General features: G+C 43.4%; 5 protein-coding genes and 2 long non-coding RNA genes across 15 annotated transcripts; 2 read left to right on the top strand and 5 right to left on the bottom strand.

Annotated features, from left to right (window-relative positions):
• Positions 1-335,926: 335,926 nt before the first annotated feature.
• On the bottom strand, positions 335,927-362,782 carry LOC115462222 (F-box/WD repeat-containing protein 7-like). Its single transcript, XM_030192233.1, has 4 exons — positions 362,726-362,782; positions 344,437-344,454; positions 344,128-344,338; positions 335,927-336,163 (listed from the first exon to the last, which is right to left on the bottom strand). The coding sequence occupies exons 1-4, from the start codon at positions 362,780-362,782 to the stop codon at positions 335,940-335,942; spliced, it is 510 nt and encodes a 169-aa protein (XP_030048093.1). The 3' UTR covers positions 335,927-335,939.
• LOC115461654 (F-box/WD repeat-containing protein 7-like) lies at positions 359,825-812,533 on the bottom strand. The gene is made up of 10 exons (XM_030191642.1): positions 812,389-812,533; positions 717,524-718,054; positions 465,560-465,642; positions 459,416-459,557; positions 434,307-434,441; positions 393,183-393,306; positions 390,358-390,494; positions 387,471-387,584; positions 368,464-368,645; positions 359,825-359,948 (listed from the first exon to the last, which is right to left on the bottom strand). Exons 1-9 carry the CDS (start codon positions 812,455-812,457, stop codon positions 368,523-368,525), a joined length of 1,458 nt encoding a protein of 485 aa, XP_030047502.1. The 5' UTR covers positions 812,458-812,533; the 3' UTR covers positions 359,825-359,948; positions 368,464-368,522.
• Positions 400,310-405,073, bottom strand: LOC115461655. Its single transcript, XR_003940736.1, has 3 exons — positions 404,949-405,073; positions 402,173-402,178; positions 400,310-400,323 (listed from the first exon to the last, which is right to left on the bottom strand). It is a non-coding gene; the product is annotated as an uncharacterized LOC115461655 (long non-coding RNA).
• Positions 527,594-544,256, bottom strand: LOC115461656. The gene is made up of 4 exons (XR_003940737.1): positions 544,153-544,256; positions 534,201-534,203; positions 533,555-533,561; positions 527,594-527,604 (listed from the first exon to the last, which is right to left on the bottom strand). It is a non-coding gene; the product is annotated as an uncharacterized LOC115461656 (long non-coding RNA).
• Positions 812,534-846,482: 33,949 nt separating the features above from the next.
• Positions 846,483-896,037, top strand: TMEM154 (transmembrane protein 154). Of its 3 annotated transcripts, none has more exons than XM_030191639.1 (6): positions 846,483-846,682; positions 866,211-866,438; positions 875,124-875,151; positions 882,018-882,103; positions 884,222-884,274; positions 895,675-896,037. In XM_030191639.1, the coding sequence occupies exons 1-6, from the start codon at positions 846,520-846,522 to the stop codon at positions 895,675-895,677; spliced, it is 561 nt and encodes a 186-aa protein (XP_030047499.1). In that variant the 5' UTR covers positions 846,483-846,519; the 3' UTR covers positions 895,678-896,037. The 3 variants fall into 3 exon arrangements, with proteins under 3 accessions (XP_030047499.1, XP_030047500.1, XP_030047498.1); XM_030191638.1 differs by having other exon boundaries at positions 846,484-846,682; positions 884,222-884,279; XM_030191640.1 differs by lacking the exon at positions 884,222-884,274.
• Positions 896,038-916,348: 20,311 nt separating this feature from the next.
• Positions 916,349-928,594, bottom strand: ERCC8 (ERCC excision repair 8, CSA ubiquitin ligase complex subunit). The gene is made up of 2 exons (XM_030191630.1): positions 928,509-928,594; positions 916,349-918,617 (listed from the first exon to the last, which is right to left on the bottom strand). The coding sequence occupies exon 2, from the start codon at positions 918,060-918,062 to the stop codon at positions 916,863-916,865; it is 1,200 nt and encodes a 399-aa protein (XP_030047490.1). The 5' UTR covers positions 918,063-918,617; positions 928,509-928,594; the 3' UTR covers positions 916,349-916,862.
• Positions 928,595-928,721: 127 nt separating this feature from the next.
• Positions 928,722-1,152,179, top strand: ARFIP1 (ADP ribosylation factor interacting protein 1). 7 transcript variants are annotated; one of them, XM_030191631.1, is made up of 10 exons: positions 928,722-929,353; positions 963,064-963,165; positions 1,017,327-1,017,441; positions 1,037,694-1,037,741; positions 1,038,842-1,038,937; positions 1,049,603-1,049,715; positions 1,073,035-1,073,256; positions 1,088,150-1,088,307; positions 1,113,427-1,113,601; positions 1,150,485-1,152,179. In XM_030191631.1, the coding sequence occupies exons 2-10, from the start codon at positions 963,073-963,075 to the stop codon at positions 1,150,638-1,150,640; spliced, it is 1,176 nt and encodes a 391-aa protein (XP_030047491.1). In that variant the 5' UTR covers positions 928,722-929,353; positions 963,064-963,072; the 3' UTR covers positions 1,150,641-1,152,179. The 7 variants fall into 7 exon arrangements, with proteins under 7 accessions (XP_030047491.1, XP_030047496.1, XP_030047497.1 ...); XM_030191632.1 differs by lacking the exon at positions 928,722-929,353 and adding an exon at positions 931,816-931,835; XM_030191633.1 differs by lacking the exon at positions 928,722-929,353 and adding an exon at positions 931,876-931,896.
• The last annotated feature ends 1,254 nt before the right edge of the window (positions 1,152,180-1,153,433 follow it).

Genomic DNA, 1,153,433 nt, shown 5'->3' with positions numbered 1-1,153,433 from the left:
CCTCAGAAGTGGGATGCTCAGTACAGTGAAGAGGCCGGTGCCGGCAGCACTGTGGCAGGGCAGTCTATGGGAATCGCTGCCGCTGCCTGCTGCCTTTTAGAAAGAAGAAAATAAGGTAAATGGTGTGGGGAAGAAGATTGCGGAGGAAAGGGGAAGATGCCAGACCAGGCACGTGTGCAGGCGGGGTGGGGCAGCATCTCATCCCTGCCTTGGGTGGCAGATTGCCTTGGGTCACTCCTGGTCTGAAGATCTCAGGTGGTGAAACAATGCGACAAGGATGTAGGCTGCACACAGAGAGGTATAACCAGCAGAAGAAAAGAGGTGTTAATGTTGTGTGTTGTTGCTGGTGGAGGGTCAGTGTCTCACTAGGTGGTGCTGAGCTGTGCAGTATGTGGAGGCGTGCACAGTGGTGTTAGTAGGGTGCACCTATGCTGGTGGGACACCTGCCCAAGAAGCGTGGATCTGCTGAATACTCTTGAGTTTGAGACTTTGCTGGATGTGGCTCACAGTCTGGAGGGGAGGGCTAGGAGAAGGTACCCCTATCTGGGAGTTTTCAGGTCCTGGACCTAGTTTCTGGACTTCAGTGATTAGGTGTACCTCACCAGGTATTGCTTTGATAGAGCTACCATTCAGCACCTCTTTCAACAGCTAGGGCCCCACCTCCAGGCTAGGACTCACAGAAATAATACAGTGCCAGTGCACCTTAAAAGATTACAGCCTACCTTGCCTTTCTTGCCACTGGTACCTTTCAGTCAGTGCTGGCATTCACTGCAGACCTCACCCAGCTAGCCAGTCCAGCATCTCTGTCTGTCTGGCCCAGTTCCTTGATGCCTTCCTCAGCCACACTTCACAGTGCATCTTATTCCCCAGCACTGTCCAAGCCCGCCAAAACAGGATGCCCCACTTTTATTCCATAATCTGCTTCCCCTCAGTCAAAGGGGTCATCTACTGACCACATGTGGCCCTCAGACCCCCCCCCCCCCCCCCCAGGCACAAGAGTACACTTATAGGAATAGGAAATCCTATCATTCCATGAACATGCAGGTGGTGTGTGATGCCCAGGGGAAGACAGTAAATGTGTGTGTTCTGTACCCAGGGTCCTTCCACAACACATACATACTACAGCAGTCAGGAATTTATCAATGTTTTGACCAAGGGGAAATCATTGGCAGCTAGTTCCTAGGTAAGCAGCACTGGAATTCCCTACCCCTATCGGACCGACCGTTCACTTGTCTATTAGATTGTAAGCTCTTTGAGCAGGGACTGTCTCTCTTTGTTAAATTGTACAGCGCTGCGTAACCCTAGTAGCGCTCTAGAAATGTTAAGTAGTAGTAGTAGTAGTAGTACCCTGGTGCCCTTCCCCCCACCCTCCAAAGTGACTAGCCCTTGCTATGGTATAATTATGGTACAGCCAGAGACCCTCCCCCCCCCCCCCCCCCCCCAGTGGAATGGTGGCGGGCCCAGTCATAGAGCTCAGGCTATTACAGACCTTGGCTGAGTCAGAAATCTGATGGCTGACATAACTGGGAGCTTACTGGAAAAGTATGGCCTAGTTGTTAGCACAGATAGAGGCCTGATGGTAAAGTCAAGTGTAGTTGTCAGGCTTAGGAAAAGGCCTGAATGGCTTAAATTGAAAAGTTAGGTCAAGGAAAAAGATGAAACAAAATGGAAGATTAGAGAATTAAAATGGAAACTATCAGTTACAAAGTGGACTTTTCTCTAATCTAAGTTAGAAAAACAAGTTGAGGAATGAATGCGTCATGCCAGGTACAAGGAAATGATTAAGAAAAAAGGGTGTCAACTTTCCAATTGGGCAAGGTTGTGGTCAGCTAGCTTGGGATAAACAACTTAACATGGTAGCTTATGGGCCCCATTACTTAGAATGGAGATAGGAGAGTATATAAGGTGGGTAGATTTTGGGCGTGCCAGAAGACCTTTCGACTTGCTACACGACGTGCTGTCTGACTGGACACCCATCTGCTTGTATTCCTGATCCTGCTATATTGTTGTGGTAAGCTATAATAAAGGTAATTATCCTTATAGCCTCTCCTCTCACTCCTTTCTATAGAATGTCTAGAGAATTAAATACACTTCTGGTTAAAATGCTTGGTAAGAATACACATATGTTAGTGGACATTAGAAATGAGTCAGATATGCGCTGGCACTCTATAGATGGCAGCCTTGTGAGGAACCTCTCCGGTGTATGGCTAGTTTGCCAACACACTACAGAGGGTCTTTGTGGGTCTAACAAACCCTAATTAAAAACACTATACACACCCATGTTTGTGATCTTTTTTCCCCCCACTCCTCCAGGTGATAGAGGCTACCCCCAGCAATCCTGGCTCATGATCCCCCAATGTACACCCCCAAAATGAGGCAGAGGAACACTACAATAGAACCCATAAGATAACCCGTTCCATCATAGAAAGGACTTTTGACCATCTGTTGCTCAGGGGAGGAGCTCCTCTACACCCCAGAGAAGATTGCCAAAAACTTCATGGCATGCTGCATAAATTTGCCCAGCAAAGAAGACAGCCTCTGCCAGAGCCAACACAGCAGAAAACAGAATCGAAACAAAAAGAGGGGGACCTCCCCACCCCCACCAGCAGCGCAGACCAGGCACCATACCAGCTGGGGGTTCAAGCTTGAGAAAGGCTGATACACATTTTCAATGACAGTGAGTGCTACATTTATTTCCCAACAAAATGTGACATCCCACCAGCACCCCCATTCCCCCTACCCCTTCCCCCACTTCCTCCACCCCTCCCCCCAAACCACCCCCCATCCACCACCATCTCACCCAACCCCCTGATACACCTACCCACTCAAAACCAACCCACATCCAACCTACCCCACCGCCCACTGCCTCCACAACCACCACCATGCCACAACAGTGGTGTGCCTCAAAGCACACTCCCTGGCCCTCATGACTTCAGCCACCGCTCCCCCTCCCCATTCCCGCTTCCATCCAGCCCTCCTGCCGCTTCCTTCTCAGTGGAAGGTCCATCTCTGTCTGGTGGCAAACCAGTGTCTGACTCCTACCCTGGGGAGCCCTGAATAGTGTCAAAGATGTCAAGGCAGCCAGCTGCTTCTGCTGCCATGGCAATATTTGGCTACCTGAGAGGGCTTATGCCTCTTCTGCTGCCAGTTGCCACACCCAGGATTGGACTGTGCATTGCCCGTGTGGGCCCAAACTTGCTCTGGGACCCACTTGACCTGCCATCTGTGTGGCTGAGGCAACCACATTTGGCCAATGGACCCATGTTACTTGTTGCAATGGCCACTGCCATGCCCCCTGGCTGGTGGCTGGTGGTTGTGCAAAGGGTGATGCTGGCTGATTGCTGGCCCCCTGGTAACAGGTGAGGGTGAGGGGCCCACTGAGTAGGCCAGGAGTGTTTCTGGCCCTCGGAGTTAGCCTGTAAGTCACTCAGGAGACCCACAAACTGCATCAAAAGGGTGTCCCAAGCCTCCCAGGAGTCCTTCTACATCTCCTGCAGCACTTGCATGCTGCTCTCTTGTGCCTCCATGCTGTGCTTCTGCAGCTGCACAACCTAGCAGAGCAGTTCTACCTTCTCGTGGCAATAGTCCACCAGCAGCTGGTTCTGTCACAGGATTTTGGAGGCCAGATTGAACACCTGCTGTCTATGGTGGGATGCTCTCCTCCGTGACCCCCATGGCTCCTCATCAGCCTTCTCAGCCTCGGACAGTTCCATCCTCAATCTCTGGGTGGGTGGAAGGGACAGGTTCCTGGGCTAACTCCTGCTGCTCTTCCTCCACTGCAGAGGTCTCTCCTGGCCTGGCAGCTCCTGTGACTTTATGGGTGCTGTGGTGCACTCTACTGCCACATCTTGCTCCTCCACCTACAAACTCTGTGCACTGGCAGAGAATACTAGCTGGTTCATACCAGACTTGTGGCTTGTGCTAGACAACAGACCTTTATTTTCCTTTTCTCTATTCATCTTTTTACCTATCTGTGTATATTTAAACACCTGTATGTATGTATATATGTAGATATATAAGGCTACACCTGAATGCACCTATCATAAAGTGAGATGGTGTAGGGGAGGCAGGCTGCAGTGCAGAGAACAAAATCCAGTCTTGGCACGGACACAGAACTCATGCTGGTTTTGTACCTGCTTTGCGCTTAGTGCTAGACCACACACCTTGACATACATCTGCAGTTGTGCTGGTGACTATATAAGGGTGGGCTAGCATGGGGAAATGGGATATATGTAGTGCTTGGTTTGTCTTGAAAATAGGGGTAGGATTCATGCAGAGGCGACCTTACATAAGTACATAAGTAATGCCACACTACTACTACTACTTATCATTTCTAAAGCGCTACTAGACGTACGCAGCGCTGTACACTTGAACATGAAGAGACAGTCCCTGCTCGACAGAGCTTACAATCTAATTAGGACAGACAAACAGAACAAACAAGAGATACGGGAATATTAAAGTGAGGATGATAAAATAAGGGTTCTGAACAAGTGAATAAGTGTTAGGAGTTAAAAGCAGCATCAAAAAGGTGGGCTTTTAGCTTAGATTTGAAGACGGCCAGAGATGGAGCTTGATGTACCGGCTCAGGAAGTCTAATTCAGGCATATGGTGCAGCAAGATAAAAGGAACAGAGTCTGAAGTTAGCAGTGGAGGAGGAGGATGCAGATAAGAGAGACTTACCCAGTGAACGGAGTTCCCAGGGAGGAATGTAGGGAGAGATGAGAGTGGAGAGGTACTGAGGAGCTGCAGAGTGAATGCACTTATAGGTCAATAAGAGCAGTTTGAACTGTATGCGGAAACGGATAGGAAGCCAGTGAAGTGACTTGAGGAGAAGGCTAATATGAGCATAACGACACTGGCGGAAAATTAGTCATGCAGCAGAATTTTGAACAGATTGAAGAGGAGAGAGAGATGGCTAAGTGGGAGACCTGTAAGAAGCAAGTTGCAATAGTCTAAGTGAGAGGCAATAAGTGGCCTAGTGGTTAGGGTGGTGGACTTTGGTTCTAAGGAACTGAGTTTGATTCCCGGCACAGGCAGCTCCTTGTGACTCTGGGCAAGTCACTTAACCCTCCATTGCCCAACACATTGAGCCTGCCATGAGTGGGAAAGTGTGGGGTACAAATGTAACAAAATAAGAGTGTGGTTGAGGGTTCTGGTAGTGTGCTCAGAACAGAAAGGGCCAAGGGGTCCATCGAGCCCAGCATTCTGTCCACGACAGCGGCCAATCCAGGCCAAGGGCACCTGGCAAGCTTCCCAAACGTACAGACATTCTATACATGTTATTCCTGGAATTGTGGATTTTTCCCAAGTCCATTTAGTAGCGGTTTATGGACTTGTCCTTTAGGAAACCGTCTAACCCCTTTTTAAACTCTGTCAAGCTAACCGCCTTCACCACATTCTTTGGCAACGAATTCCAGAGTTTAATTATGCGTTGGGTGAAGAAAAATTTCTCCGATTTGTTTTAAATTTATTACACTGTAGTTTCATCGCATGCCCCCTAGTCCTAGTAATTTTGGAAAGCATGAACAGACGCTTCACATCCACCTGTTCCACTCCACTCATTTTATATACTTCTATCATGTCTCCCCTCAGCCGTTTCTTCTCCAAGCTGAAAAGCCCTAGCCTCCTTAGTCTTTCTTCATAGGGAAGTCGCCTTAGGGGGAGAAGTTAGAAGTCCACTGGGCTGGCAATTAGCTATCCACAGGTCAGAATAGCTCTACTGGGAAGGCAGCTGCCTCTGACTCAGAGGGTTGTAGGTGCAATGCTGGCTGTTGAACCAAGGGAAGAAGTACCACCTTTTATGGTTATTAACAGAATATTGATATAGGGTGGAGAGGATATTTTTGGAAAGCATCAACAAAAGATGGCAGCTGCCAAAAAGCCCATGCTATTTGCTATTTGGCACTTGCCTCTTGCCGTCTGCTGCTGGACAGAAAAATGCTATCAACTAGCAGTATCTGCCCCGCAGCAGTAGTAGCTGTCACCCTCCTGAGGTGGCTATTGCAATGCTGTTTGGGTATCATATTTGTCAGGGGACATCTATAATGGGGACCATTGTAAGGGTCTGCATGGAAGGATAGAAAGGACCCTGAATGATCCCAGTGTTGACACGGTTATGTAACAATACATTCCACCCCACTCACGCTACTTGTGCTACAGGGCAGATACCTTTAGGCAGCATAGACCTAGCATATGCACAGCTTGTGAGCCCCCATGGGACAGAGGCCTACGGATATGATACCTGATATAGGTGACCTGTCAGGCTTGATTTTAGTGACCCACAGTGTAATGCATCTCAAATGAATTGTCTGATCATGTCCAGCTAAGTTTACCAACAGAATGGCCTTGTTCCATTGCTCATTGCAGTAGCGTAGCCAGAGTTTAATTTTTAGATGTGCCTGGAGGTGGACTGGGTGAACACAGGCCTTGCATTTCCTCTCCACCCGCTACCACCTCCCCCCCCCCCCCCCCCGCCTGCCGCCGCCACATTTCCTCTCCATCCACCCGTCGCCGCCACATTTCCTCTCCATCCGTTACCCCCCCCCCCCCACCCCCCGCAACAGCCCCCTGCACATGGTCAGTTCTGGTAATTTTTACTGACCTGAATTGCCATTCTCCCTCCAGCACCAGCGATTCCCATAGCCAGCCTTCTGCCAGCGCGCATCGTCGGAGCCTCTTCTCAGGCGCGTCCCGCCTACTCTGCAACTTCCTGTTTTCCGCAAAGGTGGGATGCAGGAAGTTGCAGAGTAGGTGGGACGTGCCTGAGAAGAGGCCCCGACGACACGCGCTGGCAGAAGGCTGGCTATGGGAATCGCCGGTGCTGGAGGGAGAACGGCGCTTCAGGGCAGTAAAAGTGAGCAGACCACGCGGACGGGGAGAGCGGGCAGAAGAGGCTGGGTGGGCTTGGAGCAAAAGTGGCTGGGCCTGGGCCCGTCCAGGCCCACCCGTGGCTACGCCCCTGTAGCTGGACACCCTTCCCCATCCACCAGAGGAACAATGTCTGTGCTCTGGCTGTTGTTCAGGTGGGAATGGGGCCTTTCCTCTGATTACAATGATTCCACAACCTGATCCAGGCACTCCGATGTTCAGAATATCCTCAATGAGCCATCATGAGAGCTCTGTGCATGTACCAGAGCCAGTGGCTGCAGTTATCTCAGCGCAATATCCCTTGGACATCTGCTGAACACCAGAGTGGCCGGGATGCCCCCGGAGCAGGTAGGAGTAGCACAGGTCTAAAGCAAGTTTGGGGAAAGGCCCTACTCCCAGCTGCCCTCCAGCCACGAGCTGGGAGAGGGAAATGAGAGGGTAGACTCTAATATAGTAACACAGTAAATGATGGTAGATAAAAACCTGAACGGTCCATCCAGTCTGCCCAGCAGTCACACTCATTATCACTTCATGATTAAACCAACAATGAATGTGATATAAAATATTTGATCATCATCATCTCTCTTTGGCATTTCTGGTACATAGACCGTAGACGTCCACCCAGCCCTGTCCTTAGATTTCAACTACTGAAGTTGCCGTCGAAGCCCACTCCAGCCTATCCAAATCTGTCTTGTCATTTGCAGGACACAGACCGTAAAAGTCTGCCCAGCACTGTCCTTACATTCCAAATTACTGGAGTTTCCATCGAAACCCTCTCCAGCCCATCCTAAACTGGATTGCCATATACGGGGCCCAGACCATACAAGCTTGTCCAGCACCACCTTTAGTTCTTCACAGCCAGAGTCACCATCTAAGCACCACTCGGCATGCAAACACACGTGCAACCATTTAAGCCTGATAGCAACTCCCAGATACCTCTCAGCTTTGTCAGCTGCTACGATGGTGACACAGAGTCCTAATGCTCATGTGAGAGGAAACAGTGTGTTTTAAGCATGTAAAATATGTATTGGATATTTTCCTGCATTGTGTTCTGAAGTGCATTTCTCCTGTTTGGCCAGCAGATGATGTATGTATATGTTTAAAGCTGTTACAGACCTTTGTCCTTCTTTTTTTGGTGGCACCGTGGTTTGATTGTCAGGCTCGGTGTGTGGCATGAGGGTTCACCATCCACTGAGTGGTACAGAGTCTTTTTATCTGTAACCATCAGACACAGAGCACAGTGAACAAGTGCAGCAATAACAGAGTACATGCTTCATCAGGGGCATTAAAAAAAAAGTCAAGGAGGAGGTGATCCACCAAGGTGGATGAACACTAACTCCCACGAGAAATCAACAGTTAGAGGGAAGTGGGAAGTGGACTAATGACTCCAGGGAGACGGGATACTGATGTATAAAGTGCCACTTTATTCACAGACTCGACACAGTACCGTGTTTCAGCCACAGGCCTGCCTCAGGAGTCTTAAATGATTCTGGTACTATTTTGTCTACAACTGACCAGCAGTTTACACGTTGTTCTTTTTCCATAGACTACAGAGAGACGTATCATTAACGGGTTATAAATCTTAAAAGGGTCTTTCTAAAGACTATTTAACCTGCAGACTGATTGATTCCTAGTACCAGAATCATTTAAGACTCCTGAGGCAGGCCTGTGGCCGAAACATGGTACTGTGTTGAGTCTGTGAATAAAGTGGTACTTTAGGCATTAAAAAAAAAACAGTTGGTGCAAACCGAAATACTCCACCAACGTAGGTCAATGTGTGTCTTCCTGGGTCCATTGGGAGGGGCTTCTGACTGTGGATCCTGTGATCATTAGTATGACTTATTAAAAACCGCATTTTCTTTAGTAAGGTCTGCTTCTTGTCTTTTATTCCATGGTAGATATCGTGGACTGGTTGTCCTCATGTTTTCTCAGTTCTAATTTTTAATTAATTTCTCTTAAAGGAATGTGATTTATTCACTTGATATACCTGAATCAAAGCTAAAAATCCATGAATTTAGTGTAGCAAAATATGAACTAGATCAAGCTGTTTGTTTGACCTGAGGTGAATTTGTAACCCAAAGGATTTGGGGGGGGGGGGGGGGGGGGGAGGGGTCTGCATGTGGTACCTCTATGCATAGATGCATGGGTTATATTTATTTATTTGTTACATTTGTATCCCACATTTCCCCACCTATTTGCAGGCTCAATGTGGCTTGCATAGTACCGTAAAGGCGATCGCCAAATCCGGTATGGAAACAAATACAATTTGATGTTAGGTCGGGTAGGTTGGTATATTCAGGTACATAGGGATTGAGGGTAGGAAGGAATATATAGTGTACAGTACAGTCTAAGGTTTTGCTGTGTTGCAGAGTTGATGCATCTAATTTATGTCGGTGGGGAATACTTTTCTGAATAAGTAGGTCTTTAATGATCTCCTGAAGTTTAGATGGTCGTAGATTGTTTTCACAGATTTTGGCAGTGCATTCCACAATTGTGTGCCTATGTAGGAGAAGTTGGATACATGAGTTATACAATAAAGAATATATGTGTGAGTGTGGTATTGGTATTGTACTGGGGAAGCACTGCATTAGAAGGCTCATATTAGGCATGGAAGACCTGGGGGATGAGTGTGGGGGGACTGAGGAAGGGGATGTGGCTCAATGGGGGCTAAATAATATAACCTCTTGTACCTCCCTTTGATATAAATCCAAAAAAGAAAAGAAGACCAAATCTCCACAAAATAGTCCAAGGAAACCAAATGGTAGAGGGCAGTCACAACACCCACACGTGTGCAATAAAATCATTTAAAATGATTCTTTATTAAAATAACAAAGGACCCGACACGGGCCGTGTTTCAGCCTAATGGCCTGCATCAGGAGTCTAAGTGCTTTGAAATTGAGCCCCCAAATGTATCTGTGAAAGTCAATGTAATATTTAATATTCTTATGCCAAAATAGAAAAAGAGACCTCTATGAACTTTTGTAGTACTGAAAAATCTCGTGAGATTTCTCACATCTAAACACCTTCACCCACAGCTCAACCTGCTGCCGCCACTCTGCTCTATAACCTCTGGTCACTGTACCAGGGGATAAAATTGAACCACTGCCACTGCAGATGAGGGGGCAAGGCTAGGGGTGAGGAAGGGAGTAGCATGGAATGGAGCAGACCTGGAGGTGGGTTTTAGTCAGAGGCCTTCTCAAATATCTGTTTGTCATGGCTTCCTTTCCAACTTCAAACTGGGTACATCATCCCCTTATAGAACAGCTTTATATATGTGTGTGGGGGGGAGAGAGAGAGAGACCACCCCCACCCCCGTGCATGCAGTATTTTACAAGAGAATTCACATAATATCTCTGATCTAAGGAGTGTAGAATCTCTCTAGATACCGTGGGAATAAGTTACTGACTGAAGGTCAGACAGGGAATGGTGTAGGGGGGAATGAAACTGAGATTGCAAGACTCATGGCTTTTAGCTCAAACCATTTCTCTAAATTGCCACTCAGATCTAGAATTGGAATGTTATAATTTGACTGCCCAGCAGACTAATCCATTTTGACTGATGTCATCATGGTTCAGAAGAGCAGCGAGTAATATCGCAAAGGTACTTTGGCAGTTTCAGTCAAACCAAAACATTCTGAAACCTCATTAGGAATTTAATTAACAAATGTTGAAACTGATAGCCATTCAAATATGGCTAAACAGCATGCATAATGTTTATTAGATGTACAGTAGAGTTTATTATCACTGTGCATTCACAACAGAAGGAATGTGTTGAGGCTGCACTTGCCTTAACCATGATGACTGAAAATTAAAAACCTTTGAAAACTAAATCAGCTATACGTTTTTGTTGGTTTCTCTTTCTCTCATGCAGTTGTGATCTATCAAGTATCAATGAGGTTGTTATTCAGAACGATTTAACCAGGCAGGAGCTCCTGCCCAATTAAACTTTGCTGACCTGGCCATCCAGCAATATTCAGCAGCAATTAAGCAAGTAGCTCCTCTGAATATTGCCTGTGACCACCCCAGGCAATGTCTGGTTAGAACAGAACAAACAGCAAACCCACAAATATAGACAGCCAAAAAGCAAGGATTTTAATTAAATATGCCTAGCGTAGTCATGTTTCGCCAGAAGGCTGGGTCACAGGCAGACCCATAGAGGTAAAATCAAAAAGCACACATCCCTCTAGATTAACAATAAAGCTGAATTAGCCTTCCAGCGCGTCTTCCAGGAGTTCTCCAGCAGATCAGCCACATAACTGCCAAGCTACTCCCCAACACTGCCCCTGACCTGCCCACTTTTTCGTTAGCCATTCAGAGTCAATCTTTAGCAGTACCACCCGGTTAAGTTCTGCTGAATATTGCCAGTTGGACGGCCCTGAGTGATTTAAGTGGGCAGGAGCCATTCCTGCCTGCTTAAATCGCTTTGAATGTCGACCCAGCTGTATATAAATTCCTATAGATATAAAAGCAGTTTCTTCAGTTAAGAATGTAAGAACTGCCATACTGGATCAGACCAAAGGTCCATCTAGCCCAGTATCCTGTTCTTAACAGTTGCCAATCCAGGTCACAATTCAATTCAATTCCAGTCTTATATACCGCTAATATCCCCTTTTTAGGGTTCAGTGCGGTTTACGTCATCAGTGGGCAGAAGTTGGTACAATGTTATAGGAAGGGTGTTCATATGAAAGTCATTCCATCCCCTTATTGGTTAATCTTCTCAGGATTTTTCCTATTCCTATTTATTTATTTATATCATTTATACCCCACAATTTCCCACCGCTGGCAGGCTCAATGTTTTTTATAAGTACATAAGTAATGCCACACTGGGAAAAGACCAAGGGTCCATCGAGCCCAGCATCCTGTCCACAACAGCGGCCAAACAAGGCCAAGGGCACCTGGCAAGCTTCCCAAACGTACAAACATTCTATACATGTTATTCCTGGAATTGTGGATTTATCCCAAGTCCATTTAGTAGCGGTCTATGGACTTGTCTTTTAGGAAACGGTTCAATCCTTTTTTAAACTCTGCCAAGCTAACCACCTTCACTATGTTCTTTGACAACGAATTCCAGAGTTTAATTACGCATTGGGTGAAGAAAAAGTTTCTCCTATTTGTTTTAAATTTACTACACTGTAGTTTCATCGCATGCCTCCTAGTTCTACTATTTTTGGAAAGTGTGAACAGATGCTTCACATCCACCTGTTCCACTCCACTCATTATTTTATATACCTCTATCATGTCTCCCCTCAGCCGTCTCTTCTCCAAGCTGAAAAACCCTAGCCTCCTTAGTCTTTCTTCATAGGGCTTACAACATTTAGTTAACAAACAGGAAAGTAGAATAAATTGAAAGTGATACGGGTGGCGGGAAGGTAAAGGGTTAAGAGAAAGTAGTTAAGTCCACAAGATCTTTATATGAGTTGGAGTCCAGGAATCACAGAGGCAGGACGGGAGCTTTAGGATAAGCTTGCCCAAATAAGTAGGTCATTTGAGATGCGGTGACCAGAATTCTCAGAGAACAAGCAGGCCTTCGTATTCTCACAGCTGGGGGACGTCATCTGATGGAGTCCGGTTCAGATGCTGACTAGCGATATTAGCAGATAACTTTCTAGCAGCATCCCACCACACATGTGCTGATGCCTTCCCACCTGCCGGATTTCTCAGTCTTCATTTTTCTGTGGAGCAGGGAGGACACGTCTTCATGTTCTTCTCAAGTGCACATATTTTTATCTTGTGCTTTCCCGTGTGGGTTTTTGGTCCTATCAGATCATTTTTTCCTTTAATTTACCCCCCTTTTTCGGTTACCCTTTTAATTTCTTTTAGTGTTTCGGCCCTAAAGTTTCCTTTATTTTTCTGTGTTGCTAGGTCCTTTTAGGCTGGAGTCCTGACCTTGATTTGAATGAACACTGTCCCTTTTTTTCCGGTTCAAAACTGAGGAGTTTAATTTGGCTGCGATCCTTTTCTCAATGTCCCCATTACTAAAACCATCGGAGATAAATCTTGAGGCAGTTCAGACTACTTTAGAAATGATTTACAAAGTTTGTTCTGGATTGACCCTGACTATACAAGGTAACTCAACTCACTTACAGAATAAGGAAAAAATAGAAGTTTGTGATAAGAAAATAGAGGACTTGAAAATTCAGGTGGATTAAATTAAACAAACTCAGTCTGTGTCGTTACAAGATAAGATGATATTACACCAAAAGAATTTTGAAAACTTAATTAGATCTCTAAACTTAAGGATTTTAAATTTTCCACAAATGCTGACTGTTTTTCCTAAAGATGTATTTTATAGATTTTTAAAGAAGACTATACATTATTCATCTGATGTTCTCCCTCCATTACAAATGATATATTTTCTTTCCTCTTCCATATTGAAACAAACTTCAGAAGCTAATGGTCAACCATTAGTTGACCTTTCATCTGATAATTTGGATGCTACTCAAATACTAGAAAGTTCTTTGGACAAACTCACTTCTACAGCACCCTTCTTGGTACCATTTGTTTTTCTAAAAAAAAAAAAAAAAAAAGAACACTGTTCTTTGCTTATTTTATTCACTTATCTGATTGTGAGTTTCTAGATAGAAAATGTCCAGTTTTCTCTGATGCTTTAAGGTGGACCTAATCTAGAAGAAAGATGTTCTTGACATTTCATCAAAAGGTTTTGTATATGGGTTCTAAATTTTGTTTTAGATACTCATGTAAATGTTGCTTTTTGATAATCATTCTTATATTTTTTATGAGCCTTCTCAACTTCAATTCTTTCTAGAAAAGAAGGGTCTCCTTAACGGCAACCCATAATCTATGCTCAAGTGATATACTCTATTGTATGCTAGGCCATCACATATTAGGATTAGCTGACTGCTTTACCAAAACCCTTTTTTTCCCTATTTTCCTCTGGTATTTTCTACTTGACCTCCTTCTCAAATGTGGGCTACTTAGTAAAGGCATTTTTGATACAATTTCCTGGTCTTTGATGTAACGCATTATGGAAATGTTTTTAAAGACTTACAGAATACTGTAAATTATATGTGCCTCTTCTGCATTTATGTGACTGCACTTATGCCAGGTCTATAGCTGGTGTAACTGTGGGTGTATAATTGTAAGAAATGCCAATATCTGGTTATGCCAGTATTTTATAACGGTATCTGGATGCCCAGATGCTGTTACAGCATAGGCTTTTGCCATGTGGCTCTAAGGCACCTAAATGAAGGCACCCAGTTATAGAATTGCCTCCAGAGCTAGCTCAAGGGTATGTAATGCCCTAGGCAAACCTTCAGCCACATATCCACTACCACCACCACCTCTGGAGCAGCTCAAGTTCTTATACCACTACTCCCTAGCATTTCCCCTTTCCTACTTCCAAATAACCCAGCATCTCCCCTCCTCCATACTCTTCCCCCAATGGTCCAGCAACACCCCTTTCCCTTTCTACCACCCTCACAGTCCAGTCTGTTCCCTTCGCCTCCCTGCAACCCAACCATTCAGCATAGCATCTCCCCTCCCCCTGTATCCAGTGTCCAGCATCTCCCCCTTTTATCTTCTTGCTGCCACTACTGCTGCCCTCCCCCTTCTGGAGCCAAACAGGAAATTAAATTCAGCGCCAGCACAAGGTCTTGAAGCCCAGGCCCATATTTAAATACTTTCACGTTCCAACCCACCCTCTCCGAGATGAATTCCTGAATAAGAGGGGGTGGAACACGATAGCACTTGAGCACAGGTCTGTGCTTCAAGGCCCTGCATCAGCACTGAATTCAATTTCCTGTTTGGCTTTGGAAGGGAGAGGGTGGCAGCAGCAGCAGGAGGAGGAAGAGAAAAATGAGGAGGTGAGACATCTAGTTCATCTAGTAGCAGTGCCAACCCTGATTTCCCCCTTAATGGACAGGGCTACTCTTATGGCAAATATTTTCTATATATTACACTATTACAATCCCATTTTTACAAAATACCTCCTCTTGACAAATGCCACAGCTTCAATACTGTACACTGGTTTTCTCTAGTAGATGTTACCATCTGCTCCTTTTGCTTCTGACGAAAATGAGAGCCATAATACCTCCACCCTTGTTACTCTTTTCTGGCAATGGTATTGGCGGTGCTCAGGAGAAACATACACAAAAGCCAAATTGTCAATATTCCAGTGTTCTGTGAGAATGAGGTATTCACTGGAAAAACCCAAATTACTTTTACACAAACAAATTCCCTCAAACAAATAAAAAGGAGTATTTATTAAATTAGATGTGATTAAAATAAAAATGAAATAGGATATTGTTCTGTAATCTTATGGTATTTACAACAGAAATGAGATACTCAAATATTTATGCAGAATAATAAACCCCTAGAGTCACTGGTGCTTGCTGCCGTTAAAACTGAGCTTAGGAAAAATAGTCTTTATTGTTTCAGCATCCCAGATAGGGTAGAACTTGGGGGAGGGGGGAGAAATGACTTTTCGTAAGCTGAATTTGGATTCCAAAACTCAGGGCCCCTTTTACTAAGCCGCATAAGTGTCTACGCGTGCCCAACTTGCGGCAAAATGAACTTACCACCATGCCTCTTGCGGTAATTTCATTTTTGGTATGCGTCAGCTATGCGCATCTGAAAAATATTTTTTTATTTTTGGACGTGTGTAGCAGGCACGCGCCAAGTGGCATCTGATGCATGTGGGTCGTTACCACGCAGATTCTTTACCGCTAGGTCTATGGCTGGCGGTAAGGTCAGACACCCAAAATGGATCCGCGGCAATTTTGATTTTCCGCATGTCCATTTTCATCAAAAATTTTAACGAGGTATTTTTGGTATGTGCGCTGAAAAATAATTCTGCATTGCGCCCCCAAACCAGCGCCTACACTACCGCAAGTCACGTTTTACTGCAGCTTAGTAAAAGGACCCCTCAGTTCACTAATTCTAGTCATTTAGGCATCAGAATAGTGTTTCTCAACTCACTCCTGGAAGGCACCTTGCCCAGTCGGGCTTTCAAGATTTCCACAATGAAAATACATGAGAGAGACCTGTGTGTTTTGGAGACCTAGTGTATGTGAATCTAGGGGCCCCCACAGATTACGCCCTGGCCCCCTCTACATTTGAACCCCCTGCCGCTGCTGCCCGCCCCGCTGCCACATCAGGTACCTTGCTTGCTGGCGGGGGTCCCCAATCCCCGCCAGCTAAAGAGTCTTCTTCAGCGCCGGTCGACTCCGGCACCTTCGTTGTGTGATCATCTGTTTCTGACGCCTTATGACCTGCACCGTGCATGTAGCCCCGTGCAGGACGTAAGGCGTCAGAAACATTGGGGACCCCCACCAGCAAACAGGGTACCTGATGCGGTGGCAGGGCAGGGGACGGGGGGCGGGCGGCAGCAGCGGAGGGGTTTGCGGCTGCGGCGATGAGGGGGGCGGTCGGCGGCAGGGGGAGGCGGCTAAACAGTGCCCCCCCCACCTCGGGCAATGGCCCCCCTCCCGCAGAGGTCTGGCTACTCCCCTGTCTATCTCATGCATATTCATTGTGGATTTGTGGTGATTCTGAAGACCCAGCTTTCAGGAGAGTTCTGGAAACCACTGCACAAGAACGCAGTCCTTCACAGGAGTAAACAAATATTTTCTATACCCGGGCACGGAAAATGAAAGAGAAAATTTAACCAGAGTAGATGATGCAGGAATATTATGGGCTCAGATCTCCCCATTCTTCAGCTACTTCTGGAAAGAGATGACCCAGGTCAACCTTCATAAGATTTGTTCACGGTATAGGAGGAAGGTGGCACTGGAAGCAATCTTTGGGAGAGCCTCAGTTCTCTTCTAGAACTTCCACCACTACAAAGGATGTGCTCTTGTTGAAAATGAAATAGGAATATCAACTATCTTTCCTACTTTTTTTATCTTCATTTGGCAAACAAAAGAAAAGCCAACAAAATTATTTTTCATGAAATTCTGCCCTGCTCCTCTGCCTCCACCGATTGAACCCGTGTCTTAAATTTGTAAATAGGCTATCCATTTTGAATACACAAACTGTAGGGAAGGAACAGATCCATGGGATAAATTAAGGAAGGAGTCGGGGGGGGGGGGGGGGCAGTAGAACTTTTTAAATATAACATCAAGGCGTGGTTTTGATTGGTGAGCACTTAGGTGTAGATGCTAACAACACCAGCATTGTACAAAACAACGCCGGAAAATACCGCCATGATACCGCTAAAAACAAATTTCCCAATGCTCAAAGCTAATGGTATGCAAATTTTATGTGCGAGCATTGGGAAGGAGGGGGGGATGTGCCCAGCACATGCGCACAAGACCTGTTTTTAGTCCAGATGCATTATTAAGTACATAAGTACATAAGCATAAGTACATAAGCACTGCCATACTGGGAAAAGACCAAGGGTCCATCAAGCCCAGCATCCTGTCTCCGACAGCGGCCAATCCAGGCTTCAAGAACCTGGCACCCCCCCCCCCCCCCAAAAAAAAAAAAAAATTAATATTGTTCAATGGACTTTTCCCTCAGGAATCTGTCCAAACCCCCCTTAAACTCCGTAAGACCAGCTGCTGTCACTACATTCTCCGGCAACGAGTTCCAGAATCTAACTACACGCTGAGTAAAGAAAAACTTTCTCCTATTTGTTTTAAATCTACCATATTCTGGCTTCATCTTGTGTCCCCTGGTTTTGCTGTTGTTTGAACGTGTAAACAAAAAACTCAAAATAAGACCAAACTGGAAAGTTTGACCATGAAAAGCTGCCAAACATGTGGTCTGTGGGTACAGAAGAGCTGTCCTGGGAGACCTGTGTGGTAAATGAAAACAGAGCAAAGAATTCTGGTAACCGGACTACTGGACTCAAGCACATGTAGAACTGCTGCCAAAAAATAAATGTCTCTCACGCTTACAGGAGGCAGAAAAAGGCTGCTCAGTCTGTAGCCCAAGATTCAACCAGCAAAGTTGGGCAACATGTTCCCAATAACTTGCCATGCTTGGGAGAGGCTGAAATAATCCACCTAAGCTGCATCCTGCTGCCCGACTGCAGTCCTTTTGCTTCCCCTCCTGCTCCAATGCAAGCTCCGAGCTGGCATAGGGTTTTAGGCGGTATAGAGCAATTGTTCAGTGTGCTGTTTTTCTGATCATGGGGGGGGGGGGGGGGGGGGTGGATTCAGGTATGAGCACACTAGCATACATTAGGGAAAGGGAAATGGGACTTGATATACTGCCTATCTGAGGTTTTTGCAACTACATTCAAAGCGGTTTACATATATTCAGGTACTTATTTTGTACCAGGGGGCAATGGAGGGTTAAGTGACTTGCCCAGAGTCACAAGGAGCTGCAGTGGGAATCGAACTCAGTTCCCCAGGATCAAAGTCCACTGCACTAACCACTAGGCTACTCCTCCATTCGTTCCACCAATAAGAGCCAACCTCATCAGTGATGTCACAATGGCTTGATTGCCCAATACTTGGCTCACTTCTGATATTGTGATGTCATAAGGGAAAGGGGGAAAGGGAAATGGGACTTGATATACCACCTTTCCGAGGTTTTTGCAATTACATTCAAAGCGGTTTACATATATTCAGGTACTTATTTTGTACCAGGGGCAATAGAGGGTTAAGTGACTTGCCCAGAGTCACAAGGAGCTGCAGTGGGAATCGAATTCAGTTCCCCAGGATCAAAGTCCACTGCACTAACCACTAGGCTACTCCTCCACTCCACAATAGCATGCATTAGCATGCTACTTGCATTGATCTTCCTCACGCTCTTTCGTTCAGGTGCTCCTGGTAGCTAAAGATTAAGTGCAGGTAAATGTGGGCGGTAGTCCGGCGCTAATGGTCCCTAGCACCCGCATCAACTTCTGAACATCGGCCTTCCAGTTATAGAACTGCTCTGTACTCCACAGGGGCAAACTATGGAGGCTGTCACATCAGAGGCACTGGGGAATGCTAATTTTTATTTGTGCTCTATAAATGTTTATTTGGCATTTACAATATATTATATTGATGTCACTTTCATGTTTTGTTGAATAATGTAACTCGCTCAAGACAGTGTGTAATCCAGGGGCATAGCCAGACCTCGACGGGAGGGAGGGCCAGAGCCCAAGGTGGGGGGGCATATTTTGTCTCACCTCCGTGCTGCCGCCCTCCCGCTGCCACCTCTGCCCCCCCCCCCCCCCCACTGCTGGAAGGTACCGTCTCTGCCTCCCCGCCGCCGCTCCTCCCCCCCCCACTGCCGCTGGAAGGTACCTTGGCTGGTGAGGGTCCCCAACCCCCACCAGCTAAAGTGTTTGTCCCGCATTAGTCTTACATTGCTGGCACCCTGTCCTGCTTTCAGCACAGTGCATGCGCGTTTTAATGAAAACGGCACGGCACTGAAAGCAGGACAGGGCGCCAGCAATGTAAGACCAGCACAGGACAGATGCCTTAGCTGGCAGGGGTTGGGGACCCCCGCCAGCCAAACTGGGGGCCTGGAGCCAGTTTGAGGGGGCCCAGGCCCCTGTGCCCCCCCGTAGCTACGCCACTGGTGTAATCAAATGTGCAAAACTTTTTAAAAAATAAAGTCATATACACAAGAGTAGGGTGAGATGACAAAAGGAAACAAGGGAATTCAGAAAGTCATTCCCAGAAAAAAACATCATGGCAGATGGAAAGCAATCCTAACTTACTTAGCACATGGAACACAATGCACAAATGCTCGTAGTCTAAGTAAAAAGAGGAAAACTTGGATATTGTTGCAATTACAGAGACATGATTCAATGATTCCCATGAATAGGATGCAACCATACCAGGCTATAATCTTTTTAGAAAGGATAGGGAGGGCCGAAGAGGTGGAGGAGTGACGTTGTATGAGAAAAACAATATCAGAGCGGCTGAAATGCGGGGTAACTGGGAAAAGGAAGAAGCTATATGGATTGTCCTGAAAAGAGAAGATGGGACTTGTATCCACATGGGTGTTATCTAAAGACCTCCTGGAAAAATGGAGAAGCTGGACAAGGATCAGATAGAAGATATTCATAAGCTTGGTATAAAATGGGAGGCACCAGTGGCGTAGCCAAGGGTGGGCCTGGGTGGGCCCAGGCCCACCTACTTTGGGCTCAGGCCCACCCAGTAGCAGCACACCTATGAAGTGTCTGGCAGGGATTCCCAAGCCCCACCAGTCGAAAATTCCTGTCCTTCCTGCATACCAGCCTTCCCTCTGATGTATTCCTGCCTATGCAGAAACAGGAAGCTGCATCAGAGGGAAGGCTGTGGAGCCAACATGAGCAGTGTGTGTATTATTTGCTGCTTGCTGCCAGTGAAAATCTGCTATTTAAAAGGTATGGTGGGAGGGGGATGTTTGAGAGACCATATAGCATGCAGGCGAGAGAGGGAGAGACCAAATCACTTGTGGGTCAAGGCGGAGTTCTTCTGCCCACCCATCTTGGGCCCAGGCCCACCCAAAATTGGGTTTCTGGCTACGCCCCTGGGAGGCACTGTTGTTGGAAAGCTGATTCTAAGTGTAAGGAGAAAAGAGAAAGAGTGCCTGAATGGAGATTCCAGTAGGGGAGTGGAAGTGGAAATAAATTACATCATTGGAGTGTCTTCAAAGAAGGTACTGTACTGTGTACCGTTTCCTCAAAAATTGTTCAGTGAAGTTGGATCTTCAGTTACTTAATAGAGTATGCTGTGGACTTATTTCTTAACCACCCCCCTCATGGAGGAGTGGAGTGCTGTGAATGTATGGACTCCGAGCTAGTAGGTACGTAGGTGTGTAGGGACTTGAAGAATCTCCACACGTGCCTTCTGGACCCAAAATTTAAAAAAAAATTTGTTCTCTAATTTCATCAGTCTGCCTTTTTGAACATGGTGTTTATTGGGGTCCTGCTGCTGTTATATTACACGTGAGAGAAGTTAGTTCTGTGACTGATTACCAGGTATTGAGTTTTTATTTTTATTTTATTTATTGCATTTGTATCCCACATTCCCCCACCTATTTGCAGGCTCAATGTGGCTTACATAGATTTGTAAACATTGTCATTTCAGGATATCAGATACAGTTAGTAATGTGTAACGATCAAGGAAGGGAAGAGAGAAGAAGGAAGAGAGTGATTAGGGTGGTTATGGAAGGTGGGAGTTAGTTCTCGTTCCTTCCAAAACCTTCTCACAAAACTACTTAAAAAGCAAAGCAGTGCTCCTACATTGAGAGACCGGGGAGGGAGTACGCAAAGTTGTCTAGTCACAAGTCTTGCATAACCCCACTAAATCCCCCCCGCCCCCAGATCCCCTTCTTCCCTGTAGATTTGTAAACTAAACATTTGATCAAATCTACTTAACAGTATCAAATGTGTATCGGAACTGTGGTGGCCAGCATCTTGTCCTGAGTTAAACCAGCCAGACTGTCAGAAACTGCTGGAAAATTACCAGCATCCATTTGCCAACCATCTATCACAATCAGCATTATTGTCCTGGTCTTCTTTATGTGCAATGTGATGAAGTGAAGGGCTATGATTATGCCACATATGCAAAAGTGTTTGCCTTGGCGATGCATTGATTCTTATGTACTGCCCATGCTGACTTACACGTGGGTCACATTAATGGGACTGTGAGCACTCTTTAAATATTTGCTTGGCACGAAGAAACCAAAATCTTGATGAATATCAGTCTAAAAGGAACTGTATTATGACAATAGCATATCAAGCTGGAATTCTATACCCTTAGAGGTTAGGGAGATTAAATATTATTCACTTTTTAGGAAGTATTTGAAGGCACACTTGTTCCGTGAGCATTTACTAATGGATAAGTAATTCAATTGAAAAAATTATTTTATTGATTTGTAATTTCCAATATCTGATTGGTTATATTGCTTTGTAATCTGCTTAGAACTGCAGTGACATCTCTAGACAAAAATATTTGGGATGGCAACAATGGGGCCAGTTAGGTATGTGGGGAAGGGGAGTCAAAGTGACATATTTCTTCACATCATGTCTCTCCCTCTATCTTTCCCTTCCCTTCGTGTGCAGCATGTCTCTCCCTCTTCTTTCCCTTCATGTGCAGAATGTCTTTCCCTTCCCTTTGTGTGCAACATATCTCGCTCTCTACCTTTCCCTTCCCTTTTTGTGAGCATGTCTCTTCCTCTCCTTTCCCATTTGTGTGCAGTATGTACTACTAATAATCATTTCTATAGCGCAACTAGATTTACACAGCACTGTACACATTATAGACAGGTACTTTCTCTGCCCCTAGGGGGCTCACAATCTAAGTTTTTGTACCTGGGGCAATGGAGGGTTAAGTGACTTGCCCAAAGTCACAAGGAGCAGCAGTGGAAATCCAACCTAGGTTGCCAGGATCAAAGCCCGCTGCACTAACCGTTAGGCTACTCCTCCATGTTTCTCCCTCTACTTTCCTGTGCGGCATGTCTCCCCTCCTTCCTGCCTCCATTTCCTTCTGCAGATCCAATCTCCCTACCTGCTTCCTCTTCACCCCTAGGATCCAGTTTCTTTCCTGTCAGCCATGAGTTTACTAACTTACTGTTTCCAGCAGCCATAGGAGCCAACTTTCAAAATGATTGGGGTTGCTGAACACAACCCAATATTCCCCCATCCAACATCACCTCTCTGTCTTTCACTCTCTCCCATCTCCAGCCATCCAAGATATCTTCTCTGACTCTGTCTGCCCCAATCCAACATTGCCCCACTGTCTGTCTTGCCCCCCACAAGATTACCGTTGTCTCTTTCTTCTGCCATTCCATCATCACACTCATCCAACATTTCCACCTCTGTCTCTCTCCCCTCACCATCCAGCATTGCCCCCCTCTCTCTCTCTCCCCCACCATCCAGCATTGTCCCCTCTCTCTCCTTCTTCTGTCTCTCTTTCCTCACTATCCAGCATTGCTGTTGTCTCTCTCTTCCTTCACCTCACTATCCATCTTCACCCCTCTGTCTTCACCCACTTCCTATTCCCACCTCCTATTCCACCTCTAGTGTCACCCCATCACTCTCTCTCTTTTTCCTCCCCACCATGGACCTTCACTCACTCATGGGCACCTCGCCTATGAGCTTCTCCACCCCATTGCTCACCCACTCATTCCTTTGCTTACTAATTTGCTCAAGTCGCTGCCTCCCTGACTGCAAATAAAGAGATACTGCATGTGGAACTCTTGAGCTGTGAATGCTGAGCTGCTGTCGGCTCTGCTGGTCCCGCCCCCTATGATGTAAGTTCCTGTTTGGGGAGGACCAACCACATAGGCAGCATTGGTGCGCACAGCTCTATGGCCCCGCATGTGGTTTCTCTTCATTTGCAGTCAGGGAGGTAGCAAGTAGTGAGTCAGGCAAGCAGGTAAGCACAGAAGGGAGCGGGTGGGCAGCGGGGAGAGGAAGATTGGGTTCTGTTTCCTGCCCTTTTCTGTTGGCTGCAGACATCAGCTCTGGTTGTTTTTTTGTTTTGTTTTTAGCTTCGGGTCAAGCAGGGACTCAGGGAAGTGCAACTACAATATTGCTGTCCCAAAATATTGAGGGTGCTCGAGCACCCACAGCACCCACAGAGTTGGTGCCTATGCCGGCAACGATTATATCAGGCTTTCCTCTGGCCACCCCAATCCTTTCCCTCTGCTGTGCCCCACCCATGCAGCAAAAAGAAGCTGTGTCTGAGGGAAGGACCCCGGGGCTGGTCAGAGGAAGGCCTGATGTAATCGTTGCTAGCAATAGCTACAACATAGGCAGTTGGTGACAATAACAACACTTAGATCTTTTTCTTGGGTGTTGCTGACCCCCAAGATGAACACTAGCATCAAGTAACTATGATTCGGATTATTCTTCTCAATGTACATCACTTTGCATTTGTCTACATTAAATTTCATCAGCCATTTGGATGCCCAGTCTTCCAATTTCTTAAGGTCTTCTTAAGGTCACAGTCCATATATGTTTTAACAACCTTGAATAGCTTTGTGTCATCTGCAAATTTAATTACCTCACTTGTCATTCTGATTTCCATTTCATTTATAAATATGTTAAATGGTATTGGTCCCAGTACAGATCCTTGCGGCACTCTACTTTTCACCCTGCTCCATTGATAGAAATGGCCATTTAACCCTACCCTCTATTTTCTGTCCAATAACCAAATTCAAATCCACAAAAGAACATTGCCTCCTATTCCCTGACTCTTTCATTTTCTCAGGAGTCTCTCATGAGGAACTTTGTCAAAAGCTTTCTTAAAATCTAGATATACTACATCAACCTGCTCACCTTTATCGACATAAATGTCTTCAAAGCAAATTGGTGAGGCAAGACTTCCCATGGCTGAATCCATGCTGACTCTTACCCATTAAACCACGTTTATCTATGTCTTCTGTAATTTTATTCCTTATAATAGTTCCCACTATTTAGCCTGCCACTGACGTCAGGATTACCAGTCTGTATTTCCCAGATGACCCCTGGAACCCTTTTTAAATATCGGTATTACATTGGCTGTCCTCCAGTCTTCAGGTACTACTGGCAATTTTAATGACAGGTTACAGATTACTAACAGCAGATCAGCAATTTCATGCTTGAGTTCTTTCAGAGCCCTCTGCTTCTCCCTTCCCCACAGTGGGCTCTGGGTTTGCCTCCAGCTGGTTGTACTATTTTCTCTTTATTAAATCTGAACCTGTGCAGGCATAGCTCCTCAATCATGTCCATGAACTATGTTTAATTTCTGCACAGGGTACCTCCTGCTTTTCTGTTATCTCTTTGTACTGGGAGCTAGTGCCCAAGGGAGCAACACCTTGCTTCCACTCATGCTTGTTACCAGCACTAGCAACACCCAGCACCTACCACTAGCACTAACCAGCACCCAGTACAAGCAAAGGCACAGACACATACAGACATATACCTGCGCATGCATGCATACATACACAGTAGCAGAGGGACACACTCAGGTATATTTTTTCTCACACATACATGCACATAGGAATTTGGAGAAAGAGGCAAAAGGAAGCAGAGTGGCTGGAAATGGGGGCAGTGAAGGGTTTAGTCAGGGCAGAGGAGTTGATAGTTAAGGTAAGTGAGGACTTGCCATGCACTGAGTTGCCAAACAGCAGCACAGTATATTAAGCCAGCAGTTCCCAAACTGTGCACTGCGGCACCCTAGTGTGCCACAGCGAACTCTCAGGGGTGCCATGGTGCATCGCTCCCTGCTTTCTCCTCCCACAGGTCCAGCATCTGCCACTTCCTGCTTCTTCCTCCACCGCCATTGCAGTGCTTGCAGCTTTCATTTTCGGGTGCCCGCGATCCACACAGACACTGCAGGGACTTCCCTCTGCCACGTCCAGCCCTCGCAACAGGAAGTTGCATCAAAGAGGGCTGGAGACGGCAGACTGGGAAGGCACCGGAGTGCCTGTGTGAATTATGGATGGCCTGAAAATGTAAGCTGCAAGCACTGCAGCGGCTGTGAGGGAAGGAGAAGGAAGCAGCAGCGATCCTGGACCTACAGGAAGGAAGGTAAGAGCGATGCTGGATCTGGGGAAGGTGTGTTGGTGCGAGAGGGGAGGGGGCTGCAGGGAAAGCAAAAGGGAGACCTATGTGGCAAGGGGATCTTGGACGTGCAGGAAGGAAGGTAGGAGCAATGCTGGATCTGGGGAAGGTGTGTTGGTGTGAGAGGGGGGGCTGCAGGGAAAGCAAAAGGGAGACCTATGTGGCAAGGGGATCTTGGACGTGCAGGAAGGAAGGTAGGAGCGATGCTGGATCTGGGGAAGGTGTGTTGGTGCGAGAGGAGGGGGCTGCATGGAAAAGGAAAGAGAGACCTTTGTGGCAGGGGGGATGAGTGTGTGGAGACCTGTGTGGTGGTGGTGGTGGGGGTGTGTGGAGACCCATGTGGCTGGGGGCGGGGGGCCATTAATCAAAAATGTTTGGGAACCCCTGCATTAAGGGAAAGGGAAGGGAAACTGTACTTGATATACTGCCTTTCTGAGATTTTTGCAACTACATTTAAAGTGGTTTACATATATTCAGGTACTTATTTTGTACCAGGGGCAATGGAGGGTTAAGTGACTTGCCCAGAGTCACAAGGAGCTGCAGTGGGAATCGAACTCAGGTCCCCAGGACCAAAGTCCACTGCACTAACCACTAGGCTACTCCTCTAGGTTGAAAGAGACATCTTTTTTTGCATTCTAGTCAGTCTATATAGCAGGTGTAACTGCGGGCATGTACTTTTGATGCACATGCCCTTGCCTTATGAATTACATCATATCATATTCATCCATTATAGAGCAGCGCTTAGCATCATCCCTGCTGTCTGAGTGCTGTCTGCTCATTCTAGGCATTCACTTGACTCCTGTCTTTTATAGAACAACCTCTACAGTGCTCAATCTTTGTTTAAAGAAGGATGAGATGTAACTGTAGCATAACATAACATAACACCTGACTCCAAGTCCAGAAATAGCATCACAGACTCAATGATGTTTCATGATTATTAGAGCACAGTGGAAGGAAGGAAATAATTAGTGGACAAATTAATTTACTGTTTAATTGGACTCTTGAGTAGACTGCATACAAATTATAATTAACAGAACTTTCTGTGCTGCAGTCTCTTTCCCCAATTCATTTACACCTCTTCAACAATCTAGGAAGCCTCTCTCTGTCTTTTGCCTGTGCCTCTCTTCTTCACCATGCATCTAAATTAAGATAGTCTTTATCGGGGGAAAAGGAAATGAGTGCAGGCCCCTCACCCCACTCATTTTTGCATAAACTTTGGGAATATGTTTCATCCGGTAGACCTTTAAGCGCTGCTCTGAAATTGGAATTCTGCATCGTAACAGCCCATCTGACCAATGTGCTATAACAAATGACACAAAACCAAGAGCTGAGAAGTCCAGCTTCACTGTGGCTGATGACATCACTAATTCACAGTGACAGCTAATGGGTACATGGGATCATCTGCTGCTCGCTGATTTTATGCTTACTAAAAGCCAATGCTTTTTGCACTGTTTTGTAAGAGCAAGAACATTTTGCAGTCTAGATTATGATAGTTACTGTGTTGAGGTACCTTGCATCATACCTAACCAAGGGACAGAAATGGAGCCAGGTTGATGGCGCGGGGGGAGCGAGAACAGACTTCTGTCAGTGCCGGTGCACATTTTCAGTGCAACACGATGAAAAAATAGGTGCTGGTGCCAGCAGAGCTCCATTTGGGGGAGCGACTGCTCCCCTGGTGCCCCACCTAGCTACACCAAGGGACCCTTTTACAAAGCTGCAGGAGGGCTAGCACACAGGTAGCGCGCTTCAAGTCAGCACTACCGCTGGGGTAGCGCATGTGCCCAGTGTTAATTCCAAGTTTGGCAAGCGCCGAATACCATTGTAGAAAACACTTTTCTATTTTCTACCATGGGGCGGTGTTCCCGGCGGTAATCGGCAGCACGGCCACTTTGGCATGAGCTGCATGGATACCGCAGGGGTAGCACATGAGCCCTTACAGCTAAGTTGATGGCTGGCGGTAAGGGCTCAGGCTGTAAATGGGCGTGCGCTAGTTTTAATTTTTGTGCACGCTCATTTCACGGCCCACTAAAAAAAAGTGGCCTTTTTCCCAGCCGCGGTAAAAAGTGGCCTAGTGCGCACCCAAAAGACATGCCCACACTACAGCAGGCACTTTTTACCACGGCTTTGTAAAAGGACCCTAGGTTCAGTTTTGATAGGGGCAAAGTTAGAGTGTTTCCAGGTTCGCCTATGTTTTAACCAAAAAATAACAGGAGACCGATCTTCCACCAGAACAGCACAGGAAAAACACATTGCGTGTGTGGCATCTACCACCTATGTTTAACCAGGGCTTTCTCTAGCAGTCCACACCAGTACACAGTCCTGGCACCTTTTCCAGCCTATCAAATAGGAAGTGGGAAATGGACCAATGACTCCAAGGAGACGGGACTATGGTGATAAAGGAAACAGCTGGAGTCATTGGTCATTCCCACTTCCTATTTGATAGCCTTGTTTACCTGGGAGTTTGTGTTCATCCACCTTGGTGGATTGCCTTCCCTTGACCTTTTCCAGCCTGTCAGAAAAAATAGCAGCCAAAAGAATCAACTAGTGGCAACCAAGAATTTATTGTAAAAAGCAATCTCAGGTGACAAGCCTGCTTGTAATCGAAAGAGAAAAACGCCTATTATTGCGACCCAAATCGGGAGAATGGGCGTCTTTCTCCCGTGGGCGCCCAAATCGGTAAAATCGAAAGCCGATTTTGGGCGTTTCCAACTGCAATCATTCGCGGAAACGGGTAAAGTTGACGGGGGCTTGTCAGAGGCGTGGTGAAGGCGAAACTGGGGGCGTGGTTATCGGCCGAGGAGAGATGGGTGTCTTTAGCTGATAATAAAAAAAAAGGCGTTTTTACTGTGATTTTGGGTCACTTTTGTTGGACCCTTTTTTTTTCACGAACAAGTCCCAAAAAGTGCTCCAACTGCCAGATGACCACTGGAGGAATCGGGGATGACCTCCCCGAACTCCCCCAGTGGTCACTAACCCCCTCCCACCAAAAAAACCCACTTTAAATACTTTTTTCCAGCCTGTATGCCAGCCTCAAATGCCATACCCACCTCCATGATAGCAGAATGTGTTCTATCCTGTGACAGCCTTTCCCTGGTTCTGATGTGGCTCTCGGGTGAGTGTGACACCTTTTCTGTATGCGCACTGCAAAGTCACATCAGCAATGCATTGTGGTGGGTGTAGGGTATTGGGCTCCGTGATTCCACTAGCTTGTGTTAAATGCTCATGATGTTGGTAGTTGGTAGGCTCTACTCCCATGGTGCTTTTCCCCCTGCTTACTGGGTCAGAGTGTGCCCTGTTTTGTTTCCGGTAGTCCATGCGGTAGTGGCCATTTTTGTAAGCCAGTTTTAGATCCCTTTCACGTGTTAGCCACGTTACAGAACTTAGGCCCAGATGCACAAAACTTTAACAACCCTTTAACCACCCTTTATCGAAGAAATTGCCAACCGTTTCATGTACTAAAGCCCATTTTTCGAGGACCGTAGCAGCTAACGAAAATGGAATGCAGATGAGCAATTAGTGTAGAAACCCTTTTGAATGACATGCACTAACGTTTTCCGATTGGTTTAACGAAGGAAAACGCCGAGAAATCTAACGAGAGGTCTGTACCTCTCATTAGGGCTCTCCGGCTAAAAACTCTAATGTAGAACTAAAAAAAAAAAGAACAAGGGGGGTGAAAACACGCGCCAGGGGCGTCCTTTATTGACGCCCCAGGTCGCCGCTGCTCCCCGCTCCCTCTGCAAGCAATCCAGAAGTTAAAAACTAAAGGACCGGGAGGGGGCAAAGGCGCTTCTCAGGAGCGTCCTGTTTGTACGGCCTTGCCCCCCCCCCCCACCCCGTCCAAGGTCGCCACTGCTCCCCGCATTATAAATTTAAAAAGCAAAATGAAGAAATCCTTACTTTAGAAGCCCGGCCGGCCCCCCTCCATCCTCTGTACTCTTCTGTCAACCCCACAGCTCCGCCTCCTGACTGACACCCTCCGCCCTGTGCCCCGCCTCCTCCGCGGTCCTCGCCGCCATTCCCCCCTCCATCGGGCCCCCTCCCTCTTACCGGGCCGTGCAGCGCCTTCACCTCCATGTGAAGGCGCTGCACGGGCAAGACGATCAGCTGACACCTCTGTCTCCATTCTTCCTTCGCGTCTCTCTCCTTTTGGCCCGCCCCCGTCTGATGTAAGTAACCAACGTCAGACGGGGGCGGGCCCAAAGGAGAGAGACGCGAAGGAAGAATGGAAGACAGAGGCGTCAGCTGATCTTTTGCCCGTGCAGCACCTTCACATAGAGATGAGAGGCACTGCAAGGGGCCCGGTAAGAGGGAGGGGGGCCCGATGGAGGGGGGGAATGGCGGCGAGGACCCGCGGAGGAGGCGGGGCACAGGGCGGAGGGTGTCAGTCAGGAGGCGGAGCTGTGGGGTTGACAGAAGAGTACAGAGGAATGGAGGGGGGCCGGCCGGGGCTTCTAAAGTAAGGATTTCTTCATTTTGCTTTTTTAAATTTATAATGCGGGGAGCAGCAGTGACCTCGGACGGGGTGGGGGGGGGGGGGCAAGGCCGTTCAAACAGGACGCTCCTGACGAGCGCCTTTGCCCCCTCCCGGTCCTTTTTTGAGTTTTGTTTTTATTTGGGAGCCATGTGTTTGTTTGTTTTTGTTTTGACAGTGGCATGCGCAGAGCAGCCAGCATAACGCTTGGCTGCTCTGCGCATGCTTTAGGGGCCTTTTACCGACGGGGATTACGGACGTATGATACCTTGTACTTTTCAATACCGCACCAAACATTTCTGAGCTGTTTTTTTAATGCATTCTTCGTTTTTTTAAATTCGCTAAGTACTTTTACGATTTTGATTTTTTTACGTTTGGTTGATGCATCTGGGCCTTAGTTCTTACCTGAATGTGGCTGAAAGAGGGCATTGTACAGCATTCTGCCAGCTCTGACCTACTGCTAATCTCAGTACCAGCGAGACTCGTTGCCAGTGGGGCACACCTCTGATCTGCAGTTAACTGTGAGTAAGCGTGCTTATTCCAATAAGGACGTTTTCAGAGAGATTAGTCTTCAGGTGTCAACTGGTGTGCCAATGTTATATAGCAGCAACAAGTCCTAGAGGCCTGCATGTATGCAGGTCCCTGGAGCACTTTTAGTGGGTACCGCAGTGCACTTCAGCCAGGTGGACCCAGGCCCATCCCCCCCCTACCTGTAACACTTGTGCTGGTAAATGGGAGGTCTCCAAAACCCACTGTACCCACATGTAGGTGCCCCCTTCACCCCTAAGAGCTATGGTAGTGTTGTACATTTGTGGGTAGTGGGTTTTGGGGGAGGGGGGTTGGGTGCTGAGCACCCGTGGTAAGGGAGCTATGCATGTGGGAGCTGTTTCTGAAGTTCACCGCACTGACCTCTAGGGTGCCCAGTTGGTGTCCTGGCATATCAGGGGGGCCAGTGTACTACAAATCCTGGCCCCTCCCATGACCAATGGCTCAGATTAGGACGTTTTTGAGCTGGGCGTTTTAGTTTCCATTATCGCTAAAAAAAACAAACACCCAGCTGAAAAACGTCCATTTTTTTTCGAAAATACGGTCTGTCCCGCCTCTTCACGTACCCGTTTTCGGACATAGACGCCCATGGAGATAGGCGTTTGCGTTCGATTATGCCCCTCAAGGTATGGTAAGGACTGTCCTACCATAAAGGTATTTCAGTCATAGCCCAACATGTTTCAGCAGCTGGACTGCCTGCATCAAGGACACAGTCAGCCTTAGTAAAAGGAGCAAGGGACACACCTGGAAAACAAGAAATTCAATTGCCTACACTGAGCTCCCCCAGGCCAGTGTAAACTGCTTCCAAACTATATTAAAAACATTTTCAAGGTACTTATCGCAGACCAGCTGACATAGCTTTTCACAATAAACTATTTGGTTGCCACTAGTTGGTTCTTTTGGCTGCTACTTTTCATGATATATGCAGGAGAAGATATTCAAAAATTATGTCTCAACTTGGAGAAAACTCAGAAATCAAAAATATAATCTAGAAACTGAGAAACATGACAGCAGAGAAAGGCCATATGACCCATCCAGTCTGCCTATACTCTGTAACCCCTAATTCTTCCTGTTCCTAAGCGATCCCACATGCTTATCCCATGCCTTTTTAAATTCTGGAACAGTCCTCGACTCCCACCACCCTCCACCGGGAGGCCATTCCACGCCTCCACCACCCTTTCTGTGAAATAATACTTCCTTAGGTTACTCCTAAGCCTATTCCCTCTTAACTTTGCCGTGTGCCCCCTCACTCCAGAGCTCTCCTTCATTTGGAAAAGGCTCTCTTCCTGTACATAAATGCCCTTGAGATATTTAAATGTTTCTATCATGTCTCTTCTCTCCCTCCTCTCTTCCAGTGATAAACTATATTTTCTTATTATTATTATTTAGTAAACGCATTCCCCCCTGTTTACTAAGGTGCACTAGCGGCTACCACTCAGCAACACCGACGCAGCCCTTTCAAAGTGAATGGACTATGTCGGCATTAGCGCACCACCAGCCGCTAAAAGGGGGGGGGGGTTGACTTTTCAAAACGACTAAGGGCCCTGTTTACTAAGGTGCACTAGCATTTTTAGTGAATGCTAAAATTAAGTGTTAATTTTTAGCATGCGCTAAAAATGCTAGTGTGGTGCGCCTATTGCGTGGATTAGTAAACAGGGCCCTCAATGTCATAAATACAAAATAAAAATATAATGAAACTCAAAAATCACACTTTTTTACTATTTAAATATTATTTAAGTTTTAAGTGCTCAGAAATCATAATACACATTCATTGTCTAAGAACATATGCAGCCTTTGACCGTCACAGCACTCGTTGGGTCTCAGTCCAACAATTGCCCATCTCTGATATAACAGTCCAACTGCAGAAATAGAAAAAAAATGAAAGCAGCAACTTATCTGTCTGTGAATTAATCCATTGTGATGGCAACCCCAGCGGACCAACTGTGAAGACTTTCTTTGACAAGGGGGAAAGGAATAACAGTTCAAAATCCCGACAGAGATCCCAGTTTCGCCACAGGCTTCATCAGGGGATATTATATTAATAGAATGACTCCTACTCCACCCCAATTCCCGGGAACCCCGTTGGGATTATGAATGCTTTTTTGTAGTGACGCATGTGAGCTACAAGTTTCTCAGCACTTTGGAAACCTTGCTGTTCAGGTATATGTACTACAGTCCCTTGACACAGGCAAGAATGCCAAAACACGGCCCATGTTGGGTCTTTGAGTAAAGAATTATTATCCTAGCTAGTAGCTCCAGAGGCCCTTGGTGCTTTTATTTTGTCTGGTTGCTGCTTTTGTACTTTGGAATTCCCCCTCTTTATCCAGCACTTACAAATTAAATAATACTTAAATTTAAAAAAAATATTATTTTTTTGAGTTTCATTATATTTTTATTTTGTATTTATGACATTTAGTTGGTTTAAAAACTCAAAGGGCCCTGTTTACTACTTTCATTTGTAGATAGAGTTTGGAAGGAGTTGTTCCTGCAGAGCTCTATTGTGGCTCTGAGTTTTTGCTGATCCCTATGGGGAAAGGAAGGTGAAGTTGTGGACAGGAACCACTAAACTCTGGAATCTTGTGGAGTGAAGCTACAAGCAGAAGTTTTAGTGTTTTTGAGCAGTCCCAATGGTTCTGCAGGACAGAGGGGTTCTGAATCTGGCTACCACTGGTCCACTGCCACAATGTAGAAGTGCTTTTCATTTTAATGTTAACAAGCACCTGAGCCCAGTAGAGTGAGATAGTGGTTCAGCAGTGGCAGGGACCTTACAGTGGCATCTTCCTCTCCCTTTTTTGTTACATTTGTACCCTGCACTTTCCCACTCATGGCAGGCTCAATGCAGCTTACATGGGGCAATGGAGGGTTAAGTGACTTGCCCAGAGTCACAAGGAGCTGCCTGTGCCGGGAATCAAACTCAGTTCCTCAGGACCAAAGTCCACCACCCTAACCACTAGGCCACTCCTCCACTCCACTTTAGAGAAAGGAATGGAATTATCAAGGAGAGATTGTCTTCCCTTCCCTGTCTCTAGGTTCAACATTATCTTCTGGGGGGATGTGGCATCTAAAAAAACTTTAGAGGCCTTGTGGAAACCTCTATTCAGTTTGGATAACTCATTCCAAATATAATGTGCATAAATTTTGTTTAACGTAGATGATATTTCTGTGCAGGTTTGGCCATGTTCAGGCACAGAGTCAAAAGCTGCAAGAACTGAATATTTGGAGACTGAGCTGGTTAAACTGATCTTACTGTGTCATCAGCTAGGATTTTGAGATCAACAGGTTAGTAAGAAGTGTAGGAGACTCCTTGAATTTAACTGAATTTTTTTAGTCTTCTATGGTGCCTATTACAGCAGAAAAGCTGTCCTAACTTTATGTGGTGGGAGGTTAACCAAGCACTGATCTGAATATCGGCTGGTGCCTGGTTAACCTCCAGATAGTGGCACATTTGTTCCTATAGGTGCCCCTTCCAATCTTCCCTCCCTCCACCTCAAAGAAAAAATCAGGAGGTCTGAGTCCTTCCACCCCCTTGGGTAACTCCCTCTGGGCCTACCTTTTTTGGTCCCTGGTGAGCACCACAGAACTTGAAGTACTGCGAGGCAGGAGCTAGAGGTCGCAGCAGTCATTTTCAAGAGAGTCAGCACCGGGCAGGAGCAAGTGGGCTGTTTCCCCCTAGGCCATAAGGGACCAGCAAAAGTAGGCCCAAAGAGGCCTTTGAGGGTGGCGGAGCTCAGGCCTCTTAATGTTTTCTTCCGTTGGGGGGGGGGGAGATCATAAAGGGGGCACAAGGAGGTTTAATTGACAGGAGAAGGTAGATTGTAAGTTCTTTGAGCAGGGACTGTCCTTCTGTGTTAAATTGTACAGCGCTGTGTAACCCTAGTAGCGCTTTAGAAATGTTAAATAGTAGTAGTAGTAGTAATCTTGCCCAAAGCCAGTAGGCAGAGCTTGCTACCGTATTGAGTCACCCAAAACAATAGCAAACGCATCAGAAATAAGGACTGCCCATGTGTGACTTGGCATGGACCAATAGTTTGCTTTGCTTTGAGTGTATCAAGATGGAAGCTATGGCTTCATCTCTCTCTCTCTCGTTAGCAGTGGCGTAGCCACAGGTGGGCCTGGGTGGGCCTGGGCCCACCCATTTAGTGCTCAGGCCCACCCAACAGTAGCACACATTTAGCGGTAGCTAATGGGGATCTCAAGCTCGGCCTGCTGAAGACTTACCCCTAATGGTAACAAAAACGCTACTCTCCACGATACTGGCACTTGCACATGCTCAGTTTTCAGCGCATGCCTGCTGCATACTGCCAAGGTGGAAAGTAGCATTTTCCCGCCAGCGGAAATATTTTTTTTGGTGGTGGTTGGAAGTGGGGAGAACACTTGGTGCCCACCCACTTCTTGCCTAGGCCCACCCAAAACTTGTTGTCTGGCTACGCCCCTGCTCGTTAGTACAGTTCCTTAAAATATCCACTTACATTTCCAGTTGTTAATGCAAAGTGGTTCAGATGTTTAAGCAGCTTCTGCCATCTGTGTACTCCTGAACTACTCCTTGACCTCCTCGTACCCATTAGAGTAGCATAATATAATAGTTCTGAGTCTATATGGCTAGGGCTTGAAAGACTGTCACCTAACAGGTGGGGGGGGGGGGGGGAGAGACAAATGAGTCAAAGATAGTTATGTAAATGCAGCACAGGTTTTATATTCAAGGGGGTTTCCCTCATAAACAATTGCCTCTCTCTGTTCATAACATCAAGTCACCACATGTTCCCTCTTTCTGGAAGAGGCTAAGTTCAATTACTGTGTAATGCTCTGCTCAGCAACCCATGAAGTCGGACATGAGGTAACATTATACTGGTTAAAGTTGAGGTTAAGTGATCTATGCAAGCACTCATTCTACAAGATTCCAGTAGCTCTACAACAGTAGGCAGAGAGCAAAAAAGACCATCACATGGACCAGGACTCTCCAGTCCCCAAGAGACTCTTCCTTCACTCTTTGATCTTGACCACTTCTCAGAGCAGGATTGAACTCATATGCACTTCCCTTCAACTGTCTGGCCCTCCTTGCTCAGATCCTAGGGATAACTATTATATCCTCTCCTACTTTCCAGGATCATTGGCTCCCTGTTGCTCAATTATACATTAGAACTTCTTAATTTCTCTCCTTCCTAGTAGCAGGAGTTTGCTGGTGTAATTAATCAGGGGCATGCTCCCAGGGCAGTGGCCTAAGCAACTGTTGTCACCTCTCATTACTTCTCTGATCCTTGTGGTAGCCAAAGACTCTTGTCCCATTGCAGTATGGTGCAACAGCCAGGGAACCAGAAACCAAATATTTAAGGAGGACGGCGTCACAAATACGGAGCAGCTGAACCTAACATGGCGGCTGCCTCGTGTTGGCCCCCGGCCTGAATCGCCCTTCCGCTTCCGGCTTCCCTGCTTTCCCAGGTGACGAGGAAGGGAGACCCTCAGTGGCATTGGCGGGGAGACCGGAAGTGGGCGGGACCTCAGCGGGCGGCCTCTGCGCACTGCTTAAATGATTGCCGACGAGACGGAGCGGGTCTCTCGGCGGCAGGCAGGCAGTGCATGCTAGCAGACTAAACACCTCGCTGGTTCACATGGCAGGTGGAGCTCTGGGCTAGGAGTGCAGTTCCGAAACCGACGGACGCACGGCCACGCTGGGGGCGGAGCATGGCTGGCCGCAGCGCCAGATTGAGAAGCGGGCTCTCTAGCTGGAAAGCATGGTGGAGAGCCGGAGCATCGACAATACCAGGTCTAGGGCTCGGGTGCTTCCTAGGGATTGTCAGTGTGTTTTGATGTGTTTACAATAAAGCTGTGGCCATTTATTCCCAAAGAAAAACTCCTGTCTCATGCTTGGTCTGTGTGGCACGATGGGTTTAGATGAGGGAGGGGGACGAGAGCGAGTGCAACCTGCCCATGTTACAAATGGGGCTGGGATTTTATCCCTTCTTCTGGTAGCTGCAGGGGTACAAACAGGTCACAGTACAATATTTTAGTAGTACCACTAGCAGTCTTTGCCATCTACAAAGAGTAGAATATTAGAGGCCTCTTCATTTGCAATGCTGCCTTTTTGTATGCTCTGTGGCTACTGCAGGGGTAGAGCCCTGAACAGTCACCCCTCCCCCTACAGTTGACCCTGTGTGTGAGAACAGGGACCTTTTTTTTTTTTCTAGAAGAAAAATACTGGTTTTAACTTCCAAGTAAATTTCAGCAATTCCTATCCCATAAAATAAATACATCAGTACAGCATAGTATAACACATGCAAAATAATTTAAACAATTCCTAATGCAGCCCAAACTATCCCCCACTCTCAGGAGGGGATAAGTTGTATTACAGCTACAAAACAGCATTCCCTCCCAGTCTCATACTGTTAGGAATGGCCAGGATCAATAAGTGTGGTTTTCCAAGTATTTTAGGAAGGGTGAGATGTAAGGAATTCCCTCATCTAGAGGGTCTTTTACTAAAGATAGCTTGAGTTATCTGCAGCAGGACCAATTTTATTTCTATGGGTCCTGCTGCAGATAACGGAAGCTTATCTTTAGTAACCCCCCCCCCCCAAAAAAAAAAAAAAGACATACTCCTCTCTGGTGATGGAGGAGGGGAGGTGTGAGGGATTGCCTTGATATACTTTTCTTTCCTGGAGGGAGGAGAACGAGAGGACAGAGAAGGATACTCTATGCTCCAACATGGTCCTCACTCCTTGAGGAACGGAAAAATAATTTCCCTGGCTGCTGCCTCATCATCCGTCCCATGAGGGAGAACATTGTGTGGCCCTTTTACTAAGATGCGCCGAAAAATGGGCTGTGCTAGTGTAGGCGCATGTTTTGGGCGCACGCAGATCCATTTTTCGGCGTGCCTGTAAAAATGGTCTTTTTAAAATTTTTGCCGAAAATGGACGTGCGGCAAAATAAAAATTGGCACTTGTCCATTTTGGGTCTGAGACCTTACCGCCAGCCATTGACTCAGCGGTAAGGTCTCATGTGTTAACCGTGCAGTAATCATCTATGCGCGTAGAATGATGATTACTGCCCGGTTTCTGCCGCGCGCTAGAAAATAAACATTATTTTTTTATTTATTTATTATCTCATTTGTACCCTACAGTTTCCCAAGAGTGTCAGGCTCAATGTGGCTTACAGCGCACCACAGAGGCAGACGCCAGTGCAATGAATAAAGCTAATACAGCAGAAAAACCTACAAGAGAGAATGGGGAGGAGTAGGAATGGATGGAAGGAGTAGAAACCAGGAGGGAAGAGGGAAGGGGAATGTGCCCAAAATGTCTCTAGATCGATGCGCATCCAACAGTGGAGACACACGCAGAGGCCGTGGGATAAGCATTTCCAAATAACATGGTCTTTAAAGATTTCCTGAAAGTTAGATGGTTGGGGATGGTTTTTTTTGGTATTCGGCAAAGAGTTCCAAAGCTGAGTGCTGATGAAAGAGAAGGAGGTAGCATACGTGGATTTGTACTTGAAGGGCCACTCAGTAGCCGGGCGGTAACTCCAAATTGATGCGGGTTGCACATACCTAGGTGCCTACGCGACTTAGTAAAAGGGCCCCTGTGTGCGTTGCTAAGGAAATCCTTCCCTGAATTGGACAGGATAAAGATTCACTCTTCCCTAGCTGCTTGGGAAACAGGAGTAGATCCAGAGCTCAGGATGTGAAACCAGGAAATTACCCTGAACTTCCATGGCACAGGGGCTGCAAACCCATCCAAAGTTAGAAACAGCCTGCTAATAAGCTTTGGAGCCTCCTCACAAATTTTTGTCCTAGCCCCAGCATGCCTATCACAGGCCTTGAGCAGAGAAGAGAAGTCATTCTGTGTGAAGTGATCAAATCCAAATGATTTGTGGCCCTATGATCTTAAATATCTGGAATATCTCATGATCACTAGCATGATTCACACTACCTTGGCAGGGAAGTTTTTGTGTTTCTTTTTAAATAATCTTCATCACTAACAAGAATAAATCAAATTTTTTAACAGGTACTGTAAGTAAGTAAAACTCAATGTACATAAGTACATAAGTAATGCCACACTGGGAAAAGACCAAGGGTCCATCGAGCCCAGCATCCTGTCCACGACAGCGGCCAATCCAGGCCAAGGGCACCTGGTGACCTTCCCTAATGTACAAACATTCTATACATGTTATTCCTGGAATTCTGGATTTTTCCCAAGTCCATTTAGTAGTGGTTTATGGACTTGCTCTTTAGGAAACCGTCTAACCCCTTTTTAAACTCTGTTAAGCTAACTGCCTTCACCACATTCTTCGGCAATGAATTCCAGAGTTTAATTATGCGTTGGGTGAAGAAACATTTTCTCCGATTTGTTTTAAATTTACTACCCTGTAGTTTCATCGCATGCCCCCTTGTCCTAGTATTTTTGGAAAGCGTGAACAGACGCTTCACATCCACCTGTTCCACTCCACTCATTATTTTATATACCTCTATCATGTCTCCCCTCAGCCGTCTCTTATCCAAGCTGAAAAGCCCTAGCCTCCTTAGTCTTTCTTCATAGGGAAGGTACCTGTACATAATAGTATTATTTTTTTTTAGCTGTTAACGCACTGTGCATTCTTTTCATCTAGAAGTACAAGTCCCTGCAGTACAATGGCATGGAAAAGACCCCAAGCTTTTCTGCCTTTCTATGCCTGTGAGGAAAAAAAATGTGTGATAAAGCAGCTCCTTAACTTTCTAAATCTTCACATTGCATCCCTAAGTAGCTAAATTGCACACTTAAAGGAATTGCAGTGCAGCATTTGAATATTCATACTGCACACTTCAGCTCAAAAGTAATTTGCCAGCAATGTTGCCTACTTAAACTACTTCTGTAATTCCCTGTTTAGACCAATGGTTAAATCTAAGCATGTAAATGTGAGCTGTTTATAAAGTACCACTTGAATCAATGACAGATACCTACAGGTTGGGCTTTCATCTCATCTCTGGTAACTGGGTTCTTAGATGGATGGTCAAGCTGGTAGAGCTGTGGACCAGACTTCTCCCCCCCTCCCCCCCCCACAAGTAAATTTTATTTATTTATTATTTATTGCATTTGTATCCCACATTTTCCCACCTCTTTGCAGGCTCAATGTGGCTTACAATATGTCATGGATAGTGGAACTAAGAAGAGAATAGACATTTGGTGTTACACCCCATGCTTGGAATAAACTCCCTGAACCCATAAGCCAGGCCCCCTCCCTACCCATCTTCAAATCCTTGCTCAAAGCTCACCTCTTCAATGTCGCCTTTGGCACCTAATCACTTTACCGCTATTCAAGAAATCTAGACTGCCCCAACTTGTCATTTCGTCCTTTAGATTGTAAGCTCCTTTGAGCAGGGACTGTCCTTTTTTGTTAAACTGTACAGCGCTGCGTAACCCTAGTAGCACTCTAGAAATGTCAAGTAGTAGTAGTAGTAGAAGGATTTTGGGTTGCATGGTAATGGAATACATGATAGTAATATAACAGAAGGCATTGGGTTCCTTATATGATTTTCATAAATAGCTTCTTTAGAGGCCTTTTTACAAAGCTATGGTAAGCACTAAATGCATGCTTACTGCAGTAAACAAATGGCATACCAAGGGGCATGCTGAGGCATCCAGTGGTAATTTCGGGATGTTTGCGCACTGCCGACATGCTAAAAAATACAATAATGTGTTTTTGCGGTGGAGGTGGAGAATGGGTGTGTTCTGTGCTATATCTTAAAATCTTTAAAATTACCAGTATTAGAAATCTTTCCTTGCCAAATGAAAGACAAGATATTGACCGATACTCTTGCGTGCATGGTTTTTTTATTGTCCCCCCTGGGAAGTGAGTTTTAGCAAAGGAATCTTCCTATGAATTTGTTTATAGAAATTTGGTTTACTCTCAAAATAATTTAATTGAGTGGCCTAGTGGTTAAAGCACCAGTCTTGTAATCCAGAAGTGGCCGGTTCAAATCACACTGCTGCTCCTTGTGATCTTGGGCAAGTCACTTAACCCTCCATTGCCTCAGGTGCAAACTTAGATTGTGAGGCTTCCTGGTAAAGAGAAATATCCAGAGTACCTGAATGTAACTCACCTTGAGCTACTACTGAAAAAGGTGTGAGCAAAATCCAAATAAATTATTTGAGATTCTGTTGCTACTAGTTGAGATTCTCCATGGAATGTTGCTGAGTGGCCTAGTGGTTAGAGCACTGGTCTTGCAATCCAGAGGTGGCTGGTTCAAATCCCACTGCTGTTCCTTGTGATCTCAGGCAAGTCACTTAACCCTCCATTGCCTCAGGTACAAACTTAGATTGTGAGCCCTCCTGGGACAGAGAAATATCCAGGGTACCTGAATGTAACTCACCTTGAGCTACTACTGAAAAAGGTGTGAGCAAAATCTAAATTAATAATTGTAGGTGATATTAACTTACATTTGGAGAATGTTCATGACCCTAATGCTGGTGAGTTGTTTTCCTTTTTGACAACATTTCGTGATCAATTCTCTTTTTCTCATCCTACTCATGAGAAAGGACACCAACTAGATTTGGGGGCCCTTTTACAAAGTGGAGGTACCTGTACCGCTGTATTGCCGTGCCTCAAATTGGGCCTACTGCCGGGCTTGCTCAGGAGCCCGGCGGTAGTTCCAGCTTCTGGCATGCGGCAACTAGGCAGTTAGAAAATACTTTTATATTTTCTAGCACCAGGGGCCTTCCCAGTAGTAAAGTTACCACCGGGCTACTGCCAGAGCCCCTACCGCCTCCTAAATAGCAGACGGTAAGGGCTCCCCCAGGAAATGACCCACGGGGCAAGTGTTAAACTTACCGCCTGGACATTTCCTTCTTTAAAACAACAAAAAAAAAGCTTTTTACTGGTGGCAGTAAAAGGGGTCCTTGCACACGGAAAACCCGCCACCACAGTGATCATTTTACCGCCACTTGGTAAAAGGAACCCTTACTTACTTATACCACTTTGGGCTCCTCCTTGCATAATATTGCAGTTACAGATGTTTCCTGGAAAAAAACATAATGTCGGATAATTTCTTATGTAATTTTACTTTAAATTGGAGCATGTTTCAGGGGATTCAGCAGAAAAATGTTATCAACAATGTATCCAATTTATTGTTGATAATTCTCTCCTGTCACTGGATTAACATTGGCACCTCTGATTTTGGACAAACTTAGAGAAACATTTATACTCAAATTTTAGAGGAAATAGTCTCATAGCATACTAAATCTAAACATCTAAGTCAGCATTCTGGTCAATTCTGGTCGCCACATCTCAAAAAAGATATGGTGGAATTAGAAGAGGTGCAGAGAACGGAGACGAAAATGATAAAGGGGATGGGATGACTTCCCTATGAGAACATGCTAAAGCAGCTAGGGCTCTTCAGCTTGGAGAAAAAGATGGTTGAGGGGAGATATGATAGAGGTCTATAAAATAATGAATGGAGTTGAATGGGTAGGCGTGAATCACTTGTTTACTCTTTCCAAAAAAAAACTAGGACTAGGGGGACACAATGCAGCTACAAAGTAGTAAATTTAAAACTTATCAGAGAAAATCTTTCTTCACTAAATGTGTAATTAAACTCTGGAATTCGTTGCCAGAGAATGTGGCAAAGGCGGTTAGCTTAGCAGGGTTTAAAAAAGGTTTGGCCGGCTTCCTAAAGGAAACGTCTATAGACCATTATTAAAATGCACTTGGGGAAAATCCACTGCTTATAAGCAGCATAAAATGTTTTTTTCTTTTTTTGGGATCTTGCTAGGTATGTGTGACCTGGATTGGCCACTGATGGAAACAGGATTCTGGGCTTGATGGACCTTTGATCTGTCCCAGTATGGCGATACTTATGTACTTATGTTAACTTGTTGAAATTAAAACGACATTGTACGAAATTAGAGCTGCAGAGAAAGTAGAACAGAGGCACTGCAAGGCTATATAAGACAATCTCTACCTCCTTCTCTCCAATTCCAGTCATCGTATTTGCTTATCCAGTGCCAGAAAAAAATACATCTTTGCCTATAGAGAAGTGAGAGGGTCTGGATTGGCAGCTTCTCTGATGGCTGGGAGCCAGGGGAGGGGGGAATGTCAATATTGCTGGGGAAAGGAGAAGATATGAGCAGCGGCGTTCCTAGGGGGGATGACACCCGGGGCGGATCGCCGATGCGCCCCGCCCCCCGGGTGCAGCGTGACCCCCCCCCGCGAAAGAACCCCCCGGGTGCACGCCGCTGGGGGGGGGGGGGTGCCGTGCGCCTGTCCGCTTTGTTCATTTCCATGCTCCCTCTGCCCCGGAACAGGAAGTAACCTGTTCCGGGGCAGAGGGAGCACAGAACGAACGTAGCGGACAGGCGCGCGGCACCCCCCCTAGCGGCGTGCACCCGGGGCGGACCGCACCCACCACCCCCCCCCCCTTGGTACGCCACTGGATATGAGGGGGGGAGTGAAGATGATACTAGGAAAAGAGAAAATGAACTCAGAATTCTGGAGAGAAAGGAGGGGACTAGAGAGTCAGAGGATGGTGGTTAGGGAAGGGAGAGAGACGAGGTCTACAGGTGAGAGAGGGGCAGGAGCTGAGGAAGAGGTTGGTTACACTTGTTTGTACCCCATGCCAGGGGCATAGCCAGACAGCCAATTTTGGTGGGGCCTGAACCCAAAATGGATGGGCACAGAATTCAGCCCATCTTGCCCCCCCCCCCACCACTCCACCCCACCCCACCCCACTGTGCTCACCACATTCTGCCTCTCTCCCTACCCTCAAATGCAAAATATTAAATACCTGAGCTGGTGGGGATCCATAACTGCACCAGCTGATGGTTTCCTTCTTGGGTAGCCGGTGCTCTTCCAAACAGCAGCTGGCAGCACTTGGCTTGAGACGACACCACTGACAGTAGTCCGTACATGCTTAGTGCTTCTGCCTGGTGAAAACTGAGCATGTGCAGAGGGGCCGGTGTGAGGTGCCAGCTCCCGTTTGGAAAGGCATTGGCTACCTGAGGAGGAGGAAATCTTTAGCTGGTGGGGTTTGGGGATTCCCACCAGCCACAGCATGAGAGTCACAATTTTGGGTGGGCCAGAGTACAAATTGGGTGGGCCACAGCCCACCCAGGCCCACCTGTAGCTACACCACTGCCCCATGCCCACCAAAATGGTTTTCTACTGCCCTGATCAAAATATTAACTCTACCCACCAGTGAATCATCAGATAGCAGGCAAGGTTTTCAATAGTGGTCAGTAGTCATCTTTTTTCAGCCTTTTTGCCTGGATAGGTATTCTACCTCTGCACCATATATTCATTTAAAGAAATAATTTTAAAAAACGGGATTACTACTAAGAATGCATTGCACTTTTATCTGTGGAGTTCCAGGGACTGACACACTAATAAATAAAATAATGCCTTAAAAGGTAAACAAATTATACAAAATTGTACTTGATGAATGTTTCTTTCCTAAACATCCTAAAGTAACACTTTGGACAGCTTTATGCCTGCAACAAGCTGCATCAAATCCAGATGAATTGAGGAAAAATACAAGTTGCCCTTCTAGTGGAAAGTTTCCTCAGTGTTTCTTCCTTGCACTTCTTTTTATGGCATTAATAAGGATGTCTTGAGAATTTTATAGCACACAGGAGAGCCTGCTGATATGGTACTGGGCATATATTTTCATTCTGTAGTCAGACGTCTTCGGAGTTATTTTAAAATGCACAAAAATTATACAAAAGTAAGTTGAGTGAAACCACAGATAAACTGCTAGCAAAGACTCATTTGCATAACATCATAACTGCCCAGGGTATATTATTTCTATCAAGTTTCTACAATATTTCCATTTGAAAATGTGTTCTTATGAAGCAAGTTGAAACCTTATAACCTTGAAAAATATCCCCTGTTTTAAAAAATACAATGAAATAACGATAAACAAACAGTCTGGATGCATAAAGCAGTGTTCTAACAGAACTATTTAAACTGACTTAATAGCATCCCTTTGACTGCATCTGGTGGATATGTTCATTTTAAATCTTTATTGCACTTTTTGAAAACTGATATCTAGTATGACAGGTTTATTTTTGGTTATTATTATTTAAATAACCTGCTCTATGTTGGGGGGGGGGGGTTGGTGGGAGTGAGAGTATTTCTGTAAGAAAATTAAACTCTAATCTAATATGTTTCAGTGGGCTATTAACAAACCAAAAAAATTCTTTCATTCCTGAGGATATCTTACTCTTCAAAAATTTAGGAAATTCCTTCTAGCTGCAACCCTGGCTGTCATGTATGATAAGGGATCTACTACCGTATGCAACCTCTAAAGTTTATGGTCTACAATTTTTTTTATCAGCAGCAAAATGTATATATTCTATTAGGACCCAGTGCTATTATGATTCTAAATAAATAAGGACATGGCTGTAATAGTTCTCATCGGATCCCCATACAAGCATCATATTGATATACTGTGGTAAGGACCCTGGAGGGGACCCGGAAGAACTGTTGAGGTCCACTAGGGGATGAGGGAGAAATGGGAACTCCTTGTCAGTCATGTAATGAAGAGGAATTGTTAAGTTCCTCTGAAGCTGAAAAGAGTAGCTTTGAAGGGTATGAGCTGTGAATATTTGGCTGAGGATAATTATCTGTTGAACCAATTGTACGAGCAAAGGCCTTGAAACCTAGGCATGAAGGAAACTGAGCAAACTGTGTATAGCTTAGCCAAAGGAAGAGTGTAGGCCAGAAAGATAGTGTACCATTTTCCTCAAGAAGGATTCCCCCCATTGAATAAGATTTATTATATACCTAGTACAATGAAAAAAGTAGAGGGAGGAAATTCAATAAATTTACAAAATGTCACAGCCATTTTGGAGCAATCAATTGAAGACGTGACTGAAAGAGGGACGTTGATAGTGTCATTTGTTTTCCAGCAGGACTTGAATTCAATAATGCGGCTTTACTTAAATCAACAAACTGTATGTTTGCCGGCCAGAAAATCTGGCTTTACCCTGATGTGACTAAGACTACTCAGGAAAAGGGAAAACAGTTTCTCTCTATGAGGTCAAAAATTTGGAATTAGGGGGTTCTTTCTCCTTGCATACCCCTGTAAATGTGTCGTTTGGCTAAATCAGATAAATATGTATATTATATGCCTGATCAGCTTAAGACCTTCCTAGAAGCAAAACAACGTTAGAGACAAGTTGTATGGGAATAACGGTGCCATATTTTCCTCTTTAATTTGTTTGAAATGTATGTATACTTCACTAATTCCTATCTCCCCCCCCCCCCCCCCCCCCTCTTTATTGAGGTCTAAAGAAGCCAAATTGTATTAAATATGTGGGAGAAGAATGTTTTTCTGTATTAACACTTGAATTTGTATTTAATGGCTGTATTACACTTAAACAGTATTATATATCTGTATAAGTATATAAAAATTAATAAAAATTATAAATCATAAGTTATGTCCAATAAAAAAGGTATTATCTTTAAAAAAAAAAGAAAGATAGTGTACCTATTGACGTAACAGACAGGACCTGAGAAAGAGAAAAGCATGTTGCTTGCCAATTATCTTATCATGCCAAAAAATGAATCTGAATTCAGAAATTTGCTAATAAAAACAGCTCAACCAAAAGAGGGATTACAGACTCGTCTAGCAAAGCTGCTGACTTTGCAGTTGTATAACAGTCTTTTCTAATAAAGCTGGCTTTAACCAATATTTTATACTTCTAATTTGTGCTGTCTTTTTAGTTCCTCGAACACACCTTGGGCTCTGAAACCTAAGAGTCGAAGTAAGAGAAAGGAGTTCCCCAGGTTTTAACAGCCAACAATACAAAATATGTAAAACAAATAAAGCCTTTGAAGATTGGGCTTAATTACACATAAATACATCTGAGCAGTATGAAAACAGAGAAACTTTGAGGAAGCTCATTTTAGAAGCATCTAGATGTATAAATGACATCATTTACATGTGTAGTTTGCATATATATGCAAACAGTAATTTTAGAAAGCTGCTCTTTGCATGTGTATGTGTCCAGAAAGTAGAGATTTAAAGGGGACATGGTTTGGATGTGTTGGATGTGCCTCAAAAACTAGGGGGTCCTTTTACAAAGGTGTTCTGAAATATAGCTTGCGGTAGTGCAAGCATGGGTTTTAGCGTGCCTGTAAAAAAAACCCTCTTTTTAAAATTTTTTGCCGAAAATGGACGTGCGGCAAAATGAAAATTGCCGCGTGTCCATTTTGGGTCGGAGACCTTACCACCAGCCATTGACCTAGCGGTAAAGACTCACATAGTAACCAGGAGGTAATGACCTACAAGTGCTAAACATCACTTGGCATGCGTCCGTTACGCATGCCCAAAAAATAAAAAAATATATTTTTCAGACGCGTGTATTGGGCGCGTGGCAAAAATGAAATTACTGCAAGAGCCACATGGTAGTCGGGTGGTAACTCTATTTTGGTGCACATTGGGCGCACGTAGACACTTATGCGGCTTAGTAAAAGGACCCCTAAATGTTTCTTCTTTTACACTGAGAAGCCACAAAATTTGAAGTTTTTCGTAAATGCAAAATTGCAAACTGTGGCATATGCTAATACACGGAACACTGCGTTCTCAATAGCGGGTCCACAGATCTGGAACAAATTACCAGGTTATTTGAGACTGTATAGTAGTAGGGTTCAATTCAGTAAGTTACTGAAGACATACTTGAACATGCATGGGGCTGATTTCGTCTGTTTTATTTTGGATATTGTACAATTCAGTGCTGGTTATTGTCTTATTGTCTTTTTATTATGTATGTTGATTTCTGATCTGCCTAGTTGTAGGTGGACTAGAAATTTTTAAATAAATAAAATAAAAATCTGTAAAGCAAAGTTACTCACCTGTAGCAGGTGTTCGAGGACAGCAGGGCATGGATTCTTTTTTTTTTTTAATTTATATTTATTATTTTATAATAAGTTCACCAAGTACAATACTTGAGTTTAGAAATACAGGTAGAAATAGTTTTACAACAAATCAAATGTAAAACAATGATTTAACAAAGGAAAAGTGTTATGCCTTCTTTAGACCACAAAAATATAAAGAAGGGAGACCCATGTTCAAAAGAAAACAATAAGAATAGGTAAAAAACCATTCTATTTAGCATTTACACGCTACACCATATCTTTATATATTCAATCTCTCAACTGGAGTTAAACGTTACATAATTGTTTTTGATCTACAAAAGTTTTTAAATGTTCTGGTAAGAAAAAGTTATATTTGAGCCCTTGATATTTTATCACACATTTACATGGGTAATTTAAATAGAAGGAAGCACCTAATAATAGGGTCTCCTTCTTTAGGGCTAAAAAAAGCTTTTCTTCTCTCTTGGGTCTGTCTAGTAACATCGGGGTACATCCATATCTTTTTCCCATAAAATAAAGTTTGGGACTTCTTAAAGAACATACGTTTTACTGCTTCCATGTCTTGTTCAAATATAAAAGACACTAACAAAGTCGTTCTCTCAGAGTCCTCGGTTATAGATGATTCTAGAATTTCTGTTAAATTAAGATTGTATTGCTCTTGTTCTTTTTGTTGTATTATATTATCTAAATTTTCTTCTTCTTGACTCTTTTTTGTTGGAATATAGTAAATTCGGTTAATTGGAGGAATAAGATCTGGGGAATAATTCAAAACTTCAATCAAATATTTTTTAAAGGCTTCAAGTGCTGTAACTCCCAAAGTTCTTGAAAGTTCAAAAAAAACGAAGATTCAATCTACGGTTGACGTTTTCAGTTTGTTCTATTTTTCTATGAGTCAGATTTTTATCTTTAATTGTCGCCACTGAAAAATCTTGTAATTGTTTAACATCCTCTTTTAATTCAGTCATTTGATTAACAGAGTCTATCTTAATTTTTTCAAGGGATTTAGAAAGGGTGTCCACCGTACTTACTAGAGTAGAAATCTCTCGTGTGGAGTTAGTTAGTTTAACATCCAAGTTTTGGAGAGCCTGCCAAATGCTCTCCAAAGTACCCGGCTCTGATGACACTGATCTTTCTGTTAGCTGAGGATTCAAAAGCCTCAGACCTCCGCATACTTTTCCACCGGCAGGGTCTCTTGCCTGAGGCCTTTCTTCATCATTTTCCAATTCGGACGACCTCAGCTGGGGTAGGAGAGTTTTGGGGTGGAGGCGGTGGATTGACTTCGGGGGGAAAAGCGTAACAACTAACCCCTGGTTGCAGGAATCTCTTCCTCCTGGGACAGCGGGGTCTTTCCCGGACTTCAGATCTGGCGTTTTTACCGCGAACCTTTCTAAGGTCAGTTATACAGGTGAGGAGGTTCTGGTCGCCTTGACCAGTCCTTTTCTTTTAGTATGAGGCATAGTTATTGGGGAATCAGTTTGAATTGCAGCTGAACACAGAGAGGCTCAAGCGTGATTAGTGCGTGCCGCCATCTTGGTCTCCCTACTTCCAATGGATTCTAATATATAGGTGATGTAATCTGACAGAGCCCAGCAAAGATACTGCCCAGTGTTCAAGAAGAATCTCAAAGCCTTTGGCAACACTACACTTCACATACGTGGGTGCCTTCCTGCCTGACGTGAGCATATGTGGCCAGCAGTACAGTAAAAAAAGCTGATGAAAAACAACACCTAGGGGAGGTGAGAGGGGATGTGAGAAAATATTTCCTGCATCACCAGTCTGTGTAGATATGCTGCAACTATGGCAAGACATTTGGTAAAGACTCGGGGAGCAGAATCGAGGACAAAAGGCAGGACGCGATACTGGTAAAGGTGTTTCCGTACTCAAAATCTGAGATACTTCCTGTGACTGGGACATATCTGTATGTTCAGGGAGCATAGCCAATTGGTTGCCTGAATCATAGGAATTAGGGTGCCCAGAAAAAACATTCTGAACTTTTCTTTGACTAGATATTTGTTCAGGGCTGTAGGAGTATTCAAATAATTAGGTAGAAATGTGCAAAGAATATTCTTGCTAGCACTCTGGAATTATTCCAGCTGATATTCAAAGTGAAAGTGTGCAGGAGAGACCCCTGCTTGATTAAATCGCCTTTTTCCGCCTAACCTACGATATTCAGTGGCACTTAGCTATGCGGGTGCCAGCACTGAATATTGGCCGGCACCTGCATAACTTTTTTTTCCATTAAAAAAAAACCCCAGTCCCCCTCCTAGCCCCCTGGCAAAGCTCCATCCTTCTCTCCACCTCCCCCAGCTTGCCACCATAATCACAGCCACCCCCTCAGAATGCCCCCCCCCCCCATCTAGGTAGGCCTCCCTGCCCTACTGATGTCCCTGGTGACCCATGGCAGTCATTGGGGCAGGAGTGAAGGCCACTCTCTTCTACCCCTTATGGCTTCCCTGAAAAAATGGCTGCCATGACCTCTCATGGCAGCTCGCAGAACTACACAAAGTACCATGAACTTCCGTGAGAGGTTGTGGCAGCCATGTTTTTTTTAGGGAAGCTGCAATGGGCAGGAATGGCCTTCGCTCCTGCCCCCAACAACCCTCACAGACCACCAGAGACATCAGGTAGGCCTGGGGGGTCTACCTAGATGGCAGGGGAGGGGATCATTCCGGGGCATTGGGGGTTTTGATCACTGTGGTAGATTGGGGGGGGAGGGAAGTAGGGGGCTTTGCCAGGGATCCAGGAGGGGGATCAGAGAGGTTTTTAATGGAAAATATCTAGGGCTAATCTAGCCAGCAACAACGAGCATTTAAAAAAATGCCAACTTTCACTGGCTAAATATCGGTCGGATTATCTTTATGTGAAAACACACCTCCTCTAAGCTATCCTGAGTTCTTTCTTCTTTAACTATGCACTTATTAACTATAACAATATGTACTGTATCTATTAAAAAATAAATTTATTTACATAGAGTACAAGCTATCTACAAGAATGGGAAAATGACATATAGAAAATAAAGGTCTTTGAAAACAAAAGTCCCATTTATTAGAAATGAGTACAAACAAATGCTTTACCCCATAGGCAGATGCCTACTATCTGTTACCAAGTGTTTGACCGTACAACCTACATGTGTTGACAGTGTCTCTTGGGGATGCCTGGACAAGCAGGGTTTTGTCGTCTTGCAGATAGTGCTCACTTCTAGAAGGCTCAGGTGTTTGGTGAGTCAATAGAAGTTTGGATGAAGGTCAGATTTAGTCAAGAGAGACAAAAACAGAAAAGGTCAGCCTTTCCAGCTAGAGATGTTCATATTTTGTACTGTGGGCCTCTTTTATCAAACTGTGCTAGTGGATCCTGGTGCGGAAATGCCAACAAATCCCATTCACTTTGAATGTGCTCCGTCGGCATTGCTGCGCGGGAGCCACTAGAGCGGCTTGATAAAAGAGGCCCTGTGTTTGATAACTCTGCCTGAAGTTTTGATAACATTTCAGAAGGCAATTGGCTGGAGAAACCACAGGAAAGGTTTTGACATCATTTGAGCTGCATTTTTTAGAACTCTGGCTCCAATGAGACTAGTGGTCAAGCTTTTGATGTCCTTCTCGGTGCTTTCTTGGAACTCAGGGCTCTGAGCAGTCTTGTGATATTAGTTCTGGGAATATCCCCAGAGCCCAGGTTCCAATGAGTCTGACTCAGTCTTGAGGGGACATAGTGTCTTGAAATTACTTTGTATTGCATCAGCTGATACCAGGGCACAGTTCTCATTCAGACAGGCACCTGTATTATAAAGCATCAGGCACTGCAGGATTGTTGACTTCTTTCAGGTATCCCAGAGGTATATGTCAAACTCTGTGATATGGTGGCAGGGGCTTATATCCCTACATAGCAATTGCAGGGAGTGTGTAGAAGGCAATGAAGCAAATAATGTTGGATATAGTGCAACACACAACACAGAATGTCTTTGTTAAGTCAATTGCACAGTGGCTGTGGACTGTATATGGTAGCAAGTTAGTACAATCCATCAAGACAGCAGTCCTGGTATGTGAAGTACGTGAGTCCATGCACAGGTGTGGTTGTGTAGGAAAAAAAAAACATATTTGTAATATGAAAAACCCTACATAGTTTATTAAAATTATTAGGTATGATATTGAACAACATTTCAGTAAGGCAATAGCCAAGCAATATGATGGTGCATAACAACAATAATGGAATAACCAAACATAGGTGGGAATGACCAAGGTGATGAGTCTGGATAACAAAACAAGTCCTTTATTGATATATACACCAGTGTTTGTTTGAAGACAGCACATAAAGGAAAAGCAGCAAGTCTTCCCTTTAAAGTAGATTCAACATGACCCGTGTTTCGGCTTGTGCTTCATCAGGAGTCCTTACAAATGTTAAAATATACAAAAATGTAAATCATATGAACTGCATTAAAAGTGTGCAAAATAACATATAAATATGTGAGTACTTGGTGTGCTTTGTCAAACAAAAGAATTGCTGAGGTACTGGTGACCTAGTGCCCAGCAAAGCCCCCCACACATCCCCAGCACAGTGACAGGGGGGCTGGAGATCCAGTGGACCTGCATCCCCCGACCCACCTAACACAAGGGCAAGGGGACTGGAGGACCGGTGAATCTTCAGCCCCCCTAAACACCCCGACACCAAAAGAAATCCCTGGTGGCCCAATGGGCTATACAACCCACCCCCACCCCCACCTGCCCTGGTTCTCTAGTGATCTCTGCCTCCCCCGTACCAGAGGAAGTAGCACTCCCTACTCCCTCCTCTTCCAGTGATGCCTATAAAATGGCAGTGCCCTGCTCAGGCATAATCCTCCCACACTTTTCCCGGATGATCAACACTATTAACATGTTTAAATTTATATGTTATTAGCAAAGATCATTGGGGAGTTAATTCCCCCACTGTTCTGGCACTATTTTTAGGACAATGTTTCTGAACAGCACAGGGAATTGATCATCGGAGCAAGAGTTAACCTCTTGTGTTTAACATTACAGTTTCCTATTCTATGCATCTGATGGTTGGGCAGGCAACAAACTAGGATATTTTACCTCACTTACATTTGCTATGTAGGTCTGGAGTGGCTACACTGTCATTATTCAAAAGCATGGATTGATGAGACAAAGCCAACATGGATTTAGTGAAGGGAAATCTTGCCCCACGAATCTATTACATTTCTTTGAAGGGGTGAACAAACATGTGGATAAAGGCAAGCCGGTTGATATTGTGTATCTGGATTTTCAAAAGGCATTTGACAAAGTACCTCATGAAAGACTCCAGAGGTTGGAGAGTCATGGGATAGGAGGTAGTGTTCTATTGAGGATTAAAAACTGGTTAAAGGATAGAAAACAGAGAGTAGGGTTAAATGGTCAGTATTCTCAATGGAGAAGGGTAGATAGTGGGGTTCCCCAGGGGTCTGTGCTGGGACCGCTGCTTTTTAACATATTTATAAATGATCTAGAAATGGGAGTAACTAGTGAGGAAATTAAATTTGCTGACGACACAAAGTAATTCAAAGTTGTTAAATCACGAGAGGATTGTGAAAAAATACAAGAGGACCTTACGAGACTGGGAGACTTGGCGTCTAAATGGCAAATGACGTTTAATATGAACAAGTGCAAAGTGATGCATGGGGGAAAGAGGAACCTGAACTATAGCTATGTAATGCAAGGTTCTACGTTAGGAGTCACCAACCAAGAAAGAGATCTCGGCATCGTTGATGATACGTTGAAACCCTCTGCTCAGTGTGCCACAGTGGCTAAGAAAGCAAATAGAATGTTAGGTTTTATTAGGAAAAGAATGGAAAACAAAAGTGAGGACGTTATAATGCCTTTGTATCGGTCCATGGTGCGACCGCACCTCGAATATTGTGTTCAATTCTGGTCGCCGCATCTCAAAAAAGTGGAATTAGAAAAGGTACAGAGAAGGACGACAAAAATGATAAAGGGGAAGGGACGACTTCCCTATGAGGAAAGGCTAAAGCGTCTAGGGTTTTTCAGCTTGGAGAAAAGACTGCTGAGGGGAGATATGATAGAGGTCTATAAAATAATGAGTGGCGTGGAACGGGTAGATGTGAATCGTTTTTTTACTCTTTCCAAAAATACTAGGACTAGGGGGCATGCGATGAGGCTACAAAGTAGTCAATTTAATACGAATCAGAGAAAAAATTTCTTCACTCAACGTGTAATTAAACTCTGGAATTCGTTGCCAGAGAATATGGTAAAGACAGTTAGCTTAGTGGGGTTTAAAAAAGGTTTGGACGGTTTCCTAAAGAAATAGTCCATAGACCATTATTAAAATGGACTTGGGGAAAATCCACTGCTTATTTCTGGTATAAGCAGCATAAAATGTTTTGTACTTTTTGGGGATTTTGCAAGGTATTTGTGACCTGGATTGGCCACTGTTGGAAACAGGATACTGGGCTTGGTGGACCTTTGGTCTTTCACAGTATGGCAATACTTATGTATGTACTTATGAATGACTTCCCTGTGAGGAAAGGCTAAAGCAGCTAGGGCTTTTCAGCTTGGAGAAAAGATGGCTGAGGGGAGATATGACAGAGGTCTATAAAATAATGTGTGAAGTGGAACGGGTAGACGTGAAGCATCTGTTTACTCTTTCCAAAAATAGTAGGACTAGGGGGCATGCGATGAAGCTACAAAGTAGTAAATTTAAAATGAATCAGAGAAAATGTTTCTTCACTCAACATGTAATTAAACTCTGGAATTCGTTGCCAGAGAATGTGGTAAAGGCAGTTAGCTTATCGGGGTTTTAAAAAGGTTTGGACGGCTTCCTATAGGAAAAGTCTATAGACCATTATTAAAATGGACTTGGGGAAAATCCACTGCTTATTTCTGGGATAAGCAACATAAAATGTTTTGTACTTTTTTGGGATCTTGCCAGGTATTTGTGACCTGGACTGGCCACTGTTGGAAACAGGATACTGGGCTTGGTGGACCTTTGGTCTTTCCCAGTATGGCAATATTTATGTACTTACGTACTTATCTCTTATGTAGAATACTGTAAGTTTCCTCCTTATCTCTGCTTTTATCCCAGTTTTCAGTAAGGATCATGAGCACTTATAAATTTAATTAATTCAATGTGATTTGATAATATGCTTTGCCAAGCATTGCCCAAGGCAATAACAATAATATCTGCAAATACAGAAACTCCATCACTAACCAAGTAAACAAATCATCACTACATAAGACAGCCATCCATCTGCTGACAATAACCCTTCCCAATCAACCACATTCACCTCATCCTCCACTGAATTCTTGTTTAAAAATCTGAGCTTTTAACTTTGAGAATTTAACCAATCCTGGTTTTGGCACTGGGAGCTTGGTCCACAGCTCAGGTCAGCTCAGGGATATGCTTTGTGCATAGTGGCCCATCCAGTCTGCCCAAACTCCGTAACCCTTAGCTCCTCTTTTTCCTAAGGGATCCCACATGCTTGTCTCTTGCTTTCTTAAACTCTGACATAGTTCTCATCTCCACAACCTCCACTGGGAGGCCATTTCACGCTTCCACCACCCTTTCCATACATGAATACTTTCTTAGATTCCTCCTAAGCCTATATCCTCTTAATTTCATCGTATGCCCCCTCATTCCAGTTGATTTGGGATTTTAGGGGCCTTTTTATTAAGCCGCGTAAGTGTCTACAAGTACTGAACGCATGACAAATTGGAGTTACTGCCTGGTTACCGCGTGGCCCTTGCGGTAATTTCAATTTTGGTGCGTGTCTGCTACGCGCGTCTGAAAAATATTTGTTATTTTCTGGTGCACGTAACGGATGCACGCCAAGTGGCATTTGACATGTGTAGGTCATTACTGCCCAGATTCTTTACCGCTAGGTCAATGGCTGGCGGTAAGGTGTCAGACCAAAATGGACGCGCGGCAATTTCAATTTTGCTGCACGTCCATTTTCAGCAAAAACAGAAGAGGCTTTTTTTATAGGCGCGCTAACAAATGGATCGGCGCGCGCTCAAAACCCTCGCATACACTACCGCAAGCCTTTTTTCAGCTTGCCTTTGTAAAAGGACCCCTAAATAATTAAGGTTGAGATGATCTTGATATTCTAGACTAGTGGTTCTAAAACCTGTCTTGTGGGACCACCATCCAGTCAGATTATCAGGATATCTCTAAAGAATATGCATCCACTCTACCACCACAACGTTGACAGGTTGCAAACACTTTATTCCAAATTATACAATAATATTAAAAACTTATAAAAATACATAATCACATTCAGATAGTGCTGTTACCCTAATCTCATAGACATAGTTGTCCCTAAACCATGTAACATCAAAATGCCCTCTATAATGAAGCAATAACTGCCCGCAATCCGTTCACTCAACAAACAGTTGAAAGTCTCGATAAGGAATGATGTACTTATCACAAAAAAGTCCTTCTAGCAGTTTCTCTAGCAAGATCCACGCTGCTCCATACCGCACAAATGTGGTACCGTTGTATGTCCAAAAGATGATGCACAATAAACAGTCCATAATCACTACATCCAGCTGGTAAGTCACTTTCAAAATAGTGAAAATCCCCAACATGCTAAGTTTAATAAGATATCACGGCGTCCTCCTGAACTAGAACCAGGGCAATACTGTTGACATTAGAGCCAGTCTTCCCGCTATACCACACCCTTCTTCAAAATTTACCGAACCCAACACAGTCCGTGTTTCGCTCTTCAAGGCGTCATCAAGGGTCGGATATCTAAATACACAAAACAGTCACTATAACATTCCCCATCCCTCATAGGTTATTAAAACAATCCCCAAATCCACAATATATAAATCATTTAAGCTAAACCTTATAATGTCTCATGGACAAGCAGGTGGTTGGAAACTCTTCATCAGGCTCACCCCCCACATGGCGGGCCCACCAAAAGATGCCCGCACATGCGTGTGGAGCCTGCCGGAAGTCCAGCATTAAAATACCTAATGAGAACACACTCCCTATATGCTCAACCAATCTACTTCTTTGTTGAGACCATGAGGTATCACCGTGTTCCACGCAAATATAAATCACTGTTCTTTCCTAGATAAAATTAGCGGAATATTACCTCCCCTAGGTCCCACCACCTGACACAATACTACAAATTTGAAATCCTGAGCAGAATGACCTGCCTCCACCCAGTGACACACAAGGGGGGCTTCCATCCACTGAACACATACATTGCTTAAATGTTGAGCTATTCAAAATTTAATTTTGCGAATGGTTTGGCCAATATACCATATATTACAGGGACAACAAATCCCATATATATATATATATGGGATTTGTTGTCCCTGTAATATATGGTATATTGGCCAAACCATTCGCAAAATTAAATTTTGAATATATATATACACTGTATTGAATGCGTGAAAACAATTTAAACACTCGACCCTCAGAATGTGGTATCATGATCTCATTAACCTCTAGTACATATTGACACTAGAACCCACCACATGATAAACAAACTTGACGTTAGAATCCCTAGAATTTAAATATTCGATGAACTGCGGCAAAGTGGCCAGTGTGCCTTTAAGAATGTCATCAATATATCACAGCCACCCCACCACCTCCAAATAACATTGGGAGGGGTACACAAACAACTCCTCATATTGGGCCAATAGAGATATGAAACCGTGGGGGCTACAGTTGCCCCCATGGCCACCCCTTTGATTTGGTGAAAAAAAACTGGTCTTCAAAAACAAAAAAATTATTAAATATGACCAACTTGGCCATCTCATTCAACAAAGATACCATGCTGACAATGACAACTAGTTTAACAGGCGCCCAAGCATCTCCACGGTAGGAGTCTGAGGAACATTGGTATACAAAGCAGTCACGTCTAATGTCACCAGTATGATATCAACACAATCAACCACCACATATTGGTCCACCAAATTCAACAACTGTCCAGAATCCTTCACGTAAAATGTAATCCAATACACACATGGGCATAATTGAAAATCCCAAAATTGGGACAGGGGCTTTATATGTGGCAGCTGAGAAGGATACAGACTTCAGGTGGATAAAGGGAATCCAGCCTGGAAGCTGAAAACAGAGCAGGAGAAGCTGGTTCATGGCTGGGGTGCAGCCCTGCAAAGTGCATCGCTGGAAGGACAGGGTTTGTGCTTGAATGAACTGGATTGGTATCAGGAGTAACAGAAGCAGCCATGGGTTTATTACTGGCACAACAAGATGGGTAAAGGACAGGAGCCTGTTCAAATATGTGTAACTCGGGTCTCACCTGTGCACTAGTTCTGGCCCCAGGCCACAAAAACAACAAACGTAACAGTCTCCGCTCACTCTCAGGCCACTCTTACCATACCTCAATTCCAGTCCAATTACAGTTGAGAAGGGGGGATGGGTCAATGGTCTGGAATAGCAATCTGGGGGACCAGTTTGGGAGACACATTTCCAGTTCTGGGTTCCACTCAGCTCTTCAGTCCAGGAACCATGCAGCACTCCAGAAGGCGTAATAACAAACTCAACTTTATTGTAACTTCCGCAACAGGCAGATTTGCAACTGCAATAATTCTTTACCACAGTTAATGTTTTTAAACTCTTAGTTAAATAAGTCTCAGACTTCTGCCATTCCAAAGGGAGCATCTATACCACTTTCTTCACAGGTGTATTTACAGGGGATTTTTAGTCAGGCCTATTTACTGGACAGTACTCCTTTCCATACCTATCCTGCTAGCCAACTGTAACCTCAGGGGCTGCTCTTCTTCTCCACCAAATCACTCAGCTACCAGCAGGCACTGTCTCCTAAGGCTGCCCTCCTTCCGCGGGTGTACCTCACAGGGCTGTACCCCGGCCTTGAGCAGGTTTCTTCCTGCTCTAAATCCCGCTTATGTGTCGGACTCCCCAAATCCGCCCGGAGCTCTGGATCCTTCACCAGCAATTGTGAGTGGGACAATAACTGCTCCTTAATTCCAGCCCACCCTTAAGATGCCACTTCAGGATTCCCCTTCTCCTTCTTTGGGTCACTTGGCAGGGCTTACAGGCAACCAAAGGCCCTTAATTCCCGCTCTTCTTTTCCCTTTTTATTCTCTCCTAACTCCTCCCAGAACTGTCACGTTACTGAACATGGGCAGTATATGTCTGCATTTTATTCCAAACACACTTCCCATGGGCTGGGCTTCCTCCCACCCTGGAACCTCCCAGTCTCTCCTCCCAGTGACTCTAAACCAAGGATTAGATCCTTTTAGTAATCCCTATCTAATAAGGGATTACACATGTACAGCCTTGCGTAATCCCCTGTTAGTTTCAGGATTATTAGAAGAGTTAGTCCCCTGGAGAGAGTCACTGGGGGGAGTGACTGGGAGGTCCCTGGGTGGGTGGAAGCTCAGCTCAAGGGATGCAGAGGGAAAGTGCAGGGAGAAAAGGGTCCCTGGGCTGAGTGACAAGGGAGGAGGAGCTTGGAAGCAGAGAAAGCTAAGGTTATGCTGCCCATCAGAGGGGTCCCCTGCCAATAGATCTGGAAGAGGAGAGGGGAATCCTAAGCAGGAGTATATCACTGGCTGTATAGGAGGGTTACGGCTCTTCAAAGTGACTTGAAAGTGTGTGCTATGTGTGGCAGAGGAAGACCAGCCCGGGAGCAGGAGATTGATGCCAGGGAGAGCTTGGTCCTGAGACCAGGGTGGATCCAGAGAGGGGGTCACCACTGGCAGAGGGTCAGACCAGAGAAGAATCTGAACCCGTAGAGATTTTAATTCTGAACAGAAAGGAGAAGAAGCAGCTAGGGGGAATAACACTGCTCTGCAGGATAGGCATAGACAGAAGACTTGTAAATACCTGTACATATCTCATATTTTAAGAGAACCCTGTAAATATATCTGAGGGGAGAAGTGGTACAGGAGTTTCCCCGAGGAACGCCAGTAGGATTAAAAGGAGTTTACCTGCTTTTGGATTATGGAACTGTTTCCTTGAAAAGTTGCCTGTTGCAAAAGTTAAACAAAAGTTAAGGTTTGTTGCTAAACATTTGGAGTGCCATGTGGACCCTGGACTGAAGAGCTGAGTGGAACCCAGAACTGGTGAGAGAAAGGTGTTCCAAACCCCCGGATCGCTATTCCGGATCATTGACCCACTCCCGGCTCGATTGCATATGTGCTAGAACTGATGAGCGAGGGGAGATTGGCCCAAAATATGAGACTGAACTGAGATCTGTTTTGAGGCCCGGGGGCAGGAGCTAGCGCATGGGTGAGACCCAGATTACACTTGGAATACTCAAAGAATAAAGTGGAGTGACTAAGTTGATCATGAATAGTTTTGGGTGGACAATGTACATAAAGAGTTCTGAAGAGTTTACTGAGGTACCAGGGGCGTATCTGCGTGGGGCCACAGGGGCCTGGGCCCCCGCAGATTTCGCCCTGGCCCCCCTCCCGACATCAACCCTCCCCCGCTGCTTACTTTTGCTGGCGGGGGGGCCCCAACCCCCGCCAGCCGAGGTCCGCTTCCTCCTGCCTTTAAAAATATTTCTTCCGTGCTGCGACGTCAGACTCCGAACTGGATTCAATCAACAGCGTTACAGCATGGCCACGGAGGAGTCGGACGAAGAAGAAATATGAAGACTTCGGGTCGGCTGGCGGGGGTTCGGGTCCCCTGCCAGAGGAAAAAATATTTTTAAAGGCAGGCGGAAGCGGATCTCGGCTGGCGGGGGGTTGGGGCCTCCCGCCAGCAAAGGTAAGCAGCGGGGGAGGGTTGACGGTGGGAGGGGGTGGAGAGAGTCGGTGGTGGCGGCGGGGGGGGGGGGGTCGGTGGTGGCAGCAGGGGGGGGTCGGTGGTGCCGGGGCTAAAATGTGCCCCCTCCCTCTGGCTCTGGCCCCCCCCTACCGCCGGAGTACAGATACGCCCCTGGAAGGTACAGTAGTTATTTTGCATTAAATAAAACTCCTGGAGTACATAGTAGTTTTTGGCATGAGAGAAGGATGCCTCCTCCCGGACTGAAGAGGGAGAATCACTAGTAAGTCTCTCTTAAACTCCCAACACCCCGGATGTCTATTCCGGACCACTGACCCACTCCCAAGCTCGACTGCAGGCAAATTGGGACTTGAGTGCAGTGCGTGCGTGATCCCCTGTGACACCGTGACCAGAGAAAAGAGAGTGGTTTATCCGTGTGACCCAAGTCAGGGTTTAGGACCTGAACTATTAGTGGCGAGACCCGGGTTACATTTGTATAAGGAGACGACAAGATTTAACACTCCTGGATAACTGGCAAGAGACTGGGTGAGACTGCCTGTAAGTTCTGGCAAAGACTTCTAATCTTGTTGGCAAAGTACGCAGGAAAATCATCGCAGTTCAGTTTCTCCTGGGCAGGCTGGCTCTGTTTTGGGAGTTGTAGTAGGCCATTTACTGTGCTGAATAGGTGCTTGGTGGCAGCCTGTCCAATGCATTAAGAGAAATATTTTTTGGCTGCTGTTAAGGCTTGGCAGTACTTTGTCATTAATGTTTAATGTTTAATATAAGTCTTAATATACTGCCTTTTGAAAGTCAGCAAAGTAGTTTACAATACCATCAAAAACAGCTACAGACAAGAAGAGTATACAGTAGCAGTCATTATGCGTATGTTAAGAATTATTACAAAAAGATAGCAACTAGGCAAAAAAAAAGCCATCTCCTTTCCAGTTTCCATCATTGGTGCTTAGGGACCCAAAGTTCTATAGAAAACTGTGGTGAGCATTTGTGAGTAACCATTTGTAGCGGTGCAGTTTTCTCTAGGGCCTTAGCTAAGTGTGTATTCCAAATATCAGCCTCATGGGCGTAGTTTGGGGGGGGATTGGCCCCCCCCAAATGCAGGGCTGGCACAACGCTGCAGGCAGCTCTCGGTCCCTCCTTTCTGCCTCAGCCCTCACGGAAACAGGAAATACATCATCAGAGGAAGGTGGGACACTGAGAGGGAAGGGAAAGGCTGGAGGCGAGCCCGCTGTGCTGTTTTCTTCACTGCCGTCACTGCGACTAAAAATAAAAGGTTTAAATGCGGAGGGGGGCAGGAAGGAACGGAGAGGAGGGCTGTCGGGGAGCTGAGGGCGGGCAGGTGGGGCTGGGTTGGAACTGAAGGAGACTGAAAAGGGGGAGCTGGGGAAGTCGCTGGACATGGATGGGAGGGGAGGGTGGGGGGATCAAAGGAAAATCGTTGGACGTGTATAGGGGGAGGGCAGAGGAGAATTGCTGGACATGGATAGGAGGTGAGAGCAGGGGAGAGAGGTGAAATCACTGGACATGGAGGGGAGGGCAGGGGCAGAGGAGAATCGCTGGACATGGAGGGGAGGGTAGGGGAGAGAAGAGAAATCGCTGGACATGGAGGGGAGGACAGAGGAGTGAGAAGAATTGCTGGACATGGATGGATGAAGGGGGCAGGGGAGAGAGGACATTTGCTGGATATGGATGGAGGAGAGGACAGGGGAGAATGGAGAGTTGCTGGACATGGATGGATGGAGAGGAGGGAACTAGAACTCGGGGACTGAAAGGGGGAGCTGGGGAAGTCACTGGACATGGATGGGAGGGGAAGGGATGGGAGGAGAGGGTGGGGTCAATAGAGAATCGTTGGACATAGATGGGGGGAAGGCAGAGGAGAATCGATGGACATGGATGGGAAGGGAGGGCAGGGAGAATCGCTGGATATGGATGGGAGAGAAGGGCAGGGGAGAGAAGAGAAATCACTGGAGATGGAGAGGAGGGGAGGGCAGGGGTGAGAGGAGAATTGCTGGACATGGATGGATGGAGGGGGCAGGGGAGAGAGGAAACAAGCTGGATATGGATGGATGGATGGATGGATGAAGGAGAGGGCAGGGGAGAATGGAGAGTTACTGGTCATGGATGGATAGAGGGGAAGGCAGGGGAGAGAGGAGAATTGCTGGACATGGATGGATGAATGGAGGGGGCAGGGGAGAGAGGAAATTTGTTGGATATGGATGGATGGAGGAGAGGGCAGGGGAGAATGGAGAGTTGCTGGACATGGATGGATGGAGGGGAGGGAAGTCAGGAAGGAGATGCGCATGGATGGAGGGGAGGGAAGAGAGGAGAAATGCTGGACATGGATGGGATGGGGGGCAGGGAATAGAAGAGAAATGTTGGACAAGGATGGAGGGAAGGAATGGCAAAGGAAGGAGATGCACACAGATGGAGGGAAAGGGAGAGAGGAGAAATAGTGGACATGGATGGAGGGGAGGGAAGACAGAGGAAGTAGATGCACATGGATGGAGGGGAGGAGAGTGAGGAGAAATGCTGGCTATGGATGGAAGGGAAACTGCTGAATTTAAGGGCTGGCTCGGAACACTTTGAGGGCAGATGCTGAAAATGGAGGAAGGATAGGGACAGGGCTACAGATGGTAGACAGGACGCATAAGGAGGATGGTGGACATGGTGAGTGAAAAAATATGAAATGGAAAGAAGACACTGCATAAAACAGAAGACACTGGGACCAAAGCGAACAGAAAAACTAAATGATCAGACAACAAAGGTAGAAAAAAGTATTTTATTCAGAATTTATTAATTGGAATATGTCAGAATTTGGAAATGTGCATCTGTGATATTTTGCATGTAAGTTTCAATTTTTTTAGTATTGCTGCATGCAGAGTCTGACTTCTTGAGGTAACTTTCCAGTTCAGTATTTTGCCTTCATATTTTTTTATTTCTAGTTCCTTGTGCCATATCTGTTGTGTCATGTGTTTTTCAGGTGTGATCAAGGTGCAATATTCTGCTAGTGTGTAGTATTTACAGCCCTTTTGTTTTGTTGTATTTTGTCACTAGGTAGTGTACTGGTGTTTTAGAGCCCGGTGTAATTACAGTGCTGCCTTTCCACGCATAAGGTTGTAGCCCATCCTGTCCTTGGAATTAGTGCTGTTATGGTTTGGTAAGGTTATGAGTGTATATATATATATATATATATATATATATATATATATATATATATATATATATATATACCCAAATGAAATTGTCAAACTACGCCCAAGATCTGTAGTTGTCTTTTCATCCACATGGAAATAAAATAAGGATCCCAACAAATTCTTAGTAGTCAGCTTTTCTTGTCTCTGAATTCATCCCAAAGTTTAGAAGGAGTTGTCCACTTCAAATGATCATGTAGAGAAAATGTGATTAGAGTATGGTCCGCCCTGATGTGGTTCGTGCCACTCAAAGTCATAGGAAATTGTTCCTCCATTTAAAGGTAAGGATGCTTGCTATAGTTTCCATGCAAGTGCCTAGTGAAATTTTCTGACAAGAATTATGTTTTTCTTTGACCCAATTCAGTTAGAGTCCTTCTTTTTAGATAAAGATTCTCAATCTAAATGAAAAATCGTTGAAGAGATTTTTTTTTCACACTGTCACTTAGATGGGGGGGTTAGTTAATTAGGCTAAATCGTGTTAACATTGGTTTTTGTAGTGCAATGTATTTTGCTGATTTCTTGATTTTAATTTATTATGATGTGAATTTTCTTCCTCTCTTCTCGTTTATGTGGACTTGAATTTATTTCTTTTACTTCTTGCTATGTTTGTAAGAATTTGAAAATATTGAAAATTAAAAAAACAAAAGAAGAAGTAGTCTATCTATGACAGAGGAATTATCTCAACATTGCTATCCCAGTGTTTTACTATTACTACTAATTATCATTTCTATAGCACTACTAGATGTACACTTGAACATGAAAAGACAGTCCCTGCTCGACAGAACTTACAATCTAATCAAGACAGACAAACAGGACAAATAAGGGGTAAGGGAAATACTTAAGGTGGGAATGATAAAACAGACATGGGTACTGTACAAGTGAATAGAGGTTAGGAATTAAAAGCAGCATCAAAAAGGTGGGCTTTTAGCTTAGACAGCCAGAGATGGAGCTTGATGTACTGGCTTAGGAAGTGTTTTCCAGGCATATGGTGCAGCAAGATAAAATGACAAAGTCTGGAGTTGGCAGTGGAGAAGAAGGGTACAGATAAGAGAGATTTACCCAAAATAGCGGAGTTTTCGGGGAGGAGTGTAGGGAGAGATAAGAGTGGAGAGGTATTGAGAAGCTGCAGAGTGAATGCACTTGTAAGTCAATAAGAGGAGTTTGAACTGTATGCGGAAATGGATAGGGAGCCAATGAAGCGACTTGAGGAGAGGGCTAATATGAGCATAGCAACACTGGTGGAATATAAATCATACAGCAGAATTTTGAACAGATTGAAGGGGAGAGAGATAGCTTAGTGGGAGACCTGTGAGAAACAATTTGCATTAGTCTATGCGAGAGGTGATAAGAGTGTGGATAAGGGTTTTCGTGGTGTACTCAGGAAAGGATGAATTTTGGTGATGTTATAGAGAAAGAAACGACAGGTTTTAGCTGACTGTTGGATATGTGCAGAGAAAATGAGAGAGGAGTCAAAGACAACCCCAAGGTTACAGTTGATGAGACAGGGAGGATGAGAGTGTTATCCACAGAGATAGAGAATGGGGAAAGAGGAGGGGTTGGGTTAGGAGGAAAGATAAGAAGCTCAGTCTTGGTCATGTTTAGTTTCAGATGGCGGTGAGACATCCAGGAAGCAATGTCAGGCAGGCAGGCTGATATTTGGGCCTGGATTCCAGCTGAAATTTCTGGTGTGGTGAGGAAGATCTAGAAGTCATCAGCATAAAGGTGATACAGAAAACCATGGGATGAGATCAGAGCACCAAGGGAAGAAATATAAAAGGAAAAAGGAGAGTTCCCAAGAAAGAGTCCTGAGGTACACCAACTGATAGTGGGATAGAAGTGGAGGAGGATCCACCAGAGCATACACTAAAAGAATAATGGAGAGATAAGAAGAAAACCAGTAAAGAACAGAGACCTGAAATCCAAGCGAGCATAGCGTATCAAGGAGTAGGCGCTGATCAACAGTGTCAAAAGCAGCAGATGGATTGAGAAGGATGAGGATAGAACAGAGACCTTTGGATATGGCCAGGTACAGGTCACTGGAGACATTAGCAAGGGCTGTTTCAGTTGAATGAAGAAAGCGAAAGCCAGAGTGAAGTGGATCAGGAATCATTTGAGATTAAATAAAGTCAAGACAATAGCAGTAAACAGCATGTTCTAGTATCTTGGACAGGAAAGGGAGGAGGGAGATGGTGCAATAGTTGGAAGGACAGGTTGGGTCCAATGAAGCTTTTTGAAGAGTGGGGTAATTATGGCATGTTTGAAGGCATCAGGAACAGTTGCAGTGAAAATTGAAAGATTGAGGATATAACAAATAGAAGGGATGACAGTAGGAGAGATAGTGGGAATATAATTAGAGGAACAGGTAGTTTGGAGTAGAAAAGAAATGTGCAGTTTCCTCTTCAGTGATTTCAGAAAAGGAAGAAAAGGAGGCACAAGTTGAAGGAGGGTTGAGAGAAAGGGCTGAGGGAAGGAGAGGTGGCGGTGACTTAGTACATAAGTACATAAGTAGTGCCATACTGGGAAAGACCAAAGGTCCATCTAGCCCAGCATCCTGTCACCGACAGTGGCCAATCCAGGTCAAGGGCACCTGGCACGCTCCCCAAACGTAAAAACATTCCAGACAAGTTATACCTAAAAATGCGGAATTTTTCCAAGTCCATTTAATAGCGGTCTATGGACTTGTCCTTTAGAAATCTATCTAACCCCTTTTTAAACTCCGTCAAGCTAACCGCCCATACCACGTTCTCCGGCAACGAATTCCAGAGTCTAATTACACGTTGGGTGAAGAAAAATTTTCTCCGATTCGTTTTAAATTTACCACACTGTAGCTTCAACTCATGCCCTCTAGTCCTAGTATTTTTGGATAGCGTGAACAGTCGCTTCACATCCACCCGATCCATTCCACTCATTATTTTATACACTTCTATCATATCTCCCCTCAGCCGTTCTCTTCTCCAAGCTGAAAAGCCCTAGCCTTCTCAGCCTCTCTTCATAGGAAAGTCGTCCCATCCCCACTATCATTTTCGTCGCCCTTCGCTGTACCTTTTCCAATTCTACTATATCTTTTTTGAGATACGGAGACCAGTACTGAACACAATACTCCAGTGCGGTCGCACCATGGAGCGATACAACGGCATTATAACATCCGCACACCTGGACTCCATACCCTTCCTAATAACACCCAACATTCTATTCGCTTTCCTAGCCGCAGCAGCACACTGAGCAGAAGGTTTCAGCGTATCATCGCGACGACACCCAGATCCCTTTCTTGATCCGTAACTCCTAACGCGGAACCTTGCAAGACGTAGCTATAATTCGGGTTCCTCTTACCCACATGCATCACTTGCACTTGTCAACATTGAACTTCATCTGCCACTTGCACGCCCAATCTCCCAGTCTCGCAAGGTCCTCCTGTAATCGTTCACATTCCTCCTACGACTTGACGACCCTGAATAATTTTGTGTCATCGGCGAATTTAATTACCTCACTAGTTATTCCCATCTCTAGGTCATTTATAAATACATTAAAAAGCAACGGACCCAGCACAGACCCCTGCGGGACCCCACTAACTACCCTCCTCCACTGAGAATACTGGCCACGCAATCCTACTCTCTGCTTCCTATCTTTCAACCAGTTCTTAATCCATAATAATACCCTACCTCCGATTCCATGACTCTGCAATTTCTTCAGGAGTCTTTCGTGCGGCACTTTGTCAAACGCCTTCTGAAAATCCAGATATACAATATCAACCGGCTCCCCATTGTCCACATGTTTGCTTACCCCCTCAAAAAAATGCATTAGATTGGTGAGGCAAGACTTCCCTTCACTAAATCCGTGCTGACTTTGTCTCATCAGTCCATGTTTTTGTATATGCTCTGCAATTTTATTCTTAATAATAGCCTCCACCATCTTGCCCGGCACCGACGTCAGACTCACCGGTCTATAATTTCCCGGATCTCCTCTGGAACCCTTCTTAAAAATCGGAGTAACATTGGCTACCCTCCAGTCTTCCGGTACTACACTCGATTTTAGGGACAGATTGCATATTTCTAACAGTAGCTCCGCAAGTTCATTTTTTAGTTCTATTAATACTCTGGGATGAATAACATCAGGTCCCGGTGATTTACTACTCTTCAGCTTGCTGAACTGACCCATTACATCCTCCAAGGTTACAGAGAATTTGTTTAGTTCTCCGACTCCCCCGCTTCAAATATTCTTTCCGGCACCGGTGTCCCCCCCAAATCCTCCTCGGTGAAGACCGAAGCAAAGAATTCATTTAATTTCTCCGCTACGGCTTTGTCCTCCCTGATCGCCCCTTTAACACCATTTTCGTCCAGCGGCCCAACCGACTCTTTGGCCGGTTTCCTGCTTTTAATGTATCTAAAAAAATTTTACTATGTATTTTTGCTTCCAACGCTAATTTCTTCTCAAAGTCCTTTTTTGCCCTCCTTATCTCCGCTTTGCATTTGGCTTGGCATTCCTTATGATCTATCCTTTTACTTTCAGTTGGTTCTCTTCTCCACTTTCTGAAGGATTGTTTTTTGGCTCTAATGACTTCCTTTATCTTACTGTTTAGCCACGCCGGCTGACGTTTAGTCTTTTTTCCCTTTTTTCTAATACGTGGAATATATTTGTCCTGAACCTCCAGGATGGTGTTTTTAAACAGCATCCACGCCTGACGCAAGTTTTTTACTCTGCGAGCTGCTCCTTTCAGTCTTTTTTCACCATTTTTCTCATTTTGTCGTAATCACCTTTTCTATAGTTAAACGCTAGCGTACTTGATTTCCTAGTTTCACTTCCTTCAATGCCAATATCAAAACCGATCATATTATGATCACTGTTATCAAGCGGCCCTCCTACCGTTACCCCCTGCACTAGATCATGAGCACCACTAGGTTGAGCATTCAAGGTTAATCTTGTGAACCTTATCATGAAAGTGCTCAGTCAGAGTCTGGGTAGAAAGTGAAGGGGGAGTTGGTGAAGGCATTTGAGGAGAGAGTTCAGTGTGGCAAAGAGATGCTGAGGGATTGAGCCAAGAGTGTTTATCAACTGGATGTAGTAGTCCAGTTTGGCAAGTGAAAGAGCAGACTGGAAGGAGGTCAGCAAGAATGTGAAATGTATGAAGTTGCCATGGGCACGGGATTTTGGCCAAAGGCAGATTGGGCACAGGAACGTAGATAGCGGATTCTAGAGGTCAGCCAAGTCTGGGGTTTGGTACGCCTTATAGAAAGGGGAATGGGAGGAATGAAAGTATTCAGAGCAGAGGAGAGAAAAGTATTGTAGGAAGAGACAGCCTCATTGAGAGACTTAGATAACATAGTAGTTGACAAGAGGTTTGAAACACTGGAGGACAGAGTAGAATAGTCATTAGCATGAAGATTCCTAAATGTATTGATTTGATTGGACAGAACTGGGGGCAGGGGGAGGGTGTTTAAGTGGGAAAGTTATCAGATGATGGTTAGAGAGGGGAAGAGCTGAGGAGCAGAAACTGAAGAGTGAGCAGTTGGAGAAGATAAGATCAAGACAGTAGCCATTCTAGTGAGTACGGGTAGTGGAGCACAGTTGAAAATTGAAAGAGGATGTTAAAGCAAGAAACTGAGAAGCATAAGAGTCATGAATGTTAAAATCCCTAAGAATGAGGGAAAGAGATGAAGGTTCAAGAAAGATGGAAAGTCAGGAGTCAAAGCCAGTGATAAAGGAAGAAAGGGACTTATCAGGGGGTCGATAAATGACAGCTACTCGGAGAGGTAGAGAATAGATGGATGGAGTGGACTTCAAAGGAAGAAAAGCAGTGAGACTGAGGTGGAAGAAGAGGCTGAAATCTACAAGAAGGCGAGAATAGTAGCCCGACACCACCTCCGCGGCCAACCGGGTGAGGAGTATGGGAGAAAAGGTAACCTCTATGACACTGGGCCGTAGCCGAGGCAGAGTCTTCAGGGCAAAGCCAAGTCTCAGTTAGGGCAAACAGATGGAGAGGTTGTGGATGTAGGAAAGTTTGTTGCAGACAGAGCGGGTATTCCACAGAGCACATGAGAAAGGCAGAGAAGAAGGGGAGAGGAGAGTAACAGAAATTAGATTGGAGACATCACTGTGTAACCTGCATGGATAGGATGAGAGCTGATGTGGAGTATTAGGATTGGGATTGACATCCCCAGTGGAGAGCAGGAGAAGGAGCAAGAGAGTACAGAGAAGAGTAGGAGAGGCATGACGACAGCGACAAAGACAAGATTTACTCAGACAGAATGGAGATGGTTGAATGAAAGGAAGGAAATGTCGAAGGTTGAGAGCTGAGAAGAAGGAAGAAGACAAAAGGGATGGTAAGATGATAAAAGCAGAAGGAGGGCAATGTGTTCCTGCAGTATACAATGGTATCAGATGGAGAAAGAGATTAGGAAGGGAAAGTACCAAGAAGATGAATTGTACTGAAGCCATAATAAATAGCAGAGAGAAAATACAGTTTAGAGAAGATGTGTCAGCATGCAGCACCTGGAGCAAAGGCCCTTGGAGGATCAATGTGGACCTGGGAGTCACCCCGAACTAGGCTGTGAGGATATGCAGATGGCCTGCAAGTCCTCCACAGCACCTAGAAGGCAGCTGGTGAAAGCGCTAGACACCTGGAATGTCAACCCCCTTGCAGAACACGATTTGGTATGTGACCCTTTTCAGGTGTTGGAGAATTAATCACCTGTGTGAATCCTAGTGCTGTTATGTCCAGGAAGGCATCTGTTGTGGTATCTGGGATTTTGATATGTAGTCTCTCATGATCACCAAGCTAGGGAAACTTAGGGTCACCTCTGTAATCAAATCAAGAAATTCTTGCACAGATGATGCTTTGTTACAAGGTGGTCAGTATACCATGATTAGCCAGATTAACAGTGATTCTGTACAATTTATGCCCCTAGTCAGGCTTGCTATCCCTCTACCACATCTCCCTGATCTTGGTTGATGTTGGATGTTGAAACCTGTTGGGCATATTTCTGTGGTAATCCCATAGTTTTATCTAGCCAGGTTTTAGTTATTCCTAGACTGTCTAGATGTTGTTCACAGATGAAATCATGGATCATTGGGGATTTCTTAATAGCAGATCTGGCATTCATCAGGTATTTGGTTCTAGAGAGTAATCTGGGGGTGTGGAGATGGCTTGGGTATGAGGGAAGTGATTCTTTGGGTACTGTTAGACAGGTGTTTGACGTCTTGTACTTATGTCTTCTCTTTGGTTGGTAGAGATTAGTTTCCATTTCTACATACACTGGGATCCTTGTGGTCTCTTGGTCTCCTGGCCCAAGGCAGTTCCTTTTTTTTTATTTTCAAAAATGATAAAATCACAATCATCCAAGAACCACTTGTACAGTAAAGATACATGATAATGTAAAAGCAAAGACAAAGAAAATACTAATTAAGAAGAAAAATAACTAAATAATGCTCTCAAGTCCATAAAGTTGGGGAGAAATGGTCATCAGGAGCATACAGGAAAAACCCAAGGCTCATTCTTGATGTTAAGGCACTTTCAATCAGTGACCAGCAGATCTGAAGAAAGGTCTCTGTAAGATCAAGTTTTTTTAGTGGTGTTGGATATTTCTTAAGCAAATTTCACTAAAAACCTTTCAATAGGGTTGGGTACTATTAAGGTGGCACTAAAGAATCTGAAGGTCAACAGGTCTGAGAGAAAAAAGACCTTTAAAGTAGCACATATGAGTTATCTTGTTGGGCAGACTGGATGGACCGTGCTGGTCTTTTTCTGCCGTCATCTACTATGTTACTATTCAGCTTATAATCGAAAGTGATCGCCGGCTATCTTCCAACACAAATCGGGAGATGGCCGGCGATTTCTTAAAAGCGGCGAAATCGGTATAATCGAAAGCGGCATTTTAGACAGCATTGCCGCTTTCCCGTTGCTTCGCCGGCGAAAGTTCAAGGGGGCCTGTCGGTAGATTAGCGAAGGCAGGTCATGGGTGGGCATGGGCGTGGCTACCAGATGGCCGGCTTTCGCCAATAATGAAAAAAAGCGGTGTTAAGCAGTATTTCGCCGGGTTTACTTGGTCCTTTTATTTTCACGACCAAGCCTCAAAAAGGTGCCCCAACTGACCAGATGACCACTGGAGGGAATGGGGGATGACCTCCCCATACTCCCCCAGTGGTCACCAACCCCCTTCCATACTAAAAAAATAAAACTAAAAACCTTTTTTGTCAGCCTGTATGCCAGCCTCAAATGCCGTACCCACCTCCATGACAGCAGAATGTGTGCTATCCTCCGACAGCCTTTCCCTGGTTGCGATGTGGCTCTCGGGTGAGTGTGACACCTATTCTATTAGGTGCCCTGCAGAGTCACATTAGCAATGCATTGTGGTGGGTGTAGGGTATTGGGCTCTACTCCCATGGTGCTTTTCCCCCCTGCTAATTGGGTCAGAGTGTGCCCTGTTTTGTTTCCTGTTGTAGTCCATGCAGTAGTGGCCATTTTTGTAAGCCAGTTTTAGTTCCCTTTCCTGTGTTACCCATGTTAGAGAACGTAGTTCTTAACTTGAATGGTGCTGTAAGAGGGCATTGTACACCATTGTGCCAGCTCTGACCTACTGCTAATCTTAGTACCAGGGGACTCTGATCTGCAGTTAACTGTGAGTAAACGTGGTTATTTCAAGAAAATACTTTTTCAGAGAGATTAGTCTTCAGGTGTGAACTGGTGTGCCAAAGTTATACAGCAGCAATAAGTCCTAGAGGCTGTATGCAGGTCCCTGGAGCAATTTTAGTGGTGCAGTACATTTGTGGGTAGTGGGTTTGGGGGGGGGTTGGGGGGCTCAGCTCCCAAATTAAGGGAACTATGCACGTGGGAGCTTTTCTGAAGACCACCGCAGTGACCCCTAGAATGGCTGGTTGGTGTCCTGGCATGTCAGGGGGGCCAGTGCACTAAAAATGCTGGCTCCTCCCATGGCCAAATGCCTTGAATTTGGCCGGGGTTTGAGATGGCCGACATAACTTTCCATTATCGCTGAAAAACAAACCCGGCCATCTCAAACCCGGCGAACTCCACGGCATTTGGCCGGGCTAAACCGTATTATCGAAAAAAAAGATGGCCGGCCATCTTTTTCGATAATACGGTTCCAGCCAGCTGTAGCGCCGCCGCCAAAATATTTCGCCGGCAATCTATTTGGCCGGCGACGTTAGATTATGCCCCTCTATGTTACTATGTATGTAAATCAATATATCACACTTCTGTGTGAATTTCCTCAGAAAGTTTGATATAACAGGGGTTGCTTTAACTTTAGCAGAATATGAAAATCAAGTCCTTCTTTGAAAAACGGTTAAAGATATAAATTTCAGCTCACAGGCTGTAGTTATAGTTTCCACTTACAGTTTCTGGTTCTGATGTCACTGGGTGTCCAGTTAATGCAGGTCACTTGGGGCTTTTGCTGTCCAGAAGAAGGGTTAGTCGTAGATCCAGAACAGATCAGAAGAGAAAAACGAGGAATTGTTTGTAATGTGCAAAGAAGGAAGGTAACTCCAAAGGAAACAAATGAAATAATAACTAAATGAGGAAAGAAATTCAAAATAAAGCTGAAGACGAATACCTCAATACAGACTAAAAACAAGTATGTTAAAGATTAGAGCCACAAAAGACAAAAAGTATTTATATTTTTTTCAGCCTGAGTTGCAGGAGCTCCTTGCCCTAAGGCTGAGTGCCTAGCTTTGGGACCCTTTTACCAAACAGCAGTAAAAGGTGGCCCACGGTGGTGTTGGAGCGTGGGATCATCGTGCACCAAGGCCACTTTTTACCACTGCCGGTAAAAAGCCTCTTTTTTAGAGGAACAATAAATAGCCATGCGGTAATCAAAAAATTGCCACATGGCCATTTACCGCTAGAGCCCTTACCATCTCCTTTTGTGCCGCCCGATTACTGCCAGGCACACCCCTTTCGCTAGAAAATCCAAAAGTATTCGCTAGCGCCAGAAATGACGCGTGGCAGATCAGAAACTACAGCCCTACCAAGGGTGATAAAAGGGCCCCTTTATGCCCACAGGTTTAGGGTTGTGATTAAAAAAAAACTATACTATAATCTTGTTCGGATACAGATCCACTACTTTAACCAAAATTATTCAAAAAGATCTGCTGTCTACAAATGACACAAAACTATCTACAGCTCAAGTTCAGGTTGTATCTTAACCAGCAGGGAAAAGGACTCAAAGAGCTTCCAGGTCCTGAATCGACCTGTTGAAGCTATAACGGGTCCAAAGACCCTGCTTTCATCATTGGCCAAAAAACTATTACTATGTTACCCTGCTGGTGGGAGATAATCTCTATGACTTCATAGGCAATGCACTACATTTATTTCATATCAATAAACACCACACTTATCTTTACAGTGGGTGTTTCCTGGACAGCGTTGCGTGCTATACTCCTCTTTCTGTTAATGTGCCGAGCCGACGGTGGCCAGCGTTTCGCACGGCTGCTTCAGGGCCACTGATGAAAGCAGGGTCCTTGGACCCGTTATAGATTCAACAGGTCTATTCAGGACCTGGAAGCTCTTTGAGGCTTTTTCCCTGCTGGTTAAGATACAGCTTGAGCTGTAGATAGTTTTGTGTCATTTGTAGACATCAGATCTTTTTGAATAATTTTGATTTAAAAAAACCCCCGCCATTTTCATGCCCATTGCTCTGCCTAATGTTCTTTCTAACCATTGGACCACTCTGCCTTGTACAAGTGAAGAGTTTCACTGAGCTTCTAGGTTTGCTTAGAATTCTCAGGCAGAACTCGTTTCCCTTCTCTTCTCCATGTTAAATATGTGGGAGGAAAGAAACCAGCCTTGATCTATATAAGCAGAGCACCGGCTCAAAGAGAAAATAGGATTTGCAGCTTACTTTTTTTTATTTAACTCATTTTAATTTATAATGCTGTATAGATTATATGCCCTATATAATATAAATAAAAATGATTCCAGCACCGAATTTGGGCTGTCTATGATGGAATGATCTGGTAAACCATACAATTATATTTAGCTATGAGATAATGAAAATGTGTAGGTTCTGTTCTGATAGGGTGAAGGCTACAAGCTATATGTTGATTAAACTTGAGTACAGAAGCATAAGTACATAAGTACATAAGTAGTGCCATACTGGGAAAGACCAAAGGTCCATCTAGCCCAGCATCCTGTCACCGACAGTGGCCAATCCAGGTCAAGGGCACCTGGCACGCTCCCCAAACGTAAAAACATTCCAGACAAGTTATACCTAAAAATGCGGAATTTTTCCAAGTCCATTTAATAGCGGTCTATGGACTTGTCCTTTAGGAATCTATCTAACCCCTTTTTAAACTCCGTCAAGCTAACCGCCCGTACCACGTTCTCCGGCAATGAATTCCAGAGTCTAATTACACGTTGGGTGAAGAAAAATTTTCTCCGATTCGTTTTAAATTTACCACACTGTAGCTTCAACTCATGCCCTCTAGTCCTAGTATTTTTGGATAGCGTGAACAGTCGCTTCACATCCACCCGATCCATTCCACTCATTATTTTATACACTTCTATCATATCTCCCCTCAGCCGTCTCTTCTCCAAGCTGAAAAGCCCTAGCCTTCTCAGCCTCTCTTCATAGGAAAGTCGTCCCATCCCCACTGTCATTTTCGTCACCCTTCGCTGTACCTTTTCCAATTCTACTATATCTTTTTTGAGATACGGTTCCAGAAAGTTTGTATAGTCGTTTGTTACTCTGGTCATAAACCTCTAGTGTTTTCTATTAACAGCATAGATCAGCAGGTATTAATAAAATTCCAACAGCTTAGCGGAGAACTGGAACTAAAAAGAAATGAATATCAAAATGCCAAAGAACAACTGAGTAGGGCACTCTAAAGTTTAATCTCATGTTCAGCCAACTGGAGCAACTTAGATTGTGATAGTAAAACATTGCCATTTTCTCTGCCCTATCCACAAACTTGAAGACCTTGCACCCAGCATGAGTGCTGAACCAGGCAACTCAGAAAGGGATGCATGCCAGCTGAGTGCGTGAATTTTAAAACGCAAATAATGAGTTCAGATGAATTGCAGTGCATTATGGGATGAATTCTATAAATCGTGCCTAAACAATCGTTGCAGGAAAAAAAAATGCTTTAAGCACTATTCTATAAGCTGCACCTAAAGTTAGACATGGTTTATAGAATAGCACTTAAGTGCAGGGGTTGCGTGTAAATTTAGGCACATCCATTTGCACCAACTAAAACGTGGTGCAAATGCCCCAACCTAAATTTATGAGTAGAACCCCCTTATTCTATAATTGCATATGTAACTGGAATCCATGCCCATGCTCCATCCCAAAACATCCATGACCCTCCCATTTCTGTGCCCCCTTTTCTGGGACGCTCGTAAAAATCAGGCATGGATCACAAGCCTATATTTACATACTTAGATGTTAATTGATTTCAATTAGTGCCAATAATTGCTTGTAAAAAAGCCAATTATTGGCACTAATTGGCTTGCTATTCAATTAAATTGCATGTGCAGAAGGAGGGCGCAAGATGGCGGCTGGCAAGGATGTATCTGAGCAATGTTCTGTCTGAACTTGAGTTAAAGTCCTTTGGACGCTGGTTTTCTTACTGTTATGCTGAAACGGAAGTGGAAACCTTGAGCACCCTCCAGCTCTTCTGTTTCTCTTTCCCGACAGATCAACATTACTCAGTCTGCATGAGTGAATGTTGCTCTGGGCATTTCCACTGTGCAGGGTGTGAGGATGAGCTCTACACTGGAGAGCAACGCCATGTTCAGCCAGGTGAGCCCAGTAGCTCCTCCTGTGCTCTGTGGAAAGGCAACACCTGAGATGCAGACGGCGGCAGGGAATCAACCGTCGCCTTACGCATAAGTTGGGTGGCAGATTTTGCCTTTAATCCAAGGTAATAGTCCATCAGTCAGCCAAGTTGAAGATCTGGCTGCAGCAGGAAAAGCATTGGCAGATACAGGGAAGAAGGTGGCAGTCCCTGATTAAACCTGCAGAGGTTACCCTGGACTCTATCTGGATTGCTCCGGAATCAATTCATAAGGTATGTGCCTTGCATTGCCAACTGTTGGAGAAAGTGCTATTAAGATCCAGAAGATGGAAGACACTGTTATCACACATGGTGGAAAAATAGAGGAACTTACAAACCAGGTTCATCAAGTTAAACACTCAAAGTTCTTTATTGCAAGACTATGCTTTTTCAGAGGAAGATGGAAAACTATGATAACTATATATATTTTTTTGTTACATTTGTACCCCGTGCTTTCCCACTCATGGCAGGCTCAATGCAGCATACATGGGGCAATGGAGGGTTAAGTGACTTGCCCAGAGTCACAAGGAGCTGCCTGTGCCTGAAGTGGGAATTGAACTCAGTTCCTCAGTTCCCCAGGACCAAAGTCCACCACCCTAACCACTAGGCTACTCCTCCACTGTTGCTACTATTTGAGATTCTACATGGAATGTTGCTATTACACTAGCAACATTCCATGTAGACGTCGGCCCTTGCAGATCACCAATGTGGCCGCGCAGGCTTCTGCTTCTGTGAGTCTGATGTCCTGCACGTACAGGACATCAGACTCACAGAAACAGAAGCCTGCGCAGCCTTCTACATGGAATGTTGCTAGTGGAATAGCAACATTCCACGTAGAATCTCCAATAGTAGCAACATTCCATGTAGAATCTCCAATAGTATCTATTTTATTTTTGTTACATTTGTACCCCGCGCTTTCCCACTCATGGCAGGCTCAATGCGGCTTACATGGGGCAATGGAGGGTTAAGTGACTTGCCCAGAGTCACAAGGAGCTGCCTGTGCCTGAAGTGGGAGTTGAACTCAGTTCCCCAGGACCACAGTCCACCACCCTAACCACTAGGCCACTCCTCTACTCATATTAGACAACTGAACCTACATTTGGTAAATTTTCCTCGTTTGCTGACTTTGTCACCAAGAGAAACTTTTCATAAGTATCTGCAAGAGGTCCTTAAATATGTTCCAGAGACTTTTCCTTCATTACATAAGATTTATTACTTGCCAATTTCTAAGAAACAGCCAACTCCTGTAAGGGAAATTTCTATGGTGGAAATCTCTTTAGACAGTTTGGATGTGACTGGCATTTTGGAAAAGTCTCAAAATGAAGTTGTTGAAAGGACTACCTTACTGGTGACATTTGTCTTTAACCAAGATAAGGAAGCTTTAATTCGCTTTTACTTTAAGGATAGAGATCTGGAATTCTTGGGAGGGAGGGTTTTGCTATTTTCTGATGTAGCTAAGTCCACACAATCCAGCGTAGGCAATTTTTAAGCCTTCCTCAGTGTGGTATTGATATTGGAGCTAAATTTCAATTACATTATGTTTGCTAGTGTGTGATACAGTTTGATAATCACACAGAATGGTCTAAGGTTTGGCAATTAAAATTCAATGCGAAGAAATGCAAAGTGATGCACTTAGGGAGTAGAAACCCACGGGAGACGTATGTGTTAGGCGGGGAGAGTCTGATAGGTACGGGCGGAGAAAGGGATCTTGGGGTTATAGTATCTGAGGATTTGAAGGCGACGAAACAGTGTGACAAGGCGGTGGCCGTAGCTAGAAGGTTGTTAGGCTGTACAGAGAGAGGTGTGACCAGCAGAAGAAAGGGGGTGTTGATGCACCTGTATAAGTCATTGGTGAGGCCCCACCTGGAGTATTGTGTTCAGTTTTGGAGGCCGTATCTTGTTAAGGATGTAAGAAGAATTGAAGCGGTGCAAAGAAAAGCTACGAGAATGGTATGGGATTTGCGTTACAAGACGTATGAGGAGAGACTTGCGGACCTGAACATGTACACTCTGGAGGAAAGGAGAAACAGGGGTGATATGATACAGACGTTCAAATATTTGAAAGGTATTAATCCGCAAACGAACCTTTTCCGGAGATGCGAAGGCGGTAGAACGAGAGGACATGAAATGAGATTGAAGGGGGGCAGACTCAAGAAAAATGTCAGGAAGTATTTTTTCACGGAGAGAGTAGTGGATGCTTGGAATGCCCTCCCGTGGGAGGTGGTGGAAACGAAAACGGTAACGGAATTCAAACATGCGTGGGATAAACATAAAGGAATCCTGCTCAGAAGGAATGGATCCTAAGCAGCTTAGACGAGATTGGGTGGCAAAGCCGGTGGCGGGAGATGGTGCTGGGCAGACTTATACGGTCTGTGCCAGAGCCGATGGTGGGAGGCGGGACTGGTGGTTTGGAGGCGGGGATAGTGCTGGGCAGACTTATACGGTCTGTGCCAGAACTGGTGGTGGGAGGCGGGGCTGGTGGTTGGGAGGCGGGGATAGTGCTGGGCAGACTTATACGGTCTGTGCTCGGAAAAGGACAGCACATGTGAGTTTATCTTGTTGGGCAGACTGGATGGACCGCGCAGGTCTTTTTCTGCCGTCATCTACTATGTAATCACACTTATATATATTCCATGATGTTTCTCAATTGCAATTCATTTTGCAAGGTAAAGGATTGTGTACGGATAGAGAAGAGGTACCTCTACGATCTGGGTCATTATAGTTTTGTTGACATTCACCTTGCCAATTCTTATTATATATGTTTCCTTTTAAACCCCTTTTCTTGAAGGGTATTTGTTCTTGCTCTCCCTCATCTTAAGGACCATATAGAGTCAATTTCAAATTTTGTTACCTTCATTAGTTGTTTTCTTAGTTTTATTTATATATCCTGTATTGATTCTTTATCCTTCACATTGCTGGATGTATAATAAAAGTATAAATTAAAAAGAATTTTGATGTACAAATTGGGCACACAATGAATTTGTGCAAACAATTTTTGGCGACTTTTATAGAATTAGGGGGTATATGTGTGCAGTTTTTATTACATGTACAGTATATTATATATGATAGCTGGGTATGATCCACTGAACATATAAGCTATATATATTTTTCCTTGTTTTTCCTCATTGATCCTTTGAACTGCTTCGACAGAATTAGTAGTTCTGCTCTGCTGACAGGTGTCTCTTTATGTTGAGTAGTTAAGTTTAGCTAGGCTATCCAGTCTTGGATGAACTTTCTGAACTAAGAAATAAGTACATCACAGTAATTAGTTACTCTATTTATTCCAAGGAAAAAAAACAATTACATGATAGCATTTATTTAAACTTACAAGCTGCCTCGCAAACGAAGCTTCTGCACCATTCTGGTTCAGAATCTCTTCAAATGTGGATCAATTAATGCATACAAAGACAAGTCTCCACAGGAAGTCACCTACAGTGGGGGAAATAAGTATTTGATCCCTTGCTGATTTTGTAAGTTTGCCCACTGACAAAGACATGAGCAGCCCATAATTGAAGGGTAGGTTATTGGTAACAGTGAGAGATAGCACATCACAAATTAAATCTGGAAAATCACATTGTGGAAAGTATATGAATTTATTTGCATTCTGCAGAGGGAAATAAGTATTTGATCCCCCACCAACCAGTAAGAGATCTGGCCCCTACAGACCAGGTAGATGCTCCAAATCAACTCGTTACCTGCATGACAGACAGCTGTCGGCAATGGTCACCTGTATGAAAGACACCTGTCCACAGACTCAGTGAATCAGTCAGACTCTAACCTCTACAAAATGGCCAAGAGCAAGGAGCTGTCTAAGGATGTCAGGGACAAGATCATACACCTGCACAAGGCTGGAATGGGCTACAAAACCATCAGTAAGACGCTGGGCGAGAAGGAGACAACTGTTGGTGCCATAGTAAGAAAATGGAAGAAGTACAAAATGACTGTCAATCGACAAAGATCTGGGGCTCCACGCAAAATCTCACCTCGTGGGGTATCCTTGATCATGAGGAAGGTTAGAAATCAGCCTACAACTACAAGGGGGGAACTTGTCAATGATCTCAAGGCAGCTGGGACCACTGTCACCACGAAAACCATTGGTAACACATTACGACATAACGGATTGCAATCCTGCAGTGCCCGCAAGGTCCCCCTGCTCCGGAAGGCACATGTGACGGCCCGTCTGAAGTTTGCCAGTGAACACCTGGATGATGCCGAGAGTGATTGGGAGAAGGTGCTGTGGTCAGATGAGACAAAAATTGAGCTCTTTGGCATGAACTCAACTCGCCGTGTTGGAGGAAGAGAAATGCTGCCTATGACCCAAAGAACACCGTCCCCACTGTCAAGCATGGAGGTGGAAATGTTATGTTTTGGGGGTGTTTCTCTGCTAAGGGCACAGGACTACTTCACCGCATCAATGGGAGAATGGATGGGGCCATGTACCGTACAATTCTGAGTGACAACCTCCTTCCCTCCGCCAGGGCCTTAAAAATGGGTCGTGGCTGGGTCTTCCAGCACGACAATGACCCAAAACATACAGCCAAGGCAACAAAGGAGTGGCTCAGGAAGAAGCACATTAGGGTCATGGAGTGGCCTAGCCAGTCACCAGACCTTAATCCCATTGAAAACTTATGGAGGGAGCTGAAGCTGCGAGTTGCCAAGCGACAGCCCAGAACTCTTAATGATTTAGAGATGATCTGCAAAGAGGAGTGGACCAAAATTCCTCCTGACATGTGTGCAAACCTCATCATCAACTACAGAAGACGTCTGACCGCTGTGCTTGCCAACAAGGGTTTTGCCACCAAGTATTAGGTCTTGTTTGCCAGAGGGATTAAATACTTATTTCCCTCTGCAGAATGCAAATAAATTCATATACTTTCCACAATGTGATTTTCCGGATTTAATTTGTGATGTGCTATCTCTCACTGTTACCAATAACCTACCCTTCAATTATGGGCTGCTCATGTCTTTGTCAGTGGGCAAACTTACAAAATCAGCAAGGGATCAAATACTTATTTCCCCCACTGTATCTAATGAATGATTAGATAGAAAAACAGGATAGTCTTCCATGTAGTCCTATCTCCTATCTAATAATTTAAGTAGTTGTCATACCAGCCGGATAAATAATGGTAGAAGATGTGTTAAATAATTTTTCAAATCTGAAGCATCCACTAAGTAAAACCAATCACTCCATAAAAGTCAAAGTCTTATATAAGATGTCAAAATGACAAAATGTACCTTTCTGTCATATGTCAAACCAGCATACTATCCTAAATGAAAAATAAAAAGAACCAACAGGTCACATTCTCAAAACAACATATCAACATATCAAAAAATGTAAATCTTTCCTCTTCACTCTTATCAACTCATTCCAGTATCGTATAAACTGAGGTATCATAAGGGGTAGCGTAAACACGCAGAACTTCACACAGAAAATGTCTCAGGTCCCAATGGAAACCAGTGGTAATCATAGTAACGTGGTAACATAGTAGATGACGGCAGAAAAAGATCTACACGGTCCATCCAGTCTGCCCAACAAGATAAACTCATATGTGCTACTTTTTGTGTATACCTTACCTTGATTTGTACCTGTCATTTTCAGGGCACAGACCGTAGAAGTCTGCCCAGCACTAGCCCCGCCTCCCAACCACCAGCCCCGCCTCCCACCACCGGCTCCACCACCCAATCTCAGCTAAGCTTCTGAGGATCCCTTCCTTCTGAACAGGATTCCTTTATGTTTATCCCACGCATGTTTGAATTCCGTTACCGTTTTCATCTCCACCACCTCCCGCGGGAGGGCATTCCAAGTATCCACCACTGTCTCCGTGAAAAAATACTGCCTGACATTTTTCTTGAGTCTGCCCCCCTTCAATCTCATTTCATGTCCTATCGCCTTCCCATCTCCGGAAAAGGTTTGTTTGATTCCATGAAGTGGGGTCACTCAGTCTCTACTAGAACTGCTGGTTACTTCCTTGGCAGCAATATTGAACCACCTGTAAATGTTATACAACTTTCTGAGGGAGGCCCAATAGATAGCATTACAATTGTCTAAGTGACTCACCACAATCGCCTGCATTACTGTTCTCAAATATTAAGGGACCAAGAAGGAACAAAGCTATCACAAAAGTAGCAGTTTTCACCGCACTCTCTGTACTACAGGATCCACCTGGGACTCCAACATATGGACAACATCCAGTACTCCTAGGGCCCTGTTCACTAAGGCGCGTTAGTGTTTTTAATGTGCCTACAATTAGCGTGCGCCCTAACTGTGTAGGCGCCTATAGGGATAGTGTAGGTGCCTACACGGTTAACGCATGTATATGGCTAACACGCATTAAAAATGTTAATGCGCCTATAACACGGCTTAGTAAACAGGGCCCCCTAGACTTTTAACTCGAGTGAAACCTTGATTGGTTTTACAATCCAACAATTTCAAATGTGGCATAAAGTTTCCAAAATCCTCATTTCTACCACTTTTAAGCCATACTCATTTTCTCTGGTTAGCTGTGGATGATTCCCCACTAACAAATCTTTTAATGTATTCAAGCATTTGTTCAACTGACCATAAACCCTGAGTCGGTGGGGGGAGGCGGGGCTACTGGTTGGGAGGCGGGGCTAGTGCTGGGCAGACTTCTATGGTCTGTGCCCTGAAAATGGCAGATGCAAATCAAGGTCAGGCATACACATAAAGTAGCACATACGAGTTTATCTTGTTGGGCAGACTGGATGGACCGTACAGGTCTTTCTCTGCTGTCATCTACTATGTATATATGTAAATCCTCCTTTATGGGAACAAAGACCCCTCTAATTAGCAATCCCGGTTCGGCAGACTGATCGGCTCTGTGTTCTCTTCCTACCCTTATATTCTTTTTTCCTGTCTTTATCTGTCTTCTCTTTTCTCTTATTAGTTGGCGTTCCTTTCATTTTCTATTGTTTATTGATTTTATTTTTTATTTGTTAACCTCTCTGATTTTATGAAGGGTGGTATATTAAATCCACAATAAACTAAACTAAATGTATAAGAAACCTGTAAGCCTGAAGGCTATTTAAGTGGTTTGTATTCAAGTAAAGTAGGTACGTTTCTGTCCCTGAAGTGGGATTTAAACCTGGATCCTCAGCCCCACGGTTTTTTTCTTTTTTTTTATTTATAGGAATTTATGATAAATTTCACAAGCAATATAACTTGATATAGAAAATAAAGGGAATACTCCAAATCAAACCATAAAAGAAATACTAATTTAAAGAAAAAAAATCTGTTACAGAGATTTCTCTCTAGCCCTCAAAAATAGGAGGCATCAGAAAGAAAATGATGTATGTAAGTGACTACTTTCTAAGATAATAAGGAATAAGGCTTGAAGCAAGTATCATTTAAATAGCCAGAAGGGATAATCACTATAGTCCAATGCAGCTACTCCAATTTAAACAGGCAATTTATTATCCAGAAAGGCCAAAAGTTGTTTGGGATCATAAAAAATACACGAAACATTATTCATTTTAACAAAACATTTCACTAGAAGCTGAAGAAACACCCACCATTTTGGATTACTCTAGTGTGCAAGGCTAGGAACTGCCAATGACGTTCCTGAATCTCTTTGTATACATCCGGAAAACACGTAGGAACGTGCAGGACGTCAGGACAACTCACACAGAAACAGAATCGGGAACAGGGGTGATATGATACAGACGTTCAAATATCTGAAAGGTATTAATCCGCAAACAAATCTTTTCCAGAGATGGGAAGGCGGTAGAACGAGAGGACATGAAATGAGATTGAAGGGGGGCAGACTCAAAAAAGATGTCAGGAAGTATTTTTTCACGGAGAGTGGTGGATGCTTGGAATGCCCTCCCGCGGGAGGTGGTGGAGATGAAAACAGTAACGGAATTCAAACATGCGTGGGATATACATAAAGGAATCCTGTGCAGAAGGAATGGATTCTCAGGAGCTTAGCCGAAATTGTGTGGTGGAGCCGGTGGGGGGAAGAGGGGTTGTTGGTTGGGAGGCGAGGATAGTGGTGGGCAGACTTATACGGTCTGTGCCAGAGCCAGTGGTGGGAGGTGGGACTGGTGGTTGGGAGGCGGGGAATAGTACTGGCAGACTTAATACGGTCTGTGCCAGAGCTGGTGGTGGGAGGCGGGGCTGGTGGTTGGGAGGAGGGGATAGTGCTGGGCAGATTTATACGGTCTGTGCCCTGAAAAAGACAGGTACAAATCAAGGTAAGGTATACACATATGAGTTTATCTTGTTGGGCAGACTAGATGGACCGTGCAGGTCTTTTTCTGTCGTCATCTACTATCTACATCCAGATCAGCTGCAGCAACGCGCCGGCCCAGAGACCGGCACTGAAGAGGACTTTGGCTGGCGGGGGTTGGGGACCCCCGCCAGCACAGGTACCTGACGGCAATGGCGGGGGAGTGTTGGCGGCGGTGGGAAGCGGGGGTCGAAAGGGGAGGCGGCGGGGGGGCCGCGGCCCCACGTAGCTACGCCCCTGGGAGGGGCACTAGATGTGATATACGTAGATTTCAGCAAAGCCTTTGACATGGTTCCGAACAGGCGTCTGATAAATAAATTGAGTGCCCTCGGTATGGGACCTAGAGTAACTGATTGGGTTAAAAATTGGTTGAATGGAAGGAGGCAGAGGGTAGTGGTAAATGGAGCTTGCTCTGAAGAAAGGGATGTTATCAGTGGAATTCCACAGGGATCGGTCCTTGGGCTGGCTCTTTTTAATGTCTTTGTGAGCGATATTGCGGAAGGGTTGTCTGGTAAGACTTGTCTCTTTGTAGATGATACCAAACTCTGCAACAGGGTGGACTCCCTGGAGGGTGTGAATGAAATGAGGAAGGACCTAGTGAAGCTGGAGGAATGGTCCACTATTTGGCAACTAAGATTTAATGCTAAAAAATGTAGAGTCATGCACTTGAGTCATAAGAATCCGAGGGAACGGTATAATATAGGGGGTGAAGTGCTTCTGTGTATGAAAGAAGAGCGGGACAGGGATGATTGTGTCTGATGACCTTAAAGCTTCGAAACAGGTAGAAAAAGCGATGGTCAAAGCCAGAAGGATGCTTGAGTGCATAAAGAGAGGGATGACCAGCAGGAAAAAGGAGGTGATAGTGCCCTTGTATAAGTCTCTGTTGAGGCCCCATTTACAGTACTGTGTGCAGTTCTGGTGAGCGCACCTACGGAAAGATATAAACAGGATGGAATCGGTCTAGAGGGCGGCTACAAAATTAGCAAGCGGTCTTGAACACAAAACATATAGGGACAGGCTTATGAACCTCAACATGTATACGCTGGAAGAGAGGAGGGAGAGAGGAGATATGATAGAGACATTTAAATATCTCAAGGGCATTAATGTACAGGAAGTGAGTCTTTTTCCATTGAAGGAAAACTCTGGAACGAGGGGACATTTGATGAAGTTAAGAGGGAATAGGCTTAGGAGTAATCTAAGAAAGTATTATTTCACGGAAAGGGTGGTGGAAGCATGGAATGGCCTCCCGGTGGAGGTTGTGGAGTCAAGGATTGGGTCTGAATTTAAAAAGACATGGGATAAGCACGTGGGATCGCTTAGGAAAAGGAAGAGTTAGGGGTTACAGAGAATAGGCAGACTGGATGGGCCATTTGGCCTTTATCTGCCATTATGTATCTATGTTCTGTTTAATTATTGATTTTTCCTTGGTAGGACCCTGGCTCGGACACAGCATAAAGAAATATGACACGTTGGCGCAGGTCCTAGTCTATTGCTGAAATTACTTCAAGTTTTTTGAAGCTTTTAAGATAAGTAACAAGTTTATCTATAAGATATTTAAATTGCTTTGAGATTATCAAAGTTGTAATGATGTGAGAAATTTAAGCCGATGATAAGTGAGTTTTTGGGCAGTGGTTCTGGCGTGAAATGAGTCACTGCTGAGGCTTTTCTCACATTAGTTTAAACAACAAGATATTTCATGTACTTAAAATTCTTTTTGCGCTGGGTTGACTATATGTCCATGAATATGGGGGCAGAATATCAGATCTAAATTAGCCAGCAGCGGTCAGCATGCCACCGGCTCAGTACTGATCCATATGTTTTCAGGAATTACAAGCCTGAGGTATTTCTCCTGAGTGTTTTAAATGGCTGCTGTATAAACCTCCTTGGCCCTCCTTTTGAAATCTGGAAATACTTCTTTATCATGGCTTTGTTGTAGACATAGTGCATGAGCCCTGACATGCATATTTAATATGCAAGTGGCTTTGTGCTGGATGCTAGATTTTGTTTAGACATTAATTCTAAAGATGTTGCTATAGGTATTCATAATGATACTCACGAGATCACTAACTGTTCTCTTCTAACAAACAGTTTCTCCTGCTATATCTTTCTTTGCATCATTGCAGGAACAGCAGCCACACTAATTTATGATGAAAGCTTCCCTGTGCTTGCAAAACTTTTCCTTGGTCCAGCAGTCTCCTCTAGGTTCCCAGCTCAGTTACAAAAAGGGATGGGACCTAGCACCATGAGCCTTCACCATGAGTGGAGGAGTAGCCTAGTGGTTAGTGCAGTGGACTTTGATCCTGGGGAGCTGAGTTTGATTCCCACTGCAGCTCTTTGTGACTCTGGGTAAATCACTTAACCCTCCGTTGCCCCTGGTACAAAAATAAGTACCTGCATACATGTAAACCACTTTGAATGTAGTTGCAAAAACCTCAGAAAGGCTGTATATCAAGTCCCATTTCCCTTTCCCTATTAGAGATTCTACATGGAATGTTGCTACTATTGGAGATTCTAGATGGAATGTTTCTACTATTGAGATTCTGTTGCTACTATTTGAGATTCTACATGGAATGTTGCTATTCCACTAGCAAAATTCCATGTAGAAGCTTGCCCTTGCAGATCAGCAATGCGGCTGCGCAGGCTTCTGTTTCTGTGAGTCTGACGTACGTGCAGGACGTCAGACTCACAGAAACAGAAGTCTGCATGGCCGCGTTGCTGATCTGCAAGGGCAGGCTCCTAAATGGAACGTTGCTAGTGGAGGAGTTGCCTAGTGGTTAGTGCAGTGGACTTTGATCTTGGGGAACTGAGAGTTTGATTCCCACTCCAGCTCCTTGTGACTCTGGGTAAGTCACTTAACCCCCCATTGCCCCTGGTACAAAATAAGTACCTGAATATATGTAAACCGCTTTGAATGTAATTGAAAAAAAACCTCAGAAAGGTGGTATAGCAAGTCCCATTTCCCCCTTCATTGTCAACTACCGCAGAGCTGCCAAGTTCTCCAGTTCCAAAAGGGAGAATTTTTGGCTAGTCCTGGCTTAACTTACAACCCAAAGCAATGTGGTATTTGTAGACACTGACAGAGCTGCCAAGTTACGCATTCCAGGACAGAGACTTTTTTGGTCGGTCCTGGTTTTAAACTTATATCCCAAAGCAGTGTAGTATTTGTAGGTCATGATTCCATCCATTGAAATCAGTGCTGTAGGTCCCATAATGCACCAGGTTGATAGCAGAAATCCAGGACCAGCCACAAAGTCTCCCTCCTGAAATGAGTAACTTGGCAGCTCTGTACTGATTCTGCCCATTGAAATCAGTGGTGCGGGTCCCATAATGATTTAGGGTGGAATTATCAGAAGTCTGGGACTGGCCCAAATCTCCTTCCTGGAACTAGACAACTAGGCAGCTTTGGCTCCCCAGGGTTTTCCCCTCTTTTATATCCAAGTCATTTTAATGACAGCTTTGGCCAGGACTAGGCACCAGGGTTCCCTCTATAACTGTTCGATCTTGGGCCCAAAATAGAACCAGTAGGTGCAGCCATTTCCGGATGACTGAGTTTTCTTCCCTCTTACCATCATGCTTCTCACACCTCAGCCCCCAGGGTCCCCATTTCCAGCCAAATCAGGAAACAGAATAGCTCACTGGAAAATCATGTCTAGCTTCGCCATATGACAATAGGGCAGGATTAACTCCTTAGTGGTAAATCCTAAGCACATTGGGCCCTCCATCACAATATGAATAATTTTTAATGGATCTCCCCAAATGATATGTTTTGCAGATTTTTGAAAGAAACTTTTGAATTTTCCCCAAGAAATTTTTCCTCCTTTGAATAAAATTTATTATATTTCAAGTACAATGAAAAAAGTAGAGGGAGAAGACTCAGTGGATCTACAAAATGGCTGGAGTGGAGGAGTGGCCTAGTGGTTAGGGTGGTGGACTTTGGTCCTGAGGAACTGAGTTCAATTCCCAGCACAGGCAGCTCCTTGTGACTCTGGGCAAGTCACTTAACCCTCCATTGTTTGCCACATTGAGCCTGCCATGAGTGGGAAAGCACAGGGTACAAATGTAATAACAATAAAATGTCACAGCCATTTTGGAACAATCAGTTGTAGATGCGACTGAAAGAGGGACGTTGATAGTGTCGTTTGTTTTCCAGCAAGACCTAAATGCAATAATGAAACTTTATTTTAAATCAACTAACCACATGTTTGCTGGCCAGAAAATCTGGCTTTATCCTGACGTGACTAAAACGACACAGGTCAAAAATCTCTGAGGTCAAAAATTTTGGAAATGGAAGGTTCATTCCTTCTTGCATATCCTTGTAAATGTGTCATCAGGTTAAATCAAACAAAAAAAAAATATATATATATATATATATTATATGCCTGACCAGCTTAAGACTTTCTTAGGTGCAAAACAACGTTAGAGATAAGTTGTATGGGAATAACGGCGTCATACTTTCTTTATTTAAGTTTGTTGATATGGTGTATATACTTCACTAATTCCTACCCCTCCTTTCGTATTGAGGTCTAAGGAAGCCAAGTCATATAAATAAGTGGCAAGGAAAAATGTTTTTCTGTATTAGTATTGTTTTTACAATTAATGGCTGTATTACACTTTGCAGTTGTATATATCTGTATAAGTATATATAAAATAATAAAAATTATAAATCATAAATAATTTAAAAAATATCCTTAAATGGGGCACCACAGAGTTCTAACTGCAAAGGAAAACCAGCAGAGGAAGAAGCAAGTGATAAGAAGGAGGGCAATGCACAGGAGAGAGGAAGAATAGATGGACCTCTGCAGGCATTGGTTGATCTTCCGTCAACGCCTGCAGTTGAGTTACTAGGATAAAAATCTGTCCTGGGAGTCATTAAATTAGTACCTCCTAAAGATTTGGACCTTAAGCAGGTGCCTAGTTTGCATCTGCTTTAATACTGCACAGTACTACCCCTAAGCCGACAGAACAAGCCAGCCCTAACCCCCTGGGAAAACTAACTTTCTTGTGTGATAGCAGGAGTCCTAATTTTGCCTTTGTGTGCTACACTGTTCCTAGGAGGAGGGAGATTTCAGATCACAAAAATCAAATAATAAAACCAGCAAAAACCATGCATTTGTGTTATCTACAATGTAGACACAGCTGGATCAATGCAGATAGAAATTCTCTGATTCAATGCTAGTAAAAATTGCCTCATGACACAGAGTGCTTTGATGAGGCACCCACAGAGCATAAAAGAAACTAGAAATGAAATAATTCATTATGAGTTCAATCCACCCAAGAGGTACTGGCCTCTGGAGGGCAAATAGTGATGGAAAACCCAGCTAGCAGTTGTAAAAACAGAGAATCAAGAAACAGCGAAAGACCAAAGATACTTGCCATATATGAAAAAAGAAATGCAGAACGTTTGAGCAAAAGATCCCTCTTTGATTCACCATTAATTCCCTTCTCCAGTACCCCTCAATCTGCCAATCACTTATTCATCGACGCCATATACTTTATTGGATTTATACCCCACGCTCATCTGAGTCATGGACTCAGTTCTGTGTGGCTTACATAAGTTAGGTCAATGTACAATTACAGGTCATGGGTATATGGTAGGGACAGCAGTAAGATAGGAAACAGAGGGGTAGCGGGGGGATGGTAAGCATCTCCCAGAAATGAGTTAAGTTGCATCAGTAACAGTAAGTGTAATTTTCAGGAATGCCCACAACCTACCCATGCCTCAAATTAGGGTTTACAGAGCATTGGGGAGGAATGGGGATCCTTATCCAGCATGGATCTGCATGCTAGAAGGACCCCCATCCCCCAATCAAAAAATGACCTGACCTCCCTGCCTGAAGAGCTCTCCCCCACTAGAAGATGGCCTGACCTCCCTGTCCACCCCCTGCCAGAAGAACCCAGCCCCCCACCCCCAACAGAATAGAAGGCTGGACCTCCAGCCCTCCCCTGTTGGTCTAGTGACCCCCACCCTGCTAGTCTAGTGACCCCCTGAACCCCCCCCCCAGACATTTACATGAGGGAGAAGACAGTAGCACTCCCTCCTCCTTCCAGCGCTGCCTCCAAAATAGTGGGGGAGGGGAATGGCACTGGAAGAAGGAGGGAGTGCTACTGTCTTCTCCCTCATTTGAAGGTACAGGGAGGTTCAGGGGGGTCGCTAGACCACTAGGGAGGGGAAACTAGACCACCAGGGGAGGGCTGGAGGTCCAGCTCTCTATTCAGTCAGAGGGGTGGGGGGGCAGGTTGGGCTCTTGGGCCTGGGGGTCGGGTTGACTTCTGTCAGGGGTGGGGAGGGGTCAAGTCGGGCTGTTCTGTTGGGAGGGTCACATCTCATTGCGTTGGGTTCTTCAGTAGGCGGGGGTGTCTGGAGGTTCATTGGATCTCCAGCCCCTTGGAATGGTTGACAGGTCCAGACTTTTTTTTTTAATGACCTGGACCTGTCAAACAACTTTTGCGGGAGGATTGCACCAAGGCACAATCCCCCCTCAGAAGTACCCCTATGATCAGAGCTAATAGCGCGCATAAATTTGCATGCCATCAGCTTTGATCTTAGGGGTGTTATTGCCCCGCACTGTTCCGGCGCTAATTTTAGAGCGCTGTTTGGAACAGCATGGGGCTTTTGATCATCTGCACCTCAGTTATCTAGCTGTTAGGATCTATTTTTGCTTTGACTGCGGCTGCTCTTTGCTGCCTGAGGTGACTTCCTAGTTTGTCTAATGGTTAAGCCAGCCTTGATTGTCATTTAGTCCAGTGACAACCCTGCTTGCACAAAATTGCTGCACCAATGTAGAGGGGTTTTGTATCATCTAGTGTAGTAGGTGCAGGGCCGCCGAGAGGGGGGGCGGGGGGGGGGGGGGAAATTCCCCGGGCCCGGGCCTCCAAGTGGGGCCCAGTGCCGGGGTCAGGCTACCGGTGCTGCAGTTCCCGGTCTTACCTGCCTGCCTCCTCGGCTCCGGGCCCCCTTCATTCAAAGTGGCAGTCGCAGATCGCGTCTCTTCTGGCCTTCCCTCCCTGTGTCCCGCCCTCGCGGAAACCGGAAGTTACATCACACGAGGGCGGGACACAGGGAGGGAAGGCCAGAAGAGACGTGATCTGCGACTGCTGCTTTGAATGAAGGGGGCCCGGAGCCATGGAGGCAGGCAGGTGAGACCGCGAACTGCAGCGGCGGGGGGAGTGACGGGGGCAGCAGCGGCATGGGGAGCGATGGGGGTGGCAGCGGTGGGGGGGGGGGGGCGACGGGGGCAGCAGCAGTGGGAGGGCGGAGGCGGGGCAACGGGGGGGCGGAGGCGGAGTCTTTTGGCGGCCCTGAGTAGGTGAAATATCCTCATGCAATACTATCAGATGGAGAAGTGAAGAAATTCAAACAAGTCTACACTCTGAAAAATGGCTGGCTGCTTTCGGGGGGGGGGGGGGGGGGGGTCGAATGGCCACGCGCTAATTTCCCCTTTAGCATGTGGAGGCAGCAAGAGCTCCCGTGTTAATCAGGTAGCATGTGGTAATGTGCCCGCGCAGGCACGCCTACTCTCTGCCCCCAAGACACACCTCCCATGGCAAAAAAATATATATTTTTTTACCGCGGGACTAGTGCATGCTGATGGCCAATCGTGCCTTAGTAAAAGGGCCGCTAAGACTGTGAGAGCTGCGTCTGGCCTCAACAGCATCCAGAGTGGATTTTTAAACTATTTTTTAATGCCGGCAGCTATTTTTGTGCTAGAAATGTTTGTAAATCCTGAACTTGGTTTGAACTGTGGCAAGCGAGCGAAAGGGTAGGGGGAAAAAAAAAAAGCTAAATTAATGATAATATATAAAATAAGACATTTTCATGCTTCAGTTGTCCAGAGCGACACAGTAATAAAAGCATATGGTTAACAATAAAAAAAAAATTGGAACAATGTCACAGAAATAAGAATAGCTTGATTAAATTTATTAAAAATATGTCACAGGCCATTTTTAATTAAGAAATAAAACATGTATTGTACAGCGATGATTTCTTCATTTCAGCTCATTAGGAAGTCTCACATCAATTCGTGCATAATTACTGCTGAATTTATGCCACTCACAATAAATCATTAACACATTAGCTAAAGTTGAGTTAATTTACCCACAATTTGGAAGAGGTGGTATCTAAACAGAAACACTTTTTTTCCAGCAAACGTTAACATCAACAACAAAAGGGAAAAAAAATTTGCAAAAAGACACCACCTCCCCGTGTTTGTCAAAGTGTTATGTCTGAACTCCAGTGTGTGGCGAACACGACTCCCTTCTCAAGGAGCACTGGAGCTTTTTTTCCCCCCCCTTTCTTTTCACAAAATCCTGCATTATGAATCTGGTGCCAGGTACTTTACTGACTAGTTGGGAGTCTGAGCACGTTTCCTTGCGCCAGACACACTCATTGTTTCTAATGATCGCTGCAGTTTGAGATGGAATTGGAGGGGGGGGGGGGAGTTGTGAAGTAGGATGATGGTGGGTTTTGAGTAGGAAGGAGAAAGTTTGAAAAGTGCAGCCACTGCTTCAAGAACGGCAGGGTTGGTCAGTACACACAGATCTTTTTACTGCAGCTGAAGTCTCTGTCTTTTTCTGTTTGGTTCAGGTCTTATCTTTCTAAATTAAGTAAAGCTACAGCGTTGCAGGATAGCCCCCTTTCCCCCTCCCCCCTCCATTTGCTGCTGGCATTTTTTGCTCTGCACTCTTCACCGGCACCGTTCTGTATTCTTTTGCATAAAGTGATGTTGCCACTGGTTAAAATCAAGAACCACTGATGTGTTTAAACAGTTCTTTCATGCACACAGAAAACTAAGCCAGACTTCCATTACTTCCAGCCAGGGGCGTATCTGCGTGGGGCCTCAGGGGCCTGGGCCCCCGCAGATTTTGCCCTGGCCCCCCCTACCGCCATCAACCCTCCCCCGTGCCCGTTCTTACTTTTGCTGGCGGGGGACCCCAACCCCCGCCAGCCGAGGTCTGCTTCCACCTGCCGCTGCCTTCAAAACTTCTTCTTCAGCCGGCGGGGGACCCCAAACCCCCGCCAGCCGCCCCGCGCTGTTTAAAATTCATCTTCGGCCTCCGTGGCCGTGCTGCTGGGATAGGCGGCGCTGTTGAAATCCACTTCGGAGTCTGACGTCGCAGCACGTACAACGTACAACGACGTCAGACTCCGAAGTGGATTTCAACAGCGCCGCCTATCCCAGCAGCACGGCCACGGAGGCCGAAGATGAATTTTAAACAGCGCGGGGCGGCTGGCGGGGGTTTGGGGTCCCCCGCCGGCTGAAGAAGAAGGTTTGAAGGCAGCGGCAGGTGGAAGCAGACCTCGGCTGGCGGGGGTTGGGGTCCCCCGCCAGCAAAAGTAAGAACGGCAGCGGGGGAGGGTTGGCGGCGGGAGGGGGGTGGAGAGACTAAGTCATTGGTGGCGGTGGGGGCTCGGCGGCGGGGGGGGGCGCTAAAATGTGCCCCCTCCCTCTGGCTCTGGCCCCCCCTACCGCCGGAGTCCAGATACGCCCCTGCTTCCAGCTAACTGGTTCGACCTCATATCACAGCTTTGCCTCTGTTGAGTCTTTCCATGCCAGTGCTACAGACAGGGCCGACTAGGTGGTTACCTAGGATGGCAGCAGATTTTGGAGGGGAGGGGCGTAAATTACAGTTGCAGTCCTAGCGAAACAACAGACCTGCCAAGTCTCCTGCATTCAGCATGAATAAGATATGATCTCCTGCTGCTGCATGATCAGTCTCATGATAAGAGCTGCAAAACCTCACAGCACTTATCGTGTGACTGGTCCCGCGGCAGCAGGAGATGATACTTTATTAAGGCCTCTCTTGTTGCCAGAGGGAAAGGTCAAAGGCTGCTTGCTGGTTCTACAGCCATGAAATTAAGTTCTGTCAAGAGGTGGAGCAGGGTTACCATATAAAAAAAAAAATCCCACACAAAACCGCTCAAAACCCGCCCAAAAACCGCACACACCCCACCCCTGACGTCATCAACCCCGCCCCTTCCGTCATCACCCCCACCCCCACCGTCATCAACCCCACCCCTTCCGTCATCACCCCCGCCCCCGCCGTCATCAGCCCCGCCCCCGCCATCATCAGCCCCACCCCTTCCGTCATCACCCTCCCCCACCGTCATCAGCCCTGCCCCCACCGTCATCGCCCCACCCAATACGTCAACAAACCCCGCCCAAAACGTCACAAACCCCGCCTTTGTCACCATTAGCCCCACCCCCCGCCGGCCGAAAAACCGCCCCAAAACCCGCAGAGAAAAAAGAAAACGAGCCCAAAAAACCGCAACCCGCCGCAGGCAAAAGTTTCCCGTGGCGGGTTGCGGAAAACCTCCCAATTGGGCGGGAAAACCGCCCATCTGGCAACCCTGAGGTGGAGCCAGGAGATAGTGGGACTAGGGGTGTGGCTGGGCAGAGTAGGGCAGGACTGGGGGCATATCTTAAAATCTCCCTCTCAGTAATCGGGCCCCCTTGACAGCTGGGCAATAGGTCCTAACAGATACACAAACTTAGTTTATATCATTATTTGAATACTTTTACTGCCCTAATTGTCTATTGCTTATGTCTGACTTATTCTTGCTGTACACCGCCCTGAGTGAATTCCTTCAAACAGGCAGTCAATAAATCCTAATCAAACATATAAACGGCGAGTGACCGTACTCACTCGCAAATGCGCAGTAGAGACTTCCCTGTCTGTCCCGCCCCCGCGTCAATACATGATGACGGGGGAGCCGGACAGAGAGGGAAACTGCGCAAAGGGGAGGGAACCACCGAGGTCGCCACCGCTACCCTCCCCCGAGGTCACCACCACTGGTACCCCCGCCCCCTGGAGTCGCCGCTGCTGCCACCCCTCCACCTGGCCGTCTCTTCGCTATTCAACTTACATCTCCGCAGCAGGCAGAGATCAGCTGAGCTGCCGTTGGCCTTCCTTCCCTGCCTGTGTCCCGCCCTCGCTGACGTTACGTCACACGAGGGCGGGACACAGGCAGAGAAGGAAGGCCGACGGGAGCTCAGCTGATCTCTGCCTGCTGCGGAGATGTAAGTTGAATAGCGAAGAGACGGGCCGGGTGGAGGGGCGGCGGGGGCGGCGAACTTGGGAGGAGGGGGGACGGCGACCCACCAGCCCATTTTAACGGGCTGAATGGCTAGTAAATAAATAACCATCAGTATGCACTTTTACTTTTCAGGAACTGAGCGAGGTTCAAATAACCCATTTACCTGGATGAATGGTTTTTGCAAATTTCCCTCATCAAGGGTAAATAAATGTAGCCAGTTCCCTGATAGGAAGGAGTTGAAGGTAACCTTGAAGTGTGACACACATTATTTTTGTTGTCTGTAGCTAAAAAAAACAGCAACAACAAAAAAAAAACAATTGTCCTCAAAAATCCTCTCCTCAAGCACAAAGAACAGGTATAAAGGGTCCCTTATGGCTGATGTATAATTGGAGTATAGTCTCTGGACAGGCACACAAAACCTATAGTGGAAAAAGAACTGAAGGAGGTTGATAAGGATTAAAATTAGAATGCCCATTTCTTAAGCATTTCCCCAAGTGCAGAAGAAATATAAAAGCAAATCTATGAAAACAATCCATAAAAACAAACGTGCTCAATGTACAGTCCTTAAAAATACAGTATTAAAAATAAGCACAATTGTATAAAGTTTTTTTTCCAAAATGTAAAGCATTTTTTACAGGTGAAAAACAGAGGAACAAAAAGGAAAACCTGTCGCAGATGGTGTCCAAAAAACGTCTTTATTTCCGTAAACTTCAAGAGCAATAAAGGAAACCCAACATTTTTTACACACAGAATAGGACTCAAAATTGCAGGGGAATACACACACACATAATAAGTGGACACCACAATATTTTACCTACCTTTCGTCAGCATTCAGAGGCACAGTTTTGATATGTGGTCAGTCCTGTGAGCTGGAAGTAAGAGCTTTCTTTGTGATGGTAGGTTTGGAGCCAGTGCAGAATTACAATCTACATATGTATTTTATAAAACATATGTGCACGCACATAGGGCCGGATTCAATAAACAGCGCTGAAAAATAGACACCAGGAAAAATCAGCACTCACCCCCCCCCCCCCCCAGAATCTATATAACGCACCTAGAGTTCTGCACCGAAATCCAAGCGTATTCCTTAACAACATGTGTAACTTAACTGGCTTAACAAGCTAATTAGTGTTGATAACAGCACTTCACAAGCAATAATGAGCACTAATTGACAGCAGTGGCATAGCTACGTGGGGCCAGGGGGGCTGGGCCCCCGTAGATTTGGCCCTGGACCCCCCTGCCGACGACCCCCTCGACCCCCTCCTGCCGCCAACCCGCCGTCGCCGTCACCTGCCTTTGCTGGTGGGGGACCCCAACCCCCGCCAGCCGAGGTCCTCTTCTTCTCGCAAAAAAGGCTTCCTTCTGTTTCTGACGTCCTGCACGTAGAATGTGCAGGACGTCAGAAACAGAAGGCCTTTTGCGAGAAGAAGAGGACCTTGGCTGGCGGGGGTTGGGGTCCCCCGCCAGCAAAGGTAGGCGACGGCGGGTTGGCGGCAGGAGGGGGGTCGAGAGGGTCATCGGTAGAGGGGGCAAAGTTGGTGGTGGCAGCAGCTGGTTTGGCAATGGCGGGGGGTTTAGCGGCGCGGGGGGGGGGGGCTAAAATGTGCCCCTCACCTCGGCTCTGGACCCTCCTCCCGCCGAAGTCTGGCTACGCCCCTGATTGACAGTAACAATAATTTACACACACAATTGACTAAGCGTATTCTATAAAGCAGTGTGTCTAACTTCTAGCTCGCGCAGGCAAAAGGGGGTGGTTATAGGCAGGGAAATGGGCATTTCGTGGGCGTTCCAAAATTTATGTGCACTGTGATAGATTATGGCCCTTTGTGCCTAACTAAATCTACATGCTGGGATTAAGGCCATATTTTTGCTGGTGTAAATGGAGGTGCACAGATTTAGATGCACGATTTCAACTAAGCGTATCCTATATACCGCGCCTAAATGTATGCGAGGCTTATAGAATATGCTTAGGCGAAATGTTTTCCATGCAGATTTTTTAGGCGCCATATACAGAATCTCCCCCCCCCCCCCAATGCTGTTCTATAAAGGGTGCTCTCGGATGAGCACCCTTAATACACTAGCACCTGAAACCTGGTGCAAATCCTGGTGCACAAGTTGGGTGTGGATACCCCGAATTCTATAACACTGAGCACATTTTTTGAGAATGCCCCTGCCCCGCCCACCCCTATTCCATGGCCACACGTCCTTTTGGATTGTGCACTATGGTGCCCTTTTACTAAGCCACAGTAAAAAGTGGCCTGCAGCAGTGTAGGCGCATGTATTAGGCGCATGCTGGGCCAGTTTTTACCGCGTCTGCAAAAAAAGGTTTTTTTTTTTAATGTGACGGGAAAAGGGCTTGCGGTAAAACTGAAACAAGCGTGCGTCTAAACCCGGCCTGAGCCCTTAATGCCACCCATTGATCTAGCGGTAAGGGCTCATGTGCTACACGCAGAAAGACCGGTCGGCGCACGCCAACTGCCGATTACCACCGGAAATGGCGCGCATGGAAGGAAATGAATAAGTAATTCATCCATGCATTATGGGCGCACACCAAATCTGAAATTACCAGCAGGGGGCACGCTGGCCTGGCGGTAGTCTCATTTGGGCACGCACTGCACGTGCGTAGAGCCTACCGCAGCTTAGTAAAAGGGCCCCTAGGGGTGCCCAGGATTATAGAATAGATGCATGTACAACCCCTAATTGGTGCCAATTAATGTCAATAATCGATTGTTAGTGTCAAATTAATGCAGTTAATTGGCTCATTAATAATCAGGTTGTACACGCTTCACTGGATCTGCACATCCTTTATAGAACCTGGGGGATAAAGTGCATGAGTATATTTATGCCTTTTTGGAAACAGGTTTAAATTTGTGTGTGAGGATTTGTATGGTACAAGGAGCAGCAGTGGGCTTTGAATTGGGTACCTCTGGATGTCAAGATTGGTGATCTAACCACTAGGCTACTCCTCCACTCCAATGTTACTGTAGCCCAGCCTACTGGAGAGGAGTGAGAGTACAAGGGCATGAAAAGAGTCATGGTTGAAGTATTGTCTTAAGGAAAACAGTGGGCGAAGGATGGAGAAACCAGATCTAAGAAGCTTTGAGATCTTGGGATTGAAGGAAAGTTATGAATCAAGAGTAACTTCAAGATACTAGAAGAATTTGACAGGAGTGATGGTTGTACCCATTAGGTTAAGAGACTGTGAAAGTCTGGAAGAGTGGGCCAAGAAGCAGCATGCAATTGGTTTGAGGACAAGATGGTAGGTGGTCAACCGGTGGGAAACAGAGTCAAGGCTAAATCCATTAGCACATATTAGTAAAAAGACCCCTTAGTAAATCAGGCCCTGGGAAATGTGGAAAGTAAAATGCAAATTAGTAATGACATACATTGACCTAGACCAGTGGTACATACTCCCAGTTCTTAGGGGCCACCTGCGAATCAGGTATTCAGGATATCCCTAATGCTTATTCATTAGGATATCCTGGAAACATATTGATAGCCCTCAAGAACTGGAAGTGAACACCCAGAACATAGAGAAGAGGCATAAAGCAGAAAAATGTATGTTGTCTTTGTTTTTAAAAAACAAACTATCCTACTAAGGACAAAACAAGGACGCTGCCCACAATAAACAAGGATACTATTTGAGCTATATAAGAAAAGTACCTAGGTGTGGCAGAGTGTATAGGAAGATATTGTCCTCCTGAAGCACAGTTCCTCAGAGGGCTACTCAAAGAGGTCTAGGCCTAGGAAGCTCAGCAAGAGGTCATGGTTCATCTGGGGGAAATAAAACCCCAGAGCTGGGGAATGACAGGGAGGTCCAGGGTACGAAGAAGCAGACTTCCAGAGTACTCTTACAGAATGTTTGTTTGAAGGACCAGAGGGGCAGCCCTGAGATAGGAAAAGCTTTTACCTTGCAAACTCTGTACACACTGTGATTCTTCTGTGGTCTGGAAGGAACCAGACTCTCTCTCTTATTTGCTGTTGAACTCCATAAGAACATAAGAGTAGCCATACTGGGTCAGACCAATGGTCCATCGAGCCCAGTATCCTGTTTTCCAAACAGTGGCCAAGCCAGGTCACAAGTACCTGGCAGAAACCCAAATCATGGCAACACTCCATACTACAAATCCCAGGGCAAGCAGTTGCTTCCCATGTCTGTCTCAATAGCAGACTATGAACTTTTCGTCTGGGAATTTGTCCAAATCTTTCTTAAACCCAGATATGTTAACCGCTGTTACCACATCCTCTGGTAACAGTTCCAGAGCTAATGCAACACCTGAGCTAACGGCCTGCGAGAGAAGGGGTTTCTGTGTGGTTTTCCTTTTAAACCACACAATTTAAGAGTTTTGCTCACTTTTAAATCATTGACTGACCATTTTGTAAAGATTCTATGCCCTACACCCACTCACACTGTCATTCTGGGATAGATTTGGATGCTGCCAGGGACAGAAAAAGATAGTGCTTGGCATAAGTTGGGTATTAACTCGGATAGAGACCTACATAGAATAGGTGTGGGTGAGCCTGCACTAAAGGCAAATACTGCCTAAATAAATTGAGATTCTGTCTGAAAATACGTGAGTGTTGACAGGGATAGAGGAGGTGCTGCCTAGACAAACAGAAATGGTAAAGGGTAATGGATTTTATATACTGCCTTTCTGCGGTACAACCAAAGTGGTTTACGTTTAATATACGCAGGTACTTTCTCTGACCCTAGTGGGCTCACAATCTTAAGTTTTTGTACCCGAGGCAAAGGAGGGTTAAGTGACTTGCCCAGAGGTTCAAGGTGCCACAGTGGCAATTGAACCTAGATTCTCACCCCACTGCACTAACCATGAGGCTACTCCTCCACTCCAGGCTACTAAAATGTATAGCTCCTGAATAAGTAGGAATACTACCTAGGCGCATCAAGAACAAGCTGTTAAAATAAGTAGTTATAGTTCTGAGCAATATGGAATCTGTACTCTCTACTAAATGATAAATTGCATTTTAAGAATTAAATGAAATTAATAAGGTTTGGGGGGGTGGATAATATACACATTGGGGCCGATATTCAGATCGCGGGAGGGAGCCCAGCTAACTCCCGCGGTCAGCCTAGATATTCAGTGTTGGGCCATTTCTGGTGACTGGCAGTGAATATCCAGTTTATTTTTAGCCTGTTTAAAGTTAACAGGTAAAGTTGATATCCGAAGATCGTTGGTTCACTTTAAACCGGCTAAATCTGGGGATAGACAGCTATCAGGGGCATTTTCGAAAGAGAAGGACGTCCATCTTTCGACACAAATCGGGAGATGGGCGTCCTTCTCTCAGGGTCGCCCAAATCGGCATAATCGAAAGCCAATTTTGGACGTCCCCAACTGTAGTCTGTCGCAAGGATGACCAAAGTTCCTGGGGGCATGTCGGCAGTGTAGCGAAGGTGGGACTGGGGCGTGCTTAAGAGATGGGCGTCTTCGGCCAATAATGGAAAAAAGAAGGGCGTCCCTGACAAACATTTGGTCAACTTTACTTGGTCCATTTTGTTTCACGACCAAGCCTCAAAATGATGCCCACACTGACCAGATGACCACCAGAGGGAATCGGGGATGACCTCCCTTACTCCCCCAGTGGTCACCAACCCTCTCCCACCCTAAAAAAAACTTTTTTTATTTTTTTGCCAGCCTCTAATGTCATACCCAGCTCCATGACAGCAGTATGCAGGTCCCTGGAGCAGTTTTAGTGGGTGCAGTGCACTTCAGGCAGGCGGACCCAGGCCCATCCCCCCTACCTGTTACACTTGTGCTGGTAAATGTGAGCCCTTCAAATCCCACCCAAAACCCACTGTACCCACATGTAGGTGCCCCCCTTCACCCCTTAGGGCTATGGTAGTGGTGTACAGTTGTGGGGAGTTGGTTTGGGGGGAGGGGTTGGAGGGCTCAGCACACAAGGTAAGGGAGCTATGCACCTGGGATCAATTTGTGAGGTTCACTGCAGTGCCCCCTAGGGTACCCGGTTGGTGTCCGGGCATGTGAGGGGGATCAGTGCACTATGAATGCTGACTCCTCCCACGACCAAATGCCTTCGATTTGGTCATTTTTGAGATGGGCGTCCTCGGTTTCCATTATCGCCAAAAACCGGGGACGACCATCTCAAAAACGACCTAAGGACGACCATCTCTAAGGTCGACCTAAATTTCATGATTTGGGCATCCCCGACCGTATTATCGAAATGAAAGATGGACATCCATCTTGTTTCGATAATACGGGTTGCCCTTATGAAAACTTGGGTGCCCCGTTCGATTATGCCCCTCCACATCACCCAATATAGCCAGTTATATCCTAGGCACTAACCAGGAACATTCAGCGGGGGATAACCGTCTATTCCCCATTAAATATCGCCAGATAGCTGGTTAAGTGCCATTTAACCAGCCAGGTGCTGTTCCTGGCCAGTTAAATGGTTTTGAATATCGGGGAGAGGAAGCTTTCCTGTAATTTTTTTCTTTACTGAAACTCAACATCTCCTCTGTTCTCTGGCAAATAGAGAGGCCTTAGTACTCCCTGACTGCTCAAAATGTTTTCTGCCATTCTGAGCCTATAGAGTCCTGTCTCAGGCTAGCAATTTACCCTGACAATGAGCTTTCCTTTCCATCTTGTAACTTTACCAGATTTGATACTAAAATAATCAGGATGCAGCAGCTTTCCAGGAAAAGCAGTCAGTAATCTGTGAGTGATTACACTTTGAAGTGTGGAGTCAACATTTTATAAGATGCTTTTATAAGCTCAGCTAGGAGCCATTTTTCAAGACAAATAGGCATATGCCATGCTAATTCTGTCTCTTTAGCACACTTCAAACGGATTGTGGCACCACTCATGTGAACTGACACAGGTGAAGAATGGCTTTCTTGTCCTAGGAATCAGTGTGCAGTGAGGGTCTTGGCTACAAATCCCACCAAGACAACTACCAGGACCAGTGTTAAACATGCTGGGGCTCAGGACAGAAATTTAGAAGGGGACCCCTTGTGTTTTGGGCGCACGCAGATCCATTTTTCAGCTCACCTGTAAAAAAGGCCTTTTTTAAACATTTCTGCCGAAAATGGGCCTGCGGCAAAATAAAAATTGATGAGTATCCATTTTGGGTCTGATACCTTACCGCCACCCATTGACTTAGCAATAAGGTCTCACGTGGTAATCGTGCAGTAATCGTCTAAGCGTGTAGAATGACGATTACCACCCTGTTTCCGTCACGCGCCAGAAAATACAAACTTATTTTCTGACACCTGTAGCGGAGGTGCGTAAAAAACGAAATTACCGTCCGGGCTACACGGCAGTTGGGTGGTAACTCCAAATTGATGCACATTGGACGCACGTTGGCGCCTTAGTAAATGGGTCCCATAATTTTCTTTTTAAGCCCAACATACTTTCTTTTGCCTAATCTTTTAATCATCTACCTTTTTTAAGCACCATCCTCTGCAGCAAATCAGCTCATTTTACAGACATTCCATATTCACCTCTCTACAATACCTCCAGCTTGTCAGCAACTGTGCCAGGGGCGTAGCTACATGGGGCTAAGGGGGCCTGGGCCCCCGTAGATTTGGCCCTGGACCCCCCTGCCGACGACCCTCTCGACCCCCTGTCCCGCTGTCAACCCGCCGTCGCCTACCTTTGCTGGCGGGGGACCCCAACCCCCGCCAGCTGAGGTCCTCCTCTTTCTTCGTTCTGTTTCTGAGTCTGACGTCCTGCATGTACAACGTGCAGGATGTCAGACTTCACAGAAGCAGAACGAAGCCCTGCAGATCGCAAGGCTTTGTTCTGTGAGTCTGACGTACGTGCAGGACGTCAGACTCAGAAACAGAACGAAGGAAGAAGAGGACCTCGGCTGGCGGGGGTTGGGGTCCCCCGCCAGCAAAGGTAAGCGACGGCGGCGGAGGGTTGGTGGTGGAAGGGGGGTCAAGAGGGTCGTCAGCAGGGGGGGGGTCAAAGTTGGTGGCAGCGGGGGGGGGGGCGGCAATGGCGGGGGGGGGGGCGGCAGTGGCAGGGGGGCGGTGGCGCCAGGGGGGGCTAAAATGTGCCCCCTCACCTCGGGCTCTGGACCCCCCTCCCACCGAAATCTGGCTACGCCCCTGAACTGTGCATATCCAGTACAAATACTCTTGCTCTGGTTTCAGCTTCTGCATTCAGTAAGTTACTGCCTGTACTTATATTGCAATAAACGGTTGAAATTCAGGAAACAGTCTTCTTTGTGGATGTTGAGTTGCTGCTGGTTTAACTAGCTGGATAGTAATGCATGTGTACTCTTCATAACGACAGAAATACCATACACATTTTTCTGCACATATAAACTAAGCATATACCAGAGAGTTTAGTTTAATATGCTTAGGGGCTCATTTTCAAAAGAGAAAAATGTCTAAAAAGTGGCATAAAACAGCATTTTTATTTATTTATTTATTTGTTTGTTTGTTACATTTGTACCCCACATTTTCCCACCTATTTGCAGGCTCAATGTGGCTTACATAGTACCGTAAAGGCGTTCGCCAGTCGGCTGATAACAAATACAAGGTTATATTGTGGTCGAATGAGGTAGGTGTGTATCAGGCACCATGAGGGTTGAAGGGAATGAAGATTGTATATTGTCCAGTATGATCATCGGTTATGTTGTGTTGCTGGGTGTGGGGATTTACGTTGGATCGGTGGGGTAAGCCTTTTTGAAGAGGGTGGTTTTTAGTGATTTCCTGAACTTTAGATGGTCATGGATTATTTTCACAGCTTTTGGGAGTCCATTCCATAGTTGTGCGCTTATGTAGGATGTTTTTCTCACATAAACATCCAAATCGGTACTTTCAAAACCTATTTTTCGATGTTTGTCTCTACCGTTCATCTGCAGTGCGTCCAAATCTCAAGGGGGTGTGTTATGGGTATGTTAAGGGCGGGATTTGGGCGTTCCTAATACTTAGATGTTGTTCAGCCATAAAACAACCTTCCAAGACTAAAACTAAGTCCTCACCTTACTGTACCAGTACCCCTCCCACCCACCCCAAAAAAGTAATTAAAAACATTACTTACCAGTCTCTATGCCAGCCTCAGATGTTATACTCAGGTCCATTACAGCACCATGCAGGTCCCTGGAGTATTCTAGTGGTGGGTGCAGACAGGTGGACCCAGGCCCATACCTCCTCCTACTGTTATACTTCTGGTGGAAACTGTGAGACCTTCAAAACTCATCAGTAACCCACTATACCCACATATAGGTGCCTCCCTCACCCATAGTTGGGGATAGTGGGTTTTGGAGGGGGGATTTGGGAGGCTCAGCAGACAAGATAAGGGAGCAATGGTGACATTTGTACTTAGGAGCATTTATGACGTCTACTGCAGTACCCCCTAGGGTGCCTCATTGCTCTCCTGTGACATCTGGAGGACTAGTCTAGTAAAACTTCTGGCCCCTCCTACACCCCAATGGCTTGATTTTCTACGTTTTTCATTTGGATGTTTGTTTTTTTTTTTAAATGGTCAAAAAATAAAACTGTACAAAGCACAAAACCATGTTCAAAATGGTGTTTTCAAAAATATACAACACAGACCAAAAAAAGCAACACTGGGCCTTCAAGATAGAGATAATAGCCATCCTTTATTCTGAAAAAGACCCGGCACGGGCCGTGTTTCGGCACACAAGCGCCTGCCTCAGGGGTCTAACATGAAAACACATAGAGATATAATTATAAGTACAGACCACACATAAATACATCTACATACCATGATGCAATAAATGATTGAATTGTAAAAACAATATGAAATGTGATAAAATGAAGTGAATAAAATAATATATATATATTATAATTGGTATTTATGTGTGGTCTGTACTTATAATTATATCTCTATGTGTTTTTATGTTAGACCCCTGAGGCAGGCACTTGTACGCCAAAACATGGCCCATGTCGGGTCTTTTTCAGAATAAAGGACGGCTATTATCTCTATCTTGAAGGCCCAGTGTTGCTTTTTTTGGTCTGTGTTGTATATTTGTATGCTGTATTACCCTCTCTTTTGTGACTATTTGTATTTTAGACATTTAGCGCAAAACGTCCAAAGTTCGACTTAGACGTCATATCAAAAATGCCCCACCATGTTTTATACATGCACCTCCACTGAAAATGAAACTCAAGTGGCACTTAGACATCCAGCATAATGCCAAATGTCTAAGACTCATTTGAAAATTGACCTCATAGTATTGTACACGTAAACCTTATAAAGAGCAAGCACGTGCCGGACAGAAAAGCATACAAGAATCAGCATGCATTCCCCAGATACACACTTCAATAAGCTGTTTAAGAAGTTTGAAATAATATACTTGCAGTAATGGCTTTTTGTCTGGCTCTGCAAAACCTCCCCTTAGGGGTGAAAACCTATAGGAAAGAGACCATTGTCAGCATTCGTTGTCTAGGTATGGTCCCAGGTCCAGAGAGTCATTTGGCCTACAGGGATGGATACCAGGTTTTCCTCCTGGAAGAGAAGATCTTGAGAGCCAGGCAGAAGTTGCCTCATCATTCTGATTATGGTGTGGTGGGAAAGAAAGGGAGGTAGCAACACTGCAAAGGGTGCACAGAGAACTTTTAGTTTCCCTAATTTTCCCCCAGCTCAAAAGAAGGGGGCAGGAGCAGGCTATCTGGGGAATTTTTCAATCTGTATAGGTTATCAATAGAAATCAAACAAAATAAAACATGGAAACGAAAATAAGATGTTACCTTTTTTATTGGACATAACTTAATACATTTCTTGATTAGCTTTCGAAGGTTGCCCTTCTTCGTCAGATCGGAAATAAGCAAATGTGCTAGCTGACAGTGTATATAAGTGAAAACATTCAAGCATTATTATGACAGTCTGACAGGGTGGGAGGATGGGGGTGGGTCGGAGGTATGCATGGGGACATCAAAGCATATCATTGATATTCTAACAGGATGGGTGTGGATAGGTGAGGGGTGGGGTGATCAACAGAGACATACAGCTTTATGGTTTATAATGGGCTAGGAACCCCAGGTCCTTGTTAAGTCCTTTCTGTTGGGTGTTAAAATATTCATTCTGACTTCAAAGGTCTTATGTTCTTGTATGGTTTTAAAGTTACCTTTCAGTATTCTCACTGTGAAATCACTGGTACAGTGTCCTGGTTCTGTGAAGTGCTGTTCCACCGGGGTGGGGGCCCTACTGGCTGTATTGTTCATGTGATGTCTATGTAAATTGAATCTTGTCTTAAGCATCTGGCCTGTTTCTCCAATATAGCATCCTTCATTACATTTTTTACACTGAATGATATATACCACATTGGAAGATGAGCAAGTGAAAGATCCCTTTATGTTGAATATCTTTCCTTTGTGGGTAACTGTGGGGTCCTGTGAAATATTTTGGCATAGTTTGCAACTGGATAAATTACAGGGACGTGTGCCCTTCTGTTCCTTTTCAGTCTGTGATGGAAGTTTACTTCTGATTAGCTTGTGTTTTAAGTAGCTACCTCCACAACTCCAGCTTCCGTCCTTCACATACAAAAAGATCCATCATTTACAGCACTTCACAGAACCAGGACACTGTACCAGTGATTTCACAGTGAGAATACTGAAAGGTAACTTTAAAACCATACAAGAACGTAAGACCTTTGAAGTCAGAATGACTGAATATTTTAACACCCAACAGAAAGGACTTAACAAGGACCTGGGGTTCCTAGCCCATTATAAACCATAAAGCTGTATGTCTCTGTTGATCACCCCACCCCACCCCTCACCTATCCACACCCATCCTGTTAGAATATCAATGATATGCTTTGATGTCCCCATGCAAACCTCCGACCCACCCCCATCCTCCCACCCTGTCAGACTGTCATAGTAATGCTTGAATGTTTTCACTTATATACACTGTCAGCTAGCACATTTGCTTATTTCCGATCTGATGAAGAAGGGCAACCTTCGAAAGCTAATCAAGAAATGTATTAAGTTATGTCCAATAAAAAAGGTATCATCTTATTTTCTTTTCCATGTTTTATTTTGTTTGATTTCTATTGATAACCTTAAGAGTGGACTAACAAGGCTACCACACTCCTCAATCTGTATAGTTATCAATAGAAATCAAACAAAATAAAACATGGAAAAGAAAATAAGATGATACCTTTTTTATTGGACATAACTTAATACATTTCTTGATTAGCTTTCGAAGGTTGCCCTTCTTCGTCAGATCGGAAATAAGCAAATGTCAATCTGTATAAAATTAACTGCTGCTGACTGAAGCAGAGGAGGGGAAGTTTTGAGAACTGCCAGGGGCATGATAGACAGAGATAAGAGGGAGGATCCCTCCCTGATCAATTGTTCTGTTGGACAAGTATTCAGACAGAGTAACAGGGAGTAATGTCCACTTGGCAACACACACACATTTCTAATCCTGTTAAAATGTAAGAGACAAAGCAGAGCAATATCAGACATTAACTAATAAAAGGCCATTGGATCTCATAGCCCCAGCTATTTCAAATCCCAGACTATATAAAGAAATCAATCACTTGCCCCAGCTGCCCCTGTCTCAAGTTCTAAAATCACTAACTTTATTAATATCCACAAAAACTTTTTTGAGAACTAAATATAGAAAAAAGCGATTACATATCTGCTATTGCAGAATCTGCATGTTAGCAACAATATTTATCTTTTTATGTTGGCATTTATATCCCACATTTTCCAATTAACGTTGTTTCAATGTGGATTACAAAAATAGAGTTGTTACATTTGATGAAATGATCCGTATCGGTGGTAGAGTGTCAAATATGTTATATGCATGTTCGTGGGGAACGGTGGTCGAGTATGTCTAGGTTTTTAAAGAAGGTAAAGTATTTTAATTGGCAGCTAGTTGCCCATCCGTGGAAACAAAGATTGAGAACAGATTAGTGGTGAAGATCATAGCACCCGACACCCACAAACATCACTACTGGGGTTTTCAGTCTAGTGACCTGCTTCCGGATTTGTTAGGTGGATCACTAAGGGGCCCTTTTACTAAGCTGCGTGGGCGCCTATGCGCACCCAATGTGCGCCAAATTGGAGTTACCGCCCCGTTACCACGTGGTAATTTCAATTTTGGCGCGTGTCCGCTAAGCGCGTCTGAAAAATATTTTTTATTTTCTGGCACGCGGCTGGTACGAGTGTAGACCATTACTGCCCGGTTACCATGTGAAACCTTACTGCTAGGTCAGAGGTAGGCAATTCCAGTCCTCGAGAGCCGCAGGCAGGTCAGGTTTTCAGGATATCCCCTATGAATATGCAGGAGATAGATTTGCATACCAAGGAGGCAGTGCTTGCAAATCTATCTCCTGCATATTCACTGTGGACCCAAAGTGGACGACGTTTTTTGTAGGTGCGCCCAAAACACGTGCCTACACTACTGCAGGCCAGTTTTCAGCACACCTTAGTGAAAGAACCCCTTAAATAACCTTCACATGGCAAACCATGCTCAAGGACAAGTTTTCAGAGGCAGCCAGCCCTGCCATGGAAGCCTGGCTACTCCACTGACAGCAAAGAGCAGCTGTGACTGGGACCACACTGCATCCAGACCATCAGGCCCGTGCCGATGCGGTAAGTGGGGTAAGCACCGCAGGAGGGCGCCCACCTCTGGAGGGCGCCGCCGCAGTGCTTACCCTCGCCCCGCGACGCTGAGGCCTTTAAATCTTTTACTTGCAGTCGCAGCAGCGTCTGTGAAAACGGAGCGCTGCCGACGTCTCCCTTCCCTTCGTGCTCTTGGTTCCCTCAGTGTCCCGCCTTCTTCTGACGTCAGAAGAAGGCGGGACACTGAGGGAACCAACGAGTGCAAGGGACGGGAGACGTCGGCAGCGCTCCGTTTTCACAGACGCTGCTGCGACTGCAAGTAAAAGATTTAAAGGCCCCCAGGGAGCACAGCGATCATCTTCACGGGGGGAAGGGGGGGAGAGGGGCGCGCACGCGCGCCAACTGTTCTTCTGCGGGGGGGGGGGGGGGGCGCCAACATTTCGTCTGCGGGGGGGGCGGCATAGACGCTTGGCACGGGCCTGCAGACCATGGCAGGGAGCAGAACTGGAACTGCACCCGGTGTAGAAGCAGCAGTTCCAAAACAATGCAGTCAACTGAAAAATCACACAGCCAAAATTTAAGAATATGAGCAGACCCATAAAATATGGTTAGAAAAGACAAAGCCCACCATAATTAGTTTGTTGGATAACATATTTATGGACGGGCTCCTTAGTATGTTAAATAAGGGCCTTTCATTTGTATTTATACCTTATCAGAATTCATTTCAAATGCATATAGCCCACCCCACCCCCTTTTTAAAGAAAATTGCAGTATGGATTGCATCAGTAGGCATTTCTGCACAAACCTTAGGCAACATTATCTCAGAATTTTCTAATTGTTGACGGAATCTACCCTTGAGTTGGCACATGAAATTGTGGTCTATGGGTATCACTTTGGCATATGATATCATTAATCTGGATGTAGATGCCTTTGAAAAATGGCCTCTAGATATATATTTTTTTTTGTTAATTTTTTTTTTTAAATCTGAAAACATCATTGACACAGCATTTGTTTTGTCTGAAGGGTGCTATGAGAGATGTTCATGTTTATATTTAATCAGTATTTGACATACCACCTTTCAGGACAAGAATCAAAGCGGTTTACAAATCCAATTAAAATATTATCCATAAAGGAGGAAAGGAGCTACAATATTTCCGTTGGACAGGTAATAAATAGAAATAAAACAAAACATAGAAAAGAAAATAAGATGATACCCTTTTTTATTGGACTAACTTAATACATTTTTTGATTAGCTTTCGAAGGTAACCCTTCTTCTTCGGATCAGAAATGAGCAAATGTTGACAAATATCAGAATATATAAATGAAACACAAAAGTATTTCAATGATAGTCTCAGAGGAGGAGGGTGGGGTGGGTTAAGTGAGAAATGAGAATCAATTTACATAGACATCATATTAACATCACAATGCCAGGCAGGACCTCACCTCTGTGGGACAGCACTTTACAAAACCAGAACACTGCATCAACAATTTTATGGTGAGAATACTAAAAGGACGTGTTAAGACAATCCAGGAACGTAAGACCTTTGAGGCAAAATGATTAAATATTTTGTCACCCACCAGAAAGGACTTAACAAAGATCTGGGTTTTCTATCCCATTATAAACCACAAAATTATATTGCTTTGTCACACTCTTTTCAGCCATCCATCTCTTCCTGTCTCTCCCTATTTCTCACCTAACTTACCCCCATCCTCTTCCTGCGAGACGGTCATTAAAATGTTAACTCAGAGGCGATCCACAGTACAGAGGAAAAGCTGGTGCCGGCAGCGTATGGGGATCGCTGCCACCTCTGACTTTTGAAAACAAGAAAAAAACAGAAGGTAGGCTTGGAGGTGGGGGGATAGATGCTAGACAGTGGCTGGGAGGGTGGGAAGAAGTTGGCAGTGGGGGGGGGGGGGGGGTGCGATGCTGGGGAGCTGAGGTGCCATTTCATCCCTGCCTCAGGCGGCAGATTGCCTTGGGCTGCCCCTGATAATACCTAATATCTGCCCCTCCCATGGCCACATCCCCTTTTGAGTTGTACACTATGAAATTTAGATGCGCATTTTATAGAATAGGATGTAGGGCAGATCCATGCATAATCCTAATCACTGCCAATTAAGTACTTGTTAACCTCAATAAATTGATTGTTCATACCTAATTGACTAATTAGTTTATGTACAGATCTGGAACCGTGCCCATATTTGGGTATCTAAATTTGGGTGACCTATACAGAACCCGGGGGAAAGCAACATAAAACGAAAAAAAAAAAAGTTTTAGACATAATGAAAGATTAAATACCTCAGGCCAACAGCATTTGAGGGATAATATCAAAAACATCAGTCAGTTTTGACTGTACAAGGCATTTTGAAAGATAAACACCTGTTTCTTTAAACTGTACCAAAACTTCTGGGACCATTTGCTATCAGCTATGATTCCAGCTGAGGTTTGTGTACAAACACTCCCAGCGCCCACTGCTCCAGTTTCCTGCTTTAGATGTGACAGGTGCTCAATCTGTAAGCAGTCGAAAAGAACCAATCCAAATCACAGAGAAGATTTACTATCTGAGGCAATTTGCTGATTGCAATTCAAAAGAGATTGGGTATGTTTTGATTTGCCTCTGCCATATGTTTAATGGGAAGGAAACCAGACGTTCCCCTAGGACCAGAATTGTCGAGCACACGAACAGCATACACAATAAAGCAACCGTGAGTCCACCAGCTTCACTTCTGGTTTTTTTTTTTGTTTTGTTTTTTAAGGCTGGCTATGATGAAGAAGATTTTTGAGATTGCTGTTATTGAAAAAGCAAAATTGAGTATACCAGAGGAAAGTGGGGATACAATCAAGATATTTGCCTATTGCAGCAGAACCTGTTTTCGATTTTTTGAATGGGGAACATTAAAGGGCTGAAATGTGGACATGTGAATTATTGTTGCTTGCTTGAAATCATTCACTACTGGAAGAGTAGTTAGTGGTTAGGGCAGCGGACTTTGATCCTGGGGAACTGGGTTCGAGTCCCACTGCAACTCCTTGTGACTGTGGGCAAGTCACTTAACCCTCCATTTCCCCGGGTACAAAATAAGTACCTGAATATATGTAAACCACTTTGAATGTAGTTGCAAAATACCACAGAAAGGCAGTATATCAAGTCCCATTTCCCTTTCATCTCAGGCCCAGATGCACTAAACAAAACGAGCCTTTAACGAACAAATTTTTAACTGTGGCATGCATTAAAGGCCATTTTACGACGACGCTAGCAGCTAACGAAAACGGAATGCAGATGAGCAAATTGTGCAGAAACCCTATTGTAATGAGATGCACTAACCTTTTCCGATTGCCTTAACGGTGGAAATCACCGGAAAATTTAATGAGAGGTTGTACCTCTCGTTGGGGCTGCCCGGCTAAAAAGTTAAATGTAAAAACCAAAAATAAAATCGTGAAGGGGGCAAAAACGCACGTCTGGAGCGTCCTTTATTGACGCCCGAGGTCGCCGCTGCTCCCCGCTCCCCCTGCATTAAAATAAAAGGAAAAAAAAAGGATCAGGAGGGGGCAAAGGCGCTCATCAGTAAGTAAGTAACCTAAGTAACCTACGTAGGTTACTTATGTCAGACGGGGGCGGGCCCAGGAGGAAAGGAGGGACGCCCAAAGACTCCGTGAAGAGGCATCAGCTGTTCTTCTTGCCCACGCAGCGCCTTCACACAGAGGTGAGAGGCACTGCACGGGCCTGGTAAGAGGGAGGGGTGCCCGGTGGAGGGGGGAGCGGCGGCGATGACCTCAGGGGGGGCGTGGCACGGGGCGGAGGATGGTGGGTGGCGGAGCTGGGGAGAAGAGAGGAGAAGAGAGGAAGGGAGGGGGGCCGGGGCAGCTTAAAGTTTTGATTTTTGGGAAGCGGGGAGCTGCGGCGACCTCGGGCGGGGCGGGGGGCCAAGGCCATCCATAAAGGACGCTCCTGATGAGCGCCTTTGCCCCCTCCCGATCCTTTTTTTTTTTACATTGTGGATTAATGCTGATAACGTGTGCTTTCTGTGCGCATGCGTTTCCTACTCCGCTACGGGGGATTGCACCAGATTAGCGAAACTTTCATGCATCTGACTTTTTGAATACCGTACCGAACATTTCTGAGGTGTGTTTTTAGTCCATTCTTCGTTTTTTCAAATTCGGTAAGCACTTTTATGTTCTAGATTCTTTTACGTTTGGTTGATGCATCGTGCCCTCAGAGCCCTTGAAGTGCTGAGAGTTACCATGCATTAGTTACAAAAACTAGAACACCATAAGTGCACAGCTTGTGGGCTAAATGCAGCATCTGCCCTGCATTTACTGCACAGGGAAGACACGTACCACATGGCACCGCATTACCTGCAGTGCCAGATAGCCCCTGCTATCTGATACTGCAGGTAACGCAGTGCAGGCCCACTGACCAAGAAAAAAATTACACCTCTACTATAGCAGCGCCCCACCTTCCCACACATCTGATCTCCTTTCTTGATCGCACCAATAGTAATCCCCTCTGACCCAATCTCTCCTGATACCCCCAATCAAATGTGCTCAATCCCCCACCCCATCCGATCTCTCCTCCAACTCAGCATCTGATTTTCTGCCACCCAACACAGCACCCCTGGTCCATTCTCCCCACCCGTCAAAGAACTCAACGAATAATTAAACTCTGGAATTCATTGCCAGAGAATGTGGTAAAAGCAGTTAGCTTAGCAGGGTTTAAAAAAGGTTTGGCTAATTTTCTAAAAGAAAAGTCCATAAAACATTATTAAGATAGACTTGAGAAAATCCTCTGCATATTCTAGGATAAACAGCATAAAATCTGTTTTACTGTTCTGGGTTTTTGTCAGGTACTTGTGACCTGGATTGGCCACTGTTGGAAACAGGACACTGGGCTTGATGGACCTTTGGTCTGTCCCAGTTTGGCAATGCTTATGTTATGTTCTTATGTTAATGCTCCTTCCACCCACTCCAACCCTAACCCCAGGGGAGTATCCATGGTGCTCTAGTTGGACAGGTCAGGAATGGTCCCCCTTAGCTCCTGGCCCATCTGGCTCCATTTGTAAAATGGCACCCACTGACCCCTAGTGGTAGTCTCGCAGTACTACCACTAGGGTTCAGCCTTCCATATACATAACTTAGTACATGGGTCTGCAATGAATTACATTCAACACACTGAAAGTAGAACTTGATTAAATAGACCCTTTAACTGTTAGTATGATCCCGCATCATTCGCCATGACAGTTATAGAGAGCATCCGATATATTAACTGGAGATCTTTCTGGTTTACTACTATACAAATATCAAAATGACCACAAAAGCATTATTGAGCTACTGGGATGAATGTGAATATCATTTGAAATAATACTGAAGACTGTCCAACCAAAGTGGAAGAGTAGCCTAATGGTTAAAGCAGCAGCTGAGAACCAGGGAATCCCAGTTCAAGACCCACTGCAGCTCCTTGTGATCTTGGGCAAATCACTTAATTCTCCATTGCACATACACACATACCGAGCCCCACTTCCCTTCGCAATATCTCAGAGAGGAAGCATAACTTTGTACCAGGGAAATTGAAACGCCTGGTAAAGGAGATCGCCCTGCGCTATCATGTGCTCTATGGAGCAATTATGGTTTATTAACATTTAAAATACTTCCCCTTCAAAAGCAATTCACAAATAGCAGAGCAGTGTACAATGATACAATAAAATTAAATGACAAACAAGAACTCCATCTCAAAGATAGGACTGCATAACAAGCAAACAAGCAAACAAAATCCTTGTAATGTGGCACCAGCCACAAATATCAATGCCATATACCACAATAACTATTGAGGATCTTAAGAAAAAAACAGCGAGACAGGGAAAGTCAAAGAAAAAAATGGCAGCCAAAAGTCCATTGAAAATTGTTAATTTAAATTTTTGTTTTGTGGTTTTTGCTGCCTGGATTTGCCACTGTAGGAGACAGCATGCTGGGCTTGATGGACCCTTGGTCTTTTCCCAGTATGGTGGTGCTTATGTAACATTGAGGAAGGTTGTAGCAGCACTATGTCACTCTCCTCCATTGTGCACCAGGTTCTAGTCACCTGTGACGATGACAGCATTCTAGGAGATCCACTGAGTATTGCTCTAGGGTGCCCCTAGCTTTTCCCCTCATGTAAAGGGAAAGGGGACTTGATATATTGCCTTTCTGAGGTCTTTGCAACTACATTCAAAGTGGTTTACATATATTCAGGTACTTATTTTGTACCAGGGGTAATGGAGGGTTAAGTGACTTGCCCAGAGTCACAAGGAGCTGCAGTGGGAATTGAACTCAGTTCTCCAGGATCAAAGTCCACTGCACTAACCACTAGGCTACTCCTCCACTAGCAACATTCCATGCAGAAGCCTGCCCTTGCAGATCAGCAATGCGGCCGCGCAGGCTTCTGTTTCTGTGAGTCTGACGTCCTGCATGTATGTGCTAGTGAGTGGAGTGGCCTAGTGGTTAGGGTGGTGGACTTTGGTCCTGAGGAGCTGAGTTTGATTCCCACTTCAGGCACAGGCAGGTCCTTGTGACTCTGGGCAAGTCACTTAACCCTCCATTGCCCCATGTAAGCCGCATTGAGCCTGCAATGAGTGGGAAAGCGCGGGGTACAAATGTAACAAACAAACAAAAAAATAGCAACATTCCATGTAGAATCTCAAACAGTAGCCACCATTCCATGTAGAATAGATAACACTCCATTTAGAATCTGAAATGGGACTTAATATACCACCTTTCTGAGGTTTTTGTAACTACATCCAAAGTGTTTTTACATATATCCAGGTATTTATTTTGTACCAGAGGCAATGGAGGGTTAAGTGACTTGCCCAGAGTCACAAGGAGCTGCAGTGGGAATCAAACTCAGTTCCCCAGTATCAAGGTCCACTGCACTAACCACTAGGCTACTCCTCCACTCCATAAAGGCTCTAAGAAATTACCCCCCAGAGACACACACACACCTTATTTCTTTATAACCATTATGTTAATATCTTGATGTTATTTCACATATAGGACATTATATACAACACTGATAGCTTGCCTTTTCCTCCAACTGGATGAACACAAAGCCATATTTTTCCATATACATAGTTACATCTCAGAACTAACAGCAGCTCCGCCCTCTTCACTTTCAACCATCATAAAACCATGGTATCTGTCAACTTATACTACATCCTTTTTATACATCATATTGTTTAAAATATATACATAGCTTTGAACTTTAAGTCCATACATCATTGCAATAACTGGAATGAAGACAATAAGGAAATCTACTGTAGCAGCATTTAACTTTCAAAAGGGCAACTATGATAAAATGTGGGAAATGGTTTTAAAAAGAAAAAAAAACTAAAAGGAGCAGCCCAGAGTAGATGTATGCCACATATTAAAAAGGTAGAAAGAAGAGAAACGACAGCCTGCATGGTTATTTGATGGCACGAAACAGGCTATTAGAGCCAAAAGAACATCTTTCAAAAAAATGGAAAAAGGATCTGAATGAAGAAAACAAGAAAGAGAATAAGCACTGGAAAGTTACATGCCAAGAATCGATAAAGAAGGCTACAAGAGCGTATGAAGATAAACTTGCCATAGAAGTGAAAACTCATAATAACAATAATAATAATAATAATAATAGCATTTTTTTCAGGTATATCAGAAGCAGAAAGCCTTTAAGGGAATCAGTGGAACCATTAGATCATTAACGGACACCCAGGGAAAACAAGGCCATCGCAGAGACACTGAATGGATTCTTTGCTTTGGTCTTTACTGAAGAGGATGTAAGAGATTTACCTGTAAAGAAATAATTGTGTGGCACCATTGCTGAGGATGGAATAAATGATTGAACTTGGTCAGTGAGGTTGGAATCTGGAATAACTTTGCGTTATACGAGGCTCTATGACCCAATTTGACTTGTTTTGCTGATGTCCTTCCTCTTAGATTTTATGTTATTTGGGTAGAGAGATGTGGTAGCCGTGTTAGTCCACTTTTAAAGGTAATCAATGGAAATAAAACAAAATAAAACATGGAAAAGAAAATAAGATGACTTATGTGTTAGGCGGGGAGAGTCTGATATGTACGGATGGGGAGAGGGATCTTGGGGTGAAAGTATCTGAGGATCTGAAGGCGACGAAATAGTGTGACAAGGCGGTGGCCGTAGCTAGAAGGTTGCTAGGCTGTATAGAGAGAGGTGTGACCAGCAGAAGAAAGGAGGTATTGATGCCCCTGTATAAGTCGTTGGTGAGGCCCCACCTGGAATATTGTGTTCAGTTTTGGAGGTCCTATCTTGCTAAGGATGTAGAAAGAATTGAAGCAGTGCAAAGAAAAGCTACGAGAATGGTATGGGATTTGCGTTACAAGACATATGAGGAGAGACTTGCTGACCTGAACATGTATACCCTGGAGGAAAGGAGAAACAGGGGTGATATGATACAGATGTTCAAATATTTGAAAGGTATTAATCCGCAAACGAACCTCTTCCGGAGATGGGAAGGCGGTAGAACGAGAGGACATGAAATGAGATTGAAGGGGGGCAGACTCAAGAAAAATGTCAGGAAGTATTTTTTCACGGAGAGAGTGGTGGATACTTGGAATGCCCTCCCGCGGGAGGTGGTGGAGAGGAAAACGGTAATGGAATTCAAAAATGCGTGGGATAAACATAAAGGAATCCTGTTCAGAAGGAATGGATCCTCGGAAGCTTAGCGGAGATTGGGTGGCAGAGCCGGTGGGGGGAGGCAGGGCTGGTGGTTGGGAGGCGGTTCTAGTGCTGGGCAGACTTCTATGGTCTGTGCCCTGAAAATGGTGGATACAAATCAAGGTCGGGTATACACAAAAAGTAGCACATATGAGTTTATCTTGTTGGGCAGACTGGATGGACCATGCAAGTCTTTCTCTGCCGTCATCTACTATGTTACTCATGCTACTATGTTACCTGTTTTTATTGGACATAACAATACATTTTTTGATTAGCTTTCGAAGGTAGCCCTTCTTCATCAGATCGGAAATAAGCAAATGTTGGTAGATGACAGTATATATAAGTGACAAAAAATCTTAAGGGGATCTATGAAAGGCATAATAGTGTCTATATTAAAGAGAGGAAAATGCCTCGAGAAGCCCCCAGCAGATTTTTAAGCTGTTAGGGGCTGGACTTCTTCATCATCGGCATAGAAAAACCTCTCTTTCTAATAACAGTGTTGTTCCTTCTTATTTTAAAGATTATTTTTTCTATATTTTACATTCAAACTTTGTCTCACTCAAAACTCAAAACCGAGTTGCACTTAACTTTAAGCCAGCATCACATCGTGCGGATCCTTGGTAACACGTCGGCCACGACCAACGATGGCTGCCGTTTCGTGGACCTGCTTCAGGGTCAATGGTCCGCGTGTTGCCTGCAAAAAAATAAAAAAAATTTTTAAATCAACAAACTGAAAAGTTCTTATTAGCAGGCAAACAAAAGATCTCAAAGTACCTCCGCTCCGATACTACTTCTTGACGTTTATGAGAGTGAAAAAAATGGCCGCCCTTAAAAGCAAGCCACATCAGACGCCATGCTTCAATAATGGCCAATCAGCATGGAGAAACACAGGAGGCTGGTATATTCATCCAGGACAGCTCTCTTGGGTCCTAAAGAACATTATATTGGGAATCAATGTCTAAATAGTCACTGCAGGGATACATGGAAAATAATTTGAACAAAAGGTAAAATCAGAAAGATCAGAAAAAATCAGGAAAAATAAAAAAAAGTGACACCATTCAATTCTACCATTCAGACCTTTTGGAGCTAGGGTGTCACTTTGAATGGTGTCACTTTTTTTTATTTTTCCTGATTTTTTCTGATCTTTCTGATTTTACCTTTTGTATTTTTCTATTTTTTTATTTTTGACTTGTCTTTCAAATAGAAGTAATGCCCTCCTCTCTCAGTGCAAGACTTGCAGCTCCACGGCCGACGGCAGCCAGAGTTTCACTTCAAGCTTCACCAGGGCTCACTGAATGCAAAAGTCGCTTGCATAACGCCATGACAGCAATGGAAAGGCTTTTGGAGAACAGGAGGACATGCAGCCCAGCCAGGCCAATGTCGGTGGGAGAAAAACTGCATCAATGCAATATTTGATTTTCTTTTCTATTATAGTAAAACTAGTAAAAAAAGGCCCGTTTCTGAAACAAATGAAACGGACACTAGCAAGGTATTTGTTTTCTGCCATGAATTTGTTGTAAGTGATTTTTATTATAATTGTGTTGTGTTTGTAATGAATAATTGAAATTTTTGTTTTATGTGTACTTCCCTTAGCCCCGTATTGTAAAGATGGGTGTGTGGGGGGTGGCCTTGGTTATTGGTTTTTTTTTTATTTTGATTGTTTGAGTTGCATAACCAATCTGCATTGCCATTCTTGTGGGGTGGGGAGGGTAGCATTGTCCCGCATCAGTGTATGTTTTGTTGTTTTGACGCGAGGGCGGAGCTTACAGAGATGGAGCCTGAGCTTCGGATGTTACAGACCCTTCACTGAAGCCACAGAGTCAGCTTCAGAACGTTGAGGGTGCTTTTTATTATATAGGATGACTGGTGAAGATACTTCAGTTATGTGACAGCGTCGTTGCTATAAAGTTTATCAGAGTCTGTCCTTGATTTAAGGCTGCAAACCTGGGCTAATGAGGACATTTAATTTATTGTCATCTTAATAACCATGTCGTAGTCTCATTAAGAACGGCCTTCGAGAAACGTCACTGCAAAGCAATTCAGGATAAGAACTTGTAAAATAACCAGGGAAACAAGCAGATTGGATTGGACTATATGAAAATCTAGCATTGCAAATTGTATTCCTTTTTGTTTTGTGGTTTCTCTTTTGCAGACAATGCAAGCCTAATTTTTATATATAATTTGTTTTAGCTAGAGAACATTCAGAGAATGGCACAGAATGCTCTATGAGCTTTGATCAGTATTCAATTTATCACTATGATTCTGCATTGCGATAAATCCTTTTTCCTTTACTTCACCATGCGCACTATAATGAAGACAGGAGCACAAAGTACATTATTTTTTATGCCCAATCCAGCTTCTCTCTTACAGGACACATGGTCTGCTGTCTCTGGCAAAATTGTTCCACACGCAGTGTGTTGTGGCACTGTGGCGTGCCAAAATAACTTTCAGTTGGCCATATGCATAAAAAAGAAATGTAGAAAATTCTCTGCAATTTTGATTAGTACTGAAAGCCAAACCTCACACGGGGGATTTGCTCTGCACATACATGAGAGAAGCAGGGTGAAATCATAAGAGTCTATTATTAGTCGCACGATGTGGCGTTGCCAGGCAGGGAATGACAGCCACAATTTCTATTTTCCAAGCCTGTTGATGAAGTACCAGTGACTGTATCAGTGCACTTAAAGAAGCTGAAATTTACCAACCAGATGGATGAATATTTGAGTCAAAGAAAGATTGGTTTCCCCGCATTTACCTGTCATAATGAAGTATCAGTGGACCTTGAAAACAGGAATGTCAAAGTGGTCAAAGAGTCCAAAGGGGAACAGGAGAGTAACCTCCATGAAAGTCCAACCCCCCCCCCCCCACCCCAGAGGAGTAGAGGATAAACCACTGAGTTCCGCATGGGGAGTGTCATGAAAAATGTTCTTTATTAAGGCACCAGAAGAGACCCAACAAGGGGCCATGTTTCGGCAGAAACGTCCACCTGCTTCAGGGGTCAACTACAGCAGTACTTAAAGCTGGAAGGTGATACAAACAGTGCCTTGATAAAATGGCTCTAAGTGTAAACAGAGTTAAGGATGAACGCAGCCGCAGCTGTGTTCAAACAGAAGCTGTGGCACCAAAATTGCCACTGCAAGAGTTCAAAAGAAAACAGGGCCCTGTGTCGGGTCTCTTCTGGTGCCTTAATAAAAGAACATTTTTGAACCCACTTCCTGTGTGGAACTCAGTGGTTTATCCTCTACTCCTCTGGTTTCTTAATGTGGTCACAGATCCATTTTGTTCCTCTGCAATGGAACACACAAACCCCCGTATGCAACATTGTTTAGCATTTTATTTTATTCTCCTATAGACATAAAAGAAAATGTTTTTTTGAGTAAGACCCAATGATTGTTCCAGTGACAGCTCAATAACAACTTAGCAAATTTTGGGCCTGATGAACTAAGCATTTCTCCTATAGACACAAAGTAGAAGGAAGTCTTTAGGCCCCTAGAGATGTCCACATTTTGAAAACCGGATTTTGCTGAAACATTATTGGACGCATTTTTCTGGAGAGTGTGACCAACCAATTCCTGACCTTCTTGTTTCCATTTTATTGCTATTTTCACTGGGTAAATCTCTCTTATCTGCACCCTTCTCCTCCACCGCTAACTCCAGACTCCGTTCCTTTTATCTTGCTGCACCATATGCCTGGAATAGACTTCCTGAGCCGGTACGTCAAGCTCCATCTCTGGCCGTCTTCAAATCTATGCTAAAAGTCCACCTTTTTGATGCTGCTTTTAACTCCTAACCCTAATTCGCTTGTTCAGAACCCTTATTTTATCATCCTCACTTTAATATTCCCTTATCTCTTATTTGTCCTGTTTGTCTGTCCTAATTAGATTGTAAGCTCTGTCGAGCAGGGACTGTATGTTCAAGTGTACAGTGCTGCGTACGTCTAGTAGCGCTATAGAAATGATAAGTAGTAGTAGTAGTATTTTCACCAGCGTACTTGTGCATGTTGTTCTTTGACTCTGATATACTGTTAGTATTGTACACCACTTCAGCTAGTCTGCGGTAAATGAAGTGGTATAGCAACTTTATAAATAAACCACAAACCATGTACCCAAATGTTTTCCTTATTTGGGTGGTAATTTTCTAAAGGAATTTTGATGCGAATATGCCCAGCTACGTACATAAATGATCTCTTTTCAAATTAGCTCCCTCACCCATCTATATGTGACTTGGGTGTGGATGTTTTCAGGAGTGTAATTTAGGTGGAACATGGATGAAGTTGTGATTTGCGTACTGTGATAGAGTCACATCCAGAATAGTTGGGTTAAGGCAGTTTCAGTCTGAAATACAAGTCCCAGAAGGCATTGCAGACAAGGAGCCAGAGGTGAGATGAAAAAACCCAGACTGGACTCCTAGCTGCAATAGGGGAAGATGTGGGTGTAAGCTGGCAGGACATGTAGATTGGCTGCCACTAGGGGGAAAGAGAGATAGGAAACTCTGTGTGCAGGAGCTCATCATTAGTCCAATGCTTAACTCAGCTGGTATGGGTGTGGGGGAAGTTAATGGAAGGAAAATGATTGGTTGTGGTAGCAGAAGCCAGGGAATGATTAGATAGGTGGGAAGGAGTCCCAAGGGAAGAGAGAAACAGAAGGAGAGAAGAGGGTAGAGTGAAGCAGATGCAGGGAGAAATCCCTTGGGTGTGAGAAAGTCCCAAAAGTATTTGCAGGCTGAAAACCCTTGGGTAATAGAGGTCCCTAAAGTATTGAATCTACCAGTGAAGCCGATGTAAAGGGGAATCCCTTGGGGTATGAGCATCCCTAAAGTATGGAATCCCTTCTGAAGGTAAAGAGAGTAGAAGGTAGAAACTGCTGCTTTGTGATTTAATTGTGATGATGATCTGAATGAACTGCTTCTATTTGGAATTGAATTACTGTTTATTGTGCCCTGGATAAAGAGCCCAGACTGGAGCTGACTGTGAGCCTGTATTGAATCCTAATAGCCTACTGCTAAAGGGGACTATTTGCCACACACTTTCAGGTGGCTTATACGTGCTTAAGATGGAAGGTGAATGCTGCTGTTAGAACTGTGTATCAGGTCTACTAGAAACTTTCATGGAAAAAAGTCCTTAAGATTGAAGTTGCTGGTGGACATTTATTTCTTGACTATACCAGGAGCCTGTGGCTGGAGGAGATTGTTCTATCCTTGGCTGCACTTAGAGGTCCCTGGTTACAGTACATATATTTACACCTACTGATGGGCAGGTGTAAATATATATGAGTACATTTTACCTGTGATTTCTACAGGTATTCTGCTGGTATTTTATAAATTAAAAAAAAAAATCCTCTCACCAAAATAGTGAGAAAGGGATCCTCAAACTTACACAGATAGCACAAGGCAAATATCATCATCTGACTTCAACGCAGCTATGGTCAGTCTCTGAACCTTTTTAAAATAGTGACAACAAACTAGCCCAAAATAAAATGTGCATCTATCCAAAATAATATGAATAAGAATGTTAATATTATTAAGTCTTAAATGATCCTTTCTTTTTTTTCAATCTGCTGTTAGCAAAACTGTATAATAATTGCTGTTGAAAATGCTTGCATCAAATGAATCTTCTGTGCCAATGCTAAAGACTAATAAAAACGTATTGAGGATAATAATAATTATTAATTAATGAAATGCATTTCATTAATCAAAACTCAAGAATGGTACAAAAACCACGTATATACAAAATTATCTCTCATACAACTCGGGCACTCGGCACATACTCAGCCATACTTTCTATTATCAACTACTAACAGACAGGAGTCCATTTCGATAGAATGTGGGATGTATTTAGACTGCAGACAGGAATGTACAGCATTAATACTTGTGAACACAATACATATAATATTCCATCATTTGCCATATTGTTAATATTTAGCTCCTGCCTGGGTACACAGTTTTCCCCTCTTATTGCCTCACAAGTGTGCTGTCCAAGCACCCTGTGTCTACTCTCTGTGGCTGTGCTGTCTCTATCAGCATCCGTTGTCCTATGACGTATCCCGTCGAAGGATGCACCTACACTTCTTCTCTAGCACCCGATGCCCAAGGCCTCCCGACTGTCCAAGCCGGGAGACAAGCTGTCCCAAAGCTGTCTCTTTCTTGTCTCCACTAACATGCGGGCATATGTATCTTTCATTACATTTCAACTTAACCCAACATGCTGTGTACCCGGCACTAACTGTCACAGTGTAACTGCCGTAGTATCATGCAAGTGTCATAGCGTAACACTCGGCTGCAACAACTGCTTCCAGTAGGGTGGGTGGGCTGGGGCAGTGCTGCTCTTCTTTCGTTCCCTGCTCTGGCAGTGCCTATTTCTCCTATCTTCGGACTTCCTTCCTTGTCCCTCGCCCCTCTTTTTCTCCACCCCCTCTTCTCCTTTAGCTCTTTCCTCACCTTCGTCCCTTGCTATTCCTTACCTCCTTTTTACTATCCCTCCCCCCCCCCCACGTTCTTTGTTGGCCTTCGGGTTTGCCTAATTCTTAACAAAACAGACACTAAAAATCACTCCATTAAAACTGAAACAAACTTAGATTGTCCAAAAACACCTACATTTACATTTATAATAAGTGAAGTGAGGATCCTCAGTTTAACTAAACGGTTTGGCACATCCTGTGCTCCAAAATGCTTCAAAGTACAGCGATCACGAGGTCCACCTGGGTCCAACCCGCTGAAGCACTTAAACCACTTATAATATCAAAACATCCCTGGGTATTTCTAATTCACTCAAAATGCGTACAGGTGACTCGTGTGCAGTGGTGTGCTGGAGCGGGGTCTCACGGGCTCACGAGAGCCGTTTGTTAAGTTTTTAAGAATTTTGGGAGCCGGTTGTTAAAGTAGGCCTCCCCATGGCTACTTTAACAACTGACTCCCAAAATGTGGGCTTGGGCCCTCTGCTGAATTCTCTTTTACTTTGCTGGCAGTGATGCTGGCCCCACCAGCCAAGTAAATAGACTGCTGCTGCTCCCTGCTTTTTGTTTCTGACTCTGAGCATCAGGCTGGGACTTTTCATGCAAGCGCAAGAAGGTTCCATCATGCTGCTCACAGCCAGAAACAAGCAGCAGAGAATGGTGGCAGTCCATTTATAGGCTGGTGGGGCTCGGCAAATGTATGCCTAACATGCCTGCACAAGGGAGGGGAGAGAGTGCATGTATTCCCCCCCCCCCCCCCCCCCCCCAAATTTCAGGGCCGGCTATGCCCGGAGAGAGAGCCCGTTGTTAAAATTTTACCAGCACACCCCTGCTCGTGTGTCATAGTACTCAAGTGTCCTAATACAGTCTGAATAACACCTCTAAATAGAGGGAAAATATGAAAACTTATCTTCGATGGTTGAAAAATAGTCCGGCAGAAAATTCCTTTTGCTACTCTGACAACGTGTATTCTTCTCGGCCCAAATAACACATAAGCAAAACAAGTCACAACAGGCCTCTGTTTCTCCTCACCTAGGGCTGCTCTTTTATTCTGGTTCTCCCCCTCCATCCTGCACTTTTGTTCTCCTTTCAACCCCTAGTATAGCAGCACTTACGTTCGTGATTGTAACAGTCAGGTAACTATGAGCGGAAATTGAACGCGTGAGAGAGCATCGGCAATGTAGTTATCAACACCAGGCACATGCTTTGCTTTGGCTGTCAAGTTAATCTGTAGACAACGCAGGACAAAATGCCTGATAAGTTCGGAGGCGTGTGAGCAGCGTGCAGTTTGTTTGTTGATGATCTCCACCTCTGCTGCATTATCCGACCATAGGATGACACTTTTGTTGGTCAACGCAGAACCCCAGACATGCACAGCAGCGACAATGGGGAAAAGCTCAAGGAAGGTGATGTTCTTGGTGAGTCCTGAGTGAATCCACTGCTGCGGCCATGGGGCAGCGAACCAATGTCCATTACAGTAGGCTCCACACCATGTGGCTTCCTGCCGCGTCAGTAAAAAGTTTGAGGTCGAAACTAGACATAGCCGCAGATTGGATTGGGGCCTTTCCATTAAAGTCTTGCAAGAAGGTTAGCCAAATGCGCCGATCTTGCTTCATGGGCAAGGAGACATGTATGTGATGATGTTTGCGTGTAATACCTACTGTAGCTCGCGCAAGTCTACGGAAAAATACCCTGCCCATTGGGATAACCCAGCATGCGAAATTCAGAGAGCCAATGCAGCGTGATCTTAGAAGAAGCCAGAGTCTGAAGAATTATTTCCTGAGGTCATGCAGCTTTTCCTCCGGGAGTTTCGGGTCAGTGTTGGGGAGTTTATTTTGATTCCCAGGAAAGTGATCATCGGACTGGGTCCTATAGTTTTGCTAGATGCAATGGGCACTCCGAATTCATTGGCTACCATGTGGAAAGCATCCATTAGGTCCTTGCATGCACTGGATTGTTTGGGACCCACAAAGAAAAAATCATCTAGGTAGTGTACGATTGTATTAGCTGGAGCATGCTTGGACACAACCCAATGCAAAAAAGGAACTGAAGGCCTCAAACAGGTTGCATGAAAACGCACATCCCATGGGCACACATTTATCAAAATAAAACCGTTTGGCATAGCAGAAACCCAGTAAGGGGAAGCAGTCCGGGTGTATGGGGAGCAGGCAGAAAGCGGATTCAATGTCTACTTTTGCCATGAGAGCCCCGCGCCCGGCTGCACGGACCATGTGTAAGGCAGAGTCAAAGGACATGTACTGAACCGACGTGGCATGTGCTGGGATGGAGTCATTCACTGAGTGACCCGTGGGGTACGAGAGATTGTGTATGAGGCGGTACTTTCCATGCTCCTTTTTGGGGACTGCTGTGAGGGGGTAAACGAACATCTTGGGAAAGGGAGGGTTGAGAAAAGGGCCTGCAATGCGGCCCATTGCAAGTTCCGCTGCTAGTTTTTCTGCCACTATTTGTTGAAGGTGAGATTGCGAGTAAGATCTTCTTGGTAGGCAGTGGTGTGCTGGAGCAGGCTCTCACAGGCTCGCAAGAGCCAGTTGTTAAGTTTTTAAGAATTTTGGGAGCCGGTTGTTAAAGTAGGGCCCTCCATGGCTACTTTAACAACCGGATCCCAAAATGTGGGCTTGGGCCCCCTGCTGAATTCTCTTTTACTTTGCTGGTGGGGATGCTGAGCCCTGCCAGCCAAGTAAATAGACTACTGCTGCTCCCCGCTCCTTGTTTCCAGCTCTGGGCAGCAGGCTGGGACTTCTCGAGCATGTGAGAGAAGTTCCAGCATGCTGCTCAGAGCAAGATGTTGGGAGTGGTGGCAGTCCATTTATTGGCTGCCAGCAAAGGTATACGTCCGGAGAAAGAGCCTGTTGTTAAAAATTTACCAGCACACCCCTGTTGGTAGGCCATAGGTATGGATCCATGAAAAGGTATGAGGAATCTGTCAGTGAAACCGCGAAGCAGAAGGTTGGCATCCTTGGTCTTGGGGTACTGCGCTAGTCAAGGGGGGAAATTACCAGTGGCGTTCCTAGGGGGGCTGGCACCCAGGGCGGATCGCCGATGCGCCCCGCCCCCGGGTGCAGCGCCCCCTCCCTCGATGCAGCGCGGACCCCCCTGGCGAAAGGACACCCCCGCAAAGAACCCCCCCCCCGCCGGGTGCACGCTGCCGAGGGGGGTGCCGCGCGCGCCTGTCCTCTGTTGTTCCATGCTTCTTCTCTGCCCCGGAACAGGAAGTAACCTGTTCCGGGGCAGAGAAGAAGCATGGAACAATGGAGGACAGGCACGCGCGGCACCCCCCCCCCAACAGCGTGTACCCGGGGCGGACCGCACCCACCGCCCCCCCCCCCAGGAACACCACTGGTCATTACATGTATTCATATAGGAGTGGGCGCTCTTGCAAATGGGTCACGGTTTCTGAGACCCTCTGTGTCTCGGTGTGTTCCTTCTGGGGCACAAGGTGAGTGGATGTGGGGTACCGCCATCGTCCATGTCCCAGGCCATATTAGGGTTGGATTCCATCTTATCTCTAAAGTGCTCATCATAAGTGAGCCAGGCAGTGCCCTTGTGCTGGTGATAGATATTAATGACTGTTTCCAGGTAGCAGAGCATAGGGTCAATCTGTTCATGCTGTTTCCTGCATACAATGCTCATCATGCATGCATAGGACAACACCCAACATGCGAGATTGCGAGGCGTCACTTTGTTATGATTTGGAGATAAGTCGCCCTTCTTGGCGCATTTTCTTACATGACGCCTGAGTCTGCCTTCTGCCAGCTTGAAAATTTCAAAGTATTCACGTTTCATCACCTTTTTGTGCAGGGATTTCGGGACCCGCATCATTTGGGCACATAGGGCTATATATGGAGACGCTAGAGTCTCTCCTGCCTGCTTAAATCACTTTCTGCTGCCTAAGTGGGGATATTCAGCAGCACTTAATCGGAGAGTGCCACTGAATATCCCCTCAGACCACTCAACTAAAAAGTGGGCAGGTCAGGGGTGGCACTAGGGAGGAGTCCCAGGTTACGCAAGTGCCAGCAGTATTCAGTGCTGACACATGCATAGCTAAGCAGTTTAACTTAGGACAGCTCAATAGCTGTCCTAAATAAGGCCACTTAGCTATACAGGTGCCGGCTCTGAGTATTGGGCCAGCAACTGCATAACTCTTTTGGGTTTTTTTCCTTATTAGAAAAAAAAAAGCCTCGAGCCTCCTTTCCCTCTCCCCCACCAATGTCTCCTCTTTCCTTCCTCCTCCCCATCTCCTGGAAGACCCACGCCCTCAGTCATGCAAGTAGGTCCTCCCCCCAGACCTACCTGTATCCCTGGTGGTCCAGCAGGGTCATTGAGAGCAGGAGCTTAAGGCCCTCATCCCTGCCCCTTGCGACGCCTCTCTAAAATGGCTGCTGAGACATTGGCGAGGGGGATCAGGGTTTTGTTTTGTTTTTTAAAGAAAATAAAATTATCCCCCAGTATTCAGTGCCAGTACCCAGACATGGCCCGGCATTGAATATCAGGGGACACTTTATCCGGCAACAATCAGTGTTTAAAAAAACGCTGACTGCCACCGGCTAAAGAACTGCCACCAAAAAATACCTGCTTAAGCGGTATTCTATAAGCTGCGCCTAAAGTTAAGGTTACCATATGGCTCCGGAAAAAGGAGGACACATTGATGCAGTCCGGGTTTTGCTTCCATTGAAAGCAATGGAAGTAAAACCCAGACTGGCTCAATCTGTCCTCCTTTTTCTGGAGCCATATGGTAACCCTGCCGAAAGTTCAGCGCAATTTATTGAATAAATGCTTAATCGAATAGAGGTTGCACGTAAATTTAGGCACTGCCATTTACAACAACAAAAACGTGGTGCAAACGTCTACGCCTAGAGTTACGCGCGGAGCACGTGCAACTCAAAACCATGCCCCTGTTCCACCCCAAATTGCTCTTGACCCTCCCATTTCTGCAGCCTCTTTTTTGGACCATGCATAATTTTAGGTGCTGATCCCGTACCTACATTTTTAAGGATATATGTTAAAAGAGTATTTTGGTATATCAAATATAATAAAATAAATAAATAATCATGTCATTTTGCCCTACTGTATGCATCAGTTGGAAGAGCGTTCAGACTGACATTTGATGTTGCAGTTCTCCAAGTGACAAATTTGTATTACTTACATTTGTTTGTTGACAAAGTCATCAATCAAAATACTGAATACCAAATGTAATTCAAACACTGTTCCATTTTTTTAGTTCTATGCCACTGAAGGTAATAAATAGGATCAGTGCCAGCCCAAGGCAAGATGCCGCCTAAGGTGGAGCTAAAATACCACCCCCCCCCCCCAGGCCGAGATGCCACCCCCCCCCCCCCCCCCCCGGGCCGAGATGCCAAACCTGGCAGTGACAGCATTTCCCATATGCTGCCCTGCTGCAGGCACCTGCCTCTTCAATTTATTGCGGCTTCCTGAGCCTCTGACAAAACAGGAAGTTACATCACAGAGGCGGCCGCAGTAAAGGGAAGAGGTGGGTGCCAGCGGCAGGGCAGTGTATAGGAATCGCTGCCGGGTTTGGAAAGAGATGAAACAGGTAAATGCCGAGAACAGGGTGGCCGCTCCCCCGAAGAATGGGGAGATGCCGCCCCTGAAGACTGCCGCATGAGGCCCCCACCTCAGGTGGCCCAATGGTCGAGCTGCCCCTGAACAGGATCACTTTTATGTAGGTCAGATGCTGCAGGATTAAATGTTGGTAGTTCTGCATTGGCTCCTTTGTCATGTATATATGGTGGCTTTGTTTCAGTGTTGCTTATGCACTGACAGCTCGATGCTCAGAAGTAAACACGGGCGCTAGAGGCCATTAGCCCTGAACTAGCACCCGTATTTACCCCTCGTCACAGGAAAAAAACAGCAGAAATAGCATGCTAATGTAAGCAGAAGAATGCAAATGAGGTCACCTCCTGATGCTCAGAACAGCAGGCTTCACAGCTCTGAGGTGGCATTAGGGTGGCTGAATCCTGCAGGGGCCCATTACTGCAGGCGGATCCCTGGAAAAAGAACCTCATCTATTACCACACAATTTGGATTCAGAAGGTCTAGAGTTAAAGGTGCGGTGTACAATGGAAGAACTCTAACTTAGTCCTCCCTGAGTTTTCATTATGAAACCTAGAGCAAATGTTTCCCCAGACAGCACTTTCTCCTTGATTACTTACACCAACGTGGGTAGACAGGAAATCTGGTCCCAGGCACAGCTGTACTGAGGCTGAATAAAGCTTTTGCTCTCCTCCCTGCAGTCTCCATTCCTCAGTGCAGGCTCCTGTTCCTCGGTTTGACTGGCATACGCAAAAAAGCTGTGCTTGACGCACAACTCTTGGACACATATGCCCCCCCCCCCCTTAACTGCCTAATGCGCAACTCTAGGGTTACCATATGTCCGGATTTACCCGGACATGTCCTCTTTTTCAGGTCATGTCCACGCAACCGGGCGGGTTTTGTCAATCTGCCCGTTTGTCCGGATTTCTGGACAAACGGGCAGATTGCTAGCCTCTCCTCCCCTTACTTACTAGTGCCTTGGTGGTCTAGTGACCTCTTCCGCCTTCGGGGCAGGAAAGAGCCCCTTCTTTCCTGCCCGGAGCGCATACTTCCTGTTGCTGATCCTCTGCGCTGATTCAAAATGGCCGCTGAGAGTTGAAGTGACCTCGCGAGACTTCAACTCTCGGCGGCCATTTTGAATCGGCGCCAAGATCACCAACAGGAAGGATGCATGCAGGGCAGCGCTCCGGGCAGGAAAGAGGGGGCTCTTTCCTGCCCCGAAGAGGTCACTAGACCACCAGGGCAGCAGTAAGGTAAGGGGAGGGGGGTGACGGGGAGGGGGGTGACGGGGTATTTGACAGGGGGGAAGGGAAAATGTGACAGGGGCGGAGCGAGGGTGTGAAAGGGAGTGGGGCATGTGTCCTCCTTTTGGGGGGGACAAAATATGGTAACCCTAACAGCACACCTATATTTGCATACCATTAGTGTTGTGCATTAGGAATTTGTTCTGCCGTGGTGTTCTGGTGCTATTTTTTCAGTGCTGGAATTTTGAGCATCGGGGCCTGAAAGAGACTCGGGCTTTGGTGTGTGTGTGTGTGGGGGGGGGGTATATAATGTGGGAGATTTGGGAATATATAATGAGAGATATGTCTGCTGGGAGGGGCATTGGGGGTGTGGGGCAAACAGTTGTGATTTAGTGCACAATGTTTTTGGGCAGTATAAATAGCACAGCTTACAAAGTTGATCGCAAGCTACATTATTCGTGGGAATGTGAGACTTACTAACCTCTGCAGTTTAGACACTGCCATGGAAAACTTACAGTTTTATTGCACCTTAATAACTGTAGCCCTTAATAGTGGTGCGGAGAGGAATTTTGAATTCACTGGAGAAAGAGATATATTAGGAATGTGTGGGGGGTTCTCCCTCATATGATTAAAAAAAAAAATGCCCTGGCCTGCATAGTAAAACTTGGTGATTTCAAACATTTTGGCAGTAATTTTATAAAGTAGGTGCTAGCCTGTTCTCCGCTTAGGATGCTATGATAAAACGGGCTACAAATAAATGTTATTATTACACATGTAAATATTTAGAATATTAGCTTATATGCCCTATCCCCCTAATTCTATAAAATTGGGTGTCCAACTTTACGCTTAAGGCTAGATTCTAGGTATATTCTCTAAAGTACACTAGAATAGGCTTACATTTTCGCATGGTATATAGAATACGCTAAGCGCCTCTCCATGTGACCAAATTTAGCCACAGCTACTTACTTGGCATAAATCCCAACGCCTAAATTAGGCGCAGAGTGGGTGTATTCTGTAACAACGCACATAGATTTTTGAAATGCCCACACCCCACCCATGGTCACACCTCCTTTCAACTATGTGACTTACAATTTAAGTGCATCACATGACACTTACCTACAGCTTTGAATAAACTCATTACCTGTCTAACATCAATTCAAAAATGGGTTAAACAAAACTTGCCTAAACCCAAGTAAAACCAAGCTTCTCTGGGTCCCTAACACAAGTAGACACATACTTGACATCAAAATCTCTTTTGGGAAGTTTGAACTCCTCCTCAAATCACAAGTCAGGAACCTTAGAATACAGTTAGATTCAACACTTACTCTGATTCCCCAAATCCAAGCCATCTTCAAGAGCTGCTTCTACTGACTGCGACAACTACGCTGCCTCTCGCCTTACATTGAGAAGGAAAATCAAATGCCACTTGTGCATGCCATGATAACACCAAGGCTGAATTACTGTAATGCACTCTACATTGGTCTTACAAAGGGTCTGCACCAGCTCCAATTGATTCAGAATGCTGCAGCAAGACTAATAGAAGGTTGTAAGCAACGTGATTACATCACACCATTTATGCAAAACCTTCACTGGCTACCAGTACAGTAGAGGGCTAAATTTAACACTCTATGTCTGACCTTCAAGGCTCTTAAAGAAAATGGCCCCGAGTACTTGAAGAACAGGATCACCCTCTACACACCTCCAAGGACACTAAAGTTCCTCCCAAGGAGTATCCCTAACCATACCCTCTCCAAAAGTATCACAATGTGATACTTGCAAGCGAGTCTTCTCTAGAGTAGCCCCACGCTCTGGAATGCACTTCCTGAAAGGCTCTGCTTAACCCAAAACTATCTCTACTTCAGGAAGCACTCAACGTGTAATTAAACTCTGGAATTTGTTGCCAGAGAATGTGGTAAAGGCGGTTAGCTTAGGGGAGTTTAAAAAAAGGTTTGGACGGCTTCCTAAAGAAAAAGTCCATAGACCATTATTAAATGGACTTGGGGAAAATCCACTATTTGGCCACTGTTGGAAACAGGATGCTCGGCTTGATGGACCTTTGGTGTTTCCCAGTATGGCAATACTTATGTACTTAAGCAGGTGAAAGCTTGGCTCTTCAACCAGGACTTTAATGGAAGAAATAACTAAGTTGTTAGTCTCACACAAACACACAAACTGGAGTGGAGGAGTGGCCTGGTGGTTAGGGTGGTGGACTTTGGTTCTGAGGAATTGAGTTTGATTCCTGGCACAGACAGCTCCTTGTGACTCTGGGCAAGTCACTTAACCCTCTGTTGCCTGCTGCATTGAGCCTGCCATGAGTGGGAAAGTGCAGGGTACAAATGTAACAAAAAAATAAAAATACAAGGAGTGACCTGGGCTGCATGTACTGCAGCAGGACATGTTTATCCACTCCTACCCTAGCTGAGATAATATTTAATCACCTCTCGGACCTCGTGGGCAACTTTCTTTAAATTAGTCCCCTTATTTTCTAACTCCTCTTACACTCCTCTTACCTATCTATATGTTCCATCCTTGCTTGTACGTACCCTACACTATTAAAATGTTTTATTATATATTATGGTGACATTGTAAGTAGTATACTATAAAAACTCAAAAATCAAAAATACTGAAGAGCAAAAAAACAAAAAAATTAAATAATATCACCCAATTTGCGCTAAAGCCCAACAGTAACCCCAGAGATTACATATAAATAATATATTAAAGAAAGGAAACCTCAATAGCCCAGGGTGCCTACAAAGATGGTCAACCCCTAAAAAGGGAAACCTTGGAATTAATTGGCAGCAATTGATGGTTGCATGCATAACTGATCTTGGTTGGTATTATTGTTTATTGGGCTTGATATACCGCCTTCCAAAGAAATATCAAGGTATCCCTGTAGCACACTGGGGAGTTTTTTTTTTTTGTTACATTTGTACCCTGCGCTTTCCCACTCATGGCAGGCTCAATGCGGTTTACATGGGGCAATGGAGGGTTAAGTGACTTGCCCAGAGTCACAAGGAGCTGCCTGTGCCTGAAGTGGGAATTGAACTCAGTTCCTCAGGACCAAAGTCCACCACCCTAACCACTAGGCTACTCCTCCACTCCAGTATGCTACAGGGATTCTACTTGTGGAGCTGGACCCTGTTGATGATTACAAGTGGATATCGTGCAATTGCTATAACCACCCAGGTGGAGAAGCTAAGTAGAAAAACCTTTTTTCTCTGTGCACTTGCGGCATGTTTTGGACATTTTTTCAGTAGTCTATATAATTCCTGACACTAACCCTAGAGAGAGTTTACACTAAAAAAAATTTTCTCTGTTTTTTGGCTTCAGCGTTTTTTTTTTTTCTCCCTGTGAGGAGTTGTTTTCCGCTGAAGTTTGTTTTCAGAGAATTGATTGAAACCAGTTATAGGTGCCCTTTTTAGGGGTTGACCATCTTTGTAGGCACCCTGGGCTATTGGGGTTTCCTTTCTTTAATATATTATTTATCTGTATTCTCTGGGGTTACTGTTGGGCTTTAGAGAAAATTTGGTGATATTAAGTAGAATACTATGCCATACTTTGTATTGTTATTTTAATATTTTTACTGCTGTAATTGTCTATTGCTTATGTTTGATTTATTCTTACTGTATACCACCGTAAGTGAATTCCTTCAAAAAGGCGGTAAATAAATCATAATAAATAAATAATCGGAAAATGTTCTATTGTCAAAGAAAGAAGAGAACTGCTGGAAAACAATACCAGAGAGGCCAATTGCCTGCACGCAGGATAATAAAAGTTCATGGTCTACCAAGTCAAATGTTGCAGAGAGATCCAAAGATACTACCAGGGCTATTTGTCCTTGCTCAAAGGAGGAATGGAGATTGCTCAAGAAGGAGGTGACGATTGTTTCTGTGCTATGGCTGGGGCAAAAGCCTATTTGACAAAGGTGAAGAACATGAGCCTCAGTGATATTCTGTAAGAGTTATTGAAAAACTAGTCTCTCCACAAGCTTAGAAATGTAGCAGAGGCTTGAAATAGGACGATAATTAGAAATGTCTAAGGGTTTGGATGAAGAACCCTTCAGGAGAGAGCAAACAATTGCGTGCTTCCCTTGTGGTTGGACAACACCATATGGATCATTGGACCATTCTTCAAGCTTCGCTAGATCCTTCCTCATGCTATCCACACCCTCGGCATGTCCACCCTCTTACAGTTTGGTATCATCCACAAAGAGATACCAAACTCTGAAAGAGGGTATGGATGGCATGAGGAAGGATCTTGCAAAGCTTGAAGAATGGTCCAATAATTGGCAACTAAGATTTAATGATAAAAAAGCAAGGTCATGCACTTAGTTTACAAAACTCCAAGGGAATGGTACAGTATAGGGGTGAAGTACTTCTGTGTACGAAAGAAGAGTGGGACTTGGGAGTGATTGTGTCTGATGACCTTATGGTTTCCGAACAGGTAGAAAAGGTGATGGGGAAAGCTAGAAGGATGCTCGGGTGTATAGGGAGAGGGATGACCAGCAGGAAAAAAAGAGGTGATAGTGCCCTTGTATAAGTCTCTGGTGAGGCCCCATTTAGAATACTGTGTGCAGTTTTGAAGACCGCACCTACAAAAAGATATAAACAGGATGGAGTCAGTCCAGAGGGTGGCTACAAAATTGGTCAGTGATCTCTGTCACAAAGAATATAGGGACAGGCTTATAGACCTCAACATATATACTCTGGAAGAAAGGAAGGAGAGAGGGGATATGATAAAGATGTTTAAATACCTACATGGCATTAATGTCCAGGAGGTGAGCCTTTTTTCAAATGAAGGAAAACTCTGGAATGAGAGGGCATAAGAGGAAATAGGTTCAGAAGAAATTTAAGAAATACTCTTTCACAGAAAGGGTGGTGGACGCATGGAATGGCCTCCCAGTGGAGGTCGTGACGGCAAGGACTGTGTCTGAATTTAGGAAAGTGTGGGACAGGCATGTGGGACTTTTTAGGAAAAGGAGGAGTTAATGCTTACTGAGGATGGGCAGACTGGATGAGCCATTTGGCCCATATCTGCCGTCATGTTTCCATGTTTCTAATTGCAGTTGATAATTTCTCTCATATGCAACTTCTATGGGGTGTGGCCATGGGAGGGGCGTTGGTGGGTCAGGAGTATGCCTATGAGTTACTTGCACAGGTTCTATAATGCTACGGGTTATATGCCTGCCAACAGTTAGATGGCAGCACTTACACCAGCCTTTGACATAGCATAAGTGCTTGTACCTAAATTAGGCGCAAAACTGCAAATTTACCCTAGTAATTTAAGCTGGAGAGTGGAGCCACGCATCTTGGCGTACCAACCAAGAACGTTTTCTATCCCATTTTTGCTGTAGTAATGAAGATTGATTCTTAAGAATCTCCTGGTGACGCTCTTAGTGAAACATGAGCCCATGTAGAGATTCTAAAACAAGAATTTGAAATATCAATCTGGGATTTTATCTGTTTGATGTGAGAGTCAAGAGATATTTGGCAGATAACATTCTCAGTGATTTGTAAACGGTGACATTGTTAAACTGGAAACTAAGATCTACACCTGGAGTATCTCAGAACAGATGGATTATGACTAAAATTGGAAACATTTTATCTTCAAGTTAATTTTCAAAACTTCGAGAAAATATTAGTGACATATGTAAAGCCATCTGGATTGGTGAAAACATCAGTACAAAGCTAAGTATCTGTATTGTGAGTTTTACTCTGTATTAACAAGATAGGATTTTATAATTGGGTATTGATGTTTAAGATTGATGGACAATCATGCTTTCTATGCCATTTGAGAGTTTTTGTGATTAAGAAAAATGTATTGTAAAAATCTCTTTTGTGAACATTGGAGGAAAATATTTTTTAGTGGATTGAATAATAAAGTAATTGTTGTTATAAATAGAGAATAAATACGTAAGGGAGTCTCTGTAGTAAGCTTTGGATTATAAGTACATAAGTAATGCCACACTGGGAAAAGACCAAGGGTCAATCGAGCCCAGCATCCTGTCCACGACAGCAGCCAATCCAGGCCAAGGGCACCTGGCAAGCTTCCCAAACGTACAAACATTCTATACATGTTATTCCTGGAATTGGATATGCAGGAGACTAATTATAATCAGAGTCCTTTAGTTATAATATTTGACCTAATTTGGTTGCCAAAAAAATTAGCGCTAAGCGCTATTCTATAAATGACGCTTAGAGCCGGATCCATGCCCAATTGTGGGTACAAGGATTTGCAACAGATGAAATTTAGTGTGACTCCTTGTGCCTCAATTAGATGCTAATCTGCCATATTTTAAAACACTACGCGCAAACTGTAGGAAAGCCCCGACCCACCCAGTCTTCTCCTATGGCAATGTCCCCTTTTTGGATCCACATTAAATAATTAACACGCACATCTCTATGAAAATACTGACTACAAAGATGCAGGCGTAAATTCTAATTTTTGCCAATTAGTGCCAATAATTGATTGCACCCAATTATTGGTGTTAATTGGATCTGTGTTCAATTAAATGGCCTGTGCAATTTGGGCACACAATTTAGAGCACCTTATATAGAATTTGGGAGTTAGTGCATGGGAAAAGCTTGCGCTTAGATGCAGTACCTCCCAAATTCTATATATCGTGCCTTAATTTCCACACGGTAATCAAAACGTATTTTATAACAATGTGCATAACTTAATTGGTTAACTAGTCTAATCAGCATTGTTAATTGGATGTTAACAAGCAATTATCAGCACTAATTGGCATTGAGATTTACGCGCACAACTTGCTAAGCGTATTCTGTAACGTGGTATGCCTAAATTCTAAGTCGCATAGTTGAAAAGGGGGCGTGGCCATGGGTAGGGCTTGGGCATTCCTATAACTTATATGCATTATTGTAGAATTCACTCGCTGTCCACCTAATTTAGGCATTGGGATTTACGCCAAGTAAAACATGGCCCATATGGACGCGACCAAATGTAGTCGTGTGAAGAGCCTCTCAGCGTGATTGTATATACTGCGTGGAAATTTAAGCTGATTCTATCAAATTTAGGCATACTTTAGAGAATACGCCTAGGCGTATTTTTTTACTGCGCAGATTTTTCAGGCACCATATATAGAATCTAGCCCTTTGTCCATTTAATAACGCAATTTAGTAAAAGGGCCCCTTAACGTTTCATAGGTGGACGTGAACATTGTTAGACTCAGTGCTAATCGTAACTTACAGAGTATAATAAACTGTGCATGTATCACACACTTAGCTCCAGCTCTATGGCTGACAAAAGTGTGTATGCCTAAGTGTGTACACATGTATCTACCTTCTTTCATTGAATATACACCTATCAGGCACCCTCTAGGCATCTATGTACAAGCACACTAATATACAATTACCCCCTTTATCATGAGTTCCTCAGAATTGGGAGTTGCAGTTTATCACTATTCCACTGCATAAGATTTACCTGGTCTTTCTAGTTGGTGTTACTATGAAAGCATTTTTTCAATGTGGCGGATGCTTCCAGGAGTGGGGACACAAAGTTATTTATTCTCTGTCTGTAATGCATTAAAGGGAATGATTGGCAGTGTTTACCTTCTCTTCCTGACTATTTAGATAGCTCAGACAAGAAAAAGTAGGTCATCAGCCTTTCATGTCCATCATATCAGCTTAGATCACTTGTGAGCATCTGCAGACCCTGACCTCACACAAGCAGTAAATGTGCTTAAATAATGCACTGTGCCCAGCCCCTCTAAGAGTAAGGCACTGGAGTGGGAGTGAAATTCTCTGCTCTGTGCTGCAGACACAGTTTATGTTCTGGGAGTGCTCAGAATAATCCCACGTCTTGGAGGTCAGCTTTTGTGGATGGAAGCCCCCAGTCCAGTGGCACCCTTCCCCCCTATCCAGCAGTACCCTTCTCAACCCAACCCCCCCCCCCCCCCAGTCCAGTGGCACCATTTCCTTACCTTCCTGCCAGCCAAGCCACTCCCCAGTGAAAAAATATCAACATACATAGAGCCATTGTCCACCAACTGAATTGCTCTGGAGCTTCTCTGTATTTTCTGACGTGCAGCCAGCTCTGTGGGTGAATCAGGACCTTGGGGGTGGCATATCTCATTCATGATCTTACAAGAGAAGGAAGGCAAATGATGAGCAGGGGAGTGGTAGGCTTTCGCCGCTAATGGATGCCATCATGGGTGAGTGACATGGTAGAGTGAGAGAAGAACAGGCCTAGTGCCTTCCATGTTAACCTTGCCTCCCTCCTCTCCCTCAAAAAAAAAACCAAACTTCTGATTACACCACTGTTCAGATCCTGAGCTTTCTCTTAAATTGTAGGTTCCTAATTGGTGAAATACATAGCGCTGTGGGTCCAGGGCTGACTCGCCACCAGTTTCAAGCTGTTCTTGCATTTCTTGTCAAATACCACCAACTCTTCTTTCTGTTCAAATTACCTCATTAATTTGCTGTACAGCAGCCTACGGGAAGTTTGCTCAAGGACTGCACAAAAGAGCTATTTTCTTCTTCTTAATAAGAAACTATGTGCACAGACTCTATTCTCTTCAAACTGATTGCAGGTGGGAAATCTTTGCTCAGCTGGATTTCATGCAACAAAAATTAGCCTATTTTTGCAGGGAGAGAGGATTTGGCTGCATGGAAATTGTTGAGAGCACAGCACACTTATCACACAGATTCAGCCAAAGGAAGTCTTGCCTCACCAATTTGTTTCATTTCTTTGAAAGCGTGAATAAACATGTCACTGAAGGTGAGCTGGTCGATGTAGTGTATCTAGATTTTCAGAAAGCTTTTGACAAAGTTCCTCATGAGAGACTCCTGAGAAAATTAAAGAGTCATGGGATAGGAGGCAATGAAATTATCATTTTTCTCAATGGAGGAGGGTGAATAGTGGAGTGCCATGGAGGGGCATAATCGAATGGGGGCACCCATCTATAAGGGCAGCCATCTCCAATGACGGCCCCATTAAGCGGTGTACCCGACTGTATTATCGAAACAAGATGGCCGGCCATCTTTCGTTTCGATAATACGGTCAGGGCCGGCCAAATCTCAACATTTGGGCTGCCCTTAGAGATCGCCGGTGTTAGAGATGGCTGCCATTGGTTTTTGCCGATAATGGAAACTAATGGCGGCCATCTCAAACCTGGCCAAATCCAAGCCATTTGGTCATGGGAGGAGCCAGCATTTGTAGTGCACTGGTCCCCCTCACATGCCAGGACATCAACCGGGCACCCTAGGGGGCACTGCAGTGGACTTCACAAATTGATCCCAGGTGCATAGCTCCCTTACCTTGGGTGCTGAGCCCCCCAACCCCCCCCCCCCAAAGTCCACTACCCACAACTGTACAACACTACCATAGCCCTTAAAGGGTAACTGGGGGCACCTAGATGTGGTACAGTGGGTTTCGGGTGGGTTTTGGAAGGCTCCCATTTACCACCACAAGTGTAAAAGGTGGGGGGGGGGGGGATGGACCTGGGTCCGCCTGCCTGAAGTGCACTGCAGTACCCACTAAAAACTGCTCCAGGGACCTGCATAGTGCTGTGATGGAGCTGGGTATGACATTTCAGGTTGGCATAGAGGCTGGCAAAAAAATGTTTTTTAATTTTTTTTTTTTTAGGTGGGAGGGGGTTGGTGACCACTGGGGGAGTAAGGGGAGGTGATCCCTGAGTCTCTCCGGTGGTCATCTAGTCAGTTCGGGCACCTTTTCGAGGCTTGGTCGTGAACAAAAAGGGACCAAGTAAAGTCGGCCAAATGCTCGTTAGGGCCGGCCTTCTTTTTTCCATTATCGATCAAGGACGGCCATCTCTTAACCACGCCCCCATCCCGCCTTCGGTACACTGCCGACACGCCCCCTTGAACTTTGGCCGGCCCTGCGACGGAAAGCAGTTGAAGCCGGCCAAAATCGGCTTTCAATTATTCCAATTTAGCTGGCCTTAGGAGAAGGCCGGCCATCTCCCGATTTGTGTCAGAAGATGGCCGCCCTTCTCCTTCGAAAATAAACAGGATAGTGATCTGTACTGTGACTGATGCTATTTAACATATTTATAAATAATCTAGAAATCAGAACAACAAGTGAGGTGATTGAATTTGCAGATAACACAAAACTATTCAAAGCTGTAAAACATATGCAGACTGTGAAAAATTGCAGGAAGACCTTAGGAAATTAGAAGACTGGACATCCAAATGGCAGACAAAATTTAATGTGGACAAATGAAAAGTGATGCACGTTGGGAAGAATAATTCAAATGATAGTTACTTGATGCTAGGGTCTGCCTTGGGAGTCAGCACTCAAGAAAAAGATCTAGGTGTCTTATAGACAATACGTTGAAATCTTCTGCTCAATGTGGGGTGGCAGCCAAAAAAGTATCAGGATGTTAGGAATTATTAAGAGAGGGATGGTAAATAAGTCCAAGAACTCAATAATGCCTTTGTATCGTTCCGTGGTGCGACCTAACCTTGAGTATTGCATTCAGTTCTACTTGCAGTATCTCAAAAAAGATATAGAAGAATTAGAAAAGGTTCAAAGAAGAGCAAACAAAATGATAAAGGGTTTGGAACTCCTCTCATATGAGTAGAGAGGTGTGGTAGCCGTGTTAGTCCACTCTTAAAGGTTATCAATAGAAATCAAACAAAATAAAACATGGACAAGAAAATAAGATGATACCTTTTTTATTGGACATAACTTAATACATTTCTTGATTAGCTTTCGAAGGTTGCCCTTCTTCGTCTTTCTCTCATATGAGGAAAGGCTAACGAGGTTAGGGATCTTCAGCTTGAAAAAGAGACGGATGAGAGAAGATATGATTGATGTTTACAAAATGCTGAGTGGAAGTAAATCAATTTTCTACTTGTTTCAAAAGTACAAAGACTTGGGGACACTTGAGGAAGTTACATGGAAATATTTTTAAAACAAATAGGAGGAAATATTTTTTTCACTCAAAGAACAGTTAAGCTCTGGAACTCGTCGCCGGAGGATGTGGTAGCAGCGGTTAGAGTATCTGTATTTTAAAAAGGTTTGGACAAGTTTCTGGAGGAAAGGTCCTTAGTCTTTTATTGAGACAGGCATGGGGAAGCCACTGCTTGACCCGGGATTGGTAGCATGGAATGTTGCTTCTAATTGGGTTTCTGCCAGGTACTTGTGACCTGGATTGGCCACTGTTGGAAGCAGGATACTGAGCTAGATGGACCATTAGTCTGACCCAGTATGGCTATTCTTATGGTCTTCTGTTGACTGCTGCCAGTTACCTGATTGCTGCTGGTACCTAGTGCTCTGCTTGCTTCTGCCAGTATCCTGTGCCTTGCCTGCTACCAAGTGCATACTCAGTGTCCAGCCTGCCATCACCAGTCCCCATCCAGTGTCCTGCATGCCACCAGTGCCTACACAGACAGCAGAGTGGGATCATCTGTCTACTAAATGTTCTCCTGCAGGGCACTTTGTAATTTGGAATTAACAGATGGAACAGCCCTTTGCTCTCTGCCAAGTCTGATGCCTTTCTCTGGCTATCCAGCTTATAATCAAAAGACAAAAACACCTATATTGCGACCTAAATCGGGAGATAGGCGTTTATCTCCCAAAAACGAATAACGCGGTATAATCGAAAGCCGAACTTGGATGTTTTCAACTGCACTCCATCGCGGAAGCGTACAAAGTTGACGGGGGCATGTCGGAGGCGTGGTGAAGGCGGGACTGGGGCGTGGTTATCACCCGAACAGAGATGGGCGCCTTTCGCCGATAATGGAAAAAAAGTATGCGTTTGTAGCTAGAATTTAGGGCACTTTTCCTGGACCCTGTTTTTTCACGAATAAGGCCCCAAAAAGTGCCCTAAATGACCAGATTACCACCAGAGGGAATCGGGGATGACCTCCCCTGACTCCCCCAGTGGTCACTAACCCCCTCCCACCACAAAAAATGATGTTTCACAACTTTTTATTTTCACCCTCAAATGTCATACCCACCTCCCTGGCAACAGTATGCAGGTCCCTGGAGCAGTTGTTAGGGGGTGCAGTGGACTTCAGGCAGGTGGACCCAGGCCCATCCCCCCCTACCTGTTACAATTGTGCTGCTTAATGCTTAGTCGTCCAACCCCCCCAAACCCACTGTACCCACATGTAGGTGCCCCCCTTCACCCCTTAGGGCTATAGTAATGGTGTAGACTTGTGGGCGGTGGGTTTTGAGGGGGATTTGGAGGGCTCAACACACAAGGGAAGGGTGCTATACACCTGGGAGCTCTTTTACCTTTTTTTTTGTTTTTGTAAAAGTGCCCCCTAGGGTGCCCGGTTGGTGTCCTGGCATGTGAGGGGGACCAGTGCACTACGACTCCTGGCCCCTCCCACGAACAAATGCCTTGGATTTATTCATTTTTGAGCTGGGCGCTTTCATTTTCCATTATCACTGAAAAACAAAAACGCCCAGCTCACAAATTGTCAAATAAAACATGGACGTCTATTTTTTTTGAAAATACGGTTCGGTCCGCCCCTTCACGGACCCGTTCTCAGAGATAAACGCCCATGGAGATAGACGTTTTCGTTCAATTATGCCCCTCCATGTGGCTCAATGAGTGCCTGCCCCTGAACAAACACACAGCTGCGAAGAACCAATCAGTATTCAGAGAAAGCATATTGCATGAGGATCTAATCTAATCTAATCTGCAGTTTAAATACTGCACAAATCATAGCATGAGGTTCAAAGTGGTTTGCAATATTAGAAGCTGCACAAAAACAGGAAGAACAAATTAGTAAAAAAATAACAATTTACAATTTATCAAATAAAAAGCTCTTTAATTTCTTATGTAACTGCATAATCCGCCTCTGTTGTAATATATAAACCACATTAAACCTACCAAAGGGTGGGAAAATGTGGGATACAAATGCAATAAATAAATAAGTAAATAAATAATTTGATTCCAAATAGGCTAAACCTGGAAGAGAATTCCACCAGCAACAGCACGAAAAGAAAACAGAGAATCTATCTGGTGCTTAAACCTTATGTTTTTAAATCTCAATAATAAATTGTCCCAAATTCTAGTAGAATTGTAAAAACAATGGAAAAAAAAAACAGTTGAATTAACAGTTCAGAAGAATTCCCATTCAACACTTGAAAAACGAGACATACTTGACAGGTGCTAAATTGTGAATTAGGCAAACAGTGTGTGTGGGAATGGGAAAAAAAATCAAAGGGCCATGATTCCACAATTCTGGTAGTGCACACTGTTTGACGAGTGCACACTTGTACCACATAGACCACGCTCATATTTGAAGATGACATAGGATGAAATTTTGGATTTCTCTCAGCCATTTTCAGTTTCTAACAACATATAAAGACACGGATTATGTCTTTGACAACGTCTATGTCATTTCTATTGACCGCTGATCCCTGGTAGAAACTTGACATGCTAACAATGATAGTCCTATATTACATGCTAGGGGTGGCAGTGGTTCATGTATTGTACATGGGTCTAATCTTCTGTTATTATTTGATAATTCGGTGGCTGTTTCAAACTAAAATTGATTCTCCCAATATACTACTACCCCTTTCTTATATACCACCAGGTTGCACTTTTAAAGGAAATATGTTGAAGTGCTTAATGCTGGCAATTGATGTGGATTGGAGATATTAATCTCCATTGGAAAGATGAAACTGATCCATGAGTTATGACCAGTGGCGTCACCACACTTTGGGCTCAGGCCCACCAGTAGCAGCACACCTATGATGTGGCTGGTAGGGATTCCCAAGCTGAAAACTGCCAACAACTGTCCCTCCTGCATACCTTGTAAATAGCAGATCTTCGCCTGCAGGAAGCAGTGGCTGATACCTACTGCTCGCACTGGCCCCACAGCCTTCCCTCTGATGTATTCCCATCTATGCGTAAACAGGAAGCTGCATCAGTGGGAAGGATATGGGGACAACATGAGTAGTGTGTATTAGTTGCTGCTCACTGCTGGTGAAAATCTACTATTTAAAAGGTATGCGGGAGAGGAGGGATGTTTGAGAGACCATATGGCATGCAGGCGAGAGAAGGAGAGACTAATGGCTCATTTTTCAAAGAGAAGAATGTCCATTTTTCGACACAAATCGGAAGATGGACGTTCTCCCAGGGACGCCCAAATTGGTATAATCAAAACCTGATTTTGGACATCTCCAACTGCAGTCTGTCGTAAGGACATCCAAAGTTCAAGGGGGCGTGACAGAAGCGTAGCAAAGGCAGCATGCCTAACACTTGGACGTCTTTGACCCATAATCAAAAAAAACAAGGATGTCTCTGACAAACACTTGGACGTTTTCACCCAGACGTGTTTTTATTACAAATAAGGCACAAAAAAATGCCCGAAATGACCAGATGACCACCGGAGGGAATCAAGGATGACCTCCCATTACTCCCCCAGTGGTCACTAACCCCTCCCACCATCAAAAAAATCTTTAAAAATATGTCGTGCCGGCCTCTATTCCAGCCTCAGATATCATACTCAGGTCCATGACAGTGCATGAAGGTCCCAGGAGCAGTTTTAGTGGGTATTGCAGTGCACTTCAGACAGGCGGACCCAGGCCCATACCCCCCCCCCCCCCACCTGTTACATTTGTGGAGGAAACAATGAGCTCTCCAAAACCCACCACAAACCCACTGTACCCATATATAGGTGCCCCCTTCACCCGTAAGCGCTATGGTAGTGGTGTACAGTTGTGGGTAGTAGGTTTTGGGGTGCTCAGCACACAAGGTAAGGGAGCTATGTTCCTAGGAGCATTTTATGAAGTCCACTGCAGTTCCCCCTAGGGTGCCCAGTTGTTGTCCTCGCATGTCAGGGGGATCAGTGAACTACAAATGCTGGGTCATCCCACGCCCAAATGGCTTGCATTTTGACGTTTTTGACATGGACGTCTTTGGTTTCGAAAATCACCGAAAGTCAGAAATGTCCATGTCCAGGGACGTCCAAATCTAGGGATGTCGAAATTTAAGGATTTGGATATCTCTGACGGTAAACATAGTAAACATAGTAGATGACGGCAGAAAAAGACCTGCACAGTCCATCCAGTCTGCCCAAGATAAATTCATATGTGCTACTTTTTTATTTGTACTGTCCTCTTCAGTGCACAGACCGTATAAGTCTGGCCAGCCCTATCCCCGCCTCCCAACCACCAACCCCGCCTCCCAACCACCAGCTCTGGCACAGACACTATAAGTCTGCCTAGCACTATCCCCGCCTCCCAACTACCAGTCCCGCCTTCCACCACCAGCTCTGGCTCAGACCGTATAAGTCTGCCCAGCACTATCCCTGCCTCCCACCACCGGCTCTGGCACAGACCGTATAAGTCTGCCCAGCACTAGTCCCGCCTCTCAACCACCAGCTCTACCACCCATTCTAGGCTAAGCTCCTGAGGATCCCTTCCTTCTGCACAGGATTCCTTTATGTTTATCCCACGCATGTTTGAATTCCGTTACCGTTTTCATCTCCACCACCTCCCGCGGGAGGGCATTCCAAGCATCCACCACCCTCTCCGTGAAAAAATACTTCCTGACATTCTTCTTGAGTCTGCCCCCCTTCAATCTCATTTCATGCCCTCTCGTTCTACCGCCTTCCCATCTCGGGAAAAGGTTTGTTTGCGGATTAATACCTTTCAAATATTTGAACGTCTGTATCATATCACCCCTGTTTCTCCTTTCCTCCAGGGTATACATGTTCAGGTCCGCAAGTCTCTCCTCATACGTCTTGTTACGCAAATCCCATACCATCCTCGTAGCTTTTCTTTGCACTGCTTCAATTCTTTTTACATCCTTCGCAAGATACGGCCTCCAAAACTGAACACAATACTCCAGGTGGGGCCTCACCAACGACTTGTACAGGGACATCAACACCTCTTTTCTTCTGCTGGTCACACCTCTCTCTATACAGCCCAGTAACCTTCTAGCTACGGCCACCGCCCTATCACACTGTTTCATAGCCTTCAGATCCTCAGATACTATCACCCCAAGATCCCTCTCCCCATCCGTACCTAGCAGACTCTCACCGCCTAACACATACGCTTCTCTTGGATTTCTACTCCCTAAGTGCATCACTTTGCATTTCTTGGCATTGAATTTTAATTGCCAAACCTTAGACCATTCGTCTAGCTTTTTCAGATCCTTTTTCATGTTTTCCGCTCCCTCCGGGGTGTCCACTGTGTTACAAATCTTAGTATCATCCGCAAATAGGCAAACTTTACCTTCTAACCCTTCGGCAATGTCACTCACAAATATATTGAACAGAATCGACCCCAGCACCGATCCCTGAGGCACTCCACTACTCACCTTTCCCTCCTCTGAGCGAACTCCATTCACCACCACCCTCTGGCGCCTGTCCGTCAACCAGTTCCTAATCCAGTTCACCACTTTGGGTCCTATCTTCAGCCCATCCAGTTTATTTAAGAGCCTCCTGTGGGGAACCGTGTCAAAAGCCTTGCTGAAATCTAAGTAGATTACATCTATAGCACGTCCACGGTTCAATTCTCCAGTCACCCAATCAAAGAATTCAATGAGATTCGTTTGGTACGATTTCCCTTTGGTAAAACCATGTTGTCTCGGATCTTGCAACTCATTTTCTTCCAGGAAATTCACTATCCTTTCCTTCAGCATTGCTTCCATTACTTTTCCAATAATCGACGTGAGGCTTACCAGCCTGTAGTTTCCAGATTCTTCCCTATCACCACTTTTGTGAAGAGGGACCACCTCCGCCGTTCTCCAATCCCTCGGAACCTCTCTCATTTCTAAGGATTTATTAAACAAATTTTTAAGAGGACCCGCCAGAACCTCTCTGAGCTCCCTCAATATCCTGGGGTGGATCCCATCCGGTCCCATGGCTTTGTCCACTTTTAGTTTTTCTAGTTGTTGATACACACTCTCTTCCGTGAACGGTGCTATATCTACTCCATTCTCAAATGAACTTTTGCCAGTCCATCGTGGTCCTTCTCCCGAATTTTCTTCAGTAAAAACAGAACAAAAGTATCTATTTAGCAAATTTGCCTTTTCTTCATCATTATCTACATAGCGGTTTGCAGTATCTTTTAGTCTCACAATTCCCTTTTTAGTCATTCTCCTTTCACTAATATACCTGAAGAAATTTTTGTCACCCCTCCTTACCTTTCTAGCCATTTGTTCTTCCGCTTGCGCTTTCGCCAGACGTACCGCTCTCTTGGCTTCTTTCAGTTTCCTCCGGTATTCCTCCCCGTGTTCCTCGTCTTGAATTTTTTTGTATTTCTGGAATGCGAACTCTTTAGCCTTTATTTTCTCAGCCACTTGCTTGGAGAACCATAGCTGTTTCCTTTTTCTCTTGCTTTTATTTACTTTCCTTACATAAAGGTTTGTGGCCCTATTTATAGCTTCTTTCAGCCTGGACCACTGCCCTTCCACTTCTCGTACGTCCTCCCAGTCCATCAGCTCCTTCCTTAGGTATTCCCCCATTTTACTAAAGTCAGCATGCTTCAAATCCAGGACTTTGAGTTTTGAGTGGTCACCCTCCTCTTCAGCCGTCATATCAAACCAAACCGTTTGATGGTCACTGCCGCCCAGGTGGGCACCCACTCGGACATTTGACACACTATCCGCATTTGTGAGCACCAGATTCAGCGTTGCTCCCTCCCTCGTGGGTTCCATGACCATTTATCTGAGCAGAGCACTTTGGAAAGCATCCACAATCTCTCTACTTCTTTCCGATTCCGCAGTTGGAACCTTCCAATCTACATCCGGCAGATTGAAATCTCCCAGCAACAGCACCTCTCTCTTCTTTCCCAACTTTTGAATATCTATGATCAGGTCTCTATCTAATTCTTCCAATTGTGTTGGAGGTCTGTAGACAACACCCACGTGGACAGAGGTTTTATCATCTCTTTTTAAGGTGATCCATATCACTTCTTCCTTTCCCCAGGTCTCTGTCATTTCGGTTGCTGTGATATCATTTCTCACATATAGAGCTACTCCTCCACCTTTACGACCCTCTCTATCCTTCCTAAATAGATTATAGCCTGGTATGTTTGCATCCCATTCATGGGAACCATTGAGCCATGTCTCTGTGATTGCAACAACGTCTAAGTCTGCCTGCAACATCAGGGCTTGAAGGTCATGAACTTTGTTGCCAAGACTGCAAGCATTTGTGGTCATCACTTTCCATTTACATTTCCTGGTATGTGTTTCAACATTTGATATTTTGGTGTGTTTTTTGTCTTTGGGTCCCTCCATATCTTTTTGTTCCACCTTAATTTCTTTTGCTTTTGCTGTTTCTTCTGGCTCAGTTCTATTTTTAGGAACCTCACAGAGCTCTAATGGAGCAAAAGAATTCTGTAGGGGTAACACTTGTGAGGGTGTATGCCTCTGTGTCACATGACGAAGTCTGCCTCAGCCTACTGTGAACCATCTATTCTTAGGTGGTTTTATTTTCAAAACGAAAGATGGACGTCCATCTTGTTTTGAAAATACGTGTTTCCCCGCCCCAGGATTTTGCCATTTTGCAACGACATCCAAATCGCAACTTGGACGCCCCTTTTGAAAATGTCCCTCCACATCACCTGTGGGATGGGGTGGGGTTCTTCTGCCCACCCATCTTGGGCCTAGGCCCACCCAAAATTCGGTGTCTGGCTACATCCTTGGTTATGAATGAGTCTAGTCCAGGTGAACAAGGAAACTACTCATCAGAAGAGTCATCTCTTAGATGGATTTTTTTTTAAATTCTAAGATTAATGTGGATAGAGTTGTTTTTAATTGCCAGACTATCTCAGTTATTTGGATTGACCATTGCCTTCTACAGTTTGGCTTTAGAATAGATGTTTCTCTCAGTTGGTGAACAGGCAAGTAGTGGGATGGAGTCTGATGAGGGGAAAAGATAAAATGGAAGCTTTTTAAAAATAATGTAGAGTTAATGAATGTAAGCTCATTGACACCAGGTGAGAGAGCTGATCACTGAACTGTGTTCTGAGTAATACTCTTAATTAGGCAGCCTCTTAAAAAAAAAAAAAAAAGGTGAGTCTGTCTGATTGGAACAGACAGCCCTGATCAATGAAGACTTGTTACTTAGGAAGCAGGCAGTTCATCAGTTTAAGCAGCCCTGGCATAAGACAAAATCTGATGAGTTTAAACTGCATTGGAAGTTTGAGATTAAGCTTAACAAAGAAGCTACTGCAGATACTAAAAAGGCTTATTATGCTAAGATGATTCTCCACAGTAATCATAGTAATGGCAGTAATAGAGGAGGCTTTGCTTGATGACCATTGGTCTGACCTTGCCCCTGCATGTCATTTCTCATGTACAGCTTGTAAATATAGCTGGCATTGTAATTATCCAAGGGATGGAGAATCTATTTTTTTGCCTATGCAACCCCTGTGTTTGGTATATGCCTAAGCAGGTGCCTAGTATAAGCCCAGTGGACTAAGGACAGCGCACACAATCACATTTATTGAGGTACCAAGGCCAGCACTGGCTTGTACTGGAAGGCTGAATAAGCAGGTCAGAGTTTTTAAGTTCTCCACATAAATAACTCCACTGACTCCAATATACAGTATTTTATCTGAACCACAACCCTTAACTTCTTCAATTCATACTCAAACAGTGACAGCATATGCCAAAACTAGGGCTGTTCATCGATTAAACATTTTGATTGAGGGGAGGTACGAGACCCCCGGAGTTGGTGGGGTTGGGATTGGGAAGGCGGCCACATATCGGGAGGAAGGGAAGACTGACTTCATTTGGAATGACAGACAATAAATGCATCTGTGGTGGGGGTTTCCAAGCCAGCACCCTACTGGGAAGGAACAGCAGTCATCAAGGGTGAATTTAAAGAGCTGAAGTTAACAGATTATCTGGGCAGATATCTCGTGTTTTTCTTTTACCCTCTTGATTTCATATTTGTATGTCCAACGGTGATTATTGCCTTCTGTGACAGGATTGAGGAATTCAGGTCTATAAACACTGAAGTAGTGGCATGCTCGGTGGATTCACAGTTTATACACCTAGCCTGGATTAATACACCACAAAGGCAAGGTGGACTTGGACCACTGCAGATTCTACTTCTTTCAGATGTAACACATCAGATATCAAAAGAGTATGGTGTACACTTGGAGGACCAAAGGCACACACTCAGTTTGCCCTGCAGGTTGGAAACCTGGCAGTGAAACAATAATCCCAGATCCAGATGGAAAACTGAAATATTTTGGTAAACAAAACTGAAAATACATCCATTAAAACTACACAGGTCTTCTATGTGATCACTTGTTCAAATAGATCAATTACTAATACACACCATCAGTTTTTGAAAAAAAAAAAAGTTTCATTTGAACAATGAATCAAGATCAAAAGTTTTGATTGCACGATTAATCGCATAAAACATTCCCACTCATACTTCCTTCTTTTCAGTACAAAACGTAGACAGCATGAAGTAAATTCTCAGAACTGACATGTTTCATCATTCCTAATAAATAAATACATTTTTCTTACCTTTGTGGTCTGGTGATTTTTTTTATTTAAATTTGTTTATTAGTTTCATTTAACAAAGACATCATCTTTGATAAGATACTACATTATCACATGTTTACAAAGAAAAATCATTCAAAAGGAAATACTAATAATAATCTTAGTTTCATAGTCCACAAGATACAATCAAGGATTCAAGATAGTTTAAGAAAAAAATCCAATGGAAGTTGGAAAAAATCATTCAAAGGTCTTAAGATTGGCAGGAGGTTACTCCTTAATTATATGACCTTTCTTCATATGGGCTTAACCCTTTTCGCCTTGTGCATCCAGGAACGTGCGCAATTGATCAGGCTCAAAAAATATGTATCTTTTTTCATTCAAAGTCAACACACATTAACACGGAAAGCGCAGTTGGAGCTTTGCTTTTATAGCTAAAGTTTCTTGTTTCATCTCAAGAAATTTCTTTCTCCTCTGTTAAGACCAATGAGATATATCCGGAAAAATTGAAATTTTAACACCCTTAAATTCTGGGTGTATATTTTTAAAATATAGTCTTAACAGAGTTTCTTTATCTTGTAAGAAAACAAATGAAACAATTAAAGTAGCTCTGGTCTCAACAGTCTCATCCGATTGTTCCAGGATATTTGTTAATTCTAATGATTCAGAAGTATCAGGAATTCCTGGAGCATTCCTATTAGATTTTGGCAAAGTTTCCAAGTAATATATTCTCTGAGTGGGTGGAAGGGCTTGATCTGAGTATTTATACACTTCTTTCAGAAGTTTTACAAACATATCTCTAGGTGTGGTAAATTGATCCTTTGGAAAATTTAAAATCCTCAGATTTAAGTTTCTTGAAAAATTTCTAAATTTTCTATCTTTCGGTGTACCACCATTCTATCTCCAGAGATCTGTGCTTGTTGTTCTTGCAATTTAACAGTTGTGGTCTCAAGTTTGGCTTGTTTCACTGAAAGTCCTTCCACCTTATCTTTTAAATTCTTTATTTGAGAGGAATTATTTAAAGATACGGTAATGAAAGCATTACAGACCTTGTGCATGGCTTCTAGAGCAGTCCATATGGAGTCCAAAGACACCTCTTGGGGTTTAATTAACGGTTGAATCGCTGAAGAACAAAGAAGAACTTCTTGTGCAGTCACAGTCGCGTCTTCCGTTACTTCCCTTGTTGCCATCTCCGGTGTTCCTTGGCTACCCGCCACTTACTCTGATATTATCGCGAGAGCCGCACATTCCGATGGAGTTCGCCACCCTTTCGAGCTTCCTGGTTCGGGTCTCGGAACAGAAGCCCCGTCGAGTTGCGGTGGCAGCGGGGTCGAAGGTCCAAGCGGGCTGAGCGAAATATCGCTCTCCTGGACGAGACTCTACCCAGCCTCGTCAACGGAAACGCTCGGAGTTGAGGCCACCACCAAAAATGAGGACATTGACTGTTGTCCCGGTAAGGAGGAGGTCTGCTTAGCGAGAGGAGGTCCCCTAAGTTTACTCTTCCTTTTCGGCATGGTTGCGAGGAAAAAGGAAAATCAGTACTGCTATTTAGGAACAACCGTCGCCCACATCCTGCCTAGACGCCATCTTGAATCCAGCTCTGGTCTGGTGATTTTATTTTCCTAATCATCTTGATTTGTTTTAAATTTACTACTTTGCAGCAGTGGTTTAACTAAGTAGGGCCAGGGCCCCCCATAGATTTGGCCCTGGACCCCCCCCTGCCGACGACCCTCTCGGCCCTCCTCCCACTGCCAACCCTCCCCCGCCATCACCGTGGACTGCCTTTGCTGGCGGGGGACCCCAATCCCCACCAGCCAAGGAGGTCCTCTTCTTCCTGCGAAGGCTTCGTTCTGTTTCTGACGTCCTGCACATTGTACGTGCAGGACGTCAGACTCACAGAAACAGAACGAAGCCTTGCAGATCAGCTAGAGGGACTGGAAAGATGTGCCATGGAGAAAGATGTCTCACCGAAGGAGGGAGCAAGGATTTCTCCCTGGGCAGAGGTCCAAGCATTATTACCAACTCACAATTACAAAAATCACATTTAAATAACACTTTTACATACAAATACTCCAACCCCATTTGACTACCCACTACAGCAATCAACAGCTACAGTCCAAACACTTAAATTGTTCAATGCTGTGCAGCATATACAAGTCTATATTAGCGTGACTCCACAAAGACAAATCTCGTCTTCAATCATTAGCCGCTATATCTTAACAACAGCAGCATGGCCAAAATGTTGTTCACGAAGATCAATTCAAACCTTTGCAGTCACAGCAGCTCAATAGGTGAATTAAAAAAAAACGGGGCCAACATTGGCGCTCTGTTATACAACTCGTGTCCAGGCTCTCCGCAATATCATGTTTCGCCAAACGTGTCTTCAGGAGCCAGAACTCAAACAAACATTTAAACAATAGTCAGGCCACATCGCGGTGGAGTTGAAACCAAGGCTTAGCAGTGGGCAACTGTGTGCAGCTCACTGGTTTCAACTCCACTGCGGTGTTGGTGGTGAATTTCTATTTTTAACTCGGTCTTTTTTTTTTTGGAACAGTACTAGCCTAACAGCAGCTAGGAAAGTTTAAGTCCATTTAACCAAGCAAGGGGCAAGCTAGAGTTAATCTGTGGTATTGACTCTGTGTGGAAACATAAAGGATAACATGTTACTGAGACACGGAGATTGTATTTCTTTAATCAGACTTTAATTAAATGGTTAATTAATTTGTGTACCTATTAATTTGAGTCAAATAAAAGCCATGCTTTAATTCCCACGCACCTCTCGCTGATATAAGGCATAGCATTAAGAGGGTATTCAGGTAATGCCTAATAAGATATAAACAAATCTTCTAAGAAGTTCACAATGTTCTCTGTTGGTAATAAGATTTTCAGTGCTATTTGCACTTAACACAGTTTAGCAGGCAGCTGAGTAGAGACACAGAGGCTCTGCTGACAGATGTTATCTCAAAAAGTCCTTTTAGATGTACCATGAACTCTTGGTGGAATCCTACTGGGGTATAAAGATGTTATGCTTTCAGCTTTAATTATCACTTGGGTCACCGGGCTAATCTCTTTCTTAGAATTGCATAGCAAAGACCAACAAGTTCTTTCTAACTCCTCCCTAGCAGGCCGATGCTCAGAACTCCTGCGGTAAATCCAACAGCACAGAACCCATACCATAGCCGCTGAGAGGGGGGCAGGGGGGACAAAGCTCCCGGGCTGCAGTCCCACCCGCCCTCTGTCGTCGACCATCTGCCACCGTGCCAGGCCCCCTGCAATGAAATCACAGCACCTCTCACCTCCGTGTGAAAGCGCTGCAGGCAGCAAGGCAGCAGATTGCCTCCTTTCGGGCCTCCTTCCCTCCCTGTGTCCCGCCCTCATATGACGTAACTTCCACGAGGGCGGGACACAAGGATGGAAGGAGGGCTGAAGGGAGGCGATCTGCTGCCCTGCTGCCTGCAGCACTTTCACATGGAAGTGAGAGGCGCTGTGATTTCAATGCAGGGGGCCCGACCCGGTGGCAGATGGAGGGGGGCGGATGGAGGGGGAACGGCGGGGGCGGGGCTCAGGCCCGTCCCAGTCTCTCTGCGGCCCTGACCATTACTGCCGGAACAGCGCAGAAAACTACTTTGCCAATGTTCAAAGGAAATGGTATTCAAATTATATGTGCGCTATAAAAGCAAAAGCAAAGGGGACCGTGCTTGGCGTATGCACAGAAGAGTTTTGGAGTAAGTTCAGCTCTTGTGCACATGGGCCAGGTAAACCCAAAAGTGAAGCACACCTGTTTTCTGTGCCTTTAAATATAAGCTTTTTAATTTTATTTATTTATTTTACTTAGAAGGCTTGTTATTTAAGTGAAAGAAACAGGCACCAATGTGTGCTTTCACTTTCGGGTTTGCTCAGACTCGTGCAAATATATTTCTTAGTACCAGCGCTTATAGGCTTGCACGGGCTTTCTTCCACTTCCAAAAGAAATCAAAACTTGCAAATTTTGTACTGGTCCACTTACTCGTCCAACCTTGGCACTGAGAGTTGAGGATTCCCCCCACTTGACTTAATACAGTAAGTATTAATAATAACAGGAGGGGAAGAGAGGTTCCAGACCTACCGACACCAAGAATTTCTTCACTGCCATTAGCTTACTCACCACCGAGGTCAGACTGACAGGTCTGTTATTCCCAACCTCCTTCTTACTTCCACTCTTGTGCAAAGGAACCACATCCACCCTTTTCCAGTCCACCGGGACCACTCCATTTTCTAAGGAAGCATTGAAGAGGTCCATCAGCGGAGCCGACAGAACTTCTCTGAGTTCCTTAAGCACCCTCGGGTGTATCCCATCAGACACCATCACTCTGTCTACTTTTAGTTTGGCAAGCTCCTCATGAACACAGTCCTCCGTAAACGGGTCTTGGTCTACCATACATCCATCTCCTTTAGCCTTTGTTTTCTGCAGCTCTACCCCCGGTCTTTCATTCATGAACACAGAGCTAAAATAATTGTTAAGCAGTTCAGCTTTATCCTTATCATCTTCCACATATTTCTCTCCCTCAGCTTTGAGCCTCACAATGCTATTATGGCACTTCCTCTTGTCACTTACATATCTGAAAAAGGTCTTGTCCCCCAATTTTACCATATTAGCTATCTTTTCCTCCATTTGCCACTTCGCTTTCCTGATAGCTTTTCCAGCTTCTCTTCGCTTATTTAGGTATTCTTTCCTGTCTTCATCTTTCTGAGTCGTCTTATAACTTGCAAAGACTAGCCTCCTTTCCCTTATCTTTTCAGCTACTACATTCAAATACCAGAGAGGCCTTCTTTTCCTCTTACTTTTATGTAATTTTCTAACATAAAGGTTAGTTGCCTTAAATATAGCTCCTTTCAGTCTTGTCCATTGCTTTTCTACATCCTTCAGCTGTTCCCATCCCGCTAACTGTTCCTTGAGAAATTCCCCCATCTCGGCAAATCGGAAGATGGGCGTCCTTCTCACAGAGTCACCCAAATCGTTATAATCGAAAGCCGATTTTGGGCGTCCCCAACTGCTTTCTGTCGCAGGGACAACCAATGTTCACGGGGGCATGTTGGAGGCGTAGCGAAGGCAGGACTTGGGCATGCCTAACACATGGACATCCTCAACCCATAATGGGAAAAAAAGGTCATCCATGACGAGCACTTGGACGACTTTACCTGGTCCTGTTTTTCTTATGAACAAGGCACAAAAAGGTGCCCAAACTGACCAGATGACCACCGGAGAGAATCGGGGATGACCGCCCCTTACTCTCCTAGTGGTCACTAACCCCCTCCCACCCTCAAAAAAATCTTTTCAAATATTTTGTGCCATCCTCTATGCCAGCCTCAAATGTCATACTCAGGTCCATCACAGCAGTATGCAGGTCCCTGGAGCAGTTTTAGTGGGTGCAGTGCACTTCAGGCAAGTGGACCCAGGCCCATCCCCCCCTACCTGTTATACTTGTGGTGGTAAATGTGAGCCCTCCAAAACCCACCACAAACCCACTGTACCCACATCTAGGTTCCCCCTTCACCCATAAGGGCTATGGTAGTGATGTACAGTGGTGGGTAGTGGGGTTTGGGGGGCTCAGCACACATAGGTAAGGGAGCTATGTACCTGGAAGCAATTTCTGAAGTCCACTGCAGTGCCCCCTAGGCTTTCCGGTTGGTGTCCTGGCCTGTCAGGGGGGACCAGTGCACTATGAATGCTGGCTCCTCCCATGACCATTTGGTCGTTTCTGAGATGGGCATCCTTGGTTTCCATTATCGCCGAAAATCAGAAACGACCAAGTCTAGGAACGACCATCTCAAAGGACAATCTAAATGTCAAGATTTGGATGTCCCCGGCCGTATTATCGAAACGAAAGATGGACGTTCATCTTGTTCCGATAATACGGGTTTCTCCACCTCTCCATTGGGACGTTTTGCAAGGACGTCCTCTGCAAAACCTGGGCGTCCCTTTCGATTGTACCCCTCTATGAGTCCACCAGACATCATAGTGCGTTTTTCTTTCTTGCCCCAGTTCTGTGGAACAGTCTTCTGACCATCTTCACGCAGAACTCTCTTTTTCAAAATTCAAGGCACTTTTGAAAACTTGTTTATTTAATAAAGCTTTTGGGGAACTTTGTGGGAATTAGGCGTTGGGCGGTGCCACCCTGGAGGTAGTCTGGCAAGCAGTCAGCATGTTGCTTTGTGTGAATGAAATTGTCTTTCCTATTTAATATGTGGCATTCCTTTCCACTTCTGTATTATATTTTTTTAGATAGATTGTACACCACTTGTCTCATATGTCAGAATAGGTGATTTAGCAAATACAATAAATGATATTGATAAGTACTGCTTTACTTACCTCCTGACAACTAGAGGACAATGCACAGGGGAAGGGAGAATAGACAGATCTCTGTGGGCAGCTGTAGTTTTGGTTCCTTTCCCTACGTTTCTTTCTACCAGCAGCTGACTTACTAGGGCAAAATCTGCCTTGGGAGCCATTAAACGTTTACATCTGAGGATGCCCCTCCTGAACATTTGGGCCCTAGGCACTTGCCTAGTTTGCCTATGTCTTAATCCTGCCCTGGGTACAACCCTAAAGACAAGAATGAAGGGGGGGGGGGTGACTTGCATTGAGCTAGAGGAACAACCCTTTCTTCCTTTCTGGACAAAGTAGACGGGCCATGCTGGTCTTTATCTGTCATCATTTACTATGATTTCCACTTTCTAGATTACTTAAGTAAAGCTATGGCCTGTGAATATTAATAAAATATTCCAAAGCTAAGTGAAAACAGGGCTTGAAAATCTCACTTACTGGCTGCTGTGCAAGCACAAGCTACTAGAACATAGTCATTTCCATAGCAACACTTTGATTTTGTTTCACTGTACTTATCATTTATTAAAACAACGATACCCTTCAAACAAGCATTGCATTGTGGCATTAGTATCCTCTGGCCAGGTCTCTGCTAGCAGATATGAATCTTGTCATGCCTTCGGCAGTTTTGCACCACTCAGTCCTTGGTTGGTAATTGATTCTCGTTTCTGAGACAAAATAATTGTTTTGCACCGAAAGAATGTTGTAACCTTTCTATAACATTGTAAAGTAAACTTGCAAGATTGGGAACTTTGGACATGATGACCATCCTGTATAGGTGAATCCCTGTCATTATTAGTATGCGTGTGGGTAAGGGCAGATGGAACAAATTGAGCTAGGGCCAGGATCAGACATACTAAGACCCAGGACAGAAGCTAAGGTATGGCCCCAGCCAGTGCTAGGTACACTGAAGTGCTGCCTCAATTCAGGAGCCCTGCTTTCCCTCATCTCTCCCTCATCCCCCAGTGCCAGAGCATCAAAAGTGGACCTAAACTTCCAGAAATCACTAAAAACTAACCTGTTCGAAAAGGCATACCCTACCGACCCTGCAACACAAGGAAACCAAAGCTCGTAATGGACATAAAATAACTCTTCCTCTCTATGATTCCCTAATGTGTCTGTTACACATGAACCTTATTCTACCACAACATCACTTTGTATTTGTTCATACCGGAATTGGCGAACGCCTTTACGGTACTATGTAAGCCACATTGAGCCTGCAAATAGGTGGGAAAACGTGGGATACAAATGTAATAAATAAATAAAAATGAAATAAAAGGTGTTCATGTACTAAATGTTGTGGGAGACTTCACTTAACAGTACAAGAAATGCTGATTCAGCACATGCATTTTCACATACACATATGTGTGGGTACATATCTTCATCAGTGCATGCATGTGCATGTTTATGTATGTCTGAGGGTAAAGTAACCAGATCTTTGATAGGCGAATGTGCTGCATTTTTTTTACCTTGTACCAGGGAGAGGAAGGGCTGTCAGGTTGATAATTCTACTAATTTGCTCTATTATCAAAATATATAGGGGTAGATATTCAAATCACTTGTCAAGGGCTAACCAGGGATATTCAGCGGCATTTAACTGGACAGTACCGCTGAATATCCCTTCTAATCACCCATGCTAAAACCAACTACTTTGTGGATGGGGCAGGTGCGGAGTTAGGGTGGTGTGGAAACCTAGCTGGTTATCAGAGATTTTCAGTCTGTTAACTGGCTGAGCAACCACATAACGTTAGGACAGAAAAAAGGCTGTTCTAATGTTATGCGGCAAAGTCAACCGGGCACCAGTCTGAATATTGGCCAGTCACTTACTCTGAGCTGGCCTGCTTCAGCTCCTCAGTAAACCAGTTTCAGAGAAGTAAATCACTGTCTTACCACTGAATTTCGGTCACATGCCTCAGAATCAGGCACTTATCTTCTGAATTCACACGGATCATCCCTGGTACCCTTTTTAAAAATCTGTGTTACATTGGCCATTCTCCAATTTTCAAGTACTATGGACAATTTTAATGATAGGTTACAGATTTCTAACAGCAGATCAGCAATTTAATGTTTGAGTTCTTTTGGTACCTTGGGATATATACCATCCAGTCCAGGTGATTTACTACTCTTTAATTTGTCAGTTTGGCTCAGTACATCTTTTAGATTCACCGAGGTTTTGTTTCAGTTCCTGCTCATTGTCACCCTTGAAAAACATTTCTGGCACAGGTAGATATCTTACATCCTCTTCTTACATTTCTTCTATGTTTGTGCAGTGCTGTGTATGCCTTGTAGCGCTATAGAAATGCTAAATAGTAGTAGTAGTAGTAGTAAAGACCAAAGCAAAGAATTAAATCAGACCAAAGCAAAGAATTTAATCAGTCTATCTATTATGACCTTGTCCTCCTTGAGGACCCCTATTACTCCTTAATGATCTAACAGTCCCACAGATCCCCTCATAGGCTTTCTACTTCTGAAAGATTTACATATATAGTGGTAGTGAAGCCCATAGCCACAGGGCTGGCCAGACCATTGCCAGAAGGGTGATATATGTATGGCATGGAACTAGACACTTTTTCAGTACAAACAGGGACTCTACGTCTTGCACTAAACATTTTGAACTGCATCCAGTGCAAAATGGATACTACTATATATTTTGCACCGTGGACGGCACTATGGCCCACTTTTATCAAGCTGTGCTAGCGGGTGCCGGTGCGATAATGCCAACAAAGCCCATTCACTTTGACTGGGCTCCAGTGGCATTGCTGTGCAGCAGCCACTAACGCAGCTTGATAAAAGGGGGCCTATGCATTTTGTACTCAGAGCAATACATTTTGTATTGCCACCACAGGCAGCCCTATTTTCTACCTGAAGGTGTTGCATGGATACCTGGGATGCCACGGGGACCTCGTGGGCGCTATTGTTCTTGTCCCATGAGGGCAGGGCATGCTGGTGTAGGCTCATGTAGGGCTTTTAGCTTCATGACCAGCTTTTGGAACACTTGTTTATACGTTTCACATTCACACATTTTGAGACACTGCAGCTGATGTGATTGACGGCCTTTTAGACGTCTTGGTCAGGGGGTAGAGATATATCAGTTTTACAATAGGCTTAAATGTTCACTCCTGCATTTGAAAAAATATATGTCACTGGCTCTAGATGTTTTCACAAAAATGGCTATATTCATCTGCATTACCAATAGTGCGTGCAGCGTTTCTGACGGACTTTTTTTAAATAGTCTTTTTAAAGACTACCACGTCATTGTTGAAGAACCAACCTCATTGCTATTTAGCAATTCTCCGTGCAAGAGACTGCTGTAAGATCTTCAGAGGATTTCCATCATCATTGCTCTGCAGCACTCTGCACAGCAGACTCCTGATGCAGGCCTGACGGCCGAAGCACGACGTTGTGTTGAGTCTTCAAACCTTCAATAAAGTTTTTTATTTAGGAACATCCTCCGGTTTCTGGTATCCTTGGTCGTACTCCCACTTTTTGCACATTATATTCCCACTTCCACAAAGTATCTAGCATGGCGTTGAATCTGTACTCAGATTCTGTCCTCTGTACATTTATTTTTTTTCCAAGTTTTTCACCTCCTCAACCCCAACCCCTTCCTTTCCACAAGAGTTCAGCTATAGCCCAATGAATGGGGCATATGGCATAAGCTGAAGTCCACAGCTCTGTCCACCTATCTGCCCAGCACCATTCTCCCAACAGCTTCCTTTCTTTCAGACCTATATTTCCTCTCCTCCCCTCCCCCAGCAATCACAGATTATTTAAGATTAAACTTCTCAAGGGATGTAGCAGGGATTAGATATAAAACTCCCAGACCCCCAATAAGGTCCACTGATCTTATATCTCTCTGCAGGCAAGCTGCTCCTTCTGTATAGCAGATACCTCCATTGATAAAAGAGAGAGACCGCTTCCAACTTCTGGTTTAACAAAACGGTATGTTTAGCCATCAAAAAGGCCTTAAGAAGAAATAGAGTCAAATACTTTCCCTGAATTGCTCAGTCTGTTGTGTCATCTACATTCAGTCATACATCTACACAAGGCACAAGGAAGGAGGCCGTGCCAAAATTGCTCCCTGTCTACTGTCTCCTCTTTTTTGACCAGGGCACAATGGGGTTGGGAAGGGGCACCAAGGGCCATGTCACAGAAGGCACAATTTCAGCGTGGTACACTGTAGTAAATTATATGTACAGACACTGCAAGTACACTGAATGCCATATCAAAATACAACTCTGCCCTCTGTAGGTAGAACCATTCTGGTGATGCACGAGTCCCTACAAGTGGCAGACGGGACGTAGCAAGCTAAAAATGCACCCTGTGCAACTCATCCTCAACCCCCACCCCCTAAAACCTCATCCCAGAGCATCCACCCTCCCAATACAATAATCCCCCTATGTGCACACCCATCTCCCCATTGGGTTCCCCCAGGCTTATCAGATGATGCCCTGGTGGTCTAGGGTAGGTTAGGCAGAAGCAATCCCCACTTGCTGCTGCCTGTGCCGGATCTGGGTTCAAACTAGCAGCCGTGAGCTCTAGCAATAGTCTTGTGCCATTTTGAATCCAGAGCAGGCACTGCTGCCCACCCTACCCTAGACCACTAGGGCATCAGTTATGTAGGCCCAGAAGGGTTGGAGGGGCGAGGCAAGAAACAGAGCAATTTTAGATGCTAGGAAAGCAGGAGAGGCAATGGATGGGGCACAATTTTAGCGCCCCTGCCTTCTTTGCACCCTGTGTGGTCGCAACTGCCTGCACATACCTTGCTAGGGCCCTAGAAGGGTGATTTGGTGATTAAAGCCATGGGCTGAACACCATGGAAGCCAAGGTATAAATCCTTCTTCCCTCAGCAACACTTCTTGGGATCTGGAACCTGGGACAAGCCACTCCACTTAATTTAAGTCCTCTGGAGAGGGGACCTACCTAGTGTACCTGAATTTTAGTACACATTAAACCCATTTTTGGAGAGGTGCATACCAAAATCCAAGGATAGCAAAGAATCAGTGCCATCGGTCTTCAAAGGCAAGTTGGTAGACGTATCTCTGAGGCTGCTTTGTGGGACTTTCCCATATCCAATATATTTTATTTATTTATTAGGATTTATTTACCACCTTTTTGAAGGAATTCACTCACGGCGGTGTACAGTAAGAATAGATCAAGCATGAGCAATAGGCAATTACAGCAGTAAAAATATTCAAATAACAATAGAAAGTATGGCATGGTATACTACTTACAATGTCAACACAATATGTAATAGAACATTTAGAACATTATAACTGATAGTGAAGGGTAAGGCAAAGTTGTAACATATAGATGGGTAAGAAAGTAGGAAGAGTTAGAAAGTAAGGTGACTGATTTAAAGAAAGTTGCACATGAGGTCAGAGAGATGGTTAACTATTATCTCAGCTAGGGTAGGAGTGGATAAACATGTCCTGCTGTGGTATGTGCAGCCCGAGTCACTCCTCGTCTGTGTGAGTGAGACTATCAAGTTAGTTACTTCTTCCATTAAAGGCCTGGTTGAAGACCCAAGCTTTCACCTGCTTCCTGAAGTAGAGATAGTCTTGTGTTAAGCGTAGCCTTTCAGGCAGTGCATTCCCGAGTGTGGGAGCTACTCGGAGAAGGCTCACTTACGGGTATCACATTGTCTAATGTCTTTTGGAGAGGTTGTGGTTAGTGAAAGTCCTTGGGAGGACCTTAGTATTCTTAGCGGTGTGTGGAGGATCATCCTATTCTTCAGATATTCAGGACCATTTCTTTTCAGGGCCTTGAAGATCAGACATAGAGTTTTAAATGTAGCCCTGCATTGTACTGGTAGCCAATGAAGTTTTTGCAAAAATGGTGTGATATGGTCAAGTCACTTGCAACCTTCTATAAGTCTTTCTGCTGCATTCTGAATCAACTGGAGCTGGTGCAGGCCCTTTGTAGTCAGACCATTGTATAGTCTATAGTGTATAGTTGGCATGCACAACTGGGATAAGATTTATCTTCTCGATGTAAGGAGAGAGGCAGCGTAGCTGTCACAAATAGTAGAAGCAGCTCTTGAAGGTTGCTTGGATTTGGGGAATCAGAGTAAGTGTTGAATCTAATTGTATTCCAAGGTTCCTGACTTGTGATTTGAGGGGGAGTTCGTACTTCCCAAAAGGGATTTTGATGTCAGGTATGATTCCACTTGTGTTAGGGACCCAGAGAAGCTCGGTTTTACTTGGGTTCAGACAAACTTTGTTTAGCCCATTCCTGACAAGTAATCAGTTTATTCAAGGCTGTAGGTAAGTCAGGTTCAATGGGTATGAGTAGCTGTAGCTGCACATCATCCGCATAGATGTAGAACTGAGTGTCCATTGACCGAATCAGCTCAGCTAGTGGCTTGAGGTAGATATTGAACAGAATGGGTGAATGTATCGATCCTTGTGGTACCCCGTAGGTCAGTGCCCATGGTGGCTATGAGTTGCTGCCAAACATTATGGATTGTTGCCTGTCTGATAGATAGGATCTGAACCAGGCAAGTACTGTTCCATTGATACGTGTTTCTGTCAGTCGTGCTAGCATGATATCATGATCTGCAGTGTCAAAAGCTACTGATATGCTACACAAATAATAATGGCCTGTTGAGGAAAGCCATGTCCTCTTCCCCTTCCTTTAATTGCTAATGAATTCATAAGTTACATACAATTAACCTTCAACCTCTTTAGCCTAAGGAGCAGCAGCTGTACCAGACTCTAGGTGACCATCTGCTCATAGGCTGTTAATACAGCAACAAACTAGCACTCTCCCCTGATCTCCTGTGAAAACACTGAAAAGAGACAACCATCCCCACTAGAAATACTTTAAAAAAGCAAACACTCGGATTAGCTGGCTCTCAAAAAAGATATAGCAGAATTAGAAAAGGTTCAAAGAAGAGTGACCAAAATGATAAAGGGGATGGAACTCCTCTCATAAGAGGAAAGGCTAAAGAGGTTAGGGCTCTTCGGCTTGGAAAAGAGACGGATGAGGAGAGGAGATATGATTGCGGTCTACAAAATCCTGAGTGGTATAGAATGAGTAGAAGTAAATCTATTTTTTTCTTGTTCCAGAAGTACAAAGACTAGGGGACGCTTGAGGAAGTTACATGGAAATATTTTTAAAACAAATAGGAGGAAATATTTTTTCTGCCAACGAATAGTTAAGCTTTGGAACTTTTTGCCGGTGGATGTGGTAACAGCGGTTAGCGTATCTGGGTTTAAAAAAGGTTTGGACAAATTCCTGGAGGAAAAGACCATAGTCTGCTATTGAGTCAAACATGGGAAGCAATTGTAGTATGGAGTGTTACCACGATTTGGGTTTCTGCCAGGTACTTGTGACCTGGCTTGACCACTGTTTGGAAAAGAGGATACTGGGCTAGATGGACCATTGGTCTGACACAGTACATGGCTACTCTTATGTTCTTATGAGTTTAGGTGAAGGAAGAGTCTGCTAAATACCAGAACACAATAATAGGGAATACTTCCCCTCTCCCAATCCGAAGAGTCACCTACTCCACCTTCCACCGGTGTATGTGAAAAATTCAAATGCCAGGGACAGGTGAACTAGTTTTAGGACAAGTCCACAACACACCAGCACATGAGTCCAGCAACCATAGCCATCCAAGTTATGTAGCGGGATGTGGGCCTCTTGGCTTTGACTGCCTCCTCTCTCTTAACAGCAGTAACACTGAGCAGGTACAGAAAGCTACTGCAAGCAGAAGTACATGGATTTACTGCCAATTTTTCCTTTTTTTTTTTTTTGCTGCAACCTTAGCAAGAACCTGTCACTTTAAAAAACAACAGGAGGTAAGAGTTGTGTGCACATGGCTGACGAAGACAAAAGTACCATCTCACATCTTATGAAAAATGTGTTGTCCCTCTCATGAATATTAGCCTTACAAAAATTATATGTGAAAGAAATTTGGTATTTTCATTTTCCTCAGGTACGCACACAGTGAAGCTGTTCTTACCACAGATCCTTTGTGTGCATTTGTCCGCGGCAGGCTTTCCCTGATTATCCTGCATGTTCTGCATGATTTGAATTTGCATCTCATTAGCTTACTGCATTGCCGCAGTATATTTTATTGATAACTTCATGGTAGAAGTCACATGCTCCACCAACAATGTGCAACTCTACCTCATGGCTTTCTGCATGGACCCCTCAGTTACTAACTACACACGCAACATACCTTCTTACAAAGCTCAGAGCATTCGTCCCAAGGGAGGTATTCCGCAACCTGGTGCGATCAATGGTGCTAAGCCACTTAGATTACTGCAATTCCATCTACGCAGGATGCAAAGCACAAATCATCAAGAAACTCCAAACTGCCCAAAACACTGCAGCTAGACTCATATTTGGAAAAGCGAAATACGAAAGCGCCAAACCCCTTAAAGAAAAATTACATTGGCTCCCATTAAAAGATCGAATTGTATTCAAAACATGTACCCTGGTTTATAAAATTATTCATGGCGAGGCCCCGTTATACATGTCAAATCTCATAGACCTACCAGTAAGGAACGCTAAAAAATCATCACGCACTTTCTTGAACCTCCATTACCCCAGCTGCAAAGGACTTAAATATAAATCAATTTATGCATCTGGCTTCTCTTATATCAGCACAAAATTGTGGAATGCTTTACCAACTGCCACAAAAACTATGCATGTTTTGACAGACTTCCGTAAATGACTAAAGGCTCACTTGTTCAAAGAGACTTACCTAAAGGATCCCTCATAAATGACCAGACATCAAAACTTTACCTAAACAAGTTAACATTGAACTCTCTTTATTTGTCTACTTATTCACATTATTACTGTTGAATGTTCTACATTGACCCTTGATCTTCAATGCCTGAATTGAACTGTATATTAATTCTTATGACCTATTTTATCTCTGTACTTTAAATGTAATATTACTCTGTATTTCTCATTCCGGAACGGAGATCGCCATTACGGCATAATGTAAGCCACATTGAGCCTGCAAATAGGTGGGAAAATGTGGGATACAAATGCTGCAAATAATAATTTACTGTTCAACTTGTTCAAATGTTCAACCAGAATACAGAAGAATGTTCAGAAGTCCTCTAATAATCCCATGGAGTCTTAGATCCATATGAGAACCTTTATTTCATTATGATTGGCATGCCAGGGGCAGAACAGAAGCTTTGATACCTTCTCTCACGGAGATGACTGATTTATTATGCAAATCTGATACTGAGTAGGAGGATTTTTTTTTTAGGTGATGGTGATGAATGATACAGAATCCTTTTACAGCATAAAGTGGAAGTAAAGGTTGGTAAATTACTGTTCTAAGAGCCAGTGTTGCTCGTTTACAACCCAAGAGGAAGGTGTTCACTCATTTTCTTGAATTTTTATTAACTTTGAACTACTTTATTTTGATCAAATTTTATATCCACAAAAATATGCAATGGGATGCTCATACTTAGGTAAACAATCATTTGACTTGCTCACAGAATTGTGTCCCCTTCCCCCTCCCCTATCTCTCTATATAAAAGGCACCTCCAACGTTCTAATGAAGCCTCAGCCAGAAGTTTGAAGCGGTCTAGATATCCGGTTTCCCCATGAGTGTCTGCCCCGCCCTCGCGTCACAACATGATGACGTCGAGGGCGGAGCAATGACACTCGATGAATCTCGATCTCCACCTGCCCCTTGGCGGCCATTTTCAACAGGCAACCGGCATCACGGAGCGACAGCCGCGGCCAGGCAGGAACGTGGATCTTTCCTGCCTGCCACGAACATTTCCTAAAAAACAACCACAGTGGATGGAGGGGCAGGTGAGACAGCAGGGTTGCTAGACATGGGTGTCTGCTGCGGGGGGGGGGCAGGACGAGAGCAGGGTCGCTGGAATGGGTGGCTGCAGGGGGAGATGAGGGTCGCCGCTGCACATAGGTGGCTGCAACGGGGCAGGAGGAGAGGACGGTCGCACGACATGGGTGGCCGCAGGGGGGGCAGGGGGAGAGCAGGGTGGCTGGAGGGGGTAGGGGGAGAGCAGGGTTGCTGGCCATGGGTCGCTGCAGGGGGGGGCTGAGGAAGAGGAGGGTTGCTGGACAGCAAAACCTTGCTAGCGCCTGTTTCATTTCTCACAGAAACAGGCATTTTTTACTAGTATCAAACATATAAATGGCAAGTGACCGACTCACCTGCAAATGCGCAGTAGAGACTTCCCTCTCTGTCCCGCCCTCGCATCAAGACGTGATGATGTCAGAGGGCGGAACAGAGAGGGAAATGGACGCTGCTGCCGTTGCCACTGGGAGCCTGAAGACAAAGGAAGAACATCGCTGGCGCACCAACCTCCAGCCCCCCCCCCCATCCCTGATGTCGTCACCACCGCTCCCCTCCGCATCGGGACCCCTGCACTGACATGAGAGCGCCTCTCACTGCTGTGTGGAAGCGCTGCAGGCAGCAGCAGAGTGATCTGCTGCTGCCTGCAGCGCTTTCACACAGAGGTGAGAGGCGCTCTCATGTCATTGCAGGGGGCCTGGCACGGAGGGGGGAGGGAGTGGCGGTGAGGAGGGTAGCTGAACATGGGGAAAGAGCAGGGCAGAGAGGAGGGTTGCTGGACATGGAGGAGGGCAGGGGAGAGACCAGGGTGGGGGGGAGGCCAAGGGAAAGAGGAGGGTTGCTGGATATGGGGGGAGGGCAGGGGAGAGAGGAGGGTCGGTGGACGGGATGAGGTCATGGGAGACAGGAGGGCTGCTGGACATGGGGGGGGGGGCAAGGGAGAGAGCACAGTTGCTGGACATGGGAGGAGGGCAGGGGAGAGAGCACAGTTGCTGGACATGGGGGGGAGGGCAGGGGAGAGAGCACAGTTGCTGGACATGGGGGGAGGGCAGGGGAGAGAGCACAGTTGCTGGACATGGGGGGGAGGGCATGGGAGAGAGCACGGTTGGTGGACGGGGGGGGAGGCCAAGGGAAAGAGGAGAGTTGCTGGATATGGGGGGGGAGTGCAGGGGAGAGAGGACGGTTGGTGGACAGGGGGAGGCCAGGGGATACAGGAGGGCTGCTGGACATGGGGGGGAGGGCAGGGGAGAGAGCAGGGTTGCTGGACATGGATCAGGGGAGGGCAAGGAAGAGAGGAGGTTTGCTGGACATGGAGGTAAGAATTACAAATCTCGCCCGTTTTAACGGGCTTATCGGCTAGTATATATATATTAGAGATGTATAGAAAGTGTCTTGATGCAATACTGCTTTTGTGATAAAGGAGAACAAATTTGAGATATTCTGCTGAAGAACACATGCAACGGTCAATCAGATCATCAGGAACACCCCACAACCTCTACCCCCCCCCCCCCCCCCCTCAACAGGGGTAAGTAGTGGCTTTCTCCATCTCTACCTTAATAAAGGATTATGGACTTTTCCTTCAGGAAATTAGCGAAACCATTTTTTTTTTTTGTAAACAGCTAAAAGAAACTGCTTTTATCACATCTTCTTGCAGCAAATTCCACAGCTCAGTTATGCATTGTGAAAAAATATTTTCTCAAATTTGTCTTAATTGTACTACGTGGTAACTTCTTGGCATGTCCTGGAAGAACACAGTCAAGGCTTCTCTGATGGCAAATTGGCTTGTCTGCAGCTCCAGGCAGATTGATACCAGAAAAGCCAAGCTCATTATGGATGATTCCTTCTCCATCAGCCCTGAATTGAGCAGCCAGAGGATCCCTTTCGAAGAGAACAGCCCGGTTTCCTGCTGGAAGGAGAGTGACTAGGAGATTTGCTGGTGGAGGAGACAATATCTCGCCTGCAGGCCTGATGCTGCAGATTTAACAGCAAAGCAAGTTAAAAAATATATAAACATTTTGAGTTTGTTTTTTCAAATGAACATGGACTTATTTTTATGACTTAAGATTCATGGGGAAGAAGCAATAATTCATTTTCTGTTTTCTGAGCCGTCTGTTTCTTCACAATGAAAGTCTTGAATACCAGAGGATTTTATTATCTTCAGTATTGATGCACAATTTTTTTGTACATTTTGAAAAAGTAAACAACCAGTTCGTGTTTACTTGTTCTACTCCACTCTTGTCTATAAACTTCCATCATATTTCTGGGATGGAACCAGGCTGCTGGCGCCAGTGGCGTACCAAGTGTGGGGCGGTGGGGCAGTCCTCCCGGGTGCATGCTGCAGGGGGACGCAGGGAGCAGCCGCGTGGCTGTCGGCTCTGCTGGTTCCCTGCTCACTCTGATGTTATTTGCTCTTCTGGGACAGGGAACCAGCAGAGCCGACAGCCGTGCGGCTGCTTCCAGCACCTCCCAGGAGGTAAGAACAATGCACCGGGGGGGGGGGGGGGGGGGGGGGAGGTGATGCATCGGGGTGGCACTGCACCAGCTAATTTCTCATGTGTGCTAAAAACACTAGCACACCTTAGTTAAAGACCCCCCCTAAATTTGCAGATGACACAAAACTATTCAAAGTTGTCAAAACATGTGCAGACTGTGAAAAATTGCAGGTAGACCTTAGGTTATCAATAGAAATCAAACAAAATAAAACATGGAAAAGAAAATAAGATGATACCTTTTTTATTGGACATAACTTAATACATTTCTTGATTAGCTTTCGAAGGTTGCCCTTCTTCCTCAGATCGGAAATAAGCAAATGTGCTAGCTGACAGTGTATATAAGTGAAAACATTCAAGCATTACTATGACAGTCTGACAGGGTGGGAGGGTGGGAGTGGGTAGGAGGTATGCATGGGGACATCAAAGCATTTCATTGATATTCTAACAGGATGGATGTGGATAGGTGAGGGGTGGGGTGATCAACAGAGACATACACCCTGTCAGACTGTCATAGTAATGCTTGAATGTTTTCACTTATATACACTGTCAGCTAGCACATTTGCTTATTTCCGATCTGACGAAGAAGGGCAACCTTCTAAAGCTAATCAAGAAATGTATTAAGTTATGTCCAATAAAAAAGGTATCATCTTATTTTCTTTTCCATGTTTTATTTTGTTTGATTTCTATTGATAACCTTAAGAGTGGACTAACACGGCTACCACACTCCTCTACTTAAGATGGAAGATACAGGTAGACCTTAGGAAACTGGAAGACTGGGATCCAAATGGCAGATGAAATTTAATGTTGACAAATGCAAAGCGATGCACATTAGAAAGAATAATCTGAATTATAGTTACCTGATGCTAGGGTCTACCTTACAAGTTAACACTCAAGAAAATATGTAGGTGTCATTGTAGACTATACGCTGAAATCTTAGAAAATTATCCAGGCAGCAACCAGCAGTCGTGCTACAATTTGACTAATCCGCTGCATTCGATCTAGTGGATCATGAATTGTTAATATATTTAAGTAGGATTGGAATTTCAAGCAGGGTATTTGACTGGCTCACTGGTCTTCTATCATCACAAACCAATAGAGTGAAGATGTCAGGCTTTATATCAAAACCTTGGAAATTGCATTGTGGTGTCCTGCAGGGTTCACCATTGTCCCCAATTCTTTTTAATATTTTAATGTCATTTTTATTTTTGTCTGACCCATCTGGGGAGTAATTATTTTATGGATGCAGATGACATTACTCTGTCTCAGTACTCACTACTTGGAATGCTACATTACCTGTAATCAAATATTTTAACAATCTGTAAAATTGGGTAAAAAATAATTCTATGAGTTTGAATATAGATAAAATGAAAATTCTCTGGTTAAGGACTTTTCCAACTGAATCTTATTATTAATAATAATATGATGTTTCCTTTTGAATCTTCTCTGAAAGTGTTAGGAATGCAATTGGATTGAATGATCACTATGGTAACTCATATTAATCTTTTAGTATCAGCTGGCTTTTTGAATGTTGAGACGTTTAAGGTGTGTTGGTTATGAGGTAATTTGCCTCGTCTTGATTTAGTTCCCAAAATTCTGGAGGGGAACATCACAGTCTGTGACTCCTTTTGATTTTGGGGGAGGGGGGGTCATATTGAACAACAGATATTGCAAGTCTTGCGGGTGGGTTTGTGGCTTTGCGGATGTTGAAAGCAGCCAGGTCGTATTTCAGTTCTACAGCCTTGCATGTTTTGTTGCACTCGTTTGTTATTTCTAAATTAGTCGTTCTGTTTCTGACGTCGTGCAGGACGTCACACTCAGAAACAGAACGAAGCCTTGCGCCAGAAGAAGAGGACCTCGGCTGGAGGGGGTTGGGGTACCCCGCCAGCAAAGGTAGGCGGCGGCGGGGGAGGGTTGGCGGCGGGGAGGGGGGTCGAGAGGGTCGTCGGCAGGGGGGGTCAAAGTTGGTGGTGGTACTGGTGGCAGCGGCGGTGGCAGCGGGGGGGTGTCGGCAGCGTTGGGGGGAGCTAAAATGTGCCCCCTCCCCTCTTGCTCTGGACCCCCCTCCCGCCGAAGTCTGGCTACGCCCCTGCCCCAGACATGCCCCATGCCTAAATATCAGTTTTATTTTTTAGCATATGGGTAGCACACGCAATGGCAAATTACCATGGGACGCTTCAAGCGCATCCCATAGTATTTTGCCAATTTTTGCTTACCGCAGCTTTGTAAAAGGGCTCCTTAGTTTTTAAAATGATTTATGGTGGTTCTCCTGATTCTCTTTGCAATCATTTAATACCTCTCATGGTTGGTAGATTACAATGCAGTCATTATCATTTAACTTTATCTTTTCTTTTAGGAAAAGGCATTAGGTATAAAAAGATTTTTCCTGCACATTTTACGTATCAAGTTGCATTGGCATGGAATTCTCTGCCTTTGTGAATTAAATTAGAATTCAATTATATGCAGTTCAAGAAATATTGAAAACTCATTTGTTTAAGACACTATTAGATTGGCAATATGTTCTTCGTCAACTTAATTTCATTTTGTTTGATTTATCTGTTGTGTTTTATTGTAGCTCCAGTATTTTAACTAGTCTCCACACCGCACCATTTAGAGGAAATTGTGGAATATAAGTGCTATTTTTATTATAACACAGAATGGCCATAACAACCCTTAAACCTCGACTTTTAGAAATTATTTTTAGAAACATCCCTACTTCCACCCCCCACCTCCGCAAGATTAGTACATAATATCAGACACTGATATCCCACACAAGCCTCATGAGCTCAGCGCAGTTAACAAAAAAAAAACTAGGCATACCCAGAATGATCACAAGATATCACCAAAATATATTCAATTCGTTGATCCATGACGGGTTTTTGAAATAGGAATGTTTTTAACAACTTTCTAGTCGATATTCAAAACGATTTAACAAGCCAGAAACAGCCACTGACTGGTGAAATTGCTTGTCCAAGGCTATCCGCTAATTTTCTGTGGCTCTTAACTGGTTATCACTGCTGAAAATTAGTGGTTAGCCTTTTATTTTGGAGGTGTTCAGGGGGCAGAGTCAGCATTTGACCGTAAAAGTCGATATTCAGCACTTAACCGGCCAGGTTAGCTGCATAAATGGGACCACAAAAAACACAGTCCTATCTTTGGGGCCCTCTTACAAAGGCATATAAGGGACTACACCAGGGGCGTAGCTACTATGGGGCCACGGGGGCCTGGGCCCCTGTAGATTTGGCCCTGGACCCCCCCTGCCGATGACCCTCTCAACCCCCCCTCCCGCCGCCAACCCGCTGTCGCCGTCTGCTACTTTCACTGGCGGGGGACCCCAACCCCCGCCAGCCGTAGTCTTCTTCCTTCGTTTTGTTTCTGAGTCTGACGTCCTGCACGTACAGACTTATACAGTCTGTGCCCTGAAAAAGACAGGTACAAATCAAGGTATGAGTTTATCTTGTTGGGCAGACTGGATGGACCGTGCAGGTGTTTTTCTGCCGTCATCTACTATGTATGTTACTATGCATCAGCATCAGCAAACAGATACAACCTCAGTGCTAAACATCCGAACCAAGATGACTTCTTCCAATCGTAGGGCTACAGCAATTCCAACCATAGGTTGACCCATTGACCATTAGTGGTGGGGAAAAAAAGAATCTCTAAAAAGCAATAAAAAAAAAACCCTCCACCTTCTGTTAGTGAAAACAATCACCACACAAAGAGATGAACAAGGTCCAAATCGTATATCATATGCAGGCTACAACTAGAGAATATCTCACTGGCCTGACCAAGTAAGACAGAGAACAAGTCATAAATGAAAACCTTTCTTCTGAAGTCTTCAAGTTATTCTCCAATCATTCTACCAAGTATGGTTAACAAAAGAAAAACTAGGCATTCCCTGAAGAATCACAATATATCACCAATTGAGAGGCTGACAGGGAAAGTTAAGATCTTATATTAAAGCCCACAAATTACAGTGTGCTCATACCGAGAGGGAGTTGTAACATTTTGACTGTTTACCTGTTTGGAATTGCAATTTGGATAAAGTTTTGCTAGAGGATTATATGTTAGCTATGACAGTTTCTCCCAGGGTCAGTGTCTTCAAATGGGTTAGTTTTGTGCATACCATGATAGTAATAAACCTCGCTACTAAGGTAGGGTACGTGGAATATGATCATAGTCTCTCAGGGGCCCTTTTACTAAGCCACATAAGCGTCTATGCGCTCCCAACGCGTGCCAAAATGGAGTTACCGCGTGGCTCTAGCAGTAATTTCATTTTTGATGCGCAGCCGATATGTGCGGCCGAAAAATAATTTTTGTTTTCTGATTCGCATATCGGACGCACGCCAAGTGGCATTTGGTGCGCGTAGGTCATTACCGCCTGGTTACCACGTCAGACTTTACCGCTAAGTCAATGGCTGGCGGTAAGGTCTCAGACCCAAAATGGGCACATGGCAATTTTGATTTTGCCGTACGTCCATTTTCAGCAAAAAAAAATTTTAAAGGCCTTTTTTATAGGCATGCTGAAAAATGGATTGGTGAGTGCCCAAAACCCGAGCCTACACTACCGCAAGCCATTTTTCAGCGCAGCTTAGTAAAAGGACCCCTCAAGTTGACTGCTTACACTTGCAGTAGTACTTACATATTGCCAAAGAGAGCTTCCTTCTGAAGTTCATAAGATGTAAAGTGTACAGACATCATCCCATCAAGGTGTGCTTGAAAATTCCTGTTAATCAAGCCTTTGGCACCAAACATTATAAGACATATTTTTGTATCTTATTTTCATAGGCTCTGAGTGTATTTCTTGGTGCACGAGGATGTTCTCTCTTTCCACATGATTCACAGAATAATCACTTTGTACTATGCAGTTCTTGTGACCTGGATTGGCTACTGTTGGAAACAGGATACTGGGCTTGATAGAACTTCGGTCTCTCCCAGTATGGCAATGCTTATTTCTCATTTACCACTATGACCATTTTTCTTGCATCCAGCTTTTTATCGGTTGGAATTGGAATGTTCCACATGATCATTACCGCTTCATAATCCACCCTCTTAGAGTCATAATTCCAGTGCTTTTCCGGTACAACAATGTTGTAACGTTTACAAAGTTTCCAACGAAAGAGACATACCACCCTGTTGTGCCTTTCCGTATAGAAAATTTCTGCCATCAATACTTAACAGCCAGCTACCCCGTTCTTTCTTACAGAAGCTACAGGTGTCGGTGGTACCAGTTTTTTCTATACTTGCTGTGAACAATCTTGCCCATAATCTACTGTTCTGGGCTGCAACTATCAAACATTACTTAGGTTTCAGTACACCTCTCCTTAGGGCCCTTTGACTAAGCCGCATAGCCACCTACGCGCCCCCAACGTGCACCAATTCAGAGCTACCACCCAGATATCATGTGGCCCGTGTGGTAATTTCATTTTTTACGCGCGCCAGAAAATATATTTTATTTTCTGGCACGTGGCAAAAATTGGGCGGTAGCTCCAACTTGATGTGCATAGGCGATTACCGCATGGTTAACGCAAGAGACCTTACCACGGCTTGTGGTAAGGTCTCAAACCCAAAATGGACGCACAGCAGTTTTTACTTTGCTGCACGTCCATTCTCAGCAAAAATATTAGAAAGGCATTTTTTTTGCAGGCGTGCTGAAAAATGGATCTGCACGCACCCAAAACCCGTGCCTACATTACCGCAGGCCGTTTTTCAGCACACCTTAGTAAAAGGACCCCCTTAACCCTTCATGTGTCCTGTTTTGGTCAGGCAACCGGGCAGTGACCAAGGGTCCAGAGGCTGTAGGAGGCCCAGAGGCTCTGCCCGGTTGCCTGACACTGCCACCACACACTAACCCCCCCCCCCCCCTCCCTGGGCCTACCTTGAAGGGCACTGGTGGTCTAGTGGCCTCTGCGGGGGGCAGGAAAGAACTACACTCTTTCTTGCCCACTGCTGCTATTCTGCTCGGCGCTGCCGTGATTTAAAAATGGCTGCCAAGGCTCCCTGCAGCAGTCTCACAAGACTGTTGAGACCCGTGAGACTATAACAGGAAGTCTTGGCCAACATTTTGAAAACACGATGGCGCCAGGCAGATCAGTGGTAGTGGGCGATAGATTGGGTTTTTTCTGCCCCCAAAGAAGCCACTAGATCAACAGGGCCCTTCAAGGTAGGACCGGGAGCTTGGGAGACTGTGGTGTGTTGAGAGGGGGGCAGCAGCACGGTTGGGGGAGCAACAGCATGATGGTGGTGGGGAGGTGGCACATGGCAGTGGGGGGGGGGGGGCAGCAGCATGTTAGTGGTGGGGAGACAGCATGACTTTGGAGAGGTGGCTGGGGGGGGGGGGGGGAGGACCCAGATCACCATCAGTCTGCCCCTTCTAGAGTAACACCTTGCATTTCCCAAAGTACTGATGCATTTGCCATTTGTGTCTCCTTGTTTGTTGATCTAACTCTTAGAAACCTTTTTTCTCTTCCTTCACAAATTCTATTACTTTCTTCCCTTGGTATTCTGATGGATTCTCACTCACTCTTTCTACTTGTTGGAATGCCTATCCAAGTTTAATGATGAAGATGGACATTTACTTTCGTATTTCAACACCTTTTGTGTATTTGGATCTAATGGTGCTGTTAAGTAAGCCTGGAGGCCTATAATAATAGCTCTACGTGTATAATCTATTTCTATGAGGCCTATTCCTCTTCCTCTCAGGGATTCTACAGTCTTGGCATACACTGATTTTTATAAATGAGTGTATGGGCTTGGGAGTGCTTTCTTGTTCAAACATCCGTTTTTTCAGGATCTTTAAGAGGCCAGTCTACAATTCCAAAGCTGTATCTTATGTTATTGCATTCTTCAATATCAATTGTAGTCTCCTATAATATTCTTTGCTGATCTTTTCTCTCAGTGATTTATCCTTGATGGCCACTCCATTTTCCACTCCTAGAAATGTATATACACTCTTCTATTCAAGTTCTTTTTATCTCACAGTCATCAGTCAGAGAGGGATGTCTTCAAATATTTTCCTGTAAGGAAGGTTGTTCTTTTAATTGTTGGTCAGTGGAACTGTAGAGCTTCAAGTCATCTACAAACAGTAATTCTGATATTACCTCTAGATTGTTACCATCTTTAGGATTAAGGTTAAACCCATAGCCAAAGAGTTAATAAGAGTATTCAGTGGATTAAGTGCCATACATAACGAAACTGGTAACAGGGAGTTTCCCTGTAGTATTCCTTGCTGGATATTGATGTTAGAAATAACAAACTTTCCATACCTCATATTGCGTTTGGTATGCTATTTTCTTCATGGAGAATTTGATGTACTTAATCAATCCAGGGTTTATTTTGTAATTTCAAGACAATTTATTATCCAGGGATGTGGAATGCTATTGTAAAGGGTTAAAAAAATAAAATAAAATGTCAAATGTGGCCCCTTTCAGGGGCTTACCTGGCCTCCGGGGTGGTCCTGGTGGTCGTCTGGCCATCCGGGGCTGCTCCGGCGTCCAAAGGTCTCTCCAGGGGCTGTTTTTTTTTTGTGCCTGTCTTTTTTAAGGGAAGTCACAAGGGTAAGAGCAAGGGGGCTTTGCAATTACTCTGACAGACCACCAGGGACATCAGGTAGGCTCAGAGGGGCCTTCCTAGACCTCAGGGGTTGGGGTGGGAGGGCTTGTTTGGATGGAGAGGAGGGCCTTCAATGTCTGTGAGCTGGGGTAGAGGAGAGGGGGCTATTGTGGAGGCCTGGGAAGTGATCCAGGAGCTTTAAAGGTAAAATGGAGTTATGCGGGTCCTGGTCGATATTCAGTGCAGGGCCCACAAAGCTAAGCAGGTTAATTTAGGACAGCTTTTGAGCTGCCCTAAATTAACCCACTTAGCTATGTGTGCCCCATCACTGAATATTGCTGGCACCTGCATAACCCCCAGCTCCTCCCTAATGCCAACCCCTGTACCGCCCCTGAACTGCCCACTTTTTTGTCTGTCTCAATAGCAGACTCTGGACTTTTCCTCCAAGAACTTGTCCAAACCATTTTAAAACCCAGATATGCTAACCGCTGTTACCACATCATCCGGCAAAGAGGTCCAGAGCTTAACTATTCGTTCAGTGAAAAAACATTTCCTCCTGTTTGTTTTAAAAGTATTTCCCATGTAACTTCCTTGAGTGTCCCTTAGTCCCTGTATTTTTGGAATAAGTAAAAAAATCGATTCACTTCTACTCGTTCTACACCACTCAGGATATTTAGACCTGACTCATTAGAACAATATTTCACTGATTGCAACTGCCTAAGGGGTCGTTTTACTAAGTGTGGGTGCCTGTTTTTGGTGCACATTGGGCCACTCTTTAACGCTTCTGGTAAAAGGGCTTTTTTTCATTGGGCCAGGAAAAGGGCCTGTGGTAAAACTGAAACCAGTGTGCATGCTTATTTACGGCCTGAGCCCTTAATGCCACCTACTGATCTCGCACTAAGGGTTCAGGCGCTACACGCATGGTGACCGGTCAGCATGTGCCAACTGCTGGAAATGCCATGCGCAGTAGAAAATAAAAAAATAATTTGTCCCAGCAGTATGGGCATGCACCAAATCCAAAATTACTACCAGGGAGGTGCGCTAGCCTGGTGGTAGTCTTGTTTTAGCACACGCTAGTCTTGTTTTGGCACACGCTTGTAGAGCCTACTGTGCGTAGCTGTGGCTGGTGGGAATCCCCAAAGCCTAAAGATTTCCTCCTTCTCAGGCAGCCAGTGATCTTCCAAACGGCAGATGGCACCACACACCAGCCCCTCTGCACATGCTCAGTTTTCACCAGGCGAAGGCACTGAGCATGTACGAACTACTGTCAGGGCCGTGCCAACACGGTAAGCGAGGTAAGCATGGCAGGAGGGCGCCATCCTCTGAGGGGCGCCCCGCCGCACCATCATGCTTAGCTCACCCTCTTCTCCCCAGATCCTTTTCCTTTTTTTTTTGTTTAAATTTACCTCTGTCCGGCGTCAGCGTAGCGTTAGTGAGAAGGAGGCGGCGCTCCCCTGCCCCGACATGTCAGTCTTCCCTTCGCTCAGTTCCGCCTTCTTCTGACATCAGAAATGACATCAGAAGAAGGCGGGACACTGAGCGAAGGGAAGACTGACACGTCGGGGCGGGGGAGCGCCGCCTCCTTCTCACTAATGCTACGCTGCCGCCGGACAGAGGTACATTTAAACAAAAAAAAAAGGAAAAGGATCTGGGGAGAAGAGGGCGGGTAGTGTAGAGATCGTTTTCAGGGGCGGGGCCAACTGCAGGGGGGCGCTGGAGACCCTAGGCACAGCCCTGACTACTGTCAGCGGTGTCAGCTCAAGTGCTGCCATCTGCTGTGTGGAAGAGCACTGGCTGCTCGTGAAGGAGGAAACCTTCAGCTGGTGCAGTTTGGGGATCCCCACCAGCTCAGGTATTTAATATTTTGTGTTTGAGGGTAGGGGAAGAGGCAGAATTCAGAGAGCAGAGTGGAGGGGGGCCAGGAGGGACAGAATTCTGTGCCCATCCATTTTGGGCTCAGGCCCACCCAAATTTAGCTGTCTGGCTACACCCTTGCTACCTTGTCTTTATAAAAGGGCCCCTAAGAGTAGAAAAACCTCTCTTCATTTAGGATGCAATTTGATCATCAAATGTTAACTTACTGGCTGATATTCAGCGCTATTTAGCTTGCAAGGAATGGCTCCTGGCCAGTTAAATAGCACTTAACCAGCTAAGCAGTAATATTCAGCACGATATAGCCAGTTATCGCAGCTTAGCGCATAGGACTAGATTCTATATATCACGCATGAAAAATTTGCACCAAAAAAAATGCGCCCAGGTGTATTTTATAAAGCACGCTTAAATTTAGCCGTACTTTATAGAATACGCCTAAGTTTCCATGCTGATTATAGAATACACCAGCGCCCATCCACGCGACTAAATTTAGTCATGGGCAGTTACGCCAATAATACTTGGTGTAAATTCCAATGCCTAAATTAGGTGCGGACCAAGTGCATTCTATAACCATGCGCATAGATTTTAGAAATGCCCATGACCTGCCCATTCCACGCCCTTGCCAATCCCACCTTTCAACGATGTGACTCAGAATTTACATGCATCACATTACAGAATACGCTTAGACAGTTGTGTGCAAAAATTCCAATTAATGTCAATAATTGCTTGTTAAGTGGATGCATTCCAATTAAAGCTCAATGCAGAAAAAACACAATGTCTTATCCTCGCATCACAATATAACAAGATCAAACAAACCACTATAAATACCACAGGTTACACCCTACCTATTTCGGACAACTTGAAACTTCTAGGAGTTACAATTGACCAAAATCTCACACTAGAAAGCCACACGAAAAATATTACAAAGAAAATGTTCCATGCAATGTGGAAACTCAAAAGAGTTAAACCTTTCTTCCCAAGGGACATATTCCGTAGCCTGGTACAATGAATGGTGTTAAGCCACCTGGATTACTGTAATGCCATTTACGCCGGATGCAAAGAACAAATCATTTAAAAACTCCAAACCGCTCAAAGCACTGCAGCCAAACTCATATTTGGGAAAACGAAATATGAAAGTGACAAACCCCTAAGAGAAAAACTACACTGGCTCCCTCTGAAAGAACAAATTATGTTTAAAATATGTACCCTGGTTCATAAAATTATTCATGGCGAGGCCCCTGCATATATGTCAGACCTTATAGGTTTACCAACCAGGAACTCAATATGATCAGCACGCATATTCTTGAACCTCCACTACCCCAGTTGTAAAGGACTTAAATATAAATCAATATATTCATCTAGCTTCTCCTACATCAGCACGCAACTATGGAATGCACTACCAAAAGCCTTAAAAACTATGCATGACCTAACAGTCTTCCGGAAACTACTAAAGACCAACCTGTTTGAAAAAAATATACCATAATGAGCCATCATAATGAACTAACATCATTACTCTACCACAACCAGATAAAATCAAATTCTATACACCTAACTGCTTCAATCTATTTTCACCAATGAACATTAACGCATCACCCCTTTTTACCTCTCATGCTTGAATTGATCTTTCTACCCAACGTACTCAACAATTTACTTCATCATTTATGAACTTTAATGTTAAACTGTTTTGTATTTCTCATGCCGGAAATGGTGATTATCATTACGACATAATGTAAGCCACATTGAGCCTGCAAAAAGGTGGGGAAAATGTGGGATACAAATGTAACAAATAAATAAATAAATTGTCGGCACTGATTGGCTTGTTAACTAATTAAGCTGTGCACACAAATCCAGAATATGACTGGATTTGCCTGCGCAGTTTAAATCACGCTATATTGAATCTGGGGGATAGTAGCTAACTAGCTATATCATGCAATATAACTGGCTAGCCGCAAATGTTTAGCGCATTGTTGGCTAAGTTTAGCGGCCAAATAGGAACACATACATAGCAGCCACTATAAACTTAACCGGCCCGCGCTGAATATTAACTTGGCCGGTTAAGTTTAAACCGGCTGAAAGAAACCCAGCCATTCAATGCCGGTCACCGGAAACTGCCTGGCATTGAATATCTGGGCTCAGTGCCGATCGTGAGACTTAGCTGGCCTGCCTCTCATGGGCTGAATATCGGCCAGAGTCTACAATAATCCCTAAATGTTTAAAATGATCCAATGGAGTTATCTTCCCTAGACGAATTGGTGATATAGCTGGAAAGTTTAATCTACCTGTAATCCAGCACATAAGCATTTTTTTCAAGATTTAGCACTAAATGATTGCTTTGTAGTCAAAATTGCTAAAGCCAATAATTCTGTATGTTTGATAGATCAGGAGCTAAAGTATCCATTCTACTTACTATTAAAATGCTGTCCACATAACAATATAAGCTAAGTCCGAAAGACTGAATTAAATTAAGGAGAGAGCTAAGAAATATATTGAACAATATGGATGACAGGGCCGACCCCTGTGAAACCCCACATTTAAGGTTAAAGGATCTAGAGATAGAGGATATAGTAGCTACTGTAAAAGTTCTATCACTAAGAAATGAAACGAACCATTCCAATGCTTTTCCGTTAACTCCATTTGCTCATAGTCTCTGAAGTAAGTTATGATCTATCATGTAAAAAGTTGCTGTTAGACCCAATGATACCACCAAAGCCAGGATCTCATAGGTATCACTTAAGAGGGAAGTTAGTAAAGTCTCAGGGCTATGGCCTGATCTAAACCCTGACTGTCGAGAATCTAGTACAATTGTGTTTTCATTAAAGTCAGTAAATTGCTTCACCACTATCTGTTCTACCATCTTAGCTGGCAATCACAGAGTTGAAATTGGCCTATAATTACTGACATTTCCAGTATACCCATTATGAGATTTTAATATTGGATGAAGAATTGCATTCTTCCAAATTTCAGGAAACAGTCCTGTTGAAAGACTTCTATTAAGCATTTGAAGAAGTAATGGTACAAGAGCATGTCTATTCAGGGCCATTGAGAGAGGGGCAGGGGAGCAAGATTCCCTGGGCCTGGCCTTCAAGGAGGGCCTGGCGCCAACCATAGAAAAGCCACTTTTTTTTCAGTGATGCTGCAGCCAGCTGACAGTCTCACTCAGTCATATCCAGCGTCATTCCTTTCCTTCCAACCCTCTCCCTCCCTCCCAATCCTCTACTTGCCTCTGAGTCATTTGCTGGCGGTAACAGTGATCAACAGAGACTGCCCTGTTGGCCACGGGTCCTTCTTTCTGCCGCGTCCTGCCTATGCAGAAACAGTAAGTTAATTCATAGGAGGCAGGACGCGGCAGGAAGAAGGACTCATGGTCAGCAGAGCAGTCCCTCTCGATCGCTGTTACCTGCCAGCAAATTACTTTACTTTTGACTGATACCGCTTTTCTACAGTTTTTGCAACCACATCCAAAGCGATTTACCTGGGGCGATGGAGGGTTAAGTGACTTTACCCAGAGTCACAAGGAGCTGCAGCGGGAATCAATCCCAGTTCCCCAGGACCAAAGTCCACTGCATTAACCGCCAGGCTACTCCTCCACTTAAGTGCACTTAAGGGCACTTAAGAATGCTTGCCCTGAGCACCGGCTTTGTTTCTTAGCAGCCCTGTGTCTATTCATTTGTATCCACACTGTTGGTACAGAATCCAAACTACTTGTCCTCTTAATATTAGATATTAACTTGGACACACTACATAGTAACATAGTAAATGATGGCAGATAAAGACCTGAACGGTCCATCCAGTCTGCCCAACAAGATATAAACTATTACATACCATATAAAATGAGTTTATGTATACCCGAGTTTGATTTGTCCCTGCCTTTCTCAGGGCACAGACCGTAAAAGTCTGCCCAGCACTGTTCCTGTTCTAAAAGTTCTGAAGCTAACATCGAAGCCCCTTAAAATTTACACTCCAGCCCATCCATATCTATTCAGTCACGATCAGGGCACAGACCACAGAAGTCCACCCTGCACCGGTTTTACTTTCCAAATACCGGCATCACCACCCAATCTCTGCTAAGATTCCGTAGATCCATTCCTTCTAAACAGGATTCCTTTTGTGTTCATCCCACACATGTTTGAATTCCATTACCGTTTTCATCTCCACCACCTCCCGCGGGAGGGCATTCCACGTATCTGCCACCCTTTCCATGAAAAAAATACTTCCTGACATTACTCCTGAGTCTGACCCCCTCTAACCTCAATTCATGTCCTCTACTTCTACCACCTTCCCATCTCCGGAAAAGGTTCATTTGTGGATTAATACCTTTCAAATATTTGAACGTCTGTATCATGTCACCCCTGTTTCTCCTTTCCTCCAAGGTATACATGTTCAGGTCGGCAAGTCTCTCCTCATATGGTTTGCAACGCAAATCCCATTCCATTTTTGTAGCTTTTCTTTGCACCGCTTCCAGTCTTTTTACATCTTTCACAAGATACGGCCTCCAAAACTGAACACAATAATCCAAGTGGAGTCTCACCAATGGCTTGTAGAGGGGCATCAACACCTCCTTTCTTCTGCTGGTTATACCCCTCTCTATGCAGCCTAGCATCCTTCTGGCCACGGCCGTCACCTTGTCACATTGTTTCTTCACCTTCATATCCTCCGACACCAACACCCCAAGATCTCTCTCCTGAGTCAAGCTTACTAATCTCTCCCCTCCTATTCGGTATCTCTCTTTTGGGTTTCTACACCCCAAATGCATCACTCTGCACTTCTTGGCATTAAATTTTAACTCTAGTAAATATCCTGGGCTTTTAGTATTCCTTCGGTTTCTTAAGGGATAACCATTAGCTTTATATAGAAACCATGTGTGGAAAAATTAAAAGAAAAAATGAAAAATAAATATATATATAACTGTGCTCATTTTTTTGGTGTATTACATAGACCAGAGTCTTGATATGTACCATTCCACCATCATAGCACACCCTACCTCCACTACCTTAATTTGTTTCTCAAGTTTCAGATTATCAAGTTTGAACAAATAAAAAGCTATTTATCTTGAGTGGAGCAGGGAGGGCAATGTTCTTCCGGGCGTCCACATTGGTGTCTTCAAAAGACAATTAGTGCTGTACAAATCTAGTCCAGGTCAATGTAATACTTTTGAACTTTAAAATCACCCCCTATAAACGTGATTTGCAGTAATACCTATGAAAATGTGTACTACTCGTTCTCAACATGGTCCATGTTTCACCATGTTTTCTGCCCCCCCCCCCCCCCCCGTGCGTTTAACCCTTTTACTTTCAGTCGCAGCGACGGCAGTGTAGAAGACAACACAGCGGGCTCGCCTCCAGCTTCTCCATTCCCTCACACAGGAAATACATAATCGCAGAAGGCGGGACACTGTGTGAGGGAATGGAGCAGCTGGAGGCAAGCCCGATGTGTTGTCTTCTTCACTGCCATCACTGCGACTGAAATTAAAAGGGTTAAACACGTGGAGGAGGCAGGAAGGAATGGAGAGGAGGGCTGTTGGGGAGCTGAGGGAGGGCAGGGAGAATCGCTGGACATGGATGGGAGGAGAGAGCAGGGGCAGAGAAGAGATCGCTGGACAGGAGAGGGGGAGGGCAGGGGAGAGAGGAAATTTGCTGGATATGGATGGATGGAGGAGAGGGCAGGGGAGAATGGAGAGTTACTGGACATGGATGGATGGTGGGGAGGGCATGAGAGAGAGGAGAATTGCTGAACATGGATGGATGGAGGGGAGGGCACGAGAGAGAGGAGAATTGCTGGACATGGATGGATGAATGGGGGCAGGGGAAAGAGGAAATTTGCTGGATATGGGTGAATGGAGAAGAGGGCAGGGGAGAATGGAGAGTTGCTGGACATGGATGGATGGAGGAGAGGGAAGTCTGGAAGGAGATGCACATGGATGGAGGGGAGGGAAGAGAGGAGAAATGCTGGACATGGATGAAGTGGAGGGCAGAAAAGAGAGAAGAAATGTTGGACAAGGATGGAGGGAAGGAAAGACAAAGGAAGGAGATGCACACGGATGGCGGGGAAGGGAGAGAGGATAAATGCTGGACATGGATGGAGGGGAGGGGCAGTGATGAGAAATGCTGGATATGGATGGAGGAGAAATTTCTGAGTTTAAGGGCTGGATCAGAACACTTTGAGGGCAGATGCTGAAACTGGAGGAAGGATAGGGACAGGGCTACAGATGGTAGACAGGACGCATAAGGACATAGGAGGATGGTGGACATGGCGAGAGAAAAAATATCAAATGGAAAGAAGACACTGCAAAAAACAGAAGACACTGGGACCAACACGAATAGAAAAACTAAATGATCAGGCAAGAAAGGTAGAAAAAAGTATTTTATTAAGAATTTATTAATTGGAATATGTCAGCATTTGGAAACGTGCATCTGTGATATTTTGCATGTAAGTTTCAATTTTTTTAGTATTGCTGCATGTTGAGTCTGACTTCTTGAGGTAACTTTCCAGTTCAGTATTTTGCCTTCATATTTTTTTTATTTCTAGTTCCTTGTGTCATATCTGTTGTGTCATGTTTTTTTCATGTGTGATCAAGGTGCAGTATTCTGCTAGTGTGTAGTATTTGCAGTCCTTTTTTTTTCACTAGGTAGTGTACTGGTGTTTTAGATCCCGGTGTAATTACAGAGCTGCCTTTCCACGCATAAGGTTGTAGCTTGTCCTGTTCTTGGAATTAGTGCTGTTATGGTTTGGTAAGGTTATGATTGGATTTTTGCACAAGTATAGTGTTTTGCAGTGGAGAGATTGTGTGTTGGCCTTATTGAGGTGGCACCAAAACATCAGAAAGGGTTTTAGAGCCTAAATCATGACACACTACCTCTTGAAGGATCTACATATAGAGCTTCTGCATTTCTAAGGTCTACACTGGCATTGTTGGGAAAGGGGGTGGGGAAATACTACTGAAGAGGAACAGGGAGTTCTGGATAAGTAGGAAAGAAGGAAGGAAGGGAGAAAGAGCTGGCTTTTTTGGGAATAACCATAATGAATATGTATATCAAATACATTATCATTATGGTTATGCCCAAAAAAGCCAGCTCTTTCTCCCTTCCTTCCTTACTCCATATTAGCATATTCATTTGCATATACAGTATATATGCAAATGAATATGCTAATATGCCCTGGCCCCATCCTTTGCCCCCCCTAATGAAACAGTCAAACTACTCCCATGTTATTAACTACTAACTTACCCCTCCCTCCCTTTTTTTTAACAAAGCCGCTGCCAGTGCAGTAATGCTGACACAACCCATTCAAGCCGAATGGGCTGTGTCGGCATTTCCATGAGGCTTTGTAAAAAGGGGGGCTTAGTTTCAGCTCCTTTCATATTTAATTGAAATTGTCCTATACAATAATCCATTCAAGAAAAAGATAAGGATAAGAAATTAGTCAAAATATTGGTCTTTGACAATTTGACATAAGATCAAGAGTATGCCTTTCGGCATGCATCGGGGACAGAATCCATTGTTTTAAACCAAGTTCTACACCAATGCCCTAAAATAGGCTGTCCTTAAATTCTTCTGATCTTCATAGTGCATATTAAAATATCCCACAAGAATAATATCAGGAAACCATATGGAAAGTTCTGCTTTGGTGTGCTAAATGTTATTCCACAATATAGTCCCGGTCAATACTCTTCATAGGCCCCTAGCCAGGCCTAAACACTGTGGCAACAAATGCCGTCTCAGGTCCCTTCTGGTCACATCCCAAACTTATACACTTCAGGAATACACTACAAGGTTCTCTCCTTCCTTGGCAGTCTTCTATCCATATTATTAACTCCTGCAGGCTGCCTTGACTGCCTACAGTTTCCCACCATGGGGAAATACTTATCTCTGGCTATTCTTTTTCTCCGGCACTCCTCTCAGGTAATGTAGCCTCAGTTGCCACTCCCTTAGAGACCTCTTGACTCGGGGTCAGTTCCTGGAAACTTCTTTACTCAGGGTCTCCCTGATCTGTTCTACATCAGGGCAGGGGTGTAGCCAGACCTTGGCGGGAGGGGGGACCAGAGCCCAAGGTAGATGGGCAATGTTTAGGCACCGACCCCCCCCCCCGCCACTTTGGACCTGCCGCCGCAACCACAACCACCCCCCCTCGCCGCCGCCACCACCACCACCACCACAAAAACCCTCCCCCTTCGCCACCAGGTACCTTGTTTGCTGGTGGGGGTCCCCAACCCCCTCTAGCCGAAGAGTCTTCTTCAGCGCCAGTTGATTCTGGCGCCTTCGCTGTGTGATGATCTGTTTTGAACACCTGACGTCCTGCACTGTGCAAGTCCTATATGTAGCCCTGTGCAGGATGTAAGGCATCAGAAACAGATTATCACACAACGAAGGTGCCGGAGTCGACCGGTAATGAAGAAGACTCTTCGGCTGGCGCACCTGCAAAAAATGCCTTCTTTAAATTTTTGCCAAAAATGGACTTGTGGCAAAATAAAAATTGCTGCACATCCATTTTGGGTCTGAGACCTCACCGCCAACCATTGACTTAGCAGTAAGGTCTCTTGTGTTAACCATGCGGTAATCGCCTACATGTGTCAGGTCAGAGTTACTGCCCGATTTTCGCCGTGTGCTAGAAAATAAAATATATTTTCTGGCACGCATAGCGGGCATGCGTTAAAAAAAAACTTACCGCATGGGCCACGTGGTAGCCGGGCGGTAACGTCAAATTGGTGCGCATTGGGCATGCGTAGGCACCTACGCAGCTTAGTAAAATGGCCCCTCAGTGAGGGAGTGATCCTCTGGGAACCCAGCCATGCCAAGTAGTAGTAGTAGTATGTACCTAACCACCCACTCATTCACAGAGAGCTACGAATGAGCTAATGAAATGAAATGATGGTGGCAACCAAGGAGGAAAGAATGCAGGCAACAGGCAAGGAGGAAGACGTGGAGGATGGCTGGACACAGCAGTGCTGATGGCACCTAGGGAAAAAGACTGGTCTTAGTGGTGCAGACAGGAAACAAGAGAAAAAAAGGAGCTGAAAGAAGTGAAGAATGTAAAAACAATGCAGTCGCCTGATAGTTATCTGTATTATTTGCCACAAAATGAGAAGAAATGGAGACCTTGCTTAAAATTAATGCTACCATGCATTGAACTGAAAATCCTATAAGTGGTTCTCCACAGGCAGCGTACATCTTTCCTCGAGTGGTGTTTCCTGAAAGGTAATCACAAAAAAGGAAAACTAGGACAGTAACTTGTCAAATGTTGCAAATAAACAAAAACAAATTATATCAGTATCCATGTCAATGATTTCAACTGCACTATGACAAACAAAGAATATGCAACCCAAATAAGAATGGGCTTAATTCACCCTGGAGCAACGCCAAAAAAAAAGAAAGTTTAATCTGGGATCTATGCAAAGATGATGGAAGATGTGAAACACTCTCAAAGAATGTCAATTTGAAGAACCAGATGAAAAAGGTAAAACTAATTATCTAAAAATTAGAAGGAACTGAAGAATGAAAAGATTTACCTACTTGATTCGGCTGGATAGATGTATCGTGCTCAGGATACAGATGGATAAATTCTCTCTCGTTATGAAAAAGACTCCTAGAACATGCAAAAGCCTAAAGGGGAGAATATAAATGGTAATACAATAGCTTAAAACTCAAGTTTAAATAGGCAAGAATAAATGTATGAAAATGATCTACCAATAACAGCAGGGTTTCTCATCAAATAACACCCTGGCAAGAAAATAGAAACAAAAAGTCTGGTATATTGGCATATGAACAATCAGGTGTTTATAGCTTTACTTGTATATTCAGAATATTATAACAGAGTATCTCAGCCCAGTTCTCAGGATAAAACCCCTGGTCAGGATTTCGGGATATCTACAATGAATTTGCATGAGATGAATCTGCATAGAATGAAGGCAGTGCATGCAAATCTATTAGATTGTAAGCTCTTTGAGCAGGGACTGTCTTTCTTCTATGTTTGTGCAGCACTGCGTACGCCTTGTAGCGCTATAGAAATGCTAAATAGTAGTAGTAGTAGTAGTAGTAGTATCTCATGTATATGTTTTTTTTGTGCACGGGGAAAGGGGTAACTATCATAATGTGAAATCCTGCCTCCTCTGGGCTCTGCCTCTGTCAATGCATTATTCCAGGTAGGATGCTGCCCTCCGGCCGGCGCCACAAACATTTTTGGAGCTCATTGGCCAGCTGCATTAGAATGTGGGAGTTGCTCTCTTCTCCAGTGCACACCATCCTCTCTGATAGAGAAACTGCATGGGTTTGTTTTTTGATTTTTGGGTTGTTCCTTTGGGTTTTTGGGGGGGTTTTTTGGCATGCAAACAAAAAACATTGCTGACCCCCAGAACTACTATTCAGGGCTATTCAGCTTGGAGAAGAGACAGCTGAGGGGAGACATGATAGAGGTATATAAAATAATGAGTGGAGTGGAACAGGTGGATGTGAAGCGTCTGTTCACGCTTTCCAAAAATACTAGGACTAGGGGGCATGCGGTGAAACTACAGTGTAGTAAATTTAAAACAAATCGGAGAAAATATTTCTTCACCCAACGTATAATTAAACTCTGGAATTCGTTGCCAGAGAAAGTGATGAAGGTGGTTAGCTTAGCAGAGTTTAAAAAGGGGTTGGACGGTTTCCTAAAGGACAAGTCCATAAACCGCTACTAAATGGACTTGGGAAAAATCCACAATTCCGGGAATAACATGTATAGAATGTTTGTACGTTTGGGAAGCTTGCCAGGTGCCCTTGGCCTGGATTGGCCGCTGTCGTGGACAGGATGCTGGGCTCGATGGACCCTTGGTCTTTTCCCAGTATGGAATTACTTATGTACTTATGTACTATATTATATGAATATGTCATGTATTTCCTGGATTGATTAGTCTGCTTTGTTTCTATAATCTTTTGAATGTACAAGTAAATTTATTTTTGGCCTTTTTTCAAAAACACCTGTTCATTCATATGTCAATTTAATATAATGAGATCAGTACATCTGGTGTGTAGATTTTGCAAATGTTTGGGGGGGAAATAGAGAGATAGATATAGATATTAAATTATAGTATAAACAAAAACGTAATTACTTCTCAATATTCTTATAAAGGGGAAATGGGAGTTGATATATCACCTTTCTGAGGTTTTAGCAACTACGTTCAAAGTGGTTTACATACATTCAGGTACTTATTTTGTACCAGAGGCAATGGAGGGTTAAGTGACTTGCCCAGAGTCACAAGGAGCTGCGGTGGGAATTGAATTCAGTTCTCCAGGATCAAAGTAACATAGTAACATAGTAGATGACGGCAGAAAAAGACCTGCACGGTCCATCCAGTCTGCCCAACAAGACAACTCATGTGTGCTACTTTTTCTGTATACCCTACTTTGATTTGTACCTATGCTCTTCAGGGCACACACTATATAAGTCTGCCCAGCACTATCCCCGCCTCCCAACCACCTCCCCCGCCTCCCAATCACCGGCTCTGGCACAGACCGTATAAGTCTGCCCAGCACTATCCCCGCCTCCCACCACCGGCTCTGGCACAGACCGTATAAGTCTGCCCCGCACTATCCCCGCCTCCCAATCTCCAGCCCCGCCTCCCACTATCGGCTCTGCTATCCAATCTCGGTTAAGCTCCTGAGGATCCATTCCTTCTGAACAGGATTCCTTTATGTTTATCCCACGCATGTTTGAATTCCGTTACCGTTTTCATCTCCATCACCTCCCGCAGGAGGGCATTCCAAGCATCCACCTCTCTCTCCGTGAAGAAATACTTCCTGACATTTTTCTTGAGTCTGCTCCCCTTCAATCTCATTTCATGTCCTCTCATTCTACCGCCTTCGTATCTCCGGAAAAGCTTCGTTTGCGGATTAATACCTTTGAAATATTTGAACGTCTGTATCATATCACCCCTGTTTCTCCTTTCCTCCAGGGTCTCTCCTCATACGTCTCCGCTGCACTAACCACTAGGCTACTCCTGCACTCCAAAAATCCATAGCAAAAATTCATAAATGTGTTTATTTATTTACAATTCCTTGATATACTGCAGAAAGCTTTTATACTGTTTACAAATTTATTACTAAGCTGCTTTAAGCATTAACATGTGCCTAATGCAGCAAAAGAATGGAGTCCCTTGGGACGTGCTCAGATGTGGTAACTTTGCAATCTGCACACAATAACAATTCACTAAAAAAAGTTTATTTCTTTTGAGGGGGCATGTCAGGGGCAGAGAGCGGGCCTTCCTGTGCTAACCAGTTACCTCATCTACATTACCATGCACTAACTGGTTAGCACACAGATGAGTCGAAAACAAAAAGTAGCGTGATCAACATGACACTTCCAAAAAGCCTAGGAGACGAATAGTTAAAAAAGTACTTTAATGAAGGATGAGACTCAACACGGCACTGTGTTTTGGCGAACTATGCCTGCCTCAGGAGTCTGTACGTTGTCAATGCCGGTAAAAAGTACAAACCGAATAAAGCCTTTAAAAAGGTTAATAATTGGTAAGCATACCAGGTACGTGGGTAAAAGAAAAAAACGAAGCTGTGAGGATAATCAAATGCAATAAGTGCCCAACAGAAAAATCTAAATAATGCCTAGATTGTGAGAAATTGCAAGAAGACTACTACTACTACTACTACTACTATTTAGCATTTCTATAGCGCTACAAGGCATACGCAGCGCTGCACAAACATAGAAGAAAGACAGTCCCTGCTCAAAGAGCTTACAATCTAATAGACAAAAAATAAATAAAGTAAGCTAATCAAATCAATTAATGTGAACGGGAAGGAAGAGAGGAGGGTAGGTGGAGGCGAGTGGTTACAAGTGGTTACGAGTCAAAAGCAATGTTAAAGCGGTGGGCTTTCAGTCTAGATTTAAAGGTGGCCAAGGATGGGGCAAGACGTAGGGGCTCAGGAAGTTTATTCCAGGCGTAGGGTGCAGCGAGACAGAAGTCTGGAGTTGGCAGTAGTGGAGAAGGGAACAGATAAGAAGGATTAATCCATGGAGCGGAGTGCACGGGAAGGGGTGTAGGGAAGGACGAGTGTGGAGAGATACTGGGGAGCAGCAGAGTGAATACATTTATAGGTTAGTAGAAGAAGTTTGAACAGGATGCGAAAACGGATAGGGAGCCAGTGAAGGGTCTTGAGGAGAGGGGTAGTATGAGTAAAGCGACCCTGGCGGAAGATGAGACGGGCAGCAGAGTTTTGAACCGACTGGAGAGGGGAGAGGTGACTAAGTGGGAGGCCAGCAAGAAGCAGATTGCAGTAGTCTAAACGAGAAGTGACAAGGGTGTGGATGAGGGTTTTGGTAGAGTGCTCGGAAAGAAAGGGGCGGATTTTACGGATGTTGTAAAGAAAGAAATGACAGGTCTTGGCGGTCTGCTGGATATGAGCAGAGAAGGAGAGAGAAGAGTCAAAGATGACCCCAAGGTTTCGAGCTGAGGAGACAGGGAGAATGAGAGAGCCATCAACAGAAATAGAAAACGGGGGGAGCGGGGAGGTGGGTTTGGGGGGGAAAATGAGAAGCTCGGTTTTGGTCATATTTAATTTCAGGTGGCGTTGAGACATCCAGACAGCAATGTCAGACAAGCACGCTGAAACTTTGGTTTGGATGCAAGGTGAGATATCAGGGGTAGAAAGGTAGATTTGGGAGTCATCAGTATAGAGATGGTAGGAAAAGCCATGGGATGAGATTAATGAACCAAGGGAAGAAGTGTAGATAGAAAAGAGGAGGGGACCAAGAACAGAACCCTGAGGTACGCCGACAGGCAGAGGGATAGAAGTAGAAGAGGATCCACCAGAGTGAACACTAAAGGTGCGGAGGGAGAGGTAGGACCTTATGAGACAGGGGCTCCATAGGTTACCATGGAATTTTATAAGTCTAAGTGCTTTGAAAATACCAGTGGTGTAGCAAGGGCGGGGCGGTGGGGGCGGTCCGCCCTGGGTGTCAGCACAAGGGGGGGTGCTCCGCCGCTCCTGCTGCTCGCTCCTCTTCTTCCTGGCACCCCCCACACCAGCCCTTTAAAAAGAAATGTCCGACGCGGTGGTGAGGCGCAGCACCTCGTGTCTGCAAGTAAAAGAAGCGGATTATCTCATTGGGCCTTCCCTTACTGTCCTGCCCTTCTCTGATGCAACTTCCTATTTCCGTAAGGGCGGGACAGTGAGGGAAGGCCCGATGAGACAATCCACTTCTTTTACATGCAAATGCGAGGCGCTGCGCCTCACCACCCCATCGGACATTTCTTTTTAAAGACCGGGTGGCAAGGAGAAGACGAGGCAGGGTGAGGGTGGGGGTGGGGGTGGGGGTGAGGGTGAGGGTGGAGGTGGGGGGGACTCGGATGGCAGAAGGGACTGGGTCAGGGGACAGATGGGAGAAGGGGCATGGAGCTGGAGCTGGGGTCTGAAAAGTGGGCAGGAGGGAGAATGGGGTCATGCCTGGGGCAGGGGTAGGTGGGAGAATCAATGGATCTGGAACTAGGGGCAGCCGCAGGTGGGATAATGGGGCTGGAACTGGGAGCCGAAAAGAGGGGGCAGTGAGAAAGGGGGGATAGATCCTGGATGGAGGGGGAGTGAGAGGGAGGGCAGACTCTGAATGGATGGGAGAGGGAGAGGGAACAGGGAGGGCAAATGGTGGATCGAAGGAGAGAGAGAAAGGGCAGACAGTGGATGGAAGGGGGCAGAGATAGAGGGCAGATGCTAGATGGAAAGGAAAGAGAGAGAGGGCAGATGGGGATGGAAGGGAGAGAGAGAGAGAGAGAGGGCAGACAGTGGATAGAAGGGGCAGGGAGAGAGGGCAGACATTGTATGGAGGGGACAGGAGAGAGAGGGCAGACACTGGATGGCAGGGAGAGAGAGAAGGCAGATGCTGGATGGGAGGAAGACAGTGAAAAGAAGATGAGGAAAGCAGAAACCAGAGACAACAGACTGTAAATAAAATATATATTTTTATTTTTTTGCTTTAGGATAAAGTAGTATTGTAGCTGTGTTAATAAATGCTTATAAATAGAACATGGAAATAAGGTAAGCTTTATTAGACTGATTTTAATACATTTTGACTAACTTTCGAAGAACAAAACCCCCTTCCTCAGGTCAGGATAGGAAACTGTAACAGCACCTGAGGAAGGAGGTTTTGGCCTCTGAAAGCTAAATGTATTAGTCCAATAAAATGGTATTATTTTATTTTCTATTTTTGTTTTATTTCTATTTGTTAATTTGTAAAGTGATTGGTATTTGTTAGTTTTTTCAAATTTACATCTGCTGTCTTTATATTTTGCACAGTACTAGGGGACATTTTCTGTTTCTGTGGTGTTGCATTGTATGCTCAGTCTAGCCTCTTGGGGGTTCAGTTTAATTTTTGTCTAAATAGAAAGTTTATGATTATAGGTTATATCTGTGTTTGTGAAAAAGACATGGCTTTCAGTTGGCATTGACTGTGCAGGATCGACGATCTGTACTATTCTGTCTGGTTTTGTTTTACAATAGGTGAATTGATGTTCTAGTGCTCACTGTAGTGTTTAAAATGCTTTCCTTTTCCTTATGTGACTCATAGAAATTACTGCTTAAGGTATGGTAGAATTGCTCTAGAGATCCTGAGTGTTTTGTATTCTCGGAATGCCTAGTACTGGATTTTGGAGGGGGGTGTTAAAAAATGACCGGCCCCGGGTGTCAACTACCCTAGCTACGCCACTGGAAAATACGCCTCTTGAGTAACTGAGCATCCAAATAGTAGATGATATTTAATGTGAGCAAGTGCAAAGTAATGCACATAGGGAAGAAAATCCCAAACTATAGCTACATTATGCAGGGTTCTACAATAGGAGTCACCATTCAGGAAAAGGATCTAGGCGCTATCATTGATAATACATTGAAATCCTCTTCTTGCTGTGCAACAGCAGCCATGAAAGCAAATAGAGCAGTGGTGTAGCTACGTGGGGCCGGGGGGCCTGGGCCCCCATAGATTTGGCCCTGGACCCCCCTGCCGCCAACCCTCTTGACCCCCCCCCCTCCTGCCACCAACCCTCCCCCGCCATCACCGTGGGCTACCTTTATTGGCGGGGGACCCCAATCCCCACCAGCCGAGGTCCTCTTCTTCCCACAAAGGCTTTGTTCTGTTTTTGCAGGACGTCAGACTCACAGAAACAGAACAAAGCCTTTGCGGGAAGAAGAGGACCTCGGCTGGCGGGGATTTGGGTCCCCCACCAGCAAAGGTAGCCCACGGCAATGACGAGGAAGGGTTGGCGGCGGTGGGGAGTCGAGAGGGGTCGGCTGCGGGGGGGGGGGGGGGGGTCGTCAAAGTTGGTGGCGGTGGGGGGGGGGGGGGTCGGCAATGGTGGGGGGGGGGCTAAAATGTGCCCCCTCAGCTTGGGCTCTGGACCCCCCTCCTGCCGAAGTCTGGCTATGCCCCTGAAATAGAGTGTTAGGAATTATTAGGAAAGGGATGAAGAATAAAACAGAGAATATCATAATGCCTCTAAATCAGTCCATGGTGCGACCACACCTCATATACTGTGTACAGTTCTGGTCACTGCATCTCAAAAAAGATACAGCTGAATTGAAAAGGACAAAGAAGGATAAAGGAGAAAATGAAAAAGGAAATGGAATGACTCCCCTATGAGGAGAGGTTAAAGAGCCTAGGGCTCTTCAGCTTATAGAGAAGACATCTGATGAGAGACACGATAGAGGTCTATAAAATAATGAGTAGAATGGTTCCTGAATCACTTGTTTATTCTTTCCAAAAGTACAAGGACTAAGGGGCACATTTAAAACAAATCAGAGTAAATATGTCTTCACTCAACTTATAATTAAGCTCTGAAAGATGCTGCCAGTCAATGTGGCGAAAGCAGGGTTTTAAAAAGGTTTAGAAGCAAGATATTGTGCTTGATACAGCTTCAGTCTGTCCTAGTAAGGCAATGCTTATATATTTGTCTGATAAGCATAGCCCTAAGGTAGATCTTATCAACTTGGGCTACTAGTAAGATGATGCATTTTACCACTAACTCATGCTATTTTAGCACAGGTCCTATTTTATGCAATGAGACCTAGTTACTAATAACTGGGGTTCACAGTAAAATAATGCATCTTAATGGTAGTCCATGTTGACAACTCGACCCCCACCCCCCACCCCCTCTGTGTGGCTTCAAGTCCATAGCACTATACACAGCTCTTTCTGGACCAAAATCACTTTTCATTCCTTTAATTTCTCAACTATTGACTAGATTCGAATTTCTATGTAGCAAAAATAACAAAGAAACCTGCAATAGTGATATTTTGTGGGAATATATTTTTATTTATTTATTTACAGCAGTTATATCCCACAATTTCCTACTCAAGGGTAGGCCCAATGTGGCTTACAACAATCTACATAATCATACAGCAGGCAAGGTCAAAATAGTTAATGTTCTAGAAGTATAATGGGAAAGGACAGAAGCGAGATGAAGAAAAAGAGAAGAAGCAGAGGTGGTAATATGACAGCGGGGAAGACAGTTCAGTTCAGTTCATTTGAAAGACATACCTTATTTTTTTATATAGGGGTCGATATTAAAAGTGATTTACCCAGTCAGGAAAGGCTACTGCCCAATTAATTCACACCAGTTGACCTAGAAGCCAATGTTCAGCTGCACTTATTATTATTATTTGTTCCATTGGTATCCCACATTTTCCCACCTATTTGCAGGCTCAATGTGGCTTACATAGAGGGGCATAATCGAACGGAAACGCCTATCTCCATGGGCGTTTATCTCCGAGAACGGGTCCGTGAAGGGGCGGGCCGAACCGTATTTTCAATAAAATGGATGTTTTTGAGCTGGGCGTTTGTTTTTTTTAGCGATAATGGAAACTAAAAACGCCCAGCTCAAAAACGTCCTAATCCGAGCCATTTGGTCGTGGGAGGGGCCAGGATTCGTAGTACACTGACCCCCCCTGATATGCCAGGACACCATCTGGGCACCCTACAGATCAGTGCGGTGGACTTCAGAAAAAGCTCCCACATGCATAGGTCCCTTACCACGGGTGCTGAGCTCCCAACCCCCCTCCCCCAAAACCCACTACCCACAAATGTACAACACTACCATAGCTCTTAGGGGTGAAGGGGGCACCTACATGTGGGTACAGTGGGTTTTGGAGGCCTCCCATTTACCAGCACAAGTGTTACAGGTGGGAGGGGAATGGGCCTGGGTCTGCCTGCCTGAAGTGCACTGCGGTACCCACTAAAAGTGCTCCAGGGACCTGCATACATGCAGGCCTCTAGGACTTGTTACTGCTGTATAACATTGGCACACCAGTTGACACCTGAAGACTAATCTCTCCGAAAACGTCCTTTATTGGAATAACCGTGTTTACTCACAGTTAACTGCAGATCAGAGGTTCTGCCACACCACTGGCAACAAGTCTCTCTGGTAGTGAGATTAGCAAGTCAGAGCTGGCAGAATGCTGTACAATGCCCTCTTTCAGCCACATTCAAGGTAAGAACTAAGTTCTCTAACGTGACTAACACATGGAAAGGATCTAAAACTGGCTTACAAAAATGGCCACTACCTCATGGACTACCAGAAACACAACAGGGCACACTCTGACCCAGTAGGCAGGGGGAAAAGCACCATGGGAGAAGAGCCTACCAACTACCAACATCATGAGACTGTAACACAAGCTAATGAAATCACGGAGCCCAATACCCTACACCCACCACAATGCAATGCTGATGTGACCCTGTAGTGCACCCGAGAGCCACATCTGACCCAGGGAAAGGCTGTGAGAGGATCGAACATATTCTGCTGTCATGGAGGTGGGTACGGAATTTGAGGCTGGCATACAGGCTGGGAAAAAAGTTTTAAAGGTGTTTTTTTTTTGTGGGAGGGGGTTAGTGACCACTGGGGGAGTCCAGGGAGGTCATCCTCGATTCCTTCCAGTGGTCATCTGGTCACTTGGGGCACTTTTTTGGGACTTGTTCGTGAAATAAAAGGGTCCAAAAAAAGTGACCCAAAATCGCGGTAAAAACGCCTTTTTTTCAATTATCAGCTAAAGACGCCCATCTCTCCTCGGCTGCTAACCACGCCCCAGTCCCGCCTCCGACACGCCTCCGACACGCCCCTGTCAACTTTATTCGTTTCCGCGACGGAGTGCAGTTGGAAACGCCCAAAATCGGCTTTCGATTATACCAATTTGGGCGCCTTTGCCAGAAAAACGCCCATCTCCCGATTTGGGTCGAAATATAGGCGTTTTTCTCTTTCGATTATAAGCAGGATAGTACCGTAAAGGCGATTTCCAATACCGGCATGAACAAATACAGAGTGATGTTGTGATAGAGTACAGTTCATGTGTGACAGACACATTAGGGAATCGTAAAGAGGAAGAGTTATGTTCAGTACGAGCTTTGGTTTCATTGTGTTGCAGGGTTAAGGCATTTAAGTTGATCGTTAGGGTATGCCTTTTTGAACAGGTTAGTTTTTAGTAATTTCCGGAAATGTAGGTGGTTGTTTGTTGTTTTCACGGTGCTTGGTAATGCGTTCCATAGTTGTGTGCTTATATAGGAAAAGCTGGATGCATAGGTTGATTTGTATTTGAGGCCTTTGCAGCTTGGGTGGTGGAGATTTAGGTATGTTTGTGTTGATCTTGATGTGCTTCTGGTTGGTAGGTCTATGAGGTCTGTCGTGTATCCCAGGGCAGATGTTGCCCCTAAATGTCTGCTCCGTCTGCTGCAGTACTCTTTCTTTATTGTTTGAGTGGTCTGGGGGCCGAGTCAGAATGGAGACGGGATTTATGCAGGCACTGGCAATATTCACCGATGCCCACATAGCTAAGCCAGCATGTTGGAGTGCATAAATAGCAGGAGTCTAAAAACAAATCCATACAGAACACATAATAGATTTCATATAAAAATATATTAAAAGTATAAAGGCTACTTCAACCATATGAACCACTAAACTGAATATTTGAAGGCTAAATCCGACACATATTCCCCCAGATTCAATATAGTGTGACCAAAATTATGTCCACAAATCCAGTTGTATTCTGGATTTGTCAACGCAATTACCCTAACAAGCCAATCAGTTCTGATAATTGCCAATTAACAAGCAATTATTGACACTAATTGTCATTAATTAGAATTTTTACACACAGCTCACTAAGCGTATTCTGTAAAACGGTGCACGTAAATTCTAATGTGTGCTGCCAAAAAGGGAGCATGGCCATGGGTGTGGAATAAGCAGGTCGTGGGCATTCCAAAAAATGATGTGCAGGGTTATAGAATATACCTGCTCTGTGCCTAACTTAGGCACCAGTATTTACTCTAAGTTTTGCTTCGTGTAAATGGATGTGCCTAAAGTTAGACATGAAGGATCTCATTTTCAAAAGAGAAAAACGTCCAAAAAGTGGCATCTAACATCTGAGGCTGTCATAGAGCTTGCTAAATCATATTTGTGTTCACAATGACATTTGTGGGAGGTAGGAGGGTGTCAGTGACCACTGGGGGGGTATTGGGGGGCCAACTCCTGATTCCCTCCAGTTGTCATCTGGTCATTTAGGGCACCCTTTTGTGCCTTATGTGTTATAAAAACAGGTCTAGCTCAAAACATCTTAGTTTTAGTCTTGGACGGTTTTGTTTTGTTCCATTATGGCTGAAAAACGGTCACGTGTTAGGAACGCCCAGATCTCTCCTTTAACAAGCCCCTGACATGCCCCCCTTGTGATTTGAGCGCACTTCTGACGACCTTCATAGAAAAAACGTCTAAAAATTGTTTTTTAAAATACCAATTTGGACATTTTTGTGAGAAAAACGTCCAAATGCAGGTTTATAACCAGGTCTATTAGAGCAGCATGCAGGTCCCTGGAGTAGTATAGCGGTCAGTGCAGTGCACCAGGGAGTGGGGGACTCTGGTCCCTATCTCTCTCTAACTGTCACATTTGTGGGGGAAACAGTCAGCCCTCCAAAACTCAACAGAAACCCACTGTACCCACACATAGGTATCCCCTTCACCCATAAGGGCTATATTATATAGCTGTGAGCAGTGGGTTTTGGGTGGGTTTGGGGGGGGGGGGGGCTCAGCAGACAAAATAAAGGAGCAATGGTGAGATGTGTACCTTGGAGCATGTTTTTGAAGTTTATCTCCTGGGATGTCTGGGAGACCAGTCTACTATAAATCCTGGCCCCTCCTACATCCCAATGGCTTGATTTTGTACATTTTTCACTTTAACTTTTTTTTTTTTTATGGGCCAAAAACACAAAACATCCAAAGCACAAAACCTTGTTAGAAACAGTATTTTCAAAAACAAAAGATAGACGTTTTTCCTTTTTTGAAAATGAACATTTTTCCTATTCAGGTTTTGGACGTTTTTTGCAAAATGCTCAGAGAACAATGCTGCCCTAACGCTGAAAGCTTACTGCCAGTTTGTTGATAGCGTTGAGGGGTTTGAAGAGAGGATTTTATTCTGGATTTTTCACTTTAAACTGCCAGCTTTGATTTTTTTTTTTTTTTTTTTAATGGAAGGAAGCCCACGCAAGACTCTGCGTGCTGGTAGAGAGAAATAAATGTGTTCTAGTCCAAGCAAAACCAAAAAGTGAAAGCATATTTTCTGCACTTCAATATACGCCTTTTCGAGTGAAAAACAAATTGAAAAGCTTATATTTAAAGGTGCGGAGGAATGGCATCAATATGTGCTTCACTTCTGATTTTGCCTGGGCATGTGCACAAGCACTGCGCTTACCGGAAAATTCTTGTGCGTATGCGCCAGATACATTCTTCCTCCATACGTTCAGTCTCATAGCACACATGTAACTTGAATGCCAGTAGCTCCGAGCATTGGAGAGCTATGTTTCTGCACTGTTCCTGTGGTATGGGGTGGGCACTGTTCACTTTAGTGCCAGGGTTTTGAGTATCAGGACCCCTGAGAGGGCGAGAATTAAGAGAATAGTGAAGTCTCTAGAAATCTGTGAAACAGTAGGAGGGCTATGGTAATAGGGGGAAGCACCTGGTGGCAGCAGGAGCCTCCTTCTACTTGCCCATCAAATTGGTCTTCGGTTCCATCTCCTGCCTTTGACCCAATGCTATGAAGGAGATCCCTCCTGTCCAGCCTGATGCAGTAACCTGAATGCAGAATCAGCCTTCCATATTCTCACAAATTGGCATTTAATAGGCTCTTGTTGCAGGAGCAAGGATTCGTTGGACCAAAGGACAAGTAACAGATCCAAAACCCAGTTGTTGGCTTGTTTTAGTGGGAGGTGTGGGGAACCTTCCCATCCCTGTTTAGTCCTGGGAAAGGAGAAAGAATTCATTTCGATCATCCAGGTATCCTGCCCGTTCAACAACAGCAGGCAGGAGGTGTAAAGAACTGTTTGTAAGATTTGATAACATCATCACTGCAGAACCACTGTATGTACCTTCTAGGTACCAAGTGTTTGTAAGTGTTTACCAGTGATTAAACCTTGATAACCATTAACATCTGCTTACCAAAAACAGCAAATGTAAAGAATTGTATATGCCGTGCTCCTCACCTACTCGGTTGAGCTGGCTGGAGCACCAAGAAAAGTAAGGAGTAACATTATCCAATGTGTGTATCCCCGGAGGAGAGGAGAAAATCTATTATATATAGTTGGCCTTCTGTTTGAAATGGTTCGATGTACTCTCATCAACTGAAGTACAACTGAAGGAGTGGCCTAGTGGTTAGGGTGGTGGTCTTTGGTCCTGGGGAACTGGGTTCGAGTCCCACTCAAGCACAGGCAGCTTCTTGTGACTCTGGGCAAGTCACTTAACCCTCCATTGCCTCATGTAAGCCGCATTGAGCCTGCCATGAGTGGGAAAGCGCAGGGTACAAATGTAACAAAAATAAAATAGATACTATTGGAGATTCTACATGGAATGTTGCTACTATTGGAGATTCTACTAGCACTATTCCACTAGCACTAGCAACATTCCATGTAGAAGGCTGCGCAGGCTTCTGTTTCTGTGAGTCTGACATCCTGCAGGACGTCAGACTCACAGAAGCAGAAGGCTGTGTTGCTGATCTGCAAGGGCAGGCTTCTACATGGAATGTTGCTAGTGGAATAGCAACATTCCATCTAGAATCTCCAATAGTAGCAACATTCCATGTAGAATCTCAAATAGGGAAATGGGACTTGATATACGGCCTTTCTGAGCTTTTTGCAACTACATTCAAAGCGGTTTACATATATTCAGGTACTTATTTTGTTCCAGGGGCAATGGAGGGTTAAGTGACTTGCCCACAGTCACAAGGAGCTGCAGTGGTAATCGAACCCAGTTAGGAAAATGAAAGTAGTTTAAACTAACAGTGTGATATCATGGTTGAAGACATGCAAATGGGGCAGAAGAGATCTAGGTCCAGTTCACTTGCTCGATGGAGTGGGGTGGGCCGCAGAGATGGTGCACTCAGACTCGTGAAGGAGGAAAAACAGCTGATGCTTTCACAGCAATCCTTGCTGGCCAAAGCGGAGAAAAGCTTTCTTCACCCAACGCGTAATTAAATTCTGGAATTCATTGCTGGAGAACGTGGTGAAGGCGGTTAGCTTGGCAGAGTTTAAAAAGGGGTTAGACGGTTTCCTAAAGGACAAGTCCACAAACCACTACTAAATGGACTTGGGAAAAATCCACACGTTTGGGAAGCTCACCAGGTGCCCTTGGCCTGGATTGGCCGCTGACGTGGATAGGATGCTGGGCTCGATGGACCCTTGGTCTTTTCCCAGTGTGGCATTACTTATGTACTTAAGTAGAGCTTGATACAAGGGTGCACCCTAGAGAAGGGGAAGCAGTGGACGTATAACAGTTTATGTACCATGGAAAGCAAATAGGCCTGGACCACATCAAGGCAGATAAAACAAGGCAGCAGAAAAGACCCTGAGAAGATAACAGGAGCATTTGCAAACAAAGATGGAGAGAAATAAAAGAAAGAAAGAGATGACAGGGTGTTCCTAAGGAAGGGTGCAAAGCTACTCTGGATGAGAGAGGGTCACATCTCCAGCCAGGGCAGTGGTGGCACCTAGAGGCATTGAAAAGAAACCAATTAGGAAGGAAAAGGGGTGAATGGCAACAGGAGACCAAAAGGAATAGCTGTAGAAAGGGTACAAAGGTTTGAGAAGGCTTGGGTGTTCCAGGAAAGGACAAGTACCCCTCTTTTTGTGGTAAGAGTACCTGGTGAAATATGTGAGAGCAAGTCAAAATGGTCACAAACACACAGGAGAACATGGAGTCTAGTATAAACATCTGTCTGCAGAACACTGGCAGACATTTACACCTATACCATGCCATTTGCTTTTAATTTGTGCAAATCAGAAGATTTTCTGTCTCCTCTGTATTTTTTTTTTGTACCCCGCACTTTCCTACTCATGGCAGGCTCAATGCCACTTAGGTACTTATTTGTACCTGGGGCAACGGAAGTGACTTCCCAGAGTCACAAGGAGCTGCCTGTGCTTGCAGTGGGAATCAAACCCAGTTCCCCAGGACCAAAGTCCACCACGCTAACCACTAGGCCACTCCTCCATTAGCAACATTCCATGTACAAGTCGGCCCTTGCAGATCACCAATGTGGCTGCGCAGGCTTCTGCTTCTGTGAGTCTGACGTCCTGCGCAGCCTTCTATATGGAATGTTGCTAGTGATTCCATGTAGAATCTCCAATAGTAGCAACATTCCATGTAGGCAACATTCCATGTAGAATCCCCAATAGTATCTATTTTATTTTTGTTACATTTGTACCCCACGCTTTCCCACTCATGGCAGGCTCAATGCGGCTTACATGGGGCAATGGAGGGTTAAGTGACTTGCCCAGAGTCACAAGGAGCTGCCTGTGCCTGCAGTGGGAATCGAACCCAGTTCCCCAGGACCAAAGACCACCCCTCTGACCACTAGGCCACTCTTCCACTCATCTTACCCACATGTATTAGGTTTCCGCCTTCCTTCTAGCTAAAAGATATCCTATACTTTATCACAGCGCAGGTAGGCCTCCCTTACTGGCAGGTTTGCTCTCGTCCTATTTTCTGCCTTCCAGCAGACACTGTGTTATACATTTCTCAGCTGTGTTAAGAGCAAATGCTGAAGGTCTCATGCTGTGCCCAGCCCAGGGTTGACAGCATTCCTAAATAATGAGCAATGAATTTTTCTAAAACCTAAGATTTATTTTTTTAATAGCACTGTATTTTCAACATTGTTTGGCAATACTTACTTAATTATACAACAGCCATGTATCACAGTGAGTAAAATTCCTTTTTCAGCAGAAAATGCATTCTAAACATGAAATAGTAAGAACAGAGCTACAAGATCTTACTTAATAAGAGACTGTCTCTGTGTGTGTCTACAATAAAAATGCTTAACGAGTGTTGCTCACTGTGTTCTATCTGGAAAAGATACACTGGACTTACCTACAGTGGAGGTATGAGATCACTGTTCATTTATTTTAACAAGGTCAGCATGGCAATTATGATGTCACTAGCGGTAGAACCAAAGAGTGAAGTTACTTACCTCTAGCAAGTGTTCTCCGAGGACGGCAGGTCAAATATTCCCACATCTGAGTGATGTCATCTGATGGAGCCCGGTGTGGACGCTGCATAGCGTATATAGATAGTAGAAGATTCTAGCAGCATCCCACCGCGTACGTGCAGCTGCCGTCCTGCTCTACATGCGAGCACAGGTTCCTTATTAGAATAATAGAGCTGAAGGAATGCAACTCCTAGGGGAGGTGGGAGTGTATGTGAGAATGCTTGGCCTGCTGTCCTTGGAGAACACCGTCTACAAGTAACTTAAGTAACTTCATTTTTTTCGTGGACAAGCAGGCCATTGGTATTCTCACATCTGGGAATTCCTAGTTACCAGGCACACTGAAAACAACAATGCCAAGCCAATAGGGCTCAAAATATCGAGGCCTTGAAGTCAATCAGCTTTAATCTATATACAATCTAGTTGTGGAGGTGCAGCCTTGAACAGAACAAAACTGGGCCTAGGAGGGTGGAGCTGGATTCTAGACACCAAACAAATTCTGCAGTGTTTGACCAAACAGGCTGTCATGTCAGATATCCTGTACAAGGCAATAATGAGATGTGCATGTGTGAACAGACAACCACATCACAGCCTTGCAAATCTCCTCAAAGGAGACTGACCTCAAGTGGGCTACTGATGTAGCCATGGCTCTGACATTATGAGCCTTGACAAGATTTTCAACTGCCAATACCGGCACATGCGTGCATGGGGGAATGCTGGTTGAACTAAGCATGCGCGGGGGTGGGGGGGGGGGGGCAGTGCTGGTGTTGGCATCAGCGGCTGGAAATGCGCCACTGACTACTGTGAGGATGGGACTGCTTGAGGGAAGGACTCCAGAGAGGATTCTTCAGTTGGCGGGGCCAAGGAGTAGCCTAGTGGTCAGTGCAGTGGACTTTCATCCTGGGGAACTGGGTTCGATTCCCATTGCAGCTCCTTGTGACTGTGGGCAAATCACTTAACCCTCCATTGCCCCTGGTACAAAATAAGTACCTGTATATATGTAAACCGCTTTGAATGTAGTTGCAAAATACCTCAGAAAGGCAGTATATCAAGTCCCATTTCCCTATTTCAGATTCTAAATGGAATGTTGTTACTATTGGAGAGTCTACATGGAATGTTGCTATTCCACTAGCTGAAACCACTAAAGTCTCCGATCTCAAAATCTTTGGTAATTACAATCAAGCTTTTCACATATCCAAAGAAAAGAACTAAGTGTGTGCAAGCAGCATATTTAGCAAAAACTTTTTAATGTTTCTTTAATTGTTTTGATTGTTTTGTATATCTGTTTTTTTATATATATATATATACTATTCGGGAACCCTCGGACAATACCACTTTAAGGCAACTTCATAGTTTATTGCCAAGTGGCGTGGTCTCTCTTCATCGGGGAATCCCTTATTAAACCATTTATAGGTGCTGTTGCAAACACACTTCACTAGTGCCCCAAAAGTGTACGTGCTCTAAATAAAAATAATGATGGAAAACTTAAACTTATCTTAGACGTTACTGCATGTCTCTCGCTGTTGAAGTCCTCTTTGGCTTCCCCTAAATTACGCCCGACGCCGCGGGTTTCAATGTTTTCATCAGGGACTCGGGTTAATCTTGCCCGTCTTAAATTCTCAACAGTCTATGCACGCCGACTCTCGCAGTGCACTGGGTTATTCTTGACAGGCGCTATTTATTGACTACACGATGCTGGCGCATCACTTAGACGTCACTGTAGGAACAAGAATCTTCGTGTTGGTAAAAAATCTACTACTAGTCAGAATCTCGCCTAAATATCTGTTACAAAAATGACCCCCAACTCGAAGGATGTGTAAACACACATCCTTTAATGATTACACATTTACTGGGAACTAATTATACTTATAATACTTCTCCCATCCAACTTAGCATAATTTGAAAACAGAAAAAGAAAAAGAAAAAGAAAAATCTGTAGTGTTGAATCTACCAAATGGAAGATAGTTTTAAACATGATTTTGAACCTAAATCATAGAGTTCCATTCCACAGACTCATTCAGTCCGTGAGGGTTAACAGTATGTAACCTGTGTATCCACCACTGTTCTCTCCGTGTTAATACTGTAGTCCGGTCACGTCCAACAGTAGATTCCGGAACCTGTTCAATTATGAACCATCTAAGGTCCGTAAAGGTATGATGGTGTTGCAAACAATGGGGTACCAGAGGAGCTGACAGCGTTTTTGTTTTCAATTTACTTTTATGTTCAATAAGTCTTACTCTCATAGGCCTAATGGTACGGCCAACGTATTGTAGTGGACACGGACAGTATATAATCTACACCACATAAGATGATAAACAGGTGGTTTGTTGTTCCATCTTATATATACGTTGAGTATTAACATGAGTCCACTGAGTCATGGTGTCCGTTTGAGCACAGAACTGGCATTGGCCGCAAGGTTGATGACATCCTGATGTTACTACAGAGGTTTTTAAAGGAAAATGTGTATGTACTAACCGATCTTTAAGATTTCTGCCCCTGGTATAAGCAATACATGGGCGTTCTTGAAATGCTGGATGGAATGTAAGTACCTGCCAATGTTTGAATATTAAATGTGCAACCGTAGGGGCCAAAGTAGAAAACCCCAATACACATACCATTTTTTCCATCTGTTGTTTTTCTTTTTCTTTCTCTTTATTCAATAATAGTAATGAGCGCTGAGCGTACCAAGCTCTTTTATATGCTTGTTGGATGCACTTCTGAGTGTACCCTCTTTCCCGCAACTTTAACGTAAGTATACGAGATTGATCCTTAAATGTTTCATCTGTGGAGCAGATCCTACGTAAACGTAAAAACTGACCTATTGGAAGAGACCACTTCAATTTATGTGGATGATGACTGTGCCATGACAATAAAGTGTTACGGTCAGTGGGTTTATGATACACGGTAATATGTAATTTATCTGCTACTTTGTAAATCCAAGAATCCAAAAATGAAATGTTAGTAGCGCTGCTATTCAACGTAAATTTTAGATTGCTATCTAAGGTATTAAGCCATTGTAAAAAGTGGTCCAACTGATCTTGAGTCCCAGTCCACAAAAAGAATATGTCGTCAATGAAACGGAGCCAGTTGGTAATATGATCCTTATACCATGAAGACTGGTATAGATTATCTTCCTCAAATTGATTGACGTACAAATTAGCAATACTGGGGGCAGCTGCTGTACCCATAGCTACTCCCTTCTTTTGTAGGTAAAATGTGTGATTAAATTCAAAATAATTATTCTTAAGTACCAACGTAGCAAATGCCATTAGTAAGTCAGTTGGAATTCGTTCATCAAATCCACGTTCATCCAGAGTTTTCTGCACTATACTAAGGGCAGCCTCCTGTGGGATATTTGAATACAAAGTCTCAATATCCAATATCACCAAAAGAACCGTTGAAGATACCTGCCCTATAGTTTCAATATGTCTTAAAAAATGGGCGGTATCTTGTATGTATGATTTTGCCAATTTGACATAAGGTTGAAGAAAATGATCTAACATTTTAGACAATGGTTCTAAGATAGTGCCCGTGAGGGACACTATCGGGCGTCCCGGAGGTGCTGTTAAACTTTTATGCACTTTAGGTACCGTGTAGAACACTGGAGTCCGTGGTTTGGATGATTGTAAAAATCTTGACTCAGCTTTTGTTAATATGGCTTGTTGAACTGCTCTCTCTACTAACTCAGAAATGGCAATTTGTAAAGCCTCTTTTGGGTCCTTTACCAATTCTTGATAGACCTCTGGGTCTTGAAGTTGTCGGTTTGCTTCCTGGATATATGATTGTTCATTTTGAATGACAATCGAACCACCCTTGTCTGCTGGACGTATGACAATGTTAGAATCTGTAGATAATTCCTGTAAAGCTATTTGTTCTTCTCGTGATGTGTTAACATACTGCTTATTTCTCAGATTCTTCCCTGTATGATCTGTTTCTAAATGGTCTAAATCCCGTAGTACTAGGGCTTTAAACATAGCTATGTGGGGATCCATCGGCCCAGGTGGGACCCACCGTGATTTTGGACGAAATATGGAAATGTCCCTTATGGCACCCGTACCCTGAGAGAAAAAAAGTTTGACTTGTAAATTACGAAAAATACGAGCCAAGTCAATGCGAGTATTGAAAGAATTGTATGACACAGTGGGCACAAACGACAGCCCACGTTCCAACACTCGGGATTGTGCCATTGTCAATTGTTTATCAGATATATTAATTATGTTTGACTGCGTAGTTGGCCAGATCTTGTTACTGGACCTGTGACCCCTAAAAAAGGTTGCGTGATGGGTAAAGAAGGCCACATTGGATTGCCCAACGGTACACTTGACCTGGTCGATGAGAATGACACCTGAGGCAATGCAGTAGAAGGGAGCGGCAAAGTGAGGGATGGAGGTCCAGTGGACGATATGGAGGGAAATGTTGCCGGACCCTGGAACCGTAGATTGCCAGGGCCCGTATATGAAGATCCTTGTTGGCCGTAATTCGTATCTGGAGCTGGTACCCATGTCGATGGCTGATAAGTTGATTGCTGATAAAATTGCTGCATGTGTTGCTGACTATCCCAGTTACCTCTCCTTCGGTTCCCCCTCCTGCGCGATCGACCTCCTCTGCCCCTCCGTCGGGTCTGTACGCTAAGCCCACCATCTGAGTATTCTTCAGAGCTGCTTAAAGCTTCCGGTATATTCTTGATGGAATTCTGTACTGGAACTTGGCTTTCTCGATTAAGCCAATCATAAATTGGGCCTAAAGCGTAATCATGTTGGTCCCGTTGGAATTTCTTTAGTTTATTTTGTCTCAATGAAAAATAATATTGATCCACAGACGCCATCTCTGCACTCAAGTATTCTTCTGGTCTAAATATACTGTCTGATGTATTTGGAATCATATTTTGAAATTGTATGAGGACTTCATCCAATTCTATTTGTAATGCTTTTGTGTCTTCTTGGGCTGTTTCAATAACCAATACCATAAGATCTCTGGAACATCGATTAAGTATGGCTGCCCAATGTTCTCAAAATACAGGCTTGTCCAGAAAAATCTTTGGAGCTTTATTAAGGCGCAAACCTCTTGGAATCAATTGATGTTTGATATATTCTATCAATAATTGTTCATGTAATTGTAAACGAATGATATTACGTCTAAGTTGGACATAATGATTTTTCAAAGTGTATAAGTTCAAATCTCCCTCCTGTTGGACTCCTTGTCCAAGGAGGGAGGATCCTTGTAACATTGACGTCACATGTTCGTCTGAGTACCCAAACATGGATTGCCATTTAGCTGCCATGGAGATAGATAATTCCAAAAACTGAAACCACTAAAGTCTCCGATCTCAAAATCTTTGGTAATTACAATCAAGCTTTTCACATATCCAAAGAAAAGAACTAAGTGTGTGCAAGCAGCATATTTAGCAAAAACTTTTTAATGTTTCTTTAATTGTTTTGATTGTTTTGTATATCTGTTTTTTTATATATATATATATACTATTCGGGAACCCTCGGACAATACCACTTTAAGGCAACTTCATAGTTTATTGCCAAGTGGCGTGGTCTCTCTTCATCGGGGAATCCCTTATTAAACCATTTATAGGTGCTGTTGCAAACACACTTCACTAGTGCCCCAAAAGTGTACGTGCTCTAAATAAAAATAATGATGGAAAACTTAAACTTATCTTAGACGTTACTGCATGTCTCTCGCTGTTGAAGTCCTCTTTGGCTTGCTATTCCACTAGCAACATTCCATGTAGAAGCCTGCCCTTCTTGCAGATCAGCAAATGACAGACTCACAGAAACAGAAGCCTGCGCGGCCGCATTGCTGATCTGCAAGGGCAGGCTTCTACATGGAATGTTGCTAGTGGAGGAGTAGCCTAGTGGTTAGTGCAGTGGACTTTGATCCTGGGGAACTGATTTTGATTCCCCACTGCAGCTCCTTGTGACTGTGGGCAAATCACTTAACCCTCCATTGCCCCTGGTCCAAAATAAGTACCTGTATATATGTGAACCGCTTTGAATGTAGTTGCAAAATACCACAGAAAGGCGGTATATCAAGTCCCATTTCCATCCCCTTCCCTTACTGCCTTGGGGAAGTAGGAGTAGCAGGCAGAGAAGAAATATGTGGGTTGTGCCCACCCGAAAATTGAGGTCTGGCTATGCTACTGGCTCCTATATCTTCAACGGATTTTGACAGACACATCAGACACTCTGACTTACAACCTTCACCTGAAAATCACCTTACATATGTGCCAGCCTGGTCCCCAAAGAAGCAGGAAAGGCTTTCCCACATCTCACACATTCATTTTGAATGCTTCTTGCCTCGTGAACTCTTCTTGCTTTACAATCCACATTCCAGGATTGGATTCATCTTCTACCAAGTGTCGATTGAAGAAGCTGCCACTGGAGTAGAGGTGAGGTGAGGTGAACTTGCAGTCAGAATTATATAGCTGTGATTGACTGAAGTGGGATCCACTTTTACTGTAGGATCCAATTCTGCTGAACTTTTTCTATTTACTAAGCATATCCAACGTACCAAATTAGTTGCATCTGAAAGAAAAGTGAATACTGAAATACATAATAATATATAATGTTCCACCATAACATCAACAGTTAACATGAAAAATTGCATACTGAAGCTTCAGAACAGCATTGAGCTGGTGATTACAGACACTTTCACACCGCTATATCCGAGATGTCAAACTCCTATTTACATTACCTTACATTACACCTTCCCATTGCACAGAGCTCATTAACATCTGAGATATCCACAGTCATTATAGCACAAGATTCCTCTCTCAACCATCATCAAAGGCTCTAAAGTTTTCATTTGCGCCTCAAAATATTTTAAAACAGTGGTTGTTATCTTCAATTGCACCAGACAATGTAAATAAAATGCTCCTGTAAAACAGTTTTTGTGTCATATACGTTTTACTGGTATGTTTTAGTAGCTTCCGATGCTTTCTTTACAGATTTGCCTCTTTTAGTCCTTACTAAAAATTGTATTGATGGATGAATGGCTCTGAGCATTCCCAGTAATTTATAGCAGTAAAATTCTCAGCTGTTTTCTCACTGCCTTTGCTTTGCAGATGTGCTTCAGAATAAGTAAGATGTCTGGATAATAGAAAGTCAGAGTGATAATATATCATTGCTATGAATATAATACTTACATCTCTCCTTCTAAATAAATCCTAAACCGAGTATTAAATTACTCCTCTGATGATAATTGAATCCACTTTTACATACTTTTTTTTATCCTGATAGATCTCTACTGTAAGGTAATATGTACAGTATAAAGCTTATATGCAATTTTTTTAAAAATGAGAAATTAAATCTTCCAGTGTGATATACATGCGCTCACAAACAAATCTAGTATGTTGCTGTACCATGAATCATAATCCCCTTTGCAGTTATGGGTTATACAACAGCTGATGAAAAGCATTTTGATTTGTCAGATACCACCATGTGAGCAGAGTGGTCCTTGAATGAAATGAAGAAAATTTCTCTTGCCAAGTCTCGCTGAGTCCCTTTATGTGGTGACCACTGCTATGTAAAGAAGTGGAGACAAATTCATACTGGCTGCAAATTACCCAGGATTAAAACATGTCCCACCCTTAGCCTCAGTGCTAGGGTTAATGAAGGTGGTAGTGCATGTGTACAATCTTAACAACTCAGCACAGCTAGAGGACATGATTAATCTGTTCAGGACCCACTACCTCAAGACAGGGCCGCTGAGAGGAGAGCGGGGGGGGGGGGGTCAACTTGATTCCCCAGGCCCAGCCTCCAAGGAAGGCCCGATGCAGTTGATCGAGAGAGATTGGTCTGCCAGACACAGATCCTTCTTTCTGCTGCGTCCTGCCTATGTGGAAACAGGAAGTTACTTCACAGGAGGCGGGATGCAGCAGGAAGAAGGATCCGTGGCTCGCAGAGCAGTCTCTCTCAGTTGCTGCTGGTGGGGGGGGGGGGCACAGCGGTGGTGGCAACAGCAGAGGGGGAGGGCGGCGGGATCGTTAAGATTGTTTGCCCTGGGCCTGTCTTTGTCTCTCAGTGGCCCTGCCTCAAAAGACCAGAATAGTTATTGAAAAAATTAAGAGCCCTGAATAGAGTTGTACCGACTCCTGAAGACTCTGTGATTTTTAGGCAGTAAATCCTCGGGTCAATATTTAATTCCATAGTCGGTGTTTTTTTTTTTTTTTAACTCTAGTTGTGGATGTTTAGTGCCAATATATGGATAGCAAGCAGCACTGAATATCTGGATAGAACCGGTTGAACTGCCACAACCTGGAGAGCAGAGATACTTAACCCACTATCCAGATATCTATCTGGATAAAATTGGGACTGTTTTTTTGGTGCCCTAACTTTATCCACAAAGTGGACTGAATATCACTGCTCTCAGATAACTTGCTGTACTACCCTTGTTCTGCCCATGCGTTGCTCTGGCTCTATCTGTATAGCACTGAGGGAGTCTGTAAGGATAACCAGGTCCAGCAGCATTGAATATCCATAGATAGTGCCTGCCACGGGAATTATCTTGTTAATGGTTACCATTATCCAGATAATTCTTTTTGACTATCAGGCTCCCTTGTATTTAAATCTAGAGGATATACAGAGTTCAGCAGAAAGTGGAAGATAAAAACCCCACTTCTAAATAAATAACATAAAAGCAATGTATATAAATGATTCCATCCTATAACAGGAGAACGATGCTGCACAAGAGAAATGAAGAGAGAACAAGGAGAGAAGAAGCAGAAGAGAAATGCGAAAACAGCCTGAAGTTGGTAAGGGAGGCTGAGACACAGATTAATGACAAAGGTAAAAGACAGGAGGGGGGGAGAGTGCTAGAGTCAGGAAGGGGGCTAAGTAAGAGTGCAGATGAGTAAGCATGCTGGCATCCAGGAGAGAGGAAAACTACCTAAGTAAAATCTGTCACCCAAAGTTAAGCGTATGATCACTCAAATCAACAAGGCTGTGACCTGTAAGGAACATTGATTGATATTACAGACGTAAATTGCATATAATACTGTGCAACAGAAGTTAATTTAATTTAAACACTTCTAATCTGTGTCCTCCAGATAAAATAGTCTGCTCAAAGCAGATTACGCAGAGAATTTTAGCACCAATGCGTTAGGATTGATTGCTTAGAGGAAGAACACGTTGGGTTATTTGATCACATAGCTCTTTATATGAACAATAAAAACAGGTAAACAGAGATGCCAAGGTGGATCATTCCAAAGAGTGGCCTCAAAGAGTGGAGGAGTGGCCTAGTGGTTAGGGTGGTGGACTTTGGTCCTGAGGAACTGAGTTGGATTCCCACTTCAGGCACAGGCAGCTCCTTGTGACTCTGGGCAAGTCACTTAACCCTCCATTGCCCCATGTAAGCCGCATTGAGCCTGCCATGAGTGGGAAAGCGTGGGGTACAAATGTAACAAAAAAAAAAAAAGATTGACGGCCACAGAATGAGACTTTTCAGATGGCATACCTGGGGAATAAGTCTGCAATAAAAATTAGGGAGTCAATATTCAAAAACTTAGATGGCAGTTATCTGGATAAAGTCCACTCTTATCCGAATAACTATGTTATATCTGTATATGTGCAATTTTTAAGCAGCGCAGCTTTCCGGATACTGTCTCTGACCACTGGTAGGTACCTGGGTAACAGTGGAGGTGGTTAGGGGTGTTATGTGTGAGTGGCCAGAGGGTATCTAGATAATGTTGATGTTTAGCATCACCATGGCAACCAGTTGATGGCATCTGTCTGAGTATATGTGGGAGTTGTTTTCGGTGTTAATTGCACAGTGCTTTGAATATCTGGGAATAACCTTGGTGGTTTTAAGTTCAGCTCCCACTTTGTGGTTTCACCAAACATTCTTCAGTTTCCGTAGCCATCTGTGCCAAGCATGTGATGGCGTTATTTGAACATGTAGGAGAGGAGAAGGGTGTTGAGAAGACAGCAACAAGTCCAGGAGCAGGCTCAGCCACAGCCCCAGGCCCATCACAGGAAAGGGAAATACAGGTCCCTGAGCCCATACGCCAAGCCCCCTCCCTGCCCATCTTCAAATCCTTACTCAAAGCCCACCTCTTCAATGCCGCCTTCGGCACATAACCATTATACCTCTACTCAGGAAATCTAGACTGCCCCAACTTGACATTTCGTCCTTTAGATTGTAAGCTCCTTTGAGCAGGGAATATCCTTCTTTGTTAAATTGTACAGCGCTGCGTAACCCTAGTAGCGCTTTAGAAATGTTAAGTAGTAGTAGGTCCTGAGTGAATTTTTTTACAGCTCATGGAGGAAGAGATATTTCAGAGATAATTTATTTATTTGCTACATTTGTATCCCACATTTTCTCACCTATTTGCAGGCTCAATGTGGCTTACATAGTACCATAAGGCGTTCGCCATGCCGGTAAAGAACAAATACAGAGTGGTATTATGGTAGAATAAGGTTCATGTGTTACAGACACATTTGGGAATCATAGAGAGGAAGAGCTGCGTTATGTCCATTACTAGCTTAAGTTTCTTTGTGTAGCAGGGTTCAGGCATTTAAGTTGGGTCAGTAGGGTATGCCTTCTTGAATAATTTAGCCTTTAGTGATTTCCTGAAGTTTAGGTGGTTATATGTTGTTTTCACGGCTTTTGGTGGTGCGTTCCACAGTTGTGTGCTTATGTAGGAAAAGCTGGTTGCATAAGTTGATTTGTATTTGAGTCCTTTGCAGCTTGGGTAGTGGTTCAATATGGCCACCACTGCTGGCCTCTGTGAGCTTTTGAAAAATGACCTTGAGGTCCCAGTCTGGGGGGCTAGTGTTTGTCATGGGTGGAAGTGAAGGGATATCTTATAGTTCTATGTGCCATCTGTGCAACCATTATCAACCACCTGAAAGCTTTATTCAAAGGCTGCCCATATCTTGGTATTATAGAAATGTTTACTAACCATTTTAAAGCAATACAATATTGTCATATACTGGGAGATAAAAGCTTCAGAGAAACTCAAAGGTTCTGCACCCCTTAATCTCTGATGCACAGATTGCATGTAGTCATTGGCATACCCCCCCCCCCCCCCTTCATTTTAAATGAAAAGGAGAACAACAGTACAAAGGTACACACCTTAAATCATATTAGGAAATGCTGCTTCAGGGATGTTTTGTGGTCTGTATATCTGAAAGAAATCACAATAGATTGATTATTTCCCTGGGTACTGATGTGAGGTGCTAGTTCGCTAACCTTTGTGTTGTGCTGAGGATGGGTGGGGGAAGGAATCATTGTCTTTCTATGAACTACCTATCAAACCGTACCACATGTGTGACATTGCAGGGGACAGGCATACAACATGCAGTTACTCATGTCTGCCAGGTAAAATTTGCTGGCATGCAGTTCTGTGTGTCCCATGCATGCACTGGCATGTACTATGGAATTATCAGGTAGCATGAAGGTTAGTGTGTGTGTGTGGGGGGGGGGGGGGCAAGCACTAACTAACCCATGATAGCATTCTACCTTTGGGACAATATAAAAGTGCAGTGAAGTACAGACAGTCCTGTGCTACTGTTCACTTCCTACCTTATATAGAGTGCCGTAGCGAGGGCGGCTGACACCCAGGGCGGTTTCCCGCTGCGCACCCCCCTTGGCGCGCACACCCCTCCAGAGCGCATTCTTACCACTGGCGTGGGAAAGGGGGCGGGCGGGAGGGTGGGTCCGCCCCGAGTGCACATCGCTGGGAGCTGCGTCGGCTCCGCTGGTTCCCTGCTCTCTCTGCCCCGGAACAGGAAGTAACCTATTCTGGGGCAAAGAGAGCAGGGAACCAGCGGAGCCGACACCCCCCCCCCCCCCCCCCCCCCAGCGGTGTGCACCCGGGGCGGACCGCCCCACCGCCCCCTTCCTACGCCACTGCTTATATAGAGCTCCTTTTACTAAGCGGCGGTAAGCCCAATGCAGGCTTACCACTCGCTATACAGGAAGTACCGCTGGGCTACTGCAGCAGCCCGGCAGTACTTTCCAACCCTAGCACACCGTCATTTCCGATGCTACAAATATTTATTTATTTTTGTAGTGCCACAGTGTACCCAGTAGTAATTGGGCAGTGCCACGCGCTGCCCGGTTACCGCTGGGTTAACGCAGGAGCCCTTACCGCCACCTCAATGGGTGGTGGTAAGGGCTTCCCCCGAAATGGCCGCGCGGCAAGTGCTTTACTTGCTGGCTGGCCATTTCCTGGTGGAAAGTGAGACTTTCCTTTTACCAGCAGCGGTAAAAAGGGGCCTCAGCACACATGTAAAACACGCGCCAATGCCAGTGCCGGCCCCCTTTTGCTGCAGCTTAGTAAAAGGGGCCCATAGTCATTAGAGCCTGGTAGATGAAATCAGTAAAGATGTCAATCCAGCACTGCAAAATAATCCTTTCTGATAACAATGGTCAAGATGGCATCCTCCTAGAGACAATGTTTTTACCTCCCATTCCAGAACTCTATGTATATCTTTGATATAGGATCTGGTGAGTCTGACACAGGGACGGAGGAAAGTATCTACATAAATGGACAGTGGCTCTAACAGTGAGCCTTTGCTTGACACTATCGGACACCCGGGTGGATTTTGTAAACATTTATGTATTTTAGGAAGGGTGTAGAATACAGGAAGGCGTGGAGATTTTTTGTTCAAGAAGGCAAACTCTTTCTGTGTAAGATAGCTCTTCGCATATCCCTTTCCTGTGAGGATGAAAATCTGTTCCTGAAGAGCTTCCGTGGGATCGCAGCTCAGTTCCTCATAGTCCATCGGGTTGCGTAGCTGTCTGAACACCTCTCATACTCCACCCTATCCTGTACCACTACCGAACCTCCTTTATCTGCCCTCCTTATTACAATATTTTCATTATTCTTAAGTGTTTCAATAGCTTCTCTTTCTTGGCGAGAGCAGTTACGGAATCTCTTTGCTCGTGTGTCGGTCTCTAGATCCTCAAGCTCTTTAATCATAAGTTGTCTGAAAATCGTAATGGTGGGTTCTGGTGGTGTGGGGGGCACCCATTTAGATTTTAATTTTACTCTCGAGGTGTCACCTCTGTATTCTTTATCACTACTGAAATAGGATCTAATGTGAATAGTCCTAAGAAATCTTTCTAAATCGACCCGGCTCTGGAATACATCATGTATTAATGTAGGCACAAAAGTTAGACCTTTGGCCAGTACGGCATGTTCCGCTACTGACAATGGGTGTGTAGATAAATTCATCACTACTGACTCATTCATTGTTGTGATCGTGTAAACGGCCGTTCTGTCCTCTCTTGCCCGTAGTTCCTGTCCTGTCCCTCGTCTCATGCCTCTGCCTCTGCCTCTCCCTCTGCATCTTCCTCTTTTGCCTTGGCCTGATTCTAAAAAATGCTGATCAGACCCTGAACCTGTTGAATCTGTATCTCCTGAAGCACTCCCATCTTCAAAGACTGGTTTATATACCTGTTCTTCTCTATTCAGCCAGGCATACACCGTTATCGCGATGAAATTTTTTAATTTTCAAGTGATGGAGATCATATCGAAGTTGATCCATTTTTCTTTTTAGTTCTTCTTGTTGTCTAGTAAATACTTCCAATGTTTTGAGCAAAGATATTTACATTTAAAATAGAACATATCACATAATGCGCAATGAAGCCATTTTGACACAGGAGCTGGCATAGGCAGGAGCAAGTGGGGATCATTCCTGCCCCCACTAGCCACCAATGACATGGTAGGCAGGAAGGGGGCTGCTGCTGACAGGTGGATCTAGGAGGGGAGGCTGCCACTAACAGGTAGGTTTGGGAGGGGGGCTCTTTCTGGTCAGGTGGGGGGAGGGAGTGGGTGCTGTTTGGGTTCCGGGTCATAGTTTTCTTTTCAGTTTCAACTTTGGCCGAAACTGAGCAGCCAATTTTGGCAGCAGTTTCGGTTTCAATCAAAACCAAAACTCCTGGTTTTGGTCAGGCTCTCTATCTACCCCATATTTTATAAAGGCAACACAGAAGCCTATGTGAATTTATAAAAACAGGCTCTCAGAACCAGCCTTAACCAGGGGCGTAGCCAGACCTTGATGGGAGGGAGGGCCAGAGCCCAAGGTTGGGGGAGGGCACATTTTGACCCTCCTCCTCGCCGTCGCCCTCCTGCCGCCACTTACGCTCCCCCCCCCCCCCCCATGGCTGCCACTGCCTTCCCGCAGCCACCCTCCTGCCGCCACTTCCCCCCCCCCCCCCCACTGCCACTGCAAAGGTATCTTGGCTGGCGGGGTCCCCCACCAGCTAAAGTGTTTGTCCTGTGCTGGTCTCACATTGCCTGGCACCCTGTTCTATTTTCAGTTAATGTGCACGCTCATTTTAATGAAACTGAGCACGCTCAGTTTTATTAAAACGCGCGAGCACAGCGACTGAAAACAGGACAGGGCACCAGGCAATTGAGACCAGCATGGGACAAATATTTTAGCTGGCAGGGGTAGGAGACCCCTACCAGATAAACCAGGAGCCCTAGAGCCAGTTTGGGGGCCTAGGTCCCCGTGGCCCCCCTGTAGCTACGCCACTGGCCTTAACATACCACAAATTCTCTTTTCAAACTTATACCTGCTTCAAAGAAGGTAAATGTGTAAATGTACTCTATATTTTATAAAATATATGTATGCATCATCACAACTGTGCTCCAGCTCCTCCTAAACTGCATCCACTGAAAGGCCTAGGTACAGATCATCTTGATGGCACGTCTATGTTTATGAATTTATACACCCAATTTCATCATGGCCATCTTCCATGTGTAAAACTACTACTACTACTATTTAGCATTTCTATAGCGCTACAAGGCATACGCAGCGCTGCACAAACATAGAAGAAAGACAGTCCCTGCTCAAAGAGCTTACAATCTAATAGACAAAAAATAAATAAAGTAAGCAAATCAAATCAATTAATGTGAACGGGAAGGAAGAGAGAAGGGTAGGTGGAGGCGAGTGGTTACAAGTGGTTACGAGTCAAAAGCAATGTTAAAGAGGTGGACTTTCAGTCTAGATTTAAAGGTGGCCAAGGATGGGGCAAGACGTAGGGGCTCAGGAAGTTTATTCCAGGCGTAGGGTGCAGCGAGACAGAAGGCGCGAAGTCTGGAGTTGGCAGTAGTGGAGAAGGGAACAGATAAGAAGGATTTATCCATGGAGCGGAGTGCACGGGAAGGGGTGTAGGGAAGGACGAGTGTGGAGAGATACTGGGGAGCAGCAGAGTGAATACATTTATAGGTTAGTAGAAGAAGTTTGAACAGGATGCGAAAACGGATAGGGAGCCAGTGAAGGGTCTTGACGAGAGGGGTAGTATGAGTAAAGCGACCCTGGCGGAAGATGAGACGGGCAGCAGAGTTTAAAACATGCCACACATGCAGAAAAAGTTTTATTAAATTAACTCATGTTTATTTATTTATTAAGACAGATTTGATATACCGCCTTAAACTAACAGGTAGATCTTGGCGGTGTACGATAAAAACGCAATTAAGGAAAAAAGAAAAGAACTACAATAATTTGACAGGAAAGCATTCACATTCATTCACAAGCTATAAGATATCAAAAGGAAGGTAAAAGGGGAGGGATAGGAGGAAAGGTATAGGGGCTTTATTATAAAGTAGGAGGGGTACAGGGAGTAGCAAAGTAGAGGAATGGGAAAATTGATCCTACAGCAGCAAGACATCCTATGTAGTAATAAAGGCCTAGCTTCTCTGTACATCTGGTATGCACTATATAAATCATGATAATAACAATAAAACGGCAATGAGAGTTCAGCCTGATGCTATATTAGCTTTAATGCTAATATAGCATAAGGCTGAATCATGCAGTGTTCTAGGTAAAGATATGAAGATTGCAGGCTGTGTTATCAAGTCTCTGTTAAAAACAGTGTGGCCATGGTAACAGAGCCTGTGAGATGCAAATCATGTTTCACTATGTTAATGCGCTCTGGGTGTTGGTTAGGGCTACCAGATTAATCCAGGTCACAAATGCAGAAGAGTCAATAGGTGGCACCATTCAGCACCCAACTGTGGTACTGGCAGGAAGGCTCTGACGCCCCTCCTCCCAGTGAAGAGGAGACTGCCTAGAATTGTATAAGAACTATATACAAAGTGATGGTAAATGGCGGTGGGGGGGGGGGGATTCCACAGAGAGGGGGAGCCTGGTGGTCATTTTCAAAGTCAGAGGCATCTTTCATGAGCGCATCAAGATACCAAGGGGAAGATGGTGGGGAGGAGGAGGCATCTTCTTGTGCAGAATCAGCAGGGACAGGAATTTCTTCTTTCCACATTAGCGGTGGGAGAGGAGTTGGGGAAGGTAGGGAGACTCAGTGGCGTCCCAAGGGCGGGGCGGTCTGCCCCGGGTGTCAGCAGGTGGGGGGCACTCTGCTCCCACTGCTTTCACCCAAAGGCTGCTGGCGCCGCAGTCCCCACCTGCCTACCCTCAGCTCCCTGGACAGATGACAGCCCTCTTCTCCTGCCACTTGACACCCGTATGTATGTATGTATATATATATATATGTTTAGATCTTCAAGTCTGTCCCCATTGCTTTATAACAGGCTTGTCCAACTTTTTTCAGTGAGGGACACATTTTATATTTTGTAACACTCAGAGGGACAAAACACACACAGTAATATTTTGCTGCATGTTTCGTCAAATAGTAGCAAAATATAATAGTGCATCATCCCCTCTTCAGCGTTCTCCCAGTCCTAACTGAAAGGGGGAGGGGTTTCCATAGAGCGGGAACAAAAACACTGAAAGAGGTATTTCAAATAGTATAAACCCTATATGATGAAAACTGGGAACAGTAAGTAAATGCTGTTTTGATGAACGAAGAGTTCAGCGAGGAGCATATGGGACTGCAAGGGTAAACAGAAATTCCGGTAGACTTGAAAAGAATTATTCCAACATGATTCATAATAATCCATACAAGGCTTTCTCAAGGAACTCCCTAGAAAGGAACATACTAATTTAGTATGTATATTAATAATCATTCTAATCACATCTATCAAAACTTCCAGTTTTTTACCTTTCAACCTGCCAGGTCCATCCTGCCGACTGCAACTGATTTATTCACCAAGATGGCGCTGATGTGAAAACATCCAAATTTAAATAGTCAGCTGATCCTTTGCCTGCCAATCCCAAGCTACCATCTACACTAAAGAAGCCCATTCAATTTCTGCAGTTAAACCCCTGGGATTAACTGTATCTAACAAGAAAATTCAATGTTGTTCACGATAGTTTAACACATATGTTCGTCCACTGAAGAATACAAATATCAATCAAAGATTTTGACCACGCGATTCCTCTCACGAGGTTATCCCAAGAGATCTCTTAGAGCCAGGTTTGCTAACCGGGAGCTATTTGTTCAGTACAATTCAATAAATATTGATATGCCTGTGTATTACCATTTTCAAATCTGGCTAAGAAGTTAGTCCAGATTTTGAAATTACGCTGGCATGTTATGCAATTTTATCCAATTTTTGAAGCATTTCCATTTATATCATATAAGAAAGGGAAAACGATTGGCGAGATATTGTCAAAGCAGAGATATGATGAAATTAAAGATCAAAAAGCTGAGGGTCATCATTCATCCTGTGGGAAGTGTCAATGGTGTGAATTAGTAATAATAGGGGCTAGTTAGACAGATCCTCAAACTGGAAGCAAAGTTACGTCCCATTCTATCACTATGTGCAATAGTAGCAACGTGGTTTATTTAATTCAGTGTCCATGTAATTTAATTTTTTGTAGGTCATAATAGTAGACCAGTGAAGGTGAGACTAAATGAACATAAATTGCGCATTATTATGGGCAATATGACAGTGCATCTAGTATCCCATTGGTTGTTAAAACGGCACATGGTTAAGGATATACGTTGGAGAATTTTGGACACTGTTACAGTAGGGTGGGAGGGTGGCCATTATGAAAAACAAACTATCGTGAACAGCTTTGGATTTTCTTGTTAGATACAATTAATCCCAGGGGCTTAAATGCATAAATTGAATGGGCTTCGTTAGTCTAGCTGGTAGCTTAGGATTGGTGGGCAAAGCAACTGACTATTTAAATTTGGATGCTTTCACGTCAGCGCCATCTTGGTGAATAAATCAGTTAGAGTCAGCAGGATGGACCTAGCAGGTTGAAAGGTAAAGAATTGGAAGTTTTGATAGATGCGATTAGAATGATTATTAATACATGCTAAATTAGTACGTTCCTTTCTAGAGGGTTTCTTGAAAAAGCCTTGTGAGAAACATGAATCATGTCGGAAAAATGTCCCCCTGAGCTGACATCCTTTCAGATAATTTTTCTAAAATATCTTCTTTTCAAAAGTGATTTGAGATTGAGAAATTCTTGAAAGATAACGTAGTTTTTTTTTTTTTTTTTATTTATAAATTTTTAATTTCTTACAAGTACAATACTTGTTACAGAAAAAACAGCCAAATCAATTTCCAAAACAAAGGAAAAAAAAAATTTAAACAGGAATAAGTTTAACAGCTTTCTTAGACCTCAATTAAGGGGGGGGGGGAAATTACATAATCAGTGGAGATTTAAAGGCATTATTACTAAATTATACGTAATGCGGTTTATGTGTACTATTTCGTCTCACATCATTTTACTATGTTTACATGTAGTTGTTTCATATCCAGAAAGGATTTCAGCTGTTCTGGGTCGAAAAATACATATTTTATCCCACTGAGCTTAATCAAACATTTACAAGGGTATGCTAACAAAAATGAGCCCCCTAATTTAATAACATCTTGTTTCATCACTAAGAATAATTTTCTCCGTTCCTGGGTTACCTTAGTAACATCGGGAAATATCCACAATTTATTACCAAAGAACAGTTCTTTTGAATATTTAAAATACAACTTTAGTATTGTGTTAAAGTCCTGTTCAAATACTAGGGAGACCAGGAGGGTAGCCCTTTCCGGAGCAATTTCAATAGATTGTTCTAAAATTGCTGATAAATTGTTGAAGTCAACTCCTTCTACTCCGAGGCCATCTTTATTTCCTTCTTTTCCACCAAGTCTTGTTGGCATGTAGTATATTTTATTTATAGGGGGAATAAGTTCTTGAGGAATTTTTAGATTTTCCAACAAGTATTTTTTAAATAAGTCAATAGGTGTTTTACCAGGAATTTTAGGAAAATTTAGTACTCGGAGATTTAATCTTCTATTGAAATTCTCAATTTGTTCGATTTTTTTGTGCATTGCCAACTGATTTTTCATTACCGTGATTTTAAATTCTTGTAATTGAACAACATCTTTTTTTAAATCTTTAACTTGTGTAGTCAGCTCTTCTTTCACCATTTCTAGATTTTTCACCATGTCTTCAAATTTCAGGGATAAAATATTTACCTTTTCAGAGGTATTTTGAATAGTTGAATCGATTTTTCCCAGCATCAGCCATATCCTTTCCAGATTGACCTCCTGAGCTGTTCCGGGTCCTTCAGACACAGGGGCTCCTCTTTCTCGGCTTCTTTCTTGTGGTGTGGGGTCTCCGCTCGCAGCCTCCTTGATCACCTCCATAGGGTCTCGGGTGCTTGCTCCCCCCACCATCGCAGACGCCGGGCACGGAGGGCAACTTGATTCTGGAGGCGGAGACAACGATGTTTCAAGGCCCAATAGGGGAGCCGCTCCACCGAATTCCCCTAAAGCAGGCGTCTCCGTCTCTATTCTATGAGACAAACGCGAAAGGAAGGGCTCGATGCTGCCTTGAAGTGGAGAGGAAGCAGCTGTGGGTCGCGGAGGAAGCCTCACAGCTCCTTTCCGCTTTGTATGCGGCATTTTGCGGTAAGAAAAATCTGTTCCACTCGTGCAGGCAAAGAGCTCTCTTCCCAGACGCGGTCACACATCCGCCATCTTGGGAACACCCCCCCACTTCCATTTAATAACGTAGTTTTTAAGGAGCCGATGAAGAGGTTGGTGGGTGAAGCTTGACGAAAACATAAAATGCCAACTACCACCTCTGAGGTTCCTTATAGTATATTACTATAATTAAAGTACAGGTTACAATTTAAGTGACATTAAAATACACTGTGGTCTGTTAGTGAGTATTTGTGATATTTGACTACAATATACATTTTTGCCAGTTTGTACACATCAGTATTAACATTAAGGCATGGCCAGAAATGAAACTAAAAGAATAAAGCCCTTGTTTCACAGCTGCACTAGAAATAGGTTTAGAATAGGAGAAAGGACTGCGTAAAGACGCACAAAGTCCATTTAATAGCACAGCTTGGTAAAAGGGCCCGTTAGACGGTAAGCCTTCTGAGAAGAGAAAAATACAGTACCTGTATGTAACTCACCTTGAACTACTGAGTTAAATCCAGTCCAAATCCAAATTCAGGATCCCCCCCCCCCCCCCCCCCCCCCCCCCCCCCCCCCACCCCAAATGGCCTAATGCACTTCTATGGAACAAGTAGTTCTAGTTTTTGCAGTCTAGAAACTTTGAAACAATAAAACATAGCAATTAGGAAATTGCTTCTTTCTAATTGCCTCTTCTCTCTTTTCTACTCTGGTCACAGACACACACAGTGTGAAAACACACAAACATATACAACAAATACAACACATACACAAAGTACATAAGTACATAAGTAATGCCACACTGGGAAAAGACCAAGAGTCCATCGAGCCCAGCAGTATCCTCACCTCCCAACCACCAGCCCTGCCTCCCAACCACCGGCTCTGGCACAAACCTTACAAGTCTGTCCAGCACTATCCCTGCCTCCCAACCACCAGTCCCGCTGCCCACCACCGGCTCTGGCACAGACCGTATAAGTCTGCTCAGCACTATCCCTGCCTCCCGATCTTGACTAAGCTCCTGAGGATCCATTCCTTCGGCACAGGATTCCTTTACGCTTATCCCACGCATGTTTGAATTCCGTTACCGTTTTCATTTCCACCACCTCCCTCGGGAGGGCATTCCAAGCATCCACTACTCTCTCCATGAAAAAATACTTCCTGACATTTTTCTTGAGTCTGCCCCCCTTCAATCTCATTTCATGTCCTCTCATTCTACCACCTTCCCATCACCTTTTATGTAATCTTACAGCCAGGGTTAGATAAGGTATTCAGATTTGGGGGCAGTACTATAGCTAGGTGTTCCCCATTAGGTGCCCAGAGAGCACACGGTACAAACCTATTCTATAACAGAACCTAGAACACGGATGTAACCGGCTATCAACATGCCTTATGCCAGCCATAGAGTTGGTGTAAGTATGTACTTGTGACCTGAATAGGCTACTGCTGGAAACAGGACACTGGGCTTGATGAGACTAAATGGCTATTCTTATGTTCTTATGTTCACCTAAGCAAGGCAGGAAAGCACATAAGTTACAGTATTCTGTCCAGCCCATGCTCCGCCCCTGTATACACCCCCGGGGCAAAAACATGCTATGTAATTTAAACAGCTATTTGCAGAATAACAGGAGCCATATTAGCATTTACATACATATCATGGGCATAAAAGAAACATCTTCCGCTCACTAGTACAGTCATTAGTGATAAGTCACTTGGATTACTGTAACACCCTGTACGCAGGTTGCAAAGAACAGACCATTAAAAAAAAACTCCAAACAGCCCAGAACACCGCAGCCAGACTCATTTTTGGAAAAACTAAATACGAAAGTGCGAAGCCCCTAAGAGAGAAACTGCACTGGCTCCCGCTCAAGGAACGAATTGAGTTCAAGATCTGTACAACCGTTCACAAAATCATCCACGCAGATGCCCCACTCTATATGTTAAACCTAGTGGACTTACCGCCCAGGAACGCCAAAAGATTGGCCCGCAAATTCCTCAATCTGAACTTCCCCAGCTGCAATGAAATTAAATACAAACAGTCATATGCCACTACTTTTGCGTACAAAAGCACACAGATTTGGAACGCATTACCATTGACCCTGAAAACCATGGACAATCTAACCAACTTTTGCAAATTGTTGAAGACACATCTCTTCAACAAAGCCTACAAAAGACATCCTTAATGAAACAAATCCTCCCTTAAACCACTCAGATTCATCAAACAACACCTCTCACACGACCTACCTAACACCTTCCCTTCTAAATCCTCATCTACCTTCAGCCTACTATTGACTGTATTTAAGATCATGTAATGACTACATTACATTAACACTCTGTAAGCCACATTGAGCCTGCAAAAAGGTGGGAAAATGTGGGGTACAAATGCAATAAATAATAATAATAATGTCTATTTTACAGACTTGCCCTTCATGTGCACATATACTAAGCATTTTTCCTGTAAATGTGAAATGGAGAAATATACCATTGCTATATCTGGATCTTACTTTCTTAAGAGTCTCATTCCAAAGAGGACTATGTACCCTTTCAGTGGCCTTTCTGTGTGTTGCTTGTCTTTCTGTCTACAAATTCTACATCCTTTTGAAGTGATAGGTTCCAGTATTAGACACAATGCACCAAATGGGATCACACCAGTGATCTATTCTGTAGTGAAGCATTGTCATCTCCTTTTCTCAAGTGGTAATGCCTCACCATCTTTTGATTAAGGCACTCAGAAAATCTGCTAATGAGGAGACAGAAGTGAATAACCAGCAATGAGAATTGTAGTAATAGACTGCTGAATCTTTTACGAAGATTTGAACGCATCTTTTATCTCACATTTCAAAATAAATAGTTGTCTGGGATTAACAATGGAGGACTCTTCTGCTAGTTTGGGAAAAGGACTACACACTACCAAGACAGCTTTTCACAGTTAAATATAATGACAACTCAAAACCACTAATGAAGTCTGGGGCATCTAAGAGATTATCCTAATATAATAGTCAAGATTCTGAGTGATTTTCATACCTGCTGAATAAATAATGGGGTTGATTCTATCTGTACATTAACTGTGAGACTTATTAGTTAGTGGAAAATGGAACGTTGGCACTGACCAATCAGTAGACAGACTCAGCAGGTGTTAACTGAGGATAGAAGCCCTTGGAACCTTGATACCGGCATAATTAATAAATATTAAAAGAGGGGTGGATTCTGTATTCCACATTCTGCTAGGAATAGTGGTCCTAGCAATAGGCATTGTCAAATACCTGCCTTGCATTTATCTTGGGACTTCTATCACAACAGGCAATTGCTTTATGTCAATATACAGTAATTCCCACTACCATAGGCAACATCTCTTAATTTCATTGAAATGTTTTCAACCACTGCCTATACCTGCAGAGTGCACTTCAAGATAGTACATTGTTATTTTTTTTTTTTTATATTATTGTACCGTACATAATACTCTGCTAGTCTGCCTGGTTTAAAGAATTTTTTACATTACAGCTGAGCAGCAAGCAGACTGGCAAGCACTAACTATTGTGTAGAGAATTTAGATATTTCACACTTTCTTCTTTTGAAAAACAGTAACAGACTGTAAGCTTTTCTGTTCTCTCCTCCATGGAGATGTTCACCAAAATGTCTTCCGCCAGACTTCAAAGATAAGCACCATTTTTGTCAGGATTCTAGCTTGGCATAGTACGTCCAATAAAAACCACACAGGAGCAGAGGGCAACAAACTGACTTCCAGCCTGGGAAAGAATGGTTCTTTATTTAAAGACACCAGGGAAATTTATTTAAAGACACCAGGGAAATTTATTTAAAGACACCAGGGAAATGACCCGACATGGGTCTGTGTTTCAGCAGATGCAGCCGCCTGCCTAAGGGGTCACAAGAAACATAGGCTAGATTTTATATATGGTCCCTGAAAATTCCGCACAGAACATAAAATGTATGCCTATGCATATTCTCTAAAGTACGCCTAAATTTTATAGAATAGGCTTAAATTTCCATGCAGTATATAGAATAACGTCGAGTGCCTCTCCAGGTGATCAAATGTAGTTACGACTATTCACGCAATGTTTTACTTGGCATAAATCCTGATGCCTAAATTAGGCATAGAGCGGGTGTATTCTATAACAACGCACATAGGTTTTAGAAATGCCCATGCTCTGCCTAAGGCCATACCCCCTTTCAACTATGCGACTTAGAATTTAGGCGCACCACATCACAGAATATGCTTAGCGAGTTGTGTGCAGAAATCTTAATGCCAATTAGTGCCGATAATTACTTGTTAACATCCAATTAATAGCACTGATGTGCAAGTTAACCAATTAAGTTACGTGCATTGTTATAGAATACAATTCAATTTCTGCGTAGAAATTAAGTCACAATATATAGAATCCTAGGGTCTGTGTTTATGTAACAGAATCTGAACCTAGTTCAACAGATGAATGTAGATTCTAGGATAAAAGACTTCACTGGATATACGGTGTGCAGTTTCTCAAAACAGTTCTCAATGTATAGCTGCAATGTTTGCTGTGATGCCTTTAAATAAACAAACTTTGAACATTCTCTCTTGGTCTGGAAGTCAGTTTGTCGTCACCTATATAAGACAACATTGGCATATTATCCAACTATATGGAGGGTTTGAGGAATATCCCATGATAGCTTATACTAAAGGGAAAACGATAGGGGAAACACTAGCAGGTAATAAGTTTGGGAAACCTGTGGGAAGGAAGAAAGGTGGTGAACATAAGGAATGTGGGAAATGCCAATGGTGTAAGCTTACTATAAAAGGATCCGACTGGATACCCCCGGCGAGGGGGAAAAAATTGACAGCAAGGGATGTTACAGATTGTAATTCGCGAAATATAGTTTATGTGATAATATGCCCGTGTCAACTTATGTACATTGGGAGATCGAGTAGACCTATAAAAGTGAGGTTAACTGAGCACAAATCTAAGATTACGACGAGAAACTGCCAAGCCCCGATTGTAGAACATTGGCTTGAGAAAGGACATAGAATAGAAGATATGCAATGGCGAGTATTGGAACATGTACATGTGGGCAGGGAGGGAGGATCGGTGAAAAAACTTTTGAATTACAGAGAGCAATGGTATATATATTTCTTGAAAACAGTGATCCCACAGGGACTTAATGCTGAGTTAGAATGGGCTACCTTAAAATAAGGAGCTACCTTAATGTGGTGGGGAATTGTGATTGGTCCATCAGACTCAGGGGGTGGAGACATCAATAGGAGGAGGAGAAGCTAAAAGGACAGAGTAGGAAGCTTAGCAGGAGGAAATCCAGAAAGAAAACATTGCGAGGCTGGTACTAAGAACGGCTAAGGGTAGGTTGTAAATATGGTTTAGAATAAAATATGGGGTATAGTTTGGGGAGACAGCTGGGCATTTGTAAAATACGGGACCTGTGCTGCCTCCTTAAAGACGATGTTTTAATGCACTTATATTTATGTATTTTTTAGGGGAGCCCTTGACACAGCCTTTTAGGGCGAAACATGCATGTCGGGCATTGTTGAACCCCTGGTCTGACCGTTCAGTGCAAGTTAAGTATTGCTTATAAGTAACTTAGAGATTAAAAAGTAAAATGAACAGTTAAATAAGTAAATGAAGAAACAGTTTAATAAAATATTATCGCCAGTGAGGATTTGGGTGCTGTTGAATGTCCAATAAAAGAGTGAAGTTGGTCATGTGCACTGCTGAGGCCATAAAAAACATATGAATGATTTCTATATGATATATGGTTAAGGTGGAGGTTAAAACCATATATGAGCCCTGTTAGGGGAGTAGTTACAGTTGAAGGGCTCTTAAAGAGAGAGTTATTAGTGCCAAGTACGTGCGGTGTCAATATATCTACGCCATAGGCGAATATGAGGCAAAAAAGGAGATGATGTTAACCATTTGTTCTCGAATGCAGCCATATAAAGATTGGCCAGTGTTGGGGCGAAAGTCGCCCCCATTGCTACCCCTGAAATTTGTTCAAAAAATTGGTCTTGAAATTTAAAGAAATTCTTGCAAAGAGCCAATTTAGTGAGAGTAAGGAGAAAAGCAGTAGGTCTGCTATCCAAAGTAGCTGCAACAACTTCTAGCATCTCATCTTGGGGTATCATAGTGTATAATGACTTAATGTCCAAAGTTGCCATTATGATATTGTCCTCAATTGTTGTAACTTCTTCGAGAATGGATAGAAAATGGGTAGTGTTCTTGATATAGGAGCTAGAGTTCTGCACAAACCCCTTCAAAAAAGTGTCGATATATATCATAGTAACATAGTAACATAGTAGATGACGGCAGAAAAAGACCTGCACGGTCCATCCAGTCTGCCCAACAAGACAACTCATGTGTGCTACTTTTGTGTATATAAGTCTGCCCAGCACTAGCCCCGCCTCCCAACCACCGGCTCTGGCATAGACCGTATAAGTCTGCCCAGCACTATCCCCGCCTCCCAACCTCCAGCCCCGCCTCCCACTACCAGCTCTGCTATCCAATCTCAGTTAAGCTCCTGAGGATCCTTTCCTTCTGAACAGGATTCCTTTATGTTTATCCCACGCATGTTTGAATTCCGTTACCGTTTTCTTCTCCACCACCTCCCGCGGGAGGGCATTCCAAGCATCCACCACTCTCTCCGTGAAGAAATACTTCCTGACATTTTTCTTGAGTCTGCCCCCCTTCAATCTCATTTCATGTCCTCTCGTTCTACCGCCTTCGTATCTCCGGAAAAGGTTTGTTTGCGGATTAATACCTTTCAAATATATCGACAATGGTTCTAGCAATGATCCCCTAGATGACATTATAGGCCTCCCTGGCGGATTCAGGGGATCTTTGTGTACTTTAGGCAATGCATAAATGACCGGAATCATCGGAGTTTTGTTGTTTAAGAACTGATGTTCTTTCTGTGTCAGGAATCCTTGTTCTAACCCCATTTGAGTGATCTCACTTATCATGCTTTGTAACTCACTCGTGCAGTCATGAGATAGCCTTTTATAAGCCGTGCTATCTGCTAATTGTGATTCAATTTCCGATACATATTTGTCCCTGTCAAGGACCACTACACCACCACCCTTGTCTGCTTTTTTTATTTCGATGTCTGTGTTTTTCTTTAGCCCAACTTTTTCCCATTTCTCTATTACATCCAGGGCTTAATTTCTGGGAGAACAACCTGAAATGAAGTTTCCCTTCCTTCTAGGCAGCCTGCAGGGAAAACAAGGACAGGGGGTGAGTCTGGAGCAGAGACGGGAACAGCCTTTTGCTCCCTAATCCACACCCTTTTCTTGAACCCTTTTCTTCTGTTCTTCCTTTCCTGGCCTGCCTGCCCCTCCCCCAGCTTTTGACTCCAAATTAAGCCCTGGTTGCATTTTGAGGGGCCCCATGCCCTAGGGGGGTGGAGTATGGGAGAGGTTCCCACATGTCGAGCTTATGCCAACCCATGAGGGCCTCTAGGGAAGGGGGTCTAGTAATGTGGAGAGGGGATCAGGTGATGCAGAGAGCTGGGGCCTGGTAATGTCAGGGGGTCAGACGATGCAGGGAGGGGGATTTGGTAATGTTGGGCAGTTAGGTGATACTGAGAGGGGGCTGCTGATGTGGGGGGGATCAGGTGATGGCAGGGAGTGGGCTTCTGATATCAGGGTTTTTATGTTTATGTTTATTCTAAAAATTTGGTATGTCTCCATTTTTGGCAATCCATAATTCAATAATTAATATAATACACATAAAGCCAGGAAATAGAATTCCATTAAAATAGTAAACAACACAATCGAATTCTAAAGCAAAAAGAATAAAAATAAGTAAATTAATTTCTAAAACCCCAAAATAGTGGTTGTAGCACCACTTATGCTTCAGAACAGGCCTAATTCCGAAATCTGGGTTTCCCACTACAGATATAGATTCCCCATATGAAAAAGGCAATGTACATCTGTACTGTGGTCCTGCCCAGACCACTCCCTCTCCCAGCCCATTGGAGGTAGAGAGTGACTGAAACAGGGTTTTTTTGTTTCAGCCAAAGCGGAATCTGCTGCCAAAATTCGCCACACAGTTTTGGCTGAAACCAAAACCAAAGCTGAAACTGGGGCAGGGCCACATGACCTACCCCCCAACCAAACGTGGGCTGCACACTCCCCCCCCCCCCCAACCTCCCGACAGAAATCAGGCCCCCGATCCCCAGCACCCCTGACAGAAATCTGGCCCCTGACACAATGCCAGGCCCCCCAACCAAAAGCACTACCTTCCCACCACCACCCATTATCCCTACCCAGGCCTAACTTAAAAGCCTCGGTGATCCAGTGGCTAGTCGAGGCAGGAACAATTCCCAGTTGCTCCTGCGCATGCCGATTCCAATCTCAAAATAGCTGTACTTTTGGACGGCAAGAGTTTCAGTTTCAACCAAAAATGCATCATCTACTGAAACATGGCATAATCTAGGTTTCGAAATGGTTTTAGTGCCAAAGCCAAAACTGAAACCAAAATCGGTCAGTCCCATAGTACAGCCCACCCCATGCCCCCTTGCCATTTAGACATAATGAGCTTCCACATGTCTGAATGGTCCTATTGTGAAATGGCATTTAAAAGTCTGGGCCCCTCCAGAGGTTTAAAGGCTGACATGTAGACGTGTGCATGCTTCTAAAATAACCACTAAACTACTACTACTACTACTACTATTTAGCATTTCTATAGCGCTACAAGGCATACGCAGCGCTGCACAAACATAGAAGAAAGACAGTCCCTGCTCAAAGAGCTTACAATCTAATAGACAAAAAATAAATAAAGTAAGCAAATCAAATCAATTAATGTGAACGGGAAGGAAGAGAGGAGGCGAGTGGTTACAAGTGGTTACGAGTCAAAAGCAATGTTAAAGAAGTGGGCTTTCAGTCTAGATTTAAAGGTGGCCAAGGATGGGGCAAGACGTAGGGGCTCAGGAAGTTTATTCCAGGCGTAGGGTGCAGCGAGATAGAAGGCGCGAAGTCTGGAGTTGGCAGTAGTGGAGAAGGGAACAGATAAGAAGGATTTATCCATGGAGCGGAGTGCACGGGAAGGGGTGTAGGGAAGGACGAGTGTGGAGAGATACTGGGGAGCAGCAGAGTGAGTACATTTATAGGTTAGTAGAAGAAGTTTGAACAGGATGTGTTTGGCTCCCCTAATCATTTTGAAATGATGGCATCTATGGGTATAGCTATAGATATGCTGTGTATATTCTTGCTTCTAACAAGAGTGGTGGAACTTTGCAGAAGGATTCATAAGGAAAAGAATGCACAAGTCTGCTGTAACTCGCCCTATAGAGCTGCAGCTAAAGCTACAACATACGCTTGGTTATTAAAAAAGAAATCTGATGAGCACTCATAGCTTCTTCCCAACAAGGAAAATTTTAATTCAGGAGAGCAGATGATGAGAAACCAGGATGACATAGAAGACAGTGAAAACAGAAAGGTTGACCTAGAGGCATACACTGTATTCAAAATGGTGAGTTATGTTATTCATCTTGTAGTGATTGATGAGGCTGTACGCTGCATAACTCACTCCTGCTTCTATGCTTTTACATTATGTAGTTCCCCCCCCCCCCCTTCACTTGTGTACGGTGAGAATGAGAACCATTTTTCACTGCTCGCTGTTATGATGTGTAGCAGGCTAGGCATTTGATGCAATGAAAAATGGCACCTTGCAGCAATGCAAACCAAGGCTAGCCCCTGCTCTCTTTCCTAGGGGCTGTGTGTGGCATTTCAAGTAGCTAGCGCTGTACAAGTGATCGTTGGATTGTGTGTTGTCTAGGGCTTCTCCAACAGTTATGCCAAAATAAGCTTCCATAAATATATCTTACAATCAATCCATTTTCAAAGGATTTATGTGGTCAGGAAAATATACAGATACCCCCGGATTCTATAAACTTCTGTGCCCAAATGTATGCCCTATTTCCCAAATTTGCACATGCAAGTTATAGAATAAGGGCAACTTAATTTACTAATTGGCTGTTAATTGGCATTAAGAGCCAATTATTGGCTTAAATTGATGTTAATGGGCGCTAATTGACACCAATTAATATAGATGCACAACAGCCCTTAGTAGCAGTTCTAGAAGCTACACACGCCGATTCCATCACACTCAAATTCTATGGGGCGTTGTCAGGGGCATGTCTAAGATTTAGACATGCAGGTTATAGAAAATAAGGAGTTACTCACCTAACTGCCAACAGTTAGGCCTGAGCACTTATACCATGGCGTAAGTGCTCGCTCCTATTAGGTGCAAAACTATGGACTGACAGTAGTAATCTATCATGGAAGTTCCATGTAGATATATCTTTGCAGAATTCATAAGTACATAAGTACATAAGTAATGCCACACTGGGTCCATCGAGCCCAGCATCCTGTCCACAACAGCGGCCAATCCAGGCCAAGGGCACCTGGCAAGCTTCCCAAACGTACAAACATTCTGTACATGTTATTCCTGGAATTGTGGATTTTTCCCAAGTCCATTTAGTAGTGATTTATGGACTTGTCCTTTAGGAAACCGTCTAACCCCTTTTTAAACTCTGCTAAGCTAACCGCCTTCACCACGTTCTCCGGCAACGAATTCCAGAGTTTAATTATGTGTTGGGTGAAGAAAACTTTTCTCCGATTTGTTTTAAATTTACTACACTGTAGTTTCATCGCATACCCCCTAGTCCTAGTATTTTTGGAAAGCGTGAACAGACGCTTCACATCCACCTGTTCCACTCCACTCATTATTTTATATACCTTTATCATGTCTCCCCTCAGCCGTCTCTTCTCCATGCTGAAAAGCTCTAGCCTCCTTAGTCTTTCTTCATAGGGAAGTCGTCCCATCCCCGCTATCATTTTAGTCGCCCTTCGCTGCACCTTTTCCAATTCTACTATACAGTGGGGGAAATAAGTATTTGATCCCTTGCTGATTTTGTAAGTTTGCCCACTGACAAAGACATGAGCAGCCCATAATTGAAGGGTAGGTTATTGGTAACAGTGAGAGATAGCACATCACAAATTAAATCCGGAAAATCACATTGTGGAAAGTATATGAATTTATTTGCATTCTGCAGAGGGAAATAAGTATTTGATCCCCCACCAACCAGTAAGAGATCTGGCCCCTACAGACCAGGTAGATGCTCCAAATCAACTCGTTACCTGCATGACAGACAGCTGTCGGCATTGGTCACCTGTATGAAAGACACCTGTCCACAGACTCAGTGAATCAGTCAGACTCTAACCTCTACAAAATGGCCAAGAGCAAGGAGCTGTCTAAGGATGTCAGGGACAAGATCATACACCTGCACAAGGCTGGAATGGGCTACAAAACCATCAGTAAGACGCTGGGCGAGAAGGAGACAACTGTTGGTGCCATAGTAAGAAAATGGAAGAAGTACAAAATGACTGTCAATCGACAAAGATCTGGGGCTCCACGCAAAATCTCACCTCGTGGGGTATCCTTGATCATGAGGAAGGTTAGAAATCAGCCTACAACTACAAGGGGGGAACTTGTCAATGATCTCAAGGCAGCTGGGACCACTGTCACCACGAAAACCATTGGTAACACATTACGACATAACGGATTGCAATCCTGCAGTGCCCGCAAGGTCCCCCTGCTCCGGAAGGCACATGTGACGGCCCGTCTGAAGTTTGCCAGTGAACACCTGGATGATGCCGAGAGTGATTGGGAGAAGGTGCTGTGGTCAGATGAGACAAAAATTGAGCTCTTTGGCATGAACTCAACTCGCCGTGTTTGGAGGAAGAGAAATGCTGCCTATGACCCAAAGAACACTGTCCCCACTGTCAAGCATGGAGGTGGAAATGTTATGTTTTGGGGGTGTTTCTCTGCTAAGGGCACAGGATTACTTCACCGCATCAATGGGAGAATGGATGGGGCCATGTACCGTACAATTCTGAGTGACAACCTCCTTCCCTCCGCCAGGGCCTTAAAAATGGGTCGTGGCTGGGTCTTCCAGCACGACAATGACCCAAAACATACAGCCAAGGCAACAAAGGAGTGGCTCAGGAAGAAGCACATTAGGGTCATGGAGTGGCCTAGCCAGTCACCAGACCTTAATCCCATTGAAAACTTATGGAGGGAGCTGAAGCTGCGAGTTGCCAAGCGACAGCCCAGAACTCTTAATGATTTAGAGATGATCTGCAAAGAGGAGTGGACCAAAATTCCTCCTGACATGTGTGCAAACCTCATCATCAACTACAGAAGACGTCTGACCGCTGTGCTTGCCAACAAGGGTTTTGCCACCAAGTATTAGGTCTTGTTTGCCAGAGGGATCAAATACTTATTTCCCTCTGCAGAATGCAAATAAATTCATATACTTTCCACAATGTGATTTTCCGGATTTAATTTGTGATGTGCTATCTCTCACTGTTACCAATAACCTACCCTTCAATTATGGGCTGCTCATGTCTTTGTCAGTGGGCAAACTTACAAAATCAGCAAGGGATCAAATACTTATTTCCCCCACTGTATCTTTCTTGAGATGCGGCGACCAGAATTGAACACAATACTCAAGCTGCAGTCGCACCATGGAGCAATACAACGGCATTATAACATCCTCACACCTGTTTTCCATACCTTTACTACTACTACTACTAATTAACATTTCTAGAGCGCTACTAGAGTTACGCAGCGCTGTACAGTTTAACAAAGAAGGACAGTCCCTGCTCGAAGGAGCTTACAATCTAAAGGACAAAATGTCAAGTTGGGGCAGTCAAGATTTCCTGAATAGAGGTGTAGTGGTTAGGTGCCGAAGGCGACATTGAAGAGGTATTTCCTAATAATACCCAACATTCTATTCGCTTTCCTAGCTGCAGCAGCACACTGAGCAGAAGGTTTAAGTGTATTATTGACAATGACACCCAGATCCCTTTCTTGGTCCGTAACTCCTAATGTGGAACCTTGCATGACGTAGCTATAATTCGGGTTCTTTTTCCCACATGCATCACCTTGCACTTGCTCACATTAAACGTCATCTGCCATTTAGCCGCTCAGTCTCCCAGTCTCGTAAGATCCTTCTGTAATTTTTCACAATCCTGTCGCGAGTTAACGACTTTGAATAACTTTGTGTCATCAGCAAATTTAATTACCTCGCTAGTTACTCCCATCTCTAAATCATTTATAAATATATTAAAAAGCAGCGGTCCTAGCACAGACCCCTGAGAAACCCCACTAACTACCCTTCTCCATTGTGAATACTGCCCATTTAACCCCACTCTCTGTTTCCTATCCTTCAACCAGTTTTTAATTCACAATAGGACATTTCCTCCTATCCCATGACCCTCCAATTTCCTCTGTAGCCTTTCATGAGGTACCTTATCAAACGCCTTTTGAAAATCCAGATACACAATTGGTCTCAGTAATCCATGTCCTTGGATGTGCTATGTAATTCATCTTACCAGACATCATCCTGGCGTCTAAAGTTTGGCGTACTTTCTTGAATCTACCCCATAGTGTGAATAATTACTTGACCATCCGCATACTATCCATATAACGTAGGGGCAGTGTTGCTAATTACTCGTCCCCAAAACCTGCCCAAAAAGTTCACACCCCCGCCCCCACCATCATCAACCCCGTGCTGCCGTCAACCCCGCCCCGCCATCATCAACCCAACCCTCGCCGTCATCAACCCCACCCCCACCGAATCAGCTCCACTCCAGCCGTCATCAACCCCGCCCCCTCCGTCATCAACCCCACCTCCTCTGTCTTCAACCCCGCCTCCTCCGTCATCAACCCCGCCCAAAACATCATCAAACCCCGCCCAAAACATCATTAGCCCCGCCCCACGGCCCGGAAAACCGCACAAAAACCAGCACAAAAAAAAACAAAAATAGCCCAAAAAACCGCGAACCACAGCGGACAAAAATTTCCCGTGCGTGTCGCGGAAAACCGCCCAATTGGGCGGGAAAACCGCCCACCTGGCAACCTTGCTGCCAGAGACTCCATTGCCCAGGATACGGAACCTCTGGCTGGAGTTCCAGAGACCCCCCAGGTAAATAAAAAAAATATTTATTATTTTTTCCTCTGTCCTTTCCCTATGTTACATTAATATTTCCATGTATGGGGCGTGTTCAGGGCAGAGAGTGGGCGTCTCTGCACTAATCAGTTAGTGTATCTACATTACTGTATGCTACATGATTAGCACAGGAAATGAGTCCTTACCGCCAACAAAATATTGGTAAGTACTCTTGCGGTTAACTTTTTTAATGGCCAGGCACTAATGGCAACATTAGTGCATGGCCATTAACAGGGAAAACGGAAAATCAGACATTTTCTAGCTACAGTAAAAATGGCCTTAGCAAAGTCTATTTTTTACCGCAGCTTAGTAAAAGGATTCCTAAGACTGAATAGATGCACTTTCAAACATGGAACAGAACCAGAGTAATGGTTCTCCCCAGTGGCATTCCTAGGTCAGCTGCCACCCAGGGCGGATCACCACTGTGCACATTACCTTCAGCCCCCTCCCCCTGGTGCAATATCTCCACCCCTCCCCCAGCACATTGCTCTTACTTTTTGAGGGTGCTGGGAGCAGTTGTGCGGCTGTTGGTTCCTCCAGTTCCTTGCCCCGGAAAAGGAAGTAACATCAGAGGGAGCTGGGAGCCAGTGGAGCCGACAGCCACACAGCTACTCCCTGCACCCCCTGCAGCGTGCATCCGGGGTGGACCACCCCCACCGCCCCACTGTCGGTACGCCACTGGTTCTCCCAATCTGGAATTTCTCTACCCTAGTCTAGGATTCTCTCCCCAGCTGCCACATATCCCTCCTCCATATCAAATATGCCATTCCTCTTGCTTCTTCCTCTCCAATGCTGAAACATTTCTCTCTTCAAACTGTCCCCAGTCCCAGAAACTACATCCCTATTCCTCTTCTTTCTCCTTTGCAATCATCTCTTCTCAGCTCAATACTATTCATACTTCTATTTTATATGTGGATAAAACTTTTTCACAAAAAGTGGGCCTCACAGTAGTTTCCATCATAAAAAAACAAAATACATTAAAATTCAGGATATAATTGCATTTTAAATATGCAAGTAAAATTTAAAAACTAAGGGCCCTGTTTACTAACGTATGCTAACGTTTTTAGCGTGCGCCAAAAATTAGCATATGGGTGTCTCTAGCATTAGCGTGTGCTAATTTTTAGTGGACACAAAGAGCTAGCATGCCTACAGTGCAGATTAGTAAACAGGGCTCTAAGTATAAGAAATATAAATAAAATGTATAAATGTTATTATGTAATACGCATTGTGCCTCACTTAGGTATTGAAAAGTGGATTTTACATCAAATATAATATTTTTTGCGGTGGGTATTTTTTTATTTTAACAACAAATCAATCAAAAATCGCAAACGGAAAATCCTTCCTTCTCTTCTTCCCCTCCCCCTCCCACCATCATCAGGTTCTTTTTCAATTTCCCTTTTCACTTCCTCATCTCTCCGTCTCCATCTTCCTACCCTTGAAACTGTCCACGCCTCCCTCCATCCTGAGATCCCCTCCATGTGCCGATACCAGAAATCCATTTTTGATATCCAAGAGAGCAAAATAAATTACACAAACACAGATACAAACCTAAAAAAACAAATGGTATCAATTTTATTTTACGTTACATATTTACTTTATAAAAATAGATACAATTTGATATGCAAAATATGCAAATTTATGCAAAATATACTACAGAATGCAGAAGAATTTTCTAACTGTTGCAGAAGAATCCACCCATCAGCTTCCGCAGGGAACTTTAGGCTGTGCCCATGGGCAGTACTTTAGTGATGTACCTTAGTGGCTCCCAGTTTCTCAGGATACAGAAGGTAATTCCTTCTAAGACTAATAATCAGTAAGGGGTCCTTTTTCAAAGGCGCAGTAGGTTCTCCATGCATGCAGCATGTGTGAAAATGAGACTACTGCCAGGCTAGCGCACCCCCTGATGGTAATTTCGGATTTGTCAGGCGCCTATACCGCCAGGTCACATTGGGGCCCTTTTACTAAGCCGTGTAGGCGCCTATGCGCGCCCAATGCATGCCAAATTGGAGTTACCACCCGGTTACCGCATGGCCCTTGTGGTAATTTCAATTTTGGCGCGCGTCCACTACGCACATCTGAAAAATATTTTTTATTTTCTGGCATGTCCAGTTACCACGTGAGACCTTACTGCTAGGTCAATGGCTTGCGGTAAGGTCTCAGACCCAAAATGGACTCACGGCAATTTTGCTGCACATCCTTTTTTGGCAAAAAAAGGCATTTTTTGTAGGTGCGCTAAAAAATACTTCTGCGCACACCCAAAACACGCGTCTACACTACCGCAGGCCATTTTTCAGTGCACCTTAGTAAAAGGACCCCATTATTTTTTAATTTCCTACCCCATGCAGCATTTCTGCCGTTAATCATCAGTTGGCATGCGCTGACCGGTCACCGCAGATGTAGCGCATAAGCCTTTACCGCTAGATCAATGGGTGGCTTTAAGAACTCAGGCTGTAAATAGGCGCATGCTGGTTTCAGTTTTACTGTAGGCCCTTTTCCCGGCCCATTGAAAAAAAGCCCTTTTTCCCAGACGAGGTGAAAAGTGGCCTGGCGCATACCAAAAACGCACACCCCCACTATCACAGGCCACTGCTAGCTGCAGCTTAGTAAAAGGATCCCAAACTAGTGTAATAACTTACTCCTTGTAATTAGAGAATGTGAGTAAACTCTGTCTGTCAAGATCTTTTACATGGTGGATTACAATCAGTCAGGTTTCACTAGAATCACATTTTCTTCTCCAGACAGCACTGTATTCCTGTCAAGAGACCTCGGTCTGGTTCCAGCCTTAGAATCCCATTCATAGGGCTGCAAGAGTTGAAAAGGGAATCAGTTTTTATGGGTCTCAGGAAGTCTTCTTGGGAGTTGAAAGAAAGATGGATTTTATGGTGCTGATGGCTCTGGGGATGAATGTTTTAGTAAATAAAAGCAGGGCTTTTTTTGAGGGGGTACTTGGGGGTACTGAGTACCGGCACCTTTTCCATTGGCTGCTAAAATTGACCCAAGGACCCCAAGTTTTAATGAAAGATCTCAGGCTCTACACACCAATTCTGCCTTGTCATAGGTTCTGTGACTGGTTGCAGGGGGCCTGGCTATTGTGGGGAGGGTCCCTCAGTGATTACCCCCACCCCTGAAGGGTGGCCTAGCATTTGAGTACCGGCACCTTTTTCACTAGAAAAAGTGCACTGAATAAAAGTATACATACGATTGTATGACTTTAATAACACTGTTCACCTTTTCTTCTATTGAGAGTAGGTGATGAGTTTCAGCAGTGTGATGAGTAGAGGATTATTATTGTTATTTAGTTTTGCATTCTTTTGTATTGTACTTTTATGATTTAAAAAAAAATGAATTCTCAGTTGCTTAAGTGTATCCTTATATGTTATTATAGAAAAAAAGAATGTTATCCAGTGAGCAGCACTGGATCTGGTTCTGTTGTCTTTGCCAAGGGTGATGGCTCAGTGATTGCCCTATAGAGAAATGGGAGAAAACAGGGCAAATTCTGATAGCTAGACATTAGCACCCCCTGGTAAAAACTGGATAAGGTGGATTAAGAAGAGAGGCCTTCCACAATAGAATGACAAATATATTTTCTTGAAGTGTTACATGCTGAAATAGCCCAAGCGTGAGCAATGATCAATGGCCATTGGGATTTTAAAATAATTAAGTTGATTTCCCATGGAAACTAATCCAACAATCTCAGAAAGATAGTTTTGAGGTGGATGTGTATATAAGGAAGTCATTATTGAGCATCACATTTAGTATTTAAATATTCTCATATGACAGATGCATCCCAAAGGAATGTGACTGAAGCTATGCATGCATAAAGATTCACCATCCCTCCATATGACATGTTTCTGAGACTGCTATCCCTCTGGGGGGACTAAAAATAACCAGAATCCACAGGACTTCAAACACATTTAGTTTTAAATTCTATTATCACAATCTGTGTTGAAGACCATGAGGGCTTCATTGGCAGATAAAGATAAACTCAGCATTTAGCACAACTTTTTCTTTTCTTTTAGAAAACTATATTCTAAAATCATAACTTCTCAGCGTGCCTCAAGCTTTAAGACAATAGGATTTAAGGACAGAATTATTAGATCAGGAGAAATAAATGTTCAGGTGTTTAAGAAAGAATAATTCCTATTTTATTTGGACTGAACGCTCATTTATGGCTGTACCTTGCGTCATGGCACTTGAACCTCTCAGCCATCTACATGGATAGAGATTTATCTTCATAAATTGGTTGCCTGATAGTTTTCTTTCTTTCATCTGCCTAGAAGTGTGCACTGTGCCTGTACTTTTAACCCAGCACAGACCCCTGGGGAACCCCACTAACTACCCTTCTCCATTGAGAATACTGACCATTTAACCCTACTCTCTGTTTTCTATCTTTCAACCAGTTTTTAATCCACAATAGAACACTACCTCCTATCCCATGACTCTCCAATTTCCTCTGGAGTCTTTCATGAGGTACTTTGTCAAATGCCTTCTGAAAATCCAGATACACAATATTAACCGGCTCACCTTTATCCACGTTTGTTCACCCTACTACTACTACTACTACTATTTAGCATTTCTATAGCGCTACAAAGAGTACGCAGCGCTGCACAAACATAGAAGAAAGACAGTCCCTGCTCAAAGAGCTTACAATCTAGTAGACAAAAAATAAAGCAAACAAATCAATTAATGTGTAGAGGAAAGAAGAGAGGAGGGTAGGTGGAGGTGAGTGGATACAAGTGGTTACGAGTCAAAAGCAATGTTAAAGAGGTGGGCTTTCAATCTAGATTTAAAGATGGTCAAGGATGGGGCAAGACGTAGGGGCTCAGGAAGTCTATTCCAGGCATAGGGCGCAGCAAGACAGAAGGAGCGGTCTGGAGTTGGCAGTAGTGGAGAAGGGAACAGATAAGAAGGATTTATCCAGGGAACGGAGTGCACGGGAAGGGGTGTAGGGAAGGACGAGTGTGGAGAGATACTGGGGAGCAGCAGAGTGAGTACATTTATAGGTTAGTAGAAGAAGTTTGAACAGGATGCGAAAACGGATAGGGAGCCAGTGAAGCGACTTGAGGAGAGGGGTAGTATGAGTAAAGCGACCCTGGCAGAAGACGAGACGGGCAGCAGAGTTTTGAACCGACTGGAGAGGGGAGAGGTGACTAAGTGGGAGGCCAGCAAGAAGCAGATTGCAGTAGTCCAAACGAGAGGTGACAAGGGTGTGGATGAGGAAATGTAGTATATTGGTGAGGCAAGATTTCCCTTCACTAAATCCATGTTGACATTGTCTCATTAATCCATGCTTTTGAATATGCTCTGTAATTTTGTTCTTTATAATAGTCTCTACCATTTTGCCCGGCACCGACGTCAGACTCACTGGTCTATAATTTCCAGGATCTCCTCTGGAACCTTTTTTAAAAATCAGCGTTGCATTGGCCACCCTTCAATCTTCCAGTACCATGCTCAATTTTAAGGATAAATTACATATTACTAACAATAACGCCACAAGTTCATTTGGGTGTACTCTTAGTTCTTAGGGGACTCACCAGCTTATTTTCAAAGGAGAAGGGCGGCCATCTTCCGACACAAATCGGGAGATGGGCGGCCTTCTCCTAAGGGCGGCCAAATCGGTATAATCGAAAGCCGAGTTTGGCTGGCTTCAACTGCTTTCCTTCGTAGGGATGACCAAAGTTCAAGGGGGCGTGTCGGCAGTGTACCAAAGGCGGGACAGGGGCGTGGTTAAGAGATGGCCGTCCTCGGCCGATAATGGAAAAAAAGAAGGGCGGCCCTGACGAGCATTTGGCCGACTTTACTTGGTCTTTTTTTGTTCATGACCAAGCCTTAAAAAGGTGCCCGAACTGACCAAATGACCACCAGAGGGAATCGGGGATCACCTCCCCATACTCCCCCAGTGGTCACCAACTCCCTCCCCACCCAAAAAAATTATAAAACATTTTTTGCCAGCCTCTATGCCAGCCTCAAATGTCATACCCAGCTCCATCACAGCACTATGCAGGTCCCTGGAGCAGTTTTTAGTGGGTGCCGTGCACTTCAGGCAGGTGGACCCAGGCCCATCCCCCCCTACCTGTTACACTTGTGGTGGTAAATGGGAGCCCTCCAAAACCCACCCAAAACCCACTGTACCTACATGTAGGTGCCCCCCTTCACCCATAAGGGTTATGGTAGTGGTGTACATTTGTGGGGAGTGGGATTTGGGGGACTCAGCACCCAAGGGAAGGGAGCTATGTACCTGAGAGCAATTAGTGAAGTCCACTGCAGTGCCCCCTAGGGTGCCCGGTTGGTGTCCTGGCATGTGAGGGGGACCAGTGCACTACAAATGTTGGCTCCTCCCACAACCAAATGGCTTGGATTTGGCCGGTTTTGAGATGGCCGCCCTTAGTTTCCATTATCGGCGAAAACCAATGTCGGCCATCTCTAAGGGCAGCCCAAATGTTGAGATTTGGCTGTCCCCAACCATATTATCAAAACAAAAGATGGCCGGCCATCTTGTTTGGATAATACGGTCGGAGACGCTGCTTTCCGGGGCTGTCCCTAGAGATGGGCGCCCTTATAGATGGGTGCCCCCGTTCAATTATGCCCCTCTCAGTCTACCCAGAGGTGGTTGAGTGAGTCTCACGCGGCCACCTCTGGGCAAAGGGTTCACAAATGTCACAGCAGGTCAGTCTGTATATATTTTGGTTTGGTTTGCTTTTGTTTTTCTGCATGTAAAAGCTGCTTTACATGCAGAAAAGATCTTTCATAAAATTGCATGACCGTGTATATGCATAAAAAGTACATGCATGGAAAGTGTTGCCTAATTTTATTCAAACTGCATGTAGACATTGCTAGAGGTGTAGTTTGGCTGAAGTAGAGGCAAAGTTGTGCTGTGTTATGCATGCGTACGTTACAAAATATGTATGTGCACATGGGGAGAACATGCACAAATGTATATCTTCTTCAGAGCAGTTGTAAATTTGTAGGTCAGTGTAAGGAGAGTGTCCCAGTCTTAGGACAGTCTTCTTCTTCAAAGGAGCAGGTTCTCCATGGAGGGAGAGAGATTTCCCTTGAAGGCCATGGGACAGAAGTCCCTCCAAGTGGCAACTTGAAAACTGAAGTGGGGTGTTCCAGTTCTCTTTACTAAATTTAAGTGCATCACTGTAAGATCTACACTGTCTCTATCAATGTATGTGATCCATTTCATATTGAATAACCATGACAGGATTCCAGGCTGCTGGGGTACACCAACTCTATCTGGAATTCAGTCTTTCGAGGTATGTGGCCTACCTGGAGCTGAGGTTACTCCCAAGGAAGCGTAAATGGTTGTAGCTTCAATCTAGCTTAGCAGGGTTTAAAAAAAGGTTTGGATAATTTCCTAAAAGAAAAATCCATAAGCTATTATTAAGATGGACTTGGGGGAAATCCACTGCATATTCTAGGATAAGCAGCATCAAATCTGTTTTACTGTTCTGGGATCTTGCCAGGTGCTTGTGACCTGGATTGGCCACTGTTGGAAACAGGAGACTGGGTTTGATGGACCCTCGGTCTGTCCCAGTATGGCAATGCTTATGTTCTTATGATTTACTACTATTACTACTACTATAAATCACTTCTATAGCGCTACCAGTCGTACGCAGTGCTTTACAATTGAACACGAAGAAAGACAGTCCCTGCTCAAAAGAGCTTACAATCTAAATCAGGACAAACAGACAGGATCAATAAGGATAAGGGAAGGACAGACAGAAGGACACAAGGATAAGATAAAAGTGACAAGTCAGGAGTTCTGCCACTTTGCCCCCAGTGTTCTATAAAGACATCTGTGTCTTTATGTAATAGGCTTAAAATAGGAGCTTACTTGGCCAGTTGTAAAATCACCCTCCTTGGAATTCCTTGACACAGACAGCAGAATATTCAACATGTAATTAAAATGAGATGTGAACTGGTGGGTATGTCCCATATGTGCTTTGTTTGTTCTTGGGAGGGGGATAGAGGGAGGATATAAAATAAAGTTCTTATAGATGTGGTCAATGAAGTATAAATGTTCATAAACAGGTGCCTTTAAAATGGTTTGGATTATGATGACCTATTATTATGTAATATTGTGGTGTTTAGTTGGAATGTACGTTATGTACTAGTCTTGTGTTCTGGCTGTTCATTGAATAAAAATAGTTAAACACAAAATTACCCTTTTTGGGTTAAGACCATCAGCTGGAACTTGATTCACAGGACAGAGTTGATCCAGTCCTGAGTCTACCCCATTGCAAGCTGGAACTTGTAGTCTTGGCTTTTTTTTTTAGGGCATGCAATGGGGAAATCAGAACTACAAGTCCCTGTAGGCAATGGGGTAAACCCAGGACTGATCAACCCTGTCCTGCGAATCTAGATCCAGTTGGCAGCCTTACTATGGGTGTAATTCTTAAAAGGTTAGACGCCTAAAGTGTGTGTTTTCTAAGCACAAATTCTAATAGTCCGCAGTTGCACACCTAACTTTAGGCGGGAGCACTTACGCTATCTCAATGGCTGGTGTAAACGCTTGCAGCTAATGGCTGTCAGGTGCACACCTAACAGTACGAGATATTTAACTCTCTTTCTCCGACTCTGTCTTCCCTCTAAAGTTTCTGATCTACCCACTGTCCTATCGAATTTTGTAGTTCCTTTCATTTTCTATGAAACTTTGAATTATTTTAATGTAAACCACTGAGAACTGCTAGTCAGACGTGGCAGTGCAGCAAATCTCAATAAACCGCAAACCATATTCTATAACCTTTAGCACATAAGTGCTAGGCACACGCTCGTCCCATATCCATATTCCCCCTAGCAGTGTGTGTGTTAAAGGAGTTACACGAAATGAGTGCCAATGAACTCCAATTATAGTCAACTATTGTTGTTAAAACACCAACTAGCGCTTAATCTATCACTTAAGTTATGTGCATAACTGAGAGTATTCTACAACCTGTGCACACAATTTGTCATTTTAACCCCTAGATTCTATATATGGCAACTAAAGAGGCACACGCAATTTGGCCACAAGGCCAAATTACGCACACAACTTAGGGGCCCTTTTACAAAGGTGCGTAAAGGCCTACGTGCATCCAATGTGAACCAAATCGGCATTTACTGCCCGGCTACCACGTGCCCTGGGCAGTAAGTCTGAATTTGGCATGCACCAAAAGCACACGGTAAAAAATATGTACTATTTTCTACCACGTGGCTCCTACCGGGCAGTAAACAGCAGTTGGCGTGCACTGCATGCTTACTGCCTGGGTAGCACGTGAGACCTTAGCACTAAGACAATGGGTGGCGGTAAGGTCTCAAGCCAAAAATAGATGCGTTCTGGTTTTTCATTTTGCTACGTGTCCATTTTCTGGTCCATTAAAAAAAAATCTATTTTTTTCCAGATGAAGGTACAATAAGGGTTCAGTGTGCGCCAAAAACATGCGCCCACACTGCCGCAGGCCAGTTTTTGGTGCACCTTTGTAAAAGTACATAAGTAATGCCATACTGGGAAAAGACCAAAGGTCCATCGAGCCCAGCATCCTGTCCCCAACAGCGGCCAATCCAGGTCAAGGGCACCTGGCAAGCTACCCAAACGTACAAACATTTTATACATGTTATTCCCAAAATTGTGGATTTTTCCCAAGTCCATTTAGTAGCGGTCTATGGACTTGTCCTTTAGGAAACCGTCCAACAACAACTTTTAAAACTTTTTTTGCCAGCCTCTATGCCAGCCTCAAATGTCATACTCAGGTCCATCGCAGCAGTATTCAGGTCCCTGGAGCAGTTTTAGTGGGTGAAGTGCACCTCAGGCAGGCAGACCCAGGCCCATCCCCCCCTACTTGTTACACTTGTGGTGGTAAATGCTGAGCCCTCCAAACCCCCCCCCCCCCACAGACTCACTGTACCCACATGTAGGTGTCTCCAGTGGTGTACAGTTGTGGGGAGTGGGTTTTGGGGGGCTCAGCACCTGGCTTAATTTGAAATCTCTCTACTGGGATTCCCTTAATGTCCCATTTCAATAGTATCCTTCAAGGATACTCCACACCGAACCATGCACACCTGGGTGCATCCATTTACAACAAGGGAAACGTGACATAAATACCGGCACACAGATTTAGGTGCAAAGGGGGCGTATTCTATAATAGTGCATGTAAATTTTAGAACGCCCACAAAATGCCCATTTCCCAGCCCGTAACTACGCCCCTTTTTGGATCTGTGCTTTACAATTTAGGCGCTCTTTGTTATGGAATATTTTATTTATTTATTTATTTGTTGCATTTGTATCCCACATTTTCCCACCTTTTTGCAGGCTCAATGTGGCTTACATATTGGCGATAACGGCGTTAGCCGATTCCGGTCTGAACAAATACATGGTACGAATGAATACAAGGTGATGTAGATAAGGTACATGTAAAGGTAGGTGTAGTTGGGGGAACTTAGAAAGGGGGGGGGGGGGAGAAAGAGTCAGGTAATGTCCTTTACGTTCTTTGGTTGCATTGTGTCACCCCTTAATTGTTTAATAAGCCAATCAGTGCCAATAATTGGCCACTAACAAGCAATTATCTGCACTAATTGGCACTAATTATAATTTATGTATGCAAATTTCTGAGTGAAGTGTAAAGTGGTGCTCGTAAATTCTAATATACATATCTCTAAAGGGGGCATAGCCATGGGAGGGGTTGTGGCCAAGGGAGGGGTACTATTATAGAATATGTCCAATCCACGCCTAAGATAGGCTCAGGCATTTACACTAGGTTTTAGTTGGCGTAAATGGTTATACCTAAATTTTAGTCACAGGAATGGATGCTACACATATTCTTGATAGAATAGTGCGAAGTGCTTTTTGGGTATCATATATATTTTTTTATTTTTGTTACATTTGTACCCTGCGCTTTCCCACTCATGGCAGGCTCAATGTGGCTTACATGGGGCAATGGAGGGTTAAGTGACTTGCCCAGAGTCACAAGGAGCTGCCTGTGCCTGAAGTGGGAATTGAACTCAGTTCCTCAGGACCAAAGTCCACCACCCTAACCACTAGGCCACTCCTCCACTCTGGTCCTAAGCATGAAAATAAGCACACAAGATTACAGAATTAGGGGGTAGGTGTCAAAAGAAGACATTATGATGTAAACAGTGCCTTATTAATGTCGCTGAAAAACAAGGCACAGCAGCCTTTGGTGGACTGAAAACAGACTTAGTTTCACTTCAGAGATGCTGAAATCTTGGAAAGTTATACTGGATCTCGGCAAAGTCTAAAACAACCTTTCCTGTTTCTTCCACAACCTGAAAATGTTTCATGTGCAGCATTTACCTGCCCTCCCCCGTCCCCTTATCTCACACACTTCTGTTCCATATTGTGTTCCTTGAATCTCTCATTACTTTGCCTCTTTCAGGAGGGTCCAGCACTAGTTTTGGTGTTTTTTTTCCCATATACATGGGCAATGTATGTTGAGGTACAACAGCCTCAGTCTATTTCAAGGACCATTTACTTCAAAGGCATTGTTTTTCCACATGGCAGTCCTATAGCAGTGTGTTATATGCTGTTACTATTCCCTCTGGGAGTCTGCAGTGAACACTTTCTCTCATTTTACCTCATAGATGAGATAAATCATTGTTTATTCTCTGCCAACGAAAACAGATTTGACTTGTTAAAGCAGATCCTTGCCCCAATGGACTTCAATCAAGCATTTGTGACCCACGTTATTGACTGCTCTCCCATTGTGCTGTGGTGCCAATGCTGTTCTCCTCTGGAGGCGAAGTGTACTTGACTCAGCTGTACTTGTCACATGATCCGTATGTTCCCACCCGTAACCTCCGCTCCCAGAGCAAATCACTCCTATCTGTACCCTTCTCCACCACCGCTAACTCCAGACTCCGCCCCTTCTGCCTCGCATCACCTTATGCCTGGAACAGACTTCCCGAGCCCATACGCCATGCGCCCTCCCTGACCATTTTCAAGTCCTTACTCAAAGCCCATCTCGTCTCCCTTGCTTTTGGCGCATAACCACCTTCTCCATTCATGATACCTACACTTACTACATAGTTTGTTACCTTTAGATTGTAAGCTCTCTTGAGCAGGGACTGTCCTTCCCCATCTTTAAACTTGTACAGCGCTGCGTAACCCTGGCAGCGCTATAGAAATGCTAAGTAGTAGTAGTAGTAGTAGTATCTATCATGATCAATGTACCTAGAGCTATTGTCTCCTTTATTAAACTGCAGATATTTCATTTATTCCTGTCATAGAGCATCTCATTTTGTAATATAAGCCTCTGGAATAAGGGGGGGGGGGGGGGGAGGACAGAGGATACCAAGACCAGAGAATAGGATTATTCTTTATTCCACAAAATCCTACACGGTTCATCTGAGTTGAAGTGCAGCACTTTGTCCTTGAAGACTCACGCACCCCTCCGTGCCCTGACCCCGTCCAGCTTACCTCGCAGGTGGGGCAGACTGTCGCAGATCAGCCTGGGGAGACAGGAGCATATTGTCTGCATAGGGGAGGGACCCGGTGGTGCCTCATACATGCTCACGCTTGGCACGCAGGCACACAGACATCAGGCACACCAGGATGACGGCTTGGTGGGCACCTTGAAAACCAGCTCCCCGAGGACTCCCAGCACCTTCACTTTGTCAGCCTCCGCATTGGGGTTCCTGCCAGGCCCTGCTCAGCTCTAGCCAATCCAGCTCCATTCCAGCCGAGCCAAGCCAGCTCAGCTCAACCCAAGCCAAGCCTGCTCCGTTCCAGCCAAGCCAGCTCAGCTCCAGCAAAGCTTGCTCTACTCCATCTTAGTCAGGACAATTCCTGCCTAAACAAAATTGCAACTGAAATGTATCACCTGGTTTCAGCTGAAACCAAAACAAAAAACTAAAGATTGGTTCTGTGAATATGAACCAATAAAGCCTACTGAGGATTGTCAGAGCTTGCAGTCAGCAGCTTTGAAAATATGGATTTGTTATATTTTGTTCTGTTCAGAAGGAAATTTCTTTCTTTTTTTTTCAGTGTTCTGCTGTTCATAATCTGGTTTCTAGGGTTTTCAGTTTAATTTGTTTATTTGTTTCTAATCCGTGGTTTCCTATTCATTTATTTATTTACTAGGTGATGGGCTATGTTTTCCTTTTGTGACCACAGAGAATGATTCTGTATTGTCTACAGTTCTCTTTTTCCAGTTGGAGGTATACTGGTCTAGAATATGCTGACTTTTCATAGGATTAGTGCAGTCTGAATGTCACTCTCTCTCTCTCTCTCTTTCTCTCTCCCACTCTCATCATGGCAGCTGCCCCTCCCTCTCCGAACCTCCCCCACCCCCATCTACCTTTGTGCAGTCGCCAACAGCGATTCCTGTAAGCAACCTGCCCTCAGTGATGTCACTTCCTGTTTCTTTACTGGCAGGGATGTGGTAGAGGGAAGCCTGCAAGGCTGGTACAGGTTGCTTACTAGAATCGCTGCCCGCAACAGCTTGAAGTTAGACTGGGGAAGGAGAGAGGAGCAGATGCTGGGGGAGGGGGGGGAGGGAGAAAGATGTCAATAGCAGGGGCAGAGGGAAAGTTAAAAAAATGTATGTATATACAGGGGAGGGGGTGGGAAGGGCTCACCCAGATTAACTCTGGGCCCACCTGGGTTAACTCAAGGCTCGCATGAAATGGTAGGTCTGGCTACTGTCCTGGTCTAGAGTTAAGCACTGCCATTACAGAAGACTGGTGTAAATTTGCATTTTCTCACCTAACTATAGGCATGAGCAGTTACTCCAGCTCAATGGCTTATATAAATGCTCATACTGAACTGTAGGTATTTAGGTGCGTAAATGCTAATCTCTCTATATAAAAAGCAACACCAACGTTCTATGAAGCCTCCAGCCCGAAGTGTGAAGGGGGCGAGATATCCGGTTTCCCTATGAGTGTCTGCCCCGCCCTCTCTGTAACACAGTCAGTGAAGGAAAACAGCAGAGCACGAAATCAAATCGCTGGCTCTGTAACAGTGAAGGACTCAGAGGGGGGAGGGGAGAGAGGCCAGAGGGCAGGGACACACACACTCCCACATGCACACAGAAGAAAACATTGCTAGCCCCCGTTTCATTTGCATCAGAAACGGGGCTTTTTTACTAGTATTCTATAACCCAAGCATGTAACTGCCTGACACACCCTGTTGAAGTTACATGCTCTGGAATTTGAGCACGCAACTTATAGAATACCAACTAAGGGCAGTGACATACGTAACTGCAAATTGGTGTCAATTAAGGTCAATTATAGCCTATTATTGCCCCTTACTACCAATTATTGCCTCATCATTAAATTAAGTTACGCACCTTCTAGAGCTTGTGCATACAAATTGGCACGCTAGTCATAAATTTGAGGATGGAACTTTCTAGAATTAGAAAGTGGGTCCATGTTGCAAATCTAAATATATATGCATAATGTTGTCTTTTTTTTTTTTTTTTTAATGTTTAAATTTGGAGATAGAAATTAAAAATGGGAGATTAAGGAAAATTACTTCTTTAATCCCTCTTAAATAAACTCTGGCTGAAACAGACACATTTTTTTAAGATCTCTGTGTTCCTCTGAGCAGGTGCAAACCCAGTGGTGGAATTTGTTTCCATATCCCCCCTAATTCTATAAAAGCCGCCAAAAATTGTGCAAGCAAATGTGGGCATCTGCCCAATTTCCATGCACAATTTAATTGAATAACAAGCCAATTAGTGCCAATAATTGGCATTTTAACAAGCAATTATTGGCACTAATTACATCTAATTGGACTTTAAGCATGTAAATTTAGGCACAGGATTTGCGTGTCGGAAAAAGGGGATGCAGAAATGGGAGGGGCATGGGTGAACTGGGGGCGTTCCTAGAATTTAAGCTCATTATAGAATAAGGGGGCTGTGCCTAATTCAGTTGGTGCAAATGGCCACCTCTAAAGTTAGGCGTGACTCCCGGGCATTGGCATTATTCTATAAACTGTGCCTATCTTTAAGCATGGCTTAAAGAATAGCACTTTTTTGGCACTGATTCTTTTGACGTTGTATGTAGAATTCACCCCATTATCCACCGGATTCTATATATGATGCCTCAATTTTTGCACGGAATTCGATGTGTATTCTATAGCAATGCACATTACTTAATTGGTTAACAGCTAATCAGCACTGTTAATTAATTGGCATTAATTGAGATTTACGCACACAACTCGTTAAGTGTATTCTATAAAATGATGTGCCTAAATTGTACATCACATAGTTGAAAAGGGGGCATAGCCATGGGCGGGGCACGGACATTATGCACATTATTATAGAATACACCCGCTCCATGCCTAATTTAGGCGCCTGGATTTACACCAAGTAAAACGTGGCCTAAATGGACATGACCAAATTTGGTCTTGTAACGGGTCCGAAAATCAGGAGACGAAAGACAAATTGGTTCCAAAACAAAACAGCTTTTTATTGCTAGCAAATTCACACAGCCCCGAGTACAATCTCAGAATACTGCGTGCTGAGCGTCATCTGACACTCGTTCTTATACAGATTAATAGTCATGCGCATAAAACGCATCACACGTCATACACACACATGCGCAGTACAGGCACATGCGCAATACATTAGTAGTTCTGTAGTTCTCACAGAGAAAAGATACGTCAGTTTCATAGCTTTCATAGAAATTGTTACTTTGCAAGAAATGTAACTTATTGCAGTGTTCCAGCACATCTACACAATACAGCCTCTATGCAGGGATCACGAGACTGCGCTGGCAGAGCCAGCTGCCTTTCATACAATCCTAAACTGCTGACTACTACAATTTGTTATCTAGCTGCTGGTTAACAATTACATACTACTAGTAAAAGTCTAAACTGCACAGGTTTTGGCCTTAGTCTAGGCTCACTATATGTAAGGCACAAAAAGGTCCAGTGCATTAATCAAGTTTGGCCAAAAGGCCAAAAGCAGAGGTAGAGTCCATAAGTATAAGTCCATCAGTAGGCACAAAACATGAAGTTGTTCTGGTGGTCAGTAGTATTAGTAGTATTCATAGTATTCAAGTAGTATTCATAGTATTCAAGTAGTATCCGGCGTTCCACCCCTTCATTCCCCCCTTTTGATACTTGAACATCCATCTGGTGGAGAGTATCACCTCCATGAACCCTGAAAGGGAAAGAGAAGACAAGGATAATTAGCGAGAGAGACAACAAGTGAGCCCTAAGCCCTTGCGCAGCTGTTGGTTGCTTCGCCGGGGTTGAGACGGAGGGCCCCTAGTGGAATCCCCCCCCCTTTGTATCCGGTCTTATGCTGACACAAGGGTACTGGCCCATTAAGTGACTCAGGAGGTGAAAGGTGCACGTCAGCCACAAGATGCTTCATCGTCAGCTTCATCAGACTGGGGAATGGGAGAGTACATCTGGAGAGCCATAAGTTGGGCAGCAGCACGGCGGTCAGCGATGCTTTCCATGGTGGAGTGGAGACACCTGAAAACTAAGGGGAGAGACAAAGGTATTAATAGGCAGGACAGCAAAAACAGGCCCCCCATGACGAGGAGACCCTTTAGACTCCCGGAGGTCGGCAACCAGCTAGTTAGGGAGGAGGTCCAATCCCAAGCGCTGTTCCAGGTTTGGACGGGGACGTGGGCCAATTTAACCATTCGGTTAGTTATCTCGCTGATGACTTGGCTTTGGTCATCAATCTGTAAGCAGCAATTACTGAGGTTAAACTTGCCACACACCCCACCTTCCTGGCCCAAGAGGTAGTCAAGAGCCAAGCGATTTTGGTAAACTGCGGTAATAAGCTTAGTGTTCTGTCGGGCTAAAATATTGAGGGCAAAAGCCGAATCATTGGTAAGGATCTCAAGCACCGCCTGCAAGCGGATAATGCGATTTATCATATAGATAGGAGTACGGTACCCATATGTACCATCTTCAGCCCATGTGGCCGGTCCATAATAATGAATGATACGTTCTGGCGGCCACTCGTTATCCTTCCAGTCTCCTATCTGGACTTTGGGTTTAGTACTTGGGAGGGACCGTTTACGTCTGCCAAGGTTATCAGGCCCCGTTTCCATGTAAAGGGGGATGCCCAATGTCTCGCCGACTCGCAGGGGTAGAAGGAAGAAACTAGGTCGGACGGTGCCCAAGAGACAGGTACCGTACCAGCGGGCCGGGAGCTGTTCATAAGCCCGGCGCCCGCAAATATAGTAGTAGCCCTCCGGGGCTACCCACTTAAGGGAGGCCTTTCCCCCGTGTGTCCACGTTGCGTTCAAGGTGGGTTCAGTCCAGATGGGCTCCGGGGCAGGCAGGCGGTCCGTCTGCCACCAGGTATGTCGACTGCCGTTAAACTGAAGGACCCCCGTGCAAGCGGAATCTCCCACGGGTACAGAATAATGCTTCGATGGCGCTCGACTAGCGCAGAGGGTACCTATGATATTGGTTCTCAGGGCCCACTCGTACGGCTTCGGGCGCTGGGGAAAGGTAATGTTTGTGGTGTTGAGCGCATCCCATGTCTGTTGTCGGATCTCCCTTGCTTCCCAAGGCCATTGCTCACCCATGTCGGTGCCTCCACAGACGAAACAGTTGGTAATTCCCAGGGAGAAGGCAATGTTTTCAGCCAGGTTAAGGAACATATTCCGTGCTTCTGAGGAGATGGGGAACTTAGTCGCTGCTTCTTCAGCACGAGCGATTTCATCGAATACCTCTTGGTACCCAACGACAGTAGTCTGGTAGTGCGTGGGAGGCTTTGTTTCGAGGGTCTGATATATGGTAATATACGTCAGCGGATCCATTCCTCCTCCGTCAATGCCAAGGCCCCATGTTCCTCTCCATGGCATGTCGTGGCTTCGGATGGGCCAGTCTAGGGACACATAGTTACCAGAACCTCGACGAAATTCGCCCAGGCCGGTACATCCGGTATATCCTCCTCCCGTGTAAGCGCATACTCGTTCCCAGCCCGAGGCTCGAGTGTCGCCGGCACACGGAAGCCAAACCCAAGGGGAGCAGCACCTCATGTCTGTACTGAAAGGGCAGACATACTTGTGATCGTTCACATATGCCTCACGCCAGCTTTGGCTACCACACTTACGGGACCAAGGGTGTTTGTCCATGGCGGCGCAAACGTCAAAGGTGAGTGTAGCCACAGTTTGGGTGCCGCCAACAAGGATACGAGTGGAATTAACGTAATATAGAATGCCATCCCCTTCAACCCCCGGGGACCCGGCCACATACACAGGGAGTCCTACACTGAGGGTGACATTATAGTATCTTGGCTTGGTGGGGCTATGGCAGACGGTGAGGTTGCCTTGGAGGCACCTGTGGAACTGTTGGAGGCCAGCCGGGGTGATGATGGCGCAAGTCGGAAGGAGCCGACAACCGCTGTCCGGGGGCTGCGACTGGTGGATGAGGGTGGTGACTAGGTGGTACCCTCCTTCTATACGATGGCGCACCAGGCGTAAACATTCAGTACAGTTCTGGCTCAGGGGGTAGTAGCTCGGGACTGAGCAGAGGAGGAGGAGTAGACTCAGCATCCTCATATATATGGTGGGAGATATCCGAGCCTTTGCAGCAAGAAGATGATAAGGCCCACGATTATGGCTACAATAAACGCAGAGCCAAAGACACAGTGGGTCCAAAAGCTGGGGTCCTGTTGCTGGGCAGGCATGAATCTACCGGTTCACGTCTTTCTGAGGGTCAGCCGTAGTGGAGCGTTAGGATGTTGATGCGCTGTCCACTGTTTCGGGGTGCTGTTAGTAGGAGCAGCAGGTTTCAGTCGGGTCCAATGTATCCACACTGGGCTTCCTGCAATTTTAACAGCGGTTGGAGTCGTTAGGAGAACAAGGGAGGGCCCTTTCCATTTGGGTTTCAGACAGTCCGATTCATCCCACTCCTTTACCCAAACCTCATCCCCCACCCTAAACTGGTATGTAGGACTGGTGAGGACTAAGGGACCTACACTCTCAGTATATTGTTGGATGTCCTGCACTACCTCGCGTAAGGCTTTCATCTGTCTTACTAAGGAGTTCTCGCCCTGTATCTGCAAAGAGTCGGGAAAAGAGGGTAGTGGTGGTGGTCTAGCATACATCATCTCATAAGGAGTAAGGCCTGTGGCCTTGGGGGTGCACCTCAGGTGTAGCAAGGCCAGTGGGAGCAGGTCGGGCCATTTGGCCTTTGCCTCTTGGCACAGCTTGGCTAGCTGATTCTTCAGGGAACGGTTGGCTCTCTCCACTATACCGCTGCTCTGGGGCCTCCAGGCACAATGCAACTTCCAGTCGAGGCCCAGTCTCGTACTGAGCTGTTGTGTAACTTCGCTGGCGAATGCAGGGCCGTTGTCAGAGTTTATTTGCTTGGGGAGGCCGTATCTCGGCAAAATGTGCTGGATCAATAAGGAGGTGACTTCCTTTGCCATTTCCGTTCTGGTGGGCTGAGCTTCAATCCATCCAGTGTAGGTACACACAGCAACGAGGATAGCTTTATATCCCCGTGCTGGGGGCATATGCGTGAAATCAATCTGGCAAACGTGGAATGGGCTAGTGCCCCGGAGAACATGGCTTGGCGTTGGACCGGGTCCCGTCCTTGGATTGTTCCGAGCACAGGTTAAGCATTGACTGGAAGCATTTTTGGTCCACAGGGACAGTTTGTTGATGTAGTAGGTCTTCTCGAGCAGGCGTCCCAGAGCGTTCTTGCCTAGGTGGGTTCGTTCGTGGCCTCCTTGGCCACGGTCCACGCCAGGGCTTCGGGTATCCATACGCGTCCGTCTTGTAGCATCCACCAGCCATTGCGTGACTCCAGGCCCTCTTGCCGGGCCCATTCCGTTTCTTGCGGGGCATAGATAGGGATCTCGGTGGGGAGGTGAACAACGAGTACAGGGTCAGAGGAACAAGAAAGGTAAGGGAGTTGACTTGCTCTTTTTGCAGCGTCGTCTGCCCGCTGATTTCCCCGGGCGATAGGGTCCGTTCTCCCGGTGTGGGCCCTGCAGTGCATCACAGCCACCTTCTTCGGTTTCCATACTGACTCGAGTAACTGGCAGATCTCAGCGGCATTTGCAAGTCCTTTCCCCTCAGCTGTCAGAAATCCCCTCTCCTTGTACAAGGCTCCATGCACCTGGAGGGTGAGGAAAGCGTATTTGGAGTCGGTGTAGATGTTAACAACTTTTCCTTCAGCCCACTGGAGGGCTTTGGTGAGGGCGATCAGCTCCGCTTTCTGTGCTGACGTTCCGGGCGGCAGGGCCATAGCCTCGATCACATGGTCCTCAGACACCACCGCATAGCCGGCTCTTCGAATTCCCTCTATCACCTGGCTGCTTCCATCGGTAAAAAGGGTGATGCCTCCTTGCCAGGGTTGGTCCTTCAGGTCAGGTCTGCTCGAGTGCACAGTGGCCATTACCTCTTCACAGTCGTGGAGTGGTGGTTCAGGGGCCGGAAGGAGAGTAGCGGGATTAAGGTTAGTTGTGTCCATGATCCGTACTTCCGGATTTTCGCACAGGAGGGCTTGGTATTTAACCAATCGGGAGTTGGTCATCCATCTGGGTCCGTGGCTCTCGAGTAGGCCGCGGATGGTGTGGGGCGTAGTTACAAAGAGTGTTTGGCCGAAGGTAAGCTTATTGGCCTCGTGTATCAGCAGACAGGCAGCTGCAATGCTTCGTAGGCAGCCCGGCCATCCTCTTGCCACGTTATCCATGCCCTTGGAGAGGTATGCTACAGGGCGTTGCCAGGTGCCGACCAGTTGGGTGAGGACTCCCAGTGCCAATCCCTTCTTCTCGTCGATGAACAAGTGGAACGGCTTAGTCACATCTGGCAGTCCGAGCGCTGGTGGGGCCACAAGGGCCTCCTTGAGGTCCTGAAGGGCTTTCAGTTCATGTTTCTCCCACTGGAGATTTTGGCCCTCGAGTTCAGGTCCTTTCAGTTTGGCGTACAAACTGTGGGTCAGGATGGCAAAGTTGATGATCCAAATGCGGCAATATCCAGCGGCTCCGAGGAGTGCTCGTAGTTCCTTCTTATTTGCAGGAGTGGGTTGGTTGCGGATAGCTTGGGTTCGGGGGATACCGAGCCTCCGGGTTCCTTCTCGGAGACGAAACCCCAGATACTCGACTTCGATCTCGCATATCTGGGCCTTCTTGCGACTGGCCCGGTACCCCTGGGCTTCCAGGGTTTTCAAGAGGTAAAGGGTAGCTTCTGCACAGTCCGTGTACGTTTCACGGGCCACCAACAGGTCATCCACGTATTGGACGACCGGCCCATACTCGTCCTGATACGTCTTCAGGTCCTGAGCGAGTTGGTCGCCGAAGAGGGTGGGGGAGTTCTTCAATCCCTGGGGGAGTCGTGTCCAGGTAAACTGCTGCTTATTACCAGTCTGTAAGTCTTCCCACGTGAAGGCAAACAATTTCTGGCTGTCGGCGGCGAGGGGGATGGAGAAGAAGGCGTCCTTCAGATCAATGACACTGTACCACTTGGTCTGGGCTGGCACTTGGGCAAGGATGGAGTAGGGGTTCGGTACGAGGGCAACTATGTCGGCTACCTGGTTGTTGACCTTCCTCAAGTCCTGGACGGGCCTATACTCCGACGTTCCTGGCTTCTTCACGGGCAATAATGGGGTGTTCCAAGCAGATCTGACAGGTCTCAGGACCCCGTGCTGAAGGAGTTTCTGTAGGTGTGTTTGCATGCTATGCCGGGCTGCATAAGGGATGTGATATTGTCCTTGGTTGACGACTTGGGCATTTGGTTTGAGTTCGATCCAGAGGGGGATGGCGTTGACGGCTAGTCCACCAGGGTTCACTTCTGCCCATACGTTGGGCACCTCTTCCATTAGGTCCCTTCTCTGTTGTGCGAAAGGGGTGTCCTGGTAATAGCGGCCGTCGTCAGGGCCTGCAATAAGGGGGGCATATAGTCTCCATTCCTCCCGCATCGGGCAGAGGAGCGTCACTGGGTGGTCTTCGAAATGGGCTTCCACTTCGCCCGTTGGTTTGAACTTCAGGGTGGCTTGGAGTTTACACAGTAGGTCGCGGCCAATCAGGGGGACGGGGCACTCGGGGATATGGATGAACTGGTGAGACACCATCGTCCCACCGATCTGGACTTGGCGTTCCCTGAGGAGGGGGGCTGTGAGCGATTTTCCAGAAGCGCCGATAATTGGTATGGTTTCTTTTGTGGCCGGGGCGATGGCTGTGGTGATGACAGAACATTGGGCCCCCGTGTCTAGGAGGGCCTTCATCAATTGCGTCCCCACGCAGATCTCCACCAGAGGGTCAGTGGGGACTCTGCCCTCCCGGTCCCTTCATGCCGTATGGTCCCGGGTGGCGTCCAGAGCCATCTGCCATTCCTGCTGTTCGGCCCGTTCTCGGCCACGGCCCCATCCTCGTTGTCCTTGTCTGGGGGCCTTTGGGTGGTCGGTGTCTTCCCCCCCTCTCTTTTGGTCACGCGGTTTCTCCGGACAGTCCGCCCACCAGTGCCCTTCCTCCCGACAGTTTGCGCATTGGTTGCGTCCTAAGGGGGACCGTGTTCCTCTTCCCCCTCGGCCTCTACCTCTGCCCCGTGGCCTGGACCCCAAGCGTTCTTCCAGCACTGTGGCTAACACATCCGCATTCTCGCGCATCCGCCTGGTGGACTCCTTCCGGGCTTCGGCCTTCTCTTCTTGGTCGCGGTATCCGAACACACGATCAGCTATGGCCTTCAGTTGGCTGATGCCCATCCCCTCAAATCCTTCGGTTCTCTGGAGTTTCCTCCGTATGTCGGGTGCTGACTGGCTAACAAAACTCATGACCACTGTGGAGACGTTTTTGGGGTCCTCGGGGTTTATTGGACTATGTCTCCTGAATGCATCCATAAGGCGCTCGAGGAAGTCCCCCGGGCTTTCATTCTTCTGTTGAACTATATTGTGAATTTTTCCCATATTTGTAATTTTCTGTTTTCCCTTCTTAAGGGCCGCCAGATATGCCTGTTGGTACCGGCGAATGATGGCCTGTCCTTCCTCGGTCCGGTAGTCCCATGCAGGGACCGCGGTAGGGGCTTCTGTATCTAGGATGGCCTGTACGTTAGCATTTCCCGGGTTGGCGTCTCGGATCGCTTGTTCCATATTTTGCTGTAGGAGGCGGCGTTCTTCAGTGGTCAGGATGTGGGCGCTCAACTGCCTGAGGTCGGCCCACGTGGGATTATAACTGTAAATGATGCCTTCTACCAGTTCTATCAGTTGTTCGGGTTTCTGATCGTAAGATGGTCCGTGCAGCTTCCAGTTATATAGGTCAGCGCTGGAGAAGGGGACGTGGCTGTAGACGGTCGACTGAATGGGCTGGGCATCGGCCACTGGGTTAGGGGTGTAGGTCGTAGACTGCCGGACCGGGTATAGGTTAGTCACTTCTGTCCTCCGGGAAGCCGGAAGTGTACTTCTCGGACTCGACTGAGGGTATCGGGTAACGGCTTTCACTACTCTGTGACTCTTCCTGTTAGTTGTGGGGTCCGGGGTTATAGCGTCTCCAGTATCCGACTCGGACTCGGAGGCCTCAGCGTCATCCGGGCCATCCGACAAGTCCGCGAGGTCGGGGTATAGGGGAACATATGGAGGAGGCGCCACATCATCCTCGTAGGTTTCCGTGGTAACAAGAACTGGGGCCTTAGGGGGCACCTTTTCGGGCGGGCCCTGAGCTTTCCCTCGGCCTTTCATGGGTGGTCTAGGTTTGGGGAGCGCACTGGTAGCACGGGGCGTGGCCTTACTATTCTTGGCGGTAGTACGGGGCGTGGCCTCTGGGGCTCTGACGGAAGGGGCGGTGGGCGTTATAGGGGCGGTTCCCCTGGCCTCCGGAACGGCAGCGACTGCCGGAGTTTGGAGAGCGAAGGCCGGGGTTCGTTTGGCTCCCCGCCCCTTCCTCTGTTTTATCACCATAAGGGCGGCCTTCTCTACCTTATGTTGGGCCCAGTCGGGCGGGTCTCGGACAACGCTTAACCACACCTCAATGTAGGGGATGTCCTCTGGGCACCCGGGGTTTCCCCCAACTATGACAATATTCATGATCGCCGCCACCTTTTCGTACTCAAATGACCCTTCCGGGGGCCATTCGGCAATTCCTAACCCGGGCCACATAAATTGACATCGCTGTATCATCCCGGCCCTACTGCATTTATCTTGGTCGAACACTTCGCTAAAGTGTTCCGTCATTAAGTCTAACGGTGTGGAACCACCCCCGCCCATCCTAACCTGAGTGCCAAAGGATAGGAGACAGACGAAGGGGAGAGGGATGGTGGAGGAGTAAGGGGTCTCGTTCCACCGGACACAGAAGGGTCAACACTCGGCCTGACCAGGACGTGGTCGCCCAGCCTGGAACTGCAGGCCCAATCACACAACTTTCGCACACAACAAGAAACCCTCCCGTACGGTTTCTTCGCCCAAGCCTAGTGAGGTTCCGGGACCTAGTCCGTATTAGTCACTGGCTAAGAGGGTGATCAATCCTCTTCTTCGGCCCTTTACCGAGCCGGTCACTACGTTGAGTATACTCGCCTGTCCGTCGTCCCAGCAGGCCGTGCCGTCGTACGCGTCTCTCCGGAGAGAAAAAAGAAAAATGAGAAAGCTGCTTTGTCGGAGCCACACAGTCCCACTCTCAGCCGGCCGGAATTGATCGGCCCTCCCGCCGTGAAGTGGACGCTGAAGTCAGCGGTGGCCACTAACCACTTTCCCGGTCGGGGGAGTCGGTGAACCGATCCGCCTGCAGTGGGAAGGGGAAAGAATATAATCCGATTTCCCTTTCTACTCCTGTCCCATCTGGGTCGCCAATGTAACGGGTCCGAAAATCAGGAGACGAAAGACAAATTGGTTCCAAAACAAAACAGCTTTTTATTGCTAGCAAATTCACACAGCCCCGAGTACAATCTCAGAATACTGCGTGCTGAGCGTCATCTGACACTCGTTCTTATACAGATTAATAGTCATGCGCATAAAACGCATCACACGTCATACACACACATGCGCAGTACAGGCACATGCGCAATACATTAGTAGTTCTGTAGTTCTCACAGAGAAAAGATACGTCAGTTTCATAGCTTTCATAGAAATTGTTACTTTGCAAGAAATGTAACTTATTGCAGTGTTCCAGCACATCTACACAATACAGCCTCTATGCAGGGATCACGAGACTGCGCTGGCAGAGCCAGCTGCCTTTCATACAATCCTAAACTGCTGACTACTACAATTTGTTATCTAGCTGCTGGTTAACAATTACATACTACTAGTAAAAGTCTAAACTGCACAGGTTTTGGCCTTAGTCTAGGCTCACTATATGTAAGGCACAAAAAGGTCCAGTGCATTAATCAAGTTTGGCCAAAAGGCCAAAAGCAGAGGTAGAGTCCATAAGTATAAGTCCATCAGTAGGCACAAAACATGAAGTTGTTCTGGTGGTCAGTAGTATTAGTAGTATTCATAGTATTCAAGTAGTATTCATAGTATTCAAGTAGTATCCGGCATTCCACCCCTTCAGTCTCATGGAGAGCCGCTCGGCGTATTATATTTACTGCATGGAACTTTAAGCCTATTCTATAAAATATAGGCATAATTTATAGAATACACCTAGGTGTGGGGGGGGGGGGGGTGGGTCATGCAGATTTTTCAGGTGCCATATATAATATCTAGCCCTATGTGTATTTCTGTTGTAAGAAGAGGGATAGAAGTATGCATTTTTGGCCTGCCCAAACCCCATCCCTTTGAAATTTCTGGGTCCAGGGCAGTGGCGTTCCGATGCTGGCTGACACCCAGGGCGGATCGCCGATGCGCCCCCACCCCAGGTGCAGCATGGCGCCCCCCCCCCCCCCGGCAAAATGACACCTCCCCCTGGCAAAATGACACCCCCCGGGTGCACGCCACTGGGGGGGGGGGTGCCGCGGCGCGCGCCTGTTGCCCTGTCTCCGAGTTCGCATGTGTTCACTGCTCCCTCTGCCCCGGAACAGGAAGTAACTGTTCCGGGGCAGAGGGAGCAGTGAACACATGCGAACTCGGAGACAGGGCGACAGGCGTGCGCCACAGCACCCCCCCAGCGGCATGCACCCGGGGCGGACCACCCCCACCGCCCCCCCCTTGGTACGCCACTGGTCCAGGGTATCTCCATATATAACTAGCAATGCTCTGAACTCACCATTTATATATATATATATATATATATATATATATATATATATATATATATACATACACACACACACACACACGAGATCTAAAGTACAAAAGCCTTTAATTGTAGATTGCAGGTGTATTAAAGAGCAGCTTGTGAAACACTCCTTAAAGCCCAAGAATCACTTAGCAAAATATATTCTGTTTACGTAATGCACATTTCTTTTAAGCAACTAAAACGTGTCTGACAGTCCCATTATAATGAATGGGATTATCCATGGGTGAACCCACGGGAGTGCCCATTGCTGTTTCAGTAAATCAAATGCTGAATGCAGACAGTAAATATCACAGGGTCTCTGCTGTAACATTCATTCGCAAATGCAAATGGTATTACGGGTGGGAGGACTGCAGTTTTCAGGAAGCCAGCAAAGTGTAAGGCATGCAAGCAGTGAATTTTCAAGGAAAATCTATGCAGGTCATTTCTCTTTGAAAATGCACTTAACACTTATAAGAGTGATTTTAGAAGGGGTTTGACCACGTTGAACAGTGTTTTACCTGCTCCTATAGGTTCTTATAAAATTGTACGGGGGTATATATTATACGTGATTAGTTACTGACTCACTAGGGGGTGAGGGTAGCCCCAGAGACAATGCACAAAACAAATTTATAGTTGTGTATGTTGCTTTATATGGAGGGGGGGGGGGTGTAGAAAATCAGTAGAGAGTTGCACCAAAATTAATATAAAGGGTCTTAGTGGATAGAGGGAAGATGGAGCTCAAAGCCTGAACTGGAGTAAATCCAAAGGAGAAGCTTAGCTGAAATTGGGTGGCGGAGCAGTTGGGGGGAAGAGGGGTTGGTGGTTGGGAGGCGAGGATAGGGGAGGGCAGACTTATACGGTCTGTACCAGAGCCGGTGATGGGAGACGGGACTAGTGGTTGGGAGGCGGGAAATACTGCTGGGCAGACTTATACGGTCTGTGCCCTGAAAAGACAGGTACAAATTCAAGATATGAGTTTATCTTGGGCAGACTAGATGGACCATGCAGGTCTTTTTCTGCCGTCATCTACTATGTTACTATGTTTTACTATGATAGAAGGTTCAAACGGAGAAGGGCACATAAAGGCATGTGAAAAAAAATACCTTTATTCAATTGATCCCCAAAATCAGTGTGTACAGTCACTGAAAAGCAAACGACACAACAAAAGTCAGAGTATAAACCGGTGTCCAGAGGATAAACTGTGATTCAAAGTCCTTGGACTTAAAGTATCTTTTAGCATTTTTTTTTTGTTCTCATCTCAGAGACAGTCCCCTGGGTAGGCACCTCCTTTCTTTTTTCCTTTTATACTGATATTTTCCATGGAGAGATAGCAGCCTCCCTTTCAGAGAGACTGGTTAATTACCTTCAATTAATTAATGTGTTCTAGACACAAAACACATCAGCCCTTTTAAAAGCAAAGGGTGGAGATATGACAAAGAGAATTCACTGGATCTCATCCTCCCCACATGTGCAAGTGTAACAACAATGTTCAAAATGTTTCTGGAACTCTTGGACAGGGAGGTGACAAATGCATCTGGGACTGGGAGAGAGGTCCTTTCCTACCGCAGCACTGATGGGCCGATGATCAGAAGGAAACGCAGGCACTAGAGGCTGTTAGCGCCATACTAGCGCCTGCGTTTGCTACCACCCCTTGATCAGAGCCCCCAAGTGCAACGCACCTGCGGGCTCTGAACGCAGCTAGCATGCAAATGCATGCAAAACAGGGCTCTTAGTGCAAGTAGCATGCAAATACATATTAAACCTATTTATCCCCAATGATCAGCGACCAGTGCGCCAAAGATTGGCTCACTGGCTCGGAGCTGGCATTAGGGTTTGCAGACCATTGGGGAGGAACGGTGAGCCCTGTCCAGCATGCATTTGCATGTTTTTGCGGGCTCCCATTCCCCCCAAGGCAGCAGTCCCCCGCAGAACCCCAGACCCGACCGCCCCCAGCAACAGGGGACTGGAGGTCCGGTGGACCTCCGGTCCCACCAACCCCCCCACCCCCGACACAGGTTCATGGGGTCTGGAGATCCGGTGGGTCTCCAGCACCCCTAACCTCTCAGCATCCCTTGGATGTCCCTAGTGGCCCAGTGGGCCACAGGTCAATCACCCCAACCTGGTGGTCTAGCGGCCCTTCCCCACCCCTACCTTCAGTTGGAGGAGGGAAGTGGCCTCCCTCCTCTTCCATTGGTGCTGCCTCAAAAATGGCAATGCCCAGCCCTGCCCAGTGCATCCTGCGATGCGCTAGGTGGGGCTTCACACCATATAAGGAAGAAACTCACAATCCTCCTGCACTTCCACTCTATGATCAGAGAGAATTGCGTTCTTAAATTTGCATGCAATTATCTCTTATCATAGGGGCGGTAAAGCCCCGCACTGTTCCAGCTCTATTTTTAGAGCGCTGTTTAGACCAGCGCAGGGCTTTTGATCATCTGCCCATGAGTCCTCTCAGATACAGAGCAGGGATGCAGTTGGTTAGCAAGATCTTCTTATAACCTGGAGATTTATAATTATAATATGTATGTCCTAACTTGTCTGGATTGTATGCCACATTGAACCTGAATTCTGTTTGGAGGAGTGGCCTAGTGGTTAAGGTGGTGGACTTTGGTCCTGAGGAACTGAGTTTGATTCCCACTTCAGGCACAGGCAGCTCCTTGTGACTCTGGGCAAGTCACTTAACCCTCCATTGCGCCAGGTACAAATAAGTACCTGTATACAATATGTAAGCTGCATTGAGCCTGCCATGAGTGGGAAAGCGTGGGGTACAAATGTAACAAAAATAAATAATGTGGGATACAAATGTCATTATAAATAAAATGTTTATTTTCTTGATATACCATCTTTTTGTGTTATAATCAAAGTCATTTACTTATTACAGGGTGAGGCAAAAACAAGTAGCCCCCTGGAGTTTTGGGTTTTTTTCTGTTTTCTCAGCAACCGCCTGGAACTTCTATATGAAGGTGAGAGATACATCTGCTGAGTGGAATGAGATTATCTTTAAACATAACCAAGTTACAGACTTTTTAGCATGACTGCCCAGCGATGTTTGCATGTTCAACAATGTTTACATTGTAAAACTACTATTTTTTTAAACCAGGATATCATCTTATTGTTAATAATGTCACAGTGACGTAGACTTTTATAAACAATAAGTTGAATTTGAATCATTTGTATCTGATAATATGATAATTTACAGATAATTTCTTTTAAAAGCATTTTGGATTGGAACGGCATTCATGGGCAAGGTGTCAGTAGCAGACAAAATGAGAATCCAGACCCTGCGAGAACAAGGCTTCGGAGCAAAGGTGATAGTGGCTGTGCATCATCTTAAGAGCTGGAAGTTCAGCACTGTGAAGAAATAAGAATTCAGCAAAAAAAAAAAAAATGTTGGCATGTAAACGCTAAAACTTATTTGAATGCTGTGAAACGCTGGCCTCCATCGGAAATGATTTAACAGGGTATGCCCACTGCTGTTTGAACACCAAAGCTAAGTGCTATTTTGGTTGGAAGTTTATTTGATTGATTTATACGTACAAGCAGGAGGTTTTTATGCCAATGATTGAAAGCATTGAGAGCACCGAGTAATACTGCCGAGTTAAGCTTCTGAGGTTTTCCTTCTGCTTTTCACATAGCAGTAAGATTGTTTGTGACAATTTTAGTAAAGTATTTGTGTAGCTGAAATATTCCAATTAATAAATTCAGAATAAAATAATTGTTTTCTACCTTTTTTGTCTGAGCATTGTTTTGGCCTCAGTGTTTTTCCTGCTTTTCTCTGTTCTTTTCTCTCTTTCCAGGGTCTCCTGTCCTTTTCACATTTCTTCTCTTTCCATGGCCACATTCTATGTTTCCTCTGCATCCCTATCTGTCCTAGCCAGTGTCTCCCCTCTGTGCCCTCTCTCTGTGTCCACTGTCCATGTTTCCTCTGCATCCCTATCTGCCCTGGCCAGCATCTCCCTTCTCTGCCACTATCATAGCATTGCTCCTCTGTATCCCTGCCTCTATGTTCCCTCCATGCCCAGCATCTCTTCTTTGTGTCCCTGTCCCTTCCCATGTCCAGCTTCTCTCCTATCTCCAATTCCTGCCATAACCCCCCCCCCCCCTCCCCGGGCACCATCTTTCCCTTTCTCCCCCTGCCATGCCTAACCAACTCACCCAGGCGAGCATCTCTCCCACTCATCCTTGCCTGCCCCACTCCCCCATCACCACCTCCACCTCAGAGAGAATATCTCTCCCTCTCTCTCCCCTGCCACTCCCTGCCCCTTGCACTCACTTTCTCTCTCTCTCTCTCTCTCTCTCTCATTCTCTCTTCCTTCAACTCCCCCCCAGGCCCAGCACCTCTCCACCTCTTCACCCCCCCCCCCCCTGTCTTGTCTCCCTACTCCTACTCCAATCCCTCCCCTCTCCCTTGCAGGTCTGGTATTTCTTTATTCCCTCACCCCATGAGTCAGTGTCTCTCTCTCTCTCTCTCTCTCTCCATGGATTCAGCATCTCTCCCTTCCTCCTCACTTACAGTGGGTTGCCAGCAGACTGCTATGGGTCATCCCCACCAGATCCTTCCCTCTGTTGTATCCTACCCGCAGTAATGGCGCCTAACTTAGAATCTGGCCCACAGAAGGCATATTTCTGAGGCCTCTGCAGTTTTCAAATTAAAGTACTTGCACTTATTCATCAAGCCATTTATGTGAAAGCACCATGGTATTTTGGGCAGATCTTGAAAGTGTACCAACTTCCACGCTCATTGTGATCTGTAGATACGAAATGTCTAGAGGTTGTGCCTCTGGGGAAGACACAATATGGTGATACAAGAGCAGCTGCTTTGTCAATTGCAGGGCCACACTTGTGGAATCATTTGATTGGATATCTTCATCTTTGCAAGGATTTAGGGCATTTTAAGAAATTTTTAAAGACCCTTTTGTTTTTTTCTGGCATATACTGGGTGTTGAAGCAGCACGAGGGCATAGTGTCACGAGGCATTTTAGCATGCTCCTTTATCTGTTTTTGATGTATGTGTTTTTGATGTATTAATTTGATGTATGTTTTATTTTACTCCACTTAAGGCCTCTTTTACAAAATTGTGCTAGTGATTCCCGAGCAGCAAATGAGAGGAAGCCCATAGGAATTGAATGGGCTTCCACTCATTTACAGTGCAGGAATTGCTGCCACAGGTTTGTAAAGAGGCCTTAGCTTTTAGGCAGAATATTAATTAATGAAATATAAAAATTAAATCTTGGGTAAGTCACTTGGGCCTCCTTTATCAAGCCGCACTAGCAGTTCCTGCCTGGCAATGCCGATGAAGCCGGGCAGGGCTTTCAAAGGAGCGACGGAGACTCAGTGGGTGCCTGGAGGGGGGGGGCATGGGCGAGTGGAGAATCGCTGGGTGGCAATGATGGACCGGGCAGGCGGGTTGGGCATTTATTACAGACCACCGTTGATCCGCTGGTCCTGCCTCTACGTGCCACTGTTACTGCCTCTAACAACATCGGGACTCAGGATAGATAGTAGATAGATAGATAGTAGGATTGAGATCATATATGTATAAAATTACTAGTCATGTTAAATCTATCTGCTACTACTACTATTTATCATTTCTATAGCGCTACAAGGCATACGCAGCGCTGTACACCAAACACAAAAAGACAGTCCCTATCTAGATTTCAGATGTTTCATGGAAAGATAGTGAAGAAGAATGGTCATTTTTTTTTCTTCTACTAACAGACTCGCCATGTCAGCCAGTTTCTCTCGATCCCTATATTTTCTTTTTCATAAAGCATTATGGATGTCAAATAAACTACATCACGCTGGCCTCAGTGCCTGTAATCTATGTTCACACTGTAATTCACATCTAGGAGTCTTCATTCATATATTATATAAGTGTCCTTGTCTTACTATTTTTTTTTGGTCTTTAGTTTGGGATGAGATTAAGTTGTTATTACCTATTTTTTCTCCTTTAACTGCTGATATTATTATATTTCATTCTTTAGCTTTACCTGATGATTTAACTATATGGCAGAGACACTTTTTTGGATGCTCTGATTGCTTTAACGATCCAAATGATTTTATCCAATAGGAAATCTGCTAATCTTCTTAACATTACCTTTTGATGGATGAATCTTCTCATGATTCATAAGTTTGAATGTAAAGCTGTTGAATGTGCTAATAGGCAACACATTATTTACAAAATCTGTTCTCCTCTAAAATTCTCCCATAGTAACCACTGACATTCCAAATTACTACTTTATTGGTAATGCATTTAAGAGGCCTTTTACAAAGGCTCGCTAGCATTTTTAGTGCGCACTGCAAATTCACCTGTGCTAAACGCTAAGATACCCATAGAAATATACTGGGCATCTTTAGTGTTTAACGCACACTCATTATTAGGCACGCACTAAAAATGCTAGCGAGCCTTTGTAAAAGGGGCCCTAATTGAATATTTAATTTTCTTATTAGTTATTTTACTTTTCTTACCAGATACTCTTATTATTGTTATCTGACTGTTGACAGTTTATACAATATTTGTTACTAGCCGTTAAGCCCGTTAAAACGAGCGAGATTTCCAGCTACCCTCCTCGCTGCTGCTGCTGCTCAATCGCTCTGCTGCTGCCTGCAGCACTTCCACACGGAGGTGAGAGGCGCTGTCAGGTCAGTGCAGGGGGCCCGATACGGAGGGGGGCGGGAGCAGCGGCGGGGATAGGGGGGAGGGGGGAGGTTGGTGCGTGCAATGTTTGCTTACAGGCTCCAGCGGCAGCACCAGCAGGGTCCGACTCCGTTTCCCTCTCTGTTCCGCCCTCTGACGTCATCACTTCTTGACGCGAGGGCGGGACAGAGAGGGAAGTCTCTACTGCGCGTCTTGACGTGAGGGCGGGACAGAGAGGGAAGTCTCTACTGCGCATTTGCAGGTGAGTCGGTCACTTGCCATTTATATGTTTGATTTTACCTCTCCCCTTTTGTTATTATTCACTGTTCCTTGTTTTGTCATATATGTATTTTTGTACTTCAGAATTTCTAATAATAATAAAAACTGTTGAAATTAAAAGCAGCCTAGGGGGGCATTGCAGTGGACTTCATGTAAAAGGTCCCAGGTACGCATCTCACCATAATCCCCTTATACTGTAAGGTGAGCCCTCCAGGAGCAGAAAAATACCTACTGTACCTCACTGAACACCAATACAATAGTTCTCAAGCTTCAGGTGTCACCTATATATAGGTACAATGGGTATTTAGTGTTTTTTGGAGGGTTCACACCGTTTCACCACAAGTGTACAGGCCACTGCACTGACCACAAGGCTACTCCTAGAACCTGCAGCATTTTACCTTCTCCCTCCCCCCACACTCCAAACAAATAGTCCAACACTTACCTTCTCTTCCCCCCTGACAAATAATCCAGCATTTACATTCTCTTCCACTCCCCCTCACAAATAGTCTAGTATCTCTCCATCCCAGGGCCGTGCCGATGCAGTAAGCAGGGTAAGCCCTGCAGGGGGGCGCCATCCTCGGGGGCGCCGCCGCTGCGTGCTTACCTTGCCCCTCCCGCCCCCATGTAGGAACTGCCCGCCCTCTTCTCCCCCCCAAGATCCCTTTCCTTTTTTTTTTCTTTTAAATTTACCTTCCTCCGGCAGCGCAGCGTCAGTGAAGGAGGCGGCGCTCCCAGTCCCGACGTCTCTAGCCTTCCATTGGTTCACTCAGTGTCCCGCCTTCTTCTGACATCATCCTTGACATCAGAAGAAGGCGGAACACTGAGCAAACCAATGGAAGGCTAGAGACGTCGGGACTGGGAGCGCCGCCTCCTTCACTGACGCTGCGCTGCCGGAGGAAGGTAAATTTAAAAGAAAAAAAAAAGGAAAGGGATCTTGGGGGGAGAAGAGGGCAGGCAGTTCCTACATGGGAGCGGGAGGGCAGGGGAGAGAGGAGCATAGATGGGAGGGCAGGGTTCATGGAAGGGAGAGAGGGGAATTGCTTGATCGGGATGAATGGTGGGGGCAGGGGACAGATGGGCATGGATGGGTGGGAGGGTAGGGCTCAGGGAGAGAGGGGAATCGCTGCCTTGGAGCCAGGCAGGTGCGGGGGGGGGGGGGGGCGGTGGCGCCAACTGGTAGTCTGCAGGGGGGTGCCAGAGACCCTTGGCACAGCCCTGCTCCATCCTGTCCCCTCTCCAGCTGGCAACCAGGCATCTCCCCTTGTCTGCCGATCCCCCCCCCCCCCACCCCGGTTGTCTCTAGTAGACGGTGGCAGTGAACAGCAATTCATACAGCCTGCTCGCACCAACCCCAGAGCCTTCTGTCTGTTGCTTCCCACCTATGTGGATGCAGGAAGTTGTCAGAGAGAAGGCTCTGGAGTTGGCACAAACAGGCTGCATGAATGTCTGATCACTGTAGCCAATCACTAGGCACATGAAAACTTACTCCGCTCCAGCAGAAATTAAGCTGGCCTGACTCCTGTGGCACACCTGGGGAGCAGACGTGGCACATCAGTGTGATGTAGCACACCAGCTGAAAAACACTGGAATAGTGCATAATGCTGGTATCTGCACCCGAGGATGTACACCAACTGAAACCTGGAGTAAACCCTTGCACAGATCCCCTGAATTCTATACTATTACATGCATCTTTACACAATGCTCCTGACCCATTCATGCCCCGCCCATGCCTGCTTTTCAGTTATATGCTAAAAGATTTGTGTGTGCATCTTTAAGAACATAAGAATAGCTATTCGTCAGATCAATGGTCCATCTAGTCCAGTATCCTGTTTCCAACAGTGGTCAAGCCAGGTCACAAATACCTGGCAGAAACCCAAATAGTGGCAACATTCCATGCTACCAATCCCAGGGCAAGCAGTAGCTTCCCATGTCTGTCTCAATAGCAGACTATGGACTTTTCCTCCAGGAACTTGTCCTACCCTTTTTGAAACCCAGATACACTAACCACTGTTACTACAACCTCTGGCAAAGAGTTCCAGAGCTTAACTATTCATTGAGTGAACAAATATTTCCTCCTATTTGTTCTAAAAGTATTTCCATGTAACTTCCTTCAGTGTCCTCTAGTCTTTGTACTTTTGGAACAAGTAAAAAAATCGATTCACTGCTACTCGTTTTACACCACTCAGGATTTTGTAGACCTCAATCATGTCTTTTCCAAGCTGAAGAGCCCTAACCTCTTTAGTCTTTCCTCATATGAGAGGAGCTCCATCCCATTTACCATTTTGATCACTCTTCTTTGAACCTTCTCTAATTCTGCTATATCTTTTTTGAGATACAGCGACCAGAACTGAATGCAGTACTCAAGGTGTGGTCGCACCATGAAGCGATACAGAAGCATTATAGTATTTTCGGTCTTATTCACCATCCCCTTCCTATTAATTCCTAGCATCCTGTTTGCTTTTTTGGTTACCACCGCACACTGAAGAAGATTTCTGCGTATTATCTACAATGACACCTAGATCATTTTCTTGGGTGCTGACCTCCAAGACGGACCCTAGCATCAGGTAACTATGATTCGGATTATTCTTTCCAATGTGCATTGCCTTTGCATTTGTCCACATTAAATTTCTTCTGCCATTTGGCTACCCAGTCTTCCAATTTCCTAAGGTCTTCCTGCAATTTGTCAAGGTCCATATGTGTTTTAACAACCTTGAATAGTTTTGTTTTGTGTCATCTGCAAATTTAATCACCTCACTCATCATTCCGATTGCCATATCATTTATAAATTTGTTAAATAGTACCACTCCAAAGTACTGATCCTTGTGGCACTCCACCCTCATCCACTGAGAGAAATGACCATTTAACCTTACCCTCTGTTTTCTGTCCACTAACCAATTCCTAATCCTCAGAAGGACATTTCCTCCTATCCAATGACACTTTAATTTTCTCAGTAGTCTCTCATGAGGAACTTTGTCAAAAGCTTTCTGAAAATCTAGATACACTACACTGACCAGTTCACCTTTATCCACATGTTTATTCATGCCTTCCTAGTGGTTAGTGCAGTGGACTTTGATCCTGGGGAACTGAGTTTGATTCCCACTGCAACTCCTTGTGACTCTGGGCAAGTCACTTAACCCTCCATTGCCCCTGGTACAAAATAAGTACCTGGATATATGTAAACCCCCCCCCCCCTTCAAAGAAATGAAGCAAATTGGTAAGGCAAGACTTCCCTCGGCTGAACCCATACTGACTCTGTCCCAATAAAACATGCTTATTTATGTGTTCCATAAATTTACTCTTTATAATAGTTTCCACTATTTTACCCAGCACTGATGTCAGGCTTACCAGTCTGTAATTTCCCGGATCACCTCTGGAACCCTTTTTAAAAATCAGCTTTACATTGGCCACCCTCCAATCTTCAGGTACTATGGACAAGGTACGATGGAAAATTTAATGACAGGTTATATATTACTAACAGCAGATCAGCAATTTCATGCTTGAGTTCTTTGAGTACCCTTGGATGTGTGCCATCCAGTCCAGGTGATTTACTACTCTTTAATTTGTCGATTTGGCTGAATTCATCTTCCAGGTTCACCAAGATTTCTTTCAGTTCCTCCATTTCATCATCCTTGAAAACTATTTCTGGTACAGGTAGACCTCTTACATCTTCTTCCATAAAGACCGAAGCAAAGAATTCATTCAGTTTCTCCGCTGTGGCCTTGTCCTCCCTGAGTGCTCCTTTTGCTCCTTTGTGGTCTAATGGTCTCACAGATTCCCTCACATGCTTCTGATGTACCTGAAAAAGTTGTTACTATGAGTTTTAGCCTCTGCGGCAAATTTCTCATCATATTCTGTTTTAGCCTTCTTTATCAATGCTTTGCATCTGACATGTCAATGCTTATGTTGCTTCTTATTTTCTTCATTTGGGTCCTTTTTTCATTCTTTGAAGGACATTCTTTTGGATGAAATATCCTCTTTCGCTTTACCTTTTAACCATGCTATCGTTTTCTCTTCTTTCCACCTTTGTAAATATGTGGAATGCATCTGGTTTGCGCTTCCAAGATGATATTTTTGAACAATGTCCATGCCTGATTTAGTGTCCTAACCTTTGCAGCCAATCCTTTTAGCTTCTTTTTAACCATTTTCCTCATTTTATTATAGTTGCTCTTTAGAAAATTAAACGCAGCTACAGTAGATTTTCTTTTAGGCTTCATTCCAGATAGTAGCTCAAACTTGATCATATTATGATCACTGTTTCCCAGGGGACCCAACATCGTTACCTCTTGTACTATGCCCTGCACACCACCAAGGACTGGATCTAAAATGGCTCCCCTTCTTGTCAGTTCCTGGACCAGTTGCTTCTCGTTTATTACATCTAGCAATTTTTATCTCCCTGGTGCTCCCTGATGTAACATTTATCCAGTCAATATTGAGGTAATTGAAAATCACCCATTATTACATTGTTGCCTAATTTGCCAGCTTTCCTAATTTCTGTAAAGATTTCTTCATCTGTCTGGCAGCCAGAGCTCTGGCTGATGTGCAGCTTTCCACATATGTGCATTAGACATCTGGAGCTCTGGTAAACCCAAAATGAAACTGGGACCTCGATTAATTTTTGAAGCCTGGGAAGTTGCTGTGTTTAACTGTGGCTAGCTCCCAATGTTGGGGGGGGGGGGGGGGAGGTCCCTCCAGACCATATCCGAGAATGAAGATCTCCTTTTCAGCCGTTAAAGAAGTCCTCTGGGTTATTTATTTTTATTTCTAAATATATTTTTGGGTTCGCGGTTACTGGGGTCCCAGGGAATTTGGGGGAAAATTAAGTTTTGGTAAATGGGGTCTTTTGGAGGTCTTTTTGGTGGGCCATAGGGGTTTTGACCTGAAAAAAAAATATTTTTACCCATAAAGTGGGAATTTTAGGTGTGGACTTTAGAATGCGCATTTGGGGGTTCTGTTGGTTTTAGTCTGGGGGGAATTTTTTTGTAATTTTTCATGTGACCATCAAGGGATTTGATTGCAATTTGTGGGCATTTTTGTGCAGAAATTACATGATGTGTGGGAAAGCGCTTATTTTTTTTGAAAATTTAGAATTAGAGGAGCTTTGGTATAGATGTGCTGAGGCTGTGTGGCAAATGGGTAGTGTTTCATATTAATTTTTATGAAGAAATTTTTTAAAATTTACGTTTCCCATTGATGTAAATGGAAAATTGGGATTTCAAAATGGAGCTGGGCACTATAAAAATTAAGGTTCCATGCTTCTGAGGGAAACTGTAACTTTTGTGTATCAGCTGCTGATTGGCTAGCAGGGGCCACATGATGCTAACCAGGTCCCTGTTGTTACAGCAATGGCCTGTGTAACAATTTGATTCAGTTGGGAGCTGAGGTTGGTGAGAGAAGGGAGCTGAAAGGAGAGATGGCAGATTTTGAAAGATTATCTTGTAGCACTGGGTTTAAATACTAGGCTGTGACGGGAATCAATTCCTATGTACTCTTGTTAGTAGCTAGCAGAATTTTAGGAGCGTCCAGACAGAGGATATTTGACACAGCAGGCTGGCCAGGGTCAATTAAAAGAATAGGCCCTAATGTTGATAGTTAAAAGGAATTCAACATTTCTTCTAGGGAAAGAGGGTAAGGAATTGTGGAAACCTGCTTGTTAGGCAGTCAGGTTAAAAGGTGCTCCTTGTCAAGATCAGAGCTGCCTGGCAGAGGGATCTGATGGAGATCAGGAGTAGGGGTAGGCCCTTGTTGGGAAACAATGGGATGGTTCACAGATAGGAATTCGGGCTTATGTTTTATTTTCTAATAGCTAGTTCCAAGTAGGTTCCTGGCCAGAAGAGAGGATACACTCGGATTGCAACACAGAAGGAGTCAGCTTTCTCTTTTTGATTTGTTTAAAGTTAGGTTTAGTAGGTATTCACCAGAACCTGGAGCTGAAGATTCATATCCTGCTGGTTCCTGATTGATTCCTGACTCTGCTTTGGTGTTCCTGCCCAGAAGTGAGGAGGCCGACCAACCTTCAAGCAAGCGCTGGGAAGAGGAATAGTTCCATTTCTTTCCTTTTGTGTGCACATATGGGGTTTTTTTGTTACCTTTGAATATATTTTTGCTGGCACATTGGTTGCTAGCAGCTGAGTACTCAAGATAAAGTTGCAACTTGTTTAATTTTACAGGGACATTTTAGCACTTTATAAATGTAAATATACTTGCCTGAGGTGGGTGGGACTCATGGTGTTTCCAGTTTTCACTAAACTGCAGAGACAAAACAAGAGAGAGAAGGATTTAAACATAAAGCAACACATTCTTGAGAGCTAAGTAAGTGTAGAGTAACGAATAGATGAAGAAAACTGTAGTACATATCTGACTTCTTGCTTGTAGCAAGCCAATCATGTACCATTCTATCTAGTTCTGAGTATTTTTCTGGAAAATAATTTAATGTGAAGCACGTTAACTCATAGCCTCAAATAACTTACATTTTAAGCTAGTTTTCCTTTTTTTAAAAAATGTGCTTTTATCTTGTTAAGCACTTTGCAACTGCTAGCGGTTTGAGAATAGTCTGTGACATCTCATTCCCTTTTTTTGTGCAATGAACTCTAGCTTATTTGATTAAAAGCATTTGAATAAGGTTTTTGTCATTCAGTGGTTGGAGAGTTGTCACACACCCAGAGTTTTTACACAGGGATTTAAAGCATCTGTGGTGCATTAAACTGGAAGTGTGCTCTGACTCAGGGGAAACTAGCTTACCTTGATAACTGTGACCAACAGCAATACCAGCTGTTGCACTTAGAAAGAGTAGCACTGAAGCTAGCTGGCATTACACCAACACAAAATTACCAGCCAAACAAGGAATAATGATATTGCTTGTATCCCCTTACTAGTTGCCCTCCCCACTCTGTTTCCCCACCATGCCCCAAGTCTTACCCATAAGGTTGGATTACAGCTAGACTATTGTGGAAATCCTGAGAGAGCTTCTTCTGCTCTGCTGTCTGATCCAAAAGCTCTGCCTTTCCTAATCTGTGTTCTCCTCTGCACCTCCCACACACCTGGAGGGGCCATTGCTCTATCACTTCTCCACTGTCGGGTCTCCTTCCCACCTGGAGGAAGTGCTGATCATCACCTCTCTGCCTCGAAGGGATGCTTCACCTCCATCTCTGCTGCTGGACCCCACAGCTCCACCTAAGCTGCTCAGTGCTGTCTAGTTCCTTATGGTTTTATTTCACAGAGCCCATGGCGGTTATCTAAGACCTTTTCTTCCCATTTTCATATGTATGTATTTCCACTAAGTATATACTGGGAGATATTCAAATGATTTAACTGGCCAGAAACGGCCGCTGACCAGTTAGATCGCTTGTTCACAGTTATCTGGTCATTTTTAGCGACACTTAACTGGCTAACTTGTGGGTGGTCCAGGGAGTTAAGTGTTGACGTTCAGCCCCTCACTGCATATTAAACCACTTAAATCTGGCCACATAAAATACAGTCCTATCTTTAAGCAGTTTGACTTATGTGGGAAGGGCTGAATATTGACTTAGCCGGCTATGTGTTACCCACCTCAACAAAAATGGATATTCAATGCCAAAGCCCGGACAGGGCCCAGCATTGAATATCCAGGAATAACGTTGGTGGCAGGCAGCAGAATGCTATTCGATGCCAGTTGAATATCAGTTTGCATTTTAGTAGGGGAAGTGTCTGGAATTTTGGATGCTTTTTTCAACTTCCGCTGCCCTGTAATAAATCCATATTCAAGGATATTGTTCGTTGCGTATTGCATCTTTATGTCAACCCAGAAGTGCAGACATTCTCCTCGGAAGATTTGAGAAGCAGATGTAATCCTCAACAGCAACCTTCTAAAACAACTATGCGGTAATAAAGGTTGTTAGTTAGACACTTTCTTTATCCATTGGGATCTGCAAAAAACTACTGGAAGCATCTAGGAAAGAGAAGATGGTGCCACCAGCCACCTTTATGTAATGTCATCTAAGAAGAACAATATTTATTTTCCTCATTTTGCATTAGGAGGGTAATTTTATAACAAGATGCCTAACTTGCCCAGCAGCTATGCATATAAGTTACACCAAATAGATAAGGGATAATAATGCACATGATTCCCCTTTAAAACTTATCCCACTGAAAGTTCCCACACACATATGCACATATGCACATATGCATGTATATGCATATGCATATATGCATATGCATGTATTTTATGCTCCTGAGCGGTGTATGAGAAGACTGGCTTGATGTTAATCCTGCTCTACTATGGCCGTTTAAGGATCCAGTGCTGAGGCACTGTGCATAGAGGGACAGAGCTTCATTCCCTTCTGTGAGGATCATCATTCAGGGTTTGGTTCCTCTTTAAAAGCTGCAGGTAGAAAGGGATACCAGCTGTGGAAAGGTTAGAAGTAGGAGGAGAACAGCCACCACAGATCTGAACTCCAGCATGAACGCTGCTGTCTGCTGAGAGAGCCATACTCCTGTGGTGATGCACCAGGAAGCATGAATAAGAGCAGAGAAGGATGTAGCTATCAAAGCCTGGAAGCAGGAGGAGAGAGGGCTACCCCACATACATGAACTCTAGCCTTTCCTTCTCAGCTCTGGGAGGTAGCGAACCATGCCTCAATAGTGATATCACTGAAATGCACCAAGAGGCATGTGAATAAGTGCAGAGATATTTATTTATTTGTTACATTTATACCCCACATTTTACCACCTATTTGCAGGCTCAATGTGGCTTACAAGTAAACATAAAGGCATTTGCCGTTACGGTTGATAACAAATACATGATTGTGTTGTGGTCAGATGAGGTAGGTGTGATTCAGGCGTCATTGGGTTGAGGGGAATGATGATAGTAAGTTGTCCACTACGATCCTTGATTATGTAGTGTTGCTGGGTGTGGGGAGTTATGCTGGATCGGAGGGATAGGCTTTTTTGAAAAGGTGACTTTTTAATGATTTCCTGAAGTTTAGATGGTCATGTATTGTTCTCACAGCATGCGGGAGTCCATTCCATAGTTGTGCGCTCATGTAGGAGAAGCTAGATGCAAATGTTGTTTTGTATTTTAGCCCTTTGCAGTTAGGGTAATGTAGGTTTAGGTATGGCCGCGCTGATCTGGATCTATTTCTAGTTGGTAGATCTATGAGGTCTGTCATGTATCCTGGGACTACGCCGTAGATGATTTTATGAACCAAAGTGCAGATTTTGAAGAAGATCCATTCTTTGGGAGCCAATGCAGCTTTTCTCGTAGGGGTTTAGCACTGAATCATGTTTTACCATATATCAATCTGGCTGCTGTGTTTTGGGCGGCTTGGAGTTTTTTTGTGAGTTGTTCTTTGCATCCCTCCTAGATTCCGTTGCAGTAATCTGCATGGCTTAGGACCATTGATTGTATTAATTTGCAAAAGGTTTCCTTTGGGAAGAAAGGTTTTATTCATTTGAGTTTCCACATTGAGTGAAACATTTTCTTTATTACAGTTTTTACTTGGCTCTCGAGGGTGAGATTGCGGTCAATTGTGACTCCAAGTATTTTTAGGCTGTCTGAGATCGGAAGTGTGTGTCCTGGGATATTTAAGGTTGCAGGTTTGTAAGTGTTATGTTGAGATGAGAGGATAAGGCAGTGTGTTTTTTCAGTGTTCAGTTTCAATTGGAATGAGTTTGCCCAAGAGTCCATGATGTTCAGGCCATCATTGATTTCATTGGTTATTTCAGTCAGGGCATGTCTGAAGGGAATGTAGATTATAACATCATCTGCATAGATGAATGGGTTAAGGCCTCGGTTGGATAAGGATTTTTCCAGTGGGATCATCATCATGTTGAAGAGTATTGGTGATAGTGGCAATCCTTGAAGTACTCCACAGGCTGCTTTCCACGGTGGTGATGTGTTTGAATTTGATTTTACTTGGTATGTTCTGGTGGTTAGAAAGCCTTTGATCCATTTAAATACATTTCCAACAATCCCGAAGTGATCAAGGAGTCTTAGTAGTATGTTATGGTTTACCATATTGAATGTGCTTGACATGTCGAATTGAAGGAGGAGTAAGCTTTTACCTGTGGCTATTTCCTGCTTGAATTTGGCCAGGAGAGTGACTAAGACAGTTTCGGTACTATCGTGGGAACAGAATCCTGAATGTGAATCATGTAGTATTGAATACTTATCCAGGTATTCTGTAAGCTGTTTGGTTACCAGGCTCTCCATCAATTTTACTATTAGAGGGATAGACGCAACTGGGCGGTAGTTGGTGAGGTCGTTAGTTTTTTTCTTAGTGTCTTTTGGTATTGGAGTAAGTAGGATGCTACTATGACCCTCGGGGAAGAAACCTTGTTGTAGCGTGAAGTTTAGGTGGGATGTGAGGTTTTCAATGAATCGGCTGTGGGCGGATTTAAGTAGAATGACTGGGACATATGTCCAGTTTGCAGTGGGTGTTGGCGAATCTGTGAATCGCTTGTGTGACTGATTCGATGGTGAGTAAATTGAATATATGCCAGATACGGTCAGCTGAGTATCCGCCCGGGAGTAGGTCTAAGTCCTCGAGGAATCTTTCAATGTCATTGTATCTGTGGAACAAGTACAAATAAACACAGCTAAATGGTATCAGCCACCAACCCCCCTCCTTCCATCTCCAACCCATGTCTCCCACCTGTTTTCAGCCCCAGCCCCCTTCTGCTGGGCTCAGCATTAGATCCCTTCTCCAACCCCTATCCCCAGTCCCTGTGTTACCTCTGAGTGCCCTTCTCCCTACCCTAACATCAGACCATTCTGCCACCTGCTTCCTACATCAGACCACTTCTGTCACCCAATCATCTGCCAGCTTAAGTCCCATTTTGCCATTTTCAGCCTCACATTAGCTCCCAGCTTCCATCTCCCAATCTCAACTCCTGTATCAGACCCATCTCTAAGCTCCAGCCTCTTTTTCTCGCCTGCCCCCTTGTCAATATCTAACCTTTGCATCAGACCCATCTCCAAGCCCCAGCTCCCTTATCCTATCCACCCCTTAGTTGTCCCCCAGCCCCCCCCCCCCCCATTTCTCATTCCCAATATCAGCACCTTTAAATCATCCGTAGAGTGATGGGAGCTTGTCTTTCCTCTGCTTGTATAAGAAGGAGGAAATAGTTGCTTTCCAATTTTAACAAGCACACAGTGCTAACAGCCATAGCTGGCCAAGGACAAGCAAAGCGACGACAGTGAAAAGACAAGCCAGCAGGAAATGTTTGGTGGGGGCAGGGCACACGTACCACCCCCACCATCACCCTTCGGACACCCATGTTCCGAAAGCCCTGTGTATAGTCTCCATCCCCCTGAGCTAATCTCCCACCACCTTCAGTCAAACGTTCAAGTAATATTGTTAACAGTGTGGGTACTTTTACCAACACTGGGGAGGGAAAGTCAATTTTCAAAATGTCTTTTCCTCAGGTAAGCAGCTGTTCACCCATAGAAAAGGCTTTGAAAATTACCTGCTAAATATCTACCATAAATTTGATAGACTGCCTCCTTCCATTTTGGTCTGATAAACATATTGTAAATCTAGCTTTTACTATGTCCTGGTTAACCTTCAATAAAATGTTCCCATTTGTGAAAGAATTTGTCTCCTAGATTTCTTTCTGAAATATCTCCTGTAGCTTTTTAAAGATATAATAAATCTATCATCTTGTATCTCTTCATATTAAAGAAGCAGCTGCCTCCTATGTCCACATAAAGGGACCTGTTTACTAAGCAATACTAAGATTTTGCTCCTCACATCCATTTGCACTTAACATACCAAAGTTAAGGCACATTAAACAGAAAACATCTGCATTAACTCTGTACTTTACTGCTTAATTTACTCTGTCACTTATGAACTTTAATGCAATACCACTTTGTATTTCTCATCGCAGAAATGGCGATCGCTATTATGGAATAATGTAAGCCACATTGAGCCTGCAAATAGGTGGGGAAATGTGGGATACAAATGCAACAAATAAATTTAAAAAATTAAAAAAATTAACAGTGCGCATATACCCAACGCTCTGGGGATAGAATCCGTGCAATGAAGGCCACCTCTATAACCTAGGTGTCCACATTTATGCATGCATAATGCGCCAGATTCAATATATGGCACTTAAAAAATCCACATGAAAAACATTTCCGCCTAAGCGTATTCTGTAAGCGGCATCTAGATTTAGATGCGGTATATAGTTGATATCCTAGCGTCTAAAACAACACACACCCATTTACACCAATGAAAATGTGGCATAAATCCCAGCATGTAGATTTAGATGCAGCGGGTCATATTGTATAAAAATGCGCATGAATATTGGAATGCCCTTGAAATGTCACACTAGCGGCTGACAGTACGGTAATGCTATCAAATCCCATTCACTTTGATGCGCACACCCCCCCCCCCCCCCCGGAGTGCACCCCCCCCCCCCCCCGGAGTGCGCACTTATGAGGGAAAGCGACGAGGGAAAGCGGCGAGGGATGGGCGGGAGGGCCGAACCACCCCGCGTGCATGTCTGCCTCAGAACAGGAAGTAACCTGTTCCGGGGCAGAGGGAGCAGGGCACCAGCGGAGCTGACACCCCCCCCCCCCAGCGGCATGCACCCGGGGCGGACCGCCCCCCCCCCTCTTCCTACGTCACTGAGTAACATATCTGAGTGACTTTGGTAAGCTTGCATCATGAATAGATCTGTAATGAAGATTTTTACAACACAGAAAATGAAGAAGATAATCTCTCGACATTGAATAAGCATTACATAAAAGTAATAACATACAATAGTATTTTGTATATGAGTGGACATTTGAATATTTAGATATTGTTTTTTTCATGTAATCATTTTACTTTAATACGGTAGATAATGTCCTTTATTTATGTGGATATATCTTGCTTATTATTTTTTGTATGATATTCTTCATGATATAAATCTTTAATGATACCGTTTCTTTTTTTGACTATTGTCACTCTTATTTTTACTTTATCTTTGTTTTAAGTTTGTTTTATTTACACATTGTTCAATGTTTTTATGTATAGACTCCTGATGCAGGCCGCCAGGCTGAAACACAACGTTGTGTCGAGTCATTTCTAAGGAAACATTAATAAATTGTGTTGATTTTATTATTAATTATTTGTTTGGTCCCAGTTCTTTCGACAAGCCTGGTTTACCTTTCCCACTTCTTTTATCTCTATCATCACTTAACCACATAAGTGCCAACTCCACCCCTGGATCTGCCACAAGTTAGCTCAAGCACTAACCACAAACGTTCAGTGACACTTACCAGTTGTCACAGAATATTCGTGGTTAGCCATGGACAAGTGATCTAAATGGCCCAGAACCTCTCCGGGCCATTTAAATTGCTTTGAATATCAGCTGAACTATAAACTGTCTGTGAAGCTTCTTCTACAGTTCGCAATCACCTATCTGCAGCCCACTGGTAATGGCAATCCCAACGTGGCCTCTAACACGTCCTCACTCAATTGAATACACTTGCACGCTATTCCTCTGACTTCCTCCTCCTTCTGGGTATGCATTGAAGACTCTTCAGCACATGCACCAGGTGCCTTCCGCCCGTTTTGCTCCCTCATGATCGAAGCTAATTGCGCATATACCATTTGCATACTAGTAGCTTCATTAATAAGAGAGTTATTTTCGGGCATCGTTGGGGTAGTAAACTCCCACGCTGTTCCATGCAGCACCAGAGTTTTGATCATCGGCACCTCTGAGCCAGGAGGTATTCACACATTATTAAAAGCAGACCAACCAGAGGTGGCCCAAGGCAAGATGCCACCTGAGGCAGGGCTTAGATGCTGCCCCTCCCCCCCCCCGGGGTCAAGTTCTGGCAAACCTCCCCCCTTCCTTTCTCCACCCCCTTTCCCGAGCTTACCTTCTCTCTCAAGTTTTCAAAAGCCGGCAATGACAGCGATTCCCAGCACCGGCCTCTTCTCTACCATGACTGCCTCTGAGGAAACAGGAAGTTACATCAGAGATATGGGTCACAATAAAGAGAAGAGGCGGGTGCCGGTGGCAAGGCAGCGTATGGGAATCACTGCCGACGTCGACTTTTAAAAAGTGTAAAAAGAAGGTAGACTCAGGGAATGGAGTGGAAGAAGGAAGGGGGAGATGCCACTCGTGGAAGAGTGCTGCCTGAGGCCCCTGCCTCAGGTGGCCTAATGGTAGGGACCAGCCAGCCAAGAGTCATGACATTAGAAATCACTGTGAGATCAGTATTGACTGCAGGCTGTAGGCAGGTGATCATGGGCTGCTGGAATGGCTTTACAAGCCATTTATAATTTTTTTTATTGATTCTAGGAGGCAGGCCAAACTTTTTTCACTGACAGGACAGTTCTAGTTCATGGACTGTAGTTTGCCACCTATAGCATACAGATTGCATATACATAAATGTATGCACAGACAGAAAGGTCATTTAAAAATTTTTTTTTTTTAAGTCTGTTCTGCACCTAACACACCTACAGAAATGCCTTTTAAAATTACCCCCTTATGAAGTAGCATTTGCTCACCTCATCCTATTTGTGGGATGATGAATGTGTATTTGCAAAGTAATTTTCAGGAGTTCAGTGTACAAATTACATTTTGGCCTTTTTACAGCCAGATACTCCCTTCCGAAAAGTGCTCAAGGGCATTTTTTTTTTGTCTTGATAAATGGATCCTTTTTGTAAATAGGGTCCTTGTCAGCAGGGCAACATTTTTACTACCTACTGTTTATTATCACTAGTTCTGGGCTGATTTGGAGGTATAAAATGCATTAAAATCCAGAACTATTTGTACTGAAAATTCATTCTGAGGATGCTGCTGTCATTTTACTGTGAGCATTAATCTCTCTTACTAACAATACAGGAAGACCGGTTATGTGCTATTTTCCCTGACAAAGTGCCTATTGTGTTTATTGGTTATACAACATCCAGGGGAGTGCAGGTGATGTTGCATCAGAATTGTTAATACATGGCTGAAAATGAAGTGCTGTACCAAAAAGGGGTTTTAGACATCTTGAGAGCCGGGACAATCCGTGGAAGGTTACAAGATTGTATCTTAGAGGTAGTCTGTATAGGAACTAGAATCATGCACTGACAAGATGAATGGGTGACAGGCAGAGGCTGATTAGATTAGACTGTCATCCCCTACAAAGTTAGCAAAGGAAAACACAAATTTGTGTACTTCACAAGACTACCCCTAAAGGACACAGAAGACAAGACAGCAAATATGCAGATAAGCACCACTTGACGTGCAAACACATATGCAACCCTTTAAGTTTTTTTTTTTTTTATATCATTAATTTTCTAATTAGAAATCCTCTCTGTTCATCCCACGCCTTTTTGAATTCTGCCACAGGTTTTTTTTTTTCTGCCACCTCCTTCGGGAGGTCATTCCAGGCATCCACTACCCTCTCCGTGAAAAAGAATGTTCTGACATTACTCCTAAGTCTACCACCCTGCAACCTCAATTCATGTCCTCTAGTTTTACCACTTTCCCTTCACTGGAAAATATTTATTTCTATATTAATACTTTTCAAGTATTTAAATGTCTGTATCATACCTCCCCTGTTCCTCCTCTCCTCTAGGGTATACAAATTCAGGTCTTCCAGTCTCTTCTCATATGTCTTTTGACACAAGCCCCATATCATTCTTGTTGCCTTCCACTGGACTGCTTCAAGTCTTCTTATATCTTTAGCAAGATGCGGCCTCCAAAACTGAGTACAATATTCCAGGTGAGGCCTCACCAACGACTTGTACATGGGTATCAACACCTCCTTTCTTCTGCTGGCTACACCTCTCTCTATACAGCCTAGAATCCTTCTGAACAGAACTGTGGGACTCCAGAACCTTCCATTCTGGAGTCCCACAATTTCTGTTCAGATCACTTTTCCCTTATGTGCCTGTTCTGTCCTCTAACAGCCTTTCCCTGATTGTAATGTGGCTCTGGGATGGGTGTGACACTTTTTCTGTCATTCTTTATTTTATTTATTTATTTATTGCATTTGTACCCCACATTATCCCACCTTTTTGCAGGCTCAATGTGGCTTACAGAGTGTTACAGTCGATAATAGGCTGAAGGTAGGTGTTGTGAGAGGTGTTTTTGATGCACCTGAGTAGTTTGAGGAATGATTCAGAGTCACATGAGCATTGCATTCAGGGTTGCCAGGTGGAAAATTTTTTTCCCACCCAAACGAGCCCAAATCCAGCCCAAAACCCGCCCAAACTCAAACCCCGCCCCTGACACCCCCACCCCGCGTCATCAACCCCCGCCCCCACCGTCATCGGCCCCGCCTCCCCCGTCATCGGCCCCACCCAAAACATCACTAACCCCGCCCAAAACATCACTAACCCCGCCCAAAATGTCACTAACCCAGCCCCCGCGGCAGAAAAAAACGCTTAAAAAAACGCCCAAAAGACACAAAACAAGCCCAAAAAAATGCAACCCGCCGCGGGCAAAAATTTCCCGCAGCGGGTCGCAGAAAACCGCCCAATTGAGCGGTGAAACCGCCCACCTGGCAAGTGCGATTGCATTGTGGGGGGTGTAGTTATCAGGCAACGTGACTTCACTAGCCTGTCTGCATAGAACTGTTATATGATTGGTTATGCTGTTGCTAGTTGGCAGGGTCTGTTCCCATTGATGGTTTTCCCCTGCTCTCTGGGTCAGAGTGTACCCTTTTTCTGTTCCCTTTAGTCTGAGGTAGGCTCCATTTGTTAGACAGTACAGAACCCTTTCCTGTGTTACCCTCTGTTAGAGTACTTAGTTTTTACCTTGAATATATCTTACTAAAAAAAGATATTGTACTCCATTCAACCAGCTCTGAGCTAATGGTGTTTTCAGAATCACTGAGACTCTTTGCCATTGGGGCAGAACCTCTGATCTACAGCTGACTATGAGTAAACATTGTGTTGTTCAAATAAAAGACTTTGAGAGAGATAGAGTCTTCAGGTGTGAACTGCTGTACCGAGGTTATACGTCAGGATATAAGACTTAGAAGCTACAAGTCTTAGAGGCCTGAACAGTGCCAGCTCGTCCTTGTATTCTTCCAACCAACATCTACTTATTATTCCTTCTCATTTGCAGATCTGTTCACACCATACCAGATCTACCTGCTTTTCCGCAGGGCTGCCGAGAGGGGGGGCAGGGGGGACAAAATTCCCCGGGCCCGGGTCTCCAAGGGGGGCCTGGCGCCACAGGCCCCGCCTCCCTCCGTCCACCACCGGGCCGGGCCCCCCCCCCCCGAATTCAAATCATAGCGCCTCACCTCGACCTCACTCCGTGTGAAAGAAGCGCAGCAGCAGTCTGCAGATCGCCTCCCTTCGGGCCTTCCCTCCCTGTGTCCCACCCTTGTCTGACATAACTTGCGCGAAGGCAGAACACTAAATAATCAAGTTTGAGGTATGGAAATATAAATAATATTCAAAAATAGTAAATTTATTTTGTATAGTGTGGAATTTTCTATTTTTGAATATACTTTATTTATATACTCAAGTTTGATTTGTCCTTGCCTTTCTCAGGGCACAGACCGTAGAAGTCTGCCCAGTACTGTTCTAGTACTAAGTTCTGAAGCTAACATCGAAGCCCCTTAAAATTTACACTCCAGCCCATCCCTATCTATTCAGTCACAATCAGGGCGTAGACCATAGAAGACTGCGCAGCTCCTATTTTGTTTCCCAATTACTGGCATCGCTACCCAATCTCCACTAAGATTCCATGGAACCATTCCTTCTAAACAGGATTCCTTTGTGTTTATCCCACGCATGTTTGAATTCCATTACTGTTTTCATCTCCACCACCTCCCGTGGAAGGGCATTCCATATATCCACCTCCCTCTCGGTGAAAAAATACTTCCTGACATTAGTCCTGAGTCTGCCCCCCTTCAACCTCAATTCATGCCCTCTAGTTCTACCGCCTTCCCGTCTCCAAAAAAAGGTTCATTTGCGTATTAATACCTTTCAAATATTTGAACGTCTGTATCATGTCACCTCTGTTTCTCCTTTCCTCCAAGGTATACACGTTCAGGTTAGCAAGTCTTTCCTCATACGGTTTGCATTGCAAATCCCATACAATTTTTGTAGCTTTTCTTTGCACCGCTTCCAGTCTTTTTACATCTTTAGCATGATAAATACAGCCTCCAAACCTAAACATAATACTCCAAGTGGGGCCTCGCCAACGACTTGTAGAGGGGCATCAACACCTCTTTTCTTCTGCTGGTTATGCCCCTCTCTATGCAGCCTAGCATCCTTCTGGCCACGGCTGTGGCTTTGTCCCACTGTTTCTTCACCCCAAGGTCTCTCTCCTTAGTCGAGCTTACTAATCTCTCCCCTCCTATCCGGTATCTTTCGGGTTTCTACATCCCAAGGGCATCACTCTACACTTCTTGGCATTAAACTTTAACTTGATGTTAACAATTAGAAACCTTTATATATTTTCCCTTATTTTTTTGTTTTTTTAATATGCTCTTTAATTAAATTACTATGTAATGCAGCCAACCAAGGCTATTCTTAAGTAGCTTTAAACTTAAAAGTGAACAGTGCTCAGTTGTGCATATTGCCAATCACCCCGAGTAATTGGTTGTATAATATGATCATCCTTACATCATTGCTCTGTGACCCTCCCTATCTCCAATTTTCAATATAATAACATTTTTCTTGCACATTTATTCTTGTTCACATAAGTAAACTGCAAATACACTTTATCTGAAAAATGGGGACCCGGGTTACCGTTGGCTTTGGCGTGATATGATGTATTGTTCGAGGTGAATGGTAACCGTACTGGTGTATTCGTGTTCTTTAAAATCAGTTTTTACTTTCTTTTATCATCTAGAGTCCATCTATTCCTCTCTTCTTAGGTCTTCCTGACACAAGCTGTGTTTCGCAGAACTTTGCGTCTTCAGGGGAATCTATGTATCCTAAAATTAGAAGCGTTATATTACTATCCTTTATACACATATCAGCATAAAGCTTATAGTTTTCTTTTTCCTTCATCAACATTAATTAAGTTCTCATCTCCATTTGATTCTTATATATTTCTTCGTTATAGGTAATCATGTAAATCCTGGCATACCTGGTGTGGATCATCATGCGCTGTCCTTTTTATTACAAATCTTGCATAGCTCCTCCCATATTCCAATTCCAATAGCCAGTCAATCTCCCGATTCAACTCACGTGGTATGACTGTATCCTCTCATTGCGCTATTCTGTATTTCTTGAACAAAGCCTTTTTTGCCCTTATTTTTTCAGCCACTTGTTTGTAGAACCATAAAGGTTTCCTGCTTCTCTTGATTTTGTTTACTTTCCTTATATAAAGATCGGTTGCCATATTTATAGCAGTTTTCAGCTTGAACCACTGCACTTCTACTTCAAGTATTGCCCCATTTTACCAAAATCAGTAAGTTTGAAATCCAGTACTTTCTGCATCCATACTCCACTTTTGCTCTTATATCAAACCATATCGTGTGCTGATCACTACTACCTAAGTGGGCAACCACACAGACAATGGAAACACTTCATTTGTGAGCACTAGATCTAATGTTGACTCTTTCCTTGTGGGTTCCATCACCAGTTGTCTGAGCATGTACTTTGACAGGCATCTACAATCTCTCTACTTCTTTCAGATTCTGCCAACAGGATGTTCCAGTCCACATCAAGTAAGTTGAAATCTCCCAACAATAGCACCTCCTTTTTATACCAAGCTTATGATTACCTTCTATCAGGCCCTTGTCCAGCTTCTCCATTTGTGCTGGAGGTCTGTAGATAACAGCCGTGTGGATACAGGTTCCATCCAGACATGGTCTGTCAGCTCTCCCCCGCTCCTCCCCCCTCCCCATGGTCTTTCAGCTCTCTCCTTCCCTTCCTCTCCCCCGTCCCCCCATGGTCTGTTTGCTCTCTCCTTCCCTCCTACCCCCATGTTCTGTCAGCTCTCCCCTTCCCCTTCAACCCCCCCTCCCCCGATGGTCTGTCAACTCTCTCCTTCCCTTCCCCACCCCCTATCCCCTGGGTCTGATATCTATCTCCTTCCTTTCTCCTTCCTCCTTCGCAGTCTGGCACCTCTATCCTTTTCACCACACTGGCAATGTGACAGCTCTTTTTCTTCCCCCTTCCCCCCATCTCCATCACAGTGTTTCTTGTTTCCTGTATCCTCTCTCCCTGCAGGATCCAGTACTACTCACTCCCTGCACTGCTACCCTCCTTCAATTTTCTGGGCCACTGACAGCATCAGTGAGATAAGCAGACTGCTTTTGGCAGCCCCAGAAGCTTTCCCTCTGTTGCAGCATCCTGCCTAAGCAGGACAGAAAATTATAGTGGTGCAAGAAGTGGGAAGGGAAGATGGGACACTGGACATGCAGCTTGTTGGGGGTGGGGGAGAAGAAGCAGCAACCATTAATAATGTGTGCCCAAAAAACATGCACTTGACTGGCCACCAGGGTTAGGGGGCCTGAGGCTGGAATGAGGGGCCTGGGCCCTGAGGCCCCCCCATAGCTATGTCACTTCCCTGTACAGTTTCAGACCATACTATTAAGACTGCTGACCAAGGGAAAAGATTGAATGTCTTAGGTTTAAAACATGTCAGAGTTGGATACACTTGAAAGTGCACATTAAAAATGGAGTAAAGAAGAAATGAACATGCAGAGAAGATTGGAAGTAATGGAAAACTGGTCAAGAGCAAAAAAACTTATGCTTTTTCAAGGATTGATGGTCTGACCTCAAAGGGTATGTTATGTGGATATAGGACTGAGGTTTTGGGAATTGAGCCTGGTTCCCTGTATGGTGTAACAAGAGCTTATTATATTCTGGTTACAATTTTCTCCAGTCTGGGGTCTGGTCAGTCTACATGTGAATACCCAAGCTCCAAAGGTGTTCAGTCCTACAGACACAGTTGTGGTCGTGGCTTTACCTCAAACCAGGCACCAATTTAGGCAAGAATATACAATAAATTAACCTTGTCCACAGTATTCTGAATAAAGTGGAAGAATAAATAAACGAAAGGATTTTGGAGCCAGAGGATCACACAGAGGTTATTTGAATTTACATAGTAACATAGTAACATAGTAGATGACGGCAGAAAAAGACCTGCACGGTCCATCCAGTCTGCCCAACAAGATAACTCATATTTGCTGCTTTTTGTGTATACCCTACTTTGATTTGTACCTATGCTCTTCAGGGCACAGACCGTATAAGTCTGCCCCACACTATCCCTGCCTCCCAACCACCAGCCCCACCTCCCAACCACCGGCTCTGGCACAGGCACAGACCGTATAAGTCTGCCCAGCACTATCCTCACCTCCCAACCACCAGCCCTGCCTCCCAACCACCGGCTCTGGCACAGACCGTATAAGTCTGCCCAGCACTATCCTCACCTCCCAACCACCAGCCCTGCCTCCCAACCACCGGCTCTGGCACAGACCGTACAAGTCTGTCCAGCACTATCCCTGCCTCCCAACCACCAGTCCCGCTTCCCACCACCGGCTCTGGCACAGACCGTATAAGTCTGCCCAGCACTATCCCCGCCTCCCAACCACCAGCCCCTCCTCCCGATCTTGACTAAGCTCCTGAGGATCCATTCCTTCGGCACAGGATTCCTTTATGCTTATCCCACGCATGTTTGAATTCCGTTACCGTTTTCATTTCCACCACCTCCCGCGGGAGGGCATTCCAAGCATCCACTACTCTCTCCGTGAAAAAATACTTCCTGACATTTTTCTTGAGTCTGCCCCCCCTTCAATCTCATTTCATGTCCTCTCGTTCTACCGCCTTCCCAACTCCGGAAAAGATTTGTTTGCGGATTAATACCTTTCAAATATTTGAACGTCAGATATAACAAGGTTTCCTATAGCTAATTGTTCTAAAATCAGGTATTAAGGAGCCCTTTTACAAAGCTGTGGTAGGGTTACTGCATCAATGGCACACAGCAAATTAGTCCTATGGCAGGTCCCCCATAGTAGTTCCTGTGTCTGCCACGCTCCATTTCTGGTGCTCAGAAATTATTTGGATATAACAAAAGAGAGGGAACGAAGTACAAACTAAAGTCCAAACAAAAAAACAGCACCACGGGCCTTTAAAAATGGAACACAGTTCTTTAATGAATGAGCCTTGACAAAAAGACCCGACACGGGCCGTGTTTCAGTGACTAGCACCTGCGTCAGGGGTCACAGTGATGACGTGGAAAACTTGGGGAATAACTCGAATATATTCCTCTACAATATATTATTCCTTACCCCACGTCTCATATAGTATAAGCTACAAAGCACCAAGGCACTTTCACTATCATTCATTAAAGAACTGTGTTCCATTTTTAAAGGCCCGTGGTGCTGTTTTTTTGTTTGCTCAGAAATTATTTAACATTTAGCTGTGGGGACTTACCTGGTGGTGATCAAGTAGCATCATGCACTGCCCAGTTATTGCAAGGTTTGCACAGGAGCCCTTACTGCCTCCTAAATAGGAGGTGGTAAAAGCTCCCTCAGGAAATGGCTGCACAGCCATATCCTTAAAAAAAAAAAAACTCCTCTTACCTGCTGTGGTAAAAGGGGGCCTCAGCATGTGGCAAATCCACAAGCCAATGCCAATGCTCAGTGTGCTGCTTTGGCTAGGAAAGCAAATAGAATGTTGGGTATTATTAGGAAAGGTATGGAAAACAGGTGTGAGGATGTTATAATGCCGTTGTATCGCTCCATGGTGCGACTGCACCTTGAGTATTGTGTTCAATTCTGGTCGCCACATCTCAAGAAAGATATAGTAGAATTGGAAAAGGTGCAGCGAAGGGCGACTAAAATGATAGCGGGGATGGGACGACTTCCCTATGAAGAAAGACTAAGGAGGCTAGGGCTTTTCAGCTTGGAGAAGAGACGGCTGAGGGGAGACATGATAGAGGTATATAAAATAATGAGTGGAGTGGAACAGGTGGATGTGAAGCGTCTGTTCACGCTTTCCAAAAATACTAGGACTAGGGGGCATGTGATGAAATTACAGTGTAGTAAATTTAAAACAAATCGGAGAAAATATTTCTTCACCCAACGCATAATTAAACTTTGGAATTCGTTGCTGGAGAACGTGGTGAAGGCGGTTAGCTTGGCAGAGTTTAAAAGGGGGGTTAGACGGTTTCCTAAAGGACAAGTCCATAAACCACTACTAAATGGACTTGGGAAAAATCCACAATTCCAGGACTAACATGTATAGAATGTACATAAGTACATAAGTAATGCCATACTGGGAAAAGACCAAGGGTCCATCGAGCCCAGCATCCTGTCCACGACAGCGGCCAATCCAGGCCAAGGGCACCTGGCAAGCTTCCCAAACGTACAAACATTCTATACATGTTATTCCTGGAATTTTGGAGTTTTCCAAGTCCGTTTAGTAGCGGTTTATGGACTTGTCCTTTAGGAAACCGTCCAACCCCTTTTTAAACTCTGCTAAGCTAACCGCCTTCACCACTTTCTCCGGCAACGAATTCCAGAGTTTAATTACACGTTGGGTGAAGAAAAAGTTTCTCCGATTTGTTTTAAATTTACTACACTGTAGTTTCATCGCATGCCCCCTAGTCCTAGTATTTTTGGAAAGCGTGAACAGACACTTCACATCCACCTGTTCCACTCCACTCATTATTTTATATACCTCTATCATGTCTCCCCTCAGCCATCTCTTCTCTGCTTGTACGTTTAGGAAGCTTGCCAGGTGCCCTTCACCTGGATTGGCCGCTGTCATGGACAGGATGCTGGGCTCGATGGACCCTTGGTCTTTTCCCAGTGTGGCATTACTTATGTACTTATGTACTTATATGCCACTGTAGGGCTCCTTTTACTGCAGCATGGTAAAAAGACCCCTCAGTTAAATTTTTATTCATAAGCAATATATCAAGTATTTTATTTTTTTCTGACTCTTATAGCCTCAAAATAGAATTCAGCTGAACTGTTTACAGATTTTAAATCTCTTTTATCAACCCAATTCTCTTTTCTAGGAGTTGATTCTTTGTGTTTATTTTTTATTTCCAGGTTTCCCGTAACCAACCCAAAACATCAAGATTCTTCTTACTCTAGTAAATATAACTCAGTATTCTAACTCAGGTAAGTATGTACCTCTATTTTTCAATTAGTGTCCCTAGCCCGTGTCCCACTTGTAATATCTGTAGTGAAGCGTGCAATCACTTAGCTGTTGGTTTCTCCTTGCTTGAACCTGGACTTTGGTTTTTTTTGAATTGGGGCCGTGTTCCAGCTATGCCTCATCTTCTGTTCTGTACCAACAAAAGGGAAGGAAAATCCTATCTACCTTTCTTTCTCAACTGAATTAGGATCACTATCTGGAATTTAACATAAAACAATGTTTTGGAATTCCTAGCTAAACAAAGTAAAATTAAAGAACCTAATTGTAAATCCCTAAGCTACAAACTCTTACCCTAAACTAAAGAAGATCACTTGTCTGTCTCTTCTCTTCCAGCATTCCAGCATCAATGCATGTTTTCACAGAACCCCAGACACACTACTACTCAGAATAAACCATAAGAATTGTGCTCTTAATAATTTTATCTAGAGTGCTAAATGAATTTGTTTAAGAATTCTCTGCTTGTACCACTGCTTTAAAATGTTGCACTCACTCTATAAGAGGGATTCCAATGGACCTGTTGTTCCCACCACCGTTAGGCCTTACCAAACGTTTTAGGCTTTAATGAAATAGGCCTCTCTTTTAAAATGGTTCCCAGTCAATCTTTCACTTAGGCAACATTTCACAGTAATTCCCATATGCTTCCTGACAGCACATGGCAGTATTAAAGTAGTTTCATCAGCTTTCACAAGCGGCACACCTGAAACCCTTTATAGAATAGTGCTTAGCGCTAATTGCCACACCTAACTTTAGGTGCCAGACTTATGCCAGCTGAAACCTGGTATAAATGCTAGAGCCCAAGTTAGGTGCACTGAGGCAGTTATGATGTCTCAGGGCAGTGAGCCCTTGGTTTGTAGTGGAGGTCTACAATAGACTGAATCCTAGTAAGCAGAATATGCGACAAGCCCAAAATAGGGTCCAGTTCTGAAACAGAACAAAAGCCAGAGTAGGCCACTACAAGTAAAGTCACAGGGCTGAGGAACCCACTCACGCACAGAAGCAGGCAACATCTTAGGAACCCACTCACCCATAGAAACTCGCAGGAACTCACTCACACACAGAAGCTGGTGGTTTCTAATGAACCCACTCACACACAGAAGCTGGTAACACTGCTGGAACCCCCACACACAAATCCAAAGACTGGAAGTACTGCTAGAATCCACATACACTGATGAAGACCGGAAGTACTACTGGAACCCCCACACACACAGGTGAAGACTGGAGGTTCTGCTGGATCCCAGTCACACAAAGACTGGAAGTACCTCTGGAACCCAGATGCACAGACAAAGACTGGAAAGACTGCTGGAACCCTCACACACATATAGATAGCAAGCACTGCAGGAAGCCACTTGCACAGAGAGAAACAAGATGCACTGCTGGAAGCAACTATCACGACAGAGACAGGAGGCACTTCTGCAACCCACTCGCAGAAAGCATCTCAGGACCCACAGGAACCAGATGCTATGGGTGGGTATGATGCAAGAGCATCTAAGTTAGTGCGCCATGGGGTTAAATACCCCACTCCAACCTTGGCCTTCGGCACCTAACCATGTCACCTCTATTTAGGAGATCTAGACTGCTGCCCCAACTTGATTGACTACACATTTTGTCCTTTAGATTGTAAGCTCCTATGAGCAGGGACTGTCCTTTGTTAAATTGTACAGCGCTGCGTAACCCTAGTAGCGCTTTAGAAATGTTTAGTAGTAGTAGTAGTATGCGTCAGTAGCAGGGCAAACCAGGTCCCACGATGCAACGGGTGGCTCCTTCTGCTGCGCACTGGCAGCACGGTCCAGCTCCAGAGTCATGGTAGGGCTGTGACAGCAGTATTCTACAACTATGCATGCAACATTTTGGAACATGCCTGACACTCCCCTGGTCATGCCCCTATTTGAGTTACACGCTATTAGAGTTAGGTACCATGCCTTACTAATAACTCTCAGCCAAATCCACATGCAAATTTTAACGAATGCTAATTATCAATAATTGGTTGTTAGCACCTGATTATTGATGGTTACGAGCTCATTAAGCAATTAGTTTGTACGCATATCTTGGCAGCTAGGGTTGTAACTACGGCTCTAATCTAATCTAAAACTTGCTGAATCCCTAAAATAGATCCTAAATAACTTACATAGACAGAAACGCAAAACAAAATTTAAGGAGTTACAAAATATAAAAAATACAAATTATAACCATGTGAAATTAAAGAAAAAAAAAGATTCACCTCTCTTTAGTCTAGGGTAGTAACTACCACTATGTGCAGGTTCCCCCCTCTATCTCTTATGAAGCATGAAAGTTACAGTTACATTAATTTGATATACCTCAAATCTTGAGTAAATTTAAGCAGTTTACAAATACATACAGTGGTGGGGTAGTATAAAATGTACACAATACTGGGAGAAGGTGGAACTTGATAAGAAGGGTAAGAATTCATAAGGAGCAATATCACAATTAGATGCATTACCTACAAAGTCATTTGCTTTGAGCAGAAATGCTTTATACTTTGATTTCATTTTTGTGCTCCATAGAGAACCTCTGATTATCCCACCTACATGGGAGGGTGTTCCAAGCATCCACCACCCTTTCTGTAAAAAAGTATTTTCTGATGTTGCTTTTAGGTTAACCTCTTTGCAGTGTCCTCATCTTTGTTTGTTCATTATTATCTCTCAACTGTCCAATATTCAACCCGCAGTGGTAAGTGGCATCTGAGCTACTCACAGCCACAAGGTGACCTGACCCCGGAGGTTCAATACCGGGGCATATGCAGTTCCTAGAATTGAATATCCAAGTATCAGCGCTCACCCATAACTTAACCGGGCACCGTCCAATATTTGGACCAATGCCCAATTAACTTTAGCGCATAAAGGGGTACTTTTACTAAGCCACGGTAAAAAGCGGCCTGCGGTAGTATAGGTGCATGTTTGGGGTTCGTGCCGGGCCAGTTTTTACTGTGTCTGCAAAAAAAGGCTTTTTTTTAATGGGGCAGGAAAAGGGCATGTGGTAAAACTGAAACCAGTGCGCCTAAAACTGGCCTGAGCCCTTAATGCCGCCCATTGATGTAGCGGTAAGGGCTCACACGTTATATGTGCGGTGACAGGTCGGCGCACGCCAACTGCTGATTACCACAGGAAATACTGCACATGGGAGGAAATAAATAAATCATTCAGGCGTTATGAGCATGCGGCTAATCTGAAATTATCGACAGGGGGACACGGTAGCCTGCAGTAGTCTAATTTTGGCACATGCTGCACATACATAGAGCCTAACACGCCTTTGTGAAAGGGTCCCAAAGTTAGGACAACCTTTTTTGCTGTGCTAACTTTATGTGGTTACTTAGTTGGTTAGTGTACTGAAAATCACCACTAACCAACCAAGTAAGCACTCCACCCGCATTCCACCTCCAACACACCCCTAATCTAACTGATCAAAAAATGGCTGGTTAGCAGCAATATTCAACAGCACTAACCGGTTAACTGCCACTAAATATCAGGTAAATCCAAATTGCAAATAGTAGATGTGCTCTTTTAGGTGGGGGCTCAACCGTCAAACCAAATAAAACATGGATTCTTCAGTATCTTTATTGGTGAGCAATTCTTATAATGTCACAGGTCGGTCTCTGACATTGTTTTTGGCCAATGATGGTGTAATCATAGCCGCCGAGGGGGGGCAGGGGGGACAAAATTCCCCGGGCCCGGGTCTCCAAGGGGGGCCCGGAGCCGCAGTCCCACCTGCCCTCCGTCGTCGACCGTCTGCAACCAGGCCGGGCCCCCTGCATTGAAATCACAGCGCCTCTCACTTCCGTGTGAAAGCATTGCAGGCAGCATGGCAGCAGATTGCCTCCCTTCGGGCCTCCTTCCCTCCTTGTGTCCCGCCCTCATCTGACGTAACTTCCACGAGGGAGGGAAGGAGGGCCAAAGGGAAGCGATCTGCTGCCTTGCTGCCAGCAGCGCTTTCACACGGAGGTGAGAGGCGCTGTGATTTCAATGCAGGGGGCCCGGCCTGGTGGCGGACAGCGGGGGCGGGTGGAGGGGGAGGCTGGAGGGGGGGAGCGGCAGTGGTGGTGACCTCGGAGAGGGTGAAGGGGGAGCAGCGGCGGCGACAACCTCGGGGCGGCCTTGCCCTGGTCCCGGCCCAGTCGCTGAGCAGCCCTGGGTGTAATGGCTCAGTGAGTGCTGTGAAGACGGAACTGCCAATGTTCAATTGAGCACCTGGGTCCTTTTGAGGTCTTTTCCTCCGTTTTTGTATTTTTATATTGCAAGTGGACCCATTAGCAATATATATTATAATCTACAGTTATTTGTAGAAATAGTAGCACATGACCATTAATTCAGATAATAAAAAAAAAATCAACCATTTTCCAGCTGCGGTAAAAATGGCCGTAGCATATGGGAAAGACCCATGTAAGGGCACGCTAAGGCCACCTTGTACTGCAGCTTTGTTTTGGATATTCCTGGTTTGGGATCATATCAATTCCTTTATAATCATATTGGAGCTTTTGAAAACATTAGGAATGGATTTCTACTCAGAATAAACCATAAGAATTGTGCTCTTAATAATTTTATCTAGAATGCTAAATGAATTTGTTTAAGAATTCTCTGCTTGTACCACTGCTTTAAAATGTTACACATAGTTTTTACTTGTAACAGCAAGACCTAATTTGTATTTCTTTAATAATAAATTATCCAGTGTTCGTTCTGTTCCACACCATAAAGTGCAGTTTATGAGCAAAAGCTGTGGGAAGCACAATTTGATTAGACTTGCACAAAACTAAATCTTTTATGCATCCTTTATTTTAGTGGTGAAATCTTGATAGAATATTACTTAGGATCATCTATTTTGATAAGGCTCATCAAAATTGCTCCAAAAACAGAAACAGATAGCATGGCGGCATTCGACAACCTCCCATCCACTCGTTCTCCCCACCCTACTGCATTAGGACAGACCACCTTGATCTTTATTTTTCCTGTTTTTTTTTCTTCTATTGGGACAGTATCTCCAAAGGTATTACAGTGATACAGCACGGTAACCTATGTATAGATTGTAAGCTCCCTGAGCAGGGACCGTCCCTCTATGTTAAATTGTATAGCGCTGCGTAACCCTAGTAGCGCTTTAGAAATGTTAAGTAGTAGTAGTATGTCAAATGCCAGTTGGTGCACGTCCCAGGGGTGTAGCTACATGGGGCCACGGGGGCCTGGGCCCCCGTAGATTTGGCTCTGGACCCCCTGCCAATGACTCTTTCTGTTTCTGTGAGTCTGACGTCCTGCATGTTGTGCGTGCAGGACGTGAGACTCAGAAACAGAACGAAGGAAGAAGAGGACCTTGGCTGGCGGGGGTTGGGGTCCCCCACCAACAAAGGTAGGCGACGGTGGGGGAGAGTTGGTGGTGGGAGGGGGATTAAGAGGGTCATCGGCGGGGGGGTCAAGGTGGTGGTGGTGGCGGCAGCAGTCGGCAATGGCGGGGGGTCAGTGGCACCGGGGGGGGGGGGGCTAAATGTGCCCCTCACCTCGGGCTCTGGACTCCCCTCCCGCCAAAGTCTGGCTACGCCCCTGGCGCATCCGATACGCACGTCCGAAAATAAAAATTATTTTTCAGACGCATGTATTGGATGTGTGCCAAAAATGAAATTACCACAAGAGCCACATGGTAGCCGGGCAGTAACTCCATTTTAGCACGCATTGGGAACATGTAGATGCTTACGTGGCTTAGTAAAAAGGCCCCTTAAGGATTAAGGCAATGTGATGTGTCCTTGCTGCACTTTCTCATCACAGCTTTTTTTTCAACCACTTAGAAACACACTTTTTTCATTATATACCATTGATTTCAACAGATGGTTAAGAAATTCTTGTCTTTGGACCCTTATTTAAAATTGAAGGCAAGAATTTCTTAACTCTCTGTGGAAATCAATGGTGTATAATGAAAAAAAGTGTGTTTGTAAGTGGTTGAAAAAATAGCTGTGATGAGAAAGTGCAGCAAGGACACATCACATTGCCTTAATCATTAAGGGGCCCTTTTACTAAGCCACGTAAGCATCTACATGCATCCAATTTATTTATTTATTTATTTATTGATAGCATTTATACCCCACTGTTTCCCGCTCGATAGCAGGTTCAGTGCGGCTTACAAAGTATGGTACAAAGTATCACAGAGATGACCCAAAGTATGGTACAAAGTATCACAGAGGTAACATAGAGTATGGTACAAAGTATCACAGAGGTAGAGATAACATAAAGTATGGTACAAAGTATCACAGAGGTAACCCTGGTATATAGAGTAGGACAATAGGTAGAGACGTGGGGGAGAGGGTAGGAGTATGGATAGTGCTGGTGGAGAATTAAGTTGGGTTGTTTGGGTAAGCTTGTTTGAAGAGGTAAGTTTTCAGCAGATTTCGGAAGGGTAGGTGTTCATTGGTTGATCGGATGTGTCGAGGTATGGCGTTCCAGAGTTGGCTGCCTATAACGGAGAAGTTGGATGCGTAGTAGGTTTTGTATTTGAGGCCTTTGCAATTGGGAAGATGAAGATTGAGATATGTTCGAGAAGATTTGGACCCATTCCTGGCTGGGAGATCGATCAAGTCGGTCATGTAGCTTGGAGATTCGCCATGGAGGATCTTGTGGATCATTGTGTGGGCTTTGAAGTTTATGCGTTTCTTGATAGGGAGCCAGTGAAGTTTTTCGCGAAGTGGTGTTGCACTTTCAAATCATGATTTGCCAAAAATGAGTCTGGCTGCTGTGTTTTGGGCGGTTTGAATTTTTTTCATGATTTGGGCTTTGCAACCGATGAAGATGCTGTTGCAGTAGTCGGCATGGGTGAGTACTGTGGATTGTACTAGAGTGCAGAACGTTTTCTGTGGGAGAAATGGTTTTACTCTTTTCAGTACCCACATCATGTTGAATATCTTCTTCGTCGTGGCTTTTTCATGAGTATCCAAAGTTAGGTGGTTGTCTAATGTTACTCCTAGGATTTTTAGGTTGTCAGATATTGGGATTGTAATGTCGGGGGTGGTTAGGGTGGTTGGGGCGGAGAAGCGTGTTGAGATGAAAGGATTAGACATTGAGTTTCTTTGTTCATTTTCATCTTGAAAGCGTTGGCCCAGGATGCTAGGACGTTCATGGCAGTGATTATTTTCTCTGAGATTTCTGTAAGGTTTGATTGGAAAGGGATGAATATTGTGATGTCATCAGCGTAGATGAAGGGGTTGAGGCCAGATTTGGATAGGGATTTGGCCAGAGGAATCATCATGATCGGGGATAGAGGTGAGCCTTGAGGGACTCCGCATTTTGATGACCACGCAGTCGATATTGATGAGGTTGATTTGACCTGATATGATCTGGTGGTGATAAAACTTTTTATCCACTTAATGATGTTTCCGCCGATCCCTAGTTTGTCCAGTAATTTTGTGAGAATACGTGCCAAAATGGAGTTACCGCTTGGCTATTGCCAGGCTTTTGAGGTAATTTCATTTTTGGTGCGTGTCTGATACATGCACCAGGGCCCTTTTAACTGCAGCAGGTAAAAAGCCACCCCCCCCCAAAAAAAAAAAGTCATGCGGTAAGCTAAGCCTTACCCACGTGGTCATGCGTTGGGGAGCACTTACCGCCACCCATTGAGGTGGTGGTAAGGGCTCTGGCGGTAACCAGGCAGCACACGGTGATGCCTAATTACCACCAGGTTAGCGCCATGCTAGAGAAAAAAAAAATTGTCAGAGCACAGGATATGGTGCACGCTCCAGCCGGAACAGCCACCGGTAGCTGCATTGGGCCGGCAGCAGTTCCATTTTAGCATGCTGTAAGCCTGCGTTGGACTTACCACCGCTTTGTAAGACCCCCTTAGAGTGTAAGCCTCCAGGGACTGGAAAAATACCTACTGCACCTGAATGTAACTCACCTAGAGCTACTGCTACAAGAAAGTATAAACTAAATCCAAAATTCCTCCCTGTCCAGTCCCCACCAATGCAAGACATTAACCTGCGGATTCTACATAGCGTGACCAAAATTACACATGAAAATCCGGTCGTATTCTGGATTTGTGCATACAATTTACTTAACAAGCCAATCAGCGCAGATCATTGCCACTTATCAAGCAATTATTGATACTCATTGGCATTAATTAGAATTTACGCGCACAACTTGCTAGGCGCATTCTGTAAAGTGGTACACATCAATTCTAATGCGTGCTGCCAGAAAGGGGGCTTGGAATGGGCAGGCCATTGGCATTCCGAAAATCTACACACAGGGTTATATAATACACCTGCTCCGCACCTAAGTTAGGTGCTGGTATTTACGCCAAATTTCACTTGACCTAAATGGACATGCCTAGAGTTAGGCGCAGTCATGGCTGCTAGGTGTATTCTATAAACCAAGCCTAAATCTAGGCACGGTGTACAGAATAGGCCTAGGCAGAAATATTTTCGGCGATGATTTTTCAGGTGCCATATATAGAATCTAGTCCAAAATGTGCATTGACTGATACTCCAGTTATTGTTACAGAAGACATTAAAAAGTGGTTTGAAAGGGATGTCATGGATATAGTCAGAATCTTTCTTCAGATCCATAACTCTACCAGCGGATCAGATACTATGTCCTCTGATGGGACACCCAGGAATCCAATTAGCTTCCATTTCAAATTCAGGCTGATGTTTAATTACAGTCAGAACTGGGGGCACCTGATTTCTATTGAAAGGGTCCAGAGTAGCAGGCTTCAGTAAGGAGATGTCAAATGAGGAAGTGACCTATCTGTTTTGCAAGGCCTACACTATTGATTCTACTTAAATACCTCAACTCTACAATGCATCTATACATACATTGCAATGGACATTTCATTTCTTATCTCCTTGTCCCTTATTGTACCCATTTACCCCTACCTTACCTGACCCCTTTTCTAATTGTATTTGTTTAATACCTACCGTACTTGGCGTTCACCATTACGGTATTTTGTAAGCCACATTGAGCCTGCTAATATGTGGGAAAATGCGGGATACAAATGTTACAAATAAATAAATCTCTACTGTCTGAGGAAGTTGAAGACACACGGTTCCAGGGTGGATTCCCTCTGTAATGACTTATGGGCCTATAAACATGAAGGATGTGTGCAGTTACATTTGCTTTGTGCACATAAGTGCATAGAAAAGCGCCAATTATGTATGTGCACTATATGCTATTCTATAAGATAGTGCTTAAGTGCCATAGTATAGAACATGGGAGGGGCATGGACATATCTCCAACATACGCGCACAGCTTATAGAATACTGTAAATTACACACATATTTACATGTGCCCATTTACGCCTGCCATTGAGCTGAGCTAAACAATTTCTCCTAAATTTACACGCACTAATTCATTATGTGGTGGCCGTGTTAGTCCTCTTTTAAAGGTAATAAATAGAACTAAAAAAACCAACAACAACAAAAATAAAAGATGATGATATCTTTTTTAATTAGAACTAACTTAATAGTTTAATTAATTTGATATACCACCCTTCAAAAAAATTGTCAGAGTGGTTTACAATAAAATATCTATAAAATCAGAAAAGAACGGTAGTAAAAATAGGAAAGACCGAAGCATTCTTCCAAGAACAGTCCTTCAATCTCGACATCATCATCATCACATTCCTGAAAATATGCGGTAACATCAGCCCAGATCAGTTACCTATCCAAATACTTTCTGAAAAAATAAAACTTCAATTTGCACTAAAAATGATTAAAAGATACCTTCCCCCATAAATCCTGAGGAAGACCATTCGGACATGCCAAAAATACACTCTGTTGACTCACCTGCAGGCGAGCCTGACCTGGCATTTTCTATTAGCTTTCGAAGACAATACCTTCTTCAGACCGGAAACGAGCAAATGATGACAAATATCAGAATATATAAGTGAAACATAAAAGCCTTCCATTGACAGTCTCACAGAAAAAGATGGGGGGGGGGGGTGGGGGTTGAGAAACAGGGAGAGAAGGATGAGTGGTCAGAGGGTGACAAAGCAATATCATTTTATTGATTCTAATGTGATAGAAAACCCATATCTTTGTTAGGTTCTGTCTAGTAGGTGTCAAATATTTCATAATTTTAACTTCAAAGGTCTTACATTCCTGGATTGTCTTAAAATTTCCTTTTAGTATTCTCACCATAAAGTCATTGATGTGGTGCTCTGGCCTTGCAAAATGTTCTGTGGTGTTTAATGTGTGTAAGTTGATTCTTGTCTTACACATCTGGCCTGTGTCTTCAATATAGCACCCTTCTTCACAATTTTTGCATTGAATGATCTATACTACATTTGAAGAAGAGCATGAGTAGGGTTCCCTTATGCTGAGCGCTTTTCCTATGTAAGTAACTGTGGGGTCCTGCGATATGTGTTGGCCCAGTTTGTCACATGTTCCTGTAATATACCAAGCTGCATTTTCTTCTTTTTCAGCTTCTTTAGGGAGTTTGCTTTTCACTCATTTTTACTTCAGATTAGGAGGCTGTCAGAAGGCCAGCATTGGTGGAGCTGGGAATATCTCTTTCAGTAATTCATCCTCCTGGAATAGTGGCTGTAGATCTTTTATGATTCTTCTCAGTTTTTCCAGCTCTCGATTATATGTCACTACACAGGGGAAGCTCTCTGTGGTTTTCTTTTCTCTGTACCCATGCAATAGGCTTTCCCTGGGTGTTTTAAGAGAAGAGGCAATCTTCTTGAAGATTATTTTGAGGTTGCATCCTTTTAGTTTGAAAGATTGCTAGTATTCTATAATTAGAAATAACTCTATCTGTCAATACTGGGAAACTCCAAAACCCGTGTAATATAAGTTCTATTAACAAAAAATGGTTTGGAAAACTCAATAGGTGAGTCACCCCTCTCAACTTATAAATCCACAATCAGGATCTACAATTATATATAACAAAAGAACCTCAAACAACCTCATGGACACCCACTGCTAATTAAGCTTGGTTTGCCATTCAAATGAGGAATAAATTACTATCACTGGTTCAAGTGGGGAGAAGTGGAGAAAAAAAGCCAACCGAAAAAACTCAAACTTATTTGAGAAAACCGGATGGTCTAAAAACTCCTCACCCCTCCACTATCAAAAAAAGTTGAAATGGGTGCACCTCCCTACTATGTACACCCCCACTTATTCTCCTTCCCAACCACCTGGATATTTAAATTCCTGCCTGCTATTATATTTCTAACCTAGAACAGTTTTTCTTATTCTCTCGAGCTTTTAATAATTCAAACAGTTCAACAGTCACTTATCTGATTGCTGTTAATGCAGGACTCCGTAGGAACATTAAATCCAAGCTGATGGTAGTCAAAAAGTGGAACTGGTGCTCAACTGTTCAGTCAAATAAAACACCTTCCGTGTCTCTCTTACACTAGCTTACAATAGCTTTTCCAGTCATAAGAAACACCCTCCGTGTCTCTCTTTAAGTCTCTCTTCCGACAAGTGCGCCTTGTTTCGCCAACGACTGGCTGCTTCAGGAAAATATCATAACTGGGATCCACCTAGGACCTCGAAAACACCGAACTTGCTGCCAATTTGACCTCTTTAACTAGCGCAAAGGAACAGATCGCTAGCCGGAAATATAAACCCTTCCGACTCATAGCTACGTAATTAGAACGCCCCACCTCTTTTCAGAGTTACTCCAATAGGATCGTTCCACTACTAAAAGTAGCCAATGATCTTTAATAATAGGCGTTCCATTCTATATTACGATTCAAACCTTTAGGTTCCACTGTTTGCAATAAATAGATCCAAAATTGTTCTTTTCTCCATAATATAGTTTTAATGTCCCCCCCTCTCTTACCCAATGTCACTTGGTCAATGACCATGCAGGTTAGTTGATCAAATTGATGTTGGAAATGCACACAGTGTCGTGTCATCGGTGCTTCCAACCTCAGATTAGTCACACAATGTCTATGTTCGATGACCCTCGTTTTGAACTGGCGTGTAGTGTGTCCCACATACATTAAGCCACACGGGCACCAGAACACATACACCACATTAACAGAATCACATGTGGTATTCTGTCTAGGCTGAAAATCCCTACCGGTTGAAGAAGTAAACACAGAACCTTCCATAGTTATTGAACAAATCGAGCAATGTCCACATCTTTGATGACGTCCTACTATGTCTTGTTTTTGTGTCCATACATCTGCGTAGCTGAATTGATCTTGAAGATTTCTATTACGAGAAAAAGACATCATTAAATGATGATCAAGAAATGCTGGTTGTGTAGACATTATATTCCAATGTTTCCTCAAAATTGCCGCAATTTGTGGAGAACGATTGGTAAATTTCAAAACACAAGCCATAACTTTTGCTTCCCCCTGTTGTTGTATATCTGAATTGTTCTGTGTTTCCGAAGATAATAAAGATTCTCTATGATTATATAGAGCACGTTTATACGAACGTTTAATCAACTTATCAGGATAACCTCTGTTAAAGGTGTCAGCTTTTATATATTTATACTACTCTACCCCTAATTAATGAAAACTGCTCTCCAGATATACAAGACATAGTAGGACGTCATCAAAGATGTGGACATTGCTCGATTTGTTCAATAACTATGGAAGGTTCTGTGTTTACTTCTTCAACCGGTAGGGATTTTCAGCTTAGACAGAATACCACATGTGATTCTGTTAATGTGGTGTATGTGTTCTGGTGCCCGTATGGCTTAATGTATGTGGGACACACTACACGCCAGTTCAAAACGAGGGTCATCGAACATAGACATTGTGTGACTAATCTGAGGTTGGAAGCACCGATGACACGACACTGTGTGCATTTCCAACATCAATTTGATCAACTAACCTGCATGGTCATTGACCAAGTGACATTGGGTAAGAGAGGGGGGGACATTAAAACTATATTATGGAGAAAAGAACAATTTTGGATCTATTTATTGCAAACAGTGGAACCTAAAGGTTTGAATCGTAATATAGAATGGAACGCCTATTATTAAAGATCATTGGCTACTTTTAGTAGTGGAACGATCCTATTGGAGTAACTCTGAAAAGAGGTGGGGCGTTCTAATTACGTAGCTATGAGTCGGAAGGGTTTATATTTCCGGCTAGCGATCTGTTCCTTTGCGCTAGTTAAAGAGGTCAAATTGGCAGCAAGTTCGGTGTTTTCGAGGTCCTAGGTGGATCCCAGTTATGATATTTTCCTGAAGCAGCCAGTCGTTGGCGAAACAAGGCGCACTTGTCGGAAGAGAGACTTAAAGAGAGACACGGAGGGTGTTTCTTATGACTGGAAAAGCTATTGTAAGCTAGTGTAAGAGAGACACGGAAGGTGTTTTATTTGACTGAACAGTTGAGCACCAGTTCCACTTTTTGACTACCATCAGCTTGGATTTAATGTTCCTACGGAGTCCTGCATTAACAGCAATCAGATAAGTGACTGTTGAACTGTTTGAATTATTAAAAGCTCGAGAGAATAAGAAAAACTGTTCTAGGTTAGAAATATAATAGCAGGCAGGAATTTAAATATCCAGGTGGTTGGGAAGGAGAATAAGTGGGGGTGTACATAGTAGGGAGGTGCACCCATTTCAACTTTTTTTGATAGTGGAGGGGTGAGGAGTTTTTAGACCATCCGGTTTTCTCAAATAAGTTTGAGTTTTTTCGGTTGGCTTTTTTTCTCCACTTCTCCCCACTTGAACCAGTGATAGTAATTTATTCCTCATTTGAATGGCAAACCAAGCTTAATTAGCAGTGGGTGTCCATGAGGTTGTTTGAGGTTCTTTTGTTATATATAATTGTAGATCCTGATTGTGGATTTATAAGTTGAGAGGGGTGACTCACCTATTGAGTTTTCCAAACCATTTTTTGTTAATAGTATTCTATAATGGCATCTTAGCACTGTTACAGAATTAGCACTCAACTCATGGCATCAGAGTACCTAACTGGCGGCACCAAGTTATAGAATTTCTCCCTTAGTGCCCAACTTTATGCAAAGGAAGTTTTAGGGATAGATTATTAGTGGATAACCAATCTTTATGGCCGACCTTATACTGAGGTTCTTGCTAAGGATGATGGTCTGCAAATCTCTTCTGTTGGGTTGATCCACTCAGTCAGGCCATTAGTTTGGGGAAAGCATTCTGAAGAGAAACAAATTCAGTTTCCAAAATCTTACAAAAGGTCCTCCAGAGCTTGTTGTGGAGCTCATGGCAGCTTAGGAACTGGAACAAAATGTGTTACATTGATTGTCAACATAACAAACACTTGTTCGCCTACTACCAGGACTCAGGAAAGACCTTGTTTCTGCTTTTTTACACCTGAGAGGGTGTGGGGGAGTAACCTTTCTCTCTTTCTACATAATACCTAGATGTGCTGAGTATGGAAGAGAGTTGGAGTACCTGGTGTGCTACAGGAGCCATGCATAGAGCCAGGTAATACCTTGTAACTACCTTTTTTCCACCTGCAATGGCTGGCTGGGAGAATGGCATCAGTGACTAGCAATTCTCCTTTCCCTTCTATATAATACCTAGATGCACTGAGTGAATGTGAGAGAGAGAGTTGGGATGCCTGGGGAGCCATAAGAGCTGTGCTTAGAGCCAGGTAACCCCTTGTTACTGCTTTTTACTTCATAGGGGAGTGATATCAGAGGTCTTCTTCTCTCTTCTACCTAAGACCTGGAGACAGTGAGTGAATGTAGGAGTTAGAGTACTTGGTGAGCTGTGAGAGCCACGCTGTAGGCAGAAAAGACTTGCTACTGCTTTTTCCCCACCTGTGGTGGCTGCAACAGGGAAGTGACATCAGCATCTTCATCCCTCTTCTACATAAGACCTCAATGTGTTACAACAGGTGGCTGTTGGCACACAAGTTATTGGGGTGTGCATGAAGGGGCAGGATTAAAGAGGCAGGTCTGACTCCTTTGGCACCCCTATGGAGCAACTTCAGAGCAGGTTTGAAGCAGTGACTGGTTGGCCCTTTTTCTCTTTTACCATGGTGAGTTTGTTCTTTATTTTTAATCTGTTGAAACTGTTGTGTCAGCATGGGAAAAAGGAAAAGCAAAAAGAAGTCTCTGCTCTATTAACTTTGGGAACCATGGATAAACATCTAGTGAGTAGGATTTTGGAGAGTAGTCTCATCTCCCCAGCTCTGTTGGAAGGTGCTTCACTTAGTTCTGGCAGCAGGACCCCATCTCCTCAACCATCAACCTCCATGTTTGCTGTATCTCATGCAGGGCCGGTCTTAGGCAGGGGCGACAGGAGCGGTCGCATAGGGCCTCGTGCCTCCAGGGGCCCCGCGGCGCTTCCTGTCGCTCCCTGCCATACTGTCGCTCAGCTGCTTCCAGCCGCCCTGTATTTAAAAAGTCACAGCAGCGGCAGTGAAAAAGCAGGCTCGCCTCTAGCCTTTAAGCCTTTCCCTTTTCTCTCAGCGTGCACTGATGCAATTTCCTGTTTCCGGTTTCCATGAAAGCAGCACAGTGCATGCTGAGAAAGAAGGGAAGGCTTAAAGGCTAGAGGCTAGCCTGCTTTTTCACTGCCGCTGCCGCTGCTGGACATGGATGGAGGAGAGGGAAGAGAGAGGAAGGAGATGGAGATGCATACTGATGGAGATGAGGGAAAGGGAAAAGAGGAGAAAAACTGCACATGGCTGGAGAAAATAGGCAACAGCTGGATCCACTCTATACCACCTGCAGTCAAGTCCGCGGAGGACCCAGCGTTTACCTATGAATGTAGGGCAAGAAATGAAGAAGAAAGGAGGAAAGTAAAGAAATAAATGGAAAGGAAGCCCTGGAAGTGGAGTTAAGGGAGCAGATAGAGAGCAGCAGAATCAGAGACTGGTACCAACATGATCAGAAAAACAAAGTCACAAGACAACAAAGGTAGAAAAAAAATCATTTTATTTTCATTTTAGTGTTTGGAATATGTTTTTCTGGTATTGTGCTGCATGCAGAATCTATATGCTAATTTGGTTTGTGTCATTTTGGGTATACTGGAGCTGTAACAGCTTACAGAAATGATTTATAATGAAAAAAAAAAAACAAGTTATTTTTCTTCTCCTGTACTGGTAATATTTTCAATGATTACTGTTTATATGCGCCATGGCTGGTAAACGGGTGTGGCTAAATGTGCCAACATTGTCCAGTTCAGCACACTATTAGCAGCCAAGTTCATACAAAGTTAATTATGTTCAGTGGAAAATAAATCTGTTGGCTCAGGCTGCTTGCTATCTGAATATTCAATCACTGTTTCATTATTGCTACCAAGTATTACATATTAAGGGGATTCATTTTAATTCATTTATCTAATCCTTTCATGCACATGGTTTTGCTTTTTAAACCTAAAGGTTTCCTAGTATAGCATTTTCCATGTTTGAATTAGTTTTTGTATACAAGGTTTGCTTGATTTGTCTTTATTTGAAATAAAAGAAAATGTTTCAAACATATCTTGTCAACAAGGGGCGGGGCTGGTGGGACTGGGGGGGGGGGGGCATTGAACTGGTCTGCACAGGGCCCCACAGTTGTTAAGACCGGCCCTGATCTCACGAATTCTTGGGAGACTGTCAGTCCCTAGTTGGGAAGCTTGAGGGATCTTTCTGAGTGGCCATCAAAACTGAACTTCTCTCTGGTTTCTATGCCAGTTCTATTGCCTAATTTTTCTGATGAAGTTAATCAGAAGGTATCTGACAAGAAAATCTCCTTGTTAGAAATTTGAAGAGTAATCTCCAGGACTGAGGGTATGCTGAAAGGAACAGTCACCCAGCTATGCTCCTTCACTAAAAAGGCCACTTCCAAATTCAAGGACTTGGATTCTAAATTAGAACATTTTGGGGGGAAGTTATCAACATGGGCTACGCTTAAGTCAGGCTCTTTTACCACAAGTCAGATTATTTTAGCAGAGGGTCTCATTCCACAAAATGGAACCCTAACCCTATCTGGTAAAATAACTAGACTTAATAGTAGCCCACTTTGATAGCTTTCTCCCTCTGAGACCCATTTTCAGTTGGTGGAGCCAAAGGACAATCTTAGAACTCTTCATTTCTTTGCTCCATATTAATAATCTTAGATTTCTTAATTTTCCTAAGATTTATTTGTTGGCACCAAATATATTATTATCATGGAAGTATTTTAAAGAGGTATTATAGTTTTCTGATCCTGATTTTATTGTCATTTTGAAACATTCTTATATACTTAGGAATTTCTCCGGTAAATAGAGTTCTGACAGGAATACTGTTGAGGGTAATGCTCAGAAGTGTATTGACCTCACTGCTTTTTTAGAAGATTCACAAGATTTTATTTCTTCTCAAGCACCCTGTTAACTACCTTTCATCTAGTGAAAGAAAAATTATTGGTTTTCAAAGCTTATTTCAAATTTAAAGCAGTTTTGTTCTGTGGTTAATGAATGCAGGTGTTTCCAGACATTTTTCTATTATGCGGGAACATCAGAAGCAATTTCTTGCCTTGAAGGCACAAACACTGGATATAGGGGCTACTTTTTGTTTTGTTTTGTTACAGTACCCCTACAGGTGTTTGGTGTCTTTCCTGAGCAAGACATTTGTATTCTTTCATCTATCACAATGGGAAAAAAACTCCTATGGGTCAGAAAAAGGTGTTAGAAAATATGTTTGACTCTGATATATATATCTTACTTGTTTATATTCTCTCTTCCTCTCTCTTTCACACTCCATAAAGGGAACATTTGAGCTACTATGTGGATTCGTTATTTCTTTTGATTTGTATTTTATGTTCTTTTCTTGATCTTGTTACGAGATGCAAAAATAACATTTTAATTAAAAAAAAAACCAATAAAATAATATAAGCAACTTTGGATTTGTGGCCTAGATAGCAAGATGCCTGAAGGGTAAACACAAAGGAACAGTGGTTCAGGAATCCCCTACAGGCCTGTGGCTCCACTGAATAGCACGAGGGAATTTCCACCCATGGCTCTTTCTGGGGTTGCACTAAGGAGCTTATTTTCAAAGCATATGAATGTCTCAAAATGCCTAAATGGCGGTCCATGTGCTTGAAAAGTTAAAAACCCGATTTTGCAAAGGGAGAAAGGAGATGTTCAACACTGCAGTACAACCAAATAGCAAGGGGGTATATTTTGGGTGGGACAAGGGAGGGCCCATAATCAGGACTTCCAACAGCAATTACCAAATGGGAAGAAATGTCCAAGCCTATAACGAAGGACATCCTAAACTTTCATCAATGTTTTTGTCCTCAGCATCAGATTTCTGCTAGCTGATACTTTCAGTTGATTCTGGTTCCTGCACTCGCATGTGAAGATCTCTTGCTTGGCTCTCATATGTTTACCCTGTTTCAGTCAGGGTACAAAAAGGTCTTTTGATTGAGCAGCTGACCCCTGGAGGGATTAAAGCATGACACCGCCTTAATCCCCCAGTGGTTGATGTCCTCCTTTCTTTCCCCTGAAACTGAAAGGGGATACCAGGCTCATTGACAGCTTCATGTATTATAGGCATTCTTAGTGTAATCCCGTATACTAGGAGAGTATAAATCCCTGTAGACAGTCACTGGGGGGGAGTGACTGGGAGATCCCTGGGTGAGAGGAAGCCCAGCCTAAGGGGAGGGTTTTATGAAATAAAATACAGAGAGATGGTGCTAGGAGACAGTGACAAGAGGGGAGGAGATTGGGAGGAGATAAAGGTGATAGTTTGGCCTGGAGAGGGGGGTCTTTTCTTTCTTTTGTTGGGTTTGATTTTGTTTGTTGTTGTAGGTCTTTGGTTGCCTGCCAGCCCCTGCTAAGTGACCCAAAGAAGGAGAAAGGGGATCCATTTAAAAGAAGTGAATTCATTGGCTAAGGACAAGGAGAGTTGCTGCTAGGAAAAAACAGTAACTGTGAAGGAAAGCTCTGGGTGGGCAGTGGAGAGACCCAGCCCAGGATTATGGGATAGGAGCCAAGGAGTGCCCATATCAAGAGTGGAATATTGATGCGGTCCATTTATAAACACCAGGCAGAGGTTGTAGATTCATGTTACCAACTTCAAGTGTATGATGCCCCAAGGTTGATACATGGGGGACCGATTGTAAGAAAACCCAATCCCAGGTGGTATGGGTGAAGTAGAAACTGATGCGTAGGATTCAGGTCCAAAAAGCACCCATGTGTTAACTGTTAGAAAAAGGAAAAAAAATGCTTGGTTTATGAAAGAAGAATGTGAGAGGTAAAAATGTTTGACAAAACTAATGGTTGGACTTAGACCTGGGTTAATAAAGGTCAAAACAAAGTGATGTGTAAGAAAAAAACATATATATGTTGGTTAAGGAAAAAAAGGAAGTAAATTAATATCATAGAAATGGTTTGTGTGGAGACAAAAATATATTGTGATTTGGAAGACATTGGGTTGGATCCAGGTCCCAAAAGGTGGGACGTATGGGGTCATAACCAGCAGCATTGTCAAAGAAGGGGAAAGTTGAGTTATAAAAGACATAATGGGATGGACCCAGTCCCAGATGTTGAGGGGGATCAAAAGTTATGCTGTTGGGAAGGATTGATAATAAAAATGTTTGTAGATAGAGGAAGATGATATGTTAATAATAAAGTTGTTTGCTACTGTATTAAGTGTTCTCTACTGTTTGGGAAACTGCTGGGATAGGAACAAAAATTTCTAAATTGCTATGTTAGAAAGGATTGAATTCTATCTGACTATGGTAAAGAGGAGTTTCCCTTTATGAGGAGACTGTAGTGGAGAGAGAAGGGAGAGAAATAATTACTTGCAAAAGATGAAGTAATGGGAAAGACAAGTTGATGAAAATAATGTGGTTGTATAACAAGGGTTATATAAAGTGGAAGACAACCATGGAGAGAGGAAAGAAGTGATATTATATGTTGAATAAAGTTGAAATGAAGTTGTGTAGGGTTGTTGTTACTCCAGGAGAAAGGGAGAACTGAACCCAAAGTAATCCCTTGAGAGCAAGGGATTGGTGGTTGGGGAGAGAGTGTAATCTCTTATTAGGTTGGGATTACTAAGAAAGTAAATCCCTGTAGAGAGTCACTGAGGGGAGTGACTGGGAGGTCCTCAGGTGGGAGGAAGCCCAGCCCAAGGGGAGGGTTTTATGAAATAAAATACAGAGAGTTAGTGCTAGGAGAGAGACGAGTGACAAGGGGGAGAAGATTGGAAGGAGATAAAGGTGATAGTTTGGCCTAGAGAGGGGGGTCTTTTCTTTTTTTAGTTGGGTTTGGTTTTATTTATTGCTGTGGGTCTTTGTTTGCCTGCAAGCCCCTGCCAAGTGACCCGAAGGAGAAGGGGGATCCTATTTAAAAGAGGTGAATCCATTGGCTAAGGACAAGGAAAGTCACTGCTAGGAAAAACAGTAACTGTGAACGAGAGCTCTGGGTGGGCAGTGGAGAGACCCAGCCCGGGAGCGCGAGATAGGAGCCAGGGAGTGCCCATCCCGAGGCCAGGATGGGCTAATGCAAAGGTCACCCTGGGTGGAGCTCAGACCAGAAAGGTCTGAACCTGAAACACAGAGAGGAGCACAGCCTTTGGAGCACTATCTTTGGGGATAGGCATGGACTGGAGCTGTACAAAGTGTAAATAATCCTGTTTCAAAGTACCTTGTAAAGTACATAAGTAATGCCACACTGGGAAAAGACCAAGGGTCCATCGAGCCCAGCATCCTGTCCACGACAGCGGCCAATCCAGGCGAAGGGCACCTGGCAAGCTTCCCAAATGTACAAACATTGTATACATGTTATTCCCAGAATTGTGGATTTTTCCCAAGTCCATTTAGTAGCAGTTTATGGACTTGTCCTTTAGGAAACCGTCTAACCCCTTTTTAAACTCTGCCAAGCTAACCGCCTTCATCACGTTCTCCGGCAATGAATTCCAGAGTTTAATTACGCGTTGGGTGAAGAAAAAGTTTCTCCGATTTGTTTTAAATTTACTACACTGTAGTTTCATCGCATGCCCCCTAGTCCTAGTATTTTTGGAAAGCTTGAACAGACGCTTCCCATCCACCTGTTCCACTCCACTCATTATTTTATATACCTCTATCATGTCTCCCCTCAGCCGTCTCTTCTCCAAGCTGAAAAGCCCTAGCCTCCTTAGTCTTTCTTCATAGGGAAGTCGTCCCATCCCCGCTATCATTTTAGTCGCCCTTCGCTGCACCTTATCATACCCTAAGGGAGGAGAATACAAGAGTTCCCCTGGGGAATATCGGAAGAAATGTATGTAAGCCCTTTCAGGTATTTTATTTAGCTACAGACATTTAAGGTAATTCATATTGTCAAGAGGAAAAAGGAAACCTGGAGCTCTGCACTGATCTTAAACCACCAGCTAAATGCTTTAAAACCAGAAAAGGAAGTTCCAAACTGACAGAGGGTCCTTAGCAGGCAGATAAGGCAGGGTGGAGCTGAGCTAGCTGTGGGAATCAAGGAAGCCAGGGGGAAGATGGTGGCTTTACCTTAGAGCATTCCAGGAGGGAACCTAATGGGGGGGGGGGGGGGGGGCAAGTTTTCTTCTATTACTTTTTTCAGTGCCCATTCACAACATAAATTTATATCCATTTAAAAACATAAAAATTAATAAAATAAGCATTTCAGATCAGTTAAAATCAGGCTGTTGAGATCTCAGTCATACTGTAATTAAGAAAATGGTGTCAGTAGAAATTATAAAAGCCTCCAAAGCTTGTTCAATATCTTTCTGTTGATTTATCTCGTTTAATTTTCTAACCAGTCCCCACCAGAATGAAAATTTAACAAGTGATCTCACTGCTGGCGAAAGTACCTAAACATTCATTCCTTCAAATTTATGACAGCTTAAGAGATTGTTCCCAGTCCACATTTGAACACACAGAAGATGCAACACAGTTTAGGAATGACTATTGATCTACTGAACTGTTCTCATTCTGGAGTGCTTGAGTCTAATATGCAGGGAGGAGGAAAGTGCAGGAATATGTTGCATGCAATAAGAAGAAAACTTCACTACCTACCTGCTGGGAAATTGCAGTCAAACTTAGGAAAAGGTAGACTTGGAGTTAAAAAAAAAGAAAAGACACTGAAATGACCTTTTTAATAGATCCTTTTACTAAGCTGTGGTAAAAAGGGGCCTGTGCAAACATCAGTGTGTGTTTTTGAGGGGCACTGAGGCCCCCTTCTAGCGCTGCGGGACAAAGGCTGTCTTTTGTTTTCCAAATAGAAATGGTCATGCGGTAAGTGAACCAGTTGCCGTGCAGCTATTTCAGGGAGGAGCACTTACTGCTACTACTACTACTACTACTATTTAGCATTTTTATAGTGCTACAAGGCGTAAGCAGTGCTGCACAAACATAGAAGAAAGACAGTCCCTGCTCAAAGAGCTTACAATCTAATAGACAAAAAATAAAGCAAGCAAATCAAATCAATTAATGTGTACAGGAAGGAGGAGAGGAGGGTAGGTGGAGGCGAGTGGTTACAAGTGGTTACGAGTCAAAAGCAATGTTAAAGAGGTGGGCTTTCAGTCATTGAAGTGGCAATAAGGGCTCCCACGCTAACCTGGCAGTGCACGGTGCTGTCCAATTACCACCGGGTAAGCGCCAGCGCTACAAAAATAGAAAATATTTTTGGAGCACTGGAAATGGCAAGCGTTGAGGGTGGGACCTACCGCCGGGCTCCGGCGGCTATTCCAGATTGACGCACAGCAAGCTTGTTGTCATGCCCCAACCCTTTAATAACAGGGCCCCTAAGTTATTCTGCTTATCGAAGCAAAGGCAGTTTAGAGAAGAGTTTAGCATTTCCCCCCTTAAAGTTAGGCGTGCAATTGAATGCCTCGTTATAGAGCAGGGTCAGTTACATGCATAACACAGAGGGGCATAATCGAACGGCTCTGCAAAAAGCGGTCCCGAACCATATTATCGAAAAAGATGGTCGGCCATCTTTTGTTTCGATAACACGGTTGGGGCCGGCCAAATGAGAAAATTAGTGTGTGGTCATTAATAGGGAAAATACAAAAATTGGCCATTTTATTTACTGCAGTTTGGGAAAAAGACCCCTAAGTCTTTTAAATCAAAACTAAATAAGTACTTCACCTGCATCAGGCATTGTCCCCTGAGGTTTTTGTGCCTCAAATACATGACTGCATTTTTATTAAATGAAATCTTAGCTACCAAACTCTTGACCATTTCTTGAGCTTGTCTAAATCTCTCTTTTCAAGATCAAACTTTTTAACCAATCAGTATCTCACTTTCCTCTCTAGCCTCTCAGGGCCAGATGCACTAAACCTAACGAGCCCACAACTTGCGTTTTAAACTGGTTCCAGCCAGTTTAAAACGCAAGTAGTTTACCGGGGGCATGCACTAAGGGCATTTTCCCTGCCACGGTAGCAGGCAACGAAAACAGAATGCAAATTATTCAAAAGCTATTATAATGAGATGCACTACCGTTTTTCCGGTTCCCTTACCGTAGGAACCCTAACGGGAGGTCTGCACCTCTCGTTAGGGCTCCTGTGAGGGAATCGGAAAGGAAAAGGGCCCCCCAAAAAAGGTAAAAAAGAAAACAAAAGCAGGGAGCGCATGCGAGGGGCGTCCTTTATAGAAGTACTCTCCCTGCGCTTATGAGAGACGTCTTTTTTTTCGCCGTTTTTCGCTCTGCCGTTTTTTTCCCCTTCTATTTTGTCTTTGCCGCGCCACTTACCCCTCCACAGCAAAATTTTTCTATTTTCCTGGTTGCCGGAGAATCAGGATGTCCCTTTTGATTATGCACCTCTTCCTGGTCTCTTCAGCCAATCAGAGCGCGTTTCGCTGACAACAGCCAGTACAACCCACTTTGATTGACTGAAGAGACCAGGAAGAGCTGCATAATCAAAAGGGACGTTCTGATTCTCCGACTGGCAACCGAGGAAAATAGTGAATGCAACTGAGCTACGAGTAGCTCATTTGCATTCCCTATCGTTGATGTATTCCTGTTCCCTACCGATTCGCTATGGAATCGGTAGGGAACGGGAATTACCGACGACTTTAGTGCATCTGGCTCTCAGTGACTGCTTTTGAAAGCAATAAAAAGGACTAATCCCTGTGACATGCTGCTGGTCACTCTTTCCTCAGTGTGAACTCCATTTACTAACATCCACCTTTGTACATTATTCAACCAGGTTTCTTACCCAGTCCACCAACTCAACTTATGAAAAACACAAGCGAGTTATAAAACACTACCATTCCTACAGACAGAATTTAAACAAATACAAGAATTACAAAGTTCTCCTACGATTTATGATTTAATTTAAAGGGAGAAAATCATTGGCAAAAAGACAGCTTTTAGGAAGAATTGCAGGCTTCACATATCAGAGTACCAAACTTTGGAATTCTCTACTTAAGCAATTAAGATTTATAGATGATTATTTGACATTTCTCAAATTATTAATGGCCATTCTGCTAAGCGCTCATCTTATTAATAGACAATAAACTAATGTTGTGTTATCTATTTCAAGTGAACCAGTACTCTAGTCTCAGCTTCATAGAAAACATATAAATTGTTCCTGAAATAGTACATAAGTACATAAGTATTGCCATACTGGGAAAGACCAAAGGTCCATCGAGCCCAGCATCCTGTTTCCAACAGTGGCCAATCCAGGTCACAAATACCTGGCAAGATCCCAAAAATGTACAAAACATTTTATACTGCTTATCCCAGAAATAGTGGATTTTCCCCAGTCCATTTAATAACGGTCTATGGACATTTCCTTTAAGAAGCCGTCCAACCCTTTTTAAAACTCTGCTAAGCTAACCGCCTTTACCACATTCTCTGGCAATGAATTCCAGAGTTTAATTACACGTTGAGTGAAGAAACAATTTTCTCCGATTCGTTTTAAATTTACTACATTGTAGCTTCATCACATGCCCCCTAGTCCTAGTATTTTTGGAAAGCGTGAACAACAGACGCTTCACATCTACCCGTTCAACTCCACTCATTATTTTATATACCTCTATCATATCTCCCCTCAGCCACCTTTTCTCCAAGCTAAAGAGCCCTAGCCACTTTAGCCTTTCCTCATAGGGAAGTCGTCCCATCCCCTTTATCATTTTCGTCGCCCTTCTTTGCACCTTTTGAGATGCGGCGACCAGAATTGAACACAATATTCAAGGTGCAGTCGCACCATGGAGCAATACAAAGGCATTATAACATCCTCATTTTTGTTTTCCATTCCTTTCCTAATAATACCTCACATTCTATTTGCTTTCTTAGCCGCAGCAGCACACTATGCAGAAGGTTTCAACGTATCATCGACGATGACACCTAGATCCCTTTCTTGGTCCGTGACTCCTAACGTGGAACCTTGCATGACGTAGCTATAATTCGGGTTCCTCTTTCCCACATGCATCACTTTGCACTTGCTCACGTTAAACGTCATCTGCCATTTAGACGCCCAGTCTCCCAGTCTTGTAAGGTCCTCTTGTAATTTTTAACAATCCTCTTGTGATTTAACAACTTTGAATAATGTTGTGTCATCAGCAAATTTAATTACCTCACTAGTTACTCCCATCTCTAGGTCATTTATAAATATGTTAAAAAGCAGAAGTCTGAGCACAGACCCCTGGGGAACCCCACTAACTACCCTCTCCATTGAGAATACTGACCATTTAACCCTACTCTCTGTTTTCTATCTTTTAACCAGTTTTTAATCCACAGTAGAACACTACCTCCTATCCCATGACTCTCCAATTTCCTCTGGAGTCTTTCATGAGGTACTTTGTCAAACGCCTTCTGAAAATCCAGATACACAATATTAAAATGTTACAATCTATATGAGCATATTCTAATTTGATTTTTTCTTGTATGTAAGCACAAACAGAAGACAGTCTACTGCAGAAGTAGAACAGACAACCATACAGTACCTGCATAAAAAAACCTCTGGTCCAATTCCAAAGGTCAGTAACCACCCAGACTTGGACCAGAGCTTTTTCTATGCAGGCATTGCAGTACATGGGTTGTATCTGTGAATGTATTGTGGAAACCTATGTGACCCCTGAAGAAGGTTTTTCCGAAACTTGTCCAGGTTGGGTCCTCTTTCCATTAAAGTTGACATTTGGATATACTCTTGCTGTGTTTGTCCTTCTTTGGATTGCTGCTGTAGCTTGGTTGTCCTTTCTTCTATGCAAAAAGGGGGAAGAAAAGCCTCAAAGATGACCTGTTGAATGTGCCTACATTAAATATACTTGCCATCTGGACCCTGACACAGTTTAGCAAAACGCTGGCCATCTTTGGCTCAGGGGCAAGTCACTACTTACGACATTTACTAAAAGTTGTCTTCATGCTTCAAGATAAGTCGTTTTACAAAAATTATTAAAATGGACAAAATTTACAAAAAGATTTTTTGAGCACTGTTTAGCATTGGATATCTTGTGGACGGAAGATTTTTGCCGATGAGCAAGTCATGATCTGCTTAGATCACTACCGTTCTTTAAAACCCAGCAGGGTCTGAGCATCTTTGAGGCTTTTCCTTCCCCTTTTTTCACTATTTATTTGTCGGAGTTTCATAGTAATATCTGTAGATTGCTTTCGTGTTATAGCTTCAGCATTGATAATTCCACACTGTCCTTGTTGTTTCTTTAGTTGATTCTAACTTTCTTATATGTAAGCCACATTAAACCCGATTCGGTTTGGGATAATGTGGGATACAAATGTCTTAAATAAATCCATTTCTTTGATCAGTTTTCAGTAATAATTCTAGAATCTGAGCCTTGAACTTGTGATAGAAGGCTCAAGTTTGCTTGTGCCTTAGATTAAGATCAGCTTTAAAATATTCCATATTGACCAAAATACTGGACATTCTATTCTTGCTTGCTTGCAATAAGCTTCACTAGTAAATACGAATGCCTCTAGGGGGAAAAACACAGAACACTCAGGGGTCCTTTTACTAAGGTGCGTCAAAAAGGGCCTGCGCTGGTGTAGACACGTGTATTGGATGTGTGCACGTCCATTTTTCAGCGCACCTGCAAAAAAGTCCTCTTTTTTTGGCTGAAAATGGACGTGCAGCAAATTAAAAATTTGGCGCACGTCCATTTTGGGCCTGAGACCTTACCACCACCTACTGACCTAGTGGTAAGGTCTCATGTGTTAACTGGGAGGTAATGGGCTAGGTATGTTCAATGCTAATTACTGCCTGGTTAGCGCCCACGCCGGAAAATTTGTGACGCGCTTAGTGGACGCACGTGGGATGTGCGTAGATGCCTACACAGCTTAGTAAAAGGGTACCTCAGTTGCCCCATGTTAACGGCCCAAATTAATACATGGTAACTACACAGCTTCTGTGTTAAGTGTTGGTGAGCATTCTCAAACATTTTGCCATTCAATTAATGCAGAGAAAAGTTTTTTTACTGTGCATTACCTAAATAGCTATGTAGTTAGCTACACCTATTCACCTTAACAGATAATGCATGGTTATTTACCCCTATTATCTAATTACCGCACATGAATTGCTAAGGTGCCTGTGTTAACTGTTAATGCACATTAACTGCTATGTTAATAGCTAACACAGCTTAGTAAATAGGCCGGTTAATTTCTGACAAAAATCAATTTCTTGGGAGTTTAATAAGGATTCTGTTAAGCCTTATATAGATCATAGTGTAATATAATAATCAGGACTTTTTTCCCTGTTGCTACCTTGTTTTGGTCTCTTTTTTTTAACCATGCTGAAGAAAAAGGGTTACCTTTGAAAGCTAATCAAAAAATGTATTTAGTCCAATAAAAAGGTATCATGGTACTTTCTTGTCTATGTTTTTGTTTTATTTCTATTTATTACCTTTAACCATGCTGAAAGCAGCTGCGAATGTAGAAGCAACTGCTTCTTAAACTGACATTCAGAAATGTTTTTAAAAACCTTCTTGCTATCTCATGGCCTTCTCCAAGTTTGCTAAACATGTGATGCATTCATAAGTTCATCAAAAGTAGAAATCAGCTGGCAGTAAACCCTGACACACCCATAGGAATATAATGGGCATCTCAGCATTTACCACCTGATGATTTCTACCACATGCTAAAAACACTACCACAGCTTACTGAAAGGCCCCCTAAGTACAATCTCCCATGCTTTGAAAGCCATGGTCAAAACCTGGAGTACACAGAATCCACAGGAGAAACAGGAAAAAAAACTTCATGAGGAAACAAAATAGAAACAGCACTTCAAGATCATATGATTCAGTGCAGAATCCCAAATTGGTTCATCCTCACCTTAGTAACTATAGCTCTCACCAAGAATTATTTTTGTTTCTTAAACAAATTCTACTTGCAGATTCGAGGTGCAGCTATGGCCCTGATGTGACTAATCTTTATGTTGCTCATTTTGAGGAAACCTGTCTGCAAGACCACCCTACAAGGACAATGTCATTTTTTTATAAACGGTTCATTGGTGACATTTTTATATTGTGACATGGAGATATCACCAGCTTGGAAATTTTTTTCAAATGGTTGAATAAGCAGGACCCTTACTTGCCTTTCAAAATGCAGTATAATGAACATGAAATCACTTTTTTTGGACATCATTAAGAAGACAGAATATGGCTTTAGCACAACACTCTATAGAAAACCTACAGAAATGCCTTTTTATACTACTCTAGTTTCCACAGCCCTTCGCTCAAAACAAACCTGCCCTTTCGCCAGTTTTTGCACATGAAGAAAATATGTTCCAACTACAATGAATTTGAGGATCAGTCAGCTGTCATGTTGGAAAGATTCAGTAGAAGGGGATACCTCAACAACTGTATCAGAGCGGGCCTGGACAAGGCAAGGAGCAAACTAAGGAGTGATCTCCTTGTGGAACACCAAGAAAAGAATGCTCCCGATCTTGTTTGCATTCTGCGATACTCTCATGTAGCAGGAAAGATACAAAACATTATTAGGAAGAACTGGCATGTCTTGAAAGGTTATGAATGCTTTAGGAATAAAAATTTAGTAATTCCATACTCTAGAAAAAGAAATCACAAAGAAAGGCTTGTCCCATCAGCACTTCCAGAATCCATTGCCGATTCTTTAGCAGGAATTCATCTGGGACATAGACCATGTGAGAGATGCAACACAATTGGAGCAGCTTGATAAAGATCTGGTTGTAGATGTCCAAAAGTTGGAAAAGAAAGGGGAAGTGCTGTTACTGGAAGATTTCAACCTGCTTTATGCGGACTGGAAAGTTCCATCTGCAGAATTGGAAAGAAGTAGAGAGATTGTAGATGCCATTCTAAGTGCTTTGCTCAGAATTTTTTCAGATATATTAGTGAAAGGAAGAAGGCTAAAAATGGCATCATAAGACTGAAAAATGCTGTGGACCCTTATGTGGAGAGCGATGAGGAAAAAAACAAACATGCTAAAGAAATACTTCTGTGTTCATGGAAAAAATTCTGGAGAAGGACCACGACCATCTGGCAAAGATACATATGAGAATGGAGTGGATATCACACTTTTCATGGAAGAAAGTGTTTATGAACAACTGGAAAAATTGAAGGTGGATAAAGTCATGGGACTGGACAGGATATTGAGGAAGCTTAGGAGACTTTCTGGCAGATCTTCAAAGACATGTTTAATAAATCCTTGAAGACGGAGAGGTTCTGCGGGATTGGAGAAAAGTGGATGTGGTCCGTCTTCACAAAAGTGGTGACAGAGAAGAAGCAGGAAACGACAGGCCAGTAAGCTTCTTTGGCTATAGGAAAAGTAATGAAAGCATTGCTGAAGGAAATGATAATGAATTTCCTGGAATTCAATGGGTTACAAGATTTGAGGCAACATTGTTTTGCCAAAGGTAAAGCATGCCAAATGAATTTGATTGAATTCTTTGACTGGGCGACCAGAGAATTGGATCAAGGCCGTGTGCTACATGTAATCTACTTGGATTTCAGCAAAGCCTTTGACACAGTTAATCATAGGATGCTCTTGAATTAAGCTTGACAGGCTGAAGTTAGAACCCAAAGTGGTGAACTGGATTAGAAACTGGTTGACAGATGCTAGAGGGTGGTGGTCAATGGAATTCACTTGGAGGAAGGAAAGGTGCCTCAAGAATTGGTGGTGGGGCTGATTCTGTTCAATATATTTGTAAGCAACATAGCCGAAGGGTTAAAAGGTAAGGTTTTCCTTTTTGTGGATAATACAATTTGTAATAGAGTGGACACCCCTGAGGGAATGGAAAACATGAAAAAGGATCTGCAAACATTAGAAGAATGGTCCGTGCTTGACAGTTAAAATGTAATGCAAAGAAGTATTTGGAGAGTAGAAATCCAAAGGCATTGCTGACAGTTAAAATGTGATGCAAAGACATGCAGAGTGATGCATTTGGGGAGTGGAAATCCAAGGATGCTGTATGTCCTAAGAGGTGAGATGCTGATATGCACAGACCCTGGGGTGATGCTGTCCGAGGATCTTTAAGAAAACAGTGTGACAAGGCGGTTGCCATAGCCATAAGGATGCTAGGCTGCATCGAAAGAGGCATAACCGGTGTTCATGCACCTTTACAAATCGATGGTGAGGCCCCATCTGAAGCATTGTGTTCAGTTTTGGAGACTGTATCTTGCTAAGACTGTAAAAAGACTATAAAAATGGTATGGGGTTTGCGGCAAAAAAATGTATGAGAAGAGACTGGAAGACCTAAATATCTGGGGAGAACCATGGAGGAATTTTGGCCTGAATTTCTAAATTTACATGATGTTAAATTGCCAGTTCAAAAACTGGTGAAATTATTAGGTGTCTATCTTGATTCAGGACTTACTTTTTTTTTTTTTTTATTGCATTTGTATCCCACATTCCCCCACCTATTTGCAGGCTCAATGTGGCTTACATAGATTTGTTGACATTATCATAACAAGATATCAGATACAATTAGTAATGTGTAATGATCAAGGAAGGGAAGAGGGAAGAAGGAAGGGAGTGATTAGGATAGTTGTATAAGGTGAGCTTTCATAATTGAGTAGGTTGGCGAAGAACCAGGTGATAAAAGTGTCATTCAAACATGATTTGCACAGATTCGTTTATTATACAGGTTGAGACCTATGTTGCCACTATATGATTTTTAAGGGATAAGTCAAAGTATGGTTGTATCTCAACTAGATTACTGCAATGCCATTTTTCTTGGCATGGTTACATCCGGGATGAGGGTACTACAGTTAGTACAAAATGCTGCTGCTAGGTTGGTTGCTGGTGTTTCAAGTATGATGCATATCACACCAGTTTTGAAACAGTTGCACCGGCTCTCCATTCAATACAGAATACGGTTCTCTGGTTTGTTCATCAGGCTGTTTATGCCTCTGCCCCAAAGTACTTTGAAAGATTGTTTCACTGTATATCAACCGAATAGATGTTTGAGGTCAGAAGCTGCAATGCAGCTATCTTTAGATGGGATTGCTACTGCATGATATACTGTTACAAGTACCCCTGCCTTTTCGGTGGCTGGAACATTGATGTGGAATGCACTGGTGTGACAACGGTGCTTATATGGCAGCATACTGCAGTTTAAGTGGCTGTTAAAACACTCATTTATTTGTAGAAGCCTTTATGTGAGGGAAGTTTTGATGCAGTAAGAGCGGCATTTCTATTGTCAGCGAGATGTCAACCAGTGTATTGCAGTACATAAGTAATGCCACACTGGGAAAAGACCAAGGGTCCATCGAGCCCAGCATCCTATCCACGACAGTGGCCAATCCAGGCCAAGGGCACCTGGCAATGTACAAACATTCTATACATGTTATTTCTGGAATTGTGGATTTTTCCCAAGTCCATTTAGTAGCGGTTTATGGACTTATCCTTTACGAAACCGTCTAACCCCTTTTTACACTCTGCCAAGCTAACCGCCTTCACCACATTCTCCGGCAACGAATTCCAGAGTTTAATTACGCGTTGGGTGAAGAAAACGTTTCTCTGATTTGTTTTAAATTTACTACACTGTAGTTTCATCGCATGCCCCCTAGTCCTAATATTTTTGGAAAGTGTGAACAGACGCTTCACATCCACCTGTTCCACTCCACTCATTATTTTATATACCTTTATCATGTCTCCCCTCAGCCGTCTCTTCTCCAAGCTGAAAAGCCCTAAGCTCTTTAGTCTTTCTTCATAGGGAAGCCATCCCATCCCCGCTGCACCTTTTCCAGTTCCACTACATCTTTTTTGAGATGCGGCGACCAGTAAGAGCAGCATTTCTATTGTCTGTCATATGTCTAAGAGAATTTTGCATTTTTATGCTATTTTAATACTATTTAAATGTTTGTACTTTGTAAACCCCTAGTTCTTAAGCGGAATAGAAATTTGGAAAATAATAATAATAAATAAATCTTTACCCTAGAGCAGGGGCTCTCAGTCTGGTCCTCAGGACACATCTAGCCAGTCAGGTTTTCAGGATACCTATTTGCATGTCGAACCTCCAGAAATGTATCTGATACAGATTCATTGTGCGCACCCTGAAAACCTGACTGGCTAGGTGTCTCCCAAGGACTGGATTCAGAACCCCTGGCCTAGAGGAAAGAAGATATTTAAATACTAGAAAGGTATTAATATAGAAACAAATCTTTTCCAGAAAAGGGGAAATGGTAAAACTAAAGGATATGAATTGAGGTTGTGGGGTGATAGACTTAGGAGTAATGTCAGGAAATTCTTTTTCACAGAGAGGGTGATTGAAAAAAAAAAAAAAACAAGCCACCATCTTGGAAGCCCAGGCCAAATATATTCCACATATTAAAAAAGGAGGATGGAAGACCAAACGACTGCTGGCATGGTTAAAAAGTGAGGTGAAGGAAGCTATTAGAGCTAAAAGAAAATCCTTCAGAAAATGGAAGAAGGAACCGACTGAAAATAAGAAGAAGCAGCATAAGGAATGTCAAGTCAAATGCAAAGCGCTGATAAGGAAGGCAAAGAGGGACTTTGAGAAAAAGATTGAGTTGGAGGCAAAAACACACAGTAAATTTTTTTTTTAGGTATATTAAAAGCAGGAAGCTGGCAAAAGAATCGGTTCGATCGCTAGTTGACCGAGGGGTAAAAGGGGCGATCGGGGGAAAACAAAGCCATAGTAGAGTGGAGAGATTAAATGAATTCTTTGCTTCAGTCTTCACCAAGGAAGATTTGGAAGAGATGCCTTTGCCCCCCCCCCCACCCCCCCCAAAAAGAGTTGGTGAAGCAGCACTATATGGAGTGCCTTCATTTATTTTTGAATCAGATACCTATTATAACATATTTTTTTTTACTGAATAAAACACGTGGGACCCCTACACCAATTAGGGAAATAACTGTAGATAGTTTGGAGTCTCCTTACATAGTAACATAGTAGATGACGGCAGAAAAGACCTGCACGGTCCATCTAGTCTGCCCAACAAGATAAACTCATATGTGCTACTTCTTGTGTATACCTTACCTTGATTTGCATCTGCCAGTTTTGTTTTGTTTTTGTTACATTTGTACCCCACGCTTTCCCACTCATGGCAGGCTCAATGCGGCGGGCAATGGAGGGTTAAGAGACTTGCCCACAGTCTCAAGGAGCTGCCTGTGCCGGGAATCGAACTCAGTTCCTCAGGACCAAAGTCCACCACCCTAACCACTAGGCCACTCCTCCACAGGACACAGACCGTAGAAGTCTTGCCCAGAACTAGCCCCACCACCCAAACACCAGCCCCGCCTCCCAATCTCAGCTAAGCTTCTGAGGATCCATTCCTTCTGCACAGGATTCCTTTATGTTTATCCCACGCATGCTTGAATTCCACTACTGTTTTCATCTTCAGTCTCCTTGGGTGACTAAATTTAATAATGTGACTATTATTTACTCTGGGTAGTAGCACTACTTTAAGATGATAAAGAACAGGAGTTAAAATGTATATGTTTCCTGACTTATCTAGAGAGTTGCAGGAGGCAGTTTCTTTTGTTGCGCCTCCTGCTTCTTCCTTTAGGGGCCACTTTCCACCTTATATTGTCATACGAGTACATCATCATTATTACAATCTTCTCAATAGTACTGGATTCCCCTTAATTGAGGGCTAAAGCTGAATGGAATTATGTTTCATATTGCCTACCTGGAGTTATGATTTTTTTTTTTATTCGCTTTGGCATTGCTGTACAAATAGTTTTGCTTGATTTGATATTTGAATTATTGCATAACAGGATACCTGTGTGAGAAAAAAAAAATGGAGGTATGTCGTTTAAGCCTACTTCATAATAGCTTCTCAAACCACATGCTCAAGACCATGCAGAGATTTACACGTTCCAAAAAATGTAAATGTCTACCTATACTCTTAAAAGAAACACAGCAGTAAAATGTGCACATTGCACCTCTACATCCCAAACTATGCTCAGGAAAGCTGATGCATAGACTGTGTAAAAGTATGTGTCCAAGCACTTAAAAAAAAAACCCCAGGCTTTACACATGGAAACATTTTTATAAAACTAGTTTCAAAAGCCATTTCCTGGATTAATGGGCTTTTGGATTCAGTAGGCTGACTGCAAGTGCTCAGATAAGTTTTCAAAAAATTTTTCTATTAAAAACATTGATATAAAATTGAGAGAATACATTCAATTTTTGATGATTATATTTTGAAGGTTTTTTCAGGCCTGCGGAGTAATCTATTCTAGGAGTGAAATCAGTGCTACAGATGGGGTTCTGAGCCTTTCTCCTCCTCCTTTTTTGAAGTTAAAATATTGCAATAATTGTCAGCGCTGAGTAGGCCCATGCTGAAGTGATACCATGTCCTGCCCCCTCATGAGCAAGTTTGTACGCTGTAGTAGTGTGGTTGACATAAGTATTACCTCATTGCATATTTGGCTGAGCATTACCACCAATATAAGTACACCTTTTCTGAAGTCTACACGAGAAGACAGTGTAGTCTTATGTCATTCATGGATATAATTTTCTAGACTCCTGATGCAGGCCTTTCAGGCTGAAACACGAGTCATGTTGAGTCGTGAAGAAGATTTGAATAAAAGTTTATTTGAACATCTTTGTTGTGAGGTACTTTTTGGTCTTCTCCACTGTGAAAAGCTGTGTGCTGGATATTTGGGTCATGAAATGACTGTGTATGTTAATATATCGAGCAGTGCTCCAAACCGACACACATTAACTTGATTCCCCTTCTACCATTCATGGCGAGATCTTTACCTCTGTGTGCTCAAACTTACATTTGCATATTCCCAGGACAGAAGCAAATACAATACATTATGTTAGCAATAGTACACTTTCAGTGCTGCTTGCTTTCTTTGAAAAATGCTAAGGGGCCGATGCACGGTGACACCCGTTAAACATGGGTGCGGAGGGAAAAATTACCAGGTTGCAAACAATGACTAATGCACAAAGGGAATTGCATACAAATGAGATACATGGATCCTCCTTTGCGCATCGGTCGCTGTTTGCGATTCACAGCTGTCAAATGCATTTGACAACTTGCCCTTCAGGGACTGTTTCTGAGTTGCACAGGGAAGAGGGGTCTTGAGAGGGGGCTCCACCAGAGTCCTGTGGACCCCTCTCTTGAACCCACCCCCACACAACTCAAAAAAACTTCCTGGTGGTCTTGTGACCCCACACTCCTCCACGTACCTTAAATGAGCTGGAGGCAGGAGCAACTCCTCCTCCCTCTGGGCTCAGACCTCTCAAAATGGCATTATTTTTTCCTTATATATTGCATTTATTCCCTCCCAGAGCATCCCAGAATAACACTTTGAGAGGGCTAGGCCCAGAGGCAGGAAGTGTTGCTCCTGCTCTCCTGGGCATTTAAGGTACGTGGGGGTTCACTAGACCACCAGGGAGTAATGTTTAGAGCGAGGTGGGTCAGAAGGCAGTCCACTAGACAACCAGGGTTTTTTTGTTGGGGGGGGGGGGGGGGCAGGAGGAGGTGTATGGAAATTTTGGTTCGGGAAGGGGTTGTGGGAGGAGCGCCAGGGGTGAGGAAAGGAGCACAAGCAGGGAGCCTCATCAGCTGCCTGTGTTTTCCTCCTCCGACAGATCCAGAACTGCTATAAAATCTAGCTTGTTAAAGTTAGGCACTCTGGAGCTGGGCAGCACATGGAATGCTCATTGCTCATTATAATACATTCGAAAAGGGTTCTCAGTGGCTGTTAACAGCACATGTTAGAGCCACAGAAAATCCCTTGGTGCGTTACTCACTAATGGGCCGACGAACAGAAGCAAACATGGGCACTAGAGGCCAATAGCGCCATACTAGTGCCTGTGTTTGCTCCTGCCCAATGATCAGAGCCAGTGAACGTGTGAAACAATGGTGCTTGCCGGCTCTGAACACTAATTGCATGCAAACAAGGCTCTGCCGCATTCATCCCTCATGAACAACGGGCAGCGCACCAAACAATGGCAGTGCTACCACTGCAAACATGACGCCAGCTCTGAGCTGGCGTTAGGGTTTGCTAGTAAAAGAGGAATGGAGGGAGACCCACTGAAGAGGTCCAACAGGTCCGGGATTTTCTCACGGACCTATCAAATCTAAGCCTGACCCCCCTAAACACAAGACCCGGAGGTCTGGTGACCTCCAGGCCCCCCACCCCCAAAGTACAAAATCCTGGTGGGTCCAGTGGGACCGATAGCTTCCCCACTCCCACATCGCACAAAAATACCCTGGTGGTCCAGTGGGATCACTATCTACCCCCCTTCACCCCCGGCGGCCTACCTTTCCCTGTTGGTGGGGGTAGTAGTAGTTGGAGGAGGAGGGAGGGACTAACACTCCCTCCCCTCCTCTTCAGGTGCCTTTTCCACTCTTCCTGGTGCATTCCTGGTGCATCCCTGGGCAGGGGTTAACCCGTATAAGGAAGTTAAGCCCCACCCAGCACATCCCAGGATGCATCGGGCAGGGCACCACCATTTTGGAAAAGCCCCCAAAGAGGAGAAAGGGAGTGCTAGTCCCTCCCCCCACCAACTACTACCACCACTATGGAGAGGTAGGCTGCTGAGGGTGGAGGCAGATAGATAGCGGTCACACTGGACCACCAGGGCATTTTTGTGCGATGTGGGTAGGGAGGTGGGAAGCTAGTAGTCCCACTGGACCACCATGGTTTTTGTGCTTTGGGGGAGGGGCCTGGAAGTTCAACAGACCTCCAGGTCTTGTGTTTGGGGGGTAGGGGGCAGGCTTGGGTTTGAGAGGTCAGGGAGAAAATCCAAGACCTATCATACATTTTCTGCTGTTTGACAGATCCAGGTTTTTGACAGCCTGGACCTCCCGGGGAGAAAAACCCGGCCCAGTCAAACAACTTCTGCGGGAGGATTGTGCCTTGGGCGCATGCTCAGGCACAATCCTCCCGCAGAAGTACCCCTATGATCAGAGCTAATAGCGCACATAAATTTGCATGATATTAGCTTTGATCATAGGGGAATTATAGCCCTGCGCTATTTTTAGTTAACTGTTTGGAACAGCGTGGGGTTTCTGATCATCGGCCCATAAATAACATTTGCTTTAGACTAACTACAACCAGTCTAAAGCAAATGTTGCCAGTAAGCTTTGTGCATCGAGCCTTAAGTTGGCTCTCAGTTTGTAGGTAGCCCCTACTTTATGGAAGAAAAAAAAAAAAGAGATTATGTTTACCAAGCAGCTCTAAAAAGTGGCCCAAGGTAGTGTTGGCGGATGGAATTACTGCATGCAAAGGCCACTTTTTACTGTGAAGAGAAAAAGACATTTTTGTATTGGGGTCATTAATGGCCCCGCACTAATATCAAATTTACCATGCAGCCATTTACTGCCTGATCCCTTATCGCCCCCTATTTAGAGGCAGTAAGGGCTCACGCGCTAACTTGGTGGTAATCGGGTAGCATGTGGCGATGTTGCTGAGCTGCCCAATCACCACAGGGAACACCTGCTCCCTGCCCCCACGCTAGAAAATAAAAATTATTTTCTAGTGTGGGAAATGGCGGGTGGCAAACTTAGAACTACTGCTGGGCGCCTCAGTGCTCCCGGTGGTAATGTTGCTTTGGTTCACGCTACCTGCGCGGTAACCCTACCACCAACTTGGTATAAGGACCTGTAAGGAATTTGATTTTCAAGGTATTATTATTCTAAATACTTAACACTATGATTTAGATTCTGTGGGGATGAAGAAAAACACAGTACATCAAAGGAAGCAAGAAACAGGCTAACATGAAAAAACCCACATTTTATTGCACTTAAGTTATAAGAAAATAAAATTTCTAAGTGGATCAAACCATAGACACAATCCTTTTAAAACATTGTTTTTTCTCCATCATGGCTGGTTGTTACATAACTGTAAAATTAATCAACTGGAATCTGATTATTTCAAAATCAGACTATAAATTAATAGACAAGAAGTTGGAGGAAATTCAAACAAAAAAAAAAAAAAAGATCAACTAAGATACAGTGTTAAATCAGTTTCACAGTTCAATTTGAGTTGTGGCTCTTTGAGAATGAGGCAAGTAAAATCTTTTAATTTTGTTTTTCATTATCCATGGTTTTGTTTTTGCCTGTGGATCCCACTTCGTGGTTTCTCAGCAGCTTACAGAAATAGATTAGTTTTTACCATCTTTCTGCCCCCTTCTTCCCTAAAAAACAAACTGCACTATATCATGTGATATATATATATATATATATATATATATACACACACATACACACATACATACAGAAAGATGTATACATATATAGATAGAGATATCTATATATCATTTTGGGGTCCTTAGCACATGGGTTTGCTCCCGCCACTTTTGAGTGCGGCTGAAAAATGGCTGTGGTTGGCTTTTTAAAAAAATGGCTACGAGCTAATTTCCCCATTAGCGAGTGGCCATTACCGCTGGGAGCCCTTACTACCACCTATTAAGATGGCAGTAAGGGCTCCCGTGCTACTCCTGCACTAATTGGAAGTGGTAATGTGCCCATGCTACCCAATTAGCATAGGCACACCTACTCTCCGCCCCCAGATATGCCTTCCATGGCAAAAAAACATTTGTTTTACCATGGGAGTAGCATGAGCTGCTGGAAGAGCTACCACAGGACCCTCAGCGCATCACACAATAGTGCCCTTTTAATATGAGGTAGGCCTGCGTTACTAGCAGGGCCGGTCAAACCCGGTAGCGGGGGTAAGCGCCGCAGGGGGGCGCCTGCCTTCAAGGGCGCCGCTGCGGCGCCATACCATGCCACCCTTGATGCTTTAAATCTTTAATTTACCTCAGTTCCAGCAGCCGCATCATTTGAAAGCCCTGCCCCGTCTCTAGCCTTCCCTCCTCGAGAGTTCGTTCCGCAGTCCCGCCTTCTGACGTCATTTCCTTGAGGGCGGGACTGCAGAACGAACTCATGAAGGGAGGGAAGGCTAGAGACAGGTAGGCTTTCAATGACGCGGCTGCTGGAACGGAGGTAAATTAAAGATTTAAAGCACCAAGGGCGGCGGGGGATGGGGGCGAAGGAGAATCGCTGGACAGGGGCAGGGTGGGAGAAGAGAGAAAGGACATGCTGGGGGGGGGGGCGCAGGCCACCAACTCATAGTCTGCAGGGGGGCGCCAGAGACCCTAGGACCGGCCCTGCGCGTTAGGCCTATCGCGCCTTAGTAAAAGGGCCCTTTATCATGTTATGCATGTTCATGCCAGTCACCACAGTCCTCAGAACAAAAAAGAAATTTCCCCCATATAATGGGCCGTAACAGTTTTCTCTAAGGAATGTGTTCAAATTTTGATCAGAAACAAGAAAATAAACTTTACGCACATTCTCACTTCTTTATTTACAGGCAATCTTCACTCTTAATTGTCTGAAACTCTCCTACTCTCACCTCTTAGAGGCACAGTTGGCTCAGTTTCAGTGGAGAAAGTCTGTTATTTACTTTTATTTCTGATAACCAAACTAGAAGCAAAATTTGGGATTCAGTCTGGGACTAAAACGTCACAGCATAAAAAAAAAACCCTTATAAACACCAAAAAAGAACAAAAAAATTGCTTTTTTTTCCTCTCTTTCATATAGCAGCATAATACTTTTGGCCACTGGGAATACAGTACGGTGGTGGGAGAACAGTCCCATGTTTGAGACCTACTTCTAGCACCAGCGTCAGAGATGAACTCCATTTGAGAAGTCTGGACAGCTCGCCACCCTACAGCACACACACCGAAGAATGCAGATGGACGTAAGAATAAAGAGATTAACAGAGACTAATACTGGAGTTTGATTGACATTGGCAATGGTAGCCAAAAATAAGAAAAGAACCCTTTGTACGGTATATGCCTGTACAAAAACAATTCACAGTAAAAAAATATTTGAGCTTTTCTGGGTCAGGAAAGCTTGCTTGTGACAGGTGCTCTCCAGTTTTAATATCGAGCAGTAATTGTTTTGGTGGTATTTGCAGCTCCTTGCTGGACGGTTGCAAAACAGGTTAAAGCACGACCTGCAACCATGCTTTTGCCATGTATTCTGCCCAGTGACCACTTATGGGACAATTGAGAAAAAAAAACTGCACCTGGATGTGTTTCAAGTGTCTTACTTTTGCTAAGGTGCCACTTGTTGAGTGGGAAGTCTTTTCTGTGATGTGACTTTAAATTCTTCTCTTGTCATTTATTGGTGACCACCCACCCCCCGTTTTCCCGCTCACAGTCCCCTTGATCACTATGATTGTTGCCTAAATCACCTTCTGTACCGTCCTCCAAGGCCAAGGGATTTCTGTTTTCTCTGGGAACTGGAAAGGTTGGTGACTTGGGTGGGGGGTGGTGGGGGGGGGAGAGGAGTGGGAAATTACATCGTCTACAAATTGTGGACATATTTAATCTTCGCTGGTCACTTACATATCCACATCGAAGTCCAACACCAGCAGCTTCGTCTCCTCAGTCCCATTTCGGCTTCCAACTGCGCAAACTAACTTTGTATTGGAGGCCCTGATCCGCCATAAACCACACCACGCTTCCCCCACTCTCCAGCGTGACCAGGTTTCGGATAAATTCACCCGTTTTCAAGTCCCACAGTTTTACAGTTCCATCGTCTGAGCTGGTAATTACAAAGTTTTTGTTAAACTGTAAACAGGTCACTGCACTCTGATGCTTATTGGGACCTAGGAAAGACAGGAATAGAAAATATGATTAGTACTTCACAGTGGCTAACATTTAAATTCTCATATGAAGGGGGCCAATTGAGTCTTTACAAATAATCCTAAATAAAGGACTTTTAATGGAAAACGTCATTTTAGCCTTTCTGATTATTTTGCTGTGAGTTGTGGGCAGATTGGTTTAAAATGAAATCATGCTATATTATTCCATCTTTACATTTTTCATTCTGATAGGAAAGAATGATCAAGTACAGGAGATAGAAACAACTCCTATGTGCACAGCACAGAAGGATTCAGAGCAGTTGTCATATAGCACAAAACTTAATCTGTTTTTGTACGTATAAACCATCTTCCCCCATTGCTTTCCAGATTGTATTATGCATAATATTTTGCCTATAAAATAAGACAGATGCCATTCTGGTTTTAACACCAAACTGCTAAGGGTATTCTGGACTCGGAGAATAGAAATAGATGTGCAGGAAGTGCTCTCTTGACACAGCCTGCCGGCATATTTAATTTAGGGGTCATCTGGACATTTCAAGGCCAACTGGATAATTGGGCTTGGTGGCAGCTTACCTTGTCTGCTGAAATAAATCAAGGAAATGGGATGGCATGCATTTCCTGCCACTTAGACAAGATGTCCGTTTTATAATCAGATTGCCGTCATGCATACTGCACTGTCTTTTATAACTACTTATTATCTCTGAGCAGAATATTCTTATCAAGGAGCTCATTTTACTGGTTTCCTCCAGTCGTACAAGTCCTGACTCTGAAGGATTTGCATTTTTTTTTTAATATTAGAGCTCTGCACTAATAGCTGGGTTATGTAAAAGAAACATCAATTTGTGTGGGTGTTGCTAAATAACACACAGGTAACTAATGCAGTGGTATTTCATTGGTTTACAATGAAATTGGCTCTCAAATCAGAGTTGGTTTAGCTTTAAGAGCTTTGCATACATTTTTTTTCTTTATTAAAAAGACAACCAGCCTAGGGCTTTTCCCAGTGCTTTGTAGCCTGGTGCTGAGCAGCTGAAATGAATTTGTAAGTGGCGTACTTGTGCTTGGAAATGCCTGCTGCCTTATCACCTCCCTCCTGCGGTTAGACTTGCAGAGCAGCATTACATTCAGTCACAAGGGTGGCCACTGATATCCAAAGAAGCACTACGCAGTGCATTAGCTATACTTAGGGAAAGGTAGAAGATTTAGAGAGGAAACAGCAGCTTACAACGGAAGCTTATTCTGTTTATGTATCACACAAATACAATAAGATATGGTTTACAGTAGATTTAAACTAACATAAAAATATAAGCATAGAAGGGGGACTGTCTGTAAAGTCTGTGCCCCTCTCTTCAACAAAGGTTTTAAACTTAGAAGCATTTGTGTATTTATTTCCTAAGGTACCTAGGGAAGGATGCATTATAAGAAAATTTCCATATCTACAAAAATGGATATTTAACAGTACATAGAAACAAAATAGGTAAGACTGATTAGAGATGTAAAAATTTCAGTAATTTTTTCAAAAATCTATTTTCCCCTCACTGGAACTTGTGGAAAACCTTTTTCCCTTAAGATGTCAATAGAAATCAAACAAAATAAAACATTGAAAAGAAAATAAGATGATACCTTTTTTATTGGACATAACTTAATACATTTCTTGATTAGCTTTCGAAGGTTGCCCTTCTTCCTCAGATCGGAAATAAGCAAATGTGCTAGCTGACAGTGTATATAAGTGAAAACATTCAAGCATTACTATGACAGTAAAATAGATACCATTGGAGATTCTACATGGAATGTTGCTACTATTGGAGATTCTACATGGAATGTTGCTATTCCAGTAGCAACATTCCATGTAGAAGGCTGCGCAGGCTTCTGTTTCTGTGAGTCTGACGTCCTGCACGTACGTGCAGGACGTCAGACTCACAGAAGCAGAAGCCTGCGCGGCCAAATTGGTGATCTACAAGGGCCGACTTCTACATGGAATGTTGCTAGTGGAATAGCAACATTCCATGTAGAATCTATAGAAATCAAACAAAATAAAACATGGAAAAGAAAATAAGATGATACCTTTTTTATTGGACATAACTTAATACATTTCTTGATTAGCTTTCGAAGGTTGCCCTTCTTCCTCAGATCGGAAATAAGCAAATGTGCTAGCTGACAGTGTATATAAGTCAGAAAGTAAAGATGACTGTTCACTTTTGTTTCTTTTTCCAAAAGTTTGTTCATTTGCTTTTTCATGCGGCTGTATGCGGTATCTTCCATCTTAAGTAGAGGAGTGTGGTAGCCGCACACTCCTCCCTTAAGATGGAAATTCTATAAATGGTGCCTCTTTTTAGGTGCTCTGATGCCATGCGAGAACCTAGTCTATAATGGCATCTTGGTGCCTGCCACAGACCTTGTTAACTGCAGGTATCCGAATGCGGCAACAGCATGCATAACATGCAGTATTCTGTTGCAGATGTGTGCTATAGAAATTCTATACTCCCTTGCAGAATAGTGTTTACATGCATAAGTGCTACTTTCTGTACATTTATGCATGCAGATGCACACCTGTGAGTACCCAGTTAAAGAACTGCCCTTAAATGTCTATTTTTTAGCCTCCGAGTTCTCTAAGACAGATAACAAGCTGAATATTTAGTGCTATGAAAAGAGAAGTTCTCCATTTTTGAAACAGAATGGACACAGAACAGGCCAAGGAAATACAAAATAGCCCTGTCAATGTACCTCAGTGCCATTCTAGAATGATTACCACCAGGTGGAAAACAGACTACTCATTTTCCATATCCTGGACCTCTTAACTAATATCTGTCATGATCATGAGTGGAGTGGAGGAGTGGCCTAGTGGTTAGAGCACCAGTCTTGCAATCCAGAGGTGGCTGGTTCAAATCCCACTGCTGCTCCTTGTGATCTTGGGCAAGTCACTTAACCCTCCACTGCCTCAGGTACAAACTTAGATTGTGAGCCCTCAGGACAGAGAAATATCCAGAGTACCTGAATGTAACTGATCTTGAGCTACTACTGAAAAACGTGTGAGCAAAATTAAAAAAAAAAAAAAAGATGATTAAATCCATCTGGGACACTAAGGTGACGATAGTGCTGGACAAAATCTTTCCACTCACTACTAAAAAGGTGAAGAGAACGAGACTCTCTCCGTGGTTTACAGAAGAACTAACAAACCTGAAATGGGAATGTCGACACCTTGAAAAACAAAGACGAAAGAACAAAGACATATCTGACAAACTTAAATGGAAATCTGCCTTCGGGTGCTATAAAGAGAGTTACTGATTCCAAATGAAAGTACTACAACAATCTAATAGGACAAGAGATTCTTAACAAAAAAAAACTATTCTCATTAGTCAAAAGCCTAACAGCCACTAATTCTGGCAATTCTACGCATCAAGTAGGCCCCTCCACACAAGAACTAGCTGATCACCTCACAAATAAGATCACTCAAATCAGGACCGAGCTATCTAAAGCCAAATGAAGTAAACAGGCTAAGCCATGACTACTACAATCATCGAGAAGTCCCCAATCCAAGATCACAAGGCAGACCAGAACTGGGAATCCTTTCAACCACTGACATTTGAGGAAGTCCGATCGCTACTAGGGAAATGCTCACGAAAAAGCCTTGCTTCCATCTGCTATCCAGTGGTTACAAAACAGACTCAACAAACTTATTAAAATCTGGTTCTCTTCCTTCTCACACCGCTGCTGAAGGGTTCTGCTCTTGACATATCATTAAATGTCAATTTATATGTCCTAAACACTCATGCACAGAATACATGTTGTCAAACAATACTTAGTACACAACCAGCATCTTACCTTATCTTAAGTGGAGGAGTAGCCTAGTGGTTAGTGCAGTGGACTCTGATGCTGGGGAACTGAGTTCGATTCCCACTGCAGCTCCTTGTGACTCTGGGCAAGTCACTTAACCCTCCATTGCCCCTGGTACAAAATAAGTACCTTCAGAGTACACTCTCATGGTTCGTCCTCCTCCCCTATCCCGCTCTCTGTTGGAGTTCCTCAAGGCTCTGTCCTTGGGTCCCTTCTTTTCTCAATCTACACCTCTTCCTTAGGCTCCTTGATCTCTTCTCATGGTTTCCACTATCATCTTTATGCTGACGACACCCAGCTTTCTCTCTCCACACCAGAAATCACTGCGGAAACCCAGGCCAAGGTATCGGCCTGCTTATCTGACATTGCTGCCTGGATGTCCAACCGCCACCTGAAACTGAACATGGCCAAGACTGAACTTATTGTTTTCCCACCCAAACCCACTTCTCCTCTCCCTTCACTCTCTATCTCAGTTGATAACACCCTCATCGTCCCCGTCTCATCTGCCCGCAACCTCGGTGTCATCTTCGACTCCTCCCTCTCCTTCTCTGCGCATATCCAGCAGATAGCCAAGACCTGTCGCTTCTTCCTCTATAACATTAGCAAAATTCGCCCCTTCCTCTCTGAGCACACCACCCGAACTCTCATCCACTCTCTCATTACCTCTCGCCTTGACTACTGCAACCTACTCCTCACCGGCCTCCCACTTAGCCATCTATCCCCCCTTCAGTCCATTCAGAACTCTGCCGCAAGTCTTATCTTCCGCCTTAACCGATATACTCATATCACCCCTCTCCTCAAGTCACTTCACTGGCTTCCGATCAGATACCGAATACAGTTCAAGCTTCTCCTACTCACCTACAAATGCACTCGATCTGCAGCCCCTCCTTACCTCTCTACCTTCATCTCCCCTTACGTCCCTACCCGTAACCTCCGCTCTCAAGACAAATCCCTCCTTTCAGTACCCTTCTCCACCACCGCCAACTCTAGGCTTCGCCCTTTCTGCCTCGCCTCACCCCATGCTTGGAACAAAATCCCTGAGCCCATACGCCAGGCCCCCTCCCTGCCCATCTTCAAATCATTGCTCAAAGCCCACCTCTTCAATGTCGCCTTCGGCACCTAATCACTTCATCTCTTCTCAGGAAATCTCATGTACCCCAACTTGACATTTCGTCTTTTAGAATGTAAGCTCTTCTGAGCAGGGACCGTCCTTATTCGTTAATTTGTACAGCGCTGCGTAACCCTTGTAGCGCTCTAGAAATGTTTAGTAGTAGTAGTAGTAATATATGTAAACCGCTTTGAATGTAGTTGCAAAAACCTCAGAAAGGCGGTACATCAAGTCCCATTTCCCTTAAGGTTACAGTATCAATAATCCTTATGTAGCCATTTTTTTTTAAAGACAGGGATCATCAGAATGTCTTGCCATATACACCATATGGGAACACCTTCCCTTTATATTAATGGTACAGTGCAAATCGTCATGGATCTCCCCGTATAATTTATTTATTCTATTACAATTATTTTTTGGGGGAGGGGTTATCTTCTTAGTTATATCATAAATGATCCTGCTCATCATATAATTAAGCACTCAAAAAGAGGTGTATGTATATCAGTACTTAACTTTTGGCAGCAATTTTTCACCAGGAACAATTTTTTCCTATGCAGGAGTGAAGTATGAGATACATTTCGAAAACCTCTTCCCTGAAGGAGGACTTCGAAACGTGGCCATGTTGGTGGAGGTTTGTTCCTGGTGAAAAATTGCTGCCAAAAGTTAAGTGCTGATATACATACACCTCCCTGTTCTGGTACTGAAGCACACTCCCAAGTATTCCAGCGTCTGGGAGGGTGTAAGGCTGCACTTTGGGAAGTTGATCACCCAACCAAACAACCCGACCACTCTGTCAGTTGCCCATCGACTCTCCCCCGAAAGAAGACGCCCGCACAAGCCAGTTGTCTAGATAAGGATGGACTTGAATCCCTTCCTTTCTGAGACAGGCCACCACTACAACAAGGACCTTGGAAAACGTCCGAGGTGCTGTGGCTAGGCCGAAGGGCATCACTTTGAATTGAAAATGATGACTGAGCACTGCAAAGTGAAGAAACCGCCTGTGGGGAGGCCAAATTGGAATGTGTAAATAGGTCTCTGAGATCGAGAGCCGTCAAAAACTCCCCTGGCTGTACCGCTGCGATCACCAAGCGGAGGGTTTCCATGCGAAAATGCCGAACCCGTAAGGACCTGTTGACGCACTTGAGATCTAGGACGGGTCACCAAAAACTGCCCTTTTTTGGCACCACAAAATAAATGGAGTATCGACCGCACCCTCTTTCTGCTGGGGGTACAGGCTGGACAGCTCCCAGTCGTTGAGGAGGTTGTGACGAACTGCCCGCACCTTGGTGGGATATTTGCAAGGAGATTCCAGAAATGAGTCTACTATCAGACAAGCCAATTCCAACTTATAGCCGTCTCTGATAACCTCCAAGACCCATCCGTCGGATGTTACCCTGGTCCACTCCACCAGGAATAGGGACAGCCTGCCGGAGATGGACCAGGGCCCCATCATTGGGTGGACCTGGCTGTGGGCTGATTTCTGTTACCAGAAAGAAAGGCCTGCGGTCTCTGAGAAGACCTTGCTCTCTGAAAAGAGGCCCCGTAACCTGGACGGTAACGACGTGTATCCCCCTAAACTTAGGTCTAGGTCCTGCCGGTCGCACAAATTTGGACCTATCCTCTGGGAGGCGCTGGCCCTTAGAATTACCGAGGTCCTTCACAATCTGTTCTAGGTCTGTCCCAAACAAAGGCTTTCCCTAAAAGGAAACCTTGCCAGCCGTGACTTAGAGGCCACGTCTGCAGCCCAATGTCGCAACCACAGCCAGCGATGAGCGGTGACCGCTAGGGAAACCTCCTTCACCGAAGCCCTCAAAAGGTCATGAAGATCCGCAAGGAAGGCTAAACCGGACTCTATGGCCAGCAAAACAGCCATGAGGTCCTCCGGAGAGAAGGCTTTCTGTACCCACAATAAGCATGCCCGCGCTGCACAGGAGCCACAAACTGAAGCTTGCAGGGAAAGGGCTGCTACTTCAAAGGACAGCTTCAAGCAAGTCTCCAGCTTACGATCCTGAGGGTTCTTAAGCACCGTGCCACCCTCCACAGGGACAGTGGTTTTCTTAGTGACTGCTGTGATTAATGAATCCACCGTAGGAACCTTCAGCAAGTCTAAGTCAGCAGCAGGCAGCACGTAAAGATGCGACATAGCTCTAGCAACCTTAAGCCCACTGTCCGGCGTATCCCACTGCGTCGAAATAAGGATTTTCATGGCCTCATGCACACGAAATGAACGAGGTGGGCATTTGGTGCCAGACATAATAGAGGGCACTGGACCTGTTCCCCCTGATGATTCAGGGGGTGAAATGGCCAAAACCTCAAAAGCCCTAATAATCATGGAGGGAAGCTCTTCCCTGCAAAAAAGGCAGGCAGCCATTGGGTCATCCCCCTCCTCAGAAGGCAGGGTGACCTCATCTGCCAAATCCAATGATTCTAAGGGAGAGCCTGGAGACAAAACCGGGCCATCTGTGTCAGATAGCTCCTCGGGATCCAAAATCTACACCCAGGGACGTTTTGGCAGGAAAGACTGAGAAGCTGCAGCAACCGAAGTTTGATGAGGAAGAGACGTGGCTGCCTGAAGAGAAGCTCCTGACTTCTTCAGAAGAAAGGCATTGTGCATTAATAAAACAAATACACAGAGGCTCAAATTGTCATGCCCATAATGCAGTTCCTACTCTAAAAAAATGACTAAAAAGATTGTGTCTGAATATCATTAGAGACTATGATATAGAACAAACATATTTATATACAAGATACTAATGGCCCTGGTTCTGAAGTTTCCTATATAATAAAACGCACCTCCAACATTCTGAAACCGAGAAAGTGAAGCCTTCAAGCCTTGAAGCATTCCTGTAACGTTCCGGAACAACGTGTCGTCAATTGAGGAGATGGAGCCTTAGAGCGTGCACGAATGCTTCAAGGCTTGAAGGCTTCACTTTCTCGGCTTCTGAACGTTGGAGGTGCATTTTATTATATAGGATAAATCATGTACAACTTTTCAAATTCCATCCAACTGAGATACAAGAAACCTCACCTTGCAAAGTTTGTAAACACTGTCCTGTTTTGATATCCCAGATTTTGACCGTGGAATCTGCGTTTCCAGAGACAAGAATGTTGTCCTTGAGTTCCATTCCACTGGTTAATGACTGGTGTCCTGTTAATGTGTGAATGCAGTTCCCAGTTTCCACATCCCAAACTCTGATCGACGTATCAAGAGATCCACTCACTACATGGATGCCATCAAACTATATGTATATAAAAATAGAGTGTGTTAGCACAAAATTCTATTTAATGTTCCCTCGGGGTGCCACTCACATATCTCACTCAAAAACCTGGGACTTACCTGTGCCAGACAGGTGATCTAAAATAAGATTCATATCACTGGTTCAAATTTACAAAAATGAAAAACCATTCAAGAGCATCTCTCTCAAAACATTCTAAGTACATGAAATATAAAAATGTTTTCAAGAATAGGTGCTCATTTTCTCAAATAAATATTTAAAATCATACAGAAACTATTGCTAGAAGATGTACCAGAATGTTTTAGCCATTATTAGTGCAAGTCTGAAAAAGAAAAAGTGATATTAAATAAACAGTTGGCCTTTGTTGGCTCATTGGTGCTTGTCTATTGTGTTACATGTTATCCACCTAGGAACAAGTGACCTGGCCAATAATACCCTACTTGCAGTGCAGAGAGCTTTTCAGGAGCTGGGGAGGGGTTAAAACCTTTCTGAATACTACCTACTTTAGGAAAGGGAGGGAAGAGTTTAAAAATACCGAGAATGTAATAGGTGGCTGAAAGCCTGGTGTCATCAAGAAGGTTTTAGGTACATAGGAGGATGGGGCAATACATGGAAAAACAAAAGACTATATTGTAATGATGGACTGCATATCACTATGGCAGGGAAAAAAATCCTTGGAGAAAAAAAGACAATATATATCTAGGCATTTAAACTAGAAGGCAGGGGTGGCATATGGAGGCAGGTCAATTCCAGTGGTCACCTCCAACTAAAGACAAGGTGTGAAAATAGTAAAGAAAACAATGAAAACAACTCTCTTAGAAAATCACTACTTACCACATAGCAGGAAGTGAGATTAAAGAAAAAACTAAGCAGAAGATGAGACTGCCATTGAAATGTAAATGCTCACAGTCTAAGCAACAAAGTTCATGATCTGGAAGCCTTGATGTTAAGAGGCAGACTTAGACATTGTTGCCATCACGTAGACATGGTTCAATGATTCCCATGAATGGGATGCAAACATACCAGGCTACAATCTATTTGGGAAGGACAGAGATGGTCATAAAGATGGAGGAATAGCTCTGTATGTGAAAAACAATATTACAGCATATGAAATACCAGGGGTCTGGGGAAAGGAAGAAGCTATATGGATCACCTTGAAAAGAAATGATGGGATCTCTGTTCACGTGGTTATTGTCTACAGACCTCAGACACAAACAGAGGAACTAGATAAAGATCTGGCTACAGACATCCAAAAGTAGAAAAGAAAAGAGAGAGGTGCTATTGCTGGGAGATTTCAACCTGCCAGATGCGGATTGGAAAGTTCCATCTGCGAAATGGGAAAGAAGTAGAGAGATCATGGATGCCTTACAAAGTGCTCTGCTCAGACAACTGGTGACGGAACCCATGAGGACAGAAGAGACGTTAATCTGGTGCTCACAAATGGGGAAAGTGTGTCTGTTGTCTGAGTGGGTGCCCACCTGGGCAGCAGTGATCAAACAGTTTGGTTTGATATAAAAGCTAAAGTGGAGGGCAGATACTCAAAACTTAAAGTCCTGGACTTTAAACATACTGACTTTAGCAAAATGAAAGAATACTTGAACAAAGATGACAAACTGGGAGGACATATGAGAAGCAGAAAGGCAATGGTCCAGGATGAAAGGATCTATAACTATGGCTACTAACCTTTACTTGAGGAAAGTAAATAAAAGCAAGAGGAAAAGGAAACCAATATAGTTTTCTAAGCAAGTGGCTGAGAAAATAAAGTCTACAAAATAAAGGCAACAAACTGCCTCTCACCCACGATCTCTTTATCTCTCGCTCCCTTCAACTGCTCGCCCTAACCGAAACCTGGCTCTCCCCGGCAGACTCTGCCTCCGTTGCAGCCCTCTGCCATGGAGGCTATCTCTTCTCCCACACGCCCCGCCCAATTGGCCGCGGCGGAGGCGTTGGGCTACTACTCTCACCCTCCTGTAGTTTCCAACCCCTCCACCTACCGCAGTCTCACTGCTTCTCATCCTTTGAAGCCCATTCCATCCGGCTATTCTACCCGCTACCACTCAGAGTGGCAGTCATTTACCGCCCCCCTGATAAATCCTTCCCTTCCTTCCTTACCGACTTTGATGCTTGGCTCTCTGTCTTTCTTGACCCCTCATCTCCGTCCCTCATTCTCGGAGACTTTAACGTACATGCTGATGACCTATCCGACCCCCATGCTTCTAAGTTCCTCACCCTAACATCCTCCTTCAACCTCCAGCTGTGCTCCACCACCCCTACTCATCGTGACGGCCATTGTCTTGACCTCGTCCTCTCCTCCTCCAGCTCACCCTCCAATTTCCACGTCTCAGCTCTTCCTCTCTCCGACCATCACCTGATCACATTCACACTTCTTCACCCCCCCCCCTCCACCCCGTCCAACTTTAACCACCACCTCCAGGAACCTCCAGGCTATTGACCCCTCCACCTTATCATCTACTATCTCTAATCTCCTCCCCTCCATCATGTCCTCCGAAACTGTCGACAAAGCGGTCTCCGCCTACAATACCGCTCTCTCCTCTGCTTTGAACACCCTTGCGCCATCCATCTCCCGTCCCACAAAGCGCACCAATCCCCAGCCCTGGCTGACTCCTTGCATCCGTTACCTTCGCTCCTGCACCCGATCCGCTGAGCGCCTCTGGAGGAAATCTCGTACCCTTCCAGACTTCCTCCACTACAAATTCATGCTATCCTCCCTCCACTCCTCCCTATTCCGTGCAAAACAGGACTATTACACCCAATTGACCAATTCTCTCAGCTCCAACCCTCGTCGTCTCTTCACCACCCTTAACTCCCTCCTAAAAGTGCCCCCCGCTCCTACTCCCCCTTCTCTCTCTCCTCAATCACTGGCCGACTATTTCCGCGACAAAGTGCAAAAGATCAACCTTGAGTTCACGACCAAGCCACCACCTCCTCTTCACCCTTTAACCCTCTCCATCAACCAACCTACCCAGGTCTCTTTCTCCTCTTTTCCTGAGATCACCGAGGATGAAACTTCCCGCCTTCTTTCCTCCTCGAAATGCACCACCTGTTCCTCTGATCCCATCCCCACCAACCTACTCAACACCATCTCCCATACTGTCACCCCCGCCATCTGTCGCATCCTCAACCTCTCTTTCTCCACTGCAACTGTCCCTGACACCTTCAAGCACGCCGTTGTCACACCTCTCCTCAAAAAACCTTCACTTGACCCTACCTGCCCCTCCAACTACCGCCCCATCTCTCTTTTACCCTTCCTTTCCAAAATACTTGAGCGCGCTGTTCACAGCCGCTGCCTTGACTTTCTCTCCTCTCATGCCATCCTCGATCCACTTCAATCCGGCTTTCGCCCTCTGCACTCGACAGAAACAGCACTCTCTAAAGTTTGCAACGATCTGCTCCTGGCCAAATCCAGAGGTCACTACTCCATCCTCATCCTCCTCGATCTTTCCGCCGCATTTGACACTGTCAACCATGATTTACTTCTTGCCATGCTGTCCTCTTTTGGGTTCCAAGGCTCTGTCCTCTCCTGGTTCTCCTCTTATCTCTCCCACCGCACCTTCAGGGTACACTCCCATGGATCTTCCTCCACTCCCATCCCACTATCTGTTGGAGTTCCCCAGGGATCTGTCCTTGGACCCCTTCTCTTCTCAATCTACACCTCTTCCCTGGGCTCGCTGATCTCGTCTCATGGTTTTCAGTATCATCTTTATGCTGATGACACCCAGCTATACCTCTCCACACCTGACATCACCGTGGAGACCCAGGCCAAGGTATCGGCCTGTTTATCCGACATTGCGGCATGGATGTCCAACCGCCACCTGAAGCTGAACATGTCCAAGACCGAGCTCCTCGTCTTTCCTCCTAAACCCACTTCTCCTCTTCCTCCACTCTCTATCTCTGTTGATAACACCCTTATCCTCCCTGTCCCATCTGCCCGCAACCTCGGAGTCATTTTCGACTCCTCCCTCTCCTTCTCTGCGCATATCCAACAGACTGCCAAGACCTGTCGCTTCTTCCTCTTCAACATCAGCAAAATTCGCCCTTTCCTCTCTGAGCACACCACCAGAACTCTCGTCCACGCTCTCATTACCTCTCGCCTTGATTATTGCAACTTACTCCTCACCGGCCTCCCACTCAGCCATCTATCCCCCCCTTCATTCAGTTCAGAACGCTGCTGCACGTCTTATATTCCGCCAAAACCGATATACTCATATCACCCCTCTCCTCAAATCACTTCACTGGCTTCCGATCAGTTATCGCATACAATTCAAGCTCCTCCTCCTTACCTACAAATGCACTCAGTCTGCGGCTCCTCACTACCTCTCCACCCTCATCTCCCCCTATGTTCCCGCCCGTAACCTCCGCTCACAGGACAAAGCCCTTCTCTCAGTACCCTTCTCCACCACTGCCAACTCCAGACTCCGCCCATTCTGCCTTGCCTCACCCCATGCCTGGAACAATCTTCCTTCACCCATACGCCATGCCCCCTCCCTACCCATCTTCAAATCTCTGCTTAAAACTCACCTCTTCAATGCTGCCTTCGGCGCCTAACCACTCGAGATATATAAAATACCCCAATCTATCCACCCTATCAGACTAACTGTTCACTCGTCCTCTAGATTGTTCACTTGTCTTTAGATTGTTTTCTTGTCTTTTAGATTGTAAGCTCTTTGAGCAGGGACTGTCCTTCTATGTTTAAATTGTACAGCGCTGCGTAACCCTAGTAGCGCTTTAGAAATGCTAGTTAGTAGTAGTAGTAGTAGTAGTAAAGAGCTGGCATTCATGAAATACAGAAAAACTCAAGAACACAGAAAAGGAATACCGGATGAAACTGAAAGCCAAGAGAGAGATGTCTGGCGAAAGAGCAAACAGAAGAACAAATGGCTAGAAATGTAAGAAGGGGGCCACAAGAATTTTTTCAGGTATATTAGTGAAAGGAGGAAGACTAAGAATGGAATTGCGAGACTGAAAGATGCTGTGAACCGCTATATGTGGAGAATGATAAGAAAAAAAGCAAACATGCTAAACAAATGCTTCTGTTGTGTGTTCACGGAAGAAAATACTGAAGGAGGACCATGATTGACTGGCAAAGGTACATAAGATAATGGAGTGGATATAGAACCGTTCACAAAAGAAAGTGACAGAGAAGAAACTGGAAACTACAGGTTGGTAAACCTCACTTTGGTTAATGGAAAAGTAATGAAAGTGATGCTGAAGGAAAGGATAGTGAATTCCCTCGAAGCCAATAGGTTACAAGATCCAAGACAACATGGTTTTTTGCCAAAGGTAAATCGTGCCAAACAAATCTGATTGAATTGTTTGACTGGGGTGACCAGAGAATTGGATTGAGGGCGTGCTCTAGATGTAATCTACTTAGATTTCAGCAAAGCCTTTGACACGGTTCCTCATAGGAGGCTCGAATAAACTTGACAGGCTGAAGCTAGGACCCAAAGTGGTGAACTGGATTAGGAACTGGTTGATGGACAGATGCCAGAGGGTGGTGGTTAATGGAATTCACTCGGAGGAAAGACAGGTGAGTAGTGGAGTGCCTCAAAAAGCGGTGCTGGGGCCGATTCTGTTCAATATATTTGTTAGAAACACTGCCAAAAGATTAGAAGGCAGAATCTGCCTTTTTGCAGATGATACCAAGATTTGAAACAGAGTAGACACTCTGGAGGGTGTGGAAAACATGAAAAAGGATCTGTAGAAGTTTAAGAATGGTCAAATGTTTGGCAATTAAAATTCAATGCAAAGAAGTGCAAAGTGATGCACCTAGGGAGTAGAAATCCAAGGAAGACATATGTGCTAGGCAATGAGAGGCTGATATGCACAGACAGGGAGAGGGGTCTTGGATGGGCATAGAGGATCTCTAATTAGAAAAGAAATGATATAAAAACAGAACTTAAAGGGTTGCATATGTGTTTGCATGTGAAGTGGTGCTTAGGTGGTGACTCTGGTTGTATCAACTATGTCCAGTTTTAGGCTTGGTTTTACGGTTCGAGTCCCACATATGGCGATCCGGTTTAGGATGGGGTGGAGAGTGCTTCGACACAAACGCCAGTGGTTTGGAACGCGAGGACAGTGCCAGGCAGACTTTTGTGGTCTTTGTCCCATGAGTGACAGGATGGATTTGATGGGCTGGAGTGAGTTTTGACAGGAACTCTGGTGATTGGAACATAAGGACAGAGCTGGGTGGATGTCTATGGTCTATGTCCCAGAAACGCCAAAGCAAGACCATGATCAATTAAATAATATGCTCATTGTTGATTTAAATCTTGAATTGATAATGAATGTGACTGTTGGGCAGACTAGATGGATCATTCTGCCGTCACTTACTATGTTACTATATGTGGACATCGGAAATGTCAGGAGAGTCAGTTCTGGTGGTATTTTACAAAAAGCTCTGTCGACATAGAGCCTTTTCCAAAGTACTTGCAGGAATGCACATGTATTTGCCGGCACATGCAGTGGGAGCAGACCTTTTACAAATGAACACAGGGATAAAATAATGACACAATCCTGGCACTTCCATGTGGAACAGAAATTCACAACTTCCTTATGAAGTAGCATTGGTTCCAGGAGTAGTTGCCCCATTTTGCAAACCAACGTGTAAGTGTGCCAACAAAATAGCAAGGCCACAATTTTGATTTGGTTTCATTCTGGAAGTGGAAATAAACAATAACCTACTCTTCAGCTAGAAAACTATGATCTTCTCCACAGAATCAGTTAATTATTCCCTTTTTTCACTTTTGTTTTGGAAACCATCTGATCTTTAGTGTAATGGGCCCCTCCCCTTGAAATGCTTTATCTTCTCACTTAAGATTAGAGACTTCCTTTCCGACATTCAAGAAGGGTTTGAAAACATTTCTATTCTGAGATGTTTTGAGGACTTCCTTTTTTCCAGTTGAGAAAATTCTGCTCAGTGTTATGCTTCCTTGATGAAAACTTGCAAATGACCTTACTTTATGTACTTCTCCTATTTCACCAGGTCTCCAATAAACACTCCATTATACGCATATTGTACAAAATCCGGCATTTTGGGTATGGTTGAATGCCATAAGGTTCAACCACATCACGCTATTCCTTATCCACTACCACTGACTTCCAATTCAATACACAATTCTTAATACTACTCAAGATTTTACACACATGCACACATTTTTACCTATCACTCCTTTACTGATCACCACCTGCACATTCTATCAATATCCCATGCAAAATGGAAGTCTACTAGATATGGAGCACTCTACTGAATGGCACCCATCGCTTTGGAAACTCTCTCTCAGCCCCCATTGTTTCCATAATTCAAGACTGCATTGAAAATCCATTTATTTTCTGTAGCTTTTTGGTGAGAGTCTTAGGATCATCATGTTAGGGCAGTCCTTCAATCTTTGCCTCTCTACCTTGGCCGAATGGTGTTCTCTAGTGTTATGTTTAATCCAGTCTTTCTGGTGCATTAGTGCTAAGACTATTTTTTTTCCTGCTGTTTCCTCATTCCTATTCCAATATATAGCATTCTTTTCCTTTTTCTGAATTAGATTGTTAACCATCTTGCTGTATCCCCAGGAAGGGCGGTTTATCAAGTTCACTAAATTATAAACCATAAAGACGGCTGGCAGAGCTAATCTGGAGCACGAAACTCATAGCCCCTGTCCGTTACCCATACAAAAGAGCGTAAATCCGAATTCTTTTCTATTCTGTCCTAATCTATCTAGTTTAATTGTAAACCACTGTGAAGGCGAGCCATTACATGGTATATCAAATATAAATAGAACTCAAACTGGGGGGGGGGGGGGGGGGGCAAGGAGAAAGACTCCCTTTATCCTCTTGTAAAGCCCTGGCTCTGAAACGAGCACAGTTTTTAAAACCTATGTGCGTGCCTTTTGAGATGGTGTAACACACAATGGGGGAAAATTTTTTTCCATAAACATGCATTCCACTTGTAAAATGGGGGATACATATGTAAACTTTGGTCCAGCCAAAGCCCCACCCAAGTAATGCTTCTATGAATTACCTGAGGGTGTAGATCTCCATTGTGTAATAGCAGCTTTCTTAAATAGCAACTTATACATGTGTATGCCAGTCTACAGTACATGTGCTATTACATGTGGAGGTGCTTCTAAATAAGGGCCAATCTGTGGTGTTCTTCCTCCTCCCACAATGAGGTCTCTTGTCGTTACAACATACACGTTTCTGCAAGTCCACTACCATAGTAACATAGTAGATGATGGCAGAAAAAGACCTGCATGGTCCATCCAGTCTGCCCAACAAGATAACTCATATGTGCTACTTTTTGTGTATACCCTACTTTGATTTGTACCTGTGCTCTTCATGGCACAGACCGTATAAGTCTGCCCAGCACTATCCCCGCCTCCCAACCGCTGGCTCTGGCACAGACCGTATAAGTCTGCCCAGCTCTATCCTCGCCTCCCAACCACCAGCCCTCTTGATATTTATACTGGAATTTTATAAAATTACATGCCTCCGCTCCACCCATGACTACACAGGAAGTGTGTTATTGTGCACTCCTGTTGACACATATACTTCTACATTCATACACACCCATTAAATTTTATAACAGCCATTTTCCATATGTTAAAATATGTTTTACACATTGAAAACACTTTAAAAAATTACTAAAAAAAAAGAGTTTAAAAAATTGGTTGATCTTTTTCAAGAATACTTTTGCTGTAAGATTTGTCAGCATGTTAACACAAGTGGTGGGATTTCCTGTCACAAAGCATAATTTTAAGAACAAATTTGATACCTGTAGGCATCTAAATACGTCCCATAATCTATACCAGCTTATTAAGGTTACTCAACTGCATCTTCTGATGTTTTAGCACAGTGATCTTCATATTCAGTTGGGGGTTTAGATCATTTGTTTTCTTTTGCAAAACCTTCAGTGGGTAGGCAAGAACCATCAGTACACAAAGTAGAGAGCACCCTAGGAAAGAGGCAGGGAATGATTCAGCCGGCACAGGGAAGGGAGGAGGACTACCTGCCTTCAAATAAATAATGTGGTTGACCCTACTGCCCTCATGTGAATGCAGGGATATTTGTGTATCCAAAAATATATGTTCCCCTCTCAACTGATCTGTACCCTACTCTCTCTCCTGCCGCAGACTGCCACCTTCCCTGAACCCTGTCTTCCTACGTAAATAGTTAAGTACTGCCATACTGTGACAGACCGAAGGTCCATCAAGCCCAGCATCCTGTTTCCAACAGTTGCCAAGCCAGGTTACAAAGTACCTGGCAAGATCCCAAAACAGTACATTTTATGCTGCTTATCCTAGACATAAGTAGCAGATTTTCCTCAAGTCTATTTTAATAATGGTCTATGGACCAGTGGCGTAGCTATGGGTAGACCTGGGAGGGCACAGGCCCACCCAGCTGCAGCGCCACACTGCTCTCTTCCCCGGCATCCCAGCACCGGCACTCCGGTCTTTGAACCTCCTTCCCTCCCCGGTGTCGGTACAGGTGTCCTCGGCACCTGCAGCGATTCATTCTCACTGCTTGCGCCGGCCCCGCAGGCTTCCAGCTGCTATGTTCTGCCAGACAGGAAACAGGCAATGACATCAGCGAGGGCGGGACATGGAAGATGGAAGCCTTTGGGGCCAGCACAAGCAGTGACAATGAATCACTGCAGGTGCTGAGGATGCCTGTACCAACACTGGGGAGGGACGGCGTTCAGAGACAGGAGTGCAGATGCTGGGATACGGCAGAGGAGAGGGAGAAGATGTGAGGTAGGTGAAGAAAAAACTCTTATGTTCTTAAAAAATATCTCCCGGAAGGTACTTATGGTGTGTGGTTGGGGAGAGAGGGGGCACGTGCGCATAGAAGGGCCCATCCAATATACCGAGTCTGGCTATGCCTCTGCTATGAACTTTCCTTTTATGAAGCCATCCAAACCTTTTTTTAAACCCAGCTAAGCTAACTGCTTTTACTACATTCTCTGGCAATGAATTCCAGAATTTAATTACACTGAGTGAAGAAATTTTCTCCAATTCATTTTAAATTTACTACTTTGTAGTTTTATCGTGTGCTCCCTAATCCTAGTATTTTTGGAAACAGTAAACAAGTGATTCACATCTACCCATTCCACTCTACATTTTATACACCTCTATCATATCTCCCCTCAGTCGTCTTTTCTACAAGCTGAAGAGCCCTAGCCATTTTAGCCTTTCCTCATACACATTATGCTCCCACTCCATCTCAGGCAGTCTCAGCCCACACCTATCTCTCCAACCATTCAGCCACCACCAATTTGCCCTACCCCCATCCTCCCCAAGCTGGATCTTCGCCCAACTTTTTCATCCTACCCCCCCCCCCCCCCCCCCCATACCTTCCTCCGAGGTCAGCTATCATCTTATGAATAGCTGTTCTGTTTCTGGCGCTGTGTGGCTCTCAGTGGGTTTCAGCTGTGTGTTGTGCTGTTCTCACAGTCTGGCAAGAAAAGAGCAGACATTTGGACACTGCGTGGTTGAAACTCACCAAGAGCCGCATATTGCTTGAAGAAAACAGAACAGCTGTTCTGAAGGCAGTGCTAGCAGCAAGCCTCCAGAGGAGGTAAGGTAAGAAAATGAATTGGGAGGAAAAAGTTAAGGAGCTGCCACTAGTTCATGGGCATTACAATGAAAAACAGTGCATGTTTTATCTGTTCCATGGGTTTCGTTAATTAGCATATTTTTTTTTTTAGTTTCTAAGCTACTACTACTACTATTTAGCATTTCTATAGCGCTACAAGGCGCACGCAGTGCTGCACAAACATAGAAGAAGACAGTCCCTGCTCAAAGAGCTTACAATCTAATAGACAAAAAATAAAGTAAGCAAATCAAATCAATTAATGTAGACGGGAAGGAAGAGAGGAGGGTAGGTGGAGGCGAGTGGTTACAAGTGGTTACGAGTCAAAAGCAATGTTAAAGAGGTGGGCTTTCAGTCTAGATTTAAAGGTGGCCAAGGATGGGGCAAGACGTAGGGGCTCAGGAAGTTTATTCCAGGCGTAGGGTGCAGCGAGACAGAAGGCGCGAAGTCTGGAGTTGGCAGTAGTGGAGAAGGGAACAGATAAGAGGATTTATCATGGAGCGGAGTGCATGGAAAGGGGTGTAGGGAAGGACGAGTGTGGAGAGATACTGATACTGATTTCACGATTGGAAGAGTCACCAGTAGAAAATTTGCTCCTTGCTTTTTTTTTTTACTGTCATCTTTAAGTACATAAGGATTGCCATACTGGGACAGACCAAAGGTTCATCTGCATGCTCCATGCATCACAGACATCAGTGTTGATAGAATAATTGAAAACATTACAAAAAAAAGACATTCTCCTTTAATTCTCAAAGAAATGTCTTTCATTGTGAGTGTAAATTATAACAAACATGAAAGTCTCCTGAATGCTTGTAAGTAGCTGACTCGCAGGCTCTGAGCTCATCTCACTATAGTGAACATACTGTGGGGTAGTGTATATGATTTTGCTGGCAAAGTCAAATTGCTATAATCTGGTTCCTCTGAAAGAGAAATTAAGAACCAAAGAAAACTTTCTAAATAAGCTGGTGTTTTGCAGAATATAGCTATTAAACTTATATGCCAGACATGTAGATATGACCTTGTCTCTCCTTTATTCCAGAAGTCCCATTGCCTCCCCGATGAGAAACGTGTCATATTTAAATTACTTACACTCACTTTCAAAGCTCTTAGAGTCAGCCTCCCGGACTACCTTGCAAATTGGATTATCCCGTATTCCCCTGCTGAGCTACTCTGTTCAATTTTATTTTGCGGGCCCTTTCCAATGGAACTCTCTCCCTCTTGACATTCACTCAGAGCTGACTGTTAAAAAATTTCAAGATTGCTTTGAAAACTTGGTTATTCAGACAAACATTTGCTCTGACTGGCTAAAGGCTGAGAGTTTGCCTCAGTTTGTTCCACTGGTTCTTTCCTACAAACTTTCCTTGACCTTTTCCTCCCCTCTCCCCCTTTGCCCTCCCCTAGTTTTTTCCCTGTTACTTTGTCAAGGTTAATTGTTCTACTATGATTGTCTGTCCTCTTTCCTGTCAAACATTCTAGTTCTTTTCTGGCTTTTATTTCTTTCTTTTTAGGCTGTAAACCACCCAGATCTGCAAATTAGCTTGAGTGGTATAAAAAGTTTTAAGAAAGTATAAAATTTACCATCCTGCAATATAAAAAGTCTTCAGATTGTTAGCAAAAAGAGGGTGGGCTAATGGGCAGCCAGGAAAAAAAAGCATGGAAAATGAGCATGGTGTACATAATTCTAAACCACATAAGCAGCTCATAATTTAGCAATATTAAGGCACCACTTTTCTCTAAAGTTCTCCTTTTGCTTTTAAGAGATTGTGAAGAGAAGTGAGAGTGTTTGGTGCTGGTCAGCAATGCAGTGTGAGAGGTCAGATGCTTACCCAGTGACTCCAGAAGAATGCCTGTTGTGAGAGCTTGCAGGCACAGGGAGCAACTGGAGACATCAGTGACTGACTCAGCAGGATCTTTAAATCTTAAGCTGTGCTGTGATGCATGGCCACAGGAACGTACCTGAAGGGGCATTCCCAAAGGGGAACAGCCCTTTAGAGCACGGGCAGTCGATGGACTGCAGAGTGTATGATTTTATGACCCAGTGGAAAATTAAGTCTAAAAACAGACTGTTTCAGCATCCGTTGTCAAAGGCCCTATGGATTGGAATGTGATTCCATGCATGGGTCAAGTGGTGTGTAATTGGTATCCCCCTAAGAAGTGTCTCTATGAGCTTCTCTGAGAGATCTACGCCCCCACCCCCAAATGGTCTCACCAGATAATCTCACTATGGTTCCAGGTCATACTTCAACTCTGGTTGAGGACACTCCTTCAGAGGTCCCTTCAAATTTTCTTAGTTAAACCCTGATGTTGTGATGTCTAAAGATGTTCTTATTTATTTTGCAAGTCAATCACAACAAGGGCAATGAAAAGAAGGGGGGTAAAACAGACGATGTACAAACTTGCACCTTTATTGGACATACAAGACTCGAACGAGCAGTGTTTCGGCCCGCAAGGGCCTTCTTCAGGAGTCTCTCAATTTCTGTGTGTGCTGTTGAAACTAGAACGGTGCAGATGTATTCAACATTTATGACAAGGATAATCCTTGTAATTTTCTTCTAAAGCGCTTGAGCTCTGATGAGTGCAAACATTTTGGCATCCCTGCTAGACACACCCTCTTTAATAGATTCTCCAATGAAAAGAAAATGATGGAAATGTTACTTTTAAAACACAAGAGAATAATGTGTAAAGAAGTGTTTCTTTAAGATGAAACAAAAAAAAATCTGTTTTTTATACAAATCACTTCTCACTTCTAGTCCAGGCCACTATTTTGGCACAGCTTGATTACTGTAACTCCCTTTATGGGGAAATTACAGATACCATGCTAAACTATGCTAAAAATTGATTTACTCAGAATAAAGCTGCAAGACTAATTTTTAAAATAAGACGTTGATCATGTGACCCTCTTTTTGTCTATCTTCACTGGCTCCCAATGCAACACCACATTGATTTTAAACAGATTTGTTTCGTTTTTAAAATCCTCAATGGTACGATCCCTGAAGAATTCTTCTCTTAATATGCTTTTCTAGCGGCAGTAAAACAAAATGAGTGAAGCAAAGTTGTACTTGATTTACCCTTCTTTTAAGGCCATTCATCTCAAGAAAGTTTTAGTAACTTCATTCTCCTAAAAAAACAGTGCAGATGTAGGGAACACTACCAATTCTGTAAAGATATTATTTGTAAGCTGTTAAAACCTATTTACTTCAGCTATGTTTAAATCGGGTTAAATTCTGATTCAGTTGTTTTGTTAAGTCTTATTGTAAACTGCCATGGGTCCAAATTTAATTGGGAACAGACGGTATAGAAAACAAGAATTAGATTAGATAATTTTTGGCTCATCTTCCCCCTCCCTTAACCCAGCTCCACTTTATACAAATTGTATTGGACGTTTAATGATCTAAACAGCCTAATGATATTTGTATAGCTTTTACAGATAGCGGCAATAATGCAGTTGCTGTCTGCAAGTGAACTCATAAATGCCTTCGAATTTGGGCACACTGTCAGTTGGAGGAGTGGCCTAGTGGTTAGGGTGGTGGGCTTTGGTCCTGGGGAACTGAGGAACTGAGTTTGATTCCCGGCACAGGCAGCTCCTGTGACTCTGGGCAAGTCACTTAACCCTCCATTGCCTGCTGCATTGAGCCTGCCATGAGTGGGAAAGCGCGGGGTACAAATGTAACAAAAATAAAAAATAAAATAAATGAGGTGCCTGCATCAGAAACTTCTTGTACAAGGTCACGCAACTGTCTCTTTTATTTATTTATTTAGGCATTTATATCGCTTACATTAGTTCAAAAGGCTAACAGCAGTATAAAAGGACACTTCAATCTAGTAAGACAAACAGACACATTAAGGCTTCTGCCAGCAGTTTATAAACAAGATGAAGAGCAGCAAGAACATTTTAAAGATACATATAAGTTCACGACTAATTCTCATGGCTCTCTCTACCTTTCCTTTTAAGCAAACAAAAAGGGAGGAGGGGAGGGTTGGGGATGCTCCCACAACTGGAGAGAATGAAGATGTTTTGAGAGTCACTCTTTCTTTCCTTACTTAAAAAAACAAAACCACACACTTTTTTTTTTCTTAATTAAAAGAAACATTTCTGGCCCTGCAGGGTCCCTTTTACACTTCTGTATACTTCCAACTTAGCTAGAATCAGAGCTGAGATCAGCCCCAAGCACCATTCAAATGCAACTAGCTGGGTTCCCTCCTTCTATTTTAATAACCTTTTCCATCTCAGCTACTGTAAGGACAGTAACACGGTTCTTTCTCTCCAGAACCCGTGTAACTGGTCACTAGATGTCACTACTGAGTGACGAAGACTTCTTCCTTTCCCAGGGTTGTACATCCTACCCTGCAAACTTAAAACCAGGTTCTCTGCATGGCAGTGTAGGACACTAGCCACTGAGGTACCAGGACAGCCCAAGGGACTCTACCCCTCCCCAATACGACTACTATTAGCAGTTACTTTGCCAAACGTGGATTTCAAGTAATGGCAATTACACTGTTCTTTTTCTGGGCTGTGGTGTCTTCCTACGGGAAATTAAAGACAACAGGTCTGTGATCAGTTCTCCTTCGCTGGAAAGATTCTGTTCCTTTTTAAGATATTTCAAAACACAGCACTGCTAACGAACTTCTTCATAGTTGATGCACATGACTTTTAACAAGACTGAAACGGAACAACGTTACTTTTCCCAAACACTGATAGTCTGATAATACTTCAAATACATTACTTATCAATTTCATAAATTGAACACCATGAACCCTGCATGGGAAGCTGGTGCACACAAGTTATTTACCTGTAACAGTAAACTCTGTTTGTATGCCCTTGTAGAGTGTGTAAACAGGTCTCCGTTTCTGGATCCCACACTTTCACCATAAAATCGTAAGCCCCACTAACAACTCTCCTGCCATCGTACTGGACGCACCGGACTGCTGCAACATGACCCATCAGAACATGTAAACATTGGCCTGTCTCAATGTCCCAGACTCGAAGGGTGCATCTCGAGATCCGCTGACAACTCCTGCACAAAACAAACAATTCTTCCATATTGCGACAGACATAGTGGATTGATAAATGATTTCAACTTGCAGCCTGAAGAACTGCCACATTCCTCTCATTTGAAATACATAATAAACCATCAAAGACTGAGAGAATTTACCTTTCAGATTTATCACAGTAAGCAATAATATGATTACTGGGTACTATTTATTCTTACATAGGATGCAATTATATTTAAAGTGCAACTTAGAACAGAATAAAATTATCTTGCTACAATTTGAGACTTATTTTCTCTTTTAAAAATTTTATTTATCACAAATATAAACACAAATTCAGTATTCAATGCAGTGCACAAAACGCGTTATTAAACACGATTAAAAACACAAATACATTCATCTCTCAAATTAAAAATATTGCTGAATTTTTAAAAATCTATTACACTGCCTGATCAGACCCACTGTGTTTGAATATACCTGTTATTGTACTAAAAATTTTATAATTCATCAAACTGTTATAAGAAAAATCACACAACCATAGAGAATGTTCAGTTGTGTGACCCTGTCTTTTGCACTGTTTTTTATGGGAGGTCCCTTTAAATAAAAAGCTTAGCATTGATCTAAGTCAGGGGTAGCAATTCCAGTCCTCGAGGGCCGCAGGCAGGTCAGGTTTAAGGATATCCACAATGAATATGCAGGAGATAGATTTGCAAGCACTGCCTCCTTGGTATGCAAATCTATCTCCTGCATATCATTGTGGATATCCTTAAAACCTGACCTGCCTGCGGCCCTCGAGGACTGGAATTGCCTACCTCTGATCTAAGTTATCCCTCCAGACTATACCAAATCAACTTCTCTGCTACGTATTCAGGGTTATCCTTCTGGTAAAGCTCAAAAAAATTGAAATCAACATTTTAAATTTGATGTGGCATACAACGCGCAGCCAATGCAATGACCTAAGCACTTTCCATGTTTTACAGTGGTAGCTTGCACTGGGATGGTAAAATGCTGTGTTCTCATTTGCTCAGCCCAATATAAAATTCTAGCTATTTAATCAATGCTATTACTACCACCAGGATCTTTTACACTCTCCTACCATAACTACCCCATATATACAACCAAATCTGGATCAACTGCTCATTATCATTCAGAGCTTTTCTCCCCCTCCCCCTCAGAAGCAGCACAGTCAAACCGAACCAGAGTATCCCGTGGATTCTGCAAGACACTCCAAAAACGACCACCAACCCCCCCCCCCCCCTTCTCTCTCCCCTCACCACCTTATCAACCAACCCAAGCCCTTCCCAGCCCTAACCCCCCCCCCCATCCCCGTTAAATGCAGCCCAAACGGTCCTGAATAATGTCCCAATCACATTTACATGGTAAAAAGCTATCCTTCTGTTGAGAAGGAGTCATTCCATCAAAAGCAAGTGGCTGAGACACTGCTTCCAGTCCCCCATTGAAGGTGAAGCTGTACTCTTCCAGTGTAGGGCGATAACACACTTTGCAGCTACCAGACCCCATCGCAATAATTTGCCCTCCCATCAAATAGGATGATCATTATGCAAGCCCTACAAGCAATCCTGGGAAGGCTGTAGATAAAGTCTGTAACACCCTCGACCGAAAAGGCAATATTAAAGCACCATCCCGCCACGTGTAAGAAGGTGCCCGTCAGTCTTACAATGCCAACACACATCAGACACAGTGGGGAACATACTCTTCAATTGGTCAGGAGTGTAATTAATTCCATCTAGTGAGTACTTTATAAGCATTCTCTTGCACCAGCACACATATCGAAGCCTTCTGTACCTCTGTGCACATGGTCTCCCACTCCAGAGTAAAAAAGAACAATGGAGATCCTACTTCCCAACAAAGCATAAATTGGTGTTTGTAGAGGATCCCAAAATAGGTCTTCCTCAAAAGTAGTCATAATTTTTTCAAACACTCCATCTTTTGGGGATCTGCCTGCCCAAAAAAGATGAAGCTGCAGATATGGAAAAAAATCTCCATTAGCTAAGTCATGTTGGTCTGTAACACGTCAAAAGGTATAATCTGCCCTCCGACCAGAATATCCCGAAAACAAATCAAACCTAGCTGCTCCCACCGAGCAAAAGCACCTGCCTGCCCATCCAGTCTCAAAACAGGACTCCCAACTTATAGCACCCAGGGAGCAAACTTGACCTACCTGACCCCACTTTCTCTGTGCCTCCCCCCATATCTCAAACAGGTGGTACAAAAGGATTTGCACCTTATGGATAGACCACCCCGGCCTCCTTGAGATACACAAAACATAATGCAATGGGCAAGCTACAAAATACGACCATTCCAAAGTCACTGCTAGCTTAGACTGTCCAATCTCCCAATCAAGCATCAACCTAAGCTGCACCGCCATACAGGTACCAATCTAAACTGGGGACTGCTCTACCACCCTGCTCAGGAGCTCCCCAGAGAACCCACTGGGCCAAATAAATTGAGACAGAAGAGCTTGCATACAGTGAAGAAATCTACAAGAAATGTAATTGGTATCTGAAACAAGAGGAGCAAAAATGGTAACACGTTATCTTTACCACACAATATGCCCCACCAGGACAGCCATAAACCTTTCCAGCGCCCCAAATCTGTGCAAATAAAAGATAAAACCCTTATCATAATTAAGAGCATATAATTGTCGCAACTCATGGGCACCCGAACACCCAGATATCGAATACTAATAGGAGGCTAATCAAAAGGGAAAAACTTGGCATAACCGATCCTCCTCCACCCTTGCAGTGCAGATGCCCAATAGTTCACTTTTATCTATATTACCTTCAAACCCGTGACACATTCATACTCCTGAAGTACTTCCAGAACAACAGGAGTCATCATACCAGGGTCCCTAATAAACAATAGAACATTCGCAAATACAGCAATACGGTGTTCCACACCACCCCCCCAGACCCCACGAAAGTCCGGATGAGCATGTACCTGGATAGCTAAGGGGTCAATATAAAGTGCAAAGAGAAGAGGCGACAGAGAGCACCATCCTATTGGCCAGGACATTAGTTAAAATCTTAGTGTCCACATTAAGAAGGGAGATAGGTCTAAATGCTGCGCATGTGGAAAGATCCTTACCTGGCTTGGGCAACACTGTCACACCTGCCTCAGCCCATAGAATGGGGCCGCGATTACCCTTCCAGCACCCATTACCCACCTGTACAAGCAATTCTCCCAAATCTCCCACAAGCTTATAAAAATGCCCCATGAACCTATCGAGCCCTTAAGCCAATAAATGAACCCCGACACTTCCCTAGCCCAAGAAGCTCCTCAAGTTGAGTGTGCTTGACCTTAGTAAGTCGAGGGAGTGTAACAGAGTCCAAATACGCGTTCTATAACAGAGGGAGACTCTCCACTAGCCCTCGATATGTCTTGATAATATTGACGAAACAAGTTTGAAAGCCAGAATCTGTGTGGCACCAGTTTCCATTACATCCCTTAATCTTTTGAATATTAGTACTCACGTAGCCCTAAGATAGTGCATCAAAAATCACACGACTTATTAGCAAACTAAAAATAAAAACACTGACGAAGTTAAAGTGTGATAAAGTCTACCTGAAGTTGAGCGAACTCCCCCCAAACCTCTTGGAACTCCCACAAAACCTGTGGAACAGGAGATCTCTTATGCTGGTGCTCCAGATCTAGCAAACAACATCGCAACTGCAAGGAGTGCTCCCCTCGACTCCTCTTCTTAAGGATCCCCATTGGATAACACACCTCTCACCATCGCCTTCAGCGCAGCTCAAAGCATGCCATTACTAACCTCCTCATTATCATTGGTCCAACAGAAATCCTAAGCTGCAAGATGCACCTTCTACAAACTCGTTCATCCCCCAAGAGAGACTCATTAAGTCTCCAAAATTCCCTACCCCTATGTCCCCCCAGACCTCTAAGCGTAATCCACACAGGAATTCAAAATCTGAATATACTCAATTCCCGCTTCCCCTGACCCCACAAGTTATCTCATAATCCATTGATTTGAGTATACATATGAGCAGCATATGAGTAAAACTAACTTCCGCAAATCTCTGAAAACTCATCTCTTCCAAAAGCCTACAAGGAAAATACATAGCCTACAAACTACTTCTACAAATCACACAATCACCACAGGCTCACCTCTAACTTACCTAACACTTCCCGTCTATCCTCCCTTACCCAATCTTTAAACAATAATAATTGTACTTGTTATCATGAAACAACTATGCTTATCTTCTCTTACCAACATTCAAACTATAAGAACTGTACCTGTATCACGAAATGATTATGTCATAACCACACTCTGTAAGCCACTTTGAGCCTACAAATAGGTGGGAAAAGGTGGGATACAAATGCAATATATAAATATAAAAAGTATTATTGCATTGGACCCCATGCAGCAAACGCCAAAAATCCACCACCTCCAAGCCCCTCGAGAAATCCAACAAGGCTTTTCTATGCAGTTTACTATAGTGGCCTCCCCAGTACAGTGATCTAAATGAGCACCCGGTGCCACATTAAAATCCCTGCCAACTATCACCTCCCCCTGAACAAATACTTGACGCTCCCCCGGAAGTGTTTGGAAAAAGAAAGATTGACCCATATCAGAGAATACAAATTAAGGTCAGCTACTTACCCTGGTACAACCCCCTCAAGGCTAAACACTGCCCACCTGAGTCTTTAAGCACCTGTTGAAGGGTGAAACCAAAGCCTTGCCAAAGTAGCATAGACATGCCTCCTGTATGTTTATCACCCTGTCCCTGATGAACCACCACCTCCACAAAGGGGCGGCGATTTAAAACATGCACATCTCTAGGATGTAAATGTGTTTCTTTGCAAAAATTCAACAGCCCACTGCAATCTGGATAATTCCTTAAACACCATGCTTCACTTCCCCAGATTGTTGAGACCATTCACATTCCAGAACCCCATTACCACCAGTCTCACACTTCTCTTTCCCACAAAAAACTCCTATCCCCACAACCTAAGATGTCCCTGCAAGACCTGACCGCGTGCCCTCTAACCCCAAATCCCTTCCCCCTACTCCACCACCCACCTGCCCCCCCCCCCCTTGAAACTGCTGTTCATCTCCCTTGCGGATCAGCCAACCCATGAGGAACAGACTATCTCCCCAGATAGCCTCCCCCACCCTACCTAATTCCATCTCAAGACCAACTGAACCACACAAACCAAAACAATCACACATACACACTCCGCACACCTCACTGCCAAGTCATCCAAACACCCCACCACACAGTCCAAACAGGCAATGCCCTTAATGAAAACATCTTTTTATTCTTTCTTTCTTCCCTTTTCTCTTCTATTCCCGCCCTTTCCTCCCCTTTTCCTTTTCATCTTTCTTTCCCCCCTCCCCCTCTACCTTCCTCTTACCTCCTTCCTCCTCCCTTTCTCCCCCTTCCCCCCCCCATTATTAGGAAAGGTATGGAAAAACAGGTGTGAGGATGTTATAATGCCGTTGTATCGCTCCATGGTGCGACCACACCTTGAGTATGTGTTCAATTCTGGTCGCCGCATCTCAAGAAAGATATAGTAGAATTGGAAAAGGTGCAGCGAAGGGCGACGAAAATGATAGCGGGGTTGAGACGACTTCCCTATGAAGAAAGACTAAGGAGGCTAGGGATTTTCAGCTTGGAGAAGGAGACGGCTGAGAGGAGACATGACAGAGATATATAAAATAATGAGTGGAGTGGAACAGGTGGATGTGAAGCGTCTGTTCACGCTTTCCAAAAATACTAGGACGAGGGGGCATGCGATGAAACTACAGTGTAGTAAATTTAAAACAAATCGGAGAAAATTTTTCTTCACCCAACGCATAATTAACTCTGGAATTTGTTGCCGGAGAACATGGTGAAGGCGGTTGGTTAGCTTAGAGTTTAAAAGGGGTTAGACAGTTTCCTAAAGAACAAGTCCATAAACCACTACCAAATGGACTTGGGAAAAATCCACAATTCCAGGAACAACATGTATAGAATGTCTGTACATTTGGGAAGCTCGCCAGGTGCCCTTGGCCTGGACTGGCCACTGTCGTGGACAGGATGCTTGGCTCGATGGACCCTTGGTCTTTTCCCAGTGTGGCATTACTTATGTACTTATTTGCTTTTGCAACCCTTCCAAAAACAACATATACAGCAAAACCATAAACATGCATATACAATCCTCCCCCCCATTACCAAATAGCCTACAATCCTTCAACACAAAACAAGGAGGGGAGGAAGTGAGTACTCAAGTCCAGTCCAACTGTCCAAGTTCAAGCTGCAGAACCGTTCTATAATCCAAAGTGAACTTGGCGTTCATACAGAACCTCATTGCGAATTTTCAGAGGTGTTCAGCACTTGTTCACTTTGGATTGTAGAACGGTTCTTTTGAACCTTGACATGAAGCATTTGGTACAATCAGTTTGGAACTGTAAGTATTATAAGAAACATTCATCTCGACCCCTGAGGCAGGCGCTGGTGAGCGCTGAAATACGACCCGTGTCAGGTCTCTTTCAATAAAGTCTGTACCATCGCTCCAGTTCTGGAGGACCTTTTGTGCTTTTTCTTTGTTCCATTCACTTCCATCCAGCATCTCCCCCCTCACTCTTCTTCCATTCAGTGTCACTGCTCTCACTCACCCTTCCCTGCTACAGCCATCCAGAATGTCCTATCATACTCCCCTCCCTCCCTCCCAGCCTGCTTTGCCTGGGCATCCAGGATTCTCCTCTGTCTCTCCTCTTATGAGACAACAATCCAACATCACCCCTCTGTTCCTCTTTGCCCCCACCATTGCCCTTCTATCATCCCCCAGCACCAGCATTACCCTGTCTCTCTCGACCCTCTCTTCATTCAGCATGGCCCATCTCTACCCAATACTATTGTCTCTTTTTGCCTTCCCCATCATGCAGCATAGTCCCATCTGTTTCCCTCACCCCACCATTTGTCCCACCTCTATCTCTCTCTCTTTCCACCCCGCTTCCTCCTGCTGACTAATTAAAAACTCTTAGTACACAGCTGCCTGAGGCGAGCTTCCCTACCCTGCTTCTTGCTCACCTCCCTTCCCCATTGTGCAGCATAGTCTCCATCTCTCTCCCTCTCCTTCCATCCCACTCCTGATTAATTAAAACCTCTTGAGTCCATAGCTGCATGGAGGCGAGCTTCCCCGTCCTGCTTGCTGCTCACTCACCTCCCTTCCCCTCTCCCCCGCCACAAAACATAATGAATTCCCTAACTGCCCATTCCTGGGCAGGTGTAAAGGCACAGGTGCCCAGACACTACTTCCTCTTGGGCTGCCTGGAGGAACCATGAGCTGCCCTGTCTCCTCTCGCTGCAGTGGAAAAAAACAAATGTGCTGCTGACGGCTTCCTTCCTCCTCCCTCCCCTCATGATGTAACTTCCTGCTTTGGAGAGGAAGGGAGGAAGAAAGAAGCAGTCAGAGTGCACGCAGGGCTACAGCCCCATGCACGGTTTTCATTTTGTTTTTTTTGTTTTGCCGCCACAAGCGTAAGGGTCGAAGACTGAGGGAGGAGAGGAGAGTGAGCGCGAGAGAGACAGGGCAGTTGTGGTTCCTAGGACCAGGCCGCCATAGTAGCGGCCTGAGAGGAAGTAGTGTCTGGGATCCTGTGCCCTTACCCCTGTCTAGATAGGGGCAGATCATTTGGGGGGGCAATGCCCCCCTTGCCCCAAACTACATCAATGCTTTATGCATTTATGTGCCTTTATATGATAACCTCTACAAAAGCTCCCACACAAAGCTACACCTGCTCTGAGGCAGAAGTAATTGTGTGGGAGTATGTGCTGGTAAGTACTGGTGCATAATGATGGATTTCACAAAATACGAACATAAGTACAATCCCACACCACCCATTCTCTGTCTTCAGAAACGCATATACATTTGTCGCATAAAAATAGGTGCAATGCTTTTGAGCATCTATTCATGTAAATACACCTCACGGCTCTACAACCCCATAATGGGGTGTGGAAAGTCTGAATGATTTCTAAGAAAAAGTAGTAGGAAGACAAACAAGCAGATCAATATAGCATCCAAAGAGACTTATTGAAGATACCGTATATGAGACAAATGCCCGACACAGGTCGTGTTTCGCCCAACAATAGGGCTGCGTCAGGGGGCTAGTCTGTATCTTTCTTAAATAAGAGCGGTAGCCAATTATCAGAGCAAGGATATTTTGGAAAAAAGCCTTGCTAGCAGACTAGTCACTGTTCCTGGCGTTATACAGGATATGCTATTTTGTGCTGCTCATGCTGGTTTTGTATGAAGAAAATTCTTGTATCCTTGCTCTGATAATTGGATACCGCTCTTATTTAAGAAAGATACAGACTAGCCCCCTGAAGCAGCCCTATTGTTGGGCGAAACACGGCCTGTGTCGGGCATTTGTCTCATATACGGTATCTTCAATAAAGTCTTTTTGGATGCTATATTGATCTGCTTGTTTGTCTTCCACGTTGGATTTTGCAGATCGTTTGCCTTGTTGTTCTCTAAGAAAAGTAGGAAGCATATAAGCATTGGGCAATTCTTACCTTTTCTCATGGAGATGCATACATCGAACTGTGGAGGTATGCCCGTATAATGGTATGTATCAGTCTCCTGTCTCTGCGTTCCATACTTTGAGTGTCCGATCTGTGGACCCACTAATGATGATATTGTCTCTCATCTGTGATGACCATACACCACCTGTGTGTCCAACTAATGTTCTTAAACACTGGAAAACAAATACTGATTACTTTATTTTTGTAGAGGGATAACTTATAAAATAGATGTTTTTTTTTCCCAAAATTGACAGCATATACATGGCAGTTTTTATACTACATACACTACGAAGCTACTAAAGTGCAGTATAGTTTTGCATTTCCCATACAGTATGTTCCATAATTATCATATAGGAACTACAAAGACTTTTTGTTAACCACTGAGGGCACTCCTAGCATCTGCCCATGCAGTTAACGCAGAGAAAATACACAGCATACATTAAGTGAACTGCAAATAATGCACATGTACTTAACTCTACCTACTGATGTGGAATGATTTGTTCTATGCTATCTGCTGCGTTAACATTTAATGTGTGATACTGTACTCTGCGTTAAGTGTAATGTGGAGCCCCTGCCCTTTCTCCGTCCCTTTCTGCTTTTGTAAGCTAACATGGAAATGTTAATTGTTAGAATGGGCATGTGCATGCTAACAACAAGCAGTAATTTCTACGCTATCTGCTTAAACACAGCTTAGTAAAACAGCCTCCAAAGGATCTCAAAATCTTATGAATTAAAATAAAAGGCAGAGGTATTTTGAAATGCTAGGTTTAAAGTGCAAGATTACCAACCCTGCTGTATTAGCATTTTCTCTCTCTCATGTATTAACAAAATCAGGTACTTGAAGGAACAATTTAAAAATGTACAGCTAATAGTCTTAAAGAGAGACAACAGAGTCTCAAGTTTATGTTGAAATATCTTTTAATAAGGCATTAAGTTACACAAAACATCAAAACCAAATAGCACAAAAGTTTCCATAAAGAACTGCAGCCAGACATGCAATAGTAGAATTAACAGTTATTCCTATGAGTTTTATGTATAAACTCCTAAAATCTCCCCTGCCCTCCACTCATCTCTTAAACCTTCAAGTATTTAACAGGCAGTGTGAGCTCTCAAAGTGAACATGCTTAAAAAGGGTGTCGCTATCAAAACCAAAACCTCTTCTGTCTTTTTCCCAGCCTCTTCCACCAACATCTTCTCCACATCCGAGTAGTTCATGCATTTTACTCCACCATAACATAAATGTCGGGGGGCTGGTGTTCTATCCATTGTAACAAAATGGAACGTTTGCCATCAAACAAGCTTCGTGAAGAAATAATGTAGAAACTCGTGTTCCCTCATGCAACTCCTCCATTCAATCCAACAAACTCGCAGGTAAAATTACACCCAACATATCACTCTGACATACCCATACCCGTGTCCAAAATTCTTGGATTTTCAAACATAACCACGCACAGTGTTTCCAGGTACCCTCTATGTCCCTACATTTCTTACTAGCACCATCAGTGGGCAGTCCATTTTACAAGCCCTGCTGGGATGTATATATATTCTATGCAAAAATTTATAATGTAATTCTCAGAGTTGGCTACTTGTTATCAATTTCATCCCCTCTGTGACCCCCCATCTGAAAGTCTTCCAACTCATAATCCCCATCTAGGTCCTCCCTCAATGTATCCACCATATGACCAAAAGGAGAGCTACCCATCACCAATTACAAGCCTCATAGGTCTATGAGGCCTCCTTTAATAGCTGTCAAGGCCATCTCTCCTCAAAATCATTTTCCTCAACACTGCTTATAGTTAGTTATCAGACTCTTCAAATTATGTTGTATTTGAAGACAGGGATACAAATCCCGAACCAATAAACCACATTTCTGTTTTAAAACTGTAAAATCCAATAAGTGAGCGTCATCAGCCTCTAGAACATCCAACACAAGTTGAATACCTTTGGTATGCCAAAGCTTAAAAGTGAACTCTGCATCCCAGGGGCAAACTTGTTCCCCAACAAGGGTCCATACTTAGAGCAATGTGGCGCCAACACTGCCCATTTGTGGGCCAACCCAGCACACAGATTTCACCAAGATGTGACGGACTAAGATAGATCCAATGGGGCACACGTTCATGAGACATGCCACAAAAATCGTTGTTATCAAAAACCCAGTCCCTGGCATAATGTAGATTACATGCTATATTGTAAGAGCACAAATCTGGAAAGCCCATACCCCCTTCATGATGTGAAACTTGCAAGGCACACAGAATCCATCGAGCCTTTGATCTTCTCATAAAAGGTGCCGCAACAATTTATTCCAAGAAGTTAGTTGTTTATAATGGGTAACATCTGAAGCAGGTACAACCACTGTCAAAAAATCATTTTGAAAAGAAGCACCCTACTTCCGTAAAGAGATTGGAAGGGCATCAACTTACCCAAATCATATCTTGCCTTTTGTAAGATAGGGTCTATTTAAAGTACACAAATGAGGCAAATGACAGGGAATAATAAGGCCTAAGTATTTTAAAGTGTTTTTCACCCAGTGAAAGGGAAAAATCCCTGGCTAATTAGCCTCCAATCTATCTATTAAACATAATGCTTCAGGCTTATTGTAATTGATAGACATCCCTATATCGCTGCAAAAGTCATAAAATGGGTCAAAACAATAGGCAAGTGGCCCTAGGAATGTCTGGCTACACCTCTGCCATGCACCACAGGAGTCTGCAATCTCTTTTACTCTAAGCGCTCAATACAAAGCACAAAGGGGACAAGGGACAATCCTGCCTCACGCCTCTCCCAACGATAACTTCCAAGGAAAAGGTCCTATTGACCAACACCCTCACCCAGAGAAATGCATACAACGCTCATATCCAATGCATTCTCTCTCCCATAAAGCCGAAGCAGGCCAAAGTATTCCAAAAATAATCCAATGAACAGTGTCAAAAGATTCAAATTTATTCAGTCTTTGATATACCATCAAAACAGCAGATTTTCTAGGCAGTTAACAATTCACTATGTGGAATAGGGCAGTGGAAAGGAAATACAATTAATTTTTTTACTGCATTTGATAAACTGCAATGGGTCACGATGAGAACTATGCGGCTTACATCATAAAATAAAAGGAAGGGAAGAGGATAAGAATAGAAGGGGGGGAGGTAGGTAGGGTAGGAGACCAAAAATGAGTATAAGGGTGAGTGCTGAATGGTTTCTTGAGCAAGAAAGAGAAAGGGATTGGTCAGCTGGAGAGTCAAAAGTCTGAGTTCTTATATGGTTTTGAGAAGTTTCTTGAATGATTGAACAGATGGTTGGTTTTTTTAATAAGGAGTGGGTGAGCGCCAGAACTGGGGGCCAAGATAGCTAAATGCTATTTTATAAGAAATAGTAAGGTGCAATCCTGTAGGAGATGGGAGAATAAGAAGATCACTGTCAGAGGAGAGCAGGCAATAAGGAGGGAGTATATGGAATAAAGAGCTTGTTAATTCTACAAGGTGACCCTTGTAGACTAGTAAAAGAAATTCATACTTAATGTGAGTGGAGATTGGAAGCCAGTGGTCAGAGTGGAGAAAAGTGGTGTAGCAGTCAAAATGATGAGAGTTATGGAGGAGTTTGACCGCAGTGGACTGGATGAGTTGCAAACATTTCAAGCACAGGTGAAGACCTGCGTAAAGCAAATTACAGGAGTCAAGGTGGGATATGACAAGGGCTAAGACAAGAGTAAGAAGAAAAGAGGAGGGAAGAAATGGATGGACAGAACAGATGCAGTGCATGGCAAAGAATGCAGAACAAATCCAGCTGATTTGTGCTTTGAAAGTAAGTGAGCTGTCAAAGAATACACCAAGGATTTTGATTGTATCTTTAAATGGAAGGGGTTCATTGTCAAGTGAGGGAAAAGGAGGTAAGGAGGAATGAGGAATAGGGAAAATTATTGACTGGTCTGAAGAGAGGAAATCAGGTAGATTTTTATGCAGCTAGGTAAGCAGCAGACTCCCCTGTCCCTCTCCAAAGTTATATTTCAAAAGCGTCCTGAAGCAAAAATGTTTTTTAACCCCTTTTTAAATGTCCGTAAGCAATGTTCCTGTCGGAGATAAAGAGGAACTGCATTCCAAAGGGAGGGACCAGTGACACTAAACATTCTAGATTTAATGGTATTCAGACAAAGAAGATAGAAAGGAACAACCAGACAATTTTGTTGGGATGACCATAATGACCAAATAATGGCATAAGGGATCAGCAGCCATGATAGGTACAACAGGATGCCAGAGTAATGAACCATGTGAACCAAGGACAGGATTTTAAATGTTATCCCGTGATTTATGGGTGGCCAGTGCTCCTCTAAGAGCAGAGGGGTAACATGGTCACATCTCCTAGAGGTGGTTAATAATTTGATGGCCATATGAATGGAAAACAAATGAAAAAAAAGAGAAGGAAGCATGAAGTGTGGAATAAAAGATAAATAACCAATTTCACCCAATAAGATGCTAGCAGGACCAGTATCTGAGTTTTACTAAAGTCTGTCTTTGGGGACCTTTTTTCAAAAGGGTGCAAAACCCTAACATGCGGTTAAGCACACTAGAAAAGACTTACCGCAAAACATGTGAAAGTGTTTTGCAGTATTTTGCCTGTTTTTGAGCATTAATCGTGTTACCTATTTTTCTTAAATATATACAGTGCAATCTGCTTAAGTGCAAGGGTCTGGGACCAAAGAAATACATGCAGTTAACCAGAGCGTGCACTTAACCGTTGTGACCCAAAGAAGCTTGACATCTGATAAACATATGTACAGTACTGTTTATTATATGTACAGTATACAGTCTCCATTAACTGACGTTATGCTTACTTGAAGTAATCAGTCATAGTCCTCTGTACACTATTGTGTCTGTGAGTTCCATAGACTATGTCTGCCAGATGGTAAAAACTGTCATAACACTGACATCCAGTGGCCTCCAGATAGGCCCGCACGGTGTTGAGACTCTCCAGCGCTCTTGCAAAAGTGACAGGAGGTTGTTGAATTTCATCAGCATGTGCCTCGCTGCTCATTTCATCATCTCATCAGCCGTTGCCTGCATGTAGGCGCATGTCTCAACATCTATGCTGTTGGCAGCTGTTTGTAGATCGTAATCAACAGCTACGTAGTGATGAAACTCCTCTTCAGTAACACCGGCTGGGATGTCAATAGCCTGTTCATCTGATGCGTTTGCAACAGCTGCATCTGTTTCGTCCCTCTCCACATCCTAAACAAAGCTTGCCCGCTTGTAGCAGTTCACAATGGTTGCCTGTGTAACATGATTCCAGGCTTCTTTCTGCATATGAAGGGAATCCAACAGTGATAGATTACGAGCCAGTTCAACAGCACATTTATCCTTGCCAGTCTGGTCATCCATAACACTCAGACGATGTAGCACAAGAGCCCAATAATGTTTTTTGAAATTGGCTATTATGCCCTGATCCATAGGTTGGATCAGAGAGGCAGTGTTTGGTGGCAGGAAGACCACCTTGATGTTAGACAGCCTGACATCATCACTGTGTGCAGCACAATTATCACAAAGCAACAAAATCTGACGCTTTTGTGCCCACATTCTAGTGTAACTTCTTTAGCCACTGCTTCCAAATTTCCCCAGTCATCCATGAATTTGCATTAGCCTCGTATGACACAGGAAGTCGCTTAACATTCTTGAAGCAACGGGGCTGTTTGCTCTTTCCAATGACGAGGGGCTCCAACTTCTCACTCCCATCCATATTGCAGCAAAGGAGGATCGTCAGTCGGTCCTTCGATGTTTTACTTCCTGTAGTTTCAACTTGTTTGAATGCAAGTGTTCCATCAGGAATCGCTTGCCAATAGAGACTGTTTTCGTCAGCATTGAAAATGTCACGAGGTGCAAACTCATTCAAGATGGTAGGAAGACCTGAAACAACCCAATTTTCAGCACCAGTCATCAGCGTCTTGTTTTTCACCATGCTGTTTCTTGAATTTTATGTTGTGGGTGTTCTTGTGTTATCTTACCAACACATTATGATTAGCACATGCTAACAGGATAATGTGGGAGCATGTTACGTAGCAAGTGCTCCTGTGTTAATTTTCTGCATGTCTCAAGTGCTAATAGGAACATTAACATAGGACCTGCAAAGAAAAAGAGTCCTATTAAGTAAGACATTAAATCTGGCCTTAGCATTTGGGAAAATTCTGTGTTACAACATGTTAAACCCAGATTTCAGTGCACTTTAGTAAAGGGATCCCTTTCTTACTTAGACAGAGAAAAATATGCATATAGGAAGCCTTTCTCCCAATAAAAAAAAGAATGGGAGACTTCCTAAATTATTGCTTCAGGACAAAAAAAAATCCCAAAAGGTAAATATGGTACTTTTCTATTCAGAACCTGTTTCAAACAGATCCATTTAAAGGGTTCTAGTATGTCTAAAATATATCAAGTAGGCTCAAAACATTTTTAACAAAAAAATAATTTAACATGTGTAGATCTATATTTGATTAATATTGTAAATATATTGTTAGAAGAAATCTGCATGTTCTATATTTTTGCTTACAAAATTGAACCAACTCAGTATATTTTTAAATTTATTTGTAGATCACAGAATGCGTCTTTTTCTTTGAGTTTTTTTTCCCCTTTTTAAGCTTACGGGGTGAAGCCATAGGTGGGGGTTTGGGCTCATCTACTTTCGCTTCAAGCCCACCCAGTACCAGTGCACCATTGTTGTAGCTCACAGTGAGCTCGAAACTCCACCAGCTGAAGACATTGGTAAGCCACCAAAGTTGCGAACCCCTAATGAAAACTGCGGCAAGTCAGCACCACCGCTGTCAGGAACCCGCGCATGCTCAATTCATACATGAGAACAGAGTGTGCCGTTGTCAATGGAGGCACACGACTTCAGCAGGGTGGCTATAACTTTGGCTGGAGGGGCATGGGGACCCCTGCCAGCTAAGGTATTTAATTTTTAAAATTTGGCAGGGGAGTAGCAGGTGAGGAGATAATGGTTGAGTGATGGAGACAGGAATTATATACCAACCTAAACTACCCACTGACACACTCAAAAATTGACTTCTGGCTATGCCACTGCACTAATATGTCTGCCAGGATTGTTTCCTTTCCTATTGAGTAGATGCCAGATAGGACTATCACATGCGAGACCGCATAATTCCACAAACTAATGGATTGCTTTCTAAAACTGTACGGGGTCCAACCCTCCCAGTTTGTTCAAGTAAATGCATAGATACCTGAATGTACGTCTGCATTAATATTATTTTATTGGCCAACCAGATTCTGAATGTCTTCACAACAGCCCTCATCTCTACAAAATCGACCCAACATATTCAGTTTTTCTCAAGGGATCAGGTGTCATCTGAGAAGCTTTTCCAAATGAGCTCTCCAGTGCAAGCTGGATACATCCATGGTTAGAATGATTTGATGGTCTGGAGGGAAAGCCCTTGGCTGAAATGGAAGAGGAGAATAGCAGCAGCTTTCCTGCGACCTGGGTGTACTCCAGCAATCTTTGACTTATTTGGAAACACTGACTATGATGCCCATTGGATTTGTTTAATGTGAAAACATATCATGGGAATCACTTATACTACTGCTGCCATTTCCAGATGTTGTTCATATTTGTTATGATCCTTCAGTTTTAGAGTGAAAATTCTCTAGCAGTGTTTTTTTTTTTTTTTTAAGTAAACATTAGTGATAATTGACTGCTATCCTGGGTAACGTGGGTAACTGCAACAGTCTCATATGCCCAAAAATTATCACAAGACTGGTGTTGATTGTTAAGCAAAGTATCCTCAAGATAGGCCCTGGGCAAGTATACAACTTTAGATATCCTTCCAATACTGAAAGATGAAGACTGAATTCTTTGTTTGGATCCTTGGGGTGTTTCATTTGTTTGGAATGCTTTGCCCCTCTCCCAGTACCTTGGAGAGCTCCTATTACTGTCAATGAGGCATTGCCCTTCTCAAGATGCCTAGGGTGTTCTTGCCAATATTGGTGCTGTTTCCTCCCTGCTCTCAAGCCCAGATGCTCAAAACTCTGGTGCTGTACTGAACAGTGCCGGAGAAATACAGCCAGATCAGTGCAGAAGAACAACTCTCTAATGCTCAATGCTAATGAGACGCAAATATAGGCATGCTCATAGCATTGAGAATTAGGAAGTTCAGCAGAAGGGCAGTGACTGGTGCATGTGCTGAAGATTTGTGCAAACAAAGCACATGCCCAGAACGCATGGAGTGGGATGTGGGGGAGGAGGAAGAGGTGCCGATACTGACAAGAAGATGACTGGGAAGATCACCTTTATCAGGTACCTTATTGTCGTTTTCTCCATGTTTAAGCCGAGCTAGCATGAAACATTGTACCTTAAATAATTCCCAGCTCTTCTGTGCTGACTCTGCGCTTTTCTCCGGCCTCTGCTCTAACACAGGCACATCCACCTCTACAAATGTTACTTCCTATAAGAATGTTAAAGCGTTCTGGGGGTATTTTTCCAGTGGACGAGGCTTCTTTCTTCCTCCATCCCTCCAACCTTCCCTGTCCCTCATGGCTTGGAACAAACCTAATGCCAGCTCTGAGCTAGCATAGGGTTTTCAGTGGCAGGAGTGCCCTTGTTTGGCATGCTGTCCTCTGAGCATTAAGGAAGAATAGGAAATTACCCCATTAGCATGCATTTGTACGCTCATTGTACTGGGAGCTGGTGAGCTCACTGGTTCACGCACTTCCTGGTTCTCAGCATTAGCACATGCAGGCACTAATCCGGTGCTAATGGCCTCTAATGCCCGCATTTGCTTCTGAGCATCGGGCAATCAGTGCCTTGCATTTTTTGTGCTACTATTGCTGTGCCTTTTGCCACTCTTCTGCTACCTTGGGTGGTTCATACCACTTTTCTTGCAGTGTTGCTCTGTGAGCATTGTCCTTGGAGGTTGTTATTGGACTTCCTTCTGTTTTGCATCTTTTTGGGTATTGTGGAATCTTCCTTCCAGTGTACTTTCTTGTGCCTGGGCATTTTGATGCCAATCTTCATGCTGCGCTGCTCTGTGATTGATACCTTGGCTGATTGATCCAGTCTTCATCCTTTTTACTGTTCTACTCCTCCCCTGGAATCCCGAGTATTAATTCCACTGTTATTCTTACTTTAACCTTTTTATGCTGCCAGAGTTGTTCTTGCCACCACTGGTGCTACTTTGCCCGACTCTTGGAACATTGGTTTTCTTGGCTGTTAAAAGTGTTTAGGAAGAGGTAACTAGCATGTTTCCATGACTGAAGTCCTTAGTCACTTGAGGTGTTCCTGTTCAGATGTCTTAGGGCCTTTCAGCATATCTTGCTTCTGTGTTAGTCCTCTTTGGGTGTTCTGGGTAGTTTTTGAGCCTTCATCTTAGTGCTCTTATTTCCAACCAGTCTACGAATTGTTCCTACAGCTCGGGGTATCTTCTTCACTACAGATGTTTATGCTGGGACCAAAGTTCTTAGTGACAAGACTATTGCTTGGAGGCATACAAATTGGCTGCCTTTACCCTACTCCCACAGCCTGCAATCTCCCAGCCTATCTTGATGTTGTGTTGGTCCTCTTTGTGTACGAGTCTACCAGTGGATCTAGCCGTTGTGTTGGTCCTCTGTAGTTATTCTGGGCACCTGCAGCCAGTGCTGCTGTTCCATCACCCACTACTTTTAGGGCCTACATGACAGTACATCCTCTGCTCTGTATCCAAATTCCACAGGATTTTTATCCAAACAGTCCATGAATCCTTGCCCTAGGGCTCTTTACTGTGAATTCAACAAACAGCTTCAGTGCCAGGACTATAGCTTAGAGGCATACAGCTTGGCTGACTTCACTCTATGCCCACTACATGGGATCTTTGAGCCTATCTTCCTGCCGTGTTGACCGTCTTCTGATGTTTTACAGTCTTCCTGCCTATTGTGGTACTGTGATAGTGCTCTTCAGGTGTTTTAGAGCCTTCCAGTCAATCTGAGTGCCACGTTGGCCCTCTTCTGGTGTTCCGGTGCTTTCCATCCAATATTATTGCTGCTTTAACCTATTCACGCTGCCACTGGTTTTCTGGACAATGTCATTGTTGCTCTACTGCTTTGTCAATGCCTTGGAATCTTCCTGCCAATGTTGATGGTTTTTTAAATCTCTTAAAGTGCCTTTGTGTGTTGCCATCAATTTTACTGTTGCTTTGCCCTTTTCCGGTAACTTGTATTCATTCTGCTCTTTGCTCTTCTGATGGTGGCTTCTAGTCTTCCTGCCTCTGTTGGTGGCCTCTGCCCCTCTTTTGTGAGGTTCTTGATGGCATGTAATGTTTCATGGAAAATGGATGGAAAACTCCACAGTTATACTGTAAAATTGCTAGCAGCATAGACTTCAATGGGAACAAATGAAACCAATGTGACAAATGATTTGTTATCTGAAGATGAAATTAATGGGGTTCAGAATCAAATACAAACTGAGCATAACATTTTTGCCGTGCACATCCATATTTGGTGTTGTGTAGAAAGGGATCAAAGCATGCTCGGAACTTTCTGGAAATGTTTTATATGGTCCTCCAACACAAGATAAGAGCACATGCAAGTGTCTTCACTGTAGATGCTGGTTTTCAGGGAACAAAGAATTTTGGGATAATCAAAACTTTTATGTATGTTTTTGGGTAAAAGTGTTGCCATGTTACAACACCCTCTCACACTGACAAGTATCTGTAGAATCCTGTATTTCCAGTGTAGAGGATGAGATGAAGAAGAAACGTATCTGGCAGAAAAACAATTCTCTTATAATTCTATAATGTATAATGAAATACAAACAGGCTTATGCTACGACCTTTGCATACAAAAGCAAAGTTTTGGAATGCGTTACCCAAGGCCCTGAAATCCATGAACAACCTAACCAGCTTTCGCAAAGCTCTGAAAACACACCTCTTTAACAAAGCTTACAAAAGTCACCCTCAATGATACAAATCTTCCCCCAAACCACTTCTCACATAACATACCCAACATCCGCCTATCTAAATCCTCTTTTACCTCAGCTTATGATCAACTGTATTTAAATCATGTACTGACTTTATCATAACCTTACTCTGTAAGCCACATTGAGCCTGCAAAAAGGTGGGATGTGGGGTACAAATGCAATAAATAAATAAAAATAAATACATTCTATTGCTTATCATCTTCTGATAACACCAACATATCAACCACCTCCTTTGTACTATTGTTGGAATACATTTTATGATTGTAGTCTCAGGCAATGTCATTTTTTGCTCATTTGGTTTGCGATCTAAGGGAAAGGTATGTCAGCACCTGAAAACTAGTCAAGAAATGTATTAGACTAATAAAAAGCTATCACCTTATATTATTTTTAGGCATGTTTTTGCTTAAGCAATAGCACCTATTGAGGAGGGTCGAGCCATCTGTTTGTCTGTTTCTCTATCTATCCATATGCATCTGTTTGCACAAGTGTGAACATGCTTGCAGAGTAAGGAAGAAAAGCTACACCGAGCATGGTGTGTGCTATCTCCCGGACAACAGAATCACAAGTTGCTGGCTGGCAAGGGAAAAGAGGAAGTGAATGAGTGGATTGTGTGTGTGTGGGGGGGGGGGGCAGAGGGAGTAAGTGCAGAGAAGAGTGTGTAAGGGCAAGTGGCAAGTACAAAAGTGAGGGAAAAAGGGAAAGAGAATTGAAGGCTGCCTGAAACAGATACCCAAACTCCATTACATACCCAACCAACAGAACCGGGGCCGTGCCAACACAGTAAGCGCGGTAAGCGCCGCAGGGGGGCACGCGCCGTAGTTGTATTTAAAAAAAAAAAAAAAACCTTCCGCTCCATCCCCGATTCCCTGGCACTTTAAATTTACCTCGCTCCGCCTCAGACGTCTGCGCAGAGTCAGTGAAAGCGCTGCCTGTCTGACGTCTCTCCACCAGCCTTCCCTTCACTTGTTCATTCCCTCTGTGTCCCGCCCTCAAGGAAATGATGTCAGAAGAAGGCGGGACACAGAGGGAACGAACGAGCGTAGGGAAGGCTGGTGGAGAGACGTCAGACAGGCAGCGCTTTCACTGACGCTGTGCAGACGTCGGAGGCGGAGAGAGGTAAATTTAAAGTGCAGTGGAATTGGGGCACGCACGCGCACCAACCGATGGTCTGCAGGGGGCACCAGATACTCTAGGCATGGCCCTGAACAGAACTGAACACTCCTAAACCGCCCCCCCCCCCCCAGACTGCACTGAAATGAGTCAGAGATCAACTGTTCTTATTTTAAAGTAGCCCTCAAGACATCTATTTTCCCAGGACTTTGGAATCTAGTGGTGCTCTCCCCTGCGCTGATGCATGGGAAATCCTGGCTGAGGATTTCCATACAATGACTGGGCTGAATGAGTTGGGAAAGTATATAAAATAAGACAATCACTGAGCAGACGTGAATGAAGAGTCATGGTGCTACATCCAAACACAGACTGGTTCCAACCCAACTAGAAACCCAAAGGAGTACACAGACCCTGCATGCCAATAAAAAAAAGAAATTATGATTTACAGCATTATGGGAAAAAAGCTTTCTAAAAGGTAAAACACAAACAAATGTTTTTCTCTAAATGATTCCTTTTTGGTTGCAGTCTGTCCCTGTTTCCTTGGAAACCAATTATGATAACTTAGACAAAATGCGCCTAGAGGTGCATGCATGTGCGTAAGAGCCAAATAAGTTTTAGGCTTCTGTAGCACTTTAAGCCTTGTTCAAAACAAGGCAGTAACAGAGTATACTACTGTTGTATACTAATTATGACAAATAATGGCTAATCATGAAAGGTACGAAAATAGCTTTTTGCATAGAAACTGATGCCATGAGTGTGAATGATGTCTTATATGTACACACAAGAGTGATGGCAATGTGCTTAGCTCCACTCCCCCGACACTAGTGCAGGTTCACAGTTTGTAAAACAGGCCTGACATCAGGCTTAGAGTCAGTTGAGTAAAGTTGAAGGGGGCTGGTAAAGAAAGCAATATGTCCTAGGTTACGCCTCCACGCCTGCTTTTACCATCCGCTGTGGTTTGCCTCTGCTCCTTGCTAACAGTGCAGGCTCAGAGCTTGAAAAAGAAGCATGCTATGGGGACAGCAGGTCACCACTGAAAGGGTAAGCCAAAGGGGCTTATTCCTACCAGCTGTAAAAGACCCTCTGCCTTCTAGACACCCTCCTGTCCTACAGTTCACCTGAGTCCTGTACTTTCATTTACAGACTGCCCCAAAAGTCCTGCTTTCTTGCAGCTTATGTTATCTAGTTAGATTAAATGATTCCTGTTTGAAGAGCAGCTGCATTAGCACAAAAAAAACCTTGTTTCTTGTTGTATGCCTTGTCCAGATTATTTGCACCGAGTAGGATGTTTCCATTTTATATAGCTGTACAGCACTGAATGCATTCAGTATGCATTACTGAAATCATGATAATGATATGTGCACCCCATGTTTGAACCACTTGAAACTTTTGCTTAAGTTTTACTCCAGCCCCTGTGTGAAGGGCTTTCTAAGGTGGATTTCATTTTTAAAAATATGCATCAAAGAATTAGTATTGTCTTATAAAATGAGTTTAATAAATGTTCTAATTTTACTATATTTTTTTGGATTTACCTCATGCCTTTTTAGTAGTATCTCAAGGCAAGTTACATTCAGATACAGTAGATATTTCCCTGTCTCTAGAGGACAATCTAAATCTATGCTTACTGTCATACTATTACTGTATGGTGTATGGACTGTAATAGTAATCTAATGGTTAGAGCAAATCCGACTGCTGCTTCTTGTGATCTTGGGCAAAGTCACTTAACTCTCTATTGCTCCAGGGGCACATTTATTTTGTTAAGTACTCCAGAGTCATGAAAATACCTACTATGGATGGGATTTGATATACTGCCTTTCTCAGGTTACAATCAAAGTGGTACTTATTTTGTACCTGGGGCAAAGGAGGGTAAATGACTTGCCCAGAGTCGCAAGGAGCTGGAGTGGGAATCCAAGCCAGTTCTCCTGGTTCTGAGGCCACTGCACTAACCATTGGACTTACTCCTGTACCTGAATGTAACTTGCCTAGAGCTACAACTGAAACAATAAACATGAGCTAAAGCCAAAATCCCTTCCTTAGTATTCTTATGCAAATATTTGCTCATATCTTTCCTGTACAACATATACTGTCCCTTGGCAAAATGTTTCCTCAGATCCATTTACCCTTACATGTGGGGTCCCCCAGGTATCCATCCTGGTTCCTACTCTTTTCAATATTTTTATGGCCCCCTTACTAGTACAGATCCAATCCACGGACCTAACACCTTAAGTAAATGCTGACATACAAAATCCTTACTAGCCTAGATTGCAACTGTTCAAGCTATATCCTTGCTTTCAATAACAAACTCGACAAGACTGCAGACTGGCTGAAGGTGCACAAACTAAAACTGAACCCAGCTATTATCTAGCGAAGGCAGTGCTTCACTCATTCACCCTATCATTATGGCAGGTACTCGTTTACCTTCCGAGTCTGCAATGAAGATGCTAAATATGGTATTAGATCAGACATTATCTTATAAGACAGTTCTAATTTAGTAAAATATTGCTTTTCAAACTGTGGATGATTTACTCTGTGCAACTTCTCTTTACCAGTAATGGCTCCAAATTGTTATACATTATCTAGTTATCAGTAATCTTGACTACTGTAATGCTCTTCTAAATAATCTACAGATTAGTAAGTCTACAACTCATCTAAAACTTGGCTGTAAAACTTGACAGATTCTAAGAAATTTGACCTTGTTGCCCATTGCTTCGTGAAGAACACTGGTTTCTTCATGAATTACCTTTAAAATACTGACACTTGTACATAAAATTCACTATTTCAGGTTATCATTTATTTATACTATTTAAAAATTCCTACCCCACTTATACCGAAGCTGTTTACAAAGAAAAATACATACATCTAGCATAAATCCACAAAGACAATCACATACAAAACATTAAAATGCTGAACCACCTTCCACTTCCCACCATACTGTAAACAGCCGTTGCAAAAGTCCATTACAGAAAACCTGTTTTTTTCTGTTTAATAAAAGGCCTGCACAAAAAAAGTGGGTCTTCAAAAGTCTTTTAAATCACATCTTATCCACATAAACACAATGAGCCTGGCCAGGTATTCCACAACTGTGGGCCAGCAACAGAACACGATGTAGCCTTCGTATAGGCATAACATACTGCAGACATGTCCTCAGATAGGTGCACTGCAGTCTCAGAACATAACGCTCTGCTGGGTCAATAAACAGTCAAAACTGCTAAAATATATTCTGGTACGTTGCCATATAGCGCCTGATGAACAATTGTCATGGAGTGGAGAAGTGGCTTAGTGGTTACTGCAGCGGACTGATTCTGGGGAACTGGGTTCGATTCCCACTGCAGCTCCTTGTGACTCTGGGCAAGTCACGTAACCCTCCATGCCCCAGGTACAAATAAGTACCTGTATATAATATGTAAACCGCTTTGAATGTAGTTGCAAAAACCACAGAAAGGCGGCATATCAAGTCCTATTATACTGCATCCTCTGTTCCACTGGTAACCAGTGAAGTTGTTTCAAGATAGGTGCCATGTGCTCTAATTGTTTCGCTCCAGCAATCAAACGGGCTGCAGAATTTTGAATAACTTATAATGCTTTTACTTGTACCTTTGAAGCCCCCAAAACAGCACATTACAATAATTAGTTTTTTTTTTTTTTTAATTATCTTTATTGGCATCAATACGAGACAATACCTTACATAGCCAGATGCAACCAAATGGTTCATACCAGAAACAGAAGTTAAACATCACTAAACAGCGTTTTTGATAACACTATACAATGCATCACATTACAAAAATCACACCTATCCAATACTGGCTTCAATCTGTATAATAGACCTAACTGCTGAAAAGCTGACTGAACAACTTTCACAATGTGTGCACTCAGGCCCAGATGCACAAAACCTAACGAGCCCACAACTTGCGTTTTAAATTGGTTCCAGCCAGTTTAAAACGCAAGTAGTTCACCCCGGGCATGCACTAAGGGCATTTTCCCTGCCACGGTAGCAGGCAACGAAAACGGAATGCAAATGATTGAAAAGCTATTATAATGAGCTGCACTACCGTTGCAGCCCATTATAATGAGATGCACTACCGTTTTTCCGATTCCCTTACCGTAGGAACCCTAACGAGATGTCTGACCTCTTGTTAGGGCTCCTGTGAGGGAATCGGAAAGGAAAAGGGCCCCCAAAAAAGGTAAAAAAGAAAAAAAAAAAAAGCAGGGAGCGCATGTGAGGGGCATCCTTTAAGGACGTACTCTCCCTGCGCTTCTGAGAGACGTCTTTTTTTTCGCATTTTTTTTTTTTTTAGCTCTGCCGGCGCTGGTGTTTTTTCCCCCCTTCTATTTTGTCTTCGCCGCCCCTCCACAGCAAAACTTTTATGTTTTCCTGGTTGCCGGAGAATCGGGACGTCCCTTTACGCTCCTCTTCCTGGTCTCTTCAGTCAATCAGAGCGCGTTTCGCTGACAACAGCCAGCTAAGCCCGCTTTGATTGGCTGAAGAGACCAGGAAGAGGAGCCTAATCTAAAGGGACGTCCCGATTCTCCGACTCGGGTACCGAAGGACTAGAGAATGCAAGTGAGCTACAACGAGTAGCTCATTTGCATTCCCTATCGTTGATGCATTCCCGTTCCCTACGGAATCGGTAGGGAACGGGAATTACCAATGTCTTTAATGCATCTGGGCCTCAGACAAATGTGAATCCAACATAGCACCTAACAGCCTCATCTCCTTCCTTACTGGCAGTTTTACTCCCTCCACACAAACATTAGTTGGCCATAAATCCTCCATGTCATTACCCACCACCATGATTCTCAGTTTTATCCACATTCAACAATCCATTCGCGGCCATCCAATCTCCTATTTCTCTCATACATTCCTGCACACGATTCAACCACCATGCACCCCAAGATTGAACTGGAAAGAAAAATTGTACATAATCTGCATAGACCTGATATTAAACCCCAAGGGACTCAAACACCTTTCCCAAAGGGGCCATATAGATATTAAAAAGCACCGCCGACAAGGCAGAGCCCTGCGGCATACCTATCCTCACAGGCATCAATGCAGACAAAGTATCTCCAACTCCTCGCCTGCAATGAAAGATCAGACAAATAGGAATTAAATCATTTAAGCACCTGGCCCCTTATACCCAAACCTCGCAATTTACCCAACATCATGTTCACATCCACAGAATCAAATGTCGAAGATACATTAGAGAAATGAGTCAAAAACACTGTTTCACATCCATTGTTCTCCGCAGTACATCCACTGTAGCCAACAATAAAGTTTCCAACCCATGTGCTGGGCGAAACCCATTCTTGTTCCAATAAAAGCAATCATTCTGGTCTTTGAAAGGTGATTAAGAAGATTGTTTTACAACAATTTGGAACACTTCTAAATTGTTGTAAAACAATCTTCTTAATCACCTTTCAAAGAAAAGGAAGCACCGAGATAGGGAGAACAGCAACTACCTCTTAAGGAAAAAGGGAGAGTGCCTGCTTGTGGCACCAGCGGATCCAAAGTATCCTGTTTCAAAAGCGGTTTCACCGTAGCCTGCTTACACATTGCAGGTAATTCCCCTTCTTCCAAATATTTATTCACAATCATAGTTAACACTGGAGCAGCCTTCTCAGATAACCTGCGAAATACCACTGAAAGGCAATAGTCTTAACAACCTGTTCCACACTCTTCACCAGCACAGTCTCAAAATCAGTCCACAGCAAAAAATCTGCATATTGCGATGATTCAACCACCACATCTCTCCCATTTAAATAACCATCTACCAGCAACTTCATAGTTGAACACCTATGGTCCACTCAATGACCCCTGAATCTTCCACTTATAATAGGTATTCTTCTCCTCATTACAAAACCATAAGTACTCTGTTAAAAGTATCCTAGAACTCTTGTAATCCTCAACACCATGGGGAAACTGGATGGACCACACCTCGAACTGGGGCAACTATATCTAACGCTTCATCCAAGGAAGCATTCCAAATTGCCACTGTATCATCCACTGAATGAGAATCCATAACTCCCAATTTCTTCCCCCATACAGCTCACAAATCACTAACCTCAAACAAACTTGTGAAACCATTTTATTCCCACATCTACCCTGATCTACACATTTACAATTCAGAAAAATCAATGTCAGTGCATGATCTGTTCACCCTACACTGCTGGACCTGCACACAAAAGCACCATCAATTCCGCAGACAGAAATACCAGATCTAATGCATGTCCTGCTCTATGTGTAGGCTTATTTTTTACTTGCTGCAGAGACAAAGCCAACAAACCATTGTTTGCCTCACATTTACTGATGCCATATACTCCTTCTAGACAACTTAGGTCCTAATAAAATAACTTGTCTTCCAGTTCCCTCATTTAGATCTATCCAATTAGCCAGCATTAAGAGAACGATATTAGGCAGTATAGCCCCTACACTACGGAATACTTTCCCTCATTATCCTTGGTAGAGTGCTCATTTCAGAAATTCAAATCTGTACTGAAGATGTCCCTGTTTCAGGATGCATTTGGTCCATAACTCCTTTTATACCTGTGCTATTTTCCCTTTTCTCTGGCTCGGGGGGGGGGGGGGGCAACTGCTGGTACTGACATCACAAGACGTCTACTCTTCCTATCTTTTTCACAACCGTAATCTCCTTTTCCTTTTCTAATTTATGATTTTTCAGTTACATAAATTGCTCAGAAAGTCTTCTATAAAACTTGAAACTTGTAATCCACTCAGACTTTCTAAGAAGAGCAGAGGAGAATTTTAAAACAGAATATAAAACAGAAAAAAAAAAAAAAAAAGAGTTCACTTAATCATGAGTGCCACTGTATCCGCTGCTCGATTTCACACTGTTTAACTAATGAAACTGCATTACTATGACTGCTAACATGGCTTGCTAAGCTATATAAATACTCACTCATATAATACTATCTCAGTAGGAAATCACAGAACATACCTTGCCGGTAACAGCTGACCAAACTTTTAATGTGTTGTCATCGGAACCACTAACTATTCTGTTGCCACAGAACTGTAGGCATGTGATCACATGATCGTCATGACCCTTAAGCACCTGATGAGAAAACAAATCACCACAAATGATCATTGTCAAGCATTCATAAATATCAGTAGGAAGAAATTTGCAGAAAACAGAAATTTTCCCATCTTTAGCTACAAAAAAAAATATGAAGGAAAAGGCAACCTTTAAAGGGAATAAGGATTTGTTTTCAAAAGAATTATTTTTCCAAATAGAAACCCAGGCGTTACAACTGTTATATATCTGCATTATTACATCATATTAATTTTTTTTATACAAACCATTATCATACAGACTCATTTCTATCTCTCCCCCAACTGCCCCTTTCAAATCTGTACATGGTTAGAAAAGTGAAAAACCGGGGAGGGGGGGGGGGGGGAGGGGAGGAAGATGCAATCTGCTGCTATGACTATTTTCCTGCTCTGTATACGTAGGGCTGATTTTATAACAGGGCACCTAGGTGAGGAGTCAAAAAGTTGCTTACTTATAAAGGCAATATAGATAGCTACGTGCCTTCATAATATAGGCTCTCAGAGCCAGCTCCAAAAGTGAGAGCACATTTTACACCTGCTCCAGGGTTGGTGTAAATGCCTGTGTATGTAATGCACACATATAGGACTAGATTCAGTAAATGACACCCACATTTGGGCACTGAAAATGATGGGCATTAAATGCTCTATAAACAGCACTCCGAGTTGGGCGCCATTTATGGAATAATGCTTAGCACTGGAATACACACCCAATTTTGGGTAGGAGAATTCCCATTACGCTCCTACCCGTAACCTCCACTCACAGGACAAATCCCTCCTCTCAGTACCCTTCTCCACCACTGCCAACTCCAGACTTCGCCCTTTCTGCCTCGCCTCACCCTATGCGTGGAATAAACTCCCTGAGCCCATACGCCAAGCCCCCTCGCTGCCCATCTTTAAATCCTTACTCAAAGCCCACCTCTTCAATGTCGCCTTCGGCACATAACCCATTATACCTCCATTCAGGATATCTAGACTGCCCCAACTTTACAATTCGTCCTTTAGATTGTAAGCTCCTTTGAGCAGGGACTATCCTTCTTTGTTAAACTGTACAGCGCTGCGTAACCCTAGTAGCGCTTTAGAAATGTTAAGTAGTAGTAGTACACTACTGAACCCTGGTGTAAATCCCCACACCTTAATCAGGCTCAAATCCCCCAGATTCTATAGTAGTGCATCTTTAGTGAAAAGCCCGGACCTGCTCATGCCCCTCCCTTGGCCACATCCCTTTTCACACACTAATAAATTTACACTTGCATCTTTATAAAATAGTGCCTAACAAGATGAGTGCACATAAACTCAAACTGGTACCAATTAGTGCCAATTGCTTATTAGCACACAATTATTGGTGTTAATTAGCTCGTTATGCAATAAGACTGCATGTGCAAACTGGGCGCACAATTTTGAGCACCATTTATAGAATTTAGGGAATAACACATCCAACCCATGTCTGCCTCCATTCTACTCAAACTACATTCTCGGGAATGCTTAAATGCAGATTATGTAGAAGTACATACTTTTGATGCATGGACTTTAACATTTATTTATTAGGATTTATTCACCACCTGTTTGAAAGAATTCACTCATGGCAGTGTACACTAAGAATAAATCAAACATAAGCAATAGACAACTGTAACAGTAAAAATATTCAAACAACAATACAAAGTATGGCTTACAGGTTTATTTTCAAAAGAGAAGGACGCCCATCTTTTGACACAAATCGGGAGATGGGCATCCTTCCCCCAGGGTCGTCCAAATCGGCATAATTCAAAGCCGATTTTGAGCGTCCCCAACTGCTTTCCGTCGTGGGGACGACCAAAGTTCTCGGAGCCGTAGAGAAGGCGGGTCGGGCGGGCCTAACACATGGGCGTCCTCGACCTATAATTGATTTAAAAAAAGGTAGTCCCTGACGAGCACTTGGACGACTTTACTTGGTCCTTTTTATCTTACGACCAAGCCATGAAAAGGTGCCCGAAATGACCAGATGACCACTGGAGGGATCGGGGATGACTTCCCCTTACTCCCCCAGTGGTCACTAACCCTCTCCCACCCTCAAAAAAATTTTTTTAAATATTTTTTTCCCAGCCTCTATGCCACCCTCAAATATCATACCCAGCTCCATGACAGCAGTATGCAGGTCCCTGGAGCAGTTTTAGTGGGTGCAGTGAACGTCAGGCAGGCGGACCCAGGCCCACCCCCCCCCCCCCCCCACCTGTTACATTTATGGTGATAAATGTGAGCCCTCCAAAATTCACCAGAAATCCACTGTACCCACATCTAGGTGCCCCCTTCACCCATCAGGGCTGTGGTAGTGGTGTACAGTTGTGGGTAGTGGGTTTTGTGGGGCTCCGCACACACAGTAAGGGAACTATGCATCTGGGGGCAATTTCTAAGTCCACTACAGTGCTCCCTAGGGTGCCTGGTTGGTGTCCTGGCATGTCAGGGGGACCAGTGCACTACGAATGCTGGCTACTCCGACTAAAGGGCTTGGATTTGGTCATTTCTGAGATGGGCGTCCTCAGTTTCCATTATCGCCGAAAATCAGAAACCACCAAATCTAAGGACAACCATCTCTAAGGTCGACCTAAATTTCCAGATTTGGGCGTCCCCGACCATATTATCGAAACAAAGGATGGGTGTCCATCTTGTTTCGATAATACGGGTTTCCCCCGCCACTTCACGGGGGACGCCCTGCGAGGACGTCCTCAGAAAAACTTGGGTGCCCCTTTTGATGCTTCTCATAGTATACTACTTACAATATCAACACAATATGTAATGGCTACCTTGGGAGATTTAAGTTCTCCTCGTCGCCAGTTTGTATCAATTCTGTGTTGCCTGATATATGCACTTTTCCATGGACTGTGCGTGAAACCTGGTTTTATTACTTTCCTTCTCTTGATATGCAATGGTTCATCAATACCTAAATACAACAAAAGAATTAATTAATAAAACAATGAAATTCACTCACTACTCCAAACAAAAATATCCAGGTGTGAAGGTAATACTACATAGAAACATAGAACTATATGGACTGCATTCAAAGGACAATAGTTGTATTTAGTATATTTGCTTATACATTTCTACAACCAAGAGCTTGAAATATAATTCACAAATGAAGTACATATTTAAGAAAAAAAACAATGACACTATAAATCCAGTAACCAGTAAGGTCAGTTTTCAAAAAGGACTTATGTAATTGGTAGTAGGCGCCAGCCAGATAAGTCCTTTAATCTAAAAATATTGCACTGGTCATATACAGCCTGATATTCAAAAGCACTTATCTGTATAGATTAGTTAACCATATGCCGCTGTAGGTGTGATTGAACTGGAGCAGTGGGATTTACAATACTGATTCATTTTGAACTGGCAGCTTTTATCAATGTTTTGGCCAACAAAAACCATGTTTCCAGAATGGCAAGCCTCCCTCCCCCACTTCATTTCAATTGTTTTCTTCCTTTTTTCTTCTTGTGTCTTAAATTGGTTTGAATAAGAGAAGCCCATCATGGAGACAGAATTGTGGATCTGACAGTGTCACAGGTTAAGCTGGAGAGAGAACTGAGAAGATGTTTCCTTCAGAGCAAAACAATGATGGACCATTTTTGGACTGCCTTGCAGGGGAGAGATTGGCTAACTGATACACTAAAATGGGTTGGGGGCCAGAAAGTCGGAGGATGACCGAGTAATATGTTTGTATTTATGAATGTTATTGGTATGAGAGAAACATGAATGAAGGGGGTGGGATGAAGGGATCCTTGTGTTCATTATTGGTGTGTCCCTTGCCAAGCTACAAGAACAGATGTAAGTGTTGAGGCAAGTGGGGAAGAGAGGGTGGTAGTGTGGGGAGCAGTGAGTGGGTATGGAGGATTCTAATGACTGGATGGAGATCTGGTACCAGTAATGGGAGAGGGCAGAATACAAGTTGAGTGATTTCCAAGGTTTGGAGCTGGATTGTGTGATTTCTGATGAATGAACTTGACCATCAGCATACCGATGGGGGTGGGAGGAGGGGACTTACACTGGGAAGTTTACCTATTAGGTACAGGAGTTAATTTTCTGATTTTCATAATTGAAAACAATTATGGTTAGAAATTTAATGAAATGTGCATCTTGGAATGTGAGAAGACTGAAATCCCCAGTTAAGCGATCTAAGATACTTTTAGAATTAAATAAGTATGAGATATTGCCTTTTTAAAAGAAACTCATCTCAGTTCAGTAGAGCGCCTTAAATTACAGAGAGCATTCACAGAGGAGCAGCTAGAGGTTGTGTGAAGGGAGGGTTGTTATTGTTAAGGGACTATTCTATGGGGAACAACTCAAGATTTTTTGAAACTTGATTTGGTAGAGCAAAGCCAGAATTATACCCAAAGAGGAAGCACGTGGTTCCCAGCCTGTTTGGCTATGAATTTTGGGCCTATCTGCAAGGGAAGTGTGGAGAATATTGGGAAATTAACAAACAGCATGGCCAAGGGTCCTTGTAGCAGAAGGGAGATGTGCGCTGCCCCACGCAGTGCCTGTGAAACAGCATGGCTCTTCGGGAAGCCTGTTCCATCCTCCCTCACAGGCACTGCCTGAGGCAGCCCACATTTCCCTTGTACTCCAAGGACCCCCAGCCAAAGCAGCGAGCAGCCCTGCTCTCTGCCAACAAGCAACGGAAGTCAGTGCAGGGGAGTTACCCTAATTGAGGTGCCCAAATGGTAGCACCAAAACAATGCTGCACAAAGCTCACATACCCCCTTAGAGTGACTTTCAATGTAGGGATAAAACAAAACTTCCAGCAGTTTCTGGCATATCCTTTTATAAAGCACAAAGCAGAGACTTGAGGACTAGACTTGATTTTCTGAACAAAACACTGCTGCCAAGAGTTAAAGAGGAACAGTTATACTTAAATGCATCAGTAACCATGGCGGAAATGATGTCTGGGATAGACATGGCAAAGCTATAAAAGGCCCCTATCCCATGGCCTGAAAAAAACACTCTGGGAAACAGAACCTCTAATTTCAGTAGGTGTTCACCTTTTTCTAAACAGTCCTTGGGACACACCTAGCCAATTTGTGTATGTTGGAGGCATTGTATGCAGATCTGTCTCGTGCATATTTACTGCGGAGGTCCTGAAAACCCCAGTGGCCAGATGTAACCCGAGGACTGGGTTGAGAACCACTTCTCTAAACTAAAGATAGCAATTTGTCAATTTCCTCAGCTTCCTAATAGGTAGACATGCTCTTAACCTTCTCCTAAGTAGACAAATACATCTCTTACCTTTCATTAAATCTCTCAAAAGAGTACAGATTGTGTGCAGTATAAACTTAGTTTGTTAACCTAAATTAATTTTGTATACAGCTGTTCTCTGAAAGCATACAATTTGTGTAACACCTTCTAGGAGCAAAGCTGGAGTTACCAATTGAATAAAATCAGTTCTGAAGTATTTCACAATGCTTGGCTCATATTTCTTACATATGCTGGGGTTATCTGGGGAATACATGAGAAAACAAACGTGCTTAAAAGTTAAGGTGGACAGTTACTTTTCCTTCACATCAACAAAGCATGTACAAATAAGTACATAATTATTGCCATACTGGAACAGACCAAATGAATATTTAACAGAGCCCACCATCATCTTTGCATTTCTCCCGCCACAGAAGGTTGTCCTCAGCTAGAATCCTCCAGTAACGGCAGGTCTGTGCTGCCTGCAATAGGTCCTTGGGTTCCAGGAATGAAAGCACATATAAGGCCAGCTATAAAGAAATAGGAGATAAAACTTATTGAAAATGTTTACAGTTTCATACTTTACACACAAACAAATCATAACTTATTTGTGCCTTAGGCAGCATGAAAAACTAGCAGTACACCAATGTGATGAAAAATTCAAATTTTGATAAACAGAGTTCAACTTTAATGTTTTTTAAATGGAAAAATACTAGAAGCCAAAAGAGATGAGAAAAGTTGAAAAATTAACAAGGGAGTATTAAAACTTACATGAAAGACTATGCTGAACTCCAGGGATCTATCAATTTTTGAATTACAGAAAAAAAGGACGACTTTTACAGAACAGAGAAATTTCTAGCAGATCAGAACTGCACAGTCCACTCAGTCTTCTGAATGTGTCTGTTTATTGTTCTGTTACAGCTCTTGCTCAGTTTGTGGTCTTCTGTCTCTGCCATTTATCAATTTGTCTCTCTCCAATGCATGCTTGGATTTTACCAATTCATACTCCCACCAAATCTGCTGAGGTTCATTACCCTCTCAGTGAAAATACAGTGAAACCTTGGTTTTCGTCGATAATTTGTCCGAAAATAATCGACGAAAACCGAAAACGACAAAAAACGAGGCAATTTATTTTAAATTTTTTAAAATGAATAAAAAAAGACTAATCCTACTATATAAATGATAATGCGGCATGTCACACAATGCTTCAGATTTTATAATAGGCTGTAACAGCGCCAACAAGCTACTAAGGGCAAATCAGCGCCCCGATCAAGAGGACTCCGGATTCCCCTGCTCCGCTTACCTCCGCCTACCCCCCAGTGCACGTCCCCAACCAGCAACTACTTACAACGCACCACATCCGCAAATCACTATCCCGTCCCGCCCTCACAGATCTCCAACACACACCTCCCTCAACCAGCCCCTCTCTAACGATCCCACACACGTAAACACACCCACCTCCTGCTCCTGCCCTTCAAAAACGCTAAACAAATGCAAACAGGAACAAGGGGAAGGGGGGAGTGGCACTAAAAATATCCCACGCCTTCCACATCAACAGCCAGCCAATGCAATTAACGCACATGATGTAAAAAACACACCCACCTCCTGCGCACGCCCTCAAATCACTAGCAATAAATTAACATTTGACATGGCATTTACCGACGAATTCCAAGGCAACCGACGAAAACCAAGACAAAAATTTTGCGAAAAAAAATTGACAATAACCGAAAACGACGAAATCTGACGTCAACGAAAACCGAGGTTTCACTGTAGTCATTTGGGGGCAGATGTGGCCTGCTTGTAAAAGGAACAACATCTTAAGCTTAAAAAGCATTGGGTGGGGAAAATATTTAGTTCCTCTTTGGGGAGAGGTGTAGTGGTGTGGCCATTTTGTTCTGGAAATCCCTGGCTTATTCTGGTACTGCACTGGCTAGAGATAGAGAGAGGGTCACTTCCTTCTGCTGCAGCTGTTCCTGAAGGGCCGGGAGGCTTTCTTGTGGTTCTGTATGGCCCTAATTCCTGTGATCCTCAGTTCTTCTCCTATTGGCATGGCTCTCTGAGTTCTATGTAGGACAAACCCTCCACCCCTGATATCCTCTCCCCTAGCCCCTCTTCTCCTATGTCGGATGCTTCTACCACCTCATTCAACACCTTTTGCTCTCCGACTATAGCCGTTCTCCAGAGGACAAGTCTCTTCCCCCTTCAATGATCCCATTTCAGCATTTCTCCTCCAGAGGTTCCTTCAGCCCTTTCTTCCTCTTCTTCTTTCTATGGTCAGTGTTAGTCACTTCTCTGGTATTTTCCCTTTGTCTTGGAAACAAGCTATTGTTATCCCTCTCATTAAAGGATCCAAAATTAGATGGCTCTGTTGTAAATTACCACTCGATTTCCAATTTCTGTCCAAGATTGTAGAAAAACTTCTTTTATTCCATCACCTTGAACAAATTAATGCTCTTCATCCTCATCAAACTAGTTTCCGTACCCATCATTCTATTGAACACTCCTTTCTTGGGATTACTAATTATATAAAATTGATGCTAGATGAGGGGAAGGATGTTGCTCTTTTTTCACTAGACATGTCAGCAGCTTTCGACTTAGTGGACCTTTCAATCCTTCTCTAACACCTTAGGGACCTGCAAATTTAAAGGCTGGTGTTACAGTGGTTTCACTCTTATTTGACTGACGGATCTTACATAGTTCATTACTCCAGTTCTTCCACATCTCCTCGTCCCTTACTTTCGGTGTTCCCTAGCGATCAATCTTAGGTCCCACTCTGTTTAATATTTTCTTGGCTCCTTTGACTTCTCTTCAACCTTTGGGCTTTGCTTTTTTCATATACGCCGATATTCAGCTTCTGTTCCCTTTTAACTCTGGTTCTCCTTCTGATTATCCTGTTATCTCTAGCAAATTAGATTCTGTCACTGACTGATTGCTTCACAACCACCTGAAACTTAATCCCATCAAGTTAGCAGCTATGATTTTTTTCCCCCTCTGTGCCTGTTATCATGCCTCCTTGTTTTTCTATCAGGGGTGACTCCCTCCCTATGTCTCTTTTGTTAGAATTTTGGGGGTTACACTTGATAGCACCCTTTCAAATCTCATGACTAGTGCATGGTTTCCTCCTCTTTTTTTGCTAACGTCTTTGCGTTCTTCATCCTCTCTTGGATTTCAGTTCTCTCCATATTCTCCTTCACTCTCTTATTTTGTCCAAGTTTGATTATTGAAATTCTATTCTTGTAAGTCTACCTGCATATCAACTGCACTGGTTGCAGTTAGTCCAAAATACTGCTGTAAAACTTCTTTATAACTGATAAAAGTATGATCATGTCGTACGTCTTCTCACATGCTCCCTCTAGTTCACAGGATTCCCTTTAAAATCAACATCTTATCCCAAGATATTCAGTCCTCCAGCCTACCATCTTTTTTGAACAGTCTCCTAATCCCTTATGCGCCCTTGAGATCTCTTCGGTCAGCCAACCAGGGCCTTCTTGTGATCCTCTCCTTCCGCCAGGTTTTTTGGGATGTTTTCAGAGGTTCTTGCTTCAGCATAGCATTCCCCACTTTGTGGCATGCCCTTCCCCAATATTTGCACCTTGAGAAGTTATTTATTACTTTCAAGTCCGAGTTAAAAACTTATGTTTTTTTAGTCTTCTGCCAAACTGCTGCTCAATTCTACTCGCCTTTTCCCTAGGACTTTACTCTCGGATACTTGAATGAGACAGCTCCAAGTCTCCCACTGTTCTCCCCTCCCCCCTCTGATCCTTTTTTTTTTCTTGGAGATGTAACTTTTCTTTTTCCCACTGTCCTTTTGTATTCTGTGTTTTCTGTTGTAGTGTGTTGTTCCTTTACCCGTCCCCCAATTGCTTATGTATTGTAAACCGCTTAGATTTCTTTTTTGCAAAATTTTGCTGTATATCAAATAAATTGAACTTTATGCAATGCGAAGGTCAGGGCATACAGCGATATGGCTTCATCAACTACTCTTTCACACCAACCTCTAACCAACCATGACTCACTTCTCAATCAAGCACAAATAATAAGCAAAAGACAATTCATATTACACAGTCACAAAACTAGCATCCCCAAACATCTACCCGCCACTGCCCCTTGCAAAATTCGTAATTGCACTCTTGACTTTCTACCCTTACAGAGATTTTCTTTTTCCATCTCAGGATATCACTCATGTTACCTTACCAGCTGTATATGTCCAATCAAACCTAGTGGCATTTCATACCACTGGAGTGGCTGCTGCACACATTCCCTCAGCAAGGGCCCAATGTTATGAGCATATAGTTCTCTTAAATCTTTGGGCAGTTACTGCTCCAAGTACTTTAATGATTCCTGCACCCACCACAATGGGAACATTCCCAGCCAAACTAATCACATTTATGAAAGTGTTATAAATTATTCCAGTTTCCAAAATTTTATAAACCACAGTTTGAGTTGGGTCAGTATTCAAACAGAATACTACCTCTGTTAATACACAGCTTTTAAGTTCATGAAATCAAAAACGTTTCTTGCTTTTAGGGCTTCAAAATGTCATCTGGATAGGTTTTGCTCTTTTCCCTAAAGAGTTTATTTTTTAGTGTTATGACTAGATTGATTTAAGTTGTTTTACATTAAATAGACACACAATATCTGTATTCCAGCACAGTTTAGTGCCAGATTGCAACTAACAGCTGGGTCTTCTAAATGAGGCCATCAAATTGGAAAAGAAATTACTTACCTCTAATTGTCACTCTCTAAAGGCAATACCCTTCATGTATACATACATATCAAACGATGAGGGCATAACTTACACATTTTTAGACATTTCACGACTTTTCCCACAAGGCATTTTAAAGCAAGGGTTACACAGATTTTTTTAAAAGCAAAAGAAAAAAGTTACTAAATGGACTTTTTCAACGTTAGTTTACTCTAGAAAAAGCCGTAGGTTCATGTACTATTCAAGGTGTAAAGGCAGCTTCTCCCCATAAGCATGAAAGCACGGAAGAAACACCAGAAGGACCAGGGCTACTAGATGACCACATCACCTAACAGAGTCACCGAGAAAGTCCTTGATTTTCCCCATTGCATTGGAATAAGGATCTTATTTTACTAAGAACAGCAGAACACAATATGATGAGATAAAAACCAAATAATGGAGACTGATGAAAAGAAGCAGAAATTTACAAAACAGGCATAGTTTGAGTGAAGAAAACAGAGGCACATGTTTGCCTTTATAGAACATGCTCCCAGAATAATCTCAATAGCTCATAGAAGCTCACGCACAAACTTATACATGCTTCATGATTAGTACACACCTACCTTGCAACTCCACTCAAGCAATACCCTCAAAATGCCAACGTATACTCCACATACAAATACCCATAGCATTGTCACATATATAATTTTACACATTTACACACTCTTATCTCTCGCTTAGACTATTGCAACTTGCTTCTCACAGGTCTCCCACTTAGCCATCTCTCTCCTCTTCAATCTGTTCAAAATTCTGCTGCACGACTAATATTCCGCCAGTGTCGTTATGCTCATATTAGCCCTCTCCTCAGTTCACTTCACTGGCTTCCTATCCGTTTCCGCATACAGTTCAAACTCCTCTTATTGACCTATAAGTGCATTCACTCTGCAGCTCCTCAGTACCTCTCCACTCTCATCTCTCCCTACATTCCTCCCCGGGAACTCCGTTCACTGGGTAAATCTCTCTTATCTGCACCCTTCTCCTCCACTGCTAACTCCAGACTCTGTTCCTTTTATCTTGCTGCACCATATGCCTGGAATAGACTTCCTGAGCCGGGACGTCAAGCTCCATCTCTGGCCGTCTTCAAATCCAAGCTAAAAGCCCACCTTTTTGATGCTGCTTTTAACTCTTAACCCTTATTCACTTGTTCAGAACCCTTATCTTATCATCCTCACTTTAATATTCCCTTATCTCGTGTTTGTTCTGTCTGTCCTAATTAGATTGTAAGCTCTGTCGATCAGGGACTGTCTCTTCATGTTCAAGTGTACAGCGCTGCATACGTCTAGTAGCGCTTTAGAAATGATAAGTAGTAGTAATAAGTAGTAGATATAGTTTGATAAGAGCCATTTCCCATGCATAAATCATGTTAAAACACACAAAATTGTTTATAAAATTTCCTTCTTGCATCTCACATTTATAGTTTCTGCTGCAGATATCTCTAGCTAATTCATTTGAGTGTACAGGAACATGGATCATCTTGCAAAGAACTGTTTAGCATGGTCACACCTATGTAGTACATGCTGGTGCAGGTTGGAAGACCCCGATCCCAATAAAGAACAGAGAAGGCCAGAAACAGGAATGTGGTGTCACCAAAAGTTTTACATTAGTGGGGGGAAGAGGGGTTGGTGGTTGAGGCTAGGATAGGGGAGGGCGGACTTATACGGTCTGTACCAGAGCCGGTGATGGGAGGCGGGAAATACTGCTGGGCAGACTTATACGGTCTGTGCCCTGAAAAAGACAGGTACAAATTCAAGGTAAGGTATACACATATGAGTTTATCTTGGGCAGACTGGATGGACCATGCAGGTCTTTTTCTGCCGTCATCTACTATGTTACTATATGCAACTAAAGCAACCTACCTAAATATTCCATCTCAATTCTGAGCCCAGCTTGTTTGCCAGTTTGTCTGTTGAAAATGAGGCCAGACAAATAGACACAATTTCCCAACAAGGTGGGAGTGCAGATTTGTTACTTTTGTAAACACCTATAAAAGCACAGCTTTTTTTTTTTTTTTTTTTTTTTTTTTTACAGGCAATGAAGAGGAGGAACAGTCCTTATCAAACTTTCTATGGTTGCAACACAATAATTGTAGTCACAGGAAGCATGCAAAACCCAAACTATCTTTCCACTGTTCCTGGCCTGGCCCTCCTACAGCATTACAGCCAATGATATTGTTATCACCCACCTTCCATGGAGCTCACACAAATCTAATTATAGTGAAGGCTCATTGGGAGGTGGGATCTGTCCAGATAGCTACTCCAATTGCAGATTTAATGTCCTCATTTGGGGTTGTGACCTCCAGTTTGGGAAGCTTTGATTTAAGTGAAGTTCTTTCTCAGAATGGTATAACAAACTGAGGAGATTGTTTCTAATGAATTTACACCTACTTGATAGTAGCTAGACTAAGAAAATGTCACGGTTTGAGAGAATAGCATATAACTAACTAGAAACAGAAATAACTACATGTGATAGGTATCATTACTCAGTGTTAACTATTAAGACGATTGTATTTGAAGAATTAGACAAAGCAGTTCTGCTCACAAACTCAGTTTGTTTGGAACACATTTAAACACTTTCACAGTAGTATGAATCCTTTCTGTCTTGCAGGGGCATACAGGTGGGCCTGAACAGGGCCGCCAAGAAGGGGGGACAGGGGAGACAAAAGTCCCCGGGCCTCCGGAGGGGGTCCGGCGCCACCGCAGTCAGGCCCGCCCGCCGTCGCTCCCGAACTAACTAACCTTAAATGCCTCCTTCCTTTCCTTTCACCACCTTCACGGCAAGCAACAGCAGGGCAGGCCACTCCTTCCTTCCATGTCCCACCCTCGCCTGACGTAATGTCCGTGAGGACGGAGCACGGAAGGAAGGAGAGGTCTGCCCTGCTGCTGCTTCCCGCAAAGGTGGTGAAAGGAAAGGAAGGAGGCGTTTAAGGTTAGTTCAGGGCCCGGTAGCGGGTGGAGGTGGGGCCCAGTGACCTCGGGTGGGGGGGGGGGCCCGGCGGCGACGATGACCTCGGGTGGGGTGGGTGGGCTCTCAGCGGCCCTGGGCCTGAATGGGGAGAGGCCCACCCATTTTTGGCAGCAAATCAGGTGCTGCTTTTTTTCTTAGGCGCCTCTCCCTTACCACATCTCGAAGATCCAGCACATTTTTCCCTGCCCTCCTCCCCTCATGTAAGTCCATCATCATTTTATCTCTCCTCCTCCCCATATGTCCAGTATCTCTCCCTTGCCCTATAAAAAACTTGCATGCTTTTTGCCAGCAGCAATGAAGCCAGATTGCTTCTGGCCAGCCCAGGGGCCTTCTTCTCTGCCACAAACCATCTTCTCTGATGCAGCATCCTGTTGCCATATGAGCAGGTTGCAGAAGAAAGCAAGCTGCCATGCTAGTCAGAAGCAGTCTGGCTTCATTGCTACTGCCGAAAAGCGTGCAAGTTTGAACGGCAAGGAAGAGATACCGGAGGGGGGGAGGAGAAAGAGGTGCCGAACCCACAAAGGGGGGGGGGGGAGGGAGAGATACACTTAGCAGCACCCCACCACCACCACAGCACCCCACCACCACCACCAGACCAGGTTTTCCAAATAATGTGTGGGGGGGGGGGGGGGGGGGACACAAAGGACCAAAGTGTCAATTTATCTAGAGATGATATACACAGAATTATGAATCTTTGGGTCATTTTAAATGTGATTGGTGGTTCATGTAAGTTTTAAGTGATGATCGGCTGATTTTTTTTTTTTTAATGGACAAAATGAAAGAATTACAGTTTGCTTGGACTTAGGAGTGCAATTGGTTGTTAAGCTGCTGGGGAGGTTTGCAGATCATCTGCATATTCCTTCCAGCGTCCTCTGGGATGACTCCCTGGTTCATCAAAACCACTTGGGTCTCTGCTCCTGCTACCTCATACTCTATCCAGCAGTTTGCCAGCTGCTGGGAAGGTTTGCAGCCCTTGTGCATATTCCTCCCAGTGTCCTCTGGGAAAAGAGTGAAAAATCGATTCACTTCTATATGTTCTACACCACTCAGGATTTTACAGACCTCAATCATATCTCCCCTCAGTCATCTCTCTTCCAAGCTGAAGAGCCCTAACCTCTTTAGCCTTTTCTCATATGGAAGGAGTTCCATCCCCCTTATCATTATGGTTGCCTTCTTTGAACCTTTTCTAATTCCGTTATATCTATTTTGAGATACAGTGACCAGAATTGAACACAATGCTCAAGGTGAGGCTGTACCATGAAGTGATAAACAGGCATTATATTCTTGGTCTTATTTTGCATCTCTTTCCTATTAATTCCTTGTATCCTGTTCTCTTTTTTGGCCACCACTGCACACTGAGTAGAAGATTTCAGCGTATCGTCTACAGTGACACATAGATCTTTTTCTTGAGTGCTGAATGCTAAGGTGGACCCTAGCATCAGGTAACTGTGATTCAGATTGTTCTATCTAATGTGCATTACTTTGCATCTGTCCACATTAAATTTCATCTGCCATTTGGATGCCCAGTTTTACAGTTTTCTAAGGTCTTCCTGCAATTTTTTACAATCCGCATATGTTTTGACAACTTCGAATAGTTTTGTATCATCTGCAAATTTAATCACCTCACTCATCATTCTGATTTAAAGATCATTTATAAATAATATGTTAAATAGCACTGGTCCCAGTACAGATCCCTGAAGCACTCCAGTATTCAGCCTCCTCTATTAAGAAAAGTGTCAGTTTAACCCTATCCTCTGTTTTCTGTCCAATAACCAATTCCTAATCCACAGAAGGGCATTGCCTCCTATCCCATGACTTTAATTTTCTCAGGAATCTCTCATGAGGAAATTTGTCAAAAGCTTTCTGAAAATCCAGATACACTGTGTCACCTTTATCCACATGTTTATTTATGTCCTCAAAGAAATGAAGCAAATTAGTGAGGCAAAACTTCCCCTGGCTGAACCCATGCTGACTCTGTCCTTTTAAACCATGTTTGTCTTTGTGTTCCGCAATTTTATTCTTTATAATAGTTTCCACTATTTTTCCAAGCACTGAAGTCAGGCTTACCAGTCTGTAATTTCCCGGATCACCCCTAGAACCCTTTAAAAAAAAAAAATCAGCATTACATTGGCCACCTTCCAATCTTCAGGTACAACAGATGATTTTAACAACAGGTTACTGATTACTAACAGATCAGCAATTTCATGTTTGAGTTATTTCATTATCCTGGGGTGTATGCCATCCAGTCCAGGTGATTTATCACTCTTTTAACTTGTCTATTTGGCTCAGTATGACTTCCAGGTTCACCAAGATTTTTCAGTTCCTCAGCATCGTCACCCTTAAAAACCATTTCTGGTACAGTTAGATCTCTTACATCATCCGTAAAGACCAAAGCAAGGAATTCATTCAAACTCTCCACTGTGGCCTTGTCCTCCCTGAGTGCATCTTTTGCTCCTGCATGATCTAACAGTCCCACAAATTCTTTCACAGGTTTTCTGCTTCTGATGTACCTGAAAAAGGTGTTACTATGAGTTTTTGTCTCCACGACAAGCTTTCTTCATATTCTCTTTTAGCCTTCTCTATCAGTGCCTTCCATTTAGCTTGACACTGCTTATATTGGTTCTAATTTTCTTCAATTGGATCCTTTTTGCCATTCTTTGAAGGATGCTCTTTTGGCTTTAAATAGCCTTTTTTCACTTCACCTTTTAACCACATTGGCTGTCGTTTGCTCTTCTTTCCACCTTTGTTAATACGTGGAATATATCTGGTCTGGGCTTCCACAATGGTATTTTTAAACAACGTCCATACCGGACAAAGTCCAAACCTTTGTGGCCGACCCTTTCAGCTTTGTTTTAACCATTTTCCTCATTTTGTCATAGTCTCTCTTTCGAAACTTGAATGCTGCTACAGTAGATTTCTTTAGTGACTTCACTTCAGATATCAGCTCAAATTTAATCACATTATGATCACTGTTTCCCAGTGGATCCAACACAGTTACCTCTCATACCATGCCCTCCCTGCATTCCACTAAGGACTAGATCTAAAATAGCTTCCCTTCTTGTTGGTTCTTATTTCTAGGATAAGCAGCATAAAATGTATTGCACTGTTTGGGGATCTTGCCAGGTACTTGTAACCTGGATTGGCCACTGTTGGAAACAGGATGCTGGGCTTGATGGACATTTGGTCTATCCCAGTATGACAACACTTATATTCTTATGTTCTAAGGAGTTATTTATTACATCTAAAAATTTTACCTCCCTAGCGCTTCCTCATGTAACATTTATCCAGCCAATACTGGGGTAGTTGAAATCACCATTATAATATTGCCCAATTTGCTAGCTTTCCTAATTTCTATAAACATTTGTTCATCTGTCTACTGGTTCTGCCATGGTGGACAGTAGTACAGCCCTACCAGTATACTCTTTCCCTTCACAAATGGGATTTAATTAAGATTTTGCTTACACCTTTTTGACTAGTAGCTCAAGGTGAGTTACATTCAGGTACACTGGGTACGTCTCTGTCCCAGGAGGGCTCACAATCTAATTTTGTACCTCAGGCAATGGAGCGATAAGTGATTTGCTGAAGATGACATGGAGCAGCAGTAGGATTTGAACAGGCCACCTCTGGATGTAAAGACTGGTGCTCTAACCACTAGGCTACTACTCCACATATTCTTTTTGTATGTGAAGGGTGGAAGCTGGAGTTGTGGAGATAGCTGCATCTGTCTGTGGGTTTCTTGTATACAGATGTTTGTATATAGCAATCGCTGAATGAGACCTTGGTGTCTAAAAAATTGACTTTTTCTGGAGAGTAGTCAATTTTGAATCTGATTGTAGGATGGTATGTATTGAAGGAATTGTAAAATTGTTTCATATACAAAAAGATCCATTATTTACAGCCAAGCCACAAGATACCACCACATCTGCTCTGACCCAGGGGACAGGGACAGACACCTTGAAACCCTGACTGCATCCTTCGAACAGAAAGGCTACAACCCCCAAACAATCTCCAAGAATATTGCCTCCTCCCTCAAAACACCCAGGGAAACTCTGCTACAGTACAAAGAAAAAAAAGCCACAGACAGAATCCCCCTTATAGTGATAAAAACCAGAGCTGGAAAAATTAAGAAAAATCATAAAAGATCTGCAGCCTCTACTCCAGGAGGATGAATTACTTAGAGAGATATTCCCATCCCCACCAGTGCTGGCTTTCCAACAGCCACGCAACTTAAAACACAAGCTAATTAGAAGTAAGCTCCCAACAAAGACTCAAAAAGAAGAGAACGGCACACATCCTTGCAATATATCCAGCTGCAAACTATGCCAAAACATTTCACAGGACCTCACAGTCATTCACAAAGGAAAAATATTCAACATAAAGGAATCCTTTACATGCTCATCTTCCAATGTGGTATATATCATTCAGTGTAAAAAAATGTGACGAAGGATGCTATATTGGAAAAACAAGCCAGATGCTAAAGACAAGATTTAATTTACATAGACATCATATGAAAAATACCAGTGCCAGCCAGAATGTCACGCCTGTGGAGTGGCACTTTACAAAACCAGAACACTGTACCAGTGATTTCATAGTAAGAATCCTGAAAGGTAACTTTAAACAATACAGGAACGCAAGACCTTTGAAGTCAGAATGATTAAATATTTTGACACCCACCAGACAGGACTTAAAGATCTGGGTTTTCTAGCCCATTTTAAACCGTAGAAATGTACTGCTTTGTCACCCTCCTGTCTCCATGCATGTCCCCCTGTCTCTCACCTGGAGGAGTAGCCTAGTGGTTAGGGTGGTGGACTTTGGTCCTGGGGAACTGAGGAACTGAGTTTGATTCCCACTTCAGGCACAGGCAGCTCCTTGTGACTCTGGCGCAAGTTACTTAACCCTCCATTGCCCCAGGTACAAATAAGTACCTGTATACAATATGTAAGCCGCATTGAGCCTGCCATGAGTGGGAAAGTGCGGGGTACAAATGTAACAAAAAAATAAATAAATAAATAAATAAAAATATCCACCCCCATCCTGTTAGACTGCCACTGAAATGCTTTGATGTTTCACTTATATATACTGTCATCTACCAACATTTGCTTATTTCCTGACAAAGAAGGGCAACCTTCGAAAGCTAATCAAGAAATGTATTAAGTTATGTCCAATAAAAAAGGTATCATCTTATTTTCTTTTGTTTTATTTCTATTACTTACTAAGAGAAATCACTATAAAATAGAGAACAAAGGCTCCTATACCCAGTTAAAACTTAAGATTAGTTTCAAACTGAAGGCAGGTCTATTCCCTGAAACACACTAATCCCATATAACAAAGCATTTCATCAAACATAGCAGTGTGATCCTTACTTAAGAACTATGAAAAAGATCCATAAATTTATTAATGTTGCACTGTACAGCCTATCAATTTAAATCCAAAGTAGATACACATACATAAAAAGAATAGCAGTAATAACGACAAGACAGATGAGCTTGAATATACTTACTAAAAAAGAAGAATGAAGCAATTTTCTAACACAAACTACTGGGAACAGGCATAAAAACAATTTTTAAAAATTCTCTCTCTCCAAACTCTGAGCACTAATTATAAAAAAAGTTAAAAGGAACAAGACATTCAGAAGCACTCAAGGAAGAAGAACTAGGCAAGTCAATCATCCTTGCAGTCAGATGAAATCTAGAATTGTTTATTACCTATTTTAGTCTGTTGACTAAATTTCACAGCAATAATCAAAATAAATTACCGTATTCCAATTCTCAAGAGACAGAACTGACTGGAAGCTTTCTTCCATTAGTATCACTACTTTGAACAAAAAAAACAAGACTTAAATTTGATCCTCAATAGAATCCGTAGAGACAATGAAAATAAGGGCAATACAGAATATGATTGTTGGGCATCAAAAGCTTATGTATAAGCTGGTACATGCTCCAGTCTGCAAGATAAGAAATTAAATGCCAATGATACTTTGATGATAGGTTAGAAGGATCCCAAATAACCTGGAAAAGTGAACAAGTTTTACACACGGTTGATTTTTCTTCCCTTCTGCTCCCCTGGACAGGTGAAGATTTTGATTATTAATTCAATGTGCAATTTATTTCAGACATGACCTCTATTGTCTATCTTATAATAAAAATGCATTTTCACTAAGTACAGAAATAAAATAACAAATATTAGCTTCTTGCCAGTCTTAGATAAACAGCTCATATTAAAATATTAGGTGGGCAGGAGAAAGATCCACTTGGTAGTAAAATAAAGAAAATGCTAAGGATCATTAAGTTATCAAGTGTGTGTGTCAGGCAGGAGGAGGTTGTCTGAGTTACTGGCTACACTGCATCTAATCAGTCTCTAAGACAGCCAGCATTTTAGACTGAATAAAGTTATGGGTAATTTGATGTGAATCCTATTGAGTAAAGAACCTCAGGCAGTGGGAGTAACTGATCTTTTTTTTCTCCCTCAGTGCTGAGGTTTGACTAACCTACAGTTCAGCAAGAGAATATATTACATTCAAGCCCTGTATTTCCACTACCAAGATCTATAACTGTTCTTATTTCCACAACAGAGCTAGGAAAACTAACCTAACCATAAAAACAATAAAAGTTAAACCAAGCAGGTAGATAATATGCAGCTCACAGGAAGATGAATACTGAATGGGAGCGATTAGGCAGAAGCTTGAAAGCTGTCCTATACGAAGCTGCATAAACTTACTATCAAATGTTATATTGACTTTTTTCTTAAAAGCAGCAATACTACATGAATTCTTCAATATATCTCAAAATTGCCAGTTAAAAATGGATATTTTTTGTTCAGTAACCTAAAGTAGTAATGAACTTTAGAGCTAAATAGGAATGTTAAACTGCAAAACATACTTGGAATGAAACAGCACCCCCTCCCCCCCCCCCCCCCCCCCCCGCCCCCCTTAGTCCTCAAACATGGGTGATATCATCCGATAGAGGCCAGATTGCAAAGAAAAAAGTTATTAAAGCTCTTTAAGTTGCCAGAGCTTTCTGGTGCATTCAACTGTGCATTTGGGGGGTGCCACCTCAGTTCCATAGAAAGCTTTAAATTGTCTATTGCTCATGTTTGATTTATTCTTATTGTACACTGCCTTGAGTGAATTCCTTCGAAAAGACAGTAAGTAAATCCTAATAAATAAAATAAATAGAAAACTCCTCCTAGAGGAGACAGGTGACTTTTATGAGAATTAATATCCTGTTGTCTTCCTTCCTCTAAGGACAAGCAGGTAAGGATGTACATTCGTTAGTATGCCTTAAAAAATGTATTGGAGGCAAAATCGATTTAATGTGTGTTAACATTAAATAATCCACACAAAGTCAATCTGCATATGTTACGTCTGAAAATCAGGGAAACACACCAAACAAGGAGACTTTGTGCATGGGAAGGCAACATGGAGATAATAAAAATGGGCCCTGGGGTGAAGGTGGAATTGGACTCTAAATCTCAAAGAGACCCTTACAGGACAGACTGGCATCTCCTTTCACACATTTGGGATTTCTCCCTTTAAAAAAAAAAAAAAAAAAAAAAGTAATGCAGTTAATATGTGAACAGAAATCTTATATTGAAGCCTTGCTAATCTGTTCCACGAATGCTGACCACAGATGAGTTACAGATGGGCTCTTATACATTATGAGTCTTGACATGACTTTCCAGGGTCAATCCTGCCTGGACATATGTGAAAGAGATACAGTCTATCCAAACTTAGTTACAGTCGTCTCAGGTCTCTCTGGTTAAAAAGAGACAACGAACTGGGTGGACTAAGGGTTTTAGTTTACTTCAGGTAGAATGCTAACTACTACTACTACTATTTAGCATTTCTATAGCGCTACAAGGCTAAGGCTGTGCAATGCATGTTCACCCTTGTGGACGTGTTCTGGGGAAAACGTTTGAACTGACTGATTAAGGTAGAAATTTGATATTTCCTTAGGTAGGAAAAAGGAGGTGGCTTGGCCATATTATACAAAACCTTTTTCCATTCGACTCTGATCGACTCCAACACAATGTCAGGCCTACAGTACATGCTCTGCAAATTCCAAATCGACGCCGGCAAACCTTACAACATGATCAAAGTCCTACTAATCCACAGACCCCTCGGTGCTTGATGTCCAAAATAATCTACTGGAACTCCTTGGTTCATGCTTCTCTCAATTCCCTAGACTAATAATTGCAGGAGACAAACTTACCACTATAACTAGGGAACAATCCTAGAAACAGAGAAGTCAAGGAAGTATCATCCTTTGCCCTCACACTCCGCCAACCACCACACACGAAAAAGACCACACCCTCGATTTGGTCACCTCCTACCCCTCATCTCTCCTTTCCAATGTCAAATGGTCAGACTACTTTTTAGGCCAGTTCACCTTACATATTCATATGACCCCCAATGCCACCAAAAAAGTCAAACTGGCCATAAAAACATGAGGAAAGTGAAGCTTCTAAATTCTGGAATCTTGTTTCAGAAAGAATTCACATTTTACCTAACGATTTATCAGTAATGAAGACAGAATGGGACACAATTGCTAAAGAATCTCGGAAAGAGCTAAAAAGGTCCTGCAGATTACTAGAGAGATACTGGAGAAAAAAAGCAGGATTCACAGCTATCACGGAGACATGGTTCAATGATTCCCATGAATGAGGTGCAAACATAAGCCACAATATATTTAGGAAGGATAGAGTTGGTTGTAAAGATAACGGAGTAGCTCTGTATATGAGAAACGATATCGCAGCAACTGAAATGCTAGGGGCCTGGGCAAAGGAAGAAGCAATATGGATCACCTTGAAAAAAAATGATAGAACCTCTGTCTACAAGGGAGTTGTCTACAGACCTCTGACACAATCGGAGGAACTAGATAAAGATCTGGTTACAGATATACAGAAGTTGGAAAAAGAGAGGTGCTATTGCTGGGAGATTTCAACCTGCCAGATGTGGATTGGAAAGTTCCATCTGCGGAATTGGAAAGAAGTAGAGAGATCATGGATGCCTTACGAAGTGCTCTGCTCAGACAAATGGTGACAGAGCCCATGAGGGAAGGAGCGACTCTGGATCTTGTGCTCACAAATGGGGAAAGTGTATCTAATTTCTGAGTGGGGTCCACCTGGGCAGCAGTGATCATCAAACAGTTTGTTTTTGATATAACAGCTACAGTGGAGGGCAACCACTCAAAACTAAGTCCTGGATTTCAAACATGCTGACTTTAGCAAAATGAAGGAATACTTGAAGAAAGAGCTGATGGGCTGGGAGGACATACAAGAAGTGGTAAGGCAGTGGTACAGGCTGAAAGGAGCTATAAATGTGGCTACTAATATTTATTTAAGGAGAGTACATAAAAGAGGAAAAGAAAACTGCAGAGAAAATAAAGGCTAAAGAGTTGGTGTTTATGAAATACAGAAAAACTCAAGAAGAGAAACACAGAGAGGAAAGCCTGATGAAACTGAAAGAAGCCAAGAGGGAGATACATCTGGCAAAAGCACAAATGGAAGAACAAATGGCTAGAAAAGTAAGATAGGGCGACAAGAATTTTTTCAGGTATATTAGTGAAAAGAGGAAGACTAAAAATGGAATTGTGAGACTGAAAGATGCAGTGAAGTGCTATGTGGACAATGATGAGGTAAAAGCAAACCTGCTAAACAAATACTTCTGTGTTCACGGAAGAAAATCCTGGAGAAGAACCACAATTGACTGGCAAAGGCACATATTAGAATGGAGTGGATATGACACCATTCACGAAAGAAAGTGTTTATGAACAACTTGAAAAACTGAAGGTGGACAAAGCCATGGGAACGAATGGGATCCATCCCAGGATATTGAGGGAGCTCAGAGAGGTTCTGGCAGGTCCTCTAAGATTTAATAAGAGTAGGGGGAGGTTCTTTGGCATTGGAAAAAAGTGGATGTGGTCCCTCTTCTCAAAAAATGGTGACAAAGAAGAAGCTAGAAACTAAAGGCTGGTAAGCTTCACTTCGGTTATTGGAAAAGTAATGGAAGTGATGCTGACAGAAAGGATAGTGAATTTCCTGGAAGCCATGGATCTGAGACACCATGGTTTTACCAATGGTAAATTGTGCAAATGCATATGATTGAATACTTTGACTGGGTGACCAGAGAATTGGATCGAGGACGTTTGCTAGATATAATCTACTTAGATTTCAGCAAAGCCTTTGACACTGTTCCTCTTGAATAAACCTGACAGACTGACGTTAGGACCCAATGGATTAGAAACTGGTTGATGTACAGATGCTAGATGGTGGTGGTTAATGGAATTCACTCAGAGGAAGGAAAGGTGAGTAGTGGAGTGCCTCAAGAATTGGTCCTAGGGCTGATTCTGTTCAAATATATTTGTGAGTGACATTGCTGAAGGTTTAGAAGGTAAGGTCTGCCTTTTTGTGGATGATACCAAGATTTGTAATAGAGTGGACACTCTGGAGGGAGTGGAAAACATGAAAAAGGATCTGCAGAAGTCAGAATAGTCTAACATTTGGCAATTAAAATTCAATGCAAAGAAGTGCAAAGTGATACATTTAGGGAGTAAAAAAAGGGAGACATATGTGCTAGGCGATGAGAGACCGATATGTATAGACAGGGAGAGAGTTCTTGGGTTAATAGTATCTGAGGATTTGAAGGCGACAAAACAGTGTGACAAGGCAGTGGCTGTAGCCAGAAGGATGCTAGGCTGTATAGAGAGAGATGTAATCAGCAGAAGAAAGGAGGTGCAGATGTCCCAGTATAAGTCATTGATGAGGCCCCACCTGGAGTATTGTGTTCTGTTTTGGAGGCCATATCTTGCTAAAGATGTAAGAAGACTTGAAGTGGTCCAGAGGAAGGTGACAAGAATGATATGGGGCTTGCACCAAAGGACATATGAGAAAAGAATGGAAGACCTGGTTACTACTGTATATAAGAAAGATATGGATCGGAATATGTTTCTACATTTTTCAAGTGATCATCCATCTCTGTTGAAACGAAGCATCCCTTTCTCTCAGTTTCTAAGATTTTGGAGGATCTGTACAGAAATTACAAACTTTAAGAACCAATCTGCAAATTTTAAAACCCATATGATATGTAGAGGTTATTCCAAGCAAGTTATACGTGAGGCATACATACGTGCGAGATGCACTAATCAAGATTTACTTTTTGTTAAGAGAAATAGACAAGACTCCGATCATTGCATGACGAATATTGAAATATACACCTGGTATTGAAAAGATCTCAAGAATTCTTAAGCACTGGAGTATTCTTACCAATAACTTTTTCTGACATGGACTGAGAATTGCCTTTACCAGAAATTCTAACTTAAAATAATTAGTTAGTCCACCTGACATCTTGAGAATGAAGCAAAAATCAATCTCTAAGAGGCAACATTTGAAATATGTTCCCATTGCCAGCTCTGCTTAAATACCCTTGAATTGAATGACAGCGTCACACACCCTGTTATGGGCAAAAGCTTTTCTTTGGTACAACGCAACAATGATTTTGCTACTGAGAGAAAAACATGTGATTTATACTAAATTGAACCTGCCGATTCCAAATATGAACTCCGAATTTGCTTGACACGTCTAGATTTTAAGTTATACATGCAAAGCCTATTCACTTATAATATTAATGCATTATATATTGGAAATATTCCAACGGACATGCCCGGACATGCTCAGACAGGTCTATTTGCTGATGTCAGCAGTAAGTATATAAGGCAAGATGGGTAGATGCAAATTGTAAAGGCGTCAGATACAAATCAATCTTCTCCTCGTCTTTCCATTACTCCAGTGCTAAGAATTGGAATGTTTTGCCGAAATACTTAAAAATGCAAATGGATCACCAACTGTTCAAGAAGCTGCTGAAAACTTACCTATTTGGATTAACCTACTCTCCCCTTAGCCTTACCAAATAATGATTCCACTTGCTTATTCCCTGGTTCTGATATACCTTTCCATGCTTACTGTCTCTTAACATAACTCTTACTGTATTGTATTGTTATTTTAATTATTCCTATGTAAGCCACATTGTGCCTGCATGTGTGGGAAAATGTGGGGTAGAAATGTATTATAAATAAATAAATACACTGATCAGAACAAGAATCTGACAAAGCGAGTGCGCCTTGCTTACAAGTATTATTACTTTGACTGTCAAATTGGAGATCAAGATAAAAGCTGGGCACCTCATGTTTGTTACACTGCCTGTTACTCTGGGCTAACGCAGTGGTTGAATGGTAAAAGGAAAGCAATGGCTTTTGCAGTGCCGATGGTTTGGCGTGAGCAGAAAAATCACCAGACTTATTTTTGCATTGACTAAAATCGCCAGATATTCAAAGAGAAACAAGTCACAAATTGTGTATCCTGACTGTGAGTCTGCTCTTAAACCAGTACCACACGATGTAGAGAATCCAGTGCCTGCCCCCTCCTGCAGCAGAAATGGCAATTGAAACTGACGCTTCTGATCCTGATGAAGATGTTGATTGGCATGACGCATTTCCTGATCCAGAACAACTGGAGGGTCAGCCGCACTTGCTGAGCCAATCAGATTTAGATGATCTGGTATGAGATCTGTCATTATTTAAAGAAAAGTCAGAACTGCTAGCTTCTAGACTTTGGGAATGGGATTTGCTACAACGAAGCACCAAAACTTCACACTTTCATCATCGACACACCACGTTAGCTGCATACTATGCAATGGGAAGCGATGTCTGTTTCTGTACTGATGTAAATGGTCTTATGATGGAATTAGATGGTAAATCCAAGAAGACAGGAGGAGCCTCCATGGAGAGTCAAAGGAAAACAGCAAAAGTAGAGGCTGACAAATGCGCAAACCAATAGGGAGATAATGAGATATACTCAGCATGGACGAATGATCTGATCAAGTTTAAATCTGTTTGTGTGGAGGACGTCAGACGTACGCACACAGATTGCAACTTGATCAGATCATTCGTCCACGCCGCACAGGCGAGAAGAGGACTTTGGCTGGCGGGGGTTGGGGTCCCCCGCCAGCACAGGTACGTGACGGTGGCAGGGGAGGGTCGTGGCAGGGGGGTCCAGGGGTCAGGAACTCGGAGGGGGGTCTGGAAATCGGAAGGAGGGAGGAATTCTTCCGACATCGCGTTACCATGGGCGGAGCGATTACAAAGCCTACGAACACTTCAGGACTTCACGGCTTCACTTCCAAGCTGCCACGGAGTCAGCTTCAGGAGGTGCGAATTATTATATTAGATTGTTTTCGAAATGAAAGAACAGATTTATAAATAAAGCAGTAACCCCTCATCCAAACAAAGCAATGGGTGTGGGGGGGGGGGGGGGGAGGGTGGGGGGGGGGGGGGGGGGGAAGAGAAAGAGAAAGCATGACCAGTAATGCTCATTTTGATTTACAATTTGGCATGTGATCTGTTGGTGCTTCTTTGCTTTGTTGTTTCTAGTGCTCTTAAAACACAAATATCAAAGCTTGGAACAGTGTGGAGGAAACATCAATACAGACACTCCCAAACACATTTAAAGATTAGAAAACCCTTACGGTTTCCTGTAGCAGAAGAAAAAATTCACCTATATCTGGTTTCACACCATTCTATGTATTTTGTTGTTTATGCTAAAGTACAAATTAATTTTGAAAACACCATTGTTAGATTTAAAATACAACTGGGACAATTTACAAAATGTCCATATTGGGACAAAACTTACTAGTACTTCCATGCTAGAAATCTTCATAGCCAAAAACTGAAGGACATTTGATTCTGCTTTTTGAGCAATTATTTCACATCAAAAAGTGGGTGGAGATTTAAAAATGCAAGTTGTGTGTGTTATTTTCTTCCCCTAACCAAAAATAAACCCCTAGGAATGCCTCTTCATTTTACAATAAATGCAGAATAAAGTATGTATTTCTAGCAGCATTTTCAGACAGCCAATTCATGCATGTATAAAGCTTTGTAAATTATCCTTAATGAGACCTATTCTTAAGTTTCAGAATATTTTGTAAAGTAACAGTAAGACAACAATCAAAATAAGATATAGATTCATATTAATGTAATGCCCCCCTTGTGGATGTCCCAGAGTTCTGGGCCTGACCCAGCTGGAGTCCCCCTAGATCAGGATCCTTTGGTCCCTTAAGCTTCAGCTTCTGGTGCCGCCAACTGGGGAAGAAAAGGGTTAGTGGGCGAGTTTACACTCTTTTTAGCCAGGAAAACCACGAAAATAACCGCTGTGAACAAAGCTGTAAATTACAAGCTGAACTGTTTATTGAACTATATACGAGCATATCTACACAGCTATTTATCAGCATTAAATGGTAAGTAATGATTAGGGCTTATAAATATATTCCAGTGGATAGGCCTTAAGCTACAACACATATTAACAGGCTTCATATCAAATAAAAGCTGAAAGAGTTCAATGAGCAATTCTCCAAATAGTCTATAATCAATAGTCTCTTAACCAGTTAGTCATTTTGCCAAGCAGGTCCTGATACCTTCCTATCTCTGTATTGAGTCTTTGTGGGCATGGCAGTGTGACCTAAGTCCCACCCTATTCTCCTCCCACAAGTCTCAACTCTTGTCCTTCCCCACCAGGTCCTCAAATCTCACCCTCCTGCTGAAGCTCACTAGGGTAGTGGCTGCTAGACTTCCACTTCTAGCCTAACCAGGCTGGCCAAGCCACTTCCTGCTGCTGAGCTCTGAAAATCAACTGCACTCCCGTAAGCCTCCACCTCACCCCTGGTGCTGACCACACTCTAGGAGCCTCTGCTCCACCTCTGGTGCCGATCATACCCTGGGACTCTCTGCTCCACTGCTGAACTTGGGTACAACTGGGTCCCAGAGACCACTGCCTCCCCCCCTGGGCTGCTATCAAGGGCTGACTGCCTTGAGCGTGCTCCCAAGGGTTGCTGGTCTTCTTGGCCTCAGCCACTGATTGTGCCCTCAACAGCCCTTTTTCTGCCCGCTCTCTCCCATAGGCCTGCTTCAAGCTTGCTCCCAAGGACTGCTGGTCATCTACCTCCAGTTCTGTACTGGATCTATATTGGGACTGGTGATATTTAATATATCCATAAATGATCTGCAAAACGGACGAGTGAGGTGATTAAATTTGCAGATGACACAAAACTATTCAAAGTTGTCAAAACAGATGTGGATTGTGAAAACAATGGGACAAGGCAATGGCCATGGCCAGAAGGATGCTAGGCTGCGTGGAGAGGGGCATAACCAGAAGAAGAAAGGAGGTGTTGATGCTCCTCTACAAGTCGTTGGTGAGGCCCCACTTGAAATATTGTGTTCAGTTTTGGAGGCCTTATCGTGCTAAAGATGTAAAAACACTGGAAGCGGTACAAAGAAAAGCTACGAAAATGTATGGGATTTGCATTGCAAACTATACGAGGAGAGACTTGCTGACCTGAACACGTATACCTTGGAGGAAAGGAGAAACGGGGTGACATGATACAGACGTTCAAATATTTGAAAGGTATTAATCCGCAAACGAACCTTTTCCGAAGATGGGAAGGCGGTAGAACTAGAGGACATGAATTGAGGTTGAAGGTGGGCAGACTGAGGACTAATGTCAGGAAGTATTTTTTCACGGAGAGGGTGGTGGATATGTGGAATGCCCTCCTGCGGGAGGTGGTGGAGATGAAAACAGTAATGGAATTCAAACATGCATGGGATAAACACAAAGGAATCCTGTTTAGAAGGAATGGCTCCGTGGAATTTTAGCGGAGATTAGGTGGCAACGTCGGTAATCGTAAACAAAACGGGAGCTGGGCAGACTTCGACGGTCTATGCCCTGATCATGACTGAATAGATAAGGGATGGGCTGGAGTGTAAATTTAAGGGGCTTCGACGTTAGCTTTAGAACTTAGTACAAGAACAGTACTGGGCAGACTTCTACGGTCTGTGCCCTGAGAAAGGCGAGGACAAAATCAAACTCAGGTATACATATAAATTATCACATAACAAGTAAAATGAGTTTCTTGTTGGGCAGACTGGATGGACCGTACAGGTCGTTATCTGCCGTCATTTACTATGTTACTATGATTTTTCACTTTTTCAGAAAGTACAAAGACCAGGGGCACTCAATAAAATTAAATGGAAATACTTTTAAAACAAATAGGAGGGAATATTTTTTCACTCAAAGAATATTTAAGATCTGGAACTTGCTGCCAGAGGATGTGGTAACAGCAGTTAGCATATCTGTGTTTAAAAAAGGTTTGGACAAGTTCCTGGAGAAAAGTCCATAGTCTGTTATTGAGATGGACATGGACATGGGGGAAGCCACTGTTTATCCAAGGATTGGTAGTGGAATGTTGATATTAATTGGGTTTCTGCCAGGTACTTGTGACCTGGATTGGCCACAGCTAGAATCAGGATACTGGGCTAGATGGAACATTGGTCGGACCTAGTATGACTATTCTTATGTTTTTAAAGGTGCCTATGACCAAAGTTCCACCGTTTCCACAATAGAGGGTAACCTCTTCTCTACCAGTCTTTAGGAGGCACCCACAGGGTACCTTTTCCTGCTTGGTTCAGACTCCTAGCTCTTAAGAGACTCAGATCGCAGGTCCAGGGTTTCCCCACAGAGGGCAAACCTCCCACTTAGCCAAAAGGCCAAGCACAATCTCCCTGAATATCAGAGAGCTCAACCCCAGTTAAGTTGAGGGGCCATAGCCAGACTGCTGCCCCCCTCCCCCGGACTCCTGGTAAATAGTTTCTCTGACTAATCTACTTACACTAATCTTCACCTGTGTGTGTATATCCTTCATATCACATAACTTTATTCCATTTAATGGATGATATTGCCCTAAATGTGTAAGTGTACTCCTTTTAGTTTGCCTGTCTTTTTCTCAATGAATTATTAGCCTAACCTGCTGCCATCTCCCTTTCCTTAGATCAGTGATGTAACATTTATCAAAGCGATACATTTCTCTCACAGTTCTGCTGCCAAAGCAAAAATGAGAGACAGAAATCTCACTTATTATACCCAGCACAACTCAGGTCCACCTGCCGCTTGTGTTCTACACTAGCACCCTCCTCCTACTGACTGGGTCACAACTGCCTCTGGGCGAGTCTCCCACTATCAAATTATCCCTAGTAATTTCTAAGTTACTGGAGCCACACTCCCAGTGGTCCCACAGTTCCCAGAAAGCACTCACAGACCCAACACACAAACCACCAGGGTTCTTTATCTGTCCAGACAGGCAGAACGAACAAACAAATCTGTTTATTCTCAGAACTTGGAACACTGGACAAAAAAAATAATGTGTAATTAGCAAACAGTAACAAGTAACTGAAAAATGGATCAATTAGAAAAACTAACTAAATATTTGCATACTTCCTAGAACGTACTTGGACAAATCAGGGCACATATCTGTTCCCAGAGCTTCAGCAAAGATCTCTCTCTCTCTCTCTGTATATATATATATATATATATATATATATATATATATATAGTCTTCTCCCGATATATCTGTCTTCTCCCCAGCTGAAAGTGAAGTAACAGCCAGCATCTGCTGGGTAATTTCAAACTCCAGGCAAATCAGAGCCCAGAACAGTTAAGTTTCAAATAAAAACTGGTTACATCACTATAGGCACTTTCTGTTATCTATCTGTGTGCCAATTAAAAGAAAGAAATCAGTCCTCTGTAACAGTTTTAAGCATAAACATGCACCATCTGCTGGCCAAACTGGAGAAATACACTTCAGACATAAGACAGAAAAATATTTAATACATTTTACTGGCTTAAAACACACTGTTTCTACACAACGGGTATCTGGCTGACACCAAGAACTACTGCTGCCTGCTCAAAAACAGTGCTGGACTACTATTTCAGTTATGAAACAGGAGAAAAGAAACAACTGCTCAAGACTATAAAGAGGAAACAAACACATTCCCCTCTTTTCATCAAGATACAGATTTATCAAGAACAAAAATGTTTTTAGATTTCCCCTCAGTGAGCAGAGCAGGAAATCTCTAGCCTTCAGCCATCTTGGATCCCAAGCATTTGCATAACTTCTGAGTCACCAATTGGATGTCCTCCCAAATTCCTCCACCCTAATCCCCCAACCCCCCATTCTGATCCCCCTCCCTCTCACCCCCCCAAGAACAGTGTAAACCTCTCCCATTGTGATCCAAAAGCATTAGAACTCCCCCATCCTACCCCTCCCCTTGTGTCTACCTTTATTATCTCTGGTGGACTAGGGCAGGAATAATGCCCACTTGCTCCTGCCCATCATGGTTCCAAGCACAAAATGGCTTCTGCCTCGTGTACACTAATAGTACCACAAGACTGCTGCTAGAGGTTGCAGTAGCCATTTTGTAGTTGGAGACACAATGGCAGGAGCGAGAGGCATCTCTCTTGCCCTCTGGACCCTAGTCCACCAGGTATTACTACAGTTAGGCTTGGGGGGGGGGGGAGGGAGGGTTTTAGGAGGGATGGGACAGGAACAGGGCGGTTCCAATATTCTTTGGGGGGATGGGAACCTGACCAGACACTTTATATGGGTCCCAACCAATAGTCAGCCATGGCCTGCATAAGTCTTACGTAGACACCCAGCTAAATATCAGCCAGGACATGTACAAATTCCAAAGCAAACTCTTGGCTGATCAGTCCTGAATATTCAATGTCACTGCCCAGACATGGCCTAGTATTGAATATTGGGTCCTAATTCTGCCCACGGCAGTGCCTGAATATTTTCTGGCTAGTCTTTATAATATAGGCCAATGAAAAAAAAAATTGAAAACAGAAATTAGGTATCTAACAAAGAACAGGAGTATAAATAAACTCTCCAAGCATATATGAAACGTAACAAAAATGAAGTGTATCTACTGCTGTGAGAATTCATAAAAAAGAAGAAGTATAAAAACATATTTACAAATAAAAAGGTTTGTATCCAGTGCAGCAATAAAAATCTCTTAATTATTAAAAATTAAACCAGCAGGAGATACAGATTGCACAACTACAAACAAACATTGACGCTCATACAAAGTTCAAGTCAAACAGTGCAGAACAAGTCAGATAAGTACATACATTAACCAAACAAAAGCATCCATCCACTCCAACTAAAGTCATCAGCTACAACTTTCCAATGGTGGCTAGCATTAGTGTTAGTCCTATAGCACGGGACAATCACAGAGGATATTTACTAGTTCAGACACTAAACCCTTTAGCCTGGCTTCCTGCATCACCTCACATTGCCCTTGAAAGCCACTAAATTAATCCACAGTCCAAGGTCAATACATCACACAACCAGAATATATATAGTGCAAAGGCTCGTCTCCCTTAAAGGAATTTTACACCATTCAAGCTTGGGATGGCACTGACATGCTGTTACAGAATACAGAAGAGAGTCCTCTACTGCATCAATAATAAGGCAAACTATGTGTCTAATAAATAACTGTTGGTGTATAAATGTGAGGTATCAAAACATGGTTGGATCAATTACCAAAATTGCTCAAATAAGCAAACTCTCAGGTACCACTCCAAATATAATCATATACTCTAACAATGATCCTTTTTCATTTTCAACATTGGTAGTATCAATATTAAAATTGGTTGTAGGAGGACACTGGAAACAAGCCAAACTGCTTGCATGGGAGGTGTTTCTGACTAAGCTCTATTACGTTTGTTGGTTGGATAAGCTGACAGCACTGAAGAATGATAGAATCTCTGACTTCAAAATGATCAGGAGAAACTATGAGACCTGAAGAGCAAAACTACTACAGGACAATGCAGGCTAGGTATTTTACTCTGTATTGCTTTATTGTTTTTGGGATGGGTGAGGGGCAGATATGTCTTGTATAGGTAAAAGATTTATTGCTATTCTTTATATGCTTTTACTTTATTCAAATTGAAAATAAAGAAATTAAATGTAAAAAAAAAAAAAAAAAGAACTACTTATCCCAACAAAGTTGAGATACTTAGAGGGTTTTCTCCTGTATGTTGTTAATTTCATGTGAATCTTTGTTGGCTTTATTGCACTATATAAAACTTATTTATATGCCAATGTCATAGTAATGTCAGAATGCTTAAATGACAAAATGAAGGTATGCTCAGAGCAACTCGTCTCACGACGACACTGTGACTTCAGACAACTTACTTTATCTCATATTGCCTCAGGTGCCAATTAGGAGGCAAAGGCCCAATATTGAAATGATTTATGCTCTTAACTTTGAGAGTTATGCTCTTAACTTGGTCTCAATGAAAATTTAGTAGGACTGACTGCCTACATTTATACTCAAAATTTCACTAAACTCTTAAATTTAGGAGCATAAAAAGTGGGGGACAACAGAAATGGACTTAGGATGGTGAAAAGACATTATGAGCTTAGCACTGATTTTCAGCACTAGGCTAAATTAGGCTAGTAAATCTAGGCAAATTAACGGCAGGCTTAAATTTATACAGATCAATATTTAGCCCACTGCTATCAGTATTTTATAAATGTGGCCACTGTAGACTTTTAACAACTTGATATTCAGCGTCAGACCTTACTTGGATTTCAGCACTAATATCCGTGTATGTCTGGACTCCAGGATTTACCCAAATACTGGCTGATATTCAGCCTGATATCTGGGTAGATGACCAGATAAAGTTAGGACAGCCTTGTTACTGGCTTAACTTCAACCAGGCACTTAGCATCAATATTCAGCCTGTTTACTGGGTAACCAGATAACTCTCGGCACCATCCCAACTCTGCCTGGACTGTCCCAGCACTAACCAGATATTGTGGTGATTGATGCAACTGATATTTAATGGTAGTATTTGGTAAAGTGATGCAAATATTAGCTTAGGAACCAGCCACTGGGATTTAACTAGGTAGGACAGGTCCCTTTTGAATATTAACCCGATGATAATTTAGGAGCTTAAAAGAACATAAGAATAGCCATATTGGGCAGACCAATGGTCCATCTAGCCCAGTATCCTGTTTCTATCAGTGGCCAATCCAGGTCACAAGTACCTAGCAGAAACTCAAATAGTGGCAGCATTCCATGCTACCAATCCCAGGGCAAGCAGTGGCTTCCCCCAAGTCCATCTCAACTATGGACTTTTCCTCCAGGAACTTGTAAATGGCAGGTGTAAATTAGTATGCCTCGGTTATAGTATTCTATAAAGTATGTGCATACTTGGGAGACACATCCATGACCACTGTTCCCTCCAAGCTGAGCGGGAGTCCTCCAACCACATTGTAGCCAGTGAGGTTTGCTGCCTCAATACTGCATCTTCAATCACTAGGTACTAGCAGGTTCCCTGGAGTTCTGCAGAGCCTGCCTGTCCCTCACTATTAAAATGTCATTATGTATGCCAACAAGACAGTGCATACTCATGTGAGCACTAGGAGCAATTCAGTAACTAGGCACTCTAAGCTAGATTTATATGTCCTGAACGCTATTTTATAAAAAAATACACGCATGTTTTTATAGAATACTAGCTTAAGTTGGCAGAAACATACCTACCTTTAGGCATGTCCACCAGTGGCGTTCCTAGGGGGGCTGACACCCAGGGCGGAACGCCAATGCGCAGCGCCCCCCCCCCCCCCCGGCGAAAGGACACCCCCCCAGCGAAAGAACCCCCCCCAGGTGCACGCCGCTGGGGGGTGGGGTGCCACGCGCCTGTCCGCTTCGTTCGTTTCCATGCTCCCTCTGCATTACTTTGATGTTTCTCTTATATATACTATTTGCTACCACATTTGCTTATTTCTGATCTGATGAAGAAGGGCAACCTTCGAAAGCTAATCAGGAAATGTATTAAGTTATGTCCAATAAAAAAGGTATCATCTTATTTTCTTTTCCATGTTTTGTTTGATTTCTAGTGATAACCTTTAAGAGTGGACTAACACGGCTACCACACCTCTCTACTTAAGTAGGAATAAGGAATACAAAGTGGTATTGCATTGAAGTTCATAAGTGACAGAGTAGATTAAGCAGTCATGTATAGAGATGTAAGAGATCTACCTGTACCAGAAAAGGTTTTCAGGCGACAATGCAGAGGAACTGAAAGAAATCTCTGTGAACTAGGAAGACATAACAAATCATTGACTAATTAGTAAATTACCTGGACTGGATGGTATACACCCTAGGGTACTGAAAGAACTCAAATATGCAATTGCGGATCTGCTGTTAGCAATCTGTAACCTGTCGCTAAAAATGTTCATAGTATCTGAAGATGGAGGGTGGCCAATGTATGCCTATTTTTAAAAATGAATCCAAGGCTGATCTGGGAAATTACAAACCGGTTAGCCTGACGTTGGTGCCAAGCAAAATAGTAGAAACTATTATAAAAAATAAAATCACTGAACACATAGACAAACATGATTTAATGGAACAGAGAACATAAGAATATAAGCATTGCCATACTGGGACAGGGCAAAGGTCCATCAAGCCCGGAATCCTGTTTCCAACAGTGGCCAATCCAAGTTACAAGTACCTGGCAAGATCCCAAAACAGTATAATACATTTTATGCTACTTATCCTAGAAATAAGAATTGGATTTTCCCCAAGCCCATCTTAATAATGGCTTATGGGCTTTACTTTTAGGAAGTAAAAACCCGGTAACTTCTTTTAGCACATTCTCTGGCATCGAATTCCACAGTTTAATTACACATTGAGTGAAGAAATATTTTCTCCTATTTGTTTTAAATGTACTACTTTGTAGCTTCATTGCATGCCCCACAGTCCTAATATTATTGAAAAGAGTAAACAAGCGAGTCACGTCTCCCCGTTCCACTCCACTCATTTTATAAACCTCTAAATCAACATGGATTAAGCCAAGGGAAGTCTTGCCTCACCAATTTGCTTCACTTCTTTGAATACGTGAAGAAACATGTGGATAAAGGTGAGCCAGTTGATGTGTATCTAGATTTTCACAAAGCATTTGACAAAGTCCTTCAAGAGAGACTCTTGAAAAAATTAAAGAGTCATGGAATAGAAGGCAATGTTCTATTTTGAATCAGGAATTGGTTGATGGTTAGAAAAAGAGTTAAATGGCCAATTCTCTCAGTGGAGGAGGGTGAATAGTGGAGTGCCACAAAGATCTGTACTGAGACCGATGCTATTTAACATATTTATTATCTGGAAATCGGAACGTTGAGTGGGGTAATTAAATTTGCAGATGACAAAACTATTCAGAGTTGTTAGAATGCGTGAGAATTGTGAAAAATTTCGGGAAGAAATTATGAAGTTGAAAGACTGGGCATCCAAATGGCACATGAAATTTAATGTGGACAAATGCAAAGTGATGCACATTGGGAAAAATAATCCACATCATAGTTAGTTACACATAGATCCACCATAGGCGTCAGCACTCAAAAGATCTAGGTGTTATCCTACAGAATACACTGAAATCTTCTGCCCAGTATGTAGTGGCAGCCAAAAAGGCAAATAGGATCCTAGTGGGAATTATTAGGAAAGGGATAAAAATAAGAAAGAATATAATACTTCTGTATCGCTCCATGGTGCAACCATACCTTGAGTATTGTGTGCGCAATTCTGGGTGTGCTATCTTTAAAAAAATATAGCATAATTAGAAAAGGTTCAAAGAAGGATGACCAAAATGATTAAAGAGATGGGACTCCTCTCATAAAAGCAAAGGCTTAAGAAGTTAGGACTCTTCAGCTTGGAAGAGACACAGCTGGGGGGGGGGGGGATATGACAGAGGTCTACAAAATACTTAGTAGTGTAGAACATGTAAATCAATTGTTTACTCTTTCAAAAAGTATAAAGACTAGGGGACTAATTACAAGGTGCTACTTTAAAACAAACAGGAGGAAATATTTTCATTCAACGAATAGTTAAGCTCTGGAACTCTTTGCCAGAGGCTGCGATATCAGTGGTAAACATATCTGAGTTTTAAAAAGGTTTGGACAAGTTCCTGGAAAAAAGTCCAGTGTCTGTTTTTGAGGTAGACATGGGGAAAGCCACTGCTTGTCCCTGGGATCAGTAGCATAAATCTTGCTACTATTTGGGATTCGATCAGGTACTTGTGACCTGAATTGGCCACGATTGGAAGCAGGATACTGGGCTAGATGGACTATTGGTCTGACCCAGTATGACTATTCTTATGCTCTTATGTAGTAACTTAATGTGCACTCAGCACAAAAATGTAAACAAAAAGAGGAGGGCTGTGGGTAGTGGGCACAGTTTAGATACAGTAGGGCAGAGTTCCAACATATGCTCATATTTTGTAAACTACAGAAGTACATAGTCACATCTACACCTTCAAAGCAGGTATGAATTTGAACATGAGAATGTGTGTGCTACTGAGGAGACCTCTTTCATAAAAGACACAGAAGCACCTCTATTACCTTTACAAAATAGGCAAGTTTTGGCACCCTATTATAAAACTACTTCTCAGAGAATATTTGCTCTTTGGGGTAGAGACCTATTGGACCTGAATTACTAATAACGATATAATGAATGTACCTGTTGAGCAGACTGGATGGACCATGCAGATCTTTATCTGCCATCATTTACTATGTTACTATACCAAATAGATTAACAAAATAATTAACTATAACTAGTTAAAATTATCTCGATAACTTTAGGTCTGCTATTTCTGAGGATGGTTGGTCGTCTGATGGGGCAGGAGCTAAGAGGTGAAGGAGGACTTGGTAATCTGAATCACTTATAATAGTTTCACTAAATATGGGGAGCATCAATGGTTCAATTACGAGGAAGTTAAGCATCAAAAACTGTCAGGTGATCTGAGGAAAGGTATGCTGTTCAGTTTGAAAAAGAAAGTGTTGACAATTGTAATCACAAAAAAAATCCCATTTACAGAATATCACTTGGAAGCCGCATGTGGGAAAGCGCGGGGTACAAATGTAATAAATAAATAAAATAAAATGATAAAGTGGAATTCTAAAACTGAAAGATGCTAAAGACTCATATGGAGAATACTGGGGACCCCCCCCCCCCCACCAGAAATACTGAACAAATACTTCTGTTTGGTATTCACAAAAGAAAGACCTAGAGAGGAGCAACAGATAACTAGTAAAAGTGCATAGTAGATGATAGCAGATAAAAAGACCTGCATGGTCAATCCAGTCTGCCCAATAAGATAAACTCATAGTATATGATGCAATATAACATATTCTTGATCTTGATCTGTCTTTGCCATTTTCAGGGCACAGATTGTAGAAGTCTGCCTAGCACTGAACACACTCCCCAACTTCTGGGGTTGCTGTCAAAGGTCACTCCAGCCCATCCATATCCATCTAGTCATAACTGGGACACAGACCGTAGAAGTCTGCCCGGATTTGGCCTTATTTCATAATTACTGGAGTTACAGTAATTAGGAAATAAGGCCAATGCCAGCACTGCTAAGTTTCGTTTTGATTCCATTATCTTTCTATATAGGAATCTTTGTGTTCATCTCACACATTTTTTTAAATACTGTTACCATTTTCATCTCCATCACTTCCCATAGGACAGTGTTCTAGATAGCCATCAACCTCTCTGTAAAAAATTACTTCCTGACATTATTCCTAAGTCGACCTCCCTTGCAACCTCAATTCATGTCCTCTAGTTCTACTGTTTCCCCGCCTCAGGAAAAGAATCATAATGAAGTGAGGACCATTCATAGAAGATGCTACTTGTAAAGAACTTGAAGACTGAAAGTGGACAAAGCCATGGGACTGGATAGAATACTAACTGAACTTAGGAGAACATTGAAGGAGATGTTTTAACAGATCACTGGAGTTGGAAGAGGTTCTGTATGACTGTAGAAAGGCAGATGTGGTCTCTTCACAAAAATGGTAAAAAAAAAAAAAAAAAGAAGAGGTGAGAAACTACAGCCTGATAAGCCTCACCTCAATGGTGGAAAAAGCAACAGAGACAATTGAGCATGGACCAGAAGAGACCTTGGTTTGATAGCGTCTGAAGATGTCACGGTGATATTGGTGAGGCACTTGGAGTACTATGTTCAGTTTTGAAGGAAGTAACTTGCTAAAGACAGAAGAGGCTGGAGTTGGTACAGAGGAAAGCAACCAAAATGGTATGAGAGCTCCGTTAAGAGAAGAGACGGGAGATCCTAAATATGAATATCCTAGCAGAGAAGAGGGACAGAAGGGATATGATATGGAGCTTTAAATGCTTGAAAGGAATTACTGAACAAACAAGCTTTTTCCAAATAGGGAGTAGCTCTAAAATTAGAAGACAAGATACGAAGTTACAGGGGGCAGAGTCAAAAACATCAGGAAATATGTTTTTCACAAAAAGGGTGGTGGATATCTGGAATGTTCTCCTAAAAGAGGTAGTGGAAGTAAAAGCAGTGCTGGAATTAAAAAAACGAGTGGAAAATACAAAGTAGATCCCTAAAAGGCAAGACTTAAGCACTTTCAAGTAATGATTTTTACACTACTAAAAAATCATGAGGAAAGCAACCTGTACTGCATAGCAGGTGCAATCCCAATGGTTCATGTTGGTCTTTTTCTGTCATCATTTACTATGCTTCTATGTTTTCATAATTAATTTAAAGCTGCATAAAAAAAAAGATGTAGGGAGAAGTTGGGTTCAGCTGTACGCAAGAATTCATTATCTGCATCTACATAAATGTACAAATCTCAGTAGACTAGATGGGCCACTTTATTCTATCTGGCATCATTCACTATGCCTATTCACTATGCCATATTATAAACAATTTATGCTATTAACTTCAGACTTAACCAAATATATTATTTTTAAATTCAGGATTGGCCAATGCATAGCTTTCAGATGGGCATTTCGACGCCCAGCCAAAAGTTATGCATTTAAGAGGTGATGAGCCAGGAGACATTCCGGGGATAGAGCCAACAGCTCTGCAGATAGCCACAATATTCAGTAGGGATGCTCATTTTTATATCATTTCATTTTGTAATAATGTGCTCACTGAATTATGTGTGCTATTATTAACCAAGCAAAAGTTTATGTTTTTACTCTGTTTTACCATCTCCTATTTATTGTATCTTAACTATATTTTGTACTTCACTTTTGGGGGGGGGGGGGCATGTTTGTTTCCCAAGAATGTGGTTTATAAGCTCATAAATGAAAAGAAAAATAAAATATATAACCCCCCCCCCCCCCCCCCCCCCACACACACACACACTTTCTGCCTGCACACAATATTCAGTGTTATCTTATCCATTTAAGTTTAGGACTGCATGTTCAGCATGCTGGCATAAATATAAATGGATGTATCATCTGTGTATTGTTATGTGGCAATCATCCAGCTAAATAGTGATCTCCGTGTTACTTTCGTTTTAAGATTCTGACATTGTCATTTCAAATTTTCAGGAAGTGGGTCCCAGCTATTTGCAGGACAGACATTTTCCATATACACCTGCAATATAATTGTGATTCAGTCAAGGAGGACATCTGTGAAGGTGGTGAGGAAGGTTATAAAAGGGAGAACGACAAAATAAGATGTTAATAAATGGTACTATAATTCAGTGTGGCTGAAACATATGCATGGCAATGGTAGTGAGTTGTGCTGGCATGGGGAAAGGGGGACTATTTTTATTTTATCGTTTTTATACATAGTAAACAAGTATAAAGTTGTAAAGAAAAATCCACTATTGCAATTAAATCTAAAGATATTATTCATAACACAAATTAAGTATTATAGCTTCATTTAAAGTCCACAACAGGAGTCCAAGATTCCTAAATAGGAGAAAACAGGTAAACTTTATAAATCAAATTATGAGATACAGACGAGTTTCTATTCGACTTTACTTAACTAGGAGCTCTCTTAGATGTTTAAAAAAAAGATGACAATTGGTCAGGATCAAAATAAAGGTATTTCACGGCTTGATAGGAGATTAAACATTTACAAGGATATTTAAGGTAAAAAGTTGCGCCCAAGTTGAAGTGTCTCCTGTCTCATCTGTGGGAAAGGGGGACTTTCTAACACATCTGGTGGTTGTGCCCTAAGGTCCAGGAGTACTGGGAGCAAGTGCTATTTCTCATCAGAGAGACAACAGCTCTCACAATAACCAAGAATATACAAAATTTGACAGCTAACTAGCTAAACTAGACTATGTGTATTTGATGACTAACACCACACAGGGGCCTTTCTATAATCATACAGAACTTCTTCCATCTCCCGTGATCTGTTAAAACCAGAGGCGTTATCTGGACTCCGGCGGTAGGGGGGGCCAGAGCCAGAGGGAGGGGACACATTTTAGCCCCCCCCCCCTGGTGCCGGCGCTGCCACCACCGACCCACCCGCCTCCATTGAAAGACCCCCCCGCCACTGACTCTCTCCACCACCCCTCCCCCGCTGCCGTCGCTTACCTTTGCTGGCGGGGGACCCCAACCCCCCGCCAGCCGAGGTCCTCGCTTCCGTTGCAGGCTGCAAGTTGCAAAGCTTCCTGTTCTTCTGAGTCTGACGTGCAGGACGTCAGACTCAGAAGAACAGGAAGCTTTGCAATTGCAGCTTGTAGGCAGCCTGCTGCAACGGAAGAGAGGACCTCGGCAGGCGGGGGTTGGGGTCCCCCGCCAGCAAAGATCGGCGATGGGTTGGCGGCGGAAGGGGGGGCCCAGGCCCCTGTGGCCCCACGCAGATACGCCCCTGGTTAAAACATCTCCTTCAGTGTTACCACCACTACACAGGGGGTCAAATAGCAGCATTTATAAAAACATTGGAACCCTATAGAAAACAGAAGAGACATTCTCTTACACTGAAGATTCAGGATAGTCTGGAAATTCAAGAAACGGGCAAGACTTGTTGTATTGCATGACCAGCTCAGCCCAGTGATAAAAGTTATTATTTTCGTGCCATTTTTAAAGAGATGTATAAGAAAATAAAAAGGGGGAGGTATTTCTGACTGATGATGGCAATCACAGTTTAGCCTTTAAATCATAAAAGCAATTGTCTTACTGAAGTCCTTTCCTCCATTTAATATAAAATTATTTCAAAATAATACTGTATAATAATGAGGGGAGCAGTAAACTCAAAATTTTTTCACTGAAAGTTAAGGGACTTATGTAGACTTATTTGGTAGGGTATGACCAAAATCTGCCCATACATTCCAAAGGGGACGAGATGAGAGAGATGGGATTATAGTTCTTGTTTATTTATAATTCAAGGCTGTGTACCATTTTAAGCATTATTTTGGTTGCTGTTTACAATATGTTTGCATATTCTATATATGTTGATATTAAAACTAATAAAAAAAAGAAAATGGGAGAAGAGCATTCTCAGCAGCAGTGTCAACGTGAATAAGCTGCCTGGAGCTTTGCAGGCAGAATCAAATTTGCTGATGTCCTGAAAATAATTAAAAGCATGACTCTTCCCAAGTGTGAATTAAAAACCTGAAGCATTTGAACGATGGAGGATGGCCAGGGGAGGACAAAATGGCAATGAGTGGATGGGTGTATGTTTTGATAGCAGTGTTCAAGGGTGGGGGGGCGGGGGGGGGGGGGGAATTATGAGAATATGACGACTCTGTAGGTGGAACTGTTTGGGGGGTTTTTTCTATTAATTTTTGTTGTTGTTGTAAACTGCTTTGGATGACCACCTGACTGGGAAGGTAGAATAAAAGTTTTTAAATAAATACATAGTAACATAGTAGATGACGGCAGAAAAAGACCTGCACGGTCCATCCAGTCTGCCCAACAAGATAAACTCACATGTGCTACTTTTTGTGTATACCTTACCTTGATTTGTACCTGTCCTTTTCAGGGCATAGACCGTATAAGTCTGCCCAGCACTATCCCTGCCTCCAAACCACCAGCCCCGCCTCCCACCACCGGCTCTGGCACAGACCGTATAAGTCTGCCCAGCACCATCTCTGTCTCCCGCCACCGGCTTTGCCACCCAATCTCGTCTAAGCTCTTTAGGATCCATTCCTTCTGAGCAGGACTCCTTTATGTTTATCCCACGCATGTTTGAATTCCTTTTCGTTTTCGTTTCCACCACCTCCCGCGGGAGGGCATTCCAAGCATCCACTACTCTCTCCGTGAAAAAATACTTCATGACATTTTTCTTGAGTCTGCCCCCCTTCAATCTCATTTCATGTCCCCTCGTTCTACTGCCTTCACATCTCCGGAAAAGGTTCATTTGCAGATTAATACCTTTCAAATATTTGAACGTCTGTATCATATCACCCCTGTTTCTCCTTTCCTCCAGAGTATACATGTTCAGGTCCACATTTTACTAAAGTCAGCATGCTTGAAATCCAGGACTGAGTTTTGAGTGGCCACCGTCCTCTTCAGCCGTCATATCAAACCAAACCGTTTGATGGTCACTGCTGCCCAGGTGGGCACCCACTCGAACATTTGACACATTATCCCCATTTAGGAGTACTAGATCTAGCGTCGCTCCCTCCCTCGTGGGTTCCGTCACCATTTGTCTGAGCAAAGCACTTTGAAAAGCATCCACGATCTCTCTACTTCTTTCCGATTCCGCAGATGGAACCTTCCAATCTACATCCAGCAGATTGAAATCTCCCAACAACAGCACCTCTCTTTTCTTCCCCAACTTTTGAATATCAGCTATCAGATCTTTATCTAGTTCCTCCAATTGTGTCGGGGGTCTGCAGACAACACCCATGTGGACAGAGGTTCTATCCTCTCTTTTTAAGGTGATCCATATCGCTTCTTCCTTTCCCCAGTTCTACTACTACTTAACATTTCTAAAGTGCTACCAGGGTCACGCAGCGCTGTACAATTTATCAAGGAAGGACAGTCCCTGCTCAAAGGAGCTTACAATCTAAAGGACAAAGTATGTGATCTCCTTCGAAAATAAGCTGGATAGTAACAGTAGATGACGGCAGAGAAAGACCTGCACGGTCCATCCAGTCTGCCCAACAAGATAACTCATTTGTGCTACTTTTTGTGTATACCTGACCTTGATTTGTATTTGCCATTTTCAGGGCACAGACCGTAGAAGTACTACTTACTATTACTACTACTTATTTCTATAGCGCTACTATACGTACGCAGCACAGTACACTTGAACATGAAGAGACAGTCCCTGCTCGACAGAGCTTACAATCTAATTAGGACAGACAAACAGGACAAACAAGAGGTAAGGGAATATTAAGGTCCCTGTCATTTCAGTCGCTGTGATATCATTTCTCACATACAGAGCTACTCCTCCATCTTTACGCCCCTCTCTATCCTTCCTAAAAAGATTATAGCCTGGTATGTTTGCATCCCATTCATGGGAACCATTGAGCCATGTCTCCGTGATTGCAACTATGTTCAAGTCTGCCTCCAACATCAGGGCATGAAGGTCATGAACTTTATTGCTTAGACTGCGAGCATTTGTGGTCATCGCTTTCCATCTACATTTCCTAGTATTTGTTTCGGTTTTAGTGATTTGGGGGTGTCTTTTCTCTTTGGGTTCCCCACAGGAGGTGGAACTGTTTGGGGGGTTTTTTCTATTAATTTTTGTTGTTGTTGTAAACTGCTTTGGATGACCACATGACTGGCAAAGTAGAATAAAAGTTTTTAAATACATATTTGAAGTACTTTATTTCTTCCCTCTCTCGGTATACTTAGGCTCCATTTCCAGTTTTTAGAAATTTTGTTATGGAAATATATGTCAGGAAATTAAGTGACAAGGCTCACAAATATCAGTCACTGGCAGAGCCGTAGCGAGGGGAGCTGACACCCGGGGTGGGTCGCCGCTGCGCACCCCCCCCCCCCCCGGGTGCAGCACGGCGCACCCTCCTCCCGCTGGAGCGCACCCCCCCACCCGGAGCGCATACCTGCGGCGAGGGATGGGCGGGAGGGCCGATCCGCCCCCGACTGCACGCCGCTGGGGGGTGTCGGCTCCGCGCTGGTTCACTGCTCTCTCTGTCCCCGGAACAGGAAGTAACCTGTTCCGGGGCAGAGAGGGCAGTGCACCAGCGCGGAGCCGACACCCCCCAGCGGCGTGCACCCGGGGCGGACCGCCCCCCCCCTTCCTACGCCACTGGTCACTGGAGATCCTCTGAACAGAATTGAGCACCATTTAATAAAGCTAGCTACTGACACTGTGGTTACTTCCTTGCCATTACCAGAGTTCATTTACCAGCACAGTCCCACAGAAGCAAAGGACACCAATCAATGCCACGATCCTGAGCAATATTCAGAGCCCAGGGTATCCTGGGTAAGAAAATTAAAATGAATCCAATGTATTTAACAGAAAGCTGTGATTTTTATACTAAAGCAGAGAAAATCATAGCCAAGAGTATTAGGTGCCTTGGGACCTTCAGGGACTAAATAAAAAGGTAATATTCCTTTACAGACTACCAAGTAACTCAATTTTATTTCAGAATGGCAAGATTTCTTTTACTTTGTTTAGCAGTTGTGTTTAGATCCCGAAGAAAGCTCTTATAAAAATACATTATTATTATTAGGGCTGGTTTCAGAAAAAGTCAACTCTCCAATAGGATCCAAAGTGTGAAAAAAATTCTTGCAGCAGAAAACATACATAATAGAAATAACTTACAGTGAGATAAGGAATTTAGATGAGCTTATATACATACATTAATCTGAGAATTACATTAAGTCATGGCAGTGTGTCAGCTTGCAGCCCCCTTTTTAACACCAATTACAAGTGTTAAACTAGAGAGTTGCACAGGGACGGAAATCTTACCCATCCCCGCCCGTCCCTGCTGTAATCTTACCCGTCCCCACAAAATTGTAACCCATCCCAACCCGTCCCCACCCATCCCCATAAGAATTTACCCCATCCGTCCCCGCAAGAATTTAACCCATCCCCACCCATCACTGTAAGAATTTAATGGTACATAAAAGAAAATTCCAGTCAGCTCCCTCAGTCTCTCTCTGGATTTGAGCCACAGCACTGTAGGCAAGGAAGGAATGGAAGCTGAAACTTGGAACACTCTGATGTGTACATGTAAGATTTGTCTCTGATTTACTGGCACTGTGTGCTGAGAGATCACCACATGCAAGCGTGAGTAGGTCAGGTGACATCTGATGCTCATGCCTGTGTCAGAGCCGAGGTCTGCTCATCAGCCCGGGAGCAAAGAGGATTAATTGTAACATAGTAAGTGACAGCAAATAAAGACCTGAATGGTCCATCCAACCTGCACAATAGTCACACTCATTATCAATTCATGATTAAATCAATGAGTGTGATATTATATACTTGATTATGGTCTTTCTTTTGTGTTTCTGGAACATAGACCATAGAAGTCTATCTGGCCCTAGCCTTATGTTCCAACTGCTGGAGTTGTCGTTGAAGCCCACTCCAGTCTATGCATCTTCTCATTTGTGGGACACAGATCGTAAAAATCTGTCCAGAACTGCCCTTATGTGCCAGCCACTGAAGTTGCTGTCTAAGCCCTTTCCAGCTCATCCTAAACCAGACTTCCATATATTAGACACAGACCATACAAGTCTGCCCGGTATTGGCCCTAGTTAATCACAGCCAGAGTCGCCATTTAAGCGTCACTTGACACATCCACACACATGCAGCCATTTAAGGTTAGGTTTTTTTATAACTTCCATTTTCTAATTAGAGATCCTCTGTGTTCATCCCACGCCTTTTTGAATTCCATCATCATCTGTGTCTCTACCACCTCCTTAATGGAAAATTTTCCACATTTGTGCTGTTAAAGCAAGGAGGAGGAGGCAGCACTCAAAAAACTTGGTTCTCGGTAGATGAGAGGCTGGTGCAGGTGTAGTTTACACTTCCACGGGAACCCCGCAGAACTGCTTCCACCCCCGCGGGAACGCCACAGAACTGCTTCCGTCCCTGCGGGAATCCCACGGGTTCCGCAGGATTCCCGCAAACCCCGTGCAGCTATGTTAAACTAACAACGCTTAACACGATCTTTAGAAGGTAAGGGTTTTTAGAGGTGGAAGATGATGCGTTTACACAAACATCAGTGCCCAGCTGACCGCTAATCCTTACCTCCTTAGGAAGCAGGGAGATAAAGTCTCGTTGAAACTGTGGCTCGATAACTTGCATCATATGCTTCACTTGCGTTGGTTCACAGCTGTCAATGAGTTCATCTAAAGCGAGCAACTTTTCTGGTCCACTCCAACTCTGGGGAAAGAAAAACAACTGCAAACTTAAGTTCCTTGCTCTCTTTCTATTTTAAATAAGCAAATCACCTCAAAGAAAAGAATGCCTCATAACCACAACTACCCTTTTAAAGAAATAAATGCAAGTTTCTAAAAAAAGGGCTGCATTCCACGTGTTTTTCAATATACAGTGGTGGGAGTAATTCAGCAATAAGTACTTGCAAAAGCTTGACAAAGCATACGAAAGAGCTGTAGGAACCACCACACCATAGATAACATTAAATAGACTACTACAAAAAAAAAAAAAAAAAGGGCAAATCAAAATTCACCAGAAATGGCCTGTGATAAAATGGGTTCTTATATAAATTGGGGCCAAAATGCAATAGTCAGGCCAAAGTATTAAAGGGAAAAATGTGAAGGAAGAAGAGAAGAAATAAATCTTTATTCATAAAAATGTTAGACAAAACATAAATTACAACTGAGTAAGCCGGTGGTAGAGGAAGGTGAACCCGAGTACCTAAGTAAGCGAGTTAACTAATTACTTTCTGTGTTTAAAAGGTGACTGATTCAAACATTTTTCTATGTACATCTGTAGGTGCTGTGAAGGGATGTGCAGTCCGGCTCCTTGAAGCTAAGAGCGAAGCGGGAGCTCACCGTCGGGCACGGACATGAGCAACAAATCCAGCACTACCCACAGCTAAGTACTTCTGTAACAAGGTATGTTTACAGTTTGATAGAGGTTTTGGCTAATGAGGATTCTCGCCAGCGTGAACCAAGAATAAAAGTCACGCCGAGCATTGCAGTCAGCTGTATGGCTAGTAGCATGATCAGCTGAGACTGAGATTCTGAAGTCTTTCCTCTTTAATAATACAGTCATCTAATAAGCACAATATCAGTTTGCATGTTGTATAGTTCATAAAAATGTTGAAAATCTCTCAAACAATTAAAGCTTTCATACACTGAATCAAATGTAACATGATCAGGTTTTAATAAAACCACCTGTGCAAACTGTTGAATAGTTGCTCAAAATCTGCTCCAGTGAAGTAGGAACAAAGAAATGGATACTAGGGATGGGCAGTCATTTGTATTAACATGGGAAATGTCAGCCAACGTATCCCAGGTCATTGCAAGTCATTAAGAAACAAAAATAAGTCAATAATAGTATGCATTGTTTCTAAACAGTGGATGCTATTTATAAATAACACACACTAGTGGGAAGTAGTGTGCACTATCAATCACAATGCTCCCATAACAATAAGATGGCCTAAACCAGTAGTTTTCAACCCAGTCCTCAGACACAACTGAGTTTTCAGGATATCCACAATGAATATACATGAGAGATTTACATGCACTGCTTTTCTTGGTATGCAAATCTCTCATGCATATTCATTGTGGATATCCTGAAAACCCAACTAGCCAGGTGGTCCCCGAGGACTGGGTTGAAAGCCATTGGTCTAAATGATCTAAATAAAACAAAATTCCTGTAAACACAAGAAATGGCACAAAAAAAATGTTCTGGCTGCCCATTCCTAAATGTCCCTCAGCAATTTTCTATGTTCACCTTTTCATTCTTTTTGCCTTTGGCTGGCAGTTATAATATGGATATTTTTTCCACCACAGTTTTCATAAGATTTTTTTCCTATTGACTTTCTAGTAAGTTTTGGTCAAGTATTTCTATTGTCCTTTTCATTTATTTTTACATTATACCTATATATCAACTTTTGCAAACAAATGTTCAACTGAAAGTGGATTACAACAAAATCTCTATATATAAAAGGCACCTCCAACGTTCTATGAAGCCTCCAACCGGAACTTTGAAGCGGGCGAGATATCCGGTTTGCCCAAGAGTGTGTGCCCCACCCTCGCGTCACAACGTCATGACGAAGAGGGCGGAGCAAACACACTCCACGAAACGCCATCTCCCCCTGCCTCTCGCCGGCCATTTTTCACATGCACACCGCATCGCGGAGCACCAACGACAGCAGCGGACAGGTCCCTGGAGGGGGGTTGGGGGACAGCTGGATCCCTGGCCATGGGTGGCTGCAGAGGGGGCCGGGGGATGGAGCGACAGCAGCAGACAGGTGCCTGCCTGGAGGGGGGGGGCAGGGAACAGGACGGTCGCTGGACACAAAAACCTTGCTAGCGCCCGTTTCATCTCTCAAAGAAACGGGCCTTTTTTGCTAGTAGACAATATGAACAAATACATCATAATGGTAATAACTGCAATAGTACATCAAGATCATCATATATCAATAACTTACATACACATCAATATCTACAGTATATCCCTAAGCTATAAATATTTTAACACATAAAATAGTACAAAACATTTCATGTATTTTGCACAGAGAATACATCAAAGACAAAGTGCAATCCTCACTTTTTATTTGTTCCAACTTTCAGCTGACTCACTTTAAAAAATGTTGCTGCTCAGGTTACAAAAGTATACAGCAATCAACAGATTAGAATATTTGCAGAGTACATCAGGTTTAAGGGTGGTTATGGCAATTAGATCATATTGCCTAACAATCATAAAAGCAAACTCTTTCAAAAAGTGCAGCAGATTTTTTTTTTGTACCCTGCGCTTTCCCACTCATGGCAGGCTCAATGCGGCTTGGGTACTTATTTGTATCTGGGGCAATGGAGGGTTTAAGTGACTTGTCCAGAGTCACAAGGAGCTGCAGTAGGAATCGAACCCAGTTCCCCAGGACCAAAGTCCACCACTCTAACCACTAGGCCACTCCTTCACTAGTAACATTCCATGTAGAAGCCTGCCCTTGCAGCCGCGCAGGCTTCTGTTTCTGTGAGTCTGACGTCCTGTGCGGCTGCAAGGGCAGGCTTCTATATGGAATGTTGCTAGTGGAATAGCAACATTAACATTCCATGTAGAATCTCCAATAGTAGCAACATTCCATGTAGAATCTGAAATAGGGAAAGGGAACTGGGACTTGATATGCTGCCTTTCTGTGGGGTTTACATAGTATATACAGGTACTTATTTGTACCTGGGGCAATGGAGGGTTAAGTGACTTGCCCAGAGTCACAAGGAGCTGCCTGTGCCTGCAGTGGGAATCGAACCCAGGTCCCCAGGACCAAAGTCCACTCCATATATCATTTAGACAGAAAAATTAATATCTGAATAGACAGAATATGTAACATTCATTCTTTGCTGAAATCCTGTGGTGCAACTGTAAAAGGTTCCGATTTGCTTTGCAAACAGAGGGATTCAGGAAAAAAAGAGAAAACATTAAAGAGAATGAGCTTGTTTAGTAAAAAGCTTGAAAAAGGAACCTAAAAATCAAATTTAAAAACCCAGCTAAAATATTTTTGCTACTTACTGATTTGTAGATCTCATAAGCACATGGTTTTTATAACTACAACAAGAATAAAGCTGGGGTACTTCTAGTCTGGAGAGCACCTGGGATAGGCATACGTAAGAAGAGCTCTGCAGCGGCCCACCCCTATCTCCTCCAATTCTAACTCTGAGGTTGGTGGATAGACCCTCAGTTTAAAGAGAACATGCCCAAAGCAAGGGAAAGTGAACATCTCTACCATGACAGAAGAGATTTAGGTATCTTTGCAAAGGAAGGGCAAGGTGATGGGAGATTTGCCTGCATTACGGCATTTGGTTATGGGGAGTCAGGAAGAAGAGGCTTCCATCATACATGAAGAGGGTTTGCAGCTACTGCTAAAAGAAAGAAGGGACTTCAAAATGGAAGTAGAGAAGAAGTAGAGGGATCATTTGAGGAGAAATCTCACGTTGATTGACTGTATTATGGCGGCAGACAGACACATTGGTAACAATGAAGATAAGCAGTGAAGGATAGCCACAAAATCCAAACGTGAAGCAAACTTGTTAAAGAGAAATTGGAATATGAAGAGAACCAGTGTAGATGATCCAATATCAGACCACAGAATCTACAAAGGGGCTGAGTTCATGGAACCCTCATGTTGCCTGATACACACCTACCTCATTAGACCACAATACAACCTGTATTTGTTATCAACCAAATTGGCGAATGCCATTACGGTACAATGTAAGCCACTTTGACCCTGCAAATAGGTGGGAAAATGTGGGGTACAAATGTAACAAATAAAAATAAATAATAAATAAGAAGCATGTTAGAAACCTACAACAGGCTACTTTTCCAGACTCAGTGGCTGTACCCAAGTTTGAAATTGACATAGTCCACAGAGAGCAAAGACCAAAACCAGCCCAGAATGCCACACCAAGAGTTTTCGTTGGTAAGTTGTTAAGATTTGAAGAGATTAAGTACATTTTAAGGTAGGCCAAGAAAACAGGAACAGTTATTTATGATGAACACAAAGTATGTTTATTTTTTAATCTGGTTGCCAAGATCTAAGCAGAGCTCATAAAATACACAAGCACATGCTACAAAGTGAAGATCTGATTCCCATCCGCTTAATGGTGATGGACAATGGTGTCAGTTTTCCTGAATACTCCTCCTGAGGCTGCAAAAAATTCCTGTAGGATTAAGATGGTGATGACCATGCCATAATCTGGGGAGATAAGTGGCATGAAAAATTCAGGTACATATGCCTGAAAGTACCATGTGCCCATAAACTCAGGGAATAGGTTAAGTCTACTCACACTTGACTTCAAGCAGTTCAGAGGAAAGGCACCGGTCACTTACTGGTAGGGAGCAATGACTCAGCCAGCAATGAATAAAAGCCTATGCAAGATACTAAAAAATTACTGGAAACTGAATAGTCCTCTTCAGTAAAAATCTTTGTTTCCATGTAATGAGGTGCTCATGATCATCCAGAGCAACCCTCCAAAGGACCCTGAGCTGGGATCTTTTTAAGCAACCAGGAGGCTCATTTTCAAAGCACTTAGTAATCTACATAACTTTGTAAGTCTATCAGGCTTATTTTCGAAAGAGAAGGGCACCCATCTTTTGACACAAATTGCAAGATGGGCGTCCTAACAGGGTCGCCCAAATCGGCATAATCAAAAGACGATTTTGGGCGTCCTCAACTGCTTTCCGTCGCAGGGATGACCAAAGTTCACAGGGGCGTGTCGGAAGCATAGCGAAGGCGGGACTGGGGCGTGCTCAACACATTGGCATCCTCGGCCGATAATGGAAAAAAGAAGGGCGTCCCTGACGAGCACTTGGCCAACTTTACTTGGTCCATTTTTTCTTGCAACCAAGCCTCAAAAAGGTGCCCGAACTGACCAAATGACCAATGGAGGGAATCGGGGATGACCTCCCTTTACTCCCCCAGTGGTCACTAACCCCCTCCCACCCTCAAAAAAAAACGGTCCATCCAGTCTGCCCAACAAGATAACTCATATTTGTTACTTTTTGTGTATACCCTACTTTGATTTGTACCTGTGCTCTTCAGGGCACAGACCGTATAAGTCTGCCCAGCACTATCCTCGCCTCCCAACCACCAGCTCTGGCACAGACCGTATAAGTCTGCCCAGCACTATCCCCGCCTCCCAACCACCAGCCCCGCCTACCGATCTTGACTAAGCTCCTGAGGATCCATTCCTTCGGCACAGTTCTAGTGGGTGCAGTGCATTTCAGGCAGGCGGACCCATGCCCATCCCCCCACCTGCTACACTTGAGGTGGTAAATGTGAGCCCTTCAAAACCCACCAGAAACCCACTGTACCCACATGTAGGTGCCCCACAAAACCCACCAGAAACCCACTGTACCCACATGTAGGTGCCCCCCTTCACCCTTTAGGGCTATGGTAGTGTTGTACAGTTGTGGGTAATGGGTTTGGGGGGGGGGGGGCTCAGCACCCAAGGTAAGGGAGCTATGCACCTGGGAGCAATTTGTGAAGTCCACTGCAGTGCCCCCTAGGGTGCCCGGTTGATGTCCTGGCATGTCAGGGGGACCAGTGCACTACGAATGCTGGCTCCTCCCACGACCAAATGGCTTGGATTTAGTAGTTTCTGAGATGGGTGTCCTCAGTTTCCATCATCGCTGAAAACCGGGGACGAACATCTCTAAGGACGACAAATGTTGAGATTTGGCGTCCCCGACCATATTATCGAAACGAAAGATGGCTGCCCATCTTGTTTCGATAATATGGGTTTCCCCACCCCTTTGCGAGGACATCCTGCGAGGACACCCTCAGGAAAACTTGGGCGCCCCATTCGATTATGCCCCTCCACGTAACTTTGTAAGTCTAAGTGCTTTGAAAATACACCTCTAGGTGATTTAAACTGCATGCCTGGGGGATCTGAATGATATTGCTATTGATATGGACATGACTGTCTGCTCTTTGAACTTTTGCAGGTGAGGGGATAATTAACATGGAATTGTGGGCTTATTATTTATTTATTTTATTTATTTGTTACATTTGTATCCCACAAAGGTAACATTGTGGTTGGATAAGGTACATGTGTTTCAGTTACAATGGGGGTTGAGGAGGGGTAAGGTTAGATAGTGTCTATTACGAGCTTTCGTTTTGCTGTGTTGCAGGGTGTAGGTAAATTTTGTTGGGTCGGTAGGATATGCCTTTTTGGACCTCTGAAAAAGATGGAACGGGGGGGGGGGTTGAGGGAGGGAGGAAGGGTGCTAGATTGTCAGTGGAGTACATAGCTTCAACAGTAACTATTGATTTGTGGAGAGATTGTTGGTGGTGGAGGTGCTGGTTGAATGGGTGATGAGAGAGGATGGTCTGATGGGGCAGGAGCTTAAGTAAGGAGGACTTGATCATTTGAATCACTTAAGGAGTCATGACCATGGGATTCTAGAAATGCTGTGAAAGGAACGGGCCCAATACCTAAGCACCAATGAACAATAATTCATAAGCATACAAACTTATACAGCCTTGGATCTCTCCGGTGAACTGGAATTTGTCCTCCTGCTACTAATGAAGGAGGATAGCTACGACAGCTCCAAAAATACATACTTGCCCGATTTAAACTTGATAAATTTGCAAAGATATTGTAAGAAAAAGAGTGCATCTAACTACAGCACTCCAGGTTTTAGAATAAGGAATTTTTTTTCTTCTGTGTTTTTCTGGTTAGGTGTGAACATTTACACCAACTGAACGCTGGTGTAAATCCTTGAGCCTAAATTAGGCATGGATCCCCCTTATTCGATAACATAGCACATTGCGGGAATGTCCCAATTTGCCCATGACTCTGCCCCCTTTTTTGAGCTGTGTGGATCTGGGCGCATAAATTTGCACCTGTAAATTTCAATTAATGCCAATTAGCACTAATTGTTAGTGCCCAACTATCGGTGCTAATTGGCTCATGAATCAAATTGCATTCGCAAATTGGGCACATGCGCAATTTAAAGTGTCATTTATAAAATTTGGGGGATAATGCTTTTAATATATTTAGCTTCCCATATTCCCCAGTACTGAACTTCAGATTCCGAATCCTGACTGCTGGCTTATTGCCTGGAACTTTGGACAGCTACCTAAAATCCCCTCCTTACATGGCATAGTATTACAAGCTTAAACGTACATGAACACAGATATCTTTACTGAATGCTTCTGAACATTTACTTTTCATTAAAATTGTGTAAAGGTGGCTATTTACCCCAATGAAAAGTAGTAAAAACACCTACAACCCTTACAAAAGAAAAACGCTCATGCTCTTTAATTACAAGCCGGAAAGCTGGGAGGACAGAACAGAAAATGTGGAAAACCAAAGAGGTGTAAACAGTGGCGTACCAAGGGGGGGCGGTGGAGGCGGTCCGCCCCGGGTGCACGCCGCTGGGGGGGTGCCGTGCGCCTGTTGGACGAGTCCGCTTATTCCCTCCCTGCTGCTCCCTCTGCACGGAACAGGCTACTTCCTGTTCCAGGGCAGAGGGAGCAGCAGGGAACGAGAGGACTCGGAGTCGACAGGCGCACGGCACCCCCCCCCCCCCCAGCAGTTAAAAATGCACCTGGGGGGGGGGGGGGTCGCACTAGCGATCCACCCTGGGTATCAGCCAACCTAGGAACGCCACTGGGTGTAAAAATGATCAATCTGCAACATATGGGCTAGTTGATTCTTCCTATCCCATGTCAGAATCTCTCATTAAATGAGGTTATCTAGCACTAGGCTTTCCTTAATTTGTGTCCCGTTTGCCTCTGTATCTTCTCCTTCCTTAGAATAGTGCTTCCTTTTCTCTTATTCTACGTATAAATGAAGCATAGGTGTGGTGTGTTACTTGTTTGCTACCCCAAACTTAATGGGCCCGATATTCAGACCACGGGAAGGAGCTCAGCTAACTCTTGCGGTTGGTGGTCAGCCCGGATATTCAACGCCGGACTGTTTCCAGTGACCAGCATTAAATATCAGGGTGTTTTCTGGACGGTTTATATTTAAGACAGATAATAATTCTGGGTTTAAGAAATTATTTGGTTCCCAATTAGTGTACTACAAATTCTCACAGAAACCAAAAATAAGTTGACTTTAAAAAAACAAACTACATGTGCAAAAAAAAATGTGTATCATATAAATAAAAAATTCAAATTGTGCTCAGTTTTTTTGGTGTTTTACTGCGACTCGAAGGCTCGAGCTATTGTAAAACCACCTATGCCACCATCACAGCTCTCCCTACCTCCACACCGCTATATAGTAGAAACCAGCTTAAACAATCTATGCATACAGCATTTCAAAAATAATGAATATAATAAATGGGTATCAACTTAGCTTGAGTTGATTATAGCTGGTGTGTTGCTGTTCATTAGTCAGTGGGATGTTGCTATGCTGGAACTGTGCGAGCCTCCAGCCGGAGTGAAACTTTTTTTTACTTCATAATCGTGAAAATAAATGTCCATTGTTTACTATTCATGGTTCCCGACATGGACCATGTTTCACCAAGGTATTGGCGTCTTCAGGGGAACTAATGGATTAGCGACCGTAGGGAGCCTTAGAGTCGCAGTAAAACACCAAAAAAACTGAGCACAATTTGAATTTTTTATTTATATGATACACATTTTTTTTGCACATGTAGTTTGTTTTTTAAAGTCAACTTATTTTCGGTTTATATTTAAACCAGCCAAGTCGATATTCAGCACTGGTAGGTTAAGTTTAAAATGGCCAAAGATATTCTTGCTATTTTGGCAGCCTAATTTGGAAGCCAAACTTAGCTGGTGATGCGCTGAATATTAGCAGATAGCCAATTATATTGTGCAAGACAGGTAAGTATCGTTGCTTTCTCAGAGGACAAGCAGACTTTTGCTAAGGATTCCTCACTTCTCAGAAGTGGGGAATCCCTAGCATCCAGGATCACCGAAAACAACAAAACACTGGTTAACTGGGCCTCACAACGGTGAGGACATAGCACAGATTAACCTGAAACTATATACAATCTGAATGATAGTGAGCCTGGAACAGAATAAAACAGGCCTAGGAGGGTGGAGTTGGAATCTAGACCCCCCAAAGATTCTGCAACACTGTCTGCCCAAACCAACTGCCACGTCGGGTATCCTACTTAAGGCAGTAGTGTGATGTGAATGTGTGGACTGAAGACCACATTGCAGCCTTGCAAATTTCTTCAATGGATGCCGACCTCAAATGGGATACCAACGCAGCTATGGCTCTGACATTGTGAGCCATGACATGAGCCTCAAGATTCAGCAGAGCCTGGCCATCAGTGAAGGAAATGAAATCTGCCAGCCAAATAGAGATAATGCATTTCCCAATGGCAAACCCCATCCTGTTGGGATCAAAAGGCACAAAAAGTTGAGCAGACTGTCTGTGGGGTCTGATCCGCTCCTTGTAGTAGGGTCAATGCTCTCTTGCAATCTAAGATGTGCAAGCTGCTTTCACCAGGATGGGCATGAGGTCGGGGAAAGAATGTTGGCAAGAGAATTGACTGGTTCAGATGGCACTCTGACACCACTTTCGGCAGAACCTAGGGTGCATGCGGAGGACTACTCTGTTGTGATGAAACTTAGTACAAGGTGCATCCACCACGAAGGCCTGAAGCTCACTGACCCTACAAGCTGAAGTAACAGTACTTCAGATGACAGGAATTCAGTGGCTCAAAAGGAGCTTTCATCAGCTGGATGAGAATGATGTTGAGATCCCACGACACGGGTGCAGGTTCGACAGAGGGTTTTAAAAAAAGCAAACCTCTCATGAAGCAAACAACTAGAGGTTGGGGAGTAGCAGCCTAATGGTTCATGCAGCGGATTTTGATCCTAGGGAATTGGGTTCGATTCCCACTGCAGCTCCTTGTGAATCTGGGCGAGTCAATTAACCCTCCATTGCCCCAGGTGCAAATAAGTACCTGTATACATTATGTAAACCACTTTGAATGTAGTTGCAAAAAAAAAAAAAAAAAAAAACCCAGAAAGGTGGTATATCAAGTCCCACTCCATTTCCTTCTACACATCGATGGTAAGCACTAATTGAACTAAGGTATTTAAGCAGGGTGTTATAATCCTGCTGGAACAGGCAGGGTAGTGACTAGGTCCCATTCCTGATTGGCCATATCAAGGATTGGGCTGACGTCTGAGGCAGCAGAGGTCAGACCCTATTTAAACATACCTCAGCCTGCATAGGACATAAGTACATAAGTATTGCCATACTGGGAAAGACCAAAGGTCCATCAAGCCCAGCATCCTGTTTCCAACAGTGGCCAATCCAGGTCACAAATACCTGGCAAGATCCCAAAAAAGTACAACACCTTTTATACTGAGTTCTATATACCAATTACTGAAAAAAACAGTATGAATATAGTCAAATCACTCCTAACAATATACTTATCATTGTTTCATTTAACACTTTCTACCCCACTCTCAGATAATATCATATCCATCATACTGAATCACCAAAGACTGATCAAACACTCCACATCTCACCAAACTAACAACCACCATACTAAAGGAAGATTATCCACACATGGAAGTCACCAACAAAATGGTATGAAAAGCCATCTACCTAGGGTACGACAAGTTAGAAAAATCCACACTTCTTTTATATTAGCCCCATACCACAATATTCAAATAGGTTACATCAATGCCAGATCTGTAATAAACAAAACAACAACAACAGATTGGATCACCTCAGAAAACCCATCCCAATTAGAAATTGCTTCAATAAGAATTCACAATAAATTCCTGATCACTTAAATTGTGTCCTATTATATAGACCACCAGGCAACTGGAACGAATGTCTGTCTAACCTTATGGACTTTATATCAAACATCTATGTATCAAACCCTAACATTTTAATATTAGGTGACAAACCTTCACTTGGAAGACGCTAATTCTACCAATACAAGAGACTGTAAGGATTTCCTCCACACCTGGGATCTCATACTTCCACAACTGCATGCTACCCATATTAAAGGGCACACATTGGACCTCTTCTCTTACAAACTATCCACTAACCACAACATATCAGTATCAGATTTTAAGTGGTCAGAAACACCTTGATCTGACCATCATAAACTAAACCTCTCACTAAATTGGCGGAAAAAGGGATAATAACATTCACCAGTTCATATAAAAAAAAAAAAAACTTACAGCACAGGAGGCCAAATTGACCCTACAAAATTTTGGAAACAGATATATGGCAATGAAGGGAAAGCTCGAACAGACTCCACACATTACCTCTCTGACTGGAATGATAGATGCAGTAGCGAATTAGACAAAATAGCTCCCCTTAGTACAAGAATTTCACGAAGACAAAATACTATCCCATGGCTCAATGAACTAAAACACCTCAAAACACTAACCAGAAAACTTGAAGCAGCATGGAAAAATCAAAAGATGAGCATACACTTAATGCATGGAAACAAACAAAGAAAATTCAAATATACAATAAAACAAACTAAAAGATCCTATTACAAAACTAAAATAGGACCAGACTACAAAGATATGAAGAAATTATTTCAATTAGTAAACAAGTTACTAGATACCACTCAAATCACAACTAACTAATCCCATCTGCAGATGAACTTGCCAACTACTTTAAGGAAAAAATAACAAAATTACGTAATACACTTCCTCAATACAACATTGACTTTGATAACTTCATCAATGGTCTGAATCCAAATTATGAAGAATACCCAGCTGACCGTTACTGGTCTAAATTTATCACTGTTGAATCTGTTACTCAAGCGATTAGAAAATTCTCCAATAAACATTGTAAATTGGATGCTTGCCCCAGCTACCTACTTAAATCCGCCCCCAATTGCTTCATTGAAGACCTTACATCTTACCTAAATTACATGCTCCTACAAGGTCTCTTCCCCATTGAACATGGCAAAATCCTACTCACCCCATTACCGAAAGGCACAAAGAAAAAAATGAAATGACCTTACCTTACCCAGTCGCATCCATCCCACTAGTAGTTAAATTGATGGAGAGCATGGTGTCCAAACAGCTTATGGAATACTAGCCTTTGAGCCCGTAAAAACGGGCTATTATAGGAAGGGGGGGTTGAAGGGCCCGCCCCCGCCACCGAGTTTGCCGCTGCCCCCCCCCCCCCCCCCCGAGCCGTCACCACCCACCTTCCACCCGGCCGGGCCCTCGCTCCGCTATTGAAACAGCGAGGGTCCGGGAACGCAGCACTGAGCTCTGCTGAGCTGCCGACGTCGGCCTTCCTTCTTCTTCTCTGCCTGTCCTGCCCTCGTGTGACATAACGTCGTTGAGGGCGGGACAGAGGCAGAGAAGAAGAAGGAAGGGCGATGTTGGCAGCTCAGCAGAGCTCAGTGCTGCGTTCCCGGACCCTCGCTGTTTCAATAGTGGAGCGAGGTCCCGACCGGGTAGAAGGTGGGTGGCGGCGGCGACTCGGGTGGGGGGAGCGTTAGACGGCGGTGTCCCTCCCTCAGAAATGCGCAGTACAGACCCTCTGTGTTCCGCCCCCCCCCCCCCGTCATCACGTATTGACGCGGGGGCGGGGCAGAGAAGGTCTCTACTGCGCATTTGCGAGTGAGTACAGTCACTCGCCATTTATATGTTTGATATGGACAAGTTCTCATTATTACACGAATCACAGTCAGGATTCCGCCCCTTCCATAGTACTGAAACTGTACTAGTCACTCTTCTGGCTAAATTCAAGCATGAAATTGCCATAGGTAAAAGTATACTCCTCCTCCAATTTGACGTGTCGAGCGCATTTGACATGATAAACCACAATATACTTGATCACCTTGGGATCGGAGAAAATATACTTAATTGGAACAAGGGTTTCCTAATCACCAGAACATACAAGTTAAATCAAAAACAAATATTTCACCACCGTGGAAAGCACATTGCGGAGTACCTCAAGGATCCCCATTATCACCAATACTCTTCAATATAACGATGTCCCCTCTGGCCAAATTCTTATTCAAAGACTTCACCCCTTCATTTATGCTGACAATGTCACCATTTACATCCCTTTCAGACATGACCTTTCTGAAATTACAAATATCATGCGCAGTCTGAACATCATGGACTCATGGGCAAACTCATTTCAACTGAAATTAAACACAGTAAAAACACATTGTCTTATCCTCTCTTCCCCATATTATAAATTATAAATCCACAACCCTAAACACTCCTGATCATTCTCTTCCTATTTCTGATAGCCTCAAAATTTTAGGTGTTACAACTCATTGCCATCTTACACTTGAGAGCCAAGTTAACTCCATCATAAAGAAGATGTTTCATCTATGTGGAAACTTTAACATCTAAGACCTTACTTCCCGAGGGAAACATCCCATAACTTGACACAAACAATGGTATGGTTCTGAGCCATGCAGATTACTGCATGGAATATATGCGGGATGTAAAGAACAGCTCAAAACACAGCTGCCAGGCTAATATTCGGCAAAACAAGATTCGATAGTGCCAAACCTCTCCGAGTAAAACTGCACTGGCTTCCAATCAAGGAACGCATTATCTTCAAAATCTGCTCTTTGGTCCACAAGATTATCTACAGTGAAACTCCAAGATACACGGTTGACTTGATAGATCTTCCGACCAGAAATAGAACTAGTACATCACGTACGTATTTGAACCTCCACTATCCGAGCTGCATAGGACTCAGATATAAAATCAACCTATGCATCCAATTTCTCCTATTTAGGCACCCAAATGTGGAATGCACTACCAAAGACTGTGAGAACAATTTACGACCATCTTAACTTCAGGAGATCATTAAAGAGACTTACCTGTTTTGCAAGGCCTATCCCACTGACCCTACTTAAATGCATCACAACATAACCTTTGATCGTATTGGACATTATATATTCCTTATTATCGTTGACCCTTATTGTAGCTTATACCCTAACCTTACCTGACCCCTATTTCAATCTATATTTGTTTACCCTACTGGACTTGGCGTTCGCCTTCACGGTATTTTGTAAGCCACATTGAGCCTACTAATGGGTGAGAAAATGTGGGATACAAATGTTACAAATAAATAAATACTACTTATCCCCAGAAATAGTGGATTTTCCCCAAGTCCAATTTAATAATGATGGTCTATGGACTTTTCCTTTAGGGAGCCGTCCAAACCTTTTTTAAACTCTGCTAAGCTAACCGCCTTTACCACATTCTCTGGCAATGAATTCCAGAGTTTAATTGCACTTTGAGTAAAGAAATATTTTCTCCAATTCGTTTTAAATTTACTACTTTGTAGCCTCATCGCATGCCCCCTAGACCTAGTATTTTTGGACAGCGTAAACAGATGCTTCACGTCTACCCGTTCAACTCCACTCATTTTACAGACCTCTATCATCTCCCCTCAGTCACTTTTCTCTGAGCTGAAGAGCCCTAGCCACTTTAGCCTTTCCTCATAGGGAAGTCATCCCATCCCCTTCTCTGCATCTTTTCTAATTCCACTATATCTATTTTGAGAAGCAGCGAACAGAATTGAACACAATATTTGAGGTGCAGTCGCACCACGGAGCGATACAAAGGCATTAGAACATCCTCATTTTTGTTTTCCATTCCTAATAAAACCTAACATTCTATTTGCTTTCTTAGCCGCAGCAGCACACTGAGCAGAAGGTTTCAACGTATCATCAATGACAACACTTAAATCCCTTTCTTGGTAAGTGACTCCTAACGTGGACACCTAGATCCCTTTCTTGGTCAGTGACTCCTAATGTGGAACCCTGCATGACGTAGCTATAATTCGGGTTCCTCTTTCCCACATGCATCACTTTGCACTTGCTCACATTAAATATCATCTGCCATTTAGATGCCCAGTCTCCCAGTCTCGTAAGGTCCTCTTGTAATTTTTCACAATCCTCCCGCGATTTAACGACTTTGAATAACTGTGTCATCAGCAAATTTAATTACCTCACTAGTTACCCCCATCTCTAGGTCATTTATAAATATGTTAAAAAGCAGCGGTTCCAACACAGACCCTGGGGAACCCCACTAACTACCCTTCTCCATTGAGAATACTGGCCATTTAACCCTACTCTCTGTTTTCTATTTAACCAGTTTTTGATCCACAATAGAACATTATCTATGGACTTTTCCTTTAGGGAGCTGTCCAAACCTTTTTTAAACTCTGCTAAGATAACCGCGAAGCAGGTGGGGGAAGAGAGGTTGGTGGTTGGGAGGCGAGGATAGTGGAGGGCAGACTTATACGGTCTGTGCCAGAGCCGGTGATGGGAGGCGGGACTGGTGGTTGGGAGGTGGGAGATACTGCTGGGCAGACTTGTACGGTCTGTGCCATGAAAAAGGCAGGTACAAATCAAGGTAAGGTATACACATATGAGTTTATCTTGTTGGGCAGACTGGGTGGACCATGCAGGTCTTTTTCTGCCGTCATCTACTATGTTACTATGTTACCTCCTATCCCATGACTTTCTAATTTCCTCTGGAGTCTTTCATGAGGTACTTTGTCAAACGTCTTCTGAAAATCCAGATACACAATATCAACCGGCTCACCTTTATCCACATGTTTGTTCACCCCTTCAAAGAAATGTAATAGATTGGTGGGGCAAGATTTCCCTTCATTTCATGAATCCATGCTTTTGAATATGCTCTGTAATTTTGTTCTTTATAATAGTCTCTACCATTTTGCCCAGCACCGACGTCAGACTCACCGGTCTGTAATTTCCCAGATCTCCTCTGAATCTTTTTTTCTTTTTTTAAATCAGCATTACATTGGCCGCCCTCCAATCTTCCGGTACCACGCTCAACTTTAAGGATAAATGACATATTATTAAAAATAGCGCCACAAGTTCATTTTTCAGTTCTATCTGTACTCTGAGATGAATACCATCCGGTCCAGGAGATTTGCTACTCTTCAGTTTGTAGAACTGCCCCATTACATCCTCCAGTTTTATAGAGATTTCACTCAGTTTCTCTGACTCATCAGCTTTGAACACCCCAAATCTTACTCGGTGAAGACCGAAGCAAAGAATTCATTTAATTGCCCCCTTTACCCCTCGGTCATCTAGCGGTCCAACCAATTCTTTTGCTGGCTTCCTGCTTTTAATTTACCTAAAAAAAAAAAATTTACTATATGTTTTTGCCTCCAACACAATCTTTTTTCGAAGTCCCTCTTAGCCTTCCTTATCACCCGCTTTGCATTTGACTAGATGTTCCTTATGCTGTTTGTTTCAATCCCTAATTTCCTTTAAACAAGTTCGTCCCTTGCTTTGCCTGGGGATCAGCAGGGGCCTTTGGCGCACACTGTTGACATGGTGGTTGAGCCCGAGCAGGCTGATGAGCTGAAGGGTTGTACCTACATCTCCGATAGTAATAAAAACTTCTCCTTAGCATGCCAAAAGTCTTCCTAGCTGAGAAGACAAATGCAGAAGGCGCCCGGCAAGACAGAGAAGAGATGGTATCAGTATGTTTTTTGATTTGGTCCGTGACCTCCTCAACCTTCTCCCCATAAAGGTTATGTCCCCAGCATGGGGCACCCACCAACCTCTGTTCCAAGACGTAGGCATCAGAGTCTTATCATTGCTATACTCTGGGAAGAGATCCTGGATGCCGCATCAAAAGTATCATAAGTGCCCCTGGTAAAGAACTTGCGACACGCCTTCTGCTGCTTGACCTTGTGAAGGGACCCGGTCTGTTCCGGAGGGAGTGTCTCAGCCAAGTCTGACAACTTGTGCACCGAGTTTCACAAGTAGATGCTCTTGAAGAGCTGGTATGATTGTATGCAGGAGATGAGCATTAAAGCCTGGAACATCTTTCTCCCAAAAGAATCCAAGATTCTAGCTTCTCTACCTGGGGACACCAAGGCATAGTCCCTGGAACTCCTGGCTTTTTTGAGAGCGGATTCCACCACCATGGAATTATGAGGCAACTGAGGCTTATCAAAACCAGGTGTGCTCTGGGTCCAGTACATGATATCGATCTTCTTAGGCATGACCTGGACCGACAGAGGGGACTCCCAGTTCCTAATGAGGACTTCCTGGAGTACCTTATTGAGAGGGACAGTCACCGCCTCCCTAGGAGACGTGTAGTCCAGGACCTCGAGCAACTTGCCCTGGGCTCGTCAACCATTTCCAAAGAAAATAGAACAACAACATCAGCCATTTCCAAAGGAAACAGAATGGCATCAGCCATTTCCTTGACAAAAGAAGGGAGTGAAAGGCTTTCCGAAGAAGACTTTCTCCTTTCAAGTGGAGGGGAGGGTTCAGAAAGAATTCTATAGGACTCATGCAAGGAAATGACCCTTGGGTTCTCCTCTGAATTCCATGAGTGTTCCTCTTTGGTGTCAGACAATACCTCCTGATGGTAGTGTTGAGACCGAACCTGCATCAATGAGGAGGAGCCATGTCCTTGAGAATGGCGTGGATAAGTTGGTTCCTGCCTCTACTCCAGCGAAGCTTCCTCCTCCGATGTTTAGGGAGTGCCGGCTTGGGTGGCAGTTGACACCAGAACCACATGTGGCATCAGTGTCAAAGGCCAAACTGGAGGCTGAGGGTCAAGCCGGGCCACAGGGGAGACAGGGTAGACGCAAGAACCCCCAATGCCGATGCACACTGTTGCATAAGGTCATCCAGACGCTCAGGGAGCAAGGCCTGGATGTGCTCATTGATGTCCAACACCGGGAAAAGCTGGGGTGCTGGTTCAGGTACAGGTTGCAGAATGCCAGTGTTAATATGGGAGCTGGGTATTGGATGCTGGGAGACCAACGCATCAGCACCTACTGAGCTTCCAGGATGGTATTTTGAAAAGAATCTACGTCTGATGTAAACTGTTGACCTTTGCATCTGCTCCTCTTTTTTTTTTCACTGTTCTCATTTTATCATATTCTCCTTTTTGAAAGTTAAATGCTAATGTATTGGATTTTCCTGTCTATCAAATCTGGTCATATTATGATCACTTATCAAGCGGTCCCAGCACCATTACCTCCTGTAGGAGATCACGTGCTCAACTAAGGACAAGGTCTAGAATTTTTTTTCCTCCTCTTATTGGCTCCTGTACCAGCTGCTCCATAAAGCAGTCCTTGACTTCGTCAAGGAGTTTTACCTCCCTAGCATACCCTGTTACATTTACCCAGTCAATAATGGGGTAATTGAAAATCACCATTATTATTGTGTTCCTCAATTTGTTAGCCTCCATAATTTCTGATAACATTTCTACATCTGTCTGTTCATCCTGGCTAGGTGGACAGTAGTACACTCCTATCACTATTCTTTTCCTCTATACACACGGAATTTCAATCCATAAAGATTTCAAGATGTGTTTTGTGTGCTGCAGAATTTTTAGTCTATTTGATTCAAGGCCCTCCTTAACATACAATGATACCCCTCCACCAATTCGATCCACCATATCACTATGATATAATTTGCTCCCTGGTATGTTCCACTGGCTATTCTCCTTCCACCAGGTCTCAGAGATGCCTAGTAGAATATACTGCAATAAATGAAGAATTAGATATAACTGTCCCATCTTATTTCTTCAGCTTCTGGCATTTGAATATAAATATTTCAAACTATGTTTCTTGTTCCTATTCACATCTTGCTCAGCAGTTAGTGATAATTTGCAATCTTGAAAATCTGTCTGCTTTTTAATTAAAGACACGTGGAGGGGCATTTTCGATATGACATCCAAGTCCGACTTTGCAAAAAACGTCCAAAATCTGAATAGGAAAGAAGTTCATTTTCAAAAAAGAAAAACGTCTGATCTTTTGTTTTTGGAAATGCTGTTTCTAACAAGGTTTTGTGCTTTGGACATTTTGATTTTTGGTCTATTTTCAAGTACAGAATCAAGCCATTGGGATGTAGAAGGGGCCAGCATTTTTAGTAGGCTGGTCTCCCACACATCCCAGGAGATAAATGGGGTATCCCAGGGGACACTGCAGTAGACTTCAAAAATATGCTCCCAGGTATACATCTCACCGATGCTCCCTTATCTTGTCCGCTGAGCCCCCCAAACCCAACCAAAACCCACTGCCCACAACTGTACACCACTACAATAGCCCTTATGGGTGAAGGGGGCACCTATATGTGGGTACGGTGGGTTTCTGGTGCATTGCGGAGAGCTCACAGTTTCTCCCACAAATGTAACAGGTAGAAGGAGATAAGGACCAGAGTCCCCCACTCCATGGTGCACTGTACTGACCACTACACTACTCCAGTGACCTGCATGCTGCTTTAATAGACCTACACACGCAAACCAGGGTTTTAGAATTTTTTTACCCCCCCCCCCCCCCCCCCCACAAGGGTACAGACGGAGAGCTACATAAATGCTACTGTGCACCTAAAAAATCTTTTATGTGAAAGGGAGAAATTCTCAGAGGTAAGACTCACCCAAGCGGTATACCACCATACAGTTTGAAGGTGATCCCTAGAGGGTGGATGGGTTTCTCCATCATTGAAAGTCTCCCATATGTTCAACAGAACAACAGTGAGCAACACCAGTGCTTCCAGTGCCAATCAAGAAACTTTAGCAACAATAAATGTGTGTCAATAATGTTACTTCATAAATAAACTAAAGCTCTCTAACTGTATCCTAATATCTAAAAAAATTAACTCTCACATAAAACATTACCCCTCATATCATATTTTTTCATTCACTCATTTCACATTATTCATACTATAGCCTCAATGATGGTACATCAATCTTATTACTTGGTTTGGTCACAATGTATTAGCATTAGTTGCACTAGTATTGCCTAAAGTCAATAAGAAATATAAGTATTCAGGTATTCACTTACATTCGGACTAATCTCTAGAAAGAGTTGTCCTCCAATGTGTTACCATACTATGTAATACCTTACAATACTAATGCTCTTTTACTTCTCGCATTGGGTGGGGTCAATCTTGATTCCCTACAGTGGTCATCTTGCCATTTAGGGCACCATTTCGTGACTTGTTATAAAAAATAGGTCTAGCTCAAAATGTCTTAGTTGTAGTCCTGGACACATTTGTTCCATTATGGCTGAAAAACATCCAACTGCACACCAGGGTGATGCTTTTTTAGGAGACCTCCCTCCTCCAAGGCAGCACAGGGGCTGCCAGACTGGAGGTGGGACTTCTCTACAACATCCCTATAAGTCTCTACTACGTACCTCTGTCTCCTTCAGTTCCACCAAGTCTACTACTCTAGTCTCAAGAGAACGGACTCATTCTCTGACAGCTAGAAGCTCTTTGCATCGAGAACACACACATAACCTCTCATCAACTGGGAGACAATCATACATGTGACAATAAATGCAAAAGACTGGATAGCACCCCTCTTGCTGATAGTCTGCATCTTAGTATTATAGAGTTTTTTTTAACTTCTTAAGGTACTAGGGGTATCAGATGAATATAAAGAGCCTTAAGATTATGTTGTGTGTAATTTATTTAGTGTTTGCTTCTCAGAAACTAATTCAATGTAATTAAAACTCTAATGTTGTCCTAATTAGAATAACTGACTATACATGAACAATTGAGCTGGGGTGAGTGGGAATGAAGACTGAACTAGGCCCTGCTGTGATTTCTAGTATTTGTTAATTCTGTTGCATAAAATTCAAGTTTGAAAACTATGAGGACAAGGGTATGGAGAATACTTAAAGTTTGCTCTTTTTTTTTTTTTTTAATTCTGTGTTTTATCAATAACTTACAATTCCTCTTTTAAACCCAATGTTTCCAAGCACATAGCTAAATAATGTCACTTACCCAGTGAAATGTCCTCTTCTCTCAGAGATTCTAAGAAAAGTAGGTCTTTTCTAACAGCTTTAACACCACCTATTTAAGGAGGTGTTTTACTAAGCCAGGGTAGCATTTTTAGCTCATGGTAGAAATTAACTGGCGGTAAATGCCAAGGTGACGATTATATTCCTATGGGCGTCTCGGCATTTACTGCCAGCTAAAAACACTACCACAGTTTAGTAAAAGACTCCCTAAATGAGAACCTTGGAAAAAGTTCCTCCTACCTATGAATATATCAAGTCATGTCCTTGTTAATTTTAAGAAGGCCTGAAAACTTGGTGTTGAGAGGGCTCTTCCATAAGCATGGTGGGGACATTCTAGGATCATGCCGATGTAACCAGGTATGCTAGCGTTTTTAGCACGTGCTAAATGCCAGAGATGCCCATAGGAATATATGGGCATCTTTAGCGTTAATCATATGATTATTTTTAGTGTGTGCTAGAAACGCTAGCGTGCCTTTGTAAAAGGGGCCCTAAGTTTGTACCCAAGGCAATTGAGTGTTAAGTGACTTGCCTAAGATCACAAGGAGCCACACTGGGATTTGAATACTGGCTTCTCTGGTTCTTAGCTCACTGCTCTAACCATGAAGCTACTCCTCTACTACACAAACATTTGGCTGGAGGGGGGGGGGGGGGACAGAAAAAATTAAGGATGTAAATGGTGTACAGAAGTATGTGGGGATGGGAAATACCTTTCACTCAACAGTATTTGCACAGGATCACAAGCAACATGCATTTATGCATCTTGTCTTTCTATTCTCTCTTAACATCGTAAAAATTAACTATCACCATTGAAAAGCTTACTCATACATTACAAATATAGATCACTGACCACAAGCCACACTAGTGTTGTCCTGTTAAAAAAAAAAAAAAAAAAAACCTATTCCTAGCCATCATCTTTTCTAATCAGATCATGGTCCATCTCTAGATAATTATAGCAAATACATCAATACAGAAACAGAATAGGAAAACACATGACACCCAATACAATATAACATAAAAAAGCACATGTGAACAAGAGATGACATTTCCGTACAGGCTAAACCGGCTGCCCACCCTTGAGAAACAAGATAAAAAGCCACACTGAAGGGAGAAATGTGGGAACTAATGTGGCATAAGTCAACTTTCAAAAGAAATCTGCTGCTGGTACTCAGTTCTTCATTCTGTCATCTCTAAATAAAGCACCCCTTCTTAAACTGTTTACCAAAGCCTTAGAAGATTTATTTTGTTTTTGTTTGAAATATTTGAAATGGACAAAGGCAGCAAACATTTTGGAGCATCTGTGAAAAACACCCAAATGAAACTGATGTTTCTTCTCTGCACACTTTTAAAAAAATGTTTATATTAAATCAGTTAACTTGTGACGTTTCTTCAATACATTTGCCATTTTTACCACTATAAATATTAGGGAGTCTGTTCTACAGTAGACAAAAATACAGGTGCACAAAGCACCATAATATCGAATTTTGGTTGCTACCATCCAGTGGCATAGCTATGTGGGGCCAGGGCCCCCATAGATTTGGCCCTAGACCCCCCTGCCGGCGACCCGACCAACCCCCCCCCCCCCTCCAGCCGCCAACCCGCCGTCGCCTGCCTTTGCTGGTGGGGTCCCCAACCCCCGCCAGCCGAGGTCCTTGTCTTCTCGCAAAAGGCTTCCTTCTGTTTCTGACGTCCTGCACGTTGTACGTGTAGGACGTCAGACTCACAGAACGAAGCCTTGCAGATTCCCTTTTGCAAGAAGAAGAGGACCTTGGCTGCCGGGGGTTGGGGTCCCCCACCAGCAAAGATAGGTGACGGCGGGTTGGGGCGGGGGGACGGGACTAAAATGTGCCCCCTCACGCTGAAGTCTGGCTACGCCCCTGCTACCCTCATTCCACAACCATTTTCCTATTGTTTTGCCAAGGCTATAAAATAAGCACTTTCACATCCTATCAACTACAGTTCCCTACATTGACTGACAAGTTTTTAGTGGAAGCCTATCATTTCGTTTTTGGTGTGTAACTATATATATTTTAAAATACAGATGTCTTGGCACAAATGTATTTTAAAACTTATAGTAGGTCTGTCACATAATTTACTAGGAGGGGCATAATCAAACGGGGCGCCCAAGTTTTCCTGAGGGCGTCCTCCCAGGTTGTCTTCGCGAAGGGGCGGGGAAAGCCGTATTATCAAAACTAGATGGATGGCCATCTTTCGTTTCGATAATACGGTCGGGGATGCCCAAATCTCAACATTTAGGTCGAACTTAGAGATGGTTGTCCCCGATTTTCGGCGATAATGGAAACCAAGGACACCCATCTCAGAAACGACCAAATGCAAGCCTTTGGTCATGGGAGGAGCCAGCATTCATAGTGCACTGGTCCCTCTCAAATGCCAGGACACCAACCGGGCACCCTAGGGAGCACTGCAGTGGACTTCAGAAAAAGCTCCCAGGTGCATAGCTCCCTTACCTTGTGTGCTGAGCCCCCCAAAACCCACTCCCCACAACTGTACACCACTATCATAGCCCTTAGGGATGAAGGGGGGGGCGCCTACATGTGGGTATGCCTGCCTGAAGTGCACTGCAGTACCCACTAAAACTGCTCCAGGGACCTGCATGCTGTTGTCATGGAGCTGGGTAAGATATCTGAGGCTGGCATAGAGGCTGGAAAAAATATTTAAAAATTTTTTTTTAGGGTGGGAGGTCATCCCCGATTCCCTCCGATGGTCATCTGGTCATTTAGGGCACATTTTTGTGGCTTGGTCGTAAAAAAAAAAAAAAAAGGACCAAGTAAAGTCAGCCAAGTGTTCGTCAGGGACACCCTTCTTTTTTCCATTATCCGCTGAGGACGCCCATATGTTAAGCATGTCCCAGTCCCCGCCTTCGCTACACTTCTGACACGCCCCCAGGAACTTTGCTCGTCCCTGCGATGGAAAGCAGTTGAGGGCGCCCAAAATCGGCATTCGATTATGTCATTTGGGCGACCCTGGGAGAAGGACGCCCATCTCCCGATTTGTGTTGAAAGATGGGCGCCCTTCTCTTTTGAAAATGAGCATAGGTCACCTTGGGCCCTGTTATAACCCATATCATGTATGTGGTAGAATATTCCTGTTCTCTTGTGCTTCAAAGCATTAATATACCAGGATCTATGAATCAACATGTTAAAAGCTTTAAATAGCTGGTGAATGCATGCATGATATGCAAGCCAAGACTTAAGGCATGGAAAGCAGAACATGACCAATATATATATAGAGAGCTCACTATTTACAACACATCTCAATAGCACTTTGTACAAGGAAAGCACAATGTTTCTTAACAAGCAGATTCCCAGAAACTTTCCACAAAAGTTGTCATACATGGTATATTGAGAACATGCCATTTGGTTTCATATACAATTTCTATCAATTTAAGATCCTTATGAACTAATTAAAAGGACTTCTACTTCCAAAAGAGTATATTTGATTATTCAGTCTACCTAACAAGCAGAATATTACTGTTTCACATTAATGTTACTTCTAACTATGTCAACTGAAGTAATGTTCACTGATATAAGGGTATACAATTTTTGCTCATGCAGCTTATTTTGATATATAATAAATAAAACAGGAATACACAACTGTAAAAAGCTCATACTAATGTGAGACAAAATGTATACCACTAGTAAACAAATTGACACCTGTAAGATTAAAGTCGCACACAAAAAATTCTTGAAATATGAAAAAATAGTTTAATAGTTTGTTATGCTATTACCACTCTCCACAACCTCACGACTACTGCCTTACAAAAACCAGATTTAAGGTTATGCTCTCTAGTCGACTCCTTCAGCCACCATTTTCATGGAATTCGGGAAGTGGTTAAAAGCACATAACTGTCCATTGTTAATCTGCATTACGCTGCTTGCTTTTTCCAGTAGCCATCAACTGACCACGTCGATACAACTTTATTTGCATTCATGCTCTATAAATTCTGGTTACCTGAAACATTTTGAGCCATTCCTGGAGCCCTGTGGGTGGCTGGACAGATGTAATGCGGCGCCGCTGCTGTCCTTGCCCATTGGCTGCCCTCAAGTCGCCAAAGGTGGTAGGGGTTGCTGAACATGGCACAAGCCCGGTAGTACTGCAATATACAAAAAGACAGCAACACTGAACCCAAAGAACAGACTCGCTGTGCTCAGACCGAATAAAACAGCGTGACTACTAAATCTTTAAAACATGATATTTTCTTTATCAACGGGGCTCTTGGAGCGTTCTCCCTCTTCTCTCTCTGACCCTGCTGCTGATATTTACAAGAACAATTCTCCATCTGATGGGTAACAAATTATATCAATGCCTCATTAACTGGTTGGCAGGAGTTGCAAGTTAAATGCCAGTTCCTGTTCTGTCCTCCGTAGTGTGACAGTAGCACTGCGTTTCACTTCTTTTGCTGCGAGTGCAAGATTTATGTACAGGTTTGGGAGTAAACCCAAGAAGGCATCATTTCTGGTCAATGGTTACCCAGACATTTTCCAGAAATTCATGCTCATAGTCTCTTGTGAAGGGGTGAGAGGGGAGCCACGTGGCAGCAGGCAATACTGTTTTTATTGTATTTAACACTTGCACTGTAATGACTTTGGAAGAGCTTGTTCAGATGGTCACAAGTTTGTTAGTAAACCAAAAACTGCTACTAATCATTTCTATTGCGCTACTAGATATACAGTCTCCTTAGGGGTCTTTGTTTTCTTTGCTTTTTTTTTTTTTAATGGGACAATCCAACTGTATGGCAAAGATTTGATGAACCAACTCAACACAGAGCCACTTCAACTTACTGCTAGAGGAATTACACATCTTAGTGTTCTGACATAGGAAAGCAAAAGAAATAAAAATTAAAAAAAAAAAAAAAAGAATAAAAATAAAAGGGAGGATTGATATTTACAATGAGATCTTCCTTCCCAGTTAAGTACATAAGTAATGCCACACTGGGAAAAGAACCAGCATCCTGTCCACGACAGCGGCCAATCCAGACCAAGGGCACCTGGCAAGCTTCCCAAACGTACAAACATTCTATACATGTTGTTCCTGGAATTGTGGATTTTTCCCAAGTTCATTTAGTAGTGGTTTATGGACTTGTCCTTTAGGAAACCATCTAACCCCTTTTTAAACTCTGCCAAGCTAACCGCCTTCACCACATTCTCCGGCAACGAATTCCAGAGTTTAATTACGCGTTGGGTGAAGAAAAAAAAGTTTCTCCGATTTGTTTTAAATTTACTATACTGTAGTTTCATCGCATGCCCCCTAGTCCTAGTATTCTTGGAAAGCGTGAACAGACGCTTCACATCCACCCGTTCCACTCCACTCATTATTTGATACACCTCTATCATGTCTCCCCTCAGCTGTCTCTTCTCCAAGCCGAAAAGTGCTAGCTGGCACAAGAACAGAAATTCAGTGGCACTTAACCAGATAGTGCACTAAATATCTGCTCCACCTCTTACAGCATTATACATCTAGTGCTGGGCGGTCTATGGGCAGAGTTAAGAGTTATTCAGATTTGGCTGACATTTGATGCTGGTACCTGGATGTTGGCCCACATTTAGGGTAAGCTTAGGTAAAAGGGCTCTGCGCTAGCGGCAACAGCTGTTTTTGCCGCGCACTGAGGTCCTTTTTACAGCAGCGGGTAAAAAGGCCGAAAAAAAGAAATGGCCATTTGGCAAGATTGCAATTACCGTGTCGTCATGCTGGGAGGGGGGGGAAGCACTTACTGCCACCAACTGAGGTGGCGGTAAGGGCTCCCGCGCTAACTGGGCAGTGCCAATTACTGCTGGGTAACTACTGTGGTTAAAAAATAGGAACCTACTTTTCCCTAACACCAGAAATGGTGCATGCTGGGGGTGAACTACTGCCGGCCCCTGCGCTGGGCTGGGGGTAGTTCCGGCTTACCGCTGCTTAGTAAAAGGGCCCCATAATGCTGTCCTAACTAGGCCCAATTAGCTATCTAGGTACAGCACTGAATACTGACCATACCCAGATAACTTCCAGGAGCAGCCAAACACCTGGACATTCATTGCCAGAAACGCAGACTGCTATCAGCTAAATATTGCCCCTAAGGATTTTAGTTTGTACATAAGATTTGTATAAACTGATAACAATCATTTTCTTCTCCTCTCCAATATGAGTAACCAATCTGCTATTTAACTGGAAACCTTTTTGATGCTGCTTTTATCTCCTAACCCTTATTCACTTGTTCAGAACCTTACTATTCCCTTATCTCTTGTTTGTCCTGTATGTCTGTCCTAATTAGATTGTAAGCTCTGTCGAGCAAGGACTGTCTCTTCATGTTCAAGTGTGCAGCGCTGCGTACGTCTAGTAGCGCTATAGAAATGATAAGTAGTAGTATGGTCTATCCTGTAGGAGGTACCACTAAATTGGACTCTAGTGGTTACCAATGTATATCCAATATGAAAAAGGATACTGGTTGAATCCCTGAAAATATTTCAAAGAAATCTGACTTATGTATTATATAATTGGGTATTTTTTTGTTGTCTTTTTATAGGCCTCCAGCTTTAAGATGTTAAAAACAAACTTGACTAGAAAAGTGAAAAACTGATTTTAATTTAAAAAAAAAAACCAAATATTCTAACAAAGCATAAGTAAGATTAAAGAAGTCAAGTCATAAGCAAAGGAAAGGAATCGACATAAGTCAGTTCAAAGAATGAATACCCAAGTTATCTACTGCTTATCGGATTCTTCCATCCCTAATGGGGGGGGGGGGGGGGGGAAGGGGAGGAGGAGTAGATTCTTTCACAGCCAGTGCAGGTTAGTGGTAGTCAACCTCCGTCACTTAGGAAACCACCAATGATTTATTTCTCTGCAGCCCCATCCTCTCCTGTGTGATTTTAACAACTTTGACTGTCATACATAACCCATGTGCAAATCCCAACACTACAGGCTGAGAACTGTTGCACTTCAGAACTTCTCGTACATTCACTACATATGGAAACTCATTTAACTGAACAGTTACTCTAAACAGGTAACATAAGACCACTGCATCAATCATGCTGATGTCTAAACTAAAACAGGTCTTTAAGTTTGCTTTCTGAAGCATGGCTACAAGCACTCCATGGTTCACCTCATTTTTAGTTTTTGATCATCACAGAACTCTCTGTGGTCAGATTTAAATGTGGTCTTGGGTTATTTTTTTCAAGTTATTCCTAATATTCTTCCTTTTCAAAAATTCTTTTTAAATAAAAACTTTTTAAAATGGGGTATTGCTGAGGTTTTGGGGAGCTCTTTACTTGTCCTCATTCACTATATGCTTCTAGAAATACTCGTTTTTTATAGTTATACAGTGCCGTAGCAAGGGCAGCAAACACCCAGGGCGGGTCGCCGCTGCGCACCCCCCCCCCCCCCCCGGGTGCAGCACGGCGCACTCTCCCCCCTCTGGAGCACATACTTACATTGCAAAGCAGCGAGGACGGGCAGTAGGGCCAATCCGCCCCGATTGCACATTGCTGGGAGCTGCGTCGGCTCCACTGGTTCCCTGCTCGCTCTGCCCCGGAACAGGAAGTAATCTGTTCCGGGGCAGAGCGAGCAGGGAACCAGTTGAACCGACACCCCCCCAGCGGCGTGCACACGGGGCGGACCGCCCCCCCCCCCCCCCTTCCTACGCCACTGGAGTTATATATGGGATACAGGTGCTGCTTTCAACAAAAAGGCAAAAATACTTTGGGGCAGGTTTACTAAAGCACATTAAGCAGTTAGTGCAGGTTTTAATTTAAATTTATTTATTTATTGCACTTGTATCCCACATTTTCCCACCTATTTGCAGGCTCAGTGTGGCTTACAAAGACCTGTTAAGGCATCGCCATATCAGGGTAGCGAGTACAGTCGGTCTTACAAAGAAATCGAGTAAAACAAGCGTATCTGGTCAAGCAGTTATAGAACAAGACATTCTGAATAAAGGTAGGTGTTGTGTTATAGTTAGTTATGAGTTATCGTGGTAGGCCTTGTTAAAGACATAGGTTTTCAGAGATTTGCGGAAGTTAGTTAATTCGTTGATCGTTTTCAAGTGTGTTGGTAGTCCATTCCACAGCTGCGTGCTCAAGTAGGAGAAACTGGTTGCATGTATTAGTTTGTATTTTAATCCTTTACAGCTGGGGAAATGTAGGTTAAGAATGAAACTAACTGTAAGCGCAGGCTCAACGGTTACTAAGTGCAGAAAGCCAGCGTGGTAAAAATCCCATGCTAACTGGCTAGAGAGGGATGGGATGGGGTATAGGTAGCGATTGGGTGTGGACTGTAAATTGTAGTTAACACATGGCAATTAGTATGTGTGTCAAATGTTCAGGTAGCACAGGTGAACTTAATGGCACTTCAAGAGGTTGCACTGGACGCATTTTTTGCTAATCAAGCTTGACATTAACATGCAGTAGGTAACACGCCTGTATAGTAACCGCAGTGGGATGTGGGCATGGCCTCGACAGCTACTGCACTGCTTTAGCACTTACCATGTATTAATTTTGCCTGTTAATGCTTACCACACTTTAGTAAATATGCCCCACTGTTCCTTTTGGCCTAGTGGTTAGGGTGGTGGACTTTGGTTCTGGGGAACTGAGGAACTGAGTTTGATTCCCACTTCAGGCACAGGCAGCTCCTTGTGACTCTGGGCAAGTCACTTAACCCTCCATTGCCCCACGTAAGCCGCATTGAGCCTGCCATGAGTGGGAAAGCGCGGGGTACAAATGTAACAAAAAAATAAAAAATAAAATAAAAAACAGAAAACCACTACCACCAGTGATATTCCTCCCCTCAATTGCTGAACGTATTCAAAAAAAATATGCTACTCTATGGTTTTGTATTTTTTCATTTTAAATGCAGAGAGGATAGCTAGTGCAATAATTACTCCGGGAAAAGACACTAATCTCTTGGGCAGACTGGATGGACCATGCGGCTCTTTTATCTGTTGTCATTTACTATGTTACTATCAGAAATGGACTTGTTCAAAGTATACACATGATGAATCAGTAGTCTCCAGGACGATATGTTTTCGCTTACATTCATTTCTACACAGGACACTTATTACGGGGGGGGGGGGGGGGGGGGGGGGACCATACAGCTGTGATTTGGTTCACATACTTTGCCTGTTACAATGTGCCAGACTTAACATTGCTACCAACTACACCTAACTGCAGACCTATCACATCAAGATACTGTTTCAAAAAGAGCCACGTACTGGCGCCATAAACCGAAACATCCACTGTGATTTCATAGGATCCTCAAATAAAGTGAAAAGATTGCATAATTGTCTCTGGTACCGAGAATCTTTCATATGTTAAGCCCTCAGACCATGAAAAACTTTGCCAAAATAATGAAATTACAGCATCAAACCACAATTTCATGTCGCTTTCGTGGAGGCAGGAACCCCAACGCTAAGGTTTGTGAACGCAGAACTAAAATATCTGAAGCAAAATGTAAAGCTTGCTCAAATAATACTAAAGCTAACAGTGCAGTTGGCAAACAAGTTTGGTTTAGTTGCTTAGAAACACATCCTCACTTATGTGTACGTTCAGTTCCACTCAACCACGCCAGCTGGCCTAAACTATTTTAGACATTTGTTCTTCCACAGATTTGATCACATCCTCAAATTTGCTTCATTAAATTTTAATACAGTACTAATTTCATACTTAATTTCTCAAGGGCACTTAGCTATCTTGCCTTGGTTCTTGAAGGAAGTTTTTCAGTGAAGCACCAAAACACAATAAGGGTTTTGTTTTGTTTTTTTTTAATCTTAAAAGAAATACAACTCCCAATACACAAAATGCAGTTTGTCATTATAAAAACTTTTCTGAAGTCTTGAAAAATGACTCTCCTCTAATCGCATCAATTAAGTAGCCCTCAATAACCCTGCAACTGTCCTTTGCAGCTTCGAAAGCTAATCAAGAAATGTATTAAGTTATGTCCAATAAAAAAAGGTATCATCTTATTTTCTTTTCCATGTTTTATTTTGTTTGATTTCTATTGATATCCTTTGCAGCTGAAATTTAAAAAAAAAATAATGCTCTAATCAAAAGAGACAAGAGGCTCAGAGGCTGGAGAGACAGGCAGTACCATTAGCATCAGGACCAAAGGATCTTTGAATTGAATTACCTTGTGTACTCTGAGCCTTTGCAGGGTTTCTTTCCCAAAGAGAAAGAGCGGACCTCAGAGCCATGGTCCAACTTTCTCTTCATCTAGGAGTATAAAAAAAGGGGAAACAAAATTAATGATACTGACAGACTAACTCAGATTTGTGTTACCTAAAATGTTAAATCACAGTATTCTTTGTACACCTCAATCTATTTCTGCAAACATAACAAGAAACAATGTCCCAAGAAAAATCATAAAATCATTTTTGCAAAGGACAGTTTTTAAAAATATTTTACTACTTCTCTTGAGAAGGAAGTATACACATCTGAATTTCTTTTACATATATTTCTTTATTGAGGTATTAGGGGCCCCACAGGGAGGTAAGACAGGAGGAATCCCACCCCCACCCGTTATCCTGTATTCTTATGTGGTATACGAGTTCCTTACAGAGCTTTTTTAGTACCCATAGAAGAACAGCCATTATGTTCCAACAATTAACCAAAACAATGTAATGAAATGCTAAACTGAGAACTCCAAACATGAGGAGGGCAGAGATGTAACAGACTCCCTGAATGGGCTAAACAAGTGACCATTTTCCCACGTTCTCTCAAAAATGTACTTTAACACATTCAATGGCAAATTGAGAGATCCTCTGTTCTCTTCACAGTTCTCAAATGCTGGGGTGCTTGGAAGGGTTAGAGAGTGTGTGGTTTTATGGACATGTCAGATATTCTTGATTCTCTAACCAGACCTTGTTTGATTAAAATACTGTAATTTATATATTTTTTAAAAATGTAAACATTTACATTTTAATACACTATGAAAACAGGGATGGGTGGTGGCTGCAGTGAATCAAGCACCTAATGCTACAAGCCATTAACAGGATCAAAGAGCCACCAATTAGCATAAAAACTATTAAAAGAGATTCAGAGTCCCTTTTCTGAGTGCCAAAGAGCAGTAAACTAACCACTGGCATTGTTAATGCTATCAGAATATGCAGCAAGTAATGGCACACAATACAGATTTAAGTTCTGCGACCAAATACCATATTTAAGGAGACCAAGTTTCGAAAATCAGCGTGCACTGTACTCCCTTATCTCTTCTTTTTCTGAGCTCTGTATGCATGCTTAAAAACTATTTGTGAATTATTGTGCACACAAGACCTACAGCAACACTGGTCTCTTCAGGAGTAAAATATAGCATCCAGCAGTTACTCTGAATAATTATATCCATATACATCAGAAAAGGGATCTTTTTAGGCAGTTGCATGTCAGGATCTGTTTGAATATGTTGCATGCTTCAAGTAGAAAAATATGCAAAACCACTAGCTTGGTCAATTTTAGAATGTCTAGATCATTCCCTAAAATGTGGATTTTTAACAGTTTTAGATCTACGAAAAAAAAAAACAGAATTTTAAATGTTATTTTCTGCATGAAAATCAAAATGTGCAGCCATTCCATTTCCTTAACACACACTAACCCATTTCATTAGCAGCAAACACACACAAAGGTCATTCACGTTAAATGAATGACTTGGCAAAAGGTCTGCCTGGCCCCCTTTTCTCTCTCAACATAATCAATTTCCCTGCTCTATACCCACAGTCTCCTCACTCCCACCTCCATCTCATAAAAAGCTCATAAGAGACACTATGGTAAGCAGAAGTGAAAAATTTACAGGTCTGTTTATTATTACAGTATTAGGATGAATAAGTTTACTATCCCACTACAATTATTTTCTGTACTGCATAAAACCTATTTATTTGATTTTGGATTTAAATTCCTTTAAATTGCAGTTTTGGCTAATGCCCTAATTTGGAAGGCTCTTCAGCTGGATAAGCCTTTTAACTCTTAATACAATACTACACATTCTCACTCTGCACCCTGTAACTGGTTGACTTAGTACAAAAATTATATTGACCACAACACCCCTCCCCTTAAAAACGCATTATCTTGATAGGTGGAAGAGAAGGGAAATAACTCCATTATATGAAGATTCTTTTTGTTGTACTCAGTCGTCCTTATGAAAAAAAAAACAAGCACCCTAAATTCCTATTATTCAGTTCAACTGTTTCCACGTTTGATTTATGCATATTTTTTGTTTTTAAAACCATGTTTACAGCATGTAGAGTAACACTGGCAGAATGATAAAAGGCAACTTTACATCCAATAATCAGACTCCGGAGGACCGTCCTCTCTAGGTAATGTAAAACAGAGATCAGAAGCAGCCAAACGTAATATTTTGAGAAAAATACAACAGCAGCAATAGAGAGGAGCTGTCCAAGGAACAAAACTGGCTAACTAAAGAGTTAAATTTCTACAGTGAATGCATCACGTATTAAGGGAAACCCAAGGTTTCTACAAACGTTTTCCCCAAAAGATTCGATATGTAGCTCAACGAAGAATTAGCTCATTTAACTCTTGGCCATAATCAGTCTGGTAAACGGCTACCACCTAGTTAGTAAGTCAAAGCAGCAGAAGGCTCGTTTAGAGGAAACGAAGTAGTCACGAAGTGTTTGCAAATCAATATACTAGATCTCCTATTCTGAAGTCTCACAGTTGCCCTTTGGACAGCGACCATACTCTTTCACGTATACTACACCTCTGTTATACGCTTTCTAAGCCATACGCTTCTGCGGGATGTTAAAACACCTATATCTGTGCTTCGTTTTATCTGCCCTGCAAAAATACTGTGCAAATTGACAGGCATTTCGCAGCGAGGAGGAAGCCTCATACTACAGCTACCACAAACGCGAGCGATTTTCCTCCCACAGCTAAGGACGAATGCAGCAGAACAGATTACTTACTTTGTAAAAAATCATTTTTAAAGTGCCGTAGAAACCCATGTTTTCTCTCTATTTTGCCTTCAGTGGATTCCAGAGCCCCAGTGCGTCCGCCTGATCAGTACAGTACGACAATCAAACCCTCTCTCAAGCAGGTAGGTTCCAAAGTCTAATAATGTGGACATGCTCGGGCACGTCAGAAATGAAGCTCAGACAGCGGCAGATACAGCAGCAGCAAAACTCCACATTAAAGGCAGCAAGCAGCCGAAGCTCGCTAGAGCACACTGCCACACCAGTCCCACGCATCTAAGCAGGCAGCTCCAGGGAGTGCACCTCCTCGGCAGAATAATCAAATGAGAAAAAAAAAGGAGGAGGGGGGAGGAGGGAATACCCTGACCTATCAAAGCCTTTTCAACAGATTCCTCCCTCAGAAACCGAGGGATCGGATTACATCTTCCCTCGCCTGGAGAGGTGAAATGGTGCAGTCCAAGCTTCGGCAACGCAAGCTACACATCAATTATGCGAATCTGAGCGCTAGGGAGTCTCCGAGGTCGCAAAAGAGGAATGATTGGGAAAAGGAAAACACAGGCTGTTCCTGGAACGCCGCCGCGCCTCGCACCTAAATGGGGGAGAAGAAGGGGCAGGTGGAATTGTGCTCAAGGGCTTGGACTGCACGCTCTAGATCGTCCGACGGAGCAAACAAAACTCATCTGCACCTCCTTACAATCACAGCTGTGAAGCAAACATATGGGGACCGCCCCCTCCCCAAATGATTTTTTTCTTAGCACAATCTTGTGAAAATACCAATTAAGTTAATCCCTTAGTGTCAATTAAAAAAAATAAAACCACCACTCCCCCTCCCTCCGAATCTGCTTTCAGTTGGACAGGGCACATCTGTTTAAAATGCTCTCTGCAGTCCAAGCAGACTACACTGGATTGAAAGGTTTATGAGAGACTCATGTTAAACATTTGTCCTACTCAGGCAGTGGCAGTGTGTCTCCATTCCAAATCTAAATATGTTAAAAGTGCTGCTGTGCAGTCCCTGGAAACAGACTAATACAGGCAGCATCAATGCAGTGCATCCAACTAGAACAGATTTAAGGAAATAAACTCAAACCTACAGGAAGCTGTATAAGCTTGACTACCTACACTGGCCATCACTTTTCTTTAATCATACCTTTCCTGCAGTGGGTGGGACAATTTCCCTGCTGTCAGCCATAACTGCCTAGCTACCTGTAGTATATAGCTTTCTTCCTGGATTGTAAGCGCATCCAGGTAGGTCAGTTTGTGGCCCATGTCCAATAACTACCAAAGGACTGCACCTGAACTGTAGAAGCCTTAAGATTTGGCGGAAACATAATACATCTTAGAAATTGGAGGAAAAGCTTCCTTAGGTTATCATCAAAATTTCCTCCAGATAGCTCCACAAGAGCTGACTAGAAGAAAAAATAGGGTGCTTAGGAAAATTTAGTAGACGTAAGTTCAGGTACCTCATCGCATTCTTCCAAATTCTCTACTTGTCTGTTGGTAACAATCTTATCTTTCACCAGTACAGTATTTAATTTCTGGGCCTAAGTACTCTCCTGGTCCAATTTCTGAACTGATATTTACCACCTTTTTGAAGAAATTCATTCAAGGCGGTGTACGGCGCATATCCAGCAGATAGCCAAGACTTGCCGCCTCTTTCTCTACAACATCAGCAAAATTCACCCCTTCCTCTCTGAGCACACCACACGAACACTCGTCCACTCTCTCATTACCTCTCACCTTGACTACTGCAACCTACTCCTCACTGGCCTCCCACTTAGCCATCTATCCCCCCTTCAATCCTTTCAGAACGCTGCTGCTCACCTTATCTTCTGTCAGAACCGACATGCCCATATCACCCCTCTCCTCAAGTCACTTCACTGGCTCTGTTTCAGACTGCAGGCCCATGGCAGGCTAGCATCGGATGCCTTTCTCCTTCATTGGGGACAGGCCCTCTGTATGCGTATCCTCCCATACCCCTGGGTGGGGAAGACTTTGCTGAAACTCAAGCAACACCAAAGGAACATGATTATGATGGCGCTGTTTTGGGCCCGTCAGATCTGGTTCCCTCTTCTTCTGGAGTTATATACAGAAGAACCGTGGAGATTGGACACCAGACGGCAAACCTCTTCCATTTAAAACAGTAACACCTCTTAGTGGAATCTTTCCTGGAAGCAAGCAAGACTCGGGAGACACCCTCAGAAAGACCCAAGGAGGCGAACTCTACGCCCTCAACATCCAGGCCATGAGAGCCAGAGACCGGAGGTTGGGATGCAGAAGTGCCCCCTCGTTTTGAGTAATGAGGAACGGAAAACATTCCACCCCCCAGGAGACCTCCAGAAGGCTACTCCTGTCTCTGAGGCACAGACAGGAATGCAATAAAATGGAGGTAATAAGCATGCAAATCTTTCTCATGCGTATACCTTAAAACTTGACCCATTGGTGGTAGAATGAAGACCAAGGCACTAAAACACATGATAGATTCTCTTATAATAAAGTTGGAAACTTGACATGCTTAACAGAAGGGACAAGGAAACTCTGAATACAAGCCTACATGGATTAGAAAGCCTGAAACTTTAAAACAAAAACCTAAGGTGACTGGAAGACCTTTGATTTGATATCTTATATTTGGCATTCCTTTTTAAAAAAAATCAAAATGGATTACAATGCAAAATATAAAACACACAATATAAAAGCCCCTTAGGAACCACACAACATCTGCCTGAGTGATTAGTGGTACCCCCTTCACCTTACTGCAAAAGGCTGCCAAAGCTGATACCTGAACATTAAGGGAGCCAAGCACTAGCCCCTGATCCAGCCCTTTTTGAAGAAATTCCAAAATATATGGGATTGAGGTCTTGCTCAGGTCAAGATCCTTACTAACACACCAGTCCTCAAACAGTCTCCAGACCCAGGCATAAGTCCAAGATGTGAACCCCTTCCTGGCCTGAAGAAACGTGGTAATGACTGCAGCCAAATAGCCTTGATGGCCTAAGTACCACCTCTCAAGGGCCATGCCATAAGCCAAAAGGGATATGAGTCTTTCATTTCAACCAGGCTCTGGAGAAGGAGGCCCCTTCCCAACAGTAGGGCCATTGGAGGTCCTTGAGAAGCCTCACAAGATCTGTGTACCATGGTCTCTTTGGCCATTCTATGAAGAGGATCATCAGACCCCTGTGCACAGAAATCCTACACAGCATCTGAATGATTAGAGACCAGGGTAGGAAAATGTAGAGGGGCTCCCTCCCAGGGCCAAGGCTGGACCAAGGCATCCTACTCTCTCCTTCCTGCGACTGAAGAACTAAGCATCTTAGAACTGCCTCATGATGCCATGAGGTCAAAAACTGGTGAGATGGCTTCCACTATTCCAAATCCAGAATCTCCCTGCTGAGGAAGTCCACTTGCACAATGTCCATGCCAGCAATGTGAGCTGCCAAGAGGGCTGCTAAATGGGCTTCTGCTCAGTCACAAATCAGGGCATCCCTCTGTGCTACCACCTCACTCTCTGCTCCTCCTTGCTTGTTGACAAATACTACAACTGTTGCATTGTCTATCACCACCAAGACTGCCTGTTAAAGGACTGAAATTCCAAGACGGCAAGCTGAATGGCAACCATTTCTAGATGGTTGATGGCCTAAGCAACCTCCTTCTGTGTCCACATGAACCCTGCAGTGGGCACCCTACTCCTGCAAACTCACATTCTCCGCACCAGAGCTGGAAGAGGGAACCGTGTTTCAAAGCCATGGGATTGGCATACCCAGCAAGACAGTAGGGCCTGCTGCAGCAGACACATATGAGCCCCTGCCCAAGGCACCATGCTCAATGTCACCACCACAGACCCCAGTAACAAAGTAATTCCAAGAACAAGGAGCCCCTTGCAAACAGAGGATGATTTTCTGGGCCTGCAATTATTCATACATTCCTCTGGAAGACACACTGCTCCCAGACTGGTGTTGAACTGAACCCCAAGTAGATTGCCTGAAACACTGCAGAGGGGAATACCGCAGTTTAGGAAAGTTTTGAAATCTTATTTATTTCCTTGATTTTATTTTACATTTGTATGTTTATGTTGTATGCATTGTTGTGAATTCTATGTGATTGTACACCATCTTAATTGGCATTTTAGCAATTCAAAGCAGTATATAATTTTTTTTTATAAATAAATAATACATGACACTTGTATGCCACATATACCAACAAAGTTCAGCGTGGCTCACAAAGAAAAGAAACTGGACCAGCTCCAGGAATTATATACAATATTAAGCCATAATCAACAGTTAAAACACAACTATTTCATATTTAAAAATGTTCTAAATAAAAAAAAAAAAGTTTTCAATAACTTTTGGAAAGCCATATAATTGGATTGCCTTCTAATATCAATTGGTAATTCATTCCACTGACTAGCTGCCAAATATGCAAATGTACTAACAAAGACCACTTTGTACATCGCCTTTTTATGTCTGGGTACTGTAAAATTAAAAACCCGCTAGATACAGGAGTAATGTTCCTTAACGATAATCTAATTAAACTATACATATAATGGGATGACTCTATCAAATTAAAATACCCAAAATACCAATCATGCCTCGGTATTTAACAGCACAATTGATATTTGGGGTATTTATACCCCAAATAAATACTCCAATTACTAAGTGGGCTCCAACTAATTCTTGGGGTAGTTTACTATCCAACCCAAGCCTTTGAGAATGGTGGTCACATCTCTACAGTGACCACCTTGGCTGACTTCACCAAATCTAACTGGACCAACCAATTATCCAGAAACAGGTGTACCCAAATGCCCCATGAATTAAGGTGCACCATGACCACAACCATCACACCCTGGAGAAGGTGTTGGGGGGGGGGGGGCTGAGGCCACACCAAAAAGGAGAGCTCAGAACTGAAAATGTGGCCTCAGAATGTAAAAGCAGAGGAAGCCCTTGCGGGAAGCCCAGATGAGAATGAGGAGATACCGCCCTGGAGCTTATGGAGGCGTAAGAAACCTCCCTGGTCTTACTGAGGCGATTATTGATTTTAGCATCTCCATCCAGAAACATTGACCTTCTAGGGAGGTGTTGACCCAAAATGGGCTGGAAGGTGAGCCCCTTTTTGAGCACCATGAAGTAGATATACCGTATCTGGCCATATTCTGGCCAAGGAACCAGCTCCACAACTCCCAGGTGCAACAAATGCAACAGGGTGGACCTGACAGCTGCCTTCTTGACATATAATCCACAAGATGATATCATGAAGGCAATGGAAATCATCTTCTCCAAATCCAGGGAATTGCCCTGCCATACCACCCCCAAGCCTCATAGTCTGAGGTGATACTGGCCCACTTGTGGTGAAAGAGGGAGAGTCCTCCCCCCACCTCACACCACAGAGGGTCTGTTTGAGTCTCATTTTTACCCTTTGAAGGGTCCAGAGGCAGGGACTGCTCCAGACTCCCACAGCTGCCTTTCTCTGGCACTGACCCATTGCCAAGGTGCCCCTGTTGTCTATTTAAGCAGAACCGACCTCTGTCCTTAGACTCTGGCCAATTCTCAGTGGGATATATGACAAGCAGGACTGGTCCTCCAGAATGTGCTGGGGTCTAGAGTTCCCCAGATCCTTAACCAAGTTCTCAAGGTACTCACCAAACAGAAGCTAACCCTTAAACTGCAACCTAGGCAAGATTTGGAGGGTATGTTGGCCATCCAGTGGCACAGTCAGAGCCACCTATGGGCTGCCACCACAACTGCCTTCCAGGATGAGACTCAAATAGCATCAGAAAAGGCATTCCCCAAAAGGGATGCTCCTGACTCCAGAAATGCCACCTCGGGAGACTGTGAGCTTTTACAACCAGTGCATTAAGACTCCACAGACTATCATCAGCATCAGCAGTGCTGAGGTAGAAAAGCTTTGCTTGTTCAACTGTTCCACCTTCCTTTCATGTGCATACTTAAGCACCACACCGCCCTCCACTGGAATAGTGACCTTTGTAACCATAGTAATCAGGGCATCCACAGTCAGCTGCCTCAAGAAGGAGGAGTGGCCTAGTGGTTAGGGTGATGGACTTTGGTCCTGAGGAACTGAGTTTGATTCCCACTTCAGGCACAGGCAGCTCCTTGTGACTCTGGGTAAGTCACTTAACCCTGCATTGCCCCATGTAAGCCGCATTGAGCCCGCCATGAGTGGGAAAGCGCGGGGTACAAATGTAACAAAAAAAAAAGATCCCTTCCCAGGCCTTTCTGGTTCAATCTGGCTTACAATAAATAAAACAGCAACCAAAGAAACCACAGATGTACAATAAGAGACAGATAAGAACTAAATAGCAGCCCATTGTTAGCTAGTAACAAACTATCATAGTCTGTCAATGGGTAGGACTTGTTCAAAGAGGAAAGCAAAGTATCAAATAATCATGTTGACATTTGACTGCAGTAGGCGGCCAGAACTGCCTTCTACCAAGCTCTGGCAACAGCATCCTTGAGCCATCGACAGCTAAGTATGTGTGGGGTGCTGGCATCAGTGGCTTAGGGTCATTGCTGCTGCCTGCCAAGCTTGGTAAGAGAGAGTTCTGGCCACCTTCAGAGAAAGTCTTCAGCTGACTGAGCTTGAGGATCCTCATTAGGTAAAGTATTTTTATTTTGAGGTGGAGGTAGGGCGGAGCAGAGAAAATTTTGTGCTCACCCACTTTGGGCTCAGGCCCACCCAAAACTGGCTGTCTGGCTACGCCACTGACCCCATCGAACTGAGCTAGCACTCAAAATGATTATAAGAGCTAACAATAGATTCTGCCTTCAACAAATTTTACAAAATTTGTCTTTGCTGCATTTGTGGTGATCATACTGTGATGAGACATAGCAGCACAGAATTCTCCTGGGAATTTCTACAGTGCTGAGGTCAACTTTCCACTAACACTCAAAAATCATTCTTAATTTTATTTTTCAAACTAGATGTGGCCCAATTGGATTATGTGCCATGGGCAAGAATAGAATAGAGTTTCATTCATCTCTTGTGTAATGGATATGTGGGTTTGCCACACATGAATATTTTCTATTCTATTATTTCTATTCCACTTTTAACCCTAACAGTGCAAAGTGGATTACAAAGTGGTAAGATAAATTCTCACAGATGCGAGACGCTTATTGTAGCCTCTCTGGTTTATAATGCTTTAAGCTTTTAACACGACTAGTTCTCTGGAGAGACAACCAGAGACTTGCTTTTACAGATGCGTTCAATTTAATCTAACTCTTAATCTCTGCCCTACACTTTAATTTAATACATCCGATGTAAAAATAGGGAAAGATAACCAATGTGGTGAGAAGACTCCTGACGCAGGCCTTGCCGGCCAAAACACAGCTGTGTCGAGTCCTGTTCTCCCCTATTTTGTATATCTTTTATGATTAATAAATATTTTTAATCTTCACCATTGGAGTATTGTCTTCATTTTTCACCATTTTTGTTTTCCTCATTTTTTAGAGTCATCTTCGCTGTTTTTGTGTATTATTAAAGATAAATTCTCAGCCAGAAAAGATTTACATTAAAAAACAATCCATTACTATAAAATCACTATCATAATGCATTCTAAATCTGTGCATCTGGATACTGAGATGAAAATAAGTTATGTTTTAAGTGCTTTACGAAAAGAAATGTAAGGAGTAATTAGACAAATTTTAACAGGTATACTGTTCCATATTTTAGCTCCCTGAAATGCAAATGAACGTTCCCATACAGATTTCAAATTCATCTTCTTCATAAAGGGAATATCAAGTAATAAAGTCTTAGAACTTCGCAAATGATTCCTATTAATTGGGAAGAAAAGTAGATCACCTACCATTTCTGAATTTATACTTTAAAACATTTATAAACTAGGCAACTTTAAAATAGATACAAAATTCCAGTCTTAACCAGTGTAAATTGTATAAAAGAGGGCTGATGTCACCAAACTTGCCCAATCTGAGAATTAATCTAGCAGATGTTTCAATCAGTCATTCCTAATTCTTGCAAATAAAATGTTCTACATCCCCACTATACAGCATTTCTTTTTTTTTTTCATTTGTTCTGAATGGTCAGTATAGCAAGTAGCTCACTGCATTATTTAAAAAGTCTTTGCGTTGCTAGATGCTTCAAAAGCATTTTGAGGCCAAAAATAGCTGAGAGAAAAATAATGGTTCTTTTAAAATTAAAATGTGAACAGAAAACAGAACTAGATGCATTATCCTCTCCTGGCAATTCTACTTGAGTATAATTATATCAGTAACAATAAGCTCTAGAATGTGATAAGGCCTGTCCATTTCAGTTAGTCTTCCTGCTTTCATACTTTCTTATAAAATGACCAGAAACTCCCCAGTAGAGATGAAAATTGCTTGGGTGCCTGTTATTTAGAAAACTAGATTTTCATGCCTGGCTCCTGCCAGGCTGCACTCAACACAGCGCTCTGAAGACAAACACATAACACCAGGAGTGGAAAGGTATGCTGTGAGACTGAATCAGTATTGCTGTGAACAACAAAGGCAGGCTTGTAGGATCTGCAGAGATGGGCTCTGGGTCTACATATATGCTGATAAAATCAGATCCTTTAGTGTACTATTGTAGATTTTGACACTGGTCCACCCTTACTGGGACCAGCCAAGAGCACAAAAAAATCTGTTCGACCTGTGAAACTCATTAGTAACCTCCAAATAACAGACGAGAGCTCAACAGACATTCAAGCATTTCAAGAAGAAATAATCCTTCTCACACTCTTCGACTCAAAATGAAGGCAGAATTAATGGTTGATTAACATGAAACAGTAAAAGTACAATTTGAATAGAGACCCCTGCTTCCATAAAATGTAGGAAAGGATCTCTATAAGACGGAGTTTAGAGCTCCAACCTTCCTGGCTGAAGCAACATTCTTGCCAAAATGCACTGCAGACAGCAATGCAAGATATTCCTCTGCCCAATGGACGAGGAGATAAGCCTCTAATGCAAATGGAGAACTTTATGTTCTTTCCTATCTATTGCATTGTCTGAGAACACTTAAGTCAGCTTCCCTGCAGAAACAGATGGAATGCCAGAAGTGCTTTCCAAACAGCTTGAAGCTTGAGGCAACTGATGGACCAAAATGCCTTGCTGGAGGGATCATTTGCCCTGGGCTATCTGGTGGAGATAGTGTGCTTCCCCAGCCGAGGAGACTGGCATCCATTGTTATTACTATCCAATCCTGGGCAGCCAAATGAAGCCCCTGCAGAAAGTTCAATATTGAAGCCACCAACTTATGCTGGATTTCACGTAATGAGATTAAGGAAGTTGACAGTTGTAATCCTGAGACATTGGGGGCCACTGGATCAGAAGAGATTGCTACAGGGATCTCATATAGGCCCTTATTCATGGAACTATATCTCAGGTTGTCGCTGTTGATCCCAAATTTACATGTAATTCCACATCTGGGGATTCCTCTGTCACAGTGATCGCCAAATCGGAGACTGTAGCTTGTACCTTTTGGTCTCTGGTAGAAAAACCTTTCCGACCTGCGTATCAAAGAAAACTCCCAAGTATTCCAGGGTCTGCAAGGAGGAAACATTTTTTTTGGAAAGGTTGATTATCTAACCCTGAGAGTTCAACAACTCCACCATCGTAGAGATGTGACTTGGACACTTTCTTGAAGAGAAAAAGCCCTGATTAACCAATCATCCAGATATGGATAAACTCCTATTCCAACACATCAAAGGGCTGCTATTATGATCAATATGATCTTCAAAAAGGTCTTGGGAGCTGTGGCTAGATCAAAGGGCATTGCTCAAAATTGATAATGATCTCGAGAACTAAAAAATGCAAGAAATGCTGATGAGGAGGCCGAATTGGAATTTGAAAGTATAACTCCTTGAGATCCAAGGATGCAAGAAATTATCCTGGAAGAACTGATGCTATTATGGAAAGAAGAGTCTCCATCCTGAAATGAGTAACTTGAAGGGCGTGATTTACTGTCCTGAGATCTTGTATTGGTTGAAACAAACTCCTTCTTTAGTACCACAAAATAGATGTAATATCTCCTAAAGCACCTTTTGCCTTTAGGAACAGGAAAAAACCCCACACCAAAGAGAGACTGCACAGTAGACTGAACTGCTCTTTGTTTGACCAGAGCTTTCCAAGGACACTGAAAGAATGAATATGCAAAGGGACAGGAAAATTCCAACTTGTATCCTTCCCTGATAACCTCCAGAACCCACTAGTCTGTTGTTATATGGGCCCATTCATTGAAAACTCTGGACAGGCGAACTCCTATCCAGACCTTCAAAGAATGGGCTAGGACCCCATCATTGGGAGGGTCAGGAAGCAGTGGAATGATGTGAATTTGGAGCTGTATACCTTCTATCCTCCCCAAAAAGATGACTGCCTGTTTCGGGATTGTTCATAGTTCCCTGAACATTCTGGGCAACAACATTTTGTGTCATTGAAATGCAAAGACCAGAAGAGACACAAGTTGAAGCCTTAGGCTTATCCTCAGGAAACCTTCAAAGTTTGGAGTCTCCTAGATGCTTAACCAAATTTTCTAGATGTTCACCAAACAGAAGCTTACCCTGAAAAGGAAGTTTACCAAGATGAGATATGGAAGCTGCATCCGCAGCCCAATTCCTAAGAGCTGTCTGGCAGACACTAAGAGAAGCTGGTAGAGTAGTCAGCAAAGATGTAAATGCAAGAAAAAATAGCTAATACAGAAAATTGTGGGGGGAGGGGAAGACATTTTTTTAGATATGCTGGTGATAGGACAAAAGAGGCATTTTGAGACTCAAAGGTGAAGGTAAAAAAATGTAGAAGCTAATTTGCTTAACAAATATTGCTTAACAAATATCTCTGTTCTGTGTTCACATCTGAAGGGCCAGGAGCATACCACAGAAGACAAACAAAGATAGGAATGGAGGTGTGTTAGTCTATGAATAATTTTCAGAAGACTGTGTGCCTGAGGAACTGGCTAAACTAAAGGTGGTCAAAGTGATGAGACTGGATGGCATATATCCGAGGGTACTGAAAAACTTAGAGAAATTCTGGTGGCTCTGCTGGCTGACCTTTTCAATACTTCTCTAGAGTCAGGAGTGGTCCCAAAGGACTGGAGAAGGGCAGATGTGGTCCCTCTCCACAAAATAGGAAGTAAGGAAGAGGGTGGGAACAACAGGCCGGTAAGGCTGACTTCTTTGGTAAGTAAATTAATGGAAACACTTTTAAAATAGAGAATAGTAAAGTTTTTGGAATCCAATGGTTTACAGGACCTGAGGCAACCTGGTTTCACTAGAGGCAGGTCTAGTCAGACAAACCTGATTCATTTTTTTGACTGGGTGACCAGATTGAGGGAGAGCGCTAGATGTGGTGTATTTAGATTTTAGTAAAGCCTTTGACATGGTTCCACATAGAAAACAAATAAATAAACCGAGTGCCATTGGTATGGGCTCTAAAGTGACTGGCTGGTTTAGGAACTGGTCAAGTGGAAAGCAACAAAGGGTAGTGGTAAATGGAGCTCATTCTGAGGAAAAGGATGTTACCAGTGGTTTGCCACAAGGTTCGGTGTCTGGGCCAGTTCTTTTTAACATTTTTGTAAACAACACTGCTGAAGGGCTATCTGGTGAGGTTTGCTGCTTTGCAGATGATACCAAAATCTGCAATAGGGTAGACACCCCTGATGGTGTGGATAATATGAAGATGGACCAAGTAAAGCTTGAGGAATGGTCTGGAATCTGGCAGCTAAAATGTAATGCTAAAAAATACAGGGTCATGCATTTGGGCTGCAAAAACCTGAGAAAATAGTACAGTTTAGGGGGTGAAGAACTTTTGTGCTTGAAAGAGGAGCAGGATTTGGGTGTGAAAGATGTGATGATCTTAAGGTGGCCAAACAGGTAGAAAGACGACGGCGAAAACTAAAATAATATTTGGGTGTATATGGAGAGGAATGGCCAGTAGCAAAAAGGAGATGATGCCCCTGTATAAGACTCTGATGAGACCTCATTTAGCATATTGCATACAATTCTGGAGACCACACCTTCAAAAAGATATAAACAGGATGGGGTCAGTCGAGAGGGCAGCTACTAAAATGGTCAGTGGTCTTCATCATAAAGAACATTGGGACAAACTTAAAGATCTGAATATGTCTGCGAAGAAAGACAGGAGAGAGGAGATATAATAGGGATATTTAAATCACTACATGGCATAAATGCACAGGAGGCAAGTCTCTTTCGATTGAAAGGAAGCTCTGGAATGAGAAGGTATAGGCTGAAGGTCAAAAAGAAAAAACTAAGAAGTAAATAGAGGAAACTTCTTAAAGGAAAGGGTGGTGAATTCATGGAACAGCCTCCGATGCAGACGAAAACTATCTAAATTTAAGAAAGCTTGGTTTGAGTATATAGGATCTGTAAGGGAGTGAAAGGGAGAGTAGATGGCATGGATGGGCAGACTGGATAGGCCAAATGGCCTTTATCTACGTTCATTTTTCTATGTTTCTATATAAGGCCATCTCTCTAGATGAAGCATGGATCAAATCATAAAGAGCATCTGCAAAATAAGCCAAACCTGCTTTAAGAGAAGGAAGCTCTAAATGGGACAGAAAACCTTCATATTGGTTAAAAAGTGGTTGTTTGCTGACCCCAGACCAGAGAGTCTCTGGCAATGAAAGAACCACAGACCGAAACCTGGAGTGCCACAGCTGCAACCTCAAAGGATAGCTTTATGGAAGTCTCTATCCTATGGTCTTGAATGTCTTTAAACACAACTCCACCGTCCAACAGAACAGTTGTTTTCTTACCAAGGGATCAAACTGTTGGCTGCTTAGACTTCTCATTCTCATCAAGCACCAGGGGATGCAGACCTAGCCACCTGAAGGCCTGAATCTGAAGAGTTTAATTCTGCTGACATTAATTTCTACATTTCTGGATGTGTGGAAAAGCTTTGAAGGTGGGGGTGGCTTCCTAATCCTCACCATGATATGATCCCCAAAAGAAGAAGAATATGAAATAAGAAGCAGGCTGCTGTTCATACTGATAAAATATATTAAGAGCCTGAAATGCTCTAGTGATACAGGAAGATAGTTTCTCTTTGTGGAAAAAGCAGAACTACCATAGCATCTTCCTCTTAATTTACTTGAACTTCACCCTCTTCCAAAGGTTCCTTTAAACAGGAAGATCTCGTAGCTAGAGAAGGCAGAGTATCAGACCGAGGCATTTTGAAACAGACCATTCTGGAAGCCTTCCTGAAGGAAAAGATGTGTTCTCTTTATTAAATATGACTGGAAAGAGTTGCTCATAGAAGAATCTATTAAACTGGCAAAAGAGTGAGGGAAAGCGAGGACAGAGAAGTTGCCAGAGAGGTCTGTACAGACCAACACAAACTTGGCAGCAACAGAAGTAGAAGAACGGGAAGACAAAATGGCCACCGTTCCCGTGCTTTCTGAGGGAGCCAGAGATGCTGCTGGAGCTGCCACAGACCTATCCTTGGAAGATGTCAAATCACATCTAGAACTTGACCCAGGACTATCTTTTACACTGCCATCCACCTTCTATTGACACATTGGGGGGGGAAAAGACAGGAGGAACAGTGCCAACAAACATAGTATGAAATGTCTAGATGCGAATGCCAGAAGCCTAAGAAATAAAATAGGCGAGTTAGAATATATTGTACTAAATGAAAACATAGATATAATAGGCATTTCTGAGTCCTGGTGGAAGAAGGATAAGCAGTGGGACACTGTCATACTAGGATAAAAATTATATTGCAGTGATAGGGTTGATCAAATTGGTGGAGGAATAGCATTGTATGTTAAGGAGGGCCTTGAATGTAATAGACTAAAGATTCTACAGGACACGAAACACATCTTGGAATCCCTATGGATTGAAATTCCATGTGTAAAGGGGAAAAGGATAGTGATAGGAGTGTACTACCATTCACCTGGACAAGATGAAGAGACAGATGTTATCAGAAATTAGGGAGGCTAACAAACTGGACAACACAATAATAATGGGTGATTTCAATTACCCTGATACTGACTGGATAAATGTGACATCACTGCATGCTAGAGATAAAATTCCTTGACGAAATCAAGGACTGCTTTATGGAGCAGCTGGTTCAGGAGCCAACAAGAGGAGAAACAATTCTAGACCTAGTCCTTAGTGGAGTGAATGATCTGGTGCAGGAGCCTCTTGATACAGTGATCATAACATGATCAGATTTGATATAAGCTCTGGAGTAAGTACATACAGGAAATCCATGAGAAGAACATTGAAAAAAAAAACTTAGAGGAGCAGCTGCAAAGGTCAAAAATTTACATCAGGCATGGATGCTGTTCAAAAATACCATTCTGGAAGCCCAGGCCAAATATATTCCTTCTATTAAAAAAGGAGGAAGGAAGACCAAACGACAGCCAGCATGGTTAAAAAGTGAGGTGAAGGAAGCTATTAGAGCTAAAAGAAAATCCTTCAGAACATGGAAGAAGGATCCAACTGAAAATAATAGGAAACTAAATAAAGAATGGCAAATCAAATGCAAAGCGCTGATAAAGAAGGCAAAGAGACTTTGAAAAGAAGACAGCGTTGGAGGCAAAAACATATAGCAAAAACGTTTTTAGGTATATTAAAAGCAAGAAGCTGGCAAAAGAATTGGTTGGACCACTAGATGGCTGAGGGGTAAAAGGGGCACTTAGGGAAGACAAGGCAATAGCGGAGAGATTAAATGAATTTTTTGCTTTGGTCTTCACTGAGGAAGATGTGCGAGAGATACCGGTGCCAGAAATGGTATTCAATGCTGATGAGTCAGAGAAACTGGATGAAATCTCTGTTAACCTGGAAGATGTAATCAGGCAATTTGACAAACTGAAGAGTAGCAAATCTTCAGGACAGGATGGTATATATCCCAGAGTATTGATAGAATTGAAAATTGAACTTACAAAACTATTGTTAGTAATATGTATTTTATCTTTAAAATCAAGCATGATACCGGAAGACTGGAGGGTGGCCAATGTAACGTCGATTTTTAAAAAAGATTCCAGAGGTGATCCGAGAAATTACAGACCAGTAAGCCTGACATCAGTGCCAGGCAAAATGGTATTATAAAGAACAAAATTACAGAACACATTGAAAAGCATGGATTAATGAGACAAAGCCAACATGGATTTAGTGAAAGGAAATCTTGCCTCACCAATCTACTACATTTCTTTGAAGGGGTGAATGAACATGTGGATAAATGTAAGCCAGTCGATATTGTGTATCTGGATTTTCAAAGGCATTAGACAAAGTACCTCATGAAAGACTCCAGAGGAAACTGGCAAGTCGTGGAATACTAGGTAGTGTTCTATTGTGGATTAAAAACTGGTTAAAGGATAAAAAACAGAAAGTAGGGTTAAATTGTCAGTATTCTCAATGGAGAAGGGTAGATAGTGGGGTTCTGCAAGGGTCTGGGTTCGGAACAGCTGATTTTTAACATATTTATAAATGATCTAGATATGGAAATAGCTAGTGAGGTAATTAAATTTGCCACGACACAAAGTTATTCAAAGTTGTTAAATCATAAGAGAATTGTGAAAAATTGCATGAGGACCTTACAAGACAGGGCATCCAAATGGCAAATGATGTTTAATGTGAGCAACTGCAAAGTAATGCACGTGGGAAAGAGGAACCCAAACTATAGCTACGTGATGCAAGGTTCCATCAACCAGGAAAATGATCTAGGAGTCATCGTTGATGATACTTTGAAAACCGCTGGTCAGTCTGCTGCGGCAGCAAAGAAAGCAAATAGAACATTAGGTATTATTAGAAAAGGAATGGAAAATAAAAATGAGAATGTTATAATGCCTTTGTATTGCTCCATGGTGCGACCGCACCTTGAATACTGTGTGCAATTCTGGTCACCACATCTCAAAAAAGATATAGTGGAATTAGAAAAGGTACAGAGAAGGGCAACAAAAATGAAAAAGGGAATGGGATGATTGCCCTATGAGGAAAGGCTGAAACGGCTTGGGGTCTTCAGCTTGCAGAAAAGATGGCTATGGGGAGATTCGATACAGATATATAAAATAATGAGTGGAGTGGAACGGGTAGATGTGAATCAATAGTTTAGTCTTTCCAAAATTACTAGGGGGTACGCGATGAAACTACAAAGTTGTAAATTTAAAACGAATTGGAGAAAATATTTCTTCACTCAACCTGTAATTAAACTCTGGAATTTGTTACCAAAGAATGTGGTAAAAGCAGTTAGCTTAGCAGGGTTTAAAAAAGGTTTGGATAGCTTCCTGAAAGAAAAGACCATAATCCATTATTAAAATGGACTTGGAAAAATTCACTTCTTATTTCTGGGATAAGCTGCTTAAAATGTATTGTACTGTTTTGGGATCTTACCAGGTACTTGTGACTGTTGGAAAGAGGACACTGGGCTTGATGGATCTTTGGTCTGTCCCAGTATGGCAACACTTACATACTTATGTACATGTTGCAGTGGCAGCAGAGCTGCACTGCTTCAGCTGGTGCTGTCATAAGTGAAGAAGAGCACAGAGTGAAATCCACTAAATCGATAATAAGGGGAAGTAGGAACAACAAATCGCTAGAATAGGTCAATGAAACGGGGTGTCCCCAAATAGTATAAATAGACAAGTAGCTGTCTGAACTGTGTAATTCATAGAAGGAAAAACGGCCTCAAAGGGGATGGATATGGATATGGATTATCTGTAGAGCTAAACCGGATCAAATATATCCTGTCTTCATCATCGGCACGTAAAAAAAACCTTCAAAGATGGAGTCTAAACCACAAAACTATACATGTGATAAAACATACATTGCTAGTGCAATTTACACTGACTCGATCTCTGGCTGAGTTCTAAGGTACAAGCTAAGTAGTAAATCAAATGTGCTTCAGTACAAAAAGAGCACTTATCTGTATGACTTGTGCCTACAGGCTTGTCCTGTGCCTGTGTTCGCTGCACGAGTCCGTGTGCAACGAGTGCACTATCTGCTGCTGCGGCAGCTTAACTGATCACGCCCCAAGCCGACGGTGGCCAGCGTTTTGTAATTGCTGCATCAGGGTCTTGGAGGCTGGAGTACTGCTCTAATCAGTCAGATGGCGACCACAGACAAGTGCTGTACGGCGTCGTTTGCACAGAGTGAAGCCATGATGAAAATTAAAGAACGCCACTATGTGAAAGGGCAATTCTGAAGCACTAAGAAAGGAGCACTGCAGAAGTGTACTCAGTGCCTTGGGGGTTCTCCCTCCCCTTTCCTCATGGGAAAGATGAAATCTTCAGCTCTGGAGACTTCTCTGCAGCAGACACAATTTTACAGCAGAAAATATTTGCTGAATTTCACTCTCTAAATACTTGACTTGTGGTGTGGTTCTTTTTTTTTTCTTCTTCTTCTTCTCTTGTTTAGTCAATGCCAGTAATGAATGGAAGGAATGAGAGAGAACACAGGAGGGGGAGAAGGGGGGCAAGGACCCAGTACAACCACGTATACTCCCAAATCTCACAGACTATGTAAGAAAGCCTCAACCCTCACCTCAACTGAAACCAGTCAAAGCAGTGGTTCTGGAGCAAGCCTCAACAGGGCAGTTCAGAACTGCACAGGAATCCATTTTCCACCTGCTGAAGATAAATACTGATGTTACATGAGCTGCATAGTGCCTATTAAGGCAGAGCACGGTTGCGTACTTCTCTATCTCCACCTGCTGTTTGATGGATATAACCAGCAAGTTCTGGACTAGTCTGTTGAAGATGCTAAGGAAAATAAATTTCCCAGACTCTTAAAACTTTTAGCTGGTGCTCAACTTTTCTAAATATTTTCCTACTCCTGCTTCCCCATACATTTTGTACATAAATAATTTAACATTTTATATTAAAAGAAAGAATATCATATTAATCCTAGATTCCTCAATTCTGTAACACCTATAAAAATAATAAATCTAAATGATTCAGTACTGGTGTGCTTGAGCCACAGTGATCCTGTTCATATGTGCTTCACTCAAAACATTTCTATTCAACATATGCACCCAATTTTATATTCTACTGTTAGAATCTCCAAAATCACTTGAAGAATGCAAACACTAAGGCTTGTGTACCAACTGTGCTGAATTTCTAAAGGGCAAAATACCTCATATCCTAATTTGACATTTCATCATACTAGTTAATTAAATGCACACAGTCCAGTCTTTTTCCTGTTGGCAACACTTCACTCTGGCATCTTCAACAGTTTGTCATGTGGCATGCTGTAATGAAGACCGTCTATTACCTCTAAATGAAAGACTAGATCAAATTACACACATCACCCACAGAGTTATAAGCCCCAGAGGAAGAGAGAGAGAGATTAAAGACTAATATTAAACAAAAATACCTCTGCATATGATCATTTTGATTTTAGGTGCACTACTACAAGATTTACTCGTATTCAAAGGTTGCAAAGATAAAATGTGCAATGTAAGATATTTTTTCTGGTGAAATATATAAATGTTTGTAGCTCTCTCATCATGAGGAATCCTGTTTGCCATTTGTGAGATTTAGCTCTAGTATAGTTACTCATCTTTATGCCACATACACATAAAAATTATGAAAAATACAATAAGCTAGTGAAAGGTCAAATGTTTTCCCTGATTAAAAAAAAAAAGTCCCTCATTCCATCCCCATGCTTGTTTTAGAAAAATCAGATGCTGCCTCTCTTGGCAATTAAGAGACCTATTCAATAAAGGTTCTTTCTGTGCCTATGGGGGAAAAAACTCTTTCCTGCCAAGAACTCCAAGTAGTGACAATTGTTTTACACTCTGAAATAAGAATAAGACCTGTAGACACTCACTATCCCATTTTACTTAGAAAATGGATATGCAGCAGCGTGGGCAGATGGGAAAAATTTTCCCCACCCCAAATCGGCCCTAAACCAGCCCAAAACCCACCCAAAGTCAATCCCCGCCTCCAACGTCACCGACCTCGCCTCCAATGTCACCACCCCCGCCCCCAACGTCACCGACCACGCCCCACAATGTCACTTTTGCCGTTGTTAGCCCCACCCCTGACGTCACCTCTGATGTCATTAACCCCGCCCCTGATGTCAACCCTACCCCAGAAAAGCTTCTATTGGACCAAATTGGACCAATAGAAGCCCCCGAAAAAAGCGCAAACCCCGCACAGCTGCAATGAAAAAGAAGCCCAATTTCCCGCAACCCGCAGCCTTAGAAAATTTCCAGCATCCTGGCTTAAAAACCAGCCCAATTGGGTGGGAAACCCACCCATCTGGCAACACTGATATGCAGGTACCATCCAGGATATATGTCAGAACTCCTCCTTCATATGTCAGTGGATCCTTTCTCTTTTTTTTATTGTCATGACAACCATCTCTCTCCCACTTTCTTTATCTCCTCTGCAGGAGTTGAGCGGCCACCTACCACACAGCTACATTCTTGCCCTGCACATACTCTTAAGACCTTGCAGAGACAACTCCCAAAGTTTACATAGCAGAAAGGAATTCCAAGTATGCCAGACTCTTTGAAGGTTCTGTAACTCACTGTCATTAACCTTCTGGTGTGCAGTTTCACATCAAGATGGGCCACAATCCAAGCTGGCCAGCTAGTGAACCTATCCAATTAAACTGAACTCTTTACATAACAGGTGTCCCATCGGGTCAAAATCAATTTCATACAGTTTATGCCTGTTAAACAGTGAGATTGAAATAGTTTTCCTGGAAGGTGGATAAAGACAGATTATTCTTTGTTTCCTGTGCTGGAAAATGAGGCAGTATAAAGATGATTTCACAACAGGCTACAATCAACAATGAATGTTTGAAAAAGAAGAGAAAATAAAGTTTTTAAAAAATGCAAAGAATGAGGGTAACATGGCTACCTCAGAAGCTAAAAAGTAAAATCAGAAAAAGAGTAATGATAAAAATGATCATTTTAAAATTAATACAAATTAACAGCTTTGCTATTCACTAGAAAAGTTTTTGATGAATAAAAGTAGGGGTCAGTATATTTATACATAATATCTTTAAAAGATATAGGGGCCCTCTTACTAAGCCATGGTAGCACTAGCGCGTGGCTATCACAGGCTAAAAAGCACTACCATGGGATGCACTGAGGCTTCCTGCAGTGCTAATCCCATACTTAAAAATATTTTTATTTTTCCGCGCAGCAGGAGTGCCCATGGGTGGAAAGCAATGTTCCCTCGAAGCGGAGCGCACGAGCGATTGCTCTTACATTTTAGGAGCATCGCTCACAGATTTTACATAGTTGCTCAAAAAAATGGATTTTTTTTGTGCTATATACAGAAATGCATCGCTAATACTGGTGCTCAAAAATTATTGGTTTTTAAAAGTTGTTCCTCACATGGAGCGGAGGAGTGGCCTAGTGGTTAGGGTGGTGGACTTTGGTCCTGGGGAACTGAGGAACTGAGTTTGATTCCCACATCAGGCACAAGCAGCTCCTTGTGACTCTGGGCAAGTCACTTAACCCTCCATTGCCCCATGTAAGCCGCATTGAGCCTGCCATGAGTGGGAAAGCGCGGGGTACAAACGTAACAAAAATAAAATTAAAAAAAATGTGCACACACCAGGCCACTCTTTAGAGGAAACACTGGTGAAGAGTAGACGACCCTACGCTAATCAGGTAGTGTGGGCACATTGCCGCATGCTGGCCAATTACTGTGGGAGTAGTGCGGGAGCCATTATCACCAAGTAAATAGGTGGCAGTAAGGGCTCATGCAGTAATGGCCATGTGCTAACTGGGAAATTAGCATGTGGCTATTAATGGGGGATACAGCAAATCCAGCCATCTTTCTGCTGCAGTACAAGTGGCCATAGTGTGCAGTAAACCCACATGCTGACAGCAGCGCCGGCCACTTTTTAGCACAGCTTAGTAAAAAAGGACCCCATAGTTTTTCATTTCTCTTGCAGATTCACTAAAAGAATGATATCAAACTTTATTTTGAAATTTCAAAGGTTCATAGGTATGTGATGCGGGTTCCACATTAGGGTTACCCAGTGGCGTGTAGTGAACTGGGTGATATCATAGATGTGTGCCTCTGCTTTTCTGGATCCCGTTATGATTCATACATACTCCAACACTCAGGCATATATGTAAGGTTTGAGATCAGTCAGGTCACTGGCGGATGGCTACAGGGTGAGGACAATAGTAAAATTATGTCTTACCTGATAATTTTATTTCCTTTAGTAGCAGCAGATGAATCCAGGAACTGGTGGGTTGTATCCGCCTACCAGCATGTGGAGATAGCGAACACTGAACAGAAAGCAGTGACACTGAATGCTCAGCAAATTGTCTCTTACAGATCATATAGATGGTATCCCAAAGCAGATAACAAGGAGGTATAAAGAGAAAGAAAACACTCTCCTCACAACAACAAGGTAACAGCCAAAGAAAGAACTTGAAACTGGAAAAACTGTGACTCAAAAATACAAAGGAGTCAAACTGAAAATTCGGAATTCACCAACTTCTGGAAATAGCTCTTCTTGTATCTTAGATTAAACACCTGCAAAGATCAGGAATTAAGGTGAGATATCAGGCAACCAAAAGACCAAGGGAGGGATCCTGGATTCAGCTGCGGCTACTACTAATGGAAAGAAAATTATCAGGTAAGACATAATTTTACCTTCTTTAGAATCAGCAGCAGATGAATCCAGGAACTGGTGGGATGTATAAAAGCAATCCCTTAAAAGGGTGGGAAGCTGCTACTCCCCGAGAGAGCACCATTGCCCCCAAAAACGCATCCATTCTCACCTCTACATCAAACCTGTAGTATTTAACAAACGAATGGCGAGAGGCCCAGGTAGCTGCTCGACAAATGTCATTCAAGGAAAGTACTCCTGTCTCTGCCCAAGAAGCAACCTGTGCCCAAGTCGAGGAACAAAACCCTTCACCAGGTACACAGAGGAAATGGCTTCCTTAAGTCAACGAGAAATTGTCACTTTGGACACTGTGTAACCCCATCTAGGACCAGCAAAAAGAACAAACAGATGATCCAAACAGTGGAAATCATTAGTCATGTGAAGATACTGGAGCAGAGAATGGCGAACGTCTAAAAGATTCAGATGTGCAAAGTTTTCAGGAAATTCCACTCTCCGAAAGGAAGGAAGAAAAAGAGGCTGATTTAAATGAAAGGCAGACACCACCTTGGGCAAAAAAAGAAGGAACTGTTCTCAAAGTAATGCCAGATTCTGAGAACTGGAGGAAAGGCTCTCGACACGACAGAGCCTGCAATTCCAAAACTCTGCGCGCTGAGGAAATAGCCACCAGAAACACCGTCTTCAAAGTGAGATCTTTATCTGAAGTGGAACGCAACAGTTCGAAAGGAGGGCCTTGTAATGCACTAAGGACCAAATTTAACTTCCAAGACAGACAAGGACGCCAAAGGGGAGGACGAAGATGAAGAGAACCTTTCGAAAAACACACCATGTCTGAAAGAGCTGCGAGGGAAACACCGGCTAGGCAGACAAGAGCTGCAATTTTAACTCGAAAGGTGTTAAAAGACAACCCTCTTTGAAGACCATCCTGCAGAAAGGTCAAAATCTGGAAAATAGACACCATAATGAGGGATCAAGCACACTCAGCACACCATGCCTCAAATGTACGCCACACCCTGACATAAGCAGAGGTTGTGGAACGCTTGCAAGCATGAAGCAAAGTGGCAATCACAGAATCCTCATAACCCTTTTCCCTCAGTTTTGCCCTCTCAAGAGCCAAGCCATAAGAACAAAGCGGGAGACATCCTTCATCTGAACCAGGCCTTGATGAAGTAGCCCGGAAAAAAACGGAAGCCAAAGAGGAGGCTCCTCGAGAAGTTGCACTAGATCCGCATACCATGACCAACATGGCCACTCTGGAGCTACCATCACCACAAGACCCCGATGAAGTCTGATCAGACGTAGCAGATGTCCAATTAGAGGCCAAGGTGGGAAGACATAGAGAAGACCAACCATCAGCCAAGGCTGTAACAAGGCATCTATACCCGAAGAATCTACCTCTCGCCTTCTGCTGAAGAATTTCCGTACTTTTGCATTTTGACTAGTCGCCATCTGATCCATAACTGGAGTGCCCCACTGCAGACAGATTTGGTTGAAGGCCTCCGCCTCCAGTTCCCACTCCGCCAAATCCAGGCGATGATGGCTGAGAAAATCGGCTTCCACGTTACTCTGTCCTGCGATGTGAGCTGCTGAGAGACAAAGAAGATGCAACTCTGCCAATTGCAGTAGATCGGTCGCTTCCAAAGCCAAGGCCAAGTTCTGAGTGCCTCCCTGGTGACTGATGTACACCACCGCTGTGGTGTTGTCTGAAAGAACTCGAACCACTTGTCCCTCCAGAAGATCCTGAAACTTCTTGAGGGCCAGTCTCACTGCCCTCAATTCCAATCGGTTGATGGACCACTTCGCCTCTGTCTTGAGACCATTGTTCCTGAGCCACTCGTTGAAGACTATGGGCTCCCCATCCTGAGAGACTGGCATCTGTAACTACAATCACCCAGAGAAGGGATGCCAAAGGCATCCCCTTTCGAAGGTTGTTGGCACACAGCCACCAGTCCATGCTGTCTCTTGCCATCGGAAGCCACGCCAGTCGACAACGATAATCTTGGGACACCGGAGACCAGCGACTCAACAAAGTGCATTGAAGGGGGTGCATGTGAGCTGTCGCCCATGGAACCATCTCTAGAGTGGTTGTCATCGACTCTAGGACCCGTACATAATCCCAGGCCCGAGGACGAGGGGAATGCAACAGGCTGCGAATCTGAGAACAAAGCTTGAATCTTCTGTTTTCTGGTAAAAAGACCCGTCCCTGAGCTGTATTGAACAGAACTCCCAGCTATTCCAAAGTCTAGGAGGGAAGTAAACGGCTTTTGGTAAAGTTGATCACCCAGCCGAGGGACTGCAGGAACTCCAGGACCCGAGAAATGGCCGTAATGCTTTCCTGTGCTGAATCCGCCCGAATCAACCAATTGTCGAGATATGGATGAACTTTGATTCCCTCTTTCCGGAGGGAAGCCGCCATAACCACCATTACCTCAGAAAAGGTACGAGGCACTGTGGCTAGGCCGAAAGGAAGCACACAGAAGTGAAAGTGATAATCGAAGACGGCAAAACGAAGATACCTCTGATGAGGAGGCCAAATGAGAATGTGCAAATATGCCTCTTTCAGATCTAAGGCCGTGAGAAACTCCCCTCACTGAACAGAGGCAATCACCGACCGCACCGTATCCATGCGGAAGTGACGAACCCGAAGACACTCGTTCACTTTCCTGAGGTCGAGAATAGGCCTGAAAGAGCCTCCTTTTCGAGGAATGACAAAGTAGATTGAATAATGGCCTGTGTGCCATTCGACCAGAGGAACAGGCACCACCACCCTGAGATCCAACAACCTTTGCAACGTAGCCAGAACGACCTGCTTTCTGGATGCCGTGGCACAATGAGACTCCAAAACAACGTCTCAGACGGGAATGGCAAACTCTAACCTGTAACCATCTCTTATAAGATCCAAGACCCACTGGTCTGACGTTATGGTGGTCTACACCTCGTGATAGAGAGATAATTGACCCCCTATGGAAACATCCGAGGCATGGACCTGCGCCCCATTGGGCAGGGTGATTGGAAGCTTGAGACCTATTTGAGGCTCCTGACGATCTCTTGTCGTTCCAAAAGGAAAACTTCTGCTGGAATCTGGAATGCTGAAAGGAAGAATTATGGCCAGGACGGTAACGCCGAACATCCTGAAAGCGAGGCCTAGCAGAACCAGACTTAGCACCGGGTCTAGGTTTGTCTTCTGGAAGACGCTGGAACTTAGAATCCCCCAAATCCTTAATTATCTTTTCCAGATCCTCACCGAAAAGTAACTTTCCCCAAAAGGGAAGCCTAGAGAGACATTGTTTAGAAGCCATATCGGCGTCCCAGTGGCGTAAACAAAGTAAACAACATGCCAAAACTGCCCAAGCCATCTGCTTGGCCGAAGCCCTGACCAAGTCATAGAGGACGTCCACCAAATAGGCAAGAGCCGATTCCATCGGAGTACTAGCCAAGGTCCCCAAAGCTGAATCCTGTTCCTGCTCCATACTCTGTTGAAACCAGGAAAGGCAAGCTCTGGCTACATATGAACTACAAATAGAAGCCTGTAAGGCTAATGCGGCCACTTCAAAGCAGGGGTGTAGCCAGAAAGCAGATTTTGGGTGGGCCTAGGTAAGAAGTGGGTGGGCACCAAATGTTCTCTCCCCTACCCCCACATCAAAAAAAATATCTTAGCTGGTGGGAAAATGCTTCTCTCCAGTCTCCACCTTGGTAGTCTGCATCTGGCATGCGCTGAAAACTGAGCATGCGAAGGTGCCAGTATTGTGGAGTGCAACATTTTCATTACCATGTGCTACTGTTAGATGGGCCTGAGCCCTAAGTGGGTGGGCCTTGGCCCACCCAGGCCCACCTGTGGCTACGCCACTGCTTCAAAGGAATACTTAAGCAAGGCTTCAAGATGCCTGTCTTGCATATCCTTAAGGGCGACACCCTTTTCTACGGGGAGAGTGGTCTTCTTAGTGACCGCTGTCATCAAAGCGTCTACCTTAGGCAAGGAAACGGTCTCTAAGGTAGCTGGAGCCACCGGATAGAGCCAGGTCATGGCCCTAGCAACTTTTAAAGTACTTTCAGGGTCAGTCCACTGCGTGGAAATGAGCTCCTGAATGGACTCATGCATCGGGAAAGCCCTAGAAGGCTTCCTTGTGCTAGCCATTTTAGAGTTAACAGAAGCAGTTGCAACTCAGGATCTGAAATATTTATCATGGCTAAAGCTTCAGAAATGAGCGTAGGCAGCTCCTCATGATGAAAAATCCAAACCGCAGTAGGATCATCCTGCTCCCCAAGCAAGGGCTCCCCCTCCTCAAAATCTTCGAGTTTCAAGGGTCTAGAAGATTCCCCAGATCCCAGCAACACTGAAGGAGGAGAAGAAACAGGGGCAACAGACCCCCCCCCCCCCTTCCGGGAAAGAGGATAAGCGCCTGCGCTTAACAGCCATGTCTTCTGGGTACAAGATAGGGCCCAAATCACCATGAGCAGGAAGGGTCTCCCTGGCTTCCAAAGAAGCCTGAGGAAAAGCAGAAGACCCCGCAGGCATTCCTTTCTTGAGCAAATAAGCCTGGTGAAGCAAAAGGATAAAGTCAAGAGAAAACTCCATCTCAGGCCCAGAAGGATGAACCAGACTAAAAGTGGAACCCAAAGCTGCTTAGGGCTGCCGCCTCCCGCGCCCGCTGAACCGGGAAGGCGGGAAGAAAAAAGTGCGGGCTCCAAAGGCGCATCAGAAGCCGCCGCAGAAACGTGGGCCACGTGATCTAAAGCGTGGGAAGACTCACCCGCCAGCTCCAAAGACTCCGCCACCCATCACTGAAAACAATTGACTAGTCAAAAAAGAGGAAAACCATTTCAGAATCTCTTTCTTATCGAATATAAAGTATAAAGGGTCATGGATTTGATATACCATCTTTGTGTGGCACATCCAAAGCAGTTTACATTTATTATATGCAGGTACTTTCTCTGTTTCTAATGGGCTCATAATCTAAGCTTTTGTACTTAGGCAGGTGGAGGATTAAGTGACTGGCCAGTGTAACCTGGTCATGTAATCCCGGATTAGAAGGGGCTCGAGAGGCACTGCATGTTTTATTACTTATTCACTCTGGTCATGTCAGATCATCCACTCAGGAACCACACGGCACTCAAGAGGATTAAAAGAATTGGAGCATTTATTAATTTCTTAACTGATGGTTTCCACTGCATTGGTCTTCTTACAGTCAATTGTAATTCATATTGCTTTCCAGGTGATCATAAGCAATAATACATATCTGGGCTAATACACATGCTTAACCTTCATGCCTGTGCTGCAGCTCAATCAGAACCCAGAGCAGATTTCACACTCCCAATGTACTTCAATACCATCCAGGCCAGGCTTCCAGTAACTGCATACTCCCTTCGGGCTGCCACCCGAAAGTCTCACTATCAGCCAGGGATAGACTGCAATTCCACCTGAGCTCCTGTTACGGCCAGACTCCCCAATCCGACAAGTATCTGACTCCTATAATGGTTGATGCAATATAACAGCCCACTGTCCAGATAATCGATCCACTGGTTACAATGCTACTGGACTTCCCCTTCTCTTGCAATAGGTCATCTGGTAGGGGAATAGACAGTAACACCTAACTCCCACATTTAGAGCTGGTTACTTTATCAAGAGGCAGAACCAGAGACAGGCCGGGTCCTCCAGTCATTCCCCTAATGACCTGCTACCCGGGAACCATTCTATCATGTTCTTAAACAAACCATAGGTTACATTCTCCCCCCAGTCGGAAACCACTTGCCCTCAAGGATCCAAACTCTATTCAACATAAAACAACAATTAATATTCATTATTCTTCAGAATGGTTTCAACATTTCAACATTTGATTTCTTTAACTCTATTGAACCAAGTTGCAACTAATGAAGTACTTCATTAATATTGAACATGAACAAATTAACATTTATCTTTATTGCTTTAATATAACGCTATAACATTCTTTTATAGGGTCTATTACCCAACCTTCACAAATCATTCTCATGTTAATCAAAGTATATTAACCTTTTTCTTAATCAATAATTTTTCTTGCATCATTCTCATTAAATGAAGCTGTTTAGATTATATTATCTGGACCGGTGTCCTTCTCCACAGTCACAGTAGACATACCTCTCAGGTTCTGGCTTTTGGATCTGGAGTAGAGGAGTGGCTTAGCGGTTAGAGTGGTGGACTTTGGTCCTGGGGAACTGGGTTCGATTCCCACTGCAGGCACAGGCAGCTCCTTGTGACTCTGGGCAAGTCACTTAACCCTTCATTGCCCCAGGTACAAATAAGTACCTGTATATAATATGTAAGCCGCATTGAACCTGCTATGAGTGGGAAAGCGCGGGGTACAAATGTAAGAAAAATAAAAAAATAAAAAATAAAATAAAATATCCATATAGCAAACATTTGTCTGTCCATCTTCTCGGGGTCTTTTCCTGAGAAGGTATTCAAGTCGAGGAGACTCACAGACCACCGCTGGACTTGTTCTCACGTCACTCCAGTATCTGGTGGTTGCTCTTTCTTTCTTTCTCTGTTGCTCCTGGGACGATCTCTCATGGGTGGCATGGGCCTCTCCTTCCTTTGTAGCAAGCTCAGGGCTGGTGTTGTCAAATGTTGCAATGCCTCCGTCCCGTTTACAGAGTCCCATTCCACAATCTGAGCAGCACAACTTCACCGGTGTGGGCTTGCTCCAGCATGGGAACCCAGGACAGACGACTCATCCCACTACTGAACTCTCCTCAACAGTCAGCTCCACCCCGGCCTGTAGTTGATGCACCATATCTCTCAGTTGGTTGTTTATTCACCAACTCCGCACCCTACTAAGCTACTCTTTCTCATAGAGCAAGTATCCACGTTCACTCCACGCGCCGATCCACCACCTGGCAAAATGTATGAGTGACGTCACTCAGTTCAACATCCAATGCAGCTAGCACTCAGGCTCTCTGCCGTGTGTCACTTCCGGATAGTGCCGCCCTCTCCTTCCCTGGCCAGTGTGAGAATCGCCACCACTATGACTCAGTGAATTTCTCCTGCCCTTCTCCCAGGTACTCACTGTTGGCACGTTTTTCTGTGTCCGTTAGCGTGGCTCTGCAAAAGGCAAAAATATGAATTTCCACCAGCAGATATCTTCTATCTCTCCGGGAACAAATTTGTAAATCCCAGGACTGCAAAATGGCCACTGGTAATTGTAATCTACAGGCAAAGGTCACCTCTAATGATTCTTCAATCACAGTTCCTCTTTCTTCAGCCTTTCGTTCGCCCCACGTTGGGCACCAAAAAGAGATGTAACCCAGTCCTGCTATCCCGGGTTAGAAGGGGCTGAAGAGGCACTGCATGTTTTATTACTTACTCACTCTGGTCACGTCAGCTCATCCACTCAGGAACCACAAGACACTCAAGAGGATTAAAAGAACTGGAACATTAACTTCTTAACTGATGGTTTCCACTACATTGGTCTTCTTACAGTCAATTGTAATTTACATTGCTTTCCAGGTGATCATAAGCAATAATACATATCTGGGCTAATACACATGCTCAACCCTCATGCCTGTCCTGCAGCTCAGTCAGAAACCAGAGTGGATTTCACACTCTCAATGTACTTCAATACCATTCGGGCCAGGCTTCCAGTAACTGCATACTCCCTTTGGGTTGCCACCTGAAAGTCTCGCTATCAACCAGGGGTGGACTGCAATTCCACCCGAGCCATGGTTACGGTTAGAATCCCTAATCCGGCTGCTATAATAGCTGATGCAATATAACAGTTTCCTGTCCAGACCTACTTCTTTGCCAAAACCTACTCCTCACTTTATACCGCTGCTTGATGCACCCTCCCTGGCTCATACCCTGCTAGTTCACCCTGTTAGATGCTTCTCCCCCTGCATACTCCTTGTATACTTTTCTAAGTTTTCCTATTCTGTATTTTATTTAATGTTTGTAAGCCACATTGTGCCTGCATGAGTGGGAAAATGTGGGATATAAGTGAACAATAAATAAATAAATTCTACTGGTTGCAATGCTACTGGACGTCCCCTTCTCTTGCAATGGGTCATCTGGCAGGGGAACTGACAGTAACACCTAACTCCCACATTCACAGCAGGTTACCTTATCAAGAGACAGAACCAGAGACAGGATCCTTTTCCCAGGGCTTCCCTTATATATTCTCTGAGTTCCTCCTGGTCCTCCAGCCACTCCTCTAATGACCTGCTACCTGGGGACCCATTCTATCATGTTCTTAAACAAACCATGGGTTACACAGGATCACAAGGAGCCACAGTGGAAATTGAACCCAGGTCCCCAGGTTCTCAGCCCACTGTAGTAGCTATTAAGCTATTCCTCCACTCCATGTAGGTTATCTAATAAAAGCTAGTGGTCAAGCAGAACAAAGGCAGCAGTCATAAGTACATAAGTATTGCCATACTGGGACAGACCAAAGGTCCATCGAGCCCAGCATCCTGTTTCCAACAGTGGCCAATCCAGGTCACAAATACCTGGCAAGATCCCCCAAAAGTACAAAACATTTTATGCTGCTTACCCCAGAAATAAGCAGTGGAGTTTCCCCAAGTCCATTTTAATAATTGTCTATGGACTTTTCCTTTAGGAAGCTGTCCAAACCTTTTTTAAACCTCGCTAAGTTAATTGCCTTTACCACATTCTCTGGCAACGAATTCCAGAGTTTAATTACATGTTGAATGAAGACAAATTTTCTTTGATTAGTTTTAAATTTACCACTTTGTAACTTAATCGAATGCCCCCTAGTCCTAGTATTTTTGATAAGAGTAAACAGACGCTTCACGTCTACCCATTCCACTCCACTCATTATTTTATAGACCTCTATCATATCTCCCCTCAGCCGTCTTTTCTCCAAGCTGAAGAGCCCCAGCCACTTTAGCCTTTCCTCATAGGGAAGTCGTCCCATCCCCTTTATCATTTTCATCGCCCTTCTCTGCACCTTTTCTAATTCCACTATATTTTTTCTTTAGATGCGGCGACCAGAACTGAACACAAGTCTTACTTAACACAGCACAGACCTCACTAAAAAAACTCTGCCAAAACTGTCTCAGTGCTATGGCCCACCCAAAACCCCACCTGAAGGGGGTTAAGGGCCTTAACAGTCTCCAATAGTTTGGACACAAAACATAAACTAGACACCGACCTTTAATTAGATAATACCAATGAATCCAAGGCTGGATTCTTCAGAACAGGCCTGACTAATGCACATTGCCAGAAGGAAGGAACCAGGGCCTTAGACAAACTATTGAGCATCACTGACAGTGTGAAAGGCAATAGGCCATGGGTGGAGATCTTCTGCCAAATGGAACGGATCAGGTCCAGTAGGCAACAGGTAGCCTGGATGTGGGGAAATATCTTGGAAAAAGACTTCCAGATTGGGCAGATGGAAAATCCCCACAGCTGCAAGGCTATTTCTCATCCCCCCCCCCCCCCCCCTTCCTGTGGTACCGATACCACAGAATCTGGCTTCAGAACAGGGCAGCAATCCTGATCACCCACTCTATACATAAAAGAGGAGAACAACATATTAATCTTAGCGTAGAAAAATCTGCCAATTCCTCCACTGCCAGCTGCGGAGCAAACGACCTATGTACCTGGCAGCTAGACAAATGGGCAACTATAGCATAGCGTTCCTGAGAGGAATTAGGAATGCTCTCAATATGAAAAGAGAAATAGGTTTTCTTTGCCAGCTTTAGGTAGGTGTTATAGTACTGCTGAGCTGCCTGTAGTGCCTGCCTGCAAACAGCACCCCTGCTCTCATACAGCGCTACAAACAATCTCCTCTCCCCCCCACATATTCCCACAAACAGCACCATCACCCTCCCCCACCCATACACCCCCTCCCTGCACACACATCATCACATATTGATCCCTCCCTTCACAGCCCCATCCCCTCACATATCCTCACACACAGCCCCTCACTCCCTACCCCCACACACCCCTCCTCTTCAAATATTCTCACACAGCCTCTCTCCCCTCTCCCATACACTGGGCCCACAACCACCTCCTATTTGCCATCCTTCCTTTCCCATAGCCCATACCATAAAAATGTTCTTCCCACTCTTTTCTCTGGCCACCATTTGGGTAGCAAGGCACTCAGGGCTGCTTGATGTGTTGCCATTAGTCTCTGAGGTGGTCTCAGATGCATTACCCTGCTGCCCTGCCTGCTTGTTGTGCAGCACCATGGAAATCCAGGAACGCCATTTTTTGCATGCCACTACTATAATTAGCAGACACTGCACATGACAGTAGCAGGGTAGCAATGACCCAGATGTTGCGACAAAAGGAGTACCCATGCAGTCCTGTGCCCCAGATGCCCGCAGTCTCCTTCTGGGCTGCCCAACAATGTTACGGGTTGGGGTGGTGGTGGTTGTGATGCTAGTTGCAGTTGTGCTGCTGGTTGCAGGCAAACTGTCATCTGCGGGCAGGTTATGAGTGACAGCAGCTGTCAATGCCTGTATGTCAGTACGCAGCTCTACCATATGTATTGCTGTTGTCCTCTACCCTTTTTTCCTACATTTCCACCATTCTCTGCATTATCTGCAACTTGTGTTCCCACAGCTCTAAAAGAAGGTGATTCCGATGCAGAAGTTGGTCCACACACTGTGCCAACTGCTGTCTCCGCCTGCCACCCGCTGCTGCTCTGTCTCGGCACTTCCAGCGTCATCATCTTCTGCAGTGTCATTCTATGGTAATGAAGGGGGAAGAGGCTCTGGGAACCACAGCACATACTGGCTCCTGGGCTCCTGATTTTGCTGATGTGGGCTTCTCTGTCGTCTCAGCCACAAATTCTGCCTTCCTAGTGGAAGCAATGTTCTCATGGACAACCACCTGGCTGTTCAGCCCACCCTCAGGATCTGACTCTGACAGGGCCGCCCCGAGGTCGCCGGGCCCCCCTCCACTGCTATCGGGCCGGGCCCTCGGAACTAACCTTAAGCCTCCTTTCACTTCGCAGCAAGCAGCGGCAGGGCAGACCTCTCCTTCTTCCTTCCGTGCCCCACCCTCGTAGACGTTACATCAGGCGAGGGCGGGCCATGGAAGGAAGGAGTGGCCTGACCTGCTGCTGCTTGCTGCGAAGTGAAAGGAGGCTTAAGGTTAGTTCTGGGAGTGACGGAGGGCGGGCCAGGCGGCGACAGAGGGCGGGCCAGGCGGCGACAGAGGGCGGGCCAGCCGGCGCCGGGCCCCCCTGGAGGCCCGGGCCCCGGGACTTTTGTCCCCCCTGTCCCCCCCCTCTCGGCGGCCCTGGACTCTGATGGTCCATCTGCAGGTAAGGAAACAATTTTGGATGATGAATATCAAAATGGGTCACATATCAATCACTATGCACAAGGGAACTACACAATACCTGTATATTCACAGATCTATTATGAAGCAATCTCCAATGATAAGGATGCATCATTACATGAACCAGGTCTGGCCTGGTAAGGCACTGGAGCTCATTATCTGTTAGGACCCTCTTGCACAGCTCACTTGAAGACCACACACATGTGCATATCGGTGGATGGAGGCACTGTGAGGGCAAGGCATAGAAGCATGGTTTGCATAGGTTGGGCATATATGCGCTATCACATGTTCTCTGTCTGGCTGGATGACATATGAGGAATGTAGATTGCAAGCCATATGGGTCACACTGTGCTGTGAAAAAAGTGAACCTGTACAGTAACCCCACCAGACTAAGATGCATGACTTTGTCAGGGGTGCAGCAATTTGAAATAGCAATGTACTGTCAGACCCTATTAGGTTGAGCGCCAAGAGGTCGTACTGGGACACACAAAGCTATTTGCCACTACCATGTCAAACAGGATGTAGCACTGTATGCATACACCTTGCTTCTTGCACAGTCCAGAGGTTCTGGATTTCAATTTTCTACTTAAAAGTCTAAATTTCTCTTCCAGAACCTTCCTCCCCACATGTACCGAGAGAACCAGATTCTGCCCAGCACGTTTTAATATTTTATCTAAGTGATATGTGAGGTCTGCAGTCTTTGCAGCAAGCAGGCAAGTGATCAAATTATCTTCATGTCCATCAGCTACCCAGCTATCTACATGTCTAATGATTAAATCTCTACGACAGCCATCCTATACCTTCCCCTCATGGGCTGAAGCCCCTGAATACACATCCTTGGAGCAATAGGATGCTGCATCTCCTGGAGGACAAGTCCTCGCAATAGGATCACTCCTTGCCTCACCAACATAATGCGCTCCTTTCAGGTGGTCTCTCCTCCAAGGCAATACAGAGGTTGCCAAGATACTACTACTAATAATCATTTCTATAGCGCTACGCTACTAAATGTACATAGCCCTGTACACAATATATGCAGGTACTTTCTCTGTCCCTAGAGGGCTCACAATCTAGGTTTTTTGGTACCTGGGGCAATGGAGGGTTAAGTGACTTGCCCAAGGTCACAAGGAGCTGCAGTGAGAATCGAACCCAGGTTGCCAAGATCAAAGCCCGCTACATTAACCATTAGGCTACTCCAGTGAAGTATATTTCAGGAAGACTCCCTGTTGCCACTTTTGTTTAACAATTCACTGTGTACTCTTACTAAATTCTTTGGGCTACAGGATTAGCCTTAGTCATAAATCTGGCAAGGATCCAGAGATTATGTTACACTGTTTGTAAATGACCTGAAGATCTACAGTTCCAGTGACCAACAATTTGCAGAACAGTTCCCAGTAGTAAAAAACATCTCAGATAAAAATGCTTTATCATTATGGAATAAGATACAAGCTATTAATCAGCTGGCACTTCCATACTCTTATACAGTTTTGGAATTGTAAACTGGCCTCTTAAAGACCTTGAAAAACTGAATTTGTGAATGAGAAAACTCCATTATGTCCACAAGGTCATTTATAAGAATCAGTGTATGTCAACACTGCTGGACTGCCCATCTCTGCATTTGGACCTTCTGAGAGTACAATTCCTGTGGTCAATAAATTTAAGTATCTTAGGAAGATTTTCAATTCTAACCTTATTTTTGTAGATCATTTCTCCTCTATTGTACAGAGGAGGTTCTTTGTTTTGTGTAAATTTCATGCCATTCGTGGTCTTTTTGATGAGCGCACTTTTCATACACTGATACATGCTTTGTTGATGTCGTTGGTGGACTATGGCAATGTTGTACTTTCTGGATTGCCGGACACTTGTTTAACGAAGTTGCAGACTGTACAGAATATAGCCATCAGTCTGTTGGGGAGGACATCCAGGTTTGATCATGTAACCTCCACCTCCATATACACCACCACTAGCTCCCAATACATCTTAAATATAAGTACAAATTATTACTTTTAATACATAGGGCTTTTTATGAGACAACTTCTCCACCTCTGGAACAACTGTTAGTATCATGTGTTCCAGGGAGGGGTTTGAGTTCTGCTGCTGGAAATCAATTATTGGATCTAGCTTTATCTATGGCCCTGTGATGGGGTTCATAGAACGCTGCCTCTTCCCTTAAGAAAAGTCCCTTTCTAACTAGCCTGGGCCACCTTAAGAGCACTGCTCCCACCCAGGGAGGAAGTGAGCCAGGAGGGGTGGAGTCAATACCTGGGAGTTAAAAGACAGTGCCAGGCTGAGGTTAAAGAGGCCCAGGAAAGGAAGAATTTAAACCCAAGGCTATGCCTTTACTGAATATGCTTAGCTGCTATAACCTGGCTGAGGTAAGCCAAATTTGCATCTTATTAAGACTTGCAAGCCTTGCTGAGCTCTGGTTCAGGCCAGACTTGAGTCTCAGAAGGACTGGAGAACTTGTTGCAGGAATTACCACTATTGTTAGCAGAATCTGTGGTATTTCAGGAGTCAAACACCACACACCAGAATGAGAGAGAAATCTTCTTTATTTGCCAGCAAACAAAGTAGGACATCAGCTCTAGACCTCTCCTTATCTTCAGTTCTCTGTGTCTTGTGTCTCTCGTCTCAGCTCCTTCTCTTCTCTGGATCCTTCTCTAATGTAAGCTGCTTCTGCTCTCCTTTATATAGGGTCCTAAACCCTTCTAGCCCCCCTTTCTCACCAGATGGTAAGGAATAGATTGATTACCCTGTCTTGAACTAATTATCTCTACACATTTACTCAAAAATATCAGTTACATAGGTTTGAGATATTTCCTAAACTGACCTATGACCTGGGGCCTCTCAAACTAGACAATGTGGCACCTATCTCCTGCATTTTATTATTATTCACATAATCAGATTCCCGGTTAACTTCATAACTTGAGCTGGGTTCATTGAGGGGCTAAGGGGCCAGTCTTGCTTAATGGCACACAGACATGGTTTATTATTACTTTCAGAAGGCCAGTCCTACACTTAGCTATAATCAATCAAGGAGAAGACTTGACTTTCCCTGACCTCTTTCACCTATTAGCTTCATACACAGAACTAGCTAGGACTGTGGATAATTCAAACCAGATGATGACCTCTTAAACTGCAGACAAATCTCACTTGAAAAGTCAGACAAAGATGTAACACTGAATTGAAAAGATATTCTACATAGAAATAGAACTTATTAATTAAACAGAATAAAACATATTTTAAAATAAGCAGAAATCAGAATTCCTTATAAGACAAAATCTAAATTATCAAGAATTATTTAAATCTACTCTATCTCCTTCTAAACAGCGTTCAGTCTAATCTTTTAAAACAGCTTGCTTGCTGATCCCCTCGAGATTGTCCATTATGCCTTACTCAGAATGGCATCCAGATGTGGTAAATAATACCTATGAACAATCCATCACTCAAAAAGGGACAAAGAAGGTTTCATTTCTCGCTGACCTTTCTAACCTCTAGTCTAGCAAAAGCTAGACTTCTGAGTAATTAAACCCAGATGGCATTCTACCACTTTCCAGGACTGAACCAAAATTAAACAGAATTAACAAATATGATTTCTCTGCCCAGGCTGCCTCAAACTTACAGGCATTGTTTGGGGTGGGGCTGTCCCACCAGCCAAAGACTGCTTGGCTTGCTAGGCAGAGACCTATTCAAGACTGTTACTAAATAAGAGAAACTGTTTTATCTGATGTTCCTGGCCTCAGGGGCATAGCCACGGGTGGGCCTGGGTGGGCCCAGGCCCACCCATTTCCACCCAAGGCCCACCCAAAAATAATGGATCAAAACCGCAACCGCGATCGCAACCGCAGCTTCACTTGAGTCTTCTTTTCTCTTTCCCCTCCCTCACCCCTGCCGTAAGCATCCGTTTAAATTAAGGGTGGGGCCAGCAGTGATTCGCTGAGCACTCCAGAGCCTTCCCTCTGCCACGATCTGCCCTCTGGGAAAGAGGAAGTTGCACTGAAGAGAGCTGATCGTGGCAGGGAAGGCTCTGTCTGGAGCAGGTCTCTTCATCTGTGATCAGCGATAGTGAGGGAGGAAAATGGAGTGAGTGGCTGTACCTGTAGGGTGGGAGAGGGACAGGCTGGGAGACAGTGGCTTCACCTGCGCGGGGGTGGGAGGTGGGGGGGCTTGAGGCCATAGGGAAGGGATTGCGGAGAGGTTCTGGACCTTCAAAAGGGGGGGGGTTGCTGGAGAAAAGGGAGAGAGATTCTGGACCTGCAAAAGGGGGGAGATGGCTGGCTGAAGGGAAGGGAGAGAGGTTTGGGACCTGCAAGGGGAGAGGTTGCTGCTTGGAGGGTAGGGAGAGAGTTTTGGATCTGCAAAGGGGGGTGGTGGCTAGCTGGAAGGAAGGGAAGTTCTGGACCTGCAATGGGGGTTAGCTGGCTGGCTGGAGGCAAGGGAGAGAGATGCTGGACCTGAAAGGGGGGGTGGAAGATGGAGGGAAGGATGAGAGGTGCTGGACCTGGAAGGGAGAGAGGCTGGGGGCTGGAGGAAAGGAAGAGAGTTGTTAGACCTGCAAGGGGGGGCAGGCTGGAAGGAAGGGAGAGAGGTGCTGGACCTGTGGGGAGGGGGCTAGAGGCTGGAGTGAAGGCCTGCAGGGGAGGCTTGAGGGAAGGGAGAGAGGTGCTGTACCAGGAGGAGAGATTAGAGGGAAGGGAGAGAGATGGCAGATCAAGGGGATGAAGGAAGAGGGAGACAAATTGTTTAACCCACAGTGGGAGAAAGAGCCAAAAGCTGGAAGAGAGAAGCAGAGTAGCTGGATAGGTGGGATCGGAGAGCAGAGAGAGACATTGGTGTGAGTGAGGAAGAAAGGGGAGATACAGAAACAGACGCGAGATGCTGTATTGGAATAACATATGAACAGAAAGGGGGGAATGTGAGAATAGAGAGGCTATGCTGGACACTTGGAGGGAGGGGTATATGGTCACAGGGGAGAGATACTAGACATAGGGGACAATAGGAACTCAAAAGGGAGATACTGGGCATGTGAGGGCATAGGGACACAAGGGGTGATGCTGGACACAGGGGTAGGGGATAGAAGGGTGGTGATGGATGCAGGAATTTGAACATACTGGAGATACTGGAGAAGGAACTATAGGGACACAGAGATGGGAGATGGATGGTGGACATGGAGAGAGAAGAAATGACAAATAGACAGGAGACCCTGGTAAGTGAATTAAGACAGAAGAAAGCAGAAACCAGAGACTAGAACCAAGCTGATTTGAAAAATAAAATAACCAGACATCAAAAGGTAGAAAAAAAAATCATTTTTTATTTCAATTTTGTGATTAAAATGTGTCACATTTGGAATGTACATCTTGCCAGAGCTGGTGTTAGACATGGCTGGAGCCCAGGCCATAAATTTGGGAGGGAACCCCAAAGCCCATCACCAGACTGCACTACCTTCAGCTTCCATCATGCTTGTGGCTCTCTCTGGCCAGGCCGCCAGGGGACCAAGAGCAATTGCTCTAGTTGCACTCCAACACCATCCCTGGCACGTACTATGTTTATATTTTGCACAGGTGGAAATGCATTTCTTTCTGTATCTCTGGTATTGTATTACATGCAAGTTTTGGCTTTTTGGGGTTTTGGTTATATTTATGTTTATACATTTTAGTCAATTATTCTATATTTGGCATTTTTATTCTGTGTGTGTGATCGAGGTATTCTGTTAGCATGAATTTTCTATGTAGCCTTCTGTAGTAAGTTTGGTTTGTTTAGTTTTCCCAATAGATGTATTGATATTTTACAGCCCTACTGTAATATATAGGGCAATGCCTTTTTCATAGATAGGATCCTTCTTTTGGAAGTTAGTGCTGGCATTGTAGATTTGCATTAGGTTATGAGTGACATTTTGTTTTAAAGATTGTTTAATTTACTATATGGCGACTGTTGAGATTAAGGTGAGTGTTATGGGGAAATGTCCTAACTCTGCTCTGTACCCATTGGGGGAGGGACAGGGGGTTCTGTGGATGCAGAATTTATTTGCCTTTAATACTAGACTATACTTTCTGGGATCATTTCTATAGCGTGTAACTGGAAAGATATGTTGAAAAGTGTTTGGTCTTGCTATACAGGCTAAGTATGTGTGTTAGGGACCCGAGGCTCAATGAAGGCGGAAGAGTGCAATCTCTTGTACTTCCCCCTGAAGCCTGCACTGCTACCCTTATTGAAGTTATTGGGAGTGGAGTAGAGCTGGAGCATGGGGTGGGGTATCAGGTGGCAAGTTTTTCAATTTCAAAAAAGTTGGCAACCCTGGTGCCCACCCATATGACTTGTTGGCCCACCCAAAAATTGCTTTCTGGCTACGCCACTGCCTGGCCTTTGAAGCAACAGATCACAGGGCTCAGGTGAATAAAATATTTATTTTCACATTTATATCCCTTGTCTGGCTGAGTTATTCACAGGGATACCCCATAACTCTGGCCCGGGGTATCACAGGCCCAGATAGCAATTTCCAAGGGCAAAGGGCCTTCTTTTTCTTGGAACCAGTTTTATGGAATTCTCTTCTTGTGGCTTTAAGGTTGGAGGACTCCCGTATACCCTTTGGAAAATTGGTTAAAGTTTATTTCTTTACTGTGGCTTTTGGATTGCTTTCCTGGGGCGTTAGTTGAGTTTGCCCTTGGTAGTTAGATTTGAATGTGATTTTCTATTATTTTTGGCGTTCTTTTCTTATGATGCTGTTTTATGTTTATACACCACTTTGTTCTTATTTAAGGTTAAGTAGTATAGCAAATTAACTGTATATTTCCTGAGCTGAAGGAGGAAGGGGTCTTATAGAAATAGATTGTACCTACTGAGCTACTATCATAGGCCTCCAGGCTTCCTTAACAGCATATCAGATCCAAATGTTGAAATATGAAAGTAAATATTTAGAATCCATCTCCATCATTAAACCTGGGCAAGTGTTCTGACAAATAGAAATAATGAATGAGAATCCACTAGTACCATAAGGCAAAGAAGGAAGAGAAACATTTTTTCAAGGAATTAGATCAGCAAATGAGGAAAAACAAGAGGCAAATGCATAAGTACAGTGGGCTAGACAAACTGTTACTCCAGGAATCATTTATTGATCAAAACCAGACACATACACTTTTAAGGAAAGGTAAATGGAAACCTATGAATGAGCGATGATAGTTGCATCCCAAGACTACAGATGACAGATGAGAGGGTTTACAGCATTCATATTAAAAAAAAACTGGTACAGATCACACATTTGAAGATTTTGTAAATAAAAATTGAAAACGGTCACTCATCTGGTAGCTGGCTCTGAAGTTCTAATGACAGAAAAATTCTTTACAGAAAGCAACAACAAAGTGGTATGTCTAATCCACTGGAAACGTTGGGTCATGATCCCAGTGCCTTTCTGGGATAGTGATTATGTAATGTTTACAAAGAGAATATAGAGAATGAAGATGTTATGATCACATGGGACATTGCCATTCTAACCGATAAAAAGCTAGACATGAGACAACTGGTAAAAAAGCAAAACACCAGAACGGCATTGATCATAGAGGTGTCAGTCCCAAGCGATTACTCTGTGAAATCATGTAGAGAGAGAAAAAAAGATCCTCAAGTACCAAAAAACTCAGTCCAAGAAAATTAGACAGAAGGATACGGGACTATTTCCCATTGCTTTGGGTACCACAGGCCTGACTAAAAGGAATTTTCAAACACACCTGGATAACTTGCCTATACATTTAACATCTTAAGAACAGAAGGAAGCTCTCTTTGGCATGATGCAAATACTACAGCAAACACTGGCAGTAAATTTGAGAGACTGATATCATACTTCTCGTACCCTGGCTTAGAAGCAAGGTTAATTACTGTGATGTTATCAGCAAAAAAAAAAAAATGATGGAGATCCAAAGGAGAAGGAAAAATTCCTGCAAGTAAAATCCAGACAACAAAGGAGCAGAAAAAGCCGAGAGCAGGTGTGTGAGAACCACAACAGTTTATTCATAGGGTGACCCGACATGGCCATGTCTCGGCATTAAAATGCCCATGTCAGGGATTCTACATCCAATAAGAAGTTTGTGTGTAGTTTTCCGCTCTCTTATCTGGCTGTAGGAAGACATGGACTAAAACAGTCTCAGTGAATTCCAATTAAATAATAATGCCAGCAACTGGCAATGTTTCTAGTAAAGGGTTAGCAACAGCAATTATGAGCAAAAAATAACCCATTTGAAGATATTTCTCTACTCTACTATATCCCTTATAGGTCTCCTCTGTATTCCTCTGTCTGCTTCGGCAAATCCCATTTCTGCTACTATAGCTTCCAGAGATCAGATATTCTCAGAGTCGGGAGCTCTTTGAATTGAGCTCCCAAATGCAATCTCTTGCCAACTGGGAGATAATCATAAATGTGGAAGTAAATGTGGCACCTTATACAAAAGGCTGGAAAGCATGTTCAAAGAATGATAAAGGTTGTGGAATGGCTCCCCTATGAGGAAAGGCTAAACAAGTTAGAAGAGACAAGCCAGGAGTGGAGGAGTGGCCTAGTGGTTAGGGTGGTGGACTTTGGTCCTGGGGAACTGAGGAACTGAGTTCGATTCCCACTTCAGGCACAGGCAGCTCTTTGTGACTCTGGGCAAGTCACTTAACCCTCCATTGCCCCATGTAAGCCGCATTGAGCCTGCCATGAGTGGGAAAGCGCGGGGTACAAATGTAACAAAAATAAAATAGATACTATTGGGGATTCTACATGGAATGTTGCTACTATTGGAGATTCTACATGGAATGTTGCTATTCCACTAGCAACATTTCATGTAGAAGGCTGCGCAGGCTTCTGTTTCTGTGAGTCTGACATCCTGCACATATGTGACATCCTGCACATATGTGCAGGACGTCCGACTCACAGAAGCAGAAGCCTGCGCGGCCACATTGGTGATCTGCAAGGGCCGACTTCTACATGGAATGTTGCTAGTGGAATAGCAACATTCCATGTAGAATCTCCAATAGTAGCAACAGTGGAGGAGTGGCCTAGTGGTTAGGGTGGTGGACTTTGGTCCTGAGGAACTGAGTTTGATTCCCACTTCAGGCACAGGCAGCTCCTTGTGACTCTGGGCAAGTCACTTAACCCTCCATTGCCCCCTGTAAGCCGCATTGAGCCTGCCATGAGTGGGAAAGCGCGGGGTACAAATGTAACAACAAAAAAGTCTATAAAACGGGTGGAGGGAATAGAATGGGCAAATAGGCAACTTTTATTTACTCTTAAAAAAAAAAACTACTAGAACTAGGAAATGTTCCATGAAGCTAACAGGTAACACTTAAAACAAATCAGAGGAAATATTTTGTTCAATCACTGAACTGTTGATCTCTGGAATCTGTTGCCAGAGAATATAGTAGAAGCATTTAGTATAGCTGGTTTTGAAAAAGGCTTGATGACCTTAATTGATAACTTTTGGAAACAGGATGCTGGTCTTGATGGAGTTTTGGTCTGAGCTAGTATGGCACAACATGAGACCTTAGCAAAATAAACTGATGAAGGCACATAAATCAATAAACGTCACAAATACAGTAAGAATCAAACACACATAAAAATACTCAATATAAAATGATAAATCTCTTCAGGAGTACTCTAAAAACCCATAAAGATCTGAAAAAGAAATCACTCGTTCCAGCCAAATTAAAAGGTTTAATGAAACATATTTGTGAAAACACGTGTCCATATCCTCTAAAGTAATAATCAAAAACAGCGACGATGACGCAAAAAACGGAAAAAAAACAAACAAAAAATAAAGACAAAAAGTAAATAAAAAAGTGACAAAAGGAAATTAAAAAATTAAAAAATACAAAATTCACGCAAGGGAAGAAAAAACTGTAAGGACAAAATTATAACCAAAAATAGACGACACAAGCAAAATGAAAAAAAACAAAATAAATTTATTAAGGTGATATGACTCGGCACAGCTGTGTTTCAGCCCAACTGGCCTGCGTCAGGAGTCTAAATAAAACAAATTGAATTTAATTTAAAACATGTCGATTTTTAACATCCAGAGGAGATCCGGGAAATTATAGACCGGTGAGTCTGACGTCGGTGCCGGGCAAGATGGTGGAGGCTATTATTAAGAATAAAATTGCAGAGCATATACAAAAACATGGACTGATGAGACAAAGTCAGCACGGATTTAGTGAAGGGAAGTCTTGCCTCACCAATCTAATGCATTTTTTTGAGGGGGTAAGCAAACATGTGGACAATGGGGAGCCGGTTGATATTGTATATCTGGATTTTCAGAAGGCGTTTGACAAAGTGCCGCACGAAAGACTCCTGAAGAAATTGCAGAGTCATGGAATCGGAGGTAGGGTATTATTATGGATTAAGAACTGGTTGAAAGATAGGAAGCAGAGAGTAGGATTGCGTGGCCAGTATTCTCAGTGGAGGAGGGTAGTTAGTGGGGTCCCGCAGGGGTCTGTGCTGGGTCCGTTGCTTTTTAATGTATTTATAAATGACCTAGAGATGGGAATAACTAGTGAGGTAATTAAATTCGCCGATGACACAAAATTATTCAGGGTCGTCAAGTCGCAGGAGGAATGTGAACGATTACAGGAGGACCTTGCGAGACTGGGAGAATGGGCGTGCAAGTGGCAGATGAAGTTCAATGTTGACAAGTGCAAAGTGATGCATGTGGGTAAGAGGAACCCGAATTATAGCTACGTCTTGCAAGGTTCCGCGTTAGGAGTTACGGATCAAGAAAGGGATCTGGGTGTCGTCGTCGATGATACGCTGAAACCTTCTGCTCAGTGTGCTGCTGCGGCTAGGAAAGCGAATAGAATGTTGGGTGTTATTAGGAAGGGTATGGAGTCCAGGTGTGCGGATGTTATAATGCCGTTGTATCGCTCCATGGTGCGACCGCACCTGGAGTATTGTGTTCAGTACTGGTCTCCGTATCTCAAAAAAGATATAGTAGAATTGGAAAAGGTACAGCGAAGGGTGACGAAAATGATAGTGGGGATGGGACGACTTTCCTATGAAGAGAGGCTGAGAAGGCTAGGGCTGTTCAGCTTGGAGAAGAGACGGCTGAGGGGAGATATGATAGAAGTGTATAAAATAATGAGTGGAATGGATCGGGTGGATGTGAAGCGACTGTTCACGCTATCCAAAAATACTAGGACTAGAGGGCATGAGTTGAAGCTACAGTGTGGTAAATTTAAAACAAATCGGAGAAAATTTTTCTTCACCCAACGTGTAATTAGACTCTGGAATTCGTTGCCGGAGAACGTGGTACGGGCGGTTAGCTTGACGGAGTTTAAAAAGGGGTTAGATAGATTCCTAAAGGACAAGTCCATAGACCGCTATTAAATGGACTTGGAAAAATTCCGCATTTTTAGGTATAACTTGTCTGGAATGTTTTTACGTTTGGGGAGCGTGCCAGGTGCCCTTGACCTGGATTGGCCACTGTCGGTGACAGGATGCTGGGCTAGATGGACCTTTGGTCTTTCCCAGTATGGCACTACTTATGTACTTATGTACTTATGTAAACTATAGCCAAAGATAAGTCAATATACAATAAAAGACAAAAAAACAGATGCACTACAATCATTGGTCCAGTACTTTCTATCAGTACATTTTTGAGAAGGAAACAAGCCAAATACAATATAAAAGCAACGGAAAATAAACAGGTAAAATACATATTTTAAATGAACTAGTCAAAAAGTGCCAATAGCTCATTTTTAAATTTATATCTATCAATGAATCTCATATTATTACTAAAAATTATATCTTTAAAAACTTATTGTATGTACTTAAATTATCAGAGCTTCTAAATTTCTACAGGTCCTAATCTTTCATATTAAGAAAAAAGGGGGTGATTTTATATTAAGAATAAAGGTGCGTTTAATTGAATACCCTTCAAGGATTGACATTACCAGATAATACATACATGGTGTAACAGGTAAACTTTAAAATTAAAATCACCCCCTTTTTTCTTAATATGAATTGTAAATTAAGGTTTTATATAACATTTTTAGTCTTATAATGACCATTAATTAGTATTATATCATATATATATAGAAAGATTAGGACCTGTAGAAATTTAGAAGCTCTGATAATTTAAGTACATACAATAAGTTTTTAAAGATATAATTTTTAGTAATAATATGAGATTCATTGATAGATATAAATTTAAAAATGAGCTATTGGCACTTTTTGACTAGTTCATTTAAAATATGTATTTTACCTGTTTATTTTCCGTTGCTTTTATATTGTATTTGGCTTGTTTCCTTCTCAAAAATGTACTGATAGAAAGTACTGGACCAATGATTGTAGTGCATCTGTTTTTTTGTCTTTTATTGTATATTGACTTATCTTTGGCTATAGTTTAAGATGTTAAAAATCGACATGTTTTAAATTAAATTCAATTTGTTTTATTTAGACTCCTGACGCAGGCCAGTTGGGCCGAAACACAGCTGTGTCGAGTCATATCACCTTAATAAATTTATTTTGTTTTTTTCATTTTGCTTGTGTCGTCTATTTTTGGTTATAATTTTGTCCTTACAGTTTTTTCTTCCCTTGCGTGAATTTTGTATTTTTTAATTTTTTAATTTCCTTTTTTCACTTTTTTATTTACTTTTTGTCTTTATTTTTTGTTTGTTTTTTTTCCGTTTTTTGCGTCATCTTCGCTGTTTTTGATTATTGTTGTTTTTTGCGAAGACTGGTTTCTTCCATATCCTCTAAAGCCCATGACTGTATGCGAGTGAAAAGCCAATCTGCTTCTTTACCTTCTTGTTCAAAAATCGTATGTCAGCCGATTCTCTTTTTGTTGCCCTCTCCACCTAATTTTTTTTTTTATTCTGAAATATATTAGAGAGACTTCAAATACAAATACTAATTTCCATACCATGATAGGGGTAATTCTGAAATTTGCCCATCTAAATGAAAAAGTTTACCTGTCGGCTTGCACCACTTTTCAGAGTGAAAGTACAAGCATAATTTCCCTTTGAAAACTGCCCCTGGAGTACTTTGCATGATTTGTTTGATTTTTCTCCAGGTACTTTTTCCATACAAAATAACACAGGAAATTTGAAATTATTATCTACACATTTCCTTCCCTTGCTTTAAATACCCACCTGTGCTCACCTGTTTAATACCCAGCTAGAAGTAGAGCAAACATTAAAACACAAACATCTATCCATCCATCTATTATTAATCTCTGTAATTTCAGCTGTGCAAGGGCTGGGTAATTATCAGATAGTTAATTTACCTGGGCTTACCTTTTTAATACCCAGCTAGAAGCATAGCAAATATTAAAACACAAACATTTACAGAGAGAGAGAAATTAAGGCTCCTATTTAACATTTTATTAATATGATTAATGCGTTAAAATTTTAACTCGTGTTAATAAATTTAACACAACACATTAGGCTCCCTGCTTCACGATGGACAACGTTTCGCTTCCCTGCATCAGGGTCCCGAATGGCGAAAAAATCTTCTGCATGGACAATGGATAGCATATATAACATACATTCCAGCGACCAAGGAAGTGATAGAAAACATGGAAGAGGAATGAATGATTTGTGCAAGGTTAATGGTAATAGGGTGGGTTTTTGTAAACTGATATAATAGGATTTAAAAATTGGTAAATAAATTTGTATTATTATATTTGAAGTATATGGTAGTTACTAGATGTATGTATTACTGAGCTGTAACTAGATTGAAATAAGGATCCTCAGAGTAATAGGGTGCAATGAACATGCATGATATCTATTTGCATTCAAAGGAGCTACCTTCTAGGGAGCCAACAAACCTACATAACCCCAACTCATCCCACGGGTCCCGGAGGCAGGATCGATTGCTACTTGATCCTGCCCTGGTGACTGTCATATATAAGAGAAGAAAAAGTCCTTATATGGCAACTTGAACCCCCCAACGGTAGTAGCGCAAGACTGCCGCTAAGGGTCGGAGGCACCACTTTGAAGAAGGCTCTAGAACAGTAGTTTATATCCCAGTCCTTGGGGCACACCCAGCCAGTCAGGTTTTCAGGATATATACAATAAATAAGCACGAGAGAGATTAGCATACTGAGAAGGCAGTGCATGCAAATCTGTCATGCATATTCATTGTGGATATCCTGAAAACCTAACTGGCTGGATGTGCCTCAAGGACTGGGTTAAGAAGCACCGATCTAGTGTCTTCCCTCTCTTTCTTTCCCCTCTCTCACTACCCCCCCCCCCCCCCCCCCCCCCCATATACCCAGCATCTTTCTCTCTTTCCTCCTATGACCAGCATCGGCCCTTCATCTCCCTATGCCCTCTGAATCCATCATCTCCTTGGTCTCTGAATTCCCACTTTCCATGTCCAGCATCTGTACTCTTTCCCAATCTCTCTCAATGTCTAGCATCTCCTGCCCATTTTCCTATGCCATTGTGTCCAACATTTCCTTTCCATCTCTGTTTCCCTCCACTTCCAGCATTTTCCCTCTCTCTCCCTATATCCCCATCCCTATATTCTCCCCAGTGTTCAACATCTACCATGCATCTATGTGCCCCTATCTCCTTTGCCCCTGTGTTTAGCATGTCCCTTTGCTCCTGTCATGTCTAGCATCTCCCCTCCATCTTCATATACCCTGCACCTTGTCCATTATCTTCCTTTCATCTCCCTAAATCTGTGTTCAGAATCTCCTCTCTATCTCTCATCTCCTACCTTCCATGTGTCCACCATCTGCACTCTCTCTTCCATATCCAGCATCTGCACTCTCTTCCCATCTCTCCCAATGTCCAGCTTCTTCCCAACATTTTCCCTCCATATCCCTATGTCTTCATCTTTTCAAACTTCTTTAAACAACCCCCTCCCCTTATGATGCAGCATCTGTCCTCCATGCATCTTCTTGACTCCCCTCCCTACCCCATGTCCAGTATCTACCTTGTGTCTCCCTATGCTCCTCCATGTGCAACATCTTCCCTCCCTCCCCTACAGCCCCAGGCCCAACATCTCTTCCTTTCTGTCCTCCGCCCTGGGGTCCAACATGTTTCCATCTCTCCTCTACCCCCCCCCCCCCCGGGTCCCCCCCAACGTTTCCATCTTCCTTCACCCTGGGGTCCAACATTTCTCCATCTTTCCCCTCTACCCTCTCCTTCACCTTGGGATCCACCAAGTCTCCATCTCCCCTCCCCAACCCCAACATGTATCCCAGCTCTTCTCTCTCCCCTCCGGGTCCAACATCTCTCTCTCTCTCTTCCTTCTTCCCCCCACCACCCAGCATATTTCTTTCTTTCCTCTCTGTCCCCAGGTTGAGGATCTTCCTCTCTCAACACCTCCCCCCCCCCCCCCCACACACACACACCCATGTCTGCCTGCAAATGCATCTCTCTCCAGAGGTCCCTGGCAGTGGTAGCATTTCACACATCGCTGATGGCGCTGGTTCCAAAGCTTCTCTGCTGTTGTGTTCAGCCCCTATGGCAACTATAAATTACATCATAGGGAGATGATCGCGGCAGAAGGAAGGCTTTGGGCTGGTGTCAACAGCATAGGGAGGAGGAGACACAGGGGACAGGAGACACTAGCCGGAGAAGTAGGTAAGACAAGCTTTCGGCATCCTTGAGGCTTGGTGCCCTAAGCCAGCACCTCACTTTGTCCATGCCTTGAGCTGTCCCTGTTGCATTGGTTACCGGTACAGTTTTGGATTTTTAAGTTGGTGTTAATTCATGGGGTGTTTTTAAAACACAAGTTACCTTATTATTTGCCTCAATCTTTTCAGCAGTATCAGCCTGCGATGCCATTGACCGAGGGGGGGAGGGGGGGACTGCTTTGTGTACCACCCTTGTATAGAATACATTATGCTGATACAAGAGAGGCATCTATTTCAGTTGCAGATCCTTTGTCTTGAAAAAAGCTGCCCATTGCTTTCAGGCATTTACATGAGATTACAGTCTTTTGGAAACAGCTCAAGTCACTTTTTTTTATACAGGCCTTTTATTTTATTTTGCTGGCAGTTGTTTTAATAGCATGTCTAGTAGGCATATTTTGGTTTATGTTTGTTTTATGAATATAAATGTTTTTTTATTGTAACCTTACTCCCTAAAAATGTTCCAAAGCCAACTAAACTTCTGCGAAATAAGGTAGAGGAAAAATGATGTCTTACAGTTAATGGTAAGTTATTCCAGATAAGTACTGCGTGATAGAAAGAGTTCTCTGGTATCTTTTTAAAACAAATGATGGAAAACCTAGTTCTAATCGATGTAATGTTCAGTTAGCTCTAGACACAGATGGAATATGAACCAAGGGTTTCAGTTATATTGAAGTTAAACCATGCAAAATCTTGAAGATAAAATATGAAGATTTTAATATAATTTGAGTAATTATTGGAAGCCAGTGTAAATTTAGCAGTAAGGGTGATGTATAATCGAATTTACTTAGGAACCCTTTACTAAGGTGCAGTAGGCTCTAGGTGCATGCCTAACGCACAGCAAAAAGTACTGCCACGGGATGTTCTAAAGCATCCCATGATAGTGTGCCCATCAGCGCACGCTAATCCCATACTGAAAAATATTTTTTTATTTTTCAGCGCAGGGGGCATGGTCTATGGGCAAAGTAGGCATGCCCTTTGCTAATCGGGTAGCGCAGGCACATTGCTACGCACTGCCCGATTACCATGGGTTAGCGTGGGAGCCCTTAGCGTGAACAAAATTGGTGTCAGTAAGGGATCCCACAGTAACGGTCATACATTAATTGCAAAATCAGTGAGTGGCCATGAAAAAAATATTTGGCAATGCGGCCATTTTACTGCGGTGCTAAAAGTGGCCACATCATGTGGAAAACCCTACGAGGAGGCCCCGGTCTACATGTCAGACCTTATAGACTTACCACCCAGGAACACTAAAAGATCAGCACGCACATTCCTGAATCTCCATTTCCCCAGCTGCAAAGCACTAAAATACAAGTTAACACAAGCATCCAACTTTTCCTACATAAGCACGCAGCTATGGAATGCACTACCACTTGGTGTGAAAAATATACCTGACTTAACCAACTTTCGGAAATCACTGAATACCTTCCTCTTCATCAAAGCATACCGCAACGATCCATCATATAAACCCTAAAGCATTACAACTTTTTCTCTGGTCCTGAATTGTGATCTCTTCATACTTGTTTGATTAATTTTACTGTTACTCATGTTATCTATGTATCATCACTTGTATCTCTAACTCTGGAATGGTGATAGCCATGACGGAACAATGTAAGCCACATTGAGCCTGCAAATAGGTGGGAAAATGTGGGATACAAATGCAGCAAATAAATATTTGACAATGCGGCCATTTTACTGCCGTGCTAAAAGTGGCCACATCGTGTGGAAAACCCTTGCGCCGACAACGGTGCTAGCCACTTGTTAGCATGGTTTTGTAAAATAGCTCCTTAATCTGAAAATTAAACTTGCGGCCATATTCTGTAGCAATTGAAGTTGATTCAACTTGATTGGTATACCAAGGTACGATACAGTACAGTAGTCCAGCTACTGTTTCTTGTGAAAGTATGAACGGATATTTCTAAGTTGCTTAAGTCTAAAAAATAAAACCATTTTAAACAGATGATTGATTTGCAAATCAAAAGATTGAGATGAATCTAAAAGTACTCCAAGCACTTAAGTCGATTTTTCTACTATCAGGCTTTCATTATAAAATTCTTTATTATGTCATGCACCATCTCGCAACACTAACTGTCTACTTCCTGATCTATTATCCACTAAGAACGATATATTGTAAGATAGTTTAACTTTCTATTATGTAATGCTTGATCTTTATGTAACACTAATTGTCTATTTCTGTTCTATTATCCACCAAGAACAATACATTTTAAGCCACATTGAGCCTGCAAAAAGCTGGGAAAATGTGGGATACAAATACCATAAATAAATTATGACCTATCAAAAACCGACCTAGGTAATACCCTCCTGATTGTTACTGAATGAGAGTATTTTGGTTTTACTGGCATTCAGTTTCAACTTATAAGATAGTGCCAAATCTGGAAACACAAGTTATAATTTTGGTTGATGATAGAGTTAGATCAGATGTAACTGGAACCAAAATAAAAACGCAGCACAAAAAAGTAGGGATGGACAGGTAGCCTTCCAAAAAGAACCCAAGGGCACACTCGAAGACAGATATAGAGTCAACTTTATTGATGTCATCAATATGTCAGGATTCTATATGCTACAATCCTGACAAATCTGCTGAAAAAGAAATAGTCAAGTGAACTTATGAAAATATTAGTGTATTGGCAACAAAGGTGATCCCTGAAGGACCCAACATGAAGGATGCATGTTTCCCTTTGTGTAAATTTAGCTGTGTAAGGGGCTGTCCAACTATCATATAATTTATTTTTTGAAACTGTCTTATAGGGGTGAAGTGCTACTGTGTACGAAAGAAGAGCGAGATTTGGGGGTGATTGTGTCTGATGAACTTAAAGTGGCCAAACAGGTAGACAAGGCGACGCTCAAAGCCAGAAGAATGCTCGGGTAAATAAAGAGAGGGATCACCAGCAGGAAAAAAGAGGTGACAGTGCCCTTGTATGAATCTCTGGTGAAGCCCCGTTTAGAATACTGTGTGCAATTCTGGAGACTGCACCTAAGTAAAAGATATAAACAGGATAGAGTCAGTGCAGAGGGTGGCTGCAAAATTGCTCAATGGTCTCTGTCATAAAACATATAGGGATAGGCTCATGAAACTCAACATGTATATGCCGGAAGAGAGGCGGGAGAGAGGGGATGTGATAGACGTTTAAATACCTGCTCAGGAGATGAGCCTTTTTGTACAGGAGATGAGCCTTTTTCAAATGAAGGGAAACTCTGGAATGAGAGGACATAGGATGAAGTTAAGAGGAAATAGGCTTAGGAGGAATCTGAGAAAATACTTTTTTATGGAAATGGTGGTCGATGCATGGAACGGCCTCCCGGTGGATGTCATAGAGACGAAGGCTGTGTTAGAATTTAAGAAAGTGTGGGACAGGCACATGGGATCTCTTAGGAAAAGAAGGAGTTAGTAGTTACTGAGGATGGGCAGACTGGATGGGCCCTTATCTGCTGTCATGTTTCTATGTTTAGTGTTCTATTTACTAAACATCAAATGGCAAGGCAACAATGACTTAACTGTCACTGGCACACAGAATCACTATTTCCTTTACCTATTTAAACATATCTAAGATATTCCTTTATCAAGAATGTTCCCCCTCCCCCCCCCCCCAAAAAAAAAAAAAAAACACATTCATACAATGCTGCAGTGGTTAATATTCTTAAAGGATGCCTATATTCCACCTCTTAACATATTCAAATACAGCATGTGAGCATGCAACTTGAGCTGGCAAAACTTGCCTTTCAAGCTAACATTGTTAAACAGTTAACAAGAGACAAAATTGTTATCCAAATATTCACCTAACACCTTCCATCTAAACAGAATCGTAAGGTAGTTTGAAACCATGCCTCACACCTCTGTTGTAACAACGCAAATCTGCAGCCTGATCTACAAACTGCACATAGCATAAGGTGAATAACATTTGATGCATTATCTGTGGTACAATCAAAGCGTTTTAGATTTATTATATGCAGGTACTTTTCCTGCACCTAATGGGCTCACAATCTAAACTTTTGTACCTGGGGTCACAAATATATCTAATACCTACTGTTACTGTATTGTTTGAATCTGAACAAAGAATTCAGACTAACGATGAAATGTGATGCCAATACACTTCACAGTCACAATACTCTAGAAATGTACACATAACCATCTTCAAATCATATTCGGCAAAACAAAATATGAAAGTGCTAAACCCCCAAGAGAAAAGCTACACTGGCTCCCACTTAAAGAATGCATCACGTTCAAAATATGCTTCCTAGTTCACAAAATCATTCACGGAGAAGCACCAGCCTACATGTCAGACCTGATAGACTTACCACCCAGGAATGCTAAAAGATCATCCCGCACATTCCTTAATTTCCACTTCCCCAATTGCAAAGGTCTAAAATACAAACTAATGCATGCATCGAACTTTACCTACTTGAGTACACAGTCATGGAACGCACTGCCGTGCAACGTAAAAATGATTTACGCACTAACCAACTTCCGCCGCAAACTACTGAAGACCCATCTCTTTAATAAGGCATACCACAAAGATCAACAAATGTGAATATACACCACTCCTCCACATATATTCAGAACTGTCTTTTAATATCTGCCAATTATATTATTATCATGTGATATGATTATCATGTTACCCATGACTCTTCTGTAACATTAAATGTCTGTTTTCTAAGATATCTTCACCATTCATGATGTATTGTAAGCCACATTGAGCCTGCAAAAAGGTGGGAAAATGTGGGATACAAATGCAATAAAATAAAATAAATAAATAAATAAATAAATTATGTCCTACTTCTTGTGAAATTTAATTGTACAAACAAGAAATAGAGAAAAGGGTGGGTGGCAGAGAATGGAGCCACTATTCAGTAAAGTTAAAAACAGAGCTCCATTTAATAGCCATGTCTTAAATTGCTGAGGGAGCACTGTGGCATTTCCTGGGACTTGTGGAGCAAACAGTTAAATACAGCTAAAGATACATCTAGAAAAATGCATACATAAGAAATGTTTCAAACAAGAGCAATAACAGCTTATTCCATCTGTTGTTTGAAATGGGTCTATTCTGTTTTCTTTTTAGGAACTGAACCATGAACTGGGAGTTTCTGAAAGACCCATTTGGTGGCTTAGCCTCTGTGGACCTGAAGCACCACACTTGTCATGGGGTATTCTTTTGCAGATCAGAGCAGCATCTTGAAGGCTTTACCAGACCATTTGGAAAATATATTCATTTCCCATTTTCCCTTCCCAAGCAAAATTAAATATGGTCATGAATGTAGGGCATTGCAGCTGGAAGGCAGATGGTCTCATAGCGAGAGATGCAAAATATCATGAAATTTTGAATGGAGAGGGGGAAAATGGGAGAAAAGGAGAAGGAATGGTAAAACTCAGAATTGTATTTCAGTAGCAATATAATGCATGTATGAATTTATTTATTAAATATGTTTGCTTAAATAAATATGAAGTAATCTGATACAGCATTATTTATATACAAAAGTAACTTTACAAAAACTAACAGATTGAAAATACTCTAATGTAAAATGGGACACAATCTAAGACAATTTAAGGACCATTTTAGATAGATTATGGGCAGGGAAATTGAGAAGTCTAGGTTGAGAAGTAGGTATTTGTAGGCAAATTCAGAGGGAGCAATGATTACAATTTTTAAAAATGCCAATCCCCCACCCCCAAAACACAGAATGAATGTCTGATGTGCTGCAAGTTGTGATGCTGCAGCCAGAATATTTGGGTTCCTGCCTGTAACAATGAGAATGTGGGACCCAATTAGGGGTTGGGGAACAAATTCTCCCCCTCAATCTCCCCTGATACTATAAGATCCATCCTCCCCTGGCTCTTACCAGAGGATCCATAGTGTCTCCCCAGATGTTCTGCTCTTCTGCTGGCCCAGGATCAAAATTGTTCCACTAACTCCTAATAATAGCTTTACAGTACTACTGCTAAGAGTCAAGCTGCCAAATAAGGGAACACACTCCTTATTTGGTAACTTGACCATTTGCAGAAGTACTGAAAACTATTACTAAGGGTCAGAGGAACAATTTTGATCATGGGCTGCTGAAGGGGCAGGTGCATCCAGGAATCATTCCTGCTACTCAAAATATATCAGCGTACCCCCAAGTAAGGGCTGGTGGGTGGGTGGGTGTGGGGGGGGGGGGGTGAGGAGGAATCTGTACAGTGTCAGGGAGATCTAAGGTAGATTGAGGGGAGTTTTGTTTCCCAACCTTGGGCCCTGTAACAGATAGTGAGCTTAACTTGGAGCCTGCTATCTCATTGCTGCAGGCAGGAACCCAAATGCGCTGGCTACAAATCACAGCTTGCAGAGCTTCAGATGCTCTGGGCCCAATATTAAGACTGCGAGAGTTAGCCAGACGTACTTCTGCGATTGCCGCTGAGCCTGGATATTCAATGCCGGGCTGTTTCCCATGACCAGCATTCAATATTCGCATGTTTTATGTCCAAATTTGGCTGCCAAACTTAGCTGGTGGTGCACTGAATATCGGTGGATGGCCGGTTATATCACACGATATAACCGGTTATCTGCTAAGCACTAACTGGCAATATTCAGCGGCAGGTAAAATGGTTTTAAATATTGGTGGTCTGTTTTTGTTGTTTTGTATATCAAAAGGTTGGAAGATTTTAGTGGACCTACCAGAAGGGCTGTCAAGGGGATGAGGGTTTATGTTCTGGTTGTTGGAGAGGGTCCAGGGGATGTGGGGGGAGAGGTCTGCCCAATATCAAGGGTGTTATGAGGGTCGGAGATGCCATTGGTTTTAATGCCTGCCCTTGTTAGTGACCTCCCAGGTCTAAACTGAGAGATGGAACTTGCAGGTTTCAGGGTTGATTTACTTGATATACCACCCTAAATTTGAACTACTCTCGGTGGTTTACAATACTAAATCTTTCTGATAAAACTGTTGACTCTATTATATCTCATCTAAAAAAAAAATCCTGTCCGTTCACTCGTTGAGGGTCTGTCCTCTCTAAACCTTTCTATCCTATTGCCTATAACTTACAATTGTTGCTCCATTGTGATTTCATAATTTTATGCTGGTAGTCTCTTAATTGAACTGTGCCAGTGATTCCATATTTTTATGCTGCAATTGTCTTAAAGGTATGTGTTTTGAACCTGTGCCAAGTGACTTAATCCAATCAACTTGGTTATACTGAATTTGGTGACCGGTTCTGGTGTCTGTCTTGAAGTTGTGTTTATTAGAATTGGGTTTTGAATCTTCAGTGCCAGAGACCTATTTCAATCAATTTGGTTACTTAGCACCTAGTGACTCATACCTTGGAAGGAGGGGCAATTTGTGTACAGTTGTGTAGTTAGAGAAATAAAACAGAACTTAAGTTTACCTTGGGAGCTGTGAGCTATGCTGGGTATTTTCAGAATTGGTTTGATTGGTAACTGAGGTTACCTGTGACACAGAAGCTCTCACCTTCCCAACCTTTGCCCCTGTCAAATTCTTTTGCTGCACTGCATCATTATGATCTAGTGCTCACGAATGGAGGAAGTGTTTCAAATATCCGGGTGGGTGCCCAACTACGTAATAGTGATCATCACACCATATGGTTTGATATAAGGGCAAAGGCGGAGTGTGGATGCACAAAACTAAAGTACTGGATTTCAGACATACTGATTTTGATAGAATGGAGGAATACCTGAATAAGTGGGAAAGCATAGAAGAAGCAGAACATCAGTGGTCAAAGCTGAAGGCGACTGATCTTTACGCGAGGAAAATAAACAAAACCAAGAGAAAAAGGAAGCCTATATGGTTCTCCAACCAAGTAGCTGAAAAAATAAGAGCAAAAGAGGCTTTGTTCAAGAAATACAAAAGAACACAATGAGAGGATCATGGAAAAGATTATTGGATTAAACTCAAAGAAGCACAGAGGGAAATACGGTTAGCGAAAGCACGAGCGGAAGAAAAAATGGCTAAAGATGTAAAGAGAGGTGACAAGACATTTTTCAGATATATTGGGTTGGTGGAAGCTAACCTGGTGATGTCATCAGTGCTGAGCCCTTCTTAAGCTGCCTCTGTGTGCACTCAGTGTTCTGGCAATAACTCCTGATTGAGCACAGACCTGCCTGAGGCTCTGCTGCTCCCTTGTCAGGCCGTGGCCTGAAGCATTGCTACAGCTTTCTCCTTCTTGCTCTGTTCCAGTAAAGCCAGCTTTGGAGTCCTGAGAGCTTCTTGCCCTTCAGCTGAGTCCCCAGTCGTCCACAGTGAGTAGGCCCTGTGCTGTGTTTTGGACTGTGTGCTGAGATGAGAAGTATCCTTGAACGAGGTGGCTGTGCTTGGAATGCGGCGGGATCCATGTGGGCTGTTTCTGGTTCCTGTTTGCAGTGGTGTGCATCTTTTGCCTTGGGAGCATTCGGCTCAGGCTTTTCAGAGACTGTTACTGACCTGCCCGCCTTCAGAGTGTTCAGCTCAGGCATTTCAAAGACTTTTTTTTATTTTCTACAAGACTATTTTAAAATGAAACTAAATAAAGAAAAAACGCAGAGCCTGGTTCTCTCTTCCCAATACTCCCCTTAGCTCCCGACTATTCTCAACACCCCTGATGTCAAACTCTCCATATCCAACAACTTAAAGATACTTGGAGTAACGATAGACAGCCATTTATCTTTTGATAACCACGCCAAACTCACCATGAAGAAAATGTTTAATATGATGTGGATATTGAAACGAGTGAAGCCATATCTCCCATTCAACACCTTCCGGAACCTGATACAGTCCACTGTTATTACCCACGCTGACTACTGCAATAGTGTTTTTTAAGGATGCAAAACCCAAATACTGAAAAGACTCCAAACTGCCCAAAACACGGCAGCCAGACTTATTTTTGGCAAATCAAAATTCGAAAGTGCATCACCTCTTCGAGCGAAGCTTCACTGGCTCCCCATCAAAGAGAGAATAAATTTCAAGATCAACACAATGACCCACAAGATCATACACAGTGAATCCCCCGGCTACATGATTCGATTGACCTCCCTGCCAGAAATAGATCTATTTCTTCACAAACTTATCTTAACCTACACCTTCCCAATTGCAGAGGAATTAAATACAAGACCTACTATGCATCCAGTTTCTCCTTTTTGGGCAGCCAGCTTTGGAATGCTCTACCAAGACCTAAACAATCAATTAACGACTACTTGCCCTTTAGAAAAATGTTGAAAGCTCACCTCTTTAAGCAAGCCTACTCTAATGTCCCAACCTAATCTTACCAACCTCCATTCCCAATTCTGTTCTGACTTAGATACTGACCTCATCATTGGTTTTACTTACCCCTCCTCCCCATTCCCCCTCTACGCATCCCATCCTTCTCTTCTCTATCTCCCCTTTATTATATCCTTCCTTACCCCTTTTCCCCCCAACTTATACTATCCTATCCTGTCTACCCTATTTTATCCTAATCATACATTATCAATCTCGACTTATCATACATTATTCAAGCTCAACTTCATAATGTTTCATTACTGTTTTGAAATTTCTACTATAAGACATTGTATTTCGCATTACTATGTAAGCCGCATTGAGCCTGCATTGTGTGGGAAAGTGCAGGGTACAAATGTAATAAATTGTAATAAATATTTTGAGTTCCTTTGCTTTGCTGCTGCTCATCTCCTGCATCTGAGAGAACTTGCTGCGGAGGTCTTGCAACTTGCATAAGAGTCCTGACAGAATGAACCTTTATCTGACTGCTAGTGGTCTCACCACTTCCAGCTAAGTGCTACTGCTTTCTGTTGCCCACCAGGGCGGGCCTTTTGCTTAAACTCTTGTGTTTGCTTCTCTTGTACAGCTAGGCTGTCTTACTATTTGCCAATATTGTATGCTTAAGGTTTTATTTTGCTTTAGCTAGTGTTAGGATGTGCAGCTAGGCTGCTTATTGTCCTCTCTTCCCTTACATTATTGCTGAGCTGTTTGTTTGCCTTTTGCCTTGTGTTCTTTTGGCGCCATTAAAGCTACCTTAGTTCACCTCCACTTGCAATCCAGTTCAGTTGTTTGGGATACTCTTGGGACCCCGTCTACCCAGAGGTGGTTGAGTGATCCTCACACAGCCGCCTCTGGGCCAAGGGCTCACAAACGTCACAAGATTACTTGCACATATAAATGGGATTGTGGAATGACCATGTGATAATGTTCTTTCTATACTCTCTTACCAAAAATATTCAAGGACTATAGAACAAATATCAGATTCCCATTCCCTCATCTCAACAAAGATACAGAAAAGCTGTGCATAAATTCTCTGGATTTTTAATACTTGTCAGTTTAATGCTTGCTGCCAAATATTCCTCACAGTGCATTTTGTTTGAGATTTAGCTCAATGGTATAGCTTTATACTATGTGAACTTATTTAATCTTAAGACAAGAGGCTATGTTTGGGACTGTCGAGTCTTGGTATGAAGAATATACAGTAGGTTCTGTAGAAATAAAGTCTGCATGGTTACTTCAAGGCTGCTTTTAAACTAAGTCTACACAGCTTTTTAATGAGGCATCTCATGTAGTCTGCAGTACATCCACAAATGTAAAAAGAATCCTTGGGGGATTTGTTCAAAAGTACAAAAGACTACTAAATCAAAGAGCATCAAGAATTTCTGGTCTTTTTGTTCTGTTTCTTAAAACTAAAATCCAACTTCAGATACTAAGTTAGCTCAAAGAATGCATTCATTATCAGTTTCAAGTCCCCTTGACAACCTTTAACAGTGATGTCATCCTGTATGCTATTATATATGAAATAAAGATGCATTGTATATTTTGATAAAATATGACACTTACAGGGGTCTTTTACTAAGTGGCGATAAGCCCAACGCAGGCTTACCACTCGCTAATCCAGAACTACCACACCCAGCTCACGCCATTTCCAGCGCTACAAAGCTATTTTTTATTTTTGTAGTGCCGGTGTTTACCTGGCGGTAATCGGGCAGTGCCGCGCGCTGCCTTGTTTCTGCCGGAGCCCTTACTGCCATCTCAGTGGCAGTAAGTGCTCCCCCCCACCCCCAGTGGTTCACTTACCGCATGGCCATTTCTTAGAAAGAAAATGACAGCCTTTTACCTGCCATGGTAAAAGGGGGCCGATGCCAGCACAGGCCCCCTTTTACTACAGCTTAGTAAAAGGAGCCATATATTTCTTTAGGACAAGCAAAGGCTTTCATGATCTAAACACAAATTCTAAATAAAAGTCTTAGGAGGAAAAATATATATATAGATATAGGGAAGAAAAGTTTTGCCAACAAATGTATAGAGAGGCATATTTTCAAAGCACTTAGACTTACAAAGTTCCATAGTAACCTATGGAACTTTGTAAGTCTAAGTGCTTTGAAAATATGCCTCATAGTAACAAGAAACGTGAATAAAAAAAACCTTTATGCTTTTCCATATTTAACTACAGTGATTATCACGGTATCACAGTTTGTAATGAGCTAAATTTAGAGAACAAGCTACCTATAAAAAAATGGCATTTCTAATGTAAGTGCTACATATAAAACTGGAGGTCGGCACAGTGTTAACTCACCCACACTACTGTCGAATATTCAAATACTCCACTCCACAAATAGCTTAACAAGGCATCATCTTTTATTGAAAGGAAAAAGCTTCAGGGAAAAAAAAAAATCTTTAGCCAAGGCTCAAGCTGAATTGATTGACAAAAACCCTTTCCAACCCCCCCCCCCCCCCCCAACAACAACATTCAGAGAGTCTTCCTATATCATATGTGACTAAATTCTTACATCATAACACTATTTCTCATGTATTATTTTCATCTATACCTTTAGAACTTATCTTAGAAATTGCTTTCTTAGTGGCTCAACCCCAGACAATGGAGCTCATGCAGAAAGCCACATATTTAGAGTCACTGACCGTATAGCTTTTAACGCAAACTATCCACAAAATATTACTACCATGATGCAGTATTCACTCATACACTGACAGGATGAGGGGACATTAAAATTAAAAAATAGTTGCTGCCCCTGGTAGTCTAGTGGCCCCTCTGCCACATAAGAACATAAGCACTGACATACTGGGAAAAGACCAATGGTCCATCAAGCCCAGCATCCTGTCTCCAACAGCAGCCAATCCAGGCTTCAAGAACCTGGCAACCCCCCCTCCTCCCCCCCCCCCCCCAAAAAAAAAAATTAACAATGTTCAATGGATTTTTCCCTCAGGAATCTGTCCAAACCCCCTTTGAACTCCGTAAGGCCAGCTGCTGTCACTACATTCTCCGGCAACGAGTTCCAGACTCCAACTACACGCTGAGTAAAGAAAAACTTTCTCCTGTTTGTTTTAAATCTACCATATTCTAGCTTCATCTTGTGTCCCCTGGTTCTATTGTTGTTTGAAAGTGTAAACAAATGCTTCACATCTGTCCGCTCTACTCCGCTCATTATCTTGTAGACTTCTATCATATCACCCCTCAGCCGCCTTTTCTCCAAGCTGAAGAGCCCTAACCTTCTCAGCCTTTCCTCATAGGGAAGTCGTTCCATCCCTTTTATCATTTTCATCGCCCTTCTCTGCACCTTCTCCAATTCCTTTGTATCTTCCCTGAAGATGTGACCCATCCGCAGCCCCTGACTTAAAAGAAAGACCTGATATCTAGTGACACCCCCTCACTATATGACCCTCTCCCCTTCCCCCAACATAAACAATTCTCTGGTATCTAGCAGCACCTGGACCTTCCCAGCCCCCCCTCCAATGTACCTTGAAGAGGCAGAAGTATGCCCACTTGCTTCTGATTCCGTGCCACCATTTTGGAAAATGGCAGCACCTGACCCCGTGTGCTGCATCCTGGGTTGCACCAAGCTGGGTTGTTCTGCCAAAAATGGGATATACCAAAATTTCTTTTTAATTTTGGGGTAGGTGGTCAGGTTGGGGGGAGGGAGGCCACTGGACTACCAGGGATTGGGGGGAGGGGAGTGATCAAATCAGGGGTGGGGGTGGATGATTGGAGGATTGCAGGTCATTGGGGGGGGGGCTTAGCAGCTTTTCTGTCCTGAAGCAGAAAGCTGCCTCAGACCTGGCGGTAATTTTTTTTCAGATTATACATGAGTTTTCTCCCTTTAAAACTTCTCTTCCTCAGGGCACAACCTACTTACCATATATTTTAATATGCTATGTGACAAGTTTATTCACCTAAGCAAACCCTGCGCCGAACCTGTGACTGCACTGTTTGCCAACTAATGCTTTCAGCACTGGCCCCTATATTTCTTCTAGGTCTGGATTCTCAGCTTTTAAAAACTATCCATATTGGTCCATTATTAAGCTATTTGTAGAGTGAAGTATTTGACGATAATGTGGATTTCTAAATACATTTCATTATAAGGACCTAAGAAGTCCATCTCAAACCTCTATGTATATCTCATTGTTACAATAGTTAAAATAATATTCAGTGATAAAGAACCAGAAACGTCAATACATAGCTCTATGCAATCTTTAAAGGTAAAACTTTTTTCACACGTTTTTGCTTATGCAGAGCTTTCCACCCTACCCTGGATACTGTCATTTTGATCCATTCTGTACTGCTTGGCACAGCTGGTTAACTCAGAGTCATTGAAAACTGCTGTGCTTTCTGTTGTGCTAGCAGCTGGTTGCTGCAGAGAATCAAAGAATCAGAGAGGCGAAGGTTTTGGCTTTAAAGATAATCCCAGAATTTTCCCCCATAGTCCTTCACCTTAGCTATCACAACTGATATACTGCAATGAACTTCTTGAAGTCAGCGAATATAACATAAAATACATTAAAAAAATATTCTTCTCAACTTGGTCATCGGATGTCACTGCTGATGAATGTGAAATCCCCTTTTCTCGGGTGCTGGGAGAACTCCCTGAAAAGCAGGAAGCTGAATCCATTATGGGACTACAGGATAGCTGCTTGGACATTAAGCTGGCACTTAAAATAAACTTCCAAATAATACTTATTTCCTCTCTAATATTTTATGTCATTCCCAGTTCCTTTAATTCTGAGCTAACTTTTGAACGCTGCTGAACTTTATCAGCCCTAGCTCTGTGATTGGTGAGGAGAGTGAACATGAGAAAGCATAGGAGCCAACTTTTCAAAATTATTGGGGGTGCTAAACCTAATGGAAATAACCCTTCCCTGGATACATACAAGGAATTTTCTCAATATTGGGGGTGCTTAAGCACCCACAGAGTCGGCTCCTATGTGAGAAAGCACCAAAGAGGAGATGTTGCTGCTTTATGCAAAAATAGTACCAATATTTTTTAAAGGCATACCCTACTGACCCAACTTAAGTGCCTGAATTCAGCAACACAACGAAACCAAAACTTGCAATGAACATTTTATAACTCGTTCTCTCTCGTTCCTCTAAAGTGTCTGTAACGCATATATCGCATTCTCTTTAACATTACTCTGTATTTGTTTCATCATCGGAGGTGGTAACGCCTCACGGTACTATGTAAGCCACATTGAGCCTGCAAATAGGTGGGAAAATGTGGGTGTACAAATGCAACAAATAAATAAACAACAAAAGTTACTTTTTATTCAAAGGACTGTAGGTGCATTTCACATCCTCAGAATTATAGTCCGTGGCTAAAACTCTTCTATAGCAGTTGACAAATTAAGTGGAAAAAACAGGACAACAAAGGTATGACAGTTTAATGTCTCAATCTGCAACTGAAGAACTGTCACATGTCCTTCTGTGACTAAATTCTAATCATATAAACCCAAAATGCGGTAAGTTATTAGTGCTCACGTAAGAGAATCCTATATCACCACAAAGCAAGAGCACTCTCGCCACCAGGCGCACCCACTCCCTGCCCACCGGCACTAGAAAATAGAAAATATTTTCTAGCACCGGAAATGGCATGCGGCAGGTCCAGAACTACCACCAGGCTCTTGGGCGCGCCCGGTGGTAGGGCCGATTTGCTGGTGAGAGTGCTCTCGGGGTTTGTGTATTCAAATCAAAACACATGAAAAACTCTGCACAGTGCTGAGCCTGTCTTGTAGCACTACAAAAATGTCTTGTAGCAGTAGATTCATGCAGAATAAAGAATGCAAATTCACTAGGTGATTTCAGATCTATTTAACCACCTCAGGACACTGAAAACATACTAACATACCATTACAATTTGCCCAACAATAAAACAATGATAAAGAGTCTCTGGACATGACAAAAGGAGACGTGCTGAACAGGTTTTAGACAAATTAAACTTGCCAAAATTCAAGTCATATTGCTGCCTACAGTTTCTTACACCCATCCATGTTTAACGTGCTCCTTCTTTCCAAGTGTCCATAATTAACAAAGTTCTCCTCCTAGGCCCCCTACCATTCTTTTGAAACAGCAACATTCTTTTACCATGCTTTGACGTTCTTTCAGCAATGCTGGCACGCCAGCTTGCTTTGAAATAAGTTACTGTGCGACACATTCAAGGTCTGGATTCCTGAGGCTCTCTTCTTCTGCACTGCATTTGTGCCTTGTTTGCTTTCTTGTTTCAGTCTGTTTCCTTTAGTTGCCTTTCCACGCTGAAGTTTCATTATCTGAATGGTAGCAGCTATGAACTTCATGTTTCAATGAAAAACAACTTCAAAAGCGTGGCTGAAATAGTTGCTAACAACTGTTAATTGTAAATTAAGCACAAGCAGAATTCTCTTTATCGGTTGCTGGGCCAAAGAGGCCATTCAGTGATGAAAGTCACTTTGTAAACATGAGCCTTTTGGGTTGCCCATGTCTGACTACAATATGTTATGACTTTCAGGTCACAGCTGCTCATTTTATAGTTTAAAATCACAATTTTATGTAGTTTATTTATTTACAATATTTATATCCTGCTCGATCTCACCTCAACCTCCACTTCCCTAACTGTAAAGGCATAAAATACAAAGTGCTGCACGCGTCAACCTTTTCTTATATGAGCACACAATTCTGGAACAAACTACCACGAAACCTGAAAACGATCTACGAACTAACCGACTTCCGCAAACTACTAAAAACCCATCTCTTTGAAAAAATCTATCGAAAGGATCAAAACACATGAAGTCCACACACACTGTTAGCAATGCATCAATACATTCTCTTCTGTACTCTTATCCCCCGCACTTTTAACACATTTAAACCTCAATTTACAGGTAAAAAACAGAAAATATTATACCCGAACGAACTCTTGTTATTGCTCTGTTGCCCTATCAGTATCCGTTGTTCTTCTATTGTTCAGTTGTTCTTTTCCATTGTTTTATTCTCCTTAACAATACTTGGACTTTGTCTTAACTCCTCACATAATCCATTATAAAACTTAATATAAATCAAAAACAACATAACAATCAAAAAAGAAAAGTGCACAGTAACCATAAAACATAGGTGGCTTTGGGTACCATTTTTCCCAAGTAGACATTCTCAGACAATCCTACTTTTTAATGTCATTAGTTCAGGAAATATAGATAGAGCTCCTCTTCTCACCTTGGCAGGGTCACCGAGTATAAATATGGATTTTAACTAACTACAGGTGGCCTGGAAATCAGAGAGAAGTCAGAAACAGGCAAGTAAAGGTGCCTTTGGATCACAGAATGATCTAAAACTGTTGTTTGCAAAATGTCATAGGTACCTTCTTCAGACAAGACAGCAAAGCTTATGGAAGGAGTTACATATACTTCCAGGATAGCAAAGTTACTCACCTGTAGTAGATGTTCTCAGAAGACAGCAGGCCAAATATTCTCACATTTGGGTGACATCATCCAACAGAGCCTGGTGCAGACATTGACTAGCGAGATGTAGAAATTTCTAGTAGAGTCCCACTGCGCATGCGCTGGTGCCTTCCTGTTCAACGCGTGAGCTCAGGTCCCTCAATCGGTGGAAAAAGCTAAAGAATGCAACTCCAAGGGGAGGTGGAAGGGTATGTGAGAATACTTGGCCTACTGTAGGCGTTGTATTCTTAGATGTGGGAATCCCTAGCTACCAGGGTCACCAAAAACAACAATGCCAGGACAATAGGGACTCGAAACATTGAGACTTGTACTGAATCAACCTGAAACAATTTATGTACTAGTTGTGTGCTAGGTGCAGCCTGGAAGAGAGCAAAACTGGGCCTAGAGGTTGGAGTTGGATTCTACACACCAAACAAATTCTGTAGGACTGCTTGACTGAACTGGCTGTCATATTGGGTATTCCTCTCAAGGCAGTAGGGAGATGTGAATGTGTGGACTGATGACCATGTTGCAACTTTGCAAATCTCCTCTATGGAGGCTGACCTGAAGTGGGATACTGATATAGCAATGACTCTGACATTATGAGCCTTGACATGACCCTCTAAAATCAGCCCAGCCTGGTCATTAGAAAAGGAGATGCAATCTGCTAGCCAATTAGAAATCCTATTTGGGTCAAAAGAAACTAAAAGCTGGGTAGACTGTCTACGGGCTTTAGTCTGCTCCAGATAGATGACTAAGGCTCGCTTGCAGTCCAAAGTATGCAGCACACTCTTGCCAGGATGGGCATGAGGTTTTGGGAAAAAATGTTGGCAGAACGATTGACTGATTAAGATGAAACTCCACAATAGAAAGAAGTGGGGTCAAACCAAAACAAACCCTTCAGCCAAAGTTATGAGCATACAAGTTCTTTATTTTGCACCACAACAAAACAAAGACCCGACACAGGACCATGTTTTGGCGGGCAAAACACCACCTACTTCAGGGGTCACAAATAAACTGTAGTTGCAATGTACTGTAGTACAAAATTATTGGAGAATGAACCAATATAGATGTACTGGTGCCACAGTACACTGCAGCTATAGTTTGTTTGTGACCCCTGAAGAAGGCGGTGTTTTGCAAGCCGAAACAAGGCCCCATGTCAGGTCTCTATTTTGTTGTGATATCTAAAAAGAACTTGTGTGCTCACCATTTCAGCTGAAGGGTTTGACCCCATTTCTTTCTGTTTTATGTCCCTTTCCCGTGGGGTACTCTTCCTGTTTGGCCTTGTTCTTGAATGGAACTCCAACACTACCTTAGGAAGGAACTTAGGGTGTGTGCAGAGTCTACAGCTCGCAGGGTCAATGAGTTTCAGAGGTCCTAGTAGCTGATCCTCCTCCCACTAAATTTAATCACAACTAATCTGTTGTGATTAAATTTAGTGGAAGGAGAATCAGCTGCTAGGACCTGAAACTCATTGACCCTGCGAGCTGAAGTGACTGCCACCAGAAACACAACTTTCCAGGTCAAATACTTCAGATGACAGAAATCAAGTGGCTCAAAACTAGCTTTCATCAGCTGGGTGAGGACAACGTTGAGATCCCATGACACAGTTGGAGGTTTGACAGGGGGGCTTTGTTAATTACATATCCCGCATGAAATGAACAACTAGAGATGGGCTTACATCCTATACCGTGATAGTAAACACTAATTGCACTGAGATGAACCCTTACAGAGCTGGTTTTCAAACCAGAGAGGTGCAGGAGGTATTCATGCAGTTTTTGTGTAGTGCAAGTGAGTGGATCTAAGGCCTCACCCTCATACCAGTCCTCAAATCTCATTCATTTAAAAGAGTAGCATATTCATGGGAGACATCCTTTGGCAAGCCTAAGATCTCAAATTCTACGCTCTCAACATCCAAGCCATGAGAGCCAGGGATTGGAGGTTTGGATGCAGACGAGAACCCTCATTCTGCATGATGAGAGTTATAAACAGTCCAATCTCCACAAATCTTTGGAGGATAACGCCAGAAGAAGAGGGAACCATATCTGCTTCAGCCACTAAGGTGCAATTAGGATCATAGTTCCTTGATCCTGCTTGATTTCCAGCAAAGTCTTCTCTATTAGACCTACTGGAGGATATGAATAGGACTCTCCTCCTCAATGCAGGAGACAGGCATCTGACACTAGTCTGCTGTATGATCTGAACCTTGAGCAAAACCGAGGGAGTCTGTAGTTGAGATGAGTACCAAAAAGATCCACCGAGGGGGTGTCCCATTCTCGGAAGATCTTGTGGGCTATGCCCATATTGAGAGACCACTCATTTGGTTGCAAAGCCCTGCTCAGTTTATCCGCCAGGCAGTTGTCCTTTCCTGGAAGGTATATGGCTCGGAAAATCCATCCTGGGAAGGAGGGCCCACTGCCTCCTAACACAAGGGGTAGAATCCCATACCCTATTCTTTTTCACATAAAACATTGTAACCTTATTGTATATTTGGATGAGAATAATTTGGTTCTGTAGCCAATCTCTGAATGTATTTATAGCATTCCAAATGGCCCGCAGCTCAAGGAGATTGATATGAAGATCTGTTTCCTGAGCAGACCAAGTCCCTTGGAAGTGAAGCCCATCTACATGAGCACCCAGCTCAGGTTGGATGCATCCATTGTTAGCACCTTCTGAAGAGGCAGAATTTGGAATGTTGGTTTACTGATTAAATTATGGCTGTGGTGTTCAGAAATTACATCTGTTGTCTTTCTTTTGCACTATACAGGAGGATATGCATTTCTTTCTACGGTTGGAGAAGATTACTTATGGGGATGGAATGGATCTTATGGGATGGGCGGGTATGGGTGTACCCTGACAATTGTTGTGCCTTGTAAGTGTGCCGTAAGTTAAAAAAAGGTTGAAAATCATTGCCCTAGGAGCTGGCACGAGGCCAAACGGCAGTACGTGGTACTGGTAGTGGTGTTTTCCCATGCGGCATTGGAGATACTTCCTGTGACTGGGAAATATTGAAATGTGGGTATAGGTGTCTTTTAGGTCCAGAGAGCACAGCCAGTCATTTGCCTGAATCATGAGAAGGGTACCCAGGGAAATCATTCTGAACTTTTCTTTGACCAGGAATTTATTCAAGGCCCTTAGTTCTAGAATGGGACGAAATCCTCCCATTTTTTGAGCATATGGAGTATCTGGAATAGAATCCCTTCCCTTCTTCCCCTGGTGGCATGGGATCGACCAAACTGGCCTAGTGAATGGTGGAGATTTCTTCTACAAGTACCTGCTTCTGCTGAGATCTGAGTTGCTTTTGGTGGACAATTTGGTGGTTTTTGCCACCAATGGAGGGCTTAATCAAGACAAACTATTTGAAGGGACCACCTGTGATGGTAAAAATTTAGCCTCCCTCCACCGGAAGGCTGTCTAGGATGGTTACTTTTAATGTGACTATGCTCTCCTGGAGCCAGTCAAAAGCTCACAGCCTGCTTTGACTGGGTCACTGGTTCAGACTTCTGAGGATGGAGTTGAGAGGCCCGGGGATGCTGGCTTTGGGACTGCTGGGCACAGCAGGAAGGCAGCGGGAACCTACACTTTTCAGAGTAATAGGGTCACCGCCTACGTCCACTGGAAAACCTCTGGGGAGGTGGAGCCCACCTCTTCAATGTCGCCTTCGGCACCTAACCACTACACTTCTACTCAGGTAATCTAGACTGCCCCAACTTGACATTTCGTCCATTAGATTGTAAGCTCCTTTGAGCAGGGACCGTCCTTCTTTGTTAATTTGTACAGAGCTGCGTAACCCTAGTAGCGCTCTAGAAATGTTAAGTAGTAGTAGGTGGAGGGTGCAGCTGGAGGATGCTGAGATAATGTTTGGATAGTATCTGTGTGTTTAGAGGTCAGCAACCATCTCTACTCTGTCTCCAAACCAGTTGTCTCCTTGGCATGGGACATCCTCCAATCTCTCCTAAACTGTTGGCTCCAGGTCATAGACATGAAGCCACGAGAGTCTGCGTATTCCCATACCCTTGGCAGAGTGTCTGGACATCCCATCAAAAGAGTCATAAGCCTCTCTGCCCAGATATTTCCTGCACTCCAGCTGCTTCTTGGCCAGCTGGCGAAGCTCAGCAGCTTGCTCTTGAGGGAAAGAATCCACTAGGTTAAGTGTACTGCGGACCAAGGACTGCACACATACAGGCTCATATACAGCTGGTAGGACTGGATGCGGGCAATGAGCATCGAGGCCTGAAACATTTTCCTCCTAAAAAAATCCAGTGTCCTGGACTCTCTGCCTGGGGGTGTTAAGGCATGAGTCCTGGAACTCCTAGCTCGTTTGAGTGGTGTTGCAACTGGGCACCAAAAGGCTTAAATTCCAGAGTGTTTTGGATACAATACTGCACGTGCACCTTCTTTGGTGCCACCTGCATTGAGAGGGAAGATCCCCAGTTCCTCATCAGTGCATTCCTAAGGATAGGGTGCAATGGTACCATGACCCCTCCTTAGGCGGAGAGTCATTGTCAGTCAACATCTCTGCCCTGGGCTCTTCTTCCTTTCCAACTTAAATGGGATGGCCAAAGCCATCGCCTGGACAAATCCGGTGAAAGACAGACCCTCAGGTGGAGAATTAAGCATCACGGTTCTTCAATGCCGATGAGGATCACATTGGATCTATGCACACCCTCGGTGTCAGGTCCAATGCTGATAGATCCCAGGACCAACTCTCAGCACCTGATGTCGAGACAGTGGAGATCTTGTCTATGCTAGTGCACTCCCAGTGGATGTAGAAGCCTTTGCAGCCTTCAAGGTCGATGCTTCTGGTGCTGATGTCGATGCACCAGTCTTCGAGGAGCAAAAAAGTTTCTCCTGTTGGGCCTGCCACACCTTCTGTGTCTTCAACTGCATTTTTAAACAGAGAGAACAAGAGTAAGGTTCATGGTTAGGCCCAAGGCACCCAATGCACCATAAGTGAGGGTCTGTTACTGAAACCACCTGATTACATTGGGGGCACCTCTTGGAAGCCACTGGGGGTCTTCTGAGACATCAAAAAAAGAATAATGACCAAATTAAACTCCTCAATATTGAACTGAAAAAGGGGCAGAGGCCAAACCGAGGTCGGTGATCCAGCCTAAAACAGGCCTAGCAGACGTGAAAATGAAAGGAAAGATGAAGGGCTGAAAAAAACTATAAAAAAATAAAAGGAATTTGAAAGACTTAACATAAAGAAACAGAAAGCAAAAAGAACCACAAGGGAAGCACTGCAGAGCTGACACAAACATAAGAATAGCCATACTGGGTCAGACCAGTGGTCCATCTAGTCCTGTATCCTACTTCCAGCAGTAGCCAACTCAGGTCACAAGTTCCTTATAAAAGGGTTGATACACAAAGCTTACTGTGCTAGGAATGTCTGATTTTGATTGGTTCTAACCAGTTTAGCAGGCATATTATTCAGTGAATCATGCATAAAGGGATTTTGAGTGGTATTTACCGTGCGCAGTAGCAGCAAATGAGAATCCTATGTAAATGTATTATGACGAGCTGACGAGTACTTAAATGAGTATTCCTGAATAATGCACAGCTGTTTCCGAGTGATGCACAGAAAGAAATGCTTATCTTTTAACGAGTGAAATTTTCCATTAGGTCTGGAGCTGTCGTTGTGTGAGAGAGACTTCAGGAAGGAGCAGTCCGCTTGCATTTTTCAATAGAAAAACTTGTCAGAGAGAAGAAAACAGCTTAGAGGGGTAGCTGGGGGTGGAGGGTTGCTTTCAGCAAGGAGGAGACTTTTTTTTTTCAATAGCAAATAGTGTAAGCAAAGAGCAGAGAATAGAGGTGCAGAGAAACACCACCCAGGCCCACCCGTAGCTACGCCCCTGCTGCAAACTAGCCTCCAGATATCTCCCATGACTCCAAGTTTTTAATGAGAATTAAGAGGGAGGTGTTCTACCACTTCCCTCATCTGATAAGAGTTTCTTTACTAATAACAAGGCCTCTCTTCATGACCATGAATTCTAATGGACAGAATTATACCATTTGTGATTGGTTCATAGGTATCTTCTGACCCAAAAAGATGCCAATGTTGGACTGAAGAGAGCGGGAGAAGAACAGAAGACCTATTGGTGGATAGATGGCTCTGAGAGAGAGAGAGAGAGAGAGAGAGAGAGAGACTGAATCCGAAACGCCAGCTGAAAAGGTCAGTTCCACAGCAACACTGAGGCCTTACCCAAAAGATTGTGTAATTAGTAAACAGAGTCAAGACCTTGGACTTTATTCCTGGACTGAGATAAGACTCGCAGGGAAATTCTGCTTAAGTCTCAATGGTGGAATCTGATTCTTCTTTCACTGAAAGTCTACAATACGAACTGCAGGGTGAGGTAACAGGATTTACTATCTATGGTTAGTGGTTTAGTTAGTCTAGGCTTTTATCTGTAAAAGACTAGTTCGTCTCTGGATTTGTGAATTTTGCACAATATATATTTGTTGTAATCTCTGATACAGAGTTATTTAGCTGATCAGATTTCTTTATATATATATATCTTAGTGATAATCTATATTTTTGGTAGTACAAGTTTATTTTTTGTAACTTGCTTTGCAATTTGCCACATATAATTTTTTATATATATAATAATTTATTCCATCTGTGGCATTGTTCCTTTCATTGGTACAGCTAGTTAGCAGAACTAAGAGCCAATTAGGTATTGCCATATCCCTGAGCAAACGAATCAAGAATAATTATTTTTTGTATGTGATTATTTGATGTAGAAGTACCTACACAACCCAGTCCTTGGGGCATACCTATTCCCATTGGGTTTTCAGGATATCCACAATGAATATTCATGAGCTAGATCTGCAAGCGATTGAGGCAGTACATGATCTATCTTATGCATATTCGTTGTGGATATCCTGAAAACCTGATGGGATTAGGTGTGCATAAGTACATAAGTATTGCCACAGTAGGACAGACCAAAGGTCCATCAAGCCCAGCATCCTATTCCCAACAGTGGCCAATCCAGGTCACAAATACCTGGCAAGATCCTGAAAAGGTTCAATACATTTTATGCTGTTTATCCCAGAAACAGCAGTGGATTTTCCACAAGTCAATTTAATAATGGTCACTGGACTTTTCCTTTAGGAAGCCGTCCAGACCTTTTTTAAACCCGGCTAAGCTAAATCACCTTTACCACATTCTCTGGCAACGAATTCCAGAGATTGATAGCATGTTGAGTAAAGACAAATTTTCTCCGATTCGTATTAAATTTACTACTCTGTAGCTTCATCGCATGCCCCCTAGTCCTAGTATTTTTGGAAAGAGTAAACAAGCGATTCACGTCTACCCGTTCCACTCCACTCATTATTTTATAGACCTCTATCATATTTCCCTTCAGCCATCTTTTCTCCAAGCTAAAGAGCCCTAGATGCTTCAGCCTTTCCTCATAGGGAAGTCATCCCATCCCCTTTATCAGTTTCGTCACCCTTCTCTGTATCTTTTCTAATTCCACTATATATTTTTTGAGATATGGTGACCAGAATTGAACACAATATTCGAGGTGCGGTTGAACCATGGACCGATACAAAGGCATTATAATGTCTTCACATTTGTTTTTCATTCCTTTTCTAATAATACCTAACATTCTATTTGCTTTCTTAGCCGCAGCAGCACACTGAACAGAGGGTTTCAAATTATCAACAACAAAGACGTTGAGATCCCTTTCTTAGTCAGTGATTCGTAATGTGGAACCTTGCATTACGTAGCTATAGTTCGGGTTCCTCTTTCCCACGTGCATCACTATGCACTTGCTCGCATTACACGTCATCTGCTATTTGGACGCCCAGTCTCCCAGTCTCGTAAGGTCCTCTTGTAATTTTTCACAATCCTCTCGCGATTTAACAACTTTGAATAACTTTGTGTCATCAGCAAATTTAACCTCATTAGTTAATCTCTAGATCATTTATAAATATGTTAAAAAGTAGCAGTCCCAGCACAGACCCCTGGGGAACCCCACTATCTACCCTTCTCCATTGAGAATACTATTTAACTCTACTCAATGATCTCTATCATTTAACAAGTTTTAATCCACAATAGAACACTACATCCTATCCCATGACTCTCCTATCCCATGAGTTTTTCATGAGGAATTATGTCAAATGCCTTTTGAAAATCCAGATACACAATATCAACCGGCTCGCCTTTATCCACATGTTTGTTCACTCCTTCAAAGAAATGTAATAGATTGGTGAGGCAAGATTTCCCTTCACTAAATCCATGTTGGCTTTGTCTCATTAATCCATGCTTCTGAATATGCTCTGTAATTTTGTTCTTTATAATAGTCTCTACCATTTTGCCCGGCACTGACGTCAGGCTCACCGGTCTATAATTTCCTAGAACTCCTCTAGAACCTTTTTTAAATATCGGAGTTACATTGGCCACCCTCGATTTTAAGGATAAATTACATATTACTAACAATAGCTCCGCAAGTTCATTTTTCAGTTCTACCAGTACTCTGGGATGAATACCATCCGGTCCAGGAGATTTGCTACTCTTCAATTTGTAGAACTGCCCCATTACATCCTCCAGGTTTATAGAAAATTCATTCAGTTTCTGCGACTCGTCAGCTTTGAATACCATTTCTGGCACCAGTATCTCTCCCAAATCTTCCTCGGTGAAGACTGAAGCAAAGAATTCATTTAATCTCTCTGCTATGGCTTTGTCTTCCTTGATCACCCCTTTCACCCCTTGGTCATCTAGTGGTCCAACCAATTCTTTTGCTGGCTTCCTGCTTTTAATATACCTAAAAAACATTTTACTATGTGTTTTAGCCTCCAACTCAATCTTTTTTTCAAAGTCCGTCTTAGCCTTCATTATCAGCGCTTTGCATTCTTAGGCTGTTTCTTATTATTTTCAGTCAGTTTCTTCTTCCATTTTCTGAAGAATTTTCTTTTAGCTCTAATAGCTTCACCTCACTTTTTAAACATGCCGGCTGTTGTTTGGTCTTCCGTCCTCCTTTTTAAATACGCGGAATATATTTGGCCTGGGCTTCCAGGATGGTGTCTTTGAACAGTGTCCACGCCTGATGTAAATTTTTGACTCTCTCAGCCGCTCCTCTAAGTTTTTTTTTCACCGTTCTTCTAATTTTATCATAGTCTCCTTTTTAAAAGTTAAACGCTAACGTATTTGATTTCCTATGTATACTTACTTCAAAGCTAACATAAAATCCGATTATATTATGATCACTGTTATCAAGCGGCCCTAGCACCATTACCTCCGACACCAGATCATGCGCTCCACTAAGGACTAGGTCTAGAATTTTTCCTTCTCTCATTGGCTCCTGTACCAGCTACTCCATAAAGCAGTCCTTGATTTTGTCAAGGAATTTATCTCCCTAGCATGCCCTGATGTTAAATTTACCCAGTCAATATCGGGGTAATTGAAATCACCCATTATCATTGTGTTGCCCAGTTTGTTTGTGTCCCTAAGTTCCTTTAACATTTCTGCATCCATCTGTTCATCCTGGCCAAGTGAACGTTAGTATACTCCTATCACTATCCTTTTCCCCTTTACACAAGGAATTTTAATCCACAGGGATTCCAAGATGTGTTTTGTTTCCTGCAGAATTTTCAATCTATTTGATTCAAGGCTCTCCTTAATATACAATGCTACCCTCCACCAATTTGATCCACCCTATCACTACGATATAATTTGTACCCCGGTATGACAGTGTCCCACTGGTTATCCTCCTTCCACCAGGTCTCAGAGATGCTTATTATAACTAATTTTTCATTTAGTGCAATATATTCTAACTCTCATCTTATTTCTTAGGCTCCTGGCATTCGCATATAGACATTTTAAACTATGTTTGTTGTTCCTTTATACATCATGCAAGCCATCACGGCATGATGTAAACCACACTGAGCCTGCAAATTGGGAAAATGTGGGATACAAATGCTACAAATAAAATAAATAAATAAATGCTCAGTACTTGACAGTATTAATTTGCAATCTTTTGTCTAATTTTATTTAAGGACACCTGATCTACTATGGTCTCTTTTGCAATCTCACTATTGAGATACCCTATCTTCCCTGTTTTGGTGATCATATCCCGAACCATGCGCTTTTGAGCGACTGTCAGCCTTTCCCAAGTTTCTAGTTTAAAAGCTGCTTTATCTCCTTTTTAAATACTGATGCCAGCAGCCTGGTCCCACCCTGGTTAAGGTGGAGGCCATTCTTTCGAAAAAAGCTCCCCCTTCCCCAGAACGTTGCCCAGTTCCTTACAAGTCTAAAACCCTTCTCCTCCCTGCACCATCATCTCATCCACGCATTGAGACTCCGGAGCTCTGCCTGTATCTTGGGCTCTGCACGTGGAACAGGTAGCACTTCAGAAACTACCCTATAGGCTCTGGATTTGAGCTTTCTATCTAAGAGCCTAAATATGACTTCCAGAACCTCTCTCCTACATTTTCCTATGTCATTGATACCCACATGTACCAAGGTAGCCGGCTCCTCCCCAGCACTATCTAAAATCCTATCTAGATGACGCATAAGGTCTGCCACCTTCAAACCAGGGAGGCAAGTGACCAGGTGATCCTCGTGTCCACCAGCCACCCAGCTATCTACATGCCTAATAATCATATCACCAACTACAACAGCCATCCTAACCCTTCCCACCTGGGCACTAGCCACTGAAGACACATCCTCGGTGCGAGAAGATATTGCATTCCCTGGTGTGCTGGTCCTGCCTACAGGACTACTTCCAGCCTCACCTCTTTTTAGAAGGCCTCCCTGCTCCAAGATAGCACAGGGGCTGCCAGAATGGAGGTGGGACTTCTCTACAACGTCCCTGTAGACCTCCTCTATGTACCTCTCTGTCTCCCTCAGCTTCTCCAAGTCTGCTACTCTAGTAGCAAAGAACAGGCTTGATCTCTGAGAGCTAGGAGCTCTTTGCATCGAGCACACACATATGACATCTCACCAACTGGGAGATAATCATACATGTGACACTCAATGCAAAAGACTGGATAGCATGCCTGTCACTGCTGGACTATTGACTGCATCTTAGTATTATAGAGCTGTTTAATTAAAACTTCTTAAGGTACTAGGGATATCAGATGAATATAATGATCCTTTTGACTGTTGTGATTTGTAATTTATTGAGGGTTTGCTTCTTAGAAACTAAATGTAATTCAGACTCTAATGAAAATTGAAAATTCCCCTCTTGGTGTCTTAATTAAAATGCCCCGAGGACTGGGTTGGGAATGGCTGAGGTAGAGGCGAGTCGCTCTTTCTTGGGAATTCCTCTCCCTTTGCAAATTTTTTGTGCGTGTGTACCATGGAGTCATCCAGGTTGCTCAGAGCATGCACACAGCAGCCACACTCACCAATTGACCGATAAGCATTTTCCTACCAAGCTGCATGCTAAAAGTCCGTGCAGATCATTTGCATGCGACTTTGAGAATCGCTCGCTATTTCAGAATAGGTAAGTTCTACAGAGGATCTAAATGCACACTGTTTTTAACGAATACTTCTGTGCATCGGGCCCAGAATCCCACATAGTAACAAGATTAGTGCTACTGACCTCAGAGACAAGCAGTGGCTTTTCTCATGTCTATCTCAATAGCAGACTATGGCTTTTGCTCCAGAAACTTATCCAAACCTTTTTTAAACTGTTGATACTATATCCTCTGGCAATGAGTTCCAGAGCATAACTATTCATTGAGTGAAAAAATATTTCATCCTGTTTATTTTAAAAGTAGTACCATGTAACTTCCTCGATTGTCCCCTAGTCTTTGTACTTTTTGAAAATGTAAAAATTTGATTTACATTTAACCATTCTACACCACTAAGTATTTTGTAGACCTCTATCATATCCTCTCCTCAGCTTTCTCTTTTCCAAGCCTTTCCTCAACATTTTTCCAAACCTCTTAAGCCTTTCCTCAACATTTTGGTTGCCTTTCTTTGAACCTTTTCTGATTCTGCTATATCTTTTTTTAAGATACAGTGACCAGAATTGCACACAATACTAAAAATGTGGTTGTACCATGGAGCAATACAGAGGCATTATAACTGTCTTATTTTCTCTTTCCTAATAATTACTAGCATCCTGTTTGCTTTTTTGGCCGCCACCTCACACTAGGCAAAAGATTTCAGTGTGTTGTCTACGATGATATCTAGATCTTTTTCTCCTCTCCACTCCTAAGGTGGATCTTAGCATCAACTATGATTTGGATTATTCTTCCCAATGTACATCACTTTATATTTGTCCATATTAAATTTCACCTGCCATTGGGATGCACAGTCTTCCAACTTCATAAGTTCTTCCTGCAATTTTTCACAATCCACATGTGCTCTAACAACTCAGAATAGTTTGTGTCATCTACAAATTTAAAAAGATTCGCACAAAGGAGAACACAGAGAGGAAGATGCACTAAAGTCGTCTGTAATTCCCATTCCCTACCGATTCCATAGCGAATCGGTAGGGAATGGGAATTCACTAAGGAAAGGGAATGCAAATGAGCTACTCATTGTAGCTCCGTTGCATTCACCGTTACCTTGGTAGCCAGTCAGAGAATCGGGACGTCCCATTCGGTTATGCTCCTCTTCTTGGGTCTTTTCAGCCAATCAAAGCGCATCTAGCTTGCTGGTGTCAGCTACACGCACTCTGATTGGCTGAAGAGACCTGGAAGTGGAGCATAATGGAAAGGGACGTCCCGAACTCCGGATCGACTCACAGGTCCCCGATTCCCTTCTCCTCGCTGCTACAGAAGGTGAGCAGCACCGGGGAGACAAAACTAAAAAAAAAACAAAAAAAACGGCAAAAAGACGTCCCTCACAAGCGCAGGCAGAGTACTTCCATAAAGGACGCCCCTCACGTGCACTCGCTGCTTTTTTATTATTTTTTACCTTTTTTGGGGGCCCTTTTCCTTTCCGATTCCCTCACAGGAGCCCTAACAAGAGGTGCAGACCTCACGTTAGGGTTTCCAAGGTAAGGGAATAGGAAAAACGGTAGTGCATCTCATTATAATGAGCTGCAACGGTACTGCAGCTCATTATAATAGCCTTTGGATAATTTGCATTCCGTTTTCGTTGCCTGCTACCGTGACAGGAAAAATGCCCTTGGTGCATGCCCCTGGTAAACTACTTGCGTTTTAAACTGCCTGTAACCAATTTAAAATGCAAGTTGTGGGCTCATTAGGTTTTGTGCATCTGGCTCTGAGACACCTCCTCCCAACTCCACGAAAAAATGAAGACTGAGGAACCCGAGCTCGCTCATTGGACAGGAAGACACCTCTGTGCATACATGGTGGGACACTGCTAGAAATTTTTATAACTCACTGGTCAGTGTCGGCACCAAGCACCATTAGATGACGTCACCCTCATGTGAGAATAGGGAAAGGGGAAATGGGACTTAATATACCACCTTTCTGTGGTATTTTGCAACTACATTCAAAGTGGTTACATATATACAGGTACTTATTTTGTACCTGAATACAACGGCCTGCTTGTCCTTAGAGAACAATACAGTCACTAGCTTCCTACATTATGATCATTTAAAGAATATTAAACCACATGGAAACAATGGATTATTCTACAAAGCATCTATGTTCACTATTTACATAGAGAATTAGAAACTAAATGTAGATGGCCAAATATACACAAGTACTTACTGGATAGCAGAACCACCTGCATGGATAAGTGCTGCTAACCGGGCCAGTCAGTACTTTTCATCAGTATTATCCAGACAATGCTGCTGAAAATTATTACAGACCACCCTGATACTATCCAGATAGCACCAGACAATCTGAGATGGAGCAAGAAAATATTCAAACAGCAGAGATATTCACTGCTGATATCTGCACAACTATCCGGACCAATTAGGACAGAAAACGAAGATACCTCTAGCAGGTATTCTCTAAGGACCACAGGCCTTCTATTCTCACATTGCCCAGTCCGGAGTTTGTAACAAGCTTTCAAGAGCTTTGTGGAGTGTGAGACACGCTCCATTGTGCATGCACGAGTGACTTCCCAGTTGCCATGAGAGCGCAGTTACCGTAGTACAATACTATAGCATAAAAAGAAAATAAAAGACAACTCAAAGGGGAGATGAGAGGGTTGTGAGAATATAAGACCTGCTGTCCTCAGAGAATACCTGCTACAAGTAAGTATCTTCACTTTCTCAGAGGACAAACAGGCCTATTTATTCTCACGTGTGGGGAATCCCTAGCAACCAGGCTCACCAAAAACAACAAACATTGGTCAATTGGGCCTTGCAACGGCGAGGACATAACACAGATCAACCTGAAACTATGTACAAACTGAGTGGGAGTGCAACTTGGAACAGAATAAAACGGGCCTATGATGTTGGGAGTTCGATTCCAGACCCCAAACAGATTCTGCAAAAATATGTCTACCCGAATCGACTGTCACGTTGGTTATCCTGCTCAAGCCAGTAGCGAGATGTGCATATGTGAAGACCACGTTGCAGCCTTGCAAATTTCTTCAATGGAGGCTGACTGCAAGTGGGCTACCAACACAGCCATAGCTCTGACACTATGAGCCTTGACATGACCTTCCAGGGTCAGCTCAGCCTGGACATACGTGAAAGAAATGCAATTTGCCAGCCAATTAGAGATTGTGTGTTTCCCGATGGCAACCCCCATCCTGTTAGGACTATAAGAAAAAAAAAGTTGGGTGCAGTGTCTGTGGGGCTTAGTCTGTTCCGTGTAATAGGCCAATTATGGGTATGAGGTTGAGGAAACCATGTTGCCAAGACAACTGGTTCAGATGAAACTCCGACACCACCTTCAGCAGGAACTTGGGCTGTGCGCGAAAGACTACTTTGTTGTGATAAAACTTCGTAGAAGGTGCATCAACTACTAAGGCCTGAAACTCACTGACTCTACAAGTTGAAGTAACAGCCACCAAGAAAATGACCTTTCAGGTCAAGTACTTCAGATGGCAGGAATCCAGTGGATCGAAAGGAGCTTTCATCAGCTGGGCGAGAATGACACTGACATCCCATGACTCAGGCGGAAGATTGACAGGGAGCTTTGACAAAAGAAAATCGCTCATTAAGTGAACAACTAGAGACTGTTCAGAAATGGGCTTATCCTCTACACGATGATCATAAGAACTAAATGACTGAGGTGACCCCTTACTGAGTTGGTCTTGAGACCAAACTCAGATATGTGTGGAAGGTACTCAAGCAGGGTCTGAGGGGATCTAGGTTCTTACCCTCACACCAGATGGCATACCTCCTCCATTTAAGAGTAACAACTCTTAGCGCAATCTTTGTGGGAAGCCAGCAAGACCATGGAGACACCCTCTGGTAGACCCAAGGAATCAAATTCTAGGCTCTCAACAGCCAGGCTGTGAGGGCCAAAGGACTGAAGGTTGGGATACAGAACAGATCCCTCGTTCTACTTGATGAGTGTCAGAAAACACTCCAATCTCTACAGTCCTTCAGAGGATAACTCCAGAAGAACAGGGAACCAGATCTACAAAGACCAGTAAGGCATGATCAGAATCATGGTCCTATGCTCTTGCTTGAGTTTCAGCAAAGTCTTCCCCATGAGAGGTATGGGAGGATATACATACAGAAGACTTGTCCCCCAGTGAAGGAGGAGGGCATCCAACGTGAATCTGTCATGGGCCTGGAACTGAATTGAGGGACTTTGTGATTGATGTGAGTGGCAAAGAGATCCACTGAGGGGGTGCCCCATGCTCAGATGATCTCTTGGGCAATGCCCATGTTGAGAGACCACTCCTGTGGTTGCATTACTCTGCTCAGTCTGTCGGCCAGGCTGTTGTTTTTGCCTGCCAGATAAGTGGCATGGAAGAGCATACCTTGCTGGAGAGTCCAACGCCACATTCAAATGGCCTCCTAACACAAAGGGCGTGATCCGGTGGCTCCCAGCTTGTTGGTCTAATACATGGCAACCTGAATGTTTGAATGAGTACAATTTGGCAAGATAGCCAATCTCTGAAAGCCTTTATAGTGTTTCAAATCACCTGAAGTTCCAAGAGATTGATCTGGAAATCTGTTTCCTGGGTGGACCAAGCACCTTGACTGTGATGCCCTTCTATATGAGCTCCCCAACCCAGGCAAGATGCTTCCGTTGTCAGCACTTTTTGAGGCTGAGGAATTGGAATGGAAGTCCCAGAGACAAATTGGATCGAATGGTCCACCACAACAGGGAACAACTAAGTCTCGGGGACACTAGAATGATACCTTCCAGACTTCCCGTGGCTTAAAATCACTGAGAAGCCAGGGTCCATTGGGCAGTTCTCATGTGAAGACGTGTCATGGGTGTCACAGACTGAAAGTCATGTGGCCCAGTAACCTCAACATCTGCCAAGCTGAGAGGTTTGAACCCAAGAAGCCAGTGCAACCAGAGTGTCCGCTCTCAGCTCAGGGAGGAAGCCTCGAATCTTCTTCGTATCTTGCTGGACTCCAATTAATTCCAATTGTTGAGCAAGGTGTAGATGGGATGTAGGGTAGTTTAAAACAAACCATAGTAGTTCAAGCACCCAAATAGTCCTCTACATGGACTCTTGAGCACCGTCCTCAGATGTGCTCTTCACTAGCCTGTCATCAAGATAAGGGAACACATGGACTCCCAGTCTGCGTAGCAATGCTGTGACTACCGCTAGACATTTGGTAAATACCCTGGGAGCTGAGGTAAGCCCAAATGGCAACACACAGTACTGGAAGTGCTGTGTTCCCAGCCAAAATCGTAGATACTTGTGGTGTGCTGGAAGTATCAGAATGTGGGTATATTCATCCTTTAAGGCCAGAAAGCATAGCCAATCATTTTCCTGAATCATTGGGAGAAGGGTGCTCAGGGAAACCATCCTGAACTTTTCTTTGACCAGGAATTTGTTCAAGGCCCTTAGGTGTAGTATGGGACGCATCCCCCCCCCCCCCCCCCCCCCCCCGTCTTCTTTTGCATGAGGAAGTACCTGGAATAGAATCTCTTCCCCTCTTCCCCTGGTGGAATGGGTTCAACTGCATGGGCCTTCAGATGGGCAGAGAGTTTCTGTGCAAGTACCTGCTTGTGCTGAGAGCTGAAGTAATGAGCTCTTGGTGGGCAATTTGTAGGTTTCTAACACCAACTGAGGGTGTATTCGAGCCAGACTATTTGGAAAACCCACCAGTCAGAGGTTACAAGAGGTCACCTTCATGGAAAAACTTCAGCCTCGCCCCAACCGGCAAGTTGTCTGGGATGGACACTTTGACAGCAGCTCTGGTTAGAATGGAACTCCTGTTATGCCAGCATTGTTAAAAACTTGTTGGTTGGAGCACAGAGGTTCCATTTATTTAAATTTCATTACATTGAAGCCTCTGTCCTAGCTCTTTTATTTAGCAAACTTCATTCAGATTTTATTATTGGAAATTCAAGAAGTCTGCTACTCCATATAAACTAATTGATTTTCAATAGATTTAATCATTTTAGTCTTCAACAATCAGAGAACAACATTGTATATCTGGATTTTCAGAAGGCGTTTGACAAAGTGCCGCACGAAAGACTCCTGAAGAAATTGCAGAGTCATGGAATCGGAGGTAGGGTATTATTATGGATTAAGAACTGGTTGAAAGATAGGAAGCAGAGAGTAGGATTGCGTGGCCAGTATTCTCAGTGGAGGAGGGTAGTTAGTGGGGTCCCGCAGGGGTCTGTGCTGGGTCCGTTGCTTTTTAATGTATTTATAAATGACCTAGAGATGGGAATAACTAGTGAGGTAATTAAATTCGCCGATGACACAAAATTATTCAGGGTCGTCAAGTCGCAGGAGGAATGTGAACGATTACAGGAGGACCTTGCGAGACTGGGAGAATGGGCATGCAAGTGGCAAATGAAGTTCAATGTTGACAAGTGCAAAGTGATGCATGTGGGTAAGAGGAACCCGAATTATAGCTACGTCTTGCAAGGTTCCGCGTTAGGAGTTACGGATCAAGAAAGGGATCTGGGTGTCGTCGTCGATGATACGCTGAAACCTTCTGCTCAGTGTGCTGCTGCGGCTAGGAAAGCGAATAGAATGTTGGGTGTTATTAGGAAGGGTATGGAGTCCAGGTGTGCGGATGTTATAATGCCGTTGTATCGCTCCATGGTGCGACCGCACCTGGAGTATTGTGTTCAGTACTGGTCTCCGTATCTCAAAAAAGATATAGTAGAATTGGAAAAGGTACAGCGAAGGGCGACGAAAATGATAGTGGGGATGGGACGACTTTCCTATGAAGAGAGGCTGAGAAGGCTAGGGCTTTTCAGCTTGGAGAAGAGACGGCTGAGGGGAGATATGATAGAAGTGTATAAAATAATGAGTGGAATGGATCGGGTGGATGTGAAGCGACTGTTCACGCTATCCAAAAATACTAGGACTAGAGGGCATGAGTTGAAGCTACAGTGTGGTAAATTTAAAACGAATCGGAGAAAAGTTTTCTTCACCCAACGTGTAATTAGACTCTGGAATTCGTTGCCGGAGAACGTGGTACGGGCGGTTAGCTTGACGGAGTTTAAAAAGGGGTTAGATAGATTCCTAAAGGACAAGTCCATAGACCGCTATTAAATGGACTTGGAAAAATTCCGCATTTTTAGGTATAACTTGTCTGGAATGTTTTTACGTTTGGGGAGCGTGCCAGGTGCCCTTGACCTGGATTGGCCACTGTCGGTGACAGGATGCTGGGCTAGATGGACCTTTGGTCTTTCCCAGTATGGCACTACTTATGTACTTATGTACTTATTATTTAAACTTTTTCGGCCTCCTTTACGTCAGCTGAGATAACCTGGGCATGCCATTTCGCAAGTGCCTCCCTAATCACAAGTTTAAGGCAGTCAGACAGGATGGCTCTATAAATAAAACAGCAAGGACATTACTTTGGCGGAGAATGCATACACCCTTTTTTCATCAATGGTATGTAGAACAAGGCCCTCAAAGTTTTCACATTTTTCCCCCTAAAAATGCATAGAATTGCCTCATAATGATTTTCTTGTATTAGAAGATAAATATTTTCATCTGCTAGCAATGAATAAAATAATGATATTGAATATAAGAATACAACAAATCTATGTTTACACCCAACTACTATTCTGATCAGTTCCAGCTACCCGGGCTAGATTTTTATTGCATGCTCACAAATCAATAGGAAACCCCGAAGCACTGTAACATTTTTGCTTATTTGAATCTGATAGTAAATTAGTCCCTTGTGCATAGTGCACGCAGAGCTCTCCACATGGTACTTTTCTCTGTGAACTCTTCACATCTTCATTTACATAAAACAATGATGGGGTGGGTAGGGAGAAAAGAGGGCTTTTAACCTGTGAGGTACTTACTTAACAGTACTTACCAATGAAACTTACAACTACAACTGCATTCCAAAGTCTACCTTAGTTTTCAGTTTTGTTACATCTATTTTTAAATATGATCATGGTGAAAATTAACTGCAAGGAAAAGATCTATTAGATTGTAAGCTCTTTGAGCAGGGACTGTCTTTCTTCTATGTTTGTACAGCGCTGCGTATGCCTTGTAGCGCTATAGAAATGCTAAATAGTAGTAGTAGTAAGCCACATTTTATGTGCCACAGCTCTCATGTTATAAATAATCACTGGAACTCAAGATTTCAAATGAAAAGATTGTCTCAATATTTTATGGCCGCACTCCATGAGTCTGAGTTTAGTAATGAACAAACTTTGAAATTTTATGAATGGGCAGACATTTTGCTTTTACATCTGGATTTCAGCTCTGCTTAGTACAGCACGAAACCAACTTTAATGTAAGCGCAGGATTCTAGAAAAGCCTTGTTTCAATTCATACTTTTCTGTAAATACATGAACACGAAGTCTAATAAAATAGCTAGTAGAATCCAGCAAATATTTTGAGATAGTCCAAGAAACAGGAGAAAAACAGCACACATATGCCGTTTCAGCTTGGTTGTCACTTTTGTCCAATAGGGTTAATTAATATTCTATAAAAGTCTTCAAAAAGCTGAATACCTCTCAAGCTCTGAATTCATGGGCTGACCTTAGCCTTTCTCAGAATGATCTTTAATGCAGTCTGTTATCAACAAAACCCGTTGAAACACATGCCCCATCTGCCAGGGCCCCATTTGCAAGCAAACTCCTTACACTTGCAGTCAGTGCAGCTTCTGCCTGCTTCTCTCCCTTTTCCACAGGCCAGCTGTATGGTAATGAGCACAAACAGCTGAAAAATACTGCATAGTAACAAACCTGGTATGAAATGGTCAGAACAACACTTCTACTTTACAAAGCCATTGCAGCATGAAACTTTAAAGATTAGCTGTCCAAGAGAGGTGGGGGGGGGGTGGGTTTGAAATTAAGAAGTCGGCAGCAATAATCAAAGAATGAAAATTGTTAAAAAAAAAGTGTGTATATGAAAAAAAAAGTAACTAGATAACTCTGGAATAAATTCTAGTGTGTCTTTGTTAAAATGCATGGATAATTATTAGGATTTTGCAAGGCCTATTCCTTGTATGCTAATGATATGCCAAATACTAGTCTGATGGCAAGATCTGTCAATTTTCACAGAGGGACACTTGTTAATGAGTGTTTTCCATTCATTAATAAACCTCTTTAAACTGTAAAGAAAAAAAAATCCAAGAACAATCTACACTACAAGCATTGTGCCATGCTGTTTCTTAGAGGTGCAATGTGTTTTTTCTCATTCCCCAAAAACCTTTATACTTCACAGGGCAACATTGCTGTAACCCATTTAGATGACAACATAATTTAGCATTCTGGAGACCACTAATGACATTGTTTTCCACTAAAGTGGATTTAAGATCCTTAAAAGAAAAATCTAGTAAAATGTAGAGTGGTGCATGGTTTGTTTTTTTTTAATTTAAAATTTCATAAGAACATAAGAGTAGCCATACTGGGTCATACCAATGGTCCATCTAGCCCAGTATCCTGTTTCCAACAGTTGTCAAGCCAGGTCACAAGTACCTGGCTGAAACCCAAATCGTGGCAACACTCCATGCTGCCAATTCCAGGGCAAGCAGTTGCTTCCCATGTCTGTCTCAATAGCAGACTATGGACTTTTCCTCCAGGAATTTGTCCAAACCTTTTTGAAACCCAGATGCGCTAACCGCTGTTACCACATCCTCCGGCAGAGTTCCAGAGCTTAACTATTCATCGATTGAACAAATATTTCCTTTTATTTTATTTGTTGTAAAAGTATTTCCACGTAACTTCCTTGAGTGTCCCCTAGTCTTTGTCAAAACAAAAACCAAGGCAAACCACACTTTCTAAGAAAATAAACAGTATCTAAAAAGAAAACATACTTTTTCATTACAATACATTCCTAAACCTTCACTTCCTCAACTGTAAAGGTCTAAAATACAAACTAACGCACGCATCAACCTTTTCATACTTGAGCACACAATTCTGGAACGCGCTACCGCGCAACTTAAAAACGATCTATGAACTAACTAACTTCCGCAAACTACTGAAGACCCATCTCTTTAATAAGATATACCACAAAGATCAACACATGTGAACCCCTCCACATGTATCCAGAGTTGTCCTAACAGTGTTTACTTGCGATACCACTATCATGTTTCATCATTATCATGTTACCTAAGATCCTTTTGCAATACTAAATGTCTATTTTCTTATATATTTCTACTATTCATGATGTATTGTAAGCCACATTGAGCCTGCAAAGAGGTGGGAAAATGTGGGATACAAATGCAATAAGTAAGTAAGTAAATACTGTAAAACATGTGAGTAGCCATTTCTGTTGGTGGATGTCAACAGCAGCTATTTCAGCATAAGCACATTGCCTTATGATTCTAAATTATCAGTATGTAGTTACTGCAGAATAAAGAGTTTCATAGGAATGTAAAGTGACTTGCTCAGTGTGTCAAAGAGTCTGCAACACAGAGAGGCTTCAATTCCATTCTGATTACTAGACTTATGATTCTCAAATATTCTCATTCAGTGTTAAAATTTAAACAATAAACTCATGGAATCACCAAAGAATAGTCATCCAGTCAGCAAACACTCAACCACCTCCTTACAAACTAGGGTTAATGATTAAAAATTATTCTTGGAAATTACTTAGATTTTCACTTACTCTATGAGAACAGATTACACAGTGAAGTAGCCAAAGGAAATACTGGCTGCCTAACTGGACAACTTCCTGGTCAGGAAGAGTCAGACAGTGAACTCAAATGGGAGAATCCAACATGCTGAAGCTTTGAAGCATACTGCCAGAAGTTCTACCACAATTACCTCTAACTCAATGAAAACATCCAAAAGCTCCTACAACAGAAAGAGAAATGTCAGCTGAAAGTGGCTAAATTCAGAAGCAAGATCCAATCAAGAGATAAGGAAGAACTGTTGGAACAGTTTATAAGTACCCTGCACCTATCTGTGCAACACTGAATCTGTCAAAATCCCAAGGATGATCTAGAACAGAGGTAGGCAATTCCAGTCCTCGAGAGCCGCAGGCAGGTCAGGTTTTCAGGATATCCACAATGAATATGCATGAACTTGATTTGCATACACTGCCTCCATGGTATGCAAATCTATCTCCTGCATATTCATTGTGTGTATACCACAATGCTATCTTAGGTTAATTTCAATAAATAGTTGCAGCAAATTTATATAATATACTCAACAACTGTTACAATTATATCCATCTTTATTACATCTTTAAATATCATAAATATACTAAATCGTCTAGTCAGATCATACAAATCATGAAACGCCACTGGTCCATATTGGGTATGCACAAGGTTTTTCAGCAATTTCCTCGTTTTGCTTTTTCTCAAGGTAGGAATTTAGGTGAGCAATTTGCTAGGCAGAATAATGGATGTAATGAAAGACATGAGGAGTATGGCCACGTGTGCTGTAACCGGTGTGTGTATTGTAGTTATCAGATAAATCTTAAATTGTCTGGAGTGCAATAAAGTATAACAAAATTCAAAACTTCACTCCTGTTGTACACTCTGTAGGTTCGTGCAGAATTGGGGACTTCAACAAATAGTTTATATATACATATAAAGTGGCCTCACTAGCCCAGGGAACCTTTAATTAGGACTCCACTGAATTGGCCAACATCATAGGCACCTACTACTTTCCGAAAAAACTCACAGATGACAAAAAACTCCCTATCTAGGGGAGAAAAAGGCACTGTGAACAAAAAACGGAAAATAGAGTATTTTAATCTATTGTTGTAATGTCCATCTTAATGCACAACACTGCAGAGAGTATTGAATGGAAGAACAAAACTTTCATAATTACTCTGTAAACCTTTAGAATTAAGTGAAGTATCACCAGTTTACTAAAACAGAAACAATTATACAATAAACTTATCAGTTAGAGTTCATACTTAACAAACAAAGAGTCACTTATCTTAAACCTTAGATTTATGTCTTTTATATGAACAAAATGACCTGCTTCCACGTTGTCAGTAAACTAGTTCAATATTTTCATTCACGCACTCTTCCGGTTACCGGTTACCGGAAGAGTGCGTGAATGAAAATATTGAACTAGTTTACTGACAACGTGGAAGCAGGTCATTTTGTTCATATAAAAGACATAAATCTAAGGTTTAAGATAAGTGACTCTTTGTTTGTTAAGTATGAACTCTAACTGATAAGTTATTGTATAATTGTTTCTGTTTTAGTAAACTGGTGATACTTCACTTAATTCTAAAGGTTTACAGAGTAATTATGAAAGTTTTGTTCTTCCATTCAATACTCTCTGCAGTGTTGTGCATTAAGATGGACATTACAACAATAGATTAAAATACTCTATTTTCCGTTTTTTGTTCACAGTGCCTTTTTCTCCCCTAGATAGGGAGTTTTTTGGCATCTGTGAGTTTTTTCGGAAAGTAGTAGGTGCCTATGATGTTGGCCAATTCAGTGGAGTCCTAATTAAAGGTTCCCTGGGCTAGTGAGGCCACTTTATATGTATATATAAACTATTTGTTGAAGTCCCCAATTCTGCACGAACCTACAGAGTGTACAACAGGAGTGAAGTTTTGTATTGTAGTTATGCAATGCAAGTTAAAGAAGTGAGTGTCCCTCATTCAGGAAAGATATATCGCTTGCAGGCTCATACTGATTGCAATACTGCAAATTGTGTGTATGGGATAAAATGTCCCTGCGAGTTATGGTATATTGGATTAACCACTAGAAAGATTAAGGTTAGAATAGCTCAGCATCTTAGTAATCTTCGTACAAAACGAATGGAAGCCCCACTTGTTTCACATTGGGTAGATGCTAAACATGAAGTTCAGGATCTTAGTTTTGTAGTTTTAAGTCAAATCAGTCCTGACAGGGGTGGGAACTTGCCTCGCATGCTATTAAGAAAAGAGCAAAGGTTAATTTACCTTTGGAATACTGTGAGCCCTAATGGGTTAAACAAGGAGGTGGAGTGGTTAAACTTGTGAGAGGGTATTTAAACTCAGTCTCTTTGAAGCCTCGATATGCGCATGTGTGGACGTCTTTTGAGATGCTGCCACCGGCACATCGATGACTGTTGAGTGTTTGGCCACCTGTAGAGCCGGTAAGAGTTTATAGTATTGGTTTTTAAATGGATGAATTAATGTTTGTGAAAAATAAGTGGATGTTATTATTGTTTCATTTATGATATTTAAAGATGTAATAAAGATGGATATAATTGTAACAGTTGTTGAGTATATTATATAAATTTGCTGCATATTCATTGTGGATATCCTGAAAACCTGACCTGCCTTTGGCTCTTGAGGACCGGAGTTGCCTACCCCTGATCTAGAACATAAGAACATAAACATTACCATACTGGGACAGACCGAAGGTCCATAAAGCCCAATATCCTATTTCCAAATGAGTCCAATCCAGGTCACAAGTACCTGGCAAGATCTCAAAAGAGTAAAGCAGACTTTATGCTGCTTAGAAGGAGCTCTTGAAATAGAATGGGCTTTTTAAGAAGCCTGGGTATCCAAAGAAATAACCACAGATCAACAGTGTGTGATGCTTTTCTGCATACATGGGGGTCACAAACAGTATCTCTCAACTGAAATCAGTCAATCCAGGAGCAAGCAGGAGTGCGACCCTCACTCTCATATCTATTGGTCTTGGAAAGTGAGATATTGTCAAGAAAATGAACAGTACTGCTTTGACCACCAACACTGCAGAATCCAGAAAAGGAAGTCTCCAAATATTTGGATGCAGACCAGATAAATGGAGAGGAGACCCATAGTTGGGTGTGGTGGGGGAAAGGGAGAGACCCTGAATTTGTCCTAGTACAAGACTGGGAAAGTAACCCCAAGAACTTAAATGTACCTAACATAAGGACAAGACCCATACAGCCCCAGGAATATGGATTAAATGATATGTTTATCAGTTTCTTGAAGCCAATCTCTCTCCTAAGATGTAAGGAATTGAGGAGGTAGGAAGTGTTCAATTCATATTTTTCCTAGACTAACCTAAAAAGTAATGTCCAGTAAATCTAATGCAGAAGGCTAAGAGGAAAACCTCATTAGCTACCCCAGTTTGAGTTCACAATTTTACCCTTTGACTCATATGGGGTCCTTGCAACTTTCCACTGGCTACTGGACCACCTAGAGAAGTAGATGCCATAACAAAAGTATTCACTCATTGAAATTCAGAAGTGAAATCATTCTTAGGACTAATAGATAATCTTAAAGAGTTAATCCAAATTTTTTCACATTAGTAGGGTCAATGACAAGTCTACTCTCCAGACAATGGTGCCTCTAGACATAAGTATTTGGAGTGGCAACAGGAGAGAAAGCTAGACATCTTTTTTTGGGGGGGGGGAGGGGATGACTAGCCATTGAATTAAATGGGGATATACTGAAAACCCTGACTGGCTGGGTGTGCCCCGAGGGCTGGGTTGAAAACCTCTGCTATACATCATACTCCTCCTTCCCCCTAACCTTTAAATTACCAACATACGACACCATGGCCTTCTATGCAAGAACCCCCTTCCCCCCTCCAGTTTCAGCTACATGGTAAAACCATTGTTATTTATAATTGATAGTATCATTCAAGAAATTCATCTATGGCGGAGTGGAGTCTGGATTCTCTACAGGAGTAAATCTCAATATAAATCCTGAAACTCCAGTTTTGTATCACAAACTCCATATCCCCCAACAATGGAGCAATCCCCCTTACAAGCTGCCATACAAAAAATATTCAAATTGTGATTATCACCTCAGGAATAAGTACACACTCCTTCCCATACACTTTGTTTAAAGCAGATTGGTTTTTGTTGGTTTGTGTGGTGACTGTACAGAATATGGAAAGCATAAGTCCTGAGCGTTTTTAATTTGGGTGACAAGGGCCACCTTTAGCAGCCCTTGTCCCAGAGCCTGCTTTCAAACAGGGCCAGACAATTTGCAAAATAACACAAGACCCTGTAAAAAGCCACTCAAGTTCCATATAGGAAACTTACCAAACCATGACAGCCCTAACCTACCTATGAAAATACAGTGCTATAAGTATTACACTGAGTCCTAGGGCACCACTATACCTACTACTGGGAAACAAGAACAAGCTGTACTGTTAGATTCCTACATAGACATTACATGATAGCGGAATCTAGCCACTCGTGCAGAACATGGATAGACCCGCACCTGATATAAAATAGGGGAGGACAAAAAAACATGCAGACAAAAACTGAAATAGAGACCCCCACCCCACAAAGCCAGACTCAAAGCAGTACAATGCAAATAAAAGAGAAAAGATGTTGTCTTGCCTAGTGGATAGTGCGCGGACTTTGATCCTAGGGAACTGGGTTCAATTCCCACTGCAGCTCCTTGTGACTCTGGGCAAGTCACGTAACCCTCCATTGCCCCAGGTACAAATAAGTACCTGTATATACTATGTAAACCACTTTGAATGTAGTTGCAAAAACCACAGAAAGGCAGTATATCAAATCCCATTTCACTTTCCTCCTTCCCTTTTTCTGGCCAAACAAATAACTTGATGTTTTCTTTTTAAATACTTTACTTGAATTTCATCATTTATTAAGATTTTCTAGACCACCACTTCATAAATGATTGCAGTGGTTTACAAAGCTAAAATATAAATAAAACAAGAAAGGAATGCCATAAAATGATAAGACAGACCTACACACACATACACACAGTAGAACACACACCACCAAACTAAAAGTTTAAAAAATGTATTATACTACAAGCTAGTACTGTATACAACTATTGTAACTGCAACCCCTCAAACCCCCAAATGATTTCTGGCACCCAAAGCGCCAGGACAAAAAAGATACATAATTATGTATGTCAAGTATCTGGCCAACGTAGTATTTTATTGAGGTTTTGCTGCTATATTGATGAGTAACCAGACCCCAGTGCAAAATGTGGAAGGAACCTGAGGACTTGACACAACAGAACGATCAGCCTCTTCTTCAACAGATATGTCCTATTCATCTTTAGCTACCTTTGCAGTGTTTTCTTGGAGTTTTTGGAAGTACTTTTTCAACCCTTCTTTTAGCCTTTCTCAAAGAACATAAGAGCATAAAAATAGCCATACTGGGTCTGACCAAGGGTCCTCTAGTCCAGTAACTTGTTTCCAACAGTGGCCAAACCAGGTCACGAGTACTTGGCAGAAACCCAGATAATAGCAACATTCCATGCTACCAATCCCAGAGCAAGCAGTGGCCTCCCCATGTCCGTCTCAATACCAGACTATGGACTTTTCCTCTAGGAACTTGTCCAAACCTTTATTAAACCCAGATATGCTAACCGTTGTTACCACATCCTCTGGCAATGAGTTCCTAAGATTAACTATTTGTTGGGTGAAAAAATATTTCCTCCAATTTGTATTAAACGTTTTTCCATGTAACTTCATTGAGTGTCCCTTGGGCTCGGTACTTAAAATCAATTCAATTCTTTTTGTTCTACACCACTCAGGATTCATAGACCTTAATCGTATCTCCCTTCAGCCATCTTATTTCCAAGCTGAAGAGCCCTAACCCTTAGCAGTAGAGTGAAGGAGTAGCCTAGTGGTTAGTGCAGTGGACTTTGATCCTGGGGAACTGGGTTCAATTCCCACTGCAGCTCCTTGTGACTGTGGGCAAGTCACTTAACCCTCCATTGCCCCAGGTACAAAATAAGTACCTGTATATATGTAAACCGCTTTGAATGTAGTTGCAAAATACCACAGAAAGGCGGTATATCAAGTCCATTTCTCTTTAGCTTTTCCTCATATGAGAGGAGTTCCATCCCCTTTATCATTTTGGTCACTCTTCTTTGAACCTTTTTGTAATTCAACTACATCTTTTTTGAGATACAGCAACCAGAACTGAAAGCAATACTCAAGGCTGAACACAAAGTAATACCACAGGATGCCTCAATCTCTGCAACAAGTAGAGAGGGCTTATGTTGGGAACCTACTTCCTTCTCACCAAGTTCCTGGTTCTCGGTACTCTTCTTGCTCAGGGTGAACAAAAGTTCAAAAATTAGAGAATAGTATAAACATTGTATATTGCTGGAGGAGTTTACATTAGTCTATAATGGAACTTCAGACCTGGAACACTCTCACAACAACCTATAATCCAAAGGTTTAAGTAGTCCACATGGTATATGCAAAATGAGGTTCTGATGAAAACCCAGTCAAATCCTCTGGTGTCCAGCTCACTCCAGGGCTTCCTAGAAGTCCTCCATTCTCAGCACAGCATAAAGAAATAAAGTCCTCACCTTTGTTTTACTCTGTTGGGTACTTTGTACTCCTTTTAGCCCTTATAGTGGTTTGGGGTCTCTCTCAGTTTGAGTAGTTCTGGGACCCCCGACAGCTCCACCCCTTGGAATAGTTTTTCCTCACACACTAGGCACTATCCCTTGCCCCACAGCTGTCAACAACAAAATAGCAGGTAAGTCTTTCTCTACAAACTGGGATTCACTCTATTCCTTTCATATTTCCATACCTTGTGGTTCCACTAGAGCTTCTGCATCAGTTCAGTCCATGTACTCAGAATCAGAAAATGGCTCATCTCCAGGTACCTTAAGCAATTGGTTACTCAAGCCTCTCAGGCTCAGCCAGGATCTCTCCCCCTCTGTACCTGCTGGGAGCCATTATGTACTGTTTATGGATCCAAGGGAAGCTCGTCTTCCTCAAGGCTCCCTTCTTTGTTAACCTCTTTTCCTATGAATCTTCCTATGCATATATGATCTCTCCTCTCTTCCCATCCTTCTCCTGCCTGTATAGCGCCTTGAGTGAATTCCTTCATAAAGGCGGTAAATAAATCAAAATAAATAAATAGACAGAAGCAAAGAATTTATTCAGTGTCTCTGCTATGGCCTTGTCCTCTCTAAGCGCCCCTTTTGCTCCTTCATGCTGCTTTCTGCGACTGACATGATCAAGAGCCTATTAGGAGTCTTTATCTGCTTCAGAAATGATCCTATCGGCATAACAGCAGATATCCAGCAAGTGTTCTATTGCTTTGTCATACACCCAGACAGAAATGTCTTCTGATTCCTGTAGTACCATGACAAAGACATCAAGCAGGAGATCATGGAAAACAGAATGAGAGTTCAAGTCTTTGGTAATAGTCCATTATCTGCAGTAGCAACCTATGGGCTTATAAGGTGAAAGAGAATATGGCACCAATGCCAGATACTTCATTGAGAGAGACTTTTATATAGTTGATAGTTTGAAGTCCTTACCTATTGAAGAAGAAACCATTGACTTGATAAAGAGAACACAAGCAATGCTGGCACATGCCAATCTAAGACTTCATAAAATCACCTCCAATAGTACAGAAGTAATGAAAGCATTTCCTGAAGAGGTTCATGCCAAAGATTTAAAGGATCTAGATCTAAAAATAGACACCCCTCTACTTCAGAGAAGCCTTGAAACAACGTTTTTACCTTTCAAGTCTCGCCCAAGAGAAACACAGAGGTGTCTTGTCTACAGTCAATAGTCTATATGACCCACTGGAGTTTCCAATCACCATTCAATGAAGATCCCTACTGAGAGAACTTTCTCAAAGTACTGATGAGTGGGATGTTCCATTAGCACCAGATATACAAGACTAATGGGAGAAGTGAAAAGATTCTAAAGACTCTTGTCATCTCACACACTTACATCCCTGCAGCACTCAGTACTGCTCATCACAAAGAGATTTGCATTTATTCAGACGCTTCTGAAAAAGCCATAGCAGCAGTGGCCTACTTGAGAGCTACAGATAGAAATGGGCTATCTCTTGTGGAATTCATTTTTAGCAAGGCCCAATTAGCACTACAACCCAATCATACTATTCCACGCTTTGAATTGTGTGGAGCAGTGCTGGTGATAGAGATAGCAGAGATGATATTAAATGAAATGGAATTCAAATAGATACTGTCAAATTCTACACTGACAGTAAAGTTGTCCTGGGCTACATCTACAACCAAACCAGGAGATTTTATGTGTACATTAGCAACAGAGTGGCATGTATACGAAAGTCAACACAACCAGAACAGTGGCATTACGTGCCAACTGACCAAAATCCAGCAGACTGTGCCACCAGAGCTGTGCCAGCATCTCGTCTAGTGGAAACCATGTATTTAACCGGACCACACTTTCTTCTAAAACCTGAACACACATCTCCAATGACAGAAAATTCCTGTGAACTTATAGATCCCAACTCTGATGCAGAGATCCATCTAGAGATGACTATTCTTGCCACCAATATTGCATCTTCATCTCATCAACAAGTTTATGAGAGACCAGACACCTACCACCAAAGTGCCATCAAAGATACAGAACTATATGTCATCAATGACAGCTTTATTACAATATAGTACCCAACTCTATTAATACTTATACATCTCTTTAGACCACTCCAACGGTATTCTTGTATAGGATCTATCAGATATTTCTAGCTCCATCATTCAGGCTAATGTGAGCCAGGCACTTTTATGGGGGGCCGATATTCCTCATCTGATCCTCACTTAATCCTAGGATACACAGATCTGCAGTAGTGGCAGGTATAGCTTGTACCAAAAAATGTCATTGTCACCTGGAGCTGCATGCACGTACATATGCACATGTCCTGGAATGCTACTCTGTGCATACAATTTTTACAAGATTATTTATGCATAGACCAGCATTCCAGTACATGCAACTCCCAAGTACCATTTTCTGCAATACTAACAATATTTATCAGCCCATGGGGAGTTACATGTGCTAGAATGTTATTTCATGAATAAATATTAAATTTATTTTATGCATTTATTTTTGGAAATAATTTTTATTAAGCATCACAGAGGTACAAAATGTTACATAGAATACTCTCACCCATGTAACAATGGTAACAAGCATAAACAAGTGCAAATGTAAATGTATATACAAACAAAGTGACAGAGTATAATAACAGCAATCTAAATGCCCAGATCTTGAAACACAATAATTCCAACTGTGGTTTATGGTCTATTAGTATTTGCTATACTGCCTGGACTGACTGGCAGGTTGTGGTGGTTTATAATAATCCAAATAAAATAAAAGGAAAGGAACTTAAATAAACTGACAGAAAAGAGAGGCAGGCACACATTCACAAACAACTGAAAAGGAATTGGTGCAGGAGAGAGGGAGGGAGGGAGGGAGAGGACAGCAGTGGTCAATCCCAACACTTAAGGAGGAGGAGGAAGAGAATGCCTGGGTAAAAAGCCAGGTCTTTAATCCAGATTTAAAATTCTTATTAAATGAGAGTTCCACACGGAGACTCAAAGAAAGAGAGTTCCAAAAGAAGAGTGAAGCGAAGAAGGCGGTGTCGAGTTGATTCCAGTTGGCCAATTTTAGGACCAGGTAGAAATAAGCGGTGATTGTTTATGGAACAAAGAAGGTGAGATGGTAAGTAAAGAATGGTGAAAGAAGAGAGATATGGTGGATGACCAAGCCTGTGGGCCTTAAACGTAAGAACCAGTGGTTTGAACAGTATGCCAAATGTACAGAATGTGAGGACAATGAACCCCAGCTCAACACTTTTTTTTTGTTATATTTGTACTCCGCGCTTTCCCACTCATGGCAGGCTCAATGCAGCTTACATAGGGCAATGGAGGGTTAAGTGACTTGCCCAGAGTCACAAGGAGCTGCCTGTGCCTGCAGTGGGAATGGAACTCAGTTCCTCAGGACCAAAGTCTACCACCCTAACCACTAGGCCACTCCTCCACTGTTGCTACTATTTGAGATTCCATGTAGAAGTCGGCCCTTGCAGATCACCAATGTGGCCGCGCAGGCTTCTGCTTCTGTGAGTCTGACGTCCTGCACGTATGTGCAGGACGTCAGACTCATAGAAACAGAAGCCTGCGCAGCCTTCTACATGGAATATTGCTAGTGGAATAGCAACATTCCATGTAGAATCTCCAATAGTATATATTTTATTTTTGTTACATTTGTACCCCGCGCTTTCCCACCCATGGCAGGCTCAATGCAGCTTACATGGGGCAATGGAGGGTTAAGTGGCTTGCCCAGAGTCACAAGGAGCTGCCTGTGCCTGAAGTGGGAATCGAACTCAGTTCCTCAGTTCCCCAGGACCAAGGTCCACCACCCTAACCCCTAGACCACTCCTCCACTCTGTTCTAGTATACCTCCTCATAAGCTCCTTATTCCTGTCTTTTTTTTCCATTGATCCATCCACTTCAAGGAAGCCAGAAAAAAATTGCTGGTCCTGTATGCTCACAGTAAAGAGAAGAAACAGGCATGAAATCCTCACAAACACTGACCGCAGAAGAATGAGCTAACCTTTTACTCTTCCTCAGACCTTGTGTTAAAGCCCTAATGTTGGTAAGCCCTGTGCTCAGTCTTCAAGTCCTCTGCACGCTTCTCTGCATCTGTCTTTAATAGCTAATGCCTTCATTACCATGGGATTTAAATGAGCTTTGCACTATTGTCAGCATGGGACTTTGTGCACAGTTAGTGCGTGATTAAAACTTGTTTTAACATAGGGCGCCCACGGAACTGCACAAAATTGTGTGCATAAGCGAAATGAAGCTGTGCACAAAGCCTGGGCATTTTATTGCACTGGCTACTAAGAAGAGAAAATTTGTCTTTACTATTCATTGGCCCAGGCTCTCTAAATTTTGGTCATGAGTGCTCTTATTGCTTTGCTTATGATACTCTGCTCTCTCTCTCATGTCTTCTACCATCTCTACTTCTTTTTCCTGTTACCCATGTTCTCTATTTGCTTGCATGTGCTCATAACGTTTCTCCCTTAACTCATTAAAAAGCAGGATTCTGTTCTTCATAGCAAAACCTTTTCTTCCTTGTTCATAAACTCCAAATATCTACCTTTAACAATTCTTTTCTTTATCTCAAAGATTTCTAAATTTTCTTCCACCTGCTGGTCACCTACTACTTAAAATCTATAAATCAACCCTTTTTTCTCCACTGATCCTAGTTCTCTGCTTTAGACTTTCTTTGTTATGCTTAACTCACAAGGTCTGTTTCAATCCTGTCTCCGGTCATATGAGATGCTACAAGTACCCATGTAATATTTTCACTTACAAAATGCTCACACTTCTCATCACTGGCTTTCCATCAAATTTCAAGCTCAATTAAAATTCTAACCCACATTCAAATCTCTCAATAATCTTAACTTCTGCATCGCTCTACTCTATCCTGTCATTTATCTCTAGTTCCCATCACATTGTTTCTAGTTATAATCTTGCGGATGTTCCTCGGTATTTTTTCCTGCTCTTGACACCCTATGTGTATAACGCTACCTTGGCAATAACTAGATGTTTATTAGTTATCCATATTCAAATCTAGCTTTAAAACTTACCTTTTTAAATAGAAGAATAATGGAAGATCTAGTTCCTCCTTACTTTGTATCAAAGTAAAAAAAAAAAAAAAAAAAAATCTTAAGGGATTCAGTTTTCAGGAAACTGGTTATATGCAGGCTAACATGGTACTTACTTGACTACATCCCCATAAAAACTTATCTTTGTAATTGCGATTGCTGTGAGATTCCCTAGATTACAATGCTACATAAGTACCATAAAGTTAAAAACTAAATAAGTAAAGAGAGCTGGATATAGCCCCTGAGATATTTATGGTATTACAATGCAGCACTATATATGCTTTTTTATATTGATGTTTTCATCTCTTGGGGGTCTGGGTAAGCCAAGAATCCCCATCTTACTGGAGTTGGCGCAACAAATTTCATACATTAATGCTTTTTGAAAGTCAACAACCCCGGAGATCTTCTAAAAGGAGGAAGGCCTTCTTGTTGGTTTGGGGGGGGGGGGTGTACCTTCAGTCATTATCCCATAGGGCTTGTAGTGGAGTTTTAAATACACTCTAGATCTCGACGTGGAGCAAATTCCAAGTTTTTTTTCTTCTCTTTTGTTGTTTATAGTAGAAGGTGGGGGGGTCAAGGTATCAGAAGTACAGCAATGGAGCTAGACGAGGGAAGGCCCTTAGAGCTCAGGCCTTCTCAAACCCGTTGGAAGCAGTTACATTGAAGCTCCATTGCTTGTTTATTGGTAATATTTGTTTATAGCTTTGTCCTACATGTGTATGAGTTATATTTAGGGAGGGAGGGTTGGAGGGATGGGAGGGGGTTGCATAATAATGTAAACAGAGAACAACACTTTACAATACTGTTGTATGTTCTTTATTATTTGTTCAACTAAAGAAAATTTAACTTAAATACCAAGGAAGAAGAATTAGGCAGCAAGAGATTCAGGAATGACTGTAGTTTATTCAGCAAGTTAATTACAGTTGGTAGTTATTAAAGGAAGTGTGTGTAAAATGTTGAACATAACACTTAAAGCTTCCAAACAGGTAGAAAAAGCGACGGTCAAAGCCAGAAGGATGCTTGGGTACATAAAGAGAGGCATGACCAGCAGGAAAAAGGAGGTGATAGTGCTCTAGTGAGGCCCCATTTGGAGCACTGTGTGCAGTTCTGGAGACCGCACCTACGGAAAGATATAAACAGGATGGAGTCAGTCTAGAGGGCGGCTACGAAATTAGTAAGCGGCCTTGAATGCAAAAATTATAGGGACAGGCTTATGAACCTCAACATGTATATGCTGGAAGAGAGGAGGGAGACAGGTGACATGATAGAAACGTTTAAATATCTCAAGGGCATTTATGTACAGGAAGAGAGCCTTTTTCAAATGAAGGAGAGCACTGGAATGAGGGGGCATATGACAAAGTTAAGAGGGAATAGGCTTAGGAGTAACCTAAGGAAGTATTATTTCACAGAAAGGGTGATGGAGGCGTGGAAGTCTAGGACTGTTCCAGAATGTAAAAAAGGCATGGGATAAGCATGTGGGATCACTTAGGAACAGGAAGAATTAGGGATTACAGAGGATGGGCAGACTGGATGGGTCATATGGCCTTTATCTGCCGTCATTTTTCTATGTTTCTATGTCAAACTTTAGGCGCCAGCACCAGAGTACCTGAATGTAACTCACCTTGAGCTACTACTGAAAAAGGTGTGAGCAAAATCCTGGACCCATCTCTATGTGGACAGCCACAGGATTCACCCCTCTCCCCCATTTTATTTAATCTATTGTTATAGCCATTGGGTAAAGCACTTGACAAATTAAAGTTATATTCATTTGTTTATGCAGATGATATTACAATTTTGATGCCACCCCCTAAAGATTATGAAGAAATGCTAAGGGGAATACAGAAATGTGTAGAAGTTATAGAACATTGGGCTATTCATTTTTGTTTAAAACTTAAGAACATAATGGGTAAAGAGATTTCTGCTATTGGAACAATAAATTCAAGTCTGAAATTACCATATGTATTTTAGGGTTTGAGGTGGATGGTCAGCTCACCATGGTAGATCAGGTAGATAAAGTGGTTAAAAGCTCCTTTTTTTCTATGGAGGAAATTAAAAGCTATACGAAGACATTTTGAGTTGCTTTCTAAGTGAGATTATTGCAACATTGTTTATGTAGGCTGTAGCTCAAAACAGTTCAAAATTTAATGATCAGAGTTATCCAGTGTCGTTCCTAGCCAGGATGGCATCCGGGGGCGGATCGCCGATGCGCCCCCCCCCCCCCCCCCCCGGCGAAATGACACCCAACAGGTGCACGCCGCTGGGGGGGGGTGTGCAGCGGCGCGCGCCTGTCGACTCCGAAAAATTTGCTAACTTCACTCGTTCGCTGCAGCTCTCTCTGCCCCGGAACAGGAAGTAACCTGTTCCGGGGCAGAGGGAGCTGCAGCGAATGAGCGAAGATAGCGAACTTGGAGCCAGGCGCGCGCCACGGCACCCCCCAGCGGCATGCACCCGGGGCAGCCCACCCCCCCCCCCCCCCCTTGGTACGCCACTGGAGTTATCTTTTCTTTATGCCAGGATGAACCAAAACCACCATATTTTTATATATTTCATTGGCTACCTGTCGTGCAAAGTTATTTTATTTATTTATTAGGATTTATTTACCGCCTTTTTGAAGGAATTCACTCAAGGACATGTACAGTAAGAATAGATCAAACATGAGCAATAGGCAATTACAGCAGTAAACATATTCAACAATACAAAGTATGGCATAGTATACCACTTACAATGTCAACACAATATGTAATAGAACATTATAATTGGTAGTGAAGGGCAAGGCAAAGTTGTAACATATACATAGATGGGTAAGAAAGTAGGAAGAGTTAGAAAGTAAGGTGACTGATTTGAAGAAAGTTGCACATGAGGTCAGAGAGATGGTTAAATATTATCTCAGCTAGGGTAGGAGTGGATAAACATGTCCCGCTGCAGTATGTGCGGCCCGAGTCAATCCTTGTGTGAGTGCGACTAACAAGTTAGTTACTTCTTCCATTAAAGGCTTGGTTGAAGAGCCAAGGTTTCACCTGCTTCCTGAAGTAGAGATAGTCTTGTGTTAAGCGGAGCCTATCAGGCAATGCATTCCAGAGTGTGGGGGCTACTCCGGAGAAGGCTCGCTTGCGGGTATCACATTATGTAACGTCTTTTGGAGAGGTGTGGTTCCGTTTTCAAATTGTGCTCTATGGTATATCATATTTGGTTGGGGGTTTTTTCTCTTTTAAATAGACAACTAGTACGGGGTCAGGTTGTTTTAGAATTTCCCTCAGTTGGTTCAGTTAAATCTATTAGACAGTTATCTATATCTTTATCTTACAAAGTGGCTTCAGTTTAGAATTCCCAACCTATCTCAGTTTGCTTTTTAGGGACTATTTAAGATTCAGAAAACTACAATTTTTTTTTTTTAATTTAAGAACCATGTGGGATGATTTTTATTTTTGATTGTGATATAAAGTTTTGTAATTCCCAGATTAGTGTTTCAGTTTCTTTGTTATTGTGATCCACATGGAACTGTATAGGCTCTTGCTGAATACAAAACCGATATGTAATGTAAGCCTTGTAAATCCTAGGCATGCCCTTCAGTCACCCATGCCCCTTCTCAGTCCACTCCCCTTGTAGTTGTGCACTATGGATTTTGCATGCACATTTTATAGAATACCGGTCAGTTGCGCACATAACTGCTAATTGGTATCAATTAGTGCCAATTCTTGCTAGTTAACATCAGTTATCAGCTCACAATTATGTTACGTGCACAACAGGCCTTACTTTAAAACTTACACAAACAACTTTGCATGTTATCCCCCAGATTCTGTATAGGTTGTGACATTTTGGCTCCCAAATTTGGGCGCAGATCCCAGATCCGCACGTACACTAATTAGTCAATTAGGTGCTAACACCTAGTTAGTTAATTGGCACTAATTAGGAGTTGTGCATGCATCTGCACTACATCCTATTCTATAACATGAGTGCCTAAATTTCACAGTACACAACTCAAAAGGGGGTATGGGTGAATCAGGGGTGTTCCCAGAATTAATACGCAATGTCACAGAATACCGGCATTTGTGCATCCAACTGCCGTCAGTTGGCTGTGAGCATTTTTGCCAGATTTTGACAGGCATAAGTTCCTGCACCCAACGTTAGGTAGGAGAAGCGCACAAACCTTGTATTCTGTAAAGGGCACAATGCACAGAGTTGCCCTTTACAGAATACTATCTTAGCGCAGATCATAACAATGTCTAACTTTGTGTGCCATTTACTGCATCTGGCCCTATGCGTAAAATTGGTTATGAAAGTTTATAGAATTTGGGGGAGGGGGGGGGGGACAAATGTTGGTTTACTTTGGCCCAGGGTAGTCAAAAATTATCAGTCAAAATTACATTGAATTAGTGTGAAAAGAACAAGATCTATAGATTAATCTGATATGCCAGTAAGAATTCTCATAGTACCTCTCATTCCAGTTTTCAGAAAAGAAGACTGGGGATATTCAAATCAAGAGAATATCAGTTTCACAGCAGGAACCGGAGGCTGACAAAGCCTAACTTTTTTTATTATTATTATTGAAGATTTTAAATATTAAAATGGCAGCATTCTCTTAATGCAGAAAAGAAAAGCACCAAAAATTGTTATTAAGAATATCTGTGAGCAGCTAACATATGTGGCATATTTTATATGCAAATTAAATGGGATAGAGCGAGTTTGACTGATATGCTTTATGAAGAATATTACAAATAATGAATATGTCCAGTACAGAGCAGTTTCAGATGACAGCTGTATAGCTTGATACAAATAAGAATTCTTTGGATTAACAAATTAGTTTAGACTCAGTTCCATTCACATGGTGATTTCTTTTTTTAAATTACGTATCATTGTAAACAAAATTTTATGTCTACATACTTGGCCCCAAACTTGGGTTATAGTTTTAGTCAAAAGCAGGAAAACAGAAGAAGATAAAACATCTGCAAATCACTTTCCTGCTTATTTTCGAAAGAGAAGGGCGCCCATCTTCCGACACAAATTGGGAGATGGGCGCCCTTCTCTCAGGTGCGGCCAAATCGGCATAATCGAAAGCCTTTTTTGGCCGCCTTCAACTGCAGTCCGTCGCAGGGCTGGCCAAAGTTTAAGGGAGCGTGTCGGAGGCGTAGCAAAGGCGGGATGGGCGTGGTTAACACATGGGCGCCCTCGGCCGATAATGTAAAAAAGAAGGCCGGCCCTGACGAGCATTTGGCCGACTTTCCTTGGTCCATTTATTTCAGGACCAAGCCTCAAAAAGATGCCCAAACTAACCAGATGACCACGGAATCGGGGATGATCTCCACGTACTCCCCCAGTGGTCACCAACCCCCTACCACCCAAAAAAAAATAAAAATTAACATTTTTTGCCAGCCTCTATGCCAGCCTGAAATGTCATACCCAGCTCCATGACAGCAGTATGCAGGTCCCTGGAGCAGTTTTAGTGGGTGCAGTGCACTTCAGGTAGGCGGACCCAGGCCCATCCCCCCGTACCTGTTAAACTTGAGCCCTCCGAAACCCACTGTACCCACATGTAGGTGCCCCCCCTTCACCCATAAGGACTATGGTACTGGTGTACAGTTGTGGGGAGTGGGTTTTGGGGGGGGATTTGGGGGGCTCAGCACCCAAGGGAAGGGAGCTATGTATGTGGGAGCAATTAATGAAGTCCACTGCAGTGCCCCCTAGGGTGTGAGGGGGACCAGTGCACTACAAATGCTGGCTCCTCCCATGACCAAAGGGCTTGGATTTGACCGGATTTGAGATGGCCAGCCTCTGTTTCCATTATCGGCGAAAACCGAGGCCGACCATCTCTAAGTCCAGCGATCTCAACATTTAGGTCAACCATCTCTAAGGTTGACCTAAATGTTGAGATTTGGCCAGCCCCAACCATATTATCGAAACGAAAGATGGCTGCCCATCTTATTCAGTAATACGGTTGACTCCGCCCCTTCCCGGAGCCATCCTCGGAGATGGCCGCCCTTAGAGATGGGCGCCCCCGTTCAATTATGGCCCTCTTTGCTTCCTCAATTTTACAGTAGCACATCTTTCAGCAAAGGTTTTAATTCCCTACTACTTAGAGAATGGCAAAAATACTAAAAAAAAAAAATCATTGTGCAAGCTAAAACTTTCTAAACAATACTGCATGACTTTGGCCCTTTTAGATTTTTAAATATTTTTCCTCTTTTGCATCTCCCCTACAGAAGAGATACTTGGGAAACTCTGAGACCAGTGTCTATCCAATGGTTAGAAGGACTGCCTCCTTAGTACCACTCACTGGTAGCAATTGTCTTTCCTCAAGGTCCGAGTTTATCACTGCTATGGAAGGCCCAGGCCAGACTGACTGAAACTGATGAGAATCGCAATTCAGATCACTCCTGTCACAGTGCTACACCTGAGCCACAGCTCTGACTCATGAATTTTCCCTATGGGGGTTATTTTAGAAGCATTTAGGCATGTGAATGGCAACATTTACAAAGATTGCATACATGTGGCAAATAGCAATTTTAGAAAACTTTATGTCCCAAGACACAGATTTAAAGAAGGTGTGGGAGGGGCATGGCTCGGATGTGTCTAGATATGTATTTTCCGTTTTACAATAGGAAACTACATCTAAATTTAAAAAAATATATATCACTATTGGATTCTGCAGCTGTTCCAAGGCATGGGCAAGAGCCAATTTCCAGTTAAGAAATGGGGTCTAAATAAAGGAGCAGGTGCAAATGTCAACAGAACCACCCACAACCCCCCTCCTCAAATACGCCATCTCCCACACTCCCTGACAAATGTCATCACCCTACAACCATTTTGAGCCCCCTCCCATTGTCTTACCAGGGGTCTTCCTGGTGTCTAGTGGGGAGCAGGAACAATCCTCAGTCGCTCCTGCACCATCGGGCACAGAGGGTCAAAATGACATTTCTGACTCCTAGTGGAAAGAAGACAGAACCTATTCTGAGACTTTTGAACTTGGGCACCTGATGGGATATAATTGCTCCTGCCCTCCTCACCCCAATCCCTATTAGCCTTCAGGGAAATCTACAGTAAGACCCAGGGGAGGGGGGGAGAGATTGACTCTTGTCAGAAAGTTACCGGGGGTGGGGGGAGGTGGAGTCTGAGGACTTCAGTTGATCCCTACTCACCCCTTTTTAGAAACAGTGGGACAGATTTCAGGTGCTATCTTATTGCTATAGCTAGGAACCTGTTTCTGGCTCCAGCAGCATAAATAGAAGAACTCCAGATGCACTTTTTTGGAGGGCATTTTAAAATTGCTGCTCCCACTGGACATAGATGCAGATACTTATGCATTTGTCAGTATCTTTCCCAGTAGTTTAGAAAAAGCTCTGAATTTGGCAAGACCTTTTGTTAAAAAAAAAAAAAATAGAAGGTGAGTATGAGCATGTCATGCCCTGGACATCTTAATTCCCCTCTCAAGGATCTAGTAAAATTGGTTTTCAAAGTGATAAAAGTTAAGATTTTGACAAACATCCTGAGGTGTTTCTTGTACAAATATTTTCTTGTGGAATCTTTATTCTGTGGAATGTAGTCCCTTCCAGAATTTTCTGAAAACTAAAGCCTTGGATAAAAGATGTGCAGTATCAAAACAAAGCAGACCTTTCCACCATCCCATATCCCTAAATTGGCACTAATAGCATCAATTGATCCTGAGGTAAACTTAACTCTGTCTAACCTTGTCTCCTCCCTAAGAAAATTAATTAAAACAGAGCTTCCAGGTCCTCATCACAACTTTCACCTACAAAAGGTACATACAACATTATCCTATATAATAAAACGCACCTCCAACATTCTGAAGCTGACTGCATGGCTGAGGCATTCCTACTCTCTGTATCCATCTCCTGAATTGACATCACGTACTTCCTGGTTCGTCACAAGCAGAAGTGACCAACCACACGAGGTTTCTCGGCTTCAGAATGTTGGAGGTGCATTCTATTAAATAGGATTGGTCAGTTCCTTGAAGCACAGCCAGAGCTCAGCGTCCTGCACTGTAACACTCAGACACCAGAGGGAGGGAGGGGGGACCTGACACCAGAGGGGGGGGGAGGTATCTCTGTCACACACAAACTCTCTCTCACAGTCAATGTCTTTCTCACTCTCACACACTGTCTCTCACACACTCTATGTCTCACACTGTATCACATTCACTATGTGTCACACAGTCACTCACACACTCTCTTGGTCTCATACACTCAGTCTCACAGAGAGTCTGTGTCTCACACACACTCTCTCGCACACACTGTATCTGTGTGAAACACACTCTCTCTCACACTGTGTCTCACATATGCACTTGCACACACTCTCATTCTCACACACACACACTCTCTCTCTCACAGACACACTCGCACCCAGACTCACTCTCTCTCACACACACACACACTCGCACATTCACTCTCTCTCTCTCACACAGTCACTCTCACATAAACTATCTCAAACATACACACTCCGAGGAAAACCTTGCTAACACCCATTTCATTTGTGTCAGAAACGGGCCTTTTTGACTAGTTTTTAAATAAATAACTGTAGAATGGATTTTTTCCAGTGTATTCTTAGTTATTTCTCTATACTTAATCTCTGCACAAAACTAAATGTATCTGTTATCCTGTAATGACAATGTTAACAAAATTACCTAAGCCACATTGAGCCTGCAAATAGGTGGGAAAATGTGGAATACAAATGCAATAAATAAATAAATAAATATTATACAATATCTGTTTTAAACAAAGAAAATGTAATTGTTTTAGTGTGTCAGTGATGAGAAGCCACAATAAAGTAGTCAGGCTTAACAGGTTGCTTATATTTATTTATTTACTTACTTTTAATCACGTAAAACTCAAAGCAATGCACATAAAATGAACACATATTACGATAATGAAAGTATAGGACCAGATCTACCAACAATTTCCCCCTTTTTTGTGTTAATGGGAAAAGATAGTTTAATACATTAGACACTAAGGGCCCTGTTTACTAAGGCGTGTTAGCATTTTTAATGTGTCTATAATTAGGCTGAAAGAAGTAATAAATAGGGCCACAGACCTTTATGTAAGGAGAGTAACTAAAAGCAAAAGAAAAAGCAAACCGATATGGTTCTCCAAGCAAGTGGCTGAGAAAATAAAGGCTAAAGAGTTGGCGTTCCAGAAATATAGAAAATCTCAAGAACAGGAACACGGGGAGGAATACCGGATGAAACTGAAAGAAGCCAAGAGAGAGGTACGTCTGGCGAAGATGCAAGCGGAAAAACAAATGGCTAGAAATGTAAGAAGGGGAGACAAAAACTTCTTCAGGTATATTAGTGAAAGGAGAAAGACTAAAAACGGAATTGTGAGACTAAAAGATACAACAAAACGCTATGTAGAAAATGATGAAGAAAAAGCCAATTTGCTAAATAGATACTTTTGCTCTGTTTTCACAGAAGAAAATCCTGGAGAAGGACCGCTAGGGACTGGCAAAAGTACACCTGAGAATGGAGCGGATAGAGCACCGTTCACGGAAGAGAGTGTTTATCAACAACTTGGAAAGCTAAAGGTGGACAAAGCCATGGGACCGGACGGGATCCACCCCAGGATACTGAGGGAGCTGAGAGAGGTTCTGGTGGGTCCTCTTAAAGATTTGTTTAATAAATCCTTGGAGACGGGAGAGGTTCCGAGGGACTGGAGAACGGCGGAGGTGGTCCCTCTTCACAAAAGTGGTGATAGGGAAGAGGCTGGAAACTACAGGCCGGTAAGCCTCACTTCGGTTATTGGTAAAGTAATGGAAGCGATGCTGAAGGAAAGGATAGTGAATTTCCTGGAAGCAAATAAGTTGCAAGATCCGAGACAACATGGTTTCACCAAAGGGAAATCGTGCCAAACAAATCTCATTGAATTCTTTGACTGGGTGACGGGAGAATTAAATCAAGGACGTGCTATGGACGTAATCTATTTAGATTTCAGCAAAGCTTTCGACAAGGTTCCCCACAGGAGGCTCTTGAATAAACTAGATGGGCTGAAGATAGGACCCGAAGTGGTGAACTGGATTAGGAACTGGTTGACGGGCAGACGCCAGAGGGTGGTGGTGAATGGAATTTGCTCGGAGGAGGGAAAGGTGAGTAGTGGAGTGCCTCAGGGATCGGTGCTAGGGCCGATTCTGTTCAATATATTTGTGAGTGACATTGCCGAAGGGTTACGAGGTAAAGTTTGCCTTTTTGCGGATGACACCAAGATTTGCAACAGAGTGGACTCCCCGGAGGGAGTGGAAAACATGAAAAAAGATCTGAAGAAGCTAGAAGAATGGTCTAACGTTTGGCAATTAAAATTCAATGCGAAGAAATGCAAAGTGATGCACTTAGGAAGTAGAAATCCAAGGGAGACGTATGTGTTAGGCGGAGAGAGTCTGATTGGCACGGACGGGGAGAGGGATCTTGGGGTGATAGTATCCGAGGACCTCAAGGCGACGAAACAGTGTGACAAGGCGGTGGCCGTAGCTAGAAGATTGCTAGGCTGTATAGGGAGAGGTGTGACCAGCAGAAGAAGGGAGGTTTTAATGCCCCTGTATAAGACGTTGGTGAGGCCCCACCTGGAGTACTGTGTTCAGTTTTGGAGGCCGTACCTTGCGAAGGATGTCAAAAAAATGGAAGCGGTGCAAAGAAAAGCTACGAGGATGGTATGGGATTTGCGTTCCAAAACGTATGAAGAGAGACTTACTGACTTGAACATGTATACCCTGGAGGAAAGGAGGAACAGGGGTGATATGATACAGACGTTCAAATATTTGAAAGGTATTAATCCGCAAACGAATCTTTTCCGGAGATGGGAAGGCGGTAGAACGAGAGGACATGAAATGAGATTGAAGGGGGGCAGACTCAGGAAAGATGTCAGGAAGTATTTTTTCACTGAGAGGGTGGTGGATGCTTGGAATGCCCTCCTGCGGGAGGTGGTGGCGATGAAAACGGTAACGGAATTCAAACATGCGTGGGATGTGCATAAAGGAATCCTGTGCAGAAGGAATGGATCCTCAGAAGCTTAGCTGAAATTGGGTGGCGGAGCAGTTGGGGGAAAGAGGGGGTGGTGGTTGGGAGGCGAGGATAGGGGAGGGCAGACTTATACGGTCTGTGCCAGAGCCGGTGATGGAAGGCGGGACAGGTGGTTGGGAGGCAGGAAAAACTGCTGGGCAGACTTATACGGTCTGTGCCCTGAGAAAGACAGGTACAAATCAAGGTAAGGTATACACATGACTTTATCTTGGGCAGACTGGATGGACCGTGCAGGTCTTTTTCTGCCGTCATCTACTATGTTACTATATTAGTGTGTGCGCTGTGTAGGTGGCTATAGGGAATACTGTAGGCGTGTACACAGTTAATGTGCGTTAAAAATGCTAACATGCCTATAATGCAGCATAGTAAACAGGGCCCTAAGTTATAGGTTTACTAAAGTGCACTATGGTGTTAGTGCACATTAACACAACTTATTTACTGCAGGCCCAATTTTATGCGGTGCGATTGATTTGTTAATAATCAGGCTCATGGTGTTCATGACACAGACAAGTGGCACATTATAGACTAACCAATTTATTGAGGCATGAGCTCTATAATCTATCAGATGCCGACTTCTTCTAATTTTGTAACCCCAGATTAACATGGCTAAGCCTCTGAAAGTTAACAGTATGTGCTAATGCAACAGTGCACATATGTCTAGCTCTTAATTAGCTTACTACCATTAAAACTTTGGTTGGCTTTCTTTGGAATGCCTCCAGGATATCTATTATTCTTTCTGAAATCAGACCCAGACTTAGACATAGACAACTGGCAATTTTCATAGGTGCCACAGTGTTGTCATCACACCATTTGTTGTGCAGAATGGTGTTGGCTCCATCTGCAACAGAAACTTTAGCTAGAAAATTCACCCACCTTTTTACAAAGCCGTGCAGCAATGCTGAAACAGCCCATTCACTTTGAATGGGCTGTGTCGGTGTTACCGCACTGGCAGCCACTAGCACAGCTTTGTAAAAGGGGGAGGAGGTTAGAGCAAACTCTGAGCTCTCAAATGCTGACAAGTCCCGTAGCACTACAATTTTCTGGATTTCCAAAGTAACACAAATCCTATAGGTAAGAGCAGGGATAGACATTGTAAGGCCTGTTAGAGCACGAGTGCTTATTTTATTAATTCATATTCCACATAATTAACTGTGTGGATAACAAAAATCACATACATAATCATAAATCATATCCTATACAACTACATAAGTACATAAGTAATGCCACACTGGGAAAAGACCAAGGGTCCATCAAGCCTAGCATCCTGTCCACGACAGCGGCCAATCCAGGCCAAGGGCACCTGGCAAGCTTCCCAAACGTACAAACATTCTATACATTATACATGTTATTCCCGGAATTGTGGATTTTTCCCAAGTCCATTTAGTAGTGGTTTATGGACTTGTCCTTTAGACAACCATCTAACCCCTTTTTAAACCTTGCCAAGCTAACCACCTTCACCACGTTCTCCGGCAACAAATTCCAGAGTTTAATTATGCATTGGGTGAAGAAAAACTTTCTCCGATTTGTTTTAAATTTACTACACTGTAGTTTCATCGCATGCCCCCTAGTCCTAGCCCCCTAGCAAACATTCATTTTACACATAAAATAAACCATTTTTTAAAAGAACTTCTGCCATTTGACTCATTTACTCAATAAACCAAGACGACTTTATAAAAATGAACTGTAAAATGATTCACAAAATAAATGTGTAGATCCCATACTGAATCTCCTTGCTGAAATTTCTGCTGCAGGGTGACATCCACCTTCGACACAAGCTGGGTAATGAGTTGGGCATGAAGAGGAAGAATCTGGCTTGCAAGGCCCAGAGGGATTTGGGGGGCACCCCACTCACAATATCCAATTATGTTTCGTCTACAAGTACCCATGATTCAAATGTGGCCCTTAGATATGGCCTCTAGAACTAAACAATCTTCTAGCTGAGGCCAAACCAATAACCTGTGCAGGAGTATTTCAGAAACCTTTTGTCTCTAGCCATTAGCTAGTCACCTTGTTATCCCACCTTGAGAGCATGAGACACTGTCACCCTAAGGCTTTCTTGGTTGCTGCACATCAGCTTCTTAACCCTAATGCATACTGTTAATTTAGATTTTTGCTTCACTTTTTGCATTACACTTTCTTTATCAACTGCAAGTTGAATACCGAATCTGCTGCTTCCTTGACTTATGTTAATACACATACCATTAACACCCTTAGAAAAACTCCTGTCTACATAGAAGAAAAATCTAAAAATTAAAACTGTGGAATTCAATATCACTTAGGCTGTCTGACATTAAAAAAAAAACAATATCAGATTCATAATGCTATACAGATTAGAAACAAAGAAACATGACGGCAGATAAAGGCCATATGACCCATCCAGTCTGTCCATCCTCTGTAACCCCTAACTCTTTCTGTTCCTAAGCAATCCCACATGCTTATCCCATGCCTTTTTAAATTCTGGAACAGTCCTCGACTCCACGACCTCCACCAGGAAGCCATTCCACGCCTCCACCACCCTTTCTGTGAAATAATTCTTCCTTAGGTTACTCCTAAGCCTATTCCCTCTTAACTTTGTCCTATGCCCCCTCATTCCAGAGCTCTCCTTCATTTGAAAAAGGCTCTCTTCCTGTACATAAATGCCCTTAAGACTGATGCAAATTCATTCACATCCGATTTCAAATTGCAGATGACTAACACTTCAAATTAATTTTGCTGGCATTTAACAGTATTTTGATACGTGAAATAGTTTGAGTTCACTAACATTTTTCAGGAGTATCTGTTTTTATCTTATTGAGCTTGGACTGCCACAATAAATATTTATGTTTTAGATTCATATAATTTTTACCTTGCATTTCCATCCTGATTTATGAATTCTATATTTATCACCATCATAGTGTTTATACCACTTTTGTGGGCAAGTCCATTTAAGTGGATCACGTCATAACAAAAAACAATAAAAGATAAAATAAAAGAAGATACCAGTCAAACTCCCAAGCCACCATCCTACCCCTTAGCTTATAACATTGTAATAAAACAAAATGCTTTTATATGTTTTAAAAATATGGTTTTAAACCCTTCGTAAATGAAGTTAATGTTGCCATTTCCTGTAATTCTACAAGCAGTTTATTGCAATAACTGGGTCATAAGTACATAAGTATTGCCATACTGGGAAAGACCAAAGGACCATCAAGCCCAGCATCCTGTTTCCAACAGTGGCCAATCCAGATCACAAATACCTGGCAAGATCCCAAAGAAGTACAAAACATTTTATACTGCTTATCCCAGAAATAGTGGATTTTCCCCAAGTCCATTTAATAACGGTCTATGGACTTTTCCTTTAGGAAGCCGTCCAAACCTTTTTTTAAACTCCACTAAGCTAACCGCCTATACCACATTCTCTGGCAACAAATTCCAGAGTTTAATTACACGTTGAGTGAAGAAAAAGTTTCTCCAATTCGTTTTAAATTTACTACATTGTAGCTTCATCGCATGCCCCCTAGTCCTAGTATTTTTGGAAAGAATGAACAGACGCTTCACATCTACCCGTTCAATTCCACTCATTATTTTATAGACCTCTATCATATCTCCCCTCAACTGCCTTTTCTCCAAGCTGAAGTGCCCTAGCCACTTTAGCCTTTCCCCATAGGGAAGTTGTCCCATCCCCTTTATCATTTTCGTCGCCCTTCTCTGCACCTTTTCTAATTCCACTATATCTTTTTTGAGATACGGCAACCAGAATTGAACACAGTATTCGAGGCGGAGGGTAGAAATAATGCAACACATCCAAGCAGGTTATGCATTTAAAATAATAATGCTCAGAAGCTTTTCATTAGGAGAAGTATTAACAAAGATGTTTTGCAGAAGCATAGGCTGTGAAAACAATAGGCATTTTATTAGTGCTCAATTTATGGAAATTATGTTTAACCTTTGGAAGATAAGGTTCTAAGTTCAATTATGTTTACCTGATAATGCTCTTTTCTTTAATTTTGGCAGACCAGTGAGGTATGTCCTTTCTGTCAGCAGAAAGAAACAAACAGCTCAACTTCCCGATATATACTAGTACATTTGTGAAGCCAGCCATTACCACATCATAGTTTTCTTTTTTCATTTTTTGCTCTCTTCTTTTGCGGTGGCAGCCTAAGAATATTGGTCCCTCTTACCTCCTGCAGTGTGTTCCCAGTCCTAGGACTTGTTTGGGTGGGTTTCTGGAGTGGTTTGGCAGAATTCAATGAAAGAAAATTATCAGGTTAGCATAACTGAATTATCTTCTTCTTTCACTGAAAATCAGGCCAGACCAGTAGGATGTATCGAAGCTGTCCTCTAGACTAGGCAGGGAAAGTCCACAGTGGCTCTCAGCACATCTATTCCAAAGGTAACCTGTTTGGTGAGAATGCCCTACTGTCACTGCCATAAGAAAAACTATACAATTGTCCAAGTGACTGCCCTACCAGTATCCTATGGAGAGACAATGCTGTACTCTGACCATGAAGAGATCTGGATCCTGATTGACAGGGTCTACAACTTCTGAAGGATCCTGCAACTATGTCTGCCTAGGCCATCATCTTAATCCATCTGAAGCCTTAGAGGATGCTTCTTCTTTTCTTGGTCTTCCAAAAACGTTAAAGAACTGCTCTGCCAACTTCAGACATTACCATAGCATCCACTCCTACCCTAGCTGAGATAATATTTAACCATCTCTCTGACCTCACGTACAACTTTCTTTAGTAACCTTACTTTCTAACTCTTCTTACTCTCTTATCTATCTATATGTTCCATCTTTGCTTTACCCTTCACTATCAATTAAAATGTTCTATTACATATTGTGTTGACATTGTAAGTAGTATATTATGCCATACTTTGTATTGCTAGTTGAATATTTTTATTGTTATTGCCTATTGCTCATGTTTGATCTATGCTTACTGTACACTGCCTTGAATGAATTCCTTCAAAAACACGATAAATAAATCCTAATAAATAAATTAAATTAAATAATCTTCCTAACATCTAAGAAAAGGAAGGTTCTCTCCTATCCTTCATCACTACCTTTCGTGAAGTTTGGTTGCTCTATAATTTCATTCAAGTAAAACTGAGATACCACTTTTGGGAGGAACGGGGGTACCATGCATAAGGGCACCTTGTCCTAGGATATCCTAAGGTATAGTTACTATTACTACTAATCATTTTATAGTGCTACTAAGGGAAAGAGAATGGGATTTGATACAACACTTTTCTATGATTACAATCAGAGCGGTTTACATATTGTATGCAGGTACCACAGAAAGTTGGTATACCAAATCCTCTTATTCCCTTAGTTATTTTACACCTGGTGCAATGGAGGGTTAAGTGACCATTAAAGTTGCCCAGAGTCACAAGGAGGTGCAGTGGGAATTGAACCTAGTTCCCCTGATTTGCAAACCACTGCACTAACCATTAGGTTACTCATCTACGATGTATATTAGATGCATATAGAACTGTATTTCTATAAATGGCACTCGTAATCACAAAACAGAGGGTAATACAGCATACAAGCATACAATTTAAACAAGAAAAAGCAACACTGGGTCTTCAAGAAAGAGACAATGGCAGTCCTTTATTGTGAAAAAGACCCAACAAGGGCCGTGTTTCGGCGCACAAGCGCCTGCCTCAGGGGTCTGACATAAAAACACAAAGATAATTGTAAATACACATTTCACAAAAATTAACACAACAAGAAAGAATTCACCGTCATTAACACACCAACTCTAAACCTTTCTATTTCAGAAACCCTAAAAATTCTTGGAGTCACCATTGATCCACACCTAACACTAGAGAACCACGCGAAAAACACAACCAAGAAGATGTTCCACTCAATGTGGAAATTAAAAAGAATAAGACCTTTCTTCCCAAGGAGTGTTTTCCGCAACCTGGTACAATCAATAGTGCTCAGTCATTTAGACTAATGTAACGCACTATATACCGGCTGCAAAGAACAAATAATCAAGAAACTTCAAACAGCCCAGAACACTGCAGCTAGACTCATATTTGGCAAAACAAAATTTGAAAGTGCTAAGCCCTTACGAGAAAAATTACACTGGCTCCCACTTAAGGAACGCATCACGTTCAAAATATGCTCACTAGTTCACAAAATTATCCATGGTGATGCACCAGCTTACATGTCAGACCTGATAGACCTACCACCTAGGAATGCCAAAAGATCATCCCGCACATTCCTTGATTTGCACTTCCCCAACTGCAAAGGTATGAAATACAAACTAATGCATGCGTAAAACGTTACCTACCTGAGCACACAATTATGGAAAGCATTGCCACGCAGCTTGAAATCAATCTACGAAAGAACGAACTTCCGCATACTACTGAAGACCCATCAAACATATAAATGGCAAGTGACCGACTCACCTGCAAATGCGCAGTAGAGACTTCCCTCTCTGTCCCGCCCTCACATCAAGACGTGATGACGTCAGAGGGCGGAACAGAGAGGGAAACGGAGTCGGACTGTCGGACGCTGCCGCTTGGAAACGAACATCACGCGCACCAACCTCCACCCTTCCCCCCCATCCCCGCCGTTGCCGCCCCCCTCTGTATCGGGCCCCCTGCACTGACCTGACAGCGCCTCTCACCTCCGTGTGGAAGCGCTGCAGGCAGCAGCAGAGCAATCTGCTGCTGCCTGCATTGCTTTCACACGGAGGTGAGAGGTGCTGTCAGGTCAGTGCAGGGGGCCCGGCACGGAGGGGGGAGGGAGGGGCGTCGAGGAGGGTTGCTGGAAATCTCGCCCGTTTTAACGGGCTTAACGGCTAGTCTCTTTAATAAAGCATACCACAAAGATCAACCAATGTGAATATGCCCAACTCGCCCATTTTTATTCAGAACTGTTTCATAATATCTGCTTGTATACTATTACTTTGTTTTATTATCATCATGCTGACCAAGATCCTTCTGTAATACTAAATGTTTATTTTCTAGCATTCTTCCACTACTCATGATGTATTGTAAGCCACTTTGAGCTTGCAAAGAGGTGGGAAAATGTGGGATACAAATGCAACAAATAAATAAATAAATAATTAAAATAAACATCCATATCATAAAGTAATAAACAATTAAAATGCAAAAACATAAAAATAATAAGATATAAAATACAATATCAAAAATAAATGTATGAGGATCAAAATCTTGTCAGTGATAACCCAAAGTGTTTAAAATAAAATAACTAAAATAAACTTCCATAAATAACCATTTCCATAAATAACACCATTTACAAAATCATAGAATGAATTAAAATAATATGATATATTAATCTATTGTGATATGACTCACTCTGTAAATATTATAGTGTCATGAGTGTTATGGCAAATTGTATTTGTGAGTAAGCAGTACTCAATATATATCTGCATGAAAAAAAGGGGGAATGGCTTACCAAAGTGTGTCTTCACAATATATGAGCAAGAATGTTCAGACAGTCTGAGTAAATTGCCTAATGTGAAACAGGAAGTTGTGTTTAATTATCCATTGAATACTTAAGAAAAAGAGCTCACCTCTGTGGTCCATTATAAACTATTGGGCATAGTGTTTAAAAATCTTGAATGAGTACTATCACTTCTATAATCCACCCCACACAGACCAGGAAGATTTACTTAGAAGCTTAATGTGAAATCACACCTCAAAGTTAAACATTATTAGAAAACACAAACGGAGTGGCCCTGACCTTAAACATTACTTGGACCTTTAGGCCCATGGACCTCACTGTTTTCTTGCAGCTGAAGAAGTCCACAGCCTTGATGTTTTGCCTTGTAACTTCAGGTCTGTGTAGGATATTAACCATCTATCCACAGTCATGGCAAATATTTAATCTGCCAGGTACATTTTCCACTAAAAAGGTCAAGATATTCAGAAAGTCGCCATGGTTTTTACAGAGGAACTATCCATCCTAAAAAGGGAATGTCAACACCTTGAAAAGCAATGGAGAAATAACAAAGAAACTACTGATAAATCTAAATGGAAGCTACAAAAAGAAGGTAGCTGACTCAAACCACCAGTACTATAGCAGATGATCTTGACAACAAAAAACATTTCTCCTTAGTTAAAAGAGACTTCCCTCTCTGTCCCGCCCTCGCGTCAAGACGTGATGACGTCAGAGGGCGGAACAGAGAGGGAAACGGAGTCGGACTGTCGGACGCTGCCGCTTGGAAACGAACATCGCGCGCACCAACCTCCCCCCTCCCCCCCGCCGCTGCCGCCCCCCTCCGTATCGGGCCCCCTGCACTGACCTGACAGCACCTCTCACCTCCGTGTGAAAGCACTGCAGGCAGCAGCAGATTGCTCTGACCTTAGTAACATAGTAGATGACGGCAGAAAAAGACCTGCACGGTCCACCCAGTCTGCCCAACAAGATAAACTCACATGTGTCATTTTTTGTGTATACCTTACCTTGATTTGTACCTGTCTTTTTCAGGGCACAGACCGTATAAGTCTGCCCAGCACTATCCCCACCTCCCAACCACCCGCCCCGCCACCCACCACCGGCTCTGGCACAGACCGTATAAGTCTGCCCAGCACTATCCCCACCTCCCAACCACCAGCCCTGCCTCCCACCGCCGGCTAAGCTTCTGGGGATCAAAAATGATGATGAACATTTACAGAAAACATGTCCCACCCTCCCACCCTAGCTGTTCATTTTGCCAATACGATCCTCCAAATTAGATCCGAACTATATAGAACTACTCCAACAGAGGAAGTAGTCCAACCTGTAGTTCAGCCTTAATCGCCAGAGATCCTAAAATCCAAGGACTCAAAACTGACCAAAACTGGAAATCTTTTTAACCACTAACAGTTGAGGATGTAAGATCAATGCTGTTGAAATGCTACCGAGCTAACTCCTCCCTGGATCAAAGCCCAAAATATCTACTCAAATCCATCCCTATGGAAGCAGTAAATTGGATACTCGATAGTCTCAATGAACAATACTGGCTCTCTTCCTCCTGATATGGGCAAAATTGTTCTCACACCACTGCTGAAAGGATCGGGGCTAGATGCAACTTCGCCTGAAAACTACTATCCAGGGGCAAGCATACCCCTTTTTACTAAAGTACTAGAATCCTACATTAGTATATAACTCTCTTGATATCTCGAAAAATTTTCTATTTTAAACTGGCTTCAGATTGTCACATAGTACGGAAACATTGCTGCTAGTTCTAACTACATATGTCAAACACCTATGCAAAGGTGACCAAGTAATTCTTCTCCAATTCAATATATTGGCAACATTTGATGCGGTAGATCACACAGGAATAACAGGGACTATATTGAAATGATTCTGTGAATTCCTTTCAAATCAAAGCTATTCTGTCAAGCAAAACAACCAACTTTCCAGCTACTGGTCTCCTAACTGCAGGGTCCCGCAGGGATCTCCCCTCTCACCTACCCTGTTCAATCTCTTTATGTAGAGAATGGCATGACTGCTGTCAGCACCTGGGCCCTGACCAATAAGCTGAAATTGAACACACAAAAAACCAAGGTCCTATGATTCTGACATCAGGAAGTTGAAGTCCCATCATCAATATCTTTGTTCAATGGTCAAAGCTTTAAAGTTGAGTCTGAAACCAGAGTACTAGGGGTCTTGCTCGAGTCTTCATTCACCTTCTCTCTCATCCCGTATTAACCATCTATGGAAAAAAACACTATTCAAAATAAGACAGCTACTTCTAGTCAGATCATTCTTCAATCAAAAAGCCTTTGCACTACTAGTCAAAATGTTAGTCCTACCTCACTTGGATTACTCTAACGTTCTGTTTCTTGGCATTAAGTGTCAATATTGGAAAAAATTGCAAATCATACAGAATACAGCTGCTAGACTAATATACACATTAAACAGATATACCAGTGTTTCAACTCATCTCAACAACCTGCACTGGCTTCCCATAGCAGAAAGACTCAGGTTCAAAGCTGCTTGTTTAGTTTTTCAAATTCTACAGGGTTTCACCTCTGAACTGCTAAGACCACTTCGCTACGTCTGGTCCAGTCTAACAGACAAAGAACAACTGATGCTAGTGTTACTGTTTCAAAAGACAACTTGATATCAGAAGATTTACAGCTCTCTATTCCCCGTACTTGGAGTTAAAATATGGAACACTCTACCTATTGCCATCAGAATAGAAAACAGCTACCTTAGCTTCAGGAAGAGGCTAAAAACTTTCTCTTCTGTAAGACTGCTTCATAATAATCCGTTATGACTTCTACCTCCTAATACCACCCACTATCCTTATATTTTTGATCTCATACATTACATGAATGATATCTAATTTTCTCATACCTCACACTAACACTATCTGCTTTTGTCTATCTAGATTGTAAACCACACTGAACCCTGGAAAGGGGATATTAGCGGTATACAAGAATTGATTTGAACTGAATTACCTAAATCCAAGGAATACCAGTTCAGATAATCAGCTTCAGTATTCTCTCTATGCCTGCAATGTAACTTGCAGATAGGGCTGTCACATTACTCTCTGCTCATATTACAATGAAGGTTGCCTACACAGTCACAGAAGAGAGGGTAAAAACAGCATACAAGCATAAACAGAGAAAAAAAGCAACACTGAGCCTTCAGGATACAGATAATGGTCGTCCTTTAATCTGAAAATGACCCGACACGGGCTGTGTTTTAGCGTACAAATGCCTGCCTCAGGGGTCAGAATGGTTCTTATGTGTATAATACGGAATAATGGAAATGAACCACGAAGTTAGGGCATATTGCCCACTACGATGTGATTGTCCGTTTAATCAAACAGAACAGACAACCAAACAGCAGCAGTGATCCAAGGAAGGACAAACATAGCAAAAGTTTATCCAAATGTCAATTTTAATGGAAACAGGACCCAACCTGGCCAAGTTTCAGAAAAAACCTTTGCCAGGGGTCACAAAGGTTTCCATGATACATCCACAGATTCAAAGCATGTACTGCAATACCTGCATAGAAAACGTTCTGGTCCAATTCCAAAAATCAGTAACCACCAAGTCTTGGTTATTCCGAAACTTGGCCGGGTTTGGACCTGTTTCCATTCAGATTGACATTTGGATAAACTCTTGATGAGTTTGTCCTTCCTTGGATCACTGCTGCTGTTTGGTTGTCTGTTCTGTTTCTGCAGTAGACTCTCTCTTGTTTGTTTCTGTTTATATAGACTTCCACTGTTTCATTGTCTTATGGTGTCTGCACCACTCATTTCAAGCAGCAGTTGGAAATTTCTGAGGGACAGCCTAATAACCCTGGTTTCTAACCTGGTTCTAAATCCCTGGTTTTCTGCCTAAGACCAAATGCCGACATCCCCTGCCCAGATAATGTGCCCCCACACTTTGGAGGTTGCATCTTTATGGATAAGTGCTGGGGTAGTGCTGGGGTTGATTATAATTAATACAATGGTATAGGGAGTTAGACCTGAATAGTATTTATTCACTTAAATGGTGGAAATTACCAGCCTTTCACATGTTTACTCAATGTAAGAAAAAATCAAGCTATGTTTCAGAGAATTACAGGGAACACAGAACAGTGTTGTAGGACTAAGATAAACAGAATGACAAACAGGGTGGCTCATAAAAAACAAATCCGCATAGGCTAAAGAAGACCCGTATGGCTAGAGAGGCCAACAGTATTTTGGAACATAACCTGAGGCAACACAACTTAATATGGGACTGTTGACTTGTTCTTGTTTGTCATTGCCAGGAACACAGCCTCTTAGCGGTCTTGAACATGCACGAAGTTGCTTTATACATAGAGTCTAATGTATTGGAAAAGATATGTATGAGTGGCCTTAGTTAAAGGGGAGGTGGTGGAGGATAGCCAACACCCCAGGTGGAGGATAGCCAACACTCCCCCATAGCTATGTGGGCATCAGAACACACACTGTTTGTGTGCACTGGAGCAGGCCCAGGTGCTAAAATGGATTGACATTTTGAGCTCTGAGAGGGAAGTGCTGGTGTATACTCATCCAAGAGAGAAAGGAGGGGAAGTTTGTGTAGAGCTAAGGACCTTCAGTCTCTCAAAAGTAATATCTCCCTCTAAGCAGAGAGTGGTACTACTGGAGTGGCACTCTAGAAGTTTTCAGACATATTTGTAAGTATGAGAAACTAATCTATGATTTCATTGTTGTAGTCAAATAATAAGTTTGAGGTCTCATATACACACACCATTATTCATGGCAAAAAGGTCAAGTGTTTTATAAAGTTTTGCTATGGGGAAATCTTTCCCTCCAGAATTTCCCATATCCATGGTCAACACAATCCTGAATAGGGATTCTAAGTCCATACCTTCTTCCAGGTTGCCCCTGCTAAGCCACCACTGCAGACTACTTTTGGGTTCTCATAATGGGAGTAACATTTCTCAGTCTGGTAACCATGTTGACAACAAAGCTTTCTGCAGGGGTCACATACACATAATCCTATGACTCTTGGGGCAAAATATTCCAACAGCTCCCAAACCTAGACTTGGAGTTTTCTGTTTCTGGCTTCTGGGAGAAACAATTTGCCCAAGTACTTCAACTTTTAAGACACTAATTTGCTTTTGTCCCTGGCCTCAAGTAGCTCCATTAGCGTGGGTCTCTTCACTCTCCTGCTTTGACTATGCTCAGCCAGTCATCACATCAAGGCTGAACCAGCATCCTTTTTTCCCCCAAGAATGCTGCCATTAACATCATGATCTTGGTAAAGATCCTTGTGGCTGAGGCCAATTAGAAGGCTAATGTTTGGAACTGGAAATGAAAAGTACAGGACTGCAAACCTGAGAAATTAAAAAAATCTCTACTTGATAGATGTATGAGGATTGGCTGCCATTAAGTTTAAAAAGGAACTCTCTAGCCTTTATGGCTATAATGGCCAACCTTGAGTTTCCATCTGAAAGTAAGGAACCTGGAGAGTAGCACTTATATGGCCAAGGTTCAGAATGGGTTGAAAAGTGCCTTGTTTATTAGGTACCACAAAGAGGGTTCTGCCTGCCCTAAAGGGAAGTGATACATTACAATCCTTGTCCCAAACCACCATAGTCTTTACATCATCTTAATTATGTTTTATATAGTTATTGCATCAGTATATCACTCTGTAGCAATCCATTTCTCTTTTTCTTTATTTCTTTTTTTCGGGGATCTTCAGATACTAATGCTGCTCTCACCATATGAACATAGTTTTCAATGTTCTCTTATCCTTCCTGGACAATGGTTGAGGCGCAAATCCTCATAGATCAACCCTTATTCACCTATCATTTATATTAGAATTCCTATTTTTTCTTTGATTATATTTTACGCTTTTCACAATTTTCTTAATAGTATATATCTGCACTTATCTTTCTCAACGGCAACACTTTATCCACAGGAGAACCTCCGCCAACATGGCCAAGTTTCGTTTTCTTCCTCAGAGAAGAGATTCCAGCTACAGACCAAACATGCTCCTGCATATGTTTGAACAAAATGGAAGTGAGCAGCCGATTCCCAAGGAGAGGGATGGAGGAACAGCCTGTAATATACTAGCTACCACACCCTAAGCCCCAGCCCCACGGTAAAATTAGACCCAAGTACAAGCCTCTGACACCAGAGCCTACTCACTGTTTTTTTCTTGTTGCACTAGTCTAGATATCTCCTGTGAAGGAAACAGTGTAAAGCGAAGATACTTACCTGTAGCAGGTATTCTCCGAAGACAGCAAGCTTCATATTCTCACAAGTGGGTGATGCCGATCCACATCGCCCAGTCTAGCATTTTCCCATAGCTAAAAAGCTTTCTGAAGTGCGAGCCATGCTCCACCTTGCATGTGCAAGTGCCTTCCTGCCCATTGCGCAAACGCAGTCTCCTCAGTTTAATACTATAGCAAAAAATAAAATAAAAAGAACAAAGGAGACAACTCCAAGTGGAGTGAGAGTTAGTGAGAATAAAGCCTGCTGTCCTCGGAGAATACCTGCTACAGGTATGTATCTTCGCTTTCTCCGAGGACAAGCAGGCTTCTATCTTCTCACAAGTGGGGAATCCCTAGCATCCAGGCTCACCATAAACAAACATTGGTCAATTGAGCCTCACAACGGCGATGGCGTAACTGATTAACGTGAAACTATATACAATCTGAACGACAGTGCAGCCTGAAACAGAAGAAAATGGGCCTAGGAGGGTGCAGTGGGATTCTAGACCTCAAACAGATTCTGCAATACTGAGTGCCCAAACCAACTGTAACGTTGGTTATCATGCTCAAGGCAGTAGTGAGATGTGAATGTGTGAAGACCACGTTGCAGCCTTGCAAATTTCCTCAATGAAAGATGACCACAAGTGGGCTACCAACACAGCCATGGCTCTGATATTATGAGCTGTTTCATGACCCTCCAAGGCCAGCCCAGCCTGGGCATAAGTAAAGGAAATGCAATCTGCCAGCCAAATTGAAAAGGTGCATTTCCTGATGGCGACCCCCATCCTGTTGGAATCAAAAGAAACAAAAAGCTGGGCAGACTGTCTGTGGAGCCTTGTCCGCTCCATGTAGTAGGCCAATGCTCTCTTGCAATCCACGGTGTGCAAGCTGCTTTCACCAGGATGGGCGTGAGGTCAGAGAAAGAATGTTGGCAAGACAACTGGCCAGTTCAGATAGAACTCAAACACCACTTTTGGCAGAAACTTAGGGTGAGTGCGGAGGACTACTCCATTGTGATAAGACTTAGTATAAGGTGCATCCACTATTAAAGCCTGAAGCTCACTGACTCTACGAGCTGAAGTAACAGCCACCATGAAAACGACCTTCCAGGTCAAGTACTTCAGATGGAAGGAATTCAGTGGCTCAAAAGGAACTTTTATCAGTTGGGTGAGAACAATGTTGCAATCCCATGACACAGGTGGAGGTTTGATAGGGGGCTTTGACAAAAGCAAACCTCTCATGAAGCGAACAACGAGGCTGTCCCTTCCCCTCCCTATCTCTCTTGGGATCCAGCCTCCGATTCCCTCCCATGGTCTTGTGGCCAGCATCTTTTACCCCTTCCCTTCCCCATGTGATTGCTGTCACCCTACTTCTCCCAGTGCAACTCCAAAGGTGCTCTATGCTGATGTGGGGCCTTCTAGTACAGACCCGCATGCAATCGCTGCCATGCCCCACCCACCCCCAGACTAGAAATGCATCAAAGAAGCTCCTGTGTAATAAACTGCTTCTGTGTTCTCAAGTAACGCCACACTGGGAAAAGACCAAGGGTCCATCAAGCCCAGCATCCTGTCCATGACAGCGGCCAATCCAGGCCAAGGGCACCTGGCAAGCTTCCCAAACATACAAACATTCTATACATGTTATTCCTGGAATTGCAGGTCATGCTTCCTTTATCCTCAAATCAATACTGTGGAGTATTACTGTTAATCTATGTTAAAAATTGTTGCATTAATAAATTAATAAATAGGGAAAGGGAATAGGACTTGATATACTGCGTTTCTGTGGGTTTTTGCAACCACATTCAAAGCAGTTTACATAGTTTATACAGGTACTTATTTGCCAGACTCTTAAACCTTAACAATACTAAAAACTACTTTTTGAAATAAAATTATACTGTTTTAAAATTTGGTGCTATGGGATAATTGTACACGGTATTACATACCACTTTCCTTAAACACAGTTCAACTCAAAGCAGTTTACAAAATGCAAATATCCTATATAATAAAATGCACCTCCAACATTCTGAAGCTGACTGCATGGCTGAGGCATTCCTGCTCTCTGTATCCATCTCCTGAATTGACATCACGTTCTTCCGGGTTCGTCACAAGCAGAAGTGACCAACCACACAATGTTTCTCGGCTTCAGAATGTTGGAGATGCATTCTGTTAAATAGGATTGGTCAGTTCCTTGAAGCACAGCCAGAGCTCAGCATCCTGCACAGTAATGCTCAGACACCAGAGAGAGGGAGGGAGGGAGGGGGGGAGGCTGACACCAGAGAGGGGGGGGAGGTGTCTCTGTCACACGCACACACACACTCTCTCTCTCACAGTCAATGTCTTTATTTCTCTCACTCTCACACACTGTCTCTCAAGCACTCTATGTCTCACACTGTATCACATTCACTCTCTATGTGTCACACAGTCACTCACACACTCTCTTGGTCTCATACACTCAGTCTCACAGAGAGTCTGTGTCTCACACATACGCTCTCTCTCTCTCACACACACTATCTGTGTGAAACACACTCTCACACTGTGTTTCACATAAGCACTTGCACACTCATTCTCACACACACTCTCTCTCACAGACACTCGTACCCAGACTCACTGTCTCTCTCACACACACACACTCGCACATCCACTCTCTCTCTCACACACACAGTCACTCTCACATACACTCTCTCAAACATACAGCAGGAGCAGGCCGGAAGAGTGACTTGATAGTATAAGCATGGTTGTTGATGAGGTCGGCAATCTCCTCCACCTTGCTAAAAAGGTTATCCGCCCAAAAGGGGATGTCCATCAGCTGCTTCTGAACCGCTAGTTCTAGATCGGACACTCAAAGCCTGGCAAGTCTGCACATGCTGATACCCATAGCAGAGGCCCTGGATGCCATGTCAAAAGCATCATAGGAAGCACATAGCTCAGGCAACCAACACGTCCTCTGCTTGGCTATTAATTGACAGAGCTGTGCAGCCTGCTTCAGATGCATACTCTGCCACACTGTTCACCATGCACTTCAGGTACATGCTCATGAAGAGCTGGTAAGAATGTATGTGGGATACCAGCTAATGAAGTAGGAACCTGGAGAGTGATATGCTGGAGAGGACTGAGTCTTAGGAGGGAGAGAGCTGGGGCAGGAAGGAGCCAGGCCTTAAGGAATTCTGCATGAAACAAATTACACCTCCTCCCTTCTAAAGATTGCAGCACATTGTAAGTTTTCTGTTGCTCCTGAAGCCAGTGGTCACCTGAAAAACTGCAAGTCAAGTGCAACTGAGAATGCAGTACATTGAAAGCATGAGAAACCAAATCAAATACATAATTTCAAACGTCTTTCCTTTTCCACTTACAGTAAGGTTCGTACTGTACAAAACAGGAAGGTCTACATTGAATAAAAAAGTTAATAATGTTAATTGTTAAAAAAAATGACAAGAACAAAATCTCTAATAGCAGCAGGATTCCTAAGAAATATCCTGGGTATTTGGTGCTAGAATTAGAAAGCACTGGAGGCAGTGTAATAGAATTTGCTGGCATGGTCCCCTGTTCTTCCCTGGAACATGCAGAAAGATGAACAAACATAATTTGCAGGGGAGGAGAAAGTCCGTACTCAAAGAATTCACAATTGCTTCAGAACAGATGATTAAAGAAAAAATCGAATGGACACTTGGAATGTAGGAGGAAGTATTCAATCCCACAGATTTATAAACGGAAATGTACCTTACATTGTGATCTGCACTATTTCTCACTAACTATTATCTGGATATCATCACAGTGCAAATGTATGAATTATGAATATATATAAACTAAACATTATGCTATCAGCACATGCAATAACTCATTCCACTATAAATTAGCTTTGAAGTGCACTAAATGAAGAAGGCATTAGAACAATGAGAATTTGTGTTAAACATGCAAATTCAAAAGAAATTTAGAAATAAAAAAATGTCAGGAATATACTTGACACTAACCAAACACATATTCAATTAAAGACAACCAAAAGAGATTCATACAAAACAAAATCAATTATTATTGATAAGAACACGTGGTTCTAATTTAAATGGTCTTAAAAAAATTTTTAAACATTACTACAAAAAATCTACAAGGCTAGATATGAAACAAATGGATATATGAATATATAACTGTGTTTCGAGACAGAAAATACTGCAGAAATCAATTAAGATAAAAGCTTTGTAAAAGAATTAACATATTGATGCTGCAGTATCGTCCCTAGGAGACCATGAAATTTATATCCCATGCAGTACAAAACCTTAAGTTAACAATTAGGCAACATTGTCCTGTTTCATATAGGCAGTGCTTTTTTTGTGCCGGTACTCAACGGTACGGCGTACCGGCACCTTTTTTTTTTGCTCCCCCCGCCCCGTGACGGACGCAGTGCCAGCCCCCAATTCCGGCCGCTGCTGCTTCTGTTGAGCAGCAGCGGCCGCTAGACAAAGAATAAGATTTTAAAAAAACTTCAAACCTGGCTGAAACGCGGCACCCCGGCACTGTAGACAGCCATTAGGCATTGGCTGTTGCCCCGCAGCCGCTCCTCCTCTTGCCTCTACGTCACTGCGCTCCTCCGGGGTCTTCCTCCAGGGGCAGTGACGTAGAGGCAAGAGGAGGAGCGGCTGTGGGGCAACAGCCAATGCCTAATGGCTGTCTACAGTACCGGGGTGCCGCGTTTCAGCCAGGTTTCAATTTTTTTTTTTTTAAAGCTTCTTTTTCTTTGTGTAGCGGCCGCTGCTGCTCAACAGGAGAAGCAGCAGCGGCCGGAAATAGGGGCTGGTGCCGCGTGCGTCGCGACTTCGCGCCTTCGCGGGAAACTTGGCAGGGAGAGGGAAACCAACAGAGGGAAGGATTGGGGAGAGAGAGAGGGAAAACAACAGAGGGAAGGATTGGGGGGAGAGAGAAAGAGGGAAAACAACAGAGGGAAGGATTGGGGGGAGAGAGGGAAAACGGAAGGATGGGGAGAGAGGGAAAAACAGATAGAAGGATTGGGGAGAGAGGGGAAAACAGATGGAAGGATGGGGAGAGAGAAAGAGGGAAAACAACAGAGGGAAGGATTGGGGGGAGAGAGAAAGAGGGAAAACAACAGAGGGAAGGATTGGGGGGAGAGAGGGAAAACGGAAGGATGGGGAGAGAGGGAAAAACAGATGGAAGGATTGGGGAGAGAGGGGAAAACAGATGGAAGGATGGGGAGAGAGAAAGAGGGAAAACAACAGAGGGAAGGATTGGGGAGAGAGAGGGGAAAACAGATGGAAGGATGGGGAGAGAGAGGGGAAAACAGATGGAAGGATGGGGAGAGAGAGGGGAAAACAGATGGAAGGATTGGGGAGAGGGGAAAAACAGATGGAAGGATGGGGAGAGAGGGAAAAACACAGATGGAAGGATTGGGGAGAGAGAGAAAGAGGGAAAACAACAGAGGGAAGGATTGGGGAGAGAGAGGGAAAAACAGATGGAAGGATGGGGAGAGAGGGAAAAACAGATGGAAGGATGGGGAGAGAGAGGGAAAAACAGATGGAAGGATTGGGGAGAGAGGGGAAAAACAGATGGAAGGATTGGAGAGAGAGAGAAAGAGGGAAAACAACAGAGGGAAGGATTGGGGAGAGAGAGAAAGAGGGAAAACAACAGAGGGAAGGATTGGGGAGAGAGAGGGAAAAACAGATGGAAGGATTGGGGAGAGGGGAAATCAGATGGAAGGATGGGGAGAGAGAGGGAAAAACACAGATGGAAGGATTGGGGAGAGGGAAAAACAGATGGAAAGATGGGGAAAGAGAGAGGGAAAACAGATGGAAGGATGGGGAGAGAGAGGGGGAAAAACAGATGGAAGGATGGGGAGAGAGAGAGAGGGAAAAAACAGATGGATGGGGAGAGAGAGAGGGAAAACGGAAGGATAGGGAGAGAAAGAGGGAAGACGCTGGATGGAAGAATGCAGAAAGAAATAGGGGAGACACTGGACGGATGGGGAGAGAAAGCAGAGCTGCTGGATGGAAAAGGGGAATAGAGAAAGACTGGAGAATAAGAGGAAGGGGCATGGGGAGAACAAGGGTGAGGAAAAGATGAAAAGCCACGGGTAGATGAAGGAAATTAAAGAATGGATAGTAAGAATGAATTAAATCTGGACAGAGAGAGAGCCTGAAAAATATTGAAGAAAGCAAAGAAAAAGGAGACAAAAAATTACAAATGGCACAGAAGAGTTAAGCGAAAACAAAGGAAAGGAGAATCACAGACTGGGACCAATATGGAAAGAAAAACAGTCACCAGACAACAAAGGTAGAAAAAAATCATTTTATTTTCATTTTAGTGTTTGTAATATGTCCAATTTGAGAATTTACATTGGCTGTCTTATTTTGCACTGGGTATACTACTACTACTACTTAGCAAATCACGTTATTTTTTTCTCCTATAGTACTGTAATATTTTCAATGACGTCTGTTTATATGCGCCATGGCTGGTATAGGGGGTGTGGTTAATGTGGGTGTGGCTATCATAGGGGTGGAGCCATGTGTGGTGACCCCGCCCATAATGAGTACCGGCACCTTTTTTTCTACAAAAAAAGCACTGCATATAGGCCATATATTGTGTTGGCTTTTACACTATAATGATGATGATTAAGAAATCAACAGTCAGCAAGTCATAATGAGGGATGGAAAATTAATTTAGAAACAAGTGTGAATCAAAATATTTAGGCACAGAAAAAAAAATTTCCCTTTCAATTTGCAAGTTTTCATCCCTTCATTTACTCTCCGCCCCTTTATATTTTTGTGCTTTTTAAGGTTTTATATTTGCATTTCTTTGCTCCTCCTCTTGCTTCTTTATCCCCATACACCAATTCATTTTCCTTCCCTGTCTCTTGCCAGTCGTCTCATTCACTTTTTCCATAACTCTTTTTATCATTTTGTGAGAGATATTGCTGAAGGGCGGATATGCTCAGCTGGAGCCAGTCACAAGCCCGTCCCTTGCTTTTGCTGGGGAGCTGCAGGGGCCTGTCTGGGCGCATGCTGTTGACGAGAACGAGCGCGCTGGGGCTGAGCCTAAGAAGGCTGTCGGGAAGGAGGAGTGTACCTACGCCTATTGTAGACATAGGGAGCACTCCTTCTTCCCTGGAAAAAAAAACGTCTACCTGATGAGGTAGAAGCTGAAGGCGCCCGGCAGGAGAGATTGTCCATAGCGGTTTCCCGCTGGTGGAGCTGTTCGACCACCTGCTCGACTTTCTCACCAAAAATATTATCCCCCCGGCAAGGGACATCAGCAATCCAATGCTGGACTCGATTGTCCAGGTCAGAGGCACGCAGCCATGAGAGTCTGCGCAACACTATACCCTGAGCAGCGGCTCTGGATGCAACATCAAATGAGTCGTAAGCACCTCTGGACAGGAATTTACGACATGCCTTCAGCTGCCTGACCACCTCCTGAAAAGGCCTGGCGTGTTCCAGAGGCAGCTTGTCCACCAAGTCCGCCAGTTGCTTTACATTGTTCCGCATTTGGATGCTCGTGTAGAGCTGGTATGACAGATTCTTGGACACGAGCATAGAGGACTGATAGGCATTCCTCCCAAACGAGTCAAGAGTTCTAGATTCTCGCCCTGGGGGCGCCGAGGCGAAATCTCTAGGACTCCTGGCCCTCTTGAGAGCGGAATCCACAACCATAGAGTCATGAGGTAACTGCAACTTCATCAACTCAGGTTCTTCATGAATTCGATATTGGGACTCAGCTTTTTTGGGGATGGTGGGATTAGTTAGTGGTTTCCTCCAGTTCCTCAGCAATGTCTCTTTAAGGACATTATGCAGAGGAACAGTGGATGATTCCATAGGTGGCGAAGAATAGTCAAGGACCTCAAGCATCTCAGTCCTGGGCTCATCCTCAGTTACCACAGGGAAGGGAATAGCCACAGACATTTCCCGGACAAATGAAGAGAAAGAAAGACTCTCCGGAGGAGAAAGCTTTCTTTCTGGCAAAGGAGTAGGATCAGAGGGAAGACCATAAGACTCCTCGGAAGAGAAATACCTGGGATTTTCTGCCTCATCCCACGAGGCATCCTCCTGGGTATCGGACAAGAGTTCCTGAACTGCAGTCCGAAACCAGGCCCATCTCGACGCTGAGGAACCATGTCCCCGATGGGGTCAAGAAGTCAACTCCCGTGCCGGCGGCGATGAAGCTTCCTCCATCGATGTCGATGGGGAGTCGACCTGGGTGGCAGCCGACGCCGATACCGCAGGCGGCACCGGCGTCGGGGACCTCACCACAAGGCCAGAGCCAGCTGCCGCTTCCATCATTGGTGCCGAAGGCACAAGCACCCCCAGCACTGGAACAGGCTGACGCAGCAGCCCTTCCAGCAAACCTGGAAGAATGGCTTGGATGCGCTCATTCAGAGTCGCTGTCGAGCAATGCTGCGAGGCCGGTGCAGGAATCGGGTCCAAAATCTGTTGAGGTTAAGGAGGTGGTACCAGTCTGCCCGAAGACCGACACCTCCTGAATGGAGGGTGAGCGATCCTCCCGGCGTCGGCGCTTCATGGGTGCCAAATCCTTCGACGCCCCGGAGCTCCCGGTACCGTGCTTAGAAAGAGACCGATGATGATGATGCTTCTTCACCTTCGCTCGATGCACGTCATCGATACTCCTCGGTACCGATGAGTAGGATGTGAAATCCACACTCCTCCTCGGGGTCAGGTCTGAGAGTGGTCAGTCCCGTGGGGCCTGCGCAGCAGGAGACTTCAAGGCAGGTGGAGACCCACTCGATGGCTCACTGCTCCCAGCGTGTGGTGTCTGGAAAGCAATTACCTGCGCTCCTGAGGTCGATGCCATCTCCGGTGCTGATATCGACAATGCCGACTGCGGTACCGATGTCGACGTCGACACCGAAGAACCGGGCAAAGCTCCAAAAAGATGATCCCAAAGAGCTTGTCTCGATGCCTGTGTCCACTTTTTCAAGCTAAGACACAATTTACAGGCGTCTGGGTGATGGTCGGGCCCAAGGCACTGAAGACACCACGCTTGAGGGTCAGTACCCAAGATCGCCCGGGTTGCACCGAGTACACTTCTTGAAGCCGCTGGGCATCCTCGATGACATGGACGGAAAATAGCAGCGGCGAAATCAAAATTCTCGATTGTGCCAAAAATAGAGGCACAAAAAATGAGAAAAAAGCGTACGCGCGGGGAAGCGAAAAAAATCTTAACAGGACCAAAAACTAAGAAATAAAAGGTTTTTTAAAAAATATTTAAGGGAAACAACTTAAATAAAAAAGAAAACGAGGGAAGTGGAGACAAAAACCGAAAAAATCAGCGAAGGCTCTTTCAGGGTGAATGGAGAGAGATCGCAAGCAGTCACTCTCTAATCGCGGAGAAAAAAAGAACTAAAGCGGGACTCTCGCGCAACAGGCATGAAGATCATGGTGCGCGTACCAGCGCACTCGAAGGCTCTAGAAAAGTTTGTTGCTAGGAAGATTTCTGTCCTGGGGCTGCCGTGGACGTCACCCGATCGTGAGAACAAGCAGCCTGCTTGTCCTTGGAGAATAGACAGTATCTCTATCTATCATCATGTACCTGTGGGGATAACTTTGAGAGGCCTGGAGGAAGAGAGACATAACTGTTTTGGAGATTGAACGAAAATATTCTGGGTGATAAGAAGGTGTGTAATGAGCTTTGGGATGTAATTCATGATTATGTTGTTTCTAATGATACGGGGGAGGTCTCCGATGGCATTCTGTGGGATGCTCTTAAGGCGGTTATTTGGGGCCACCTAATTAAGTGGGGAGCCCGTAAGAACAGAGAGCAGAAAGAACTAGAGTAGAGATCGCACTTGGTTCACTTAGAGCGTCTTCACCAGGAAGGAGGGTCTGATAATATTTTTCTACAGTTGCGACAATGTCGTACGGAGCTTAAGAAGCTACAGGCTGTAATAAAAAGGATTTTAGAGATTGCTTTTCAACTCTGTCTGCCTTGACCAACAAGTGCACTCGGAGTCTGTATTTGTGATTAGAAGTAATTCTGTTTAAAAATGATTGTTTAACTTTCTGTGAAAACAAGTTGGAATGTAGAAGATAAGACACAGCTCTAATTAATTTGGTATGTGAAGAGGGGGATGGCACCTGGACTTGGAAACATGTGACCACATTCCCACAGTATGGCTTGTTTACCTATTCTCAAGCATTCTGTAATTTTCCTTAGCTCTGAACATGCATTCTAAGCCTAATAAAAAGGGGAGTTTCTTTCAGTGAAGTGGGAACTCATCTGTGAGTAACGTATGAACTGCACAGAGAACCTTGTTTCCTGGTCAAAGAAGCTCCTGGCTTTCACTGTGAATGAGGCCCCCCAGCTGATGATAAGAGCCTGGATGATGTAAGGACCAGTGATGATTGTATATAGTGTATTATTGCATCTTTTCCTGGTCTAGGAACTCTTAGCATTGCTTAGATGTAGAGACCAGTGATGCAATGATTGTTTATAGATCGGTATTGTTTCTTTTTAGTTATATAGCTAATCATTGTTTGTATATAGCTAATCATTGTGTATGTCTTAATCATTGTAAATATCTTAATCATTGTAGATTTTAGCACCTCTAACAAAGGTCTCATGTACCTAATACGAATCCAAAAGAATCCACAGTAATTACTGAGTAGTCTGTGTTAGTGAAGCAGGCATAGCAGTATACAAGTAGAACGTGTGGCATACATGAGATTAATTCAACAAAACTTTTTCAAATTTGGTAATAAATCAGGCAGAATGTTAGCCAATCACCTTTGACAACAATTAAACACCATCACGAAAATTAAAGGCCCTGGAGATGTAATGTACTACCAAGATAGAGATATTTGAGCGTAGTTCACTCAGTTTTATCAATCCCTGTATAGTAGAGGGGAAGGGGTAGAAGTCACATTGATTCAAGACTTTCTGCAAGGGCTTGAACTACCAGAATTGTCTAGTGAGGAACGTGCACAATTACAGGCTCCTTTTCATCTGGAGAAACTTGTGTTAGTCATAAAGGGGACTCAAGGGAGGGAAGGCTCCAGGCTTGGACGGATTCTCAGCAAAACTTTTAAAAATATTTGTGGGAAAGGTGGGTCTGCTTCTGGTATAGGTGGGGAACACTTGTTTTGGTGATCAACCACTCCCAGTAAGCATGCATGAAGCAGGGATATCGGTGCTTTTGAAGCCAGAACGCGACCCTGTGCTTTGCGTCTCCTACCACCTAAACTCTTTGTTGAATTTGGACAATAAAATCCTGTCCAATGCTTTAGTAGAATGGCTGGGGTGGGTGCTTCCCCAGCTGCTACATATGGATCTGTCACGGTTGTGGCCATGCCCTTATGTTCATACCTATTGTTTTCCCTGTATCTAGCTCTGTGACCTTCTCAGTCTGCCTTTTTTCCTGTTGTTGTTCTTCCTGTTAGCCAAGCCTCACTTTGGTCTCCCTGAAGCCAAGCCTCACTTTGGTCTCCCTGAAGCCAAGCCTCACTTTGGTCTCCCTGTTTCTGCTTCATTTCAGGGAGCTTTCCTGCGTTGCCTTTGCAACAGGTCTATTTTCCTTTTTCTTGTTGTACTGTTTGATTCTGAAGGAACTGGTCTTCTTGTTATGCTGTGCCTTTGGGCACAGCCCCGAGCCCTGTGTGAGTAGTTTTGGTTTGAATCTGTATGGATTACTTTCCTGTTAGGTTTGCTCTCAAGCAAAGCCCTCTTCTGTTTCTGTGTGTGTGTTGTTCTGGTTTAAACTTGTATGGATTACTTGCCTATTAACTTTGCTCCCAAACAAAGTCTTGTCCTGTTTTTCTATGTGTGTGTGTGGTTCTGGTTTGAACCTGAATAGATTCTTTCCTTGTTGTCTAGGCTCTCCAGCTTAAGCCTGTTCTGATTCCTTGTGTGGTTTCCCTTGTTACCTTTCACTGTTCAGAGAGCCGGTTGTTGCCAGCCCAGCTGCTTTCCTTGATTAGCTTGTTTCCATGCAGCTGGGTGTGCTCTGTCTCTGCCTGCCTTTCCTTTCCCTACCTGGCTGTGTGCTGGCTGAGTTCTGGTAACATTGTTTGTTTTTCCCTTTGTTTACTTTAAACCTTTGACTGTAGTGTAAGCCCTGCTTCTTTCTGACTTGTGTATTAAAAGCAGCCCTTCCCTTTAGCATGCTTTAATTCTTTGTCTGCTGTGTTTGCCTCCTGATTCTTGTTAGCATTGCTCCTTATCTGATTGGTGTATGTAAAGGCAGCTTTCCCTGTTTGCTTGCTTTTCCCTTTGTCTCTAGTGTCTGTTATTTGACTATTTGGCACAGCCTTGTGTAATCCTATAAGCAACTTCCCTTTACCCTTGTGTGTTGTGTGGCCAGCCTTGTGTATTCTTATGAGTGGCTTCTCTTCTTCCTTGAGTGCCTGGTGGCACACCCTTGAGTATTTCTTTGAGTGGCTTCCCTTTTCCCTGAGTGCTGTAGGGTACAGCTAGTGTTACTTCATGAGTGGCTTCCCTTATCCTTGAGTGCCGTGTGGCACAGCCTTGAGTATTCCTTTGAGTAGCTTCCCTTATCCCTGAGTGCCGTGTGGCATAGCCTTGTGTATTCCTGTGAGTGGCTTCCCTTTTTCCCTTGAGTGCCTAGTGGCACACCCTTGAGTATTCCTTTGAGTGGCTTCCCTCTTCCCTGAGAGCTGTATGGGTCAGCTTAGCGTGTTCCTTCATGAGTGGCTTCCCTTATCCTTGAGTGCTGTGTGGCATAGCTGTGAGTGTTCCTTTGTGTGGCCTTGTCTTGAGTTTTTCCTGTGTGCTTTCTGTTTCAGTTCTCTCTATGAGGTTTCTGGTTGTGTTTCAGTGGGTTGCTTTCTCATTTAGCTGTGACTACTAGCGCAGCCTTGAGCGGTCTCTCTGTGTGGCACGATTGGGCCATTCTTCTGTTTAGCTGTGACTATTAGCACTGTCCTGTGCATCCTCTCAGTTTGATTCTGTTTAAGTGGGTGGTTCTTCTGTTTGCTGTGACTACGAGCTCAGCCTTGAGCTGCCTCTCTGTGTTATTTCTGTTTGACTTGGTTAGGATTATTCATTTATAGCTGTGGTTCTAGCACAGCCCTGAGAATCCTCTCTGTTTGGTTCTGTTTGTTTTTGAGTGTGTGGTTCTTCTGTTTAGCTGTAACTACTAGCTCAGCCTTGACCTGCCTCTCTGTGTGGCACGAATGGACAGCTCTTCTATTTAGCTGGGACAACTAGCTCAGTCCTGAACTACCTCTCTGTGTGATGTCTGTTTGACTTGGTTAGGACTATTCATTTATAGTTGGGGTTCTAAGCCAGTCCTGTTTTGCCTTCCTGTGTGGTTTTCTTATCTTTTACTTGTGGTTTCTACCATGTGAGTCTAAGTGGGGTTGTCTTTTCCCCTTCAGTTTCTTTGTGCCTGTGTGTAGGGTCTTTTGTGGCTCTGTTTAGAGCAGTGTGTGTGCACTGCTTGAGTAGTATGTGCTCAAGAGATTCCGTTCTGTTTCTTTTCCCTTCCCTCTGATATGATTCAGTTCCAGTTCAGCCATGAAACCCGTATGCTTGGACTATGTACGAGTGGGTACCAGATCAGCCTTGTGGCCTGCCTATCTCCCTTTTCTGGTGGTGCTTGTTGCTTGTCTTGAGTGTGCTCTATTTGCCATGTCTGGTATCTTGTTTGTATTCAGTGCCTGGTTCGCCTCTGCTCTGCACCTCCCCAGAGGACTTGTCTGCTGCAGCCTGGCAGCAGCCCAAGGGCTCATCATCCCAGGTTCCATGACAGGATCAACTGGGCTTTGTAGCACGTAGGCAAGTAGCAGATAACAACCGACGTACATTGCACGAATTATGGGAATCACAACAGAGGGGAGTCCCGGTAGCTTTTTAAGTACAGACGCTGAGAAAGCTGAGAAAGGGTTGAATGGCCCTTTCTATGGCAGGTGTTGCAGTGCATGAGGTTTGCTTAGGGTTTTCTGGCCTCCTTTCCCCCTTGCTTTTTGCTCTCTTTATTAAGCCTCTGGGCCAGAGAATTCGATCACTAGTAGATATCAAAAGGAGTCATAGTTGGAGATATAGAACATCATAGTTAGAGATATAGAACATCACTTGGTGCTCTTTGCTGATGATGTTTTGATTTATGTGCGGGCTCCTGGTCTTACTCTACCAGTGCTCATGCGTGAACTTAATAACTTTAGTAGACTCTCGGGCTTCAAGATGCATTATGATAAATCAGAGCTAATGGGTATTTCCATTACACAGCAGGAGCGGGATTCCTTGACTCAGGCCTTTTCCTTTCAGTGCACTCAAGGAAGTTTCACATATCTAGGTGTTCAGATCCCCAGTGGTGTCTCCCAATTGTTCTCTTTGAATTATGTCCCCTTGTTCCGGTAGCTTCGCAGGGACCTGGCGGGTTGGCAAGGCAGTTGGGGCCGTATTGCGGCTATCCAGATGAACATCTTACCTAGGCTGTTGTTTTTGTTTCAAACTTTGCCAATTTTGGTTCCCAAGGTAGAGCTGATGAGGCTCCAGCAGGACCTCTCGGGATTCCTCTGGGGAGGCTGTGCCTCACGGCTGAATAGAAAGGTGATGTGGAGAGTAGTAGACCTAGGGGGATGAGGAGTACCCAATCTACACTAATATTACTGGGCAGCTCAGTTGAAACTTATTTTGGCCTAGAGCCAAGGTCGGCCAACAGTTGCGGCACTTATGGACCAGGCATATATACGGGATTATACTTTGGGGACTGTTTTGTGGGCCTCTCTCTGCTCCAGGACCTATAGCAAGCTCTCTGACAATCCATTTGTCCGCCACTTGCTAATATTATGGAGTTTTCTTAGGTCTAAATTCAGGGGGTATAAGGCTCCTTCCTCATATGCCCATATTAGTTCAGAACCAGGATTATTAGCAGGATTTAGGAATCCTGTGTTTATATGATGGGCATCTCAGTGGATGGTCCATTTTCGGGACCTTCTGGAGGTGGGTGAATTGCGTTCCTTTGCAAAACGTAAGGAAAGCTATACTCTACCTGGGTCTGATGTTTACTTTTATTTGCAGGTTAAACATTATATACTCCAACAAGGGTGGTTGAGAAATGGCCCAGATGATAATGAACATTTTGAAAACCTATGGGAATCGTTAGGGGAAATGAGGGGAACTATTTCCATTCTGTATAGATTTATTAGGGGTACAGGCTTTCATAAGTATGACTATATAACTCGATGGGAACATGATCTTAATGTTGAATTTACCATGAGTGAATGGAAAGCAATATTTTTATAAGTTAGGAAAGCTTCAGTGTACATGTTTCTGAAGGAAAATGCATATAAAGTATTAACACAATGCTATTATATGCCTGTAAAACTTCACTCGATGTTCCCCAAGGTTTCCCACAATTGTTGGCGTTGTGGAGATGATGTTGGAACATTCCTACATATTTGGTGGTCCTGTGAACAGATAAAACCCTTTTGGGAGAAGGTTGTTTCTAAGATTGCTGCTCATGTGGGTTGCCATTTCCCCTTGTGACCCAAAGTGGTGTCTCTTGGGATTGGGCAACAGGCGTGATCTGAAGTGGCAGCGTCGTTTTAAGAGAATGTGTTTGATGGCTTCCAAAAGCACTATTGCAGGACATTGGAAAAGAAAATCAGTGGGGCTTACCGTGTTTGATTGGATTTTGAAATGATCCTTGATTGGATATATGTAACAGCTTACGGATAAGAGATTGGGCCATGATGACCCTATTTCAGATCTATGGGCTCACTTTAATACTTTAACTCCGAATTCTTAGGGTTTTGTGGGGATGGGAGAAGGGTGGGGGGTGGGAAGGGGGGTTCTAGTTCGGGATTGGGGTATTTAGCACTTAAAGTTGTACCTTTACTATGAATCTATATGCACTTTTTTTGTGAGTTGGAAGGTTATACTTCTGTAATTTGCATTGGAAATATTGAAACTGCACCTCCTTTTTTTTTTCTTCAATAAAAATTTAATGTTAAAAAAAAAAGAGCTAGCCAGCTGCATTTGATTTGCTTACTTTATTTATTTTTTGTCTATTAGATTGTAAGCTCTTTGAGCAGGGACTGTCTTTCTTCTATGTTTGTGCAGCGCTGCGTACGCCTTGTAGTGCTATAGAAATGCTAAATAGTAGTAAAGTAGTACTGCATAAACCTGGATATTCAATGCTGGTGCCTGGATATAGTCCAGCAATGAATATCTGGGGATAATGCTGGTAGCAGCTTTAAAAATCCCTCACCGCTGCCAGCCAAATATCTTCCCCTATGTGAACACACCAGTTCTCAGGCAGAAGAATGTGACTGCACCTACATTCAAGGCGTGTTCTTTGCCACACACTCTAATATTTTATAAAACCAAGCGCCTAATTGTTTTTATAAAATAACGCCTATCCATGGTGCACCATTATAATTAAAAAAAAAAAAAAAAAAAGAGATCCTCATACAGTATTATTTATTTATTTATTTATTATATTTATATCCCGCACTTTCCCACTAAAAGCAGGCTCAATGCGGCTTACATAGTAATAGGTAACACAGAATTTTGTTATGTAAAGTAGGAAATTAAGTATAACATAATAGAAGGATGGATAGGTAGTAAATGGATGGGTAGGTAGGTAGAGACAGGTGATAGAGAGAGGAAGGTAAGGTGGGAGATAGATTCTGGGTCAATGTCGTTTTCTCTTCAGTATATGTAAGGTAGATGGATTCATGAGATTAATCTGGGTCTTTTGGGTAGGCTTGTTTGAATAGATGGGTTTTTAGTGCTTTTCTGAATGGTAGGTGGTCATGGATTGCTCGGATAGGTCTAGGGAGAGCGTTCCATAGACAGCTGCCCAGGAAGGAGAAATTGGATCCATAATAAGTTTTGTACTTGAGACAGGAGCACTGGTTAGGAATCAGGCATCTAAGTTGCAGAATGCACAAAGGACAAAGCTATAGCACTGGCACTGCGTAGGAAGGGGGGGCAGGGGGGCGGTCCGCCCCGGGTGCATGCCACTGGAGGGGTGTCGATTCTGCTGGTTCACTGCTTTCTCTGCCCCCGGAACAGGTTACTTCCTGTTCCGGGGCAGAGAGAGCAGGGAACCAGCGGAGCTGACGCAGCTCCCAGCGATGTGCACTCGGGGCGGAGCGGCCCTCCCTCCTTGGTAAGAATGCGCTCCGGGGAAGGGGTGCGCATGCGCCGAGGGGGGTGCGCTGTGCTGCACCCGGGGAGTGTGCGCAGCAGCGAACCGCCCCGGGTGTCAGCCGCCCTCGCTATGGCACTGAGCACTGGAAATCTATTACTAAGCACATAAATCTATTTAAGAGAAGTAAATATGAGAACAATTTAGAGGAATTTTATTTTGAGCGCTACCAGATCATTTAGAATTGTTTTGTAATTACAGTTAATAAAAAGACATATATTTGCTAAATTACCTGATCATTTAATAATTTAAACCACAGAGACAGAGTTTCTTCACTGCTTAACAAAAGGGCACATTTCCCTATCCACTCTATAAAGAAGGAGATCAAAAGGTATACTTTGAAGTGGAATGAACTAGTCTCATTTCAGCAAAGCTTGGAGATATTACTGCCACAATCATACAGTACATCTTTTTTGTTTTTTTTTATTATTGCCTATGAAATACTAGCTATACAGATCAGTGCTTGCTCTTTTTATCGATACTTTTTCAAGTGAAAAATATGAGCACAGTTTTCTCCTACAAACATAAACCAGCCTCCAAAAACTGGTAAAAGAACCAGCATTGCCTGAATGAATGGGGGGAAAGGGTTGGTAACAACAGAAAAAGCTATTTTCTACAAGTAAAACAGTATTTTACCTGTAGTGAGTGTAAAACGGCATTTTACCTGTAGCGAAGGCTTTGATCATTGCCCTCCATGTAGTTTACATTTTAAATTGAAATCACTGGTCAAAGCCAATTAGGATTCTTTACTCAGTTTCCAAAACCCAGCAAAGAAAAATATACAACCTTGTGAAGGAAAATATTTTAATCTGTATTTTGCAAGTTTGTAACCTCCTAAAGGTACCCTGATGCATGAGTGGAGGAGTGGCCTAGTGGTTAGGGTAGTGGACTTTGGTCCTGAGGAACTGAATTCGATTCCCACTTCAGGCACAGGCAGCTCCTTGTGACTCTGGGCAAGTCACTTAACCCTCCATTGCCCCATGTAAGCCACATTGAGCCTGCCATGAGTGGGAAAGCGCGGGGTACAAATGTAACAAAAATAAAAAATGGAACACACTGAAGTGAAGTAGCCAGGTGGTTAAAGTTGGCTGAGAACCTGAGGAACTCAGTTCAATTCATTGCAGCTCCTTGTGACTTTGGGCAAGTCTCTTAACTCTCTATTGCCCCAGGTACAGAACTTAGATGTTAAGCCCACTAGGTTCAGAGAAGTTACCTGTATATAAACTGCTTTTGGCTGGATCACAGACAGGGGCATAGCTACGGGTGGGCCTGGGTGGGCCCAGGCCCACCCAATTTCAGCTCTGGCCCGTCCACCCACTTTTCCTCCAGGCCCGCGCCAGCCCCAGCTCCCATTGCCAGCCACTGCTGCTTTTCCTGTTACTACTACTACTTAGCATTTCTTTAGCGCTGCCAGGGTTACGCAGCGCTGTACAAGTTTAAACATGGGGAAGGATGGTCCCTGCTCAAGAGAGCTTACAATCTAAAGTTGAGCAGCAGGGCCGGCACTACAAAAAGAAGAAGCACTCAGCTGACTGAGCTGAGCGCCAACAACGAGAAAAAATGTTTTAAAAAAAAGTGCGGCACCGCAGGCAGCCTCGAAGCATTGGCTGCTGGCTCTGCAGACTCCTCCCGTCTCTTACATCACTGCCCCTGTTTCGCTCCAGGGGCAGTGACGTAAGAGACGGGAGGAGCCTGCAGAGCCAACAGCCAATGCTTCGAGGCTGCCTGTGGTGCCACACTTTTTTTTTAAACATTTTTTCTCGTTAGCGTTAGCACTCAGCTCAGTCAGCTGAGCGATTCTTCTTTTTGTAGTGCCGGCCCTGCTGCTCAACAGGAAAAGCAGCAGTGGCCGGCAATGGGAGCTGGGGCTGGTGGGCCTGAATCGGGAGAGGGAAAACAGATGGCAGGATGGGGAGAAAGAGGGAAAACGGAAGGATGGGGAGAGAAAGAGGGAAAACAGACGGGAGGATGGCAGAGAAAGAGGGAAAACGGAAGGATGGGGAGAGAAAGAGGGAAAACAGATGGAAGGATGGGGAGAGAAAGAGGGAAAACAGACGGAAGGATGGGGAGAGAAAGAGGGAAAACAGACGGAAGGATGGGGAGAGAAAGAGGGAAAACAGACGGAAGGATGGCAGAGAAAGAGGGAAAACAGACGGAAGGATGGGGAGAGAAAGATGGAAAACAGATGGAAGGATGGGGAGAGAAAGAGGGGAAAACAGATGGAAGGATGGGGAGAGAAAGAGGGAAAACAGACGGAAGGATGGGGAGAGAAAGAGGGAAAACAGACGGAAGGATGGGGAGAGAAAGAGGGAAAACAGATGGGAGGATGGCAGAGAAAGAGGGAAAACAGATAGAAGGATGGCAGAGAAAGAGGGAAAACGTAAGGATGGGGAGAGAAAGAGGGAAATGGAAGGATGGGAAGAGAAAGAGGGGAAACGGAAGGATGGGGAGAGAGAGGGAAAACAGATGGAAGGATGGCAGAGAAAGAGGGAAAACAGATGGAAGGATGGCAGAGAAAGAGGGAAAACAGATGGATGGGGAGAGAGACACTGGATGGAAGGATGGGAAGAGAAAGAGGGGCGATGGATGAAAGGATGCAGAGAGAAAGGGGAGAGACTGGAAGGATGTGTAGAGAGAAGGGACACTGAACAGAAAAGGGTAGAGAGATAGACACTGGTTAGAAGGAGGGAGAGAGAGACATTAGATGGAAGGATCAGGGTAGATGGGTGGAAAGATGGGGAGAGAAAGAGGGAAGACGCTGGATGGAAGGGTAGAGAGAAAGAGGTGACACTGGATGGAAGGATGCAGAAAGAAAGAGGGGAGACTATTGGAAGGATGGGGAGAGAAAGGGGAGACACTGGAAGGATGGGGAGAGAAAGAGGAGAGCTGCTGCATGGAAAGGGGGAGTAGTGAAAGATTGGAGAAGAGGAAGGGGCATGGGGAGAACAAGGGTGAGAAAAAGATGAAAAGCCATAAGTAGATGAAGGAAATTAAAGAATGGATAGTAAGAATGAATTAAATCTGGACACAGAGAGAGGCAGAAAAATATTGAACAAAGCAAAGAAAAAGGAGAGAAAAATGACAAATGGCCAGGAAACCCTGGCAGAAGAGTTAAGCGAAAACGAAGGAAAGCAGAATCTAGAGACTGGGAGCAACACAATGAGAAAAAGTAAATGGCCATACAACAAAGGTAAAGAAAATAATTTTATTTTTAATTTAGGATAAAGTAATATGGTGTTAATAAAGTTTCAGAGACCAATACTTCCTTCCTTAGGTCAGGAGAGGATACCGTAACAGCATTATACTGACCTGAGGCAGGAGGTTTTGGCCTCTGAAAGCTCACTGAAAAGGATTAGGCTATTAAATAAATTGTCTGAAATCAGATGCACTGAAAAGCAGCACTTTACCCTGTGTGACAAATGCATCTGAGTGTGACTAAATTTTGCTGGGGCGGGGGGGAGGGGGTAAAGAGAAACTTTTGTGCCCACCCACTTTGGGTTCAGGCCCACCCAAAATTGGCAGTCTGGCTACGCCACTGATCACAGAAAGATGGTATATCAAACCCTTGATATTGCTTTACAAGATAGTGATTAAAACCCAATATAGGATTACTTGAATTCGTTCTTCCAAACGTAAAACTACTGGTCTTTCTATTATGGGACTAGTTTGTATTATGTATCTTTTTAAATACTAGTTTCAGCAAGAGAGCAGTAAACAATACTCATCCAAAGGCCAATAGTACTCATTAGTCATAGTGTCTGTTGCTAGGAAACAGAGTTCAAGGCAAACTAAGAAAAGAAATGTCAAATGGGGGAGCTCTAGAAAAAAAAATAAAACAGGGTTTTACTTGAACTTACATTATTTAGAAATATTAACCACTTGCTCCTTATAGGTCCTTTTATAATTACTTTGAATTGTGAAAAAGGCATTTGGAATGTGGTAGCTTATTTGAAGATTATTTTTTATTTTCTCACGCACCTCTGTCTAATACCAAGACTGCTCCCAACTCAAGTCACTGAAAGAAGAATGGCCTGGCAGCAAAAAAAGGAGATGGGCAGAGACCAAGCAGGAGAGATAGCTGGCAAGAACAAGAGAGGGGGGCACTGGGAGGCATGAGCTGAATATTTCTATAAACAAATATTCATAAAGGTTAAAACAAATCAGAAAAGGTTCACCAGCAAACATTCACCTTTGGATTAAAAAGGTAACAAAATAACATAGTAGATGACAGCAGAAAAAGACCTGCACGGTCCATCCAGTCTGCCCAACAAGATAAACTCACATGTGCTACTTTTTGTGTATACCTTACCTTGATTTGTACCTGTCCTTTTCAGGGCACAGGCCGTATAAGTCTGCCCAGCACTATCCCTGCCTCCCAACCACCAGTCCCGCCTCCCACCACCGGCTCTGGCCCAGACCATATAAGTCTGCCCAGCACCATCCCCGCCTCCCAACCACCAGCCCCTCCTCCCACCACCTGCTCTGGCACAGACCGTATAAGTCTGCCCTGCACTATCCCCGACTCCAAACCACCAGTCCCACCTCCCACCACCAGCTCTGGCACAGACCGTATAAGTCTGCCCAGCATTATCCCCGCCTCCCAACCACCAGCCCCGCCTCCCATCATCGGCTCTGCCACCCAATCTCGGCTAAGCTCCTAAGGATCCATTCCTTCTGAACAGGATTCCTTTATGTTTATCCCACGCATGTTTGAATTCCGTTACCATTTTCTTTTCCACCACCTCCCGCGGGAGGGCATTCCAAGCATCCACTACTCTCTCCGTGAAAAAATGCTTCCTGACATTTTTCTTGAGTCTGCCCCCCTTCAATCTCATTTCATGCCCTCTAGTTCTACTGCCTTCCCTTCTCCGGAAAAGGTTCATTTGCGGATTAATACCTTTCAAATATTTGAACGCCTGTATCATATCACCCCTGTTTCTCCTTTCCTCCAGGGTATACATGTTCAGGTCAACAAGTCTCTCCTCATACGTCTTGTAACGCAAATCCCATACCATTCTCATAGCTTTTCTTTGCACCGCTTCCATTTTTTTTAACATCCTTCGCAAGATACGGCCTCCAAAACTGAACACAATACTCCAGGTGGGGCCTCACCAACGTCTTATACAGGGGTATTAAAACCTCTTTTCTTCTGCTGGTCACACCTCTCTCTATACAGCCTAGCAATCTTCTAGCTATGGCCACCGCCTTGTCACACTGTTTCGTCGCCTTCAGGTCCTCAGATACTATCACCCCAAGATCCCTCTCCCCGTCTGTACCTATCAGACTCTCCCCGCCTAACACATACGTCTCCCTTGTATTTCTACTCCCTAAGTGCATCACTTTGCATTTCTTCGCATTTTCTTTAGCAATCAACAATAATTAAATTGAATTAATTTAATTAATAATTAAATTAATTTTATCTTAAATAATTGTTACATATTTGATTCCAAGAAATAAATTCGGATTTATATTTGATCAGTTAAAAACACATCACGTTCATGGTCTATCCTATATCTGTGGTAATTTGACAAACATTAACATATAAAACTAGTCAAAAAGCTCATAAAAATGATAAGTTGACGAGCTAAAAACAGATACTTTTAATCGTTTCTTAGTTTTGAGACACTAACATCTCTGCTCTGCCAGTTGGATGAATCTTTTAAATAAATTTGTTTGGTGGACACAGTTCTTTTTGACAATCCTGAAGAAAAAAAAAGCCACTAAAAATAAATAACTATTATGGTCACACAATACATGTTTTTGGCAGCTGAAAACATAGGGCTACTATTGGAAGGTAATGTTATAAAGTCATTTTCATCTGTACATGTCCAAATGACACATACATATAAAATACTGATTGATATAAAAGTATGCAGACAAAACACCAGCGGTGACACCTGAATGAAGAGATGAACCAGGTAAAAAGTTCCAATCAGTCAGATTCAAAGTTTTTTCTATGTAAGACTGACCCAACACAGTCGTCTTTCCAAATAAGAATATAACATAAGAACATAAGCATTGCCGTACTGGGACAGACCGAAGGCCCATCAAGCCCAGTATCCTGTCTCTAACCGTGGCCAATCCAGGTCAAAAGTGCTTGTGTCAAGGTCTGTTGTATTCAGCCAGAATACAAAGACGCCAAGTGTCAGACTCCAGATTACACTGAATCACAAAATGCTACTGCTGTCACTAGATAAGTCAGTGTTACTTTACTACTACTACTACTACTACTTATCATTTCTATAGCGCTACTAGAAGTACGCAGCGCTGTACACTTGAACTTGAAGAGACAGTCCCTGCTCGACAGAGCTTACAATCTAATTAGGCCAGACAACCAGGACAAATAAGAGGAAAAGTATGCATTGTGACATGATCCTATATAATAAAACTCATCCTCAACGTTCTGAGGACACTGACGTCACTTCCTTCATGAAGGGTTCGTGGTGGTGAAGCAACTGAAAGCACCAAGTCTCTGGGCCCCACCCTCGCATCAAACGTGATGACGTCGAGGGCGGAGCAATGGCGTCACGCATCGAGGGCGGAGCAATTGCGTCAGTGGCTTCAGAACCAAGAAGGTGATGAAGGTGCGTTCACGAGGTGCGGAGCAATGGCGTCAGTGGCTTCAGAACGACGAACGGGTGGGTAGGGAGGGAGGGAGGAAGGGGGGGGTGTTGGGGAGGAAAACCTTGCTAGCGCCCATTTCATTTGCTCCAGAAACGGGCCTTTTTTACTAGTGGTATATATTTTTACAAATGTGTGCGCATAGAGGCAGATTGTGGAGGGACTTAGCAAACAGACACATAGTTTATGAAATATCTTGACCTATGGGCACATGTTTAAAAGGTCCACACCTAATTTCACTAGCTCTGTGAGGTGTAAGTAATCGCACCTACATATAAGGCATGCTTTCTGCCACATATGCTAGTCTTTTATAAAAGTAGGCACCTACTTGTTTTTATAAAATGATGCTTATGTAGGCACTCTTTATAAAATTATTCTCATATCTCTCAGATAACTGAACTAAGGGGCATTTGAAAATGACTGGTTGTAGATCGCAATGTATATTTCCAACTTTCATACAAATGTTGAGGGGTTTTGTTTTATGTTATTTAGTAAATTACAAATGGTAAGGTACATATTAAAACTTCTTCAGAAAAGCAAAGTTATTTTCCTTTTCTTTTAAGAGGTAAACTAAATTACAACCATCATTTTCAGAAACCTGCAGTATCCTATGACTGTGTTTTCAAAAGACTGAAAACTAAGTTGCACTGGTGACCCCTAGTGGCCAGAGTTTGATAAATATCTTTATTGCAAACAGAAGAAGCCTGGTTGTAAAAAGCTAAGCAAAACTAGACCTTTTATTGGATATGCAATAATTACACAGTTACCCTGGGGTTCTATACATCACACCTTAATTTCCAAATCGAAATCAAAGCGTATTCTATAACAATGCACGTAACTGGATGTTAACAAGCAATTATCAGCACTAACTGGCATTAAGATTTACGTGCACAACTCACTAAGCATATTCTGTAACGTGATGTGCTTAAATCCAAAGTTGCATAGTTGAAAAGGGGTGTGGCCATGAGCGGGGCATTTCTAAAATCTATGTGCATTGTTATAGAACACACCCGCTCTGTGCCTAATTTAGGCATCGGGATTTATGCCAAGTATAACATGGAGTAAATGGCTGTGACTAAATTTGGTCATGTGGAGAGGTGCTCAGCGTATTCTCAATAACGTGCAGAAATTTAAGCCTATTCTAAAAAATACAGGCGTAATTTAGAGAATATACCTAGGCGTATTTTTTTCTGTGCGGAATTATCTGGAGCCATATATATAGAATCTAGTCCTTAAAGTGTATTATATACAAACTTACAGGGAAAATTTGCATTCAGGGGCATACTATAATGGTATTAATAAAAGTTAACATGTTATTTTAGTTCTGTGTGGTTTTTGGTCCAAGTTTTTGTTAACCAGACTTCCCCATAGCCCATGTAAAAGTGAAGTTCATATTTTTAATTATCAACCCAATTAAAGCTTATTCACAGACCTGAGTTTTACACCCATACATTTTTTGATGTTGGTACCGTGACATATTGCTTTCACTGTTTACAAAATTGGACAGAAAACATACTTTTTTTACATTATATTTAGGGCCCCTTTTACAAAGCAGCAATTCAGCAGCTAAATGTAATGGTCTAATAAAACTAGGCAACAAAATTTATAAGCTTTAGTTCGGTAGATTCCTTTGAAAATTCACTCCTTTGGGAATGCAAATATGAAATCACTTATAGGTAACGATAACACCGAGTTTCTTTAGATTCTCTCATCAGGCAACTGTTTTCAGGTTAGCTATGAGGCATATTTTCAAAGCACTTTGGGAGGCTAAGTTCCATAGGTTTCTATGGAACTTTGGGAGGCTAAGTGCTTTGAAAATGAGCCTCTATGTGTTTTATTTTGTGATTGTGAAAGTTTAATAATAGTGCAAATACATTTAACAACTAGTAAAAGAGGCCCGTTTCCAACAGAAAGGAAAGGGCGCTAGCAAGGTTCCAGGTCCCCCTCCCTCCCTCCTCCGAGTTCCATGCCCCCCCTACCTGCCTCCCTCCCTCTCCGCCGAGTTCCAGGGACCCCTCCCCTTCGAGTTCCAAGACCCACCCCTCCCCCTCCTCCTCCCCCTCCCCTATCCCTTTCGAGTTTCAGTACCTGCCTCTCCCGGTCGAGTTCCAGGCCCCCTCCCCCCAGGGGCGTAGCTACGGGTGGGCCTGGGCCCACCCAATTTTGCCTCGGGCCCACCCAGAAACACACATCCATTTCTCACCCTCTCCCACCCCTGCCGCGGCGCTTACTATTGGTGCTGCCTGGCAGCAACTCACAGACGTGGCGTCCTGCTCCAGAGCCTTCTCTCTGCCGTGTCCCTGTGTAAACAGAAGTTGCATCAGTGCGGCGGAAGGCAGGCTCCGGAGCGGGACGCCACGTCTACAAAGTGCAAGGCAGGGGTGGGAGAGAGGATCACTGCCAAAACGACGACGACGACAGTATCCATGTAGCGGTAATGATGAAGTAACGATGGTATCCGAGGGCTCGCGGCAATGATGTAGTTTGTGGAAGGCAGCGCGGGACCTCTCAGCCACGTCACACTGATGACTCTGCGGTGTCTCACCCCTAAGACACGGACTTCCTGTTTCTGAGAGGGCAGGAGGGGCGGGACTTCACCAGCTAAAGTATTTCGTTTTTGTAAGTTCATGATTTGGGGGGGGGGGGAGGGAAGAGGAAAAGCATGCCCACCCAACCTGCCCACTGGCCCACCCAAAAACTGCCTTCTGGCTACGCCACTGCTCCCCCCTCTCTCGTCCCGTGCCTTCCGAGTTCCATGCACCCACTGTCGTTCGAGTTGCACAACCCCGCACCTCCCTCCCTCTCTCTCTGTGGCCTCCGAGTGCAAGCAGAACGTGTGCGGCTGCCCCTCCCATTCATAAGTGCCGGCCGTTCTTTAAAACTTTTTACCTTGTGGTCCACCGGCAACAGTGAAGTCAAGCAGGCACGGAACGGTGCTTCAGACTGCCTTTGCTTTCGCTTCTGTTTCAGCTGTGCCTCTGGTCCCGCCCTTCTGCAAACAGGAAATGAGGCCAGGACCAGAGGAACAGCTGAAGCAGAAGTGAAAGCGAAGGCAGTGTGAAGCGCCATGCCGTGCCTGCTCAACTTCACTGTTGCTGGCGGACCAGGAGGTAAAAAGTTATAAAGAACAGCCAGCACTTATGAAGCAGAGGGGCAGCCACACACGTCCTGCTTGCACTCGAAGGCCACAGAGAGAGAGGGAGGGAGGCTCGGGCCGGTGGAACCCGGAGGAGATGGGGGGGGCGTGGAACTCGGACGGGAGTGGAAGGAGGGAGGGAGGTAGGGGGGCATGGAACTCGGAGGAGAGGGGGGCCGTGGAGCTCGGACGGGAGTGGAAGGAGGGAGGGAGGGATGTAGGGGGTCATGGAACTCGGAGGGGCGATTCTGTACTCACCTCCAGTTGCTGGTGCTAGGTTCCCTTCCCTCTCACTTCCCATTGGTCCGCCCTGTGACGTCATCCCCAGGGCGGACCAATGGGAACTGTGTTATGAACCCAGGCATCCAGACGGAGGTGCAAATTATTATATAGGATATGCTTATTGTCTACATCTGTTAAAAATCTCTATACTAAATTATGATAGAACTTAGATCAGATTCCATCAGATATTAGGACGGAAAGAAGAGCTGTCAAAATCATCACTAATCAATGTTTATTGAGAAAAGACCCAACTTGGCCAAGTTGATGCAGGCTGCATGCCAAAACTTGGCCAAGTTGGGCTTTTTCTCAATAAACACTGAACGGAGATGATTTCAGCATCACTTCTTTCCTTTGACCACTTTCTCTGTGTTTGCCTGTTTACGAACTGTGGAGGTTTCTTCCTTTATTTCTTGCTCTCTCCATCAGATATCAGACATTTCTTTATAGTTGATACCTGATATTATAACTAAAAGTCTGACTTGCCACAAATAAACTACAAACTTAGTACCTTTAATCCATTGTTGTGATACTATAGAAAATTCCCAATGTTAGGCTAAATATTGGCAAAATAACTATTTTACTTTAAAAGAACCTAAATGAATCATCAGGAATTGTAATATCTCCCTGAAATTAATTTTCAAGCATACAATTCTGCTTTCCAATTTAAGATATGCCTTGCATTTTGAGCACTGGATAACTGAGTTTATTTTGTACAGTACAGATAGCTTATTCAATTTTTCCCATCATTACCTTCTAAATATGTCTTTGGACCTAGACCTCTTTAGAGAGTTCAATGCAGAAAGAACAATGAAGCACCTGAAAACATCAGGCCTCTTAATCTGACGGTACATCCTTGGCAGTGACCTGCTGAAAGGAAGTTATATGTTAAAAGCTACCCACAAATAATGCTGCAAGTCCATTAAGAACCTTGTGAGTTAACCTTTATTTCTGGAGCAAAGTAAAAAAAAATGTACAAATGTGCTTACTGTATAAAGCTGTCTATGCAAAAAAAAAAAATATATATATATATATACTACAGGTAAGAATATATTTCTTCCATTTATTCAAGTTAATTTACAAGCCTAACAAATGAATGAACTTTCCATTTCACAATGCACCAGGCATCCTCACTCAATTATCAGTTTTGCAGTTATCAGTCTATTCTAAGCACAGCTGCAATTGGAGCAGTAGCAGCTACAAAATCTAGTATGCCCATAACCTTTTGTAACAACATATCACTCAGTTATTGGCATGTAAATGTGGAAAGCGGTTGGAATTCTAGCAATACAAGGATGAAGAACTACTGTGGCCATGCACTTTGACTGCCTAATTTCACTGCTGTCTTGTGTCACTCTCACTTTTCAAGTCTTCTTTCATTCACAGCAAATGAAGCAATGTGCAGTCTATGACATCAATCTCTGATTGGTGTAAGTGGTGCCTTGCTCACTACATCACGTGACAGCTCAGCTCTAACACTGCTAAGCATTCTGAATCTGAAGCATCCGCTGGAGCTGCAGAAAATACCAGGCCCCTTCCAACAACCTTTGCAAAGAGATTTATCACTGCCAAAAAAAAAAAACACACGGGAAGCTGTATACTTGTGGATTAAACAAACTGCTTGAGCTAGACAGCCAACTCACCTAGAGCCTTATTTTCAAATGCTGTCTCAAAGCCTTGAGCTACTTGAAGTTTGTTCTGGGTGTGGTTAGAAAGTCTTAATGGCAGAATACTGTTTATCAAGGTAAAAGCAGCAGAATTATAAAGCCCTCAAAATATCGTTCTAATTTCTGTTTTATTCCTAAAGAGATTTGTGCTTATATAACATAACATTTCTATAATACAGTGCTTGATCTTCTCAAACCCTAATAAAAACATCATACTAACAGGGGTGGACTGACAGTGGTCTGGGCCCCCAGGCAGTAGGGGTCACAGGGGCCCCTCCCAGCTATTGCACCACCAACCCCTCCTGCAAATCACAGCCTCCCCTCACCACTGCAGTTGCCGCCCCCCTCCCGCACACTACATACACCTGCAAGCGGGTCCTTACCTTGTAGGGCCCTAGTGGTCTAGTAGCTTCTTTGGGGGCAGGAAAGAATCCCCACTCTTTCATGCCCGCTATCACTACTGTGCCCAGGGCCGGCGCCTCAGTGTTACCAAAATGGCCGCAGAGTCTCAGCAGCAGGGGCTTAGCCAGACAACAGATTTTGGGTGGGCCTAGGCAAGAATTGGGTGGGCACCAAGTGTTCACCCCCCCCCCCCCCCAAAAAAAAAAAAAATTATCTAAGCTGGTGGGAAAATGCTTCTTTCCACCTTGGCAGCAGGCGAGCACTGAAAACTGAGCATGCGCAGGTGCCAGTCATGGAGAGTAGCGTTTTCGTTACCATCAGGGGAAAATCTTCAGCTGGCGGAGCATGGGATTCCCACCAGTTACCACTAAACATGTGCTACTGTTGGGTGGGCCTGAGCCATAAATGGGTGGGCCCTGGCCCACCCAAGCCCACCTTTGGCTACACCACTGCTCAGCAGTCTCACGAAATTGCCATAGGAAGTCTCAGCAGTCATTTTTAAAACATGGCGGCACCAGGTACAGGCACAGTAGCGGCAGTGGGCAGGAAAGAAAGCTATGTTGTTTTGTTGTCCTCCTGCAATATTGGAGAAGAGGGACCAATAGGTGGATAGGGAGTTAGTATGGTAGGGTAGCAGAGAAGAAATGCATCAAGAGGAGTGAGGACGGCATCAGAGAAAATAAATGGGCTTTTCCAGTACATCTGTCCTTGCTGTTAGGGCCTCAAATAACTACTGGCTCCTTGTTCAACTACTGTCATTTACATGTTTTTATATGGCTCTCAGTGAGTTTGACCCACACTGCGTCTCTATACTCCTTTAAATATATGCAATGCTGACTTTCGTCTTTGATTTAGACAGGAACAATGTTTTGAAATTGTATTTCCGATACATGGTTGATAGTTTTTTGGGTTCAAAGATGTATATATTTCCTGACACATCAAGGGAATCGCAGACTGGGAGGTGGGAGGTGTGAAGTCTTGGCTTTTAAGCCAGGAATCACTGCCCTAGGTGGGACCTTCCTAGCGCGATTCCCTTGTAAGTGTTTTATTTCCTTATTACTTATTTGTTTGAACCTAAGAAATTATAAGAGTTTGTGGAAACAGATGAAGAATCCTCTGCAGCAACTTTCTTCCATTACCACTGTACCGGCTGCAATAACCGATTAACCTTCCTCCCTCAGAAAATATGAATTGTAAGATTAACCATTTTGAGTTTTTCTTATTTTCTTTAAGATTGTTTTCCTGATCTTGGATCTTCCAATTGTGGACAATTATGTAAATATATATTGTTGAGAGAAAATGTTTTCCTTTTTATATTAATTTCTGTATTTCCTTACATTTATGTCATAAATGTGAATGTAATTAAGTAAAATGATAAATAAATAAAAAATAAAATAAAAAAATAAATATATGCAATGCATGGCACTAATTTCACTGAATGCCACAAGGAATCACTGAAGCATCAGTGGCTGGCTAAAGAGCTACCAGGCAGAGAAAAACGAGGCGAAGTGCCCATCGGTGCACGGAGCCGACATTAACATGGCGCCGTGCACCGATGGGCCCTCATGCCAGAAGCAGCGGGGAGCGAGCGAGGGGGAGAGATCAGGACCCCGCCTCGCAGGTGCTCCCCGCTGTGAGGGGCAGGATCAAAGGGGGGGGTTAAACTAGACAGCTAGGATAGCTGCGCTTATGGTTGAGATCCCTTGCTGCATGGCGGGGAGCTCGGTTTACGATTAGTCAGTCTTGCTGTGACGGCGGACTGGGTCGGCTACTAAGCCGCGAGCCGATTGGCTTGGGTATACCTGGGGGATATGTTTATAAAGTTGTTTGGATTTAAAATAAAGCTGCGGCCAAGTTTTGCCATGTTTAAGAAATTACCATGTGTCTCGAGTTATTATTATACATTGTGACTAATACCCCGGGCCCAAGGGGCTCGGTTGCCTATGTTAACAAAGAGGTAGTCAGTAACATCAGGAAGGGTTGGTGAATACCTGTGTTGTCACACACAAAACCACGGGGCTGCATTTGAAAAACATTGCCATAGACTCAACTGACCTCTGGCTCTCACTGCATTTCGTCCCAAGGAGTCACTGTGCTTTCTTGATTTCTGTTACTGTTTTTACCTTCACCTTTCAGTGGAAGGCTGTTCCCAAGCATCTGCTACCCTTTCCGTGAAGAGAACATTTTCAAATTTTTTACGCCTAATTCTACCTTCTCAGAGCATAATATTTTGACTTCGTGTTTCAGAACTTTCTGTTCACTGAGAAAGTTTCCTTGCTGTGAATTATGTCTGTAAGGTATTTAAAGCTTTCTATGAGACCATTTCCCTCACTGGTTCACTTCATAGTAGTCTTTAGAGCCTTTTGGAGGACTCTGTACCATTTTGGAGGCCCTTCTCTGAAGTGCTGTTGTTTTTTTTTTTTTTGTTACATTTGTACCCCGCGCTTTCCCACTCATGGCAGGCTCAATGCGGCTTACATGGGGCAATGGAGGGTTAAGTGACTTGCCCAGAGTCACAAGGAGCTGCCTGTGCCTGAGGTGGGAATCAAACTCAGTTCCTCAGTTCCCCAGGACCAAAGTCCACCACCCTAACCACTAGGCCACTCCTCCACTGTTGCTACTATTGGAGATTCTACATGGAATGTTGCTATTCCATTAGCAACATTCCATGTAGAAGTCGGCCCTTGCAGATCACCAATGTGGCCGCGCAGGCTTCTGCTTCTGTGAGTCTGACGTCCTACATGTACGTGCAGGACGTCAGACTCACAGAAACAGAAGCCTGTGCAGCCTTCTACATGGAATGTTGCTAGTGGAATAGCTGAAACCACTTAAAATCTCCTCAATGCACAAAATCTTTGGTAACTCAACTACACGCTTCACAAATCCAAAGATAAGAACTGTGTGAATGCCCACAGCCTACCTATAGGGAATTGATTTGCTTTAATTGTTGCAAAACCCAAACATCCATATACCATATTTCAATATATGTATAGATTTACTAGTTTGGGAACCCTCGGACGATACCACTTAAAGGCAATTTCATGAATTCCTGCCTAGTGGCTTAGCATCTCTTCATTGGGTTTTTCCTTAATTAACTGTTTATCATGCTATTTATAGTGCTGTTGCAAACTCACTCAAAAAGTGCTAAAAATATACGTGCTTTAAGTGAAAAACTTGTAAAAAACTTATCTTAAGTTCTAGTCCGTGTCTCTCGCTGTTGGAGTCCGCTTAGGCTTCCCCTAAATTACGCCCGACGCCGCGGGTTTCAAAACTTTCATCAGGGACTCGGGTTGAAAATGCCCGCCTTGAATTCACAACAGTCTATGAGCGCAGACATCGGAAAACCATACTGCACTCGAATGTTCTTAGAAGGCGCTATTTAATGGCTGCAGAATGATGATGCTTCATGGTGACGTCTTCGCTACTGCCGGTACTGCAAGGACCAGAACTCCAAGGGACGCCAGCAAGAAGAGCGCAGGCGCATATACTCTATTCTCCCGTTCCCCCAGATATTCCGCCCGAGAAGGTTCATTACAAGCAATCTCTTTGATTACAAGGGGTTCATTAAACCTCCTTGATTCCACCCCATTTCTCCTTTCCCACTCATGGCAGGCTCAATGCGGCTTACATGGGGCAATGGAGGGTTAAGTGACTTGCCCAGAGTCACAAGGAGCTGCCTGTGCCTGAAGTGGGAATCGAACTCAGTTCCTCAGGACCAAAGTCCACCACCCTAACCACTAGGCCACTCCTCCACTTTTAATGTAAAGAAGCCAAAAAGACTCCAAAAACTTTAGCACAGATGTTTTAAAATTAGTATCAGACTCTCTTATTTATTTACCACTTCATGTTAAATGTTGTAAGATGGCATAAAACAGAGAACATAAATGAATAAAATGCAGTCAGAGAACAGTGGACAGATTGCTGATTTTAGACTGACCATTTTAAGTTTCTTCCTGTCTATTTATGCTATCTATGATAGCCCAAATGTGCATTAGAAATAAAAAAAATGTGTATGCAAATAGCAGAGCAAAAGTAATATTAAAGATGAGGAATCTTCAAAGTCTGAGATCAGGTCACAAATCCTAGTTCCTCCATGCAGACTTCCAGAAAGTACTTTCAATAGCATTCATTTTTTTCCACAAAGAATTTTGTTACAAGTTTCTAACAGATAAATAAAACTACACGGAGCAGGACGCTCTGCTAGCTAATTATTGTCAAGCAAGTTGGTTCAGTCTTCACAATGCTAATGCTACTGTATAAAGTAGCACTGTAAATGATGGCAGGGAAATACCATCTGGACCATCTACTATGATTATTTATCTTGTCTGCACTACTAAGGATACAAAAGTCTAAAGAGAATCCACGTACGTGGAGAACTCAATAGATCCCACGGCACGTAAAGTGTAAACAAAAAGGTGGGAATATGAGCCAGGCTATCCAATAATTGGACCTGAAGTTAAGTTTAAAATAAACAAAATTTAATAATATTCAAACAAATAATAACAACAGAATTCCACATTAAAAATGACTCGACACAACGTTGTGTTTCAGCCGGATGGCCTACATCAGGAGTCTTGTGGCTAATGACGATGATGAAATATGATCATCAAGTGACGTGATGAAGAGAACTCAAGTCACGAATGAGAAATGTGCAGACAAGGATTTAAAAATGGTCTTTAAAAAGACCGTTTGTTAAATGAATCCGTCTGACGCTGCACGTTGCAGAAACAATTGCAATGTTGTGTCAAGTCATTTTTAATGTGGAATTGTGTTATTATTATTTGTTTGAATATTATTAAATTTTATTTTAAACTTAACTTCAGGTCCAATTATTGGATAGCCTGGCTCATATTCCCACCTTTTTGTTTACACTACTAAGGATACACTCATGCTGCCAAAGACTACGTCTTCTTATCCAGGACAGCATTTTTATTCAGGACAGTGTTTTCATCATCCTTTGTATTCCAACTCTTAAGCAGAAGGGCAGGCAAGATCTCCACTTTGATCCATCCCACACCCCACTTTCCCCATGCCTAGCCACAAAGCTCCATAATAATCTAAACAGTCAACAAGACTAGACTGGCCTTTGCTAAAGCATCCAGACTACTAAGGCTTCCATGAGAAGACCTAGCAACAAGAGCACTTGCTAGGACTTAAAAGTAATAATTATAAACCTTGAGGCTGGCCAGACACAGCTACTAGTCTGGTTCTGTCATCGCTTCAACCAGTGAGCCTCCAAGGTACCTTTCATAGCCTGCCAGACAGAACTAGCAATGTGAGAACCTGTTCCTCCACCTGGACTTTTAGATATTATAGAACTTGCAGCCTCTCAGATCCAGCTCACAGTTGGTTTTACCATCACAGCCTGTCAGACATTCCAGCCATGTCGATGCTAGTGTTACTATTATGATTTTTAAAATTTTGAATGAACTTCTTTGCCAGACATTTTGGCAGCATCAAGACCTGTTGATTTAGGCAAGTACTTAGCACTATGAACACAAATATATGTTGATAGGTCATGTTTAATGTTTTCAAAATGACAAATGCCATAAACACACATACACACACACACTCTCTCTCTACTACTACTACTACTAACATTAGTATAGCGCTACCAGGCATACGCAGCGCTGAACATGAGATACACAGAGACAGTCCTTGCTCAAAGAGCTTACAATCTAGGTAAAAACAGACAGACAAGACATTTACGGGTAAGGGACCCCGGAGGAGCGGCTGCAGAGACTGCGTTTTAAGACTCGGGCATTTGCGAATGATTTGGGCTGGGTTTAAAAACATTTATCGCTTTTTTCCTTTTTGTAGCAGCCGCTGCAGCTCAACAGGAGAAGCAGCAGCGGCCAGACAGCCTTACTACTGGCAGCTGCAGGTGGCGAGGGGTTTGATGTGCCGGGGGGAGGGGAGGGTCGCTGGACATGGGTGGCTGCAGGGGGGGCAGGGGAGAGGGAGGTGGGGAGGGGGTCCTGAGACCAGAGAGGTGGGGGTGGGGAGGGGGGCCCTGCGAGAGGGGAGGGGGTGGGGGGCTCACACTCACTCACTGTCTCTCACATACACTCTCTCTGACACACTCCCTGTCTATCACACTCTCTCTCTCTGTCACACACACACACAGTCTCACACACACACACTCTGTCTCTCACACACTCTTTCTCTCTCACACAAACACACAGACACACACAATCTGTCTCTCTCTCATTTTCTCTCTGACACACACACTCCATCTCTCACACACACACACACACACACACACACACTCTCTCTCAAACATACACACTCCGAGGAAAACCTTGCTAGTGCCCGTTTCATTTGTGTCAGAAATGGGCCTTTTTTACTAGTAAAAAATAATGATCTGACCTTGTGGATTGCCGTGTGCTCCTTAGCAGTGGATTACAGCACACAGCTCAGCTAAAGGGCCGAGGGACTCAAGAGTCTCCCGGTGGTGAAGACCTTACAATATATATATACACACACACATATATACATAGATAATCTTTCCTTGACCAGCTTTTATGAGCTCCACACACTATCATAGTAACATTGTAAATGGATGGCAGATAAAGACCTGTACGGTCCATCCAGTCTGCCCAACAAGATAAACTCATTTTATATCGTATGTGATACTTTATATGTAAACCCGAGTTTGATTTGTCCTTGCCATTCCCAGGGCACAGACCATAGAAGTCTGCCCATCACTCTTGTACTAAGTTCTGAAGCTAACGTCGAAGCACCTTGAAATTTACACTGCAGCCCATCCCTATCTATTGTTTTGACCTAATCAAAGGAGTATAGCTCTCAAAAGTTAGATAAGAACTGCCTACCACCATCTTTTCTTCCTGTGCATTTTGGCTGTTTTGAGAAAATTCCTTTTGTTTACTTTTACCATTTCACAAGCAGCAGAGAAAGGACCTATTTCACATAATAAATAGCTAAGGGAATGTGGTGAATCAATATTTCTTTTGACAGAGAAGGTGCTTTTGAAAACAATAAACTAGATAAGAGAACGTCTATTCTTTTAGCTTTTTAAAAGGCAAGTACCTTGGTTTGTTATAATTTCCTACTGTAGAGTCCAACCTAAGAATGAAAAGAAATGTGACCAACTTTCAGTAGAAGTACTGTAACATTTTTGACACTTCTTTTATGTTCCCAGCTATTTGCATATCTTTATTAACTGGGTGTTAGACTGTGCTTTCTATTCTTTTTTTCAGCTGTCATTATGTGCCTTGTTGCCACTGGAAGTATGCAAGATCAAAAAGATGTTTGTATTTAGGCAGCGAAAACATCTTGTCTAGAGAATTTCCAACTGTTTTGCCACATTCACGATGAACAAATGGATTCTTTTAGACATGATTCAGCAACGGTCACACATGCGTGCTTAGTTTTTCCCAAGAGATGCTTTCAATAGCCTCACCCAGTATTTGAGATATTTTTATCCTTCAAAGTCAAGTATATATTTTGTATGCCCTTCTCTCACAAGTCATGCTCTTTGCTTTATTTATTTATTTTCTTCTTGGCCCACAGTGCAGTCCCATTTTAAAATTAAAAAAAAAGCTGAACAGTTGGTTGGTACATTCTTAAAGCACAATGTATGTTGTCAATTACAGAAACAATTAAGAAATTCTCAGATGTTGGTGGCTGCTTTTGCTTGCTGTTTACATTTCTTTTAGGTTCTTATTTTTGAAGTACTCTGTGTGTTTCCATGGCAAGTATAAAATGACATGTGTTAACACTTTAGCTGGCAGGGGAGTGGCCTAGTGGTTAGGGTGGTGGACTTTGGTCCTGGGGAACTGAGTTCAATTCCCACTTCAGGCACAGGCAGCTCCTTGTGACTCTGGGCAAGTCACTTAACCCTCCATTGCCCCATGTAAGCTGCATTGAGCCTGCCATGAGTGGGAAAGCGTGGGGTACAAATGTAACAAAAATAAAATAGATACTATTGGGGATTCTACACGGAATGTTGCTACTATTGGAGATTCTACATGGAATGTTGCTATTCCACTAGCAACATTCCATGTAGAGCGCTGCGCAGGCTTCTGTTTCTGTGAGTCTGACGTCCTGCACGTACGTACAGGATGTCTGACTCACAGAAGCAGAAGCCTGCACGGCCACATTGGTGATCTGCAAGGGCCGACTTCTACATGGAATGTTGCTAGTGGAATAGCAACATTCCATGTAGAATCTCCAATAGTAGGGAGGAGTGGTCTAGGGGTTAGGGTGGTGGACTTTGGTCCTGAGGAACTGAGTTTGATTCCCACTTCAGGCACAGGCAGCTCCTTGTGACTCTGGGCAAGTCATTTAACCCTCCATTGCCCCAGGTACAAATAAGTACCTGTATACGTAAGCCGCATTGACCCTGCCATGAGTGGGAAAGCGCGGGGTACAAATGTAATAAAAAAAAAATAATAAATAATTAATTTTTCAGATTCAAACCAAGCACAGAAATAGTGAAATCTGCTCATAATTTGGATGTTATTTTTTTTTGTTCCCCGCGCTTCACCACTCATGGCAGGCTCAATGCGGCTTACATGGGGCAATGGAGGGTTAAGTGACTTGCTCTGAGTCACAAGGAGCTGCCTGTGCCTGAAATGGGAATCAAACTCAGTTCCTCAGGACCAAAGTCCACCACCCTAACCACTAGGCCACTCCTCCACTCTTCTACTCCATTTATTATAGGATGGTATTTACAAGTCGGTGAATTTTCATTCCTCTTTTTTTTTTTTTTTTACTTTACATAGATGCCCTTTTGAATCTGACAACAGTTATGAAAACTGGTCTGGCTCCCATTTACATCAATTCTGCTTTTGATATCACAATGCCAACAGAAAGCTTAGATCATTAATATTTTTTGCTGTATGATTTTAGAGGCATGAAAGTATTTTGACTTCAAAACAGACTGGGTACGTGTAAATAAAATGAAGGAAGTAAATAACACGAAGGAATTAAATAATAACAAGGATTTAAATATTCTTCTGAAGCAGTGGTTCTCAACCAGTTTGGTTTTCAGGATATCCAAAATGAATATGCATGAACTAGATCTGCATACAGTGAAGGCAGACAAACAATAATCCCGAGGAGTTAAGTATAACTCAATACTACTACATCCACTTAAATCTGTGCTCAAAGCTTCCATAACAGAGAGAGAGAGATTGCTGACAAGCTAAGTAAAAGTACTTTTTTTTTTTTAATTTTTAGAAGTCTTTATTGAAGTATAGAATACAGAACAAAAAGAAACAACACTTCAATTCAACTCAGCTCATATCAATACAATCTACAATAAGTGTTTCATCAATGACAATCTGAAATAGATAGTGAAATTCTGTGTCCACTTAAATTTAGGTCAAATTACACTTCAAAACATTTTTGATTTTATTATTAACCTTATCCCCGCCCCCCTTGACCTACCCCCTCCCGAGCCTTGTTACCTTCATCAAACATTTGCATTCACAAAAGGTTTCCAGGCTTTTTCCCACTTTGGCAAGATTTTATGTTTAATCGCTGTCAATCTCTCCATTTCACAAATGTATTTCACTTTCGTAATCCAGGACACCAATGAGGGGACCCGCACCACTTTCCACTGCTGAGCCAAATTCAAGCGGGCAGCGTGCAAAGACCCTCTCACCAGAACCCACTGATCAGCTGTAAGCCCTGCTGGCCTCCGGCCCAAGATGAAAGTCAAAGGATGCCACTGCACAGCCCTTCCCGTCCAGACCTGAATGCGCGCCCACACACTTTTCCAATATGCCTGCGCTTTAGGGCATGTCCACCAGATGTAGCCCATAGTTCCTACTCCTCCACACTGTCTCCAACAGTCCTTTGAAACATGGTTATACATACAGTGCAGCCTTAGTAAAAGTACTTTTGAATATGGATTATAAATGAAAAATGTCTTAGGGTGTTCTAAATTTGAAGAATACTTTTGAAAATAAAAGGTGGTGGAAAGTTATTTGAAGCCACTGATTAACACAGTTTTGGGGGGGGGGGGGGGTTTGTTTGAAGATATACACATATATGTGATATTTTCTGGTTGTGGAAGCTTTGAGCACAAATTTGGTGAAGTGGATGTAGTAGTTACAATGGAGGCAGTGCATGACAATGTGTTTCATGCATATTCACTGTAGATATCCTGAAACCAGACTTGCCGGGTGTGTCCCAAAGATAGGACTAAGATTCATTGTTCTACTGATAAAAGTGACTTTGCTAAGTAAATGAGACATCTAGTTTGCATATACTTCTCACTGTATACCCTCAGACTTTTTTGTTCTAATTTGGTTTACTTGTAAAATCACCATCTTTTCACATTAGCCACCAGACACTGCATAGTGAAAATACCATATGAAGCTTACCTCATTATGTTGTTTGTCATTTTATTTATGATGTTTTTATGTGACCTGTCCAGAAGTATACAATGAGTAGGATAGAAAACAAAGTTATAAACCTGTAGCAGGAATCTTCACGATATTGACCCTTCATCTCTATCCTCCCATGTTTCAAACCTCCTCTCTACTGTGGCACCATCCATGTCTGTCAATGAGGCTGTTTCTTCTTACAACAATACTCTATCCTCTGCCTTAGACACTCTTGCACCTTTGATGACCCGCCCTATAAGGAGTACAAAACCCCAACCTTGGCTGACTTCTAATATCTGCTACCTACGTTCCTGTACCCGCTCCGCCGAACGCCTCTGGCGGAAATCTTGGGCCCTTGCTGATTTCTTCCACTTTAAGTTCATGCTGACCTCCTTCCAATCTGCTCTTTTACGTGCCAAACTGGATTATTATATCCAACTGACCAACTCTCTTGGCTCTAACCCTCGACTTCTCTTCACCACATTGAACTCTCTCCTCAAGGTGCCCCCTCCCCCAACTCCCCTTCATTATCTCCTCAGACCCTTGCTGAATTCTTTCACGACAAGGTTCAAAAGATAAACCTTGAATTCTCTACCTCGCCACCTCTCCCTCCACTAGTCCGTTCCCCTCTCTCTCCTTCCCCTCTTTCCTTTTCCTTCTTTCCTGAAGTTACTATAGAGGAAACTACACTTCTCCTTTCTTCCTCAAAATGTACCACCTGTTCCTCTGATCCCATTCCCACCCACCTTCTTAATGCCATCTCTCCTGCTCTTATTCCTTTTATCTGTCACATTCTCAACCTCTCACTTTCCACTGCAACTGTCCCGACTGCCTTTAAACATGCTGTGGTCACACCTCTCCTTAAGAAGCCTTCACTCGACCCTACTTGTCCCTCTAATTACCAACCCATCTCCCTCCTCCCTTTTCTCTCCAAATTACTTGAGCGTGCTGTTCTCCACCGCTGCCTTGATTTTCTCTCCTCACATGCTATTCTTGACCCACTACAATCTGGTTTTCGCCCTCTCCACTCAACCGAAACTGCGCTTACTAAAGTCTCCAATGACCTATTACTGGCTAAATCCAGAGGTCTCTATTCCATTCTCATTCTTCTTGATCTTTCTGCTGCTTTTGACACTGTCGATCACAGCATACTCCTCGATACCCTGTCCTCACTTGGATTCCAGGGCTCTGTCCTTTCCTGGTTCTCTTCCTACCTCTCCCTCCGCACCTTCAGTGTTCACTCTGGTGGATCCTCTTCTACTTCTATCCCTCTGCCTGTCGGCATACCTCAGGGTTCTGTTCTTGGTCCCCTCCTCTTTTCTATCTACACTTCTTCCCTTGGTTCATTAATCTCATCCCATGGCTTTTCCTACCATCTCTATGCTGATGACTCCCAAATCTACCTTTCTACCCCTGATATCTCACCTTGCATCCAAACCAAAGTTTCAGCGTGCTTGTCTGACATTGCTGTCTGGATGTCTCAACGCCACCAAAACCGAGCTTCTCATTTTTCCCCCCAAACCCACCTCCCCACTCCCCCCCTTTTCTATTTCTGTTGATGGCTCTCTCATTCTCCCTGTCTCCTCAGCTTGAAACCTTGGGGTCATCTTTGACTCTTCTCTCTCCTTCTCTGCTCATATCCAGCAGATTGCCAAGACCTGTCGTTTCTTTCTTTACAACATCCATAAAATCCGCCCCTTTCTTTCCGAGCACTCTACCAAAACCCTCATCCACACCCTTGTCACCTCTCGTTTAGACTACTGCAATCTGCTTCTTGCTGGCCTCCCACTTAGTCACCTCTCCCCTCTCCAGTCGGTTCAAAACTCTGCTGCCCTTCTCATCTTCCGCCAGGGTCGCTTTACTCATACTACCCCTCTCCTCAAGTCGCTTCACTGGCTCTCTATCCGTTTTCGCATCCTGTTCAAACTTCTTCTACTAACCTATAAAGTGTACTCACTCTGCTGCTCCCCAGTATCTCTCCACACTCGTCCTTCCCTACACCCCTTCCCGCTCCATGGATAAATCCTTCTTATCTGTTCCCTTCTCCACTACTGCCAATTCCAGACTTCGCTCCTTCTGTCTTGCTGCACCCTATGCCTGGAATAAACTTCCTGAGCCCCTACGTCTTGCCCCATCCTTGGCCACCTTTGGTTAAGTGAGACCACACCACTCCTTTTAGTAGTTTAAGAATGTAACTCCTTGAGGAGTTGAGAGGGAATGTGAGGATTTGCATTCTGTCCTCAAACACCTGCTACAGGTTCAGTAAATAACTTTGTTCACTCAAAGGACATGCAGGAGAGTACAATCCTCACAATTTGCGTCAATGTGACAGAAACAGCAAGATTGTTTCTGATGGCAACAAGCTCTTATGCTTTTTTTTCTTACTGCAAGGCAGCCTAGAACTGAAAGAAATGGGGCTAGGTGGAATGGAGTTGGCATCTAATCCCCAAACAGATTCTGGAGGACTGTCCTGCCAAACTCTACCATTATCAGGGCTGGTCTTAGGCAAGGGTGATAGGGGCGTCTGCACAGGGCCTCATGCTCCCAGGGGCCCTGGTCACACTTTCTCCATATCCCTCCCACCACCAACCCCCCCCCCCCCCCCCCCGCTTCTCCAAACCAGCAGCAGCGGCTAAACAAGTTAAAAGTTAGTGTGAGGTTGACTCTGTATAGGCATGGCTGCCAGTTCCTTCCCCCCCCCCCCCCCCCACCTCACTTCCTGTTCCAGTACATAACTGGCAGTCATATGCCTTTGCAGAGTCAGCCCTGTGATATTTAAAAAAAAAATTAACTGCACCTGCTGTTTGGAGAAGCGACAAGAGCAGCAGCGGCAGGGTTGTCGGGTGTGGGGGGAGAAGGGGTAGATGCTGGATGGAAAAAGGGGAAGAAAGAAGAGGCACATGCTACATGAAAGAGGGGAAGAGATGGATAATGGATGGAAGGCGAGCAGAGAGAGAGAGAGGGGCAGATGGATGGAAGGGATCAGAGAGAGGCTGGATAGAAGGTGGGAGAGAGTGAAAGAGACTTGGTTGTGAGAGACTTAGTCTGGTTGTCCACCTAGAACTTACACCTTAAGACACCCTTTGTTAAATTTGCTCCCTGGTTCATTGGACTGTACCTTAGTCATGACAGCACCTCCCCCCCCCTAAAGGCCCCACCCTCCCAGGTCTAGGTCTGGGCTTATGGAGAAACATATGATGAAATTGACAGAGGGCTGGGGTGTAGACTTAGTTTGCTGGTTCTCAAGAATTTTCCTTCATTCTTTGTTTTGTTTTGTCTGCAGAAAATTTCCCATAATGAGCTGGTGGAGGAGTAGCTTAGTGGTTAATGCAGCGGACTTTGATCCTAGGGAAGGGTTCGATTCCCACTGCAGCTCCTTGTGACTCTGCCAAGTTACTTAACCCGCCATTGCCCCAGGTACAAATAAGTACCTGTATATAATATGTACACCACTTTGAATGTAGTTACAAAAACCACAGAAAGGCGGTATATCAAGTCCCATTCCCTTCCCCTTTGGGCCATAACCTTTCCAGATGATAAGGTATTGAAGCTTCTTCAGAACCAGCAAACTAAGTCCACACCCCAGTCCATCAATTTCATCATATGTTTCTCCATAAGCCCAGACCGAGACCTGGGAGGGCAGGGCCTTTAGGGGGGAGGTGCTGTCATGACCAAGGTTGTGTTATTGCCCCCCCCCACTCTCAATGCTCCCCCCTGACTTATAGCATGGTGTCTTTGGAGGGTGGGTATGCACCCCCTCCACTGCAGTGGACCAAAGCCTTCCTGGAGCCTCTGCATGCTTTGGCCCATGTCCGACATACCACACCCTGATGCCAGCAAGAGCTGGCTTCCCTAGGCATATGCACACCCCAGCGCCAGATTTAAAAGCTAGCAGCCACCAGTGTGCCTTGATGAGATCATCCTGTCCTGCCTATTTAGGGCGTCTGGACTCCCTCCAATGATGTAGAAACATAGAAACAAGATGCAGATAAAGGCCATATGACCCATCCAGTCTGCCCATCCTCTGTAACCCCTAATTCTTCCTGTTCCTAAGCGATCCCACATGCTTATCCCATATGCCCTTGACAATTGTCTTGACAATTGCTGCGCTCCGGTCCCCTGTCCTGTGCTTTCGGCTCCTATCCAGCTCTGCTTCAGAGGTCTGTCTCAAGTCCTGCATTTCTGTTTGCAGTCAAGCCCTGCGTTCTTGTCCAGCAGTTGTAAGGATCCTTTTTCAGGGCCATCCCAGGTCCCAGGTTTGCCAGGCCTGCCCCCGAGTCTTTTTCAGGGCCATCCCAGATCCTAGCTCACCGGGCCGGCCCCCAAGAGTCCTTTTCATGGTCACCCCAGGTCCTGGTTCGCTGGGCATGCCCCCAAGGGTCTTTTTCAGGACCACCCCCAGGTCTCAGTTATGCTGGGCCTGCCCCCGTTGGACCCCTCCAGTCAAGGAGTGACTTGTCAGCCATCCGTTAGGTTCTTCCTGACCCTCAGCTTCGGAGCTTGGCAGCAGCCCAAGGGCTCACCTATCCTAAACTCATGATATGCCATACTGTATCAGAGCAAAGGACCATGAGGGTCATGTATGCAGTGTGTCACATACAAAAACATCGTCTGTCAGGTGTGTCCCGACTGAAAAAAGGTTGAAAACCTCTGGTCCAAATATGATATCATCTTATTTTTTCATTTTTAAATTTTATTTGTATTTGTTAATTTGTAATGTAGTGATTGGAATATGTCAGTTTTTGAAATTTGTCTGCTGTTTTTATATTTGCACAGTACAAGGGGACATGCATAAATGTTCCTCTTTCTCTGCTACCACGAGTTAAAGTAATGTCTATCAGAAACAAAACAGATGACAGATATTAAGTGGCTCAAATGCAGCATTCATCGGCCAGGTAAGAACAAATTGAAATTCCATTGACACCGTGGAAGGCTTGCAACTAAAGGCTGTACAGAAATGTGTTTACTTTCTACATGATAATGATAAGGTCTTGAGACCTGACTCTGAGAAATGTAGAAGGTATTCAAGCAGTTTTTGAGTGGAACAGGAAAAATGAATCTTGGGCCTTTCTATCATACCACATGGCAAACCTCTTCATTTTTATTTTATTTTTTTTAGTTACATTTGTACCCCGCGCTTTCCCACTCATGGCAGGCTCAATGCGGCTTACATGGGGCAATGGAGGGTTAAGTGACTTGTCCAGAGTCACAAGGAGCTGCCTGTGCCTGAAGTGGGAATTGAACTCAGTTCCTCAGTTCCCCAGGACCAAAGTCCACCACCCTAACCACTAGGCCACTCCTCCACTCTAAGACCTCCAGACTTGAGAAATACCGTCAGGCAAGTTCAAGAAAGCCAATGTTAACCTTTAAACATCCTAGCTTTGAGACCTAGGGACTCTATGTTAGGACGCATCATCAATCCTTTTTTTTTTTTTAATTAATAACAAGCAGAGCATTCCAATGCAAACAAAAAGCAATTACACTCCAAGTTCAGGCTGTAATACTAGCTCATTGACAGCTGTAAGAGCAGGGGCTAAATAGCAGTAGTTGTCAATATGTATTACTGGCAATGTTGCTGGCTAGGAAAGTAATATTGTAGCATTGGACAAGTCAACTCCCACCGCCCATTGACCAGTGGAATGGGCATATACATCAGATGGCAGATTGGGAGATTCAAATAACAGCGAACTTGGTGAATAAGGCATCCAGGGAGTATAACGGCATATGGAAGCGTTGTTTAGAATGCATTCCAAATCGTCTTCTGCATATTGCTTTCCATGGTAGTTCTGTTGTGGGCCCAAACTCTTCTTCATGATCAATCCTTGATCCTGTGAGAACAGTGCTGGAAAAAGTTAGTCTTATGGAACATTTGATGGAAGTATCCAAAAGAAAACCAAACCAAACTTGCCTTGGCCAGTATGGGTCTATTATAGTTGGATAAGAGGATGGGACTTGATATACAGTACAAAAGGACGTGTAGCTGTTTCTGTATCTTTGGCTTTGCATTGTATGCAGAGTATGTCTTCTCGGGGGTTCAGTTTAACTTTTGTCTAAATATTTCTGTTTTTATTTTGTGGTTACTTACTCTATACTTTATGAAGAGCTACCTCTGTTTATGTGTGAAAAAGGCTGGGTATTCTGATGGCACGTGTCGGTGTAGGCATGATCTGTACTAATCCATCTTGGTTTTTTCCCCAATAGATATGTTAATGTTGTTTTGCCCACTGCAATGCTCGGGGTGTTGCTTTGTTTTTTCTAGGAAGGACCTGGTATGACCCCCTGAAATTTGCTTGTAAGCATACTTGTTAAGAATACTTTTTACTTTGTAGTAAAAAAGTAGTTTTAAGAGCTCTAGGCGGTTGATGGACCATGCCACCTCTGTCTCTAACCAACGTCCTTGCGCAAACCAGTGGAGACAGCGAACTCCCCACCCTGCAATGTTGACATCCATGACCACCACCACCACCCAATGCAGAGACACCGACGACATTCCCCATCAAAGGCTGGTGTTACACAGCCATCAGGCCATGCTGCCCCTCGCCTGTCAAGGAAGGCAGTGCTGGTATTCCTGGGACACCAGCGACCAGTGGCACAAGAGCGTGTACTGAAGGGGGCACACAAGCACTTACGCCCACAGCACCACCTCCAGAGTGGCTGCCATTGATCTCAGCACCTGCACATAACCTCAAGCCAGAGGGCTCGATGACCACAACAGACCGCGAACCTGAGATAGGAGTTTGAACCTCCTGCTCTCTGGCAAGAAAACACGCCCCTGATCTGTGTCAAACTGCACTCCCAGATAATCCAGAGGCTGGAAAGGGACCCAATGACTCTCGGGAATGTTGATCACCCAACCCAGAGACTGTAAAAATGCCAAAACTTGTTCTGTCCTGCTCTGACTCCGCTCGGATCAACCAATCATCGCGGTATAGGTGCACCTTGACTCTTTCCTTCCGTAGGAATGCCGCTGCTACCACCATGACTGGAAAATGTGGAGTGAGTCATGGCGAGCCCAAAGGGAAGGGCGCAAAATTGAAAATGGCGCTCTAGTATTGTAAACCGAAGATACCACTGATGTGGAGGCCAAATAGGTATGTGCAAATAAGCCCCGTTCAGATCCAGTGCCATCAGAAACTCCCCCGGTTGCACAGAAGCCACCATTGACCGTACTGTCTCCATGCGCAAATGTTGCACATGCAGACACTTGTTCACCTTCCTGAAATCGAGGACTGGCCCTAAGATATCTTTCTGGGGCACCACAAAGTAAATTGAATAGCAACTGGTGTGCACCTCTGTTGGCTAAGTACAGGAATTACAGCCCCAATGTCTAGCAAAGTCTGCAACACCAGCTGCTCTTTTCGTGGTTGTAGCACACAGAGACTCCAAAAACAAATCTATGACGGGTGATGAAAATTCAAGTATGTAGCCATCTCTGATGAGACCGGACCCACTGATCTAAAGTAATTTTGGCCCACTCTTCATAGAAAAGGGTCAGCTGACCCCTAATGTGAACCACCAAAGAGTGGACCTGCGCCCCATGATTGGAAGGAACACCCTGGAGCATTCGGCCTGACCGCCGCTCCAGATGTCCATTTGCCATTCGAAAAGGATGACCGCTGTTGAAAATCTGGGATGCTAGAAGGTTGCCAATGCCCGCCCGGGACAATGCCGGTGAGCCTTGCGAAACCAAGGTCTCAAGGTGCCAGCCCTAGACCCAGATCTAGGCCTATCTTCTGCAAGCCTCTGGGATATGGAATCCCCCAGATCCTTCACAATTTTCTCCAGGTCCTCATTGAACAGTAACTTACCCTGAAAGGGAAGTTTTGTAAGGTGCTGCTTGGGCACCATTTCTGCTGACCAGTGGCGCAGCCACAACAGACAGCAGGCAGCAACCACCAGAGCTATTTGCTTAGCAGACGCCCAGACCAAATCATAAAGTGCAACTGCCAAATAGGCGAGGCCAGACTCCATACAGGAACCGGCAACCGAAGAGGAGGCAGACTCCCAGTCCTGTTCCAATCCCTGCTAAAGCCAGGAAAGACTCACCCTGGCCACATAAGAACTACAGATGCACGCCTGTAAAGCCAAAGTTGCCACTTCAAACAATCGCTTGAGGGAAGCCTCCAGACTTCCATCCTGCATATCCTTCAGCACCACTCCCCCCCCCCCCCTCCACAGGAAGATACCAGTCTCCTACACTTCTGGGCATGATCTTCCAACCTGACCGACACACCATCAGCTCACCATGTCCAGAAAGAGGCTCCCTGCCCTCCAGTCCAGCAGCCTGCAAGAGCTGAGGTTGCTGAAGAGGATGGGCCCACTTTAGTAAGTAGGCCTGATGCATTAATAAAATAAAATCATGGCAGAATCCATCCCCTGGTATCTCCATGCCCAGAACATCCCCAGAGGCCGTCCCTGTACTGCTAGTGCTCCTGACTGCCAGTCTAAAAGAGCACACGACATCCCAGCCAACAAAAGAGTGGGATCCACATCCGCCTCAGCTGCATCTGCTATGGCGCGTGCGCCAACCTCTAACATGCGGGAAATTCCTCCTTTAGCACCAAGTGCCCTGGCCTTCAGTGCATTTAGCAATGCATGCTCCCGCTTCAGAACATTGGGACCCGCAGCAGGAACATCGGTTTTATTGACTCCGCCGCCATAATGAATCCCGCAATGCCCGCAGCTCAAGTACCAGTCTGAAAATGACAAAAAAAAAAAACACTCACCAGGACAGCAAACCATTTCTCCAAATCAGGTGGCATCTCTCAAGGGAAGCCCGAGTGGCACTCCTGTTCCCCACAACCAGGCAAAGATGACACAGATTCTGTCTCTGTGTTGTTGTTGTTTTTTTTAATAAAAGCCGGCTGGAAAGCTGCAGTGCTTTTTTTTTTGCTTTTATTTATTTATTTATTTATTTATTTTTTTAACTGTGAGGAAGGTTAAGAAAGAATCCACGAGAGCACTCAGAGCAGAAGAAGAAGGTGGGGTAAGGCAGGGACCTGGAGACCAAGTATGCCTTCAAAGTTGGCACCATCAGCCAAACACACCCTCACTCAACTGGCTCTAAAACAAGCCCAGGAGCCCCCAAAGCAGAATCCAGGAGCTAGATGTAATCCGTTCACCACCTGCTGGAGATAGAGATATTCTGAAGGGATGAGGAGTTGGATGTCCAGGGTCGCTGCCTTCACTTTAGTGTTCTCTATCGCCACCTGCTGGTAGGCGGATACAACCTACCAGTTTCTGGATTCATTTGCTGCCAAGAGTAATGAAATAACATTTTTTTTTTTTTGCTAAGAAGGTAATAGTGAGTGCCTAGAAGAGCCTGCTAGCAGGGTTAGTTGCAACCAATTAGACAACTGAAACATGCTTGGGAAAAACACAGAACACAGTGACAAGGACAGGTAAGAGGAAATATAGATAACGGGTTTATGAGCTACCAGAAATCCACAGGGTTTGAGTTTCTTGATGCATAACTTGGAGGACTGAAGAGGGGGAAAACACATGCAGAAGGTGGAGATAGTACTACCATCAGGCTTGGTTCAACTTTAACAGCAGCAATATGACTGCATTAGACTTGGATAATTAAACCCTAACCATCCTACAATAACATACAGAGCAGCAATTACAACCCAGACTGTACTGATGCAGATACATCAGGCTTTTAAGCAGGCTGAAGAAAATAGTGGCGAGAGAGCACAGTTGAAAACAAAGCATCAAAAAGATGACTTTGCTAGTTTTGGTAGTGGTAGGATATTATAAAACTTGGCAGTAAGAAATAGAAGAGTGGAGGAGTGGCCTAGTGGCCTAGTGGTTAGGGTGGTGGACTTTGGTCCTGAGGAACTGAGTTTGATTCCCACTTCAGGCACAGGCAGCTCCTTGTGACTCTGGGCAAGTCACTTAACCCTCCATTGCCCCATGTAAGCCACATTGAGCCTGCCATGAGTGGGAAAGCGCGGGGGTACAAATGTAACAAAAAAAAAAAAAAAAAAGAGGAACTAGATACTGAATTCAATAGGCAACTCATAAGAATAAAAAAGTAAAATAGCCTACCTGTACAGGTGGTGGAGGCCGCTACATGTAACAGACTCTGTCGTGTTTGGGCCATATATAAAGGCAGTGGTATGAGTAGGGCAGAAAGGACAGGTAAACCAGTTACATGGCAGGCTATGGGGGTAGATGGGTTGACAACAGTTCCTAAGAAACTACAGGCCAATGTCAGCTAATGTCTAGAAAGGTGATAAAGAGAAAAAAAGGGGGTAAATAAATAACCCAATGGGTAAAACTGAAATGTCATGGGTTTGCAGGCTGGTAATAGCAGCTGCCTTATTTACCCCCTGCTTACTTCAGCTTTTGGTAGAGATTGGGCAGGGGTAATGACTACAAAATAGGGCCAGACTACAAAGACACGAAGAAACTATATCAATTCGTGAATAAACTACTAGACACCATGCTGGTCACCACAACCAACACAAACACCCCATCAGCCGACATAATTGCTAAATACTTCAAAGAAAAAATTGTAAACCTACGCAACACGTTACCTCAGAACACCACCGACTTCGAAAAATTCATTGAGTGTCTAGACCCAATCCTCGGTGAATACCCAGCAGACAGAATCTGGACAAATTTCACTCTCCTTATTGCTGAAACATAGTAACAAGGAGGGGCATAATCAAACGGCGCTGGCGAAATCGATCGTCGGCGATCTATTTTGGCGGCGCCGCAAAAGCTGGCCAGAACCGTATTATCGAAAAAGATGGCCGGCCAACTTTTGTTTCGATAATACGGTTGGGGCCGGCCAAATGCCACAGATCGCCGGGTTTGAGATGGCCAACTTTGTTTTTCAGCGATAATGGAAACTGGAACCAGCCATCTCAAACCCGGCCAAATCCAAGGCATTTGGCCGTGGGAGGGGCCAGCATTCGTAGTGCACTGGTACTTCTGGATGTTTAGATCTTGCTGATCAGTTATGTTATGACTTACTTGTTCAGGAGTGCTGTATTTTGTGATACTGTTTTGAGAAATGTTCAAGAAAGACTTCATACAAATGAAAAAAGTCCCTGCCGTGCATTTTCCCTTGATGGCAGTCCCTGACGTGCACTTCCCTTAATAGCCATCTTTCTCTTGATGGCCGTCTTTCTCTCCAAAAGTGCACATCTCTTAATGGCCGTCTTTCAAAAGTTTTTGCACACTGCTTTTTTTGTAGTAACAGTGGGATTTGAACCAGCCACCTCTGCATTACAAGACCAGTGATGTAACCACTTGGCCACAGCTCCACTTACTTGGGTGTCCCTCCCTTTTGATTATACCCCTCCAGGTCTCTCTCAGCCACTCACAGACAGCTTAACGCACTGTGATTGGCTGAGAGAGACCTGAAGGGGTATAATGAAAAAGGAGGGACAGCCAAGTAAGTGGAGCTGTGGCCAAGTGGTTACATCATGGCTCTTGTAATGCAGAGGTGGCTGGTTCAAATCCCACTGTTACTACTAAAAAAGCTGCCAAAAACTGTTTTGATTTCCCTGTTTGGGGAGAAAGCAGGCCATTAAGAGAAGTGCACTTTTGGAGAGAAAGACGGCTATTAAGGGAAGTGCACGTCGGGGAGGGCCATCAAGGGAAAATGAACGGCAGGGACTTCTTTAATTTGTATGAAGTCTTTCTTGAACATTTCTCAAAACAGTATCACAAAATACAGCACTCCAGAACAAGTAAGTCATAACATAACTGATCAGCAAGATCCTTTTTTTTTTTACGAGCTGGCCGACTGGCTTCCCCTCCTAGGAAGGAAATGTTTTAAAGTTTTTTTTGGGGTGGGAGGGGGTTGGTGACCACTGGAGGAGTATGGGGAAGTCATCCCCGATTCCTTCCGGTGGTCATCTGGTCAGTTTGGGCATCTTTTTGAGACTTGGTCGTGAAAATAAATAGACCAAGTAAAACCGGCCAAATGCTCGTCATCGCCGGTTTTCTTTTTTCCATTATCAGCTGAAGCCAGCCATCTCGTAAACACGCCCACATCCCGCCTTCACTACCCTGCTGACACGCCCCCTTGAAGTTTAGCCGCCTCCGCGACGGAATGCTGGCGAGTGTGTCCAAAAATCGGCTTTCGATTATACTGATTTGGCCGGTTTTAGGAGATGGCCGGCCATCTCCCGATTTGTGTCGGAAGATCGCCGGCGATCTCTTTCGAAAATAAGCCTGATAGTAACATAGTAGATGACGGCAGAAAAAGACCTGCACGGTCCATCCAGTCTGCCCAACAAGATAAACTCATATGTACTACTTTTTTGTGTATACCCTACCTTGATTTGTACCTGTCCTTTTAAGGGCACAGACCATATAAGTCTGCCCAGCACTATCCCCGCCTCCCAACCACCAGCCCCGCCTCCTGCCACCAGCTCTGGTACAGACCGTATAAGTCTGCCCAGCATTATCCCTGCCTCCCAACCACCAGCCCCGGCACAGACCATATAAATCTGCCCAGCACTATCCCCACCTCCCAACCACTGGCTCTGCCACCCAATCTCGGCTAAGATCCCAAGCGATCAACAAGTCCGCCAGAACTCACTGTAAATTGGACACCTGTCCCAATTACCTAATAAAATCCGCTCATCAACACTTCATGGCAGACCTCACATCCCACCTCAACTACTTGCTTCAACATGGATTCTTCCCCAAGGAAAATGGCAACATCCTACTCACTCCGCTACCAAAAGATACAAAGAACAAAATGAACGAAATTACCAACTACCGCCCAGTCGCATCTATCCCACTGGTAGTCAAACTGATGGAAAGCATGGTAACCAAACAACTCACCGATTACTTAAACAAAACAAATTCTTTATACTACACGAATCACAATCAGGATTTCGCTCCAACCACAGCACCAAAACAGTACTAGTAACTCTCCTAACCAAATTCAAACAAGAAATTGCAAAAGGCAAAAGCACACTTCTCGTACAATTCGACATGTCTAGTGCGTTCAACATGGTAAACCATAAAATACTACTATACATCCTAGAATACTTCGGGATTGGTGGAAGTGTACTTAGCTGGATTAAGGGTTTCATAACCACTAGAACGTATCAAGTGAAATCGCACTCGAACATATCATCATCACCATGGAAAACAGACTGTGGAGTACCCCAAGGATCACCACTATCACCAATCCTTTTCAACCTAATGATGACCCCACTAGCCAAATCCCTAGCCAACCAAGGCCTTAACTCCTACATCCCTTACAAACATGATCTAACAGAAATTACCAATGAAATCAAACTCAGCCTGAAAATCATGAACTCATGGGTGGATGCATTCCAACTAAACCTTAACGCAGATAAAACACACTGTCTCATCCTCTCATCCCAATACAACACGAACAAACCCACCTATATAAACATCCCAGACTACACCCTTCCTGTTTCAGACAGCCTGAAAATTCTCGGAGTTATAATCAACCAAAACCTCACACTAGAAAGCCAAGCAAAATCTACAACAAAGAAAATGTTCCACTCAATATGGAAACTCAAAAGAATAAAACCTTTCTTCCAGAGGGAAATATTCCGCAACTTAGTACAATCAATGGTACTAAGCCACCTAGACTACTGTAATGGAATCTACGCGGGATGCAAATAACTAATCATAAAGAAACTCCAAACAGTTCAAAACACCGCAGCTAGGCTTATATTCGGAAAAATGAGATTCGAAAGCGCCAAACCCCTACGAGAAAAACTGCACTGGCTCCCAATCAAAGAATGTATTGCGTTCAAAATCTGCACTTTGGTTCATAAAATTATCTACAGCGATGCCCCAGGATACATGACAGACCTCCTTGACCTACCAACCAGAAACACAACAAGAGCAACATGAACATACCTAAATCTCCACCACCCAAGTTGCAAAGGACTCAAATACAAATCAACCTATGTATCCAGCTTCACCTATATAAGCACACAACTATGGAACGCACTACCAAATGCTGTGAAAACAATGCAAGACCTATCAAACTTCCGGAAGTCACTAAAAACTTGCCTGTTCAAAAGGCATATCTGAATGATCCAACTTAAATGCCTGAACCCTGCAACACAACGAATCTAATACTCGAAATGGACATAACATAACTCTTCCTCCTTCCCGATTCCATAATGTGTCTGTCACACATGATCTCTACCATGATATCACTATGTATTTGTCATAGCAGAACTGGCGATCGCCAGCACAGTGCTATGTAAGCCACATTGAGCCTGCAAATAGGTGGGAAAATGTGGGATAGAAATGCAACAAATAAATAAAATAAATAAATATTGTTGAATTCGTTATGCTTGTCTTTGTGTGATGTGGAAAACCAGAGAAAGATAGTGAAAACTGACTTGGATGAGGAGCAATATCCTATAAGTAGTCAAGCTTCCACGGATATATATCCTTGGCATGTGTCGCGCGTGCCACACCCCACCACACATGCACAGAGTGATTCCCGCCCGTTAATTAAACAGCATAAGAAGAAAATAAGAAAGAAACAACTCCAAGGGGAGGTGGGCAGGATTGTGAGAATAATAAGCCTGCTGTCCTCAGAGAATACCTGCTACAGGTTCGTATCTTCACTTTCTCCGAGGACAAGCAGGCTGACTTATTCTCACAAGTGCAGTATCCCTATAATCCAGGCTCACCCAAAAGAACAAACAATGATCAATTGGACCTGAAACTATATACAACTAGCTGAGAGTGCAGCCTGAAACAGAATAAAATGGGCCTAGGAGGGTTTGTTGAATTGTAAACCCTAAACAGATTCTGCAACACTGCTCAAACCGACTATCGCATCGGGTATCCTGCTCAAAGCAGTAGTGAGATGTGAGTGTGTGGACTGAAGACCATGTCGCAGCTTTGCAAATATCTTCAATGGAGGATGACTAAGTGAGCCACTGACACAGCCATGGCTCTGACATTATGAGCCGTGACATGACCTCCCATAAGCGAAGAAAATGCAATGTGCTAGCCAATTGGAAATGGTTCATTTACCAATGGCAACTCCCCTCCTATTGGGATTAAAAGAAACAAACAACTGGGCGGACTGTACTGTCTGAAGTGTTTCGTCCGCTCCACGTAAAAGGCCAATGCTCTCTTGCAGTCCAAGGTGTGCAAGCTGCTTTCACCAGGGTAGGCAGGAGGACAGGGAAAAAATGTTGGAAAGACAATCAACTGGTTCAGATGGAACTCCCAACACCACCTTCGGCAGGAACTTAGGGTGCGTGCGGAGGATTACTCTGTTGTGATGAAACTAAAAGCGGTTTTAGGCCTAAGCTGATTTTTCAATGCCCTCCCCCACTAAGTAGGGGACTGACCAGTTCTTTATTCTTGTCCCCAGAGAGATCAAGAAAAATTAACACACACACACACGATAAATATATACAGATCAAAGGCCTTTGGAAGAGAGAACCAAGGGTCTCACATAACAGCATTTGAGGCCACCCAGAACTGTCTCATTTCCTCAGGTCCTCTGCTCTTTTATTAAGAATGCATTAAGTCATAAATTAACTAGTTACATCACAAATCATGGGACACAAACTTTGAAAAAATCATTGGCTAGATTATATTCTGCTTACATCTGCAAGTTCAGGGTAGTTTCCAAAACTGCTAGTGGTTCTTTTGGTTTGAAAATGGTTTGAAAACAGCCATTGGGATGTCTTGGGGTCATCATTTTTAGTAGACTGGCCACACAGACATCCCAGCAGAGCAATGGGACAGTTTAGGGAGCACTACAGTGAACTTCACATAAAAGGTCCTAGGTACACATCTTACCATAACCCCCTTATATTGTATGGTGAGCTCGCCAAGAGCAGAACATCTACTGTACCTCACTATACACCACTACAATAGGTACAGTAGGTATTTTAGTGTTTTTGGAGAGCTCATACATTCCACCAAAAGTGTGCTGGATATGGGTCCCTTTCTCTACTGTCCTCTACACTGACCTCAAGGCTACTCCTGGGTCCTGCTTGCTGCTCTAATAGGAATAGCCATCATATCTGAAGCTGTCATAGAGTCTGGTATGTACTGTCACTATCACATCTTAGGGGGCTGGGAGAGGGTCATTGACTACTTGGGGGAGTAAGGGGTTTATACCTTAATCCTTCCAGTGGTTATTTAGTGTACCTTTTGGTCATTTAGTGATTGAAACAGATCTAGCCACAAACATTTAAATTTTGTCCCTAGATGTTTTCATTTTATTCCATTATTACAGAAAAAAACATCTATAGTTTGGTGCTGCCCATGTCTTGCCCAGGCCCCACCCAAAACACACCCCCTTGAAGTCTGAATGAACTGTGGAGCAAAACTTGTAAAATCGGTGTGTCGCAAGTTGCAACTTGGACATTTCTGATAGAAAAACACCTTTCTGCCACCTTATGACTTCTTTTTAGACATTTTTATTGTTTTGAAAATGAGCCCCTTAGTGTTTTGATTTATTTCTGAATTTGAAGAATTTCATGAGCAAAGTCCTCATTTTGCAAGGAAAAGTAACTTCTTGCCTGCTGATTGAAAATGCATGTACACATTACTGAATTGTTGCTGTATAACATGCATTGGTTTGTTATGTTTACCTCAGTGACATTTGGTTGGAAAGGAAGTTCCATGGATGGAGATGCTGCTGCCAAATTCAGACCTGCACTGTTCCATGTACTTTAGAACAATTTTTACATTTTATGCTACTTAAATTGTCATTCTGATACATAAAGGGAGAGTGTGCAGATGGCAGACTATTCCTAAGCTTGTTTCTAATAATAAACTCCACCATAAGATTAATTCTGGCTATAAGAGGAGCAGCTGGCAGAAATGCTTGCAATTTTTACGTATTTGTGATAGCAGCAGTGAATTCTGTCCTGAATTTCTGCTGTGCTTTGTTGACACTTATTTCCTAGTACACACTGCACTCTTATAATAACAGTGTAGAGTTCCATTTATCTTTACTTGTCTTGGAGAAAACTGACACACTTGTAGGTTGTGGTTGCTTTTTTTTTTTTTATGAACCTTTAAAATCTATATGGTATATGAGCTTTAGAGACTTCATAGGCCTTGCCTTACATTTGATGAAGAATCCTGTGACATCGCTATAGCTCTATAGCTCATGTGTTATGCATCTTTCTTTCTTTTGAGGTAAGGGACAGTCAGTTTCCTTTGGTTCTTTTTGACTTCTGCCTCAGTCAGGATTGTGGCAAGGATCTGAAGCCATTTGAAAGTGCCAGGGATTTTTGTACCCCTGTTTTATATCCCCACCCAGTTATTACAATAGCAGTCCTTGACTTAATTAATCCTGTGACAGTAGTTTTGCACCAGCTATGATGCTGCATCCTAGAAAAGTGCTATACTAATTAGTTATTGATCTATTACTCTTCATTAACTTAGCTTTCTTTTTGAATAGATGTAGCATTTCCACCGTGCTTACCCTTTAGAAATTCTGTAGGCTGCTGCTTTAGAGGGCATTCTGTAAGCCAGGTGGGACCACATTTAGGATTATTTCAGTACCTTATATGGAAACTTTAACCCCCAAAGTGTGCCACACTGCGTTATTTTTCATTTGCAAAATCAACCATTTATAATGATACTAGTAAAAAAGCCCCGTTTCTGATGCAAATGAAACGGGGGCTAGCAAGGTTTTCTTCAGAGTGTGCATGTGGGAGTGTGTGTCCCTGCCCTCTGCCCTCTCTCCCTCCCCCCTTGGAGTCCAGTCCTTCAGTGTTAAGTTTCCTGCTGTTCTGTGTTACAGAGAGAGTGAGGGCATCTCTCTCCCCTCCCCCTCTGAGTCCTTCACTGTTACAGAGAGAGGGATTTCGTGCTGTGCTGTTTTCCTTCACTCATGGGGAAACCGGATATCTCTGGCGCTTCACACTTCCGGCTGGAGGCTTCAGAACGTTGGTCTTGCCTTTTATATATATAGATCTTTGAACTTTGTTGTAGGTCTGATGGAGTATAAATGAGCCAGCATCTATCTCATTTTTTTCCTATTTCTTTTATTCTGTTGGCAACTTCTTGTTTTAAAATAGTTACCCCAAGACTTAAGCACCAGTTTTAAGTTTTATTTCTTGCAGTTTTCTCATCAGTACCCACATGTTTTATGCCATCTACTTGTCCAGTTTGTGAACAATCGTACACAGTTAATCCCAATCTCTGTAAGGAGACAGTTTAGTTGAAACTGGTAATCATTTTCTTCATTGCTTCATCTGTTTTGACTTACAAATTTGCTGCTAACACATTTTCTGTTCCCCATGCCTCTGCTTATGTCAGAAGTTGAATGTTCTTTTAAGATAGTGCTTGAAAGACAAAGGATACTATGAGTCATATCTTCAAAGTCCTTAGACTTGCAAAGTTACATAGAGGGTCATTTTCGATGTGACGTCTAAAATCTGAATAGGAAAAAAGGTCATTTTCGAAAAAGAAAAACGTCTTTTTTTTTTTTTTTAAATACTGTTTCTAACAAGGTTTTGTGCTTTGGACGTTTTGTTTTTTGGTCCATTTTCAAAAAAAAAAAAAAACCCACAACCAAGTGCAAAATGCACAAAATCAAGCCATTGGGATATAGGAGGATCCAGCATTTTTAGTAGACTGGTACCCTAGGCATCCCATCTCAGTGGTGGACAATTCGGTCCAATCTGATCTTGGGACTTCCATTTCAAATTCCTCGGCCACAAAAAGTGCTGACAACGGATGCATCACTCCTGGGGTGGGGGGCTCATGTAGATGGGCTTCACACTCAAGGAGCCTGGTCCCCCCAGGAAACAGATCTTCAGATCAACCTTGTGGAGCTCTGAGCGATCTAGAATGCTCTAAAGGCTTTCAGAGATCGGCTGTCATCCAAATTATCTTAGTTCAGACAGACAATCAGGATGCGATGTATTACACCAACAAGCCAGGGGGGCACCAGATCTTGTACTCTGTACCAGGAAACCGTCCAGATGTGGCTCTGGGCACGCCATCATGGCATGTTTCTCCAGGCCACTTATCTGGCAGGTGTAAACAACAGCCTGGCTGACAGGCTGAGCAGGATAATGCAACCTCACAAGTGGTCTCTAAATATGTGCATAGCCTGCAAGATCTTCTGAGCGGGCACCCCCTCAGTGGATCTTTTTGCCACTCATCTCAATCACAAGGTCCCTCAGTTCTATTCCAGGCTTCAGGCCCACGACAGAGTAGCATCAGATGCCTTCCTTCTTCATTGGGGGACAGGCCTTCAGTATGCGTATCCTTCTATGCCTCTAGTGGGAAAGACTTTGTTAAAACTCAAGCAAGACCGTGGAACCATGATTCTGATTGCGCCCTACTCGCCACATCAGATATGGTTCCCTCTTCTTCTGGAATTGTCCTTCGAAGAACCGTGGAGATTGGAGTGTTTCCCCGACCTTCATCACTCAGAATGAGGGATCGCTTCTACATCCCAACATCCAGTCTCTGGCTCTCACGGCTTGGATGTTTAGAGCCTAGAATTTGCTTCCTTGGGTCTTTCGTAGTGTGTCACCCAGATCTTGCTGGCTTCTACTGAGGTGTTATTCTTTTAAGTGGAGGAGGTTTGCCGTCTGGTGTGACAGCAAGGCCATACATCCCCTTTCTTGTCATACACAGACCTTGCTTGAATACCTTCTACACTTATCAGAGTCTGGTCTCAAGACCACCTCCGTAAGAGTTCACCTTAGTGCAGTGCTTATCACCAACGTGTGGAAGGTAAGCCTATCTCTGGACAGCCTTTAGTGGTTCGCTTCATGAGAGGTTTGCTTTTGTCAAAGCCCCCTGTCAAACCTCCGCCAGTGTTATGGGATCTCAACGTCGTTCTCACCCATCTGATGTAAGCTCCTTTTGAGCCACTGAATTCCTGCCATCTGAAGTACTTGACCTGGAAGGTCATTTTCTTGGGGGCTGTTACTTCAGCTCGTAGGGTCAATGAGCTTCAGGCCTTAGTAGTAGATGCACCTTATACCAAGTTTTGATGGTTCTAGTTTAAAACCAGCTCTATCTCCTTTTTAAACGCCGGTGCCAGTAGCCTGGTCCCATCCTGGTTAAGGTGGAGCCCATCCTTCCAGAATAGTCTCCCCCTTCCCCAGAATGTTGCCTAGTTCCTTATAAATCTAAAACCCTCCTCCCTGCACCATCGCCTCATTGATGCATTGAGACACCAGAGCTCTGCCTGTCTCTTGGACCCTGCATGTGGAACCACTGGATTCTGAAAACTTTACTATTTTCAGCTTTAAAAGCATTTCCACTAATTTACTTACCATAGAAGTCAGACGTATCTGCCTGTAGTACCCAACCTCTTTTTAACGTCCACTTTTGTGGAGAGGAATCACTCCCAACTCTACAGAACCATTGAAAAGGTCAGCCAACGAAGCTGCTAGAACTTCTTTAAGTTCTTTTAGTACCCTCGGATGTATGCCATCTGTCCTCTTTGCTTTGTCCACCTTTACTTTAGTCAGCTCCTCACGAACACAATCCACTGAAAATCGTTCAGGGACTACCACATTCCTATTTGTGTTTGTCTTCTGCGGCCCTTCTCCTGGCCCTTCAGCTGTGAACGCAGAATTATTTGTTAAGCAATTCTACTTTATTCACCTTTGAGCCTCATAATAACACCCTTTTGCACGTCCTCCTATCACTAACATATCTAAAAAAAAATGTCAAGACTCTCCATTTTACCATATTGGCTATTTTTAATTCTGTTTGCATGTTTGCTTTCCTACTTTACTTGCTTCTCTGTTTTGTATCTAAGACAACTGAGGGGTAAGCCAGTTGTCCAACGTCACAAGGAGTGTCAACAGAATTTGAACCCAAGCTTCCCTCGTTCTTAGTCCGCTGTTCTAACCATGAGATCAAGACTTTCCAAACCTTCATTGGTAGAAAGCCATCAGTAACGCTGTTGTGTTTTATTTCTTGTGATACAGACATCAGTTTTGGAGTCTGATACCCATACAGCTGCTTCCAAGTCTATATTTTGGGTATAGACTGCCCATGCTTTAGGCGATGAGAAGCCAACAAAGGTTTTCTTTTTTTCACTTGTGCTCTCTGGACATTTCAATCACAGTCTACAATTGTAGTCAACTCCTGGGGAAGGCCAGTAAGCCAAAACACAGAATGTGTTGAGTGAGTCTGTCTGGGACTGTGTTTCTGCACCCAATTTTAATCTGGGCTGAATATATAGATATTAATAAAAGAATTGTTTTTCACCACCTTGGATCATCTTGTTGCTTTATGCTTTCCAATCCTGAGTGTTACTTGATATTTAAGTTATACAACATAAAGGATGCAACGATAATTTGGAATAATATGGAATTGGAGGGATATTATATTTATAGAATGTTTGAAGGCTTTTGCCCAGTTTATCTTCTAAATCAAGGAACTCTCAACTTCTTTATTTTTCTTTGTCATTGGGCATGAGACATTAAAAAAAAACCTTTGCAATTGTCTTTTCCTTATCAGGTAGTCCAATTGTGGTGTTCTTTATCTATAACTCTTGGATCTATGCTTACTTATTTGTATTTTCAGAATAGTTTGAAGACCCATTTATTTCAAAAATATTATTGTTAATTTTTGTTCATTGTTTTAAAAAAAAATTGCAACCCACTTTGAACCATTATATTGGGAGTTCGAGGGCTATAAGTACCATGTCACATCATATATCATATCATTGAGCTTAAGATTACTTGGGAAAAGTATCTAAGTTTCTGAGCCTCCTTCCTTATAAATCTATCATGGAGAATGCTTTTGCTTCAATAGGTAATTGAAGAAACTTCCATTGTATAACATATGGATACTGGGAACTCTGTTTGCATTACCTATTTTATAAAGGAAACATGTATACCTATGAATCATTATAAAGGGAATGGAGAAGAACTTTCTCTGAGGCAAGTTTAATTGTGTGTGTATATGTGCCCAAAAGAGTAGGTGTATATATATGCATTTTATAAAATTTGCATATGTGCCAGTTCCAACCCTGTTCCACCTATTCACCAAGCTGGGAATGCCAATACATATATCATCTAAAAGTATGTATGTACACCACCAGATAATATTAGAAGAACCTACTTAATCATGTAAAACACCATCTTAGATGCTCAAGCCCTTTATAAAATTACCCCCACAGATATTACAATGACAAAAAAATATATATAACAAAATTTGTGTCTGCAGCAATATATTTAACAAATTCATTCCTTGTTCAAAAATTAAAAACAAACTTATACAATTTGAAAATAAGAAAGCATGAAAAAAATGAGGTGGATAAGAATAAGAGAAAAATAAAGGTAAGTGAAAGCCTGATGAAAGACAAGAAAGCAAAATATTTCAACAACTGATTTCAAGGTATGGATCAGATTTTTTTGATGCATCAGTACTAAGGCAGCAAAAGATTATCCACTGGACAAATGAAACCAAATTTGGCAACCTGCTATAATGTGGGAAGAAAAAGTAAAGAGAGGATAGAAAGTGACTCAGATTACAAGCAGGCAGGGTGAAATAAATGCCAAAAAGAGTGACATACGGATGAAGTGGGAAGCAGGGGTGGAGGAGGAAGCTGAAAACAGAAGTTCAGATAATGATTGTGTGACTGAAGAAATGGGAAACTGCACAAAGATACCGAGAATGAATAGCAAAAATTAAAAAGAAAAGTGAAGAACTGGTTATTGTAAACAAGTACATAATACCCAAAATCCAATGATGAGCTAAGGAAAAGCGCTCAAAGGAAAGAGCAAGTGATTTTAGTCTTAGCCTTCATAGAAGCACAGGTCAAGCAATAGAGGTCATAAAGTCACCCCACACAAGTTTTAAAAGTACAGTCTCAAGGACAGAAAGACAAACAGTTTGGTACTAGAGCTAAAATGACAGAGTGATGAAGTCCCAGAAACAATTAACAAAAACAAAGAACATTTTAAACAACAATCTTTTTATGTAGATAAAATATCAGATAGTGAAAGACCATCAGAGGGATGACCTCAAGAAGGAAAAACATAGGTAACCACATTATTTTGGTACCATTAAAATCCACAAGTTAATGTTGATTAGCAGTCTTACATAAGTCAAATACCTACAATGAATATGCATGAGATTAATTTGCATGTGTTACCTCCATTAGGATGTTATTTTTTATTCTGGAATAGCAAAGAGGCGCTGAGTGTCTTGCAACAACAGAACAGATAAACAGAAAGCAGACACTGAAAGTCCAAACAGGTTCTTTATTCGTACTGACACCGACATGGCCACGTTTCGCCAATAAGGCTGCATCAGGGGTAGTGACATAAAACAGCTAACCAGGGACAAGAAAGGCTTAGCCCAGATAGCAAAACTGATTATCCATGATGACTTCAGCAGTAGTTTTTCACAGAAAGTGGAGCAGTGGCTTCATACCTCTGTATGGTATGAAGCTGCTACTCCACTTTCTGTGAAAAAACTACTGCTGAAGTCATCTTGGATAATCAGTTTTGCTATCCGGGCTAAGCCTTTCTTGTCCCTGGTTAGCTGTTTTATGTCACTACCCTTGATGTAGCCTTATCGGTGAAACGTGGCCACATCGGCTCTGTACGAATAAAGAACCTGTTTGGGCTTTCAGTGTTTGTTTTCTGTTATTTTTTATTCTTCATTCCGTTTCAAATAATTCCTAGCATTTTATTTGCTTTCTTGTCCCCTGCCACACAATTAGTAGAGGATTTCAACATCCTATCAATGATGGTGCTTAGATTCTTTTTATGGATGGTGACTCCTGTTGTGGAGCCTTGCATTGTGCAGCTATAGTTTGGTTTGCTTTTCTCTACATGCATCACTTTGCCCTGGTCTACACTGAATTTCATGTGCCATTTGGAGCCCAGACTCCAAGTTTTGCTGGGTCTTCTTGTGATTTAACAACTTCAAATCATTTTGCATCATCTCCAAATATTATCACTGTACTTTTTGTTGCCATTTCCAGATTACTTATAAATAGGTGAAAAAGCAGTGGTTCCAGTAAAAAATCTCTGAGGTTCTCTACTATTCAACTTTCTCCATTGGGAAAAGTGACCATGTACCTACTCTGATTTCTATCTTTTTACCAGTTCCCAATCCACAACAAGGCCTCTTTAGTTGCATTTTCTCTAACCCTCCCCTACTCAATCCCATCACTAATTCTTGGCCCGTCACTCACAATATTGCCCCTTCTGTCTCTAATGCAAGATGGTAGAAACTATTCATAGGTAGCTATGGTTTAATGGAACAAAGCCAACACAGATTTAGTCAAGGGAAGTCTTGCCTGACTAATCTGATACATGATTAAAGGCCTGAATAAGCATGCGGATAAAGGTGAACTGGTTAAAAGAGTATCTAGATTTTCAGAAAGTGTTTAACAAAGTACCTCATGAGAGCCTCCTGAGAAAACTGAAAAGTCATGGGATAGGAGGAAATGGTAAACAGACTTGCATAAATGGTGGATATCACAAGAATATTGTTGGATAAAGTGTATAAGAGGGAACTGAGCATGCAAATAATCTAAAGGGGAAAATTGTTAACCCAAGTCTTGATATGTAGATCATTATCCTTAACAAACCAATCATAAGAGCTTATGTATAAATAAAAAAAAAAAAGAAACTTCCTTGTTGGAGCAAATAAGGCACCAGGAAATGCACAAAGTACAAAATACTTACAAGCAGCAGCAGTAAAACTATAACTGGGAAAAGAATTTCAAATGTCAAGTATGCACTTTTGTCATTGATGATGCTGCAAATATGTTCTAGATGAGAAAAAAATTAGACATGAAGAAAGTCCCAAACTAATAAGAAATGGCTGCAGTTGTCATTTAATATATCTCTTAGCATAAGAATCCAGTGCTTCAGAAATAAAGGCTAACCTTGTTGAAACTGCAAAATACTCCTGTAATAACCACATGGAAGCAGATGTTCTGAAGAAAGCCGGAAAAAAAATCGACTCTCTCACAAGATATCCAATAAACTCATCTAGCAGACCATGTTGAATTCTATATCAATTAAATGCTCAATTAACATGTGTTTTTTTTTCATTAGGTCTTTTGATAGTTAAATGTACTTAATCAGAGGTTTCCCACCTCAGAGGTAAAATTATAGTCATACAGTAATAATATAGAAAGAGAGAAAAATGAAGGCAGATAAAGACCATATGGCCTATCCAGTCTGCCCAACTATGCTAACTACTATCTCGTCCTCTCCCTTAGAAATTCTATGTTCTTCTCCCAAGCCTCCTTGAACTCAGATATAGCTTTCATCTCCACCACCTCCACCAGGAGGACATTCCACAAATTCATCACTCTTTCTGTGAAAAAAGTATTTCCTCAGACTACTTCTGAATCTATCCCCTTTCAACTTCATCCTATAGCCCCTCATTTCAGAACTTCCTTTCAAATGACTCACTTCCTGTGTGTTTATGCAATGTAGATATTTAAATGTCTCTATCATATCTCCTCTCTCCCGCATTTCTTCCAAAGAATACATATTGAGATATTTAAGTCTGTTCCCATATGCTTTATGATGAAGACCACTGACCAGTTTAGTAGCCGCCCTCTGCACATACTCCATCCTGTTTATATCTTTTTGAAGGTGTGGTCTCCAGAATTGTACATAATATTCTAAATGAGATCTCAGCAGAGTTATTTATATACATAGTGCAATCCGCTTAAGTGCAAGAGTATGGGACCAAAGAAATACATGCAGTTAACCAGAGTGTGCACTTAACCGTTGTGACCCAAAGAAGCTTAACATCTGATAAACATATGTACAGTACTGTTTATTATACGTACAGTATACAGTCTCCGTTAACTGATGTTATACAGTCTCCGTTAACTGACATTAGGCTTACTTGAAGTGATCAGTCATAGTCCTCTGTACACTCTTGTGTCTGTGAGTTCCACAGACTACGTCTGCCAGGCGGTCAAAACTGTCATAGCACTGACATCCAGTGGCCTCCAGATAGACCCGCACGGTGTTTGAGACTCTCCAGCGCTCGTGCAAAAGTGACAGGAGGTTGCTGAATTTCATCAGCATGTGCCTCGCTGCTCATTTCATCATCTGTTGCATCATCATCCATTGCCTGCGTATAGGCGCATATCTGGACATCAGTGCTGTCATCAGCTGTTTGTAGATCATAATCAACAGCTACGTAGTGATGAAACTCCTCTTCAGTAACACTGGCTGGGATGTCAATAGCCTGTTTCTGACGTGTTTGCAACAGCTGCATCTGTTTCGTCCCTCTCCACATCCCTAACAAAGCTTGACCGCTTGTAGCAGTTCACAATGGTTGCCTGTGTAACATGATTCCAGGCTTCTTTCTGCATATGTAGGGAATCTAACAGTGATAGATTACAAGCCAGTTCAACAGCACGTTTATCCTTGCCAGTCTGGTCATCCATAATGCTCATCAGACGACGTAGCACAAGAGCCCGATAATGTTGTTTGAAATTGGCTATTATGCCCTGATCCATAGGTTGAATCAGAGAAGTACTGTTTGGTGGCAGGAAGACCACCTTGACGTTAGACAGCCTGACATCATCACTGTGTGCAGCACAATTATCACAAAGCAACAAAATCTAACGCTTTTGTGCACGCATTCTAGTATCTAACTTCTTTAGCCACTGCTTCCAAATTTCCCCAGTCATCCATGAATTTGCATTAGCCTCGTATGACACAGGAAGTCGCTTAACATTCTTGAAGCAACAGGGCTGTTTGCTCTTTCCAATGACGAGTGGCTCCAACTTCTCACTTCCTTCCTTATTGCAGCAAAGGATGATCGTCAGTCAGTCCTTCAACGTTTTACTTCCTGTAGTTTCGGATAGTTTGAATGCAAGTGTTCCACCAGGAATCGCTCACCATTAGAGACTGTTTTCATCAGCATTGAAAATGTCAGAAGGTGCAAACTCATTCAAGATGGTAGGAAGAACTGAAACAACCCAATTTTCAGCACCAAAGTCACCAGCATCTTGTTTTTCACCATGCTGTTTCTTGAATTTTATGTTGTTCCTCTCCTTCCATCTTTACAACCATCCAACAGTGGCTTTGAATTCAGTTAGTCCAAGACTTTCAGCTAGCTGATTAGCTTTCTCCATAAACAGTGGACCATTGATAGGAAACTCTCTGCTCCTGACTTGAGAAAACCACCAAAGAAGAGCATCTTCTACATCCTCAGCTTTTCCTACCCGTTTACGTTTCCGGTGTGGATTTGTATTGTTTTGCCAGTCTTCCAGAAGTTGGTCTTTCTGCTTCAAGATATGTGAAATTTGACTGGGATTGACACCATATTCTTTAGCAATAGATGCTTGACTTTGTTTGTTTTCTAATTTTTTAAGAACTTCTATTCGTTCAGCCAGTGTTAAAGTCTTACAGTTGCGCAAAGACGACGACTCCAGTGTACACTCTAACAACATTCTTTCGCTTATTCTGCCTGTGGCAGTTAACCAATGAGATTTCACATTTACCATCCCTTTGTCATGCGCCAATCGGCTTCCATATTCCATGCGTATGCTTATGCGGAGTCTTTCCTGCAGAGCAGCGGTCTTAAACCATGCATATAAGCGAATCTTGCACTTATCAGTGGTGCGCTAAACCGAAGTTTGTACCAATAGAAACTGATGGCGCCAAAAACGGGACTGAAGTACGGCATGCAATTAAACAGAGCATGCGCTTATCCGACATGCACTTAAATGGAGTGCACTGTATATATATAGAGAGAGATATATAGATAGATATATGCATCCTCACCTCATTTTTCTTACTGGCCTTTCCTCACCCTATGCACCCAAGCATCCTTCTAACTTCCACCGTCATCTTTTCTACCTGTTTTGACACCTTAAGATCATTACATATGATCACATTCAAGTCCCGCTCCTCTTTATGCACAAAAGTTCTTCACATCCTAAACTGTACCATTCCCTTGGGGTTTTGAAGCCCAAATGCATGATCCTGCAATTTTTTGGCATTAAATCTTAGCTGCCAAATTCTGGTCCATTCTCTAAGCTTCACTAGGTCCTTCCTCATGTAGTCCACACTATCAGGAGTGTCTACCCTACTGCAGATTTTGGTATCATTTACGGAAGAAAGTGTGTATCAACAACTTGAAAAGCTAAAGGTGGACAAAGCCATGGGACCGGACGGGATCCACCCCAGGATATTGAGGGCGCTCAGAGAGGTTTTGGCGGGTCCTCTTAAAGATTTGTTTAATATATCCTTGCAGACGGGAAAGGTTCCGAGGGATTGGAGAATGGCAGAGGTGGTCCCTCTTCACAAAAGTGGTGATAGGGAAGAAGCTGGAAACTACAGGCCGGTAAGCCTCACTTCGGTTATTGGAAAAGTAATGGAAGCGATGCTGAAGGAAAGGATAGTGAATTTCCTGGACGCCAATAAGTTGCAAGATCCGAGACAACATGGTTTGACGAAAGGGAAATCGTGCCAAACAAATCTCATTGAGTTCTTTGATTGGGTGACAGGAGAATTGAATCAGGGACAAGCTATGGACATAATCTACTTAGATTTCAGCAAAGCTTGTGACACGGTTCCCCACAGGAGGCTCTTAAATAAACTGGAGGGGCTGAAGATAGGACCTGAAGTGGTGAACTGGATTAGGAACTGGTTGACGGACAGACGCCAGAGGGTGGTGGAGAATGGAATTCGCTCGGAGGAGGGAAAGGTGAGTAGTGGAGTGCCTCAGGGATCGGTGCTGGGGCCGATTCTGTTCAATATATTTGTGAGTGACATTGCCGAAGGGTTAGAAGGTAAAGTTTGCCTATTTGCGGATGATACTAAGATCTGTAACAGAGTGGACACCTGGGAGGGAGTGGAAAACATGAAAAAGGATCTGAGGAAGCTAGAAGAATGGTCTAAGGTTTGGCAATTAAAATTCAATGCGAAGAAATGCAAAGTGATGCACTTAGGAAGTAGAAATCCACGGGAGACGTATGTGTTAGGCGGGGAGAGTCTGATAGGTACGGGCGGAGACAGGGATCTTGGGGTGATAGTATCTGAGGATTTGAAGGCGACGAAACAGTGTGACAAGGCGGTGGCCGTAGCTAGAAGGTTGTTAGGCTGTATAGAGAGAGGTGTGACCAGCAGAAGAAAGGGGGTGTTGATGCCCCTGTATAAGTCGTTGGTGAGGCCCCACCTGGAGTATTGTGTTCAGTTTTGGAGGCCGTATCTTGTTAAGGATGTAAAAAGAATTGAAGCGGTGCAAAGAAAAGCTACGAGAATGGTATGGGATTTGCGTTACAAGACATATGAGGAGAGACTTGCTGAACTAAACATGTATACTCTGGAGGAAAGGAGAAACAGGGGTGATATAATACAGACGTTCAAATATTTGAAAGGTATTAATCCGCAAACGAACCTTTTCCGGAGATGGGAAGGTGGTAGAACGAGAGGACATGAAATGAGATTGAAGGGGGGCAGACTCAAGAAAAATGTCAGGAAGTATTTTTTCACGGAGAGAGTAGTGGATGCTTGGAATGCCCTCCCGCGGGAGGTGGTGGAAATGAAAACGGTAACGGAATTCAAACATGCGTGGGATAAGCATAAAGGAATCCTGTGCCGAAGGAATGGATCCTCAGGAGCTTAGTCAAGATCGGGAGGCGGGGCTGGTGGTTGGGAGGTGGGGATAGGGCTGGGCAGACTTATACGGTCTGTGCCAGAGCCGGTGGTGGGAAGCGGGACTGGTGGTTGGGAGGCGGGGATAGTGCTGGACAGACTTGTACGGTCTGTGCCAGAGCCGGTGGTTGGGAGTCAGGGCTGGTGGTGGGGAGGTGAGGATAGTGCTGGGCAGACTTATACGGTCTGTGCCTGTGCCAGAGCCGGTGGTTGGGAGGTGGGGCTGGTGGTTGGGAGGCGGGGATAGTGCGGGGCAGACTTATATGGTCTGTGCCCTGAAGAGCACAGGTACAAATCAAAGTAGGGTATACACAAAAAGCAGCAAATATGAGTTATCTTGTTGGGCAGACTGGATGGACCGTGCAAGTCTTTTTCTGCCGTCATCTACTATGTTACTATGTTACTATGTTATTGTCATAATCAGAACATGAAGATATTCTATTATCAATGTTTTTCTGTTTGCTTTATTGATACTGCTTTTCCCATATTCTATACTTGTGCATATTCCAATTTCCTTATTTTTCAGTAGAGAGGTGTGGTAGCCATGTTAGTCCACTCTTAAAGGTTATCAATAGAAATCAAACAAAATAAAACATGGAAAAGAAAATAAGTTGATACCTTAATACATTTCTTGATTAGCTTTCGAAGGTTGCCCTTCTTCGTCAAATCGGAAATAAGCAAATGTGTTAGCAGATATATATACTATCTGCTAACACATTTGCTTATTTCCGATCTGACGAAGAAGGGCAACCTTCGAAAGCTAATCAAGAAATGTATTATGTCCAATAAACAAGGTGGTATCTTATTTTCTTTTCCATGTTTTATTTTGTTTGATTTCTATTGATAACCTTATTTTCAAGAGCTGCATTAACTCCTTTTTCATACTGAAAGCTCTCTCATACTCAGAGCATGTAAAATGCTTTTCTTTTATATATGTTTCTGTTCTTCTAATTCCCCCTTTTGACTGAAAGTTTTTCATAGCTGTACATTTAGATGGTCTCTCTTCAGTGTCGGATCACTCTGCTAATGTCTCTACTAGGAGGTCAGTTATGGGCTCACTAGCCTGACTCTCTTCTGGTAGGCTGCACATAGCTAGCACCATAGCTGTGTGATTTGCATAGGCCTTTAACATATTTAAATGAAAGATACGCTGCTTTCTGTCTTGATGTCCATAGATATAACATAGTTTGTATCATTCAGGCGCCTTATGACCTTGTAAGGTCCCGTCCAATTAGCTTGAAGTTTATTCTGATGTACTGGGACTAAAATAAGCACTTGCTGGCCTTCATAAAACTCTCTATTTTGAGCCTTACGATCATACCAGGTTTTTTGCTTAGTTTGGGCTACCTGCAAGTTATCTCTGACAAAGCCCACTGTACATTTGTCCTTTAGATTGTAAGCTCTTTGAGCAGGGACTGTCCTTCTATGTTAAATTGTACAGCGCTGCGTAACCCTAGTAGCGCTTTAGAAATGTTAAATAGTAGTAGTAGTTCTTCTAATCTCTGCCACATATTAACTACATATTCAATTACAGGGGTGTCAGAGGTATCAACTTTCCCCTCCCAATGTTCTCTCATTAGGTCAAGGGGCCCTCTCATCCTCCGGCCATAAAGCAACTTAAATGGGGAGAACCCTGTTGACTTCGGAGGTACTTCTCTGTATGCAAACAGTAGGTAGGGTAAGTATTTTTCCCAGTCATGGTCTCCTGATTCCACAAAAGTCTTACATATCCTTTAAAGTTCCATTAAATATCTCCACCAACCCATTAGTGTCAGGGTGATATGGTATGGTACATACAGATTTCACTCCATAGTGTGCCCATGGATTCTGGATCAGATCAAACATAAACTGTGTCCACTGGTCAGAGTATTTCTTGTGGATATCCTACCTGGGAAAATATTTCTAGCACGGCAATGGCAATTTTCTCTGATTCTATAGAGGATAAGGCTACCGCTTCAAGATATCTGGTAGCAAAGTCCACCACTGTCAATATATATCTTTTCCCAGTCTGTCCAGGGACAGCCAGAGTCCCCACTATATCCACAGCTATTCTCTCAAAGGGCTCACTGATAATGGGTAAAGGTTTTAGGGGAGCTTGAGGGTGATCTTGGATCTTACCCACTCTTTGGCACAAATTGCAGTTTCAACAATAGTCAGCTATGGCTCGAGATACTCCAAGCCAATAGAAGTTCTGGGTCAATCTAGAACATGTGCGTGTCACCCCCTGATGTCCTGCTAGTGGAATATCATGTGCAATCTGTAGGAGTTGTTCCCTGTATGCCCTGGTCACTGTAAGCTGCTTTCCTGCTGTCCAGGGCCTATTAGGATCAACTGGACTAGTTTCTCTGTACAACAAGCCCCCTTTCCATAGGATACAATCTTCACAAGTCTCACTGATTGGTTGACCAGCCCTCTGCCTCAGGGCTTCCAGGTCAGGGTCAGAGTGCTGTGCTTCCTGAAAAGCATGTCTCTGTCCTATATTGGTATCCATATCTGGAAGGGTCTCTGCTAGTGACTATGACAAATCAGGATCAACAGTCTGGTAAATAGGTGTGTCAATTAAGTCATGCTGTTCCATACTCATGGCCCTGGTCACCTCTGGAACTGGTGCTGCTGGAAGCACTGGAGCACCTCCTCCTGTCACTTAGTCTGCTGTCCCCACCTGGACTAGCTCAGGATCTGGAACTGGAGAGGTGATCTCTGCTTGTTTGGCCGCCCAGGCCTGACTACAGGTCACTATAGTGGAAATGCTGGCTCCGCTATCAAGGGTAATGTTCACTGGACCCATGTCGGTCCCACATAGCATTGGTACCGGCATGTTTTTCATTATTCCTACTTCTCCGTATCCAGGCTTGGTATCCCAATCCAGGAATACATGAGCAATGGGTACAGTCTCTCTGGATCCATTGGCTAACAATACCTCCACAGTGCACCCTGGTAAAACAGCATCTTCCAGCACTATCTCTGGTTGTAACAAAGTCATGTCAGAGCCAGTGTTCACATGTCCAGCCACCTGGGTCTGATTCATAGTTACTGAAGTGCTGTAGTGTTGTGGAATTCCATCTGCTTCCTTGCTTGATGACTGACCAGTAACTTTTTGTGCTGTGGCAACTGCGTGGGCCTCCATCGGGGTACTGGCGCCACCCACGAAAGCCGCCAGCTTAGGTTCAGGGACTGAAAGGTTTTTTAGTGCAGGCTTGGGAATATCTGGGCAACCTGCTCTGAAATGTCCTGTACGTCCACACTGGAAACAAGGATGTTCATGCCTAAGTCTTTAGGTTTTTGGGGAACACTGTAGGGTTTGCTGACAGTTTCTGAGGTTGAAGGGATATTTGGCTTAGGGATCTGGCTGCCCTTAAATCCAGGCTACTGTGGATAAGGATGGCTTCTCTTTGCCAACCTGGGACAGTTAGCCATAAAGATGTCAGCCAACTCAGCCGCTTTCTCTGGAGTATGGGGCTGGTGATCTTGAACATGTTCCCTCACCTTTGCACGACAATGCTGAAGAAACTGCTCCAGGACCATCAGGTTTTGGCAGTCCTCCAGGGTTTTAACCTCAGCTCGACTGAGCCTCTGCTGATGCTGGTATCCTAGCTGAATCACAAACTCACAGTGAGTATCATCCAATTTTTCAAAGTCTGTAACTTTAGTCTGTAGGTCTGGGGGTAATGGAATAACTGTTCAACAAAGCTTTGCGCACCTCCTCAAACTGAGAACATGTCTCCATGGACAGTCCTTGGAAAGCCTCAAGTGCTCTATCAGTGCTCTTTCCTCCCAAACAGCGCACCCAGTCTTTCTAAGGAATCTTACTGAGGCAGCAAATTTTTTTCAAATGCAGTTAGATATCCATCAGTGTTACCTCTGGTATCAAACTGCATTGGGCCTGATCCGGGCTGTAGATTCTGCCTTGGGTCTTGGCACAGGGGTTGGGCTGGAGCTTTGGATACGAGCCACTTCCATTTCCATCTTTAATTTCTGCAACTGGAACTCCCGCTCCTAAAACTGCTGTTGATCTTCCCGTTCCTCTCGCCGCTGTAGCTCTTCCTGTTTCTCTCGCCACTGTTGCTCTATCATGTAGATCTGCCAGATTTCAGGTGGGAGTCTGAACTCTGTGCAGGCTGGTCCTGCGACTCCAACTCAATGAGGCCATCCAGTTGTTTTAGGTCAGGCATCTCCAGTGTCTGAGGGCTGATACCAGTCACCATCAGCATATTCCTAACTCCTAACATTACCAAATTAAAATTGAACAGGAAAGGGACCCTGTTACTGCTGCACTTGTTCACTGTGCTCTGTGTCTTGAGGTTACAGATTAAAAAAAAAAAAAAAGACTCTGAACCACTCAGTAGATGGTGACCATTATACCACGCACCAAGCCTGAAAATCCCACTATGCTGCCACCAAAAAAAGAAGACAGGTCTGTCAAGAAACACCTAGCCACCTACCTGGGGTTACCCTGTGGCCACTTACAGGGTCTATCCCCAGCACAGATCAGGTCCATCTGCACCTGCCGCTTGTGCTCTACATTAGCACCCTCCGACTGGGTCACAAGCACTTCTGGGAGAGTCTTCCGCTATCAAATTATCCCCAGTGATTTCTAGCTCACTGGGGAAGTGGTCCCACAGTTCCCAGAAAGTGCTCACAGACCCCACACAAAAACCACCAGGATTCTTTATCAGTCCAGACAGAAAGAGGCAATAAACAATTGTTTACTGTCTTAAAAATATATTGAACAATGAACAAAAAATGTGCAATCAGGAAACAACAACAGGTAACTGAAATATGGATCAATTATAACAATAACGAAAACATTTGTTTACTTTCTAAAAAAAGTACCTGGTGAGATCAGGACATGTAGTTGCTCACCAGTTGTCAAATATAACTGTTTTTTTACAGAGCTTCAGCAAAGAGCTTTCTCTCTCTCTTTCTTTTCCAGGGCTAGAACTGGGGGAAAAGCCAGTAAAGTAAAAAAAAAAAAAAAAAAAGCTTCTGGGCCAATCAGAACCCAGAACAGTGAAGTTTCAAAAAAAACAAAAAAAACTGGTTACATCACTAAAGGCATTTTCTTTATCTGTGTGCTAACTAAACGAAAGACAGGTCAGTCAGTCCTCTGTAACAATTTTAAGCATTAACATGCACCACCTGCTGGCCAAACTAGAGAAATACAATTCCAAATTAATTTAGCCAGTTTACAGGCTTAAAACATAATTTTCTGTCACAGAGGCATTATAGTATTCTTGGTCTTATTTTGCATCTCTTTCCTAATAATCCCTAGCATCTTGTTTGCTTTTTTTGTTTTAAGTCAGCTCTACACCAATTGCTGGGGGCGGGACCAAGTGATTCTTTGGATATAGAATGTATGTTAGGATTTAATACTGTACAGAGGAAGCATATGTATGTTGAGGGACTGCAGAGGGAGGTATGGCTCAATGAGGGCTGAAGAGTGCAACCTGCTAGGGCTTGGGGTTCCCGACCAGCTAAGATTTAGTTTTTAAATTTCACAGGGGAGTGGCGGGGGCTTAGGAAGGTCGGGGAGGAACAGCAGAGGAAATGTGTGCCCACCCAATCTACCCACTCAAAACTTGCCTTCTGACTGGACTAAGAGAAACACACACACACAACACACATCTACCCACTCAAAACATGCCTCCTGACTGGACTAAGAGAAACACACACACACACACACACACACACACACACAACATACATATAAAGATAGGGAGATAGAGACTATCCTCAAACTTATTTCTGTAGCCTTGAACAAAGATGTGGAAAAAAATAGCAGTTTTATTCCTGATGCTCTTAAAGTTTGGAAGGAAATAATTAAAATACTGAAGACAGAAAATGAAATTGGCACAGGTAATTAACACATTTTTTTTTTAAATTGAATGTAACGAGAACCATCTCCTGGACATTGTCTTACCACTATTGTAATATTAAATGCCAGGATCAATATTTAACTGCTCAAGAAGCAGCATTAGCTATAATATGGGAATCCAGTCTCCATTCTTCTACAATACCAAATGTTTACCAAGCAATACGCAGATGGCAGTGGTTAGTGTTTTTTTCAAGTGCTGATCGTCTCTGGCTAAATTAGCCCCAAATATTCCAGCCGAATCATGAATGGGACTAGCATAAGACAGTTATGTGGGTACTGGCTGTCTTATGCTGGTCCCAGCTGAATATCAGCTGGGACCCACGTAAGAGCAGGTTGCCACATGTCCGCATAGTCTCAGACATTCTGTGCCTGTGCCCAGACATGGCTCAGCCTTGAATATCTGGGGCTAATTTAGCCAGAGACGATCAGCACTTAAAAAAACACTGTCCAGACCACTGGCAGCTTATTTGGGTCTCACATAAGAAGATATCAGGTCTCCCCAGCCTCCCCCCACTTTCCAGGCCTATCCCCCAACAACAAAAGCCCCCCCTCCCCCCGGTCCGACCAACCTGACTATCCCGGGTGGTCCAGTGGGTAAAGAGGGCAAGATCAAACCCCACTCACTCCTGCCCCTGGTGGCTCTTGCTGACAAATACTAGCCATGACCTCTAGTGGTGGTCTCGTGGTACTACCTCTAGGGTCAGCAAGGTTAAAAAAATATACTCCAATATTAAATGAACTAGAGCTTTGCATTTTAGCTAGAACATATGGGCATGTAATATACTAATAGCCCAGAAGGAGTCTTGCATAAGGATGGGAGGGTGAATAATGTTAAAATACTCTGATGACGGACTATGTTCTTTTGACTATCTAGTGAACATCTTCTTGGTCAATTGTATTTTGGTGTATTTAAATTGGTTGTTTTCTACTTTTTGATTGGTTATCAATAAAAATGTTGAAACGTAAAATGAACTAGAGATGCTTTACCTACAGATGACTTAGTATAATCTGCTTTGGTATTTAAAAAGTGACCAAATTATCATTGCCACTGAAAATCTGCTATATAATGTACATTGTACACATGTACAGCTAAGAAATAACATGTACCAATGATTTGTGCATGCAAAAAAGGCTCCTGCATACAATATGTGCAAAAAGCACAAATGTACCAAAAAAACCCATAAATATTACAAAAACTATTTTTATTGGTTGTGCACATCCCTACTATTTACTTTTCTCAAATCCCTCAAAGATTAATTTACTCTTTCCTCGAACCTTTCTAACCCCACCAGGATCTTTGTTCAATGGCTTTTCTCCCACACTGCAACTCTACATGAAGCAGTAGTATAAGAGAATTTTCAGAGCCTCGTTGTGGGTGGCAATATCAAGTTTGAAGAACATGGAGATTGTGCAAGTACATATTTTCAATAGAGAAGAACAATGGTTAAAGCAGTGAGCTGAGAAACAGGGACACTGAACAAGCCAAACATACATGGGATATGCATAAAGGAATCCTGTGCAGAAGGAATGGATCCTCAGAAGCTTAGCCGAAATTGGGTGGCGGAGCAGGTGGATGAAAGAGGGGTTTGGTGGTTGGGAGGCGAGGATAGCGGAGGGCAGACTTATACGGTCTGTCCAGAGCCGGTGATGGGAGGCGGGACTGGTGGTTGGGAGGCGGGAAGTACTGCTGGGCAGACTTGTACGGTCTGTGCCCTGAATAAGGCAGGTACAAATCAAGGTAAGGTATACACATATGAGTTTGTCTTGTTGGGCAGACTGGATGGACCGTGCATGTCTTTTTCTGCCATCATCTACTATGTTACTATGTTACTAAGCCATTTTCATCCTCTACGGCCGTTGATACACCACCCCAAAAAGTGTTTTAATTCCATTGCCTTTTTTGTCTCTGCAATCACTTCAAGAAGGGCATTCCAAACACATGTTAAACTTTACCTTGCCAAATCAATTAGGCCTATTCATGACTCAGAACCTGTAAAGCATCTTAGATACTCAAGGTATTTCTCTATTTAAGATGGCCTTCAGTGAAGTTCCAGGAAGTTTAAGCAGCATGGATATAATTGAGAAGGACTGAGATTCAGAATTAAATACACATCAAAAAAATTTCCTTTAGAGGATGTAACTTGGAAAAGAGCCAAAACTGGCACCTAAAATATGACTGCTTTTTAAAATAAATTATGATTGACATTTTCAAACAAGCTTTTTGTAATAATTAGTTGCAGTTAAATACTGAAGAATATTTGCGCACTGTCCAACAATTATAGTGAATGACAGAATGAATGCAAGAATTTTATTGCCAACTCATCCCGTTTCATATTTTATAATGAGTTCCATTAACAAAATGTTTAGAGAAAGTAATGTTTTCAATTAAAGCTGGTGCTTCAATGATATGCTATTTTACAGAAAGCCACATTAATCTCCCTAATGCCTGACCATAAGCAATAGAAACTTGGTTTTCTACTTTATTTTGCAAATCCGCTTCTACCAAGCCCTTGTTCTAGTATATTATGTTTTCATATACTCCACCAACAATGTTCAATGGAGTGTGCGATCATAATACTGAAATTTAGATTGCTTCTGGAGGCAGAAGTGTTTCAATTCCAGAAGACTACTTGACAAAAATGACCTACAAAATAGAGATGGGAAGCTGTTATGCATCTCATGACCATTTATAGTCAACTGCTTGATAGAAGCCCAATATAACTAGAGCAAGAGATGCAGAAGACACACTGAAACCTCATAACAGAAGTATTTTTATACTCACAGACCACACCACAAATTGTTTACAAGCTTAGCTGTAAATTGGTAAACAGAAAAAGTTCAGTTTTAACACATTTTGCCCACTATGGTTACATAATTGTCAGTGGCATTTAATAATAAAAAAAGAAGAAATAATTAATATGTCAACCATTCTCTAATTCTGGTAAAGGTTTGCAGGCAAACAAAAGCAAAGATTAAATCTTCTAAACTCTGTTTTGGGGGGAAAAAAATACTGTTTACTTCAAAGTGGCCAGCACTTTTGAAAGAAAACTGTTTTATAAAATTAATGAAGCACAATTATAAAAGTCCATGCTACACAATACTTTAGAGCCAATGATTTAGGCATCTCATGAGTTTTATACATGACAGTTTTATCTCAGAATTTGTCGACTACTATGGTTCAAAATGTGAGAACTGCAACTGAAATGAAAGGCACACATTATTAATCACCAAAATATATGGGCTTAAAACTGTTACATTTAAGTACATTTTGAAAAAGCTCAACCCTGTTTTAGCTGGCACACAAAAATACATGAACCAACAAAAAAAGGTCCAAGTCTCCCGCAAAACAAAAATAAATGGTCTGAAAATGGAATAGATATTTCCTAGTGCAAAGTGTACGGCCAGGGTGGCCCATTAAAACCTGAAATGAACTGATTAGACTAGAAATACTTAAAAAAAAAAAAGTCAGATGTAAGAGACCAGTAGTCCTAATATATATATGAATATATATATATAATAAAGTTAATGTACTGTTTTAAAAAACTCATTATCTAGGTGAACAATCAAGAAATAAATAAGCATTAATATGAACCTGACTTCATTCACACAGGGAACAAGATTCCATTCAATGGAAATTTAATCAACTGAAGAGCAGAGTTAATTAATACAAGAATGAATTACATTTTGCAGTGCATGTTTCTGAGACCATGCTTCTCAGGGTACGATGGGGTAAGATAATACATCTATCTCTATCTATCTATCTATATAGCTATTTAGCTTTGTTGTTATATACATTTCAGGAGTTAAAAGTGACTTTTTCATTTCTTGGTTGAAACCTGAAGTTTGGGAATTAAAAACAAGGGATAGATTAACTAAACGGTGCCTTCTGCTTCATCACATATGCGTTACTTATTGCAAGTCCCCTTTTATACAACAGGACCTGTTCACTAATAATGAGGCCCTTTTACTAAACTACGCTAAGAAATGGGCTGAATCCTTATGCATGCCTTTCCATTCACTAAGCCCATTTCTGGCACAGCCAGCAAACAGGGCTTTTTCTTATTTGTTTTATCTGGCCACGCACTATTGTAAGCATTAGCACGAGGCCGTTTAAACCAATTACTTTGGGAGCATATACCACCTCCTGTTTAGGCGGCGCTAAGGGCTCTCACATTATGGGCATGCTTTCCAGTTAGCATGACAGTGATGTCAGCACGTTAGCTGGATAGCACATCCATGCCCATTCTCTACCCAGAAACACCCCTTCCCCCCCCAAAATCTATAAAAATATCAAATGCTTAGTGTGTGCAGATGGCAAAACTAACGCAGAACGCTTTAGCGCATCCTGCATTAGGCCATTTTTGCTAAGACACGCATTAGCACTTAAAACTGCTTAGGAACAGAGCCCTGATGTGCTTTAACGACATTAGCAAGTGCTAACATAATACCACACTTTATTCAAGTTTTGTGCAGATTGCTAAGCTTCTGGTTTGTAAAGGCAAAGGATTTGCATGCAAACTCAACATTAACATGAACAAAAAAATCTGTTTGGTATAAATACTGAAAATTAGTTCTTTTTTAAAAACTGGAACCACATTTTCCAAGTGGGAAAACAACAACTATGTAAGTTTGTTACTATCGCTATTAAGGCAATATGACAAACTCAGAGTCACCGGCATTTTGACAGTCCAAGATTGTCTATATATAAACTATAGCTCAACCACCACCTAGTAACATGCTATTTTTATTTACAATAAGGCAAACATGGTATCTACAGTACTATGCAATTATTCTACCAATATCATCTTTCTAAACTTAAGCCTGATCCATCAATGATAATTTACACACATTACTTTAAAATCTTTTACATGATTTAATTCAACATTAAAAATGACATCAGCTAACGCAAGGAAAAACTACACTCAGTGCAAAATTACTGATCTGGCTGTTAAAAACCTTAAAAATATTTTTGCAAGTCTTATTTTTCATAATCGGTGATTCATAAGCATTAACGTATACTGAAAATGAATCTCTCTCTCTCGTTGTTAATGGTTGTCATATAACTTGAATTATAAGTGAACCTCTTGGACAGCTACCAGCACAGGCTGGACCACAAAATTCTGCCCATATAAACGAAAAAGGTCACTTAACTACTGAATTATCACAAAATTAAAGAACAAAAAAAAACTTGTCAGACTTTTTGCATTTTCTAACCATATTCTGAAATATATTTTATTCATAGGGGAAACATAATTCTACTTGAAAATGTAGATATTTCTTCAGACTAAAAGCTATGTTGTACAGCAAATCTCTGCTCTCAATAACAGAAATACAGTATTGTAAAGCATGTCACACTTACCCGTCTGCGGCAGAACGGGAGACCATGGGCAATGATACTAATACAAAATGTCTTCATCACGGTTTGTTGTGAGAGGGGTTCTTTAGTACTACTATGATCAACAGGAATCAAATCGTGACTAAAAGGAGCTTTCTCCGTCTTCAACATTCTGCTGTTACTACTTTAAAAGAATTTAGGATTGTCTGCAATGAAAAGTGCACTGCTAATTTCTATGCAACTGAAATATCATAAACTAGAAAAAAGAAAAATCATAACACGTTACAGACTGCAGAAGGCTGCCCCCAAGATCTGCTGCTTTTGACTTTCAGCCTTCTACCAAATGTCCTGACCTGATCTATTGCTTAGTGCAGTGAAAGCTATCCTAGCCTAGCCAGTAATTATAAACTGCTAATGTGAAGGCAGACTGCTCCTGCCAGTCAAACAGCCAGCGCACCTCCTGTGCTGAACTAGGGAAGTGTACATGCTGGTTTAACTTTATTTGACTAGTAATTTCAGAGCACATATAAAAACAATCACGCAGTACAGAAATAAACGTTATCTTTCCCTTGGAAAACAAAAATCTAACTTCAAAACTTGAGCCATATTATAGTCATAAAGGCCAAACACTTTACCCATTTTTTTTCTTGCTATGACTCCAGTAAGGGAAATGTATTTGCAGTAGACTGTTTCTTGGCTTAATTATGAAGGCAGGCCGCTAAACAAAGAAATACACTGTCATTCAACCAACTTAATATTATACTTGCTGCATAAAGAACCCATATAAACCAAAATTGTGAGAATTTACCCTGGGAAGTTTTCTTAGTATTAGTTCCTGTTTTATTACTTCAAGCTATTGGGTATCTTTGTATCAGTGGCATAGCCACAGGTGGGCTTGGGTGGGCCAGGGCCCACCCATTTATGGCTCAGGCCCACCCAACAGTAGCACATGTTTAGTGGTAACTGGTGGGAATCCCAAGCTCCGCCAGCTGAAGATTTTCCCCTGATGGTAACAAAAACACTACTCTTCTTGACATTGGCACCTGCGCATGCTCAGTTTTCAAGGTGGAAAAAAGCATTTTCCCACCAGCTGAGATAATTTTTGGGGGGGAGAGGGGGTAGAACACTGGCTGCCCACCCAATTCTTGCCTAGGCCCACCCAAAATCTGTTGTCTGGCTACACCCCTGCTTTGTATAGTATTGCACTTCTGCAGTGTGAATCAGCAGCAGTTTCAAACCAGAAGTTCCACCACATAATTTTTTTGTCCTACCCAATCTGAGCATTTCTGTTGCAATTCATGATCTCTAATTTACATCTTAATAATCTTCATTAATTCCAAATTAATTAGAGAGCTGCACGGGAATGGGGCTTGCGGGATTCCCGCAAGTATGCAAGAAGTTGCCACAAGATTCCCACAGGGATGGAAGAAATTGCCATAGGATTCCCACAGGAGTGTAGTAAAAAATCTCTGGTGACTCCAGAATAAGGCTTGGAATGCACTGAGAGAGGCAACTGGAGCACCAGAATGAAGTTTGGAATCAATGGATAGAGGCAGTTGGAGCACTAGAACAAGGCTTGGAATGCTCAGAGAGGCAACCAGAATACCAGGTGAGGCTTGGAACACTACTGGTTGAACAGTGAATACCATCCAAAAAAACATGGAAGGTGGTTGGGTTTGGGAGGAAGCAGAGCAAGTAAATAATAGCATTGACTCCTGCGTGTATGGGTGAGGATGGAGGAGATTAAATATGAGGATGGGTGGGGATGGAACTGATCTTAATGGGTATGGGTGAGTATGGGTTAGATTCCACTAGGGATGGGCAAACATTCTGTCCCCTTGCAACACTCTGTTCCAAATATCTGTCTCAGTATCTTAGCATATTGACTAGCAGGTTCTTACAGGCAATCCGCACATACTAAATATTCATGACGGGGTTGATGCTTACTGTTATAATAGTTTATGTAGCAGGAACCAACAGTAAGGAAAATGTCCATTCTGGAAATCATAACTTGTGAGGGCTCAAAGAAGGCAATTTCCTATGTATATGTAACTATAGATCAAATTCACTGATGTGTGCTACTGCTTTGGGTATGTTAGCACTGTTAATATGCATTATTACCAATAAATATCAATGCATAAAAAGGGACCTGTGGTTAAATATGCACATTGTGTTAACACAATCAATAATGAGATAATTCACTTCAGTGAAGTTTATTTATTTATTTGTAGCATTTGTATCCCACATTTTCCCACCTATTTGCAGGCTCAATGTGGCTTACATTGTTCCGTATTGGTGATCACCAATTCTGGCAAAGAGAAATACATAGTTAAGATGACGGTGACAGAGTGGATTAGATAATTCAGGTGAAGAAAGTTCATTTTCGTAATAAGAAATAAAAGGTAGGGGATTAAACTTCAATCGTGATAAATTAGCTTGAATAATCAGGAATATTACACTTCAATCGTGGTAGATTAGTTTGAACAATCAGAAAATAAAGGGTTACGTTTTGTGTAGTTCTGGTGTAAATTTTATTACTGGTATTTAAGATGGATCTTTGTGGTATGCCTTTTTAAATAGGTTGGTTTTCAGTAATTTTCGGAAATTATTTGTGTCATGTATTGTTTTTATGTATTTTGGTAATTCATTCCATATTTGTGTGCTTATATAGGAGAAACTGGAAGCATATGTTAATTTATATTTTAGGCCTTTGCAGCTGGGGTAGTGGAGATTCAGGAACGTACGTGATAATCTAGTAGAATTCCTGGTTGGTAGGTCTATAAGGCTTGACATATACCCCGGAGCTTCACCGTGTATGATCTTATGAACCAGAGTGCAGACCTTGAACACAATGTGTTCTCTTAGTGGAAGCCAATGTAGTTTTTCTCTTAGGGGGTCTGGCGTTTTCATATTTCGTTTTACCAAACATGATTCTGACTGCTGTGTTTTGTGCAGTTTGAAATTTCTTAATGATTTGTTCTTTGCATCCGGCGTAAATTACATTGCAGTAATCTAGTTGGCTTAGTACCATTGATTGTACCAGTCTGCAGAATGTTTCCCTTAGGAAGAAAGGTTTTATTCTTTTGAGTTTCCACATTGAGTGAAACATTTTCTTTGTTGTGTTTTTCGCATGGCTTTCTAGTGTAAGGTTTCAGTCAATTGTGACTCCTAGAATTTTCAGACTGACTGAGACAGGAAGGGTAAAGTTTGGGGTACTTAAAATGGTGGGTTTGTATGTGTTGTGTTGTGATGAGAGGATGAGACATTGTGTTTTATCAGCATTGAGTTTTAGTTGGAATGCATCCACCCATGAGTTCATAATATGGAAGCTGTGATTGATTTCTTTAGTGATTTCTGTTAGGTCATGTTTAAACTGGATATAGATCGTGACATCATCTGCATATATAAAAGGATTGAGGCCTTGGTTAGATAACGTTTTGGCTAAAGGTGTCATCATAAGATTGAAAAGGGTCGGTGAGAGCGGTGATCCTTGAGGTACTCCACATTCTGGTTTCCAAGGTGGTGATATAATCAAATTTGATATCACTTGGTATGATCTTGCTATTAGGAAGCCCTTGATCAGTTAAGTACGTTTCCTGCAATTCTAAGATATTTAATAGTATTTTGTGATTTACCATGTCAAATGCGCTGAACATGTCGAATTGTTGGAGGAGTATGCTGTCACCAGTTGCAATTGCTTGTTTAAATTTGGTCAGGAGAGTGATCAGCACTGTTTCTGTGCTGTGTTTGGATCGAAATCCTGATTATGATTCATGTAATATTGAGGACTTATTTAAGTAATCGTTAATTTGCTTGGTTACCATATTTTCCACTAGTTTGACTGCCAAAGGGATGGATGCTACTAGGCGGCAGTTGGTAATATCATTTGCTTTTTTCTTTATGTTCTTAGGTATTGGCGTAAGTAATATATTTCCTTTATCATTAGGGAAGAGTCCATGTTGTAGCATATGGTTTAGGCAATTCGTGAGGTCTGTTATGAAGTGTTGGGGGGTGGATCTTATTAGGTTGTTGGGGCATATGTCAAGCTTGCAGTGGGCCTTAGCGAACTTATTGATCGCTTGGGTGATGGATTCACCAGTAACTGTAACGAAGTTAGACCAGATTCTATCAGCCGGATATCCCTCAGGAGTTGGATCCAAGCAGTCGAAGAATTTTTCGTGGTCGGTGGTATTAGGTGATAATGTAAGTCGAATCTTAGCAATTATATCATTAAAGTATTTAGCAAGATTGTCTGCTGATGGGGTGTCTGTACTAGTTGTAGTGACTGGGGTGGTATCTAGTAACATAGTAACATAGTAAATGACGGCAGAAAAAGACCTGCATGGTACATCCAGTCTGCCCTACAAGATAAACTCATATGTGCTACTTTTTGTGTATACCTTACCTTGATTTGTACCTGTCCATTTCAGGGCACAGACCGTGTAAGTCTGCCCAGCACTATCCCCGCCTCCCAACCACCAGCCCTGCCTCCCACCACCGGCTCTGGCACAGACCGTATAAGTCTGTCCAGCACTATCCCGCCTCCCGCCACCGGCTCTGCCACCCAATCTCGGCTAAGCTCCTTAGGATCCATTCCTTCTGAACAGGATTCCTTTATGTTTATCCCACACGTGTTTGAATTCTGTTACCATTTTCATTTCCACCACCTCCCGCGGGAGGGCATTCCAAGCATCCACTACTCTCTCCATGAAAAAATACTTCCTGACATTTTTCGAGTCTGCCCCCCTTCAATCTCATTTCATGTCCTCTCGTTCTACCACCTTCGCACCTCCGGAAAAGGTTAGTTTGCGGATTAATACTTTTCAAATATTTGAACGTCTGTATCATATCACCCCTGTTTCTCCTTTCTTCCAGAGTATACATGTTCAGGTCATCAAGTCTCTGCTCATACATCTTGTAATGCAAATCCCTTACCATTCTCGTAGCTTTTCTTTGCACCGCTTCAATTCTTTTTACATCCTTCGCAAGGTACGGCCTCCAAAACTGAACACAATACTCTAGGTGGGGCCTCACCAACGACTTATACAGGGGCATCAACACCTCCTTTCTTCTGCTGGTCACACCTCTCTCTATACAGCCTAACAACCTTCTAGCTACGGCCACCACCTTGTCACACTGTTTCGTCGCCTTCAGATCCTCAGATACTATCACCCCAAGATCCCTCTCCCCGTCCGTACCTATCAGATTCTCCCCACCTAACACATACGTCTCCCGAGGATTTCTATTCCCTAAGTGCATCACTTTGCATTTCTTCGCATTGAATTTTAATTGCCAAACCTTAGACCATTCTTCTAGCTTCCTCAGATCCTTTTTCATGTTTTCCACTCCCTCCCGGGTGTCCACTCTGTTACAGATCTTAGTATCATCCGCAAATAGGCAAACTTTACCTTCTAACCCTTCGGCAATGTCACTCACAAATATATTGAACAGAATCGGTCCCAGCACCGATCCTTGAGGCACACCACTACTCACCTTTCCCTCCTCCGAGCGAATTCCATTCACCACCACCCTCTGGCTTCTGTCCGTCAACCAGTTCCTAATCCAGTTCACCACTTCGGGTCCTATCTTCAGCCCATCCAGTTTATTTAAGAGCCTTCTGTGGGGACCCTTGTCAAAAGCTTTGCTGAAATCTAAGTAGATTACGTCCATAGCTTGTCCCTGATTCAATTCTCCTGTCACCCAATCAAAGAACTCAATGAGATTCGTTTGGCACGATTTCCCTTTGGTAAAACCATGTTGTCTCGGATCTTGCAACTTATTGGCTTCCAGGAAATTCACTATCCTTTCCTTCAGCATCGCTTCCATTACTTTTCCAATAATCGAAGTGAGGCTTACCGGCCTGTAGTTTCCAGCTTCTTCCCTATCACCACTCTTGTGAAGAGGGACCACCTCCGCCGTTCTCCAATCCCTCGGAACCTCTCCCGTCTGCAAGGATATATTAAACAAATCTTTAAGAGGACCCGCCAGAACCTCTCTGAGCTCCCTCAATATCCTAGTAGTTTGCTCAATAGTAAGAAATGTTTATGCGTGCCTTTGTAGTCTGGCCCAATTTTGGTTTTGTAGTAAGACCTTTTAGTATGACGTATTGCATATTTGTATTTCCTTTGCACTTGTTTCCACGCATTTAATGTGTGTTCATCTTTTCCTTTATTCCATGCTCGTTCATATCTTCTAACTTGTGTTTTTAGTTTTTTTCAATTCTGCATTAAACCAAGGTATTGAGTTATGTCTTCGTGAGGTTCTTGTTTGTAGTGGTGCTATGTTATCTAGTGTATTACTGCATCTATTGTCCCACTCTTGGAGATAGTTATTCGAGCCTGTTTGTGTTGTCCATTCATCCTTATAAAGCTGTTGCCAGAATATTCCAGGATCAATTTGGCCTCTTGAGGTGTAGGTTGTACGTTCTCGGTTATGGCGTGAGCCTTTTCTTCGCCATTGTAAGAATATGTTACTCCCCTAAAAGGTTAGGTAAGACTACAACAAGTGGACTTTGTGAATCCTTGGGTACTGGTGAACCAGATGCAGCGGCAAATAGCCAACATTGATGGATTCTCATTAAATACACCAGAGAAGGGAAAGAGAGAAACATTTTCCTTTTCAGCTGGAGTCTCTCCTTCGTTTTTGGTGGACTGAATCTGAAGACTACTTATAATTAGATTGTAAGCTCTGTCGAGCAGGGACTGTCTCTTCATGTTCAAGTGTACAGCACTGCATACATCTAGTAGCGCTATAGAAATGATAAGTAGTAGTAGTGGGGTAGTAAACAGGAGGGGAAGGATCCTTAAAGTCAAAGGGATAGAAATCTGGCTCTGGGACTTCGCTTAACCAAAAGGTATTAAAAGTGAATTTTTTGTTTGCTTTTCTTTTTGTCTTTGAGGAGGAGTTGTAGATTTTCTTTAGTTACCCTGGAGTAAGAAAGAGGAAAGACCTCAAAGTAAATAGTAGAATGCTCACAATTTGTTACAGGGAGCACTCAAGAAGCTTGAGTTTGAATGTATACATAAACTACATAGTGGTTGATCACTGAAAACTTGAAATTGTGGGAATCAGAGATTTTGCTTTCTTTAATCTTTTTATGGTCAAATCATAATCCAAAAGGAATCTGGATCTTCCATTGGCATAATATTCTGACAAAGAAGGCTCGGTCCTCTTGGTAACAGTACTGGAGGACACCCTAATAGATGCAAGAGACCTGCATAACAAGGACGATGAGGCCAATCTGAAGCTATTAGAATCACCAGGAATGGGTGCTTTGCTATCCTACACACTACTCAAGTTATGAGTGGCAAAATCAGAAAGACAAAAAGAGGCTGACATTCTGCCCAGGGTTGCACCAGTTAGAGAACAACACGGGGACAATGTTTGTCCCTGTCCCTCCCCCAAAAGCTTTGTCCCTGTCTCCATCCCATCCCTGTGAGCACTATCCCCATCCCCACCACATCCCCGCAAATTCTGTCTGACCCCTTCCGCACAAGCCTTGAACAGCTATGATTTTATATTTAAATTATTTTATTAAAGTACAACAAAGAAACAATAGTCTGTACAACTGTCATTATAATACATAACAAGAATCAACACAACCCCTGTCTCCACTTCCCTCTCACAAATATCTCCTTCACTATTGGGAAAACTGAACAAGCCAAATTATTTATTTATTTGTTGCATTTGTATCCCACATTTTCCCACCTCTTTGCAGGCTCAATGTGGCTTACAATACATCATGAATAGTGGAAATACATGAGAAAGTATACATTTAGTAATAACAGATGGATTTTGGGTAAGATGGTAATGATAAAACATGATAGCAGTTTAACAAGCAAACATAGTAAGAAATATTTAAGAAATATATAATATATAATATATCAGAAGGATCTTGGGTAACATAATAACAAAAACATGATAGTAGTTTGGCAAACAAATATTACTACAGAATACAAACAAAAATTACTACAGAGTACTACATAGAAAATTCATGCTAACAGAATACCTGGATCACACACACAGAACACAAATGCCAAACATACTGCTGAATAGCTGACCAAAAATGATAAACATAAATGAAACCAAAATCCCAAGAAGCCACACATTGCACATAGTACAATATCGAAGAAATAAAAAGAAATGCATTTCCTCATCTACTGTGTAAAATATAAAGACACATGCCAGGGATGGTGTTAAGGGAGTACAACTAGGGTAACTGCCCCATGGCCAGAGAGAGAGAGCCCTAAACCTGATGGAAGCTGAAAAAGGCATGGCCTGGTAGTGGGCTTTGGGGTCCACTCCCAAATTTCTGCCCTGGGCCCTAGCCATGTTGAATACCAGCTCTGGCAAGATAAACATTTCAAATCTGACCTAATGAAATCATAAAATAAAAAATAAAATATTTTTTTTTTACCTTTTGATGTCTGGCCATTTTATTTTTCAAATCATGTTGGTCCCAGGCTCTGGTTTCTGTTTCCCTCTGTCTTCTCTTAACTCACTTGCCAGGGTCTCCTGCACTTTTGACATTTCTTCTTTCTCCAAGCTCACCATCCATCTTCCATCTCTGTGTACCTATCTTCCCCAGCACTGTGCCTCCTGGAGCAACTGGTGAATAGCCAAAAACAGTTGCTGCAGGAGGTGTCAGCGATCAGGCTGGAGATGGTGGCAATGTGGCAGGCAAATGAGCAGCACTTCAGGGCGCAGAGGCTGCTCCTGGTGCTGCTCGTTAGCTTGCTGCAGAGGGCCATGCAGGAAGGAAGACAAGGCCTCCCTTGAGACACTGTTTAAATATATATAAGTTTCATATTTTTGATATAACAGGGTGTGTGTCTCTACTTTGTGCACTACATATTATCAAATGCTGGGGGTGATTTGAGAGGAGGCAGCAATCTGGGTTGCATGACAGGTGACCTGTGACAGAGAAACTTTGGCATATATGTGTGATAAGTGTGGCCATACAGAAGGCCACTTGTTCCTTCCAAACTGCATGGCTGTATGGTAAGGGGGGGAGGCTGGGTGGGCATTTCTGTTGAGGAACACAAATGCCCTCCAGCCTCTCCCCCCTTACCATAGAGCCCCACAGCACAGAGTTGTGTAAATAATAGGTATGTTGTCTAGCACTAGTGGTCTGCCAAGCAGTGGCGTAGCCACAGGTGGGCCTGGGCGGGCCAGGGCCCACCCACTTAGGGTTCAGGTCCACCCAACAGTAGCACAGGTTTAGTGGTAGCTGGTGAGGATCCCCAGCTCCACCAGTTGAAGACCTCCCCCTGATGGTAATGAAAACGCTACTCTCCTTGATACTGGCACCTGCGCATGCTCAGTCTTCAGCGCATGCCTGCTGCAGACTGCCAAGGTGGAAAGAAGCGTTTTCTCACCAGCTGAGATATTTTTTTTTTGGTGGAGGTGCGAGGGGGTGGGGGGACGACACTTGGTGCCCACCCACTTCTTGCCTAGGCCCACCCAAAATCTGTTGTCTGGCTAAGCCCCTGCTGCCAAGTAGAAACTTGCAGATAACCATAGGTAGCGCATAGACGATGTTTGCTCTCTGATCACCAGACACCCTTACCCACAACCAAACTGAGGCAGCCATGGGCATAATATATATAAGAAATCATATGAAGGGTTAATTCTGTTAAAAGCTTGGTATTTGAATTGAATTCTTATTTCAAATTTCAACTCTTTACTCTGTAAGTGAAGTGAAGGTATGCCAGATGGTTCAGATTATATTGAACTCTAGCGTTTGCCGGGCTGGGTTAGAAAGGTCAGAGACAGGAATTTCTTTCACCCTGGTGAATGATGAAAGCTAGTTTAACATCTGTACATTATTAGGCATACTGAATAGTTTTGTAAGCAGGCAGTTTGTTTAGGATTAAATAGAACAATGCTTAGAAGGAAATAGTTAGATTCTAAATAATCCTAGATATAAATAGATTAGAATTTAGAAGTTCTTGCTTATAAGGAATACTGATTCTGTGTATTTTAGAATATGTTTTATTCTCTATAATTTCTATGTAGGATGTTTGTTCAACTCTGTGTTACTTTTAAAATGATCCTTTGTCTGCTGTTTAAGACTGCAGTTGAGGAGATCAACATGTGGTTTGACTTAGCCATAGTTCTGGCTGGTTCAATGTATAAGCTGATAGGTGAAGAGGTCAGGACTAGTCAGCTCTCTTCTCCTTGATTAATTATAGGTAAAATGTAGAAATGGTCTTGAAAGTGATAACCTGATATGTATGCTATTAAGTAAGATTGGCCCTTGACCCCTTTAATGAATGCCAGAGTTTAGTTAGCAGTTAGTACTAGGAATATGAGAAATCAATCATAATAACATGTAAGAGACTGGAGCCCAAATGTCTGGTGTAAGGGGCCCCAGGTCACAGGTCAGTTTAGGATGTCTGGAACCTATGTAACTGATATTTCAAAAGTAATGATTGGTTGAGGCAAAGTGACCAATCTATTCCTTAACCAATTGGAGAGTAAGGGGGCTGGGCTAGGCTAGGTTGGATAGAACAGTATTTAAGTAGGAGCAGAAGCAGTTTACGTCAGAAGAAAGGAAGAAAGGAAGAAAGGAAGGAGAGCTGAAAGAAAGCTGGAAGACAACAGGAGAGAAAGAGAGCTGAAGAGGACAGACAAAAGCCATAACATCCAGAGAGCTGAGAGAAAGAGAAGAGAGCTAGAACTGATGTCCTGCTTTGTTTGCTGGCAAATAAAGAAGATTTCTCTCTCATACTGGTGTGTGCTGTCTGACTCATGAAGCATCACAAATTCATGTATTAATTCCTGCAACAATTCTTGGTGGCAGCGGTGGGATGAATCCTGCATTAATCCCAGCACCCAACTGACTGGAGAACATTCGCCGGGTATGTATTCTGTATTTTGTATTGTAATTCTAGCTAGAAAATTGTAAACCAGCCCCTCAAAGAAAATTGAGGAAGGAGAGCCTGATCAACTCTCAGCGAAGGCCCTAGTACCTTCTAGTCGCGGGGACTAGAAGCGAAAACGCTTGAGCTTATCTGTATCTGAGAAATCTGAAATTGTTGGGTGGGATTTTCTGTATGGAATGTGTGATGCGTGAATGATTATTGAGTGCGGACTTCTTATAGCTGCATTTCCAATTAACGCGAGTTCAATTGGTCAGCAACGGAAGGAAGCGATTGCTGTCTGTCTACCTAGTGTCTCGAGAGTGCAGACCCCTTACTGCACTTTCAAAAAAATTCCCTCCCTTTTTGTGTGTTGTAACTGTAAGCATTATGGGTGGGACATCATCTAGACAAATTGCTACCCCCCTAGATTGTATGCTTAAGAACTTTAAAAAAGGCTTTTTAATTAATGACTATGGACAGACTTTAAGCTCAAGTACTTTAAGAACCTTGTGTGAAGTTGAGTGGCCATCTATGGGAGTGGGGTGGCCCCCTAGTGGCAGCTTAGATATTGAAGTAATCCGGAAGGTCTACAGCATAGTTGTAGGAGAACCAGAATATTCTGAACAACTCCCTTATATAGATTCCTGGGACAGCCTTGTGACTGACCCTCCCTCCTGGTTAAAAACTTATATGGGATCCCCAGTAAAATTTATGTTAGGCCGTGTTCAAAGAAAGATTAGAAAATCTAAACTAGAAGAGGGAAAGAGCCCTAGGAAGCCTACTACCCAATCGGTGGCTTCCGCCCCTACCCTGTCCGAGAAACCCATACTCTCTGATGACCCCCCAGATCTTGAGCCACCACCTTATGGCCCATTGTTGGGGTTCCGTGCCGCCCCTAGAGATCCACGCCGCCCAGCTCAAGCCTCTCCAGCACAGGCTTCTCCGGATAGTTCTTCCCCTCCTGTGCCAAACCTGCCACACCCTAGGTTGGACTTTTCACCCAGTCTCTACTCTCCTCTGCCACATCCTCTCCTGTTAACCTCTGAAGACCCGCTTTGGGTTCCACTCCCTGACTCCTCAACTCCTGACAGCCCAGCCTCTCCTTCTAATACCCCTACCCACTCATCAGGGGCCCGGCATCCCTTTCAATGGACTGACTCACCTGTGACCACCTCTCAGTCTATGAGTACCCCTCCCCATCCCTCAGGGGTTCAACACACCTCCACTGAATGGGTTAGACCTGCTGCAATCACCTTTGAGCATGATAGGAGGGTAGCTCCTAGCTCTACCTCAGGTTCCATTCCCACCTCCTCGAGAGTTCTGCCACTCCGACAGGTAACCATCACTCGACCGGATCCTAATAATGAGGGTCAGGTTATACAGGCACAGGCCTATCAGTATGTACCCTTCACAACCACTGATCTCCTGAATTGGAAGACGCATTACCCCTCTTATACTGAAAAGCCTCAGGCAGTGGTGGACCTAGTGACTAGCATTATGGCCACCCATAACCCAACCTGGACTGATTGTCAACAACTTCTCCTGACCCTCTTCACAACTGAGGAGAGGCGGAAGATTTTGCAAAATGCTGAGGCCATCACGCGAGCACGTGCTCCCGAGAGGACACCGGACCTAGAGGGGTGGGTTAGAGCTCGGTTTCCTCGCGCAGCTCCAGATTGGGATCCAAATGATGGGCAGCACTATGAACTGTTGTCTGGCTATTGCCGGGACTTACTGGAAGGTATGAGGAAAGGCATAAAGAGGCCCATTAATCTGGCAAAGGTCTCTGAAATTCTCCAAGGGGCAACTGAATCCCCTGGGGCCTTTCTAGAGCGACTAATTGAAGCCTACAGAACATACACCCCATTTGACCCTGAAGCCCAAGAAAACCAGAGAATGGTGAATAGCGCATTGGTGGCCCAGAGTATGCCAGATATCCGGAAGAAGTTGCAGCGTCAGGAGGGATTCGCAGGGATGAATACCACCCAGCTAATTGAGATCGCAACCAAGGTTTTCATTAATAGAGATCAGGAGGTGCGCCGAGAGGCTGACCGGAAGATGCAGAAGAAGGCCGACCTTTTAGCGGCAGCCATTACTAATTCCACCCTTAACCGAGGTCGACCTCTAGCTAATGGGAAGCCAAAGTGGGATCCCGGACCACCAGCCAGGCCCCGAGATTCCTTCAATCAATCCCGGCCAAGGGGGGAGAATCCCAGACCAAGATTGGAGAGGGACCAGTGTGCTTATTGTAAGGAAAGAGGGCACTGGAAAGATGAATGCCCCCAGAGGCGCCAGGGACTGAGAAGGGGACCAGGAGATCGAGGAAGCCGAGGCCAAGTTCGAGAGGGAAGATATGAGCCTGCTGAATCTGACATCATCGGGATAGCCGAGATGGCAGAATGGGACGAATAGGACAGACCGGGTTCCTACAAACTGGGCTCCCAGGAACCTATGGTCAAGCTAACTATAGGGAGCCGCTCAATTCCATTCATGATTGATACAGGAGCTGAACATTCTGTTGTGACGGAGCGATTAGCGCCTGTGTCTGGAAAAACTGTCCGAGTGGTGGGAGCCACGGGGGTGCAGAACCGGAGGCCCTTCCTGACAACCCGTAGATGCCAATTAGGCTCACACATAGTCACTCATGAATTCCTGTATATGCCAGACTGTCCAATCCCTTTGTTAGGCCGAGACCTGCTGTCCAAGCTTAGGGCCCAAATTTCCTTTGACTCTGATGGCCAGACTTCAGTCTCCTTTCGGCCCCCAACATCCAGCCCTAAGGGTATACTGAGTTTCTGTTGCCCTCTTGAAGAAGAATGGCGGCTGCATCAGTCACATGGCCAAGTTGACCTACCCCTGGCAGACAGCTTTCAGGTCAGTGGGGTATGGGCAGAAGATAATCCCCCAGGGTTGGCCCGAAATATTCCTCCTGTACATGTAGACTTACTTCCAAGTGCCCGGCCAATCCATCTTCGCCAATACCCAATTCCCAGAAAGGCTCTGGAAGGGATCCAAGCACACCTGAATCGTCTGTTATCCCATGGAATTATTTGTCCTTGCCAGTTTCCATGGAATACGCCACTATTGCCAGTTCAGAAGCCAGGGACTGAGGATTACCGGCCAGTCCAAGACTTACGAGTGGTTAACAAATCCACTATCTCATTACACCCTGTAGTGCCTAATCCATATGTCCTGCTAGGATTGATACCTTCTGGAGCTACCCATTTCACAACACTAGATCTAAAAGATGCCTTCTTTTGTATTCGGGTGGCCCCAGCCAGTCAACTGCTTTTTGCTTTTCAATGGGAAAACCCAGTAACAGGAAGGAAGCTTCAGTATACATGGACCCGCCTGCCACAGGGGTTCAAGAATTCCCCCACTATTTTTGGGACAGCCCTAGGGCAAGACCTTAAGACTTTTAAATCTGAGCCTTCCAGGCGAGTTTTACTCCAGTATGTAGATGACCTCCTGATTGCAGCAGTGACCCAGGAAGAGTGTTTTGAGGCTACCAGAGAATTGCTGGAGCTACTCTTGGATGCAGGCTATAAGGTCTCACGCTCAAAGGCCCAACTTTGTCAGTCAGAAGTGAAGTATCTGGGCTTTTGCATTTCCCAGGGAAGTCGGAGACTGGATGCTAGTAGGAAGCAAGCAGTTGCTGCAATTCCCCAACCCAAGTCCAGAAGGGAAGTTAGGGAATTTCTGGGAGCAGCCGGATTCTGCAGAATTTGGATTCCAAATTTTGCATTGATGGCGAAACCCCTTTACCAAGCCACAAAGGGGGGTGAAAAGGAACCATTTGAATGGGGACCTACTGCTCAACAATCCTTCATTGCCATAAAGAAAGCCCTACTCCAAGCCCCTGCGTTAGGCCTTCCTGATGTGGAGAAACCTTTCTCACTGTATGTCCATGAGCGACAGGGGGTTGCTCTAGGTGTGCTGACCCAGATGATGGGATCCTGGCAGAGGCCTGTTGCATACCTGTCTAAACAGCTGGATGGAGTGGCTAAAGGATGGCCAGCCTGCATGAGGGCCATTGCAGCAACAGCCTTACTGGTCCAGGAAGCTGATAAGTTGACCTTGGGGCAAGAACTGGTTGTTAAAGTCCCCCATGCAGTTCTCACCCTCATGGAGTATAAGGGCAACCACTGGTTTACAAATAACCGCATGGTTAAGTACCAAGCTAGCTTGTGTGAGAATCCACGGATACACCTGGAAACAGTGGCTACATTTAATCCTGCCACTCTTTTGCCAGCATCTGAGGGACCTCCAGATCATGACTGTATCCAAACTATGGATGAAGTGTACTCCAGTCGACCAGATCTTAAAGATGTGCCGTGGAGGGACCCAGATGTAATTTATTTTACAGATGGAAGCAGTTATGTGGAGAACTCCAAGCGACTGGCAGGCTATGCTGTGGTGACAGAGGACAAGGTGATAGAAGCAAGAGCCCTGCCCCAAGGAACTTCAGCCCAGAAAGCAGAACTTGTGGCCCTCATACGAGCTCTGGAGTTAGCAGCAGGACTGGTAACCAACATTTATACTGATTCCAAGTATGCCTTTACAACTTTACATGCTCATGGAGCTTTGTACAAGGAAAAGGGACTCATAAATGCTGCAGGCCAACCTGTTAAGTATGGACCCGAAATACTTCAGCTGCTAGAGGCTGTGTGGGCCCCTAAGAAGGTAGCTGTCATTCACTGTAGGGGACACCAAAGAATAGATACTCCAGTGGCCCGAGGGAATCGCCATGCTGATCGGGTGGCCAAGGAAGCTGCTCGAGGACCCCCAGCAAGTACTGTGACTCCCCTGTTCCAAATCCGATTGCAAGAATGGACGCCTATGTATACCCAAATGGAAGAGAAATGGGCTCAAGAAGAAGGTGCAGTAAGGAGACCTGATGGCTGGTTACATCTCCCTGATACCAGAGTTCTGGTGCCACGCCATCTAGCTTGGCCTGTAGTGTCTCAAGCTCATGACCTATCACATTTGGGGAAAACAGCACTAGCCCGTCTACTCAGTCGAGTAGTGGTGCTGGAAGGATTGGATAGTCTGGTTGCCACTGCCTCTGCCCGATGTACTCTCTGTGCCCAGAATAATGCTCGTCAGGGACCCCGTATTCCACCAGGAGTTCAGTCTAGAGGACTAACACCCTTTGAGTCCCTAGTTATAGACTTCACAGAAATGCCCAGGAGCGGTAGGCTCCGATACCTCTTAGTTATGGTCTGTACCTTTTCTGGGTGGGTGGAAGCATATCCTACAGTTACTGAGAAAGCCACAGAAGTAGCTCGAGCCCTCCTTAGGGATGTCATCCCCAGGTATGGACTGCCCCTTGCCATAGGTTCAGATAATGGTCCCGCCTTTGTTGAAGCTACACTTCAGGCCCTGTCCCGCGCATTGCGCATTACCTGGAAATTGCATTGTGCCTATCGTCCCCAGAGTTCAGGGCAGGTTGAGCGAGCAAACAGAACCTTGAAAAATAGCCTAGCAAAGATTTGTCAGGAAACCCAATTGAAATGGCCACAGGCATTGCCACTAGCCCTCTTCCGCCTCCGATGCACCCCAACTAAAGGAACAGCCCTCTCTCCCTTTGAAATTGTGTATGGGAAGCCCCCAGCCATTTTACAGGGAATTAAGGGAGACATAGGGATTTTAGGGTCTACCCAGGTGCAGGAGCAGGTAGCCCTCTTGGGTAAGATAATTTCTGAGCTTCAGTCTTATGTGAGAGAAATAAACCCTGTCCCCTTCCAGGCTCAGGTACATTCCTTCCTGCCAGGGGATAGAGTTTGGGTGAAAGATTGGAGGCTTCAGCCTCTGGGGCCCCGATGGAAAGGACCTTTTACTGTTTTGCTTTCTACCCCTGCAGCTGTGAAGGTCGCAGGGATAACTCCATGGGTCCATTGGTCTCGAATTAAGTCTGCTGACCAGACTGAGCCCAGCACGGATCAGACGGAGCCTAGACAGTGGAGAGCAGAAAGAGATCCAGCGGAGCCATTGAAGTTGCGCTTGACCCGAACCAAAGAATCTACTAGCTGAAAAGAAGGGTCAACTGCATACTGCAGGAGCGGCTGAACTTCGGCTTCATACTGAGACTCTTTCTTGCCCAGATTCTGGCTTTCTTGGAATTTGAAAGCTTGATCCTTGTCAGTTGAGGGTCTATCCCAACTGGTATAAGAACTCAAAGACTGAGAACACTATATGAGAGTAATCTGTGATTAGCACAGACTGTTGAAATATTATTGCCTAATTAGTTTGCTGTATTTGTTTTAGATTAGGAAGAAAGAAAATGTTAGTAGTTTGGATGCTTTTGTTGTTTTCTACTCCTTGCCTCCTTGTTCCTAATACCCCAACTCGCTCCAACCTTTGGTTACACTCTGTCCAGGAACTAATTAGCCAGGCAAAGATTACTTCCCCTTGTATTGTGTGTTCCCGATTTTCTCCTTATACCACAGATGTCCCAGCTGTTCCTGTCCCTGTGCAGCTCCCAGCTCTTATACCTCCCTACTTTTCGAGTTCAGGCCCTTGGAGCCAGGATTATACTTGGTGGTCCTTTTATAATGCTACTTCCCCCTCTGACTCTTCTCTAAGGCCAGTTTTTACGTCTCCCTATCCAGCTTCTGGAGTGTTTTGTTTAACAAGAAGCATCTCAACTGTTCTTCCCATTCCCTGTAACTATACTAATGTTCTCCCAGAAAAAGGAGAATCTGTGTGGGTAGTTTCTCCAGGTACTCCTATGTGCCCTGCTACCATACCTGTAGATTATGACCCAGGTGATTATCTGGCTCCTAAGCGTACCACTGAGAAGACTATAGTGTCCAAGCTTATTTTCTACTTTCATAAGTCCCCGGGGTATGAAGAGTTACTAACAAATGAGCAGCCTGTCACAATTGGGGATTGGCGCCTATGGTGTGCAAAGTCTCCATTTCGTCTTCGTTCCCCCTGGGATAGGGGCTCGCATTATGGGCACCCTAAGTACCCTGTCCAGCCTGAGCCAACATTTATTGGGAACTTTCCTCACCCTCTCCTTGGTCATTACTGGCTCTGTGATAATGTCCTCCACATGATTCTTCCCTCCACATATGATTTTTGTGTATTGGTAACCTTGAATTATTTTCCTAAAGTTATTCCTCTTAAGCCACTATCCCCGCACCGCTCTAAGCGAGAGGCTTTGTCCTTACCCTCCTCCGTTGCCACAGAGGATGAGGCGATTGAATTAGCCCTCCAGTATATTAATTCTACTTATCCTCTGACTAAAAAGAGACTTGTAGCCCTTTCTGCCACGGCCTGGATTCCAATTGGAGGCCCGGTAGCGGGTATTACTGAACTAGGTATGGCTACTCGGAGACTTCAGTCCCTACTCCATGTTTTAGTTCATGAGCTGAACGTGGTAGTCAATGCATTGCAGGATCAAATTAATGAATTAAGTATAGTTTCTAGGTATAATCGTATGGGCCTTGACTATCTCTTTGCAGCTCAGGGTGGCCTCTGCACAGTGCTAAATTCTTCAGAGTGCTGTACTATTGTCATAAATAGGACGCATGTAGTTAGGCATGCCATGGATAAAGTCCTACTGTTGGCCAGCCTTAATGTGGAGGATTACCGAGGAGGATTAGACCTTACCTCCTGGTGGTGGTCATTGACCTCCTGGATACGTCCCTTGTTCATTTCCCTAATAGTCTTAGTTTTAGCAGGGTTGTTGTTTTGTTTCCTGGCCTCATGTGCTTCGGCAGTATGCCGTCGGACCTTAACAAGTAGGGTAATGGTGATTCACAAGTCTATTCCTAATTAGGATCACTATAATCTCCAGAGTTTGAGTTGTGAGACTTATCTCTGCATAAGCTGATTTTAGTCTCAAAGGGGGGAATGAGGCAGCCATGGGCATAATATATATAAGAAATCATATGAAGGGTTAATTCTGTTAAAAGCTTGGTATTTGAATTGAATTCTTATTTCAAATTTCAACTCTTTACTCTGTAAGTGAAGTGAAGGTATGCCAGATGGTTCAGATTATATTGAACTCTAGCGTTTGCCGGGCTGGGTTAGAAAGGTCAGAGACAGGAATTTCTTTCACCCTGGTGAATGATGAAAGCTAGTTTAACATCTGTACATTATTAGGCATACTGAATAGTTTTGTAAGCAGGCAGTTTGTTTAGGATTAAATAGAACAATGCTTAGAAGGAAATAGTTAGATTCTAAATAATCCTAGATATAAATAGATTAGAATTTAGAAGTTCTTGCTTATAAGGAATACTGATTCTGTGTATTTTAGAATATGTTTTATTCTCTATAATTTCTATGTAGGATGTTTGTTCAACTCTGTGTTACTTTTAAAATGATCCTTTGTCTGCTGTTTAAGACTGCAGTTGAGGAGATCAACATGTGGTTTGACTTAGCCATAGTTCTGGCTGGTTCAATGTATAAGCTGATAGGTGAAGAGGTCAGGACTAGTCAGCTCTCTTCTCCTTGATTAATTATAGGTAAAATGTAGAAATGGTCTTGAAAGTGATAACCTGATATGTATGCTATTAAGTAAGATTGGCCCTTGACCCCTTTAATGAATGCCAGAGTTTAGTTAGCAGTTAGTACTAGGAATATGAGAAATCAATCATAATAACATGTAAGAGACTGGAGCCCAAATGTCTGGTGTAAGGGGCCCCAGGTCACAGGTCAGTTTAGGATGTCTGGAACCTATGTAACTGATATTTCAAAAGTAATGATTGGTTGAGGCAAAGTGACCAATCTATTCCTTAACCAATTGGAGAGTAAGGGGGCTGGGCTAGGCTAGGTTGGATAGAACAGTATTTAAGTAGGAGCAGAAGCAGTTTACGTCAGAAGAAAGGAAGAAAGGAAGAAAGGAAGGAGAGCTGAAAGAAAGCTGGAAGACAACAGGAGAGAAAGAGAGCTGAAGAGGACAGACAAAAGCCATAACATCCAGAGAGCTGAGAGAAAGAGAAGAGAGCTAGAACTGATGTCCTGCTTTGTTTGCTGGCAAATAAAGAAGATTTCTCTCTCATACTGGTGTGTGCTGTCTGACTCATGAAGCATCACAAATTCATGTATTAATTCCTGCAACAAAACCACATTGGTGAGGGCCAGGAAGGAGCTACAAGCAGCTGGGTCATCTTTTCACAATGAATGTATCAGCAATGGTATATAGTGCTGAGGAGAAAATGCCCATCCAGCCTCTCCCCCCCTTACCATAGAGGCCAAAAGCACAGAGCTGTGTAAATAATAGGTATGTTGTCTAGCACTAGTGATCTTCCAAGTAGAAACTTGCAGATAACCATAGGTAGTGCATAGACAATGTTTGCTCTCTGATCACCAGACATCCTTAGCCACAACCAAACCACATTGGTGAGGGCCAGGAAGGAGCTACAAACAGCTGGGTCATCTTTTCACATTGAAGGTATCAGCAATGGTATATAGTGCTGAGTAGAAAATGCCCATCCAGCCTCTCCCCCCCACTTACCAAAGCGCCCCACAGCACAGAGTTGTATAAATAATAGGTATGTTGTCTAGCACTAGTGATCTGCCAAGTAGAAACTTGGAGATAACCATAGGTAGCGCATAGACGATGTTTGCTTTCTGATCACCAGACACCCTTACCCACAACCAAACCACATTGGTGAGGCCCAAGAAGGAGCTACAAACAGCTGGGTCATCTTTGAAGATATCAGCAATGGTATATAGTGCTGAGGAGAAAAGGGAAAACAACGGTAAAAGCATTAGATGGATGTTTACTTCATCACAATTGCAATATAATACATCAGGTACAGAAGGGCACAGGCTAGGGGAATTATATAGGCACCGGGCTGTAGCCACCTGCAGGTAATTTAGAATAGGAAATGTAACCAGAACCCCTCTCCCTCACCATGACTTAAGGGCCCAAGGACGTGGAAGGCACACACCTGTGGCCACCTTGAAAATAGTTTGCAGGATAGAATATACAAATGTTGTTCCATAACTATGGAGGATTGTAGGACTGTGTTGAATAATGTGGAAAAGACATTCAGTGCATATATGCTTCCCCCCCCCCCCCCCCCCCCCCACAACCTTCAGAATGGGTGGGCACTTCATAAAAGGGGACTGGGGTTCACCACATAAAGAAAGATGGAACCTACTGGGGAGCGGTACAACAGCTCCAACGGCTGGACCACAGTATCGAAGGCCTACGGCGTGACCTGAAAGCACACAGTACAGCCCTGATGCAGCAACAAGTGGCGTCTGCTTCCACCACTGCACAGCAACCACCGGCAAACCTGGTGAAAATAGAGGTAAGATTTTAATGCAGAGAACATACAGAGAATGGGGAGCCCTTGACCATGAGGGATGCACACATCCATTCTCAGGGCCTCTCCCCCTCCCCCACCCCACAGGAAGCCACAACTGAGTGTTTCCAATAAAGAACAAGACATCTGTACAATGAATTAGGTAGAAACAATCATGGCTCTCAGAGTGCAGTGTATTAGTTGACCAGCTGTCCTGCAAGATGCAAGAAGTCAGGGCCGTGCCTAGGGTCTCTGGCGCCCCCCTGCAGCCTATCAGTTGGCGACCCCCCCTGCAGACTATCAGTTGGTGGCGGCTTCCTTTCCATTTATTTCTTTCCTTTCCTCCTTTCTTCTTCATTTCTGGTCCTCAGCTTCTGCCTATTTTCTTCATCCATGTGCAGTTTTTCTCCTCTCTTCCTTTTCCCTCATTTCATCTCCTTCATCTCTCTTCCCTCCCCTCTATGTCCAGCAATTTCTCCTCTCTCCCTGAGCCCTGCCCTCCCATCCATGCTCCTCTGTCCCCTGCCCCCTCCATTCATCCTTTTCCAGCAATTCCCCTCTCTCCCTGAGCCCTGCCCTCCCAATCCATGCCCATCCATGCTCCTCTGTCCCCTGCCCCCTCCATTCATCCCTATCCAGCAATTCCCCTCTCTCCCTGAGCCCTGCCCTCCCAATCCATGCCCATCCATGCTCCTCTGTCCCCTGCCCCCTCCATTCATCCTTTTCCAGCAAGTCCCCTCTCTCCCTTCCATGACCCCCCCTCGCATCCATGCTCCTCTCTCTCCCATGTCCCAGCCTGGCCCACCCTCTTCTCCCCCCCCCCTTCGCATCCATGCTATCGTTTCTCCCCTGCCCTCCCACTCCCATTGTTCAACTGCCCACCCTCTTCGCTCCCCCCAACATCCCTTTTCTTTTTTTTGTTTTTTAAATTTACCTCCGTGGCGGTTCCGGCAGCGCAGCGTCAGGGAAGGAGGCGGCGCTCCCGACGTCTAGCCTTCCCTTCGCTGTGTTCCGCCTTCTTCTGACGTGAAAGTGATGGGACATGCTGGGGGGGTGGGGGTGAGGGTTGGAGGGAGGGGGGGTGTTGGTGTGTAAATAAACAGTGATAGAAATAAATGTCAAGTTACTCTCACACAAAACATGTCTCGATCAGTCTTTGCCTGGCTCTGACCCCCAGCTGGTGTGTACTCTGCTCTGCTCTGTGGGTGGGAGGTGGAGGGGGCTCCTCATCCTGTTCATCTGGGGCCTGCTGCTGTGGTGGCTGTGGCTTTTCTGGGAGGGCCTGTCCTCTGCGCATTGCCAAATTATGTAGCATGCAGCCTATGACCGAGGGGAAACGAGCTACGGCGTAGAAGTCAGCCATGTTGTTCTGCAGGGCCTGGGGGGTGGTGGGGAAGGTGATGTACTCAGAGGTGTGGGTAAGGAAGGCATCAAGGAACTGGGTGAGGCAGTTAGAAATGGAAGCCTGGGTGAGACCCGTGTTCACAGATAGGACAGACTGGAAACTCCCAGTGGCCAGAAAAGATAGAGAAGCAAGATCTTTAGGTGTACAGGGATGGGATTGTTCCTATGGGTCCTGGGCTGCAGGAGGAGTTTGAGCTGGTCACAAAGGTGCTGAATGGCAGCCCTATCAAAGCAGTACCTAGTGAGACACTGCAGGTCAGTGAGGTCTAGGAAACTGCTATGGGGTCTGAAGACTCTGGGACGTGAGTACCTCCTGCGGTGCATCCCCTCTTCCTCCAACATGTAAGCCACCTGTGCATTTAGTGCCTCCATTTCCCCACACTACAGGTGTAATGCAGTGCCACCAGTGCTCACCTCTTCCTACCAACCTGGTGAAACACAGCAGCAACAAACAGAAGCTGCCACTCACTCTCCCACCACCAACAAACACCCACTACAAACTCTCCTGCCACACCCTCTAGCCACTCACTCTCCAAGCAGTAAACGACAGTCTTCACAAACACGCTGCAGCAGTACACAGGACAAAGACAAACAGAGACTACAAACAGGTAAGGGAATGAATTATGAACTTGGGGACAGTGAATGGAGAGGGGATTGGGGAGATAGAGGAAGGAGTAGTGGTGTCTGGGTTTGGGGGCTAGGAGGGGTAGGGAAAGCTGAAAAGGTAAAACACAAATGAGGCAGGTGAGGGTGAAAACATTCTGACTACGACACACAAAGGTAACAGGTACTCAACAAACTCTCAGCTTTCTCTCCCAACAACGCTCTCGCCACTCTCCAACTGCACAAAATCGCTAATGGGTCTAAAGATGATTTCCTCCTTACTCTGGTCACTTTTATTTCAGGTCTAACTAAGGACGCCCATGTTCCGGCCCATGCAAAACCATTTCGCAAGCCATTATATGCTGGGGGCGCCCATCTCATAACACTGCCCCTAACACACCCCCTGTGGGGACGACCATAGATGGGCGTCCTCACACTGAGGATGCCCTTACGGCCCGGTTTTGATTATTTGATTTGGGTGTATTTGATTTGGGTGACCTTTTTTCACGGGGACGCCCATGTGCCTTTTGTGACGCTTTTTGGGCAGGCATCTAGTGGCTCGAAAGGAGCTTCCATCAGATGGGTAAGAATAATACTGAGGTCTCATGACACTGCAGGAGGCTTGATGGGAGGTATCTTAAGTAGCAAGACCTGAATAAATTGAACTGAAGGATATACAGATATGGGTTTACATTGTACCCAATGATGGTAAGCACCAGTTGCACTAAGATATACCCCATACAAAGTCGATCTTGATACCTGTCTCTCACAAATGTTGAAGACAAGTAAAGGGATCTGTGGTCATACCACATACCCTCATACCAGACAGCAAACTTGTTCCCTTTAAAACCATATGCCCTCTGATTGGAATCCTTCCTGTCAGCTAGCATGACCAGTCAGACACAGAGGAGCATTTTCTAAAGGGAGTGCAAGACAGAATAGAGAAGTCCAACTCATCATGTCCCAAATGGATGTCCATCTCGCATGTATTTTCCAACAGGAAATACATCAGGGTTTCCTCTCTGTGTGCTGAGGATGTCCAGCATGAGCAGCCACTTTACTAACTGAACATCCATAGGCCAGTGGCGTACCTACTGGGGGGGGGCCACAGGGGCCTGGACCCCCCCCCCTCAAATTGGCTCTGGGGCCCCTGGTTTGCCTGGCAGGGATACCCAACCTCCACCAGCAGAAGCGTTTGTCCCATATTGGTCTCACCGCATTGCTTACCCTGCTCTTCTCAGTTGTGCCAGGCACACTCGTTTTAGTGAAACTGAGCATGTGCGACACTTCGCGTGTGCTCAGTTTCATTAAAATGAGCATGCATGGCACAACTCAGAACAGAGCAGGGCAGGCAATGTGAGACCAGCACGGGACAACACTTCAGCTGGTGGGGGGAACCCCTGCCAGCCAAGGTATCACTCATGCAGTGGGGGCAGCGTGGAGGTGGGCCAAAATGTGCTCCCCCACTTTGGGCTCTGGCTCTCCTCCCGTTGAGGTCTGGCTATGCCCCTGCCATAGGGCTGTCAATTTTTTGACAGAGAAATAGACAACACCTGCCCCTCAGTGTATAGTTAAGCTCTGGGACTTTGTCAGAACAAGTGGTAAAAGCAGTTAGTGTACCTGAATTTAAAAAAAAAGGTTTGGAAAATAAAATATGAAAAAGAAAATATGTTTTTGTATTGCTGATACAGCCCATTTCACCACCAGATTTGTGTTTTGTGGAAGAATTCTAGACAAGGGAAGGAGGAAGAGGGCAGGTGGAAGGAAGAGTAGGGGGAAGGGAAGAGAAGGGAAAGAGGTCTTGCTATATAAAAAAAATTTTGTTCAATTTTGTGAATTTGTATAATGTTATCTTGGCTTTAATAAAAAAAAATATTGTTCTTAAAAAAAAAAGGTTTGGACAAATTCTTGGAGGAAAAGTCCATAAACTGTTATTAACGTAGATGAGGGGAAAGCCCCTTAAGATTAAGTAGCATGGAATCTTTTCACATTTTGGGACACTGCCAGGTACTTGTAATCTGGACTGGCCACTGTTGGAAACAGGATACTGGGTTATGTCTCACCTTGTAGGACAACCCTTATGCTCTTATGTAATGAAAATGTACAGGGGTTGCTGAGAGCAGTTTGTGCAGAACTGGGAGTGAAGCATGATAGATGCACATAATTTATAAAATATTTATGTAGTCACACAGAGCACACATATACATTTACACCTTCTTTGGACCGGGTATTAAATTTGTGCTAGGGAATTTATGCATTACTAAGGTCGTTGTTTGGACCTTTTTTTTAATAAAAATACAGAGAACTATTTATAAACTATTACAAAAAAAAACCACATGCAGTGAAACAAAATCTTATCAACCCTAAAGTCATAGCATCATATAATAAATATTCAAAAAATGTCTTCTAAATATTATGGATCATCAGCAGACAGGACAGCCAGTTAATCACAAACAGCACACTAGCGATTCCTGTGCAGTAAATTTATTTATTTATTTGTAGCATTTATACCCCACTCTTTCCCACTCGATAGCAGGTTCAGTGCGGCTTACAATGTACAGTGCAAAATATCACAAAGATAATGGGTTACAATGTATGGTACAAAATAACACAAAGATGACATAAATGTATGGAGTGGGACAAGAGGTAAGGGTAGTGTTAGTAGTGTGGGTTGGTTCGTGAGTTATGTTGGGTCATTTGGATAAGCTTGTTTGAAGAGGTAAGTTTTCAGCAGTTTTCTGAAGTGTAGGTGTTCGTTGTTTGTTCGGATATGTCTTGGTATTGCGTTCCAGAGTTGGCTGCCTAAAACGGAGAAGTTGGATGCATAGTAGGTTTTGTATTTGAGACCTTTGCAATTGGGAAGGTGAAGGTTGAGATATGTACGAGAAGATTTGGATCCGTTCCTGGCTGGAAGGTTGATCAGGCTGGTCATGTAACCTGGAGCTTCTCCATGGAGGATCTTGTGGATGAGAGGAAGCCCATTCAATTCCTATGGGCTTACTCTCATTTGCAGCACAGATTTGTAAAAGAAGCCCTTAGTTGTTTGCCAAGCACTCTCAAATTTCAATCATAGGTCCAAAATAGGAATTAGTTAAATAACCATAAGAAAGATGCACTTTTGGCCTTTTTCCATTGGTAAACCCAAAAAAAAGGTGTATAAGATATAAAAAAAATCCCATGCAACATTACAACTTTATAATACTTAAAGCATAGGATACAATATGTATAAATGACTGTAAGAACTTCAAATAATGATATTTAATAACCCCACAAATAAAGTGCAAGTGTGTATATGTATTATGTGCTCAGATTTTTGACTTCACGCACTGCACTGTGAGACAAACAAAGGGAGCCACCACAGCATATAAAGTTCCCTCTTAGGCATGTAGTATTAATAACTTTCAATTGTCATCAATATCACATATCAATACAATTTCTTAACAAGATTTATCTGAATAGCTGTTACAGCTTAAGAGGGGCCGGCTGGAGGTGCCATCCAAATACTGATATTAGAATGAACCAAATATAAAGTTCCACGATGTACCCATACCAATCTAAAATTTATATAAATCCATTCCTGATTTACCCTCCCCCCCCCCCCCCCCCGATACTAAGCAGCACTAGTGGCTGCCGCATGGCAATGCAGACACAGCCCATTGAAAGTGAATGGGCAGTGTCAGCATTACCGCACCCATCAGACGCTAACACGGTTTAGTAAACAAGGGGGTTAGTATCAAGCGATTCCGAACACAGATCTGGGTTTCACTGAAGCTTCATCAGGGGGGAATCATTGCAACTGAAAAAAATCAAATCAAAATCCAATAACCATACACACAGGTACACCTACCAGATTTTGATTTGATTTTTTTCAGCTACAGTGATTCCCCCTGATGAAGCCAGTCGAGAGGATCTAAAGCACTAGCCAGAGTTGGTCAAACCAAAGGCCAATGGGTAGAAATTAGTTTTTAAGAAGGGTTTTAAATTTAGTAAAATTGGACTCAGACCTGGTAGCAGGGGGAATGTCATTCTAGGACTTTAGGGCAAGGAAGAAAAAGACAGAGGAGCAAGTAGACTCATGACCACACGGGGAGAGGAAAGAGTAAGCCGACTGGCATCTAAGGATCTGAGGTTGCGGATGGGGGTATAGGGTATGGTCATAGAGGAAAGATAAGCGGGGATGCATAGATATTTACCACAGGAAAGTGTAGTGGCATTTTTTGGCTTTAAAGGGTCATAGCTTTGCATATGATTTATGTATGGAAAAGACTGGTAAAATTAGATAAAAATTGTGTGCTACTTATCTATTCTTACAGAGCCCACACCAATTAAGTTTCAAGTTTATTACTTGATATACCGCCCATCAATTTTTGTCTGAGCAGTTTACATACATTACAATATTATAAATCAAAAGAAAAATAGAATTACATTTGAATAGGAAAGAAGAAAAGTGAGCAAAATAATAGAGCTACAGTGCCCTCCAGGGTACCCTACTGCACTCACATCTCCAATTGTTCCCACAAGTGAAGACCTACAGGAAATCTTCCTTAAACAGATAAGTTTTCAATTTAGTTTTAAACATCGGTAGAGACTCTTGGGATCAAGGAAGAGTGTTCCAAAGATTAGGGCCTACTACACTGAAAATCTTCTTCCTAATGCACTCAAGCTTTATCCAGAGGCGTAGCCAGAAAACAGATTTTGGGTGGGCCTAGGCAAGAAGTGGGTGGGCACCAAGTGTTCTCACCCCCCACCACCACCACCACCACCACCAAAAAATATCTCAGCTGGTGGGAAAACGCTTCTTTCCACCTTGGCAGTCTGCAGCAGGCATGTGCTGAAAACTTAGCGTGTGCAGGTGCCGGTATCACGGAGAGTAGTGTTTTTGTTACCATCAGGGGGAAGTCTTCAGCTGGCAGAGCTTGGGACCCCACCAGCTACTGTTAAATGTGTGCTACTGTTGGGTGGGCCTGAGCCCTAAGTGGGTGGGCCCCAGCCCACCCAGGTCCACCTGTGACTACGCCACTGGCTTTATCTATCTAAAAGTAGGGACATCAAGGAGGTTTTGATGACTGGATCAAAGAGTCCATTGGGGGGAATAATATTGCAACAACTGAGCCAAAAAGAGAAGGAAATTAGTACACAAGATCTTATAGATCAGGAGCAGAATTAGTATACGGACCTCCTTTCTCTAATGTCATATTCTATGTTTTTGCATTTCATTCAATTTTAGAAATGTCTCAATATAAACTAGTACAAGTGTATTAAAATAGGAAAAATGACCCGTGAAAGGCATTTTTCTGTACCAGAGATTCAACATGGATAGCTGTGCTAGTGATAGCCAGATATTTATGTAAAGAATTAGAAAGAAAATGCTGGACTTTAAAACTAAGGGGTCCTTTTACTAAGGTGCGCTAACAGATTTAGCATGTTCTAAATAAGATGCCCGTAGGAATATAATCGGCTTATCGTTTAGCACACATTAATCATTAGTGCACGCTAAATCCATTACTGCACCTTAGTGGAAAAAAAACCCTAAATGTTTCTACTTTTAATGCATTTATGTAATATTTTACTTGTACGTCATAATGCTTCAAAAATATGCATGGCAAATAGTTTACCTCTGTGAAATTAAAGTACTAGCTTGAAAGCAGAAAAAAAAAGAATGACTTTCATATAACCCATGATTGCCAATTAATGCTCTTTATTGCTTGTTAAGATCAGTTAACGCTTAACAGCTTGTTAAAACAATCTACACGCATAGTTATAGAACATGCATAGAATTATGTGTGGAACCGCATGGAACTGTAGGTGCACTATATAGAATTCGGGGGAATATAGCAAAACATGTAACTGGATTCTACATGCTTTCTTGCAGATTGTAATAGCCAACATCTCTCAGCATTATATACTTTTTTTTTTAATATGCTTGCTTCACTGCTTTATTTGGATAACTACTACTACTACTACTTAACATTTCTAGAGCGCTACTAGGGTTACGCAGCGCTGTACAAAATAATCCTGCAGGTTTATTATTATTATTATTATTAGCCTGTCCCTATACTGATAATCACAAAAATTACCCCATAGGAATGCTATTTTTTAATTTTTTCAGATGATGACTAGAATAATGCAAAATAGCATTCCTATCTGTGTGTTTCCTATACACCTGAGTATCAAATTCCCTTAATCACGAGTTAAAATATCAAGGAATTCAATTTGGTGCTCCCCAATATGACTCACAAACTTGATATTATGATCACAAAGATTTAAATATTACAAAAAAATCATCCAAACAGGACCTGTTCTCTGACCATACCAGAAAAATGTCATCTAAATCTTTTCCATACCATAACTTTGTAACTTTACTACAGCATTATTGTAAGCCACTTTGAGCCTGCCTGCTGTCAGTGGGAAAATGTGGGATACAAATGTGATAGATAAATATGCATTTTTGAAATATAAAAAAGTACAGAGAAGGTACTTGGTTTTGAAGATAAATCTTGTTCCTATTTTACCATGTTGATATATTATAGAGAACTAAAGCTAACCTCATGACATACTACATTTTTCACCTATATTATTTTCTTCACCAACTACCATGTGAATGTGAGACCAGCACTAAATTAGTTTTAAGTCTTAAATGCAAGGACCCAAGGTCAGTATATAAAGTTACAGCACAGTTTATTCCACTCTATTTTAGGACAATTGTTCATCAGAGCACTGCCATCGCTCACAGTTAAAACTGTTTAAATCTGAAACTTTTAAACTGCTACGGTTTGTTGTCAGCCAAAGGCCTGTTTAGAATTATCAAGACCATGTGGAATCAACCAAATCATAAGAAATATCCTTCAAGGGAGAAACTACTTTGATGTAAAAAAAATGTGAGACATCTGAAGACTAAACATGTGAGGATATGAAAGCTAATGCACAAGAATATCTGTCTAAATATCTTTTTTGATTCTTGAGTCCAGAAACATGTATAACCTTCAAAGTATCCAAGTCAAATACCAAAATTTAAGTGCCACAATCTGAAAGAGAAGAAGCTTGGAGAAGGGCAGCTGTAGACTCTTCATATCCAGTCTGATGTATGATAACAAAAATATATTTTGTAGGACTGTACTCTGATTTTGGCAATTCAGAGTTCTAATTAGCATATTTGTCCCAGTGAAAACTGAATTCTTTAACTGTGATCATTTTTACATGGGCCCTGCGTGAAAATTATGATAAGCCACACAGGCTCCTTTTATAGATAACTATCATAGCTTTATATCTTATAGTGATGTGAAAACGTTTCCCCCCCCCTCCCCCTCCTGATATCCCCTATTATAGCATATATGTCACACTGAATGGTTTCTGATCTTTAAACAAAATGTAGTATTAGATATAGGGAACCTGAGCAAGCAGCACAATTTTTAAATTATTGCTTCATTTATTTAAGGAACAAAAGGGCTCTTTGACTATAAGCGTTAAATAGGTTTGTGGCCCTGTTTACTAAGCCATGCTAGAGGTGCATTAGCATTTTTAGCACACGCTGTGTAGGCACCCACAATATTCCTATGGGCGCCTACACAGTTAGAGTGTGCTAATTTTGTGCACGTGCTACAAACGCTAGCACACCTTAGTAAACAGGGCCCTTAGTGTGTTTTCTAAGCCCATTTCTAACATGGCCCCAAAACAGGGCTTTTTAGTTTTAATTTTGCAGGTTCCACACTAATTTAAGATGAGTGGAGGAGTGGCCTAGTGGTTAGGGTGGTGGACTTTGGTCCTGAGGAACTGAGTTCGATTCCCGGCACAGGCAGCTCCTTCTGACTCTGGGCAAGTCACTTAACCCTCCATTGCCTGCCGCATTGAGCCTGCCATGAGTGGGAAAGTGCGGGGTACAAATGTAACAAAACAAACAAACAAATTGCTGTTTGCCTCCTCTTTTAGCTTCATGAGTCCTCGTTACTGGAATGCTCTGCCTTCCACGTTAAAAGAGACTACCGACCACATTCTGTTCAAGAAATTCCTCAAGACTTATCTATGTGAAAATACTTACTCCTCTGCTACTTAATTCCCTGCTGTCCCTCATTTGTCCTCCCTGTTGTCTCCCCCCCCCAAGATGTTCCTTACTCTCTATTCCGCCATTGTATTAATATGTTGTTCCTTCCATACATGTTGTTAGCCGCATAGAGCCTGCTATGTTGGGAATATGTGGGATACAAATGTTCTAAATAAATAAATCAAAAGAAAAAAGCAACACTGGGCCTTCAAGACTAGGACAACAGGAGTACTTTATTAGCCAGAGACCCGACACGGGCCGTGTTTCGGCGCCAACAAGGCGCCTGCCTCAGGGGTCAAATTGTGGATGTAATAATCGTACAGATGTCAAAGCATAAATGCCTTAGGGACAGTCAAGGTAGCTTGCATGAATTTCACTGTAGCGCGAAAAAAATGTCAAAAGCGCTGGCTCCAGCAAAGAGCCTTCTCCTGTTTAACCCGGGGGGGTGTCATTTTGCTGGGGGGGGAGGTGTCATTTCGCAGGGGGGGTGCATCGGCGATCCGCCCTGGGTGTCATCCAGGCTAGGAACACCACTGGTCCAGTGTGTGGCGGTGACCATAAAAGCAAACAGGATATTAGGAATTATTAGGAAAGGGACGGCAAATAAGACCAAGAATACTATAATACCTCTGTATCGCTCCATGGTGCAACCCCACCTTAAGTATTGCGTTCAATTCTGGTCACCGTATCTCAAAAAAGATATAGCAAAATTAGAAAACTGAACTGTCATCACCTAGAAAAGCAATGGAGAAAAAGGCCACCGCCAACAAATCCACTGCCTTTCATCACTATAAGTAAAAGATATCTGAATCGAAACGCAAATACTACAGTAGCTTTGTGGGCCGAAATATCCTCGACAACAAAAAATTATTCACCCTAGTCAGAAGTCTAACCTCCACCAACACTGTCAACAATACATATCAAACATGCCCCTCTGATCAAGAACTAGCTGACTACTTTGCGAACAAGTTCAACCAAATCAGAGCAGACCTAGCTAAAAGTATTCTGACAGGGAAAATGAACATTAGACTGATCTATAACTCAGGTCCAGACTCAGGCTCAGACCCAACACAGGGAATCACGACAGATCAGATATGGGATGTCTTTCAACCACTATCAACCGAAGACGTGAAATCACTGATATTGAAATGCTCGCGCTCACACTGTTCCCTAGACCTGTGCCCAGAATTTCTATTCCAGACCATTTCATCTGATATTCTTCAATGGCTAACAGGCTGTCTCAACTAGCTACTAGAATCAGGCTCTCTCCCTCCAAACATGAGCAAAATCATTCTCACCCCCCTACTGAAGGGTCCAGGTCTAGATATAACCTCAACTGCAAACTACCGCCCAGTGGCCAGCATCCCCATCTTCACAAAATTCCAGAATCCTACATAAGTAAACAATTGTCTAAATATCTGGACAAATTTTCTACTCTGCACCAGTCCCAATTTGGATTAAGAGCTGCACACAGTATGGAAACTCTGCTCCTCATGCTGAAGACATATGTCAAACAATATCTATTAAAGGGGAATCAAGTTCTATTACTTCAATTTTACATTTCTGTGGTGTTCGATGCAGTTGATCATACAATGCATGTAGAACGACTGAACCAGATAGGAATAACAGGTTCTGTCTTTAAATGGTTCCACCAATTCCTATCAAACCGAAGCTACTCCGTAAAACAAAACACACCTCTCCACCTATTGGTCCCTGAAATGTGGCATCCCCCAGGGATCCCCACTTTCTCCTATTCTATTTAACTTCTTTATGTCTTCCCTCATCTCAATACACCTGGGATTAGATGAATTACTAGTATCTTATGCTGACGACATCCTGCTCCTCTTACCACTATCATCTCCACAACAAGATATAAACCGATCTATAACAACTGGAATGACTACTATTCAGAACTGGGTGCTGGAGAATAATCTAAAATAGAATGTGAAAAAAACTAAGATCGTTTGGTTTCGGAATCAAGGAATGGAGGTCCCAACTTCATTAACAATTTCCAGTGATAGCACCTTCGCGATTGAATCAGAAACTAAAGTGCTGGGAGTCATCCTCGACTCCTCCCTTTCTCCTCCCACATCAATCAAATATGGAAGAAAACACTGTTTAAAATAAGACAACTACAAACAGGTCATTCTTTGACCAAAAACCCTTTTTGTACTACTGATCCAAATGCTGATCCTGCCACATCTGGATTACTGTAACTCGTTATTCTGTGGAATTAAGATTCAATACCAAAAATAACTACATATCATTGAGAACACAGCAGCTAGACTAATCTTCAAACAGAATAGATACACCAGTGCTTCACCATACCTGACTAAACTATACTGGCTACCCATTACTGAAAGAATTAAGTTCAAAACTGCCTGTCTAGTCTTTCAAATTCTACATGATATCACATCCGAACTACTGATTGATATCTCATCAATGCACACAGTTCATTCCAGCAGACTGAAAGAACAATTGACCTTAGCACCACTGTTCCATTGGGGAATTCGATTCCAGAAGACCTTTAGATCACTCTTCCAAGGAATCTATATGAAACTCACTCCTCTCGGGAATCAGATCTGAAACTACCTACCTCATCTTCCAAAAGAGGCTAAAGGCCTTCTTCTTCCTAAAGTCTTCCACATGACAACCACTTCTCCATATGTCCTTTCACTAGCCTCAAAAGCATTATGCCAAACACACTGAGTTCTCTCACACTTTAAAGTTACAAACAAGATTGGTTCTAACAAGTTGTAAAACTGCTTGTAAAACTGTATTCAACAAATTCTCCACGTACAACACTGTATCCAACCTATGTCCTACTTACGATGTAAATCGCACTGAACTCCGAATGGGGGAATATTAGCAGTAAATAAGACCTGAATAGAACTGAATTGAAACAGCAAACTTCAGTAAATTTTTTGTACAAGTTTATCCTTTAATTATGTAACATGGGAATATATAAATCAGATGCACAAAAGAAACAGTTCTCAGAATTAAAGCATTAAACAGGTGTTTTCTTCTGTATTTAGAGATGTTCATGCAACAAGTGGTTAATGGGGAGCTTTCATTTTCTCTTGTAACTCTGTTTTTAGGCACTAAGAAAGCTAAACAAAATAAAAGTGATGCTAATATACACCATTAATAAGGACTTATAACTGGGTTTTATAGGCACAAAGCAAGTAACAAGCAATCCAAGTTAGCTTTAGAAAAATGTGCTGCCCTCATCACTAACTGATATGCCAGTGCCCTCAACTGGAGAAAAAGGAAAAATGCACCATTCATAATACTCTAAGGGGCCCATTTACTAAGCTGTGGTAAAACGTGGCCTGCGCTAGTGTGGGCACGTGAAATTGGCATGCACTGGGCCATTTTTTACCATAAGACGAAACGTGATAACTGCAGTATATGCTAGAGTGAAATAGAGTAGACTAATACAAATAGCACAGACTCTAGCAAAACTGAACGCTTTATACGTTATAAATATATATCACGTAATATTGTTAAAAACCTTCAGCAATCTGCCGTTGGTTTCTGAGGGCTTTTCCTCCAAAGTACTCTTTGAGCACTTTATATAATAGTTTTGCTAGAATCTGTGCCATTTTTTACCATGGCGGGTAAAAAGGCCTTTTTTTAAATGGGGCAATAAATGGCCATGCACTAATATTAAAAGTAGCACGTGGCTATTTAATGCTTGAGCCCTTACCGCCACCTATTTATTTGGCAGTAAGGGCTCACGCATTACTTGTGTGGTAATCAGGCAGCACTCAGCAATGTGGCCACACTGCTGATTACCGCCAGGAACGCTTCCTCCGATAGAAAATAATTTTCTATTTTCTACCGCGGGAAACAGCATACACCAACTTCAGAATTACCGCTGGGCACCCGCACTACCCCAGCGGTAGGGTCGATTTGCAAGGCGCTACCCATTTGGTAGTCCTACAGCAGCTTAGTAAAAGGGCCCCTAAATCAAACAGGATGCTACATAAAAATACCAAGTTCACTCCATTCTTAATGAGGAAGGAGAAAAGCAAGCACAAGGTCAAATTTAAAACTATTTTCCAAAATCAATTACACATACCTCTCAAAACCTCAAAACAGGTAGAACTGTGTCAAAATGAAAAGAAAAAAAAAAGCTGTTAGAAAAAGGAAAAAAAAAAAAAGCATTGAAAAACCAATAAGTAAAATCTTATCAAGGAGGGAGAGGGGAAAAAGAAGCCAGGGAGATACTTTTACTCAACTTTTTTTTGTTTGTTCTTTTCTGGTCTCTAAATATTTTTTTTTCTTTGCTGTGCCCTGCTATCCATCTTCTTTCATACAAGCTACTTCCATCCTTCTACCTACTTCTTCAGTGAGAAGTATAGTGGTATGCAGAGACATTTACAACAGGGGATTCAGTACATGTAACAAATAACAACAGGGTCTTGGCAGCCCCTAAACAGTACTACCCACCCTCACAAAAAAAAACAGGAGGGGCTTAGCAGCACCTACACAATACTTACCACTACCATACCTCCCTCTCCAGCAAGAACACAGAGAAAGATTTGGTAGGCCCAACCTAACATCTCCCACTCCAACGAAGAACAAGAGAGGTCTGTTGACAGAGATGGGTTCATTATTTTTTAAAAGTACTGGCTTCAAAAATAGTGAAGTAAAAATGCAAAGTCTTATCCAAAATAAATACTTAAGTACAAGTAATAATGTACAGCTCTTAAAACTACTTTTTTCCTACAAAATAAAAAGTATTCTTAACAAGTTGGACTACAGAATCTAGTATGTTTACAAGCTAACTTCCAGGGGGTCACACAAGGTCCTTCCTAGAAAAAAACACCCTGAACAGTGGGCAGAACAACATTACTACTACTACTACTACTACTTATTTCTATAGCGCTACTAGACGTACGCAGCACTGTACACTTGAACATGAAGAGACAGTCCCTGCTCGACAGAGCTTACAATCTATTGCTAAATAAAACAAGCTGGGGGCTTCATTTACAAAGCCGCAGTACAAGCAATGAAGCCTATAGGAAATGAATGAGCTCACACGTTAATAGCTTCTGGACATCAACATCTTTTGATTGCAATGACTTCACATGTTCCCAAGTCTCCCCCCTGGATGTTCTTGTTTTATGTCAGTCTGACCCACTGTGGTATGCCTTAGCCAAAAAACCTTTTTGCTCCCAACTTTTTTATTACTGTCCTGTTAATTGCCTTGTGCACCTGCTGTTTTGAGAACAGATTCTGCCCCCCTGTCAGCTTAATTCAGCAGCAGTGACCTAATTCATGTCAGAGATGGTCTTTGATTTTTAGAGGCCTAGTTCTCAGCTCTAAGCCTGCCTTGGCCTGTATTTTACCGAGACCAACTAATAGCATTTTTCTACACCCCTCTCCTCTGTACCTCTTTTTGTCACCATTCAAGACCCAATCCCATCCTGCACTCATCTCTTTGAGCCTCACTGTCGCCCTTTCTCTCTTTCCCCTCTTGCTCCCTAAACTTCCATCTCTTCTCCTTACACCTTTCGACCGTTGTTGTGTGGTCATTTTATTTTTATTTTTTTATACGTATTGGTCCAAGACTATGGTTTCTGCTTTCCTCTGTCTTCTCTTAATTCTTGCCAGTGTCTTCTGTCCATTTGACAATTCTTCTTTCTCCATGCCTATCATCCCTCTCCCTTCTTTGTGTCTCTATACTATCCTCCCCTCTCAGCATCTCTTCTGTTTCCATATTCCTCCCCCATGTTCACCATTGTCGCTCTATATCCCTATTCCCCCTCCACATATCCAGTATTGCCCCTCTATTTCCATGCCTCCACCCCTTGTTTAGGATCATCCCTGTTTTCTTATCCTCCCATGCCCAGCATAGCCCCTTGGGTCTTTAAACCCCTTTACCCCCACATCCATCAGCAATTCAGTGTCCCAGGTACTATGCTCCCCACCATATCCAGCGTCAGCCCTGTGTCCCCACCCCCTCCTCATCCTGCATTGCTCCTTTGTGTCCATGTCCCAATGCTTACACCATGCCCAGCATCTCCCTTCTGTATCCAGCTTTTCCCCTCTCTCTTTTCTCCCTGCTCAACATGGTCTATCTCTTCCATATGTTTCCCCCACCCCCTATGTGGTCTAGCATTTCTCTGTCTTTCTCCTCTCCACCCCCACACAGCATTTCTCTCCCTCTTCCAACTATTCCCTGCAGGCCAGCATCTCTCCCTGTCTCTCTTCCCTTTCCCCCTCCCCCTCTCTACCCTCCATCCACTGCAGTACAGCATCTCTCTCTCTCTCTCTTACTTTCACTCTCTACTCATGGTCTAGCATCTCTCCTCTCTTTCCCTGGTTCTCTCACCGGTAGTCCAGCATCTTTCCTATCCCCCTCTCTTTAGAGGAACAGAATCTCTCGAGTCAAGCAACTCTCCCTTCTTCCCCCAGTGGATGCAGCATCTCTCCCCTCCCTATGAATCCAGTACCTTTCCATCTGCTCCCCCCCCACAAGTCCAGCACCTCTCCCTCTTTCTTCTCACTCCTCCCCCCCCCCCCAAACGTCCAGTACCTTTCCTCCCTCCCCTATGGCCTATCATCTCCCTCTCCCATAGGGTTCCCTCACCCACAGTCCAGGATCTCTCCTGTTCCTTTCTCTCCACAGGTCCAGTGCTTCTTCCTTCTGTCTCCCATGACTGCAAAACATCTCTCCCACTGAAGTCCACAGGGCCAGTCTTAGCAATTGCGGGGCCCTGCACAGACCAGTTTGGTGGGGCCTTGCCTAGCCCCGCCCGCTAATGACAAGAAGGGTTTTTTTAAAATTATTATTTATGATCTCTGGTGAGAAACATGTTAAAACACCACTCTGTAAGCCACATTGAGCCTGCAAAAAGGTGGGATAATTTGGGGTACAAATACAATAAATAATAAAACAACCATGGCTCAGGTCTTTCATTCCCCAGGTTTATTTAAGAACCCAACACAATACAATACACTTATGACACAGAATATACAACAGGACCAAGGTTGGCTAGGTCTAGAAGTTGGGAATCAGAGGTTTTCAACCCAGTCCTTGTGGCACACCCAGCTAGTTGGGTTTTTCAGGATATCCCCCACTGAATTCAATGGGGATATCCTGAAAATCCCAACTGGCTGGGTATAACCTGAGGACTGGGTTGAAAACCCCTGCCACACAAAAGCATCTAGTTTTCTTGGGTTCTTAAATAAATCTGTGGAATGAAAGACATGAGCCAGGACTTAATGGATATGTCTCTGTCTGCGTACTTACCAATTACCAGTTCATACCATCCAGTTTTGTTGGAGTTTGGTTCCTGTTTCCCTGGCTCCTTCGGGGAGTGGAGGAGTAGCCTAGTGGTTAGTGCAGCAGACCTTGATCCTGGGGAACTGGGTTCAATTCCTACTGCAGCTCCTTGTGACCTTGGGCAAGTCACTTAACCCTCCATTGCCTCAGGTACCAAAACTTAGATTGTGAGCCCTCTAGAGACAGAGAAGGTACCTGCATATAATGTGTACAGCACTGTGTACATCTAGTAGTGCTATAGAAATGATTAGTAGTAGTAGTAGTAGATTAGTAGGGGAGGGGAAGTTAAGAAAATGGCCCAACATAGAGCAGTTGGGCTGACAGCCAACTCTGGGCAACCGGATCGAGTTCAGTGCCGTGCCGATGCCATTCACGTTCACCACTGCAGCAGGCCAGCGGCCCAGCCTCAAGACTCCCAAGAGCAGTTGGGTGACCAGTGCTTGAATTCACAAGCACAGCTGCACTTCTCTGGACTCAGCCACAGTTTCTTCACGTGGCTGAACTGTGATTAGTCAGGGAGCCCTCTCTAACACCTAAAAGGTTGTTCCTGATTGCCCAGAGGCTGGGACTAACTCAGATTTACTCCCAGCATCCGGCCAATCAGGAGAGCCCTCTTAGGCACCAGACAAGTGAGGACTGGTTATTTGACGCACAGCCAAGAGTAAAGCTAAAGCCAACTCAGGGAATATGGTGGGGCGGGGTTCAGCGAGACAAGAGATACTTGATGCGGATGCAGACATGTTGTCATGTTGGGGCCGTATGTGGCCCCTGGAAGCACGACAGCTTGTGCAGCCGCTACTGCCTAAGACCATCCAGTCCAGTACCTCTCTCTTTCACGCTAACTTTCCCCTCCTCGTGAGTCTAGTACCTCTTCTTCCTCCCCCTCTACAAGTCTAGAACCTTTCCTCCATCCTCCCTCAGCTCCACTCCCTCCTCCCACGAGTCTAGCACCTCTCCTTATTCCTCTCTCAGGTCCCCCCTGGTCCTTCAAACCTTTCCTTTTTGCTGGCATCAGCCATGATTACATGCAGTCTAGGCCGATGGTAGATCCTTTCCTCGGCTGCATCTCACCCCTATGATGCAAATCTCCTGTTTACATGTAGATAGGACATGGCAAAGGGAAGGATCCGGCATCAGCCCATATAATTGCAGCTGCTGCTGGCAAAGAGAAAAGGTTTGAAGGACCAGAGAGGTAGAGATTAGAGAGGAGGGTGGGCTGCGGGAGGAAGAGAGAGAAGCACTGGACTCGTGGGCAGGGGGGATGCTGAACCCATGGTGGGAGAGGAGACGAGAGGAGAAAGATGCTGCAATCTTTACAGAAAGAAAAATATTTGTTAAAAATGACAGTTATGGCAAGGCTGGGAATTCATCAAATCCCTTGAAGACCCTGACTGCGCACCACTGGAGAAGTGCCAGTGTACATTTGTTTTCAGACAAATGGTCAAATACAACACAAAGTAATTTTCGGTTCATATACCCCTAAATGAGACGAATAGACATGGGTACCAAAAGAACCGAAAAGCCATTTTTTTGGCACTATGCAGCGGAGGAGTAGCCTAGTGCTTCGATTCCCACTGCAGCTCCTTGTGACTCTGGGCAAGTCATTAACCCTCCATTGCCCCTGGTACAAAATAAGTACCTGAATATATGTAAACCGCTTTGAATGTAGTTGCAAAAACCTCAGAAAGGCAGTATATCAAGTCCCATTTCCCTTGCCCCTTTATTTTGCTTGGTTAGTGTCAAACGTTCACTTGGGATCAATGCCTATACCCTTGGGGTTGGAAGCTAGACAACTGCAGCTAAAGCCACAAGCATTGTACATTCAAGCTACAAAACAGTGAATAGTTATGCCCTGGGCAGCATAAGAGAAGGCAAGCCCCTGAAGAAGCCCATTGGATTATCACTTAGTTCTTAAATCGAGGACATAGCCCTTGTTGATCCAATTGGTTCCTTTAGATGTGTGTCTCATTTTCTACTGCTACTATTTAGTTTCTACCCTTCCAGTGCAGCCCCTGTAGCTTTGGCTGTAAGTCTCCAGCCACTACTCCTGGGGGGGTCATAAGTTCAAATCTCAAGTAATCCTAAAAGACAGAGTACAGCCATCTTGGAAAGTGACAAGAAAGCAGAGTCACTTCACCTATCATACTGAAACATTTGGACAAGCAATCATCAAACCTATACTACCCTCCCATGAATCTAAGATCAGCAGTGTTTTGTTGCAATTTCTCTTGGCTTTCAAGAGGGAAACATCAGAAAATGATCTTCCTCTATCTCCATCTTAAATGGGATGGCAGAAGACATCTCCTTAACAAAACTGGTGAGAGACTCTTAGGTGAGGATTTATGCCTGTCTTGTAGTGGGGAGGGATCAGAAGGGATATCATAGGACTCCTCCGATGAAAAGTAATGTGGATCCTCTTTCAACTCCCATGAATGGGGCAGAGCAGGCTACTCAAAGTACTATGGATGGACAATGAGTCTGTGCCTCCCCTAGCTCAGTGGGACCATGCCCATTACCTGGAGGGTAACAAGGTACAGCCCTACCTTCAGGCTCTAGGGAAGCTTCCTCACCCAATGTTGAGAGCAGTATTGCACGGATCAATGTTAACGTCAATGCCTGATGAGACGCCAGCATCAAAGACCACTCCACAGGCAGAATCTGTGCCTCAATAAGGAGCTGAGGCTGAGCTGCAGCTGGCACAAGTGCCCTTGATGCCTGAGCAAAGTGCAGCAGGAACATCTGCACCAGCTCCTCCCTGAGCACGGCCCAGGTACATTCACTGAAGGCTGCGCAGCCAGTTCAGATACAACACGGGGAAGAGCTGGTGTCAAACAGAAAGCGGTAACCAGGATGCCTGGATATTGGCACACCATCACCTCCAAGAGAGGGAGCAGTCCTCTCGGCACCAACACTTTTTGGGTAACAGCAATGCCAATGCCCCAGCACTCCTGACACAGTGCTTCGAAAAGAATGGATGTCAATGCTTCTTAGGCTTCCCTTGACGCTTGGGTTCGTAGTTCCTTGGTGCTAAAGAGGACGTCAAACTCATTTGTCCTCAGTGTTGGGTCTGATGCTGACCGATCCCAGGGCCTGTTATCATGACCCGATGTAGAAAAAAGTGGATACCTACCCAATGCCAGGGCGTTCCCAGTGGTAGATGAAGTCTGGGCAGCCACTGAGGTTGATGCTTCTGGTGCTGAAGTCGATGGATCAGCCTTCGAGAAGCCAAAAAGTTTCTTCTGCTCAACCTGACATGCTTTCTGTGTCCTCAACTGCATCCTCAACAGAGAGAACAAGAATCAGTCTCTTGGTTAGGCCCTAGGCACCCGATGCACCAATTGTGTGGGTCTGTGATAGAGATCTTCTGAATAAATGGGCGCACCTTTTGAAGTTATAGGGGGTATTCTTAGACATCGAGAATCACGGCCAAATGGTACTCCTCAATTTTGAGAGTAAAAAGGGGCTAGACAAATTGAGGCCAGTGCTAACCGCAGCAAAAAGAATGAAAACTTGAAGGGCTAAAAATAACTATGATCTAACAGGGAAAGTTACTGAAAAGAAAATGTTGAGAAAAATAAGCAAAAAAAAAAAAAAGAGATAAACTCCACACGGGGAAAGGGCACTCAAAAACTCGAGGAAAAACACGCTGAGGGGAGACCACAAAGATGAGTCTTTCTAACTCTATGAAAAAGAAGAGACTGTTGGACTCATGCTCGTGCATCGGGCAGGAAGGCATCCACGCATGCACAGTGGGATGCTGTAGAACTTTCTTAGAACAATATGTGCTAGGCAGCGTTTACACGGGGCTCTGTTGGATTGTTTATTAAAACTTGATATACCACCCAAGCTGACTCACAGAACTGAGCAGTTTACAAAATTAAAATCAAAACAAAGAGCAGAAAAGATATAGACCACTCATACATTAATATATATAGGAATGTCTTATAATGTCTTTTGCTTTAATACAACCATGTACTTCACCACCATGTAACCCAAAACCCTCTGTAAAACCAAATGTATATTCTCTTCTATTTCCAGTATCCACGACGAATTGTAAGCCACAATGAGCCTGCAAAGAGGTGGGATAATGTGGGATACAAATGCAATAAATAAAATAAATAAATACAAGAGCAAACACAGTAAAACTAGGAAGAAATGGGAGGAAGGGAAAGGAAAGGAGAGAGAGATGGGAGGAAGGGACAACATGGAACAGTTTTGTAAAAAGCTGAAGACATACTCGTTTGTGAAAGCATGGGGCTGATACTTTTGTGTTGATTTATTTAAGAAGCTTTGTATTCGTCTGTGATTTTAATTATCTATGTTCTGATGTGATCCACTTAGTTGTAGGCGGAATAGAAATTCTTAAATAAATGTGTGAATACATCTGGTCTGCTTGTCCTTGGAGAAAATCTTCGCATAGAATGGGACTCCTTAGCTATAGGCCATCTTCAACAGAAAAGAGGAGGAAATAACAAGACCAATTCTTTCAGTGGAGGAGGGTGAATAGCGGAGTGCCCAGGCATCTATACTAGGGCCAATACTATTTAACATATTTATTAATGATCTGAAAATAGGAATGACAAGTGAGGTGATTACATCTGCAGATGGCACAAAACTATTCAAAGTTGCTAAAACACATGCAGATTGTGAACAATTGCAGGAAGCCCTTAGGAAGTTGGAAGACTGGTCATCCAAATGTCAGATGAGATTTAATGTGGACAAGTGCAAAGTGATCATATACCAGAGACAAGAATCTGAAGTAGTTAGTACCCTCAGTTCTGTCAAAGTTTAGTTCCGCATCTAGTATTCTTCAACATTAAGGTCATGAGAAATGTGGGGAAAGTGCAGTGTCTGAACATTCTGTAGTTACGTCATCATTCATACATCTGCAAGCAGGGAAAGCATTTGATGATTATGCTTGGCAATCTGAAAGTTATATATATCATGGATGGCATATATATAGATATAGCTATATATCTCTATCTAAAACCATGCCATCCATGATATATAAATATCACTGGAACAAGGCTAACCACGCCATTCCATGATTTTAAGTTTCTGGTTTTTAAAGTTGTTAAATGTGGCTGGAGAGGTGGTGATATTAATTCCACATTGTTTACATTTCCTTGACGTCAGAAGAAGGCGGAACACTGAGCGAAGGGAAGACTAGTAGAGACGTCGGGATCGCCGCCTCCTTCACTGACGCTGCGCCTTCGCTGCCGGACGGAGGTAAATTTAAAAGGGATCTTGTTGGGGGGAGAAGAGGGCGGGCAGTTGGGACATCGGAGCGGGAGGGCGAGGTAAGCATGGTGCGGCGGGGTGCCCCCCAGAGGACGGTGCCCTCCTGCCGTGCTTACCTCGCTTACCATGTTGGCACGGCCCTGGGACTACTATTACCTTGCACAGCAGGATTACATCTACATTCATGTTAAATATAAGTTCAATTATGGATAGCGCTACTGTGAATACCTTTGAACAATACTTCAGTGTGCATTGATAGAAAACTGGATGCCTCCTCACTTTTCTACACTGGGCACTTAGGTTTTTTCCTGAGCACACAAATCACATATCTTTAAAATTACTGGATACCCTATCCAGGGACTATTTGATTATACATTCTGTTTATACCCATATATTCTGCTATGGTGGCTAAAAGTTTGCCTAAAGTTAGGCGATAAACATTTGGGCACTAAGTACACAGAACTGCTGTTACTATCTCAAGTCTGCATTTACCTGCCTAGCTTTAGGCGCAAGCTCTTACGCCAACTCAAGGCTGGTGTAAGTATTCGCACCCAAGAGTAGGCAGTCAGGCGCGTAATTGCATGTATTCTATAATATGTGCATGCAAGTCCTGGGCACATTCCTGACCCACCCTCCCATGCCCCTCCCCAGTCCATTACCTCCTACTCATTTTACATTCAGATTTAAATTTTAAAAATTGAGATTGAGTTTTCCATATTCTAGATTACTGTCAGCTGAAATTCTCCTTAGGAAATACTTTAAGCAAGTTTTAGCAATAGAAAATTCTGATACTATTTTGGAATCTATTATTTGCCATTTAAAAAACTTACTATGGAAGATAAGAATGAATCAATTTCATGTGTTATTATCTCAAGGTAATACAAACGGAACTGAAATTTTGGGTGACACTCAACATACTGTAAGAGAAACTCTGTGTATCTTTTTTTACTGGAGTGGGTTAAAATGTCTGTTTTAAGAGCTTACTTTAGACATAGACAATTCTTTTTCAATTCTGCACATCTTGAAAGGTTTTTTTTGGATAAAGAGTGTAACATTTCTTCTGTCTAAAGATATTACTAGACCCTGATATTTTCCAACATGATCATAGAGAATATTAATTTTTTCCCCTATTTGATTTCATCATCTTATTTTCATTGTGATCCTTATTTCTCCTTGATGTGGGCTATTTGATTGGTACCTTTTTCATGTATATCTTGTTGTTGTTGTTCAGTCTTTCTGATATTATTCCCCCAGCCCTCCCCTCCCCCTCCCCTGTATCTTTTAAATCCTTTAGTGCTTAGTCAGCAGCGAGCCATACCGGCTGCTGATGCCGGCCCTGATCCTTCCCTTTCACGCAACAATGAGAATATTCAACTTTTCATTTCTACAACATTCTAGAAGAAAATAATTCCCTACAGAATCTGTTAAACAAAATAGAACTTTTTATAGCCCATATATAAGGAGCTATCCTATATTCAATGAAACTATATTGACAGCATTTTTTCAATTAGTATTCTATATTTTACAGTGAGTTTTAAAATTTCATTAAAAAATAGACCGTGGAAATTTACACTACTTAAGCGATAACCATAATAAAAACAATTACTAACCTTTGTCTTGGTAGAGAAAGGTGATAATTGCTGGTGAATGGATAAGTCCATGATGCTACTGGAATTTGAAACACTGTTACCATTAGTGTCATCTTCCCTACTGTTGTCATCAGATTGATCAAAATCATCACTGTCCTGGTCCATGTCCTCCTCCTCCTCTTCTTCTTCCTCTGCTTCTTGGTTACCAAGAGATTCCTCATCCATTGCAACAAACCTGTTGTTGTTTTCTTCTCGTAGTTCCTGTTGGCTTGCACAGTCCTCTGGAGGTTCAATATCTGCCCCAACATCTCCATTCCTTCTAATGTGCTCTTCCTCTTGCAGTCTTACCCGCTGACGCTGCTCCTCATCTTCCACAACCCTATTCATCTGCTCCTCGTCTAGATGACTAGAGGAAGCATTACCTTGGACAGACCCTCCCGTGCGTCGCCTCTTGCTGCCCACAGACAGGAGTTCTTGGTTCATTTCCAAAAGCCAGCTTGCTACTTCTTGGACCTTGGCTAGACTGTCTGAAGATGCAAATGTTTTCACATTCTGAGGAGGAAAAAAAAGTAACATAAATACACGCAACTATAATCCTTACAAATTTAATACAATTACATTGTTCTTTACAGAAAAATGATAATGTAGGGAATTTGACAGCACTAAAATTATTGAGTAGAAGAGTGTGCTCATTTATGTGTGCAGAAAGAGGCAATGATTCTTGAACAACCTCACTTATCTGTCTTACCGTAATATTCATATAATCAAGCATATCAAGGTGAACATGCTGCCATACAGTAGAATTAAAAAAAAAACTACTAGCAAAATAGTTCACTTAGTATAGAACCGTACAAATCTGTAGATTTCTAACTCCCTTTGTAGGATAACCACATCCGTTGTCTACTACTAATTGATTTTGATGTTTAATGGGGCCTCCATTCACTTTGCATCCCTTGAAGCACTTTTTAGGAAAGCTATTTCTTCCAATCTTTATGAGTTTATCTTTTTTTTCCCCCACTGACACCTTCCCTGTAGCCTTCCATAAACATTTCAATATAACATAATCCACTGTTTCCAGCAAGGAAAATCAACCTCAACACAACAAAAATTAATGTCCAAAAATGTTTTTCCATCTTCTTTGCATTAAACAGATCCAAGTGAACCATAGTCAAACCTGAATGCAATAAATGCTAAACTTCTCTTGTTCTTCTCTATACAATTGTGTTATCTCAATGATACTTTGTACCCATACATTGTAAGCCGCACTGAACCTTCTATCAAGCGGGAAAGAGTGGGGTATAAATGCTACAAATAAATAAATAAATAAATAAAATTGTACAGATTGCCAGTTCAGATTAAAAGATTAGAAAATAATCTCTATCCCTCACAGCACCAAATATAAGAATTTCATCCTGCTGTACAGTAGGGAAAAAAGTGTCTAAACCTAACAAGAGAGAAACTAAGTAAAAATATGTTTATTGCAAATCTAATTTTCCAGCAGTTTCAAGCAAGAATATCGAAAATTCAACGTCATTCTTTTAGTATTTCAGTAAATCATTTTATATTTCAAACATAAGGAAGCAAACTAGATTAGCATCATGATATAAAAATAATTTCAATGATGTTATTTATTGCTGAAGAGGACAAGTACAAATCAAGGTAGGGCATACACAAAAAGTAGCACATAAGAGTTGATCTTGTTGGGCAGACTAGATGGACCGTGCAGGTCTTTTTCTGCTGTCATCTACTATGTTACAATGTTTTTATATTGCCTCTTAGCAGCATTACAAGTCTGTTTTTATTTTCCTGTCTGCTTGTTTCATCTTAGGGAGGACCTGGTTGTCACTACATAGAAAGTTAACTGAACTAAAAATTATACCATTTCACATCCAAGACACTAAGGCATATTTAGATTTCAGCTTTAAATTATCAACTAATAATATTAGATGCAGAACTTTAGAAAAGTCAACAATTATAAATATCTGTTTCATTTTAGTTTCTTCTAAACATTATGTTAACAAAGTGGATCAGCAAAAGATTTTTAAAAAAATAATCTAATGTGCATGTTCCCACACTCAGACTTCCATAAATACTGCTTAGAACATGTTAGAAGCCTGGTGAATAAATATTTTTCCATTATTTTCTGTTTCATTTCTGGCAGTATAATTTAAACAAAAGAATACAATCCAAACTGTAAAAGACTTAACTCCATGTATACACTTGCAGGATAGATAGTGCAAGAAATGTAATAAACAAATCTTCAATTAAACTAAATTGTTAAGTGGGAGAAAAGCTAGACAACTATAGATTTTAAATATTTTAAGAAAATATATTTGTTTCCACTAGAGGGTGCTAATGTCTGAGCAAAAAAAATACTGTGTATGTTCAGATGTTGTAAAGGGGAACAAGAAAATGTGATTTTACATAACAAGGGAAGTAGGGCAAAAGCTTTGTACAGAGCCAGTGGTGGGAGGCAGGGATAGTGCTGGGCAGACTTATGCGGTCTGTGCCCTGAAGAGCACAGGTACAAATCAAAGTAGGGTATACACAAAAAGTAGCACACATGAGTTGTCTTGTTGGGCAGACTGGATGGACCGTGCAGGTCTTTTTTCTGCCGTCATCTACTATGTTACTATGTTACAATCTGAGCGAGTAAGTAAAACTGAATTAGCATTTTGAGACTACTATGTATAAAAGCTCTGCAACATCTTACTGACTTTATTACCAAATTTGCTTATTGCGTGACTCAAAACTGTTTTTATTAGTCAAAGATGCCACAGTGCCAACACACCTTAGAGATTTCAAGCTGCAGGGTTTCTATTGTCGCACTGAAAAAGTTAAATCTAGGATTGAGTAACAAAACAAATTACCTTCTCTAGCTATTTGGAAATCATATGCACAAAAAATATCAATTGAGAACAGCTGCATGGGCTATATTCAGTTGAATACAAAGGTTGAGGCATCCATGGCCACACTGTATATTTCACTGAATTGATACAAGAACACAAGTTGACACAAACTCTATATAGTACAAAAGGTTAACACATTTTTCTGCAAATGTTAATGCATACTTAACTATCTGCAGTTCTGTTACAGATTCACAATAAGAAAACAGTGAATATGGCAGATGCAAAGGTTTGGTCACCCTTTTGGTCAGTACTTTTTAACACCTCCTTTGGCAGAAATAACAGCTTACAGACATTTCCTGTAGCCAGATATAAATCCTTCTGTTCTTGCATTTGGAATTTATCACTCTTCCTTGCATACCTCTAATAGCTCAGAAATAGTTTTAAGTTTCCTTGCATGCACTATACGTTCTGTGCCAGAGCCGGTGGTGGGAAGCGGGACTGGTGGTTGGGAGGCAGGGATAGTGCTGGGCAGACTTATACGGTCTGTGCCAGAGCCAGTGGTGGGAGGCAGGGATAGTGCTGGGCAGACTTATACAGTCTGTGCCAGAGCCGGTGGTGGGAGGCGGGGCTGGTTGTTGGGAGGCGGGGATAGTGCTGGGCAGACTTATATGGTCTGTGCCCCGAAGAGCACAGGTACAAATCAAAGTAGGGTATACACAAAAAGTATCACATATGAGTTATCTTGTTGGGCAGACTGGATGGACCATGCAGGTCTTTTTCTGCTGTCATCTACTATGTTACTATACATTACTTGTTTAACATCGCCACAAAGATTTTCAATAATACTCTGGGGATTGTTAAGGCTACTCTAAAACCTTAATCTTTCTTACCTGTAGGTTACTACATAGTTTTGTTTTTCTTTCTGAGATATGCTTTGGATTGTTGTCTTGCTGAAATATCTTTCTTTATTTTTATTAATTTTTAAGAATAAATTCCATACAGTACCAACACAATGCTAACATACATATGCTTTCAAATATCTCCAGAAAAGAAAATAACCAAAAAATAACCTCTGCATATGCATTAAGAATATAATTTAGAAGCAATAAGAAAATGGGAGAAGAAGACAATATAAAGGAAAAGAAATCAATGAAGAAACAAAGAGCACTAAGCTCTCTAAAACAGCCTATTCAACCAAATACATGACCATCCTATCACCAAAACGCCCAAGTACAAAACAGAGTATCAGTACTCTGTGCTCTAACCCCTCCTGTGTCTGTGTCTATAACATTGCTGCTAACTGTAGGACATCAATGAATTGAAAATCTCTTCTCTGGAATTTAAAAAAGCAACTTCTGGGCAATTTCAAGAAAACACATACCCAGGGCCAAGGCTCTATATCTCAACTTGAGAAATTCTCCGCGAACCTCTTGAGTTCTAGGAGACACATCTGGGAAAATATTTGCCTTGCTGAAATATTTAATATCTTATCAGCCTCACTGTGGGACACTGGCGTCTAGTCTAGGAAGGGTGACATCACTGATTGTATAGAGTATTTTTGTTGATGGCAGCCCCTCAAAGGAAACAAAACTTTGGTGGATTTTCTAAGGGCTTTAGTCCACTCCACATAAAGGACTGGATTCTATAAATGGCGCCAAAAAAGATCAGCACTGAAAAATTTAGCTGCTCAGCGTTATTCTATAAAAGATCTATGTCCTTTATAAAATAGTGCTGAGTACATAAACGATGCCTAACTTTAGGTGCTGATCCAGTCCATTCTGTAACAATGCATGTAAATTCTGGGAACACCCATGTCCCTCGGAATTACATGCTGTAGGAGCTCCCCACACAGCATTATAGAATACGATGTGTGCATAACTCCCGAGGTCAATTAATGCCAATCAATTAAATTTCATGTAAATCGGCAATACTTGCTGATTTGTGCACAACTTTAGTTGCCATAAATAGAACTCAGGGGATAATGCTATAGCTCTTTTCAATCCAATTTATTCAGTTTGCTGTCACCTTTTGATGGCATGAGGCCTGGGGGAAAATACAGGCAGGATGATTGACTGATTACGATGGGAATCAAACATTCTCTTTTGAAGAAACTTAAGATGTTCATAGGTGTTTTAATGCCTTGGAAGAATTTTTCACTAGCAAGAATAACTCCACATTGAGGTCCCATGACACTAGAGGGGGGCTCAATTGAAGACTTAGTTTTAAAAGATGGAAGTTTTTCTGATCCTTGGACCCCTCCATGTGGATTCCCTCAGGGGTCCCCTATTTTCCCTCTGTTATACAATACCTATAGAAGCACTTTGGGGCAAACTATATTGGGGCCCGATGAGTTGTTAATATCTTATGCCAATGATATACAGTATTTCTGCTAATTCCTGTCAGGCAAGGTACTTAATCTATTTCATCTACCATTCGGAACAGTATAAGTACAATTGTAGATTGATCTAGCAACATGCGGTTTAAAACTGAACACAGATAAAACCAAGCTTCTTTGGTGTGGTCTATGAAAACCACATTTTCATCAATCAATTGTTTTGGAGATAGGGCACACTAACAGTGGAAAGGAAATCTAGATTAGGTGTCCTACTAATTACTGATTGTCTAAGAAACAAATTAACATTTTAATCTGAAAGGCCTATTTTAAACTTAAGCAACTTCACTCATATTTCCTGCGTGATCATTTCAGAGTAATAGTTCAATTGTCAATTTTATCCATGCGGGATTATTGTAATTCTCTATATTTAGGGGTAGCATCAAAGTATATTTCTAAGCTGCAGTTGATTCAGAACTCTGCAGCCAGATTGATCTTTCATAGATCAAGGTTTGACCATGTCTCCCCTTTGCAGTCTAAGTTGCATTGGCTGCTGGTTCAAGCAAAGATTGTTTTTAAGGCACTATGCCTGATATTTAAATCCTTGCATGGATTTTGTTCTGAGTATCTATCACAATCTTTTAAGGTTTCAACATATCAAACTCCCAGACTTGTAATTCATTTGTTTTAGATTTCCTTCTGTTAAACTTATTAGATTTAAAGATTGTTTTTCCTCATTCTTTTAATTTTCTGCTGTTCATCTTTGGAATAGCCTTCCCTGTTGGACTTCATTTTTTTGAGAGATATTTTTCTTTTCAAAGGGTGTTTGCGGTAGATATTGGCTTTTTTTCAAAAAAAAATTTGTTACATTAATTTACTGTTAATTCATTGTTATTCCCAATGATTGTATAAGTATAATAGTATTGTTTTGGTTTGTATCCCACCTTGAATCCTATATGAAAGAGTTGGTGGGCTATAAGTCCCTTGTAACATAACATAACATAGCAGCATAAATCAAACAGCTAAAGGCTGTATGTAAATGGGTTTACTTTCTACCTGATGATGATAAGCTCTAATTGCACTAAAGTGTAACAGTCTGTTTTCAAACCTGACTCAGCAGATGTAACAGGTAACATAGTAACATAGCAGATAAACCATAAACCAGTAACATAGTAGATGATAGCAGATAAACCAATCAACCCTCACCGCTTAAAAAACTACTTAAGACCTACCTTTTCCTTGAGTCCTTCCCCTCCTCTGCTACCTAGGGCTCTGCTCAGCTATATTCTGTTTAGTACCTCCTTTTTATTGTAAACCGCCGTGTTGTCTATGCTAAATCTAATATGTGGTATAAGTAGAATAAATAAAGACCTGCATGGACCATCTAGCACATGATATATATGATATGATATATACATACTATGATATATACATACTTGATCTTGATCTTTCCATGTCATTTTCAGGGTCTGTCCGGCACATGCTTTTAATTTTCTTTTTTTTTTTTTCCTTTTTTTTATTTTATTTATCATTTTATTTAATTACATTCACATTTATCACATAAATGTAAGGAAATACAGAAATTAATATAAAAAGGAAAACATTTTCTCTCAACAATATATATTTACATAATTGTTCACAATTGGAAGATCCAAGATCAGGAAAACAATCTTAAAGAAGATAAGAAAAACTCAAAATGGTTAATCTTACACTTCACATTTTCTGAGGGAGGAAGGTTAATCGGTTATTGCAGCCGGTACAGTGGTAACTGAAGGAAGTTGCTGCAGAGCATTTTTCATCTGTTTCCACAAACTCTTATAATTTCTTAGGTTCAAACAAATAAGTAATAAGGAAATAAAACACTTACAAAGGAATCGCGCTAGGAAGGTCCCACCTAGGGCAATGATTCCTGGCTTAAAAGCCAAGACTTCATACCTCCCTGTCTGCGATTCCCTTGATGTGTCAGGAAATATATGCATCTTTGAACCCAAAAAACTATCAACCATGTATCGGAAATACAATTTCAAAACATTGTTCCTATCTAAATCAAAGACGAAAGTCACTAATAATATAACTCTATCTATAACTTCTGAATTTTCCAAAATGTCGGTTAAACTTACATCTCTTTTCTCTGATAGAAGATTTATAAAGGAAATATAATTTTAGTCACCAATAGATGGCTATCAGAAGGTATTAGCAAAGTATCAGAGAAATATTTCTTCAAGAATTCAGTAGCTGATATATAGGATATTATAGGTAAATTTATCATTCTCAAGTTTTTTCCCTTAATTGGTTCTCCAGAAATTCCAATTTTTACAAGATAGATAACTATTCTTCATTACCAAATTGTCTGATTTTCATAGAGAAGCCATTTCCGTAATCAAAGTCTCTATTTTTATATCTTGGACTTCCACTTTGTTAGATAGGTATTAATATAAATTCTTTAGCTCACATAGTGAAAAATTTTAAACATCTGAAGAAGAGAGTTATTCACATTCTGCTGCAGTTCCTATAGTACGTCCATTATGACATTATTGGCTTCATCAAGTCCAATTTCTCCACAGAAACCGCTCCAGATATCTTCTGGGGGAAGAGCTCACTCTCCAATCCCCCAGTTGGTTTATTATCCGAATCGATGCTGTGCCAGGACCTCCTCGGGTCACGTGAAAATCCTAACCCACTTCGGGCGTTTCCATTATTGACCTCCATAGCGAAGCAATACTGTTTCCGGGTCTTGGAGGGGTCGTGCCAACAGGGGGACTCAAAGTCACTCCCTCTCCACTGAGATTCAGCAATAAAGCCTTGCTGTTCCCCGAAGCAGGAACCGATATCCCCGACATTATGACCCCGAATCTCTCCAAAATAGACTGAGAAGTGGTGGGAACCCCAGCCATGTTCGAGGAGGACAACACCATGGCTTTGCCTTTTCTCTTCCCCATTCTCTGGGGAGCGCGACTTCTTCTTCAGGCATTCTGGTGTAAAGTGGGAACTCAACTAGCGTACGTCCTCCCTCAACGCCATCTTGGATCCTCCAGGTTGGGACACTCTTTGTCTGGTTTCTCTTCAGAGGCCTGTCTGATATGGGTAACCCTACAGCATAGCTCTCTGAGTCATTGAAACACGGAAGCCCCTCACATGCTTTTAATTTTCAACTACTGGAATTACCATTGAAAGCCCACTCCAGCCCATCCAGATCTGTTTAGTCTTAATCAGAAAGCAGACCATAGAAGTGTGCCCAGCACTAGCCTTCCTTCCCAAATATTGGAGATAACATCTAAGCACCGCTAACTTTTGTTTTGATTCCACTTTCTTTACATATATGAATATCAGACATATTCTTGAATCCTATTCTGTTTTTGTCTCCACTAAGTCTTGCAGGAGGGCATTCCAGGCATTCAGCACCCTATCTGTGAAAAAATATTTCTTAACATTATTCCTAAGAAGACCCCCCTGCAACTTCAATTCATATCCTCTAGTTCTACTGCTTCCCCTTCTCTGGAAAATATTTGTTTGTGTAGTAATAACTTTCAAATATTTAAATGTCTATATCATAACCACTCCTATCTCTCCTTTCTTCTTAGGTATACTCATATGTCTTTCGGCACAAACCCAATACCATTCTTGTTGGTTTTCTCTGAACCACTTCAAAGTCTTTTTATGTCCTTAGCGAGATTCGGCCTCCAAATCTGAACACAATATTCCAAGTAGGGCCTCACCAATGACTTGTACAGGAGTATTAACACCACCTTTCTTCTGCTGGTTAACTCAATCTACACGCTGCCTAGCATCAATATGGCTATGGCCACAGACTTCTCACATTACTTCACCGCCTTGAGATCTTCAAATACTATCACCCCAAGGTGTGTCTTCTGAACTGTGCTCATCAATCTCTTATGTTCTACCCATACATCTCCTTTGGATTTTTGAATACCAAGTACATAACTTTGCACTTCTTCGCATTAAATTTTAATCTCCAGATCTTAAGCCATTCTTCTAATTTTTGTAGATCTCTTCTCATGTTTTCTACTTCCTCCAGGGTGTCCAATCTGTTAGCAATCTTTGTATCTTCTGAAAAAACACAAACTTTTCTTTCTAATCCTTCAGCAATGTCGCTTACAAATATATTAAATATAATCAGACCCAGAACCCAAACCTAAGAAATAAGGTGGGCGAGTTAAAATATATTGCACTAAATGAAAAATTAGATATAATAGGCATCTCCAAGACCTGGTGGAAGGAGGATAACCAGTGCGACACTGTCATACCAGGGTGCAAATTATATCGTAGTGATAGGATGGATTGAATTGGTGGAGGAGTAGTTTTGTATGTTAAGGAGGGCCTTGAATCAAATAGATTGAAAATTCTGCAGGAAACAAAACAAATCTTAGAATCCATATGGATTGAAATTCCATGTGTAAAGGGGAAAAGGAAAGTGATAGGAGTGTACTATCGCCCACGAACAGACAGATGTAGAAATGTTATCAGAAATTAGGGAAGCTAACAAACAGCAATACAATAATAATGGGGGATTTCAATTACCCCGATATTGACTGGGTAAATGTAACATCAGGGCATGCTAGGGAGGTAAAATTCCTTTACGAAATGAAATCAAGGACTGCTTTATGGAGCAGCTGGTACAGGAGCCAAGAGAAGAAAAAAAATTCTAGACCTAGTCCTTAATGGAGTGCATGATCTGGTGCAGGAGGTAATGGTGATGGGGTCGCTTGATAACAGTGATCATAATATGATCAGATTTGATATCGGATTTGGAGCAAGTACACAGAGGAAATCCAATACATTAACATTTAACTTTCAAAAAGGAGACTATGATAAAATGAGAAGAATGGTGAAAAAAAAAAAAGACTTAGAGGAACAGATGCGAAGGTCAAAAATTAACATCAGGCATGGATGCTGTTCAAAAATACCATCTTGGAAGCCCAGGCCAAATATATTCCATGTCTTAAAAAAGGAGGAAGACCAAATGACAGCCGGCATGGTTAAAAAGTGAGGTGAAGGAAGCTATAAGAGCTAAAAGAAAATCCTTCAGAAAATGGAAGAAGGTGCCAACTGAAAATAATAAGAGACAGCATAAAGAATGTCAAGTCAAATGCAAAGCGCTGATAAGGAAGGTAAGAGGGATTTTGAAAAAAGGTTGTTTTGGAGGCAAAAACACATAGTAAAAAAATGTTTTTAGGTATATTAAAAGCAAGAAGCCGGCAAAAGATTCAGTTGGACCACTAGATGACTGAGGGGTAAAAGGGGAAATCAGGGAAGTCAAAGCCGTAGCGATTAAATGAATTCTTTGCTTCAGTCTTCACCGAGGAAGATTTGGGAGAGATACCGGTGCCAGAAATGGTATTCAAAGCTGAGTCACAGAAACTGAATGAAATCTCTAAGCCTGGAGGAAGTTATGGCTCAATTTGACAAACTGAAGAGTAGCAAATATCCCGAACCGGATGGTATTCATCCCAGTGTACTGATAAAACTGAAAAATGAACTTGCGGAGCTATTGTTAGTAATATGTAATTTATCTTTAAAATCGAGAATGGTACTGGAAGATTGGAGGGTGGCCAATGTAACGCCGATTTTTTAAAAAGGTTCCAGAAGAGATCTGGGAAATTATAGACCTGTGAGCCTGACGTCAGTGCCGGGTAAAATGGTAGAGACTATTATAAAGAATAAAATTGCAAAGCATATTCAAAAGCATGGATTAATGAGACAAAGCCAACATGGATTTAGTGAAAGGAAATCTTGCCTCCCCAATCTATTACATTTCTTTGAAGGGGTAAACAAACATGTGGCTAAAGGTGAGCGGGCCAATATTGTGTAACTGGAGTTTCAAAAGGCGTTTGACAAGTACCTCGTGAAAGACTCCAGGGGAAATTGGAAAGCCATGGGATATTGTTTTTGATTCTTCTATTCAAACAGATTTTTCAAACAACACGTCTTTATTATAAGCACTGTAGACAATCTTAAAAGGGTAACTCCTCTGAACCACACACGCTTGCAACTCTGTTGCTTGATCTTTAAAATCTTCCACATTTATACTGATTCTGCAAAATCTCAAAAACTGTGTACTGAAGATTCTTCTTTAAAGCTGGTGGATGATCACTTTGAAAATGCAGAAAGGTATTCTGATCCATATTTTTATATCCTATATAATAAAACGCACCTCCAACATTCTGAAGCTGACTGCATGGCTGAGGCATTCCTGCTCTCTGTATCCATCTCCTGAATTGGCATCACGTACTTCCGGGTTCATCACAAGCAGAAGTGACCAACCACACAAGGTTTCTCGGCTTCAGAATGTTGGAGGTGTATTCTATTAAATAGGATTGGTCAGTTCCTTGAAGCACAGCCAGAGCTCAGCGTTCTGCACAGTAACGCTCAGACACCAGAGAGAGAGAGGGGGGGGGGGCTGACACCAGAGAGAGGGAGGGAGGGGGGCCTGACACCAGAGAGGGGGGGAGTATCTCTGTCACTCACACACACTCTCTCTCTCACAGTCAATGTCTTTCTCTCTCACACACTCTATGTCTCACACTGTATCACATTCACTCTCTGTGTGTCACACAGTCACTCACACACTCTCTTGGTCTCATACACTCAGTCTCACAGAGAGTCTGTGTCTCACACACACATTCTCTCGCACACACTGTATCTGTGTGAAACACACTCTCTCTCACACTGTGTCTCACATCACTGTGTCTCACATACGCACTTGCACACACTCTCATTCTCACACACACACTCTCTCTCTCTCTCACTGTGTCTCACATCACTGTGTCTCACATACGCACTTGCACACACTCTCATTCTCACACTCTTTCTCTCACAGACACACTCGCACCCAGACTCACTCTCTCTCTCACACACACTCGCACATTCACTCTCTCTCTCACACACACACAGTCACTCTCACATACACTCTCTGAAAAATACACACTCCGAGGAAAGCCTTGCTAGCACCCGTTTCATTTGTGTCAGAAACGGGCCTTTTTTACTAGTATATATATATACAGTGGTCACAAGGTTTATCTTCTTCTTCTTTTGTAATTTTCACATCCAAAAAAGATAATTGCACTTGAATGTATGTCATGCTATACTCAATACGTAGATGACATGAATTTAACCATATGTGGAACTGTATTAAAATATCTTCACATCCTGTCCACACCATCTATACACCTTAACCAGATTTTCATGTGACAAGTGAATTTATTCATTTTAATCCATCGATTTTCAAACTCACAAGGGGAGAGATTGGTAAGCTCAGCTCAGGAGAGGGAACGTGGGGTGATGGTGTCTGAGGATATCAAGGTGGGGAAATAATTCAACAAGGTAGTGGCCACAGCCAGAAGGATGCTATGCTGCACAGAGAGGGGTATAACTATCAGAAGAAAGGTGGAACTGATGCACAAGTCATTGGTGAGGCCCCACCTGGAGTACTGTGTTCAGTTTTGGAGGCCGTTAATCTTGCTAAGGATGTAAAAAGACTTGAAGTGGTTCAAAGAAAAGTGACAAAAATGGTATGGTGTTTACGTAGAAAGACATACACATGACTTAAGTTATGTACACCCTGGAGGAAAGGAAAAACAGGGGTGAAAAGATACAGACGTTCAAATATTTGAAAGGTACTAATCCCTAAACAAACCTTTTCCAGAGAAGGTGGTAGAGGACATGAATTGAGGTTGAAGGGGGGCCAAATCAGGAATGATGTTAGGAAGTATTTTTTTCAATGAGAGGGTGGTAGATACCTGGAATGCCCTCCCGTGAGATGTGGTGATAATGAAAACTGTAATGGAATTCAAAAATGTGTGAGATGAACATAAAGGAATCCTGTTTAGAAGGAATGGACTCAAAGAAGCATAGCAGAGATTAGGTGGCAACACCAGTAATTGGGAAGAAAAGGCAGTGCTGGGCAGACTTCTATGGTCTGTGTCCTGATCGTGGCAGGACAGATTTAGCTTCAGAAGTTGGAGAACAAGGCCACTACTGGGTAAACTTCTACATCTGTGCTCTGATTGTGGCTGAATAGATTTGGGTGGGTTGGAGTGGAGCTTTTCATGGGCTTCGATGACAACTTCTGAAGTTTTAGAACAAGGACCACACTGAGCAGACTTTTACGGTCTATGGCCTGAAAATGGCAAGGACAAACCAAGATCATATATATATATGAAGCATCACATCATACCTTATGTAATGAGTTTATCTTGCTGGGCAAATTGGATGGACTGTCATCTACTATATTACTATGTTGCAGGAATAAATTGGCCACCGATGGGGCCATTGTGGCTAAATCACAATACCTAATATCTGTTGAAAATATGGATATCTAAAATAATTTTTTTCGCTTCGCAATATCTGTTACTTCATTATTATTCCCAATGATTGTATAAGTATAATAGTATTGTTTTGGTTTGTATCGCAACTCCACATCAAAAACTGTAAGAACCTTATTCTCAATTTAAAAATTTCTTCAGAAAAGAGAGCACCTCTACTTGAGGAATTGAGGTGTAGAAAGACTTCATGTCTAATATCACTAAGGGCCTCTTACCAAAGAGAATGGGCTTTGTCAGCACTACTACACCGCGAGCCACTAGCACGCTTGATAAAAGAGACCCTAAACATATAATAGATGTTACATCTTTACACATGTCTTAAAATATTTCTTCTGAAACTGAAGACAAATCCTCTGATGAATCCAATTGATCAAATGCCACTTTATTTATCCTTATCATCCTTGCTTATCTCTTGCAACCACATATAAACTGAATCTTTGGCATAATCAGATACATCTCTTTTGAAATTTTAATTTTAAATTTATTTATTTAGAGTAGCCATACTGGGTCAGACCAATGGTTCATCTATCCCAGTATCCTGTTTTTCAAACAGTGGCCAAGCCAGGTCACAAGTACCTGGCAGAAACCTAAATCGTGGCAACACTCCATACTACAAATCCCAGGACAAGCAGTTGCATATTCCCATGTCTCCCTCAATAGCAGACTATGGACTTTTCTTCCAGGAATTTGCCAAACCTTTTTTTAAACCCAGATACGCTAACTGCCGTTACCACATCCTCCAGCAAAGAGTGCCAGAGATTAACTATTTGTTGAGTGAAAAAATATTTCCTCCTATTTGTTTTTAAAGTATTTCCATATAACTTCCTTGAGTTTCCCCTAGTCTTTGTACTTTTGGAACAAGTTTTAAAAAATCGATTTACTTCTACTCGTTCTACACTACTCGGGATTTTGTAGACCCCAATCATACCTCTCCTCATCCATCTCTTTTCCAAGCTGAAGAGCCCTAACCTCTTTAGCCTTTCCTCATATGGAAGGAGTTCCATTCCCTTTATCATTTTGGTCATTCTTCTATGAAAATTTTCAAATTCCGCTATATCTTTTTGAGTATGGTGACCAGAGCTGAATGCAATACTCAAGGAGCGGATGCACCATGAAACAATACAGAAGCATTATAGTAATTTTGGTCTTATTCACCATCCCTTTCCTAACAATTCCTAACATCCTACTTGATTTTTTGGCCATCGCCGCACACTGAGCATTAGATTTCAACATATTATCTACAATGACACCTAGATCTTTTTCTGGAGTACTGACCCCCAAGGAGTCGTCTAGCATCAGTTAACTATAATTCAGATTATTCTTTTAAGTGTGCATCACCTTGCATTTATTTATTGATTGGGATTTATTAACCCTCTTTATGAAGAGATTTACCCAAGGTAGTATACAGTAGGAACAGTTTTAACATAAAACTTATAAAGCAAAGATATTTACCTGTAGCAGGTATTCTCCGAGGACAGCAGGCTTCACATTCTCACAAGTGGGTATACGATCCAGTGAATCGGCACATCAACCAGCAAAGAAAAAATTTGAGAGCCTTCTGGGACATGTTCCTCACCCCACCGCGCATGCGCGGAGCGTCTTCCTGCCCGCAACTCTTCGTCTCTTCAATTTAATACAATACCATAAAAATAAACAAATTGCAAAGAAACAACTCCAAGGGGAGGTGGGCAGGATTGTGAGAATGTGAAGCCTGCTGTCCTCGGAGAATACCTGCTACAGGTAAGTATCTTCGCTTTCTCAGAGGACAAGCAGGCTTACCATTCTCATACGTGGGGAATCCATAGCATACAGGCTCACCAAAAACAACAAACACTGGTCAATAGGGCCTTGCAATGGCGAGGACATAAAGATTAACTTGAAATAAAATACAACTAAATGAGGGTGCAGCCTGGAACAGAATAAAATGGGCCTAGAAGGGTAGAGTTGGATTCTAGACCCCAAACAGATTCTGCAGCACTGACTGCCCAAACCAACTGTCGCATTGGGTATCCTGCTCAAGGTAGTAGTGAGATATGAATGTATGGACTGAAGACCACGTCACAGCAGTGGCGTAGCAAGGGCGGGGCGGTGGGGGCGGTCCGCCCCGGGTGTCAATGGGTGGGGGGGGTGCTCCGCTCCGTCCATCCACACCCCCCCCCTTGGCATGGAACCGCCTCCCCCCCCCCCCCGACACAGTCCCCACCTGCCAACCAGGTTCCAGCTCCGTCCACCCCAGCGTGGCGCCTCGCATCTGCAGCACTGCTGTAAAAAGAAGAAAATCGCCTCGTTGTCAGCCCTTCCCTCACTGTGTCCCGCCCTCGAGGAAATAGGAAGTTATGTCAGCGGGCGGGACACAGTGAGGGAAGGGCCGACGAGGCGATTTTCTTCTTTTTACAGCAGCGCTGAAGTTGCGAGGCGCCACGCTGGGGTGGACAAAGCTGGAACTTGGAAGGCAGGTGGGGACTGTGTTGGGGAGGGGCCGTGTTGCCCTGCACCCGGGGGGGGGGGGGGGTGAGCAGTGGCGATCCGTCTTGGGTGTCAGGCAACCATGGAACGCCACTGCGTCACAGCCTTGCACATCTCTTCAATGGAGGCTGGCTTTAAGTGAGCCACTGACGCAGCAATGGTGTTGACATTGTGAGCTGTGACATGACCCTCCAAAGTCAGCCCACCATGAGCATAAGCAAAGGAAATGCAATCTGCTAGCCAACTGGAAATGGTGCGTTTACCGATGGTGACCCCCCTACTGTTGGGATTAAAAGAAACAAACAACAGGGCAGACTGTCTGAAGGGCTTTGTCTGCTCCATGTAAAAGGCCAACGCTCTCTTGCAGTCCAAGGTGTGCAAGCTGCTTTTGCCAGGGTGGGCATGAGGACGGGGAAAAAATGTTGGCAAGACAATCGACTGGTTCACATGGAACTCCGACACCACCTTCGGCAGGAACTTAGGGTGCATGCGGAGGACTACTCTATTGTGATGAAACTTAGTATAAGGTGCATCTACTACTAAGGCCTGAAGCTCACTGACCCTACGAGCTGAAGTAACAGCCACCAAGAAAACAACCTTCCACGTCAAGTACTTCAGATGGCAAGAATTCAGTGGATCAAAAGGAGCTTTCATCAGCTGTGTGAGAACAATGTTGAAATCCCATGACACTGGTGGAGGTTTGACAGGGGGCTTTGACAAAAGCAAACCTCTCATGAAGTGAACAACTAAAGGCTGTCCAGAGATAGTGCAATTAGTGCTTAGCAGCGTGTAGAAGATAAGCCTAAGGTGAACCCTTACTGAGTTGGTCTTGAGACCAGACTCTGATAAGTGCAGAAGGTATTCAAGCAGAGTCTGTGTAGGACAAGAAAGGGGATCAATGGCCTTGCTGTCACACCAGATGGCAAACCTCCTCCATTTAAAAGAATAGTGGAATCTTTCCTGGAAGCCAACAAGACTGAGGAGACACCCTCCGAAAGACCCAAGGAAGCAAATTCTAGGCTCTCAACATCCAGGCCGTGAGAGCCAAAGACTGGAGGTTGGGATGTAGAAGCGACCACTTATTCTGTGTGATAAGGGTCGGAAAACAAACATTCTCCATGGTTCTTTGGCGAACAATACCAGATGAAGAAGAAACCAAATCTGTCGCGGCCAATTGTGACGATAAGAATCATGGTTCTGCGGTCTTGCTTGAGTTTCAACAAAGTTTTTCCCACTAGAGCTATCGGAGGACACACATTCAGAAGTCCTGTCCCCCAATGAAGGAGAAAGACATCTGACTCTAGTCTGCCATGGGCCTGAAGCCTGGAACAGAACTGAGGGGCCTTGTGATTGGCCTGAATGGTAAAAAGATCCACCAAGGGGGGTGTCCCACACTCGGACAATCTTTTGGGATACGCTCATGTTGAGAGACCACTCGTGAGGTTGCATTATCCTGCTCAGCCTGTCAGCCAGGCCATTGTTTACACCTGCCAGATAAGTGGCCTGTAGAAATATGCCATGACAGCGTGCCCAAAGTCACATCTCGATGGCTTCCTGACACAGAGGGCAAGATCCTGTTACCCCTGCTTGTTGGTGTAATACATTGCAGCCTGGTTGTCCATTTGAATTAGGATAATTTGATCCTTGAAGTCCAGAGAGCATAGCCAATCGTTTTCCTGAATCATGGGAAGAAGGGTGCCTAGGGAAACCATCCTGAACTTTTCTCAGACAAGGAATTTGTTCAGGGCCCTTAGGTCTAGGATGGGACGCATCCCTCCTGTATTTTTCTGCACAAGAAAGTACCTGGAATAGAATCCCTGCCCTTTTTCCCCGGGTGGAACGGGTTCGACTGCATTGGTCTACAGAAGGGCAGAGAGTTCCTCTACAAGTACCTGCCTGTGCTGAGAGCCAAATGAATGGGCTCTTGGTGGGCAATTTGGAGGCTTGGAAATCAAATTGAGGGTGTAACTGAGATGGACTATTTGAAGAACCCACCGGTTGGAGGTTATGAGAGGCTACATTCAGTGAAAAAATTTCAACCTCTATCCACTCGGTAAGTCGTTCGGCACAGACACTTTAATAGCGGCTATGCTCTACAGCAGCCAGTCAAAAGCTCGTTCCTTGCTTTTGCTGGGGAGCAACAGGGGCCTTTGGCGCACACTGTTGATGAAAATGAGTGCTCTGGGGATGAGCCTGTGCAGGCTGCTGAGCCACAGGAGCGTACCTATGCCTAGAATAAGTATAAGGAACACTCTGCGACCTACCAAAATACCTCCTGGATGAGGAAGTGGCTGCAGAAGACATCCAGCGGGAGACAGAAGACATAGCCTCACTGTGCTTTTTGATTGGGTCAGCGACCTCTTCGGCCTTCTCTCCAAAAACATTATCCCCCAAGAAAGGGGCATCCGCCATTCTCTGCTGGATCGAATGATCTATGTCAGAAACACGTAGCCATGAGAGTCTACAAATTGCTATACCCTGGGCAGAGATTCTGGATGCCACGTCTAAAGTGTCATAAGTGCCCCTGGCCAAGAACTTGTGACACGCCTTCAGCTGCTTGACCAACTGTCGAAAAGGCTAGGCCTGCTCCGCAGGGAGCGCATTGACCAAGTCGGACAGCTGCCTCATCGAGTTCCTCAAGTAGACGCTCATGAACAGCTGGTAAGACTGGATACGGGCAACGAGCATAGCGGCCTGATACATTTTTCTCCCAAAAGAGTCCAGAGTTCTAGCTTCTCTACCTGGAGGAGTTGAAGCATAGTCCCTAGAACTCCTGGCCTTTTTGAGAGCGGCATCCACCACCATGGAGTCGTGAGGTAACTGAGACCTCACCAACCCAGATTCCCTGTGGATCCGATACTGGGTATCAATTTTCTTGGGGACCACAGGGATAGAGGGGACGCCCAGAGTCCTAATGAGGACTGACCTGAGTACCTCGTGGAGAGGAGCCGTCACCGCCTACTTAGAGGTGTAGTTGAGGACCTCAAGCATCTTGGTCCTGGGCTCATCCTCCACTTCTATGGCCTCAGCCATTTCCCGTACAAAAGAGGTGACGCAGAGACTCTCAAGCAGAGACAGTCTCCTCTCAGGTGGAGGGGAAGGCTCAGAAGGGATCCCTTAGGACTCATTGGAGGAAAAGTACCCGGGATCCTCCTTTGATTCCCACAAGCGTGCCTCCTCGGTATCTGACAGCACATCCCTCAGGGATGTCCGAGACCAGGCCCACCTCAATGTGGAGGACTCATGTCCTCAAGAAATGTGTTGAGCTGGCTCCTGCCTCGACTCCAGCGAAGCTTCCTCCACCGACGTCAGAGTGTTGGCCTGGGTAGCAATCGACACCGGAGACGCAAGCGGCGCTGGCGTTGGAGACTGCACCACAGGCTGGGGGTTAGGCAGGGCCGCAGCGGAAGGTAGGCAAGTGCAAGCACCCCTGATGCACATCACTGCATCAATCCCTCCAAGAGCTCGGAGCAAGAGCCGGATATGCTCATCGAGAGCCACCGTCAGTAAAGGCTGAGGGCCGGTATGAGCTCAGGTTGCCAAACTACTTGAGGAGCGGGAGCAGGATCTTGGCTGCTGGGAGAAAGACACATCAGCATCTCTTGGATGGAGGGAAGCAGTCCTCCCAGCATCTACGCTTGTCAGGTGCCAAATCCCTCGGTGTCCTAGAGCTCCCAGCACCGTGCGTCAAAGGAGATCAGCGACAGTGATTCTTGGCCTTCGCTAAATGCACTTCATCCAAACTCCTCGGTGCCGATGAGGATGATGTTGAATCCTCACGCTGCCTTGGGGTTGGGTCCGATGATGGTCGGTCCTGGGGGGGCCTGCTCAGCAGGAGGCCTCTAAGTAGGTGGAGACCCACTTGATGCCTCACTGCTCCCAGTGTCTCGGGCCTCAAAGCAGCCATCCCTACCTCGACTCCTGACGCTGATGCTTCCTTTGATGTTGACGTTGACGACACTGACCTCGATGTCAATGCCGAAGAACCGGCCCGAGCTCCAAAAAGTTTTTTGCGTTGAGCTAATCGGGAAATTTGGGTCCTTTTCTTCATACAAAGAGAAAGGACACAATTTACCGGGCTATGGTCAGGCTCGAGGCACTGAATACACCAAGAATATGTATCAGTACCCGAGATCGTCCGGTTGCACCGGGAGCAACGCTTGAAGCTACTGGGAGTCTTCGATGACATGGAAGGGAAAATGGCTCCGGCAAAATCAAAGGTCACGATTGTGCCTGAAAAAGAGGGAAAGGCACAAAAAGTAGTATAGACAGTCTGAGCAGGCCTAAAAAGGGGGCCTGCGATGAAAAACAAAGAGAACTTAAATGCAGGGAAAAAGAACTAAGAAATAAGGGGAAAGGTCTTTATTATTATAAAAGAGAAGAGGTACTAAAACAAGAAAAAAAGCACCAAAAACGCGGAAAAAAGCTCTTCCTGGGTGTGTGAGGAGCAACGTACAACACAGCTGCTTCCTCTTGCAAAAAAGGAAAAAACTGAAGTGACGCGGAGGCGCTGTGGGTGGGAAGGCGCTCCGCGCACGCGCCCCTGAAGGCTCTTGAATTTTTCCTTTGCTTGCTAATGTGCCGATTCCCAGACTACGCAGATCTTCTACCCACTTGTGAGAATGGTAAGCCTGCTTGTCCTCAGAGAATTTTGTTATCAGCATAACAATAATAAAATAACCAAGAATAAACATAAATACATTTATGTTCAGTTCTGCCTAAACTGATCTATTTTCTTTTGAATATCAGTATGTTGTTTCTCAAAATCTGCATCCACTGATATTGTGTTCTTTAATTCCATCAATTAAATTCCAAACTCTGTTGTATGGTTTCAGTGATTGTACGTGTTTTTTCAATAATAAGTACCGTAAGATCTAACAAACACTTGTTCAAAGTGGAAGTCCTTTTATTGAGAAATTCTATCATCTGTGAATAATTGTGGAGGTTTAACAATCCTTAATCCATGAGGGATAATTTCTTTTTTGCAGTATTACAGCATCATTGATCCATGTAGAGTTGCTCTTACTAATCTTTTTGATTCCACCAAAACATCTTCCCAAGAAACTGAATGTACGGTCTCAATTGGGCTAATTTTCGAAAGAGAAGGACGCCCATCTTTCGACTCTGTTTCCATTCTGTTACTATGTTACATTATAGTTCGTAATATTCTCCTTACTGAATCCAACAATTGTAATTCTGTTTAATAAGTAAGTCGCATTGTACCTACTTCTGTGGGAAAGTGCGGGATATAAATGTAATAATAAATAATCGAAAGAAACAAGGATGTCCCTGACGAACACTTGGACGACTTTACCTGGTCTTGTTTTTCTTACGACCAAGGCACAAAAAGGTGCCCAGAATAGGAGATGACCTCCCTTTACTCCCCCAGTGGTCACTAACCCCCTCCCACCCTCAAAAAAATCTTTAAAAATATTGATTGCCAGCCTCTATGCCAGTCTCAAATGTCATACTCAGCTCCATCACAGAAGCATGCAGGTCCCTGGAGCAGTTTTAGTGGGTGCAGTGCACTTCAGGCAGGTGGACCCAGGCCCACCCCCCCCCCCTCCCGTTACGTTTGTGGAGGAAACAGCAAGCCCTCCAAAAACCCACTGTACCCACATGTAGGTGCCCCCCTTCACCCATAAGGGCTATGATAATGGTGTACAGTTGTGGGGAGTGGGTTTTGGGGGGCTCAGCACACAAGGTAAGGGAGCTATGTACCTGGGAGCAATTTATGAAGTCCACTGCAGTGCCCCCTAGGGTGCCCGGTTGGTGTCCTGGCATGTCATGGGGACCAGTGCACTACAAATGCTGGCTCCTCCCATGACCAAATGGCTTGCATTTGGTCATTTCTGAGATGGACATCTTTAGTTTTCATTATCGCCGAAAATCAGAAATGACCAAGTCTAGGGACGACCATCTCTAAGGACAACCAAATTTCAGGATTTGGGCATCCCTGACCATATTATCGAAATGAAAGATGGACGTCCATCTTGTTTTGAAAATACAGGTTTCCCCGCCCCTGGATGGGGATGTTTTGTGAGGACATCCTCATCAAACCTTGGACGTCCCTTTCGATTATGACCCTCCACATCTCCTAACTGAAATATTGATGGTCTTTGTAACGTCACATATAAACTCAAAAGTGAAACTGAACCCACTTTGCCATGTGGATGAAGCCATTTCCTCTCGATTCCAATAGTTCCAGTAACAAATACTACAGAGGATCAGAGATACTGCATCAACCTAATTTTATTTTGGATTTTAAGTCACTATTTTGTGGGTAACCATAACAGATTAAGATCACATGGAGTTTTATTGAGTTTATAACTGCGGAGGTTTTTTTTATGCCCGTAACTTAAATGTACACTCCATTTAAATCCTACCACTAAATAAGCAGATAAAAGGTGGGGGTGGGGCGCTGAGGCTTTTTCCTCCCAGTTTTAATGATATTCCATTAGTGGATGTGTTAGAACAAATATATACACTGAATTTTAGACTGAGAAGAGTTTATATTGTTTGATTGATGCAGTCTCTTTGACTCTCTGGAGTATTTGTTACTGAGTTTATAGATATTCACCATCTCCTTTTGTTTGGCATGTACATGGACTTTAAACAGATACTGTGGCACTTGAATAACAGTCTTTGAAAGCGACACAATCTCCCTTGCTCCCTTTTTGTTTTTATGTGAGTGTTGTTGCACTGCACAGCCATGTTCCACTTTGATTTGACTTTTTATTATACTATGAATATTTTATATGCATGTATTTAAGTATGAAGTGTATTGTGATGCAATTTAAACTGTTATTAGTGCACACATTTTTGTGATCTGGATCCAACACATTTTAAATGGTGTATGTTTTGTATGTATATCCATTTTTTTATTTTAACATGTTGTTATGATTGTTTTTAGTATTATACCCTGAGGCAAAACATGGACTACGTCAGGTGATATTTTTAATAGATTTTGAATTTATCTCTTGTACCCCCTTGTCAGGTTTTCAGGATATCCACAATGAATATGCATGAAATTGATTTGCATATACTGCCTCCATTATATGCAAAACTCTTTTTTGCACATTCATTATGGATATCCTGAAAACCTGACTTCAGGACCAACTTGGAAACACTGATGTAGAGATGCCCAAGCAGCTGCCTTGCTGATGTCTTCTGATGAAAATAAAGTGTGCTCTACCCACAATGCAACCTGTGCCTAGGTTGAGTTTACCCGAAACTCCATCAAAAGCGAAGAGCCCTACAACTCTTAAGCGGTACTCATCATATATCTGCCAAAATGAGCCAGCCAATGACTGCGCCCACAGCTCCCGCAACATCTACTGTACTCCTTGAGCTCTCCCATGCTTCAGCCTGTCCTTACCTTTGATTCTGAATGACACTAGCAATCAATATCTTGAAAACCCCAACTGGCTGCATGTGCCCCGAAGACTGGGTTGAAAACCTCTGTACTAAATGGTTTAAAAAAATGAGTATACAGAACCAATGTGTGAAATTAATTAATATGAATGAAATAAAGATAGATGCTTAAATGATAATGGTTATAATTTTTCAAAAACTTGTGTTGTGATGATTAGACATAGTGGGGTTGGCCAATTAAATCATTTGTACAGGGCTATCCACTGATATTCTGCAGCACTTAACCAGCTGTTTTGTGGGCAGTTTGGGGCAGAGGCAGCACTTATGTGGTTAAGTGTCAATATTCAGCACTTAACTGCCTAAGTTACCTGGACAAATCAGACCGCATAAAACACAGTCCTGTCTTTATCCAGTTTTGCTTAGGCGGTTAAGTGCTAAATATTCCACTTAACCAGATAAGCGACAGTTGGCTGCATAAACCTGGATATTCAATGCCAGTGTCTGGATATGGGATGACATTGAATAACTGGACATAATGCTAGTAGTGGCAAAAACAAAAGTGGACCAACGCCGGCTAAATATTTACCCCAATATGATTATTCTAAATATATAAGTGAAGTGACTGAAAATAAGGTGTGTGCAAGAATATCGAATCTAATGTTAATGGTTCATGTGAAAGTAGAATTTTTTTTTAAAGGATTCAGAGTGCAGGAGGGAAGAAGGGAAGGAAACAAGAAAGAAGGAAATAAAGAAGGAGAAAGGGAAAGAAAAAAGGAAGAGAGAAAAGAGAAAGAAGAAAAGGGAAGGCAAAAAAAAAAAGGAGGAAGAAGGGTGGAAGGGAAGGACATAGGGAGAAAATATCAACCCATTAATATTTATATAGTTCTAACCTGTTTCTAGAGACTATACCCCCAATGCAGGAATCCGCTGAAACGTGGCCACATCAGGTTCATCCAATAAATTATTCATTGGATACCATACAGGTACCTCTTAGGTCTTCATTTTACCATCATCTGTTGTGCCTGGACTTCTTGCACCAGGTCTTCTTGTTGATCACCTCCTGGTTTCTTCTGCCTGTTTTGGACCACCCCTTTTACAACATGACAGTACAATCAAAGGTTGCCAAAGAGTCATAACCTACAAATCTGGACTGGTAAAATATTCTTCTCAGAAATTTGTTTCCTTTGCTCCCTCCAAGCTTTCTGCATTCCTTGCTGCTAAGAGTTTGTCTGTAGGGAGCATAACCCCGTTCAAACTCCTTGATCCCTTCCTAGATTCTCTATTCCTCTTCAGTACTTCTCCATCTTTTTTATCTTATATGTTACAGGGGCATAGCCAGCAGCCCATTTTAGAGGGGCCACCCAGCCCCATTAAAAATTTTACCTTTACTGGTAGGGATGTCCAAATCCCACAGCCCAGACCTTCCCCAATGTGAAGAAGTCTGTGATGTGCTTTCCAGCCGTCGACACCAGCACTCCTCACACATCCTCGGTTCATGCATGCGAACTAAGCATAGGCGTTCCGGTGGCTGGAAAGTACAGCATCAACTTCCTCGCACCAGGGGAGATTCTGGCCACAGAGCTCTTCAGCTGGGAGGGGGGGCTTGGCCATCCCACACTAGCCAATACTGAAATTTGGGGGGGGGGGGTTTGGGGGGGGGGCAAGACCCAAAGGCCCCCGCATGTCTATGTCACTGACATTATTGTGGTAACCAAAACATAATAATACTATCCCAATTACCACAGTTAACAATAACAGTTTAAACTTCTCGTACTGACCTTTAAATGCATCCACTCTGCAGCCCCCCATTACCTCTCCACTCTCATCTCTCCCTACATTCCTCCTCGTGAACTCCGCTCACTGGACAAATCTCTCTTGTCATCCCCCTTCTCCTCCACTGCTAACTCCAGGCTTCGTTCCTTTTCTCTTGCGGCACCTTGTGCCTGGAATAGACTTCCTGGACCTATATGTCTAGCTCCATCTTTACCTGTTTTCAAAACAATGCTGAAAACCCACCTTTTCACTGTTGCTTTTAACTCCTAGCCCTTACTCAATTGCCCTCCCCTTGTCCCTTACTTCCTTCTCACCCAATACTTCCCTCACCTGTAACTGTCTTGTCTGTCTGTATTATTTAGATTGTAAGTTCTTTTGAGCAGGGACTGTCTCTTTGTGTCAGGTGTTCAGCGCTGCGTGCATCTGGTAGCACTATGCAAATGCTAATAAAAATAATAATAATAACAGCACAACAAAAACCGGGGAAACTACATTCACTGATCACACAATAATAAATCAAAAAATTAAAAAGATTCAAAAAGATTGTGTGAACAAAAGAGAAGCCCTCAGATATACAACTCACCCATGAAACGGTCAACAGATATAGAACCACTTAAGTGGGTGGATAACTTTTTTAAATCATCAGGCTCTTACACCACACAGCGACTAAACTTTTACTATATGGCATAGTAACACAGTAATTGACAGCAGATAAAGATGATTCATCCTGTCTGCACAACAGTCACACATTATCAAGTCATGATTATACCAACAATGAACGTGATATAAAATACTTGATCACTGTCTCTCTTGGCATTTCTGGGACATGGACAGTAGAAGTCCACCTGGCCCTGTCCTTAGGTTCCAACTACTGAAATTGCCCACTCCAGCCTATCTTAATCCATCTTGTCATTTGCAGGCCACAAACTGTAAAACTCTGCCCGGCCCTCATTTTCCAAATTACTGGAGTTTCTGTCAAAGCCCCCTAAACTGGTTTGCCATATACAGGACCCAGACCGTATAAGCTTGATTTCTTCACAGCCAGAGTCACCATCTAAGCGCCACTCAACATGCAAACACACATACAACTATTTACATAAGTACATAAGTATTGCCATACTGGGAAAGACCAAAGGTCCATCAAGCCCAGCATCCTGTTTCCAACAGTGGCCAATCCAGGTCACAAATACCTGGCAAGATCCCAAAAAAGTACAGAACATTCTATACTGCTTATCCCAGAAATAGTGGATTTTCCCCAAGTCCATTTAATAATGGTCTATGGACTTTTGCTTTAGGAAGGGAAAGGAAAGGGAAATGGTACTTGGTATACCGCCTTTCTGAGGTTTTTTGCAACTACATTCAAAGTGGTTTACATATATTCAGGTACTTATTTTGTACCAGGGGCAATGGAGGGTTAAGTGACTTGCCCAGAGTCACAAGCAGCTGCAGTAGGAATCGAACTCAGTTCCCCAGGATCAAAGTCCACTGCACTAACCACTAGGCTACTCCTCCAAACCTTTTTAAAAATCCGCTAAGCTAACCCGCCTTTACCACATTCTCTGGCAACGAATTCCAGAATTACACGTTGATTGAAGAGACCTTTTCTCCGATATGTTTTAAATTTACTACATTGTAGCTTCATCGCATGCTCCCTAGTCCTAGTATTTTTGGAAAGCGTAAACAGACACTTCACATATACCCGTTCAACTCCACTCATTATTTTATAGACCTCTATCATATCTCCCCACAGCCTTTTCTCCAAGCTGAAGAGCCGTAGCCGCTTCAGGCTTTCCTCATAGGGAAGTCGCCCCATCCCCTTTATCATTTTCGTCGCCCTTCTCTGTACCTTTTCTAATTCCACTATATCTTTTTTGAGATGTGGTGACCAGAATTGAACACAATATTCGAGGTGTGGTTGCACCATTGAGCCGATACAAAAGCATTATAACGTCCTCATTTTTGTTTTCCATTCCTTTCCTAATAATACCTAACATTCTATTTGCTTTCTTAGCCGCAGCAGCACACTGAGCAGAAGGTTTCAATGTATCATCAATGACGACACCTAGATCCCTTTCTTGGTCTTTGACTCCTAACGTGGAACCTTGCATGACTATAATTCAGGTTCCTCTTTCCCACATGCATCACTTTGCACTAGCTACATTAAACGTCATCTGCCATTTAGATGCCCAGTCTCCCAGTCTCGTAAGGTCCTCTTGTAATTTTTCACAATCCTCCCATGATTTAATGACTTAGAATAACTTTGTGTCGTCAGCAAATTTAATTACCTCACTAGTTACTCCCATCTCTAGGTCATTTATAAATATGTTAAAAAGCAACGGTCCCAGCACAGAACCCTGGGGAACTCCACTAACTACCCTTCTCCATTGAGAATACTGATCATTTAACCCTACTCTCTGTTTTCTATCTTTTAATCAGTTTTTAATCCACAATAGAACACTACCTCCTATCACATGACTCTCCAATTTCCTCTAGAGTCTTTCATGAGGTACTCTGTCAAACGCCTTCTGAAAATCCAGATACACAATATCAACCGGCTCACCTTTATCCACGTTTGTTCACCCCTTGAAAGAAATGTAGTAGATTGGTGAGGCCAGATTTCCCTTCACTAAATCCATGTTGACTTTGCCTCATTAATCCATGCTTTTGAATATGCTCTGTAATTTTGTTCTTTATAATAGTCTCCACCATTTTGCCCGGCACCGACGTCGAACTCACTAGTCTATAATTTCCCGGATCTCCTCTGGAACCTTTTTAAAAAATCGGTGTTACATTGGCCACCCTCCAATTTTCCGGTACCATGCTCGATTTTAAGGATAAATTACATATTACTAACAATAGCTCCGCAAGTTCATTTTTCAGTTCTATCAGTACTCTGGGATGAATACCATCCAGTCCAGGAGATATGCTGCTCTTCAGATTGTAGAACTGCCCCATTACATCCTCCAGGTTTACAGAGAATTCATTAAGTTTCTCTGACTCGTCAGCTTCGAATACCATTTCTGGCACCGGTATCCCACCGAAATCTTCCTCGGTGAAGACTGATGCAAAGAATTAATTTAATCTCTCTGCTACGGCTTTGTCTTCCCTGATCACACCTTTTACTCCTTGGTCATCTAACGGTCCAACTGATTCTTTTGCCGGCTTCCTGCTTTTAATCTACCTTTAAAAATATATACTATGTGTTTTTGCCTCCAACGCTATCTTTTTTTCGAAGTCCCTCTTAGCCTTCCTTATCAGCGCTTTGCATTTGACTTGACATTCCTTATGCTGTTTCTTATTATTTTCAGTCAGTTCCTTCTTCCATTTTCTGAAGGATTTTCTTTTAGCTCTAATAGCTTGCTTCACCTCACTTTTTAACCATGCCGGCTATCGTTTGGTCTTCCGTCCTCCTTTTTTAATACGCGGAATATATTTGGCCTGGCCTTCCAGGACGGTGTTTTTGAACAACATCCATACCTGATGTAAATTTTTGACCTTCGCAGCCACTCCTCTAAGTTTTGTTTTCACTGTTCTTCTCATTTTATCATAGTCTCCTTTTTTAAAGTTAAACGCTAACATATTGGATTTCCTATGTATACTTGCTTCAAAGCTAATATCAAATCCAATCATATTATGATCACTGTTATCAAGCGGCCCCAGCACCATTACCTCCTGCACCATAAAGCACCTCCCTAGTGTGCCCCGATGTTACATTTACCCAGTCAATATTGGGGTAATTGAAATCACCCATTATTATTGTGTTGCCCAGTTTGTTTGCGTCCCTAATTTCCTTTAACATTTCTGCATCCGTCTGTTCATCCTGGCTAGGCGGACGGTAGAACACTTCTATCACTATCCTTTTCCCCTTTACACATGGAATTTCAATCCACAGTGATTCCAAGAAGTGTTTTTTTTACCATTCATTTTCTAATTAGAGATCCTCTGTGCTCATCCCACGCCTTTTTGACTTCCATCACTGTTTTTAAACTTATGCCTTTTTATATGAGTGCGTCATGAAAAATAAAAATAGAATCAAAGTGAGAGACAGATCTATTTTTAGAAATTTTGTGAACTTCTTTTAGGTGACTATTGTGATTATTTTTATTTTCATTCTTATTTTTCATGACACAAACATATAAAAAAGCACAAGTTTTGTCATATGGTAAAAGTTTAGTTACTCTGTGGTATGAGAGCTCAATGAATGAAAAAAAAATTATCCACTCACTCAAGTGGTTCTATATCTATTGACAGCTGCGTGGGTGAGTTGTATATCTGAGGGCTTCTCTTTTGTTCACACAATCTTTTTGAATTTTTTGATTTATTGTTGTGTGGTCAGTGAATTTAGTTTCCCCAGTTTTTGTACTACTGACATTATTACAGAAACGCATGTAAAACTGTCATGCCAATAAAGTTATCTTGACTCAGTCTCATTTCCTTTTCTTAGTGTCCATCTGTTGCTCATACCCTCCCCATTGGCAAGCAGTAAGTGCCTCTATTCTTGGTTCTCCAAAGACAAGCAGGCTGATATTCTCACAAGTGGGTGACGCCACGTCGGCCCCGGAGGATTTTAAAGCAAAATCTAAAAATCTCTTCTACGGCGTTCCGTCGCGCGAGCGAACGCACTGCGCATGTGTGCACACCTCTTCCCGCTCGCCGTGCGGACACGCCCCTCAGTTTTTCTTTTTCCGCGTCTGAGGAGACACGGAGTTCGTTAGCGCTTCGTGTTTTCTTCAGGTCCTCGGAGTAAAATCTCTTTTTTTATTTTTTTATTTTTCCCTTTTTGGGTGTTCTTTATTTTTTCATTTGATCCTTTCATGGCAGGCTCATTGTGGCTTATATATACAGGTATTTTTTTGTACCTGGGGCAAGGAAAAGTTAAGTAGTTGCCAGAGTCACAAGGGACTGTGCCTGAAAGGAAAACAAAGCATATAAGCTTCTCTTTTCTTTTTTCTTATAAAAATGCTGGCATATTGTTATCTGTGGGCTCTCTCTCGCCAGCAAACTAAACAAGCCCACATTTTTAGGATCCATTTATTAAAACTTTACAAATGGCTCTCCAGAGCTGTGAGAGCCTGCTCCAGCACACCACTGTCTTTAAGCCCCACAAGTGTGAAGGTGTATGTCACAGGAAAAACCAGGAACCTAAGCAGGTGCATCCCTGGTCAGCCACTGAATGGGCAACCTGGTGACACAATATCAGTGGTGTAACCTTTGAAGTGAGTCTCCACCCGCCTCGGCGCCTCCTGCTCTGCAGGTCATTCGGGCGCATCGGAAGATGTGTCTTGGGCCGGATCATCTCCCTGTGAAGCGCAAGTAGTGTCTCAAAGACGAGACGTATTCTACTCTGCCAGGGATGCCCAAAGGAGATCATTCTGGAGTCCGACAGAGACCGATGCACGCTGGGTATAGTTATGCATCGAATAGGTCTCCACCTGCCTCGGCGCCTCCTGCTTGGCAGGTCATTCGGGCGCATCGGCGGATGTGTCTTGGGCCGGATCATCTCCCTGTGAAGCGCAAGTAGTGTCTCAAAGACGAGACGTATTCTACTCTGCCAGGGATGCCCAAAGGAGATGCCCAGAGCTTTGCTCCCTCGGTTATGGAGGTATCCGGGCTTCAGACATCAGTCGGTGCCGAGAGCGTTGCTCCCTCTGTTATGGAGGTATCCTGGCATTGGACGTCGATGCACCGGTACATTGGGTACCGTCGGTACCGAGGAGTATCGATACCAGGAACATTGGTACCATGGTCGGTGTCATGGGTCCCGTCGGTACCGGGTATCATCGGTACCATGGGTCCCGTCGGCACCGGGTATCATCGGTACCATGGGTGCCGTCGATGCCGAGTGTCATCGGTGCCATGGGTGCTGTCGGTACCGGGTATCATCGGTGCCATGGGTGCCGTCGGTACCGAGTATCATCGGTGCCATGGGTACTGTCGGTACCGAATATCATCGGTGCGTCGGTACCGAGGAGTATCGATACCAACAACATTGGTACCATGGTCGGTGTCATGGGTCCCGTCGGTACCGGGTATCATCGGTACCATGGGTCCCTTCGGCACCGGGTATCGGTACCATGGGTGCCGTCGATGCCGAGTGTCATCGGTGCCATGGGTGCTGTCGGTACCGGGAATCATGGGCACCATCGGCACCAGGTATCATGGGCACCATCGACTATGGGTACCAGGTATCATCGCCCATCGGTACCGAGTATCATGACTGCCATCGGTACCATAGTATCAGGTATCGTCGGTACCGTGGATACATGGGTATCAGGTATCATGGATGCCGTCGGCACATGAGTACCATCGATACCAGATATCATGACCAGGTACCATCGGTGCCATGGGTGCCATTGGTACCAGGTGTCATGAGCACCGTCGGTGCCATGTGTACCATCGGTACCGTCGGTGCTGTTGGTGCCGGATATCATGGGTACCATCGGTACCACATGTCATGGCTACCATCGGTACCAGGTATCATGGTTACCATCGATACCAGATACCATGACTATCATCGGTACCAAGTACCATGGGTACCATTGGTACTGGGGTCCATCGGTACCATGTGTATCATCGGTACCGTCGGTGCCATGGTCTAGCAGTCTGGTTTCGATTCCCTTGCATTTCCAGACTTTGTCCTTGGCTTCGGGACCATGGGTACCATTGGATGCCATGGGTGCTACCGCCTCCTGCGGCATCTGGCTTTTCACCTGGTCTCCTTCACCGATGCTGCCTCTGGTATGGGTGTTCGCACCCTACTGGGGCAACTTCTCGACCCATAGTAGCCTCCATATCGGACGCGTTTGGATCTGAGCTGCTCTGTTTGAGTAGTTAGTTCAGTTCAATGTTGGTCATCTGACATTACAGTGGAGATTGTGAATCCCAATGCCCAGATGCTAGAGGTCCTGGACTACTATCTTCACCTGAGTCTTCTGCACTCAGAACAGATAGGAGTTCTAAGAACTTATTTCGGCACCCCCGGGGCCAGAGCATACATCCTTAGCCTCTTTTGGAGAATGGTGTACCAGGCTGGCATGATCGCATCCCAAATCAAGTCTTGTCAGATCTTTACGAGCATTCCCACCGGAGTAGGCTAAACCTTTTCACCAAGTGGTCAGGTAGCACACGGTGTGTCGCAGGTTCCTGTCCAAGGGCATTTTCGACACTTGTAATGTAACACCTAGATTTCTGCTCTAGGTACAGTGATGCGCAGACTCTCATGACTGTGTGCCTCTCTCCTGGAGGAGGAGACTCAGCAGAAAACTGTAGATATGCTGTGCATACACTTCCTCATCTTGGAAGTTCTTTAGAGAGAGGAGTAGTTTTCCTTGTCCCTTAAGGGGTCGTACCTATACTCCTACTTCTCGACAGCCGGTTCGGGCTATGCCTCAGCACGCTGGTTCTAGTCAGCGGCGTGCACCTAATCAGGCCCCTGCAGCTATTCCCCAGGAACCAGAGGGGTTTTTGACTGGCTCCAATTCAGTATAGCCACTAAAAAAAAAAAAAAAAATGTCCGTACCGGCCAATCTGCCTGTCGGGGGGGAAGTTTACATTTTCTCCACCAAAGGTGACTTCTTTTATCCTCCAACCGGTGGGTTTTTTCAACTAGTCCGGTTAGGATACATTCTCAATCTGGAATCAAACCCTCCACATTGTTCATTGGAAGCTTAATCCTTTAGCTTCCATCAAAAGTGAGTACTTGCAGAGGAACTCTCTGCTTTTCTCAGCGCCAATGCAGTCGAGCCCGTTCCACCAGGGCAAGAAGGGTTGAGATTCTATTCCAGGTCTTTCTTTGTGGGTTGCGTCCCATCATAGACATAAGGGGCCTAAACAGATTTGGTTCAGGATGCTTTCCCTGGGCATCCTTCTTCCCATACTTCAGGAAAACGATTGGTTATGCTCTCTGGATTTACAGGATACTTATACTCTCTTTGCATCCAGAGTATGTTTTTTTCCTAGTGCCTGGCTGTTGTTGCAGCGTATCTTCATGGACTGGGAGTGCATGTGTTCCCTTAACACGATGATTGCCCGTCTCAACAGATTACAGCACAGTACATATTGAGCCTTCTTGACACATGGCTTCCACAGTTCACGTAACTCCCATGGCACTTTTGCACATGACATCCGCTCAGTGCATCCTAGCTTCCCAGTGGTATCAAGTTTAGGGTATCTAGAGGATGTAACCCGACTGTTCGCCAGTCTTCGGTATTCCCCTCAGAGGTGGTTAATTCTCTCTATTTTGATTCTGAGGCACCTTACTCAGTCAAAAGCTGCTGACGAAGGTTGCATCCCTCCTGGCTATCCAACCAAATTATTTTAATTCAACAAACAATCGGGTTGTGATGTACTCGATAACAAAGGAGTACTGGATCTTGCCCTCTGAGTCAGGATGCCATGCAGATGTAGCGGTGGGCCCGCAATGCGGCATGTTTTCTCCAAGCCACTTATCTAATTGGCGTAAACAGCAGTCTGGCCGACAGGCTGAGCAGGATAATGCTACAGTTGAGCATGCCTATAGTTCGTAAGACCCCTCAGTGGATCTTTTTGCTACTTAGTCCAATCGCAAAGTCCCTCAGTTCTGTTCCAGGCTGCAGGTTCACGGCAGGCTACCATCGGATGCCTTTCTCCTTCTTTGGGAGACAGGTTTTCTGTATGCGTATCCTCCCATACATCTGGTGGAAAAGACTTTGCTGTTTCTCAAGCAAGATTGTGGAGCCATGATTCTGATTGCTCTTTTCTAGCTGCGTCAGATAGGATTCCCTCTTCTTCTGGAGTTGGAATGTTTTCCAGCTCTCATTACGCGGAACGAGGGGGCACTTCTACATCCCAACCTCCAATCTCTGGCTCACACGGTCTGGATGTTGAGAGTGGGGTTTCGTTGAGTTTTCCAGAGTGTCTCCCGACTCTTGCTTGCTTTCAGAAAAGATTTCACAAAGAGGTGATATTCTTTTTCATGGAAGAGGTTTGCCGTCTAGTGTGACAGCAAGGCCCTAGATCCTGCATCTTGTCTTATACAGACCTTGCTTGAGTTCTTTCTACACCTGTCTGAGTCTGGTCTCAAGACCAACTCTGTCAGTATTCATCTTCGTGCAATAAGAGCTTATCATCAACGTGTGAAAGGTCAGCCTTTAGCTGTCCACTTCACGAGAGGTTTATTTCTCCCCCAATATTGAGAGAATTCCTTGTATGTGTCTAGGGGAGATTATTTCTGTTGGGCTTAGCACCCACAATAATTTTGACAGTTGGCTCTTATGCTTCGGTCAGAGTTCCTATCACTCCTTATCCAGTATCTTGGGGTCCCAATGTCGTTTTCATCCAGCTGCTGCAAGCTCAATTCGGGCCACTGGATTCCTGCCATCTGAAGTATTGGACCTGGAAGGTCGTTTTCCTTAGTGGCTGTTCCTTCAACTCGTAAGGTCGGTGAGCTTCGGTCTCTAGTAGCTCAAGCGCCTTACCTTACTTCTCATCTTAACAGAGTAGTTCTCCGCATGCAGACAAAGTTCTTACTGGCGCTGGTATCGGAGTACCATCTGCTCCAGTCAGTTGTCTTGCCAACATTCTTTCTCCCTCATCTTACAAGCCCTGGCGAAAGCAAGCTCCGCACTTTTTGCGTGGAGCAGACGAGCTCCCTCGGACGGTCCGCCCAGTTGTTTATTTCTTTTAATGCCAGTTGCTGTCGGAAACCGCATAATTTCTTCTTGGCTAGCAGAGTGCATCTCCTTCATTTTTGTCCAAGCTGGACTGACTCTAGAAGGCCATGTCACGGCTCACAAAATTAGAGCCATGGCTGAGTCGGTGGCTCATCTAAGATCAGTCACTATTGAAGAGATCTGCAAAGCTGCGGCGTGGTCATCAGTCCACACATTCACATCTTACTACTGCCTTCAGCAATAGCCGACTCGTCAGTCGGTTTGGGCAGTCGGGGCTGCAGAACTTCTTTGGGGTTTAGAATCCAACTCCAACCCTCCTAAGCCCATTTTTGTTCTGTTCCAGGCTACACTCATTTAGATGTTTCTTCTTTTCAGGTCAATTTTATTCTGGCCTCGCCGTTGCGAGACTCAATTGACCACTGTTTGTTGTGTTGTGTAAGCCTGGAAGCTAGGGATACCCCACTTGTGAGAATATCAGCCTGCTTGTCTTTGGAGAAAGAGTAGTTACTTACCTGTAACAGGTGTTCTCCGAAGACAGCAGGCTGCATATTCTCACAAACCCTCCCACCTTCCCCTTTTGGAGTTGTCTCCTCCATCTTTTGGATTTAACTGAGGGGCGTGTCCGCACGGCGAGCGGGAAGAGGTGTGCGCACATGCGCAGTGCATTCGCTCGCGCGACGGAACACCGTAGAAGAGATTTTTCGATTTTGCTTTAAAATCCTCCGGGGCCGACGTGGCGTCACCCACTTGTGAGAATATGCAGCCTGCTGTCTTCGGAGAACACCTGTTACAGGTAAGTAACTACTCTTTACTGGAGTTCCCTCCTCCACCTGAAACCCATCTGTCAGAGACAGTCAGCCAATAGGCTGCAAAAACAGTTCTCTCTTCTTCCTGTATTCAATAGTCAGATATTCCAGCCAATGGGTTACAGGGGGAGGTGGGAGCAACAAGTTGAATACAGAAACACTTTCTTTCTGCTTTCTTTTGCTGTCCTGCACCATGGAGATTTTTGCTCCAAATTTATTAAAGTACATTATATAAATATTGGAGGTGCATAGGCACCCACAGAGCTATCATTCCCAGACTTTCATATTTATAAAACACTTCTGCATATGACAAAAATAAGTGTTCAATGCAAAATCTCTCTCTGCTACTGAAGATAAAAGAACCAACACTGTGGCAGGTACAACGAAATCCATAGCTATAGGCAGGGCTCGGCAATTTTTTAAAATTAAATTTAGGAGCCAGCCTGCAGGAGCTCATTCAGGCTACAATTTCCTTCTATCGGTTCTTTCAGCATCAAAACCTCTTCGTAGAGGATGATGTCAAAAAGAACTTACACAGGTCCCCAGATGAAAAAAAACTGGCTCTTTTTAAAAGTAGGTCCAGAAAAAGTATCTTGTCTTATATCTACAGTACCCTGGGGGAAGGTAGGCATGTACAATCTTCCCCTCATCAGGCAGCCTATGAAAGGTGGTTGGGAAGGGAGCTGCGGGATGAGACATGGTTACATTCATTGTTGTTCATTATAACAAGTTACAAATACATTTAACTTGGTTATCAAGCCAAATTACTAAAAATTGCTACACAGAAAATTCATTCTAACAGAATACCTAGCCTTCGTCACGCATACAGATCACAAATACCAAATACAGAATAAGTAATCACAAGCTAGAAATACAAATATGTAGACAAAATAAACTGAAACCTCAGGAAGTCAGACCTTGCATGTAGAACATCAGAGAAATAGAGAGAGAGATGCACTTCTCTCTGTACAGTGGAAAATATAAAGACACCAGATGTCAGGGATACTGCTGGGAGCAGGATGCAACCAGGGCAACTGTAGGTGATTCTTTGGCCAGATGGGGCCCCAAGCCTGCCTGAAATCAAAGAACACAGAGCTTTGGGATCACTTCTCAAATTTCTGCTATGGACCTCAGTCAGGTCTGATACCAGCTCTGGCAGTTGTACATTCCAAAAACTGACATTATCTAATCACTAAATAGGAAATAAAATTATTTTTCTACATTTGTTGTTTGAAGTTTGTGATTGTTTTTTAAATTTTATTGGTCCCAATTTTTTATTTCTAATTTCCTCTGCCTTCTCTTAACTTTCTTGCTAGGGTCTTTTGTCCATATGCCATTTCTTCTTTCCATATCCATTATCCACATCCCTATCCATTATCTCCTTTCCCCTGCGCAACATCCAACATCTCCATTCTGTATCCCTGCCCCCCCCCCCCAGAACTTCAAACCAGCTGCAGGAACAATTAACACACACTGTCTGCAGCTAGCCCTGGAACCTTCCCTCTGCTGCATCCTGCCCCTTCGCAAACAGAAGTTGCCTAAGTGGGGGAAGAATGCAGCAGAGGAAAGGTTCCAAGGCCGGCTGCAGACAGCACATGTATCATTGATGCAGCCAACAAGTAGACAGGTCTGAAGAGTCATGGGAGGAGGGGAGGGCAGGGAAGAAGTGGGAGAGGTGCTTGGACCCATAGGAGGGAGGGAGATGGAGAACAGTTCAGGATCAATGTTAGACTCGCAGGTGACCAGTGGCAGAGGGGGCGAGGGGGGTCAAGGAAAGCTGCTGACTTGCACCAGGGGAGAAGAAAGGGAGAGATGCTAACAGGCAGTGTCATGGCAAGGCCAAGGATTACTGAATCCCTTGAAGGCCATAACCACACGCCACTGCAAAGAAAGCAGTCTCTCATTGGTGGGCAAGGAGAAGTTGCTTGCCTTGCCGCAGAGACATATTTTCTGCAATGCTTCTCAGTCTGCAAACTTTAGGCGCCAGGTCCGATTTTTTAGTGGCCATGGTGGCCTGATGCCTGTGGTTTGTAGAGCCCTGAATATAGAGCTTACATTTTGTAAGGTAAGCCCTCTACCCTGCCCATGCAAAGTTCCTATTTCCTCAGTCATCACTACATATGATCTTTTGACAAGCACATTAGTGCATTTAATATACTTCTCAGGAGAAATCTCTGAAGTCTCATTCAGATCACTTTGTCTTGCCTCAATAGATTGTTGAAAATTCACAAAACATAAATGTCCACTTCTAGTATTTATTTTCTAATATTTCTACCTTAGCTTGGAGATTAGTTAAATCATTAACCATAATATCTAGAAACTGTTGAGATGAATCAGAAATCTTCTCTAATCTATCAATTCAAGTCAAAGTCTGCTGTATCTGACCAGAGCAAATTGATTTACCTTTGTTTTGAATGTTCTGGTCTTTAGTGGAATTTTTTGGGTGATTTTTTTTTATTCACTCAAACCCAACAGAATGTTGCGAAACAAAATATACATCAGAGATAGAGAAAGAGGGGCATAATCAAAAGGGGCGCCCAAGTTTTCCTGAGGACGTCCTTGCAGGACATCCCAGCGAAGGGGCAGGGAAACCCGTATTATCAAAACAAGATGGACGTCCGTCTTTCGTTTCGATAATACGGTCGGGGACGCCCAAATATTAACATTTAGGTCGTCCCTAGAGATGGTCGTCCTTAGACTTGGTCGTTACTGATTTTCGGTGATAATGGAAACTAAGGACGCCCATCTCATAAACAACCAAATACAAGCCCTTTGGTCGTGGGAGGAGTCAGCATTCGTAGTGCACTGGTCCCCATCACATGACAGAACATCAACTGGACACCCTAGGGGGCACTGCAGTGTACTTCAGAAAAAGCTCCCAGGTACATAGCTCCCTTACCTTGTGTGCTGAGCCCCCCAAAAACCACTCCCCATAACTCTACACCACTACCATAGACCTTATGGGTGAAGGGGGGCACCTACATGTGGGTGCAGTGGATTTCTGGTGGGTTTTGAAGAGCTCACATTTACCACCATAAGTATAACAGGTGGGGGGTGGGGTGGGCCTGGGTCCGCCTGCCTGAAGTGCACTGCACCCACTAAAACTGCTCCAGGGACCTGCATACTGCTGTCATGGAGCAAGGTATAATATTTGAGGCTGGCAAAAAATATTTTTAAAATTTTTTTGAGGGTGGGAGGGGGTTAGTGACCACTGGGGGAGTAAGGGGAGGTGATCCCCAATCACCTCCGGTGGTCATCTGGTTAGTTCGAGCACCTTTTTTTGTGCCTTGGTTGGAAGAAAAAAAGAACCAGGTAAAGTCGTCCAAGTGTTCGCCAGGGACGCCCTTTTTTTCCATTTTGGGTCGAGGACGCCCATGTGTTAGGCACGCCCAAGTCCCGCCTTCACTACACCTCCAACACGCCCCCAGGAACTTTGGTCGTCTGCGCGATTCAAAGCAGTTGGGGACACCAAAAAATCGGCATTCGATTATGCCGATTTGGGCGACCCTGGGAGGACGCCCATCTTCCGATTTGTGTCAAAAGATGGGCGTCCTTCTCTTTTGAAAATAAGCCTGATAGTTTGTCTCTCTATCTGGGAGCAAAATAATACTTCAAAAATTTAATGGAACAAGGCCAAATTTGGTAAAGAAAAAATCCTGTGAAAAAACGTGAATAAAAAAGCTATATTGGACAAGAAGTGCCAGAAAAATAAAGTCTCCCAAAATAACAACCCAATGTACTTCTAAGGAAGAAGCAGTTCCACTTTCTCCCTCAAAGAAATAGTGCTTTATTGAAAGAGCAGTTAGGCAACTGCCCTATTCAAACTGCCTTTCCCTGGTGGGACCAGGCTGCTTGCATCGGCATTTAAACTAGAGACTGGGGGAAGGCCGACAGTCGCAGCGCATGGTTCGGAATAAGGTATCTTTTAAAGATATCACCAAAACAAGGAAGAAAGGGTATTCTGATAGTAAGGTTGTAAAAGAGACCGTAGTGGATCAGGTGTCCTTAAATAAAAATAAAAATCTGACAAAAGATTGCAAATTAATACTGTCAAGTCTGAGCATGATGTAAATAGGAACAACAAACATAGTTTGAAATGTCTATATGAAATGCCAGAAGCCTAAGAAACAAGATGGGACAGATAGAATTTATTGCACTAAATGAAAATTTAGATATAAAAGGAATCTCTGAGACCTGGTGGAAGGAGGATAACTAGTGGGACACTGTCATACCAGGGTACAAATTATATCGTAGTGATAGGGTGGATCGAATTGGTGGAGGGGTAGCACTGTATGTTAAGGAGGGCCTTGAATCAAATAGATTGAACATTCTACAGGAAACAAAACACATCTTGGAATCCCTATGGATTAAAATTCCATGTGTAAAGAGGGAAAGGATAGTGAAGAGTGTACTACCATCCACCTGGATGAACAGACAGATGTAGAAATGTTATCAGAAATTAGGGAGGCTAACAAATTGGGCAACACCCTAATAATGGGTGATTTCAATTACCCTCATATTGACTGGGTAAATGTAACATCGGGGCATGCTAGGGAGGTAAAATTCCTTGATGAAATCAAGGATTGCTTTTTGGAGCAGCTGGTACAGGAGCCAACAAGAGAAGGAAAAATTCTAGACCTAGTCCTTAGTGGATCACATGATCTGGTGCAGGAGGTAATGGTGATGGGGCCGCATGATAACAGTGATCACAATATGGTCAGATTTGATATTAAGCTTTGGAGTAAGTATACACAGGATATCCAATACGCAGCTCGTATTATTTGCAGAGCCACAAGATATGACAGGATCACACCCCTTTTGTATCATCTTCACTGGCTTCCAGTTGAAGTCAGAATAAAATTTAAAATTCTTACTTTGACTTTTAAAGCTTTACATTTATTGACTCCTCAATACTTAGCGGATGTCATTCTGCCCTATACACCTATACGAACACTTCGATCACTAAATGATAACAGGTTAATAATTCCATCACCAAAAAAGGCTAGATGGGAATCTACTAGACTTTCAGCATTTTTCTATGTAGCTCCTGCTCTCTGGAATTGCCTTCCAAAAATTATCAGATTAGAAGAGTCGTATGTTAAGTTTCGTAAACTTCTAAAAACATACCTATTCCAAAATATGTCTGAAAGTAATCTGGGATGAAAAAAGGGAAACAGGGTCAGAATGTATATGCAGAAAAAAAACATATGTTTGTTCATATAAATTTGTTATGAATGGATTGTTTTATTGCTGTTTTTATTCTCAGAATGGATGTTTTTGGTTTGCCGTGCTTTCCTGTCAAAGAAATGGGGTTCCTGTAGGTTATTTTAAAGTTTTGTATATTTTTAAAGAATGTAAACCGTTCTGGTTTGTGTATGCAATTAAGAAAAGGTATAGAAAATAAATAAATGATAAACGAACGATTTAACTTTCAAAAATGGAGACTATGACATAATGAGAAGAACAGTGAAAAAAAAACTTAGAGGAACAGATGCGAGGGTCAAAAATTTACATCAGGCAAGGATGCTGTTCAAAAATACCATCCTTGAAGCCCAAGCCAAATATATTCTGCGTATTAAATAAGGAGGACGGAAGACCAAACGACAGCCGGCATGGTTAAAAAGTGAGGTGAAGGAAGCTATTAGAGCTAAAGGAAAATCCTTCAGAAAATGGAAGAAGGAACCTACTGAAAATAATAAGAAACAGCATAAAGAATGTCAAGTCAAATGCAAAGCGCTGATAAGGAAGGCTAAGAAGGACTTTGAAAAAAAGATTGCGTTGGAGGAAAAACACATAGTAAGAATTTTTTAGGTATATTAAAAGCAAGAAGCTGGCAAAAGAATCGGTTGGACCGCTAGATGACCAAGGAGTAAAAGGGGCGATCAGGGAAGACAAAGCCATAGTAGAGAGATTAAATGAATTCTTTGCATCAGTCTTCACCGAGGAAGATTTGGGAGTGATACGAGTGCCAGAAATGGTATTCGATGATGATACATCAGAGAAACTTAATGAAATCTCTATAAACCTAGAGGATGTAATGGGGCAATTTGACAAACTGAAGAGTAGCAAATCTCCTGGACCAGATTTTATTCATCCCAGAGTACTGAGAGAATTGAAAAATGAACTGGCGGAACTATTGTTAGTAATATCTAATTTATCTTTAAAGTTGAGCGTGGTACCGGAAGATTGGAGGGTAGCCCATGTAACGCCGATATTTTAAAAAGGTTCCAGAGGGGATCCAGGAAATTGTAGACCGGTGAGCCTGACGTCAGTGCTGGGCAAAATGGGAGACTACTATAAAGAACAAAATTACAGAGCATATTCAAAAGCATGGATTAATGAGGCAAAGTCAACATGGATTTAGTGAAGGGAAATCTTGCCTCACCAATCTACTACATTTCTTTGAAGGGGTGAACAAACATGTGGATAAAGGCGAGCCGGTTGATATTATGTATCTGGATTTTCAAAAGGTGTTTGACAAAGTACTTCATGACAGACACCAGATGAAATTAGAGAGTCATGGGATAGGCGGTAGTGTCCTATTGCAGATTAAAAACTGGTTAAAGGATAGAAAACAGAGTAGGGTTAAATGGTTACTATTCTCAATGGAGAAGGGTAGATAGTGGGGTTCCTCAGGGGTCTGTGATTGGACCACTGCTTTTTAACATATTTATAAATGATTTAGAGATGGAAGTAACTAGTGAGGTAATTAAATTTGCTGACAACACAAAGTTATTAAAAGTTGTTAAATCACGAGAGGATTGTGAAAAATTACAAGAGGATCTTACAAGACTGGGAGAGTGGGCATCTAAATGGCAGATGACGTTTAATGTAAGCAAGTGCAAAGTGATGCATGTGGGAAAGAGGAACATGAACTATAGCTACGTAATGCAAGGTTCCACTTTAGGAGTCACAAACCAAGAAAGGGATCTCAGCGTCGTTGTTGATGATACATTGAAATGCTCTGCTCAGTGTGGTGCAGCAGCAAAGAAAGCAAATAGAATGTTAGATATTATTAGGAAAGAAATGGAAAACAAAAGTGAGGACATTATAATGCCTTTGTATCAGTCCATGGTGCGACCGCACCTCAAATATTGTGTTCAATTCTGGTCACCTCATCTCAGAAAAGATATATTGGAATTAGAAAAGGTACCGAGGCCATGAACGGGAGGATAGGGGGAGGAGGAGGGGGGAGGGGGGGTGGAAGGGTTGGGTAGGGGGAAAAATACAATGTTGATTATGTATTACAGATGAGTTTGAGGAATTTTGGCGAGTTGGTAGCCTTGTGGCTGCAGTTAAGTGTATTGTATGATTTTCTTTATTGAAATGTTGAATAAAAGCAATCTTAAATTTAAAAAAAAAAAAAAGAAAAGGTACCGAGAAGTGCAATGAAAATTATAAAAGGAGATGGGACAACTTCCCTGTGAGGAAAGACTGAAGCGTCTATGGCTCTTGAGGCTGGAGAAGAGACAGCTGAGGGGAGATATGATAGAGGTTTATAAAATAATGAGTGGAGTGGAACAGGTAGACGTGAATCGTTTGTTTACTCTTTCCAAAAATACTAGGACTAGGGGGCGTGCGATGAAGCTACAAAGTAGTAAATTTATTATGAATCAGAGAAAAATCTTTTTCACTCAACGTGTAATTAAACTCTGGAATTTGTTGCCAGAGAATGTGGTAAAGACGGTTAGTTTAGCAGGGTTTAAAAAGGGTCTAGATGGCTTCCTAAAGGAAAACTGCATAGACCATTATTAAATTGACATGGGAAAATCCACTGCTTATTTCTGGGATGAGCATCAGAAAATGTACTGAGATTTTCTGGGATCTTGCCAGGTATTTGTGACCTGGACTAGCCACTGTTGGAAACAGGATGCTGGGCTTGATGGACCTTTGGTCTGTCCTAGTGTGGCAATACTTATGCTCTTCTACTCTATGTCATAAATACAAACATATCCAGACAGATTCATCCACAGACATGCATACAAATAAAAGACACATATATGTACAAACCAAACACAATCATATATACAAAAGGATTGGAAATAATTTCATGATGCATACTCTGTATGCCTTCCCTACCACACACACCCCACTGCTGCCACACCCTACCTGTTCCAGAGTTCATTCTAGTCCTATTCTGATCTTCCAGCATTCTAGACTTGCTTTGGGGTCCCTGCAGCCAAGCCTCACTTTGGTGCTCTTGCATACAAGCCTCGCCCTGGAGTTCCTGCTGCCAAGCCTCGCTGTGGCATTCTTCCAGCCAAGCCATGCTCTGGTGTTTTTGCTGCCAAGCCTCACTCTTACTTGTGACCTCAGCTGTTATTGCCTTTATTAAGCACCTGGGAACTTTCAGGCTTGCCTTTGCAACAGAGGTCTTCAGATGAGTTTTCATCTGTGTGCTTTTGTTGCAGTCCCAGCCCTGCTAGTTCTTCTTTTGCCAGTCTTCAACTTCTACTCCAACTCTGCTTGTTCCAGTCAAGCCAAGCCCGTTCCAGAATCCAGTTCCAGCCAAGCCTGTTTGAGAATCCTGAATCCTATTTGAGAATCCTGAATCCTGTTCCAGCCAAGCCCATTCCAGAATCCAGTTCCAGCCAAACCAAGCCTGTTCCAGAATCCTGTTCCAGTCAAGCCTGTTTGAGAATCCTGAATCTTGTACCAGCCTGTCTATGTTCAGCCTTGCTTCCTGTTTGGGTGGCTCACCTGCTGGTCATTGGCAGTGGCCCAAGGGCTCACTACTCCGGACCATTCCTGACAGATTTCAAAGGCCATGAGCTTGGCAGAACCATCCGCTCTGCAGAGGCTTCAGGAGCACTCTATTCAGCTTTTACATCATCACAAAGCCATCCAAGGTTTGTCCGCATGCATGGACCAGCTCCAGCAAGGCCTGGAGAAGCATATAGACCAGCTGCAGCAATTTATGGAGGCATTCCAGGACTGCTACCTGAAATCAGCAGCTTCTCAAGCTTCGGTTTCTCTGAGCTTGGACCCAGTACCGGCAATAGCTCCTGTAAGGTCAGGTATCTGTCTTAAGGTACCACCGAGATATGCCGGTAATCCCAAAGACTGTAGCGGTTTTCTCAACCAGTATAAAAACTTTTTGAGCTTCAGTCCCAAGACTTTCCCTCCGATAGAACCCAGGTAGCTTATATTATTTCTCTGTTGTCCGGTCAAGCTTTAGCATGGGCCTCTTCTCTCTGGGAAAGGGTTGACCCGGTGCTTCATGATCTTCATAGTTTCCTGGTGCAGTTTAAACGAGTCTTTGAAGAGCCTGGGAAGGTTACATCTGCAACTTCTGCGCTCCTGAGATTAAAGCAGGGAACGTGGACCCTGGGCGATTATGCCATTAGGTTCCGCACTCTGGCTTCTGAATTGGCTTGCAACAACGAGAGTGTGGTCACGACCTTCTGGCAGGGGTTGGCACCCCAAATTAAGGATGAGTTGGCCGGATGTGAGCTTCCGACCAGACTACACGACCTGATTGGGCTCTGCAATATGATAGATATTCGATTTCAGGAGTGTAGCTGAGAACGGCGCTCCTCAGAAAAGATAGGCATTAAGACACCGAGTTATCGGTATGTGTCACAGGATCCTAGTCCTAGGGAGGCCTCTCCCCTGGAACCTATAGAGCCCATACAATTGTGTCATACTGCACGCTCGATGCAAGAGAAGCAGAGGCATCTGACCTTCAACCTATGTCTGTATTGCGGTGATACTGGACACTATGCAGGCAGGTGCCCAAATAAACCTGGGTCCTTGGATCAGGGTCTGACCGCAGGCACCATAGTAGGCTTATCTTCTGGATTTCTTCATACTCAATTTCTAATTCCAGCAGTGCTTGATCTAAGTCAAAGAAAGGAGCATACTGAAGTTTTTCTGGATTCCGGAGCTGGTGGAAACTTCATAGACGAATCCCTAGTCCATCAATTTAACATTCCTACACAAGAGTTACCTAAGACCATTCCGATCTTTTCAGTCTATGGGCACATTCAAGGATATGTAAGCACACAAACGGTTCCGGTGCACTTGAGTATTGGTGAGCACAAGGAAGACATCACCCTATGTGTCCTCCAGACAGCAGCGCAACCCATCGTACTGGGTCTACCTTGGCTACAAAGACACAATCTGACCCTAGACTGGGGAAGAGGTGAGAACACGCACTGGAGCAATTCTTGCAGAAAACTTTGTCTCGTCCCCAATGCTTGCAGTATGGTCGGCGAACAGCAGTACCTAGATTCTGACACTTGGACTGATATTAGTGACTCACAGTCTCAGGACTCTAATGCCTCTGTGGTTGTTCTGGCCACCGCTTGTGTTTCACCCCAGACCAGTCAGCTTCAGGTTGAAACCTGCACTACATCCAAGACTAAGATTCCCTCCAACAGAGGTTCTAAGAAGACTCCAAGATTTATTATCTCATACCATGCCTGAAGAACAGGACCAGAGTTATAGAGTTCAGGACATTCCTGTTATCAGGGGAGCTTATGGTCTCAAGGACAGCCCACGGCAGTCCGTGGCTTGTATTACTACTCTAGAGCTGTTTGCAAGATCCAGCTCTGTTGACAAGATCCAGCCTTGTCGTCAACCTATAGACTTGCTATCAACTTCCACTTCTGTGGTTCCTGTTCATACACCTAAACTCACCAGCAGGTTCCACTGAAGGTAGCCCTGGAAGCCCAGACCTCCCGTGGGGACCAGGAGAGCCTTGGGGGGGAGGTACTGTCACGGTTGTAACTGTATCCCATGCCTACACTCACCTCACCTTTGGGTGACCAGGCCCTATGGCTGCTGTGGACTATCTTCTTGCAAACAAGCCTCGCCCTGGTGTTCCTGCTGCCAAGCCTCGCTGTGGTGTTCTTCCAGCCAAGCCATGCTCTGGTGTTTTTGCTGCCAAGCCTCACTCTTACTTGTGACCTCAGCTATAATTGCCTTTATTAAGTACCTGGGAACTTTCAGGCTTGCCTGTTCGAGAATCCTGAATCCTGTTTAAGAATCCTGAATCCTGTACCAGCCAAGCCAAGCCCGTTCCAGAATCCGGTTCCAGTCAAGCCTTTTTGAGAATCCTGAATCCTGTTTGAGAGCCCTGAATCTGTCTGTGTTCAGCCTCACTTCCTGTTTGGGTGGTTCACCTGCTGCTGCCAGTCACTGGCAGTGGCCCAAGGGCTCACTACTCCGGACCATTCCTGATAGTTGCGACACTGCCCTGCTTGGTCAGTTCATACTTATTCTGCTGTGTATTTTGTTTTCTGTTGTAAATTCTATGAAAGGTAGTAAGTGAAGCAAACTCTATTCTTAAATGGTTGCAGTGTGTGGCGACACGTTGTGACTAAACTGTATAGTTTGCTATTGGTTGCTATGTGTACTGTCAACTAGTGGTGTGAATTGTAGGAATGAAATGGGACAGTAGTACCCTCTGGTTAAACTATCAAATCCATCCTTTGAAATCTATTGGTGGTGACATCTAACAACTTGTTATACTACCACATGTGTTTTATTTTTCATACCAAACAGAATGCTTGGGTACAGTTCCATTACAAACCATACTCTCTTTGTCCAGGTTAGAGAAAAACAAACAGACAAACCAGACAAACTGATGAACAGACGTACATTCCCCCACAGAGAAGTTGGAAATAATTCCAAGAACCATGCTTAGCATGGTTTCCCCACTATTATTAACATTACTACTACTAATTTCTATAAAGGACAAATCACTTATTATAATTGCTTATATAATATCAGTAGGTTTGCTTCTCATTTACTTTGTACTGGTGTCTGTAGAATGTTTGCTTTGCTCTTTATAAGCAATAGGCCATCAATTACAGTACACCACAAACACTTTCTTGCAACAGATGTTGTAGTTGTCTCAGATAGGGGTCTAAGAAATATAGTCAATTGTCAAATTAATCCTTTGCAGATTAAAAAAAAGTTTGAGAACCACTCAGGGTTAGGGCAGTCCAGCAACTAGGTAGAGTAGGCATCCACCTAGGGTGGCAGCATTTTGGAGGAGGAAATGGCACAGCTCTGGCACATACCAGAGCCTTCCCCCATTTTCCTCATTGCTGCCAGACCTGCCCCCTACCTCTTCTTAGTCCTGCCCGAAGATTAGCACTGTGAGGCCCTGTAAATACAGACCCAGGCTGAAGTGCTGCTTTCTCCTGATCCCCGTTCGCAGACTTCCTGTCAGAGGAGAGAAGGACCAAGAACATAAAAGTAGCCATACTGGGTCAGACCAATGGTCCATCTAGCCCAGTATTCTGTTTTCCAAACAGTGGCCAAGCCAGGTCACAAGTACCTGGCAGAAACCCAAATCGTGGCAACACTCCATACTACAAATCCCAGGGCAAGCAGTTGCTTCCTATGTCTGTCTCAATAGCAGACTATGGACTTTTTCTCCAGGAATTTATCCAAACCTTTTTTTAAACCCAGATACGCTAACCACTGTTACCACATCCTTCAGCAAAGGGTTCCAGAGTTTAACTATTCGTTGATTGAATAAAATATTTCCTCCTATTTGTTTTAAAATTATTTCTATGTATCTTCCTCGAGTGTCCCCTAATCTTTGTACTTTTGGAATGAGTAAAAAATTGATTTACTTCTACTTGATCTACACAACTGAAAATTTTGTACACCTCAATCATATCTCCCCTCATCCGTTTCTTTTCAAAACTGAAGAGTCCTAACCTCTTTAGCCTCTCCTCATACGAGAGGAGTTCCATCCCCTTTATCATTTTGGTCACTCTTCTTTGAACCTTTTCTAATTCTGCTATCTTTTTTGAGATATGGAGACCAGAACTGAATGTAATACTCAAGGTGTGGACGCACCATGGAGCAATACAAGCAGCACTTCACCGCAGATCTGTGATTACAGGGCCCACGTAACACTTATGCTTCTTTAAACTTTGGGCTGGCCCGAGAGGAGATAGGGAGCGACAGTGGCAGGCTAGCAGCAAGAAGGGAAGGAGGAAGATGCTGGACAAAGGGTGAAGTAGGGAAGATGAGAAGCTGGAAACTTAAGGGGGGGAATTAGGAAGGAAGGGGAGAGGCTGGCCACTGGGAGAAGAGAAAAAATGGAGATGCTGGGCATCTGGGGGGGAGTAGAGAGGCAAAGAGAAGAGATGCTCAACCATAGGTTGGGGGGCGGCATGGCTGAAGGTTCGCCTAGGGCATCTGACACCCTTGGGTTGGCCCTGGAACCACTATTATACATAACATACAATGGATAAGCCATTGGAATTTGAATGAATTTAACACATCCCTGGCCTTCTTTCAACTTAACTGTTCACATAACTATAGAGTGTATTTTTGTTCACATTTTTATACCTGTCAGTGCTAAATTAACCTTACATGACTCATAAATCAGGGAATGAGTGTCTTGGCCATAATCTGGGGCTGGCACTTTTTGCCAGCCTCCTCTTTGTAACTGAACCCAAATCTATTCACTCTCACAGGGCAAATAATGCAGCACTGTGTGCAAAAATGGATGCACAGAGCCGAAAAAATTGCTGACTTCACACTTATTCAGTGTGAACAGCAATATGTATATTGCTCAGAGTGATCTGAGATGAGTTTTTTTACCCATTTATAGCCTATCATTTTAAGCATCATCAGTTTAACATAGTTTTGTGTTTAACATGATATTACTGTCAGGAGCATCTGTCTTTACTGCATGACTGACCACATTTAGAACTGTATAAAGATATATCAGTTCTTAATACTGACAAGTTTTTGGATACATTGCTATTTGAATACAAATAGGTATAGGCTAATTTATCATAGTAGAAGATAAATTCTGGCAATACTTAGACTCTCTTTAGAAAGTTTATTTCTCCTTACAATATGTTTACCTTTTATTGCATGATAAAGTAAGATGTATTAAAATAGCAATTTCTGCATGCATCCTACCCCACAACAGCCAAGTAAAAATTATATTCTAAAAATCCAAAGAAAATAAAGTAGACAAAAACCATGAATAGCTCGACTGGATAAATGTGATACTCATACTTTAATTTAATATTATATAGATATTGATAGACCACTTTGCCAGCAAAATTCAAGGCAGATTACAACATAACAACCAACTGGTTGCACTTCCAAGTAAAATACATTCAATAAAACACAATAAGTAAGCAAGTAATAAAAGCACATGAAGACATTTTTCAAACAGGCAAGTTTTCAAGCACATCAAAATTCCTATAGGGTGATAAACATTTTGCTGCAAAAGGCAGAGTTCTAGGATTCTAAGCCCTTCCTTAAATAGTTCTCGCTCTCATTTCTTTTTATTATTATTTTTTTATTAAACTTGGAACACAGTACAACAGAACATGGATAACAAAAAAATGAAAACATCCCTGTCCCTCACTAGTAAATAGCTGAAAGCATACCATCTCTCTTCAGTATGTAGCTCATAATGCTAATACCCATTATGTCACCCATATCCCACAACCCACCTCCGCACAACCCACCCTCCTTTTCCCCTTGCCAATACTGAGAAAACAACCTGCCATAACTAATCATGTGTGAGTACTGCAAAACAAGAGTATATATAAAAAAACACACCCAGGGAAGCATCTTTCCGCTCAAGGCGGCAAACGCAACCTCTCCAGCCAACCTTTATAGGCTTCCCATATCTTATGAAACTGGGTTAGCCTATTTCTGCGAATTGCAGTAAGCTTGAACATGAGGTACACAAAATTTACCTTGCTCTGAAACTGAAGGAGAGAAAGCACCTCCTATTGTCTTGAGGCTGACATCAACAGCAGGCAACCTGCCGTAAATATCTGATGCGCCAAATTGCAACTACATATACGCAGCTCAGTGGGTCAAAAATGGAGCAAACAACTAGATATCATTGGGGTCACCCGAACTCCCAAAACCTCTGCCATCCAATCAGATATCTGTCCCCAATACTGCTGAGCTTTGGCACAAGACCACCAGATATGGAAATAAGTACCCTGACCCCCACATCTACGCCAACATCGATCTGACCCACTCCCATATACAGTTTTCAGGTGTACCAAGATGAGGTGCCAATGATAAAGCAGTTTATATCCATTCTCAACTAAGCTACTAGTAACAGATACTCTTAAAAGGTTTTTATATATCACCTCCCATTCACGATCTGCATAATGGACTCCCAGATCCTCCTCCCACTGTCTAACATACTTCAAAGGAAGCGGCAGCTGAGCCAACAAGGCCCCATAAAATCATGAGATATATCCCCTATCACTACTCCGTTGCATTGCTTGTTCAAGTGGAGTGATTGAGATCAGCAGCTCCTCCTTAGCACAATGCTGAATAAAATATGCCAATAGCCAATAGAGAAAAATGTTCTCTCGGGCCTAAACCAAATTCCTCCCCAAATCCGGAATACCCACCAGTTCCTCCTCCTCCCAGACTTGCCCAAAGTACACAAGCCTCTGCCTTCCCAAACTGCATAGGTACGATCCACCAGGCCGGGGGTGAACCCCTCTGCAAAGCGAATGGGGGTGGAAGAAATAGGCTCGACACAGAAGACGACGACTACGAGTCATACACCAAAGCTTAAGAGTCTGAACAGTAATAGGGTTACTGGTACACATGAGCTTTCCTAGGAGCAGTACGAACAGCCAAGGCAGCACCCATAACGGGGTATCCCCCATAAGGGTCTGCTCCATCTTAACCAGGCTTTTATCCCAATCACACTGCCAATTCACAAGATATTTAAGCTGGGCAGCATGACAGTAGGCCCTGAAGTTGAGCACCCCATCACCCCTCCTTCTCCAGTGTTGAAAGAGCATCTGCCTCTGCACCCTCAGTGGCTTCCCCTGCCAAATAAATTGAAAGACCCTTCTGTGCAGCTTCCGAAAAAAACTGATCAGGGACAGGGACTGGCAAAGCTGCAAATAAGTACAAGAGTTTGGGAAGTAATACCATCTTGATCGCGTGAACTCTACCCAACCAGGAAATATGCAAATTATGCCACCAGTTTAGTTCTGGCCAGAGTTTCCGCAACTGTCCAGGATAATTAGCGTGAAACAAACCCTCCAGGGTGGACGTCAAGTTGATCCCCAAATACCTTAGAGAACTGGCAGCCCAGCTATACGTGAAACGACTCTGCAATTGACCCAGCTCTGGCTCAACCACTGTAAGGTTTAACACCTCTGATTTGGATTTATTAATCTTAAATTCTGATATCCGCCCAAAAGTTTTCAACACAGCCTCAAGAGCTGACAAGGACTCCATGTGGTCTGACAGTGTGAACAGGATATCATGTGCAAACAAAATAAAATCGGAGAAAGCACACAACTTTGCCGAATGCCTGAGCAAACTCAAGGCTATCTGTATAGTTCATGTTGATCTGCAGACTCGCTAGAGACTGTGTGTACAAAGTCCTAATCCAGGCCAGATACTGTCCAGAAATGCCAAATTCTCCCAAAACTCAAAAAGATAGGGTCATGAGACCCTATCAAAAGCCTTCTCCACATCTATACCCAGGATCACTGCAGAGGCACATCATTGGTAAGCTAATCAGACTATATGACAAACTCACCTTATATTATCCAACATCTGATGGTCATGAATAAATCCCAATTGATTATTCATGGCCAACCGTGGCATATAGCACTGCAACCTCTTAGCCAAGATTTTCATGAAGATCTTATAATCCACCCCTATCAAAGAGATTGGGCAGTAGGAGCCACACTCCAGTGGATCCTTCCCAGGTATGGGAATCAAAGAGGGGCATAATCGAAAGGGACGCCCAAGTTTTGCTGAGGACGTCCTCGCAAAACATCCCGGAGGGACGGAGAAACCCGTATTATCGAAACAAGGTGGACACCCATCTTTTGTTTCAATAATACGATCGGGGACGCCCAAATCTTGAAATTTAGGTCATCCTTAGAGATGGTCGTCCCTAGACTTGGTTGTTTCTGATTTTCGGCGATAATGGAAACCAAGGACGCCCATCTCAGAAATGACCAAATCCAAGCCCTTTGGTTATGGGAGGAGCCAGCATTCATAGTGCACTGGTCCCCCTGACATGCCAGGACACCAACTGGGCACCCTAGGGGGCACTAGCGGTCAGCTTTTTTTTTGTCTCTGATCTCCTTCCAAACTCTGGGCGGTGCCATTTGTTTTAGGTGGTCACTTATGGAGAATTTAATTAGAAAATGGTCTGAGCATGATAGGGGTGTTATTTCAATACTGTTATCCCAGAATTCTGGCACATCCACCCCCTTGTAGAATACCAAGTCTAGTATGTGACCCTTTTCATGGGTTGGAGAATTGATCACCTGTGTAAATCCTAGAGCTGTCATCGTGTCCAAGAAGACAGCTATGGTGGTATCTGGGGTTTTGATGTGTAGATTGAAGTCTCCCATGGTCACCAACCTAGGGTAATTCAGGGTCACTTGAGTAATCAGGTCTAGGAGTTCTTGCACAGATAATGCATTGTTACGAGGTGCTCTGTAAGCCATGAGCAGCCAGATTGGTTTCTCCTCTTCAAGTTGTATTAAAAGAGTTTCAGATTCATGTAGCTGGGGGATGGATATTCTGCGCAGTTTGATTGTATCCCAAAACAAAACTACTAACCCCTCCACCCCGTCTTCCTGGTCTTGGTTGATGTTGGATGTTGAAACTTGTTGGACATAGTTCAGCCAGTGGTAAACCCCCACTTTCATCTAGCCAGGTTTCACTTATTCCTAGGATGTCAAGATGCTGTTCATTTATGGCATCATGGATCACCAAGGATTTCTCTGCAGCTGATCTGACATTCACCAGTCCTATAGTTCCCAAGGGTGGTCTGGGGGTAGTTCTGGTGTGGCAATGAGGTGATCTTTTAAGTACTGTTATGTAGGTGTTTGACCTCTTGCACTTTTGCCCTCTCTTTGGTTTATGGGGATTATGGTTTCCTCTCCCACACACCACTGGGATACTTGATTGATGTTTGATCCCAATGCACATTTTTGTGTCAGAAATTAGTTAGGCAAAATTTCACTGGATGGCACTGCTGTCCATTCTGTGGAGTTCACAATCTTACTAGTTGGCAAATGCAGGGTTAAGGCTTTAAGGCCCAGATACACAAAACCTAACAAGCCCACAACTTGCGTTTTAAACTGGTTCCAGCCAGTTTAAAACGCAAGTAGTTCACCCCGGGCATGCACTAAGGGCATTTTCCCTGCCACGGTAGCAGGCAACGAAAACGGAATGCAAATGATTGAAAAGCTATTATAATGAGCTGCACTACCGTTGCAGCCCATTATAATGAGATGCACTACCGTTTTTCTGATTCCCTTACCGTAGGAACCCTAACGAGATGTCTGACCTCTTGTTAGGGCTCCTGTGAGGGAATCGGAAAGGAAAAGGGCCCCCAAAAAAGGTAAAAAAGAAAAAAAAAAAAGCAGGGAGCGCATGTGAGGGGTGTCCTTTAAGGACGTACGCTCCCTGCGCTTCTGAGAGACGTCTTTTTTTCGCATTTTTTTTTTAGCTCTGCCGGCGCTAGTGTTTTTCCCCCTTCTATTTTGTCTTCGCCGCCCCTCCACAGCAAAACTTTTATGTTTTCCTGGTTGCCGGAGAATCGGGACATCCCTTTAGATTAGGCTCCTCTTCCTGGTCTCTTCAGCCAATCAGAGCGTGTTTCGCTGACAACAGCCAGCTAAGCCCACTTTGATTGGCTGAAGAGACCAGGAAGAGGAGCCTAATCTAAAGGGACGTCCCGATTCTCCGACTCAGGTACCGAAGGACTAGAGAATGCAAGTGAGCTACAACGAGTAGCTCATTTGCATTCCCTATCGTTGATGCATTCCCGTTCCCTACCGATTTGCTATGGGATCGGTAGGGAACGGGAATTACCAATGTCTTTAATGCATCTGGGCCTAAATATTCTGAAAGAAGCAGACCTTTTTAAAGTTGTAAATTCAGATCAGGCCTGTGAGATCAAAGGCTTCTAGCAACAGAGGAAAACAAAATGGCTGCAACTTAGCACTTCTATGTGAATTGCTTTGTAAAGGGGATTGATGATATTTGCCTTTAGTTTTAAGGAATCTAACAGATTCAGAGTTTTAGATATAAATACAGTTAAAATAAAATTTCGACTCACGGACTGCAGGTATGAATTTTAGAGTTTGTGGTTCTGATATCCTTGGATGGTCCAGTTGATGGTCCAATTGATGTAGATTGCTGTAGGCTTTTTCTTTGTTGTCCAGAAGGATTAGATGTAAATAAGGATCCAGCTCCGATCACAGGGCATGAGGAGAGTTATTTGCAATGTGAAGGGAAGATAAAATTTCCTTTCTCCATCCAAAATAAATGGAAGAAGTTCAAAGTAAGATTGATGACTGGTGCCTGAAGACAGACTGAGCAACAGTCAATAAAAGTTTGGGTTGTAGATAGACAGAGAATGCAATTTTTTAATCTAAGTTGCAGAGCCTGATGTGAACCCAGCCAGCCAGTCTATAACTGCCTTCACTTTTCTATGAAAAGACCCTAGCTCAGACAATTTCATGTAAATAGACTAAAAATGAAAATTTTAATCACTACTTCTGTAGTAATCCTAAATATGCACTGATGTAACCTATGGCCTTCAAAAGCACAAACCAAGTGAAATGATCCCCTCTGTGATTAATGTACTGATTTACATAACATCAGGATAAATCCAGTCTTTGCTAGTGGTTCCTTCTACTAGGCAGTGCACTTCAAAGCAAAGATCAAACCATGAACACCAATAAGCTGGCAAAAAAAGGCCAGGACAAAGTTGTGGAAAGGCACAGATCAAGAAATGGGTATAAAAGAATTACAAAGTCCTTGAATATCCTTCAGAGAAAAGTCAGGACAATAATTAAGAAATGGGAGGTGTATGGCATCATCAAGACGGTAACAAGATGCTGCCCACGGTAGAAACAGATCAGGGGAACCAGAGGTGTGGAGTCGGAAGCAATTTTGGGTGGCGGAGTCAGTAAAAATGTACCAACTTGACTCCAGCTTCAAAATAATAATTTACATTATAACATATGGTAAATTTATCATTTTATACTTACATAGATATCTATTTTGTCCGGGATCTAGAAGTACTAGTATAACTTATATCTAGCAGTACTTCAGATCCAGAGCAAAACATTTAAAGCCTAATATCAGTAAGAGTCAGACAGTAGAAAAACAGAGGAGTAAAAGTCGGAGGAACTCCTCTCATATGAGGAAAGACTAAAGAGGTCAGCTTGGAAAAGAGATGGATGAGGGGAGATATGATTGAGGGTCTACAGTGGTGTAGAATGAGTAGAAGTAAATCAATTTTTTACTCATTCCAAAAGTATAAAGACTAGGGGACACTCAAGGAAGTTACACAGAAGTATCTGGGTTTAAAAAAAAGGTTTGTACGAGTTCCTGGAGGAAAAGTCCATAGTCTCCTATTGAGACAGACATGGGGAGGCAGCTGCTTGCACCGGGATTGGAAGCATGGAATGTTGCTAATTGGGTTTCTGCCAGGTACTTGTGACCTGGCTTGGTCACTGTTTGGAAATGGGATACTGGGCTAGATGGACTATTGGTCTGACCCAATATGGCTACTCTTATGTTCTTATGAGTCGAAGGTTTGGTGTACCAACTCCACAGCCGAGAGAGACAACCAAGAGACCAATGGCAACTCTGAAAGAGCTTCAAGGTTTCCATGGCCAAGACTGGACAAAAATGTATACAACATTCAATATAGCAGGACTATGGAATTAATATCTTAGACATTCCCAACAGAAGCTTGGAAAGAAGTGAAAAGCATACATCCCTGCAATATACCAAGCTGCAAAAAGTGCAAATACATATCAAAGGATCCCACAGTCATTTACATGGAAAAAATATTCAGAATAAGGGGATCTTACACATGCTCATCTTCAAATGTAGCGTACATTTATTCAATGCAATAAGTGTGAAGAAGGATGCTACATTAGTGAGACAGGCCAAATGCTTAAAGGCTACAATAGCACCACCTTAAAAACTACAGTGCTGGGGACTTCTGGTTTGAGAATGGTGCAGCAAGGATGGAGGTCTGTACAGCTCCCATTTTCCCCTGTCTGATCTGCACTTATGCTCACAGCAATCACCCCAATTTTGGCTTTAAATGGAGCACCAACCTTCTCTAAGAACTCAAGAGCACTTCCTTAGCAGGAGTTCGATGGCTGAATGGCCTGAAACCCAGCGAGAGCTGAGAGACAGAAGAGCTGCACAACGTCCAAGATGGCAGGTAAGAGTGCGCCGTCCTCGACTCTCCCAGCTCTGAGTGGGAGGTAGAAATTGTAGCGGAGGTTAGCGGGGCTTTGGAGTCCACATGGGGAGGCAATTCCAGAAAGTACTGGACAAACTGGACCAGATTCTAATCTCACTAAAGAGTTTCAGGTAATCCAGCAAAGGTTTAGTGATGTCGAAGATACAGTGAAGGAACTGGAAAAACAGACATCCCATATGGCGGCAAAACTACAAGGACCGGAGGACAAATTGGATGAACTGGAGAACTACTCCAGGCAGAATAATCTCCGCTTAGTGGGAGTTCCAGAAACGCTCCTCGATAAGGACCTGCATTCCTTTTTGGAGCTCTGACTCGAGGATTCTCTACAGCTCCTGCGCACAATGGGATCACTCCAGAAAGAGAGGGCACATTGTTTAGGGGCACGTTGAGAAAATACGGTCAAGGCCGTGTGGTTATATTCAAGCTATTCAATTATGTCCATAAGAAGGACTTTCTTCGAGCCTTGAATCATGCGAGGCAGAATTATCTCCGCCTAGTGGGACTTCCAGAAACGCTCCTCAATAAGGACCTGAATTCCTTGTTGGAGCTCTGACTTGAGAATTATCTACAGCTCCTGCACCCGACAGGTTCACTCCGGATAGAGGGGGCACATTGTTTAGGGGCACGTTGAGAAAACATGGTCAAGCCCCATGTAGTTATATTAAAGTGATTCAATTATGTCCATAAGCAGGACTTTCTTCGAGCCTTGAAAGGGGGCAAAAAGCTAACATATGACAGAGCGGACATCCTGTGCTTTCAGGATTACTCAGCAGCAGTCTCAACGGCACGACAGGCCTTTTCCCCAATCTGCATGAAATTAATTCAATTCCAGATCAAATTTGTTTTGGCTTACCTGTCAAAGCATCAGATCTTCCACAATGGTACTAAAATATTTGATGTAGCATCCAAAGCTGCACAATATGTTAACAGCTTGTCCTCCTCACCACCCCGAGGGTTTTTTATTGCCTCTTTTCATTTATCTTTGGTTTCACCTGGGGCTGGCAGGTTACTTGGCTGGAACACCTGTCTGCAAGACTGTGATATCCTACACTGGTCTTCAATTCTAGTTTGTTAGCCCATGGATTTTTGGCTTCCTCTATGCTCATTATGGGAATTTCTCTGAAGCCTTCAATATCCAGCAAGACCACCCTGCACATGATATTGCTCTGCTCGGTTCCATGGCTTGGGAATACTCAGTTTGGAACTTTGGGATGGCACCCCAGTGCTGCTCCTCAAATTTAGAGCCATTCATGGTTGGGGCTCTCATTGTTGCTCTGCTCTGTTTGATTCTTCTGGATCCAACTGTTCATAATTTTGGAGCACCTATTCTGCCGTTTGGACCTGCTCTAATTCCTGAATGGCTCTCATATAGGGGCTGGGGAGAGATCTTTGTTGGTTGTTTGGACCTGTTTAGGATGATTGGATGGACAGTGGTGTGAATGGATTGTTGGGGTCTCTGCTGTTTTAATTATTTTGAGGAGGAGGGGTCCTTTACACTGGGGACACATAGAAGGTGGTCTATGGTGATGTTTGGGTGAGGGAGGGGTTGGGTAGGGATGGAGGTGGGGAGTTGAAGCAGGATCTACAAGGATGGGGTTCTTTACAGGGGGCTGCTTTGGGAAGAGTCTGTTCTCTATCTTATTTTTTTTTTTGGGGGGGGGGGTGGTTGTTTGTTTTTGCAGGAGTTCTCTCGTGACAGAAGTTGTGTTGTCCAAATTTGCCAAGGGGTGGTGGAACGGTTGTGGGCTGGGAGGCTGCTACTACCCTATTTTTTGAAAGTTGTTCTGTTCTTCTATTCACACTTGGAGCTGGATAGTGGGATAGATGAGCCCTCAAGTTTTCATCATGGAATGTGAGAAGGATTACGTTTCCCATTAAACAGCAAAAAATTGTGCAATTTCTCCATCATAAAATTGATGTAGCCTTACTTCAAGAGACCCATCTCTCCTCAGAGGAACACTTTAAGTTTCATCAATGGTGGGTAGGTTCCATAGTGGTATCTCCTGCTTCTCATAGGAAGTCTGGGGTATTGATAGTATTCAGGAAATCCTTAGACGTCCAAAGTCATTCTGTCCTGCATGGTCCAGAAGAGCATTTTGTTATGGCTCATGTCACTATTAACAAACATCCTCTGGTTTTATGTAATGTTTACGCCTCTAACAATTATGATGGAGCCTTTTTTTTTACTAAACTGACTACTATCCTTTTACCTCATGTCTATAAGCACATTATTCTGGGAGGAGATTTTAACATGGTCAATAACCCTGCCCTAGCTCACTCTCATCCAAAGGGTGACCTGCAGCTATGTCCTTCCAAGGGGCTGCCCCGATCTGCAATACTGTAGATTTAGTTGATTCTTGGCATTTATTCTATATGGGAGAACGAGATTATACCCATCTCTCTTGAAGTCATTCCACCCAATTCAGAACTGACTATATCCTGGTTTCCATTTTTAAAACATTTCATCAATTCCCTGTGGAGCTCTATTGGGACCCTTCATTTCATTTTAGTGAATAAATGAAGAGTATTAACTACACAATGCTTCCCATATGGCACAGCCCCTTCTCATTTGGGACTCAGCAAAGCTGTGCGCTTAGGGGAGAGATTATAGCATATGCAGTCCATTGGAAGAAACTGAGACACAAAGAAATTTTGCGTCTGGAGAGACAGGTGACCAAGGAGAGGATCCAGTTAGGCAATCAGAAATCTGCTGCTAGAACAGCTGTTCTAGCTTTGTTAGTGGCTCTTATATAAGTACATAAGTATTGCCATACAAGAACAGACCGAAGGTCCATCATGTCCAGCATCCTATTTCCAACAGTAGTCAATCCAGGTCACAAGTATCTGACAAGATCCCAATACATTTTATGATGCTTATCCCAGAAATAAGCAGTGGATTTTCCCCAAGTCCATCTTAATAACGGCTTATGGACTTTTCTTTTAGGAAGCTTTCTAGACCTTTTTTTAAACTCCACTAAGCTAATTGCTTTTACTACATTCTTCAGCAACGAATTCCAGAGTTTAATTACACATTGAGTGAAGCAATATTTTCTCCTATTTATTTTAAATGTACTACTTTGTAGCTTCATTGTGTACTCCCTAGTCCTAGTATTTTTGGAAAGAGTAAACAAGCAATTCACATCTACCCATTCAATTCCAAACATTATTTTATATATTTATATATCTCCCTTCAGCCGTCTCTTCTCCAAGCTGAAGAGCCCTAGCCACTTTAGCCTTTCCTCATAGGGAAGTTGTCCCATCCCCATCATTTTTTTTCATTGCCCTTCTCTGTACCTTTTCCAATTTCCAATATATCTTTTTTGAGATGCAATGACCAGAATTGCACACAAGGTCGCACCATGGAGCGATACAAATGCACTATGTCCTTTATCTTCATGGCAGTAAATGTAGTAAATTATTGACTCATCTACTTCAGACTAGGAGGGGTTTCTTGAGGGTTTTACAGCTGGATGCTGGGGGAGGATTGAAGACCTCCTCTGATTTGGCCATTTTCTAATGCTTTTATGAACTATACACCGCCCCCCCCCCCCCCCTCCCCGAAGGCAGACACTTTAAATGGATCTTTGTATTCTGACAATGTTTGGGTCCCCCGGATTTCGTCCTCCCATGCTGGCAATGCTCAATGTGTCATTTACTGATGATGAGGTGGCCTTAGCCCTCCAGGGTAGTGCGCTTCATAAAGCGCCTGGGCCAGGTAGCCCAAGGGCCGAAATTCTATAAGGTTCTACAAGACCATATTGTGCCATTGCTGTTGAATCAGTTCTCATACACGGTGGGGTATAGAATTCTACCAGAGTCCCTAAGAACAGCTCAAATAATGCTTTTGAAACCCAAAAAGGACCCCTGCTCTCCCAATGCTTTTGAAACCTGAAAAGGACCCCTGCTCTCCCAAGTCATATAGACCAATCCCCTTGATTAATTTCAAAGCCAAGCTCCCGGTGAACCAATTGGCTAAAATTTTCCCTCATATTGTGGATTGTTCCTAGGTGGGGTTTGTTAGAGGGAGGACAGCCACCAAAAACCTTTAACAGTCATTCAAAAGCACATGGTTTGGAACAAGGTATCTTTGAAAGATATCATCAAGGGAAGATAGTGTATCCAGATAGCGAGGTTGAAATAGAAACCATAGTAGACCAGGTGTCTCAAATATAAATCAGACAAAAGATTGCAAATTATCTCTGTCAACTGCTGACCAAGATGTAAATAACATAGTTTGAAATCTCTATATGCAAATGCCAGAAGCCTAAGAAATAAGATGAGATAGACTATATTACATACCGCACCTTTTTTTCCCCCTACCCTGCTCATCTCCCCATCTCCGTGAATACATCTGTTTATTCAATAAGTAGCAGCAGCAGCACTGCAGGCACAGCATTGCAAGCACAGAGCTGCAGTGCTAGGACATGCGTTGTTGTCTCTGCCAATCCCCTGCCCCAGAACAGGAAGTTGACTTCAGAAGAGCAGGGGATCAGAACAGCTGACAGTGCCCTCATGCCTTTTTCCTGCTGCTGGAGTTGCTGGATGGGGTGAGAGGAGGCAGGGGGAGAAATACTGGATGGAGAGGAGAGAGAGAAGAAGGGGAGAAATACTGGATGGAGAGAGAAGGGACAAGGGGAGAAATACTGAATGGGGGGGAAAGGGGCAAGTAGAGAGATTCTGGATGGAGAAAGAGGGCAAGGGACAAGTAGAGAAATACTGGATGGGAAGAGAAGGGGCAAGCAGACAAATGCTGGATGGGGAGAGAAGGGGCAAGCAGACAAATGCTGGATAGAGAGGGCAAGGGGAGAAATGCTAGGTGGGGAAAGAGAGGACAAAGGGGAACATGCTGGATGGGGAAAGAGGAGAGAAATGATGATGGGAAGAGAAGGTACAAGGAGAGAGATGCTGGAGAGAGAGAGGGCAAGTGGAGAAATGCTGGATGGGGAAAGAGGGTACAAGGAGAGAGATGCTGGAGAGAGAGGGCAAGTGGAGAAATGCTGGATGGGGAAAGAGGGGACAAGGGGAGAAATGCTAGATGGGGAGAGAGGGGACAACAAGAGAAATGCTGGATGGGGAGAGAGGGTCAACAGGAGAAATGCTGGATGGGGAGAAATACTACTACTACTCAACATTTCTAAAGCGCTACCAGACTTATGCAGCACTGTACAGTCAAACATGAAGAGAGACAGTCCCTGCTCAAAAGAGCTTACAATCTAAAGGACATAACAACAGAGACAATCAAATTAGGACAGCATACTACATCTGATTACACAATAGTTCATAGGGACAGACTAATAGATCTAAACAGCTAAAGACAATTAAGGTATGCAAATGCATAATACAGATATAGATTGGTAGTGGTATTGAATAGAGGAGTAATGGTTAGGTTAAGTGCCAAAAGCACAGTCGAAAAGATGGGCTTTGAGCAAGGATTTGAAGATAGGTAGGGATGGGGACTGACGTTATCGGTTCAGAAAGTCTATTCCAGGCAAAGGGTGAAGCGAGGCAGAAAGGGCGGAGTCTGGAGTTAGCAAAGGTGGAGAAGGGAACAGAAAGGAGGGATTTGTCCAGTGAGTGGAGGTTCCGGTTAGGAATGTAGGGGGAGATGAGGGTGGAGAGGTAAGGAGGGGCAGCAGAGTGAGAGCATTTGTAGGTTATTAGGAGAAGCTTGAATTGTATGTGGTAACGGATCGGAATCCAGTGAAGTGACATCAGGAGAGGGCTGATGTGAGCATATCGGCTCTGGCGGAAAATAAGACGTGCCGCGGAATTCTGAACAGATTGAAGGGGGGACAGATGGCTAAGTGGGAGGCCAGTGAGGAGCAGGTTGCAGTAATCTAGGCGAGAGGTAATAAGAGTGTGGATGAGGGTGCGTGTGGTGTGCTCTGAGAGGAAAGGGTGAATTTTGTTGATGTTAAAGAGAAAGAAGCGACAGGTTTTGGCCGTCTGCTGGATATGAGCGGAGAAGGAGAGGGAGGAATCAAAGATGACTCCTAGGTTGCGAGCAGATGAGACAGGGAGGATGAGGGTGCCATCTACTGAAATAGAGAATGGGGGGAGAGGCGAGGTGGGTTTGGGGGGAAAGACAATAAGCTCAGTTTTGGCCATGTTCAGTTTCAGGTGGCGGTGTGACATCCAGGCAGCTAAGTCAGTCAAGCAGGCTGAAACTTTGGCTTGGGTTTCAGCAGTAATGTCAGGTGTGGAGAGGTAGAGTTGGGTGTCATCAGCATAAAGATGGTATTGGAAACCGTGAGATGAGATCAGAAAGCCCAGGGAAGAAGTGTAAATGGAAAAAAGAAGGGGTCCAAGGACAGATCCCTGAGGTACTCCAACTGAGAGTGGGATAGGGGTGGAGGATGATCCACCAGAATATACTCTGAAGGTACGGTGGGAGAGATAAGAGAACCAGGAAAGAACAAAGCCATGAAATCCAAATGAGGACAGTGTGGCAAGTAGAAGACTATGATTGACAGTGTCAAAAGCAGATCGAGGAGGATAAGGATGGAGTAATGGCCTTTGGATTTGGCGAGGAATATATCATTACAGACTTTAGTGAGCGCTGTTTCAGTCGAATGTAGAAATGCTAGAAGACTGGATAGTAAGAAAGAACTAAACGTGGAAAAAGGAAGAAAATAAAATTGAAGAAAGCTGAACGAAAAGGAGGAGCGAAATCCTGGCAATAGAGTTACGAAAATATGAGGGAAGTAGAAACCACAGATTGGGACCAACACAAATGAAAAGAAGTACGTGGCCAGACAACAAAGGTAGAAAAAAGAATTTTATTTTAAGATAAAGTGATAGCTGTGCCTTTTTGTTTGTTTGTTTTATTTGTAGTTGTTAATTTGTAATATAGTGAATGGAATATCTGAAATTTATGTCTGCTATTTTTATTGCAAGGGGAAAATGTTTTTGTTTTTCTGGTGTTATCCTGGCATGCCAGAGTCTGGGTTTTGGGGGTTTCAGCTGATTTTTTGTCTACATATTTTATTAGTTTATAGTCCGTTTTCAGGGTTCTTGTTTTGTTCCTAGGAACATGTGTACAGTTTCCAATGATACATTTTTATATGCTCCATGGCTAGTAAAATGGGTGTGGCTAATGTGGGGGTGGAGACAGTGACACCCCCCCCCCCCCTTAAGGTTAGCACTGTGAGTACCGGCACTTTTCCTACAAAAAAAAAAAAAAACACTGGGAGGTCTTGAATCCAATAGATTGAAAATTCTTCAGGACACACCTTGGAATCCATATGGATTGAAGTTCCGTGTGTAAAAGAAAAAAGGATACTGATAGGAGTGTACTACTGTCCACCTGGTAAGGAGGAACTGAAAGATGTAGAAATGTTATTAGAAATTTGGGAGGCTAACAAACTGGGAAACACAATAATAATGGGTGATTTCAATTACCCCAATATTGACTAGGTAAATGTAACATCAGGGCATACTATTGAGGTAAAATTCCTTGACAAAATCAAGGACTGCTTTATGGAGCAACTGTTACAGGAGCCAACAAGAGGAGGAAAAATTCTGGACCTAGTCCTTAGTGGAGCGCATGATCTGGTGCAGGAGGTAATGGTGTTGCAGCCGCTTGATAACAGTGATCATACTATGACCAGATTTGATTTCAGCTCTGAATACACACAGCAAATCCAATACATTATTTATTTGTTGCATTTGTATCCCACATTTTCCCACCTATTTGCAGGCTCAATGTGGCTTACATTATTCCGTAATGGCGATCGCCATTTCTGGGATGAGAAATAGAAAGTGGTATTGCATTAAAGTTCATAAGTGACAGAGTAAATTAAGCAGTAAAGTACAGAGAATTCATTCCAGAATGAAAAATACAATGGTATTGCGTTAAAGTTCATTATTGACAAAGTAAATGAAGTAGTCAAATATAGAGGGTTCGGTTATGTTCAGTTCTGGTATAAGTTTCGTTGTCTGGTATTTAGGATGGATTGTTATGGTATGCAAATAGGTGGTAAAATGTGGGATACAAATGTAACAAATAAATAAATTAAATTAAATTTGCTAACACAAAGTTATTCAAAGTTGTTAAATCGCAAGAGGATTGTGAAAAATTACAAGAGGATCTTACAAGACTGGGAGATTGGGCATCCAAATGACAGATGACATTTAATGTGAGCAAGTACAAAGTAATGCATGTGGGAAAGAGGAACCCAAACGTGATACAAGGTTCCATATTAGGAGTCACCAACCAGGAAAGGGATCTAGGTGTCATCGTCGATGATACACTGAACCCTCTGCTTAGTGTGCGGCAGCGGCTAAGAAAGCAAACAGAATGTTAGGTATTATTAGCAAAGGAATGGTGAACAAAAATGAGACCATTATAATGCCTCTGTATCGCTCCATGGTGCAACCGCACCTCGAATACTGTGTGCAATTCTGGTCACATCTCAAAAAAGACATAAAAGGATGAGGAAGATGGCCGACTGAACAGGACGCTTGGAACCAAGCTCTACTCACCCACCTTGCCTACTTGTTCCCTGGGCTGGTGCACTGCCAGGTGGCGGTGGAAGAATTGGAGGGTGGCGGAAATTGGAGACAGGCCCTCGTGCCCCAGCTACCGGACTGAATCTAGCCACTCTCTCAGCACAGCAGGAGTAGGAGCCAAGACTGCTACATGACAGAGGTGGACCAAGCAGAAGCAGGTCAACGCCCAGGACAAAAGCTGGGTTCCCATCCGACCACGACCTGCAGTGTCTGAGGAGCCATTAAATCAGGGCACCACCACATCAGGAAAGGAGTCCCAGCCAGAGGAGAGCTCCCACCTAGCCAGGGATTGCCGTTGTGCTGTGCGGCCCTAGAACCCATCTGGTCTTCCCCTGCACTGGGAGATAAGGCACCTGAATGAAAGCTCAGATGAAGGTACATCAGTGGCGGGGACGATTGGTGCCGGATCCCAGAGTGGAATGCAGGGAGACGACTTATCTGGAACCCATGCTGCGCTGAACCCTGGACCTTCTGGGGTTTGCAAAGAGAAGACAGGAAATAAAGAAGTGGGAGAGAAGAGGAAAGGGTAGGAAAAGAAAAAGTAGAGGAATCAACAGGAAAGGGAAGAGAAAGGAAAAGGAAATTCGGAAGATGACAAGAAAACAGGTAAAGAAGATAAAAGAACAGGGAAGAGTAATGGTAGTAAGAAAAAAAAAAAAAAAAAAGAGAGAGAGAGAGAAACACAGGAACTCGCACACCAAAGGGGCCAGGACCACTCAGAAAGGAGGAGAAAATACATAACAGCAAGAACCACACCACCCTTACAGTACAGGGATATCACTTAACAACCACGGACACAACCCCTCCTAACAAGAACCAGAAAAATACCGATCTTTCCACTCATCACAAAGGGCAAAATGCACATCACAAAAATCCTAACAGTTCTAATCACTCTAATGATACTAACCACCTCAGCAGCTTCAACACAAGAAGAGAACAACAGAATGCAAATACTATGCAACCGGAATCACCCATCGATAAACATTGCCTCCCATTCAAGCAGAGCTCAAAAAGACGAATGGGTTGATGTAAACAGATATCAATCAAAAACAGTCCTAACACAACAGAAAACCAGGAAGACAACCGAACAATCCAGAAACCCAAATGCACAAGTAGTAAAAATCACCAAAACCGCACCCCCAGAAGACAATTACTTATCAATACCAGTGGGATACATCAATGCCAGATCAGCCGTAAACAAAACAGAAATAATAAATAAGACTGGATACTGGACAAAGACCTTGGCCTGTTATTCCTCAATGAAACAAAAATCCATGAAAAAGACGACCCTATAATACTGGACCTATGTCTCCCGTTTACAAAATCCTGTACTGGACCAGAAATGGAAAGAAAGTTGGTGGAGTCGCTCTGATCTAAGATCTTTTCTAATAGTGGAAGACACTGAGGAATACACAACACCACAACTAGAAATAGCATCGATCAGAATTACCAACAGTACCCTACACAACCAGCTGTGCTGCATATTATTTTACGGACCTCCAGAAAACTGGAAAACGGCTCAAACTAACTTCACCTTGCACACGTGTATAGCCAACTCCAATACAATGGTTATATGAGATATTAATCTACACTTAGAAGACCAGAGCAAAAATAGCACCAAAGAATGCTATGAATTCCTTCAACTATGGAACTTCCAAAGACCATCAGTGACTGCAACTCATGTCAAAGGCCAGGCCCTAGACCTATTTGCTGACAGATTCTCTCCAGACACAGACTTCAAAATACAGGACCTCAGCTGGGCCAAAACACCGTGGTCTGACCATTTTAAACTAAACTTTATTCCCCCCCCCCCTAAAAAGAACTTGGGATCTGACCATCACAGACAATAAAACCATAAAAGTTGTGAGGTAAGTTTTGACTCGTAACCACTTGCCTCCACCTAACCTCATCTCCTCCTTCATGTACACATTAATTGATTTGATTACTTTATTTTTGGTCTATTAGATTGTAAGCTCTTTGAGCAGGGACCGCCTTTCTATGTTTGTGCAGCGCTGCGTACGCCTTGTAGCGCTATTGAAATGCTAAATAGTAGTAGTAGTAGTAGTAGTAAGGTTGATCCAACTAAATTTTGAACAGCTTTATATGAAAATCAATGGTTACCAACAACTGACTCTGAAGAATTCCTATCTGAATGGGACAGCAGCACAACCATACTAGAAGAGATAGCACACATGAAAAATAAAACTGGACGAAATCACAAAACAGTCCCTCGGTATGATGCGGACCTGAAAGCATTAAAATCACACTACAGAAGACTAGAACAAGCCTGGATGAAAAACAAGAATGAAACCAACAAAAACGCATTGAAGGAAACACAAAACAGATACAAGACCAAAATAAGACAGGCCAAAACAAACTTCTATAAAAAAACAAGTGGGAACAGACTACAGAAACACAAAAAAACTATACCATAAGTACATATATATACCAGCTGATAAACAACCTACTAAATACCAAACCACTAACAATAATGAACGACAAACTCCCTTCAGTAAACAAACTGGCCAGACATTTCAAGAAAAAGATCCTCAATCTAAGAAAGAGTTCAACATAAGACGACAAACCCCCTTCCGTAAACAAACTGGCCAAACATTTCAAGAAAAAGATCCTCAATCTAAGGAACAGCTCAGCATAAGACGACACCAACCTAGACATCTTTATAGATGAAATGGATTATCCCCTTGAAGAATCATCAGTAGAAAGAACACGGTCAACCTTCCCCCAACTCTTACTGCACAAGCAGTAAGGAAATTCTCCACTGCCCACTAGACACATCTCCCAATTATATTCTGAAAGCACCCCAGACCGATTAATCAATCATCTTACCTTCCAGCTCAACTTCATGTTTACAGAACGCCGATTCCCAATACAAAAGGGCAACATTCTGCTCACTCCTATCCCAAAGGATGCCAAGGAGGACAGTAAAGATACTTCCAACTACGGGCCAGTAGCATCCATACCTCTAATGACCAAAGTAATGGAAGAAATAATGGCCAACCAGCTAGTTGACTACATAACAAATACTCCATATTACACGACTCCCAATCAGGCGTCAGAACTCACTACAGCACAGAAACAGTGCGAACACACTACTAGCAAAATTCAAAAAAGAAATCTCAATTGGGAAAAACATCTTCCTATTACAGTTCAACAAGTCCAGCGCATTCAACATGGTTGATCACCGCATCCTACAAAGAATACTCAATAAAACCGGCATCGGAGGAAAGGTGCTCAGTTGGTTCAATGGATTCCTGACTACCAGGTCCTACCAAAGTAAAGATGAATTCCACAATCTCTGCCCCATGGAAAAGTTGGCTGCGGGGTTCCCCAGGGCTCACCACTCTCACCAATACTATTCAATCTAATGATGGCACCCCTAGCCAGATCAATGTCCAGACAAGGCTACAACCTCTTCATATATGCCGATGATGTAACAATATTCATCACTTTCAAGAAGAAAGTATCAGAAATTACTTCCAAAATCTCAGACAGTATAATCATAGAAACCTGGGCTTCAATTTTCAAACTAAAATTGAACAGGGAAAAAACACATTGCCTAATACTAACATCACTACACAATATTGAATGCTTCACAAACATCAACGCCTTGGGAACACCCATCCCAAAAGTAACCAACTAAAAATTCTAGGAGTTATCTTCAACTGCAACCTATCCTTCAATGACCAGGTTACAAACACCACCAAGAAAATGTTACACACTATGTGGAAATTCAAGCACATAAAAAACTATTTCCCCAGTGACGTCTTCTGCACATTTGTTGAAACAATGGTCTTCTCCCATGTAATTACTGCAACGGAATCTACACAGGATGCAAGGAACAAATATTAAAGAGACTACAAATGTAACATCGGGACACACTAGAGAGGTACAATTCCTTGATGAAATCAAGGACAGCTTTATGGAGCAGCTGGTGCAGGAGCCGACGAGAGAAGGGAAAATTCTAGACTTGGTCCTTAGTGGAGCGCATGATCTGGTGAGGGACGTTATGGTACTGGGGCCGCTTGATAACAGTGATCATAATATGATCAGTTTTGATATCAACCTTGAAGTAACTATACACAGGAAGTCAAATACGTTAGCGTTTAACTTTAAAAAAGGAGACTATGATAAAATGAGAAGAACGGTTAAAAAAAAAACTTTGGGGGGGGCAACTGAGAGGGTAAAAACTGTACAACAGGCATGGACGCTGTTCAAAAATACCATCCTGGAGGCCCAGGCCAAACACATTCCGTGAATTAGAAAAGAATGACGGAAGTCCAAAAGACAGCCGGCGTGGTTGAAAAGTGAGGTGAAGGAAGCTATTAGGGCTAAAAGAAATGCCTTCAGAAAATAGAAGAAGGAACCGTCTGAAAATAACAAGCAGCAGCATAAGGAGTGTCAAAGCAAATGCAAGGCGCAGATAAAGAAAGCCAAGAGGGATTACGAAAAAAAGATAGCATTAGAGGCAAAAAACATAGTAAAAAAAATTTTCGGTATATTAAAAGCAGAAAGCCGGCAAAAGAATCGGTTGGGCCGCTGGATGACCAAGGGGTAAAAGGGGTGATCAAGGAAGACAAAGACGTAGCGAAAAGATTGAATGAATTCTTTGCTTCGGTCTTCATCAAGGAAGATTTGGGTGGGATACCAGTGTCAGAAATGATATTTCAAGCGGACGAGTCGGAGAAACTTACTGACTTCACGGTAAACCTGGAGGACGTAATGGGGCAGTTCAACAAACTGAAGAGTAGCAAATCTCCTGGACCAGATGGTATTCATCCTAGAGTACTGATAGAACTGAAAATGAGCTTGCGGAGCTACTGTTAGTGATATGCAATTTATCCTTAAAATCGAGCGTGGTACTGGAAGATTGGAGGGTGGCCAATGTAACGCCGATTTTTAAAAAAGGTTCCAGGGGAGATCCAAGAAATTATAGACCGGTGAGTCTGACGTCGGTGCTGGGGAAAATGGTAGACGCTATTATTAAAAACAAAATTACAGAGCACATCCAAGGACATGGATTACTGAGACCAAGTCAGCACGGCTTTTGTGTGAGGAAATCTTGCCTGACCAATTTACTTCAATTCTTTGAAGGAGTAAACAAACATGTGGACAAAGGGGAGCCAGTTGATATTGTATATCTGGAGTTTCAAAAGGCATTTGACAAGGTAACTCATGAAAGGCTACAGAGGAAATTGGAGGGTCATGGGATAGGAGGAAATGTCCTATTGTGGATTAAAAACTGGTTGAAGGATAGGAAACAGAGAGTGGGGTTAAATGGGCAGTATTCACAATGGAGAAGGGTAGTTAGTGGGGTTCCTCAGGGGTCTGTGCTAGGGCCGCTGCTTTTTAATATATTTATAAATGATTTAGAGATGGGAGTAACTAGCAAGGTAATTAAATTTGCTGATGACAAAAAGTTATTCAAAGTCGTTAACTCGCGACAGGATTGTGAAAAATTACAGAAGAACCTTACGAGACTGGGAGACTGGGCAGCTAAATGCCAGATGACGTTTAATGTGAGCAAGTGCAAGGTGGTGCATGTGGGAAAAAAGAACCCAAATTATAACTACGTCATACAAGGTTCCACGTTAGGTGTTACGGACCAAGAAAGGGATCTGGGTGTCATCGTCGATAATACACTTAAAACTTCTGCTCAGTGTGCTGCTGCGGCTAGGAAATCAAATAGAATGTTGGGTATTATTAGGAAAGGTATGGCAAACAGGTGTGAGGATGTTATAATGCCGTTGAATCGCTCCATGGTGCGACCGCACCTTGAGTATTGTGTTCAATTCTGGTCGCCGCATCTCAAGAAAGATATAGTAGAATTGGAAAAGGTGCAGCATATGGCGACTAAAATGATAGCGGGGATGGGATGACTTCCCTATGAAGAAAGACTAAGGAGGCTAGGGCTTTTCAGCTTGGAGAAGAGACGGCTGAGGGGAGACATGATAGAGGTATATAAAATAATGAGTGGAGTTGAACAGGTGGATGTGAAGCATCTATTCACGCTTTCCAAAAATACTAGGACTAGGGGGCATGCAATGAAATAGTGTAGTAAATTTAAAACAAATTGGAGAAAATTTTTCTTCACCCAACGCATAATTAAACTCTGGAATTCGTGGTGGAGGCGGTTAGCTTGGCAGAGTTTAAAAAGGGGTTAGACTGTTTCCTAAAGGACGAGTCCATAGGCCACTACTAAATGGACTTGGGAAAAATCCACAATTCCAGGAATAACATGTATAGAATGTTTGTACGTTTGGGAAGCTTGCCAGGTGCCCTTGGCCTGGATTGGCCGCTGTCGTTGACAGGATACTGGGTTCGATGGACCCTTGGTCTTTTCCCAGTGTGGCATTACTTATGTACAAACAGCACAAAACAAAGCAGCCAGACTTCAGAAAAAAATGATTCAAAATAGCAAGCCTACTATCCAAAAATTACATTGGTTATCCATCAAAGTATGAATATCCTTCAAGATATGCACCCTGGTCCACAGAATAATCTTCAGCCTCGCTCCAGAATACATGGCTGGCTTGATAGATCTATCATCACACAACGCAAACAAGAATGCAAGATCCTATCTAATTCTTCACTATCCCAAATGCCAAAACTTAAGATACAAATCTACACTCACAACCAGTTTCACATACGTATGCACCAAAACCTGGAACTCTCTACCAAAAGATTTAAAAGGAATGAACTACATAGTATTCCGAAAACAATTGAAAGTTCATCACTTCAGGCACATAGTCAAGGAGATCCCAGCCACCACACCACATCACACAATTAAAGACATAATTGAATCCAGGCTCACAATGACCTTCACAATTTGATACTTGTAGATCTAAATTAATTGTAAGCCACATAAAACTTACACCTGGGTTGGAAAATATGGGATACAAATGCAGAAATAAATAAAAAGAAAGAAAGAAAAGGTACAGAGAAGAGCGACGACAGTGATAAATAGGATGGGATGACTTCCCTATGAGGAAAGGCTAAAGCAGCTAGGGCTCTTCAGCTTAGAGGAAAGACGGCTGAAGGGAGATATGATAGAGGTCTATAAAATAATGAGTGGAGTAGAATGGAATGGGTAGATGTGAATCGCTTCTTTACTCTTTCTAAAAATACTAGGACTAGGGGGCATGCAATGAAGCTACAAAGAAGTAAATATCAGATAAAATATTTCTTCACTCAACGTGTAATTAAACTCTGGAATTCATTGCCAGAGAATGTAGTGAAAGCAGTTAGCTTAGCGGGTTAAAAAAAAAAGAGGTTTGATAGCTTCCGAAAAGAAAAGTCCATATCATTATCAATATGGACTTGGAGAAAATCCACTGCTTATTTCTAGGATAAGCATCATAAAATGTATTGTACTGTTTTGGGATCTTGCTAGGTACTTGTAACCTGGATTGACCAGCTGGAAACAAGATGCTGGGATGTCGTTCCCAGAAGCCTCAGCAGCCATTTTTAAAATACGGCAGCACCGTCCCCAGCACAGAAGAGCAAAGCGGAGATGGAGGAGCAGCAGAGAGCAGGAAAGAGTGGGATTCTTTCCTACCCCTGCAGCCGCAGAGGCCACTAAACCACCAGGGTGGCCTTCAAGGATCAAGGTAGGTCTTCCTGGGAGGGTTGTAGTGTAGCACAAGGTAAGCATGGCAGTTTCTGGCACTCCTCGAATGTTGGCACCCTCCTGCCATGCTGACCCTGCTTACCGCGTTCCACCAATCCTGTCTGATAGGCCTGGAGTTTGAAGTTACCCAGCAGTTGTTGGTGGTTGTTGCTTCAGTTTCAGCCCAGGAGACGAGAAAGATAGATGTCTTTGCTGAAGCTCTGTGAACAGCTGTATGTCCTGATTGCCCCAAGTAATTTCTAGGAAGTAAATGTAGTTACCTGTTACTGTTTGCACATTTTTTTGGTCATTGTTCAATTTTAAGACAATAAACAATTTAGTTTGTTGACTCCGCCTGTCTGGACTGATCCTGGTGGTTTGTATGTTGGGTCTGTGAGTGCTTTCTGGGACTGTGAGACCACTGGGAGTGTGGCCCCCAGTAACCCAAAAATCACTGTAGATAATTTGAGAGCAGAAGACTCACCCAGAGGGGATTGTGACCCAGTCGGTGTGAGGTGGGTGCTAATGTAGAGCACAAGTGGCAGGTGCAGGTGGACCTGAGCTGTGCTGGGGATAGACCCTCTAAGTGGTCACAGGGAAACCCCAGGCGGGTGGCTAGGCATTTCTTGACAGTTATATACTTTTCAGATGTTTTCTCTCAGATTGTTAAAGGTTCTCCACATTTTTCATCATCATTTATCCCATTTTATTTGGGGGGGGGGGGGGAAACGGGAAAGAAACCCAAGATCCCTATTCAGTAGTTGCTAGATAATTGGCGAACTGGGGATTTGGGACTACTCGATCTTTACAAATATAATCTAGCATATTTGGCTAGGCATCTAGGGGATTGGTTTCTAGGTAGAGGATTATACCCTGACTAAGATAAAGTCAGAAATATTTGCTCCTTGGCAGTTTAGTTTTCTCTTGCAGGCACCTGGTAAGGTGCTTCCTGTGACCGCAAGGGGAAGAGTTTTGTTGTCCCCCTCACGAGAATCATGGCGGGCCCTTACTACTTATTGGGGCAATTCTTTTCAAGTCTCAGCTTTCTTGCCTTTTCAAGAGATGTTAAATAGTAGTAGTAGTAGTAGAATGCTGGGTTTCTTCCGGAGGTCGAAAGTACAACCTTTAGATGGTGGGAACTTATGTATCTTGCAGCTAGCCATGTGTTTCACCCTGATGGTGTCTGGTGACCGTTGCAGGCACTGGGGAGGGGAGCGCTCTAACTCACACACCAGATGTTTTTGCTGACCATCAACTGTGCCGCTATGTTGCATCTTTAGATAGCACAGCTGGTCATATTGAGAAGCTGCGTTCTCTTTTCAGTGTGAAAGATAGTGATTGCCTGTCTTTCACAACGCTTCATAAAGTACTATTGCAGATCTCCCATCAGAGACCTATACTGCATCTACAGGCTAGATGGGCAGCTGACCTCCACAGGTTGCCAGCTTCTTTAGATATTGTTCAGTTGGCTACCATATTCACCAATTGCAGCTGACTTATGGGAATATCACTGCTGTGTTGGGCCTATATTACTCAAACCCAATTGTTTCACAAGGGTAGCATTGATACTCCTCTATGTTGGAAGTGTACTCTTTCTCATAACTCTTTATTTCCATGCTCTCTGAGATTGCCCTGTAGTACGCCATTTTTGGCTTCAAATAGTCCATTATTAGAACATCTTTTGAGTTCAGCTGTTCCTTTATCAACAGCTGGTTTCTTGCTGGATAGACATGAAGCTTTTCCTTTGCACAGCAGGGGTCACAATCTCGTCTGCAAAGCAGCTTTATTAGGTAAGAAATCCATCCTCAAAGTTTGGACTGTGCCAGATTCCCCATCATATTGGGGTTGACATAGTAGGTTTCATAATCATATGTTACTGAAAAGTTACACGTGGGTGTATCCCTCAAACGAAAGAAACATTTTCTTTCTGTTTGAGACCCTTACATTTTTTGTCTCTTCCCTCTAGGGGCTGTAGTTTCATTTTGAACACACTTTAACAGCTGCTTTTGGATGTCTGAACACTTGTAGCAGGAGTCTCCTGCTCATTTTTTTCTCTCTTTCTGGGGGGGGGGGGGATATGTGGTCAGAGAAGGATAGGTGGTGGGGGAAGGAAGCCTCTGTTTTGGAGAAGGGCTACAAGAACTAAGACCACTCTCCTTTCTATATTTTCCTGTACTCTGCTCACCTCGTTTAGCTGGGTAGTTCAACATTTACTGTCGTTTTTCAATTTGGGGGTTGGGGAGAGAAGGGTGGGTTGTTTAAGTTGGGCTGTATCCTGTGGCCTTTGCTTACTTTTTTGCTCATCAATTTGTTACACTTCAGCTTGTTTCATATGATTGGTCTGGCTATCCTATAACTTGGAGACTGGGGATAGGATTGGGGGAGGGGGTTCATTAGGACTGAATTTGTTTAGAAACTTATATTATTGGTTTACAATGGTTGTACTGCTCGTTTATTTTTTTTCCGGTAAAAAAGATTTAACATAAACACTACAGTGTAACCATATTTAAAACAGGGTAAGGGGATTTGATATACTGCATTTCTGTGGTACAAAATGGTTCACATTTATTATATGCTGGTATTTTCTCTGCCCCTAGAGGGCTCACAATCTAAGTATTGTACCTGGGACAATGGAGGGTTAAGTAACTTTAGCCAGAGTCACAATGAGCTGCAGTGGTAATCAAACCCAGTTCCCCAGCCCACTAGGCTACTTCTCCACTCCTGTATTTTGCCAGACCAGCGAACTGCATGAATGACTTTATGGCAAGAATAATAAAAGGAAATTTCAAAACCTTAGAGGAACATAAAACCTTTGATGTTAAAACAATGAAATATTTTGATATCCACCAGACAGGACTTAAGATCTGGGTTGCTTATCACATCATAAACCATAAAATTTCACCCTCTTATTACCCATTCATCTCTCCCTATTTCTTTCCACCCTCCCCTCCACTACTACCTTTCCCCATGAGACTATTAGAATGTTTTTATGTTTCACATATATATTCTGATATATAATACTATTTGCTCATTTCTGATCTGAAGGTGGTATTGCCTTAGAAAGCTAATCAAAAAATGTATTAAACTAATCTAATGAAAAAAGGTCTCTTCTTTTCTTTGTGTTATTTCTATTTATTACATTAGAAATCACAAAAATCCACAGTCCAAATATACAATTCTCTGTGCATATCTCTATGTATAAGAAGGAAAAAGCCACAGCCTACACACCTAAAAGTGTTAAGCTGGTAAACTCAATCACAGACAAAATATGTTCTTTTGCAAACATAAATGTAGCTATGTATTTCGATAGCTTGAAAAAGTAATCACAATAAATATTTTAAAACATACATAGTGGTAATTCAGCTTCAAATGACTTGCTAATGAACTGCTGTCAACTGAGAGTAATCTTGCTGATCCCAACTACAATGATAGGCTAAGGGGGAAAAGAAAGTGAACCTGTCAAGGCCACAGCAGAAAACACCCATAGTTGAAGGCATCAGACTTTCTCCTGCAACTGAAGAACAAGGCCCTCCAAAACTGCTATCAAGATGAAGACCGGACAATGCTGCACTATCCCCTGAAATGTGTTCCCATTTCCTGGGTCTGGGATACTTCAACTGAAGAAGATCACTAGCACATCCAGTACACCGGAAACATAAGCCAACAATATGGCATGCAGCTTGGCACTCCGCTCACTGGCAGAGCCAACTTATCTACTGCAATACTACTGCACTCCAGGTTGCTTTGTTGACATAAGCCCTTATGGTGGCTGTCTCAGCCAGGATCTAGTCTGCCACCCCCAACACACCAGAAGAAACCTCTCCGCCCCTAGGTGGCTCGCACGGCCTCTAGCCTGCTGAATGGCCCTTATCTCCAATCCATCAGCCCCACTTGATTGAAGGGTTCTAGTCCAGGAGTGCTTAAAACAAATAATGCCTCTGTACTGCTCCATGGTAAGACCACACCTTGAGTACTGTGTGCAATTCTGGTCACTGCATCTGAAAAAGAGATATAGTAAAATTAGAAAAGGTAGAGAGAAGGGTGAGCAAAGTTATTAAGGGAGTAGAATGACTCTGATATGAGAAAAAGCTAGAAATTAGGGCTCGTCAGCTTAGAGAAGAGACAGCTGAGAAGAAATATGACAGAGGCCAACAAAATCCTGAGTGGAGCGGAATGGGTAAAACCCAAATTATTTGTTTATTCTTTCAAGAAGCACAAAGACTAGGGCACATTCCATGACGTTACACAGTAATATATTTAAAACAAATAGAAAAACATTTTTTCACTCAACACAATTAAGTTCTGGAACTCACTGCCAGACGATCTGGTAAAAGTTGCATTTAAACAAAAAGTTTGGACAAATTGGTAGAGGTGAAGTTCATAAACTGTGATGAAGTCAGACCTGGGGAAAGCCACTATTAATTCCTAGGGTAAGTAGCATGGAATCATGCTACTTTTGGGGATTCCGCCAGGTACTTGTGACCTGGATTGACCAGTTAGAAACAGGATACTTGGCTAGATAGACCTTTGATCTGTCAGTACAGCAATTCTAATATTCTTTGCCTGGGCAAAAGCCTCCAAGTAGAAAAAAGACCATTCTGATCCACAGGGGGAGGGAGACAAGAGCAAGCAGCTGGCAGACTACTTCATTGAGGATAGTTTACAAACAAGGAGTATCCCAAGTGTCCAATTAAATCCGCCCCCCCCCCCCCCCCCCATGGAGGAACTGTGCTCACACACCATGAGGGGACAAGAAACAGCAGTTTAGCTGGGGTGCTAGCAGTCCTATACACTGCCAGCAGCTATTTCCACCACATCAGCACCATATCCCCCAGAATATATTGTGTGCTACAGGAGTTGAACTGACCATCTCCCCTTTACCCTACCATAATCCTAGTCCCCCTCAGTTGCAGCCATGGTTCTAGAATCTTCAAGTACCAGCCTTAAAGGGCTTATACCCTCTGAGTACTTGTAACTGTGCACCTCTGTGCCATGGATGCCCCAAGCCCCCTTCACCCGTATGGTGCCAGTAAGAAACTGACACAAGCCAAGATGCCAAGACTGCTAAGTGGCTGCCAGCCAAGCAGTAAAGATTCTCCCCCAGACTGATGACTCTACAGGAAAAAAAAAAAGCTGAAAAGGCATAAGCCCATGGAGCCCCCTTGCTCTGCATGTCCAGTTAGTAGTGTTTAGTAATATGCCTCCCCCCTGCATGAGAAACCGGCTCAGGAGACACACAGCCAGTGAAGAAAAGGTCAACTGCTCCTACCAATGGGAAGGCAGCATGAGCCCTAGCAGCCTCACCCCACCCTAAGTGCTCCAGAGCTGTTGACTAGGCTTCCCAAACAGGCCCAATGCACTCAGGACAGAAGAAGGAAACTGGAACCAACAAGTGCACACACACACACACACACACTGCCTGCTGTGACCAGAACACTTGCATGATACTCTTCCCCCCACCACTTCACAAAATGGGCTTCCCTCGTAATCCTACTACCAAGAAGAAAACCAACAGCAATCCTGGAATTGCCTGCTATTGCTCTGGACAGCATACTTATGGGGGGGGGGGGGGGGTTGCTTTTCAAGTAAACTCTGTATCTCCTGGATACCTATGAAGATCAGAACAGCTAACCCAAGTTGGAGACACTGTTTTTATCAGTTTGGTGAGGCTTGAGATTTCCCACCAGCAGATTCATCTGCCCTGAGGCAGCCATTTGGCAAAACATTGGCCACGTTGTGCAACCTTGTTTAGACCTGGGAGTTACAAGTAGCAAATAAAAGACTGGTCTTCAAATGGTCTGCTTCTCTTCTGTTCTCCATATTGGATTTCGTGGACTGTCTGCCTTCTTTTCTCCTCAGTCCTGGATACCTATAGCAGAAACGGGGCAACACAGTAAATGACAACAGATATCTTTATGTATATGGTCCATCCAGTCTGCCAAAAAAGGTGGCATGGGCTATACCTGCCACTCTATACAGGTTACACTCCTTCATGATTAAACACTGGCATCACAAACAGGGCATTCAGCTTTGAACTCTGCCCAAGACTAGTCTTACTTCCCAAGTACTACAGTTGCCACTGAAACCCACTTCCGCCCATCCTGATCTGTCATTTGCCATTTTTTAGGACACAGACCATAGAAATCTACCCAGCACTGACTTTACTTCCCAGCTACTCGACTTGCCATTGAAGCACCATTCTTGCTTATCATCGGTGCTTTTTTCCTAGCAAAAAAGGTGTCGGTACTCAAATGCCAGGCCACCCTTCAGGGGTGGGGTGATCACTGAGAGACCCACCCCACAATAGCCAGGCTCCCTGCAACCAGTCACAGAATCTATGACAAAGCAGAATTGCTGTGTAGAGCCTGAGCTCTTTCATTAAAACTTGGGGACCATGGGTCAATTTTAGCAATGGAAAAGGTGCCGGTACTCAGTACCCCCTCAAAAAAAGCCCTGCTTATCATACACACATCAATAGCTATGATGTAATTTAAGTTTTGTTCTGATTCCGTCCTCTTTCTATATATTTAGTGATCTTCAAGGTTTATTACGGTTTTTCTTTTGTCTCCACTACCACCACTCTCTCCATGAAACATATTTCCTGATGTTACTCCTATGTTTGCCACCCTACAGCCTCAATTCATGTCCTCTAGTTCTGCTGCATCCCTGAAAAAGATCTGTTTCTATATTAATATTGTTCAAGTATTTAAACCATTTGCATCATATCTCCCCTACCCTCCTTTCCTCTAGGGCAGGGGTAGGCAACTCCGGTCCTCGACAGCCGCAGGCAGGTCAGGTTTTCAGGATATCCACAATGAATATGCAGGAGATAGATTTGCAAGCACTGCCTCCATGGTATGCAAATCTATCTCCTGCATATTCATTGTGGATATCCTGAAAACCTGACCTGCCTGCGGCTCTCGAGGACTGGAGTTGCCTACCCCTGCCCTAGGGTATACATATTTAGGTCTTCAAGTCTCTTCTCGTACTTTGACACAACCCCATACCAAATTTGTTGCTTTCCTCCGACTGCTCCAACTCTTTTTGGGTCCTTAAGATACGGTCTACAAAACTGAACACAATACTCTGAGTCTTCAACAATTATTTGAACAGGGATATTAACATCTTCTTTCTTCTGCTGGTTATGCCTCTCTCTCGAGGCAGCTTAGCACCCTTCTGGCTATGGTCACTGCTTTGTCACACTGTATCGCCACCTCAAGACTCTCGAACACTATCATCCCAAGGTCCCTCACCCGATATATGCATATACAACTCCTTTGATTGCTACTGCCTAAGTGTATCACTCTTCAAACTAAATTTTAACTTACAAACAGACCTTTCTTCCTATTTTTGTGGATTCATTCTCATGTTGTCCACTCGGTTGCAAATCTTTGTGTCTTCCATACAAAGGCAGGCATTTCCTTCTATTTGGCAATGTCACTCAAATAAAGTGAACAGAATCAGCCCCAGTACTAATCCTTGAGACACTCCACTACTCATCTTTCTTTCCTCCGAGCAAATTCCACTTACCACAATCAGCTGTCAGTCAACTGGTTTCTAATCCAGTTCACCACTTTAGGTCCTAATGTCAGTCTGCTCAGTTTATTCATGAGCCTTCTATGGAGGAAACGTGTCAAAGGCTTTGTTGAAATCCAAGTAAACTATATCTAGCACACATCTCAATCCAATTCTCTAGTCACTCGGTCAAAGAAATCATCTGGATTAATTTGACATGATTTTCCTTTGATAAAGCCATGTTGCCTTGTATCTTGTAACCCACAGGATTCCATACATTTCACTACATGCCTCCATTACTTTTCCAACAACTGAAGTGTAAGTTTCACACTTCTTCTCTTTTGCCATTTTTGTGAAGGAGCACATCCACTCTTCTCTGATCCCATGAAACTTTTTCAATCTCCAAGCATTTCTTAAATAAATCTTTAAGAGGACCCACCAGAACCTCTGAGCTCCCTCAATATCCTGGGATGGATCCTATCTGGCCCTTTTTTCTTGTTCTTAAATACTTTCTTCCACAAATAGTGCAATATTCTATTTCCATGTAAAGCTTTGTTAGCTGACCAAGGTCCATCTCCAGGATTTTCTTCTGTGAACACAGAAAAAGAGTATTCGCTTAGCATATCTTATTTTTCCTTATCACTGTCCTCATAGTGGTTCTACTACTACTACAGCATCTTTCAGTCTTACGATTCCATTCCTAACCTTCTCTCTCCAATATACCTGAAAAAAAAAGTTTGTCACCTATCTTTACAACTTTAGCCATTTTTGCTTCTGCCAGCTATATTTCTTTCTTTGCCTCTTTTGAGTTTTTCAGATATTTTCTAAATTTCTCTATTTGCATTCTTCTGTATTTCATAAACGCCATTTTACCTATATTTTTTCACTCACTTGCTTGGAGAACCATATCAATTTCCTTTTTCTCTTGCTTTTATTTACTTTCCTTACATAAAGAACTGTTGCCATATTTATAGCTCCTTTTAGTTTGGACCCCTGTCCTTCCACTTCTCTTATGCCCTCCCAACTTGTCAGCTCTTTCTTCAGGTACTTCCTCATTTTACTAAAAGTCAGAAGATTTGAAATCCAAGACTTACGTTTCATGTGCCTGACCTCCACTTTAGCTCTTATATCAAACCATAACATGCGACAATCACTGCTACCTAAGTGGGCACCCACCCGGACCTTAGGCACACTTTCCCCATTTGTAAGCACTAGATCCAGCGTCATCCCTTCCCTCACCATTGGTTCTGTCACCATTTGTCTAAGCAGAGCTCTTTGAAAGGCAATCACTATCGCTCTACTTCTTTCTGATTCCGAAGATGGGATTTTCCAATCTGCATCCAGCAGGTTGAAATCTCCAAGCAATAGCACCACCTATTTAATTCCTAAATTTTGGATATCTATGACCAGATCTTTTGCCAGCATCTCCATTTGGAAGTCTGTAGATGATACCCATGTGGACAGAGTTCCATCTTCTCTTTCCTAGGCAATCCATATAGCTTCATCCTTTCCCAGGTCCTCTGCATGTCAGCTGCTTTAATATTATTTTTTTATATACAACAGTACTCCTCCACCATTTCAGCTATCTATCCTTACTAAAAAGGTACAGTATGGTTGCATCCCATTCATGGGAGTCACTGAGCCATGTCTTTGTGACAGCAACCATACATGTTTGCTTCCAACATTACAGCTTGCAGATTCTGCACAGTGTTGCTTAGACTGCAAGCAATTGAGTTCATTGCTTTCCAGCTACATTTCATTGACTGTCATCTTTTGTGTACCTTTTTTATTAGTCTCCGTTTCTGTTTTGTTGCTGATAAGTCACTAAGATGGTATATTTTATTATATATACTAGGAAAAAAGGCCCGTTTCTGACACAAATGAAACGGGCGCTAGCAATGTTTTCCTCAGAGTGTGTATGTTTGAGAGTGTGTGTGTGTGTGTGTTTTTTTTCAGAGAGAGTATGTGAGAGAGACAGAGAGATAGAGTGTTTGTGTGTGACAGAGAGATAGAGTCTGATAGACAGTCGGGCTCATTTTCAAAGCACTTAGCCTTCCAAAGTTCCATAGGTTTCTATGGAACTTTGGAAGGCTAAGTGCTTTGAAAATATGCCTGAGTGTGTCTTACAGAGTGTATGTGAGAGACCTGCCCTCTCCTGCATCCATGTCCAGCAACCATGCGCAGCAACTGTCCTTTCTCCCCTGCCCTCGCCTGTATCCATGTCCAGCAACTGTCCTCTCTCCCCTGCATCCATATGCAGCAACTGTCCTCTCTCCCCTGCCCTCCCCTCCATCCATGTCCAGCAACTGTCCTCTCTGCCCTGCGCTCCCCTGCATCCATGTGAAGCAACTCTCCTCTCTCCCCTGCCCCCCCATCCATGTCCAACAACTCTCCTCTCTCCCCTGCATCCATGTCCAGCAAATGTCCTCTCTCCCCTGCGCTCCCCTCCATCCATGTCCAGCTCCTCTCTCCCCTGCCCTCGCCTCCATCCATGTGCAGCAACTGTCCTCTCGCCCCTGGTCTCCCATGCATCCATGTCCAGCAACTGTCCTGTCCCCTGCCCTCCCCTCCATCCATTCATGTCCAGCAACTCTCCTCTCTCACCTGCTGTCCCCTGCATCCATGTCCAGCAACTGTGCTGTCTCCCCTGCATCCATGTCCAGGAATTCTCCTCTGTCCCCTCCCCTGCATCCATGTCCAGCAACTGTCCTCTGCCCTCTCCCACCATCCATATCCAGCAATTGTCCTTTCTCCCCTGCCCTCCCCTCCATGTGTAGCGATCTCCTGTCTCCCTGTCCCCTCCCTCCCATCATGCCCACAGATTCTCCTCTGCCCTCCCCTCTATGTCTAGTGACTCCCCAAAACACACTTCCCCCCCCCCCCCGCCCTGCTCTCCCTCAACAGCCCTCCTTGTTTTCCTTCCGCCCAGCCATAGCTTAAAACTCATTTTACCAACCTGACTGAAGCAGAGTACAGCCGGCTCGCCTTCAGCTTTCCCCTTCTCTCTCAGCGTCCTGCCCTTGCGTAAAAGGGGAAATGAGGGCGGGACCACAACTGAGAGAGAAAGGGAAAGCTGAGCCGGCTGTACTCTGCTTCTTTAGCAGTCACGACTTCAGTCAGGTTAGTAAAATGAGTTTTAAGCTATGGCTGGGCGGCAGGAAACCAAGGAAGGCAGTTGAAGAAGAGGGAGGGGGATGGAACTCATAGGAGAGGGGGGCCTGGAACTCTGAGGGAACAGATACCCCTATGCTTCACATTAAATAGAAGTCAAAAACTTGACATTCTTTAATTGACATTGTGTTTAATGATTTGGATTTAAGCATTGCTTGATGTGTGAAAGCAGGCAGCTCATTTATTTTATCAGAAGCAGTGCTAAAATAACAGTCTGTTTGAATGTTTGTGCGGGGGGGGGGTGTTTGGCGGGGTTTTGCGAACTGTGAAGGAGTGGCGGGTGACTGAGGGCAGAGAGAGAGAGAGAGGGAGGGAGGCGCGGGGGCTGGCAACTGTACAGATTTCCCTCGAGGGCAGGGCAATTACGAACACTCGTGTGGTTGGTCACAGCTGCTTGTGACGAACCCGGAAGTATTCAGGAGATGGATACAGAGAGCAGGAATGCTTCAGGCTTCACTTTCTCGGCTTCAGAACGTTGGAGGTGCTTTTTATTATATAGGATACCACTGCTGTCACTCTTGCTTTTGCTGGGGTTGACTTCTTAAACTTCCTGCTTCCTTTTGTCACTCCCACCTTCCAGTTTAAACACCTATATATATATATATTGCCTGAATTTCTCACTAAGGATCTTCTTTCCTGACAAAGAAAGATGTAGCCCATCATTACTGAATAGCCTTTTGGTTTTCCATATATCACGCCATCCTTCTATGTATCTAAAACCTTCTTGCTGATACTAGGATTTAAGTCACCTTCCAAATTTCTCTCCCTTTCCATAAGCAGATAGTACTTAAGAAAAGGTTACAGTCCTTAAAGAATTTAGCTCCCTCCCCCCAGCTTCTAGAAAGCTCTCTATGTTACAAGTGAACTATTTTTAGCCAGGTCATTTGTTCCCAGGTGGATTACAACTTCAACTTTAAAATCCTTACTCTCTTATCTTATCACACTCAGTATTTAGTTTGTATTGCTGCTAGCTAAGGAACCTAAAAAGTAATTTACTTTGTTGTGCCCATGGACGGTGTTCCCAATTTTATGCCCCTGATAATGGAGTCCCCTAGCAGTAAGACCTTCCTATCTTCAGCTGTTTTATCTGTGCTTTGTTTTTTGTTGTTTTTTTTTTTTTTTTGGGGGGGGGGGGGGGTTTGCATTGAGTTACTTTCTGGAGTGAAGGAGTAGGCTAGTGGTTAGTACAGTGGACTTTGATCCTAGGGAACTGATTCCCACTGCAGCTCCTTGTGACTCTGGGCAAGTCACTTAACCCTCCATTGCCCCTTTATAAACCGTTTTGAATGTAATTGAAAAATCACACAAAGGCAGTATATCAAGTCCCATTTCTCTTTCCCTTCTTTGTGTTTGGCTCCACTTCAGTTTTGATATTCTGAGTATCAAAATGTTCCAAAATTGCAAAACAATTTTGCAAGGGCAACAGCTTGAAGGCTGGATGCGTCACACATCAATCTACTAGAGCTCACTGTTAACCCAGCTAGTATTAGGTTGTTTTATTCTCAGTGGCGGTGCGAGTAAATTGGTTATATGCTGTGGAATCCTGGAAGCTGTTCTAATTGCAGCCAATTCTTGTTTGAGTTTGGTGGTGCTGCCTCTGCAATTTGTGTAGCAGAGTTGTAGACATAAGGAGCAAGTCCTAAGCCTCCAAACGGTTTGCCTTAGAATTAATGAAGCACAGTGATTGCATTGAAGGTTATTTGATTATCATTTAATAGAAGAATTATATGTATAGGAAATGCAAACTATGGAGAGGGTGGGAGAGTATGGTAGCATGTGCTAGCAGCCAGGCATGCAGCCTCAAACACATCTGCACAGGAGTTTGCAGGTAAAACAAAACACTTTATTTATGCAATCACATATACAGAAGCCTGTTGCTTACAGCAGTGAAGTCTCTTTCCAAATCACAATGACCAGTCTTATTAGGGATGGCTTCTGGCTAGACCCAAACAATATACAGTTCCAAAACCACTCACAAATACACTTACGCCTGGTTCCCACGTAGACACCAAGGTCCTGGGTCTTCACACATAAATCAAGGAACTTCCTACCTTGGCAGTCTTTTACCTATAGACTATGGAAGCCTAAGTTTCAGGCTGCTCCTCTCTTCCCAGTATCCCCCTTCCTGGTTCTGCAGCCAGCTTGGCAAATTCCTTCCTTGGGGAGCCCCCTTATTTTCTTCCCAATGGGATTTTAACTTCCTCCTGTCTAAGCCCTGCCCTCCTGGCTAAGCAAGCTAGCATATTCTTAAGGCGGCTTGGTGACGGAGTGCTCTTAAATGGAACTAGGGCTTGCCTAGGAACTAACTCACAGAGGGTTTCGAGTGAAAAGGTGTATGAAAAAAATAAAAATAAAAAGTAATAAGCTATATGTTCGACTAACAGCAGAGTCTCCTTCAAGGCACTTGTCAAGTATCTGAGCCCAACCATGCCTCTTAACAAGGACAGGCCAAACCTTTTTCCTTTAAGCTACTTGGGTAACACAACAACAAAAAAACAAAACAAAACTGGGGACTATCACTGTACAGCTGACTACTCTGAGAAAGAAAGAAAAACATTCTACAATCAACTAAAATTAATCTATATAGCTAAGTTTGAAGAGAGTAATTAGTAAGGATCAGAGTAAAAGTAGTTATAAGATCACAATTATCCAAAGACAGGTAAGGCAAGGCAGTCTCTTTTTTGTTTTGATTTTTAAACATCCAGTACAAAGAGAGAGAGCAACTTTACACAGCCAGGACTTAAGGGATAGAAACAAAAGCAGTCAAAAATTATTCCAAAATGTATCAAACTTATCCAATATCTTTTTCCACTGCATCTCTGCCCCAGTATTCAGGCAGCACCAACACAGGAAAGAAGGAGGGATGTAGGAACAGGAGGAGGAAACAGTAGAACCCCCACCCCCCAGGGCCCCAGCAGAGGCCACAGGTGACATTCCATTCCACGATGAAGTAGTCCCCATCAAGACTAGTACTCACAGGTTGGAGTCCTGGAACCGGGGCTCCTCATAGCTCACCTGGGGTAAAGGTACATAGATCAATCCCCAACAGCAACAGGATGCTGAAGCTCAACCTCAGGGCCTAAGAGACTGTACCCCAGAAGCTAGGCCACACAAGAAACCCTGTTGCAGCAGTCCAACCATCTGCTAGAAGCAGAAAATACTGGAAAGTTTCAGGACTGCACCACTCCTTATACTGGTGATATCATTGAAAAGGTGAAATTAGGTCCTACTTGCTAATTTGCTTTCCTTTAGTCCCTCCAGACCAGCCCAGCTAAACTGATGGGTTGTACACACCTTCCAGCAGGTGGAGACTGAGAACAAAGATTCTTGACAGAATCAATGAGCCAAGCTCAACCCTATCAAGTCTCAGTATATCAATAATAAAACAGATGAAAAGAGGAAACCACCATCTGTGCCCCGCTGGTACCAATAAGCATGCTGGCAATGGGCCAACGCCAAATAACATTTGAATGTAACCTTATACATGAACAAATGGACAAATTTATGGCTCTGTTTTTTTTTTTTTTTGGTTCAAAAGTGACTGTGTTCGCTAAATTAAGTAACAATATGCCAAACCAAATCTGAAGTAATTACAACTGTCCAGGGAGGGGCGCTGGGTCGGTCCAGAGGGATGAAAGGAAAGCAAATTAGCAGACAGGACCTAATTTCACCTTCCTTAGTATCCCTCTGGACCAGCCCAGCTGAACTAATTTAAGTATCAAAGTAGTCTATTACGGGAGGGACCCTAACAGCCCCGCTGTCAATACCCGCTGACCATAAATCGCATCTCGACACACCTGAACATCTACTCTGCAATGCTTGATAGAAGAATGCAAAGACGACCACATGGCCGCCTTGCAAATATCCACTGAACACACCAAGGAGATATTGAGACAAACGGCTCAAACAGAGCCTGGACCAGTGCCGGGAGTACAAGATTAAGATCCTACAAAGGATGCCAGGAAGGAAACCGGGGTGGAGGCAGAATCTGAACTTCCCTGAGAAAACACATGACATCCGGATGACTACTTAAGGGTTTACCCTTCACTCGTCTTCGAAAGGAAGCCAAAGCTGCTAGCTGAACTTTAAGAGAAGCCAAGGCTAAACCCTTATCCAGACCATCTTGTAGGAAATCTAGCACTTGCAAGACCGAAGCTTGTAAAGGAGAACCCCCCCCCCCCCCCCACCCGAACATCACACCAAGCCTCAAAAATCCACCAAGCCTGGATGTAAGCTAGCAAAGTAGACGATGAGAATGTAACATAGTCCCTAAGACGTCCGCCGAGTGCCCATGCTTCCTTAATCCAGCACGCTCAAGAGCTAAGCCATAAGACAAAATTGTTCCGGATTCGGCATGACTACCGGCCCTTGGGACACGAGGCCTATCTCCTCTGGAAAATGAAGGCCGAGTTGTATGAGCAGATGCCTTAGATCTGCATACCAAGGACAGCTCAGCCAATCAGGAGCCATAAGTACATAAGCACTTCCACGCTGGGAAAAGACCAAAGGTCCATCAAGCCCAGCACTCTGTCTCCAACAGTGGCCAATCCAGGCCCCAAGAACCTGGCAAAATCCCAAAATTTAATAACGATCAATGGACTTTTCCTTCAGGAATCTGTCCAGACCCCCTTTAAACTCAGCAAGGCCAGCTGCCGCCACTACCTTCTCCGGCAATGAGTTCCAGAGTCTAACCACGCACTGAGTAAAGAAAAACTTTCTCCGATTTGTTTTAAACCTACCACATTCTAATTTCATCTTGTGTCCACTGGTTCTATTATTGTTAGAAAGCATAAACAAACGCTTCACATCTGTCCGCTCTACCCCACTCATTATTTTGTAGACCTCTATCATATCACCCCACAGCCACCTTTTCTCCAGGCTAAAGAGTCCTAGCCTTCTAAACCTCTCCTCATAAGGTAGTCGTCCCATCCCTTTTATCATTTTCGTCGCCCTTCTCTGCACCTTCTCCAATTCCTTTATATCTTTTTTGAGATGAAGCGACCAGAACTGAACATAATACTCCAAGTGCGGTAGCACCATGGAGCGATATAATGGCATAACAGCCTCATGCTTGTTTTTCATCCCTTTTCTAATAATAAACATTCTGTTCACCTTCTTAGCCGCCGCAGCACATTGAGCTGAAGATTTCAACGTCCTATCCACGATGACTCCCAGATCCCTTTCTTGGTCCGTAGCTCCTAAAGCAGAACCTTGCATGACATAGCCGTAATTCGGGTTCCTCCTTCCCACATGCATCACTTTGCACTTGTCAACGTTGAACTTCATCTGCCATTTGGACGCCCAATCCCCCAGTCTCACGAGGTCATCTTGTAATCTTTCACGCTCCTCCCGCGACGAGACGACCATGAATAACTTTGTGTTATCTGCGAATTTAATTACCTCATTAGGAATTTAATTACCTAAATCCGTGCTGACTGTCTCAGTAGCCCATGCTTTTGTACGTGCTCTGTAATTTTATTCTTAATAAAAGCCTCCACCATTTTTCCCGGCACCGACGTCAGACTCACCGGGCTATAATTTCACAGATCTCCTCTGGAACCCTTTTTAAAAATCGGCGTTACATTGGCCACCCTCCAATCTTCCAGTACCACACCTGTTTTTAGGAATAAATTGCATATTACTACCAGTAGCTCCACAAGTTCATTTTTCAGCTCTATTAATACTCTGGGATGAATACCATCCAGTCCCGGTGATTTACTACTTTTCAGTTTGCAGAACTGCCCCATTACATCCTCCAAGTTTACAGAGAAATCATTTAGTCTTTCTGACTCATCTGCTTCAAATACCTTTTCCGGCACCGGTATCCCTCCCAAATCCTCCTCGGTGAAGACCGAAGCAAAGAATTCATTTAATTTCTCCGCTACAGCTTTCTCTTCCCTGATCGCCCCTTTAACACCACAGCCGTCCAGCGGCCCTACCGATTCTTTAGCCGGCTTTCTGCTTTTGATATACCTAAAAAACATTTTGCTATGTGTTTTCGCTTCTAACGCTAACTTTTTTTCAAAGTCCTTCTTAGCCCTCCTTACCTCCTTTTTGTATTTGGCTAGACATTCCTTTATGTTTTATCTTATTGTCTTCAGTCAGTTCCCGTCTCCATTTTCTGAAGGATTGCTTTTTGGCTCTAATAGCTTCCTTTACCTTACCGTTTAGTCACACCGGCTGACGTTTGGTCTTTTTTCCTATTTTTCTAATATGCGGAATATATTTGTCCTGTACTTCTAGGATGGTGTTTTTGAACAGCATCCACGCTTGATTCAAGTTTTTTACCCTTTCAGCCGCTCCCTTCAGTCTTTTTTTCACCGTTCTTCTCATTTTATCATAGTCTCCTTTTCTAAAGTTAAACGCTAGTGTATTTGATTTCCTGAGTTCACTTACTTTGTAGCGAATATCAAAACCAATCATATTATGATCACTGTTATCAAGCGGCCCTCGCACCGTTACCCCCTGAACCAGATCATGAGGTCCACTAATGATTAACTAATGATTAAGTCTAGTATTTTTCCTTCTCTTGTCGGCTCCTGAACCAGCTATTCCATGAAGCCGTCCTTGATTTCATCAAGAAATTTCACCTCCCTTGCGTGTACCAATGTTTCATTAACCCAGTCTATATCCAGATAATTGAAGTCACCCATTAATATTACATTGCCCTTTTTATTCGCTTCCCTAATTTCCCTTGACATTGCTGCATCCATCTGCTCATCTTGGCCAGGCGGACAGTAGTACACTCCTATCACCGTCCCTTTCCCCTTTTCACGTGGAATTTTAATCCACAAGGATTCCAATCGGGGTTTTGTCTCCTGCAATATTTGCAGCCTGAGTCAAGGTTCTCATTTACATACAGTGCTACCCCTCCTCCAATCCTATCCACCCTATCACTACGATATAATTTGTAGCCCTGTATGACTGTGTCCCATTGGTTATCTTCCTTCCACCAGGTCTCAGAGATGCCTATAATATCCAGTTTTTCATTGTGTGCAATGTACTCCAGCTCTCCCATCTTATGCCTCAGGCTCCTGGCATTTCAATTTATGTTTGTTGTTCTGATTTTTATTACGTTTACTACATGGCATTATTAATATGTTGTCTTGTCTGGTCATTATTAATTTTATTTAAGTCCATCTGATCCTCTATGATTTCTTTGTCGTCCTTACTCACAAGTAACCCTTTTTTCCCTATCTGGGTGATATCCTCAAAAGATACCTTCTCCCGAACCATGCGCTTGTTAGCGACTGTTGGCCTTCCCCCCATTTCTAGTTTAAAAGCTGCTCTATTTCCTTTTTAAAAGTTGACGCCAGCAGCCTGGTCCCACCCTGGTTAAGGTGAAGCCCATCAGATCGGAATAGGCTCTCCCTTCCCCAGAATGCTGGCCAGTTCCTGACTAATCCAAAACCCTCCTCCCCACACCATCGTCTCATCCACATGTTGAGACTCCAGATCTCTGCCTGTCTCTTGGGACCTACGCATGGAACAGGTAGTATTTCAGAAAATGCTACCCTAGAGGATCTGGCTTTGAGCTTCCTTCCTAAAAGCCTAAATTTAGCTTCCAGAACCTCTCTCCCACATTTTCCTACGTCGTTGGTACCCACGTGTACCAAGACGGACAGCTCCTCCCCAGCACTATCTAAAATCTTGTCTAGGTGTCGCATAAGGTCCGCCACCTTCGCACCAGGCAGGCAAGTCACCAGACGATCCTCACGTCCACCAGCCACCCAGCTATCTACATGCCTAATGATTTGAGTCGCCAACTACAACAGCGGTCCTATCTTTTCCCCTGTGGGTCGTAATCACTAAATGTGGTGCTTAGTCCCTGCCGGTATCTATCTGTTTAGGTACGTTCACTCTAAACCCTGCCCTAGAGAACTACTTCAAGCAGCCCTGCCCCCAGCCCAGGAATCACAGGTTCAGAGCAAAGAAAAAAAAATAGAGCACACTTTGCAGTTTTTAGACGACAGTATAAGAGACAGAAAGTTCTAAAGAGGACACCCCCTAATAAAAACAAAACAGCATTTTTTTTGTTTTTTTTCTTCTTATCTTAAGTTTAGGTAAGGAATTTAAAGATACAGAAAAGATTATAGATCACTTAGCAGTTTCTGCCAACAAGCAAACCAGTTCAAGAAATCCTCTGTTCAGTCCACAGATCAAGCACTAGGATCACAAAGCAAAGCAAATCATAGAGGGCATCCGATAGAAAGGCCGATTAAGAGGTAGCAAAGACTGAGATGGGCTTGGCCTTTCTGTCGGATGCCCAAGATTTGCTTCGTGATCCAAGTGACTCCCGATTGGCTGAGATGTCCTCAGCCAAAAGATAAATCGTCCTCTCTATCCAAGCACCTGAAGCACACCTGGGCTATGAGAGCCCCCAGAGATCGCCACCTGAAGCGCCAAGGCTGAAACATCAAAAGCATGCTTCAAAAGTGTCTCTATCCGCCGGTCCTTAAGAGCCGTACCCCTATCCATCGGGACTGTATTCTTATTCACTTACTTTTGTTGAGCTTGGAAAGTTAAAATACTGATAGCAGAAATTAAATAACATAAAGAGAATTGAGACATAGCTAATGAATGCATGTTACAATTATAAAGTTTAGAAACTTAGTTGCTAAATATATAGTTAAGCTTTTTAAATGCTTTGAATAAAACAATTTATAATTTAGTTCTTTCTGTGAGTTTTTTTGTACTCTCTCTGCTTTCCTGAGTTTTGTGTTCATGGTACTCGGCCCTGACTATAACATAGAAAAATCCAGAACACGGTTGGTGAGTTTTGGACTCAGGAAAGGGGTGGGGGTTACATCCACTACCGGAGCCTTCAACAAATCCTCGTCCTGGTCGGGGAGTGGATATAGGTGCACCATAGAACTAGCCAGCCTGAAAGGAGCGTCAGGAATAACCTACTGTGCCTGCACTATGTCCCTGATACCTTGATGCATAGGCGTAGACTGGGGGGGGCAAGGGGGGGCAGTGCCCCCCCAAACGACACGAGGCGCTGCCGCGCCATTAGTTAAAAAAAAAAAAAAAAGTTTAAAAAAAAAAAAAAACACATGCAGGCACGCGCTCCTCTCCGTCCGATTGGCTTCCCTGCCCTCTCTATCTGCGTCCCGCCTTCCTCTGACGTCATTTCCTTTCGGGCGGGACGCAGACAGAGAGGGCAGGGAAGCCAATCGGACGGAGAGGAGCGTCTCCGTCTACTCCTCTCTCTTCCTCCCTCCCTCCCTCCGGCGCAGGCAGCAGTCTTTTCCAGCGTTCCTGGCAGCGGTAGCGTTGTACACGCTGCCTTTGGCTCTGCCCCGAAGCCTTCTCTTCAAGTTCCTGTTCCCGCATAGGTGGGAACAGGAACTTGAAAAGAAGGCTTCCGGGGCAGACCGAAGGCAGCGTGTACAACGCTACCGCTGCCAGGAACGCTGGAAAAGACTGCTGCCTGCGCCGGAGGGAGGGAGGAAGAGAGGGGGTAAACGAGTCACCATCTTGGACCTCGCGGGGGGGGGGGGGCAGAGGGAAGATGGATAGTACTGGGAGGGGTGGGGAGCAGGAGATGGATGGGACTGGGAGGGTGGGAAGCAGTGGGAAGGAGCAGGAGATGGATGGGACTAGGAGGGGTGGGAAGGAGCAAGAGATGGATGGGACTGGGAGGGGTGGGTGGGGAGCAGAGGGAAGGACCAGGAATTGGATTGGACTGGGAAAGGAGGTGAGCAGAGGGAAGGAGCAGGAGATGGATTGGACTGGGAGGGGTGGGGAGCAGCGGGAAGGAGCAAGAGATGGTTGGGACTGGGAGGGGTGGGGAGCAGAGGGAAGGAGCAAGAGATGGATGGGACTGCGAGGGGTGGGGAGCAGAGGGATGGACCAGGAGATGGATGGGATTTGGAGAGGTCAGGCACAGCAGAGGGAAGGAGCAAGAGATGGATGGGACGGAGGGATGGTGAGCAGAGGGAAGGAACAGAAGATGGATGGGACTGGGAGGGGTGGGGAGCAGAGGGAAGAAGCAAGAGATGGATGGGACTGGGAGGGTGGGGAGCAGAGGGAAGCCTACTGGAAAGAAGACACTGCATAAAACAGAAGACACTGGGATCAAAGCGAATAGAAAAACTACATGATCAGACAACAAAGGTAAATAAAAGTTTATTTTATTCATAATTTATTAATTGAAATGTCAGCTTTTTGAAATGTGCATCTGTGATATTTTGCCTGTAAATTTCATTTCCTTCCTCCATATTAGCATATTCATTTGCATATGTATATATGCAAATGATATGCTAATATGCTCCGCCCATTTTTTTTTGCCCCCCCCAAATGAAACAGTCAAACTACGCCTATGCCTTGATGCATACTTTGACCAAAGGGTCCACTGTGCGGTGAGCAGCCAGTTCCTGCTCCTCTTCAAAGTTTAAAGTATCTGCTATCAAAGCAATTAATTCTTGCCAGTCTTCTTTATGAAAGACCCTGGCCACCGAGGGATCCTACTACTATTACTACTTATTTCTATAGCGCTACTAGACATATGCAGCGCTGTACACTTGAACATGAAGAGACAGTCCCTGCTCAACTGAGCTTACAATCTAATTAGGCCAGACAAACAGGGCAAATAAGAGATAAGGGAATTACTAAGGTAGGGATGATAAAATATGGGTACTGAACAAGTCAGTAAGGGTTAGGAGTTAAAAGCAGCATCAAAAAGGTGGGCTTTTAGCTTAGATTTGAAGACGGCCAGAGATGGAGCTTGACTACAGGCTCATCCCCTCATCCCCTCCCTCCCCGGTAGCTGATCCTCTGCTGCAGCAAAGGAATCTTCTCCCCTCTCATAGTCCTCCAAATCCAGCACCAAATTATCTCCCTCACCAAGGGACTCTAAATCCATGTCTGCGGGCCTGCCTCTACTTCCTGGATCTCCCAGGAAACCTGAGGTCTCTTAGAGCCAGAAACAGGGGGCCTGTACCTGTTCAAGGAAGGGCCGAGCGAGGAGACCAGCGCAGTAAATCCATTATACACTGCCAAAACAAAATGTGGCGGGAAACTCCCCGCTCTGGGGGCCTCTCCCTGTGCTCCCACTGATACCGCCTGCAGCTGAGCCTGCTTTTCGGTGCGCATCGGAGGCAACTCCGTTGCTGACTGGGAATCTAAGATGGCGAACGGTCCTGCCAAACCCGGCACCACCAGAGATGCGCTAGAAGCCAACCCACCCAGCCAAAAACCGCTGAACCGGAGGAAACCACAAACCTGCTGGGCCCGCCACAGCCGCCACCGGAATCTCCTTTTCTGAAGTGGTACAAACTTTGCAGACGTCATCTTGCTGCAACAGCCCGGTGCTGACAGCGACGAAGCATCTATGATACGGCCGCCAAGCTAACCGCACTCCAACGAAACAGGGGACCAGGCTTCCAAAGAAGCAGGGAAAGCAAGATAGAAACACTAATAATAATAAAAACAAGGGCGGTTTTGCACTAGTCAGCCGGTTTTTTTTTTTTAACCGCTGCTGTGCTCTTTGAAAAGACCCGCCCCCCCCCCTTTTTTTAAACTTACAGTGGCTGTCCCCCGCGGTCCTACAACACCCTTTCCTCGAAGGGGTGTAGTAGACCATCCTTTAAACTAAATTACAAATTGTGCCAGAGCAAGACAAGGAAAGGCTGGGGTGAGTACAAGGATGAGGGACCCAAACACCCGAGTGTGCACTCCAGTCCTGAGGCAAAAGACCCCCCCCCCCCCGGATCTTAGCCTCGCCAGCAATAATTCCCTAGCAAAGCACAGAGATAAATGCATAAGATTAAAATATATAAGGAAGGGCTCACCGTCTTTCACCTGCTGGAAACTGAGAATACTGAGACTGATAAGGTGGCTGAGCTGGGCTCTTATTGGCTCTCTCAAGAATCTTTGTTCTCAGTCTCCAACTGCTGGAAGGAATGTACGACGACCCATCAGTTCAGCTAGCCTGGTCTGGGGGGACGCTAATGAATCAGTGTTTTCATTTCTTTTTTTAACTTTATTTTTAATTTTTAATTATATATTTTACAATGAACAAGGCAATAAGAAAAGTGTTTTCTTCCTCCTGCTGGTTGGGAAACACGACCCACTGGTCTCAGTAGCGTAGCCAGAGTTTAATTTTTAGATGGGCCCGGAGGTGGGCACAGGCCTCGCATTTCCTCTCCACCCGCTACCACCCCCCCCCCCCCCCGCCCGCCGCCACATTTCCTCTCCACCGGCTATCCCCCCTCCCCTTCGTGACAGCCCCCTGCACATGGTCAGTTCTGGTCATTTTTACTGACCTGACCTGAAGCGCCGTTCTCCCTCCAGCACCGGCGATTCCCATAGCCAGCGCGTGTCGTCGGAGCCTCTTCTCAGGAGCATCCCGCCCACTCTGCAACTTCCTGTTTTCTGTAAAGGTGGGACGCAGGAAGTTGCAGAGTAGGCGGGACGCGCCTGAGAAGAGGCCCCGACGACACGCACTGGCAGAAGGCTGGCTATGGGAATCACCGGTGCTGAAGGGAGAACGGCGCTTCAGGGCAGTAAAAGTGAGCAGACCACGCGGACGGGGAGAGCGGGCAGAAGAGGCTGGGTGGGCCTGTAGCAAAAGTGGCTGGGCCTGGGCCCGTCCAGGCCCACCCGTGGCTACGCCCCTGAGTAGAATGACAAACTATGTTTTAAAGTAGTATTCTTAAATAAATATTCAAGAACTCGTCTTCTGTTAGTAAGGAAAAGTAAAATGACAAACAGTGTATCCTTAAGTCCCTGAAGGCAAACAGGAGTTTCTCATTAAATCCACAGCTTACATTTGATGGTTAGACAGGATTTTTATTCCTTTAAAAAAAAAAACTATGGGCGTAATTCATATAAGTGCCTAAAATAGGATTTGTGGTAAACAATATTATATGCCAACGAATTTCAGAATTGGTTTTGTGCCAAAACAGCCTGAAATCCATTTGGCCATGCTTCGGACTCAGCCCAAAACTTTTCAGCTGAAATCAAAATTCCGCCTCCTCACCCCCGACCACAAGTGCTGAACACTCTCAGCCTCCCATGACCACAAGCGCCACCCCCCCACCATCCGTAGGTCCTCGCCAAGCCTACCTTAAAAGACCTGGTAGTCTAATGGCCTTAGGACAGGAGTGATCCCCAGTCGCTCTTCCCCATACAGGTTCCAATCTCAAAATGGCTACTGCCAACACCAGCAGCAATCTCGTAAGACTGCCCTTGAAAAGTCCCATCAGCCACATCCTATATAATAATTCTCACCTCCAACGTTCTATTCATCTTGCTGGGTGAGACCGTGGCTGCTTTAGAGTTGGTCTGCTAGGCTCCGTAGCTCTCCCTCACGTCACTTGACCCATTATGACAAGCAACCAGTGGAAAAAAAAGAACCAGTCACAACTGATCCGAACACCCCCCCCCCCCAAACACAAACTGGCACGCGCATATTTGACAGGAAAGAAACACAGCAACTGAAACCGAAAAGGCTCGAGACTCCGTGACTCGCTGAACGTCCGCCCTCACAGCTGATCCAACCCCCCCCCCCCCACCCTCTCCAACCACAAACTGAACAGCCGCCCTCCCACGCGGACCATAGCCTGCCTCCAGAATTACCGGTGCCAGCAAGAAAAAAGAGAAAAAGCTCCAGACTGCCTCACACGGTGAACAGCCGCCGTTCCGAAAAGCTACTAACACGGACCCGTAACAGTAAGGAGGGTGGGGACGCTCACTCACTTTAATGTCTATTCCCTGACTTACAAAACCGCTCTTCAAATAACCCTGAGGCACTACCCGCCCCTGTGGAAAACACGTGGGTGTCAGAAACTGCAAGGAAGGGGGGACCTGCACCACGCACTGAATGGGTGGGGGCCAGCCCCTCGGACAGAACAGGGGAGACCCTGCACTTCGGATGGAAGGAGAGGTAGGGAAGGAATGGGTCATGGTAGTTGTAGCCACAAACACACTTGCTCTGTCACACTGTAACTCACTGTCACACACACACACACATTTGTACGGTATTTAACACACACACTGCATCTCTCACATACTTCCTATATCACACACAAAAACACTCTCTCACATACATACACTGTCTCAAAACGTACACAATCCAAGGAAACACACACACACAGACATACACTGTAGGGAGCCTGCACGTCGGACAGAAGGAGAGGGAGAGAAGGAGGGGGTCATGGAAGTTAAAGCCACACACACACACACTCTGACCCACCCTACTGTCTGTGACACACACACACACAGTCTTTTACCACACACTCTCTCAAATACACACATTGTCTCAACAATACACAAACCGAGGAAACACACAAACACACTCTTACATAGACACACTCTCTCTGTGTCAGACACACACTCTCTGTCTCTAATATACACACTATCAAGCTCATTTTCAAAGCACTTAGCCTCCCAAAGTTCCATAGAAACCTATGGAACTTAGCCTCCCAAAGTGCTTTGAAAATATGCCTGTATGTCTCTCTGACACACACACTGTAGAGGGCCTGCACCTCGGATAGAAGGGGGGCCTGCACCTTGGATGAAAGCGGGGCGCCTGCACCTCAGACAGAAGGAGAGGGAGGGAAGGAGGGGGTCATGGAAGTTGGAGCCACACACACACACTCTCTGTCACAAGCACACACTCTCACACACACACAGACTTTGTCTCTGACTCATTCTCACACACACACTCTCACACACACACAGACTTTTTCTGTCTCTGACTCACTCTCACACACACTCAGTCTCTCTCTCTATCACAGTCTCACCCACACTCTCACACACACATACACTCTGTCCCTCACACAATCTCTTTCTCTGACATAAAGACACACTCTCTCTCTCTCTCACTCATTCTTTCTCACACACACACTCCAAAGAAATTTTTCTCAAATTGTAACAAAGTTTACACAAAAAATATTGTATATAATGAAATTTTGAAAATGTAAATAAATATAAAACCTGTTTCGCTAACAATAAGCATTTAAATATACCCTTAGTAGCACACGTTTCATTTATTAAACAAACAGGCCTTTTTCAATCTCTCTCTGACACACACACTCACATTCACTCTCTCTCTCACACAGTCACTCTCACACACACACACCGAGGACAACCTTGCTAGCACCTGTTTCATTTGTGTAAAAAACGGGCCTTTTTTTCTAGTTTTGAATAAAAAGTCAGCAAGGGCAGGAGTGACTGGGGCTAGACCACCAAGGCTTCTAAGGTAGGCCCAAGGAGGGCTTACAGGTGCTGGGAAGACAACGGTTTGGGCCAAAACTGTGTGGTGAATTTCAGCTGCAAATCCGGTTTCGGTTACCCTCTATATTTACTTGGATTTAGCTAACACCTTTTTTAGTAGTAGCTCAAGATGAGTTACATTCAGATACACTAGGTATTTCCCTGTCCCCAAAAGGTTTACAATCTAAATTTTATACCTGAAGCAAGTGATTTACCGAGATCACAATGAGGAGCAGTGGGATTTAAATCTGCTTTTTCAGGTTGACAGCCTGGTGCTCTAATCACCAGGCTACTTCTGCACATTAATTTATGTTAGTGTGCACTTTCTTGGTAACTTTCTTTGTAACTCTAACTCTGGTTTTTATGATGTTTCAGCTAAATGTAATTGTCAAGAGGCCATGCCTTGAACATGAGTTCATGGAGTGGTGTATACCCTTATGGTCACTTTGATCAAGTGGGTTATCAAATTGCAGTTCCTGGCTTGCAAGTAGCTAGGTTAGTGAGTGGATAGGAAACAATGATTTTGCTTGCTGGCTCATCCTTTTGGAATTATTTGTCTGAAAAGTATTATAACTCAGTTTCAGAAGTATCTGAAGGCATATGTGTTGAGGCCTTCAGCTAGATGGGAAACGTAAGCTCTTTTGAGCAGGGACTGTCTTCTTCTTGTTCAATTGTAATGTGCTGCATACGACTGGTAGCGCTATAGAAGTGATTTATAGTAGATTTATAGTAGAAATGCAACTATTGCTGAACGTGGCTGGTAAAGAGATTGATAAGTGGATTGTTTCTATGTTATGTTTTATATTTTCATTGTGAATATGCTTTTTGTAATATGCTATGAACACGGATTACCAGGTGAATATAAATTCAATACGTAATTAACATACAGTATATGTTGGTATCTCAAATCCATACACTCAAAGACTAAATCACTAGCATTTGCTTTCTTTATGATTGTAAAGGGTCCCCATATAGATGTTTAATTTTGTTAGCTTGGGGGAAGTAATGATGAGAATAATTTATATGCAGTTTTTCCTTTCAGACAGATCCCAAAATGCGTTATAATCTAGTATAGTACTTTGGAATTCCCTTTCCTTTGCTTAAAATCTAGTATGTCCTAGAAACATACACAGCTACTGGTAGGAGAAAGAACATTAATCACCTAAAAACAGCTGGGAAAACTGAAAAATAAAGGGGGGAAAATCTATAACTGGACACCTCCGTTTAGGCACCCCAAGGGTAGACAGTAGGAAGCTATATTATAAAGGAACCTAGTCCCCTAGGCTCCATTATAGAATACTAGAGTAATCTGGTATCGCCATACAACTGGTGTAAATGCAACAGGGACACACATAGCTTATAGTATTCTGTAAGTTATGTGCATAAGTGGGAGTCCCACCCATGCATATGCCCCCTTGCAAATACACACTATGCACACTGGTCACGTTTATAGAATAATGCTTAGGTAGCATACTGGCATATATGTGTGTGAGTACACACCTTCTTTCTTATATGCTGCTAGAATTCTAAATGTTTACATATGCAATAGGTGTGTCAATGTTGGCATCTAGTTTATAGTATTGCTCTGACAGTGATTAGCCCAAGTTCACACAGGTATCCACAAAAGAGCATGATGTGAATTCACAAATCAAAGAAGCCCTCCTGTCGCATATGTTATACTTTAACCTTTGAACTACAGCTCCTGATTGTATTTCCTGCATAAGGAAACTATTCTCCTCCTACAGACATATAAATTAGAAAAATAAAATGAACAAACATACATTAAATAATTATCCTGGTTCAAAAGGAATGAACTGCATCTTTAAGTATACAGCACTTTCAAAGCAACTCCTGACTGCAATCACAACATCCATTAGAGTGCTCCAGGATTCAGAGCAAGCAAGCAGTTGTCAGTGCAGCCAGTAAATCACCTGATCCTATTACAAAATCAATTACTGAAGCACATTTCCATCGCTACACAACCTGAAGATTGCAAAATGATATTGGTTAGCTACTGCAAGGTCAAAAAAATCTGCTAACATCCTCTTCTATATGTCTCTTATCATTAGCTCTAAATTACATCCAAATATATCGTATCATCATGCCTTTCACTTTAAATGAAACTATACAGTTACCTTTGGTTGACTGGGGCATTCGATGGATAGTCTCTGCAACTGGTCTGATGTATGGCTGCAAGACAGCAGATTGGAGCAGCAGGTCGACCGGCCCAGCCTCTTCATTAAAGAAGAAATAATGCTGCAGCCACAGCCACACATTGACTTGCTCATCGGATGAGGATTTTGCCTTAAGAAGTCAGAAGCTGTACCATCCCATAAACCCTCAGAATTAGGCAAGATTTCATTCCGCAGCTCTCTGGCTGAAATTAGCCCTGAGAAACAAAAAAAGGACAATACTGCTCTCCTGGAGAAAACACCAACCACATCGCCAAGTAAATTCTCAGGACTAAAGAAAAATAAAAAAGAAGCCTTGTAAACTACGGTATGAAAGGTAAGATGCTGTTCTTTGATTCTCTTTTTATCAGCTTAGTAACAGTGGCAATACACCTAAAAGAAAAAAAAAATTCAAGGTGACGGTCACTTTCTTTGACTACAGCTTCTATCACTTCAGATCCATTTGCCAGCTCCATAAGCTAAGCCTATCTATCCTGTTCCCTTTGTAACTGCACTCTGTTCTAAGAGCCAACAGGAATGACCCACGCCCCTCCTCTCAGCCCCCCCCCCCCCCCCCCCCCCCCCACGCATCCCATTCAAGAACCGTTCAATAACTGGAAAGGAACCACTGCTACTGCAGCAACATCCTGCACTGCTGAGCAGAAAGCAGTAGCAGGAAACATTACTGGAGGATGTATCCTTCCGTTTGCCAATCAGAGCTGCTGACCTTTTACAACTCTGGTGCTCACAAGGACCCATCAGTTGAATACAGCAAGCACAATACGCTAACCATGCTATTTATATTCTGCACTAATTTGCTGTAATATTTCAACTAAAAAAAATCTGTATCCATCACCCTAGTGCAATATGGTCATCCTACCAATAAAGCACAGTGAAGAAAACCAAATACTGTACTTCTAACACTACAAAGTACTAACACAGAAACTGCCTTTCTCCTATCTCATATTAACAAACTTTTAAAAATGCCACCTTTAATTGAACATAGGTTTCCCAATATTAGGTGTATTTCCACATGCACTGTGATTTTTCAGCTGTATGTGCTCTACATCTTCAATGCTTAACTTGATCACTGGACAATCTGATGCTGAGCATTACCTCTCACTACTCCTGGTGCCATCAGTGCTTGCCTCAGTGCAACAGTAACATCATCATCATCATAGGTTTTAAAACAGCAGGGGATATGAAAGCAGATTAAATACATGCTAAGACAATTTACTTTCTTATGTTACACTGCATCACTGAAGCTTGCTCCTTTGTTCCTTATCCTCCTTTATTACACTGCTGAATGCTGAACTCAGCTAACACTGCCCTTCTCCTTTCACATCGTTCTGCCCTTTTTGTAGTCTTATTTCTGTTACGTCAATTTCCAGTAATCTCTAAATGCAACCATGCAGTGAAAAGTCAAAGATAAATGCTTTTGCAGATTAAAAAAAACTATAGATGCAAACAAGCAAAATAATGCAGTAACCTTTTACTTGCCTGCTGAAGGTACTGCCTGCTGCATAGAATTTTAAATCCTCAGCTGCATAGAGCTGGTATTGCCAAGGACTTTGCCGCCCTCCACCCCCCCCCCCCCCCCCATACTGCTTCTACATAGCTGCTCATCAGCTCATCAAAACAGATTATGTAAAATATTAAATAATAATCAGGTGAAGTGACAGAATTCAGAAAGTAGGTAAATCAACTTCTAAGGAAGCAGAAAGAGGTCTATTCATTCCCAGTTGAAAGACTGATGTTAAAAATATAACACTCATGCTGATGCATTCTACCTTCTACTGTTCTGGCCATGTAACCTCAGCAAACTCGTGAAAAAAAAATGCTATGCTGAAGTACCAGGACAGACACCCAACACTAGAACAGAAAACCTTAGGATTATAGAAATGTGATGCTAAAGATGGTAATGGCATTTATAGTAGAAGGCTGAATGTTTTATATAGCTTATCCTTAACCACATTACCTCTCTCTGCTTTGAAAAGTATATGTATTAATGTGCTCATTCTAAACAGAAAACATTTGCACAACTTTTCACTCGTATGTATTATAAAAATAAAATAAAATCAGGAAAATTCTTGAAAATAAAACAGTACGTCTTGTGACATTACATTGTTTTGACCTCTGAAATAATAATTACCGAAAGAGAAAAGAAACATTAATCAACAAGGCACATTCATTATATATGGTTTGTTTCCTTGGGTCATTTTCTTTAACTTACTTGTGATTTGAAGGATGCATACAGATGAGAATAATGGCAAAAAGCCAAGATGCATGGGAAAACTACCTAAAGGAAAAAGAGGAAAAAAGCTTAATTACTTTTCTGAACTGAAGTCACAGTTCAATTGTTCTATTAATAAGCATTACATATTAAAGGATGCTGCCAATCATTTGGAGATGTACCTTAGGAAAATCTTTGTTCTGTAACTAGAAACATCTGATTTGAGCAGTTGACTTGTGACTCAAGTCCATTTCCTCTTCACATACTTGCTACAAATATTGTGATTTTCTTACAGCTACGTAAGCGGTGGATGGGAGAAGCAAGACACTAACTCCTTAATATTACAAAAATTAGTAAACAGTTAAGCAACTTAAATATCTACATAAGTGGTGCCCAATCACCAGCCAAGATTACTGCCACTCTGTTTTAAAAATGCACATACAGCATGAACAGAGCTGGCATGTCATACCCAGATAGCAGACCTACACACCAGGAGACTCTGGTCTAATTCAAGTTTTATACTCTCCACTGTATGAACTTGAACAAGTCAAATCTAAATAGTAATAGAAAAAAAACACTTTTAGATATTTCTGATTTTGCTCTTAGTAGAGCATTTAATACTTGCCCATTTCCCCTTTACCTTCCTACACTGCTTCCTTTCACTTACGATTACCAGTTTCCAGCAAAGTAATTAAAAAAAAAAACCCTCTGCTGCTCTATTATTTTGGGAAGTTTGTTTGTTTTCTGCTTGATTCTCTGCTGACTTTAAGTCTCATTTCCTCTTGGCTTCCTATTCATAGAAGCAAGTTTAAGAAAATTGTGTTGAGATTTGAAACTATCTAGCTTTGTTCCAGCCTGACTTTTTCAGTGGGCTTCAAGGCTTAGATTTAAAGTCTGTGTTCTGCTCTTTGAATGGGGGGGGGGCCTTCAAGTTTTGAAAATCGTGTATTTTCTGCACTGTAAATGGGGGGGGGAGGGAGGTCAGGTAAACTAATGAAGTGAGAATAAGGGCTCAGCTGCCATTGTACTTTAATTGTCTTTAACCTGTGTCTAGCAAGGAGGGACAATTTCCTGGGGTACCTGAACTGTCTGGAACAAAGCTTTAAGAGCGCATGTGCTTTGCTACACTGCACACCTCTGAAAGCTAAGTCATTCTAAATTATATATTTCTCATTTTGCACTTAGTATAGCATTTGATACTTGCCCATTTCCTCTTCACCTGCTTCCTTTCACTCGGGTTTACAAGAGTTTCCAGCAAAGAAAAACAAACAAACAAACAAACCAAAACACCATCTTTTTCTTTATTATTTTGGAAAGTTTGGTTCTCATCTGACTTGTATTCCCACATACCCACCCCATAGCTTTCATTTCCTATATAAGCATTCCCAATACACCATTTAGCACCTGGAAAAAGAGATCTAATTGCATATTCCTAGATGACTGGTTTTCATTATCATAGTTCAGGTGTGCTACCTCATTCCATCCATGCAACATGGGTTGCATTCAGTGCAATAGTGGTGGTGCCGTCAACCTAAGGCAAACCATGTGGAGAAAGCCAGCCTGGTTGAAAAGTGAGGTGAAGGAAGCTATTAGGGCTAAAAGAAATGCCTTCAGAAAATGGAAGAAGGAACCGTCTGAAAATAACATGGAGCAGCATAAGGAGTGTCAAAGCAAATGCAAGGCGCAGATAAAGAAGGCCAACAGGGATTACGAAAAAAAGATAGCATTAGAGGCAAAAAAAACATAGTAAACATTTTTTTCGGTATATTAAAAGCAGGAAGCCGGCAAAAGAATTGGTTGGGCCGCTGGATGACCGAGGGATAAAAGGGGCGATCAAGGAAGACAAAGACGTAGCGGAGAGATTGAATGAATTCTTTGCTTCGGTCTTCACCGAGGAAGATTAGGGTGGGATACCGGTATCGGAAATGATATTTCAAGTGGACGAGTCGGAGAAACTTACTGACTTCACGGTAAACCTGGAGGACGTAATGGGGCAGTTCAGCAAACTGAAGAGTAGCAAATCTCCTGGACCGGATGGTATTCATCCTAGAGTACTGATAGAACTGAAAAATGAGCTTGCGGAGCTACTGCTAGTGATATGCAATTTATCCTTAAAATCAAGCGTGGTACCGGAAGATTGGAGGGTGGCCAATGTAACGCCCATTTTTAAAAAAGGTTCCAGGGGAGATCCGGGAAATTATAGACCGGTGAGTCTGACGTCGGTGCCGGGGAAAATGGTAGATGCTATTATTAAAAACAAAATTACAGAGCACATCCAGGACATGGATTACTGAGACCGAGTCAGCACGGCTTTTGTGTGGGGAAATCTTGCCTGACAAAGGGGAACCGGTTGATATTGTGTATCTGGATTTTCAAAAGGCGTTTGACAAGGTACCTCATGAAAGGCTACAGAGAAAATTGGAGGCTCATGGGATAGGAGGCAAAGTCCTATTGTGGATTAAAAACTGGTTGAAGGATAGGAAACAGAGAGTGGGGTTAAATGGGCAGTATTCACAATGGAGAAGGGTAGTTAGTGGGGTTCCTCAGGGGTCTGTGCTAGGACCGCTGCTTTTTAATATATTTATAAATGATTTAGAGATGGGAGTAACTAGCGAGGTAATTAAATTTGCTGATGACACAAAGTTATTCAAAGTCATTAATTACAGAAGGCCCTTACGAGACTGGGAGACTGGACGGCTAGATGGCAGATGACATCTAATGTGAGCAAGTGCAAGGTGATGCATGTGGGAAAAAAGAACCCGAATTATAGCTACGTCATGCAAAGTTCCACGTTAGGAGTTACGGACCAAGAAAGGGATCTGGGTGTCGTCGTTGATAATACACTGAAACCTTCTGCTCAGTGTGCTGCTGCGACTCGGAAAGCAAATAGAATGTTGGGTATTATTAGGAAAGGTATGGAAAATAGGTGTGAGGATGTTATAATGCCGTTATATCGCTCCATGGTGCGACCGCACCTTGAGTATTGTGTTCAATTCTGGTCGCCGCATCTCAAGCAAGATATAGTAGAATTGGAAAAGGTGCAGCGAAGGGCGACTAAAATGATAGCGGGGATGGGACGACTTCCCTATGAAGAAAGACTAAGGAGGCTAGGGCTTTTCAGCTTGGAGAAGAGACGGCTGAGGGGAGACATGATAGAGGTATATAAAATAATGAGTGGAGTGGAACAGGTGGATGTGAAGCGTCTGTTCACGCTTTCCAAAAATACTAGGACTAGGGGGCAAAGCGATGAAACTACAGTGTAGTAAATTTAAAACAAATCGGAGAAACATTTTCTTCACCCAACGCGTAATTAAACTCTGGAATTCGTTGCCGGAGAACATGGTGGAGTCGGTTAGCTTGGCAGAGTTTAAAAAGGGGTTAGACTGTTTCCTAAAGGACAAGTCCATAAACCGCTACTAAATGGACTTGGGAAAAATCCATAATTCTAGGAATAACATGTATAGAATGTTTGTACGTTTGGGAAGCTTGCTAGGTGCCCTTGGCCTGGATTGGCCGCTGTCGTGAACAGGATGCTGGGCTCAATGGACCCTTGGTCTTTTCCCAGTGTGGCATTACTTATGTACTTATGAGTCTTGGAGCTTGCCCAATCTATATACAAATCTCTGTTATACAAGGGGAGCTCATCAAACTAAAACAAGAACTGGCAGTAAATAAAGCAGCTTCCAACACTACACACCATTCACCCCCTTGGCCGCAGAAAATATAGCAATCTATGTCTAAATTGACTACAGTAGGCTCTGGTAGATTACAACTTGTCACGCAAAGGCATCCCTACAAAATTCATTTGCAGCACTAGAATGTTATGATACTCAAGAAACAAGAACTGAGTGCCAGAATCCAAGACAGTAATTCAAAGGAAATCAAATTCCCACTCACAGACAAAACATCGAAAAATTGAAAGGTCTTGCTGCTAGGGGACTCCGAGGCATTACACCTTCCAGGCTCCTCAGCAAGAAGAATTACAAACCAAATACTGAGTGCAATTAGAGAGGAGAATAAATATTCTAAGGCTGATGTTAAAATATACGTGGGAACAAGTGACCTGGCCAGGGATTGCATACCTGTAGTACAGGGAGATTTCCAGAAGCTGGGGGAAGGGTTGAGGTCCTTAGTAAAGACCGTGGTTTTTTCTAAAATACTGCTTGCCTATGAAAAGAATGAAGGAACACTACAACATATAGAGAACTTCAACAGGTGGCTCAAAACCTGGTGCCAAAAAGAAGATTTTAAATATATAGGAGGATGGGGCAATATATGGAAAAACAAAAGACTGTTTTATAATGATAGGCTACATCTTTCTGACACAGAAAAAAGGGATCTTTAGGAAGAAATACAGGCAATATATTTCTAGGCATTTAAATTAGAAGGTGGAAGTGCTAAACAGAACCTAAGAGTAGCCATACTATGTCAGACCAATGGTCCATCTAGGCCCAGTATCCTGTTTTCAACAGTGGCCAAGCCAGGTCACAAGTCCCTGACAGAGACCCAAATTGTGGTAACAATCCATGCTAATGAAAGCAGATGAACTCTGGAAGTCACCCCCTTCCCCCATATCAACAGCAGTGGAGAAAATTTTAAAATAAACCATCTTAGTAATTCACCTATCAGTAAGAAGGTAGATGGGGAGACTAGGCAGAAAGACAGAGAGGGTGAGAGAGACAATAAGTAACTGGAAAGATATGTACACAAATGTTCACAGTCTATGCAACAAAATTCATGACCTGCAAGCTCTGATGTTACAGGCAAACTTGAATATTGTTTCTATCAGACAGATATGGTTCAAGGACTCCCATGAATGGGATGCAAATATACCAGGCTATAATATATCCTATTTAGGAAAGATGGAGATGATCAGAAAGATAGAAGAGTATCTTTATATGCAAAAAAAAAACTATTAAAACAACAGATGCAGAAATACTGGGTGGCGGAAGAAGCGATGTGGATTGTCTTAGAAAGACAAGATGGAACAACCATACAAACGGGTGTTGTCTTCAGATCTCCAAAACAAAGAAGTTGGACAAAGTTTTGGCCATAGATATCCAAAAGTTGGGAATAAAGGGGGCGGTGCTGTTGCCGAGGAATTTCAACCTGCTGGATGCAGACTGAAAGGTCCCATCTGCGGAATCGGAAAGAAGTAGAAAGATTGTAGATGCTTTTCAAAGTGCACTGCAGAGATATGGTGGTGGAACCCAATAAGAGAGGGGCGACTCTAGATCTTGTGCTCACAAATGGAGATAGTGTCCAATGTCAGGGTGGATGGCCATCTGGCCAATAGTGATCATCAAATTGTATGGTTTAATGTAAGGGCTAAAGCAGATGCAAAGTTCAACATCCTGGATTTTAAGTATGCTGATTTTGTTAAAAAGGGGGAGTACCTGAAGAAACAGCTGATGGGATGGAAGAACACAGGAGTGGTGAAGGATCTGTGGTTCAAACTGAAAGGAGCTATAAAATCAGCATTTGATCTAAACGAGAATAAGAGAAAAAGAATAAGATACGTTTCACCAATCAAGTCGCTGACATAATAAAGGCAAAAGAGGTGGCATTCATGAAATTCCAAAAGAACACAATAGAGATTACAGGATAAAACTGAAAGTGAAGAGAGAAATACAACTGGCAAAGGCTCTGGCGGAAGAACAAATGGCTAAAAAGAAAGAACGGTGACAAGACTTTTTTCAGGTATATTAGTGAACAGAGAAAGGCTAGAAATGGAATTGTGAGGCTGAAAGATACTATGAACCACTACGTGGAGAGTGATGAGGAAAAAGCAGATGTGCTTAACAAATACTTCTGTTCTGTCTTCACCTAAGAAAATCCTAGAGTAGGACCTTGGTTGGCTTATAAAGGTACATATGAAAATGAAGTTCATATTACACCATTTATGGAAGAAAACGTTTATTAATAACATAAGAACATTAACTTGAAAAATTCAAAATGGACATGAAGTTTCAACAGCAAGATGAGAAACTTATAATTAACAGTTTACCCTGAAGAAGCCTATGATGGTGAAACGGGTTCCTGTTGGGATCAAGATGAAGACGGAGCACATTTAAGTTAAGCACTTTTTTTGCTGTGTGATTGGGCATTAGATATACAAGTTTATTGCATGTTTGCTGCGAGAATTGTGAAGAAATCAAAAAGAGTATTGGGAGGTTTTTGCCAATGATTGATCCGAGTCCGAAGGAAGCTGTGACTGCTGAGGCTTTTTCCTCCCTTTCAAAAAAATTAATGAATTAAAAAAATTTAAAAATTAAAAAAGTGGAAATTGAGGGAGTTTCAAAAGGTAAAATTATGTCTTACCTGATAATTTTCTTTCCTTTAACTGCAGCAGATGAATCCAGGAACTGGTGGGTTAAGTCCACCTACCAGCAGGTGGAGATAGAGATAAACAAACTGAAGGCAGTGATGCCAGACGGCCAGCCCCTTTCTCAGTTAGTATGTCGTTCGTAAGCAGTAACCAAGGCAAGAACACGAAACAAACAACAAGAAACCATCCTCGCTATTAAAAACAGAGAACCAAACAACAAACTTAAAACAACTTCCACTTGTTCCACAAATCAGAATCCTTTCTGTGTTCCCATATCTGTCTGAACTCTGCAAAAACCTGGAAGGAAAACCATCTACTCCGCGCGGAAAACGAAAACAATCGGCTGAGCTAGGAAGGGATCCTAGATTCAGCTGCTGCGGTTAAATAAAAGAAAATTATCAGGTAAGACATAATTTTACCTTCCTTGTCACCTGCAGCAGATGAATCCAGGAACTGGTGGGATGTACCAAAGCAATCCCTAAGTAGGGTGGGAAGCCGACACTCCCCACGCCAAAAAAACTTGCATCTTCCCGAGCCGACACGTCTAACCTGTAATGCTTCGCAAAAGTATGACAGGACACCCAAGTAGCCGCCCGACAAATCTCTTCCAGAGATAAGGCAGACACCTCCGCCCACGAAGCCACCTGCGTTCGAGTAGAATGGGCCTTCAGGGCCACTGGAGGTGACCGACGATGTAACACATACGCTGCCCCAATGGCCTCCTTAATCCAGCGAGCAATGGAAGCCTTAGAAGCCGCCTCACCTCTCTTTGAGCCAGCCAAGAGCACAAAGAGATGATACGAAATGCGTTAGAAACCTGCAGGTATCTAAACAAGGCTTTCTGCACGTCCAGGAAACGAAGCAACGCAAACTCCTCCGGATAATCCTCCTTTCAAAAGGAAGGAAGATAAACTGCCTGATTGACATGAAAAGCCGAAACCACTTTTGGGAGAAACGACAGCACCGTCCGAATCGACACTACTGCTTCAGAAAACTGCAAAATGGATCTCGGCAAGACAAAGCCTGAAGCTCTGAAATCCTCCTAGCCAAAGCTATGGCCACCAAAAACACTGTCTTAAGTGTAAGATCCTTCTCAGAAGCCTTGTTCAAAGGCTCAAAGGGCGGGGCCTGCAGGGCTCGCAGCACCACATTCAAATGCCATGACGGGCACGGCTGTCGCACAGGAGGTCAAAGACGAAGAGCCCCGTGGAGGAAACGAACCACATCTGAGTGAGCTGCCAACGAGAAGCCGTCCAGTTTGCCTCGAAAACAGGCTAGCACGGCCACCTGAAGGAACACCAAAATAACTGGAACGAATGCCCGAAAAGGCGACTCGGCACGCAGACCACACCACACCGAGAAAGCTTTCCACACCCATACGTACGCTGTTGAAGTGGACTGCTTCCGTGCCCCCAAAAGAGTGGCAATGACTGGTCCTGAAAATCCCTTCTTCCTCAGCTGCCACCTCTCCATAGCCAGGCCGTAAGACCAAAGCGGGAGGGATTTTCCATCTGTACTGGACCTTGATGCAGAAGATCTGGAGTCACGACAACTGCAATGGGGGCTCTGAGAGCACCCGAACGAGATCCGCATACCACGGACGCCGGGGCCAATCTGGAGCCACTAGAATGACCGGTCCCCGATGCCGCCCTATGCGGCAAAGAATCCTCCCTATCAGAGGCCACGGAGGAAACACATATAGCAGCTGCTGTTCCGGCCAGGGCTGGAGAAGAGCGTCCAAGCCTGCGGTTCCTGGCTGTCTTTTGCTACTGAAGAACTGGGGAGCTTTGGCATTGCAAGCCGAGGCCATGAGATCCATCACCGGCACTCCCCAACGCTGGCAGATCAACCGAAACGCTGAGTCCGACAGCGTCCACTCCACTGCGTCCAAAAGATTCCGGCTGAGAAAATCCGCTTGAATATTGTCCTGACCCGCAATGTGCGCTGCTGACAGACACAGAACATGTGCTTCCGCCCACACCAGAAGACGAGACGCTTCCTCTGCCAGGGGAAGACTGCAAGTGCCTCCCTGCCGATTGATGTAGGCCACCGTCGTGGTGTTGTCCGAGAACACACAAACTGCTTGACCTCACATTAGGTCTTGAAAACTCTGTAGCGCATTTGCGACTGCTCGCAACTCCAGGCAATTTATTAGCCAAGTCGCTTCGAGTGGGGTCCAAGATCCCTGGGCTACCCGATGTAGACAGTGGGCCCCCTAGCCAACAAGGCTGGCATCCATCACGACCACTACCCAATTGGGAGAAGCCAGAGGAATGCCCTTCTGCAAATTGGCCGGCCGGAGCCATCATGCAAGACTGACCCTGGATCGGCTCGACCAAGGAAGGTGCCGCTGATAATCCATCGACGTCGGCGACCGTTTGCTTAAAAGGAAGATCTGAAGAGGCCGCATGTGAGCCCTTGTCCATGGAATGACCTCTAAGGTCACTGTCATGGAACCGAGGAGCTGAACATAGTCCCACACTCAAGGAGAACGATGACTCAACAAGGTCCGGACTTGGGAAAGTAACTTGGTCTTCCGACCCTCGGGAAGAAACACCTTCCCCTGCTTCATATTGAATCACACTCCGAGATACTCCAGGCTCTGAGTAGGAACCAGATGACTCTTGTCCATATTGACCACCCAACCTAAGGATTGCAGGACTGCAATCACCCGGTCGGTGACCATTCGACTCTCTTCCGCTGTGGTCGCCCAAATTAGCCAGTCGTCGAGATAGGGATGCACCCGAATCCCTTCTTTCCGCAAAAATGCTGCGCCACCACCATGACCTTGGAGAAGGTACGTGGGGCAGTGGCCATTCCAAAAGGAAGGGCCCAAAACTGGAAGTGCTGACCCAGCACAGCAAATCTGAGAAATCGCTGATGAGGCTGCCAAATGGGAATGTGCAGGTAAGCTTCTCACAAATCGAGAGCCGTCAAAAACTCGCCTGGTTGAACAGCAGCAATAACTGCTCTCAACGTCTCCATGCAGAAGTGTCGAACTCGTAAAAACTGGTTTACTTTCCTGAGATCGAGAATAGGTTGAAAAGCCCCGCCTTTCTTTGGAACCACAAAGAAGATGGAGTACCGGCCTGTGTGCTGCTCGAGAGGAGGGACAGGTACAATAGCCCCTTCCACAGAAGTTCTTGGAAACATTGCAGAACAGCTGTCCTCTTGGCCTGCGATACACAGCGGGACTCCAGAAAAAAGTCTGTGACGGGAGAGAAGAATTCTAGCCTGTAGCCTTCCCGCATCACATCGAGTACCCACTAGTCCGAAGTAATCCTGGCCCACTCTGGAAGAAATAAAGAGAGCCGACCACCCATCTGCTCTCTTTCCGAGTGGACCTGCGCCTCATCATTGGGTGGCCCGAGAAGGAGCACCTTGATGAGAGGGGGGTCCTGCCGGACGCTTGTCGTTGCGAAAGGAAGAACGCTGCCCAAAACAAGGACACTGGAAGGCAGAGTTAGACCGTTCTGGGCGATACCGTCGTGTCTCTGTGAAACGCGACCTCGAAGCTCCTTGCCTGGAACCAGATCTAGGCCTATCCTCCGGGAGACGCTGAGATTTGGAATCCCCCAAATCCTTAACAATCTTTTCTAGGTCCTCCCCGAAAAGCAATTTCCCCCGGAAAGGCAATTTAATAAGCTGCTGCTTAGAGGCCATATCTGCGGCCCAATGATGGAGCCACAGAAGATGCCTAGAGAAGACAGCTAAAGCCATGAGCTTGGCTGAAGCACGGACCAAATCATACAAGGCATCCGCCAAGTACGCCAGGCCTATATCCATCTGCGATATTTGAGGAGCTCCCCGCATATCGGACTCCGAAACCGAATCCATGACAGAGTGCAGCCAACTGAGACAAGCTCTAGCTGCATAAGAACTACAAACAAAAGCCTGAAGTGTCAAAGCGGCCACCTCAAAGTCACGTTTTAAAGAGGCCTCTGGACGCCTGTCCTGCATATCCTTGAGTGCCACACCACCCTCCACCAGATGAGTAGTCTTCTTAGTGACCGCCGTCACAAGGGCAATCACCTTAGGCCGAGCAAACTGCTCCAATCGGTCCGCTGAAACAGGGTACAGCCGGGACATAGCCCTGGCCACCTGAGCCCCCCATCCAGGTCCGCCCACTGGGCAGAAATCAACTGTTCTACAGCTTCATGCACCGGAAAGGCCTTAGAAGGTTGTCTGGTACTGGCCATCTTGGGGTTGACCGCCTGAGAAGCCGAGGCCTCCGGGTCCTCTATATTCAAGGCCTCCAACGCCTGAGAGATAAAGGAGGACAACCCCTCCTTATGGAAAATCCTCACAGCCGAAGAGTCCTCTGCCTGGTCAGTAAGGACACCATCCTCCACCTCCTCTAGCCCCATCTGCTCCAAAAGAGCCACTACCGAAGGGGCTGCAGGCAATTGTACCAAGGACCCCTCCTCAGACCCCAAGGAAACTCTACGCTTTTTAAGGGAGGAGAAATTCTCTGGGGAAAAGCCCAATAACTCCCGACTACCCCCAGACCCCCCCCAAGAGGCTCGATGCCAGAAGCTGCTGCAGTGTGGGGGGGGAAGGTCCTCTTCAGCAAATAAGCCTGATGGAGGAGCAAAATAAACGCAGGCGAAAACCCCTCCCCTGAAGTGGAGGAACCCGCAGCCATGGCCCCTGAGCCACAGCCAGCAGTGCCTGACGGTCCCCCAGACTCCCCTAACATCGGAGAAGAAACTGTGCCCAAAACTGCTACCAGAGCCGGCTCCTCGGTGGTTCGCAAAATAGCGCGTGAATCGCCAGGCTCTGGACGGGAAAGCGCACTCTCGTGGGAGGGGGCCACCGCTCCATCAAGTCCCGCCAAGTCAGCGCACCCCACGCTACAAAGACCCACTGCCGAACGTCGTTTCCCACATCGGGAACACCACTTAACAGCCTCAGCTGCCATCTGTCCCCCAAAACCCTGCAGCACTTACCCACAGCCGGGAAAAGCGCGGGACCTGCCACAGAAGTTGAGGAAAAACGCTCCGACTCTAATCCCAGTCAGGGCTCAGACAAGCCGGCAACACAGACAGGACTCAGACGGGCAGGAACACAGCCCCGCTCTCACAAAAAACACAAGTCCCCTATGTTTCTGTTCTTTTTTTTTTTTTAATAAATCTTATGGTTCTCCTTTTTTTTTTTTTTTTTTTTAGTGAGGAGGCAGAAACAAATAGGGAAGGAAAAGGAGTGGAGGAGTGGCCTAGTGGTTAGGGTGGTGGACTTTGGTCCTGGGGAACTGAGGAACTAAGTTCGATTCCCAGCACAGGCAGCTCCTTGTGATTCTGAGCAAGTCACTTAACCCTCCATTGCCTGCCGCATTGAGCCTGCCATGAGTGGGAAAGTGCGGGGTACAAATGTAACAAAAATAAAAAAAAGAACAGCAAAAGCCTTTTCAGAGGGAATTTGAGGTGCAGCAGGGACCCAGAACCTGTGTATGCTGCCAAAGGGGACACCTTTAGTCCGCCACCTCCGGCTCAAACTGGCCACCGGCCCTGGAGCACCCTCAGCAGCCTTGGATCCAGGAGCTGGAGAAATGCCGTCCACCACCTGCTGGAGATAGAGACATACTAACTGAGAAAGGGGCTGGCCATCTGGCATCACTGCCTTCAGTTTTTTTTATCTCTGTCTCCACTTGCTGGTAGGCAGACTTAACCCACCAGTTCCTGGATTCATCTGCTGCAGGTGACAAGGAAGGTTAAGTTCTTTTCCATATGTTTTTGTTCTAACCTGAGCAATTTTTTGGAATCATTCAGAGTTTTTTTGTGTTTCACACCAATTTTGACCATTTTTAGTACCAAAACTGCCCTCAACTTATAAATGAGATTGACTTATAGTCGAGTATACATGGTATGCAATATTATTTAGAATTTTAAAATACTGCATGGCCAAATTTTTATATTGTAGCAGCCTAAAATCACATAGTTGGAAGAGATGGGCCTGGACTTATTAGCAAATTGATAGCAGAAAACCTTTTATTCTTCCCAACAGTAAGCACTAACAACATACAATAGCAGCATTCTGGAAGTACTCTTGTCCTCAAGGATGCATCTGCTTATACAGATTTGTTCAATACATATAGTGTTTCATGGTAGTGCAATTGGACTCATACCCGCTCTCAAATCCCTGAAAACTTGGAGTCTTACATGCTCATGTATGACTATGCTAAGTAAGAAATCACTTGGAAAATGGGACACCATTGTTCCATATGGATGATTTGAAATTGTATAGAAAAATGACAAGTGAAACTGAATCACTACTCAGCACTATCCGGATATATAGTAATAATACTGCAATGGAGTTTAGACTGACAAATGGGCAACACTGGCAATCAAACAAGACAAAGTAGTGAACATAAAAGAACAAAACGCCCAGAAATCAGGATCCTAATAGCAGAATATAGTTACAAGTATTTAGGCATCCTTCAAGCTGACATCATCAAGGAATATATTAGGAGAGTCAGAAAGATCCTAAAATTCAAAAGTGGAAATATTGTTAAAGTTATTCATACCTGGACTTATCCTGTTATTCATTAACATAGTACCACAGTAAGTGACGGCAGATAAAGACCCAAATGGTCCATCCAGTTTGACCAACAGTCACATATATACTTGATCATGGTCTTTCTTTTTTTTTTTTTTTTGTTTTATGCCACAATAAGAAAGACTGGATAAAAATGGGATTCATGGGAGAGTAGCAAGGCAGAAATTGAGCTTCGGGTTCAGCTCAGAGAGATAACTAGACATTCTCCTTAAAAAATTTCTAGTACAGTGAGAAATCATGATTCTTTCAACAATAGCAAGTTTTCCAGGTCCTGAGGCAGCAAAACATCCCCATACCATCACACTACCACCACCATGTTTAACTCTTGGTATTTTGTTCTTACTGTGGAATACTGTAATTTGGATTTTTGCTCACAATTTTTCAGTATTATCTCAAGGCACATTCAGGTACACTAGGTATTTCCCTGTCCCTGGAAGGCTTACAGTCTAATTTTGTACCAGAGGCAATGGAGGGTTAAGTGACTTGCCCAAAGTCACAAGAAGCAGCAGTGGAATTTGACCCAATCACCCCTGGATGTCAAGCCCAGTGCTCTAGCCGGTAGATCATGGCTAGACACAATGGGATTGCATTGTCCAAAGAGATCCACTTTCAAGTTGTCTATCCATAAAATACTGGGTATCATCCAGGTATGCTTTGCAAATGTGCAACTAGCATTTTTGTTACTCTTGAATAACACATCCAGTTTGAAATACTTCAACAAAGAATGGAATAATGACCAAGTCACAGCCCAGCAGACGTCCTCCGAAAAACTGCCCGGGCCTTTGGCCAAAAGTCACCTGTACCTGAGTCTAGTGGGCTCTAAACTCAGGAGGCACTTTCATGTTCCTGCAAATATGTATAGAAGGCTCACAGGTTCGAGAAGCTCCAGCTAAAAAGAGCCAAATGCTCCAAAACTCATTCCTCGGTATCCCCAGGACCTTTGGGAATGCTATGATATTGTCTTGTATACATTGTTTTCAGATCTTCGTGAGCATGTGCTTGCAGAACTTAGTATGGAGTGTGGTGGAGTTTGCAGACACTATCTCTTGAGAAGGCTATACAGCCCTGCCAGTTAGTAGCCAAGCAGCAGGAGTGCTAAAAGCACATGCCTCAGGCAACCTATGATACTTCTGATTTGGCATCCAGGGCCTCCACTATTGGTATTGGATGAACTCCCCTGGCTACATGCCTCAGACCTAGAAACAGTGGTTCAGGAGAAGCTAGTGGACGTCCTGTACCAGGGATACAACCTTTTTGGTAGCAAGGATGCTAGGCTGCATAGGGAGGGGTATAACCAGCAGAAAAAAGGAGGTGTTGATGCCCCTCTACAAGTCATTGGTGAGGCCCCACTTGGAGTACTGTGTTCAGTTTTGGAGGCCGTATCGTGCTAAAAATGTAAAAAGACTGGAAGCAGTGCAAAGAAAAGCTTCAAAAATGGTATGAGATTTGCATTGCAAACCGTACGAGAAGAAACTTGCCGACCTGAACATGTATACCTTGGAGGAAAGGAGAAATGGGGGTGACACGATACAGACGTTCAAATATTTGAAAGGTATTAATCTGCAAACAAACCTTTTCCCGGAGCCGGGAAGGTGGTAGAACTAGAGGACATGAATTGAGGTTGAAGGCGGGCAGATTTAGGTTGTATTTTTTCACAGAGAGGGTGGCGGATACATGGAATGCCCTCCTGCGGGAGGTGGTGGAGATTAAAACGGTAATGGAATTCAAACATGCGTGGGATAAACACAAAGGAATCCTGTTTAGAAGGAATGGATCCACGGATTCTTAGCAGAGAAATAGTAGTAAATAGTAAGGAGGGAGGCTGAATTTTTTTTCAAGAGAGGTGACCCTTTGTAACCTCAGACCAGTGGGTCCTCAGACTATTGGCAAAAACTCACACCAAATTCCCCACTAAGAGCATTAAAATTAAGTTCTCAGCACTGAAGACTGATTTTACAGGAACTTTCTTCCCTTTTACAGACCAATATGGTTGAACCTGTTCCATCAAGGGAAAAAGGGAAGAGATTTTATTCTAAGGACTTTCTAAACACCAGAAAACAAGAAGTTTTCTTCCCATCCGAGGCCTAAGGGGCCCAAATAAATATTTGGTTAAAGAAAAGCTCAGGATTGTTTCCTCGGGCACCTTAATCCTCATGATCCAGGAAAATGATTGGCTATGCTCTCTGGACTTAAAAGATGCTTATATCCACATTCAGATACATCTTAGTCACAGAAAGTATCTAAGAGTTCAACTAGGGAAACATCACTACCAGTATTGAGTCCTGCCTTTTGGCCTAGCGTCAGCACCCAGGTTTTTGCAGATGGAATGCACGTGTTGCCCAGCCTGAACGATTGGCTAGTAAAAGCACATCACAGGAAGGAGTACTAGGGTTTGTTATCAACTACCCAGTCCCATCTGCTTTCCATACAAAGAATAAAGTTCATAGGAGCCCCACTAGACATAGATCTGGCCCAGGTCTTCCTTCCAGACCAGCACATGGACACTTTATTTCATATGGCGCTTCAGATTTGCCAGAGCCAACAGGTCATTGCTTGGCAGATGTTGCTAGGCCATATGGATTCAACCATCCATATGACACCCATGGTACATCTCCATTCGAGACCAGTCCAGTGGACTCGTGTGTTTGTTTATTTGTTACTTGATATACGTAATAACAGCCATACTGGGTCAGACCAATGGTCCATCTAGCCCAGTGTCCTGCTTCCAGAGGTAGCCAATCCAGGTCAGAAGTACCTGGCAGAAACCCAATTAGTAGCACCGTTCCATGCTACCAATACCAGGGCAAGCAGTGGCTTTCCCCTTGTCAATCTTAATAACAGGTTAAAGCGGTGTGCAAAAAATAAAATAAAATGTAATGAAAAGAAAAGAAAGGAACTACAAATGGTTATAGGAAAAGAATCGATCATACAAGAAAAGCACACATACCAAAAAACTGTATAAAATAACAGTTATATTATTGAACTGAGCATTGGGTCAGTAACAGACTTCCGCTGCCAGAGGAATCAATTCAAAGAGACATTGAAGGCAAGTCTAAAGAAGTTAGTCTTAAGAAGGACTTTGAAATGTGGAAGGAAAAGATCCAACAGGAGAGTTTAGGTGCTAAGAAGAAGAAAGCAGAGGTGCAGGCGGACTCATAGTGGGCAAACCTTGGTGAGGGAAGAACCAAGCGGTGAGCATCAAGGGATTGGAGGGAACGAGATGTGTAGGGGATAATAAAAGAAGAGAAATAGGAGGGGATACCAGTGTGTAGAACCATATGGGTGATGACGGAATCTGAAACTAGAACATGAATGCAACAGGTAACTAATGTGACTGTAGAAAAAGTGGGGTGATACGATTGAATGTCTTGGCATGGAAAAGCAAGTGAGCAGCTTCCCAATGGTCAGAGGCCACAGAGAACCTAGCAGATGTCATCATAGTCACGCCTGCACTGCAAGAGTCTCTCTTGTGGTGGACAAGTTGGCCCAGGTTGACAAAGGGATTTCCATTACAAATTCTCCCTCCCCATAAGATGTTCACAACAGATGTATCCAACCTGGGTTGGGGAGCTTATGTAGGTGGGTTTCAAACTTAGGGTCAGTGCTCTTCCCAGGAGACTCGGTTGCATAGAAACCTCCTGTAACTATGGACAGTATGGAACGCTCTAAAGACTTTCAGAGATTGGCTGAAGCACAAAATTATTCTCATTCAAAACCAATAACCAGGTTGCAATATACTATATCAACAAGCAGGGAGGAATGGGTTTTTACCTCCTATGTCAGGAAGCAATCAGGTTGTGAATTTGGGCATCCAAACATGGCTTGATGCTCAGAGCCATTTACTTGGTGAGATAGAACAACAGTCTGGTGGACAGACCAAATAGGGTGATGGAACCGCATGAGTAGCTGCTCAAAATGGGTGTGGCTCAGGAGATCTTCCTAGAGTGAGGCACCCCCTTGGTGGATCTCTTTGCCACTCATTTGAATAACAAAACCCTTCAGTACTGTTGCAAATTGGGATCACATGGCAGGCTAGCCTCAGAAGCTTTCTGCCTCCATTGGGGGACAGGACTTCTGTATGTGTGTCCTCCCTTGCCTCTCATAGGGAAGAATTTTTACTGAAATTCAGGCAGGACTGAGGAACCATAATCCTCATTATTCCCTATTGGCTGAGGCAGATATGGTTCCCTCTACTTCTGAAGCTAGCCTCCAGAGACCCGTGGAGTGTTTTCCGACCCTCATCACCCAGAAGAAGGAGTTGCTTCTGTATTTCAACCCCCAGTCCCTAGTCCTCATGCATGTTGAAAAGTTAGAACAGTGGTTTCCATACCTGTCTTGGGGAACCTCTAGTCAGTCAGGTTTGCAGGATATCCACAGTTAATATGCCGAATGCTGACACCCTCACTTCCTTGGTGTCACATCGGTTGAGAAGGTACCCCAGTCCTCCTAGAGCATGACCCAGATTTGCTCCTCGAGAACAGGCACTGGTAAAGACAGGAGCTCAGCTGATGTGGTCAAGATCACAGAATATATCAAGGTCAAATCAGAAGGTTGGTCCAACTAGGTGGAGGCTGGCATGCCAGCATTGAATCCCTAGAGGGAAAGCAACCCTCACCATTTGGACACTTCTTAGGTACTGACAATGCTCATGCCCTGGTGCTCCTGGCGCCATGCTTTGAAGGAGACCAATGTCGATGCTTCTTGGCCTCTGCCTCGTATTGGTATATCCCTTGGTGCTGACTGTCCTTATGGTAAGGTCTGAAGATGCTCAGTCCTGGCAGGCGCTATTAATGCTCAATTCAAAGCAGGTAGAGACTTCCTTGTTGTTGATGCATCCCCAGTGCCCAATACGGCTCTGGGAGCCAGGGGACTCATGCCAAAGTTGATGGACCAGACTTCTTGGTGCCAAAAAATGCTTTTGCATTGTTCCTCATAACTCCTAATGGTTCTTTTTGACATATGCCAACAGAGTTTATAAAAAGACACATTATGGTCAGGCCTCAGACTGACAGTATGACTGTCAGTAAGTGATGTGGCCCTGGCATATCAGGAGCACTTCTTAATGCTACTGGGAGTTTGGGGGGGGGGTTTTGTTGTTTTGTTTTTTTTAGACATGTCATGGAAAATAGCCAAAGTGAAATCAAACAGTTTGATAGTTGAAAAATCAAAGAAAAAACGTGACCCATCCAGACCACTGAGGCTTAAGTGGGCTAACAAGCCATGGAAAATAAAAGGAATTTTGTACTTGACAAAAATGCTAAAGAAACTAAAAGGAAGAAATAAAGAAAGGGAAAACTGGGCCCGCCTAGCAATTACAAACAAAAATAGTAAAGGTGGCAGCAAAAGTCAAACGCCAGCTGAAGGGAAAATGGCACAGCATGTCCTTACTACTCTGCAGATGAGAAGAGACTACCTGATCCCGCATGTCAGCAGGCAGGAAGGTGAACATGCAAAATGTTGCAGTGTTCCGCCCGGACTGTGTCAGATGATGACACCCATATGTGGAAATTCTCGTCTTTGGAGAAACCAGAGTGATAATGGTATACCAGGCAAGGAATGGAGAAAAGAGATGCGAGAGTGGGGTTTTAAGAAGAGAGAAGCAATGCTGGACACTAACGGCATGGGACAAAGGGAGCGGGAATGCTGTGCCTAAGCCACAGAAGGAAGTAGTATGTTAAGATTTGTTATTAGTAGATATGTTGTGGAGCAAGCAAAAGACTGAAAGTTCCCCCTCCGAGGGACACCACCTTGCAGTGGTGGAGGGGCTTCTGTGTTTCCATGACTCAGAGGGCTATGCTGAAGGGTTACCCATATCAGACAGGCCTCTGAGGAGAAACCAGACAAAGAGTGTCCCAAACTAGGGAGAGTGGAAAGATGGTGACCTGAAGCTCGTACGCTCAACGGCCCAGCTGTCCTCTGATGTTCTGTCTCTGTTTACTTGAAATTTCCTCTCTGTAACTGCAGTTACCTTAACTGAGAGGACGGGGACAATCGGGGGTCAGCTGCCAATGGCCAGAGTTTTGTCCCCTGTGCAGCAAGTGTGGGACCGCTGCGCGGCGAGCTGCCCACAGATGACTGGGTTGGTGAGACCTTTGATTAGCGCCGGTGAAGGAGCATCAACGCTCTTGGACCTGGAAACAACTTCATCGCTCCCGAATCATTTAACCACCATGTCCAAAGGAGTGGAGGAGTGAGTTAGGAGTCCATGCTGAAATGGAAGTCGTTTACAGCTGAACCCGAGTCCCTAAACCTGTAAGAGCTATCAGCTTGGAGTTTTTGGCTCCCATGAAGGTTGCATTAAATATCATCTGGAAGGTGCTCCAGGACCTAATGGTGGTAGTAAATAACTTTGCTTCAGATATAATCTTATTAGTGAGTTATATGGATAACCTGATCGAACCCTTTGAGAAAGAAAAATTGATACAGCAAATGAAGTTCTACAGGAGTAGGAAACAGTTAAGATTTTGAAAATGATAATAGACCAGAAATTTGAAAAATGAATATTATTACAGATGATTAATATTGAGATTATTGTTTTCCCAGAGTTCCGGGTATGACTCCTAAAGATTTCCTCAGAAATATTTCCTGAAAATTTTGTTATTTTCCTTTGTAATGATTCCTCTTAGTAATATAAATTATTACTTAGTAATATTAATTCAAAAGGAGTGAAGCCTGTGAAACTGGGATTACCTTAATCAGTGGGAATTGGATTAGAGACGTTTGCATTGTTAAATAATTTCTGGTTTTAAAAGACAAAAAATGAAATTAGGTATATTATTTCTATTAATAGTGGACAATAAGTATGTTTCCAACAAAATAAATTGAATATACACTGTTTTGGGTTTGAAGAAGCCAACCAGACAATCAATGTGGAATAATGATTCAGATAAATACAGTGGCATTCCTGCAGCGCCCCCCCCCCCTGGATGCAGCGCGACCCCCCCCCCCCCCCGGCGAAAGGACACCCCCCCCCGCAAAGGAACCCCCCCCCCCGGATGCACACCGCTGGGAGGGTGCTGCGTGCACCTGTCCTTCGTTCGTTCCATGCTCCCTCTGCCCCGGAACAGGAAGTAACCTGTTCAGGGGCAGAGGAAGCATGGAACGAACGAAGGACAGGCGCGCGCGTGGCACCCCCCCAGCAGTGTGCACCCGGGGCGAACCTCCCCCCCTTGGTGCGCCACTGGATAAATAATAACTGGGGATAATCAGGTTAATACCACATTTTTTCTGTTTACTGTTGTTTAATTGATCTTGTCTTGTTTCACTCTCCCTATTTTGTGGTCTAAGAAAGAGAATAGAATTACCTGATTGAAATAATTCTTGTATTTCTGGCAAGTTATTTTATTGCTTGTAAATTTAAATTCTTATAAATAAAAATAAAAAAAGGGAAAAAAAGGACTGAAAGTTCACCTAATACTGTTAACTTGATCTGCACAGCAGAGAAGATGGCTTTGGGAGATGGGTTGAGATGAAGGACAGGTGGGTGGTGTTTAATCTAAGTTAAACGAAGAACCATTTGGTTTTGATCTCTAAAAACAGAGAGCATCTTAAATCTAACTTCCGCAGCTGTTCTGTAGCAACAGAAAAGTCATATTTCACCTTTGCAAAAACAATCTGTTTACTATACAAGTATCTCAAAAAATGGGAAGTATCATCAACATAATACATACATATATATATATATACACATGCATATACATACACATACACACACACACATATACATACACATACTAGTAAAAAAGGCCCGTTTCTGACAGAGATGAAACGGGCGCTAGCAAGGTTTTCCTCAGAGTGTATATGTTTGACAGAGTGTGTTTGATAGTGTCTGTGTGAGAGAGAGAGAGAGAGAGAGAGAGAGTGAATGTACGAGTGTGTGTGTGTGTGTGTGTGACAGAGAGAGAGAGAGACTGTCTCCTCTGTCCCCTGCTCCCCTTCCAGCCACTCAGCGATTCTTCTCTCTCCCCTGCCCCCCCCCTCCAGCCACCCAGCGATTCTCCTCTCTCCCCTGCCCCCCCTCTCCAGCCACCCAGCGAGTCTTCTCTCTCCCCTGCCTCTCTCCAGCCACCCAGCGAGTGTCCTCTCTCCCCTGCCCCCCCTCCTGCCACTTTGCGATTGTCCTCTCTCCCCTGCTCCCCCCTCCAACCACCCAGCGATTCTCCTATCTCCCCTGCCCCCCCCTCCAGCCACCCAGCGATTCTCCTCTCTCCCCTGCCCCCCCTCTCCAGCCACCCAGCGAGTCTTCTCTCTCCCCTGCCTCTCTCCAGCCACCCAGCGAGTGTCCTCTCTCCCCTGCCCCCCCTCCTGCCACTTTGCGATTGTCCTCTCTCCCCTGCTCCCCCCTCCAACCACCCAGCGATTCTCCTATCTCCCCTGCCCCCCTCCAGGCACCCACCGATTCTGATTGTCCTCTCTCCCCTGCCCCCCTCCAGCCACCCACCGATTCTCCTCTCTCCCCTGCCCCCCCTCTCCAGCTACCCTGTGATTCTCCTATATCCCCTGCCCCCCCCAGGCACCCAGCGATTCTTCTCTGTCTCATGTCCCCCCTGTAGCCACCCTGCGATTCTCCTCCTCTGCCCCCCCTCCAGGCACCCACCGATTCTCCATCGCGCTTCTTTGAAAGCCCTGCCCATCTGTAGCCTTCCCTTCCAGTTCGTTCCCTGTGAGTCCCGCCTTCTGACGTCATTTCCTCTTTCCGCGAGGGCAGGACTCTGAGGGAATGAACGAACTGGAAGGGAAGGCTACAGATGGGCAGGGGAGAGAGTAGAATCGGTGGGTGGCTACGGAGGGAGCAGGGGACAGAGAAGAATCGCTGGGTGGCTGGAGGGGGGGGGCAGGGGAGAGAGTAGAATCGCTGGGTGGCTACAGGGGGAGGCAGGGGACAGAGGAGAATTGTGTGGCAATAACGGTCCGGGCAGGTGGGTTGGGCTTTTTTTTTTTCAGACCGTTCATTGGCTCCTCTGTCTTGTGACGTTGCGGGACAGTGAGAGCCAATGAAACGGTGAACTACAGACTTACGAACCCTACACTGCCACAGTGCGAGGGAGTCAGCACACACACACATATACATACACACACACTTCTTACCTTGGCAAAAGTTCCAACAGCAATGCTTGGTTTTGAGGGGGGCTTTGCTATCCCTTTTTTTTTTTTTTTTTTTTAATGTTTTTTCTCTCTAAGCCTGAGAGAACACCAACTCCTCTGCCCACCACTCATGAGGTCTGTTCCCACCTCCACCACTTTATAGGAAAGACACTGCTCACATCCTTACTTAACTGCTCCTGTTGACTTTTTAATGCATATTTTGGATTCAATTGTTTCCTCCTGCTCTCACTAATTCTGGTCTTTTTTTTTTTCTTGCAAAAGGCTTGCTTCCCACTGGAACTAAAACTGAGTGCATGCAGGAGCTCCTCACAATACTACAGAGGAAAACAGGAGGAACACAGTATTTCCACAATGAACAAGGGAAAGAAAAAAAAAGAGTGGAAGAACCAACCAAGATTCTCATTGTACCATGGGATTCTATACAATCTAACTACCTAATGCTCTTGCACTGGGGCTATTGAGCCTAAAGATTTTAACAATACAGCACTCCACAATTCTACAGCTAACTTATATCAGTGATATTGAGAGTAGCAATATTGCCTGTTGATACAGTTTTAAGATCTGAGAGCTCAAAAGGTGTTTGAGATCAATGTTTTTGCGATTTTTGTTGCAACTCTTTCCTTACTACTTCAAAAAACATTTTTATCATCAAATAATCTGACCATGGGACTTTTAACCAAGCCTCTGAAACTCTTGCCAATGAATATTAAAATTTGTCCATCTTAGTGTGTTGCAATATCTAACTGCTTCTATCCCAAAATATATTTAAAACAATTAGAAACTACATCACATGACCCATTCTTGTCCATATACAAATTAAAATCACCTAAAATCAATGTATTCTTAGATGGTAAATTAAGACCAAGAAACAACTCTCAGAGAGATTATTGTACAAAATTCCAGGAGCACAGTAACATAAGACAATGTTTAAATAAGAAGTTGTTAAACAAAGGATTTCCATTCCTTCAAGCTCCATGAGCACCTTTTTGTCAAATTTCAAAAATTCTTTAAAGACTATCAAACACCCCCACTTCTTTTCTGCTTATGAGATTGAAATAAAGTTAAATAATGTGGTGGACACATTGATTAACCAATACAAAGTCTTCAGGTCATTTCCAGGACTCCATGATACAAAAAATATCTAAATGAGATTTTTTAATTACATCGAATAATAAAGCAAAAGAGTTTGCACAATTAGTTTGCGGGTGTCTCCATGGAATTTAGTTTAACTACCAAATGGAACCTCAAATCTCCTGATAGGGAGAATACACACGTGTTGAGCTACCTCTATCACTTTAGGAGTCCGTTTTTATCATCGGTTCTGTAAGGAACAAAAGGAGGAAAACCGATCATACGAAAAAACTCACTATAAGTGAGAAAAACGAGTGATTTTAAAAACCTCCTCTTGTTCCTTACCCAATGTACTGTGGAGCACAGCAATCACCAAACTAAAGAAAACAGAGCCCGGTTAGAAGAAAACCGGCTGCTTAAACCACCCCTGAGCAACTAACTCCCCCAGTATGCCCCTACTATACTAAACCCTATACAAAACCAGCAGGTAGTCAATGTAACTGAAGAAGAGTCACTGGTACTTAGCTGCGGGATGTGGTAGATCCGTAGGGAGTGGGGTTACTTATGGTATGCTCCAAAAGGTGTGTTTGCAGTCTTGCGTTGTTCTGGACACAACTTGATATAGAACCCTCCAACAAGTGCGCCTTGTTTCGCCTACTGAAAGGCTGCTTCAGGAAGGGCGCTAAACAGAATATGAAGACTCAAAACGACTTGAAAAACTAAGTCCCGGTCAGTGTTCACAAAAAGATGGCGCAGAGGGAATCCCCTCCGCCTACAATTTAAATCCTACGGCATCATAAGCCAGAGCCAATGAAGTTGCACGTCATATCTTCAATCCAAATGACGCTACCACGTCTTTAGGGAAAGTCCCCGTGCATTTAATAGTATGCATTCCATTCAATGTTTTTGTTTAGGCTGTTAGGTTCCACTGTGTCTAATGTATAAATCCAGTGTTCTTCCCTTCGCCTACCACGAAAATACATAACCAACATAACCTATCCACCTTTATTCACATGGTACCTCTCTATAACAAACTAACTAAATCTGCCTGTTTTTCCTTGACATCTCTGTAACAACAATTGTACTCTCTACCCTGGCATGGCGACGCCATAACAGGTCTCTGTAAGCCACATTGAGCCTGCAAATAGGTGGGAAAATGTGGGATACAAGTGCAATAAATAAAAAAATAAAATAATGCCGTTGTATCGCTCCATGGTGCGACCGCACCTCGAATATTGTGTCCAATTCTGGTCGCCGCATCTCAAAAAAGATGTAAAGGAATTAGAGAAGGTGCAGAGATGGGCAACGAAAATGATAAAAGGGATGGAACGACTTCCCTATGAGGAAAGGCTGAGAAGGTTAGGGCTCTTCAGCTTGGAGAAAAGGCGGCTGAGGGGTGATATGATAGAAGTCTACAAGATAATGAGCGGAGTAGAGTAGCAGATGTGAAGCATATGTTTACACTTTCAAACAATAATAGAACCAGGGGACACAAGATGAAGCTAGAAAATGGTAGATTTAAAACAAATAGGAGAAAGATTTTCTTTACTCAGCGTGTAGTTGGACTCTGGAACTCGTTGCCGGAAAATGTAGTGACAGCAGCTGGCCTTACGAAGTTTAAGGGGGGTTTGGACAGATTCCTGAAGGAAAAGTTCATTGAACATTATTAAAAAATTATTTTTGGGGGGGTGGGGGTTGCCGGGTTCTTGAAGCCTGGATTGGCCGCTGTCGGAGACAGAATGCTGGGCTTAATGGACCCTTGGTCTTTTCCCAGTATAGCGGTGCTTATGTGGTACCAGTCATTACAGATGCATGGTGGACCGAAGATCGAGTGTGGAGGATGCGGAGGGTGGAGAACCATGGAAGGAAGGAGGTCAGGGAAAGAGTGCTGCCTGATGCTTCTTGCCGCTTGGCACCCAGGGCAGCTGCCCCATTCGCCATCACCTAGTCCAAGCTCTGTGATTACTACCTGAGTCACATTCGCAGGGATTATGTGTCTAATAAAAGGCAATTTCTAATAAATCCTAATATACTTGAACTTAACAACTTGTGTCTTAGAATACCAAAGTCCTTTTTTCATGGAGGAAAAAGCCTCAACAGACTCCTTTGACTAGCTCTAAGGCTTTTAATTAGTTGGAGTTCTCACTGTCATCATAGGCAAAAAACCTCCGTTAGTTATTTGGCATGAACAACAATATTTTGACATAGAGAAACCAGCACTTATCTTAAAGCTGCGTTCCTGTCTGTTCGTCGCTTAACCTTTGCACTCCACGGCCAACATTGGCCAATGTTAAGTTCAAGTATATTAGGATTTATTAGAGATTGTACTTTACGTAAGTTGATCCTAAGGAATGTGTGCATAAAGAGAATAGGTGTTTCTAATAAAAGGCAAACATGCAGTCTAAGACTACAGTGCCATGTGTGCTTTATGCATCCTAAAAGTTAATGCAGTATAAGTGAAGTTTTTTTTTCTAGCAGTGTGGGCTCTATAAAGGATGCTGCAGTTTTCTGAAGCTGACAGAGGCGGACTTTACAGCTGTTGCAGTTGAGCAGATGTTTGAAGAGTCACCTTTTTTGTTGTTGTAATCCTTGTTCACAGAACAAGCCCATACCATGTTACATCACTTCCTTAAAAAGGAATTAAATACTTCTGCTTAAGAATATTAGCTCAGATGAATGAGCAGGAAGCAGGAAATGATCAGGTCCATGGAAGTGGGATAGAAAATACAGCGAATGGATCAGTATGCATAAGACTAGGACAGGTTCTCTGTGATATGCAGAAACCCAGCTTTGCACTCTCTTTTGTGGTGAGCTTTGCTGCAGAGTTTCCCTATGGTAAGTGAGACCAAATCTTTTCATGTTTTTAGACTGAAATATGCAGGTGTCGTGTGCCTGAGGCTACTGAACTCTATGGTGGGATAAAATCCTGGAAGCCCTACCTGTAAAGTGAAGGAAATTCTGTCCTTAATTAGGCGTTGGCTGTCTCTGGTATTTTTACTGTGAACATCTGCTATTTTTTTTTAGACTCGGCACAGCCCAGCTATTTTTCAGTCTATCACAGGACTCCTAATGCAACATTTTCTAGTTAAATATGCAAATTGTGAAGGTTTTCCTGGCAATCTTTGCCTAGGCACTGCTACAGGTGGTAAGTGCTCCTCCTTCCATTCTTTTCCTTCCTTACCCCCAACACTGTGCAGCTACATAGGGCTGGTGTCAGGCATACTGCACGCCAGGGTCCAGGGAAAACCAGTTGGGTCAGGGCAGGTTTGGTCTCCTTTAGCTTCATCTACATGGGGCCCAGGAAAATTGTCCTCTCCCCCACCCCCAAGTTAGCACAATCTGAGTGTGCAACCCCAGAATTCTCTAACATTGTGACAGCACCGAAAATAGGAAATGAACAACACCCAATCCTCTGCTGCAGGATCCTACCCCTTGCGATCTGCTTGGGACGATCCTTAATTGATCCATTATACTATATTTCACACTTTGTAACTGCTTGCCCCGGGGTCCATTACTACCTCTTTGGAATTATGTAAGCCACATTGAACCTACAAATGGGTGGGAAAATGTGGGATACAAATGTAACAATAAATAACTAAATTATGGGAATACCCCTCCCATGGCCATGCACCCTTATGGGTTGTGCATGAGAATTTCGGCATACAACTTTATAGAATAAGATATAGGCAGAAGTGCGAGTAAATCCATGTAATTGCCAATTAACACCAATAATTGATGTTAATTGGCTCTAAGTAATTATGTTGCATGCACATCTTGGGCTCGTGCCTAAAATTTGGCACACAAGTTTTAGTGACCCTTTTAGAATCCAGGGGATATTGACTACAGAGAAGAAGTGTTACTTACGCCTGCAGTACTGTACCTCCAATCCCACAGCAGCTGTAATTTTGGGGAGAAACTCAGCCTGGAGTGAGAGACAACTAAGATGCCAGGTTGCAGATTGAAGACTAGAGGGGATGAGGAGGAGCAGGTGGTAGGGAATAAGAAGGGTTTCATCAGGATCGTATATGCGTGGGGTGAGAGGGGATGAGAAAGGAATTAAAAGGGTGGGAAAGAGCCATAAGTGGGGGGGGGGGGGCAGAAGGGGGTATAGAGGTATGAAAATGCTTTGGAAGGGAGCATGAGCGGTAAAGAGGTGGATGAGAGCTGGAAGGATTGGATTTCCTAATTGAAGGCAAGTTACAAATTTATGTTTAGTTGGTATCTTTCTTGACAGACACTGGGGCTTACAAGCTGAGGGGTCCTTTTATTAAGCTGTGGTAAAAAGTAGCCTGCGGTAGTGTGTTTTTGGCACGCGCTGGGCCATTTTTTACCATGGCTTAGAAAAAGGCTTTTTTAAATGGCAGTAAATGGCCGTGCACTAAAATTAAAAATAGTGCATAGCTGTTTACTGCCTGAGCCCTTATCACCACTCCATTGACCTAGCGGTAAGGGCTCACGCACTACATGTGCGGTACTCATGCAGCATGCGCCAATGTGGCCGCACTGATAGTTACCAATGGAAACATCCCCCATGGTAGGCAATATAAAAATATTTTCTACAGTGGGAAACAGCTTGCGCCAACTTCAAAATTGCCACTGGGTGGGTGTGCTAACTAGTGGTAGTGTTGATTTGGTGTGTGGTAGCCCTACCACCTCTTTGTAAAAGGATCCCTAAGTTTTGTACATGAAACAATGGAGGGAGAAAAATTGCCAAAGATCACAAGGCACAATACTGAGGCAAACAGGATTTGAATTCAGGTTTCCCCTGATTCTCAGCTCTCCGCTCTAATCACTTATCCTCGCCTCCAAGACAACCTGATGGGGAGGGAAGGAGAAGGTAGAAGAGATCAGTAGATGGAATGTGAGAGAGGTGGGGTGAAGAGGAGCATGAAGTAGAAAGGAAAATAGATGCAGAGCCTATGCAAACCACTCCCCCTCAACTTTCAGGCCCCTAGCCTGCTGCCTCCCGAAGATTTTGATAATTAAACTGAATAATCATCTGGACCTTCCAATTCTGGCTCAGTGGAGAAGTCATATGTTTGAACGTTTGGGAATTATCTTGTTGGGCAGACTGGATGGACCGTACTGGTCTTTATCTGCCGTCATTTCATTTACTATGTAATAGACTTTCGGTGAATGAGAGAAACCCAAGAGCAAAGCACAGATTTTTAAAACTCTGGACACCTTTTCTAGACACTCTGACACCACAGGTCTGTTCTGCTTATTTGAATGACCTGGATGTTTAATTTTATTGGTCATTGTATTTCTTAGAATGGAGGATGGTGGTTTTGAGAAGGAGGGGCCGGGGGAGGGGTAGGAGGTTTGGGGATGAGGAGATGGATCGTTGTTAGGTATTGGCTGAATGTTCATCTTGTTCAGTTGTAACCTTAGCTTTCCTTGTTGTGGCCTGCCTGATTACCTATGTCTGTTCTATTCTGTTGGAAAATTCAATAAAATATTCTAAACATATACTGAACAATCATGATCGTCATGCGCACATGCAGGTTAAAGTACATGCTGACGATTCTTTGTGTGGTTGCCGGGCTCTATTCTTTTGCTTTGACAGCAGCTGCTCTTTGCTGCTCCAAAGAAGCTGCTGCCCTAGGCAACCATCTGGTCCTGCCTAATGAATGGGCCGGCTCTGGATAGATGGGTATGAAACAGTCAAGAGAGGGGATAGAGGGCCTGCAAAAGAATGGGGGAGGGGGGGGGATATAGAAAAGATGCAAGAGAGAGTAAAAAAGATGAAAAAGAATCAGGGGAAGTTGTTGAAAGAGGAGGTGTGAGGGAAATCCCATAGATGGCTGGAGAGATAGGGTGTGTGAAAGAAAGCCGCTAGTTGTGATGATGGGTTGGGATTTTATATTTAACAATTATCCACTCTTGTTCCTTGTTCATAAAATCCAATATCTAATGGCTTAATGTATTGGAAAACAGCAAAGTCAGATTGTAAAATTTTGGTTAGGTAAGATTTTATTGCAAAACTTTGAATATCAAGTTCATTGTATATCCCGAGCCAACCCTTGGCTACGCCACTGCTGGCAAGTTCCCTCCAAAACTAATCTCCTCCTCTGATTATAATACAGGTTAAGGGAACTCTCCCTTTCTGGAAAAAGTCAGGTGGCCTGTCAGGAAAGTCAACCTTCAGTACTCCTTCAGAGCCACTAGATGCTGATGCAGGATCACAACTGAGAAGGAAACTAGGGTCTCTCTACACATGTATGTATGTGTCTGTCTGTCAGAGAGAGAGAGAGAGAGAGACAAAGTGCATATGTGGGTTTCTCAGAGAGAGAGAGAATGTGACGATTTTTCTTTCTGAGAGTCTTGGTTTGAAACCTTTAGCTCATAAAGAATTGGAAATTCCAGTTTGCAAAGTAGCTCATGACCTTCCTCCTAGAAACATGATGGCAGATAAGGGCCAAATGGGGTATGTGTGTGTGTATAGTAAGGTCACAGATGGTGATGCAGAGGAAATACATCAAGTGGTATAATGGGGATAGAGAGCAAAAGAGCCAACTTTTAAAAATGATGGGGGGGGGGGGTTAAACCCAATAGAAATTACCCCTCCCCAGACACAGTAAATGAGTTTGCTCAATATTGGTGGTGCTCAAGCACCTAGAGAGCTGGTTCCTATGGTAGAGAGGATGAGAGAGAGCCAGAGTTGGTTATGGACAAGAGGGTGAGAGAGAGAATCAGAGTCACAAAGACATGTTGAAAATACAAGTGATACTGTATGTGAAAGAGCTAAAGAGGGTTATTTGTGAACATAAGAGCCAGCTCTGTGGGTACAGTGGGTACTTGAGCCCCCCCAATATTGAGCAAATTCCTTGACCGTGTCCAGGAAGGTGTAATTTCCATTTGGTATAGCACCCCCAATTATTTTGAAAAGTTGGTTCTTATGTTTGTGCATAAGTACATAAGTATTGCCACACTGGGACAGACCAATGGTCCATCAAGTCCAGCATCCTGTTTCCAACAGTGGCCAATCCAGGTCACAAATACCTGGCAAGATCCCAAAAAATTTCAATACATTTTATGCTGCTTATCTCAGAAATAAACAGTGGATTTTCCCCCAAGTCATTTTAATAATGGTGAATGGACCTTTCCTTTAGGAAGCCGTCCAAATGTTTTTTAAACTCCGCTAAGTAACCGCCTTTACCAGATGTGAATGGGCTGAAGGAGGAACCAAAATGAAGGTGACTGACAGCAGGGGGCAACATGGAACGGGATGAGTGGGGGATGAGAAAGGAATAAGAGGGTGATAGAGAGAACATGAGAGATGATGACTGGGGTTGAGAAATTCAGAGCAGAGAAGCTGGAGTGGAATAAGGAAGCAAGATAAGGAATAACTAGGGGTGAGAGTATGAGAAGGAATGATTAAGGAGTGAGTTAGTCAAACAAGGCATTTGGAGAGTTTGAAAATACTGATTAGTAGCTGTGAGAGTGAAGCAACATAGCTGAGGAGGTGTAAGCAAGAGGGAATGAAAGTCATAAACATAGAAACATGAGGGCAGATAAAGGCCAAATGGCCCATCCAGTCTGCCCATCCTCTGTAACCCCTAACTCTTCCTTTTCCTAAGCAATCCCACATGTTTATCCCATGCCTTTTTAAACTCTGACACAGTCCTCGACTCTACTGGGTCAGACCAATGTTCCATCTAGCCCAGTATCCTGTTTTCCAAACGGTGGCCAAGCCAGGTCACAAGTACCTCGCAGAAACCCAAATCATGGCAAAACTCCATACCATAAATCCTAGGGTAAGCAGTTGCTTCCCATGTCTGTCTCAATAGCTGACTTTGGACATTTCCTCCAGGAATTTGTCCAAACCTTTTTTAAACCCAGATACGCTAACTGCTGTTACCACATCCTCCGGCAAAGAGTTCCAGAGCTTAACTATTCGTTGAGTGAAAAAATATTTCCTTCTGTTTGTTTTAAAAGTATTTCCATGTAAGTTCCTTGAGTGTCCCCTAGTCTTTCTACTTTTGGAACAAATAAAAAATCAATTTACTTCTACTCATTCTACACCACTCAGGATTTTGTAGATCTCAATCATATCTCCCCTCATCCGTCTCTTTTCCAAGCTGAAGAGCCCTAACCTCTTTAGCCTTTCCTCATACAAGAGGAGTTCCATCCCCTTTATCATTTTGGTTGCTGTTCTATGCAGCACTTCACTGTTCACCTTCCTCCATTGAGAGAAATGACCATTTCCTTAGCGTCCCTCCACACCGGCCCAGAATGTGACTGATGGGTACGCCTTCCAGCAGGTGGAGACTGAGAAAAAAGTTGTGACTCTAGCCAGCCAATAAGAGCCCTTGCCAGCTAGAGAAAGATCCAGTAATCTCAGTCTCCAGCAGGTGGAAGGTGGTGAGCCCTTCAGTCTCAGACTTTTCTATTGTTTCTCTTTTTACATTAAGCTTTCTTTGGTATTGTAATTTTTCTCTTGTATCTCTGAGCATTTAGCTTTCTTTGGTATTGTAATTTCTCTTGTATCCCTGTGCATTTTGGAAAATAAAACCTGCTCTTTGGCGGCTGAGGCCCGTGGGGGTCTCTCAGAGCCTTGGGGGTGCCACACTCGGAAGGCCGGGTCCCTCCCCCCCCCCCCCTATCCTCCCTGGTGCTGGCTAATTTGCTAGGCTTGTTTGCTTTTTACAGCAATAACAAATTTACCTCAAGCCCCTCATGGAGGGAAGCTTTAGAGGAGGGAGAGGCAGCTACTCAGTTAAAAAAAAAAAAAAAGAAAAGACTAGCCTCTGGGCAGAAAAAACGAGCAGGGCAGCTCCGTAGCGATCAGCTGTTAACTGATCAGCTGTTTCTGGTTTAATGTCTTTTTGCGATTTAGGCAAGCTCCGTCGCTATTCGGTCTCAGCGACAGGGTTTAGGGGTGGCTGTGTGTGTCGATGTTTCTTTTACTTTAAAAGCAGTACCAGGGTGCTGGTATTGAGGTCTCGTTGGCGCCGTGTTTTGCCGCCGGTCGCATCTTCCTTTCCGGTTCCGATTTCAGCGGGAAATGCCGCCATTTTGAATTTGTTTATGTAGGACGAAAGATAAGCGCAGAACCTAATGAGAGAGAGATGCTGTTGCAGAGAGCCTAGTACTTGGTGTTTGAAATGGGAACTGGTAGCTGGGGGGGGGGGGGGGATTTTACCCTACCTACGCCTCTTGTATGGGACGCTTATGAGGCATATAATCAGTTGGGCAACACTGCTCAGGACCTGGCAGGTGATACAGCTCTGGGCATAGCACTCTCTGCAATAGGTGAATCAGTTTCTGTTTTTGCCCTCTTTGGGCAAAACGGCATGGGAAACATCTCAGCAAGGTAGGCTAAGCTAATGTTTCTAGCTTCCTGACCAGAATATTTTAAATGCCCATTCATTTTATGCTATATCAGCCAACGGTTGCTCTGAAGCATGTTTTGCATGGCATTCCCAGTTAAAAAAACAAAAACAAAGACAAAACCATGTTTCCTTCTATTTTCTTCTCAATGCTGTGGCTATGTTATTTTTATGTTGCTGAGGTCTGGGATATTATGCAGCTTTACAGATGGCCAGTTTGGTTGTAGACTGACAGGGGTTACCTTGTGGGGAGCACTATATTTTCAGCTTGTTTCATGCTCATTTTTCCTATCTTCTGCCCTCCTCCCTCCCCCCTACCTTTTCTACCTTTCAGTGGGGTGCGAAGGTCTAGAATAAGAAGCTCTTATTGCAGTTTTCAAGTTTCAGTTTACAATTTTTCATATAACTTTATTCCAATGCTGAGCCATGTCCAGAAAGCAGCAGCAGCATTGATTATCTGGGGATGCGTGGACAGCTGTCTTCTACCGGTATTAGTTCCATCTCTCAGTCTTGACTAGCCTGTTCAATTCAGCCATAGGTAGTCTCTTTTGTCTGGTCAAACTCATCCGATCAGGGCTGAATGAGAATATAAGAGCATAAGCGTTGTCTTTCTAGGACAGACCGAAGGTCCATCTCGCTCAGCGTCCCGTCTCCAACAGTAGCCACCTCTGCTCCCAGGCTGTTCACTGAATGTCTGGTTTTGGGTTTACCAGTTTAGTGCTGATATTCAGCACCACTATCCAGTTTAATCTCTTTGAATACTGATTCCTTTGGGAGTTATCCTCAACACGTCACCTAAAGTTTAGGTACCGTACTCATGCAATTACAGGAGTTATGCCTATTATACAATTTTAGCATAAGTCTGCTTTTATGTGTCTTTCTGCTGTCACACACATAACGATTAGTACTCCCGCTCTCAGCAACGAAGTGGTGCGGGTTCAGTTTTTCTCTCTCTGGGTGCTCGACTGGCACCATTTCAAGAGAGGTGGGTCCAGACGAGAAGGGTATGCATTCGAGTTCGCTCACCCTTTATCAGATGGTTCCCTAGAATCTCCTTGCTGTTTGCGCATCAGATACCGGAGCCGTCACAGCTATTCTCTGCAGATTTCTGGACCTTCGAGCAATTTCTCCTGTCCCTCGGGCGGATCAGTGGCAATGATCGTTACTCCATTTACTTTCTGGTTCACAAGAAAGACGGATTTTTCCATCCAATTTTAGATCTCAAGGCGCTCAATCAAGCCCTTTAAGGTGCTCTGTTTTCAGATGGAGTCATTATTGCAGTGCGGTCAGGGGAGTTTCTGACTTCTCTCGATTTTGCAGAAGCCTATTTCCACATTCCTATTCGTTCTGCACATCAACGTTTCTTTCGTTTGTTGCAGTGCTAGACTGCCATTTTCAGTTTCAGCCTCTTCCCTTCAGGTTGGCGTCTGCTCTTCGTACGTTTACCAAGGTCAGGGTAGTTGTGGTGGCGGCTCTCACAATGAAGGTAATTTTAGTGCATCCTTATTTGGTCAATTTCCTTGATCCGGGCAAAGTCTTACCACGAGAGTCTTCAGGTGGCAGCTCTGTTGGTACAATTCCTGCAGTCCCTAGGTTGGTTAGTCAGTGTGCAGAAGAGCAGTCTTCTGCCTTCTCAGTCGATAACGTATCTGGGGGTCAGGTTCGCCTCAAGCCAGAGTCGCATGTTTTTCCGTCGACTTGAGTCCTCAACTTGTAGTCTCAAATTTCGTTGCTTCGAGCAGATTTACACTCCTTCGACAAGAGGTTCTCTGCAGGTTTTGGGAACCATACTGGCAGCGATCAAGGTGGTGCCTTGGCCAGGACTCACAAGAGATCTCTTCAGAGCTAGTTGTTGTCAAGATCGTCATCTCAGAAGGTTTCGCTTCATCAAACTTTGCCTCTTTCGTTCCAAGTGAAGACCGGTCTACGTCGGTGGCTTTGGGAGTCCAATTTGTTCAGAGGTAAGCCTCTAGATTAGCCCGGCTGGTCTGTAGTGATGACAGATGCTAGTTCCTTCAGCTGGGGAGCTCGCTGTCAGAGGCAATTTGCTCAGGGTCTCTGGTCTCTTCAGAAGACATTATTTTCAATCAACCTGTTAGGGACCAGAGCGTTTTCTTCTGGAGCTCCAGAAGTGTTTTCTTCTTCTGAGAAGCCCAGCAGTTCCACTAAGGTAAGACATTGCCACAGAGGTCGCAATTTTCAATTGGCAACGAGGAACGGGAAGTCTGCCGTTCGTGTGAAAGGCGGCGCTCCTGCTTCAATGGGTGGAGGTCCATCTGATGGTTCTTTCAGCGGCTCAAGTAGCAGGGGTCCTAAGTGTTCAAGCAAATTTTCTCAGTCTTCACATGCTCGTTTCTAGAGAGTGGTAGCTAAGTGAAGTGGCGTTTCGACTGTTCCTCGTTTGTTGGGGGTCTCCCAGAATGGATCGGTTTGCCTCCACCAGCAATGCAAAATTTCCTCTGTTCTTCAGTCATCGAAAGGATCCCTTAGTGCAGGGAGTGGATGATCTTCTACAATCCTGCTCAGCCGGTCTAAGGTATGCTTCTGATAAAGCATTTTCTTTAGGAGGTAGAGACGCACAGGGGACGTCTGTTTTTGGTGGCACCCAGTGGTGTGCTGGAGTTGGCTCGCACCGGCTCGCAAGAGCCGGTTCTTAATCTTTAACCAACTTGCGAGCCGGTTGTTAAATATAGCGAGCCGGCTCTGGCTCTCCTCCCTCCCTCCGGATCCTCACCGACGCCGTTCTTCTAATTCTTCGGGGCAGGCAGTCTTGCCTGCCCGCTGCCAGCTCACTCTCCCCCGCTGCCAATTCATGCTTTAAAAATGGCCGCCGAGACTTCCAGAGGCGACCTCGCGAGACATCTGAAGTCTCGGCGGCCATTTTGAAACGTGAATCGGACGGCAGCGGGGGAGAGTCAGCTGGCAGCGGGCAGGCAAGACAGCCTGCCCCGAAGAATTAGAAGGACGAGGCAGGTAGACCCGAAGCATACTTGGGGTGAGAGTGAGGGTGCTGTCTATGTTTGGGGGGGAGGGGAAGTTGGGTGGAGGAATTGGAAGGGATTTTTGTGACGTTTGGAGGGTAGGGGGGATTAGAAGGGGTTTGCATGATGTTTCTGGGTGTGGGAGAGAGGGAGATTGGATTCTTGGGGGAGGGGGACGTTGGGACCCGGGGGGGAGTTGGGTGGAGGAATTGGAAGTGATTTTTGTGATGTTTGGAGGGTAGGGGGGATTAGAAGGGGTTTGCATGATGTTTCTGGGTGTGGGAGAGAGGGAGATTGGAATCTTGGGGGAGGGGGACGTTGGGACCCGGGGGGGGGGGGTTGGGTGGAGGAATTGGAAGGGATTTTTGTGACGTTTGGAGGGTAGGGGGATTAGAAGGGGTTTGCATGATGTTTCTGGGTGTGGGAGAGAGGGAGATTGGAATCTTGGGGGAGGGGGACGTTGGAACCCAGCCAGATACTCTTAACAGGTCCCGACTGAATATCAGATGGTCTGTATTTTTAAAAAAAAGTGCTAACTGCTGCAGGCTCAATATTGACTTTGAGCTTTTGGAAGTAGAAGTAAATAGCAGAGAGAGTGATCCCAGGGGCCCATGGAGGGCATGGGAGAGGAGGGTCGCTGGGTATGGGTGCATGCAGAGCAGGGGAGAGAAGGGTCCCTGGACATGGGTGGATGGAGGGCAGGGGAGAGAGAAGAAATGCTGGACATAGATGGAGGGGAAGGAAGAGTGAGGTAGGAGATGAGTTGAGGGGAAAGGAAGAGAGGAGAAAAACTGCACATGGATGAAGAAAATAAGCAGAAGCTGAGGACCAGAAATGAAGAAGAAAGGAGGAAAGGAAAGAAATAAATGGAAAGGAAGCCCTGGAAACGGAGTTAAGAGGACAGATAGCAGTAGAATCGGATACTGGGCCAGCATGGTCAGAACAGTCATCAGACAAAAAAGGTAGAAAAAAATCATTTTATTTTCATTATAGTGTTTGGAATATGTTCACTTTGAGAATCAGGTGCTCAACATTAAAAGTTTATAATTATTTACGGCATTTATGGCATTTTATCACACATTAAACATGAATTAGATTGGAACCTGGGAACATTTAATTTTTTTTTCCTGGAGGAATGCATTGCCACCCCCCCTCGGCTCTCTCCCTGGCTATAGCCAGCTCTGCAATTTGGGGGGGGGAGGAGCGCAGAGGGGGACCAGGGAGAGAGCCTGTTGTTAAACATTTACCAGCACACCACTGGTGGCACCGGACTGGCCTTGAAGGACTTGGTGCGCCGATCTTCGACATTGTCTGGATAACCTTCTCTTCAGACTTCCGGTCCAGTGACATCTCTTGTTGCAGGGTCCTGTCGTTCATCCGGATTTGGATCAATTCTGTCTTACGACCCTGGTTAGGGCTAAACTGGTTAAGTAAGGTTATTCTGAGCAGGTCATTGCATTTATGTTTCGCTGTTGTCAACGTTTTACGTCATTGATGGATAGGCACACTAGGAGCATATTTGAGTACTGGGGTAAAGGCTTTGGCCTATATCTTTTTAGTGCTTTGGTTCCGCAAATTTTGGATTTTTCGCAGCGGGGCTGTGACAAAGGCCTGGCCTCTCTTAAGGTGCAGTTTCCGGCTTTGTCGCCTTTCCATGGTCGTATCCAAGGGAGGTCTCTAGCTAGTCATCCGGATGTGGTCCGTTTGTTTTTGAGGAGGGTTAATATCGTTCGTCCCTCCTCGCAATTTTCCCTTACTCGTTGGGATCTGATTTTTTCTGCTGTTCTTGCTAAGACTCCCTTGGAGCTTTTGTTGTCCTCTTCTTTGAAGGACGTGTCTCTGAAGACAGTATTTTTGGTGGCTGTTGTTTCGGCTAAGCAAGTTTTGGAGTTGCAGGAGCTGTCATGTAGTTTTCCGTTTTTACAGTTCGGGTCCGATCGAGTAGTGTTCCGGACCGTCCCTTCCTTTCTTCCTGAGGTGGTGACTCAGTTTTCATATTTCTCAGCCGGTGCTATTGCCTGTCTTCGGTTCTCTTTCTGGATCAGAAGAGCAGCGGCTTTTGAAGTATTTGGATGTCAAACAGGAGTTGTAGCACGATATTAAGTCTGCTGATGACATCCGGTAATTTGATCTTTTCTTTGTTCTGATTGGAGGTGCATGTAACGGGTTCAGGGCCTCTAACCTCTCTATTTCTTGATGGCTCTAAGTAAGGATTGCTTCAGCTTATTCTTTTTCTGGGACACCTGTTCCAGAGCATGTTGAGGCTCGCTCTACAAGAGATCAGACAGCCTCATGGGCAGAGGGTTGTCTGGTGCCTTTGGAGGATATTTGTAAGGCGGCGTCTTGGTCGTCTCTGCATTCTTTTTCCTAAGCATTACCGTTTAGACGTTCTTGGTCATTGTCAAGTTGTTTTAGACTGCGCGTTTTGTCAGCGGGGCTACTAGGGTCCCTCCCATATTTTCACTGCTTTGATACTTCCCATCAATCACATTCTGGGCCTGTCCAGAGGGACGCTAAGGAAGGGTAAATTAGACCTTACCTGCTAATTTGCTTTCCTTTAGTCCCTCCGGACCAGCCCAGATCCCTCCCTTCAGATATCGGTATTTGTTCGAAGCTGTGTTGTTTGTTTCTTGATCGAAACAAAAAAAGAAAAAGAAAAATCTTGCTGAAATGTCCTGTATGAAGGACCATGATATGTTTGAAGGCACTCACCCATTGTTGGCAATGTGCCGGTGGGTGGTCAGGTTTTTGGATGCACAGGTTCTGTATTTCTACTGATTTTCCTTCTGCTTTGGTACTTTATTACTGGATCTTTCTCTAGCTGGCAAAGGCTCTTATTGGCTGGCTAGAGTCACAACTTTTTTCTCAGTCTCCACCTGCTGGAAGGCGTACACAACCCATCAGTCACATTCTGGGCCGGTTCGGAGGGACTAAAGAAAAGCAAATTAGCAGGTAAGGTCTAATTTACCCTTAACCCTACCCTCTGTTTTCTGTCCAATAACCATATGGGGATGATGGGGGTGCTGGAAAATGGAGCTGGGAGTTTGCATGGGAGGGTGAGATAGCTGAGAGGAAAAAATAAGGTGAGAACTGGACAGAGAGAGATGGTAAAAGAAGAAGGGAGTGAAACAGAGGGTGAGATCCAAATGTGAGAGGACAGAGAGAGAGAGAGAGAGAGGTGACAGCTGAAGATGGAAAGGAGAAATTTTGGTCTCTTGTTTTTCCCTCTTTTCCTTTTCTCATTTTCCTGGCTTCATTTCTATTTTCCATTTTCTCTCTTTCTGTCGTCATAACTTCCTCCTCTCTATCTCTCCCTGACACTGAATTTTACCTTTCATCTCATCTTTCTCTACTTCTGTCCTCTGTGCATTTAGGGTGCAGATGATGGTGTGAGAGATCTATAGAGGCAGAGAAGAAAGAAATTAAATAAAATGAGATAGAAGAGGAAAATCAATGTCAGAGAGAGAGGGGGGGTGAGTGACAAAGATGAGAAGAGAGACAAATGGAAAATAGAAAGAAAAGTCTGGAAAGTTTTTTAGGCGAAGTAGGCCCAGATTTAGGCATTGGCAGAGCTTTTTTGAGGGGGTACTTGGGGGTACTCAGTACTGGCACCTTTTCCATTGTTTGCTAAAATTGACCCACGGACCCCAAGTTTTAATGAAAGAACTCAGGCTCTATACACCAATTCTGCCTTGTCAGAGAATCTGTGACTGGTTGCAGGGGGCCTGGCTATTTTGGGGTAGGTCCCTCAGTGATCACCCCACCCCTGAAGGGTGGCCTAACATTTGAGTACCGGCAGCTTTTTTGCTAGAAAAGACTCACTGGGCATTGGCAACATAGGCATTTGATATAAAATTGTATAGGCACTGGAGCATTGGTGCTGCCACCATGTTTCCATCTGGGCATGCTGTTTATTTTATGTCACCGACCCCTGCAGCAGTATAAGCAAGGTATTAGAGAAAATTCAGCATGGAGTCTGCCTGCCCTTGTGCTCTGACAGGCCTTGCAGAATCCTGTCTCTCCCACAGCTTTCCATAGCAATGAGAAACCTATGCAAGAGGAGGTGGGGTGTGGCAGGACCTGTTAGGGCATGAGGACTGGCAGGCCCAGAGTTAGATTTTCTCATAGAACTTACTGTTATTACTTCAGGTTCACTACTGGGAAATAAAACAGCATAGACATGAAGGTGGGAGAGGAATTAGGAAATTGCCTATGAATGCCTAAAATGTAAATTTGAGCTGCACCTGAGAAGACAGAAAAAAGGAAAGCGGAAAAAGACCAACACAATTAGAAAAATGACCCCCACCCAGTTATAAGTTGAAAAAAAAATCTTGTTATTTTCAGTTTAATGAGTAGAATAGGTAACAACACAGTGATCTAGTAGCTGTATAGGTCCCGGAGTAACCTTGATTCTCTGCAGGCTGCAATAGCTTTAACTGGGATTGATATCAAAATTATGTACAATAAATTGTACATGAACTTTTACAAGCACAGTCTCACCTCCTGATGTTACATTAAGGACATCTGCTCACATTTGAATAAGAAACTATATGGTCTTGAAAGGTTAGGTATAATTGTGGCCACAGCTTTTGCTAAGGGCGTGAAGATAGTCCTGGAGGAGCTACATCAAAGAGAAGAAAAACTGGCTCTTAGAAAACATGGAGGAAAACAGGAAAAATGCCCAGTGCTTCTAAAGGGTAAAGCTGTAGGTGGATCCGGGCAAGGGAAAACTTCAAGGACTAAGCTGGAATATACAGAAATCAAGTATTTTTAGAAAAAAAAATCTTTTAATTGGTAATTCCCAAAATATGTAGGTACAGAATGACAACTTAACAAAACAATAAGAAAAATCCAAAAGGGTCAGTGCAAATCAAAGTCCCAAAAACAGAATCCTTAGACATACTGGGAAAAGACCAAGGGTCCATCAAGCCCAGCTGTCACGATTGGGACTGTTTTCCTTGGCTGTGCTCTCCTCGCCCTCTGGTGGCCAGAACCAGTGGCTGCCATAGACTGTCTTGCTGTCTCCCTACACATTCCAGACTTTCATTCCAGTCTGGTCCAGATATTCTAGCCCTCCAGACTTGGTATGAAGTTTGGCAGCTAGCCTCACCCATAGCTGCCTTGTGATTCAGCTGCTGATGGGCTTATTAACCACCTGGAAACCTTCTGAGTTTGCCTTTGCATCGCCTAAGGTCTCTGGGTATGTTGGTGTGCTCTGTTGCACTTCTGCCTAGTTTGTTTATTGTCTGAAATCCTTGCCTGGTTCTAGTTTAGTCTTTGTGTAGTTTAGCTTGTACTTTATTGCTTGTTTCCTAGTCTTGTTTCTTGTTTGTATTTCTTTGTCTGGTCCTTGATTAGTCTGTGTGTAGGTTAGTTGGTAGCATTTATTGCTAGTTCCTGTCTTAGTGGCTGCTTGGCAGCTTTCAGTTCTTGCTCTGTTGTCTGTCTGTGTATTTTCCCTAGTGGCTGCTTGTCAGCTTTCAGTCTTTGCTGTTACCTGTATTTGTTCCCTTCTTAGTGGCTGCTTGGCAGCTTTCAGTCCTAGTCCTTTAGTCTGTCCACTTTCTGTCTTGTGGTGTATTGTTTGCCTGTGGGTTCTAGCCCAGTTTCCTGCCTTGTCTTCCATGTTTGTTTCTTTTCCCTCTGACCCTCAGTGTCTGTTCGGCCTAGTTTGTTTTCACCCACTGTGTCCTGTAAGTCCTGCCGGCCACCTGCACCTGGGGGCTGAATCCCTGGGGAATGGTGGTCAAGCGCAGGTGAAGTCTATCTGCTCCTGCCCTGCCTGTTCCAGCTTGTTTGCCTCAGCTGCTACTCCAGTCCAGCAGTTCCAGTCCTGTTTCTACCAGCCCGTCAGAGTTCTGCCTTGTCTCTGGTGTGGGGGTGGTTTTGCCTGCCATTGCCGCTCTATGGCAGTGGTCCAAGGGCTCACAAACCCAGTGTTTCCGTGAGAAGCTTAACACCAGCATCCTATCTCCAACAGTGGCCAATCCAGTCTTCAAGAACCCAGCAACCCCCCCCCCCCCCCCAAAAAAAAAAAAAAAAAACTTAATAATGTTCAGTGGACTTTTCCCTCAGGGATCTGTCCAAACCCCCTTTAAATTCCGTAAGGCCAGCTGCTGTCACTACATTTTCCAGCAACGAGTTCCAGAGTCTAACTACTCGCTGAGTAAAGAAAAACTTTCTCATATTTGTTTTAAATCTACCATATTCTAGCTTCATCTTGTGTCCCCTGGTTTTGTTGTTGTTTGAAAGTGTAAAGAAATGCTTCACATCTGTCCGCTCTATTCCGCTTATTATCTTGTAAACTTCTATCATATCACCCCTCAGCCGCCTTTTCTCCAATCTGAAGGGCCCTAACCTTCTCATCCTTTCCTCATAGGGAAGTCGTTCCATTCTCTTTATCATTTTCATCGCCCTTTTCTGCACCTTCTCTAATTCCTTTATAACTTTTTTGAGATGCGGCGACCAGAATTGGACACAATATTCTAGGTGCGGTCGCACCATGGAGCGATACAACGGCATTATAACGTCCTCGTGTTTGTTTTCCATTCCTTTCCTAATAATACTCAACATTCTGTGCACTTTCTTAGCCGCCGCAGCACACTGAGCAGGTTTTTAACATCTTATCAACGATGACTCCCAGATCCCTTTCTAGGTCTGTGACTCCTAACACGGAAGCTTGTAATTCGGGTTCCTTTTACCCACATGCATCACTTTGCACTTGTCAACATTGAACTTCATCTGCCACTTGCACGCCCAATCTCCCTGTCTCATGAGGTCCTCCTGTAATCTTTCACACTCCTCCTGCGACTTGATGACCCTGAATAATTTTGTGTCATCTGCGAATTTAATTACCTCACTAGTTACTCCCATCTCTAGGTCATTTATAAATATGTTAAAAAGCATCGGTCCCAGTACAGACCCCTGCGGGACCCCACTAACTACCCTTCTCCACTGAGAATACTGACCATTCAGTCCTACTCTCTGCTTCCTATCTTTCAACCAGTTCTTAATCCATAGTAATACCCTACTTCCGATCCCATGACTCTCCAGTTTCCTCTGGAGTCTTTCATGAGGCACTTTGTCAATATACACAATATCCACCGGCTCCCCATTCTCCACGTTTGTTCACCCCCTCAAAAAAATGCAGTAGGTTGGTGAGGCAAGACTTCCCTTCACTAAATCTGTGCTGACTTTGTCTCATCAGCACATGTTTTTGTATGTGCTCTGTAATTTTATTCTTAATAATAGCCTCTACCATTTTGCCCGGTACCGACGTCAGACTCACCAGTCTATAATTTCCTGGATCTCCTCTGGAATCTTTTTTATAAATCGGTGTAACATTGGCTACTCTCCAGTCTTTTGGTACCACACTTGATTTAAGGGATAGATTGCATATTACTAACAAGTTCGTTTTTCAGTTGTATTAATACTCTGGGATGAATACCATCAGGTCCTGGTGATTTACTACTCTTCAGTTTGCAGAACTGACCCATTACATCCTCCAAGTTTACAGAGAACTCGTTTAGTTTCTCTGACTCGCCTGCTTCAAATACGCTTTCTGGCATCGGTGCCCCTCCCAAATCCTCCTCGGTGAAGACCGAAGCAAAGAATTCATTTAATTTCTCCACTACGGCTTTGTCTTCCTTGATCTTCCCTTTAACACCATTTTCATCCAGCGGCCCAACCGATTCTTTAGCCGGCTTCCTGCTTTTAATGTATCTAAAAAAATGTTTACTATGTATTTTCGCTTCTAACGCTAACTTTTTTTCAAAGTCCTTTTTTGCCCTCCTTATCTCCGCTTTGCATTTGGCTTGGCATTCCTTATGTTTGATCTTGTTACTTTCAGTTGGTTCTTTTCTCCACTTTCTGAAGGATTGTTTTTTGGCTCTAATGACTTCCTTTACCTTACTGTTTAGCCACGCTGGCTGATGTTTGGTCTTGTTTCCCCTTTTTCTAATATGTGGAATATATTTGTCCTGTACCTTAGTGCAATCAGTGCTTACCATCAGCGTGTAGAAGGTCAGCCTATCTCTGCACAGCCTTTAGTTGTTCGCTTCATGAGAGGTTTGCTTTTGTCAAAGCCCCCTGTCAAACCTCCACCAGTGTCATGGGATCTCAATGTCGTTCTCACCCAGCTGATGAAGCCTCCTATTGAGCCACTGAATTCCTGTCATCTGAAGTACTTGATCTGGAAGGTCATTTTCTTGGTGGCTGTTACTTCAGCTCATAGAGTCAGTGAGCTTCAGGCCTTAGTAGCCCATGCTCCCTATATTAAATTTCATCACAACAGAGAAGTCCTCCGCACTCACCCTAAGTTCTTGCCGAAGGTGGTGTCGGAGTTCCATCTGAACCAGTCAATTGTTTTGCCAACATTCTTTCCCCGTTCACATACCCACCCTGCTGAGCATCAGTTGCACATATTGGACTGCAAACAAGCATTGGCCTTCTATCTGGAGTGGACAAGCCCATTCAGACAGTCCGCCCAAATGTTTGTTTCATTTGATCCCAATAGGAGGGGAGTCTCTGTCGGGAAATGCACCATTTCAAATTGGCTAGCAGATTGCATTTCCTTCACTTATGCCCAGGCTGGGCTGACTCTAGAGGGTCATGTCACGGCTCATAGTGTTAGAGCCCTGGCAGCGTCAGTGGCCCACTTGAAGTCAGCCACTATTGAAGAGATTTGTAAGGCTGCAACGTGGTCATCAGTCCACACATTCACATCTCATTACTGCCTACAGCAGGATAGTTGACGCGACAGTCAGTTTGGGCAGTCGGTGCTGTAGAATCTGTTTGGGGTTTAGAATCCAACTCCACCCCCCCAGGCCCATTTTTATTCTGTTCCAGGCTGCACTCTCAGTTAGTTGTTATGGTTTTTAGGTCAATCTTTGTTATGTCCTCGCCGTTGCGAGGCCCAATTGACCTTTTTTGTTGTTTTGAGTGAACCTGGGGGCTAGGGATACCCCATCAGTGAGAACAAGCAGCCTGCTTGTCCTCGGAGAAAGCGAATGATACATACCTGTAGCAGGTATTCTCCGAGGACAGCAGGCTGATTGTTCTCACAAACCCACCCTCCTCCCCTTTGGAGTTGTATCTTCTTCTCATTTTGCTCTTTGATCTAACTGATGTCCCTGCGAGTTGGGCAGGAAGATGGCACCGCGGGCGCGCGTGGCCGAAGGCTCTAGCAAGCTTTGTTGCTAGGAAGATTTCCGGACCTCAGGGCTGCCATGGGCATCACCCATCAGTGAGAACAATCAGCCTGCTGTCCTCGGAAAATACCTGCTACAGGTATGTATCATTCACTTTTTCTGTGAAACTGTGATTCCTGTGTTTGGGGGCTGGGCTGCCTGGAAGGAGTTCTCTGGGGCTGGATTTAGTTCCTGAAACGAGTGTGCTGAGTAATGTACCTTAACAGATAGGATTCCAGCAGGGATCTTAGCACCACGTGGGAGGAGGGGCTAATTGTATGCAGTTGGGTAGTGTAAAAACTATATAAAGAGGAGAGAGGGGGAAGAGTGCCTGACCTGTGGGCTGAGCAGAGGATTTCTGAGCTGGTTTGGTTTGTTGGCAGAAGCTGCCAGTGATCTAAAATCTTTTCTGAATCTATAATTCATCTATCTAAACTTACACAGTTTTGCCGGGTTCTTGAAGCCTAGATTGGCCGCTGTCGGAGACAGGATACTGGGATTGATTGACCGTTGGTCTTTTCCCAGTATGGCGGTGCTTATGTGCTTATGTTTGGAGACTATATGGTCCCGTATAGATTGGGTCTTGCATCATGCTTCAGAAGGATGCCAACGTAGAGTAAATAAGGATGCTTTGAATGAGAACAATAAAGCAAGTAAACAGAGCAGAGCAATGAGGACTTCATAGTTGTTTATAGGCATAAGGTCATAAAGGTCACAGGTTCCAACAAGTGAAACAATTTACTTAATGTCTGGCCAGTTTCAGTGTCCAACCTCCTTACTTTTAGGCTTCCTTCAGTGGTGAATTTGTTTTGCTAATATTGAAAAAAGTCATCCTTTTTTATAGCTAGGTTGTTGTTTTTAGGGGATGAATCTTCTGGAGAAGGAATCCTACCAACTGAAGGGCTGTTCAGCACCACAGGAGAGCCAAATGATGACAGTGGTGATGATGGACCCTCATCCGACCAGGACTTCACAGTCATACAGATGGCCTTAATGATTGGTGTTCCTGTGCTGGTAGCATTGGTACTACTCATCCTAGTAATCATTTGTCTTGTAAAGAATTGCAAAAGAGAAAGACCTAAGGAAGAAGGTAAGGTTTCTGGCTGGGGCTGGCACTGTTCCACTGAAACTCCTAACAGAGAGAGGCTCTCATATGTTACTTCTGCTGTCTTGAATGTGAGTTCTGAATATATCTTGTACTTGTGGCCTTGCTTCTTCTTCTGCTCAGCTTCCAAGTTGATTCAAGAGGGGGAATGCACTTCTCTTGTCTGTCAAAAACAAAGAAAGATAAAGCTTTAGGGCAGCCAGTGGAGGAAGTGCATGCAAATCTCTCTCATGAATATTTATTGTGGCTATCCTGAAAACCTGACTGGCTGGAGTGGTTCCAGGACCTGGGGGGGGGGGGTCCTCTTACTAAGCCGCAGTAAAAAGTGGCCTGCAGTACTGTAGGTGCATGTATTTGGCGTGTGCCAGGCCACTTTTTACTGCACCTACAAAAAAAAAATTAATGGGATAGGAAAAGGGCCTGCAGTAAAAATGAAACCAGCATGCACCAAAAACCAGCCTGAGCTCTTAACGTCATCCATTGATCTAGCGGTAAAGGCTCATGCGCTATGTGCGCAGTGACCGGTTGACATGCGCCAAGTGCCAATTACTGCGCACATAGGAGGAAATAAATACATAATTTATCCAGGCACTATGGGCACGTGCCAAATCTGAAATTACTGCCAGGAGAGCGCACTGGCCTGGCAGAAGTCTCATTTTGGTGCACACTGCATGAGCATAGAGCCTTGTAACCTCTTTGAGCAGGGACTGTCTTTCTTCTATGTTTGTGCAGTGCTGCGTATGCCTTGTAGCGCTATAGAAATGCTAAATAGTAGTAGTAGTAGTAGTAGCCTACCGTGGCTTAGTAAAAGGGCCCCCAGGTTTGGGAACCACTGCTTTACGGGTTAATATTCAGCATGGTTTTAGTGGGCAAGAGAGGCTGAGAAGGCTGGCTGCCGATATTCATCAGCACTTAACTGAGCAGTGCTGCTGAATATTGGCATTAATTGACCCTACAAAAATGCTCCTCCACCACCCCCAGTTACCAACAGGCTTTCCCCCTCAGCTTGGTGGTCCAGTGGTCAATGGGGCAGGAGCAAACCCTACTCCTGCCCTAAGAAGCTCTGTAGTAAAAATGACTGCCATGACTTCTAGTGGTAGTCTCACAGTACTACCACAAGACTTCGCGGTGGACATTTTTAATCCAGAACCACTAGGGGCAAGATAGAGTGGGATTTACTCCTGCCCCTGCAACCATTAGACCACCAGGCTTGATGTCCCCTTCCAGCGGGGAGAGCGGTTCGCCTGCCGCCGCTCCTCCCTGCAACAAAGCATTTTGCTCAGCCAACTCTCCTCGGATGGCAAAACGATCCATTGGGCCCAGCTCCAATCTCACAGAAGGAGCAGGGTTAACCCTCTGTCTTCCCCTTCTTTTGGGCATTAGAAAAACGTTAATAGGAATGTATCAGCAAGAATGAGGTGAGTCCGAGGAGCACTTTCACACACTTCCTATTCGGACGCCATCTTGCCTCGAGTTTTTTTTTTTCCGTCTGCCCCAGATCGCCCAGACCCGATGAGATGATTGGTCTGGTTGCAGGGGCAGACGAAGGCAGTGGATTGCCGAGCGTAGCAGTGCTGGGAGGCACTGCGGGAAACATCGTCGGAGAGCTGGGAGATGGAATGGAGGTGAAAGCTCTGAGTAATGGAGGAGTCCAGGAGGAGACACAATTTTCAATTAAGGTTTTGATGATGAAGAGACCGGAAAGAATTACCCTTGAAAATATTTGGGATGCCTTGGTGAGTCTTGAAAATTCTTTTACACGGAAAATAACTTCCATGTTAACGGTTACTCAGATGCTCCCGGGTAAAGTGGCAGAATTGGAAACACAAATTATACAAACTCATTCCTTTGAAAAAGAGATTAAGAGTGAAACAAATAAAATTAAGGAAAGTCATGCAGCAATGATTAAAGAAAATATATTGCTTCAAAGGAAAATAGAAAATTTAGAAAATCAACAAAGGATGAAAACTTTAAAGTTTATAAACGTTCCTAAAGTGCCTGCAGTGGCTCCTCTGATAACTTTTAAGAGGTACCTTTCAGAAGTGCTAAAAATCTCAGAACAACTTTATCCACCTGTTTCTAAAATATTATTTAGCACCATATGTTAAGAAATCAACGGAACAAATATTACCAAATATAGGAATTCCATTTGAGGAATTGAATTTAAATCTTTCACAGACAATAGAGGATGATTTAGTAGGTATACAACCTGCCACTTTAATTGTGGACTTTGTCCTTCAGCCTGACCCTGATTGGATTTTAAAGTCTTTCTTTAAACACTGACAGGAAGATTTTCTGAATTGTAAAGTTAAAGCTTTCCTGACATTTCGAGACAAACACAAGAGAGGCAACAGGCTTTTTTGAAACTTCATCTTCGTGTGCTTCAATTGGGTGGAACCTTTTGGCTTAAATTTTCCCTGTAAATGTGTTGTTAAGTTTCAATCTGTTAAATATGTTTTTTTCTGAAAGTGAACATTTGTTATCCTTCCTGGACTCTAGACAGGACTCAACTACACTTCCCCTGTTGACAACTCCTATTATATCTACTCCTTAAAGAATAATACTCGGAGTACCTTCTATTCATTTCTTAAAATTATCAGTAGATAAATCCTTGAATTGTGCCTTGCCCCAATTGTGGACTTTAGTAGTAACTCTCACTGAAAATATGTTGTATAAGATTATTTCCTAAAAAGTAGTGATGATACTCTTTTCTGTACAAGTTTTCTTGTAAAATAAAATGGAAATAAAAAAAATGAGTCACACAGAAATACGATATTACAAATTACTGTGTAATCATGATTTGGTAGTGTTTAGAGTTCAACAGTCTTGTGTGGATATCTGGGAAATATTTGATTTACTTCGGGGCTTTACTCCAAGACTCTAGTAGTTCCAGCATTAGAGCTGCAACCATCACATTGGTGGGGAAGAAAGGGTACAAAGCCTTTATTTGACCTTTGTCCTTTGACTGGATTGGTACTCAGGAACCCCAAACCCTTCGCCTTGCCTGAATACTAGGCCTTCTTTTTAAGTAGCAGAAAAGAGGAGGTGAAAAACTCCATCCCATTACATGACATTATTCTGGCATATTACTGTCCCCGCCAATATATTTCTAGATGGGGATAGATTTTGCATAAACCTCCCACTGTATATATCTCCCTTCATTTCATTGTACAGCTTCTCTAATCTTCAGAACTTCAGTAAAAATGGACCTGTAGGTATGAATGAGAGTACTGCGTACTCTTGGGATATAGAAAATAAAGGACAAGTGAGTTGTACTGTGAGAGGGGAAAAGGAGCATATGCTAGAAAATCAGTAAGTTTTTTTGGAAGCCAAGGAGAAATGGCATACTTTTAAATGCCCAAGCTTTACTCCGAGTAGCTTATCTAAAGTTGGAGTAAAAATATTAGTGATCTGTCTGTTGAGATGTGAAACAGAATGGGCCTATGTAATCCACCCTCAGTTTACAAGGGTTGTAGCAGAAAAGAAATGTGGTTTAAATTAAATTAAAATACTCCCAAGTTAAACTAGAAAGGAAAAGAAGGAAGAATACTTGTCACTGATGTTTGGAAAATTAATTACATGACACTTCATCACGCAAAATTTAATAACATGTCACTTAATCACCTATAGAAATAATATGTCACATAGGGGCTCATTTTAAAATGAGAAAAATTTCTCAAAAACGGCATAACATGGCATTTGGATATTTTTTTTCAAAGAAACGCCCAAATTGCAATTTTCAAAACTTGTATTTAAGATGTTTTTCTCTGCAGCATGTGCAAATCACAAGTGGGCGGGCTGGGGGTGGCATTTGGGTGTTCCCAAAACTTGGACATTTTTCTGCCATAATGGAACAAAGCAAAACGGCCAGGTCTAAAAGTTAGATGTTTTGGTCTAGACCTCTTTCAATCATGACTAATACATAAAGGTGCCCTAATTGGGTTTAAAAAAGGTTTCAACAAGTTCCTGGAGGGCTTAAAAAAGGTTTGAACAAGTTCCTGGAGGAAAAGTCCATAGTCTGCTATTGAGACAGACATGGGGAAGCAGCTGCTTGCCATGGGATTTGTAACATAGAATGTTGCCACGATTTGGGTTTCGGCCAGGTACTTATGACCTGGCTTGGCCACTATTGGAAACAGGATACTGGGCTAGATGGACCATTGGTCTGACCCAGTATGACTACTCTTATGTTCTTATGACCACTGGAGGGATTAAGGCATGACCCCCCCCCTTATTCCCCCAGAGGTCACTGATACCCTTCTACCCCTCAAAGATATGAAATAAACAGAACATACCAAGCCCTCTCATTCTCCCTGTCTCCTCAGCTCGAAACCTTGGGGTCATCTTTGACTCTTCTCTCTCCTTCTCTGATCATATCCAGCAGATCGCCAAGACCTGTCGTTTCTTTCTTTACAACATCCGTAAAATCCGCCCCTTTCTTTCCGAGCACTCTACCAAAACCCTCATCCACACCCTTGTCACCTCTCGTTTAGACTACTGCAATCTGCTTCTTGCTGGCCTCCTACTTAGTCACCTCTCCCCTCTCCAATCGGTTCAAAACTCTGCTGCCCGTCTCATCTTCCGCTAGGGTCGCTTTACTCATACTACCCAGAGCCGGTGGTGGGAGGCGGGGATAGTGCTGGGCAGACTTATACGGTCTGTGCCCTAAAGAGCAAAAGTACAAATCAAAGTAGGGTATACACAAAAAGCAGCAAATATGAGTTATCTTGTTGGGCAGACTGGATGGACTGTGCAGGTCTTTTTCTGCCGTCATCTACTATGTTACTATGTTACCCCTCTCCTCAAGTCGCTTCACTGGCTCCCTATCCGTTTTCATATCCTGTTCAAACTTCTTCTACTAACCTATAAATGTACTCACTCTGCTGCTCCCCAGTATCTCTCCACACTCGTCCTTCCCTACACCCCTTCCCGTGCACTCCGCTCCATGGATAAATCCTTCTTATCTGTTCCCTTCTCCACTACTGCCAACTCCAGACTTCGCGCCTTCTGTCTCGTTGCACCCTACACCTGGAATAAACTTCCTGAGCCCCTACGTCTTGCCCCATCCTTGGCCACTTTTAAATCTAGACTGAAAACCCACCTCTTTAACATTGCGTTTGACTCGTAACCACTCGCCTCCACCTACCCTCCTCTCCTCCTTCCTGTACACATTAATTGATTTGATTTGCTTACTTTATTTTTTGTCTATTAGATTGTAAGCTCTTTGAGCAGGGACTGTCTTTCTTCTATGTTTGTGCAGCGCTGCTTACGCCTTGTAGCGCTATAGAAATGCTAAATAGTAGTAGTAGTAGTAGTAGTTATGGCCAGACATATTAGAGCAGCAAGTAGGTCCTTGGAGTAGCCTAGTGCAGTGCACTGTAGAGAAGGAGACCCAGGCCCATATCCTCCTCTAACTGGTACATTTGTAGTGGATTGTGTGAGCCCTCCAAAACCCACCAAAAACCTGCTGTACCCAACTGTACACCACTACAATAGCTCTTATGCTTGTAGGTGTAGATGTAGTAACAGTAGGTTGTTGGTGGATTTTAGAGGGTTCCCCATACAATATAAGGGAGATGTGTACCTGGGACCTTTTATGCGAAGTCCACTGCAGTGTCCCTTATGGTGCCCCACTACTTTGCTGGGATGCCTTTGTGGCCAGTCTACTAAGAATTCTGACCCCCCCCCCCCCCCCCCCCCCCATAAATCCCAATGGGTTGTTTCCCTTGGACCTTTTTTTTCAAAAATGGTTCTAAACGATAGACACACTGAGTACAAAAACATCTAGTAAATGGCCATTTTCGAAACAAAAAGTTGGATGTTTTTCTGGTTTGAAAATGGCCATGTTTGCTACTGGATTTTAGGACATTTTTCCTAAACCATCCAAAATCGGATTTAGATGCCATATCAAAAATGCCCCTTTTAATCACCTAGCTAATCAAATACACAGGCATTTTAATACATATTGGGCACAAAGGGCTGTAGCTATAATGAAATAGAACATAGGTGACATTTTGGTAACAAAAACAGCAGTTATCTGTTCCATATGAGCATAAGAATAGCCATATTGGATCAGACTATAGAGTTAGCCCAGCCTGGGCCTAAGTGAAAGAAATGCAATCTGCCATCCAATTAGAGATGATGGTGACTCCCATCCTGTTGGGATCAAAAGAAACAAAAAGCTGGGTGGACTGTCTGTAGGACTTAGTCCACTCCAAGTAAAAGGCCAATGCTCATTTGCAGTCCAAGATGTGCAGTGCACTTTTGCCAGGATGGGCATGAGGTTTGGGAAAGAATGTTGGAAGAACAATTGATTGGTTTAGATTGAACTCTGGCAGGAACTTAGGGTGCGTGCAGAGAACTACTCCTTTGTGATGAAATTTAGTGTAAGGTGGATCCACCACTAGGGCCTGAAGCTCACTGACCCTGCAAGCTGAAGTAACAGCCACCAAAAATAAGACCTTCTAGTTCAAATACTTCAGATGACAAGAATCAAGCGGCTCAAAAGGAGCTTTCATCATCTGGGAGAGGACCATCTGACCAGACTACCTGGTCAGCACTTGCTCATTTGCCATATTTGGTTGCTGCCTCAAGTTCAGGGCAGGAACAAGAAAAGAAAAATTGTAATCTTCCTCTTCCCGCTGCCCATCTGCTCCCTTCTTTGCTTACCTGCCTGCCTGACTTGCTACCCCCGACTGCAAATGAAGAGAAACTACATGCAGGGCCAAAGAGCTGTGTGCACCACTGATGTTTCTGTCAGTCCACCCCAAACAGGAAGTTACATCATGGGGGCGGGACCAGCAGAGCCGACTGCTATATTCACAGCTCTACAGCTGGTTTCTCTTTATTTGCAGTCACCAAGTCAGGGAGGCAGCGGGTCGAGCAAGTGGGTAAGCAAAGGAGTGAGCAGGTGGGCGGTGGGGTGGAGAAATTCATAGGCAGAGGTGCCCATGAGTGAATGAGTGTCCAGATGGGGAAGAAAGAGAGAGTGATGGTGAAATCCTGGATGGGGGAGAGACAGAGGGAGCAGTGCTGGATGAGCATGATGATGGAATGCAGGAAGAAAGAGACAATGCTGGATGGTGGGGGAAGGAACAAGGCAGACAGTGGGGGCAATGTTGGATTAGGGTGGAGAGAGACAGAGAAGATATCCTGGATGGCCGGGGAAGGGGAGAGAGAGAAAAAGACAGAGAGGTGATGTTGGTTGGGGAGAGAGAAACAGAGGGGAGATGTAGCATGGCCAGTACCAGAGACAGAGATGGGGGAGATGATGCATGGCAGGGAGAGAGGGACAGGAGATCCTTGAATGCAATCTAAGACTATTTTTTTTTGTGGCAAAAGGTGGAGGAAGAATATTGGGTTGTGTTCAGCACCCCCAATCATTTTGAAAAGGTGGCTCCTCTGCATAAAGTCATATAAATAGCTTATCTATATACCTTTATGCAGCTGTCAGACTATCAGGCTAATTTTCGAAAGAGAAGGACGTCCATCTTTCGACATAAATCGTAAGATGGACGTCCATCTCCCACAGACGTCCAAGTCGGTATAATCAAAACCCGATTTTGGACGTCTCCAACTGCAGTTCGTTGCAAGGACGTCCAAATTTCAAGGGGGCGTGTCAGAGGCGTAATGAAGGCGGGACTTGGGCGTGCCTAACACTTGGACGTCTTTGACCCATAATCGAAAAAAAACAAGGATGTCCATGACGGACACTTCGTTTTCACCCAGACCTGTTTTTTTTTACGAATAAGGCACAAAAAGGTTCCTGAAATGACCAGATGACCACCGGAGGCAATCGGAGATGACCTCCCGTTACTCCCCCAGTGGTCACTAACCCCCTCCCACCCTCAAAAAACATCTTTAAAAATATTTCGTGCCAGCCTCTATGCCAGCCTCAAATGTCATACTCAGGTCCATGGCAGTGCATGAAGGTTCCAGGAGCAGTTTTAATGGGTACTGCAGTACACTTCAGACAGGCAGACCCAGGCCCATATTCCTCTTACCTGTTACATTTGTGGAGGAAACAGTGAGCTCTCCAAAACCCACCACAAACCCACTGTACCCATATATAGGTGTCCCCCTTCAGCCGTAAGGGCTATGGTAGTGGTGTACAGTTGTGGGTTTTGGGGGCTCAGCACTTCACTGCAGTGCCCCCTAGGGTGCCCAGTTGGTGTCCTGGCATGTCAGGGGGACCAGTGCACTACAACTGCTGGCTCCTCCCATGTCCAAATGGCTTGCATTTGGACGTTTTTGACTTGGACGTCTTTGGTTTCAAAAATCGCCGAAAGTTAAAGACATCCAAGTCCAAGGACATCCACATTTAAGGATGTCCTTGGATTTGGACGTCTTTGACGGTATTTTCGAAACGAAACATGGACATCCATCTTGTTTCGAACATATGGTTTTCCCTGCCCCCGGATTTGAACATTTTACAAAGACATCCCAAACATAGATGTTTCTTTCGAAAATGCCCCTCCACATATCTGTTAATGGAGAAATATGTGCCCCTGATGTAAAAAAAAAAAAAAAATTTTTGAAACAACTGGATCTTATTCATCATGTGTTAAGTTCCTGCTAGATTTTAGATTTTATTCATTGAAAGAGAATGAAAAACTATAATCCTTTTAAGGAAAATCTTGCATAATTAACTTTTAAATCTTTTTATTTTAGATAATCCTGCAGGTGAAAATATCAAAAGGTAAATTGCATAATTATATGTTGAACTCAGGGGAAAATCTTTATAAATTTAACTTCCATGAGTAAGGCATGTTTTACATCCAGAAAATGGCTTTTATAAAACTGTATGTGTATATACATGTAAAAAGTAGATGCACAGAAAGAGTATATCCTCTTGTACTTAAACTGCATATATGTACTTTGGATGGAGATGCATTGTGCATGCATATTCTGTATAATACCATACTCAAGTAAATGCACAAATTTATACATGCCTCTGATCGTGTAACTTTGAGCAAGAGGATTTGTGCATTACTGGGATGGTTCTGGGTGTCTGTTTTATAAGAGGACACATGGGTGTCTAATTTCCTTTTATCAAATAAGCATAAGCACTCTGGCAATCCACTTAGGCATCCTGTTATAAAATATGCCCTTACGCTAGAATTCAAAAAGGCATGCTTTTAATAATATATTTACGTTATCAGATATCATGGCTACATCTAATAATAAATACATGGTGTCCCAAGGATAAATAGATGCTTCATACCATTAAGGTAAAAGGAAAAGCATTGTGTGCAAGTTAACAGAAGTGCTGGAATATGAACACAAGACTCCCCTGCACTGAATGATCTTGGGCTTGACATTTATTTCTCATTATCTCTATGTTTGACCTTACTATACTCTTCCTTCTGGACTTGCTGTATGTATAATATTTTGTATGTGAACTCTTCATTAAAAGTAAAATTTAGCAGGACAGAGACCAACTGAAAATGTCAAACACTGAGGAAATATATGGCCATCCTAAATGAACATCAAGAAACACCTTATATTAATTACTTTATAAATCACAATTATTTTCAATTCTTTCTTTCCAGATTATAAGTGCCTAGAGTGAATTTTTTTTTCTCAGAAAGGAAACAAGAAATAAACTTAACCACTTAGAGAAGCAGTGCACAGTTCAACATGGTTGCGTGAAACATAGAAACATAGAAAATGATGACAGATAAAGGCTGCATGGCCTATCCAATCTGCCAATCTCCATAAGAGATTCCATATGTCTGTCCCAAGTTTTCTTGAATTCAGATACAGTCCTGGCCTCCACTACCTCCACCAGGAGGTCATTCCACACATCTATCACCCTTTCTGTAAAGAAGTATTTCCTTAGATTACTTTTTGAGTCTACTCCCTTCAACTTTAATCATATACCATCTTGTTCCAGAGCTTCCTTTCAGTTGAAAGAGACCTGCCTCCTGTGCATTTATGCCGTAGAAATATTTAAATGTCTCAATCATATCTCCTCTCAATCATCTTTATCATGAGTCTAGGAGGGTGAACCCTTGGGCCGGCACCAGGCTCCCAACTCAGAGGTCAGTGGGGACCCGATGGGCGGCAGACGAGTCACTTTTTGACTGGAGGAGTCAAACAGATGACTCTGAAAAGAGCTCTTAAGGGCGGGCCCGGTAGAACCGGGACCTGGAATGGCTCTGAAAACAGGGTTACCAAGGCTGGGCAGAAGACAGGAACACTGGGCTGGACTGGAAGCAGGAATGCTGAGGCAGGAGACAAGAATGCAGGGCTGTACTGGAAGCTGGAATACTAAGGCCATACATTCTTTTTGGCTGGACAGAAGACCACCGAAAAATCAAATCAGGAAAAGAACAGAAACCACTGGGCCTGGCAAGGAGTCAGTCTTTGGGCCTCTTGAAGATATAGAAGATTCTTATGATCTGTAGTAACAGTAGATAGGTGTTTGGTGCCATTCCTCTAATGCCATCTTAATGGCAAGTAGCTCCTGGTCTTCAATCATATAGTTTCTCTCAGAAGGCGAGAATGTCTTGGGGAAAAAAGGCACAGGGTAGTAACTTGCCACTGACATCTGACCGGACAGGATGGCACCAGCACCAATAGACGATGCATCAATTTTGACAAAGAAGGGCCTCTCTAGATCAGGGTGATGAAAAATCGAGGCTGTCGTGAAGGCCTGTTTCAGGAGATCAATGGCATTGCCTCTTCCAGCCAGTCCCAAGTGCTAGCTTCCTTCCGAGTCACAGTGGTGAAGGGCACGGAGATGGTAGAATAATTCTGGATAAACTGGCAATAGTAGTTTGCAAAGACCAAGAATCAAAGTAGACCCAATGCCCCTGGGGGCGAGGCCAGTCATGGATGGTGGTGAGTTTTGCCGGGTCCATCTTCAGGCCTTGGTCAGAGATGATATAGCCCAGGAAGGGTAGTTCATTCTGGTCAAAGATACATTTCTCTAATTTAGCTTATCAGCTATTTCCACACAGCCAATGCAAGACTTGTTTAACTTGTTCCCGATACTGGGCAAGCATTCTGGAGAATTTCAGGATATCATCCAAGTATATCAGGACACATCTGTAGAGCAGATCCTGAAAGATGTCATTTACAAAGTTCTGAAAGACAGCTAGCACATTGGAGAGACTAAATGGCATGACTAGGTATTTGTAGCGGCAATCCCTGGTGTTGAAGGCTGTCTTCCATTTGTCTCCATCATGGATACAGAAAAAGTTTTATGCTCCTTAAAGGTCCAGTTTATGCAAGCCCCTTGAAAATGGTCCAACTACTCAGTTATCAGTGGAAGAGGGTATTCTTGATCGTGATGGCATTTAATACATGATAGTCAATACAAGGACGAAGGGTCCCATCCTTCTTTCACATGAGGAAGAACCCCGCCCCAGCTGGGGAAGTGGAGGGGTGAACAAACCCCCTCTGGAGGCTGTTTGCAATGTAGGCCAATATGGCCTCAGTCTCAGGGACGGATAGCAGGTAGACCCTACCCCTGGGAGGTATTTTTCATGGCAGGTTGATTGGGCAATTGTAATCCTGATATGGGAGAAGGGTCTCAGCCTGATTCTTAGAAAATATATCAGCATAGTTATGGTAAACCTGGGGTAACTCCTAGGAGCCTCCAGCCCACTGGTGGCCACAGAAATGGCTGGAAGCACCAAATTGAGGTAACAATGAAGGCAGGGCGTACTCCAGGCTGCAAGCTCTCCCCAGGATTGTGCTTTTGAAGTCAGGGGAGTCCTAGAATAATGGGGTTGACTGCCATCTGGAGGATGTATAAGACAATGGCTTCTTGATGAAGGGCCCCAACTCTCAAGTGTAGGAGCACTGTTTTAGCCTTAATATGCTCCTGTAAGTTTCCATATACTGAGGAAACCCATATAGGCCTAAGGAGTTCCTGGGTAGGAATGTTGTAGTGCCGGCCTAGGGCTTCATCAATGAAGCTCCCTCCCACTCCAGAATCGATGAAGGCCTCCATAATAGGTGACACCTGGTCTAACTTCAGGGTAGGAGGAACCAGGAATTGAGTGTGGGGAATCTGTGCATGAACCCCTAGTCTGCTTCCCCAGCCAGGACTAGAACAGAGAGTTTCCCAGGTTCTTGGGGCATTGTGGCCTTTCCACAATACAGCTACAGATTCTGGATTCACCGTCACTGTTTCTCCTGGTCAGAAGCACTGGCTCTCCAGATTTGACAGAAGTAGTCTTAGTAGGCAGGAGGGAAGCATGGGAGCTAGGTGGACCATTTTGCGGAAGGATTGATGCTCCAGGGCCCAATCTTGAAACCAGATGTCTGAGTACACAGATGGATAAGGTCGTCCAACATCATCAGAAGGTCCCATCCAGCCAGTTCATCTTTAATCTGGGAGGCCAGCCCCTCCCATAACACAGTGTCCAGGCTTTCATTATTTCACTCCAGTTCAGAGGCTTTGGAAGAGGTCTTCCCTGGTTTCTCAAAGATCCTCCACAACTATTCCAGAAATTCCTTTAGATTGTTCAGTACTGAATCGTTCCGCTCCCAGAGTGGAGAAACCCAAGCCAGGGCTGGGCCAGAAAGAAGCAAGATGATATATGCCACTGAAATGAAGTCCCATGCCTGGAGCTCAAAGATTGTCTGGAATTGATTGAGAAACCCCCTACAGGCCTTTTGCATTCCTATCATACCAAGGTGGGGGTGCTAGTTGGACCCCAGAGGCTACCGGGGTATGTACCAGACCAGAGCCGACAACTGGGTATGTAGGATCCGCGGCCTGAGGTGACACAGGCCTCTGGAGGTGGTCCATGCATAGGGTCAGCTCCTGGACTGCACCAGAGAGCTACTGGAGTTGGAGAGCTAGCTGTTGAAGCAACTGCAAGGCTGGTGACTCAGTCAAGCTCATGGCCTTTGCAATCTGCCACAAGTCTAGGAGGGTGAGCCCTTGGGCTGGGGAGACCCAATGGGTGGTAGACGAGTCACTCCTTGATTGAAGGAGTCCAACAGATTGCTCTGAAAAGAGCCCTTGAGGGCAGGCCCGGCAAAACCGGGACCTGGAATGGCTCTGAAAACAGGGCTACCAAGGCTGGGCAGGAGACTGGAACACTGAGACTGGAGACAGGAACGCTGGGCTGGACTGGAAGCTGGAATGCTGAGGCAGGAGCAGGAACACAGGGCTGGACTGGAAGCTGGAATGCTGAGGCAGGAACGGAAGACTGGCAGCTACACTGGGCAGGTAGGCAGTTACAAAGGCAAGGTGGAAGGGGTCAGGATGCCTTAAATTCCCCAGCTGGATGACATCATTGGGGGGAGGCCGGTGCCTGTTTGAGGCTGCTGGCCCTTTAAATTCCTTGCTTTTGCACACACACATCTAAGAGGACCTGCCCCTGCTGGTGTTATGATGCAGCGGGGTGAGGGCTGATCTAGGGAATTCCGTAACAGATGGGGACAACCGTGCATTTGGTTCCCCGTGATGGAGGAGGTAGCAGAGGCCCCAACAAAGCAATGGGTAAGTCAGGAAACAGGGGCATGGCCATGGCAGTCTTTCTTCCAAGGTATACATATTGATATCTATATGCCTGTGTTTATGTGCCTTATGATGAATACCACTGATCATTTAGTAGCCAGGAAATTACTAGCTTTGGCCTGCTCTCTAATTTAATCTGATCTAATTTGACTTTTATAACCCATTAACTCTGTAAGAAGGTCCAAAGCGTCTTAAATAGCTAACAAGAAAAAATACATAAAATAACAGGAGTAAAACAGCAAACATTAAAACCACTACATTACTGATAATTAATCAGATACTTATCATATAAATGCATATTTAAAATTTTACTAAATAAAAATAGGAATGTTTCTTAGGCTGCAAAGCCTATATCCTTAAAAAACTTCAGACCGCCCAAATACAGCAGCAAGACTCATCTTTGGCAGATCATGTTTTGACAGTGCAACTCCTCTCCGTGCAAGACTGCACTGGCTCCCAATCAAAGAACGTATCAATTTCAAAGCCCAGACTTTAATCCACAAGATAATACACGGAGAATCTCCGAACTATATGATAAATCTGGTCGACCTTCCAGCAAGAAACATGTCTGTATCCTCATGAAAGTACCTCAACCTGCACTACCCCAGCTGTAAAGGTCTGAAGTACAAAACTTATTATGGATCCAATTTCTCCTTCCTGGGCAGCCGTTTATGGAACGATCTCCCTAGACCTATCCGAGCAATCCATGACCACCTACCATTCAGAAAAGCACTAAAACCCCATCTATTCAAACAAGCCTACCCAAAAGACCCAGATTAATCTCATGAACCCATCTACCTTACATATACTGAAGAGAAAACGACATTGACCCAGAATCTATCTCCCACCTTACCCTCCTCTCTCTATCACCTGTCTCTACCTACCTACTCATCCTATTACTACCCATACATCCTTCTATTATGTTATACTTAATTTCCTACATTACATAACAAAATTCTGTGTTACCTATTACTATGTAAGCCGCATTGAGCCTGCTTTTAGTGGGAAAGTGCGGGATACAAAGATAATAAATAAATAAATAAATAAATTCCAATGGTAAACCATTCCATGTTGAAATCGCCTGGAAGAAGCTTTCTAAAATTCTTTTGAAATGTATGCCTTTGTTGCCCCGCCCCCAGTCTTGTTATATAACCGCTCCCCCCCCCCCCCCCAAATAAACCAAACACCAAAAAGTTTTGTTTTATAAAGGGCAAAACAGATCACAATAGAAACGTTATCATTTTTAAGGCAAAGAGCCACTACATTTCAGTAATTATCAAGAAACTGTAGTGCAAAGAGGGTTAGTTACAAAATAAATTTAGCAAACTGTTTCAAATATCCAACAACTGCGCTCAAATAACGCTAAGCCAGGTAGAAATCCCAAGTAGAAATATACTTAAAGCAACACAATGCAAGCAAAGAAGGAATTAGAAAGGTTTTAAGCACCAGCAGGCTGTTTGGCTTGTGGGCCATGATTTGCCTACCTTGATGTACAATCTCAGCAATACAGAGGATCAAACACATTCAATCCACTTCCTTAGCTGCATTTTCTTCACTTACAATCAGGCAGGCTTGAGTTTGGGGGGTTATATTGCAGCTACGGTGGCTTCAGTAGCCTGCATGAGATCAACCTTCATGGAGGAAATATGCAGGGCTGCAACATGGACATCTGTGGATCTCAGTACTGTTTGGGACAGGACCAGGGCAGCCTCTAAGGGGGCCTCAATGCATTTAGCCAGTTGTTCCTCCAGAATCTCATTGGGGATTAGAATTCAACTCCAAACCCACCTAGACCCTAAGAGAAAAAAAAAAAAGAAATCAAGAAAAGGCTAATTGCCACCAAAAATATGTTGTTGTCTGCCTGTTGCAGTGCATCGTTTTTGTTCCCATTTTTTTGTTGAAGACAGTTGCAGCTAGGGAGTCCCATGCTGTGAGGACTTGCTATCCTGCTTGTCCTGGGAGAAAACAAAGTTGCATACCTGTGGCAAGGGCTGGTGAATTTTACCTGTCTCCAAGGTCCAGTGATCTCCAGAGAGTAAATACTGTAACAGAATTTTAAAGCATGTTTTTTCCTGTTTCAGTCCAATTTTTCAGGAAGACACGCAATCTGTTATGGAAATAGAGATGGAAGAACTTGATAAGTGGATGAGCAGCGTGAACAAAAGAGGTACGTGGTAAATTGTTTGCCATGTTTATCTGTACTGGTTTGTCTTTCAGAAAACAGAGAGGTCAGTGGGTTTTCAGCGAGCAGAATTAAATCTGGATATTCAATGCCAGGCCATGTCCAGGCACCAGCATTAAATATACAGGTCATCTGCCAATCCAGAAGTTATATGAGTGGGGCTGTTATTCAGTGCTGGCACCCGCATAGCTAATTGGGCAAAGAAAAGACTGCCTTTTGTGTGGTTCTATCTGCTCGCTTAGCTGTGCACACATTGGCACTGAATGTGACCGCTCCTGATTAACTGGCAGTTCCTCCCTGACTCTGCCCAAGAACTGCCTCAGCACTAACCTCACTACTGCTCTGGCACTGAATAGTGGTGGCCAAGATGCAATGCTGAGTACAATTTAATTGGGCAGGAGCCTTTCCTGCCCGGTTAAATCGCTTGGAATACTGAGCCCATGAATAATTACTGTAAAGCTTCTTCCTATTTCTGCTCAGAATTCTTGCTGAAGATCTTCTATGCTGTGCATTGTATATAATTAGATCTGCCTCGCCCATTTGGGCAGCGGAAGCCATGGGCTCTCTGTACTATCCTAGAGAGAACTGCAAATCCCCTCTAGATGCTTAATTACCCCAACCCTGTATCTGCTCATGGCAGGTCTGCTCAGACCAGGCTGTAGCTAGGTCTGTAATTAGAAAGGAACCCAGTATTCAATAGATATAATAAGATAGTTTATTACAATCTTACCAATAGTAGTACAAGCAATTCTGACAGTCACATGGTGGAACAGCATTACATGGCACGTCCTTTCTCTCTCGGGCCTTCTGGAGTCTTCCTTCTCTGTTCTTCCTCTCCTCTCGTCTACTCTAATACTCTCCAGACTGGTCCTTATATACCATTTTGGCTTCATTGGTTCCAATAGACCCCAGCTGTCTCAACAGGGTTCCTAGCCCTTATCAGTTTAATTAAAATGACTTCACATGTTCTCAAGCCCTAAGTATAAACAAAATCTCTTGAGAGCCCATCTGTGAGATGATCTCACAGGACATGTTGCCCTCTTCCGCTCCACCCCTCCCCTTGGTGTGCATACCCCCTTTGCATCCGACCTTCTAATGACGTACATTAGCCCTAACAGCTTTGCTCATAACTTCTCACAGGTGCCAGTCCCAGAGCAAATGCCCCTCCTCCCTTTGCCAGCTCAGCACTTGCTACAGTGAAATGTAACTGTGTCAAAGGTAACCTCTGATTCTTACAAGCTAGCTCTCTTTTATATCAGAGATGATTTTGATTTTAAGAAGCCTAGCTCTTATTATGAGCCATTGGCCTGGATTTTACTGAGAGCAAGGGCTAGCAAGGCTAACATATTTCTTCAGCATCAAGCTCATTCAATTGCTAGGAGTACCATGTAAACTGAACACTTTTCTTCTCTAGAATTTGGTGGCTTCCCCTGGCTCAGTTCCAGTCTAACCTCCCATCTCAGCCTGTCAAGGTTCTGTCCCACCATCTTTCACTCAGTAGGTGTTCCTCAGGGATCTGTGTTTCACCATGCTGGATCCTGGGTCTCCTTGGGCATTATATTGTATCATCTTTATGTTGGAATTCAAATTTGTTTCACTTATACTTCCATTAACTTTGGCATCTGAATAAATTGTTTTCATATGTTATACCTGTTGAAAACTGAAAACTCAACATGTTTCTTTCTCACTTTAGTATCTTTCTAAATCTAATTAATACCCATTGACCTCCCTTTTCTGCTTTCGTTTCTGGACCGTTTCAGTTTTCTCCACCTTGCTTTCATAAGGATGAAAATAGTATCATAAAATATTGCTCAAAGAATAAACAAAAGCTGCACGGTTACTACAACAGTGAGCGTTAAGAAGAGAACTGCACAAGAGAGTTTTAATTAAATAAGATTGTCATGCAGGAAAAAGGAGTTGGTTGGTTGATTTCCTCTACAGGTTCTAAGAGAAATCTATGACTTTGCTTGCATCAAGTACAGAAGAGAAGAACCAGAATTTATTTCCATGCAACAGAACATGACATTGTCTTTTGCATTCATGCAACTATGCACAGGTATCTTGCGGAGTGTTAACAGAGTCTGCATCTTTTATCCATTCTAGCTCAGTACAAACAGCTTTCTACTGTGGAAGAAGAAAAGAAAACGCATTCTATTGTAAGGTACACCTAAAAATTCTAACCATATTGGACCCACGATAGCACACAAAGTTACAGCTTAATTAGCACAAGTCTGAAGCCTGTGTATAGTAACATCTTCATCAAGATTCAGCTCTTGGTACTTTGCAGTCAGGTGCTTCTCTGAGCATTTACTCCCCACACCAGCTCACATAACAGAACAATGAGCCTTTCCTTTAAATAGAGTCTAATTTACTCAGCAGCAGTTTCATTGCCTTAACACTTACATTTATGCACTGGATGTACTAGATATTTACAAATGGTGAATGGTAGGGACAAAGTTTTTGCAAAACAAGTCCAAAAAATGTATTATTATTCTCAACTACAATAATTTTCTCCACACTGTATGCAAAATGTTGTTTTTACATATCTATCTGTAGAAATCTTGGGTTCAACAATGGCAACTCATACCTCAACTGAATGAAGATACACTTTGAATCACTGGTTTGCTCAGCACAACAATTTTTTATACTGTTCAAATGTGTGATTAAAAGTGATTGAATGTTTCACTAGTAGTTTCTCCAATTATTTTCTCTTAATCGCACTTCAATGTTTTTGAATTTAGTGCTCGCTTTGTCTTGCCAATTTACATCAAGCCACAGGGACAGACACCTGCGTATATTACATTCTCAGTTTTGTATTTTTGTTAATGATTTGTTATATTATTAATTTGAATATACTGTGTTACAGTAGACCTTTGATGCAGCCCAGAAGTGGTGAAACATGGGACGTTGGGCATTTGAAAATGAAAAAACTCTTTTAAACATCACTCTTATGCAATCTACATATTTTGTACACGATCATTTTGAGGAGGAGGCCAGGACTAAATGGAGATGTTGGATCATATGGGTGGGGGAGAGATGTTCTTATCTCCTGTCCGTCCCCCCACCCATGCGATACTGGGTCAGACCACTGATCCATTTAGCCCAGTATCCTGTTTTCAAAACAGGGGCCAAACCAGGTCACAAGTACCTGGCAGAAACCCAATTAGCAGCAAGATGCCATGTTACCAATCCCGGGGCAAGCAGTTGCTTCCCATTTCTGCCTCAGTAGCAGACTATGGACTTTTCCTCCAGGAATTTGTCCAGTTTTTAAACCCAGATATGCTAACTGCTCTTACCACATCCTCTGGCAAAGAGTTCCAGAGTTTAACTATTCGTTGAGTGAAAAAAATATTTCATCCTATTTGTTTCAAAAGTATTTCCATGTAATTTTTTTGACTGTTCCCTAGTCTTTGTACTTTTGGAACAAGTAAAAAAAAAAAAATTGATGTACTCCTACTCGTTCTATACCACTCAGGATTTTGTAGACCTCAGTCATATCTCCCCTCAACCATCTCTTTTCCAAGCTGAAGAGCCCTAACCTTTTTAGTCTTTCCTCATACGACAGGCATTCCCATTTCCTTTATCATTTTTGGTTGCTCTTCTTGGAACCTTTCCTAATTCCACTATATCTTTTTGGAGATACGGCGACCAGAACTGAACGTAGTACTCAAGGTGTGGATGCACCATTGAGCGATACAAAAGCATTATACTATTTTTGGTCTTATTCACCATTCCTTTCCTAATAATTCGTAGCATTCTGTTTGCTTTTTTTGGCCGCCGCCGCCACCGCACACTGAGCAAAAGATTTCAGCGTATTATCTACAACAACACCCAGATCTTTTTCTTGAGTGGTAATCCCCAAGGTGGACCCTAACATCAAGTAACTATGATTCGGATTATTCTTTCCATTGTGCATCACTTTGCATTTGTCCACATTAAATTTCACCTTCCATTTGGATGCCCAGTCTTCCAATTTCCTAAGGTCTTCCTGCAATATTTCACAGTCCACACGTGTTTTAACAACCTTGAATAGTTTTGTATAATCTGCAAATTTAATCACCTCACTCATTGTTCCGATTTCCATATCATTTATAAATATGTTAAATGGCACTCCACTGTTCACCCTCCTTCATTGAGAGAAATGACCATGTAACCCTACCCTCTGTTTTCTGTCCAAGAACCAATTTCTAATCCACAACAGAACCTTGCCTCCTATCCCATGACTCTTTAATTTTCTCAGGAGTCTCTCATGAGGAATTTTATCAAAAGCTTTCTGAAAATCTAGATATACTACATCAGCCGGCTCACCTTTATCCACGTCTTCAAAGAAATGAAGTAACTTGGTGAGGCAAGACTTCCCTCGGCTGAACCCATGCTGACTCTGTCCTATTAAACTATGTTTGTCTACTTGTTTTATGAATGTAATCCCTACATAATTTCATAAAAGCCCTTTTATACACGTATAAAATCGCTCCATAAAGAGGTAATTTCGAAGCCTATAGAAGAGTGCTTTATTTATTTGTAGCATTTGTATCCCACATTTTCCCACCTATTTGCAGGCTCAATGTGGCTTACATTTTCCCAATGCTGATCACCAATTCCGGAAGAGAAATACATATTTAAGGTGAAGGAGACAGAGAGGATTAGGTATACAGTTACAGAAAGTGCATTTTCATAATCAGAAATAAAGGTGTTGGATTATGCACTCAGGGGTCCTTTTGCTAAACTGCAGTAAAAAGTGGCCTGCAGTAGATTGGATGCGTGAAATTGGCACATGCTGGTCCATTTTTTACAGCGGCGCAGAAAAGGGGATTTTTTAAACGGGGGCAGTAAATAGCCACTATTTTGCCCATCACCGCCGTCAGGCTTACTGGTCTATAATTTCCTGAATCACCCCTAGAACCCTTTTTAAAAAATCGGTGTCACATTGGCCACACTCAATTTTCAGGTAGTACGGACAATTTTAATGACAGGTTACATATTACTAACAGCAGATAAGCTATTTCATGCTTGAGTTATTTGAGTACCCTTGGATGTATGCCATCCGGTCCAGGTGAATTACTACTCTTTAAATTTGTTGATTTGGCTCAGTACATCTTCCAGGTTCACCAAGATTTCTTTCAGTTCCTCTGCTTCATCACCCTTGAAAATTATTTCCAGTACAGGCAGATCTTACATCTTCTTCAGTAAAGACTAAAGCAAAGAATTCATTCAGTTTCTCCACTATGGCCTTGACCTCCCTAAGCGCCCCTTTTGCTCCATCATGATCTAACGGTCCCACGGATTCCCTCGCAGGCTTTCTGCTTCTGATATACCTGAAAAAGTTGTTACTGTGAGTTTTAGCCTCTGCGGCAAGTTTCTCTTCATATTCTCTTTTAGCCTTCTTTTTTAATGCTTTGCATCTGACTTGCCAGTGCTTATGTTGCTTCTTATTTTCATTTGGGTCCTTTTTCCATTCTTTGAAGGACAATCTTTTGGCTGTAATGGCCTCTTTTACTTTACCTTTTAACCATTTTGGCTGACGTTTTCTCTTCTTTCCATCTTTATAGATACGTGAAATATATCTGGACTGGGCTTCCAAGATGGTATTTTTGAATAACATCCATGCCTGATTTAGTGTCCTAACCTTTGCAACCAATCCTTTTAGTTTCTTTTTAACCATTTCCCTCATTTTAGTATAGTCGCCCTTTTGAAAATTAAATGCAGCTACAATATATTTCCTTTGCGGGCTCCTCCCAGATAGTAGCTCAAACCTGATCATGTTACGTTCACTGTTTCCCAGGCGATCCAACACCACCACCTCTCACACTATGCCCTGCACGCCACCAAGGACCAGATCCGAAATGGCTCCCCTTCTTGTCAGTTCCTGGACCTGCTGCTCCAAGAAGCAGTCACTTATTACATCTAAAACATTTATCTCCCTGGCACTCCCAATGTAATATTTATCATCAATATCGGGGTAATTGAAATCACCCATTATTATAGCGTTGCCCAATTTGCCAGTTCTCATCTCTGTAAATGTTTCTACTACTACTACTTGTCACATTCTCGAGGACCTTGGCATACTGTCAGGCTTCTTCCCCGGGAGCACTGGGTTCGTGAGTCCTTGAGCCACTACCGTGGAGCGGCAGTGGCAGGCAAGATCACCCTCAAGGTAGAGACGAGACAAGACTGGACCGGAACCCCGGACTGGAGTTCTACACAGGAATACATGGAACTGGAACGCACCGGACGGGTGCGCACTGGAGTGGAGCCCGCTGGACTGGAACACACTGGAGTGGCCCCACTGGACTGGAACATACAGGAGTGCAACCCGCTGGACTGGAACACACTGGAGCGGAACCCACGGGACCGGAACCCGCTGGACAGGAACACACAGGACCTAGGCTTCACCTACGCTTAGCCACCTTTCCCCGAGGGTTGAGCCCTCAGGTTCGGGCAGCCGGCAGGACTTACAGGAAAAACCGGAACTGGAACTTGCAAGCAGGAACAGCAGGAATCAGGATCCAGGAGTGCCCCCAGGCACCTAGACGAAAGCAAGGCAGACAGGCAGGGAATGTCCGGGTTCCGGCAGTAGGCAGGTTCAAAGCAATGGTCAAGTCAAGAAACAAGACTGAGGCTGGAGCTTCAGTATCAAGGAGTGTTGGCAACAGACTGAACAAGGGCTGAAGCTCCAGAAGCAAAAGAAAACACACACGGGAAAACCAGCAGGCTAAACACAAGAAGACTAGGAAACTGTACACAAGCTAACAAGAAAGCTATGCCCAAGCTAACCAGTCATACACTAGAAACATACACTAAGCAAACACAGGAGAACTAGCAAAGCTGTACACAGACTAACAATCAAAGCTGTGCCCAAGCTAGCTAGTCATACACTGGAAACATACACAGAGAACTAGCAAAGCTGTACACATGCTAACAAGCAAAGCTGTGCCCAAGCTAACAAGTCATACACTAGAAACATACACAGAGCAAACTCAGGAGAACTAATAAAGCTGTACACAGGCTAACAAGCAAAGCTGTGCCCAAGCTAACAAGTCATACACTAGAAACATACACAGAGCAGACTCAGGAGAACTAGTAAAGCTGTACACAAGCTAACAAACAAAGCTGTGCCCAAGCTAACAAGTCAAACACCAGAAACATACACAGAGCAAACAATGTAGCAGTGTACAGAGCACTCTACATACCAGGGCCCTTAGACGAAATGCAAAGGCAAGGGCTGCAGTCTCTAAGTGATTAATAAAGCCTTTCAACACCAGAGGCACAGCTGCAGCAATCTCCTTGCCTCCAAACAGAGGCTTGACACACAGAGAAGTCAGCCCACAGGAAGAAACAGCGGGAGCCATCTTGGATACTGGCATAGAGGAGTCGGCAGCCATCTTGGAAGAGGCATAGCCCACACAGGTGAGGTCCAGTAAGGCAATCAGCACACAGAGCCAGAGAGAAACTAAGACAGAGAGAGACACAGACACAGAGACAAGCAGAAGCCAGCACAGCCACTGACTCCCAGAAACAGGGTAAGAATGAGGGTGGTCACGGCCACAGACGTGACACTACTTATCATTTCTAAAGCGCTACTAGATGTACGCAGCGCTGTACACTTGACCATGAAGAGACAGTCCCCGCTCGACAGGGCTTACAATCTAATTAGGACAGACAAACAGGACAAATAAGAGATAAGGGAATATTAAAGTGAGGATGATAAAATAAGGGTTCTGAACAAGTAAATAAAGGTTAGGAGTTAAAAGCAGCATCAAAAAGGTGGGCTTTTAGCTTAGATTTGAAGACTGCCAGAGATGGAGCTTGAGGTACCGGCTCAGGAAGTCTATTCCAGGCATATGGTGCAGCAAGATAAAAGGAATGGAGTCTGGAGTTTGCAGTGGAGGAGAAGGGTGCAGATAAGAGAGATTTACCCAGTGAACAGAGTTCCCGGGGAGGAATGTAGGGAGAGATGAGAGTGGAGAGGTACAGAGGAGCTGCAGAGTGAATGCACTTATAGGTCATTAAGGGGAGTTTGAACTGTAGGTGGAAACGGATAGGAAGCTAGTGAAGTGACTTGAGGAGAGGGCTAATGACACTGGCAGAATATTTATTTATTTATAGCATTTATATCACACAATATTCCCACCCATGGGCAGGCTCAATGTGGCGTACAACAGTCTATAAAAACATACAACAATTCAGCAAACAAACAATCAATGTTGTAAGAGGGAAAGGGAAATAGCTAAGGAGGGAAAAGGGGAAAGAGTAGTGGTGAACTATTAGTCGTGCAGCAGAATTTTGAACAGATTGAAGAGGAGAGAGATGGCTAAGTGGGAGACCTGTGAGAAGCAAATTGCAATAGTGTAAGCGAGAGGTGATAAGAGTGTGGATGAGGGTTCTGGTAGTGTGCTCAGAAAGGAAAGGGCAAATTTTGCTATTATAGAGAAAGAAATGACAGGTTTTAGCAGTCTGCTGAATATGTGCAGAGAAGGAGAGGGAGGAGTCGAAGATGACTCCAAGGTTACAAGGTGATGAGACAGGAAGGATGAGGGTGTTATCCACAGAAACAGAGATTGGGGGAGGAAGAGAGGTTGGTTTAGGGGGAAAGATGAGAAGCTCAGTCTTGGTCATGTTTAGTTTCAGATGGCGCTGAGACATCCAGGCAGCAATGTCAGACAGGCAGGCTGATACTTTGGCCTGGATTTCAGCTGAGATTTCTGGTGTGGAGAGGTAGATCTGGGAGTCATCAGCGTAAAGATGATACTGAAAACCATGGGACAAGTTCAGAGTACCAAGGGAAGTATAGATGGAGAAAAGAAGAGGTCCCAGGATGGATCTCTGAGGTACAAAAACTGACAGTGGGATAGAAGTAGAGGAGGATCCACTAGAGTATACACTAAAGGTACACTGGGAGAGATAAGAAGAAAACCAGGAAAGAACAGAGCCCTGAAATCCAAGTGAGGACAGCATATCAAGGAGTAGACTGTGATCAACAGTGTCAAAAGCAGCAGATAGCTCGAGAAGGATGAGGATAGAATAGAGACCTTTTGGATCTGGCCAGGAACAGATCATTGGAGACTTTAGCAAGCACTGTTTCAGTTGAATGAAGTGGGCGAAAGCCAGATTGAAGTGGATCAAGAATAGCTTGACATGAAAGAAAGTCAAGGCAATGGCGGTGAACAGCACATTCAAGTATCTTGGATAGGAAAGGGAGGAGGGAGATGGGGTGATAGTTGGAAGGACAGGTAGGGTCTAATGAAGGTTTTTTAAGGAGTGGTGTGACTATGGCATGTTTGAAGACATCAGGAACAGTCACAGTGGACAGTGAAAGATTGAGGATATGACAGATAAAAGGGATGACAGTAGGAGAGATAGTGTTAAGTAGATGGGTTGGAATAGGATCAGAGGAACAGGTAGTTAGTTTCGAGGTGGAAATAAGATGTGTAGTTTCCTCTTCAGTGATTTCAGAAAAGGAGGCAGGGGTTGGAGGGTTGAGAGAATGGACTAAGGGAAGGAGAGGTGGAGGTGACCTGGTTGAGAATTCAAGTTTAATCTTGTGAACCTTATCATGAAAGAACTCAGCCAGAGTCTGGGGGGAAAGTGAAGGGGGAGGTGAAGGCATGAGTTCAGTGTGGCAAAGAGACGTCAAGGGTTTGAGCCTAGAGAATTTGTCAACTGGATGTAATAGTCCTGTTTGGCAAGTAAAAGAGCAGACTGGAAGGAGGTCAGCAAGAATTTGAAATGTATAAAGTTAGCATGGGCACGGGATTTCAGCCAAAGGTGTTCGGCAGAGCGGGCACAGGAATGTAGGTAGCGGATTCTAGAGGTCAGTCAAGGCTGGGGTTTGGTACGTTTTACATAACTGGTAATGGGAGGAGCGAGAGTATCCAGAGCAGAGGAGAGAATAGTATTATAGGAAGAGCCAGCCTCATTGACAGACTTGGATAACATAGTGGTAGAGAAGAGATTTGAAACATTGGAGGACAGAGTAGAAGGGTCAATAGCCTGAAGATTCCTAAATGTATTGGTTACGATTGGATGGGACTGGGGAGGAGGGTGTTTAAGTGTGAAAGTTATCAGATGATGGTCAGAGAGGGGAAGAGTTGAGGCACAGAAACTGGAGAGTGAACAGTTTGAGAAGAGGATAAGAACAAGACAGTGGCCATTCTGGTGAGTGGGGGCAGTGGAGCACAGTTGAAGATTGAAAGAGGATGTTAAAGCAAGAAACTGAGAAGCATAAGAATCAGAGGGATCATTAGCATGAATGTTAAAATCCTCAAGAATGAGGGAAGGAGATGAAGGTTCAAGAAAGAAGGAAATCCAGGCATCAAAGTCAGTGAGAAAGGAAGAAAGGGACTTATCAGGGAGTCGATAAATGACTTCTACTGAGAGAGGCATAGGAGCAAATAGACGGATGGAGTGGACTTCGTAGGAAGAAAAACTGTAAGAGGTTGAAATCTACAAGAGGGTGAAAGTAGTAGCCCAACACCACCTCCACAGCCAACCGGGCGAGGAGTATGGGAGAAAAGAAACTAAATTCCATGGCATAGGGCCGCGACTGAAGCAGAGTCTTCAGGATAAAGCCAAGTTTCAGTTAGGGCAAGCAGATGGAGAGTACGCGAGATAAAGAGGTCATGCATGTAGGAAAGTTTGTTACAGACAGAGCGGGCATTTCACAGAGCGCAAGAGAAAGGCAGGGAAGGAGGGGGGAGGAGAGGAACAGAAATTAGATTGGAGATATCACGGTGTGACCTGCACAAATAGGATGAGAGATGATGTGGAGGACCAGGATTGGGATTAATGTCCCCAGCGGAGAGCAGGAGAAGGAGCAAGAGAGTACGGAGAAGAGTAGGAGAGGTACGACGACAGCGACGATGGCAAGATGTACTCAGAAAGGAGATGGATGAATGGAAGGAAGGAAATGTTGAAGGTTGAGAGCTGAGAAAAAGGAAGAGGAAAAAAGAGATGGTGAGATGATGAATACAGAGGGTGGACAATGTGTTCCTGCAGTGTGCAGCGGTTTAAGATGGAGAAACAAATTAGGAAGGGACAGTACCAAGAAGAAAAAGTGTACTGGAGCCATAAGTAGTAACAGGGAGAAAAATAAATGTAAAGAGAAAAATGCCCGGCACCTAGAGCGGAGACCCTGAGTGGATCGGAGTGGACCTGGGAGTCACCCCGGAGAAGGCTGTAAAGGATATGCAGATGAGCTGCAAGTCCTCCACAGCACCTGAAAGGTAGCCGGTGGTAGAGCTGGGCACCACTCAGCTGAGGAAAGGCTTACCAGGGATTAGGCCGAAGCCAGCATTCCTCCCCCTGAGGGTCGCCTGATCCTTCATCAGTCTGTTCGTTCTGTCCCGGTGGACGGTAATACAGCCCTACAAGAATACTCCTTCCCTTCACACATGGAATTCTATCCATAATGATTCCACTCTGCTGTGTCATGTGGAATGTTTATTTTATTTAAGTCAATTCCCTCTTTAACATAGACCACACCCCTCCTAATTTGATCCTTATCATTGCGATACAATTTGTACCTTGTTAACAGTGTCCCATTGATTGTCCTCTTTCCACCAAGTCTCTGAGATGCCTATTATATCTACCTCATCATCTATATATTGTAACGCTCCCATCTTATTTTTTAGGCTTCTAGCATTTGTATACAGGCACTTCAAATTGTGTTTTTTCCGTTGATCTATAAGCTGCTTAGAAGTTGAAAGGGATAATATGCATCCTTTATCCTGCTCTCATTAAGCACATCTGGCTTAATGAAGAGTAACCTAGTGGTTACTGCAGTGGACTTTGATCCTGGGGGATTGAGTTCGATTCCCACTGCAGCTCCTTGTGACTCTGGGTAAGTCACTTAACCCTCCATTGCCCCTGGTACAAAATAAGTACCTGAATATATGTAAACCACTTTGAATGCAGTTGCAAAAACCTCAGAAAGGTAGTATATCAAGTCCCATTTCCATTGTTGAAACCTCTCTACTGGGATTCCCTAAACGTACTGTTTCAATAGTATCCTTCAATGATACTCCACACCAGACCATACACCCCTGTGCGACTGTCAGCTCTCCCCCCACCCCGCACACACACCATTCTAGTTTAAAAGCTGCTCTATCTCCTTTTTAAAGTCAGTGCCAGCAGCCTGGTTCCACCCCTTCAAAGAAATGCAGTAGATTGGTGAGGAAAGATTTCCCTTGACTAAATCATTAATCCATGTTTATATATATGCTTTGTTCTTTATAGTGGTCTCTACCATTTTGCCCAGCACCAATGTCAAACTCCCCTGCAATTGTCACTTAATGTTTAACATAAATCACCACTCTTCCACCCTTTTTTCCTACCCTCCTTCCTGAATAGATTATAACCTGGTATAAGTTATGCTTGTAAATTGTAGACTACTATCATTTACATTATTTCTGACACATTGGTGCTAAAACTTACACCAGCTCTATATCTATCATAAGGACCTGTACCTAAATGTTAAATGTGTATATACCTGGTTAAGCTAGAATTCTATCATGAAGAGTAGTTGACTACATTCCTTTACAGAATAGGCTCCTACCAGGTGCCTTGTTGTACAATTTGTCCTCATATAGTGGAATTTTATAAATCAGGTGCTATCATTTACATACCCACTGTGCACATAAATGTTTATATCAATAGCATATAGACAAGCATGTGTGCTCAGGCACACATATATACTATTATATAAATATGAGACTAGCTTGCATAGTGCATATTTGCAATGGGTACACATGGACGGAGCATGAGCGAAGCATGGGCGGGAGATAGGTGGGGCTCCCACTTACGCATGTTAATAAATTGCATGTCTCACTGCCACCCTTAGGCACTTGCACAATCAGCTCTATGGCAGGCATAAGTGCTAGCATCCAAATATTAAGCATGATGATACTGGATTATGCTAGCATTCTATAACAGAACCTAGGTGCTTCGGTTCCATTATAGAATAGGCTTCTACCATGCACTCTTGGAGTGCATAAATGGAGGTACCTAGTTTTAGAATTGCTCTATAATGCCTTTGTGTACATAGATTTACTGTATTTTGAAGATGGAGTTTCCAATGACAGGGGAGGGGGAGGGGTTTGCACCTAAGCAATTACTTTTGAATTTTAAAAGTATGCACCTATTTTCCCCTCAGGAAAAATATATGAACAAATTAGAATGTAGAAATGGGTAGGTGTAGTTTTCATGGGGTAATTTTTGAAGTGAAATTACACATGTACTTACTCTAATTTTCAAAGTGAACATTTCCCCTCTTGACTTTGACACCTGCAGTTAGAAAACTGCAAAATAGTGAATTTGTGTAAATGAATAAATAGGATCTAATGAAATTTGAGTATTTGTACACACTTCATTCTTTAAGTTTGTTCTATAAATCTATTACGTGCTTTTTGTTTTCAAACAGGCCTTCTCCAGCTAAAGTAATCCTTTCTTAAAAAATTGAACATACTTTATATTACTACTATTTTTTGGACAACATAGAACAAGGGAAGAAATTTGTGAAAATTACAAAATAGGACTCAGCCTTGTGTCTTTCCTTTCAGTGAATATGACTTCTGAGAATGGATGAAGAGAAGAACTACCTGTACCCAATCAACAAGGGAAGCAAGCACCCATCTCATGGTCTTCTTTTCAACCTACAGTAGCCTTCATAATGACAGTGCTAGAGAACCAGAATATCCGTGACTATTTGATGTTATGATATAACATGCCTTTCACCGAAACTAAGATAAAAAGTAAAATATTGAGATAGTACTGTTAATTACAATGCTAAGCTAGATATCATACAGGAGTTGAAATGTGTTGAGCTATATCTATATGTTTATTTTTATCTAGGTGTACATATAGGTATTTATAAGAAAAAACTCATTCAAAAAGGCCTGTTCTTTCTAAAAAAAAAAAAAAAAGTCCACATAATTGTAAGTAGTTCTTCAACTATATATAAGTAGTTCTTGAATTTCGCAAGGGTACAAGAATCCACACATCCCCCTCCCTTTCCCTGCCCTTATTCTAGGCATGTGTACAGTCTGAGAAGTCAGTATCTAAACTGACTGAGGGGGGGAAAGGGAAGGGTATATGCTTAATTACACATGCACAAGCACAGACGGACCCTCTCCAACTACATAAATAACTATTTCACAAAACTAACAATGATGTTGTAACCCGCCATCAGGCAAGAAAACAGCAAAATAAAATATCTTCTTGTCAAAACTGGATAGGCAAGCTCACATGACTTTTCTATTCTTTGTCCAGAACAAAGCATTTTTGATGAAACTCTTTCATGTGTGACGTACTATATTACCATTGTAGATAATTGGACAAATCAATTTTCTTACATGAAATAAACAGAAAACTAAATTATTGTAGTTTGGAGTTTTCCAAATAATTCTATTAACTAATGTCATTTTATCATTGGGTGACTTGCTTAAAATAGAAAATAAATCTAGAGTTCTAGGTACTGTTCCCTCTAAGCTAAGCAGGAGTCCTCCAACTGTATTGCTGCCAATGAGGGGTGGTGTTTCAATATTGTGTTTTCAAAGGCTAGAGCCAGGCTGGTTCCCCGGAGTCCTACAGAGCCTCCTGTCCCTCACTATTTAAAATGTGATAGTGAAACAGCACCATCCACTGGCAGTACTGTAGATGAAGGACTCCCACATAGCTTAGAGAGAACAGTGGTTCTAGGTATGATCCTAGATTCAAATTTGACCTTTGAATTTCAGATGAATGAATTTACAAAGAAATTCATCTTCAATCTGCATCTCCTAAGAGCTATAAGATCATTATTAAGCCCTATGAGTTTTAGAACTATTGTTTACGTCATCTTAATCCCTCAATTGGACTTGAGGGATTAAGATGACATAAACAATAGTCCTAAAACTCATAGGGCTTAATAATGATCTTATTCTTTGCATTGTTCTATTTCATTAAAACTATGTAGGAAATTGCAATTGTTCCCAAAATATATCTGCATGTTTGATTTTTATGTTAGGGAAATTTCACGAAACATCTCCACATCTAAACAAATTGCCCTGGCTTAAAATAAATTCACATTTTCATTTCAAATTAGACTGCATGGTTTATATAAGTTTTTATGGATTTAATTCAGAAAATATAGTGCAACTTTTAACAGTTCCTTTTAAAAGCGGTTGAACTTAGATTTTCCATCAATGAAAAAGGTACGCCTACAGTCTATTTGGGAACAATATTTTACATATCAAGTGCTAAGGTATGGAATAATATTCCTTATAGGATTCATCAAATTTCATCTTATTTTCTTTTTCGAAAGGCCCATAAAACTTATTTTTAAACCAATAATTATGTCTCAAGATGGATTAAAAAACTAATGTATAGTCCCTCAAATGAGGTTTCTTTGTGATCTGCCTTGCATCCTTAGAGTTTAAAGGTAGAATACACACACACACACACATATATATATATATATATATATATATATATATATATATATATAATATAATATATAAGGATGGGTCCGTGATGGGAAGACCCTTTTGAAACTAAAAGGGATTCAAAGGGTTGTCTTCAATAAAATAAGTTTTGTGTGAAGATTTTAATATGCTGCTCCATGGGTACTAAAAAGGTCAAAGTACGGTGATGACACTCGTTCCTGTATTGTAGCTAGCCCTTCAAGCAGTGGAATATTTCCTGTATTATAGCTGGGCCTTCAAACAGTGGAAAAGTTTTTTGTCATAAAATTGTTACAACATGCTGATCACATGTTCATCATTATGCCCAATCAAATTGTGTGGTGTTACAGTTGCTGGCAACCATTATATAAAAGAACTGTTGTGTTAAATATTGTAGCTGGGTCACCCCTCCAGGACCCAGCCGGGCTCGACCCTGCTTAGCTGCCTCCTCCTTCACACGGCTGTTGCCTCACTCCATAGCAATCTGGTTGCTCTGAGCCTCAGCTCCTGGCCCTGAGAATTTTCAGGACTTCTTCCCCCCTCTGTTCCTTGCACAGAGGCACATCCACAGCCCAACGTGTACAAGTAAGAGAGCTTTACTTTCTTGCTTCCAGTTAACATAAACGCCCAGGAACACCTTAACTCCAGGTTGTTCAGGCTTGCTGCCCCAAAGCACAATTCAGGTTCAAAACAGTCCATATAACTTCACTTTAGCCAAAATTACTTCTTTTAGGGAGCAGTACATTATCAGAAAGAAAACACAGTAGCTTGGTAGGTTGCAGGCCCAGACCTTTTCAGTATGAAACAGTTTACACAGTCTTTCTTCCAGCACAGCTACACAGCTTTGGTCCCACCTGGTTCAGGCTGGGGTTTCAATTGTGCCCAGCCCACTTTCTCTCCCAGGGGCTGCACCTGTTTCCTCTTTAGTAGAGATCTCCCCCAGCGCCTCAGTCTCTCTCCTCTGGTCTTCCACCAGTCTCTCCAAGGCACAGCTAGCCACCCTCTTACAGCAGCTTTTCAGGTTTGAGCCAGAGCTCCAATCTCTACCTGTTCCTCCTCTAGTCCTTCAGTAACCTCCATTTTATCGTCCTCTTCAACTTCCCCCGCCCCCAACCTCTCCAGCTGGCCCTCATCACCTTCCTCAGAGACCATTTCCCAATCTTCTATCTCCTCCCCTAACTCTTGCACAGCCGGGTGGGGAAGAGAGGGATTCTGGGACTGGTAGTTCCTCCTCTTCTTCCTTAACCCGGCCAACCTCTCTGCCTCCGGTAGCACAGCTTTCTGAATGTGGGTGTTGTGCACATGAAGTCTGCCCCGTTGGGGTTCCCCTGCTGCCTGCACCCCCCTTCTGCGGGCCTTCCCGGATCCCCTTTCACCTACCCTCTCACAATATCCATTTATACACTTTATGCATTTATTAATAAATACATTTAATAATAATCAGCTGTTTCCAGACCATAAAGTAAACTTAGTTATTGTAGATGATTTGGTAGAGTCTGCTTGTAAATATGATTAATTTAAACTTTTTACTAAATACACACGCCATAGAAATCTATAGTACCCAAAACATTTTTTTTTGACAAAGCAGAACAAGTTGCACTATGACTTCAAATACCAAATACATGGTGCTTTTAAAGAATCCTAGAGATAAACAGCAAATAAAAGTTCTCAACAAACAAATGTACACTGGTAAGTACTGCTTCTTTCTCGAGGCCTTCAAGGTTGCTACCAGAAAACTATACTAGCTCATCATAAATTTGAATGCTTTAACTTCTGATGCTTATAGATTAAGGATGGACATCTTTCCCTCTGCATCGATGGCCATGTACTGTTAGAAAACAGAGAGCGCCTATGAAAATAAGTGATTAGCTGCCACTTTCCTCACAAACACAAGTTGTAGTACCTCAGGCAATAGCATATCTAACCTTCTGAAGAGGACCTGGCACTTTTAAAACTTTTAGTTCAGGCCTCACCCCGGCAGGTAAAGACCATCTTCAGCACTGCTTTGAATGACTTCATACTGGTTGTAGGAGGGGCAGACAGATTGATCTGGGCCTCCCCCCAACAGGGATTAATGGTTTAGCATCTATTGTAATATTTCTAAAACTTATTACCATAGGCGGTCGGTGGCCCAACTGTTTGGGGAGGCTAAAGGGGGCGGGAGCTTAAATCCATAATTGTCTGATAACACACAGAAAAAAATAAATAAATAAAAATGTCACAATTAATACCTTTTATTAAATTTAGATATCATATTAGATATCTATCATATGTCAAAGAATAAAGTGGTTGCTCAAAGCATATTCTAAGCACAATTGCTCAACTGTGGAGTGGAGTGGAGGAGTGGCCTAGTGGTTAGGGTGGTGGACTTTGGTCCTGGGGAACTGAGGAACTGAGTTCAATTCCCACTTCAGGCACAGGCAGCTCCTTGTGACTCTGGGCAAGTCACTTAACCCTCCATTGCCCCATGTAAGCCGCATTGAGCCTGCCATGAGTGGGAAAGCGCGGGGTACAAATGTAACAAAAACAAAACTGCAAAACACTATGCATAACTTTGTGCAAAAACACTCAGAACCTTACTGTACCATAAATATTACACTGGGCAGAACCTAATACACCAATATACCACCCATAAGGAAAATGCAGACCGTCAACAATATGAAACAAGGGATCATATCATGTTTAATGTGGGATAAAATGCCATAAGTAAATAAATATAAACTTTTAATGTTGAGCACCTGATTCTCAAAGTGGACATATTCCAAACACTATAATGAAAATAAAATGATCTTTTCTACCTTTGTTGTCTGGTTGTCCGATTCTGCTGCTATCTGTTTTCAGTGCACGTCAGGAAGTCATCCTACTTAAATATCTCCCTGGCAACCCAGCCAACCCCCCCCCCTCCCCCTGCTCTCCCAGCAGTAAGGTAAACAAACCATAAACCAATTTCTACAATTGGTTACACAAGGATAGAGGACTTTCACTGCAGCTCCTGCTGTGAGGATGGAGGTAAATCAACAATTTAAACCTCTCAGAGCACAGCAGGGTAGGCTTAGCCTGTCCAAGCCTCTTATACCGGGTGCCTATGCTTATTACCTGTACCAATCAGATCTCTTTTCTTCCTTCTGCTATATCTTAATATGCATAAAACTATCCACTCCCCCTCCTCCCATGGTGCCCCATACTTCTATATAGAGAATGACACGGGGAAAAATTTGTCCCTAGCCCCGTGGGTTCTTTCTCCATCCCTACCTTGTCCCCGTATCCATTCCCATCCCGTCCCCACAGGCCCCCATCTCTGTCCCTGTCCTGTCCCCGTGGGCTCTGTTCTCAGCTGCAGAAACCTCAAACACTTATGATTTTATATTTAAATCTTTTTATTAAAGTATAAAAAGGAACAATATGCTGTGCAACTGTTGTGTATAAATTATAAACCAAACCGGGGGTGGAAGAAGACCAAGTCCAAATGACCAGCACAACAGCTGAGTAGGAGCTTTCAAACAAGTCGGTCCATGTTTCGGCCAAAAGCCTTCCTCAGGGGTCGGGTATTGTGATACACAACTTGAACAAAAAGTAGTGCTGCTCAACAAAGCTCAGTCAAAAGATCGCTGTCACCACGAAAGAGCTCTGTCTCAGTGAAAAAGCCAAACCTTGTTTTAAACCTCCTACTCAGCTGTTGTGCTGGTCATTTGGACTTGGTCTTCTTTCACCCCTGGTTTGGCTTGTCTGTTATTTGTGAAAGGCATGGACCTCTTTTTTTTTCTGGTGTATAAATTATAAACAGAAAACAATAACAACAATGGGTAACTATAATAACTCCACCACCCTCTACCCTTCCAACCCCAACAGTAGCTGACTTCTACTACCCCAAGTAATCCAAATCCACCCTGTTAAAATGGCCAGGGATACAAAATAGAACCCATTCTGTATGTCCTAGAGGGAAGAAATAAGCCCTATGAAACACTGTTATGATTTTTTGATCTGTGGATGAATAAGAAGTCATCAACAATCTCAGGATTCAGTCTAGCTCTCCTGTCTTCCACAGTCCCTCCTGCAATTGAAGGTGTCTTCGTAGAAGATGTGCTAGTAGCAGGATGTACAGGATCCCACATGCAAATTTTGCTAGCTGTGGCCAGCATGTTTGCTTGCTTTTCCAAAAAATAAAAATATTGTTGTCTGCATCAAACATAAATAACAGTCCAGTTGATTAACGGGTTTCAAAGTAGAAAGTGACACAGGAACAAAGTTTGTCCCTGCCCTCATGGGCTCTGTCCCCATCCCCATGAGAACTGTCCCTGCCCCGTGTCATTCTCTACTTCTACATTAAAACAAAACAAAACAAAAAAAGACTACTGGTAGGAGATTTCCTTGCTCCTGTCTCCCTGCTGGTAATAAGAGTGCTGCCTAAGAATTTCCCCTACTTCCTGTTCCAAGAAGTATAGTAGTGGGTTTCTTCAACCAGCACTCTTTTTTTATGGCCAGTGAGAAGAGAGGGGTAAGAAATCACCTTACTGGTAACTTTTCCTGTGAGCAAGTGATAGTTTTTATGCATTTTAAAATATGAAAGGAGGGGGCTATTGGCCATGGGGAACAGTTTTTAAAATGAGAAGGGGGGGGGGGGGTACCAGCAGCCAATAGAAGTAATTTTATACATTTAAGATGGAAAGGAAGAGATGGCAGGTGTCAAGTGACTCTGCACAAGATCAAGTTGAATTGCATTCAGGTACACTAAATCCTGCTGAGGCTCTAATGCAATGGTTGTCAACCTTTTTTCAATCAAGCCACACCAGACAGACGAAGCTCGCATATTTGCACACTGCATACGTGACCCTCATAGACCTTTGGCTTGACACAGTATAGCAGTTCTTATAAGTTAAATATTAACATGATCTGCATCCATAAAAAACCATCTCGCCCTCCCCCAACAGGTGCAGATCAGCTATAGGGCATTTCTCCATGGAAGGCATTATATAAAAAAAATATTCCGAGTCTCATGTCATCTGAGCAATACCAAAATAAATATTGCCACTACCAAGTACATAATGAAACACAAAATCTGAAAAAAATCCTAACATACATGTAGCAACCATGTCATATAACAGTAGCGCTAATCCTATGATTCAAACAATAAGAATCTTATGAATAGGCAGCACTACAAATATTATAGGGCCCAATGTAACACTGATAGATCTACTTACTGGTAAAATAGAACAAGTGGGACTACTGCAGACCTCTACAGAGAAGCCATAGAATACCATACTTAAGTCACATGCAAAACACAGACAGACCCTCACCAAATACAGCACAAGGGATCACAAATTAGAAAGACAAATATTGAACTGAGAAATCCATGATCTCAGAGGACTGGAGAAGGACAGATGTGGTTCCTCTGCACAAGAGCAGAAGGAGGAGGTTGGGAATTACAAACCTATCAGTCTGTTCTCAGTGATAAGTAAACTAATGAATGGCATGTCAAGTCAAATGCAAAGTGCTGATAAGGAAGGCAAAGAGGGACTTTGAAAAAAAGATTGTTTTGGAGGCAAAAATACGTGGAGGGGCATTTTCGATATAACATCTAAATCTGAATTTGGACGTTTTACACAAAATGTCCAAATTCTGAACAGGAAAGAAAGTCATTTTCAACAACAACAAAAAAGTCTAATTTTTTTTCTTTTGAAAATACTGTTTTGAAAAACATTTTGTGATTTGGATGTTTTGTTTTTCGGTCCATTTTCAAACAAAACTGTCCAAATGCATAATGCACAAAATCAAGCCATTAGGATACAGACCATAAAAAAGTTTCAGTAACAGGAAAGCATTCATAGAGGATAACAAAATTCAAACTGCTATAGGATCAGTCCTGTTACACTTGTGGAGGAAACTATGAACCCTCCAAAACTCACCAGAAACTCACTGTACCCACATATAGGTGCCCCCTTCACCTGTAAGGGCTATGGTAGTGGTAAACAGTTGGGGGTAGTAGGTTTTAGGGGGCTTAGCAGACAAGGTAAGGGAGCAATGGTGAGATATGTACCTGGGGGCATTTTACAAAGTCCACTGCAGTGCCCACTAGGGTGCCCTACTGTTTTCCTGGGATGTCACTTTTCCACTATTTTACCTGATGCCAAGCTTTCTATTTTTTATAACATCTGAGCCTTGTGTGTATTGCTTATCAGTAGATTTGGGTTTTGAATTCAGATCTACAGATAAAAAGGAGGTCTTATTACAAATATCTAATTACCAGAGTGCTATTTTCCATTCTTCATTGCAAGAGTGTACATTCCCTAATTACCTGTCCCAATGCAACTGAAGCTTTTACCTCCTCAGTGCATATAAATGGTTTCATCCCTGTGTGGATTTTCTGGTGCTGTTTGAGGCTTTCTTTCCAAAGATTTTACCACACTGAGAACATGTAAATGGTTTTACTCCTGTGTGTATTCTCTGGTGCATTGTGAGGTTTACCTTCTGACCAAAGCTTTTACCACACTCTATACATGCAAATGATTTCTCTCCCATGTGGACTCTCTGATGCACTTTGAGATTTATATTACAACCAAAGCTTTTAATACACTTAGAACATGTGAATGTTTTCACTGTATTGTGGATTTTCTTGTGTATTGTGAGGTCTGCCTTCTGACTAAAGCCTTTACCACTCTCAGGGCATGTACATTGTTTCACTGAAACATGGATTCTCTGGTGGACTGGTCTAGCAATGAACCATAGAATCCATTCGGAAGTTAAAACAGTTGCATATAGAAAGTGTGGTAAAAGCGTCACTGAGGAGAGCCTCACAGTCTACCAGACAATCCATGATTCAGTGAAACAATATGCATGCCCTGAGTGTGGTAAAGGCTTTAGGCAGAAGGCAGACCTCATACTACACAAGAAAATCCACAATAGAGTGTAACAGATAAGGGGAGGTAGGAGCCTGGGTCCACCTGTCTGCAGTGCACTGCACCCACCACTAGACTTCTCCAGGAACCTGCATGCTGTTCTGATGGACCTCAGTATAACATCTGAGGGTGGCACACAGGCTGGCATGTAATGTTTTTCATCACATTTTGGGGGGTGGGGTGGGAGGGGGTTAGTGACCACTGTAGGAATAAGGGGAGGTCATTCCTGATTCCCTCCAGTGGTCATCTGGTTGTTTAGGGCACTTTTTTGTGCCTTATTCATTATAAAAACAGAACTAGCTAAAAACATCTGTTTTAGTCCCAGACAGTTTTGTATTGTTCCATTATGGCTGAAAAATGTCTTAAGTCATAGGAATGCCCAAGTTCCGCCCTGAACACGTCCCTGGCACTCCCCCTTGAGATTTGGATGAACTTCTGGCAGACTACAGTGAAAAAACGTCTAAAAATAGGTTTCAAAAATGCTGATTAGGACGTTTTTGTGAGACAAACATCCAAATGCAGACTTATGCCACTTTTTGGATGTTTTTCTCTTTTAAAAATGAGATGAGAAAACTAGTGAGGTAATTAAATTTGCTGACGATACAAAGTTATACAAAGTTGTTAAATTGCAAGAGGATGGTGAAAAATTACAAGAGGACCTTACAAGACTGGGAGACTGGGCATCTAAATGGCAGATGATATTTAATGTGAGCAACTGCAAAGTGATGCATGTGGGAAAGAGGAACCCAAATTACAGCTACGTAATGCAAGGTTCCACATTAGGAGTCACCGACCAGGAAAGGGATCTAGGCGTAGTTGATACATTGAAATCCTCTGCTCAGTGTGCGGCGGCGGCTAAGAAAGCAAATAGAATGTTAGGTATTATTAGGAAAGGAATGGTAAACCAAAATAAGGATGTTATAATGCCTTTGTATCGCTCCATGGTGCGACCACACCTCGAATACTATGTTCAATTCTGGTCACCGCATCTAAAAAATGATATAGTGGATTTAGAAATGGTACAGAGAAGGGCGATGAAAATGATAAAGGGGATGGGACGACTTCCCTATGAGGAAAGTCTAAAGTGGCTAGGGCTCTTCAGCTTGGAGAAAACACAGCTGAGGGGAGATATGATAGAGGTCTATAAAATAATGAGTGGAGTGGAATGGGTAGACTTGAATCGCTTGTTTACTCTTTCAAAAAAATATTAGGACTAGGGGGGCACGCAATGAAGCTAGACTCTGCCTCCGTCGCGGCCCTCTGTCATGGAGGCTATCTCTTCTCCCACACTCCCTGCCCAGAGGGCCGCGGTGGAGGCGTCGGGCTAATTCTGTCACCCTCCTTTAGTTTCCAACCCCTCCTCCTACCGCAGTCTCACGGCTTCTCGTCCTTCGAAGCTCACTCCATCCGGCTATTCTACCCATTACCACTCAGAGTTGCAGTCATCTACCGCCCCCCTGACAAGCCCCTCTCTTCATTCCTTACTGACTTCGACGCTTGGCTCACCATCTTTCTTGATCCCGCATCTCCATCCCTCATTCTTGGCGATTTTAACATTCACTTTGACAACCCATCCAATTCCTACGCTTCTAAATTCCTCACTCTGATATCCTCCTTTAACCTCCGACTATGCTCTACCACCCCTACTCACTGTGATGGCCATTGTCTCGACCTCGTTCTCTTCTCTTCCTGCTCACCTTCCAATTTCTGCACCTCAGTCCTCCCTATCTCAGATCATCACCTAATCACCCTCACACTTCATCACCCTCCCCCTCAACCTCGTCCAACTACAACCACGGCCTTCAGGAATCTCCAAGCTGTCGACCCCCCCCTACCCTATCCTCCCACATCTCCAATCTCTTCCCTTCCATCTCGTCTTCTGAATCTGTCGACACGGCTGTCTCTACCTACAATGAAACTCTCTCCACTGCTCTGGATACCCTAGCACCATCTGTCTCTCGCCCCACTAAGCGCACTAATCCTCAGCCCTGGTTAACCCCTTGCATCCGTTACCTTCGCTCCTGCACCCGATCTGCTGAACGACTCTGGAGGAAATCTCGCACCCTATCAGACTTCACCCATTACAAATTCATGCTATCCTCCTTCCAGTCCTCCCTATTCCTTGCCAAACAGGAATATTATTCTCAACTAACCAATTCTCTTGGCTCCAACCCTCGTCGCCTCTTCGCCACCCTCAACTCCCTACTTAAAGTACCCTCCGCTCCCCCCCCCCCCTCACTCTCTCCTCAAACACTAGCTGACCACTTCCGTGATAAAGTGCAGAAGATTAACCTTGAATTCACTTCCAAGCCTTCTCCTCCCTGTGACTTCTTAACCCACTCCCTCAACCAACCTAACCTGGCTTCCTTTTCCTCCTTCCCTGAGATCACCGAAGAGGAAACTGCTCGCCTTCTTTCTTCCTCTAAGTGCACCACCTGTTCCTCGGATCCCATTCCCACCAATCTGCTTACCAACATCTCTCCTACAGTTAACCCCTCAATCTGTCACATCCTCAACCTCTCTCTCTCCACTGCTACTGTCCCTGACTCCTTCAAGCACGCAGTAGTCACACCACTTCTCAAAAAACCATCACTTGACCCCACCTGTCCCTCCAACTACCGCCCCATCTCTCTTCTACCCTTCCTCTCCAAATTACTTGAACGTGCTGTCCACAGCCGTTGCCTCGACTTCCTCTCCTCTCAGGCTGTCCTCGACCCGCTTCAATCTGGCTTTCGCCCACTACACTCGACAGAAACAGCACTCTCTAAAGTCTGCAATGACCTGTTCCTCGCCAAATCCAAAGGCCATTATTCCATCCTCATCCTCCTCGACCTATCCGCCGCCTTTGATACCGTCAATCATAATTTACTTCTTGACACACTGTCCTCATTTGGGTTCCAGGGCTCCGTCCTCTCCTGGTTCTCATCATATTTTTCCCAACGCACCTTCAGAGTATCTTCTAATGGCTCCTCTTCCACCCCCGTCCCGCTCTCTGTTGGGGTTCCTCAAGGATCTGTCCTTGGACCACTTCTCTTCTCGATATACACCTCTTCCCTACGCTCGTTGATCTCATCACATGGTTTCCAGTACCATCTCTATGCCGATGACACCCAGCTTTACCTCTCCACTCCCGACATCACAGTCGAAACCCAGGCCAAAGTTTCAGCCTGCCTTTCCGACATCGCTGCCTGGATGTCCAACCGGCATCTGAAATTGAACATGGCAAATACTGAGCTCCTTATCTTTCCACCCAAACCCTCTTCTCCTCTTCCCCCACTTTCCGTCTCTGTTGACAACACCCTCATCCTCCCCATCTCTTCAGCACGCAATCTCAGAGTCATCTTCGATTCCTCCCTCTCCTTCTCTGCCCATATCCAGCAGACAGCTAAGACCTGTCGCTTCTTCCTCTATAATATTAGCAAAATTCGCCCATTCCTCTCTGAACAGACCACCCGAACCCTCGTCCACTCGCTCGTTACCTCTCGTCTTGACTATTGCAACCTTCTCCTCGCTGGCCTCCCGCTTAGCCACCTATCCCCCCTTCAATCTGTCCAAAATTCCGCCGCACGTCTTATCTACCGCGTGAACCGATACTCTCATATCACCCCTCTCCTCAAGTCGCTTCACTGGCTCCCAATCCACTACCGTATACAGTTCAAGCTTCTCCTATTGACCTTCAAGTGCACTCAATCTGCTGCCCCCCATTACCTCTCTACCCTCCTCTCCCCGTATGTTCCCACCCGTAACCTCTGCTCTCAGGACAAATCACTCCTATCTGTACCCTTCTCCACCACCGCTAACTCCAGACTCTGCCCCTTCTGCCTCGCAGCACCTTATGCCTGGAACAGACTTCCTGAGCCCATACGCCATGCGCCCTCCCTGCCCATCTTCAAGTCCTTACTCAAGGCCCATCTCTTCTCCCTTGCTTTTGGCGCCTAACCACCTTCCCCATTCCTGTTACCTACACTGACTACGTAGTATGTTACCGTTAGATTGTAAGCTCTCTTGAGCAGGGACTGTCCCTTCCCGTGTTTAAACTTGTACAGCGCTGCGTAACCCTGGCAGCGCTATAGAAATGCTAAGTAGTAGTAGTAAATTTAAAACAAATCAGTGAAAATTTTTCTTCACCCAACGTGCACTTAAACTCTGGAATTCGTTGCCAGAGAATGTAGTAAAAGCAATTATCTTAGCGGGGTTTAAAAAAAGGTTTGGATGGCTTCTTAAGGAAAAGTCCATAGACCATTATTAAAATGGACTTGGGGAAAATCCACTGCTTATTTCTAGGATAAGCAGCATGAAATGTATTGTACTTTTTTGGGATCTTGCCAGGTACTTGTGAATTGGATTGGCCACTGCTTGAAACAAGATGCTGGGCTTTTTGAATCTTTGGTCTGCCCCAATATGGTAATACTTATGAAATAGGCTTAGGAGGAATCTAAGAAAATACTCTTTCACAGAAAGGGTGGTAGGAATGGCCTCCCGGTGGAGGAGTGGAGACAAGGACTGTGTCAGAATTTAAGAAAGTGTGGGGCAGGCCTGGGGGATCTTTTAGGAAAAGAAGAGTTAGTGGTTACTGAGGATGGGCAGACTGGATGGGCCATTTGGCCCTTATTCCACTGGCAACTCCACTGTTTAAACTCTCTCTCTTGTTGACTGTACAGGTTTTTGCCGGTTGCTTTGTCCCTGACATTCTCCCCGTGTAATCCCATGTCCCTTCCCCTTCTGTCTCATTCTGTATCTGTGCCTTCTATGTATTGTATTGTATTATATCCTCTTGAATTAATGTAAGCCACATTGCGCCTGCTCTTGTGGGAAAATGTGGGGCAAAAATGCACCAAAATAAATAAAATAAATCATGTTTCTATGTGTGCAGCCATCACCCCCATCACCTTGGAAAAAGTGCAGGGTGCCTTAGCCAGGCCGAAGTGAAAGGACTGAAACTGAAAGCACTGTCCCAACAAGTGCAGATATCTCTTGTGATGATCTGCAGTGGGGAAATGGAGATAGGCCTCCATGAGGTCCAGGGAAGTCAAGAACTCCCCTGGCCATACTGAGGCGAAGACTAAACAAAGTGTTTCCTTTCGGAAGCGCTGGATTCACAGATAAGTATGCATCCCTTTGAGGTCCAGGATGGGGTAAAAAGAAATCGCTCTTCTTTGTGATCATGAAGAAGATGGATACCAGGCCAGGCTGTGCCCTGCTGGCAGAACAAGTTTTATTGCTCCTATATCGAACAGGTGCTAAAGGGTAAGAGCAACAGCCTTGCGCTTTAGAGCCGAGCTGCAGGGAGAGATCATGAAGACATATGGAACTGGATGGGTGCACTCCACAGAGTACCCCTTTCGACCACCTCCAGAATCCACTGATCCAAGGTGATGTGGATCCACTCATTGCAAAAGACAGACAGTCTGCCTCCCACCAGAAATAGGGTCCAGCACACCCTCATTGGGCAGGCTGAGAGGCTGTGGTTCCCACCCGAGACTCCAGCTTGCTTCATGCATTGAGAAGACTCCTGCTTGAAGGGCTCACTTCTGCCTCCCTTCTGGGCCGAAAGGCACTGAGCTGACCTGAAGCAGCCTGCCCCCCCCCCCCCCCCCCCCCCCCGCCTAGGAACACTCGGCGAACAGAAGGGTAATGGCAAACCCACATTGACACAAGCAGCACATGCAGCGCTGAAACTCACACAGGCACGAAGTCAAGAAGCAAGCTTGCACTGACTCAAGCAGCAAAAAATGCTGCCCAGGAGATACTCAGCAAACAAAGAGTTAAAGGCAAACCCGCACTGACACAAGCAGCACACTCTGCGCTAGTAACTCAGACACGGGGTCAAGAAGCAAGCTTGCACAGACTCAAACAGCAACACGCTGCCTAGGAGATACTCAGCAAACACCACACCAACAGAAGCAGCATACGCTGCGCTGATAACACACACAGACACAAGGTAAGAAGTAAGCTCACACAGACCCAAAGCAGCAATATTCAGCAAGCACAGGGTTGAAGGCGAACCCACACTGAGACAAGCAGCACACCTCTCAAAACCCGCAGTACACGACGAACCAAGGCTGGGGTGGCTTTGATGCTAGAGCGTTTGATTCAAATATTGGCTGGGTTAATCGGTTCCGATGATGGACATCATCCAAAACAGGCACCGGCCCGTTCAATCCCCGAAATGGTTCAATATGTGCCTAGCAATGCGCCAGTGGGTGCAACTGTAGACTCCGCCTCCTTCTCATAGGCCAGCCTGGTCCTAGGATGTTGCCAAGTCACAGTAAAACTGTGACAGGGGGTCCTAGGATGAAGGTAAAAGGTGATAAGACTCATGAGTAATCCAAGGAAATATTTCTTTACAGAAAGGGTGATGGATGCATGGAACCACCTTCAGGCAGAGGTAGTAGAGATCTGAATTTAAGAAAGCATGGAATAAGCACAGAGGATTTCTAAGGGAGAAGAAGGGACTGTAGAGCTTAGCAGTTTGTATGGATAGGTATACTGGATAAGCCATATGGTCTTTATCTGCCATTATTTTCTTTGTTTCTGTATTTAGTATTAAACAAAAACATACAGCAAAACTGCGGGCATATATGGTAAAATTAGGCCTTACCTGATAATTCTCTTTCCTTTAGCCGCAGCAGATGAATCCAGGAACTGGTGGGTTGTGTCCATCTAGCAGCAGGTGGAGATAGAGATAAACTAAAGTGAGAGATACTGGAGAACCAGCCCCTTCACTAGCCAGTATATATCGAATCACAAAGCAGGATATAACGCAAAATACCAAACCAAAACCTTCCTCACCAACCGAGCACCATACTAGGTGGAAGAAAAACATAACAAACATTAACCAGGGATGGACTGCAACGCAGCCACATCAGAAAACAACCTGTTCCATCGAACACATTGTCCACTTCTCTGTAACCAATTCTTCAGAATAACTTAGACAGTCTAGGAACAGAACCATTCAGATACATGCAATAAGGGAGGGATCCTGGATTTATCTGCTGTGACTAAAGGAAAGAAAATCAGGTAAGGCCTAATTTTACCTTCCTTAGCGCATGCAGCACATGAAGCCAGGAACTCGTGGGATGTACCAAAGCAACCTTTAAGTAGGGAGGGAAACAGTTGCCCCCCGTGCCAACACTCCAAAGGACACATCAGAACCAGCGGCCACATAGTGTCGCGAGAAGGAATGCACCGACACCGAAGTAGCTGCTCGACAGATTTCATCCAAGGAAAGTATAGATGTCTCAGCCCAAGAAGTGAACTGCGCCCTAGTAGAGTAGGCTTGCAACGCCAGAGACAGATCCTGACCAGCCAAAACATAGGCCAAGGAAATCGCATCCTTAATCCAACATGCAACAGTAGCCTTTGAAGCAGCCTCACCTCGTCTAGTGCCAGAGAGAAGCACAAACAAATGATCAGACTGCCGAAACTCATTGGACATCTGCAGGTAGTGGAGCAGCACACACCAGACATCCAAAAGACACAGCAGCCGAAACTCTGCAGGGAAATCTTCCTCTCGAAAGGAAGAAACACGGGTTGATTATTTATCTTCGGCAAAAAGGAAGGCACCATACATTGGGTAACGCCACACTCAGAAAACTGCAAAAATGGATCGCGCCGAGAGCGCTTGCAATTCCAAGACTCTCCTTGCTGAAGCCATAGTCACTAAAAACACAGTCTTCAGAGTAAGATCTCTCACAGACGCTTTGCGCAAGGGCTCGAAAGGACCCTGCAAGGCTTTAAGGACCAGATTCAAGTTCCAGGATGGACAAAGCTGCTGCAATGGAGAACGAAGCAGAAGTGCTCCCCGCAAAAAATGAACCACGTCCAGGTGAGCAGCGAAGGCAAAACCTGCAACTCGACCCCGGAAACAGGCCAAGGCCACCACTTGAACCCATCCTGCAAAAAGGCTAAGAACTGGACAACAGACGCCTTACACAGAGACCAAGTGTGAACCTCACACCATACAACAAACAGGCGCCAAACTTGGGCACAGGCAGCCAAAGTCGATTTCTTCCAAGCCTGCAATAAGGTAGCAATCACTTCATTCAAATAGCCCTTCTTCGCTAAACGCGCCTGCTCAACAGCCAGGCCATAAGACCAAAGCAGCAAGGATCCTCCATAAGAATTGGCCCCTGATGTAGAAGGTTGGGTGTCACCAGGAGATGAAGGGGTGGCTCCACAAAGAGATGAACTATGTCCGCATACCAAGGGCGCAGCGGCCAATCCGGGGCCACCAGAAATACTCGTTCCCGGTGCTGCCCTACATGGAGCAACACTCTGCTTATCAACGGCCAAGGAGGTCATACATAAAGAAGAACCGACTCTGGCCACAACCGGAGCAGCGTGTTCAGACCAGCAAATCCTGTTTCTTTTCTTCTGCTGAAAAAGACTGGAACCATGGCATTGGCCCGGGTTGCCATGAGATCCATCACTGGAACGCCTCGCGTTTGGCAAATCAGACGAAAGGCGTCCCCGGACAGTCCACTCTGCCAGATCCAGGAGATGCTGAGAAAATCTGCCTGCATATTGCACTGTCCTGCGATGTGAGCTGCTGAGAGACACTGCAACTGAGCCTCCGCCCATTCCAAGATACAGGCCGCTTCGACTGACAGCGCTTTGCTCTATGTGCCTCCCTGGCGACTGATGTAAGCCATCGTTGTTGTGTTGTCTGAGAAGACCTGAACCGACCTGCCCACCAGCAGATCCTGAAACTCTCCCATAGGGCATACATCACCGCTCGCAGCTCTAGCCGATTGATCAGCCAAGTCATCTCCTGTGTGGTCCAAACTCCCTAAGCATACCACTGGAGGCAATGAGCCCCCCAACCAGCAAGGCTGGCATACGTCATCACGGCCACCCACTGTGGAGAGGCCAGAGGCATCCCCTTCACTAAACTGAGGTCATAAAGCCAGCAGGTCATTCTGTGACGGGCCTGAGGCAGCCACGGTAGATGAAGCTGATAAAACTGGGAAATTAGAGATCACCTACTTAGAAGAGACCACTGAAGGGGCCACACGTGTGCCAGAGTCCATGGCATCACCTCGAGAGTAGCTGCCATGGAATCCAAGACCTACACAATGTCCCACACCCGTGGGCTTGATGCACGAAGGAGACTGCAAATCTGGGACTGCAGCTTGATCCGCCTGTCTTTTGGCAAAAACATGCGGACCTGTACCATGTTGAAATGAGCTCCAAGAAACTCTAGGATCTGAGTTAGTACCAGATGAATCTTGGAATGATTGATGACCCAGCCCAAGGACTGCAATCGAGCTATCACTTGATCTGTGGCCTCCCGACACTCCTGGAGAGAGTCCACCCGAATCAACCAATCGTCTAGGTAAGGATGAACCCGAATACCCTCCTGTCCGAGGGCTGCCACCACCACCACGACCTTTGAAAAGATACGCGGGGCTGTGGCAGGATGGCAAAACGCAGAAAACTCTGATGGGGAGCCCAAATGGGAATATGTAGGTAGGCTTCCTTGAGATCCAGAGCCGTAAGGAATTCTCCTGGCTAAACCGCTGCCACCACGGAATGAAGCGTTTCCATGCAAAAAAGTGTCATACTTTCAGAGACTGACTGACCTTGCGAAGGTCGAGAATAGGACGAAAAGATCCCCCTTTTCGAGGGACCATGAAATAAACGGAATAACATCCTGTGCCTACTTCCGAGGGAGGAACCGGAACCATATCCCCTAATTCCAACAGGGACTGCAGAGTGGTGTCTACAACCACCCGCTTGGCAACAGACACATACCGGGACTCCAAAACTTTTTGCTGACAGGCACAGCAAATTTTAGCCTGTAACCGTTTCTGATGATATCCAAGACACCCACTGGTCTGTAGTAAGCTTGGCCCACTCTTCGTAAAAAAGGGTCAGCCGACCCCCCCTATTCTCAGAGACGAAGAGAGGATTGGCCCCCCCATCATTGGGCAGAACGTCCAAAGGCTCCCAGACAAGATGAGGCAGCAGCTGGTTTGCGGACCCCCTGAAAGGATGACCGCTGTTGAAATCTAGGGTGCTGAAAAGAAGAGCAGAACTGGCGGGTCTTCCTAGGCAGAGACCAAGAAGCCCCAGCCCGAGCAGCGGGCCTGGATCTGTCCTCTGGGAGATGTTGTCCCTTGTAGTCACCCAAATCCTTGACAATTTTTTCTAAATCCTCACCAAAGAGGAGCTTACCCCGAAAGGGCAACCTAGTGAGGTGCTGTTTGGACGTCAAATCTGCCGCCCAATGGCAAAGCCATAACTGACACCTAGATGACACTGCCAAAGCCATCTGCTTGGCGGAAGTACGGACGAGATCATAAAGGGAGTCTGCCAAGTAGGCCAGGCCCAATTCCAAGTGAGATCCCATGGTAGAAGCCGCATCTGCATCCTGCTCCAATGCCTGCTGAAACCAGCTAAAGCATGCTCTGGCTGCGTAAGAACTACAAATAGAGGTTTGAAGTGCCAAAGCTGAGACTTCAAAAGCTCTGTTCTAAGAAGCCTCCAGACATTCATCCAGCACATCCTTGAGAGCTACCCCACCTTCCAAAGGGAGGGGAGTCTTCTTGGTGACTACCGTCACCAAGGCGTCTACTGTAGGAATACCAAACCGTTCTGCCTGATCAGGGGCTACTGGGTAAAGACGGGCCATAGCCTTTGCCCCCTGAAGGGCCTCCATCAGGGTCTGACCACTGAGCTGTAATGAGCTCCTGAATAGCCTCATATACACAGGGAAAGCCTTTGCAGGCTTCCTTGTGCTGGCCATTTTAGGATTGACCACAGCAGTAGCCACCTCAGGGTCTGCAACATTCAAAGTTGTCAAGGTGCTGGAGATCAGAGAAGGCAAGTCTTCCATATGGAATATGCAAACAGCAGAGGGATCATCCAGTTCCTCTTGAAACAATTTGCCTTCCTCCAATTCATCCAGATGAGAAGGGTGGAGAGAATCCCCTGAACGGGTGGCAAAGGAAGGCGGGGGTCAGAAACCACTGATCCCCCCTCAGACTCTGCGTCCACCCTTCTCCTCTTCTGGCCAGGGGGCTCAAGAGGCTCCTGAGAAGACGGAAGCCCCAAATCCTGAGACCTTTACCCAGCCCCCCAACGCCACCAGAAGAGCTCAAGGCAGGGGCGAGGGGAGAGGAAGGAACGCCAGATGAACTGGAGATAATGGAAGAACCGTAGGGAACATCAGACATCTCTGTCAGCTGATCTGCGGGAAACACCACAGTGCCTGAAGACTAAATGGCGTGCGTGCCACAGGACTCCATGTGGGAACTCTTATCCTCGGCAATGGGTTCCGAGCAGCCCACTAAACAAATGCCAGCAGCTGACCTCCTTTTGCCACAGCAGGAACACCACTTCACAGTTTCAGCTGCCATACCACCCATGCAACCGGCGTGAACCTCCGCGATCACGAAAAAAAAATGTGCTTTACTCATCACCACGCGGTCTAGATCAGCAGCACCGTAACGAACCACAGAGGCTCCGCGGGAAAAGAGCGAAACTCCGTTCCTGTCCTGTCAAGGCTAAACTACTCTGCTTGCCTGCTTTGATCCTTTTTTTTTCTGGTTGGTGAGGAAGGAAAAGGCACACAGGACTCAAGGCAGGTAAAAAGGGTAAGGATGCAGGGAAGCAGGGACCTGACTAATCGGATATGATTCCAAAGATGACCACCAACTTCCAAACACCCTCTACTCTCAACTGGCCAACAGCCCAGGACAATATCACAGAAGAATGCAGGAGCTGATGAGAAGTCATTCACCACGTGCTGGAGCTAGGGGCTGGTCGTCCAGTATCTCTCATTTCAGTTTGTTACCTCTATCTCCACCTGCTGGTAGATGGACACACCCACCGGTTCCTGGATTCATCTGCTGCTTGTGCTAAGGAAACATAACTATTGATCTATAGCCTACAAAAATATTTTAGTTAACAGGTACTACTGGCTTAAAAATACACCAGTTGCATTCAAGAGATGGAGACGCTACCACAAAGAATCAACTTCCATTTCTGTATTTTTTTTTTTACATCAAATTCAGCAAAGTCTAGCATTTACAAAATCATCACATGATTTACAAGTAGAAGGTACAACTAACCAAACAAAAGGATTGGATTTACTTAAGTGTGCTACCACATTAGGGGTGTTATTTACTAAAGCTTAGCTCAAGTTATCTGCAGCAGGGCCCATTGGAATAAAATAGGCCATGGTGCAGATAACGAGCTAAGCTTTAGTAAACAACATTCTAAGGACACTAGTATGCACTAATGTGTACAATTAGTAAATAGGTCCCACTGCATTAAATAGCACCTGCAGTAAATAATGCGTTAATGCTTGGTAGTGCACTTTAGTATATCTGTCCTTGTTTGCTTAAGGCCTCTGTTATGTACACAGAATGACAAAGAATGACATGATTCTTATAAAACAGTTTAATTTCATCCTTCCTCATCACTGCTACTCCATGCATCTTGAAATGCTGGATTCAAATGAGACTGTGGTCCTGACTTTTCAGAATCCTCATCAGGAGCTGGGTCTCTCATAGCTGGAACCCAAGCAAGAATATTGCAGTCTTTGCTGCCACTATAAAGCTCCTGGAAGTTAGACTGAAACACACAGCAGTCAACATCGCTGTAATGTCCTCTGAGCATGGTTATCAATTCTCCTGCATAAAGGGTATAAACTGCAATTCTGCTGTCAAAGGGCACAAAAACAAAATCCGGACTACACCCATCAGATATGGTGAACTTAAGGCCTTTTCTACTCTCATTACAAACTTTCCCATAGTTTACCAGAGTGTTTTCCCCACTGGAGCTGTTCCACAGTCTCATGCGATCATCAGTGCCTGTGGTTAGAAAGTGCAGCCCATCAGCTGTAAAGCATAAGCCATTAACTCTTCCATTATGAGCTGTGTTTGCTGTTTCAGAAGATGCTTTGGACTTCTCACCATTGTGCTGATCAAGAGTAATTAGACAGCTGGATGCTCTTCGCACATCCCACAGTTTCACTCTACTGTCAGCACTTGCTGTTGCCAAGATATATTCATGGCGTGGAGACCAAGACACTGCAAGCACTTCACCTCTGTGACCCTGCAAAATGTGAGAACAGGATCCAGATTTCAGATCACAAAGCTGCACTTTATGGCTCTTAGTACCAACTGCTATTAAGCAGTGCTTGGTAGCAACAGGAGACATGTGATGGCTATAGACCGTGCCTTCAAAATGAAACACATCTGCAGGTTGTAATGTATTTGTGTCCCATATTTTCAGTGTCTTATCAAAAGAACTTGATGTGAAAATACCAGTGTCATGGGGATACCACTGAACAGTCTCCACGCTAAATTTGTGAACATCAGGATGACTTTTGCCTACAGTGCAAACTGCTTTACAAGTATAATATGGCTTTCTGCTGATGTTGGCAAGGTCATAGAGTACAATAACCCCATCAGACCCTCCTGACAGCATGTACCTTCCCTCAACGGGTTCGATATCAAGGCTATTAACACCACTTCCGTGGATTCTTTCAACATCTCTGTCTTTATTTAGCTCTAAGCTTAGCACCCTTCTTGTACTCTCTGCTCGCCTGAGTCGAAGTGGGTGATCTAAACCAGACTGGCGAGATGCAAGAAAGCCCAACATCTTTAAAAAAAACCCACATTTAACCACCACTGAGCTCAAATAAATGAAAAGCTGGGATTACAAAATTATAATCCAATCAAACTTGATATCTTCAAGATCAGAATGTAGTTAAAAAAAATATATACCCAAGCAGTAACTGAGTATAGCATTAGAAAACAAAAAAATATGAATTAAGCTTTTAAATTCCATCAGAAACAGGCATATCCAGCAAAATCTTCCAAGGTTATAAAAGCAGTTCAAGGTTTTTATTTCACACTGGAGTAAAAATAAAAAAATTCACTGAAGTAGAAAAATACCATGTGATGAGTTAGGAGCAAATAGGTCTGAGAACACAAAAGTCCCAGATATCGATAGGAAAAGGCCAGTGATGCATGATGTTATTCTTCCTTTCAAGATGAGATGACTTAAAAGGTATGTACTAGTCGTGGAAAATATCAGATGCTGTCAAAATGACATTACAGAAGATGCAGGAAGTTTTCTTCTTTTTTTTTTTTTAATATACAGATATAATTCTTCTTCAATAGAGAGGGTCCTCATTTCATTTTAGTCCGTACACTGGAAATGAAAAAGGAGGGCAATTAGAAAAGTTTGTATGTATTTTACATTAATAAGATTATGGCATAGGTATGGGACAGAAATAAAAGGGAAATATAGCGAAGCTTGGAATTGAGGCTGGTCCTAGAAATCTTCACAGTTCACAGAAAATAAATATATGAAAATCAGCAGACAGCATCCCAGCTTCTACCCAACCTCTGTACAATCTGGCAAATTCTGTAATTTTTACCGATTTTGATTTTATTTGTGCTACATCTAATGTTATAATTAGTTTTGCACATAGCCTTAACCTTTGGTTAGGTTCTTGGAAGCTCATTTTCAAATCACATAGACTTACAAAGTTCTATTGGTTGCTATGAGATGTATTTTCAAAGCACTTAGACTTACAAAGTTGCATAGTAACCTATGGAACTTTGTAAGTCTAAGGCACTGAAAATGAGACACTACGTAAGTCTGTAAATCTATACATATTCTGCAAGACCTTAAAAATTCTTCTACTTATCTGCAATGCCCCAAGATATTTAAGTTGAAGGCTGACAATTGGTCTCAGCAGAAATAATACTTTGATAAAAGTCCAAACAGTTCATCTAATCCACAGGAAAAGCTTGCATGTTCAGTGGTCAATTTACAAATTTTAGGGCTTAACAAAAAGGCTCAGTCATGTCACTAACTTCAACATATGGCTGAAAACCAGGTACAAAAACAATTTTGGATACATTGGGAGCAGAGGATGTAAAAGATGACTTTGTCTTTTAAGCATGCAACTTTGATTTTCAGATGTCTTTAGAAACATAGGCCCTTTCAATTGTTAAAGCATTTGAGGGAAGTTTTAAAAGAGTTGCGCTTTTTTTCATATAGACTGCCTGATTCTTGCAATTAGGTAAGTGATCTATAAACCCATCTTTTCAGATGTTTTAAATTTTATCCCCGGGTTTACCAGATAAGCAACACTGAACCCAACTATATATAATCCATCCGGCATAGTTCCGGCTAATCACGGCTGCAGTGTCACATAACTTAATTCTTTTTGTGTATTACTTCAGTCTTAATTTGTACTGTTTATGCAATAGATTCTTCAATCTGGACCCTAAATTTCATTTCTCATTTTCTTATGAAGAACTACAGTAGATATTCTGTCCATTTATATTAAATTAATGTTGACTAGTAACAGTACACATAACCAGAGTTCTCCTGTAAATATATACTGAGCTCATCATATGTTTTTCATAACTTTTTAACTGCAGTCAGAAACAAAGGCACAACAATGGTTTGCAGGCACAGGTTTCTCATACAACAGCCCAAAACAATATAAAGGAAAAATTGCATTTGACAAAGTCATAAGAACATAACAATAGCCATACTGGGTCAGACCAATAGTGCATCTAGCCCAGTATCCTGCTTCCAGCAGTGGCCAATCCAAGTCACAAGTACCTGGCAGAAACCCAATCAGTAGCACAAATCCATACTACCAATCCCAGGGCAAACAGCGGCTTCTACAATGTCCATCTCAATAATAGACTTTTCCTCCAGGAGCTTGTCTACACCTTTTTTAAACCCAGATACACTAACTGCCATTACCACATCCTCTGGCAACGAGTTCCAGAGCTTAACTATTCTTTGAGTGAAAAAATATTTCCTCCTATTTGTTTTAAAAGTATTTCCATGGAATTTCATTGACTGTCCCTGGTCTTCGTACTTTTTGAATGAGTGGAAAATGGATTTACCTCTACCCATTCCACAACACTCACGATTTTGTAGACCTCAATCATATCCCCCTCAGCTGTCTCTTTTCCAAGCTGAAGAGCCCTAACCTCTTTAGCCATTCCTGATATGGGAGCAGTTTCATCCCCTCTATCATTCTGGTTGCTCTTTGTTGAACCTTTTCTAATTCCGCTATATCTTTTTTTTTTTAGATACGGCGACCAGAATTGAACACAATACTCAAGGTGAGGTCGCACCATGAAGCAATATAAAGGCATTATAATATTTTTGGTCTTATTTTAAATCCCTCTCCTAATAATTCCTAGCATCCTGTTTGCATTTTTGGCCACTGCTGCACACTGGGCAGAAGATTTCAGCATATTGTCTACAATGACACCTTAGCCCCTCCTCTTACACGAATGGAGGCAGGGATGGTGGTTGGGAGGTGGGGCTAGTACTGCAAGACTTCTACGGTCTGTGCCCTGAAAATGGCAGATACAAATCAAAGTAAGGTATGCACAAAAAGTAGCACATTTGAGTTTATCTTGTTGGGCAGACTGGATGGACCGTGCAGGTCTTTTTCTGCCATCATCTACTATGTTACTATGTATATTGCCTCATAGGCCTCAGCTTTGCCTTTAATGAGGCTGGTAGCATAGCGGAGATTGGATGGCAGAGCCGGTGGTGGGAGCGGGGCTGGTGGTTGGGCAGACTTAAACGGTCTGGGCCCTGAAAAAGACAGATACAAATCAAGGTAAGGTATACACAAAAAGTAGCACATATGAGTTATCTTGTTGGGCAGGCTGGATGGACCGTGCAGGTCTTTTTCTGTCATCTACTATGTTACTATGAAAATTTTGGGCCCAACACTTGGCAATCACTTAACTTTTTAGCCATACTGGGTCAGAACAATGGTCCATCTAGCCCAGTATCCTGCTTCCAACAGTGGCCAATCCAGATCACAAGTACCAGGCTTCCTGATGTAGAGGTAGTTTTGATTTTGCCATAGCCTCTCTGGGGTTAAGTTCCAGAGTGTGGGGGCTACTCCTGAGATGACTTGCAGGTGAGTATTAAACGTGCAATTTCTTTTGAAGACTGTACAGATAGTAATGCTGCTTGAGAGGACCTTAGAGGTCTCAACGCTGTGTAGAGGATGTTTATAGTACAAATGGTGATTGCTTAACAAAAGAACATAAGACTAGCTATACTCCATCAGAGCAATGGTCCATCTAGCCCAGTACCCTGCTTCCAACAGTGCTTATTAATTCAGGTCACAAGTACCTGGCAGAAACCCAATTAGTAGCAACATTTCATACTACCAATTCAGGAGTAAGAAGTGGATTCCCCATGTTCATCTCAATAGCAGACTATGGACTTTTCTCCAGGAACTTATGCAAAACCTTTATTAAACCCGGTTATGCTAACCTCCAACAGTGAATTCCATGGCTCAACTATTCTTTGAATGAAAAAAATATATTTCCTCCTATTTGTTTTAAAAGTATTTCCAATTTCCATGTAATTTCATTGAGTGCTCCCTTTTCAAAGGGTGAAAATCGATTAACGTCTACCCATTCTACGGACCTCAATCATATCCCCCTCAGCCGTCTCTTTTCCAAGCTGAAAAGCCCTAAACTCTTTCGCCTTTCCTCATATGGGAGGAGTTCCATCATTTTGTACAGCTTTATTTACTTTTTTTAAAATATTGTCCCCACCTAGTTTTACAGATTTTTTTTTTTCGGATTCACTTATAGCTCTTCTAAGACGGAAGGGATCGCGATGGGGGTCCCAATACAAAAATGCTCCAGCGTGTTCCAGTCCTGCTGCGCCGCTGTCTTCTGCTCCAACTTGCTCCAGTCCATCTGTTCCAGCTTTCCAGTCCATCCGTTCCAGCCCATCTGTCTGAGCCTGTTCCAGCCTGTTCCAGTCCATCCGCTCCAACTTGCTCCAGTCCATCCGTTCCAGCTTGCTACAGTCCACCTGCTTGTCCAAGTCCGTCTGTTCCTACTTGCTCCAGTCCATCTGCACCTGCTTGTCCCAGTCCTGCAGCGCCGCTGTCTTCTGCTCCAACTTGCTCCAGTCCATCTGATCCAGCTTATTCCAGCCCATCTGGCCTAGCCTATTCCAGCCTGTTCCAGTCCATCCGTTCCAGCTTGCTCCCATCCATCTGCACCTGCTTTTTCAAATTCGCCTGTTCCAATTTGTTCCAGCCCTTGTGCCAGCTCGTTCCTGCTCTAATGCTCCAGCTTGTTCCAGCCCATTCCAGCTTGTTCCAGCCCACTCCAGCATGTTCCTGCTCATCTGCTCCAGCATGTTCCAGTCCACCTGCTCCAGCCTGCTCCAATCCGTCTAATCCAGCTTATTCCAGTCCATCTACCTGCATGCCTGCCTACCAGCAACCAACCTGCATACTGTCAGTCCATCAACTTGCTCGCTGATCAGCAACCAACCTGCCTGCTTGCCAGACCATCAACTTGCCTACTATCAATCCATCAACCACCTGCCTGCCATCTAGCCTCCTCAACTACCTAACTGCCTCCCCGCTTGCCGCCTGCCTTCAAGCCTGCACAACTTCCTGCCTCCCCGCCTGCCTTCAAGCCTGCACAACTACCTAACTGCGTCCCTGCCTGCCTACCTGTTCACCTATCACCCCACCTGCCTACCAGCTCACCTATCACCTGCCAGCCTCCCAGACCATGGCCCCTTTACACATTCTCTTCATCGCCCTGTCCCTTCCTAATCTTTTCTCCCTCCCCCCACCGCTGTCCACCGCAGTTACTCATTGCCCACCCATGTCCCCTCCCATCCTACTCACTACTGCATTACCCTACCCACCCCCGTCCCTCACCACCACTTCTATCCCCCCACTCCTTCCTAGCTCTCAACCTTCAACACTTCCTTCCTGCCATTAGATCATTCCCATTCCTACTAAGCTCATCCCGTCTGTCGCCTTCGTCGCCCTACCTCCCCCACCCTCCTCCGCTCTCTCCTGCTCCTTCTCCTACTATCCGCCGGAGACATTAATCCCAATCCAGGCCCTCCACACATGCCCTTGTCTTATCCATGCAAACGCTTCCGAGACATCTCCAATCTCATTCCTGTTCCCCTCCTTCCCCCTTCTTCCCTCCCCTTCTCGTGCGCCCTGTGGAACGCCCGCTCCGTGTGCAACAAACATCTCTCCATCCACGCTTCATCTCCCGCTCCCTTCATCTGCTCACCCTAACTGAAACCTGGCTCACCCCCGATGACTCGGCCTCAGTCGCGGCCCTATGCCATGGAGGCTATCTTTTCTCCCACACCCCCCGCCCAGTCGGCCGCGGAGGTGTTGGGTTACTACTCTCACCCGCCTGTAGTTTTCAACCCCTCCTCCTACTGCAATCTCACTGCTTCTCATCCTTTGAAGTTCACTCCATCTGTCTATTCTACCCGTTGCCACTCAGAGTTGCAGTCATTTGCCGCCCCCCTGATAAATCTCTCTCTTCCTTCCTCACTGACTTTGATGCCTGGCTTTCTGTTTTTCTTGACCCCTCATCTCCGTCCCTCATTCTCGGAGACTTTAACATACACGTTGATGACCCCTCCGACTCTCACGCTCCTCAGTTCCTCACTCTAACATCCTCCTTCGGCCTCCAGCTGTGCTCCACCACCCCTACTCACCGCGATGGCCATTGTCTTGACCTCGTCATCTCCTTTTCCGGCTCACCCTCCAATTTCCACACCTCGGCTCTTCCTCTCTCTGACCATCACCTGATCACCTTCACCCTCCTTCAACCCCCCCTCAGCCCCGCCCAACATTAACCACTACTTCTAGGCAGTGCTTTTTTTGTAGAAAAAAAGGTGCCGGTACTCATTATGGGCGCATATGGCTCCACCCCTATGATAGCCACATCCACATTAACCACACCCCCTATACCAGCCATGGCGCATATAAACAGACATCATTGAAAATATTATAGTACTATAGGAGAAAAAAATAACGTGATTTTTTCATAATAAATAATCTCTGTAAGCTCTTACAGCTCCAGTATACCCAGTGCAAAATAAGACAGCCAATGTAAATTCTCAAATTGGACATAATTACAAACACTAAAATGAAAATAAAATGATTTTTTTCTACCTTTGTTGTCTGGTGACTGTTTTTCTTTCCATATTGGTCCCAGTCTGTGATTCTGCTTTCTTTTCTTTTCGCTTAACTCTTCTGTGCCATTTGTCATTTTGTCTCCTTTTCTTTGCTTTCTTCAATATTTTTCAGGCTCTCTCTCTGTCCAGATTTAATTCATTCTTACTATCCATTCTTTAATTTCCTTCATCTACCTGTGGCTTTTCATCTTTTCCTCACCCTTGTTCTCCCCATGCCCCTTCCTCTTATTCTCCAGTCTTTCTCTATTCCCCTTTTCCATCCAGCAGCTCTGCTTTCTCTCCCCATCCTTCCAGTGTCTCCCCTATTTCTTTCTGCATTCTTCCATCCAGCATCTTCCCTCTCTCTCTCCCCATCCTTCCATCTGTTTCCCCCCTCTCTCTCCCCAACCTTCCATCTGTTTTCCCTCTCTCTTTCCCCAATCCTTCCATCTGTTTTTCCCTCTCTCTCCCCATCCTTCCATCTGTTTTCCCCTCTCTCTCCCCAATCCTTCCCTCTGTGTTTTCCCTTTCTCTCTCTCCCCAATCCTTCCCTGTTTTCCCTCTCTCTCTATCCCCATCCTTCCATCTGTTTTCCCCTCTCTCCCTATCCCCATCCTTCCATCTGTTTTCCCCTCTCTCCCCAATCCTTCCATCTGTTTTTTCCCTCTCTCCCCAATCCTTCCATCTGTTTTTCCCTCTCTCTCCCCATCCTTCCATCTGTTTTTCCCTCTCTCTCCCCAATCCTTCCCTCTGTTGTTTTCCCTCTTTCTCTCTCTCCCCAATCCTTCCCTCTGTTGGTTTCCCTCTTTCTCTCTCTCCCCAATCCTTCCCTCTATTGTTTTCCCTCTCTCTCCCCAATCCTTCCCTCTATTGTTTTCCCTCTCTCTCCCCAATCCTTCCCTCTGTTGTTTTCCCTCTCTCTCCCCAATCCTTCCCTCTGTTGGTTTCCCTCTTTCTCTCTCTCCCCAATCCTTCCCTCTGTTGGTTTCCCTCTTTCTCTCTCTCCCCCCAATCCTTCCCTCTGTTGGTTTCCCTCTTTCGCTCTTTCCCCAATCCTTCCCTCTGTTGTTTTCCCTCTTTCTCTCTTTCCCCAATCCTTCCCTCTGTTGTTTTCCCTCTTTCTCTCTCTCCCCAATTCTTCCCTCTGTTGTTTTCCCTCTCTCTCCCCAATCCTTCCCTCTGTTGGATTCCCTCTCCCTGCCAAGTTTGGCGCGAACGGTGCGAAGACGCGACGCACGCGGCACCAGCCCCTATTTCCGGCCGCTGCTGCTTCTCCTGTTGTTGAGCAGCAGCGGCCGCTACACAAAGAAAAAGAAGATTAAAAAAAAATTGAAACCTGGCTGAAACGCGGCACCCCGGCACTGTAGACAGCCATTAGGCATTGGCTGTTGCCCCGCAACCGCTCCTCCTCTTGCCTCTACGTCACTGCCCCTGGAGGAAGACCCCGGAGGAGCGCAGTGACGTAGAGGCAAGCGGAGGAGCGGCTGCGGGGCAACAGCCAATGCCTAATGGCTGTCTACAGTGCCGGGGTGCCGCGTTTCAGCCAGGTTTGAATTTTTTTTAAATCTTTTTCTTTGTGTAGCGGCCGCTGCTGCTCAACAGGAGAAGCAGCAGCGGCCGGAAATGGGGGCTGGCACTGCGTGCGGGACATGGACTCACGGGGCGGGGGGAGCAAAAAAAAAAAGGTGTCGGTATGCCGTACCGTTGCGTACCGGCACAAAAAAAGCACTGCTTCTAGGAATCTCCAGGCTATTGACCCTCCCACCTTATCCTCTAGTATTTCTGATCTCCTCTCCTCTATCATGTCCTCCGAGTCTGTCGACGAGGCTGTCTCCGCTTATAATGCCACTCTCTCCTCTGCTCTGGACACCCTCGCACCATCCATCTCCCGTCCCACAAGACGTACTAATCCTCAGCCCTGGTTGACCCCTTGCATTCGCTACCTTCGCTCCTGTGCCCGATCTGCTGAACGCCTCTGGAGGAAATCCCGCACCTATTCAGATTTCCTTCATTACAAATTCATGCTATCCTCCTTCCAGTCCTCCCTATTCCTTGCCAAACAGGACTACTACACCCAATTAACCAATTCTCTCAGCTCCAACCCTCGTCGTCTCTTCGCCACCCTTAACTCCCTCCTCAAAGTGCCCTCCTCTCTCTCTCTTCAATCTCTGGCTGACTACTTCCACGACAAAGTGCAAAAGATCAACCTTGAATTCACTACCAAGCCACCTCCTCTTCTCTATTCAGCCCCCTCCCTCAACCAACCAACTAACTCTTTCTCCTCCTTTCCTGTTATCACCGAGGAGGAAACCGCCCGCCTCCTTTCCTCCTCGAAATGCACAACCTGTTCCTCTGATCCCATCCCCATCAACTTACTGAACACCATCTCTCATACTGTCACCCCCTCCATCTATCATATCCTCAACTTCTCTCTCTCTCCACTGCAACTGTCCCTGACACCTTCAAGCAAGCCGTAGTCACACCTCTCCTCAAAAAACAATCACTTGACGCTGCCTGTCCCTCCAACGCCCCCATCTCCCTCCTACCCTTCCTCTCCAAAATTCTTGAGCATGCCGTTCACAGCCACTGCCTTGATTTCCTCTCCTCTCAGGCCATCCTCGATCCACTTCAATCCGGTTTCCGCCCTCTACTCTCAACAGAAACAGCACTCTCTAAAAAGTCTGTAATGACCTGTTCCTTGCCAAATCCAGAGGCCATTACTCCATCCTTATCCTCCTCGATCTATCCGCCGCTTTTGACACTGTCAATCATGACTTACTTCTTGCCACACTGACCTCATTTGGATTCCAGGGCTCTGTCCTCTCCTGATTCTCATCCTATCTCTCCCACCGCACCTTCAAAGTACACTCTCATGGTTCTTCCTCCACACCCATCCCGCTCTCTGTTGGAGTTCCCCAGGGATCTGTCCTTGGACCCCTTCTTTTCTCAATCTACACCTCTTCCCTGGGTTCACTGATCTCATCCCATGGGTTCCAGTATCATCTTTATGCTGATGACACCCAGCTGCATCTCTCCACACCAGACATCACCGTGGAGACCAAGGCCAAGGTGTCGGCCTGCTTATCCGACATTGCTGCTTGGATGTCCAACCGCCACCTGAAACTGAACATGGCCAAGACCGAGCTTATCGTCTTTCCACCAAAACCCACTTCTCCTCTTCCTCCGCTCTCGATCTCAGTTGATAACACCCTCATCCTCCCCGTCTCATCTGCCCGCAACCTCGGAGTCATCTTCGACTCCTCCCTCTCCTTCTCTGCACATATCCAACAAACAGCCAAGACCTGTCGCTTCTTCCTCTTTAACATCAGCAAGATTCGCCCTTTCCTCTCTGAGCACACCACCCGAACTCTCATCCACGCTCTCATCACCTCTCGCCTTGACTATTGCAACCTACTCCTCACTGGCCTCCCTCTTAACCATCTATCCCCCCTTCAATCAGTTCAGAACTCCGCTGCACGCCTTATATTCCGCTTGAACCAATATACTCATATCACCCCTCTCCTCAAGTCACTTCACTGGCTTCCGATCAGATACCGCATACAGTTTAAGCTTCTCCTTCTTACCTACAAATGCACTCAGTCTGCAGCACCTCATTACCTCTCTACCCTCATCTCCCCTTATGTTCCCGCCCAAAACCTCCACTCACAGGACAAATCCCTCCTCTCAACACCCTTCTCCACCACCGCCAATTCCAGGTTTCGCCCATTCTGCCTCGCATCACCTTACGCATGGAATAAACTTCCTGAACCCCTACGCCAAGCCCCCTCCTTACCCATCTTCAAATCATTGCTCAAAGCCCACCTCTTCAATATTGCTTTTGGCACCTAACCTTTATACCTTTCATGTAATCAAGAATGCCCCAAATTGACTACCCCTACTTGACTGACTCTACATTTGTCCATTAAGCTCTTTGAGCAGGGATTGTCCTTCTGTGTTAAAATTGTACAGCGCTGCGTAACCCTGGTAGCGCTTTAGAAACGTTAAGTAGTAGTAGCTTAATTTCTTTAACCAGCCTAAACAAAAAATATAGTCATAACTCAAAAAAAAACTTACCTCTGCTGCATCCTGACTTCAGCACACTTCCTCATCCCTTGCAGGTCCTAAGAACTACACACACGCCGCCTTTTTTTCTTTTACCAGGCAGACACCTGCATCATGGAGCATGCGCATTGCGCGTCGCGACTCGCGACGCAGTAACTCGGGGACCGGAAGCTGTGTTCGGTTAATCGGTTTACAGTGTGACGTCTACTGTTGATGCGCATGCGTGAAAGAGTGCTGCCGTGTTTGCACTTTGCCACATAGTCCCCTTCTCCGGTAGTTGCGTGAGAAAGGAAGGGAACGACAGGAAAAGAAAAAAAAAATAACAATAAGAAAAGGAAGACAGAATCTACTTGTTTACGTGGCAGCGCTGTTGTATGCTCTGGCTAATCCTGCATTGTGAGTCGCGTAAGCTCTGTACCGGTGTGCAAGTATCCGTCCGGTGCCGTGTCATTTTGGGACACCGCTGCGGCGAGGAGCAGAAAAGTTCGTCGGTCCAGGGCCCGTGTGACTGGACTGTTTGAGGGGATTGCTGGTTACTTTGCACGCTCGGTCTCCAAGTGAAGGAGAGTGTCGCAGCTGGTGAGGAATTGAAAGAGAGGGAAAGAGATTCCCCGGTTCCTTTCTCCGCCCAAGAGTCTGTCCGAGGTGGAGCTGCAGCTGTGCCGGGGCCCGCCCTGCTTCCTACTACCGTTTACGTGTCCCGGAGCCGCGTGTCGGCGGAGGCGCTCCTCTTCCTGCTTTTTCACTGCCTGCCTAGACGGCTTTGGGCTTTTTTCCTGGAGTGATCTTACGTACCCAGCTTAAGACGGGAAGTAAGGTGACTCTACTCTGGAGTATTTTTTTTTTTGCTGTTTTAAGTAAGTATATTTACAGTTGTAGATGTTTTTTTTTTTTTTTTAAAGCAGATTTAATCTTTTACCATGTTAGTTTAACTTCTTTATTAAGGCTGATGATCTGGTTTGTTTTCTCGGTTCGATTTCTTTGATGCTGTACAGTAGTGGTTAAACACAGAGGTGGAGATTAGGAGATGCAGCTTGGTCCCCCTGTCCTTGGCAATGTATATCCTGAAGGCACTTGCCCTCTATATTCTATATAGTGGACTTGAGTTGCACGCGCAATTCAGGTTGTAGTCTATTGGGCAAGCAACTTAATTATTTTAGCAAGCCAGTCAGTGCTGATAATTGCCAGTTACAGGCAATTATTGGCACTAATTGGCTTTAATTAGAATTTATGCACACAACTTGCTAAGCATATTCTTTAAATTGATGTGTGTAAATTCTAATGTGTGCTTCGGCTGCCTAAAAGAGGGCATGAAATGGGCGGATCGTGGACATAGGCCTGGCCATGATAACTGAAGTGTGTGTTACAGATAAAAATAGTACCGTGTTGGTTAATTTATGTCCTTTAGTGTATACAATTTTAAATAGTTCTAGACAGGGGGAAAGGTGGTGGATTGTGTTTACTTTATAAAACCGTTTTAGATGTGAGATTAGTTGTCAGTTTCTGCTCTAGATTTAAAGATTATGGTCTGTCAGACTCAGGTAGATTTTATGAGTGGTTCACTTGGGAAAATTTTAATTTACAGATCTCCAGGAAGTTGGTCTGTTCAAGGAATGTATTTTGATTTAATTAACAGTTTTCTACACGGTTTTCAAATTATGTATTTATTTTATTTTATTAGGATTTATTTACCACCTTTTTGAAGGAATTCACTCAAGGCGGTGTACAGTAAGAATAGATCAAACATGAACAGGAGGCAATTTGAGCACTAAAAATATTTGAACAACAATACAAAGTATGGCATGGTATACTACTTGCAATGATAACACAATATGTACTAGAACATTATAATTGGTAGTGAAGGGTAAGGTAAAGTTGTAACATATAGATGAGTAAGAAAGTAGGAAGAACTAGAAAGTAAGGTGATTGATTTGAAGAAAGTTGCACGTGAGGTCAGAGAGATGGTTAAATATTATCTCAGCTAGGGTAGGACTGGATAAACATGTCCCGCTGCAGTATGTGCAGCCCGAGTCAATCCTTGTGTGAGTGAGACTAACAAGTTAGTTACTTCTTCCGTTAAAGGCTAGGTTGAAGAGCCAAGCTTTCACCTGCTTCCTGAAGTAGAGGTAGTCTTGTGTTAAGCGGAGCCTTTCAGGCAATGCATTCCAGAGTGTGGGGGGTATCGCATTGTGTAATGTCTTTTGGAGAGGGTGTAGTTAATGAAAGTCCTTGGCAGGACCTTAGTGTCCTTGGCGGTGTGTGGAGGATCATCCTATTCTTCAGATGCTCAGGGCCATTTCCTTTCACGGCCTTGAAGATCAGACATAGAGTTTTAAATTTAGCCCTGTATTGTACTGGAAGCCAATGAAGTTTTTGCAAAAATGGTGTGATGTGGTCACGTCGCTTGCAACCTTCTATGAGTCTTGCTGCTGCATTCTGAATCAACTGGAGCTGATGCAGACCCTTTGTAGTCAGACCATTGTATAGCGCATTGCAGTAATCCAGTCTTGATGATATCATTGCATGTACAACTGGGATAAGATTTACCTTCTTGATGTAAGGAGAGAGGCAGCGTAGTTGTCGCAAATGGTAGAAGCAGCTTTTGAAGGTTGCTTGGATTTGGGGAATCAGAGTAAGTGTTGAATCTAACTGTATTCCAAGGTTCCTGACTTGTGATCTGAGGGGGAGTTCATACTTCCCAAAAGGGATTTTGATGTTAGGTATGTATCCATTTGTGTTAGGGACCCAGAGAAGCTCAGTTTTACTTGGTTCAGGCAAAGTTTGTTGTGTTTAGCTCATTCTTGAATTGATGTTAGACAAGTGATCAGTTTATTCAAGGCTGTAGGTAAGTCAGGTTCAGTGGGTATGAGTAGCTGCACATCATTCACATAGATGTAGAACTGAGTGTCCATTGACCGAATCAGCTCAGCTAGTGGCTTGAGGTAGATATTGAACAGAATAGGTGACAGTATCGATCCTTGTGGTACCCCGCAATTGTTATTGGGAGATATGAATGTACATCTTGAGGATGAAAAGAATGTTGATACATCTTGTTAGATTTTTTTTAGAATCCCTACAATATAAATTCAGTGTTAATAGGCCAACTCATGAGAGAGTTCATACTCTTGATTTAGTTGCTATATTATCTAAGCAGAGAGAGTCTAATATGTGATCAGATATTGAGGTTCCTTGAACAGATCATTATATTACTAAGTTTTCTCTTTATTTTCCTTCTCTTTGGTAAAATCGCAATTAGGTCATTTATTCCTTCGTAGAAAGATCAAGGAGGATAAATTTTGGAATTATATCCAAGATAATTTAAGTCATGGAGCATCAGAGGTAATTCTTCAGGAATGGAATAGAAGAGTTTGATGCTTTACATCAATTCCCTGAAGAGAAGGTAATCAATAGAAATAAAACATGGAAAAGAAAATAAGATGATACCTTTTTTATTGGACATAACTTAATACATTTCTTGATTAGCTTTTGAAGGTTACCCTTCTTCGTCAGATCGGAAATAAGCAAGTGTTGGTAGATGACAGTATATATAAGTGAAACATCAAAACATTCCGGTGACAGTCTAACAAGATGGGGGTGGATAGGTGAGATATGCATGGAGACGGGGGGGGGGGGGGGGGGGGGGGTGACAAAGCAGTACAATTTTATGGTTTATAATGGGCTAGAAAACCCAGATCTTTGTTAAGTCCTGTCTGGTGGGTGTCAAAATATTTAATCGTTCTGACATCAAAGGTCTTACGTTCCTGTATTGTTTTATTTCTATTGATTACCTTTAAAAGTGGACTAACACGGCTACCACACCTCTCTACTAAGAGAAGGTAAAATAAAGGAAACCTAAGACAGTATTGTATTCAGACCATCTAAGAGAACTGAAAAGGAACTAGTAGGAAATTAGAAAGGGCCTGGATTAAGTTGAAAGATACTCAGATAAAAAAAAAATCATGGCAGATTTCTTTTAAAACCTATCAATTAGCGATTGTGGAGTCTAGGAGATTATGTTCAGATAGACTTTCTCAACAGAAATGTGTTGGACTCAAATAAGTGGGAACTGGGGATGGAAGCTTTCCAAATATTTTCACCATGGTGGTGTTGGCTGATCTTCAGTTTGATGGTCTGTCAGCACAACTCTAGTGTCATCCAGTTCTTCAGTTGAGAAAAGGAGCCAGAATCTCAAGGCATTAACTTGCTTATCCAACAATGGCCAGTACAACTACTACTACTACTACTACTTAGCATTCCTATAGTGCTGCCAGGGTTACGCAGCGCTGTACAAGAGGTGTTTGTACATATTTCCATGACCTCTTATAGGCTGGATGATTCACAGAATCATGAAGCATCCCACTGTGATGATCCTTGAGGCTCCAGACTGGCCAAGAAAACCTTGTTATGCTGATCTGGTGAAAATGTAGGTGGGGGCCCCCTGCATTTTCCTCAGAATTCAAGACAACTTCATCAGGGTCCAGTTCTCTTGCAGAACCTGCCTCCTTTCTGACTTAACGTGGCTTTTGAGAGGCGCCAACTGATGTGCAAATATTGGTGGTTGTAGTTTATGTGCTTTTGAAGGTGTATAGGTTTTCTAATTTGTTGGTGTGAGTGTATGTCTGGAGAGTCTCTACGAGGCATGGAGGAACCCTGTTGGACAGATGTTCCCTCAATTTTGGCCTTCCTGCAGGAAGAATTTGATTGATGGCTTGCCCTGAACTCTCCCTGAAGATGGTGACTTTGTTATATTATAGAGGTTGGGTGATTTACTACAGGTTGGACATGCAGACCAGAGAAGACGGTGCTTTCATGAGGGCTTCACTTTTAGGGGCATTGTCGTCCTTCCATCCAGAGTGTTTAGTGCTTGGGTACATCCCCACATGTTTGGGCTGGTCAAGCAGGAGGATAAGGAAGGTGAAATCTGTTCTTACCTGCTATATTTCTTTTTCTTGAGTCCTACTAGACCAGTCCAGGATCCTCCCTGTGACACTGTAGTTTGGGTCTGTTGAACTAGAGTCTGAGTGAGATCTACACATTGTAAGGCTAGTGGGTTAACTGTTTGTTTTTCTGTGCGTTCCTGTTAATGTATTCTGTTGTATGTTTTAGGCAGGGGTTTTTATTATTTTTATTTATTTTATTGCATTTGTATCCCATATTTTCCCACCTATTTGCGGGCTCAGTGTGGCTTACAATACATTGTGAAGGATGGAAATACAGTGTGTTACAATACGATTATGGGTTACATTGAGAGGAGTTATGGGAAGACAAAAAGTCAAGTCAAAAATCGTTAGGGCGTGGAAACAATGTGATGTTACAATGGGGAAAAGATAAGGCGATAGAACAATTTCAAGAGAACATAGGGTATAACATTTTATCTGTGGGTGGAGTTTGAAGTGTGGTGGAAATACGGGATAAGAGAAATTCAGAAGGGAGTGTATTGATGCATTTCTATTATGTATGGACTTCATGTGTTTTGATCCTTGCAATAAATTTTCTCAAAGAGATGAGTCTTCAATTGTTTGCGGAAGTCGGTTAATTCGTAGATCATTTTCAGGTTGCGTGGTAGTGTATTCCAGAACTGCGTGCTCATAGGAGAAGGTTGATGCATGCAATACTTTGTATTTTACGCCTTTGCAATTAGGGAAGTGGAGATTGAGGAAAGTTCTGGATGATCTTTTAGGGTTTCTGGGTGGCAGGTCTATTAAGGTTGTTGCATGAGTTTTAAAAAACGTATACCGGCAAGGTAAAGGACTAAACCAATCCTTATAGCAGCAGCGATGTCACTAAAAGATAGTGTTCTCTGCCTCCAGTGTTACAAGAAATGATCTACTTGGGGGAAAGAGCTCTAGAGCACTCGCTACTGTTTATAATTTAAGAGCAGGTGCTGTATTTATAAGTTTTAGGTTATTAATTTCTCCACCAATCACCAAAGGTGATAATTGCAATAAATTAAATAAATTAAGTATATATAAAAGATACCATATACTCAGAACACAAAGAGACCGTATTTTTAGCTTCAAAAAGGTTGATTTAATATACAATTGCACACGAGAGGTAGGTTTTTAAGAGAGATCTTTACAGATAATCTGTGCTTAAGTAAGGCAAAGTAGCAGGTCTAGATCAAAAGTTATGTTACTTACAAGTCCTTGTTACATAGTATGAACAGCATTAGGTAAGCACATGTTTTCAGAAGAGGTCCTCATAGCAGGCAGGTGGGCTACAGGTCCCAGGAAGAGAAGGATCTGTGTTGCAGTTGAAGGGAAGCATCTGCTTGTCTGGAACAGCTTCTATCTTTTATACTCTTGCAAGCTGCAGGAAGACATGCCATGTGGATCTTTGTCCTGGTTTCCACATGACCCTTGGGCATTTGCAAAGCATTGTGGTATTTTGGTCTCATGTCTTATGACATCACAAGACTTGCTGTCTGGATTTTATTGACAAATGGTTTATTGTAGTGCAGGGTTTCTCCCTGCTTGAATCTCTGTGATAGATATTCTGATAAGATTTGTCTGGGGCGGCCAGCAGGTGTCCTTTGTTTTTAGTAGCTGTATTTCATACCTTTCCCACCTGCTTGTCTCCTTGCCTGTACTGGATACCTTTTATATTTGTTGTGTTGATCAGCCAGGCTTTTTTGATCAGAGGAAGAGAGTCAATTTAGCCTTGAGGCAGTCTCTTACTTGAGGAGTCTTTTGTTAAAGGGGGAGGTGAGGTCCCTGCAACTGCAGCAGTAACTTTTGTCTTTTAAATGTTCCCCAAAGGGAGAGGGAAGAGGGCTTTTGGAATGAAAGCCAGTTCTGCTGCAGTGTCAAATATATATATTTTTAAAAGCTGCACAAATATATTGGTGTATGTATATGTATCTGATCCAACACAACATCATGCTACACATTTAATTCTGATGATTGGCTTATACCATAACACCAGCACAACCAACATGTTTGGACTGGTCTAGCAGGATTCGAGGAAAGAAAATTAGCAGGTAAGAATAAATTTCACCTTGTTTAATTGCATAGCAAAACTACTACTACTTAACATTTCTAGAGCTCTACTAGGGTTACGCAGCGCTGTACAGTTTAACAAAGAAGGACAGTCCCTGCTCAAAGGAGCTTACAATCTAAAGAACGAAATGTCAAGTTGGGGCAGTTTAGATTTCCTGAATAGAGGTATAGTGGTTAGGTGCCGAAGGCGACATTGAAGAGGTGGGCTTTGAGCAAGGATTTGAAGATGGGCAGGGAAGGGGGCCTGGCATATGGGCTCAGGGAGTTTATTCCAAGCATGGGGTGAGGCGAGGCAGAAAGGGCGGAGCCTGGAGTTGGCGGTGGTGTAGAAGGGTACTGAAAGAAGTGAATTGTCTTGAGAGCGGAGGTTACGGGTAGGAACGTAAGGGGAGATGAGGGTAGAGAGGTAAGGAAGGGCTGCAGATTGAGTGCATTTGTAGGTTAGCAGGAGAAGCTTGAGCTGTATGCGGTACCTGATCGGGAGCCAGTGAGTGACTTGAGGAGAGGGGTGATATGAGCATATCGGTCTAGGTGGAAGATAAGACGCGCAGCAGAGTTCTGAACGGATTGAAGGGGGGATAGATGGTTAAGTGTATTTCCTTCATTTATTCCCAGGCAGGTTTGACTCTTGAGTGTCATATCACAACTGTTAGTTATGGCAGTGCCAGTAGCCCATTTCAGCCTCAATGGAGGCAATTTTACAGGGCTGCAACATGGATATCTGTTAATATATTCACAACCTACTACTGTTTGGGAAAAGAATTGGTGATGTTACAGTATCTCTTTGGGGATTAAATCTAACTTTATCCTTCCTAGGCTCATTTCTTTCTATACTAGGCTGCTTAAAAAAGCTGATTGCCATAAAAAATGTTGGTATCTTCCTGTTGCCATTTCTCTCCTTCTCTTTTTTTTTTTTTTCCTGTTGAAGGAAGCCTGTGGTTAGGGAGCCCTGAGCTGTGAGGACTTGATGTCTTGGTTGACCTCAGAAAAAACAGTTACTTACGTGTAGCAAGTGTTGCCATGGACTGCAAGATACAGGTTCTTATAATCCCACCCACCTCCCCAAGGGCCTGTATTGTACTCAAGCCAGATAAGTAGTTTGAATTGGTCTTGGGTGAAAGTGGGAAGTGATAAATACAAACAGGCTTATGCTACTACCTTTGCGTACAAAAGCACCCAGTCTTGGAACGCACTACCCATGGCCCTGAAAACCATGACCAATCTAACCAGCTTTCGCAAAGCTTTGAGAACACATCTCTTCAACAAAGCTTACAAAAGTCACCCTCAATGAAACAAATCATTCCTTAAACCACCCAAACACACCAAAAATACCTCTCACACGACCTACCTAACACCTTCCATCTAAATCCTCTTTCACCTCTGCTTACGATCGACTGCTTTTAAATCATGTAACAATGTTATCATATCTACACTCTGTAAGCCACATTGAGCCTGCAAAAAGGGGAAAATGTGGGGTACAAATACAATAAATAAAATAAGGTGGAAAAACTTTCTTGTGAGGGCTTGTATGTTATACATAAATATCTTGGTTTTCCTATACTGTAACATTAGTATACATAGAGGCATATTTTCAAAGCACTTAGCCTTCTAAAGTTCCATAGGTTTCTATGGAACTTTGGAAGGCTAAGTGCTTTGAAAATATGCCTCGTAGCCTTCGGCGCCTAACCGCTTGAGAAATATAAAATACCCCAATCTATCCACCCTATCAGATTAACTGTTCACTCGTCCTCTAGATTGTTCACTTGTCCTTAGTTTGTTCTCTTGTCGTTTAGATTGTAAGCTCTTTGAGCAGGGACTGTCCTTCTATGTTTGAATTGTACAGCGCTGCGTAACCCTAGTAGCGCTTTAGAAATGATTGTTGTTGTTTCCAGAGAGTGCGCTTTTTCTGTTCAAGTATTATTAATGTGTTACTTACCTAAGGGCTTTGTTTACCCATCACATCCAATCCTGTTTTAAAGCCTTTCTCGGTAAGTTCTGGAAGATACTTAGACTCTTCTTCAATAGGTGGATGCCAGCTATTCTCAGTTGCTCTTGGAATATCATCCCAAGTTCCCATTGACAACATCTGTGCAGCCATTTATTCATCCCCTGAATGAGAACTTCTCTATCTTTTCTGGGTGGATTGAGAACCTCACAGACCTGCCTGCTTCACCCTCTCTCCCAGAGCCATTTTTTTGTATATTCGGTGGGAAACTTGGCAGTATTCATGCAAAATGGGTGAGCAGCATTAGATAATAGTAGGCTTGATGAGTTTTTCTAGTCTCTCCAAACTGTTTTGGATTTTGGCACCTGGCAAAGGGCGCATTTCTGGGGATGTCGTGCCTAGTTGGCAGATGGATGGCTCTGTGCCCCTCAGAAGGGAGGTACCAACTAACCACTTTGATGCTTTTTGTGCATAGCGGAATATGAAATGAGCTAAAGCAGATACGTAAAGTTGGTACTCCTGTGTTTTACAGTAAATGGAGCAGACTTCTATGGAGCATTATCCAAGAATGTGGACTAAATTAATGCATCTCTGTGTTTCTCAGAGTTGCATCGTACACCTAAGATGTTTGGGTTTTGCATGTTTCTGTTTACAGTGAATTCTTTAGTATAGGCCTTGATGCCTTTGCTTATGATATCTGATGATAGTGTGAGCAGAACACTTTCAGTTTGGATTTTTACAAGCCATAGTTAATGAGTAATAACTAAGAAGGGTAAGAGCCAGTATAGTTATAAAACTGAGTGGAGGTGACCTGAAGGTTCACACCGGACAGAAAGAGACTACCTTGTAGGCGTATAAATAATTTGTGAATGTAAAACATACACGCTATAGCATTTATTATCTATTATGCTTGTGGCTTGTACACTAAATTATATTGTTTGTTTGTCTATATGAGAGTTTTACTATAGTTTAAATAAACTTCTAGATTGGAGTCTGCAAATAGAACTTCATGGTTTTATTATGCAAAATTGTCCGTCTTGTAGGTTGAGGGAGGGGTAAAATGGGAAGTGTATAATTAACAGTTTATAACCAAGTATTAAAAATGCAGTGCCGAAGCGGTGAAAGGTATGTGTTCTGTTCCACTGTTACGTTGCTCAGCATAATATTACATTTCAAAGTGAATAATGAGCCTGCCTTCCATGCAAGTGAATAATGACACTGTTTGAAACAAATGGCATGAGGTATATAACCTGTTAAAGTATATAAGAACAAGTGCAAGCAAAATAAAAAATCTACTAATGGAAGGGATATACTGAATTAAAAAAAAAAAAAAGGAGGTGGGTGGGGGAGGAAGGGAGAAATGTCCACTGATTAAGGTACATGGAGCAAGGTGCCATGCAAAACTTATTGTCTTGCATGGCACCTTGTCAGTTTCATTAAAAAAAAAAGCAACAACTGCATGATAAGTATTGATGTTGCACAGAAGTAAAATAATTGCCTTCAGAGTGAAAAAAAGGGAGGGAGGTTATGAGTTTATTTGTAATCATAAATTTAATCTATTTTATATGGATGCTTGAAGTGAACTCCTTTACTGTGTCCATGGAAGGATAATCTGAGTTGAGTTCAGCACCACCAATAGTTTTGAAAAGATGGCTCCTAGAATTTAAACGCTTATCAACCTTGCCAAAAGCAAGTTGGTTTTAGAATCTGACTAATAATAGCAATTAAAAGAGAACAGGCACTTGGGAATTGCTGCAGCTGTTTTTCAGAATAATTAGTACTTTGGCAATTATTGATAGAGGCTGAATTCCAGTCTATATTTAGTTCAGTTGAAGAAGCTATGAAGTGGTCCCTGAAGTCACAAACGACCTGCATCAACGGCTTGCTGCTTCCATGGAGAAGGGGTAATTATACACTACTAGAATATTTAATCTAATACTGAATAATGTAAGAACAGCACTGAAGCCATTTTTAGCAACCTCTTCAGTAGTGTTTCTGGGCTGCTACAGGCTATGAAGGTCAAATATAGTGTGTTGGTAAATAAAACAGACTTAGGTTGATTTGAAATGCTGTACTTTAATGTTTTGATTTGGAGTTGAAGAGGTTGTTTCACTGTTAGGAGAAATGCAAGACACAATCCTTGATAATTTGCTAATACATAATAAACTCGGTGCAAAATTTATTATATTTGTTTTAAAAATTTATACATCGCTTACAGCCTAAGCCAGTGGTTCCCAAACCAGTCAGGTTTGCAGGGTATCCACAGTGAGAATTTTAGAGGTTGTTGTTAATCAGCACTTACCTTTTGAATCTCAGGTGTCCTTTGTGGTTACTAAATCTTTTAAATTACATTGGAAGCTGAAGCACATTAGGCCCTTTTTTTCCAGTTGATGTTTTCAGATTACTTGTCCAATCTCCTGTTTTGACCCAATTTGATTATTGTAATTCTGTCTATGCAGGGTGTATAGAATGTATCTTAAGGAAACTGCAAACTGCCCAAAATTCTGTGGCTAATCTTGTGCATGTGCCACGTTTTGAGAGGGCTACTCTGCAGTTACATTTGTACTGGCTTCCCATTAGGGCCAGGATTGTATTCAAACTCTGCGCTCATATTTCAGGTTTTGTATGATATTGCTCCTGACTATATGTTTCCCCTTATTACTTTGCCTTCTTGCAATTCATTTTTTGGTGTAAGAGATTACCTGCATTTTCATTTTCCTACCTGTAGGAAAGTAGTTTGTAAATCTATATTTCTCCGAGGACAAGCAGGCTGAGTTATTCTCACAAGTGGTTTGATGATCTGCGTCAGCCCAGGAACAGGCATTAAGTATAGCAAAAAAGTTTGCTAGAGCCTTCTGAGGCACGTTCTGCACCTGACCGGAGTGCGCGGAGTGCCTTTCCGCCCACCACACGACCGTGTTCCTCAGTTTGTTTTTCTCTGCGTCAGGAGCAGCAAGGTTTTCCTTTTGCTGTTTTTTCGCCTGGGAACAAGCCTTCTAGTGCCATCACACTATTTTTATTCCTTTCTCTTGTTTGTTTCTTGTTGTTTACAAAAAACCCCCCAAAAACGTTTCCTTTCTTAGTTTTTCTTTTTTTAACCCCTTTTTTAAAGTTCCCTTTATTTTCGTTGCGGCCATGTTAGGCTACTTGTCTGGGTCTTTTCTCTTTTTGTGCCTTCTTTTTCTTGGCACCATCGAGTTTAATTTTGCTGAAACCATTTTCCCTTCCATGTCATCAAAGACTCACAGTGGCTTCAAACACTGTACTTGGTGCAACCGGACCATCTCAGGTACTTACTCATTCGTGGTGTATCCAGTGCCTTGGGCCCTACCATAGCCCAGCTCGTTGTGCCCTTTGTCTTCATATGAAGAGAAGGACTCAACTTGCTTGAGAAGCCCAAAGAGAGAAACTTTTTGGGGCTCGGTCCAGTCCTTCAACATCGAGGTTGGCGGCATCAGCATCAAGGGAAGCATCGACGTCGGAAGTAGAGGTAGGGATGACTGCTGAGAGACCCAGACACACTGGGAGCAGCGAGGCATCGAGTGGGCTCTACCTGCCGTGAGACCTTCTGCTATGCAGGCCCCCTAGGACTGACCATGGTCAGACCCGATCCTGAGGCAACGTGAGGATTCAACGTTGTCCTCGTCAGCACCGAGGAGTCTTGGTGAGGTACATCGAGCGAAGGCTAAGAAGCACTGACACCGTTCTCCCTCGACACATGGTGCTGGGAGATCTGGGGTGCTGAGGGATTCGGCACCCAAGAAGTGTTGACACTGGTAGATGGTCAGCTGGAAGAGGGTCATTTGTCCTCCAGGGAATCTGTGAGATGGAAGCAGAGCAGCCTATGCTTGTTGGAGTCCCATGGCCCCCACTTGGAAACCAGACCAGTCCCAGTGGCTCAGCTGCAACAATGGTGATCTCAGGGTGCCTCCTTTCTTGCTGCTGCTCACTGTAAATAAAGGTATGAGAAGCTAGAAGAGCTTTCTGAACTGTGTGGCCAGGGTCCAGCTACACCTCCTTCCTCTGTGGAGCTCTCACATCTCTTCCTCCTCCAGCCAAGCTTCAGCCATCAGCGGCTCATTGGGAGACAGGTGGGGCTAGGGCTGGTAACATAGTAAATGACGGCAGAAAAAGACCTGCACGGTCCATCCAGTCTGCCCTACAAGATAAACTCATATGTGCTACTTTTTGTGTATACCTTACCTTGATTTGTACCTGTCCTTTTCAGGGCACAGACCGTATAAGTCTGCCCAGCACTATCCCCACCTCCCGCCACCGACTCTGCCACCCAATCTCAGCTAAGCTCCTTAGGATCCATTCCTTCTGAACAGGATTCCTTTATGTTTATCCCACTTGTGTTTGAATTCTGTTACCGTTTTCATTTCCACCACTTCCCGCGGGAGGGCATTCCAAGCATCCACTACTCTGTCCATGAAAAAATACTTCCTGACATTTTTCTTGAGTCTGCCCCCCTTCAATCTCATTTCATGTCCTCTCGTTCTACCGCCTTCGCACCTCCGGAAAAGGTTCATTTGCGGATTAATACTTTTCAAATATTTGAACGTCTGTATCATATCACCCCTGTTTCTCCTTTCTTCCAGAGGGCGGCCACAAGCCAGACCCTCGATCCTGTGGGGATTACAGCACATCTGTACCACAGCTGGGAAATGGGATGGGGCCGCTGCTCTCCTCACACCCGCAGGAGTCAGCATGGCAGCTGAAAAGGTAGGGAGACATTGCTATTAGAGCAGGCTTTCCTCTGGCTGTCTAGAGCCCCTCCCATGTAGCAAAAGGAAGTTGTGTCAGAAGGAAGAACCCCGGGTCTGGCCAGAGAATGGCCTGTTTTAATAGCTGCCAGCAGCCAAAACATTTGTAGAACTGTGGCGGAGAGAACAGTTACCCAAAGGGTGGAAGGAGTGAAGTGTGCTGATCCTGTAGGATCCCCATGGCACACTGTTTGAAAAACGCTGTTCTAACACTTCGACAATGTCACTCACAAATATATTGAACAGAATCTGCCCCAGCACCTTGAGGGATGTTACTTCTCACCTTTCCTTCCTCCAATGAATTCCATTAAACTCCATCCTCTGGCGTCTGGGGGGGGGGGGGGGGGTCTAAAAAAGGTTTGGACGGCTTCCTAAAGGAAAAGTCCATAGAGCTTTATTAAAATGACTTGGGGGAAAATCCACTGCTTATTTCTGGTATAAGCAGCATAAAAATGTATTGAACGTTTTTGGGATCTTGCCAGGTATTTGTGACCTGGATTGGCCACTGTTGGAAACAGGATGCTGGGCTTGATGGACCTTCAGTCTGTCCCAGTGTGGCAATACTTATGTACTTCAGAGAAAAGTAAAGGCATGCCAATAAGCTGGTGTATTTTTCAAGCTCAAGTTTCCAAATTTAGTGATGAATTGTTCAAAGCAAGCAAAGGTTACATACAGTGTTTCAAAAATTATTGCTCTATTTTGCACACTGGCATTTCTGGCAAAAGACGATGAGTCAACTAGACTGCTGCAAATGCATTTCCAGCTTAAGTAAAAGCTTTATTAGATAATGAAAATTATTTCAATGAGCAATTGTGATGAGACAACACTAGTTGCAAAGCTTCTTCCTGGTAAAACTTTAGCAATGAAATATGAAGAAAAGTGAACCAGCAGGCTTTAAAAAGTTAAGACAGAGTCACACTGTTATTCTGTTGTAACAAGACCGGCAATCATAAACTCACACCACTGCTAATTGGCTGGTTCAGTAATCCTCACTACTTTAAACACTTAAAAGTAAATTGCCAGTTTTATGAGAGTATGTAGGACAATTAGGTGATTAGCTGATGCTGATTCTTACTCAGTATGATGCATTCTTGTAGTTAGGTTTATTATGAGCTTTGGGTGCTCGTGCACTCAGATACCCAGATGAACTACATGTTGGATGGTAAATTAACATCCATCAGAAAAAGGTGTACAAGAACCTGGAAGCTCTGCAGTTTCTCTCTGGTTTTACATCTTTCTTTCCCTGCTCACTCACTGTCTTCTCTTCTGTTCCTTCTGCCTTTTTCTCTGCCCCATGCACTCAACAAGAGTCCCTAATATGGCAGACATCGCATCATGTATAGAACAGTTCTCTGAGTGGATGAGCTGGGCACCTGGACAATAGATGAGGTAAGGCTTTGGCAAATGAGGACTACTGAGCTGGTCAGATGGTAATTGTGATCCGGTTTGCACAGGATGTCTCACGAGGTGGCTAACAAGGATTACCTTGGCTCTGTGTATCTGTGAAAGTATGTCCCCCAAAACTTCACAGTAGGATGAAACTGCAAACAGTTCTTTCTCACAGACAGTTTATAATTGGATGATGTCAATGTACTAGGTGCGTTGCACAAAGGAATCCATGGCAGTATGGTTATATTGCAGTCTGAATTTAGATTGTAGGCCTCAGCTAGGCTCGTGCAGGCCTTATGCACACAGGTACAGGGGGTATATGCTCCTACAAAGAGCAAAAATGCTTGGATGACAAGGAGCATCTTTAAAAGTTAGTTCCATAAGCATTTTGTTCTGTCCCTTTGAAAACATCTCCACAAGAAGACACTTAAAACCAAAGCGCTGTTACTTCTTGACAAGCGCCCAGAGTATCCTCTATCAGAACTGCTGGTGCCAAATGATGGGCTGATTCAGGTGATCTACCTACCTGGTAACATAATCTCCAGGATACAGCCATCAGACCAGGGAGTAGTTCAGAATTTTAAAACTAATTATTGAAATGCATAAGTACATAAGTATTGCCATACTGGGAAAGACCAAAGGTCCAGCGAGCCCAGCATCCTGTTTCCAACAGTGGCCTATCCAGGTCACAAATACCCAGCAAGATCCCAAAAATGTACAAAACATTTTATACTGCTTATCACAGAAATAGTGGATTTTCCCCAAGTTCATTTAATAACGGTCTATAGACTTTTCCTTTAGGAAGCCGCCCAAACCTTTTTAAAACTCCGCTAAGCTAACCACCTTTACTACATTCTCTGGCAACGAATTCCAGAGTTTAATTACATGTTGAGTGAAGAAAAATTTTCTCTGATTCGTTTTAAATTTACTACATTGTAGCTTCATCGCATGCCCCCTAGTCCTAGTATTTTTGGAAAGCGTGAACAGATGCTTCATATCTACCCATTCAACTTCTCTCATTATTTTATAGACCTCTATCATATCTCCCCTCAGCCGCCTTTTCTCCAAGCTGAAGAGCCCTATGTAACTTGATGATATCATATGAGTTGTCCAGCATTGCAGAATTCCTGAAAGACTTGAATATAAAAGAAAATATGTAATTAGTTCAAAAAGCTTGGGATGGCATGAAACAAAATCTATAGAAAACTATTGGATAAAAGGTCTAGGATCAGCTTTTCCCACAGGTGATGTGCAAACCAGAATCAGATTTGGAATTCGAAAACTTCATTGATGAGCACATCCTGCTAAGAACAAATCAAACAGAAGACAAAGTGCTAAGTCTGCTGCAGTTAATTCAGGAATTTAAATTAGATACCTCACCTGAAATCATAAATGAATGGCTTGAACTGGATGAATATGCTTTGCCCATTGAGCTCGTTACAGAGGAGTAATAGTTCATGGGGTCAGATCAAGAAGAAGTTGATGAGAAAGACAAGACCCCATGCATGGAACAAACTCCCTGAGCCCATACGCCAGGCCCCCTCCCTGCCCATCTTTAAATCATTGCTCAAAGCCCACCTCTTCAATGTCGCCTTCGGCACCTAACCACCGTACCTCTACTCAAGAAATCTAGACTGCACCAACTTGACATTTCGTCCTTTAGATTGTAAGCTCCTTTGAGCAGGGACCGTCCTTCTTTGTTAATTTGTACAGCGCTGCGTAACCCTAGTAGTGCTCTAGAAATGTTAATAGTAGTAGTAGTAATATTTTAGACCTACATGATGATGAACAGACTAAAGCACCGTTCTCATATTCTCAAGCACTAACTGGCAAAAAGTTTGAAGTATTTGAAAGAGCAAGATGCGGAAAGCATTCAGATTCTACATCTATGAGGAATTATAGATTTTGTAAAGAAATAAAAAAAACTTCAAGCCAGGAACAAGTGACGAATACTTAATTCTGTGTGATACTTCAAGCGAGCCTTCTCCAGAGTAGCTTCCACACAGTGCAATGCACTGCCTGAAAGGCTGCGCTTAACACAAGACTATCTGTACTTCAGGAAGCAGGTGAAAGTTTGGCTCCTCAGCCAGGCCTTTAATGGAAGAAGAAACTAACTTGTTAGTCTCACTCACACACACAAGGAGTGATACGGGCTGTATATACTGCAGCAGGATTTATCCACTCCTACCCTAGCTGAGATAATATTTAACCATCTCTATGACGTCATGTTAGACTTTCTTTAAATTAGTCACCTTACTTTCTAACTCTTCTTACGCTCTTACCCATCTATATGTTACAACTTTGCCTTACCCTTCACTATCAGTTATATTGTTCTATTACGTATTGTGTTGACATTGTAAGTAGTATACTATGCCATATTTTGTATTGTTATTTGAATATTTTTACTGCTGTAATTGCCTATTGCTCATGTTTGATCTATTCCTAAAGGACAAGTCCATAGACCGCTATTAAATGGACTTGGAAAAATTCCGCATTTTTAGGTATAACTTGTCTGGAATGTTTTTACGTTTGGGGAGCGTGCCAGGTGCCCTTGACCTGGATTGGCCACTGTCGGTGACAGGATGCTGGGCTAGATGGACCTTTGGTCTTTCCCAGTATGGCACTACTTATGTACTTATGTACTTATGTACACCACCTTGAGTGAATTCCTTCAAAAAGGCGGTAAATAAATCCTACAAAATAAAAAGGCGGTAAATAAATCCTACAGAATAAATCTCCTTCTATATCAGACAACCACACAGAGATTAACTTTATATGAGAACATAAGAATACCCATACTGAGTCAGACCAATGGTCCATCTAGCCCAGTGTCCTGCTTTCAATCAAAGTCACAGGTACCCGTCAGAAACTCTGTTATAGGCTTTGTGTACTGTACTCTTTTGTTTGAATTCTTATGATACAGTAGTTATGGAATGTGTTGTAGATGATGAATGTTTTCTCTGACCTCTGCTGTGTTTACTGTTTCTCATGTTAAACTTTTTGTTGGTGCTAAATTGTACAAGTTTTTAGGTATTTCAACTTAAAAATTAATAATTACTCACTGAGAAGATCTTTGTCACGTGGTCACAAAGATATGTCCCCAGTCAATTGCATGTTAACGAGTTTTCACCATAGATAAATGTACCTATTACATGCACACACATCAGATTGTATTCTTTTCCTTCTCCAGTAGATAGCATTGCTTTCTACCTGGAAACTTGAGTAGAGAGGTGTGGTAGCCGTGTTAGTCCACTTTTAAAGGTAATCAATAGAAATAAAACATGAAAAAGAAAATAAGATGATACCTTTTTTATTGGACATAACTTAGTACATTTCTTGATTAGCTTCCGAAGGTTGCCCTTCTTCGTCAGATCGGAAATAAGCAAATCTTGGTAGATGACAGTATATGTAAGTGAGACATCAAAGCATTTCAGTGGGCAACCTTCGAAAGCTAATCAAGAAATGTACTAAGTTATGTCCAATAAAAAAGGTATCATATTTTCTTTTTCATGTTTTATTTTGTTTTATTTCTATTGATTACCTGGAAACAATGTCATAACAAAACTCTGTAAGCCACATTGAGCCTGCAAATAGGTGGGATAATCTGGGATACAAATGCAATAAATAATAATAATAAACTGACAGTTGATTTATTTATAGTAAACACAACCTTGAATTATTTCTCGTGAAAGGGAACAGTGAGAGGCTGAAATCTACAGAGCTGTGAGCACAATCTGCTGGTTATTTGCCAATTTGTTTTTACTAGAGGGAAGCAAGTGTGATTTTATTCTCCTCTGATGCAGCCATATAGGTAAAATGTTGCCTATTTGGGCTCTAGTTATATTTGTCTTAATTTTTTTGTTTTTAATTTACCTCTACTATGTTTGCGTCATCTATTTGGTGATCTACTCTGTATGTGCATTGTTTATTTTGATCTGTGGCATCAGAAGAAACCACAGACAACAGCAGGGGGAGAATAAAAGCACAGTGCCCAAGCCCTGGGGGTGAGGGAGGGGAGAATGCCAAGATTGTGCCCTGTTCATTTGAGCAAGCACATGCACTTAATTCATTTGTCACAACAAAATTTGATCACAAGAGGGCACTCTTGGTTCTTGGGTTACCTGTTTTAAATTGATTCATATACAGCATCTGATTGCAGAATGCAGATCTGTTTAAATGTAAATCTTAGTATACTACATGCCATGCTTCCTTGCACTTGTGGAATACTAAAATCATGTCTACCATCATATGGCCTGTACAGCTTTTTGTCTTTGAAGAGCAAAGCAAGATCGGGTCTAATTAGTATTTGGATGGCTAGATGCCTGTATACTGGATGCAGTTCACTTAAATTGTTTTCTGGATGGTGCATTGAGGTTATGTGGGGGGGGGGGGGGGGATACTCTTGTAACTTTTTAAGTCTACTGACCTTTTTTCTCAGTTTTTGTAGATATAATTTGTTTTTATAGCTAGAATAATTATCATTTCTAGAATATGGTCAGCCAGATATGACCTAGCTGCACCTGTGCCAAAACTGTTAACTGCTGGTTGCCTCGTTTTACTCCTGGGGGGATTCTACGCTTCTGCAAAATGCAGAATTCCCCACCTCCACAGACTGCACAGAGTTTTGCCTTTCCCATGCAGAATGTTTTGCAGTCTGCTTTCCAGCTGTCTGCCTCCTCTCTCCCTCTCTGCATACTCGCTGCTCCAGCATGGCAAGAAGAAGAGCTATTCAACCACAGTTCAGACTGTTTCCTCCTCTGCTGCATTGGTCCCTGGCAGTTTCTTTAATCTGCAGATGCCCATGAGGCTCAATGGAATAGTCGGGCCAAGGACTGGAGCTATGCAGCTCCTCCTCTTACTGCGCTGGAGCAGTGCGTGTGCAGGGATGGAGGGAGTGTGTTGGAGGGGGAGGGTCTGGAAAAAACCTAGATGGAGAGGGGGCAGAAAAAATATGCATTATGTATGTGTGTGTGTGTGTGTGTGCAGGGAGAGGGGGCTGGAAAAAAGATGGATGGAGTGGGGGGGGGGGGCTGGAAAAAAAGTGGATGTGTGTGTGCAAGGAGGGGAATGGAAAAAAGATGGAATGGAGTGGGGGGCTGGAAAGAAAGGTGGATGTGTCTGTGTGCAGGGAGGAGGACTGGAAAAAAGATGGATGGAGTGTGGGGGTGGGGAACTGGAAAAGGTGGATCAGATATGTGTGTGTGCCATGGGAATGGGGTGGAGTTCTGCAGGAAGTTGCCAGGGAAACTGCTGTGATGCTGGTAATGGAGGGAGGGGTGTATTTCATAGCTGGGGGAAGATGCCATGAAGAAATTTTGCATAAGAAAATTACAAATAAAGTATGCAGACTTGCAGAAAGTTCAGTTTTTGGGGCTTTTTTGTGTAGAATTCCCCCAGGAGTACTCCTTCGTAAGGTCCTCATTGGAACATTTCAAAAGGTGTCTCTTTTCCTTTATATAGCCCTGGGTGATTTAGCCTTACTGAGTAGAGGAGGAATGGAGAACAGTTTTCTCTGAGTTTTTCCCTTGATGCAACACTTTTGTCTAGAAGGGGCTGTAATGATACTAGCAGCCATCTCCTTCCCCCGCCCTCGCTCCCCAATCAAGTATACGCGCACTTCATCTACCGTTAACCTCTACTGATCCTGTTAGACAGGAGAACTCACACTTGAATCTCCTGTGTCTCCAGCTTCACAGGTAACCCAGCCCAACCATTAACATTCTGTAATGTCTTTGTGCAATGGCTTAACAGTTCTGTATTTGTGGATATAACTATGGTGGGTATATAAATGAACTCTGTTTCCACTATGTTTGCTGGATGGCATAGGATAAAGATGTTAGTCTATAACAGTGGTAAGGCTCTGTGTAATATATTGTAAGCTTGTTTTGTTGTTGTTGTTGTTTTTTAATCAGAGCAGCAGGAAATCCTAGTAAGCCCCAATTCTCACTCTTCTCCTGATTAATCCCTAGCCTGAGTCCTCGCCCACTTTTCCCATTTGTGGCTAGGGCTTGGAATTTTGTAGAATATGGGGTTGAGACTAAAGCCCTTGTTTTGAGTATAAATCAATTTTTCAATAGCATTGACACTTTTCTTTCAACTTCTGCATCAGGTTAATAGCAACTGTTGAATAATTTACTGTGCGGATCCTTCAGTGAATATAGTTTACTACTACTGTTTGGAATTCTTTTCTTACCATAAGTTTATATATATATATATATATATATATATATATATATATATATATATATATATATATATATATATATATATATATATATATAATATCAACTTGACTAGTTTTACAAATAAGCAAGTATAGAAAGTTTGAATAAAACATAACCATGGATTTGACCTTCTACAAAAACCCCTTTATGTCCAGGAAAATGTATGCACCATCTTACAGAAAATAATTGGAAGAGCAGGGCTGTTATCTATTGCATGGTTTTGACAGTCCTGCAGAACCAGTACTTTGGAAGGTATTAATACTCTTCTGCTGCATCTTGATGTACGAGTAGCCTGTAGCTTTATTTCCCTGCCTGAGACTTTGAGAACTCTAATGCTTTAAACCCCAGTTGGCAAAACAATCCAACTGTTGAGCTAAGTCTAATGTGAATGAATTTGATGTTCTGTCTACCAGTGGATTATTAAGTAAGTATGTTATGTGACTTGCAGCTCACATGTGTTTAGCTTGTTGGATAAAACCATTGTATTCTATGCATTGAGTTACAGTTCAGTAGCATGGCTCTGAAGGTGGCGGTGAGATCCTGTTGTCATCTGATGTTAGCATCTGAATGTTATATGCTGTTGCATTTGATGCCCGTCAGGACACATTAAGGGTCCTTATGGAAATTTTGCTAACTTGTAGTGGAACTGTGTTTCCATGAAGCGCTTTGGTTGGTGGTTTTAATTTTCTTGTACGATTTGAATGACAGTATAATTGATTTATTTGGTATGGGGGTAGAGGTTAATAAATGAGGAGATCCTTTTTTAACTCTTTCTCTTATTCTGTGAAAATGGTTCTGTAAAACATTGAGCCATGTCTGTCCGGAACTCTACAGGATCTAGCACTCTTGGACCTCTTGAAGTTACGGGGTGATATGGATCTGACAAATAGCAATAAAAATCTCAGATGGAAGCAGGACCTTAGTATATTCTCAGAGGCGTGCTGAAGCAGACACTGGTGTGCATTGGAAGCCCCTAATACACTAGCCTCATATACAGAGTGAGAAGTTAAACATGGGTAAAGCATCCAGCAAAAGCTTTGGTGGCCAATCTGTTTCTATGGAACATAATTGTCACAAATTGGCACTGTGCTTTTATAATGCAACAGTAGTTGTATGCTGCTTTAGTTGCCCAAGGATCTTGTGTTTTCAGCGTGCATGTAAAGAAAGTAAGAATTAGCAGGTTGAGTCTTGATCAAGGTTCATGTAGTGTATCCCTGTATCTTGTGTAAGATGGGGACAAGTGGCGGGCATTTCCAGAAAGTGAAAAATAGATTGGGCCTGTGTGGTGTGCTCCATCTGCTGTCATGCCCTTAACCTCTAGCAGACAAGGGCTCCCATATATTGAGCCCCACCCTAGCTGATTTAAAGTATTGATTGTATCAAAATGAACTGTAGACATTGTTTAACATAACTTGATATTTAAGTTTGTTTATAATGTGATGAAGGGTGAACTCTGATTTTAAAAATACATTTATTATTCAGAGCTGTAGATTCAGAACACCAACTCTGACTCCTCTATTTTTCTATAGTTATCAGTGCTTTAGATCCAAGATGGTAAATATATTTTTAAAAATGAGGTTCTCCTTTGAGCATACCACACAGGCCCTTTCTGTTTTCCACTTTCTGCAAATGGCCTGCCACTTAGCTCCATCTTATGATAAATTTACTGTATATTATAATTTTGTACATTTTTTTTGTTTGAAATTTGAGTTGGCAAATTTTTACTGATTCCGATTTCACAGCCTTATTACTATTACTGATACATGTATTCACTTATGACATGGACAAATACCTTGAACCCCAATATCAACATTATATGGAGTCTGTGCTGTACATTTGTTCAGTCAAGAATCAGTGCAGAGTAGAAGTGGGCTAGGAATCGTTGGATAGTTCTTTCTCTAGATTACATTATCAAACAATCTGTAATCTGGTCTTCCTGCAATTTTTTTTTGACGGGATATAAAAGCACAAATGGAATAAAGCTGGTGTCTCAGCTATGCTCAACAGACAAATACAGTAATTTTGAAGTGGGTTCCATTACTTTAAAGAAATCCAAAAAGTACACGTGTTTGTTTACAGTTGATTTGTTTTCTTCCAATTTGAAAACATCAGTGAATTACAGTAAAATCAAGACTGTGTGATGTCTTTTGGCAACATAACACAATTACAATATTGGTCATTAAACATTGTTGCTATCCAACTTTCCTGTACACAAAGTCTGTTCGTGACACATGGGGATTGTACATATAAGGTAACAAAATAACATTTCCATCCAACCGGTAGCATAGCTTCCATCTGATTAAACTATTACTGTCTGTAAAATGTACAATATTTGTAATCAAACCACAAGCAGCACTTCAAATGATCCTTAAGAAAATCATTAGTCATACAACCTGGTAGGCCAAACCCCAAATTCCTCTTCATTCAATTTGTAATATCGCTGACACAGATAGCAACTTTTAAGTACATAAATATTGCCTTACTGGGACAGACCGAAGGTCCATCAAGCCCAGTATCCTGTTTCCAACAGTGGCCAATCCAGGTTACAAGTACCTGGCAAGATCCCAAAACAGTACAATACATTTTATACTTATCCTAGAAATAAGCAGTGCAGTTAGGAATTGGGCTTAGAGCGCTTTAATGTGTTAAGCTTATTTTTAACACAGCAATATTTAAGGCATTTTTCAATATTTTTTTTCAGGTCATATGCTAATTTTCACATTAGTGTGCATTACCTGAAAAAATTAACACGGGAGCACTTACCGCCTCCAAAGTAGGAGGTGCTAAGTGCTTCTATGTTAGTGATACATTATCTAGTTAGCATGTGCTAATGTGGACATGCTAGCTGAATAATGTTCATTCCCTACCCCATGACGTGCCCTCTAGAAGAAACCATGCAATTAGTGCACGCTGACAGGCAAGTTTTCGCAAAAGACTGTAATGCGTTTTCCTGCATTAAGCGCGTGTTGGTTTTTAGCGTGGTTTAGTAAAATGGCCCATAAAAAATATATTCCACCAAGAAGAGAGAGAGAGATCTTTCATCCAGACAGTGCTGGGTTCTTTAAATCTGATCTACTCTGCATATAATTATATATAAAATCATGCTCTTGTTTGCTGTAGACATGGAGAAACTTGCTCTTCTCTTTCATGTGCCGAAGGCAGGTTGAAGTATGCAGCTGCAGTTTTAAAAATGTAAAATGCATGTTACATTTGCCAGGCACATTTGTAAATTGGTATTTTTCTGCAGGTCTTTTTTTTTTTTTCTTTAATTATTTTTTGGTCCAACATTTTCCTTCTCTGTTTGGCTTCCAACTCAGTTTGGTGTGATGTGCCTTCATTTGTAACTACCTGGGATTTTTCCTCTGTTTCTATAACATAGCCTAACTCGTCCATTGCAATGACAGCCCATGCCTAAGGGCCACAGTCTATGGCTCTCTTTGTAACCCAGTATGGCTCAGCCCTAAATACAGTGATAAGCATAGAAGAAACAAAACCCTTCCATAGCGTCCCACAGATCAATCCAGAGATGAGTGGGTTGTGTCCCTCTACCTGCAGGTGGAGATAGAGAGAACTTCAGAGTCTTACTATATGTGGACCTGTGCAGCCAGCTTCATCTCAGTATTCTCTATATCTCAGCAGGTGGATGGACATAGCCTGTGCAGCTCTCTGGATTGAGATTTGCTCCTAGCCTGTTCCCTCAGCATTAGTTGAGCTGTTGGAGATTTGCTCCTAGCCTGTTCCCTCAGGATTAGTTGAGCTAGGGGATAGTGGCCAGATTGGGCCAGTAATGGGTACACCTGGTGGTGCCAGGTCCCTCCCCTACCCCGTCCCTGTCTCCATGCTGTGGTGAGGCCGTCAGGCCTCGCACCGGCTGAGGCCATCGGCATGCAGCCTGGTTCCGGCTGTGACCGCTGAGTTTCTTTTTCCGTTTCTCAACTTCAAGCCTTGCTCCGCTTGAGGCCGTTCGGACTTCGCCGGGCTCTATTTGTTGAGCTGTGCTCAGTCTGTGGCTGTTTGGCCTTGGAATTCTGGGCATGGAGTCATGCTTCCTCTCGGTATGTCTTGCCTCGTGCCGTTCCAGCCCTTTCTTCGTCTCGGGACGTCCAGAATCGCCTTGGATGGGGATTCTGAGCCTTGCTCATGTCGATCTTTGATGGACAGACATTGTTCTGTGGTTGGACATCAGGCCTCGGATTTTCTGCAGGTGCTCATTTTCTACTCCCTCGCTGGTTCACAGTAGGCCTCTCATTCTGAGTGGAGGGGCTACCATGTTTTTTGCCCGGTTACAGGGGCGCTGGCAGGTCACTGGATAGGTGGGGCGAGGGCAGCCTTAGGGTGGCGCTTCCTATCTCTGGGTAGGGAGTTGAGCCAATTCTTCGACTTCGGAATTCATTCAGGTTCAGCCGAGCTACTTTTCTTGGCTCCTGTCGAGGCTTCTCAGTCTATGGCTAATGGGCTGGTCTGCGTCTCCGCAGTATGTTTCTACTGTCTTTGGCCGTTTCCAAGTCCAAGCTAAAAGCCCACCTCTCTGACGCTGCTTTTGAGTTCTACTACTACTACTATTTAGCATTTCTATAGCGCTACAAGGCATACGCAGCGCTGCACAAACATAGAAGAAAGACAGTCCCTGCTCAAAGAGCTTACAATCTAATAGACAAAAAATAAATAAAGTAAGCAAATCAAATCAATTAATGTGAACGGGAAGGAAGAGAGGAGGGTAGGTGGAGGCGAGTGGTTACAAGTGGTTACTAGTCAAAAGCAATGTTAAAGAGGTGGGCTTTCAGTCTAGATTTAAAGGTGGCCAAGGATGGGGCAAGACGTAGGGGCTCAGGAAGTTTATTCCAGGCGTAGGGTGCAGCGAGACAGAAGGCGCGAAGTCTGGAGTTGGCAGTAGTGGAGAAGGGAACAGATAAGAAGGATTTATCCATGGAGCGGAGTGCACGGGAAGGGGTGTAGGGAAGGACGAGTGTGGAGAGATACTGGGGAGCAGCAGAGTGAATACATTTATAGGTTAGTAGAAGAAGTTTGAACAGGATGCGAAAACGGATAGGGAGCCAGTGAAGGGTCTTGAGGAGAGGGGTAGTATGAGTAAAGCGACCCTGGCGGAAGATGAGATGGGCAGCAGAGTTTTGAACCAACTGGAGAGGGGAGAGGTGACTAAGTGGGAGGCCAGCAAGAAGCAGATTGCAGTAGTCTAAACGAGAGGTGACACTGCTCACTTGCCTGTACCTTTTATCCCCTCCTCTTTAACTCCCCTTACCTCTTAGTTGTTCTGTCTGTTACCTGTCTTATTTAGATTGTAAGCTCTTTGAGCAGGGACTGTCTTTATGTGTATGGTTCTTAGTGGAGCGCATGATCTGGTGAGGGACGTTATGGTACTGGGGCCGCTTGATAACAGTGATCATAATATGATCAGTTTTGATATCAACCTTGAAGTAACTATACATAGGAAGTCAAATACGTTAGCGTTTAACTTTAAAAAAGGAGACTATGATAAAATGAGTAGAACGGTTAAAAAAAAACTTAGGAGGCAACTGAGAGGGTAAAAACTGTACAACAAGCATGAACGCTGTTCAAAAATACCATCCTGGAGGCCCAGGCCAAACATATTCCGTGAATTAGAAAAGAAAGACTGAAGTCTAAAAGACAGCCGGCGTGGTTGAAAAGTGAGGTGAAGGAAGCTATTAGGGCTAAAAGAAACGCCTTCAGAAAATGGAAGAAGGAACCGTCCGAAAATAACAAGAAGCAGCATAAGGAGTGTCAGAGCAAATGCAAGGCGCAGATTAAGAAGGCCAAGAGGGATTACGAAAAAAAGATAGCATTAGAGGCAAAAAAAACATAGTAAAAAATTTTTTCGGTATATTAAAAGCAGGAAGCCAGCAAAAGAATTGGTTGGGCCGCTGGATGACCGAGGGGTAAAAGGGGCATCAAGGAAGACAAAGACGTAGCGGAGAGATTGAATGAATTCTTTGCTTCGGTCTTCACCGAGGAAGATTTGGGTGGGATACCGGTGTCAGAAATGATATTTCAAGCGGACGAGTCGGAGAAACTTACTGACTTCACGGTAAACCTGGAGGATGTAATGGGGCAGTTCAGCAAACTGAAGAGTAGCAAATCTCCTGGACCGGATGGTATTCATCCTAGAGTACTGATAGAACTGAAAAATGAGCTTGCGGAGCTACTGCTAGTGATATGCAATTTTTCCTTAAAATCGAGTGTGGTACCAGAAGATTGGAGGGTGGCCAATGTAACGTCCATTTTTAAAAAAGGTTCCAGGGGAGATCCGGGAAATTATAGACCGGTGAGTCTGACGTCGGTGCCGGGGAAAATGGTAGAGGCTATTATTAAAAACAAAATTACAGAGCACATCCAAGGACATGGATTACTGAGACCGAGTCAGCACGGCTTTTGTGTGGGGAAATCTTGCCTGACTAATTTACTTCAGTTCTTTGAAGGAGTAAACAAACGTGGACAGAGGGGAGCCGGTTCATATTGTGTATCTGGATTTTCAAAAGGCGTTTGACAAGGTACCTCATGAAAGGCTACAGAGGAAATTGGAGGGTCATGGGATAGGAGGAAAAGTCCTATTGCGGATTAAAAACTGGTTGAAGAATAGGAAACAGAGAGTGGGGTTAAATGGGCAGTATTCACAATGGAGAAGGGTAGTTAGTGGGGTTCCTCAGGGGTCTGTGCTAGGACAGCTGCTTTTTAATATATTAATAAATGATTTAGAGATGGGAGTAACTAGCGAGGTAATTAAATTTGCTGATGACACAAAGTTATTCAAAGTCGTTAAATCTCGACAGGATTGTGAAAAATTACAGAAGGACCTTACGAGACTGGGAGACTGGGTGGCTAGATGGCAGATGATGTTTAATGTGAGCAAGTGCAAAGTGATACATGTGGGAAAAAAGAACCCGAATTATAGCTACTTCATGCAAGGTTCCACGTTAGGAGTTACAGACCAAGAAAGGGATCTGGGTGTCGTTGTCGATAATACACTGAAACCTTCTGCTCAGTGTGCTGCTGCGGCTAGGAAAGTGAATAGAATGTTGGGTATTATTAGGAAAGGTATGGAAAACAGGTGTGAGGATGTTATAATGGCGTTATATCGCTCCATGGTGCGACCGCACGTTGAGTATTGTGTTCATTTCTGGTCGCCGCATCTCAAGAAAGATATAGTGGAATTGGAAAAGGTGCAGCGAAGGGCGACTAAAATGGTAGCGGGGATGGGTCGGCTTCCCTATGAAGAAAGATTAAGGAGGCTAGGGCTTTTCAGCTTGGAGAAGAGACGGCTGAGGGGAGACATGATAGAGGTATATAAAATAATGAGTAGAGTGGAACAGGTGGATGTGAAGCGTCTGTTCACGCTTTCCAAAAATACTAGGACTAGGGGGCATGCAATGAAATTACAGTGTAGTAAATTTAAAACAAATCGGTGAAAATGTTTCTTCACCCAACGCGTAATTTAACTCTGGAATTCGTTGCCGGAGAACGTGGTGAAGGCGGTTAGCTTGGCAGAGTTTAAAAAGGGGTTAGACTGTTTCCTAAAGGACAAGTCCATAAACCGCTACTAAATGGACTTTGGGAAAAATCCACAATTCCAGGAATAACATGTATAGAATGTTTGTACGTTTGGGAAGCTTGCCAGGTGCCCTTGGCCTGGATTGGCCACTGTCGTGTACAGGATGCTGGGCTCGATGGACCCTTGGTCTTTTCCCAGTGTGGCATTACTTGTATACTTATGTACTTATGCAAACCGGCACAAGCTATCATTGAGACTGGAAGGCTCAAACTAGGCACTGCAAAGAGACTGGATAGCTCCACATGAATTTGTTTTTAAATGTTTTTATATGATTATGAGGACAGTGGGCAGAGGTCTGGTACTGGACTTTTGGAAAGCACAGAGAGGTTTTGGGCGTGGACCAGAGTGGAGGCACCTCTGATACTTCTGGAGAGAACATAACAGCCATACTGGATCAGACCAGTGGTCCATCTAGCCCAGTACCTGCTGCCAGCAGTGGCCAATCCAGGTCACCAGTACCAGCAGAAACACAATTAGTAGCATCATTCTACGCAACCAGTCCCAGGGCAAGCAGTAGCTTCCCCCATGTCCATCTCAATAGTGGGTTATGGACTTTTTCTCCAGAAACTTGTCCAAACCTTTTTTTTAAATCCAGATACACTAACCACTGTTACCACATCCAGCAATGAGTTCCAGAGCTTAACTATTCTTTGAGTGAAAAAATGTTTCCTCCTATTTGTTTTAAAATTATTTCCGTGCAGTTTCATTGAGTGTCCATTAGTCTTTGTATTTTTTTCAATGACAGAAAAAACGATTCACGTCCACCCATTCCACTCCACTCAGGATTTTGTAGACCTCAACCATATCCTCCCTTAGCTGTCTCTTTTCCAAGCTGAAGAGCCCTAACCTCTTTAATCTTTTCTCATAGGGAGAGCAATTTCAATCCTCTTTTATCATTTTGGTTGCTCTTCTTTGAACCTTTTCTAATTTTGCTATATCTTTTTTTGTTAAGATATGATGACCAGAATTGAACACGCTACTCAAGGTGAGGTCGCACCATGGAACGATATAATATTTTTAGTCTTATTTTTCATCCCTCTCCTAATAATTCCTTGCATCCTGTTTGTATTTTTTGGCTGCCGCCGCACACTGGACCGAAAATTTCAGCGTGTTGTCTACAATGACACCTAGACCTTTTTCTTGAGCGCTGACTCCTAAAGTGGACCCTAGCATTAGATAATTAGGCAAAAGACACTCTTTTTACCTAAGATGTGAAGGACAAATATAATTATGGCTGCTAACTTTCTGTTACCGACTGTCCACCAGTTCCAGCTAAGGGCTGTACTGTCATTCCTCTATACCAGTGTTTCCCAAGTCTGTCTTGGAGTACCTTCTTGCTGGTCAGGTTTTCAGGCTATCCACAATGAATATGCATGAAACAGATTTGCATATAATAGAGGCAGAATATGCATATCAATTGTGGATATCCTGAAAACCTGACTGACAAGGGGGTACTCCAGGACCGACTTAGGAAGCACGTCTGTATACTAACTAGATGTTCAGGTAAACTCTCTGTGTAATAGCTGGAGCTGAAGGAAGGAATTCTACTTTTCATCCAGAGATAGTCTATGATGCACTTTTCTTGTTTTTGAGAATCCGAGGTTCATTCCTATAGTTTGGGGAACAAATAGTTCTCATTTTATTCTGCGAAAGGCTATTTTAGGTCATGAACATGGCTTATTAACCAAGCTATATTTGGCTTTTGGTATTCTCTTCTCAGGAATAATTCTTAGTACTGTAACAGAATATATATATATATGAAGATTTCTGTTTTTGTGTAATTCTTAGTCATATCTTTGGTGTGATCCTGGTGGTATTTATTTTGTATGCATGCTTGCTATTTCTCAATTATTATTTAGGGCTGTACATTATTCACTATTAGTGATTAACTGCCCTCCCTCCCCCTGCCTAACTACTCACCCAGTCAGCATGTCCACCCACCCAGTCTGGCATCTCTTGCTCCCCTCCGGGACCACCGGCGCCTCTCTCCTCCCCTCCCAGTTTACCTCGTTGGTTGTCTTGCAGTAAATCTTTGCCCTACAGCGGTCGGCAGCGTATTGACATGTTGCCTCGGCCTGCTCCTGGCCTTTATTTCTGATGCGTCCCGTCCCCTCCTGATGCAACTTCCTATTTTCAGAAAAGGGTACTGGGTCAGAAGGAAAGTCTCGGTGCAGGCTGCGGCAGCATTTTGATATGCTACTGGCCACTGTAGGGCGAAGATATACTGCAAGACAACTGATGAGGTAAACCCGGAGGAGAGGGCTGCCACTGCCACCTGAGAGGGTGGGTGGGTGAGCAAGGGAGAATGTGGGAGGGTGGGAGGAATTGAGGTTACAGGAGGCATATTAGAGAGAGAGAACGGTTGAAGGTATGGGGCACATGGAGGGAGAGAGAATGGGTGAAGGCATGGAGAAGAGAGAGAGGGTAAAGGCACAGGGCGAAAGAAAGAGAATGGGTGAAGCCCCTCCCCCCCCCCCCCCAAAAAAAAGCTGCAGTTCCTGTTCAATGGCTAATGGGGTAGCTGAAGTCCCCGCCAGCTGAAGAAATCCATTTCTTCTTCATGCTGCCTCAGGAACGAGGAAGTCAGTAGGGTGCCTCCAGCCACCAACTCTTGCCACTCCCTAAGCATGCTTAGTTTGTGCATGAACTGAGCGTGCTCTGGGAGTGCCAGCATCGGAGGCACCCCACTGATTTCCTCGCTGCTGAGGCAGCAGAAGAAGGGAGGGATACTTTGGCAGTGGATTTCGACTGGCTTTGGCATCCCCACCAGCAAAGGGTATGATATCTAATGTGTGTCTTCCTCCTGCCTAGAAGATCTGCTTCGGTACATCTCACTTGTGCAGAACAGTACAGCTAGAAGCTAAGGAAGGAGAAAGACTTGCCCGATAATTTTCTTTCCTTTAGCCAGCTACACTGTTCTGCAACCCACCCTCAGAAGACTTGGGCCGGGGCTCTGGGTGTGCTGTGTGCTTTTCCATACAGTAAAAAATAAAATAAATCAGATATGAGACATTTCACAATTTATCACAATTTACAACAATATGGGTTTCCTGTGAGATTGCTGTATCCTGGAGTATGCAGGGTAATGAGTGCATGCCCTCTGTTGTGTTATGCTCCCTTGATTCATTGCAGCTGCAGTAGTTGATCGGCATGGGTACATTACAAAAAGGGACCACCTTCTACTTTGGCAAAAGTAATCTGGATCTTTCTAGGGAGTACCATCAACTAATACCAGTGAGGTTGCTGGTAAAATTAATTTTTTTTCTCCCTCCATCTGCTGGTAGGAGGGGATAATACCCCACTTTTGCAGAACAGTGTAGCTGACTAAAGGAATGAAAATGTTAGATATCTTTTATTTCCTGTCATTTCCTATGCATTCTTTTGCAGGGAATAGGTGAAGAAGAGGGTGATGCAGGAGTAGACAGCTAGCACAGCAAAGAAAAGCCACTCTACTCCATAAGACTACTTCCTTTCTTTCTGTCATTTCCCCGCCTCTCCAAGGTGGTGTTTTTTCAAGATGTCAGTTACTTGAGCATTCCAGTTGATTACCTGCTGGATAATGAGGGCTTTTGTTTACATATTATGTCTCTGTATTTTATTTATTTATTAGGATTTATTTACTGCCTTTTTGAAAGAATTCACTCAAGACCGAGTACAGTAAGAATAAATCAAACCTAAGTAATAGGGAATTACAGCAGTAAAATATTCAAATAGCAATACAAAGTATGGCATAGTATACTACTTACAATGTCAACACAATACATAATAAAACATTTTAATAGGCAGCGTAGGGTATAGGCAAAGATGGAACATATAGATAGGTAAGAAAGTAAAAGAGGAATTAGAAAATAAGGGGACTAATTTAAAGAGAGTTGCATATGAGGTCAGAGAGGTGATTAAATACTATCTTGGCTAGGGTAGGAGTGGATAAACATGTCCTGCTGCAGTATGTGCGGCACTTGTGTGTGTGAGACTAAACAGGTTAGTTACTTCTTCCATTAAAGGCCTGGCTGAAGAGCCAAGCTTTCATGTGCTTCCTGAAGTAGAGATAGTCTTGTGTTAAGCAGAGCCTTTCAGGGAGTGTATTCCACAGCGTGGGGGCTACTTCGGAGAAGGCTTTCTTGTGGTATTACATCATGTGTTGTCCTTCAGAGAAGGTGTGGTTAGGGATACTCCTTGGGGAGAACCTTAGTGTCCTTGGAGGTTTGTAGAGGGTGATCCTGTTCTTCAAGTACTCTGAGCCATTTCCTTTAAGGGCCTTGAAGATCAGACATAGAGTTTTAAATTTAGCCCTGTTTTGTATTGGTAGCCAGTGAAGTTTTTGCAAAAATGGTGTGATGAGGTCACGTCGCTTGCAACCTTCTATTAGTCTTGCTGTAGCATTCTGAATCAATTGGAGCTGGTGCAGACCCTTTGTAGTCAGGCCAGTTTAGAGTGCATTACAGCAATACAGTCTTGTTGTCATGACATGCACAACTGGGAAAAGATTTGCCTTCTCAATGAAACCAGAGAGGTTGCGTAGTTGTTGCAAGTAGTAGAAGCAGCTCTTGAAGGTTGCTTGGATTTGGGGAATCAGAGTAAGTGTTGAATCTAAATTTATTTCAAGTTTCCTGACTTGTGATTTGAAGGGGGAGTTCGTACTTCCCAAAAGAGATTTTGATATTGAGTATGTGCCCACTTGTGTTATGGAGCAAGAGATGCTTGGTTTTACTTGGGTTCAGACAACGTTTGTTGTGTTTATCCCATTCTTGATTTAATGTTAGGCAATCAGTTTATTCAGGGCTGTAGGTAAGTCGGGTTCAATGGGTATGAGTAGCTGTCCATCAACCGCATAGATGTAGAACTGAGTGTCCATTGACTGAATCAGCTCAGCTAGTGGCTTGAGGTAGATATTGAACAGAATAGGTGACAGTATCAATCCTTACGGTACTCCAAAGGTGGTGGCAATGAGGTGCTGTTGCCAAACATTATGGACTGTTGCCTGTCTGATAGATAGGATCTGAACCAAGCAAGTACTGTTTTATTGGTACCTGTTTCTGCCAGTTGTGCTAGCATGATATCATGATCCACAGTGTCAAAAGCTGCTGAGAAATCTAGCAGTACTAACACTGAGGCAAATCCCCTGTCTTGGTTTCTGTGAAGATCATTTAGTAGGGATACGAAGACTGTTTCTGTTCCATAACCGGGTCTAAATCCAGATTGACATGGATCTAGCCACTTTCTCTCTTCTAGCCAGCCATTAAGTTGAACACAGACTGTTTGTTTTATAAGTTTTCCTAGAAATGGGATGATGGATACTGGCCGGTAACTTTACTACTACTACTTGACATTTCTAAAGCGCTACTAGGGTTACGCAGCGCTGTACAGTTTAACATAGAAGGACAGTCCCTGCTCAAAGGAGCTTACAATCTAAAGGACAAATGTACAGTCAGTCAAATAGTCAAGTTTGTCCTGGTCAAGGTTGTTTTTCTTTAGCAATCTGTATATATCTGTGTTGAGAGAGAGAAAATGTCCGTTAAAGGAGATTGCTTTTAAGTGAAATTTCAGTACAGTTATAAACCTTTACCTTCAAATACAGATTTTTGTTTTCGGTTAGCATCAGATATGCAGAACTGGTAATTTTTGCTTATAATGTAACTTCATTTTTCTATTTGTTTTAGGAGCCCAGGATGGATCAAGACTCGCCAAAAAATGCAGCAGCTGAAATCACTGTGACCAGCAATGGAGAGCTTGATGATTCGCTCGAGCACAGTTTTAACAGGGTACGAGAATTTCCTTTATTGCTTTATATACCATAACCAATATAACATGTCTGTCAGAAATCAGCTCCCAGAAATAGAATACCAGTGAAAGGGAGAACCTAGAACAAATACAGCTGCCACTGAAAGCTCCCGCTTCCCCAGTTAGTTATTTCCTGGAGCAGTTCATATCCCTTATGCAATCAAGGTAAACAGCTCTCAACAATATTGCACATATAATGTGAGTGGTATTCTTGTGTTATCCTTAATACAAGAAATACAGTCCACACTCTGTTATCCACCTCTATTCCCACCTACCTGTTTAGATAATCCATGTCATGGTAGCAATATGTTGGACACTGTTTTCAGACATGACTGTAGTATGACTGAACACATGAAAGCTGGCACAGCTAAGTATACAAGTGTTCTGCCCCCTCTGAGGTGGTGGGGCTGCCACAAAGACCATGAGCACGTGCCAGCTCTTGCCCAGTCCTTTGTTCAGTGAAACATTATACTGTTCTGGGAGAAACACCCTGCACATCTGTTGGTGCCAGGATCAGCTGGGTGTGGGAATGGGAAGCGGAAATGCTGGAGGGAGAAGACTTGTGAGCAAATTTAATCCTAAGCCAGTAAGTTTCATATGTAATTCTCAGTGGTTACCTTTTTATCTTTCAATGATTTTTATTGCAGACTTAGCCAATACAAATGTGAATGGAACAATCATCTTCCGAGAAAGAATATAAAATCACAAAAAACAATGAATTCTTCCACATTTGTTTCCCCAGACATTATTATCAACTTTTTCATTTTATATCCCACCTCCCCCCTCCCCTTATGCTGGAGTCTGTTTTATTCAGATAAGTTATCACATCGAACATTTACAACATAGCTCAAACAAAGGTACTTAAACATCAATTAGCTATCTAGCCTCTATTAGAAAGCAATACTTTATAAATTTTCTCTCCTATGTTACCGAACAACTATTAACTGACCTGATAGCTACTATAACGGTAAGCATACATTATCAGTGGTCCATTACCTATATTAATCCCTCCATCCCCCCTTCTCCTCCCTTCCCACCCTCCCCCCTCTGAGATCTGAGTTAAAGTCTGATGTCACTTCTGTAATGTATCAAAAGGTGTCGCTGGTGTCTCCACACTCCCTTTCAATCTGTGTATAATCCTCTTCCTGATGTTAGGCTGAAGGGTAGTCCAATAATGTTCCCACACCCTACAGAATGCATTCCTCTCCTGCTCTGAGTAAGCAGCCTTAGTGAGTCCACAGAGTTCCAGGTGTAACTGTTCGGTCATTTTTGTTCTCCACAGCTCTTTTGTAGGCGCCTGAGTCTCTCTCCAGCTGAGCAAAATCACCTTTTTCCCTATTAACACTGTCCTTCTAAGAAAGCCTGTGCATCCCACAGGGATCGGTTTGGCGATGATATAAACGTCGAATAATAACAGCGGGGTATCTCCCACTGTCCGCTTCCAGTACTGATTGACCTCTGCCAAAACCCGCTTCCAAAAAGTTCTAATCTGTGTACAGTGCCACAACATATGGCCCAAAGTTGCCTTTTCTTCTCCACATTTGGGGCAATTTCCTGTTCCAAAACCTGCCTTTCGTGCTCTGGCCGGTGCGATGTAAGCCCGCGTGGCAAACTTATATTGCTGTTCCCATTGCCTCATGAATGCCGCCCTATGCAGAATGGATAGCAGGTAGCCTTGTAACATATCAGCTGTGATCTCAACTTTTAGATCCTTCTTCCAATCCCGTGCCACTTTGCGATAGTCTATATCTTCTGTTGTATCTAAAAGGTGTCTATGGTGAAATCGCAGCGGCACAAAATTTTCCAATCCCAGAGTGAGTGCTGTTGATATCGTTTCCTGTACGTCCTCTGCCAGATTCATTGCTCCCAATGATTGTGCATAGTGCTTCACTTGTGCATAGGCATAAAAATCTGCTGCAGTTAAACCAAATTCTCTTTGTAATTCTGCCAGTGGCTTTACCTGCCCTTCCTCATCCAGCAATTGAAATAGGTACCGAATCCCCTTCGTCCTCCATGATTTAAAATGTTGCGCTGATGATCCATCTGGGAAATCTGGGTTAAGATTTAATGATAGAAAAGGAGTAGCCTCTGCCGCGAAGCCTTGTCTACGACACAACCACCGCCACATTGCTCTTGCTGATCGCACAAAACAGTTCAAAGGTTGCTGCCCAGCGGGTCTTGTTTTTGAGGTATGCACTAAGCAGCTGAGATGCACCTCCGGAGTCAATGATGCTTCCAGCTGGGTATTTGTAAACTGTTGGTTTCCTACTAGCCAATCACGAACATGTCTCATGGTGCAGGCAATTGTGAGGTACCTGATACTGAGTAATCCCATACCTCCATGTGTTTTAGGTTTACATAGTACATTTAACGCTATTCTGGGGCGTTTGTTATTCCACAAGAACTTCCTTAAGACTTCATGTAATGTTTTCTCCTCCCTTCCTCTTAAATACAGTGGCAGCATCTGGAATCTGTACAGCCATTTTGGTGCTATCATCATGTTAAATAAGGCAATGTGCCCCGTTAGGGAAAGTGGACAAGAGCCCCAGATCCCTAAGAGGCGTTTAGTTTCCTCCAGCAGGGGCTGTACATTCCTTCTATACAATGTGGACAAATCTACCGGGATATCCACCCCCAGATATTTAAGCTTCTCCTCCGCCCATTTAAAAGGAAAGGGGCCACTCCAGCTGGACCGAACAGTGGGGGACATCGGCAGCGCCAAGGACTTTCCCAGATTTAATCTAAACCCCGATAACTTTCCATATTCCCCTATCTTCTCAAGTAGCCGCGCCACTGATGTCTGCGGGTCTTCCACCAGAAGCAATAAGTCATCTGCATAAGCTAATAGCTTCACCTCCCCTTTGCCCACCTTCATACCCCGGATTCCAGGCTCTGTGCGAATTTTGCATAATAGGGGCTCCAATGATATCAAAAATAGTAATGGGGACAGAGGACATCCCTGTCTTGTTCCCCGTCTTATTAAGAATTCTTGAGTTCTAACCCCATTTACCAATAATTTAGCCCGTGGATCCACATAGAGCATCCTAATCGCTTGTAGAAACCAGCCCTTTATTCCCACCCATTGCAGCGTCTCAAACATAAATGACCAGATTACCCTATCAAAAGCGCGTTCCGCATCCAAACTAATCACTAGGCTTGTTGCAATTCCCCCAGGTGCCGCTATCACGGCTGCCAGCAGCTTTCGGACATTTAACACTGAATGTCTACCACGGACAAATCCCACTTGTTCCTCTCCTACTAACGTTGGAAGTACACTTGCTAGGCGTTCTGCTAATAACCTGGAAAGGATTTTGACATCCACGTTAATTAGTGATATAGGCCTATAGGCAGCTGGGTCCGTGGAGTCTCGTCCTGGTTTGGGGATTAAAGTGATCAGCGCTTCATTCGCGTATCTGGGGAGCCTTCCTGTTTCTATCGCCTCTTCAAACAGGCCTATCAGGGGCCCCACTACTTGTTGTTTAAGCAATTTATAAAACTCACCCGAAAACCCATCAGGGCCGGGTGCTGAGTGCATTTTCAGGGCCTGTATTGCCTTCATCACTTCCTTTGCATCTAGTGGGGAGTCCAGAGACTCCATCTGGTCTCCCGTCAAATGTGGTAGTTTAGACTGAGTTAGATATTCTTGAATCTTTCCCCGTAGCTCGTCCCCTGTCTGCTCCCCTGAGTACACCTCCTCAAAATGTGTTCTAAAAATCTCCGCAATTTCCTCTGGGCTTGTGGTGCATGAATTAGGGCCACTACGTATGCTAGTCACTACTAGCCTTCTGCGAGCTCCTTTAATCAGCCTAGCCATCATGCCTCCCGGGCGGTCTCCAAATCTATGGAGATGATATTTGCGGACCACTGTGGCTCTCATAAACCTCTCCTGGAGCAGGCTATTTAACTCTGTCCGTGTTGCAATTAAGGACTCGAACAAGTCCTGTGTGGGATGAGCCGTGTACTTCCGTCTGGCCTGTTTTACCCTCCTCTCTGCCTGTACCACCCGCTGTGCAATTTGCCTATTCCTCCTTCCAATGTATGCCATCACCTCCCCCCGCATTACCGCTTTTGCAGTGGACCAGAAAAGGCCAGCATTATCTACGTGCTGTTCATTGTTCAATTTAAAATCTGCCCACTTATCAGCAAGATATGCAGCAAACTCAGCGGAAGAATATAGATATGCTGGAAAACGCCAACCTCCAGACGCTCGGTAATATGGTTGGGCCTCTATATCTATCCAAATCAAAGCATGGTCTGATATTTCATCTGGGCCAATAGTCGCATTCGAAACCTGGTAAAACAGTTGTTGCGAGACGAAAATGTAGTCTATGCGGGATTGGGTTCCGTGGGCCCGCGAGGTGTGTGTGTAATCTCGTTCTGTGTCATGAAGTAGCCTCCACGGGTCCACCATCCCCAGCCCCCCACAAAAGGTCTCAAGCACACCAGGTCCCAACGTCTCCCCTCTCAGTTGTCTGCCTGTCCTGTCTAATCCCGGCTCCATAACCTGATTCATGTCTCCAGCAATAATTAATGGGTCGGAACCATATTCCTGGCATTTTGCAAAAAGGTCTGCAAAGAAGTTCTTTTCTCCTGACTGGGGTGCATAGACCGCTACAAGGAGCCTCGTCTGTCCCTGCCAATTTAATTGCACCCCTACGTAATGTCCCCCACTGTCCGCAAATAAAAATTTAGCTTTTATTGCTGCCGCTTTATGTACTAGAATCGCAACCCCCCCTCTTCTTCCCACTGTTGAGGAGCAAAAAACCTCTCCTACCCAGTGCCTTTGTAGTTTCTGGTGTTCTATCTGAGATAACCTAGTTTCTTGTAAGCATGCCACTCCCACCTTATGCCGCTTTAAAGTGCTTAAAATCTTTGCCCTTTTAACCGGTGATGTGATCCCACCTACATTCCAGGAGATCAGTCTAGTCCCCCCTCCTTGCAGATTAGCCATCTCCTCTGTGTACAACAAATAACTTCAGTTTACATTCTATACCCTTCCTCAGGGGTCCCAGCCTCCCCCCTTGGAATATCCATCTCCAGTTACACCCGATCTTTAAGTCCACCTGTCTCCCCCTCAGTTCAGTCCTTCTCCTCTTTAGAGATACCCAGCTTTCTAGTGGTCCCTCCTGATTGTGACCTTCAGTCCCTACCCCCCCCCTCTTTCCCTTCCCCCTTCCCTCCCCTCCCCTCTTTTCAGACTCCCCTCATCCCCCATCTTCCCTTCTCCCCACCCCTTGGTATCTATTCCCATTATCCTTAATGGGTTTTGGGGTTCCCCGCGTCCCCGGGCCCCAGCTCTCCCTCCCCTCCACATTAGCTCTACATCCGTTTTAGGATTCTTTTATTACTCAGTATCGGTCCCCAAAAACAAACCTTTTGCACTGCAGGTCTCCCTTCCTTAGTGCGCCTCAGCCGTTTGTCTGCTCAGTGTTTCCTTGCTGGTCTCTTGTCTCCAGCTCCATCACAAATCTCTGAGCTTCTTGAATATCCTCAAATTGCTTCCACCGGCCCTCATGCTTGATTTTCAATATTGCTGGGTAAATCAGCATAAATATCTGTTGCTTTTCATGTAATTTCTGGCACAGTGGGGTGAATTTTTTCCTTTTTTCCTGCAGTGCTGCTGAATAATCCTGAAAAATACGTATCTGCTGTCCCTCATACTGCAGCGTATTCCTTTTTTGGCGAAACCCTCTTAATATTTCTTCTTTATGCACATAATTGTGTACTTTTACGATCACTGTTCGTGGGGTCTGCTTGCCCTCTTGCCTCCGACCCATGCGATGGGCCCTTTCCAGGCATAGTTTCCCTGCATGGTCCGATAACGCGAACTCCTCTGCTAACCATTTTTCTAGTAAATCGGATAACAGACGGTCATTTACTGATTCTGGCAGCCCCACTATGCGAAGGTTTCCCCGCCGTGACCTGTTTTCTAGGTCCTCCACTTTTGCTGACAAGGTTTCTAGTGTGGCGGCCATTTTTCTTTCCCTCTGCGTCGCGGGGCCTGCTGCGTCTTCTGCAGCGGAGACTCTTCTTTCCAGTTCTCCAGTTCGTTGGGCCGTGTCTGCAATGAGCATTTCCAGGTTGGACACTTTAGTATATAATTTTTCTAGCTTCGGATCTAGTGCGGTGTCCATCGCTTCCACGATCTGTTGTAATTGCTCCGTGGTGAACCGGGTTCCTCCGTTTGCAGGGCGTTCTTCTGCTATCGCGGTTGGCGCCTTTGTTTTTTCTTTTTCCTTTTTGCTCCCTCGGTTCGCCATTGCTTGCGTTGGCGAACTTAAATATTTGTCCATGAGGGGCTAAACTATTTCTTATATCGTCTTTTGGGGAGAGATGTAAGCTGAAGGTCCTATTTTAAAGCAGTTTAGAGAGCCAGGGCCCAGGAGATCGCGGGACCACGTCTTCCTCTCTTCAGAGCATCACGTGACCCCCGTTACCTTTTTATAAGGACTGGAAAAATTTATCACCTCATGGTTTCACAGTATCTCTTTTGATGTGAGATGTCTTACAGCTGTGCTTCTCAAACATATTGACATTCAGTATCTTTGCCAGAAAAGAACAATAAACTGCAAAAACATACTGCACTGTCAGATACAGACAATCCAGCAATGTCAGTGACAGTTTTACAGTTTCTTCCCCCCTCCCCCTCCCAACAAAATACCTATCCCTCTATGGCCTAATTCTTTATCCCTTCTTTTTCAAAGCTATTATGCTCCAGCTACTTTAACCAGAAGGTGTAGTCTACCTCCCTCTGTCACCCATAAATATGAAATCATTATAATTCCAGGTTGTTCAGCAAAGCTGATCTCGCATTGTTAAAGTACTTAAATATGGGTCCCAGATTTTAACAATTCTTTTTGACCTTTCGAGTCGTGTTTGCAATAAATAATCTCTCCATTCTCAAGAGTTCATGCATCTGATTTCGCGACTGTAATAATGTAGGTGGGGGAATACTGTATCCATTGTAACAAAATACACCATTTAGCAATCTAACAGGCTTTATGCAATTAAAAAAAAAAAAAAGAGTAGAAACAGCTGCCTGCCCATTCTGTCCCCAGTGCGATGGACTGTTTCCAAATTCAGAAGTGACCCCAGAAGGATCAGGGGGAGTTTTCTTGAAAAATCATCTTAAGTTTCTATAAAAAAAAGAAAGCACAAACAAATAACCACATATGATCAGCAATAACATGTACCAACTCCCAACCCCTTCCCCTCCCATTCACAACCATGTATCAAATAATTGCTCAAAATAGCGAATTATGACCCATAGGAATGGAGATCCGAGTAAAATACCAAGAAGTCAGTGTCCCATCCCAGTGCCTAACATTGCAACACATTCAGCAGTTCACTGCATAAATGAGCAGTCAAGAGAGTTTAAGAAAGGGGTCCAAATTGTGATAAATTGAGTAATCAGCTCCCAAGACAGAAAGTCATTCCATCCAAAGCAAGTTGTGCATTTGAGGCTTCCTGATGTTTTTAAAGACTGCGCCTGCCTTGGCATCGGGATACATGGTCCCGATGCCTTTGGGAACAGCTGCCATTTTGACCCTGTTGCTGTTTTTACTGCAGTAGGATCTCTTAATGTCCATTGAGGCTTTGAGGATGGAGTGAGGGTCAGCGGCCCTCCACAGAGACTTGGGGGCTGGGGGGCCTGCAACCTGATTTGGCTGCAGCAGGTGGTCCTGCTTGAGAAGTGGATTCTGGCAGTAGACATAAGCTTCCCAGCACTTGACATACCATTCCTTGTGTGTGTGTGGGGGGGGGGGGGGGGGGGGGGGGGTTCCATTCCGGGAGCCAGAATGCATAGAAGTGGCCAAGTGGCATCGGGACATTTGTCCTCTTCAGGAGGTGGCCGTAAGGCAGAGGTTCTCTCGGACCCTCAAGTCAGCTTGTGATTCTGGCTTGGAGGAGGAGGGAGCGCTCCCTAGTCATTAGCCTATTTTAACCGGAAGAACTTTCCAGTCTCATTGATGCGTTCACTGAGGCCCAGAGTCTGTCTCCGGTCTTCTCAGCTGAACTCTTGGAGGGGGATTCTATTCTGAAGGACCTCTCAGGGTAGAATGAGAGGCCCCAAACAGGGCCCTCCATGGGTCCAAGATACTGGATTAGCTGTATTCTGTCACTCTTGAGGATGTGGAGAGTTATTGGTGATTCCCCAGAGTGGACACCTCTGTTTCGGCTGTGACCAAGAAGACTGCCATCTCTGTAGATGATGGTTCGGCCCTCAAGGGCTGGTGTCAGCAGCGCTTCCGCTCCCCATGGAAAGCTCAGATCCCAGAGATGCACAACGTTTTACAGCTAGTGGCTTTTTCCTATTACAGTTACAAGGTGCTGGGGGTCTCCCTGGTTGCTCATGGGGACATTTCTCAGTTTCTAAAGGGGTGGCTCACTTGAGGCCTCCATTTGCCTGGATCTTCCCTCTTGAGATTTGAATTTTGGTGCTCAGTCTACTTTTGAGAGTTCCCTTTGAAACTTCTGAGGGTGACTTCGCTCAAGGATCTCGCCTTGAAGATGGTCTTTCTGGTGGTGATTGCCTCAGTCAGGAGAGTGTCGGAGCTTCAGACTCTCCTGTTTTGGGACCTATATATCTCCTTCTTGGAGGTCTTGGTCCCTACTTTTCTCTTGAAGGTGAATCAGGAGGTCCATAATGCAGATTCGATGGTCTGGAGGACCCACACGCTGGATGTTTATAGAGTCCTGCTTTGGTATTTGCAAGGGATGAATGCATTTCATCTATTTGATAACTTCTTCTTCCTGCTCTCTAGGAACTGAAAGGGCCAGCTGGTGTCTAAGGCTTCCATTGCACACTAAATAAAGGCAGCCACTGATTCTGCCTACATTTGTAGGAACCAACGAATGCCTCAAGGCCTGCAGACAACACTCAAACTGTGCGCAGGCAATGAATTGTATGTAAGTGTCACTTGAGGGTATCTTTAGAGTGGCAACCTGGTCATCACTCCATTCCTTTGTTGAGCATTACAGATTGAATGTGCTGGCCAGAGCTCGGTCAGACTTGGGCAGAGCTGTCAGTCATGGGGGCCTTGTCTTTCACTACCCAGTGACTTTCTGCTTGGGTACGTCTTAATCATTAGGATGGTGCAGCTAGACACTGAAGAAGATGAAATTTAGTCATATCTGTTAATTTCCTTTCTTTAATCCTGCTGCACCATCCTCATATCCTCCCTGGAAAGCTTTGTTTTACAGGAGTCATTGAGTTTTCTGCCTTTCTCTTTAGTGGTGGTAAAAAAACAAAATAAGTAACACAAAAATGTTTTTTCTTGATTATGAAATGTAATTTTGGTGCTGTGGTTAGATGTGGTAGATGTGGTTAGATGTGGCATAGGTGTGGTAAATGGGACCTTCACCTGCCCACCTTTTTGATGCTGCTTTTAACTCCTAACCCTTATTCACTTGTTCAGAACCCTTATTTTATATCATCCTCACTTTAATATTCCCTTATCTCTTATTTGTCCTGTTTGTCTGTCCTAATTAGATTGTAAGCTCTGTTGAGCAGGGACTGTCTCTTCATGTTCAAGTGTACATCGCTGCGTACGTCTAGTAGCGCTATAGAAATGATAAGTAGTAGTAGTGGTAGCTTTGGCAGAGACATACTGGAGTTTTCCAGAGAGCACCAGCCCTTATACTAATGACATCAACGAAAGAGATCAGTTCCTCTACCTCAGTATGTTTGTAGGAGGGAATAGCAACCCAGTCGTCAGGATGGTGCAGCAGGACTAAAGGAAGAAAATTAACGGGTATGACTAAATTTAACCTAGCAGATTTCTTCCTGCCATTTTTCTGTTCTAGGCAAGTCTTCACTTTCTGATGTGCTACACAGGCCAGTGACATGGGTGGTTCCCCTTCCCTTTTTTTGGGGGGGGGGGGGGGTGGAGGGGGGAAGGGCGGTTCCTGTTTCATGTTGCGGATGTGGTGATGACCCTCAAAATGGATATTTTGACCCTAAATGTGGTCATAACTCAATTTAGGAACCACAGTCTTAAACCCAAAGAAGGACTCCCTCTATTGTTTTGTGTGTTTAAGTGCTTAAGATTATCCCTCTACAAAATACTCCTAGCATACAAGATGGTTTAAAATTTTACATGTGTGGTATCTTTTGAAGGATACTATCAAAACAAGGGAGTTAGGGCATCCTGATAGAGAAGTTGTAACAAAAGTGAAAGCCAGGAGTCCTTAAGGGGAGATCAAAATAAAGTTGGCAGATTATCTGTCAGCTTCTAAGTAGCGTGTAGATACCAAGAAAATACACAGTTTGAAATATTTGTATACAAATGCTAGATGCCTAAAAAATGAAATGAGAGAGTTAGAGTATAACACTAAATTATGATGTAGATATAATAGGCATAACAGGTGGAAAGAGAACAACCAATTGGACACTGTCCAGCTTATAATCGAAAGTGCTCGCCGGCTATCTTTCAACACAAATCGGGAGATGGCCGGCGATTTCTTAAAAGTGGCGAAATCGGTATAATCGAAAGCGGCATTTTAGACAGCATCGCCACTTTCCCGTCGCTTTGCCGGCGAAAGTTCAAGGGGGCGTGTCGGTAGATTAGCATGGGCGGGCATGGGCGTGGCTACCAGATGGCCGGCTTTCGCCGATAATGAAAAAAAAAAAAAAGCGGCGTTAAGCAGTATTTCGCCGAGTTTACTTGGTCCTTTTATTTTCACGACCAAGCCTCAAAAAGGTGCCCCAACTGACCAGTTGACCACTGGAGGGAATGGGGGATGACCTCCCCATACTCCCCCAGTGGTCACCAACCCCCTTCCATACTAAAAAAATAAAAATAAAAACCTTTTTTGCCAGCCTGTATGCCAGCCTCAAATGCTGTACTCACCTCCATGACAGCAGAATGTGTTGTATCCTCCGACAGCCTTTCCCTGGTTGCGATGTGGCTCTCTGGTGAGTGCGACACCTTTTCTGTTAGGTCCCCTGCAGAGTCACATTAGCAATGCATTGTGGTGGGTGTAGGGTACTGGGCTCTACTCCCATGGTGCTTTACCCTCCTGCTAACTGGGTCAGTGTGTGCCCTGTTTTGTTTCCTGTTGTAGTCCATGCGGTAGTGGCCATTTTTGTAAGCCAGTTTTAGTTCCCTTTCCTGTGTTACCCACGTTAGAGAACGTAGTTCTTACCTTGAATGGTGCTGAAAGAGGGCATTGTATACCATTGTGCCAGCTCTGACCTACTGCTAATCTTAGTACCAGGGGACTCTTTGCCAGTGGGGCACAACTTCTGATCTGCAGTTAACTGTGAGTAAACGTGGTTATTTCAAGGAAGGACTTTTTTGGAGAGATTAGTCTTCAGGTGTGAACTGGTGTGCCAAAGTTATACAGCAACAATAAGTCCTAGAGGCTGTATGCAGGTCCCTGGAGCAATTTTAGTGGGTGCAGTACATTTGTGGGTAGTGGGTTTGGGGGGGGGGGGTTGGGGGGCTCAGCTCCCAAAGTAAGGGAGCTATGCACGTGGGAGCTTTTCTGAAGTCCACCGCAGTGACCCCTAGGGTGGCTGGTTGGTGTCCTGGCATGTCAGGGGGGCCAGTGCACTAAAAATGCTGGCTCCTTCCACGGCCAAATGCCTTGAATTTGGCCGGGGTTTGAGATGGCCGACATAACTTTCCATTATCGCTGAAAAACAAACCCGGCCATCTCAAACCCGGCGAACTCCAAGGCATTTGGCCGGGCTAAACCGTATTATCGGAAAAAGAAGATGGCCAGCCATCTTTTTCGATAATACGGTTCCAGCCAGCTGTAGCGCCGCCGCCAACATAGATCGCCGGCGATCTATTTGGCCAGCGATGTTCGATTATGCCCCTCTGTGTTACCAGGATACAAATAATATCATAATGATAGAGTGGATCCAATTGGAGGGTGGGGGGGGGGGGGGTGCTATATATTAAAGAGGGAGTTGAGTCTAACAAAATAAAAATTCAATGGGAAACGGATAGGAACATGCTATTCTTATGGATTGAGATTCTGTGTGTGAAGGGAAAGAGAATACTGGTAGGGCTATATTACCGTCCTCTAGGCCAGAATGAACAGACAGATGAAGAAATATTAACAGAATTTAGGGAAGTTAGTGAATTTGGCAACAGTGTAAAAATGGTTTAAATTTTTAACCATTCCTGCGTCACTTTACAATGAGAAATCTCTCACAAAAGTAATGCTATAAGCAGTATTTCAAAGGGGGGGGGGGGTGATCTTGGCCTCACCTTTAATTATTTACTTTATATGCAGTTTTGGGAATAAAGTGGCCAGTGATTTTGACTCTGGCCTCTGAGTGGGAAAGGTGTTCCTGTTGGATGTGTTTAGCGTTGAGGTCATACCCCCCTATAACATAACATACAGCATTTGTATACTGCTATAATCAAAAAATTCTAAGCAGTGCACAACAAGAGCAAAGAAAATACTGGAACAGACATCTGGGAATCCACAAAATAACATTTAAAAAACATAAAAGTATTTCATACAATATGTTTCTTAAAAGCCAGGGTTTTAGATTTTTTTTCTAAAAGGTTGATAGGAAGAGGCATTATCAAAACAAATAGACAATTGTTTCCAAAGTTTAGGAGCTTGATAAGCCAGCAACATTTCATGAACCTTCATTCTCTTCTCTTTTAGCCTTTTGCTTATAGCATTTGCTGTTTTTGTGGGAGATTTTTCAGTGTGAAGTAACCAATAGCAGGAACAGCTTTGTAAAGTCATTGCTATGGTGTTGATTATCCTGCTGCCTTTGTTTTTTTTATACTGTACGTGATTTCAATTATTTCAGTATTGACTGGATAAATGTGACATCAGGAAGATAAAATTCCTTGACTAAATTTATGACTGCTTCTTGTAGCAACAGGTCCAGAAACTGGCAAGAAGGAGAGCTGGTTCAGATCTCGTCCTTAATGGAATTCAAGATTTAGTGTGAGAGATCATGATATTAGGTCCACTGGGAAACAGTAATAACAACATGATCAAATCTGAGTTAATAACTAGAGAAGACACACAGAATCTACTGTAGCAGCATTCAGCCTTCAAAAGGGCAGCTATGATAAAATGAGGAAAATGGTTTAAAAAAAAAAGCCAATAAAAGGAGCAGCCACAAACGTTAGAACCTTAAATCGGGCGTGGGCGTTACTTAAAAATTCCATCTTGGAAGCCCAGACCAGATACTAATAAAAGAGCAAACAGCCAGCATGGTTAAAAGGTAGGGAAAGAGGCTATTAGAGCTAAACGAAGGCTAAAAGAGAATTTGAAGAGGATGTAGCTCAGGCAAAAAACTCATAGTGATAACTTTATCAGATACTAGTAAAAAAAAGGCCCGTTTCTGGCACAAATGAAACGGACGCTAGCAAGGTTTTCCTCGAAGTGTATGTTTGAGAGAGAGAGAGAGAGAGAGATGGGGTGTGTGTGTGTGAGAGAGAGAGATGGGGTGTGTGTGTCAGAGAATGAGAGAGAGAGATGGAGTGTGTGTGTGTTTGTGTGAAAGACAGTGTCTGTGTGTGAGACAGAGAGATAGACTGTGTGTGTGTGACAGAGAGATAGAGTGTGTCAGAGAGAGTGTATGTGTGAGAGAGAGAGTGAGTGCCCCACCCCCCCTCTCTCAGGGCCTCCCTTCCCCCCCTTTATGGTCTCAGGACCCCTCTTCCACCCCCACCTCTCTGGTCCCTGGACCCCCTGTCACCCCTCCCATGCCCAGCAACCCTCCTTTCCCCCTTTTTACAGATGGACAACACATAGAGACAGTCCGTTATTCGTAATAAGTTTTTGCTATTGTTTTGGGTGAAGGAGAATGGCTGCAACACCGGCAAGCTCCACCTACTGGCTTCAACCCTTACAATGGGCTAGATAGGCTCACCCAAGGAGGATTAATAAACCTGGGCTCACCCCGTCCCCTGCTGTTCTCAATCTAACCCTCCTTATTGCTTACCGCCGAGTTGCAGCCCACGTCCAGTGCAAGCAGTGGCGGGGCTCGCAGATAACTTGATGTTGGTGCCGGGAAAAGGCTTCGGAGTAGCGCACGTGGCAACAAAAAATCCTGTCTTCGTGATTCGGCCTCTTTTCTCGGCACAATAGAGGCTGGTGTTGAAGGAAGAAAGCAGCGGGAGCGCAGTTGTTGTTATAATAGTATCCGCAGCTGGCTGGCTGTTTTTTTCTTTACATTTCTCTTTTTCTGTTCCTCCTCCCCGCCGACGTTTTCCTGTGCATCCATTGGTTGTGTGTCATAATGGGTCCAGTGATGTCGGCAATCTACGGAGCCTAGCAGACCAACTCTAAAGGAGCCACGGTCTGAGGCAGCAAGATTAGAACTTTGGAGGTGAGAATTATTATATAGGAGGATGTCAGACTCCCAACTCACTTAAACATACATTCTTCAAATAAAGCAGTTGTCAAACCACGGCAGAAAACCACAACTTTGAGAAGATTACTGAAAAGGTACTCCTTTTAGTTTTCATCATTAATATAAAAAAAAAAGATTGAGGGTTTGAGAAATTGTGCTTGACTCAATCCTAAAGTCTGCACTGGTTCATACTGTTTATTTTGTTGTTGTTGTTTTTGTTTTTTAAAGTTTATCCTTGAGATATTTACGGCCTCATTTATATGTCCCATATACAGCAATTTAAATGTAATGGACATAGAGATTGAAAGCCATCGCAAGGCCAACAAGAGTGGTGAAGCCTTAACCCGTGTGAAACTATAGGCTAACAAATTAGCAGCAAAATGTTTGGGGTCTAAAAATGTAGAATTGGAGGTCTTTAACTGGTTCAAAACTATGGTTTGCATCAGCAATCTTAAGATCCTGTGGATACAAAAATGATCACTTTTGCTGGGCTGTGTGCTACTTAAGTAGTCTTTAATGTTCTGCAAAGGTAACAAAAACTGCATAAATAAATATTATGGATACATGTGCCTTATAGATAAGCTTGGCCATGCTGTTAAATTCTTCTTTTTAATACTTTTTAATTGCAAGATTCTGTTATTATCTACCAGTTAATTGATATAGAGGGGTATGTTCGAAGCACTTAGACTTACGAAGTTTAATAGGTTACTGTTTAACTTTTAAGTCTGCTTTGAAAATGAGCCCCATAGTGTAATATTAAGTGCCTGACAGGTTAAAGACACTTCTCCATTATTGTACAATAGTAATATACATAACATAATATATGACAGCAGAAAAAGACCTGCACGGTCCATCCAGTCTGCCCAACAAGTGTGGCTTGATCATGGCTTAATACTCACTCATTTAAACATGTTAGTAATAGAAAAACAAATGAGGTTTTCATTTGCTGACAATTTTGTTAAGCAACGATATTCCTGGGTCAATAAAGTCATCACTATTAAGGATATAAATTTAGAAGCCAAAACTAGCTGTCATGGCCAAAAGGGAGGCTAGAAAATGTGCATGCTAAGCTTTAGTAGAAGGCCCCTAGAAGTAAGAAACTGTGTGTGTATATGTAATTAAAAAAAAAAAAAAAAAAAAAAATATATATATATATATATATACACACACACACACACACACACACACTCCCACCCACCCACCCCGCAGATGCCATTGTTTATGGTTCTCATAGAGTGGTGCAAGAGGGTAAGCATAGAATATTGTGAGAAACAAGCTCAAAGCTCAACTCATTGCCAGTCAGGAAGCGGCAGGGTCCAATCAGTTCACACTGAAGAAAACATTGCAGCAGTTGAGAACCAGGTAGTAAAGTGACATTGTTTAAGTGATGTAGCTGGCATGTGTAGGCTTATTGCAAATGCATTTAGGATGATTAATCCCAAATTTTATTGACATTTTGATAGAGTTTTGACACTATATATATATATATATATATATATATATATATATATATATATATATATATATATATATATAGTTTGAGGTTTCCAAGCCTGTTGTTTAAGCTGATGTTTTTTTTACTGCCCATCAGAGGGCACTGTGGAACAAGGATGATGAGCTTTTGGATGCTTTTTTGGTCTTACTAGTTTAAATGAATTATCAGTATCTTTGTGAGGCAGTGATTTGCGTTGTTCACCCTTTAAAATAAGGTGATAAGTAGAGAATGACATGGGGACGGGGAACCGCAGTAACCGTGGGGATGGGGACGGGGACAGAGCTCGCGGAGGTGGGGACAGGGGACAAACTTTGTCCCCGTGTCATTTTTTACTTTGAAGTCTGTTAATGAACTAGACTGTTATTTATGTTTAAGTGATGCCAACAAAGATATTTTGATTTTTTGGAAAAACAAGCAAACATACTGGCCACAACTAGCAAAATTTGCGTGGGAGATCTTGTACATCCTGCTACCAGCACATCTTCTAAGAAGTCAACTTCTATTCCAGGAAGGACTGTGGAAGACGGAGAGCTAGATTGAATCCTGAGATTGTTGATGATTTCTTATTTATCCACAGATTTAAAAAACATAACAGTTCTTTATAGGGCATATTTTTCCCCTCTAGGGCATATAGAACGGGTTGTATTTTATACCCCTGGACATTTTAACAGTGTGAATTAGGATTCCTTGGTGTAGTAGAAATCACCTATTGTTGGGGTTGGAAGGGTAGAGGGTGGTGGTGGAAAGGAGGGTTATTATAGCTGCTCATTGTTATTATTGTTCTCTATTTGTAATTTATACACAACAGTTGCACAGCATATTCCTTTTTATATTTTAATAAAAAGATTTAAATATAAAATCATAAGTGTTCGAGGCTTCTGCAGATGAGGACAGAGCCCACGGGGACGGGACGGAGACAGAACCCACGGGGACAGGGCGGGGACAGAGACAGATTTTGTCCCCGTGTCATTCTCTAGTGATAAGCTACAGGACAATTCAGTCAGTGTTTTATAAAATATCATGGTAGCATAGATGAATTCTGCTTGTCAGTGCAGAGCTTTAAGTGTGAAAACAGTTGTGGAATGCACTAGTGGGACAGTTGCATGTATGTGCTGGACCACTGCAATTAAAAAAACAAAACAAAAACAAACAAAAAATCTTCTTAAGACTCAGTTATTTCTACAGGCTTTTCTCTAAGATAGTGGACTGGCTTGATAGTACTTTCCTTCTCTGTAGCTTTTTGATGCAGAGATAGTTAAAATATTAACTGTGTTTTAAGTGACGTTTTGTACTATGTATGTTTTACTGGAAAGTGCTTAGTTGTAGACAGTATATAAATAAAATAAAACAATTCAACATGCTGAGGCAGTGTTTACCACAGCTGGAAAATAGCCCATTTTCCAAACGAATGGCCATGTGCTAATTGCCATTTGCTAATTGCCGTTAATGCACCACCATTACCAAAAAAATAGCGAGTGAACCTATACCGTCACCTATTTTGTAGGCGGTAGGGCTCATGCGCTAATCCTGCACTAATCAGTGCATAGTAAGTAGTGTGGCTACGCTAACTGATTTGCCCTTTCACACCCACTGTATGCCCACAGACATGTCGCCTCCCAGAAAAGAAAGTTTTAGCACGTGGTTTGCGCACATTGAGCTTTTACCACAGGGTATATATATAGTTTTATATAGTTTATTTAGAGATTTGTTATACTGCTAATGCAACAAGGTTGGTTGAAGTGGTTTACAAAAAATAAAACAAAATCAAAGGAAGAGAAAAGAATGTCAACATTTTGGTAGAACAGTATCATTCATTAAAAGTAGGGGGAAAGAAGATAGAGCATGAGGGAGTCAGAGAAGTGGGGGAACACAGAGTGTCAGGTCTGGCAGACACAGGTCCTGGCCCGTTAAGAACTGGAGGGAATTGGTAGCCTGAAAGCTATTTGGAAAAAGTGGGTTTTAAGAAGTTGTTTAGAATTTAGGTTAGGATGTTTCAGTTCTGATCAGAGGAGGAAGGTCATTCCACAATCTTAGTGCCACAAAAAAGAAAGCTGTAGAGCGTGTGGACTGAGTGAGCCATATGGGGGAAAGGAAGAATATAAGATGATTTGCATCTAGGAATTGTAGATTATGATTAGGGGTATAGGGAATGGTTATTGAAGAAAAATAGGAAGGGACACCGAGAGGAAGTGCTTTATGAGCGAGGCAAAAGATTTTGAACATGGGTCTGTAGTGAACAAGGAAGACTGTGAAGTTTTATAAGTAACAGAGAAGCATGATCAAAGCGGCAAGCCCTACGTAAAAGCCGGGCTGCTGAATTTTGAAGGGTCTGTAATCTGCATGCTAGATATTTAGGAAGACTGCAGTAGACAGAGTTGCAATAATCTAACCGTGACATCAGGAAAGCGTGTATCAGTGTGTGAAGAGAGGTAAAGTCAATGTCAGTGTTCTGCAGTAAGCGCTTGGTAGCGCTTACCACAGCTTAGTAAGAGGAGCCCTAAGTATGTTTAGTAGTCACACTTGTAAAGAGATGCACAGTTGAGAGAGCCTCTGAATATGCTGCTAGCAAGGACTTGGATACTTTTCCATAAATACACTTAGAGTGGTTCAGAGCTGCTGGCTGTAGCTAGTGCATATTTATGGATGCTAAGAAAACTTAAATGTGTAAACTAGAAAGTACAGAAATGATGAAAATAAAATACAATTGGGATAATCTGACCGTTGCAGCCTGTATGGGATTCTATAAAGAAGGAAACCAACACAGGGGGTCTTTTACTAAGGCGCGCTCACGTTTTTAGCACACGCTAAACGTTAGAGATGCCCATAGGAATACATCTGTAACGTTTAGCGCGCGTCTATTTTTAGCGGACGCTAAAAACATGAGCATGCCTCAGTAAAAGACCACCACAGTGAGCCCAGTACCTGAATTTTTCAGACCTGCTTATATCTGTATTGTGGGAACAGGATAAAATGTGGAAGTGTCAGATTGTATATTGATTTGTATCGCAGTATCTTGTTTTGGGCTAGAGCTTATATAGCACACTGTGATCTGTCTAGAGGTTGGGCTTGTTCACAGCAGCTGTTTAATCAGTTCATAAAAACAACAATGAAGTCTGTGACTCATTGCTTTCATTAGTTAGTGCAGGCTTAAAACTAAATTCATTTTTTTATTTCACAAAAGTTTGTCAAACAGGAGGAGCACCTCAGCAGGTTACAATAGTTCAACATTACTAATAATAAAAATACAAAACTGAACTACAAGGCAAGTTTTTAAATAATCTATTTTCCGAGGACAATTAGGCAGGCCTTCGTATTCTTACATCTGGGTGACGTCATTTGACTGTGCCCGGTGTGGATGCTGACTAGCAAGTGAGGTAGAAAGTTCTAGCAATGTCCCACCATGCATGCGCTGGTGCCTTCCTGCCTGACGTGTGAGCACGGGTTCTCCAGTCTTCTTTTTTTCCGCGGAGCTGAGAGGGCGTATGGTATTCGCGTTTGCACTCCTCACACTGTGCTTTTTGATTTTTCTAAGTGCCTTCCTGTGCGGGTATTTTTTCTTATTTTATTTTTCCGCAGTATTTTGTTTTTCCTCATTTCCTCTCTATTTTTTTAAAGAGATTTTTTGGCTCTTTTTATGCTTTCTTTATTTTTGGGTGTGGCTGCCCGGTTTGGGCCGCAGCCCTGACCTCCATTTGAACGCTGCCCCCTTTTTCAGAGGAGTTTAATTTGGCCGAGATTCTTTTGATGTCGACTCCCAGTGGCTTCAAGAGGTGTACCCAGTGTAGACGAGTGATTTTTGCCACTGACACGTACAATTGTTGCATCAGGTACCTTGGACCAGATCAGGACCGCTCCGATTGTGATCTCTATTTGAAAATGCAGGTGAGAACTCAGCAGGGTCAATTGGCTCAAAGAGAGCAACTTTTTGGCTCCTTGAAGGCCAGAACATTGATTTTGGCACTGGAGGCATCGACCTCCATAGCTGCTCCGACTTCGGCATCCACTGGGAGTGCACCGGCATTGGATGGGTCTCCACCTGCCTCGACAGTGGGCGCCAATAGCAGGCCCCAGGACCAGTCAGCATCGGAACAGACACCGAGGACGCATATGGATTTGGCATCTGCATCAGGGGATTGAAGCTCTTTGCATTGGGGGAAGCCCAAGAAACATAAGTATCTGTCTTCTGTGATGCACGGTGCTGGGAGCATCGGGATATTGAATCCTTTGATACCCAAGAAGCATTGGCATTGGGAGCAGCACTTCCCTTCCTTAGAAGAAGTGCCTGTGCACAAGTCATCGAGCTCCTGGTCTCCGCCACCGGTTCACCACCGACATCATCTCAGATTGCTTCTGCCCCGGTTCCCATGCTTTTACCGATGCCCACCTTTGATGAGCAGTATTTAGCATGCTCTGAGAGGAGCTGGTGCAGTGGCTACAGGCGGCTCCTACTTAGAGACAACGAGGGCGCTTGTGCTTCCTGCGGAACAGTCCCATGTCCTCTCTGAGGCAACATCGGTGCCTTGCAGTGTTTACATTGATGTTGGGGCAGGCAGTACCATCCTCTGTTGGGAGAGGAAAGCTTCCCGGAGTCTGAGAGTAGGGCTGCACCTCGAGGCTCTTCAGAGCATAGACATCGCTCCACCAGGCCAAGGTCTGTACAGATTCATTCACCTGCTCCTGAGTGTGGGAAAGAGTCTGATTGTGACTGCTCATGGGAACCTTCCTTCGCACAACTTTGGCTGTGACTTCATAGCCAGAACCTCAGGACTCACCAGGAAAGGCTGTTGCAGGGGTGAATGCAAGTCGTGTGTCAAGGATAGTTTAGAGTCAAAGCTACTCGCAGCCCCTCCTGGCAGTGACGTTGAAGCTGCTGACAACATACCAACCGAAGACATCGAAGGTAAGTGGCCATCAGGCCTAAAAACAGTCGAAGGCTGGGGCTGAGGCTCTGAGGGAAAGAGCCTACCCTTTCCCTTCTTCTTAACCATCGTCAGCAAAGCGCGCTATGCTGCTGCCATCATCTTGACGCCTCCCCTCAGCATGACCACTGGAGGGTTAAGTGACTTGCTCAGAGTCACAAGGAGCTGTAGTGGAAATTAAACCCGATTTCCCTGGTTCTCAGGCCCCTGCACTAACTGTTAGGCTACTCCTCCACTCCCTTTCAGCAAACAGCGTTTTAAGTTAAAAGAAGTAGGAATGTTTATTTATTTGGTAAATATCTGAATCTGTCTATACAATGTAGTTTTAAAATTGTAAGGGCACAATTCTGAAATATCTTCAAATAATTACAAATTCTCTGGATAACTTATCCTGCAGACTTTATTCCAGTACTCAAAGAAAAAGGACATGCATGCTTTCCCTTGAAAATTGCTTAGGGAAAAGGTGTCTGTAGAAAGATACATGAGGTTTTTCTGAGGGTTTTAATAGTTTTTAACTGTTGAAAACAATGCCTGTAGTTTTGAAATACTAAACTATCCATGTTGTATTCCCTACCTTTGGGAACACTTCCACACAGTGCAGGTAGAATCAAGCATACTGTGAAGGGAGGGTGGACAATTTTCAAAAAACCTTTTAACACATGTAAACAGCTTCTGAAATTACCCTCACAATTAGAAATCCCACAACCCACTCAAAATCTGTATGCTGTAAGAACCTCTACAACGTAGTCTGATGAAAGTGTGGTTGCAGCATTTCCTAGTTTTTGCATGCTGTGCCACACATCCTTTTATCTCAAAGCAATGTGTAGAAACAGCTTTGGAAGCCTTGGCACACAAAGTTGGAGTTTAATCAGTGGCCCATGAAATTAAGGGAATCAGTTCAGTAGTTCTCAAAGCTGATCTTCAAGTTCACAGTTAATTTGTTCACGATTGTGTCCCAAATATTTTGCAATTTTTGTTCTGCAGGATAAGAGAGGATCCTTCTCCAAAACATGGTTACTGTACCAGTAATAAATGGTGAATCAAGTATATCAAGACTTCCTTCTGAAATGGCATTAACCCTTTAGTGTCCAGTGTTCCAGTAATAAGCCATATCGGAACAGATTGATGGGAACATTGGACACTAAATTAATCTAAAAGAAATAATTGACAGTATTGGAGTATCAAGTTTTATCTTTTCAATGGTATTATAGTAACAGATGTTCGAAGAACAATAGCAATTGTGTAGAACAATCATGAAATTCTTTTTCTCAAATCTAGACAAAAGCAATCAATAATACCAACCCGGATCAAAAAATATCCTAAACAAAGAAAAGCTTTAGATTTGCAGTTAACATACACTAAAATTTGTGTTAACTCCAAATCCTAATGCCCTTAAAGTAAACATGCCCCTAAAATAGCGAGTGAGTGCACATTTGTTTCAATGAGGCTTTTTTAAGGTATGCATTAAGATCTGTGTAGCAAACGTTTTGCTGACAGTATCTGACTGAGTACAGTCTTTTTCTTCCTTATAACTTATTAAATATTGCACAGTTAATCTTACCTAGTAAAGTTTGCTCTGGAATCTTTTTGTATTTCTTCTCCTGATTTCTGTCCTTGAGAGCTTTCTGAAGTGTGTGCCACTTCCCTACCCTTTCTTGTTTTATAAAGGCAAAATGGCTAGGATTTATCTTATTTAGGGGAGAGAGTTATCAATATGGGCTGTGGTTAAGATGAGTTATTTTACTGGTAATCCCCGTTATTAGTAACTAGTCTCATTGCTTAAAATTGGACATATGCTAAAATATCATCAATTAGTGGTAAAAATAACACATCGTAAGTGTAGTCTGTGATTATTCTTTTTAATATTGCATGATGCCTAGTAGCAAATAGGAGTTTGCGCCATGTTTTAATTAATTTCATTATTTTTATTTATTTTTGTTATTTTTGATCATTGTGTGTATGTATTTATTGATTATTGTTGCTGTGTGTTGGCATTTTGTATATTTTCATCAGTCATACGTTTTCTAAATACACTCACTTTTATAAAGTAATACTGTCCAAAAGTGCCTGTACAGTTAGACCTAAAGTTGCTTAATACATTTTCTTTTTGCTGTTTTAGGGGCATGTTTACTAAAGGGCATTAGGATTTGGAGTTAACACAGATTTCCTTAGTGTCCCTCCGGACCAGCTCAGAATGACTGGTGGGTTATGCACTCCTTCCAGCAGGTGGAGATTAAGAACATTGATTCTTGGGAGAGCCAATAAGAGCCCAGCTCAGCCCTTGCAATCTTGAGTCTTCTCAGTCTCCAGCAGGTGAAAGATGTGGTGAGCCCTTCAGTCTCATACTTTTGCTATCTTTCTTATTGGGGGAGGGGGGATGATAAGAGTAGCGTTTTTCTTCATCTGTGCACCGCTTGGTTATATGCTGGCAGAGGCTGAGACTCGGGTGGCTGAGTCCCTTCTCCCATCTCTCCCTGAGCGTTCCCTGAGGGACAGTTGGTCCTTGGGAACTCTTTGCTCTAGTGCTGGCCTTCACCCCTTCAGGGGAAGGGTGTTGCAGAGCCACGGGTAACAGTCACGGCTTGCTAATTTAAAAAAAGAAGTCAGCACTGGAGTTCAGTTTTATTTGGAAAAAAGAAGAAGAAAAAAAAGAAACTAAGAATCAACCAGCATAGCTCCACTCTCTCCTTTGTGTGGTTATCTCCCTTCAGAGTCTTGGGCCAAAGTTGGTTCCTCTGTCATGGTGGAGAAGTTGTGCAGATGCACTGTCTGTCAGAGGTGTGGTCTCACTGCTGTAGGGATTTGTAAAATTCGTACTGCATCGGAGTCCATGGTTCCATCGGCTTTGGCTGACTCGGCAGCTCGAGGGACAGCTGCTCCCGCCGTGGTGGTCCTATTTTCAGAATCAGGAGGGAACTGTAGACCCAACCCGGTTTAGGTGGGAACTTCTGCCATGGTGGAGCAGCAGCCTGAGTCAGTGCATCAATCTGTGTGATCCTGCGGCAGTCCCAGTTGTTAGCAGCTGAGCCTACTGGACTGCAGGGAGGACTCCCTGAGGGGGGATTTCCTCCCAAGTTCATCTTGAAGATGTGTAATGCTATTTTATTGAAACAGTCTACCTCCTTCCTAATGTGGCCCCAGGGTCTTCCAAGGGGATTTTCTCAGTTTCAAAAAGACCCAGAAGATTAGGATGTGTATCTAGAGGAGCAGCGGTTGTTCCATAAGTGAGAGTGCTGAAGGAGTATGTACAGCGGACAGAGGAGTTTTGCTGATCTGACCATCTTTTCGTCTTGCTAGGTGGTGGTCATAAAGGTACACAATGTAGCACACAATGAAGCTACAAAGTAGTAAATTTAAAATGAATCAAAGAAATTGTTTCTTCACTCAATGTGTAATTAAACTCTGGAATTCGTTGCCAGAGAATGTGGTAAAGGCGGTTAGCTTAGTGAGGTTTAAAAAAGATTTGGATGGCTTCCTAAAAGAAAAGTCCATAGACCATTATTAAACTGGACTTGGGGAAAATCCACTGCTTATTTCTGGTATAAGCAGCATAAAATGTATTGTACTTTTTTTGAGATCTTGCCAGGTTCTTGTGACCTGGATTGGCCACTGTTGGAAACAGGATGCTGAGCTTGATGGACCTTTGGTCTGTCCCAATATGGCAATAGTTATGTTCTTATGTTATGTATGGCAGCTTGCAAGGCTACGCTTGCTAGTTGTATTAAGGAAACAATTAGTTCTGCCTGTATCCTGAAAGGCAGGCCAGTTCCAGATGGAATAAAAGCTCATTCTACCAGAGGACAGGCTACGTCCTGGGTGGAGCATTCTTTGGTTTCTCCGATGGATATTTGAAAAGTGGCCATCTGGTCTTCATTGCACTCGTTTGTCCGGCATTATTGAGTGTATGTCCAGGTGTGTCAGGATGCGATTTTTGGTTGACAGGTACTGTCAGCAGGGCTGGTTGGGTCCCTCCCTTGATTGACTTCTTTGGTACTTCCCACCAGTCATTCTGGGCCAGTCTGGAGGGACGCTAAGGAAGAAGAAATTAAGTCCTACCTCCTAATTTGCTTTCCTTTAGTCCCTCCGCACCGGCACAGATCTCTCCCTGTGCAGACTGTGATTATTTTGGTGGAGCTGTTTTGCAGTTTTTCTTTGAGGTCTGTTTTTGCTCTTTTCTCTGTGGGGGCAGGTTTTACAAAACAAACAAAAAAAAAAGTTAACCTTTGGTTGATTTCCAGTATGGTTTTGCTATGTATATATCTGTGGCTGTGGAGCCAAGCGGTGCACAGGTGTTATGTTTCTTTATTTCTTTGCTCTTGCTGAGACTTGCAAGGGCTGAGCCCCTCTTATTGGCTGTCCCAAGAATCAATGTTCAGTCTCCATCTGCTGGATGGTGTGCACAACCCACCAGTCATTCTGGGCTGGTCTGGAGAGCTGTTAAGGAAAACAAATTACCAGGTAGGAGCTAATTTCTCCTTTACTGCATGTTAACTACAAATCTAAATCTTTTCTTTTCTTTTTTTTTTAGGAGTTTTTTTTATACAGGTCTGTATTTATTGCTTTTGTTTAGATTTGTCATTTTGCCGAAAAATCAGCACCGAAAAAAAGCACTTTGTGCGCCCTTTATGGAATAACTCTAAGTTAAGCCAGGAATCACGACTACCTTTAGGCGCAAGCATTTACACCAACTCAACCCCCTAATTCTCTGACTGTGCTGTGTTAAGCCGATAGGTTATATAATATATTTTTATCCTTGCAACACAAGCTACTATGTAGTCCCTCTAGCTCTACAAATTGTTGGGCCTGTAGTGAGATGAGAGGGATCAAATGATGAGAAGTTAAGAATTTCCCAACACAGGTGAAACAAATAATTTGTGGCTTATGATCGGGCAGAGAAATCAATTTCAAATTATTTAACATTTAATAGGATTTATTTACCGCCTTTTTGAAAGAATTCACTGTTTGTTCGGAAAGTTCAGTGAGAGCTGACTTACAAGTGCATTCACTCTGCAGCTTCTCAGTACCTCTCCACTCTTATCTCTCCCTACACTCCGCCCCATTCATTAGGTAAATCTATCTTATCTGTACACTTTTCCCCGCTTATAACGCCAAACTCCATTCCTTTTATCTTTCTGCACCATATGCCTGGAATAGACTTCCTGAACCAGTACTCGAGCTCCATCTGTGGTTGTCTTCTGGTCGTCTTCAAATCTAGACTAAAAGCCCACCTTGTTAATGCTGCTTTTAACTCTTAACTCCTATTCACTTGTTCAGTACCCATGCCTGTTTTATCATTCCCACCTTAGTAATTCCCTTATTTGTCCTGATTAGATTGTAAGCTCTGTCGAGTAGGAACTGTCTCTTCAAGTTTCTTCATGTTCAAGTGTATAGCGTTGTGTACATCTAGTAGCGCTACAGAAATAAGTAGTAGTAGCTGATACAAGTAACACAGAATCAGATGGAAAGCTTATTTTGATAGTGGCCTAAAGGTTAAATTGGCAAGATTTATTTTAAATTTCTATCTCTTTAGGGTACCGCAGTGAGTTAGTGAGATTTAAGAAACTCACAGGTTCTTCTCAGTGTCATTGTCATCATCAGATGACATAGATATCTCATAAATTCATAAATATTCAGACTCTTAGTGCTCAGAGAATTCCTGAGAACCACTACTAAAATTTGTAAAGTTAAAACAGATAAATCATGTTAGATGCCTCAACTGTAATGGATTTTAACCATCTCATGTTTCCCAGTAATAGATCCTACTTAATTTGAGTTGGCTCAGGGTGTAATAACTTGCTCAAGCCAGGCACACTTATTTTTTTCCAGAGGATTTTTAGGTGTATTTTTAATAAGGAAGCTAATCTGATTTGTGCATAACTCTTCTTTTGGCATGACAGTTGCAGGAGCCTCATAAAACTGTTGTGATGAAAGCATTTCTTATGCATATATTAGTGAGCTCTTTAAGAAAGAAAAGGAGGGAAAGGATATAATATACTTCCTTTCTGTGGTACAATCAAAGCAGATTACATATTATTTACGGGTTCTTTTTCTATCTCTACTGGTTATGGGTCCTTTTACTGAGGCTCACTAATAGAATTAGTATACGTATTTCTGTGAGCGTCTTATTTAGCGTGTGCAAATAGTTAGTGCTGCTTAGTAAAAGGATCCCTAAGTGACTTGCCAAGGGTCACAAGCAAGTCAGGTCATTTGCACTAACTATTATGCTGCTCTTCAACTCCAAGAGCATCTCAGTTCTGAAGGACCTTTTAATATTCTCCCGAAGAGAACCTGGGCCCATTGTGTCACACACTATGGATATAAAGTTCCTCTTGTGTCCACTAGGCTGAAAGATTCAATTCATTTGCGTTGATCTCTAGCTTTGACTGTCTAGGAAGCTCCATTTCTCAGTACTTGCCTGAAACAACTCTTGTAATAAGTGTTAATGGTGATATTTTTATATATATATTTTTTTATTTTTGTAGGTGTTCTGTAACAAATTCTGTATTCAGGGTTTTAGTTCACAAAGATTTCGTATTCAGTTTTTTTTCTCTATTGTCCAAACCATAAATGTTCTAGATATGTTTTTGTGGAAATGTTTTTTTTGAGGGATAAAATACGGTCATAAGAACATATGAACTGCCAAACTAGGCCAGATTAAAGGTCTGACTTGCTCTGTTTCAGACAGTGAGAAGCAGTGGTTGCTTAGATGAATTGTATAAATAATGCTTCTGTCTTGGGTGTGTAGATGTTTTGTTTTCCATTTTTTTTGTGGATATTTGTACAATAAAAACCTATTTAAAATTTTTACATTAGGGAGTGTTTTATTGCTGTTTATCAGTTAAAGCCTAAAATCAGAAATATAAGCAACAAGGCAAATAGTGCAGAATAGAAAAACAGAATTTTTTGAGATTGTTTTTTGCCCAACTCTTTTAGTAGTACAATACTGTCAGGTACTATAGATGCAGATGCTCCATTTGATACTGCTGGCAGAATTCTGTGAAACATTTTGAAAATTCTGCACACAATGTATTTTAAAATTTGGCAAAATTGTGCATAGTTTATAGTGTTTTTGCATAGAATGTTTTATTCATAAGGTCTGAAATCTCCTCCTGCCTTTTCCCTTATCAGATTCCAGCCTCCCCCAGTTCCCCCTCTCACTCCAACTGCAGTTCTCTCTCCAAACTCTGAGCAAGACTCCTAATTCTGTCTTCCCCCTTAGACTTTTCCTGCATGCAATACCCCCATCTCTTTCTCCTCCTCCTCCTCCTCCGCCCCTCCCCAAGTCACACACTCTCACCTCTCATTCTCCCTCCTCCTATACACATACCCCCACCTCTCATTCTCCTACCCCCCTCTAGGGACACACCCACACCTCTCATTTCCTTCCTTCTTCCTCCCAGACACACACCCCCATCTCTCATTCTCCCTTCTCCCCTCTCCAGCTTTTATTGTGTGTCTACACCACTTTCAAGCTTAGTCCCCCCCCCCCAACACCAGTCTGCCTCCACCCCTACTTCTACCCCTGTGGTATAATCTCTGCTTTCTTTGCCCCTCCCATCCCCATGGTGCACTTACAACTAATTCTGCATCCTCTCCCCGCCCAATACCCATGGCACACTCACCTTGCTCTGCCCCGTTCTTTTCCACAAGGTACACACTCATCCATCTGCATCAGATGCTCTTTTCATTTTCTTCCCCCTTCCCCCTAGAGACCACGGAGGAAGTGACTGGCTACACATCAGGCCACTTCCTTCTCCTTTGCTGCCCTAGGCCCGGCTGTTCATGTGAAATATAAGGATCTCAGTACAGCTCTGTGCCTTCAAATGAGCAGCCAGATCTAGACTGACAGAGGAGGTAGTTCAATGTGCAGCAATTCACCTTTTCCTCCTCTTGCTGTGTGATCTCTGTGGGGAATGGGGGAGACAGATTGAGGAGAGCAGCTGATCCAGTGTAGGTGCAGAATTCTGCGCAGGGGTGGAATGTTGCACAAATTCTGTATTGAATAGTTGTGTAGAATTCCCCCCCCCCCCCCCCCAAAAAAAAAAAAAAACAGCCGCCATTTTGATTAGTGTGAGAGCAGTCTTTCTTAAGATGGAATTTTCAAGCAGGTTTCTTAAACATGTCTCTTTCTTCAAAGTACATGCTATTTATTTTCATACATGGATGTAGTTGATAATGGGTGGGGGGGGGGGGGTGACATTGGCCTTGCTTCATAACTTTGCTATAGATGGTGTTTCATAGGTAACGAAGGAGTGGCAGAGTGGTTAGAAAAGCTGTGTGACCTTGGGCAAGTCACTGCACCCTCCCTTGCCTCAGGAACAACTAGAGTGTAAGCCAGTCTGGGCAGGGAGATAACTCATGCACCTGAATATGTAACTCGCCTTGAGCTCAGATTTGGAAAAGTCGAGTAATTAATCTTTAAATCCAAATCCAGCATTCAGGCCATGTGAGGTCTTTTAAGAAATGGAAAACTAGACAGGGACACTATTCTGCTCACAGAAATATTAGATCAGTTGAAGGAAACCCTTTAGGTTTATCAAGAAACACAAAGAGGTGTATTTTCAAAGCACGTAAACTTACAAAGTTCCATAGTAACCTATGGAACTTTGTAAGCCTAAGTGCTTTGAAAATGAGCCCCAAAGTGAAGTTTCTGAATCTGGTGCAAGATGGGAAAGAAATGAAGCCATCCCCTAAGTGAGAAAAGCAGTTTCAACAGCTGTAGTATACAAACACTGAATCACAGAAACATAGCAATTATGGAATTTTACTTTTATAAATGGTCTTCCTTCCTCCCAATTACAGACACAAAGAGGTGTATTTTCAAAATACATAGACTTACAAAGTTAATATTTATTTATTAGGATTTATTTACCGCCTTTTTGAAGGGTTCACTCAAGACGGTGTACAGTAAGAATAGATCAAGCGTGAGCAATAGGCAGTTACAGCAGTAAAAATATTCAATTAACAATACAAAGTATGGCATGGTATACTACTTGCAATGACTACACAATATGTAATAGAACATTATAATTGATAGTGAAGGGTAAGGCAAAGTTGTAACATATAGATGAGTAAAAAAAAGTAGGAAGAATTAGAAAGTAATAGTAACCTATGGAACTTTTTTAATCTAAGTGCTTTGAAAATGAGCCCCACAGCGAACCAACATAAATATACACAGATACAAATGCACACATACGTAAGCATTCGTGCATATATACGCATGCATACATAGATACATTGACACACATGCATGTGTACATACAAAGAAACACAAGCAAGATAAACACGTACATTTACAAAGTAGCGATATACACCTGGGATTAACAACCCCAGGTGCCAGGGTGACTAAAATGTTGGACCTGATACCTAAGGTTTGCAGACTGAGCTCAAGCACCTCTCTCGTCTCTTTCTCTCTCTCTCTCTTCCCCCTCTTCCCCCCCCCCCCCCCACCCAAAACCTGGCTGCTTCAGCCATAAACGCGTGCTGTTTGTAGCCAGACCTGGAACTGTTCCTCTGCTGCACCCTGCCTGCCCCTGAGCAAATGGGAAGGAACAAACAAGAAGATGCATCCACAGGGGAGGGTGGAATATGGCAGAGGAACGGTTTCAGGGCCAACTATAAACAGCATGTGTTCATGGTGAAGGAGACAGTTTTGGAAGCACTGTGGGGTTATGCTGGGAAGAAGCAGGAGAAGTGTTTGGACCCGCATGGGGGGGCAGTGAGGAGGAGCAGGAAAGATGCTGGATGGCTCTGTAGGAGGGAGGGAGAGCTTCTGAACTTGGGGGGAAGGGAGTCAGATCTGCTGGACACATATATGGATGTGTCAGGAGAGTTGCTGTAATGGCAGAGGGTAGGAAGCAAGAGAAAATCTGGACCTGCAGGGTGGAGGGGGAATAGGGGAATCAGAGTTGCTGAACTCATAGGGAGGGGATCAGGAGAGTTGCTGGACTTATGGGGAGGGGGAGCAAGCGGTAGAAGGTCTGGATCCTCGGGGAGGGAGCAGAAGAAAATCTGGACTCTCTGAGAAGATGAATGGGGGGAGTTAGTTGCTGGACTCATGGGGGGAGCCATGATTGTTGCTAGAATCATGGTGAGGGGGAATCAGGAGAGTTGCTGGACTGGCAGGGGGGAGGGAACAAGAGAAGATCTAGAAGAGGAAGGAAGAATGGGGGACGTCAGGAGAGCTGCTGGATTTGCCAGGGGGGGAGTCAAGAGAGATGCTGGACTGGTAGGGCAATCAGGATTGTTGCTGGTCTTATGGTGAGGGAAAGTTCCTGGTAAAACTCAATAGTGAAACACGCATTAGTGTCTATTTTCTGCAGCCTAAATATAAACATTTTTTTCTGGATGCTTATATCTGGATGCAAGTCACAGACACCAGTGTGTGTTTTTTTTTTTTTTAAGCATGGCCACTTTAAATTTAGACTAAGGGCAAGAAAAATGTGTGCTCGGTGCTTTTCTGTAGCACATGGGATGAATTTAATATATGCTGATTAAAGTGCAGGAGTGGCTGGAGGGGGGGCAGGGAAGATAGGACAATCGCTGGGTGGCTGGAGGGGGGGACAGGGGAGATAGGACAATCGCTGGGTGGCTGGAGGGGAGCAGAGGATATAGGAGAATCGCTGGGTGGCTGGAGGGGGGCAGGGGAGAGAGGAGATACGCTGGGAGGCTCGGGGGGGCAAGGGAAAAAGAATCCCTGGGTGGCTGGAGGGGGGCAGGGGACACAGGAGAATCGCTGGGTGGCTGGAGGGGGGGGGGGTAGGGAACAGAGGAGACTCGCTGGGTGGCTGGAGGAGGCAGGGGACCGAAGAGACTCACTGGGTGGCTGGAGGGGGGCAGGGGAGAGAAGAGCGTCGGTGGGTGGCTGGAGGGGGGCAAGGGAAAAAGTAGGATCACTGGGTGGCTGGAGGGGGGAGCAAGGGAGAGAGGAGAATCGCTGGGTGGCTGGAGGGGGGACAGAGGAGATACACTCGCACCCAGCAGTCTCACTCTCTCTCTCTCTCTGTCACACACTCACACATTCACTCTCTCTCTCTCTCTCTCTCTCTCACACACACACAGTCAATCTCACACATACTCTCTCAAACATACACATTCAGAGGAAAACCTTGCTAGCACCCATTTCATTTGTGTCAGAAACGGGCCTGTTTTACTAGTAAGGACATAAAGACTTGGCGCAGTTCAGAGAAGAGTGCCAAAATGATATGGGCTTTGTGCAAGAGGACCTGAATACGTAGACTCTAGAAGAAAAGAGGGATGGGGGAGTTATGAACTGACATTTAAATATTTGAAATGTGTTAATATGCAAATAAATGTTTTCCAGAGAAAGATATGTGGTAGAACTAGAGAACATGATTTGAGGTTATTTATTTATTTGGATTTATTAACTGCCTTTATGTACAGGCTCACCCAAGGTGGTGTACAGTAGGTCCAGTTTAACTTAAGACTTATAATTTTGTTAACATCATAACAATAGTAAAATGACCAAATATAAACATAAATACAGTGAATGAGGTAAACTGGAAATATGATGTCAGTACAGTACAAACAATACTATAATAGACAGCATGAAAGAATATTCAAATTAACAGATATGTTTAAATCTATTTTATTGATGACAAATAATATAACCATCCTCAGACAGCAAATTACACAAACAGAGAATATTAGCTAGGAACCCACAGTTGTAAATTTTTATAATTTCACCTCATCCTCCCCTTGTTACCCACCTCCCCAAACCCCCCTATATCCTAATGTCCCATACTACATGTGACCCAATACGTTACATCCCCCTGCCCAACTCCACTGTACCAACCCAAAATAATCTATAAAGAGTTAACAAGAAGCTAGGGACAAAATAAAACCATTTGTCTGATTCACAAGCAAAATAGAGAGAACACAGAAATAGTTTGCAGGGGGATTGGCTTGGGAGTAATGTTAAGAAGTACTTTTTTACAGAGAGGATAGTAGATGCCTGGAATGCCCTCTGCTGGAAGTGTTGGAGACAAAAATTGTATCAGAATTCAAGAATACATGGGATAAACTCCTATATGGAAAGGGAATGGAATCAAAACAACTTAGCTGTGCTTGAGCAACAGATCCAATAGTTGGAAAGTAAGGCTACTGTCGGGTAGATTTCTATGGTCTGTATCCCAATAGATCTGATTGGGTTGGGGTGGACTTTGAAGGCAATTCCAGTAGTTGAAAATTGAGCCAATGTCGGGCAGACTTCTACAGTCTATGCCATGAAAATGGCAAGGACAGCTCAAGATTAAGTGTGCATATTTTGGTCAGACCGGATGGATCAAGCAGGTCTTTATCGTCATCTATATGTGGGGTTTTTTGTTGTTGTTTTTTTTTTTAATGAAAGCAGCAGTTCTGGTAGGGTAGGGGATGGGGTGTTAAAAAGCTAGACCAGGAGAGGGAAAGGGAGGGAGAATGCTGAACTGCTGGTGTGGTGGGGCTAGTTCTGGGCAAGACTTCTACGGTCTGTGTCCTGAAAATGGGGTTAGTTCTGGGCAAGACTTCTACGGTCTGTGTCCTGAAAATGACAGATACAAATCAAGGTAAGGTATACACAAGAAGTAGCATATATGAGTTTGTCTTGTTGGACAGACTGGATGGACCATGCAGGTCTTTTTCTGCCGTCATCTACTATGTTACTATGTTAAAAGCTAATGAGTTGAATGCCATGGTTGGCCTATCCCACAGAGTGAGACTAAAAGCTAATGAGTGAAGTTTTTCTCGTGGTGCATTCTGGGTATAAATTTGGCATAGTTGTGAAGAGACTAAGGTCTGAGGAAGGGCTGCTGGCTGACATGGCGTGCTATGTATTTTAAACTCAATTATTTCAAGCAGTTACCAACACTAAACCACATATACATCTAAATAGAGTTGAATTGGTTTTACAAAAATCCCTTAAGAGGCAGTGTTTCACAATTTAAACCTGATCAAACCATAAGTCTGCTTTAGATGTTCACATCAGCACACATCAGATCCTGAAAAATGTTCTAGAATCCTGTCTGATGTTATGATAAACTAGAATTATATTAATGTTTTGATGTCATCTCAATAAGACCAACACACAATCCCTCCACTACAAAACATTTTGCACAAACTTGTGCAAAAATGAACTCAAAAGCTTACCATACCATAACAGCACTAACTCTCAGAACTCAAAACAACAACCTTATCCATGAAACGGCATCGTTTACTTGGGGGGGGGGGGGGGGATTCTGTGCACAATATTTGAAAATTCTGCGCATTTTATTTGTAATTTTGTTCAGAATTCTCCCATTTTAAGGGCTGGCTTCTCTCCCTCCCCCCCCCCCCCCCCCCAAGGCATGAAATACCCCCTCCATCACCACTACAGCACTTTCCTTCCTCAGGTTCCACCTCCTCCATTTCTCTTAGTTTGTATCCCTCCCCCTGGTAAGTTCAGTCCCTGGCTTTCTCAATCTCTCCTTCAATTTTTCTACCCTTCCTTCATAAGTACATAAGTGTTGTCATACTGGGAAAGACCAAAGGTCCATCAAGCCCAGCATCCTGTTTCCAACAGTGGCCAATCCAGGTCACAAATACCTGGCAAGATCCCAAAAATGTACAAAACATTTTATACTGCTTATCCCAGAAATAGTGGATTTTCCCCAAGTCCATTTAATAATGGTCTATGGACTTTTTCTTTAGGAAGCCGTCCAAACCGTTTTAAACTCCGCTAAGCTAACCTCCTTTACCACATTCTCTGGCAACGAATTCCAGAGTTTAATTACATGTTGAGTGAAGAAATATTTTCTCCGATTCGTTTTAAATTTACTATATTGTAGCTTCATCGCATGCCCCCTAATCCTAGTATTTTTGGAAAGCGTAAACAGACGCTTCACATCTACCTGTTCCACTCCACTCATTATTTTATAGACCTCTATCATATCTCCCCTCAGCCGTCTTTTCTCCAGGCTGAAGAGCCCTAGCCGCTTTAGCCTTTCCTCATAGGGAAGTCGTCCTATCCCCTTTATCATTTTCGTCTCCCTTCTCTACACCTTTTCTAATTCCACTATATCGTTTTTGAGATACGGCGACCAGAACTGAACACAATATTCGAGGTGCGGTCGCACCATGGAGCGATACAAAGGCATTATAACATCCTCATTTTTGTTTTCCTTTCCTAATAATACCTAACATTCTATTTGCTTTCTTAGCCACCGCAGCACACTGAGCAGAAGGTTTCAACGTATCATCAACAACGACACCTAGATGCATTTCTTGGTCTGTGACTCCTAACGTAGAACCTTTCATGACGTAGCTATAATTCAGGTTCCTCTTCATCCCTTTTTTGTTCATCTGTTCTCTACCCTCTAGCAGCACTCGGTCTTCTATATTTCTTTCTCCCCATCCCTCAGCCTTCATTGCCCTCCCCCCAAACTCCCAGCAAGTCCCTTGTTCTGTCCACTCCCAAGCTCTCTTTCCCCACTCCCAGGCAAACCTCCAACTTACATTTCTCTGTTCCAATCCCCACAGCACACACAGTCCATCCACCTTCTGCCAGCCCTCCCCCTCCCATGGCACACATATCCCTTATCTACCTTTCTCCATTCCTCCCCTCCTATGGCATACATATTCCTCATCCACCTTTCTTCAGCTCTCACCCTCCTATGGCACACACATCCCTCATCTACCTTTCTTCAACCACGACACACACACACATACCTTTCTCTAGCCCTCTCCCATTAGCACACAGCACCCTAATCACCTTGCTCCAGCCCCCCCCTCCCCCACAATGACGCAAACACTCACCTTATCCACTTTTTATCAAGCCCACCTCTCCATTCACCTTTTTTTCCAGACACCTCCCTCCCTGCACACCCACACCACTCCAGTGCAGCTAGAGGAGGAGCTGTACAATGGGCTGCTTCCTCCTCCTCTGCAGTCCTGCGACTGACTTTCTTTGAGCCATGCGGGCCTCCGTACAGTTGTGCAGCTTAAAGGAACTGCCGGGGACCAAGGTGGCAAAGAAGGCTGAAGCAGCTCGATGTGCAGCTGTGCAGCTCCTCCTCTTCCTGTACTGGAGTGGTGTGTATGCAGGGAGGCAGCTGGAAACGGAGCATCTGTGCTGCACTGCACTGCAACAGCAGACTGCACAGAATTCTGCGCACTCTGCGGAGGTAGGGAATTCTGCGCAAATCCTGCATTGAGCTGTAGCACAGAATTCCCCAGGAGTAAGTACTATAAATAATACACCGGACATTATAACACCAACATATACTACCTAGTGAGAAAACGAAACAAACAGTACTGCTACAAATCTCTGTGCAGAAACTACAGGCTAGCAGAATACCACACCTTGGTCAAATTCATTAAAACACAGACAGATACGCAACAAATACGAAACACAGGACCACAGATTAGTAATAGAGTTGAAAAAACTGAAATAGACCCTCAAGAAGTCAGTCCTTGCATACAGCAAACATAGAGGGAAAAAAACTGAAATGCAAGACATCGGAGATGCACATTTCCTAAAGCTGATGTATTCCAATTAATATGTTCATAATGAAATTCTTCTTATACCTTTCTTGTCTGAGCATTTTATTTTCCACATTTGCTTTGGTCCAAGTGTTTGTTTTCTGCTCTTCTTTTTTTTTTTTCCTGTCCTTGCAGGGTATCCTGTCTGTTTGACATTTCTTTTCTCTCCATGTTCACCATCCATCTTCCCTCTGTGTCCCTGTCCTTATCCCACCCCTTCCAATGTTCAACATTTGCTCTCTCAAGAACCTCATCTCCAGCATTTCTCTCCCCCTTGGCCTACATCACCCTCTTTTCCAGCATTTCCCTCCCCCTCACCCCCTCGGCCAGTATCACTCCCTTTCTCTCTTCTTCCCCCCCCCCCCCCCCCCCTTCTCTCTGAAGGGTCCTTCCTATCCTGATGCAACTTTCCTGTTCCTGTTTAGGTGGGACCCTGCAGAGAGAAAGCTCTGTTGCTGCTGGTAATGGAAGAGAGGTAGAGAAGATGGGAGAAGGGGGCAGGAAGGGAGAGGGCAAGGGAACGATGCAGGACCCGTGGTAGAGGGAGGGGGAGGGAAGGGAGTGGAAGAGTGAGAGAAGAGAGAGAAAGCAGACTCGGGACAAAATTTACCAGCAGGTGGATGGGGCCCCTTTATTCAGGGGAGTGGAGTGGAACGGTTAGTCTTTTCAAAAATACCAGGATTAGGGGGAACGCAGTGGAGTGGAGTGGAATGGTTAGTCTTTTCAAAAATACTAAAAGGCACGCAATGAAGCTACAAAGTAGTAAATTTAAAATGAATCTGAGAAAATATTTCTTCACTCAACATGTAATTAAACTCTGGAATTCATTTCTACAGAACGTGGTAAAAGCAGTTAATTTAGCGAGGTTTAAAAAAAGGTTTGGATAGCGTCCTAAAGGAAAATCCAATAGCCATTATTAAAATGGACTTGGGAAAATCCACTGCTTATTTCTAGGATAAGCAGCATAAAATGTGTTGTACAGTTTTGGGATCTTGCTAGGTACTTGTGACCTGGATTGGCCACTGTTGGAAACAGGATACTGGGCTTGATGGGCCTTCGATCTGTCCCAGTATGGCAACACTTATTTACTTGTTGCAACTATGTAGAATCCTGCTCCTACCTTGCAGATTTGACGACATAGGCTGTATCACAAAAGTCTTTAAAATGAGACCACAATATATTATGAATGGTTATTCTATGTGGAAGGATATAATAGTGAATAAATCGCCTCTGCTTGCTTTCTTTCCCACCCAACATTTTCTTTCTTTCTTTGACTTGAATTGTTCTATGAAATTATATTAATGACTGACCATAAAACAGTCATCCCAGCTTCATCATTCTACCCCCATTTATTTTTTCTTGTTGACCATGGGCTCCTGATTGAAATGCTGACATCACAACAGTTGTATTATGGAATCTTTAGGAGCATGATCCACTGTAATAAATCAGTTTTCTTTAGGAGGTATTGACGTCTACACTTCATTCAAGAGCTCATAATCAACATCTGCAAAATATTGCTAGTTAATGTGCACTTGTGAATGACTTCTAGCACATATACTTTATACTAATTTATTTTCCTAAGTTTATTTTGCTATCTTTTTTTTTAACTGCCAGTTTTAAAAAATGTTTTGTTTCTTTTTAAATATCCCTCTTCCTCCCCCTGCCCAGGCTTTCTCTTCTGTACTGTTTCCCTTTCTAATGCATTCTCACTGTCTACTTGTTCCCCCCACTTCTCCCACTCCTTCTGCCTATCTTCAGTCATTTTCTCTGGTTGTAGTACAAAGAGAGTTTTGTGTGGGGTTTTTTTTCCCCTTATGAGTTGCTTTTCTGAATTGCTTTGCTCTAAGTCTTTTATTTCCTTCTAAAGTTGGTGAATGATTTGCTGGGTGGTGATGTCAGAGAAGCTTGAAAGCAGGAGCAGTGCAATAAGGAGTTTTTGCAAAATGTCTCCAAAACTTCTTTATTAAAACTTCTTGTAAATTTGTTCAGATTTTGTTTATTGGTGGCCTGGTTTGAGAAATTGGGGCAAGACATAACAGGAAGGCCCAGCTACCAAGCTGTAATTTTTTTTAAGCATTATGCATTTTCAAGAGCAGGACTGGATATTAATACAAGCACATACTGTAATGAGGCACAGTATGCCTAGTAATGGTGGTATATTTATTTTTTTATTTTTGTTATGTTTGTACCCTGCGCTTTTCCACTCATAGCAGGTTCAAAGCGGCTTACATATTATATACAGGTACTTATTTGTACCTGGGGCAATGGAGTGTTAAGTGACTTGCCCAGAGTCACAAGATGCTGCTTGTGCCTGCAGTGGGAATCGAACCCAGTTCCCCAGGACCAAAGTCCACCACGCTAACCACTATGCCACTCCTCCACTCCCAAATACAGTCAACTAAAACAATAATATTGCAAGGCCTCTCCATGCCCCCCCCCCCCCCCAAAAAAAAAAATTGGGGACTACAACTTACTTGCCTTAACAATGATGTCTTCCCCCCCCCCCTCCACACACACAGACTGCTTAAAGCAATATATATGCTGGTAGTGTCTTTCTTGTCTTGTAAGATACCACAAAGTCTGGCTGTACATCTATTATCGCCTGTTTTGTCCTTTAAAAAATCTCTTCCTGCTACAGGTTTGCAGCAAACTGCTATGATGTGGTTCAGAATAGTGACTTTTGGAGAGGGGGAAACTGGTTGGCTAGTTGATCCCCACTTTCCCCCCTCTCTTTTCAACTTCTTAATGCAGTCTCTGGGTGTTACTCTCGACCAAGCTAAGATAAAACATTTTATATATGCAGATGACATTACTGTGAATCTACCTGTTTCTCAACTGTGGTCTTCTGATATGTTAACTCATATTAGAAGAACCTGTGTTTATATGATAGACAATTGGATTGCATTTCCATAGGCTTAAATTAAACAAGAGCAAACCCAAGTTTTTATGGCTGTGTTCTAAAACAGATCCAAGGGGTGGTGGCCGCTGCTAGAAGGATGCTGGGCTGTGTAGAGAAGGGTATAACCAGCAGAAGAAAAGAAGAATTGGCTGTAGCTTGGTGTCTATAGTCTCTTACTCTTCCGGGAGGCTGGAATAACTAATTGGCAGGTCTTTGTATGGGTATTTGCTGAAGAAAACTCACCAGGCTGATTTTTGTTTTCTTATTACTGGCCCTAAGGGCTGTCACTACAAAGCAGCATAGATAGTGTGGGAAAAGTCACATTTTGACATTCTGATACTTGCTATTAGTGGTCCTTATGTAATAGAGAGTTCTTAACATCCAGCCTCCTTAAGAGATAAAAGAATTTCCTCTTGAAGATGGAAAGTGTTGCTTGCATATTGGGTTCAGTCAGTCTGTTTTTAAAGTGGAAGGAACGTTTTTTATTTATTTATTTTTTCAGGATCTGTAAATACGGTAATTTTTACAATGTGAAAATCCATACAGAAGAGGGATTATATTCCAGTTTGAGAAACTAGAATATATATCTGCTTAAATACATATTGCTGTGTTTTCCTTGCCAAGCCAGGCAAAAATGTTCATTCTTTAGCCATCGTATCAAAAATTGAACTAATTGTTGGCCTCCCATGTCATCACTATTCTGCAATGTTTTATTTATTTATTCATACTTGTATCCAAAGACGAGTTTCAGTGCAATGTGGCTTACATTTAACATGTTACATGATCTCATCAGTATCTCTAGCTATTAATCATTAAGCTGGAGAGATGGCCTGTGAAATGTGCCCTTTCCGTTTTTTTTCTCTCTTCATTTTTCCTTTCATGTTTTGCTTTAGTACTAGTGAATAAATACCAAAAATATCCAATATTTGTAACTAAATGAGCAGTAAATCAAAATAATCAAACATTTTTTTGAAAGGACTATCCTATAACAAGAGCATAAAGGCAATCTACATTGCCCCAGTTGGTTCATACTGCTATTTCTAATCTTCAGCCCACTATATTTAAAGGAAAAACATTCAGTGCCAAATGAGAAAGGATTACAAATGTGTTTACTTAACTTCGTCTATATTCTCAGTTCTCCGAGCACAAGCAAACCCAGTGTATTCTCATGTGGGTGACGTCCCACTGTGCATTCGCAGGTGCCTTCCTGCCTGACACACGAATGCAGATACTTCAGTCTCACCTTTCCACGAAACTGAAAAGCCATATTTTTGCAGTCTCCCTTCAGCATGTAGTTCTTTCGACTTTGGGGGTGCCTTCCTTTGCAGGTTTAGTGCTTATTTTGAGTTGTTGTTCTAGTATTTCCCTTGTTTAACCTCCTTAATTATCTCTACCTCTGGGAGTGCACCAGTATCAAGGAGGCCTCCACATCCCTTAACTTGGGGGGCAGATGGCAGGCCCCAGGATTGGTGAGCATCGGACGTGATACCGAGAACGTGTACGGGTTAGACGTTGTCCTCTTTAGTACTGAGGGATTTCGGTGCTGTGCATCAAGAGAAGCCTAAGAAGCATCGGCATCAGTACTCATTGAAGCACGGTGCCGAGAGCACCAAGGCATCAGTTACTGGTCCCCAAGAAGCGTCGGCACTGGGAAGATGTGGTGTGCTAGTCTACAGACAGTCAGGGTTCCACTTACGGTACAACACAGACTCCTCTCCAGGTTGTCTCTGACCCGGCCCCCGATCTTTGTGATGCCTCCTCTCAAAGAACGGTACTGGTCCCTGCTCAGGGAGGAGATGGCACAGATGTTCCAGCTGCGCTCTTCTCAGGTATCGAGGGCACTTGCACCACCTGTGGCTCAGCCTTAGCTCCTTCCTGAGGCCCAGGCTTTGCCTGTGGAATGGTCTTTGATGCTGGCACCTCGACAGGTGTCAACTTTGATGTCAATCCATGCAGCACCGCCCTCAACATTGGCAGAGGAAGCTTCCCCAGAGTCAGAGGGTAGAGCTGTACCTCAGCACCCTCCGGGGTGTAAACACGATACCACTGAGCTGAGGCAAGCCCAGACTCACTCGGACCATCCTGAGTACCTATGATGTGGACCATTCATGGGAGTTGGATGAGGGTCCACATTACTTCTTGGAGGAGTCTTATGGTATTCCTTCTGATCCCTTCCCATAACAGGAAATATGTAAATCTCCACCTGAGAGTGTCTCGTTCATTGGTTTTGTGAAGGGAGATGGCTTCCCATTTAAGTTGAAGACAGAGGAGATACACAGGGTTAAGATGTTATTAGTCTTGGACTACAGATTTCCTCCCATGGTTCTGTTACCCAATTCTTCACCAGTTCATTTTTCAGGATATGGTGTATCTCCTCTCTCCGTGCGCAGGTTGTACCAAAGATGGTGCATACACAGTATCGTATTCAAAAGGCTTCTGGGTTTGAGAGGGCGCAACTGCCTCGCCATTCTTTGGTAGTCAAATCTGCTCTTAAGCAGCCAGAAGCTCCAGGACTCATACCTCTGTGCCCCCAAGTAGGGAGGCATCAGAATGGTAGAATGCTTTACCACTGGATATTTGTTGTGAATTTTGTAATGAAAAGTTTTGTAAAAAAATTTAAAACCTTATTTAAGAAATGTCATTCTATAGAGGTGACCTGATTGTGACATATCTATCACCCTTTCTGTTTTTTTTTCTGTTCTATATTTAAGACTTTCTGTTTTCATCTTATGGTTGCTGACCTATCTATGTATAGTTTGAATTTTTATCTGTGCTTTTTTTTTTTCTCTTTTGTTTTTTCTGTAATTTTATGTAAGCCACATAGAACCGCATTTGGATGATTGTGGGGTATAAATCCAATAAAATGAAATGAAATACCAGGTGAACAGTTGAATGGCTGAGCTTCAGTGTGAGTAAGGGATGGTTGCTGAACAAGGTCCACATTAGTTACAAAGAGCAGAATATTGGGAGCTACTCTAGCCTCCATATTTATGTATAACATCTCATATATTGCCAAAGTGAGACATCATTTTAGGCTGTAATACAGGGACTAGGAGAAAAGAGGAGAGTTTTGGGATGGAGGGTGGCCAATGTAATGCCAGTTTTTAAAAAAGGGTTCAAAGGATGATCCAGGAAATTACAGACCATTAAGCCTGACTTCGTTGCCGAGCAAAATTGTAGAAACACTTATAAAGAATAAAATTACTGAACACACAGAGGGGCATTTTTGATATGACATCTAATTCTGATTTGAGACTTTTGCTGAAAACGTCTCACACCAACGTCTAGCACACAGCCATAACTGAACCAGAAAAACATCTAAATTTCTGCTTTGATTATGGATTTGAACTAGACAGTTTCAGGCTCAACATATTTGACAAAAGAAAAAAAGGTCCCAGGGAAAAACATAGAAAAACAAGCCTTAGAGAGGTCTGTCTGGAAGCATTTTTAGTGAACTGGCAGCACAGACATCCCAGCAGTGCAGAGGAGCAGCCTAGTGGTCAGTGCAGTGCACTTAACATAAAGGGACCCAGGTACAAATTCCACCTAAACACCTTCATATTATATGGTGAACCCTCCAAGAACAGAGAAACCCTACTGTACCTAAAGGTCCACCAACTACAATAGCCGAATGATGTAGTGTCTTTAGATTTTCAGAAAGCTTTTGACAAAGTCCCTGAGAAAAAGACTCCTGAGAAAATTAAAAAGCCATCATATTGGAGACAATATTCTGTTGTGGATCAGGAAATGGTTAATGGGTAGAAAACAGAAGGTACGGTTAAATGTCCATTTTTCTCATTGGCCGCAGGGTCTGTACTGTGACTGGTGCTATTTAACATATTTATAAATGATCTGGAAATCATCACAAGTGAGGTGATTAAATTTGTAGATGACAGAAAACTGTTTGAGGTTGTTAAAACACGTGCAGACTAAAAAATTGCATGAAGACCTTTGGAAATTGGAAGACTGAGCATTCAAATGGCAGATGAAATTTAATGTGGACAAAAGCAGTGTTGCATGTCCAAGAAGAACAGCAGAGGTGGTCCATGGAAGAAAGAAAGAACTGAGTGTTCACAACCAGACATCTATTGAATAATGACTCTACTTGGCCAAGAATAATCCACCTTAAGGTGCTAGGGTCCACCTTAGGAGTCAGCACCCAAGCAAAAGATGTAGGTGTCATCGTACACAATACATTTAAATCTTCTTTTTAGTGTGTTACGGCAGCCAAAAGAGCAAATAAGATGCTAGGAATTATTAGGAAAGGGATGGAAAGTAAACCAACGAATATTATAATTCCTCTGTATTGCTTCATGGTGTGTCCTCACCTTAAGAACATAAGCATTGCCATACTGGACAGACTGAAGGTCCATCAAGCCCAGTGTCCTGCTTCCAATAGTGGCCAATCCAGGTCACAAGTACCTGGCATGATCCCAGAACAGCAAAACAGATTTTATGCTGCTTATCCTAGAATATGCAGTTGATTTTCCCAAGTCCATCTTAATAATGGCTTATGGACTTTTAGGAAATTATCCAAACCTTTTTTAAACCCTACTAAGCTGCCACACAAAAAGGGGAGCCTACTACATGTACCTTTTAGCAATAGGCAGAACTTCAGATGCATAAAGAGGTTTATATAAAAGATAAGACATACACTGTGCAGAAGAAAATGTATATATAATTGGGTGTAAAAATGCATTGAATATAGGAAGGATGCAAGAGTAAGTCTCTGTAGAGAGTCACTGGGGAGAGTGGCTGTGAGGTCCCTGGGTGGGAGGAGGCCCAGCCCAAGGGGAGTAGTTTTGAGATAAAATGTAAAGAGAGAGTGCAAGGAGTCTGAAGAGTGACAAGGAGGGGTGGAGGAAATAAGAGGAAATACAAGTTAAATGTTTGCTTTGTAGGGGGGTCTTTCTTTTAGGCTTTTTTTGTTTGTTTTCTATTGGGTTTTGTTGCTGTGGGTCTTTGGTTGCCTGCAAGCCCCTGCCAAGTGACCCGATGAAGGAGAAGGGGGATCCCATTTGAAAGAAGTGAATCCATTGGCTAAGGACAAGAAGAGTTGCTGCTAAGAAAAGAGTAACTATGAAGTAGAGCTCTGCGTGAGCAGTGAAGAGACCCAACCCAGGAGCGCAAGGATCGGAGCCAGGGAATGCTCATCCCGTGGCCTGGATGAGCCAACACAAAGGTCACCCTGGTGAAGGTCAGAGCATGAGGGTCTGGATCTGAGATACAAAATGGAGCCAAGCCTTTGGAACACTATCTTTGGGGATAGGCATGGACTGGAGCTTTACAAAATATAAATAATACTGTTTGAGAATACCTTATAAAATATACCCTAAGGAAGGAGAATACAGGAGGGAATATCAGAAGTACACCTTGGTTAAAGATTGCCTCAGTTGATGGAGAGTTTGTGCAGTTTGAATGTTCTGTGGTTTCTGAGTTTTAAGCTGCTGACTGTGGAGTGGTCATTTTGGACTAGACAGTGTATTGCTGTCCTCTCAAGACAGCCTATGTTTAACTGCCAGCCTTGCTTCCCATAGGGGTTTGGACCTTTCAGTTTCCTCGGGGAGAAGAGGGTAATCCCACCCGCTAACACTTCTTTCCCCAGGTGGAGGCACCGCATGCCAAGAGAGCAAGGGTCCGATAGCGTCTGCTCTTCATGGGGACTTCAGCCCATTCGGACCCAAGATCCAGACATGCCCAGGTAAAGGGGTGTTACATAAAGGATGAGGAGAACATTGGTACAAGAATGGTACAAGTTGTTGAGCTCCAGAATGTGGGGAAGAGGGTGGGGGGAGGACAGAAGAACCCATAATAAGAATGTACTGTCTTTACAACAGTTTGGGCAAACAGTGAAGTAATGAGAGAAGTATATGCAGTGAATCTAGGAGTAACAGTTTATGCGTATGGTGACAATTCCTTACATTGAATGTGCTTGGGGCTCTTGAAGTATATGCAAAGAAGTGAGTTAAAGTAATATTTGTGGTATGTTTCCCTGTACAGGTTTGGAGGATCTCTCTAGTCACCTGTAAGTGACAGAAGTCCCTTCATCAAGTACCAAACAATAACAGACATTGTTCTGGGTTTAGGTTTGTTAAAATCAGATGAGAAATCAGCAGCATGAGCAGGCAAGCTCCAGGTATAGCTCTCCTGAGCTCAATGTCTCATAAGAGAAAGCAAAGAAGCGATCATGTGAAAACCTGTAGTGTGCAGACTTGTAAGGAAACAAACAACAAGACCTGCCTCTGCAAATTCTACTCTAGAAAGATTTTGGCTGCAGGTCAAAACCTGTTACAACCTAAAGGGATCCATGTTCAAGATTATAAAGATTAATACACATTAAAGTTAATTGATTTAAGACTGGGAACAGTTATCTCTAGTTGCTGTTGAGACAGTGACCACATGGCTATATAGATTAAATACACTGCTAGAAGTCCAACATAAAATCCATCCATACTACAGTGTTATCTTTGGTAGAGTTGTTGTACCTGTATTTGATTATGTTGAAAGTTTTGAAACTCTGGAACGCATTCAAGCCTCCAGGGAGAGACATGGTTGAGGTAATCTAATCATCATAAAACAAACACTACATTGTATGTATGGAGCAAGAAGTTATTTAGTAATCAATTAAAAACTGTGTAATAGAATTCATGTGATGTCATGGTGTTCTTCCTAAAATATTACATTCATTTTTATCACAGAGCTTAAGGAATCATTAATTTCAATTGTGATGAGATGGGCAGATCCCAGACATTTTGGGGGTACTTAGAATAATGTTTTGTGCATAGAGATGGCTTATTTTCAAACTGCCCTAACTAAAAACCTAAGCGTATACAGGGGGCAACAGAGGGCATAACATTGCCTTTGACACGGTTGCACATAGATAACATAAATAAACTGAGTGCCCTCGTTATGGGCCTAAAGTGACTGGATTAGGGACTGGATAAGTGGAAAGCGACAGAGGGTGTGGTAAATGGAGCTCACTCTGAGGAAAGGGATGTTACCAGTGGTGTGCTGCAAGGTTTGGTTCTTGGAATAACATCAGGAAGGACCTAGCGAAGCTTGAAAAAACGTGGTCCAGAATTTGGTAGCTAAGTTTTTATGCGAAAAAAATGCAGGGCCTTGCATTTGGGCTGTAAAAACCTGAGGGAGCAATGCTGTTTAGGGAGTGAAGTACTTTCTGTGCATGAAAGAGGAGCAGGACTTAGTAATGGTAATATATGTGACTAGGAAAAGGAATGGCTTAATACCTCTGTATAAGTCTCTAGTGAGACCTCATTTATAGCACTGTGCATAGTTCTGGAGACTGCACCTTCAAGAAGATATAAACAGGGTGGAGTCAGCCCAGAGGTGGGGGGGGGGGCTACTAAATGGTCAGTGTTGTTCATCATAAAGCCTACAGTGACAGACTTAAAGATCTCAATATGTATACTTTTGAAAGAAAGGCAGGAGAGGGGAGATATGATAGATGTGTGAATACCTACGTGACATAATGCACAAGATGCAAATCTCTTTCCATTGAAAGGAAGCTCTAGAATGAGGAGACAGGACGTAAAAGGTGACAGACTCAAGAATAACCTGAAGAAATACTTCTTTATAGAAAGGGTGGTGAATTTGTAGAAGAGCCTCCCAGTGGAGGTGGTGGAGACGAAAACTATATGAATTCAAGCAAGCTTGAACAAGTACATATTTGTTTATTACCATTTACTATACCGCTTTTTTTGAGCGTAAATCAAAGTGATTTATATAATACAAGTAATTAAAATAAGTAGAAAAGAACTCCAATATAAAAATCGGGAAATTCAAACCAAACATACAACATAGACTCAAAAAGAAATAGGAATTTAAAAATTTGTGACAATATAAGGGGATTTAAGGCATTTTTAGAGAATTAAGGAAAGACCAAGAAAGTTCCAAGAAAATTCAGGGGGATCTAGGGAAGTTTGCTGTATTTTTGGTTCACTAATTCTCATACATAATATCAGATGGTAAAGAAGGCTGGATGAAACCAATATGTGTTGAGAGCTGCACAAAAGTTTGAGTATGAGTATTTCGATCAAAGGGTACATGGTAGAGAGTTCCGAAGAAAAAGAAAGGGAGAGGAAGTGAAAATAGATGTCATGGATAGGCAGACTGGATAGGCCATGTGTTCTTTATCTGCCTTCATTTTTCTCTGTTTCTATAAAATTCAGCAGAACCAATTGTGCACCTAAGGGGAAGAGAATAATTTACTTTCTCCAAGACTTGTTGGGTTCCTTCACATGGTGACATCATTATATTAAATGTATATGAAATCTAAGATGATACTACAGTTGAAGTATGGTAGAAAGGAAAAGGAAAAAGGCATTCTAGTCGCACATCACCCAGGATAAAAAGGTACCTACCTGTAGGTTACACACTATGGCTAGAGATGGTAGTAGTGATAGGGTAGGCACTGCAGACAAAGATAACACCCTTGCTGTAGATATAGGCCATGGTGAACCTTTTCATGGACCTATTGCGGCAGGAGCATAAACCACCGAATATAATGAAAAAGTTAAGAGAATTAAGTGCAATTAACATAAACATAAAATAGTAAAGTAATGTGGTAGCCGTGTTAATTGACTTTTAAAGGCAATAAATAGAAATAAAACAAAAACATAGAAAAGAAAATAAGATGATACCTTTTTTATTGGACTAACTTACTACATTTCTTGGTTATCTTTCAAAGGTAACCCTTCAGATCTGAAAAAGAAGGGTTACCTTCGAAAGCTAATCAAAAAAAATGTATTGTTAGGCCAATATTTATTTATTTTATTTTATTTTTGTTACATTTGTACTCCGTGCTTTCCCACTCATGGCAGGCTCAATGCAGCTTACATGGGGCAATGGAGGGTTAAGTGACTTGCCCAGAGTCACAAGGAGCAGCCTGTGCCTGAAGTGGGAATCGAACTCAGTTCCCCAGGACCAAAGTCCACCACCCTAACCACTAGGCCACTCCAATAAAAAAGGTATCATCTTATTTTCTTTTGTTTTTATTTTATTTCTATTTATTCACATAAAATGGGAAACCACAGTATGTAACAAAGAGAACATATGGCAGTGGCAGTGCGTTCCAGAATTGCGTGCTCATATAGGAAAAGGTTGATGCATGCATTAGTTTATATTTTAGACCTTTACAGTTGGGGAAATGAAGATTGAGGAATGTGCGAGATGATTTTTTTAGCATTCCTGGATGGTAGGTCTATCAGGTCAGACATGTAAGTTGGGGCATCGCCATGGATGATTTTATGTACTAGGGTACATATTTTGAACGTGATGCGTTCTTTGAGTGGAAGCCAGTGTAGCTTCTCTCGTAGGGGTTTTGCGCTTTCATATTTTGATTTTCCAAATATGAGTCTGGCTGCCGTGTTCTGGGCTGTTTTGAGTTTTTTTTGAGTATTTGCTCTTTGCAACCAGCGTAGAGTGAATTGCAGTTATCTAGATGACTGAGTACTAATGATTGTACCAGATTACGGAAGACGGTCCTTGGGAAGAATGGTCTTACTCTTTTTAATTTCCACATTGAGTGAAACATCTTCTTGATTGTGTTTTTCGCATGATTCTCAAGTGTTAGGTGCCGATCAATGGTAACTCAAAGAATTTTCAGGGATTCCGAAATTGGTAGATTTAGTTTTGGTGTGTTGATGGTGGTAAATTTGCTCGTGTTGTGTTGAGAGGTATTAGGCATTGGGTTTTTTTTGCGTTGAGTTTTAACTGAAAGGCATCTGCCCAGGTGTGCATGATATGTAGGGTTTGGTTGATGTCCTTGGAAATTTCTTTTTAGGTCTTGTTATATAACTATCATGTTTTATCACTATAATGGTACCAAGATCCTTCTGTAACACTAAATGACTATTTTCTAATCTATTCCACTATTCATGATATATTGTAAGCCACATTGAGCCTGCAAAGAAGTGGGAAAATGTGGGATACAAATGCAATAAATAAGATTATAGTAGTGCCATCTTATTTGAGTTCCAAGTGATGTCTAAGGAGATCTTGTTAAGGTTGGAGAAAAACTTGAGTGTTTTTTTTTTTTTAAGGTGGATGTAATTTAAATACACAATTCAAACTTGGCAGGCCAGAATAAATATCACATGTATAGTATTTAAGTATTATGAGAAAACTTAATCAGGTGAAAGCCTGGCTTTTCTCCCAAGACTTTAATAAATGTGGTGACTGACTGTCCACTCACCCTGTACGTGGACTAGCTTGCTGCACACCCCGTTGCTTAAACTAGTTTCTCATATCTTATTCAACTATACACATAATGGGTCAGATCCTATATATGGTACCGAAAAAAAGCGCTTGGTGCTATTGTATAAACTTCACGTAAAATTTGATGCGGTTTATAGAATGCACATAGCGCCCGTCCCTGCAGCTAAAATTTAGGTGCAACCATTTACACCAGCTAAAACCTGGTGTAAATGCTCGCTCTTAACTTAGGCACAGATTGAACATATTCTATAACAGTGCAAGTAATTTTTACAAATGCCCATGACCTGCCATGCTCCTCCCATGGCCATGTCCCATTTTGAGATCCGCACATTAGATTATGCTTGGAAAATTGCATATGTAAATTCTAATTCTAAAGATCTAAAGAAAAAAATCAAGTGATATAACCAATTACCGCCCGGTAGCATCCATCCCTCTGGTAGTAAAACTAATGGAAAGTTTAGTTACCAAACAACTTACCGATTACTTAAACAAATTTTCAATATTACATGAATCTCAATCAGGATTTCGATCCAACCACAGCACCGAAACAGTACTAATCACGCTCCTAACCAAATTTAAACAAACAATTGCAACTGGCAACAGTGTTCTCTTACAATTTGACATGTCCAGCGCGTTCGACATGGTTAGCCATAAAATACTATTGAACATTCTAGAATACTTCGGGATTGGAGGAAACATATTGAAATGGATTAATGGCTTCCTAACCACAAGAACATACCAAGTGACATCAAATTCGAATACATCATCACCATGGAAACCTGAATGTGGAGTACCCCAGAGATCGCCGCTATCACCAACTCTTTTCAACCTAATGATGACTCCACTGGCCAAATCACTATCCAACCAAGGCCTCAATCCCAGATCTATGCAGACGATGTCATGATCTACATCCCATTCAAACATTATCTAACAGAAATCACAAGTAAAATCAATCACAGCTTCCAAATAATGAACTCGTGGACAGATGCATTCCAACTAAAACTCAACGCAGAAAAAGCACAATGTCTTATCCTCTCATCACAATATAACAAGATCAAACACACCACTATAAACACCCCCAGACTACACCCTTCCTGTCTCGGACAGCCTGAAACTTCTGGGAGTTACAATTGATCAAAATCTCACACTAGAAAGCCACGCGAAAACATAACAAAGAAAATGTTCCATGCAATGTGGAAACTCAAAAGAGTAAAACCTTTCTTCCCAAGGGAAGTATTCCACAGCCTGGTACAATCAATAGTGTTAAGCCACTTGGATTACTGTAATGCCATTTACACCGGATGCAAAGAACAAATCATTAAGAAACTCCAAACTGCCCAAAACACTGCAGCCAGACTCGTATTTGGAAAAGCGAAATACAAAAGCGCCAAACCCCTAAGAGAAAAACTTCTCTGGCTCCTACTAAAAGAACGAATTACATTCAAAATCTGTACCCTGGTTCATAAAATCATTCATGGCGAGGCCCCGGTATATATGTTAGACCTCATAGACTTACCAACCAGGAACACAAAAAGATCATCACGCACATTCTTGAACTTCCATTACACCAGTTGCAAAGGACTCAAATATAAATCAATATATGCATCTAGCTTCTCCTACATCAGCATGCAGCTATGGAATGCAGTACCAAATGGCATAAAAACAATACACGACCCGGCAGCCTTCCGGAAATTACTAAAGACCAACCTGTTCAAAAAGACATACCATAATGATTCTTCATACATGACCTGACATCAAAACTCTACCAGAACCAGACAATATTGAACTCTCTATACCTGTTTGCTTCAATCAAATTTGTCACTAATGAACGTTAATTCATTACCCCCTTATCTCTCACGCCTGAAATGAACTGTTTACCTAACTTACTTTATAATTTATTTCAACATTTATGAGCTTTAAATGTAATACTACTTTGTATTTCTCATTCTGGAAATGGCGATCGCCATTATGGCATAATGTAAGCCACATTGAGCCTTCAAAAAAGGTGGGAAAATGTGGGATACAAATGCAACAAATAAATAGTGCCAATTAATGCTGGTAATTGCTTGTTGGCCAATTAGCGCTAATTGGCTTGTTAATCAAGTTGCACTTGTGCAATTTGGCCGTACTGCCAAATTTGCATGCACAACTTTAGTCACCATATATAGAATCCGGGTCAATTTGCCTTCAGTTTATCCACCCACCTATTTATCCACCCACCTATTTATCCAAATTGATTTTGAACTATTCCCTGTCTATATATCTCAACTGCACTTGGTCCCTCAGCTAAATAGTAAGCTGTATTGTAGGAAAAGCATTAGCATCATATCTGTTATTTGAATGTTTCAGTGCATGCTTATTATGTTTCATTTGTATTATGTTTTGTTTGAATGTTTTTTTTTCATGCTGTCTGTCTTATATCATTTCTGCTGTATGGACATTTTATTCTGTTGATGTTATATGAGTGTTCTACAGTGCTGTTAAATGGGTATTTTTCTGACACTGTTTCATGTTAGTCCTATTACTAGGTTTGAATTTGCCATTTCCAAGTTTTTCTCATTGACTATTAATGCTTATATTTGTTTATTTTACTATTATGCTGTTAACAACATTGTACGCTTTATAACAGCTGTACATTGCCTTGGGTGAATCTCTTCATAAAGGCGGTTAGTAAATCCCAGTGAATAAATAACATTTGATTTACGGTGTCACAATTTTATGAGCAGATATATATCTGCCCACCAATTTTTGAGTTCTGTTGAGCCAATCCAGTAGTTTAGTTACAGTGCTAAATGCTGCCATGTGGAAGATGTCTGATTAAATGAACAAGTGAGATTCTCGGCTCCCTGGGTTTGCTGAGGCAGCTTACTTTAGTCACCAGGGAAAGGGAGAGTGAAGTCCTAGTCATTGCCCAGTGGTGACACATAATAGCCAGATTCAGGGCCCATGACTGCAAGGTTCTGGAAGGAGTCCCCAGCTGAAGATTGTTGCTACAGTGACTAAATTAAATTATATTGGTTATCAAAATATTATGTAGCTCACCAACATTCATGGAACAAGCAATGTGGATACAAAGAGGACCCATGGGCCATGGCCAAAGAGTGGGAATAAGACAAAGCCTTGAAGAAGGGGAGAGGAGGAGTTGGTGCTGTGTGTACACTGAGCATGGCACAAAGCAAGGCCTGGCTGCCTGTGCTCTGCATCCTATCCATTCATTTCCATACTCTGAAAATACTTAGCTAGGAAGGAGAGGCATGTGTGATTTACATATGTTAGAAGAGAACTCCTGTACATTTTAGAACCACCACTGGTGATCATGCTCTACATGATGCTGAGAAGAGTCCAAGTACATGCTTTGATCTGAGCGTTAAGCAGTGGTGACTTCCCGTGGCACACGTGGCCTGGTGTGAAGACACACTGGTTTGGAAGACTGGATAAAACAAAATCCTTGTTAGTTATATAGGAATGGCGTTGGTGGTGTTATAATTAGCCCCCAGATAACCTGAGAACTTATACAAAAAGAACTTATGAAACCAGATTTGGTGAAACAAGTTTTAATTAATTTATTATTTCAAAATACAGCTTTGCAAAGATGGGTGCCTCTAGAAGCAATAGGCACACCCCGCCTTAATGTTTACAGGTTTTACTACTACTATTAAACATTTCTATAGCGCTACTAGACTATACCCTTTCTTTTTAGTTACATTAAGTATCTGCCCCTAAGATTCTCATTGGATATTGATCACATTTACCCACCCCTAATACATCATTGTTAATTATCATATGACAGCCCTCTAAAAATTTTCCATCGCCCGAGCAGCTGAGCCTTTATCCATTGTTAGTTCTGCTTGGTTTGCATTTTTGTATCTTTAAACCTTTATGTGAGAGCTTTGCATAGTTTAGCTTATGGCATGTTCCACCTTCCCCTTTGTCCATAGTTTCACAGCTTCATGATCTCAGCTTTGATACATTGTTGTTTCAGCTCTTTGGGCTTCTTACCCCCTTTTCTTCTCTCTCTCTCTCCCTGTCTCAGCACTTTTATCACTTTGCACACATTACTTTAACAGAGTTTCTTTTGTTAATGATTTTAGAAAGCTATAATATGGTGGTTTCTGTTAGAAAGGGCCTACAGAAGTATAGTTATACTTCCATCCCTAAAGAGTTCCTTTGTACCAGGGCATAAGTTATTTTTGCAATTATGTTAAATGAAAAAGCAATATATTTACATCTTTCTAACAGTGTTATATCCTAGCTCTGGTTCTGATTGAGCTGGAAGACCAGAGGAAGAGCATGAAACCTGCCATGTCCAAAAAAAAAAGATTTTAAACTGAGCCTGAAATATGCAAGTAGACATGATTGACTTTTTGAAGAGAAAACAAGTTTTGGAAAGTTTCATTTTGGGAGGTTGGTTTTACTATTGCATGAAATAATTAAATCTTTGACTTCAGGTGTTCTGTTACGTATTCATATGTGTGGTAAATTCAATTTGATTTTAATCAGGCACAGTTTGTTTAAGGTAACAATTTTGAAGTGGTTAAGGGTTAACTGTATTCCGGAACACACATTCAGATGCCTTTTTTCATTTTTGATGCTGATCTATTATGATAGAATTTGATGACAGCATAAACCAAGTTCTGAATAGCACAACAAGAGCTTGAAAGAGCAGCAAAATGTCTAAGTGCCTTGTGTTCTGGGATCTTTACATGGATGTACCTTTCTTTTCCCATGTTTCACAGGACCTGAAACGTTCATTACCAGCTGGGCTTGGCCTTTCTGAAACACAGATAACATCCCATGGCTTTGATGGCAATAAAGAAGGCATCATTGAAGCAGGACCATTCCAAGATAAAGGTTAGTACCCTGAACTCAGAAAGAAAATTATACCAAAATAGCAACTGAGAGCTGAGAAATTGATTACTAGATCAAAGAAATACTTTCAAAGAGCAGTTTAAAACTTTGTGTGTGTTGGTATATTTTACTTATCAACAGCTTTAGACCAGTAAGTAATTTTGCTTAAGAGCACAAAAAGTTCTGTTCTGTTTCCATGTTGTGGGAGAATTATAGGTCCATCACAATTACTGTACGTTTAACTCATAATGTAAACAGACAGGAAATGCCTTAACTGGGTTCAAGGGAAATGGTCTAGCGTTTGAAGTGTTTGCTTGTAGTTCTGTAGAACTCTTTGGACATAAGTGCAAGTCCCCTTTGCCATTGGTACACTGAATGACAGGGGTCAAGTCATTTTATTTCATGCTCCTAGGAGGCTTTAACTTTGTCTTCCAAGTTGAATAGGTGTGGTGTTGGAATTGCTGGCTAGTATTCATCATTGTTAGCCTGTCTGACATGATGGCAGAGCAGCGTCTGTATTCTAAGACAACTCCTCTTTCATGCTTGTTTATAGCAATATGTGAATCAAGAGCATGTCTGTCATCAAACTAAGAGCTTGGGAATTGCCTGTGTTCTGCCTCATAGCAGCGGACATTTAAGCAAATTAAAATTGCCACCTTCAGAATGACATTCCTATTTAATTAATTATCAAGAGCCATATAATTAAGCCATTGATCTTGATTGGTTTTAATTTTTCCACTGTTGAAATGAAAGGTAAAGAAATCAACATCAAAGAAAATTTATTCATGAGCCATTGTACAGTTTGTTTTATCTGCAACAGAAAGGAATGGATGTGAGGCAACTGAATAGCAAATGAACAGCTGTACAATTTGTTTCTTTATAAATACAATTGGTTTATGGAGCACTTAGAAAGTAGATGATTTAAAGGTAACATCTTACTAAGATTAACATCTGATTGAAGATGAGCACTTTCAGGTGTGCAGAGGTCTCTTCTTGTTCACTGCTGTCCCTATCATGTATTGCAGTAATGAACGAGCATGTTCATCCCATTGTCTGTTCAACCTGCTTCCTTCTCCTACTTTTTGGTTTGCTCTGTTTACCTCGTGGCAGGAGCGTAGCCAGACAGCAGATTTTGGGTGGGCCTAGGCAAGAAGTGGGTGGGCACCAAATGTTCTCTCCCCCACCCCCACATCAAAACAAATATCTCAGCTGGTGGGAAAATGCTTCTCTCCAGTCTCCACCTTGGTAGTCTGCAGCAGGCATGCGCTGAAAACTGAGCATGTGAAGGTAGGTACCAGTATTGTGGAGAGCAGCATTTTCATTACCATGTGCTACTGTTGGATGGGCCTGAGCCCTAAGTGGCCCACCCAGGCCCACCTGTGGCTACGCCACTGCCTCGTGGGTTTTCTTTGTTCAGTTACCTTTTGGTTCCAAACATTTGTTAGCTGTGTAAATAAGTACTAAAAGTACCATCCCTGTTGAGCTGCATCTTATTTTAACAAAGATCATTAGCGAGAGAATGCAGTCCCTACTTCTAAAGTTGTCACTTGATATTAGCTTTATGTTGAACACTTGAAACCATATATAAACAAAGGAAATATACAGTGGAGCTGATGGAGCTGCAAGAGTTAACACAAACAGAGTAGTCACTCTCACACCAATAAAAGTTTGACTAGAAAACCAACATGACTGGCCAGCCAAATTCTCCTTATACCTGTTCTTTTCAGCATGATTTGACATGCAATTGTGGGGGTGTATGCTGCCTAATCAACTCATTTTCCTCTTGAACAGAATGCTAGTATCATCAGCTGAATTTGCTTAAAAAAATATATCTCAGAAGTGTATTTCCATCTTTACACAGTAAATTGCCTAATTTGTTCAGGTTGTGTTGAAAGTTTGCTCTCAGCATTTAATGTACATAACTCTTCTCTGCATTCTTGGGTGCCCTCCATATTATGGAGCTGGGGAGGATTGAAAGATAGCAGCCTGTGGGTTTATGGAGTGTTCAACAGACATCCCAGCCAACTGGGAAGTGTATGATTTCTAAAGATATGGTGTAAAAATGTGCAGGATTGTAATGAATAATTTGGTAACGTACTTAACTTCATTTTAAATGTAAATTTATAGTACTATCACTTAAAGCTAGCAGTGATAGTAAACTGAAAGAAAAGAAATACAGATGCCTCAGTGCGTTTCTTACAGAGGTGAGAATATTCATGTGCCTTTGTCTATATTTGTGAATATTGTATTGTGTTATCAATTCACACAAGTATGTATAGATGTAGGCAGTGTTAGAGGACAGCTGAGAAAAATAAGCAAAATTTACAGAATGCCAGGCAGTAAAGAGGCAAGTAACAAAGGTTTAAGACCCCACTCTGAAATGTTTAGATTGGGAGGAGACCATAGTGGACACACGAATGGGAGCACAAAAGAAGGTTTGCAAATGTTGCAGGAAAGGGAAGCCAGCGTTGTTAAAGATTGGGCTTAACAAAATGCTTTGCAAAAGGCATGGCTTTTGAGGCAGGATCTGGAAGCAGAAGTGGTTGTCTGGCAAGCAGGGTTGGATTCCATAATAAAGATGCAGTATGGGCCGAGGCTAAAAATTTATTGTAACAATTAACAAAAAAATATAAAAATGGAATACTTTTACTAGCAGAAAGTGATCATAACTAAGAAGCAAAATCACAGCTTCAGGCAAACAATTAATAACCTTTCACTTGACAGCGCAAGATCATTTAAAGGTTACTAATAGTCTAATCATGACAACACTTTAAAAAAACTTACATAAAAACAAATTATGGAAAATAAATTATTGCTATATCAAAAACTGTGCAGTCCAACAAATTTATTTATCAAAATGTGAAATCCATAAAACCCCCCAGCAAATTCCAAAGACTTAATTCTAAAAAACACAATGCGATTTGGCTGCGAGACTGAATATTTTTTTTTTCAGATTGTCAGTCTTTTGGAGTGTTTATCCTCATGTTTTCCTGATGGCTCCTTAACAAGTGAAACATGGACCATATATATTTGCTGGAGTTTCTGCTATGAACATATGAAACCTTTTTGAAGCTGTGTCTTTTTGGAGATTCTAACAGTGAAGCTAGGTTGACCTGGTGTAGATGGCTGTGCATGCAAGCAACTGGAGTTTCTGCCCACTGGTACTAAGGAAAGCCAGTGGTTAGACAGCAGAGTCAAGGCTACCTCAGCAAGCTTGAGATCCCCAAAACACCAGCTGGGCCACTCCCTCAGGATAGTACTGCCTAAGAGTAATTGTGGGACTGCCCTTAAACCAACTTATATTTTACAGTTGGTGTTTAGGAGGAGCATGCCTACAACTACACTGCAGTTCTTATGACTTGACAGCTGTTAAAAATAAAAGCACTCTGTATTTTAAGAACATGTTGCTAGTTTGCTTTTTGTTTACTCTGTCATATTATTGAACTTTCAGTATTCGGGTGCTGTATTTCCATAAATCCCTCTCTAATTTTGAATACTAATTCATTATTTACTTCCCTTTCTAGGCAGTAAATATAAACTGAATTCATTGTGGCTTACAATAATAAAATAACAATATAATGAAATATAAAAAATTCACAGAATGTAAAATCACTATCCAGCAGGAAATTGGATAAATGGCATTTTTAACTTTTTGTGAAATGCTGTCAGGTATGCCTGAAGTCGTAGAATGGTACTCCATTCAACCAGAAAGGTGCAGTTATGTGAAACATGTGATCATGGCTGCATAACTAAGAATTATTTGAAAATTTAAACATAAGTGTGCAGGTCAACCATGATATTAGACCTTTGCTTGTTTCACTCTTACGAATTAGTAGTTTGCACTCAAAATGTTATAACCACATCTGGAAGATAACCATCTCTGGAAGGATCAGAAGAGACCAGGCTCTCTATATTGTAGTTTGGGGTGGGGGAAGAAGCTAATGCTTCATTTCTGCTCTAATGGATCTTTCTAGCATTGTTGTACTGTCTGCTTTCCTCATGGCCCTCTTGGAAGATTGTATTACTGCCTGTATATAATATATTGATTACATTTCAACACTTTCATATGTTTTATTAGGCATTTTAGGCAGCATTTGTGTAAAACTCCATTAATTATCTGATTTTCTATTGCTCAGGATTTACCTGTTAACTAATTTTAAATGCATTGGGTCAGTTAAAGGTATCTGATATGCCCTGGGCATGCATTTGTCTCAGTTTCCCTGTCCTGTACTTCCCATGGTCTCCATGAGGGTTCATTATGACAAAAATGGAAGCTTCTTTCTGACAGGGTAGAATCCATGTAATAGGGGAGTAGTTCAGCTTTAAGAATAAAAGCTAAGGATTGTGTAATAACTTCCTTCTACGGGATGAGCACTATTGCTCTTAGTCATATGATGCCCCAGGAAAGTAAATGTCCTGTACTTTCTGGTTTTCACTGCCCTTTACTCACTGGTAGCAGATGCACAATAGGTACATTTAGGCTTCTCAGTTTTAAGTTGTCATCATAAACCCCTAATTTCCCATCATTATAAATCAGTGTTCTGGTGGCCTGTTGGTGGGTAGGACAAACAGCACAGCAGCACTGATACATAGTGTTACCTTTTAATTAGCTATCACATTAAAGGGGTTGTTTATTCAGTTATTGAATGCAACTATTTAATTTATTTTAAATTAAAAACATCAGCTGAAGTCCCTACTCTAGTCAAGTTAATTGGTTTAGTTTGAGATTGACTCCTGTAAAACATCCAAAAGCAGCAGTGAACCCATCAGTGTGACTGTTTCACGTTGTTTTAAAAATGCTTCTAGAGTCTTTAGTCAGTCTCCTATATTATTATTTGAGAGATCTAAATTCAGTATCTGAACTTGGCTTCTGCTTCTCAGGTTGGCTACAGTCGAGGGAGCTAAGAGGCAGCGTTCACAGCCCCACTGGAGGGAGTGCAGCCATCAAACATAACCTAGTTCGGGGGTGCACTTGGGCTGAACTTAGGGGACTGTGGACCACGCCACTTAGCTAAAATATTATCTGCCGGGATGGCTGGTTAGGAAGATTGGGGGGAGGGGGGTTAAAATGAAGAGGGATCATTTTTATATTAAATATAAAACTGTCATAAGGGACCCCCAACCAGTCAGGTTATCAGGATATCAACAATGAATATTCATGACATAGATTTGCATGAAGCTGTAGGAAAAATATCTTTCCCTGAGTCAGAACCTGAATGCACAAAGCCAAAAGACCTTGCATTTCAACTTGGTGGGCCTGGAAATATCAGGAAACACAAAGACCCAAAAACAGCACAAATTTAATCAACCCAATTCCTGCCCAGTTCGAGGGCAAATATTGTTATCAAAGTAGCTGGGGAAAGTAGAACGATTTGTCTTCCAAAAAGGTTCATGCAAATCTAAAATATCAGTAGAAAGTTTAGCCATCTGGTCCATCCCCTCCACCTATTTAATGTTGTCAACATAATAAACAGGGGCCAAACCTTTTCTGGTTACTTGAAAGATTTTTGCCAAATACGACTTCACCATATCTGCTGCTGTAATTCATAGTGATTTGGAAAAGTTCACATATCTTAAATTCTCGCACCTTAGCTAATTTTTTTCCAGTCTCTCAGTCATACAGTTCACATTCTCTGTCAAAAGTACTGCTTTGATGGCTTTCAAATCTGCTAGTTGAAGGCACTGTCTTATATTTTTGAGAGAGAATTTTTGTAATTGTCTTCTCAAACCAGTTGGCATATAAGGCAGGCAAATGCATCTTCCACATTTGTTGGTCTTGTGTTTCATGAACTGTTTCTGACCTTTGATATTCAGCTCAGTGGATTCCCTTTTAACTTCTTGATGTCATGGCTGTCTTGATCTTCCTGGACCTCTTTTCCCTTCTGGTTTCCAGTTCATGGCTTGCCTTGGTTTGTGCTGTGCATCTATTCTTTCTAGATGCCCAGACCATCTGAGTCGCTGGTACTTTAGTATCTTGGTAACTGGTGGCTGTTTCTTATTACCTTGGATTTAATTAAATCTTGCCACATAGGATTCTTCTTCAGCTGTATAAATCAAATCCATCTAATGTGTTTTGGAGAGTTTTCATTGCTAACAAGGTTTATGCACTGTATAACAGAGTGGGTATCCCAGTACTATGATATGCATAGATGTATGCATGTACATATTATAGACAGTCTTTTTTTCACAAAATTTGGGACTCTGTGGTTTACATGAAAACTAGTAAATACAATAACAAAATAAATTCCCTAATACGAGCTTACACTACCACACAGTCTTACTAAGGAATGGGCCATTCCCATATCTAAAAATCAAACCTAAAAATAAACACCCCATCCCTGGCCCCACTTATACAGAATATGATATAAATGCATCATAATAAATAACATTATGAAAAGAAATACCAGAATTAAAAATACTTAGTCGTATTTCCCCATCTACCAAGCCCTCTAACCTCCTTTCCTGCTGTAATTTAGTGATGAATTGACCCATTGGAGATCCTTTTATTCCTAAGGGCCCTATAGCAGTATTTTAATCATTAGTCCTCCTTGAATAAAAAGCATCTTTAATTCCTATCATGTTAATTTTCCCAGGCCATTTAATGATATACTCGATTAATCGGATGAAATTCCTTGAATGAGCAGCATTTTAGGGCCCTGTTTACAAAGGCATGGCAGCATTCTTGATGTGCGCTAACCATGTAGACACCCATAGGAATATTGTGGGCATCTACACGGTTAGCGCGCTAAAAATGCTGTGAAGAAACAGTGTTTTGGGTCTGTAAAATGTATTGGATATTTTCCTGCCTTGATTATGTCCTGAAGTGTATTTTTCCTGTTTGGCCAGCAGGTGGTGTTTCTTTGCTGTTTATTTGCTCTAAAGCTGTTACAGGGAACTGAATGTTCTTTTTCTTTAACACAAGCAGGAAGCGAGCAGCAGTATACTTATAAATCTTGTTGACTTGGCTATGATTGGCCCAGGAGCTCATTTCCTTTAGAGTGTACCGATTTTGCCTCCAGTCTTAACCAGGGAGAAAAGAGAGTAGGATCTCGTTGCTGAAGCTCAGTAAATAAAGTTATATATCCTGATCTTTCCAGGTACTTTTTAGAAAGTAAGCAAATGTTTAATTAGTGTTATAATTGATCCATATTTCAGTTACCTGTTATTGTTCACTGATTTCACTTCAATGGTTCATTGTTCAATTTTTAAAGACAATAAACATTCCTTTTCAGTTGCCTCTCCCTGTCTGGACTGATAAAGAATCCTGGTGGTTTGTGTGTTAGGTCTGTTAAGTTCTTTCTGGGAACTATGGGACCACTGGGAGTGTGGTTCCAGTAACCTAGAAATCACTGGGAATAATTTGAGAGTGGAGACTTGCCCAGAGGTGTTTGTGACCTAGTCGGTAGGTGGAGGGTGCTAGTGTAGAGCACAAGGTGCAGGTGGACCTGAGTTGTGCAGGGGATAGACCTTCTAAGTGACCACAGGGTAACCACAGTCGGGTAGCTAGGCATTTTTTGTGACGGGTCCCTAAATGTGTATTTACTTGTTTTGATAGAAAACTTTGAGAACTTAACACCTATGAACTTATTCACTCAGTCTAAGAAACTAATTGTGTGGATGTGTGTATCTATATAGATATGAGAGAGAGAGAGAGAGAGAAACATCATCGCACTAGATATTAAACTAGCAATAATACAGATAGTATAAACACTTATCTGTTTCAAATAGATCATCACTAATCACTTCAAGCTCTTCCTTTGTTGCTACAATATATAGTGTGACTTGATGTTGGGAAGAAAAAAAAACCCCTGTGATTAAAGTATTTTTTGTGTGCACAAAACCCCATTTTCTGTGTGCACATAATTTTTTCAAAAACAGTCTCCTCAACAAAATCAGTCCTTAAATCTGATACTCCATATATCCAACACTACTCAATGAACATCTTCAATAATAGTAGTTCCCAGCTTCAAAATGAATTCCAATGCGTTGTTCAGGTATGAGCACTATAAAAATGTGTGTGTGTGTGTATATATATATATATATATATATATATATATACACACACACACACACACATTAAATTGAGTGAATAGTTTCTTAGAGGTTAGGTTTTCAAAAATATTTTTCTATCATTGTTTATAGGGGGAACTTCATAAAAAAAATCTTTCCTTAGGTTCCCTTCGGACCAGCCCAGCGGAACTGGTGGGTTGTGCACACCTTTCTAGAAGGTGGAGACCTGAGAGTCAGTAAGAGCACAGCTCACCGCCCTCAAGTCTCAGTATTCTCAGTCTCCAGCAGGTGAAAGACGTGGTGAGCCCTTCGGTCTCATTTCTTCATCTTTGTCTGAATTATAAATCTTTATTTTTGTCTTGTGTTCTGTTTGTGTGTGCACTGCTAGGGAAAAAAGGTTGATTGCTGGCCGAGGCAGAGACTCGTGGGGGTTTCTTTCACCTCAGGAGTGCAAAGTCGGGTGGCTGGATGTCTCCTCCCCTCTCTCACCCCAAGCCTTTCTTGTATGCTCTGGCACAGTTAATATAAAGGCTGGCCTGCACCCCTTCGAGAGAAGGGTGCAGTACTGCCGCAGGGGACAGCCACATCCACATTGTAGTTATATTTCTCTGAAAGCAAGAGCATTCCTTGAAGGGAGAGTTTAAGATTACAGAGTACTGCAGTGGCTTATTTAAAAAAAAAAAAGGGACAGTCATAATAACCTGACCAGCGCTCAACTGTTTGCCTTCTTTCCCTTTTCTCCTTAATCTCTTTCTGGGTGGCTATTTCCCTGGGCAGTTGGAGCGCTGGCAGCGTGGCAACCATTTCTCAAGTTGTGTCGCTGCTCCGTTTGTCAGCGCTGGGGGGGGTGGGGGTTGCGGCAGATGCGGATACAGGGCTTCTAATGACATCCTCTCCTGCAAGTGCAAGCAGCTCTTCTATTCCCTCAGGTTTGGCGGTTTCTTCCATGTCGGGACTGTCCATTTTGGCAGTGCCGGTTTTGGTGGGAACATCCGCCATTTTGGATTCTCAGTCTGTCTCTGAGCAAGTGGCTGCACGTTATGTGAAGCAGGCCCAGCTGACAGCTGAGCAGGCGGGTGCACAGAGAGGCCCTCTGGTGGGAGGTTTCCCTGTTGAATTTGTTTTGGCAATGTATAATGCATACTTACTTAGACAGGCCTCTCCTTTGCCTGTTTTCCCTGCTGAGCTTAATCAGAGACCTCTCCTTTGCTCTAAAAGATCTTGGGTCTCATGGGAAAACCAGAGATAGTGGCAGGTTTTGATGTGGAATCCTTCGGTGAGGGGAATGATGGTATTTTAGACTCTTCAGGTCTATGATCATCATCATTCTACTACTACTGCTATTAGCATTTATATAGATCATTCTGACACCTTCCGTTGGTGAGGTATAAGAACGAGCCCAGTCTGAAGTATCTGATTTGTCTGCCCACCTACAGAGAGTTTTTGCTGCCTGCTGCCAGTATTTGTGTCTCCCTGCACTTCAGTGTGTCTGCTGGCTGCAGAAGAACTTTGTGGTCATCATTGTTACAGCTCCTTTGACTGTTTGACAGAGCAGTGTGAGGCTCCACCCACCAGTGACATCATCATCATTCTGACACCTCAGTGTTTTTGTCTCCCTGCATTTCAGTGTGTGTCTGCTGACTGCAGAAGGACTTTGTGGTCATCAGTACTGCAGCTCCTTTGACTGTTTGGCAATAGATCATTCTGACACCTTCCGTTGGTGAGGTATAAGAATGAGCCCAGTCTGAAGTATCTGATTTGTCTGCCCACCTACAGAGAGTTTTTGCTGCCAGCTACCAGTATTTGTGTCTCCCTGCACTTCAGTGTGTCTGCTGGCTGCAGAAGAACTTTGTGGTCATCATTGTTACAGCTCCTTTGACTGTTTGACAGTGCAGTGTGAGGCTCCACCCACCAGTGACATCATCATCATTCTGACACCTCAGTGTTTTTGTCTCCCTGCATTTCATTGTGTGTCTGCTGACTGCAGAAGGACTTTGTGGTCATCAGTACTGCAGCTCCTTTGACTGTTTGGCAATACAGTGTGAGGCTCCACCCATAAGTGACATTATCATTCTGTTGATGAGATGTAACAGCAAGCCCAGTTTGATGCATCTGATCTATCTGCCCATCTACAGAGAGTGTTTGCTGCCTTCAGCCAGTGTTTGTGTCTCCCTTTACTTCAGTGTGTGTCTGCTGGCTGCAGAAGTAATTTGTGATCATCAGTACTGCATCTCTCTACCATTAGTTCAACCACTTCCGAATTGCTGGAACTTCAGTTTACTCTACAATCAGCTGTTTTTCCTACTACTGCTGCTTCCACAGCCAGAGCAGTTACTGATGTCAGTAAAAGGCAGCCATAACATCCCACCCACTACTGAGGCGTTGTGATTCTACCAGCATCCTGGAAGTGAACTGAGCAGTATAGCATCACTGCTCTCTACCATCAGTTCAGGCACTTTAGAATCGCTGCAGCTTCAGTTTACTGTACAATCAATTCATGATTATTTGTTGTTCTTCAACTTCTGTTTTTCAATAATATTTCTATGTAATCATACCTCGTAATTGTTCTTTTATATAATTCTGCCTTCGGGTTAACTGCTCTATCTACCAGCCCACATATTGCATATAAGATTGTTGTTATCCCAGAACTACACTAGACTATAGTTGTCTCTCATTTATTATTCCATCATACATCACGCATATCATTTGTCATACAAACATTGAATACCTGTTTCAAAGTTCACTATTAGCATGTTTAGAGTCTTGTTATTCTGTTTAATAAACTTACTCATTCTATCAAGACACCTAACTCTTTCCACTAATGTTTTTGAATCCTTTTATAATATCCCAGTGATATACACTCCGAGATATTCCTATAGATCAACAACTAAATACCAAAATAATCCCTCCACTTTTGCATCCAGATATCTGGATTACAATGGTCCAAATATACCACCTCCTGCTAAGCAACATTATAAAAAAGGCTCAAAAGTCTCTTACAATAAACACATACTCACTAAAGTCCCTATATCAAATCACAGCAAGTACTCCTATCTCTTCCAATAAAACTCCCTATATCAAATCACAAGTGCTCCTATCTGTCTCTTTCTGTAGGGTATGTCAATGCCTGTTCAGTTGTTAATAAACTGAAATAATTAAAGATTGGATAAGTGAAGCTCAATTTGGTCTTACTATAATCTCTTGAAACGTGGTTGCATGCAAATGATGATCCTATAATTCTTGATGTATTTCCACATGGGTATTCCATCCTTCATTTTCCCAGAACCAAGAAAAGAGGTGGTGGCAGCTTAGCCATCATTTATATATCATTTTTGAGGTACAAACAATTTCTGAATCACAATCCCCAAATTTGGATATTGTTGCATCTTCAGTAAATGACAATTCCTTATCTAAATCTATTTGCCTACTATTACTATATCGACCTCCTAAAAACTGTAACTTTACAGAGGTAGAGCTTACTGAATTTATCTCTAATGCTTGTATCAATAATGGCAATATTATTATGGTTGGTGACATTAAATTACACCTTGAAAACAGTACCAATCAATACACTAAGCATTTTCTTGATTTCCTCAATATATGGCAATTCTCATTTTTCAATGGAATGTCCTCCCATATTAAAGGTCATCAATTAGACATATTAGCTACAAAATGTATTGACTCAACCAACTTTTTTGTATCTGAATCACAGTGGACTCCAGTACCCTGGTCAGACCACTAAAGCCTCTCTTTTAAACTAAACTGGAAAGAAATTAACCATTGTTCAAAATCTACAACTACATTACATTTCAAAACTAGAGGCAAAATTGACCCTCTCGAATTCTGGTCTAATGAAAATTTCATCAAATCATTCAACTCAAACCCATCTACTAATTTCATCGAACAGTGGAATGATATTAGTAAAACAGTCCTTGACGAACTTACACCTATAGCAAATAAATTTCATCCATGGTTTAACGAAGATCTTCTACAAATGAAACGCAATTGCAGGAAACAAGAAAAAATGTGGGCCAAAAATATATCCACTGAACAATGGATTAATTGGAAAAAAACTCCTAAAAACATACAAAAACATGATTACCAAAGCAAAAACTTCCTACTACTCCAAGCTCATAGATGATACAAAAGTCAATTCAAGGAAACTCTACTCCTTAGTAAATAGTCTATAGAACACTCAGCCTGTATCAACTGCAAAAGAACCCACTCTAACTGCAGACCAATTGGTGACATATTTCGAACAGAAAATAACTAAATGCAGACTAGAGCTAAACTACTCTTTTACATCAGTTGATTACTTTCTCAATGTTTACGATCAGTTACCATCATGTTCTCATGCAGATAGATTTTGGTCCACTTTTCACCCAATTAATATTGATCAGGTCAGTCACACTCAGATATGCAAAATATTCAAAATCACAATGCCTACTTGACACATGCCCTAGTTACCTACTCATATCAGCTCCTATTCTATTCATCTGTTATTTACACTCAAATCTTACTCTGACGCTATCTCAGGGTCTGTTCCCCCTCTCAAAATGGCAACATTATTTTGACTCCCATACCAAACAATACCCAAGCAAGCTTAAGTATAGTCTCCAATAATAGACCAGTGGCCTCAATTCCTTTATTGGTTAAAGTTATGGAAGTACTTGTCATGCAACAACTAATAGAATATCTCCAACTCCATTCCATCTTGCACAGCTCACAGTCCAGTTTTAGACCCTCTTTTAGTACCAGAACTGTTCTTACTACTCTCTTAGCCAACTTCAGAAAAGATCTGAGTGTTGGCAATAAAATATTAATTCTTCAGTTTGATATGTCTAGTACCTTTGACACTGTTGACCATAATATTCTTCTAAATATCCTCAACTATTATGGAATCTGTGGAGCTGTCCTGAAATGGTTCTCTGGCTTTCTAAAGTCCAGATCATATCAAGTCAATCAGGTGCAATTTTTTTCAACATGGTCTCCTGATTGTGGAGTACCTCAAGGTTCTCCTCTGTTCCCCATCCTGTTCAATATCGTGATGATCCCCCTAGATAATCTACCTAGGAGCTAGGATCTTAGCGGAGATTGGATGGCAGAGGCGGGGGTTAGTGCTGAGCAGACTTATACGGTCTGTGCCCTGAAAAAGACAGATACAAATCAAGGGGCTGGTGGTTGGGAGGCGGGGCTAGTGCTGGGCAGACTTATACAGTCTGTGCCCTGAAAAAGACAGATACAAATCAAGGTAAGGTATACACAAAAAGTAGCACATATGAGTTATCTTGTTGGGCAGACTGGATGGACCGTGCAGGTCTTTTTCTGCCGTCATCTACTATGTTACTAGAAATAAATGGTCTTTTGTCATTCATTTATGCCAACGTTGTCACCATTTATATTCCACTAGCCGTTAAGCCCATAACAACGGGCTAGTTTTTTGTTTTCCTATGGCCTCCCCCCTGTCCACCAACCCTGCTCTCTCCCCTGCCATCCCCCCATGTCCAGCAACCCTCCTCTCCCCCACTCCCATCCGCTCCATCCACCCGTGTCCATCAACGGTTCTCTCCCCTACCCTCCGTCCTCGGTCTCCCATCCACCGCGATTGTGACCTGTGCACTGCCGTCCCCGCCGCCGCCATTTCGCCATCCCCCTGGCGTCGCCCCCCTCTTTCCGCCGTCGTCGTGTCGTCAGTTCTTCATCGCTGCGTCTGTTTCCCTCCGTTCTGCCCCCTCCTTTCCTCCCTGCTCCCTCCTCCTCCAATTTCCACGCCCATGTCCAAGCCCTCCTCCCTATTGGGCTGTACTGCTGGTGGAGGCGGGGCTTGGACTTCTACACTCTCAGTGTTCCGACTCTACTGCCCATTTGCAGGTGAGTCGGTCACTTGTCGTTTATATGTTTGATTCTCCAAAGAATTATATGAAATAATTAACTTAATTTAGGCATCAAATTAATGGAATCTTGGGCATCTAATTTTAAATTAAAACTCAATACTGAAAAAATTAAGTTTCTAATAGTAAATAACCCTCACCACCCGATAAATCTTAAAAATTTTACATTAGAGAACATCACTTATCCCCTTGACTCATCAATGAAAATGTTGGGAATCACAGTTGATCAATTACTTACCCTTAAAAGTCAAGTTTCTAAGGTGGTCGTGAGTGTCTTTAATTCACTTTGGAAACTAAAGAGATTAAGACCTTTTTTCACTAAATTAGTCTTCGTACTTTGGTTCAATCCCTGGTACTAACAAAATTCGACTACTGCAACTCCATTTATGCAGGAATTAAAGGCGGCCTTATCAAAAAATTACAAACTGCTCAAAATACCACTACACGCCTCGTATGTAGATCACCTCACTTTGCCAAAGCAACTCCTCTTCTATTTAACTTACACTAGTTACCAATAAAAGATAGAATATCTTTCAAGTTCTGTGTTTTTATTCACAAAATTCTATATGGTTCTGCTCCATCATATATGAACAATACTGAATTACCCCTACGTAATGCCGTATCATCCAGAGAATATCTCGTTCTGCATTTCCCTATTTTTAGGAATGTAATCTGTAAAACAATTCAAATACCAGTTTCTCATATCAAGGTACTAAAATTTGGAATTCTCCACCAAAATCAATTACATGCACAGATGATTACCTGTCCTTCATAAACCTACTGAAAGCATGTTTTTTCAATTTAGCTTTTCAGAAAACAAAGAATTCTATTTGAACATTACCCATTCATTCAATTAATTTCACTTCTTTCCTCCCTAATCCTATCTAGCCCTAATTGTACCCATATTTATTCATTTTCACTTCTTTGTTTACAAACTTAATTATGATTTTAATCTTCTTCTCTATCCATCTACCCTTAAGAACAGTTACATCCAGGTTAATTCACCACATATGTTTGTTTTACAAAGCCAATGTTATAGCATTATTTATTGTACTTTATAATCTTACTGTAATTGTTAATATGTATCATTCATTTAATTATTATGTAAGCCACATTGAACCTGAGTCACTCTCAGGCTAATGTGGGGTAGATATGTCATAAATAAATGAGGAGGAGGAAGACTCATTCTCTGCAGTCATGGATTTGCCACCAGGGAAAGATCAGTCAGTGGCTTGAGTTTTCCACAAAGAGGATTTGCAGGAATTAATTGCTCTGGTGGCCACTGCTTTCCACTGTTTTAAATTTTGAGGAGAAGCAGAAACCTTCTGTTAGCCGCAAAGTGGATCCATTGGTGAAAGGGGACCATAAGTCTCGGAGATCATTCCCTATGCATTAGGGCGTAAGGGATATAATTCAAGTGCAGTGGGACATCCCAGACACTCCCTTTAGGCTGGCACATTCTATGATTTGCCTTTATCTGGTGCCAGAACAGGACAAGGATTGGCTTAAACCGCCTGTGGTGAATGCTGTAGTGTCGGCAGTGACCAAGAAGAACACAGTTCCAGTGGATGAGGGTATTGCCCTTAAGGATCCGCAGGACTGTCGTCTAGAGTCGCTCAAACCATTCCTTTGATGTTCCAGCCTTGGCAGTTCAGGCGGCTATCTCTGGAGCACTGGTGGCACAGGTGTGCTTCAGGTTGTTGGAGCTGCTGGTCTTGGTTAGAGAGGCAGATGATTTCACTCTTATTGATCAAGATGTAGCTGAGATGGGCTCTGCCTTTTTGTCTGATGCCCTGTGTGATTTGCTTCGGGTGTCTGCTAAATCTATGGCCTTAGGCGTTTCAGCGCGCAGAACACATTTTGGCTTAGAGATTGGTCGGCAGATGCAGCCTCTAAGTGAAAGCTTAGTAAGTTTTCCTTCTATTTGGAGAGGATTTGAATAAGTTGGTTAAGAGTGTAGGAGATACCAAGGTGCCTCGGCTTCCGGAAGATCATCCACGGTCAGTTGGTAGAGGTTATTTTTCGGCCAGGGGTTGTGAGGTTAGGCGTTTTTGGCAGGGCAGGGGTCTCCCTGTCCAGAGATCCTCGTTATTTTCAGCGCACTCACTCCTTTCGTGGGGATCTAAGGAGAGTTAAGGATGTTGCACACGCTACTAGATGTTTTTCTCAAATCCCCTTGGCGGTACAGGACACTCTGGCACGATTTGTCGCTTTGCAATCAGCATGTCCAGTGCCAGTTCAGGAACAGAGGCACAGCAGATATCCCATCTATTTCATGGTCCCGAAGAAGGAAGGTTCCTTTTATCCTATTCTTGATCTGAAATGTATCAACCGCGTTCTGCAGTTGCCTCCGTTTTGTATGGAAATGCTAAAGCCCATTATTGTATATCTCATTGCACTAGATCACACAGAAGCTTATCTCCATGTTCCCATTCGCCATGCATAAACATTTTCGTTTCGCAATGTTAGGCCAACATTTTCAGTTCTGTGCCATGCCATTCGTTCTTGTGGCCACTCCTCGGACATTTATCAAGATTATGGTAGTAGTCATTCTGGTGCATCCATACCTCAACGATTGGTTAATTCAGACAAATTCGTATCAGGAGAGTTGTCAGGTCATGGCACAAGTGTCATGTCCCCTACCTCAATGCAAGCGGCATCCTCAGGCTGCGCATGGTCCCGTCGACACGCACACTTGACTGGCACAGCCCTGAGCTATGTGTGTGTAGTTCTTCTCTGGCTGCAGGCTCCTTGATTGCTTTGCTTCCATGCACCTGGCTCTGATCTCTCTTAACCTGGCTTACCTTGCTTCTCTCCTATTGGTCTTCCAGTTCCTCCTTCCCCTGCTCTTGTCCTATGGCTGTGCCCCTTCTCCCTGCTGATGTCAGACGCCAGCACTTTATCAGCTGAGCTCTCCCTAGACTCCTTGCTTCGGCTTCTACTTTGGTAGGTGTTACTTGCTCAGTAGTGTGCTTCTCCTCTACTTTGTTCTTCGTTGATGACTCTGCCTGTACCTGGATTACTCTTGTGTCTGCTGCCTGCCTACTGACCTTGCCTGTACCTGGATTACTCTTGTGTCTGCTGCCTGCCTACTGACCTTGCCTGTACCTGGATTACTCTTGTGTCTGCTGCCTGCCTCCTGACCTTGCCTGTACCTGGATTACTCTCGTGTCTGCTGCCTGCCTCCTGACTTTGCCTGTACCTGGATTACTCTCGTGTCTGCTGCCTGCCTCCTGACTTTGCCTGTACCTGGATCACTCTCTTGCCTGCTGCCTGTCTGGCCGTCACGTTCATCACTTCGCTTCCTGATCCATCTCATAAGCCCTGCAGGCCGCCCATACCTAGGGGCTCAACCTCATAAGCTCTGCAGGCCGCCCACAACTAGGAGCTTAACCTCTGGGGAACAGCGGCCAGTGCAGGTGAAACCCGGGGTTGTCCGGCCGCCAAGCAGAACCTGGTCCAAGTACCGGGCTCAGCAGCGCTCTATTTGGTACAAGAACTCACAGGTCTGACACGAGTGGTTCAGTTCTTGATTCTCTTGAATGGATCATCAATCCGCTCAAGAGTCGTTTGGTGCTGTCTCAGACCTTAGACTATTTGGGAGTCATTTTCGATACATCTCAAGTGTGAGTGTTTCTTCTGCAGATGCACATTCTCAAACTCCAGCAGCAGATAAGGGAGTTTTTGCAGGCAGCGATTTCCGTCAGCTCTCCAAGTGCTGGGGTCTACGGCAGCGACCATAGAGGCGGTACAGTGGGCCAGAGCCCATATTAGAAGTTTTCAGAATTCGCTGCTTTCCAGGTGGTTGCCTCAGAGAGATTGTTTGGCGGTCAGGTTACGCTTAACTTGGACAGGGCGTCTAGATCTCCGGTGGTGGCTTCAGTTGAGCAATTTGTCAATGAGACGGTTGCTTGATTCTCCTCAGTAGACGGAAGTGACTGCGGGCGCTGGCTTCAAAGGTTGGGGAGCCCTGTGCTTGGGTCAGTGGTCTGTGAAGGAGACATCTTGTTCAATCAATGTATTAGAGACCAGCGCAATTCGTCTAGCCGTAATCCACTTTCAAGGCTTCCTCGGGGCAGGGCAGTGAGTATTGTCAGACAATGCAACAGCAGTAGCGTACATCAACCAGCAGGTTGGCGAAGGAGACCCAGGCGATCATACAGTGGGCAGAGAAGCATCTACTGGATCTGTTTGCCTCGCATGTGGCGGGAGTCCTCAATGTGCAGGCTGATTTCTTCAGTTGCTATTCCCTGGATCCAGGGGAGTGGACCCTCAGGTCAGAAGCATTCACAGTGATAGCTCGGAGGTGGGGCTCTCCATTGATGGATTTGATGGTGACTCCACTAAATGCCAGAGTCCAGTGTTTCTTTGGTCACAGAAAAGAGCAGATCTCGGAGGGCTTGGACACGTTGTTGCGCCATTGGTCACCGGGCCTTCTGTATGTGTTTCCTCCCTGGCCGTTGCTGGGTCGAGTTATTCAAAGGATAGAGAACCATCCAGGAAGGGTAATTCTAGTAGCTCTGGCTTGGTCATGATGGCCCTGGTATGCAGATCTTCAGCAGCTACTCGTGGAACATGGCCTTTGTCTTCCAGAGGTGGCTGGACTTTTGTCCCAAGGTCTGGTAGTCATGCTAAATCCAGCACAGTTTTGTCTTGTGGCTTGTATTTTGAAAAGGCTAGGTTAAAGAAGCAAGGCTACTCGGCAGAAGTGATAAGAACTATGCTACATTCACTTTGTCTTTCTACTTCACTGGCTTATGTCAGAGTGTGGCGGATTTTTGAGTCCTGGTGTAATGATCGGGGAGTTTCTCCTTAGCAGGCTTCTGTGCCTCAGGTCCTCGATTTCCTGCAGGATGGTTTGGCCAAAGGCTTGGCCTTGGCATCTCTTAAGGTTCAACTGCCAGCTTTGGCTTCCTTTCGGGGGTGAGTGAAGGGCAAACCCCTGAATAGTCATCCAGATGTTGTTCGTTTTCTCTAGGGGGGGGTCATGTGCTGCAGCTGCTTTGACACCTTTGCTTTCCTGTGTGGGAACTTAATCTGGTACTTTCCTTTCTGGTTTGCGCTCCGTTTGAGCAGCTGGAATCTATTTCTATCAAGGATCTTACTTTAAAGGCAGTGTTTCTCGTGGCAATCTTGCCGGCACGGCAGGTGTCAGAATTGCAGTTTTTGTTCTGTAGGGCGCCATTTTTGGAGTTCCAGACAGATCGTGTTGTCTTGAGGCCAGTTCCCTCGTTTCTGCCGAATGTTTTGACCACCTTTCATGTCAATCAGTCTATGGTTTTGCTGAGTCTGAGGGATTCCTATGGGTCAAAGGAGCAGAGATCATCGCACAAGCTGGATGTTCATCGTGTGTTGAAGGAATATGTCAGGCGAATGGAGGATTTTCGCAGGACAGATCGCCTATTTGTTCTGCTGGGCGGCGGTCATAGAGGTTGCATGGCATCTAACGTCACTTTGGCCAGATGCATTAAGGAAGCAATTAGCTCAGTTTACATTCTGAAAAACAGGTCTATTCCAGAGGGCATTAGAACTCATTCTACAAGAAGACAGGTGGCGTCCTGGGTGGAGTATTCTTTAGTACCTCCAGTGGATCTTTGCAGATCAGCTACATGCATTCCTTTGTTAAACATTACAGAGTGGATGCTGAGGCACATTGAAACGCAATGTTTGGTCACCGAGTTTTGAGGGGCGGGGCTGTTAGGGTCCCACCCTTAATGGACTACTTTGGTATTTCCCATCAGTTCAGCTGGGCCGGTTCGGTGGGACGCTAAGGAAGGAGAAATTAGGTCCTACCTGCTAATTTGCTTTCCTTTAGTCTTTATGGACCGAACTGCTTATTGTAATTTGGTGATGTTAGTTCGGTGTTCTTTCTCCTTGGGCGAACACTAGTACTTCCTTTTTAAAAAAAAAAAAGAGAAAACAAGGAATAAGTCTCTGATAAGCATGTTGTTTATACACAGAGCTACCTTTATATACGCTATTGTGTTGGTCAGTTGCCAACATGCTTCTTGCTCTCTATGTATGAGTGGCTGTATAATCCAGCAGGGCACAGATGTTTTTTTCTTTCTTTTGCTTTGTTACTGATATACTGAGACTTGAGGGGGTCTGAGCTGGGCTCTTATTGGCTCTCAAGAAACAATGTTCTCAGTCTCCACCTGCTGAAAGGCATGCACAACCTATCAGTTCGTCTGGGCCGGTCTGGAGGGACTAAAGGAAAGCAAATTAGCAGGTAGGACCTAATTTCTCCTTTCCCATTTGTAAATGACCATAATCATCCAGCGTAATTGATGGCCTGAATTTGTTTGCAGAGTATTCTTTCCTTATGTCTCTTTTTGCCCTACTTCTTTTCTGTAGAACAAGCCTATTACAGTGAAAGATTTCGCAGTTACAGTGAGGATATCAGTGAGTATTATAGTGTCAGAGGCCTGTGGGGGTTCTTCCTGATGTTCTGAGACAGAGATTATACACGCAAGTGGTAGAATTAACCATTGGGACCCCTTTTAATCTTTGTTGCAGTAGGAGTAATAAAAAAAAAAATCATTGCTTTCATCTTAAGGCTAAATTGCAGGCATTTTTTTAACAAGCAAGTTTTGCATCAAATTTAATGAGCTATTTGTTTTGGTGGGAAAGATTGTGGATAATGTGAGCTGATCATTATAGCATTAAGCTGTGTGTAAGGATGACACTTGGGATGTGACTTAGGCTCTTGTCCTTTCTTATATTCCCTGTGGTTGGACATATTAATTTGATTAGATGTGCCTTAATCCTGACAACTTTTGATCCTTTTTGATATGTAGTGTTTGGGAAAGGTGCTACATACTTTACCTGTGTATTTTGAATGGAATTTTTAATTTTATGGATCACATTTTAAAAATTCCATGCTAAACTGATTGCTTTAGGTTCCTCTCAAGACTTTGAAACAAGTTATACTAGTTAAAATTTATTTTGGTCAGTGTGAGTCTAGCAGTTGGGTGTTATATGATACTTTGTATTTCATACTTGACAAACCCTTTTATTCTAGAAACATAAAAAAAACAACCTACAGTTTAGATCTGGGTGTGTGGTGCCATATGATCCACCGAGAAACCAGTATGGCTCCTCTGAAACTGATCTTCCTTTTATAGGTTTTTTTCAGTAGACCTCTCATCACACTGGGATCGGTTTAAAAAAAATCTGTTTTGTCCACCAATGCTCTGCAATTTAACTTATGGTGAAGTTTAATTATTAGCTATTTCAATATATGGTCCTTTTGAAATATTTTATGATCTTTATTTTTAATTAAGCCTGGTAGCTAAATTGTGTTATATTGAAACACCATTTTTATCTTAGAAACTTCTTACGTAACAAAAGTGAGAGGAACATAAAAATGTTGAGTCAGAGCAGTGTTAATTCATCAGAATCAACTTCCTTTATCAGATACCTTGGACTGTGTTTGTATGACACTTGACAAGGGAGACTGCTGTTAAAATATTTTAACATGGATCAATATGTACCCTTTCCAGGTTCTTCGTTGCCACCCATGTCACCTGTTATATCTCCTAGCAGTGCAGCAGCTAGCAGACTGGCTGGACAAGGAAATGATTTAATTGTTCCCCCAGGTATTGCCAGCAGTGACTGGATAACACCCTTTAACTGCTGACATTGCACTAACTCCTAACAGCTGTGCTCCTTATTTGATTTCTTCTGTTGCTATGGGGGTACAAGTCATCCTGTTGCACAGCGATTGTGTCACTCTCTTGCTTTTATAATCTGCAGTATAACTTTGTGCTTTTCTCATTCTGGTTCTCTGTACTTCAAATTCTGTCCTTATTCTCTAAGCAATAGTCATGGCCTGCTCAAATACCTGTTTTTATTATATAAAAGCAATGACAGCGCTGATCACTTTATGATCATAACAGCTGTGAGGTGGCTTTAGTTGCAGGCAACATTAATCCAGACAAGTGGTTGGCAGCATGATCCTTGTGTGTACTTTCCTGGTCTGTTTCATGCCTGCTGTACAGCACCTTGGGTGAATCTCTTCATACAGGTGGTTAATAAATGCCAATAAATAAAATAAAATGTATAGCCTAAAGAAAGCTACATACACTGGATCTACAATTTATAAAAGTATCTCATACATACTCAGGATGTTGAAAATCTACGTTATCGACATTAACCACGTTTACGAAAAGATTTACTCAAGGTGATGTATGTGTAAAATGTTTGCGAGATACATAATTAGAGCAATGAGGTAAACTTGGAACTAAGCAAATTAAATTAGTGATAGCAATAATATGATGTATTGTTGGAACCATACACATTAAAACAGCACAGTAGAACGTTCATATAACAGAAATATAAACACCGTGTCAGCACAGTGTTACAAAGCATCTTAACAGGCAGCAGAAAAGACGTGCAGTTCAGATATATAGACAAATAAGATGGGTAAGACCAAAGTATTGAGATAAAAGTGGGTGACAAAGTTAAGGGTACATTTTATTTATAGCCTATCAAGGTATGTGCAACTGATCTCAGGTTGTATGGCAAGCTAGTACTGACATAGTCACCACAGCAGAGTAGAGGTGGTCTTGGCATAGCCCCTCCGGGAGAAATTCCAGAGTATAGGGGCTACTCCTAAAAACCTTGCTGGTGGGTGTTACATTGAATGATTTCCTTTGTGAGGACATAGTTAGGGATGCATTTTGGGAGGACTTTTAGAAGCCTCAGAGTTGTGTACAGGGGCTATGTTCTCCTTTAGTTACTTTGACCCATTCCCTCAGATGGTCTTGAAGATTAGAGAATGGTTTAAACCTGAGTACTGGTAGCTAATGCAGTTTTTGCAGGAAGGGGTGTGGCATGTTCACAGAGTTTGCAACGCTGTATCAGTCATGCTGCAGCATTCTGAATTGGAGCTGGTGCAAAGTCTGTTATCAGCTCAGTGTACAGGCTGCTTGTTCTCACGACTGGGTGACGTCCACAGCAGCCCCGAGGAATGGAAATCTTCCTAGCAACAAATGTTTGCTAGAGCCTTCGCACGGGCTCGGCCATCTTCCCACCTGTTGCGCGAGAGCCCCGATCAGTTCTTTTCTTTCCGTGGTAAGGGAGTGACTGCTTGCAGTCGCTCTCCATGTGCCCCTGAAAGAGCCTTCGTTTTCGCGGTTTTCCACTTTTTTCTTTCATTTTTCGCTCTGGTTGAGCTGTTTTCTTTAAAAAAAAAAAAAAAAAAAAACCAACCCAAATCCTTTATTTCTTTGGTTTTGTCCCCTCTTAAGTTTCTTTTTGTTTCCGTCGCGGCCCTCTTTAGGCCGTGCGTACGCATTTTTCATTTTTGTACCCTTCTTTTTGGCACCATCGAGAACTTTGACTTCGCCGCTGCTATTTTTCCATCCATGACATCAAGGATTCCCAGCGGCTTCAAGAAGTGCGCTCGATGCAACCGGGCAATCTCAGGTACCGACCCCCACTCGTGGTGTATTCAGTGCCTTGGGCCTGACCATTGCCCAGACGCGTGTAAGTTGTGTCTTAGCCTTAAAAAGCGGACACAGGTGTCGAGACTAGCTCAGCAGGACTGTCTGTTTGGAGCTTTGCCCAGGACTTCGACGTCAGCATCGTCAATGTCGGCACCAGAGATAGCATTGACATCGGGAGCGCAGGTAATGGCTGTCTGGAGACCACCACATGCTGGGAGCAGTGAGCCATCGAGTGGGTCTCCACCTGCCTCGAAGACTCCTGCTGTGCAGGCCCACCGGGACCGACCACTTTCGGACCCGACCCCGAGGAGGCGTGTGGATTCCACTTCCTCCTCGTCGGTACCGAGGAGTACTGATGATGTGCCTCGAGCGAAGGCTAAGAAGCATCACCATCGGTCTACTTCTAGACACAGTACCGGGAGCTCCAAGGCGTCGAACGATTCGGCACCCATGAAGCGTCGACGTCGGGAGGACCGCTTACCCTCCATTCAAGAGGTGTCGGTCCTCGGACAGCCTGGTACTGCCTCCTCGCCCTTTGCAGATTCTGCCTCCGACTCCTGCACTGGCCCCACAGCCTTTCCCGGCAGACACTCTGGACAAGTGCATCCCAGCCATTCTCCCAGGCCTTCTGGAAGGGCTGCTGCGTCAGTCTGTTCCGGTACCGGGGTGCTTGTGCCCTCGGTACCGTTGATGGAAGCGGCAGCGAGCTCTGTGCCTGTGGTGCGGTCACCGACGTCAATGCCGTTTGCGGCTTCAGCCTCGGCTGCCACCCAGGTCAACTCCCCGTCGACATCGCTGGAGGGAGCTTCATCGCCGCCGGCACGGGAGTCGACTTCTCGACGTCGTCATCGAGGACATGGTTCCTCGGAGTCGAGACGAGCCCAGTTTCGGACTGCAGTTCGTGAACTCTTATCCGACACTGAGGAGGATGCCTTGTGGGGAGAAGAGGAGGATCCAAGATATTTCTCTTCTGAGGAGTCTTGTGGTCTTCCTTCTGATCCCACTCCTTTGCCTGAAAGGAAGATTTCTCCCCTGGAGAGTCTTTTTTTCTCCTCTTTTGTGCGAGAAATGTCTGTGGCTATTCCCTTCCCGGTGGTATCTGAGGATGAGCCCAGGGCCGAGATGTTCGAGGTCCTGGACTATCCTTCCCCACCTAAGGAGTCATCCACTGTTCCTCTGCATAATGTCCTTAAGCAGACATTGCTGAAGAACTGGACGAAACCACTATCTAATCCCACCATCCCCAAAAAAGCTGAGTCCCAGTATTGAATCCATAGGGAGCCTGAGTTGATGAAGTCACAGTTACCTCACGACTCTATGGTTGTAGATTCTGCTCTCAAGAGAGCCAAAAGTTCTAGAGATTTTGCCTTGGCGCCCCCGGGGCGGGAATCGAACTCTGGACTCTTTTGGGAGGAAGGCCTATCAGTCCTCCATGCTCGTGTCCAAGATTCAGTCAAACCAGCTCTACATGAGCATCCACATGCGGAACAATGTGAAGCAACTGGCGGACTTGGTGGACAAGCTCCCTCCGGAGCACTCTAGGCCTTTTCAGGAGGTGGTCAGGCAGCTGAAGGTGTGTCGTAAATTCTTGTTCAGGGGTGCTTACGACTCTTTTGATGTTGCATCCAGAGCCGCTGCACAAGGTATAGTGATGCACAGTCTCTCATGGCTGCGTCCCTCTGACCTGGACAATCAAACCCAGCAGCGGCTTGCGGATGTTCCTTGCCGGGGGGGGGGGGGGGATAATATTTTTGGCGAGAAAGTCGAGCAAGTGGTTGAACAGCTCAACCAGCGGGAAACTGCTATGGACAATCTCTCCCACTGGGCGCCTTCAGCATCTACCTCATCAGGCAGACGTTTTTTTCCGGGGAAGGAGGAATGCTCCCTATGCTTACAATAAGCGTAGGTACAATCCACCTTCTCGACAGCCTTCTCAGGCTCAACCCCAGCACACTCGTTCTCGTCAACAGCGTGCGCCTAGACAGGCCCCCACAGCTCCCCAGCAAAAGCAAGGGACGGGCTTTTGACTGGCTCCAGTTGAGCATAGCCGCTGTAAAAATGTCCGTGCCGGACGATCTGCCGGTCGGGGGGAGGTAAAAATGTTTTCACCAAAGGTGGCCTGTCATAACCTCCGATCGGTGGGTTCTCCAAATAGTCCGGCTAGGATACTCCCTCAATTTGATCTCCATACCTCTAAATAGCCCACCGGGAGCTCAGTCCTTCAGCTTCCAGCACAGGCAGGTACTTGCAGAGGAACTCTCCGCCCTTCTCAGCGCCAGTGCGGTCGAGCCCGTTCCACCAGGGCAAGAAGGACTGGGATTCTATTCCAGGTACTTCCTTGTGCAAAAGAAAACGGGGGATGCGTCCCATCCTAGACCTAAGGGCCCTGAACAAATATCTGGTCCGAGAAAAGTTCAGGATGCTTTCCCTAGGCACCCTTCTTCCCATGATTCAGAAAAACGACTGGCTATGCTGTCTGGACTTAAAGGATGCTTATATGCACATCACGATACTACCAGCTCACAGGCAGTATCTTCGATTCCGTCTGGGAACACAGCATTTTCAGTACTGTGTGCTGCCCTTTGGGCTCGCGTCTGTGCCCAGGGTGTTTACCAAATGCCTGGCGGTAGTTGCAGCGTCACTACGCAGACTGGAAGTGCATGTGTTCCCCTATCTCGACGGTTGACTGGTGAAGAACACCTCAGAGGCAGGAGCTCAGCAGTCCATGGAGCTACTGGGGTTTGTCATAAATTATCCAAAGTCCCATCTTCTTCCGGTTCAGAAACTAGAATTCATAGGCGCGCTGCGGGATTCACAGATGGCTCATGCCTATCTTCCAGAGGCGAGGGCGGACAACCTTCTGACTCTCGTTTCCTTAGCCAGAGCATCTCAGCAGGTCACAACTCGGTAGATGTTGAGGCTACTAGGCCATATGGCCTCCACAATACATGTGACTCCCCTGGCACGTCTTCACATGCGATCAGCTCAATGAACCCTAGCTTCCCAGTGGTTTCAGGCATGGGGGATCTGGAGGATGCAATCCAGCTACCCATCGAATTTCGCAATTCCCTTCAATGGTGGGCAATTCGATCCAATTTGACCTTGGGACGTCTCTTCCAAATTCCTCAGCCGCAAAAAGTGCTGACCACGGATGCATCTCTCCTGGAGTGGGGAGCCCATGTAAATGGGCTTTCACACTCAAGGAGCTTGGTCCCTCCAGGAATCAGGTCTTCAGATCAACCTCCTGGAGTTGCGAGTGATCTGGAACGCTCTAAAGGCTTTCAGAGATTGGCTATCCAATCAAATTGTTCAAATTCAGACAGACAATCAGGTTGCCATGTATTACGTCAACAAGCAGGGGGGCACCGGATCTCGCCCCCTGTGTCGGGAAGCCGTCCAGATGTGGCTATGGGCTCGTGCTCACGTTGTGCTTCTCCAAGCCACGTATCTGGCGGGTGTAAACAACAGTCTGGCCGACAGGTTGAGCAGGATAATGCAACCTCACGAGTGGTCGCTCAGCTCGGGCGTAGTACGCAAGATCTTCCGAGCGTGGGACACCCCCTCGGTGGATCTTTTTGCCACTCAGACCAATCACAAGGTCCCTCAGTTCTGTTCCAGACTTCAGGCCAATGGCAGGCTAGGGTCGGATGCTTTTCTCCTTCATTGTCATTGGGGGAGAGGCCTCCTGTATGCATATCCTCCCATACCTCTGGTGGGGAAGACTTTGCTGAAACGCAAGACCGTGGAACCATGATTCTGATAGCTCCTTTCTGGCCGCGTCAGATCTGGTTCCCTCTTCTTCTGGAGTTGTCCTCCGAAGAACCATGGAGATTGGAGTGTTTTTCAATCCTCATTACTCAGAACGAGGGGGCGCTTCTGCATCCCAACCTTCAGTCTCTGGCTCTCACGGCCTGGATGTTGAGATCGTAGAGTTCGCCTCCTTGGGTCTTTCAGAGAGTGTCTCCCGAGTCTTGCTTGCTTCCAGGAAAGATTCCACTAAAAAGAGTTACTCTTTCAAATGGAGGAGGTTTGCCGTCTGGTGTGACAGCAAGGCCCTAGATCCTCGCTCTTGTCCTACACAGACCCTGCTTGAATATCTTCTACACTTATTAGAGTCTGGTCTCAAGACCAACTCCGTAAGGGTTCATCTTAGTGCAATTAGTGCCTATCATCAACGTGTAGAGGGTAAGTCTATCTCTGGACAGCCTTTAGTTGTTCGCTTCATGAGAGGCTTGTTTTTGTCAAAGCCCCCTGTCAAACCTCCACCAGTGTCATGGGATCTCAGCGTTGTTCTCACCCAGCTGATGAAGCCTCCTTTCGAGCCGCTGGATTCCTGCCACCTGGAAGGTCATTTTCTTGGTGGCTGTTACTTCAGCTCGTAGGATCAGTGAGCTTCAAGCCTTGGTAGCCCATGCTCCTTATACTAAATTTCATCATAACAGAGTAGTCCTCTGCACTCACCCTAAGTTCTTGCCAAAGGTGGTGTCAGAGTTCCATCTGAACCAGTCACTCGTCTTGCCAACATTCTTCCCCAGACCGCATACCCGCCCTGCTGAACGTCAGTTGCACACATTGGACTGCAAGCGAGCGTTGGCCTTCTATCTGGAGCGGACACAGCCCCACAGACAGTCCGCCCAATTGTTTGTTTCTTTCGACCCCAATAGGAAGGGGGTCGCTGTCGGGGAAACGCACCATCTCCAATTGGCTAGCAGATTGCATTTCCTTCACTTACGCCCAAGCTGGGCTGACTCTTGAGGGTCATGTCATGGCTCATAGTGTTAGAGCCATGGCAGCGTCGGTGGCCCACTTGAAGTCAGCCACTATTGAAGAGATTTGCAAGGCTGCGATGTGGTCTTCAGTCCACACATTCACATCTCACTACTGCCTTCAGCAGGATACCCGCTGCAACAGTCGGTTTGGGCAGTCGGTGCTGCAGAATCTGTTCAGGGTTTAGAATCCAACTCCACCCCCCAGGCCCATTTTTGTTCTGTTCCAGGCTTCACTCTCAGATGTTTTCTTCGTAGGTCCTCGTCGTTGCAAGGTCCTATTGACCTGTCTTTGTTGTTTTGTGTGAGCCTGGGGGCTAGGGATACCCCAGTCGTGAGAATAAGCAGCCTGCTTGTCCTCAGAGAAAATGAAGATACATACCTGTAGCAGGTATTCTCCGAGGACAGCAGGCTGATTGTTCTCACATACCCGCCCACCTCCCCTTTGGAGTTGTCTTTCCTTTTTTGCTTTGTTATCAAACTGACGGGTCTCTCGCGTGACGGGCGGGAAGCTGATGGCTGCGCATGCGCGGTGCGGGCACCCGTGCACGATCGAAGGCTCTAGCAAACTTTTGTTGCTAGGAAGATTCGGGTCTCGGGGCTGCCGTGTACGTCACCCATCAGTGAGAACAATCAGCCTGCTGTCCTCGGAGAATACCTGCTACAGGTATGTATCTTCATTTTCCGTATGAGTGGTATATTGGTGTATTAGGGTCTGCCCAGTGTAATATTTAGAGTGCTGCCTTTTCATGCATAATATTCTTACTCTTTGAGTCCTTGGAGTTAATGCTGTTATGGTACAGTAAGGTTCTGAGTGTGTTTTTGCTCAAGTTTGTGCATAGTGTTTGCGGTTGAGGGATTGTATGTTGGCCTTACTAATGTGACATCAACACTTTAATTTTAGTTTGTCATTACATCAGACACGGTTTTAGAATATTTTGGAGGATCTGATGTTGAATTGTTCCATAGGTGTGTATGTGGTTTAGTGTTGGTAAGTGCTGGAAATGGATGGAAATAGCAGTGTTTAATAATTGATAACATTTTTGGATAGTATACATTGGTAAATATATATGCTTTGAGCAACCACTTTATTATTTGACATATGATACATATCTAATATCTAAATTTAATAAAAGGTATTGTGACCATTTTACTTTCTTTTTTTTTCTGTGTTGTCAGACAATTATGAATGTAAGCACCACCCCTAACTCCACCCCCTTTAGCCTCCCCAAACAGTTGGGCCACCGACTGCCTATGCAAACAGCGCTTCAGGCATAAAAAGCAGGAGGAATGTGAGAGGAGAGGCACAGCACATCACATTTACATTGGTTCTTTTGTCTATGTGCCCTTTAAAGCAAAGAGGAGGAGGAGGAGGTTCTGGGGTCTAGCCCTTTGTTTTAAAGCCTAAAACGGCTGCCATTCAGCAATCTGCCTGTCATTCTTAAAAACAGACGAATGTAAGTAGATCCATCTTAAAATAAGCACAAGGTAGCCTTTTGAAAGAAAAATAAAGAGAAAACAGAAAACAAAGCCTATTTTCTTTCCTATAAGAAAAGAAGGTTAAGCTGAACACATTCTTCCATGGCTGTAGGAGGTGGTGTCAGGGGTGTTTGATGTCACTTCCCATCATATGACCCCATCTAAGAAGGGGGCTAGTACTAGAAACAGGAAGTGATATGATGTGTCCAGTGGTAGCCTCCATCTTGGAAAAAATGGCATAACTATGACATCACTTCCTGTGACATCACCAAAAGGGGCAGGTTTATGAAAAAAGGGTCCTGGGTTTGGGGAAGGGCAAATAATGCAGGATGTAGGGTTGTGCTTATGCAAAAGGTCCAGAGCTTGGGCAAGGTTGTCGTCAAAGGGAGAGGAAAGCAGGCATGGCGTGGTCACGTCCTGTCTTCTGATTTGCTGAGAACCTGGAAGTGGACACGTTGCCTGTCAAAATCAATTAGATTGACAAATGCCAGTGAGATACAGTATTTCCAGGAGACAGTTAAAGAAACAGGCCTTGGGAGAAAAAAGAGGTGGAGACAGTACCAACTCGGATTTGGGCCTGAAAGGCAGCACAGGACTGTGGAAGATGGTAGAGCACTAAAGCAGCGATTGGGGTGGGGAAAGAGTAGAAATATGCCTGCACTGAGGGTACCATGCAGGAGGAGAGTAGAGCGAGTAGTTGAAGGGCAGAGGGGATAGAAGACTGTACATGGGTTGAGGTAGGAGAAAGGCCCGTGCCTTGGTGAGGAGTAAAGGAGGAGTGTGAGAAGATTGCATTGGAGTGAAGTGCAGTCACCAAGGATCCCCCTCTCTTCATAATATCAAATTATTCAAATTATTATGAAAAGGAGGTGTAATATATGGCAAGTAATCACTAGGGAGACTTCAGATGCCTGTGCACATTTATTATATACATTCTGATACCTGTGTAGCTAGGATATTCCCAAGGACTAGGTTTATATTGAACCACAGGTCTGGACATTACAAGCTGATGGTGGCTGTGCTTGGCCAGGAATCTCCACTGTAACTCGTGAGATTTGCTTTGACAAAGCTCATAATGAGCTTCCTTTCTGGAACAGTGTGTTAATGTGGTATAAATATTCCCTGAAGAGTAAATACACCTCTGAGTTATCTGGAAAGGGTTTGGCCTTTGACTTTGCTCTATATACATTAATCTTGCTTCCTACCACCAATCAGGCAATGTCTGTTGATTTTTATTTAATATACAGTTCAATAAGCAACTTTGTAAGGTTGGAGTAAATAGCTTTTGGTGCATGACTCGCAAAACTGTTGACAATAGATTCAACTGTTCAGTAGATTTTTCTTAATGATAGCTGGGTGGTGGCTTCATATTCATGTTTGCACTATTATTCTTCTGCAAATCTGCAGCTTCCACTGCGATCTCAGCTTTGTTTTGTAAAGCAGGAGGACACAAGTGCATCTTGATGTTTAACTGTTCCTGAGCAACAGTGTGACGCACTGTGTACTGTTTGCACCTCTACACCAACTTCAGGCTTGGATTTCAGCACACTTTGTGGTAGCCATGGTATATTCACCATTCATCTAGCTTTATAACCAGCTTGTGTCTATATTCATTTTTTGTGATTCGACAGGATAACTGATGACAACTGGAATTTTCTGATACTGTTCAGAGTAATTCTGTACAACACTGCTGGTCTTAAGTACTTTGTAATGAATTGTAATAATCCATACAGCTGCACAGTTATAGCTATGAGGCAACAGGATGGCAAATGTTCATTGCTACCACTGAAGCTCTTAATTGCACTAATATGTAGAGTCCTGGTGTCTCCCGAATGCAACGCTAAATCACACTAATTATTATAACATACAGGAAAGGTATCTGCTTTATTTGTGCTAGTGCCAACAAACTCTGCTAAAACAGCTTTTCATATTCTGAATGTCTTTCTTTTAAAGTGGTGCCAATGAATGTTCCTCGGATGGTTCTCCAGTTTAGTAATAATAGTGTGTCAGCAGTTTTAAGCACTTACTTTCTTGATGCTTCTGTGATTGTTTGTGGTTGGGTGAAAAATTATGGAGCTATGAAAATAGCCACAATCAGCATAATTCCTATTTTTTTCCCTTTGGAATTTGTCCATTGATTTTCATTCAGTGTTTGGTTTTAATTATTCTGCCCAGTTAATAAGGCATCGTTTTGGTTAAGGAAGACATCCAAACGCTTCATTTTTTAAAATCAGAAACTAGAATAGCTGTGGCCTGAAATCTATTGTCATGGATTTGACAAACTACATTCTCTATGGTATAACCAATTCGGGTTTTATATATGCAGGTACTTTGTCTGTCCTTAGGGGGCTCACAATCTAATTTTTTTTTTTTGTACCTGGAGCCTTGGAGTTTGTGACTTGCCCAGGGTCACGAGGTACTGCAGTGGGGATCAAACCCAGTTCCTCGGGTTCTCAGCCCACTGCACTAACCATTAGGCTATTCCTTGTAGTTTTTATGCTGGTTGGACTGTAACATTTCTTGTTTCTTCCCATATATAAAATCAATACTTATGTTTTGCTCTTATCAGGAGGCCTGAGAACACAGCAAAAGAGCGGGCCTGTTGTTCTGGCAGAGGAGCCGAAGAATCCAGCTATGGAAAAATTGGAACTTGTAAGAAGATGGAGCTTAAACACATATAAGGTCTGCAAGTTCAAACTTGTCGAACTTAAAGTACATTTTCCTTTTTCTTTCACTAGTACATGTTGTGATGTTGTGCAATATTCTTGGCTTAAAGTATTGTAATGCAGTAATTACTCCCGTTTGTTTTAAGATTTTAAAACAGCAATTAAATAATCAAAATGTTTTTCTCTTTGAGAAAGTTTGCCTCTGAGGTTGAAGTATCTTACTCTCTTGAAGTACCATAATGGATAATGTTTTGTTCAGTAAGCCAGCATCATACTTCAGTAGTGTGCAGAGGGAAAGCTATCCCTGTGGGGAGAAATGTGGAACTAGCATGTGCCTGAAGAACTGTGGTATTTTAAAAGCTGGAGGTTTCTTTTATTTATGGAAAAGTGTGTATTTATGTTAAGGGTATACTCATGGCAGAGAGGTTACCCAGGGCTCAGCATAATATTTTGTGTCATGTTGAAGTGGAGTGGAGGAGTGGCCTAGTGGTTAGGGTGGTGGACATTGGTCCTGGGGAACTGAGGAACTGAGTTCAGTTTCCACTTCAGGCACAGGCAGCTCCTTGTGACTCTGGGCAAGTCACTTAACCCTCCATTGCCCCATGTAAGCCGCATTGAGCCTGCCATGAGTGGGAAAGCGCGGGGTACAAATGTAACAAAAAAAAAAGTGGACATTTTCACCTCCTATCTCCTTGTCTCCATGTTTTAAACTTAAAGCTTTCCAGATAAAGTGAGGCATGTAGCAATGGAACACTTTGTTTTGTTTTGTTCTGACCCATTATGGGGTGGGGGGGTCTCCTTTGTATTTCAGATCACTTGCAACCAGAGCTGGGATCTGTTGCTGTGAGCCTTCACTTACCACTTCTCGGGTTGGGAGGGTTGGGTCCCTTTTTTGCATGCCTTCCTCCCCTTAGCTTGGTCATCTTTAAGCAGTAACCATGAATTCTTTCCATCAGGGAGTCGAAAACCTGCCTCACGGATCATTCTGTGGCCCACCTGTGTGGCAGTGCATCAACAGTAATGTTCAGTAAGGGGTGACTGGTTTCTTGGCCGTACTAAAGAGTCTTAACTTAGTTTCCCATTAGTGGAGTTTTGTAAACAAAATGACCCTGAGAATTGAGGTCTGCAAATAAAAATAATAAAAGTTGTGTACATAAGCAGCTAATAAATAAAATGCTTGAAATTCTTAATTCGCTTGTGCCTCATGCAAAGGGCAAGTTTTTTTTTTAATTGATAAATTTTTATTGAAAAATTTGTACAAGAACATCTGGAAGAAACAAATCTTCACACTGTCAAAACAAGCAATAACTAACAAGATATCCCCCTTCCCGTCCCCACTAAGGCCAAGTTTTTTGTGTTTCCAAAATGCAAGAAATTAATTTCTCCCTTCAAGTTCATTGGCCCATATAACCACAAGAACCACTTCTGTGGGTGTAGTTAGGTGCTGAGCACCCCAAATATTGAGCAAACTCCTTCATTTGTGTCTAGGGAGGGGTAATTTGTATTGTGTTTGGCATCTCCAATCATTTTGAAATGTTGGCATGCATGGTTCTTACTACCAGGCCAGCAGAAGAACATTTCTTTTAGTCAAAAACTATCATACGGTCAGCTCATGGTTCATTGCCTGCCTACAGCAGTAATGTTCACTAAAGGGTGACTGCTTTAAAAGCAGACTTAATTTACATTGGAGCTAAGTACTCCAGTGTAATGCATTTGTAGGCCAGGGCTAACAATTTGAAACTGGTAGTCCATGAAAATTACAAAGAGGAGGTGATATCCTGCAAAATGTTTTGTTTTGTTTTTAACCTGAGATCACCAGTTGTAAGCTGTTTAAACTCTTCTATGAAATATCTTGATAAAGGAAATTGAAACATTCCAGCTTGGTTGTTATTAAAGCATGTACCATCTTTACTAAATCATACCATCGGTAGCAATAATTCAACTTTTAATCTTGAAATGAATGAAACAAGGGCTAGATCAAGTAGCCTAGATCTATTTCCTGAGACAGGCTTTGCTCTTCAATGTGTCCAGGGCAATGGTGGCTGCCGAGGCTGAAGTCGCAACTCAAAAAGATTTGTGGAAGAAGTTGTCTGCTGTTGCAAATCAGTGACACCTAATGGACAAGCGTATGGTACATGCATGAAGACTGTTGCTGCAATGGCTGGGCTATCAGGGAGTTGGGGAAGATCCTGGTAGTTGTCCATGATACTGCAGCCCAGTAGATATTGGTTACTATTTGAAGAGCAAGAAGAAACTGCCAGAAAAGTGAACTAAGGTCCCTTCTCACTAAAATGTGCAAAGTAGTTAATACAGGAATTAATAACCTATGCCCATGTTAATAGTTAATGCAGAGACTTGACACTTAGTACCTGCTAACTCCCACGTTAACTGGCAAATGGGGAGGGAACTGCACTGTATACTTAACATTACTTGGCAGTGCCATGGAAGGCTGGCAACTTCTTCCTACTCTTTTAAATTTCTGAGTCAATTGGAATGGGACCCTGCTGAAACTGTGCCTCCCAAGTCTTTATTCACAGCTGTCTGCATTGTTTTCTGCCATATTTAACCACTTTCCCATCATGCACAGTCGTTGCAGCAAAAGTGCTCTGGCTAAGTGGCAGAGACTGTAGATCCCTTCACTGTCCCTGCCACTTAGTAGCTATTGAGCAGTTAAGCCAGCTATTAGGTTTAGCTGTAGCACAGTGACTGAAACATCCCCACCCCAGGGCTGTACCTACTATTGCCACAGTATCCCTGCTCTGGAATTAGTACAGCAAGTGCACTATAGTGCCTTAGAACTAACTGGCTGGCCCTATGGTAGTCCCCTGTATGTGAGTATCGAGTTGTGAATGACATACCTCTTGCCCCCATAAGTTGTTTCTTGGCAGACTACCAGCAAGGTAGTTTGCCTTCCCCAGGCATCCCCCCCCCCTTTCATTTATTTATTTATTATATTTGTACCCCACATTTTCCCACCTTTTTGCAGGCTTAATGTGTCTTACAGAGTATGGAAATGAAAACGTCGTTACATGATTTGAAAAAAAAAAAAAAAAGTCAATCATAAGCTGAGGTGAAAGAGGAATTCAGATGGAAAGGTGTTAGGTAAGGTCGTGTGAGAGGTGTTTTAGGTGTACTTGGGTAGTTTAAGGAATGATTTGTTTCATTGAGGGTGACTTTTGTAGGCTCTGTTGAAGAGATGTGTTTTCAGAGCTTTGCGAAAGCTTGTTAGACTGGTTATGGTTTTCAGGGCCATGGGTAGTGCGTTCCAAGACTGTGTGCTTTTATACGCAAAGGTAGTAGCATAAGCCTGTTTGTATTTCATTCCTTTACAGCTGGGGAAGTTCAGGTTGAGGAATTTGCGGGCCGATCTTTTGGCATTCCTGGACTGTAAGTCCACTAGGTTTAGCATATAGAGTGGGGCATCTGCATGAATGATTTTGTGTACAGTCGTGCAGATCTTGAACTCAATTCTTTCCTTGAGCGGGAGCCAGTGCAGTTTCTCTCTGAGGGGTTTCGCACTTCCGTATTTAGGTGTTCCAAAAATGAGTCTGGCTGCAGTGTTCTGGGCTGTCTGGAGTTTTTTGATGGTCTGTTCTTTGCAGCCTGCGTACAGAGCGTTACAATAGTCCAAGTGGCTTATTACCAGTGACTGTACTAGGGTGTGGAAGATGTTTCTTGGGAAGAAAGGTTTTATTCTTTTGAGTTTCCACATCGATTGGAACATTTTTTTTGTCATGTTCTTAGCGTGGGTGTCAAGAGTGAGGTTTCGGTCAATGGTGACTCCAAGGATTTTCAGATTTTCTGAGAAAGGAAGTGTGCAGTAGGGTGTGGTTATTGTAGGGTAGTTGTTTGTATTGTATTGGGAGGTGAGAACTAGACGTTGAGTTTTTTCTGCGTTGAGTTTTAGCTTGAATGAGTCCGCCCAAGAGTGCATAGTCTGGAAGCTCTGGTTGATCTCATTGGTTATTTCATTTAAGTCGCTTTTGAACGGGATATGGATCGTAACATCATCGGCATATATGTAGGGGTTAAGGTTTTGGTTGGCTAGGAGTTTGGCTAGTGGTATCATCATTAGGTTGAAGATAGTTGGTGAGAGGGGGGATCCTTGGGGAACTCCGCATTCTGGTCTCCAAGGTGGTGATCTGTCCGTATTCGTTATTACTTGGTAGGATCTGGTGGTGAGGAATCCTTCAAACCATTTGAGAACTGGGCCTCCGATTCTGAAGTACTCTAGTAGGTGTAATAGTATTCCATGATTCACCATGTCGAAGGCACTAGACATGTCAAATTGTAGAATGAGTATGTTCTTGCCGGTTGCGTTCGTTGTTTTGAATGTGTTCATTGCCGACACTAGTACAGTTTCAGTACTATGATTTGATTGAAATCCTGATTGAGACTCATGTAGAATTGAGTGTTTGGTCAGGTATTCCGTGAGTTGTTTCATCACTATGCCTTCCATCAATTTTGTTGTGAGTGGGATGGAAGCGACTGGTGCATTTGGTAGGTTGCTTGCCTACTGAGCCCATAACCTGAGTTTAAGTCCCACACTTGCATTTCTTGTCAGGTAGCCAGCCTCTTGCCAAGTCAGGCATTCGTTCAGTTTATTTTATTTTTGTTACATTTGTACCCCGCGCTTTCCCACTCATGGGAGGCTCAATGCGGCTTACATATTGTATGCAGGTACTTATTTGTACCTGGGGCAATGGAGGGTTAAGTGACTTGCCCAGAGTCACAAGGAGCTGCCTGTGCCTGAAGTGGGACTCAAACTCAGTTCCTCAGTTCCCCAGGACCAAAGTCCACCACCCTAACCACTAGGCCACTTCTCCACTCCTCCACTGTTATAAATGAGCACTCTATGGCATTTTAAAAATATAAGTATCTCTCTCAAAACTCCTAATATATTCCTAAATTTCTAGCCAATTTACAGGTCAACAGAGAAGTGAGAACTTGGGAATGCTCCCCCCCCCCCCCCCTTTGCTCCTTTTATTTAATGAGTTCAATTCTTTATAAACTTTGACGGAAGGGGAAAAACTTGTGTTACAAAAAGTCTTTCTGGTGACTAAGAAGTGCATTTTGATTTCCTGGAGAAGCCCTGATTCCCCTACATTTCCACAATGGAGACATTTGTGTTTCAAATTGATGCTCATGAAGAAGCTTTTGATATCGAGCTAAATCGAGGCAATGGAGAGTTAATTGCAAAAGATATGGGCCTCTTTTCTGGGACTCGTCGCCTAGAGTGAGAACTTTACTATTAAATTATTAGTAATGCAGCTTGAGAACGGGGTTACAGAAATAATTCTGGGGGTTGAGGAATATCTAGGGGTGGCGTACAATCAACCAACACCCCTTGGTGTGGGATTTCAGCGAAAGGGCATATAAAGAAAAGGGGGAAATTGTTCTGATTTAGCTGTTTTGGCTGTGGAATTGTAGCTCATATATGAATAGTCCTCTGTATTGCATATCATCGCTTGGTTGTAATCCACTGCAGTTTTATAATTATGGTATGTGTATTTGTGGTTATAAATAAGTTTTTAAAAAATGCCTTTCTTGCAAATGTTCCTTTGATCAATTAAATTCCATATTGATCTGAAATGAGTTACTAGGCATGTTTTGTTTTAGATAACTAATAGAAACTCCAAAAGGGAGAGAGAAATAATCAAATATCAAACGATAGAATCAATCCCTCTGTATCTGTGATATCAGTAAAGTTTGATAAGTTGATGGCATTCTGCTTATTTTTCTACTAGTGCTGTATAAGATGGATAGGTGAAAAGGAGTGTTATTCTGACTCCTGTTTTCATACTGCTGATTGAAACTTAGCGGTTTGCAATCACAATAGCAATATCGGATTGTTTGAAAAGATTGGACATTGGGGAGTTGACATTTGTTTTGATTTTTGTTTATTGAAAAAAAGTTTAAAAACATCACTTAGAAACGTATCTATACTTATCTATATCTTTATCTATATATCTATATATATATATAGAGAGAGATATGTATCTTTTTGAAAAATAGAGCTAATTAAGTGAGCCAAAATCATCAGCATTTTTCACTAAAAGCAATCTCGGCTGATTCATATACAGCCTATACTGAATCCTCCCCTATACTTTCCTTTCAAATTTTAGCTGCTCCTTTGTTTCCTCTTATTGGTATCACAAATACAGAGGGATTGATTCTATCATTTGATATTTGTTTTAGATAGCAACACTCAGAGAAGTGGTAGGCCTTGCATTATTTTAGTTGTGCATCAGCTTTTATGTGTTATTTTGTTATGTTATCTTGTAACAATTTTATAATGGAGCATATTATATCATTTTATTTAACTTATATTTTATTGGTATCCACCTAACAACGGATTTGATTCATGGGATATAATTTTTAAAATAAGCTATTTCTTTTTGCAAGTAAATGGTTGATTTTTTTGAGCCATACTACTGTAAGTATATCAAAAGTATTTGGACAACTTTGCTTGTAGATGAATAGAACTGCAGTATTAAACTGAAAGGAAGGCCATGAAAGAAGATTCTTGTTCAAGCGTTGTCTTGCTAGTTGTGCATTTTTTCCTTAGAAGAGAAGAACCAGTAGGCTAGACGGTTTCCTAAATGACAAGTCCACAAAACCACTACTAAATGGACTTGGGAAAAATCCACAATTCCAGGAATAACATGTATAGAATGTTTCTACGTTTGGGAAGCTTGCCAGGTGCCCTTGGCCTGGATTGGCCGCTGTCATGGGCAGGATGCTGGGCTCGATGGACCCTTGGTCTTTTCCCAGTGTGGCATTACTTATGTACTTTTGCTTTATGTTCTATGTGGTTTTAATGTGCACATGCAAACATTAAGATTAAGCCAGTACAGCAGGGACTGAACCCATGCAAGAAAAATGACTGTGAAAAGTGCAGTTATGCTGAAAATTACTCATAGACGTTGGGGCTCATTTTGAGAGCACTTAAACTTATAAAGTTCCATAGGTTACTATGTAACTTTGTAAGTGTAAGTGCTTTGAAAATACGCCTTGTATCCTGGAGCATGGGAGAAGGCCTAGAGAAATCTGTCATCAGCCGTTTTCACAGATGAGGTTAAATTGATTCTCCTTAATAAGCTCTTCTTTCATTAGGAATAAAACTGCTGCTTAAATGAAATACTCTGAAATGTACTATAACAGCAAGTAAAGCCGTCAACTCTGCTTTTCCTGTTTTAATAAAAGCTGGGACATGCCCATGTCTGTGAACACTACTAATTTACATTTGCGTCTGGTATTGTTAGCTAAAAACACCAGTCCTGGAGTTGGCTGGCCATTTCCAACTTAGCTCAAGTGAAAAAAAAAGTAACTAAAATATTTTGAACAATTTATTTTGCAGTTCAAAAACATTTTGGTGTCATTCTGCAATCAGTAAGATATAATATACTAGCCGTCCACCGATCCTCCCCCCATATTCAGCGACCCTCCTCTTTCCCTTGGCCTTCCCCCCTCCCCCCATGTCCAGCAACCCTCCTTTGTGCCCTGCTCTCACCCCAAGTCCAGCAACCATGGCCTCTCCCCCTGCCCTCCCCCCATGTCCAGCTACCCTCATCGCCACCGCTCCCTCCCCCCTCCGGGCCGGGCCCCCTGCACTGACCTGACAGCGCCTCTCACCTCCGTGTGAAAGCGCTACAGGCAGCAGCAGATCGCTCTGCTGCTGCCTGCAGCGCTTCCACAAGGAGGTTACAGGCGCTGTCAGGTCAGTGCAGGGGGCCCGATATGGAGGGAGCGGCGGCGGGGGGTGGGTTGTTTCGCGTGATGTTCCTTTCCAGGTGGCAGCGGCGGCGTCCGACAATTCGGCTCCGTTTCCCTCTCTGTTCCACCCTCTGACGTCATGACGCGAGGGCAGGACAGAGAGGGAAGTCTGTACTGCGCATTTGCAAGTGAGTACGATCACTTGCCGTTTATATGTTTGATAGTGAATGCCCAGAAGGACAGAGCAAGTACCTGCATATAATAAATGTAATCTGCTAATTGTTAAAAATGATGAATGTGCTATACATAATGCAGATTACCCCTCCATGAATACAGTGAAGGAGCTTGCTCTCTATTGGGGTGCTCAGCACCCACTGCACTCACAGATTTGTCACTTCTGCTGTTGCCAGGCTAGACATTCTTCTCCCTGGGTTGGCCAGGGCTGGGGATGTTCCGAAGATGGCATTTTCTGCCTCTGAGGGAAGGGCATTATGGTCTTTGTGCAACAGTGACGCCCATACCTAGTGGCTGGATTTAGGGCCCATGATAACAGAGTTTCAGGAGGAGCCCTGGTGCATGGTCCCTAGTCCAGGACTGGTGCTGCAACGACTGGGTTACATGAGGTGTAGAGGATATAAAATAGGGGTATGATCCATGAATATCTGTGAATGAACACCCATGGCACTGTAACAAGAACAGGAGTGTTCTAGTTGAGATGGAAGGTCAAAAGAGCAGGATGAAAAGGCTGGCCAGTTCATCCTGCTCCTTTGGCCTTGTGTATAGGTATAAATGGAATTGTCTGCTAAAATTTCCCCTTAAAAGGTTTAAAATAAACCATTGACTGGGACTTTTGGATGTATGAATCTATATGCCTGTGTAGGAGAGCAAAGGTCAGTAAAAGGTTGAAATTATTCCCCCAGCTCAGCACTAGATTTTCTGCTGGTTTATATAGAGCAATGATGTGCACAACTGAATTTGACAATTATTCCTCAGTGGTTTAAGGAGAGATCCTACAAATGACAAAATAAATAAATACAATTAGACCTCATCCTGTTTAACCCATTAGTGCCCAATGTTCCCATATGGGAGATTATTATGGGAACATTGGTCACTAACGGGTTAAGTTGCATGATTGGATAATTTTTGAGATTTTTATGAAAAAAGCATTTCCTTGTCGTCATCAGCAGCTGACGAATCCAGAGAATTGTGGGTTATAACTATCTACCAGCAGGTGGAGATAAAAGAATACTAACTGCCCAAGGAACATACTGTCCTATGTGGTAGAGTTCTGTTTGGTAATCTGTTGCGCAAGGAGGGCATGGGCCTCCCTAATTTATCAAGCTATGGTGCTTCAGGCATTACAGGACTGTTATGTGTATCCAGAACATAATTATGGTTCTCTTGGAGAGGACTCGAGCAGCGGAGGGACGGAGACATCTTTTTCTGCAGCCATTGCAGAAGCAATGGCATGTCTATCAAAAAGATCGGGGGCTTACTGGTCGTCTTCATCTGTTCAGTAGATTACGAGATTACAGTCCCTTTTCTATGTCCTACTTCTGGACTTTATTATAGTCCCTGGAATTGGTGGGTTTTACCCGATGTGTGGATTTGTTTGAGCAGGGAGTGCTTTCACGCCAGCAGCTTCAGGAAGTTTTAGCCTGCAAAATTCCTTTTTTTTTTTTTTTTTTCAATATTTTCAATTGTGAAAGCTGCTATGGAGTCACGATGAGGTAACCAATCTGCATGGCTTACCTACAGACCTGGAGGTGGTCCTTTTTAAAGGAGGGGGGAGCAAAAAATTGTTTTCTAAGATATATGCTGTTTTACTTCCGTTACGTTGTGCCGCCAGTACATCTCATGTTGCTGCATGGGAAGCTTTGTTTGGAGAAGTTAAGGGGGAGGCATGTTGGCATGGGGCACATATATATTTTACTAAGTATTTCCTGGTAGCTGCATACAAACAAATGCAATACCAGCTTACCTAGCGCCTTTCTTAGACTCCCCCTCAGCAAGCCCAGATTTCTTAAGGACAACCTCTAGAGGTTATGTGTCGGCAAACATGGTATGCATGATTGTGGGCATATGTGGTGGACTTGCTCTCATGTCCAAGCTTTTTGGGACCATGTTTGGGGTTATGTGACTGCATGGACGGGCATAAATTACAGAGAGAGACAAGAGATTTACTTGCTGGGGATGCTTGATGCAGATCTTCCCCCTTTTGAAATGGGCCACCTAGGGCTGCTGTTGTTACTGGCAGCTAAGATGACTCTAGCCCATGCTTGGCGGATGCCTGTAGTCCTCTCAGTGGGAAAGTGGTTTGCGGTTTGTGGGGAGTTGAAGAGGCATGATAAGATCATGTTCTCTCTGAGAGGATGGAAGCAACAATATGAGTAGCGGTGGGAGACTGTGCCTATGAATATTTTGTACTGATGATGGTATCTGTTCCCTCCCCTCCGATGATGCCTACTTTCCTTTCTTATGGTTACTCTTATGTACTGAAGGTTTTTCACTAGTGCTTTGCTTGTCTACTATAAGTTTTAGAGCAGTGTGCTGGGTGGGGAGGGAATGGATGGGAGGGATGATTGGATAATTTTGTATGGTTGTATATGTACAGATATTTTTTTGTTTGATTAGATTGTTTATTTGTATGTCTCCATGGTGCAACTGCATCTTGAATATTGTGTTCAATTCTAGTTGCCGCATCTCAAAAAGGATATAGTGGAATTAGAAAAGGTGCAGAGAAGGGTGACGAAAACGATAAAGGGGATGGGATGACCTATGAGGAAAGGCTAAAGCAGCTGAGGCTCTTCAGCTTGGAGAAAAGATGGCTGAAGGGAGATGTGATAGAGGTCTATAAAATAATGAGTGGAGAGGTCACGTGATGGACTGAGAGAGAGGAAGTCGCACTTGTCTTCTCTCCGGGGCTCCCCCTCCTACATTCCCTGAAAATCGAAGAAAAACCGAACGATAACTGCAAAAAAATTTAAGCTTAACCAGCGCACTTACATGGATATCTTTGTAACAAAAGAAACGAGGGCTACAGCGGCGAAATCGGCGAAAAAAACAGCTGAGAAACATCGAGGGATAGAAGAATCCAAGATGGCGCCTAGCCAGACCCCGGAGCAGCCTCCACAATTTCACCCACTACAACTTCAACAGATCACGGAAGCGGTGAGAGAGGCTATGAAGCCGGAACTAGCAAAGTTATCCGACCAAATAGCGGGAGTAGAATCGCTTTTGGGGGACACAACGAGGAGGACTGGGGAACTAGAACTACGGGTGTCAGAGCTGGAGGACTTAAGCACGGACAGAGGAACGCAGTTGCAAGATTTACAAAACCTGCTGCGAGCCCAGGCAAAACATTTAGATGACTTAGAAAATAGATCTCGCAGATCTAACCTGCGCCTAATTGGAATCCCTGAATCGATATCAGACCGAGCATTACCCATACAATTGGAGAGTTGGCTAAAATCTGAGTTTGCCCTATCGGACAGCAGTGGGCCTCTGTGTTTAGAGAGAGCACACCGTCTGGGCAGGAGAATCGAAGGGGGAAACAGACCGAGGGTAGTCATCATAAAAGTCCATAATTTTTTACACAAAGAAGAAATTTTGAGAGGCGCTAGATCCAAATGGGACTCCCTGACATTTGACGGATCAGCAGTAAAAATCTTTCAGGATTATTCAGCCGCTCTTCAGGAGCGCAGGAAAGCATTTGGACCTCTGTGCCGCCACTTAGCAACGAAAAACCAAAGATTCATGCTATTGTACCCAGCCCAACTTAAAGTATTGGAACAGGGGGGCTGGAAGATGTATCACTCTCCAGAAGAGGCTCAATCTCTCCTGCCGGACAACTCCAAACCCTCCCCGAGCCAAGATGGCTGAAAGGGGCATGCATGAGCAGTGGCAGGTTAAGCTGGTATTAAGGTGCAGGCCCGCTGTAGCGGTAATGCAGTGAGAGCAAACCTTGCATAAAGTTATAATATGGTTAAATGTTATGGAGTTAATATGGATCTGTATGTTTGCAGATATGTTGATCTGAAATATATTAATATAACTTTGTCTCAGCTAGGCTGAAAGATTGTAAAGAGGAAGGGGATGGGGGAGGGGGGCCCCCACCATTGGTTGACCGGAGCTCTCCTAGTAGAAGTTGCGAAGGGAGAGGTCAAGACGATAAAAGGGGGAGGAATAAAGGGTAGGGGGGGAAGTTTGGGAGGAGGGAGGGGGGAGGAGAAGGGGGAAAAGGGAATTAAAGAAAGAAGGGGATTGGATGTACGGGGAAAGTTCCAGAGATATTTGGGGTTAAAACGGGGAGGCTCGGGTGGAGCTGGGCACTGGAGTCTCCCAATTTATCAAAGCTGTTTGATAACACTAGGAATAACTTTACACTGGAAAAGGGGGTGCTCGAACTAGATTTATAACATGGAATGTAGGGGGCATCACTTCCCCAATTAAGAGGGCAAAGATTCTACAGGCCTTAAAGAGGCATCATGCAGATGTGGCTTGTATTCAGGAGACGAGACTATTTCAAGAGGAATTGCAAAAGTTGAAGAGAACCTGGGTGGGTGAGGTACACGGAGCAGCGGCCGAGGGAAGGAAAGGAGGGGTTGCAATCTTAATCCGAAAGGGGGTAGTGGCAAGAACTCATTTGGTGAGCAGCGACCCAGGGGGGAGATACGTGATAGTGCGTCTTTGGTTACAGCATGTGGAGTACTTAGTAATGGCGCTATATGGCCCAAATCTGTATGATAGATCTTTTTATGATCACCTTGTTCAGCTGTGCCTCCCACATGGGTCTCTGCCACTGCTAGTGATGGGTGATTTCAATTTAGTGGCTGACCCTGGTTTAGACTGCTCATCTCCTAGGAGGGCGATCAAAGGAGGTCCAGAGGTGAGGGCATTGTCACAGTTTATTCAGTCGCTTGGAGTGGTAGATTCTTGGCGCACATTACATCCAGAGGTACGAGAGTATACTCACCTGTCGAGGGCTCATGGGACTCTCTCACGTCTGGATTACATGTTGGTGGACCGCAGGGTGTTCCCCTCTGTGATAAAGGTAGAGATAGGTCCGGAGGAGATTTCGGATCATTCCTTGGTATGGCTAGATCTAGAGGATAAGGACCTGGGGGATGGGGGAAGAAGGTGGAGATTTCCTTCGTATTTAGCAACAGACCAAAAATTTAAACTATATTTGCAGAAGAGTTGGGAGGAATATTCACAATTTAATAAAGAACATAGGGATAATCCCCAATTGTTCTGGCAAGCAGCGAAGGCGGTCCTGAGGGGGGCGGTGATTGCGTTTACTGCAAAGCGGGAAAAGAAAATTAATGGGGCAATTATACATCTAGAACGCAGACTGGGGAAAGCCAGACGGCGATTTGTGGCGGTTCCATCGAGTTATAACAAGGAGCAGATGAGAGTAACTCAAGTAACTTTAAATTCATTATTACATGAGAGAGCGTTGAGAGCCCTGACGGTTGGGAAATTCCGTTTCCAGAGATATGGGAATAAATCAGGTGCCATGCTAGCAAGAGTAGTTAAAGCCTGGGGTGGGCCTAGAGCGATAGTGGCTGTGAAAGATAAATTTGGGAATATTCAGAATGGGAGGGAAGGAGTAAAAAAGGTATTCCAACAATTCTATAGTGACCAATATAAAAATATGTCCCCGCCATCATTGGAGTCGGTGACAGAATATTTGAGAAGGGCTAGAATGACGACATTGAAAGCAGAAGAGGTGGAGGGCCTGAATAGGCCTATCACAGGAAAGGAACTGCAGGATATAATTAAGTCTCTCCCTGCGAATTCAGCTCCAGGCCCGGATGGCTTCTCGAGTGAATTCTACAAAATCCTAGGCCCACACATAGTAGGCCCCATGCACTCATATTTTGAGGAGGTAGTGGCTCAGGGGCAGTTCCCGGCCTATGCAAATGAAGCATTGATAACCTTGCTATTGAAACCAGGAAAACCAGAGAATCAGGCTGGTTCTTTTAGGCCCATTTCTTTAATTAATGTCGATACAAAAATCTTAGCTAAACTATTAGCAAATAGATTGCAGGCGTGTTTACCTAGTCTTATTGGTCAGGAACAAGTAGGTTTTATTCGTAATAGGCATTCAGGAATCAATGTGAGACGGCTACTGTTGGCTCAGGCCCAGATTCAGCGTTCAGGCGGTGAAGCGATGCTGGTTAGCCTGGACGCTGAAAAAGCTTTTGATAAAGTGGGATGGGACTATATGTTTACGGTGTTGAGGCACGTAGGTGTGGGGGGTTGGTTTTATGGGGCCATCCAGTCACTATACTCCAATCCTCGAGCGGCAGTGTTGGTGAATGGGTCTAGAACACAACAATTTTCTATTGCGAGGGGGACTAGGCAGGGATGCCCCCTCTCTCCGCTTCTCTTTGTGCTATCTATTGAACCCCTGATTAAAATTATACAACAGGGAGAGGAGGTACCAGGGGTGGTGGTTGGTGGAGAGAAAGTAAAAGTGTTAGCCTTCGCGGATGATCTATTGATAATATCAGAATCCCCGAGGGTGGCATTACCAGCGCTGCTCGAGGAGATAGAAGGGTTCAGTATACTGTCAGGGTTTAAAATCAACCGGGAAAAATCACGCATAATGAGGTTACCTGTGCGACTGGATGGCCCCGGCCTAGACGATTTCTCTCTACAGAGAGCAAAGACAGAGATGAAATATTTGGGTGTCTTAATCCCTAACACATTAAGTGATTTGTATGAGATAAATATCCAAAAATTAATGAAAGACACAGCAAGAAAACTTGAGCAGTGGCGGGGCCTTCCTATTTCTCTGTCAGGGCGTATAGCATTGTACAACATGATGATTATTCCCTGCTGGTCATATATGTTTCAAACTTTGCCCCTACACCTCACTAATAGGGATGAGAAACGAGTGAATGGAATGTTGAGGAAATTTTTGTGGAGGGGGAAAAAATCGAGATTCCCACTGGAAAGTATGTATGTCCCGAAGGAATATGGTGGAATGGGCTTGCAGAGTGTGAGACACTTGGGGATTGCTTGTGCAATGAGACATGTTACAGACTGGTTCCGTAACTCTGCGGATTTCTCAGCCACCACAATGGAACTACGACTGTTTGCACCCACAAGCTTCAGTAGTTGCCTGCATGGGAGTGGAGGGGCCTCTCCACTACTACATATCTCAAATATCCTGCCGCAGGCACGCAGAGCATGGAGCTGGATTTGCAGACTACATCAATTTTCCTCAAGAGTTACTCCATTGCTTCCAATCTGCGGGAACCCTGAGTTTCAACCTGGTTTGATATATAAAATTTTTGAACAATGGAAGACGCAAGGTGTGGTCTATATCTTCCAGATCCTAACGCGAGAAGGAAAGCTGCAATCACTTCAGAAGCTGCAAGATCGTGGCCTTCTCCGCCCTAAAGACTATTTCCATTATTGGCAGTTGCGTCACTACATGAGGAGCTTGTCTTGGGAGGCCTTGGCGGAGGACGTACAGGAGGAATTACCAATGGCATTTTCGTTGGGAGCACAGCAGAAGGTTCCATTGAGGTTCCACCTCCGACATATCAAAGACACAGCTGCAGAGCCCGATTTTACTCAATATGCGGAGGCTTGGAGCAGAGACTTGGAGGCAGCCATCTCAGCTGAACTACTTAAAGAACATGTGTTGGCCCTTAACAGAGGGTCGCCTTCAGCAGACTACTGGGAATTACAATACCGCTTTGTGTTCCGGATGCACATGCCGCCTAGGCAGGCGTTTCATGTGGGGATTTCCCCTGATGGAGCATGCCCCAAGTGTCATTTTGTTGGAGCGACTTTAGGGCATATGTATTGGACTTGCCCAGCAGTGAAAAATTTTTGGATAACCTTACTAAGTCGGGTTTCTTCTTTGTGGAGAACTAGATGGTCACGCTCTCCGATGTTGTTATTCGGGAAGCCTTGTTTACAGGTTCCCCGGCCGAGAGGGCTCACTCTATTTGTTCAGCGAGCCATACTGATTGCAAAAAAGACTATTCTAGTGGACTGGTTATCTTCAAGAGGCCCCTCACTCCAGTCTTGGCGAATGCGGATGGTGCAACTACTGCGTTCAGAGAGAATGATGATAAAAGATGGAAATGCGATGGAGTTGGATAAATTCTGCTCGAGATGGGGCCCGTTTTTGGACTCTATGCCCCCATCAGCTAAAAGTACCCTCTTGAACATTTGACTGGCTCATGGAGCTCCGGACATTCTTTCCCAGGATACCTACTGAGTTTCAGGGAGGGGAGGGTGGGATTGAGTTGATAGGGATGTACCGTTCTGGGGGGTCCTGGGGGGACATCAGAGTCAAGTCCCCTGGGGATTCCCCGATCGGGATTGTGCCTTCGGCATCAGCTGGAATCTCAAGGGAGGGAAGGGAGAAAACTAAAAATTGATGATGATGTTTGGTGATAGAATAAGAGTGAAGTAATTATGTTATTGTCCAATCTGCTACTTACCTGTTGATGTGGATTACTTTGTTTTCTTTTTATGTCAATAAAATGATTGAATATAAAAAATAATGAGTGGAGTGGAAAAATATTGGGACTTGGGGGCATACGATGAAGCTACAAAGTAGTGTAATTCAACTCTGGAATTTGTTGCCAGAAAATGTGGTAAAGGCGGTTAGCTTAGCAGAGTTTAAAAAAGGCTTGGATGGCTTCCTAAAGGAAAAGTCCATAGGCCATTATTAAATTGGATGGTCAAAATCCACTATTTCTGGGATAAGCAGCATAAAATATTTTGTACTTTTTTTGGGCTCTTGCGAAGTATTTGTGACCTGGATTGGCCACTGTTGGAAACAGGATGCTGGGCTTGATGAACCTTTGGTCTGTCCTAGTATGGCAATCCTTATGTACTTAGATGACAGTTAAAAAAAAAAAAAAAGCAAGGAGCAAATTTTTTACTGGTGACTCTTCCAATCGTGAAATCAGTAGAGATAGCACTAGATTGTTTGGATCTTATTGACATTCCTACATTAGTGTTGTACTTCCTTTGTAACAATTTTGTCTTAGAACATAGACAAAAATATAGCATTGTGAGAATTTGAGGACAACACAGACTACAACTGCCTTGGAATCTGAACTGGGACAAGTTAAGGCTGTTTAGGCCTCCTTGGTTCAGGATAAGACACTGGTTCATAGGAAACATGAAATTTTGATAATGTATTATGACAATTTAACGTGAAGTTGTTGAATTTTCTACAAAGTAGAATTTCTACTTCAAGGGTGTTTCAGCAATTCCTGAAGGAGAATTTAAAGTTCCAAGCAGCTGCTTTACTACCTGTTAATTGGATCTTGTGATTTTGGTGCAATAGCAAGAACATCAAGGTGAAATTAGGACCTACCTGCTAATTTGCTTTCCTTTAGTCCAGTGGTTCCCAAACCTGGTTCTGGAGGCACCCAAGCCATTCAGGTTTTCTGTATACCAACAATGAATATTTATGAGAGAGATTTGCAAACACTAACTGCATTGCATGCAAATCTATCTCATGAATATTCTTTGTGGATATCATGAAAACCTGACTGGCTGGGGTGCCTCCAGGACCAGGTTTAGGAACCACTGCTTTAGTTCCTCCGGACCAGCCCAGATGAACTGATGGGTTCTGCACGCCTTCCAGTAGGTGGAAACTGAGAACAAAGATCCTTGAGGAGAGCCAAGTTCAGCCCTGTCGTCTCAGTATATCAGTAACAAAGCAGAAGAAAAGAGGAAACCACCATCTGTGCCTCGCTGGTTCCACAGCCACTCATACACAAAGAGCAGTAAGCGTGCTGGCAGCGGACCAACGCCAAATAACATTTGAATGTAACTTTTTGCATGAACAAATGAACAAATTTTATTTTTTTCATAATTTTCAGGTTTGAAATAGACTATGGTGTTCCCCAAAGAAAGTAACCATACGCCAAACCAAATCTGAAGTAATTACAGCTGTCCAAACAGGAGAGACCCCCAAAATGGAAACTTACTTAGTTTGGACTTCGAAGCTGCATCTGCAGACTAGCCTCTGAGCCAAAGAGTCCTGCGGGCTAACACTCTCAAGACCATGGATTTCGCAGACACCTGAAGCAAATCATAGAGGGCATCCGACAGGCCAAGCCCATCTCAATCTTTGCTACCTCTTGATCAATAAGAGAGAAATCATCCGTCTCTTTATCCAATACCCTTTCTGACCATCGGAAATACGCCTGGGCCACCAAAGCCCCAGATATTGCCGCCTGAACAGCCAAGGCCGAAATAACAAAGGCATGGTTCAAAAGCATCTCAGGGACTTGGATATAGGTGAATCATAGAACGAGCCAGCCTAAAATGAGCGTCAGGGTCTTCCTACTGTGCCTGTTCTATGTCCCTGATATCTTGATGCATTGGGAACAACCTACCGGATTTATGCACCCCTTTGACCAAAGGGTCCCCTGTGCATCGCACAGCCAGTTCCTGCTCCTTTTCAAAGTTTAAAGTGCTTGCTACCAAAGCAGTCAATTCCTGCAAGTCTTCTTTATGAAAGGCACGGGCCACCAGGGGATCCCACCCCCACCCCGGCTGCAGCAAAGGAATCTTCTCCACTCTCACAGTCCTCTGAATCCAGCACCAAATTATCCCTCTCACCTAAGGACTCTAAATCCAAATCTGTCTCTACTTCCTGGTCATCCCAGTAAACCCAAGGTCTCTTAGAGCCAGAAACAGGGGCCTGTACCTGTTGGACCAGCAAGGAGGACTGAGGAGAAGACCGGTGCAGTAAATAAGCATTATACATTGGTAAAACAAAGTCTGGAGGGAAACCCCCCTCTGGGGGCCCTCCCTGTGCTCTCACTGGTACCGCCTGCAGTTGAGCCTGCTTTTCCTGACTGGAAAACTAAAATGGTGGATGTTCCCGCTAAAACTGGCACCGGAGATGCGCTAGCAGCCAACATAGCAGAAACCGCCAAACTGGAGGAAATCGGAACCCCACTCATCCCTGCAGCTGCAGACACCGCCAGAATCTCCTGTTCTAATGTAGTACAAACCTTGCAGATTCTATCCGCTGAGACACCCCGGCGCTGACATACTGCGTGCCAACTGATCGGACAGCCAGCCACCCAAAGAAGCAGGGAGAGCAAGACAGAGAAGAAAGGGGCGGTTTTGCGCTGGTCAGCTGTTTTTAGTTTTGGGTTTTTGTTTGGTTTTTTTTAACTGCTGTTTTGCTCTGAAAATAACTCTCCCTGATGCTTGTTTGTTTTGTTTTAACTTATTGTGGCTGTCCCCATGGTTCTACAACACCCTTCCCTTGAAAGGGTGTAGACCAGCCTTTAAACTGAATTAAATACAAATTGTGCCAGAGCAAGACACTGAAAAGGCTCGGGGAGAAGGGACCCGGCCACCCAAGTGTGCACTCCTGAGGCAAAGGAAAACTCCCACGGGTCTCAGCCTCACCAGCAATTATTCCCCAGCACAGAAGTACAGAGAAAGGAAGATTAAAATATATAAGAAATAATGCATAGGAAATGAGACTGAAGGGCTCACCATCTTTCACCTGCTGGAGACTGAGAATACTGAGACTTGATAGGGCTGAGCTGGGCTCTTATTGTCTCTCTCAAGAATCTTTGTTCTCAGTGTCCTTCTGCTGGAAGGCGTGCACATCCCATCAGTTCAGCTAGGCCAGTGTGGAGGGACGCTAAGGAAGTTGGAAATTCTCAGGATAAATTATGTATTTCTGGCATTCTTGAAAGGTCTAGTGATGAGACCTGTGCCAAATGTGCATTGCTTTTGACCTTTGTGTTTAGCTAAGATAAGGATTGTGTCTTGTGGGTGTATTTGCCAGTGAAATTTAGATTTTGCTTTTGTTATTATTTATTTTATATTTGTGAGCAGGGAGGGTTTCATTGTTGATGTGATGCAGCTGAGTCTTCCTAGATATACAAGAAGTCTTTAGGTTTGTTTGAGGAAATGGAGGGCACTGGTGTGTTCACTTATGCTTTATTTTCTCCCATTACAATTGGTGTGTTTTACACCTGGATATTCAGCGCTCAGCCGTACCCTGATACCAACACTGAATATTTTATGTATTTGTTGGCCACTGGAATTTAACCAGGTACCACTGATATTCTGTGCTTACGGGGCAGACTATTGGTGGTACATGGATAATTTCCGGCTCCACCCCAGAGTCGGACATAATATTCAGCAGCATTAGCTGGATAATGGTGAGTAACTTTGAATATTGATCCCCAAGATTTAATGCACACTGTTGAAGATCACTGCACACTCTTGCGCAGTGGTTCACATTATTTGAGCAATAGGGCACACTATTGACAACATTTCCTCATCCCATGAAAACTTTTTTTTTTTTTTTTTTTTTTTAAACCTGGGTAAAACATTTCATAGAAGACACAAAATGAATTTTTGGCTTGCAGAACTTTTGTTTTTGTATGCATAAGTACATAAGTATTGCCATATTGGGAAAGACCAAAGGTCCATCGAGCCCAGCATCCTGTTTCCAATAGTGGCCATTCTAGGTCACAAATACCTGGCAAGATCCCAAAAATGTACAAAACATTTTATTCTGCTTATCCCAGAAATAGTGGATTTTCCCCAGTCCATTTAATAACGGTCTATGGACTTTTCCTTTAGGAAGCTGTTCAAACCTTTTTAAAACTCCACTAAGCTAACCGCCTTTACCACATTCTCTGGCAACGAATTTCAGAGTTTAATTACACGTTGAGTGAAGAAACATTTTCTCCGATTTGTTTTAAATTTACTACATTGTAGCTTCATCGCATGCCCCCTAGTCCTAGTATTTTTGGAAAGCGTAAACAGACGCTTCACATCCACCCGTTCAACTCCACTCATTATTTTATAGACCTCTATCATATATCCCCTCAGCCGCCTGTTCTCCAAGCTGAAGAGCCCTAGCCGTTTTAGCCTTTCCTCATAGGGAAGTCGTCCCATCCCCTTTATCATGTTCCTCGCCCTTCTCTGCACCTTTTCTAATTCCACTATATCCTTTTTTTTTTTTTTTTTTTTTTTGTTACATTTGTACCCCGCGCTTTCCCACTCATGGCAGGCTCAATGCGGCTTACATAGGGCAATGGAGGGTTAAGTGACTTGCCCAGAATCACAAGGAGCTGCCTGTGCCTGAAGTGGGAATTGAACTCAGTTCCTCAGGACCAAAGTCCACCACCCTAACCACTAGGCCACTCCTAGATGCGGTGACCAGAATTGAACACAATATTCGAGGTGCGGTCGCACCATGGAGCGATACAAAGGCATTATAACATCCTAATTTTTGTTTTCCATTCCTTTCCTAATAATACCTAACATTCTGTTTGCTTTCTTAACCGCAGCAGCACACTGAGCAGAAGGTTTCAACGTATCATCAACGACAACACCTAGATCCCTTTCTTGGTCCGTGACTCCTAACTTGGAACCTTGCATGATGTAGCTATAATTCGGGTTCTTCTTTCCCACATGCATCACTTTGCACTTGCTCACATTAAACGTTATCTGCCATTTAGACTCCCAGTCTTGTAAGGTCCTCTTGTAATTTTTCACAATCCTCCTGCGATGTAACGACTTTGAATAACTTTGTGTCATCAGCAAATTTAATTACCTCACTAGTTACTCCCATCTCTAGGTCATTTATAAATATGTTAAAAAGCAGCGGTCCGAGCACAGAGCCCTGGGGAACCCCACTAACTACCCTTCTCCATTGAGAATACTGACCATGTAACCCTACTCTCTGTTTTCTATCTTTTAACCAGTTTTTAATCCACAATAGAACGCTACCTCCTATCCCATGACTCTCCAATTTCCTCTGGAGTCTTTCATGAGGTACTTTGTCAAATGCCTTCTGAAAATCCAGATACACAATATCAACCGGCTCACCTTTATCCACATGTTTGTTCACCCCTTCAAAGAAATGTAATAGATTGGTGAGGCAAGATTTCCCTTCACTAAATCCATGTTGGCTTTGTCTCATTAATCCATGCTTTTGAATATGCTCTGTACAACTGCTAGCGCTATAGAAATGATTTGTAGTAGTAGTAGTAATTTTGTTCTTAATAGTCTCTCTATGCAGTTCTCTATTTTCTCACACTTTCAGGACTTTAAGGGAGTAATTCTGTAAGGAACTGACAACTTTTAGTCAGCAGCAACATGCATAAATGGCAGTATTTCAGTCACCTAAGCATATAAATGACCCTTAAAGAATACCCTCTAACAACAAAGTATGCTCCGTGTTTTGGTGGTATGTACTTGTGTTTGATCGGAATTTGAATAGAGCACCAAATATGCATGTAAATTATAGAATTTACAGCTTCCTGGCATTTATACTAGCTACAGTATAGGGCTAGTGTAAGTGATTGTGCCTTAAATATCAGAGCCATTTGGAACTAGAATTCTTTAAAGAAAAGTAGGCACCTATTTTTCTTTATAGAATAGGCTTAAAATAGGCACTACTTACCCTCCACATAATTTTATCCCTCTGTCATCTTTATTCCAAGCTGAAGAATTCTCATCGTTGCATCTCCATCTCCCTTACTTTGTTTGTTTCTATAAGAATTGTGAATGATTGATTTAGTGAGCCAGGAATTAACTTGTTCCATAAGTGCTTTGTTCATGTATTGTCTACCACTAGTTCCCCTACTAATAACAAACATTTGTGACCTATACCATCAATGTATATAAATAGGTGTTTCTCATGGTTTAGCGTACCGGTGACATGTTTTTTCCAGTTCCAGTACGTTTCTTTAACATCACAGAAACAATAACAAAGCCATCTGAACTTTTCCTGTCATTGGGAGAGCAGAGAATCTAAAGAGATGAGCTGCACGAAAACAGGAAAATGTTGACGTGACCAAGCTTTTGCATGTGATATGTTAAAAACAAATTTGCCTAAAAATGTGTAACTGAAAGAATAAAATACTAATAGAAATTGTATTAAAATAAAAATTAGTGTGATGAATAATTTTATTTTGGATTAGTATCTTTTTCAGTTGTTTGCTTTAAACAAAATGCTGAGTTCATTCTAGTTTGTGAAATGGAAAAATCATTAATCCATAAATGTGACTTCCATATTGGTAGTACTAACATAGTTGATGATCCTGTCTAGTGTGCCCAATAAGATAGCATTGTAGCTTTCACTTCATGCCTTATACCACCTCTTCCCTTCCCCCCCCCACACACACACACTCAATCATCTTAGAATAACAGAGGCCATTTGACTGCTGTTAAACTGAATTGTACAATGCTTAATTTCCATCCTCCTGTTATTTAGGGATCCTCTCCGTTAATCCCAAACCCATTTTTTCTCCACCACCTTCTCTTGGAGTGCACATCAGGCACCCATCACTCTTTATATGAAAAATTATTTCTTAAGATTTCTCTTTAGTATGTCTAGCTACTTGCAACATCATTTTGTGTTCCCTAGTTCTACAGCTTCCTTTCCTTTGGAAAAAGTTTCTGTCTTGTACATTAATACCTTTCAAGTAAATCAAGCACCTGTAAATGTGTACCTATTGTTTTGTACCCACATAATTTTCTCAGAAATGCTAAATAGTAGTAGTAGTAGTATATCCCTCACTCCACAGGAAATCAATGTTTTCGGTATAAAATCTCTCTTCTCTTTTCTACCTTGCAGTGTACTCGTCAGCTTATCTCTGAGAAACTGGGACGTGGTTCAAGAACTGTGGACCTGGAGCTGGAATCGCAAATAGAGATCCTGAGGGATAACAAGAAAAAATATGAGAATATTCTGAAACTGGCACAGACCCTTTCCTCCCAACTCTATCAGATGGTGCAGACTCAGAGGCTGCTTGGTGATGCTTTTGCAGACCTGAGCTTGAAATCCTTGGAGCTTCATGTAAGACTTAATAAAATGCACGTTCAAAATTGATTTTCCCAAAGTGACGATATTATTGCAGCAGTTATTTGAAACTGGTAACCTATAGCAAACACACAGAAAAATTGTACACATGAGCTGTGGTGCATTTTTGAAATGTGCAATTCTTACATTTTTATTTTTTTTAGGACTAACAATTTCTTTCAACTTTTGACGGTTTACAGTTCAGTTGGAACCAGCCTGTCTTGTGCCATGGCACCATAAGCTTTTATTTGCATCCATCTGAGAGATGGGGGCTACCCCTACTTTTATCTTCCTGTCTTCAGACTCAAGCGCAGCCATCACAGCAGTAATCCTCAACTAGAGGCTACAAATTTAGTAGACCCCTAGTCTGTTCGCTAGATGTTACCCTTGAGTGGTGACTGGTTCAGGTATCAATCCCAGGTCCTTGATATCGCAGTGTTTAGTATGTCCAAACAAAAAACACAAGCAATCCGTCAAAAAGTCAGCACAAGCAAACCAGGGGGTGGAAAAGACCAAAACAATGAGTCAAGAAAAGCTGGTAAATCTTTATTTGAGGAGTCGGCACTTATCAAAATGATGGACAGACAGCACTTTTCATTTTGAGAAGTGATGACTCCTCAAATAAAGATTTACCAGCTTTTCTTGACTCATCGTTTTGGTCTTTCTTGTCCCTTGGTTTGCTAGTGTTCAACACGTGCCTCAGCAAGTTCTGTTCAGAATTTGCTTGGAGGAGCTTCAGTTTGTTACAATCAAGGTTTATAACAAACTGGGATCGAACAAGGCAGCTGGCACTAACATTTAAAAAGGAGATAGAGCAGCTTTTAAACTAAAATGGGGGGTGGGGAACTGACAGTCTCCCAGGAGCACATGGTTCGGTGTGGAGTATCCTTGAAGGATACTATTGAAACAGGATCTTTAGGGAATCCCGATAGAGAGGTTTCAGTAATGACAAAAGAAAGCCAGGAGTGTTCAATGGGAGAACAGAGTAAAGGATGCAAATTAACCTGATTAACTTCAAAGCAGTCTGAAGGTGCAAGGAAAAAAGACAATTTGAAGTGTCCATACACATACACAAGTGCTGGAAGCCTTAAAAATAAGTAGGAGAATTGGAGTATATAGTACTAAATGAAGAGGTAGATGTAATAGGCATTTCAGAGACCTGGTGGAAGGAGGACTATCAACGGGACACTGTGTTAGCAGGGTACAAAATGGGTATATTGCAATGATAAGAGTGGTTCAAATTGGAGGGGAGGCTGTGCTATATGTTAAAAAGAGAGTTGATTCAAACAAAATAAACATTCTACTTGAAACAGATAGCTGTGTGAATCTTTATGGATAGAAATTCCAGATGTGAACATAAATGATGGTAGATAGGCGAGCATGGTCCATCAAGTCTACGTAGAAATGTGGCTAAAGTTGTACCTTCAGCTCTGCACAGGTTCCCCACCCCCACCCCACACACACACATATGCTTTTGTTTAGTGTTGTACCTATTGCTCCATGCAGTTTACACCCCTCGATGCATTTTCTGAAGTGTTTATCTCATGTCGTTTTGGATAGATAGAAGGTGGATCTGATGATTATGGTATTTGTTTATTTTAAAGTACCCAAACAGGTGGATAAGGTGATGGCTAAATCCTGAAAGAAGTGTGGTTGCATGGGGAGAGGAATAGCCAGTAGTTAAAAGGAGATGATGGTACCTCTGTGTGAGTCTCTAGTGAGACATGATTTGAGTATTGTGTGCAGATCTGGAGACTGTACCTTCAAAAGGATACAGAATAAATCAAATCTATCCAGCGGGTGGCTGCTAAAATGATCAGTGATCTTCGTCATAAGGCATATGGGGAGAGATTTAAAGATTTCAGTATGTACACTTTGGCGGAAAGGTGGGAATAGAGATATATGATAATCATTTTAAATACCTCTAAGGCACAGGAAGTAGGTTTATTCCAGTGGAAAGGAAGCTCTGGAACGTGTGGTCATAGGAAGAAGGTGAAAGGGATAGAGTCAGTAATAATCTAATAAAATATTTCCTGATAGAAAAGGGTGGTGGATGCATGGAACAGCCTCCTAGTGGAGGCAAGGGTGACATTTTTCAGAAAAACCATGGGACAAAAGCAGAGGATCCCTTTGGGGAAGGAAGGATAAAAGAGCTTAGTAAATGGTGTGGATGGGCTTCTGTGTTTCTGCAGAAATGATTTGTTACCATATTGGGCAGGTAATTTTGTAAACCTTACATGCACATAGCCTGTATATGTGTAAGTTTACCTGCTGTTGGGTTCCTAGCTCCTTTGCTCTGCTTCTGTGTATCTCCACATATTGATCTTCAATATGTCATTCATATCAGAATATTAGTTACCCAGATGTCTGGGTAAACCAGTTCTAAATTGATCAATGACTGTTAAATACATTGTTGTATATTTTCTAGAATTTGTTTTAAATGTATTCATTGATCTAACAGTGCAATGGCAGCATTTTGCATGTCTATTTAGGAAAGCTGAAACTTGATTTCAGTTTGCAGACCTGGTTTCTATTTATGAAGCCACGTAGGATTGGAGTACTATAGAGCTAACAGACTCAGTCCTTCTGGTTTTGGAGGGAAATGGGATAAAATATCAATGTTGTCATTACAGTGACACCAAAAGATGAGATTTAGAGTTTGCACATTGGATTTCAATTGGAGACTGATAATAGTGCCTTCCTACCCATGATGACTTCTGTAATGGCTGGGTTGTAGGAGGAGAAGGTAGAAGGCAAATGGAAGGGTCAAGGGAGAGAAAAAAAATCACTGATAATTATGAAGAGAAGTCTATGCGCTTTGTTTCAGGCACCTCTCCACTGCTGCTTTATCTCTGAATTATAACAGAATTTTTGTCATTGCGGACTGTACCAGAAGATCACATATAGGGAAAGGAAGCTGGGTTTTAAAAAATTATTAATGTTAAAATTACTGGGGCTATTTAGTTATTGTAACACATTTTTGAGTTCTTTTAGAAAAGCATGAAATTGGTTCTAGGGTTTCTTGATCAGGAATTTTTCATGACTATAATAAAAAGTATATGTGTTAAGTTTATTTAAAGGAAATCTTTGATGCTAGAGATAATTGGTTGTTGGGGCTTTCATACATGCAAAAAGTATGCACTTGAAGCTTTACAAATAATCATTAGAAAGTGGTCTTCCTTATGTGAAGTCTTCCTACATAATTTTGGGGAACTCCTTCAGCTTCTCTTTTATTCACACAAGCTGTGTATGCTCTCATACTGGACTGGGAAGATGTTTTAGATGATTCTGACATTTTCCTACTCCTCTCATGGATATTGGCGAGTTGCAAATGTTTGTTTTTGTACTACTATTATTTTTGTTTCTGTAACTCTATACTATCTATTTAGGTATATTGTACTTTGTAACAGTGCATTGCTTTAATTGAGGGTTGGTTAGCATTTCCATTGCAGAGACCCCCTTTTTAAGTTGGTTTTTAATCTGGCTACAATCCAGATCATGTGGAATAGTTCAGGATGCTTGTTCTTTTGAGCTGTTCTTGTTTTGTTTTCTTCTTTTAATAGAGGCTTTATTATTTGACTTGGAGATGGAAGAGGAAAGGACAAGTTTTCATTGCCTTAGGAATTGATCATACCATGTGCTTTAATAACTGATCATTTTATCGCATACAGTATGAGAATGTCTAGAGTGCCATTTTATAGATCATTCTAAAACTCTAGAGTGGTTTTTACATAGTAACATAGTAGATGACGGCAGAAAAAGACCTGCATGGTCCATCCAGTCTGCCCAACAAGATAAATTCATATGTGTATACCTTACCTTGATTTGTACCTGTCTTTTCAGGGCACAGACCGTATAAGTCTGCCCAGTAGGATTCCCCGCCTCCCAACCAGCAGTCCCACCTCCCATCACCGGCTCTGGCACAGACCGTATAAGTCTGCCCTCCACTATCCTCGCCTCCCAACCACCAACCCCTCTTCCCCCCACCTGCTCCGACACCCAATTTCGGCTAAGCTTCTGAGGATCCATTCCTTCTGGATCCTCATGTTCTACTTCAAAGGAGATTTAGAAAAAATAGGAAACATTTTAGTTCCACAAGAATTCATTAAAAAATAGTCATGTGTTCTGTATTCTGGTTTTTTTTCTTTTTTTTTTCCCCAACTAAATCCAATTTTGAAATTGTGTTTTCAGTTATCTTGAGTAGTGTAATACAGGGGAATAGCAACAGGTGGGCCTAGGTGGACCATGGCTCCTTGGCTTTAGAGTCAGGGCCACCTAGTCAGTGGCAGCAGCATAGCCCAATGAGAGCAGAACTGGAGACAATGTGCCCATCCAAGTTAACCTCAGGAGCCACAAAAAAAAATCAGTTCTGGCTATCCTACTGGTTCAGTGCCAACAACAAATGTGACATTAGCTGAGGAAGCTACTTCCAATCCTGCTTGGTGACTGGGTTTGAGGAGTTGATCTTCCCAGCTCCCTCGGGAATGGGAGTTGTACTTCATCAGCATGGCCAGTAATAGACAGCTCGAGGATCAGGTGTTGGTGCTTCAACAAAGAGATCTGCATTGCATTTGCAACTCGAGTGGTAACTAGGTCATTGGGCTAGCCCTGTCGTCTTACATGCATTTATGTAGGGCATTATTATCTCCAAATATAGAAGAAGAAGAAATGTAGTATGCCTAAGTTAGGTGCACTGCAGACACTGATAAACAGGAGTACGTTTTGGGGGAAAGCAAGCCTTCTCTTGAAAGAGACCTCCACTTTGATATGTGGTTCATCAAGGCAGGTCCATCTTTTAAATTTTTGCCCAATATGTTTTTAGTTCACTGTCATGGTAGTTTCGTGATTTGCAAACCATTTGCCCCATAACTGTCTTATAGTAGCAATGAAGTTTTGTGAGCACTGCTGTGTGCTACGTCAGATTTTTGAAAGCCTCCCTCCCAAAAGGTGTCTGAAAAACACAAACTTTTTTTTTTTCAAAACCTCTCAAGAGTACATCATTCTGTTTGAGTAAAAATATAAAGAAAACATAGTACAGAAGAGCAAAGTAGTTTATTTTATAACAAAGTAATATATATCTTTTTTGCTTTTAAAATAAGTCCTTTCTGAATAAGCATCAAAAAGAATTTTAAGAAAAGAAGCTGTAATGGAAAAATGCACATAAGATGTTTGTAGGTGAGCCAAAGCTTCTTTAACTGTTTTAAAAGCTGTAGTTGTAAATACAGTTGACTAAAATGTCATGATCTAATAGAAGGTATTTTGAGCCTGCTCAGTGAAATGGCACACTGGTTGCTACTATGTTGGTGTACTTCAGCTGTCTTCAGTCTCTCTCATTGCTGACCCTGTACTTACCCCCATGTTGGAATGAACAGATTGTTCTGAATAGGTTCTTTGCCATCTTTCTGTCAGTGGTGGGGTGTAATACATGGGATGCCAGCACGTATAGGAAAGGCACCTTCAACCTGTGCAGGTCTGGGAGAGTTATTCTCTGTTATGGGAAACAGGCTGGTTGTTTAAGGGATGCCAGCACCTCTGGGAAAGGCACCTTCAGCTTGTGCAAGTCTGGGAAAGGCACCTCTGTTTCACACTATAAAAGAGGGTGGAGCACTGACCTTCTTTAGAAGCTTGCCTGAACGTAAGGGACGCCTGGTTCAGTGATGTCCCTGCAATCTCTGAGGAAGAGCTAGTGCTTCCCTGGTGGTCTTCCCAGATGCTGACTGAATTGCGGGTGCTGTAAGTATCTTGGTGTATGTGTTCACATATGTATCACCAATAAAAGCGATATACCGCATATTGTGTCTGGTGGCTTTTGTGTTGTCATAAGCACAGCGCCCCCTAGTGTTACATGGGGAGGAAGGCGTCCTCTGTGTAATTGTCTTGTGTGCTTTTTAAGTTTGTGATTTGAAACGATGGCAAACATCTTGAGAGCTTTCTCCTGTTTGAACATGAGGCAACATGGGCCAAATATCCTACCAACTTTCCCTATACACAGAGGTTTACAATATAGCATCTTCACATACATAGCTTTGACTCAGGAGCTTCCATGCTGAAATGCTGTTACTTGAGTTGCCCTTGTATTTTGTCTATGTATTTGACCCTGTCAATCACTTTGTGGGTATATTTGCTTTCCTTACTGTCTTAATGTTTGGATCCTTAATGACATCTGAGAGAGGCTTTGTGTATCACAACTCTTCATTCCTGTTTGTTGTTTTTGCTGCTAAGGGGATTTAGCTTGTTAGCTTGGATTCAAGTTCTGTATGTATGCTGATGACACAGCGTGTTCTCATGCTTCTTTAACACCTGAGACCCAACATCATGAGGAGGAATTGCTAATTAGACACATTTAATTGGAAGTGCTACCACTTGAGATTTTTTTCGCTTAATATCGCAAGACCTCTCTATCAACTCCATTGTGATTTTGTCCTACTTGTAAGTTGTATTGTTTAAAATAAATATAAAGCACTTTTAAGAGAGAATAAGACTAATTCATATAAAGGTAGTCCTAAAATTTCTTTTGAACATCCTCTTTACATTGCCATAAGATCAGATTGTGGCATCGGAGGAAGTGATGTCAGCTTCCTGGATGGGTGCCTGATTTTGGGCTCCAGCTCTTCCTCCCAAAATAAAATTTACATCTCTTAACCATCTGTGGTTTTAAAGCACAATTTTACACTGGTCTGCTTTGCTAATTATTCAGGATGACCCAAAAGCTAAAATCTGTGAATATTAGAGACTCTCCGTCAATTTCTGAGGCCTGGATCTGGCAATGTCATGTCTCAGGCCTTGCGGCCTGTTTCCCCTGAACAGGTTCGGATCTTGCTCATAGTGGCTCAGAGGACGAGGAGGATGCGGAGCTTACTAACTTTACGGATTATCAACCAAGAATTTCAGCGCTATTCGAGCGGAGCTGAAGAAGATGTATGGGGAACTTGTGTCATGCATTGACACTATGCATAAGTATATGCAAGAACTGGGGGCTCGTTGAAGACCTGGAGGTGCAAGTTGAAGAACAGGTAGAAGTGGTATCTGATTTGCAAACTAAATAATACTTCCTTTGAGACTCAATAAGGAAGCGATCTTGCAGGAGGCATGGGCTGTTCCTTCATTGCAGTTTCAAGATGCCTCGGTTGCAATTTACCAGAATTTATCAGCTTTTACTTTGGCTAAGAGGCGGGAATTCAAGCCTGTTTTGGAAATACTTTCAGAAGGAACAGATTAAATATCGCTGGCTTTTCCCCCTAGCTCTCAGTTTTCCACTTCAAGGAACTTTGCACAGAGTCAAGAGGCCAGTTGAAGCTTGGAAGTTGCTGCGGAAGGCAGGATTGGCTAAAACCTCTTCACCTGGGCCTAATATTTATTATTTTCATTTATTTGTAGCATTTATACCCCGCTCTTTCCCGCTCGATAGCAGGTTCAGTGCGGCTTACAATGTATGGGTACAAAGTATCACAGAGATAATACAATGTATGGGTACAAAGTGTCATAGAGGTAACACAATGTGTGGTTACAAAGTATCACAGATAATAACACAATTGTATAGAGAAGAACAAGAGGAAGAGATGTGGGGGGAAGGATTGAGGTATGTTAATGTTAATGGTGTGGATTAGGTTCGTAAATTAAGTTGGGTTGTTTGGATAGGCTTGTTTGAAGAGGTATGTTTTCAGCAGCTTTCGGAAGGGTAGATGTTCCTTAGTGGTGGCTGCAAAGGCTAAATGCTGGGCTAGGGTGCCCAGTAAAGGAAAACACCATTCAGACCATGTCAAGTCCTGAGATCCTATGTCTGGTGACTTGGGTTTTGTGTGTGTGTGTGTGTGTGTGTGTGTGTGTGTGTGTGTGTGTGTTCTTCAGTACTACCACAGGACCGGTTCTCTCATCACTTGACAAGCTTGCTCTTCAGCTCTCTCTACATGGAGAGAGAAGTACTGGCCCTTCAGTTTTTTCTGTTTGGTTTAAAAATTAGTGGCTGAGTACTACAATTGCTGAGTTGCATTTTACATTGTTTAGGAGAATTTGTTACCTAAGCTAAGAGGACTCTTTAGCTGTTAATTGGCTGTGTAAAGTTGTGTGTGGGTGCATGGTATGTGTGTTGGATTCTTTTTGTGGGGGTGGGGAGAGTTTGGATATTCCATGCGGGATGTGGCTTTCCTCTCCTTAGGATGTTTCTTGTTGGTCCGCCTTCTTGTTTTCAACTTGGTGGGGGAGGGATCAGGGAGATTATTGGGGTTTTGGTAGTGGGAAGAGGGTTCTTGATTTTCTTTTTTTATTTGTATGGGTTGGGTTGTTTTGTGTTGCTTTTTGTACATTCTGCTTTATCCTGGGGGGGGTTGGGGGGAAAGGTTTTTGATTTTGGACCTTGGAGTTATGGTGGATTGGGATGCTATTGCTGCCTTTTATTTACTTACTATGCCACCTGCTTTGAATATAGTTACTTTAATTGTGAATGGTCTCAACTTGCCCAGAAAGCGTTCATTATTGTTTAAATTTTTGCTGCGTCAGAAGGCTCAGGTGGTCTTTGTATGGGAGACTCACATAAAAGATACCATGAATAGTTGTTAAACCATAGAGCATATTCCCATATATTGTTTGCGTCAGATACTTCTGATGTTAAAAAGTGAGGGTGGCTATTTTGTTTCATAGAGATTTGAAAATACAGGTCCAGAAAGCAAAAAAAAAATCCCTAGGAGCGATGCTTATTTGCCCAGGTCCAGATAGATGAGATGGGTTTGACCCTGGCTAGTATTTATGCTCCAAGTTTTGAACAGATTGAGTTTTTGGCAGAAGTTAAACTTCAACTTGGTAGTTTTAATCAGGGCCCCTTGGTTTGTGCTGGGAATTTTATGCATGCCTGAACCCTATCATGGATTTTTATTTTTATTTTGAAATATGGCTTCCCTGTAGACATGGATCTCTACAAGCAGGTATTTCCCCCTACAATTTTGCATACTTTTCAAGGATTCCCCAATTCCTGTGGTGGATTTTCAGTTCTCTCACTACACTCCCATTTGCCATAACCCTGAATTCCCACCGGGCTTGCTACCCTATAGGTTGTGGGAGCAAAAGGGATTAACCAGCTGGGGTCAACTCTGTGATGAAGATGCCTTGATCTCTTTCCCATCTGTCTCATGATTTTGATTTACTCCAGTCTCATCATTATGCTTATGTTCAGATGGCTTGCTTATTGTCCTCTAAGTGTTTTAAGCCCAGGTTGACGGGTGACTATACCTTCTTGGAGGACACCTGTGAGGACTTTAGATCCACAAAAGTTTTGGTGAACACACTGTATGGTTATTTGAGGGATCTTTGGGTCCCTGAAAAGAGGCATAGGCTTCAGTGGGAACATGAACTGGGTGTTACATATATGTGGAAGGACTGGGACACCATTGAAAAGTCTCTGGCGAAAAAAGCTATTGCTTCCAATATCCATGAAAATAATGTCAAGTATAAGTTTATCACTGGTACCATACCCAGGATTGTCTCAATTGTTGGTTTCCTCAGACTTCTGTATGATGTTGGAGAGGTGGTGCAGCTCAGGGCACTATGGGTCACATTTGGTGGTCCTGCCCGAAAGCCGTTGCATTTTGGAAATACATCCGCTGCCAGATTTTGTGGATAACTGGTTTGAGAGCTCCCTGTGACCTTGGGATTTTTCTGTTGAGTAGAGTGATCCCAGGACTTTGGAAATATCAGACTTTATTGGTGCGCCATTTGCTAGATGTATGTAAGTTTACCTTGGAAGACTACAGGGGGTCCCATCTTTAAGTGGAGATCTCGACTTTACACTGTATATAAACTGGAGAAGCTAACTGCTCGTAGGCAAACGTCTTTCAAGACATGGGAAAAGATCTGGGGATTAGTGCGTAATTTGAACTTTGTGGGTGAGTGAGACCTGGCTTGGCTTTTTCTGTGTGATCACCTTTTTAGGGCTCAGAGGTCTGAGTTTTTCTTTCTTTTTATTTTCTCCTTTTTTTCCCTTCTTTCCCCTGTTTAGTCAGCTTTTTTTTCTTTTTCTTTAGTATTGTTTTATAATAAAAACTATACATATTAGAGGTTTCATTAGCTTTGAGAACAAGTTGTATTTCTTCTGCTTGAGCAGATTGTACATTGTACTTGTATGTATTTTTCTTTGATCACTGTAATAAAGACCTCGTTAAAAAAAATCAGATTGTGGCTTAGTCTTCTGGAACAAATAAGTACCGCTTAGTCAGCAAATGCCACTGTGAACATTGGGAACCCAATGGGAGTTGGACCTGTTTTGGAATCCAATCAGGGAGTCTTCTCTCTCACATTTTATAACAAAAGTTCTGTTGATTTGAACCTAGGCTCCCAAAGAGCTGTAGTTGATTTGTGTTTGTTCTTCTCTGATAAAATTAGTTTGTGTTTGGAGAAGTAGTGTAAAACTGTTATCTTAGGTACATTGTTTTGAGTTTGTAAAAAAATTATATTTTATTAAATTGGGCTCCAGATCCAAGTGCTTTCAAAAGAATTCTGTGTGAGCACTGTGTTTAGTTTGTAATCGAGAACTATAAAGTCAAAGAAGTATATTTAGGGACTCTCCTCCAAAAATAGTTATGAAGGCGTGTGTGTGTGTGTAGATAGATATGCAGATATATAAAATACCCTTCTATAGTATAATACTTACACAAAACCTTCTGTATGAAGTGGAGAAGTAACAATGGTTAGTGCAGTGGCCTGAGAATTAGGGGAACCAGGTTCAATAACCACTGCAGCTCCTTGTGACTCTGGGCAAGTTATTTAACCCTCCATTGTACCAGGTACAAAATAAGTACCTGTATATAATATGCAAACTGTTATATCAAATCCCATCCCCTTTCTTTTTCCTATTACAGTTTTTTGGAAAGAATTGCTTCATGCTGGCTTTGACACATGTATTATATTTTAGAAATTCAGTAAGGTCATGAACTCAAAAGAAATGCAATTATTTCGATATCTGGAGAGAATTACAAAAAAAAAGGATGTTTGAAATGTGCAGTTTTATTGACTTCAGAATGTTAAACCAGAGGCATCTTGATAAAAGTTGTAAAGTTAATCGTGCAGTTTATATACATTAAAATTAATTGCCAAGGTTATCAAACATGTATAAACATTTAAATTGAATGATCGTATCAGCACATCTGCTTTAATGTTGGCCGTAACGCCTAAAAAGAGTAATATCATCTATTAACATTCTTGTTTAATAATGCCCGTGAAAACAGATGGACGCCTCACGTGTGAAGACTTAATTCTAGGATTATGCCTCTTATATAAAGTAGCAGAATACTCTGGGAGGACAGGGGTGTGTGCTATTTATCCTGTAGTTATTTTCTGTGGAAGTATGATCCTATAATAGCACTTACACGTGAGCAAGTCTTTAAGTATTGCTTCATCCTTCACTGGATATTCTTGTTTTTGGATTAATGCTTGACATTTTGAACTTTCCCTACTATTGAAGAACCTGGAGCTATTCCTGGGTCCAGGATTGAGCTGCAGCGCCTTTTGAATGGTTGCTCTTTTTCAGTTTTAATTATTGGTGTGTCTGCCAGTGATAGGCTGTTATAACCTCATTTTGAAATTTCTGTAGTTATTTCATTTGTTGGTTTGAAAGAGACAAATGGAGTGGGACTTAGTTACTAATAATTCACATTAACCATGTTAACACTCTCCAAATCAGTAGTACACTTTAGTAAGTATGGCCTAAGTCAGGTTTTTTTTTTTTTTTTTGAGACTAGACCTTGGAAGCACAGTGATGTAAAGTGAGTCCCCTAAAGTCATAGAGTCATTGGCAAAGGGGGAGTCTTCAACTCATGTCCCAGGATTTCTGATCATAGCCTAATGCTCTGACCAGTAAACATCTACACTTCTTGCTCTCAGCATTGTTTATTGAAATTTATAGGCACACCTACAAGAAATCAAAACAAAACGATGGGAGCTTAGCTGTTGTCTCCCTCCCTGTGGGTGTTTGGCTGTCTTTATTCAGATTTAACTGGCTACCCATAGTCTTTGAAACTGTTGTGGAAATCTCTCCAGTGAACTTCAGTTAAAATACACAGCTATTTTAATTATTGCTACTGGAATCACAAGCTATTACTCAGGGACCCCAAGCCCCCTCATCTTTTTTTTTATTTGGGCTCTGGCCTTTTTCAGTTGTAGCTCAAGGTGAGTTACATTAGGTAATAGGTATAATATGTATTTCCCTGTCCTGGAGGGCTCACAATCTAAGTTTGTACCTGAGGTAATGGAGGGTTAAGTGACTTGCCCAAGATCACAAGGAGCTGCAGTGGAATTTGAACCAGGCTTCTCTGGGTCTTAGCCATTTAGATGGCATGTTTTGTGATGTAACTTTTTTCCATGGTGGGGTGGAGGAGGGAGGGAGATGGGGACAGACTGAACACAAGAGAAATGTAATTTGTTAGCTCCTATGATAGGAATCATGGACCTCATTGAACATTGCAAGCAATATACTTCTTGACGATAGGCAGAAAAGAGGGCTCATACTATATTGTAACAAGCCTTCCTGGTTTGGTCTCATAAAACTACTACTACTACTTATCATTTCTATAGCGCTTCTAGACATACGCAGCGCTGTACACTTGAACATAAAGAGACATTCCCTGCTCGACAGAGCTTACAATCTAATTAGGACAAACAGGACAAACAAGAGATAAGGGAATATTAAAGTGAGGATGATAAAATAAGGGTTCTGAACAAGTGAATAAGGGTTAGGAATTAAAAGCAGCATCAAAAAGGTGGGCTTTTAGCTTAGATTTGAAGACTGCCAGAGATGGAGCTTGACGTACCGGCTCAGGAAGTCTATTCCAGGCATATGGTGCAGCAAGATAAAAGGAACGGAGTCTGGAGTTAGCGGTAGAGGAGAAGGGTGCAGTTAAGAGAGATTTACCCAGTGAACGGAGTTCCCGGGGAGGAATGTAGGGAGAGATGAGAGTGAAGAGGTACTGAGGAGCTGCAGAGTGAATGCACTTATAGGTCAATAAGAGGAGTTTGAACTGTATGCGGAAATGGATAGGAAGCCAGTGAAGTGACTTGAGAGGGCTAATATGAGCATAACGACACTGGCAGAATATTAGTCGTGCAGCAGAATTTTGAACAGATTGAAGAGGAGAGAGATGGCTAAGTGGGATACCTGTGAGAAGCAAGTTGCAATAGTCTAAGCGAGAGGTGATAAGAGCATGGATGAGGGTTCTGGTAGTGTGTTCAGAAAGGAAAGGGTGAATTTTGGTGAAGAAACAACAGATTTTAGCAGTCTGCTGAATATGTGCAGAGAAGGAGAGGGAGGAGTCAAAGATGACCCCAAGGTTACGAGCTGATGAGACAGGAAGGGTGAGAGTGTTATCCACAGAAATAGAGAATGGGGGAGGAGGAGAGGTTGGTTTAGGGGGAAAGATAAGAAGCTCAGTCTTGGTCATGTTTAGTATCAGATGGCGCTGAGACATCCAGGCAGCAATGTCAGACAGGCAGGCTGATACTTTGGCCTGGATTTCGGCTGAGATTTCTGGTGTGGAGAGGTAGATTTGGAATGTATGAAGTCAGCATGGGCACGGGACTTCAGCCAAAGGCGTTCGGCAGAGCAGGCACAGGAACGTAGGTAGCATATTCTAGAGGTCAGCCAAGGCTGGGGTTTGGTACGTTTTACAGAATGGGGAGTGGGAGGAGCGAAAGTATCCAGAGCAGAGGAGAGAATAGTATTATAGGAAGAGCCAGCCTCATTGACAGACTTGGATAATATAGTGGTAGTGAAGAGATTTGAAACACTGGAGGACAGAGTAGAAGAGTCAATAGCCTGAAGATTCCTAAATGTATTGGTTAAGATTGGACGGGACTTGGGAGGAGGGTGTTTAAGTGTGAAAGTTATCAGATGATGGTCAGAGAGGAGAAGAGTTGAGTCACAGAAACTAGAGAGTGAGTAGTTTGAGAAGAGGATAAGATCAAGACAGTGGCCATTCTGGTGAGTGGGGGCAGTGGAACACAGTTGAAGATTGAAAGAGGATGTTAAAGTAAGAAACTGAGAAGCATAAGAGTCAGAGGGATCATTAGCATGAATGTTAAAATCCACAAGAATGAGGGAAGGAGATGAAGGTTCAAGAAAGAAGGAAAGCCAGGCATCAAAGTCAGTGAGAAAGGAAGAAAGAGACTTATCAGGGGGTCGATAAATGACTGCTACTCGGAGAGGCAGAGGAGCACATAGGCGGATGGAGTGGACTTCGAAAACACATGCTTGTCACCAGTGTAGAGAGCTCTGTGCATTCATTCAGCTGTGTCTTATATGTGGCAAGAAAGAAGGGTTTCATATATTATTTCAGAATGTAAGAAATAGTTAAAATCCCATGAGATGTCTATGTTGTATGGGTTTAAAGTCCCCTGAAACCTCTAGTTATTTGATTAAGATCTGTACAATTATCTTCTTACTTTAAGAAATTTAAAAGATTTAAAAAGTTTGCTGAAGAATAATTGGACCGATAACGACAAACGGGTGGATATCATTATTGAACTACAAAGTGATTTGTGGAGAACCACCTCTGATGGTCCAAAGTTACCTGTTTGTGTGAACTGTTAATAATTATAATATCAGCAGTGTTTGTATGTGGTTTGATATATAGATCTGTATCTGCTATACTTAATTGATGGCCATCTGATTGCTTGCTTAAAATCCTCTAATGCCATTCTGTAAACTGGATGAATGTACATTAATGTAGCCAACATTCTTCTGAAATATTTCCATCTTTTCTGAAAGCTTTCCTTCAATTGGTTCCATTTTCTCTTTTGTATCCTTCCCTCTTCCCCTCTGCCGCCTTCTCCCTCCTTCCCCCCCCCCCCCCCCCCCAATTTGGTTATTAGTGTCTTGTTTTAAGCTTTACTCTATTGTGTTTGATTGTAGGAGGAGTTTGGATATAATGCAGATACACAGAAACTCCTAGCTAAAAATGGAGAGACACTTCTTGGAGCCATTAATTTTTTCATTTCCAGTGTAAATACGTTGGTGAACAAAACAATTGAGGATACTTTAATGACTGTGAAGCAGTATGAGACGGCCAGGTAACCAGAGTATTATATTTTTCATAATATAATGAAATTAGTGAGTAATTATCTAAGAAAATGTATTCCAGAATAAATGATTGATGTCCATTTATTTGCATCAGACATGGGGAGATGGCTAAGATTAGTCAGACTGAATAAGGAGGGTTGAAGATGGAGCCCTCAGATGTGGCATCCTGAGGGCGACGAGAGTGCTAGGCTTGGGGAAGAGAAAAATTTGTAGTGGTGAATGTTCAGTTGTCACAGCTGGTTCCTATCCTATATAATAATTCTCACCTCCAACGTTCTAATCTTGATGCCTGTGTCCTTGGTTCCTTCGGAGTTGCTGAGCTAGGCTCCGTAGTCAGGCTGACGTCACTGTTGCAATTATGCTGTGAACTTCAGAACCCATGAAAAAAGGGAAAAAAAAACATTCCATGCCTCACAGCTGATTCATGTCCAGCTACCCTCCCTTCTCCCCTGCCCCCCCCCCCTGCAGCCACCCATGTCCAATGACCCTGCTCCAGAAGTCTCGCAAGTCTGCCATTGGAAGTCTCGGCGGCCATTTTGAACAGCGATCCGTCAGCGGGGGAGGGTCAGCGCCAGCAGCGGGCAGCCAGGACCAGGGATCTTTCCTGCCTGCCGCGAAGAATTCGCTACACAACCTGGGTGGCTGGAGGGGAGGCAGGTGAGAGAGCAGGGTCATTGGACATGGGTGGCTGGAGAGGGGCAGGGGGAGAGGAGGGTCGCTGGACATGGGTGGCTGCAGGGTGGGCAGGGGGAGAGGAAGGTCGCTGGACATGGGTGGTTGCAGGGGGGCAGGGGGAGAGGACGGTTGCTGGACATGGGTGGCTACAGGGGGGGGCAGGGGAGAGAGGAGGGTCGCTGGACATGGGTGGCTGCAGGGGGGGCAGGGGAAGAGGAGGGTTGCTGGACATGGGTGGCTGCAGGGGGGGCAGGGGGAGAAGAGGGTCACTGGACATGGGTGGCTGCAGGGGGGGGCTGGGGAGAGGGAGGGGGTGAGGGTGTCCTGAGACCAGAGAGGTGGGGGTGGAAGGGGGTCCTCAGACCATAAAGGGGGGGTGTCCTGAGAGGGGGGGTGGGGGCACACACTCACTCTCTGTCTCTCACATACACTCTCTCTGACACACTATCACACTCCATCTCTCTGTCACACACACACAGTCTCACACAGACACTCTGTCTCTCACATACACTCTCTCTCACACACACACACACACACACACTCTGTCTCTCTCATTCTCTCTCTCTCTCTCTCTCTCTCTCTCTCTCTCTCTCTCTCAAACATACACTCAGAGGAAAACCTTGCTAGCGCCCGTTTCATTTCTGACAGAAACGGGCCTTTTTTACTAGTATTATAATAAAATATGTTCCAGGATATCTGTTTCTGGTGGATACCTGGGGCTATTCTGGGTATGTTTAGTTACTTCTATGATGGTGCATATAGTGATACAATGGTAAGCTAACAGGAAACAATAGAGTTAGTATGCAAATTCTGGAATGTATTCAAAAGTTTATAATATTTTACTTTTTAAGGTACTGTATCCCACAAACTTCTCTGGTGCGTTCCTTCATTGCCAACACTGTGAAGGAGTTGTGGCTTTTACAGTATAAAGCGATGTTGCTTCCAGTAATGTTTTTTTTCTGTAGACGGCAGGATTGATAAGGCACACGAGTAGATTCCGTCATCCAAGATTCCGTCATCCAGTGGCGATGGGATAGATCTGTTCTCCCCGAGGACATGCATAGCCCTTCCCTTCTGCAGTGTTTTCCTCAGCTCCCTAGTTATCTTGAAATGAAGTGGGAGATTCTGTGTGCCTTATCAATCCTAATTTTTATGGAAAACTCCATTACAGGTGAGCAACATCACAGGATTGAGTCAGACACACAGTTGGGTGACTCTCAAACCTGGGCCTGCTTGCATTAAATTGTATTAGTGTTAGGATCATACCACACAGTCGGATGCCAGAGTTGATAGTTGAAGAAGGTTTGTCCAGAACAACTTGACTGAAGATACCTGTGCTGAAACTTGGTCCAAACCATAATACACAGTTAAACTATGAAAAGAGGTTTGCAGATAATATTCAGTGAGGCAGATGTCAGAAAGGGCATGTGGCTTCAGTAGTTCTAATCTGATTACAATTTGCTTTAGAACTGTATACAAGAAGCCAGCCAGTTTGCCAGAGTTTTTTAAGCATTTTGAAATAAAACACTCAAGCATAACACTGTTAGGGTAACAGAGTACTAAGTACAAAAATAAAATAGGAGGAGAAATTAGTGCACAGAGTGGGGGAATGGGGAGGCGGTGGGGTGTTTTTTGAGAGGGGGTAACAACTGCTGTTGTCTTAATGGATAGCTTGGTTGTTTTATATGTTACATCATATAATTTTAATAAAAATTTAATTGGAAAGGCAATAAAACAGGAAGTAGCAAAAAGATAAGCAAAGTCTAAACATTAAGTAATAGAAGAAAATAGAAGAAAAAATAAAATGAAAAGAAAGCTAGAGTTCTTTTTGCAAGTCACATATCGGCTCTGTTGGTAACAAAGAAAGTAAAAAATTGTGTAGATTTTCTAATTGCTTCCATTCCTCTCAAATAGCAAGTGGTACTGCTAGGGGTAAGCGTTCCATGTAAGCAGATTTTCTCCTTATATGGAAAGCTGACCCCTAGCTGTGGTATCATGAAACTGCTTCTGGGAGTCATGGTGGCCTTTTGAGAGCTGGCATCGGTGTGGGGGGGAGGGGGGGACACTAGCCTCAGCCCACCATACCACATAGAATCACTTCTGGGTAAGGCTCAGGGGTATTGGGGTGTTAGGGAGTATGGGGGAGGGTTCCCATGGCCACATTTGGGTAGGAGGTGGGGGGGGGGGGTCTTTAAACTTCTGCTGTTCAGATGGGTTGTGGGGATCAAAGTGGAGATGCCGTCACGGAGGTTGAGAGCTGTGATTGGGCTGAAGGGGTCATTGACTTTGATTGGGGGAGTGTTGGGTGGGGGTTAGGATGGTGGTGGGGGGTTTAGGAGACGTGGTACCAACCTGTGCACTAGCTGTCACAGATGGCCATGTTTATGCTCTGGCCACATCACACTGATTTTTGCCGCACTAGCTGTTTTAATGTGAGTTAGAGGTTGGTGTGGCTATGTACTAACATCTAATGTGCTGTAAAACACTCAGTGGCTATTTAACTTAACTTAGTAAAAGGGCCTAATAGTTTAGCTGTGGAACTCCTTGCTGGAGGATGTGATAAAAGCAGGTAGCATAGCTGAGCTTAAGATTAGTCGTGGGGAAAGCCACTGCATGATATCTTGCTTCTTTTTGGGATCCTGCCAGGTACTTGTGACTTGGATTGGCCACTTTTTGGAGCAGAATATTGGGCTAGATGGACCTTAACATTGTGACAATTCTTATGTAAGCCATGAAGGAGAATATAGTATGGCAGAGAGAGGTGAACATTGAGTCCATTGGTACTTAGATTCTACTGAGGGTATCACATTTTCAGACAAGTTAAAGAGATGTTGTGTATAGTTGTAGCCATATGTCCCAACATCTTTAAGTAAACCCTGGCTGTGGTCTTGGTCGCCGATTGTATAGCACGAACTTGGCCATGAGCATTTGCATATTGTCCTTTAAAATAAATGCTCAAGATTGGATAGTGTCCAATACAAATTCTATAAAAGAAGCAATTTTGGCTAGTGGAGGAGTGGCCTAGTGGTTAGGGTGGTGGACTTTGGTCCTGAGGAACTGAGTTCAATTCCCACTTCAGGCACAGGCAGCTCCTTGTGACTCTGGGCAAGTCACTTAACCCTCCATTGCCCCATGTAAGCCGCATTGAGCCTGCCATGAGTGGGAAAGTGCGGGGTACAAATGTAACTAAAATAAAAAAAAAATAAAATAAATAGATGAGTGTGGACTTCTGTAAGTTGATGAGGAATCCTAGAGACTATAGAAAGGCTATTGTTTCTCTAGAAAAATTAAGGCCTATGACTCTGACTGAGCCACTAGATACCCAGGTATAGAAATACTAAGTGTCCTTGCTTGTGAAGATGCACGGCTGCCACTACGAGGCACTTGAGGGACATCTTGGGGGACTGATGAAAGGCTGAAAAATGGCTTTGTAGTGGAAATGATTGAATTGACGGGTAAACATGAGGTGGTATTTGTAAGAGTGATGGACTGGAATGTGTATATGCATACTTGAGATCCAGCATGTATATCCAGTCTCCTTTGTTCAGAAGAGTTAGAATAGAAGGACTGGGAGTGATCCTGAATTTCTTCTTGAGCGTAGATATTGATTGCGATCAAGGGTAGAGCACAAGCATCCTGTCTTTTTTTTTTTTTTTTTAATGAGAACAAAAATCTCAGTTCTTTTGAGGCAGGACAGGTTCTATGACCTTGGCATGAAGACATAGGCAGACTTCTTCTGCAACTTAATCAGATGACTGGAAGATTTTCTCCTAGTAGAAGGGCAATTAAGGAACAGCTGGTGAATATGATACAATATCTACCCTAGATAATGGAAAGGACCCACATGGCCATAGTGGTGATCTGCCAAGCCAACAGGAAGAACTGAATTTTCTCTTTGCCTAGCCTTAGAGGCTATAGTACATTGAGCCTGTTAAGGTTGTTTTTGGTAATAATTTTAATCATGTCCATAGTTTTTTACTTTTTTCCCAAAAGAGTGGATCCTCCAGTATGAGGATTATCTGCCAGTTTGAAGTGGACATCTTCATGCAAATTGGAAGCTCACAACCATGCTAGGCATCTGGATGCAATTGCAGAAACAAATTCTGTTCAAAGTTTCAAAGGCATCATAAGTACTAAGTATTGCCATACTGGGACAGACCAAAGGTCCATCAAGCCCAGCATCCTGTTCCAACAATGGCCAAACCAGGTTACAAGTTCCTGGCAAGATCCCAAAACAGTACAATACATTTTGTGCTGCTTATCCTGGAAATAAGTAGTGGATTTTCCCCAAGTCCATTTTAATAATGGTCTATTGACTTTTCCTTTAGTAAGCTTCCAAACCTTTTCTTAAACCCGCTAAGCTAACTGCTTTTACTACATTCTCTGGCAACGAATTCCAGTTCTGATAAGATGTGTACCATCTCCAATAAAAGACCTATGACAAGAAACTGGAGGTCCTAAATATATAGAACCTATAGAAGATATGATTCAGACCTTTAAATACTTGAAAGGTGTTACTAAACAAATAAGCCTTTTCCAAATGAGGGGAAGCTCTAGACCTAGAGGACAAGGTGGTGAAATCAAAACCAAGATCAGGAAATTTCTTCACAGAATGCCATCTTGAAATAGGTGCTGAAAGCAAATGCAGTGGTGGAACTCAAAAAAGAGTGGGATAAATACAGTGGATCCCTAAAAGGCAAGAGGATGGAAGCCAAGAACAACGATGTGAAATGAACGTTGTGCTTTTCCTAAGAAACCATGGATAATATGATCTGCACTGCTTGTTAGGTACTGCTTGCAACTCTACTGGGCAGACTGGATGGGACTATATTGGGTTTTATTAGCTGTTATCCACTGGAACTTGTTAAATCCCAGAGATGGCTGAACTTTATATTTCATATCCAGTCATTTTGAACCTGGTTTCATAGAAAGTAGATTGTGCAACATATAGAACTGTTGGCTTTTAAGGATACCATAGGAAGGTACAGCCAACATTGCCTTGGGGGGGCCTCTGTATTGTAGCTGGGTCGCCCTTCCAGGACCCAGCCAGGCTCGACCCTGCTTAGCTGCCTTCTTCTTCACACGGCTGCTGCCTCCTTCCACAGCAGTCTGGCGGCTTTGAGCCTCAGCTCCAGGCCCCGAGAACTTCCAGGACTCCTCCCTCCCTCCGTTCCTTTCACAGAGGCACATTCAAAGCACAACATTTATAAGTAAGGGCTTTTATTTTCTTGCTTCAGGTCAACATAAATGCCCAGGCACACCTTAACTCCAGATTGTTTAGGGCTTGCTACCCAAAGCACAGGTCAAGGTTCAAAACAGTCCATATAACTTCACTTCACTTGACCTAAGATTACTTCTCTTAGGGAACAGTACATTATCAGAAAGAAAACACAGTAGCTTGATAGGTTGCAGCCCAGACCTTTTCAGTAGGAAACAGTTTACACAGTCTTTCTTGCACCTCCTTACAGCACAGTTACACAGCTTGGTTCCCACCTGGTTCAGGCTGGGGTTTCAATTGTGGCCAGCCCTCTTTCTGTCCCAGGGCTGCACCTGTTCCCTCTTTAGTAGAGATCTTCCCCAGCGCCTCAGCCTCTCTCCTCCGGTCTTCCACCAGTCTCCAAGGCACAGCTAGCCACCCTCTTACAGCAGCTTTTTGGGTTTGAGCAAGAGCTCCAATCTCCATCTGTTCCTCCTCTAGCCCTTCAGTGATCTCAATTTTATCCTCCTCTTCAACTTCCCCCGCCCCCAATCTCTCCAGCTGGCCCTCATCACCTTCCTCAGAGACCATTTCCCAATCTTCTATCTCCTCCCCTAACTCTTGCACAGCCGGGTGGGGAAGAGAAGGATTCTGGGACTGGTAGTTCCTCCCCTTCTTCCTTAACCCAGCCAACCTCTCTGCCTCCGGTAGCCCAGCTTTCTGAATGTGGGTGTTGTGCACATGAAATCTGCCCCGTTGGGATTCCCCGGCTCCCTGCACCCCCTTTCTTCGTGCCTTCCCAGATCCCCTTTTACCTGCACTCTCACAGTATATTTCAAAAGACCAAAGACATCTGATCTGGGTTCCATCTCTTACTGAAAAGGAAAGAGAACCGTCCTTAGTCATTTTACTAATAAACTTTATTTTTGTTTGATTACATGCCTTAGCCAAAAATTCATGAGTCATGGTACAAAAATAGAACAGTAATGTTCACATAAAACACAGAAATCCCAATCCTAGTGTGAAACAGTCAAAAACATCCCTAGCTCATCCTTGCACAGGTTATCTCCTAATCTCCCAACCTGGTCAATCGTTTTATTTGAAATCATAAGCACATAAGAATAGCCAAACTGGATCAGACTAGTAGTCCATCTAGCCCAGTTTTCTGTTTCTAACAGTGGCCAATCCAGGTCACAAGTACCTGGCAGAAACCTAAATAGTAAAAATATGGAGGGGCAATAACCACTCCACAGTTAATGATGAGCAAATAGGAGCAGAAACAATGTGGCAACAAACCCAATCAAACAAAGCAACATGTGGCCTTTATGAGCTATAATGTTTAAAGAAGTATATATTAACTTTTATTTTTTGCATTTCTTATTTTTTAACTTTCAAATCAAAACACTGAGGCATTGGATATTTTTTCGTAAAAGTAAGATATCGTACCTCTTATAGCGCACAGCTATTCCAGATCCAAGGTCTGCCATATCATCAATCACTTGCATCATGTGTTATTTTTCTAAATATGTAAAATCTCTCTGTGTAACGCCTTTGTTTGATGTGGCTGTCCGGTGTGTTTCTCTGTCAGTTGGCCAACGTTATGTATATATTTAAGCTAGGTCACAAGTACCTGGCAGAAACCCAAATCGTGGCAACATTCCATGCTACAAATCCCAGGGCAAGCAGTTACTTCCCCATATCTGTATTAATAGCAGACTATGGACTTCTTCCAGGTACTTGTCAATATCTTTTTTTAAACTCAGAAAAGCTAACCACTGTTAACCACATCCACCGGCGGTGAATTTCAGAGTTTATTCGTGGAGTGAAAAAATCTTTTCTCCTATTTGTTTGAAAGTATTTCCATGTAACTTCATTGAGTGTCACCTAGTCTTTGTACCTTTTGAAGCAAGTAAAAAAAAGTCGATTTACTTCTACTCGTTCTACACCACTAAGGATTTTGTAGACCTCAATCATATCCCCCTTCAGCCTTCTCTTTTCCAAGCTGAAGAGCCCTAACTTCTTTATCCTTTCCTCATATGAAAGGAGTTCCATCCCCTTTATCATTTTTGTTGCTCTTCTTTGAACCTTTCCAAATTCTGCTATATCTTTTTTTGAGATACAGGGACCAGAATTGAATGCAATAATGTTTTAACTTGCTTACAAAAATTCAGTTAATTTGGCTTTTGCCGAGTAACAAAAGGTAATGAATTCTACGTCTTGGGGCCCAAAAAGGCAAAAGCCTTTGGGTATGAAATGTCCTTGTTGGGAGACTCATTCATCAGTGATGGAGGAGAACGGTCAGAAGGAATTCCTGTAGCTCCCTGCATAGAATGAATGTTAAAAGGATCTAGCCGCCCCTCCACATTTAGGCAGAGGTGAGTCTGGAGAGGATGGGGGAAGTAAATGGGCCAGTTTGTGCTCAGAGTCCAAAAAAGACAATTTAGAGACTGAGTAGGTGGCCCTCTGTTCAGGAGTAAGACCAGAGAAGTGGGATGGCGCTTTGGGTTGTGAGAAGGAATATTGGCTGCATTTTTAAGTTAACCTTTCACAGAGATCATGGGATGCCGAGACTGAAGAGCAGGTATGTGTAGGGTGAGCTCCTGGGCTCCGATCTTTGAAACTCACTTTTCAGCCGAATATTTTTCATTCGGGAGCTATAATTTCACCTCTTTGGTTTTGGAAAGTGCCGGGGAGCTTTTGGGTCCAATTGTTTCACTTCTTCTGGCAACTAGACTGCTGAGGAAAGAAACGGAGAAAAAACGCATGTAAGATCCTAAGATGGCAGAGAGTAAGCTGGAGGAGGGGCTTTCTGCCAGTTCTGTGTGGGTCGTGGAAATTATTGTGGAAGTGAAACATACCATAGAAACATCTTTGGAGGAGTGGCCTAGTGGTTAGGGTGGTGGACTTTGGTCCTGGGGAACTGAGGAACTGAGTTCAATTCCCACTTCAGGCACAGGCAGCTCCTTGTGACTCTGGGCAAGTCACTTAACCCTCCATTGCCCCATGTAAGCCGCATTGAGCCTGCCATGAGTGGGAAAGCACGGGGTACAAATGTAACAAAAAAAAAAAAAAAAAACTACAACATATCTTAGATAAAAGTCAGGTACAACAACTCTCCTCATCGCATAATACTTTGTAGGAGCAGGTCATGCGCTTAGAGACTAAAAATTGGACGATTTAGAAAATCATATGTTTAGTAGGCATTTTGGAGGCGATACTGGATGTAGAGCTGCAGGGCTTTATAGAAAGTTGGCTGACATCCTTACAACTCTAATCCACAGCGTACCCCTTGAGAATCGAAAGGGTGCATTGGTTGGGCCTGCACAAGGAAGGTGAAGCACATCCATGGATTGTGATCATGTGCTGAACTATGCTCAAACGGTGGAAATTCTGCTCACCTGGAGATCCAAGGGCCATTCAACTATGACAAAAGTAATGTGCTGTGTTTTCAGGACTTTTCTGCCAGAGTGTTGGCTACAAGGAAGGTTTTTGCGCTGGGATGCACAAGTCTGCACAATCATCATGTTCAGTTTGTGATGCTATTCCCAGCTTGGTTGTGGGTCCACTATGCACATAAAACTCAGTATTTCAACACTGTGACATTGGCTCAAGCCTTTCTCCAACAGACTGTACCGTTGCACTCAGCAGTGTGAGTACAGTTTGTCTACAAGTCAGACTTGCTTTTCTAAAATGCCTTAAGTTTGCAATGTATATGTTTTCAACTTGGCACAACCATCAGGCTTCTTTCCAAGTTTTGCCTGGATAGACCTTGGTTTTTGTTTTTTGTTTTTTTGTTTTTTGGCGGGGGGTTCCACCTAGACTGATTGAGGGCTGCTTTTGAAGATTTTTACAGCATTGTCACAGTGGTTTGCGGTTTGAGATAAGTTGCCACTAGTACTTTATCATATTTACAATTAATTTTGAATTAAATAAAAATTAAAAAAATGTAAAATCTTATAATAGGTACTGAAGACTTTGAGGCAAATGATTGATGCATCTGAGAGGAGCTCGGATCTGAAATAGGTGGGGCTATAAGAGGTCTGATAGGCCATTACACATTCATCTGATACCTCTTTCTGATACCTCTTTGTCTTTCAGTGTCCTTTATGTGGGTTGTTTAATTGTTACAATTTTTTTTGTATTGCCACTTACACTTGTGTTCCCTTTCCTTTTAACTGTCAGATTTTATAAACTTATCCAGCCTCAGGTCACCCCCACTTTGACAGCTCTTTTTCATTTCCCTTGCAGAGCATGAGGAGGACAGCCACTAAAAATATTAGATTGATATTGACCTCACTGGAACCAGTTGCACATCATAAGCTTTCTTCACTTCTGGTCAGTTTCAACGTGGAGAGAGTGCTTGTCCGCCGGGTGTTGTGGAACTTTTTGTTTGGAACTCTCCAGAAATATGGTGTTATGCGCTTTATCTCCAGGCTATCCAAACCTTATATTTATCCCCACAAGCCAACTTATAGGTGAATGGGATACTTTCTCAACCATTTTTTATTTATAGAGGGACTTGCCAAGGGTGCCCCCAGTCTCCATACCTTTTTATTTTGACTTTAGATCCTTTAGTTCGGGAAATTATGGGAAACAGATATAAAAGGGGTGTGTCTTGGTCAGCATGAATTTAAAATACCAGCTTTTGCTGACAGTGTTTTGGTTCACCTACTGGACCCTCAGTCATCATTAGTGGCCCTAACGGAAAGTTTTAAGGAATATAGGGATTTCTGGGGCTTTAAACTTAATCTTACTAAATCCCTCGCTTTACTTACTAATGACTCAGTATGCTATATAATTGGGCAGATCCTTTCCTGCTGCAGTGGGCAACCTCATCCTTCTGGTATTTGGGTGTACAGCTGATGGGTAATACTTCTATACTATATCATTCCAACATTTCGGCACAATTACACACAGAACTGGTTCCAAAGATGGACGCATATCCCCATTTCACTTTCAGGTAGAGTTAGTTTATTTATTATGGTTTTATTTCATAACTGGTTGTAAACTATGCAACTTTTACCACTTTGGATTTTGAAGAAAGGTTTATGTGACTGTTGGGCGCTTGGCGTTTTGGGAGTATGAGACTACCAGATCTTCATAAATATAATCAGATGTGTCATTTGGGGTACTGGTTCCTAGATGTTAGTTGTTCTAGAACCCGAGAATGTGAATGGTAATTTTATTGCCCATGGCATATCAATTCTGTGCTTCATGCTCCTCTCAGTAGTCTTTCCCCACATTTGAAAAATAGCATTTTGCTTGGTCCTTTTCACAGTGTTTGGAGGGAATTGGTAACCTTGTTGGGGGGTAACACTATGGTATCTGATCAGCTTCCCCTACATGGCAATCTTCACTTTTCGCCAGGACGATATAATTTTAGATTTTGTCGGTGGGCTCAACAGGCGATAGTTCTGTTGGCATGTGTTTTTCGGAATGAAGGGTCTCTTTGGCAAGAATTTCAGCATCATTATCAAACCACAGCTGGGGATTTTTTTGCCTTTGGTCAATTGAACCACTATGTTCGGTCTTTGGACTCTGAGGGTTTGGCTTTTTGTTTGGGGGACATAAGGACATAGCCATACTGGGTCAGACCAATGGTCCATCTAGCCTAGTATCCTGCTTCCAGCAGTGGCCAATCCAGGTCACAAGTACAGGGTAGAAACCCAATTAGTAGCACCATTCCATGCTATCAATCCAAGGGCAAGCAGTGGCATCCCTTTTGTCCATCTCAATAACAGACTATGGACTTTTCTTCCAGGAACTTGTCCAAAACCTTTTTAAAACCAGATACGCTAACCGCTGTTACCATGTCCTCTAGCAAAGAGTTCCAGAGCGTAACTATTTTTTGAGTGAAAAAATATTTCCTTCTGTTTGTTAGGACAGGATGTGGAATTTTTTTTTTTTTTTTTTTGAAAGTTACCCGAAGATGGTTTTTCAGTGTCTGCATTACATATGAAACTACAACGGCTGTCTCCAGTTTGTGACTGTGGCACTTTGTGTTCTCGATGATGTGCGGATTTAGGCCTTTCTTTGGAGGCACTAGATTTGTTGAAACTGGTAAAACATTCTCAAAACTTTGGTTAGTATGGTGTTCAGGGAATGCCAGTTTTGAGTATTATACAGAGCATTCTTTACGTAGGCTTGATATCCCAATTTATCTCAAATGTGCCAAAGATGTTAATTCTTTAACCATGCTTTCTGGTCATGTCCCATCATCAAACTTTTTCGACGGGCTGTACTTTGGTTTATGGAATCACTATTGGGTCATGCTGTTCCATTTTCACCAGCGGTTCTGCTGCTGGATAAATATGAAGCTTTTAGGTTACAGGATCGTGGTAGCTGCCTTTTAATGCAGAAGGTAGGGGTGCTGGGAAAGAAAATTATATTGAGTGTTTGGACCAATGGAGGTATGCCTTACTATTGGGCTTGGCACAGTCGTTTTCAGAGCAATGTCAAGCTAAGGTTTCTCTTAAACGGAAAAGGTTATTTTTATTTGTTTGGAGCCTATATCTGCAATCTTTGCCTCATAAAGTAAGGAGCTTAATTCTTAACTCCTAAACCATTGGGGTGGGGGTCCTGCGCTGCTCATTTAGGTAGGTTGTGTTATGATTTTTTTTTTTTAGTCGGAGTTCAGGTGGGGGGTGGACAGCTCTGTGTGGTTTCTCTGGGTGAAGTAAATTCTTGTTGGGTTTGGTGGGGGGTTTCTTTTCGTACTTTCACAGTTCTTGTTCATTAGTTTCCACTTATTAGGGATCAGGAGGGGAGTGGGAATCTAGGATGCCATTATCAAATCTTGAAAATTGCATTTGTTAGCCTGTATTTTATTCATAATGTTCAATAAAATTGTTTAACTCCTTAAGATGTAAACATTTTTTGAAGAAAAGAATGCTTAGGCATCTGTAAAGATGTTGGTGAGGAAGGCTTGCCCGCTATTGTAGCCAATAGCTATGTACTAGATGTAGGGCATTGTACAGAAGATGGTGGCGTAGCAGGTTGGTCTTGTTCTGAATACGTTTTTTCACAGTTGTGGGCAATTCCAGAGAAGGACAACTGGCACTTGGCACTATGCTGATATTTCTGCACAGGGAATGAGTCCAAGCCTGCCTCTCATTAGAAAGAGAATCAGCAGCATTGGGCTGCTTGCACTTCATTAGCTTTTTAGCTGGATACAAGCAGCCATGGCTCACACGTCTGCAGGCACTCTAAAGTGGTTGCAGTGTGAACCTAGATAGCTCAAGGACATCTCTCTGGACAACTGGAGGAGTAACCTAATGGTTAGTGCAGTGTCCTGAGAACCAGGGGAACTGGGTTTGATTCCCACTGCAGCTCCTTGTGATTCTGGGCAAGTCACTTAACCCTCCATTGGCTCATGTTCCTATGTATAATATGTAAACTGCTTTGATTGTAATAACCACAAAAAAGCAGTATATTAAATCCCATCCCCTATAACTGGACTTTTAGTTGTTGTGCCTAGAAGTTGATGGCTTCCCTATGGAAGATTCTTGATTGGTGTGTGCAGGAGTTGGTGGTTTCTACGCAGGAGTTTTCTAGGAGCAGCAACTTCTCAGCATCAAGATGCTCTGTGTGTGTTTTTTTATGGTCTGTTCTCTTAGTGACAATCTAGCACAAAGTTTGCAGTCCCTTTGTTCATGGTCAAGACCAAGACACAAGAGACATTTTGTATGAATGTCAAAGTTCGGAATTTTCTTGCTGTATTTTGGCCACAGACAAAATCCTAACTTAGGCATCAATGGTTTTTAATATCCTTAAAGAAAAATATATAAGACAACATGGCAAAACAGTTTCAAAAACAGCAAACATAGTAGAGCATAGACTTTGGAACAGGGTGGGTGTTACACTCTGTTACACTCCTCCAGAGTTGCAGCCTGCTTGCGCAGGGTATGGGCATTCGAGGATGCGGCAGCCATCTTGGATGTGGGATAGGGCGGCCATCTTGGAGATGGGCTTCTCAGGTTGTGGCAGCCTTCTTGAAGTTGGGCAGCTTCAGGAAGGAAGCCCATATTTGGGCATAGAGCATCTCCTCTGATGGGGGCAGCCATCTTGGAACAGCTGCACATGTTTGAGCCTAATTCCTACACTATTTAAAGCCCTGCCTCCAGTCCTTCCATGCTTCGGCTTCTAGTGCTTAGAGGTCGTGGTCTACGTCTGTGTTCTACAGCCGGCTATCTTTGTTCCTGTGATTCCTGTGTACCAGACCCTGGATTGTTGCCTGACTACACACTGTGTTGCTGCCTGCCTAGACCTCAGACTGTTTCTCTGATTATTCGCTGCGCTGCTGATTCCTTTACTCCTGGACGGTGTCTGCTCTTTCTGCCTGTCGGTTCCAGAAGTCCTGGTGGCCGCCTGCACCTGGGGGCTCAACTCCCGGGGAACGGCGGTCACTTCCCAGGTGAAGCTAGGGGTTGTTTAGCTGCCTGACCAAGTGTGGTGTCACTCCATCTTCGTCGTGCTCAGTTGGGGCACAAGGGCTCACGTTCCCAGACATAACAGTAAGCCGAAGCCATGAGCTTGCCAGACAAGACTGAGCTGTCCAACCTGGCTCAGGTTCGACATCAGCAGCAGGCTCATCTAACCCGCTTGTCCAGCGTTCTGCAGGATGTCTGCAACCAGCTACCGGTGCTCCAGCAATAGGTTACCATGGTTCCTCCGGGCCCTAGGGTGGAGGCTTCCGCCGCACGGTTGCGGCTTCCAGAACCTCCCCGGTTCGATGGCACCCCTTCAGCATGCCGGGTTTTCTCAATCAGTGCCAGATCCTGTTCGAGCTGCAACCAGAGGCTTTTCTATCCGATAAAGTACATCATCTCCCTGCTTTCCGGTGCCGCCCTGGCCTGGGCATCCCCGCTATGAGAGCAGCAGAGTCCGGTTCTGGTGGACCTTGATGAGTTTCTACGGCAGTTCCGGATGGTATTCGACGTGCCTGACCGGCCTTCTTCTGCCTCTGGGGAGCTACTGTGGATCCAGCAGGGCTCCGGGTTGGTCGGGGTCTATGCTGTCCGGTTCCGTACCTTGGCCGCAGAACTCCGGTGGAACCAGGAAGCCCTCGGCCATTTTCTGGCAGGGGTTAAACAGCCAAATAAAGGGCGAATTGGCTGGTAGAGTGATTCCCGCCACCTTGGACGCCCTCATTACACTCTGCACCAGGGTTGATATCCGGTTCCAGGAGCGAGTCCAGGAGAGGGCTACGCAGCTGGCGGTGCAGAGAACCAGGGGCCGCTTCTATTGCCCAGAGACGCCTAGGTTCCTCGAAGAGGGTTCGGAAGGAGCTGAAGCGGAACTCATGGTAGTGGGGTGGCATCGCTTGTCCAAGCAGGAGAGGGCCCATCATCTCAGGAATCGGTTATGCCTGTACTATGGGTAGGCCGGCCATTTCTCGGGCACCTGCCTAAATCAGCTTGGGGCGTCGGGAAACGCTCCGGCCCGAGCCCCGTGAAGGGAGTGGCTCTGGTTCGGCTGTCATCCCTTCCCAACAACCTGCTTTCTGTTCCCGTCCTGCTCCGTGGAGAACGGGTCCAGATCCAGACGCGGGCCTTGCTGGACTCTGGGGCCGGCGGGAACTTCATTGATGCCGAGTTCCTGTTGCAGTTGGGTGGTTCCACGGTGCCCTGCCAACCGGTTCTCAGGGTCACCTCCATCCAGGGGGACAGTCTTCCCCGGACTATCACCAGGATCACCTCGCCTCTGTGTCTGCAGGTGGGGGCATTGCATCAGGAGGAGATCCAGTTCCTGGTACTTCCCCGAGCCATTCACCCGGTGATCCTTGGACTACCCTGGCTCCAACTGCACGCGCCGGTTATCAACTGGTCCACCGGGGAGATCGGGCAATGAGGTTCCTGGTGTTTCCAGCACTGTCTCCAGCCGGTCAAGGCCCCTATACCTCTCTGCTCAGTCCAAGTTCGGAACCCGCAGGAAGGGTTGCCCGGGCTGCCTAAGGACTATCAAGATTTCCGGGATGTGTTCAGTGCTCGGGCAGTGGACACGCTGCCTCCCCAGCGGTCTTTCGACTGTGCCATTGATCTACTGCCGGGAACCAACCCACCCAGGGGGCGTCTTTACACCTTGTCCCGTGATGAGTCCCGGGCCATGAGGGGACTACATCTAGGAGAATCTCCTCAAGGGGTTCATCCAAGCTTCTACTTCCCCTGCAGGAGCCGGATTCTTCTTTGTTTCAAAGAAAGACTGGTCGCTTTGCCCTTCCATTTTCTACCGGGGTTTGAATAAAATCACCGTCAAGAACCAGTATCCGCTTCCACTCATCCCGGAGTTGTTCGACCGCCTGCAAGGGGCCAAGATCGTCACTAAGTTGGACTTATGCAGGGCCTACAACCTGGTGCGGATCCGGGAGGGAGATGAGTGGAAGACGGCATTTAACACCCATGAAGGACACTTTGAATACCAGATGATGCCGTTCGGCCTCTGCAATGTCCCTGCAGTATTTCAGAACGTTCTAAATTTCATATTCCAGGACCTGCTCTACACCTCAGTGATCGTCTATCTGGATGACATCTTGATCTTCTCCGCTTCTCTCCCACAACATGTCACCCATGTCCCCACATTGCTTCAGCGCTTCCGGGAGCATCGGCTGTACGCCAAGTTGGAGAAGTGTTCGTTCCATCAACAGAGTCTGCCTTTCCTGGGGTATATCGTTTCCTCCACCAGGTTGCAGATGGATCCCGGTAAATTGACAGCGATCCATGACTGGCCGGCTCCCCAAGGTCTGCGGGCTTTGCAGAGGTTCTTGGAGTTCGCCAATTACTACCGGCAGTTCATCCAGAATTACTCCCTCATCACGGCTCCCCTGATGGCCCTCACGAGGAAGGGTGCCGACGTGAAGAACTGGACGCCAGAGGCCTTCACCGCGATCGCCACCCTGAAGAAGGCTTTCCTTTCTGCCCCGGTACTCCGCAGTCCAGACCCTACCCAGCCTTTCCTGGTGGACGTGGACGCCTCATCCCTGGGAGTAGGGGCAGTACTCTCCCAGACGTCGGCATCCAGGAAAAAACATCCTTGCTTCTTCTTCTCCCGCAAGTTCACCCCCGCGGAGCGGAACTATACGGTGGGGGATCGGGAACTTCTGGCGCTCAAACTAGCCTTTGAGGAGTGGCGCTACTTACTGGAGGGAGCAGCGCACCCAGTGACGGTGATAACTGACAAGAACCTGCTATATTTGCAAAATGCTACCAGACTGAATCCTCGCCAGGCCCGGTGGTCTCTGTTCTTTGCCCGGTTTGACTTCTGTCTGATCTTCAGACCGGGGGAAAAGAATGTCCAGGCGGATGCCCTGTCCTGCAGGTTCGAGGCTCCTGAGGACCAGGTGGAGCCCTACCCATCCGGCATGTATTCCCTCCATGCCCGGGGCCAGTGCCGCATGCCAGAAGGCCGTTCCAGTGGGTCTCCATAGGAAAGTGCTGCGCTGGGGGCACGCTGCCGAATTTGCCGGACATCTAAGAGAGATATGTATGTTTACTTGTCCTCAACAAAAATGTTCCACTCTAATGGTTTAAGAGAGGGGAAGATGGGGAGGGGGGTGTAGGGTATTGTGCTGTATACAAGGAAATGATGATGAAGCCATTGTGTGTAATCTTTCTGTGTTTCTTGTAATAGAAATGCTGTGAAATATGATCCGGGAATTGGGGGGAAGAAAGATGTAATCCAGTAATGACACATTAAGTTTGATGTATACTTGAAATGTTTAATAAAAAAGATTGAAACTTAAAATGACTAACCAGATATCAACCTCATGGATCTTGAGTGTGGGGTACCACAGGGATCTCCAATTTCACCAGTATTGTTCAATGTAATGATGGCACCACTCGGGGGAAAAAAACTGGAAGCAATGGGCTTCCACCTATTCGTATACGCAGGCGACATCACCATCTACGTACCTTTTCACAACAAAATAGCAGAAATAATGGCGAAGTCCTGGACCTCATGGAAAACTGGGCAACAACTTTAAAGTTCAAACTGAATAGAGACAAAAGCCAAATTCCTGGTTCTGTCCAGCCCACACAACCCCCACATCTTACCGAAGCTTCACAGTCAATCATCAAACATACCAAATTGAAACACAACTAAAAATATTAGGAATCATTCTTGATAAACATAGCTAGACTACTGCAACGCAGCATATGTAGGGTTCAAGGAAACCACACTAAAATCACTGCAAACCATCCAAAACACAGCAGCAAGACTAATATTCAACAAGTCGAAATACAAAAAAGCAACTCCACTGCTGAAAACACTGCACTGGCTACCAATCAAGGACAGACTACTCTTCAAAATGTGTACCCTCATTTTCAAAATACTATTTGGAATTACACCTGAATATATGCTAGACATGATTGAGCTATCCCGAAGAAATGCAAGCCCAGAAAGCAGAGGCTACTACCCCTTCACCTACCTAACTGCACAAACATAACGTACAAAACCATTTACATCGTTTTAGCTACCTGGGTTCCAAATGGTGGAACTCAATACCAAGCATCACTAATTACCTTCAATTCAGGAAAGAAATGAAAACATCCCTTTTCAAAAAATTCTATAGCTAATTATATAAGCTATCACCTCTACAAATCTTCCTCAACAAATCTACCTCAGCTACAAAATGGTATGGGATTTGCGTTACAAGACATACGAGGAGAGACTTGCTGATCTGAACATGTATACCCTGGAGGAAAGGAGAAACAGGGGTGATATGATACAGACGTTCAAATATTTGAAAGGTATTAATCCGCAAATAAACATTTTCTGGAGATGGGAAGGCGGTAGAGATGAAAACGGTAACAGAATTCAAAAATGTGTGGGATAAACATAAAGGAATTCTGTTCAGAAGAAATGGATCCTCAGAAGCTTAGCAGAGATTGAGTGGCAGCACCGGTGGTAGGAGGCGGGGCTAGTGCTGGACAGACTTCTACGGTCTGTGCCCTGAAAATGGCAGACACAAATCAAGGTCAGGTATACACATAAAGTAGCACATATGAGTTTATCTTGTTGTGCAGACTGGATGGACCATACAGGTCTTTCTCTGCCATCATTTACTGTGTTACTATGTTACTATGTAAAACTCTTCAGAAAACCACACAAACTATCGTCCTACCTCTATGAACGTCCCACCTCTAAAAACCTACATCACGAAAACTGTTCAGATAACCACATAAACTATTGTCCTACCTCCTCCATAGACATCCTCTACATGTCATAACGATTAAACACAAATGTAGCTGTCAACTCAAATGAAAATTGTAAGCCACTTTGAGCCGAAACATATTTTGGATAACAGTGGGATACAAGAATGCATGAATAAAAAATGAGAAGAAAATAAAGAAGCAGGAGGTTGAATTTTCATCCTTCAAGTCAGAGTGGAAGATTTTTGAACAATCACTTCAATAATTGCAAACTATTCAATCAGCTTTGTTAACTGATTTATCTGGTATCTGATTGAAAATGAAAAATTTTGAGAATAACCTCAGAAGTTCTAATCTTAGTTTTGAACATTCCAAAAATGGTAAATCTCTCTGCTAAAATCCTCTTGTTCAGTATATGGGGGAAGTGCTGCAGACTTCTGTGAATGACCTACTGTACCAGTGATAAAATCTGTTTATTTGCCTGAGAAACGTTGGTGGATTGGAAACTGGAATGACTTAGGTTCATTGGAGCAAGTGCAGAATGAAAATGTGAACTTTGATGGACAAAGGGCCTTTTCCAGCGCAGCATATGAGAGGAAACCAGTTTCTATGGGCTTCCTCTCATTTGCCGTGCAGGAATCACTAGCGTGGCTTAGTAAAAGAAGCCCTAAATGAGCAACATAAGAGTAGCCATACTGGGACAGACCAATTGTCCATCTAGCCCAGTATCCTGTTTTCCAAGCAATGGCCAAGCCACTGCTGAAGTATATTATCTCGCTGATAGAAATAATATACTTCAGCTGTATTTTCAGAATGGAGGAAAAGGTTTTTGGATGGGAAAATTACAGCTTTTCCTGATATATCTCATGAGACATAAAGACATCGGAAGCAGTTCTTGGCATGTCCTGGGATATTACAACATAAGCTGCTTTCTTTTAAAAGTTTTCCCTGCAAATGTATTATCTATCGGTCATCTAAATACATATTTTTTGACCCTTTTATCTGCTTTTCTAGCTGTTAGGAAGGACCTGATCTCGAGATCTCTGCAGAAATCTTAGTAGGGGTTTGAATATGTGTTGTGATTGTTTTTCAGTTTGCTTTCTGTAATTTTCTCGCAATTTTAATTTCTCCTTTTTCCTTTGAACATGCCCCCCTAATAGTGGACTTGAGCTTTAACAGTATTGGTTTTGTTTTGCTTATCTGTTTTTCCTCTACATATATTGTAAAGCACAAGTGATTTTTTTTGCTTATTTAATGTTAAATTCATAAATTAAATAAAAACAGATTTGGGGAAAGCTATTTTCTGTCAATAAGTAGGACTGAATCAGGCACACAGGTGGATGATGTCAGTTTGGAGCCAAATTGGAACAGCTTTTCGAGAGGCTGATGCTCAGAAGTAAACACAGATGCTAGAGGCCATTAGCACCAGCATTTACTGGCGCACAATGCTGAAAAGGCCCTGCCACAAGAAACTATAAGGTTGCAGGACAACAATGCAAATTGTATGCAAATGAGGCCATTCTCCCATTTCCCCCCCCCCCCCCCCCCCCCCCCCCAATGCTCAGACGAGCTCAGTGAAACTTTAGTCAAGGATTGGTCTGCTAGGGTCTGAGATTTTGGAATATGAGATTTGTCAATGGGTAGTGTTTTCTAAGTGGTCAATGATTTTAATGTTTTATAAAGAATGAAAGTGTTTGACACTTTTTCAGTTAGGTTCATGTAGTATTTCTTTTTTGCTGCTAGAATGGTAAGTTTATAAGCATGTTCTGTACTTATATATATAGAAAGGTTAATAGGTGAAGGGTGACAACTCCATTTTCTTTCAGGTAGATGAAGTTGGCACTTGTGACGTTGGAGATCTTGAGTATACCAGGGGCTATGCAGTCTGTGCTGTGTTGTACTGTTATGAAATTTGAGAGGAGCAATTGTGTTTAGTGCTGAGACTAATTCATTATTCTAAGTTTGGATTTGATCGTTTAGGAGAAGGCCATTAAAATCATCTATGTTCAGATTGGAATTCGAGGTCAAGGAGTTAGGCTCAAACAGTGTTAAGTCTCACTGACTAGAAGACAAGTCTTCCTGTCATGGATGTTATCTGGAATTTGTTCTCAGGAGAAGTTGCATTAATTGTCAGTTATTTTGGACTTTGTGTTTTTCACTATATACAGTTCTGTGTGAGATTTTATCACAACGGAATGAGAAATGTTTAGCACAATATTTTGGCATGACACAGATTTGATCAGTGGTATGCTTAAGGATATATGTGGGCATTCAAATTAAAATGGGAGCTTGTCCTAGGGGCTCACAACTCATTTAAATTATGCCATGTGACTGGCTACCTTTGGGTAGTGAGGTTACAGTTGATGTACTGAGAGCATCCTCTTTTTATGCACAAAATTTGGTGTAATATTAAATCTACACTTTTATGTGTGTCCTTGTGATTTCCCTCACATTAGTGTTTCTATCAGATCGAGGAAAGCACCAGTGATGGTGCCTGGAATTTCAATGTGTAGGTTAGTCTCCCATGAGCAGTAACCTAGGGTAGCTCAGGGTTACCTCAGTCACTAAGTTCATCAGTTCTTGCACAGATGATGTGTTGTTGTGACCTGCTCTGTAGACAACAAGCAGCCAAATTGGTTCCTTAACTTCTAGCTAGATTAGGAGACTTTCTGACTCGAGAGGTGAGGAATGAAGACTTCACAGTTTGATTGTCTATCAGATCAGGACTGCTGCCCCCTCCATCCTGCTTCTCCCTCCATCCTGCTTCCCTCATCTTGGTCGGTACAGGATAGTGAATCCTGTGGGGCATAGTTCAGCCAATGGTGGTACTCCACTTTCATCCAACCAGATAGATCTCAGTTATTCCCAAGATGTCTAGGTCAGCCATTCTCAACCCAGTCCTCAAGGCACACCTAGTCCCATCAGGTTTTAGGATATCTACAATAAATAGGCATGAGATAGATTTGCATGCACTGCCTCAATTGCATGCATATCTAACTCATGAATATTCATTGTGGATATCCTGAAAACTTGATGGGACTAGGTGTGCCCCGAGGACTGGGTTGGGAATGGCTGGTCTAGGTGGTATTCACTGATGACATCATTGATCATAGAGACTTTTATTGGCCGATCTGGCATTTACTAGTCCCAGGTTTCCAAGTAATGGTCTGTTATGATGTGCCACTATTTTCCTGAAATATCTTTTTCAGCTATCCCAGTGCTATATCTTCTCACCATGACACAATAATTTTCCTTTCTCTCAAAGTTTATGAGATGACTTCATACAAAATTGTCTATTCAGAAGCCACTGCTCTCATGGGATTTAAATGTAGTCCTGGTACAGTTGATGGAGCCATTCTTCAGCTCTTGGAATCCTTATCATTAAACACCTCTCATGGGTAATAGTGTTTTCATAGCCATCAGAAGGGCCAGTGAACTACAAATGCTGGTTTTATGCATATTGCAACACCATTTTTCCCATAGTAGTATTTAGGACCAATCCAAAGCTAGGGCTCTTCAGCTTGGAGAAAAGGCGGCTGAGGGGAGATATGATAGAGGTCTATAAAATAATGAGTGGAGTTGAACGGGTAGATGTGAAGGGTCTGTTCACGCTTTCCAAAAATACTAGGACTAGGGGGCATGCGATGAAGCTACAATGTAGTAAATTTAAAACGAATCGGAGAAAATGTTTCTTCATTCAACGTGTAATTAAACTCTGGAATTCGTTGCCAGAGAATGTGGTAAAGGCAGCTAGCTTAGCGGAGTTTAAAAAAGGTTTGGACGGCTTCCTAAAGGAAAAGTCCATAGACCGTTATTAAATGGACTTGGGGAAAATCCACTATTTCTGGGCTAAGCAGTATAAAATGTTATGTACTTTTTTGGGATCTTGCCAGGTATTTGTGATCTGGATTGGCCACTGTTGGAAACAGGATGCTGGGCTTGATGGACCTTTGGTTTTTCCCAGTATGGCAATACTTATGTACCAAAATGGTATTAACTTTTCACATAAACCCTTTGTTAGTTCTGCCAGTTTTCTGACTTAAATCACATGCATGGGTCCATTTAGTCACTGGAATGGCCAAATCTGTGAGGTCAAAGGAGATCCTGAAGAAAAAATTCTTCACACCTGAGATGGTGTTCTGTCTTTAAAGAGAAGAAAAGAAAAAAGTAGCATTGTCAGATAACTCAACAACATGAGTCATCTAGGTATAGCCATTTAAGAAAACATATCTGACTGGTTAGAGTGCATTCAATTTCTCTGATTGAGAGAGTCTGTCAATCTGATAAAGTTAAGGCATGTCAAATCGGAACCATGGTGGCTTCAGAGTCTCTTTTGTAATCAGCTTTAATTGAGGGAAATTTGTAAAGCAGCAGCTTGGCCTTCTCTGTATATCTTATGACTCATTACTGCCTAGATCCTACTAAACAGTGTTGGGAAATTTGTTTGCATAAGTACTTCAACTCTGTTTTTATGAGGAGGGCCGGTAGGGAAAGGGTTTGCCAGTGGTGCACTCAAAAGTACTTCTGACAGGGAATTATTTATGTGCATGAAGTCCCTGTGTAATTAATGGTGGTTGGTACTTCTAAATGTTCATAATGTAGTCCAAAACAACTCTTAGCCAGGGCTATTGTGTGTCAGTCATTCTGCTTGTCGACTGAAAAAGTGACATTGCATATCTGTAACAAATTCTCCAGGGACAGTAGGAGAAAGGGTGGGAAAGAGAAAGGGATTTGATATACTGTCTTTCTTTCTTTGGTTACAATTAAAGCGGTTTACATATTTTATACAGGTACTTATTTTGTACCTGGTGCAATGGAAGGTTAAGTGACTTGCCCAGAGTCACAAGGAGCTACAGTGGGAATTGAACCCAGTTCCCCATGTTGTTAGGCCACTGCATTAACCATTAGGCCACTCGTCCAGTCTTGGTAGCATGGAATTCCCTCTCAAGGTGGGAGTTTGAGGGCATCAGAAGCTGCTGTAAATGGAGAGAGCAGGAGGCAAAGCGGTTAATAAATGTGAAAGATAAGTAATCCTAGGGGGTCACACAAGCATCTTTATGGGTTGGCTGACAGGTTGTAATGGTAGAATCAACTGACACTTGGGTCTGCCTAGCAATCTAAAAGTTCCATAATTAACTAAAAATCTTAGTGAAAATACAGGTGCTGTCATAGCTTGTTCTGTCTAGAAGGGTGTACAAGACAACTTAGAAAGCCAACTGTTGCTAACAAATTAGAATATTAGAGAGTTGTGTTCAGACATAGAAAGTTTGGATGCTGGATGGACATAAGTAGGGAACGTATGATCTTCAACTGTAGATAATAGCATATAAAAGCACCAGGATGTTAATTAAAATCAGTTTAACCCCATGTGAGTGTCATCTGCCCAACGTGTTTCAACAGTAAGTGTACATCAGGGGCCACATACAGTATACATTGAATTACCGGTATGAATGAACATACTTCAAAAGGTACTATCAAATAGGGAAAAGTTTTCTGCAGACAGCAGCACTCCTGCTGTGCTCCTGATGGTGCCATTTGCAGGAAATAATTGACGAAACATGTTGGGCTGATGATAACCATATAGGGATTATAGTGGTTTTAAGTAACACCTTAGTGTCTTTTGATTATGATTTGTTTTTAGACTTTGCATTTGATTTTAAAACATCTGTGTGTATTCTACTACTTATAGTGCTACTTTTTTGTTTTTGGACACTGCAGTAGTTGTGGCCTCTATTTTGTACATATAGCGATTTCAATCAGTCCAATAAAGTGACTTGTAACAGTGTTTGTAATTACTGTATTCTTAGTCCAGGTTAAATTGAAGTAATGGGAGGTAAATGTAAAAACTGGTAGTGAAAGCTGAGACAGCAGAATTAAATTATTGACCATGGTGAAATGTAGGTGGCATTTTGGCAATTTTAGTGAAGTGGTCATGATGAATAATGGAGCATAGAGATATATGTGCTTAGGTATCTTATTAGGCTTTTAGCTTTATGGTCAAGTGTATAAGCCAGCTATGACTAATAATGGTGAGTTATAGCCTATTAAATTTTGGCATTGTTGGCATTAAGCTTCTTGTTTTTCTTTTGAAGAATTGAATATGATGCATATCGAACTGACTTAGAAGAACTTAATCTCGGACCACGTGATGCAACCACTCTGCCAAAGATTGAGCAGTCCCAGCAACTCTTCCAGTTGCACAAAGAGAAATATGACAAAATGCGCAACGATGTTTCTGTTAAACTGAAATTTCTGGAAGAAAACAAGGTAAGAAATGGAGACATGTCATTAAGCTATGCAGTCTGGCCCAGAGGAGGGGGAAGATACGCTAGTAGCTTAAGGTGCTTATTTTCAAAGCACATAAACTTGCAAAGTTCCATAATAACATATGTAACTTTGTAAGTCTATGTGCTTTAAAAATGAGCTTCTACTTGTCCCTTGCTTACCATTGTACGCAGTGGTGTGCTGGTAAATTTTTAACAACAGGCTCTCTCCCCGGTCCACCTCTGCGCCCCCACCCCCCCCACCCCAAATTGCAGAGCTGGCTATAGCCAGGGGGGGGGGGGGGGGGGGGGGGGGCAATGCATTACTCTCTCCAGGAAAAAAAAATTAAATGATCCCAGGTTCCAATCTAATTCATGTTTAATATGGGATAAAATGCCATAAATAAGTAAATAAATATAAACTTTTAACGTTCAGCACCTGATTCTCAAAGTGGACATATGCCAAACACTATAATGAAAATAAAATTATTTTTTTCTACCTTTGTTGTCTGGTGACTTTGTTTCTCTGATCATGCTGGCCCAGTATCTGATTCTGCTGCTCCCTATCTGTTCCCTTGACTCCGTTTCCAGGGCTTCCTTTCCATTTATTTCTTTTCTTTCCTCCTTTCTTCTTCATTTCTGGTCCTCCGCATACTTGACTGTACAGTGGATCCAGCTTCTGCCTATTTTCTCCATCCATGTGCAGTTTCTCTCCTCACTTCCTTTTCCCTCATCTAATCTCCTTCTATCTTCCCTCCATGTCTAGCATTTCTTCTCTCTCCCTTCCCTCCCCTCCATCCATGTCCAGAATTTCTCTTGCCCTCCCCTCCATCCATGTCCTGAAACTCTCTTCTCTCCCCTGCCCTCCTCTACCCATCCATGCCCAGCACTTCTCTCCCCTGCCTCCCTCTGCCCATCCATGCCCAGCACTTCTCTCCCCTGCCCCCCTCTGCCCATCCATGCCCAGCAATTCTCTTCCCTGCCTCCCTCTGCCCATCCATGCCCAGCAATTCTTCTCCCTCCCCTCCTCTCCCGCTCCCATCCATGTCTAGCGATGTCCTTCGCCCCCACCCTCCCCTCCCGCTCCCATCTGTCACTTTCAATTACCTTCCTCGAAGCGCCGCCTTATTTAAGGCCCTGCTGCCCGTCTCCAGCTGCCTTCCCTGCCTGCTTCTGAGGCGTTCGCACCCTTAGTCCTGCCGCGGAAAAAGGAAATGACATCAGAATGACGTCAGAAGGCGGGACTAAGGGCGCGAACGCCTCAGAAGCAGGCAGGGAAGGCAGCTGGAGACGGGCAGCAGGGCTTTAAATAAGGCGGCGCTTTGAGGAAGGTAATTGAAAGTGACAGATGGGGAGCGGCAGGGGAGGGTGGGGGCGAAGGACATCGCTAGACATGAATGGGAGCGGGAGGGGAGGTAAGCATGGCGCCCTCCTGCCATGCTTACCTCGTGCAATGGAGCCGGCTCGCCCCGAACAACAACCGGCTCGCAAGAGCTGTCAAAATTTAACAAGCGGCTCTTGCGAGCCGGTGCAAGCCGGCTCCAGCACACCACTGATTGTACGTATTGGCTGGGCTTAGTCTCTGAGAGAAAACAGAAGAAATACCTTTTTTCTCCAGTGGTCACATTGAATTCTGGAGGGATCAAAACTAATTTGGTAAGCTGACTGCACTATAAAAAGAATATGGCAGTTTCATTAGCATGATGAACCACTTAAACACATAATGAATTTAATTTATGTTTATGTTCAATCATTTTTATTTATCAGTGAGCACATACCACTGAGTAAAGCCAGTCAACAATCTATACAGTTCCCAGCCCATTTGCCCATGCCTACAACAATCTGGATCCTTCAGATTGGATCTTGAGTATCTCCTTCAACATCGTGGGGAGTGTGACATCACAATTAGATGCCATATTTTCAGAAATGTTTTCCTTTTAGCCCCATATGTAGTCAACACCCGTTAGTCATTTCATCCATAGCAACATATGAATCTTCAGCCTCCAGTGTTGGGGGAACACTCCCAGTCCACAATTAAAATACACCTCTTAATGGCTAAACATGCCTTCCTTAGCAAATAATATATGAGTTCAACAACCCAAGAAAAGATTGTCAACTATATCCAAAAAAAAATCTTCAGCACTCAGCCTCACATCTGTTTCTAATAACAGTGACTTGTGCACAAAGCTCCATTATGTATGGATAGATTCAAACACAATGCAAATAGATACCCTCAGTGGAGCTAATTTTATGACACAGGACAGTCTCATTCTACAAGCCCACTTCAGGTGTGTCTTGTTAAAATTGTACAATAGATTGTAGTTCAAACAAAGATATGATAAACCTAGGGGGAGGGGGTTATATTTGTAATTCCTGATGTTTGTATCAGTTTCTTTCTGATTATTGTATTCTCGCCTTGAATCTCAGTTGAGAGAGCTGGCAGGTGATAAGTTTCCTGTAGCATAATATAACACAACGTAACAAAGGTTTGGAAAGTTTCTCAGGTGGCAGTAGAGCAATACCATGGTCTTATAAGGTGTACAACTTTTTTTTTCCCTAAAATGTATTTAAATACATTTGATTACACATTTCACCAAGATAGTATCCAAAATTTAGTTTATTTTAAAGTTAAACATAATTCTCATGAAAGTATTTGATCTGCTGAGATTGAAGGTGAAAGCCTGTGTTAATTTACAGAGCAAATTCAGCAAGGGCAGTTACAGTTTTTGTTTTGCTGTACTGTAACCATTTGCTGAAGAGGTTTATTTATTTGGATTTTGCGCACACCTTTTTCAGTAGTAGCTCAAGGTGAGTTGCATTCAGGTACACTGAGAATTTCCCGGTCCCTGGACGGCTCTCAATCTAAGTTTGTGGCTGAGGCAATGGAGGATTAAGTGACTTGCCCAAGATCACAAGGAGCAGCAGTGGGATTTGAATTGGCCACCTCTGGATGTCAAGACCGGTGCTCTAACCACTAGGCCACTCCTTCACTTTTTTAGGAGTATAAAGACCATTTAGTATCCACACCTACTGTCTCTTTTTAGGCTACCAATAGTTTAGCCTAAAATTACCTGATATTTGGATTAATATGGGACCAAATCAAATATTTATCTAGATGAACTTTGTAAAACACTTTTATAATCCTAGAGAAACAAAGTTTTTTGAAACCTGAAAAAGTTGAAACAAAATATGAAATTATACTGTGAAAAAGTTTCTGTTTTCATGTATATATATGTCTGTGATTTCATTAAGGACTTGATTAAAAACTCTAGGAATCCAGCATATCCAGGGGATGGCGAAATGTGATCTGAACAAACAGGCAAGAAACTAATCTGTCTGCAGATCTCTTGGTCTTCAGATCCTTCATCTGAATTTCCATGCCATCTATTTGAGGTACTGTAGACATGGACGATGTATTGGTCCTTGATGTCTACTGTGCCTGACATCCTGAAAGATTTTTCCTCTTTCTTATTTAACAATCCTGGAAACCATGGATTTCTGGATCAGTGGAGAGTTAAAAGGTTCACCTTTGCTTTGTTTTCTCTGTTTTATCTCTGGCAGAATCTGTGGAGGAAGAAATTCAGAAGTGGTTACTTCTTCCCCCTGGGTTTGTGCATCCACCATAATGACTGAAAATTTTTTTATAGCTTAGTGTTGTTGATTTTGTCATCAGATGTGTAGCAGGAGAGCCCTATCAAGAACATGGTAACATAGTAAATGATGGCAGATAAAGACCTGTACGGTCCATCCAGTCTGCCCAACAAGATAAACTCATTTAAATGGTATGTGATACTTTATATGTATACCCTAGTTTGATTTGTCCTTGCCTTTCTCAGGGCACAGACCGTAGAAGTCTACCCAGCACTGTTCTTGTACTAAGTTCTGAAGCTAACATCGAAGCCCCTTAAAATTTACACTCCAGCCCATCCCTATCTATTGAGTCACAATCATGTCAAATTCCTTGATTTGATTACCATTTTCTCAGTCTTGAAGAGACCCTTTATGAGCAGGCTAACTAAGGAGGCCTTGCGCACCCTTGCATCTTGAATAGACCTGAACCTATACACCATTTGGGGTCTTTTTGCCTATATATTCAGCAGAGGCTGTAAAAATGTCAGTGTTGGTTTCATTACCTCCAACCTGAGAGGGCTGGGTAGCATGATTAAACAGCTAGCTCTGGTTTTATACCATTATGTAAAGGGACTTGTAATCTTGATTTCCCTATTAAATTCTCCTGGACTCCTGAACTGAAATAAACAGAACTGAAGGTCCTGGTGTACCCTTATCTGTTTTTCCAGTCTATCTGCGTAGTACTACTACTACTACTTATCATTTCTGTAGCGCTACTAGACGTACGCAGCACTGTACACTTGAACATGAAGAGACAGTCCCTGCTCAACAGAGCTTACAATCTAATTAGGACAGACAAACAGGACAAAAGAGATAACGGAATATTAAAGTGAGGATGATAAACTATCTGTCAGAGTGCTGTTGCATCCATTAGCCCATCCCCAAACAATACACATGAACAACCTAAATAGATCTTTCTTCCTTCTGGGACTCCCCTCTCTCTACCATCTCTTGACCACTCTAGTCTGAAGGGAAGTACTGTGTGATAGAATCCCTCTTACTGGTTCTGCATTTAGCAGAGGTCCAAATTTGGCAATCCTGTGGCATGGCGTGATCCTATTCCACTCCTAGGTTCAACCAGAAAAAAAGTGCTGGCAAACTCTGCGTTGTGCTCTTAAGTTTTTTCTATAAAAAATGTATCAGTCTGATGACTGTCACTAAGGATTCCAGAGTTTATCCTGACAAAGGTGTAGTCTGGACCCCTTTTCCCCCAGATATGAGAAGCATTAAAGCAGATAGAGGGCATCAACACCCAAGATGGGCACAGTCTTGGGAAGAATAACAGTAGTAAGCATAGCAATAGCAATTTTATGCTTAAATCATTTTTATTGATGACAGTCAGGGCATATACATTTCTGTTTCCTTGTAATGATTTCCATCATCAGTTCCATTATTATTCCCTTCCCACCCTCTCCTCCCCCCAGCAATAGCAATTTTAAAAAAGTAGAGGAGAGACTGCCATGATTTGCAGTTTCCAGATTCTTATGCATTCTCCTGTAAGAGGTGCTTGGTCAAGATAACGGTAATGATCCAAAGCATGCAGTTTTCCTGACAAGAATGGTTAAGCGGGAGAGTTCCATGTGGTCTCCACCACAGTACTTCACTAGCAGAAAGCATTGACTTTGCTCCAATTGCAGATTGGTGCACAAAGAGTTTTAGATAAGAGGCTTGTTTGTGTTCAGACAGTCTCAAGCCTGAGGCTTTTTTTTTTTTTTTGCAAAAGCCGTAAAACAGCACTTCTTTTATTTAACAAGAGAAATGAAGCTGTGAGCAGCTTAACACACACAGAAAGAGGAAACAAGTAAGAATACATTCACCAGTACAAAAGCCCCAATAAAACAGCTTTGGTACTAACTAGCTTGACACATTCCAGCGTGGTGACATGAAGCATATTTCCAACCTCTCCAAGCAGCCATATGTTCCTTCTCTGTATTGCACTGGAAGAAGCAGTAATCAATGTATGCTTCCTCCATCACTGGCATTAGGCAATTTGAGTAGATTTTTATTTGTTAATATTTTTTCTTTTGAAATAAATTAGCACTCCCCCTGGACAAATGCACTGGTTCCTTCCATTTCAAAGACCAGCAGATGATGTGAGGCAGGATTTAAATTCTTTCAATCCAAGTTGCATCATTCAGAAGCTTAACAGGGACTCTGTTTCCTTGCATCTGTTTATCCATTTGACATGGGAGGAAAATCACAATAGTAAAGGATGGTAGCAAATGAGAAGATGAGAGGGCAGGAGTGCTGGAAAGGAAAGAAAGTTAAGCAGGCAAAACACTAGTAAAGGTCAGAAAAAAAAGAAAATTACTTTGTTAGTCTGGGGTAAGATTTAATTGAGGAAAAACAATAGCTAAGAATTTAATCCAACATGAATATACCAGTCTGTTTTAACCCAGTATATGTCAAACAGGAGAATTATCTGTATAATCAATAGACTGCTTGTGGAATTTTGATGCTTGCTTTAATTTATAAAAGACCTGACCAGAGGTTCCTAATTCAGTCTGACCTTATTTTAACACTTGAAAATTCATACAGCCCTAAACCAATGTCAGCCGTTTCAAGCCCAAAACACACCTTCATTTTTATAAATGTTGTGGACATGAGAGAGGAATGATTATTGCCAAAAGAAAAGCTAAGGAAGCACTGAAAGCCCCACCAGAGGCTGAAACAACTGAAAGGAGGAAGAGGACAGGGTGCTATGTGCATTGTTTGTGCAGCACAAAGCAGGGCATAGCCTGTCTGTATCCAACATGCTGCCTCTTAATTCTCACTCTGGAGCCTATGTTTGCAAGGAGAGAAGTATATGTGACTACATATGTGCTCACAGAGGAGGCGACCCTCAGGGGGAGGAATGCAGGCTTCGGCCTAAACCCTGGTAAGCCTTTCCTCGGCTGAGAGGTGCCCAGTTCTACCACCGGCTGCCTTTCAGGTGCTGTGGAGGTCTTGCAGCTCATCTGCATATCCTTTACAGCCTTCTCTGGGGTGACTCCCGGGTCCACTCGGATCCACTCAGGGCCTCCTCTCTAGGTGCCATTTTTCTCTTTACATTTATTTTTCTCCCAGTTGCTACTTATGGCTCCAGTACACTTTTTCTTCTTGGTACTGTCCCTTCCTAATTTGTTTCTCCATCTTGAACTACTGTACACTGCAAGAACACATTGTCCACCCTCTGTATTCATCATCTCACCATCTCTTTTTCCTCTTCCTTTTTCTCAGCTCTCAACCTTCAACATTTCATCCATCTCCTTTCTATCTAAGTACATCTTGCCTTCGTCGCTGTTGTCATACCTCTCCTACTCTTCTCCGTGCTGTCTTGCTCCTTCTCCTGCTCTCCGCTGGGGACATTAATCCCAATCCTTTTCCTCCACAGCAGCTCTCATCCTATTTGTGCAGGTCACACCATGATATCTCCAGTCTAATTTCTGTTCCTCTCCTCCCCCCTCCTTTCCTTCCTTTCTCTTGTGCTCTGTGGAATGCCCGCTCTGTCTGTAACAAACTTTCCTACATCCATGACCTCTTTATCTCTCATACTCTCTATCTGCTTGCCCTAACTGAAACTTGGCTTTACCCTGAAGACTCTGCTTCAGTCGCGGCCCTATGCCATGGAGGTTATCTTTTCTCCCATACTCCTCGCCCGGTTGGCCGCGGAGGTGGTGTCAGGCTACTCTTTCACCCTCTTGTAGATTTCAACCTATTCTTCTACCTCAGTCTCACTGTTTTTCTTCCTTCGAAGTCCACTCCATCCGTCTTATTTGCTCCTCTGCCTCACCGAGTAGCAGTCATTTATCAACCCCCTGATAAGTCCCTTTCCTTTCTCACTGACTTTGATGCTTGGCTTTCCTTCTTTCTTGAACCTTCATCTCTTTCCCTCATTCTTGGTGATTTTAACATTCATGCTAATGATCCCTCTGACTCTTATGCTTCGCAGTTTCTTGCTTTAGCATCCTCTTTCAATCTTCAACTGTGCTCCACTGCCCCCACTCACCAGAATGGCCACTGTCTTGATCTTATCCTCTTCTCAAACTGCTCACTCTCCAGTTTCTGTGACTCAACTCTTCCCCTCTCTGACCATCATCTGATAACTTTCACACTTAAACACCCTCCTCCCCAGTCCCGACCAATCTTAACCAATACATTTAGGAATCTTCAGGCTATTGACCTTTCTACTCTGTCCTCCAGTGCTTCAAATCTCTTCTCTACCACTATATTATCCAAGTTTGTCAATGAGGTTGTCTCTTCCTATAATACTATTCTCTCCTCTGCTCTTGATACTCTCGCTCCTCCTATTCCCCATTCTGTAAAACATACCAAACCCCAGCCTTGGCTGACCTCTAGAATCCGCTACCTACGTTCCTGTGCCCGCTCTGCCGAACGCCTTTGGCTGAAATCCCGTGCCCATGCTGACTTCATACATTTCAAATTCTTGCTGACCTCCTTCCAGTCTGCTCTTTTACTTGCCAAACAGGACTATTACATCCAGTTGATAAATTCTCTTGGCTCAAACCCTTGACGTCTATTTGCCACACTGAACTCTCTCCTCAAAGTGCCTTCACTTCCAACCCCCTCCTTCACTTTCCCCCTAGACTCTGGCTGAGTTCTTTCATGATAAGGTTCACAAGATTAAACTTGAATTCTCAACCAGGTCACCTCCACCTCTCCTTCCCTTAGTCCATTCTCTCAACCCTCCAACCCCCGCCTCCTTTTAGGGAATCACTGAAGAGGAAACTACACATCTTCTTTCCTCCTCGAAACTAACTACCTGTTCCTCTGATCCCATTCCCACCCATATACTTAACACTCTCTCTTCTATTGTCATTCCTTTTATCTGTCATATCCTCAATCTTTCACTGTCCACTGCGACTGTTCCTGATGCCTTCAAACATGCCGTAGTCACACCACTCCTTAAAAAACCTTCATTGGACCCTACCTGTCCTTCCAACTATCACCCCACCTTCCTCCTCCCTTTGTATCCAAGATACTTGAACGTGCTGTTCACCGCCGTTGCCTTGACTTTCTTTCATCTCAAGCTATTCTTGATCCACTTGATATCCACTCTTGACTCCTGATTTTCTTTATAATTACTTATTCAACTATGCCTAAACGGAGAGGAAAACCGCGAGTAGGGCCCACTACTCCTCTTTTACCTGGAGCGGGAACAATAGATCGCTTCTTTTCGCCAGGTATGCAGACGGGACTGGGATCGCTGCCGGTGGGATTGGGGAGAGGTCTCCCGTTCCCCCAGCTTGACCAAGAGACATCGTTCAGTCCCGAGATGAGGCATCCCCCTCCTATGCCGGCTGTGGCGCTGAATTCAGTTCGGGGAACCCCAGAGGCGCAGGACGCAACAGGGTTTCCTGGCACGGGCGCTGAATCGACGCCTGAGACGCCGGCAAGCTCCACTGCGGAAGCAGCAGGAGCGAGTGGAGGAGATGGCGTCCCTATGGAAGAGCGAGGAGCAGTGGGAGGTCAATCGGACTTAACTTCAATTATTACCTTGGAACTTTCAAGTAAGTCTTTTTTGCCTGAAAAACCTCAACAAATTACGTTGGACAATATTTTGGAAGCACTTGTTGGTTTGGAAGTTTCATTTACACAAAAGTTTACTCAGTTTGATAAGAAATTCAGTTCTGATTCAAAAAAGATATCTGAAATGGATAAGAGATTGATATCTTTGGGCAAAGAAACGGAAGTAAACTCTTCTGCTATAAAAAAAACTCTCAACAAATTCAAGTTAACTTAATTGAAGAAAATTTGTATCTTCAAAATAGAATTGAAATATTAGAAAATTACCAACGTTCCAATGCCCTCAGATTGATAAACTTTCCCAAGCAGATTGCCATTTCACCATTGATAACCTTCAAACAATACTTAACTGAAGCCTTAAAGATTCCAGAAAAATCGCATCCACCAATTTCAAAGATTTTCTATGTAGAACCATTTCGTAAGAAAGATTCATCACAAAGAGTTGAAATGAATGTTCAAACTTTGGATTTGACTCAAATTATTGAAGGAGACAATGAGGGCCTGACAACTGCGACACTTAAAGTGACTTTCATACTTCAACCAGATAGAGACTGGATACTCAAACAATTTTTCTTAAACAAAAGACCAGATTTCCTGAATTGTAAAATTAGAATGTATCCCGACATCTCAAGATCTACCCAAAAGAAAAGACAAGAATTTCTCAAACTGAGACCAAAGGTTTTGCAACTTGGGCATTATTTTGGTTGAACTTCCCGTGCAAGTGTGTGATAAAATTGAATTCAATCAAATATGTATTTTTTGAGGTGAAACAACTGAACTCTTTTCTGGAAGCTAAGCTGAGAGACCCACAGTCTCCATTAGTAGGGACTTTAACAACTTCAACCCCATAAATAATATATATATTACCTGGCCTGCCTACACTAACTGCCAAGTTAAATTTGGAAGTTGATTTCTAAATTTGATATACATGTTTTTCCTTGAAATTGTGAACCCCTCGATATTGTGGACTATAGACAAGTATTGATTTCCTAACCTATATTTTTGATATTTTTATCTTTTTTTTCCTTTATTGATATTGTTATGAAAAAAAAAATTTGGAAACTAAATTGTCTTTTTCTGTATTTCAAGATGTAATGCTTGATATTTAAAAGAAAATTTATAAATAAAAATTAAAAAAAAAAAAAAACCTTCATTGGACCCTACCTGTCCTTCTAACTATCACCCCACCTCCCTCCTCCCTTTTGTATCCAAGATACTTGAACGTGCTGTTCACCACCATTGCCTTGACTTTCTTTCATCTCAAGCTATTCTTGATCCACTTCAATCTAGCTTATCTTGCTGCACCATATGCCTGGAATAGACTTCCTGAGCCGGTACGTCAAGCTCCATCTCTGGCCGTCTTCAAATCTAAGCTAAAAGCCCACCTTTTTGATGCTGCTTTTAATTCCTAACCCTTATTCACTTGTTCAGATCCCTTATTTTATCATCCTCACTTTAATATTCCCTTATCTCTTGTTTGTCCTGTTTGTCATAATTAGATTATAAGCTCTGTCGAGCAGGGACTGACCCTTTATGTTCAAGTGTACAGCACTGCGTGCGTCTAGTAGCGCTTTAGAAATAAGTAGTAGTAGCTCAAGAGCCTCTGCAGGTATCTCTCTTTGGTGTGTGGTAACTGAGAGCAGAGCCCATGTATTGTTCTGGACTTCAGCATCAGCCAGTGGTGAACTTTTTCCTGTGGAACATCTGAACAGATCGAGAAACCAAATTAAATAGTAGTTCCCCTCTCCTCACCACTCCCTCTCCCTACTCAAAGCAGGTAAGCTGTAGTAATCAGCAGAGGTGTTGAGGCAGTCTATGTGTGCACAGGTTCCCCACTAGAGAGTTGCATGGGGACAGAAATCTTACCCATCTCTGCCTGTCCCTTTTGGAATCTTATCCATCCCCACTGGAATCTTACCATCTCCACCTATCCTCGCAAGAATTTAACCCGTCCCCACCCATCCCTGCAAGAATTTAACCTGTCCCCACCCAGTCCCGCAAGAATTTAATGGTACATAAAAAATATTCCGATCAGCTCTCTCAGTTTCTGTCTGGGTTTGAGCCACAGCACTGCAGGCAAGGAAGGGAACGGAAGTTAGAATTTGGAACAGACTCAAGAAAAATGTCAGGAAGTATTTTTTCACGGAGAGAGTGGTAGATACTTGGAATGCCCTCCCGCGGGAGGTGGTGGAGAGGAAAATGGTAGCGGAATTCAAGCATGCATGGGATAAACATAAAGGAATCCTGTGCAGAAGGAATGGATCCTCAGAAGCTTAGCCGAGATTGGGAGGCGGGGCTGGTGTTTGGGTGGTGGGGCTAGTTCTGGGCAAGACTTCTACGGTCTGTGTCCTGAAAATGGCAGATACAAATCAAGGTAAGGTATACACAAGAAGTAGCACATATGAGTTTATCTTGTTGGGCAGACTAGATGGATCATGCAGATCTTTTTCTGCCGTCATCTACTATGTTACTATGTTACTCTGGTATGCAAATGTAAGACTTGTCTCTGATTCACTGGCACTGTGTACTGAGAGGTCGCCACATGCACACTCCAGTAGGTTAGGTGACGTGTGATGCTCGTGCCTGTGTTACTGAATGTAGGTATACCAAATACCTGAAACAAACCATAGCCCCTTCCCCTCCCCTCTTTGAGAGAATAGGACATATCTCTGAATACTGCAGAGTATAGCTGTCTAGTTTTAACTTTTTCCCACAAATGTTGGCTTCTGTACTTTGTCAAATCTTCATATATGCAAATAGCAAAAAAAGAACAAGGAGCCTTCAAGAATAGGGGTGCCTCATCCTTGCTTTATTGATCAGACCTTGCACGGTCTGTGTTCAGCAAAAAATGTATGCGTCAAGGAGTCTAATAATGGCTGCTGGCACACAGCAGTTGTATTGTAAGTAGGAAAGACTCTTTAGGACTAATTTTGTTTCTACGCTGGTCTGTTTGGCTCCATTCGTTCAAGCAGATTTGTCTTTTTAAATACAAGGGTGTTTTTCAACACTGGATGATTGATTGTCCTCCTTGGATATAGATATCATTATTAGACCCTTAACGCAGGTGTTTTTCGCCAAAACATGACCGTGTCTTGTCTGATCAATAAAGCAAGGTTGCGGCACGCCTATTCTTGAAGGCTCCTTGTGCTTTTTTGGCTATTTGCTTTTGCTGTTGTGCTTTTGGTTTCCCTCTCCTTTGTGTTTTGCAAATCTTCATATATGCCCCTTCATATATACACATTTCCCTTTTATCTTTGGTTATAATCTTAATTAGCATTAATAGCACCATCACATCCTCCTCCTCATTCAGGAATGGTGGTTTTAAACGTGACACATAACTACTTATTATCCTTTGAATATATTATGGTTAGCTTTTATGTTCTATAATCTAGATCAGTGATTTTTCAAACCAGTCCTTAGGGACCACCTGGCCAGTTGGGTTTTCAAGATTTCCATGCACTTCCTTCTTGGTTTGCAGGTCTGTTTCATGTGTACTGGAAGAGTGGCCTAGTGGTTAGAGCACCAGTCTTGACATCCAGAGGTGACCGGTTCAAGTTCCACTGCTGCTCCTTGTGATCACTTAACCCTCCATTGCCTCGGGTACAAACTTAGATTGTGAGCCCTCCTGGGACAGGGAACTACTTACAGGCTTATTTTCAAAAGAGAAGGACGCCCATTTTTCGACACAAATCGGAAGATGGGCATCCTTCTCCCAGGGTCGCCCAAATCGGTACGTCCCCAACTGCTTTCTGTCGCAGGGATGACCAAAGTTCCCGGGGGCATGTTGGAGGCGTAGCGAAGGCGGGACTTGGGCGTACCTAACACATGGAGTCCTCGACCCATAATGGAAAAAAAAAGGGCGTCCTTGATGAGCACTTGGACGACTTTACCTGGTCCTGTCTTTCTTATGACCAAGACACAAAAAGGTGCCCGAAATGACCAGATGATCATCGGAGAGAATCGGGGATGACCTCCCCTTACTCCCCCAGTGGTCACAAACCCCATCCCACCTTCAAAAAACATCTTTAAAAATATTTTGTGCCATCCTCAAATGTCATACTCAACTCCATCACAGCAGGTCCCTGGAGCAATTTTAGTGGGTGCAGTGCACTTCAGGCAGGCAGACCCAGGCCCACTCCCCCCCTGCCTGTTACACTTATGGTGGTAAATGTGAGCCCTCCAAAACCCACCACAAACCCACTGTACCCACATCTAGTTGTCCCCCTTCACCCGTAAGGGCTATGTTAGTGGTGTACAGTTGAGGGTAGGGGGTTTTGGGGGCTCAGCACTCAAGGGAGCTATGTACCTGGGAGCAATTTCTGAAGTCCACTGCAGTGCCCCCTAGGGTGCCCGGTTAGTGTCCTGGCATGTGAGGGGGGGACCAGTGCACTAGAAATGCTGGCTTCTCCCACAACCAAATGACTTGCGTTTGGTCATTTCTGAGATGGGCTTCCTTGGTTTCCATTATCGCCAAAAATCAGAAACGACCAAGTCTAGGGACGACCATCTCTAAGGACGACCTAAATGTCAAGATTTGGCTTCCCCAACCGTATTATCGAAACGAAAGATAGTTGTCCATCTTGTTTTGATAGTACGGGTTTCCCCGCCCCTCTATCGGGACATTTTGCGAGGACGTCCTCAGAAAAACTTGGGCATCCCTTTCGATTATGCCCCTCTTAGTGTACCTGAATGTAACTCATCTGGAGCTATTACTGAAAAAAGGTGTGGGTTAAAAACCACTGATAAAGGAGTGGAGCAGTGGCCTAGTGATTAGAGCACCAGTCTTGCAATCCAGAGGTGGCCGGTTCAAATCCCGCTGCTTCTCCTTGTGATCTTGGGCAAGTCACTTAACCCTCCATTGCCTCAGGTACAAACTTAGATTGTGAGCTATCCTGGGGCAGATAAATATTCAGTGTACCTGAATGTAACTCACCTTGAGCTACTACTGAAAAAGGTGTGAGCAAAATCCAAATAAATAAATAAAGGTAACATTTTACAAATTTACGCAAATCAAGTTCACATGACAGTGCCTGGAACTGTTCTAAGAACAGTGGGCAAAAAATAAGAGTGGATGGATTCTACTAGAAGGATATAGACTATCATAAAATACTAACTGATGGGATGAGGGAATAATAATGGATATATACATTTTAGGAAATTATCAACTAGAAATTAACTCTGCTTCCATTGAATAGTGTAATGAATGAGTTGGTTTTACTGAAAGAGTAGAACAGAATTAGAATTCCTCAGTAAATCATTATTTAACACGTACCATCCTGATGTTAAAATTTGTAATTTTAGGGAGGCAGACCAGAACTGATGTGCCCATACATGTAGTAACAGGATTAGTGTGCTCCACGTTTTTTCAACACGTGTTAGTGACTTTTAGCTCAAAATACAATTCAGTGTGCCATCCAAACTGCTGCCAAAAGCTGCTAATCAGGAATGAAAATCTTACTATGGCTGAGCTGAGATATAAATCAGATGCCAAAAAACGTGTTTCTGGTACTGCTCTTGCATGTTTACTGTCTGTCTTTCAAAATGACAGAGAAAAGCATATGTAATTTTCCTTCTCAAATGTGAAAAGTACTTTTAATTGTTGTAAAGTTTCTTTTATTCTTAATGTTGGTGTGGCATGACTAGTGATTTTTTTTTTTCTTTTGTCATTGTTAAATTGTTAGATTACTGACTTCTTTTGGTGTGGGTGACTGTACCTATCAAGTTTTGTCCTCTGCAAGAAATGTATTTATAAAATTTTCTATACCCTCTCCTAGAACAAGCCAATCAAGATGTACTATTATAAGAACAATAAAAGCACAATAAAATTACAACATATCCCTAGCAAATTCATAACATTATTTTAATAGCTTCCAAAAACACAAAAATGAGCCCACAGTTTTAAACTACTCTGGCAGTTTAGATCTAAGACGGGGGTGGGCAACCTGCGGTCTATTGGCCAAATGCAGCCTTCCATTGAATTTTATACACTTCCATTGAATTATATACTTCCAGAGACCATGGGAAGTATACACAGAAAACGTTTTTAACCAGCGTTTTTGCAATTTAAATACTGTATTTCGCAAATATTTTCAGAATAGCCACTCTAGCAGTTTGTTTCCATCGTTTTTATTTAGATTTTTACTTATTTATCTCAGATAATCTATGGAGCTCTGCATTTCTAGTTCTGACATTACATGATATTGTAGCCTACTAGTAATAGTACTGATGTTTATGCGGCCCTCTGTATATTAAGGCTTTCTAGAGGCTGTCTTTCTCCATATTTCCATCTTCATCACTAATTTGTTAGGAACCCGTGATAGACTCTTCTGACAAGATTGTAAAGCTGAACTGCAGTATAAATCAAATGAGACCACAATAAGTAAGGAGCATGAAAATTGAAAAAGTTTAGTTTATTGTAACTTTGTACACCACCTTACATATAATCAAAGCAGTTTACAATCAATTTAAAAGCATAAAACAATGGAAAAGAACTACAACTGAAAAGATTAAAGAAAAATTAAAAAGAAAGCCAAAAAAATAGAGGGAAGAATAGATTTAGAGCCTGCAACAACCTGCCATGTCAGGGGCCAATAGAAAAATCTTTATTAAATAAATAAATCTTCAAAGCTATTTTAAAACGTTGATGAGATTATTCGGTGCGGAGGGCAAACGGCAAAGAATTCCATGAAGATGGGCTTAAAGAAAAAAAAAAAAAAGCAGAATGAGTGGCCTGGAGTCTAGTATGTGTTAGTGCAGGAATAAATGTTATTTTACCAGCTGAAGCGGCCAAAAACATTCAACAGTAGCTATTTGTGTTATATAGGAAAAAGCCTCTGTATTCCCGCTTCAGAACATACTCGCGTCTGTTATACTGGGATGGAATCTTCATTGGCTAAAAAACCTCCAATTGTAACTTTAATAAACAAATAATCACATCTAACGAACACTTATCTTTAGTGCCGCCAATGTAGTTGCAATTAGGTTTCACTCTTGTATGCCCAGTGGGGTCGCGTTTCGCCGTCACAGGCTTTATCAAGGGAACAACCTCATGCTACGATGTGAATCTGTAGATAAACAAATTAGCCCCTGCACCAATGCCATACTTATGCACTTAGTTATGGTTTGCACTCGTTTATTTGACCTACTTGCTATGCTGTGCGATATTATTTAACAAACCAGCATTGCCTAGAAAATGGCATCTTAAAACTATCACCCTATGATGTCACTGCTGTGTGATTGGTTGGCATATCGTCAGGAAATCTAGAGACAAGATCTTAAAGGGCCCGTTCTACAAAAAAGTGGCCCATTGGATCGTAGTGTTAAAATCTTTAGGCTCTAAAGATTTGAGTCAATATCCACCGTTGTTCTGCTTGAAGGAGATGTTTGGCTGTGTTCCCACCTCTAATGTCAAATGTAACCTGATCAATTGCAACACAACGAAATTCTGTAAAATCATGCTTTGCAGTGTTGCAATGGGCTACCAAGGGGGAACCTAATTGTTTCCTCTTCAAGTAGGATTTATGTTCCAATGGTCTTGTGTGGAGCTGTCTCGTGGTTTTACCTATATAGATGGTCAGATTTACAATTAGTATAAGAAGTGGAGGAGTGGCCTAGTGGTTAGGGTGGTGGACTTTGGTCCTGGGGAACTAAGGAACTGAGTTTGGTTCCCACTTCAGGCACAGGCAGCTCCTTGTGACTCTGGGCAAGTCACTTAACGCTCCATTGCCCCATGTAAGCCGCATTGAGCCTGCCATGAGTGGGAAAGTGCGGGGTACAAATGTAACAAAAAAAAAATTCATGTGATATTTCTTCAAATCGACCGGGGACTATTTGCTACTGGACAAAGATCCAGGAATGGTCACCAGAGACACACAGGAAATTTTCACTTTGAATTTCACTAGAGGCGGGGAGGAAATTTCTAACATCATACGAAAAAATTGGGATATAATACAATCTCATCCATTGTTTATTGACAGTGATACGTGAATTGCATACTCCAGGGGCAAGAATTTAAAGGAATATCTGAGTCCAGCAAGGTTGAGGGAAAGATCTAGTCCTACAGTGACAAGGGGCCATTTTAAATGCAATGGCTGCAGCAGTTGCAACATGATGTTGGAATGTAGGGAATTCATCAACCCGGTCGATTTGAAGAAATATCACATAAATTCTTATGCTAATTGTAAATCTGACCATGTTGTTTATCTATTACAATGTCCCTGTTTTAAGATCTGTATAGGTAAAACCACGAGACAGCTCCACACAAGACTATTGGAACATAAATCCTGCTTGAAGAGGAAACAATTGGGTTCCCCCTTGGTAGCCCATTGCAACACTGCAAAGCATGATTTTACAGAATTTCGTTGTGTTGCAATTGATCAGGTTACATTTGACATTAGAGGTGGGAACAGAGCCAAACATCTCCTTCAAGCAGAACAACGGTGGATCTTCAGACTCAAATCTTTAGAGCCTAAAGGTTTTAACACTACGATCCAATGGGCCACTTTTTTTAGAATGGGCCCTTTAAGATCTTGTCTCTAGATTTCCTTACGATATGCCAACCAATCACACAGCAGTGACATCATAGGGTGATAGTTTTAAGACGCCATTTTCTAGGCAATGCTGGTTTGTTAAATAATATCGCACAGCATAGCAAGTAGGTCAGATAAACGAGTGCAAACCGTGACTAAGTGCATGAGTATGGCATTGGTGCAGGGGCTAATTTGTTTCTTTATCTACAAATTCACATCGTAGCATGAGGTTGTTCCCTTGATAAAGCCTGTGACGGCGAAACGGGACCCGCGTACAAGAGTGAAACCAAATTGCAACTACATTGGCAGCACTAAAGATAAGTGTTAGTTAGATGTGATTATTTGTTTATTAAAGTTACAATTGGAGGTTTTTTAGCCAATGAAGATTCCGTCCCGGTATAACAGACGCGATTATGTTCTGAAGCGGGAATACAGAGGCTTTTTTTCCTACATTTATATAACACAGATAGCAACTGTTGAATGTTTTTGGCCACTTCAGCTGGTGAAATAACATTTGTTTCGAATAACAGTGGCAGTATCCTATTTTTGAATAAATTATTGCAGGAATAAACAGCTGATTCCCCATGGAAGGTCGCAAAGTTCCTAGAGGTCTGTACAGAATAATCAAAGATGATAAATATGCACAAGTTTGAGAAATGAGAACTTTGAGTCAAGACTAAGATTTTGTATTGGATACGGAATGTAATCGGAAGCCAGTGATGCTGTCTGAGGGTGTAATATGATCAAATCGAATTGCACTGGAAAGTATGCGTATCGCAGTGTTTTCTGTACAGATTGCAATTTTTTAAGGAGCACGGATGGAAGTCCAGCATAAGAAACATTACAATAATCCAGTTTCGTGACTGCTAAGGCATGAAGGAGTATAGAAGAGGCATCAGTATCTAAGAAGGGATGTATAATACGAATAGAGCTCAATGAAGAAAAACATGAACGTATTATTGATTTATTGGGATTTATTAACCGCCATTATGAAGAGATTCACCCAAGGTGGTGTACAATATGGATTAAATCTGAGAAGAAAAGGCAACATTAGTAACTTGCATTGTTCCTGTAACATTAGTCATGTTTTTGCTCTTTGTTAAAAACCTAGCCACCACATTCTGAACAACTTGAAGTTCAACAGTCTCTCAGACAAACCCTCATATAATGTATTTTTAGTAATCTAAAGAATAGAGGACAGTAAGTTACACCACTGTTCGAAACAACGCAGCATCCAAATAAGGTCTCAACTTCCTAATAACCCTTAACTTAAAATATACTTGATGCACTACAGCAAAATGGTGGCAACACAAAAATTCAAAGTGCTTTCTAAAACCACTTCCTTTTAGAAAAGCACAGTATCCAATGAGTAGCCTGTTTCAATCGGCATACCAAATGAAAGCAGTGATAAGCACAGACCTTGTATTTTAAAACCCCTTAGAATCAAATGGGCAAAGAACTTTAATCCTGATGCTAGAAAAGCAACATTTAGTTACCTGATACACTATTAAAGGGATGTAAGGCACAATCCAACTGAGACCAGCACAGTTTGAGGATAGAAGGGGGAGGGGACAAGAGGGAAATGTTTGGTGGGGGGGGGGGGGGGGGGGGGAGGAAGCAAAGCAAGGAAGGAAGAAATAAGGGAAGACAATTGGGGAAATTGACTAGGACAGGGTGGAGCCTTTCCAGGGAATAATTGCCTTCCTCAAAGTGAGGTTGAGTCTTTCTCCTTTCTGCTGTGCCCTCCACATCACGGTATCATGGTACCATCCATCAAGGCCATGCTATAATCTGCTGCATAGTGCCCATCAGTATGGAGACACTCAGTGCAGTTACATGGAAACACGTTTAAAACAAATAGGAGGAAATATTTTTTTCAGTTAATGAATAGTTAAGCTCTGGAACTTTTGGCCGGAGGATGTAGTAACAAATAGGAGGAAATATTTTTTTCAGTTAATGAATAGTTAAGCTCTGGAACTTTTGGCCGGAGGATGTAGTAACAACAGTTAGTGTATCTGTGTGTTAAACAGGTTTGGACAAGATCCTGGAGGAATAGTCCATAGTCTGCTATTGAGACAGACACGGGGAAGCCACTGCTTTCCCTGGGATTGGTAGAATGGCATGTTTCTGCCAGGTACTTGTGGCCTGGCTTAGCTAGATGGGCCATTGGTCTGACCCAGTTCATGGCACACTGAGCCACAAAAGCCTATGTTTCGAGGTGGGCGAAGGAGTGTGGAGTCATTGTGCACTGCGACGTGAAGCGTCTCTTTACTCTTTCCAAAAATACTAGGACTAGGGGGCATTCGATGAAGCTACAAAGTAGTAAATTTACAACAAATCTGAGAAACATTTTCTCCACTCAACTTGTAATTAAACTCTGGAATTGGTTGCCAGAGAATGTGGTAAATTCTGTTAGCTGGGTTTAAAAAAGGTTTGGATGGATTCCTAAAGGAAAAGTCCATAGACCATTATTAAAACGGACTTGATGAAACTCCATTGCTTATTTCTGGGATAAGCAGCATAAAATGTTCTCTACTTTTTTGGGATCTTGCCAGGTATTTGTGACCTGGATTGGCCACTGTTGGAAACAGGATGCTGGGCTTGATGGACCTTTGGTCTGTCCCAGTATGGCAATACTTATGTACTTATGACTAATATTGGACAGTTTCCAAGGTAGTAGCAGTGCAACTATCCCATCCCAGGTTTTGGCTTAGGAGCTGGTTATGACATCTAGATTCTCTATTGTCTAGGACAAGAAACGAACCCTGTTGAATTTGTCTGGAACAAAAAAGAAGGATATATACTGACATTGAGAGTAGGAGGTTTTCTTTTGTCTCTCCCTCCCCCACCACACATGAGGTTTAGTGAAAACTAATCATCTGTTACTACTATTGCAGACTATACATATATTTCAACAGTAAGTACAATGTGTTGGTAGGCCAACGCTATAAGGCATGCATGTGCACAGTGACTGATCAGGTGCTGGGGGACCTGGAGTGTGGAGTAGCCCTTCTGTTTATGCAGGTTGGTAGCAAGGCAGTGGTCAGGAGTCGTAGAGCATTGCAAAGACAACAGGGTCGACATGCAAGCTTGCTGCATCATGTGCAGGGGAGAGATTTCTTGCAAACGTCTGTAGTCCTGTCCATAAACATGTTATGTTCAGGTAAGAAAGTCTGTAGTCCTATCCATAAACATGTTATGTTCAGGTATTCATGTGAGAAAAACGGTGTTTTGTCTTGCTTGATCTCAGTAGCTAGAAGCAGTTATTAGTAGCAGTGCTTCTTTAAAGTCCACATCTGGGATATTAAAAAAAAAAAATTGTTAGCTGCAATGTGTGACTTCCCCCTGGACGTGGTGGCAGCCGTTTGGGGGGGTGGGGGGGGCTGCTCTAGCAAGCTGCTTGCTTTCAAGTTTTCTTTCTAGATGTTTTCAGTGCAGTAGTCTAAGAAAAGAAAATGGAATAAAGTTTTAAATATCAAGAAACCATGTGCATAGACCAGTAGTATTCCAATGGTTTACTCTTTCTGGTATATCTTTGTTACATATAGAAATATACATATACAAATAGAAGGGAAACAACAAAAGTAGAGGCTAGAATAGCTACACTGGAAAGACAGGTACACTAATTCAAGGGTCACTTGTTTTAGGGTTCTGCACTTCGGATCATAAAAGGTGGTGTCAGTTTTTTGCCTGTATATGTTCAATTGTTTGGATGCTAACGCTGTTTCTTATTTTACCTGTCCTGTTGACCAGTTTGCTTTTAGCCATGCCTCCTGAAAGATTTACAATCAGCAAACAGAAACAAAATGGAGGGTGACTTACAGCTAGCAAGTGGAAGCCAAAGAGAGGAAGTGTGGCTGGCAAGTAGAAGCAGTGAAAAGGAAGGAAGTATAACTGAGATAACTGAACACGAAGGGGGAAGCTGTGTGCACAGGTCATCTCAGCCCGCCAAATGACATTAGCAGGTCTCAAAGGATGAAGGATCATTGAGGATCTTGTCCTCAAGTTGAAGAGGCAAGTGAAGGAGGAAGGACCCAATTGGGTGAGATGTCTGTTGCAGGCAACCCCATGGAATAGTGAAGCTGGAGAGAGGCAAGATGATTAGAACTGATCACCTGCTGTGTTTAACACCACTGCTGATACGCCTGCAGCTTCTAATCCTGGTAAGGCGGCAACTTCAAAGCCCTTGCCCTATTACATAATCCTCTGATTCAGATTCCCCAGCATCAGATAGTAGTGATGAGGACTTAACGGTACCTAAGAATGCCTTGAAAGAAGAAAAAGTCTGCTAAGAAGTGGAAAGGAGTTGATGCAATTCCCAGTCTGCATTGTTGCATGGCTACCATGGCTAGGCACGTCATAGATACACATGGAAGTGACACTAGGCCAAAGAGCAGGATGCAATACGGATAGTGACCGTTCTTTACAATGGCTGGGATGTATTCCTATATATAGGTATTTTCATCTTTTAGGTTCAAAAACTATTACCATTTTGGAGAAAAAATTAAAATGCCCAAAGAAGCCATCTTTAACTTTTTTCAAAACAGAAATTCGTTAAAGGTCCGTAAGTCTAGGATTACATGGATGTGTTGGAATAACATCCATCCTCGATCCACTTCAATCTGGTTTTCGCCCTCTGCACTCGACAGAAACGGCACTCTCTAAAGTTTGCAATGACCTGCTCCTGGCCAAATCCAGAGGTCACTACTCCATCCTCATCCTCCTCGATCTTTCCGCCGCGTTTGACACTGTCAATCATGATTTACTTCTTGCCACGCTGTCCTCTTTTGGGTTCCAAGGCTCTGTCCTCTCCTGGTTCTCCTCTTATCTCTCCCACCGCACCTTCAGGGTACACTCCCATGGATCTTCCTTCACTCCCATCCCACTATCTGTTGGAGTTCCCCAGGGATCTGTCCTTGGACCCCTTCTTTTCTCAATCTACACCTCTTCCCTGGGCTCGCTGATCTCGTGTCATGGTTTTCAGTATCATCTTTATGCTGATGACACCCAGCTATACCTCTCCATACCTGACATCACCGCGGAGACCCAGGCCAAGGTATCGGCCTGTTTATCCGACATTGCGGCATGGATGTCCAGCCGTCACCTTAAACTGAGCATGTCCAAGACTGAGCTCCTCGTCTTTCCTCCTAAACCCACTTCTCCTCTTCCTCCACTCTCTATCTCAGTTGATAACACCCTCATCCTCCCCGTCCCATCTGCCCACAACCTCGGAGTCATCTTCGACTCCTCCCTCTCCTTCTCTGCGCATATCCAACAGACTGCCAAGACCTGTCGCTTCTTCCTCTTCAACATCAGCAAAATTCGCCCTTTCCTCTCTGAGCACACCACCAGAACTGTTGTCCACGCTCTCATTACCTCTCGCCTTGATTACTGCAACTTACTCCTCACCGGCCTCCCACTCAGCCATCTATCCCCCCTTCAATCCGTTCAGAACGCTGCCGCACGTCTTATATTCCGCCAGAACCGATATACTCATATCACCCCTCTCCTCAAATCACTTCAGTGGCTTCCGATCAGATATCGCATACAATTCAAGCTCCTCCTCCTTACCTACAAATGCACTCAGTCTGCGGCTCCTCACTACCTCTCCACCCTCATCTCCCCCTATGTTCCCGCCCGTAACCTCCGCTCACAGGACAAAGCCCTTCTCTCAGTACCCTTCTCCACCACTGCCAACTCCAGGCTCCGCTCATTCTGCCTTGCCTCACCCTATGCCTGGAACAATCTTCCTTTACCCATACGCCATGCCCCCTCCCTACCCATCTTCAAATCTCTGCTTAAAACTCACCTCTTCAATGCTGCCTTCGGCGCCTAACCGCTTGAGAAATATAGAATGCCCCAATCTATCCACTCTATCAGATTAACTGTTCACTTGTCCTCTAGATTGTACACTTGTCTTTTAGATTGTAAGCTCTTTGAGCAGGGACTGTCCTTCTATGTTTAAATTGTACAGCGCTGCATAACCCTAGTAGCGCTTTAGAAATGTTAGTAGTAGTAGTACCCTTTTCCCTCTATGGAATGGGTTTGACTGGATTGGTCTCTAAAAGAGAAGAAAGCTCCCTGATAAGTATTTCTTGGTGTTGAGTTTGACTATGATACACTCAGAAGGCAGTTTGTTGGGATTTTGAATAGATGCAGTTGGTATTTGTGACAGGTGATATTTAGAACCCGTTGGAAGTTATAAGGGACTAACACTTTCCAAAAGTGGAAAGTTGTCTGGTACAGATACTGGAGATCTAATTATATTCTCAGAGGAGCAGTCAATATCCCATCCCAGGTTTTGGTTATGACATCTAGATTCTGTATTGTCTAGGACAAGAGCACGAACCCTGTTGAATTTGGAACAAAAAAGAAGGCATTGAGAGTAGGAGATTTTCTTTGGTCTCTCCCTCCCCCACCACACACACACACAAATAGACAGATAGGTAGATATACACTTTCTGGAAGAAAAATAGAATGGATCAGAGATAGACTGGGAAAGGAACCTAAGTGTTTTGCATTGCAGTGTTATGAGAAAAACTGCCTCCTTGACCCTCTCTCTTGGCATGGCATGTTGGTGATCCTTTCCTTCATGTCATAATGAAGGTCTGAAGCTCACAGCCATAATAATCAGAGCTCCAGTGGCCATGCAGAAGTTCTCGGTGCCATCTCAAATGTATTCAAAGATCAACTTCAATATGTGCTTACCGCATTTCTTCCCTTTGCCGACTAGCTGCCGGAGTTGAGCAGATTTGTTCTGTACAGTGTTTCGCATATATTGACCCATATAGAGCTAGTAAGAAGCATATGGGAAGCAGTTTTGGGTAAAATCATTTTGACAAAGATTTAAATTCAAAATCACCAACACAAAAAGAATTTGAAATCAAAATCAGTAAGCCAGTTCTGATTTCAAATTGAAAATCAGCAGAGCAAGATACTACTATTAGAATATAAGAGTAGCCATACTGGGTCAGACTAATCTAGCCCAGTATCCTGTTTCCAGCAGTGGCCAAGCCAGGTCACAATCACCTGGCAGAAACCCAATCAGTAGCAGCATTCCATGCTACCAATCCCGGGGCAAGAAGTGGCTTCCCTCATGTCCATCTCAATAACAGACAATGGACTTTTCCTCCAGGACCTTGTCCAAACCTTTTTTAAACCCAGATACGCTAACTGCTATTAATACATCCTGCGGCAAAGAGTTCCAGAGCTTAACTGTTGAATGAATAAATATTTCCTCCTATTTGTTTTAAAAGTATTTCCATGTAACTTCCTTGGTGTCCCCTAGGCTTTGTACTTTTGGAATGAGTAAAAACTCGATTTACTTATACTCATTCTACACCACTCAAGGATTTTGTAGACCTCAGTCATATCTCCCCTCATTCGTCTCTTTTCCAAGCTGAAGATCCCTAACCTCTTTAGCCTTTCCTCATATGAGGTGAGTTCCATCCCCTTTATCATTTTGGTCACTCATCTTTGAACCTGTTCTAATTCTACTAAACTTTTGAGATACGGCGACCAGAACTGAGTGCAGTACTCAAGCTGAGGTCACACCATGGAGCAATATAGCAGCATTATAGTATTTTCGGTTTTATTCACCATCCCTTTTCTAATAATTCCTAGCATCCTGTTTGCTTTTTTGGCCACCCCTGCACATTGAGTAGAAGATTTCAGCATATTATCTACAACAAAACCTAGATCTTTTTCTTGGTTGCTGACCCCCAAGATGGACCCTAGCATCAGGTAACTATATTTCAGATTATTTTTTCCAAGGTGCATCACCATGCATTTGTCCACATTAAAATTTCATTTGCCATTTGGATGCCCAGTCTTCCAATTTCCCAAGGTCTTCCTGCAGTATTTCGCAGTCTGCACATGTCTTAACAGCCTTGAATAGTTTTGTGTCATCTGCAAATTTAATCACCTCACTCGTCATTCCGATTTTCCATATCATTTATAAATATGTTAAATAGCACCGGTCTCAGTACTGATCCCTATTGCACTCCACTGTTCACCCTCCTCTATTGAGAGAAATGACTATTTAACTCTACCATCTGTTTTCTGGCCAATAACCAATTCCAATTCATACCAGAACATTGCCTCTTATCCCATGACTCTTTAATTTTCTCAGGAGTCTCTCATGAGGAACTTTATTGTAAGCTGTTTGAAATCTAGATACACTACATCATCTGGCTCGCCTTTATCCACCTGTTTAGTCATTCCTTCAAAGAAATGAAGTAGTAGTATTCCATGCTACCAATCCTGAGGCAAGCGGTGGCTTTCCTCATGTCCATCTCAACAACAGGCTATGGACATTTGCTCCAGGAACTTGTCCAAATCTTTTTTTTAACCCAAATATGCTAACTGCTGTTTTTACATCCTGTGGCAAAGAGTTCCAGAGCTTAACTATTCGTTGAGTGAAAAAATGCTTCCTCCTATTTGTTTTAAAACTATTTCCATGTAACTTCCTTGAGTGTCCCCTAGTCTTTTGAAACGAGTAAAAAATCGATTTATTTCTACTTGTTCTACAGGATTTTGTAGACCTCAATCATATCTCCCCTCATCCATCTTTTCCAAGCTGAAGAGCCCTAACCTCTTTAGCCTTTCCTCATATGAGAGGAGTTCCATGCCCTTTATCACTTTGGTCACTCTTCTTCGAACCTTTTCTAATTCTAATTCTGCAATGTCTTTTTTGAGATACAGCGACCAGAATTGAACACAATACTTGAGGTGAGGCAAGAGTTCCCTTGGCTGAACCCATGCTGAGATTGTCCCATTAAACCATGTTTGTCTATGTGTTCCGTAATTTTATTGTTTATTATAGCTTCCATTATTTTGCTTGGCACTGACATCGGGCTTACTGGTCTGTAATGTCCCACATCACCCCGGAACCCTTTTTAAAAATCAACAACACATTGGACATCTCCAGTCTTCAGGTACTATGAATGATTTTGACAGGTTCCATATTAACTGTAGATCAGCAATTTCATGTTTGAGTTTATGTATGCCATCCGGTCCAGGTGATTTACTTCTGCTTAATTTGTTGTTTTGGCTCAGTACATCTTCCAGGTTCACGGAGATTTCTTTCAGTTCCTCTGCATCATCACCCTTGAAAACCATTTCTGGTACAGGCAGATCACTTACATCTTCTTCCATAAAGACCGAAGCAAAGAATTCATTCAGTTTCTCATCTATGGCCTTGTCCTCCCTGAGTACCCCTTTTGCTCCTTTGTGTTCTAACGGTCCCATGGATTCCCCCTCAGCCTTTCTGCTTCTGATGTACCTGAAAAAGTTCTTATTGTGAATTTTAGCCTGTGCAGCAAGTTTCTCTTCATATTCTTTAGTAGCCTTCTTTTTTTAATTCTTTGCATCTGATTTGCCAGTGCTTATGTTGCTTCTTATTTTCTTCATTTGGGTCCTTTTTCCATTTTTTGAAGGACATTCTTTACCTCTGGTAGCCTCTTTCTCTTCACCTTTTAACCATGCTGTCTGTCGTTTTCTCTTCTTTCCACATTTGCAAATGCATAGAATGCATTTGTTCTGGGCTTCCAAGATGGTATTTCTGAATAACGTCCACGCCTGATTTAGTGTCCTAACCTTTGCAGCCAATCCTTTTAGCTTCTTTTTAACCATTTTCCTCATTTTATTATAGTTGCCCTTTCAAAAATTAAATGCAGCTATAGTAGATTTCCTTTGTGGTTTCATCCCAGATAGTAGCTCAAACTTGATCATGTTATTATGATCACCGTTTCCCAGGGGACCTAACACCGCCACCTCTCTCACTATGCCCTGCACACCACCAAGGACCAGATCCAAAAATGGCTCCCCCTCATGTCAGTTTCTTAACCAGTTGCACCAAGAAGCAGTCATCTATTATATCTAGAGAAAAAAGACCACAGAAGCAGAAGACGGAGGTCCACTACATATAAAAGTCCACACAAAAGGAGTAGTGTGACCAGCAAGGCTTTCCCAATAACAAAAGGAAGACGTAACTACAGTGGAAAGACTTTATTCTTATAGTGCCCGACACAGCACCGTGTTTCGACCAAGTGCCTGCCTCAGGGGTCTTAATGTGAATAACCAAAGTATATAGGCTTGAAAGTATAATGCACTTGCTGTCTTGAAAAAGACGCAAAGTACAGAGGAGCTTCAAGAATACAGCAGCCTGCCAGTACCTTGATGTTTTTGACACTGCTTCGATGATGCTCTGTTTCAATTCTGCTGGGTCTCAGTTTGATGCATGTCAATTTCCTTCAGAATCAACAAAGTTGATTATAAATTCTTCAGAGAGAGTGGTGCCCTCTCAGTGTTGATGAGTCTCTGTTTGGTGAGCTTCTGGGCCCCAAAAGGATTGATGCCAGTGGACCACTCTTATGATACTAAATATCTTCTCTCATTCTTTTTGGCCGTGAATCCCTCTTTTAGTCTTCTAAGAGCACAAACAACACTGAGGGGGTTTGTGATCAGGCTCAAGGTGTTGCAAGCACCAATTATGAGTATCTGCACTGGCTCTGATCTTGCCTCAATGCCATGTAAAAAAGGAGAAGGAACCCCCAAGCAAACCAACAAAGAAAAAATGGGGGACTATCAGTCTAATTGCAACACAAGAATAGCTTGTTTAAAAACAGAAACAATAAAGCACAAATGTGCTGCAAAGCTGTTTTTCTTATTGACAGTAAACCTGTTAGATTCAATGGAGAGACTCTGTTTTGAAAAGGTAGGCTAAAAAAGGGTAGGAATAAGAGAACATGAAAAAAGGAAGATCACTTTTAAACTGACCAGCCAATATAGGGGGAAAAAGAGGTCCACATACAACAAGCACAAATTTTAAAAGAAATGTGTGGGTTTTTTTAAGCAAGAGGATACAATTACCAGTTCAACAAACAGCTAGGAAGAGGGAGGAAAGTCCTGCATGATGTCATAAGACAGAAAGTCAGGCACATGTAACTGCAGTGCCTCTCCAAAGCTTCCAGTTTCTTTTACCCATGCAGGCTTCAGTGGATGGCATCACCCAGTTGTGAGAGTTTGCTATTTTGTTTGTCCTAAGAAACTTTTTCCCACAGAAATGGTAGATGCCCCCAGAAGGTGATGGAATTCAAAAAGAAGCAGAATGTATACGGCAAGCGGAAGGAAACCAAGCGTTAAGCTTGTGATTTGTTTTTTTCCCCCCTAAATTAAAATTACACATCATTTTGTGTTGCAAAAGGAGCCCGGGAAAATGGAAGAAGTAAGCTGAAATGTAATTATAAGCATTTCTGCAGCAGTTTGCTGTAAGTGTACTGGTCTCTGTTTTCAAGAAAGTGGTTCAGTGGAACATAAATTTTGGTATCACATCACACTACTACAATTGGTTTAAAAAAAAAAGCTTGGCCTTTCTATTTCAAAGCCCTCTGTGTAGCAACTTATTAGAGAAGAGCACAGGGTTATACTACCATGATTGCCTGGAATTCATCACACACATTTATAGATATTTTTTTTTAATGTTGAAGGTTAATGCCTTGGTCCCATGTGAAACACAATGAGCAAGAAATCACACTAGTACAGGAAACTTAATGATTAGCTGAACTGTCTGTTAGAGATAAACACTTCTGAGGCTTGATACTAGCAGCAGGCCTTGATTCAGGAAGGTCATAAGTTTGGTTAGGAGTAAATTCTCTAATATTAAGCTATCTTTTTAAGCAGGCCCGCCGATATTTCCGGGCTATCATTATCCTTCAGGTCAACACAATGTACCCTAGTAAAGAGCGTTCTGAGAATTTAACGGTCTCCCTTGATGATTCAGAAAGTTTTAAGCTGTTTTATGAATTGGACAGGAATAGTTTTGTCGTGTTTTCTTAGAAGTAAAATTAAATTCCTGTGACCTCTTCTCCATGTGCTCTTCATGTACTGTAAGGAGGCTGTTCAGTGTCTGGACTCCTCCATTTACGCATACCTGCGGCTGCACAGTAGGAGCTGATTCTGTAACAGAACCAAGGTGCCCATTTTCCATTATAGAAAACAAGCATAACCCACTATTGATGTGCCTAATAATGTAAACATCTACACTTAGGCCAACAAAAGAGCTGTGCGCATATTTCTACATACATGTAAATACCCAGTTTATAGAATTGCACTTCACATGTATCAAAATGAGTGTTTTAGATGGTTTTCAGTGCAAGTACCCTCTAACACAGCCCCTCTGGGCCTTTGGAGACTGGTGTCATCCTTTTCAGCACACACAGACAAGCATTCATGAAGTGTGCAAACAATTGTGCAGGGATGTAGATCTTTGTGGAACAGAGCCAGATAGCCATCAAGTCAACCTGAGTATTAAGCTGCATATGAGTGTCTTGCTTGATGCAACAGAAAGTAAGTAAATGCAGAAGCTAAACAAAGTAACATAGTAGATGACGGCAGAAAAAGACCTGCACGGTCCATCCAGTCTGCCCAACAAGATAACTCATATTTGCTGCTTTTTGTGTATACCCTACTTTGATTTGTATCTGTGCTCTTCAGGGCACAGACCGTATAAGTCTGCCCAGCACTATCCCCGCCTCCCAACCACCTGCCCCTCCTCCCAACCACCGGCTCTGGCACAGACCGTATAAGTCTGTCCAGCACTATCCCCGCCTCCCAACCACCAGTCCCGCTGCCCACCACCGGCTCTGGCACAGAACCGTATAAGTCTGCCCAGCACTATCCCCGCCTCCCAACCACCAGCCCCGCCTCCTGATCTTGACTAAGCTCCTGAGGATCCATTCCTTCGGCACAGGATTCCTTTATGCTTATCCCACGCATGTTTGAATTCCGTTACCGTTTTCATTTCCACCACCTGCTGCGGGAGGGCATTCCAAGCATCCACCACTCTCTCCGTGAAAAAATACTTCCTGACATTTTTCTTGAGTCTGCCCCACTTCAATCTCATTTCATGTCCTCTCGTTCTACCACCTTCCCATCTCCGGAAAAGGTTCGTTTGCGGATTAATACCTTTCAAATATTTGAACGTCTGTATCATATCACCCCTGTTTCTCCTTTCCTCCAGAGTATACATGTTTAGTTCAGCAAGTCTCTCCTCATACGTCTTGTAACGCAAATCCCATACCATTCTCGTAGCTTTTCTTTGCACTGCTTCAATTCTTTTTACATCCTTAACAAGATACGGCCTCCAAAACTGAACACAATACTCCAGGTGGGGCCTCACCAACGACTTATGTAGGGGCATCAACACCCCCTTTCTTCTGCTGGTCACACCTCTCTCTATACAGCCTAACAACCTTCTAGCTACGGCCACCGCCTTGTCACACTGTTTCGTCGCCTTCAAATCCTCAGATACTATCACCCCAAGATTCCTCTCTCCGCCCGTACCTATCAGACTCTCCCCGCCTAACACATACGTCTCCCATGGATTTCTATTCCCTAAGTGCATCACTTTGCATTTCTTCGCATTGAATTTTAATTGCCAAGTAGAATAAATGAAGCAGCTAAACATTTGTTTTTGTAATTATGAGGAAAGGATACAAAACGTAGCCTTGGGATTGAACTGTGCCACCATGCAGAGGGCTTGCTGCTGGATCAGCCCAACATTCAGTAATGAGTATCTGCTACATGGCCAGCTGGGAATTCTGTAGTGAGGGGCATTCATAGCCGCTGGAGGGAGGAAGCACAAAACCACCTAGTAACTGGACCAAGGGGGACCAAAGGCTTTTAAGGGAGTTGGCTTGTAGCTGTCTCCCAAAGAAATGAGCTCCATAGTTGGGTATTATTAGGAAAGGTATGGAGAACAGATGTGAGGATGCTGTAATGCCGTTGTATCGCTCCATGGTGTGACCGCACCTTGAGTATTGTGTTCAATTCTGGTCGCCGCATCTCAAGAAAGATATAGTAGAACTGGAAAAGGTGCAGCGAAGGGCGACAAAAATGATAGCGAGGATGGGACGACTTCCCTATGAGGAAAGACTAAGGAGGCTAGGGCTTTTCAGCTTGGAGAAGAGACGGCTGAGGGGAGACATGATAGAGGTATATAAAATAATGAGTGGAGTGGAACAGGTGGATGTGAAGCATCTGTTCACGCTTTCCAAAAATACTAGGACTAGAGGGCATGCGATGAAACTACAGTGTAGTAAATTTATAACAAATCGGAGAAAATGTTTCTTCACCCAACGCATAATTAAACTCTGGAATTCGTTGCCGGAGAACGTAGTGAAGGCGGTTAGCTTGGCAGAGTTTAAAAAGGGGTTGGACGGTTTCTTAAAGGACAAGTCCATAAACCGCTACTAAATGGACTTGGAAAAAATCCACAATTTCAGAAATAACTTGTATGAAATGTTTGTACGTTTGGGTAGCTTGCCAGGTGCCCTTGACCTGGATTGGCCACTGTCAGGGACAAGATGCTGGGCTCGATGGACTTTTGGTCTTTTCCCAGTATGACATTACTTATATAGTATATGTAAGCAGATAAAAAAGTTGTATTTACTAGAAGTATAAACTTAAAAGCAACCAGAGCTTTATTGCAAAATTACTGTAAAATTCAGGAGGATGTTGAAATATAGTTCTTGTAGGTCAATAAAATATATCGAAGTAAAAGATTTTCCTGCTAAAAATAAACCTGATACATTGACTACATCAATATGAAAACCAAGTCCTTTGTCTCCTGACCACAAGGCCACCCAGATAGCAATCCTCTTCAGTAGCATGGAAAGAGGTGGTCGTGTGATTGAAAATCATCAGGACCTTTGTTAAAGCAAGGTTAGACAGATGTTCTCTCAGTAAAACAGAAGTTGGGCAGTGCACTAGGACAGGAAGGGGAAAAAAACTCCACCATAAACTCATTACCAAGAAAAAGTAGTAACATAGTAATAGACATCAGATAAAGACAAGCATGGTCCACCTAGTCTGGTCAGCAAGCTAGCTAGAGTTATATCTGCTACTCTGTGCAAAACATACTGCAGATAACGCCCCTCTGTCTTTTTGAAGGTGAAAGTTATTTGTTTTGCTTTTATTCCATACTCTCGCTGTATATAGGGATACTGTGTGTTTTTTAATGCCATCACTGTTTTTGTCCCCATCACCTCCACCAGGAGGGCATTCCAAGCATCCACCATCCTGTCTGTGAAAAATATTTCCTGGTGCTGCTTTTAATCTTACCTCCTTGCAACTCTGTTTCCTGTCCTCTAGTTCTTTAGCCTCCCCAGCTTTGGAAAGATTTGTTTGTTCATCAATACCTTTCAAGTATTTAAACGTTTGTATCATATCACCCCTATCTCATCTCTTTTCTCTAGGGTACATATAGTCAGGTTGAGTATCTTCTCTTATGTCTTCTGCTTCTTTTTATCATTTGCAAAATACATCCTCCAAAACTGAACTCAGCACTCCAAGTGGGACCTTACCAACAACTACCTATCAAGTCCCTGGCAAGATCACAAGTAAAACACATTTTATGCTACTCATCCTAGAAATAAGCAGTGGTTTTTCCCAAGTCCATCTTAATAATGTATTTTTGGAAAGAGTAAGCAAGTGGTTCACATCTGCCTGTTTCACTTCACTCAGTATTGGAACAGATAGGCATGAATCGCTTGTGAACCACTTGCTTACTCGTTTCAAAAATGCAAGGATTAGGGGGCATGCAATGAAGCCACCAAATAGTACATTTAAAATAAATTGGAGAAAATATTTCTTCACTCAACGTGTAATTCATTGCCAGAGAATGTGGTAAAAGCAGGTAGCTTAGCAAGGTTTAGAAACAGTTTGAATACTTTCCTAAAAGAAAATACCGTAGTCCATTATTAAGATGGACTTAGGAAAAACCACTACTTATTTCTAGGATGAGCAGCATAAAATGTGTTTTACTTGAGATCTTACCAGGAACTTTGACCTGGATTGGCCACTGTTGGAAACAGAGCTTGATGGACCTTCTTTGGTCTGTCCCAGTATGACAGTTCTTATGTTCTTAACTTGCACAGGAGCATTATCATCTCCTCTCTTCTGCTGGTTATGTGTCTCTTGATGCAGCCTAGTTTCCTTCTGGCTTTGGCCACCACCTTGTCACATTGTTCCGCCACCTTGAAATCCTCAGACATTATGACCTCAAAGTCCCTCCCTTGGTCGATGCACATAAGCTTTGTCCTCTTAGCATATACAGTTCCTTTGGATTTCTGCACCCAAAATGCATCACTGTATATTTCTTAACTGTCTAGCTTTAAGCCCATACATTAAATTTTTGTAGATCACTTCTCATGTCTGCTGCCTCCTGAGTATCAACTCTATTGCAAATCTTTGTCTTCCATTTAAAAAAAAAAAAAAACCTTTCCTCCTAACTCTTCAGCAATATCGCTTATAAAAACATTGAACAGGCTTAGTCCCTGAATTGATCCCAGAGGTACACCACTACTCGCCTTTCTTCTGAGTGAATTTTATTTACCACCACCTTCTGTCATCTGTCAGTCAACTAATTTCTGATCCAGTTCACCATTTTGAAGCCCACCCCCAGGGCATTCAGTTTACTTATAAGCCTGTGAGGAGCAGTATCAAAGGCTTTCCTGAAATCTAAGTAGACCAAATCTAATGCATGCTTTTGATCTAGTTCTCTGGTCTCCCAGTCAAAGAAATCAATTATATTTGTGTTGCATGATCTTCCTTTGGTGAAACTATGTTGCATTTGGATCATGCAACCCATTTTATTCTGGAAGGTTCACTACTTTTTCCTTCAGTAGCATCTCCATGACTTTTCCCACCACTAAAGTAAGGCTTACTGGCCTGTAGTTTCCTACGTCGTCTTTGATACCACTTTTATGAAGAGGAACAACATCAGCTCTTCTCCAATCCTATGAAATCTCTTCCTTTTTCAAGGATCTGTTAAATACATTCTTTAAAGGACTCATCAGAACCTCTGAGTTCTCTCAGTAACTTTGAATGGAACTCATATTGCTCCATGGTTTTTATCTACTTTTAGTTTTGCAAGTTCATAAACACTTTCTTTTGTGAGTGGTGTGGTATATACTCCATTCCCACACATTCTTTTGTCAATCATTTGAGGTCTTCCTCCAGGACTTTCTTCCATGAACACTGAATGGATTTAGCATTTCCACTTTTTTCTCATCACTCTCCACATATCATTCCACAGAATCTTTGAGTCTTGAAATTCCAGCTCTATCCTTCCTCTGCTGCCCAATATATCTGGAAAAAAGTCTTGCCACCTTGCTGTACATTTTTTAGCCACTTCTGGCTTGTTCTTTTGCCATCCTGATTTCTCTCTCTTTCAGCTTTGTCTGGTATTCTTTTCTGTGTTCTTTTGATCTTCTGTATTTTGTAAATGCTTCCTGTTTTGCTTCTATTTTTGCAGCCACTTCTTTTGAAAACTGAATGTTTTATTTTCCTCTTTCTTTTATTTACTTATTTTAAAATCTGTAGCCTTTTTTTTAAGCCCTTTTCAGCCTAGTCTAGTTTTTCCCCTCATCTCCTTCCACTCTAGTGCCTCCATCAGGCACATCTCCATTTTGCTATAGTCAGTGTGTGTGAAATCTAAGACTTAATTTGATGTGACTGGACTCTGCTTTAGCTTGTAAATCAAATCATACCATGTGATGATGACTGCTGCCCATATGGGCACTCACCCAGACATTAGACACTCTTTCACCATGCATGAGTGCCAGGTCCAGTATCTACACTCTCCTAGTGGGTTCTATCAACATTTGCCTGAGCAAAGCCCTTTGTAAGACATCCACAATTTTTCTACTTCTGTCCAGCTTTGCAGATGGATTACAACAATCCACATCTGATTGATTCAAGTCACCCAGTATTATCATCAGTCCATTCATTCTCGCTTCTATGATATCATCGATCAGATTCCTGTCTAGTTCTGCTGTTTTGTATTGGAGGTCTGTAGGTTATGCCTTTGAAGATGGAAGTACCACCATCTTTTTCAAATATGAGCCACAGCACTTCTTTCCCCACCCCACCCCTGCATTTCAACCACTTTGGTAATATTTATTTTTTACATAGCTACTCCACCCCTTTCCTGCCTTCTTTATCCCTCTAAAATAAATTATGGCCAGATATGGAAGTATCCCGTTCATGAGACTCATTGAACTATATCTCCTTAACCCATTAGTACCCAATGTTCCCATAATAAGTGCCCATATGGGAACATTGGGCACTAATGGGTTAATGGTCACAGTATCAAAGTCCATTCCATCCATCAGGGTTTCCAGACTGAGGGTAGTCTACACTGAGCATTTATGTTCATAGACTTCCAGCACTGAGGAACTGAGGACCTAAAAGGGACAGAGAGAGGAAGGGATAATAGATGGCATGGATGGGCAGCCTGGATAAGTATGTAGAAAAAAAGTGAGGATGGACCAAGGAGGAATACCAAACAACTTTATTAAGGATTTTCAAAAAAACAACCCGACACGGCCATGTTTTTTGGCAGGCCTTAGGGCCGAAACACGGCCGTGTCGGGTCGTTTTTTGAAAATCCTTAATAAAGTTGTTTGGTATTCCTCCTTGGTCCATCCTCACTTTTTTTCTACATCTCACGGTGCGTGAGGTCTTTTACCTCCCTTTTTTGCTGATTTCAGCCTGGATAAGACCATTTTGGTCTTTATCTGCCTTCATTTTCTCTGTGTTACATATTACTATTGTTTACACAAAGCCTGGATAGCAATAAAAGAGCATATTTAAGAAAAGCATCCATACAAACATATGCCTAGAAGTTCCCTCTAAGTGACCTGGTGAGAAATACTAGATGTTTAAATATGTTTAAAGCAATTTTCTAGGGGTCCCATATAGGGGATGGGAGGTTGATCTGTATCAGGGACTCCTAATTTCTTTTTATTATATTCTTATGTATGATGATTTGCATTTTTAGGATGTGAACTACTTCCAGGATCCATTTTGGGATAAAAGGGCAGTATAAGAAAATGAATTGAAACTATTGTAGGGCCCCAAGGGGGGAGTCCTCAAGCAGTGGCCCCATCACCAAGGTTTTTATTACAGTGATTGGCCTAAGTGAAGTGGGAGGATAAGTATAACATGATTTCAAATGAAAGCTTGTGGTGTCGTAGCCCAGTGAAGGCAGGTACTGATAGAGCTAGAAACCCAAAGAGGCAGGAAAAAGCTGTCCTAAACTTCTCTGTTTTATCTGGCCTCTTGTGATTGATGGCTTTTCTCCGTGGAGTGCGAGTGTTTTACCTAACCACTGCTTCTTTTTTTCTCTCTCTTTCTGTAGGTTAAAGTTTTGCACAATCAGCTTGTTCTGTTCCACAATGCCATTGCTGCTTACTTCGCTGGAAATCAGAAGCAACTTGATCAGACACTTAAACAGTTCCACATCAAATTGAAAAATCCTGGAGTGGATGCTCCCTCCTGGCTTGAAGAGCAGTAATAAAACCAGAAAAGGGAGACCTATCATATGATCAGAATCCTAATCAGAGAGGGGAAACAGGGATGGCGGACTGTCATAGTGATTCTAATACAAACAGCTTTAATTTTCCCTTTTGTAATACTTTAACAATGAACTATTAGAATCAACAGAGGATTGAAAGCAGGCTTTAATGTATTCAAACTTCATGTGTGTAATTTAAATTTAAAACACTTATTTTGTACATTGGGGGTGGATGGCTATTTTCTGTAGCATGAAAGCATTAATATAGTTTTTGCACTGAGGAGATTCGTTTGTGTGGTCTGTAGCCACTCTTGTGGCTAATCGTAATAATTCCAAATGGTTCGTGTGATTTGTACCAACACCTGGCTTTTTATATTTGAATCTATTAAATATATTTAAAAGGCTGTCTTTTCATGTAATTTGTTGCAGAAAGGGGAGGGTGAAGATGTTCTATGAGTAATATCCAAAGCCGTCGTGCAACTAAGTGAAAAGACTAGCTGCTAAAGACTAGTGGTTGGCTTGTGGCACAGCTGTGTCCATTTTAGTGGTACATTTATGAAAAGGGTATTGGAGGTGTGAGAACAGTGCTTTTGATATAATGCACATGTTTTCATGTTGCACAAGGCTGTTTCCAGAATGTAGCCAACCGTTTACACTCTGAACTTGTTAATATTTTGTTTTCTAAATACTTTCTTTATACAGCTAATAATACCATGGTGGCCTTAACTCAGAGCTATGTGCCTTTTCTAAGATATCCTGTCCTAGCCATTGTACAGATAATCTAAATTTCCCTTCTACAAAGTTCTCACCCACCCACCCCATTCCTGGAAGTTGGGTTCTTAAATGAACACTGTATGGATTATTGTGTTTCCTGATGCATTTGTAGACCATCCTAGCAAACAGTCATGGATTGCAAGTAAGAGAAGTGGGGCCAATACTGTTTTAATTGCAGAACACACTTCATCAGCATGAAGTACTAGTGTTTGACCTCTTAAAATTGCATTTAGCCTTCAGTGGTATAATCCACGTTTAATGTAAAATTGTATTTTGATTTTATCATAGTTTTTTTTCTATTTAAAGGCTTATTATTTGGGGTAATATTCATTTGCACTTTTTCTTATTCCCTGGTATATATATATATATATATATATATTTTTTTTTTTTTGCCTTCTGTTAAACAATAAAATGAAGTATAACAATTTTCAGTATTTTAAACTATATGAATTGTATAATTCATGTACTGTATGTTTAAATGACTGAGCTGATTTGTTGGCATTTGTTTTCTGTGCTTAACCTAAACAATGTAAATCCCAAGCCTCTTTTACAGCATCTTTCCTTGTAATACCTTTGCTCCGATTCTGGCAGACCTAGTTGCCTCCTCTGCTGGAGTTAGTCTTGTAACATCAATCCACTGACTCGTCAGAATCTGTTAAATTTTGTATTCCTATTAAAGGTATTTGTTGCAATAATTTCTATATGCCATTATGTTTCGATCGTACCCCACCTAGATCTGTGCATACAGCAAATAATAAATATTTTAAATAAATGACATAATCTGGATGGTGTGTACTGAAGGACCAGGTATCACAGTACACAGGGGCTGGTCTCTGTGGGGTTTATGACTGTAGCATCTGAAATTCCCATGTTAAAATTTTAAAAAATAAATAAAAAGGCATAAAACTGTGGTGGTTCTGGGGGTCCAAGGAACAAGAGAGAGACTTTAAAACAGCAGTTCCCAAATCTGGTCCTGGAGGCACCCTAGCCAGTCAGATTTTCAGGATATCCACAATGAATATTCATGAACATTCACTGCATGCAAATCTCTCTCATGAATATTCATTGACTTACATTTCCCAGGATAACCTTTCAAAGCCAGGAGGATGCTTGGGTGCATAAGGAGAGGGATGACCACCAGGAAAAAAAGAGGTGATAGTGCCCCAGTATAAGTCTCTGGTGAGACCCCATTTAGAGTACTTCATGCAATTCTGGAGACCACAGCTACGGAAAAATATAAACAGGATGAAGTCGGTCCAGAGGGCGGCTACAAAATTGGTAAACGGTTTCCGTCATAAAACATATGGGGACAGGCTTATAAACCTCAACATGCATACACTGGAAGAGAGGTGGGATAGAGGGGGATATGATAGAGATGTTTAAATACCTCAGTAGCATCAATGTACAGGAGGTGAGCCTTTTTCAAATGAAGGAAACCCCTGTAATAAGAGGGCATAAGAAGTTGAGAGGAAATATGCTTCGGAGGAACCTAAGAAAACACTCCTTCGCGGAAAGGGTGGTGGATGCATGGAATGGCCTCCCGGTGGAGGTTGTGGAGTCAAAATTTATGTCAGAATATAAGGAAACGTGGGAGAAGTATGTGGGATCACTTAGGAAAAGGAGACATTAGTGGTTACTGAGGAAGGGCAGACTGGATGGGCCATTTGGCCCTTACCTGCTGGCATGTTTCTATAACACAAAATAAAATTTATAAGTGAAGGTACTCAGAAAACCTTGTGACCAAAGTGAAAAATTCACATATATAGCTAAGTTCCTCTATCATCGCACTTACTCATTGATTTAAGACACAGGATTTTGTAAGATGTTCATGAAACAGTTCACTCAATCCACATCCGAAGATCTCAAAATTCATAAAAAGCACTTTTCAAAAAAAAAAAAAAAAAAACTGTCCTTGGCAATAAATCATGAGTAATGCAGTTCCCAATAGAGTTCAAAACATTGATGTACTTATCATCCAGTTGAGTATATAAAGCAGCATTGGTAGATCTGGTGTGCTAT

The sequence above is a fragment of the Microcaecilia unicolor genome, chromosome 2, assembly GCF_901765095.1.
Source record: "Microcaecilia unicolor chromosome 2, aMicUni1.1, whole genome shotgun sequence".
NCBI lineage: Eukaryota > Metazoa > Chordata > Amphibia > Gymnophiona > Siphonopidae > Microcaecilia > Microcaecilia unicolor.
Note: the sequence above shows the minus strand (reverse complement) of the source record. Positions and strands in the feature narration are given on the sequence as shown.

Excerpts from the sequence above, each read along its gene's own strand:
- TMEM154 (XM_030191638.1), top strand. The coding sequence starts at position 846,520 with ATGAATGAGCAGGAAGCAGGAAATGATCAGGTCCATGGAAGTGGGATA. Across the intron at positions 866,439-875,123 it reads AGAAAGACCTAAGGAAGAAG|ATAATCCTGCAGGTGAAAAT; the intron begins GTAAGGTTTCTG and ends TTTTTATTTTAG. Across the intron at positions 875,152-882,017 it reads GCAGGTGAAAATATCAAAAG|TCCAATTTTTCAGGAAGACA; the intron begins GTAAATTGCATA and ends TTCCTGTTTCAG.
- LOC115462222 (XM_030192233.1), bottom strand. The coding sequence starts at position 362,782 with ATGACTCCTGTTGTTCTGGAAGTACTTCAGGAGTATGAATGTGTCACG. Across the intron at positions 336,164-344,127 it reads GTGTTTACAAACTTTGCAAG|GTCCCAATAAGCATCAGAGT; the intron begins GTGAGGTTTCTT and ends TGTCTTTCCTAG.
- ERCC8 (XM_030191630.1), bottom strand. The coding sequence starts at position 918,062 with ATGTTGGGCTTTCTTGCATCTCGCCAGTCTGGTTTAGATCACCCACTT.
- ARFIP1 (XM_030191631.1), top strand. The coding sequence starts at position 963,073 with ATGGATCAAGACTCGCCAAAAAATGCAGCAGCTGAAATCACTGTGACC. Across the intron at positions 963,166-1,017,326 it reads TCGAGCACAGTTTTAACAGG|GACCTGAAACGTTCATTACC; the intron begins GTACGAGAATTT and ends CATGTTTCACAG. Across the intron at positions 1,037,742-1,038,841 it reads CAGTTACAGTGAGGATATCA|GTTCTTCGTTGCCACCCATG; the intron begins GTGAGTATTATA and ends TACCCTTTCCAG.
- LOC115461654 (XM_030191642.1), bottom strand. The coding sequence starts at position 812,457 with ATGACGTCTGCAAAGTTTGTACCACTTCAGAAAAGGAGATTCCGGTGG. Across the intron at positions 387,585-390,357 it reads GAGAACTTAAATCTCCCAAG|GTGCTTAAGGGTCATGACGA; the intron begins GTAGCCATTACA and ends TTTTCTCATCAG. Across the intron at positions 368,646-387,470 it reads GGTCAGCTGTTACCGGCAAG|TGTTTAAGAACATTAGTTGG; the intron begins GTATGTTCTGTG and ends TTTGTTTTCCAG.